Below are 1,153,433 nucleotides of genomic sequence, written 5' to 3'. Positions count from 1 at the left end.
GGAAATCAAAGGAAAATTCAAACCAAGGACTGGGACAATACAATAAAAATAACATAATTTAAGACCAGGAGGGAATAAAAAAGACATTGGATGCAATACACAGAACAATTACACAAAATAGATGACAAAATGAAGGACACATGGAATGAAGAGCCAAAAGAAGATGAACCCCAAATTCTAAAAAGTGAAGTGGAAACTGCAATAAGAGAAACAGTGAAAAACATCACCAGGAACAGATGGTATTCCAATTGAACTGCTGCAATCCACATTGACAGAGTCAACTCTAGTGCTAACCAACATATGTCTAGAAATATGGAAAACAAAATGATGGTCAACAGATTGGAAGCAATCAATATACATCCCCATCCACAAAAGGGGAGACACAAAAGACTGCAGCAACTATAGGACCATAGCATTGATCTCCCATGCAAGCAAAATCATGCTCAAAATTTTGCAACATAGACTCCAATCTTACATGGAGAGAGAAATCCCAGAGGTTCCAGTGGGTTTCAGGAAAGGAAGAGACACTAGGGACCCCACTGCAAACATATGATGGCTAATGGAGTATGCCAGAGAATTCCAAAAGAAAGTCAGCATCTGCTTTATAGACTATAACAAAACCTTTGATTGCATAGATCATGAAAGACTATGGAATGCCCTTAAAGACATTGGAGTGCCAACACATCTGATAGTCCTGATGAGGAATCTGTACTCAGGAGAAGAGGTTACTGTCAGGTCCAAAAACAAAGAAACAGAATGGTTCACAATTGGCAAAAGGGTCAGATAACGCTGTATCCTTTCACCCTATCTGTTCAACTTTTATGCAGAACATATTATAAGAAAAGCAGGCTTGATAACAGAAGGAGGAGGAGTGAAAATAGAAGGAAGGAATATCAACAATCTAAGATATGCATATGACACCATAGTACTAGCAGAAAACTTCAAAGACCTGAGACACCTACTAAGGAAGATCAAAGAAGAAAATGCAAAGGCAGGCTTAATGTTGAATATAAAGAAAACCAAAATAATGATCACCAAGGATCTTCACAAGTTCAACCTATACAATGAAAAAAATAGAAATAGCAAAAGAATTCCCATACATGGGATCAAACATTGATAGAAATGGGGACTCCAGTCAGGAAATCAGAAAACGATTAAGAATGGGGACGGTGGCTATGAAAGAACTAGAAAAGATTCTAAAATGCAAAGATATACAACTGAGCACAAAAGTTAGAATCATACAAGCCATTGTATTCCCTATTGCTGTCTATGGATGTGAAAGTTGGACAGTTAAGAAAGAAGACAGGAAGAAAATCCATTCATTTGAGATGTGGTGCTGGAGAAGAGTGCTGAAGATCCCATGGACAGCCAGAAGGACAAACATATGGGTCCTAGAGCAGATCAAGCCAGAAATCTCCCTGGAAGCCGAGATGATATAACTTGAGGCTGCCGTACTTCGGACGCATCATGAGAAGGAAGGACTGATTGGAAAAGACAATTATGCTGGGAAAGATGGAGGGAAGTAGGAAGAGAGGAAGGCCATATGCTAAATGGATGGACTCTATTGAGGAGGTCACCGGTATGGGGTTGTAGGAATTAAGCAGAGCAGTGGAGGACAGAGGGTCTTGGAGATGTCTCCATAAAGTTGCCATGAGTCGAGATCGACTCAAGAGCAGTTAAAAACAACAAAAACTGCTCTGAGAGTGTTTCTGGTTGAAGAGCAGGGTATAAATATAATAAATAAATAAATAAATAAATAACATCCAGAAATTCCAAAGCATTGAGCCATGGTAGTTGAAGCAGTGTTAAACTGCATGAATTCTGCAGTGTAGATGCAGCATCAGTCTTAACATAATCGTAGTGATTTTTCAACAACCTTGTAAGAGCACTACAATGAAGGGAAGGTTACTTAGAATTCTCAATCAGAGAACTCTAGTGCCTCATCAAATTACAAACCCCAGAATTCCATAGGATATTGCCATTACAGTTAAAGTGGAATCATATTGAGTAATGTGAAAGGCCTCCAAGACTATCTGGATTTGTGAGGCCACCACTATTTCAATGCCTTGCTCAAAAGTAGAAAATTAGCCTTGGGCAAAAGTTTTGTCTGGCAATAGAAACAAGAATTGATTTTCACCATCACCACAACAACCACCACATTCTTCCTTAAGGGCTTCAGTGATTATCTGTGTGCATTGATTACACTGAGGTTTATAGTCCTGGCTCAGCTGTCTCAGATTTTAGCAGCCAAGATGGGCAGCCATCCAGAGCACATGTGGTAGCCCTCAATCCAAGTATCTGACCCATATCCTCAGGTTATACAAGCTGAGAAATAGCCATAGCAACAGGAACAGATGGCAGCCTAGCCACATCCATCTCTAACTCTCTTAAAATGATGGTGTCAATCAGTAAAAATATGAACAACATTACCTACAAAATATAATGCAAATTAGCCTTTCATAAAGAATGTATGTAAAGCCTTTTGTTAAAAAAATGCAGATTTTGTTATGTGAACTTACATAACTAATGTAACCATAAATCAGAAATTCCATGAAGGCACACAACAATAACAACAATAGTAATATATAATATATAAAATATTTCTATAATTTCCAAGTAAATTATTGCTTGGAATTATTTAAATGAACTACCTAAATGTTGGTTACTACTATTAATTTTTTATTGGTAAGGCAACTGTTTTATAAAGAATAAAATTTTCAAGCTTTAGCATAATAAAATGCAGAAGTGTGCCTCAGGGTGCATCTACACTGTAGAAATAATGCAGTTTGACAGCATTTTAAGTGCTATAGCTCTATTCTGTGGAATCCTGGGATTTCTTGTTTTATGAAGTCTTTAGCCTTCTCTGCCAGAAGGTGCTGGTGCCTCACAAAACTACAAGTCCTGGGAGTCAGTAGGATGGAGTCATGGCAGTTAAAGTGGTATCAAAATGCATTATGTCTACCATTTAGATGCCCCCTCAGTCTCAAGTATAGAACACTTCTGTTTTACATTACTATTCATTTATGAAGGGTCATGGTGCTTTACATTTGTATGTACTAATGCAATGATACCAGTGGTGTCACTAGGAAGGTGTGAACCGCACCAGGTGACACCTTAAGAGGGGGAGGACACCACTGCTGCACAAACACCTGTATTTTAGCAAAAACTGGCATTTGCCTGTATCGCTTTAAAATGCTTTAAGAGATGGTGGGAGTGAGGTGACGTTCAAAAGAGAAAGAAAGAAAGGCCCCCAGATTAAAAATTAAAAATTAAAAATTTTATTTTTAAAAAAATTGTTTATTCTTTTTAAATTTACTTTAAAAAGCATTACATTTTAACCAGATCTTCACTATGTATATGTAAATACATTTAGGTTGTGCATTTGATATTGTAATTTGAAGGTATAATCTAATTTTGCTAATTGTGTCACAACTATTAGTCTTCCATTCAGTGGTATATGGGAATTATGATTTACGAGTAACATTAGTGCAAAAAAGCATCACTAAGGATTCTGTATGATGTGAAATGAAAGGTGGTTAATTGGGGAGGGGGTGACACCATGAGTTACCTCGCTGGGTGACACCAACCCTAGGGATGCCACTGGTAGACACAGCAGATTGTTGGGATGGGGCAAAAGCTCAGACCAAGAACATGCACATAAACAGTACAATGTAAACCCTGTTCAAGTTTCCATTGCTCTCCACATATGAACAGTGTGGGTTTTAAAGATTAAAGTATCCATCACCTGTCAAGGAGAAAGCTGTTCTCGTCAGAAACCAGAAGGAGTGAGACCAGCATGTCCTCTTACCTTTGAAACACACATTTGCTGAACACACCGAGAGAGCACCTGGATTGGGCTATATATACAGCACAATCCTATACGTTTTAATTCAGAAGTATAGGGGAATGTGGTAGAAGGTATGTGTAGATGAAGATGTTAGGAGGAGGACTAATGGTAAGGAGAAAAGAAGAGGTAGAGAGTGGATAGGAGAGAGAGAAGTTTGAGGAGAAGAGGAAGGAAAGCAGGAAGAGATGAAAGCAGGAAGAGATAGGAGGAGAGATTGGGGAGAGGATGGGGAGAATAGTAGTAAAGAAGAATTGAAGGTAGAGAAGGAGTATGTATGGAATAAACAGATAGGTCTATGTTTTAAGAGAGTTTTTAAGACAGATGGAGTTAGGAGTAATATAGCATGAGGCAATGGTTTAAGGTGGAGGTATCGGCACATGGAGAAGTATGTGTTTTATAAATTAGAACACTTGTTATATTAAGATTATTAGTGTTTGGTAGGTTAGGATTTATGATTTGTGATGGTGATAGGAGGTGGAAGTGTGGTGATGCTGATGCTGTAAGAAGATATGATTGTAAAACGGATAAATGATTGAAAAACAATAAATGTTATACACACACACACACACACGTAAGTCTTACTCTTTCCAGTGGGGCTAATTTTCAGATAAAATGCAGATAGCCAGCATGGTGTCGTGGTTTTCACGCTGGACTATGAATCTGGGGACTAGGGTTGAAATCCTTGGTCAGCTATGGAAACCAACTGGGTGACCATGGACAAGTCATGCTGTCTCACCCTCAGAAGATAGCAAAGACAAATCCCCTCTGAACAAATCTTGCCAAGAAAAACCCATTTTAGCATCCGTCTTAGGGTTGCCATTGGTCGGGAACAACTTGAAGGCACACAAAAACAGTATAGGCATACAATCCACTCTACATTTTAATCAGAACAGGTTTTGAACCCTATCCCTTAGATAGGCCCTTTAAAGGCCAGATTAAAACCAAGAACAAACTGACCATCAGACTGATATGGGAACTCTGGCAGTCAATGGCCATAGGAATACCAATTTAGGCTTAAATTCTCTTGTGTGAGAGGAATAAGAAATAAACTGATACTAACACCAATCTCAATTTTGTAAACCAGTGTCCAAATTCAAAATATGTTGCTTAGAAATAAGTTACTCTGACTTTAAAGGAACTTTTCTTCCTGGAACTTTGTTTACAATCTTAGAGACTCAGGACTGCTATTAATGGAAATTCACTCAGTAGGGCTTGCTGCCAAGTAAACAAACACACATAGGACCAGACTGTAATCCACATTTCTTTAGGGCTTCCTAAAGTTTATCATGTTTTTTTTATTCTTACCAATGCTCAGAAAGGAGCAGAAACTGTTTACAAAAGGATGCAAATCAAATAGCCTTGAAATTCTCACATTCTAGGGCTTTACAGCCTGCCTCAAACGGTTCACAAAATGTGTTGTGGCATATCCCAATGTGATAAAAAAAAAACCTGCCTATAAACCAACATCCCATGGTATTAGAATTGCTGCCTGAGAAAGCTCTCATTGAACTATCATGTAAAATGCATGTGTTAAGAATTCCATTCAGGCTGAGTCACACTGAGCTTCATGCTGTATTTGTAAAATTCACAAAGATGATATGAGTGCCTCATTGCCCCCCAGGCTTGTTATTTCATCCCCTGGACACACATAAGCATATCATCCTTTCATAGGATTGATCAGCAAATATCCTCCAGAGTACTTAGATAAGAAAGCCTTCTCTTCTACAGCTCGCTTTTTTTTTTTTTTTTTTTTTTTTTGTGCTGTGCCCCATTTGTTCTGGTGGCATTCCAAAAATAAATAAAAATCTCACTAGGTATGATACCTTTAAACACTTCTTAGACTTTTTTTCCTGGCTGCTGCTGATGCTACTGCTACTGCTGTTGTTGTTAGGCATTTTTCCAAGTGGCACATGGTGTTATTTACCTTGATAAAGAATTGCTGCACATAATTTGTTTCAGTCTGGGCAGGAATTAGTTGCAGGAGAAGTTCTGAAGCCCGCGCACCCATTACCAGCAGGCTCTCCATCTGCTTAATTGAAAGAGCAAATATTTGGAAAGCTGGGGGGGGGGACCTGCCGATATGATTTAAAATTAGGTCCCCTTATTGCAAGATCTGGAAAGTGATTGTGGATAATTGTTAGGTTGTATTCCATGTACTTCTAATTACATGGTATTATTGATCATATTCATTCATGTGCCATGGCGACAAACTCAATAGAAGGGCAAAAGACAGAAAAGATCCAATTAAAAATATTTCTTTGAAGATGCTGGCTGGAGAGATAATTCTTTAAAATATTATTCACAAATGTGTAAGGACATTCACACAGCTAAGGAAGTTTTCAGGCACACAGCACTTAAAGTATAAAGGATCAAAGGTATAGCTAAGGCCCAGGACAGATCACCGCAAAAGGGCAGCCTGCCGGTGGCCTATTTCCCTCTGGAGGGACACCACAGCCCCCAAACCGTGTGGCGTCCCTCTGAAGTAAAAAGAACCCAGAAAAAAATGGGTTCTTTTTGAGCCACTGGGTGGACGCGTGATATAAGCGTCGCGCAGCTACGGGTATATGCTGCGCATCACTTAAGTCAAAATGGTGGCACCCATGTACACAGGATACCACCATTAGTCCGCCACTGTGCCGTGCTAGGATTAGGGACTGTGTGGTTGGTGCACGGTCCCTAACCCTAGAATCAGCGGCAGCACGACACTTTGGGACCATCTGTCCCTTGCCTAAGATATACATTCAAGTACCCACAGATGGGTACCTCCTTGCTAGCTTGCAGACCTAAGTTTCCTCACTCTTTGGCCTTAAGGAAATTGGAACTTTTAGAGCAAGCACTGTGGCCTATGCCCTAGTATCAAAAACTGACAGCCATTAGAGCTGGCACTAGTCCTAAGAGAGAGAGATTCTTTTAGATTTTGAGTGTGGGTGCCATATATCATCAGTGTTTTGTTTTCAGTGGGGTAGAGAGTCCACTTTACATCTCAATGTACATCACCATTCATTCACCTTGTCATTCAGAGGTTAGGATCCTACAGATGAAGGCCAGGGATCAGAACCATATAGTCTACAATCACTGAGTCAGTCAAGACTATTCGTTTTACTTACAGTTTTGCTCCAGGATCCACACAGCCCTGCACTGTGTGTGTGTGTGTGTGTGTGTGTGTGTGAGAGAGAGAGAGAGAGAGAGAGAGATTTACAATTTTGCTTTCAAAAGCCGCTAGCAGTGCAGTTCTTACCTAAAACAATATATTTCCCATCACATTTTATCTTAGCCGCAGAGCACTGAAAATAAAGCCCGAAATGGCAAAAAATCCACTTCTTTTTTTTACCACCCAAATTTTTCCAGATGAGATTGCCCACATTTTTTTTTTCATCTACCTCTGACAGTCGGGCACTCTACAATCTCCTTGTTATATTATTATGCCTGCCTGCTGGCCTAAAAAGTGTTTTGCATTTGGCAATTTATCGAAGATGCTAGTAGTTTAAGAAGGGAAAGGTCATTTGAAATACAAATACATAGTAATTATAGCAACAGTAACATTAACAAAGCAAAATAAATAACAGTATCAGTTTGAGAAAACAAACAGGCCCTCAATAGTTTTATTAAAATTACCAGCCAGAATGGCTGTGTGTTAGTTTAAAAATAATATCATACTAGTACCTGACTACTAGTGTGATGGAACTTTCTTTTCCTTCTTTGTTCCTTTCAGACTCCCATATTGTCTAAGAACTGATTGTGGAGGGGTTTCTAGCCCTCTGGAATAAATTTAGGGAGACACCTGGGGCTACAGGGAAGGTTGCCCCCTCAACTTGTGCTGATCAAAGCAGTTTCATTTGTAGAACCACTCTATCAGCCATCAGCCATTAGCAGAACAAACCTCTGTTAATATAGTATTGCTACTTGAAAAGTAGGTATTCAAACAAAGGAGTCAGGTCACAGATAACAATTACAGTAGATTAAGTGGCTCTGCATTGGCCTGTCTCATCACCTGATCCTCCTGTGACTGAGGTGTTTATCACACACAGCTTTTAACTGCAATTATAGCTGCAAAATAGTGCCTTTGGTGATACATATTACACGGCATCACCTCCAATCCATAGCTGCTGTGTCTGTGATACATGATTAGGACATCCCTTTTCATAGAAGAGGGAAATCCATCAATGAGCTACCATTGCAGTTCCATTAATCTTCATGTGTAAAACATCACTGTGGCAACAGATTCAATATGGGAAGTCACATGGTGTCACAGTCTTCTCCTCTCCCCATCGCCCTCCTCCTCACTATTCCTGAACAACCTGATTTTATTTTTTTATGTTTTTATTTTTAAAACTTAAATTGCATTAGTAGAACTCCCAAACTGCATTAAAAAGTGAAAATTTTAAAAAATTAAAACCCCAAAGGCAAGAATGCTGGATTAAGGGAATATCCGGAAGGCAGTTTGATGGCAGAAGGAGCCCCAGTGACACAATTGACAAGATGTGCGATGATGGCGGCTGACAAACTGCTATGTTTCCATTTTCTTTAACAAGTGTGATTACAATGAGAAATGGGTTCATGAGATAATAACCTGAAAGTTTCAGTATTCTCTCCAAGCCTTTACTATGTTTGTGCTAACTAATCCAGAGTTGTTTTTTGCATGAAAACTGCTTTGGTGGCTACCATAATTTCCCACTTACCTTGATACCTCCTGACTCCCACAGTCTTGAAATAGTAATCTTTCTCAGTGGTGGGTAATCTGACACACTGAACAGAGGTGTGGGAAAACATGCAGGAGAAAGTGTGAAGGGAATTAATTTGTACTAAAGGACAAAGGAAAAGCTCCCTGGGGGAAAAAATGTGCCTTCATATGACAACAGCTACGCTACAAGGAAACAGAAGCCTAAGAAACCAATTAGATGAAAGGGAGAATATTGTCTCTTGCAGCTGCAATCCTATAGAATCCTAAATAACCAGATTTTCTTCTAATCCTCACAAATGAGAACAAATAATGTCCACAGTTGTCTCTGTTCTGCAGATTTCTACAAAGACAATAAATATTTCTGCACAAGTCTTTCCTGATGTTCATGCATCCCAAAGTGTTTAGGAAACTATTCAGTGCAGAAATTTATTGTGTTTCACTGGATCTGTTTTTTTCTTGGAGGGATGAACCCAGAAAGTGGGGTTGTGGGACTCCTGCTCCATTACTTCAACAGAACCATAAGGTTTGGTTTTGTCCCCCATGCTATTTAACATATACATGAAGCCGCTGGAAGTTATTGTCCAAAATTTTGGGATCAGGCGTCACTAGTATGTGAACAGCTCCCAGCTCTATTTCTCCTTTCCAGGAAATTGTTTCTGTTCTAAACCAATGCCTGTTTGCAGTAATGGACAGGACGAGGGCAAACCAGGGCCCCATTCATACTGAGCTATTTGCACTGGATGGAACTGGGTAGATCTGGATCTCCTCCGCCTGAATCTCTCCGGAAGCAGGTGCCCACTATTTACCTCAGGGTAATTTAACCCTGAATGCCATGCAGCTCCAAGGAGAGTTCTCATTTGCTGAACAGTTTTAAAAAAGGCTCCTTTGCTGTCAGACAAATTCTCATCTGCTTTCGTCAAGGTAATGTTTCTTACAGCGATTGGGCAACCGGATGGGTGATTCCCCCTTCCCCCCTCCTTTTTTAAAAAATTTTTTTGACATATTTTGTCAAATTTAAAAACATCCTCTGTGTGTGTGTGTGTGTGTGTGTTGTGTGTTGTGGGTATTTGGGTCACTGCAGGTTATGGATCTTCCCATTTTCAACCCGAAAATGCAATCTAATGCCATCTCTGCATCCTGCATCCTCCCTCCTTGCCACCCCAGAATGCCTCATACACATGTAATAATAATAATAATAATAATAATAATAATAATAATAACAATAATAATAAATTCCTCATCTCAGAATGCCAGAAAATGATGCCATGAATCCTTTGCTTTCCCTCAGCTACCCCTGAATTCCTTACAGACAATAGCAAAATCATTCTTTATCAATTTGCCAAACTGGAAAGAGAAATATTTGTAACATTCGCAAAGAAAAAAAGCCTCCTGCAAAGTGCTGTGCTACTGGAATCATCATCATCATCATCATCATCATCATCATCATCATCATCATCATTATCATCATCATCAAAGTTTATTTATATTTCCCGCCTCTCCCTATGGATTGAGGCAGGCTTACAATAATAAAAATGGAACACCAATTTCCATATATAAAATACATCTTAAAATCAAGACAACACATTAAAATTCATATATCAACATATCATTCACATACTCAGAATGGGATGTCCCTTCAGTTTTATAAAAGATCAGGGAGATAAGCCCGCCAGAAAAGGTTCATTTTAATCGCTTTCTTAAAAGCTTCTAGAGTAGTAATCAGTCGGATCTCTACCGGTAACGCATTCCACAGTTTAGGGGCCATGACAGTAAATGCTTTGTAGGAAGTTGACAATAATCTGGTATTTGGATAATCCAAAAGATTCTTCCCGGATGTTCTGAGAGTGCGGAGCGGATTATGTAGGGAGAAGCGTTCCCTCAAGTAACTCGGGCCCACACCATATAGGGCTTTAAAGGTTATGACCAACACTTTGTACTGTGACCGGAAGCTGATTGGCAACCAGTGAAGGGATTTTAATACAGGTGTTATATGGTCAAATCTAGGTGTTCCAGTGACCAATCTAGCAGCCGCATTTTGAACCAATTGAAGCTTCCGAACTTGGTACAAAGGTAGCCCCATGTAGAGCGTGTTAGAAATCAAGACGAGAGATTACCAGTGCAAGTACCACTGCTTCAAGGTCTTTTCGGTCCAGGTAGGGACGCAGCTGGCGTATCAGCTGAAGCTGATGCCAGGCAGTTTTGGCCATCTACCTGAGATGCGAACTGTAGAGATGGATCCAAAAGTACCCCCAAACTGCATACTTCATCTTTTAGGGGAAGTGTAATCCCGTCCAGGACAAGTTGACAAATCTCCATCCCTGGACTTGGGGAACCTATCGCTAGTATCTCCATTTCCCCTGGATTCAACTTGAGTTTGTTTTTCCTCATCCAGCCCATTACTGACCCAAAGCAGGCATCCAGGGGAGAGTTGCCATCCTTAGTCACTGCATCAGTCAGAGACATAGAGAAGTGTATTTGGGTGTCATCAGCATACTGATAACACCGCGTCCCATGTCTCCGGATGATCTCTCCCAGCGGTTTCATGTAAATGTTAAACAGCGTGGGAGAGTCTTAGCCCAGATCACATTGCTATCCTCCTCCAGCGAGGTTTCCATAAAACAAACCAGGAATTGAAAGCAAAGAAATGAAAGGGAAAGTGAACAGGCAGGCAGCCACATTCTATCTATATATCTATCTACCTGTAGCAAAAATGTGCATAGTCTGTCAAAAATAATTTTTAAAAAATAAAGAGAGAGAGAGAAAGCTGCCTGGCGTAAGAGCAGAGGCTTGCTCCATCCTGTGCCCTCCCTCTGACCTACCCTGAACTTGACCCTTCATCCTGTTCCTTCCTTCTCCTCCTGCTCCGTTACTCCATGGCCCCCTTCTTCCCCCCCCCCGGCTCCTTCATCCTCCTCCTCCTCCTTCTCTGTCACTCTTGGCACCCTTTCTCCAGTTCCGCCCTCTGCCCTCCCTCTGACCTAAATCCCTCCCCTGAACTTGCCCTGATCATGATCGGGGGCAAATTCATATTCACCAAACCCGTTTTTTCCCCAAAAGATACAGTTTTTACCCCGATTCCAAATGACCTGCGCTAAGAGGCATTTGCCCTGAAACGGGTGTGGAAGCCTTGGATTTGCTTGTGGGAGATTCAGGGCAAATGTGAACTTCACATGCATAATTCAGTTCCTGATCCGGGATAAAAGGTAGTCTGAATGGCCCCAAGTTTTAACTCAACCCAGACAAGAAAGAGGTCAGTTAAAAGATAGATCAGGAACAGAAATAAAGATTTTTTTTTCCTCAAAAGGTCTATCTCCAGATAGTCACATTAGGGTTTTTTTTAAATACAAGATTGCGACAAAATCTCTGTCTTCAACACACATATACACGTGCACACACACCAGCAATTTTGCACCCAAAAAAATCTTGCACAGACAACAATTGACTTGTGAAATAAAACTCTGAAGATATTTTTTGTGCAGACTGGCTGATTTCTTGTGTATAGAAAGTAGCATTTGTGAACAACAAATACACTGCATAAAAAAAAACCTTGCACAGAAAACAGCCATCTTACACAACAGAACAATGTGGCCATTTTTGTGCAAGACTGGTGTTTTTAGTTCAAGATTTTTTGTGTACAGTTTCTGTTGTTGAAAGGTCACTGATTTTTTTGTGGAAAATAGCAATGTTGCAGAGAACCCCCACATATGGCTATCTGAAAACTTTTCAGTTTTGTTTTGTTTTGTTTTGTTTTGTTTTGTTTTGTTTGCAAACCAGCATAGGTGCGCGCGCACACACATGCACACACATACACACACATTTCTTGTGCTGAAAATCATATGTATTTTTGCACACACAAAAAATCTCCTGAAACACTTTGGGATGCTTGAATGTTGCATGAAAATTGCACAGAATTCTTGCAACTTTGTTGTTCTTCCCAACTGCATTTCCAGAGTATTAGGAAATTAATAATGGTGAATATTCATTCTGTCCCACAGAGTTAGTGATTTATGAACTTTCTAATTTCAATTAGTCTCAGTCGTACATGGAAGCCAACCTATCCTAGCTAGTTTATTGTTGTTGATAGAGTCTGTATTTACTATGTAGTCAAGCCCATTAACACCTTCTTGGTTTATAGAAGGAACAATCTATCTGAGACACCTGAGAAAAGGTGATACCTACTTGGCACTCTGAACAATAACTACTTTCCTACAGCCCCACAGCCAATATCAGATTATCTTCTATACTCCATAATTAAAGGTATTATTCTCTCTGAGTCTCAGTTGTTTCAGGAACTTCATTCTTCACAGTTGGGAAATATTCACTTTTAGCATAGGGGGGGGGGATAAGTGCACTGTTATCTTGCCAATTGTTTAATGTCTTGTTTTCATTTTTGAATTCTGCACGAGAAATATTTCATATCCTAGATTGGAGATACAATGGACCCTACCCACTTGTGGGGGGTTGGTTCCAGCTCCCCACTGCAAATGGGAAAAACCATTGAAGCTCAGGCCCATATTATTCAATGGGTGGAGATGCACAAACACCCACATCAGTGCTCACATGGGGGTGTGCTACCATTGGCTAATATGGAGAGATGTGATCCGTAGGAGCTCCAGTCCACAGATGGCTAACCTGCCAATATGGTGGGCTCACTATATAGATAAAAGTTAGTCTGAATTAGTGTAAATGTTCAGTTTGATACCTAAACTCTAATTATCTAAAATGTAATGTGGCTCCAGTCCAGGCTATTTGACAGACCATATCTCCCTGTATGAGCTGGCACAGGCTCTGAGATCCTCAGGAGAGGCCCTTTTCTCCATCCCACCACCATCACAAGCATGGTTGGTGGGGACATATGCCGACTCTATGAATGAGACATCTCCAAGATAACCTATCCCTTACAGCCCTGTTCCATTCTTTCAGATTCAGGGCCATGGGCTTCCTTGGTTGAGTCTATCCATCTGAAATGTGGGCTTCCTCTTTTCCTACTGCCTTCTACCTTACCAAGCACTAATAACTTTATTGGGAGTCAGGCCTTCTTATGATATGACCAAAGTACGACAGCCTCAATTTAGTCATTTTGGCTTCTGAGGAGATTCAGGCTTGATTTGCTCTAAAGACCCACTAATTTGTCTTTTTAGCAGTACACGGTATCTGTAGAACTTCTCCAGCACCACATTTTAAATGAGTTTATTTTCTCCCTATCAGTTTTCTTCATCATCCAGCTCTCAAATCCATACATAGTGATGGGAAATACAATGGGATGGACAATTCTAACTTTAGTTTTCAGGAAAATGTCTGCATTTTATGATCTTGTCTAGCTCTTTCACAGCTTCCCTTTCAACTCCTAATCTTCTTCTGATTTCTTGACTGTAATCTCCATTCTGATTAATGACTGGTACAAGGTATGGAAAATATTTAACTATTAATTTATATCTATTTAACTATTAATTATTAATATTCTAATTTGTATTTAGAATTGCCTTTGGGAATGAAAATTCTCCAAAATGTCCTTGAAATGTCGTGGAAAAGACAATAAGGCAGTTTGTTAGCCTATCTGCTCTTTAAAGAAAAGAAGAATGGTATCTAAAAGCCACTATAATGCTGGGTAATAAGCACCTATTACAACATAATAGAATAACACAATTTTATCTTGACTCCAACATGAATATTATTAATTAGACTTCTACCTTACATTTTTCAGATAGGGATATATATGTTACCTCAAATGCTTCGACTCTTTTTTGTAATTCACTGTTATAGGCCTAAATCCTATTATTAGTCTCAACTAGACTAGACTCATGGATTCAATGGGATTTCTCTCACATGATTTTTCTATAAAGCACTACAAATCTAGCAAATGTGAGGATTTTTGAGGCAGGCTCAAAAAGTAATAGATATTGCAGTCTCAGAAAGTAATAGATATTTCCACTTGCAAAAGGAAATCCAATGGATTTCTTATTCATCCCTAGACCAAAGGCTTATCTACTCCGGCATTCTGTTTGCACAGTGGCCATTCAGTTGCCACAAATAGGCTATGGGTGTATTGCTTGAATAATGTTCTCTTAAACAGTATGGAAAATATTTTGACTGACAGGATGCATCATATTCTGTGAGACTGTCCTAAAATGCTGAATCAGAACACATGGGATGATGCAAACTTATTGCAAAGTTGCATCATGCTGTGAGGCATAGAATGATGACTCATAGGCCTGTTACAGACAGCCAAAATAAAGCTGCTTCGAGTCACAGTGGAGGTATGGTGTTTCAATGATGCATGCGTCCTAAGAGTCCAGAAGTCACACCAAAGCCACACTCCAGCCCTAAGGACTGGAGCATGGCTTTGGTGTAGCTTCTGGACTCTTAGGACGCATGCATCATCGAAACACCATACCTCCACTGTGACTCGAAGCAGCTTTATTTTGGCTGTCTGTAACAGGCCATAGCCATCACAGTATATAAGTGTACTGGGAGAAGGACATGTGGATTGGTGATTGTGTATTGATGGTGATGGACTGGATTGTGGATTGGAGTTACAACAGATGGCAAAGTTGATGGAAGTCAGTGAGGCAAGTTTTTAAATATTGTATATATAGCAACTCAAGATAAAGAACCTCCAAGAACTTGAAAGATATCAACTGTGTCTGTGAGTTTATTTGTTTAAGTGTGGAATATTATCAGTGCACTGCCAATACTTTTATCTGGACTGCTGCTTCCATACTCTGCTAAACTGTTGTTAAACTGCATCTGAGTGTGTGTCCTCAGATTACACTATAAATTGGCATCTGAAGTGGGCTGAAGATTTTTGTTTTTGCAAATTCACAGCCAGTATGTTCTCTGAAAAAGTAATTGTAAATGTGGTGAGAGGGAATTCTTACTTTAAACTTGGACTGCACTGAGGGGATGTGTATTTCTTCACCCTGTAGCAATGTTCTGACCAAAAACTAAAAAACCTAAAATCCCTTATCCTTGCTGCACTTGAAACCAGTGGTAGCTGATGGCTTCTATGTTAAGCTGACCAGTGGATCTACTCTGGTATTGAGACTAAAGCAGCTATCCAAGGAGTTATCTGAGATGGGGAATGCTCCCCCCCCCCTAAAATAACACTTTCAGTACAGCAGATAACTTCATTAAAGTTTTTACTCAAATCCAGATTTCCAGCTGATATGGACTGAAGCTTTAGAGGGAAAACTCCTTTGGTACCAAAGCAACACAGGAACCTTCAGGCCATGCAGAAAATCACAGCAGTTTATACTGAAAGCAAGATTGGAGAACATAGAAATAAACCTCTCTTTACTCTGTGCTGCATTCGAAATAAAACCTCCCTACTGCAGAACTGTAATTCATTTTTGTATAAAATATTTATTTTGTATATATTTTGTCTATGTGTACATTTATTTTGTAAATATAAATAGAAATATTTTATATAATTTTATTATTTTGGTATTTAAAATATTTATATCCAGCTTTGTAACCAGGATCTCAGGGCAGCACAAAATAAAATCAATTCATGAGTTTAAAAGAAATTAACATTTAAAACAGCAAAAGATAAATTGCAGTCTAAAAACAGGTTGAGTGCAACTTTTAAAACTATTTAAAACCAGGCACAGATACAATTGGGACAAAATCAATAGGCCCTAAAGGCTTTAATAAAAAGCCATACTGTATTTTAAACTTGGCATCCAAATGATACCAACATTGATGTCAACTGGGCCATTTTGGTGAGGGCATTCCACAAACAGGGTCCCACAATGGAGAGTTTCCTTTTCCATATCTTCACATAGAGTATTGGGATACAGAGGATGTCCCCTCCCCAGCAGACTTCAGTCCTTGTGTGGATGTGTATAGCTACAGACTATGTAACATGTACCTACGCGCTGTACAATGAGTATAATGTCAACTACTATCTTTGGATGTCATGCCCTATAACTAAATACAACAGCTCAGTATTCCCCACATGTAACACTAAAATCAGCAAAAGCCTAATAAACCTAAGAGACCATTACAGACAAGATGAATGTTGAGATGGCCTCTTGTATTGCCCACATTGCTGATGGTGTGAGCTGTCTGATGTCAGTTTATGACAGATCAGGTATTGATCCACACTGACTAGGTTCATGCAGCTATGAGCTGCCTGCTGTGTAGCTAAGCATTGCATTTCAGTGAGATCAAAGCCCAAATCTTCAAATATCAGAACTTTTGTTTTGCAAAAGCAGCTCTACTGAACATCCATAAAGTATAAAGCAGTTTAAAAATAGAATAATCGCCTTGCCTTTGGGGCAAATGAGCAATTGATCATTGAAGTGACTTACACCATTATACCACATCTCAAGTTGAAACAGAAAATGAATCCTTCTCGTTATTCCATAGCCTTATCCTGATAAAATACACTAGTACTGAATCATTTGATAGGAAGCTAAACATTCTTTCTAACACACACAAAGGATGGAGCATCAATGACTATTTTACCTTCTTTACATGAAAGAACAGGCTAAAACTACATGGTGGCATTTATTGTCAGTTTCAAGACTATGAAATGCACATGTGTATACAGGCAGAGCGTGGAAAAATTAGCTGGAATTCACTTGGGGACTTACATCTCTGTGAAATAAAATTGAGCAGTTTCACAATGTCCATATTCATTGCATGAGGAAGCCAGCAAACAGTCATTGAGCATCAGGACCGATGTGCATCAGGACACTCTTGCTAATGTCCTGTTACACATATTTGCAATTCACTAACAGGGTTCCTTAGCCCTTCTACTATGCAGCTATGTATGTGAAAAGTTACTCAAGTAGGCTGTGATAGAGATTTTGGCCCTCACTTTTTTGCACTACAGTTCCCAGAGTCCCTTAGCCAGAACAGTCATATTGTGGCCATGATTTCTGAGGGATTTTGAGAGCTGAAGCTCCCAAAAGTAACATTTCCATGATCTGCACACATGAAGACCTACCTTCTAGCCAGTCTCTTTTCAAAACTTTCCCTGATTCCTGACCCCAAAACATTTTTTAAAATTACAATTTTGGATAACATCCTTTTTGTACACATCTTCCCTGATCTGTAATGTGAGATAAGTGTACATAAACTGAGGCCATGAAATTCAGGGCCATAAGATGACCACCATTTTGAGAAAATGGTGGAGACAGTATTAGATTGCTTAAAGAAAGAAATCAGATTGGCAAGCCATAAACTGAGCAACTGCCTGTCTCATCTCCTTCCCCACAGTATCTTGCAAAGAAAAGAAATTCTGTGAAGTCGAAGGGCTTCATGGCTGGCATCTATAGTTTTTGTGGGTTTTTCCAGCTATGTGGCCATGTTCTATAAGAGTTTATTCCTGACTTTCACCACCATCTGTGGCTGGCATCTTCAGAGAATGCTAACCTGGAAGAGAGTGGGTATTTATACACTGTGTGACCCTAGGTGAGGAGGAATGATTCCCATGTTAATCTATGTATTGTTCTGTTGTTGATGGCCTCCTCAGGGTAGGAGGATATGCAAAAGAGGATTAGTGTCTGCTAATTGGTGATTATTGTTTGCTGGGAAAGCCTCTGCCCCTGAGTGGTTTCTCATTTGCGTTTGCTGAGTCCTGGTTTTGGTGTTTTTCAGGACTGGCAGCCAAACTTTATTTACTTTAAGGGTTTCTTCTTTCCTGTTGAAGTTGTCCTAGTGTTTGTGGATTTCAATAGCTTCCCTGTGCATTTTGACCTGATAGTTGTTGACATGGTCCAGAATTTCAGTGTTTTTAAAATAGCATTTTGTGCTCAGGATGGCTTATAATGTGTTCTGCTACTGATGAATTTTCTGGCTGACCCAGTCTGCAGTGTCTCTCATGTTTCTTGATTCATGTTTGGACACTGCATTTGGTGGTCCCTGTGTAGACTTGTCCGCAGCTGCATGATATGCGGTAAACTCCTGCAGCTGTGAGAGGGTCTCTCTGGTCCTTTGCTGAGCGTAGCATTTGCTGGATTTTCTTGGTCAGTTTATAAACCATTTGGAGGTTGTGCTTCTTCATCACTTTGCCTATTCTGTCTGTGACTGCTTTGATGTATGGTAGAAATACCTTCCCTTTGGGTAGTTGCTTGTCTTCACTCCTCTGGGTTCTCCTGGGCCTGACAGCCTTTCTGATATCTGAGCTGGAATAACCATTTGCCTGTAGAGCCTGGTCTAGGTGCTTCAGTTCATCTTCCAAGAAATGAGGTTCACAGATGCATTTTGCTCAGTCTACCAGTGTTTTGATTGTGCTTCTTTTTTTGTCCTGGGTGATGGTTGGAATCCTTGTGCAGGTATCTGTCTGTATGTGTAGGTTTTCTGCGTACTGTGTGACTCAAACGTTGGTTTGGTTTACGGATGACTAGGACATCCAAGAATGGCAGTGTTCCTTCCTTCTCTTTTTCTGTAGTGAATTGGATGTTAGGGTGCATGTTGTTCAAATGGTTCAGGAACACGACCAGATCTTCTTCTCCATGGCTCCAAATGGTGAAAGTGTCATCCACGTATCGGAACCAAGTTGTGGGCTTTTTCAGTGCTGTTTTCAGGGCTTGCTTTTCAAAGTGTCCCATGTAAAAGTTTGCTATCACAGGGCTTAGAAATTCTTTTTTCTTCTTCTTCATAAAACATATATAAAAGTGGCTTTATTTACAAAATGTGTGCTCAATTGACCACATGGTCTAATAGAGGAGAGAGAGAGATTGAGAAGAGAACATGGAATGATGCAGAAAGGAAGTGGGCATGGCAAAACAAACAAACAAACTGAAAGTCACTATAAATATATTCTGTGGTTAAACTTTTATTGAGCAATATGGAAACTCATAATTAGCTAGTATGGTTTGTTGCTCATTCTAACACGCTGCACATGTGGCATCATGTTGAAGTGCCAACTTGTTTTTTGAAACAGTGCCCCTCATGACTTAACACTTTTTCAGATGTGGAAGTGTTCTGAAAGCAGTTTTGTGATGCAGTCTGGGCATCAGGAGCGCTTTTAGAAAAATGGAAGGGTGAAAATCACTGCTGTGTACACAGAAACTTGAGATGTACATAAAAGAACTCTTTGGACAGCAGGCACAGCCATTTGTTAAATGTGTATGTTTAACTTGACAGATAAAAAGTCCCATATTACCATAATCTGTACAGATCACATTTCCAAATATAAACGGTGAAAATATCATAGATATCCTATTAGTTGTTTGAATATATACTAACTGAGAAATAAGAAGGAACTAGATATTCTCATAATTGGCTCTGAAAGTAACCTAACTATCAATTTCATGCATAAAAATATAAATAAATCATAAGCAATATTTGGTGGCTTTTTTTTTTTTTTGGCCTCTTACCATGTTTTTTTAGCATTCACAAAAGCCTTTTCATTTCACATTTGAGAAATCTTCTCACAATTCCATTTCCTCTTCTAATTACAATCCCATTTTCTTGCAAAAAGCATCCCCATGTTTCTAATCATCTCTCTAGTTATAATCTTCATAATTATGTCCCATCCCATTTTCAATTTGGCATAGTCCAGACTTCTGAGCTCCATGTGGCCAACAACAACCTTTCATTTTCTGCCAACCTCTATCTTCCTTCTTGGTTTTTTTCAGGATTGCAGCAGTATAACCACAACTACTTAATTAATTCCTCTTAAGCATATATTGATGCATTCTCTTTCTTTCTGACTTTGGCAAGCTATAATAGTGGTGCTCGGTACGGTGGCTTTATTTGGTTTGGTGAAGATATTTGTCTATTTTAAGTATTCCCAGAGACTACAATTTACCTGCTTTATCAATTGAAAATATTAAACCAGATGTGAAAAAACAGTTTGAACATGGTGGAGCATAAGAAGCCCAGAAAGATGGTGGCTCTTTCTACAAATCTGCAAGCTGGATGGTGACTGGGAAACTCTCAATCTCTGACCACTGTTTGCCCCTGAGACCTCCAAATGAAGTAGCACTGGGAATGGAGGAGAATATGCTGACAGAACTTAATATGCCACCAACACTGAAGAGGGATTTGGCTAATATTTGCCAAGTATAGCAATGAAGGATCTTTGGACAACCTATAGATGTTTTGGAATCCAGTTCTTATAAGCCTGCCTCTGAATGACCAATGATAAGGAACTTTAAGGATAAAATCCCAAAAGATATGGAGGTCATCTATCTGACTAAGTAGGAATCACCTTGATAGTACACCCCCCCTCTCTCACACACACACCTATTGTTACAAAGACACTTATATCATGCCTATTACAAAAATACCCTGACAACTAACAAAAGCACAACGAAATATAAAAATTTTCATATCATAAAGGCACAATATGTTAACTTGCCCCAAATATTTTCTTAAAAAGAAACACCCAGGAGCAGTCATAAATATAAGACATTAAGGCAGAGATCCTCCATTGTCTCAACATAGTGTAAATATCCCTCACTGGAGTTATGCCACAGTAGCAGTAAACAATCCGTATTCTGAATATTCCCAGAGCACAGTGTATGAGAAATGATTAATGTGCATAGCTGTCCCTTAATTGCACCATGTACAATATGCAAAGACCATAGGCAGCATACAATGCGCAGTGCACACTGGCAGATTACTCTAGTTGTATTAATGTACATCTGGAAGAGTTCAATGTGCAGAACACCACCACCAGAAGCTGGATACATTTGTTCTTCAAAAAAGTCCTGAAAAATTAATCTACATGTATAGTACAAATTAAACCTACATATGTTACCAGCAAGATTCTAGTCTTAATGCCTGGAGATAAAAAAAAAGTTATCATATTTCAAAAAGCCTGCTTACATAATTACAGATACTCTAGCATAAAAAGAAGCAAATTTAGGTTGAGATCCTATGTCAGCTAGTTAAAGTATAAGTAACTAACTAGTAGCATCTCCTGGCCTGACTCTCCCTGCAAATCCTTCCATAACAGGCAGCAGCTGGCACTGCTGGGAGCAATGAAGGATAGCAATGTTTCAACTTGTTACTGGTAAGGGAGTTCTGGGGGACTTTTATTATTGTGGCAATAATGCTATGATTGTGAATATGTAGACACCATGAATAGAAATCAGTTATGGATGTATAGGCTATACATCCACTCTAGGTTACACATCCATAAATATGACAGTGAATTCCAGCCTTAGCCTAACTCTAACGTAGAGCCCTAACTACTGTTTGAGTACTGGGTATTGTTCCATGCAAAGAGATGGGATAAGGCAGGTTAAAAGCACCCATATGAGAAGATGTGATGGGAACATGGCTGGAATGTTTTGTGAGAGACCATTACAGGTTCTGTGTGGGTTTGGATGGAAAGGCTGTGTTGGAATAGGATGGTGCTGTAGGAAGATGAGGAAGATGTCTTGGGGAGACCCAGGAATAGCCAACAAACAGTCAACACATACAACAGTGTGAGAAGGTTGGATCACCACAGAGAAAGAAAGTTCAGGTCCAGGCTGTTTAAAGGATTGTATTCCCCTATTTGAGCCTGCCTTGATTTTGTGGGATTTTTTAAAGAGGCCTTCCCTTTTGTCCCACCAATTCTACAGGCCTGCCTAATGGGAATGTGGAACAGGGCATTTTCAGTGGCTGCTCCCAAGTTTGGAAAACTCAACCTAGGAAAGCAAGAGTGGCCCCCTTCTTGACTGTCTCCCTTCACCTGACTGGTAAATCTTTTTTATTCTAATAGATTTTTGCGTTCTGGCTTTTAATAGTGTACTGTACTGTTTTTATTTCTTGCCTTTTTGATCATTATGTTTCAAATAGTTCAGAATTCTACAGATAATTTAAGTACTCTCTGAGGTCCTGCATCAGAAGAAGTAGCTATCATGGTGGAACTCTGTCATTATAGCTATTATCTCCAAATGTCACCCTGCAAAACCCATCTTAGAAGCTAGGCAACACCACCAGTGCTGGAATTTACAAAGTACTGTGGAGCAGGGCAGTGAGTGAAGATGTGTCCAACTCTCTCTCTAAAGCAAGGTGTTTTGCAACAGGTATACATAGGGAAAAGTAAAGGGTCCTGTTACAACTGCTTGTTGCAAAAAATGCTGCTGGGAGAGGCCTGGATGCTTCTTCACTCACCATTCCTTTCCCAGTGCCTTAGAAATCTCTATTTGAAGATGCTACCTAGTTTCCATGGTGGGTTTGGGGGGTGCTGTCAGTTACTGCACTGAAGCAATTGCCATAAATGTGGATTCTAATATTTATTCGGACTTTTTCTTCAGCCGCCCCTAGACTAGGGAAACAAACTATCAGAAGAGATTTGACAGTTGATTACGCTGTCCAAATTTAATGTAGTATTAAAGATCACTGTCTTCTGGCAGCCAGATGATTTTTTAAATTATGAATTTAAACTATGGACTGATTGTTTTAATATGTATTCGACTTATATGTTCTTTTAAACTGATGCTGTGCATTTTAACTAGTTTATGTGTTTTAATTGATGCTATGTGTTTTTAGCAGATGTTGTGTATTGTATTTTAATCTGTTGTTGTTCCCCACCTCAATCCATGGGAGAGTTGAGCAAGAAATAATAATAATAATAATAATAATGATGATGATGATGATGTTGATGTCATACATTCAGTTTAGGGCATTGTAAATACTGAACAGGATAACAAACAATATACTTTAACAATATATTTTAACATTTTTACTTATATGTATTTAATCAGTATCTGTATTAAGTTTTGTAAATTGCCTACATTCCAGTTCTGGGGGAAAACAGTATAGAGCTTTAAAAGTGATAACCTGCAGCCCATCCACACTGCACAAGTACAGCATTATGATTCGAATTTAATTGCCACGGTTCTGTTCTTTAGAATCCTGGGCTTTGCAGTTTAGAAAGGGGCATGTGGTATTCTCCACCAGGGAACTCTAGTGCCACAAGAGTCTACAAATCCCAGAACCCCACAAGATGTTGCCATGGCAGTTCAAAAGGAGTGTAGTGCTATAATTGTGTATTGTGAATGGGCCTCTGGCATTCGAATTGTGCCAAGTAACAGACTGTTATAACAGGAAAGTTCTGTTCTCATTCTAACCAGTCCTAATAAATGATCTTACTGCAGCTCTTTGGACTAAGTGAAATTTCTGAGCATTTTTCAAAGGCAGACCCACTTGGAACATTTTACAGTAATCCTAATGCATTACAATGATCCTGGCCTTGACCTTGGGTACAAGAAGTGTTTTTGCCAAGTTGTGATCAATGGTGGCATTTGCCCAGTTGAGGCTGGTGCATCTATTATGTGCATTGCTGTAGCATACAGATTTGACCAAGGTGACACATGCCTTAATTACATCATGTCTGGATTCCTGTATATAGGAAGAATGTGATTCCATGCTTGAAATATCTGTCTTGGTTTGCAGTTTGTTTCTGAGTACAGTCAGAAATGCTGGCAATGTTTTTTAAAGCCCGAGTAGTTTAGGACCACAACTACTCATATGAGCTTACCTACCAACTGATATCAGTTTTGGAGTCACTTGTATATCCCAACAACCTCAGCTGGAACTAAGGAGAATGCATTTTGGTGACATTTTTGGTGGTTCAAGAGAGGCACATCTCAGAGCTCTTCCAGACTGAGTTCTTGTGATATACTCCTTGGATTTTGCTGTGTTTTGCCAGTCATTGTTGTCTCCTCATTCATTCATTCCTTTATGTCTTGGGCGGTGGGATGGAGTGGGGTGGGGCTGTTTGTAGTGATTTCTTGGATCTGCAACAAGACTTTTCAAAGCCTTTTTAAATACCGTGACATGGGTTTACTGTGGTGATGGTAGGCCAGGGGACTGGCAGGGTCCCCAACAACTGTGTCAGCTTCTCTTTAAATGTTGTGGGAATTTGCTTAGCTCAAAGAAGCTTGCAACAGGCTGGATAACTTGAGCACTATTTCCACCTGTTTATACCAGGACTATTTGAGTAGGACTCCTAATTTGGGTTAATAATAATAATAATAATAATAATAATAATAATAATATATTTGTAGCCCAATCAATGAGGAATCGGGGTGGCTAACAACAGTGGAAGTACAATAAAAATACAATTAAAAACAAACTAATCTCTTCCTAGCCCTCCAGCCATATAAAGAAGACAATAACAATAAGTAATATCAATACAGTGGCAATCAGTAGGAAAACATAAGAATGTTACAAGTCAAACAAGGTTCATAGAAAATCCTTTCCCCAACCCCTCAGCACAAGTCCACATCAAAACAATATTTAGCAAATTAAATATAAACATAATATAATACCTGATAGAAAAAAACATAAAAATAGCAATTACAATACATCAAAAACCATAATATATAATATAATAAACATCAAGAATTACAATGTATCACAATTAATAAAAACAATTATAAAACATCAAAGTTCAAAGAAAGCAAAAAATAAGATTTTTATTTAGAAATAATGGGTCATGGTTTGTTGTTGTTGTGCTATGATATTTTTTCCTCTCTGACTTTAAGGGAGCCATGAGGCAAAGCCTCCTCCAAGAGATAGAAAAGCTATCGTTAGCTCATTAAAAATTGTTTGATTCACAGGTATTCATTCAACACCAGAGGAAAAAAGTGGAGCTGGCAGCTCTTGACAATAGAAAGATTCAAACTGCCTTACATACACTAAGGCCTGTTACAGACAGGCCAAAATAAAGCTGCTTCGAGTCACTTTGGAGGTATGGTATTTCAATGATGCATGAGTCCTAAGAGTCCAAAAGCCGCACCAAAGCTGCACTCCAGTCCTTAGAACTGGAGTGTGGCTTTGGTGCAGCTTTTGGACTCTTAGGACGCATGCATCATTGAAATACCATACCTCCAAAGTGACTCGAAGCAGCTTTATTTTGGCCTGTCTGTAACAAGCCAAAATCTAACTATTATATATTTAACAACAAAAATGCTCAGCTCCTCACTAGAACTGTTAAGCATAAGTTAGGGAGGAAAATCATATCCATTGTCACTTCCCCTGAAGGGAATATAGTGAAAGCTACTGACAAAATAATGAAAGAATTTCAAAACTTTTATTCTAAACTATATACCTCTGAACTGCCACGAAATTTGGACATTGACCAATTTATACAATCTCTAAATCTGAAGAAGCTCAAATATTCTCATAAATCACTGTTAAACAACCTATTCACCCAGATGAACTCAAAAAAGGACAATATCTAAGCTGAAACAGAATAAGAGTCCAGGCCCAGATGGCTTCTCAGGTGAATTTTACAAATTGTTATTTGACCAAATTTCACTCTATCTTTTTCCCCCTTTTAACTCCATTCTTAATAATGCTCCTGTGCCAACAAGTTGGCATAGAACTCAAATAATTCCAATCCCCAAAACCAAAGAGGAATGCCCAGAAAGTAAATCTTTCCATCCTATTGCACTCCTTAATCAAGATGCAAAAATATTTACCGCTATTATGGCCTCCAGAATAAATGAGTTTATTTTAGAATACATTAGTCCTGACCAGGGGGGCTTCATGCTGGGCAGATGCCTAGCAGACCCATTCCACAGGGTACTCAATATCATCCACCCTTCCAACTAGTCAAAGGCACGGTACAGACCACCCCAAAAGGTCGGCCTGCCAGCAGCCTTTTTCCCTCCAGAGGGGCACTGCAGCTGCCAGAGTACAAAGAACCTGGAAAAACTGGGTTCTTTTGTGCCACCAGGCAGACATAACGAGTGTGCCAATCATTACATAAGTGACACACAGCGATGTGCGGACGCTGCACATAGCTTACGTCACAATGGTGTCACCCATAAGCATGGGATGCTGCCATTACTACGGTGCCATACTGTGCTGGGGTTAGGTTTGTGCGTGGTCCCTAACCCTAAAATTGGCACCAGCATGGCAGATTCATCTCGTCTGTTCTGGGCCAAAGACTCCTCTAGCTTTACTTTCACTTGATGCTTTGAAATCCTTTGAAAGGTTGGAATGGTCATTTCTTTTGAGGATCTTTCAAGGAACAGATTTTGGAGATGGCTTCATAGGAGCACTTTGCCTTATATATGAAAAATAAGAAGCAATGGTTGTTGATCAATGGTCTTGATCCAACACCTTTTGCACTTTCTGGAGGCACCAGACAAGAATGCCATTGTCACCCCTCCTATTTGCACTGACAATTTTATTATTATTATTATTATTATTATTATTATTAACCTTTATTTATAAAGCGCTGTAAGTTTACACAGCGCTGTACATACAATCTTTTTAATTGGACGGTTCCCTGCCCTCAGGCTTACAATCTAAAAAGACACGACACAGAAGGAGAAGGGAATGGTGGTGGGGAAGGGGCCTGTCTAGTAAGATAATACATATAAAATACATAGCAATACAGGAAATGATTCAATAAAACAGACAACAAAAGAACATCAAATAGCAAGTGACAATTATGCAATGCCTGTGAACGCTTCTCTGAACAGGATGGTCTTCAGCTCCGTTTTGAAGCTGGTTAAGGAAGTGATGGCTCTTGCTCGCGGGGGAAGAAGGTTCCAGGAGTGAGGGGCAGCAAGTGAAAAGGGGCGAATCTGAGATGGGACAGAGGAAATCCTGGGCTGGGACAGCCGATCTTGACTACCAGAACGGAGGGCCCTAGTGGGAAGGTGTGCAGAAATAAGGTCTGATAAGTAGGGAGGGGCCAGCCCATGGAGGGCTTTAAACGTTGACAGCAGGAGCTTATACTGAATGCGGAAATGGAGTGGGAGCCAGTGAAGGGATGCTAACACAGGAGAGATGTGGTCAGAGCGGTGGGTGGATGTGATAATGTATGTATTTTAATGTTGTGAACCGCCCTGATCCTACGGAAGGGCGGTATATAAATAAAACATTTATTATTATTATTATTATTATTATTATTATTATTATTATTATTTATAATGCGTGCAGCTGAATGCTGGACAGAAATTAAAGGACGGAGGTGAGAGAGAGGAAGCCCAGCCAGGAGGATGTTGCAGTAATCGAGACAATAGAGCCCTTGGCTAACATGATTTGGCATAATGCTGATATCAGTGACCTTTGCATCAACAATCAACACCATAAGGTTGTGCTTTATGCTGATAATGTGTTGTTTTTTTATTACTCCCAGAATTATAATTTCTGCCTCCTAAAAAGAACAATTGAGTCCTTTGGTAGTTATTCAGGTCTAAAAATTAACTTTAACAAATCCACATTAATGGCTTTAAACACTTAATACCAACAGCAAAAATCCTGGCAGGAACTAATGGGGTTGCAACTTCATCCCTCAGGTTTTTCCTATTTGGGAATAATCATCATGAAAGACACCCAGCAGCTCATACCCCAAAACTGTAACCCAGTAGGCACATGGAAGCTATATAACTCTAAAGGATGGAAAGCTTTAAATCTTTCCATCCTTGGGAAGACTGCATTAGTCAAGATGTTGATGATCCCTTGACTCTTTTTCCTGTTTCAAACAATCCCACATTTAGATTCAAGAAATGGCAATAATTAATTGATCAATTTATTTGCAATAAAAAGAGACCTAGATCTCCAAAATCTGCTAGACACATCACTTCCTTTTTTAAAATATATATTTTATTAGATTACAAACAGGACAAAAGCAGTAACAAATACATAAATAAAGACAAATACATACAAATAAATACAGATAATGACCACATTATTACTTCCAAGAATGTGGTCTGGCAATCTCAGATATTGCACTATATTTCCAGGCTTTCCTACTCAGCTAAACTATTCAATTAATTAAGGACAACAGTGCTACCAGATGGGTAAATCTGGAAGTTTATAAAATGAAGTCCACTGAATTTATTTGCCTCTACACCAGAACTTCAAAATAGTAACTTGGTAGGTTATCTAATCCAATTTTTATCTAGCTCCATACTCATCTGGCATAAATGGAAACACATCCTAGCTCCAGACTCTTCTCCCATTAAATCCTCTTTTTTTCATTCTCTTTCTCACTTAGATGATCAATTCCCACTAATAAAGTTATTGAGAAGATGTAGACTGTATCACACCTTAGACCTGTTCTCTGGTGGATTACCAAAGCCCACCACCACCATAAAACCTTTACCTGGCTTCAAGTACACCAAATTGCTTCCTTTGCATCACACCTAGCTTCAGCAGGAGAATTTCCATGTCCACTCTACTTTTTTGAAAACTTTTGTTTGATCCACATCTCATACTAAAGGGATGACATCAGTTATCTACAAACTTCTCCTGGAACACACATATGGGAAAGGCCAATATATGCACTCATTTTGGCAAGGAGAATTGAAAACCATGATTTCAGACACTGCATGGGCTCATATCTGGTCATCACCCCCGTACAAATCCCATTCAGGATCTGTGAGGGAGAATACTTTGAAAACCATTCACAGGTGGTATCTCACACCTGTAACACTGTCAAAAATGGTTAAAACACTCTGTCTGGATTGCTGGAGGGGTTGTAAATCTCGAGGCTCTTATATGCATGTGTGGATTGAATGTCCTAAAGTGAGAAAATTCTGGGATGCCGTTCTTTATCAAATATATCACTGATCATACCATAAATTTCTGTCCAATTTTGCTTTTGTTTTCAATATTTGTTAAAAGTAATTCTAACTTGAAACACAGGAAACTGATAATTTTTCTTATTACTGCTGCCAAATTAGAAGTAGCCAAACGCTGGAAATCAGTTGACCTCTCCATTGAGAATTGGTGGTCTAGAATTTGGGGTATGTGGCTGATGGAGAAACTGTCTGCTATGATGAGGTTTTGCATTGGCCACAAAAGGACTGACACATTTCAAGAAGACTGGATGATCTTTATTGACTATGCTAATCATCACTCCAACTGGATCCAACCAGATGGATCCCACTGGATCCAACCTGATCCACAGATGGACCTTTTGGACCGGCACGCTACACTTTGACAAACCAGGCTCTCTGGGTCTTGCTGAGACCTTTTTTTTTTTTTTTTTTTTTTTTTTTTTTTTGCTGCAGAATTACTCTTCATCAGAAAAATACTCTTGGCCCTTGTAATTAGTTGTTTTTTTGTCATCAACTTTATGTGTTTTATTGTAAAAAAAATCAATAAAAATTTAATTCAAAAAAATAAAATAAAATAGAGTTATAGTACAAACCTGTCTTTTCATGGTGCACTATAGTGCTACAGGTCTAAAGAAATTTAAAAAGAGAAGGGAATGTATTGTTCTGATATGTCTTGGAATAACAAGAATCTCACATGTAGGTGGGAATAAAATATTGCAATTTATGCTGGGAATTGCCAAAAAATTGTCTGGGACGACAGAAGCATTTTCTGGGCATTTTTAAAATACCCAAGAACTACACAAACGTATCGACACATTTGCCCTGTTTCCTTTAGCTATTCCTCATTAACAAGCTTCCTGAAGCTTATAATGTCCTTCATTTTTAAAGGAAGTCATGTCCATTGGGCCCTTGGTGTCCACTGGGGATTGATTCCAGGAACCCTCCATGGATGCTTAAGTCCCATTATATACAATGGTGTAGTAAAATGGGGGTCTCTTACATAAAATGGCAAAATCAAGATTTGCTCTTTTGATTTTTTGTGGTGAATATTTTCAAGCCACATATGGTTTAAGTGTGCATGTAGACTTCATGGATACAGAGAGCTGACTGTACTTTTACTTTAGCAGTTTCTCCCCCAGAACTCAGTATCTCTATTTTAAAAAATATTTACAAAACTTTGATTGTTGTATTCCAATTCCATATTTTAATGCTAAGTGAAAGAATAGTTATTGACTTCATTGTAAGCCACCTTGAACTCCTTGGAAATGTAGCAGGTTACCAATTCTTAAAAGTGAAAATAAAAAAATAATGTATAAATTGCCTTGAACTTTGTCAGCATGATATAAAGAATAAGTATGACTGCCTTTTTGTTCAGTGTGGTATATCAATAAATCATTTAACGATTCTGATTTTTATTGTATACATTAGCAATTACAGTCCTCCCTCGGTTCTCACGTTTTTGGAAACACATCCCTTGCTTATGCGCAAGGGACAAACGGAAGGAGTATGAATGGGGCGCGCACCCATGGTGCATGCCTGCGCACATCAATGTGTCCACGCCTATATTCAAGCCAATGGGGGTTGAATTTAGGCGAAAATCTGTTTTTGCAAGGGGGTCCGGAACAGATTCCCTGTGAAAAAGGAGGGGGCGACTGTACTTTCCTAATAATTAATGCAAATTGTCATATTTTCTGTGCTTCCTTGAAGACAGAAGAGCAAAGAATTAATTTCAATGTCCAGTTGCTTGTCAGGAAATGTTGAAATGTTTACTCTCCTATGATATTAGTGGAAATGTTGTCCACAACATGGCACCATTATGCTATAAACTGCTCAGTGTTATCTAATTACCTCCAGTACCATTTTATTTGAGAGTAAAATACTCTGAAGGGGAACATGGAAGAAATCAACTGAGTGCTTCAGCTACTTTCATATGTGTATGTGCATATACACAAACACAAACACACACACAAACCTCAATTCGAAATTCAATAAAGCTGTTTTAATAGTTCACACTTTGAAAGGCATAAATTGTGAGCCAATTGTCAGAACCTGAGCACAAACTGGTAGATCCAATCTAAAATAAGTGGTGGTTTAGGGATGCTCTCATTAAAAACTTACCTGCTCTTTAATCATGACTGGCTTTAAACAATCTGTGAACAACCTGTTTCATATTGTTTAATGGTTGCTCCACTGACCACATTCATTGCACTTTGGTTGCACAATTTGTTGATGGGAAAGGTGCCAGAAGACTATACCATAGTATTTAAAAAAAACAAAAAAACAGCTCTTGCCATATTGCTAGCAATAATTTGCAAGTGTTTAAAACATTATTTCCCTCAGGCGCTTTCAGTTATGATACTGTTGCTAATTCTCTGACTTTAAAAAGTAAATACTGTATTGTAATTTATCTTGAGTTTATCGCTGGCAAACGTAAGTCTTCATCCAGCCATTTAACAGACTGTAGCATTGATGAGAGCATTCTTATTTTGTTTTGTTAATCTTTTTCTAGTAGAGATTTCTTTGACCCACTAATAGGAAAGATTAGATTGTCAAGCATGACATACTGTCCCGAATGGTGATGAAATATACGAGAAATTTGGGGGCTACATAAACTGACCCTGCTGCTCTCACTGACACACATGATATCCTTTACTATATCTTAACATTTCCCGACATCAACAAAAACTGTTTTTTATGTGATCTGGGTATTTTGATATTGCTTGAATTGTGTTCATTATTTTCTTATAGTGTGTTTACAAGACACCTGCTTTACCAGGTGTGTAACTGCAGCCTGTTAAGGGATGAGAAGTGACAAAAATGGCCCTCTGATCCCTGGAGCATGCCCATCTTCTAGTACAGATAACACTGAGCTATGTGGACCAAGGTGATATAAGACAGCTGCCAAGGTTTCTAATTGTTAACTACATTTTTACATGATTCACTGTTCTAGACTACCTTCCATCCAATTCATTTCCAAATAATACTTACACCATTTCCCATTCATTTCCAGACAGCCAGTCTGTAGCTACAAAAATATGAAAGAGGTTTGTAGTATTTTAAGAACTATGTAGCCACCTCAATATGGTGCAATGATAAAAACACACTGTTACAGAAACATCAGCTACATACACACTGGAGAAATAATCTGGTTTGACACAGCTTTAAACACCACAGCTTGAGGCTATGGAATTCTGGGAATAGTAGTTTGTTGTGACACCAGAGCGGAGCGATTCCCAGAATTCCATAGAAAGGCACAGTGGCAGTTAAAGCAGTGTCAAACCAGATTATTTCTCCAGTATGGATGCAGGTATTGATGTCTCAGTATAGCCACACCTCCAAGTGTCCCGATTAAGCCTCTGTTTTCAGCTGTTTTTCAAATCTTGTGGTTTCTCCCTCCTCCTCCCCCCCTTCTGCCCTCATTATCAATTTACTTCTGTTGGTGCAAACTGGGTTCAAAATGCAAAAGTAGTTTGGGCTCAGTTAACTCAGTGGGGACAGAAAGGGAGAGTCTTGCCTTTCTCGGTAGATTCAGGCAGAAGCAAACTGCTGCTGCTTTTCTTTTGCTTGTGTGTTGTCTGCCATCTTGTTCACATTCTGATGTCACTTCACATCTGGTTTTCATCTGTGAAACACTGGAAGTTATGAATGTGGCTGGATCATTTCATTATCTTGGTATATAGGTACACAGCAGCATTGCCTGTACTCAGAGGAGGAAAATGCTGTCAATGGCTACTGGTCTTGTTGGTTCTATATTACCTCCAGCATCAAAGGAAATATTCCCCTGAATACCAGGTGTTAGGAGAGAGGTTTAAGGCAAAGTCAGATTAAGACACTTGCTGCCCTGGAGCCATTCTCCAAATAGGGTCCTCCATCTTTAAATATGTGCACGATTTGATCAGCTGTGGCACAGAAATTAAATAGTACAATGGGAAAAAAACTTAATGTATGAATTCATTTCCAGTCCTACAATTTCAAGGAATTAAAAATGGGCATTTACTCAGTTACTCAAATTGTACACAATGTGCTGATGAGAACAAAAACATTGGGAGACTGAGGAAGTGATGGGGAAGAAGAAGGAAGCAATCACCACCTTTCTTCTCAGCACTGGACAATTAACCTGCCAGGGGCCTAGAAAAATGGCACCAATTGAACCGTTGATAATCTGGACATGGTTAAGGGTGTTATTGGCCCCATGTCCAGCTTGTTGTTTCCCCACTGACATCTCATTGTTAACAGTGGGAACAGAATACTAGTCTATGGCCAGTTACACACCGGCACTTTAGTGCGTGACGAGCATGCACTAGGGTTACAAAAGGGCGGTGCTTCCGCACCGCCCTAACCCTAGTGCGTGCTCGTCACGCACTAAATGGCGGCAGCCCTTCCATACGGCCGCCGCCGTGAGGACGTCACGGCCGCACCGCCTCTAGACGGGGCGGCGCGGATGTGACGTCCTCAATCTGCGGCAGGGCGCCTAGGGCGCCCTTTCCGAGGACCAGGAAGGAGCTCCGTTTCGGAGCTCCTTCCTGGTCCGCAGCGCCGCTTTGGTTCGCTGGGCACAGCCTTCAGACGGCTGCGCCCAGCGAAGCAAGGGAGAAAGGGGCCAAGCGGCCCCTTTCTCCCCCTCCCCGCTGCCGCGGGGTGTCCTTGGGGCTTCAAGCCCCAAGGACACCCCTTTTCAGGCTGCAGGGAAGCGGCGTTTTTCTGCTTCCCTGCAGCCTGAAAAGTGGCGGATCGGGGCCTCAGCGGCTGCCAGTGTAGCCACTGAAGCCCCGATACTCCGGGGAAAGGGGCGGGTCCAGACCGCCCCAAATGGGCGGTCTATAACCCGCCCCCGTCAGTCTTTAGTCTAACCCAAGATAGCTTTTCTTACATTCATATAAGGCACATAAGATGAACCCTATTCAGAGTTATGAATGTTTGGCCTAATTCCCACTTACCTTTAGATCCAATTCCTAAACCGATTCCTGAAACTGGTTCAGAAAACACAGTGATTCAGACTGTATTTCCACCGATTTCAGGAATCGGTTCAGGACAGCCACAAGGGGAAGCCAGTAAGGAGGCTGCCGGGGAGGCTACGGGGACCAGAAAGCAAGAGGGCAGGGACAGAGAGACCGGGGATGGAGCAGGCAAGAGAGGCCAGTGACGAGAGAAGGCCAGGAATGGAGGGAGACATGTCTGGGATGGAGAGGCCAGGGAAAAGCCACTGCCAGTAGGAACCAGGGCAAATTCGAATCTGAGTCTTTTTGATGTGGGTTAAATGGATAAAATGCAGATTAAATGGGTAAAAACTATGCCCCCCCCCCCTTTCTGAATCATGTCAGTGATTCAAATTAAGTGGGAACCATGGTGGTTTAAACCAAATCATTTGGAATCACAATCCAGTTTAGGCCTTTCCCCTACAGGCTCTTTGAAGAAGGAGTCTACAAAGTGTGGTTTATTTCCTACATATAGCCCACCTCTAGTCTCATTGTGGCTTTCAGGAACCCACAGATCTTATTTCGAAATGAAAGGGAATTTTTAAAAAAATATATCAAAAGGCTAACTTACATTTAAAGGGCAAGTTGTATCCTCAGATACAATGGGATGGGGAACGAATTCAGAGGAAAGTGCAGCCTGCAAAGATCCAAAGATGTGTAGATATTCCTCTCTGGTAGTGTATGCAGACTATGGAGATTACCACTCTACACCCTTATAGTGCTGCTATTCCACGTTCGCTGCTTTGGCTGCCTACTGTGGCATTCTGGGGTTTGTAGTTCAGTGAGGCCTAAGAACTCTCTGGCTGAGAATTCTGAATGCACCTCCCTAAACTGCAAATCCCAGAATTCCACAGAAGTGATCCATAGCAGTAAAAGTGGAATAGCAGCACTATAAGAGTGTAGTGCAGTAATCTCCTGAAGCATTATAACTAGGGAATCCACCATTCATTTATATTTCAAAGGGGAAAATATATGTAACTGGTGTAACTCCAGTTTTTTCAACAATTCTTCACTACTACTTCTACAGTGTCCACTTCTGTCACGGATGTTTATGGTACTATGCAGCAGTATAGGTTCCAGTGTGTGCTAGAGCGTATCTTGAAGCTATCATCAAGAATCTGGACCATGCCATCATCTAGAGTTGGTCCTGAATTTTATCAGATTAGACAGTGACAGTGACTAATAAAATATCTGAAAGCTGTCTGAAAATTAATTGGATCCATCAACTGCTGGCAAAACACCTTCCAAATAAGCCTAGCTTAGTTGGAAAACCACCAGGACTTTGAACTATTCCAAAAAATAAGAATCAGATACCAGCAGCATTCATTCTTACTTAGAGCCTGCCACACTGACAGATAATCCTGAACACCATTGTGGGAAAATACATATTTATTTAGCTGTCTGTCTGAAGCAATTAATCCCTGCAGTTTGCCTTTTATGTAAGCAAATATAAGGCAAGACTCTCTTTGTGCTTGCACTCTGTGAGACAGGGCCTCTTGCAGGTTTTCAAACGTAGCTACAACAACAACAACAACAAAGCCACTCATTGAGCTGCTGAGATATCAAGTTCTTCAGAGTGCTTCTTTGGGCAGAACAGACAGGTAGCTATATGAGAATTACTCTGTGAAGAGGACATATTATTTAAATATTCAAGAAATCTCTCCCCTACTTTAACAAAAACAATCCATTGCCCCATAGGGAAAAGTTAAACAGTGTCCTTCTTTAATCTTGTTTTCATTCCCTGCTTTGTTTTTTACATCTTTTTTATAACTTTATATGTTTACATCTTTCTTCCCTCCCTCCCTCCCTCCCTCCCTCCCTCCATCCATCCTCCATCCTTTCTTTTCTTTTTAATGTTTGTATGGTCTTTCTCCTAACATGGGATTGAAAGCAGTTTAGAATACTGTATAAGTTAAAGCAAAATAGCTAAAACAATACATAGCACAAAATTTCAATGAAGTTACACAACCAATCAGAACAAAACAATAATTTAGAACAATTAAAAATGCATTCAATACAAAGTAAAAAAGAGTGCAGATCCACTCAACAGTCTTCTGCCCACATCATTTAACAGCTGCAGTCCTGTTTAAATAAAAGGTTCTTTCCCTGCTAGCATCAGAATCATGTTGGTGAGTTGCACTGGTACAAATATGATGGCATGTAGAGTGGCAATGAAAGAAAGCAGCTAATACAGTGAACATAAGAAAAATAAAGCTCTGGGAATAGGGTGCTCATAGCTAATAGATATTGTCTACTTTCCCTTTCCACAGCTGTGCGACCCTAGCAAAAGTGCAGACCTGAGTGTAGTGCCCCAACAAGATCATATCCAAATGCACAACACTACTAGGAGCATCTAAGAAGACCAGGACCAATGAAGATAGAGCTTGTGAAAATGGAGTCTGCCTTCATGTCTAGGGCACATAAATAAACATCAAAAACCTGGATTCATTGCTGTAATTGCGACTGCAAGAGTAAGGTAATCCTTACATTGAAGCAAGGGAGAAGAGGAAAGTGGAGACCAGGTTTCAAGGCATGACACAAATCTTCCATCCTTCTTCCAGACCCCACAAGAAATGTCTGCAGAGCATTTCAGCTCTTCAGACTACCCAATGCACAGGTGGACACCAATGCATAATGTCATGATTGGTGAGTGAGAGTGGAGTTGCAAGGCCATTCAGATAGTATCTATGTTGCTGTATTGGCTTTTGTTTCTACAGTAATTATTGTAACATGAACTTGGCTGCTGAATACCTATAACTAGAAATTTCATTACATTGGCAGAGTCTGAATGAATAGCTACAACTGGAGAAACACCCGTATCATAGGACCGTCTGTCTGCTTGCTTGTTTTCAAACCTTCAGACAAGAGAGTCGACTACATTTTTGTATCATCATTTGAAAGCAACACATTGGCTGTACCAAAATATTTGGTTCTAAAATATTTTTAATAGTTATTGTGGATGTCACAGTAAAAGAGGGTTTTTGTTGAGAAATGATGATCTTTGGGGTACAGAAATGGTCTGTACTGAAAGCTAGAAAAGAAATCTACAGCAAGTTGACCTTGAGAAACAGCAGGGTCACAGCTGACAACTTGCTTGTTAGCTACTGTTGTTTTAGCATTCATGCTTTCAGGGTGAAGCGTATTAATAATCTGCACCTACAGCTTTTTCTTCAACTTTTGGAAGGTTGGAAACCTTGCAGAAAGAGATAGCATTTACAGGAAATCTCTGGAGACAGCTTAGTTTCCACATTTAGTCTCTAAAAAGTGTAAGCTTGGAGAAAATAGAAGAGCATACATAACAAAAGGTGAAAATTCAACATACTGAGGAGTAAGGGTGACATTTGAAAAAAATGACTTACTGTCACCAGTATTACCTACTTGTATATACAGTTATAAATATATTATTTCTATTGTTTTCCTTTATTTATCATTTCTGATACCACTAATTGGGGTATCCTTTTGGAGTACATGGCTGGGACAAGGTGACTTGAAGTCACACACACATAGACAGAAACTTCCCTAGAGGCAGCACTTTGGAAATGAGACTTGGGGAACTGCTCTTCTATGCAAAACACTTAAGTAAAGAGTTACAAATAACATAAAACACATACAAAGTAATGTAATGTGCCAGAAAAAAAATATGCCATTGGTCCAAGAAATAACATTTCTAGTTGTTTTTATATGCTAGCTTTAAAAGGCACTGTGGAAGGAATTTATTTAAAAAATATTATGAGAAATGAATATTAATTGCTTTAGGAAAGGAATTTTCCACAACTGTGGGTCTCCTATTCTTTTGGGGGGATCCAAATTTTATTTTGTATCCTGTGATCTATAAAATGTACATAAAATTACTGAGAAATTACTCAGAGATTTTGGGAAACACTATCATCTGATGACTAGCTGTCTTTTCCAAAAGAACCCAGTTGGACAATGGAAAACCTGAATTACTGCATGAGGTGGATTGAATGAGGAGAAATTTACATTTGTGATGTCAGGAAGGATTGGAATTATCTTTTTACTCCTATCCTATTGGCACTGCAACTGAAATGCTTCAGATTAGTATCTTCCTATTCTTATTAATGCCTGTGTGTTTTTATTTATTACAACAAGTTATATCCTCCCATTCTCAACTCAGAAACTCAAGGGTGCTCACAGTTTGAAATAAAACAACAAATAGAACAACAATGCTATAAATAAAATGATACATTATTAAAATGGTAGCAAATAAAGAGATTATAAAAGGCAGGATTTCACTAATATCACACAATGAAATAAAACTGTATTCAGTGTCTCCTTGGGAGGCTGTTCCACAATCCATTTGCCACAACTGAAGGTCAAACTAGATGTTAAAGTGAATAGTATTCCCTGTGGCAAACATGTTTTCCTTCCAGAAACATGGTTTCTTCAGAGATGCATGTCTCAGCAATGAAACTTGCAAATTAAGGCAATGTTAAACTTCCAGTGAACAATCACAAAAGGCATGCTGTATGCAATATGCATAGGTGAGGAAAGACATGTACTATAATAAGCAAATGTCTTTCACTACTTGAGGGAGCATCTCTTCCAAATGAACACCAAGAGGAGGCTGACACTCAAAAGATGTTCTCTCTTGGACCCACATTCTACACCTCAACTGACATAAACAAACAAATGAACAAATAATGACAAGAGGTCTATTGGAGTGAAAAAGAATGTATGGGCATTTCATAAAAATGAGTGCTGATCTCAAAATACTCTGATCCTAAGCAAGCCTAAAACTGCAGAAATTTTACATTTTAAAAGTCAAAGTAAGCACCTGCACTGAACCAGAGGCAAGCTGCCAAGGGTGATATTGGCAAAGGATGGGAGCAATGTCCCTGGTGGTCAGATTCTGGCTCAACTGAATTTCACAACCTGCCTTCCAGGATAAGCACCATGAAAGCAACTTTCAGGTAATGTTAGTAAAGGGCATTCCCAGTCACACTCTGCACCTGAGCATCCATGAGAATTACTGGAGTACTCTTAAAATGCAAAGCTGCTGTACAGCCCTTTCCAATATAGATTATAGGGCTCTATCAAGTTCATAAGATTCCCCTTGCCATCGTCTGTAATTAACCATGAATTTACACAACTTCATCCAATCCAAAACATGATACCAAACATTAGTTCAGATTTTGAGCTGCTTCCCAATGACTGGACAATAGAAATAAGAGACAGATCATTTACAAACTAAAGAAAAACATATGCCAGTCACAGAGGGAGTGTTGCATTTCATATCAATATGCAAAAGTTCCATTAGAAAGAAAGAACCAATGGAAAACTGAAGTGGCACATATTAAAAATTCAAACTGTTCTTAGAGAATTTATTATTCATAATGTAAGTGCTACCATATGCTTTCCAAGCTGTAACCAGCACCCATGTGGTCCTATGGATAACAAGATCAAGAATAATAAGAGTAAACATGATAAAAATAAGGAATACCACCAAGCAAACCGTATATATCGATTTTAATATCTTACTCATTATGATAAACTTGAAAAATCAAGTGACAGCAAGGTCTTTCTACTGTAAAAATAGGGGATTAAACTACACCCTCATTTTTAAAATTATGTTTTTGCTATTATGAAAATTTGCCTTCTGATTTCCTTCTCTGGTCTGTGTTTGTTTGTTTGTGTGTTTCCAAACTTCATTAAACATCCCCCCCCAAAAAAATACTATTTCTGCCTCCTCTTCCTCAGTCATGATGATATCACAGAGCCAGTTCAGAGCAAGAACAGTGCTACCTCAGAATGACTAGACACTTTTCATTGCCATCCAGAAATGTGTTGAAAGCAGGAGTGTTTTATGCCAGTAACAAAAGCATACATATGAAGCACCTCAGGTTTCACTAAGGATGATCTGATCTGTTCTCAACTATTCCTCAGTTATTCCCTGGTTCTCTGCCCTACTTTCCACTCGTGCAATATTTTGGTTAGGTAGGAAAATTTTGAGCATGGGCTCAGATTCTGAAATTAATGTTTAAATACATTTCCTCTACTACTGTATTGTTGATGTACACTTACAGTATGATTTTAAAAAAACCCCACAGAAAAAGAACCATGATACAATTATATGCACATCAAGATTGTTGTTGTTGTTGTTTGCAGTGTTCATAAGTAAGCAGGATTTGTATGTTTGTTTATCTGGAGTACATTGCATGAAAGAATCTTGATGTAATCATATATCTGATTGCATCAAGATGTTGCTTAAAATTTTCAAGATCGCTTACATTTTTATTCTACTAAAATGCTTGTCTTATTCTTTTTAACTTGCTTTATTGTATGAGCTGCCTTGACATCTCTCTCTCTCTCTCTCTGCACATGAAGTAGCATGCCATGCAGCCTGTGAACACCATAATAAATAAATAGTTGAGTAGTTAAGAAAGAAAGAAAATGAAGTTGTTGTAGTAACTGGCAGTGTTTGGGTGATTTATCAGTTCACTTATTATCGTTTCTAATAAAGAGAAAGTTAAAACACCTATGGAGTAAAACAGCTGAAAACTGTAGCAAATGGTACAGGCGTAATGCTCTGTACCAATGCCATATATAAAAAAGAACATACTGGGGGATTTCTAATGCCTTTAAATTATAACAGCAGATGATTTGTGAAATCAATAATCTCTGGAGAAATTTGGTTAAGGAGAATCTGGAAATATCTCCCATCCAGTTAATCGGTAACATGATACTAGTTTCCCATTCACTGCCCCACCAATACGAAAATTAAAATGGCTCCCAACCACCTTCTTAGAAACTCTGTTTGGGACACTCTTTATGACTTCAGGAAATTAGCTGTGAAGATAAGGTGGTTTAGCAGAAGCAATCTTATTCCCTTCCCACCCTTCAATAGTTCATGGAAGTTCTTCTCTGTGAGCAACTCATTACTAAGAGAATCCAATAGACTACTCAACTGTGCCTTGTTGACAGTACTTCCTTCCTGCCCATAGGAAGAAGTCAAAAGCCCAGGATCTAAATGGTACTTGTTGTGGTGGTATATGTTCATCACCAGTTCAAGGGGGTGGCAGTTTGGCTCCATATACATGCAGTCCTCATTTAAATCTATTCCAGAGACCCGGGACACCACTCAGAACAGTGTTTCAAGTGGCACGGTGGGCTGAGAGGGAGGGAAAGAACAGAAGAAGAGCATCCCATTGCAGGAAACTCTCCATCCCAAATCCACTGATTGGCTTCTTTCAACAACACAATACCCATCTGGATCCTAAACTCACAGTCTACAGCTTTGCAGGATGCAATCCATCCTAATGTGTGCCTTCTCTCCTTGGAACTTCTTTTGTGTTATAATCTTCACAGCAGTTTGTCTGTTCTACAGTGGTGGTCAGACAATCTCAGCATTCACCTGCCTGATTCCAAATGGAAGGTCTCACACCACCTTTGTAAACGTTCACCACAACATGTTCTTCTGGAGTTGCTTCACTCTAGATCACCTTATACTTCTGCGTTCTCATGGAGGAAGTCTTTGCTCAGGAGATGTCAAGTACTAAGGTCCAACTAAAGAGGAATTGCCCCCAAGGCCTGAGGAGAACAAATATTTGTCAACTTGTCTGGCATCTCCTCCTTTCCAGTCTTAGTTATTCTTGCTTGATCTTGTCTCACACCTTCCCCTTTTTAGCCTCAACTTGGACAATAAATTCTTCATGCCTCCCCTCTCAGTTTTCAGAACTTGACAAGTATTACAGCACGCTCGCACCATACGCGGGTGTGCCATACGTGGCTTCCGTTTTATGCGGAAGTTGTGCTGCAATCTATTGAATGGTGCCCATGCCTGTGGCACACGCGCATGGCACCGTCGCAAGCATGAGCCCCATTCTATTAAATGGAGCTCGAGCTTGCCCGGTATTTGCCTTACGTGGGGGCGGGAGGGGGCAGAATGGTTCCCTGCATAAGGCAAGGCTCCACTGTACATACAAATAACCAGCTGCTTATAATTAATTCTGTTTTACACTTATGTAGGTAAAATAATTCCATTCCCATTGTAAATTTATGAGGGAATACATTTGTCCTTTTGCAATTTAACTGTAATGTTGTTACTTTCATAGTTATGATAAAGCATGAATATCATGTAGTTCAATCACTGGTTTATAGCCTTGCATGGCTGAATGAAAAATATTCAGATTTTATTTGTTTCTTACATTTATATCCCTCCTTTCCTCCAGTATGTATATACCTCCAATACTGGTGTCACATTTAGAATTCCTCTTCTCCATTTTATCCCAGTGCAACAATAAAATGCCTACACTGACTCTCTTTAGTTACTGAAATTTACTGGTTTTGTTACTTCTGAGAACTATGAATGTAAAGCATTACTTTTTTAAAAAAATAAAAACTTAAAAACAATGGAACTCAACTCTCCTGGAGCCTTGGGTTTATAACAATAAGATAGGAGATTATCAGATGGGGAAAAAAGCTGGGAGTTAAAAGGTATACCTCTAGCAAAGTAGCACTATCGGGCTGAAGATTTTCAGACACATTGCTCTTATCCAGGACTTAACCCACGAAGAACTAGCAATAATCCAGCAACATTCATGGGACTTCCTCATGAATGGTTTGTTGCTGGATCATTGCTGGTTCTTCATGGGTTAAGTCCTGGATAAGTGCAACATCATCTGAAAATCTTCAGCACGAGCACGCTACTTTGCCAGAAGTATTCTTTTTTTCTCTCCCGATTTTCCCCCATCTGATAATCTCCTAAGTATTTTTGAAAACAACTTTCCAAGCTATGCTGGCCAATCCCCATTCTAGATGTGGTCTGTCTAATCAGACTTGATTGGTTTTGTGCATTGTCTATGGGGGAGAATAATGTTTGAAACTGAAGAAATAAAGGCAATCTGGTTCCTCTGAGGTTTTTGTTCTACTTTTGAGGAACAGACCTGTGGTTCTTTCACATTACATAATAATAGTGTATAGTGTTATTCCATGTTAACTGCCATGGAAACATATTATGGTATCCTGGGATTTGCAGATGTATTTATACTTCTCAATCAGAGAGCTCTAATGCTTCACCAGACTGCAAACCCCAGGACTCCATAGGATGCAGCCATAACAGTTAAAACAGAATAACGTGCAATACAGTAAACCCTCCATATCTACAGATTCAACTGTCCATGACTTGAAAATATTACCAAAAAATTTAAATTCCAAAAAGTAAACATTGATTTTGCAATTTTATACAAGAGACAGCATTTTTACTACACCATTGTATTGAATGGGACTTGAGCATCCATAGATTTTGTTATCCATCTGAGGTCCTGGAACCAAACCCCAGGGGCTACAAAAAATTGTGTAATGTGAAAGGACCCCATGTCACAATAGATAAGGATGGGACACACATGACTGAATGTTGCCATTTATGAAAAATGTTTCTCCCTCTTATAAAAATGTTCCTTCTTATACATCAAAAAGGTCATATCAGGGTTTTCATTTAATCATTTCCCTGATGTGCTTAATTTCTGTATGCACTGTGCAGATAATTGAATTGCAGATGTTATGGGACAGCTCTCAATGAAATGATCCCCTATCTGCAGTTTGAAGACCTGATCTGCAGTCTGAAATGGTACAACTCATAGGCACAGTGGTTTACCTCAGTAACCTCATCCTCAGTAACCCAGAGAAAATTTTCCATCAGCTATGCAGGCTGGAGAGTTTGGGACACTCTAATCTAAAAAATAACTTTCCTAGTTCTTCCCATTGGGTGCTAACTTTCATTTTATTTCCCAGTGAATAGCTTTCTTTTATTTCCCAGTGAACCTTGAATTCATCAAGAAAATATAACACCCCCCCCCCCCAAAAAAAAAGGAATTAACTGTCGCTTTAGAAGTACAGTTACTTCTCTGCAGAATACCCCCTACCTGCCTTGATGGATGGATGTTTAATAGAAAAGGCAAAGTTTGACACCATTTTCATTATAGCTTTGTGACTAACCTTAAAGGTGGTGGATTTTGAAAAGGCCCTCTACACCAAAGTAGGGACAAATCTTTCAATTCTCATGCAATGCATACTTCACACACAGAGCTGGATAGCTGATGATGGCCAGAAATATGTCTCAGAAGAAGAAAAGGAAAGTAAAAATGAAAGGCTTTTGTCCGACTATTAAATGCTGCAAAGGATAAAAACAGAATGACTAGAACAGGATAAACTTTAGAAATGAGTGGATATGAATGTTATCTAAGAGGGCAGAACAGAAATTGGGATAGTACTTTTGGGCTTACAGCTCTCAGAATTCCACAGCCAGCATGGACAATGGACATGTTGACTGAGGGATTCTGGGAGGTATAAGCCAAAGAAGTAATTTATCCAAGAGCTGGGCTAAGGTAACTGGGTCTCCTTGAAACAATTCTTCCCCAATATGAGAAAGGAAAAGAAAGGTTAAATTTTGTCAGAGGTGCAGATGTTATTCTAAATGCTGCTAAATGAGGATGTTATTAAGAAGCAAATTGGAATTTGTAATGGTACATGTCCAGAGCTACATCTACACTAGAAAAATATTCCAGTTTAACACCACTTTAACTGCTATGGCAGAGTGCTATGGCATTCTGGGAATTATAGTTCAGTGAGATATTAAGCCTTCTCTGTCAGAGAGTTCTGGTACTACAACAAACTACAAATCCCAGAATCTCATAGCACTGAGCCATGGCAGTTAAAGTCGTGTCAAACTGGATTATTTCTGCAATGTGGATGCAGCCCTAAAAGTATAGATACAGTACATTTGTGTTTATATTTGTGATAATATAGATTGTAATATTGATTGATTGATTGATTGATTGATTGATTGATTGATTATAACCCACCCTGATCCTCTGGGGAGAGACGGGCTATAAACAATTAGTAGTAGTAGTATTTTCTATAGTTGTTGGCCAAGATCCTGCATTGGCAGACTGATGGTGATGCCACCCAAAGAAAACCCTACTTCTTAAGTCAGGCAATTGCCCAACCAAAGGGTTTATGAGGTGCTGGTGTTTATGAGTGTTGGTGACTCCAACACTCTCATGGTCACAAGAAATGTTGAGATGAGCAGCTAGAGAGACCTTATGCCACTGCTACCAGAAAAACAGTGCAGTGAGAGGAGCCTCAGTGAAAATCAAGAGGTAGGGAAGCCATCTTCTTCCAACACAGTTGCAGTCATCCAAATTTGGATCCAGATCATGATCAAACTTGCTTAAAATGAAACAAACTAAAGCAAAGATGGAGAACCTCTGGCCCATGTGACAAATGTGAGCATCCAGATTTTTGGCATCACCAAAGCCATGGCACTCACCAGCCCTGATCCAGATTATTTATGCAATTTACTCCCTCTTCCTCTTTCCTCTAGCTACAAAACTGATCAAGAAAACCTTACACTATGCCCATCTTCTGTTGCGCTCATTACAAACTGGAAAAAAAGCAGCAGCAGCAGCAACAACAATTTTTATTATGGTCCAGTAATCTGGTAAAATCAAATTCACAAAATATAAGTTAAAAGCACAAGGAACAATTGGCCAAGTCATACAGATGTGAGGACAATGTGGCTGCAACATCTGCCACTCCATTGATCGCTAGGGTTGGTTTGGCTGATCTGCCTAGCTAGATGAAAAGCCATGAGTTGCCTCTGCAATTTTTTTCTTTTTGGCCCTACTTAACTCTTCTGATGACCATAATCAATGCAGAGATGTGATCTGCTTGCCTAGCTAAAGCTTGACTGGAAACAGGTATGCCACACCTGAGCCAAAAGCAGGGTGGAGATGAAAGCATTACTTCTCCAAATAAGAATTTTCCTTCCCCATGAAATGCTCCTCCGTTCCTCAGATTTCTAGCACTGAAGAAAATGAGATACTGAATATCATTCAGATCTAGGATTCATATTTGCTCTGTTTTCCCTTAGTAACTCTGCCTTTTCCATTTCTTTGGATGCCTAGACAATATTTCTAACAGCTCAACTAAAGCTTTATATTATGTAACACTACAAATATGGGGACTGAAGAAAAAAATTCATTTGGATGGGCAGAATTCTTGGCAATGCCTTCATTTTGTCCTCCAATAGCTAGACCCCTGGCTAAAGGCAGACTACAGTTTTTAAAAGTTATCTTTTTCTGGGCCTTACTGGTTGAGGATTTTTGCAAATTATAATCTAAAAAAGTTGTTTTTCCATGTTTTGATAAGACATTGTGTTCAATGAATTAAATAATATGGTATCATTCATTGAGTTGTATTATCTTAGAAAGGATGTTATCCATATGGTATGTAAGACATCCAAATTACTTGGAGAAAAAATGACTCTAAAGTTCTCTGCATGTAGCATGTTCTTGGCATATAAGGAATTTGGAAAACAGGGTGGGATGGGTTGGATTTGGCATTTTGGAGACAACGGGAATCCCTTCCATTTCTACCAAAGTGATCCTGGAAGAACTTCACTTTGTCTTCCTGCTGAATGGTAACATTCCAAACATCTGGGCCAAATGAGCAGCCTCACATATCTCCAGACCACATGGGTCCAGGATTCCAGACATTTTATTTATATGCTGCCTTTCTCCTAAATTGGAGCCAAGGCAACTCACAAAACATGCTTTTTTAAAAAGTACAGTTTTAAAAACACAGTTAATAACATCAAATTAATATAAAGTTAAGATATAAAACCATTAAAAATTAATTTAAAATATAAGACATTTAAAAACATACAAAAGTAAACACCCCAATACAGTAGGAAGCCTCCCTGAGTGCATCTTAATTCCATTACGATGGAAGGTGCTGCACAAACAGAATCTCAATTCCAACATGATGGAAGATGCAACAATATGGGAAGAGGGGAAATAGTATGAAAAATTATTCTGTTTATAAATTACAGCATTTCATAAATGGTTATAAATTTGGTATTTTTTACATCTAAGGGAAAACATATCTTCTTTGAAACTACCTTGACAACATGCAAAGGAGATAAATGTCTATTATGTTTATTCAATTTTTTCAAATTTTCATAGTTAAAAAAATGCATTTCAAACAAGGAAGTAGTTATAATCTTTGTTTCAGATTGCCCAAGACATTTGGTAAAATCAAATATCTCATTAGACCTCACAGGACCTGTAGATATATATGATCTTTGAAACTATATTCCTGGATTTTAACTGATGGTGAGTATGCTTGGATTTTGGGAATCTTTACTGTTGCTAAAATGCATAGGCAGCTTTTCTATGATGTAGCTATGATGCTGACATAATATTCAACCATGCTAGTGAATTTGACAATGCACAGTGGGGCACAGCACAATATGTCCTTTTGTACAACAGGCTCACATTATGCATTGGGACACATTGCATGAGACACATTGAACATCAGAACATGTGCATTATACAGTGTGTCCTTGCCTTACACAGGGATCTGTTCTGGACCTCTCCGCATAAGGCAAATAGTGCATATGCTCGAGCCCCATTGAAAATAATGAGCCTTGTGCATGACGTACGGCGTGGTGCATGTGCCACGGGTGCGTGCACTATTGCAACCTCATTATGCAGCTTTTAGCGTAAGCTGAAACCCACTTAAAAGGTGCCCACGTATGATGCGGGCACACTGTACCCTTGCAGAACAGTCATGCTACAGACTCTGCTTGCACAATGGTCCTGGTGACATAGTTGTATCTTTGCTCCCCTTCTGAGAAAAGAAATGTTGTGCAGAAGCACCATTCATTTTTATGTACTTGTTTCCACCTCAACATTAGGAAGACAGTAAGAGCTATTCAACAATAAAATACACTGCCTCAAAGAGTAGTGGAGTCTCCTTCTTTGGACATTTTTAAACAGAGGCTGGATAGCCATCTGTCAAGGGTGCTTTGACTGTGTATTCCTACATGCCAGGGGGTATGACATATCCATATCTACCCATATCCTATCTATGCCATATTTTTCTTCTTTTTCTTTGTCTTCTTTTTTCACCTCTTTGTAATTTCCTTTCTTTGCAATTATACTTTTTACAAAATACAATAAAAATGAAAATGCTACCAGCCCCTACATTGTACAAATACTCCCTTTCCCTTGATTAATTTTGTAAATGGTTCTTGAAATGTATTTCTTCAGTTAAATGTTTTTTGAGAATAGAGTTTTCATAGTACGTATCAATTTTTGCAGGACACAAACACCAATATTCAGCTCGTTTCCAGGTTGTGCACTGTGAACAAGATATGGCATTTCTCAGGATCTTTTTGGTTGTATCCATAGGGAATACAGATATGTGAATAACCTAACTGGCCACTGGGTGTGACCATTGCTCCATACATAATCAGATGAGATACTATTTAAGTGACTTAAATCTCTGCACACAAACACACACGCGCGCGCGCACACACAAAGCATTCAAGGAAAGAAGAAGGACATTGCATCATTTATGTTGTTTCAAAACAGTGATATTAATAAATGAAGTAATGAAATGCCCTAGTGTTTTACAGTGATACATTTAACTGTTAATCATGTTTACCAAAGACACCCTAACTTATCTGATTTCAAGTATTTATATTTAGGAACGAAAAATTGGTAACTGGTTCCTTTTGACCAAGCCATGATAAAAAAGGAAAAAAAAAAACCCTCATCAACATATCCCTAAGTTTGTGGACTTTCCTGCTTGTGGATTTTTCATGAATAACTGGTTGGCCACACAGTGATTAGAAAGCTAAAATAAGCTGGCCTTTGGTTCTCTTATGTTTTGGAGTGTTTTTTTCATACAGGTACATTTATCTGTGAACTAGAAAGGATGGCTGTTCCTGATAACATCTATCCTTGGTGGCTAGTCAAACCCAGGATTTATTAATCTTTATATTCCTGTCCTTTATTGTGGTGTACAGAAAACTCAACTAAAACCATTCCCAAATTAAAACAAATAAACAAAACAGCTAAAACAGGATAAAAATATGAAATACAACAAGTCAAACAGGACATAACATTTGAATACTATATATACAATGAAAGGAAATTAAGCCCTGGCAAAACCATACCTGAGTATTCCTTGTCCAAGAAAACCCTATCAAATTTAAGGAGTCACCATAAGCTGACAGGCTATTTGAAGTCCCATATGCACACACGCCCCAAAGGATTCAATCAAAAGCCATGTTTTGGCTCGATGGTGAAAAGAAAGCAATGTTGGTGTCAATTAAACTTCCAGGTGGAGGACATTTTATAATTGGGATGCAACAGCAAATAAGGCCCTCTCCTATATTCTCGCACACCATATTGCCCCCACCAAGAAGAGCTTCTCTTACAAACATCTGTTTGTGGGAGGGTATGTATACAAACACACACACATTGTTCCTTGCCTTCAAATCATTTCCAACTTATGGTGACCGTATTGTGGGATTTCATGAGGCTGAGAGTATGAGACTCACCCAAGGTCACCCAGTGGGTTTCCATGGCAGAGCAGGGAATTAAATGCTAACCTCCAGAGTTTTAGTCCAATGCTCAAACTACTACACCACACTGTCGTGTGTGTGTGTGTGTGTGTGTGTGTGTGTGTGTGTGTATGGTATTGCTCCATATTTAAGGTACCTCTCCATACTTCAGGTATCCAGTCATCAAACTATTTAAGGTTTTGATTTCAGAGCCTTTTTGCACAAGAAAATAAAACAGAAACAGCCTGAGAATAGTAGCTTTCTCTGTGATGTCATAGCTCTTCGGTTGTCTTCCCCCAGGAAACAGTTATAAAAGTGTGTCTTTTGTTGAACAAATTTTTCCAACTAGACACACACTCACACAAAAAAAACCCCACATACTTTTATTACCATCTTCTGTGGAAAGAGACCTGAAGCTACTACATTATGTGGCAACGCATGGAGAAAGCGGCTACTCTCCAACTCCGTTTCCACTGTCTTTTTTCGTGTGCGAAGACTGTCAGACCAGGTACAAACTGACAACCAGTACAGCTCCTATGAGATCAGTATTATGTACAGTATTGTCTATGTGGGACTGGCAGTATTGATAGGAAACCCTTTAGACAGGGTTGCTGGAGGTGGGCGGGTCCACCGCCAAAATGCTTTTACTAGATTGTAGAAAGTTCCAAATGGTGCACTGCACAGGCAAAATATTTGTGTGAGTGTATAGATCACCATTCCAGGAACTACAGCTGCAGATATGCAACTTGTCCTTTCTCTTAATGCTAAACTAGTCAGGGATCATGCTTGATGTGGAAACTGATACCTGTTAAATGTTGATGCGGAAATATTATGTGTCATGCTAACTAATAGGCTTCACCGTGTATTATCAGTAAATCTTCTTGCAGGTAGGTTTTACTCTTTACACACAGGGAACTCATTTAAAAGGAGTTACTCATTTCATTAAAATACCTAACCCTGCTGTCATTATTTCATTTAATGATGGAAAAAGTTAATAACAAAATTAACAAGCAGCTTATTTTTATGATTCTGATGGAATTGGAATATTTGAATTAGATTCAGATTTTTTTTAAAAAAACCTTTTTTCCTGGCTTGAGAATGATTACGAATGGAATTCTTTCGGGGTCTTCTTTTTTTTTCTCCCAACTGTAGAGTGATACATGACAGACATGTCTTGTCCAGTGGGATTACACTGTAGTGCGTGATTACACTGATCTAGTGAGACTACACTGTAGTGTTTATTTGGGGTGGTAATTAAGGTACTGAGCCAGTGTGGTGTAGTGGTTTGAACACTGAACTATAACTCTAGAGACCAGGGTTCGAATCCCTGCTCGGCCATGGGAGCCCACTGGTTGACCTTAGGCAAATCACACTCTCTCACCCTCAGAGGACGACTCTGGCAAATCTTGCCAAGAAAACCCTGTGAGAGGCTAGGGACACCATAAGTTAGAAATGATTTTGAAGGTACCCAACCGCAACACATGCTGGACACCAGTCATCAGCCTTGCTGCTGCATTGCACTTTGTACAGTCTTCACTGGCTGATACTTCTGAATAAGTCTCTACTTCTCAGATTAATCTACCTCACTGAAATATTATAAATAACAGTGTAACATGTTCTAAATTGTTCAAATAACCTGAAGAGGGGAATTTAAAGAAACTTCCATCAACATAAATAAAGGTCTGTCATTCCAATGAAATTGACAGTCCTGTGCCTGTCCCAGAAGTTGATACAGCAAAGTGTTTTCCTACTATGGGATCTTCACATTTTGACAGACCCAACCTTTTCCTGTTCCAGAAATGATAAAAGACCAGATTACAGAACAGAATATAACTCTCAGTCCAATTTGAGTACGGGAAAAATGAAATGCAATGTTGATTTGTGACTGTCTGAAAGTTATTTTAAAAGAGCATGTGTGTGTTTTCCAAACTTGCCAGCAACAGGGGATATACAAAAGGACTGGCATCTCTCCAGGGTTTTTTCTAATTGTATTTTTTTCCTTCAAAAAAAAAAAAAAGCAATGTGCTTCAGTGAAAAAGCTTTCAGTCAATCATTCAAAAGCTACAGTATTTCAGAGTTTATGCTGGAAATGATCCACACTTCCTAGAATCTTTTTTTTTTATTCTCTAAGTGAGACATCTGGCAACTTCCTGATTCAGCAATGTGTTGCCAATGTTTGAAATGAAGGATTCCTGGGGGGTGGGGGGTGGGGGGGAATCCTTTCAGTTTGGTTAGTGATAAATTTCAAACTAAAGTAAGATTGCCAAAAACAAAATCATTCTCTTGTTTGCTGATTAAAGTACACTGATTGCAGGTGAATTTGCTTCAGCTCATGAAAATACATTCTGCAGCTCCACAATATCACTTGACTCTGGAAGGACCAGCTGATGGTCCAAGGTTCAGAACCTGCCCTAAAAGTAATTTTAACAGATCCTAGCAGCACCAACTGTTTTTAATTATACTGTGTATGTGACATCCCAGCTCTCTATCGAACAACTCTGCCAAGGTCCCTTGAAGACACTAGTTGGGACTAGAGTTGGTGAATATTGTAAGCAAGTAGGTCCATTAGCTGTAACTTCTTGGTGATAGAAACAAGTAGTAAAGTAAGAAAACAAAGAAATGTTCATTAAAACATCTACAAATTTTTTGGGGGGTTGCTTCTCCCCATCGTCTTTCCCCTATTACTTAGATTTCTCCCCACCACCGTATTGATCCCTTGAGGTACTTCTCATGTTCTAATCAACTTGATCCAGTATGGTGGTCTCCCACTTTGCCTCTGGTAGCCTAAGGAAACTTTATGCTTGTTGTGCCCATCCTCATTCTTCCTCTGGATCATGTTCTCACTATCCTGTTGGTGCTGTTTCTTTATCCTTTATTCACCATGTAGGTCAGTGAAATCCACAACTTAGCATTCAGAGTCTGAGAATCTCTGGACTGCTGAAAAATACTTTTGAAGGGTTCTGTCTATGCATATAATGTTTTACTACTTTAGGTGGCAACAGTTACATTTTTCTCAGTAATCAAGCAAGAAACCACTTTGGATTAACTGTGGCCTTTTTTCTAACATAGCATAGAGTTGGATATTAAAGGGAACACAGGTCACTTTGCTACTCATTAGGAGGTCTTGAACAAACTGGTATCCCTCCCTCAGCCTTCTTTACAGGGCTAGTAGGAAGATAAATATAACCATGATGTGTCCAGACAAAATGTTTATAGTTGTTAATCATAATGCTGCAGAGATGTTACACCAGTTCTGAAAATGCTGCTATTTCCTTCAGCAAATACAATTTTCACTTCTTTGTCATAAGAACTGTTCAGTAGTGGAACAGACTGCCTCAGAAGGTGATGGATTTGGAAGCTTTTAAACAGAGTTGGATGGCCATCTCTCAGGAATGCTTTAGTTGTGCATTCCTGCATGGCACAGGGTTGAACTAGAAGTCCCTTGTGGCTCCTTCCAACTCTATGATTCTAACATTGAAAAATAGCATTTTTTCACTCCTTGCTTCTCTCATTCACAAACACAACTATATGCTCAAAGCATATGTATCTGAAGGCATATCTGAAATAATGCCCTAGGAGAACTACAGTTACAATTTGTATTTTTATTTAGCATCACTGGTATTCTATTCACTGTTTATGATATTGTAAGTTCGACTTACAACCTCATAAATCTTGCTATTCACATTTACAGTTGTAGCACCTTGGCTAGGATTACATATGCCCCATAATACCCATCTTAAAAATTAGGCAGCTGCACCAACTGAAAGAGCCCTGAAAGAGCAAGGCACTAAAGAATGATGCATGTAGCCTTCTCCTGCCAGCAAGCCATGGTTTGTTACATTGCAACTCACTGGCAAGAAAGGGTTGGATGTGTCATCCATCAGCACCCCACTTGCCAGCATCACAGACCTCCTTGAATTGGTGTAGCTGTCTGGCTTTAATGTGGGTTTAGGCAGGGTCAGAATGGCAGAGAGATCATAGCTATGTGATCATAGCTATCTCTGCCACTTTGGATCTCAGCCCATATTTGAATTTTCAGCTTTGTTTGAGGTCCACATTTGCTTCTAAAGCTTTAGAAGTAAATGTTACTCATTCTTAAGGAAGCCTGTTATGGCATCAAGATGTACTTGCAGATCAGCTATGGCCCCTCCATTGTGGATATGAATTCATAAAGCAGGAGCCTTTCATGTAAAGAGTATTGGAAAATACAGTGTAAGTCTAAATAAGCATGTAATCTCCTTTGACTCTTTCCAATTTCATGGCAAAATAGCCTCAAGAGATTACATGGTGCAAATGTCAAATCATCTTTAGACAGGAGATGAAACTGAAATTCACTGAAAGTGGGCCACATTTTTAATTTACGTCACTTCATTGGTACCCAAATTCTGCATGTTAATTGTGCAGTGTAAAATAGATTTACTCGCTTACATTGTATGCTTATAAGATAAAACAAATATGGGTAAAATATGATTGTCCTTATATTTTTTTCTAAGACAAAAATTGTTTACTTTGATGAACAGCATAGAATAAGCTGTCATATACTGGTCCATGCAGCTAAATATTATTTGCTAAGAATGTAGTGGGTCTACAATGAGGTGAGGAAACCTCTAGATCAGTGGTTCTCAACCTGTGAGTCATGACCCCTTTGGGGGTTGGATGACCCTTTCACAGGGGTCACCTAAGATCATCAGAAAACACACATTTCTGATGGTCTTAGGAACCGAGACCATCGGTTGGGGGTCACCACAACATGAGGAAATTTATTAAAGGGTTGAGGCATTAGGAAGGTTGAGAACCACTGCTCTAGATGTTGCTATGTTCCAATTCCCCTCTGCTCCATGGGGTCAGTGATGAAGTATTCTAGGAGTTATACTCCTAGCAGTTCTCATAGTTGTAGTCCAATAACCTCTGGCAGACCTCAGATTTCTTATCCCTTCTTTACAGGTTCTCCCTTAGTCTGGCTACTTGAGGTCTTTTTAATTCAGAGATACTCCAAGGGCTGATTATGGGATCTTATGAATGCAAAGCATGTACTCTATGGACCAGCTATGGCCCTACCAATTAATGCTTAAGCCTCAAAATTATATTCACATAGCACTTTTGTTGTTATTGTATTAATTTGCTTGGAAGTTGGCACTGACATTTCACCACCTTCACTTGACACTGTAGCATTTGTCTTCATACATTGCCACTCCCGTTAGCAGGAGAGTGATGTCTGCAGCAGCAACTGCTGCTCAAAGTAATGGGTGAGAAGATTAGCATTAGCCATCAATGGGTTAAGCAAATATTATTTTGAATTTATACAAATTATGCAGAAGAGGCACTGTGCTACTTAAAGTGTCCTTGTCCATTCGTATTGGGAAGAGAGTCTGAAGGCACGTGCTGTTGATATTTGAAAATACAGAGGACTGCTTTAAAATTCAGCACTACAAACACTCAGCTTAAAACCTAACTTAGTGCAGGATGGGTAGAACAACCTTTACAAATACTGCAGTACAGAGCAAGAAAATGCAGGCTACAGTTTCACTGGAGCTTGGAAAGGTTGAATTCTATGAGTTATCATCCCCCAAAGCAACTTTTGCAAGTTCTGGTGAACTGTAGAAATAATGAGACCACTTTAACTGCCATGGCTCAATGATGTGGCATCCTAGGATTTGTAGTTTTGTGAAGCACTAGCACCCTTTGGCAGAGAAAACTAAAGACCTTGTAAGACTATGAATCCCAGGATTCCATAGGCTGGAGTTAAAGTGGTGTCAAAGTGGATTATTTCTACAGAATAGATGCACTTATCTTACTGATAACATCTGCAAGTTATCCCTTCATCCCAAATGGATTAAGATGACTGAGATTTCCCCTGTTGTGCTAGGAAACAACACTGTTGTAACCATGTTATAGAACACCAGGCCCAAGAAAAGCCCAGAGTAAATAATGTTAGGCCTGAACAGACAGGCCAAAATAAACCTGTTTCGGGTCACTTTGCAAGTATCCTATTTAAATGACACACGCATCTTAAGAGGCCAGAAACTATGCCAAAGCTGCGCTTTAGTCCTTAGCACTGGAGCGTGGCTTTGGCGTTGCTTCCAACCTCTTAGGACACATGCAGCATTTAAGCAGCATACCTCCAAAGTGACCCAAAGCAGCTTTATTTTGACCTGTCTGTTCAGGCCTGTTTTTAGAAGCATTGGGGTGATGGGATATACAACCCTTATATATATAGGAGAATCAGCAGACCACTAGATTAGACTGTACCTTTAGCAGATTTCAAGGTTTAAAAAATGAAAGAAAGACATGTGGAAATATCTTAGACAAGTATGCTCCTCTCAAGAAAACTGCAACTATTATATGTTGAAAATCACTGTGGCAGATCATCTCTTAGAGAACCTTATTATCACATCTACAAGGCTTCACCTCACAGTGAATGACAGGCAGATAGGACTCTTGAGTAGTGAAAAACCTGTTGAAAGGAATCTGCCCTGAGCAAAATGAGCTGCTTAAGGCTGTAGTCCTAAACATGTGACATGCTTTGGGAACAATGCCAGATAGTACGTTACAGTAGTTCTATCCACATGTGTGCTTTATAGGAAACTGGAAAGCATTTAACATTATCTTTGATTTCTTGCCCAGAACTGTGTGACCTGGAGTCTGAAGGGACTGTTGACAGAAACACTGCCATAGTAATGATCATTAAGGTCATAGTGACGAGCTCAACCTAGATATCATAGTAATATTTTATAGCAAATTTTAGAGCCTTCATGACAATGTAGGGATGCAATACCATTCTTCAGAACTGTTCAACAATACTGCCATTCTTTAAGTATTAAATAGATTAACTTAAAATGTATACAGGTACTGTTGTACACTTAATGCTATATGTTTTCATGCATGACGTCAGATTTTTAAAATCTATTTCATGCTATAGCAAGATGTGACACTAGAAACAGAGGTATGAATCTAGATATGGGAAGCTGTCTATGGCTATTGGTGGTCAGATTTCAGAGCTGCTTTCAAGGCAATCAGAAAATAGGGATTTCTAACACCAGCATCAAGTTGTCATATATTCTTTTTTTATGGAGATAAGGCCATCATTTGATAGACTGCCATAAAATATGCTTTTTTTCTGAAGGTATCCTTTATTTGAAGGGTCGTGTAGTCCAATGTTGCTTTGAAGAGAAAGAACCATATGGATGGACCACAAGGGCCATGAATTTGCCCATTCACAATTAGCAACTGGACAGGAGATTCAGCAGATTGTACAGATCATCAGGTTACTATCTTCCCCACAGGTGAGATGTACTGTAGTTCTGTTTAAATTGTTGAAATAACTTCTAGCTTTGCATCCATACATATAAATTAGCATTTGCAGTTTTATGCAAATTGTTGGTGTCCTCTTTATGGGTGAGATATGTTCTCCTTTTGGGTGACAAGTAAGTGGCAACTCTACAATCTTCACCTTTTACATATACCTTTGTCATTACATGGTCTTGGTCAGAGAACTTCCTGCGGTGGTTTACATTTTTCACAGCTTTCCTCTCTGCAACAGTGGATGAAGGATCTATTTAAATGGTCTTCTGGAGACTAATGGGTTTGGATGAATTCCAGATGGCTGTGAAGGGTTTTGTTGTTAGCATGTGGCTGGTGCTACTGTTGAAGCCCCGGTCATTCTGCTGGATATGAAGGCATACTTGGAAGCTGACATGATTGTATCTAAATACCCCCCTCCTTTCCTCTTTGCAGAATCCATGCAGCTCCTTGACATATATCTGAGCTGAGGGCAAGGAAGCAAACAAGAGGAAGGAAAACAATGTGATGGTCCTAGTCCAGCACTTAAACTTAAACCACTACACCACACTGGCTCAATGGCTGCTGCCACATTGCAGAATTAATGCAATTTGACACTGCTTTAACAGTCATGGCACCACCCTATGGATTCTTTAATTTGTGGTTTCTTGTGGCACCAGAGCTCTCTGACAGAGAAGATTAAATATCTTGCAAAACTACAAATCCCAGAATTCCATAGCTTTAAGCCATGGGAGTTAGAGTGTTCTCAAACTGGATTAACTCTACAGTGTAGGTGCAACCTGTATTAGAGTTACCAAAGGAGTTACAGCAAAATTTAACCAGGGCCTGTGTGAAGGGGACTTGATCTTATAAAAAAGAGGAAATAGCTATTGAACATGACAAAGAGATTTTTGTGAATGTTCTAGGTATTACTGGGGCCACTCGGGCCATGTTAGAATAGTGTTGAGAATCAAATGGCTTGTGGAATATGGTGGTAACTGAACTGAATATACCATGACACCAGACTCAAAACAAAATTGACACAGGAAAAGACAGCACATCCTTTAAATATCTTTCTAGAGTTACTTTATGCCAGCACTTGCTTCATTGTTAAATGTTCAAAAGAGAGGTGTGGTATTATTATGTGGGAGAAGAAAGAGATAATGGCAGAGCAGAAAGGGGGGGGGGGGAATCTTTCAAAAGGTGCATGAAAAAAGTTGGGTACTTCTTTTCTCTCCTGAAACTGTGTTATTGTTCATTTTAGTCCTAATTACGACATTTCAACTTAAAGAATTAAAAGAGAGAAACCTTTATCAATGATGCAAGGTAAGGCCCTTGTAGAAATAATTCTTATAGACTGATATGTTGGCTCTGTCTGTTCAAGAGTGACCTAGGGGTTACTAAGCAATGTATGGCAGAATTGAATATAATAGGCAAAACTGCATTTCTTGATCTATTTGTGTTCTGTCCAGATTAGATGAAGCGTGGCAGATGAAGGAAAATGCTGCTAGGCTTTCATGACTGCTACATAGCCCTGCTGAACTGTAATTGTAGGAACATGAGTTTCCATTATTAAAACGCTCTCTTATTTGCCACAATTCAAATGAATCCAATTATTGCTTAATTAGAATAAAGAGTATGTGTTGTAAATACAAAGCCAAAACAAGTGGTATATTAAAATGCCATGAAAAATATGTTCATATCAGTTCTTTCAAAAGGTAGGGAGAAAGAGCTAAGATGTATCCACACAGCAGAAATAAAGTGGGTTGATAAAACTTTAGCTGCCATAACTCAACCCTACAAAATCCTGGGATTTGTAGTTTTGTGAGGTACCAAAGCTCTCCAATAGACCAGGATGAATACCTCACCAAAGTATAAATCCCAGGATTCCACAGAATGTCACTATGGCAGTTAAAGTGGTCCCAGACTGCTTTATTTCTGCAGTGTGGATGACCTGCCAGTACTGTAAGAAATCAGAGACCCTGAATCTGTGTGACGTTGAAGGCCTTCATGGCTGGCATCCATAGCTTTTTGGGGAAGGGGGTTTCAGGCTATGAGGTCATGTTCCAGAAGAGTTTATTCTGATGTTTCACCAGCAGCTGTGGCTGGCATCTTCAGAGAATGGAAGAAAGTGGGGTATATTTTGAAGTTTATCGCATAGGGCATAAACCGTTTCCCAGCGCGTTCTAACGGGGACGAGCGTGGGCGCGCATGGAGCGCGATGGGCACCGGATGGGGCCCAAAACGCGACTTTATCGCACGGGGGAACGCCGCTGCCGCGCGTTCCCATCGCGTCCCAATTCGGTTCCAGAGGGCGCCATTTCTGGGGACGCTTTGAAACAGTCCCCAGAAATGGCGCCCTCTGGAACAGAATTGGGACGCAATGGGAATGCGCGGCGTTCCCCCGTGCAATAAAGTCGCGTTTTGGGCCCCATCCGGTGCCCATCGCGCTCCATGCGCGCCCACGCTCGTCCCCGTTAGAACGCGCTGGGGAACGGTTTATGCCCCATGCGATAAACTTCATACTGTGAGTTGAGAGGAAGGGATTTGCATGTTAATCCGTGTGTTGTTCTGTTGTTTAATGGCAAGGCGTCAGGGTGTCCATTTATGTAATGATCCATTGTCTGCTGGGAATTCCCCTCACCCTGGGTGGTTTTCATTTGCATTTGCTGAGTCTTGATTTTGATGTTTTTCAGATCTGGTAGACAAACTTTGTTTACTTTAAGAGTTTCTTCTTTCCTGTCCAGGTGTTTATGGATTTCAGTGGTTTCCCTGTGCATTCTGACCTGATAGTTGTTGGCATGGTCCAGAATTTCAGTATTTTCAAACAGCATTTTATGCCTAGGATGGGTTATAACATGTTCTGCTACTGCTGATTTTTCTGGTTGACCCAGCCTGCAGAAAATGTTGAAATTCTGCCTACTTCTAGTTTTGTGAAAACACAAAATGCACTGCATTAAAATAACAACCAACAACAACTGAAGTAGAAAACAATTACCAATGAAAAGAATGGCAACATCATAAATGTATGTTACAAAATGGAATAATATTTCTTTAAAAGTCCACACACAATTGATATAGCAAGCAAAGAAAAAACTATGTAAGACCCTTTTATCTGGATACCAATGTGCCTATAAGGTTTCCTATCAGATCCATCCCACTACTTCGCTGCTTTAAAAATAAAAACTGTGGCAATATTTGGAAGATATAGGGCATCACATATACAGCTCACAAAGAAATGTAAAAATATGTGGATCTAACATGTTTGAGGTGTACAATATCACGGGAAGGGCACAGTTAGGTTGAGCAAAATATTTTCCCCGTACATTATCATTCAATAATCTTTAACTATGAACAATGTTAAAAGCACAAGTCCCCTCCATGTGTTCAGCACAGCTTACTCCTAGGTAAGTACACATAGGATAGATTCCAGTCTCTCTTTGTTATTCATGGGAGGACTCAACTGCAACAACTGCCCTAAGTTGTGTGTGTGTGTGTGTGGTGTGTGTTCATGATCATTTAGTACACCTCTGATTAATAATTTCTGACAGGGCTCAACTTCATAGGTGTCTTGGTGTTCCAGTTTACCTGATCAAGAGTGTTCATCTCCTCAAGTCTAAACTTAGAGGGGCTTGAGCCCCTCTACCTCTGCCCATCCTCATTCTGGGGTCCACGTAACCACCCATTCTCACAAACCATTGTTAATGTCAGGGTTTCTGGGCACCTTTCTCACTCTCTCTGAACTCATCCAAGAAACTTAGAGGAGTAGTAAAGAGGTAGATAGCCAAAGGTAATGGGTGAAGAGGGAAGACTCAAATCGCCATTCAATTGTACTGGGTGGTGGCCCATGATCAGTTAGGACTAGGGATGGAGTAGTCTGTGTTTGGTCCCTCTCTATTCATATGCTCCCTCATACGTGCATTTGAAACAAGATTCCCAGCTCCGTAGTCCCCTTATAATAGTAATGTGAGAGAGGTAATGCTTGCAAGATGGGATTATCAGTCGCTATAGAGTTCAAAGATAAGAAGTGACAATTCAGATCAGAATGTTGTTCAGGAGAGACACTTACTTTTGATGGAATATGGGGGAGATGTGCTACAGCATTGCTTAGAAAAAGTACATTTCTGTACTACAAATCCTACAGTGCTAGCCAGGGGGTTCTGGGAGTTCCTAGGAGATAGACAGACAGACAGACAGACAGACAGACAGACAGACAGACAGACAGACAGACAGACAGATTTACTTAATGGGTAGGAAAGCAAATTTTGGGAAGCCAAAAAGCATGGCAGAAAAGACTGAAGCTACACATCTTGTCCATCTAGTGTCTGCATTTTTCTGTGCCTCTGAGGCTGCTCTATATTTGAACTCACCTGTCACAGAAAAGGAGTCAAAGGTAGACTAAGTCTGACATAACATGTGTAATGAACTTTGAATGCTCTAAAGTACTATATAAATGCAAAGGATGATTATTATAATTACTGCCTACTAGGAAAAATGCTTGGCATGTGGAAATATACAGAAAATAATTGAAGGCTATTTTAGTGAAAGTGTGTATGTTCAGACTTCCCTTGCACACATAATTGAATCTGACATTGACATACTTTCACTGATAATACAGAATATGGTATCTTTCTTCCTGCACCTGGCAAGATTGGAGAAAGTGACCTCTGGTAACTGTTAGCAATCCAGTTTGTAATGACAGGCTCAGTCCATAGAAATCAAGTGACTCCTCAAGACAATAAACTAACCTCAGCTGTTCTGCCAGAATGTATGGGGGATACCTGGCAACTCTATGTTGGTTGAAGGGTGGGGTTTTTTTTCCCTGCCAGTATTTTTCCCCTTTCTTCTCAACTATCTGGATTAAAAATAAATTCACTGGGTTCACATTCCCCAATGAGGAAAAAAGGTATTTCACAATTTCTGAGTCTAGAATGAAATGAAGCACAACTTGATTTAGAAATCAATGCATTTCCAAAGTTTATGAAGAAAAAATGCACACAAACCAAGCAGGCATTTGAAAAATGTACACAACCCCATATACATTTGGGCATTTGAAAAATGCATCCATGGGGGGGAGGGGAATCCTATGCATATAAAATTCAGACTTTGAAAAATATTTTGTGTGTTATGTATTATGTGTTATGTTTGTTTTTTATTAATACAAATTAATTTAAAAAAAGAAAAATATTTGCACAAAAAATAACTATAAATGTCTAGGTTGGGAACTGAAACTAGAGCAATATGAAAATGTAAGTGGGGTCTGAGAGGTGTAACAAAAATTATTTTCACATCTCCACTAAAATCCACTAAAATCTGGACTTGGCTTATTATAAAATGGAAAGCTTAGCAGGTGTGGTGGTGAACAAAGGGGAGAAACGTAAATACTAGTATCAAATAGCCATACATTATTAAAAAGCAGACTGTGATAATTCACTATAAATGTTTCTGCAGCTTTCCCTTGTTGTACTTCAGTCCTTCTGGTTCTTGATTTTTTCCAAGATATACTTGAAATTAAAATATGCTTACTTTTTTCTGTTTTTCCAAACAAAATGCAAAGTTGTATGAAACTGGATGGCAAGGACACACATGCTGGAGCTGGTTTAAAAAGAGGCATTTTTTTTAAATGCTCCAAAAAATTAATTTGACAAAGCAGAATACAAATTCTAAACCTGACTTTTTCATTCCGGTACCTACGAGTGCCAAAGTGTAGACCACCCAAACCCACCATTAGGGCACAAGGATGATATGCTTAGAACTGCATGTTTGGTTACCTTTTAAAAGGTTGAAAAGTTAAGAATATTTTTTTAAAGTGGGCCCTGGTATACTTGGACCAGCCATGGGTGGGTTGCTGTTGGGGCAATGAAACTGAGATGGGCAAGCATAGAGAGAAACTATCAAGAAGTAGGTTGGGGTGGCAGGGAATGGACTGAACAAGAATAGATTTGGGCAATGAAAGAAGTGGGAATAATCGATTTTTGCATGATAATCATCCTATTGCTTTAGGGGCATTAATCTGGGTGAACCAGTTACCTTTAGGGGAATTTATTTAGAAATGATGTAAGAAAATGAACTTTTTGGCATTTTAAAAAAACTTTTTTTTTTTTTTTTTGCCTTCAGTGTAGTGGAAATTTTGTTGGAGGAGAAAGCAATGAGTTCAAAAGAGTGGGGTCAAAGCTTAGTCACTACTTTTGCACTTCAGTACACTGGCTCCATAGGTGCCCTGTTTTGTATGAGGTATCCTACATTTGGTGTCTTGTAGTCTGGCCCCATATTAGGACTATATGGGATGCATCAAATCCCATATTCCTTGATTGGTGGAGATTGAGTGACAGCCACATTCCCAACAGATCAATCACCGAGCTTTTGGTACACACCAAAATGGCCTAAGATGTGTGTCAGTAGACTCTTACAACTATTAGTTCTACAGACAACTGAAAGAGCAGCACATGAGTAGTGCATCAGAGAAGAGAGGACCTAGTACAGTCCAGGGCTCCCAGAAGACGTCAAACAGAATCCTGGAATTCTCGTGAGAGGTTCTCCTTTCACAAAACATGAGGCAGGCTTTATGCCACATGCACTGGTCAGTCTTGAGCTGGCTGAGTAACAGTGAAGGTTGCTTCATGCTGGTGTCTGAAAAATACAGCTGTTGTTTATTCCTGTCCTATTTCAGAGTGGGAGGACCACGGAGGAGATATTTATACTTCAAGAGAACAAGTGATAAAGAAATCAAGATTAGGAGCAGATGCAGGAGGAAAGCCAGCTTACTTCTGGGGTTTCTTGATCTGCAGGAAGAACCCACTGACCACACCATCAGTTCCCATAAGAGAGTGACAACTGACATGCAGTTCATACCATCCCCTCACACTGCAAGAAAGGACCCACAAAAATGGAGCATTTCTGGCTACAAGCTGCACCATGCCATTATGTTTTTTCCTGTTCCATCACACATGTATGCACACAAGTGAACAGACACTCTGCCTGCGGCTTCTGATTAAAACCACCAGCCCATTGGATGCCAGACACAAACAATGGTTGCCTGTATGGTGTATCAGTGTGCCTATTGGTGCCACACAGTCATGGTAACCCCTCATTCTCCCTCTTCTTGCCATGGCCCACTGTTGGACTTACCAGTTTGTTAATGTTCTTATTATATCTGTTGTATTGTTGGTAACCTGACTTGTCTGTCATTATTTTGCTCCACAGGCTGTGTACTGGGTGATGGTGCATTTGACTAGTTGTGCATTTGTATGATCAATTCTTGGGTGGGTGGCAAAAAAAAAAATATGACCAGCAATGACTCTGGCAGCAACCCTGGCCCAGGGCCTGTTCCTGACCACTTCCGTACTGGCAGATAGTCTGTATGTCAGTGCAATAGTTCTCCCTTTCTAGCTTGAACTGAAGTAAGCTAGTGCCCCAGTGTTAAGTCTCTCCACATGAATTGGGTCTGTTCTCCCCCCATTTCAGCCACATGTGCTGTCTGAACAGGTAGGGTTTGAAACAAGGCAAGACCATTGCTTTTAGCTCATGCAGACAACCCCAAGTCACACAGAGGGTCCATAAGAGCAGAAGTTTTCTCAATGCACTTCAGGATCTGAACAAGAAAAGCAATTTGAGAATTGGGCAGAAAGTCACTGAAGAGAATAGTCCAGGGAACAAACCTTACCTGTTACCTTACAGCAAAGAGACAAATTGGCATTGCTAGATGTAGCACACCTAGTTTAATTATCTAAATGTTCCCTCATTTAAAGCATGCCGAAGCATTTCCTGCATCTTTGCTATTGCTGTTTAATCTCTGTTGTTTAGAAGGCTGCAAAACCTCTGACTCCTGCTCTTCAGGATCCACATGGGATACTTCAGGCTTCATTGCCAGGGAAGTAACTGAAACTTCACTTGGGCATTTAGAAATACAGTTTAGGCTTCCAAAGAAAATGGGCAGGTAAAGTTACCAAGGGGATGAGAACACAGAAAAAAGTTCTAGGTTTATATTAGAAATTTTATTATATTATATATTATATTAGAAATTTTGATACTAAAGGAAAACTTCATTTGAGGGGACTAAATTGTTATTTGGGGAGCAATGACCTAATCCCTCCCCATTTCCTATGGTAAATATGTAATTGCAGAAGCAGAGACCCAGGATGAAAAGAGACATGTGTCGCTTCTAGAAAAGACTTCTTTTGCATTGTTGCTGATTATTATTATTATTATTATTATTATTATTATTATTATTATTTCTTACCTGTGTCTCACACATGTGAGAGCTGAACAGTGAAGAAAGCAGATAGGAAGAAAATTAATTCACTTGAGATGTAGTGCTGGATAAAAGTGCTGGAAATACTGTGGACAGTAAAAGAGACAAACAATTGTGTCTTAGAACAAACCAAGTCTGAACTCTCCCTGGAAGCCAAGATGATTAAACTGACGCTGTCATACTTCAGTCACATCATGGGAAAGCATGACTCATTACAAAAGAGTAATGGGGAAGGTAGAGGGCAGTAGAAAGATGAGAAAACTCAATGCCAAATGGATAGACTCAATCAGGGAGACTACAAGCCTAAACCTACACGACCTGAGCAAAGAGGTACAGGATGCGAGGCTTGGAGAGGTCTCATTCACAGGGTTGCCATGAGTCAAGGTTGACTCAAAGGCAGCCAACAACAACAACACTTGCATCTCCCCATGAATCAGGGCAGGGAATAGCAAAATATTAAAATACAGCACATAACATCAGTTAAAAAGAAAATATAAGATCAATACATATTAAAACAATCAGTCCATAGTTATAGTTTAAAACTCATAATTTAACATTCATAATTTAAGAATCATCTGAATAGGCCTGCCAGAAGAGACTGGCCTTTAATGATGTTTTAATTTCAAACAATGTATTCAGCTGTCAAATCTCTTCCAACAGGTTGTTTCACAGTCTAGGGACAGCTGAAGAAAAAGTCCTCTAGGTGACTGTTACCAACTTAGTCCTGGCTGACTGTAGTAAATGTACCCCAGAAGACCTGAGCTTTCAAGGTGGATTATGTGGTAGGATGCAATCCTGTAGACAACTTGAATCCAAACTATGCCTAATTCACATAATTTAATGATAGGGTCCAGATGTGGTAACCATTTTGTTTTTTGCCCCACTTCTTACATATCTTTCTAAAAACAGAATAGCTGCCCAGTATCTTTTGGTTGGTATAGCTAACAGTTGCCTGTCTGGAACCAACTTTAGCATAAATGATTCTCCATTTTCGTATGTTTGCACTAATCAGGTAAAACAAGAGACAAGAAGTCACCACAACTTTGTGTCTCTTTCCTTCCCTGTAAAATCCAGCTTTTTACAGAATGCTTGACATGACATCATTGAGCTGTATTGTACCTGACATTACCAGGAAGAGAGAGAAGGAGACAGAGCTTTTAACATCTAGAAATGCCCTTATGTTAGAAAGATCATCTTAATCACCCAGAACGAGGTCACATTGTGAAAGCCTAAGAGGCTGCACACTCATATCATTGCAAGATGGTTGAATAATAGGTTGCTCATGGGCATTGATTTCGCAATCATTTTCTCCAAATATTACTACTATATTGAGATCAGATATTCAATAATGCTTTTTCCCATTTATATAAGCAGCAAGTGTCATCTGACCATGTCAACTATGTCCAAGTCCCCCCCCCCCCTATTTTTGGCAGTTTCTTCAGGTTTAATTTTTTTATGCCACGTGTCTAGCTGAAACATGCACTGTTTGAATCAATGTTTTCAGTTACATTTCACAGCAACCTTCATAGAATCATAGCACTGGAAGAGACCATAAGGCTTCATGGTTATATATACAGTCGGCCCTTCTTATATACAGATTTTTTATACACGGATTCAAGCATCCATGATTTGAAAATGTTCAAAAAAAGGATAAATTTCAAATATCAAACCTCGATTTTCCATTTTTTAAAATAAGGGACACTATTTTGCTATGTCATTATATTTAATGGGACTTGAGCATCCATGGATTTTGTTATCCACGGGGGATCTTGGAACGAAACCCCACGTATAACAAGGGTCCACTGTATGGATATATATCACACACACACACACATCACATACAATGATACACATAAAAGACAATACATAAAACATGAAACAACAAATTTTAAAAATACTTATAAGGATATGAAAGCACCCAAATTCTGGTCTACCAAAACATTGCTACTTACTTACCTATATACTTCTAAAACATACATTCAACAAAATAAAATTATTTCCTAACCTCTGTTTGTTGGAAATAGTTGCAAATGTTTTCACTTTTTTTTTACTTATGTATGTATTCTGTTTGAAACCCTATTTTATTATTCTTGTATTATTCTTTTCTGTCTTTTATATATTTCTATTTGTATATTCGTATGGTTCTTTATGAGATCCAGTGTGGTGTAGTGGTTTGAGCATTCAACTATGACCCTGAAGAGCAGAGTTTGAATTCCACTAGGGGACTTTGGGCAAGTCATACTCTTTCAGCCTCAGAGGATGGCCATGGCAACCTCCTCTGAAGAAACTTGCCAAGAAAATCCCATGATAGTTTTGCCTTTTGCCCATTATGTTTTAAATAATCTATCAATTCGTACCATTCTTTCCTGAAATTTATCCTGAATTTATCTATTGATCTATTTCTGATTAGACGTGCTAATTTGTCTATTTTAATATAGTCATACATTTTAGTAGCCACTCCGTTGCATTTGTACTGTCGTCTTTCCATTTTCTTGCAAAATGAGTCTGGCTGCTATTATCATGTAGAAAAGGAATTCATCTCTCTTTTTCTTAAATTATTTTCCAATTATTTCTAATAGGTGCATTTTAGGATCTTTTTTTATTTTTAATATCATGGATATTAAGATATCTGAGACCAGGACACTTTAGCATGACTACTAAATATGAAATAAAGTGACTGTTTCTTCTGAGCATTTCCAGCATTTGTTATTTGTATTTTTGTTTTGTTTTTTATTAATTTATCTGGTGTCAGCTGCCATCTAAATTGCAATATATAACGATTTTCTCTCAGGTTGTATCTTAGTATAAATTTCAATCTCTTTTTGCATGTTTTCTCCCATTCTAGTTGTATAGTGTGAATGATGTCCTAAGTCCATTTGACCATACAGTCTTTGATTGCTTCTTCCTCCATATCTTATCCCAATACTAATTTATATGATTTTGATATTAGGTGGCTGTTTTCTTTACAAAATCTGATTCTTCCATTTCAGTTTCGTGTAATTTCTCATCCATTTTGAAGCTCTCTTTAAGTTGCCACTATAGGAACTATTGACAATTAAATTCTTCTTAATTATTCTAATGACTTCATTTTGTATTTTGTCTTATCTTATAGATCTGCACATGTCAGCCATTTTTCTTTGGCCATCTCTTCTCTTTTATGGAATATCTCTTTCATCTTCCTTTATCTTACAACTGAAGCAGAAGGCTATGGCAGCCACCACCACAGTCCCAAACAGGCCACCAGCAGGAGCAGATTTAATCCTCTCCTTTTTGGGTTGGCTCTTTCCACCTTGACATAGCCTCTGTGACGCTTCCAGCATCTTTGGGGGCATGCATTATATAAACATCAAGTCCCTGAAGTGGCCACAAGCTACTTTATTTGGCCTATCTGTTTTGAGCCTTAGTATTTTTCTATTTATTTATAGTTTATACTTTTTTGCAGATTCTTAGTAGAGATTTTCTTATGTAGTGATTATTAAAATCATTATTTACCTTCAGTTTGTCATAATACAGATAGGCATGCCATCTGAATCTTATGTCTGTTCCTTCCAAATGTAGAATTGTTCTATTTTTAAGTCTAATCCAAGCTTTTATCAATTCAAGGCAACATGCACGGTAACAAAATTTTAGATTCGGTAAACCCAAGCTGCCTGTTTTGATTTTGTCTTGCAATACCCACATCTTAATGCTACGGTTTTTGCCTGTCCAAATAAATCTTGATAGATCTCTTTGGCATATCATTAACTAGAACTGGAATGGTTTGGAAAAGGAACAATAATTTTTGGTAATATATTCATTTTTATCATTTTTTCATGGAGAGTCACCTTATCAACAACAATTTCATTTTTGTTCATTTTTGTGGTTGTTTTGACTTTTAACTATGCTTTCTTATAATTTGATTAGATCTGAATTTTTAGGTGGAATTGTTATTACTAGGTATTTCAGTTTCTTTTATAGTTTGAAATTTGAAATTCTTGTCAACTCTTCTTTTTCATCTTTAGTCATGTTCATTGTCAGAACTGTAGTTTTTCTTTGTTTACCCTGAAAATTCTCCATATTCTCTCATAAAATTTATTAATGGGCAGATACTTTCTAGTGGTGTGGTCAGATAATCACCATGCCCAAGTTTCTCAGACGCTTCAACACCATCAAGGACTCAAATCTGAAGAAATAACTCAGGTGTCTCATGGAACCTTGAGTTAAAATTTTGAGATCTTCAAAGTCCCATCTTTGTGAAGCAGAAACACTGTGTGATATGACAGGATGCGAAAGCCAGAGGTGTAAGGATTCCTTCTTGCATCACAGGAGAATAGTGACATCTAAGCACATCAGTCAAATTCCCTAAGAGAAGCAAGACAACTAGCTAGAGAAGTCAGAGGTCAAACAAGAGATGGTAAAACAGAGAGATTTGATGCCAGATAATGAGTCTTTTCCTTCAGATATTATGCTGCATTGGTCCATATGGAGAAAAAAAGACTGAAGAAATTCTCTTAAGAAATAATAATTTATATCATATAGAAAGCCACTATAGACCTTACATGAAGACTTATGATTCCTTGTTTATTCCTGCATTCACTGGGCATGAAATTATTTTGAATCTAGACATGAAAAGAGCAGTGTTTCCCATGAAAATCTATCAATTTAATTATAAACCAAGAATGCAAAAGGAGAGGTTACTAGTCCAAGATCACCTATTTGAGATTAACAGCCATGGCAGAAATAGAAAATATGTGCCCGTATTTTCTCGGGGATGATTTGATTGTGAGTTCCTGCATGGCAGGGGTTGGACTCAATGGCCCTTATGGTCTCTTCCAACTCTATGATTCTATTATTCTAGTCCAGTGATTCCACCAGAGCCCTGGTGGCACAGAGGTTAAATTCCTGTACCGCAGCCACTCACCCATAAACCACAAGGTTGTGAGTTCAATACCACCCAGGGGCTCAGGGTCGACTCAGCCTTTCGAGGTCACTAAAATGAGTACCCAGCTTGTTGGGGGCAATTAACTTACACATTGTAAACTGCTTAAGTGCACTGACAAACAGTGTAGAAATGTACTTGCTATTGCTATTGCTTTTTTCTTGTGGCTCCTTTCCCTTGAACCCAGCCCTGGGGAAATATAAGCATGTCTCCTGTTCTTGAGATGGGTGCTTTGCTTCAGTCTTTTAACAAGAAAAAAAACCCTAAAGCAGTACAGGATATCAGCAACTACTTTAAATGTAATTGGGATCTCTGTTGAAGGAGACAGCACAAGTATTTCTCTGTTTTGCTTGAGGCCTTTTCCCTCCAAAAAGTGGACAATGTGGTTTTTTTATCAGATAGGAAATAAATCAGAGGAGATCACAATAAGCCTATAACACTCTGCTCAGCATTATTAACACATCTTACAGTTACAAAACACAAACCTCCAGGCAGAAAAATAGATACCAAAAATGAAAATTTGCTGAATATCATCAGAAACCTCATACCCTTGAGAAATCTCCAAAACCAAGAACCATAAACAACTTGTTAAGACATACAATTATTGAACAGTTGTAGCAGCAAGTGCTTCCCTTGATGAAACAAAGAAAGTCAGGCAGCAATAAAAACAAGCCTACAAAGCAACTAGACCCAGAAGATTATTCTAGCTGTTTTAGAGAAGGGAGGGGGAAAGCAGATGGAAATGGGGACATGCTAGTAACACTTCAATACTCATACCAATGGACACTAACCAAACTCTTCTCTCCAGTATTACAAACCTGCAGTGGCTTAAACCTGACTGCTGTGTGGTTTATATTCATGTATTCCACAATAGACTTTACTCTGTTGATCTAAAAAACAAAGACTGTGATATATTTTGTTAGATTAGAAACATAAACTGTGCCACAGTAGCCTGGTTTACCTTTCAACCTCTCTGATTGTCAAACCAAAATACAATGATCGAAAATAGTCACACAGGCTAATGCACTCCTCTCCCGACCATAAAGAAAATTACTACTGCCCATGGTTTGTTCTCACCCATAGACTCATGTCTCTTTTTGACAGAGAATTCCCAACATCTCAGGTAACTACACATCCTAAGATTCAACTGTTTTATGATTTCTTGATTTATCTCTTTTTTCTTAATACTTCTTCACTGGTTACTGTCTCCAAGAAATTCTTGACCTACACAATAAATGTTCTTATCTTTTTTGCAACAGTCTATCTATATCAAAACCCATGGTTCTGCCAAACCCCATGGTTCCGTGCCATGTACTAGAGGTGAATATATATAATACAGTAATATTCTGCAAAAAGGACCCACCACTGGCTAGCCCATATCTCTAGAAAGCATTGGCAGAACCCTGTTGGTAAAGTCCATTAGTGGATGCACTTTTTCCAGGATTGCACAATGGTGGTGAGGGAAGGCAAATGAAATCTGCCAGCCCCAAGTAGCCTATTTCTCCAGTGCCTTGCTTTCTTTGTAGCTACCAGGGTCTTTCCATCTCTCCTCCCTGCTTTTGCTAGCATAGTTATACCAGCATATTGCAGTGAAAGGGTTTTGCCAAGGTATGTGTTTTATTGCCCATATTTATTGTGTTTGATTGTCTACATTTAACTAAATCTTCTAAATTCTTCTTGAAAACATGTTGTGTGCTGGAGTATACCCTAAATATCATATGCGCTGGACCAAGCACAACTTTAACTTTGAATAAAACAGAGCACATCCAGACTAATTAAAAAGACCAGAAATTCCCAGATTGTGTTTCTGTTCTCTCCAATTTTGTTTTGGAGATCCCTACATATTTTGTTTATCCTGGAATATTTTCTGTCAGCTCTCAGTAAAATCAGAGACATTTTACACCAGGTCCCCAGGATGAGTTGTTTTAACCCAGTATACAATCAGAAAAAGAAGGAACAAATTCTGGGACTTTTCAATCATTCTGGATGTGCCCTTAGATATGGAAACTAGAGCAATTTTCCATTGGATAACATTGATCAGAATGATGACTGCAGTCATGAAATAAGAAGAAGACTAGGATTGGGAAGGGCAGTTATGAGGGAACTGGGTAAAATCATAAAGTGTAAAGAGATAACTCTGTCACTAAAGTGAGGATTCTCCACGTTGTTGTATTCCCCATCACCATATACAGATGTGACAGTGGAGCAGGGGAAAGCAGATTTTTTAAAAAATCAACTCATTTGTGATGTGGTGCTGGAGAAGAGTAAGGATGCTGTGGACAGTCAAAAAGATGAACAAATCAGTCCTTGAACATATCAAGCTGGAATTATTGCTGGAAGCCACGATTACTGAATTGAAGTTGTTGTACTTTGGCCACACCACGAGGAAAAAGGCAATGATGCTAGGAAAGGTGGAAGGCAGTAGAAAGAAAGGAAATGAGATCATGGCAGCTTGGGGGCAGAGAAGCCAAATAAATTCTAGGATGTGCAATGCCAATGTGCCCCCACATCCCTGAAAGTTGCCTACCTCAGCCTACTTTGACCTTCAGGCAACTCAAGTGTGGTTCGCATTCTAGGCCAGTGGATTCTAGCATTTGGATGTTTTGGTTTTTTTAACAATTGGAAGTAACAACTTCAGTTACTCTTCAGAAATGTATAATTATAATGGTAACCAATTATTTTTGGAACTTTAGCACATTAACTTAACTATCTGTATTTAAAAGCTACTTCCCACTTTTTGTAAAGGTAACAAACATGGAATTTGGTCAAAATTTTACCCACAAATACAGGCACATTCTCTGCATTGCAAAGCTCCAAATTTTTTTCTTACTAGATTATGAATTATCTATTTGATCTGTAAAACAAGAAAAGTGTATTAAATGATCCACCAAGACTGGCAGCAATTTTCAAGTGGCATGAAATATTTTATTTATTTTATTTATTTGTGGGATTTATATCCCACCTTTCTCCCAAAATGGGATTCAAGAAGCAGAAAAATTAAGGATCATTGCCATCAAGTTATCCAAGTACAAACAGTTGCATGTAACAATTCAACTCTGCAATGTTACTGATACCTGGGATAATCTTTTCTCTCCTGAAATGCAAGCTCAGCTGTTGCTTTGGGCACAAGTGATGACTTTGGTAGAACATTTATTTTAGTCCTTAGCTGATTATACCATTAACGACAGAAAGTAATATTCACACTGTGTGGCAGCTTAAGCAGAACTGTTTTGTTCAAACCCCTGCCATTAATGCCTCAATTTTTAAGCCCTTAATTTACTCAGATAATTATGTAGAAGAAATGGAACATCAAGCTCTGAATCTTCCTTTAAAGACAGTTTATGTGGAGCATCTTGCAACACATCATGTATCTAGTTGTGAGGTGGGTATTGTACAAGCACAAAATACATGCTGAATCTGTAACAGATTGAGCCTATTCACAGGTGATTATATGTTATGTTGTTGTTATGTGCCTTCAAGTCATTTCCAACTTATGACCACCTTAAAGCAAACCTATCATGGGATTTTCTGCACCTGGGAGTGTGTAACTCAGCGAAGATCACCCAGTGGGTTCCCATGGCCAAGCAGGGAATTGGACCCTGGTCTCCAGATTCATAGTACAACGCTCAAACCACTATACCGTGCTAGCTGTTATATGTTTTACAGAAATAAAAACAGCAATCCTTTCTATATTTATCTGGCAGTATGTCCCATAGAGCTCAGTGGAGCTTACTTCTAAGTAAAGCATACATAAAATTGTACTACACAAATAGTGTATGTCTGCATTAATATTCACAAATACAATGGGCCTTTGGTATCTGCTGGGGTTTGGCCTGCATGGTGTAGTGGTTTGAGCATTGGACTGTGACTCCGGAAAACACTTGCCACTCAGTCATAATAATAATAATAATAATTATTATTATTATTATTTGTATACCGTTTTTCCCTAGATCAAAACGGTTTACAGACTATAAAACTATTACAAACATCTCATAAAAACAGATAAAAACAAGTAATACAATTATACAAACACAATCATTCATAGGGTAAGACAGAGAATCAATGGCATCAAGAGCGCTCAACTTCATTCCTCGGGGGGGAAGGCTTGGCAAAAAAAGAAAGGTTTTAAGCCTCTTTTTAAATGTTTCTAGGGGGGGTCATGAGAAGGAGCTCCTTGAGGAGACTGTTCCAAATCCGCGGGGCCGCCACTGAAAAGGTCGCCTGGGATGTGGAGACATATTTGGAAGATGGAATCTCCAACAGATTCTTCCTGGATGTTCTGAGTGTATGGGGCGGATTGTGTGGGGAGATGTGGTCCCTGAAATAACTCGGGCCCAAGCCATGTAGGTCTTTATAGGTAATAACCAACACCTTGTATTGTCATGAAACCTACTGGGTGGCCCTGGGCAAGTCACACTCTCGCAGGTTCAGAGGATAGCAATGGCAAACCCACTCTGAAGAAACTCGCCATGAAAACCCAATGATAACACCTTAGCCTTAGGATCACCATAAGTCAGAAATAACTTGAAGGCACACAACAATAAGAGAGAGACAGACAGACAGACAGACAGACAGATACATTCATACTTACACACACACATAAGGAGCTTGAAAATTTCTTCTTTGCACTGCAGTTCCCCAAATCCCTTAGCCATTTACCTGTTGTGAAAAGAAAAGCTATACCATACCCATTCCTAGATTTCATTGAAGTGAATCATTCTGGAATGCAATAGAAGGATTTATTATGAGTGTTCTATGTAATGCAGTCTTTAAGACTGCAGTTCAAAACATACAGTACTTACTAGAAAGTAAGCCCAATAAATTAAGAGGGATTTCCTTGTGAATAAACAGGTTTGGGATTGCTCTGTGAACATAGAAAAATAGCACTGCTTATGTTAAAACCTTCCTTCTGACTTTTTAGCATTCCAGGTTTAAAAGAGGAGGGTTTGTTTCTTAGTTACAAATGAGAGCTTTCAGACATGAGATCCCCTGATCTCATTCTAATGGCATACAGATGTCAATGGGAGTTAAGATGATTGGAATTTGTCATTTCTCAATGCGAAGTTCAGCTTAGAGGAGCAAGCCACCTTATCATTCCAAGTAATTTCTGAACTGCATCGAAACAGAGGTAGATTACCCTGCATGGGTTATCTTATGCCCCTATGGTATGACAACATTTACACAAACAAAGCATGTCAATTCACTTTTAAGACCCATGAAAACAAAAGCTATTGGCCAGATCAGATTAATTCATATCTAGTCTTTCTCTGTTAAACTAATGTGCCTGCAATAGATGCAAAATTGACCAATTCTCCTTCAAAGTGAATAATGTAGGACAGGGAAGCATGGATGTCATCTCAGAAAAGCATTGAGTATTGAGATGAAAAACTAAAAATGTAAGGGGGCAGAAATGCACAGCTGGTGTTCTCATCGAACAGCAAAATCTAATAAAGCTTTGATGTGTGTTATTGAACGACTGGAGACCAAAACATACGCATGGAATATTAGGCTGTTGGATCCTGCTGTCTTAAAATAAGGAGAAAAATAAAACAGATAAGAGAGTAAACAAAACTTGGGTTCTGTTTTCAAGTAACACAAAATCTGATACAGAAATCACAACGCTCTCTCTCTCTCTCTCTCTCTCTCTCTCTCTCTCCCCCCCCCCCCCCCCACACACACACACACACATATTTCACAGTGAAAGCCTAAAATCTGATGAATGTTGATAATCCCAGGCACTTTTGTGAACATCCTATTAAGTCAGGATTGATTGATCAGGATACACTTGGAAAGACATTGCTATCACATCACAGTATTTGAGGGCAGGGTAGCCATTTAGCCTGCCATAACAAAAGCAGGAATCTTGTGGTATCTTAAATAGTGAGAAATTTTATTTGGCCTCAGCTTTCATAATTTTACCCCGCCTCATGAGACACATCTGAAGAAGTTGGATGAAGTCCCCAAAAGCTTGTGCCAAATAAAATGTGCCCATCTTTAAAGTGCTCTCAGCTTCTGTTGTTTTATTCCATAGTATCTGATCCAAATTAGTTATTCATATTACTATATTGACAAATACTGATAAAGCTCAATGTCTATCTTTTCCAGGAATGGACTTCAGTTTGAATAAAAAGGGGCCAGGCTGAATCAAAACTAAGGGGGGATACAGAAGGGCGGATCCATGCCACCTGTTCCTGCTTCTTGTTGGTGCAGCGTCAACCACATGGCACGGCACTGATGCACTCACTAAAAAGGAGCCACTCTAGGCAGTTTCTTTTTAGTGGTGCCATCACGGCATTCATGTGCCATGATGACACTGCTTCCAGCAAGCACCATTTGGACACTCAGACACCCGCACATCATAATCGCGCCCTGTGTGGATGGGGGCATGGCAATATGGCACACAGGTGTATGGACGCCCAGCCCTATGGAACCCTAATTTCAGCCCCAGGCTGGCACAATGCAGCAGTCTGTACTGGGCCAAAGAGAAATAAAAGAAATATACTAGGATGACACTGATTAGGAATCAAAGTTTGAACCATCTTGCCTGCCATTACATTTCATCCCTATCAGCCACATATAATCATACTACAGAGGCCATTTCCAGTAATGCTCTGAAGAGCAAGCTGATGATAAAGAACACTCCTGTGAGAAAGCAGAAGATGGCTCAACAAGAGACATTTAAAAAAAAAAAACCTGATTGCACCCTGTTCACTTTTTGTTCTTTATTAAATTGTAGCTTGGACCAAAAAGGAAATTGACACAAAGAGAAAAGAACTTGAACTCATGCCCTCTGAGGGCTCTCATGTTCTTTCTGCTGGACTAGGTACTTAAAAGTGCCTATAAAGTCAATCATTTCTTATGCTTTAACAGCCAGGCAATAAGATTAAAAAGGAGCCATTCTCTTTTTGAAGATACAGAAGACAGTATGGGAGCAGTTTAACCCCTTTGGATTTAGCTTCCTGTACACTGTGAGCCAGTGTGATGTAGTGGTTTGAGCATTGGACAATGACTCTGGAGCCCAGGGTTCAAATTCTCCCATGGAAAGCGACAAGTTACACTCTTTCAGCCTCAGAAGAACACAAAGACAAACCCCCTGATTGGTTGCCATAAATCATAAACCACAACCCTGCTATTTGGCAGCACTGTTTTTAGGCATCAAAACTGGCCTCATATCTTTAGTTTAGTCAGTGAGATCCTACTGATGCAGCAACCGAATAAACATTTCTGATTGACTTCAACAGTTTGAACACCTTTTAAAAATATCATCAGAATCGGCACTCACTTTTTAACAACGTATTCAGTTCTGTGTGCATTTGTGTTTCCAATGTGTCAGTAATATATAGGTGCATACAGGACGATATGTCAAGGAGGAAAGAGTGTGTGATGATATGAGATGCCTGAAACTGTACGTGAGAAAGAAACAGAGTACAACCAGTACAACTATCTGAATTTCCTGTGTGAAGTCACTTACTATAGTTTCAGCTAAGCAATGGATGGACGTTTATAGTCATCACATGTTGAAGTGGATTTTCTACAAGATGTTAATCCTTTCCTCTTGCTGTGCTTACAATGATTGCCCATCACACTAAGGCTCTGTGGTATCATTGGTGTGAATATGACCTTCTCTTCCAATACAAAAACAGCTTCAGTGGGAAAACATTTTCATCATACAGCAGACAGAAGAATTAAACTCTTCCTTCCTGTGTTCTGCACCAGACACTGTAAATAAGCGCTTCTCATCTGTTCCAAGGAACTGAATTGAAGCTCTAAGCTTTGGAATTTTTGCTGGGATCAGTGCTGGAACCAGTAAGCTAAAAGGGGGGGGGGGGGAGGGGGGAGGAAAGGAACTAATAAGAAAGAGAAAGCAAGATCAAGGGGTGTGGTGGGTAGGTGAGAAATGGGGTTTTCAAAAAATCAATGCCGCTGTTACCTTTACATCAAAGCTCAAAATGGGAGAAAGGGGTGGGAGTAACATCATGGATGGCATTTCTCATTTCATTCTGCTAAGACTTTTAATAAAACAGTTAACTTAAATTTAAATGGCAACTGAACTAGTTTTTTTAGCTTATTAGCAATTAACTAAACACACTAACCTTCCCCACCCCCCAAAAAAACATTCCTGTTTCTGCTCTCCTCCCAACAAAGTCTTAAGGAGAATGATTTGTGACATCTGTTTGCATTTCTAAAGAATTTTTGCAACACTAAGAAGAAATAATTAATATCACTTCTCATTTGGCCCAGAGAAAAAAGTAATAGTAGTAGTTGTTGTTGTTGTTAATTGTCATCAAGTCAACTGCAACCTATGGTGACTGTATGAATGAGAGACCTCCAAGTCACCCTGTCATCAACAGCCCTGCTCAGGTCTGGCAAACTCAGTGAGGAAAACTACCTGCCCTCTCGACCCTTGCCCATCATGGCTGGCCGTCCAGGGGGGGGATGCATTGAGGAGATTCCTCACGGATATCATCAATGCATCCTTTAGGGAAGGGCATGTTCCATCTTGTCTGAAGGAAGCGGCTGTTAAGCCGCTTCTGAAAAAACCTTCCCTGGACCCCCTGGATATGAACAACTACAGGCCTGTTTCTTTGCTGCCATTTTTGGGCAAGGTAATCGAGAGGGCGGTTGCTCTTCAGCTCCAAGCTGTCTTGGATGAAACCGATTATCTAGACCCATTTCAAACTGGCTTCAGGACAGGCTTTGGGGTTGAGACTGCCATGGTTGCCTTGACTGACGATCTGCGTCTGAGCATCGACAGGGGTAGTGTGACCCAGTTGGTGCTCTTAGACCTCTCAGCGGCTTTCGATACGATAGATCACAGCATCCTCCTGGACCGCTTGGGGGGATTAGGTATCGGAGGCACTGCATTGCAGTGGTTCCGGTCCTACCTCTCAGGCAGGTCCCAGAGGGTGCTGTTTGGGGACAGTAGCTCCAGAAAGAGGGAGCTCCTTTGTGGAGTCCCTCAGGGAGCTATTTTGTCCCCAATGTTGTTTAACATCTATATGAAGCCGCTGGGTGAGATCATACGGAGTTATGGTGCTGGGTGCTATCAGTACGCTGATGACACCCAAATCTATTTCTCCATGTCTCGTTCGTCAGCCTCGAATTCTAATGGCATCTCTTCTCTCAATGAATGTCTTCGGGCGGTAATGGGCTGGATGAGGAAAAACAGATTGAAGCTGAATCCGAACAAGACGGAGGTGCTCACGGTAGCGGCCCCGAAACCAAGAATTGGGTTGCAACCACCAGTCCTGGACGGGGTCACACTCTCCTCTGGTGACTGCGTTCGCAGTCTGGGGGTGCTCCTTGACTCGTCGCTCCTGATGATAGATCAGGTTAATGCGACGGTCAGAAGCGCCTGTTATCAGCTTCGGCTGATACGCCAGCTGCGCCCTTCTCTGGAAGTAAGGGATCTCGAGACAGTTGTGCACGCGCTGGTAACCTCACGCCTTGACTTCTGTAATGCGCTCTACATGGGGCTACCCTTGTGCCTGGTTCGGAAACTACAGCTGGTTCAAAACATGGCAGCCAGGCTTGTGCCAGGAACATCCAGAAGGGACCATATCACTCCGGTTTTGAGGTCCCTCCACTGGCTGCCTATTGGTTTCCGGGCCCAGTACAAGGTGTTGGTTATTACCTTTAAAGCCCTAAATGGCTTGGGTCCAAGCTATCTCAGAGACCGCCTCTTCCCATACAATCCTCCCCGCGCTCTCCGGTCCTCTGGGAGGAACTTGTTGCAGCCTCAAAAATCGAGGCTTGCGGCGACCTCCCGGAGGGCTTTCTCTGTTGTCGCCCCTAGGCTCTGGAACGGCCTGCCGGATGAGATCCGTCAATTAACATCTTTGGACAGCTTCAAAAAGGCTGTCAAGACGGATCTCTTCAGGCAGGCCTTCCCAGACTGAAATATCCCGGCCTCAGGATCTTAGGATTTCCCCCTCCTCAGTAATGTCTCCAAAGCCCCCTTTTCTTTAGAACTGAAGTTGCAGTGGTTTATTGGTTGGTATTATTTTGTTTAATTTATTGTTATTTTAACTAGTTATTGTGGTTTTAAATTAGATATGTTGTTTAATTACTTTTTAAGGGGGGAGGGAAATAAACTGTTTTTATGCTGTATGTTATTTTAATGCTGTAAACCGCCCGGATTGGTTCGCCACAGGGCGGTATATAAATAAAAAATTATTATTATTATTATTATTATTATTATTATTATTATTATAGTGTCATGGCTTCCTTGGTTGAGCCTAGCTACCTATAATGTGGATCTTTGGCTTCTCCTACTGCCTTCTACCTTACACAGCATTATTGTCTTTTCTAGTGAGTCATGCTATGTCCCAGGTAAAACAGTCTCAGTTTGGTCATCATGTTTTCTAGGGAGAGGTCAGGCATGATTTGCTGTTATAACCACTTATTTGTCTTTTTAGCAGTCCACAGTATTCATAGAACTCTCATCCACATCGCATGTCAAATTAACTGATATTTTTCCTATCAGCTTTCTTCACTGTCCAGCTTTCACAACCATACATAGATTTGTACTAAAACCTTTGGATCCTAACTGATTTTATCCAGATTTGAACGTGTGCATGGATTTAATTTATCTCAAACTGTTTTAACTGATTTTAAGCATTCCTAACTGTATAATGTGTTTCTAATCTGTTTAAATTATTCTGTTTTAAAGTATTTAAAACAGATGACCAGATGAACTCCATCCAAGGGTATTAAAAGAACTGGCAAAAGTAATATCGGAGCCATTGGCAATCATATTTGAAAACTCCTGGAGAACAGGAGAGATCCCAGCAGACTGGCGAAGGGCAAACGTCGTCCCCATCTTCAAAAAGGGGAAAAAAGAGGATCCCAACAATTATCGTCCAGTTAGTCTGACATCAGTTCTAGGAAAGATTCTGGAGCAGATCATTAAACAGAGAGTCTGTGAACATCTAGAAGGCAATGCCATAATCACAAAAAGTCAACATGGGTTTCAGAGAAACAAGTCATGCCAGACAAATCTAATCTCTTTCTTTGATAAAATTACCAGCTTGGTAGATGAAGGGAATGCTGTGGATATAGTATATCTTGATTTCAGTAAGGCCTTTGACAAGGTTTCCCATGACATTCTTGCAAACAAGCTTGTAAAATGTGGGCTAGACAAAGGAACTGTTAAATGGATCTGTAATTGGTTGACCGGCCGAACCCAAAGAGTGCTCAACAATGGCTCCTTTTCATCCTGGAGAGAAGTGACCAGTGGGGTCCCACAGGGCTCTGTCCTGGGCCCAGTGCTATTCAACATCTTTATCAATGACCTGGATGACAGAATTGGGAGCATACTTATCAAATTTGCAGATGACACCAAATTAGGGGGAATAGCTAATACCCCAGAGGACAGGATCAAGATTCAAAATGACCTGAATAGACTAGAAAGCTGGGCCAAAGCTAACAAAATGAAATTCAACACAGAGAAATGTAAGGTATTGCACTTAGGGTGGAAAAATAAAATGCACAGATATAGGATGGGTGACACCTGGCTGAATGAAACTACGTGTGAAAGGGATCTAGGAGTCCAAGTAGACCACAAGTTGAACATGAGTGAACAGTGTGATGCGGCAGCTAAAAAGGCCAATGCTATTTTAGGCTGCATCAATAGAAGTATAGTGTCTAGATCAAGAGAAGTAATAGTGCCACTGTATTCTGCTTTGGTCAGGCCCCACCTAGAATATTGTGTCCAGTTCTGGGCGCCACAATTCAGAAAGGACATTGAGAAACTGGAGCGTGTCCAAAGGAGGGCGACAAAAATGGTGAAGGGTCTGGAAACCATGCCCTATGAGGAACGACTTAGGGAGCTGGGGATGTTTAGCCTGGAGAAAAGAAGGTTAAGAGGTGATATGATAGCCCTGTTTAAATATTTGAAAGGATGTCATATTGAGGAGGGAGCAAGCTTGTTTTCTGCTGCTCCAGAGAACAGGACCCGGAACAATGGATGCAAGCTACAGGAAAAGAGATTCCACCTGAACATTAGGAGGAACTTCCTGACAGTAAGGGCTGTTCGACAGTGGAATGCACTTCCTCGGAAGGTGATAGAGTCTCCTTCCTTGGAGGTCTTTAAACAGAGGCTGGATGGCCATCTGTCAGGGATGCTTTGATTTGGATTTCCTGCATGGCAGGGGGTTGGACTGGATGGCCCTAGTGGTCTCTTCCAACTCTACGATTCTATGATTCTATGATTCTATGATTCTATGATTCTATTTAAATTGATTTAATTGTATACCTCCCTGAGATTCTTGGATATAATATAAATATTTATATAAATATAATATAACTGTAAATATTTAAATTTTATTTTAAATATTTATTTATTTTATTTATAATATAAATATAAATTTTTAATTTTTTAAAAAGGAAAGCAGGCAGGAAGGGAGAGAGGTGGGCAGGCAGTCAGACTGGCTGTTCAGTGGCAGAATTATTCATATGTATTTCTCTCAACCACCTGACAATGAAAGATCAATAGTAGCCATGCCAGCAAATGGGAATGGGATTTTGACATGTTTCTTAGGAACTCAACATGCAGCCTCAATTAGACATATCAGCTCAGATTTTAATGAGAGGATGTTCCATTTGATGTGTTTGTCACATAACTGATAAAATATATCTGCTTTGATTTTTATCACTGGCATACCTCCTTATGGCATCAAATGATATAACAGATATTATGACTATGGGCCAGAGCAGATGGGCAGAAAGAAGTAGCTCAATCCTGCTTTTTCCAAAAGTAGGTCAAAACCCTGCTACCTACAAAGCCTTCTCCCAAGGCCCAACCACACGGTGCAACATCAAGCCACACCATTGAATTTTTTTGTTTCCTCCCCACCATACATGTGCACCATCACACAAACACACCACCTGCGACCTCCAAGCACCTCCCATGTCGACCCCACTGCATGGCCACCCCTTTGATTGGCCACAGAGTTGCACATGCAATCGTCTGCCCATACAGGGCATCGGTGCATCAGTGTGCCAGTGATACATTGGCAAAGCACAATCATGGAGGGCCCCCATAAATGCCCCCTTCACACACCCTCTTAACCCACTCACCCCTGTTGGACTGTCTGGTTTGTGTATATTGTAATTGCATCCATTGGAGTTGTTGCACTTTCATTTCTTTGGTTTGTTGCAGTTCTGCACTCCTGTCAGGGCATTTATATGCAGGCATAAAGATTTGCATCTTCTGCCTTGAGTCTGACTATCCTAGCTTCTTTTTGCCCTGATTTTTAGCCCCAGAGAGTGGCTTCAGTACAGTTTCCAGCCACTTTCAAGGCATGTGTTATCTAAATGCCTTGCCTTCAAAGAGGCTAGAAACCTCTTTATTTTGCCCATGTTTTTGACCTTATATCTTCTTTTGCTTCATGTAGGTGTCATTCCATACATAAAACTCTTTGTTTCTGTGATTGCTCATTTAATAATCCTATTGTCCACTCCCTTTCATGGCACTTTTTATTGCTTGGTTTTGCGTGATGGATTTCTTTACAGGAATGCTCCCTTGGGGCAATGACTGAAGAAATGAGTCTGTCCTACCTTGTCTTCCAATTGTGGCTTAATATCAAATCATTGCCCCTATACACCGTCAACTCTGAAGGGAGATAGGAAGTTATTTTTAGCAGAATGAATTTGGTGTCTATGTTGGTGAATACACATGCATCTTGGGTCCTGGTTCTTCAATATCAGAGAGCAGGTAATCCTCCATTTAGGATCTACAGCTTTGGAATTATGATTTATGGTCTTTGGAGTATCGCTAAAGATGTTTTGGAAACCAAATTCCTAAAAGAGCAGATCATCTTGGAGTAAAGAGTATAAAAAGAAATGAAAATGAATCATTGCTTTGCAATTCTCTAGAAGGCCCTTGCTCCCAGTTAATATGAAATGACTCAGGCTACAGTCCTATACCTATTTACTTGGGGGTAAGCACAGCTGAACACAAAGGGACTTCCATTTGGGTAGACTTGTATAGGCCATAATATATTTATCTGCTTAATTTACACGTGTTTTCATGGATTTCCAATACTGCACACTGCATCATTGTGGAAATCTGTTTAACACGTACAGTTAAATGGAACTGTAAACTTTTAAATATATCAGATATAACAGTTTTCTTAATCCTAACAACCTATATTCTTAACTCCTCCATTCATTTTTAACTTCTCAGTTTATTACGGTTGCTGTTTGCCATACATTTCAATTCTTGCCTCAATTCACATTTTACAATACCCATCAGTGCATCTCAGGGACAGCAGATAAACAGCAATAACACTGTGTCTTTTCAAATCAGCTGAGAGTGTAGAATGGATTTGGGTGCAACTTTAGCTTCCTTACGGGAGGAACAGCTCTGAATGCTTTATTGCATTACCTGCACACTGCTTAACATTATTTTTTACAGCGCCTCCTGAAAAGCAAGATGTTAGGGCTAAAAATACCTTTTAATTTTTTTAAAAAAAACCTCACATAAGTAAAACAGAGATCAGAAGCAAATCATATTAAAAGTAAACTACCCTCATGTTTAAAAAAACCCCTCCTGATCATATCCATTTTATGGGACGCGGTGGCTCAAGCAGTTAAGACGCTGACTCTGTTGATTGCAAGATTGGCAGGTTGGCAGCTTGAGGCCCTGGTGCCACATGATGGGGTGAGCTCCCATTACTAGTCCCAGCTTCTGCCAGCCTAGCAGTTCGAAAGCATGTAAATGCAAGTAGATAAAAAAGTACCACTTTGGTAGGAAGATAAACAACATTCTGTGCAATCATGCTGGCCAGATGATCAGAAAGTAGTTTCTGACAACGCTGACTCTTTGGCTTAGTAACGGAGATGAGCACTGCCCCCTATGGTCGGACACGACTTGATAACCTTGTTAGTGGGAAATACCTTTACTTTTAATCATACTCATCTTATAGGGGTTATATACATATGTAATAAAAAAATAAGCACATACCTACCATAATTAGCAAACAGATCTTCTAATATCTTCCTTTTGTGGCTTCTTTTGTTATTACAAGAAAAAGTCTATCTTGTCAAAGGAGAAATGGTTCCGAAGTCAATATTAAATTCCACCATACCACACTCTATCTAAAACAGCTTTTTCAATTGATGCTTCCCATATTAGTACCACTCAGTAGGTGGGCAAAACTCTAAAAGTTCAGGCAGAAATTAATGTGAAATCATCCAGACATCAAGAGCTCCTTCATCCTTCCAACCTACCCACCACCCTCTTCTATCCAAGTCAGCCTATGCAATGGGGCTGAGTTAAGATAGGGAATTGGTTCCAAATGTCACTTGTTCTTTGAAGAAATCATAATTTATGTACGGGGTGTTATAATGAAAAGGGGGGAAATGGTCTCTTTGTATAACACTGGAATCTGGGCTTGAGTGATCCCACAGTAGTTTGAGAGATATCATATTGTCAATAGCCTAATCAAAACAATGCAATCAGAGCAAGTAAAACAAGTAAGATTAAATTTCTTGATCAATGTTGCACTTTTTAAAAAATCTGTATTCAAAATCATAATTATGGTATTTAAAAAATTGCAAACACTTTGAATTTAGCTAACTATACACACACTGAATCCAAAGAGGATTTCTGCATATATGTCTTTATGTCCCTGTGTCTAGGGTTGCATATGAACTACAGAAATAATTCAGTTTGACACTGTTTTAACTGCCTTTGATGCTGCCTTGAGTCCCTACATTGGGGGAAAAGCAGAACATAAGTAAATAAAATGATGATGATGATGATGATGATGATGATGATGATGATGATGATGATTTTCTGGGATGTTTAGCTTTCTCTGTCAGAGAGCTCTGGCACCAAACTACAAATTCCAGAATTCCATAGCCATGGCACTAAAAATCCTGTCAAACTGCATTACTTCTGCAGTACAGATGGAGTCTTTGTGTTTTTACTTAAACAATGGTTACCCCCCAAAAAATTCCCAAATTCACAATTCTCTTCAGGAAATATAAATTTTATCCAAGAGCTCTACACTTTCTGTCCATGAAAGATAGGCATTAGAAGGACCCCTGGAGGATCTTCTTAAGGCAGACGTATCTTTTTAGAACCATAGACTAATAATACACAGCTATCTTTTTGATATTACTCTGTCTGAATATTGATCTTTCAGATTTTCTCTGGGGTCTAGGCTTTTTTAAACATTGAGAATCCAAAGGTATAATGTTTATTTGAGGCTTCTTCCTGGTGTCAATATGGTGGAGTGATGAGAGTGTGTGAGGGTTAGGAAATCCAGGTTTTAGTCCCCACTCAGTCACAAAACTCACTGGGGGGGTTCCCACTTGCGATTTAAAATGATTTTAAATACAGCGGTTCATTTTAAAACGACTCAAAATACACCGAGTGTCATCCCACTTTTCAAATCGCTTTATTTGGATCGTTTCCATTTACGTATCGTTGTAATTTGATTCGCTGTAATTGACACAGCATCGTTTCCATTCATGGTTGAGTCGGTGCTTATTTAAACCAGGTTTTTTACTTTTTCGTTCATATTCGCTGTTTTCAGCTATGAATGCCATGTCAATCAAAGCGACGTCATCATGATGTTACAATAATTTGGAGTAACATGAGTAACAGAGAAGGCTACACTACTGTTTGACAGATTCAGGTAGGCGGCTAGGCGGCGGGCGAGACAGGTGCTTAGGTGATCAAGTGCCTAGGTGCCTATGAACATTTTAAAATTTTTAAAAAATATTATCCATATAACACACTTACCTGCTTATCGCAAAGACCTCTGCGGACAAAGGGCAAGGGAGGGAAAGATGGCGGCGACGACGGATGGGGACAAGAAAGGGCGACTCCCCCTAGCCAACCCATCGCGCGCTGCTCCTCCCATACTGTGGAACCCGAATCAGACGCCGAAACATTCCCATTTAAATAAATACTGCGATTCGTATATCGGCATAAGGGATAACCCAGGGTATAACCTACTATTTTTTTGCGCCGGTTTATAGGCTTCTGATCCGGTTTAAATATTTGGATTTGAATCAAATTCGAATCGCTGTGGGAACGATAGAGGGTAAATCTAGAACTGTTCTAGAGTTAATTCAGGATTGAGTGAGAACGATACACCCTGGATTCGCTTTGTAAACCGGTGAATAAGCGAGTGGGAACAACCCCTCAGTGATTCACGGCTTAACTTTCCTTACCAGGTTGTTGTCAGTATCAAAGAGCAAAAAGAAATGTGTAGGTTTAGGAAAAGGAGGAGGTGGAATTGTTCTTGTTGTTGTTAGTAGTAGTAGTAGTAGTATTTGTCTGTTTAGGCCTTTTTGGAAATTAAACAACACTCAGTGTTTAAAGAATTCAATGTATCTTGGAGCAACGAAAGCAGAAATGGGGCTGGAGAGTAGCACCTTTCTTCGTGCCTTACTGCATTATGTTGAAGCATTTCAATTCTCTTCCTGCAGGAGATGGTTTTAAAAGCATGTCTTTTTTTCTAGCTGGAAAAATCCATTCAACAAAAGACATAACCATGTCCTACATGAAGAGTACTGAAGTGTGATGATGTCATGTGGTAAGGTACAGAGAAAACTGCTACTCTCTGGCTCCATTTCTGCTTTCTTTTCTCATGCAATATGGCTCTTAGAGAGAGCAACAGTGATATGGTTCAATAGTGCTTTGGTGATCTAAAATCTCCTCAGCTCTTATCCATCTATTTCTGATGGATAACCTTTCTGAGATATAGACTGACAGGGATCATTCCATCTCTTTGGTCTGTTACAGACTATCAAAATAAAGCTGCTTCGGGTCTCTTTGGAGGTATGCTATTTAAATGATACATGGGTCCTGAGAGTCCGGAGGTCGCGCCAAAGCCACACTCCATTCCTAAGCACTGGAGTGCAACTTTGGTGCAGCTTCCGGATTCTTAGGATGCATGCGTCATTTAAACAGCATACCTCCAAAGAGACCCGAAGCAGCTTTATTTTGGCAGTCTGTAACAGGCCTTTGTTATCTCACTGCTCCGAAGGCAGAACTAACTTAGTCCTGACCTCCTGTCCCAGTTTAGCTTAGGAGTTTATCACACACCATTTAAAGTGACTTACCCCATTCGCATTTAATTTTGAAGCCGGATTTTATCATGAGTGCAGGCTCCTGGTTTTGAAAAGATGCCAGATAACTGTGGCTGGGACCCGGGATGCAGCCAGGTTGCACTTGTCCGCCCACGAAGTGCGATAAAATCCAGCTTCAAAATTAAATGTGAATGGGGTAAATTGCTTTAAACAGCGTGAGAGAAACTCCTTAGTCTAGCATCCATAAAGAGCATTCCTAATTTGAATGGAGTTCCTAAAATGAAACTTTATTTTCTGTAGCCATTGGTGCCAATGCTCTTTAATCATAGTAGCATGCTATTTATATATACACCCACTAGCCGGGCTGAATTGCTACTATTAGCATAGCCTGTGATTGCAACCATCTTGTTCATGTTATCATGACAAAAGGACATTGCTATTCTTGTTTTGTTATTTTATCCAATTAGGTTTGTAAAGTTCAACTTAGTGGGATTTTGGAAGAAAAGTACTGATGGTGGTGGTGGTGATGATGATTTAAATGTTTTTTAAATAGTTTTAACTTTGTGCTTTTAATCTAATTGTTTGCTTATTTTTTTTAAATGTACTAATAATTTGTTTTTGTTTTTTCTGTATTGTGTTTTAATTAAATGTAAGCCACTTTGCATGCTATGCAAGGGGGAAGGTAGGATATAAATTAAACAAATAAATAGGCAATAAATAAATAATGAAGCCAGCATGGTATACTTGTTTGAGTTTTGGACTACAATTCTGGGAGACCAGGATTCAAATCCCTGCTCAGCTATAGAAACCACTGGATGGCTATGGGCAAGTCTCACATATTCAGCCTCAGAAGAAGAGAATGGCAAACCTCCTCTGAACAAATCGTGCTAAGAAAACCTGATGATCCATCCAGTTTAGGGTCATCATAAGTCAAAAATGACTCTGACAAAACAACAACAAACAATAAATTAAATCCTGACACCAATCCTGACAGCGGTGTCTAGCCAACCAGTTTAGAAACCTCTGTGTTCCCTCAAGCCCAGATCTACCTTGGGGGGGTCCATGTCCATTACAGATCCATGGGTCTGACCTGCCAGTTCTTTTCACAAAAGCCCTATCATTGTAATACATAAGACTGGTCTATTGCAAAGCAAAATTATGAGATCTTACCTGACTTCTAATAGTGGCAACCAAATAATGAGATGAATATACTTACAGCTTATGTCTGGTATTAACAATACAACGAAGTTTTCTTTTTTAAGGGAAAAGCTGCCAGGCTCATATTGTTGAACTGCCCCCTGCACTCGTTTAATCCTTCAATAACTAGGCCCCCAAAGACTATCACCTCCAGTTTTGCTTCCTCCTCACCCTCTGTTGTACCTAATATTGAAAAATTAACCCCAAGACAAAGCCTAGGCTTCCACAGTTTTTGTTTCTTCTCTTTCCTATTATCCTAGTGTCATATTTTGCCTGACAATTTACAATAGCCCAGCTATTCTGCTTTTATATTTTAAAACCTTTATGCAAATCATTTTGATAGCACAGCAACCCCAAGTTCTTGCATTAATGCCAAGTATTATTCACATATAAAAATTCCATTTAAATCCCATTAAGGTTGTGACATAAATCCAAACAAACTAGAAAATGCACAGTTAAGGTGGCGAAGTGGCATATGTCTTCCAGATTCTTCCCTGAATAAGGCAGAAGAAGGGAGCGATTAAAGTGTCACCAGCTGAGGCAAGACACAGAAGCACATATGTTAACTGTTCAGTATTTTGTGGTCGGACTTTTAAAAAGAAATCTACATCACAGCCTCAGTGGTATTAGATGTTACTGTTTGTTTTGGGGTTAAGAAGTCTAATGTTGTATGCTATTGCAGGATTAAAGTAACAGTAACAGTCAAGGCTTTAAAAAGTTACTTTTTAGACCACAACTTCCACAATCCCCCAAACAGCATAACCACTGGAGATGTTGTAGTCCAAAGATATTCCACTATATGGCAATTGTTATATCATGGAAATTATGGCTTAAAGTACTGTAGGTTTTCTCTTTTATAGGTGGGATACAGACGGGCAAAAAGGGGTGTGTTCATGACGTCATGAAGGTATAGCCTTCAGACGGCCCTTACCTGAATGCCGCCATGAACACGCCGCCCGCACGCCCCAAGCGGGAAGAAGCGGCATTAAAAAGGTGCTGCTTTCCCCCGCTTCTTTTCTATATACTGCGCAGCTGCGCATCTCCGTCTATAAGCTGCTGCACCGGTACGCCAGAATTGTTACGCCGCTAATTTAAGGCGGGATACAAACCGCCATATAGTACGTATCCTATACGTACTAGGGTTAGGAAGGGACGGTGCTTCCGCACCCCCCTAACCCTAGTACGTATAGAATACGTACAACATGGCGGCGCCCCTTCCACATGGGGGCCGCCATGTTTACGTACTGGACGCATAGCGTCCAGACGTGTCGTGGCACCTATGACGTCGCGAATGCGCCAGCGGAGCCTTGCGACGTCATAAAGACGCCGCAAAAAGAAGCTCCGAAATTGAGCTTCTTTTTTGCTCCGCACGGGAGCCGCGCGGTTTGGCTGTTGCAGCTCCCGCACTGAGCAAATGGCGCCGGCGGGAGACCGCCGCAAAGCGGCGGTCTGTATCCCGCCTAAGTTGCCCATTTAAAAGCTCCATGTCTGCTGCGTCGCATAATGAGTCGGGGTCCTGGAACATGCGCAGTTTGCACCGAGGCTCTAATTAGAGCGTCAGATGCCATGCAGATGTGGAAGCTGCAGCACAGCTGCACTCTATTTTAATGCTCGTAACCCTAACCCTAACCCTAACCCTAGAGCAACATGTACGCATGCGCTGCTAGAATTGGGGAAAGTTTGGAATTTAAAGTGAACCCCTACACACATTCCTGTGCCATTTTCACCTAACAATAAAAAAACCCTAAAACTTTAAATATTTACATATGTACAAGGGAGGTGATGGGGGATGGCAGGGGGACAGCGGTGGCAGCGGCGACAGCTGTGGCTGTGCATTGCAGATTCAGCAAGAGCGTGGGGACCAAAGGAGAGGAGGCATCCATGATGCTGGTGACACTACCAACGTGCAAGCGGACAAGGATGCCAACACCACCTGATCACCAGCTGGCAGGAGACCACCATTGTTCTTGGGCAGGGCGAGGGAAAAAGTTTAAAGGGGCCTGGGAGCTTTAAATGTGCACATAGGCTTTCTGCCGCCGGTGCTGAGCGCCGCAGCTGCGCAGCTGCGCATCCGCCAGCCGGCAAAAGAAAAAAAAAGCCCCGTTTTTGGCCGCCCGTGCAGAAGCTGCCTCTCTCTTTGCAGCGTCCTCCGAGGCGGCGGTATGGAAACTGCGGGTCAGAAACGGCCCCAGGTGAGGCGTCTTCACTGCCCCCCATGTGGAAGCCCCATACACCTGAGCCACGCCCCCGGAGCGGGCGGTCTGGAGGCTCCGTATTCAGCAGAATACACCTCCAAGACGTCTTCCCCTGCCCGTCTGTACCCCGCCACTGTTACCAAAATGCAGCTTCCCTAAATCAAGGTTAGAAATTTTGCAGATCTCCAGATCCCAGCATTCTTTCCCCTGAGCTATGCTGATTAGGACTTCTGGGACCTGCTAATCACCAACATGTGGAAGGCCATATGATTTCCACTGTTGCACTAAATCCTTCTTTGGGATGGAGCTCAGTTATTGTAACTAGGTCTCCTGATGCTTCCAACAAGAACCTCAGAAAAGAAGGATTTCTGAAGAGCAGGGCACTGAATGATAACACCTCCAGGCCTTTCCCAGCAACAAGGTGCTTTGAGACTGGCAGCTGGGCAAAGGGTTTGGAGGCATCATCACACACCAAGGGACTCCTTTTGTGTAAAAGGTAAGCACTTTGGTTACTGCAATGGTGCAACAACCATAAATGTGGATTTCAAAATTTACGAATTATGACATCATCAGTACTGAATAGGATGCCAGCCAACATGTAAGATTAACAACCATTCTGAGTTCAGGAAAAAAAACTTTTTAAAAATTGAAAAACCAAATGACAACAGCAAAAGAAGCTTACAGTCTACTCATGGCTGTGCCGGAGGAGAGAGAAACTGGAATGCTCAAGTCTAAGGCTTACACATGTTATACTAAACTGTGATTTAGCATTACATCTGTACCAGGTCAACTGAGCCCGGATTTAAACTTGGGGTTCCCCCAGACTGTCCAAAAGTCTTGGGAATTGGTGGGGGCTATATATGTACTTATTGGTGTTTTTGAAATATATATATCTATAAAACACACCTCCTATTCCAGTGTATTTCTCATGAATTTCCAGGACTAGCCATGCCTCTGGCAGGTTGTGGGGAGAGGATATTTTCTGTTCACGGAGTTTCTGATACAGGCAAGGATGAAATCCCATGTCTGTATTGACTGTCTCTGATTCTCCTGTGCTTCTGGATGGTACCACTGATGATGTGTTGAACGGGGATATGGCCTCTCTAGGAAGTCTTCCTCTGACCTTCCTTTTCTCATTACCTTTCCAGTTATGAGAGTCAGTGTTTCTTCTCTCTTTGTCCCCCCCCACTTTTTTTCATAGTTGTATAGCACCTTGTTGTTATTGTTGTTGTGTGTCTTCAAGTTGTTTCCAACTTATGGTGACCCTAAGGCAAATCTATCATGGGGTTTTCTTGACAAAATTTGTTCAGAGGTGAATTATCATTGCCTTCCCAGTGGCTGAGCCAGGAATCAAACCCTGCGTCCTAGTCCAACACTCAAACAACTATGCCCACTGGCTCCACTATAGCACTATAAATGGAAAAAAGATTATAAAAATTAAATATGCAAGACAGGGAACATGGACACTGGGGTAGAAGCATGCAATGGGGAGTTGACACCTTAGAGGAGATGACAAGGGAGGGAAGGAAATCCCACCCACACCACCTTTAAGCATACATTCAAGAACGGGGAAGATAGAAAAACCTCTGTGATGATTGGAGGCAGGAGCAAGATCAACCATCCAGAAACAGAATAGTCCATAATTTACTGGAACTATTGTCTCATTTGGAGGACTCCTCAGATAACCCTGGAAATTTCTTTAATGGGATGAAAATTCAGAGAAAGGGCTATTTTTACTAAAATAAAACATTTTTATAAAAATAAAAATGGAGCTCCTCCTTTACAATATGGCTTCTAACCCCTTTTAATATGATATTGGTAGATTAATTGATATTGGCTCATTTGGATCCTTCAGTCACTGACACATAACTAGTAATGGTGTGTTCAACAAAACTATTCCTGAAAAAGTGCTTTCAGAACTATAACCCCCCTGCCTGGATACATAATAAGAATCTGTCATGCTACGAACACTATAACAGTCACATAATAATAACACAGCACTTCAGAAGGTTATAAATTATACCCTTGCTGCCATTCTTCATGTAGTCCATACAGATCATGGAATTATGGTTATTGGTTGCAGTATATATTACTAGGTCCCAGGGTCACCAGCACAGAGTTAAATGATGTAAGGGAGTGAGTAAAATGATGATCTATGCTTCCCAACAGCCTCAGCCTTGGTACCTGCTTAACTAATCCAGTATGTTGATGTGCTGTGCATACCTAATCAGATCTATCATAAAAGGGCTGAATATTGACTGTGGCCACACAGGAATGGAAGTTTGTTTCACTTAAACAAAATTCCACAACCAAAGATGTGATGTGAGTTGTGCTACCTATACCTTTGGGTCCAGTCAATCATGTACCACAGCCAGGGCTATGGATGTATAGTACAGTCAAAGAAATGAGAATCCTTCCACCTAGTGGTTTGCCAAGAAAGGAAAAGTGAGGACTGACTCTGCACACCCTCCATGTGGATTTTTGCCCTGAACAGCTGGCTAGCTTTGCTTACTACCTGGCCTACATGCACACAGACCAAGCTGCTGGACTCAGAAAAGGAGATTCCACTTGTCAGCATAAGGAGAGCAAATGAGATGCTCATGAAAGTTTGCTTTCAGATCTAAATGGGTCAAGGTTTTAAACTGATGGACTGCAAACCACAGCTTCTGTTGACTTAAAAAGCTGCAGCCGGACTGATAAGTGGGGCTGGCTACAGGGCAGACACACCTCCCTTGTTGCTCCAGTTACATTGGCTGCTGGTCAAGTTCTGGACAAAATTAAAAGTGATGGTTATGGCCTATAAAGCCCTATATGGCTCAGGTCTAGGAGATCTGAAGGACTGGATCTCCACATAGGAAACTATTTGAGAAATCAGATGTTTGCAGGGGTTCCATCTCACAGTCCCACTGGTTTCCCAGGCAGAGTTGGTGGATACAAAGGAAAAGGCCTTTCAGTGCTTGTTCCCATACTTTGGAATTCCTTCTTTATGGAGACTAGGTTGGATTCCTCCTCACTCTCCTTTCACTGACAAGTGAAATCCTTCCTATCTTAACAGGCTTTCAGGAATTGACTGCAAAGGACTTTTAATGATCTAATTTTTGTCATTTTTATATCATATCTTTTAATGAATTTTAATTGGTTTTAATTCTATAGATTATTCTAAAGATTAATTGCTTTTCAAAACACTCACACGTGTATATATGTTATTTTATATACGGATGGTTTTGTACCTCTTTCATCTTTTGTGGTTTTAATATTCTGTAAGATTCCTTGAGTCCCACCATTGGGAAAAGGCAGGATATAAATGAATAAATGAATGAAGCTGGGGGATTCCACATTTTGGGGGGGGGGGGGGTCAGTAGTTTTTGGATTTGGGAAATACTGTTCAGCATCTTGGATAGCTCCTTCAAAATTCAGAGTGAAAACCAGGACTGGTTGACTAGTCCACCCACTAGCACTAGCTACAATTCTGGTTTAAAGTCCTTTGAAAATGTAACCTATAATAGCAACTAACAATTAAGGGCCTCTTGCATGCTAACTGTAACTAATTGCTTTTTACAGCGACTTTCAGGCGCCACTATTATTTTATTTTAAGAAGGAGAAAGAGGAAGCTAAAGAGTGATGATAAAAAGAGGGTAGGAGGGATATAGGCGTATTTTTTAAAAATCTGGATCCCATGTTGCAGAATCTGAGGACTGAAAAGGTTGAGAACTACTGACCTGAACTATCTCTCAAGATAGTACACACTCTGTTATAGATCCCAGTCTTCAAAGCACCATGACCTTTGGAATATATTTTATTCTATATGTGAAGAAAGCTTGCATAAAGACCATAACAGCTCTCATTTCATAATGTATTACAGGGTATGTGTGCCGTTGGTAAATACATTTAACACAATCTTTGGAATGGAATCCAGAGCTATGCTAAATTTAGGCAAATAATCCCATTGCAGCTATCTCTATACCCAAGACAAGCAAAAGTAATGTTTTTATTTGCATTTAGCTAACTCAGTGTTTGTGTTTTAAGCTTGAAGTATCATCCACTTAGGTTTTATTCATGAATTCTTTGAACTCCATTCCATCTTTGCTGTTCAGTGCATTGTATTTCCACAAATTTGGTAGGCCTCAAAGACAATGCTAATAAATCATACAAGTTCCACAGTGAGGAACTACTGGTGCAGAATAAAAGAGAACACTGCAGCCCAGAATATATCAGGGATGCACAATCTTGGAAAAATTAAACAAATAAAATTAAACAAAATTGGATTATAAAAATATACATTTCCATGAATCAATTATATCCCAGCCGCCACACAGTACTGTTAGATCACACCGATGTATAGACTGGTTGGGATTAATTGATCCAGCTATCAGCCATGAAGTGTCAGCACATTCAGCAGCACTACGTGTCAGCAAAAAAAGAAAAGAAAAATCAAGATGGGATCATGTTAGATTTTCAAAGGAGGTTTCACCCGGAGAGGGAAAAGCATTGTGCTTAAGTGTGAGTTTTCATGTAAATAATTTCTGCTAGGCAATTCATCAGTTTGTGATAGCACAGGAGACTTGCCCTGGGTTTTTTTTTTTCTGTGTGACTTTGTGTACTGTGTATGTGTGTGTGTAAAAACTGAGCTGCTTTGTTGCATGTGCCTGCATGTGTTTGAATAGGGCACAGGGAGAGTCTTCCTGGCTTGTTTTGAGAAAATTTCTCCTATATAGGACTCGTGCTTGACTGTATCTAATTGCTGGGCATAAATCACATGGGATGTAAATGAAAAACTGCCAGCTCTTGACACTGGGAGTGGGAGACTTACTTTTGAGGGCAGCTGATTTCCTCCTCTTGCTTCCAAATTTGTTCTCTTTTGTTGTGATCAGCTCCCTAGAGTATACTAAACAGTTTAATCAATAGCAATTAAGATAAGTGTTTCAAAAAGTTTTTACTGATTTTAGTGACTTCTTTCTTCTTTTTAAAAGGAAGAATGTATTTTATGAAGTTTTTAATACTTTGATTTTTGAAGCCACCTTCAATTATATTTTTAAATCAGGGGTAAGATATAATATAAGCAAATAAAATAAGAGCCAAGACTGCCATACCAAACCAAGCTTTGCAAAACTACTCCTCAATATGCTAATTAAAGTCAGTGCTGCAAAATCTGAGATGTTAGGTCAAAGCAGATCTCTCAAAAGACCACAGCTCCATATTAAGTTAAGGTAAACATTTTTTTTAAAATCTCACTTTTGGGATAAACTCAGATTGGAAATCTTATCAAGACAGTTCATAAGAGACAGAGTCCAACCAAGTCAAGAACACAAAGTAACTGATAGGTTTAGAAATATCCCAGTTTGTTTCAGTCTTACTACTTCTTTTTATCGACAGATCAAAAATCAATGAAAGTGAGAATCCATCAGAAATTTTTTTATAGATTGCTTATTTCTGTATGATAAGGTTATACATAAAATAAAATTTAGAATGCAGTCTTACACACACACACACACACATACACACACACACTTGTCATGTTAATGGCTGAAGAAGTGTCCTTCTGGATTCCCCCAACAAGGGGCTGATGGAACAGTTGCATTAAACAAGGTCTTCATGGATTGTTCAGTTCCAAAACTGTTCCATTCCCTCTGACAAGAGGCTAATGCAGAATCATTGCCTGTGCAATAGGGATGATTTAAAACAAAACAATCTGAGAACAAAGAGGAGGACTCTTATTTTCTTCATTGACTAATTTTGGACTTCTTAGGCCTCCAGGCCTCCTCCAAAGATCTCACAGCCAAGGAAGGCTTATATGGAAGAATTCAAGTAGCCACGTCTGAAAATAGGGCTTTATAGGTCAAAGCCAAAACTTCTAATTGTGTCCAGAAATGAACCACTAGCCAATAAAGCTTTGTGAAATTCAAAGTGTTGAGTTTGACCTATAAAGCTCTCGGCTACCTGAAGAACTGTATTTTTTCCATATCCTTGTAATAGCATAACTCTTGTAACTGGCTTTAGTTAATAGTCTGGCCAGATGAGGTTTCCCAACACTATTCAAAGACAGACCCATGTAGAGTGTATTACAATGGTCCAAAGTGGACATAACTAAGACATAACTAAGGATGGTCCACCCTCGAAGGCTGATGGAACCCAAAAGTTTCCAGGAAGCCCTAGAGGGATACATGGTTGGTAGTGACGGCGACTCTGTTGATGCCCTGACTGGTATCTGGAATACCGGTCTCTCTAGGGCTATACACAGTATCGCTCCCAAGCGCCCTCTCAGACCCGCTTCCAAGTGCAAGCCCTGGTATACGGAAGATCTCCGGGAAAGGAAGCGGGAACTGCGACGGCTAGAGTACCGTTGGCGGAAACACCTTCGCTTAGACGACAAGGCTCTCCTAGACCAACTGTTAGAGGACTATGGAGAGGCGATACGAGCAGCAAAGAACTCGTTCTATGGTGCTCGTATTGCATCCGCTGAGTCGCGTCCAGCAGAGTTGTTCAGGGTGGTTAGGGAGCTAACTCAGCTCCCTCCTGCCCTGAACCAGATCCTTGAACCTTCTAAGGCCTGCTGTGACCAATTTAATAACTTCTTCGCGGATAAAACCTCTCGGATAAGCGAAGGTCTTAACGCCGACATTATAGCAGAACCTAGGGTAGAGGCGTCCAGGGCCTCCGTGGACTCCATTAAACTGGATCGGTTTGAGTTGGTAACTACCGATGATGTGGACAAGATCCTCGGAAGTGTTCGGAAGACAACCTGCTCTCTCGATCCCTGCCCCTCGTGGCTAGCGGCCCAGGGGGGACCGGCAGTAACGTCATTGTTACGCCGGATCATTAACACATCTTTGAGGGAAGGGCAATTTCCATCTGATTTAAAATTGGCCATTGTTAAACCTTTATTAAAAAAGCCCTCCCTCGACCCCCTGGTACATAATAATTATCGGCCAGTCTCGCTGTTGCCATTTTTGGGGAAGGTGATCGAGAGGGCGGTTGCAATCCAGCTTCAGTCGGTCTTGGATGAAACGGATTATCTGGACCCATTTCAAACTGGCTTTCGGGCGGGTTACGGGGTTGAGACGGCCATGGTCACCTTGGTCGATGATCTCCGTCTGGGCATCGACAGGGGAAGCCTGTCCCTGCTGGTGCTCTTGGACATCTCAGCGGCTTTCGATACCATAGACCATGGTATCCTTCTGGGGCGCCTGGCAGAGGTGGGAATCGGGGGCACTGTGCTCCAGTGGTTCCGGTCCTACCTCTCTGGGAGGTCCCAGATGGTGCAGCTGGGAGACGTGTGCTCCGATGAGCGGGCCCTTAAAACTGGGGTCCCTCAAGGAGCCATTCTGTCTCCCATGCTATTTAACATTTACATGAAACCACTGGGAGAGATCATCCGGAGACATGGGGCGCGGGGTTATCAGTACACTGATGACACCCAAATAATCTTCTCTATGTCTCCGACTGATGCAGTGACTGAGGATGGCGTCTCTCCTCTCGTGGCCTGTCTGGAGTCAGTAATGGGCTGGATGAGGGAAAACCGACTCAAGCTGAATCCAGAGAAAACGGAGGTACTTGTGATAGGTTCCCCTGGTCCAGGAATGGCGGTGGTTCCACCTGTCCTGAACGGGGTCACGCTCCCTGTGAAGGACTCCGTGCGCAGTCTGGGGGTGCTTCTTGACTCGTCGCTTCACCTGACTGCTCAGGTGAATGCGACGGTCAAGAACACCTGCTATCAGCTTCGGCTTATTCGCCAGCTGCGCCCATACCTGACCCAGAGGGACCTTGAAACCGTGGTACACGCCCTGGTAACCTCGAGACTGGACTTCTGCAATGTACTCTACATGGGGCAACCCTTATACCAAACCCGGAAGCTACAAATAGTGCAGAATATGGCAGCCAGGCTGGTCACTGGTACTTCCAGGGCCAGCCATATAACACCGGTGTTAAAAGACCTCCATTGGCTGCCCATTCGCTTCCGGGCACAATATAAGGCGTTGGTGATTACCTATAAAGCCCTAAATGGCTTGGGCCCGGGATACCTGAAGGACCGCCTCTCCCCGTATATTCCGTCCCGCACCCTCAGAACATCTGGGCAGCAATTACTTAGGGTACCGGGGGCTAGGCTCACCTCCACTATGAGGAGGACTTTTTCCATCGCCGCCCCGGCCCTTTGGAACACGCTGCCCACAGAGCTCCGCTCGGCCACCTCCCTGGCCCAATTTAGAAAGGATTTGAAAACCTTTCTTTTTCAGTCTGCATTCCCCAAGTAAAGTCCAACCAGACCTCCATTCCTCTTTAAGGGCAAGAGGATTGGCTAACGGGGCTTTTAGCTATTTTTATTTTTATTGTATGTATTTTTATGCTAGTGGATGTTGTTTATTGTATTGTTGTTATTTTATTGTGAACCGCCCTGATCTTGGGAAGGAGCGGTATATAAATAAAAATTTTATTATTATTTATTTATTTATTTGTCACCATAGAGAGATCAGACATCTCCAGGAATAGAGGCATTTGGCACAATACTCTCACCTGTACAGATAGACTCAAGGTCCTCCCAGAAGCCTTGGCTTCTGAATACAAGTGTCTAACCATACTGCAAAGGTGAATTTTCAAAGGAATTTTCAAAGGAGGCATGATCGCATCCAAAATAGGTTGAGTGTGTGTTCCCTGTTCTGGCTTTTGACTGACCAGGAACACGTCTTTCTTGTCTGGAATAGGCTTCAATTTGCTTTTGCTCACCCAGTTCACTAGTGACAGAAGGCATCACTCTGGAACTAGAACAGGATTTAGATGGAAAGGGCAAACAGAGGTGGGTATCATTAGCATACTAAATATACTGAACCCCAAACACTAGGAAGCCTCTCTGAACAATTTGAAATATATGCTAAATAAAATAGGAAGTTAATGACTGCAGCATTGGACAGCATGCTCCTAGTATCACCTTCTGAATTTGTCCCTTTGGGAAGCAACAGTCATTGGAATCAGTGCCCCCATGTCCAGCCCCAGGAAATCAATCAATCAATCAATCAATCAATCAGTCAATAAATAATGCCTCTCTTGCCCTGTTCTTCCATTGCATAGAATAATAATACACATAATGAAGTTTATCGCACCGGGTTCTCGGCCCGGCCCAGCAGGAAACGGAAATGAGTGGGGGACGGATTTTACCGCACACACCCGTCCCTCACTCGTTCCATTCCCCCTCTCTTCCCTGCCCCTTCCGTTCCAGAGGGGACGCTTTTTGAGAACTGTTCAGAACAGTTCTCAAAAATTTCCCCCTCTGGAACGGATTAAGAATGGAAGAGAGGGGGAACGGAACGAATGAGGGACGGATGCGTGCGGTAAAATCCGTCCCCCACTCGTTCTGCACTCATCCCTACTCCTTCCGTTCCGTTCTCAGAACGCGTGGAAGGAATGCAGTGCGATAAAGTTCAATGTGATGACATCACAGTGTTCTCTCTTCCAACTTGATATCAAATGGTAGTATGGAATTAGATTACAAATATCTTACCTCCTGCCTCATAACTATATGTTTTAAGTGCAGTTTCATTGGTAATGCCTACTTTTGTTTCAGATCAGGTTAATAGGGTCAGCTTGGTATGTAGCCTTGCAGTGTTGAAGTGTGTTTGGGAAATAAAGATATTTGATAGGTACTTTCTGTGACAGAGTTTGCTTGTGTCCATCTTGCCTAGAGGAGCTGTCATTGGTCAAGAAATATGTCCTTCAAGGACTCATCAAGAGAGATTTGAAAATCCTATTTTTCATTTGCTGTCTTCTTAGTTTACCAATAAGAAAATAACTACATAGAAACAATGACAACAAAAACCCTAACATGATAAATGCCAAGATGTAAAATACAGACTTAAAATGAGCATATGACAATCTTTAATAGACACATATTATGAAATGGTATATATGTGTGTGTGTGTGTGATGAGACATTGTAGAATAGATGCTTGATGACAAGTTAATTGAGGGCTGGTTCAAACACTCCATTGGGACGCTCTTTCATACTCACTGGAGCTGTCCCAGCATCTGTATTTATGTGATAAATATTATATGAGCTAGAATCTCACAGATGTTACATTTGGCAATATTTGTGAACACTAATATATATTTTAGAACTATAGAGATCTCAAATGTTGCCATGATGGAAATCTGTCAGTTCCTGGCTCACATGGTAAAGTGGCCAAACTTAATATCAGAACTGTCCTTTTAATCCATTATGTATTGTTATTATAGCTTTAAGAATTTCCATAAATTTTATGCTGAAGACAACTTCTCTGGTTTGCCTTTTTCATAGTGTTCCAAATTCTTAATAAGCATGGTGGTACTTAAATTCCTGCAAGAACGCATTGTAGTCCAAGGTACAAAGGTAGTTTACTCTCCATTTAAGAGCATGCTATAAATTTGTACAATGCCTTTTGAACTCATGGTGATAACACAGTTGTTGCCACCTTCAGGTTGTCTGTGGCTGCCAGTTAACATCCGTAAATAATGTCATGTGATATTAGTTAGCCCCAAAAGCCATAATGGTTTTATGTTTTGATGAATGGCACAGTTTACTAATACTTGGACCTGAACAGTGAATCAACTTCCATGTGATGACACAATTATGATTTGATGGCACATGATGGCACAGTCAAATTGTGCTCATGAATGTCAAACAAACATAAATAATACAAACCTTACAATTCTGTTGCAAGGCAGGGGTGATACAGTACAGAATCTGCCCAGTTGTTTTTGATCAGGAGTGGTCTCCTGTGAAATATTGGAGAGCTACAGGCCTCCATCATGTTCCACCCAATATCTTTGACTTTTTGCCTAAAGAGCCCCCAAGACATAGCCAAACTGTCCACAAATGTGGCAGAAATTAGATAAATTTTAGTAAAAATATTGCAAATGAAAGTGGTTGCTGGGAGGGCCCTGCAGCCCATGAACCATGCCTTCCTCACCCTGGTATAGATTAAATTAAGTCAAAACTGAAATTCTGCTTTGTTCTAGTTTTGATGAAAGGCCATTTTCAGTAAAGATCAGGGATGGCTCCAGGAGGGAGCTAGTGTTGTGTGCCACATGAGAGTTAGAGGTGGAACTAATCTGGATTTTTAGTCATATATGTTAGGGCGTGGAAAGACGCGCTGTGTGCACCACGACCACCTACAGAGTTGAACCACGTTGACAGGACGCCAGGGAGAAGGAATCTGAAGAGATGTCTGCAAAGGTATTCAGGCCAAGAAGGAAAATATTCCTTCACCACTGCAAACGGCCTTAAGCTTCCAGCTTGAGAAATAACGACAAGAGCACTTCAAGCCTTCACTCTTCATGAGGGCTTTAATAAATAAGTTACTTTTATAAATAAATTACTTTGCCAACCAAACAACCATAACAACAAAAACAGAGAGGCAGTTACTCTAACACCAACTGTCATAACTGACACACTCTCTCTCAGAAGGACTGACAGCATCAACATTCCATAATACAAGTGTCAACTATCAACTGCCACTGGAACTGTAATAGGTTCCACTACAGCTCTATCTTGTGGACACATAAATGTCATTTCCTAACAATATCGGTCTGTGTCCTTGATCTTAGATTGCCAAGATGTGGGTTCCTAACTGGCAGGATTTCACAAGAATGAATGTCCAGTGACTCTGTGGACTATGCTAGACTGGATCATTTTGAGTTTGTAAATACCAATGAAGTGGACAAGATTCTTAGAAGTGTTAGGAAGACAACATGCCCCCTCATCCTTACCCATCGTGGTTGACCGTCCAGGGAAGGGATTCAACAAAAATATTATTACAATCAATAATTAATGCATACCTTAGGGAGGGAAAATTTCCATCAAAATTAAAGCACGCAGTTGTCAGACCACTGTTAAAAAAAAATCCCTCCCTAGATCCCCTGGTAAGGAATAACTACAGACCAGTCTCCCTTCTACCATTCTTGCAGAAAGTGATCGAGAGAATAGTTGCCTTCCAGCTCCTGGCTATCTTGGATGAGACCGATTATCTAGACCCATTTCAAACCAGTGTCAGGAGTTGAGACTGCCACGGTCACCTTAGTCGATGATGTCCGTCTGGGCATCGACAGGGGAAGTGTGACCCTGCTGATGCTCTTGGACATCTTAGTGGCCTTCGATACCATTGACCATGGTATCCTTCTGGATCCTTCTCAGGGAATTAGGTATCAGAGGCACTGTTTTGCAGTGGTTCAGGTCCTACCTCTCAGGCAGACAGTTGCTTGGAGACAGCTGGTTGTCCAAGAGGAAGCTCATATCAGGTGTCCCTCAAGCAGTGATGCTGTCGCCAATGCTGTTTAACATTTACATGAAGCCACTGGGAGAGATCATCCAGAGGCATGGGGAGCGGTGTTATCAGTACGCTGATGACACCCAAATCTCTCTCTCTATGTTCCTGACTGCTGCAGTGACTAAGGATGGCATCTCTCCTCTGGATGCCTGCCTTGGGTCGGTAATGGGCTGGATGAGGAAAAACAAACTCAGGCTGAGTCCAGAGAAAACGGACGTACTCATGATAGGTACCCTAAGTCCAGGCATGGAGATTTGTCAGCCAGTCCTGGATGGGGTGAAACTTTCCCTAAAGGATGAGGTTTGCAGTTTGGGAGTACTCCTTGATCCATCTCTGCAGTTGTCATCTCATATAGATGTGATGGCCAGGAGTGCTTGGTATCAGCTTCAGTTGATACACTAACTGTGTCCCTACCTGGACCAAAAGGACCTTGAAGCAGTGGTACTTGCACTGGTACTCTCTCTCTTAGACTTCTGTAATGCACTCTACTTGGGGCTACCCTTATACCAAGTCCGGAAGCTTCAATTGGTTCAAAATGCAGCAGCCAAATTGGTCACCGGCACATCTAGGTTTGACCATTTAACACCAGTACTAAAATCTCTTCACTGGCTGCCAATTACCTTCCAGGCACAATACAAGGCGTTGGTCGTTACCTTTAAAGTCCTACATGGCTTGGGCCCTGGTTACTTGCGGGAACGCCTCTCCCTACACAATCCTCCTCGCACTCTCAGAACATGAGGGAAGTATTTACTGGAACACCATAGTACCAGGTTAATGACAACTTCCCATAGGGCGTTTACAGTAGCGTTCCCAAAAGTATTGAATAGCCTACCAGAAGAGATCTGTTGTATTACTACCTTAGAGACCTTCAAGAAGGAACTCAAAATGGAACTCTTCCGGTGGGCTTATCCATTAGATTCTATAAAGAAGTTGATGATAATATCCCACTCTTGACTGTGATCACTGACTACTGATAAATTGATTTTAAAGTACTAATAGGAATTGGTAAATTCAATATTAATGTTTTATTGTTTGTATTAATATTTTGTACCATTTGTATTAGTAAAAATGTAATATTAAACTCCCCACTGTCCCAATTTTGCAGGGACATTTTTAATTTTCAGATGCTTTTAAATATCCAGGTTTTACTCTCCTCCTCCCATGTTCTCCCTTTGGTGCTTAGCATACTTTGGTTGTTGTGAATGGAGTTTAAAGTGCAAAAGAAGTTTGTACCCAGTTAACTCAGCCATGGGGAGAGGCAAGAAAAGGGCAGAATCTTGGCCTTCCCAGTAGCTTTTGTGTTCTTCTTCAATCATAATTTTCTTCATTTTGACAGCACTCTGATGTTGCTTGGCCACATGTGCCTCAGTTTTCATCTGTGAAATGTTGCAGAGTATGTAGCAGTGGGGAGAATTTAGAGACTTCTCTGATAGCCTGCTCAGGCACCAAATATATGTGCATCCAACTTCAATTTCTCACCTTGCTGTTTGTTTCTTAGATCACTTTTACTATCAGAAATCATTTTACCTAAGAAATATTATTTTTAAGATTTTTTTTTCTTCTCTTCTGGCACTCCATGTATAATTCATTTCCTAATTCAAGTTGTGCTCTGTTTCATTGCCAACAGTCTCTTTTGTTTGGACTACAACTGGCACATTTTACCGATAGATCACCTAAACGTTTTTCCAGGTGTAACAGTAAAGAGGCTTCTTGAAAAATTCAGTATTTTCTGACTTGGGGACAGAGCAGACAGGCAGGAAAAAGCAACTTAATCTTGCTTTTTCCAAAATTGTGTTGAAATCCTGCTGCCCACATGGCCTTCTTCCAAGATGAGCCAAATATACACGGCCTGACGGCACAGCACGGCACGGCACACTGTTGAGCCACACTGCTAAATAATTTTCTTTGTTGCCTCCCCACCATACATGCCTACTGTTGCACAAACACAATGCCTGCAGCCTCCAAGTACCGCTCATTTCTACCCTGATGCCACCCCATTGCATGGTCACCCATTTGATCGGCCAAACAGTTGCACATCCAATGTTCCACCAGTAGAGGGCATCAGTGCATTGGTGTGCAAGTGATATATTGACAAGCACAATCATGGAGGCCCCTCATACATGCCACCTTCGCCTCCCCTTCACTCCATGCAGCCTGTTGGAATGTCTGGTTTCTGTTTATTGTAATTACCTCCATTGGAGTTGTTGCAGTTTCATTTCTTTGCTTTGCCACAGCCCCGCACTCATGTTGGGCATTTATATGCAGGTGCTAAGATGCACATTTTCCACTTTCAGTTGAACTATACCGGCTTCTTTTTCTCCAGTTTTTAACCCTGGAGCATGACTTCAGTCTGGTTTCCAGCCACTTTCAAGGTGTACATTGTCTAAATGCCCCACCTTCAAAGTGGCTGGAATCCACTTTATTTTGCCCATCTGTTTCACCCCTCTGAAAGAGGCTGGTAACCTTGCACAGGACTGAGACAGCCTGGATGACAAGGGAAGTTACTGTGCTGCTGGTAATGGATTTGAAAATTTATTGCCTGTCATTTACTGTCCTTTGTCTCCTGCCACATCATGGAAAAGAAGAGGAGTGTCCTTTGCCGGCATTGATATCCCTCCAGACCATCTTAACTGACAACAGAAGTAACATCTGAGACAAAATGTGGCCATCTCTTTTCTCCTCCTGCATGATTTTTATCATCTTTGCCTGTTAGAGAAGCCAATGTAGCTTTGAAAGCTTACACAATGTATTTGGTGCTATTTAGTTGGCCCATTAAAGGCATTGGTATCTTGTGGATTTTGAATTTTGTTATGTACTGAAGCAGTGAGTATTCTTGAAATTTCTGCTTTTCTCTGAAAATGTGGTTTCAATGTCACACATAGAAAAGTATTAATTAATTAAATATTCATATCAAAGTACAAAGTTTGTAATTGCTTCATGAATTCTTTTCATAAATGAGCAGTGAACAGTGACCTTTAATGTTAATGCTAAATGCTACCCAAAAAGCCATCCTGGCTGAGGATGGTGGGACATGTAGTAATGTTGAGGAATAAAAGATCAAAAACAGATAATACACAACATGCTAAAACAGACCACAAATATGGGTTCACACAGTTTTGCGGGTGGCATAGAAGGGGCTTCAAGAGTGAAAATTGTTTCCACCTGCAGAAGCAAACTCAGGGTGTCAGACATAGTTACTTTCCAGGCTAGTATGGAAAGTAATGATGTCATATACTCCTCATATGTGGTCTTCTCATTTCCTGCACCACTGAAGCAACATGAGAAGTAGCCAGCTGAAAGTGAAAGCAGACTATAAAGTAAACATGAAGCAACATTGTGATGCAGCAGCCAAAAAGTCAATACAATTCTGCCCTGCATCAACAGAGTATAGTGCCCTCATAATGGGAAGTGTTAGTGCCACTCTATTCTGTTTTGGTCAGACCTCATTTGGAATACTGTGTCCAGTTCTGGGCACCAGTTCAAGATGATATTGACATGTTGGAATGTTTCCAAGAAGAGCGGCCAAGATTATCAAAGATCTGGAAACCAAACCTTATGAGGAATGACTTAGGAAATTGGGTATGTTTAACTTGGGGAAGACTTAGAGGTGACATGACAGCTATCTTTAAATATCTGAAGAATGTAATGTAGAATATGAAGCAAGCTTGCTTGTTGCTGTTCTAAAGGCTAGGACACTAGGACATGAACTAATGGATTTAAATTACAAGAAAAGAGATTCCACCTAAACATTAACAAGAACTTTTTTTCTTTTTCATTTTTACCGTAAGAGAAGTTCAACAGTGGAATAGATTGCCTCAGAGGATGGTGGACTCTCTGTTTTTGGAGGTCTTTAAACAGAGGTTGGATGAGCATCTTTCAGAAGTACTTTAGTGATGTATTCCTGAATGCAGGGGGTTGGAATAGATGGCCCTTGTGGTCCTTTCCAACTCTAAGATTATATTACTACTATGCTAAAGTGATGGATGAATCATCCATAAAAGTAATGCCATGCAAATTCATTTCACATTTGCTTGTTCAGTTCAGTAACAAGAGTATTTTCCCCTTAGGTATCAAATAATCCCATTTTCCACTTCTTTCCACAACTGTTTAATACCCTCCTACAAAGACCTTGTCTATACATTGTACCATAGACACAATTTGTAGTAATACAACTCCATAAAAATTTGGCCATCTCCAAGATTGAATAGATGGATTACCTAAGAGATACATTCTCATTACTGGATTCACTGAAAAATGTTTGGGGCTGAATGCCTCTTCTAAGAGTTTGATTTGGCACTTTTTCCCCCTCTTGATTTGCCATTTTTATTCTGAAGTGACTGAGTAAGCAGTGCTGACTGCTGGAACTTTGCTCCAGTCTTCTTTTGAAGCAACATGCACCTGCCAATATGAATTCTTTGCCATCTGTGTATTCAGGTGTAAGAGTAGATGACTCAGCAACAGCGCCTGAAAAAACTTGTCATAACTCAACCTGATTTTTCTTCATTAGACGATAAGCTAATTGCATTTTCCCATCTGGATGGAAAAGAAAAACTTCACCATCTAGATTTATATCTCATAGTGATCTCCACATTAGCGGGTGTTAAGAATTTGGCTGACTTCATACAGAGGTAAGAGTAAAGAAAGACGGGGTGACTCCAAGGGCCCTTTCACACTACATGTTAATAGCACAATGATTCCACTTTAAAATGCCATAGCAACATCCTTTGGAGACCTGGGATCCACATTTCAGTGAGGCACTACATCTCTCTGGCAGAAAATATCATGTATCCTTCCTTAAACTACAAATCTCAGGATTCCATAGGATGGAACCATGGTAGTTTTAGTGGAACCATGGTACTAAAATAGTGTACAGTGGGACTCTAGAAGCAAACCTAAAACTAAAGTCTCTGATACAGTCAGCTAATAATCCCTTCTAGACTAGGATATCAATTTTCAAGCTCCAAACTATGTCAGGACCAGAATTCAGGATTAGACTTATTTCATGACTTGGACTTTGGTGCAGGATGCAGAACTGGATTTCATAGTAAAGAAGGAGAGCAAAGCACAGGACAAAGGTGTTGGTTATCACCCTTAAAGCCCTACATGGCTTGGATCCAGCTTACTTGCGGGAGCGTCTCCCTCCATATAAGCCACCCTGCACACTCAGGTCCTCCGGGAAGAATTTGCTGCAGCCAAAGAAGACCAGATTGGCTGCGGTCTCCCAGAGGACCTTTTCATCTGCTACTCTGAAAGTGTGGAATGACTTGCCAAAGGAAATTCGTCATATTACCACCCTTGACGCCTTTAAAAAGACTGCCAAGATAGATCTCTCCCGGCAGGCTTTCCCAGACTGACCTCCCATTAAAGGCATTGCTTACCTATTTTCTGCATCTGAGAGCCACCAATGCTGAACCTCTGTCTATTTCAGGATTCAGATTTTTAATGGCCTTCATTTCAGCATCCAGGTAGCTACACCACCTCAACAAGTTCCAACAACAAGAAGTCACCAGCATACTGATGGCATTCCACACTGGGCTGTCTTGTGTCCTTACCCAGTAGTGTAAGACAAAAATGGAACCACAGAGCTGAAGAATAACACCCAATACTACTCTCTGGAGCACTGCAGATAGCAGAACAACTGTAGCACAGTGGCTCCTATTTCCATCTGGAAGAGTAAGAAACCATCATCAGTTGTATCAAAAGCTGCTGCAAGATCCAGGAAGATCAATAGGGTAGCACTCCCCTCATCTGTCATTTGAAGTTGGACATCAGTCCAAAATGACTAAGGCTATTTCAGTGTTGTGCCTTGGCCTGAAACCAGACTGAAATGGGTCCAGATAATCTATTTCCTTCCAGAACATTTAAAGTTGCCCAGTCACTATTCTGCTTGCCCAGAAAAGGGATATTTGCAATAAGGAAGCAGTTCTCATATAAAGGGAATATTAGTCATACATTGTTATAGACACAGGACAAATTATCCTGTACTTCTGACAACTCTGTAAACATGTCAGCAATTTGTTAGATAAATTCAGACCACCTCTTCTATTCAGTAGTCATCAGGTGTGGTTAGGATATCCAAAGGAACTTAATAAGAAATTGACTGTAGCCACCACTCACTAGCAATAACAAAAGATCACACTGGGACCAACATACTGTTATACATTAGACCCTTTAAAGAACACTTCCTACAGTCTTGTGATTCAAACAGGAATGTTTATGAACCAAAATCTGAATCCCAGAGTCTAGTCCTCATGTCAAGGGCAAACAGACACAGTCAGTATCCAGCCACCTTTCCTCATATGTCATACATTTTTAATCATCTGTCATTTTTGTCAATGTCTTACTTCATTTCTTCTACTCTGTCTACGTTTGCTGTTCTACCTTTGCTTGATGTGAGCAAAGCAAGTGAGTTACATTACTGAAAGCATACTTTTAGCATTATTGAAAGCATATAGCAATGTAATTAAGCAAGGGCACTTAAAATGCAGGATAGAAGGCGTGTTCAGTGCCTTGCTAAAATAAGGTGTAATTGCAACATTCCTAAAGCAGGCAATTATAGCACCAGTGTTGAGAAAGCCCTCCCTGAATCCCACCATACTAGACACCTATAAACAGGTTTAAAATATTCAATTTTGTAGAAAGGTACTAGATTGTGTGGTGTCCACCCAGGTCAATGGACTTCTGGATGAGATAGATTGTCTAGATCCATTTCAATCTGGTTTCTGGGCTGACTGTGGGACAAAGGCCACTTTGATCAGCTACACAGGGAACTGGAGAGGTCCCTTTTGGTTCTGTTGGACTTTTTAGCAGATACCATGTCCCATGGTATCCTTCTGGGCCACCTCGGTGGGACAGGACCCGAAGACACAATTTTACTGTGGCTTTGTTCCTTCCTGGACCGGTGAACCCAGAGGATAGTGCTGGGGGACTCCTGTTCAACTCCTTGGCCATTGACCTCTGGGTCACTCAAAGTTCTGTGTCCCCCCCCCCCCCCCAATGCTATGTACCATATACATGAAATGGCTGGAAGAAGTTATCCAGAGTTTTGGAGTCCAGTACCATCAGTATACAGAAAAAAACCACCTTGATCCAAGGATGCTGTCGTTGTTGAAAACTAGTGCCTGTCATCAGTAATGCACTGAGCTGGGTGACAAGTTGAAACTTAGCAAATCAGTAATGGACTGGGCCAGGAAACAAATTGAAATGTAATCCAGACGGGAAAGAAGTGTTCCTAATTAGTTGAAAGGATGATTGGGGAATAGGGATTCAGTCTGTGCTGAGGGGATTACACTCCCCTTGAAAATGCAGGTTCATGTTTACAGCATGAACCTTTGGTCTGCCTCACACCCCTCACAGAAACATCTCTTGGGAACACATGGGGGACATTTTCAGTGATTGGGAAAGACATGAGAGATGTGAGGCTGTAGGGAGACATGACTGAAGTGAGACACAAGGATCTGTGAAATGGCAGGAATCCAAGTGTAGTACTTGGCACAGATTCGTGCCTCCTACCTTTTTACAAATCTTCACATCTCTCTCCAGATGCATTTCTTTACAGCCTAGCATCTCTCTCATCTCTAACCATTCTTGCAAATACAGTATGTACTACACTATTTGTATTCCAGAAATCCAAAAAATCCAAAATATTCCACAATCAAAGCCTCAAAGGGTCATGTCAGCACTGAAAAACTTTCTGAGTGTGGCGCATTTCAAAGTTCAGGATTTCAGATAAGGGCTACACAATCTTTAATACATATAACTCATACTACTCACATACATAATGTTCATATACAACAATGAAGAATTAGTCACCGTTTTTACAACAATGCCTATTCTCTCCCTGTAGCATACTTCGAAACAAAAGCATACTGTCTTCATACTATACCATAATGTATTGACAGTGTGCTGGACAGCTGGGATGTTCATAAATATTCGTTAAAACTGATCAACTGACCCAATGAAAACCTGGCAGTCTCATCTGTATAGTAAACCTGTAAGGTAAAGGTAAAAAAAAAAATCCTTGGCAAGATTGTCTAGTTGTGGCTGACTGTAGGGGGGCTGTGCTCATCTTAATTTCTACATAGAAGAGCCAGCATTATCAAAGATAATTCTATGATCATGTAGCCAGCATGATTGCATGGAATGCTGTTACCTTCCCACTGAAGTAGTACCTATTTATCTATTTGTAATAATTAATAATAATTTGTTTTATTTATATACCGCTATTCCAAAGATCATAGCGGTGAACAGCAAGTAAGCTAATTAGCAAGTAAGCTAATTTGCCCCCAATAGTCTGGGTACTCATTTTAGCGACCTCGGAAGGATGCACGCCTGAGTCGAGCTTGGGCCCTTTTGCTGGTCTTGAACTTGCAACCTTGTGGTTTTGAGTGAATGGCTGCAGTACAGGCATTTAACCACTGCGCCACCAGGGCTCCATCTTTTGTACTTTTACATGCTTTCAAAATGAAAGGTTGACAAAAGCTGGAACTAGTGGCAGGAGCTCACTCCATCAGGCAGCATTCAGGCCTTGAACTGCTAACCTGCTGATCTTGGAATTGTCAGGGTCAGCGTCCTTAACTGCTGAGCCACCACACCACTTATATAGCCAGTAGTAATAGAAAATTCAAAAAATAATATTGCAGTAATCCCCTTTTTTTTACTTTTTGTTGATTTTCTCTAATTTGGGAGCAAAATTAACCAAACATTTTTTCTCAGATATCCATGCTGTAGTCTGACATTTCATGCATCTCTTTGATACCACATTCTAGCAGACTATCCAGTGCTGACTGACTTTGCATTTGGTTGTTATTGTTATGTGCCTTCAACTCCAAGTCAATTCCAGTTTACAGTGGCACCATCCTAATGTTTTCTTGGCAAGATTTAATGTCCCCTAAGGCTGAAAGGCTGTGACTTTTTGAAGGTCACATATGGCTGAGTGGTGATTTAAACCCAGTCCTCCTAGAGTCTTAGTCTCACACTGAAATAAATATTTCCATTTCTTGAAGTTCAGAATCTACAGTTGATCAATACCAGAATGTGGGCTAACAAAAATGCCATCATTGTGAGCAAACCTCTAAGTTTTCCTGAACTCTTCATCAGTCTAATTTGCAGAAAAATTACTATAAGCTTCTATTAAAAGAGACAATCAGTGGCATCACATTAAACTTCAATTAATGAATCCCAGGGACAGACATAGTCTAAGAAAGGCCCTATCAGATTAATGTACTCTTGAGTCTCTGCCTAAAATTTTAGATCCATGTCTTTGTTTTTTTCCACAATTTTTAAAGCTCTTTTCAAACTGGCAAAGGCTGCGTTAAGTGCATTTCATCACTTTTAAGGCATGAAGATTAGGCGTTGACTAATTGGTAGATTTGCCCATTATTTAAATGCAACTTGTTTGCTGTTCCATCATCTGTGTAGAATCAGAAAGGCATCAGACTATCTCATCAATTTAGTTAGAATAGAATAAATGAATAAAACAGGCTGACAATTTCTCCTCTTGGGACGCTCTCTGACATTGTATTGTTTCCCCATTATTAATTACGTAAGTAAAAATAATTTTCTGTACAGGAACATTGACTCCATGTTTAAAAGACTAGATCTAGTGTCAATCTGCTTATCCTTCTGTGGGCATTTCATTTTCTTCCTCTGACAGAGTGTCACTCAGTACTGCATTTATTGGGAGGAATCAAAATGAGACTGGATTGCAGGTATCACAGTTTTACTTCTTGCCATTTTGGCTGCCCATAATGCCTGTTCGTTCAGAGTGCACAAGGTCCTGGGCTGATTCTCAGGTTGAAATTTGAAGCTGTATTGCAAGCAGTTTATTTGTAAGATTGACAGCTGATGTGTTCACAGAAGTCACAGCCAGGTCAACTTGCAGTTCAGACTACTAATGCCTGGACACCGCCTGTCCAAAGGATGGAGCCTCAAAGATGAATGCCATTTGTGTCAATTAAAGTTAAGTGCCATTTGTTAGGAATATAGGAAGGTTGGTTTTTTTTAGCATATCTGCACTGCACAGTTCTAGCAGTTTGACATTCCTCTAATAGTCATGGCTCCATGCTATAATGTCATGCAATTTGTACTTAGAATTCTCTGCTAGACAGTTCTAGTCCAGGACTACTTAAAGTGGTGGTCTGCAGCATGTTTCTAGGAAACTATGCACAATATGATAAAAATACAGCACAAATAAGATACCAGTCATTGACCAAGAGGGGGAAACAAAATAATCCAGCTCACCACACATAGTTTGAGAAGCACTGCCTAGTCCAGTTCCCTAAACTGCAAGGGATGGTGCACTAGAATTAATGGTAGTCCTTACTAGCAGAAATACCACTTTAACACTTTCAAGTGTGGGGGAATTTGGCTCCTAGATCAAAAGAAGCTGCTTCCCCTTTATAGGTATGAATTTGTAATGCCTCAGCCCCCTTGCAGTGATGTAGCTGGACCATTTGGCCCAAATTCTGTTCATGCACTTCGCCAGTAGTTGTACTTTTTCTGGTGTTGTGAAGTAGCAGTGAGTGAAAATAGTGTATGGGGGGGATCTGCCAGCTCTGAGCAACTTGTTTCTTCAGTGAGTTACTTCCTTCACAGTCACACCTCCTGCCATCACTGTCTATGCCAGTGTAGTTATGCTGGCATAGTTTACTAACAGCATCCCAAAGTTTGACCTCTGCCAAAGAAGTGAAGAAAGGTACAAATGAATGTGTTCTGTTTGATGACACCTCCTTGCCCGGGGAACGTAGAGGGTAATCATTCTCCATATATTAAATGTGTACCTCTCTTGCCTTTTGGTAAAAGGGCTTGAGGCAGAACAAAAATAATACAACTTCATCAGACCTGTAGGACAAAGGATGAACTTTTCGCAGAAATGTAACTCATAGATAAGCTCTGCCACACCTGCAGACCAGCTTTCTGCTAACCAGGCAGGGCCCATATGAGGTAAGAAAAGAAGTTCCTCTTTACATGCATCCCATATCACGAGAAACCCCATGCCTATCATTCCCCAAAAATCTTAAGATGTTTCCATCCCAGAATTTGCAGAGGACATGGAATTCAACTTGGCTATTGCACTGCCTGGAAGGCAGGATCTGCTTTTCACCCTGTAGAGGAATATGAAATATAGTAGCAGAGTAATCAGTATTCACAAAAAGTGAACAGCAACCAGTCTCACACCAGGTTTCCCACACAGATAGGAAAAAGAAAGTAGGTTTACTTTTCTTTTTAAAACCATATGAGGTAGATGTGTTAACAAATACTAAAGGTTTTGTAACTTCTCATGGTTAGAAGTTCTGTAACATGTGCTTCCCAAACATGGAGTAGACAGAGAGAGCTGAAGACAAAGAACTGGGGAAGAATGGAGAAGAAACAAACTCAGATGCACAACTGGGGCTGCTTCTCCCACTCTTTTCTGCACTCCTCCTTAACCCCACCTCCTTGTCCTATGCCCTACCCAGCATGTCTTTCAAGTTTTTTGTTTTTATTTTTTACATTTTCAAGTAATTCCTGAGTTCTGCTAATGTGATTTAAGTTTTAAATACAGAAAAGAAATATTTTAAAAAATAAAGTGACAGGCAGGGTGGGGACAGGCATGTGAGGACAGGCAGGGTGACCAGAGTTCCTCCTTTTCCCAGACATATCCTATATTTCAACCTTATGTCTGGGGATCTGGCAGGAATTCCAAAATGTCCTCTAGTTTGAGCCGTAAAACCTGTCCTTGTGTCATCCTGTGCCTCAGCAGGCAACCAAGAGGTAGCTCAACAGATTTATTATTACCGCCACTGCTGCAAAGAACTTGTTAGTTTTCTCCAAGCAATAAACATGGCCATAATGGTTAGCTTGCAATAATACACCCTAATGACAAAATAAAAACTGTTGAGCCACATAGGGAAAGGGCAAGGGGAGAAAAGATTGTAGCTGACCATGTGGTGCTTTTGTTTGTATGTGTGTACATTTTCTGAGGAAGGTGTGGAAAGAAAAGGAGGATCTGGTTTGTTAAAACAGATTAGTGGTACCAAGGGGAATGAAGGGTGAAACTGTGCAATTTGGGCTGAAGAAGAAGCAAGAGGAATGAGAGAGCAAATGGGAAAACTACAAATAAAAGTAATAATGTAAGTGTAGATTCAGTCAACGATTTGTGATTAGTAAAGTACAACGTTAAGCATTTGTTTTACTCAGAGTTCTATAAGTATATTGCAAACCAACAAAGCATTTAAACAAAGATAAGTTCATCAGAAAATAATGGCTGAGTACATAAAAAATTAAATATATGTAATATAACTGTAAATAAACTATATGAATTGAATTCATATTTATCTTAGGCCCAAAAGGAGGCCATGCAGTTGCCATGGTCCTGGCGTGATCATGGCCAGAGCTGCCAGAGGCCACTCTTTATTGGCCACTTGCTTCACCCCTTAGTGTTTTTTGCTTTTATTTGATAATGCCCTACAGTTTTCTTGAATGTCCTACATTTTGCATTGCCTTGTCCTCCTTTATGGTTATGACATCTGGTCACCCTGGGGATGGGGAAGAGAAGAAGACACTGACACCACAAGACTGTCAGTATCACAACTGCTGAGGTCCAATGCGACTGCAACACAATTGGGAGCTTATTGATGGGTATCCCCATCAATGAAAATGAATGCCCTAAGCACACTTTGCAAACACAGCAGCTACAGGTTAGAGGTGATGTCATGTGTTAAGAATCAGGGGGTGCTATTTTATTGAATGAAGTCCTAGATGGCCTCTCTCTCTTGCTGACGGCAATTTGGAGAGCTGACCGGGGGTTTTATGATTGTTTTTAAAATGTATGTATTATACATTACTGTATGTATTATTTGTATTATGTTGTTCACCGCCCTGATCAATGGAAGGGCGGTATATAAATAAAAGTTTTATTTATTATTATTATTTATTTATTACTATAACTGCAGTTTAAAAGCCACATGTCATAATCACCAGAATCTAGAAAGACATACACTAGTAGCCACTGAGTATAAGCGTGCTAAGGTTGCCAGTTTTACTATTCCTTCAGCATTTCCGTTTACCTTTATAACAGTACAGAAGCCTTAGAAATGACTGTAGGTATTTGATAACCACACATTTGAGAGAACTAAGATGAAACATTTCCTGTATTGCAGAATCATCCAAGGTAGTCCATGTTTTTCATTCTCCTCACCACAAGAAGGAAGCTGTGACTGTAAGGGTGTGACTTACTACCTGCTGCTCATGTTTTCTGGACTAAAGATGTTTGCTAATTAAAGCGGGTCCCCAAGACAACTATCGCTGATTGCTCATTAGGGCCATAGATAATATTTGAAAATGAGGTCTTATTATTCTGCACTCTCAAAGTGTACTAGCTTCATGGTGAGATCTTATGTATGGCACTGTACAAAGTTCAGTGAGATTTTTCTGAGTAGACAATCATACAATAGCACTGTAACTCATAAAGTTAATAACGTAATTACATTTCACTTACAGCAACATGTTTCTGTTGGTGTGTACAACAGTTATGGCTTCATGGAGTATTCTTCCTGTTTTCCCAAACCTTGAGTATAGATACAAAAAACAAACTAGGGCTCAATTCTAATGCAGTTGTTAGCTCTGGTTGTCACCTAAATCTGCACTGAAGCTTTTTCACCCACCAGCATTTTCAGTGATCAATATCTAAGCCACTTCCTGATCCATTCAAGCATTTTCACCTTCCTTTCCATACAGCTGTCCCTACTGATTAGCTTTTTAAAAATATTGTTGCAGTGAAGACGTCACACTGGTTGGGTAAATAATATGTATAGCCCTCTCCCGTTTGCTCTTTTGACCTCTTGCCCAAAAATATAAATGGTGTCAGATTAGTCAGACAGGATCATCTTTGTATTAATCCATGTACAATCCATTTGATCCAATAATATCCCAGTAGGTGTCCTTCTATCCTGCCTCATGACAGCCCCAACTTGTATTTCCTTCAGGGATCAATGTCCATTGTGCTGTTCCACCCTTCCTATCATCATTTCTTTCATGACAAAAGCATGTCAAGATTAAGAAACATATGGTACTTTAATGCGGCTTTGAAGAATTAGACAGCATGAAGGTTTCAGAGACATATCGTTTATTCCTACTCCCTGAAGAGCTGGGCATCAATTGTCCTGAAATAAGTGAGTCATTCTGGAGATGCTTCTTGCAAAGGCACTCAGTTTCAAAAATATTTCTGCTTGCAAGCCAAGAAATCACTTATGGACATCACACCAATTCCCATACAGGGATTTGCGCCATATAGCAATAGAGGAAAATAAACCTTGCTTGCCATCTCCTTTTCTCAGAAACAACCACTTTCTGGGCCTCTCCAGATATAACATTCTGCCACAATCCAGCAGAATGAGAAAAGTTACACATTTTCTCCTGGTTCATGTGCTTTAAAAGAATTTCCAATAATTTTCACCTCATTCCCTTGAGACCAAAGGCTCATGAAACATGCAAAGTTTGCAGGCCTGCTAATGTTCCTGCTTGTGCAAGAGACACTCAGTTTTAAAATTAATAATCATAGTTTTGCATTTGCAATACTATTGTCAATTAAAGTATGTCAACCTCAGAGCAAAAGGTGCTGTACAAAATTTTGTTAGATCCGAATAAACCCCTTTGAAATAAATGTCTCCGCAAGCTACCTTAAAGCATGCTATTTTTATTTTCCTATATCTCTGAGCTGCTAGATTGTTCAGCTTTATGATGCTGAGAGGAGATGGTGAGAAGAGATATTGCAAACCTTAGATCTCAGTTCTATGATTAGTTTGGTTAAGCAAAATTTCTTAATTAGATCTTGGTTTGCTCCTTAGTCAACACTTTTGACTCTGCCAACTAGAATTTACAGAGCAAAATAAAAGGAATGTAGCCAATATGTAATAAAACACAGATATTTTATATAGCTGGCTGGGTGGGTGAAAGGGAAAGGGTATGACACAGACTACTCTTCCAGAGGCCTGTTATTGGTACAATAGTGTGACTAACCACTATCTGTACTGGCCCCTTTCCCAATACTACCAGCTGACTTCCTAGCCATTATTCCGTTAGGTATGTGTGCCTAGAAATAGGAAAAACACATAGAGATCTTTTTAACAATAAAACTATTTCTTTATTTTATTATGTATATTTCTTGATACATACACTCTCAATATATTAAAATATTACTACTTCATATTACTGCTATTTGACAACCATGTCATTACTACAATACAACTAATTCATATTACTGCTATTTGACAACCTTATTAAAATCCATAATTTTGGCCCCAGAACTTGCCCTCGACCTATACATGAGGTCAGCTTACAGTCAAGGGCAGATTCTGGGGCCAAAATTATGCATTTTGATCTATCCCATGGATAAGTCAAGGGTGAAACTTAGGAGCATGTCACAAAGGATATAGAGAATAAAAAGGGAAATGATGCCAAAGAACTTAGAAAATTCCTGCAGACATAACTGTTTGTGCTCACTCTAAAAGCTGGATGGATGAGGAGGAAACTACAGTAAATGGTGGCTGTGTGGCATGTGGGGGAGATGACCAGATGGGACTAAGAAAATGCACACATGTCAAAAAGGATGAAAAAGCAAAGGAAAGAGAATATCAACTACAATAGCAGTGATTATAGCCTTTAATGTGATCACTTTGGTTTATTTCAACCCAGAAAAGCTGACAAACTTACACAAATGTCTTATTCAAATCCTCCAGCGCTCAGCTCCTCCCTGTGCTCCTTTAAGGGGAACTCCCAAAGACTTGCTGCCGCCACCATTTTCCTGCCCAGGTATTCAAAAAGGCCAGAAGCAGCACCACAGCAGAGAGAGTCTCTACTTGATTCTTGATGCATCTTTTAGGTGCTCCTGGGATAGGCTAAGCTTTCACATTTTGCCTCTCTACTCAAAGAAGAGTATAGTTCCTTTTTTAATAAGAGCTAAAATACAGCATTTACAGGGTGAATACTGACCCGTGAATAAATAGACTCAGGTTATAGTCCCCAGAGACTCTACCTTGGTTAACTTGCAAACATGGGCAGCCTATATGGTTTGGCAAAGTATGGCCCACAGCCTAGATACAACCCTCTCTGTGTGCCTCTCAGGGATTGGGAAATTGCCTCAAAATGACTGGGGATGCTGGATCCAATTTTGCCATGCTGGAGGGTGAGAGGTTCATTTTAGATTCAGGAGAGGTCTTTTTAAAAAATCAGCCTCTACTGGGCCTAAAATGTGACAAAAATGGCCTGCCAGATCCCCATGAAGACATTTTGAAGCATTTTGAGGCCAAAAAATGTGATCTTTTTTGTAGGGAAAGACAGTGAGAGTGTGACACTCCAATATTTCTTGAAAGACCAGTGCAGGCTCCTAACCTCTAAATAGAATTGGGAGTGAAAACTGGAGGTGGTTTCTGTCTATTTAATGGTTGTGTAGAAACGGAAATTTCAGCAGGCATTGCTTGTTATGCAACCAGGTAACAAACAGCAAGCACCTGCTGAAATTCCCTCTACTACCGGGTGCTGCATGATGGGGTGAATTTCTGTCACTCTTCCCAGCTTCTGCCAACCTAGCTCCCCCCCCCCCCTCATCCTGCTCCTTCTGTGTGCCCTGGAGATGTCCATCCCCGTAAATATTTAATATTATTTAGTGCACACACCTCAGTAAACACACCCTCCATAACTGCATATTTGAATACCCAAAGGCTTCCTGGGTTTCTGAAATGGGGGGATCCCTTTGAATATCTGACATCTGCAAATACACACACACACACACACACACACACACACACACACACTGAACCAAGCTTTGTGGACCTAGGTAACCACCCCCAACCTGTCCCTCCCTCCACCCACCCCCCAATTCCACCCTGATCCTGATTTGCGCAAGACACATGTATAAAAAAGCCATGTTACCCCTAAAACTGTAAAGTAAATAGGGGTTATTTTAAATTCCATTAATGTCTAAAAGAAGTGTTTTTACTTTGTAAACATATGGACATTGTGTATTCCAACAACACTGAGAATGAGGTGAGGATGAATTATTTTGTTAGTGTAGATTCTTCTCAGCCTTGCCTTCTCTGTTTATTTTGGTCCTGGTCCTACTGCTAATCATTTGCTGTCTCACTGTCAAGAACTGCCCATTTCCTTCAGTTCAGTAAACCAGTTTTCTGCATTTTAACAGCAAGCTTTATTTCAGTAACCAAAGAGGTTATCAGCATGGCTTTTGCAGTCAGAACTACCATAATCCCCAGATGACCACACAGAGTTAGCTGTCGACTCACACCATACATTTGTGGGCCCTTCCCCATTTGTTCACAAACCAAAGCATGCCTACTGACATTGTTATTCAACTCCCACTCTTTCCCCACATATCTCTCCCAGCTCCAAGCCCTTTCAAGCTGTCCACATAGCTGGTCTTGGGGAATACCGGTGCTACCATCTTCCCCCATACTTCTGTTCATTACCTAGCTAAGCAATTATTTTATTTTGCATAGGCACCAAAAATACCACCAAACCCCTCCCATTCTTTTATGTTTCTATAAGGCATAAATAGCAGTACACACAGTAATAAAATAGCAAACAGAAATAAATCAGCTAACAGCATAACACAACAACTATTTTCATGGCAGCATTTGTCTGATCTTGACACTCTTTCAGTTCTCAGTTCCAGCCCTTCCTTCTGGGCTCTTCTGCTGCCCAGCCTTCTCTTCAGTTTTTCAAAGCTTGAATTTCCCCTCTCTCTTGCTTTGGAAGCCATTTTTTTTGGCTCCAAGGATCTTCTCCTCCACCACAGATTGTCCAAACTGATTTCAAAGCACCAGCAAAAATCCTGCACCTACCTCAACAACAGTACCTGAGAGTAAGAAAATGGAAAATCAACCAAACAAAAATGCAACATACCAATATATAAATGCAATCTTTTCCTTTTTTTTTCCCCCTCTTTTCCCTCCTTATTTTCCATTTGTGCTGTTTCCTGTAACCTTTTTCCTTACACTGGTTAACCCTATTAGTGTCTATGGAAACAATTAATATGAGTGTATGTAATACATAACATTTGGTCACATATCAGAGCTGTTTCTCTACAGAGAAAGAGAGAGAGAAATGGGAGAGAGAGAGAAAGAAAAAGAAGTATCACCCTTATTCTGTCTAGGATCCAGAAAGGCTGGATTCATAAACTGTGAAAGTTTTCCTCATCTTGCTTCCAGAAAATCAAGCAACCAGTTTTTGACTGGACAAGCCACACTCATACACCAACAGGGTATATATATCAAGAATACTAGGCTAACTCAGGCTATCTGATGTGGGGGGACTGGCAATATTTTTTTCTTTAATGTGGAGGGACCAATACTATATTTGTGCTCATTGGCTACAACTTCTTTCTTTCCTGGAAATTCACCACAGACCAACAGCTGATTATCTACAGACCAACACTGCTCCTGGAAATACCACTTTGAATTGTACAGACCTATACATTTATTTCAATATGACAAGCTAAAGAAAACATTTTTTTATCTTGTGCATCAAGAGACAATCAATCAATCTGAAGTCGAAGGCTTTCATAGCCGGCATCCATAGGTTTTTGTGGGTTTTTCGGGCTATGTGGCCATGTTCTAGAAGAGTTTCTTCCTGTTTCACCAGCATCTGTGGCTGGCATTTTCAGAAAAAAATGCCAGCCACAGATGCTGGCGAAACAGCAGGAAGAAACTCTTCCTAGAACATGGCCACATAGCCCGAAAAACCCACAAAAACCTAATCAATCAATCAATCAATCAATCAATAGAATTCCTTTCCACACAAGGGTCCCATAATCTGCTGCATTAGATGGCAGTCCAGGCAATACCTTAGTACCCTAGTTATTCTTGTCCAGTCTCAGCCTCTCCACCTAGTAATAGTTCAGTCAATCTGGAGTGTGCTTGAGCACACAACCCAGGGTTGAAACCTGGAGTTCTGAAGTCAACAAAGGATCAAGGTTTCTGCTTGTTCTTCTGTCATTTAACAAACAAAAAGTCTGTTCCACTTGAATTGGCTTCTCTCCAAAGGTCATTTGCCCAGTTTTTGTTGCTGGCTTTTAACAAATGGACTGTCAATAGTTTTTTTGTGGGTTTTTCTGGCTAGGAGATCATGTTCTAAAAGCCTCGTAGCTTGAAAACCCCACAAAAAACTATAGATGCAGGCTGTGAAAGCCTTTGACATCACATTGGACTGTCAATATATTGAGTCTTCCCTAAAGTGATCCATGTCTTAGCCTGGCAATTCTCCTAGCTTTCTATTATTAGTAGCTCTATGATGTTAGCCAACAACCAAGAAGAAACCCCCACCACATCTAAAGATGCCAAGAGCTTTTGTTCTCCAGAGTTAGATTAGTTCTGTGGAAATAGCTTAGACTATCGTTGTGTAGATCGCTCTCTAGAATGCTGAGTCACATTCAAGTGATCCTCACACTGCCAATTACTACAATTTTCACACTGAAGATTTCAGCTAAACAGGTAATATCCATGTTCCCTAAGGTCATTCTTCAAGTGTCCTTTTCAATTGAGGAGTTTGTCTACACTGGAGGGAAATGCTGGACTCATCCCAAAGCTGGCATTGGCAGTCTTCTCAACATACAGCTATTGGGGGGGGGGGGGAGAGATACTGTGGTTTCTGGCCCTTAACTTGACTTTGTTCTAAATTAAATAAAGTTGGGGAATGCCCCTGAGTAACCTCAGGTTCTTTTAGTGTGTTAACAGCTAGATTTGGTCCAATTCAGTCTGATCCATTGTTTACATGCCAAGAGCTGTGTCAGCCCCTTTCCTTACTACAAAGCAGCACAGGGAAAGGGGATGGCCTACTTTTGGAGCCACCACCATTTCTCGTGGGCAGGAACTCCATGTAAAGCCTGCCCAGCTTGCTGCCACTTCTGAGGACAGAAACTGGTGGCCAGACATATGATCAACAAGAATGGGGTTGCTCTACACTCATTGAATGCAGGAGTTCCTCATTCTGACCTCAGTAGAAGTGATGGCACTCCAGGTAGGCTCTTCCAGAAAGCTACTAAGCAAGGATGCAGAGTAGGTGGCAGCAGCACCAAGAGGGATGGGCCAGTGGTGCCAATGCAGTGGCAGTTTTGCCAGCCCATGTGCACAACAATGTCATTCATGTGATCGCCATTGTGGTCAGTCTGGGACTAGTCATAGGATTATAGAGTTGAAAGAGAACAGATGGACCATCCAGTTCTACCAAGAGTTTACAATACAGAGCCCTTTCAGTGTGAAACCTCCCCAGAGATATTTGCTTTATGTCTTTTTTAACACTCTTTTTTATTCCAAATAAAAGCTTTTTCCCCCTTTCTCAGGCATTTTAAGAATTGTTTTCTTGTGCTTTTAGATCTTGTTGTTTTGTGTGCCTTCAAGTCATGTCCAACCTATGGTAACCCTATGTTTTCTTGGCAAGATTTGTTCAGAGGAGGCTTGCCATTATCTTCCCCTGAGGCTGTAAGCATGTGACTTCTCTCTTTTATCTTGGTGCTGGCTTTATTTAGGTTTTACATACTCAGGTATTTTTCTTCTTTGCTGCTGGTTTTATCTTGTTTTTATTATGCGCACTTTTTAGTGCACTGTTTTATTGTTTGTGTCTTATCATTTTAACGTACCATACATGCACCATAGAATCTTGGTTATTGGGTGGTCTAAAAGGGCAATAAACTAATAAATACTGCTTCCTAACCACAACTCCCCTGATTCTTCTCAATTTCCTCCCAGTATGTAAATAGAGTCTTCCTAAAGCCAACTTTAATGTAATAAATGTACTTCCTTATTTAGATGCCTGTTAATCAGACTGTCTTTTCTTTCATACATCTCTCCACCTAACCATGTTTATGCTTGTTTTTGTATACAAATAGAGGGAGTTGGGAACACATGCTTTAGAGCAGTGCTACTCAAAGTAGCAGTCCAGACTGGTCCATCTGTTGTCATCTGCCTGGCCATGACAAGTTTTCAGGAAATCAGGAGTGGAGTGGGCAAGGTTAGAGCACAAATCCTTAACTTCCTCTACTTGGATACAATGAACACCTGAGTAGTACATGTAGTCTTCTTGCTATCTATCAGAATATGACATTCATATGAATACTTTAAAATACCCTAAGCAGCCTATATGGACATCCTTTCCTTTCTGCTTTCACAGTGGGCAATACAGTGGTAACTATGGGCCAAAATCACTTTCTTTGGGATGTCCAAATGTTGGCAGATACGAAAGGAGAGAGGCGGGGGTGAGGGGGACATACTTCTGGTTTATGGTTCTCTCCTTCTGGCCTTCAAACGCAACACGCCCTGAAGTGAGAGGAGGTTCCTGTATACTTAGTGCACTTTTCTGTCAATTAATTTACATGGCCTTTAGCAGTTTACAGTCATCATCCCTAAAATTCAGCACAATTCCGGTCTGATTGCTTTGCTATCATTAGATGATTGTATCTTCCCTTCTTTCACTGTATTTCTGTGTGGGAGAGAATATCAACAGAAAGGGCTTGATCAGCTCTGCAATCTCCAGGCTAAATGCATTTAGTATGGACCAATGCATGACATGTACTGCTGATTAAAACTCCCCTATAAATGGTGTGCCAAGTGGCTAACTTTCATTGTTTCACAATATTTAGGAGGCTGACATTTATGTGTACATTTCTCTAGCAGTTACTTCCCCTCTTCCCCTGAAATGATAATTTGTATCCATGGTATAGATTTTCTTTTAAGTACTAATGATTTTGATACTGTAGTGAAATTTAGTTCTGATCATCCAGAATTTGTACTCTGAATTTTTAATTTATCCACCATGCAAGCTTCTGGCAGTCTTACTTTTCATTTCCACCTGTCAAACCAGCATTAAATCACAATGGAGAGAGAAATGCCATTTGGCAGACAGAAAATGGTTTGGGGTATTTAGAAGTGAACTACATTTATATTGTTTAGAACCATGAATCACTAACTGGGCATTTGACATGTAGCGTGGCTCATTGGCATGGCTTAAGTCATATCAAGATCTGAATGCTCTAAAAGCATTTGGAAAGGGCATCTGTTTTCTCCTAATCTGAATTTTGAAACTTACATCAGAATCCTTTATATATTAACTCAAACTTAAGCCTTACTGAGTTCAGTGAAATTTACTTCCAAGCGAGGAAGGAATGATCTTCTGTGGTGGTAGATTAGAAGTGACAGTCTTCTGCTTCAGCCATATGAATCAATGAATTAGATGTAGTCTTGCTTTTCTGGATAAAGTGTTCAACCTCACTAACAATCAATTGCAGAACTCCAAGCTACTTTTCCAACAACACATTTCTCTGGTAGCTGTAGCAGCCATAAAAACAAATGTCACAACCTACTATGTCTTTTCAAGACATTATAGCCTAAATCCAATTGCTAGTGCCAGCTGGAAAAGTCACTTCATGGGATTTACAGAAGTATTGAGTCGCCATCCAGTAATTTATTCAGTGGGTCTACTCTGTTTGGGAAGAACGATTAGATCTAGGCCTTTGTTAGACAAAAACTTGAAATCGAGGGAAATGAATATATTCATCAGCATAAGTTATTGCCAGATGTAAACAATTCTGTCTTGTTTACTTGGAAAGGGATGCAATCATTTGTATCTGGCAGCAAGGCTGGTTACTAATACACCTAGAACCAGCCATATAACACCAGTCTTAAAAGACCTCCATTGGCTGCCTATTCACTTCCAGGCGCAATACAAGGTGTTGGTTGTTACCTATAAAGCCCTAAATGGCTTGGGCCCAGGGTACTTAGAGGACCGCCTCTCCCCGTACAATCCGCCCCGCACGCTCAGATCAACTGGGCAGCAATTGTTAAGGGTTCCAGAGGCCAGATTAGTTGCCACCACTAAGAGGGCCTTCTCCATCTTGGCCCCCAGCCTCTGGAACGTGCTGCCCTTTGAGCTCCGCTCAGCCGCCTCCCTTACCCAGTTCAGGAAGGGGTTAAAAACATTCTTGTTCGAGCAAGCTTACCCCTGACTCCCTGACCCCAAAAGTATTCTCTCCTCGCCCCCTTCGTCAGCATGTCAAGCTGGCACGAATTGTGGTGCTTATTGTTTTATTGTAAAAGGTTTTTAATGCCATGTTTTGATGTTTTTATATTGCTGTATTGTTGTATGTATGTTGGAAACCGCCTTGGTCTTATAAAGGCGGTATATAAATAAACTTTTACTTACTTACTTACTAAGGAAGGCAGTGATTTTAGGAGGTCAGAAAAGCTCTAGCCATGGATCACAAAAGAGGGGGAGAGAGAGCTCAACCCCCACCCCCACCCCAAGACTAGGCTAGGAGGGACTGAAACCCTCCTGAAAGGATCAGATATATTGAGCCCTCTCAGGAATGACTGGTCAAAAGTGTGCTGAATGATCAAACACACAACAGAAATAGTAAGAGATCTAATATAATTGAGTCTTCCATGAATAATAAAGGATGTATGCAATCTATCCTATGCATTGTTTCTTGGGAGTAAGTTACAATGAAGACATGAAGAGGACTTCGAAGTACACATTGTGCTTGTAAGACTCTTCATGTTCAAGGATGATTGAACAATAATAGATGGAAGACGTAATTTGTCCTTCCCGTCAGGACAAATCCTCCATCTGATTCTCAAGCTGAAATATATATATATATATATATATATATATATATGTTTTCATATTTTCTTTTGAGATTACTTTCTGTGAGATCTTGTATCTGCCAATGTTTCTCTGCAACTTTTGCTTTTAAAGTACAGTGGCCCCTTGGTATCTGCTGGGGTTTGGTTCCAGGACTTCCCACAGATACCAAAATCCATGGATGCTCAAGTCCTATTAAATATAATGGCACAGTAAAATTGTGTCCTTTATATAAAATGGCAAAATCAAGGTTTTTGGAATTTATGTATTTTTTAACATTTTCAAGTCATGGATGGATGAATCTGTAGATAAGGAATCAGTGGATATGGTGGGCCAACTGTAGTGAAGTGCAGAGATGGATGAAATAGGAGACCTTATAGACACATTTGCATTCATTTAATAGTGTCTTCCATATTTTTCCTTTTATATATTAATCATGGTCTGTGTGTTTTTTTTAATTTACTCACCTTTGTAGCATCTCATTTCTTATTTTTCCATTGCTTTCAGGGTAATCATGTTGTTTCTTATTTCATTAGCTTTTTCTTGTTAATGCAATACATTGTGTGAATTTATTGCTTTTTATTTTTTAAAAAAGTACTTGCAAGGAGGCAGAATCAGTGATGCCTTGTCTGAAAATATTGAATCACCACCACCATTATCACTTACAACCACTTCTAGGGGCCATGGCTCTACTTTTTTTTCCCCCAACAGCCCAGCTGATGAGGAAAATGACCACTGTTCTGGCACTGAGATAGCCACCCCAAGTGGGGTAAAGGTAAAGGTAGTCCCTTGACATGAATGTTTTCTAGTCATAACTGACTGTATTTTTATTTTATTTATTTAGGTATATCCCGCCCTTCTGCCCTAATGGCTCTCAGGGCGGCTTACAACTATTATTTTTAATCAGACAGTTCCCTGCCCTCAGGCTTACAATCTAAAAGACACGAAACAAAAGGAGAAGGGAATGGTGGAGGGAAAGGGGATGAGGTCCAGTGGTTCTTCTCTCCCTCTGAGGCCTGGACCAAGGCAGATGGATTGGAGGGAGGGCTCTTCCTTCTTCCAGGCTAGTCCTGATGGAGCTGGACCTGCCTGGTGAACTCCCTCTCAGGCCAGCAGATGGCAGTTATGGAGGGTGGAGTCTCTTCTTCCAGGCTAGTCCTGATGGAGCTGGACCTGCCTGGTGAACTCTCTCTCAGGCCGGCGGATGGCAGTTATGGAGGGCAGAGTCTCCTTCCTCTCAGGCTGGCCCTGATGGATCTGGACCTGCCTGGTATGGGGTGGTGCTCATTTCCATTTCTAAGCTGAAGAGCTAGTGTTGTCCGAGGACTGCTCTGGTGGTCATGTGGCCAGCATGACTGCACCAAACACTGTTACTGTCCCATTTAAGTGGTACCTGTTTATCTACTTGCATTTGCATGCTTTTTAACTGCTAGTGACAGGAGCTCACCCCATTATGCAGCACTCACGCCTCAAAGTGCCAAACTTCTGATCTTCCGATCATCAGAATTGGCATCTTAACCACTAAGCCACCACATCTTCATGTGGGTTAGAAAACTTAAAACATGTCAGAGAAGGATGGGGAAACTTTAGTTAACTTATGGTATCTCAAGAAGAGGAGGAGGAGGAGGAGGAATGCACATTCTCTTACAGGATTACGGATACCTTTATCTGAGTGAACAATTCAGAAGTCAAACATCTCATGCACATCCTCAGATTTTATTTCTCCAAGAAGATATCCCCCTTTCTATTGTAGTTGCTTGTTCTATTATCTCAGCTTTCAAGTGACAACTTGCCACTCTTCATTCTTTCGATGTTAAGATTATCTGTAGAAAATTAGGCTGCCGTAAGTAGCTACTAGTGCTGCTAATACTGATAATGAAGAGGCCTTTCCTTCAAAAATGCATTAGTATACAAAATGTTTCTTTAAGAAAGGATTGCACCAATTGCCATAGCTAGATGCCATTGTCTTAAATGTCAGTGTTGCTCTCTGATGGAAGAGTAATTCACCCACCTTTAGAAGCTGGATAATTTAAAAGGCATATCATAGCCGCTTTTGAGAGGATGTGTGGGAAGGTTATACTAAAATTGTGTTCAAATTGCCTTTTACCTGAGTAAAAAAAAACCCTGTACTATAGAAACAGAACTCCTGGGCTAGTGGAATCAAGAAGAGAAGAAAATGAATAAATATGTACAGGATTAGACTGGCATTCATTTTAATGGGAATGATTTTAGCACATGCATAATTCTCCTGTTCAAGTTAGGGCTACATCTCAAAGAAACATTATTCAATTAATTCTGACTAGTTAATTGAACTGTTAACTTTGTATGTGGGTGATGGAATATACAGTACTTCTGAAGCAAAAAGCATCTTTTTGCTTGTGTCCTAGCAGGCATCATTTTAGGTGAAGCATTCCTTCCTAACTGACAGAAACAAGGACGTGCTTGGTATCAGCTGCTTTTATAACTTCTGTAATATATTAGAAATAATATTACTTTTAAAAATCTTTGTATGATTAACCAGGGTCACTTTATTTGATTACATGATTTTGAAATTAGTTAATCAATTAGAACATTAAAGCCCTCATTAAAATGGAAAGTGCTTTGGCAGGTTCAGCTCCATTATTTCTGTGAATTCCTGCTCCCAATAGATCAACATATTCCTATATTCGGCAGAGACATCTGGAATATACATCCTTGGGAAGAGGACTTAACTATCATTCATGCTCCCTGTTACAGCTGTTGGCCACTCTTCTGGACCAAAGATGATGGATGGGCTACTTTTGAGATGCTGAACCCAGGTAAGAACCCGCCATCATTTTTGAATTGTGCCTAAGCCAGGCTTGGTAATACGGCCAGTTGATCACCTGTATCATTTGTTTGAGGGGCTGGTTTTTGTTTTGTTTTGGGGTTGTTGTTTTTTTTTGTTTGTTTGTTTGTTTTTGTTTTTTGTTTTTTGTTTTTACTTTTCTAGTTACTTGCTTCATTTGTACTCCGGAATTTATGATATATTTAATTAATTGATAACCAAGACACTGCACTGGGAGACATAGCTCCAGAGATGTAGTTAAACAACTCCCAATACTGCTCTCCTAAATCCTCCCTTTGAAGCCTTACAGCCCCTCCAACACTGTCATTTCCAAGGTGCTGGAGAATGGGGAGGGGGTCCTCTCAGGATCCTGTCACTGCTACCTGTCCTACTGCATCCCTGACTGGGAGATGACTGGATACATCATTACTCAACCACCCTCCAGTGCCTCAGAAATAGCTCCAGGGGGCAGCAAGTCTTTAAAGGTAGCATTTGGGAAGCACCTTTGCTCATTGTGATTATGCAACCACCATAGTTGTTCCATGGATTGGAAGAATTACAATGACTTAAATCAGGACATCACAATTACTGAACATGATGCCAATTGGTATCTTTGTCACATTTGAATTTCTAATCTTGCATTTTGATAAGGTAACACTTTTTGTCACCTGGTTTACTGTATAATTTACTGTACTAAAGTGGCAGACTATTTTAAAATATGCAGATACATATTTTGCAAAAGGAATTGTAGCAACTCAAATGGTTTTGAACAATACATACTTTCTGGGTTGAGGAATAGAACATAGGAAGATACTGGTGATCTAGCCCGGTATTGACTTCTCTGACTTGAGAGAAATCAGCTCTTTAAAAAGTTAGACAGAGACCTCTCTCACATTTGATATCTTTTTGCTTTCAAAATTGCAAAGCTAACAATTGAACTTCAAATCTTCTATATACAAAGCATCTCAATTATTTCTGAGTTTGTGACATTTGTACAAAAAAAAAACTTTGAACAATAATGGTAGTTAGGGCCCCTAGTTTGTAAAATGGCATAGGGAGCTGCTAATCTGGGACAGATGTTGACACTTTGCCTGAAACCATCAAAAAAGCCTGCTTTCTGCATGAATCAGTGCACACACCTTGGTTGGAGAATCAGTTCTTCCACTGAGACAGAAAGCCTTTAACAATGTGTAAAATGTAAATCCTTTAACAACTGTTCTGCTTCACCTTGCTGGAATGAAGCAGCCTCCTCACTTTGGACAGCCAGTCAGCAGTGGCCTTTCATGGTTTTAGACCAAACTCAGTCCTCATCCAAAGCTTTCAGCATGATAGTTCAGCATCTCTCAGCAGTTATGAATACATTCCTTGATACTGAAGTAAGTGAGATGGTCTCTTCTCACACTAGTGTCCCTACCTTGTACACAGAAGCAAATGGATAAATGTTCTGATCATTCTGCAATAGCATTACATGGAAACATGTTGCACACAGGCTGCAAACATGCACAACCCAGTATAGTAAAGTAGGCCCACATAGCAGTAGCATCACTGGGCAGTGCGGGGGTGAAGACCACACTGGATGAGACCCCAGAAGGGGAGGTAATTTCTGGGACTGCACATGTGCTCCTAAGCCCCACACAGGGGATGGGGGGGGGCTGCACAGGTGCTCCTAGGTCCCGTGTGGGTGCTCCTAGGCCCCACCCAGGGGCTTTTGGGGGCCATGCAGGTAATTTTTTTTGGGGGGTGCTCCTAGGCCCCATGGGGGGGGGCTTTTCGCATAGGTAATTTTCAGAGCCATGCAAGCACTTCTTGGCGCCTGCACTCTGGAAACCCCACCAGAGGTCTGAGGCCAGATGCCCCACCTCCCAGAAGCCCCCCCCCCCCCGCATTGGGTGTCACCCAGTGTGGGAACACCACTGCCACATAGGGATCTATTCTTCCTAAATTAGCTACCACCCAGTTTACTGAACAGCCATTACCTGCTTCCTGGAGAGTGGATAGGATCGCAGAAGCATCTGGATATGTCCCCATAGCCAGAGACAAAATGATTACAGCAGTGATGAGACCTTCAGAGGGCCGTGATGAATCTCAGCATTAATGCCATTGTTTTATGTCTGGCTATGTTTATTGCAGTCCTGCCTGCTTCCCATGAAGCATGGAATGACTGTGTGCAGGGATTCAGAGGCTGTTCAGTAAGTGAGGGGTTTGGGGCAGTGCAAAGGGACAAGGGGAATACCAATCCCTCACTCCAGCACCCAAAAAAAGATAAATGCATGTATAAGGAATCTTATGTATGTATATGTCCTAACAAGATGTCAGCCACATTGTATTTTATTTATATGAGGAACAACAAAGGCCAGAGGCAGCCAATCTTCCCTGTCATGGTGTAGTGAAAAATGCTTTGTTGTTGTTGTTGTTATAATTATTATTAAGTATAAAATAGCTAACTAAGGTACTGAACCTGTATTGAAACTGCACAGAACTACAGGATGTACCCTTGGTATCTGCTGGAGATTAGTTCCAGGCTCTCCTGTGGGCACCAAAAGCTATGGATGCTCAAGTACCATTAAATACAATGGCATAGTAAAATGGTGCCCCTTATATAAAATGGCAAAATCAAGGTTTCCTTTTTGAATTTATAATAATATTTGTAATAATATTTTCAAGCCATGGATGGTTGAATCTATGGATAAGGAATCCATAGATACAGCGGGCAATCAGTAATTTGGAAATGAGATGCAGCACCATGGGTACCTCTTTTAAAGTCCAGAAGGAAGCCCAGAGGGGATTCACGGCACTTCCATGGAAGCCACCAGCACCAACTGTAGTGTTCAACTGGTCTCTCAGACATGAATCTAAGAATAACCTACCTCATGGGGCTGATGTGAGGGTGAACTAGGATCATCACTATGTAGGCTAACCTAATGGAAGAAGATAGAAATGCAAATGTGGAAAACAAACTTAAAAGACAGGAAATTTGATTCATGCTCTGCCAGAACAACCATTTTGTTCCTTTCTCTCGAGACAGATATCATTGAGAGTCTAGAAGGGCAACACCTTTTATGACATCTGAGCAGGTATATAACAAACAATGTAGATACTTGTGAGTGCCCATAAAAAAATGGCAGAACCTAGACAAGGCTCCAGTCCGGAACTGAAAACAGGCCTTTTCTTTTCCTAATTCTTCTTGTCTCAAAGAGTGTGTAGTCACACCACCAGTGGAAGAAGCACGTCCCTTCATTCTTCTCTCAGTCTGGGCAGTACATATTAGTCTTTCATTACCAGCAGTAGTAATGTGCAGATGTTAAATTATACCCAGGAGGGTTCCCTGAAAGTAATAGAAACACAGCAAGAATTATAGTATGAGAAAATTTAATAAAAATATCAACTATAAAGGGCTTTGGAATTAAAACAATGTCTTTCCCCCGAATTCATGCAGAGATCCATGTGCACATAGCATTTCATGCAAATCAGATGTAATTTACTGTGTGATTTGTTTCTTCAATAAAAAAATCCTGAGAATATGGAGAGCAATAATTTAGACTACATTTTAGCTACACATTTCACCATAAACAGAATAAGTACAATAATGACTTCTTATATGTGGTGCAAAAGTGATTGCCCCATATGGCAAAATAAGCAAATGACTTTTAAAAACAAAGAAAAGACCAATTCTTTGCTATAGGACAGATTTTGCATCAGCATCTGCCTTCTGCACACCACTGTGCTGCACTCCAGTGGTTTGAATGGCAAATTGGACTGGGGAGACATAGTTTTTCTTCTCTATTTAGACATGAAGTTTGGGCAAGGCATTATTTTTGATGATTGAACTGAATGTTAAAGGTAATGTGTATTTCCTGTGATAAATCTGTTTTTCCCCTTCACTGTTTCTTCAGAGATGTGTGTTTCATTAACAAAATTTGCAACTTAAGCCCATAGTTATCTTCAGTAACTAACTCCAGAACAAGGCCCACTAAATCCAAAATACATAAGTAAGGATAATAGCATGATATGACCAACAAGCATCTTTCGTGGCTTGAGGGAAGACATCTTCTAAAGATACCATCAAATTTTATTTTCATTCTACCTCCCATCCCAATTGTTATGATGATAAAATGAGTGCAGGGAGGGGATCCATGCATGAGTCCTCACTGGAGAAAAGAGAATATACAAGTATTATTGTATACAGTAGGTTGTCTTCCCTCTTTAATCTGGCTCTGGGGCATAATCCAGTCTTTAACAATATCTCATACTAGCAAAATTGCCCCTACCTGAGAAATCCTCCAAATATTATTTTGAACAACTGCTTCCATTTTGACAGACAGATTCAGCTGCAAAGATCTAATATAAGAAACTGTAAATCTTATCAATAATCCAGCATCACCCCCAATTTGTTACCACATGTGCCTAAAAAGTAGGGCAAGGAGGTAATAGAGATATTTGGGGCGGGGCGGAGGGTTAACTTAAAAATCCAGTCCTCTTTTCTCTTTCCCATCTCTAAAACCCTGGCTCTATTTCCTGCATCTGCCACACCCAGCTGGGTGCATACCAAAAGCTGAGTGTAAACATTTAAAAATGAAACTGATAAATTGGTGCTTATCATCAATTGCTATGATATATAATTATGCTGTACTAACAAGCACTGTACCCAACACTGCACAATAAATAAAATTAGTCATGCCCCTGCCCAAAAGTTTGTAATGTGAAACAGCATGAAACAAAAAGAGAAAGAGAGCAAAATGGACCCTAAAGGACTTGTAGGCTTATAAAACTGAAATGGTTGATCAGAGTTGTAACTCTCACAGGTCAGCTTTTCACATCAAGAGGTTTTACTATATAATAATGTCACATAGTAACATTCACATGTTATATAACAATGTGACAAATGAGCCATCTCACTATGAGAATCTTATACTCCAGGTGCACACACCTGACTCATGGTATTCCTGTGGATGAGACATTTCCAAGACCCCTATCCTCCACTGCTGTGCTTAGGTCCTGTAAATTTAGGCCCATCACCTCCCTGATTAAGTCTGTTCATCTGGTGTGTGATTTTCCTCTCTTCCTACTGCCTTCTACCTTTTCAGTCATTATTGTCTTTTTTAGTGAATCCTGCCTTCTCATGTTGTGGCCAAAATACAACAGCTTCAATTTGATCATCTTGGCTTCCAGGGAGAGGCCAGGCTTGATTTGTTCAAGAACCCATTTGTTTGTCTTCTTGGTTGTCCACAGTTTCCTCAGCACTCTTCTCCAGCACCATATCTCAACTGAGAAGATTTTCATACCAGGCTGAATCGCTGGGAAAACGTCCCTGAAACCTCACTCAAGCAACGCTCTCTAACGTGAAGGAAACACCAATGTCTGAACACTAGGTGCGCTTCCTTAATTGTCAGTGAAACGTCACTCCCTCCTTAGCATCCCTGATTCATCGCAAGTGTTCATAGGAAATCTGCTCCCCAGGTTTTTCTTCGCATAGAGACAATGGTTTCCTATCACACTACACACAATATAACAGCATTCTCAGTCAGTGGATCTTGTCTTCTTTTTGGTTTCCATGCTACATCCCAATACTCATTCATGTGGCTATTCACTTACCTTGCTTTAGGCAACATTTTTTCTCCTGCGTTGTTTCCCATCAACTATCATTAAAACTGAACTTATCACTTCATTTCCACACTCATAAAGTTTTTGTATTCCTATGAACATTCTCACACACAAACTGTTATACAGGTCTATCTCAGGACTTTCCTCCCTACCACATGCATCTGAGAAAGGAGGCTCAAGTCTATGAAAGTTCATACTAACAACTTCTCTCTTTCAGTTAGTCTCAAAGGTGTGACAAAATCCCTTTGCATATTGATTTTCCAGATCGAGCAAAACACATCTGTGAACCCCACTTCTTGGAAGATGAACTGAAGCACTTGGACCAGGCTCTACAGGCTAATGGTTATTCCAGTTCAGACATCAGAAGGGCTGCCAGGCCCAGAAAAACCCAGAGAAGTGAAGACAAGCAGCCACCATACATCAAAGGAGTCACAGACAGAATAGGCAAAGTGATGAAGAAACACAACCTCAAAATGGTTTATAAACCAACCAAGAAAATCCAGCAAATGCTTCGCTCAGCCAAGGACCAGAGAGACCCTCTCACAGCCACAGGGGTTTACCGCATACCATGCAGCTGCGGACAAGTCTACATAGGGACCATCAAATGCAGTGTGCAAATATGAATCAAGGAACACGAGAGGCACTGCAGACTGAGCCAGCCAGAAAAATCAGCAGTAGCAGAACATGCCACAAACCATCCTGGGCATAAAATACTGTTTGAAAACACTGAAGTTCTGGACCATGCCAACCACTACCATGTCAGGATGCACAGGGAAGACATTGAAATCCACAAACATCTGGGTAATTTCAACCGGAAAGAAGAAACCCTTAAAGTGAACAAAATCTGGCTACCAGTCCTGAGGAATAGCAAAATAAGGACTCAGCAAATGCAAATAGGAAACCACTCAGAGTCAGGGGCTTTCCCAGCAGATAATGATCACCAATTAGCAGACACTAATCCTTTTTTGCATTAGCCTCCCAGCCTGAGGCCTGCCATCAGCACATAACAATACACATGCAAATCACTCCTGCATTCCCAGGCTCACACAGTATATATATACTCACTTTTTTCCCATCAGGAAGAAAATCTTCTAGAACATGGCCACATAGCCCGAAAAACCCACAAAAAACTATGGATGCTGACCATGAAAGCCTTCACATTTCCAGATTAACTCAGCTTTGCCTTTCTTTTCTTAGCTCAGTAGAAGATGAATCCTCCAGAAATGTGCTCTTTAACCTATTTATTTTATGCATTAAAATGCAGATTGATGCACAAACAGGATGTAGCATTCTTATCAATTAATATAGACAAAATTTGAGTTTTTCCATTCTTAACTTCTCATGGTCACATCCTTCCCTCAGTGTGGTTTTACACATCATGAGAAAGCATTTGTGAGGCCTTTCTTTCTACTTCCAGATTAGTATCCAAAGGGTGAATTTATGAATGACAATCATAGTGTGTTCACGACGTTTATATTCAAGTTCCACTTTCACATGTTATCCAGAGCCATGACCTATTCACATTTCCTTGTAACATAAAGAGCTGTTTCCAGTAATCCATGCAACAGCAGATATCCTCTTCATTTAGTTTGAATATAGTGACTTGCCTAAAGTCATGTATTTGAGTTTGCAGCTGAGATGAGATTTGTATTAGGAACCTTTATTCCTAACCCTTAGCTACAGAGTATTTTATATAAGACTGTAGAAGAATAGTGTTTAAAATCTGTACAACATGATTAGACTGATCATCCTTCCCTGTACTGCTCCTCATACATAGTTCACTGTATATCTTGTAGATTTTTACATTGACACGCTACATATACATATGTAAAAATATGCCCATGTCAAAATTCTTCATGCCTGCACTTCTACTGAAAACCAAAAAAGTAATATATATTTGTAGTTCTGACATTACCTTAGCTAACAGTTATTTTTTCCCTGTTAGGCTGTTTATGTATGGGTGTGTGTGTGTGTGTGTGTGTGTGTGAGAGAAAGAGAGAGAGAGAGAGACCCAGTAGCTGTGTGATCTTTATTTGCAACTGCCTTCCTTCACTTGCTTCACAGAGTATGTGTCTTCCTAGTTAAATACAAATGGGAGAATCATAAATTCTTGATTACATTTCTTGGTTTTTGACATTGTGGTTAACTTTGTCATTTGTATATATTAATGCATAATCAGCTTTGCAATTAATTGTGTCAAGGGAGCTATTTCTTGGTAGCCATGCTAGATTTTTATATTCACTGTAGCAGATGTCAGTTCTCTCTCTAATACAGAGAACCTGATAAATATAAAATTATTCCAAATATACTATGAAGTATAGTTTACAATCATTTGCTACTTTCTATGGGTGCATAAGGAGCTTGATGTGAACCAACACAGACAGTAAGGAAATAACAAATAAGCAAGCAAAAAAGGGGAAAGGAGTGGAAAATTCAGAAACAGAAGAACTTTTAAATACAAAAATGTTAAAAGGACACATATCAAGGGGAAAGAATAACAACCTGTGTCACTCTGGTGTCCTTATGCAGAGTTCTATCTCTACTTCCAAACTGTGTGTTCTAATTGTATTTTATCTACCTTATTTTCCTGTTCTTGCAGCACCAGAATGTGATTGCTCTTGTGACAATACCAGCTCAGCCTGAGGTCATTCTTCTTTTCAGGTTCTTCCTCAAACATTGCCAGAGCATTTTGAAAAGTCATCTTGAAAAAGGCAACTATCTAAAGTGCTCTAAGCCCTCCTCATCACCAAGAGAGGAGCTCCACAGAGAATGTGGGGATCGATAGGAAGCTATATGCTGAGTATTATGTAATGTCCTTCCTCTTGGATTCTCACTTTTAAAACTTTGCAACTGCCAAAAAGCTCACAATGAATGGTAAACAATTACAGCACTCTGCTGTGAGAAGAATGAAGCAGTTTAAAGCTACCTCTTCTATGCCTTCTCGTCCTTCACAGCTTTCTCTTGCTTCAAAGCAAGGTCATCCTTCAGCTTGCTTTTGCGACAGATGTTTGAAGAAATGTCTTTAATTTAGTCTGCTATCCATAAAAATGAAAGTAGCACTGAATATGGTGGAGGAGCCATTCACATTGATGCCTCCTTTTTTTGTTCTGAATCTGTAGTTGCTCAAGTAGATCAGATTTTCCATGTACTTTTATGACTACTTATCATAACTATGCATACAGCATTTCCAATGTCAACCAAATTCAGGCAAGCAGCACCTGTCATTAGAAATTATTTACTCCAGTTTAGAAAATAATGCTTGGTTTCTAGAACTGACTTGTGCATTTCCCTCCTATATCAAAATAAAAGGTTCTGTATTCTGGTCTGTTTTGGTATGATGCGTCAGACACATTACATTGAACGGCACACTTGCAGATTTTTTTTACTGTCCTGGGGAACACATTCTAAGTGCTAAGAGACCTTGAGATTGTTTGGAACATTGTCCCCCATCACTGTTCTGGGATTATTTGCAGTTCTGAATTTGTACAGCATTTCTGCTACATGGTACACAATCTTATATATGTCTATCTGGCTGCCAATATGCTTTCAGCCTGCATTCAAGGTACAGCTGATGACATTTAAAGCCTTAAATGGATTGGGAGCTTGATATTTGAGGGAGAGCTCTTCCCTATATGTGCCTGCCAGAACATTGAGGCCTGCTGTGGGCCTTCCTTTGTGTGCCACTAGTGTGGTCTCCCATGTGTGAAGACATAGGAGAGGGCCTCTCCACCATGACATCCCAGTTGTGAATGCCCCTCCTCAGAGGCCTGGTTGGTTTCACAGCAGTGCTGAATGAAACCCTGGCTGTTCATCAAAGCCTCTGGCTCTTGCTGATTCATCTCAAAGGCTATTGCAGATGATGGTAAGATGTTTAATCTTTTAAACCTGTTTTGACTTGTTAATTATGATTAATATTTTTGTTCATTTAAACTATTTTATTGTTTTGAACCATTGAACTGGTTTGTTTCAGTTTTATTTGTCCAGTTGGCCCTCCACATTTATGGCTTTGACTTTTTCAGATTTGATTATTCATGGATTTGATTAATATGTTCTCTCTAGGAATCTCTGGTTCCTCAGCATGATTCCATGGTCAATGTTTGATGTTGTGCTAGAGGATCTAGGGATTCCTAAAAAGAATACTTTTCCAGGCATTTGTAGGTCCTCCAGTGCTATTCTGTTGTCAATGTCTGGCACATGGTGACCACAGAATGGCATTGGAAGACCTAGGGATCCCTAGAAAGTTGTTCTCTTGTAAAAAAAAAAAAAAAAAAAGTGTTTTTTTTTTAATTTGCAGTTTTTCTCACTTGCATAGGGGTCCTACAACTCCCAGCATTCCTCACACTGACTAAGCTGGCTGATGGGAGCTGCCATCCAATAACCTCAGGAGGTTCACAAGTTCCATCTTTCTCTGCTTAGTATAATTCTAGAGTAATAAATTAGGGACATACATGAGATTTGCTCAGTTTTTTTCAACGCCACAGTGGCTTCTGCAGATGGACCTGAATCATTCAAAATATTGCATTTTCTCACACATTTTGGCGGGATACAGACGGGCAGGGGAAGACGTCTTGGAGGTGTATTCTGCTGAATACGGAGCCTCCAGACCGCCCACCCCGGGGGCGTGGCTCAGGAGATGGGGCTTCCACATGGGGGGCAGTGAAGACGCCTCACCTGGGGCCGTTTCTGACCCGCAGTTTCCAAACTGCCACCTCGGAGGATGCTGCAAAGAGAGAGGCAGCTTCTGCACGGGCGGCCAAAAACGGGGCTTTTTTTTTTCTTTTGCCGGCTGGCGGATGCGCAGCTGCGCAGCTGCAGTGCTCAGCAGCGGCGGCAGAAAGCTTATGTGCACATTTAAAGTGCCCAAGCCCCTTTAAAACTTTTTCCCTCGCCCTGCCCAAGAACAATAGTGGTCTCCTGCCAGCTGGTGATCAGCTGGTGTTGGCATCCTTGTCCGCTTGCACATTGCCAATGTCACCAGCATCATGGATGCCTCCTCTCCTTTGGTCCCCGCGCTCCTGCTGAATCTGCAATGCACAGCCACAGCTGTTGCCGCTGCCACCGCTGTCCCCCTGCCATCCCCCATCACCTCCCTTGTACATATGTAAATATTTAAAGTTTTAGGGGGTTTTATTGTTAGGTGAAAATAGCACACGAATGTGTGTAGGGGTTCACTTTAAATTCCAAACTTTCCCCGATTCTAGCAGCGCATGCATACATGTTGCTCTAGGGTTAGGGTTAGGGTTAGGGTTAGGGTTAGGGTTAGGGTTACGAGTCTTAAAATGCGCTGCAGCTGTGCTGCAGCTTCCACACCTGCATGGCAGCTGACGCTGCAATTAAAGCCTGACTGCAAACTGCACATGTTCCAGGACCCCGACTCATTATGTGACGCAGCAGACACGGAGCTTTTAAATGGGCAACTTAAATTAGCAGCGTAACAATTCTGGCGTACCGGTGCAGCAGCTTACAGTCGGAGCTGCGCAGCTGCGCATCATACAGAAAAGAAGCGGGGAAAAGCAGCACCTTTTTAATGCCGCTTCTTCCCACTTGGGGCGTGCGGGCGGCGTGTTCATGGTGGCATTCAGGTAAGGGCCGTCTGAAGGCTCTACCTTCATGACGTCATGAACACACCCCTTTTTGCCCGTCTGTATCCCGCCTTAGTCTGTTGAGGTTCTGGAATTTGACCAGTTATAAAACTTCAGTAAATATGTACTTAAAATCAGAGCTTGGAACATTACAGGTAACATTTTGAGGAGTGTTACTTTGGAAGGAGGATAACAAGGGCTTAATGGCATCGTTATTGTAAAATTATCAGTAACATCATTAATTTAGTTTATTACTCCTATAAAGTTATGGGAAGGTCAGTCTGAATCATTTTCCTATTTTCTATTTCCTATTTTCAGCCTGGCATCCTTCCATAGGTTGCTAAAATGAGTATCCAGCTTGTTGGGGACAATTAGCTTACTCTTTGTAAACTGCTTAGTAGATCAGTAAGCGGTATAGAAATGTACTTGCTATTGCTGTTACTATTTTGTGTATTTTGGTAAAATAAATAAATAGTGGTGGTGTTGATATAACTAGAGTAATAAATAATTCCTTGCTTTGTAAAAAATATATATAACATTCCAAGCTTTGCTTACAGTCAAAAAAGAAGCAAACTAATAAGACACTGATTTTTCTTTCACAAGAGAAAGCTGTCTGATGCACTACCTCTAGATGTCAGTCATGAACCCTTTCTTTAGACAAAAGAGAAATCAAAAAGTTTGGACACCTTAGACAGAAGAGTTTGATTATCTTTATATTCTTCAGTTGTGTTCCAGGGCACTTTGCAGTGTTCCTGGAGATGTAATAAACAACATCTTTAATGCTTAACAATGTAGAGGTTCTTACCATCATCAAAATAAATCTTAGAAGGAGAGGTTCAGGGACCAGTACATGGAGACCTTGGAGCAAATTGATATGCTATTGATTTACACAGTAACTATTTTCTTGGGTCTTCACTACAGGTGCAAAATGGCTATTATGAATGCAGTTTTATGATCTTCATTTTAAATGATTAAGTGGTTATTCCATGGTTGATAGACCCTAATGTTTCTAGAAAACAAGTTAGTTCCTATTCCTTATATATTCAGTATCAGCCAAATAATGTCTAGTCATCATTCTAGCCCTAACCCAAATAAAGTAATTCATGCCTAAATTGTTGGAATCATGAAAGTTATCAAACACATTAGTCCCATGGATTTTAGCAAGGCATAACTGTAGTTGAATTTCTCTGGACTAGAGGTGTGATGAGTTAAATTGTATAAATATGGGCTAGGACAGGCCTGTGCAACATACAGCCCAAGGGCCACATGTGGCCCATGAGGGTGTGGAACAATTTGGGTGGCCCATGAGGATGTGGAACAATTCCAAGGCTCTGCTACCAGTCAGTCTTCTCCTGAGAAGAGTGCCACATAGAGGAGGAGGACGAAGGGTGAATGCACCACCAGGATGGGTGGTGAAGGAGGAAGAGGGAGATGGCAAATTCTCGCCCTGCAAGGTTCCTCCTTCGCCCAGCTTCCTCCTGAGAAGGCTGGGCAGCAGAGGAGGAATAAGGGCAAACACTCTCCCTTCAAAGCTCCCGAGGAGAAATCCGTGAGGAAGAGAAGGACAGGCTAGTCTCCTCTGCTGCTTGGCTTTCTCCTGATGAGAGGACTGGGCAGAGGAGGAGGATGAAATTAATCATTAATTAATGAATTAATTAAAATTCAATTAAAACCTATCTGTGGCCCAAAGAAGTTTAGTCTATTTTAATTCTGACCCCTATCTACTGCCAAGTTGTCCAGGTCTGGGCAAGGGAGTCATATATTTAATCATATTGATTGGTATTCATTATTGCAGTTACGGATACATAACCAAGGGTGCATCTACATTGTGAATGCTCCTGTTCTTTTAACATATATCTGAGAGACAGAAATTCAAAATAAACATCTGGAAGGGAGGAAGAGGACCCTCAATAGCAGGGTCATTAGATGTACATTAGTTGCCTTGCGTCAGGTCAGACAATTTTTCCATGTCACCCAGTATCATCAACTTTGACTGGCAGCAGCACTCTGGGCTTAGGAAGAGCTCTTCCCCTATATCTCCTATCTGACTCTTTAACACTGACTCCTCATACAGGCAAATATATGTGACATGCAAAGTTTAGTTTTGACCAGAGATGTAGCCCCTACAGCTGGAATGGGTCAGGCAACACAAGACAACATGTGAATTGTTAATGGAAATGGTCTAGAGTATTAGGGGTCCTAAATACCCTAAAGGCACCAGATCCTGTCTGATCTTGGAAGCTAAACAGGGTCAGCCCTAGTTTGTACTTGGATGGGACATTGACAATGAATTCCAGGTGCTTTAGGCTATATTTCAGAGGAAGGAACTGGCAAAACTATCTCCTTGCCTAAGAAAACCCTATGAAAAATTCATGGGGCCCCCACAAGTCAATAGACAACTTGAAGGTGCATGCACACACACAAGACCACTATCTGGTGAGAGATTTTTAAAGTTCTACTTACACCTTTGATTGCATGTATTTATTGATAACAGCTGCTGTCTATGAGCCATAGAAGTATTCCTGGCATTCTCCTCAAAAATAAGCATAAAAATTAATTTGACAAATAATCCCATAAGAATCCAAATGAACTCATCCAACTTTAGTTTATGTCAGCATGGAACTGTTTTCATCTTGCATTTTGTTTTATTTAATGTTTCAAATCAGTAGGAGATGGTGGGTTGATCGTGAAGGAGTGGATAATCTAAAGCCAATTCTTCAACGTATTATTCATTAAGGAGGGATGATTGCATTGCATGGTCATCCACCAACACATGCATACTCCTATGAAATATCACATAAATGAACATAATTTTACACTAGGGCAAAGAAAAAAAACCAATTACACTGCTCAGTAGAAAGAGTTCACTACAAAGCACACAGCAGGCTCTAGTATATATTTAGTTGGAGCAGGAGCAGAGAAAATGGAGAAATTGTTGTGCTTTCCATAATGTGGAAGATAGCATTACTTAAAGGCTTAAAATATACTGATATACTATTACAGCTATAAAAATAAAGAGAAAATAAAATTACATGGTATCTCTCATAGCTGGATGAGAGAAAACTGCTGAAGAGAGAAAGGAACTGAGGAGGGAGCTGAGATTATTGTTCCCTTCCATAATTCTGTAAAACATTCTGGTCCCAGCTCTATTATGGCAACTAGGTACATACAAGCAAGGATTCCTCACACTTATCCCCAGATTGTACCAGGAAAAGAAGGAGAACATGTCCACCACCAGTCCTCTTGGGAAGCCAGCTCTAGCAAGCTTTGCTTTTCTTGAAGTGTTTTCCCAGAGCCAACCCTCCAAGTTGAAACATATCAAAAACATGTGCTGAATATCCTTGGTTTCTTTTTTCCCCCTTCCCCATCCCTTTTTCCATTTGTGTCACATCTATTTAATACTGGGGGCAGGGATGACCTTCTCTCCTTTTTAAATTGCTAGGGCCTGTTACAGACTGCAAAAATAATGCTGCTTTGGGTGTCTTTGGAGGTATGCTATTTAAATGATGCATGCATCCTAAGAATCCACAAGCTGCACCAAAAACTGCACTCCGGTGCTTAGGAATGGGATGTGACTTTGGTGCGACCTCTGGACTCTTTGGACCCATGCATCATTTAAATAGCATACCTCCAAAGAGACCCGAAGCACCTTTATTTTGGCAGTCTGTAACAGGCCTAAGTAAGCCAACCTGAGCACTCTGTCCACTCCAAAACACAGTATACATCCTACAAATGAGTAAAAAGACAATAGCTAGATGAATAACCATGTACTATCCCCATGGTTCCATTTATCTATTCAGTGTTACACAACTGTTTCTTAAGAGATCTCTGATACAAGTTGTTAGCTGTGGGGTGTGTTTTTCACCTTTAACAGCTGCTAGGTAAGCAGAAAATCAAGATGAGGCTTTTCATCACAGCACCACCATGCTGGGAAATGATTGTGTTAAATTCATGTTGTGCAGCTTTTAAAGACAATCTTTTCCAGATCAGGAAGATTTCTTATTTTAAATTAAAAACAATCATAAACATAATTTATAAATCACATTTATGTCAGTGTGTTGTATTCAGGTTCATTGCATTAACATAAAATACTATTTTTGTTTAAAAAGACTTAATATATTCTAACTAAAAATATTGTTGTTGTTTGTCTTTAAGTTGCTTCAACCAGTGGGTTTCCATGGCCAAGTGGAGAACTGAACCCTGATTTCCAGAGCTGTAATCTAACATTTAAACCACTACAGCACAGAGGCTCTCAACTTAATATACTCATTATTATTTTTTAGTATTATTTATTATTTTATTAATACGCTTAACTTATTTTTAACTTTTGCATGATATGAAGTTTTAGCTAAATGTAATTTATTTTTTGGAAGACACCTGGAGTTCGAGACTGGAAACAAATCCTAACAACAAAAACAACGATGGCCAGAATCCTTTGTGGCAGTTACAAATGCATAACCTATGGTTACGGACTTGTGACTGTTTTATTTCTGCTACCATCACTGTTTCAAGTATTCATAGATCATTAGCATCCTGCCAGTGGGTTTTCTACAATAAGACAGCAGACTACAAGAACTTACACATCCTAGGGCAGTATGTAGGCAAGGCTACTAAACACAGCTACATTTTAAAAGGGCAAAATAGCATAGTGGAACACTAATTCCTTTCGGTAGCACAAAGAAGAAGATGAAGGTATGTCATGTCTTAACAAGCCATGTTCTGAAATCCATCACTATTCCATAAATGTATTCATTTTATTCATGGTCTTCCCTGAAAAGAATTTACTGCAGAAGGATGTCACACTGACTATGAATCTTAAAACTGGATCATTCCCCCCAATTAAGCTGTTCAGGACTTGGACTCAAAGAGCTGTCACAATTCTGACAATGAGATTTATGTCCTGATTATGGCCCAGGCTCTTGAACAAAATGTGAAAGGACGAGGGGCTGGAATAACCTTTACATGAATTTACCTCTTTTTATTTGTAATAATATCAGGGTATGAACCACCTGGTTTTATACTGGCATTAAATTCTAAGTGATACTATTTCTACAAATGCACCAAAACCTCTCTCTCCCTTTCTCTCTCTTTTATTCATTAGTCTAGTACCACCAGAATTAGTTAATGTATCCATAGGCAGCTATTGAAAATAGTTTAGAACTTCCCTTTTGTATGTATCTCCAGCTGCAATATTATTTGTGTTGTATTTTAAACAAAGAAGATAAACTGCCCAAATAAATGTCCAGGTAAAGTTTCTTCAGAATAGTTCTTTATAAATCAAGGTCCATCCACAATGAGACTTCTCCTATGGCAAACATCACAGTTAAATCCTAACTAACCTCTCTATTGTGGGCTTCCACCTGCTAGTTTACTACTGTCTATACAAACTGAAAGCGGCTCTCCAGGATTTTTGAAAAGAGCCTTTCCCAGCCTTACAAAGATCTCAAGAACTAAAAATAGGAACTTCTCTCTGCAGAAGACATGTTCTACAACAGTTCTCCAGAAAGAAATTTTAGCAGAGCACAAGTGTGGTACCAGCCCCAGGCACATGGGGGGGGGGGATTGCCAATGCAATTTTAGGCTGCATCAATAGAAGTATCGTATCTAGATCCAGGGAAGTAATAGTGCCACTATATTCTGCTCTGGTCAGGCCCCACCTGGAATATTGTGTCCAGTTCTGGGCGCCACAATTCAAAAAGGACATTGAGAAACTGGAGCGTGTCCAAAGGAGGGCGACTAAAATGGTGAAAGGTCTGGAAACCTTGCCCTATGAGGAACGACTCAGGGAGCTGGGGATGTTTAGCCTGGAGAAGAGAAGGTTAAGAGGTGATATGATAGCCCTATTTAAATACTTGAAGGGATGTCATATTGAGGAGGGAGCAAGCTTGTTTTCTGCTGCTCCAGAGACTAGGACCCGGAGCAATGGATGCAAGCTGCAGGAAAAGAGATTCCACCTCAACATTAGGAGGAACTTCCTGACAGTAAGGGCTGTTCGACAGTGGAACAAACTCCCTCGAAGTGTAGTGGAGGCTCCCTCCTTGGAGGTCTTCAAACGGAGGCTGGATGGCCATCTGTCGGGGATGCTTTGATCTGGATTTCCTGCATGGCAGGGGGTTGGACTGGATGGCCCTTGCGGTCTCTTCCAACTCTATGATTCTATGATTCTATGATTCTACCCTAGATAGTTTCGGTTTCAGTATTCTTCATCATAAAACCACCTTAACCCTTTCCTGTTGTGTTATCTTATCCTAAACCTATCAGACACATTGCCCTGTAGTCATTCACTTTTTTCCTCCCCTAGTTTATTATTTGACCTTCCATTTTATTGTTCTTCGCTGTAGGGACATCTATGCTCACTGATTTTTGAATAAATCTACAACACAGTCCCTTTTAAAATCTGAATGAATTTAAATCATTACAGTGCTGTCAGGCATCAGCCATGGGAGTATTGATGGATTCATGAAGCAGCAACTTAGCTAAGACAATTTTTAAAAACATGGCCTACCATAACTAGTATTGGATATACTATAGACCCCTGTTAATAAAGATATTTACATGCACACAGCATCTGGAAGCTCATCTGTGCCACTCAGCTGAGCTTACTATCTTTTAGCTTAACCCACCTTTCTGTACAGTCAATATTTTTTTTTCTGGTAGATCATCTTTCCCATTAAATTATGTCCAGAAAATTTTGGTCACTGGTTGGACAACAAAAATATTTATATTTCATAGCAGGTAATGTACAATTAGGTCTTGCCAATCATTAATATCTTCTCAGAGCTAACAAATGCAAAGGTGAAAGACAATGTAGAAAGATATCATCATGAGCACACCGAAAGGAAAACAGAACTTTTTTTATGTCACTGCCATGTGCTCTTACAAGAAAAAGGAAAGACTTTTTAGATTAAAACCAGCACAGATTAAACACCACACAGAAGCATCAGATAGATAGATAGATAGAGAGAGAGAGAGAGAGAGAGAGACAGACAGACAGACAGACAGACAGACAGACAGATGAGAAAAGAGAGAGTGGACAAATGAACCATCTATAAAGTTAAACAATATTAAAAATCAACAAAACAGCACACCATTAAGAACAAATCACAGTCAGTTTCTAAAAGCCAGATGACTTCCCAGCAGAACAAAAGCAAGGAGAGAGCCATAACATCTTGCCTCATAACATCTCTATTTCACCTCACTGAGCTACCAAAGCAAACTGCTCTGTATGGCACAGAGCATTTCCCCCTCCAGCCCATCCCTCATCTTTATGGACTAGCTAGCTGCGTCACTTTCATCCGTACTATCTGTTGATTTCATCCCCATTATGTTTCCATTAAGTAAAACACTAGAGACAAGAAAACCCATCTGGAGGAAAACCTAGGAATAACTGTATATGTCTCTTTTTTGTCATCAAAGCTGATGTAAGTAATACCCACCTGCATAGATAGGTACAGCATGGGATTAGGAAAAAAACATGTGCATGCATGTGTCTGCATGTTTAAAATCCTTTTTTTTTTTAATTATTTGAAATTGCTTAGTAATTCATTGCCAAAGGGATTGGGGGTGCATAAAGAGTGAGATAGCTGATACTTGCTGTAATCACAGTATTTTCAGCTGTCAATCCTGTCCCATTACACATTGTGAAGCTTTGACTTTTTCCTACATGAGTCACCCACAGATCCATGAGCCCTCAAGTAATTTCCTCAGTAGGCAGTGGATGGAGGAATTTACTTTGCTTGTCACAGTGATCAAATGAATTCCTAAAAGAAAAACTCAGGCCCATGTTATCTAAATGAAATGTTCCAAAATGCAATTGTGCAGGTAATTTTCTCCCTTCTACAGTTCCTGCAATCTGGACTTCTTTGTGTTCACACATTAACATTTTTAATTTATTTCTTTGCCATCCACCACAGGAATGCAGTTGACATTGGAGGCTTTATCATTCACTATACTGCTTCTGGCACAGATTGTCCAAAAAGAAATTATCAATACCCACAAGTTTTAAAAACAAGACTCTCCATTTGTGGTGCCCAGATAATAAGGGCCCTTTCGTGCTACACAAATATAGCACTGTGATTCCACTTTAACTACCATGGTCCAACCCTATGGTATCTTGGGACTTGCATTGGGGGGGGGGGGGTAATTCAGAATTCTCAGCCAGAGAGCTCTAGTGCCTTACCAAACTACAAACACCAAGATCCCATCGCATGTAGCCTTTTCAGTTAAAGTGGAATCTATAATGTTGTAGTGGGAAAGAGACCTAAAAGGTATTAGGTAATGAATTATAAGTTTTTCCTATAAATGTTTTGGATTTTGGATTTTTTAATACCTGTATTTGAATATACATACATAACGAGATATCTTGGAGATGGGATCCAAGTTTAAACAGAAAATTCATTTATACGCCTTATACTTATAGCCTGAAGGTAATTTTATACATAATAATTTTAATCGTTTTGTGCATGAAAAAGGTTTGTGTACATTGATCCATCAGAAAGCTAAGGTGTCACTATCACAGCCACCTGTAAAATAAGTTTCAGTTTTTTGAAAATTTTTGAATTGGAGTTCCAGGGAAGGGAGACTCAGGCCCAAAACACCCAGACCAAATAAGGCAGCTTTTGGCCACTGGTGACACACTCCCCTAAAGCTGTTGGAAGACAGCTCCTCAGATTTGACCAAGGACCCACCCCTGTCAGAGCCTAGTTTTAAGAACAATTATTAGGGCAACAACAATCTCCAGCCTACTTCCTTGGAAAGCAAACTCTACTGAAATCAATAGGACTAAATAAACATGGTTAGATTCAGAGTGTAGAAGTGTTTGGGAGTAGTAAATATCCTGCTGCACTCTGGAAGATTTTGTGCCAGGGTCTCACCGCACACATTACAAATGGAGAAAACCATCTGGGTGTATATAGCTAAGCATGGTGCACTGGGTATCACTCTGCAGCTGTTGTGGTAACCTTCTCTATGTTCCTACAGTTCCTACAGACACTCTACTAAACTTATAACTGGAGGAAAATAATCAATGAAACTAGCCAGTAGTTCTTTGCACTGGAGTCCTAGTGTTACCAGAAAGAGTGTAGAGGTTGTAAAAGTTACTTTTTGGACTTTGTTGTTATTCCTGCTTCTGCAGTTGTATGGCTTCATGTAGTTTCTACATGAAACCCTATCATGGGGTTTTCTTAACAGGATTTGTTCAGGGGCTTGCCATTGCCTTCTCCTGAGGCTGAGAGCATGTGATGCGCCCAGGCTCCCCAAATCCCCTAGCTGGCATGGCCAATTTGAGCTTCCTCTTTTTTGCCCCCAGCACTCTCAAAAAGGAGTTCCTTTGACTAGGATGATCAGTTCCTGTCCTGCCTAGCAGAAGAACCTGCAGTGCAAATCTTGCAAATCCTTCACATTAGAGTTACATGCTGTGACTAGTCTGGTCAAGGATTTCCTCACTTATGATGCCCATGTTTTATACCTGCAGCCAGGCTGGAAATTTGTGTTTATCGTGTCCTGGAGTACAGCAATGAAAAATGAGGATTTTTTTCCTCTCTGTTGGATGAGATGACAAGAGTTTTGAAGAATTGCATTTCAAAGAGTTTTGTGTGTTTACAAGAACTTTTTTATGACTTGTGCAAGCATTTTTTTAAAAAAAAAATACTACGGCTGATTGTTTGCTGCATGTTTTTAAAAGTTTCAATGAGTTACTTGCATCTTTCTGATCAACAGTCCTGCTTTTCTGTGTTTGGTGTGTGCATGTGTGTTTGTTTTTTAAAGGCCACAAAAGGCTAGTTTTGCACAGAAGCTTCCTAGAAAAATTCCACCACCTCTCCCTAAAGTGTTCATTTTTTTATTCTTGCACAGGGGGAAATATCACATCATCTCTCACAGTGGTTGCAATTTTTCAGTCGTGTAGTTCAATGTGTCAAGGTATCTCTGGATGATCTCAGTGTGTCAGAGACAGAGGGGATGCAAATATTGGCTTGAGTCCTATTGATTAGTTCTAACTGATGTAGACTCACTGAATCAATTGTTGACAAGTGATTCAAAATATGAATAAAGCTCGTTGGATCAGTGGGTCTATTGTAGTTGGAACTAACAGTAGGATTAAGGCCATTGTTACCTTCCTACTGGAGACTGGGCAAACCTTAGATCTTTCTGCCAGGACCTTGCAGCTGCTTCCCTTCTAACATTGTTACCTTGGGGGGAAATCATTTCAGTCCTAGTGGACTGGAGCTACTACCGTCTTTCTACCAGTAGTAGCAGCTAAAGTAAGGCATGGGAAAGAAGGTGGCACTAGCTACAGATCTAATGACCTCTATGATCATTCTAGCCTTTCACTACCACAACTATGTGAACTGCAACAAAAAAAAGTGATACAAAAAAGCATTTATGAACACTGCCAATTTTTCTGAGTGTATTTGTGTTCTGCTGTCAGCTGTAAGGCTTCCAAATAAACTGTGACTAAACAAAAGTATTGCCAGTGAATCTGCCAACAAAATTGGCAGCAGATCTGCTCACACATACTCCAACCTCCTCAAGTGAAAAGACAGACTTTTGGGGTAGTGAAATACACAGTCCTCAGACCATGTTTTTGCTGTGTGTGTGTGTGTGTGTGTGTGTGTGTGTGTGTTTGTGTGTGTATTTTAATGCAACAGCTGTCAGACTTCATGAGTACTAATCTGGAAGCAATATTTTTGTTGAGGGTTGCAGTCTCACAAGGTGGCATGGTGGGATGGCACATTTTCTTTGCATTTCACTTTGTGGCAAACTGAATATTTATCTCATCTGCTGCACCTCTATAATGTATAACTGAGATTCTGGAGACCATCTCAAGCTGAAGAGGAACAAGTGGTGCTTCAAAATGAGCACTTTAGATAGATCTGTTGCTAATACTGGGACTCTACCATTGTGGTTAACATACACATGGCTACTGCTCTTGATGGGTGGAAATTAACAGCCTTTAATTCTCTGACCACCAACATATATCTATAAGGAAGAAAAGCCACGTCATCATGCTAACAGTAGCCATTGCTATTGTAACCAAAGTATTCACCATTCTTCTTTTCATATCTTTATTGTCTTCACCATTCTAAAATCTATGCTTGTAGAGGGTGGTTTCTTCAGTGTCAATGGATAATGAACCCACTCCAGGTTTTAATCTGAACTTCAGAACAGCTGTCCAAGGTACTGAACCCTATCCCCCTAAAATATTGAGCATCCTGGATAGCTTCTCTAAATTTCAGGCTAAAACCTAAAGAAGATTCACTGTCCCATTGAGCGGAATCCACCAGCTGCTAGTCCTCTAAGCTTCTTTGAACAGAGTCTGGACATGACCTAGCAAGCCCCTTGTTTCTGAGCATGCCCAACTGAAAAGGTATTTCCCAAAAGGCAGCCTTTAAAGAATTCTGCCCTTTTGTTTTAAGTTGGAAAGAAGCAGCAGAGAAGCTCTATAAAAGGTATGGATAGTTATTACAACTGTACTCTTCCCAAAATGTTATTTTGTAATCTTAAACCTATAAAATTCAATCACATGGTAGCCTGAGAGAAAACTCAGAAGGAGTCAATTTATTTGGAACCTCCCCAGACATATTTCAGTCTTGATTGGACATCCTGATATACAACATAAAATTTTATATAGGTTATTTGATACTCACACTCCATAAATTATAGGATGATTTTTGATATATTCAGTGCCTTTTTGGCAAACCATATTAGGCCTTGAAGCAAGCAAAGATTTCTGACGCATTTGTAGCAAGTCTCTTGTGGTTAGACCATTCTAGAGATGGGTTGTGTATGTATGGGTTGTGCCCAAATTTACCAGGGAGCAGCCTGGTTATCTGTTTTCATGAATCTTTGAGGAAACAATTAACAAAAGTGCACGGGTAAATAATATATTTCCCATATAGTGGTAGAAATTCCCAGAAATTTCCCAGAAATTAGGTAATGGAAAAGGGAAGTGTCTAGGTCAGAACACTAGGATCTTCTTTTCTAGAAAGAAAGTGTTAGTGGTTAAATCTATGGTTAGGTAATTCTATGAGAGAAGAAAGAAAAACATGGGAGAGATATTAATATAGGACTAATAATGTTTTTTGAACTCACTATATTATTTTCTGCATATCATAAAATGATAGCAAAATCTAGGCAGTTGAAGAGGAGATAGAGACATCTTTTTTCTTTTATGGGGAATGTTTTTTTCTTATGCCTTGGGACACAATACATACAGTTTATCATTATGTGAACAAAATATTCCCTTTTCAATGCAAAAGCAACTGTATCAGATTTTTAAATTTTATTTGCAAGTATCTTTGTAGATTAAACTTTTCCCACTAACTTTTCCACTGGTATATGGACATAAAACTCTGTGTTTGTTTTCAAAACCCTGTGTTTCTTTATTAAAAAGAGAATCCCACAAAACCCCCTTGGCACTTAATCCCACATCATTATCAATAGGATTGCACTCTTAGTTGCAACTATACTTAATGAATTAATTTGTTGTGGTGGAAACCTTATATTCAAAGATCTCACAGGTTGGCTGCGAAGCCAGAGAATAACTCAAAACAACCATTAATAGTTTAAAACCAAAAGCAATTCTAAACAAAGATTTTTAAAATCCCATTGGTTTTACTGAAAATTATATTCCCTCTAAATGTATGTGCCTAAGTATGCTTAGAATTGAGCTGGAAGTGTCTGTTCTTATTCCTCATTATTTCTTTATAATAATTTATGAAGCAATACACTGACCTGCAACAGACACTTCAAAAACAACTAGAGTCCACAAAAGCTTATGCTACAAATTTCTTTTTCTCACTTAATCTCAAGGGTGCTACAGGATTCCTTTGTATCTTTTGATGTAGAAACAGATTAACACAGCCATGTCTTTGAATATCTGAAATGTCTTCACTTAATGGATTTCAAGCTATTTTCATGAAAAAGAAAGGGTTGATTTATTTTAAAATTAAGTACTAGTAAAATCTCAGTTGGAGAAAGAGGAAACAAAGGTAGTTTCATCATAAACAACCTATTCCAGATGAGACTCTTCAGGTTGTATTCAGTTGTGTCTGTGTACCAACAGAATAAATCCCCTCTCCCTCTTGCAGTCCCCCACATGCCCCAAATCTATTCCAGACCTTTCAGAGGAAACTGGGGGAACACAGGGACATGCAGAAAAGAGGAGAGGAAAGGGAATTTTTGTGAAGTTTCAGACACATAACTAATACGTGTATCTTGTCTAGTAGAACAATGATGAGTCACCTGTGTTTATCACCTATGCCTTCTTGGGAAATCATAGTTTACATTGAAACATGTCACCAGAATGTTACAGGCTATAAGCTGTCCTTTGTCAGGTCTCAAGTGGCATAGCCTCAAGGCATCTGCTCTAAAAGTTCACTCAAACAAGCTGCTCCAACTCAGTAAAGTAAGGAAGGATTGAGAATAAAGTATTTGAACAATATTGGCCTAAATCTTGTCAATCCCTACTAGAGTATGCCTATTGCATCAATGGAAATATAGTAAGTTAATACTTGTGTAAGTCCCATTGTTTAAGAGGTCTACTGTACTACAAATAATAGGATTAAAGCCTGTGTTTACATCTTTAAGTTAAAGTGATTAAAACTGACTCCATAAAACCAGACCAGACATTTTTTCCTCAAAGTGAAACACAGGCTTGCACACATACACACTCATCTCCTCCTCTCTTCCCACCACCAGCAATATTGAAAGCAAAATGAAAGAGTTTAGTTGTTAAATCACTGACATTTTATATAGAAGACAATATATGAAAGAAGTGACAGGGAGTCCACTGTTGTCTTCTGTTTCTGAATGCTCATGGCAAAACTTGTGGCCTGTTGATCTGTATATGTGAAACAAAAGATGCAGATGATTCTGGGTCCATTCTTAGTTTATATGGGAATATTTATGTTTCTCAGATGTGGGGTAACAAAGGCCCGGTCCAGACGGACGGGATAGGACTCACTTTTTATTAATGAAGCAATGGTCTACCTAACCATGGAGGATAAATATTGCTTTTTATATATTAAAAAAAAACCCAAACATTTAAGTTTTGAAGATGTTCATCCATGAAATTAACCTCCTGGCATAGTCCTGACATAGGTTTTGAAATGTTTTGATTCTGTGTTTCCCTTGTACAGAACAAAATGTTAATGTCCCTATATTCTAACTATGTGCCAAATCCAAGCAACAAGTAGTACCACCAGGAGCACACAGCACAGGCTACAGACAGATTGTGGGGAAATGTATTAATAAAATACAACTTTTACACCTTGACTCCAGTTTATTAAGTTCTGAGAAAGCACAATTCCTGCCAAAAAAGGCAGACACTCTGACCTTGTCTGAACTGTCTTCTGCCTCTAGATCAAGATGTGTGAAAAGTGGGGAGCCGAAGGGGATGGTAAATAGATGGTTGATCCTTAGAGACTTGTGACAATATACAGGGAGGTTATGTTCACAAAGCGTTTCACTTTTAAAGGCCCTATTCTTTTATCTCATCACAGGCTATAACTTTGCTATTGAACTATATTGCTATGTCTCATCAGGGTGTGTGTTTGTACACCAGTGTCAATCATTTCTCTTTTTTGTATCTTTCACTGGCTGCAGCTAGCAGATTGGCAGGTGCTTTCATTGTTGTCTCCTCTACTGATGTGACTTGTATTTTATTATACCATTTTCTTCTCTTCAAGCCCTTACATCCATCCAGGCCTAAAATCTGTAGTAGGAATAGCAGGAGGAGGAGGAGGAAGAGGAGGAGAAGCAACCAGAGAACCTCAGCTTGTAGTAAATTCAGCCAACTTAGTTTAAAGGTAATAGAGCCAATTCATAGAGAGGATGAACTATTTTGCTTGAGATATAATTCAACTATCCTGCTGTTTCTCAAAATAAATGCATGATGAAACCATCAAATGATGGCTTCCTTCCTCGTATTATTATTATTATTATTATTATTATTATTATTATTAACCTTTATTTATGAAGCGCTGTAAATTTACACAGCGCTGTACATGCAATCTTTTTAGTTAGACGGATCCCTGCCCTTGGGCTTACAATCTAAAAAGACATGACACAAAAGGAGAAGGGAGTGGTGGAGGGAAAGGGTAAGAGGTCCAGCAGTTCTTCTCTACCTCCAAGGCCTGGACCAAGGCAGATGGACTGGAGGGAGGGCTTGGCTTCATAATGGATGGTTAATCATTTTCCAGGGAAAATACATACTCTCAAGTAGGATAATGCATATACAGTACATAGCAATACAGGAAATGGTTTGATAAACAGGCACCAAAAGAACTGAACTGAGTCTTGATACCTATAACCCACATATAATACTTGCAAACAGATTTTTGTAAAGTGTACCAAGATGTAATTCCTCTTCGTTTCCTTTGCCTTACCAATTGCTGAAGGAAAAAAAATGCTTAGGAAAAAAAAATACATGCAAAACAGTGCACACACTTTAAAATAGGGGTAGGCAACCGTTTTGAGCCGGGGGCCGGGTTGCTATCCCTCAGACAACTGGGGGGCCGAAGCCAAAAAATAAATAATTAAATAATTTTTAAGAAATTAAATAAATAAATAAACCTGGACAAATGTAGGACAACATTTTCAAATGGTGGACACTTTTTTTTAAAAAAGTGGAGGACATGCAAAAAAATTTGCTGATTTTTAAAAAAATGTTAATATAAATGCATGTTTCTGAGGCATCTATAGACAATTGCCCCCCTTGCCCCTGCGTGCAAGAGGCCAAAGGCCCCGGCGGCAATCGGCGGCAGGACCAGGCTGGGGCTGGTCCCAAGGCCTCGCCGGGCCGGAGGTTGCCTACCCCTGCTTTAAAATGTGAATAACTGAAAATATACACAAATGGGGGAGAGAACCCATACATAAATACACTTCAGTCAATAGGGAAAGGTTTCAACTGTTAGGGAATTTCTGCAAATAAATGTGCAAATTATGAAAATATAATTTTGAATTGTGCAGAAAAACACAAAGAAGTAAATAATTGGCGAAAAATACAAAATCTTGATAGATTTTCACACACTTAATTACATCAGGACAATAAGCTGCCATCAGAACTGAATATAGAGAAACAGAATGGTCTCCACTGGCAAAGAGATCAGGCACCCTATCTATTTAAACAGAAAATATAGTAGGCAGAACAGACGTAGACTCAGACAGGAGTGAAGATCGGAGGAAGGAATGATAACAACCTAAGTTATGCAGACAACACAATACTAGCACAAACCAACAAAGACCTAGGACAATTACCGGATAAGGTCAAGGAGGAAAGTGCCAAGGCAGAATTAATGCTGAACATTAAGAAAACAAAAATAATGACCAGAAAGGACCTACAAGAATTCATTCTAGATAACAAGGAAATTGAAGAAGTCACAGAATTCTCATATCTTGAAACAAATATTGATCAAAATGGAGACTGCTGCCAAATTAAAAGAGCAATAGGAATGGGAAAGGCAGCTATGAAGGCACTAGACAGGATCCCAAAGTGTAAAGATATAACTCTGAACACCAAAGTGAGGATTGTTCAAGCCATTGCATTCCCCATTACCGTGCATGGTTATGAGAGCTGGACAGTGAAGAAAGCTGATAGAAAGAAAATCAATTCATTCAGGATGTGGAGCCAGAGAAATGCTATGGATGGGCAAGAAGACATACAGATTGATTATATAAAATAATATGTATGAGCTCTCCCTTGAAGCTAGGATTACTAAATTGAGGTTGCCATACTTTGGCTACATCATAAGAAGGCATGAATCATTGGAAAAAATGATGATATGAATGGAAGAGGGCAGCAGAAAGAGAGGAAGACCATATACCAGGTGGCTGGGTTCAACCAGAGAGGCCACCAGCATGAGCCTGCAGGATCTGAGCAGAGCAGTGGAAGACATTGGGTCTGGGAGAGGTTTCATCCACAGGGTTGCCATGGGTTGAAGTCAGCTTGAGGGCAGTTAACAACAATAATCACATCTCTATGGATACCTTAATATTTTATTTTAGATTAAACACATGATGTATAATCATGAATCTGGTTGACAATTTGAATGACTGAGAAGCACAGAATAACTAAAAACAATACAGCTAAGATTATAGCATACAATTTTTCTGGCAGTACTGCTTTCTCTATAACGTTGAATTGAGATTTTGTGGAAACAATGTTTCTGTCTCGTGTCAGCCAAAGATTACACAAGTCACACATACCTCCACCAGCACTTCCATCTTCAAAATTGTCAGAGGTGAAAGGAGCAATTCAAAAAAATATTTTTTTAAAAAAATTCAGTTCTCAGGATTGTAGGGCAATAAACCTCTGCCTTGTTATTTCTGTTTTCTGCTGACCATAGAATGAAGTTAACTTCTCATGGAAAGTCTAATAAGGCCTCAGGAGAAGGAAAATAGAGCAAATGCACTGAAATTATATAAGAATCTATCTGTACAAACAAAAGCTTGTCCATGTTTTGAACAATTATGCCTTTGAAACAAATGGAAGCATTAATGAGAATGAAGAAATGGTCTAGAAACTAAGGAACCACATGTGAGAGCCCTTTCACAGGCTATGAACACACTCAACCAAAGTAATAATATTTAGCATTATGCAAAGCATAGAAAAGAGTAGTTACTCTGACATATCTGCATCCTATTCTGAAGCAGGCAAACAGATATTTTACAAATTTTGGTACATAATGCTACAGTATGAATGATTGAAGACAAGGTAGTGTACATCAAGAGTGGGGATATGTTTATTTAAAATATGCATTCTCAAATAGTTCAGGTTATTCTCACCTTGCTCCAGGAATATCTTTTAAAAACTGTGTAGTTTTCAAAGACATTCTTGTAGGGAGGAGAAATCCCTGCAGATTTCTCAATTTTTCCTGCTGCCCACAACACAGCCATGTAGTAGCTAGGAGAAGGATAGCCAAGGATTGTTGGTGGCTATGTTCCAATAACTGATGCATGATGATGGCGACTTTCAGAGGATGTCTAAGAAATTCTCCTTGTTGGAGTTACCCAGCACTTGAGAAGCTACTTTTTCATACTCCACCCCTGATTCTTTGAATACTTTCTGCATTCTTAAGCAAGAGACTTCTCTGAGGTTGGTTCAGCTCAACACTGGAGAAGCACCATCTCATACTTTTGATTTGACTGGTAGCACATTCAGCCAAAGATTGGCTACCCCTAGCTTTTCTGAAACATCTGTACTTATAATATTTTGAGTACAGTATATCTCCCAGATAACATAAGGCTGATTTCAGGCACAACTCCAAATGGTCTTTCTTTTAACAGTTTTCATCCCAGAACCAAAGCTGCAGTACTGTATTCACTTACATTGGGATATGTCCTATTGTACTCAAAAGGGCTCGACTCTGGATAGAAATGTATATATTCCACTGCCAGACACCTCCATGGCCACGTTGTATCTAATACTGAATTCTCCTGAAGTAGTCTTCCATTATAAACGACAGCAAGACATTGAAGAAAACAAATTCATCTACCTGCCAAGTATAAAGCTTAAATTAATTCTGAAAGCTCATATCTGAAAATGTATCTTTCATGACATATTGCTCTAGGTCCTGAGTCATATCCCAAGAGTGGGGTTTGGGCTATGTAGCACCTCGGTCCTGAGTTTTCTTCAATTCATTTTTCTGTTTTATTTTTTGCTTTATTTTAAGGAACCAGATGACTCATGTGCTGGCTTTCTTCTGGAAGTAAGTTCTAGCAGAGCAATTCCAAATGGAGATGGGGGAGATAGGTGAAGCTGTGGTTTTTGCACCACTTTCAGAGCCTCTCAGTTCATGACAACATGGGCAGCAGGTGCAACAGAAGACTGATTTGCTTGGTCCCTGAAATAAAATCTCTCCCACGCTTAGAGCAAAAGAACAACAGTAGCTGCGCCAACTCCAGACTGGTATAAATGTAAAACCAAAACCATCCTCGGCCCTTATGACATGAGGAATTTTGCAGCTCAGATCTTCCATCCTGGTACACACACACCCAAACCTCCAAGGTCCCACATTTCCCAAGATGCCATGCTGCAATTTTGCCCCATTCCCTTCCATTGTTACCAAGGGGAAATGCGGTTGTTTCCGATGCCGCTGGGAAAAGGGCAGAGAGCTACTGGGGAATGAATGTATTCACGTTTTAACATGGACAGGAGACATGGTGGTGAGGAGGGGGAAAGTGGCTGTTTCCGATGGCGCTGGGGAAGGCTGCTTCTGTGACTGGAAAAACGAATCATATCTCCCATAGAAAAGGGTGTTGTATGCATGGAAAAACGGACCATATCTCCCATAGAAAAGGGTGTTGTATGCATGGAAAAACGGACCATATCTCCCATAGAAAAGGGTGCTTGTGTGGCTGGAAAAAATGGACTAGAAAGCCCAGAAAAAGAGTGCTAGTTTGGGTGCCAAATCAGACTCTAAAGCCCATAGAACATGAAGCTGTCATTCATGTGACGCTAGCATTCATGTGAAAGTGAAACCAGGAAGTGGCCCCTTCTTCACCCCAGAAATGCAAAAGCTCTCGATGTATTCATACCCCCACTGAGCATGCACAAGGGTCCCAATTAGAATCGTTGAAGCAGCAATGTATATACTGGTGTGGTAATTCAATGTGCACTCACTCCACTTTGACTCAGGAATCACCACAATTGTGTTCTTCACGTGAGATAATACATCACGTGAATTGCCTTGGATTCGAACTGACTCCGTTTCACCCTCACTACGGAAACGCCACGGAAGGGCTTCACCTTGGAGCTCCAGTTTCACGTGTGATAAGGCTCCTCATCTTAGCAGAAGAGATGGGATTTGGATCCACTAGATTCAAAGTTGATTCAACCTGTCTCCCCTCACCACAGAATATCTTGGGTTCAGGCTTTCATCTGTAGGAACACCACCAATGATATATGTACATCCATTGAGCTTTCCATGGAATGTAGCCATTGTGGTATAATGGTACACGTGTTAGATTATAACAAGGGGAAATCAGGGTTTGAATCCCCACTTGACCATGGTAACCCACTAACTGACCTTGGATAAATCACACTATCTCAGCTTCAGATGAAGGCAAGAGCAAACCTCCTCTGAACAAATTTTTGCCAAGAAATCACTGTGACAGGTTTGCCTTAGGGTTTCCATGAGTTAGAAATGATTTGAAGGCACACAGCAGCAACAACAACAAGAACTGGGGCATATGAGATAAATAGGCCTCCACCAATGGAGCAAGAACTCAGCTCCATCCTATCCCCACCCAAATGGCTATCTGAACTGGTTAAGATTGTTCTGTCAGTTTGTGAAGATTTTTTTAACTGCTAAAAGAAAAGGATTTTTTTCCAGAGTTCCAAAGACAACAGTGGTCCCCACAAATGAATTGTGTTATGTATCAGTAATGTCACAGGCACTCTCCAACAGATGCCTGTGACACTCAGTCAGATGCTCAGCCACCACAATTCAAGAAGGATATTGACAACCTGGAACATGTCCAGAGGAGAGTAACCAACATGGTAAAACGTTTGGAAACCATGCCCTGTGAGCGGCAGCTTAGGGAGCTGAATATGTTTAGCCTGGAGATGAGTAGGTTAAGAAGTGACATGATAACCATGTTAGAATATTTGAAAGAGTAGCCTTGTTTTCTGCTATTCCAGAGACTAGGACACAGAGCAATGGATTCAGACTGCAGGAAAAAATATTCCACCTAAACATTAGTAAGAACTACCTGACAGTAAGAGCTCTTCAACTCCTTCAGAGTGTGGTAGAGTCTTCTTCTTTGGATGATTTTAAACAGTTGGATGGCCATCAGTCAGGAGTGCTTTGATTGTGTATTCCTGCATAGCAGGGATTTGGACTGTGAATTCTTCTTTGGCAGTTTCCCCTTTTTCACATTCCTTGTACATGTCCCTTTAGTACAGTACTTCTCAAATAGTGGGGCGGGCCCCCCAGGGGGGGTGTGAGGCTCCATAAAGGGGCGCGCGAGGCTCTGTTATGCAGAGGTGTACTTATAACAATTTTAAAGACAAATATTTTGGAATCGTCTATCTGTTATGACGATTCCACTAAACTTTGGGACGATAAAGGAACAATATAGCGATGTCATGTGAAAATCTTCTAAGTCATCATTGTTGGTTAGGATCAAATCTAATACCGCTCCTTGTTGCCTCTTCCACTTTCTGGAGAATGAAATTGTCTGCAAAGCAAGTGAGGAATTTGTTGGACCTTAAATTTTGGCAGAATTTGATTTCCAACATATATCAGGATAGTTGCTGTCCCCCATTACTTCTTTCTAAATGTGTGGTCATCCATTCTAGGAAGGTATCGTCTAAGTTCTCAATCTGGCATGGCGGTCTGTACCCACAATGACATCCCTATTGTTTTGCTCCCCGTTAATTTTTACCCAGATGCTATCAACCTAGCTTTCAGGATTTAAGTCATGGATCTCTTAACAAGTGTAAGCATCCTTGACATATAATGCTACTCCTCCTCTTCCTGTTTGGTCTCTTTCACTGAAATAAATTATCTCCCCTGTTACCACTTTTCAATCATGAGACTCATCCTACCAGGTTTCAGTGATCCCTGTTATATCATATTTGCTTTGCTATGTTAAGAGTTCAACTTCATCTTGTTTATTCCCCATGATCTGTGCATTAGTGTAGATATATCTGCTTATTTAAAGTTTTTTTTCCTAACACTGTTGAGTTCCTATACTATAACATTTATGCTATTATCTCCAGCACTTAACAGACTCCTGCCCTCAATAATACTCTCTCTTTCCCTCACATAACTCAGTTTAAAGCCCTCCTGATCATGCTCAAGAGACTTTTAACAAAAAAACATTCCTGCCAACTTGTCTGAGATACAACCCATCATTTGCCCATCTTCATGAAACTGGCACAACATGGTCCAAGAAGCCAAATCATTCCCAGAGGCACCATCTGCAGATCCAGTTGTTCACTTCCACTATTGTTCTCTCTCTTCCTAAGCCATGTTCTTCAACTTTGGGGAGAGAAAAATAATGACAACCTGTACTTCAAAATCCTTCAGATTCCTACCCAGAGCCTGGTAATCTCAGTGATATCCTGAAGGCAATGTCTTGCAGCATCATTGATTCCCACAGGGACCAAAAGGAAAAGGAAACAGGGGGCTTGATATGTCCCATCAGCTTCTGTATTACATAATGAATTTTTGCCCCAGGGAGACAGCACCCCTCTTGAGTCATCCTGTCAGGCCGCAAACCATTGCTTCTGTTCTCCTCAGCAAGAAGACCCCTGCCATTACCAGATGTCTCATCTGAAGATTGGCAGGGGCAAGGACAATTTCATGTGCTGAACCTTCCAAGTTCACCTGCATGTTCTCTGAGGACCGATGCTGTTGCTCTTGTTGCTGCTTCTCATCATCAGTGATAAGTGAGAGAGCTTCAAATTGATTCTGTAGCTCAAAACTCACAGAATGATCCCTGGTCCTTCCACTTCTATGTGTCACATTCCTTCCAATGTCTACTTCCGTGTTTGGGAACTGACCTCCTCCTGAGAGACATCCCCTGTATGTTTCTCATCCAGGACAGTCTGTTCCACACTGTCCAAGAAAATATCTTGCTCCCTAATATGCTGACTTCCAGCTGCTCGTCCTTCTCTTCCAATAGGGCTACCAACGTGTACTTGGTACAGGTGAAGTTACCCACATCCATTAACAAGAATAGAAACATGCCAGTTTTAGGTGACTGCAACAGCTGTCCATGTTCAGTAGTCTTAAGCAGGCACAGAAACAGGAGACACTGAAACAGGTTTCCCCTTCAAACACCCCACTAAACTCCGACATGAAACACCCCTGTTTTCCAAGCCAGTTCACCAAGCTTTGTCACCAAGCTCTAGAGATTGAGACTGCAGCTATATAAGAAAGTTACTGGCTGCTAGCTTCTCCCATGGTCAAGTCTCTGACTCACGTCCTCTGAACAAAAGCCCTGATTCCCTGGGACCAGGTACTCAGGAAGGGGACCTGGGGCTACACTGAATAGAATGATAGAGTGCTAGCACACAGCTCACACAAACAATCCACCAACTGACAAAAGATCACTAAATTACAACAGAACAACAGACACTACAGCTGACACAATCAAGATTCCACTAGGCTCCTAAAAACCAACCAGCCTTCCCCGAACTGACCCTCATTCTTGATCCAACATATTCTCTCAAAAGACTCTCTGGGATTAAGGAGATTTAGCCCCGCAGACCCCCAAGCTCATCTTATGCTGTCTCTTCCTCCACACCCATGCAAAACACTCTTTTCCAAGCCTGTTTGCCAAGCTCTGTCATCTAGAAGATAGCTTGCAAAATAGACCTCCTTCCCTTTATATCCCACCTCCAAAATCTAGAGATTCTAGAGATCCAGAAGGACCTCCATAAAATTACAGAGTGTGTCTTATGGTGTTTCATTGAGGGAGTGACAGCTTTTGACAATTAATGCAAGATTATTAAATTCAGGCTTGGTTTGCCTTTTCCACAGCAGCTCTGTAAGAGACAGCCTACAATGTACAGTAGGTCCCATGAGAGCCAGGGTGAGGCAGGGACCACTGATTTCCTTTTCTCTTAAATCCTAAATTGTCATTTTTTTGCCTGCATCCTCCAGGGGCCACATAAGCCCAAAATAGATGGGCAAAAAGTGGTGCCTTTGGACCTATCTGGGGGCATGGCATACAGATGACATAAACCCTGGATCAGCTGGAAACTGCATCGAGGCTGGCTAACATGGCCTAAAGCCAGTTACAAAAGGAGCAGGGGGAAATGTTCCTTGCTGCTGGTTCATTCTGGACATGATGTCCATTCACTGCAGTCCCGTGCTGATCGCGGGTCAATTGGGGCTGGAGCAGTCTCCAGCTCTCCAAGCTGCCAGTCTATTTAACTCCATAGAAATCTATAAGAAACAATACACAAAAACAACAAAAAATAGACGTGGCTAAGAAGTCCACTTGTAGTCTTGAAAACTGAACATATTTTTAAATGTTAAACACTGTAGTATCAAAGCAGTTAAAGTGGCATCAAAGTGCTATAATTGTAGAGTATGAAAAATACTTGAATCCCTCTGTAAAAGTATGTTGCATACATAACAGTTGCATAATGTCCAAGGTTAGAAACAAAGGTCTAAAATACACTACAGAAATAATCCACTTTAACTGCCCTGGCTCAGTGCTAGAGAATCCTGGGAATTGTAATTTATCGTGGCACCAGAACTCTAAAGGCTAATGTCTCACAAAACTACACTTCCCAGAATTCCCTAGCATTGAGCCTGGGAAGTTAAAGCAGTCTCAAACTGGATTATTTCTGCAGTATGTTTTGGACCAAAATGTAGCAACTGATTTGTAATTCTTATATATCCGAACTCAGTGGTAAACCACATGCTTTGCATAGATATTGGCCCAGCTCATGTGCATCAGTGTTGACCCAGTTTCCAAAGGGGTAACCAAAGTTTGTTCAATAAATCCTAAGAATGGGCCATGTGTCTTCATGCTCTCTCATTATTACTTCCTTATGAATTTGGATACCAGACAATTTTATAGAAATAATACACACAATCTGGTGACAATGAATTAATAACTTGCATGCATGATTTGTGACAATTACACCAGGAGCCCTGGTGGCACAGTGGTTAAATGCCTGTACTGCAGACACTCACTCCCAAACCATAAGGTTGTGAGTTCAATACCAGACAGGGCTCAAGCTCGACTCAGGCTTGCATCCTTCCGAGGTCGGTAAAACGAGTACCCAGCTTGTTGGGAGCAATTAGCTTACAGTTGTAAACCACTTAGAGACTGCTTAGTTCAGTATGAAGCAGTAGATAAATGAAGCTGCTATTGCTAGCTGCTATTCTTTACCTTAACAGTACCAACAGAATTTCAAAATCATCTCAACTGCCAATGGTTTCCAACTGAGTTATTTCACCAGCTCAACTGACAATCATTAAATATAATCAAGTGTAGAGAAATAAAGTGATTACCATTTTGAAAGGAAAAAGAATGAAATACAAGTGGTCAGAATGAAGAACATTCACTTAGAAAATGCTTTTATGTTTCTATGTGCATAATTGGTTGGCAGACTGCAACTCTGACTAGCAATGCTTCAGATTAGAAGGTTGGCCCACCTAACTATTATGAATCTGTGGAAATGATTCTTAAATTGTAGAAATAATATCTGCTCACTTTTGTAAAGTATTTCTGAGATCCTCAGATTATGAATGCTAAGAATAGCATATGGAAAATGTTGCCAAATTATATGAATTTACGTTTCTACTCTGAAAAAATGAGTCCACTTGGGTAAATTTCAAGTGTACTGAATGGGGAATTAAATAAGCAACTCATTATTAATAATAGCCGAAATTATTGTTCTTCCTTCTGTCAGCAGAGGGGAATACAATTCTAAGCATCCAGAGAAAAAAAAGAGATAGTTCAATGTAGTATGATCTTTGCTTCTTTTATTAGGAGGTGCTTGGATTGTAAGGATTGTAAAAGTCAATGGAGTTTATCTCACCAGCAAAAAGACAGAAGCATAGCAGGATGCTCCTGTCAATATCGCACGATAATGTGAAGATTGTCACATGACATCATGCGACATAGAATATGTGACATATTCTGGTGGTGCTAGAATACAGAGGAATTCTAGCACTACTTTTTATTCACAAGAAAATCCCATGAATAAAAAGTGGTGCTAGAATTCCTCTTTATTCACAGGATAATCACAAGATAATTGTGATATTGCATGACTTTGTGTGATAATTTTCATGCAATATTGACAGGAGCTTACTGCTATGCTCCCGGGTTTTTTTGCCGGTGTCATAAAGGCCAGCGAGTGATGAGCAGAAATACAAAAAGGAAAGTTTTAGTTCTCTCATCTCATTCAGTTCAATTTAAATTATTTACTATATTCAAATCCACTTAAATATTTGCATTCATGTGTATCTCTTTTTACATGAACATTGTTAGTGTTAAATCATGTAAGAACTGAGACTACAGACCTAGAAACTAACACTTTTTGCATTTTAGTGGAAATAAGTCATTTCAGATGTGGTTCTGAACAAGAGTGCTGAGGATACCGTGAACAGCCAAAAATACAAAGAAATGGGTCCTTGAACAGATCAAGCCTGAAATACTCTTAGAAGCCAAGATGATCAGATGGATGCTGTCATACTTCGGTTACATTATGACACTGCATGATTCATTGGAAAAGACAATAATGCCAGAAAAAGTTGAGGGTAATAGAAAGAGAGAAAGTCCCTATGCTAGATGGATAGACTCAGTTAGGGAGGTCACAGACATGAATCTACAAGACTTAAGCAGAGCAATGGAGCACAAATGGTCTTGAGGTATCTCATCCACAGGGTCACCATGAGTTGAGGTGCACCAGAGGGCAGTTAACAAGAAGTCTATATATCACAAAAATGAAATGTGTCAATATTCACTGAGTTTCAATTCCTTATTCTGCCAGTTCACCTTTCTGCCAAACTTTGTAACATATGGACCTGAAAGATCAGCAGCACAGCAGCCTTGGAGGGTGGGCTAGTGAAGAAATTGTGTCTTAATGTAAAAAAGAAATCTATAGACAGACAAGCCCTGTGCCAAGTATTCAGCATGGTTGTCACAGCAAGCACATTGTACATTGCTCTTGTCTTCTAAACATGGCCTGTGTGCACACATTTACTTTTGTAAATTGTTTTCAAGAATTCCTAGTCAATGCATGCAGTCCAAGGGGAGAACCAATTTGCATGTTCCATTCCTTCTCTCTCTCTCTCTCTCTCTCTCTCTCTCTCTCTCTCATATACACACAAAATTTGTTCATGCACATTTGTTGTCTGACTAGTACTACTGCAAAAGGAGAGAATAGGATAGCAATGAATAGCTTCACAAATTTGTTGTGAACACAAATGTGGAGAGTAAAGCATTTTGTATGCTAGATTAATTGGGTGAGGGCAATACCGGGGAGACATAGATGGGACAAAGGACCAAAACACACTGCAAAAATAAATCATTTAGAGAATCCTTTAACTACCTTGGCTCGATCATAGGGAATCCTGGAAATTGTAGGTTATTGTGGCATCAGAGCTCTCTGACAGAGAAGACTAAATGTCTCACAGAACTACAGTTCCAACAATTCCCTAACGTTGAGCCAGGGCAGTTAAAGTGGTCTCTAACTGGATTATTTCTGCAGTGCGTTTTGGCCCAAAGTCAATGAATGATATACATGTGGTGTATTAAAAATAATAATCAAAAACTTGAATGATGTTCCAGCTGATTAAAATGGCATTGGAATATCCTATGGAAACTAACTGAAGAGCCACTATTTTGGAGTTGTGGCTGTTGACCTAAAACTGCATGCCTTTGCAATGTAAGGCTTTGTCTGTAATCTCCTTGCAAGTTTTTGTCTTGCAACCAAACTGGCTTATTGAACAAAAAATGAGGTTGCACATTCTCATGCCTCTCCACCCCCAACCCTGCCACTCTCTACCTCCCTCTTTCTCTGCCTCCTTCCTTTTAAAAAGGGTAGAAATTTGTTTTTATCAATGTGAAAGCTGATATTCTCAGTATGCCAAATTTAACTAAATGCCAGATTGCAAGCTTATGTGACAAAACTGCAGATGATGAGCAAACTGCACACTGTGCTGCCTGTGCCTAAAAGTATTCTTTCTTTATTTTTTTAAAAAAAGAAGAACTTAAAAATCAGATTGCATTTGGGAACATTTTTAAAAAATGTTCACATATTTAATTGTTACTCTTGCATCCCACCCTCTGGGTGACAGAATGGAGTTCTCCCATTTTATCTTCCAAAAAAACCCCTGTTAGTGGAGATAACATTGTTATCTCCAGAATTGTTACTTTTTGTGAAACAAAGCATAAAACTTGAAGTGTCTCCGGCTGCATTATGAACAAGCTTAGATGTGTAACCAATGCCAGCTTTTAACTGAATTTCTTTTTTACCCAGTCAGTGGGGAATGGGCGAAGCAGCAGAGAAGCATGCAGCTATTTTCCTGTAGCTGGATCCATAGGAACAACACAGAATCGTAGAATCAAAGAGTTGGAAGGGGCCCCAAAGGCCATCAATGCAGGATCTTTAGATAAAGCATCCCCAGCAGGTTGCTGTCCAGGCTGTTTTAATGGACATCCAGAAAAGGAGACCTTATCACCTCTCTAGACATTTGGTTCCAGTGCTGAACTTTCACTGTCAAGAAGCTACTTCTAATGTTTGTTTGATGGAAATCTACCCTCTGGTAAATTAAAACAATTAGACCTAGTTCTACCCTCTGATGCTGCAGAGAACAAGTCAGCACCCTCCTTTTTGTCTAACTCTCTTAATCATGAATTGTAAGGTAAATGGAATAAAGTAATGTTTGAACTCATTCATTTTGTTTTCTTGGCTTCACATGACAAGTATGAACTGCTTACAAAAAAAGGCTCAGGAAAGAATCAAAGTAGCCCAGGAACTGGTAAGTATATGAATCTTTAAGCACCCCAAACCATCTGCTCAGGTGTTCTGGTCATCCAGCTGTAACCAAGTCTTAAAGCCTTCTGCCTCTACAACCACTCACCTAAGAAAAATAGGCTTATTAGAAAGGGCTGCAGCAACCCTATACTAACTTACCTGGGTATAAGCCTCGTTCCATTCAACAGGGCTTGTTTCTAAGAAAGAGAGAAGAGACGAGAAGAGAAGAGAAACAAACATATATAGAGTAGGGCATGAGTTTAGCTACCTGCACCTTTTTGCTCCAAAATCATTCCCTCGAACCCCTCCAAGCCTGTGACTTACTGAAGCAGGGAATGGACAGAAAGCAAGGGGTGAAGAAAGCCACCCATCATCCTAACTTAGAATACCTGATTTGTTTAAGAATAACTGCAGCGTTAATCAGACGATCTATGGAGTAAGGGGGGGAGCTAATGAATTAATAATTTAACAATTTAATGACTTTACCAAGCTCTGCTCATGTATGATGGAATAGCTCATTCTGCATAAAATGTGTACAATATGAGCAAGAAAGTTGCTGCTAGGGCAGAACTTGCCTCACAGTATCTACCACTTTTATTACAACTGTATTTCATCAAAATGGACAACCAATGGAACACAATGGTAACATATTACACTGCAACTTCAACCAATGCAATATTGTTTCTTAATTATCAAAGCAATGCAACAATCCTAGAAACAATTGCCCAGGTGTCAGTTCCACAGAATTGAGTAACTTCACCATTGAGTACACAGGTAAGGAATTGTGTTGTAAATGGCCTTATTGCAATCATTCCATCATCTACAGAAACAGCTTTTCTGCATGGAGCCTATGCATATCAAATCCTAGGTGTGTAGGAAAAATCACATCAATTCTTTTTAAATTTTACATACGGAATAAATCGTGAGTTTTGATGGAAAAACTCATTGTTTCAGGAACCAATGTGGCCTAGTGGTTTGAGTATTTGACTGCAATTCTGGAGATCAGAGTTCAATTCTCCACACGGCCATGAAACTCACTGGATGACCTTGGGCATGTCACACACTCTTAGCCTCAGCGGGAGGCAATGGCAAAGCTCCTCTAAACAAATCTTGCCAAGAAAACCCCATGGTAGGGTTACCTTAATTTGGAAATGACTTGAAGACACACAACAACAAGAACAACAACAACAAATTTGGTGGGGAAACATTTTTGGCTTAGAAGCCAAATTACAATTTGGAAAGGCTCTTAGGAGGCACATTTCAGTAGGTAGAAGGGCAAAGGGCAAAGACTGATATAGTTTTTACCAAACTGGGCATACAAAGCACTGCTCAATACAGTACTACAGCTTCTCCGTTTGGTGAGCTCATTTCCATGAAATATCTTCCCATATTTTCAACAGCCTCTTTTCTCCAGTCACTGATGAGATAACAGGAGAAGCAGTTTGTGGTTTGAGTGGGGATCCCCCACAGGATCTGCCATATTTGGGGGGGGGGAGTTCCACCATCTATGATTTAGAATGGTTCTTATCCAGCCGCAAAAAATAGGAAACATTTTACCATACAAGAAGAAAAAAGATGGCAGAGGTTTGCAACACCAAAACTGATCTGTTCATTTACACCTCTAGAGGCACATTTAGACATCATTGGTACAGTGTTAATAGAGATATAGTACATCTCACCTTGGTGAGAAAAGTGTAACTAGATGGTTTGTGTGCCTTATCAGGGTGCACTTCCAGTGGATGGGCAGTTTTCAAGGCCCCTGCCTTTTCCTTCTTACATTTCTTTGCCTTTTAGACAGACCTGAGAGGGATAGTCCTTCAAAGAGAGAGAAACACCAAACAGGGAACAATCCTCTGTAAAGTAGGGTACAAGGCTTCCCTATCAGGGCATCTAGTCTCCATCTGAATCAGACAGTCAACCCAGATGGTTAAGTTGTGCTCATGTACTCAAATTATGTGTTGCATTATATCTCAGAAATATTGTATGAACTAGTCCTGGGAATTTAAAAATAAAAGGTACTGTACTTTTTTACTCTAGTGAGCTAGGTTGGATTTGGTGGACCAAAATATATATAGACCTTTTTGATAATTTAAGAATATCCCTATAGATGGATACATTTACAATGGATGCATTACCTACAAGCAACATTAAAGCTACCAAGCCTCTCAGACTTCTGTCTCTGCCTCTTCCCACTCTCTTCATCCCATCAGCTCAGCACTTCTCCAGTGTTCCTGTTGGCTGTCAGCACCCACAGCTGAAGCATCACATTGACTCACAATATTGTACACATAGAGTCAGATCTGCTCTCCTGAAATAGTTTAGTGAGATTAAAACTATCCCTCAATCTCCAGTGTACGGGTAGCTTGCACTAAATTATACTGCAATTAATTATTCAATGAAGATTGTCATTAAATATTACAATGAAGAATACAATCAATATTGCATCTGTCACAGATGAAAAAATTACATGTATGGATGGCCATCATGGCTGTACTCTATTAACTGGTTTATAGACAGTCTTTTACCAGAGAATATCACAAAATCACAGGATGTCCTGCCCTTTTGGATATATTGCAAGTAATGCATCTAAAAAGATGTGGAATATGAACAGATCTAACCATTTATTTCCTTATTGGCTAAATGTCTCAGGAAAATCAAGAGTACAATTTTAATTTAGGCAATAATTCAGGCTAAATAAAGTAAGTCTGTCTCTGTATGTAGGCTACAGCCTGCCGCACAGTACTAATATTAACCTTTGGCTGACTCTACTCATTTCTGTAGCCAACATATTTATACTGTATGGAAGTAAATCCCAATGGAGTCAACAGGGTAAATATAAAAAGGAGACAGGTTCTTAGGTCTAAATGGGTTGTGATGCCATTCATGTTATTTGACTTTGCATGTATATTTGTATTTTATCATTTTTAAAAAGTAGTGAGTCAAGAGTTGAGAGGAAATAGGACCAAGACTAATGCATCTCAAGCTATCTGATGTGGAGGACCAACAATTTTTCCCCAGTGTGCCAGGGACCAGCTTCATATTTGTGACCATTAGCTATAGTTACCTTTTGCTTTCCTAGAAATAGCCAAGCACCAGCAGCTGATGGTTCATGGACTGGTCCCAGTCCATGGACCATCATTTTGAGTAACACTATACTGGCTGACATTCTGCATTGGGAGGCATGCTATAGATACCTTTTTAGCAGTGCAGCCTCCCAGAACATGGTCATTTCCATGTTGTTGAAGAGAAGAGAAATGTGTGGAGATACATCCAGCTGTTTTCATGTAGTTGGACACGCCACAACAGGCATCTGCAGGGACATGTCACAGACTTATGGTGTCATAACACCTGTGAGAAATAATAATGGGAAATCCGATATTAGCACACGTCTATATTGTCACGCTTGGCATCAGGTCTCATTCTGTCTGGTGGGGAGGAATTGGTTCCAATAAGAGTTGTCCTCCCTTTGTGCATAAGAAAGTGTTAATCTTGTCCATCCTCACACTCACACACAGACACACACACACACACTACAGGATGTAATGATGACTCTGGTCTGGTTCAGGACCCTTGAAGTAAACCATTTGTTTAAAAAAACATTTGCAGAAGGCAAATGATACAAATAACCTTACTGTCTAGCTTAACTTTTATTTAGAACATCTGATTTATTTTAATAGGGTTTATTTCCAGTGAAATGTACAGACTATTTTAGTCAAACTATGTATTTACAAAACTAAACCACATGTCATACCACATATCCTCCATCCCTTCCTGACCTCTGAATGAATTTTGTATGTGATTGAAAGCATCTGTTCAGAAACCATTCTAAAAGAAGATGTACTATTATGACAATTTTGCCATATCACCATTCACATAACTAGTCTGACCTGATAGTATGAATCCATCATGTCAGACCTAGCCTGCATCTACACTGCAGAAATAATCCAGTTTTAAAAGATAAAGGTAAAGGTAGTCCCTTGACATGAATGTCTAGTCGTAACCGACTTTAGGGGGCATTGCTCATCTCTGTTTCTAAGCCGAAGAGCCAGGTTTGTCCGAGGACAGCTCTGGTGGTCATGTGGCCAGCATGACTGCACCGAATGATGTTACCTTCCCACTGAGAAGTGGTACCTATCTATCTACTTGTATTTGCATGCTTTTGAACTGCTAGGTTGGCGGAAGCTGGGACTAGTGACAGGAGCTCACTCCATCATGCAGCACTCAGGCCTCGAACTGTCAACCTTTCAATCGTCCGATCATCAGAACTGGCATCTTAACCACTAAGCCACCGCATCCTAATCCAGTTTTACCCCACTTTAAAGGCCATGCCATAACACTATGGAATTCTGGAAACTGTAGTTTGTCGTGACACTAGAGCTCTCTGATAGAGAAGGCTAAATATCTCACAAAACTACAAATCCCAGAATTCCATAACATTGAGCATAGCAGTCAAGGTGGGTTCAAACTGGATTATTTCTGCTGTGGAGATGCAGCCCTAGATGGCATCAAGTGAATAATATAAGCAGTAGTTAGGTTTGAAAATTCAAGTGCAATTCTAGTTAGAGATCTAAAATTATCCTGGATTTAGATCTTCCTGCTACAATGGGTGATCCAAACCCCACAAAGGAAAGGCATTGTCTTCCATAGTCTTATTCTCTGGACCCATTTATTTGTCTTTTTAGCGGTCCAGGGTGTTTTTAGAACTTTTGAGAACTCTTCTCCAGTACTCCATTTCAAATGAGCTGGTTTTATTCCTGTCAGCCTTCTTCACTGTCCAGCTTTCAAAAATCAGAAATACTATGGCCCTAATAATTTCAACTTTTGTGTGTAATTATACATCTTTACATTTGAGGATCTTTATCTAGCTCCTTCATGGCTGCCTTTCCAAGTCATAGTGGTCTGATTTCTTGACTACAGTCTTCATTTTTATTAATGTATAGGAAGTCTTATTTCAATGTCTTTGTTAACCATTTCAAAGCTATGTAAATCATCTGTGATCATTATTTTTGTCTTCTTAATATTCAACTGTAACCCTGCTTTTGCTCTTCCTTCCTCAACTTTCATCAGTAGTTGTTGCAAGTCTGTACTATTTTCTACAAGTAATGTGGTGTCACCTGCATATCTTTTTGTTGTTCCATCCCACAGTTTTCATACCTGCTAATTGCCTGATGGGCTTAGAATGGTAGTTTTAACGAATTACTTGTTAAGTAATGTACCAAACTATGGCTAAGATCCTACATCAAACAGATGAAGCAGAATGTTCTGCTGTGTTGTTCCATGTTCGTCACCCCACCACCCTCATGTTTTAGTTTGGACAAGAGATAAGGGGCTGTCCAATCCTGCCCAACTTCCCACCACCACAACTGTCAAGTGTGTGGGTGGCGCTGAGGTTACCGCCATTGCTAACCAGCGGGAAAGTGGAGGAGGAGGAGGCATGTCAGAAGATGAAGAACCAGTTCATCTGAGCTCAAAGAGTGGGGAAAATGGCATGTAACGTACATACTAACTCTATTCCTGAAACACAACAATTCACCAGATTCAGAAAAGCCTCATTCAGCAAGCAGAGCTGATCACACTATATAGTTTACTTAGAGTCCAAAATATTCATCTGTTACAAAAGCCTTCATTCCATTTGTCAGCAACTGAAAACATACTGCCTTTCCAGGACTTACCTTGCCTCCCCCCCCCATACCAAGCTACATCTCCCCTACATAAATGGCCTTGGTAATTTGCAGCTCATACTTTCTCCCCTCACATCTGCCCATTATCCCAGGCTATGAATGATACACAATCTTTTCTTCTTGCAGCATCATCCACAGGATAGCATACTCCATCATCCCACATTACCACTCTATCTATCTATCTATCTATCTATCTATCTATCTATGGTATTTATACCCCGCTCTTCAGCCCTAAAGGCTATCAGAGTGGCTACTCATACTCAAGCATGGCAATTAAGCATGGCTGAACCATATCTGGACCATGATCCTGACATGGTAGTATGCTCACAGATAGAATGTGCACTCCTATCCCTTCCTCTGAGAGCCAGTGTGGTGTAGTGGCTTGAGTGTGGGACTATGAGTCTGGAAATCAGGATTTGATTTCCTGAGACATCAGTCATGAAAACCCACCATGTGACCTTGGGCAAGTCGCACACTCTCAGCCCCAAAAAACCCTATGATAGGTTCACCTTAGGGTAGCCATACATCATAAAAAAAAAACTTGAAGGCACACAACAATAACAACAATCGCATTTACTTAGATTTCCCCCTTTCTCCCTCCCTACTAGTAAGGACAATCAGCCCTCCTGACAAATGAGCAGAGGTTTGTTTTTGAACACTACCCAAAAGACTACAGAATTCAACTTTGCACTGTGTCCAAAAAAGACATATTCACATGTAAAGCGCACCTCATGTACATGTCACTAACAGGATTCCAGTCTCTGTGTGTATCCCTCAGCTGCAAGGCAATGAAATATCCTGCTTTTTATTAAATCCCTGCTTTTAAGAATGTATCTAAAAATGGCTTCTCTTGCTCATTAGTGCATCCTAATTTGTCTCTGCCATTACTAATATCTTCAACTCCAGATTAGATAATAGAAGTAGAAATAGCAGAAGGTGCATAGCAGGATAGGAATGGAAAGAATGGGAAATTAATGGAGATGAAGATAGAAAAGAGGGCAGGAAGCTAAATCAAGGTCTCTGAAAGGATGAGAATCACATAAAGCTGAAAAGTACAGTGAAAATTGTAAAAAAAATTAAAATTAAATTCAGGTAATGAGGAAGCAAGCAATAAAAGAAAAAGGGTAGGAAAAAGGAGCACATTGAAAACTAGTGAGAAGTGAAACAGTAGAGAAGAAAAACTTGGATAAGATATCTGTAATGTAATATTATTTGTAGAGTATATAATAATTGGGCTTTCAGAGCATACAATGAAAGTAAATGCAGAATGTTTGCAATGTTTCAAGACCCTTTATAAGCCCATTGGTGCTCGAATAATCTGGGATGGCCCCACTCTGTCCCACCATCTTCCCAGGCTTGTTTGATGGAAACAAACAGGGCCTTCTCTGTGACTGCTCCCAGACTTTAGAACTCCCTCCCTAAAGAGGCCAAGATGACCCCATCTTTTTTCTCCTTCCACCAGCAGGTCAAAACATTTTTGTGCCATCAGGCTTTTATGAACTGACTAGGGTTGGACTTTTCATACTGTGTGGTGATGTATTTAAGGTTTATATACAGTTTTTTTAGTGTATTGTAATATTTTTAATGTTTCATGTTTTAACTCCATGAATTGTTTACTTGCTTGTTAAAAATTATATTTATACTTTTAATGATTTTGTATTGTTTTAAATATGTTGTTAGCCACATTGATTCCCTTTATCAGGAGAAAGGTGGCACACAAACAAACAAATAATCATAATCATTTTAAGAATAGCATTTCTCACTAGTTACCTATCTACTGGACACTTCTTGGTAGATTCTTTTAGTGTACATAATAGAATAAAAACCTATTTAAATACTTTCTGGGCATATGGAAATATACTGCACTGCCCTATTTTTGAGGGTCAGTTTAAATGTTATTGACTATGTGGAGTCTAAGAAATGAAGACACTGTGAAGGGCACTGTCCCAGGGTACAGCTGAAACAATCAAGGCTCTACAAAGCAGACTGCCACTAGCCCTGTACAACATAATCAGGGCCAGGAGATACCCAGACCTTAGTAGATTCTCCTGAGATGCAACAAGCAGCAAAGCCCTGCACCTTCTCTTGTTAACCCAAATCAAAACCAATAAGCAATATTCAAAAGCAATAACCAAGTAATTACATGCTGAATTTATAACCAGAGGCTATTCCTAACAGTTCACATGTGTGAATGTACATCAACATTCAAACACAAATCAATAAGAGGAAGAGTTATTTATGAGGGTGGGGAATTTAAAAAGAGAACCACTGAAAATATATTTCGGGCAAAAAAAACCACTCTCATCTCCTTATCTTCTCCCTTTCTTTGCACTTGATACAGCTCTTCTTGTTGTTGTTGTTAACTGTCCTCAAGCTGACATCAACTCATGGTAACCCTGTGGATGAGACATCTCCAAGACTTCCTGTCCTCAGCCTCTTTGCTCAGATCCTGCAGGACCAAGAGCATGTCGTCCCTGATTGAATCTAACCATCTGCCATGTGGTCTTCCCCTCTTTCTACTGCCTTCCACCTTTCCTAGTATAATTAATAGCCGTTTCTAATAATTCATGTATCATTATGATGTGACCAAAATACAACCGCCTCAGATTAGTCATCCTGACATCCAAGGAGAGTTCTGGCTTAATCTGTACTAGAACCCATTTGTTTGTCTTCTTGGCCATCCACAATATTCTCAGCACTCTTCTCCAGTGCCACGCCTCAAATAAGTTTTTCTTTTTAGCTGCTTTTTTCATTGACCATCTCTCACATCCATACCTGGTGATGGGGACTACAAGGACTTGAACTATCCTCACTTTAGTGTTCAACTTTACACTTTATGATCATGTCCAGTTCCTTTATGTCTGCCCTTCCCCTTCATAGGAGCTTATCACACGGGAGAGAAGCATTCAAATCCTGTGGATAAAAGGGGCTTAAATCTGGGAATATTCCATAAAAGCGGGATTGTTTTCAGATGACATCAAGCTAATTGAGTTTTAACATGACATTAACTCATGCAGAAAGTCACAAAATCACACCACTTTTTACTTTCGGAATTTTCCTGAAAGTAAAAAGTGACACGAATTTGCGACTTTCTGCACAGGTTAATGTTGCATTAATGCTCAGTTAGCCTGATGTGTCTGAAAACAATCCTGCTTTTGCAGGATTTTCCTTGGATCTAAACCCCGTTTATCCATGGGATTTGGACACTTTGCCTTCCATGTGATAAGGTCCATAGTCTTCTTCTGAATTCTTGACTGCAGTCTCTTTTCTGATCAATATTTGAACCAAGGTATGTGAACTCTTTTAACTATTTCAACTTTAATGTTGTCTAGAGTGAATTCTTGGAGATGTCCCATGGTCATTATTATTTTTTTAAAATGTTCAGCATTAATCCAATCTTGGCACTTTCCTTCTTGACCTTTTTCAGTAATTCTGCTAGGTCTCTGTTTGTTTCTGCTGGTAGTATTGTGTTGTCTGTGTATCTAGGGTTGTCAATGTTTCTTTGTCCTATCTTCACTCCTCCTACCTTTGTGTCTAAGCTTGCCCATATATAGCTCTAAAGACATACAAAACAGCATAGGCCTCACTCACAAAGAAAGGACCCGAAGACCAAAGTAACAGAGCAAAAACCACAGCAAAATGATTCCAAAAAAATCAAATACAAAATGGAGCTGCGAAGACTACCAATTCTGACTAACTACTTAAACTCAGTTAAATCATAAGTTAGAAATTAGTCCATTAAAAGGGGTCACTTAATTTTTTTAACCAAGTGATAAACTTATGTTGGAATTTCAGCATTAATGGGATCCCAGAAAATAAGTCATTAAGTTATTAATTCATTAAATGAGAGACAATGCTAAAGAGCCAACAAATATAACTTTTCCCAGTTAATGCTTTACTTAAAGCTTAGTTCTATCAGGTTTTTTGCATAAAAGGGGGAATTACAGTGATCTTTGTGGGAATAAATAAGATAAAGAACATGGAACTGTGAGGAAGTGGGATTATAAAAGAAGAGGGAGAGAAAACAAGAAAAGAGTTTTTGATGGGTCTAGATGAGAAACAGAGATTTCAAAAATTAATGCAACTTTTTTCCCCTTTCTCATTGATTACTCTAATGTGAACCTATTGCAGGGTTTCTTGGCAAGATATTTTTCAGGGAGAGAGATGCCTTTGCTTTGCTCTGAGGCTGAAAGAGTGTAACTTGCCAAAGTCACCCAGTGGGTTTTCTTGGCTGAGTAAAGGGTTTCAAATCCTGGTCTCCAGAGTCATAGGCCAACACTCAAAGCACTACACCACACTGGCTCTCTTTTTCCTTCTCTCCTTATCTCAAAACAGGGAGAAAGGGCTGTGGAGCAAACATTCTGATAAGGCTTTTAGTGCAGGCATTTAACTTAAATGTAAATGGCAATTTATAATAAACTTAATAGTTACATTTCCCTGTTCTAATGGAAGTGAAATTGAATTAGATTTTTTTTTTTTTTTGCTTATTAATGATGAACTAAATGCATTAACCCTTTTCTACTAACTTTCCTGCCTCAGCTGAGGACAAAGGAACAAATAAAGCTAAATTCAATTTTATAGCAAATCCCACAGTAGCATGAGGTACTGGAAGGTATGGCTGCCCACTCCCTGCTCACACACCCCCATGGCAGTTCTGCTCCCATCTTCCTGAGCTAGCACTCCAACAGCAAGGAAGGACCCTTGAGGTCTACATTTTACATCCAATCACTTTTTCCTAAAAGCCACAGAGAGTACTAATGACTAAGCACACAGGCAGACAGCTGATCTTGGGATTTTGTCTGTCTAGCCAGCATGGTGTAGTGGTTTGTGCCCTGCTCTATGATATTGGAGACCAGGGTTCGAATCCCCACTCAGCCATGAAAACCCACTGCTTGACCTTGGGCAAGTCATATTCACTCAGTCTCAGGAGGAAGCAAAGACAAACTCTCTCTGAACAAACCTTGCAAATAAAGCCCCATGATAGATCTCTGTAAATTAGAAACTGCTTGCAGGCACAGTACAAAAACATCTATCTCTATTGAGAATCAGTGTGATGTAGTGGTCTGGGTGTTGGACTAGAAGTTTGGAGAACAGCGTTCAATTCCCCACTCAGCTATTGAAACCCTCTTGGTGACCGTAAGCAGGTCACACTCTCTCAGCCCCAAAGGAAGGCAAAGGCAAACCCCTCTGAACAATTATTGCCAAGAAAATCCTGTGATAAGGTTGTCATTAGTTAGAAATGATTTGAAGGCACACAACATTTGTCTATCTATTTAAATTTCCCAGACTCTGGCAAAAAATAGCCTGCACATGCATTCCTACATTTATGTAATACACACTGACATTGCTACCTGCAATACTTGTTTGAGTATACAGGCACCAGGCAATGTGGTGACATGCATGGGTGAAACCAGGGGTCACAGGGTTAGCAGGGCAAAGACATTATCTGACACTACCACACCCAGCCTTCAGTGTTTTCTCTCAACTTAGCAAAATCTTCAAGAGCACAAACAAATGGATTTTCCAAACACCAATAATGTTCCTCTGCATAAAATAAATACATTTGAGCTACTCATATTATAGGTGGCTTGAATGGGCAAGTAAAACCAATCAGTTTTACAGTAGACATGCTTATGCTGGAAATGAAAACTGCCAATACTGGTTTGTTGATGTGAATCAACCCTTGTCTGTATTTTTGGACCCCACATCACTGGTAAAGTAGTACAGATGAAAGCTGTGTATGCATGTCACACACCCTGCTCTGCACTCCCTAAGGCAACCTGCTTCCCATACATGTGATATACAGTATAATGCTCACTGTCCCATTGCTACTGTTGAAATAAGATTTGATTCCCAGTCTTATTGGTTGATATATTTTGAATGGGAAAGGAGACAAGTTAATTGTGTTGTCCTTCACCTTATCCACCAAAATGTCTTAGTCCGTCCCTCGATGGCTAAATCCACCTATTTTTCATATGTGTCACTTTGACCTACATTTACCTGCATAGCTTGCATTTTTAAAGGGAGAAGGTCTGCATGAATATTCACATTTATACAGACTTTTAAGTGGCATTTTAAAATATATTTTCTTTCAAAAATACATGTTTCTAAATGGATTGTCTCTCAAAACATACATTTCAAAAGACATTTTAATACATTTTTAAAGCTGAAAACCATGTTAGAGCACTCAGGAAAGTTGAAAGACAAGTTAATAATTACCGGGAAGTTGATTTGCACATTATCTTGAAAAGTGTAAATTCAACCAATTCACGTTTAAATCTTGGGGGGGGGGGGGGGGCTTCAACCACCTCCGTGCTTTTATTCTCTGTCCTACAGTATTACCAGTCAACCATTTCACAGAGGTGACGAGGTCTACTCAGAAGGCTACTGAGGTGGAATCTTTCCAAATGACAAACATAACAAGCAGAAACACAAGGAATACAAAAAGCTGAAGACAGCTCTTTCCCATGTAGGCATTCAGACAAAGCTTTTTCAAAATGCTATCCATATTCTTTTCTTAAGAGCTGACAATGTGTTGTCCCATTACTTCCTTGTGTTTTACTGAAAGGGACTTAGCAAGGGAAAGTGGCATAGTTTTCTCTTTCTCTGTACCCATGAGGACCTTTTGTCTTTTTTCTTTTGACCAACCCATTTTGATACTCTCCTTCACCTGGGAATTGGCATTTGCACCTTGCCTAAGAAAATGAGTCAAACCTGAGACTACTGCATGTGCTTTAATGACACAAAATCTGACCTCACCAGCAGAAGCAGCAGCCTTTCCTGAAATGTCTAAAAGGCAAATGCATTAGTATGTTCAGCCACCATGCTGGCTAATGACTAGACGTTTTCAAGCATATGGGATCATTATTCCAGCATATCATCAGTAAGCTTTCCAGAAAAGCTAATTAAAGGTCCATTAAAATGCTTACCACAAAGTTGGGTTTTATCAGAGCTCTTCACTTGGCGTTTGAGGAATTTGCAGAGTTTCTGCACTTTTCTGCCCATGCCTTCTTGTGCTTCGTGTGATCACTAAAGATGAACAAAGCTAATTAGGTGGCCTTTTATTTCCCTTTAATCCCCATCTACTTTCTTCTCTTTTCATGTGCAAAAGTACTATTTTCTTTTGATATGAAAGGACCACTAGCCAATGGCCAGTGGTGGTTCATTATCCCAAACACTCCTCTTCCTCTTGGCCTTCTCTTAATGACTTTTGTTTTTAATGTTCAAGAAATGACTCACAAAATAAAAAGTCGATTTATTAATTGTAACAAGATAATTTGCAGTAGATCATAAGCAAAGTGAACAACTGGAGAATTAGAAGGAGAAGAAGCTGCCCTAAGCCCTCTATCCAGCATCCTATTGAGGATGCAAAATGAGGACATTCTGTCAAATAAGAATTCTGGGCTCCAAATGAAAGTTTCCCTCCATCCGCAAATTTCTAGCATTGCAGAGAGTGAGACACTGAAAATAATTCACACATAGAACTTTTTGCATTTGCTGAGTTTGCATTCCCTTGATAACCTTGCTTGTTCCTTTTGTTTGGATACCTAAACTGCATTTCTCAATGTTCAACTGATGCATTAAGTTACTGAATGCTAGAAATTTGGAGGCTGAAGGGAAAAAATTATTGAGGAGCATGTCCATCATATGTTGTGTGTTTTACAGCACTGTATTCAAGGTGGATGTGGATTTTTCGTTAATGTAGATCCAGCGTTAGTCAGCAGCCATTCCTTCAAGCAATCTGATCCTTTTAAATGGAGATGCTGGGAATTAAACCAACAACCTTCAATACCCACATCATTTGCTTTTGTTTGCAAAATGATGCCCTCACCAAATACTTCTCATCACGCATATTATCTGGCCAAGAAACAGCCAGACTGTTGTCTAATGGCCATTTTAGAGACTTTATAACACTGGTCTGGTGTACACATCAGAGAGCCAACTAAATTACCTCCAAATTTGCTTCTGAGCTCAGTTCAAGGTGTTGATTTTGGTTTATTAAATCCTAAATGGCTTACAGCCAAGATATCTGAGGTATTACCTTCTCTCGTATGGGCCTTCATGGTATCTGAGAGCTTCGGAGGGATCCCTTGAGAGGTAATGTTGGTAAGTACATAGGACTCGGCCTTTCTGTGTAGCTGCACCAGCTATGGAACTCTCTCCCAAGGGAAGCCAAACTGGCTCCATCTCTCCAGCATTTTCGGTGGGAAGTCAAAAGTTGTTATTCTGTATGTACCTTGACCTATAAAATTTTTGTTAAATAGTTTTTGAAGCATTTTTTAAAGAGTGTTCTGTTTACAAATTGGTTTTTTTAAAAAAATATTGTTCAGTTTATATTTCAGGTGGGGGAATTAGCTTTTTGTTGTGATCACTTTGGGAACTCTCATGGGCCAAAATGTCATAAATAAATATTTATAAATTATATTATAAATACTACTACTACTACTACCACCGACCCTGCTCCTCATCATCACTATATTCCTCCTCATCGTCATCATTATTGGGGTTCTATGTGCCAGAGTTATATTTACAGGGAGCAGAGAGATTGCCTTAGGCAACAGATTTGGGGTATTATTTATTCAATTTATTATTGCAAGTTGTGGTTTGTTCAATTGATTATCACTGTGCTTTTTTAACAGAGGTGCATGAGGGATTTTCTGCCTCAAGTGCTAAAATAATTTGGTTAGCTTTGGGTATTGATCTTAATTTGAAGTAGGGGAACATGAGCATGATTTGCTACTACAATTTTTTTCTGGCAGGAAAATATCTAGAGATGTTGTAGAAGTGATACAATTAATGCATGGGAGAGGGGACTGAAATAACTAACAAACCCCTCATTTTTTGATCTTTCATTTTGTGACAACCAAATCTCTTTTGATATATACAAGTCATTTGGGGTTTAGGTAAATATTAGAAAGCTCCAATTCAGAATTATTCCTGCTACTTGGTCTTTACCACCAAAGTATAAAACATTATCCTCTCAGACATCTTAAAGAGGATACCACATTGTCCAAGGAAATTATTTCTCTACTATTAGGAATTAAAGTTCCCAGATCTTAGTGCCTAGCCTTGAATCTCTGGTTTGGCCCCTCTTCTCGGGTCTTCAAGGCAAGGGGCAAAAATCTCAGGCCAAGACCATTGGCTTGAAATGATTTTTTTAAACTGTGTGTACTGGTCCCAGCTGCCATAGTCTACTTCAAAGCCACTTGTGTAGATGCTCCAAGACTGGCCACATCCTCCTCCCTTCAAAGCTTTTCAAACCAAAGCCAGTACCAGGGCTCAGTGGAAAGAAGTGGACAGTGTGAAGAAACACTAAGGAAATTACTTCAAATTAAATCCTTTCATCAGTAATAAGATGTAACTGTAAGGGTGCATCAGCATCGTAGAAATAATGCAGTTTTACACCACATTACATGCTGTAGTGTTTGTTATCCTATAGAAGCCAGGGATTTGTTGTTTTACCAGGTCTTTAGGCTTCTCTGCCTCACAAAATTAAAAATCCCAGGATTCTTTAGGATGGAGCCATGGTAGTTAAAGTGGTGCCAAACTGCATTATTTCTACACTATAGATGCACCAGAAGTTATATTCTGATAGTAATTTATGAGAGATAACTTTACTTTTTGTGAACACTACACAGAATCATAGAGTTGGAAGAGACCACAAGAGCCATCCAGTCCAACCCGCTGCCATACAGGAACTCTCAGTGAAAGCATGCCCAACAGATGGCCATCCAGCCTCTGTTTAAAGACCTCTATAGGAGACTCCACCACACTCCGAGGGAGTGTGCTCCACTGTCGAACAGCCCTTACTGTCAGGACGTTCCTCCTAATGTTGAGGTGGAATCTCTTTTCCTGGAGCTTGGATCCATTGTTCCGGGTCCTATTATCTGGAGCAGCAGAAAACAAGCTTGCTCCCTCCTCAATATGACATCCCTTCAACTATTTAAACAGGGCTATCATATCACCTCTTAACCTTCTCTCCTCCAGGCTAAACATACCCAGCTCCGTAAGGCATTCCTCATAGGGCATGGTTTCCAGACCCTTCAACATTTTAGTCGCCCTCCTTTGGGCACACTCCAGTTTCTCAATGTCCTTTTTGAATTGTGCAATTGTAATTTGTTTGTTTTCATAATTATGAAGCCCTCAGTAAAAAGTGGAAAAATAATAATATGTGGTTCAAGCACTGGTTTGTGCTATGTCTTACATTACTGTATTCATTAGTGTTTTAAAAACTAAATAAACTGGAGTACTTGAAAGTTTCTGCTAGAAATGGTGTGTTTTTCCCCAATTGGTCTCAAATATGCTACAGGATTCCTTTAAATCTCTGTATGTTGTAACATATTATGACTACATCCCTGAGTATTTAATTTATAAAACTTTAACAGTAAAAGTAACTAACTACTTTTGGGACACTGGAACCATAATTGTGACTAATTATTTTTAAAAGCAATTTTCCAAGTTCTGAGGTTAAGCAGTTCATGGAACTTCCATAGATTGTAACCAGCACTCATAGTGTTCCGTAAAATTTTGCATACATGTTTGTTCTCTCTGAAGGACTTTAGAATTCAGTCCCTGATCAAGTTCAGAAATAAATCCTCAAACATGTCACATGATATAGAAATCAAAATATCCCAAATATGACATCAAATAGGATAAGGCAGAACAGGGCTGAAGGTATATTTCATATATATATATATATATATATATATATATGAAGAAGTATAGGTGAGCAAGGCAAACTGTATTGAGAGAGCTATTGATGGGGTAAAGGACACAGCTATTTCATAGGTTCCTTGATACATGTTTAAAGCTTTTCAGTTAAGTGGGCTAGATTTTTGAAGAGTCCATTGTAAGTGAAAAATTAGAGGCAATGATGCTCAAAATTGGGTGCACAAAGAAAATAAGTTATTTTCAATAGTGCTGATGAAGTGTCTTGCACAACTAAACAGAAGATATTTGTGCAGCCCAATTATATATTGGTGCTTCTGTAGATTTTTATTTTTAGCTTGTCTGGAGAATCTTAATTGTGTCAGCTCCATGTCCATCTTTAACAATATGGTAAACAAGATGCCTTCTTGTTAATGGCACATACACATGCTTTTGCAAGTAATTTCTCATTTAATATATGTAGCCATTCCTGACCATTCACTTCCATGCTTCAGCCAGAGAGTGGGGAATAACCATTTAATAAACAAATCAATAAAGTGAACATCAATTATTATTATTTTAGCAATATAAAGATCAGCTTTGTTTCTCTGAAAATACAAATAATCTGTTTTCTCTAAACCCTCAATAAATATACCATCTGTCTCAATTACAGTGGACTCTTGATATCCACTGGGGTTTGGGTCCAAGTTAATAATAATAATAATAATAATAATAATAATAATAATCTGTTTATTATTGATTTTAGTAAGGCCTTTGACAAGGTTTCCCATGACATTCTTGCAAACAAGCTTATAAAATGTGAGCTAGACAAAGGAACTGTTAAATGGATCTGTAATTGGTTGACCGGCCGAACCCAAAGTGTGCTCAACAATGGCTCCTTTTCATCCTGGAGAGAAGTGACCAGTGGGGTCCCACAGGGCTCTGTCCTGGGCCCAGTGCTATTCAACATCTTTATCAATGACCTGGATGACAGAATTGGGAGCATACTTATCAAATTTGCAGATGACACCAAATTAGGGGGAATAGCTAATACCCCAGAGGACAGGATCAAGATTCAAAATGACCTGAATAGACTAGAAAGCTGGGCCAAAGCTAACAAAATGAAATTCAACACAGAGAAATGTAAGGTATTGCACTTAGGGCGGAAAAATAAAATGCACAGATATAGGATGGGTGACACCTGGCTGAATGAAACTACGTGTGAAAGGGATCTAGGAGTCCAAGTAGACCACAAGTTGAACATGAGTGAACAGTGTGATGCGGCAGCTAAAAAGGCCAATGCTATTTTAGGCTGCATCAATAGAAGTATAGTGTCTAGATCAAGAGAAGTAATAGTGCCACTGTATTCTGCTTTGGTCAGGCCCCACCTAGAATATTGTGTCCAGTTCTGGGCGCCACAATTCAGAAAGGACATTGAGAAACTGGAGCGTGTCCAAAGGAGGGCGACAAAAATGGTGAAGGGTCTGGAAACCATGCCCTATGAGGAACGACTTAGGGAGCTGGGGATGTTTAGCCTGGAGAAAAGAAGGTTAAGAGGTGATATGATAGCCCTGTTTAAATATTTGAAAGGATGTCATATTGAGGAGGGAGCAAGCTTGTTTTCTGCTGCTCCAGAGAACAGGACCCGGAACATTGGATGCAAGCTACAGGAAAAGAGATTCCACCTGAGCATTAGGAGGAACTTCCTGACAGTAAGGGCTGTTCGACAGTGGAATGCACTTCCTCGGAAGGTGATAGAGTCTCCTTCCTTGGAGGTCTTTAAACAGAGGCTGGATGGCCATCTGTCAGGGATGCTTTGATTTGGATTTCCTGCATGGCAGGGGGTTGGACTGGATGGCCCTAGTGGTCTCTTCCAACTCTACGATTCTATGATTCTATGATTTATATACCGCTTTTCCTTGAGAGCAAAGCGGTTCACATCAGGTAAAACTATGACAAACGTCATGCTACAGTATAAAAGCAGTTAAAACATTCAATTACAATCATAAATATTCAATAAAATTATCTAAAATAAGAAATTAAATAGTCAAAACTATAGGCTATCAAGTATCTTAATCTAATTGGGGAATATTTCTCTAAAAAGAGTCGGGAGGGTATGCTTGCTAGAAGAGATAGGTTTTTAAAGCCTTTTTCAAGGCTTCCAGTGTACCACTAGAACAGATCTCTTCCGGGAAAGCATTCCAAAGAGTAGGCGCTGTTGCTGTGTAAGCTCTTTGGTGGGTTGTTGCCAGTCTCATCTTAGGATGTTCAAGTAGGAGTTTCCCCATTGTTCTAAGGGTGCGGGGCAGATTATAAAGGGTATAATCAAGTAACTCGGGCCCAAGCCATGTAGGGCTTTAAAGGTAATAACCAACACTTTGTATTGGGACCGGAAGCAAATTGGCAGCCACTGAAGAGATTTTAACATGGGGGTTATATAATCTGACCTAGCTGTACCCATGACCAATCTGGCTGCAGCATTTTGAACCAACTGAAGCTTCTGAACCTGGTACAAAGGTAGCCCCATGTAGAGCGCATTACAGAAATCCAAACAAGAGGTTACCAGTGCATGTACTACAGTTTCTAGGTCCTTTCGATCCAGACAGGGACACAGTTGGCATATCAGCCGAAGCTGGTACCAAGCACTCGTGGCCATTGCATCTACTTGAGATGATAACTGTAGAGATGGATCCAGGAGTACTCCCAAACTGCAAACTTTGTCCTTTAGGGGAAGTGTAACCCCGTCCAGGACTGGATGGCAAATTTCCCTATCTGGATTCGGAGGACCTATCACGAGTACCTCTGTTTTCTCTGGATTCAGCTTGAGTTTGTTTTTCCTCATCCAGCCCATTACTGACCCCAGGCAGGCATCCAAAGGAGAGGTGCCAATCTTAGTCACTGTGTCAGTCGGAGACATGGAGAGATAGATCTGGGTGTCATCAGCGTACTGATAACACCGAGCTCCATGGTTCCGGATGATCTCTCCCAGCGGCTTCATATAAATGTTAAATAGCATGGGGGACAGAATGACACCCTGAGGAACGCCCGAAGTTTCCCTGTGAATACCAAAATCTGTATACCAAGTCCCATTAAATACAATGGTGTAGTAAAATAGTCTCTTACATAAAATGGCAAAAATAAGTTACTTTTTGGAATTTACATATATTTTAATATTTTCAAGCTGTTGATGGTTGAATCTGTGATAAAGAATTCATGGATACACAGGGCTGAATATATACTGTGCCATATCTAGAGCTTTATATATTCTTGTTTGGTCAAAGAATCTTTTAATGTATTTTTTTAAAATCCTGACCTTTTTTATTATGGTACCTGTACACTGCGTACAATGTGCAGTTACTAATTCAAAATGTTTGATGAAACATCAGTGGGATACAGCAACCTCTGCTATAACACATGCTTTCATAATGCAAATTGTCGATAATACAAGGAGTTAGTAGAGGAATATTATTTGAGAGCCAGTACAGTGAAGTGGTTTGGGCGTTGGACTACAACTTTGGAGATCAGGGTTCAATTCCCCACTTGGTCATTGGGCAACCTTGGGTGAGTCACAAACTTTCAGCCCCTAAAAATCCCATGATAGGTTCATCTTAGGGTCATAAATTGAAAAAACTTGAAGGCACTATTTAAGTTTGCTGAGCACACAATTTGCTGAACACACACTCTTAATTGGCTGCACCATTATTCCCTCTTGAGCATTCAAAATTGGCACCTCTCTACACCTCTGTTGTTAAACAACATCCTCCCCTCTCCTTATCTTAGCCATTCAGTTTGAGAAGGGAGTGAAGTTAGGGGGATCAGAGGAGGAGGAAGCATTTGTAAGTCAGGAATGAAATTTTAAGCCAGGAAAGGCATGAGTAAGGTGGATGAAAAGAGGATATGGGAGTGTATGCAGGGATATGATTCAAAGGCAGAACAGGAGTGAGGTGTAGGGGTGGGACCATTTGCAAGCCAGGGACGAGATTCTTAAGGCAGGACAGGAGTGAATGGGGGGGGGGGGGGAGCATTTGCAGATTTTCTGCAGCAAGCCAAGGCTTGTGTGTACCAAGGTGCAGCTAGCATTGTTAGTTCTTTAAAGTGTTGGCAGTCTTTCCACTTTTCACAGGGGGCTGTGGGCCCATATTTTGCCCATTCTTGCTATATCTTCATTTTTCAATGGTAAGAATTACCATTTATGCCTATAATTAAAATTTATTTGTTAAAATTTGTGGCGATTAAGTATTTTAGCTACCAGTAATATTTTCTGAGATCTATATCTAACCTTATTTTCCCCATATGTCCTGTTATTTTAAGAGCACAGTTTTCTATAACAAGGACATTTTAAAGAATGCTTCTATCATGTTATAACAGAACTTACTGTATTAATCTAACCTCAAAGTATGTACATGATATATTGATGTGGTTTGTCACCCCAGGTGAAGACATACTTCCTTATACGTGATAATGTATTTATACTTTTACAACACACAAACTACATACCTTCTTTTTGGTCTGGGCTGGTGGTGGCCTTTTTCCGCCGGCGGGAAGCCACAGCCGCCGCACAGCTTGCTGCCAGCAGAAAATGAACCCACAAAAAATGGGTTCTTTTTGTGATGCCATTGTGATGTTCGAGTGCGCCAATGGTGTACTTGTGATGTCACATGCATGACATGATGTGCAGACACTATGCATCCGTCACGTAACAATGGCGGCACCCATATACACAGGGTGCCACCATTGTTACGTCGCCGCACTGTAGTAGGGATACAGACCATGCAGTTGCCGCACAGTCCCTTAACCCTAGTACACCACCAACATGGCGCATTTGGCGCATCAGTACCACGCCTCTGTTTACTTTACAAAGCCTAAAACTGATTCATGCCCCCAATTATACTTATGTTTTAAACATTTTTTAGTCTTTCTTAAATCTGTTCAAAGACTTCTCTTTGATCAGTGTTGTCCATTTATCCTTTTCCGCAAATTTACTCATCTTCATCTGCCAGTCTTCTGGAGCTGGCATATTTTAAGTCCAGAAATGACTTTTAGGTAACCAAGAATTTACTGCAAATCACTTCAGATTTGGGAAACATTTTTCCCTCCCACTAAAACATGTCACAGAGCCCTCAAAATGTGGTGAAATTGCCCCCAGAGTCTCTAGATGGCATGGGGAGCATTTCAATTACTTCTTTTTAAACAAGAAAATAGAAAAATGGGGATGCACTAGGGCCCAGTAAGCTGCAGACACACATTGTGATATACGGTTTGTCATGCATTACATGTGGAAGAATCAAGTATGCACACAATCTTAACCTCCCATATTATCTCTCTTTTCTTGTCATGAGTTACTTGCGCTTCAACTTGTTTAACCAAGATACAGTCAAGAGTGTTTTCCCCCTCTTAATTCCATTAGTGCACTGGAAAGCACTGTTATCACAGCTATGGGATTTTTGTCCCCCCAAAACAATTTGGATTAGTATCACTAATGGGGCCAGGAGCTAGGGCTCTTGACTGATGGGGGGAAAGAAAGTCCCTCAGAATTTACTTTTTAGTGTGGATCTGAAATGAATCACGTTGTACTGCTCATGCTGAGGGAAGGAGGTAGACAAATTGGTTCTCCCTTGATACCTTGACTAAATATTTTCTAAATTACAAGTGGCAAGTTTGAGGTCAAGGACTAGTCTAACACAGCACCCTTATACCATTTTGCATGCAAAATGAAAATGACAACCTCTCCTTATTTGGGTGGAAGCTAATTTTAATGTCATCCAGAGCAACACAGTGCTAAACATTACTTCGCGGTAAGATCAGCCACAAAAACCAAAGATGATGAATCAGGTGCAGTGCTTAGAGAAAAACAGAATTTCCTTGAGAATTGGCAGGAATCAGATGAAGAATAAGGAGCAACTTGTATCTCAACTTGTGTCAGATAGGTTCTGTCTCACAGATTCCCCTCAGTTGTTTAGTTTATTCATAGTTACATAAAATTATTTGCTGTTAACAGTAATCTTCAATAAAATATTTGTCCCGGGGGCTCATGCTCCCTAAAACACCTGGCTTCTGCTTTCTCCTTTCTTGGTGCATATGGCTCCAACCTCCTCCTGAATAAAATTTTCAGAATCTTTATTCCAAGATGTAATCGTTTCTTGAAGAAATATCTCCACATCTTCCACCTTTCTAAAGAAACAAAATAGTGATAGCAATGGTAATAATAGTTTTTGTTAATACAAACACACATTAAGTATGCTACTTGGGATGGGAATCTGCTAGCACCTTTTAGAATGATTTATTTTTAAATGAAATAAAATAAATAAATAAATATGTATTTATTTATTAAACATTTATTTAAAAAAAATAAATGAGCCTTAAACGTGCTACTAGATTCTTCTCTCCCCCCCCCCTCCCCCAATTCCACCAACCCAGGGATGTAGCTATGCGAGTGGGGCAAAATGAGGACATGAGAATATGAAAATAATAACAGTTCTCCCCCCAATGAATTTCTTCTTCAGTCCCCACATTTCTAGCATTGCAGAGAGTGAGACACTGAAAATTGCTCACACCTAGAGCTCTTATATTTGCTGTGTTCACATTCCCTTGGAATCTCTGCCTGCCTATTTTCTGTAGACACCTACACAGTATTTACAAACACACAACTGAAGTTTTAAGTTACTGCTAGAAATCTGGGGGGGGGGGGGGTGTTGAAGGGAAAATTTGTTGGGGGTGCAATGTCCTCATTATGTCCTGTATAGTTACACCCTTTCCCCCAGGCACCACATTTCACAGGTGATACCCCCATTTAACAATATTCTATGGATTTGTTTGGCTTCCTCTGCTGCAATATCACCACAGTTATAACTCTTGATTATAAAGCCATGGGAGGCACAGTTTTATGAAAATGTGGTTGGCATCCTCTTCAGTTATTACAATGTTGTAAGTCTGACTTGTTGTTGTTGTTCTTGTTGTTGTTGTTAATGTTCTGCCTTCCTCCCGGCATAGGGACTCAAGGAGGCTTATGACATTGTAATTATTCCAATACACATTGCATGACTGCAAGAATCAAAAGTGCACCCCATCATACTTTTGAAGCTTCACATACACACCCAACAATACACTAATTTCCAAGGCACTGAAGAGCAGGGTGGTGATGTGTCTAGCCCTCCCATATTCATGGAGCATACTGTGAAAGGATCTCAGGTCTCTGCTGATATCTGTTTCAGTGTATCCCATGACTGGGAGAGTAATAGAAACCTCACTGTCCCACTCTACAGCACCTTGGAAATGGTTGTAGGGGAGTGAGTTTGCATATGTCTCTGTAGCTACATCTCCTGCTACAGGATCTTGGTAATGTATTTCAGATGAAGCAGTTGTATACATGTATATAAGAAGCAGTTGTATTAGTATTTGTAGTATTTGTATTATCTTGTATTATTTTATTGTTGTAATCCCGCCTCGATCTTCGGAGAGGCAGGAAATGTAAATAAACATCATCATCATCATCATCATCATCATCATCATCATCATTATACAGTGACATCATCTGATGGCCAATATAGAAATCATATATAACAGGAAGCAGAAGACAGAAAAGCTCTCTACAAAAACAAGACCAGGAGCAGATTGCAGCATATGAACTGCTAATTTTCACTCAAAATGTCCCTTTCCTGTCCACTGTAGCTCGTTCGTTCCAAGTATTGCAATGTTTATATGTTGCATTATTTGTTTGAGTATATCTAGCTTCCTCTGAATCATGCTTCTTACATTCCACTTTCCTATAATATGTGCTGTGCAGCTTCAGACGCTGCTTTCACTTCTGAGCCCATCAACAGGTGAACTTCCTTTCAACTTGAGTCCAGTTGTATCATTAGCCACAGAGCCACTAGGCGGGCTTGTCATCATTTTGCCCCAGGGGCTACATTATTGAAAGACATTCTGGCAGGAAATAGCCACAAGGGGAGGACAACTGTGTGTGTGGGGGGGGGGGGGGTCCATGATGGATGATGAAGCATTTGGGACATGCAGGGCTGAATTGTTGTTCTTGGGAAAGACTGCCAAAATTGATTGTTTCCCTTTTTTTTTAAAAAAAAAAAAATGAAAATAAAAGAAGAACAATGTAAGGGAGCAAATAAAATTAAAATGAAGAAATAATGAGGAAAATAGAATTAATAACATGACAAATTCGAATAACAAGAATGGATTAACCAAAAAAGAGGGTCTCATACATTCTAGGTGCCATAGGTTCAGGGTAGAACAATATAGAACTTTGTGCAAAAATTGATGTACCACAGTAATTTCATACACAGAATAGAGACATCCTGAACCTTAAAACTCCCTTTTGTGTTGCTAATGGAGTTTAAATTTTATTTCTTGGACTTTACAGCTCTTTGTTTCCCAGACCTCTCATGGCGAAAATGGAAGAATGGAATCTACCTACATGGATATTCCTTCATACCCTCTTAACTGAGAACAACTATGATGACATCTTAATAAAATGTAGGCCTGTGACTCCAACACTGTCAATTTTATTTCTTTCTCCTGCTTGATTTTTAACACCTTTGTCTGATGATGAAGCCAGTGGAACTTTGAAAGCTTGCATCATGTATTTTGTGCATTCTGGTTGGTCCCATAAAGGTATTGCTGTTTTGTGGCTTTTGGATGTTATTGTACTTTGCTGTACAAATGGATATGTTTTTTAAAAATAATTTCAAAGTTATAGAGGTCAGCCCAGAATCATTAGATGAGGCAGTGGGAAGAAAGGATGGCCGTTTGCTGAAAAAGTCTTGACTGTGACCTTGAACCTAAACAGAGAATGCTGTCTGACTGCCTTTGAGGCTGCACTAAGCCAGTCAAAAGCACTTTTGACATGACACAACCTTGACATAACTGGGCTTCATTAGCAGATGCAAAAATTCAGAAATTTATTCCTGGTCATCACCACCTTGGATCTGGCAATACAAAGTACCACAGCTGCTGACTCGCTGTGTATGTATCTCCTTTCTGAACTGTATGTCACAACTCCAATCACTGAGGTGCTGCACCAGCTTAACAGTATGAAAAGCTAATTATCTTCATAAAAATGCATGCAGTCATCCAAAAAGTTTGACCCAGAGAAACAATTAAGTGAACTTTTCCGTGCCACCGCTGACATGCTCCAGCACTGCCCTCTGCTAGCAGACCTGCTCAGCAATTATATGAGACATTGGATGTGGTCCACATTAGGTGACTTTTATGATGGTGCAAACCTACATGGATGTCTTGCAAAGCACCTCCTTTTCACACCAACATTGATTTGTACATCTTCTGAAGTGATGATGCCTGAAACGATCCAGGAGAATCAATAATGCAAAGCAAAGTGTATGAGCCTGCAATAAGTAACAGAAAGCAAAATCAATGCTTCTAGCTATTATCATCATCAAGTATAGTTCATAATATAGAACATTAAACTGGAACAAACTGCATCATTCAAATACCTGCACTGTCACTCATGACAACAATTATGAACAAACAAATTGTTATGGGAAAGTCTGGCTTGGACATGGAACAAACGACTCAGTGTTTGGGTGACCAGCTCATCAGTAATTACCTACTGACTCTGAAAAGAAGAATGCTTGAGTCATCATTGGTTCTAGGTACATATGAACAGGGAAGACTAAAAGCACACCAGCCTAAGTGCTTGTCTCATCCCAGAAGAGCAGAATCCATGAGGTTAGGAGAAGGGAATCCAGCTAGCAGCCTTTAGCAGAAGGAAATAAAAAGGCAGGTTTTAAGAATTCCTGAAAATGAAGGTGAATGGTATGTCTTCAATAACAGGCAAGCAGACTACTTGTTCCAAGAAGAGATTGGTCTCAGCTGGTGGCATCATGTGGTTTCCACATTAGCAGAGCAATCAATCTGTTCTGGGTTTCAGTGGGAATTTTAAAGGAGCTATCCAAGATGCTGGATAGTTCAACATAAAACTCAGAACAGATTCATCATTCCATTTACATGGAAAACACCAGCTGACACAAATTGAGAGGGAACCCCCTTTTTTCCCTCCTTGAGCTTGAATACATTTCTCAAGCCACCCCTTTCCTGAAAAATGAGCCTTAAAGAGCCAACATAGCATTCTGTTGACTCTCTAGAGTTCCTATCAATGGAATGCAGGGCCAAAATGGAGGCATGTCTTCTGGTGCCAACTAGGCTTGGTTTGAGGTTTTAAACCAAAGTCTGGAATCACCATGTTACAAATAATAATGTAACCTGTAATGTGTTACTTTTGAAGGTATTGAGGGCATAATAATCCTTTGGAAACTAAAGACCAGTAACATTGTTTCTTTTTAACGTAACAAGTAATATTTATTGCTTGTAATTTAAACAAATTACTTACAACAAAAAATTATTAAATAAACAAGTAAAATTTTCATGTTACTTCTAATGCGTTGGCAGAGGTACCTTTTGCCTAGGCTCCATTTTTTCCATGTCTGTTTTCATGAAAAATTAAAACAAGAAAGTAATGAATTAGTAATGTTACTTTTTGAACAAATGAGAAAATCAGTAACTTTAAAAAAAAAAAAAAGCTCTGGCTCAAATGTAACCAAATAAAAAGAGCAAAAATGCTGAGAAGCCATAATGGTCCTGCAAATATGTGTTTTAACCTACAAATATGTGTTTAATTATATATGTGGAGGCAGGAATTAAATATTGGACAATACAAAACCTTTTTTTACACTTTGTTCCATGTTAACATTATACCTTCCCCCTTATCAAATGTTTGCCATATGCTTGGTTCAACGTAGAGGATCTCCCATGTGGGAGGCCCAGAACTGGGAAGGCATTCTTTTGCTGATGGTCAGGCAAGATCACATCAGTCTTCCTGAAGACCTTTGTTCAAACCAAATGGAGTTCCCAAAGTTCAAGCCAAACTAGCACAGAAAAAATTCAGCACCTCTGTGTGAATGCTTCCTAGACCCAAGTACTGTGCTTTGTGCTGCTTTTCCAATAATAGCCCCAAGTGACACTATGTTCAGCCTGTAATTTTTCATGCCCAGTATGCAGTTGTCGTATGATTTACTGTACTACAATACTAAGAGCCATTGCCCAAGACACTCTTACTGCCCTCCTCACTGATTTACTTAAATCTTTTTACTTTTATCAGCTTCACTGAATGGGGACACTTACGTGTAACAACTGACAATTTTGAGCTGAGAATATAGAGAAAAGCTGTGTAAAGCAAGTGGCTGAGATTATAGCTGTTGACTTCTAATATTATTTGACAGATGAGGCTGCTACAATTATCTTCTGCTCATGGGTTCCATTACTGGAACAAGAAGTGCACAAAATAGGGGCAATTTCCCAAACAATATATAGGCCCACTTAACTTTGTCAAGAGCCGTTTCTGCAAGTGAAGTCCTCCCTGGTTAAAGATACAAGGATAATGGGCTAGCAGCATCACACAAATATTTGGTGTGCTGAACATTAAATACCTCTTGTTATAATTTTACTGCTCTGTTTGAACTAGGCAGGGTATTTTCTTTAAATAGATGCTTTATCTGAGTGGGGTGGGGTTAAAATTCATGATGGCCCAGGAAAAAAGTCTGTATTGCATATCCTTAACATTCAATTTCCCTGACTTAGAAAAATAACTCCAGATCCGATAGGTAGAAATTCTTGTGAAACTCATTATTTGTGAATTCCCAGAGTAATACGTGGGTTAGGGTTACCAAGCCTGAGGGTACCAGCTAAAGGCTTGAGGAATTGATGTGCCTTGTCCTCAGGAAGGGAGACAAATCTTAAGATGAGCTATGTTGGAGAAGGAGGAAATTTGATATTAACTTACTGACAGCCTGTCCAGACTGGCCATTCAGGTCAGCCTGGGAGCAGAGTCGGAGTGTGACGTCCACATGACACATGTCCCGACTCCACCACCATGGCGGCATGACACTGTGCGCCACACATGGCACATGGCATCACAGCACTCCTCTGGAGCTGTGTTTAGATGATGCAGCACCAAGGGAGCACCATAAAGCCACAGCACAGCAGTAACAGTGACCTTTCCAGGGCACAAAAACAAGCCATTTTTGCTGCTCCTTTTTGTGGCCACAGAAAGATCAGATCAGGGCCACGGCATGCAGTTACTGTGGCCCCGATCTGGCTCTAAAAGGGGTGGTCTGCACAGCCCCTTACTTATTTACTTATAGTATGTGAGCTGGGTTTAAAGCTTGAGTACCCATCTCCACCCAGTCTCAGCTTGTGCCACAGCTTTCTGGCTCAGCACAGAGTTGTTCTTGTGCAACAACAATGCACCAAAAAGCCAGGAATGAGGGGAAATAATTGGGAAGAGACAATCTGGGTGCCTGCACTTGGGCCCATTAGGCCACTTGAAGATAGGGAATGGAACATCAAGTGTTGTGACTCATGAAGCTTCTTGCTATCCAAGGGCCTCTACAGACAGGCCAAAATAAAGCTGCTTTGGGTCACTTTGGAGGTATGCTGTTTAAATAACACATGCATCTTAAGAGACCAGAGGCTGTGCCAAAGCTGCCCTACAGTCCATAGGATTTCTGGCCTCTTAGGACACATGCATCATTTAAACAGCATACCTCTAAAGTGACCCAAAGCAGCTTTATTTTGGCCTGTCTGTATGAGCTCCAAGTCAAGGACACAGTGGTTCAGGGCCAAGTGGGGAAACATCCACAACAGCTAAGGAAGAAGCAAAGGATATAGCAAAAATCTTCCCCTCTCATGTGTACTCTAGATAAGGGCATGAAGGATATGATCTCCAGCAGGAACAGCAGAAACTACTTCAGCTACCATATGCATCTTACAGTGTGTACATGTGCGTAATAATATACACATTACACAACAATATCGGCCATAATACTAGAATGTGCTATCCAACCCCTACATCTGGCTAGAATAAAATTACTTATTATTTGTTATTTTGCAACCCATCTTTCCATCAAATGTGTTTAACATGGTGTCTTATTAGGGTTATTAATATATTATCACCACCAATAATGTCTGTTTTAATCTGCAAGATGCTTAACAATCTGTCTCTGATCCTGAGGAAAAGGAAGTAAATTCACAAAGATCTTCTAACTTCACAGGAATGGGCTGACCACAGTCAGGATAAAGAAACTGCTGATGTAGCTTGCAGCTGTAATTTTAAATAAAGGGGCTGGCATTTTATTTCCTTTGTGACAAATGAAAATTGGCTCATTGGATAAAAGAGGTAATTTGGGAAAAGAAAAAAAAGATGAGACATTTTGAAGGCATTTCTTCCACCAAAGTGAGCATTGCACTAAATACAATTACACAGGAAAGACAATTGTCCTCTGAACACCTCTTGTGCTAAATCTGGAGGCTAAATTCAGTCATCAATGTGTGAAACAGAGAGATTTAAGCCCCACTCAAAGTTCAGATCTCAACATGACCTTAGCAGTGGAGTCGCTATTCATGTCTCCATAATATATTTTTAGCATTACCCTGTCATTTCACCTTGTGCAGCTATTTCAAGATCAAAAGGAATTTCTTTCTCTAGAGACAAAAAAGCAATACATTTTAACAATGGGAAGGGAGAGGGAAGGGAATAAAATAGGTAGAATGACTAAGCAGCAAACTGGAATATTCAGTGCTACTGATTAAGTAATTGTTTCATTTGCAGTTGATTTCCACCGAATTGGAAGAAGTTCCCTTGAACCCAAAGATTTAATGTTAGATTGTCAAATAGCTTCCCATGCTATCAGCATACATTCCAAAAGCAAATAAAGATCCTGATCAAAAAGTGTTGGGTATAAGTCTCCACGCATTCATTAATCTCTCTTCAAAAAATAAGCTTAAGTTCCTTTTCTTTCCAGTTTAATGTACTTGACACTAGTTATGGAGGAGAGGGAAAGCTATGTACCTAACTCAGATTCAAATGTAATAGAAGGAATTGTAGAATTTAGGTAAATTACTTTTATGGAATATAGATCCTAGACCACTACCACCACCATCACTACCACCCCAGCAATCATGGCTATGGAATATTGGCCTGATTCTATTCTGGGAGAAAACTGTGAATAGCCTGCAAATGGAATAGCTTCTTAACTCTGTCTAGTGAGTACCCATCTCCTTTGCCCATTTGTTTATGTCTGAGCCAAACTTCATGTGATGTTAAATGCACTGTTTGCAGAGACAGCACCCAGTTAAGACACAAACCCTGCTGTGAACCTGAAGGGGGAAACTGTCCCACCAACATTTCTCCAGCAGTGAGTTGGGCCTCTGCCATCAAATAAATGAGTTCTGAAGCCCTTGTTAGCATCATGGCCAACTGTTAACAGCTGCTCATTGATATAGATAGGGTGATTGTGTATTAGTGACTTTGCTAGATATTTTTTGCCTCAACATGGGAGTTTCAGTCTAACTAAGAAGTGAATTTCCCCCTGTTACTAACCTACTTGCGCAGTTCTTACAGCTATGGAGAAGAACACAGGTCAAGCTTGCACTTTTTTCCCTTTGTTTGTTTATTTGCTCTATAAATCTTGCAAGTCCATTTTCCTCAGCCTCATAGGGGGTGCACCCCAGCCCAGAGACTATGTGGAACTAGATAGCCAGCCAGAGTTAATCTGAGTAAATTACAGTGGGCCCTTGGTATCTTCTAGGGTTTGGTTCCAGGTCCCCTGTGGATGCCAAAATCCATAGATGCTCAAGCCCCATTAAATATAGTGGCATAGTAAAATGCTGCCCCCCCTCTCTCTCTGTCTGTGTGTGTGTGTGTGTGTGTGTGTGTGTGTGTGTATGTATTTCAAGCTGTGGATAGTTCATCGATATGGAGGGTCAGCTGTAATGGTTTAGGGGCCCATTTCTACCAATGAGTGTGAGGGAATGCTAGACTCCATCACCAAAAGGGCTAGCTGGAATGCTTCTCTGTTTTATAATAACTGATGTGTCATTTACCATAAAAAAAGCTCCTGAGCCTTCAGCTGTCTCTGGGAAAGTTCTGCCCCCTTGAAGGCATGGGAAGGCAGGAAGAAGAAGAGGCACAGGTGCATGCAGGAATGCCTTTGAGTTTGAACACTCAGGTGGGTTACAGACCGCCATATTAGTACGCGCGGAGCGCATACTAGGGTTAGGAAGGGGCGGTGCTTCCGCACCCCCTAACCCTAGTACGCACTCCGCGCGCACAAAATGGCGGCAGCCGTTCCACACGGCTGCCGCCATGATGGCGTCACAAATGCGCCGCCTCCAAACAAGGCGGCGTGGACATGACGTCATCGCTCCGCACGAGGGCACTTAATGCGCCCTTTCGGCGGAGCAGGAAGGAGCTCCGAAACGGTTTGCATCGCTGGTGCAGCCGTGTGAAGGCTGCACCAGCGACGCAAATCAGAGGCTGCTGGTCTGGCAGCTGAGGCCCCGATACACCGGGGAAAGGGGCAGGTGCAGGCTGCTGCTTTTCGGCAGTCTGTAACCCGCCTCAGTCTTTTAAAGGTTTGCCATCACTGGTCTAATAGATTGCAATGGCCCAGTTGGCTAGCAAAGGAGTCACATTGTCTCAGAAATCAGGTTTAGGGATTTGGTAACAGGAAAATGCATCAACGTCAGTCAGAATTATTCAGTAAAAGACATCTAGAGCCTGCAATACAAATAATCAACCACTACAATTACATTATAAACCGATATTCAGGAAAAGCCTTTGGCTGTTTTCTAGATCACACCTTCTTTCGGGGGGGGGGGGAGAGACAAAATTCCTCCATCATTCTTCTGGAAATTATAGAGTTGCAAGAGACCACAAGGGCCATCCAGTCCAACCCGCTGCCATGTAATATTACACAATCAAAGCACAGATGGCCATCCAGCATCTGTTTAAAGACCTCCAAATAAGGCAACTCAGAGGCAGCATGTTCCACTGTCGAATGGCTCTTACCATCAGGAAGTTCTTCCTAATGTTTAGGCAGAATCTCTTTTCCTGTAGCTTTAATCCATTGCTCTGTGTCCTAGTCTCTGGAGCAGCAGAAAACAAGTTTTCTCCTTCTTCAATATGACATCTTTTCAGATACTTAAATATGACTATCATGTCATTTCTTAACCTTCTCCAGACTAAACACAGCTGGTTCCATAAATTGTTCCTCATAGGGCTTAATTTCCAGACCTTTCAACATTTTGGTCACCATCCTCTGGACTCCTTCCAGCTTGTCAATATCCTTCTTGAATTGTGCTGACCATATCTGGACACGTTTATTCCAGGTGATGTCTGACCAAAGCAAAATAGCGTGGCACTATTACTTTCTTCAATTTAGACATTATACTCCTATTGATACAGGCTGGAATCACATTGGCTTTTTTAGCTGACACATCACACTGTTGACTCATGTTCAATTTGTGGTCTACTAAGGTTCTTAGATCCCCTTCACATGAACTGTTGCCAAGCTAGTTGTCACATATGTCACCCATTTTCTCAGTTGAAGATACTGTTAACATAAAGTGCCACAGTTCTCATGTATCAGCTGCACTAAAGCCAGGCATGAACTCTTGTACTCTTGAAGAAATATGGTCAGTACAGTTGAATTACAACATTCCACTTTTATTCTTGTCCAGCCCCTGAAGTATCTTAGCCTATTTAACAAGGGTCGACAGACAAAAAGTAACCTATTCTAGAGAAATTCAAACTTATCCTCAGCATTTCCAAAAGCATTGATTAGATGTCTCCCTTAAAAAAAAAACAAATTCAAAGAGAAAAGGGACATGATTTGAAACTAAAATACAGCTAGGAGCATTGTACAAAGGATTATTTCAAGTAATTCTCCTTGAAACTGTAACAAAGGAATGTTTCCTAGGGATTAAATGGACTGTCAGGTAATCAGAAAAGTTGTTTTAGGTTGTCCTCAAGAATAAAAGAACTGCTTTGGATGGATTTTCTTTCTGGGCCTTCGTGTCACTTTACAGCTTAGTCCTTGGTTGCACACCAGTTTATTTCATCACCTATGAACAGAATGAATTCTGAAAAACCCTATATAACACACAGGACGTAGATTTTGGTCCTAAATCCAATTGCTAGTCCCTACTAGAGTAAATTCATTGAATCAGTTTATGAATGGCAAGTTACCACATATATAAATCTCTTTGATTCAGTGAGTCTACTGTAGTCATGGTTAGGAACTACATTTAGTTTTGGAGCTTTATAGCTCACCATCACACTTGTGATGGTGAGCATTTCACAATGATTCCATGGAAGTATTCTCTAAGGGCATTTTGCACTCCAAAGTTTCATACTTTTTTACAGTGCACAACTACTGCACTATAATTCCACTTTACCTGCCATGGCTGCATCCTATAGAATCCTGAGGTTTGTAGTTTGGTGAGGCAAACAAAATGGCCCTCCCTAAACTGCAAATCCCAGGATTCCAAAGAACATTGCCATGGCAGTGAGAGTGGAATCATAGTCCCATGCAAGACATCTAAAATCAATGTGCACAGCATTTTCGTGGAAGAACCTGAAAGTAACCTGATAACTATCATCATCATCAATCATCATCATCATCATCATCATCAGATATGATTATGATATGGACATAATACCACTAATGCTTTCGAATATACTAATTGCTGTATAATAATTATCTTGTTTGTCAGACTCCATTGTACATTAGCAACTCCCAAGGCTCACTTGGCATCTATGTACAAGATATATAGAATGCCTTTTTTGGAAGCAGTCACTTCCAAGATAATTCACTGCCTGCTGCTAGTGTCTGCTACTAAGTGCCTTTGCCTTGGGAAGAGACAGAGCACTTCTACCAGAGGACACTGAAAGAATGAGACATAGGAGTTACTTAAGACCAATCACAGTGTTTCTGAATTCTGATGTAACAAAAAAACTGTTACATCAATTGAAAATGGAAGGAAAAACTTTTAATTTCCTCCTTGTAAACAAAGAGGAGGAGGAAGAATAATTATAATTCGGCATATGACATTATACACCAATTGTTCTGTGCAACTCTTATGCTGAATGGCAAAGTTGTGCAAGTGAAAGCACAATGGAATGTGCAACTGCATCTGTATCACATGTACATGGATGAACATATAAAGCACATGCACTTCTTAATGCTCCTGCAGGGAAATTCATGTGTAAGACACAAACAGATTTATGGCCAATAATCAATTTGTCTGTCTGTTGCTCTGTCTATAAATAGATAAATGCACATGTATGCACATATAGGTATGCAGAGAGAAAGAGACAGATTAATTTCATCTTTAAGATAAAGAAACACTGGATAGTACTAATGGCCTTGAAAAGTACCTTTTTAAAACTCGTATGTACTACAAAAAAAACCCATGTGAGTATTCTTTCTCTATAAAGTGCTATCTTCTAAAGAAATTTTATTCCAATTATTCAGACACCTGCTGGTGTCCCAGCAGCACCCCTTGGTAGCAACTAAGCCTCTAGGGCTGTACGACAGAAGGAAACAAATCACAGAGCAAAGATGTACAAGAGAAACTGTTCATGTACCAAAAAAGACTGAGAGTAAGCAGCAAATGTGCTATTAGTCTGAAAACACAAGGGCCTGCTTGTTTATTTGCTTGCTCCTTTTTTTCATCCTGACACACTCTCTTTGCATGCCACATGTTGGGTTTTTCTTGATTGAGTTAAGAGTTTTATTATGCCGGATCCCCTTGAGAATAATAGAGAGGAGGAAGAAGAGTGGAGTGCATATGGCCGTAGCGATAATACCAACACTGAAATCTTAGACATGAAATGAGAGCCTGTACAAATAAAGTTCTTTTGTTGGGGATGCTAGTATTGGAAGGAGATGTATTCCATTGGCAACATAAATATAGGAGACAACTGTGTGACAAAAATCTGGGCTTTGTTTGAGTTGATAACAGAACATGGAGCTCAATGGGACACACAGTCAAAATGAAGCCTCTCAGTGCACTGAGGGACATCAATAATTGTTGAAGATGCTTCATACATAAGGCCTAAAGAGAGAAGTTTTCAATATCTGTCACTTCCAAAATATAGCACAAAACAACTAGTATTGTTCCCATAGGCCCTTTGGGCTAGCTAGGAGGGAAATTTGCAACCAATTTGTTACTTTCATTTTGCAAAAAAATCACCATTAAGTTTTCATAACTAAAAAAGTGATTTGTGAACAGTGATGAGATTACTCTGATTCATTCCTTCTCATTTCCATTTTTGATAGTTAGGGCAGCTACGCATTTTCCGGTTACTGGCAGACACAATTGCCCAGCAACTCCACAACATGAGATCGAAACATGACCTGGTATAACAGCATGGCTGCTTGAGTCCTTTTCCATTGTAGATAGACAAATCATATTATATTAGGTCCATAACAGCTACTCATATTGACATTGCTGCAAACCTGCATGGCTTAGCATTATGTTCTGCACATGGACTTAAAGGTGGCTAATCCATGTAATACCACCCCCTGGACTTACCATACAGCCTCTGGAGCTTCCGTGCATGCCCATTCTATGGCCCATTACAAACGGGCACCCTAGCACGGACTCAGTCCGTACTAGGGTTAGAAAGGGACGTCTCTTCCAGATGCCCCTAACCCTAGTACGGACTGAGTCCGTACAAAATGGCGGCGGCCGTTCCACATGCTGCGTCCGCACATCGCGCCCCAGAAATGACGCCGTGAGTGCGTGCTTCGGCACTTGTGGCGTCTCTTCCGGGGCGCAGGAAGCAGTGAGATTTTCGCGCTCCTTCTTTGCAGCATCCGGGAACCGCGCCATTTGGCTGCTGCGGTTCCCGGATGCTGCAACCAGCGGAGGCAGCAGACCGCCGCTTTTCGGCGGTCTGTAACCCGCCTATGACTCATTGTAAAAGCATCTGACAATGTCCCATATCCAGGCATGAAATGATTACAGCAGCCAGAGGTCTCCAGGCATCTCAGTACTGACGTAATCACTTTGCATCTTGGCATAGCCAAACACTTCTCTAATGCTGGCCCCTCCCTACAAGGCATGGAACAATGATGTGGGGGGACTTCAGAGCCTGTATGGTAAATCCAGGGCAGACTTGAGCACTGTGGATGGAGAACGAGAATACCAACATCCACAGTACCCCCCCCCCCCCCAGAAAGGGGCATGCACAGGTACTGTATATGGGAAAGTAACATGTGTATGTGTCATTAATAGGATGCCAGCCAGTGTGGGTCCATGACAAATCAAATTGTTTTTTCTTCATCTTTAACACTTAAATGGTTTGAGTTCAAGTTATCTGAAGAGCTGCCTACACTGTCATGTACTTCATAGAATCATAGAGTTGGAAGAGACCACAAGTGCCGTCCAGTCCAACCCTCTGCCATGCAGGAACTCACAATCAAACCACCCCCAACAGATGGTCATCCAGCCTCTGTTTAAAGACCTCCAAGGAAGGAGACTCCACCACTCCCCAAGGTAGTGTGTTCCACTGTCAAACAGCTCTTACTGTGTGGAATTTCCTCCTAATCTTTAGGTGGAATCTCTTTTCCTTTAGCTTCAATCAGTTGCTCTGTGTCCTATTATGTGAAGCAGCAGAAAACAAGCTTCCTCCATCCTCCATCCTCAATGACACCCCTCCAAATACTTAAACAGGGCTATCGTATAACCTCTTAATCATCTCTTCTGAAGGTTAAACATACCTGGCTCCCTAAGTCTCTCCTCATAAAGCATGGTTTCCAAACCCTTCACCATTTTAGTAGCCCTTATTTGGACATTCTCCAGCATGTCAACATCCTTTTTAAACTGTGGTGCCCAGAACTGGACACAGTATTCCAGGTGAGGCCTAACCAAAGCAGAATAGAGTGGCAGTATTACTTCCATTAATCTAGACACTATACTTCTATTTTTTTTTTACCTTGTCTATCCCACATTTTACAAGCTTGTTTGCAATTTTGATCCTGTCCTCTGAGGTAATAGCTACTCCTTCTAATTTGGTGCCATCTGCAAATTTCATAAGTGTGCCCTCTATTAATTTGTCCAAGTCATTGAAAAAGATGTTGAAAGGCACTGGGCCCAGGACAGAACCCTGTGACACCCCACTAGTCACTTCTCTCCAAGATGAAGAGGAGCCATTGCTGAGCATTTGCCCAGTTACTAATCCACCTAATAGTTGCATTATCTAGCCCACATTTTACAAGCTTGTTTTCAAGATTATCATGGGAGAACCTGTGTTAGGATCATAATTGGAAGCCCTACCCACTAGTCCATCTCTAGGGAGTTTATCACATGGGGGAGAAAGCATCATGCTCCCTTTTTTTTCTGTTACCATTGCACAATTGCACAATAGCAACAAAACAGTAATGGGAGATGATCACACCTAAACCAAAAATGATGCAGTTTCACTTCAATTCCAGAAGAATAGCACTTTTAGTGTACATACCTGAAGCATTATGGTTCCATTTTTGTAGTCTCTGCACAGGTGCAGAAGAGATATCCTAGCAGTTCTCCCCTTCCCGCAACTGCCATTGCTGTTATTTTGAATAGCAAGCTGGGAATGAAACCGTAATTTCAGAAATGTGCAATTGTAATGCTTTGTAAGTACACACTTGTGGTAATAACATTTAGATTGTGCTTTTGGGATGTTATTAATGATTTAAATCATTAATACAATCTGATGGGAACATGACACTTTGATAACTTGTGGGCAACACGATCATCCTGGCGTCGTCTGATCATCTTCTTCGCAATTCCACAATGGTAGCAGAAAAAAACAGGAGCATGACGCTTTCTCCCCTGTGTGATAAACTCCTAAGATACAAAAGGTCGCAAACCCTGATTGTGGAATGCCCTCCCTTTGGAGATGTGGATTGTGCTAGCATTTGACATTGCCTACATTCTGCCACACAGAAAGCATTTTATTAAAGCCTTTGGGGCCTAATTAATTCTTTCCAAATGTAAAGGTACATGGCTCTAAATGGTTTGAACCTGTTCTGACTTGTTAAATAATTTAATCTTTTTTCATTCTATTTAAATTATTTTATTGTTTTAAATTTAATACTGTTATTAGCTGTTTAAGTTGTTTTTGTTTTTAAGCAGCCCTGAGATATAAAATCTAAAGACATGTTTTGCTTTGTCTTATATTTGACAGAGATTGTTGGTGTTGGTGCTATTTGCTGTTGTTAAAGCTTTGGATTCAGCTTACATTACCATTTTTATTCTTAAATTTAATTTAAAAACTTGTGTTTGACTCTCCACATCTCTTGTATTAATACTGAACTATGTATTTTGTATGCCTTAGGAAGACTGTAATGTTGAAATAGGCTCAAAATGCCATAAATAAATAAAATAAGGAGAAGATTACACTGCTACTTGATGGTTCTCCCTTTGAAAAACCCCTCTGCAAGTCCCAGATTTTGTTTCTGTACAAACCAATTTTATTTTGGAGATTCTTCATCCCAAAATATTTTCTTGGAATTCCTGGTATTACCAAAGACTTTTCCATCCTATTTCCCAGGTCAGTTTCAATCAACTCAGTATTTTACAAAATAAAATGTATCTCTATTTAGCTGTTTTTATTTTCCCATAACTCATTTAGATGATAAACGCAGCTATTGTTTCCAGAGCACAGATTCAAGAACGATGAAGAGCAGAAGAAGAATGTTTGTACCAAAAGAAAATGATCCTTATGTTTGACTAAAGCACTTTAGCACTTTGATCCTAACTCCTGAATAATAATAATAATAATAATAATAATAACTATAATGACTCATTAGAAATTGGTGAATTGGAGGGAGGGATATTTCAAGAAAGAGTTTGGATGCAAACCTGGGAATATGCAGGTAAAATCAGAACAACAACAACAAAACTAGAAACTCTCAACACTTTCAGAGATTTTTTTTTTTCCTTTCCTGGATGAGCCCTGAGTAAATGTAGCAGCACATGCATCTGGGACAAATCTCCCAGTTCTGAGTCAAAAGGATATTCAGCAACAGTCTTGGTCTTTAGTTCTCACCACCATCTCTGGTCAAGATTAAATCCCTTATCAGTCCGCCACCATCAGCAGGTTCCTGGCTGCCCATGATGATTGCCGTTGTACCTCTGGGTAGTAGCAGAGATGTATTTGGCTGCTGGCATAACATCCAGATGAACTGGAAACGGGGCACCTTCGACAACCTAAAGATAAATATGTATCAGGATTTCACAACATAACATTCTTCTGAAAGACACTAAATTTGATTAGATGCAGTTGCCATAGTGTGAATGTAGCCCAAACAGTAACTCTCTGCATACCAAGTTATGCCCATTCATGATGCATCAGCATTTTTTAAGTTAAGGCACCGTTTATTCCGGAAACTGTTGATTAGGCTACTTTCTATGCACTGTCTATGCTTAACATGAATCATTTTCAGTGTAGAGGGAGTTGAATGTCTGTCAAAAAACTGCCTGGAAATAAAAGGTTGGAATTATGGTATATTTTTCCTGCATCTTATTTTTTTAAAAAAATACTATACCAGGAACTTGGGTTGGAGGCAGAGGGGAACATAATGCATAAATACATATTTTGTCTGATTCAGTTACATACAAAATTCAAATAACATTGCATTATAAAAACCAAAGGGTTGCCATTATTCAGCTACTTTTGAACAATTTATTTCTTTACCTTTATTTATTTTGCAAGAAGTCACAGCTGGCAGCAGCGTAATAATCCATAAACACCTTTCCACCCCACCCATCTGACAACCAAAGCTTCCACAACTATCTTACACAATGTTTCTCCTTTCTTTTCTGTTATGGTTTTTCTGTTATGAATGCTTCATCCTTTACCCAAATGGATTGGCACAGGGCCGGAAGGAATATTTCTCTGGCAGTGCAAGGGAAAATGCTCTGCTTAACTAAAGTATTTAATTAGCAACAGGAGTAAACCTGATTCCTCAGCAGTTCATCCCTTCTGTGTTCATCTGAGGAAGGCTATTTGGAATGAGTGATGCAATCACATTAAAAAAGGCCTAAAAATGGTAATTGCTCTTCCTCTGGGCTGCTTCAGACATGAGAAATGTATTACGCAGATAGTACTTTCACAAAGGGAAAGGCGGGTTTGCTAACCCTACTTGTAACTATAATTGCAAGTGGGTAGAGCTACAAACAATTACTTTTGGGGCTACAGCTCCATGAACTGGATTCTGGGGGCAGGATTCTGGCAGTTGTACTCTGAAAAAGTAACTTCCCCGGTTCTGTAATTACTGCTGTTTAGATGACCAAGTCCAGAAGTGGGCCAAGTGTGGTCCTGCAGGTGTCATTGGACTCTGACCCCCAGCATTCCTCATCACTGACTATCTGATGAAGGCTAATGGAAGCTGAAGTCCAGCAACATCCGAAGAGCCATATTTCACCCATGCTAGTAGTGGGAAACCATCTGTATCAAAAGCATTCTGGGAACTTATACTTATGTATACAGGTCTTAGTCACTGTAAAGCTCAGAAAAGTTTCTTTTGGGGGGACTGCATTTTCAGGATTCCACTGACAGTGCTGGCTGGAAGTGTTAGATGAGTCCACAAAATGAGTTTTTCCATGTTCTTTCACTGCTAGGCTAAAACCTGCTAATCCATGCTGCACCTACATCATCTGGCCATTCCTCTCCACCTCATCCCCAGTCACAATCCTCTTAACCTCAGACATTAACAGTGCACTCAGTATTAAATGAGTGTGTGAGCATGTGCTAAAGAGACTCACTTTTCATTTCTAATCACTATCATTTTGATGATTAAAACATATTAAGACTCAATAAGCAAGCTTTTATTTGTTCTCCTGTTCTTTTTCACCTGTTCCCATTTTGGTTTGTTTTAATGCTTTCCAGTGTTCCAAACAGAGATTTTATCACATTAAGTGATAGTCCCATCTCTGATGAAAGGTGACGAAGGTAGCATCGTTGCCTGGAATAACCCCACTGCAGAGGGGACAACTGGCTGCTTTTTGATACTAGGAGATGAATACTGGAGAAGTGGAGTGTACTGCCAACCCTACACCTCATATCCCATTCCTGAACAGGCTTTGTCCATTCTCACAGCGAAACATAAAGTATTTGTTAAGGAAGCTAGAAAATGGATCCTGAATGGGAAGCCACTCAGATCACAACAACAGCAACAGCAACATTTATTTCTACCCTGCCTCCCCTATAAGATCGAAGTGGCATGCAATAACAAAAACCATACAATACAATAAATCCCATTATCCCCTCCCCCTTAAAACAGATCAAAACCATAGTTCCAACATGACAATAGATACAATTAAAATACAATTAAAATCAATTAAAACAATCAGACAGGAAACAGGAAATGGAACATCTTGGGAGAGTCACTACAGTGGTCCATATCAATCCATATCCATATCAGTGGGAGTGACTGGGTCAGTTATTCGGGAGGTTATTCAGGAAAGGCCTGTCGGAAAAGATTCGTCTTGACAGCCTTTTTAAAGCCATCAAGATTGGTGATATGTGGATCTTTTCCAACAGGCCATTCCACAATTTAGAAGCGACAGATGAAAAAGCATTCTGGGTAAGCGCAGCCATCCTAGTCTTTGTTGGCTGCAGTAAATTTTTCCCAGAGGACCTAAGTGTGCGGGGCAGATTATATGGAAGGAGGCTATACTCCCACTTAGCTATCTAAAAAATGGCTGAGAGGGCTAGAGAGCAGTTTGGAGGGACATTGTTGCTGTTTTGTTAACACAGTATGCAAGGGGGTGTTTGCACAGGTAACATTTCATGAAACATTATGTGGCTGTTGGGGAAATATGCCCTTCCATGTTGGTGGCATTTCAGGGAAGTGCAAAAAGAGTGACAGTGTGCCTTTTCTTCCTTCTCTCACACTCCCTTTCCTTGTGTCTGGAACTGTGGTTGCTCTTCAGAGTTTCTTTGCACCTCACTAGGTGCTGGTCTGATGGTGTTTCAGTTTGATTGCAGCATTCTTCACCTAGCAACTGTGATCATGTCTGCATGGAAGAAAAGAAGCGTTCCTGTCCCTGACCTGTTCAGATGATGCATGGTGCTAAAAGGGAAAAACATGGGCTAAATTTGCACTCCAGGGTGATTCTTCAGAGGAAAAAGAATCCAGTTTTGCTCCGGATCAAGATGGAAACTCCAGAGAACTGCCTGAGCATGTACACTATGTTCCAGTACAAAGGCCTGTTACAGACTGCCAAAATAAAGCTGCTTCGGGTCTCTTTGGAGGTATGCTATTTAAATGATGCATGCATCCTAAGTATCCGGAAGCTGCACCGAAAGATGCACTCTGGTGCTTAGGAATGGAGTGTGGCTTTGGTGCGACCTCCAGACTCTTAGGACCCATGCATCATTTAAATAGCATACCTCCAAAGAGACCCGAAGCAGCTTTATTTTGGCAGTCTGTAACAGGCCATAGACAGGAGAGGTGCATCAGCAGGTGAATGGGCAAGCCGCTGACCTACTTTCCACCTGCTCTTCAACCCAGAATAGAGCTCACCCAGCTGAGCACCCCCCACATCCCTATCATGTATTGTGGCGCACAGCAGGGAGGGAGGTTGCCCAGTGCACCCCCTCCTCTCTGCCATACACAGCTTTATTCGTGAGTAAAGCAGTGCGCAGCAGGGAGGTGAGGGTATACCCTTTGGCCCTGCTCTCCAAAGCCCTGCCCTCTGCACTGGGTGACACCCCAGGCCCACTGTACACCACACTGAGGCAGACTGATCACACAAGGACACATTAGCACAACAATACCATCAGTTCCTTTCTAGGTTGTTTCATAATTGTTATGAAATAATAAACTGTTATTCTTCCTGATTGTAATTCCCAAATATTTCATTCTCTTCCCCCTCCCCATTTTATAATTTGAAAGAGCAGTTAATTTGTTATCCTCTTCTGATGGTACATAGTATTGTGTTCCTCTGAAGCTCAGAGAGTGTGACTTGCCTAAGGTCATACTTACTAAAATATAATCAGATAGCAGAACTGGGAAGGATCTCACCAACTGATTTCATAGACAGCGGCAGCTTGTCAGACCAGACAATACTGGCTGTATAGACCAGTGGTCTGACTCAGCATAAGACAACTGGCAGTTATTTTTTTTAACTACCTGGTTTTGGAAATATTTTTATAGAAGAGTTTGGATTGTTCTTAATTTATTTTTAGCTATTTATTTAATGCTTTGAAGCATTTTTATCAATTGTGTATTGCCTTGGAGGACATGGATGGATGGATGGATGGATGGATGGATGGATGGATGGATGGATGGAGCCATAGTTTTGAGGTGTTCTGTAACAGCTCTCCTCTGTGTCTCATAGGTCAGGGCAGTACACTGCAGGAGGATGCAAGAAAAGGTCTTCTCTCCTGAGACCCCTGTTTGTGGAATAGGGTACCAATCCTGGTGTCATTCCAACACCATGTAAGAAACAACATTTTATTAAAACCTTTGGGAACTAACTGATTTTATACAAATCTGCAGAAGAGCAGGGTTTTAAAGTGTTTTAACCGCTTTTAACAGGTTTTAAATTGTCTTATTTTAATTTGTTACATTGTTTAATACGTTTTTGGTTTGTGTAAGCTGTCTTTCATTGTTCTAAATTTGTCATATTGCTTTTATTGTGCTTTGTCCCAAGATCTTTTTATATAGGGTGAGATATAATTTTATTAAAAAATTGAGTATGTGAAATAATGTACATTTAAATAAACTAAAGCTACAACCTCCTGTTAGAAGATATCTTTAATATTTTTCATACTTTGTTACCATAACATACTAGAATAAAAATAACTGCCATAAATTAAGAAACATGCCTTTGCAGCCCCACTGAATAAAGACTGATCTATTAAACATGGCATATATTTTAAGCCAAAGACTCCAATCCTATGCAAATTCATTTTTCAGAAAATCACATTGAACTCTGTGGGACTTCTATATAAACATTGGTAAAATTGAGCTGTTCCTGGGCCTAATATATAAATATGGATTGTTCTCAGGTTTGCCCCATGGAGTTATTATGCATGATTACATACGTAAACAAAAATTATTAAACCGAATGTGCTCTCTTAGTCATAAAATACAGCCATAGAAACCATCAAGGCAAAACTGTCTGACATGAGTAAGCATATGATCTCAGCATCTTAAATCACCATTTCCTTGCATTGCACTTATTTATGACCTCACTTTGTTGCGTTATTCCTAAATTTAAGATGGATGGGCCATACATTTGTCTTTTTGATTTAAAAGAGCATAGCCATTTGGAGAACTAGCAAACATTTAATAAAGGCAGCGTATGGTTCTCCCCCAACCCAGCCCTCCCTTCTTGGCTTTGATATATATAAATCAGGATACAAGATGTTCGATTTGATCCTGGAAGGTGCTGCTCTGCTTCTGCTGAAATGAATGGAAAGTGGGAGTGCTCAGCAGCCTTGCTCTCAGATTCAAGCCCTTTGATAGGAGTAGCGATGCTATTTGATGTATTGTTTGAACACAAGAAGCTTATTTCTATTCCAGTCCAATTACTAAAGCAGATAGGGAATGGAAAGCAAAGAAAAGATACGTACCTGAAGCAAGAGCTCAGGCATTCAGATGTCTTACTTTGCAGACAATTACTTCAGGAAAGTCAAGAGGGGATGTCGCGGCCCTCAAGTATATACTCTTGTGGGCTCTGCTCTTTTTACGGATGATTCTTGAGGCATTCCTCGAAAGTAATCAAAACATGGCATTTTCCTTTCTTGTACTGTAAGATACCACATTTATTTAAATATGTGTCAGGCTCTGTTGAGAACTGAGGCAGGAACTTAAGCCACTAGGATTCCATTATTAGACGAAGAGCCATTCTTCCTGAGGAAGCAGTGAAGTATTGCCTGACAGACAATACTTTTCTCTCAATCTTCATTCCTTGAAGTAAGATTCAAAGCTTCAGCCTAACTTCAGAGACATGAAATTCTTTTGTGAGCCTCCTGCATACAGCACAGATGGTCAGGCTCTGTAACAATACTTCTAGGCTTCACCTAACAGTAAGGATTTCATAGATATGGTATACATGTTCCCTGACTATGTGAGGGATCGGGGAGAAGGGGGGGAGAGATCTTCTTCCTGAAAGGCAGCCTTAAGAAGCAGATTTGCAGTAGCCCTGTGCTTTCCAAACTGCATTCGAGATTGCAATACAGAAAAAGTGGTGGATACACATAGAGAATGCATACCACTTCTCACAGGCAAAACTAGAAGCAACTACAGGAGAGGGACAGAGGTATCCTATTCAGCAATGCCATTACACTGAGAATGTTTATACCACCTTATTTCCCTGTAGCTGGATGTAGTATCCAGAACAATGAGAAGATGTAGGACAGGGGTGCACAACTTGCGGCCCGGGGGCCGGATGCGGCCCGCCAAAGGATTTCTGGAGGCCCAGGGCCAAATAGTCAGGAGGAAGAGGATGTCCCAGCTCCCAGAGTCCTCCCTGATTGCACAGGGCTTTGGAAGATGGGAGCAATGGAGTCTTCCCCCAGACTTCCCAGGAGAGCTTTTGCTGGGGGCAGGCTTACAGCTCCTCTCACCCCAGAGGGAGTGAGGCCCTGAGGGAGGAGCTTTTTGCAGGGCAAGCAGCAGAGTAGAACCAGGAGGGCAGACAGAGAAAGCAGGGAGCGAGAGAGCAAAAGAGCGAGAGAGGGCAGGGGGGTTGGTTCATTAAGGTAAGGGGCCCAGGGTCTTCACTGGAGTGTGTATGGGAGAGGAGGAGGAGGAAACCGCCATGCCTTTTTGCCAGGCAGCAGGGACGTAGCCAGGATTTTAGGAAGGGGGGGGGGGTCCTGACTAAGTGCCACCATTATAATGGGGCTTGGGCGCAGCGGCACAGCAGCATGCACCATTCATTTTTATAATGGAAGAGGGGGGTCCGGACCCCAAGAACCCCCCCCCTTGGCTACGTCCCTGCGGGAAGCCTGGGATTCAGGATCCTCGTCCTCGCAAGGCTGCCCACCTGGCAAAGGTCAGCGACTCAGCAGAAGAGGAGGAGGGGGGAAAGAGACAAGGCAACCCACCCACCACATTGTCCTCCTTGTCCTCTGCCGTGTCATTCGAGTGGCCTGAGGTTTTTACAAGCCTTGCCACTCAAAGATGAATGACTTGGCAGAAGAGGACAATGTGGTGGATGGGTTGTCTTGTCTCTTACCCCCGTCCTGCCCCTCCTCACAACTTTGCCTGCCCAGCGATGGGGGAAAAGACAAGAGAGGATGGGGGAAAGAGACAAGGACACCTGCCCAGAGTGTTGTCCTCCTCCTTTTCTGCTGAGTTGGCAAGGATGCCCGCCTGGCAAAAACCCCAGGCCGCTCAAAGACGAACGACTCAGCAGAGGAGGAGGATGACAATGCAGTGGGTGGGTTGCCTTGTCTCTTTCCCCATCCCCCTCCTCCTCTAGAAAGAAAGAAGGAAGGAAAAAAAGAAGGGAGGAAAGAAAGAAAGAAAGAAAGAAAGAAAGAAAGGAGGATAGGAGGAAGAAAAGAAAAAAGAAAGGAGGGAGGGAGGGAGGGAGGGAGGGAGGGAGGGAGGGAGGGAGGGAAAGGAAGAAAGGAGGAAGGGAGGAAAGAGAAGCAAGGAAATAAAGAACAAAGTAAAGGAAGGAGGGAGGGAGGGAGAAAAGAAATAAAGAAGAAAGGAGGGAGGGAGGGAGGGAAAAGGGAAAGGAACAAAGAAGGATCGGAGGAAAGAAAGAAGCAAGAAAAGAAAGAAAAAAGAAGGGAGGGAGGGAGGGAGGGAGGGAGGGAAGAGAAGCAAGGAAATAAAGAATGAAGGAAAGGAAGGAGGGAGAGAGGGAGGGAGGAAAGAAAGAAAGAAAGAAAGAAAGAAAGAAAGAAAGAAAGAAGGAAGGAAGCAAGCAAGCATGGAAAGAAAGAAAGGAGGGAGGGAGGGGATGCCTGCTGCTTAGTAGGGTGACCAGACTTTCCCTCCTTTTCCTGGACATGTCTCCCATCTTGGTCTTCCTGTCCAGGAGTAGGGATTCCACGATATCCTCCATTTTTGAGCATGGCTAAGAAGTATGGATTTATATTTATATGCTTCCAGCTTTTATTTGGTTGTGCCCTCCATTTTGCTTGAATGTCCTACATTTCCCCAAATGTCCTACATTTCACTGTCCTGAATCTATTGGTGGCCCGAACAACCTAGCTGACCTTAATTTTGGCCCCTACCTCCTTCCAAGTTGGGCACCCATAATGTAGGAGAACACAAGAAGCAATGGTCTGAACTGTGAGTGGATGATCCAAGAGGGAAAGAAAGAAAGAAAGAAAGAAAGAAAGAAAGAAAGAAAGAAATCATGAAAACAATTCTATGACTGGAATCCTGTTTGTGACGCGTGGTGGCATAAACTTGTATTATACCAGCATGTCTCTTTTTAAAGTAATTGTCGAAGGAGGTATCCTGTACCTTCCTCCTGCATCAACCCTAGGCGTGTACTTTCAGCTGTCAGAGTGTAGCTACGTTGCCTTTAGTGGCCAGCAGATGAAGGTGCCCAGGCTATCTTTCTGCAGACAGACACACAAAGAGCAATATACTCTTCATGATATATGCTCACTTTCAGTGTGTGCATATTTTGAACAAGGCCAAAGAGGCTATTCTCTAGCATATCACACCTTGCCCAATACCCCCCAGCAAATGCCAAGTCCAGTGGGGATAGAACTACTATGGGGGCAGCAGTGGCATCACTAGTATTTTTTTTGGGGGGGGGGTTACTAATGTCATGCAGTAATCATAGTGCCTGTATATTACTGAATGTAATGGTAATAACTGCGACATAAACAACTTTGTTTGTTGTGGTGTGCCTTCAAGTTGTTTCCAGCTTATGGTGACCCTAAGGGGGTTTTCTTGGCAAGATTTGGTCAGAAGAGGTTTACCACTGCCTTTCCCTGAGGAATGTGACTTGGCAAAGGTCACCCAGTGGGTTTCTTGGCCAAACTGATAACCAAGCCCAGGTCTCCAGAGCTGCAGTCCAGCACTCAAACCATTACAACACACTGACTCTCTAAACAACTAGCAACATTAAAATCATATCTTGTAATTACAATATCATATGTGCAGCCTAAATGCATTTACATATACATAGTCTCACGTGGTTGAAGTGAAAATTTGGTAAAATGTGTTGTTTTTAAATAATCTTTTTAAAAAAAAATTAAAAACTGGGGCCTCTCCTTTTTCCTCACACTAAACCTAACCCCACACACCCATTTCCTCAGCATTTTAAAGGGACACTGGTGAATGCCACAGCCCATTTCTGCCTAAAGGTAGATGTTTGAGGAGCAGTTTTGTCACACTCCCTTAGGGTGTCACCTTGTGCAGTCCGCACTCCCTGCACCCCAAATGACACCACTGTGAGGCAGCAGGAAGGCAAGGAGGAGGGTGGAAGAAAAACTGAACAGTGGAGTCCCAGTTTGCCAGATCAGGATGATTCCAGGCTCTGAGATATCAGGATCCAGACATGCGACCAAGCGACACCCCCTTAAGATGTCACAGAAATGGCCCTGGTAATGTCATTATTTATGATACATTAAGCAACACTTTCAGTTGCACAGACTATACATACACACACTTTTCAAGGAAATGCTGTTGCTCTGAGGTTAATGCCTCTCACCCTGATGACTAGGGAATAGGGAATAGGTCCTGATTGTGTGTTGGTGAGAGAGTTCCTCATCTACCCTCATCTACCCTCCCAAAATTTGTTCCAAGGGTTTAGAATACTCACAAGGCAAATTCTTTGTGGGTAGCAAACAGCAGCAGCAGAAGGGAGTCAACATAAGTGACACAACACACAAAGAGCTAAATTAACTCCCCTCTGTTTCCTGTATTGCCTGTCAGGCTGTATTAGAATTAAGTGCACTTCTTCCTAAAGTCCTCAATTTTTCCAATTTCCATGTTCAAAAAAGCCATTAAGCAAACTTACCAGTACAACCCTACACATGTCTCTTCTGAAGTCAAGTTTAAGTTCAATGGGACTTACATCCAGGTGCAGCAACCTAAGACAGATACTGTATAGGCCTGAATCCTATTGTTAGCTCCAACTAAAGTACACCCATTTGATCAGTGAGATTTATCTGTGTGTATTGTTAACTCACCATCTAACACTTGAGTCAGCTAGTCAGTTCTAGGTAGGAATAACCAACAAAACTCAGGCAGAGATTTCAGAGAGATGTTGGCAATAATGAGGTGGTGGTGGCTGTTGTTTTTGTGTGCCTTCAAGTTGCTTCCAACTTAAGACGACCCTAGGGTGAAAATATTGTGAGGTTTCCTTGGCATTCTTCAGAGGGGTTTTACTTTTGCCTTCCTCTAAATTTGAGAGAATGTGACTTGTCCAAGGTCACCCAGAGGGTTTGCATGGTTGAACAGGGATTCGAACCCTGGTCTCTAGAGTTGTAGTCTAATACTCAAACCACTACACCACACTGGCTCTCAATAATGAGGTTACTTGCTCAGTACAATGAGCCCTTCCCTTATGTGGGGGATCTGTTCCGGATCCTCCCACATAAGGGGAATTCCACATATGCTCATGCCCCATTGGAAACAATGGGGCATGTGCATGCAGCGCCATGTGGTGTGCACACTACAGGCATGCTCACCATATCTTAGATTGTTGCACAGCTTCAGCGTAAGCTTGAAGCCATGTATAGTGCGCCCACGTACGGCACGGGGAAACAGTATACATTTTTCTCTTGTACTTCACTGGAATAGCTAGGATGCAAATGGCATAAATGTTCAAGTTTTCCCATGCTCCATTTTTTTCCTTTTAAAGTTTGTCATTTTAAATCCCAATATGTTACTGCTTCTAGGAAACAACAAGTGTCCCATTTTATCGCTGATTTTCATGTTTAGAAACACAAACGCATTACAGACCGCCCGTTTGGGGCGACCTGTAAGCGGCCCTTTCCCCGCTGTATCGGGGCTTCAGCTGCCACAACGGCAGCCTCCAAGGCCCCAATCTGCCGCTTTCCAGGCCGCTTCCTCATGGCCTGGAAAGGGGTGTCCTTGGGGCTTCATGCCCCAAGGACACCCGATGGTGGTGGGGAGGAGAAGAAAGGGGCTGCTTGGCCCCTTTCTCCCTTGTGTCCCTGGCGCAGCCGTCTAAAGGCTGCGCCAGGGACACAAACCTCAGAAGGAGCTCCGTTTCGGAGCTCCTTCTCGTGCCACGGAAAGGGCACTCTAGGCACCCTTATGCGGCGCGATGATGTCACATCCGCGCAACCTCATTTGGAGGCGGCACATTTGTGACGTCGTAATGGCGGCCCCCGTGCAGAACAGGTGCCGCCAATTTGTATGGACTGGGTCCATACTAGGGTTAGGGGCGTCAAGAAGTGACGCCCCTTTCTAACCCTAGTACGTCTCCAGGACGTACTTTTATGCCCGTTTGTAACGGGCCACAAATTAGTAGGCTAATGCAACACTGATCTCTTTGGCATTCAGAAAACAGTGAGATGTCAATGTAGTGATTGTTCAGTTCTTATTAAATATTTTACTACTCTAGGGATCCCTGAAAAAGTTAAAATCTAGAATTGTAGCTTGTTCCCGGTAGGATGTGGAATGTGAACCTAAAACTAAACCTGTGAATGGCTTCAAAAAGAGTCTCTTCCCCTGGTCGATGAACCAGAATTGAAGCCTAATCTAATCTCCCAGTTGCTTTATTGAACCTCAGAAATACTAATTTTTTTTACTATATGTAAATTTCTATAAATTTAATCTATGGATCAATTTCCATTGTTTTGAATTTGCAGTATTATTGTAGACCTAATATCAAGAAATACATATGGGATGGGGGTGCTAGGGTTGTTGCTCAAGGGAAAAGGGGGCAGTAGCCCGAAAAAAAACTGACCACTAATTTAAATCCAATCTGACATAGTTGGGGAGAAATTGTTAACAAAGATCATAGCACAGTCACACAGTGGTATTTCCAGCCATCACTTCTATCTGATGTTCTCTGCAGTTATGATTATAAGGAATATCCCCCTATTTAATGGTTGGACAACTTTTTCTTTTATTTTGACAGAACAAGATGCCCAAAAATCCTATATTTGTGGGTGTGGATACTTCATAAAGTAAGAAATGTGTGCATCTTGCAATTTATGTATGTGAACAACTGTTCATTTTAGAGAGAAATATGTGGCTAAATTAACGGAAATCAATACTTTCATTTGGTATTTCTATAGAACACAAACTTGCTAACAGCTACTTCCTGACTGTCAACCGTGCATGTCAGAAATTTTGATTATGCTCATTGCTATTTTGAAACTTGGCAACACTGAACAGTACATATGAAGAAGCTATACAATATGTACTATGGTTCATATTCAGTATCCCATTTACATCCCATTTAGATTATTGTAATGGACTGTACATGGATATGCCTTTGAAAAGTACTCAAAATCCTCAGTTGACCCAAAGAGTTGCAGTGAAGTTGTTAACTAAGGCTGGCTACAGGGAACACACAATGCCCCTCTTGCAACAGCTCCACTGGCTGTCAGTCAGTTTCTGGGAACAATTAAAAATGCTGGTCATGACCTGTATGGCTAAGGTCCAGGCTCTGTGAAAAATTGTATCTGCCTTACATGAGCCTCTTTGGGCTCTAAGATCTTCAGTGGAGACCCTTGTCTTGCATCACTTTCTTTGTAATACTTTTCTTGGTATCACCTTCCTTGATGCAAGTTCCTTGCTACAGGCCCTTGTATCACCTTCCAAAACAATGGCTGCTCCCAGATTTTAGAACTCCCTGGGACTTAACAGACAATAATTTACTGCCGACATGTAGAATTTGTATTTTCCCCTCCAACCTAGGGAGACTAGGATGGTTCCCTTCTTGCTCTTCTTCTATTGGCAAGTGAAAACTTTTCTATTCTAACAAGCTTTTAGAAGCTGACTGCCAGGGCTCTTAACAGTGTGCTGTTTTAATGGTGTGCTGTTTTGCTGATTTTTTTTTTTCCATTTTTAATGGATTTATTTTAAAGGGTTTTAATTTCATGGATTGCTTAGATGTATCTAAACTATAACATTTTTTTTCTTTTTTACTTACACATTTGTGAATGCTGTTAACTGTCAGCAGCCTTGTCTGCATGGGCCAAAAGGCCTGTCCCCTCTCCCCCATTCTGTTAGAAAAGTATTCCTTTAAATAACTGTGAAAATATTTTGATTAATAGGTGGCAGCATATCCTGTGGGACTGCCATAGAATGCTGATGCAAACTCTGCTCAGGTTGCATCATGCTGTGAGGCATCGGATTATGACTCACAACCAATGCAGTATATAAGTGGACCAGGAGACAGGTCACATGTGGATTGTTGGATTGGTGTGGGTTGGTCTGGTTGGATTTGTTTGAATCAATGTGGGTTGGATGGCTTATGGTTTGGCTTAGATTGAATTGAAGCCGTAAGCTTATGTACTACAGATGGTAAAGTTGATGGGAGTCAACGAGGAGAGTTTGTAAATATTTGTATGTGCGCCTCCCATATATCCTTCTGGTTTGTTTCCTCTTGTCAGACCCAAAATGTGATCAATCTTTGCAGAATATTTGAACTAGATTGCAAAATGGGAGTACTGCATAACTGATCTTAGAAAGTTACTGTTTGGAGCTTTAGATGACCTTAGAGGCCCAGCAACTCCCAAAGTCATTGTATACTATTGGATATTATTGCAAATTGAATTGTATCAGTTCAAATTTGAATTTGAATATGAATCTGCATCAGTTCAAAATTGAGAAAGGAGAAGCTGCTTTTTAATTGATGACAAAAGTGTAACTAATTGCTTTTGTAGGCCCTTGAACTAGATAGATGATAGATAGATAGATAGATAGATAGATAGATAGATAGATAGATTTTTCTAAGCTTTACTTATGCAGCACTCCACTTTCAACATCTAGTCTAAGTAAGTAAGTTACTTTTAGTTACTTTTACTCATTCACCTTATTTCTATCTCAGTACACACAACAGAAATAGCAGCAGGAAGCAAAGCATGAGTCAGCAATTGATTTTGTGTACCTGCAAGTCATTTCTGACTTGTGGCAACCCTAAGTAAACCTATCATGGTGTTTTCTTGGCAAGATTTGTTCAGTGTAGGCTTGCTGTTGCTTTCCCCAAGGCTGAGAGACTCTGACTTGCCCAAAGCCACCTAGTGGATTTACATGGCTGAACAGGGATTCGAACCCTGGTCTCCAACGTCGTAGTCAGATGCTCAAACCACTACACCATGCTGTACTCAAACCATGTAATTATTAGGAATTACAGTTGCACAAAAAGAGTGGTGTTGTTTCTTTTACATTTGTAATGTTGTGATTTTTTTTTTCCTGGAGAAGAAAATAATTGCAGAGAACTAGTTGTTTCTAACTAGTTATATTCAAACTATGTAAATTGATTGATTGATTGATTGATTGATCCCATTCCCATAAAGGTCCGTTGTGATGTCTATGCAAACACCCATGTCTGAACATTGAGGAGTCAGCAAAAAAGAGGAATTCATTATCCCTGCTGGTTATTCCAGGAAACTACACCTGCTGTGAACCAGATCAAACCTTTGCGGGGTATGATTTTAGCCCGGGGGGGGGGGGGGGTGACTCACTGTTAAGTCCTAAGCTTACAGTTCCTACATATACTATTGTTGCTCATTAACAGACATAATTTACTGCAGACATATAGAATTTGTATTTTCCCTTCCAACAATTGGCTCTTAGATTAGATTCCTTTTGCCTAGGGCAAAACAGCAGCTATGACAACATTCAAATGAGCGCTCTCTTTGGTTTGCATAAAAATCTGCTTTTTAAAAAAAGTTATGCCAGCTTCAAGATGTAGGAGGGTGGGTGGGTGGCTTGAGTGACACATTAAGTGGGAAGCCTTCCCCCTCTTTCAGAGAGACATGAAGAAGTCAGGAATGCGTCGTTTGGAAAAGTGACAGACAGATCGTGTTGCACTATTTCTGATGAAAGAGGGAACTAGAGCTGTCAGAGCCCTGAATTCAGAACTGAGCTAACACAGAGATAAGGTGAACAGGACTTTGCTAACTTCCCCCAATACTCTCAGTCCTTTAATTTCAGGTTGGCTATTGAAAGACCCTTTCAAAAAGCACAAGCCTGCCTTTCAACTCTTAGCATCCAATCAAATTAGATCTCACAACAAAGTACTAAGGCAGTACATCCTTCATCTTTATTTCGTATGGAGAATTTTCCCCTCCTCCAACCCTGCACTAAAGGTCTCCCAATTATCTCCTTTACCTGCCAGATGAAAAAGCAAAGTCTCGGAGTTGTCAGGGATCCGGAGTCTGAGGACATGCCACTGTGGCACAGCCATGACATTAAAACGGATGGAAAACTTCTCAGGAACAAAATGTGCACACAAAATGGGTTCTGCCTTTGAAGTGTATATTCATGGTGGGTGCTTTCATGTCTTTTGAAAAGCCCTAGCTCAAATCTGACCTACTTAGGCAACATTCTTATTTATGTCTCAGGCTGTGCAGAGCTGTATATTTAGCAAATGAGGGGAAATAGTCTTCCTGTCGTGTTTATAGATTGGAGCAAACTCTTACTGTTTAATTCTTCAACCGATTTTTGTCTCCACCAAAGCAGGAGGGGGGAAATTAAACACCGCTTTTCTTAAAACAGAACAAAAGCTCAATGAATTCTAGAAAGGCAGTTTCTAGAATCACAATTTCATGTTAAAAGTTTATGTACAGGTAGTAAAACTGAAGGGGAAAGGAAAGAATTGACTGGAAACAAGAGTTAACATCTATCTTTAAACAGTGAAAGAGATGCCATTGTGTTAAGAGAGGAAAGGAGCAATGGTGAGGTTCCTTTGCTTTGATACCAGAATACTGCACTAGTTGCACTCTGCTGCTGGATCCCTGAAACCTGACTGCCATACCTGGATAGGTCACTCCCGGGGCTGGCAGTGAAGATTAGAAAGAGACAGTGTCCATCTCCTCAAGAGTTTCATAGAATCATAGAGTTGGAAGATACCACAAGGGCCATCCAGTCCAACCCTCTGTCATGCAGGAATTCACAGTCAAACCACCCCTAACAGATGGTCATTCAGACTCTGTATAAAGACCTCCAAAGAAGGAGACTCCACCACTCTCCGAGGGAATGTGTTCCACTGTCAAACAGCCCTTACTGTCAAGAAGTTCCTCCTAATGTTGAGGTGGAATCTCTTCTCCTGTAGCTTGCCTCCATTTTTCTGGGTCCTATTATCTGGAGCAGCAGAAAACATTATTTAGATACCTATTGAGGCTGATGCCACACTGCAGAATAATGCCATTGGACACTGTAAAGCACTGCCTAGTAATTAAGAAGTTACTGTTTTTTCTTACTATATGATCTGGTGCTTTTTAATCTCTGTTGCACTGTATTGTCCCTTTAACCTTATACACGGCCACACTGCTCTGAAATCTAATATGACAAAAGGCAGTAGAGACATCTTAGACTGCATCTACACTGCAGAATTTATGTAGTTTGACACCTCTATAACTGTCATGGCTCCATCCTATGGAACCCTGGGATTTGTCATTTGTTGTGGCACCAGAGCTCTCTGACACAGAAGGCTAAGTAGCTCACCAAACTACAAATCCCAGAATTCTATAGCCTTCAGCCATGGCAATTAAAGAGGTGTCAAACTACATAAATTCTGCAGAGTAAATGCAGTCTAAGATGTCTTTACTGCCTTTTGTCATATTAGATTTTAGAGCAGTGTGGCAGTGTATAAGGATAAAGGGACAATACAGTGCAACAGAGATTTAAAAGCATCAGGTCATATATTAGGAGAGAATATTAACTTCTTAATTACTAGGCTTGGATAAATAAAAATAAAGATCTAAATCCAATTTTTGGTTCCAACAAAACCAGGCCCACTGAATGAATGGAACAGACATACGCGTTGCTTTACCAAGTTCTAATTGATTCAAGGGTCTATTGTAGAACCCCATGCATTCCTTTCCATTGGCTATGCTTGCTAGGGCTGATGGAAGTTGCATCCAGCAATAGCTGGAGGGCTGCAAGATCCCCACCCTAATTTAGGTCTATCCTGGTCTATTTAAAAATTCAAAGAAAGATTTGCTAATCAGACTATGGACAGATATATTTTTTTAAAAAAGACTGCCTGGCATTGAAATGGTAGTAGCAATAATACTAGGTGAATCTTTGTTGTGGGATCATAACTAGAGCAAATGTAGGGAGATGAGGAACTGGCAAATTTCATCAACACATCAACCCAAGTGTTCCCTGGATATTCCTGCTAGTGAAAGTAAAGTACTGATAAATCCATAATATACAACAGGCACAAAACACTAAACTTTTCAGTTAAAATTGTTTGGAACTGATAAAAAGACATTTAGCCAGACTGCAAAATGGCTGCAGTGGGGTGTTCTTCTACAAAACAAAATGCATTCCTTATCTCCTCCCACATTCAAAATGATGATGCAGTCTTCAGGCAAACACAAGGGAGGAGTTACAGCTTTCATCTATTACTGTCTTCTTGAAACCAACATGTGGCACCTTCCAGCTATCAAACCTAATCTTACCAGGAGGATATTCTTGGGAAAGCTAAAAATGTTAAAATAGCATAGGCCTACAGGTCACACAATGGCTGTGCAGGGATGAAGCCAGCCACACAATAGCAGCTAGTCAGGATGGAACTGGGCATAATCAGCAAGTCTTACTAACCACAATTTTATATTGACATCTAATCCCAATTTGAAATATTACAAAATTCATTGCCAGAGCAGTTTTCTTGTAGTGTATTGTTTATTATTATAAACTGTAATGAGACTATACATATTAAAAATAGCAAGTGAAAGCTAGTTTATTTCTCTCTCTCTCTCCCTCTCCCTCTCCCTCTCTCTCTCCCTCTCTCTCTCTCTCTGTGTGTGTGTGTGTGTGTGTTTGTGTGTGTGTGTTTTCAAAAAGACCCACAATGTTTCCAGAGAGCTAGAGATGATGTGAGCCTGAGGATTGCTCACTGCCAAGATGCAGCTGTTTCTAGAGTGGAATGTAGCAGCTGCTAAGGCTTATCAGCCAAAGCTACACCACTGAGTTAAGAAATGAACCTCTTATCCAAAATCAGAAGCAAGGGAATTTTTAATCTGCAGAACTCAGAGAACTAGCATGAAATGTTGCCAGAACAGGGTTATAACCACCACTGCCTTCTTGCCAATAGTTTTTAGGGACCTATAATGAAGACTAAGGGGATAGTTATATGAATTTTAATTTCCACCATCAGCTGAAAACACCATTTGGGGACCTTTTTTGGTAGGAAAAACTGATATCTATTGAATGAGTTGCACTTGCCAATATTCTCACCATTCAAAGTCTCTCATCTAAAAAGGAATCTACTGGCCACTCCAGTTTTATCCTGTGCAGTGGTGGGGATGTTTAACATCCCACTTTTTCCCCAGCATGAGTTCCAAAATAGCGTACAACATAAACAGCTAAAATCAATTATATATTTTTTAAAAAATTAAAATCAATAAACAGTCTTATTAAGGGTCACCATAGGTTGAAAACGACTTGACAACAATTAAACAACAACAAATTATTATTATTATTATTATCCTGTTTTTTCCCCAAAATTGGGACTTTTCCAAAAAAAGAACACTACAATTAAAAACATTACAAAAGTGAACATTAAAATAGAATTAAACTATTCACAGTATGAGAACAAGTCACCCTCAAGTTAAAATAATAAAATGCAATTTAAAAGATAAAAAGCTCTTTGAAACAGTTCAGTTAAAACAATACAGCAGCTTCTAGCCAGTTCTTTAAAAAGTTTCTGTTTTAAAAGCCTGTCTGAATAAAAAGGTTTTAGTCTTCTGACAGAAGGACAACAAGGAGGGGGCCATTCTGGCCTCCCTGGGAAAGCAGATCCAGAGTCTAGGGGCAGCCACCGAGAAGGCCCTCTCTTGCATCCCCACCAACCATGTTGTGATGGTGATGGGACTGAGAGAAGGGCCACTCCTGAGGATCTACAGTCTGGCAAATAGCCTGGAACTGCGCCTTATAGGGCTTTACAGGTCATAACCAGTGCTTTGAACTGTGCCAAGAAACAAACTGGCAGCCAGCTGAGCTGTTTCAACAGGGGCATTGTATGGTCTCTGTAACCTGTCCCAGTTAGCACTTTGGCTGCAGCTCTTTGGACCAGCTGAAGTTTCTCAAAACTTTTGAAAGGCAGCACAAGTAGAGCATGTTACAGTAGTCCAAAAAGGATGTAACTAAAGCATGTATCACCACAGTCAGATCTGATATCTCAAGGATTGGGTGCAGTTGGTGTAAAAGTTTTAAATGTCCAAAAGTATATATGGTCTCTGCAGAAACCTGGGCCTTCAGGTTCGAAGTTGAGTTCAAACTGCGAACCTGTATTTTCAGGGGGGATGTAATCCCATCTAACACAGACTGAATCCTTGTTCTCTGATCTGACATCTGACTTCTGTCTTATCTGCATAAAGTTTCAGTTTGTTTGTCCTCATCCAGTCCATTACTGATGACAGACATTGATTTAGAGCAGCCTCCTTAGATTGGGGTGAAAAGAAGTAGTAGGTTTGGGTATCATCTGCATATTAATGGCAATGTACTCCAACACTCCAGATGACCTTTTCCAGTGGTTTAATGTATATGTTAAATAGCACAGAGGACAAAACAGAACCCTGAGGGACCCCACAGGCCAATGGCCAGGGAGCTGAGCAAGAGTCTCCCAGCACCACCTACTGGGTTCACACAGCCCAGAAGGAAGGAACTGGGCCACAAGAAAACAATGCAGTGTTTTACTCATCCCAGCAAGTCAACCCAGAAAGATACCATGTTCAATGGTGTCAAAAGCAGCTGAAAGGTCCAACAGAACCAATACTTTCCATATCCACACTCCCCCTGTCCAGTACCCTGTGTGGGTCATCCACTAAGGTGATGAAACCTGTCTCTGTCCCATAGCCAGGCCTGAAATCAGATTGAAATGGATCTTAGTTCAGCCCTGACCAGGAAATGATCCGTCCATGACAGTGCAAAGGTAGGGCAGGGAACCATCTTATTAAAAATAATAATTGTAAGCCGCTCTGAGAGCCATTAGGGCAGAAGGGTGGGGTATAAATAACATTAATCATCATCATCATCATCATCATCATCATCATCATCTACCTCTGCCCACGGATATTCCTGTTCTGTACAGAAGACCACATCGAGAGTATGACCCGCAGAATGTGTTGGCCCAATGACCAATTGGGAGAGGCCCATGGCTGTCATGGATTCCCAAGCCACACCTGTTAAACTGGTCTCGAGTGGGATGTTGAAGTCGCCCAGGACTAAAAACCTAGGCGACTCCAACAGCAACTCCAAGACCAGTTGTGTCAGCTTGGATAGGGAGTCTGTTAAGCAACAGGGTGGATGGTATACCAACAGAATCCCTATACTATCCCTGGTCTTCAGGCTTAGGTACATATACTCCAAGCGGTCTCTCTTCCAGACAGGTATTCTGGTCAAGGTGACATTTTCTCTATAAACCAGAGCCACCCTGTCTCCTCACCCACTTTCCCTTACTTGCTCAATGACAGAGTACCTGACTGGGAGGGCTTGATTCCAAGTGATGGCACTATCCTCTCATAGCTAGGCCTCTATGAGGCAAGCCAGGTCGGCTTTTTCATCCACAAGGAGGTCATAGATGATATGTGACTTGTTTTTCACCGACCTGGCATTGCAAAGGAGCAAAGTAAGGTTCTGTGGTGTGGTTGATACGCTCCCCATCCTATTTTGGGTAACAGAGCGAACTGAAGGTGGGATCACTTTCAGACATCGATCCCGCAGTCTTTTGTAACAAAATTTCACCCTATTATCACCATAACTTCCATTGCCCCATACAACCTTAATTTTTATTCCCAAATTCTCCTCAGCCACACCTATAGTTATCAAGCCAGTGTGGTGCTCATGGGATAGCTCAGGGAATTGCAAGGAGTAGCAGCCCTTTCCAACCTAGCCAATGATGACAAAAGCTACGAGTTGCAGTCCAGCAATATTCAGAGGGCCACATAGTTCCCACCCCTAGTACAGAAGTTAAAACAGCATGCTCAGACATATGTCCTACTATGCTAAATGGTCTTACACCTAAATTTATGTGCAGAATAACATATATATTCATGTAGATGTGTAAAAATGTGTGGTTTGTGTGTATATACACACATATTATATGCACACACATATATACAGTACATGTGTGTATACATATAAAAAGGTAACAGTAAAGGTTTTCCCTTCAACAAGGTTGTCAAGTCATGTCTGACTATAGGGGGTAATCATGTGGCCATCATGGCTGCACTGAATCCTGTTACCCTCCCACTGAAGTGGTACCTATTTATCTGCTTGCACTTTTATATGCTTTTGAACTGCTAGGTTGGCAGAAGCTGAGACAAGTGATGGGAGCTCACTCTGTCATGCACTACTTGGGCCTCTAACTGTCGACCTGCTGATCTTGTAATTGTCAGAGTCAGTGTCTTAACCAATGAGCCACCATGTCCCTGTATGTGTATGTGTGTGTGTGTGTACACACACACACACGCATACACACACACACACACACACACACACACACACACACACATTAATTTATTATTGTAAGGAAGACAGCATTGGGGCATTGGGTATAAAAGGACAAGAAATGGAACAAGAAATGGAAGAAAAATATGTGAAAGTGATGTTAAGAGGCCAAAATTATGTCTGTCACACTGTGCTGACAACTGCTTTGAAATATATATTTCCCCCTTACACAAAGGAACACCTTTCAGATGTAGTCGTATAGTATATAGCACAGTATATCAGATTTTCACATTAACTTTCAGCAGGTCAACAAATGGAGATTTTTAAGAGCACCAGTTCAGGAATAGCATGAAGTGTCCTATCTAAAAGCAACCTACTCACACACGGCATCAACACACAGTAACCTTGAAGATAGGTTTGACTGAAAAGCAGAGTCTGCCAAAGGTCCCAAAGTAAGCTTTCTGATCAGAAGTATTTGAACTGGGGTTTGTCTACTCCAGGTCCAGCATTACACCTGGTACACGATTTGGGCTATTTCAACTCAAGGTTTACTCTATGAACAATTTCAATACCAACAAAGTGGTAGAAACTAAGAGATGATTAATAGTACTACAGTTCTCCCTCTGTATCCACAGTGTCGACATCCATGGATTCAACCAACCACAGTTTGAAAATATTCACCAAAAAAAAATAATCTAAAAAGCAAATCTTAATGTTGCCATTTTATACTGTATATAATGACACCATTTTACAATGCCATTTTATACAATGAGACTTGAGTATGCACAGATTTTAATATCTATTGGAGGGTCCTGGAACCAACCCCCAGGGGATACCAAGTGCCCACTGTATAATTGATATGTATAATTTTCATGTTATGCAAATAAATTAGCATATAATGCAAAATTGGTTGGAAGAGGTGGAGCACTACAATATGGCAACTCTAGGTTCTAAGCATTATGATACCTTTTTTGAGATGAGGTGACTAGAGAAATAGATTTGGAATTGTTAACATGTCTAAAACACAAGCTTACAGAAAGGTTTTTAGAATCTACTTCAATCCATTTCTGAAAAATATTCAGTCCTAACAATGAAATTCACCTCACTGGTACTATAATACAGTGTGCCTTTCATTCCAGTTGTACAGTAACAAAAAGGGTGTGGAATCGACTATGCTTCTCTCTGAAAGGTATGAATCTGAGGACTCTTTACAAAGGGATAGGGTCAGTAACTCACATTAAAATATCTCTCAGTAAGTTTTCTCAAGACTAATTAATGTGAAGACATTGCCAGGATGAGTCAGTCCAGGAAAAATTATTCAACAATTTCTGATACTACTTCATGGTGTCCAGGTCCTCCTGCAAACTATTGATCTTCCTGGCAAAATAAAAAGTAATATTTACATGCTGCTGCTTACTAGAAGTTCAAAAAAGATACAAATTGGCCAGAGTACAAGAGAAAACTGGAAGTTAAGTTGGATAAAAATGATAGATTTACTTCTTTATCTAACGAGAGCTGTACGCTTACATCACTGTGGTGATCACTTGCTGTGAATGAGTCAGAATTTGCAAACAGTCATCAACTCTCTCTTAGGGCAGCTACCCATAAAGCATAATGCAAAGCAAGTCTTTATTTCATAACCTATCCACATCATGGAAGAATATATGTCTACCGTAAGAACAACAAGAAGCATTTTAAAATGCATTGTCTTCACTTAAGCATTGGCTCTAAAGTAGAGAAAAGTTGAGGCTTTTGGAAACGATTGGATTCTTTGGAGGATGGCAAAAAAGTGCATATGGACTCAAATATCTCCCCAAAACTGGCAACCAAAGTCTCTTGGGGTTAGTATTAGCCATTCCCTGCATTTGTGGGGTGGGGAATCAGCTTTTTACAGCAGTTTTCCCTGAATATTTTCCGAATGTTGCTCAACCATATTCAAACCATTTTGTCAAAATATGTTCAGATTTTTGAACAGTTACTTTTGGGAGGGACAGCAACTCCCAGACCTTCCCAATGAGCAAGACCAATGGTCCTGCCGACTGGGAGATTCAGGGTGCTACAGACAGACACTTGCTACTGTAGTATGCCAGCAGTTGTTGGCTCCAGACACTGTTTCTCCAGTGATTTAATTCTTCCATGGCTGCTTCACCCACTGCTTTTTTCCTTCTTTTGCTATTGCCTGGCATAGGACTTTACCATACGGGGGAAATCGGGGGTTTAAAAAGGCATTTTCCTGGGACATCTGTGTGATTGCGGCAAAAATTTTTCCACACATTGCACTTAGAGAGAACTTATCCCGGGAAGAACCAGGAATGCGCCAGCAACAAATTATTCATGGGATTTCCCTGTGAATGATTTGTTGCTGGAGCTTTCCTGTTTCTTCCCGGAATAATAATAATTATTATTTGATGGATCCAAGCAGGATCACAGCAAGGTTAAAATTGCAATTATAATATTGCAGCATCAGTTACTGTACCATTAAAAACCACAGTTAAAAGAATAAAAACAAGAACATAAAAACATTAACATCAATCAATCACAGGGTCAGCTGGTCTTGTTCCATGTTAGTGGTCTTCATAGGAGGTCAGGAGGATAAGCACGGCGAAAGAGCCCTCTGTAATCATGACATTGTGGGAAAATCTTTGCAGCGATCATGCAAAAGTCCCAGGAAAATGCCTTTTCAAACTCCCGATTTCTCCCATGTGATAAAGTCCATCATTATGTCAATGTAATGCTCCAACAGGATTCTAGCCATAGTCTTGATCCAACTTGCTAGAAGATTCTGGGAATTATAGTCCACTGATTTTTATTTATTTATTTACCAGTCTCTGTCCTTCCACAGAGCCAATTCACATAAAAACGGCAGCATGTCTGGGCTTCCCCCCTGCCTTAGATTTGCTACACAGGTGGCAAATGTGTCTTCCTGACTGAAATACAGTCAGCCCTCCTTATCCACAGACTTTTAATGCATGAATTTAAGCATCCACAGCTTGAAAATGTGTAAACTCTAAAAAGCAAGCTTTGATTTTGCCATTTTATATAAGGGACACAATTTTACTATGCCATTGTATTTAATGGGGTTTGAGTATCCATGGATTTTGGTATCCTCCGGGATCCTGGAACCAAAGAGAACTACCCACCAGGCACAACTCGCCCAGCCATCTTGCCATGTAAAAAAAGCAGCTTTTCACCTCGCATGTAGTCAGCTCCAACAAAAACTCCGAGACATTCAGAACAAGTGGTGGATCAACTTAGCAGAAAAGACACAACGTTGTGCAGATCTGGGTGATTCCAGAGGATTTTACGAAGCTCTTAAAGCTGTGTTTGGACTTACATATCAGGTCCAAAGCCCCCAATACAGTACAGATGGTCAAACACTAATCACAGATAAAGCTTCCATTCTGAACCAATGGGCTGAACGTTTCCAAAGCCTCTTTAGCACCAACCAAGTAATCCAAGATTCTGCTATTCAACATATGACACAACAACCGATGAAAAATGAATTGGACATAGCTCCCACTTTGGAAGAAACCCTTAAGGCCATACAGCAGATGAAAAAAGGTAAGGCAGCCGGGATTGATGGAATTCCACCTGAAGCTTCAAAGCATGGAGGTCATGTACTCCATGCTAAAATCCACGAGCTCCTTGTGAGTTTCTGGGGAAAAGGCGAACTGCCATCAGATCTCCGAGATGCAGTCATCATCAACCTGTATAAGAAAAAAGGAGCAAAATCAGATTGCTCAAACTATTGAGATATAACACTGCTCTCCATCGCTGGAAAAATCCTTGCAAGGATACTCCTCAACAGATCAGTCCCTGCTATTGCAGAAGAACTTCTTCCTGAAAGCCAATGCGGCTTTAGAGCTAATAGGAGCACTACAGACATGGTATTTGCCTCACATCAGGAGGCATGGTCACGCACTATCCATGATGCTGCAGCCTGTTTTGAAAGCTCACGCCAAACAAGTCTAAAAGAGAAACAACAATGCAGAAAGAACCACAACCCAGAAACATCACCCAAGGAGTCTTTCTGCTGTGCTTTCTGCAACTGGACTTGTTTATTTCGGATTAGCCTTTTTAGTCATCAACGCGCTTGTAGAAAGCGCGGGATGAGCCCTTCCTGAATCTTCGTTCGTGAAGTAAAGCCAGAGAGAGAGAGAGAGAGAGAATTTAATGGGGTTTGAGTATCCATGGATTTTGGTATCCACAGGGGTCCTGGAACCAAAACTCAGCAGATACCAAGAGCTCACTGTATTTGCCAAGAGTTCAACCACTATGTGGTGCTCAAGCCTTGTTAATGTGAGTTGACTGATGAAGTGTGAGTTCATAATAATAATAATAATAGTAATAATAATAATAATAATAATAATACTTTTATTTGTATACCGTTTTTCCTTCTGATCAAAGCGGTTCACACTGTGCCAGTTATGTGACATATGTCACAATACAAAGCAATACAATACATCAAGAAATACAATACATTGGCAAATTACATCACCAATTTTACGCAATTCAATATAAAATCTAAAATCTGGAGCCGGATATAAAACTATTAAAAACTATCAGTTGTGGTTGGATATCCTGATCTTAATTAGGGTATTCTATCTTTAAAGAGGATCAGGAGGGTATGCTTTCTGAAAAAGATAAGTTTTCAGTGCCTTCTTGAAGGCTTCCAATGTGGAACAAAGTCGAATCTTTTCGGGAAGGGCATTCCAATGGGCGGGGGCTGTCGTCGTATAGGCTCTCTGATGAGTTGCTACTAATTTTACCCTGGGGTATTCAAGTAAATATGTCCCCGTTGTTCTGAGGGTGCAGGGCAGATTATGTAGGGAGGTAATAACCAACACTTTGTATTGCATCTGGAAGCTAATAGGCAGCCAATGGAGAGATTTTAATGTAGGTGTTATATGGTCCGATCTTAAAGTACCCATGACCAATCTGGCTGCAGCGTTCTGAACTAACTGAAGCTTCCAAACCTGGTACAAAGGTAGCCCCATGTAGAGCTCATTACAAAAATCCAAGCGAGAGGTTACCAGTGCATGTACTACAGTTTCAAGGTCCTTTCGATCCAGACAGAGACGCAGTTGGCGTATCAGCCAAAGCTGGTACCAAGCACTCCTGGCCATCGCATCTACTTGAGATGACGACTGTAGAGATGAGTCCAGGAGTACTCCCAAACTGTGAACTTTATCCTTTAGGGGAAGCATAACCCCATCAAGGATAGGGTGGCAAATTTCCCTATCTGGACTAGGGGTACCTATCACAAGTACCTCTGTTTTCTCTGATTTCAGCTTGAGTTTGTTTTTCCTCATCCAGCCCATTACTGACTCCAGGCAGGCATCCAGAGGGGAGGTGCCATCCTTAGTCACTGTATCAGTCGGAGACATGGAGGGATAGATCTGGGTGTCATCAGCGTACTGATAACACCGTGCTCCATGCTTCCAGATGATCTCTCCCAGCAGCTTCATGTAAATGTTAAATAGCGTGGGGGATAGGATGGCGCCCTGAGGAACGCCAGATGTCAGCTCCCTTTTACGAGAGCAACTATCCCCCAGCCTCACCGACTGGAACCTTCCCGAGAGGTAGGACCGGAATCACTGGAGCGCAGTGCCCCCGATACCCAACTCTCCCAGGCGTTCCAGAAGGATACCATGGTTGATGGTATCGAAGGCCGCTGAGATGTCCAAAAGCACTAACAGGGACACATTTCCCCTGTCAATGTCTAGACAAGATCATCGACTAAGGCGACTATGGCAGTCTCAACTCCGTGTCCCGCTCTGAAGCCAGTTTGAAATGGATCTAGATAATCGGCTTCATCCAAGACTGCTTGGAGCTGAAAGGCGACTGCCCTCTCAGTCACCTTGCCCAAGAATGGTAATAAGGAGACCGATCTATAGTTACTCATTAACAGAGGATCAAGTGAAGGTTTCTTCAAAAGAGGTTTTACCACTGCCTGTTTTAGGGGCAGTGGAAATACACCTTCCCAGAGAGATGCATTTACTATAAGATGTAACACAGTTTTTATAGCATCTCCCCCCTGAAAGGTCAACCAAGAAGGACAAGGGTCGAGAGGACAAGTCGTCCTTTTCACCTGACCAAGGAGCTTGTCCATGTCCTCAGTACTAACAAACTCAAAGTGATCCAGAATAACCTTGTTTCCAGAGTCACTGGACACCTCTGCTATAGGTTCTGTCAAAAAACTGGCATCAAGATCAGCCCTTATCTGAGAGATTTTATCGGCAAAAAAGTCATTAAAGGCATCACAACAGGCTATAGTTGGCTTTAATAAAGGGTTCAGGGTGGTCGTGGGTTGTGTTAATTCCCTAACCACCCTGAACAGCTCTGCTGGACGAGACTCTGCCGATGCAATCCGTGCAGCACATGTCTTATGAGATATGATGGATGAGTCAGTTGATTTGTTTGTAGGACAGTTTGAGCAGCAAAACAAAATCTGACAGCCATGAAGCTCAGCTAAGTGGACTGACAACCTTTTAGGTGACAAATATGGCTAAGGTCCCTTTCACACTACGCGATTATAGCACTTTCATGCCACTTTAACTGCAGTGGCACCAACCTTTATAATCCTGGGATTTATAGTTTTCTGGGGTATTTAAAATTCTCAGCTAGAGAATTGCCACACTACAAACCCGAGGGTTTGTAGGATGCCACCATGACCATTGAAGTGGTACTAAAGTTCTGTAACTGGGTAGTGTGAAAGAAGCATCTGTAAGAATTTTCAATGTGCTCAGACCTATTGAGCAGTTACACTATACAGATGTTAACTGATTAATTTACACATTCTTCCTTTTTGGACCCTCTTATTTTGGATATACGCCCAAACAATTACTTCTGTGCTGCTACTATAGCTATCTTTCTTGCTATTTATTATTATAGCTATTTAGAGGTTCATAAAAATGTGATCTTATTCAAGGCTTAAGAAGCATAAGAAATAAATCAGCACTGGCTGACAGAAGATGAAACCTAGCTGGGAACAGCTGGATGGCTCTCTTGACTAAATATTTACAAAAGGCATGATTATATCAATGAATGACACTGTGTGAATATAACAATTTATCAATCATCCTGTTTAACTCAAATCCCAGCAGGAGGGGACAAGCACTCTCGCTTAACAATAAGTATCTACTGTATGCTAATTAACTTGACTTATTTTTCCACCTGGAAAAAAAAGAGTCAGGCTTGTGTGTAGATGTGCTCTGAACACCAAAATGATTTGAATGATACTGTCCAAATGCCTTTCCTATTAAGCTTGTGTCAGCATGAAATTATGCAAGTAGAGTTACTATAGACACTGTATATTCAGATAACTGATTTCACTAATTACTTTCTGTGCAATTCAGTACATGTCTACCCAAAAGTAAGCCCCACTGAGGTCAGTGGATCTTACTCCCATGTGAGTGGATAGGCTTGTAGCATATCTGAATTAATACATTACTTTACTTCATTTTGCAGTGCCGTTATCACTGTTTAAACAATATACAGTATATGCACACATGGGTACCCATATGCATGTAAATCACACACACACATTAACAGACCACTCAGGGATACTTAAAATAAATTAACAAATAAATACACACAATAAATTCTTTTCTACCAGCAGCTAGAATCCAGCCAGTGATATCACTCTGTATTAGTTCCCAATATTCTAGCCACCTAGCACTAGAAGTGCTTTAGTTCCCATTCTGTTAACATCAGAGGAGTGCAATGCAGAAAAAGGCCATCAGCACACACTCCTGGTGTCTCAGATTCTAATACAGGCATGAGTGATTTATGGTTTTCCACATTAGGTGACTTCAACTCCCACTATCCCCTACCTTTGGCTGGCATGGATGGGTGCCACAGTCCAACAACATGTGGAGGACTGCACATTCTTCAATACACTGGGCTACTGGCAGCCCATATAAAGCAAAACATGGTGCTTAAGGTTTTGTATCAAAAGCTAAAAAGCATTTCTCCCATTTGTAGATTGTAAATTTTCTTTTTCGGGGACAGTGTTCCAAATGGAAAGATGGAAAGGGGGGGGGGGGAGCATTTACCAAAGTCTTGCTGCTGTTGGGTGGGGGGGTATGCTTAACATGCTTATTAAAAGTGAAATTACCTCTCTGTTTCCTATGTAGAGAGAAGAACCTGCATAGTAATTACAACTCAGCTTTTGAATCCCATCGGCAACCAAAGGGTATATTTCACCTTCATCCTACCGAGGCTTAGAAATCAGTAGGCACACAGCAATGGGAGCCCAGAATTCGGACACCCTTCTGGAGGCCCTTGATGGCTGAGACAATCCCAGCAAGTGCTCTCTTCAGAATCACGGGGCGGGGGGAGAGACATCACGATAAATTTAGTTTCTTTTGAAGTTAATAACCTTCTACAAAAGCTTTGGGTAAAACACAGACACCTTAACATTTTTTTCCATTTCAAACACTTTTTCCCCTCTACCTTTTCCCTCAGATGGTTAAAAAAAAATCTGAGGAATCCTGACTCTTCAGAAGTCGCTGCTTTGTGGGGATGACATCAGCACATCACGAGGTTACCACTGGCAAGCTGGCACCCTGAGGGGGTAAAATGAGAGCTCTTTATGGTTCTCACATCCCTTTGTCTTTCCTGCACTTGGTATCTTTTATAATATGCAAAGCAGAGAGACTGTTTTGCTCACCTTCATTTTTGCACCTTTTCCCTCCAGAGACAAAAAAGAAAATACATATGACTTTTCCCCTGGGACAATATGAAAGTACATATCCTGACATTGCTGGATGGTGAAGCTGTTTCTTGCTCTGCTATTCTCTACTCTGCTCAGAAAAGGAAAGGAAATAAATGAAAAGAGTATGATCCTGTCTATATCTACTCAAAGGTCAATCTCATTGAATTCAACAGGGCATATACCCAGATTGTGTGTGTGCTCGCACGCGCACGCATCCATATGTGTATGCATGTGTGTATAGGACTGCAGCCTGAAAGACTTATTACAGGGCACTCCAATGCCCAAACCTTTCTTTTTGCTTTAGGCAGAGATTCAGGTAAATGGGATGTGGTGGCTTAGTGGTTGAGACGCCAGTTCTGATGATCGGAAGATCAGAAGGTTGGCAGTTTAAGGTGAGCTCCCATCACTCATCCCAGCTTCTGCCAACCCAGCAGTTTGAAAGCATGCAGATGCAAGTAGATAAATAAGCACCACTTTGATGGGAAAATAACAGCATTCAGTGCAGTCATGCTGGCCATATGACCACCAGAGTAGTCCTCAAACAACGCTGGCTCTTCACCTTAGTAACAGAGATGAGCACTGTCCCCTACAGTCAGACACAACTAGACATTCATGTCAAAGGACTACCTTTACCTTTAGCAATTCAGGTCACCTTAAAAAGGTACAAGTGCTGCCTTTTCTGCAAGACTTTGTGGGAGGGTGTATAACTGTGTAGCTGTGGCAACAAGCAGGTTGGCTTCCTCCCCTGATACTGTAACAGTGCTTTATTCCCTATCTACTAACTCAGATAAGCAGTGTCTTATCTAGTCACCAGGAAGGGGAGGGGTATCTGTTCAGCACCATTATATCTTATTTAAGTAGACACATGAGGAGGAGAAGCGTGCTAGTCCAGTCCTTCACCTGCTAAGTGACAATCTGAATAGGAGACATTTTGCTATCTGTGGAGGCTCTCCATGTGATTCAAAACCTACCTTTTCCAGGATTACAGATCATATGGAGAGACTCCACACATAGTGGGGTGTTAGGCCCTGTGCTGACCAGCCTTAAAGGCCAGCTTGGGGGTGGAGTCAGGACGAACATGATGCACACCCTGACTCCACCCCCAGGGCGGCATGACACTGTGTGATGCTCCACATGGCACACAGCATCATGGCATCATGGCACTCTTCTGGTGCTGCATCTGCATGACACAGCACCGAAGGAGCACCATAAAGCCATGGCGCCACAGCTATCATACCCATTGCAGGGTGCAAAAATGACCCGCTTTTTGCAGCTCATTTTTGCTCCCTGCCAAGGCCAGATCAGGGCCACAGCATGTGGTTGCTGCAGCCCCAATCTGGCTTTAAAAGGGGCAGCTGGAGGCTGCTCCTTCGGGGCTGTCTGCACAGTCCCATATTACTGTTGCCCTGCGTGCTTACAGGTTGGCTGCATGAGAGATAGCAGGTGGAGTTAATATGCTCCTCTTCCTGGATTTGGGTTAGATATAAGCCCTATTCATTACTGTCTAACTAACTATAATAAATATCTAAGGAGGATGAATATGCTATCCTGCCCCTGTATACAGAAGGCAAATTTCAGCATGGGACAGACTGCATCCATGTTGGCTCGCCATACAATCTGGAAACCAGATTTTCTAGGAGTCTACTTCAAAGTCTAGATGAATTTGATGTGCTTAAATGCTCCTCCACAGTACAGTGTGTGTGTGTGCATGTGTGTCCATGTGTAGATGCACATGTTCCATATAATCCTGCCCATATGCTAAGATCTGCTTCAAGGCTCCTTCTTGAATGTCTGCTATTTTACTGTAGAGAGGTCTTATATCATCTTTGAGGCTAACTGAAAGAAAGAATTTGGCTGCATGAGGTTTCATAGAGTTAAGTCTACTTCCTTCACTGATTAACTTGACATACTTAAGAGATAGGGATTTCTGGGTGGTAGGCCCCAAAATATAGAATTTTATTCTTTGTAAATGGCTTTATAGCTTAAATAATAGAATAAACAAATAAAAAATAATTGTTAAGGTAAAGGTTTCTAGGCCAGCTTTTTCCCTTTTATGCACATGAATTTTTTTTATATTAAATGTTGTGAAATCATGTTAGCTCTCCACTGACAGCCTGTTATGGTTCAGCTCAGATACAGGCTTGTTGTTGTTGTGTGCCTTCAAGTCATTTCCAACTTATGATAACCCTAAGGCGAACCTATCATAGGGTTTTCTTGGCACATTTCTTCAGAGGGGGTTTACCATTGCCACCCCCTGAGGCTGAGAGAGTGTGACATGCTCAAGATCACACAGTGGGTTTCCCTGGCTAAGCCAGGATTTGAACCCTTGTCTCCCAGAGTCCTAGTCCAACACCCAAACCACTAGACCATACTAGCCATTTTCAGATACAGGTATCACCTGCATAAAAAAGTAAGGCATCAAATCACATTGGTAACCAAATTTCTGTAGATGTGTGTATACGTATTTGTATATGCACCATCATAGATACAGACTCACACACCCACTGAAAGAACTACCACTGAGCGCAGAAGGCTTGAGCTATAGTATGAAGTGAATGACTATAAATGTGTCGAGGAAATCCCTGATGATCCAACAGGGAATAGAAGTAGATTTGCAAGCAGCAGGAACAAGCAACGATAATTTTACTTCTAGTTACATAGAGGGACATTTGTTATCAAACCATAAATCAAAGCAAATTAAATCAGCCCTATCCTTTATTTCAGCACCTTCACTCTACACATCCTAACCCTGAGGACCTTAAGGCATATTGCACGAAAGTTAGAGAAGCTTAAGTGTTTATGAATACAGGAGACAGAGCAAGTGTGACTAGAAATGAGCTCTTGTTTAAGAGCTGGAGATCTTACCACACCACTGGCCCAAAACAGTATCAGAATTCATGTCTGCAAAGCAAGCAAAAAAACTCATGAGCCCTGATGTGTTACCAAAACTCCATATATTGAAGCAGAATATCATTAAGAGTGAGATCATTCACCTGAAGAAAGAGATGTTTAGACGACTAAAAATTCTTCCATTCTGTCATATAAAGTACAAAGTTAAAGCCATTGACCTATCAACAAAGAATGAGAAGCTTAAAGTTTGACCTTCTCTTGCTTCACCTCTGTCTCTCAGCTGCAAACATATTCACATGTAAACATGAGCTATATGGGAGCCATTTTCCAATCACCTTCTCAAACATGATTTTGGTGAATAGTTGAAAACTGCAGTCATACAAGGGTGGGGGGCTAATTACATGGATCTTCTGGGGCCAATAACAAATGAAAGGAAATATGCATGATGGTCAGAGGGTTTCTCATGAAAAGTTACTTTATTTATTTAATGATTTATTTATTTGACTTTTTATAGCCTATCCTCTGTCTAAAGATCATACAGCAGTGTACAACAAAATCAACATGGTCAATTTAAAATAATTTGAAACAGTATTCTTATTTTATTTATTTATTTATTTATTTATTTATTTGTATCCCATTTTTCCTCCAGAACTGGGACCCAAAACAGCTTACAATACAATTTTAAAAAACACAGGAAAAAAAGGTTATTGTCAAAACTGGTGCCTCCCAAATTTCAGCAAACCTTCAATGATAAACTCAGAAAACATTTATTCAGTAACTATACATTTACACCTAAAATATTCATTGTCAGAACAAACCTGCAAACATTAGTGATGCCTAATTAAACCACACAGAAATCATTGGTGGGCTATTTTTTCATTTGTTATAAACAACCTTGTTCTTCTCACTTTTCCATACCACCCCCTTTCTTCCTTTCTTCTATCTTCTTTTCCAGGGAAATGACTGGGTTAGTCCTGAGTCAGGCATGGCTCCTTTTTTTCTGTTATTTCAGCATAAAGAAACATGACCAACAATCCCTCACACCAAACACCTGACTACATATTCCATCACAATACTTCAGGAAGCCAACACACATTAATCCCAGTTACATCTCACAGATTTTCAGGCAAGATGCATAATGCATCTTGCCTGGCAATTAGAATGACATCATTTAAAACCAGTTTAGCAATTTAAAACTAGGTACATAGGGAGGTTTGTATAAAATCAATTAGATCTAAAAGGTTTTAATAATTTTTACTTGCACAAAGTACATGACGATGATGATGATGATGATGATGATGATGATGATGATGATGGCAAGAGGGATGAAGAGGATGGAGGCCATGGTGATGATATTTATATCACATCTTTTCCCAGCACTGGGACTCATGGTGTCTTACTAAAAAAATTAAAGCAAGTACAGAAAAGGTACATATCATTAAAGACCTATAAGAAATTGAAACAATACAAAAGCATCAATAGATTTAAAACCCATTTAAAAACATATCCTTCAAAAGGGAACAATTAAAAAATCACTACTTCTTTTTCCCCATCGCCCATAACTACCCTCAATGTTGCCAAAGTAAAATTAAGCTCCTTCAGCAATCCCAAAGTTTACAGCGACTGGAACTGTGCTGCTATCACACTAACTTCCACATGGAAATGGTGAGGCTATAGCACAGTGGATGTCTAACAAACATGTAAAACTCCATCTTAACATTAGAAAATGAAAGAAATTTGAAAGGGGGCAAAAATTAGATTTGTCTCCATCAGGATACAGAAATCTCTCCAGAGTTGTCTAAAACCTTTCCTGGGTAATAAGTCACCATTTTCAATTTCATCTCAGTGCGCACATCTGTTAATATTGAAATCATATACACAATATTGCATGTAACCTTAGGTGGGATATTTTTATATTTACATATGATACGATTACATTTTCAGTCCAACTCATTTTTACTTTACTTTACTTTATTCTTTATTTACTGTATGTAGAAAACTATAACCAGACATGACAGAAACAGAATTGGCAGAAGATGCAGAAAAACCAGAAGTAATTGTGCAGCAAAGGATGGGAGAGAGTGAAAATCCTAGGCCTGAATGGTTGTTTAGAATAAAGCTTTATTATATGAAATTTAGGGACAGAAAATGAAGGAAACCATAAAGCATATTACTTCCTCATATATGCATGGCAATGTATTCTGTTGTCCTCTAATGGAAAGACTCTAAAAAGAAAGAGAATTTGCAGATGGATACAAGTTTAACAAGGCAACGTACTCATAAAAGAATGGGAATGGAAAGGAAGCCAAGTTTATTACTTCATTCATTATGTATTAAAATGATTAGAAGCACAGAAAATGATTGAATCAGTCAGCATTTGGTGGGTGGCATTGCAACGTTACTAGCTCCTTTTGTATTTGTAAAATTTAAGGAAAAAAACTGAAATGTGTTCTGCCTATTGATTTCAGCAAAGCATGTCTTTATTAACATGTCTTCTGGTACAACACACTTGCACGAGAAACCCCTAAGTGAGCACGCTTTTGAATAATTTCTTTTCATTCATGCCTAACTACGAAGATGGCTCAAAGTCAATGTTCCACAGAGCATAGCTTTTAATTTTAATGTGTTACATTTACAGCTGGTACTAAATGCATTTGCTCAGATGTTGGCATTGTCAGCATAAGGAGACTGAACATCCAAGACTAATTTTCCCTTGATTGCCTATTGTTATAGGGACTACGAAGGGGCTATTCACAACAGCAATCCAACATGGTCAATGAATAGCCCCCTTAGGCAAATAAGTGTCCAATATCAAATGAAGGGATCCAATTGGGTGTGTGTGTCTGTATATGTGTGTCTCACTACTTCTTACAGTGAACTCAAGTGTTGAGTGCCAACATCAATGGAACCAAGATGGCACCAGTAAGAAGCATGACAGAGGTATCTATATGCTCAGGATAATCTCAAGGTTTGAAGAAGTTAAGCAAATCTTTCTTCATATTTGTAGAAGATTCCCCTTTTTAAAAAAAAAAACAGCCCAATGAGCGCACTCAGCACATATGGAATTTTGAGTATCAGCTGCAAAGGAAATGGCAAAAAAGGAAACAGAATGTTCTCTGCTTCTGTTCTTACTTCTTACCTGCACTGCAGGAGTTTGTGCATATGTATATGTGATATAAGTGTAATATATTCTCAGCATCTCATCTTATTCCTCTAACACCTAGTTATAACTTTTGATGTCTCTGCATTACAGAACTGAGGGATTCTGGGCTCAAGCTCACTTGGGTTCAAGCTCATTTGGGCTCAGTTTATACTTACTTGAGAGGATGAGAACAATTCATGCAACAGCAGCCTAAATTTAACCCCCCACATAATTGTGGATATCAGACTGCCTGGGTGTTGTAGTTTCCCAAGACTTTTGGGTCTTTACAATACATAAGGAATCCTGGAAGACAGGTAAAATGTTAGTATGATGGTATGCAAAGAGATCTGGTAACACCATTGAGACTAAGGGGCTGTGCAAACCGGTGTGGGGGAGGCGTGGTTGCATGGTGTTTGGACACTGCATGTCCAAATGCCTCCCCCACACTGACATCATGCCACCCAGCTGACCACATGGTGGGCGGCATCACAGTACTCCTTTGGCATGGCTTTATATGCCACATGCCAAAAGGAGTGCCAAAAAGTGCTGCTACGGCAGCAAGGGTGTCTTTTTGACAACTCTAAAAGGAGCAGCATTTTGCCATTTCTTTTAGAGCTAGCAAAGTGCCGGATCGGGGCTGCAGCATGCAGTTGCCACGGCCTGATCATGCACAGAAAGGGGCAGTGGGACACCACTCTATCAGGGTGGTCTGTAGAGCCTCTGAGCAAAAGAAGTTGTAGCATAAACTTTTGTAAATGTGGTCTACTTCAAGTCTACAAAACCTTCTGCTACAGCTTCTTTTGCCCAATTAGTCTCAAAGGTGCTACAAGATCACTTTGCACACTGATATTCCAGACTAACATGGCTATGTCTCTGAATTCTACCCCCATGATTAGTATCGCAGTGATGCCAGAGGAACTCGTGCACCTTAACCTTTTATTACACTGCCCCCCCCCCCAATCAGAGCTATGGGGAGTATGATTTGACTAAAGTGGGACACTATGGTTCAGCACTGGATTGAAGGATAGTGCATTAAAGAGAGACAATCTAAATTTGAAACAGCATCAAGGTAATTTCTTATTCCATCTGCATGAGTCTTTTATCCAGCTTCTTTCAACAAATCTATGGCCCGGTACAGACCTGCGGGAAGCACTGTCCTCGGGCCAAAACTAGGGTTCGGGAGCACGCAGCAACTGTACGCTCCCAAACCCTAGCATGTAATGGTGGCGCCAAAATGACAGCCTCCAGTCCACAAGGGGGCTGCCAGCATGACATACACAACATGCAGCATCCAGACATCACTGCGCCACATTTGCAGTCATGGATGAGCCACAGTTTGGCTGCTGCAGCCTCCATCAGGAGCAAAAACAGGAAGCTCCAGCCCGCCCTTTCAGGGTGGTCTGTTGAGCCCCTAACAAAGTACTCAAGCCTAGTTGCTACTTTAGGACCACCATCTATTGGTCTATTTCTGGGAATGCTTCAAAGTGCTGGTTATGCCCTACAAAGCATTGAGCTATGAAGAATTAAACAGCTGGATCCAGGCCATCTGATAGTACTTGTCTTCTCATTTGACCCTGCCCAGGCCCTAAGATCTTCAGATGAGGCCTTTCTCTCAGTCCTACAACCTTAACATCAACATCTGGTAGGATGTAAGACAGGGCCTTCTTGGTGGCTGCTCCTAGGCTCTAGAACACTCCTCCTTGGGAAGCTAAAATGCTCTCTTCCTTCCTGTCCTTCCATCAAGTGAACACTTTTTTATTCCAGCAGGCCTTTGAAAAGTGAACATCTTTCAAGAAAGAGCTTTTTACAGTATGCTGTATTGCTTTTAGTTGTGCTGTTTAAAATTCTTGTAAGTATTTTAATTGTATGTATTAAATTGTTGTTACTGACAATTTAATTATATTTGAATGTTAACTTTTTGTATGTTTTAGGTATATATATTTTTAAAAAGCATAAGCACTTTAAATCTTAGTTTTCGGGGGGGGGGGGGGGATAATAATAACACAATAGCCGAAACTAGGGCTAGATAGGGCTGAGCGTCCACACACGCCCAGCTCTACTTTTGCCACCCGTACACCATCATGGTGCACCCCCCGTTACATGGGGCATGCCATGATGACACACAGGCATCAGAGCGCCCAAAGGTTCTGGCTGAAAGGGCGTCATCATGGCATGTGAGCGCCATAATGGCACCGTCTTCAGGAAGCTGTTTTTGGCAGCTTCTTTTTTAAACGTTTTAAACTATTAACTGTTTAATTGTATTTTGGGAGTGGTTGTGGGATGTGGAATGTATTTTAACTTGAGTGTATATTTTAACATTGTAAACCACCCTCGTTGCATTGCACAGAGGGGTGGGATAAAAATTAATTTTATTATTATTATTATTTTGCTCCTGAGTGGGAGTGGATCATTGCCATGGCATCTGGTCACCATGGCAACGATCCAGGGCAAAAAAGGGCGGTGTTTCGCTGCCCATCTGTCGAGCCCCTAAGTTTAATAATAATTGCTTGAGTCAGCATGGTGCAGTGGATTGAGCATTGGACTATGACTCTGGAGACAGGGTTCAAATCCCCATTGGGTCATGGAACCCACTGGGTGAGCTCAGGCAAGTCACAATCTCTCGGACTCAGGGAAAGGTAATGGTAAACTCCATCTGAGGAAATCTTGCCAATAAAATCTTGTGATTGGTTTGCCTTAGAGTCACCATAAATCAGAAAAGACTTGAAAGTACACATCAACAACAATAATAAGAAAAAAGAGGAGGCAGGGGAGGTATAATCATCTTTAAGGAGGGATGTTTAATTACCCTTATTCATACCTTCTTAAAGGTAGTCCCTGAAGAATTAGGAAACAAACTATGTACTCAGTTTCAACCTTTGAGGTGCCGGAATTTTACGTGTTTTTGTTCAGCGCTGCAGAGACCTATCTTCATACCCACAGTTCTCTTTTGCCATGGTTATTTTCAGCCTCCTTGTATCCATCACTTTGACAGTAGTGTCTTCTTCTTTATGTAGTTTATACAGTATCCTTCATCACATGTAGTTCTCTGCATATTTTTATTTCAAATGTGATATGTTTAATATTCACCATTTGAATACCTGAGAGCACCTCACTGTCTAATGTTTCAAATGACAACACAATGTAAACTTGTCAATGTTTGCAGCTAAGATCAGACCCAAATGAACTGATTCATACAGTCTAAATTCTACCTCTTTTTTTGATAGACCCATTCTGGATCAGGCTTCCAAGGGAGGTCAACCAACAGTCAATGCAGACAAAGAATATAAATGTACCAAGCAGCTGTAGTAGAGGTAGAAACTGGGGGGGGGGGGGGGTGTCTCTCAGAGAGAATGGCAGTGGCACCATACCTAACACCTGTTAGTATTGTGCAGAAAGAGGTACAGTAAACCCCTTCTGAACATATTCTAGAACAAAAACCCTATAATGAGACAATCCAAACTGAAACAAGAGATAGTGGCAGAAGATTAAACTCCCAGTTTGAATGGCACTCAACAAACTATAGGAGTACAGCAAAAGACAACTACAAGTAGTGCGGTGACTCAAGCTGAAAGGACACTCAGCTGTTGACATGCTCAGAGGTGAAAGAAACATCCAAAACTGCACAACATATATTAGGAAGCTGAAATGTGAGAAGCATGAATCAGGGGAAGCTAGACACAGTAAAACAAGAAATGGAATGTATAAAAATTGCAATACTTGCGGTTAAGTGAGCTAAAGTGGACAGAAATGGGACATTTTGAGTCAGAAATTATACCATACTTTACTCAAGAAATATAGTTGAACTTTAAGACACCAAAAATAATGACCAAAGATGATTTGCACAGTTTTAAAACACGTGATGTTTTAAAACATCTCCTAAATATAATTGAGCATCATGGGGAAAAAGAAATGAGAAGAAATTAGCTATTTTTTTTTTTTTTTACATTTTGAAAAAGCCTTCTTGAAGGAAACATGTAACAAAATGGGATTAGGTCTAAATTTTGAACGTTGGATTGAGCAGATATATCAGGAACAACTAACTAGTCTTATAATTAATGGAGAAAAAACCAAAAATATTAAGATCGTTAAGGGCACTAGGCAGGGATGCCCTCTATCCCCTCTATTGTTTATTTCGGTATTGGAGATACTTACCAATTCTATTAGAAAGGAAACAAATATAGACTGTGTTAAAAATAAAGGAAAGGAGACTAAAGCCTATGCAGATGACTTAGTCCTTACCCTTGCAAACCCGGTAAAGGACATTTCAAAGGTGAATAAGATATTAGCACAATTTGGAGAAGTATCAGAGTTATTGATTAATAAGGAAAAAACTTCTATCCTCACTATGAACTTAACTAAGTCAGAAAAAGATCTGATGGGAAAAAACTCTAATTATAAGATTGAGGGGAAAAATAAGATATTTAGGTATATGGATGACCACTAAAAACGTAGACCTTTTTAAAAACAATTATTTCAAAGTCTGGCAGGAGACTCTGTCTGTGTGTGTGTGTGTTTTGAGATAAGCTTGGTTTGTCTTGGCTTGGGAGAATAACCACAGTCAAGATGAACATTTTACCGGAAATTTTTTTTTGTTTCAAACCATCTCTATAATTGTAAATGAAAGCCCATTTGGGCAATGGAACAAAGATCTCAGGAAATGTATCTGAGGTGGTAAAAAAAAAACCTTGTGTCAGGTTTAAAACCATGCAAAATGATATCAAAAGTGGTGGTTTAGGATTACCAAACTTAAACATTTATTTTTATTCATGTTGTTTTGATTGGTTAGTAGATTAGTTTAGATTAGAAAACAGAGATCTTTTAAATCTGGAAATGGCAGATATGATATATGTAGTGCATGCATACCTTTTCTATGAAAAATGAAGAGTAAATAATGCTTTTTAAAATCATTTTATAAGGAAAGCTCTAATTAAAGCTTGTTTTAAGTTTAAACCTCTGATTTATCATAAATTGCTACTTTGGATTTCTGAGAATGAAGCTTTCCAGAAAAATGATGAACTGCAAAAAAGAAAATGGCTTACCTATAAGGATTTATTAAAGCATGACAAAGTCACTAATACTTTGAATCTAAAAACTCGGGATAAAATGGTAAATGATGGTTTTCACCTTAACTGGTTTTTATATCATCAACCTAAAGATATAACCAAGATCGCAAGCTGACAGGCATTGATCCAATTTCTCATGAGTTTGACAAAATTATTTTTCTGGAAAATCTACGTAAAACCTCTTTATTTTACAAATACCTTCTAAAAACAGAAATGCATGATGAATATATTAAAACATCAATGGTTAAATGGGCTCAAGATATAGGTGAGAACCTACCTCTGGAACAATGGGGAAAAACCTGGTGTAGAAGATTAAAACACACAATATGTGTGGAAATAAGAGAGAATTACTATAAAATGCAAAATAGGTGGTATCTCACACCAACAAAATTGGCTAAAATGTATAAAAATCAAAAAATAAATTGTTGGAAATGCCAAAAAAAAAAAAAAACCCAAAACACCTGGCTTGTTTATACACATGTGGTGGCATTGTGATATTGCCAACAAATATTGGGCTCAAATTCACGAGAAAATTCAAAAAATATTAGATCGTCATGTTAAAATGGAACCAAAATGTTTCTTGTTAGGTATGATATCAGATCAAAAAACAGAAGATAAATGTGGTAAACTTTTATTTTATATGATTTCGGCGGCTCGGATTACCTTTGCTTCACAATAGAAAGGAAAAAGACAACACATCAGATTGGCTGATGAAATTGATGGACTACATGGAGATAGATAAACTTACCTGTCTAATTAAAGGATATGATTGGAAAATTGGAAGAAATGCTGGGAACCCTTAATAAATTTTATTAAACTGGAGAAAAAAATAACCAATTTCATTTGATAAAATTTGATTTGATAGATGAAATTCAAGAAATTAGGTTTTGATTTATAACAAAATATTACTGTAAAATGAAACAAGGAAATTTGATTTAGCTACACAGAAGCTACACAGAATATAAAAACAATTAATGTATTAATGAATACTGAAATGAGTAATGAAGACAGTATGATTCTCTCAGGAAGTTAGTGTATATATTTTGTGTTTAATGTTTTATTTGTTGTAACTATGTTATATGTTGCATGTTATGTAATTGTTTCTGTAATATGAATGTTTTTTTTTAATCAAAAACACTTTAAAAAAATTAAAAATCCCTGGGGGGCTAGCTTTGCCCTGAAGGGTATAGTGAAGGCTGCTGGCTCATGTCAAACTCCTTTGCTGAATTGAGGGAAGGAAGTGTGGGAAGGAAGGAGGAAATTAAAAGGAAGAGTAAGTGGCTTCTTTGCTTTAACTCTCTGCCTCCAACTGAAAAATGTAAGTGTAACAAGGTAGGGCCACAATACACAAGTCACATTTTTCATGTATTTGTTGTTTCATAGTCAAGGCTATGATTTAAAACATCATAAAATATTACAAATGAAAGCTATAATATATTGTTCTTCCTTCATTTTTCCAGTTTTGATGCAAACTAGGTATAGATTAGTATTTCAAAGGGTAGCCTTGGGAAATGTTTCACATTTCCACTCATGACATCACAATGAAAACAGGGAGATGACATTATAATCTGAACTAGTTGATCTTTTTTTTTTTTTTAACAGCCATGCATCACAGAACTCATTTTCCATCTCTCTTCCAGACTAAAAACATTTATCTAGCCTTAATATGAGCAAGTAATCTGCACATTGGAGCATAAAGATGGGGTGAATGTCTGAATTTCTAGAAAACTAATTTACACTAATTACCAGGGTAGGGTCAACTAGAGAAAAGGGGGAAATGATAGCACTCCAGATATGTAGTTCTAACAGTAAATATTACCTAGGCTTTGTGTCAAGAGTTTCATACACCTTTGTCATTCCATAATATAGTGATGAGATATGCGGTAGTAGTAGTATGTTTTAGAAATGTTTTAGAAATGTGAGCTCAGATACAGGTGCCGAGATAAGCCAAGACAAGTGAACTTGCTCAAAGTCATGTCTAAGAAAGTAGAAGATGGTAATAGCAAACCCTCTCTGTAGAAATTTGCCCCCAAAAAACCTGTGATAGGTTCGCCTTAGGTTGCCATAAGTCAGAAACAACTTGAGGGCACACAACAACAACAGTTTGGCTATAATAACAAAGGAAATTATCATACTACTCTTTAATAGTGAGACAGAAGTATGATGTTCATTCTAAAGGTGGCATCCTATTTCACAGCCTTGTAGCTGAGCAGTAGCTATCCTGTAGTCAATTTGTGCTTCTACCACAACTTTTAATGAATGAGGAAATCCCGTGAATAGCTGTCAATTGCACAGGTATTCCGTTATTGAAATATGTATGATAGGTAATTCTGGGGCGATTCACAAAGAAGGGGCTTTAAAGAGGTTTCTCTGCATCCATCCACCCATTCCCAGTGAAGGAAAGCCTCCTTACTGAGGAGGAAGAAATCATTTCATTTGGCTGGAGAAATGGGATTTAAAGCGATTTCTCTGCATCCACCCACCCATTCCTATTAAAGGCAACCCTTATTTATGAGGAGGCAATGATTTCATTTGACAGGAGACACTGGATTTAAAGAGATTTCTCTGCACCCCCACTCTCAATGAAGGCATGATAATCTCAGATAGCTGACAAATAAACAGAATGGTAGTGTGATAAGATCCATAGCCAACCTGTTATCAATTCACAATTGCGTGGTAGTGTGAAAAGAATCATTGCTGTTTTGTGTGTTTAAAAAGCTGCAACAGCAGCAGGACGGAAGCTTCATGTGATAATCCCCAAAAAGAAAGGGGCAGTGTGGGAAAGACATACGTGTTTATTCATTTTAGCAAATAGGAATTAATCCGGACTGAAGTTTGAATTGGGTGCAGTTTAACAATGTGACTGCAGTGTTTGCTACTCCATTCTGACAATGGAAGTCACCAGACTGGATCTATAGCTTCTTAAGAAAGGTCTCTGAGTTTCTAATACTGAGCCTAAATTTCTGAACTTTGGCATCCTGCTGGACTTGACACTTTGCCTTCAGAGATGATCTAAATGTCCATGACATTCTCACTCTAAAATCTCAGCCCCAAACAGAGTAAAGCCTATAAATAGAAGAGTTTGCCTTTTTCACCTTTTTGATTGGATAAGTGATCAGAATTTAGATTTTATCAGTGATCTGTGCATAGGGACTGCTGCAAATAAAATGTCTCCCCTGTTACATCCACTCCCAACAGTGGCCTCCACACTGCATTGAGTATTTCATGTGCAATAGGTTGCGAGGCAGGTCAGAGGGTTGGAGAATATTCCCCAGTTCAACAGATGAGCCACCACACATGAATGGTTTGCCATCACAGGGGACAATATAAAGCAGCCTTCCATGTGGCAGCTCTTTCATGTGCGCTGACTCTAAAATGCCACTAAGTAAGGCATCAATAACTCTGTGTTTCTAGTCTCTACTGCTCTCTGCAGCCAGCCTTTTATTATTATTAAAGATTATCCCAGAGACAGACATTACTTGGAACACTGGTTATAAAAGCTTTTGTCCCTGATTTAGGCAATAAGGGTTAGACCTGTAGAGTCTGAATTTGCTAGAAAAGTGATGACCAAACAAAAGCAGACCAATAACTATGCAAGACTATGCTCAGGAAGCAGAACTAACTCTGCATAGACAATATATGAAGCATAGCAAAAGTAATAACATGCAGCAGCCACTGTTATTAATCAGCATTTTATCCAGGTCATATGATTCTTTTTCAAAGGGATTTAAAAGAAAACTTCCTGCTCAGGCATCTTGCTTCCATATATTGTGTTTGTTACTACATCAGTGTATCATGACTGTTTTTCCCCATGTTGATCCTTTGTCTAGTTGATACTAAAGGTATACTCACATAAAGCTAATACAAAATGCATGAAGGTAAAACTGGAAAGTCAAGCTAAGGAAACTGAGATATGATTGATCCAAAGATATGCCATAATCGCAAAAAGTCAACATGGGTTTCAGAGAAACAAGTCATGTCAGACTAATCTATTCTCTTTTTTTTGATAAAATTATCAGCTTGGTAGATGAAGGGAAATGCTGTAGACATAGCATATCTTAATTTCAGTAAGGCCTTTGACAAGGTCCCCCATGACTTTCTTGCAAACAAACTACAGTAGTAAAATGTGGGTTAGACAATGCAACTGTTAAATGGATTAGTAATTGGTTGACTGTCCAAACCCAAAGAATGATCAGCAATTACTCTTCTTTATCCTGGATAGAAGTGACTAGTGGGGTGCCACAAGGTTCTGTCCTGGGCCCTGTGCTGTTCAACATCTTTATCAATGACTTGAATGAAATAATAGAGGGCATTATTATCAAATTTGCTGATAACACCAAATTTGGAGGAATAGTTAATACCCCAGAGGACAGGATCAAAAGTCAAAATGACCTTAATAGATTAGAAAGCTGGGCCAAAGCTAACAAAATGAATGTCATTATGGAGAAATGTAAGGTATTGCACTTAGGGCAAAAAAAATGAAATGCATAGATATAGGATGGGGGACACCTGGGTTAATGAGACTGCGTGTGAAAGGGATCTAGGAGTCCTAGTAGACCACAAGTTCAACATGTGTCAACAGTGTGGTGCAGCAGCTAAAAAGGCCAATGCAATTCCAGGCTGTATCAATAGAAGTATAGTGTCTAGATCAAGGGAAGTAATAGTGCCACTCTATTCTGCTTTGGTCAGGCCTCACCTGGAATACTGTGTCCAGTTCTGGACACCACAGTTCAAAACAGATATTGACAAGCTAGGGCATGCCCAAAGGAGGGTGGCTAAAATGGTGAAAGTTCTGGAAACCATGCCCTATGACGAGCAACTTAGGGAGCTGGGTATGTTTAGCCTGGAGAAGAGAAGATTAAGAAGTGATATGATAGCCCTGTTTAATTATTTGAATGGATGTCATATTGAGGATGGAACAAGCTTGTTTTCTGCCACTCCAGGAAACAACAGCAACAGACAACATGAGCAACAGAAATGGTACTACTTAAATACTGAACAGCAGGTTGAAACTGCTCACACTACTCAGTTATATAGCTATAATATAACTGATGTGTCATGCTTCCACCCTATGGAATCCTGGGATTTGCAGGTTAGAGATGAGTATTTAGAATTCTAATCCAGAGAGTTTTTGTGCATCAAACTACAAATCCCAAGATTTCATAGGATGGAATATAGAGTTGAGTAGTGGGGGGTGGGGTGAAGATTCTTAAATGCTCTCAGTAACATAGGACTCTTGCTTTATAGTTTGGTGTTTTTTTAAGTACAGAACCCAGCCACCCAATTACTGTGGATTCAAAAGGAATGGTGGAAATGTAATATTGTTCTTACTTGATTTTGCAACATTCTTTTTTAATCATCCTGTATCTTGAACCCCATTATCACTGAGGCAAAGCAAATGGGCAGGAAAAAGCAGTTCAATCCAAAAGCAGGTCAAAACCCCACTGTCTGTGCAAGGTAGGCAGTGGTCTGCGCATGGTTATTCAAACTTGGGGGGGGGGGGTAATTTAAAAAATTATTGCCTCCCCACCATGCATGCTGACCGTTGCACAAACACACCGTCTGTGAGCTCCAAGTACCTCTCACATCTGTCCAGTTGCCATTCCATGGCATAGCCACCCCTCTGATTGGCCACGCAGTCACACATGCGATGTTTCACCCATACAGAGCATCTGTACATCAGTGTGCAAATGATACACTGGCAAAGCACAATCATAGAGTCCCCCTCCATACATGTCACCTTCACCCTCCTTCACCCCATGTCCCCCTGTTGGACTCTGGTTTGTGTACATTATAATTACATCCATTGGAGTTCTCGCACTTTCATTTCTTTGCCGCAGCTTCACACTGGCTCCAGGCTGTTTATATGCAGGTGCAAAGATACACATTTACTAAACTAAAGTGGAGTATCTTTCTTTTTGTTCTGGATTTTAGCCCTGGAGCACAGCTTCATTTCAATTTCCACCCGCTTTTGCCCTGCCTTCAAAGAGGTTGAAAACCACTTTACTTTGCCCTTCTGTTTCACCCCACTGTTTTCTTTCCACCAGCATGGAAAGAACTTTTTGTTTAGGCAGGCCTTTAGTTTTTAACTAATTGCAACAGATGGAGCTTTTAATGGGGAAATGCTATGTTTATATTTTATCGTGTTTTAGGTGTATTTTTAAAAATGCTTTAAACTTGTGTATTTCAAGAGAATTGTGGTTTAATTATCTTTTCACTTTTGTATTAACAGTTCTTGGTTGTATTTTCTTTTAAAGAGCTGCAAACAGCCTTGATTCTGTTTAGGGAGAAAGGCATGATATAAATTAAATTTAAAAAACATTGTAACTCCATAAACTGTGAAAGAAAGAAACATAATTTTGATAGAATTAAGACAACACACACACCTCCAAAATCTGCAGAGAATCTTTACCAGCTAAAATATACTGATATAGTAGTTCTATGGAGGAGAGTCAAAAAATTGATGTGATATGTAAACATGTGCCACCACAAACACATTTTTTTTAAAAAAAGTACACCTAACTGGATTACAACTTGGCAAATCATTCATCATTAAAGAAAAAGTGCAGCAATTAGATGTTCTATCACAGACAAATCAGTATTTACATCAAATAATTTTGCAGAATTGAAATCCTAATTTCTAGCAAGTGCACTTGTTCAGCAAAACTGTCTAAAAATAGAGCTTCTGTATAGTTTGGGAGACATTTAGAATCTTTACCACAGCTTCTCAATACAGATTTCTTGTGCAGGATCTTTCATAATTTGTGAAGGGTTAAGGGGCATTTGCAAAACCATGGATTGCAGAGAGCTAATTTGGTGCTTTCAGTTTCAAGACCAGGTTGTTGTTGTTGCTGTTGCTGCTACTGTGTGCCAACTTATGGTGACCCTGAGGCAATTTTATCGTGGTGTTTTCTATGGCAAGATTTGTTCAAAAGAGGTTTACCATTGCCTTCCCTTGAGTCTGAGAGGGTGTGACTTGGCTAGGGTTGCCATGTCCCACCCCCAGACGGGACAATTCTGCTTTTGAACCGGGCGGGGCACCCCATCCCAGTTTGTTGCTGGACCCGGGTTTGCCCCAGGTCCGCTGCCACCATTGGTGCCAGCAGCAGCAGCACTAGCCGTTGCACGCCGCCGCTCCTGCGGCCTTTGTGCTGTGCTGCGGCATGGTGTGCGCAGCGTGCGCAGTGCACCACCACCACCACCACCCCTGAGGCCGCCACAGACGCGGCCTTTGCCGCCCGCTGGCAGCTTCCTGTTGCCCTGCGCGCATTTGCAGGGCCGTGCATAGGGCTAAATGGAAGGAGTTTCTCCTCCTGGGGCTGGCTGGCCAATGGCTGCTGGCAGGGGGCAGGGCTGTTGGAGCTCCAGTCTGCCCCCATTGGCCAGCCAGCCTCAAGAGGAGGAGCTCCTCCTCTATTTGGTCCTTCACGTGGGCCGGGCCGGGCCCAGCAAGGAGGAGGAGGAGGAGGAGGAAGAGGGAGGAAGAGGAGGAGAAAGAGGTAGGAAGAAGAGGAGGAGGAAGAGGGAGGAAGAGCAGCAGGAGGAGGAAGAGAAAGAGGGAATAGCAGGAGGAGGAAGAGGAAGGAAGAGTAGCAGGAGGAGGAGGAGGAAGAAGAAGAAGAGTAGCAGGAGGAGGAAGAGAAGGAGGATTTCCATTCCATTTGTACAGGGCTGCTTTGTTTTAACAATGATAGTAGTGGTGGTGGTGGTGATGTTGATGATGATGATGATGATATCAGTTTCTGAGGCATGCGCTCACAGTTTCTGAAGGTGAGAGTGTGTGACTTTCCAAAGTGCATTTCTGTGTATTTTCGGTGCTTTTTATGCTAATAGGCCTGCCTTCTTTTAACAATGATATTGATGATGACGATGGTGATATTGATATCAGCAAGCCTCTGAGGCATGGCCAATGTAAGTTGCTCTGATTTTTACAAACTCATGAGCAGTGAAGAAAAACCAAAGTACCTTGACCAAGTACACACTTCTGAGAAGTATAGTTGGTGCAAGACACCTGAAACCGAGGGCAAATCCACTTCTTGTTAAACCACCTCGACATATTCAATATGCATAGCCATGTGAACCCATGTTCAGTGTGAAACCCAAAGAGTTTGGTTATGAAATAAGCCTCTGAAATATGCAAGAGGCAATGTTATATAAAGCCATGTTCAATGCCGAAATGTGCTGTCGTGTGTGTTTTGGAATGGAGGGGGATGGTTTGGCCAGAAAGGGAAGTACATTTCTGCCATCTGTCTAGGAATAATGCCAAAATGTCCTCCATTTTGATCATGCCTAAGAAACATGCATTTATATTTACATTTTTTAAAAATCATCAATTTTTTTATCTGTCCTCCCTTTTAAAAAAATGTTTCCTACATTTGAAAATGTTGTCCTACATTTGTCCCGGTTTGGAGGTCCTGACTTATGGCAACCCTAGACTTGGCCAAAGTCACCCAGTGGGTTTAATTGCCAAGCAGGGAATTGAAAACCCGATCTCCAGAATCCCAGTTCTATGCTCAAACCACTACACCATGCTGGCTCATCCAATACTCATAAAAACCAGTCAGCAGCTACTGTGATAAAAGAGGGGCGGGTCTGTTCCCTTATCACTCAGGAAGGGGCTGACCGATGTTTACACTCACTCACTCTCTCTCTCTCTCTCACACACACACACACACAGAGGGGGGGGCATGCAAATGCTCTCTGCTGACAGGAGGGATTGCGATAGAGACCCTGTTTTAACCAATGAAGATTACTCTCATGAGAGGGTAGAAATTGCAGTCAGCTGCTTCCCAAGCAACAGGGGAACAGATCTCCTTTGAGCACAGCAGCTGCTGACTAGTAAATGGAGACTGGGTAGGTCGGGCCAGAATTCACTATGTAGCTGCATGAATACTGTTGTTAAGTAGTCCATAGAGGATTCTGCATGTGTTTTTTAAATCAAGGTTTCTGAAATAATTTACCTATCATTGATTCCATTATGTCAACATGCATTTCTACAATTACTTCTAACAGAGCATTGTGTGTTGCTAAAATGTGTTAGGTTTTCAGATATTTCTTGTAATAGTTCTCTTCCTCATTCACTTACTGAAGACCTGTATGCCACCTCTGCTTCCCTCAATCATCTATGTTCTTCTAGTACATATACAGTAAGATTGCCCTGCCTTTGTGTGGGACTTCTAATTTTATTTTATTACCTCAATACCTACACCAAAAAGCAGCTTTTGTAGGATGAAACCTAATAAGCATCTTCTTGTTTTTGTGGTTTGTTTATTTTATTTTATTTTATTTTGCCTCTGTAAAAAGGCTTTACCCATTGTCACCAATACTGTGTTATTTACAAGTGCAGATTCCTCTCTAGGAAAAAAAATGCAATTACAGCCATCTGTGTTTGTTTTCTGCATGTTCCCATTAAAATATTCTCAGCATACAGTAGAACTCCTAAATTGAAATCTTTAAAAGGGCAGGAGGAAACTATTCTTCAGGGCAACGCTCTGCCACTCAACATGTTGTCAAACTGTGTTGCTGCTGAAGCTGCCAAATTGTTTTGCGTATCTTGAGATTCTTGAACTATAGAGGAGTTAGAAGGGGAGGGAGGAAAAAGCAAGCTCATTCCTTTTGCTGTGGAGAAAAATCTAATCCCTCACCACAGTCCTTTATGTTGCAACAAAAGCAACTAATACGTTCCATTGTTATCTGTTCTTTTGCTCCACACTTCAGTGGAAGCTGCTTTAGAGCAATTAGCAACTTCCCAACACTGTTTTAAAGGGCAGGCACTTTGTAGTCTCTCCTACCAACAGTGATTCTTTAATTCCTTTGGAATATCTGCATAGAAAACGCAGGCTGAGTTCTGTCTTATTTATAGGCAAATGTACACCTAAATTTAGACATATAGCCTTCACAGACTCCAAGAGTGAAACAATCTGGACGTAAAAGGTTAAAATGCACACAGTAATGTTTCCTTTTACCCATTTTTTATATGTAATTTCAATATTTTGTATTTTAATATTTGGGACAACAAATAGAATTATTGGAAACAGTGCAACCCCATCTAAGTGATATTATGGAATATTTTATTTAAAAAATAACCTTCTTCAGTTGTGAATACACACAAAGTCCTTGTGATTTGCAATTTTCAACTGAACTCTAAAATTCTGTTCACTGTACTATATGAACAAAAATAATATCAGTGGGAACATTGCCAACCATCCATCCCACACCTTGGCACCTTGACAACTGCTACTTGCTCAGCATGGATTTGTGAAAATGAGTCCCATTGAGCCTGCTCCATTTATATGTCCTCTGTTAATATGTGGCTGGCAGAAGGGACAGACTTTGTGTAGTGATGGAGTGTGGGTCTGGCAGGTGATGGACATGTACCCAATAGTGATCTCCTACATGGACACAGACCTCAATAGTGCTAGAGATGGACATTTATTGTTAAGACCCACTCCATAGGGCATTTCCAATGAAGATTTTGAATGGATCCAGACTTCTCCTGCTGTCAACATTTAAAGCCCTCCATGGACTGGCCCCGCCTTACTTATCAGACCTTCTTTGTCCTCACCTTCCCACTTGGGCCCTCCGTTCTGGTAGTCAAGGTCTACTGTCTCAGCCCAGGATTTCCTCTGCCCCATCCCGGATTCGCCCCTTTTCACTTGCTGCCCCTCACTCCTGGAACCTTCTTCCCCCACAAGCAAGAGCCATCACTTCTTTAACCAGCTTCAAAATGGAGTTGAAAACCATCCTGTTCAGAGAAGCCTTCCCAGGCATTGCATAATTGTCGCTTACTACTTGATGTTTTTTGGTGCCTGTTTATCAAACCATTTCCTGTATTGCTATGTACTGTATATGCATTATCCTACTTGAGAGTATGTATTTTCCCTGGAAAATGATTAACCATCCATTAAGAACCCAAGCCCTCCCTCCAGTCCATCTGCCTTGGTCCAGGCCTTGGAGGTAGAGAGGAACTGCTGGACCTCTTACCCTTTCCCTCCACCACTCTCTTCATCTTCTGTGTCATGTCTTTTTAGATTGTAAGCCCGAGGGCAGGGAACCGTCTAACTAAAAAGATTGCATGTACAGCGCTGTGTAAATTTACAGCACTTCATAAATAAAGGTTAATAATAATAATAATAATAATAGGCTGGATCTGCAGTGCAGAAATACTGCAGTCTAACCCTGCTTTAACTGCCATGGTTCAATGCTATGGATTTCAGGGATTTGTAGTTTTGTGAGATATTTAGCCTTCTCTGTCAGAGAGCTCCAGTGCCACAACAATTTACAAATCCAGAATTCCATAGCACTAAGCCATGGCAGTTAAAGCAGTGTCAAACTTCATTATTTCTGCAGTGCAGAAACAGACTCAGAACAACTGAAATCAACGGGACTAAAATTAGCTCTAGCTAAATTATCCCATTTATGTCAACAGACTTGCTCTAAACCTGACTAAATCTGGGCCCAGATCTGTGGCAGGGGGTCCTTTCTATACAAGTGGATTTGCTATTGGCCCCACAAGTCAACTAAAATATTTGGTAAGCATTTTTTAAAACTTAACACCACATGTTATGTATTCCTCAGCAGTTATAGGAACACTTTCTCTGTGTGTTTCATCTTCCTTCTTCATTCTCCCTTTTCAATTTTAAAAATCTAATCTACTAAAATAAAGCCATTTTGAGTCACATTATGGGGGAAAGGCAGGATATAAATGAGTAAAATAATAATAAAGTTACCAGATTTCCAATTTACTTCTTTTGAAATGAACAGGAAAATGATATTACCAAATGTTTATGCTAAATGGGATCCATTCTGTCCCTAGAAACATTTCAAAATATGAAAATACAAATGTACATTAGCAAAATAGCAATTTAAAAATATTTCACTAATTTTGAAAGAGCAGTGGACACATCCTAAATTGGATTTGTTAAATATGCTTACCAGGAAAGATAACAAAAAAATAAGTTAAAAGAGGGTAAACAAATGAAAAGGAGGAGAAAAGAGATGCATAGATTATGAACAAGAGCAAGGGATATATAAGCTAAGGCATATTCAAGCATCAATATAATATTTTCAAAAATACATTTTGAATTGAAATAGACATCTGGATAATGCATTCCTAAAGCAGTAAGGTCTTCTGACCATTGAATAATGGATGGTGAATATATATCTTTCCAACCTTGCAGTACAAGTCTTTTTGCAATAGGAGAAGTGCACAAGATCCAACAAGGCTCACCTTCAGTTAAATTCAATGCCACAGGAATGTAAAAGAATATCTGTGCCTACAAAGATTCTTCTAATACAAAATTAATACAAAAACATTATAACATATCTAACTAAAAAGGAATAATCACTGAACAAATTCATATCATTAACTATAAGAAGACATTATCTGCATAACGGAGCCAAGATTGAGTTGAAGTAGACAATTTCCTTCTAAAAAGATGTAATGGTTTCCAGTATACCAGAAACATTCATTTTTGTTTGACCGAACATAGCTTTCTATCGAAAGAGGTTTAAGCTACTGAAGCTAGGGCAGTTTTCCATTTGTTAATTTGTACAGGACAATTTAACTCTTTGTTCTATTTAGCCCTAATTTCATCAACATAACTTTTCCAACGAATATTTACAAAGAAGACTTTTTTATTTCAGTTTCTCTGAGGATATTATTAATGTTTCCCACAAAACAGGAACACTGAGGCGCTCAGAGCTGATGGTCCATATATAGACATTACAGGCTGTTTTAGCTGTACATATTTCCACAGTGCACTTGCAGGTAACTGACAAACATTGTCACTGGCAATATTGTGAAGAGCAAAGATTCTCTGGACCAATCATTTATTCCAAGGCGGGGTACAGACCGCCGCAAAGCTGCCAGTAGGTCCGCGGGGGAGCCGGAGCCTTCAGACGGCCCGACTCCCGCGCGGACCGAAAAAGAAGCTCCAAAATGGAGCTTCTTTTACCGTCGCGTTTGCGACGTAGCGAGGCGCCAGGGGCGCGCTCGCTACGTCACAAGCGGCGCGACGCGTACGGACGCTCAGCGTCCGATACGCAAAGATGGCGGCGCCCATGTGGAAGGGGCGCCGCCATCTTGTACGTATAGGATACGTACTAGGGTTAGGGGGGTGCGGAAGCACCGCCCCTTCCTAACCCTAGTACGTATTCTATACGTACTAAATGGCGGTATGTATCCCGCCCATGTTAATCCAGGCATACCTCAGTTAATAAAACCTTTGAAAATGACACTTTGAAGTCGAAGGCTTTCACGGCCAGCATCCATAGTTTTCTGTGGGGTTTTCAGACTATTGACCATGTTCTGGAAGAGTTTATTCCTGATGTTTTGCCAGCATTTGGGGCTGGCATCTTCAGAGAACGCTGGCATGGAAGTGAATGGGGTATATATACTGTGTGCCCTTTGGCTGAGAGGAAGTGATTTACATGTTAATCTATGTGTTGGTCTGTTGTTGAATGGCAAGGTCTCAGGATGTCCATTTAATTAGTGACCCATTGTCTTCTGGGGAACCCCCTTGACCCTGGGTGGTTTTCATTTGCACTTGCTGGGTCTTGATTTTGGTGTTTTTCAGGACTGGTAGCCAAACTTTGGGAGGAAACAGAAGGGCAAAATGCAGTGTCTTACCAGCAGCTTGGGAGCATGGTGTACACATGACACACACCCCCAAGACACCGGGAACATGCTGTAAGGTCTCCCCGCTACCTACTGTGGCAGTTTTTCGGCACTCCGGCAGCATGGTTTTTAGATGCTGCACACTGCTGGAGATCCAAAAACCTGCTGCCACCGTGGCAAAGGCACCTTTTTTCCAGTGCAAAAGGGAGCCAGATTGGGGGTGTGGGGTGTGGTTGTTGCAGCGCTGCAGTGTATGGCTCCATGGCAGCCCCAATCTGCAATTTTTGTGCCATCTGTTTCAGCCCTTTGTTTACTTTATTTATTTATTTTATTATATTTTTATAAGGTACACCAGTAAAACAGACAGAAAAAAAGAGGGGGGAAAAGATACAAACATACATTAATTTCCTTTGTTCCTAAAAAACGTACAAGATATAACATACCTTTGTTTACTTTAATGTTTCTGACAAACATTGTCACTGGCAATATTGTGAAGAGCAAAGATTCTCTGGACCAAAGATTCTCTGGACTAATGAGTTTCTTCTTTCCTGTTGAAGTTCTCTGGGTGTTTGTGGATTTCAATGGCTTCCCTGTGCATTCTGACCTGCTAGTTGTTGGCATGGTCCAAATTTTTTCAAATAGCATTTTATGCTCAGGGTTCTGCTGCTAATGATTTTTCTGTCTGATCCAGTCTGAGATATCTCATGTTCCTTGATTCATGTTTGGACACTGCATTTGGTGGTCCCTATGTAAACTTGTCCAGAGCTGCATGGTATGCAGTAGCTCCTGCAGCCGTGAGAGGGTCTCTCCTGTCCTTTGCTGAGCACAGCTTTTGCTAGATTTTCTTGGTCAGTTTGTAGATCATTTGGATGTTGTGTTTCCACACCAGTTTCCCTATTCTGTCTGTGACTCCTTCGATGTATGGTAAAAAGACCTTCCCTATGGGTGGTTGTTTGTGTTCACTCCTGTGGGCTTTTCTGGGTCTGGCAGCCCCTCTGATGTCTGAGCTTATGCAGGGCTTACTTGACCAAGTTGTTTCATTTCACATGTTTCATTTCATGTTTCATTTCACATTTCATATTGGTAGGAAAAGGTTTCCTGAAACATGTTCAACTGCTCTTCTTTTTTTGTGGTGCCTATCACTATTATTTCTATGATATCTCTGCCTCTGGTACCAAATTTTCTGTTCAAGAAGTAATGTCCAGAAACACATCTACTTCTTTAACTGAGGTATACCTCTACCCCACAATCAATCCATTTCTTCCATTGAAAGGGCAATGGCAAAACTCCTCTGCATAAATCTTGCCAAGAAAATCCCACCATAGGGTCACTTAAGTGAAAAGTTGACTTGAAGGCACCCAACAACAGCAGAGCATTAAAAAATATTCATGCATACACCTGCAATATGAAACGGCACCATCCATTTAGGGCTCTAGCACATGATTTCATGATAGCCAGAGATTAGCCTAGAGAGAAAACAGATTAAGAGCCAATTATGTTATTAAAAAAGAAAGAAATTTTGAAGGAAAAGTGAAGTATGCACTCATTGGTTCTCCTTCAAGTAAGATGTGTCCATATCTAACTTTACCTATTTCAACAGAGAAAATATAGCAGATGTGAATGATTGACTCACAATACTACATCCTCCCACCTTCTCTGCAACATATGAACCAGCTCTAAAATTTCAGATTAAAGACATATGATACAGCATTCAGAACAAATGCCTCACTGAGTTTTGCATTTACAGTAAAAATTAAATGCCAGAAACAAAATAATTTAAAAAAAAATCTTTATAGCTTTTCTATGGTAAAGGATTTTTCTTTGTGGGCTTGGGGAAGAAAATAGAAATTTCTTTACATGGTTTTAGTTATTTATTGGAAGACTGATGCCTTCTTATATGCTCATACAACTCAAAGCAAAATGTCTTTTAAATCTGATATGATGCACATAATGGGTATATCTTGAGGTAATGAGTTTTCAAAATAAGAATTTGAAGAAAAGGCTTTAGCCTATGAGTCATTATTTTAAGCAATGGGAAAAACTGAAATAAGTCAGCTGCTGTGTGTGTAATAAGTAAATCTGGAGTTGGGTGAAGGATAAAGAGACTGAGATTAATGGTCCTTTGATTCACCACAGTACTAATGGAAATGATTTGAACACAAAGTAATGTAAGTGTTGTTCAAGTACTTCTGAACTTAAATAACAGCCTGGTTACTTCATGAATCAACAGTTTTCATTCACTGTAATTAAACCAGTATTCCAATTACTTACTAATGTTAGCATTTTGTTATTGGTTACAGTCAACAATTCAAACCAGTAAAATGATGGTAATAAACAATTTTCACAAGAAGACAAAGATAAAAAGAAAATTAATGTGGTTCAGTAAATAGCATGTTTGGCTAAGCCTGAGTTCAAAATCTTATTCATCAACTTGTGGTGATAGACTCATATTCTCTGAGCCTCAGGTCTTCATCTGTATAATGGGGCTAAGCCTGGAATCACTATAACAAACCAGGCCAGTTTGAAGGCAAATATAATAAATGTTATAAAACATATTTGCCTATTAAGGGGTATATCAGCACCTTTGACACTAACTTGTTTTTATTTTGGTACGAGCTTTCATTAATATAAACCTGTTTCAGATGCAATACAGAATATTAAAGCTGTAGGCATGAAGCATATTTATACAGTTGTAGGAGTGGAAATGAATATGATCTGAAAAGATGCAAATCATGTCCGTGTGCACACCACCATCTCCTTCTTCTGCATGGATGCACCAGCCAAAATGGGGCATTTGCAGGTATGAGCTGTGTTGCAACATTATTATTATTTTTCTTCCATCCCAAACACATGTGCACATATGCACAGTCATGCTGCCAGAAGCTACCAATCACCTCCCTCATCCTGCTCAGCTGCCAGCCCATTTGATGCTCTGTTCAACCGGACATGCGACAGACTACTTAGTCACACAAGCGATTGTAAGGCACATCAGTGCTCTCCCAGTTACATATTGGTACAGCATGATCATAGAAACCCCATACATACACACACACACGTGCCCCCTTTGCCCCTTCCCCCCATGCCCCCTCATGGACCAGCCAGTTTGTTAATGTTATTAAATCCATTGTATTGTTGGCCACCTGCCATGATGGAACATTATTTTGCTTCATGGGATGTGTGATGGGTCAAAGGTGCAGCTGACCACTAGTGCATGTGTGCGATCAATTTACAGGCGGACTACAAAAAAACCCCTATATGCAGCAATGGCACTGGCAGCTCGCCAACCCTTTCCCCCTCTCTGCATCAACATATAGTATGCACGCTGGTGTGATAGTTCACATTTTTTAACTTGATCCACAGCAAATCAGGAGTTATTTTGCTCTGGTATTTAGCACAGAGTGTGGTTTCATTATGGTTTCCTCCTGTGCTAGCCATATGCATAGTTTAAACAGGTAGGGTTCAAAATGGGCAAAATGATATCTTATTACTCATATGGACAGCTCCTTAAACAGGCATCACAGCAGAACAAGATCATGCAATCCCAGCATAAGATATTATCAACGCAGATAAATCTATTAACTAATATCCTAGAGAAAAACAGATATCTTTGACAAGTGTCAGAATGACATCCCAGCTGGGGCTAATCAAGCCTCCTTAAAAGGGCATTTGATAACTGAGGTAGTGTTCAGGAGACCACTGCCCACTCTAGTTATCAATTGGCTAATTACATTTGCTGAACTATGCTGAAATCCTAAGGAGAGCCTCAGACAATCACAGTGTATGGGTAAGGCCAGGTGGTAGGGTACCCAAGACCCAAGCTATTTAGGGTTTTATGGCTAGGCCATAACCTAGGAGAATAAGGATGGTGCAGTGATTTGAGCTTGGACTCTGGGACGCCAGGGTTTAAATGCCCATTCAGCCATGGATCCCACTGAAAGACAGATCACACTCTGCCAGTTTTAGAAGAAGGCAGAATCAAACCTGTACTGAATAAATCTGCAAAAAAATCCATTGGTAGATTGGATGGCAGCATAAAGCTCTTAAGGCACATAATAACCATCATCAGACTCGCTATCAGGCTAGAGTAGTCTTATACAGCATAGTGCCCTCCAGATGTGTTAGCCTACAACTCCCAGCGTCTACAGCCAGCATAGCTCTTGGCATCTGGGGTTTATAGGGATTATAACCCAATTCACCTGAAAGGTACCAGGTTGGGGGATTGCTGGTTGGTCATGCTTCTTGACATCCAACTGTCTAATGTAACGTTGATTGTGTAAACTAGCTGGAAGATACTAGAACTGCCATATTATTTGGGATCTGGCCAAATTTCTTCTCTTTGAATAGAAAAGAATATTCAATATTCTGAATACTGAAAACGTGCTGGCCAATTGGCCATAATAAAGTTAAAGTAAAAGTAGAATACTGAAAAGAAATCTGAGATATCTGGCTGGCACCTTGTGTTTATTGCTATAAAAAACCAAAGAAGCCATTTTGACCACCAGTTTCTAAATGTTTCTTTCCTTATATTTTCAATGGGATCAGCAGACATGTATATTTCATGATTTTGGCCATTTTATACATGTACAAAGAATGAAAGGTGGGGAGCTTTCCTGCAATTTGCTGTACATAAGAAGCCACATCCACCTAAGCCAGAAAGTCAGTCAATGAAAGGGGAAATATACATTTAGTTCACTATCCTAGCATGAACAGGATATTTAATACAAGACTACAGAAAAGATCCCAAGTATGTGACATACCTAAAAGTGTTCTGAAAGCCCTTTTAAAAAAAAGGTCTATCTTCCTAATATGTATCAGTTGCATCTTTGTTTGAAGGCACTTGAAATGATATACATTTTTTTAAAACCCACAATCCAAAATATGAGCTTTTTAAAATAACAGATGTCATATCAGGTTTGCATTCAGCAAACACATGTTTTAGAAAGAAGAGTATATAATCAAAATAGCAATAGTAACAATCTGCCAGAGCAAAACTGATGATTGTGCTAGCAGTAAATAAGTTTCCCTGGGTATTGTTACTTACCAACATTGGAGGACAAAAGAGAAGAAGGCCTGAACGTATGAAAACAAAATTACTATCCCACTTCCACCACCTTTGCTGTATGAAAGCAAAATATATCATAGGCACAAAGAATATGTAGCATAACTATATATAGTACATATTCTCCACTGGAAACTTCATATGTTCCTTTTACCATATGATTATGAAGGTAGGTGGTCACCTCAGATTGACTCTTCCAGCTCAAATATTGCTTTGTGAGTGAGTGCTCAGAATAGAATAAAATACAAATCAATGTCATCCTCAATATGAGTAAAAATTCCCCCTGGCATCACTTCATTCATTTCCAAAGAGATTTTCTGGGGCCCATGGGCTGGATCCAGAGGTGAAGATTACTTCTCTCCTGTTCAGCCAGTAGAAAAACTTCAGTGGGTCACAAGCCTCCCATGGGTGGAAAGAGACCTTCTGTCTATGAGAGGCTTTCACTGAGTCCAACCCACTTTCTCTCTCTCCAGGTCAAGTCTGACCAAAAAAAATAAGGGGGGGGGGGATCCACACTACTAAGGCTGGATGATTTGTCTTTATTAAGGAAACATTCCTATTTCTAAGGAAACTGTCTGAGAGCTTTTTTAGAATTTTTCATCTTTATTGTTTCTTACTGATGCCTGTGATCTATTACTCAATAACCCTCTGGACCTGCAGTCTGAAAGTTCCATTGTTCTTTTCCAAAGCCTCATTGACAAATGAAATCACTTGGTATTTGGCAAATGGAATACTCTATAGATATTACCACCGATAAGCGTTTTACTTGATGAGAACAACTCCATCCTGAGACCTTTACTCAACATAAGTAGTTCTGATTTTAGCAGAACTGTTTTTCTGAATAAGGACTGTTCTGGTGATGGAGAAAGGTTGCAAGCATTAGGTCTGGCTGCACAGTTCTGAAGAACTAAAATTGACTATTCTTTCTCACAGCTCGTCTTCTAAATACAAATTACTGGCAAATAACCATGTAGAACAGTCTGAGATAGAGAAAATTCTCTAGACCTTACAAGGTGTCAAGTGCAGTTCATAAAGAGTGAGACTAATGTTCTGAAAGACAGCCAAAGATCATTTATGAACAACTCTCAAAGGGGCAATTTCTGCCTTCATTTTTCTTTTACAAGCCTTGAGGTACATAGGAACATAAGATTTCCAAGCAATAGCAATGGGTTGCTGTTTTTAAAATAAAGAATTCTGCATTAAGCATACAGAAGTTTTTTCATGTTTTCTGGGGTGTATAAAATTACCAGTATTTTAGATGTAACTAATGTCCTTTAAGCTTCTAGAGAAAATAATCCTATATGAAAGAAAATTTTACCATAAAATTACCACTTTACCTATACCAGTGGCTTCTAGTCACAGCTGAGAAAGGTCTCCTGTATTTTCTACAGACTTGTAATTTGCACATATGCATGCCAGCTTCTAATGATATCTCACTTCTATTGATATCGTTTTTACAGATGCAAAGTCTCTTTTATTACAAGTGCACATGTAAGACTGGTGCTATAGGCTGAAATCCTAAAACATTTCCTATTTCTAAGGAAACTGGCTGAGAGCTTATTTGGAAGTCAGCCATGCTCAGCTGAGCCAGCATGGTGTAGTGGTTTGAGAGTTGGACTATGACTCTGGAAGCCAGGGTTCAAATTCCTGCTCAGCCATGGAAACACACTGGGTGAACATAGGAAGTTGCATTCTCTCAAACCTCAGAGGAAGGCAAAGGCAACACCCCTCTGAACAAATCTTGACTTATACAGTTGCCATAAATAAGAAATGCACATAACAACAATAAAGCTATGCTAAGCACTGTGGGACAATCATACTTGCAAGTAAACCTGTATAAGATTCTACTGTTATGTCATAATTCCACAAAATTCAGTGTTATTTAGGCTACAATCCTACATCCACTTTCCTGAAACGATACCCATATACCTAGGACTGTATGTGTGTGTGTGCCTTCAGTTCCTCTATCCAATTATTGCAATGCCATGAATTCCACGGGGTTTTCTTAGGCAAAGAATACTCAAAGGTGGTGTGGCCAGTTTCTTCCTCTGAAATATAACCTACAGCATCTGATATTCATTGGCAGTCTGTAGCCAAGCACTAGTACAGCTTCCAAGATAAGACAGGATCTGGTGCCTTTAAGGTATTTAGGACTAAGCACCACTAAATTGAAAGGGACTTTTCAGTGGGTATGTAGAATACTGTGCTGTTACTGTTATCAAAATAAAATGGGAATGGGAATCATGCCAACCTCAAAGGTTGTTGGACTACAACTGCCAGCATGCCTCATCATCATTCTGCTGGCAAAGGCTACTGGAAGCTGCACTCCATCATCATTTGGAGGGCCACACAATTCCCACCTCTGGTCTAATGCACTAGTTCTGAGCTGGATTGTAGCACTGGGCTTTATTCATTTTTTTCATTGTTTCTGGTATTTAACTGATAGAATATGTCTAGGGTAATTTTCATGGCTATGCCCCCCAAAGACAGAGGAAGGCAAAGGCAACACAGCTTACATCATATAAACACAAAATGAACAACAAAAACTACTACTTTAAATTTAAAACAGAATAATCACAAATGCCATATAAAAGAGAAATTAATTTTAAAGCAGTTAAATAACAATAGGCAAAATATAACAATAAAACAGTAATCAATAATAGAGTTCGGATCAGCACAAATAAATAATTTATCAACAGATGTTGGCTCAGCAACTATATACTTTAAAAGTGACTTGGAACAAGTAAGGGTTTTGTGTTGTACTATTTGCAGTTCCTTAACCCTAAGCACACTGCTGTTATGGATGAAAAAATATTGTTTAATTGGTTATTTATTACAGCTAAGAATATAACTACACAGGTCAAAATTTAAAGCCTATATTAAAAATACAAGAGCCAATGAAGTAATTGGTTTTCGAAGTGAATTTTATGCTTACAACAGGAGAAACGTACAAAAGAATAAGCTAGCAATGTTTCCTTAATTTAGTAAATTACATATTCCAGGTTCAGCTGCAATAGCTGAGCACTATTCCAAAGTGTTCCACTCTCTTAACAGATTACCTCACTCACACACCAGCCAGTTAACTTTATGTATGTATCAAAACAGGAATTATGATAATGCTTTCAAATTTACAACCAGTTATTCCTGTGTTTTTTCCCAGAAGAAGTCCACATTACTCTGAAACCTCACTGCTACAAAAATTAAAATCTCTGCTTTATTTAATATTTGATAATCCACAAAAGTTTGAAGCTATGTTTTTTTTTACAAGGCAGACTCTTTTCCCGCAGTATGTGTCATACCAGTGTTGGCTGAAGGAATGGAAATAATGTCCAAACATGATAGAATCATTATAATGTATGTGGGGGGTTTTACCCACTATAAGAGCCTGGAAAAATTTCTTTGTGGGGCTCAGCTTCCAGAATCCACCAACCACCATGACCATCAATCTAAAAGTTGTAGTCCAAAAAAGGAACTTTTCTGAGTTAGGCCCTTTCCATACAAAGCAGGAGAATTCAGCATGAGTAGAAGTTCTCCTTTATTTGATTTGCAGCCTTTTTACAGCCCTTCCAGTAATTACACAGTTTCTGCTGAGTCAAGGCAGAGATTCATCCAAACTCTTAAGATTGACTCTACATAAGCATATCACGCTAAAGAGTTCAAACAGCAAATTTACATTTGTGTGTATGTGTACACCCAGAGACACACATTACTTGTGCAATATATTAAGCAGGTCCATTAAGTTCCATCCAGTCCAAACTTCACTGTTTATACACAGCTTTGGCATGATAAATGAGCAGTTATGGTCTATCGATTAAATATTACCTGTAACCGAATTGCTTAAATACAAATTTGCAAGATAAACTGGAAGAGCTCAGACAGAATCATTACCGCTTTTGCAGTAATTAATAGGAATGTTATGTAAATACACATTTAAGTGATTTATACAATGGAACTCCAAATGAGGGGTTATAATCTATCATGCTGCAATAAATTAGCTTTCTTGTAGGTATCTGACCTCTACTGGAGTATGAAAGACCTGCATATGTATCTCACTGTGTATTTTCCCCCTTGGCTTGATTTGATATGGCAGCCCCTCCTCCTTTTACAAAAGAAAACAAAACACAAAACATTGCTATCAGCAAATCCAGTTAAAGAAATTATTAATTTGAAAATTTGCTACACATAATCGGTCAGAAAGTAAATGAATGTTAGCACCAAGGTCAGAATCTGGAGAAAACTGAGGATTAAATGCAAGGCAAGTTATATTGAGGCTGCAATCCTATGGCTGCATCCACACTGCAGAAATAATCCAGTTTGACACCACTTTAACTGCCATGGCTCAATGCTATGGAATCCTGGTAACTGTAGTTTTGTAAAACATTTAGCTTTCTCTGTCAGAGAGTTTTGATGCCACAATAAACTACAGTTCCCAGGATTGAGCCATTGCAACAAAAGTGGCGTCAAGGTGGATTATTTCTGCAGTGTGGATGCAGCCTAACCCTCTAAATAAGGAGAAAGTCCTTATGGGTCTTGCTTCTGAGTAGGTACACATATGATTCCTTTAAAAAGATAAAGGTAGTCCCTTGACTTGATTGTCTATTCATAACAGACTGTAGGGGGTGGTGCTCATCTTCATTTGTAAGCTGAAGAGCCAGCGATGTCCGCTGGTGGTCATGGGTTAACTCTAGGGTATCTAGTCTGATCCTAAGGCTTTATATATCGATGTCCAAGCCCTAGTATTGAGCTAAGAGTTTAATAGTAGTCTTCCTGAAACTGACTTTTGAGTAGATCTATATAGGACTGCACTGTCGAGAATCAAGTAACACATTCAACAAAACTACTTGACAGGATCACAATGCAGATGAAGAATCACATTTTTTAAATGTTCCATTGTGTATAAAAAGCACTGCATGTAACTAACCAGCCGATCAGAAAACAAGGTACAGACCTAACTCTCTTGCAGATATGCTAGGGTGATTATATGACGGGATTGTTTTCACATGATACAGCATGGGGGAAATGTGATCTCCTTTGTATACGTACACATTCCAGAAGAATGTCCCCGTTTTGCTGAATGCATGACTTCAATTTAAGACATGTAGAACAGATGAAAGCCCAAAACTGATATCAACTGTATGTAGTACAGTTATCAATATATTTGTACCCATTTCTGTTATTTTACTGTTTTTTCAATAATAGAGTTTGATTGTTCTATATACACATGGAAGCCCTCTATCATTTATAATTTGTAATGCTGAAAGACTTCACTTTAAACACTTAAACAAATTAAACATTTCTTCATCTTGTCAAAAATGAAGCCTGGAGAGGGAAGAATTGAAGTTTGGGGCAAAGATAGCATCATCTGCCTAAAGGTGGCATACAACATTCACTGACAGCTCCTTTCTAGTCACAAATTCACTCCAAAGTAAATGTGCATAAATTTCCTTGGCAAAAAACTCAAATTTAATGCTCATTTTGCTGCTGTACAATCCTGTAATTAAAGCTTGAATAGCAGGGGAGGTTTTAGTTTCTAAAGCCACAAAATGGTGCCAGGGATGTGCTTCTTTTATATAACTGTATACTGGGAAGGAGTGGTTTTGTAGGGAGAAGAACAATGGTTGCACAAGTAATGTGTGTCTCTGGGTGTACACGTACACACAAATGGTTTCTCCTTCGATAGACTTTCCTGCATGCAAATCCTGCTGTCTCCCTGCATTCAAACATCCCATTTTCTCCTACTGAAACACAGGGCAATAACTTTCCAAATCGTTAAACAAACCATGTCATTCTGGTCACTCCCCTTTTGGAAAGTTCTCTCACACACAAAGATTTTCTCCTGCCCTGTCGAGTTCCCCATCTTCCTCCTCTTGCAACTGTCTTTGGAAAGATGGTGAGATAAAGATTTTTTTTCTTTACCTGAACTTTTCATTAGCTAGAATTCCAAGATATAGCTCTGTTAGTCTGTATAATCCAGGGGTCGGCAACCTCCAGCCCGCGGGCCGGATGCGGCCCGCGGGTCCCTCCTGCCGCCGAAATCGCCTCCGATTTCGGCCGCTCCGGCCGCCATTTTGCCCCTCAAAATGGCGGCACACATTAGGAGGCCCGATGCGGCCTCCGGAGCCCTGACTCGGGGCTCCAGCAGCCGCACCGGGCCTTCCAATGGGCGCCGCCCACCTCCCTCCTGGCGCTGCCCACCTCCCTCCTGGCTCCGCCCTCCCTCCTCCCTCCTATAAATGGAGGAGGAGGCAGAGAGAGAGAGAGAGAGAGAGGGAGGGAGGGAGGGAGGGGAGGAGGAGAGAGAGAGAGGGTGGGAGGGAAAGAAGAGAAAGGGAGGGAGGGGAGGAGAGAGAGAGAAAGGGTGGGAGGGAGAGGAAAGAGAGGGAGGGAGGGGAGGAGAGAGAGAGAGAGAGAGAAAGGGTGGGAGGGAGAGGAGAGAGAGGGAGGGAGATAGGGAGGGAAGAAGAGAGAGAGAGAGAGAGAAAGGGTGGGAGGGAGAGGAAAGAGGGAGGTAGGGGAGGAGAGAGAGATAGAGAGAAAAAGGGTGGGAGGGTGGGAGGGAGAGGAAAGAGAGGGAGGGAGGGGAGGAGAGAAAGAGAGAGAGAAAAGGTGGAAGGGTGGGAGGGAGAGGAGAGAGAGAGAGAAAGGGTGGGAGGGAGAGGAGAGAGAGAGAGAAAAAGGGTGGGAGGGAGAGAGGGAGGGAGGGGAGAAGAGAGAGAGAGGGAGGGAGGGAGGGTGGGAGTGAGAGGGAGGGAGGGAGGAAGGGAGAGAAAGAAAGTGGTTTGAGACAGTGGCATGCGTTTTTTGCTGTTTTGTGGCCTTGCCTAGTCGCTTCCATTCTTGCAGATATTGCTATTATTGTTGTTGTTGTTATCCTTTGGTATTCTCTTTACAAAATCCCCCCACATGGACTTGCTTGCTCTTTTCTGGGTTGAGACAGTGGCATGCGTTTTTTGCTGTTTTGTGGCCTTGCCTAGTCACTTCCATTCTTGCAGATATTGCTATTATTATTGTTGTTGTTATCCTTTGGTATTCTCTTTGCAAAATCCCCCCACATGGACTTGCTTGCTCTTTTCTGGGTTGAGACAGTGTGCATGCATTTTTCCTGTGTTATGGCATTGCCTAGTAGATTCTTGCAAATATTATTATTATGCGGCTCCGCCCCCAGAGGGTGGGAACTCCGCCCCTGACATGTGGCTCCGCCCCTGGATAGTGGAAGCTCCGCCCTGGCATGCGCCTCCGCCCCAGAGGGTGGAAGCTCCACCCCCATGTGCGGCTCCGCCCCCGGAGGGTGGAAGCTCCACCACCCCCCGGCTTCGGCCCCCAAGTTGTCTGAGGGACAGCAACCCGGCCCCCGGCTCAAAAAGGTTGCCTACCCCTGGTATAATCAGTACGTAGAGAGATTTTGTAGCACCTTTGAGACTAATTGAAAGAAAGAAATTGGCAGCACGAGGTTTTGTAGACTTCAGTCTACTTCTTCAGATGCATCTGAGGAAGTAGACTGAAATCTACGAAACCTCATGCTGCCAATTTCTTTATTTCAGTTATTAATTGGCTAGGTTAGGATATAGCCTCTGTGGATTTTATCACACAGGGGAAAATAGGGGGGAAAGCAGCGGTTTAAACTAACATTATCCTGTGAAAATCGCACAATCTCATTGAAGATTTTCATACACATCGCAATTAAAGAGGACGTATCCCGGCAATAATCAGGTAATAACCAGCAGGAAATCATTCATGGGATTTCCTTGTGAATGATTTCTTGCTGGTTATTACCTGGTTATTGCCAGGATAAGTTCTCTTTAATTGTGATGTCATGTGGAAATCTTCAACGTGATCGTGCAGTTTTCATGGGGTAATGTCCATTTAAACCCCCACTTTTCCCTGATTTTCCCCATATGATAAAATTCTATGTTTATGTAGATTCAAACCATTAGTAAACTTTGTTTAAACTGCAAGCTACTTGTGTTATTTTTGAGTCAGTCTAATTTCTTAGAGAACCATAGTTAGACAAGGGGATGTTTCTGTTACTCTGCTGATTTAAAGCTAGACCCTAAGAGGTCTGGCTTTGATATTTATGATATTTAAATATTTGGTTTCTTTAACAAAGGCTGAAGCCTTAGGAAATTTGAATTGCCGTACACTTTTTATCCCTGTAAGTGTTTGCAAACATATTGATACTATCTGGAAAACTCTCTGCAGTCAAAAGGAGCTGGGTAGGATTTCTGATGGTGAAATAGGTTCAGCACTCAGGACCATTTCTTCTTCTGACTATTCTGTCATGGTTTGTCCACTGTGCAAACACATGCCAAGTTGACTAATTATTGGTATGTAATATCATATCACCTTTTAATGGCAAATGAGTAGTATGCAAATAAGGGGGCCTGAGTGGCATGTTCCTTTCTTTATATTTTCTGCTCAGTTTAAGATTAAGTAATTACTTTAATGCAAGTTTTTGTTTTTGTCTTTTTAAACATAAGGGTTCTGCCCATACTGATGCACTGCTTTTTTAAATGCTTATGTCATTATAATGGCTTTTTGCTTTAAATTCCATCTCTTCACACCCTTTTTTCCTTTCCATTTTCTAAGTCCTTGGCTGCATCTACACTGTAGAATTAATGCAATCTGGCACACTTTAACTGACATAGCTCAATGCTAGGGAATTTTAGGATTTGTAGCTTTGTAACCTTTTTAGCCTTCTCTGTCAGAGAGCTCTGGTGCCACAACAAGCTACAAATCCCAGAATTCCATAGGATGAAGACATGATAAAGTGGTGTCAAACTGCATTAATTCTGTCTCTGAAAATCTGGTCCTTAAAAACAAATTAATATGATCAAACTACTCTAGCACTTTCAAATGAATCCCCTTCACCTCATCTCAAGCAAAAGCTCAGAGCTTAAAATGAAAAGGCCTAGAAACTGAACCTTGGATCTTACAGGTGATGGCTAGGGAACCTGTGGTCCTCCAGAAGCCAATATTGAACTCCAGTTCCCACCACCAATAGCCAGCTTGGACAGTTGTGAAGTATGCTGCACTATAGACCAAGATGACCATATGCATACGCCACCCGTGAAAAGACGCATGTGTGAAGTGCTTTGACTATGCAGAACAGAGAAGAGTTTGCTGGGAAAGCCTCTAGTTCTGTAGTCATTTTTGAAAAAATGTGGCTCCATTATCTACCACCACACGATGCGTCAAGAATATTGATTAAATTGTATTAGCCATTTTTGTAAACTGTCTTGGGTCCCATGCCAGGAGAATGGCAGGATATAAGTAAAATGTTAATAAATACAATTATTGAAATACTGAATACCTCCAGGCTTTTTCTCCCAGTATGTCATCTTACAGTTGGCAAAGAATGCATTACAGACAGAAAATGAAATATTGATAAGAAATGTCACCTTTGCAGCAAGGTTGATCAGCTCCATACTTCCCTCTCTGTGCCAATCCCAATACGATCACAATTTTTCTTCTCATCCAAGTGAGTCAGTCCCATTACTCTATCATGTCTCTCTTAGAACAGGTTGGTTAGCATCTCCAGATTCTAAAGTAACTGTGCTCTTTTAGGTAGCTATTTGTATTTCACATTTGCCAATTTGCCATTCATGAAGCTCTGCCATAGTATTTGCAATTCCCCAATGCAACTATTGTGCATATTTTGATCCTTGTGTTGTCAATAATATTCCCCTTTGAATAGCTCTGTGCGAATGTCACCTATTGATTACAAACTACTTAAGGCACACTACTGCCAAGGTCACAAGATCCCTTACACACACATGTACTCAAAACATGGTATATGTTTATGCGAGTGCTGTGTAAGCATATCTGGTGATAAATCTGGAAGTCCAAGGGATCCCAACCTATGTTATACAGTCAGCCCTCCATACCATGGATTCTGCATCTACAGATTCAGCCATCCATGGCTTGAAAATATTTTTTTAAAAGTAATTCCAAAAAACAAACCTTGATTTTGCCATTTTACATAATGGACACTATTTTGTTATGTCACTATATATAATAGAACTTGAGAACACACTGATTTTCATATCATGGGAAGTCCCAGAACCAAACCCCAGGAGATTCCAAGGGCCCACTCTATATAGAAAACATGCCTTTCTAAAGTACCTGGCTACATCATTTCTGTTGACACTAGAATAAGGATTAACTATAGCAGCCATCCCCAACTCATTACCTCCAAATATGTTCCACTACAATTCCCACTATCCCCACAACTCCCACTATACTGGCTGGGATTCCAACAAAGCTGAAGTGGTTCTGATGGCAACATGTTAAAGTGACACTTTTGAAGGAAGTGCTGTTCCATTAAACCACCCAACTCTTCTATGCCACAGACAAACGAATGAGGCATGTTTGTCTTCATGGAGTCAGAGAGAGCCAGATGACTCTTTGGGGAAGGAAAAGAAAATTGATAAAGAGGAAAGGCATTCTTCCTCACACTCATTCAAAATGCATTTAAAAGAGGCACCTCAACTGCAATCCTTTTTCTTTTTGCAACCAAACATTTCAGAAAGAAAGAAAAGAGAGAGAGAGAGAGAGAGAGAGAGAGAAAATAAAGTAGGCACTTGTTAAGGGGGTCCATGGCAATGAGACAGTTTGTATAAAAACAGCAAGTGAAGCTGCAAACAAGCCTTTAAAAGGTCATTGCCCAGACATGAAGAAGGCAAGACATCCTGGTGGCAGGAGGGCAGAAGTACATTAGACTCCTGACTGACTGACTGACTGATTAGACTTCTGAGCTAGGAGGAGCTCAGTTCAGACAGGAACGTGAGGCTGCAAGGGCAGCAGGCCATGAGAGTCTGCTGTGCATGTCATGGGAATGAAAAACATATCCCTATGGGAGAAGACAGCACAGCCTGTATCTCTTCTGAAGCCATCGCTCCTGGGTGAAATGTAGACTTTTACCAGCATGGGTTCTCAATAAAAGAACAATTCTCCTGCCTTTTTCCTTGCTGGGGGTTTGGTGCAGTGACTGGCCCAATAGGTCAATTCTTGCAAGAGATTGTGTCAGGGAAGAAAACGAATAGAAGCATAAAGAGGAAAAAATGAAGTTATTATCTCTGCAGCTCTGCCCAATGGGGTCTAGATGTCTCACATCCATACCTAAAGAATGGTGATAAAGGTTAGATCCCTGCAGCTACTTGTTTTCTATTGGTTTTTTTTAATGTGGTAGCTTAAATACTTGATAAATGCAATCCAAATTTAAAACTATGGCAGGTTGCTTATTTTTAGTGATTTTTCCATCTATCTGAAAGCAGTTTGTCTGACACTTTTTGCTGATGAACTAGATTGTCAAAAAGCAGCATTTTGGGGGGGGGGGGGTTCCCCTGTTGTTATTGTCCTTGTCCTACAGCTCTGTGGTCACCTGAGCACTTAAATTTAGCAAGTTGCCTGTGAAAATGATAAATTTTACTTCTTCTCTTCCTTGATTTCTGCCTATTATAAGGAAAATAATAGGGGTAAAAAAGAAACAATCATGTGTTAACTTTTTTAATGAAACACCATATGATGTAATAGGTTGCACTGTCATTACAATTATGTATTGTGTAAGTGACATGCAATTATCATTAGCTATTATTAATAACTGTAACAGCAATAATAATGATTATATTGCTGCAAATCTTACTAAATGTATATAGAAGGAAAACAATGACTCAGTCCATAAGAATTGCCTATCTGTTTTCCTCAGATATTAATGGAATTTTGGTGGTCTCAAGCCCACCACATATTTCTAGAACATTTAGAAATATCTGCCCTACTGTTCCAAAATATCTGTGTTACGCTATTAAAGCCAGCTAAACTTGGAACTTAAAATGGACTGCCAAAGTCCTGTACAGTAATATCTTTGCATAAAAACAGAGCAGAACTAAGTGTTCTTTAAAAATGCACTTTTAAAAATTATTTAAAAGCCAAAGGCCTGACAAAATAATTTTGTTTTAATAGCCTGTCGGATGCTTAGTAACAATAAAGCTAGCCTGATGCCTCTTGGGAGCAAGTTCCTCACTTCCTTCCCTTATGTGGGAGTTCAGCTACAAAAAAACCTGGATCTCATGTATGCACCAACCTAACCTCACAGAGTCTTAGGAAATGCAACTGGACCTCCCACGGAAGTACTTGCCTTTGAAGCAGGTCCCACACTAACTTTCAGAATACCTGGTCCCAAACTGAATTAAAATAAACCAGTATCTCAACCAGCAATTTTCAAACGCCTTCTCAAATTAAAAAATAAAATAAAATCAGAGCTTGTTTTTCTGATTGTCAGTTTTACCTGTTACAGATGTACCAATCTGGCTTCATCCTGAGACTACCTACTGGTGTTATTCATAGATATGTGTATTCATTTAAAACTGCCAGCCCATTTCTTTAAAATAGACCACCCATTAAAACCTACATAACAGCTTAACAATACGAAGCTAGGTAGCTACAAATGCCATGATACTGTATAAAAACAAGAGCAATAAAAAGGTAGGGAAGGAATCCAGTAACATCAGGTAGGAGAACATAAGGCCAACTAATTGCTTATGCATATCACATATACCATGAGCCTAGGCTTACCTGGCTTAGCTTCCAAACTTATTTTCAATTCAAATGTTAAAGTCATTTAAAATTCAAGATTTTCCTGCTCTTCCTCCATTCAACTCTCAGGGAAAAATAGCTGCTAAATAGAAACAGAGGCATACAATGAGGAGGAGGGAAATCAGCCTGTAGCTTGATCACATGCCTAAGGTTGGATTTGCATGAGAGATGGTGGTTATAATATCAGCAAGGTGGTGAATTCACTCTGAACTTTAGTCTAAAAATAAATCTATGGGGGGGGGGGCATTCAAAGAGCATCATGGCATCTCCAAAGTCTCTCTTTGCACTGTAGGGTGGGAAGAGAAGGAGCAAAAAGAGTTTGTCTTGCTGTCTCTCCCATTCCCAAACTTGAAATCCAAATGAAAGTACATGCCATTACAAGACTTGAGTTTTCTCCCCTGTACCCAGAGATTTCAAGAAGGGAATAAACAAAGGCAAGAAAACCTTGCTTCCATCTTAAGTCTCTTGGTGGAGTTTTCTCTCTCTAGAGCAGAGGTGGGCAACTGTATAGGGGCCAGGGGCCTATTTCCCTTCCCAACCACATGTCTAGGCCAGAAACACAGCAAGAGGTATCCGAAATACCTCTTTTCCCATGCAGCCTCTTTCAAAATCACAAAAGGAAGTGATGCTATACCACCTCCTGTCACCATTTTGAGAGGACTGTAGAGAAAAATGGGATTATTTTGAGACAAATTTTAGGGGTATTGGTGAGGATTTCTTCGTGCATCTTCATATGTTTGGAGTCAAAAATTGCCCAAAAATGCTGGAAAGTTTTTTTAAAAATAAAAATGGGGGGTTGAGAGGCTTTATAGTTGGGTGCACTCCAGAAAGCACAAAAGTGAAAACCGTGGGCTTCACACATGCCCTAGTATCAACATTTGGATTTCTTTACTTAACTCTAGTATTTGTCCCAATTAGATTAGGCCTCTTGAAAAAGTTAGTAATGCCTAATGCGAGTTGCATTGATTTCAGTGTGTCCACACTAGTTGGGGTTAAAACTGGATTCAGGCCTTGCTGTCCCCACCCACACTTTCCAAATCTCCTGACAAGTGAGCAGAAAGTTATTTCCTCCTAAAATCATTTGGCAAGTACAGGAACTTAGAAGAAAGATGCCCAGAAATTTGAATAAGAAAAGAAAGATTAGGAATGTTTTTCTGAGCATGTGAAACAAGACTCCGCACCTTCCAAGGTCTCTGCATTTGCCAAAGGACTTGGGAAAAGGGCAAGGTTTCCTCTTGTCTGTGCAAGGGCTTGGAAGAGGAAAGGAACAGCTGAAGAGATTCCACTTCTTGCCTTCTCCATAGCATGGTTAAAGTGACAAAAAGCTAAGCCAGCAGACTCCTGCCCAGATCCCCTCCAGCTTTCTTTGGCTGCCTTTGGGGCAGCCCAGTTGTCAAGAGGCAGCAACAACTGGCTCCTTTCCACGTGGAGAGTTTAAAATGCAGCCATGTTCTTATTCTTTCCATCCTGTTGAAACTAATGTTGAACCCTCAAGGATAAGGATAAGAATCCTCTGGTTGCATCTGTGATCTGAAAGTAGGGAGAGCCAAATGCTTTTTCCTAGGTAACCGGCATGGGTTTGAACCCTAAATAACAGAAACAGTCTTTTGCTTGCTGAACAGTCTTTTCCCATTTCCTCCCACATCAGTGTTCTGCATCCCTCAAAATATCTATTCCTGTGGGCTAGTAGACTGCCTTTTAAAAAGGTGATAACAGAGACTGTAAAAGGTATCATTTGTACTTCAGCTCCCAGAATTATCCCGCAATCACTGGAATCTGTAGCATTAAAAATAACTTCTCCTAGATCTTATTTAACCTACAGCACCAGGTGGTCTCCCATGCAAGGACTAACCAGGCCCAACCCTGCTTTTCAGCCAAGATCAGATGAGATCAGGCATATTCAGGGTGTTATGGCCATAGGCTCTCTTATTTGGCTAAGCCTAAATAACCTGAAGGATCCTGATCCTTTGTGGTTTTGGAAACCAAACATAGGCGGGTTACAAACGGCCCTCAAGGGGCCGTTTTCCTGCCGCCGCCATTCGCTGCGTAGGGAAGCCCCAGCGGCCAGACCGCGAGGCTTCCCCGCACAGCGAAAAAGGAGCACCGAAATGACGTTCCTTTTCGGAATGCGGAAGTGGCGCCGCAAGGGGCAGAGCGCGCCCTCGTGGCGTCACTTCCGCCGCGACATGTCTGGATGCACATACTGGGAGGAAGGGCCGTCAGGAAGGTAAGAACCTTCCTAACCCTAATACGGCCCTTCCTAACCCTAGTACACACGGAGCGCGTACTTTATGGCGGTTTATAACCCGCCATAGTTAGTCCTGGTTAATACTTGTAATGGGGACCATCAAGGTATACCAAGGACTGTGGAATAAATTTCAAAGGAAGTGATTTACCTCTGAATATTCCATAACTAAGAAAACCTGTTGAAATCACCATAGGTGAACTTGAAGGCTCAAACATACACATACAAACATACAGCTCTGATTTTTGATATTACTTAGAGAGCTGCATTAGTGGAAGAAAACTGGCAGTAACCACAAATCCCCCTCCCGACCAAACAGAGGTTTCCTCCATTCTACCCAAACTAGTGCTTCACAGGATCCAAGCCAAAGACCTTAACTGTTTTGCAAGGTGGGTGGGCTTCCACAATAGATTTTGAGGCTTTTAAAAAATGACAGTAGCCTCATCAAGCCATAAAGAATCATCATCACTGTGTATTTCTGTGGGTCCTGCTATTCTCATTAAGCTTCTCAGCATGATGGCGCCACCTCTTGAAAATATGTCTGAAAACTGGGGAGGGGGGACCATGCTACAGTTTAATGCTATTTCAGTAGCTCTGTTACATAAACTTTCAGGTTCATTTTGCATCCCAATCAAGACTGCACCTAAGGCAAGTAACTCTTACATCTCAACCTAATTTGTTCTTTGCTGTTAGAAAATTAGGCTCAGAACACATGTAGTAAGTAGAAGTGGAAAAGAAGTGAATGCCTTTAAGCACATGCAGATCAAGGATGGGGAGTCCATTCAAAAATATTCCCCAAAATAATTTTTTGTGGGTTTTCGGTCTATGTAGCCATGTTCTAGAAGAGTTTCTTCCTGACGTTTCGCCAGCATCTGTGGCTGGCATCTTCAGAGAATCCTTGCCTGGAAAGATTTTGTGTGTGTGTGTGTGTGTGTGTGTGTGTGTGTGTGTGTGTGTGTGTACACATATATATATACTGTGTGGCCCTGGGAAGGCAGGAGTATGTGAATTGTTCTGTGGCTAATGGCAGGCCTCAGTCAACAGAACAATACACATGCAAATCACTCCTGCCTTCCCAGGGTAACACAGTATATACATACCCAACTCCTTTCCAGGCAAGCATTCTCAAATGCTGGCAAAACGTCAGGAAGAAACTCTTCTGGAACATGGCCACATACCCCGAAAACCCCACAAAATATGGATGCCAAGCCATGAAAGCCTTCGACTCCACATTCCCAAAAATGGTCAAGTGTCAAGAAACCACTCTGATTGTAGACTGATGAGAATCTTTGCAGTTTGAGACTTATTCTACACAAAATTCACACATGATTGTTTTGTGCAGATAATAGTATTTTCAGTCCCAGAAACAGCATTTTCTGTGTAGAAAATAATATTTTTGTGCAGAAAATACTATTTCCTTTACAGAACATATTTGTCTCTGCGCAAAACAACCATATGCAATTTTTGCACAAAATGAGTGAAATAACTTCTGGACTGCAAATTTGTTTCTCACACCAAGAAGAAAATGGACAAAATTATCTGTTGCTTCCCTTGATAAGAATATAAACAGAGAACTGCAGAGTACTTTTGTCTCCCCAGCACTGAACAATCATAATCATGATGGAGGTGGGGACAGAAGAACACACCTTGGATCAGTCTTTCTCAACCTTTTTACTTTGGAGGAACTCTTTAAATAATTTTCAGGTCTCAGGGAATCCCTGCATAAACATTATTATATCTATAGCTGTTTTTAAGTGTATTTTTTTTCCAATCACAATTTCTTGTGGAACCCCTAGTAACCTCTCCTGGAACATTAGAGTTCCAGAGAACATTAGTTGAGAAAACTTGCCTTAAATAATCTGATTCCATGAAGGCTAAAGCCATTTCACTCTTTGATTTGGAAATTAAGACATGTTTTTTCTTCATTTCATACTATCCTGCCAAAGGTGCTTGTTTCCTATTGTTGATGCTGTTATTCCTACCGCTGTTCACTCTTAACCATTTGCAAGTAACAACAGTTGGTAGCTTGCTAATAGGCTGCATTGGTTTGCTTTCAGCATCCCTTGGGCTTTTCATAGAGCAAAGCATACATGCCACCCTTAGAGTAATATCAAGCTGGGACCTTGGCTCTATGATTTTGACAAGTTGCCTGCCCTTGCTCAAGCCCTGTATCTCTGCATGTACAAGGCCTATTGGAACTATGGATGCTGTCACTTACTTCCCCTGGGCAATCACTAGCAACGCTTGCTGTTCCCATTATTGTAACTTCCACGATACAGTCACTATCTAACTGTGTGGTTATGAAAAAAAGAAAGAAAGAAAAAACAAAGCAAAAATCTCAACCACCTAAGTTAACAAACAGCACCAAAGGAAAGAGATTCCAAGACATCTGCAACTATGGTGCAGCACCATTCATTTATCTGAAGCACATTAAAAACAGTAAAAGTAAATTATTATTATTATTATTATTATTATTAAAGTAGAACACCATCAGCAAAATATTTCCACAGATCATCATAAGGGATCCTCTCAACACATGGCAAAACTATAAATTCTAATATATATATATATATATATATATATATATATATAGTATTGTATCTTATTTTTAAGCATTCCTGCTTAGTAAACGAAACATATCATTACAATCTTTCTCTCTTTTATTGAGCCATGAAAGAGTTAAGGTTTGGAAAAATAACTTTTTATACTAATACTGTTTCTTTCTGTGTCCCCTTGTACATTTTCTTTTAAACTTGCCATTTTGCTGCTGCAGCCAGGCTTGTCAGTTTTCAGCACTAATGGGTTGTGATATGGTGTCAAGGGAAGTCAACAATCAATGCTGGAAAAAAGGGCTATCACTGCTGACACAGCCAAGGATGGAAACACAATGGGCTTCCGTTTGCAGAGAAATAAAAGGAAAATTCTGTTTTGTGTCTTGCTTTCAGATTAGCGAAGATGTAGCCTTTGATAAGTGGGTTGACCACATCCTCTTTCTCTTTTTTTCTCTTTCTTTCTTTCCAAGGCTGTTCACCTAATCTTATACTTCATCCAGACACAGATAGATTAAATGCAAACCTGCTGAAAGTAACAGGCACAGAATTTGTATTTAGAGTTTAGGGTTCGCAGAATGACTAATTAACAGAACTAGCAGAATGTGGTTACACACACACACATACACACACACAAATATCCTAAATGTGGCTCTGAATTGCACTATTTAGTGTGGGATACCTGAACAAGCGGGTGGATTAAAGAACACTGAAGGAATCGAGGGGGGGGGCATGTGGCACTAGAATCTGCATATATATTTTTGTGTAGGCAAAAGACTATATAGAAAGCAGGAGACCAGAGCAAGTCAGTATATTAGCAGGTTGTGATGGATGCCAAAATTAACAGGCCAGTGTGATGATCGGATTGTATCCCATCTGTTTCCAGAATGGAGTTCAGTCCATTCCATTCTCAAAATGCATTTGGAAAAAATGGAGCAGGTGGCAACACTGTAAAACTACTGTGCAGCCATCTTCCAGATATACTCAATGGAAGTTACCAAAGTGTAATCCTCGTCCAGTCTTATAGATCAGGATGGGCAATTGTAGAGGGGACAAAGAGCATTTCCCAACACAGACCACAAGCCACCTTCAGTCTACCGTCACTCCAGATCTATTCCACAGGAAATTGTTTATTTATCACATAAGAATAAACAAAAATGTACACAATGATCATGTTGGGAATTAACTCATGGCAATAAGCACTCACTTAAATGTACTTCTAGATGAATTCTAGTAAGGTATTAATTAAATGAAATGCAAGGAACATTCCCATGCATGTTAACATAAAAAGCAGAAAACTAAATGGACGATAAAATCCATACACTGAGTTCAAATATGAATAATTTAACTTGGAAAGCACGGTCTGTGCTGAAACTGGACCTGGGAAAACTAGTGATGTTTTGGTTAGGCAAATTGGAGTTCTCAATAGATGTTGTATATAATTTGTCAGAATAAATTTACTACCTCTAATTCATTAAATTGTATAAGAATAGTTTTTAAATATGTTATTTAAATAGTTAAACAACAATGACATCAATAGGTTGAGTAACTAAGATATCTCATTGTTTTACTTTATTATTTGGGGGACATAATTTGGAGAATTGCCCAGGTAAGCCATTTTCAGTCATACCATTTTTTAAAAATAAAATAAAAGTAACATGCCACTACTAATTAATGTAATAATTGGTCTCATGACATTCACAAAAATTATTAATGTCAACCAACCGACTTGTGGTTTCATGTTAAATAGTATCACATTAGTGCTAATATTAACATTTCCAAGCTTTGGATCTAAGGATACTAAGGAAGAGAGAAAAAGGAGGAAAAAGGTAGATTCTAAGGGCTCTTTTACACTGCACAATTAATAACACTATGGTTCCATTTTAATTATCATGGAATTCTGGGATGTATAGTTTAGGGAGATGTATTTAGAATATTCTGCCAGAATACACCAGTGCCCCACAAACAAACAAAAACCCCAGGATTCCCTAGAATACAGTTAAAATGGGTGGTGGAATCATAGTGCTTTAATTGTATAGTCTGAAAGGCCCCTGCGACTTAGGGAAGAAAAGAATCCTAAAACCAACTTTCTCCAAGGACACGTAGCATACAGAGCCTTTCTCACCACTGTAGTGTGTGTGGTGTGTGTGCACGTGTGTGTGTCTGTGCATGTGTCTGTACACGTGTCTGTGCACATCTTCATGTTGCCTGTCAACTTAAGGCAAACCCATGAATTTCATAGGGTTTTCTTAAGCAAGGAATATTCAGTAGTGGTTTTGTCAGTTCCTTCCTCTAAAATACAGCCTACAACACCTAGTATTCATTGGCATCTCTCATCCAAGTACTAACCAGGGCTTCCAGGATCAAACAATTTAGGGAAATCATGAAGAAAGACAATAGAGTGGCTAAGCTCCTACAAGAAAGACAGGAAAAATAAAACTCCATCTAGGCTGACATCTATCTGGCAAAAATTAATAAGTAAATTGCCTCTTTCAGAAGCCTTCAGCAGCTTCCTTTGTATGCCACCCCTTGTCAACATTTTTAAAAAACCCTCCAATTTCTCATTTCTTCCAATCTGGGTATGTCTTTGTTTTTGGTATTTTGTCAATCCATTCAGACTCGAGAGGGTCCAAGCAAAACTGATAGGTCCTGGAGAAGTTGCAGTTGCTCACTCCTCTTCTCCTCCCACCCACAGATTTTGATATATTGAGCTAGGAAGCCCTAGTTCTTTCTTTACTCTTGTTTCAGAACTTTATTGTGAACGGTTTCAATATTATTAAAATCCTGTAGAAATGCCTGATAAATAAGAAAGTCATTCAATTTTGATGAAATGTTAAGGAGACAAAAATAGGTCAGAGATATACCAGGAGAGAGCTACACAGACGTGCTAGGCTCACAACCAAAAACTGGTCCAAAAGGAGTCATGCATAGGCCTTGTAGCTGCTATTATTTCAGGCATCCATTTTGGACAATAGTTGACTAAGCTCTCTCGCCAAATCCTAGGTCTTGGACCTTGAAAAATAACTGGTAGCCAAGTGGAGGAACCACACTGAAATGATGGACACATGTCTTATATAGCATTTTAAAAGACAGCAAATGAAAGAGGGAAAATATGTAGTGAAGCAAGCAAAATGGATATCAGGTTTAATTGGTTTCATCCCAGTCTGCACATGCACATAGCTTTAAATTGTCTTAAAGCCACAAGTTGAACATGAGTCAACAGTGTGATGTGGCAGCTAAAAAGGGTGTCTAGGTCTAGACTGCATCAATAGAGGTATAGTGTCTAGATACAAGGAAGTAATAGTAACACTATATTCTGCATTGATCAGACCTCACCTGCAATACTCTGTCCAGTTCTGGGCACCACAATTCAAAAAAGATATTGAGAAGCTGGAGCATGTCAAAAGATGTGTCCAAAATGGTTATGGGTGGGAAGCCATGCCCTGTGAGGAGAGATGTGGGGAACTCGCTATGTTTAGCCTGGAGAGGAGAAGGTTAAGATGCAATATGATAGCCCTGTTTAAATGTTTGAAGGGATGTCATATTGAGGAGGGAGCAAACTTGCTTTCTGCTGCTGCAGAGAATAGGACCTGGAGCAATGGATTCAAACTACAGGAAAAGCGATTACACTTCAACATTAGGGAGAACTTCCTGACAGAGCTGTTTGACAGTGGAACACACTCTCTTGGAGTGTGGTGGAGTCTCCTTCTTTGGAGGTTTTTAAACAGAGGCTGGATGGCCATCTGTTGGGTATGCTTTGATGGTATACTCCTGCATGGCAAGGAGTTGTACTGGATGGCCCTTGAGGTCTCTTACAACTCTATGATTCTAGGATTCTATGAAAGTGTTTTAATAGGTTTTAAACTGGTCTTGACTCGTCAAATTGTTTGACATATTTCAGTCTGTTTACACTAGGTTTTTTATTGTTTTAGACTAGTTAAATTCATTTTAGTATACATCATCCTGAGGTTCCATAATATAGTGCATAATGTAAATATTTTAATTAAAGAAATACATTTGGAAATCAGAATTAAAATCATGGCTTTCTTAGTCTAAATCTAATCATGCCAGAAGCTTCCTATAAGTATTACTATATCCCAAGTTAGGAGTCTCTGCCACCCCACAATATGTGATGGCATCTCTCTCTATGGCCAGCTGTATTTATACTTAATTTCTGAATTATGGGCCTGGATTTCCACTGTAAAATTAGCACATTAATGAAAAATTAATATGGCAAATATCATTGAGTCTTACCCTACATACTTGCCAGAAGCTTGTATCCCCTGAAGCAAGCAGTGACTTGGTTTCTATGCAAATATCAGCCAAATCAGTAAGCCCTCCATGTTTGTCCTTCTGCATGGGGCAAAATGGATGCCTCTTAAGACAACATAAATACACATCATAGGGTGGGATATCTTCCTGACTCTTATTATTTAGCAGCTTGCCAACATAGTCCTTTGCTACTTCTTTTTTAGACAAAGTGCAGAAGTCTTGTCAACATTAGGAGGGACCTGTTATTATTAATTCCATGTGTTATGTGCTCCTTCTTCTCCCTATCTCTGTACAACTTGCTAATATAGGAATGGAGAGGGATTCAAAAAGCCTACTCAACCATGATTTCAGTAAGTGCCTTAAGAAAGCCATGACTTCCCAATCTCAGCGGCCTAGCAATAAGATCAGAATGACAGAGGGCCCTTGTGAAAATACAGGAAATAAGGAAGAAGTTTTAAACCCACTTTGAACATTATGGACAGGATTGGGTAAATCAGACTTTTAAAGCAGTACAGTTCTCTGTTTGGAAAAAAATTAAACTTTGAAATGATTGCCTTCAAGTCACTTCCAATTTATGGTGATCCAAAGGTGAACCTATCATGGGATTTTCTGGGGCTGAGAGAATGTGACTTCCCAAGGTCACCCAGTGGGTTTCCATGGCCAAGTGGAGAACTGAACTCTGATCTCCACAGTCACAATGCAATATTCAAACCCCTAAACTGCTCTGGCTCTCTAAAGTTTCAAATACATAATATGGAACAATCTGGCAAGGAGAGCTGGAAAGAAAACTCTTTAATGAGTTCTGTATCAGCTGCATTTGCCGCCAGCTAACTTATGATTTAACCAGTAAGGTGCTGATTTTAACCTACAAAACCTTCACTTTAACCTGCAAAATCGTCATCAAGAAATGCCTATGACAGCCAGTAGAGGCTAATATTTCCAATGGCATTAAAGCAATGAATGTGCTCCTGGTTTTATTATAAACTTTAAATCAGATATCCAAGATGCTGAGTTCTATCTCCAAAATTGGCCCAGTACCTTGGATAGAGCCTTTAACCTTCTGACTAAAACTTAGTGCAGATTCATCACCCCATTAACAATGAAGCCAACAGTCCCCACTTGTGACAATACCATCCTGGATCACATTGATGTGGATCTTGTCCATTTATATGAAGAGCATTTGTTGTTGTTAACTGCCCTCAAGTTGATTTCATCCAATGGCAACCCTGTAGATGAGACATCTCCAAGACTCCCTGTCCTCCACTGCTCTGCTTAGTTCCTGCAAAATTATACCTGTGACATCCCTAATAGAGTCCATCCATCTAGCATGCAGTCTTCCTCTCTTTCTGCTTCCCTCAACCTTTCCTAGCATTATTGGGTTTTTTCCCCTATAAGTTGTGCCTTCTCATGATGTGTCTGAAGTACAATAGCCTCAGTATTGTCCTCCTGGCTTCCAGAGAGATTTCTGGCTTGATCTGCTCTAGGGCCCATTTGTTTGCTTGTAGTATGAAGAGCATGGTCTGCCCTGGCCTCGCATCGGGAGGCATGGAGACGCACTATCCACAATGCTGCAGCCTTTTCCAAAAGCTCACGGCGAACGAGTCTCAAAGAGAAATGACAATGCAGAAAGAACCATAACCTGGAAACATCACCCAAGGAGACTTTCCGCTGTGCTTTCTGCAACCAGATCTGTTTGTCCCGGATTGACCTTTTTAGTCACCAACGCGCTTGTACAAAGCGCGGGATGAGTCCTTCCTGAATCCAAAGCCAGAGAGAGAGTATGAAGAGCATACTAGTAAATAAATAGATAGTTTGTGTGTTAAGGCCACACTTACCCAAGCGAATCAAAGAAGATGATATATTTTATTTCAACACTATGAGAAGTCCTTTACTGATGTTCTACCAGTTACCTGATGAGAACTAAAAAAACAAATATCTGCCCATATGGATTCAACTAGCTAGATTTCAAGGGGCCTAAATATCTTATATGCATCAGATCCTATCCAGTCTTGGAAGTTAAATAGCATCAGCTCTGGGTAGTACTTGGATGGGAGACCATTAATGAATATCAGGTGCTGTGGGCTATATTTCAGAAGAAGGAACTGGCAAAACCACCCTTGAATACTCAGTGCCCTAAGAAATTCATGGGATGCACAGGTCAACAGGCAACTTGAAGGCACATACACACACAGCGAAGTTGCAATAATATATGCAAGGTTAACAGTTATTGATCATCAATTCTTTGCCACAAGGGTTTGTGAAGAACAACTGGAATGTAAGGGAGCATTCATCCCTTACATTTTCTTCATCTTGTCAGCCTTCAGGTATGTTGACTTATAACCTCCATCATCCCCAGCCTGTGGGTCCTTTGAGAGTTGCAGTTCAACACATCTGGAGCACAGATGTTGTGGAATCCTGACCCGATGTGTTCTAATTACAATTCTGTATTGTCAGCCCAACAAAAACAAAGACATATTCTTAACCTGTTTGTTCCTCAGTTCCCTCCAAATGACTAAAGCCAGCAGATCCCTTCATGCACAATATTATCCAAGGAGGAGGAATGTGCAGACCCCATCTACTCCATTGTCATTTCCATTGCTCTGTACCTATGAAAGACAGTTTTGTGAAAGGGAAATATGCCTCTACACATGGAGGCTCTCAATGCAATTCCAAACTCTGGAACAGCAGGGCTCCAAACCACAGGGCTAAATAGGCTCTCCTCTTCAGGAAGACAAGCATAGAAAGTGACAAAAATTATGAAGGAGGGAGCAGGGTAAACAAGCTCCCCTTCTTTATGTATTTAATCAACATGAAATGGCAACATGCTATGGCTTAGGACTTGATCTGTCAAGCTTAATAAACTGTAGTTACAGCAAGATAATTTATCACACAGTGTTGTGTCTCTCCTGTTGCTGTTTTGCATTGTAATTGCTGGTGATACACATTTTTATTTATTTCACTTATATGCCACCTTTCTCCCCAGAGGGAAAAACCCATCAATGGCTCCCAACATTGCTGCCTTTCCCCTAATGCTTTAGGTACAACAGGTCTATTCCCCTGTAGTTCTGATATTCTGGCAGTTATGTGGTGTGAGTGGGTGTGATTCTCCTCCTTTCCTCCCTCCCCCATCACTATTCCCAAGTATCTGAGGCTACTTTTACTTTGTTTTCCTTTTTTTCTTTTCCTATTTCTTTTATCATTTTGCCATAACCACGCAATCATGGCAAAAATAAATAAATAATAGAAAGGCACACATGTGCTGGGTAGGGTATATACAGGGAGGAAGGTGAGGTCAGTGAGACAGTGCAAAAGAGTGAGCACAGTACCATAAATCATAAAGCAGCATAATACTGTGATTGCAAAGAAGTGTCATAGTGATTGTATGTTCCCGTTTACTTCAACAACACAGTTGCTGCAAGACAACAGCCTGGTGTGATAAAGTCTTTAATGGTGCTCCTCCAGGAAGCTGTATGTCCAGGCAAATTGTTCCATGCAAAGGAGCCCTCAAACTGTGTTCTAGGATGCAGATTGTTTTCTTTTCCACTTCAGCAAAGTAAAATATCCTTAACATCTTATCATTCTATCATCTTTCGCCCACCTGAAGAGAAGAGAAGTAATAGTAATGGACATGTGTTTCAGCCTTTTAAAATGGAAACAGTTCCTTCAGGCTTTTGAAGAGTTGAAAGGGATTTCTACCTGCTCCTTAAGTTTCCCCCTTTTCCCCCCTCCCTGCAGGACCAGAACAGAGCAAAGCCAGAAGAAAAGATTATTTAGCAGTGAGCCCATTTTTATACTATGTAATAAAAAGTGGCAATCTTATCGCATCTAATGCTCAAATGATGTATAAAGAAATGGTGTTTGCAGAGAATGCCATAGGCAAAACAGCAGATCTAATCAAAAGCTCTACACGCATGAATATAACCAGCCTCTGGGACAGGCCAATACTCACAGCAGATAATGTGGAATTCCTGCTCTGATTCAATGGGGAGGTCATTGGAGGACCAAAGAGATGCTGATCTGCTTTATTTGGGAACAGTGAGGTGGTCTATGAACACCACATTTGCACTCTCTAATCCACTGATTACCAGAGTTGCCTTTATTGTGTACAGTACCATGTCTTTCCCTAGAACCCACTAAGGTATTCTGGGTTTATACAAAATAGACTATTAGAATAGCTCCATTTTGTAAAATAAATGATACACCAAACAAATATGTAAAACTATAATTAACCTTTAGAAGGCTGGCATTTTCAAAACTGAATGAATGTATACAGTTCCTTGGGCTACAAAGGATTAATGGAAGTTGAGACATAAATCAATAAGAGTAAACACATTTTTCTGTTAAAACTTGCCATAGGGCTCTTTCTTTGCAGTCATGTGTTCAGGGTATTAAGTCCATAGTTCTGCACAATTCTTTGTTCTATAACAATGCAGAGCAAGATCCAGATGAGGCACTAAAATGCTGTACATCTCAGATATTTATTTGGACAGTTGCTGCTGTTTTTATTTAATGGAATTTACTTCAAAATGACAAAGCACACTCTACCAGCATCTTCTCCTGGGCAAGTTCCACTGAATGCCAATCTGTACAAGATAACATCTTTCCTCTACAGTCATTTAATTTTACCCAGAGATACAATCAAATATCAGAAGCCCTCCTATCTCCCTAACTCTTCTTGTATCTCCATGTCTCATCAGTATCAAGAAAGGAAGGGACTAACATTGGCTCATGCAAATGAGGGTATTCTTTATGAGCACCCAGCTTGAAACGCTGTTGTTTATATCCAAGATAGTGTATTTAGGTCTAATATTTTCCCCATTTCAATTTTTTTAGCAATTACTGTCCTCATCACTGGGCCTAGGAGACCAAAAAATCCCTATACATGTAGTAGCCAAATATATCCTTGTGTAGACAGTGAAGTAATTGTTTCCATGCTCCATTTTGTTTTTGTGATGTTTTCTGCCATAATCAATCTTGGGTTTTTTCCCAAGTTTTCCTTAAAAATTTGCGTTGTCAGCTGTGTGAATAACCAATGCAAATAGACCTGGATAAATTGGGATAAATCTCTGCATGTTTTGAACATGTTTCAAATATAACTGCATTGTTGAATCTGAATGACCCCCAGGAAATCAGAAGCATCTTTGAACACCTTGAAGATTATCGCACTGCGTTCTGAGAACGTTCTCATCACGTGATGAGAACGGAATGCATTTGAGTATACCGCACGTATGTGTTCCAATCGGGTTCTCAGAACGTTTAAATGTGTTCCAAATGTGTTCAAGGAGGGTACAGATATGAATGTGTTCCCAGAGAGCTGAAACGTGATGAGAACGTTCCAACAGAGGTGTGTGCGGTATTCTTATCTGTTCTCAAATCCGTTCTCTCATTCCTCCGTCTCCTGATTGGCTGAAAGAATGACAGGCAGGGAGGGAGGCAGGCAGGCGAGCGACTGCAGTGAGGGAAGGTGTGTGTGTGTGAGGGGGGAAAGAAGGAGGGAGGGAAGGGAGGAAAGTTGGGACAAGTGAGAGAAGAGGAAAGAAGGGAAAGAGAGAGAAAGAGAGAGGGAAACAGGGGGGCCAGAGCAGAGAGCAAGAGGGAGAGGGTCTGGCTGCTTCTGCGGGGGCCTCTAGTGTCATGTCCAGCGGGGCTCCTGTGCTGGCAGCCTGCAGGAGGCAAGGATGGCAGGGATGCCCAGGACCTTCTCCTCCTTCCCTCCAGGAAGGAACCCACAAAAGCTCCTCTGTTTGGAGCAACACACAAAAGCAAGCAAACAACTCCCAGAATTCCATAGCAAAGAGCCAGACAAGAATTAAAGCGGGGAGGGAAGCTCACAGGCCCCACCTGGAATATTGTGTCCAGTTCTGGGCACCACAATTCAAAAAGAAGCGTGTCCAAAGGAGGGCGACTAAAATGGTGAAAGGTCTGGAAACCATCCCCTACAAGGAACGACTTAGGGAGCTGGGGATGTTTAGCCTGGAGAAGAGAAGATTAAGAGGTGATATGATAGCCCTGTTTAAATATTTGAAGGGATGTCACATTGATGAAGGAGCAAGCTTGTTTTCTGCTGCTCCAGAGACTAGGACCCGGAGCAATGGATGCAAGCTCCAGGAAAAGAGATCCCACTTCAATATTAGGAGGAACTTCCTGAGAGTAAGGGCTGTTCGACAGTGGAACACACTCTTTCCTCAGAGTGTAGTGGAGTCTCCTTCCTTGGAGGTCTTTAAGCAGAGGCTGGATGGCCATCTGTTGGGGATGCTTTGATTGTGATTTCCTGCATGGCAGAATGGGGTTGGACTGGATGGCCCTTGTGGTCTCTTCCAACTCTATGATTCTATGATTCTATGAAGGCACACATTACATGCGCACACACACAGGAGGCAAAAGGCTGACAAGCAGCCAAAATGGGGAATTGGGATGACAGCAGAGGACTCTTCTTTTCTAACCGGTTTAAAGAGCTGCTATGGCTGCTGGGGCTCTGCCCTTGGCCCAGTCCCCTTCCTGGCAACTTGCTTTCCTTCGGCTTGAAGAGACCTGCATGGAGCTCCTCCTTCTTCCCAGCCTTGCAAAGGAGGTTTGGGATGTAACTTGCAAGGCTCATCTCTCCCCATTTCTCTTTCTCCCTGCCTTCCTCCCGATCCCTCCTTCTTCCCTCCCTTCCCTCCCTCCTCCTTTCCCCCCTCTCTCTCACACACACCCCCCTTCCCTCACTGCAGTCGCTCGCCTGCCTGCTTCCCTGCCTCCCTGCCTGTCATTCTTTCAGCCAATCAGGAGACGGAGGCGGCCTTGGTGGAATGTGTTCTCGGAACGGTTTCAGGAATCGCTGTGCAGTAAAATGCAGTTCTGATCACATTCTGATCACGTTCTAGTTTACTAATGCAGTAATATCTGTTCCAGGAACGTTCTCATCACATGATGATACGGAACGTTCTCAGAACGCAGTGCGATAATCTCCCTTGTTAATTTTCTTGCATCTGCAAACTGAGAAGAACCAAGGTTTCCAGTCTCAGGTGGGGATGCGAACTACATAAATAGCCTGCAGTGCCACCTACAGGCCTCTAAGCAAGCCCAAGGGGGCATGGGCTGCACTTCAGGAATCTTCCCAGTCTTCAACCAGTGCCAAAGATTCCTACACAGCAGCCAAGCAGGCAGCTATGCAAATGGCTTTAGGAGGAAATGGTGATATCATCAATAATATCAACAGTGACAGCAGTTCCTACAAAGGAGCCTCTAGTTTTGGCAGGAACAAGTAACATCATCATCATCATCATCATCATCTCCAGTACCACAACCACAGGGGGCCTCTAAACAGGTGCCGACTGGGACCGGGTATCTCAGTAATGAAACTGAGTAGTGGATTTTGCTTTGGCCGGCAGGTTTTCCATGCATGCATACATGTGCATACAAATTGCTGCTTGTGCCAAAACACTGTGGGGAAGTTAATTCCACATTAATGAGGTGGTGACTTCCCCCTCCCCATGTTAGCAAGAACCTCTGAATAGTTGGGTCCAGACAGAAAGCTTGGCAAGACAGACCTCTGGTTTGTCATTAGGTCAGAGAGACATAAGCTGCAGAAGTGGTACAGAAGCAGTAACTCTTCTTTTCTACAGGAATCAATTTATAGGCCCCATTTAGTTGTTAAGAAGCATTACCTCAGATTCCCCCTTTTCTTAATCTAGATTATTTCTGATAGTACATGGACTAATTTGGGTGGAACCTGAATTCCTCCCCCCTTATTGAGCTGCAACTCCCATCATTCTTCACCACTGGCTGCTGAGAGATGCGATCCAATGATATCTGAAGGGCCATATAAATGCCCACCCGAGAGAATTGCTTCAAAATGGCAAGACCAAATTCTTACATCTACCTACTCTTCTATGACCTACAGTCAGCCCTCTTTATCCACAGATTCAATCATCCACAGCTTCAAAATATTCAAAGAACATATAAATTCCAAAAAGTAAACCTCGATTTTGCCATTTTAGGTAAGGGGCACCATTTTACTACACCACTGTATTTAATGAGACTTGAGCATGCACGGATTTTGGTATCACTGGGGAGTCCTGAAACCCAACCCTGGTGGATACCAAGGGCCCACTGTACTTGTTAATCCAACACCATCCAAACAACAAAGCCTGGAAATGGAACTGTAGTGATGAACGGTATGTAGATATCTTGCAGCACTTTTGAGACTAAGGGGCTAAACAGACCGGCGTTTAACACTGGCCTTGGAGCAGAGTTGGAGTGTGGTATCCACATGTTGCACACCCCGACACTGCCCCAATGCCAGTGTCGCGCCACCTGCCTGACCGCATGGCAGGTGGCAAAGGGGCATGTCTTTGGCACATTTAGATGTGCTGCACCAAAAAAACCTCTAAAAGCTGTCACCACAGTAGCAAGGGCAACTTTTTGCCACTTTAACTAGGAGTGGCATTTGGTTACTGCAGACCCAATCCAGCGCTCCCAGGAACAGTGTGGAGCTGCTCTGTCAGGACAGTCTGTTTTGTTCCTAACTGAAAGAAAGAAGTTGGCAGCATGAGCTTTCGTAGACTTAAGTCTACTTCCTCAGGTACTTTTTGTGAAGTGGAAACCAGGGACAGACATATATATGCCATAGGTATGTGAGAATGTCAATTCAAATCAAAATCCTTTCAGTTTGGAAATGAAATAACAACTCCAGTTTTAACAATGTTCATTTGTGGACAAAGACATAGCCATTGGATATGGAAATGAAGAGGCAAGACTAGTTTGGCATGGGAAATGGGTCTGTAGGCAAAGAGAATAGATGAGTGTAGGACCCCCCATGAGGATGGGATGAGATAGCGTTGAAATGTGTGTAGTGTACCAGGAAGCCATTATCTTCGTTCAATCCAGTACTGTAGGACTGTCGTCTGTAGATGAGCTCCAATCAAGCTGTTTCTCTTTCTAATCTGCTTTTGTAGTTCTTCTGTTCAAGTACCACTGTTCTAAGGTCTGAGATGAAATGCCCAGGGAGATGAAATTGTTACACCACCCTCACGTTCTAGGGTTACGGTCCGTGCGGTTGCCATGCGGTCCCTAACCCTAGAATCAGCACCGGTACACTGTTTGTTGGCAGTATGTACCACACCAAAGTCCGCAATGCCCTTCAGCACTTTACATCGGGCAAACAGGCCAGTCCTTGTTCTGCCACTGGATTTTGTGTATTCCCATTCCTAATATCTGATTTATGTCCATTTATCCTATGGTGCAAGGACTGGCCTGTTTGCCTGATGTAAAGTGCTGAAGGGCATTGCGAACTTTGGTGCTGTACATACTGCCAACAAGCAGTGTACCGGTGCCGATTCTAGGGTTAGGGACCGCATGGCAACCACACGGACCGTAACCCTACAATGTGAGGGTGGCGTAACAATTGTGGTGCCCTGTGTACACAGTTGCCACCGCTGTTATGTAAGCACTGCGTGGCATGGGCATGTTGCCACTCAGTGCTTATGTAACGAGTACACCAGTGGTGCACTTGTTACCCCACCCCTGCAGCTTAAAAAGAACCCATTTTTTCCGGGTTCTTTTTCCTCTGGAGGGAAGCCACGTGGTTTGGTGACTATGGCTTCCCTTTGGAGGAAATTAGGGCACTGGCAAGCCGCCTTTTCGGGCGGTCTGTCCCGCGCCATAGTATGACATAAATCACATTGGAGGATGAGCACGTGAAGGTCCCCCTAATTCTGTGGGTGATGCCATTAGGTCTTGTGATGACATTTCCTGGACAAACGTGCAGGCATCTTGGTTTGTGGCAAGGTTTAGTACCTGTGTCCCCATCTGTGTCATGTATCTTCCTGTGGGTGAGTACCTATTTGAGGTTTGGAGGCTGCCTGTAGTGAGTGAATATCAGCCTGGACTAGAGTATGGACTTCTCTGTTTATTTACATACCCCATCCCCTTGTCCATCCCCATCAAAACAGGGCAACTGAAGGACTTGGAGGAGAATCCTAGCCACTAGTGTTCAGAGAGTGAACAGAACTAAAATAAACTAAGTGTTTATAAAGGGTGGTAACAAACAGGCACTCTAGTGTGGTGGAAAATGTTATCTATCTTGAATGCAAAGGCCTCTAGTGTCTATGCTGTGTAATTTCTAGAAAGTGTACATTTATAGCACAATTAATCCTTTCAGCATTCAAATATAGAATCATAGAATCATACAGTTGGAAGAGACTGCAAGGGCCATCCAGTCCAACCCCCTGCCATGCGGGAAATCACAATCAAAGCATCCCCGACAGATGGCCATCCAGCCTCTGTTTCAAGACCTCTAAGGAAGGAAACTCCACTATAAAATAATAAATAATAATAAAATTATATTTGTTGTTTTTATGTACAGCGCTGTGCAAATCTACAGCGCTATATAAATAATAATAATAATAATAATAATAATACTTTAATTTATATCCCGCTTTTTGTTTCCACAATCAAAGTGGCGTACAACCTTTTAAAAAAATACAATATATACAATCCCCCCCTTAAAAAAACGATTAAACAATTCCATCCATTAAAATTACAGACGATAAAAATCCAAAAACAATACTACAATAATAAAATAATGGTGGGCAGAGTCTTCGTTTGTATATGACTGTGGGGGGAGCGTTACATGGCCGGGATCTATTTCGGGAAGGCCTGCCGGAAGAGATCTGTCTTTACAGCTTTCTTGAAGCTCTCTAGGTTGGCAATTTGACGGATCTCATCCGGCAGGCCATTCCATAAAGTGGGAGCAAATGCAGAAAAATTCCACTACATTCCGAGGGAGTTTGTTCCACTATCGAAGGGCCCTTACTGTCAGGAAGTTCCTCCTAATGTTGAGGTGGAATCTCTTTTCCTGTAGTTTGCATCCATTGTTCCGTGTTCTAGTCTCTGGAGCAGCAGAAAACAAGCTTGCTCCCTCTTCAACATGACATCCCTTCAAATATTTAAACAGGGCTATCATATACATACATCAAGATCTCCCTCACCCCCACTGGACTCTTTGTCTTGTCTTCAACCTGTGTCTAGATCTGTGATAGAAAGCATGTTGCCCACTATAAGGTATTGGACTAGAGGTAAGGAATGCCATGATTTGCAGTCCAACAATTTCTGGAGAGCCACATCAATTTAGGGCAATTATTATGCCAACAATATAGACATTTGTTGCACACACTCACTCTAAATCAACATTAAGCAGAAAATAGATCTACCTGAAGAAACTATATCTTGATTGACTGGATTGGAAAAATGGGGAAATCACCAAAGAGGAATTCAAACAAATAGCTAGCCTGTGCAGAGATAAGGTCAGAAAAGCTAAAGCACAGAATGAACTCAGGCTTGCTAGAGAGGTTAAGAACAACAAAAAGGCTTTTATGGATATGTCCACAGCAAAAGGAAGAAGAAGGAAACAGTAGGACCACTGTGTGGAGAAGATGGCAAAATGCTAACAGAAGACAGAGAAAAGGCAGAAGTCCTCAACACTTTCTTTGCCTCAGTCTTCTCAGAAAAGGCAAAGGGAACTCAACCTGAGGATAAAGGAGCAGAGGACAGAATAGGGGAATTTCAGCACAAAATAAGTAAAGAGATAGTACAGGAATTCCTTGTTAATCTAAATGAATTTAAGTCGCCAGGACCAGATGAACTACATCCAAGGGTATTAAAAGAACTGGCAAATGTAATATCGGAGCCATTGGCAATAATCTTTGAAAACTCCTGGAGAACAGGAGAAGTCCCAGCAGACTGGAGGAGGGCAAACGTTGTCCCCATCTTCAAAAAGGGGAAGAAAGAGGATCCAAACAATTATCAGCCAGTTAGTCTGACATCTATACCAGGAAAGATTCTAGAGCAGATAATTAAACAGAGAGTCTGTGAACATCTAGAAAGCAATTCCATAATCACAAAAAGTCAACATGGGTTTCAGAGAAACAAATCATGCCAGACAAATCTGATCTCTTTCTTTGATAAAATTACTAGCTTGGTAGATGAAGGGAATGCTGTGGATATAGTATATCTTGATTTCAGTAAGGCCTGTGACAGGGTTCCCCATGACATTCTTGCAAATAAGCTTGTAAAATGTGGGCTAGACAAGGCACCTGTTACGTGGATTTGTAATTGGTTGACCGGACGAACCCAAAGGGTGCTCAACAATGGCACCTTTTCATCCTGGAGAGAAGTAACCAGTGGTGTTCCACAGGGGTCTGTCCTGGGCCCAGTACTGTTCAACATCTTTATTAATGACTTGGAGGAAAAAATTGGGGGAATACTTATCAAATTTGCAGATGACACCAAATTAGGAGGAATAGCTAATACTCCAGAGGACAGGATCAAAATTCAAAATGACCTGAATAGACTAGAAAGCTGGGCCACAGGTAACAAAATGAACTTCAACAGGGAGAAATGTAAGGAACTGCACTTAGGGCGAAAAAATGAAATGCACAGATATAGGATGGGGGACACCTGGCTTAAGGAGACAACATGTGAAAGGGATCTAGGAGTCCAAGTAGACCACAAGTTGAACATGAGTCAACAGTGTGATGCGGCAGCTAACAAGGCCAATGCGATTTTAGGCTGCACAATAGAAGTATAGTGTCTAGATCAAGGGAAGTAATAGTGCCACTATATTCTGCTCTGGTCAGGCCCCACCTGGAATATTGTGTCCAGTTCTGGGCACCACAATTCAAAAAGGACATTGAGAAACTGGAGCGTGTCCAAAGGAGGGCGACAAAAATGGTGAAGGGTCTGGAAACCTTGCCCTATGAGGAACACTTAGGGAGCTGGGGATGTTTAGCCTGGAGAAAAGAAGGTTAAGAGGTGATATGATAGCTCTGTTTAAATATTTGAAGGGATGTCATATTGAGGAGGGAGCAAGCTTGTTTTCTGCTGCTCCAGAGACTAGGACCCGGAGCAATGGATGCAAGCTGCAGGAAAAGAGATTCTACCTCAACATTAGGAGGAACTTCCTGACAGTAAGGGCTGTTCGACAGTGGAACACACTTCCTCGGAGTGTAGTGGAATCTCCCTCCTTGGAGGTCTTTAAACGGAGGCTGGATGGCCATCTGTCGGAAATGCTTTGATTTGGATTTCCTGCATGGCAGGGGGTTGGACTGGATGGCCCTTGTGGTCTCTTCCAACTCTATGATTCTATGATTCTATGACTAGTAGATTTCTGGGTGGTGTCCAGCAGATTCATAGAACTCCCAATATTTCATTAAAAATCTGTTTGGTGGCTGTCCCTGTGTCAATAGAGCTTTGAAAGCTTACAGCACGTTTATTAGCATTTTAATTGGTCCAATCAAAGTATAACTATTTTATGGTTTTTGGATGTTCTTGCCCTTAGCTACACGACCAACATAGGTACCTCCAGTTATGTTTTCCGCAAAACAAGAATGTTCTACTTCATTCCCAGAATTCCATAGCACTGAGCCATGGCTATTAAAGCAGATTATTTCTACAGTGTGGATGTTTTGTTTTGCAATTGGTTTGAACGCCACCATGAGCTTGCTCATCTTTAAATCTCTACCTGGGCCAGAAGCATTGCACAAAACTCCTTTGCTCTGCTGACAGCATTTCTGCCGGAAACCAAAGCAACGAAATCCCTCTGGTTTTGTTTCGTCACATATTTATTATTCGGTGGCTTGGGCCTATTATTTTTATATATTTAATTTTGGGGACAAAAAACCCATCTTTCATTAAAAAACAAATTAATTGACACACATTTCTTTCCATGCAGGGTGATCCAAACGTCCACACCGCAAAGGAGGGCAAGCCATCATAAAATATAGGACCTTCAAGAAAAACATAGGATATGATCAAACAAAAGGTAAAAACATTCACCTAATTCTAAATATAAATGCATTCTTTAGTTGTATTCAAAATGGAGGATGCTTTGGAATTCCTCCCGGAGAGAAGGCTGAAATGGAAGTTATGTCCAGGAAAAGGAGGACATCTGGTCACTCTGGCCATAGATGTGTGGCATGGAGTGAACTCTCTTTTCCCAAGCCTAGTTGCCATTTCTATTGAGGTACATATCCTTTAAAAATGTATTCTGGTTTGGTTTTGTTTTTAAAGAAATGATCTGTTTTAATATTATAATAGTTTAATTCTGTTTTAAGGTCATTTTGGCATTGTAAGCTGCTTTGAGTTCCAATTTTGGGGAGAAAAACAGGATATAAATGAATAATAATAGTAATAATAATAATAGCAGTGCAGCCAGATGTTATAACCACAAAGGAGGACAAAGGCACCACAAAATGTACAACATTCAAGAAAAATGTAGGGACATGAACAAATGAAAGCTAAAAACACTCCTCTACCTTCTTAGCCCTGCTCAAAATGGAGGATGTTTTGGAATTTGGAATTCCTCCGGGGGGGGGGAGGCTGAAATGGAGAACAGGTCCTGGGAAAGGAGGGTGTCTGGTGACCCTCTCTGATCCAGGATGACCAGACGTCCTCCTTCCTCCAGCACCTGTCCTCCATTTCAACGTCCTGTCCAGGAGGAATTCCAAAATGTCCTCCATTTTGAGCATGACTAAAAGCATGCATTTATATTTCTAGGGAAAGGATGAGCTCCAAGGGCCCAGGCATTAGGCCTCACAGCTCTTAAAGGCTGAAGACCTTCAACTCAGGGGGACTGAAAAGGAGGTCAAGGCCCCACATAATGGAGGACCTTCATGGAGGGACATGACCCCAGAAAAGCTCCAAACACTCTTAGGCCTCATTCCCACTACCTTTTAAACCAAATTTCAAATCGGTCTGAACCAGTTTAAAGACCTTGGTTCACAATTGAACTGAACTGCTGAAGCGATTCAGAGAGGGTGACCATACACTTCACTCATTTAAGCCACGTCTTTTTCACGCTGATTTTTTCCCACATCTTTTTGGATAAATTGATTCCGCACAAGTGTGAACCAGATTTGGACTGGAATCGATGCAGGCTGGAGCGGGTCCATTTTGAATAGATTCATTTGTGAATGTGAACCACAAATGGGTTTTGTTTTATTTTGCAGCAAGAAAATGCTCCACTTTTGGCCCACAACAAACTCCAACTCCCAGAATTCCATAGCCTTGAGCCAGGTCTGATAAAGCGGTGCCAATTCGGGTTATTAATCCAGTGTGCATGCAGCCCAGGAGTAACATTAAGAAAAAATCTTGCTCTGGAGTAGGACCAGGAGTAACCCCCAAATCACCACTACTCCCCAGCCCCTGCATTCATGCTCCTTAAGTCCTGCTCCCAATGAAGGACCTTTGGGGGGGGGATTCTTCTTGGACATGCGTTAAAATGTAGGACAAGTCCGGGAAAAGGAGGACGCCCGGTTACTTTATAGGAAGGGTGTGCCTTATGGGTTATTTCCTAGAGGGTCTTTATTGGGGGGGGGGGGGACTAAGCAGGGGAGAGGAGGCACAAAGCAAAGGGAGGCTCCCTTAAAGGGAGGCAGAGGTACTACATCTCTCCAGCTGGCCTCAGAGTCCCAGCCCTGAACAGGCTCCTTCCCTGGAGCAAAGAAGACTCCTTCCCTGCGGGAGTCACTCCCAGGAGGACTGCGGGAGAAAAAGGGCTGCAAGGAGAGGACCAGCCCGGCTGCCTGGAAAGCCCAGACTGGAGATCCTGAAGGCTGGAACGGACCGCTTGCTCTCCCTACCTTGGGAGAAAGGAAAAGGAAAAGGCTCAGGAGGAGGAGGAAGAGGAGAGGGAGTCTTGGCAGGAAGGAACCAAGGATGAGCCAGAGGGGGGAATGGGGTTGAGCCTTGGGCTAGGACTCTGGAGGCCAGGTAGCAATTATCATTATATTATTATTATTATTATTATTATTATTATTATTATTATTATTATTATTATATTATAATATAATAATATAATATAATATATATTATATTATATTATATATATTATATATTATATATAATATAATATAATATAATATAATATAATATAATATAATATAATAATATAATACTAATATAATAACAATTATTATTATTATTATTATTATTATTATTATTATTATTATTATTCAGGCAGACCAGCAACATCTTGGACTGCCTGAAGGAAGAGGCCCCTCCCTCCTCAACTGTCATCTTGGCCTCAGAGGGAGCCATCAGGCAGACCCAGCAACATCTTGGACTGCCTGAAGGAAGAGGCCCCTCCCTCCTCAACTGTCATCTCGGCCTCAGAGGGAGCCATCAGGCAGACCCAGCAACATCAGGGACTGCCTGAAGGAAGAGGCCCCTCCCTCCTCAACTGTCATCTTGGCCTCAGAGGGAGCCATCAGGCAGACCAGCAACATCTTGGACTGCCTGAAGAAAGAGGCCCCTCCCTCCTCAACTGTCATCTCGGCCTCAGAGGGAGTCATCAGGCAGACCCAGCAACATCAGGGACAGCCTGAAGGAAGAGGCCCCTCCCTCCTCAACTGTCATCTTGGCCTCAGAGGGAGCCATCAGGCAGACCCACCAACATCTTGGACTGCCTGAAGGAAGAGGCCCCTCCCTCCTCAACTGTCATCTCGGCCTCAGAGGGAGCCATCAGGCAGACCCAGCAACATCAGGGACTGCCTGAAGGAAGAGGCCCCTCCCTCCTCAACTGTCATCTCGGCCTCAGAGGGAGCCATCAGGCAGACCAGCAACATCTTGGACTGCCTGAAGGAAGAGGCCCCTTCCTCCTCAACTGTCATCTTGGCCTCAGAGGGAGCCATCAGGCAGACCAGCAACATCAGGGACTGCCTGAAGGAAGAGGCCCCTCCCTCCTCAACTGTCATCTCGGCCTCAGAGGGAGCCATCAGGCAGACCCAGCAACATCTTGGACTGCCTGAAGGAAGAGGCCCCTCCCTCCTCAACTGTCATCTTGGCCTCAGAGGGAGCCATCAGGCAGACCAGCAACATCTTGGACTGCCTGAAGGAAGAGGCCCCTCCCTCCTCAACTGTCATCTCGGCCTCAGAGGGAGCCATCAGGCAGACCCAGCAACATCTTGGACTGCCTGAAGGAAGAGGCCCCTCCCTCCTCAACTGTCATCTCGGCCTCAGAGGGAGCCATCAGGCAGACCAGCAACATCTTGGACTGCCTGAAGGAAGAGGCCCCTCCCTCCTCAACTGTCATCTCGGCCTCAGAGGGAGCCATCAGGCAGACCAGCAACATCAGGGACTGCCTGAAGGACGAGGCCCCTCCCTCCTCAACTGTCATCTCGGCCTCAGAGGGAGCCATCAGGCAGACCAGCAACATCAGGGACTGCCTGAAGGAAGAGGCCCCTCCCTCCTCAACTGTCATCTCGGCCTCAGAGGGAGCCATCAGGCAGACCAGCAACATCTTGGACTGCCTGAAGGAAGAGGCCCCTCCCTCCTCAACTGTCATCTCGGCCTCAGAGGGAGCCATCAGGCAGACCCAGCAACATCAGGGACTGCCTGAAGGAAGAGGCCCCTCCCTCCTCAACTGTCATCTCGGCCTCAGAGGGAGCCATCAGGCAGACCAGCAACATCAGGGACTGCCTGAAGGACGAGACTTCTCCCGCCTTTAATTGTCAGCTTATATTTGTATTGTATTCAATTTTTACTGTACACCGCTATGATCATTGCGGAATAGCGGTCTATAAATAAAACATATTATTATTATTATTATTATTATTATTATTATTATTATTATTATTCACACACACATAGAAATTTATCACCTTGGGCTATGGAGGCCAGGGTGGTAGTATTTATTACTGTTGTTATTGTTATGGTTATTATTTTATTATTTACACACACATAGGAGTTTATCACCTTGGGCTATGACTCTGGAGGCCAGGGTGGTAGAATTATTTACTTCTTTATTTATTTATTATATACACACACACATAGGAGTTTACCACCTTGGGCTATGAGTCTGGAGGCTAGGGTGATAGAGCTATTTATTATTATTATTATTATTATTATCAACACGCACATAGGTGTTTACCATACTGGGAACAAAGACGGAAGAATCATGGGATGTTCACATTCATATCGCGCGATTATCACGCGATGGCACAAATATCCTGCGATTATCCATGAATAAAGAAATGATACCATGGGATATTTGCGATGTTGCACAACGCCATGCAATAATTACCAAAGCACGCAGTATTGACAGGAACATCCCACAATGCTCCCGTCTTTGTTCCCAGTGTCATAAACTCCATATATATATGTATACACACACACACACACACACACACACACACGCATATATATATATATATATATATATATATATATATAAACAGGATGATATTACAGTATTATTTATAATATATATACACTATATATCATTATATATGTGTGTGTGTATTATACGCACACTAATATATATATATATGCAAAATACTTATATATATATATATGTATATGTATATGTGTGTGTGTGTATATATATATATATATATATATTACACACACACACACATATATATATAATTTGTTGTTGTTGTGTGCCTTCAAGTCATTTCCAACTTAACAACCTATCATGGGTTTTTTCTTGGCAAGATTTGTTCAGAGGTTAGCCTTTTCCTTCCCCTGAAGCTGAGAGAGTGTGACTTGCCCAAGGTCACCCAGTGGATTTCATGGCCGAGCTCGAATTCAAGCCCCAGTCCCCAGGGTCACAGTACAACACTGAAATGGCTATGCCACCATGGCTTTCTAATTATTATTATTATTATTATTATTATCCCAAAATTGGTGACTCAGAGCAGCTTACAGTTTAAAAGAAAAGTATAATTAGAGCCAGCTGTGGTGTGATGGTTTGAGCACTGAGCTAAGACTCTGGAGTTTAGGGTCTGAATCCCAGCTTGGCCATGGAAACCCTTGTCAGGGATGATGGGAGTTGTGGCTCTTCACCTCCGGCCTGGAACTCACCACCTGGTTGTGCACCACGCTGACCAGTTTTGGCCAGTTGTTAAAGCTTTGCAAGAGTTGCAGAGAACAGGCTGAAGACCCCGACAAACTCTCCAAGCCTTCTCACTCTTGCCTCCACAGAAGTCTTCACCCTTCTTCACCAGGGTTCTGCTGGTTCTTGTAGCTTCACCCAAGACACCAGACAACTCAGTAGTCTTATATAAAAGATCTACTTTATTCTACTATATACACAGCTCCACAACAATACTCAACTCCTCACTCCTACTATCCACAACTACTACCCACAAAACATACTGGGATCCATAGTCATTATTATAGTCAAACCAAGGTACCACCTACTGTGGTCTGTTTCCACCCAGTAGGCGTGTACGTCATTCCCATTGGTTCTCTTGTTTCTATCCAGATTAGATGATTTCATCATCTCAACCTTGACCACTTTACAATTGTCAGGTGTGTCCAATTATTCACTATGCATTTCTTGTCCTTGGCACTCAGGACTTGTTAATTCTATTACCATGTACACCTGTGTGGTTCTCCATTGGCTTCTGCTGAGTCACTCTGACTCTCACATACATGTTTTATTTCAATCACTGTATGTCCCATGTTGCTTTTTCCTTAACAATCCATTGGGCAATCTTGGTTAAGTCACATTCTCTCAGCCTCAGAGGGTGGCAATGGCAAACCCCCTCTGATGAAACTTGCCAAGAAAACCCTTGATAGAGTTGCCTTAGGGTCTCTATACATAAAAAAATGACAACGAGGCAAACAATAACAACAGATAACCAATTAAAAGCATTCTTTTATTTATTTTAATATGTTTATTGGTAGAGTTGAGCGTACTTCTTCAGATCTGAGAAAATAGTGCATCTAAGAAAGTAGGCTGAGAAAGTAGACAGAATACCAGGGCTCATGCTACCAACGTCTCTTGTTCAGTTAGTCTCAAAGGTGCTACAAGATCCCTCTGAGAAACAGGGTTAGTGTTCCTGCTTTGCTATGGAAACCCACTGGTCGACCCTGGTTGAGTCACACACTCTCAGCCCCAGAAAACTCCATGATGAGGTCAGTTTGATGGCCAGTAGTCAGAAAGAGTTGATGGCTCAACACACAACAAAAAGGATGAAATGAAGGTTTGGTTTAACAATAGTTTCTTTTTTAAAATGATAATAAATAGGTGTCTCTAAGAATAGATCAAAACTCAGTGAAGTTGGGTCAGTTTATATGGTGAGAGTGGCTCTTCCTGTTCTCTAGCAAAGGTTCCAGCATGTTCCAGGTTTTGTCTGGAGGAAAAAAAGTCCCAGCATGGTTACTAGAGGAAATTGATTTTATCCTGCCCAACAGTTGTGGGCGAAAGAGCTGTCAAACAGCCTAAAGACTTTAGCCATTTGACTCTCTGGTTTTTAGCCAGTTGAATCGATTAATTTGCCTGTTTGTTTGACATGCTCAAAAGTTATCTGCTTATTCAATGATTTGTAGATTTCATTGTGGCTCCTTGTTGGGGCCTTAATGAAGTTTCAGCTCACATCTATAAATCAAATGCTTCCACACATTAGTTCAAAGCTTGCATAATGTTTGTGTGCATGTAAATGTGTTTCCTTTGTTTAACAAAAGTACTTTAGGGAATCCCTGAGGAGTCAGTTTTGCAACTCAGATTATGGGCTTTACTGATTATTGAGTCTGCTTTTATAATTTAATTCTGTACAAAGTCTTTTCAGAGGTAAGGCCCACTGAGTTCAGTAGGGCTTATGGCCAGCTAAGGGGGGATTGCAGGCTTAGTCTGTCATTAATCAGTGTGACTGATAAATAAAAACTAGAGTTTACTTTTATCCATTTTAATCCTAAAGAAACTTCTAGGCATGGCCAGTGTTCTGGGCATGACCAAGGAACTATGATTTTTACTTATGGAACTTTTTTAATTACACATAAGAAAGGTCATGCAAGATGTATACAGGCCTTCATTAGTACAAATTGATAGTGTAGATGTTTATGCCTTCAAATCACCTGTCAGTTCATGGTGACACCATGGATTTAATAGGCTTCCTTAAGTGAGGAATACACAGAGATGGTTTTGCCAGTTCCTTCCTCTGAAATGTAGCCTACAGCACCTGGTATTCATGGCAATATCTCATTCAAGTACTAATAATAAAAAATGCAGGTGTTTTCTGATTTTTTTAATTCCTTTCTCTTTCTTCTTCCTTTCAAGAAAACAAAACTTGTATCCTGTGTAAGCAATGTTAATGTTTCTGCTCTATTCCTGTAAATCATGCTTTTTAAAACAATATCCAAAAAAGTTCTGGGAAGAGATCGGGGATCCACTCACACTACACAAATAAGCATATGGTGATGTTACCCTCTTGACTCTGATGTCTGAAGAGGACACCAAGCCTATGCTTGCTTTAGGTGAATATTTAGACTAAGCTCAATTAGAGAAATATAGGTGCGGTACAGACTGCCCGCCTAGCCCCTTTCTCCCATTGCTTTGTTCCTGCAGCCATCTGGTTGCCGTGCAGGAATGAAGCTTGCGGTGCCGCAACGAAAAGGAGCTGCTTAGAGCAGCTTCTTTATTGCAGTGCTGCAACCAGAAAGTGGCGCCGTCATGATGCCACTTCCTGTCTGCTATGTTTGGGTGCTCAGCAGCAGAGCTGGCATCATGGCAGCCCCCATGTGGACGGGAGGCCACCATGATGCCACTGCCACCACAGACTAGGGTTAGGGAGCATGCAGATAGTGCACACTCTCTAACCCTAGTATCGCTGCTGCCACGCCCCATTTTGCCTGTCTGTATCGGTCCATCGAATGACTGGGGTAACTCGGTCTTAAGGGACCTATCCCAGCTTTTACAGGGTCTAAAAGTACACAGAACTCTAGATGCAGATTTCCAATAAGAATGAGTTTTATTTAAAAGGAAAATAAACACACCTTTCAAGCAAACGACCACGCACACAAGAACTATAGAAATCAAAGGTGGGAGGCTGGAATAGATGTAAGGCTTCTCTAATAGTGATAATTATCTATGCGGATTTTGATTCCAATCAAAGTGGATCCGGGAAAAGATAGAGGACTCAGTTGCTCCCATGGGAAGTGGGAATGGTGAGTGATCAAGTTGCTAGTCAAACAAACTGAAAGAGTTTCTTCCTGCCACTAGATTGAGTTGGGGACTCGCTGAAAAGTCCCAATATTTATAACAAAATTATGCTTTGGGGGCAGATTCCAAGAGGTTGAAAAGACCAAATAGTTTTGAAGTTATTTGAAATGGGTTTGGAGTCACTTTGAAATGGTTTTCCAAGGTGGTAATGTCCATTTCCAGGCAGAGAGCATTACCTCGCAAGATCACTGGTGCTTTATTTACCTTATATCAGCCCACGGTCCTAACATCTTGGGCCTCCAGAATGTCCAGAATCAATCAGTCAAACCAGGGCCCCATGCAAGTCCTGTCTTGCTAGCCTACATGCAAGAGCTATTCTCTGGTCATGGCATTCACATTCGGGGTTGTAGAAGGGTTACCCAGCCCATATTTTATTATATTTCTGATATCAAAGGACAAGCAGTATCTGGAGATACCCATGGCCCCTAATAGTGATATACAATATTCAACTTCAATTGCCAGCAAGGCATCTTTTGGAATCAGGAGATTTATAGTTTGGTGAGGCAGTCAAGGTCTCTTGACTACAAATTCTAATGCCTCTCTGTAAGCTGCCAGTCCTAGGATTCTATGGGATATTGCTATATAATTGAATGCTTGAATTGTGTGCTGCTCTATTGTGAACCATATTAGAGAAAGTGCAGCCCATGGGCTGCTTGGGGGTCCCTTGGATCATTTTTGTGGCCCACCATAGCCCCATTTTTTAAAAAAATATTGAAATTATTTTGTTCGCAAATGGATCAATTTTGTCATATTTGGGAGGGGAGTTGGACTGTTTGGGGCCCAAAAAAGACCATTTTTCCCTGCATAAAGTTATTTTCTTAGGAATACTCAGAAGTAATTTGCCAGGTCCTTGATTTGAAATATAGCTTGCAGCATCTGATATTTGTTGGCAGTCTCCCATCCAAGTACTAAGCAGAGATGATCCTGCTTAACTTCCAAAATCAGAACCCAGTGCCTTTAGGGTATTTAATCTTTAAATATCTGAAGGGATGTCATGAAGAAGATGGAACAAGCTCCAGAAAGTCAAGCATGAACCAATTGATTTATATTATTAAAAAACAGACTCCACCCAAATATGAGGAGGAACTTTTTCACTGTAAGAACTGTTTGGCAGTGGAATAGACTACCCTGGGGGATAGGGACTCTTACTTTTGTGGTCTTTAAACAGTGGTTGGATGGGTGTCTTTCGAGAGTTTTCTAGCACTGGGCCAAGGACAGAAGTGACCAGTGGGGTCCCACAGGGCTCTGTTCTGGTCCCAGTGCTATTCAACATCTTTATCAATGACTTGGATGACAGAATTGGGAGCATACTTATCAAATTTGCAGATGACACCAAACTAGGAGGAGTAGCTAATACCCCAGAGGACAGGATCAAAAGTCAAAATGACCTTAATAGATTAGAAAGCTAGGCCAAAACTAACAAATTGAATTTCAACACAGAGAAATGTAAGGGGGGAGTCAGCAATGAAGGCCACATTCTTCTTGCATTTGCTTGATGCTGTGATGAAAAATATAATAATTAAATCAAAATCAAAATGGAGTGCATTCCATTAGGGCAGAAAAACAAAATGCACAGATATAGGATGGGTGACACCTGGCTGAATGAGACTACATGTGAAAGGGACCTGGGAGTTCGAGTAGACCACAAACTGAACATGAGTCAACAGTGCAGCTAACAAGGCCAATGTGATTTTAGGCTGCATTAATAGAAATATAGTGTCTAGATCAAGGGAAGTAATCGTGCCACTCTATTCTGCTCTGGTTAGACCCCACCTGGAATATTGTGTCCAGTTCTGGGCACCATAATTTAAAAAGGATGTTGAGAAACTGGAGCATGTCCAAAGGAGGACGACTAAAATGGTGAAGGGTCTGGAAACCATGCCTTATGAGGAAAGACATAGGGAGCTGGGGATATTTAGCCTGGAGAAGAGAAGGTTAAGAGGTGATATGATAGCCCTGTTTTACTTGAAGGGATGTCATGGGAGGGAGCTAGCTTGTTTTCTAGAATCCGGAGCACTGGATGCAAGCTATAGGAAAAGAGATTCCACCTCAACATTAGGAGACAGTAAGGGCTGTTCAACAGTGGAACACTCTTCCTCAAAGTGTAGTGGAGTCTCCTTCCTTAGAGGTCTTTAAACAGAGGCTGGATGGCCAGCTGTCAGAGATGCTTTGATTGAGATTTCCTGCTTGACAGGGGGTTGGATTATATAGCCTTTGCAGCCCATTCCAACCCTAAGATTCTGTTATTTGTACACTTTTGGCTTAAATACACAAATTGTGATATGTGGATATAGGCTGGTTCACACCTAGCCTGTAGTCGAGTATAAGCCATTTTTCTCCTATCTGGAGGTGAAGATTCTGTACTGCTACTGTTCCCAGACAGGTAATAGATGCTGCCAAACCTGACATGTACACGCATTATCTAGAGGTTCTGCTTGAGACCTGTCAAGCACAAATCACTTCTATCCATTGCATGTAATAATTGATTAAATTCATAGACAACTCGACAAAATTGCTACTACAAGTAGCACCAGCTGTAGAAGGCAATGGATTAGGACTGGTCAGAATTCTGAAAATCTAAATGCAATAGTATTTATGGCTGAAATCCACAGTTGTATTTATTTAAATTATTTCTGATAAATGTTATGGAGTTCCAGGGTAAAAAGATGAAAAACAGAGGCCAGTGTCTCTAGTTCTTATAGGCTTTAGTCCTAAGTACATCTATTTAGAAGAAATGTCTGCTGAAAGCAATTGGATTTACTGGCAGATTAATGTATTCAGAGTACAGATGTCAACTGTACGATTAGGCTACTCTACTATTATTATGCTGTTCCATTATATTGCCTTTGATAACAGTTCAGAAACTGCAGTTAATTCAAAATATGGATTCTTGTAGCTAATGAGTGGGTTTGTGAGGTGAGATACTCTAGGACTATATAGGTTTTGTCCGTTGGTTTGGCTTGGTTTGGATTTCATTGTAGGCGCAGACCACAGCACTTTGGATTTTAGTGGTCTGAACTAAAGAAGCTCTCCAGTGTGCAAATCAGTTTCAGGGATAGGGTTCATCACCTTGGATAGCTCCTTTAAAGTTCAAAATATAGCCTGGAGTAGATTCACCTCTCCACTGACGTGAAAGCTACTGGCCAAAGCTGCAAGTGGACTTTTTGCTTTTAAGACAGACATGGACTACACAGTCTTTCAAATAAGAAGACTGGCCTTTGAAAAGTAGACTATAAGGTCTTCATACTCATAAATAGACAGGGGTTTCAGCATCCTGTTTACTCCAGGACTGGGGGATCTGTGGCTCTCAAAATACATTGGATTTCAGTTCCCATCAGTTCCAGCCAACCTGGCGAATGGGGAAGGATGATGTTAGTAGTAGTTCAAGAACTTCTGGTTTCTCATCCCTAACTTTATGTAAACACAGAGTGTCCACACCCAGAAACAAAGCTCTAAAGAAGGATCCCTCCTTTCTCTTTCTTTCTCAATCTGCCAGAAAGAATAGGTGCTAGCTGGAGCCTGGGATTGAAGCCATAGGTGTACACTGGATCAAGCACTACAATGGGGCGGGGAAAATGCAATCTGTGGGCCACATGTAGTTCCCAAGGTCGTTTTTGAAGCCCCTAAGCCCCCATTTTTGCGCAGAAAATAATTTTTCCCCCTAAAAATGTCCCTCACTCTTTCAGTAATGTGAGGGGGGGGCGGTTTTTAGAAAGAGATGGAAGGAAAATTTACAAATAAATTGGGGAGAGTACAGTGGTTGGTACTGCGTGGATTCAGTGTGCCCCTAGCTTATGGTGATTGCTCCACTGTACTCATGTGTACACTGTATTCAAGACAGAAAACCCCCTATCATTCACAGTTAAAAGAAATTGTACAGCTATTGTTGTTATATAATTAATTAATAATAATTTGTTTTATTTATATACCGCTATTCCAAAGATCATAGCGGTGAACAGCAAGTAAGCTAATTAGCAAGTAAGCTAATTTGCCCCCAACAGTCTGGGTACTCATTTTAGCGACCTCGGAAGGATACAAGCCTGAGTCGAGCTTGGGCCCTTTTGCTGGTCTTGAACTCGCAACCATGTGGTTTCGAGTGAATGGCTGCAGTACAGGCATTTAACCTCTGCGCCACCAGGGCTTCCAATAGGCTCCAGCCTATGGTGACTATATCCTAGGGGCATCATGACAAAGATGTATTCAGAGAAGGTTTTCCATTGCCTTTCTCAAGTCTGACGGAGTGTGACTTGCCCAAGACCACTCAGTGGGCTTTCATGGCCAAGTGGGGAATCAAACCCTAGTCTCCCAGAGTCCAGCATACAAACCACGACACCACTGTGGCTCTCATTTCCACTCTCTTTTTTCTGAATGAGTTTTTCTCTAGCAAGAAAAAAGATGTAAGAAACAAGGGAAAGATTTGGAAGAGCTGTTAATGGAACTTAACATCAACTGCAGCTGTGAAATTCCATGCAGGAACCAGTGCAATCGCACAATTGGAGCCTTGCCTGGAAGCACTGGGGGGGGGGGGACATGTTTCACACAACACACACACACACACAAAGAGCAAAACACATTACCCACAAATAGGATAGGTACAGGGGAAGGGAATCCATCTTTTAAAACTTTTCAGGTACTCCCTGGTCCCTCATACCACATTGTATAAGTACTCTCCACTGGAGTGCAGTGATTACACTTCATTGAGAAAATGGATGTAAATGTAAATAGGTGTATAAGAAAATAGATGCAAACTCTACATTGCACACTTACATCTATTTTCTCAGTAAAGTGTCATCTATCCACCGCATCAAGGAGGATAAAACAGTTTCTGTGATTTTGGTTCCAACTGAGTAGAAACCAAAACCAAAAATAAAAATAAAAAAATTCCTCTTAACCAGGGTTGCCAATTTCCAGGGAATTCCCCAGAAACCGGAGGATTTAATTTCTTTCCATGTCAGTTCCGTGGTTGCAAAATTTCCGGGGAGTTTCCAGGGAATTTCAAACTTCCCATCCAAAAGTGACCAATAGAAGGTGATCAAGACATTCGGATAAAAAACTACCAGTCCCGCCCCCTTTAGGCCTTTTCATATTGCCTTGCACTGGATGTCCCACCCCTTTGAGTCTTTCCATGGTGCCTTGCACCGGACGTCTCACCCCTTTTAGGCCTTCCCATAGTGTCTTGCACCCCCGAACCAGAACTCCCACCCCCCTTCCAGGTAATTTGGCACCATTCTGGGGAACCAATCCAGGAATTTTCTTTTAGAGTGATTGGCAACACTGCTCTTAACTGTTTTGCATTCATTACAGTCCTTGCATCTGTCCTTCTCAAATCTAGAAGGGGACATTTCTTGGGGGCACCTTGATATTACAAGCCTTGTTCATACAAAATGCCCACAAAGCAATTAGAGGAAGAAGCAAATTTCTTTTTGAGGATCCCAGACTTGACAATAAGCTTGCATTGCTTTACATATAGTATTATATGGTTTTCATGTGGCAACATTCACCACCCTGCCACTATAACTTACAGTGATCCTAAAGGTAGAATAGAATGTGATATTTAGCTACAAACAGTAATCTCTATTTTAAACTCCTGCTTTTAAGTGATCTGACAATTTTAGCTCTTACAAGATTTTTGGCTCTTTTTACCATCCAATAGCCTGTAGCTGTTTAAGTTGTGAGCAGCAGTAACGCAGGTAAGGATGTTCACAACCAATTATTTCACAGACTCCATCTGTATTTGTGTTCAGCAGAAACAGAGGCTAGGTTCACATGTAATAGCAAGTCAGACTCTGGGTTTTTGTTTGTTTGTTTGTTTTTAACTCTGATTTGTTATGTTTGGATCTTTCCCATAAACCACAATTAGAAGCCTTGGTTTGTTGTGTTCGCTTGCAAACTCTAGATTGTTTAAACCATGACTTGTTATGTCTGAACCTAGAAACATGGCTTGTTTCCCTGCATGTTTACTCTGAATCAAACTGGAAGAAGGGACAGGACAGTCAAATGTTTGGTCATCTGTAGGTCAATTTGTGGCTTAAGGTGACAAATAATAGCTAACATAAACCATGACTTAGTGTGACATGTAGACGTGACCAAGAGTTATGCACAATTTCAATAGGTATCTCTTCCTTTCTTTTTGTCTGTGCTTTTCCATGCTTTGAATGGTGGAGATAAAATGTCCATCATAATTATGCTTGTTTGCAAAACGTTATCACACTTTTAAATCATACTTCCATCTTAACACAGTCTTTATTTTTTCTTGTTTTCACAACAATCATGAGAGATACAGATTAAGTACTGGGTCTGATAAAAAGTGATAGCTATGGAAGATATATTTTGGCATGTGGCATAGTGGTTTGAGTGTCGGACTGCGACCAGGGTTTGATTCCCAGCTCAGCCATGAAACCCATTGGGTTACATTGGGCAAGTCACATGCTATCAGCCTCAGGGGAAGGCAAATGTCAAACCTCCTTTGAGCCAAACTTGCCTAGAAAACCGCATGATAGAACCTTAGGGTTGCCATAAGTTGGAAATGACTTGGAGGCACACAACAATAACATACAGTAGGCCCTCGCTATCTACAGCTGATCCATTCCAGATTCCCTCCTGGATACCAAAATCCATGGATGCTCAAGTTCTAACTCTTCCTCCCTCCTCCTCCTCCTCCTCCTCCTCCTCTTACTCTCCCCATCACTGCTGCCGTTCTTCCTCTTCTCTACTCCTCTTCCTCCCTCCTTTCTTCTCTTCCTCCTTCTCCTCTTCTACCCACCACCCCTACTCTTCCTCCTTCCTCCTCCTCTTACCTCCCCAGTACTGCCACTGTCTCTTCTTCCTCCTCTTCCTTCATTCCTCCATCCTCTTCTTCTTCGTCCTCCTCTCCCCCTCCACCACCACTGCCGCCATTACTTTTCCTCCTCTCTTCCTCCTCTCCTCTTTCCCTCTGCCGCCTCCACCTCTGCTCTTCCTTCCCCCTCCTATCTTCCTCCTCCTTCTCCCCCTGCCGCCACTGCTGCCCCCTCTTCCTCTTCCCTCCTCTTCCTTCCTCCGTCTTCCTCCTCCTCCTCTTCCTCACTGCCATCACCTCTTCTTCCATCTCTTCCTTCCTCCTGCTCCTTCCTCCTCTTCCCGCCAGTGCCTCCACCTCCTCCTCCATAGGCTTGCCATCCGCTGATTCTGAAATCCGCAGATGGCAAGTCCGCGGATACAGAGGGCAGACTGTAATTTGGTCTTCTACATGTGTTATCATAGCTATTTATCACACCTGTGGGCTTTTACCTCCTCTATAAATGTTTTTGTGTGTTTATTTTTAAATTCAAGGGCACTCTCCCAAAGTAATGCACATTTTAAAACAAATAGTAAAAAAGCAAATTTTGGAAAATGCCAAATTGTCTAAACAAGATTTAGAGAAGGAAAGTGGTACTAGAGAGCATATTGCAAACACATATTGGCTAAAGGGATTCACAAAAAAAATTGATTATATCAAAGCACTTGATTGAGTAGATCATGAACAGTAATTTATTGCTATAAAACAGTGTTTCCCAAACCTTGGTCCTCCAGGTGTTTTGGACATCAGCTCCCAGAAGCCCTAGCCATTTGAGCCAACAATCAGGAATGCTGGGAGCTGAAGTCCATCTGGAAAACCAAAGTTTGTGAAAAACTTCTATAAAAGAAATGGAAGTGATCCCAACCTATTCTCTGGACAAGAGCCCACTGTCAGGACTGAACATGGGGGGAAAGAATGATATCTAATTGGCAAAAAATCAAACAAGGCTGCATTTTATTACCCTATTTATTCAAATTATCATACAGAAAGTAGAATTATACTCAGAGGAAGGTAGTGTGAATATGGGGGGAAAGAATATTATCAAGTTAAGATGTGCCGATGACACCATATTATTAGCAGGGAATAGCAAAGGCTTGGAACCATTACTGTTGAAAGTTAAGGAGGAAAGTAAAGGAAAAAGAAACAGGAAGAAGACAAAATAATGACCATAGATGATTTACATAAGTTTGAAGTGTGTTATGAAGATAATGAAATAAGGTTTTCTTATATTTTCGCTCAGTCGTTACTCAAAATGGAGACTGTATTCCAGAAAGCTGAAGAAGGCTAAGGTTTAGAAAATCAGAGAAGAAAGTAGATAATATCCTCAAGTGTAAAGATGTATCATTAGATGCTGAAGTCAGAATTACAGTCATCCCTTCTGATTTGCGGGGGATCCATTCTGGACCCCCCTGCAAATCGGAAAAAATGTCAATATTGGGGTCCCATTTATTGCAATGGCCACGTGCTCGTGCAAGCACCATTTTGTTCCCTCCCCGCTTGCCATCCATGAGTAATCAAGACCGCAGATCCCAAGTCCGCAAACAGGGAGGGACACATGTATTTCCAATTTCTATATATATTTGCTAAACCTAGACAGTGAAAAAAGCTGATAGGAGGAAAATCAACTTAGCTGTGGTGGGCTTCTGTAGATGACATGGAGTCATTTTTCACCACCCCCTCTAGACCCATTGTAAGTATGTCACCTAGTAACTTCTGGATGCTGAAAAATTGGCTTTGGAGAAAAAATGTGGAGTATGGGGAAATGCATTTTTGATCAAGGATTCTGCCACCTCAGAGCTTTTAGAGACATGATTCTTGGGAAGGAGGATGATTAAAAAAAACAAGAACAATGGAAGAGTAGTCATGCAATGCCCCAAGGCTATACAAAAAGCCTACATGTGCTACATGCCACCCATGGGCCACACAGTTCCCACCCCTGATGCAAGCTTGGTTGTTTGATAAGTGGGACTGGCTGTTTTGGACAGTGGTGGACTCTCTTGTAGGTTTATAAAGCGAGTTTCAATTGCCATCTGTCAGGGATGCTTTAGCTGTGAAGTAGTGCATTGGCAAGGGTTTGGACCAGATGATGCTTAGTTAGGGTCCCTTCCAATACTACATTTCTATAATTCTCTAGTTTGAAGTGGCTCACTCTGTGTGATAGTTCCATTGCTCATTCAGTTAGTGTTATGAAATATTGGGAAATATGCTAAAACAGCAGTTATTACTAGACCTCAGTGATCAGCAAAAAAGCAAAAAAAAATCCACAACAGAGCATGGAAATGTGGTGTTGTTCTGTTTTGTTTGTGTTTTTTTGTATTACAATTCCCAGAATCCTCCGACCACTATGGCCATGAGCAAGCTTTTCCAACCTTCTGTAGGCCACCACATTTTCTTATATACTGCTGTTATTTTGGAAACTACTTAAGATTTGGAAATTAAGCAATCCGCTTAAGCAGAGGAAAGGGGAAGCATTGCTCTTACTGTGAGTGCCATTCTTAAGGGAATGGTGGGACCTAATCCAGTAAATAAATAAAGTAATGGGCAGACAGTTTCTATTTGCTCTTTACCATGTTTGTCATACACAATTCAGGTTGAGATTCTATATCCACTTACTTGGGAATAAGTTTCATTTAACCCAATGTGACTTACTTTTTTGACTAGACAGGTATAACAATCCACTATTCAACACTGACAGTATTGTCATGCCTTGACTGATAGCTCCATTACTTTGGTTCAGGTGAGTCCCAACAACTATAAGCCAAGTAAGATTAAAGTATGAAGAGAAGTGCAACATCCCCCGTTAGGCTTAGATTCTTGACAGTATTGCCCTTTGTTGTTGTGATGTACCTTAAGGTCACCTCTGCCTTATGGGAGCTGTGATGTTATGGACTTTTGGGGAGGGGAAAATGTGTTTATTTGAGAAACTGTGGTAAAGTATGGTGATGTATGGTGATGAGCAGTAAATGCAGTAAGGTAGATAATAGGAATGGGTCAAAGTATGGAATGCTGGGAGTGACTGGTGATTGGCTTGATATCTGAATTGAATATTTAAAAGGCAATTAGAATGAGAGATATGAATCTGTCAAAGTTAGGAATTAGAGAGAGGTAAGAATTAGATTCAGGACTGTTAGGTTCAGACATGATTATAAGGAGACAGCAAAGAGTTTGTAGAGCCAGTTAGGATTTAGATGTGTTAAATAAGTAATTGGTAATTGTATTTTGTACAGAAAGAGCCCCTTATCTGCAGCTTTGCTATCTACAGTTTCAGTTACCCATGGATCATAGAATCATAGAATAATAGAGTTGGAAGAGACCACAAGGACCATCCAGTCCAACCCCCTGCCATGCAGGCAATCCAAATCAAACATCACCTGACAGATGGCCATCCAGCCTCTGTTTAAAGACCTCCAAGGAAGGAGACTTCACTACACTCTGAGGGAGTTTGTTCCACTGTCAAACAGACCTTACTGTCAGGAAGTTCCTCCAAATGTTTAGGTGGAATCTCTTTTGCTGTAGTTTGCATCCATTGTTCCAGGTCCTAGTCTCTGGAGCAGCAGAAAACAAGCTTGCTCCCTCCTCAATATGTCATCCAAATATTTAAACAGGGCTATCATATCACCTCTTAACCTTCTCTTCTCCAGACTGAACATCCCCAGCTCCCTAAGCTGTTCTTCATAGGGCATGGTTTCCAGGCCCTTCACCATTTTAGTCGCTCTCCTTTGGACACGCTCCAGTTCCTCCACATTCTTTTAAAATTGTGGTGCCCAGAACTGGACAAAATATTCCAGGTGGGGCCTGACCAAAGCAGAAATATAGTGGCACTATTACTTCCATTGATCTAGACACTATACCTTTATTGATGCAGCCTAAAATTGTATTGGCCTTTTTAGCTGCCGCATCACACTGTTGACTCATGTTCAACATGTGGTCTACTTGGACTCCTAGATCCCTTTCACACGTAGTCTCGTTCAGCCAGGTGTCACCCATCCTATATCTGTGCATTTTATTTTTCCGCCCTAAGTGCAGTACCTTACATTTCTCCGTGTTGAAATTTATTTTGTTAGCTTTTGCCCAGTTTTCTAGTCTATTCAGGTCATTTTGAATTTTGATCCTGTCCTCTGGAGTATTAGCTACTGCCCCTAATTTGGTGTCATCTGCAAATCCAATTCTGTCCTCCAAGTCATTGATAAAGATGTTGAATAGCACTGGCCCCAGGACAGAGCCCGTGGGACCCCACTGGTCACTTCTCTCCAGGATGAAAAGGTGCCATTATTGAGCACCCTTTGGGTTCGGCCGGTCAACCAATTACAAATCCATGTAACAGATACTTTGTCTAGCCTACATTTTACTAGCTTGTTTGCAAGAATGTCATGGGAAACCCTGTAAAAGGCCTTACTGAAATCAAGATATACTATATCCACAGCATTCCTTTCATCTACGAAGCTGGTAATTTTATCAAAGAAAGAGATTAGATTTGTCTGGCATGACTTCTTTCTCTGAAACTCATGTAGACTTTTTGTGATTATGGAATTGCCATCTAGATGTTCACAGACTCTTTGTTTAATGATCTGCTCTAGAATCTTTCCTTGTATTGATGTCAGACTAACTGGACGATAATTGTTGGGATCCTCTTTTTTCACCTTTTTGAAGATGGAGACAATGTTTGCCCTCCTCCAGTCTGCTGGGACTTCTCCTGTTCTCTAGGAGTTATCAAAGATTATTGCCAATGGCTCCGATATTACATTTGCCAGTTCTTTTAATACTCTTGGATGTAGTTCATCTGGTCCTGGAAATTTATATTCATTTAGATTAACCAGATATTCCTGTACTATCTCTTTACTTATTCAGTGCTGCATTTCTCCTATTATGTCCACTGCTTCATTTTCCTGAGGTTGAGCACCCTTTTCCTTTTCTGAGAAGACTGAGGCAAAGAAGGTGTTGAGTAATTCTGCCTTTTCTCTGTCTTCTGTTAGCATTTTGCCATCTTCTCCATGCAGTGGCCCTACCATTTCCTTTTCCTTCCTTTTGCTGCAGACATATCCAAAAAAGCCCTTTTTATTGTTCTTAACCCTCTAGCAAGCCTGAGTTCATTCTGCGCTTTAGCTTTTCTGACTTTACCCCTACATGTGCTTGCTATTTGTTTAAATTCCTCTTTGGTGATTTCCTCATTTTTCCATTTGTTATACATGTTCTGTTTAAAATTTAGCTCATTTGAAAGTTCCTTAGTCATCCATCCTGGTTTCTTGAGACACCTCCCATTTTTCTTCCTCATTGGAACCGTTTCAAATTGTGCCTTCAGTATCTCCCTTTTGAGAAACTCCCATCCATTTTGAACTCCCTTCTCTTTTAGTATTCCTGACCATGGGATCACCCTCAGTATTTCTCTAAGTTTACTAAAAATCTGCTCTCCTAAAATCTGGAATGCGTGTCTGACTATGCCTGGCTTCTCCTTTCCATTGTATAACAAACTCCAGGAGTACATGATCACTCCCATCTAAGGATTCCACCATTTGCACTCCATTAACTAGGTCATCCCTGTTGGTTAGGATCAGATCCAAAATAGCTGACCCCCTTGTTGCCTCTTCCACCTTTTGGACAATGAAACTGTCTCCAAGGCAAGTGAGGAGTTTGCTAGACATTGAGGATTTGGCTGAGTTTGAATTCCAGCAAATATCAGGATAGTTGAAGTCACCCATCACTACTACATTTCTCCTTCCTGAGTGTGTGATCATCTGTTCTAGAAAGGCATCATCCAGTTCCTCCATCTGACTCAGGGGTCTGTAGTAGACTCCCAAAATAATATCCCTGTTGTTTCCCTCCCCTTTAATTTTTATCCAGATGCTCTCCACCTGGCTTCCAGGATCAATGTCCTGGATCTCTTCACTGATGTAAATGTCCCTGACATATAAGGCTTTTCCTCATCCTTTCATGTTTGGCCTATTTCTCTTGAAAAGGTTATACCCCTCTATTTCTACATTCCAATCATGAGACTCATCCCACCAGGTTTCAGTGATGTCTATTATATCATATTGGCTTTGTTGTGCTAGGAGTTCAAGTTCAGCTTGCTTATTTCCCATATTCTGTGCATTAGCATAGAGACATTTAAGACCATGTGTTCCCTTTACTTGCTGCCAGTGCAAACATTTTTTCCTCTCACTGTTGTGTCCTTGAACTGTTTGTCTTGTTCCCTCTATGACAGTGTGACTATTTTCTCCAGCCCTTTTACCTTCCAGAATACTGTCTCCCTCCCCTACATAACTCAATTTAAAGCCCTCCTGATCAAATTTTTGAGACAAAACAAAAACATTTTTGCCAACTAGTGTGAGATGCAACCCATCCCTTGCCAGAAGTCCTTCCTCATGGAACCTCAGTCCATGATCCAAGAATCCAAACCGTTCTTGGTGGCACCATCTGCAGAGCCAGTTATTTGCATCTGCTATTTTCTTCTCCTTTCCTGGACCATGCCCTTTGACTGGGAGAACAGATGAGATGACAACCTGTGCATCCACCTCTTTCAACTTCCTACACAAAGCCTCATAATCCCTTATGATATTCTGAAGGCTGTGCCTTGCAGTATCATTGGTTCCCACATGAACCAAAAGAAAGGGGTAATGGTTAGTAGGCTTGACAAGTCTTGTCAGCCTCTCTGTCACATCATGGATCTTTGCCCCAGGGAGATAGCACACCTCCCAAGACATCTTGTCAGGCCTACAAACCACTGGTTCAGTACTTCTCAGCAAGGAGTCCCCCACCACCACCACACGCCTCCTCCGAGGCTTAGTAGCAGCTGTTCCCTTTGGTGGTACTCCCAGGGTCCCCTGCTCTGTCCCTGAAGTCTGTCCATGCTGCTCTTCCTCATCATCTCTGATAAAAGAGAGAGATTCAAATTGATTCTGTAGCTGCAAACTCCCAGAACATTCCCTGGTTTCCCTACTTCTGTGTGTGACTTTCCTCCAACCATCTACTTCTGTTGTATGTGAAATGACCTCCTCCTCCCCAGCAACGTCCTCTGTGTGTTTCCCATCCAGGACCGTCTGGTCCGTTCTGGTCAGGAAAACCTCTTGCTCCTTATGATGCTGAAGTGTAGCTACCTGGGCCTCCAGTTGCTGTACTTTCTCTTCTAAGAGGGCCACCAACTTGCACTTGGTGCAGGTGAAGTTCCCCACATCTCTAGGCAAGAATACAAACATCCCACAAGTGTTGCATGTGACTGCAGCAGGTCCTTCAGTGTCCATACTGAGAAGTCTTAAGGAGGCACTGAACAAGACTGTGGGCTTCTCCTGCTAAACCCCAGTGTAAATAATCCCTGCTGGCTTGGCCTTTGTCCCCAAGCTCTGTTAAAGACCTCAAATCACTGGGACTATAGTTATGTAGCGAGATCCTGGCTACTAGCTTCTTCCAGAGGCAAGTCACTGACTCACTTCCTCTGAGCAAAAGTTCCCACAAGCCCCTTAAGGAAAAAAGGGGAAAGAAAATGTAGAAATTTAATGGAGACGCCCTCCAACAATATTCCCAGGACAACTTCTCCTCTCTTCTCCCAAACCTTCTTGACTAAATCTGTAGAATTAGGCTTCTGGCCCCTCCCACAGTAGTAGCACAAAGTTTAAAAGTTTAGATCTCACCAAAGCACAAGGACAAAGAAGACCAGCCTTTCCTCCTTGAAGAAATGAACTAGAATAGTCTGAAAATATTACAGTATTTTATTTGCAATTTTTCCAGCACCAAATAAACTGCTTGAGCCCCCACAGAACAGGTAGGCATGCAAGAACCTGGTTTCTGTGACATTACATAAGGGTCAGCAGAGCCTCCATTCGGGCCCAAGAGGCAGCCAGAAAATGGTGGCAAACAAAACAGCAGCAGCCAAGAATACCAAGCAGCACAGCCCAACAACAACCTGTTTTGCCACTTTTACCCACGTCCCTTCCCCCCCCCCCCCAAAAAAAAAAAACTAGCTCCTGGGTAAATACATTTTTTCTACTCTCCAAATCCTTTCCTTTCTCACTACTGACTGGCTCCAGCAGCCTCTATTTGTGGGATGGTTTCCATTGGGGAAGGGGCTAGAGAGAGCCCCCAGAAGGTAGAGATGAAACAGGGCAGTGTGTGGAGAGTCTTTGGACAATTTTGGTGCCATAGTGGTAGAGTAAGGAGAAGTCCTCACAGAAACCCTACCATAGTGTTTTCTAGCCAGATTTATTCAGAAGAGGTCTGCCATTACCTTGCCCTAAAGCTGAGATGCCCAGGGCAAGTCATACTTACACTACCTATTATATATATATGTGTGTGTGCGTGTATAACCCATTACATAAGAGTTGAAAACCTATCCACTGTGGAGGAGACAGAAAGGGAAACAGAAGAATAGGAGTTTTCTCCATGCCTTCTCCCACTCACTGTCATGAGAAGCTCTCCTGGTAAGGAGAGTGGAAAGCGTGTTTTTTTTTTTTTTTTTATGAAAGAGGCACCTTATTTTGATAGAATTCAGGTTTCATGCACAGAAAGTCCCAGGTTCTGTCAGTGACTCGTAAAGGGATCTCAGAAAGCAGGACTGGGGGCAGGGGGACTTTGATATCTTAGAGCATGTGTAAAAATACCATTAGATAGATGTTCCAGTATAAGATACATCATATGTTATGAACTCAGTTGAAAATGCAGGGCTGTGAATATTTGTAAGCTGCATTATGCTAAGTTATTTTATCACTAGCCATGATATATCCATGACGAAGCCACAGTCAATTCCTTCATTTTCCAAGGCTACCTTGGACATCAAGCAATCCACTTCACATAGCTGTTTTCCTAATATGTTGGCAGCTTGTCAGTTCTGGCGTTAAGTACTATGGCTTTGCATATCTCAGCCTTTGCTGCAACTCTACAGAGACATAAATAACTTCAAAGAAACAGGCTGTTGTACCAGCAGCCAAATTGTTAAGCATTGTCAATGCCCACTTTTTCATCATATTGATTTATACTGTGCAATGTGAATTTCCTTATTTAAATTTCCTCTTCAGTTGTCATATTGGGTTAATTGCAAAACAATTGGATATATTCAGAACTCTAGGACTGTAACATTCATTGATTCCTGGAATGATGTATGTAGATGCAGTTGTTGCTGGTTTGTGATTCTTGAGATGAGTAAATCCCAGGCCTGAGTAAAAATTTAGGGTACCCAGAGGTGAGCTTTAACATACATGTCAGTTTGGATTGGTAGTGTAATTCTTTATAGGCCTTGAGCATGATTGGTTGTTAAAAGCCTCTCTGTGTACCTGAGTTGGTTTAGAAAAAGCATAGCTGTATATTGAGCTAACGCCATGCTGTTAAGAATCAGTACCAATGTAAACATTGAGAATGATGGCTTTATGTTGGCTGTTATGTCACCCAGTATTTCACAGTTGTTGCAATCCTTTCATTTTCATCCAGGTTGCTTTGCCTTTGTTAGCCTACCGGCTAAGAATGAAAGATGTGCAGTACTCGAAATAAAATGAAAGCAGTATTTCAAATATAGAAGCGATAGCACTTTTTTCTCTGGTTGTATTTGTACATGAATGGACATGTGTGCAAGGAAATCCCAATGATACCATCTATTTATTCACGTTAATGCAATGTAGACATTATATGCTATGCTACTAGGTCATTTAAACATGTGCCAATATAAATCACAGGGAGGTGATAAATTACAGACATAAGGAAAGAAAAAAATGTGTGGGAAAGCAGACACCAAAAAGAGCATGAACCTATAATTAGAAGAAATACTAAGGAACATCTCTTTATACCTTTAACGTATCAATAGTATACAGGTATACTCAATCAAGTAAGTAAATGTGTTCCTAAGTATAGCTTCTTTAACACAAACTTTGGTACCAGAAGCAGAAAGAACATGAAAGGAATAAGGATAGGTTCCTTCATCACAAAAGAAGAAGAGCAGCTTGGACACGTTTTAGCAAACTTATTATTCAGACCTAAAGATAAACACATGTGAAATGAAACACAGGTCAGATAAGCCTTGCATAAATAAACAAAATTATTTGAAGTCTCCTAGAGACTACTTTGGGGCTTCTTCCAAAATGAGTCCAGGGATAGTTTCCCCCCCAACCCACCAGCTTCCAGTTTTTAAATAATTTCCATTTTGCTGACTATACTTAAAGACTTATGATTTTTAAAGATGCTGGGGTTAGCTAGTTATCTATTCTCTCATTTTCTCCCTGTTTTGCTGTCCATGCATGCTCAGTAAGAAATTTTAAAGGCAGCTACTGTTTACCTTGCCAGCCGTAAGCAGGCAACCACAACTATAGTTGGATTCGCTATAGTAGAAACCTCCTTTTTTTCTGGCTTATGTTTTATTTCATCATTTACTACAGACATTCCTTTGCAACCCAGTGCTGAAAAGTTTGTGTTTCTCCAGCCTTGTTTCACCACCACCACCACCCCTCCAGTGCCAATGCTGTTTTTTAAAAACTCCTAGTTAGACAGAAGACAACTAGGAAGAAATACAGTCATCCCTCCATATTTGCGGATTTGATTATTCACGGATTTCATTAATATGTTCTCTCTAGGACTGTCTAGGTCCTCCAGTGCAACTCTGTAGCCAACTTTAACTAAAAGTTGCACTGAAAGACCATTTGTAGCCACTCCAGTGCCATTCTATGGTCAGTGTATGTTGGACATTGACCACAGAGTTGCCCTGGAGGACCTAGAGATTCCTAGAGAGGTGTCATCTCAGGTAAAAACAGTGTTTTTGTTATTTGCGGTTTTTCCATATTCATGGGGGTCTTGTTCCTCTAACCCTAGCGAATATGGAGGGACAACTGTAATTGACTGGGCAAGCATAAAAAGAAGCCTCTCAGAGGCTTTATACAAGAAGCATCCTGTTGAAGATAGGCTTCTTTTGAACCTAAAAGGTTGTCTGTAGATTTACTAAAGCATCCTAATCCAGAGAAGGAGGAGAAGGATGGAAGGGAAGCATTTTATATCGGATTGAGAAGGGAAGGGCAGTGGGGGAAAGCGGGGTGTTATGTGGGCAGAGATCCAGAGAAGAGGAGGAGCTGGAGGTTGGGAGAGAAACTTTTCAAATCCTATTGAAAAGGGACTCACCTCTTTTACACATACATACACACTACCTCGGCAGCTCTTTCAGAGATCACTTCCGAGGCCAGGAGAGTGGGGCAGTGCTTCTTTCAGGACCTTTTTAAGTAGTATTATCGAATTGACCCGTATATATGTTCCTCAAAAATCAAAATCTTAAAATGCATTTGCACACAATATAAAAATATTGTAGCTCCTACAGATTTTAGTACTTTTCAGCATTCTCTCCCCCTTCGTTTTGCTACTGAGTATTAAACCAAGCATACCTATAATTAAACAGTACATCAGTTTAAAAAAGCAGACGCACACACATTTAGTGAGTAGAACACTTGTTCAGAGTATTATTCTCACTATTTGATAAGTGCGAATGTTGTGAAGAATAATAGGAGCTTTGTGATGCAAGGTTTTAGCTTTGATCTCAACTGCAAAACGTAATGCGAAAGAACAAAGATAAGATGGGTCTTTTACCTTACTTTGCAGAATATGTTGGGGGCCCTGGGGGGGGGGCAGAAAAGTGTTTTCTATATCTTTTTAATGCATTAATAAATGCATTTATTCATGAATAAATAGTTATTGATGAGACCCTGTAGATCCAACAGTCAGTAGACTCAGACAGTTTTTATACTGCCCAAACCACACTTCAGCAGGAGCTCAATATTGCCTATTTTTCATTTGTTTGTTTTATAGATGCACTGCCATGCTGTTACCTTGCTAAGTTTATTACATGCCCCAGGAAAATTCTGTAGAAAGAAAGGTGTTTAAAAAAAACTATGGGGAAACAAGTTTGTAATATATGTGCATACATAAAACATATCTTGTCTTGCAGCAACCTTTTTAGGACACTTGAAGAAATCAAGCTGAAGCTGTTTCCAGGGTAAAACATAGTTTTGGACTCAGAAACACACACACACACACACCTTTTGTGCTCAACAATCAACACTTCCACCTAGGATCATTGCACATCTCCTTGACCTACGATGTATTACAGTAGGAACATTGGTGTTGAATTTTCACATGATAAGCTATTCCTCCATAGTTTCTCCAATGTAATAAGGATGAAACAGGCGTTTCGTTAACTTAAGGCAGTCACCCACTCCTTCCCCACTCACGTACTTTTATGGTACTAATAATTTTACACATTTTTTCACACCTCTGATCCCAAAGGATCCCAGATCATTTTGCAAGCTATTTACAGGAATCATTTCATCCACCAGTGAAATGAGACCCAGCTCTGTAAGACAACATGCAGTCTGTTTAGCATCAGCACAACAGTGCTATGTCTGAAATGAAGATTTCTCCATCCAGTGGGAGAACAGAAGAGAGGATTTCACTCTATGTAATAATAATAATAATAAATAATAAATAATAAATTTTATTTCTACCCCGCCCTTCCAAGAAATGATCAGGGCGGCTTACAAAGTTATAAAAAACATTACAATACAGGTAAAATTCAATCAACCATTAAAACCATTATTACAAAGACAGGAACAGGAAACGATAAGTAAAAAATACATATATCAGGGGCAGTAGAAAAATGCAAAAACAATCATCAATCCAGGGTCAAAGAGAAAAAAAAGGGGCAGGAGAAACAGACAAACAATTTAAGGTGGGAAGGCCAGCCGGAATAGATATGTTTTCAGCTGTTTTTTAAAAACATCTAATGAGGCGGCGGAGCGAAGCTCTGCAGGGAGCTTATTCCAAAGTACAGGGGCAGCAGTGGTAAAAGCCCTCTGTGAGGTCCGAGTCAGATTAGACCTAGGGACCTCCAACAATTTGGTCCCAGATGTTCTGAGTGTGCAGGGTGGATTGTGTGGGGAGAGGCAGTCCTCCAAGTACCCTGGGCCCAAGCCATTTAGGGCTTTATAGGTCAAAACCAACACCTTGTATTGAGCCCGGAAGCGAATAGGCAGCCAGTGAAGATCTTTTAAAATAGGTGTTATATGGTCCGACCTGGAACTACCAGCGACCAATCTGGCTGCCATATTCTGCACTAATTGCAGCTTCCGAGTTTGGTACAAGGGTTGCCCCATGTAGAGCGCATTGCAGAAATCCAATCGAGAGGTTACCAAAGCATGTACAACAGATTCTAGGTCCTTTCGGTCCAGGTAGGGACGCAGCTGGCGTATCAGCCGAAGCTGATAACAGGCACTCCTGACCGTCGCATCCACCTGAGAAGTCAGCTGGAGCGACGAATCAAGGAGTACTCCCAAGCTGCGCACCGAGTCCTTCAGGGGGAGCGTGACCCCGTTCAGGGCCGGGTGACAGATCTCACCACCAGGAACCGGGGAGCCTATCACCAGTACTTCCGTTTTCCCTGGATTCACACTGAGTTTGTTCTCCCTCATCCAGCCCATTACTGACGCCAAGCAGGCATCTAGAGGAGAGATGCCAACCTTAGTTACTGCATCAGTCGGAGACATAGAGAAAATTATCTGGGTGTCATCAGCGTACTGATAACACCGCGCCCCATGTCTCCGGATGATCTCTCCCAGCGGCTTCATGTAAATGTTGAATAGCATAGGGGACAAGATCGCTCCCTGAGGGACACCAGATGTCAGGGCCCTCCTATCGGAGCGACAGTCCCCCAGCTCCACCATCTGGGATCTGCCCGAGAGGTAGGAACGGAACCACTGCAAAGCAGTGCCCCCAATTCCCAACTCCCTCAGGCGTCCCAGAAGGATACCATGGTCAATGGTATCGAAGGCCGCTGAGATGTCCAAAAGCACTAACAGGGACACGCTCCCCCTGTCCATGCCCAGACGGAGATCATCAACTAAGGCGACCATGGCAGTCTCAACTCCATAGCCCGCCCGGAAGCCAGTTTGAAATGGGTCCAGAAAATCGGTGTCATCCAAGATCGACTGAAGCTGGAAGGCGACTGCTCTCTCGATCACCTTCCCTAAGAAAGGTAGCAGCGAGATTGGTCTATAATTATTACGAAGCAGGGGGTCTAAGGAGGGCTTCTTTAGCAGGGGTTTTACCACTGCTGATTTTAATTTAGATGGAAACTGGCCCTCACTTAGAGATGTATTAATTATGTGGTGCAACATTAGTCGCACCACATCTCCCCCCTGAGCTGCCAACCATGAGGGACAGGGATCAAGAGAGCAAATCGTCCTCCTAACACTTCGGAGGATCTTGTCCACTTCATCGGTACTAACAAACTCAAAGTGATCCAGTATAACAGGGACCACGGACGCTTCGGATAGATTGCTATCATTATTTCACCTTTAAATAAGTTACCTTTATCATCTAAACAGGCTTTACAATGGTGAGAAAACTGAAAACGCCAAATACCACAGGCCTCAAACTTTGAGGGCCCAATGACATGTTTGGATTTTCATGTAGATAAAATACCTACCAATAATTAGCCAGAATGTGTTGGAAGACTTCCCTTGCTACATTCTCTATGTATTTCCTCAAAAAAGAGGAGGAGGAGGAGGAGGAGGAGGAGGAGGAGGAGGAGAGATGAAAATATAGAGGGGAAAGTAAAAAAATGCACAAAGTAGTGGTACATTTTGGTAATCTTAAAACTCTTCCAGATGAAGCAAAAGTGTCAGGAAATGCTGGGCTTTGTTCCTATATGAACTGATTTTATTTCTGATATTCAAATAACATTTTGCTTTTCTTGATATATTTCCAGAGAAATCCCAATATTTATATTTCCCAGGATATATTTCCAGAGAAATCCCAGGATTTTATTCCTACTCCCTGTGTTGTTGTTTTTTAAAACCTGGTACAATGAGAAACTAAATGGACTTGTTTCTTGCCTATGTATTTCTTCTCTCTTGGAGCCAGTAAATATGGCTGCAAGTAAATACAGATATTGTTTCCAAGACACAGATTCAATGGAGATCAAGCAAGGGAGAGAAAAATGTTAGCACTAAAACAAAATGGCCCTAGTGCTTAACAAGTGCAATATTGCTAAAGCACCTTAGCATTATGACTGAAACTCCTGAATAATAGTAATTTTTGAAAAGCCACTGTGAAAATTGATGGTCATCAATATCTGAAATGTTGCATGAAACTGAAAGTGACATGTGATCAGTGGCAAGGGGGGAAAGGAAGGACACAAGGGAGGGAAGGAAAAACCATCAACCATTTTTGAAGGCACAGATCCCAACCCTCTTATGCAAGCCAGTGGAGACACTGGGTGGGTATACACTGACCAGATTATTCTAGGATTCTTCCTGAGTATTCTGGCCTGAAGCTGGCCCAAATTCCCTCCATTACCTGCTCATTCTGGATCCATGCCAGGGGCTGTCTACACAGCATCCTGCAGTGCCTCTTGTCACCTCTACCACTGGCATGAGTTGATCCCTCTGAGGTCCAAAACAAGATCCCCAGTGTCGATCACATGGCTGGCTGCCACACTGTGACCTCAAAGGAGCAACTCATGCCAGAGTGCTTTGGAAATTTTGGGAATATCTGGAGTAAAGGGTATACCGTGCACCCTTGCCTTATGTGTGGGATCCATTCCAGACCCCCCTGCATAATGCAAATTCCTGGAATGATCAAGAGAGTTCCATTTGTGTCCCGTTCACAGCACAAACACACACAGAAAGAGAAAATACAGATACACAACTTTCTCCACTATGAAAATCCATAGAACAAAGGCAGTCCTGCAGCAAATCTGGGCCATCCCTTTCTTAATCTGCTTTTTAAAAACACAGTGCACCTGGGCTGTACGAGGGCTTGCCATGCACAGATTTGTAGTCACACAGGCGGCGAGCCCTAATATGGCGAATGGGTCCGCGTGACCTCAAGTCCGTGCATGCCGAGCCCATGTACAGCCCGGGTGCACTGTGTTTTTAAAAAGCAAATTAAGAAAGAGATGCTGCAGGAATGCCTTTCCCACATGTAGACAGTCTGTTGTCAAATCAGACCTTTTGCCCAGTCCTGTGTGAGCAGGGCGATGCAAGGGCAGGAGTGGGGAACCACCCATGTAGACATGCTCATTGTTCTATGGACTTTCATAGTGGGTAAAGTTGTGTATCTGTATTTTCTCTTTCTGTGTGTGTTTGTGCTGTGAACAGGACACAAATGGAACAGGGAGGAAATTGTAAGTTCATAGACCTCCCGCGATCTATGAGTTATTTTCAAAAGAGAAGCAGCATTCTTTTTCTGTTTGAGGAGATCACAGTCAAAGTTAAATAATGCCACTCTGCATTTTTCAAAAAGTAAAACAGAGTTTATATGAGTGCTGTGTAAGCTTTGGCCCCCAATTTTGTTGATAACACTATTTGTTGCTCACATAAGAGTACTAATCTTCACTGCAGTTGTTCCCTTCCTTGGAACTATTTTTATTAAAGATGTTGTTTGTCATTGTTGTGTGCTTTAAAGTCTTTTCTGACTTATGTACCTCGCATCAAACAATGACCAGTTTTACAATGGTACTAGACAATCACATCATCATCATCTCTTTCCTACAGTGCTCTGAAAGAAAAATTTCCTATTTAGCACTTTATCAATGCACAGTTATGATCATTCTGAAGCTGAGTAGATAGATATCCAATATATAAATATTAATGTTTGTGTAGTTATTACAATATTTGATAATTTGTCTGTGGGCATAGCAAAATTAAATATAGCATGTCACTTATGGTAATGCAGATGAAAAGACTTTTTAGGGTAAAATCTTGTTCCAGATTTTTAGCTATCTTGACATACAGTACAATTCTTTGTAATAATTTTTGGGTTCTGCTTTTGTGGGCTTGTGTACATGCTCTCTCTCTCTCTCTCTCTCTCTCTCTCTCTCTCTCTCTCTCTCTCTTGTTTTTTTACATACACACACGCACACACACAATTTTTAGATGTAGGTTCTAGAACATGTTATTTATGGCCTATTGGAATTATTTTCTTTCTATGGTAAAAACATGTTTATGTGCATTGAATTTTATTGTTAGTTGCATGAAGAACTCAATAGTGAGAAAGCTGACATAATGGAAATAAATATCTCCAGTTATCCCTATTTCCTCTGGAGATTGTCTGCCTAGCAAGTTCCCATTGCTGCTGAGCCAAATTCTGAAACTTAGAAAAATTACAACTCCCCAAATTCCCCAACCTGCATAGTCAGCTGTAGCCTGGAAAAAGCTCTGTGAAATTCTAACCTCTGACAAATTCTGGAATACAAGTAGTTCTAAAAGCTAAATTATCTGAAAGAGACTTGATGTACCACAGTATCAGTGGCTGTGACCTTATGGTTTCCCACTTCTGAACTGTATGATCCATGCAGAACTAGCCATAGGAATTGCTGCCTTGTGGACAGCAGGGAGAGTACATTTTATAAAGGGCTTGGGTATCCAGCCATTTTCAATAATATAAATGAAAATCTGACTGCAGAAGTACCCTAACTATCACGACCAGTCTTGGTTTTGCTTGCCTGCCTATTTTTACATTTAAAGATTACGGTATAAGTTTATTTCTGTTCCTTTTAGTTTTCAGAGATGGAACGAATTATTCACTACGATGCAAATGTGTTGGTCAGGCAGCTAAGAAGGAATAAGTTAAGATTTTCAAGTATAAAGATTATCATTGAATTCCAAAGTCAGAAGCATCCATCTCATATTATTTCTAATTTCAATGTTGGGAAAATTGGATTGTGAAGAAAGGGACAGGAAGAGAATCAGTTCATTTGAAATTGGATACTGGAAGGGACTTCTACAGATACCATGGACTGCCAAAAGGCAAGCTGATCTTTCCAGAGCAAATCAAGTTTGAACATACACTAGAAATCAAAGTGATTGAACTGAAGCTGTTCTACTTTAGACAGCATGGAAAATATGATGACACTTGGTGAAGTGGGAGGCAATAGGAAAAAAGGAAGACCACTTTACTAATGATTGGCTCAGTCAAAGCAACCATGAGACTGAGTGTGTAAGACCTAACAGTCTCTTGGAGGTCCCTCATTCATAAGGTCATCATCATAAATTGAAATCAGCTAGATGGAACACAACAAGAACAACAACAATGCAAATGCATTACAGAGCTACTACTGCATGTATGTTTCAGTTTTGCCCAGTAAAATGAGAAGAGAGAGAAGGTTATCGCATCAGTGCCTGAAACGTTTCTATTCTGTTCCGAAAACGTTTCAAGATGTAACGTTATGGGAACGGATATTATCGCATTCGAAAATGTAAAGCGTTCCGAGAACGTAACAGGAACACAATTTACCGCATTTGTCCTTATAGGAAGCGTGATAAGTATGAGAACGTTTCAATATTTGCACATGCGTATTTGTAACTGTGTATTCTTGTTCATGAGTACCACATACACAGAACAAAAGGCTTTTACAGGGAGATATTTGTGCAAACACAACCTAATCTTTTTATATACAAGATACATATAGACACACACACACACACACACACACATGTATACACACATATAGTCCGCAATCTATATATACAAAAATTTATATATATATATATATATATATATATATATATATATATAATGCATATATATGTATATATTGTGTGTAATATATTTATATTATATATAATATATATTTTGTATATATTACATATTTAAAATATGTATATTGTATATATATTGTATGTATACTTTTAGACACACACACACACACACACACACACACACACACATATATATATATATATATATATATATATATATATATGTTATACATATACATAAACATAGGGTTGCCATCCCTGGGGACCTCCAAACTAGGAAAAATGTAGGACTTTTTTAAAAAAATTTCCTGGTCAGGAAATTTTAAAAAGAAGGTCCTACATTTTTAAACCTTGTCCAGGGCCAGGCTAGAGCTGGGGAGACAGCCTCTCTCAAGCTCCAGCCAGGCTTTGGAGGACTCTGCAGTCGAGGAGCCCCATCCAGGGCCAGGCTAGAGCTGGGGAGACAGCCTCTCTCAAGTCCCAGCCAGGCTTTGGAGGACTCTGCAGTCGAAGAGCCCCATCCAGGGCCAGGCTAGAGCTGGGGAGACAGCCTCTCTCAAGCTCCAGCCAGGCTTTGGAGGACTCTGCAGTCGAAGAGCCCCATCCAGGGCCAGGCTAGAGCTTGGGAAACAGAATGCAGGGAGGGAAGTCCTTTCAGCCAATCACAACAAGGCAGAACATGGGAACGGAAGTAAGAACGGATTACATTACCGCTCTGACATTTCTTGGACCGTTTTAAAAACGTTTCCACAAGCTTGGATCACTTTCTCATCCGTTCCCTCCGAGGAACACATATGGAACACTTTGAGGGGTATGTAGAACCCGATGGGAACCCGATGGGGACAAAACCGTGCGGTAAAGTTGAAAGAGTTCCATTCCAATCGGGTTCCAAAAATGTTCTCGGAACGCGATGCGATAAACTCCAGAGAGAGATGAACAAAGTTACTACAATTTGCCTTGAGATACTGACTTAGGTCTGTTACAGACTGCCAAAATAAAGCTGCTTCAGGTCTCTTTGGAGGTATGCTGTTTAAATGATGCATGCATCCTAAGAATCTGGAAGCTGCACCAAAGCTACACTCTAGTGCTTAGGAATGGAATGTGGCTTTGGTGCAACCTCCAGACTCTTAGGACCCATCCATCAGTTAAATAGCATACCTCCAAAGAGACCCGAAGCAGCTTTATTTTGGCAGTCTGTAACAGGCCTTAGATGTTTATCACACTATACTCTTAAAGTGCTACTATTCCACTTTGACTCCTCTAGCTGCCTCCTGTTGCATTCTGGTATTGGCAGTTTTAAGGAGGAGTATTTAGAATTCTCAGGCAGAGAAGGATTGTCAACTTTTTTATTCCTAGAGGCAAGTTCCAGCCTTCAGTTTGATTTGTCCATTTAAACAGATCAGGCCTAAAATCTCCCTGGAAGCCAAGATTATCAAACTAAGGCTGTTGTACTTTGGCCACATCTTGAGAAGACATGACATTAGAAAAGACAAAAATGCTGGAAGGTCATCAGTATGAATTTACAGGACCTAAGCCAAGGACAAGGGGGTCTTGGAGATGCCTCATCCACAGGATCACCATAACTTGGGGTCCACTCAAAGGCAGTGAACAACAAAGTTATGTCACCATACATTATTAATTATAACCTTGCCTAAATCCATTATAATGAAATCCATTTTAGAACCAAGGTCCATGCTACAGATTAAATACAAGGATCTGAGACCCACAGCTTGAGAAAGTTATGTTTTGGACTCCAGCTCCAAGCATGCACATGTTAGCTGGGAATTGGTGTATTAGTATTAAACATTTAACCTGAAAGGCTCCCAGAGCAGTTTAGAAGATAAAAAACCACATAAAGAGGGTTATCTTACCTGGAAGAAGAAGGAATGTCCTGATAGCAAAGGGTGGCTAAACAAACAAATAGACTATATTGAAATAGATACACTTACATGCTTATTGAGAGGCAAGTCTTGGGAGAGGCAAAAGTCTGACTGGAATCCATGCTAAAATACCTGCAAAAGAAAGGAGAGAAATTAAGTCATATGATAATTTGTACTGAGATATAGGTATTGATGTCATTTTTGTAAAAGGACATTTAGGATGGACAACAACATGATTTTCATTCTATTGAGTAAAATGGTTGAGGTAATTTGAAAGTATGTATTAGCGTCAATCAGGTCTTTGAAGAATCAGTAGATGGGTTAATGCAATGTTGAGGAAGTTATTATTATGTTTATATGTTTTTCGTTGGAGGGGTTGTGGGATGTTGTTTCAGGTATGTCTTTAGCGAAAACAGTATGCTGTTTTTGTTTTGTTTTGTTTCTGTTTTGTTAGATTAATAAAGTTTTTAAAAAATATAAAGAGGGATGTCTTACCAAGGGCATCCAAGAAGGGGAACATCCAGACCACCAAGAAAAAGAATCTCTATTGAGATGTTTCAGAAATTATTCAACAGTACCCCCCATCATATCCTGCAAAGTGGAAGCCCTATGAGAAAAGGAAAACTCTTTTTGGATGGATTCCTACATGCACACATTTGTATAGATAGATAGATAGATAGATAGATAGATAGATAGATAGACAGATAGATAGGTCCTGTTCATACTGGCATTGGCTGTAAGGGTGGGACCAGCTATCACATTTATCAGTTTCTGGGGCCCAGGTGAGCCTTAGTGTTCTGGATAGCCACTACCCACAATAGGACCATCATGACATAAGAACTGAGGGATGTATCCCTGAGCTTCCTACATTATATGGTGTAACAGTGAGGTGCAAAACATGACAGCAAGGTGATAATGAAGTGACTATTCACAGCAATCTGTGAGAATTCACTCAGTTTCATAAAACATGTCCTGAAATTTTCTAGAACATGCGGATATGTATTGGTTTTTTGCAAGACAGTCAGTGTAATGAGGCTCCCTGAATGTAGAAAATCTAAAAAGCACTGTCAAATGTTTGCCACTCAGCTACATACCACTTCATTCATTTCCTTCAGGGATTTTCTTAAAGTGTACCCATATTGTAGTTCCTTAAAACAGTGCATCTCAAGTGGCCTAAGTCAGGGATTGGAATTTTCCTTTTCCAAGGTACCAGGGTCTGCTACCATATTTGTGCCTATTGGCTACAATTGTTTCCTTATTCCTTAGAAACTTGCCAGGGACCAGTAGCCAAAGGTTGAGGGACTAGCAATGGTCCAGGGACCCCCTACTTTGAGTTGTTGTCATGTGTGTTTACGTCATTTACAAGTTATGGTAACAGGGTTTTCTTGGCAAGATGTATTCAGAGGAGGTTTACAATTGCCTTCTTATTCATTTGTCCAATATCTGGTTGGTTTCTGTAGCTGAGTGGGGATTTGAACCCTGATCCCCAATCATAGTCCAATGCTCAAACCGTTATACCATGTTGGCTCTCCCACCTTGAGAAGCACTGCTTTAAAGGGTTGCAGTTGCCATGTTGTCTGCTTTCTGTAGTGATCTGTGCTTAGTTGTTAATAATATCTTGTAAGAGCATTTAGCTTCCTGTCAGTTTGTGTAGTCTGTGTTCTATCTTTCACATCGGCAGAAGTTTTCACAGTGGAATAATATTTATTAGCCATCTACCTATAGTATTATTAGCTATCTGCCAATGATGCCTGAAACAATAAAGGTTCCTCAGTTTGGGAGCCCTGAATACCACTAAATGCATATATATATCATAAAAATGTATACTTGTTCTGGTTTTGAGAACTGGTTTTCACTGCCCAAAATGTACACAGAGGACCAGTAGAAAACGTGCTTAGTGCTTTTGCATGAAAATAAGCCAGCTCTGCATTTTTCTCAACTAGTTATGCTTAAGATACATAAAGTCATATACCATGTTTTGATGCTTTGTTTAACTGGAAGGTTGGCATTTCAGAGACACAAAGAAAACTGAATTAATAAGCTCTACAGATTCCTCTTCATAGCTTCCTTATGCCCTTCATTGCCGCTGTAAAGACTTCAGTCCCTGTGGGAGGACTTGTATACAAGTTATGCCGTACCCCATAGTTGCTGTAATAATAGATAATGGCTACATTTACATCTAGGTAGCTGCAAGCTTCCCTTCTTAGCAGTGTATAAGGGTTATTCTCTAGATATAAGCAGTAGCATTATGTGTAATTCTCCTATCACACTGCAAAAATATGTGTGTAGCATTGATTTTTAGCATGGAATTCAGCATCCTTTGTTTCTTGGCTTGTATTTAAAAGTTTCTAGCCCTTATGGCTGTCAAGATTCACTTGAAGGTGTACAGGTAATGCCTGATTAAATTTCAGGAGTCAAAGGAAGGGTGAGTAGGATTTCTAGCAATTAGGAGGCAGAGCTTCAGTGCTTGCATAGTTCCCTGCCCGCCCATTTATTAACATAGTATGCAAATATATGTAAATTGGTTCCATGTGCCTACTTCATTCAGCTTTCCTTGGAGCAAAATATGATTACTATCTTCTCTCTCTCTCTTTCTTTTTTTCCCCCCAGAAAAGAGCCACATTGCCTTGGACATAACTGAGAATTTTATCAAGAGAAAATGAAGCATGCCTCTAGCATAAACTGGATAGATACTTCAAAGTGAACCCAGCATCGCAGAGAATATGTGCTGCACAGACATAAGGAGTTTACAGACCCTGCGATTCATAGAGATTGTTGTTTACCATTTCATTCTAGGTATTTGTCAGGAGATATAATGTACAGGTAGGAAGTGGTGGATCAGGACAAGTGAATGTTGGGCAGGAGACTATGAGGTAACAAAACACTATTTAGAGTGATCACACATTTTGGCATTTGAATGCCCCAAACTCCTGAGGTTTCACAGTTATCAGGAAATGAAGTGTAGTGCATGAATATATGCATTATACTCTTTGATAATAATTGCTTACCTCACATGGGTGTCATGAGAATTAATTTACAAGTTAATATTTGTAAAACACTTTGAAGATAAAAAGACTGCAATAAATATGTATTATTGGTATTTATTGTTATTAATAAGTTGCATTTATTCAAACATGTCAAAGTCAGTAATCCATGCAAATTTTGAGGCTTGGAAAAGTCTGGGTTTTTGGACTGACAAAAGTGTAAGCAGTCAACTAAATCACTCTTTATCTATTGAATAAATTGTTTTCCTTTTTTTTCCCCTCTTGGCTCTTTCTGAAATGATCAAACAGAAGCTAATAATTCATAAAATTTCTCTAGAATGAAAATTAGTATAGGAAATAAATGATGTGATTCTAAACATTTCTACATATTGAAAAGGAAGTCCCATTGTATTGGACTCTGGTCTTAATCTCCATATACCTTATCTGCTATTTATTATTAATTATTTTATTTAAAATATTTTACATTGTCTTTAAAAATAAAAAACTTAGAGGTAGGAACCATGCAGTTCTCCTTGTGTTGTTGGAGTGCAACTCCCACTGTTGACTTTGCTGGCAATGGCTGGTGGGATTTGCAGCCCATCCACACTTGGAGGATTGCACGATTCCTACCCTTATGAGCACTTGTGCATTACAGCATGAACTGGATGCAGGGCTGGCCTAAAGCATTTTACTACCTGATGGAAAAGACAGGATGGTGCTCCTTTTTATTCTACACACAGAAAATGACTAAACTGCCAGTTGAGTCTCAACAATGGAATAGCTACCTAAAATCACGCCTGAGGGTGTAAGGCCAATTGAGGAAGAAAAAGTGAAATCATCGGGTGCTTATTGCTTTATCCGCCAAGGGAAGGGAAGAGTCAAGAGGTACAGCAAAGGAATTGCTGTACTACCCATCTAGCCCACGTCCCTCACCTGACTCAGTTGCCTCACACTGCCTAAGAGTAAGACCATCCCTGGTTGAAAGCCTAAGTGCAGAACAGGTTCCTGTCAAAATAAGCTGTAGGCCCAAAATATTGGATCCATTGACACAGGACAAAATTGATTCTATCCACAATGAAGTCTATACCGTATGAATGTCCCCCACGACCACCATCTGTTCTAAATTCACTTGCTGTGAATGGATTTATGTGCATATTTGAATGCCAGTGGTCCAAAATTTTTAAAATATTATGCAGACTACACATTCCACAATAAAGCATACTTAGCATCATTTTAAAATGATGCTAAGTATGCTTTATTGTGGAATGTGTAGCAAGCATGATATTTTTTTAAAAAAAATAATATTTTAAAAAATCTTGTTCTTTCATACCCTTGCTGTATCACAACACATATACAGTAACTGTCTGTGGTATATATGTAGAAAATAATAAAAATAACAAAAAAGTGGCAATTACTAAGGAGATATGTTCTGTACATGGAGATCCAATGCCCTGAACAACTTTCTTACATGCAACTGGCAGATCAGATTTGCATGGACATATGTATGTGGCTCTGCCCCTACCTTTGGACAGAGAGGGAAGGTCACACGCATGAGCATGGTGGTGATGGTGATACTGGAGTGTAGTTAGGGGTTTGGCCTGGGACAACAAGAAGAATCAAAGCCTATTTAAAGCTCTCTCAAAGTGTTTAAGAGAGCTTCAAGAGATTGCATGCATTTCTTTTGCTCCATTTTTATATATTGCTGCTGTTGTTGTGTGCCTTCAAGTTGTTTCTGACTTATGGTGACCCTGAGATGACCCTTGTTTTCTTGACAAGTTTCTTCACAGGGAGTTTGCCACTGCCATTGAGGCTGGGAGAGTGTGCCTTGCCCAAGGTTACCCAGGAGGTTTCCATGGCCAAGATGGTATTTGAACCCAGTCTTCCAAGTCCAACACTCAAACCAGTTTACCATGCTGGCCTTTTATATATTACAACCTCGCTATTTTTCAAACTGGCCTTTCTATAATGGTGTGAAATAATCACTGCTGACTATGGCAAGGGAGTGTGAAACAAATATCCGCCACATACAATTTTAAAAATATATAAGGCATTCAGGTACCGTGATAATGAGTACAATATATTCAGCCTAAGTTGATACCATAGATTTTGTTTCTTCTTACAATTTTAGAACAAAACAAAGAGTGTAAAATGGTTCATACCTCGGGAAAGAAAAATTCAATCATAACACATGTCTCAGAAACAAGAAGACAATGTAAAACATGCTCCCTCCCATCCAGCCACTTGATTATTGCCTTTTCAGTGTTTGCTATATTACCAGAGAGGGATTTGTTCCTAATTGCTGGGTGGTTTGCATTGAAACTGTTCTGCTAAGGACATTTTATTCCTACTGTGGCTTAGCTTAGTATTACTGAGATGAACTTATTGGCACCCAAAGGGATTTATTAGCAAACAATGAAATTAGTGTTAGAGGCAAGATTGCTCATCCCAAGCAATATTTATTAACATTAAGGAAAATTGATTAGCAGTGATTAGGACCTACTTTTGTACATGCATTTCTTTCTTTTTCTTTTTCTTTTTTTTCTGAACAGTCATTCGGATAGCATGCAAATATAAATAGTCAACTCAAAAGCCTACAGGCTGAATCTCCCTTATCAGAAATGCTTGGCACCTGAAGTGTTTTGGAATATCTGTATATATGTACACAATGAGATATCTTGGAATTGGGACCCAAATCTAAACACAAATTTTATTATGTTTCATACATATCTTATACAGACAGCATGAAGATACTTTTATACAATATTTTCAATAATTTTGTGCATGAAACAAAGTTTGTGTGCGCTGAACTATCAGAAAGCAAAAGTGTCACTATCTCAGCCACCTATGAAAAAAGTTTTAGTTTTTGGAATATTTCAGATTTTGGAATTCTAGGAACTTCCTGACAGTAAGAGCTGTTCGACAGTGGAACAAACTCCCTTGGAGTGTAGTGGAGTCTCCTTCCTTAGAGGTTTTTAAACAGAGGCTGGATGGCCATCCATTGGGGATACTTTGATTTGGATTTCCTGCATGGCAGAAAGGGGTTGGACTGGATGGCCCTTGCAGTCTCTTCCAACTCTATGATTCTGTGATCCTATGATAAAGGGGACTCAACCTGTATCTTCTTTCAGTTTTGTGTTTATTACATTCTCAAGTGGTCAGTCAAGAGCTAAGGTGAACACTGGAGCCACTAAATTATGGAGGGTGCTGGGCATACATGTATCATCTTAGAATATTAGGAATGCTATAGGAGCAAAAATCTGAATGGACTCCTGCCCCTGCATCTGATCTGGAGCCACCCCACATAATTTTTCTCCACTGCGACATTGAGTAGATTGTCTACGTTATTGGCCTGTCCCTGCAGAGTTTTGGGTCCACCCGCACTGCTTTCACTGCCTCAATACTATCTTGAAACCTTAGGGCTTTTCCTGTCCTGAATGGTTTCCCTCCCTCCCTCCCTCTGCTGGCTCCTCAGTTTAGCAACAGACAGATTGACAGAACAGTGGATCTATTGAACAAGGGCAGGGTCATTATATTTGATATTCAGACAAGGAGTGTAGAATTCATTGCAATCATACAGTGGATTGAGAGAAGTGAGCATCTAGTAAGCATCTAAAACATCTTGGAAATTCTATTCAACTAAACTACAATTACTGTACATTTGGAAACAATTTCAAATATCTTCTTATGTACAGTAGAAAGAATGTGTGCTAAAGACATGTTTCTGAAAAATTACTCTTGTGTATGGAAGAGGATGAAGAAAGGAAAAGCTGTTAGCTGCTAAGAGATTGGGAAATTTCAGAACTATTTTAAGAAAAAAGCCCAGTTTCTATAGAATATATCCCTGAGGTTCTACAGCATTGAAATATTCTGATGGCTGGCACTGACACATCAGTGTCAAGGATATATTGCGCATCTACTTTGTTTACACAGCTGCTCTGAACATGCCCCCCAAAAAGGAAGCACAAAGAAAAGAAAGGTCAAAGGTGGCCAAGCTTTCTATACATAATTAGCCATTTATATTAGGGCTGCTTTCTTGAAGTGGTTTAACACTCCATTGAAGTACTGTGCTTAAACTGGAAACCTGCAATACAGCATGTTCTAAAGGAAAGGAGAAAAACATTAGAAGAAAATCACCAGGCTGGAGAAGGGTTACTTGGACAGGCAAGAGGAAAGATAATAATCTACTAAAGTGCCTGCTGAAATAAATCTGTTAGTCTTAAAGGTGTAATGACAAGGCAAACCCAGGGCATTTAGTTTGCACATTACTGCCACCATTTTGAAACAGAAGTAGAGGTCGAAAGTTGCTTCAAGAAAGGGGAAGAATAGGGCATTTCACACATTACATTTTGTAGGTGTACAGCCATGATGTTTTGAAATGTATGCCTAAACATGAAAATGTTTGAATCCAAGTAAGATGTAGCGTATATCATAAAGCAGTACCGTATATCATAAAGATAACATTTGCCAGGGAGCCAAGATTGACTATACCTTGCCGACAAGTATATTGTGAGTAACAAATCTTGTTTTGATGCCTGATGAGATGTACAACTTTGCAGTATTACTTTGTCATTTAGAAGCTATTGTATTCCAGGGACACTCCTCGTGGAATGTTTTACAGACATGGAATAATAAATACTCCATGCTATTTCATTGTCCACATGTACAGGTGGAATGAATCTTGCAAAAATGAGTAACACCTTACATATGCATATCTGCAACTAATCAGTGACTCTGCAAGACTCAAGAGTAAAGACAGCAATTCCTTGGTCTTTTTATGGCTGTAGTTTACATTCCTGTAAGAAGGAAGTAACTTTTATGGACAGTATGAACGTAAATGAATGGTCAAATAACTATAGTATTCATTGTTGGGGGGCTGTTGTACTTAAGAGAGAGAGAGAGAGAAACTACCATACAGGCTTAGGGATTTATCCTTGCAAGAGTTAAATTAAATGACAACTGTCCAGAAGCCAAACCAGTATTCAATCTTGACGGTGAGGTCCAGAGTTTCACAATATATTCCAATGCTTACATGAAACTCCTAAATGAGCTTTCCCTATTTACTTTGCACATGGGAAAATTCACAAAATCTTCCTTATCATTGGAGTGAATAGGAATGTCTTGCTTGTCTTAGGAGTTTATCAGACAAGGGAAATTGGAAGTATAATCCAATGGCAATTCGAGCGCAATCTTGGGGTTTCACATTATTGCATGAGAGGTGATCACATGCAATTTCGGGCAATGGCAAGCTATTTTGGGGCAATGGGAAGTCAGTTGGAATGCAATTCGAATTCATGTAAATTCGCTTAACTAACAAATTCAAGTGAATGCCTTTTGGCCCCACTTTCTTTTCATTTGAAATTAAGAGAAATTCCTCACGTGTGATAAACTCCCTAGGAGCTCTGTCTACACTTTGTGGCCTCACTTTATTTTGTCTTCTTCTTCTTTTTTCTTTTAAAATATCCCATCCTAACTTTCTTTATGATGAAAATTTTCTTTCCCAACAAAATAAAAAAAATTATTACAATTTGAAAAAAAAAATACAAAAAGTTAACAAATGTTGTAAACTCACAAATTCATAGGAAGTGAAAGCAGAAAACCTAGCAATTTAATATGTATTTACTCTTATAGAATCATAGAATCATAGAGTTGGAAGAGACCACAAGGGCCATCCAGTCCAACCCCCTGCCATGCAGGAAATCCAAATCAAAGCATCCCCAACAGATGGCCATCTAGCCTCTGCTTAAAGACCTCCAAGGAAGGAGACTCCACTACACTCCGGGGGAGTTTGTTCCACTGTCGAACAGCCCTTACTGTCAGGAAGTTCTTCCTAATGTTGAGGTGGAATCTCTTTTCCTGTAGCTTGCATCCATTGTTCCGGGTCCTATTCTCTGGAGCAGCAGAAAACAAGCTTGCTCCCTCCTCAATGTGACATCCTTTCAAATACTTAAACAGGGCTATCATATCACCTCTTAGCCTTCTCTTCTCCAGACTAAACATCCCCAGCTCCCTGAGTCGTTCCTCATAGGCAAGGTTTCCAGACCTTTCACCATTTTAGTCGCCCTCCTCTGGACACGCTCCAGTTTCTCAATGTCCTTTTTGAATTGTGGTGCCCAGAACTGGACACAATATTTCAGGTGGGGCTTGACCAGAGCAGAATACAGTGGCGCTATTACTTCTCTTGATCTAGACACTATACTTCTATTGATGCAGCCTAGAATTGCATTGGCCTTTTTAGCTGCCGCATCACACTGTTCACTCATGTTCAACTTATGGTCTACTTGGACTCCTAGATCTCTTTCACATGTACTTTCATTCAGCAATGTGTCTCCCATCCTATATCTGTGCATTTCATTTTTCTGCCCTAAGTGCAGTACCTTACATTTCTCTGTGCTGAATTTCATTTTGTTAGCTTTGGCCCAGCTTTCTAGTCTATTCAGATCATTTTGAATGTTGGTCCTGTCCTCTGGAGTATTAACTATTCCTCCTAATTTGGTGTCATCTGCAAATTTGATAAGTGTGCTCCCAATTCTGTCATCCAGGTCATTGATAAAGATGTTGAATAACACTGGGCCCAGGACAGAGCCCTGTGGGACCCCACTGGTCACTTCCCTCCAGGAGGAAAAAGAGCCATTGTTGAGCACCCTTTGGGTTCGGCCGGTCAACCAATTACAGATCCATTTAACAGTTACTTTGTCTAGCCCACATTTTACAAGCTTGTTTGCAAGAATATCATGGGAAACCTTGTCAAAGGCCTTACTGAAATCAATATATACTATATCCACAGCATTCCCTTCATCTACCAAGCTGGTAATTTTATCAAAGAAAGAGATCAGATTTGTCTGGCATGACTTGTTTCTCTGAAACCCATGTTGACTTTTTGTGATTATGGCATTGCTTTCTAGATGTTCACAGACTCTCTGTTTAATGATCTGCTCTAGAATCATTCCTGGTATTGATGTCAAACTGACTGGACGATAATTGTTGGGATCCTCTTTTTCCCCCCTTTTGAAGATGGGGACAACGTTTGCCCTCCTCCAGTCTGCTGGGACTTCTCCTGTTCTCTAGGAGTTATCAAAGATTATTGCCAATGGCTCCGATATTACATTTGCCAGTTCTTTTAATACTCTTGGATGTAGTTCATCTGGTCCTGGAGACTTATATTCATTTAGATTAACAAGGTATTCCTCTACTATCTCTTTACTTATTCTGTGCTGAAATTCCCCTATTCTGTCCTTTGCTCCATTATCTTTGGTCAGGCCCCACCTAGAATATTGTGTCCAGTTCTGGGCGCCACAATTCAAAAAGGACATTGAGAAACTGGAGCGTGTCCAAAGGAGGGCGACAAAAATGGTGAAGGGTCTGGAGACCATGCCCTATGAGGAACGACTTAGGGAGCTGGGGATGTTTAGCCTGGAGAAAAGAAGGTTAAGAGGTGATATGATAGCCCTGTTTAAATATTTGAAAGGATGTCATATTGAGGAGGGAGCAAGCTTGTTTTCTGCTGCTCCAGAGAACAGGACCCGGAACAATGGATGCAAGCTACAGGAAAAGAGATTCCACCTGAACATTAGGAGGAACTTCCTGACAGTAAGGGCTGTTCGGCAGTGGAATGCACTTCCTTGGAAGGTGATAGAGTCTCCTTCCTTGGAGGTCTTTAAACAGAGGCTGGATGGCCATCTGTCAGGGATGCTTTGATTTAGATTTCCTGCATGGCAGGGGGTTGGACTGGATGGCCCTAGTGGTCTCTTCCAACTCTACGATTCTATGATTCTATGATTCTATGATTCTATGATCTTCAGGTTGAGCAGAGCCACACATAAACAGCAAAGGATGTATTAGCAAGCTTTTCTAGGAAGGGTATTCCATACAGTTGAGCTATTGATCATGGAGACCTTAGGGTTTGTCAGTCACAAATTATAAAGAGGACAATGGGCCACACAGAGTAATAATCTTGCTATGCATGGCCCAAAGCGAACACATGTATTTTTCCTGTGAAGCCTCACCCTAAAGCTTACATGCTAACTGTGGAAAATATGAGGCAGTCAGTTAAACTGAGGCAGGAGACAGAGTAGCTAACAGTTCTGTCTTCCTTCATCATCTTTGGTCAAGATTTGTCCAAGACACTTTGCAATGCCCTGACTCTATCTTACTCAAGAATACATTTAATGGTGAAAAAAAGAAAGAGTTTATTGAAAAGATCAGCACAGTAGCGCACCCTTTGCCAAATCTGAATTAACAAACTAGGAGAAAAGAAAGCTGAAACAGAGTGGGAGAGTAGTGGTTTTCTCCTTGTCTCTCTGCATGAGGTAGCACTTCTGTCCTCTTCCTGAGAAAGATGGTCATAAAAGCATGACTTTTGTCATGCTGGAAAAATAAGTTTGGCAAAAGGCACACTTTTATGACCATCTCCCTTGGGAAGGAGAAAGAAAATGCTATAACAGCATATGGAGAGGCATATGGAGAGTTTTGGCTTTCTTTTCTCATGCTATAAGGCTCCAAGTTTCACTTTTATACCCTTTCCAGATTCACCTCCTTCCTCCCTTCACATCCCATTCTCATGAAAAAACAGGCCTATATGCCCTTGATTCAGTGGTGTTCCCACACCTGGTGACACCTGGTGTGTGTGTGTGGGGGGGGGGGGGACTTCTGGGAGGTGGGACTTTCGGTGCCAGAATGTCCAACTTCCAGGATGGGGGATGCGGGCGTGCCTTCGGGGGCCAGAAGAGCACCCATGTGGGCCGGAGGGGCCCCCATGCAGGCCAAAACAGCACCCACGTGGGTCAGAGCAGCACCTGCACAGCCCTGAAGGACACCCACACAGCCCACAAGGGGCACCAGCACGGTTGTGAGGAGAAAGTATGCGGGCACAAGGAGAACCTGTGGGGATGGGGGTGGGCAACTGGGTGTCATCCTCCCTTCTGGGGTGTCTCCTGGTGTGGTAGACACACCCTGCACCCTGCCAATGATACTACTACCTTTATTCACACACAATTCCCCACAGCTTACCTCCCTCTCCTTACTGCCAAGCTCCCAACACAGCTATAGCATGGCTAAGCAGCCCTAACTTTAGCATGGCAGAGGGAGCCATAAGGGATGACTCTGACACACTTTGAGGCTAGGGGCATGATGGCTCCTTTTCCTCCATTCCTCATGCACAAGTGAACTGCAGAGTAGAATGGAAAGGAATAAAGAAAGAAGGGCAGCATCCTTTCCACCATTTTATTCTCCCCATCCAAAAGGCAGGAATGCAGGAAGTTTTTCTTCTTTGTTTTTAATTTTTTAAAAATGGAATGCTGGCACTCCACATTGAAACAATGAGGCTAGATAATCACTGCTTTTGCTATAAACAGAAAAATCTATCCATAAATTAAAGGCAAAGAAAGCAGGGAATATATTGTCTACTATAATATAGAGTAGCCACTTAATTTTTCTTTTTCAGCAAACTCGGGACACAATCAAGATATCTACTTTAGGCATGCTCAAGGGCTTCTATAAGCCCACAGGGACTTATCAGGAGCCATATCGTGCCATATTTATGCTTTTGAAACTCCCCTGGGTTTCAAGAGATTTGTTCTGTGGCATGTAGCAATATAAGTATATAAGTGAGAGAACCTAGCTACATGATTCTCTGGGCTTTATTTTCCCTTGTTATTTTAAATGGAGTATTGAAATTTACAAATGTGGGGGTTGGCTAGGAAAACATAATAACATGTCCCCAAAATTGGTAGACTGATGTGTCAAGAAAAATGGCATTTGGAAAAATGACATGCAATACATGACACAAAATGGGAAAACTTAACCTTTTAGGACATAAAAATTGGAGGAAAGTGGGGATTTGGATAGGAGAAGAAATAGATTAAGCTTGAACTCATAAACAGGAAGTGAAAGGATAAGGAAAACCTCACAAGATAAGAAAGAAATGGGAAATAAGCCAGCAAAAAACAGGCCAGCCTACCTGGATAATTAATATGGTAAAATAATGAGTGCAAATAAATGCAAAACCGACTCAGAATACATATATTCCCTATTTAGACAGATGAATCAAACACCACCACCATTCTTTCTCTCCTCCCCCCTCACATTTCCCCCTTCCAATCCCTTTGGATATTTATTTATTTATTTCTCTAAACAAGTCAAGGTATGAATGTGGCTATTATGTGGCTGTTTTGCTACTCACTTTAGCCTTAGAATAACCCTATGAAGTAAATTTGGCTGAAAAGGCCAGGCTAGCGAGGTGCCTGGATGAGTTGGAGACTTGCACTTGGGTCTCCCAAATCCTAACCACTACACCACAGTGGCTTTCCTTGTGTCTCTTGTGTTTAAGACTGAGGGCCTGCTGACAAATATTGTCTAATTGTTTGTGTTGTGAGCTCTTTGGGAACCTTTAGTATCTGAAGGATAGGAGGATATCTGTACAGTGGACCCTTGGTATCTGCTGGGGTTTGGTTCCAGGACCCTCAGTGGATACCAAAATCTGTGGATACTCAAATCGCATTAAATACAATGCTGTAGCAAAATGGTGTCCCTTATATAAAATAGCAAAATCAAGATTTGCTTCTTAGAATTCATATTTTTTAGAAAATATTTTCAAGCCATGGATGCTTGAATCTGTGGATATGAAAGATAAGGAGGGCTGACTGGACTAATATTTTAATGAGAGCCCTGGTGATGCAGTGATTAAATGCCAGTACTACAGCCACAAGGTTGTGAGTTCGATCCCAGGCAGAGTTCCAAGGTCGACTCAGCCTTCTGTCTTTTCACAGGTCAGTAAAATGAGTACCCAGCTTGTTGGCATACACACTGTAAACCACTTAGAGAGTGCTAGTTAACTAACAAGCGGTATAGAAATGAACTTGCTTTGGCTATGAGGTGTAATTATGGAATGATAAGATATGATCAATATCTGAAGAATAGGGCTTGGGGAAGTTACTTGTGGGACTGCATTTCCCAGAATCCCTATAAGAATGATCATGCTGTGTAGGGGATTCTGGAGGTTGCAGTACAAAGAGTAACTTGAATGCTGTTGAAAAGTGAGATTTAAAAATGTTTTGAATAAATAATACATAGGTGTCAGTACTGAAGGTAATGACTGTCTGCTGGTTTTGGCCTCTATAATGTGGTATATTGCATTTGAACATGGACACTCCATTTAACTGTCATGATTTAGTCATAGGCTTATCCTCCGTGAGTTTGTCTAATTTTGCATTTTCTTCAGTATACACACACATACATACCACCCAAATCTTAATCTAATAGTATATTCCTGTTTGCAATGCAGCCGTAAATTGTGGCATGTAAAATTAGCTATCAGCTAGACACAATACTTTTCCATAGTGCTTCTTAAGTTGTTTGATGTGTGGGACTGACAAGGAACCCCCTCCCGAATGTGCCAGGAACAGGCATCATATTTGTGTCCATTGCTTACAGGTATTTCTTTCTAACCCAGAAATTAGCTGCAGACCAACATCTCATGGACCAGCACTAGTCCATAGAGCACCACCTTTGAATAGCAGTGCTTTACAGTTTCACACATTATACCTGTTCACAGACAGGTAGTGCAAAGAATCAGTAATGTGTTAGCAAACAAGGTCTACAGTCTGTTGCCATTGTTACATAATGAATGACTGTTTCCCTGTGGTTTAGACTGTTTGTCCACTGACAGTGTTTTCTGTAAAGTTGATGATGCTTCAGCCTCTGCAGAATGGACCACATCTGCATAATACAATTAACTGGGGGAGGTGATTTGGTATGGATGTCCTTATTGTCCACTTACTGTTATCTCAGAACAGAGACACGCAACTCTCCAGAGTCTGTGCTTGATCCCCCAGAACCCATACAGCACTGCACTACCATAGGATTTGCTGCCACTGAATTAGATACTGCAGTTGCTGATGAAATTTGGTCTCAAACCAGTAGTTTTCTATGTCAGAGAAAGGTACTAGAGCAAGTGTTGGCAGCTGTGGAAGGCTAGCAGAGAAACTTTAGCCTCCCTAAAGAACTTGGAGGCCGCACCTTCAAAATAATGATTCCTTTTTTAAAAAAGTCCCCTAATGCCCTTTGGGGAACATGTTTCTGGGCCTTCCCCGGTCCCTAGGAGGCATTTGGGAGGCATTCTAAGCCAAAAAAGGGTTTTGGAAAAAAGATTGAAAAATGTGGTTTGACCCCTGAGGTCTCCAAGATGCCATGAAATATGGTGGAAATACCCTCCAGGGGTCACTTTGGAACAAAAACAGTTTTAAGGGGAAAAACTGACCCCCTCTCTTGGGAGCCACATTGAAGTCACATAACACACTACTCAATCCCCCTCTTCTCAGGGCACTTTTTCACCTTTTAAGCACCACACCAAACTACAAATTCCAGGAATTCTTAGAATGGAGCCATGAAAACTATAGTAGTATCAAGCTGCTTTAGCTCATGGCACCCATCCAGATTCTTTGTGAGAAGATCAGCGCAGAATGGCAGCACGAAGTAATAGCTCCCATACTGCTTTAGCAGTGTAGGCATTATGAGCCCTATCACTGCCTTGTGTTCTTACTTGCCTTATTAAATTAACCTTACACATATTTTTATATACATCTGTGAGGCCTTTACAAATATTTCACTTTATACCCTTTATTGGTTTCTGCATATTAGGTGCAGCTACCAGTGTGAACGTGATGAGTCATAGCTAAAGGAATCTTTCTCTACAGGAAAAGCAACTAAACTGTCATATTTCTCTTTGGCTGAAGGAAAATATTTATGGATTGCTTGGCTCTGCTCTTTAAAAATAAAAAGGTATTAAAATCACGGAGGAATAACAATGGATCACAGAAAAAAGAGTGGGCCATAGCAGAGAGGAAACAAAAGGACCTGTAGTACATTCTTACTTTAAACTAGAGCTAAGTGTTAATTGTAGAGTGAGATGCTTGTAGAAATGTGTGAGGGGACAACCTAGAAGAATGTGCTCAGTCTCTCTTTCCTTTCTTTTTATTCCTGCCTGCTTCAAGATATGGCTTCTATTCCCAACATGCCCTTCAGTTATTACCTCACCAAAATATAATGTACAATTGAACAACATATCCACTAGGTGGTGCTTTGCAAATTGAAGGGTACTATCTATCCTTCATGGCTATACCATTTATAATAAAGATACTGATTCTGTTTTAGTAATTGTAGGCTTTAAAAAGATGCTGTAGAGCATATGCATGTGTGTGCCTTGCACAGTGCTTAATATAAAGTAATTTAATATTGGTTTGTGTTCTCTTTTACTATATATTCTTGTAAATTAGATCTGTTGTGCGTGTGTATGTGCCTTCAAGTCACCTGTTGACTTTGGTAACCCTATAAAAAATTTTCTTAGGCAAGGAATACTCAGAGGTGGTTTTACCGCTCCTTCCTCTGAAATACAACACACAGCACCTGGTATTTGTTGGTGGTCTCCCATTCAAGTACTAACTAGAACTGATCCTGCTTAGATTCTAGGATCAGACATGATCTATCCTGTTAAAAAAAGGATTCATGCCTGGCCATAATCCAGAAATACATACATTGATGTAGAATGTATTTAAAAGACACACTCAGCAATCGGTTGTATATTGCACAGCAATAATTTGGTGTAGCAGCCTAACCAAGAATATAAGTGGAGAGCTGGACATCTCCAACTTTCAATGCTCACTACAAACTTACTAAGTATCCTTAGGCAACCTTCTCTCTGTCCCTTTCTCACAGTCTTCAACATCTATTTGCTATGTTTTTATTGGTTAATAGGGGTAATTTATTTCTATTTCCTAGGTATGCCTGAAAATCCAGGTTCCCCTTCTAGGAACAATATTCCAGCACTTGATCCTAGGAAATACATAATTTTCTCAGTCTGTTATATAAGTGACCTTTTGAAGCGATAATTTTACACCATGCCCTGCAGTACATGTGAAAAACACATTTGCTGATATGGGTTTCTCTAAAACCCACCTGAGCAATGACTTGCAATCTTGCTCATTTTCATAAGTGGTTAGTGCCACTGATATAGAATTTTTATATTGCAATTCTAACAGTTTAGTTGAAACAGGCCATACATGAAGGGAAGACATTACTGAGGCCAGTGCCTCCAGCTGAAGAGAATGGTCTAGTTCTATTTTCTGGTTAATCATAAATGTTTCTTTAGTGGGCAATAAAGAAAAAGCAATGGCTTTGTACAGTCATCCCTGCAATGCTCTCAGATTCATTAAGAAATAAGATTTTCCCAGATAAAAAAGGTCATCTAATACAAGTAGGTTTAATATCAGATTTAGTGAGAACTGTCCTGAACTGTAAGAAAATATAACAAGAAACGTTACCATGTTTCATTTAAGAGAAGTAAATGTTGTTGTAAACAGCTTAGTAGAACCAGGAAAATCTTTGGTCTAGTTCTCTCTGAGTTGATATACATGTGTTTTGGGCTTCTTGAGATTTTAAGTGTGCATGAATAGGGAAGAGAGCCATACCTGAATATTTCTTCTAAAAAATAAGTTATGTCAGAGAAGAGGCTGACATCCAGTCTTATATGGAATGGTAGTGTTATCCCCAGCAATGATTCTGTCATATGAGCCTACAATGGCAATCCAAAGTGCACACACTTTTTATAAATCAGTGAAAACTAGATCTCAGGATAATTCACATGTGGAAGCACTGTTACTGTCAACTGATGAACATGAACACACAAATTGACCCCGCGTCATCAAGCAGTTGAACCATCATGTAAGTTCAAGAACATACTGCAGACTAACTTGAAGAGAAACTGTTGTACCTAACAAAAGGCGCAAGATTAGTTTTCTAATACAGGACGTAGTTTTCTAATACAGGACCTTAAAAAAAAAACACCACTTACTTGAAGATGTAGAAATGATGAAGCTATGCCATCCCCCCCCCCCCCCCCATCACACTTACTATTTAGGTCTGCCCCCAGGCATCTGTATCTATAACTGGGAAATGTTCATGTATGCAACCATATGCACAGAGGCTTCCTTCCATGTAAGCCAGGGATATATCCCTGCTACACATATGTCTAGCACTTTGATACCATTTTATAGCCCCCTCCTATGGAATACTGTGATTCATATTGTCATGAGGGACTTTGACTTCTCTTGCTAGAGGGGAATAAAGGAGGTAGTTCAGGGAACTGTGCTTCAGTATTAAACTGCTAAGACTGTGCAGTGTGGATACACCACAGAACTCCAGTAGCACAGGGTTCCAACTCACATGGAAGATTCTGTGCAAATAGCTGTATGCAGAAACATCACTGTCAACATTTCACAGGTGAAAACTGGGACACGTGTGGCCTAGAACCATTGGGGTGTGGTCACAATGGCAAATGGTTTACTGGAGAAGAACAGACAGACTAGGAGAGGCTATAGCAATTTGCTTTTGCCTGAACCTACTGGGAACGACAACATTTGCTCCCCTCCTCTCCTCCTTGAGTTAACTGAGGGCTAACTATTGAACTGAGCATAACCTTGATTTGAGTTTGCAGCAATTGAGGTGAACTGACAACAAAGGTGGAAGTGGGTGGAAGAGAAAAATTGGAACATTTTGAAAGCAGCTGACAAAGTGAGACAACAGTGAATTAATAGGCAGAGTCCTGCCAAATCAGAATAATTGGACAGCATGCAAAAAGCTTCCTCCTTCAAACATTCATAGTGTAGGTGCAGCTAGTTGGGCACAGTATAATAGGAGCAGAGCTAAATGGTACATGTGATGGGGCAGAACTACTAGATTTGGCTCTTCTTGCAGACATGCTCAAGTATGTGCTATCCCTAATAGCAGTTGGGCTTATACGTCTTGGGATCCACAGGTTCTCTCATATTAATCCCAGCTCTGTAGGCAGGGCTACAACTGATTACGCTTCAACTCCCCCCATCACTGACCACTAGCCATAGTAGCCATGGCTGATGGTATGGGAGTTTAGGAGTCCATCAGTGGCAGAGTTTATGAGCTACCAGCCCAGGAGCAAGAACCAGAATTGGTCCTCCCCACCAGTATCCTGCTGCTCTTGCTCCTGGAGGAAATATGAACTCCTATTAATTTTTAAAGAGCAGCTGTCACGACTGTTTGTCAGTGCCAGCACCCTGCAAACGCATACACATACATGTACACACACCCCTACCTCTGCCTACACTTTCTCTACCATGGACAAAGGAAGAAGGGGGAATGGGAAAGGTGGGGGCAGAGAAAATAGCTGGCATTGAGCATAAGGACCCTTTCACACTACAGTTAAAGCACTATGATTCCATTTTAACTACCATGGCTGCATCATACAAAGTCCTGGGGCTTGTTGTTTGGTAAAGCACTAGAGCAACATCTGGAGGGCTACATATTTCCCATGTTTGAACTAGACAAACTGACCTTGAGCCAGGTAAGCACACCTTGAAGAGATTTTGTTTCCTTCATCCTGTCAGGGGGCCATGTTGCAGGGAGAGTTCTAGCCAGCAGAATAATTGAATAGGCTGATTCCTGCTTTGTAGAATTAAAAATGTTGTTTGAAATCTGGACGTTGCCTCTTACCTCTTTATTCCTCTTTATTGCACCTTTGGGTGTAACAGTACTTTACACACACTCAAAATGCAGTACTTCAACTATTCCTGCGTTCATCCCATGATCTTGAAAATATATTCCAATTAAATTTAACAAGGAAACTATGATCAAAACATACCAATCTTGTATGTCTGATGACCCCATTTGTTGCCAATCAGGGCTCAAAATTGTGTTCATGCTGTGCCCACCATGTGACGGTTTTGCTTCAGCAGAACACATGAGTTTGCATTTTATTGAAATGTCTCCTAAAGCACATTTAAAGCATGAAAGAGAATGATAAAACATGAGGTACGTAGATTTCTAAAAGCAAATCAGTCAACGAAGCAATGGTTGCCACTTCTTTAGAATCAATTGAGGAGTTATCTGCCTTTTCACCATTTCTTAATAATGTAACTACTGAAATAAACATGTGTTTGTTTCTAAGGCAGTAGCCTTAGAAAACTCCATAAGGCTGGTTTTTCACCACTGGGCTTTGGAACCAGAGAGTCCAAGGCTGTTGCCACACTGCAGTACTAATGCAGATTGACACAACTTTAACTGCTATGGCTCCATCCTATGGAATTCTGTGATTTGTAGATTTCTTCTGGCACCAGAGCTTTCTGACGGAGAAGGCTAAATAGCTCACAAAACTACAAATCCCAGAATCACATGATAGTTAAAGCAGTGTCAAACTACACTAATTCTGCAGTGTAGATGCGGCATTAGACATGTGTTTCTCTGTAAAAGTCATGTATTGTTTACATTTGTAAATTGCTTGATGGAATTTATGTCTTTACAGAGGACCCACGACCAAAATATGGGATTTGTGGCATTTATTTAAGCTTTATAAAAGGGAAAGTTTCCTAACTTTCAAATAGATGACATCTCTTATCATAATCTTACAAGGGCCATGTTTTCTGACTCTCAAATAGGGGGCATCCTTTCTAACAAGGAACAATTAGCAACCTTATTGAAGAAAAAAGATGGTACAGTATACGTTTTCTGCCATGTGAATGGAAGACTGGGCATATTTTTGCTGTATTTACATGAATGAGGAAGCAGTCAGACATTACAAAATACTCCTTTATTTTCCATGGAGATAACTGTATATATTTGCGTATATGTCAACTTCATGTATAAGTCAAAGGCAGGTTTTGGGGCCAAAATTATGGATTTTGATATGACCCATGGATAAGCAGAGGGTAAAACACAGGGGCATGTAACAAAGGATGTAAAGGGCAAAGCAAAGGAAAGTGATGCCAAAGAATTTACAGAATTCCAGCAGGCATAACTGTTAGTGCTTATCCTAAAGGCATGAGGTGGGAACTATAGTAAATGGTGGTTGTGCAATTTGTGTGGAGGTGACAGAGCACAGGTAGGGACTTGTGGACAAATTGGCCTAGATTTTGGGGTGAATTTTTAAACAAAAATTTCTAGTCTTATACACAATATTAATATTCACTCAAGGAGTAATTAACTTTCCATATTCTTTTTCACACACAAAGCACCTCCCCCCCCAACCTCAATATTAGGTTCTACAAAGCAGGCAAACAACTTGTATATTGGTTATATATTCTAAAATCTGTAATTAAGAACTTATCAGTTACATTAACTGATAACTGATATAAGCTTACTCTGTTGAAAACATCTGAAAAATGGCCAAGGAATATAATGATGAGAAGAAAGTGTATGTATGTTCAAGTATATGTCAGATAACTAGAAGATTTTTAAAACAGGAAAAGAAAAAAAAACAAATATCAGCACAAATCTTGAATTGATAACGTGTTGATGGAATAATCGACACATTGCTATGGACGCTGCATGGTAAAATTGCAGTTGTGACATCTTATTCTTTGGTATGAAAAGAAAAAAAATCTTCGAACATAGGTTTTGCCTCCTAGTCTTGAGCTAATACCATTGAAGACAATTCAGCATAAACTGCAGTCTGAAACAACACTAATTTATAATGGCTTTGTATGATGTGTAACTTTTACAAACTGTAATGCCTTCTGTTTTAGGTTGTAGCGCCTGCTATGAGTGCTGGGGAATTATATGTTGTCTTTTATATTAATCTGATTTGTTTGTTCTGGGGATCCATGTTAAGCACTTCTTCATATTTATTTTGGATCTTGAGTTAACTGGAACAAAATCAACAAATACCTTTCCATTCCAAATGTCTCCCACCATGACCTTTTAAATCATGTGTACAAAAATTGTGTTAGTACCCTGGATTTTATAATCCTACACAGAACTAGCTGCAAAACAAGTGAGGCAATACTGTAATATTGCCATGAGTTATGGTCAATGTGTCTTATCAGAATTTTTTAAATTACACATTTCAGCTTAAGTGTAAATATCTGAGAGAATAAATGTGTAATTGAGTTTAGGCTTTATTTTAGAACATATATGTACATAAATATATACAAGTAGACATCTTTCCCTGTATTTGCATATGAAAGAGTTCAAAACTCAACTTACGAGGTTTAATGTGTATAATTAGTGACTGTTTGAATATAGCAAAGAAGAAAATCGAGGAGAAAATGTCAAAAAGGCTCAATAACAAAGATGTAGTATTCTCTTGGCAAAAGCTGATTGATGGCTTGGCATGAGTTCATCTTACAGTTCTGTTATTCTTTCTTCTACAAAGATGATATATACACTCTTGTTAAGAGTTTGTATGGAATTGCACTTTGTTGTTGTTACAGGCTATAACAACCTGTGGGTGCGCACCTGATTATCCTACTAGAAATACTTATCAATCTCTCCCCTCAATCAGTTTATATTAATACAACAGTTTTGGCTCTTGCAAAATATAAAATGTTACCAAAATATAATAATTGTTAACGTGTAAAGCATTCAGATATCTGAAAGGGCATAATCCAGCAGAGATATCAGGGGGGCATAATCCATTCAGAGATATCTAGGGGCAGAGTGGGGGGCATGGTGTCTGCACGATACACACCTCGACTCTGCTCCTCTGGTGCTGCGTCCAGACGATGTAATGCCAAAGGAGTGCAGAAAAGCTGCAACGCCGGCGGCTATGGCATCCTTTCCACGGTGCTTAAAGGCCAAATCGGGCCCGCAGCATGTCATGCCACGGCCCCAATCTGGCGAAGAAAGAGGCAGCTGCAGGCCGCCTCTTAGGGATGGTCTGTACAGCCCCCGAATCGTCAGTAAAAACCCACTGAAAGCAATGGAATAGATTTAACAACTGTAAATTCAATTTATTTCAATTAATCTTATTGTGCAATCCTACTCAGAAGTAAGTCCTGTTCAAACAAACAGAAGCGATTTCCAAGGGCATATAGGATTACAGCCACAATAGTTAATTGCAGTAGATATTGTATTAATAGTTAATAAATACTGTACCCCCAATATATAGTTTGGGCTTTGGATTTAATTAAAAAGTCTGTGATCCTACTGGGAGCTGGCAGAAAATATTCTGGGATAAAATGTGTATGGATCTCTAAAATAACATCAAAGAGAATGGGAAGAAAGTCAAGGACTTTCTAGTCTTTTAAATCAGTCTGGATTTCCCTGTTGGGATATATTTTTTTCCAGTGGATATGGATATGGTGCATGATCAGTGTATCAAAAAATTGTTACTTTGATCACAATAAAATGTTTTTATGGTCGTGGCAACATATCATAAGTCAATAGACATTTTCATTTGAAGAGTGTGATCTGTTGCTTGCTTTTCAGTTAATGGCATCACTCATTGGCTTAGTTGGTGGATTAGGATACGGCATTTTAGGGATAACTCTCTACAGTGTGTATTAATTGCATTAAAATAGATCTTAATTTCTTAATACCAATAGTGGCAGCCTGCTATTATATAAATGCAAGTCATTTCTATGACTAATAATTTGTCAGAATTGGAAGTAATCATTCTTTGGATCATCAACTATGCTTTACATACACCAGATGTAATTTCATTGTTTAGGGACATGACGATAGTGGTGAAAATGTTTTATTCTCTTTAGGAAATCCTTGCTTTGCATACAAATTAGTCAAACAAGTTGAATACAGACCCATATGTAACAATTGTACTTAGAGCATCATTAATGCAAATGATTATTAGGACTTTGAGACAGCTGGACACTGTAGGAAAAAGCAAAAATATTGCTGCAACAGGCTACAGGCTGCAAATTTAACAAATCACACCCCTGAAAATTATATAGGAAGCAAAAAGGAATACAATTTATTATTATTTGGCAAGTGTATGCTATCGATAGGTCAGAAAGAGCTGAACTTGGAAAAAGGCATTATTTAAGATTAAAAAATTGTCTCCTCCCAACACATGCTTAAAATGCATTATAAATGTGTGTGTTGTGGTTATTTAACAGATTATTCTCAACCTCCCTCTTTACACTCACATATACCATTTATATTAAAATATATGCATGTGAGGAAATATTTCTTATATAATAACTATGCAGTTACTGAAATATATTCTCACATACTTTTTGAAATAATCATGCTAAATTAACTCTAGTATTGCTGAAAGGTTAAAGATCCAGATGAACATTATTTTCAAAGTATGCCAGTCAACCAGGGCTTTTTTTTTTTTAGACAAACAGCTACTTGTCTTGCTTTTCAATAGTTGTATCAGTTAATTAATGAATTAAATCACCTTTAAGTAAATCAACAGTATTTGATACAGTACAGTATTTGATGGTGTGGGTAATTTTGTTTTACCAAACGGTGCGTTTCACCAGTCTCTGGTGCTCGGCAAATTCCATTTGTTTGGTTAAAGCATAGTAGTTCTTACTAGATAAAACAACAATTTGACACAACAGTCTGAAATTGGTCAGATAAGCATTTTAGGGCTCATTCAATGACTTTAATAGAACTACTAAGATTAGTGGCAGTGCACATGGCTCGTGTACACGAGGTCCAAAGTTCAATCTGTGACATTTCTAGGCAGAGATCAGTGTTGACTATATTGGGTTACATGGGCCAATAGTCTGACTTAGTACAAGGCATCTTCATGTATTCTTATGTAATTGCAGCCTTACAGGGCAATCTGACATATAACTTATCCAGAACTAAGGTGCGTTACAGACCGCCCTCAAGCGGGTGGTCTGCCACCGCCGCCATTCGCTGCGGAGGGAAGCCCCAGTGGCCAGACCACGAGGCTTCCCGGCGCAGCGAAAAAGGAGTGCCGAAATGGCGCTCCTTTTCAAAACGCGGAAGTGGCGCCGCGAGGGGTGAAGCGCGCCCTTGCGGCATCACTTCCGCCACGACACGTCTGGATACTATGCGCCCAAGACGTCAAAATGGTGGTGCCCATGTGGATGGGTGCCGCCATTTACGACGCGCTCCGCGAGTGTTGGGGCCAGTTAGGAAGGGACAACTCTTCCTAACCCTACCACGCCCCTTCCTAACCCTAGTATGCACGGAGCGCGTCGTAAGTGGCGGTCTGTAACCCGCCTAAGTCATGCTAATTAAGTTCAATATACAGAGCCTGAGTGGGGTAGCAGTCTGAGTGTTGGACTATGACTCTGGATTCCAGGGTTCAGTTCCCAACTCGGCCATGGAACCCACTGGCCGATCATGGGCAAGCCCCACTCTCTCAGCCTCAGAGGATGGCAATGATAAACCTCCTCTGAACAAATCTTGCAAGGAAAACCACACAGGTCTGAAATGACTTGATGGCACACAGCAGCAACAAAGCAACAACGTTCAAGATGTCAAACCCCCCCCCCCCCTCCAGTGTACCCTTAGGTTGCAGTCTTGACCATATCTTGCTGGAAGTGTCCAGTTACACTGGATGTAATTATTGTAATAAGTTGTGAACTTATTTACTGTTTGAAAGGATTTACATAGATTATAACAATGCTGTTGGCCCTGAACTAGGGATGGCATCCACCAATAAAATAAAATAAAAATTTGAACTCAATAACCATATTGTATTGAACCATTCTTTCTGTCCTATTTTTCTCTCCAGTTAAGACTGCAGATATTTATCCAGTGCATGCTCGCTCTCACCTAGCAAGGAAAATCTAAATATTGTATGGAAGGTGGCTGTAGGTGTGTGTCTTCTAGTGTCATGGGAAATAAGCAAATACACCCCCATTTAGGTCTAAACAGGTGCCACATTTGTGATAGAAGACAGGTCAAATTTAAGCATCTCTCTTCAGGTGCCTGGCAGTCAATCACACAATCTTACATGTGCCTCAATGGAGGTGAAGTGTGGTTTTCTTAAAAATATGATCACAAACTGACTTATTGATGTAGATGAGCTTTACATGCTTTCATCCAGGTCCCGTTCCAAAAAAGCAAAGAAATTTAGGCTGAAATACATCCAGAGATAAATTTAGTATATTGGTGCTTTTAGGGGTGGGTGGATGGGAAGGAGTCCAATTAAAACAAATGTGCTGCATCCACACTGCAGAATACTCCAGTTTGACTCCACTTTAACTATCCTGCCCGCATGCTAGGAAATTCTGGGAATGGTAGTTTGTTGTGGCACCAGAGCTCTGCAGTCTTGACTGTAACTTGCTGGAAGTATCCATTTATATTGGATGTAATTATTGTCATTGTAATTATCGCCACAAGTTGCGAACAGAGGGACAGTACAGAGTGGCACTTTGCGCTGGCCTGACTGCATGCTAGGGCTGAATTAGGGCTGAAAGCAGCGTATATCACATCCACGTATGATGCGGAAGCATTGTATATCTAAATAATATACTATCTATCTATCTATCTATCTATCTATCTATCTCTATATAATCTATTATATATCTATATATTAGATATATCTAAAACCCCTTAGGGCAAGCTAGCCTTTAGATCTCGCCCAGTTTCCTTCTTGATTCTTTTCTTTCTAAGGTGTAGAATGCAATTGTATGTCTATGTATAATGTTATGTTTATGTAAAAAACATCTAGGAGTAGCCATGTTGGCCATATAGCAAATCCAATAACATCCAAACAATGGTATCTTTATTGGGCCAACCAAAATGCACAATTACATGTTGCAAGCTTATGAAGTCGCACTGGCTTCTGCATCAAGCAAACAGGAGGAAAAAAATTGAAGATGTTAGTCTTAGACCAGCATTTTCTGTTTCTGGTCTTACAAGTTTATCACATGGGGAAAATCCCATGCAAAAATGGGATTTAAAAGCTGAAAAAACCCACAAAAGCAGGTTGATTTTTACACACGATGTTGTTAAACTGGTGTAAACCCAAACAAAAAGTAGACAAAAGCAACTCCTTTTTACTTTCGGGATTTTCCGAAAGTAAAAAGGAGTGGCTTTTGTCTAATTTCCATTTGGGTTAATACCGCTTTAACAGTGACGCTGTGTGAAAAATCAACCTGCTTTTGCTGTTTTGTTCTGTTTGTTTATCACACGGGTTTCCCCTGTGTGGTAAACTGCTTAGTTCAGATAATAGGGAGGAGTATTGGCAGGCTGGCACTTCCCCCTTTGGCCATGCGGTCAGTCACTGGTAGATTTTCAAAGTTAAGGAAATTTAATGTCCATTTTGCAGTCCAAAGAAGACGTTTCCTTGGAATCCTGCATGCCTCCTTCCTTGGTGAAACCACAGGCTCCTATGTAGGCAGAGGACACGGGATTTCTCAAGAAGTCTTCATGTTTTGCAACAGGAAAACTTTAGGTGGTGTGGAGGTAAAGCATGCCAATCAGTCCCAATATCAGTGGTGTCATGGGGGGGGGGGGGGGAGTTCGGACTGCACCAGGAGACACCATGAAGGGAGGGGGACACCATTGCTCCTCAAAGACCTACATTTTGGTAGAAACAGGCTGTGGCATTCATCTGCCTCCCTTTAAAATGCTTTAAGAGCTGGTGGGAATGGGGGGGGGGGAGGGATCTCGCTGGGAAGGGAAAGCAGGGGCCCCAGAATTTTTTAAAATTATTATTTAAAATTTCAAAATTTCAATTTAATTTTTTTGAAACTTTTGAAATTTTAATTCTTTTAAAACTTTAACGACATCACATTTTGATCAAATCTTCACTGTGCCTGTGTAAATACATTTAGCTTGTGAACACGATATAGTAATTTGAAGGTATAATTTCTGTTTTGCTAGTTGTTGAAGTCAGAACTATTGACATGGCATTCAGCGGGTATGTGAGGAATTATGATTTACATGTAACTTGAGTACAAAAAAGCATTACTAAGGAAATGGTGTGAAATGGGAGGAGGTCAATGGAAGAGGTGAGTGTGACACCGTGAGTTACTGCGCCGGGTGACACCAACCCTATGTACCCATCTCTTTCTTGTCGCTTGGTTGTTTGAATAACCTCAATGTCATTTTACTGTTATAAGGGAATTTTAATTGTTGTACTGGTGGGAGGGATAATGGCTTCATTTTATATTGTTATATTGGTGCATTTTTACCCTTATTGTATGCTCCCTTGATCCTGACGGAGGGGGGGATGGCACTGGTCTCATCCACAGGGTTGCCATGATTTGGTTTGGTCCGCTTGAGGGCTGTTAAGTAGTAGTGCCAGAGCTCACCTGGTTTAAAAATGGAGTCTGAATTTAATATAAGCAGGCATATTGTTACTATGTACTACTGCTACTACTAATAAAAATAAAATTCTATTTCAATATACTATTTTTGTATGTTTTTAATAGTGTGTGTGTTTTTTAATGTTGTAAGCTGCCCTCCCAACCTTGGCAGAAGGGTGGCATATAAATCTAATAATAATAATAATAATAATAATAATGACACCACAGCCCAATATTAGAAAAAAACAGCTGTTTATGTGTAACATTTATGTGTGTGTAATGAGAAAAATACTGAATGAAAATGACTTGTAATACACACACACACACACACACACACACACTTCTTGCTTTGACCCTGGGAGGGGGAAATAAAGAAATACAAAAGAGAAAGTGGCAAGCCCTTTCTTTCCCTGCTCTTGCCAGCCTTTTCTGAAGCCAGAGAGGTTTCCTTTTTCCTCCTCCTCCTCCTCCTGGCTGGAGCTGCAACAGCAGAAGCCGGAGTTGGAGAGAAATCCAGTCCGGCTTTTCCATGTGCCCCAGAGTCATGAGAGAGAGAGAGAGAGAGAGAGAAGTGGATAATAGTTGTTAGGGCTCTCCTCCTCCTCCTCCTTCCCTTTCTCCTTCTCTCTCTCTCTCTCTCTCTCCTATGCCATGCTGGGCCAGCTAGCCTCAGCCAGACGTGTCTTTTGCCCATATCCGGGTCAGAGAGAGGAAAAAGACAGAGAAAACCAAACCGAACCAAAAAGTTTCCTTTAAACCTGAAAAACAACAACAGCAACAACAACAGCAACAAAAGGGCAACCCTTCCTAAAACAAAAACCCTCCTAACTTTCCAACACGAGTCTCCTCACAAGCAGCAGAGAGGAGCAGGAGGAGGAGGAGGCTGCCACCGCCAGGCGAGGCGTTTTCTTCTCGGCGCCTGTGTCTCTTCTTCGCCCTCGAATCAGAGACTCTGGAGGGGCTTAATACTATGGTTTTTGTGGAGAAATCTCCCTTTGCGACGCGGGAGAGGAAGGGATGGCCGCAGCCTTTCTTTTTGTGTAGATGTGTATTTCAAATGAAAGCAGTCTAGTTCTTTCTCTCTGGAATGGGGCGTTTTTAATATTATTGTTAGTATTATTCTTATTCTTCTTGGTGTCGGTTCTTTTTCTTTCAGGCATTTTTGCCTAACTGCTTCCTCCTAAACCGGGGCGAAGGGGCCTTTAATTGCTCCGTCCTTTAATCCTCCTCCGCCGAGGCCTTCCTCCTCCTCCCTCTCCCCCGTCCTCCTCCTCCTCCTCCTCCTCTGCCATGTTGCCATGATCATGGCCGCGCAAGTGGCCTCGGCTCCGGCGGGCGCGGCCAAGAAGAACCAGGGCAAGAGCCCCAGCTTGGGCCAGGATTTGAACTCGGGTCCGGCTGCTCAGGGGCTCTTGGGGCCCCAGGAAGGGACCAAGAACAGCGGCGGCGGCGGCGGCGGCGGAGGAGGCTTGAATAATGTCGAGCAGCAGCAGCAGCAGCAGCAGCAGCTCTTCCACCACCATCACTTCCACCACCAGCACCGCCACCATCGCGAGCTGAACAACGACGCAACTTCTGCGAGCAACAACAACAACCACAGCAAGGCTGCCGACGCCGCCATCGACTCCTCTTCTGCTTCTTCGACGGCGGCGACGCCTGAAAAGGTCGCAACAGAAGCTGGTTTCTCCTCTTCTTCGCCTCCTTCTTCTTCCTCAGCCATGGAGGTCCCCAACCACAAGTTGAAAAGCGCCAGCCACCCTCCTCCTCCTCTTCCACAACAACACCACCATCATCCCCAACAACAACAACAGCAGCACCACCACCCCCAGTATCCTGGGCACCACCTCCACCTCCACCATTCCCTCCAGCAGCAGCAGCAGCAGCCTCTAAATCAGTTTCAACAACAACAACAGCAGCAGCCTCCTCCTCCTCCTCAGCCCCATCCGCGGGAGAACACCCCCAACAACAACGGTGGCGCTGCTCAGCCCAGCAGCAGCCGCTCGGAGATGGAGCAGCAGCAGCAGCAGCAGCCTCAACATGGAGGCCGGGAGCTGGAAGGCGGCCTGAGGGGGGGACAGGCCCAGGAGGCCCAGAAGAAAGGCCAGGCAGGAGCGGCAGGGGCAGGGGCAGGGGAAGCGCCGCTGGACAAAATGGGCGAACAGCACCTCGGCGGCCGCTATGAACAGCCGCCACCCCCGCAGCCGCCTCAGGGAGGAGGAGGAGGAGGAGGCGGCGCCGTGGCTGTCCCCTCCGCGGCGGAGTTTAATAGCTATTACGGAAACCCAGGAGGAGGAGGAGGGAACAGTAGTGGCGGCTCTTCCTCCTCCTCCTCCTCCTCCTCCTCGAGCCGGGCCTTTGATCAACATGGCGGACAACAAAGCCCCGGGATGGGGCTCCTAATGCACCCCGCGAACCCCATGGATCCCCTGCCCAACTCCCACGAAGCCTACGCCAACAGCCACTACAACCACTACGCCTACGGCCGCCCGGCAGGAGCAGGAGGCGGCGGCGGAGGCGCCTCGCTAGGAGCGGGAGGAGGCTATGGGGGGCCCTCCTCCTCGACTTCTTCGGCCCCCTCCTCCTTCGGGGCCCTGGGCTCCCCTCGGCAGCCTCCTCAGGGGATGATGGTCGGGGGCCTGGGCAAGCCTCCTGCTCCTCCTCCTCCGGGCTTCCAGCGCTTCTCGGCCCAAGCCCCGCAGCAGCAGCAGCAGCAGCAGCACCCGGCCTCGGGGGCCACGCCAACCTTGAACCAGCTGCTGACTTCTCCCAGCCCCATGATGAGGAGCTACGGAGGGTACCCCGACTACGCCAGCCCCGCCGCTGCCCCCTCGCAGCCGCCTCAGCCACCTCCTCCTCCGCCGCCGCCTCAGGGAGGAGCAGGGGCCCCCGCCCCAGGGAGCCAGCCCGCCGCCTCCGCCGCCGCCGCCGCCTTGGGACTAGGCCTCGGGGCCAAGGAGGCAGCCGCGGCGCTGGGCCAGTACGGAGCGGGCAGCCCGGCTTGGGCGGCGGCGGCAGCGGCGGCGGCGGCACAACAACAAAGAGGCCACCCGGCCATGAGTCCCGGGAACAGCGGGCAGAGCCTCGGGAGGAGCCAGGTAAGAAGGAGAGACCCCCTCCCCAAAGAAGAAGAAGGCACCCTCCTCCCTCCCCTCCTCCCTCCCTGGCTGTGGCTCCCCTTCCTGCTCTGCTCTGCTCCCACTCCTCCTCCTCCTCCTCCTCCTCCTCCTCCCTCAGCTCTTCATCCCCAGCACTGGCAGCAGCAGCAGCAGCAGAGGCAGGCAAGCTTTCAGCCAAAGCATAGGATACTTTTATGGGCCATGCATCAAGCAAGCTTCCCAAGGGCCGCTCTGGAAACATCCCACAAAGCAGGGACACTTTTATGGGGACAGCCAAAACGCACAAAAGGCATCATGCAAGCTTTGGAAGGAAGCACTGCTCTTAGAAACACCCCACAATCCACAAAGCAGAGATATCTTTATGGGGACAGCCATAGTATTGCACAGAATGGTGCGCGCTCTTCAGGATCATCGCACAACCACAAAACTAGGGGCCCACACAGACAGGCCAAAATAAAGTTGCTTTGGGTCACTTTGGAGGCATGCTGTTTAAATGACACACGCATCTTAAGAAGCCAGAAGCTGCGCCAAAGCTGCGCTCCAGTCCTTGGGACGGGAACATGGCTTTGGTGGGGCCTCTGGCCTCTTAGGGACGCATGCAGCATTTAAACAGCATGCCTCCAAAGTGACCTGAAGCAGCTTTATTTTGGCCTGTCTGTTCAGGCCCTGGGATACTTTTCTGGGGCCATGTATCATGCAAGCTTTCAAAGCACCCCACTTCAAAACATCCCACAAAACAGGGATATTTTTATGGGGCCAGCTTAAATTTACAAAATGCATCATGCAAGCTTTCAAAGCACCACTCTGAGCAACATCCCACAATCCACAAAACTGGGAGACCTTCATGGGGACAGCCATAGTGTCACACAGAATGGTGCATGCAAGCTTTCAAAGCACTGCTTTTTGAAATGTCAAAATCACATACACTTTCGAAGCACCACTCTTCAAAACATCCCACACACCCCACAAAACTGGGAGGCTTTATGGGGCTTACCATAGTGTTGCACAAAATAGACCGTGCAATCTTTCAAAGGGCTACTCTTCAAAACATCGCACATCCACAAAACTGGGATACTTTTATGGGGGCCATGCATCATGCAAGCTTTCAAAGCACCACTCTTCAAAACATCCTAAATCCACAAAGCAGGGATATCTTTATGTGGTAAACCAAAATGCTGCACAAAATGCATTGTGCAAGCTTTCAAAGCGCCACTTAGAAACATCCCAGATCCACAAAACTGGGATATATTTATGGGGCCAGTCAAAATACATCATGCAAGCTTTCGAAGCACTACCCTTTCAAACATTTCAAATCCACAAAACAAGAATCCCTTTATGGGTCAACTAAAATGTTGGACAATAGATGTGTCACAGGCTTTCAAAGCTCCACTGGTTTCTTCATCAAGCAAAGGTGCTTAAAGAAAAACCAAACAGGAGAAGGGGGAAAATTATGAGGGTGTTAGTCCCAAGCCTTTGTTTTGTCAAGATGTAGCTGTTCTCAGTTTAGGTGGTATTTAGGCCACTTGGATCTCAAGAGGAACGTCTCTTTTTTTGTCTTGCTGATGGTACTTAAAATTTTATTTCCTGGAGTGCCCACATGGCTAGAAAGAGGAGGGCCCTTCCTGCATGAACGTCCCTCCCAATACCACATCGCAGCAATATGCAGGCTTGGGACTAACATTGTCATAATGTTTTTTTCCTCTTGTATGATTTTTTCAACATCTTTGCCTGACGAAAAAGCCAGCGGAGCTTCAGAAGCATGCAAGGTGTGTTTTGTGCATTTTGGTTGGCCCCATAAAGATCTTGTGGCTGTGGGATGTTGTTCTACTTTGCTACATGACCAACATGGCTACCCCAGGATATATATCCTGCCTAAACCTGGTTGGATAATGTAGAGGGTCTGACTCTGGTTATGTCAGAGAGGCATGGAAATGGAGGGGGGGGGGGAGATTACTTTCCTGCTGGGGGAAAAAAACCCAGGCTGCTTTTCTACAAGAGCTGAACAATACAAGAGACCCCCCTCTACTCCACCCAGTGCTCCTACTCTAGACCTATTAGAAATCTGAACACACAAGGCCCAGAGGAAAACCACTTTGGAGTGGCAAAGGGAGGAACCGGCACAGTCTTGCAGGCTCTGCTGGCCATAACACTGCTGTTTTTCTCCTTCTTTCCTCATTTATTTCTCTTCATAAGGAAATTAATCTTTCAGATCGTGTAGTAAATTGTGTTGTTTGGACACAATTGTATACTAAAGGCCAGCAAAAAGTGTGCAAGTCTCCTTGGAGGAGATGAGCTGTAGCAACAAGGAAAAGGTTCCTGCCCTAGTTTTTCAGACGCCCTTCTCTTTTCATATGTTTCTCCTGTCTTTTTAATCTAACTATAATATATATATATTTTAAAAACAGTTAAAAAGCATATGAAGTGCTGCAGGTAATTAGAAACAGATTGCGATTTCCCCCATTCCATGCATTGGTCTTCCATCTAGCGATAGCTGCTTTTCATCTAGCTAAAAAGGCCCGAGCATTAAACTGTTCATTCAGTGTTTCTGGAGACTGATTGTGCCCAATTTCCAATCAGTTGTATTATCCTGTGGATTATCAGGTCGATTGATACTGGGCTGTGACTGTCCAGTGTTTGTACAAGTTGTCTTTTTGTCGCCTCTAAAACCCTGGGAAGTAACTCGGCACTGTTGACGTTTCTTGCTCGGCAGCCTGAGCCTAAAGAGTGACTTGATCTTCTTTGCAAGGTTTGGAATTTGAATTGTGGAGGTAAACTGGCTGTAATAGTCTCCAGACAGCTGCCTCTGAGTTGACATCTAATCTGCCATCTGATTGGCTCCTCTCTCACCATTGGGCATTTAGCATTGCTGATGTAAATAGAATTGCTGAGCAGTACAGTCACAAAAATTCTCGCCACAAATAATAACTGAGCACTTTTGCTCGCAGATATGCAAGGTTACACAGGCGTAGAAGAAGCTGAAATAATGGGCAAGCATCTTTAGATAGCTGGAATTACAAGGAATATGGGAAACCAGTGATGGTTATATTAAAAAAATTCTTTTGAAAAAGCAAACTTTTGGGTGATCATTTGTATCTTTACTTCCTTTTCATTATATTTTCATTTTGCTGTCTTGTCGATCACTTTTGAAGGGTTTTTTTTATTCTAAAGGATGAGCAGATATTTTAATCATTTGGTCTTCTGACAAGCACAATTGTTGGAGAATATCTTGTGAAAGTGTATGTTGAATTTGTAAGTTCTGCATTGGAGTGGCTGAATGTTAACTTCATACTCTGATTGAAATTACACATTACTTATTTTTTAGTACCATATATAAATGGTCTTAATTTGTTGTACTTGTTATTTTTATGTGTCTTCCATATCTTATGGTTTTTAAGCAAAATTGCTTCAAGTTGATCTTTTTTTGTTTATTAAAAATTGTTCTGTCTGTCTACAACCTTATTTTTTTTTTTTTTTTAAAAAAACTGTTTTGTATTTTGATTTCATAGATCAGAAACAGGGGGGCATCATGCTTCATTTAATTCGGTTAATCTGAAAAATAAAATACAAACGTATGCATTAATTTGTAGTGAAGTGAATGTTGTTAAAAAGGGAGTAACAATATATTTCATTTTTACTGAGCAACGTTTCCTTCCTTAACAAGATAGCTTATTATGAACTGCTGAATCTTTGAACATGCTCTCAGAAACAGAATTACAAGAAATAAATTCCTACAAACACCCTTCGGGAACTCCCAAAAGCTAAATTTCAGAAGAAAAGACATTTTAAAATAACTGAGTCCTAGACAATGGCTGTGGTAGAGAGTTATGGTGTAACTGAAACAAATATTTTGAACCTTGGACAGACTGAAAACATATTTATCTATTGGCTATAGACTATTGCTCTAATGTTTTAGTTCCCTCCACCCCTTTACAGGGAAAGTAAGAATTCAAGGAGTTAATCTTTTCCCTTTTGAATTTTATGAGATAAAAGGGTTACTAGAAACCATTAGGTAATGAATCTGTGTATGTATAATCCCTCATAATTAATTTTAAAAGATTTGCTTTGTCTCCTTTGTTTTAAACAATAGACTGTTTAAACATTTAGCTTTTCATAGGTGGAAAAGGCATAGGAAACTGGATTTTAGATACATAGGCTTTTATGTGCTATTTTTCTATGATAGCAATTGTTACCAGTATTTAATTTTTATTGGAATGAGAACAGAATCATTATATATTTATCATGACCCTTTGAAAACTGATTCACATCCTACTTCTAGTAGCAGATATCTATTTGATTCTGTGATGTATTAGAGGCGATTTTTAAAGGTATTCTGCCAGTGTTGTGTTCTTTGATGCAATTATTCAATATTTTGATGTTATTGTTCGTTATAACCATCATTCATTAGTCATGCTTTTGTTTCTCTTTATTGCCTTTTAGTTTCTGGACAACAGATAAATAGCTTTAAGAAGATAATTTACTTAAACTAGCACATATGTTGTGGACACAGTAAATACTATTTTTTTGTTTGCTAACTGCTTTTACTTATGTATAAAATTCTGAACATTAACAGGTATGCATTTGCCATTGTATTCCTGTTGGTGATAGCCCTGTATGTTTGAAAGGTGTGGAATGGAACATTTACCATTGCAACCTGGGTTTGATACGCAGCCAAATATACGTATATTGTATCTATTTATAAAGGTGTGTGTGTATGTGCGTTCATGTACACGCGCATGTATGTGCATATTAATATGTAGCTCTGACTGTACAGATGTGGAAGGCATAATTTGTGATTCTAATTGTAACAACTGTAATCTTTTTCATTAAAAAGAAGAAGATAGAATGCAATATACCTAGAATCATGATAACATTATTGCTGCTTCCTGGCTTTTACTATGTGGGGTGTTGGATTCTATGATCAGCAAGATTTTCTATCTTATTTGCTGTACAAAATCACTTAAATAAAATTTGACTGGTGTTTTAATTTTCATAGCTAGCATCTGTGAATTGCAAAAACATCTCCTACTGCTGGAAAAAGGAAAGAAACACCAAGTCCAGGGTAGCTGTGCAAACTGCATTTTGCAGCATTAATGTGGTTGCAAATAAGGTCTAGAATGGTATAATTAGGAGAGAGGTACATAATCTCATCAAACCTTATTTCATTATTTATCACTTTTGTGGTCGATTGGCACGAACACTAGGAGTCACCTGACTTGTTTTAGTTTATAGTTTACATTTCATACACACTAGAATATGGAGATATGTGAAGTGCAATAGTACATATTCACTGTTTTCACTGGATTTTTTAAATGGAATCCAGTAAAGTTGTCTGATTATTAGAAAAAACAGTCCAGCAGCTGTCTTTTTGAAAATATAAGGCATGTTAATGGTATCTCTTTTAAAAGAGCTCCCTCCAGCAAGTCTGTTTACGCCAGCTGTATTATGTCTTGTCAGAGCTTTGTTTTAAGTAAGGGCTGCAAGACCAGGACTGAAGACTTTTGGAAAATACTAGCTGGGTCTATAGATTATTACTAGACCAGTGGGAAGGAAAAAAAAAACACCCTCCTTTTGCACTATTTTTGTTCAAATAAGGTTTCTGATCATAATCCTCCATCTAAACAGAATTTGTAAAGGAACAATATAAAGAATTAACAGAATCTCTTGTTACTTTTTATTATATTAACACGGTGGGATCAGTGTGCATTACTGGTTGCTGTAGCATTCAAAATGATGGGACATTAAATTTTCAGAAGGAGTTTATATGCAAGAGGACTGGATGTAAAATTAATGGTAAATTAGTTTCTTTTGTGCAAGATTCTTACTGTTGGTTATGCAAGAAGCAAGCCTAAACCTTGTGCTTATTTTCTTTTTGAAAAATATAAGACTATAATTATGTGATTGAATTAAGTAATAGTCAACTAAAATGCATAAAGGCTTCAATTAAAATATAGGCCTCAGTCACTGGATAAATTGACTGTTACAAGGTACTGCTTACATGAAAACTGCTGTAACAACAATCTTCTCATTCTGGCAGATGATGAAGGATTGCCGGGGAAAGGGGTATTTTCTCCGCTCTTCAGGCAGGTGGCTGCATTAGCCATTTATTTGGAATGTATGCATGGCATTGGAGGAGATGCAGATTTTTTTTTATCCCACGTGCATCATTTTTGGAGATACATATGTTCAGATTCAGAGAGGTGATCAAAGAACAAAAGGTTATTTTAATAGAATAAATCACTCTTGCTAGACTAGAATAACTCACATTGTAGAGTGTTAGAAGAACAATCTAGAATTCTGCTAGCTGTTTTGATTCTTTGTATGTGTTTATCTTATTGCTGGAACTGAAATTAAAATTTTGAGACAAACGCCTCAAGACTGTGGGGAAGAGAGAATCAAATTCCTTGGTAACATCATCATCAATTTTTTAGGAATCTTGATGACCAGCCATGTGGGATGTCTTAAGGCACGTGCTTTTTGCTTACTGAGCATATTTAATGTAGTGGGAGTGACCTGAGATGTTCATCAGCTGCAAGTTTTGTATCAGTGTTATATGTGTTTTGATTTATATAATTGCCTTCAAGCTTGTTAAAGCACTAGTACTCTATCTCAGTACAATTTTAAAATGTGTCAAATATTAGAAGGCACTAAAGATTCTCTGTGGATATGTAAAGAAGAGTGGTACCTCACTTGCTGTGCTCGCTCGAGGCTTGAGAATTTCAGATCCCAGTAGTGTTTAACTGTGGTAGGCTAACTTATTTGGAATAAATTTTAGCATTGTGATTATTATGTTTTCTTGTAAATCTGAATTTTTCAATGTTGGGGCTATTTATATAGCTTCTAATGCTTTTCTTAAAAATAGAGGGTGGCAGTGGTATCTGAATTAATGCAGGTTTACTTTGTCGGTATGCCCCAGTGCTTTTGAAATTTGATTTTAAAATAGAGATAGAAATATTTTTTTCTCTAAAGGGTAAGCTCTTGTCCCATCTTGCCTGGTGTTTTTCTCATATATAAATGCTTACTTTCAGTCTGAAGTTCTTTATAAGTCATTTATCTGTATAGATATGAGTGATCTGCTTATTTGGATTAACAAAGGAAAATATATTAAAAATTTGCCAAACCCTTTGCTTATGAAAATCAGACAGTTTTATGAAACCATGAAACATATTGATGGAATTTATTTTGCTAGAATTTTTAAAGCTTATTTACATGTTCACAACTGTGTTCTTCTTCCCATATTACAATTTTAGGTCAAAAGAGTGTGGTCAAAAGCAGTCCCTTTACTGAAATCATGGCATGGAAAGAGTTTATGTGTGTCTTTTACACAAGAAAGGCACAGAGGTGCAAAATGCTGCCAGTTTCCCGAAGCCTTAATTTGCCAACACAAAAGAACTTAGGATGGTGTGTTCCCTTAGTTGTGTCAAACAGAGCATAATAAAGCATGGCATTATGTTAACATCTCAAGTTACATAATTTAGAGATTAGCTTGTGGGGGGGGGCACCCATTCCAATAGATTCAAATCTGGAGAGATACTGTTCACGTGTAAAACTTCCAGACGGTCTTTGACACGTTAAAGACAAATAAATTTATTATGATGTAAGTTTTCATGGACTAGAGTACATTTCCTCTGATATGTTCATCATATGCAACTTTATCAGATGTTCGTGTGTAATTAATTATTAAGGAATCTGACAGGCCACAAAGGGACATTTTCTAAGCAGAAGAGCCTTTCAGTATGGCTCTATAGGCATAAATTTATTCTGAGGGAAAAGTGACCATGTATTGCAAGAGGCATATTCCATGTGTTTAGCCATTCATTTCAGATTTGAAACAGTACTGTTTATTCTTTGCCTTGGGCATCCTCCCCCTTCATCTTCAGTGACGCTTGTGCATGGATAGCTACTAATGTAAAATATTGGTAAAACACGATTGCATAGGCATGTTTGAAAGTCTAGTTTGATAAACAAAAGTATGTCAGATTCACTTATGAAACAGACTGCAGTGTTTTGTATTATGTCAACAGAATGAAAATCTTTAAAAGACAAAGGATATTTGGAGCCACAGTGTTACTTTACATGAAGACTGCCTTTTGGGTTGGCAAAAAGTATATACAAATAAGTGAACAAGCATACATTAAGCGTCCAATTAAAGTTTTTTCCCCCCCCAGTTGTACCAAGCCATGGAAAAGATGTTTTTGCCTCATGACATCAGCACTTGTCTTCATATTTAGTGAGTTTAGAAGAATAGGATTTTGCTGTATAGTCTTCATTTATGTCAGCAGGACTTGAATAGGAGTCTATTGAATTCCAGCTCTCAATATGTACAATATTTGTTGTTTTAATTAGCTTACAAAATTAAGAAAATGTTGCGTAATTACATTTATCATCCAAAATTGATGCTATGTAAAATATTTACCATATTTTTAATGATAAAACACTTTATTTTATTTCTGTGTTGTGACATGATAATTGATATTTTAACAGTTTATATAATTTCAGTCACACCAGTTAGTGTAATAATTAAAAGAGAGGGGAATTGTTGATAAGTAATCCCATTCTTTAGCTAGAAGAAAATGGAGAAACACTTCAAGACTTGGAGGAAAAAACAAACACAGGTTAAACTAGTTTTTTAAAAAGTAAATTAGGTTACTGTGTATATAAATCATGTTTGAACCCTTGATGTTACAATTTAGCTATTTTAAAAATACATTTACTCTCCCCTCCCCCTTTTCTTCTTACGTTGTCAACAAACCGCTGTTCATATGTCTCTGGTTTCTCCTGGGCTATGTGACCTGTGTTTGTTTCTGTTGAAAAGCAAATCAATTCATTCTGCATAGGCTCACCATCTTGTATATTTGCACAATTTCAGTGATTTTTGGAAATGCTTACATAGTGATTTTTGGAAATGCTTACATATTTTAGGCTGCAGTCCTATACATATTGAAGAGCGTGTAAGCCCCATTGAGCATAGTAACATTTTTGGCAGGAAAGTGGGATATAAATTTAATTAAATAAACTGATATTTTACTTTTGAGTAAACACACCTGAGGTTGTATAGTTAGAGCCAAAATACAAGAAGATTAAAGCTGATATTAGATTTTAAAAGACTAGATAAATATATTGTTGATGAACCGGAACCCAGAACCATCTTAATTAGTTTGATTTATTTCCCCCACCCTCATTTTCATAATTACTAGATATCTGTACAGAACATTTGAAAATTAATAAATAATGACTATAAAAAGATACAAAGTAATCTATCGATACAAAGTAATCTATCAATAGATGGTAGATATATTCATCTGTATTTTATAGCTGTTTTTTTTTAAAAAAATACTTACTCAGGTTAGCCTGTTTTGTTTGATTTTACTGCTAGTATGACAGGCCTAAATACTCTAAAGGCACCAGATCTCATTTGATCATGGAAGCTAAGTATGGTCATCTCTGGTTATTACTTGGATGGGAGAGCAAGTACTAAATGTAAGCTTTATTTCAGAGGAAGGAGCAAAACCAACTCTGATTATTTCTTGCCTAAGGAAATCCTATGAAATTTGTGGGGTTGCCTTAAGTCAACAGGTGATTTGAAGATGTGTGTGCACTCAGACATATACACATGACAGAGTGCTCAGATCAGGGATTTTTATTATACTGAGCATTTAAATATATTGAGTGTTTCAATGTAGAAGAAACCAATGAATAGTCACACTTTGCACGTTTAATTACACTTAAGTCTCATTGGTTATGATGACAACTGATTGCTTCTATTGGCAATGGAAAGGTTTAAGCCATTTGCCTCTCCCAAACCCATCTTTTCCAGTCAGCATATCCTCCTGACTCTCTGTAGATATTATTAATGTTAAATTAATGTTTTAATTCGTGACTTAAAGATGCTTGTTTAATAATATATGTACTCGTGGTTTTAATTATTTTATATTTGATGTATGATGTAATTGTATTGATGGCCTTGTGAACCGCTTTGATCACTGTGGAAAGGCGGTATATAAATAAAGTTTTTATTTATTATATTATTTATTATTCTGTCACAACAACCTCTTTAAACAGGTGTTTTCTGGGCATGAATTTTTCTTCTTTGGAAATAATTACATTTTAAATCAAGAAAATTCAAAGATTTGTATAATCAAATGGTCTATTATTACGATGCTAAATAAATTGTCCCTGTTCCAGTTTTGCTTATTGTCATGCACAGTATTTCCCCTTCTGATGTTGCCATCAACTGCCTGCTTACACAAATACATCTGTTATGCTTTTGAATGCTAAAACATGATCCAGTCTTGCCTTTTCACACTGAAATTAAAAGATTTCATGAAGATTACTTATTGTAGCTAAACCCCAATGAGGTGGTTTGCTTTGATATTTAGTCTGAATTACATTTCAGAGTATAATTTTGTAGTGGAATTCTGTATCCGTTCTAAAGAGTTCTTGATTTAAAATCATTTGTTCATTTAGATGGTTCAGAATTAAATAAGATTTTCCTGAGATGTTTGTGTGTTCAGTGGTTAAAATACAAGGGCTGCATAAATTGTACTTAGGAGTCAGTGGGTTTGCTCAATCTGCATGGGAAGCTGTATAATCAAAATTGTTCTTAGCTGCAAAGTCTAGTGCCATGATTCTTCAGGGAAAACCAATATATTTTCCTTTTCTTCTGCCCCCCCCCTTCTCTTTGTGGCTACAGTCTTATAGCCTATATGCTAGAGGATATGTCATAGAGCACAGTAGAACTTACTGTTTAATAAATATGCATATGATTGCATTGTAAAAGGTTTTCTTACTAAATTCCAAATTTGCTTTTATGTCTCAAGGGGATCTCTGTGTTTGTGGGAGACAGGAATACCTACAAGCTTGTATAGCTCCCTGATGCTAGCTCGTGTTTCTAGAAGGCATAGAGATGGTCTTGTAAGAGATGCTCTGTTTTTATTTTCCCAAGAAGCTTGCCAGCCAAATGGATCTGGTCTATTTTATAGCTACATTACACAAAGTGAGACCTAGCAAAATAAGTGGAGCGCAGCAGCCATGGATGGTTGCTGATTAACATTGGGTTTAAAACACTACGTGCTTAGTGAGCTGTATTTGGCTTGTTGGGTCACAAGTGGTGCCACCCTTTATTATTGTTGTTCTTGTTGTGTGCTTTCAAGTCATATCCAACTGATAGTGACCTGAAGGTGACCTATGACAGAGTTTTCCAGAGTTTTTTCAGAGAGTGCTTGCCATTGCCCCCTTTGAGGCTGAGAGAGTGTCACTTGCTCAAGGCCACACAGTGGGTTTCCGTGGCCAAGCAAGGATTTGAAGCCTGGCCTCCAAAATCATAGCCCAATGTACAAACCAAGACATCATGCTGCCTCTCTTTATTACTTGCTACTTAAAGGAGGATGCTACTTAAAGGCGTGGATGAAAATTATTCTCCGAATCTAGCAAGTGAAATACTATTATTACTTCAGGACTGTGTGAATGAACTTTCTTGTGCTTATTACCAGAAAATACTTCAGGCATATATAAACTGCACTTTTTGAGTGCACTTAAATACACAGCTTTATGTAGATATAACCTGTTTAGCTAAAGAAGTACATATGGTGAGAGATGGACTGAAAGAAAGGGGTATTTTTAGGACTCTACTGTTCAGCATTATTTCCCAAACCCCACTGCTTTCAGTGGTGGAATAATGCCTGTGAAATATTTGGTTAATGATATGGTTTATTATAAATTGCAAAAATGGTTTATGCCCAATAAAGTTATGTTTCTAGCCCAGCGTATTCTCACTACTTGCAATTGACATGCTACCTTTTTTTTATTGAAACCACATTTAAATAGATTATTATACTTCTTTTTTCATAACTGATAAGTTAGAAGGTGCAGTTAGTATTCCTTTAATTTTAAAATGTAGAAGAGGCGTTTTGGTGTGGCTTGCATTTATAGCATTTGATGACTTTGTTTGCTGTGTGTATCTTGATCCTGTTGTCTGCCAAGATTTGTGTCCTTAACTTGTTAACATTTCAGTTGGAAATCGTTTGTGGTATCTTAATTTAATGTGTTCCATATATGTAGTGGCATTTGCTTTTCAGCCACAGTGTAGTAATTTCCATTCTGCTTTACTCAGCAGCCTGAACACTCCTGCAGAGGGTGGAAATGGTGTGTGCGTGTGTGTTTTTTCATGCAGCCACATCATATTTGTAGGGACCTGAATAACCAAGCACATAATTTTTCACCCCATTCTGGCTGTGGAGAACAAAGTGTTGGAGTGTCTGTTTGTATTTTACAGAAGCAGTAGCCTTTTCTAATTCATCTGTATGGGAGGATGCCATTTAGCAAGCCGTAACTATATGAAAATAAAGTACATCTGTCATTAGAGCTGAGAATCTCAGTGGCATTCAAACAATTAGAAATTATTATGGTGGACAGAGTTAATTTCATTTTGCAGTTCATTTAATAAATGAAGATAACCAGTTGACTTCAGTGGCACATAGAGTATACATTTCCTGTGTTCTACTAGGTTGATATTTGCTGTGATTTTTAAATAGTTAAATGCTATTTATATCTCTGTGTTTGCCATGATTCTTTTTTTTAAATGTAGGAAATAGCCAGCCTCCACTAATGTCATTTCCCAACTCCCCCTTCTCACTTACACAGCATGGAAGGAGGGGAGAGGAGGGGCTGGTGCCTGGAATCAGTTCAAAATATGGTATTTATTAGCATCTGCAAAAGTTTCTCACATGGAGCAAAGTGGTTTGCTTGCATGGCATCACATGATCAAAATATTTTTACCCTTGGTGCTGCCAGAAGCTATCTATTGCTTTTCAGCAATCACAGTTGTTGGGCGCCTTGCCAAGATGTTTAAGACAGCCCCTTACGTGAGCTGTTCCATTCTTAACCTCCTTGACTGAAGTGCCGTGACCTTCACATATGTAGATTAGCCATGTGCTCTGTGAATTGAAACTTGCTGCCTCAGGAAGAAAGGGTTTTTCTTTTCATTCCTGAGGGAATTTGACAGCCATTCATCCCTGACCTGGGCAGAGGTAATGCAAGGAAATTGGATTCAAATGGAATGCATATACAGATAACACGCAGGCAGTATACAGAGACAAGTAGCTCTCCTGCCTGGCGGAGGAAAGAATAAATTCACTGACAAAGATAAGCTGCTGATTTGGATGCTGTGAAAAAGAAGTGTAAAGAGAGAAGTTTGAGAGGGGTATGTTTTTGGCCGACTGTGGCAAAACACTAGGGGAGCAGGCAGATATAGAGACATCTCATTGGAGTAAAGATGTATATTTTGAATTATTACCCACACATTTTCATTTGTCAATAGCACTAAAATGTCACTGCCTTTTTTTTTTCTTTTTCTTTTTTTTGAAAGTTGACATTTAGGCTGCAGCCCTGTGTGAGCCAGCGTGGTGTAGTGGCTTGAGCATTGGACCAGGATTCAAATCCCAGCTCAGCCGTGGAAACCCACTCAGTGACCTAGGGCAAGTCGCATTCTCTCAGCCTCAGAGGACAGCAAAGGCAAACCTCCTCTGAACAAATTCTGCCAAGAAAGCTCTGTGATAGGTTTGCCTTAGGGTCGCCATAAATTGGAAACATGTTGGTGGCACACAACAAAACAACTCAACCGTCTACTTAGAAGTAAGATCCATTTAGTTTAGTGGGAGTTACAGTCAAGTAACTGAGTACAGTTGTTTACCCTGTTGGTGACATCTGATACCCCATGAGCAGATTTGCATGAGTTCTGTGGTGTTTTCCTTACTGCTCTCCCCCCTCCCCAATGCAAATTGTGGCTTCAGTTGGGGGGGGGGTGTTATTCTGCCAGTGATGTCCTTTCCACTAGTAGAAGAACACAGCAAGATACAACACTATTAAAATATCTATACTGTATTTATGTCATACATGAAGAGTGATGAGTCCTAGTAAGATAGCAATGGGAGGAGATGTAACTGCTCTACAGTGTGTATCCTGCTTGGGTCAGGAAATAATGTGTTAACATCAGCCAAACAGTGCATAAGAAAGTAATTTAATACCATGCAGTCAGTAAAGGAATTGTCACTGCCAAAGGTCCAGATAGACAAACCTCTTTTTTCCCCTTTTTTAACATATGAGGCTTTTTAAGCCCCCTTCTGCCAGACTTTTAGATCATAGTGTTATAGATATGGTTATCTATATCTAAATTGTGTAAGCCCTGTATATTGGTGGTTCTTACATTTCCTCCTTTGCTTTCCCTAAACACATAGCATTTCAAGAACACCTTATAGGAAGTAGTTTTATGTTGTTGTTGTGTGCCTTTGTGTCATTTCCAACATGTTGACTGTAAGTTGAATCTATCACAGGGATTTCTTTTGCAAGATTTGGTCAGAGGGGTTTGCCTTTGCCTTCCTCTGTAGCTGATAAAGTGTGACTTGACAATGGTCACCCAGTCAGTTTCCATGGATATACAAAGATTTGAACCCTGGTCTCCAGAGCTGACTACTGCTAGACTGCACTGTAGTGGCTCAGTAGTTTCATACCTCTTCAATGCATAGTTAGTACACACACACACACACACACACACACACACACAACTAGAGTATACACTATCCCCATATAAGTCTTGGGGACAATTAAACTATCCCCATATAGGTTTTAGACAAGACAGAATTTGAGGAAACAGTGAGAAATTTTAAATAGGATTGGGTGCACTGATACCAAAGAATAGCTAAAGCTCTTGAAGTACTTGACAGCTTTTCCTATTATCAGTTTAATCTTTCTGCAACTTTCATTTCTTGTATTCCCCCCACCCCTCCCTGAAGCAATGGCCCTCTCGTACAGCATACAGTAACTTGATCCTATACACATCATCCTATTGACTCATGGCTGCAAATGATGGGAGTTGTAATCCAAAATATCTGGACAGCATCATGTTGGGGGAGATTGTGCTAGCAAATGTGTTACAGATAATTAATTGTTTACTTGGTGGTAAGTGAGTTGGGCTCTTTCCTTTTCTTTAACATTCCTTCTCCCTGGCCAACTTTGAAGAAAGTTGATAAAAAGTACAGCCAGTCTCCCCTCTATTTGTTTGGGCAACTGGATTATTGTTACAGGAAAATTATATTTTTATTGCAGTTTTGGTATTTCTTTTGTGCTGCATGGGCTTGCTTGTATTGTCTGTTCTTGTGAAAAAAATCAAAGTGGTCGAACGGAATATCCTTTACCACCTATGGGTGTCTTGTCAATAACATTTATTTGTAGACCATCAGCTGTTTGAAAGCAAGTGAAGAGAAATTTCTGCTTGCTGTTTTTGATACGGCACATTGTCATACACTGTATTTATTATAAATTCCTTTCTGATTTTAAAATGCATTTGGGCATCCCATTTATTTTTAAAACCAACTGTTCAAGGTGATTTTTTTCATCCTAGCATTTGCCATCTGCAGTAGAGAGTAGTTTTGCCTTGTGCTAGATCTTTAACTCAGTAGGGTGGCTTGAATTAATTAAAACAGACCACATTCTTTAATTTATACAAGTCCAAACCTAGTTTGGAGTAGAGGAAAGGGACAAGTTCTTGGACATCAAAATTGATGTCTTTCATTATTTTAGCTGCACGTAAATAAAAAAAAAATCATATTTGGTGTCATTTAGATTCTTACAGTATTCTTCAAATGATATAGTGTTGGTAATGGGAGTGCCACAAGTCACCTAAACTGGTTCAAAATAAGGTACCAAAGCCAAGAGCATTGTTTCTTTTTCCAAATGTTTGATGTACCTCTGCTGCCTGTCTGTCTTTGTTCCGTTCCCTCCCCCTTTTGAAAAATCTGTTGGATTTCTCTAATTGCCACCCCATCCATATATGTCTTGTAGCACATGGCTGCAGTCATTTTGAGAATTTGTATTTGAGAATCTGTGAAGAATCATGAATATATGAAGAATCAAAAACTTTAAAAATCTGTTTAAAATCTAGGCATGTTTTCCACAAGGGACAACACATATTGCTTGTTAAGAATTAGAGACTTAACCCACTGTTAGGCAAAAAATTGCTGCCCCAAAAATGCCCCCCGAAAAATCAAATTTACAGTTTTCATCTATTTCTGGACCCAGCCCTAAGTCTGAATGCCCAGGTTTCTGTGACATCTAGGGGTGTCTTCTGCACAACTGAAAGCACTGTGCCAGCTGTGTCTGATCTTGATCAGGGCATGGTGATACATGCTTTGTATCTCTTTTGAATTACTGTAACACTCTCTGTATGGGGCTGTATTTGGAGAATGTTTGGAAACTTCTTTGAGTTGAAGATGCTTCCTCCGGACTGCTGACCAGAGCTGATTGCGACGAGAAGAGAAACATCTTGTTACCACAGCTTCACTGACTACTGGTCTGTTTCCAGGCAAGATTCAAAATGTTGATTGTGACCAATGAAGCCCTTTATGGCTTGATCAGGGCTATATGAAGTGATGTATCTCCCCAAATGACCCCTCCCCCAAAGTTTCAAGATTCTCTGGTGATAGATTTCTATCAGCCTAACCATACTCTCCGGCATGTTTGTAGAGGACCTATGAGAAGGCCTTCTTAGTTTGTTGTTGTGTGCCTTTGAGTCATTCTCGACTTTATAATCCTAAAATGAACCCTAGATGGATTTACCTTTGCCTTTTTCTGAGGCTGAGAGCATGTGACCTGCCCAAGGTCACCCAGTAGGTTTCCAATGCTGAACAGTGAGTTGATTGCTGCTGTTCAGAATCCAATCCTTAATCTACTACATCATGCTGGCTCTTTGTCCTTTATAGCTGTTCCCAAGCTGTGAAACTCCCATTCCTGGGTCCTCCTCTAATTCTTCTTCTGTATGTCCCCTTTCTTCTGATGGCAGGTAAAGGCCTTTTTGTTTAGAGATGCCTTTAGCCTATAGCTCACTAGGATGGATACTGTTCAGTATCGCTGAAAATCATGAACAAAACAGCACTGTAGAGGCAGAGGAAGTGGTGTAAGGAAACAGAGCTGCCATATGGAGCTTTGAATGAGCTGCAGGATGGGCAAAGAGGCAAGGGCTGATAAATATGAATTTGTGGGTTGTATTGAAAGACTGCAACCAGATTATGTTTCCAGGCAAAAGGTCCTCCAGCCCTGATTTATGAGATTCCCATTGTTTTAGATGATGAAAGCTTTTGCTTTCCAAAACTGACAGTAGAAAATCTTTGTTTGTTCCTCTTTCTTTCATTGTATTGTGTCTATAAAATAAAAAAGTTTAGGATTTATGAAACCTTCTACGAACAGTGCTTGAAAAGCATTGGTGTGTGTTAAGGGGAAACATTTTCCTGAATGTTTGCAAACTTGCTGTGCAAGTACCCCATGCAGTTTACGTATCAACTGCCTCCAGTAAAAAAGGGCCATTATTGGCTGTTGAAGTGTTGTGAAGCAACATATTCAGAATTGTGGTTTGAGCCATGTCTATTGGTACTCATACTTAAATGGACATACTATTGTAAAGGTAGTTCAATTGAAATGACTGCTTTTGAAATACTTACCAAAAGTCATGTTAAATGCACATTTTCTGTAGCCACAGTTTTCTCTGTGTGTAATTTCTATCTGCCATATATAAAAATGTTCATATCTGAATATCCACAGTTGAGCAACAACTTTATAAGGACCAATGAAAGTGCCATAAAGGCATGCATACATTCATATTTTAAAGACATTTTAGTTGGTCCTAATAAATGTACTGTTCAGCTATCTCTTTTGTTTTTGTTTGCCATGGACTAGCACAACTATCTTTTTAATTGTTTTTTATTGTTGTGTTTGTGTCTAAATAGGGAAGACTGCAGTGAAAGCATGTAATAACTTTTGAATCATTAGTACTAACATCTTACACCAATACACCTCTGTGTGTTGAAAATGGAAATTGTTTTCTTGTACATGTAGAAAACGGGTTGGAGCAGTGTTTTAAGAATAGATGTAGATTAAGAATAGATATCAATTAGTAGCTCAAACTAATCCAGTTTGAAACATCTTTATAAAATGTATAACATTTATGCCCCAAACTTGCTTCTTGATAGTAAAGTAAGGCGGTTTCTACTGCACACGTTTATTTGGAAGGTTACTCCATCCTAATTAAATATTTGGTAGATTGCACCTTAGAATTGTAAAACAATAAAAATATTTCATATTTTTAAGGCAAACATGGCAAAAGCAAACTGTCATTTTGTTGCTATTTACAGTTTTAATATAAGCATAGCATTTTAAAACATGCTTACCTGATTTAATCTAATGCTAACACCCAAAATTCTCTCTCTCTCTCTCTCTCTCTCTCTCTCTCTGTGGTTCATGTATATGTAAGCAATAGATTGCCACTTCAGCTAACACGTTTGAAAGGACTTATTTCCTTGAGATCTGTGTTTATAGTATTTGCTGAGACCTTTGGCATTGTTATAAAAATATGCATTTTTCTAGACACAAGAGGTGCTTTCTCAAGGTTGTCTGAAATGTTTTAACTTCAGTAGCAAATGAGGTGTGAATCAAATTGTCAGATGGATGGATGCCAAATTATTTCAGCTCTTGCGGTTTAAAGTAGCTGGCAGTGTACTAGGAAAGGTGTGAGCCTAACAGATAAATGTGTAAACAGCACCTATCTCTTTTATTATATCTAGTTTCTCACCATTTTTCTTTATACAATGAGGGCCTAAATTTGTGTTGGAGATGTCACAGAGTGTTAGTTTATGTAGCTCTGTTAGAGATAGAGTTAAAATCTTTGCAGGACATGTGAAGAAAAGGGGATATAAACAACTGTAATTTTAGTAAATTCTCCTTCAGAGGCAAACAATAGTTTTTTCACCGCTAGATACTTAAAGGTTTTATATGAGATTCTAGATGAAATTGCAGTTTTTCTCTGGGGTGCGTGTACATCCATTTGTAATCTTCCAAATTTTAGTTGGAAACTAGGCACATGCTTTAATGTAGCTTAATACATTACTTCCTGGTTTAACGATACCATTTTTTGGCCTATTTTGACATCTCAACAATATTTATTTATGTAATTTATATTATGCATTTCTCCTATTATAACACACCAGGTGGCCTACACTATAGATTAAAACAAAATAAGCTAAAATGTATAACACAAAAGTTTTTTTTTAAAAAAATAAACCTAAAAGAGAGCGAAAGGACAGGCCCAACACCACTGGGCCTGAAGAGGAAGAGCCCTTCCCTCTCTCCTTCCAGCTGTCATCTTCTGGCCTGGGAAGGAGTGAAAGGACAGGCCCAACGCCATTGGGCCTGGCCTCAATTAAGAAAAAAAGCCCTCCCTCTAGTCCTTCTGCCTTGGACTCAGAGGGAGAGGAAGGGAGGGAAGAATGCTGGACCTGATCCCCTCCCCACACCATTCCCTTCTCCTTTTGTGTCATGTCTTTTTAGATTGTAAGCCTGAGGGCAGGGAACCGTCTGTTATCCCCACTGTTGTAAGCCGCACGGATTGGGCAGCATATAAATAAATCCTATTATTATTATTAAAATATTATTTTAAAACAGTTTCAAAAGCATTTAAAAATATAACAGTGAAGATAAAAGTATAAATGTCACATGAGAAGATCCTTCTGCAACAGTTTAGAGCCCAAAGCCTGGCTGGACAGAAAAGGCCTTTGCCTGCCAGTGGAAAAAAACAGTGGTCCAGTCTAGCCTTCAGTGGAAGGGAATTCATAACTTGGGAGTAGCCCCTGCTCATTTCCATGAGGCTGAGATGGTAGTAAGAACAAAAAGAAAAAAAAGCCATCCTCTGAAGACCTCAATTTGGGCAGGCTTGTGTGAGGAGTTATGGTCTTTCAGATAATCTCGACCAGTCATAAAACTTTGAATTGTGTTTGGAAGCAGGTGTCCAAATTAGGATTGCAAGCCATGGTTTAACCTTGGTCTGCAATCCTAGTTTGAAAGCTTGCTCAAACTATTGTTTGATATTGTTTAGATGTAACAGAGAGTTAGTGTGACATAGTGGTTTGAGTGTTAGACTACCACTCTGCAGAGCATGGTTCAGTTCCTGGCTCAGCCATGAAACCCACTGACCTTAGGGAAGTCACATGCTCTCAGCCTCAGGGGAAGGCGATGGCAAACATCGGAACAAATCTTTACAAGAAAACCCCATGATAGTCCTTACGATTGCCGTATGCCAGAAACGATTTGTAGGCACACAACAACAATAGCAAGAACAACAACAACTGGTTGGATTTGGATTTTGAAATAATGCTTTAAGATGCAAGGGAGGGAGGGGTCCTCATGTATGTGATCTGCTTAGAGATACCCAAAGTATGTTTTGAATAATAGCCTGGATGCATCTTATATGATAGGGCTAAATTAACAAGTGATGTGTATAAAGACTGCACCTTTGGACTGAATCATCTGTGCTAATCCTTGAATTGCCAATCTGATGTTTTGTTTGGATCAGGGTGAGTATACATGCAGTTAGAAGCTCTTGCCACTCCATAATATCTGTCTGAAAATTCTAGAGACCCAAACTGATTATTTTTAAAAGCAAATTCCTACACACACACACACACCCCAAGGGAAAAGGAAATTTGTGAAGAGGAACCCCCTCCTCCTATTTGGTTGCATGTGCAGCACTTTCTTGATCAGATTTACATTCTCATTCAAATGTCCTCCTTCAGTCTGAAGTTAATTCAAATCTGTATGTGAAGAACTCCCTCCATTGTCTTGTTGGATTTAGGTGGTTCTCAGGAAGATTGCTGGCTAATCTTATTTGTGGTCTCTGTGTGATCCCACACATGGAAATCTGTGCTTGCACAGAATATTAGTTGGTTTATTTCTTTTATATCCCACTTTGGTCTCATAAATGGGACTCAAGGTGGCTTTCAATTAAGAAGAACAAATAAAATTAAAAATTTAAATGACAGTAAACTCAGAATTAAACCTGAATGAGTAAAAAATGGATCAGGATTAAAAACAAACCCAAGAAAAAAAAGTACACCATCAATGCTGTTAAAAGACCCTTCTGACACCAGTGAGGTCACTTGTGAAAGGCCAGCCTACAGATGGAAACTGTTGGAACTTAGGTGAGCCTGTGTCCCTGGCATGGAGCAAGAATACACCTTCCTCCTGCATGTTTGTGTAATTGCTTGCTATGTGAAGGTTTGATTCTTGGAATTTATATTTATTTTAAAATATTTTCAATCTGTGGATGGTTGAATCCTTGGACAAAGGATCTGTGGCTATGGAGAGCCAACTGTATTTCTTATAAAATGAATCTCACTTTCTACCTACCTTTGTCTCCCTTTATAGTGGTGATGTTTTCCTCTGTTTTTCTGAATTTCAGTTTTAACACACGGTGTTGCTCAGATTTCTGACAAATTACTATGGAATATCATATTAAAAATGCAACACTAGCAGACAGAGTTGGTATAGTGTTCTGGGGTGCATGTGAAATAAATAAATAAAATAAATAAAATAAAACTTATTTCTACCCTGCTTTTTGTTAAAACAAAGAGGCTTACAATGTTAAAAGAATACAATATGTACAAACTATCCCCCTGTTAAAAAGAATTAAACAATTTAAGATTAAAATTGCCTATTACATAAAAGCAATTAGGACAATAACGGTGGGCAGGATCATCACATATATGTGTGTGTGGGGGTCGTTACATGGTCATTACTATTCTGGTAAGGCCTGCTGGAAGAGATCTGTCTCGACAACTTTCTTGAAGCTATCTAGATTGGTAATTTGATCTTGTCCGCAGGTCATACCACAGTCTGGGAGGTCGCAGTAAATCTGGTCTTTATAGGCTGCAGTAAATAGGTTGAGCTCCAGATACACGTTCCAGATCCCTGCCCATTGTTGAAATGCTCAACTGCTGTGTGATCTTCATGTGTCTTGAAGCCTTCTACATGGTTGTCACAGGCACAGACAGCAACCAACTTTCTTCCCACACCATTGTCAAATGAATTATGCTGCTTAGTTGTCAGGTGAATCACATGGAACAGGATTTTCAGGGAGACCATGCTATACAACCATGATACTCAGTCTGATTTTTCCAAATTTTGACCATGCATACTGAGAAGAGAAACGAGCAAGTGTGTATATGTACCTGTGTTTTTGTGTGTATCCATCGATGTATGAATTATGCCCAGGTGTCATTGTATATGACCTCTGGTTTAATTTGCTTCTGAAACCATTGTTTTGACATTATGGCTGAACTCAATCAGAATTAATTTGAGGATATTAGAGGAATTGTTCTCAAATTCTTCATTCTCTATGAAGAGAATTCTACTTTGTCCCCCCCCCCTTTTTTTTTCCTTTCAGTGCCTACCTGACCATTTTCCTTCAGATGTCTTCCTCCTATTCTCCAAGTGTCCAGTATACCTTTTCTAGTCTTTTGAGTCTGCAGATACTTTATTACAATTCTGATCAGTCTAGAGCTTTTTATATAACCCTGTGGGTTACTGCTAAGGGGTAATTGCAGATTAAATAAGTAATTGCATTCCTGATTAAAACTTGCTTCCCTCTAGGTTCTAACAGTGCTAATAACTGCTATACAAGAGAAAACTAGGCATGAGAAGACAAACTCTGTTTCTTGATTGTGTGTTTGTTGAGTTATATTGTTCCAGTGGTGTAGGACAGAATTAAAGTTATTTGTAGACCTTGAATTTAATACCTTCATGTTGCCAGGAATATAACACTCTTGATGTGTAGTATTCTAGTTGTATTCCTGTATGAAATACCACTAACATCAAATTTACCCTTCTTGTCTTGATAACTGTTTAATTCTTTTGTTTTTTAATGGCCCAGTACACACCTGCTTCGGTGTTCATAGCGGCGGCAGCGTTTTTTCCTCTGCAGGGAAGCCACAGCCATCAAACTGCGCGGCTTCCCTGCGGGGGAAAAATAATCCCCAAAAAGCAGGTTCTTTTAAAGCTGCAGGAGAGGCATAACCAGTGAGCCAACACAAAGACTTTGGAACCAGTGAATCCAAAGCTATATCTGACCTGCTTCTGTCATAGCCTTACCACTGATGGAAACATCACCAGTGGTATGTGCATTGAGACCTCCTGAAGCCCGAAAGTGGAAATGTCCTTGTGTCATTAGTGCTTCTCTCCTGGTGGAGTGACAGATGCTACCTTGTCTTTATCCCTCTTCAGACACTGGATCTGTGTCTAAGATTTTTCCTCATCCTTCACAGAGAAGCTGAGGGAACAATATTTGTAAAACAATGTATGATTGTGTATACAGTGGGTTCTTAGTATCCACTGGAGTTTGGTTCAAGACCTCCCGACAATAACAAATGATGTGAATGTTCAAGTCCCATTATATACAGTGGCATAGTAAAATTGGTGCCCCCTTATATAAAATGGCAAAATCAGGGCTTACATTTTGGATTTTTTAAAAAATATTTTCAAACCATGGAAGGTTGAATCTGTTGATGCAGAATCCGTGGATGTAGAAGGCTGACTGTACAGGCATTTCACAAGGGTTTGAACTGATGTTGTCTTTTGAAGAGTATTCTGTATGCGCAAAAAAAAAAAAAAAAAAAAAAAAATTGCTAAAGGGGTTATGTCTGAATAGACTTCAGAATTTTTACAGGAGGATAAGGCAAGAATCCCAAAAATAGTTTCTGTTAAGTGGAGAAGCCTAAATAGGTTATAATTGAATGGAAAGAGATCTCACAGTTGAACTTCAGACAAATTCTGTGGAAAGAAAAAAAACGATGTTTTGTATTCACTGTTTTCACAGAAATTACCTAAGTAATATTTTAAAATGTGATTTCCAATCAGTTTTTAAATGGAAAGGTTTCCTTGTAGAATGATAATTAAAATACAGAATTATACTCTTTCAACAAAATTTAATTTCCCAGCTGTTTTATTGATTGATTCATTCATTCATTTTATATCCAGCTTTCTCCAGTATGAGACCCAAGGTGGCTTAGGGAAGATCTGTGCATCCGAATGGATGGAAGGCTGCGTTGACCTTGGAGCCCCTCAGGATCAAACTCACAATGTTTGTGGCTGCAATACTGGCATTTAACCACTGCATCACCAGGTCCACCAAGGGCAACTTAGTAAAGAACACATAAATAAATTCCATTGGTTTGATGGATGTACTACTTCAGACCGGCACAACTTGTAAGTAGGTAGGAGTCAGAATTAAAATAGGCTAAACTTCTTTGGGTCACATATAGGTTTAAATTAAATATTAATTAATTAACAATATTAATTAATATTAATAATATTAACTAGAATTAATAAATATTAATTCCATCCTCCTCCTCTGCCTGGCCCTCTCCTCAAGAGAAAGCCAAGCAGCAGAGGAGCCTTGTCTGTCCTTCTCTGCCTGGACTTCTCCTTAGGAGAAGGCCAAGTGACAGAGAAGCCTTGAGGGGGGAGTGAGTGCTCTCTTTGTCCCCTGCCACCCTGCCTTCTCAGGAGAAAGCCAGGTGGAGGAGCCTGGCAGGGTGAGCATTTGCCCACCCTCCTCTCCCATCCAGCCTTCTCAGGAGAAAGCTGGGCAGTGGAAGAGCCTCAAGGGGTGTTTGCTCCTCCTGCTTCTCCACCTAGCCTTCTCCTTGGGAGAAAGCCAAGCAGTGGAGGAGTCTTGCAGGGCGAGTGTTCTCCTGGCCTTCTCAAGAGAAAACAAGGCAGCGGAGGAGCTTTGCAAGGCAAATGTTTGACTTTCCTACTCCTCCACTGCCTTGCCTTTACCTCAGGAGAAAGCGGGACAGTGGAGGAGCCTTGAGCAAGCGTTTGCACCTCCTCCTCTTCCTCCTCCACACAGTCTTCTTCTCAGTGGAAAACTGAGCAGTGGAGGAGCTCTGCCACTTGGCTTTCTGCTCAGGAGAAAGCCAGACAATAGAGGAGGTTTGCGGCATGTTTGCCCTTCCTCTTCCTCCTCCACATGGCCCTCTCCTCAGGAGGAGGCCGAGTGGTGGAGGAGCCTTCAAGTTGATCCTTGTGGGCAGCCTGAAAGCCTTTGGGGGGGGCCACTTGCGGTCGCTGGGCTGTATGTTGTGCAGGCCTGTACTAATTGAACATAGGTCCTCCTAACCCTTTTGTCCTTCTGTCCAGTTCCTGCTTCTCATCACCAACTTTTTGCTCTTCCTTCAAGCCTGACCCCTTAGCTAACTGACTGAGGGGCTACTTTGTTCTCAACTTTCCCTAGAAAGCTACGCCTCTCCCTAGTGCAGAGATGGAGAAACTTTTTGTTACCCTAAGGGCTGCAGTGACTTTGGGAAAGCATTCAGTGAACCACATGCCGTTAGGAATTGCATCCAGAACTTAAAGTGGATGAGACTATTCCTGCTGTCTCTTATATGCATGTGCAAGTATGAACTCTATTCATCCCTTCTTTCCCATTCTTTTCCTCATTGCTTCTCACCATCAACTACCATCCTAAAGTCTGTAGCTGCCATAAATTCTTTTTGTGACTACATGCACCAAGAGATCAATTAATGCAACCAGATAATGCTTTCTCTTCTGCCATCAATATGGTAGAGCAGAACAGCATGCTAAAATTAATGTAAAGCATCTGCTTCTGCTCTGTGTATGTGAAAAAAAGAGACTGTATATGCCTTCAAAGTGTTTTAACTTTTGTATATTTTCAATCTTAATTTTATTCTGTTTTAACTAGATTATTTTGATTGATTTTTTAAAAAAAATGTTTTTAAAGTGTTTTTTTAATCTTGTGAGCTGCCTTGGGTCCCTTTTTGGGAGAAAGGGGACATAAAAATGAAAACAACAACAACAACAACAACAAAAATCAACCAACCAAACAAAAAAACAAGTCACCTGTAAATTTATGGAGACCCCATGAATTTCATAGAGTTTTCTTAGGCAAGGAATACTCATAAGTGATTTTGTAATTTCCTTCCTCTGAAATAGCCTACAGCACCTGGTATTCATTAGTGGTCTCCCATCCAAGTACCAATCAGGGCTGACCCTGCTTAGCTCTGGGAGGTGGTGCCTTTAGAATACAGTCAGGCCTCCATATTCATGGATTCTTAATCCAGATCTTCAGTCATACACAGCTTGAAAATACCATCATCTGGGAGGTGGTGCCTTTAATGTATTTAGCTTGTATTCTTTATAAATATTTGAAGTTGTTTTAAGCTTTTAAATTATTCTTTTGCAAGATAGCTTACTGAATATGAAATACTAGTACGGTTAACATAGAATTTTCGTTATCTTATTTATATCTTCCTATGTGTAGTGGTGCTCATACTGAACTATGATGCTTCTTTGCCATTTACATTATTATACAACTAAAACTAGTTAAAATCTTGCTTTTTTGGTATACATTTAAAATGATCTCCAGAATTTGATACATTCTTGAGCATGCACATTAAACACATTGGAAGGTCTGATTGTTTTTCCCTGGACATCTGCTACTGAAGAGCATTCTTCTTTTTCCTATTTAAAGGTAAATTTACAGTTGCATAATATTAGTCATTTTACTTCTCTAGTCTAACTGAAATGTATTCTCCTGAGTGTTATTTTACTGTTCCAATAAAATCTTTCCATATGATACATGATGTAGTTGGAAACAAATTAGCAGATGTCTATGTCTAAGAAAAGTAATTTGATAAACAAGATTTTGAAAGACCTAATCGTAATGGTAAAGAGAATTACATTATACAAAAGATCTGGTGTGAATGAAGGTTTCTGTAAGCATAAATCAGGTTCTTAATATCGTTTCCTCAAGTGCAGCGAAAAGATTTATATTTATCAAATTTAATTTTATAATTTAATTACCGAATTTATAATATGTTTACATATCCAGGATTAGAAAAACCTCAGTTACCTCACAATTTAAGTGCTAAAAATTTAATTCTGGCATAATTGTTTTATAAATTGAACCCAAACATCTCTTTCAAAAGATCAATTCAGATGGATGGAATTCAGTTTCATTTTAAAGGAAGAGTAACTTGATAGGAAATCCGTCAGATATAGCAGATATGTAACATACACCTACAAGACCCAGGTACATTCAGTAAAAAAATTGCTGTCACATGTAATCTTATTCCAAATGCCCTCTGTTCAACTAGAGATTACAGACTTCACACAGTCTAGCAGAATGTGTAAATTCCCTCCAGCAAACATAACTTCTTGGTCATTGAGCTTAGAAAGCTTTTAGATGCTTCAGCGGAAGTTATTATTAAGCAGTCTTAATAGTACACATTCAAAAGGTTTTGATTTTTTTCTGCTCAGTAAACGAGCTAGACTGCATCTAAGAAATGTAACATTTAATCTGGTATGTTTTGCAGAGAATGAAAAATATAAATAATAATGTGCATTTTAAATGTATTCATATATTACAATGAAAACCTCTAATGGAACACATCCTTTCTTTTTTTACACTGTCGACATATGGTGATCCCATGAATGTTATAGAGATTTCTTAGGCAAAGAATAATCAGAGATGGTTTTGCCAATTCCTTCCTCTGAAATATTGTCTACAGCACCTGGTATTTGTTGGTGGTCCCCCATCCAAGTGCTAACCTGGGCTAACTCTGCTTATCTTCCAAGATCAGATGTGATCTGGTGCCTTTAGAATACACTCAGTCCTCCATATCAACAGATTCTTTGTCAACAGATTCAATCATCCATGGCTTGAAAATATTTTTTAAAAATACAAATTCCAAAAAAGGAAACCTTGATTTTGCCATTTTATACAAGGATCACCATTTTAGAATGCCATTGTATTTAATGGGACTAGAGCATCCACAGATTTTGGTACCCACAGGGGGGATCCTGGAACAAAATCCCAGCAGATAGCAACGGCCCACTGTATTTGGACCATGGAAGGGGTAAAGCAGACAGGCCAAATAAAGTGGTTTCAAACTGCTTTGAAGGCAGGTGTTTAGATGACACACTCCTCCAAGAAACGATTGAAGTTCTGCTCTGGGGCCAAAAACCAGAGCAGAAAGAACCCAGGATATTTCGTCTGAACCCAAAAAATGCGCACCTTTGACCCTGCATATAAACACCTTAAAAGTGTGAGAATGTTTTTGAAGGAGCGATCCATCCTAATCTAACCCTAAAGCTGTATATAAATGCACTGGCGCAGGTGCGCATTTAAAAAAGATGGAGCCAGAGGGCAATGCAAAAATTGAAACTGTGACACCTCCAAAGGATATAAGTACAGTATACACACGCTAGACAGTCTAGTGTGTGTGTGTGTGTGTGTGTGTGTAGGGCTCATGGGGGGTCATGATTGTGCTTGGCTGGCATTTTACTGGGCACACCGATGCTCCAGTGCCCTGTACTGGTGGAGGATCACAGATATGACTATATATGTGATCAAAGGGGCAGCCATCCAGTGGAATACCATCTAGGCAGCAGGCACTAGTTGGCTATGGTTAGTGAGACGGTGTGCATGGATGATGGGTGGTGACAAAAGAAAAAAAACAGCGGTGTGGCTTGATGCCACACTGTGCAATAAGGCTGTGTCTGCATTTGGACTGCCTTCGGGAGCGGCCAGTGGGGTTTCAAACCGCTTTTGGAAGAAACAGGTTCCAGCCACTTTTTCCTGCCTATCTGTTCCAGCCCCCTTAGTTAACTATAAGTGTCTTAAAATTTTGCGCAGGTAGATACAAGCAGGCAGTGGGAAACAAGGAGGCAACATTCTTTCCCCTTGTGTAATGCAGAAGGGCATTGGCATAGTCACAGAACAGAAATTTTATCTTCACTGATTTTGGGTGTTCTTCTCTGAAGTTGCCTACTGAATAAGTAGTATCCAAAGCTAAGACTTAAGACACCTGCTTTTAACTGTCTGTCTTCCTCACAAGAATTAGTTTAATTCTATTTAAATGCAACCTGCACCAGTTTAAGAAAATTAGTGAGTGTTATATTTCCACTTTGAGTTTTGAAACAGTGAAACAGTTTGTTAGTCATTTATCAATGTAAAAAGTTTGTGCCATTATTGAAAGCTTGAAAATCTGCAAAACAAGCAACCTTAACACTAACCTCTGATCAACTGACCCCCTGATCTACTAAGAACCTCATTATACCCAGCCAAAAAAGCCATGGCATAATTGACTTAAATTGACAGTGATTCACAGTAAGAAATGCTGAATAGCAAATTTGTAAATTAATTCAGCAAGTGGAAGAGAGGAGTCACAAGCCTGACTTAGAACTGTCAGGATGTGAAAAAATGAAAACAAAAGAAAACTTTCTTTCAGCCTGAAAAAAAGCTACTTGGTGAAGTCACTGCATTTGTTTTCACCCCCACCCTCAGTTTTAAATAGCAATGCTTTTCATACTGTCAGAATTCCATGCTGTGACACCCCTTCTCAAAAGTTATGACAGCAGTGTAATGACAGCTACTGCCTCTTGAGAATCAATCAGGCAATTAATTTTGTAAATGAAATGCTGATTATACAAAGCTTCACATGAGAGGCCCAGTGATTAAAATCAATTTAACAAATTGTTTCAGGTGGGACTTGATTAATAATTTGCCATAAATGCAGAGGATATATGACCAGCATACATTTTTCTGTGTTAATATATAACTGTATAAAATAGAATGGATGTATTTTTGTACATGCCCTTCCTCAATGTGAACGGCAATGTCAGAAGGGTTGCCTCCCCTTCCAGGGTTCACTACAACTCCTTGCTAACCAAGTATTGCCAGTGCTGTTCATTTTCTGCAGTATTTTCATGCTGAAATGGGTGGAGTTTGTTGCCAAAGTCCTGTCAAGCTTGGCAGCAAGCTCTGTCCTCAGCAAATATCCTCAACTGTATTACTCAGTGCCAGTGTGGTTTCTGTGGAAGACAGGGAGGGTATACACTCTTTGGCAGAAATCACTTTCCTTGTTCTGTCAGGCACCAGAATCTCCAGCCCAAGAGCTGGGACTTGTCTCAGAGAACAACATGGGACTAGTTGTGCTGAGATTTTTGAGTCCTCTTAGGGTATACAAAGAATGTGTGTGAGAGAGTACACAGATTATTGCTGTGGTGAGTAATAAACATGATAAATTGTAGTATAAATATTGGGAGTCTGGCTTTACTCCCATGTCTCATAAGAAAGTAGTACCTCCTGCCCAGTATCCTTAGGCACCATTTTCTATAGGTCAGCAGACTAATCACAGGGACCTTGAGCTGGAAAACACACAGTTCAAGTGTAGATTTCAGTATAGACTCTAGACAAACCTGGCATTTTGGAAGTTGACAGACCTTTTGTTAGCTGAAGTCAGCATTTCTTTTTATTCAGTTTTATATACTTTGAATCCATATGGCATGAGATGGAAGCATTTGGGAGATTTTCCATTAGCCAGTAACTTACATTAAAAAAAGTTTTAGTTCTCTAAGTTATAATCTGGCTCAGTATATTCACAATATTCATACACATCTTGACTTTAAACTTGGAATTCAGAATGCTAAACAAGTCTTAAGAAACTGTGCAAAATCTTTGGAGGAACTTGACTGTGACCAGGGCAGGGTTCTGAGCTCTGCAAAATGTGCTTTTTTATGTAGTTGAGCTGATGGCTGCTCTTAATCTTTCTGGTTGGTAGATTTTATTGATTCATAGTGCAATAAATTATGGAAGGCTGTATTTTGTTCAAATAAGGCTGTATGTGTGTGTTACTGAGGGAGGGAGAGAGAGGCTATTACTGCTACAGGTTGAATCTTTTATACAAAATCATTGGGACCAAAAGTGTTTGGATTTTGGAATATTTGCAAATATATAATGCGATATCTTGCAGATGGGACCCAAGTCTAAACATGAAATTCATTTATGTTTCATATACAGCTTATACACATAGCTTGAAGGTAATTTTATACATATTATTTTAAATAATTTTGGTCATAAATGCATACATTGAACATTCTATAATTCTATGAAAATTAATGGAAATCCTGTTAAATGAAAATAAAAATAAGCGAGGATCTTGTCTGAATAACGTCCAGAGGAAAGGTTTTGCAGCTTCAGCAGCATCATTGAAAAGGCAGACTTTCAGGTACTGGCACCAATATCCCAGTAAAACCCCTTCCCTTTGAGAGAAGGCCCTTTGTAAGTATTATAGATCCAAAGAACTTTTGGGTTTGGTGAGTCCAAGATAATTTGGAGTGAAGCAATTTTTGGAGGAAAAAATTGATAAAGAAAGTTGAACAGGGAAGCCAAGGAGAGTTCAAAGTATGTGTTACCATGTAAATCAGTTACTACAATGCAAAACAAAAGAAAACAATACTTGGAGAGCAGCAGTATTAGTACAGTTGGTTTGTCTCAGCCTGTAGGATTGTTTTGCCCATGGGGTGTGATAAATGTGTGTAATTGGTTTTAAATGTTGTTCTAACCTCTGCTTGCACTTCCAGTGGCACTATGAAGAGTCAACTTGTGCTTAGTTCATTAAAAACAGATTTTATTTCTTCTTTGTTTTTGTTGTGATATGTCTGCTCAATAAGCACAATAGGTTTATCCAACAACACAATAAATAGAGAATGACTGATCCCCCCAAACCCAGCATTGTAAAAATGCTATTAAAATAAATGAAAAGCATGCAGTGTTTGTTATAGTCTCCATTGCCCTCAAATGTCTGCATATTTTACCTGACCCACTGTCTGCCAGATAGTAGCTCCATGCACAAAGCTTTCAGATCAAATCCTGCCTCTTGAAATAGCATTTAGGGCTTCTGTTTCAGTGTGTCTTTGAGTGTTACAGTCCCTAGTAGACATTTGTAAGATTACCAGGGCCTCAAACCCTTACAATAGAAAGATTAAAATAAGTTCCACTGTGTCTTGGCAAATGTCTTACTCTTCCAGGACAAAGAGAACAATATTTTAGTTTATGGCCTATTCATACTTGAAATAATAATTTATCAGCAAACACTGGTGCTCTCAGTGTGTCATTAACTTATGAACTCAAGAATATAGATGCTTTATCCATAGAATCTATTCCGTATACATACTGAGACATTTATTAAATAATTAATGCAACTTATTGGTGGGTAGCAGGTGTAAAATCTCAGTTCAGGTAGCCCTAAGACAAAGCATAGCTAGGTACTTTGGAGACAGATTTGAATATTCCATTTTATAGTACAGATGCAAATTTAGATTGACTTTTACTGGGGGGAAAACACTGTCTCTCAGTGTCAGGGCAAACTCTTTTATAGAGAACTAATAGAGTTTTCTGTGTGCTCACCTGTGATTTTGTTGACAAGAGCTCCTGCAACTAAAAACTATCTGCACATGAGAGTATTATCCATCAGTATTATTCAAATAAATACAATAGAAAAAGTGTTATATGCAAATAACTCAGGCAAGTTAGGGACGAAACAGACCGCCCTAAAAGGGCAGATTGGGGTAGCCCCAGAGCTAGTCGCTCCCCAATCTGCTCTGGATCTGGTCCAAATAGAAGCGGAAAAGACTTGCTCCTATTTGGGCTGGTAAAAAGCCACCTTAAGAGGCCCAGCCACACCCCAGGGTAGCTTCTGCACGCTCCGGCGGTGTGCAGCATGTAAATGCCATGCCCCTTGAGTGTCCTGAATCCGCGCCCATGTGATTGGCTGGGCAGCTTCCAAGCAGCTTGGCAGTCCGCGGCATGTAAACGCTGTGCTTCCAAGCCACCCAGAAGGCAGCTTAACATGCCTATCTGTTCCGGCCCTGTGTCAAGCCATCCAGGATTTAAGCATGTTTGGTGGAAGAACTGTATTAAGAGAGACTGTGCAACCAAGACAAATATTCTGAGTTTCTCTTTTAACAGTTTTCATGCCAAAAATCTATGATCCAATAAGTGGACTTTCTTGGAAATGGATGCTGTAGTTTACTGTTAGTAATGTTTGAGCATTTTTGTATAATTATAATAGTAGTGCTGTATAATGGATAATATTACCTATAAAATGCTGTAAATATATTATATGTATTTCCACATTCAAAATAGATAATTTATTAAGTTGTGAAAATAGGCATATGAGTTAAGAAATGAATTAAAAACTATAGAGAATCTTTCCATGTGAAGAGCAGTATATGACTCATTTACTGACTTGGAATGCTAAAGTATAACACTGTAAAGATTCTGAAAGGGCAATTAGAACATACAGGCCATAATCCAGTAGGGAGGAACCAAGCATGGAAATCAGCCCTTCCCATTGCCAAATGTGTGCTTGAAGAGCTTCACCATTATGATGCTGGCAATGGAACCATAGGCATATGCTTTCTTTGGAAACTGGCAGTAATATATAAAGCCTGAAATTATGCTGCAGCTTTTGTATGTTGAATGTTTTTTTTGCTGGGTGAAAATAGATTTCATTTGGAAATAAGGGCACTCTGAAAATACATCAGCAAAAGTGGCTTTCTGATTTTTTTGCACAATATATTTAGAAGTTTGTTTTAATTATTTTTCTGACCTATAGGGCAACCCAATGGATCCAATGGTAATGAAAAGGCCTCAGTTGTTTGCAGTTGGCAACAGCCCTCACACCCAGACTCAGCCAAGCAGTCCGTATCCAGGGCAGTCATATGGACCTCCAGGACCACAGCGGTTTTCAATGGGAATGCAGGGCCGGACTTCAGGTTCCATGGGAGGGATGCAGTATCCACAGCAACAGGTTTGTAAAGAGATTTTATGTACCATTCCCTTCTTTTCGTAGTTTCCTTGGCCTGCATTCTCTTAATTTAATAATACCTAGGTCAAAGCAGTGTATCAAAGTGAAGTATTCCTTGAGGAGGGGGATTATGATGCTGTCTTTTTGCCAGAGGGACTCTTTTATTAATTTGCTTCTTTGATTTTATTTATTTTTGTCAGGCTTAAAATGTGTTTTAGGGAAGTGAGATGCTGTTTATCAAAAAGATTCTCTTGTTTTGCAGCCTCTATTGTTCAGCTGTCATAAAGTTTTTGCTATGGACAGTTTCCTCATATGCATTAATGCCGCAGGTTGAACAGAGCAGATTTACTGAAACAAGATCTAGAATTGCCACATCTTCTGTGTCCCATTTCCAGAGACTGCAGGGCCAAAATCTGAAGCAAGGGAGAAGGTCATTGTGGTGTCACAGGCAGGGGTTGAGAGAAAAAGTAGAACTGCTTCTGGGCCAAACTGATGGCGGAATTGAACACAAGAGAAGTCTGGGTAAATGGACCCAGAATACAGTTAGAACCCACCCAACCAGATAATATGGCAACAAAGAGAAAGTTAAAAAGAAACAAACTGCATCTGGACTATTTATCATCTTCCTATCAGAGCGTTCATCTGGCCTGGTCTTACTACAGGGCATAGGATATGTTGGAAATTTTTCCAGGTGCCAGTTCATAGAGCATTTTTTCCAGGCTCTGCACCACTGCTGTGCAGGGATTAGTTTTATGACTGGTAACACTAGTACTCTGCTTCCTGCTTTGCTGCAGGTATCATGGTGATCCCATGCATAGACACACAGTGGCTCACTCCCCAGTCTCCTGCCCTTACTCCTGACTTTCTGATGTACTAGTGTTGTGAAAGCACAGCATACATGCAAACAACTTTGTGTTGAACAATTGATCCCTGGTAACATCTGTGAACAGATGGAAGTGGGTGATGAAAAAAACCCACCTCACAGATACAAAAACTACACATTCTCCTCTTCCAATGCTACCTGCTCTAGGATTTCCCCCCCCCCCCGAAGACCCAATGAGATGCAACAAATCTCTGAGATTCCAGCTACTGCCCGTGATCTGGCAACGCTAGTGAGAATAGTATTGCTCAGTGTGAAAAATGATTACTGTTAAAAACCTGTTCATTCTTGTCAGAATGGTTTGTGTCCTTTATACATACCTATGTGTATACACATATTTTCTCTCTCAACAGTTCAGAGTACTTTCCCCCCATCAGAGGACATGCAGCTTATATGGCTCTCTTCTAGTCTATTAGGCTTTCCTGTTGTTGGCAACTTTTTTGTCTTATCTCAGAGGGTTAATTACTTACATTCCCAGCAAATATTAGTGAAGATGCAGCCATTGTTTTTTGAATGGATATAATAGATGAAGGCTACCCGGAGACTATGCTGACAAATCTCTGATCAGGCTTATTGTTATTGAAGTCTGTGCTCTGTTGCAAGCATGAAGTTTTATTGATAATGAAGAGAAAACAGCATTTTGTCTCTACATGTGGCTAACTAGAATTAATTTTCCTTTATTATTTGATGTTAAATATGACAAAGATGGAAAATAATGATCTGCCAGGCAAGTATATTTGTTACATTGGCATAGAATAGTCAACAAGTGGCTAATTAGCTTGTAACTATATGTTCACAGTTTTGCTGAGGTATGATGTTTCATCTTCTAAAAACATGGACCACATGTGTTGCATAAATATAAGCGTATATTACCATAAAGATAAAGTTGCTTGTGATTATGGAACAAATTGGACCAATCAGTGTAGGTTTTATGTTGCCAGTATTGCAGTAATGGAGCATACTGCTTTGGAAATGAGCAGTTTAGTGGAATGATGACATGACTTATTTTGGTAGTAGAGTGGCATTATTGTAAATGACAGGTTTTGAGGAGTGTTACCTGACTGTTATTTGGAAGCAAAGAAGAGGAGAATTAATTTAATTAGAGTTCCTGCATGTTTAACCAAGCATACTCTTTATTTTTAAAAATAATTTTATTATTTGCCTTTTAAAGATTGGTGTTCCATTTTTCACTTGCAAATTGTAGGCTAATTATAAAGTAGCCATCAGAAAGCAGCGATCTGGCACAGTGATTGGCTGCAGGCCCTATTTGTCTTTTTGCAGCATTAATATAATTGGCTGAGAAATATTATGGCTATGACTACTTATACTCTGTGGGGAAGTAGTAAGAGGATAATTACAACATTGAATTTTTATTGAAGGGACATCAACACCTAGAAATGATTACACTTTGGACAGCCTCCAGAATTTCATGTGTTTAGTTTGTGAACCTCTAATGATCTGAATCCAGTTATTTTCTTATTGCTTGTATATTGTTGCCTTTGTACAAAGGATAAAAATGTGTGTATACGGGTTTGCCAATTACGTTGCCAGTGTATTAAGTTGTTTTTGGCTAAGGCTGAATAACAAGATGGTTAAGATTACCATGGATTGATTCTTGGATGTATTTTGCCCTGTGATGAGTCTGTTGAACAAAATAAGACCTACTTACTGAGCAGAACATGTGTCTGGATAGAATACTATATCAGAAAGTGCCCCCCAAAATAAAATACTGTTTATGTGTTTGGTAGCATTCAAAGCTTCTCAAGATAGGAAGCTGATCAGGAATGGTCTCCTTGCCAGAAGTGAGACAACTGACAGCTATCTTAAAGATGTGTTTTGGGTAATCTTATCAGCCTTCACACATTTCTTTCCAAGGCTTGGACTGTTTTGCTGACTGAAGAATAATGTTTATACCTGTAATATCTTTTTTGTTTCTTTGAAGTTTGGTGCACCTCCATGTGTGTGTATGGGTGTGATCCTTTTTAAAAATCTGGTACTTTTGCAAACACTTGAGTATTCCTGAGCATGTTCATACTTTCCTCTGTGCATGGATAGCACAATTTTGGTTGTTTATTAACACGATTATAATCAGAAACATGGGAGATAGCAAAGAAGGGCATACTTTTGATCACTTGTACATATAGACCACAGATGCTATAAGGTAAAACCATTTTTAATTCAAGATAGTTTGGAATTACATAGACTGTTAAAAAAGATTGAAGCTGAATGGAATTTATTCACCACTTTTATTTATTATACCTTAATGTAACTCTGAAATAGTTGGTGTAATGTATCATGGTCTTACAAACAGATTGACATATAGCCATTCTGTGAGAATACTAATACACTACAGATGTACTTGATAGAATTTGCGAAACTGACAGAAAATCTAACCCATTGTCGCCACTGCAAAGTGAAACCATCCAACTGCTAAAGAAAGAGATACTGCCTTTGAGTTTTCTATATTTATTGTAAAACTACTGAACCAAACACGTTGGTTTTCTGTTCAGACATAGCCCAGGACAAAGATTTAATTAAACTAAATATTCCAAATTATTAAACAATGAATTAAACATCAAATGTGCTAGAGTCTGTATGAGGATCTTGAAATTTTCTTTGACAAACATAGTGCATTCCTGAGGTTGATCATCTGCATCCTGTGCAGGCTGATAATTCACAAAGGAAAACAGTGAGGTTGGTATCTTGAGTAGTAGTGTAGAAGAGAGTAAGTAGTAGCTGCAACTTGAAACGATATATCTATGCAAATTTTCTCACTTGGGCCCCAACAAGAGTTGACTGTGGTACACATAGGCACTGAAAGGCAAATACTGCATAACTTTAGGACTGGTGGATGTGTAGTTTCAATTGCAGTTATGTATTCTAAAAGGACATCTAGACTTCGTTGACACTTCACTAGATACATTTCCCTGGACTAGGCCTAGAAACAAGAAGTAATCCCAGTCAAAAAGAAACATAACAAAAGCTGAGGCAGAGTAAGGGACAAAAACTATTGTTGAGATGGGTGGAATGTGGAAACAGCTTGGCATCTGGTTGGTGCTTTTCTGTGTCCAGTTCATCTATTTGCTGCATGTGACACTGTGCTTATGTGCCTTCGAGTCACCTGTCAACTTACAGTGACCCAATTAATTTCATAGGATTTATTGTTATTATTATTAACCTTTATTTATGAAGCGCTGTAAATTTACACAGCGCTGTACATACAATCTTTTTAGTTAGACGGTTCCCTGCCCTCGGGCTTGGTTTTACCTGTGCCTTCCTCTGAAATATAGCCCACAACACCTGTTATACATCGATGGTCTCCCATCCAAGTACTAACTAGGACTTATGCTGTTTAGCTTTCAAGATTAGACAAGATCTGGTGCCTTTAGAGTATTTAGGCCCTACTTGATTACTGTGTTTTAAAACAGATCATGGTCATACCTGGTAGAGCCATTTAAAGAGGCCTAACCTGATGTGTCATTCTTAACCCTATTAACTTTATTTGCTCAGATAAATAAGGTACAATCTTAAATAAAAATTACCAGGGCAGGGCTACTATCCAGAACGAATGAGCAATCTGAATGTTTATTGACAGAGTCAGAAGTAATACATATTCATTAGCTCTAAAAACCAGGCCACATATTATTTATAGGCTCCACTAGTCTGCATGGTTATGCAGTTTCCCTTAAACTGATAAAAATTTGTGTGTGCAAAGTCGCAGCCATGAAAATATGGTTAAATATTTTAAAATCTCCCTCCCTCATATGGATACAGTGTGCCCACGCCATACGCAGCTGTGCCATATGTGGCTCACATCTTACGCTGAAGCTGCATGCTGGAAGCAGTAATGGTATGTGTACCCATGGTGTGTGTGCCTCACTGCACCGCGTACATGAGCCCCATTTTTTTCAGTGGGGCTTGAGCATGCACAGTATCTCCTTTACGTGGGGTGGGGGTCTGGAACGGATCACCACATGAGGTATATTTTTCTATTAATCCTATGATTCTTTGTTCTGTGAAAGAAAAACTCTCTCCTTGTATTATGTGTATTTGTATGTATACACATGCATGCTCATGTACAGATACATCATCTTGGATAGGGTCTGAAGATGTACATCAGAAGCTTGAATTAGGAAGATCCCTTTTCCTCTTGCCTGGAAACAGATCTCTCTTGTCAGTCAAACCAGTGGAATCCTGTGAAAATAGGTCCTGGGCTGGCCCTTTTTGTGGGTGCCTCTTCTACAGCAGCACCCCAGCTATGGAAGAACCATCCCTAGGGAGATCAGCTTTCCCTCTGTCTTGACCAAGTTTTTGATGGTCAGTGAAAATTGCACAGATTCACTTAGCCTTGATAGATTTTGATGTTGCCCTTTCTCTTGTTTTAAAGATAGTTTCTGTTTAGTTGTTGCTGTTGAGATGTGGATCCAAAACACATTGGAGAAATAATCCAGTTTCAGGCTGATTTACCTGCCCTGGCTCAGTGCTAGGGAATAATGGAAATTGTAGTTTATTGTGGTACCAGAGCTTCCTGACAGAGAAGGCTAAATGTCTCACAAAACTACAGTTCCCAGAATTCCCTAGCATTGACCAGGGCAGTTAAAGCAATCTCAGACTGGATTATTCCTGCATTGTATTTTGGGCCGTGTTGACAATATTGAAAGGATCTTTTCAACATTTATATTTCTTTGAGGTTTCTGGTAGGTAGAAATGCAACCTATAAATAGGAACAACAACATTAGTTAACGATGGAAATTTTCTCAAAAAGCCAGCAGCCTACTTTGTCATATATTAGTAAATATGTTTGAAAGAAAGTACATCACCAGACATTTAATCTATACCGGTATTTAATTGAATTTGTTATTGAGTAAATGCTGGTTAACAGCATACATTGAAGCTTTTGTGTCTGATGCACTGGAGCAACACCTTAGTGTGTAAATACACTATTGAAAAACATGATAAAAGTTGTTTCAGAACAGTTTAATAGTTAGTTTAATTGCTTTCCCCTGCTTTTTATGTGTACATGCCTACTAACTTTACTTTCAAACTCATACAATACTTATTATCCTTCCTTACACAAACAGTATTTTTAAAAATCATACATCTGAGAAGGGCAAAGATGCCTTTGTTTTATACTAAAATAATCACTATGCTTTGATATGACAGAGCAGTATATTTTATTACTTTGTGAGATGTTTGAATTGATCCTATGATCTGCACTGGAAACAGGCATGCGTTTGTTAAGTTTGCAAGCACTAATTCCAAGTGTGAGAATTGCTCATCTTTTCCCTTGTCTTATTTCTCTTCCTCTTTGAAATGCATTGCCTATGCCCTAACACATAGCAGGGACTTGAACTACCTCACCTACTGGTGAGATTCAGTCTCCACCCCATTTTTGGCAATAACTAAGGCTGTACAAATTCATAAACTTAATTCTGGAAATTACCTGGCAAAATTTCTAGTGTACTTTACCATACTATTAATGTAAAGGCCGTTGACAGACACTTTAAGACAGAGAGTGCCTCTGTTAAAATTGGCATGTAGATGAATTTTCTTTTGGTACACAGAACCAGTACACTTTTTTAATTAGCCAAAGGGAAGAGTTTGCAACAAATACAGATGGCAACTACCACTTTCCTCTTGTAAAAGCTTCCTCTATTAGTACAAAAGAGACACTTCAGAGCCCTTTGCAGCCATTATTTGTGTTCATTCAACATGTGAAGAGGGGAATATGTTAGCTCTGCCTAGGTCCATTGCTCTCTGTGGGTGGAAACCAACAAGTCTGAATAGGGGAGCTTTTCCTGTACACAGACACTCTTCATAGAGTCATGAAGAGATGGGGAAGAATCATAGTTCGTGGTGGAGAGCATCCATGAATAACCTTATACAGCGCACCCTTCTCTTACATGGGGATCTGTTCCAGACCCCACCGTATAAGGAAAAAAACATGTATGCTCGAGCCCCATTAGAAGTAATGGGGCTCATGCTCGCGGTGTGCTGCGGGGCGTGCGCCACGGGTGCACCCCATTACTTCTTCTGGGGCACGAGAGGAGTTTTTCTGGCACGGCTTCCAGCATATGCTGGAAGCAATGCATGACACACCCACATATAATGTGGGCACGCTGTAGATAACTAACCCTTTAGTTTGCCTCTGTGGAAATAAAAAGTGAGAAAGGTATGATTTGGACCTCCAAAACCCTAACAACCCTGGGACCAGAATACTTGAAACATCACTTTTCTTTAAAATATGAAATTAACAGTTTCTAGGTTTCCCATACATTCTGATACGTACTGACATTTACATTCTGAGTTTAAGTCAGTGGATGCTTGAGAGAGAGTCTTATCAGAGGTGGCAGCCAAATTAATGGAATTCCCTGGTGCTAAATTGCTGTCTTCCAGTAACCACACATTGTCCATCCTGTTCACTTAGGATTCTAATGGCATTTAATTTCCCTTCTCTGGGTGTAGTTCTATCTGTTTTGCAAACTCCTACAGCTTTGTTAAGACTGATTTAATGGTCTTTGTTGGTATTTTTTATTGTGCTGGGGTTTGAGTGGGAAAATAAATTAATAAATGCCACACATGTGTGGCTGCTATAAACAAAGCTTGACCAGTAAGTTTAGCTCAAATTTCTCTAGTTCTGGCAACAGACATAGAGAGAGAGAGAGAGATGGGAGAAGGAAGCAAGTATTATGCTAAAAAAACTTAGGGTGATGCTATGTTGGCTTAGGAAGGTTTGGGTAGAAGGGACAGGGTGGTGGGGAGGGAACGTTCACCTTTCTTAGAGGCAATTTTTTTCACAGGTGGCCACTCAGTGATAAATATACATCTGGCCTTATTAATCTAGTTCAGTGGTACTTAACCTTTTGGGGGGATGTGAGCCCCTTTGAGAATCTGATGAAAGCTATAGACTCCCCCCTCCCCTTTACATGGGGATGTTGACAGTTGTATATTACTTTACTGTGTGCAGTAACATAACATGCCACCCTACTGTTGTTTGGAATGAAACATACTAATAATAGAATTAGTAATATAATTTAACATTAATAAATTTCCCAGAAAAACAGTTTTCAAAATAAGAAGAAGGAATTTGAAAGGGAACAAAAATCAATTTTTGTGTGTACACGTTAAGGATTTCCCTGAAGCCCATTTATGGATGTCTTTGGAGGGTCGTGGACCACAGGATTAAAAAACAAAACAAAGAATCCACCCTGATTTAACTATTGTTAATTGTTTTTTAAACTGTTGTAAGCTGCCTTGGACCCTATTTTTGGAGAAAGGTGGGATATCAGTGAAATAAATAAGTAAATAAATAAAATAATTGTCATAAGCCATTGTCTTGCACTGGTGAAACAAAAAACCTTCAGCATAGCACAAGAACTTTTGTAAGTTATGTGCAAGTATGGAGGAAACAGCACAGAAGACTGAAAACAGTAAATGCTGTTAAAATGTCATTTTAACAGCATCAGGAGCCATTCTTTTTCCTTAGTATAGTGTTGCAGTCACAAAGCAAAATCGTTGATTGTGCTAGGATTAGGATCAATATAATAAATAAATAATAAACAAAAAAACTTATTTCTATCCCACTTTTTGTGAAAACAATCAAAGTGGCTTACAATGTTAAAAGCATACACCATATATACAAAATATCCCCCCTTAAAAAAGATTTAAACAGTTTAAGGCTGTTTACAGACCGCCCCAAAAGGGTGGTCTGCCGCTGCCTCTGTTTCCGCCGCCGGGAAGCTTCAGCCTCCAAACAGGGAGGGTTCCCGGCAGCGGAAAAAGAAGCCGCAAAAAGCGGCTTCTTTTTGCGGTGCGGTAATGATGCCGCAAGGCGCCAATGGCGCACTTGCGGCACCATTTCCATGCTGCGACGTGCGGACGCTAAGTGTCCACTACATCAAAATGGCGGTGCCCATGTAGAATGAGCGCTGCCATTTTGTATGTGCTCGGCACGTACTTAGGGTTAGGGCATCCGGAAAGGACGCTCTTTCGTAACTCTAGTACGTGCCGAGCATGTACTATTGGCGCATCTGGAACACGCCTAAGGTTAAAATTACACGAACAATTAAAATAATAATGGTGGCCAGAGTCATCAGATATATGTGGGGTGTGGCTACATGGCCAAGTAATTTATTCTGGGAAGGCCTGCTGGAAAAGATCTGTCTTAACAGCTTTCTTGAACTATCTAGATTGGTGATTTGACGGATCTTGTCTGGCAGGCCATTCCACAGGCTAAGGCTGGTTGCAGAAAAAGCCCTCTGGGAGGTCGCAGTCAATCTGGTCTTTATAGGCTGCAGTAAGTTCCTCCCAGAGGACTTGAGAGCACGGGGCGGATTGTATGGAAGTAGGTGATCCTTTAAATAAGTGGGGCCCAAGCCATGTAGGGCTTTAAAGGTAATAACCAACACCTTGTATTGTGCCCGAAAATTAATAGGTAGCCAGTGGAGTGACTTTAATATTGGTGTTATATGATCGCTCCTAGATGATCCAGTGATCAATGTGGCCACTATATTCTGTACCTATTGCAGTTTTTGAACTAGGCACAAGAATAGCCCCATGTAGAGCGTATTGCAAAAATCAAGTCATGAGGTTACCAGTGCATGTACTACAGTTTCAAGGTCCCATGGTTCCAGGAAAGAGCGCAGCTGGCGTATCAACCAAAGGTGATAACAGGCACTTTTGACCATCCATTCACCTGATTTCTCATGTGAAGCGACGGGTCAAGAAGTACCCCCAGACTGCGAACACAGTCCTTTGAGGAGAGTGTGAACCCCTCTAGGACTGGAGGTTGCAACCCGATGCCTGGTTTAGGGGCCCCTACTGTAAGTACCTCCCTTTTGTCTGGATTCAGTTTGAGCTTGTTTTCCAAGTGTTTCCTATCCTAGTATTGTTAACAGTATTATTGAAATAGCAAACTCTGTGTATCAGGTCTTATCCTATTAAATGTTTAAAAAATCTTAAACCACCCTAGGCTGTCCCATGGAGATTTGCTTGTAGTAGATGAAACCCTTCGTCAGTAATTATGTAATCATGCTATCTAAGACCTATTTAATAGCTATATTGGATATGGAGTGAGGAATCGGGGAATTCTAGTGATTACTTCAGTGCTATTTCAAGTTGTTCCATGGCTTGTACAGAAGCCAGAATTCATATGGTCTTATAAGTTATATAAATAAGATCTAAGTAGGGGTATGTTTGTATGCTGTTCTTACTGCTGGGAGATGTTTAGTGTTTTTCTGTTTGATGCTAAGCCTCATTGACTAAATTGAAAAAGGCTGCTCATAGCAGGGTAAAGCTTTATATTGTATTGTCTCCTTTAGAATTATCCTTTCCATTAAGTATAATTCACTCTATAGAGGGAGGTGATCATAGATTATGGATAATCACAGAATCAAATTTGACACAAGAAAGAAACTTTATGGTAGTTGAGCTCTTCATTTTAACTGTGGTCATCTAACAATGTTTACCGAAGAAAATCCCTAAAGTAACACAATTGTGTTATTATGGAAAATAGAAACATTACAATGATTTCTTTCTTTAAAATAATGTTAGGAACTGTACATTAAACCATAAATGCTTGCTGCCCAGGGAGAGCAGCAGGTTTTGTAGGTAGATGAAACAGTACAGTTAGGAAGAGACATTCAGACCAAAGGTTATCCCTGTATTTTCAAGCATACACATTCAATAAAAAATTTTGGGGGGAGGATTTTATTTTAAATATTTGTGTGTTCCAAAGACTCATGCTTATTTGTGTCCAATGTTCTGTTGCCAAAAAACAAAAACAAAAAAAGACCATGCAGTGCAACCTGACAACTGCAGAACCACATTTGTTTACCATGCTAGATGCCATTGGAACCTGCAGTCTTTAAATTAATCTCCTCCTTGTCCTTCCTTTGCAACTTGGCAGAATTGAGGCAGAGAGAGTGAGGTTATAGGGGAGAAAAAAGCAACTGGTGTGGGGAGTTTATCAGCTATACCAAATCTCTGTCCTGCAGTTTAGTTATGCAGCTTGCCAGGTAGCAATACTTCATGTTGTGTTTGACTGTGAGCCTCAGAGTTTTTGTATTATCAGAAACATTTTTGTCACTGCATGTTAAATTTGTTTGAGCCATGGAAAGGGCACTTAGATGGTACACTTTTTCCATATTCAATATTTCCCCCTTTCCTTTTCTGTTGGAGCTCTCAAGAAATGAGAAACGTCCCCTTCTGGTTTGAAACTAAGCAGAATTTATCATTACGTTCAGGCTAGGGGAATGCCAGTTCCTTTAAGTTGTGCTTTCTATTTAAATACCATATTTGCTAGATCCTATCTTTTTCTATTTTTTAAATAGGTTTTTATGTTGTTTCCCTCCTTACTTTGTTTTTGTAACACTGACTTGCCGACTTAAGGGTAAAAATCATAAATAGGTGTCAGACATGCTATTAAATATTTTGCTAGCTCAGATACATCAGAATGGATATTAGAAAACAGTTTTCAGTTTTCACTATGAAGCAATGCTCTATAGTGAAAAATAAGTGAGATCTGTTTGTGACGTTTATGAGAATGGAGTGAACTGTGTCACTCTTTGCTTTATTTACAGCTAGCTACTATCTACATCAAATAGAATAAAGCATAACAAAATATTGAGCTTATTATGTTTAGGCCTCTTTAGAATGGTTATCTGCATCATTTTGCAAAAGAACGTATCTGATTAGGTTAGGTTATGTGTCTTGCTGCTGAGCAGGGAGGTACAGTTTTGTAAAATATCCTGCTAAACTTTACACATTGTCACCCTTATAATTTGAATTGAGCAACTGAGGTACGATCACCTCATTAGGTCACAACAAACACAGCGTCCCCGACCTGATATTTAATTTTGGATTGGTAATTTGTGTAAATGGAGGCAGATCACTTGAAATGGAAAATTCCTGGAAATATTCACGCCATCATGGAACATCCCCCCATTTTTAATTTATTTTTTTGCCCAGAAAACAACAACATTTAAAAAAATATATAGAAAAAAATGTGATGTTAGTTTTCTTTGCAGATTACAAGTCAGTTTGTTACTTTGTGTGTTTATGCCTGTGTATTTGGCCGTCAAGTCTCCTATTAACATATGGTGACCCCATGAATTACATGGAGTTTTCTTATGGTTGGTTGCTCTTACGGTGTAATACAGTGGCTGCACTTATGGGGTCATGCAGACATGGCAAAAGGAGTGGCCAGAGGAAGCTCCCACTCCGATCACTCCAGTACCACAGCTTCAGGTCTGAATGGACTGCCAGCATGAGAAGCTTTTTGCCATTCCTTTTGCGACCAGGTTTGGGCTGCCTTAGATGGTCTTGGTGCAGCTTCCAGGAGGTTTGGGGGGGGGGGTATGTTGTTTGAATGCCACACCCCTAGAGCACCTGGAAGGTGCTTTATTTGGCCTCTTTATTTTGGGGCTATGTTTGCTTATAGTGCAATTTATCATACTGGTGTGAGTTTGAAAGGGAGAACTGTGTTTGTAGACAAGCCCATGGTCACTGCAGATTGGGGTAACACAAAGGTAAATTGGATTTTCCTGTCAGTTTAGATGCACCCTATGTTTCAGAGGAAGTAACTGGCAAACCATCTCTGAATATTCCTTGCTTAAGAAAACCCTATGAAATTCATGGGGTCACCATAAGTAGACAGGTGACTTGGAGGCACATACACACACACAGTCTCTGTAAGTGTCAAGTAGACATAAAGCACTATTCCCATAAAAAGAAATGAGGAAAGGAAACAAATACCAGGAATTGCAGTGATCCAATCATGTACATAGTCTTACATTAAAAAATCTTACTACTTCCACGTAATTTTGGAAATAATTTCTGAAATCATTTCAAGGCAGTAAATACATGAACACGCTGTCTTAAATGTGTTACTTATCATTCTAAAAGTAATGAATATGTTTTCCCAATGTTTTTTTCCTTGAGTTTTTCTGGATTCCCCCCCTTGCTTTCCCATCTCTACAGGCAGTACATTTAAGGGAAGAATCAGAGTGTTGGTAAGAATCTTCCTACAGACTGGTTGGTAGGAATTTCCCACTTGTCAGATATCAGGTGTGGATGCCCACTTTACTTCCACTTTCAGTTCCATTTCCCTATCTGGATACCAGCACCAGGAGTAAGCATAGCTGGGTGGAAATTGCTTGGGTGGGAGAGGCATTTGCAAAGAACAGTGGGCAGTGTGAAATGGCTGTTCACCATTTTCTCCTGCAAATGTTCCTACCTCATGTCCTTCCCTCCTCTTCTGTTAAGGTTGCCACAGAACAGTTTCCCCTGTACCCATGTCAAAAGCTTTGCTTCAGCAGCTAGAGGACCCTTTGGAACAATTAGAGGGGGTGTCAAGTGGGGGAGAAGATGAAGTAACGTTACATGAATTGAGAGGTGGCAGTCATTTTCTGTAGATTTTTTGGTGAGTTTTTCGGGCTATGTGGCCATGTTCTATAAGAGTTTATTCCTGACGTTTCGCCATCATCTGTGGCTGGCGTGTTCAGAGATTCTCTGAAAAACCCACAAAAAATATGGATGTTGGCCATGAAAGCCTTCGACTTCATATTTTCTGTAGACATTGGAACACAGGTGCGTTACAGACCGCCGCTTTGCGGTGGTCTGCCGGCGCTGCTGTTTGCTCTGCGAGGGAGCCGCAGCAGCCAAACCGCGCAACTCCCGCGCGGAGCAAAAAAGAAGCTCCAAAATGGAGCTTCTTCCTGCGGCGCAGTTATGACGCTGCGAGTTGCCAATGGCGCACTCGCAATGTCATAAGCGCCGCACGACGTGCGGACGCTATGCGTCCAACACGTAAAGATGGCGGCGCCCATGTGTATAGGGCGCCGCCATCTTTACGCCCTCGTCACGTGCTGGGGTGAGGCTGGTATGGACACTAGGTCCTCGGCCAACCCCTAGCACATGACGGGGGCGTATTAAAGGCCTGTCTATAACGCGCCACAATCATGTTGAGGTCACATCTAAGGAGGCTTACAAAAGCTAATGCTTTAAGATGTGCTCATTCTCCCCACTTTACATGTTTATCACATTACTCTTCAAACTATAAAATAAATAATTTCACCCACTGTATGACTTTAATGGCTATATTAGAAGATCAAGGTTTTAGGTTTCTATGTTTCACTGTTTAGATCCCTCCCCCCCCCCCCCCCCATATATTTTCAGGCTCTTAATACTATTATCTTCAATTTCTGGTTTGGATTTGTAATAGATGGTTGATTTGCCTATTTGGAAGCCCACAAAATAAAGTAGAAAATCAGGACCATGGAAATACAAAAAGTAATATTATTACCTACTTAGGTAATCTTTCATTTAACTGCAGGGGTTCTGAAACTGTTCCTTTGGAATATGCAACCATCCTCAACAAAACACATGTTTTTTTCAAAATAAAATCAAAGAGTATTCTTTGTGCATTTGAGGCTGCTGCTACAAGAAACATCAAAAGCAAATGTAGGAAGTGACGTAAGAGCTATATGTTTTCTTTCCTTGTTTGCCAAAATTAAAAATCCTTTAAAACAGACACGAAGTGAAAAAAGATCCCATTTGTTTGCATACACCGAGTTTCCAAAGAACACTAATCATACAGTTACTTCTCCAAAACTATCTTAAACCTTGCCAGATTATCTGTCTCCTTTGATTTTTCTGTGAACAGCATCGGAGCCTGCCTATTTGCATGGAGGAATTATTTGATCTTCCCTTCTTTATTTTTGTGATGTATCAAACCCATTCACAGAGATTGTCCTTATTACGAAGATAGCTGTATATAAATGTGTTTGTAAGGATCTGTGCAGATAGAACTCTTTTTCCTTCCAGGTAAGTAGTTCAGGATTTGGGAGTCAGCACTGAAAATATATGTTCCTAGCTTCCATCCTCTCCTTTATTTGGTAGACACTTTCCTGTCCTCCCATCTAGTGGATCAACAGCAAACCCAAATGATAAAGGGATCAGAGCATCTTCCCTACAAGAAGGTCTAACATACTTAGACCATTTTAGTTTAGAAAGAAAAAGACTGGGGGCGGGGATAATAGAGGTTTATAACATTATGCAGATAGTGAATAAAATTGTCTCTGAGAAGTATTTGCTCTGTGTTTCTGAGGAAACAGAAGGAGGTGAATTGGTGTTTTGGAGTCAGAGTTGGTCTATTGGCTGCTCTGTTTGGAGACTTTGGAGGAGAAAAGCACACCATTAAGCCCATTGCAGTCAATTCCTAGAAGTCTGATAAATGGGAAAGTTTTCACTTTCCGGTGGAAGAGGAAGCTATTCTATAGGAGCAGCCACTGAAAAAGTTCTCACTCTTGTCCCTACCAAATGTTCCTGGGAAAGTATTGGGGCAAAGAGAAGGGGCACTAGTATCATACTGACTATTATGAAATCCATTCTTACTGGAAGCAGGCACTGTCTAATATGCAAGGCCTGGAAGAAGTTTATGGAAGCAGTATTGAGTCTACCGATACTGATGTAAGGCATGATCATTTACTTTCTGCTTGCTGATAAAAATGCAGGGGAACACTTTCCTTTGACACAGGGTTTGCTGAAACATCACAGCTGTCTTTTTTGTAATACTCCTGTGGATGTTTTTGCACAAAGTAGTATGTGTCAGAGCTTGAAATATTCTTGTGCATTCGCCTTTGAACAGGTAATACAGGACAAGTTCTAGCACATAGTTACTTGACATTCGGCCGCCTACCACTGGGAAAGAATTTCTTGCTTATATATGCCTAAGTTGATCTGCTAAGATGTTTGCCAGTCATTTTACAGTTTATATATTGGGCTGTAAATAATTACTGAGGTTCCATTTTGAATCATTGCTTTTGTTCTTAGAATAATGCAAGAAGATAGCAGTGGGAGATATTGAGGATGTTAGAGCAATTTATGATTAGCCTGGAGATATTTTTTTTAGAATCTCAGGTAAATCTCCATTTTTATTATTGTGCTGCTTTTTGTTGAGGGGTGGGGTGGGGGTGGGAACCTTACTTTCAGTACCATCTCTTACCTGGTAGTATAGAAATACAAAAGATATATAAAATTACAAAGCATCTTGGTACTTAATGTTGAGTTTTAAAGAATAAAAAAAAATGAATAAAACATTGTACTATACAGACCATTTAGTTCTTGGATACATATTGCAACGTACATTGTAATATTGCACCAATTCTCTTTTCCCAAAAGAAACCTAGAATTACTGTTCACATATAGTGGCTCTCATTCACAAAGCAGATATGTCCCAAATACTAAGGATATGTACTATATCAGCCATGATTTTTGGTTTGGACCCTGATTTTAAAGAAAACCTGATCATTTTGGCCCAGCCCATATATTCCTGAATGGTCTGGAATGATGAGTGCTCATTGCTGCCTAGAGGATTCTGGGATCTGCAGTCGGGAAAAAAAGACTTCCAGGTTTTGATCTGGAGGATCAGATGTTCGCAAACCCTGGTATATGACTGTAAGGCTCAAAGGAAAATTTCAAGTTTGGGGTGTTTGAAAAAGAGATTATGTGGTCAGTTTGCAGTGTTCTTTGTGTCTCCCCTCCCATCTTATTTGTATGATAAAACACACCCATATTAATAGTATCTCCAATTACAAGTTGCTGGCAGGCCTGGTATTTAGCAGGAAGGTGTTCCCTGATCTCTGTGCTCAGCTTGGTTCAAGGTTGTGAAGACTCTGTTCAACTCCACAGCCCTTCTTGAAGTGTTGGTGTCAGCAGGAGCCACACACTGAACATACTGAACACACAAGCATCTCCCATTTGATGCTGGCTGGCTCTCAAGTAAAGCCATTACTTGAAGCCCTGAATGCTGCTACACCCTCTGCTGCCAGAGACACAGCCATAAAATGGAGTGCAAGCACAGAAGCTGCCTCTAGTGGTTTCTCTGCTTTCCTCCCAAAAGCATAGGGATTGGAAATGAAAAAAAAGCACCTTGGTAAAGATTTAATACCCAAAGGATGTTTTATATATATCAGTCTATACGTGATGCTTTGAGAGGACCCAGGTTCATTTTGGAGCAATTTGGAGGCTCAGAATTTCACTTTAGACAAATGATCAATGTATCCAAGTCTGCCCTCTTTGGTTTAGGATTTGGGCTTCATCTGAATCAAATGCACACCCAGTAGTAAATACTGTAAAATGACTGTGCTCAGATTACATTTTGTCTCTGGACATGTGCCTAGAAGGGAAAGAGCTGTGCTGAATGGCCGCTCCGTTGCCTTTCCTCCATCATCATTGCAAGGAGAAGTCGATAAGTAGATTTGAACATCTCAGATTTATTTGAGCATATCAGCCAGTATGATTGTTCACTTGGTCTTGTGCTGAGGTGGTGGTTGCAGGTAATGGAGAAAGTATTGCCTGGTTCCTGCTCCCTTGGGTGTTAAATGTATGAATAGGGCATGGGTAGGCAACTGTGTGGGAGCCAAAAGTCAGTGTTTTCTCAAGAATCTCTCCAAGGGCCACCTCCCCCACAGCAAGCAGAAACATTTGTGTTTCTTCTGATTTTGAAAGGGACTGCAGAGGAAAATGGAGATAGTTGACACGATTGTGGTGTTCTGGGGTGCTTCTGGGGGTGTTATTGAGTGTTTTATACATTTGGGGGGGGTTCTTTGTCTAGATGTGGGACAAAATTTGCCCCCATCCTGCCAATTATTTTAAAAGAGGTTTAGGGGGAGTGGGGGCTTTGAAGGACCAGCAGGGACTTCAGGGGCCATAAAAATAAGTTCCAGGGACTATAGGTGACTTGAAGTTGTACACATGCGTGTGCGCGTGTGCGCACACACACACACACACACACTGCATTTTTGAAAGTGGTAGCTTCATGTTTATTTGTTTAGTTTCTGTGAAGTTTACCATATCTAACAATGTCTCAAAGAGATGCTCATTACATTGTAACAATCTGGATAACCTTTGTATATTTGTTTCCCCACAAATAGAACTTGAGAAGCTTCCTTGCTTTTAGCAAGACCCTTTGAGCCAGTTCAGAAATGAAAGTCATTTTAGCTGAGGTTGAAAAAAGTGGCCTGAAGCTGGACTTATTCTTGCTTCTAATTTTCCTGCTTGTATATAATACTAAGAAACGAATGCTTCTTAGAAAGTCTTGTGAGGAACCCTGCGGCCAGGGATGTTTTATCCAATAAGACTGAGACAAAGCAAAAATCTTTGGATTCAGTTTACATATTGAAATACTTTTTGTCATTAACTTTCCCCATGGGATCTCCTTTCCCACAGTGGAGCTTATTTGAGGGTTCTTGCCCATTCATTTACCTTCATGAATTACACTCCCCTGGTATCTTTGCAGGAACTGTTTGGATATGTGTGAATTTTTTAAATTAATAAAAGATAGAAGGTCATATTAATGCCAGTGTTACTCTTTTAGTTAGATTCTTTATTAAAATGTTCTGAAAATTCTGTAATTTACTTTCATCCTAGATACATGCATGTTAAATCAAGGGTGGGGAAACCTATGGCTCTTTAGCTGCTGAACTGCATCTTCCACCATACCTAATATTTGGCCTTGCTGTGTGGGACAGATGGGAGCTGGAGTCCAGCAACATCTCAAGGATTACAGATTCTTCAACCCTGCTTTTAAACCTTTCAGTAGTATGCTAATATATCAAGGATGAAAGTGCATGTCCCTTAATAGCAATGTGGATTTTGCAGTTTACTTTTGTGGCATCAAATTCCATCATAGCAGATCATTTGATGTCATCTGGTAACTTCCATGAATATTCATCTTATAAAAACTGACATAGAGGAAAAGCCAGCTCTTTGGGACAAGGGGCGGCTTTTTTCCACCCCAAAAAGGAGCAGATCTTATCCGCTCCTTTTTGGGGCAGAATCAGGCTGGATTGTGGCCAGGCATCTGTTTGCCCTGACCCCGATTGAGCCTCTGGGGGCTGTCTGTATCCCCCTTAAGTTTACCATGATCCAAGCTGTACAGAAATTTACAGAACCAATAACATGGCCAGAATGATGAATGGAACACTGACAGTAATATAGAAGATTTCAGTGGAAAGGTAGGATGAGATGGACAGAATTGAAGGAGACTTTGAGGAGATGGGGCTTATTACAGTTGTGCAAACCTTCTCTGAAATGCTGGCAGGGGATCAAAGGCACAGAGAGATTAGAATATGGTTCTTCATAGAACCCCTGTGCCTTTTTAATCTGTTTCTCCACTGCACTATGTGTCCACAATATCACTCTTGAGTTAATCATAGAATCATAGAATAATCAAATTGTTATCAAACACTACTTAGTGCTGAAACAATAATTTCTTAGTAATCACACACTCCATTCTTATGGGAAGCATGTAAAACAGCCGGAAATAAACAAATGGGATCTAATCTAGTCTGAAATACTTACGGCATTTGCTTGATATTCTTTGAATTTTCATATTTAACTTTATAGATTTTTCCTTATTTAAATAATCTTTAAAAAGGAAAGGCCATTTGAGAGTTTGATGCAAGGAAAAACTGTAGGTTTTTCGTAATACCTGTTTCTAAGTCTCTGGGGACAAATGTTGCCTGATTATCAAAATTAATGTTAAGTAATTCAAAATGAATATTTGACATGCAAAACTTCCTTATACTCTGTCAGATCATTAGTCCATCTAACCATATTGTCTACTCTGGCTGGCAGAGGTCCTACAGTCATTTTGGCCAAAGAACGTTTCCACCCCGTTAGGATCGTTTCCAGATTCTTGAATCCATTTAACTGGTAATAAACTGAGGATTTTATAATGATTTGTTTTCATTTTTGATTACCAGGCTATGGAGTGCTCCAGTCACAGTGACCAATCCAATATTCCATTAATTTACAAGTAGAAGATGAAGTCTGAGAAATAAAGATTTCTGTAGATGAAGCTCTGCAGAAATAAAGCAGTTTGACACCACTTCAACTGCCATGGCTCAGTGCTGTAGAATTCTGGGAACTGTAGTTTTGTGAGATATTTAGCCCTCTGTTAAGAGAGCTCTGGTGTCACAACAAACTACAGGTTCCAAAATTCCATCAGATGGAACGATGGAAGTTAAATACAGTGTCAAACTGTATTATTTCTGCAGTGAAGATTAAACCTAAACCAGAATTCCTAATTTATTTCTGTTTCTCCAAGTGGTAACATTGCAGCTGTGTTACCTCAACCTGATTTAGGAATAACCCATTTTAGCTGGAGTTCATTCAAGTGTGTGGAGAGGACTTGCTAGGGAGCATTGTTTACATGTCCCCTCTTCCAATAATTATATCAAGTTAAAACCCAAGTCATTTAGTCCTGGGTCATGATGGATACATCTTCAAAACTGTTCTAAGCAAGTGTGCTCATAGAGTGAGAAGTTTTTGCCTCTCGCAGATCATTAGAGGAAGTTAGTTTATAATCAGAGGAAGTAGTCTTTTATTGATATTATTTTATGTCCTCTAATACCTGATTGTGATTTTATAGCACTTGGTTTTTGATTAACTGTATGTTGGTGAAGGAAAAATGTACTAGATGCATTGTATGAACTGGTAAGTATTTTTTGGATGCGGACATATACCTATTTAACAGGAGGAAGCCTGTTCCAACTCAGTAAGGCTTACGTCTCTGAACTAGTGTAAGATCAGTGAGGGGGCATGGCCTGGGGCTCCTGGTCTTAAGAGGGCTCCACCCACTCCCTTTATCCCTGAGAAGACCGGGCAGGAATCCCTTTTGAGAGCCTGAAAGCCAGCAAGGATGCCAAGCAAGCTTCTCTTCTTTCCCTCCTTCCACCTGGGCAAGAGAAGCAGCAGGCAGCAGCTGAGTGAGGGGGCGTGGCCTGGAGCTCCCGCTGTACTGTGGCGATGGTCTAAGAACCCTTGTGTGAGAATTTATGGCTGGACATGAGCTGGGAGCAAGGATTGAAGTTGTGCAGGGGAAAGGAAGGTATTGTGGTAACAGAGTGAAAGTTTGTTACAACAGAAGGCGGGATAGATACAGTGGAGCCTCGGGTTACGAAAGTAATCCGTTCCGCGGCCGCTTTCGTAACCCGAACGGCTTTCGCAAGCCGAATCCCCATAGCCGCTAATGGGGAAAAGCCGCGATTTGGTGTAAAATCGCGGCAAAAAGCACCAAAAGTTTTTTCGGGACCCGAAAAAAATTTCGTAACCCGGATCAATAATTTCCAATTGGATTTTTTCGGGTCCCGAAAAATTCGTAACCCGGGTATTTCGTATCCCGAGGTTCCACTGTACTTGAAAGCTCTCCTGCCTTCAGTTCACCCAGTTCCCCAAAATGGATTGGAGAGCCTACCAGCCATGCCACAAAACCTTGCCTTGCTCCTTTGTAATGCCAGGTTGGTCAAAAATAAGACTCATATAATCTACGACCTTCTCTTAGAAGAAGAGGCTGACCTGGCTTGCTTTACTGAGACCTGGTTGGGAGAGGACATTGCAATAACCTGGGCATAGGCCCTCCCAGCCGGGTACTCGGTCATTGAGCAGGAAAGGGAAAGTGGGTGAGGGGGTGGAGTGGCTCTGCTTCACAAAAACAACCTTACCTTGACCAGGATACCTGTCCAGAAAATGTTTCACTTTGAGTGTATGTACCTATGCCTGAAGACCAAGGATAGTTTGGGGATTCTGTTAGTATACCATCCACCCCGTTGTCTAACAGACTCCCTAACCGAGCTGACACCGCTACTCTCAGAGTTGCTGTTGGAATCGCCCAGACTTCTCATTCTGGGCGACTTCAACATCCCACTCGAGACCAGTCTACTAAATCTCACAGGTGTGGCTCAGGAGTTCATGGAATCCATGACAAACATGGGCCTATCCCAATTGGTCAGTGGGCCTGCTCATTGTGTGGGTCATACACTTGATGCGGTCTTTAGTACGGAACAGGAATATCTGTGGACGGAGGTAACAAAAACCTCCCCATTGTCATGGATGGATCATTTCCTGATCAAGTTTGAACTCAGAGCCACTGTCCATCCTGTCAGGGGTGGAGGACCCATTAGAATGGTCCACCCTCAAAGGCTAATGGAACCAATTGGATTCCAGAAAGCCTTGGAGGGTTCATTGGTTGGTAATGCCAGTGATCCTGTCGAAGCATTGGTTAATACCTGGAACAACGATCTTACCAAGGCTATCAACACGATCGCTCCCAAGCGTCCTTGCCAGCCCACTTCAAACCGCCGACCATGGTATACAGAAGAACTCAGAAAGATGAAGCGGGTTGGACAACGACTAGAGCGCATCTGGCGAAAAACTAGACTCTTATCTGACAAGACTCGTCATAGGAATTTCCTTCATTCCTATAGAGAGGCAATACGTGCAGCGCAGAGAGCTTTCTCCTCTGCATGTATTGCGTCTGCAGAGTCTCATCCAGCAGAGCTGTTTAAGGTGGTGAGGGAACTGACACAGATTCCACCTGTGCAGAACCCTTTACTTAACCTGACAATGGCCTGCTGTAATGCATTTAACAACTACTTTGCAGATAAAATCTCTCAGATAAGAGCCGACTTGGACGATGAAGTTACAACAGAATCAACTGATGAGATGCCCAGCAACTACACTGATGTGGTTATACTGGATCAATTTCAATCTGTAAGTACTGATGATTTGGACAAGCTCCTTGGTAGAGGGAGGAAAACAACTTGCCCTCTCGATCCTTGCCCTTAGTGGCTGGCCGTCCAGGGGGGAGATGCCTTGAGGGTGTTCTTAAAGGACATCATCAATGCATCCCTTAGAGAGGGTCACGTTCCATCTTGTTTGAAGGAAGCGGCAGTTAGGCCGCTCCTGAAAAAACCCTCCCTTGACCCCCTGGATATGAAGAACTACAGTCTCTTTACTGCCATTTCTGAGCAAGGTGATCGAGAGAGCAGTTGCTCTTCAAGTCCAAGCTGTCTTGGATGAAATCGATTATCTAGATCCATTTCAAACTGGCTTTAGGATGGGATTTGGAGTTGAGACCGCCATGGTTGCTCTGGTTGATGACCTACGTCTGGGCATCGACAGGAGTAGTGTGACCCTGTTGGTGCTTCTGGACCTCTCAGCGGCATTTGATACTATAGATCATGACATCCTCTTGAATCGCCTGAGAAGGTTAGGAATAGGAGGCACTGCGCTTCAGTGGTTCCGTTCCTTCCTCTCAGGTAGATTCAAGAGGGTGGTGCTCGGGGACAGTTGCTCGGCAAGGAAAGAGCTTAATTGTGGCGTCCCACAAGGCGCCATCCTGTCCCCGATGCTTTTCAATATTTACATGAAGCCGCTGGGAGAGATCATCCGGAGGCATGGGATGGGGTGTTATCAGTACGCTGATGACACCCAGATATATTTCTCCATGTCTCGGTCGTCAGCTGTGACTTCAGATGACGTCTCGCCTCTCAATGACTGTCTTAAGGCAGTAATGGATTGGATGAGGGAAAACAAATTGAAGCTGAATCCAGACAAAACGGAGGTACTTACAGCATCGGCTCCGAACCCAGGCATCGGGATACAACCTCCAGTCCTAGAAGGGGTCACACTTTCCTCAAAGGACTGTGTTCGCAGTCTGGGGATGCTCCTAGATTCGTTGCTTCACATGGCAAATCAGGTGAATGCGACGGTCAGGAGTGCCTGTTATCAGTTTTGGCTGATATGCCAGCTGCGCCCCTTCCTGGAAGTCGGGGACCTTGAGACCGTAGTACATGCGCTGGTAACCTCACGTCTTGATTTCTGTAATGCACTATACATGGGGCTACCCTTGTGCTTGGTCCGGAAACTTCAATTAGTTCAGAACATGGCAGCCAGGTTGGTCTCTGGTACATCCAGAAGAGACCATATAACACCGATCTTAAGATCACTTCACTGGCTGCCCATCAGTTTCCGGGCCCAGCACAAGGTGTTGGTTATCACCTTTAAAGCCCTAAATGGCTTGGGTCCAACCTATCTTCGGGACCGCCTCCTTCCATATAATCCTCCCCGCACACTTAGATCTTCAGGGAAAAATTTGTTACAGCCTTCTAAAACTAGGCTGTCAACGACCTCCCAGAGGACCTTCTCAGCTGTTGCTCCCAGATTGTGTTATGGCCTGCCGGATGAGATCCATCATATTACCACTCTAAACAGCTTTAAAAAAGCTATAAAGACGGATCTCTTCTGGCAGGCCTTTCCTGAATAGCACTCCGGCCATTGGAAGGAAAATCTAACTGCTGACCTCCGACTTCACCACAGTTATTGTATTGATTTTTAAGTATGTTTTATGTTTTTAATTCCACACTGTTTAATTGTCTTTTAAGGGGGGGTGGGTTGAGGGTTTGGACTGTATATTTTAACTTTGTAAGCCACCCCGATTGCTTTTTGTAGAGAGGCAGGATATAAATAAATTTTATATTATTATCATCATCAGTACTTCAGCCATGAGAACATTCTTGTCACAAGGCAAATTGTTTGGAAGATACAAAACAAAGTTGGACTTAAAACTGTTCTTGTTATGTGCCTTCAGGTTGTTCCTGGTTTATGGTGACCCTGTCATGGGGCAAGCTTCCGTGGGGTGGGGTGCCATTTCCATCCTTGGAGGCTGAGAGAGAGTGACTTGCCCAAGGTCACCCAGTGGGTTTCCATGGCCAAGTGCTCAAACTACTACATTATGCTGGCACACAAAAGGTAAAGGTAGCCCCTTGACATGAATGTCTAGTCGTAACCAACTGTAGGGGGTGGTACTAATCTCTATTACTAAGCCGAAAAGCCAGTGTTGTCCGAAGACTACTTCTGTGGTCATATGGCCAGCATGACTGCACCAAATGCTGTTACCTTTCCACCAAAGTGGTAGCTATTTATCTACTTGCATTTGCATGCTTTCAAACTGCTAGGTTGGCAGAAGCTGGGGCTAGTGACAGGAGCTCACCCCCATCATGCAGCATTCAGGCCTTGAACTGCCAACCTTCTAATCTTCTGATCGCCAGAATTGGTGTCTTAACCACTAAGCCACTGCATCCCTTATGCTGACATAATCATATCTTAGCACGTATTACAAAGAAGGGCTCGTGTCAGTTCACCAGAAAGATACTGATTTCAAACATTATAACACCATTGTGATTTTTTCTTTCCTTTTCTTTCAGAATGATTAAGATTTTTTGTGTGGCTAAAATCTGTTGTTTTTAAAAAATCTTTTACTGACAGCCATGGAACAGGTTTTGAGGTTGGTTTTCTTTAAAGCAAAACAAAGTAAGAATCATCTGTGTATTTTCTCACAGAAAATCAAGGGAACTGAATAATCAGGATCTAAACTTTGGTTCTTTTTGTAGTGTGGAAATGTCTTTTGAGGAGTAGGCCAACTCTCTAATTCTTTAAAGATTGAGAATTAAAAAGAAAAAGAAAGAAATAGTATCCATGGTAGTGATGACCACAGCCTGAACATATTCATGTGGCAGTGGCCAAATGATTTCAGTGGAACTTAATTAGAAGAAAATGTGCTTAGCATTATAAGCTAAGTTTTTTGTTTGCTGTATCCATCATGTCCTTACTTTTCTGCCTCCTAGCCAGAGGAATTTCTTTTAACAGTTTTTTTTTATTAGCAATTTACTTTCCAAGGGTGACCACAAAGAAAGATGTTAAAAATATCTTGTGCTACTGATTTAATTATAACAATTACTCTACCTCTATTAATAGCCAGTGACTTGCATTATATGTTTTTAATGCCCAGGAGCCATGTTATAGTGTACTCCCATTATTATTTCAGATATCTTGTTTTATCCACACAATGGACTAACAGTTACGATCTTACACTTATGATCTGTTTTAAGTAGTTCAGGGAAATGATATTTCCAAAATCTTAAAAACCTATTTAGTGAGGCTTTATGTACCATTTTATGATTGTTTAAAACATAAAGCTCAATTAAAGTGAACCCCAAAGTGGAAAAACTGGCTGAAATGTCCAGCTGCAAAAGTGGTTTTGTGGCATTTGATTGTTTAAGCTATAGTCAAGATATGTATTCCGTATTGCCTGTATTACTGATTTGACCTGTTACAGGGTTTTCATTTCCTTTTTTAAAAATTTTTTTAATTGAGAATTGAAATAATATGACAAAACAGTCACAACAACACAACATAAACTACACAAACTAAGTTAAAGACATTTCTTACTAAATCTAATCTAAATTACATAAACACAAAACTAACAAATACCGACTATACTAATTCTACACATTCTAACATCTATCTAAACATCTTACACTAGACTAAAACAATCCTTCCTATCTTGTACATGAAAATAATCTTTATCATTTCATTTGTGATCCTTTTTATCTTTTTCTCTGTATTTTATATTTTGTATGCTACATCATAATAAGTTTTCTACATAAGGAAAGCTCTAGTTTCATATTAGATTTCTTGGCCATTTTGTTTAACTATCTGTCTGTCTGTCTGTCTGTCTATCTATCTATCTATCTATCTATCTATCTATCTATCTATCGCTATTATAATTCTATTACATATGTTACTATTTCTCAAAATTCCTTTAATCTTTAAAGCCTTCTATACATAGTTCTTCTTGTTGTAAAAATGTTATCACGTTTTCCCATTCTTTAAAGAAATCTTCCATGTCTTCATCATTTAATAGTCTTGTCAGTTTTTCTATTTCGGCCAGTTCGTATATTTTCTCTGTCCATTCTTTTAAGTCTGGAATATTTTCTTCTTTCCATTTACGCGCCAATACTATTCTTGTTGCAGTGATTAAATAAAAAATTGTTCTACCATGATTTTTTTCTAATTTATTATCTATTATGTTCAGCAAATAAGTTTCTGGTTTGAATTCTATCTTAATTTTCAACCTATTACATGTTGTCATTTCCAACTACGACGACAGTAAGGAACCTATTACAGAATTTGTTCATAGGAGGCTTACTTTTGCCTCCCTCTGAGTCTAACAGAGCATCACTTACCCAGTTGGTTTCCATGGCTGAGTGGGAATTCAAACCCTGGTCTCCAGAGTCATAGTTCAGTGCTCAAACTATTACAGCATGCTGGCTCTTGTCTAGGGGACATCACAGTTAATCTAGTATAGGGATGTAGGTCTTTGGGTTCTTTATCCTTGCAGGGAGGAATGAATAGCTTCTGCAGTACAGACCTCACTAAGATGAGAACATGATTATTATTTTTTCACACTTCCTGATGGCTTTTTGCTCACTTTAGAAAAGTACTTTTCTGGGCATAAACACATTTTTGTGCAAAAGACATACTTTGTGTACTGAAGTTAATGTGGGTTTTTTTTTGTGCACAGAACATTTCTAAACAGAAATATCACATGTTTTTCTGCACAAACACTTCCTGAAGTGTGAAGAATCTTGCAGTAGTATCACAGCTGCCTGTACTCAAGAACCTTTCCTTGGATAAGAAATGAGTAGCAAACAGTTCTTTCCACCCCTGCCCTAAAATAGTCTCCCCTGTTGAACAAGAATTTTGTTGGACTACAATTACTGTCATCCTCAGCCAGTGTAGCTGTGCCAGCTATGAACTGCAGTACAACATATCACATGTACTACCCCACCAGGTTGAGGAAACATGATGTAGGAGATAACATGAGGCTTTCATTCTGTACTAGAAATATGTAAAGAGATTTGTCATTGGAGAAAAATGTTACTTGAAATGCATTAAACCACCATAAAGTCCCTCCCTCCCTCCCTCCCTCTCCCTCTCTCTCTCTCTGTGTGTGTGTGTGTGTGTGTGTGTGTGTGTGTGTGTGTGTGCTTTCAAGTCTCCTGTCAAATTATGACCTCATGAATTTCATAAGAGTTTTCTTAGACAAGGAATAGTCAGAAGTGATTTGCCACTGCCTTCCTCTGAGATATAGCCTACAGCACTTGGGATTCCTTTTATCCTAGTATAATGTTGAGTTTTCTTCCTGATTTTTGCTCTGTTTTTTGATGCTACCTTCTCTACTCCCATGTTCCTTGCTTTTCAGTTCAGAGTACGAAGGCCACTATTTTTTTTGAGCATGACACCTTGTGATGCTGGTATTATTTATCAAAATGATAGAGGAAATGTTGTCTGTCTACAACTTGCAATAAGTTTACTATGGCGGGATACAGACCGCTCCTTTGGGGTGGCCTGTACCTGCCCCTTTGCCCGACAGATCGGGGCCTCAGCTGCCACAGTGGCAGCCCCAGAGGCCCCGATCCGCCACTTTTCCTGGCCTCGGGGAAGTGGCAAAATGCCGCTATCCCGCAGCCTGGAAAGGTGTGTCCTTGGGGCTTCATGCCCCAAGGACACCCCGACAGCGGTGGGGAAAGGGAGAAAGGGGCCGCTCAGCCCTTTTCTCTTTGTATTGCTGGCGTGGCCGTTTAAAGGCCGCGCCAGCAATACGCGTGGCTGAAGGAGCTCCGAAACAGAGCTCCTTCTGGCGCTGCTGAAAGGGCACCACAAGGCCCTCCAGCGGCGCCAGGATGTCATGTCCGCGCCACGCTGTTTGGCTGCAGTGCGGCCGTGACATCGTAATGGCAGCACCCATGTAGAAAGGGCGCCACTAGTACAACGTACTGGGATTGCGGGCCATCTGGAAAGGACGCCCTGGGCTGGCCTGGATACCACCTATGTCATATAGGTATGAATTTATGTGTGTGTGTAGTGAGGTTTGGGCAATATATTGCAGGATGTGAGGTGCATGTGTAGGGGATAGCACAGATGGAAATTACTGTTTGATTCATATTATTAATGCTTTTGGAAGACAGATCATCTTTATTCACATTAATGGCCTATTTTGGATTTGATTGGAATAGACTGACAAAAGATGGTGTTTGGAAATTAAACATGACGGAAAGCAGTTAGTGTAAACTGCCCAATAATTTTTCACAGGCAGGAAAAAGGCCGCCATTAGAAAGTGGGCTTTATGCCAATAAAAGAAGAGTAAGATAAATTGAAAATCCGACTGTAGTCCTGAGCTGTTAAAAATAAGTCTTCCTGATCATTACATGTTCTGTTTCCTTTGGCCCAGGATTGTGAGTTTCAACCTTTCAAGATGTATATATTTATAACAGAAAAGAAACAACCGCAACACAACACCTTTGGATGTTAATGCTCTTCTTTAAAAAATACAACTATTTAAATAGTAGGAAATTAAGCAGGATTGGCTCTTTTTAAATTACTTGTTGAATAGCATGAAATAATTGGACTTTTTGCACAGGGAAATGGGATTTAGTGTACAGTACCTGGCTCATTTCAATACCTGTGGCATCTAGCAGGTGTGGATTTTAATCCATGTTCATGATTCTAGTATGAAAATAGGTATTAGTCATTTCAGATGACTCACAGACTGTGTGAGCTAAGTATGCCACAATAATTAAAAAGCAGTGAACGAGAAGCGGGGCGAGCAAGAATCAGAATGCCACTGTTCTTTTTTTAAAAATCTAGTATTTTCCCAATTGGAATGTTGTGTACTGTGGTTGCTTCATCTCAGAAAGAATATTGTAGAGCTGAAGAATGCTGTATGGGAAGGGAGAAATAATTAGGGCATCAAAGCATCTTTCTTACAAAGAAAGGCTAACGGTGAAATATAAATGGGATACTAGAAGATAAGACCCTGCATCCTGGTGTGTGGGGTACTGCCGGTCTATATGCACATTTGTATTTTAGCTGATTTTGCTTAGGTGTACTGGCATATTTGTAAGTTTGTTTCTACTGGTTAATACAGTGTGCCTGCATTATACACAGGCGTGCCTTATGCAATTTCCAGCATATACTGGAAACCTGCACCGGAAGAAGCCTCGGCGTGCCAGGAAGAAGTAATGGGGCGCACACCCATGGCGTGTGCCCCATTACGTCTAATGGGGCTCGAGCATACACTTTTTTCCTTTACACGCGGTCTGTGTGTCCAGAACGGATCCCCTGCATAAGGGAAGGGCGCACTGTACTAATATATTTTTGAGATACATTGGCCGAAGACCATGAATAGAATTGAATTGAAGGCTAAAGATGGTGAGATTCATTTGGGAAGGAAGAGACAACTGTAGGAGTGGTCAGTGTGTAGAATATTTTAATAATTCTAAAATGTGATACAGTGAGCCCGAGCCATATGTGGGCTTATTATAGGTGGCTGTCAGTAGAAACAATGGCATATGTGCACAGCTGTGCGGTGAGCCCAAACCCTATTGTATCCAAATAGGGCTTGAGCATACACGCTTTTTGCTTTATGCGGGAGGGTCCAGAACAGATCTCCCCCATAAAGTGAGGGCCAACTGTACTTACATTTATAAAATGAATAGAAATATGGAGAGAGAGATGGAGGCAGATTTTTTGTCTCAAGCACTACTAGAGGCTTAGGTTCAGGATAGAATGTGCTGTTAGGTGAAATATAAAATTAACATGTGGAATTTGCTATTGAAAGATGTGAGGTCTTTGGGGTTAATGTGTCCGTGCATGTTGTCTTGTGTGCCTTCAAGTTGTTTCAGACTTATGGTGAGTCTAAGCCCTGTCATGTGGCTTGCTTGGCAATATTTGTTCAGAGAAGGTATGCCATTGCTTTACCTTGAGGCTGACAGCATGTGACTTCCCCAAAGTCTCCCAGTGGGTTTCATGGCCAAACTGGGAATTGAACCCTGGTCTCCAGAGACATAGTTCAGTGTTCAAGCCACTACACTACATTGCCTTCTTTGATGGCTTAGACAGCTGTCTTGGCTCTGTCAGATACAGGGATGGACATCAGGAGGTTGCTTTATCCATTATGCTCTCCTGGTGGATTCCCAGAGGCATCTTGCTGGCTATGGCATGAAACAGATCTGGAGTGTGAATGATGAAGCCTTCCAGATGTTGTTGTACTGCAACTCCCAGATTTCCTTACTCTTGCTTATGTTGGCTAGTCCTGCTGGCACTTCCACTCTAACTATATCTGGAGTGCTGCATTATTCCCAACCTGAAATAGATGGACTTTTGTCATTTTCTTTGCAAAATGCAAACTGGTTTGTAGGAAACCAAAGGAAAAAGGACAATATGTGTGAGGAACTACAGGAAGGGACAGGATGACATACTGTACTGGTAAGACTGAAACACTGGTTCTCTTCAAGGTCATATGGAGGGTAGCATAGAGCAAGTGTGCATAAAGTGGGGCACATAGGTTATATCCAGCTCCTAAGGCCACTTTTGAGGGCCCCCATAGTCTCTTGCTCTGAAGTTTTAATACCCAAGGGACTAATACTGTGACCTAACTTAGGAAGTGAAACTCCTTTTTTCTACGTTTTGAAGGCCCTTACCTCCCCCTCCCCACCACCAACATTTGGAAAGCCTTTTCCTTTTGAAAGGTGTGGTTGGGCCTTTTTTTGAACAGGAAATAAGTCTTGATCTCCTGCTTTGCAATGCATCAAATTGGCCAGCTGTGCTCTGCACAGGCTTTGTGAGGGCCACAGTCTTGGCCATTTTGTGGAGCAATTTTTTAATCAATTTTTTATCAAAGCATTAATTTAAAATAATTAAAAAAGCAGTTAAAACACCACCACCACCATTGTGCAGCACACCCCACTTAAAAGACCTTCTACAATGGCCACATAGAAAAGGTCTGGAAAAACAAAACAAAAAATTCCCTGCCCTTGGTAAGAGAGCAGAGGAGGGACCGACTGAGCCTCCTCTGGGAGATGATCCCATAGCCAGGGGGCATTCACAGAGACTGTTTCCTATATTTTCAGCAAACATGCATGTGATGGTAGTGGGATCAAGAGAAAACCCTCACCCAAGAATCTTAAAACTCAGGTATAAACAATATTTATGGCATCCACAAGGAAATCCATAGGTAGTGTGTAATATATCAGTATTTCACTTATGGTCTTCCACAGACAGACAGAATCTGCTCTAGTCATTGTTACAGATATGGAGTATTATCTTGTGACTCTTAAAAAAAGAATTGCAGTACTTCCAACCCTGTTACTATATGTTTAAGCTATACATTAAATCAGTGTTTAATGTGTGTTATTAGCAATAATTGTTGCCTGTATTCCTTTGTACTTTAGCAGTGGTCTTAAAAATGTGGATAGCCAATTTGATTGGAGAATCAATTAGTTATAAGATTAAAACAATCTTTACAGGAAGGAAATATTTGAGGTTACAGACCAAGTTTGTCATCTGCTTTAGAGGTTTCTGTTTTGGAAAGAACCTCTGACAGAAATATGGTATTACTAAAACATTTGGGTGTGCGTGTCTATGTGTGTGCACTACACCATACTAGAAAGTATTACGCAAACCTTCCAAGTTTTCTGTTTCAGTGGATCACATGAAATGGAGATGAAATTATGACTCATTGACAAGCAAGCTTTCTCTTTGGAAGACAGATGGAAACAGCAAATGTTTTTTAGAATCTACTCTTAAAGTGATGTATTTGTATCAATCTTTCTGTTTTTGTATTTATTTTCCAGTATTTGCTATGTCTTGGAGAGAAAGCACACACTGTTCATTGGCCATAATTAAAATTATAGAATGTTTAATGGAGAAGAGTTTAGAAGTGTAATATATATAATTAATATGGCATAGTATATCTAGTAATGAAATATGGAATACTTTTGTTTTGAATCTGAATAAATTATTTCTAATTTATTCACAATCAGGAGCAATACTACAGACACAAATGAGTAGACAACTATTCAGGGGCAGTAGAAATTACTTCTTTATTGAAACAGAATTGAGTGAAACTCCAAACATTTTGAGCTGTTCTAAAGCAAATTGGATTTGATGGAAATATCTCCTGCTTTAGTTTTAAGCAAAGAAAGGAGCTCACACTATCAATTTATTATTGTATTCAATTTGAAAAGCTTTCTTGAAATATTTTCACAATCGCTCAGTTCCAATGACATGGCCAGGTATGCTTTAGGCATAATCTGTAGGTTTCTAATTCTGTTTTTGGAGGAAATGATGATTAGCCATAACAAATTTCTTGATTTAGGCATTGTGGCAAACTGTACTTAAAAGTATATCAGAATAATCAAAGGAAACAATGAAGGAGAGTATGAGTTCACAGCATGTTTCCCATACCTGAATCCAGGCACTATGTTAGTTTTTAGTCACATAATGTTACAAAATTATTTTTCTCCTTCCATTACTGACCTCAGAAAATGAATTCTTGAATGATAAATAGTACAACACTTTCAGCTGAGTGTGAAAGAGACTTCCAAATGATGAATAGGGCTGATAGAGTTTTTGAACAATAGAGGTGAGTTCCATGAAACATACACTGGATACCTGAAAAAGTGAGGGCCACCTTATCTCACAGTGGCAGGGTGAGCCCCTCCTCCCCAGTCAAATACCAGCAATATGAAGCAATTGAAAATGGGATATAGAACTCTCTTGACACTGGATCATGGATTCCCCTGACCTTTACCCTGACTGAATCAAAAAGGAATGTCTTCAGCCCTTTGTAAAAATGGGTGAAATCCTCCTCTAGCAGAAATCCAAAGGAATACTGTTCTACGGATATCGAACTGTGTGCATCAGTAAAGCAGACAATAATCCTTTGCCTATAGATCTTAAATTCCTAAATGATATATACCTGTTGGCTTCCCTCTGTGTACTGCAGGTGTGTAGTGACAAAAACAAACTAGGCCCAAACAGAGTAGACAATGTTCAGCATTGTCTTAGGTGCTTGACCTCAACAGTAGCTCCCAAATAGCAGAGTGCAGAAACACAACCCTGTGTGCAGTATTTGGCAACCAGGCACTGACCAACCTGAACTAAGTACAGACACAGTTGATTTCTTCCAAAGTCTTTGGAAGCTTTTATCTTCCAGTTGCAATACATACAACAAAAGCTCTGACATATACTGTCTGTTATATTTACTGTCCAAACTCATCAAACCAACTTCTCCCTCCAACCCACACCTGCTCTGGATTTCAGAGTCCTTATATACATTACTAACAACTAAGGATTGACACCTGGTGTTCTTCACCATTTACAGCCATATAATTATTTTATAACATCTTCAAGGGACATTTTACCCAACATTACCAGCTTGCTGAAATGCAAGATACTGGGGGAGATTAGAGTGCAGAGCCCTTGCCGCATGAACCAAAAGTTTCAATCTGCATTAGCCCTGTCCTGAACTGTTAGCCAGTGAAAAAATTGAGGTCACCTTCTGATCAAGGAGGAGGCCAAGTCATTTGCAGAGAGATCCTGAACTAAAGGAACTTCTTCACAATCCAGCCACTGGACTGCGTTAAAGGTGGCAAATAACTGATGAGACATACAGGCTTGAGTTTACATCTTCCCCTGGAAATAGAATTTGTTACCTACATGAGAATAAGTTCACAAGCATATTCCTGCATGGCGGGGGTTGGACTGGATGCCCCTCGTGGATCAATTATCTCAGTCAGCTCCATATTTAGGTTCCTTAACAGGAACAAATCCAAAGCCCCTCCAGTTGTATTAATATGAAGAGTTTCCACAATTTCTAGATTAAAAACTTCCAGGAGGATGAAAAAGAAGAAGAGAAAACAAAGAAAAGTATCTATGATTACTGAGTTTCCCACAAATAATATGAACAAGGTTTAAACTATACCTAAAATGTGGGCATTGTAAAACGTGGTCACCTGAAGAATGCTAAACACTGGCTAGAATTGACTGTCGCAATTATAGATGTAGAAACTAGAGTTATGCATCCATAACTGATACGTATTCCCAGTCCCTACAGATCAACTCATTTGAAAAGTGGTGCTGGGGAAGAGTTCTATGGATACCATGGAATGATAAAAAGACAAATAAATGGATATTGGAGCAAATCAAGCCTGAACTTAGCCTAGAAGCTAAGATGACTAATCTGAGACTCAGACTTTGGACATATCATTAGAAGACATGACTCACTAGAAAAGACAGTAATGCTTGGTAAGGTAGAAGGCAGTGGGAAAAGAGGTAGACCATATTCCAGATGGATAGACTCCATCAAGGTAGTCAAAGCCTTGAGTCTGCAAAACCTGAGCAGGGTTGATTATGACTAGATGACCTGGAGGTCTCACATTTATAGGGTTACCATAAGTCGAAGTCAACTTGATGGCAGTTAATAGAAACAGCATCAGCAACAACAATATATTCACACATTTGGCATTATTGCCATGATCACACAAGTCCTCTAAATGTTCCACCTCCTCACCAGCAATCTCAGGTGCAAGGAGGAATTGTAACAGGGTTCCTGCTTCTGCCTGTCGTCCTGGAGATCGCTATCAGGAGAAGGGGTGGAAACAGCAGTATGCTGTGCCCCAGTTCACAGAAGAACAGACCTCTGTTGCTCATGGTGACTTCTGCCTGGTAAGTCTGCACTGGGGGATCAGGTTAAGAGATACTACTTATATACTTAATGAAGTAGCTGATCTAGAATCTCTGCTAGTGTCCCTAAGTTCCAGCGATCTACCATACTCATTTTATAGCAATTTATACATTTTTATAAAAATTTGCTAGGAGACCCCCCCAAAAAAACTATTGGACTTTGTGTTTATTCCATTCTTTTGTAAATAAGGAGGTCTGACTGCTACATAGAAGAAACATTCTATCTGATGTGAGTTTGTGTGTTTTCCCCTTTGGCTTGTAGTTCTTGTATAATGCCCTAAATTACACCCACAAGTACTCCTGTAATAAAGGAGGCAATTTATACCCCTCGATACATTAGAATTCTCAATGGAGTCAGAAACTATATCGAACTGAGTACTCAATGGAAGGTTATTTTAATCTGCCTGGACAAAGGCTGAAGTGTACATAAGGTCACACTAGTGAATTTATACTTTAGAATGATTGACTTAGATTTGATCGTGAAGTCTATCTTAGCTGCTTAACTAGACTTGCCTCAAGTTTTAAAAAAATATGCTACGTGGAGCCGGGAAGTTTTTCTTTAATTGTCAAACACTAATAAAAACTTTGAGGGTGGGGAGGATTATACATAGGCTGGAAACTCCAAAACTCAGTGCCTAAGGCCCGTTTCGCACGGGCGTAAAGTACGTCCCCAGGACATACTAGGGTTAGGAAAGGGCGTGCTTTATGCACGCCCCTAACCCTAGTACGTCTTGGGGACGTACAAAATGGCAGTGCCTGTTCTCCACGGGTGCTGCCATCTTGACGTCACGGACGCATAGCATCCGCACATCCCCGACAGAAGTATCATCGCGAGTGCACCATTGGCCACTTGCGGCGCCACTTTCGGGGCCCAAAAAGAAGCCGCTTTTTGCGGCTTCTTTTTGGTGCATCCGGGAACCGGCACGGTTTGACTGCTGCGGTTCCCGGACGCAGCAACTGGCGGCTCCGGCAGAGCACCCATTTTGGGCGCTCTGTAACGTGCCTAAGTTCTAGTGATGTTAAAAGATTTGCACTCTACTAATAACAGTATAATGGTAATTTGTAATACAGGAAAGTCAGTGAAATTTGATAATTGTGTTTTAAAAGCTTAATCTGGAGGAATCGCCAGTCATTTGTAAGGATAATTAGAACCCAGTGAAATAGGTATGCACAGCAGTGGCCTAAAAAAAAATCCCAGGCCTGCAGTAATATTCAGTGATTGCTATCTAACCAAGTGTTCCTGAAAAAGGTGAAGACGTCATTATTGGCACTTTATACGGTCTGCTCAGTACCCCTGTGCTCGTTCCTCATAGTTGACATTTCATTTCTCCTATGTAAATCTTCATTGCATTCTTTCCTGCAGGCTACTGAGGTGCCTTCTAGAGAGTTTTCTTATTGCTTCTATTAAATATCATTGACATCCCTAAAATAAATAAATACAGGTACATACATAGATACATAGGTTTTGCCTTCCTCATGACAACTTGTTGAGTATTTTTCCATTATTTTTGTTCCCGACCCCCATTTCTCTTAATACTTTTGTGTTCTCATCATTAATCATCATGAAATTAACATTGGAAACTTTATTTTCTTCCTCAAATTAAAATAAAATATTTATTAACCAGAATTTTCTCTTGACTCAGATCCTGTGAAGCAGGGAGGTAGAGATAAACTAAATGGTCCAATGTTATCCAGTGAGATTTCTGGCCATGTGTTCAGAAATCCAGTCCTCAGTGGCTGCTGCTCATCTGGTGACTGTTTCTGTCCCAAATCAGAGGTCCCACAACAACCTCTTTCCAAAGTTCTCCACAGATCTTAGGGGAGAGTAGAGATTCATTGTGTTACCTCTTCTGAAGTATTGTCTCTTCTAAAGCTGTGTAACACCCTAGAGGATGTGTGAGATGGAAGACATCCTGTGTCACAGGAGGCAGTATTAGTACAAGATTCTCACACTAGGTGAAAGCCTGGTGAAAAATTAGAGACCATCCTCATCCTGCCTCTGAATTATTGGGCCAGAGGTCTAGTTAGGGAACCAGTTGGTGATGGCCATAAAAAAGGGATGCGTAACCAAGTTCATGGAATCTTCTTTGTGAACAAATATGGCCTTGAAATCAACCCCAAGCATCAGTGGCAAAGTCCTTGCTTCTTCGGTGCCCCATTGGTGGTTTATAGTTGAAGCTGGGGGAGTGCTTCACTCTGCAGTTTTTGGAGGGAAATGCCTCCAAAATATTTTCTCTGTATTTTGGTACAACCTATCAAGAGTTAGGTGTGCTGAATCCTCATTAATTTTAGGAGATCTTTTATGCACATAATTGAATAGGATTGTAGCATACATATTTTCCTTGTCTTTTGTTTCTCTACACCCACACTGTCATTTTGAGTTGCTTTAATAGGAAATAAAATCTTAAGTGTGCTATTGAGTATTTGTACTATAATTGTACATAAAGGAAATGTATCTTTGGGAAAAAGATACTGAAAATGTTGACAAAAAGACAAATAAAATGGCACAAGACTTGTCTACAGAGACATCTACAGTAAGAAAATAGTGCGTACAAGAAGCAACTAGAGGATATCCTTCCTCCACGTCAACTGCAAGATAATTTTTAGCGCACTTGCTATTGTTAAAGTATTTTTGCAGCTTGCAGAAGAAAAAATGGTAACAAAAAATCCATCAGGAATACACTGGAAGCATGCTGAATGCATAACCTTTGTGCTCTAGAAATGTTTTCTTTTATTAGATGTTTGTTTATGCAAGATTCAGTACAGTACACGGCACATCCCTTGTTACCTATTTGAATAAGCTGAAGTGAAAAATCTGCTAGTGCATGAACAAGTATGCTAAGCAAGTTAGGTAGAGCACTCCTAGCTTTTTATTCTTTTTTTATGCTTCTGAATACATTTGAATGCCACATAAGTATAGAAAGGATTGCTGATAAATTTCTAATTTGGCCATTAGGCTAATTGAATTACATTTTTTTTAATCTGAGCTGTTCTTTACATGAGATGTTTCTTTGTCCAATGTTTAGACAGGTTCAGATTATCAGATTCTTCACTCTTTGCTTTAGTGAGTAAAGAATCCAGGAAACTATCACCAGGCAGGTCCAGCTCCATCAGGGCTAGCCTGGAAGAAGGAAGAGCCCTCCCTCCAATCCATCTGCCTTGGTCCAGTCCTCAGAGGGAGAGAAGAACCACTGGACCTCATCCCCTTGCCCTCCACCATTCCCTTCTCCTTTTGTGTCGTGTCTTTTAGATTGTAAGCCTGAGGGCAGGGAACTGTCTGATTAAAAGTAATAATTGTAAGCCGCCCTGAGAGCCATTAGGGCTGAAGGGCGGGATATAAATACCTAAATCAAATAAATAAATAAATAAACAAACAAACAAACTATACTTAACCACAGCTCTTCATTATGTCTCAGTTGGAAATTAGACTTAATGTCCATCAAACAAGCTAGGATTTGGAAGCCACTTTAAATAATAATTTAAAGCTGGTTTATGAATTGGTCTTATTAGCTATTAACATCAATTCTCTGTTTGCACCTAATGAGAAGTTATGTTTAAGGAAGGCATCCAATTTTTTTATTTTTTTACTTTTCTTGTGAAAACCAAAGCAAAGTAGCAGCAAAGGGTTGCATACAGTCACATCCAGGGGGGGCGGGGAGAGGTGTATCCTGGCTTAATAAATGAGGATTTGATCATTCAAATACGACCTGTGAATGTGGAAGTAGCTCGTTGCTAAGCAGTTCTACTATGCTTGAGTGTTTATTTCAATTTCATTTTATTTTTAAACCAATGTTGAATTTAAACAGGAAAACTGAAACCTCTTATTTTATTCCATGGTGCCCCAGAAAAAGAAAAATAAGGAAAATAATGCTTCAGGCAATTCCCAAATCTGAACATTTATTTTTAGGGACTTGGGTTCTCTTCCCCAGGGAGCAGGAGTGGAAATTAGATGAAGGGTTTTTAAAAAAAGAAAAGAAAGAAAATAGTTAAAGTAAAATCACACTAATTTTTTCCTCCCCTTTTCATTATGACTACTTTAGTATTTAGCATAACAAAAGGAATACATTTTTAGGTGTAACTGCCTGAAGGGTTTATATCTTGTATTAAGTACTTCATTTTGAAGTATGGCTTTCCATGAAGCAAAAATGCTTTCTTCCCCTACAAATATTTCAGTTCTGGTGTTGAAAGTTACATAGAATTGTAAGTTTAATGTGTTTCTTAATGTGTGTGTTTCGTTATTGTGAAAACAGCATTTTCACCTTTGTAAAGTCCTTTCTGCTAATGTTTCTTCTGATTTTGATTTTGAGAATGTTTTGGTTTTATGAAGTGTAAAGCTGTTTATCTGGAGGAGGAAGCATTTATGTTGCAAGGACTTTACAATTTAGTGAGTGAGGCTTGGTCTTTGGGATGTCCAGTTACGTGAGTGCTAATGTGGTATTTTGTATTCTTGTCCTGTCTGTTTGTGATATTTAATGTTCTAACATCTCTTTGGTTGGTTGAATCCATATGTCACTCAGATGGGAACTTGTGCTTTGGCATTGGTCTGACAGCCAGTCAACCATGCAGTACAATAATAAAATTATGAAAACTGTGTCTCTGTTCATTGGACCAGTAGAATTTACAAGCATTTTTCCTAAATGTGCCTAAATATTATATTGCCATGTCTTGGCTCACGGACACCGGCTTCCTGGGATTTAAGCCTTGTCAAAGTACGACAACTCAGTTTCCTTACATATACATTCCTTCTGTTGAGCATTTTTGTTCTCTGTGTATAAAATATGAATCTCAGTTGTCTGAGTGATTTGATGACTGCAAAAATGTGGCTGTGCTAAGACAGTCTTCTATCACCAATTGGAAACAAGAATGCCTTTTTGATGTATCATATTACTGTATTACAGTGGATGTGCTGAATAAGAGAGCTTATATAAAGATTCACTACTTTTCAAAATCTGTCAGGTGAAAATACCTACACTTGTTTATACATAAACTACTTAAATTCTAAAAGTAAAAAACACCAAATACCATACATGGTAAGAGAAAAACACTAGTGATATTCTATTCATTGAGTATTATTTGTGATTCTAGAGGAGTAAAACACAATTGTAATGCTGCATGACACACAGCAGATATAATTGGAGACACAGACTAGAAAAGAGGGACTATAGCTCCAGAGCAAGAGGACAGGAGTGGTTTTCACTGAAGATTCCCAAATAAAAGGGCATAGATGTCATTTAAACTGGGTCAGAAACACAGCAATTATAGCAAGATGTCCAGGAAATTCCTCCATGTATTACCAACTTAACACAAAATTGACTCCATGAATTGATGCTCTACTCTATAAGAAATTGCTCTCTCTCTCTCTCTCTCATTTAAGTATGTTTAAGAACTTAAACAAAAACAACACAAGATGACCATGGATAGGTGGCCATAATAAAGAGAACATGTGACTAAAACCAAAGATTTCTATGAGATGGTTGTTTAATGAGTTGTACAGAATGGATTCTGTTATTTGATGTGGTCCATGGCTTTTACTTCAAAAAGACTGTCTTTCAGGTCTTTCAGTTTCTAGGAAATACAGTAGCTGTTTTGCCAGTTAGCTGCTACAGTTGCGTTGGTCTTTTAATACTCAATGCAAAATGAGACGCCGTTGTAGGCCTTCTTTGCTTACCACTTTTATTTTATGAAGCAAATTTTTATTTACTGTTCAAACTATGTCAACTGAGAAACTGTTCAAACAACTGTTCAAACTATGTCAGCTACATAGATTTACCTGACCAAGTGATGGTGGGTCTAGCAAAAACTTGGTGCCTAGGCAGGGCAGTCCTGGGAGACCTGAAGATGGGCATCTTTAGCCTAGAAAAATTACACTAATAGATATCTTTGTGGTAAAAGCACAGGCAATCTTCTAGATTACTTTGGAATGTGGATCGAGACCCTGTGAACTTGATAAGGGTCTCAGATACATTTAGATGCTCTGAAGGAGCAAGGAAGAAATAAACTAGGGTCTAATTTGCATTGTAGAGATAATGCAGTTTGACACCACTTTAACTGCTGTGGCTCAGTTCTATGGAATTCTAGAATTTGTAGTTCTGTGACATATTATTATTATTATTATTATTATTATTATTATTTAGCCTTTTCTGTCAGAGAGTTCTGGTGCCACAACAAACTACAAATTCCATGGCAGTTAAAGCGCTGTCAAGACTGCTTTAATACTGCTGTGTGGAAACAGCCTCAGATGTCTTATATGTAGCTTTGATCCCAATGTGTATGTAATAAAAGATGTAAGGAAATGAAAAGCCAACTGGTTGTCTGTGAGGGAAGTTGAGGGCTTTGCCATGCCTTTTTTGTTAGGGTTGGAGGCAAATGAAACATATTTTTATGAGAAATATAGTATATCAATAGAAGGTGATTACGCATCTTTAAATGTATTTGTTTTAATCCTTATAAACTAAAAAAAGCAGTATAATAAAAATATAATTAAAAATACAAAAGCAAGCAATTATTAAAACATAATGCAGCAAGTATAAAAATATTCCCATATCCATAGTAATAAAATATTAGTAGAACAGCAGCATGATCAGTAGAATGTATCCGCCAAGAACCTTTTGAAATGGGTGGATTTTCAAAACTTTTTAAATGGAAGCAGGGGCAAGCGGCACATCCCTTGGGACAGAATTCCATAAAATAAGCATATTTTTGACATGGGGGGAGGGATTTTTTTGAAGTAAAATATGTTGGCCTGAAAAACATATTTATTTATTTTATTTCTATGCGGCCTTTCTCGCAAAAGGGACCCAAGGCAGCTCACAATATAAAAACACATTAAAATAATATAAAAACACATAAAACAAACAACCAAACAAATTAAAGACAATTAAAATAACCTAATTAAAACACTAAAAAGTTAAAATTTAAACATACAAAAGTTTTAAAAAAACATAATCTAAAACAACCTCCCATCCCAAATAAAACCAGGCTTGCGTAATTTTAAAAAGCCTGCCTGCATAGAAACGTTTTTACCTGCCAATGAAAGGCCAGCAAGGAGGCAGCCAGTCAAGTCTCCCACGGAAGGGAGTTCCAGAAGGTGGGAGCAGCCACTGAGAAGGCTCTCTCTCTTGTCCAAGCGAGCCTGTGATGGTGGCGGGACAGAGAGAAAGCCTTCTGCTGAGGATCTTAGAGCTCTAGCTGGTTCATATGGGGAGATACAGGCGGGATATAGACCGCCGCAACCCGCCGGCACCATTTGCTCCGCGAGGGAGCCGCAGCAGCCAAACTGCGCGGCTCCCGCGCGGAGCAAAAAAGAAGCTCCATTTCGGAGCTTCTTTTTGTGGCGCCTTTATGACGTCGCAAGGCGCCGCTGGCGCATTCGCGACGTCATAGGCACTGCAACACTTCTGGACGCTATGCGTCCAGTACGTAAACATGGCGGCCCCCATGTGGAAGGGGTGCCGCCATGTTGTACGTATTCTATACGTATTAGGGTTAGGGGGGTGCGGCAGCACCGCCCCTTCCTAACCCTAGTACATATAGAAGACGTACTATATGGCGGTTTGTATCCCGCCACAGTCTCTAAAATAGTTTGGACCTAAGCCTTGTATGTCTTTATTAGGTCATGGCCAGCACTTTGAATTGTGCCTGGAAATGAACTGGTAGTCAGTGAAGCTGTTTCAATACGGGAGTTATACGCTCCCTGTAACTGGCTCTAGTCAGCATTCTGGCTGGGGTATTTTGAACCTGCTGAAGTTTCCAAAGGCAGCCCACATAGAGTGTGTTACAGTAGTCACATTTATGCCAGGCTGGTAAGAAAATTATTATAATGTCATCTAGTGTTTTCGTAGGTAAAATCTGTAGTAAAGTAGTTGCCAAGGTACCAAATAATCCATGATATTTGTGAAAATAGAGAGAGTTAATATTTGAAGTGTTATTACAAGTCTTGTCTAAGCTATAGCTGTCAAAATAAATGAAACGAAGATATGTAGATTAACCTATCCTCATTCCCCCCCTGCACAACTTGCCTTGTTGCTTATATTGCCTCATTTTTATTGTAAATGAGTAAAATTCTGATGTATACTTTTATATAATGGGATTTGTTACTTCTTGTATGTGAAAAATAAATTTGTTTCTACAGCATATAAAAGGCTTTTGTTACTTTTCCAGTAAGCAGTGGTAAATTATCAGAGTGGAACTTGTTGAAGAATTGATGCTTTACTTGGCTGTCGTTTATTTGACAGAATCTTATAGATGAAATGTTTCCCTCAGAGTGTCAGTATAGTTACATAAGAAAATAAGCATAAATCAAGATGGAACTGTTAGTGCAGTTGATAACTTGATGCCTTCTAATCATAACTTCATGTTCTAGTTTCTCACATGGTAACATAGGATTGACAGCTTTTTTAATAAATTAAGTTGCTAAGATCGCACAAGCAGGGTTTTCAAAACCGTCTGACACTCATTCTCAAAAATAGAAGGTAAATCTTACATACATCTGTCTAATCATAGAACAGAAAGGAGCTTGTTTTTCTTGACTGCTTCATTAACAAATGTTGATGAGTATGTGTGGTGGTTATCTGGTTGTTCCAAGCAATTTATTTGTCATACAGAAATTTACGTTAATATCATGTTAGATGGTAAATCTGAATACTGAGTACAGACTATACACTGCAGCTATGTGTATTGAAATCAAGATGGTCCTTTTTCCTTGCACCAAGTGCAAGGGCACTGAATGCTCTACCTTTTCTTTGACCATCACTTTCCCCTTGAATTGCTCCTGCTATCCTATACCTCAGAGTTGACAGTATAGCCATGTTTAAATATTTGAAAGGATGTCATATTGAAGATTGAGCAAGCTTATTTTCTGCTGCCCCAGAGCAGTGGATTCAAACAACAGGAAAAAAAGATTACACCTAAACATTAGAAAGAATTTCCTGACGGTAAGAACTGTTGGACAGGGGAACACTCTGCCTCAGAATGTGGCAGTGTCTCCTTCTTTTGGAGGTTTTTAAGCAGAAGCTGGATGGCCATTCTGTTGTGAATGCTTTGATTGTGTGATTGAAATAGTTAGCAAGTTAAGTTCTAGTATTTGCTCCCTTTCATAACGTAATACACAGAGAAAAAATATGCGAGGTTTGAAAGGTGAATGCGAGAAATGGGTCTTAGTTTTCATGATTTGATTACTCTGCCCCAAACTCAACATTGGTGTAAAATTGTGCCTTAGAAAAAAGATGGTGTATGTTTTAAAAAAAAACACCCACTGAAATATATGAAAATGAATAGAAAGTCCCAGGCTACCTTTTAATTAATGGTGCTTCATCTACTACAGTGAAGGATTCTCTGCCCAGTTAGTTGAAGTTCTGTCACAGGAAACCACTAGTAGCATGTAAGCATCATCCAGCAAACACACATCTCACACCTCATTGCACAGTGAGGAAACATATTTCTGTGCCTATAGGAACACACATATGGTGATTTTGATGGTTTGTTAGTTCAACAAAACACACTTTCCACAAACAACAGATAGCTAAGGCTAACAGCAAATAGAGAAACAGAAGATTACCAATAATTGTCTTCTCCAAAACCTGTATATTACTTTTGGCTGTGGTGGGATGAGTGCTGTTCTCCTGCTACAGTGGGGCACTTATGTTGCAGCATCATAAAAAAAAGAGAGACTGGCTGCAGGCTGAAGGCAGCTGTCATGCCCGGGAAGAAGCAACTCGGGAATGTAGTTCATGTTCTCAGCTTGGGATTCAGAAGTTCCAGGATGAAGGGGATGGGATTAGAAGTCAGGAGAGGGCAAGCAGTTTAAGGGGAAAAGGTGGGCAAAGGAAGAGGAAGGATGGGTGATGGGAAGGAAGCAGGGGACATGTCAGTGGAACAACAGAGAAGTTTGGAGCTATCTAGGCCTTGATATTCTCTGCTGGCTAAATGAGTCCAACAGGCAGGGTAAGAAAAGGGTGTGGGGCCTCTGAGAAGCCCCTGAGGGGAAGTGGAGGCAAATCTGCTAAGAGGGAAAAGGGTAATACCAAGCTAGTCCATGGCCTGAATCCCCATTGAAAGGGCTGGAGCAGCAAAAGAACTTTGGGGGGAACTCTAGCTTCAAGACATTTTAGGAAGAGGAAGGGGATGGATTTAAGCTGGAATTGAAAGCATGAGTGGGAATGCTTCAGAAAGTCTGGCCATCCTCAGTATGTCCCAGAAATGGAAGAGGACTTAGAGAAATCTTTGGGCCTGTTATTGAAAGTTATTGCAAAGGGATAGTCACAGAACTTTGGAGGAGTAGCTACAAGGAACCGAGGAATGAGAGCTACTGTACTTACGATAGGATTGACAATTACCATAGCGTTGTTCTTGGCTGGATAAAGAAGACTACTTTGAGTTGTGTTTGTGTGAAAGGAAAATTTGCAGGATGTTCTTCTTGGTAGTAATACTGTGTATGCCAAAATTGTTCTCAATTAACAAATTCCACCACAAAACACTGTTCATCCTTGGTGGAGGTCAGTTCAGGCACCACTACCCTGTGGAGGCAGTGCTAGGCCCACCACATAACCCCATGCAGTTGGATTGCATGAAGTGTCTGTGTATGCGTACATGCACAGGAATCATAACTGAATCATAATTGAAGAAGAAGAGCCCTCCCTCTGGTCCATCTGCCTTGGTCCAGGCCTCAGAGGGAGAGAAGAATGCTGGACCTGATCCCCTCCCCCCCCTCACCATTCCCTTCTCCTTTTGTGTCATGTCTTTTTAGATTGTAAGCCTGAGGGCAGGGAACCGTCTTATTATCCTCTCTGTTGTAAGCCACCCGGAATCCCAGTGATTAGGTGGCATATAAATAAATCCTATTATTATTATTATTATTATTATTATTATTATTATTATTATTATTACAAGTTCTGGCAGTTAGACTAGAACCTGGATCAGTTGATGCAAACTACAGGAAAAGAGATTCTACCTCAACATTAGGAACAACTTCCTGACAGTAAGAGCTGTTTGACAGTGGAGCACACTCCCTTTGCATGTGGTGCAGTCTCCCTCTTTGGAGGTCTTTAAACAGACACTGGCGGGCTATATAGACCGGCACTTTGTGCTGGCCTGTAAGCAGAGCCATGGTGCAGCATGCACACACTGGACACCGTGACTCTCCCCCCCATCACATCATGATGCTTTGCGTCCTTCTAGATGGTGTGCAGCATCATGGTGCGACCCCAGCGCTGCATCTAGATGATGCAGCCCCAAAAGGGCATCAGAAAGCCATGGTGCAGCAGTTATGATGCCCTTTAGATGCTGCAAAAAGGATCCGGTTTTTCCAGCTCCTTTTTGTGCTCTCTAGAGGCCAGATCGGTGCTGCGGCATGCGGTTGCTGTGGCACTGATTCGGCCACTAAATGTGATATTTTTGATTATGAGATTATGGAAATATGAAATATAAGACTGGAATTAAATAATATCTTTGAAACAGGTTTGGACTAAAAGAGGCAAATTTAACTCTTCCACTTTTTATTATGTTTAAATCAAATATTTTATTACCATCACTAAAATGGCAGGCTGTTATTGCATAAATTAAACAGAATTTTAAGAAACACTTAAGATTCAGAAAAAATGGATATTGAAAAGATTTGTGGTGTTTTGAGAGCGTAACATGTTGATGAGCCATGTAAGAGAAATGTCCTCAGGAGTTTGAAACACATATCACAAAAGTAGGTTTGGATTATAGAAATAAAATAGGACAGAAATGTACAAGTTGTATAACACTGAAAATGGTTGTAAGCTCATTTATCAGCAGTAATAAATGAAATAGATTAAATAGATTCAAAACATCTTACATTTAGTGCATTATAAGTGTTAGTACTCCTAACAAAAGACATCATGGGAATGGCACATTATAATAGAAATTAGATTAGAAATTCTTTAACTTGTTAATGTGAGAATTAGCCGTTTGTTAGCAATTTGTTCCTCTTGTATGTTTATGGTTGGGGAGACTAAATAATAATTTAAGAATATTGAGAAAAGATTTTTGTGTCTCTTGTCACATAAATCACTAAGGTTTGTTGGTTTCTTTGTTGAAAATTTGTCTCTTGAGAAGAAAGAGTGTTTAGATTATCTGAGAATTGAAGAAGACACCATGTAGGAGATGTTACGCTGAGAAAAATGGCCAGTACAAAATCCCATTCTTTAGTCAAAACAACGACTAGCATATTTTTCAAGATTTTAGTACTGTAAAATACTTGATATGGCATAAATATTAGATATTAGGGCTTCTCGTGGTCTCATATCTGGGACCCCCCCTTTTTTCCCCAGGGGTATTGTGGAGCAGTGGCACACCACTGTCTTTGATGGTTTTAGATTGATTACATCCAAGGAGTCCACACTGTAGTTTTTAGATTCTGGAATTAGCTGCTTTTAGCTAGCCAATCAAGGGCCTTCCTGTTTGTCAGCCGGGAAGATATTGATTCGGAAGATCTCGGTCTGGTTTGCCAAGTGAGCTTAAGGAGATCAGTATTGGCTCCTAAATGATGAGCTGCAAATGTGTGAAATGTTCACTTTTTATATACATTGTATTCATGTTTTGTTTGTCTGCCATCAGGGTGGTTTAATTCCTTGAAGGAGGGATCCTTTTTTCCAAATGCAGCATTTAGTCTTCTTCCCAATTCCTTCTGGTGTCTCCAAAGAACTTGTGCCTTACACTTTTAAAGTTACTGGTGCATAAACAAAGCCGTGTGAACGGGCTGTTTTGCACACTTGTGTGGCCTCCTCAGCATTCAGACTGCAAAAGTTGTCAGTTAACATCCGAGTTATGAATCATTTGCTTGTATGCTGAGGTTTTTGGATGCTTTTTTTTAATCAGCTAAGCAGCCATTTTATGTAAGTAGGTAAGTTGTTGTAAGCAGTAGGTTGTTCTGCACTTTGTCCAAATGAATATGCACAGTATCCCTTTGAATCAGGATGTGTGGCATGTTCAGAGTTCTACATCTATTTTTTATACCTTGTTAAGTTAACAGTTTTCATTTTCCTTGTTGCTTTCTTCTGTTTTCTATAGAATAGCTCTGTTCCATCCAATATTCAAAGCACATGTCCTAGCCACAAGGTTATAAATATGACATTGCAGTCTTAGCAGAGGTTATCTTTTAAAAATCCCCAACATCCCCCTTTGACACATACAGTTTGGCAGCTGGGGTTATATAGGAAAAGAGGGAGTTGCTTTCCCCTCCTTACGTTCTTTATAAAAACAGAATGCAAGCTCTGGCCAGAAGGGCAGATGGACAAGTAGTTTCTTCAGAATAGTCAGCAATTCCTACTAAACTGTTTTCTTTGTTTTGCCACTCCCTCCATTTTTAGGAATCTTAGGCCTTGTCTGCACAGGCCAAGTGCAACAGTCTCCCCACAGCAGGGAGACGAGACAACACATGCCCAAAACCTGGTTCGTCGGGAAGATCCAAAACCCTCCTTTCTGAAGCCAGGTCACTTTTTGAAATGTGTCCCACAGAGCTGCTCAATGTGTCCACTGCTGCCATCAGTCACTCACTTTGAGGTCAGAACGAGGTTCCCAGAAATGTGGCTGTAACTGGGTGCCTCATTCTGACCCGAGTGAAGTGACCCATGGTGGCGGATGCACCAGGTGATTCAGTGACATCCTTGTAGTCAGTTGCCTACCTTCAGAACGGAGGCTTTTGTAATGGAGGGAGGCTCAGGGCAGTTCTAGAGGCAGGATACTCTGGGCTGCCCTGCTCCAATACAGACAGGGCCCCAGTGGACATTCAATTAAACCGTATAAATAACAAATACTGCTGTGGTATTTGGTAGTAGATTAGATGTTACTCTGTGTTACTTGATCATAGGTATATATAAGCTGTCTATCTGAATATATTTAGTAGTGCATTTATTATATGAATTGTGGCAAACAGTGTCAATTGCAAAAACACAATTTTGTGATTATGTAATGAAGAAAAGAAATGGCAGGTGACATTCATGATTTAATGTCTTAAATTGTTAAAAGTAAAGAAAAACTATCACATCAATAAGTGTTTGACAATCAGTCGCCCAAGTGTACAGTGCCAGCACATGTGTACATGTCTGAGTCAGTCACTAGGTCTGTTAGAGGTTACTGCCCCCTTACCATGGATGTGAACAACTGGCTCTGCAGATGGTGCCACCAAGAACAATTTTGATTCTTGGTTCATGGACTGCGGTTCCATGAAGGGGGACTTCTGGCACCATTACTTAACAGTAGAGTACATTGTTTGAATGTAGAAGGTGATTCAGTCCCACTACCTCTTTTAAAAAGGATCTCGGGTACCAAAGTAAGGCAAAGATCTGCTGCTAATCATAATAGACAATACAGGGACGATGGACAAATTGTCTGACATGGCTTAATGTAGTTTCCTATGTTACTGAGATCAACACCACTGACATGTTGATGTTTAACTGCTGAATAAGACACCAGATACTTGAAGTTTCATTCATCTGGTAGGGAGAAGGCGTAATTGCAGGATTTACCCTATCATTTCTCCAGCCTTGATGCAACTGACAGTGTTGGGAGAGAACCTCAGTATGATTATGAGCTAATGTGTGTAAAGATCTTTGGGTTTGGACAGTTGTCTCTGCTTATGGGTGAAACATTTCTGTACTTATGGACAAAGTATGTCATCATTTGTTTTTTCTCCACAAAAGCTTGTTTTTCAGAATAAACCATCAAAACGGTGTTGAAGTCCAACACTAAGGGTGTGCAGTTTTTTACCCTGTAAAGGAAGACTTGCTGACTGGTACACATGTATTTGATTTCTTATTGCTTGACTATCTTCTTAATGACTGCTGGTCAAACATTTGATTCTGTTTTAAAAGCATTTGACAGGTTGTGGTTGTGGTGGTTTAAACTCTGGTTGCTACATGCATATGAGATGATAAAACTGCATGACTGTGTGTGTGTGTTAACTGAATGTTACACTGAGTGCTTACTCTCTTCACATCCAAAAAACTTTACAAAAATAAAATAAAGTCAATAGTAATATTAAAAATCATCAACTTTGTTCTGTTTGAATGTGTGTATGTTGTTAACCGCCCTGATCTGTTGGAAGGGCGGTATATAAATAAAAATTTTATTATTATTATTTATTTATTATCTTTTTAGCTGGAAAATGACATGATTTACTCTAATGGGAACAAGCTATGTTATTATTCTATGACTTCAAGTTGTTTCTGACTTATGGCAACCTTAAGGTGACTCTGTCATGTAGTTTTCTTGGCAAGATTTTTTTTCAGTGGGGGTTTGCCTTTGCCTTCCTCTGAGGCTGAAAGAGTGTGACTTGCCCAAGGTCTCCTAATGGGTTTCCATGGCTGAGTGGGGATATAAACCCTGGTTTCCAGAGTCACAGTCCACTGCCAAAACACTAGGATTGTGTATCCCTCTTCTCTGCTTTCAGGGCCCTGAAGAGAAATGTGGGAGCTTTTGCTTGTATATTTGATGAACTGTAATTAGTTGTTACAATTGAACTTTAAACAAAAGAGTGGGAAGCTGCTCCCCTCCCTTGGGTTTAAAAATCCAAAAATATCAGAGCACATTCCAAGAGGTGTAGGAGATAGTTTAACTACAGTTTACCCCCACCCAAACTATGTCAGGCTAAGGAAACTCCTTTATTTAATAACTGAAATAAAATGGAACTCCACTTTTTTACTTCCACGTTAAATAAATGCATTACCCAGGCCTAAAACAGCTGAGGAGGGGAAGTATTCTAAAATATAGGGCCCATTCAGACAGGCCAAAATAAAGCTGCTTCAGGTCTCTTTGGAGGTATGCTCTTTAAATGATACAGGTTGGCGCCAGAAGTTGTGCCAAAGCTGTGCTCCAGTCCTTAGGGCTGGAGTGTGGCTTTGGTGTGGCTCCCAACCTCTAAGGATACATGTATCATTTAAAGAGCATTTTTGCTTTCAAGAGACTTAATCACAAAGCTAACAAAGATGGAAATTCATCCTCGGACATATTCGGATCATAATTTAATAGAACTAGGTATTAAAACTTTTGAGAATAGGGGATTCGAATGGAGACTAAAGGATGAACTATTGGGAGATCCAAAGTTCGCTGGGAAATTAAGGAAAGAGATACATCTGTTCTTCAAAGAAAACATGACGCAAGGTATGTCATCAAAAATTCTGTGGGATACTTTCAAAGCGGTAACAAGGGGTTACCTAATTCCAAGATCTGTAGAGGTAAAAAGAATTAATAAAGAGAAGCAACTTATGTTACTGGATCAATTAGCAAGAAAGGAAGATGAATTAATCCAAGATCCAACCAACAATACTATCCGTAATGAAATAAAATTGCTCCAGAAGCAAGTTAAGATGGAGGAAACAAAAGAGTTAGCAAAAGAGTTAAAATTAGCCAAATTTGATTACTTTGAAAATGCGAATAAACCCGGTCGATGGCTGGCAAACAGAGTAAGGAAAATCAGGAAATCCAAAAACATTTCCAAAATCAGAGATAAACTAGGAATTCACACACATAAGGACAAGATTGAGGAGGTTTTTTACAGCTACTTCAGGAAGCTTTATAAGGAAGATAAGCCTCCTTCCAATTTGAGTGATGTACTAGATAAGTTTTTTAAAGATAAAGAAATACCCTTGGCCACCGAAGAGCAAAAAGCAGAGCTAAATAAACCATTTACAAAAGAAGAAGTTATTTTAAGTATCCAAAACTTAAAAGACGGGAAAGCCCCTGGCCCAGATGGGTTTACGTCAACATTCTATAAGTTGTACAAAAATGATATAGCGGACCATCTTTGTAAGGTAGTGAATTCTATCTCGAAAGAAGGAATACCAGATACCTGGAATAAGGCACATATTGTACTGATCCCTAAAGAGGGCAAAGATCTATTGCAGGTTAGTAATTTTCGACCGATCTCTCTTTTAAATATCGATTATAAGATTTACGCTTTTTTGTTGGCAAACAGACTCAGGAAACTATTACAGAATATCAAATAAGACCAAAACGGTTTTTTTGCCAGGACGACAGATTAAGAATAATTGAAGAGCAATTTATAGCATACTGGAATTCTATAATGTTCACAGAGAAAGACAGCTAGCGCTTTTATTTGTAGATGCCGAAAAGGCGTTCGACAACATAAAGTGGTCATTTATGTTAGAAACTTTAAAAAGAATGAATCTTGGAGAATTCTTCTGTGGAAACATTAAGCAAATCTATAAAGAATAAGCGGCCAGCCTAAAGATAAACAATACCATGACTCAAGAATTTCCGATAACTAAAGGGACGAGACAAGGCTGTCCCTTATCCCCTCTTCTTTTTATAGCAACTTTGGAGATATTGAATAATGCCATTCGAAACAACGCTAATATAAAAGTTGCAAAGATTAAAGGACATGAACATAAGATAAGAGTGTTCGCAGATGACATGATAGTGATATTAGAAGATCCGCTGAATACCGTTGATATCCTGTTAAAAGAGTTCAACACTTTTGGTAAAGTAGCAGGGTTTAAGGTCAACAGAGAAAAGTCTAACATATTAACTAAAAATATATCAAAACAAGAGCAAGAAGCATTGATTCAAAAGACGGGTTGTCAAATACAGAAAAAGGTTAAATACCTCGGAGTTTGGATTTCTAATAATAACAACAATTTATTTGAAAATAATTACCAAAAACTCTGGAAAAAATCAAAAAGGATTTGCTATATTGGAATAGGCTACAACTATCGCTATTAGGTAAGATCTCTTTGTTAAAAATGATGATACTGCCAAGAATAATTTTTCTTATGACTAATGTTCCGATAATTTTTGACGATAGAATTTTAGACGAATGGACGAAGGAATTTAAAAAGTTTATTGGTAAAGGTAAAAAATCAAGGATTAAATGGGAGCTATTGAGAGATGTGAAAGAAAGAGGGGGATGGGCCTTTCCGGATTTGAAATTATATTTGCAAGCAGCACACCTTACATGGATTCAAGATTGGATAAAATTAGAAAATACATCAATACTAAATCTTGAGGGCTTTGACCTAAAATATGGTTGGCATGGGTACATATGGTATAACAAATTAAGATTAGATAAAGTGTTTAACAACCATCCAATTAGGAAAGCTTTGTTTTGGACTTGGCAAAAAATAAAAAAGAATTGGTACAAGCAAATTCCCAACTGGGTCTCTTCGCAAGAAGGTCTATTTGGGAAATGGTCAGAAAATTCAAAATGGCTAACGTACGAAGATTTGATAGTAAAGGACAACTTAGGCTGTAGAAAAATGAAATCATTGCAAGAAATCAATAACAAGGGATATGAGTTGCATTGGTTTATTTACTCTCAGATTCAGAGTAAATTTGTTGAAGACTGTAAGAAAGAAGGGATTGACACTTCAAAAAACGATTTAGATATTATCTTCCAGAAACAAGATAAAAAGAAAATAAATATGTTTTACAAAACTTTACTCAAAAGAGATACAGAAACAGAGGTAACCAAATCTAATATGATTAGTTGGGCACAAGATTTTGGTCATACGCTAGAACTTGAGAGTTGGGAAAGATCATGGAAAAGAAAACAAAAATTTTCGGCCTCTTATAATTTGAAGGAAAATTATATGAAGATTTATAGTAGATAGTATTTCACTCCCTCAAAACTTAAGAAAATGTTTAACCTGCAGGAGAACAAATGCTGGAGGTGTAAAAAGGATAGAGGGACTATGTTTCATATGTGGTGGTCTTGCGAAATTATGGGAGAATTCTGGGAGAAAATTCATTTAGCAATCCAAGATATATTTAAGATTAAGTTCAATAAGGAGCCTGAGATTTACCTATTAAATATGATGTCGGCTATGAAAACTTCTAAAGAGAATGAAATATGGAGAACACTGCTCTATTTAATTACGGCGGCAAGACTAGAAATAGCAGCAAACTGGAAAAAAACCGAGGCCCCCAATATAGAGAATTGGCTACTAAGAATTCATGAAATGAAAAAAATGGATAAACTATCATATGAAGTTAAAAATAGGAATATTGTCCGTCATGAAAAAAATTGGCGTCCTGTTGTGGCTTATTGGAATGATATATGGGGAATTAATACAGAGTTGTTCTAAGATCTCTTTCTTTATACAGATGTAATCAAGAAAGTGCAAGAACCCTATCGTTTGAATACAACTTGATTATATGCAAGGGACTCCACCATACTAGATTGTCAGTGGATATGGTGGTACTTCCCTAATTTATGTTTTTATTTATATATATAAGCTGATCATTTCTTGGAAGGCTATACGAAATGATGGAAAAACTAATAAAGATATTTTTTTTTAAAAGAACATACCTCCAAAGAGACCTGAAGCAGCTTTATTTTGGCCTGTCTGTTCAGACCCATAGTGAAATTTGAAAAGAAAAGATGGAATTGGGGGACGTGTGATGGTCCAGGAAGGGTAAATGCAACCTATGCAGTACACTTTCCTCCCTCTTCTGTGGTTTGTTGAAATATATCAGCTTCATAACCAAAGATTTGTTGGCCTCTTTAGGGTTATTTTGGAGAACAAATATGGCAGGGATTGTAGGTCTTAGGTCTCCAGTTGTACAAGGTAGTTCTTCCAGATGTTGGTTGTCCATTCATCTCCAGAAGTGACTTTAGATCCATTGGATTCCATGAGTTCCTTGGCGTCACATCTTGTAGAGCTATGCCTGAATTATTGTCCAATCCGTGGAGATAATAACATCCTCCTTCCAATTGTTATCTGTATCTTTGATCAAACTCATAACGTTATATTTCAATCATGTGAAAAATGTGACATATCAAGGGATTGTTTTTAAAGATGTTGCTGCTTTCACCGTATTTGTAGTGTTTAAAAAGAATTAATAATTTATGAGAGAGAGAAGTAAATTTGTAGAATCTGGCATGGTGTACATGTATAGTGTTTCTGAATGGTGATGGCCACTATGAATATTTGTAAAGATCATGAGCTGAAGTAGTGCTTTCTACAAAGAGCAATAGGTATCGTGGACTATGATATTGTGCCTTAAATATTTTGACTTGTGAAAGTGTCTTCTTATTACCCATTCCAGCCTAACACAAATTCCTGTGGACTCATACTCTTACTTTTGAATATTAAGACATTTCCTCTCCCTCAGTTTCATATTTGTTTGAATTAAACTTTAAAATTTTGTTTGTTTTATTGCTTGCAATACTTTTTATGCAGCTGTCTTGTTAGAAACTACACGATAGAATTTATTGATCTGAGGTATTGAATACCCTAAATCACTCCTTTGAATGTGCATTTAAGTGCATAATTGGTGCACTTGAACATAAAACTACAATTATATACTTGTGCGTTAATTTTTGTATACACTTATAAGTGAATTCAACATTGGCTGTAATTTACAGCAAAAGCTTTTATATTTTTAGTATAAGTGCATATTCCAAATGCTTAACCAATTCATGAATTAAAAGGCGGACTCACAAAAAAGATGAAGAGCATTTTGTATGCAGGGTGATGAGGAAGTCAACTGTACTTGGTTGATGGGGAAAATCAGTATTTTAAACTTTATCACATTATTTAAAAAGCAGACGTTCTATGTTTATAAAGTGAGAATACCATGTTCAAATGATCCCTTAAGATAGCTAATTTTAAATGAACTCAGCCTTCTGTATTTCAGGTTTGGAGAAAGTGTAGCTCATGGGCTGCATGTATCCCAGGTCTTTTTTTTTGGGGGGGGGGGGCTGAGCCCCCCATGTCTTCAGGCCTCCTAAAAACAGGCAATTGCCTCAAAAAGTGAACTGGAGTGGTAGTTTTGCTATAAACCTCTCACTGACACTCCTCCCTATGTCACCCAAACTTCTGAAAGCTGGCCAGAAAACCAGCTGAACAAGGCAGAGGTGAAGACTGGAAGTAGACTCCTAGTCACTTCTATTACTATTTTGTGGAAAAACATATTTTGATGTTTACCCTGTTTCTAGCTTTAGTTGCCAGTCTTACTTGCATTTGAACTCTATGAGTTCATATATGGCTTGATGTAAATTTATGGTACTCTTTGCCCAACAATTTCAGTTCTGCACAAAATTATAAAATGATTTATATTTTTGTTCTGTTCTGAGCAGTGCTACTATTATGTCTTAGCCCGCAGTATTTTGAAGATATTCTAAGTTTTAAAGAGGTTTTTCCTTGTGCTTCTGCAGCTACAGTACTGTAATTCTTTTACCTACAAAAAATGTCCATGGGTCATTTCTCACATAGATATCACCTAATACTGGCCTGAAGAATGATGGCATTCTTTTCCAGAGACATGCTACTCTAACTGCACCGATACTGCCTCTGGAAGAAATAAAATTCAGTATCTCCTCCTTGTTCTGTTTTTCAACTGATGGGTGTTCCTTTAACCTGTAGGCATGTAGAAGAGTGCTGTAAGTTTTAGATTGGTCCCAGTGCAAACTACTTTATTTCTAGCTCTAGGGAAAGTTGAAAGTATATATTCATTTTCTTCTCAGATTAATTACTTGATCTCGTTCCCATAGAAAGCTGAAGTCTTTTCCTTGGAAAGATCTTTTTCCTATTTATTTCAATTGAGAATGTATTTAGGATCATGGTTTTTATTCTTAAAGAGAAAATTAAATATAACTCAGAAAACAGATAATAAGATAACTGATTCTTAGATTAGAAGTATCAGAGCTAGAGATGTGAAGGCTGGTGGAAAAGTTAGGGGGGGGAAACATTTTTGTCCTGTTTTTTCCTGAATCATGCTAAAATAAAATATTCCATAATTAATTTTCCTCCTTTTGTTCAATTTTTTCTTGCTCCCCCCATTTCCCCCAGAAAAAAGGGGGGAAATGGGGGGAGGGGGGAAGAAATTTTTCCACAGGCCTTCACATCGGAGTTGATACTTAGGTTGGAAATGGAGGAGGAGAAGACTTGTGGAATAGGGGAAAGTAAGATTTTTTTTCTTTACTTAAAAATAAAACTTAAAATAAAATCAAAACTAGTATTTTAATTAACCTACATTTATATGATGGTAGTATAAGCCTAGCCTCTGGATTAGATAGACAGTTCTACTGCTAAGTTAGTCCTGAAGCCCTTCCCCTGCACACATGTCTTAGAAAACTCCATAAAATGGCTTGCTTGCTTGCTTGATTTATTCATTTATTTGTATCCTGCTCTTTTCCCAGGACTGGGACTCAGTGGCTTCACAGTATTTAATACTAATACTAATACTACTACTAATAATAATAAATAGTACAATAAAATAAAAAGTACATTGAAAAGAATTTTTAAACTGGTCCAACATCGAACATCCCAGTCTGTCCTTATAGTAAATCCCTAAATGCCTGTGTGAACAGATAGGTCTTCACCTGCCGGCGGAAGGCCATCAAGGAGGGAGCCGTTCTGATCTCCCTGGGCAGGGAGTTCCAGAGTCTAGGGGCAGCCACTGAGAAGGCCCTCTCTCGTGTCCCCACCAACCATGTTTGTGATGATGTTGGGACAGAGAGAAGGGCTTCCCCAGAGGATCTTAGATTCTGGGCCGGTTCATACCAAGAGAAACGGTCTGTCAAATAGTGTGGACCTGAGCCATGTAAGGTTTTGTAGGTAATAACCAGGACCTTGAATTGTGCCCGGAAGCAAACTGGCAGCCAATGAAGCTGTTTCAACAGGGGCATTGTATGGTTTCTGTAATCTGCCCCTGTTAATAGCCTGGCAGCAGCTCTTTGAACCAGCTGAATTTTCTGAACACTTTTCAAAGGCAGCCCCATGTGGAGTCCAGTAGTCCAAACGGGATGTAACCAAGGCATGTACTACCATGGCCAAATCTGGCTTCTCAAGGAACGGGCGCAGTTGGCGTACAAGTTTTAAATGTGCAAAAACATTCCTGGTCACAGCAGAGACCTGGGCCTCCAGGTTCAAAGCTGAGCCCAAGAGTACCCCCAAACTGCAGACCTGTGTCTTCAGGGGGAGTATGACCCCATCTAACACAGGCTGGATCTCTATTCCCCGATCTGCCTTCCAACTGACTAGGAGCACCTCTGTCTTGTCTGGATTAAGTTTCAACTTGTTTGCCCTCATCCAGTCCATTACTGAAGACAGGCACTGGTTTAGGACCAGGACAGCCTCCTTGGATTGAGGTGGGAAGGAGTAGTAGAGTTGAGTGTCATCTGCATATTGATGACACCGCACCCCAAAACTCTGGACAATCTCTCCCGGTGGTTTCATGTATATGTTAAACAGCATAGGGGACAACACAGAACCTTGAGGGACCCCACAGGTCAGTGGCCAGGGGGTCGAACAGGAGTCCCCCAGTACCACATTCTGAGTTCGCCCCTCCAGGAAGGAATGGAGCCACTGTAGAACAGTACTTCTAAGCCCCATCCCAGAGAGGCGGTCTAGAAGGATACCATGATTGATGGTATCAAAAGCCGCTGAGAGGTCCAGGAGAACCAACAGGGACACACTCCCCCTGTCCAGTTCCCTGCGTACGTCATCCACCAAGGCGATCAAGGGTGTCTCTGTTCCATAGCCAGGTTTGAAACCAGATTGAAATGGATCTAGATAATCCATTTCATCCAGAAATCCCTGGAGTTGGGAAGCCACCACACGTTCCAAAACCTTGCCCAGAAATGGTAGGTTAGACACTGGCCGATAGTTTTTCATTATTGTGAGAACCAGGGATGGCTTTTTAAACAGAGGTCTCACAACAGCCTCCTTTAGGCAGGATGGAATTCTGCCTTGTTGTAATAATGTTTCCATCATTGGATTGCCTTATGGTATCTGCCTCTAATTCTTTGATAATAGATTTTTTTTAATGCGTAGATTCCTTTTTGCATCCCTTTATTTCTAAAATTAGGTTTTATATTAGGATTAATAAAGGTTTAATAACAAAGTATCTATAGAGATTCCGTGGAACATTACCATTGTAATGAGGGATGCTAGTTTATATCGTGCCCCTGCGTTTTACGCAGGCACGGCATATGTGGCTTTCAGCATATGATGAAAGCCGCACTGGAAAAGCCCCTCATGCCTCATGCGCCCCAGAAGAAGTAATGGGGTGTGTATCCATGGCACACGTGTGCACTGCTTGCCATGGGTGCGAGCCCTATTATTTCTAATGGGGCTCCACCATGCATGGATTTCCCCTTATGCAGAGGGATCCGGAACGGATCCCCACATAAGAGGAGGGCCAACTGTATATGCTAGCATCCTATAGAAAAGAGGCATGTTGGTCAATAGAGTCTAACCTAGATTTACATGACTAAATTAACTTACTTTGTATTCCTGTGAGCATTAGTGCAGACTTATAAACACATTTAGAAACAGAGTTATATCCAAAAATGCTATTTTATTCATGGAAAGAATCCAGCTAGTAGAAGGAATTCTAATCCAGCTAGTAGAAGGAAGGGAGGCAATTTTAGCAGATTATTCCTTTCTACTGATGTTTCTGAATAACTTCTCATGTTGTCCTGGATGTACCCCTGATGTTCTGGAATGGGTTTTTGGCTGCCTGCTGTGTAATTGGGGAATTATTGGAAGTCACAGTCCCTGCTTATATCAGTGAGTACCAGGGAATACTATTTATAAGGATGGTAATTTTCCTTTATGTAAATGGATCATGGGACCTAAACATCTAAAACAGTGGTTCTCGCAACTCTTTAATATTTTCTGTTACTGTACCAAAGAGGAGTTGTGACCATGATTAGAGATTAGAGAAAACATAGCATGGCCATTATTACTACCATGCCAGAAGGTCATGATAGATAATGTATGTCCATGTTGGTAAGAAATGGCAAGTCACACTTTTAAGAAGACATGTGGATTGAGGGAGTATAATTCTTTTGTTATAATAAATAATAAAAATAATAAAATAATAAAACTTTATTTATATACCACTTTTCCAATGATCAAAGTGGTGTACATCAAGAATATAATTACATTCAGTTTAAATTATATATATAAAATCTTCAAATATTAAAGTACATAAAAACACAGTCAAAATCTATCAGTCAATAAAATGCAATTCTATCAAAAATAGTGACTACAGAGAGTCAGACGGGTATGCTAATCGAAATAAATATGTCTTCAGAGCCTTCTTGAAGGCATCCAAAGTAGGGCAGACTCGAATTTCGTCAGGAAGATTGTTCCAGAGAGTCGGTGCTGTCGATGTATATGATCTCTTGTGAATTATTGACAATCTCACTCTTGGACAATCTAATAGATGTTTTCCTGATGTTCTGAGAGTGCGGGGAGGATTGTGTGGGAGGAGGCGCTCCTTCAAGTAGCTCGGGCCCAAGCCATGTAGGGCTTTATAGGTAATAACCGACACTTTGTATTGAGCCTGGAAGCTGATGGGCAGCCAGTGAAGAGATTTTAATACTGGGGTTATATGGTCTGCCCTGGATGTTCTGGCGACCAGCCTGGCTGCAGCATTTTGAACTAACTGAAGCTTCCAAACCTGGTACAAAGGTAGCCCCATGTAGAGCGCATTGCAGAAATCCAAACGAGAGATTACCAGTGCATGTACTACTGTTTCAAGGTCCTTTTGGTCCAAACAGAGACTCAGCTGGCGTATCAGCCGAAGCTGGTACCAAGCACTCTTGGCCATCATATCCACCTGTGATGAGAAATGTAGGGATGAATCCAAGAGTACTCCCAGACTACGAACTTTGTCCTTTAGGGGGAGCGTAACCCCATCTAGGACAGGATGACAAATTTCCCTGCCTGGACTTGGAGCACCTATCACAAGTACCTCTGTTTTCTCTGGATTCAGCTTGAGTTTGTTTTCCCTCATCCAGCCCATTACTGACTCCAGGCAGGCATCCAGAGGAGAGATGCCTTCCTTAGTCACTGTATCAGTCGGAGGCATGGAGAGATAGATCTGGGTGTCATCAGCGTATTGATAACATCGTGCTCCATGTTTCTGGATGATCTGTCCCAGAGGTTTCATGTAAATGTTAAACAGCATGGGGGATAAAATGGCGCCCTGTGGGACGCCTGGTGTTAGCTCCCTTTTACGGGAGCAACAATCCCCCAGCCTCACCATCTGGAACCTTCCCGAGAGATAGGATCGGAACCACTGGAGCGCAGTGCCTCCGATACCTAAAGTGTTTTATGAAAACACTTCTGTTCTACTTGTGGCATGTATATACTGCTACTTGAGGACTGCTGGTCTAAAACTGCCACATGAACCTATTCATCTTTACAATTATCAGAGGACTCTTCTTAGGCATCCTTGGTTTTACGTACTAGGATATGCCTTTTTCTAACCTAAGTGGCTTTTTAGTACTGTTGGCTATATTATTTCTGTTTTATTTGGAGTTACGTAACCCTCAGTAAACATTTTTAATTTGTAAAGTAGACAATGTTTGGTTTGGTGTTTCTTTAAAAAGTTTATTGCTATACAAGAATGACCTATCTTGAAGGGGACAGTTCAGTGTTACTTCAATTGCTGTTTAAACTGTTGACTAATGTATATCAATGTATTGACTTTCTTTTGAATAGGAAAAGGAAACAGTTTATAATGACATCTAGTGTTTGTGGCAGACAGTTTTTATCCATTCATGGCAATGAAATCATGCTGTATTTTCATAGAAGGAGAGATTACATTTCCTTAGATTTGATTGACTGTTTTGTTGTAGTAGACTTATTTATTTGGCTCTTGCTGTGAAGACTAGCAATGCTATTCAAAATCTCAGTACATCAAAAATAAGGTGACATGAAAAATTGAAGTACTTTTGCTACAGCTCCCTCAGAAATGATACCAGTTATTGTATATATTGCATAGCTGGATCACCTACAAACACAACAGTCAGGTTATTTTGGCAACATTTTATGTTATGTACGTATATGTCTTATATTGAAAATTATAAATATGTCAAAAAGTGCATATTTTATTCCTTCCAGTTCTAACCAAATACCTAGCTGGCTGAAAATAGTTCCGGGGGACCAAAACATGCCAAAATTGTCCCCCATGCTCCGTAGAAAATGCAGGGGAACTTTTAAAGTTAAAAACACAGTGTATTGGGGGGGGGGTCTGGAGGTGCATATAACCTATAGGCCATACTTCACTCACTTTTAATCTAAACCCATTTCAGTCTGGCTAGATACATGGAAATCAGTATGTAGAGATATCTTGTATCACCTTTGAGACTAACTGAAAGAAAGAAGTTGGCAGCATGAGCTTTGGTAGACTTCAGTCTACTTCCTCAGATGCATCTGGTGGATTGGAAACCAGGTACAGACTAATATATGCCATTGGTATGTAAGTATGTCAATTCAAATTCAAAATCCTTTGTGTATAGAAATAAAGTAACAAGCCCAGTTATAACAATGGTTATTTGTGGACAAAGGCATTGAAAACTAGCCTTTGTGTGTGGAAATGAAGTGGCTAATCCAGTTTGGCATAGGAACTAGCATTTGGTGAAGAGAATAGATGAGTATTGGACGCCTTCCTGAGGATGGGGTCAGAAAGTGTTGAAATGTATCTACTTCATGAACGAAAATTCAGGAAGGACTCATCCCGCGCTTTCTACAAGCGTGTTGATGACTAAAAAGGCCAATCTGAGATAAACAAGTCCGGTTGCAGAAAGCATAGCTGAGAGTCTCCTTGGGTGATGTTTCCGGGTTGTGGTTCTTTCTGCGTTGTCTTTTCTCTTCAAGACTCGTTTGGTGTGAGCTTTCAAAAAAGTCTGCAGCATTGTGGATAGTGAGTCTCCATACCTCTCGATGCGAGGCCAGGGAAATGTATAATGAAATGTATCGTGAGCTAGGAAGTCATTATCTTTGTTCCATCCATTACTGAGGGACTGTAGTTTGTGGATGAATTCTGCTGTTTCTTTTCCCAGTTTACCTTTGTAGTTCTTTTGTTTAAGGAACATTGTTCTGAGGTCTGAGATGGAATGCCCAGGGAGATTGAAATGTTCTGCTACTGGTTTTTGTGTATTCCCATTCCTAATGTCTGATTTATGTCCCTTTATCCATTTACATTGGAATGTTTTGGTCAACTTTGATAGACGACATTTTGTTGGGAAAGAAATTGAGGGCAACTATAGCCATTGGGAATGGTATCAAGGTTTGCCCACCCAACATTCTTCTGGTCGTGGGTTCCCAAAGGAAGGACATACTAACTGTCAATCTCAATCCACTGCCCCTATCCTGCTTGTATGCATATTTTTTTTGTTAGTTAAAAGATACATTCTTAAATAAGTTGCCCATCCATCACTAAGGCACGTTCCAGATGGGCAAAAAGTACGTACTAGGTACATACTAGGGTTAGGAAAGGGCATCCTTTCCAGACGCCCTAACCCTAGTACGTACCTAGTGCGTACAAAATGACGGCGCCCATTCTATATGGGCGCCGCCATTGGGACGTCACAACTGCGCCGCCTCCAAACGGAGCGGCGCAGAAGTGACGTCCCGGAGCCACGTGAGGGCCGCTGGGGCACCCTTTCCGCAGAGCCGGAAGGAGCTCCGAAAAGGAGCTCCTTCCAGGTTTGTGTCGCTGGGCGCAGCCTTTACACGGCTGCACTAGCAACACAAATGAGAAAGGGGCCGAATGGCCCCTTTCTCTTCGTCCCCACCGCTGTTGGGTGTCCTTGGGGCATGAAGCCCCAAGGACACCCCTTTCCAGGCCGCAGGGAAGCGGCATTTTACCGCTTCCCCATGGCCTGGGGAGTGGTGGATCAGGGCCTCAGAGGCTGCCACTGTGGCAGCTGAAGCCCCGGTCTGGCAGGGAAAGGGGCAGGAACAGGCCACCCCAAAAGGGCGGTCTGTAAACCGCCTAAGAAATAAATATGTATTGCACCTTACACTACTTTTCATTTAACTATGTTGGCGGCCCTCATTATGGGTAGTTTGCTTCAGCTCAGAATTTCTAGCTATTGACATGGCTGCTCTATTGCTGCTCCTTGATCTCTCAACATCTTTTGGTACCATTCATTAGGAATGTAGCTTGGAAGTACTCTTTAATCTAGTCCTGACACTTGTAGCTCAGCTGATTTCAGTGGCCATGAGTTCATTTTACCAGTTTTGTCTGGTTCATCATCAGCAAATGTTCTTGGTCCAGGGACAGTGCTTGATGGTCTGGTAACCTTTCAAATGGATTACAGTAATGCTTTGTATGATGATCTGCCCATGAACATGACACAGAAACATCAGGTAGAGACTTCAGGGGCCAGAATTGTAACTGATGTAGTCTGACAGAATCATAGCATACCAACTGTAAACCCAAGTCAGAGTGCTGGTGTTCTCCTTAAAAAGTCTTGAGCAGCTTGGGAGAACCAATGTTTGCAAGAGTACTTTTCTCTGTATCTATCTGCTTGTGATTTTAGAAAGTCCTTCACAAATATATGTCGGTAAGAGAGAGAGACTTATCAGTTGGGAGAACATGTAGGCAATGGCTTCAAGACAGAAAGGAAGAGAAATAATACTCCTCTGTGGGAAATAGCATTAGCATTTACATTTCTATACTACTTCATAGTGAACTCAGCACTCTCTAAACACACTGTAAGCCAGTTCCCCCAACAAGCTGGGTACTCATTTTACCGACCTATGCAAAGATGGAAAACTGAGTCAACCTGGACATGGAAATAGCTTGCTGAATCTATTGGTGAAATTGTGAAATTCTTTCTTTGAAATTGAGCTGATCCACATGAATGGGTGATTGCTTTGAAGGCCCATGGATTCTGCTCTAAACCTTTCTATAGATTATGGGATTTGCATTGTTGATAGTTGGTTGCTTACATGTTCTAGTCTTTTTTGATTTGGTAGAATGATTATTGGAGAAGTGAATTTTTGTGCTTTCATTTAATAGAATAGAATAAAGTTTCACTTAAATACTTCAATTTAAAAGTTATTAATCTTTGTACCAATGGGAATAGAAATAGAATTGCAGACATGAATTTTTCTTCTCAATTTATGTCTCTTCTGGCTTTCCCCCCTTAACAGATTCCACCCCAATATGGTCCACAAGGTGTAAGTGGTTACTGCCAACAGCCATATTACAACCAACAGCCACAACCTCAGCACTTGCCTCCCCAGGCCCAGTATCTGTCGCAGGCCCAGCAGAGATATCAGACCCAGCAGGTAAGCCTTTTGGTACATACTTGTTTCTGTGTGCATTTAAAGAATGGGAACTGAACCGTCAACTATTGTTTCTTTCACAGCTGAATTTAAATAGTGTTTGTGTATGTGCAATCTTGTGAATACACACTCTTTTCTCTCAAATGTAGCGACTTGAATTTATAAAACTTATTTGGAGAAGTTAAACTGGTGGGAATGGTACATGTCATAGCAATAACTAGACTAGGCTTATATGTCTCTTCAGTTTATGGGAGGTCTTGGTATGCCTTGTAGGGTGGGAGTGCAATTTGGATTTACAGAACCAAGTGCATTGATTTAGCCCCAAGGGATTAGGCTTGGACTTTGGTGAGTCTTCAGGAGAAGGAAGGTTAATGTTAGGGTAGTCATTAATAACCCATCTTTGTCTCCCTTTGGGGTGAAGCAGACGGGTGGCAAGGAGAGGCCTCAGGCTTCCAAAGTGGGCTGCCACCACACTCCCAAGCTGGCAACTAGCAGGAGCTGATTTTTCCCACTTCATTTTGAAGGTATCAGAGCAGCTTCTGGCAGCTCTGGGAGCATGAGTGATTTTAACTTGAAACCCCCCCCCCCCAAGTGGTCGAAAGCTGTTTTATTTGGCTCATGTGTTTTGGGCCTTTGTTATCTGAATTTGGCATCTGGATTGAAAATAAAAAGGGCATTCTCAAATATCTAAGAGATTATTCTGAAATTTAGGAGAAGTGAACTTCTTCATGTGGGGCCTGCACAGAGCTAGATGGAACTTTCTAGAACTAGCTTTTGGTGTTTTGATGGGACCTGTAATAATCTTAAAAGATTACTTAGAATTTAGGAGAAATTACATTTTCTGAAGTATACATTAGGCAATGTAATAAATGTGTAACTGGTGACAATACTACTGACTTCAGAGATCTTGCCATGTATTTATTGTAAAGGATGCTAAAATGAACAAGAGCACATTTATATGTGTGAGTTTTTATTTTTTAAGTGATATTTGTTTGTAAAATAACTAAGTTCAGAAGAGGTAGAAGGGTGATTCAATATGCTAGCATTTAAGGAATGCAAACAAATATGCTATATTGGAAATATTTTGTTGTGCTTATTTCAGGTAAGTATGTTCACAGACTGTGTTGCAATAGAGTCATAGGAATGACCACAGTCTGTCTGGAAAAGAAGCAATAAAACAAGATGTGAATGCATTCAGTATCTCCTTTTCACTCTAGCAAATCTGGGCTTCTAAATATTAGGTGCCAGCAAAGGATTTGTATAACACTCTGTGTGTTTGTGCATGTGCATGCATGTGTGTCTATGAGAATGAGGGAGAGAAAATTAGTAGATTTCCCAAACAATATTAGATTTTGATAAAATAGAACCAAAACTAATAACTGGTGATGTTTTCCTTACTTTAGTCTTAGGAATGCTACATACGTCACTGTTCTTGTCACCTTACTAATATAAAGAAACAACACTATCATAAGATAAATATTCTAATAAGGCATTTCCAGAACAAAAGGTCTGCATATTATTCTGGCAATGCTGGCTGTTAAAATCATAGAGATTTTATTTGCCATTATTAAAAATAATGATTTAAATGGTTTAAGTCAGACAGCTGCATTAATTAATTTGTTACTTAAGTTACCAGATAGGAGACTATACACCTGGACATTACCAGTTAATAAACACAAAAACTAGATAGACTACATAGTTGGAAAAAGAAGACGGAGAAACCCTGTCCTTGCGGCCAAAACCAGACCAGGAGCTGATTGTAGCACAGACTATGAACTGCTCATAACAAAAATCAGAGTTAAGCTGAAGAAGAAAGCAAAAACCTTCATTATACCAAAATATGACCTGAATAACATTTCAGATGAATTGAAGAACAATGTAAGAAACAGATTTGAACTATTGAATATAATTGATTGGGAACCTGAAAAACTGTGGACAGAAGTCAAAGACATAATTAAAGATGAATGCAAGAAAACACTAACAGTGGCCAAAAAGAAAGATAAGAAATAATGGATGACAGATGAAATACTTCATGCAATAAAAGAAAGAAGAGACGCAAAAGCAAAGGAAAGCCAGAAGTATGAATACAACTGTCCAACGTCTGACATGCAGGGATAAGGAGAAATACTACAATGACCAGAGAAATAGAAGGCAACAACAAAAGGGGAAAACGAGAGACCTATATCAAAAAATCTGAGAAATTAAAGGCAAGTTTAAACTGAGGGCAGGGATGCTCTGCTGAGAAAAAAAGAACATTATACAGAAACAAGAAGAAATAAAAAGATGCTGGAGGCAATGCACAGAAGATTTATACAAAAGAGATGAGGGAATGAATGATATTTGGAATGAGAAGCCATATGAAGATGAAACCAAGCCATATGAAGATGAACCCCAAATTCTAAGAAGTGAAGTGGAATCTGCAATAACAGAAATGTGAAAAAAAATAAATCACCAGGAACAGATGATAGCCAAATTGAATTGCTACAGTGCCTACAGACAGATGCAACTTGAGTGCTAACTGAAATATGCCAACAAATATAGAAAACAAAGCAGTGGTCAACAGACTGGGAACGCTCGATATATATACCAGTCCACAAGAAAGAAGATACAAAAAACTGCAGCAACTATAGGACAGTAGCAAAATGATGCTCAAAATTCTGCAACAGAGACTCCAACCCTACATGGAGAGAGAAATTCCAGAGGTGCAAGCAGGATTCAGAAAAGGAAGGGACACTAGGGACCATATTGCAAACATACGATGGTTAATGGACCACACCAAAGAATTCCAAAAAAGAATCAGCATGTGTTTTCATAGACTAAAGCAAAGCATTTTATTGTATAGATCATGAAAAACTATGGACTGCACTCAAAGACATGGGGGTGTCACTACATCTGATAGTCCTGATGAGAAATCTTTACCAAGGACAAAAGGCTGCTGTCATGACAGAATTTGGAGAAATAGAGTGGTTCCTAATAGGCAAAGGGTCAGGCAAGGCTGCATCCTATTCACCCTACTTGTTTAATTTATATGCTGAAAACATCATAAAAAGGAGGAAGCAACATTAACAACTTAATATATATGGACAACACCATAATATTAGCTGAAAACATCCAGGAATTGGAGCAGTTAATAAAGAAGGTGAATGATGAAAGTGCAAAGGCAGGTCTGATACTGAACATAAAGAAAACAAAAATAATGACAACAGAAGAAAGACACAAATTCAATCTAGACAACGAAGAAATTGAAATAGTTAAAGAATTCCCATATCTAGGATCAAACGTTGACTAGAATGGAGACTGCAGACAAGAAATGAAAAGACTAGGAATGGGAAGGGCAGCTATGAAAGAACTGGGAAACCTACTGAAGAGCAAAGACATACAACTGAGCACTAAAGTCAGAATTGTTCAGGCCATTGTATTCCAAATGACCATGTACGGATGTGACAGCTGGATAGTGAAGGAAGCAGACAGAAAGAAAATTAAATCATTTGAGATGTGGTGGTGGTGAAGTGTACTTGGGATACCATGGAGAGCCAAGAAAACAAACAAATGGATTCTTGGACAGATCAGACCAGGGCTCAGTTTGGAAGCAAATATGATCAAGTTGAAACTATTGTACTTTGGCTACATAATGAGAAGGCACAGATCACAATAAACAACAATAATGATAGGAAAGGTAGAGGGCAGAAGAAAGAGAGGAAGACCACAAGCCAGATGGATAGACTCGATCAGGGGGGTTATGGGCAAGGGCTTGCAGGATCTGGGCAAGGCAGTGGAAGATAAGGATTAGAATCATAGAATCGTAGAGTTGGAAGAGACTCCAAGGCCCATCCAATCCAACCCCCGGCCATGCAGGAACTCTCAATGAAAGCATCCCTGACAGATGGCCATCCAGCCTCTGTTTAAAGACCTCCAAGGAGGGAGACTCCACCACTCTCTGAGGGAGTGTGTTCCACTGTCAAACAGCCCTTACTGTCAGGAAGTTCCTCCTAATGTTGAGGTGGAATCTCTTTTCCTGCAGCTTGCATCCATTGTTCCGGGTCCTGTTCTCTGGGGCAGCAGAAAACAAGCTTGCTCCCTCCTCAATATGACATCCCTTCAAATATTTAAACAGGGCTATCATAGCACCTCTTAATCTTCTCTTCTCCAGGCTAAACATCCCCAGCTCCCTAAGTCATTCCTCATAGGACATGGTTTCCAGACCCTTCACCATTTTAGTCACCCTCCTTTGGACACGCTCGTTTCTCAATGTCCTTTTTGAATTGTGGTACCCAGAACTGGACACAATATTCCAGGTGGGGCCTGACCAAAGCAGAGTACAGTGGCACTATTACTTATCTTGATCTAGACACTATACTTTTATTGATGCAGCCATAATGTGTAGAACAGTCTTCATATGTTCACAAACAGGCTTCCTGATAGGAAAAGCTATATAAAAATGGGGGTTCAATCCAGTATTCTTCTAATCGTTGCAACAGAACGTTCCTCCTCTGCAGTCTATACTGCCAGAAGCATTCCAGAGCTGTTTTGAGGGTATGTAAGGCTGCCTTGGAGAGTTGTTTTGTGTCTCCCAGTTCCAGAATGCTGTTGTTCTAGCTTTTTTCATTAGCACTACTATTTGCTGATTCCCTGTTTGACCCAGTGCCATGGCTGTGGATAAAGGGATGTTCAAGCTGGGTGTCATTCACTTAATGATGAGAGAAATATTTAAAGGTTGAACAAAACCATTTAGAATCACCTCTCATACTACAACTGGATTTCCAGTTTAGGAAGAGCATTTAGAATTTTTAGACACAGAGCTCCGGGGTCTGAGTAAACTACAAACTCCATTACTCCACAGAATATTGCCATGGCAGTTAGAGTGGAATAATAGCACTATAACAGTGTAGTGTGATAGGGCCCTTAAATACAATTTCTTAATTAAAACCATGCTGCAAAATAATATGTTTTTCCCAAAAGGGAGAAGGATGCAAAGAGAGATAATTGCTAGAAAATAATGATGTTGAATAAATCTTTGTTAAATGGATTTAAACAGCCGTGGTGAAGTAAGATCTAAAAAACAGAAGGCTATGTGACATTCGTGTCAGCATGGCTTGCTTACTAGAAGTAGTACAAAGCAACAATAATTCACTTTTATTTATTTTAGGCACAGGGGCAAGAGCAAGGGCCCTCTGAAAAAGTTGCCATAAGTCAGAAATGACTTGAAGGCACACAACAACAGCACCAACAAATACCTCATTTAATGAAATAGATTTGTTCCTGAGCATTACTTCATAAAGCAGAAATTTTGTTACCAGAGGCAGAAATAACATTTAAGTGTTGAGATAGGTTCCTACATTGTTAAAAAGGATAGTTTGACATGTTTCAGCAGTAGTTTTAATCAAAACGAATAATATGCACACGTGTAATGAAACAACCAGGTCAGGTAAGCCTAAACGAACACATTTTGGATCTTCCAGAGACAACTTGAAGGAACGATTTTTTCTTTCACCAATCTCTACATTTCCTACAATTCGCATTTGGGTGGCCAAATTTATAAGCCTGTGCTTTTTCCATAGTGGTGAGGGTAGCTGAGGGGAAGGAGGAGGAACCTGATCTCCTCTCCCCTTTTCGTTTTGCTATTCATGCACACCCAGAAAGGGATTTTGGCAGTTTCCATTTCCTCTGGTAGACAGGCACACAGCCACAGTAGGATTGGCTAGAGTAGAATCCTGCCCTTTCCCAGCTCAAGCTCTGTTTATTTAGTCATTTATTGCATCTGTATTGCTCCAACTCAGTATGAAAAGTCTGTATTTCTCCAGCCCTCCTTCACCATCTCTCCCATGTTGATGCTGCTACAAAAACCTCCATATAGACAGAGGACAAGGAGGAAACAGGAGCTGGAGTAGTAAAAGCCTTTATAAAGCCTTCATTATTAGAGCCAAGTGCAGAGCTATGACTGTATTTACTGGACAGAATCATTATGGGAGTTCTGTATGATACCTTTGTTTATGTTTGCAAATAGCTCCATTATTTCTGTATATTGCTCTTTGAGACAACTCAATTGCTATTTGAATTTATATATATTTAAAACGAAGATCTACATCATCATTCCCTTCTGACATATATTGTTTGGTTTTTAAGATATATAGATTAACATAAAGAATAAAGTCTTGACAGAGTGCTCTTTTGGTCCAGTGAAAGATTCTGTGCACAGAACAGGAGAGATTATTGTCTGTGACTTGCTCCCTTCCCTGCTTCAATCACACAGTAATAATAATAACTGTATTATTATTATTTACTGTTATTTGCACATTTTCTTAATGGGAAATTGATGTCATTTTCAATCTGTAGTATAAGCTTTTTTAAAAAGGAATAATAAACATACCAATAACTTGTACTTTTCTCAAACAGCAACAGTATTTTCAGTCTGCTGCTCAGACTGGAATTAGGTCAGACTTGTCGCAGAGTGCATCGAACATTGCATGCAATATACACAATGGCCTACAATTTGAAACCATTATGAAACTGCTTAACCTACTGCCCTTTCAGTTTTATAAACGTGTACAGCTGTAAGCTACAAGAAACAGAGTTGTGTTCTATATTTGGTGTTTTTCTGCAAGGCACCAAACATTCATGGCTTTTACCTGGTCTTGAAATGCATGTACCTATTACAGCAACAGCTTTTCTGTCATCATTAATTTGTGTTCAACGCCCAAGTAAAATAAATACTTTCTTTTGTATTACAATATTGAAGGAAAATAAACCTTTCAATAAACAAAGAGGGTTGGATCCAGGCTTGCTACTTTCATGTTTGGAAGGACTTCTTGTATTCATGCAGTGAACCAGCATCCATCAAACTTTCCTGCTGGTGGAAGGAAGTGTATTGGCAATATTTTTCAATTCCCTGTTTGCAGTGCTGTCCTCAGTTCCATCTTCCATCATGTTCCAGAGGGTCATCCAGCTCTCCTGACGGAATCTCTAGAATTCATCTTTCACAGAGGCAGGTATCCATCCAACAAATAAAAGTGGGATTGCAATTAGGTCTACCTTACTGACACCTGACCATTGCTGCTACATATTTATTTCTTTAAACAACAGCGAGTCGGAAGGGCAATATTTCATGCAGCTCTGGGGTGTGGTAAGACCCAGGGAGATAGTTTCTGTTAAGAGTAGAAAGCCTAAAAAAGTAAAATTAATGGAAAATGTAAAGCCAAAACACTTATCTGACAAGAATTTTAAAGCAGTAAGGGGACATGTGGAGGTTATTGACTTTGTTGAGGCTCTTAGACACCATCTTGAATCTGCTGATTTAAACATGGAGGTTGGGCAGAAGCAAGGCAACCTTCAGCCCAATCAGGGAACTCCACTCAGTCAAACATGCAGTCATATGTAATGGCTGACACTGTCAATCAAATACAATTCTTGTCCAGAAGGAAAAGGAGTGTTTTAAATTCAGATGTGAGTTGAGTGCTAATAAGCAATCAATGCACTTTCTTACCTCTATATTTATTGAAAATCACACTTAAGATAGAGGAAGCCAGACTCAATCATGATGAGACTGGTTCAGTAGCATCAACTTCAGAATACATTTTTTCTTTGTAATAAGATCTTTAATGAAAGACAAAATAAATATGGAGCTTCAAGCCCATATTCAACTATCATTTAATAATTGAAGCATTTTCATCCAATGAATTTGAGTAATGTAATTAATCCAAGTGATTCCTATTTTTTAGCATGACTTACCAGTGACTTTTAATTTGGATGAAAAAAGTTTGGAAATGAATTTATCGCATCTGTTTAATACAGACACAGTAACGTTAGTGGAGATGCAGAAAACAGGCCAGAGTCAGTTAGGTAGTTCACAGACACAGTATAGGGATACATTGGTTAATTCAAAACCAGAGAAGTATAGATATTGCAAAAACTAAACATGCAATTAATACAGAATCTAGGGGAAATAAAGAGATTTCAATAAAGAGAAAATATTTGTCAGACTTAGGTTCTGTGTATGCAGACTCAGTGGTCTCAGACAGAGACAGTGCTGATTTCACAGACTTAGAAACAATAAAAGAGGATGGTAAAACCAAGTTATTTGATGGAGAGCATTTTTAAAGTTTGCTTTAAAAAGTACTGTTGACTAGGTGAGAACATTGATTAAAATTTAAATAAGGAGGAAAATGGAGAGTCATAAAAAACAATAAAATAGTGGTAGAAAATGTCATCTCAAACAATTCAAATACCTATGTCTGAAATGTTAAAGGAATTAGGGCCAAAACAGATGAGCTAGCAAAAAACTGGCTTTTCTGGCGCCGCTGCATTTTTGTTGCTTTCCTGTGGTGTGTGGCATGTAAACACCATGCTGTCGGAGTGCTGCAAAGCCAGGGCATGTGCAGTTGGGTGGGCAGCATGATGCCGGCTTTGGGGTAGCATCAGAGTGCGCAGTGTGTAAACACCACATTCTGATGCCTCCCTGAAGCTGGCGCAAAGGGATGATCTGTTTCGTCCCTTAATTGGGTTAGAGTGGGAAACATCTGTAAACTCAAAAGAGCTTTATAGGACACAATAAAAAAGTGTACACATATGAAAAAGACTCGAAGGACTAGTTATCATTTCCACTGGTTGATGGCCCTGTCTCTGCTTTAATTTCTCATGCTGTCCTCCTGTGGGAAGCAGATACATCATTGAAGGATATGGATGAACAAAGAATAGAAGTTGCACTCAGAAAACCATGACACAGCAGCGTTGTCCATCACGGCATCGGTAGCTGCTTCAGTATTTTCAAGGGCTGGAATGGATACAAGAGGTCTTAGAGTTGGAAGACATTTCTTCATGTGTTCTACAACATGCATTAAGAAATTAGTTAAAGTACAGTTGGCCCTTCTTATACACATATTTTTTTATACATGGATTCAAGAATCCACAGTTTGAAAATGTTCCAAAAAAGTATAAATTTCAAATATCAAACCTTGATTTTCCATTTTTATAAGGGACACCATTTTGCTATGTCGTTATATTTAATGGGACTTGAGCATACACGGATTTTGTTATACACGGGGGATCTTGGAACCAAACCCCAGCATATAACAAGGGTCCACTGTACTACAGTGTGTAGCAGACACAGCATTTGGAGCCAGATCAATATAAGCAACAACTATAGGCAGAAGATAATTGTACTTAAAGCATTGGGAGACTGACCAAAAATCTAGGACCAATTTGATAAATGCCCCTTTTAAAAGAAAGGTCTATTTGGTGAAAATGTTTTAGAAAATGCATTGGTAGAAAAGAAATAAAAAGAAGATTTTGCCCAGCTGGCCAAAAGAAAAATCTAGAGTAAAGATAGGAAACTATTTCTTTCAAGGGGGAAGGGGATTTCTGTCACAAAGGGAGAAAGCAAGGTTCCAATTCAGACATCAGGGGCAACATCAACTAAGAAGAGCTGCTGAACACTCCAGTAGGTGTGGAAAAGTTCAATACTGTCAGGAAAGAAATGCTGTTAAGGGAAAGATTACAGTGTGCCCGCGTTTTACGCGGGTGTGGCATACGTGGCTTTCAGCATACTCAAAGCTGCACCGGAAAAGCCCATCGTGCACCCCAGAAGAAGTAATGGGGCGTGTGCCAATGGCGCAATTGTGCCACTGTACACCACAGGCGCGAGCCCCATTACTTCTAATGGGGATCCAGCATGCACAGAAATCCCCTTATGTGGAGGGATCTGTAACGGATCCCTGCATAAGAGGAGGGCCCACTGTATTTCTCTTCAATCATGTGTGGAGGTTAGCAACAACTGACGGTTCTCCAGGTAGTTTCAGGAGGTTACAACATTCAGTTTTCAAAAAGACTGAGAAGAAGATACCTTATATCACTGGTTCCAATAAATATAGTAAAAATAGAAGTAGTCCAAAAAGAAAATGAACATTTGCTTCTATAGATGGGGGCCATGGAACAAGCGCCTCACAATCAGATATCAGGGCATTTGCTCAGTTTGTCCCCCCTACATAGTTGAAGCTGAAGGATGGTTACAGAATGGTACTAGATGTCATGGCCAGCACGAGAATAATGACGAGGAGGACTCGGCTCCTCAGGTGCAGGAGGAACCTGAGGCTGTGCCAGGCCCCAGTTCTGCCCTCCCAGTGGATTTGGCTCAGCCAGACCCTAGCTGTGTGGGATCTCCTCCAGTAGAGCCTGGGGCTGAGCAGTCCAGCCTTGTCCCAATAGAAGTGCCACACTTGGGAAACATAGAGCAGCAGAGCATTGAGGTTCCTACCTTTACCCAGAGGAGATCAGAAAGGGTGTGCCTTCGGCATTCCAAGAGGCTTGCTGAGAAATCAGGCAATCAGCAACTGTGATAAGGAAAGTAGATATAAGGCACCTGAGCTCTCGTGCCAGAGACTATTAGTTCTCATTAGTGAATGCTGCTTGATCTGGCTTCCTAGACCCTTGACTCCCTTTGAATCCTTGACCTTGGACCAGATACTTTGACCAACCCTCTGGCTCTCTTGACCTCGGACTGGACTGGTAGTATTGCTCTCTGTAATCCTGAACTTTGGATTGGCTAGTGGTTTATTCTATTGGACGTTGTTTGGCATTGTTGAGGAACTGCTTCTTGGCAGCTCGGCGTGTTTACCTTTTGCCCAGCAGGCTCTTATCAGCCGTGTGAGTGTGTGTTGGTAGCATTCCTGGACACTAGGTCTGAAATACCTCCATGAATTCGTTCAGTATTGCAAGTTCAAAATGGAGATCTTGCAGACTGTAGCCTCCAACAGATGGTCCAGAAGGTCTGCTGTCGGGCTCATCTTAGGATGGGGCATGCAAACGATGTATGCCCCCGGATCTTTTGGAGGCCATGTTGGAACCACCAAATGCAGTTCAAAAGCAGCTGTAAAAGGAGTGGTTTCTTGGTGCTCCTTTTCGTGGCCCATTGAGGACCATGGCAGCAGTGGGTGCCCTCGGGACTGCAACGTCTGGTTGCCATGCTCCTGTGGCAATCAGGGCAGGAGTGGACTCAGGCCACTCCTGCTGCTCTGTCTGCTTGAGCCCTATATTAGAGAATTCGCAGTTAGGAGATTATCTCCTTTTAGTAGATTTGAAAGTGGCATATTGGCATGTTTCAATGAATTCAGTGAATTCAGTTGCAGGAAATACCTGAGAGTCAACTTCAATCAACAGTGTTATCAATTTGGTGCTTTCTTGTTTGGATTCGCATCAGTTCCTGGAGTCTTCACCACAGTGTTGGTGCCAGTAATAGCCCTTCTAAGGCAAAAAGGGATTCCGTTGTATCTGTACCTGGATGACATTTTGTTGGAAGTTGAGAGCAAAAGGAAAGTCAAATTAGATCTCTTGACAACATTGAAATGTCTATAGAACCATGTGTTTCTAGTAATTTTCAAGAAGAACTGCCATCAGGTGTCAAGAATTCTGATGCATTTAGGGGCAGAGATAAACACACAGAAAAGTTGTTTCCCCCCCCCAAAAAAGAATAATAGAATCATAGAATCATAGAGTTGGAAGAGACCACAAAGGCCATCCAGTCCAACCCCCTGCCATGCAGGAAATCCAGATCAAAGCATCCCCGACAGATGGCCATCCAGCCTCCATTTGAAGACCTCCAAGGAGGGAGACTCCCCCACATTCCGAGGAAGCGTGTTCCACTGTCGAACAGTCCTTACTGTCACGAAGTTCTTCCTAATGTTGAGGTGGAATCTCTTTTCCTGCAGCTTGGATCCATTGTTCCTGGTCCTGTTCTCTGGAGCAGCAGAAAACAAGCTTGCTCCCTCCTCAATATGACATCCCTTCAAATATTTAAACAGGGCTATCATATCACCTCTTAACCTTCTTTTCTCCAGGCTAAACATACCCAGCTCCCTAAGGCGTTCTTCATAGGGCTTGGTTCCTAGACCCTTCACCATTTTAGTCGCCCTCCTTTGGACACGCTCCAGTTTCTCAATGTCCTTTTTGAATTGTGGTGCCCAGAACTGGACACAATATTCCAAGTGGGGCCTGACCAGAGCAGAATATAATGGCACTATTACTTCCCTTGATCTAGACACTATACTTCTATTGATGCAGCCTAAAATTGCATTGGCCTTGTTAGCTGCCGCATCGCACTGTTGACTCATGTTCAACTTGTGGTCTACTTGGACTCCTAGATCCCTTTCACATGTTGTCTCCTTAAGCCAGGTGTCCCCCATCCCATATCTGTTCATTTCATTTTTTCGCCCTAAGTGCAGTACCTTACATTTCTGTGTTGAAGTTCATTTTGTTAGCTGTGGCCCAGCTTTCTAGTCTATTCAGGTCATTTTGAATGTTGATCCTGTCCTCTGGAGTATTAGCTATTCCTCCTAATTTGGTGTCATCTGCAAATTTGATAAGTATTCCCCCAGTTTTTTCCTCCAAGTCAGTGATAAAGATGTTGAACAGTACTGGGCCCAGGACAGAGCCCTGTGGGACTCCACTGGTCACTTCTCTCCAGGATGAAAAGGTGCCATTGTTGAGAACCCTTTGGGTTCGTCCGGTCAACCAATTACAAACCCACGTAACAGTTGCCTTGTCTAGCCCACATTTTACAAGCTTGTTTGCAAGAATGTCCTGGGGAACCCTGTCAAAGGCCTTACTGAAATCAAGATATACTATATCCACAGCATTCCCTTTATCTACCAAGCTGGTAATTTTATAAAAAAAAAAAAAAAGAGAGATCAGGTTTGTCTGGCATGATTTGTTTCTCTGCAATCCATGTTGACTTTTTGTGATTATGGCATTGCCTTCTAGATGTTCACAGACTCTCTGTTTAATGATCTGCTCTAGAATCTTTCCTGGTATTGATTTCAGACTAACTGGACGATAATTGTTTGGATCCTCTTTCTTCCCCTTTTTGAAGATAGGGACAACGTTTGCCCTCCTCCAGTCTGCTGGGACTTCTCCTCTTCTCCAGGAGTTTTCAAAATAAAAAAAAATAAGAGTGACAAATAATAAAGAAAAAATAACAGTGACAGCTTTTCAGTCAATGGCAACAGACTTAATGTTTCTGGGAAAGATATTAGGGATGTTAATATCACTTATTCAAAAAGTGCCTTGGGTATGTACCAGGGTGTTATACTTGCTTCTAAGACCTCATGAGAGTCACATGATAAGGCAATATCTTTACATCTGACTTTACCAGACATGGTAAAAAGAGATTTGAAATGATGGATTTCCAGAAAGACAGTGGACAGATGGAGTTTGTTTGTCCCACAGAGGAAAGTAACTATTATGACAGATACAAGCCTATGTGGATGAGGAGCTCACTGATGTGGCCAGGATATCTAGAGTGAGTGATCAGAGTTAGGAAAATTTTTTACAAATGGGAGCAGGAAGACTATCTCTGGTACAATTTACACCAGTGAGAGATAATCAAATTTATACAGACAAGATGACAGTGAAGGCATAGCTTTTGAACCAAGGGGAATCCTGTTAAGCTCAGCTGATAAAATAATCAACAAAAATGTTAAATTGGGCCAATAAGTGTTTGAATGAATTAATGGAGGTTTGTTTTAAAAGGTTTTTAAATCATAAGATGGATTTTCGAAGCAGGCACAGAATCTTGCCCGAAGAGTCTGATGCAACAGGTTTTCAACTGGCTACAGAGGAGGCTACAGAGACAATATAGGATGTTTTTAGTAGGTTTGCTTGCCTCTGGAGAGAATTTAAAATCAAAAGGGTGCCCCCCCCCCTCCTTCAGTAGACAGAGATCTAAGAGCACAAGATTAAGATGCAGTAACAGTGATATGGCAAAATGGTCTACCACAGTGATGGAGAACCTTTAACAGACTGAGTGCCCAAACTGCAACCCAGACCCCACTTATTTATTGCAAAGTGCCACGTCCCTCTGGCTTTCTAGTAAGAAACTCTGGCAAACTCTGTGCTAGGGCGACAGCATGTGTGCCCACAGAGAGGGCTCTGAGTGCCACCTCTGGCACGCGTGCCATAGGTTCGCCATCACTGGTCTACCATATGCCTTTTCTCCTTTGCCAACAGTATAGAAAGTCCTCACAAAAATAAAGTTGAAGTGAGCTCAGGTAGTGATATTGGCTCTGGATTGGTCACACAGACCATGGTTCACCCTTTAGTTTAGAGGAACATGTTGGTACTCAAATAATAGGGATAATAATGTACTTTTGTATGTATTCAGAAACAAATTCAAGTGCACCACTGGGCTTCTTTGATATTAATTAAATGTGTGCTCCCATGCCCATACACACCACATCTGTACACGTTTATTCACATGCTAATGTCTTGTATGCAGACAACTGGACTTGGATCAGGACTTGCAGTTTTGGTGCCTGTGTGCCTATATAACTCCAATATGTGAGGGCTCACTTTTGGTAGAAAACTTTACATACATTTTTGTTGTTAATGTGATGTTTTTGGGTTAGACACTAGTTGATCAAATAGCCATTGTCTCAAAATAATTTATTGTGGAAATGAGACTTTAGGAATAAAGGGGAAAGTTTTAAGCTGGGGAGGCAACCAGTGCTTTATATATCTGTGGGAGTATCAATACAGTTGTAAGTGACAGACTGTGCATGACTCCTGCTCTTTTCAGAACAGCCTCAGTAACCTCCTAGAAATAAAACAGCAGTGAATCATTTTTACAGTCTGGATTCTTGTTTATTATTAGAATGCAAATACTATAAAATTCATAGTTTTAAAAAAATCAGTCAACCAGCTAAATTTAGCAAAAGACAGTTCAAATCTGAAGCGTACTGAAGATATATTGAAGTTCAAATTTATTTCTGACAGTTATATCAATTAAATTTTCTAGAAATCAAATGTCTACGTTGAGTTTGATGTAGAAAATATTTTTCTTTTATTGTTGTTAATACTGTTGTTTTAGGTTATTAATTTGTGTTCTGTAGTATTTAAATCATTGAAGGTTAATTAAAATAGCTTTCTGGTCTGTAACTGCTTGAAAATATTAACCTCACAAAGCCTGTGTTAAATCACTGAAGTGACAGAATTATGTTTTCTTTATAACATTTTGCTTCAAGAGCATAGTCAGGGTCATTCAGTACCATTAATGGTAGTTCAGTACCATTAATTGTTTTGCATTCAGATACTAGCTCAGGAGTCTGTTAATTAACTTTATAATAAAGCAATTGAAATAAGAGTTGAAAATAAGATTATGTTTTCAAGTAAACTATTAAAGATGTCTGCACATGCATTTAAAATAAACATTTTTATCTTTTCATTGTGAGTTAAACACTTTCATTCTTTTTTCTGGTAATAGGCATAAATAATAGGTATTTTCCCTCTCTCCATACACAAATATGGTAATGCCATTAAATTGAAGAAGCTACTTAAGGTGAAGAATTTGAGAAGAACTTTTAAATGAGTTGAGAAGAAGCATAAATAGCTCTGAATGATTTCCTCTCATTAGAGTAACAAATCACCTCTGTGCACATCCAGGCCCTGCCATAACTGTCCACATTTACCACATAAAACAACGTGCAGAAAAGAGTGTCACGGGCCTGTTACAGACTGCCAAAATAAAGCTGCTTCAGGTCTCTTTGGAGGTATGCTATTTAAATGATGCATGGGGTCCTAAGAGTCTGGAGGTCGCGCCAAAGCCACACTCCATTCCTAAGCACCGGAGTGCAGCTTTTGGTGCAGCTTCCGGATTCTTAGGATGCGTGCATCATTTAAACAGCATACCTCCAAAGAGACCCGAAGCAGCTTTATTTTGGCAGTCTGTAACAGGCCATAGATAGCTTTGATAGTCTTTACAAATATAAATAAGATCTAATAAATAACAGTGTGCTGTAAACACAATTCTTAGTTGTATCCAAAAGTGCTTTGTGTGATGAAAGGCAGGGAACTTAATTTTTCCCCCTCCACAGCAGCTCTTTGGGATTGGAGAACTGTCTGGAGCATAATGGAATGTGATGGGAGTAAGGCGAAGTGCTGCAGTGGATGGTAGTGATCATTGACAAATTGAGGTGTCTAATTCTTATTGCTTGCACATATTTGGATACTTAGTCTAATTAAATAGCCAAGTTTGAAACCATATTTTAGAATCTGCAATCTGGTTTAAATCAAAATTGTTAGAATCAACTCAGTGCTGACATAATTATCACTCAAGCTGGTGTATAAATGGGAATGAAGGGCAAAAATGTATGAGGGAAGGAACAAAGTGGAGGAAAGGCAAAGAGGACAGTATAGAAAAGGAAAAGAAATCCTTCTCGTCTGAATAATTTGCCATAGAAAGAAACCTCTCTTAAATCAATCTGGGTGTAATTGAGGGACCCTGTTCAGAAGCAGCTCTGATAGCCTTTTGGCTGAAGAGCAGGGTATAAATACTATATATAAATAAATAATAAGTAAAATTTCTTCCTTGAATAAAAAGATGGAAAATATGTCAAGTGTAATCTCTGGCCTTTGGTGCTTGGTTCAAGACCATCTGCATCCTTATCGCCTCTTAGTGTTTTCTGTATTTGCTGTCCCCTTGCTTCCTTGAGAAGATTATCTCATGTGTAATCTCTGTGTAAACCACCTAAATGGTTACAGATGACTGAGTGGGTGCTCTATAAATACATATTTTTATTTATTAAAATTATTTGTTTATTGCCTCTCATCCATCCTAAGGCTAAGGCAATCTACAACAGATAAAAAGAGATAACAGCTTTCTTTATAAAAAGATTAAATAGTTTTTAACATTCATTATAAAAACAAGGTTTTAATATTCTTTATAAAGAGATTAAACAGTTTTAAAAAGATTATTTTAATTGTGAGGCTGTAAAATTATCTCAAAAGCTATTCTGATTTTAAGGACCAAAATTCATTCAGAACAATACAGCTTGAGCTCCCTGTAAGAAATTCGGTGGGATGCTATACATGTTTTTGGGACACCTGTCACCCAGCAATGCTGCAGATATAAAACATTTGCTATGGGACCTTTATTTAAGATTTAGTTTCTTTGTTTATGTGAGTGAGGGCTTGTTTATATTGGTCAAATTAAACTGCTCCCCCCCCCCCATCCTCATGGCGACTTGTCTACATGATGCAGGGCTAAATCGCTGATTTGAGTGTAGACTCATCATGACATAGAACTACTTCCACACTGTACCTGCCCTGTCCCTATCTTAAAATGATGCTTGTTGACAAATGTATCTTTTCATCTGGATTTTGCTAGAAAACCTGGAGCACTCTGTAGAGATGCTTGGCAGCTATTGTACACATGTGTCCAACTGGGTTGCCAGCTGCAACTGGTGTGAGTCATTCCCGCTAAGGTCACAGTGAGATGCCCATCCATGTGATCATTCTGGGTACCTTGTTTCTGACCTCAGAGGAAGCGACTTGCACCAGTAGTGCCAATGCCAGGCTGGGATGCATGTATAGACAGCTGCCCGGTGTTGCTACAGAGTGAGGAGGAAATTGGGAAAACATGGGATCAGAATATTCCAGAAAGATTATGGACTATTCTGGCCAATGTAGATGAGTCCTGAGTTACTTGCTATTCCTGTTGTACTGATGCTGCATCCACAGCTTGCCATGGGCAGTTAAGTCTCTTATTTACTACTTTTGCCCAAATTACTAAAGAAAACTAAAAATTATGCAAATTGTATTTTCCTAGATGGTGTCAGGTAGTAGTACTATTTCACCATTGTTAAAGAAATAGTATTGGGGAAACTGTTTTAAACCAGTGGTTTCACTCAGGCTTTTCGCTTGGTGGTTTAAATCATGACCGTGGTTTAAATTGCTTTGATTTAAGTAACCACCCTGCTAAGAGGTATTCTGGCTCTTGTTATGGTGAAGAAACCTGTTCTAAATTGACACCTCACTGGACCAGGGGAGTGGCAAAATTTGTTATTCTTGGGGAATATAAACAAAAGGTGCTCCTCACGCATAGGCTTTAGCTTGGAGGCCAGTTGTTCATGTCATTGTAGTTGTTGCTGTTATTGCTGTTGTGCACCTCCAAGCTGTTTCTGACATAAGGTGACCCCAAGGCAAACCTATCATGGGGTTTTATTGACAACAGTTTTTCAGAGGAGGTTTGCCATTGCCTTTCCCTGAGGCTGAGAGCATGCAACTTGCTCAAGGTTATCCAGTAGGTTTCATGGCTGAGCTGGGAATCGAATCCTCGTCTTTAGAGTGGTAGTCCAACATTCAAACCACTGTACCATACTGGCTCTCGATTGAAATCTTTTGATTCTCCTCACAGTGACAGAATGCATTCTAATGTGTCCAATGTAAGAGTAAAGCAGTTGTATTTCTAAAATCTTCTCAGCTTTTACAATAGATAGATTTTTAAAAATAGAACAATTAATTGTCTTATAGAAACATGCAGTGTCTTTTATTCAATTATTCATCTTGTCCATTTTCATGCAAGGGAGAGAAAGATTATGAATGTCTTCCTGGAGGATATTCTCAGAAATATTCTGTCTCAGTTTGTATTTTCTGATTGCATCTAGTGTCTTTATTTATTCTCTTCTCTCTTTTCTATGTTTTATATATTTAAATAAAGAAATAAAACAACTCTTACTCTTTTTTTTTTCATTTTCTGTAATCCACATTCACAGCCCCAGACTTAGGACACAGCCCCACTTAATGAAGCTATACTTGAGACCAAGTAAATTTGCACTTCACATGTTCTTCTTCTTAGTCTAGAAATTATGTCATTTGAAAAGATTATGATGTAGAATCATAGATCATAGATTATATTCTGTGAAAGAAGATGTCAGATTATTTTGATCCCAGGTTGCTTTTAAATCTTGATCCCTCTATCTTGGTATTGCCCTCTTTCAATTAAACGTTAAATTTAAGAACTTAATTAAAATTAAAACTTGAATTTAAGAATACTGAAGCAGCAAAATGGGCCTTCATTGTTGGACTGATGAAGTATCTCTATCAAAGTAAAACATATATCCAAGTAGGAGGTATACCTGTTGCAGTCACATTATCACTCATTATTACTATCTGTGAGGCATATACATTTGTCCTATTGAATGTGCCTTTGAGATACCATCAAAATATTCATTAATATTCTGGGTTGTTAGTGCTGTAGGACCTATATTTTATTTCATATGTCCAAGCCCATTCCTACTTTGAGATATAACATTTCTGGAAATGTTGAAGCCATGGTAGGGAAAACTGTTCTTTTTAGTGGGGGGATATTTTGAGGGAGGGAAATTTTTAAAAATATAATTTTACCACCCTTTATGGATTTAAAGTCACTTTGTTGCCTTACAGAAAGTACATTATAGATATTTGGATCTGGTATAAGATTATCATGTTTGATATATTAACAGTACAATTTATTCAGAAATAATTACAAATTATTAATTATAAATTAAATTTACTTTTTCCATTGTTATATTTTTCCTATAATTTTTAGATTGTAAGCCTGAGGGCAGGGAACCGTCTATTATCCCCTCTGTTGTTAGCTGCCCGGATTCCCAGTGATTGGGTGGCATATAAATAAATCCTATTATTATTATTATTATTATTATTATTATTATTGAGGTACAAACGCTTGAGTAAAACAACTAAAACAAAACAGAAACAGCCATAAATAAAGCAAAGAAAGTTATTTTGTCTTCATGGGACTCATTTCCATACAAAGCACTGAGTAAAGGAAGCCAAAACCAGGAATTATAATGGTGTGAGATCCTGTACATAACCTTACCCAGAGGTCCACATAGTGTTTAGAATGTGGGGAAAGTTAGTATTTTGTTCATCATTCTGGAATAAATTTTCACATAATGAATTTTTGATGATTTTTTTTTTCTGAAAAAAAAATCGATTTGAGAAAAAAACAGAAAAACTTCCCTCCCCCCCCATTTTCCCCCAGTCCCCCCTCCCTCCTGGGCTTTCACATCTACAGTCCTACAATTATTTATTTTGCGTGGCCTTTTCTATAGATTCCTAATAGAAAAACATGGTGTTCACAAACCTCTTGGCATTTTTCAGGACTGGGGACTGCAATACCAAGTTCCCCTCCCTGTTAGATTTTTAACTGCTTAGAAAGAGTTGCATAGAAGGCTTTGAAGAGAATAAGCAATGGCCCCCTTCACACACTCAGCCATGGTTGGTCATTCTATATCTGTATAACATAACTGGAAGAAGGCTGGTGCTTCCTGTGGTGTGGAGCCTGATTGGTACCCTGCTTTCCAGTTGGTGAGAATCCTTCATTCCACAATATATTTCTCACTGTGGTCTTTTCAAGATGATAAAAAGTGAACTGTTCTCTTAGGCTGCACCCACACTGCAGAAATAATCTGGTTTGACACCACTTTAACTCATCAGAGCTCTGGTGCTACAACAAACTACCATTCTCAGAATTCCATAGCATTGAGCCATGGCCGCTAAAGTGGTGTCATAGAGGATTATTTCTACAGTGTGGATGCAGCCATAGATTACTTTTATCCCCAGGAGCAGTGAATTTGGGGAGGCAAACACCAACATTCAAACTTGCTCTCCACTCCCTATAATGTTGTTGGCTGGCTTCATATAGAACTGTATGTGTGCTGCTTTGTGATGTTTGTAGCTCATTAATTTCCTTCAATAGAGCTCTGCATCCTAATTGCTCTTATATAGGGAATGTTTTTAAAAAATTGCAGAATGATCCACTTGTGCTTTGGATGGTAAGCACTGTGCAGCACTTCTTCCTATCCGTTACAAACCTAACCTAACCGGGCATTATCCCTAATTCCAAGTGTTATGGAGAAGAAGCAACTTTTTCAAAAAAAAAATTAACATTATTTTCATAGTTGTATTATTATTGTTGTATTATTAATACTATAAATATATCATTATTATTATCCTATCAATTTTGCCCCCCTCTCCTTAATGCCACACAGAACACTACTATTCCTGTTTTGTTTAAAAACATGCATGTGGCTGAATAATAGTTGTTTGGATGTGGTCTGTGAAATTGGAAGTTCAGTTTGGTATTCTTAAATTCAGGTCATAAATGGCTTTCTAATTACTTTAATGTAAAAGCAGTGCTTATTTTAACTGCAGCTGTATTTTGTTGTTAGCCTGTATTAAGTCTCTCGGTGCCCCCTTCTCCCTAAATACAGTCGAGGAAGAAAGACACCCTGGAGAAGAAAGTACAAATGTTTCCCAGGAAGTAGCATTTTTGGGTAACTAGCTTCAGTAGCCTAGAGGAACCAGCTGCTCTTGGTGCTGCTTTTTTCTTTATTCAGTAAGCTGTCTTCAGAGTTTTGGCTCTACTGTAAGCTTGGGGCACTAGTGTGACCTCATTTACGTGAGCAAGCCCTGCGGTTCAGAGATTTTCTTTTGCTGGTGGCAGGCAGTCTGGTGGAGTATTCTGCTGCATGGAGCACTGAGACCCAAATTCTTTGCTTGCACAGCAAGAAAGCTTAAAGAGACAGCACTTTTTTTAAAAAAAAAAATCCTGCTGCCCTCAAGAGATTGTAATTTTGTTTAGCTCCTGAACTGATTGGTAGTGCTGACTTTTTGAATCTTCAGCTCCAGCTCCAGCTCTGTCTCATACAGATCAGACAAAAATGTTTCCCCAAGGACTTCCAGCAGCTATGGGAGGAAAAAACCCCGAGAGGGGTGTATGTTTTCCATACATGCAGCTGCAGAGACCATCTGAAAATTACACTTTATATACTTTGTTTGACAGCTCCGATGTAATTGAGGAAAATCTTGGAATATTTAAATAGAGCTGAAATGTCCACTTATTATTAAACTAATGCTTATTTTACTTGTAGTTTGCCTAACACTTCAGGCTTTTTGCTTTAAATCTCTCATTCGTGTGCCCATTTGTAGTGCTAATATGTATCAGTTGAAGCTTTCTTGAAGCATTAAAAGGGACTTATTTTATGTTCTGCAATTTGGTATGGATGTTAAAAGTACAAAGTACATACTTGTATAGTAGGTCAATGTTGAAGAGTTGATATATGTGGAAAACATTACATTTTCTCTTTAAATCTCCAGTAACTTGCATTTTTAAAGAGAAGTGTTTATAATCTGTTCATTTTCTGTACATTTGTATGACTGAAAGTAAGAAATTTCCCTTATATTAAGCATGTTACAATTATTTGGTGTGCTTTGATTGAGAGTTCCTGCATGGCAGGGGTTGGACTGGATGACGTTTATGGTTTCTTCCAACTCTACGATTCTATGATTCTATTATTCTATTTAGATTGTTGTTGTTATTGTTGTTGTATGCCTTCAAGTTGCTTTTGATTTATGGTGCTTGTTATGGCTTTTTTTTTTTGGCAAGATTAATTCAGAGAAGGTTTGCTATTGCCTTCCTATTTTCATAGCTGAGTCAGGATTTGAAGCCTGGTCTCCTGGAGTCCTACTGCAATACTCAAACTACTACATTATGCCAGACGTGTTGTCAAATTATTTTTTTCCAATTTTCTTCCACATCAAGGATTATATTCAGTGATACTATGCTATGATTCTTCAGAATAATATCTTCTCTCGGGAACAAGTAGTTATTCTCTGTGGTGGACCTCTGGAGCATTACAGTAAGGGACAGTTATTATGATATATAATTTCCTTTCTAGCTGAAATTATTGGAGAATTTAGGCTTGCATTTCAGTTGTCTACTTTGCATATAACTTTAGTATTTGTAATGAGTGAAAATCTTAGGTTATTTTTTAAAAAGGAAACACTTAATTTTATCTTTATGCATGGTATTAATGTTGTGATGGTTTGCCCTTATAATGGGCAATTATTCCTTTCAAATATTCTTTTGTTTCTAGTTGTCTGACATCTAAAATAGTGGGCCACTGAATATTTAAATAAAAATTAGTGTATACTGATCCAATGATCTTAGAAATGAAATAAATTAAAGAGAGAAAATTCTGTCCAGAAATGCTTGATTTATTTATTTATTTATTTATTTAGGTATTTATATCCCGCCCTTCAGCCTTAATGTTATCAATGTATATAGGTATGAACTCAATTTTAAAACATAAATCTCTAATAGATTTTATCACTACAGCAGCCCATATAGAAAATGCCAGATGTTGGAAAATGGGATGTATCTCTGGATATGTGATGGGGGAAGGTGTGGGACTTAGGGCTGCTTGAAAAATTGTTTGATAGAATAGCAAGGTATGCAGAAAGACCAAAACCAGAACATTTTTTTTAAATAAATGGTTCCCACTCATCAACTTAATAATAGCAAGAAATGACAGGAACAGTATTTATGGACAGGGAGGATAGAGGATTGAGAGTCAGTGTGATGTAGTGGTTTGAGCATTGGATTATGGAGACCAGGGTTCACATTCCTGGTTGTCTTTGGAAACCCACTGGGTGACCTTGTGCAAGTCACACTTGCTCTGAAGAAGGCAAAGGCAAGCACCCCTCTGAACAAATCTTGCCAAGAGAACCCTAAGAAAGGGTTGCCTTAGGGTTGCCATAATTTGGAAACTACTTGAGGGGACACAGCAGCAGCAGCAGCAGCAACAACAACAACACGTAGCATTTGGTTTACTGACTGATTGTATCCTGTTCACTCTTGGAATCACTATAAATCAAGGATGACTTGAAGGCTCACAGCATGATAGAGGATTGGGAGATAGTGTGGTGTTGTTGCTTGAGTGCTAGACTAAGACTCCAAGGCAACAGTGTTCAAGTTGCCACTCAGGCATGTAAACCCACTGGATGACCTTGGGCAAGCTGCACTCTAGGCCTCAACAACACAGTGGCAAACCACCTCTGAACAAATTTTGCCAAGAAAGCTCCATGATAGGGTTGCTTTAGGATTACCATATGTGGGAAACAACTTGAAGGCGCACAACAATGATAGAGGGTCAGCATTTGCCTACATTACCCCGGAAATACTCTTTTCTGCTAAAAAATATATGCAGCATATACATTTGGGGCTTTGATTTTGCTGATTTGAGTAATATGTTCTCTCTATGAATCTCTAGGTCCTTTAGCATAACACTGCCAGAGGTGGGCTATAGAGTCATGATGGAGGGCCTAGACATTGCTACAGAAAACACCTCTCTAGGTGTCTTCCAGTGCAATTCTGTGGTCACCTTCCAGTGGATATTGTCCATAGAGTTGCACTGGAGGACCTAGAAATTCCTAGATAGATGTTCTCTCAAGTAAAAAAAAATGTGTTTTTTTCCTCTGCTGTTTTTCCACTTTCACAGGGATCCTATGCTACTAACCCCAGTGAATGTGGAGGGCTCACTGTATATGGAGAAAGTTGTATTTTGCCTAAGGTACCTACATAGAGAGGTTGGTTCTGCTCTCTAATTGTAGTTAAGAGTAAGAATATGTTAAAAATCTAGAAGGTGTTGTGCACATTGAAGTACTGTACATCTCTATTCATATATAAACACAACTGAATTTAGTGAGTCTGCCAGGTAAATAGATATAGAATTGCAACAATATAGAATTAGATGTTGTTTAAACTGAGCAGCTTTGTTTCTAACAGTACACCGTTTGGTCAGTCCAGTCATCATGACTTCCTTTTATATCTCCCTTTGTTTTTAAATTTTTAAAACAGTTTCCTCAATGCTGACAGGTGTCAAATTAGATAAGCTTTCTTACCTTTCCTGTTCAGCAATCTCCAGTGCAATAGTTTGTAAAATGCTTTTTATTCTAATCATAAAATGTGTTCCTTCAGTTGAAACAGATTTTTTTCTTCCCTGTTGACTCTTTTTTAAAAAGTATTTTGACATTATTGTGGAGTGTTTGGGTGGAAGAGAGAGGAAATGAAATGAGCTGTAGAATATTTTTTGTATTACTGGGTTTGTTTGACACAAAAATTTCTGACACCTGAGGACTAGAGGAAGAGGAGTTTTCAGTGTGTGAGAGTCAGAAACTATGGCGGGGTACAGACCGCCCCTTTCCCTGATGGATCAGGGCCTCAGCTGCTACAGCGGCAGCCCCAGAGGCCCCGATCCGATGCTTTTCCAGGCCTCGGAGAACCGGTAAAACGCCGCTTCCCCGCGGCCTGGAAAGGGGTGTCCTTGGGGCATCATGCCCCAAGGACACCCTGACAGCAGCGGGGAAAGGGAGAAAGGGGCCGCTCGGCCCTTTTCTCTTTGTATCGCTGGCACAGCTGTTTAAAGGCCTCACCAGTGATATGCGTGGCAGAAGGAGCCCCGAAACGGAGCTCCTTTCGGCACTGCTGAAAGGGGGTCACAAAGGCCCTACAGTGGCACCATGACGTGACCCCCATGCCGTTTGTACATTGTGCGTCTGTCACGTCAAAATGGCAGCGCCCATGTAGACAGTGCGCCACCATTTTGACATACAGAGTACATCCTAGGGTTAGGGAGCGTGCGAATGGTGTACGCTCCCTAACCCTAGAATCACTGCTGCCATGCCCCATTTTGGTGGTGTAGATCCCGCCTATATTAAGAAGACATTCAATGCAAAGAGAAGTAGGAATTTGAAGATTCCTGGCTTTTAGAGCATGACAGTGCTTTGTGGTTTAATTACAAACACACACACACAGAATGCTGTTTTTCAGTACTGACATATAAGGCCCATTCTAACTTATGAATTTCATGCACAGAATGGTTCCATACACAATTCCCATGTCACAAATTGCAACGTGGGAAGGACCTATATACATGTTCTTGTGAGTCAGATTCAGGTGATGAGTCGTTCCCAATCTTGGACTGCTGTCATATTGTTTTTCCATTTGCAAGTAGATGCATGTACACATCTTTACTGTGTTTTGTTTTTTGGCAAGAGTGTGATGTGTGGAATCTCTCATTTGAGAGTTGTACAGTGAGAAGCAGTTGTAACAAATGAACAGCTTGTATGCCATTCTTGGATTAGCAAGTGCTTGTTGTGTTCAGACTAGAGCAGATAAAGGGGTTGCTAGATTCCAGGACTGAAAAGGGGACACACAGTATTTCAACTATATTTTGACCAAACCTTATGCTATATGCAAGTACACTTATCCCTCCATGTTTGCTAGGGTTAGGGGCACAAACCCCCCGTCAATATGGAAAAACTGCAAATAACAAAAACATCATGTTTTTACCTGAGAGGACACCTCTCTAGGAATCTCTAGGTCCTCCAGTGCAACTCTGTGGTCAACATCCGACAGACACTGACTATAGAACTGTGCTGGAGGAGCTACAAATGCCTAGTAGAGTATTCTCTCTAGGACTCTCTAGGTCTTTCAGTACAGCTTTTAGTTCAAGTTGACCATAGAGTTGCATTGGAGGACTTAGAGATTCCTAGAGAGAACATATTAATCAAATCCGTGAATAATGAAATTCGCAAATATCAAAGCCGCAAATATGGAGGGATGACTGTACTTGCAACAGAGATCTATTTAAAAAAATAAAATACTGCCTTGGGGCACTAGCTTTCATTATAGAAGCACCAGTAGGGTGTGTTGAGGGGTTAGTTGGCTTGGGGCACAGGTTAATGCTTGTACCATCAGTACAGTAGATTCTTTTTATACAATATTGCCAAAATCCGACCATATCTCTCCTCCTCTACTGCCAAGATCCTGGTCTATGCCCTAGTGGTCTCACGACTCGATTACTGCAACATCCTCCTGGCTGGGCTTCCTCTCTCTCACCTCCGTCCTTTAATTTCTGTCCAGCATTCAGCTGCACGCATTATCACATCCACCCACCGCTCTGACCACATCTCTCCTGTGTTAGCATCCCTTCACTGGCTCCCGCTCCCTTTCCGCATTCAGTATAAGCTCCTGCTGTCAACGTTTAAAGCCCTCCATGGACTGGCCCCTCCCTACTTATCAGACCTTATTTCCCCTCACCTTCCCACTAGGGCCCTCCGTTCTGGTAGTCAAGGTCTGCTGTCCCAGCCCAGGATTTCCTCTGCCCCATCCCGGATTTGCCCCTTTTCACTTGCTGCCCCTCACTCCTGGAACCTTCTTCCCCCGCAAGCAAGAGCCATCACTTCCTTAACCAGCTTCAAAACGGAGCTGAAGACCATCCTGTTTAGAGAAGCCTTCCCAGGCATTGCATAATTGTCACTTGCTATTTGATGCTCTTTTGTTGTCTGTTTTATTGAATCATTTCCTGTATTGCTATGTATTTTATATGTATTATCTTACTAGACAGGCCCCTTCCCCACCACCACTCCCTTCTCCTTCTGTGTCGTGTCTTTTTTAGATTGTAAGCCTGAGGGCAGGGAACCGTCCAATTAAAAAGATTGTATGTACAGCGCTGTGTAAATTTACAGCGCTTTATAAATAAAGATTAATAATAATAATAATAATAATAATAATAATAATAATAAATTTTCCACAAAAGAATTGCCTCTCCCACAATTTTTTTCATTGTGGATTGCACTTGTGCAGTACTATTAAATGTGCAGCTTCTCATTTTATTTTTGTTAATATGATCCTCCATATATACAGAGATGTAGCATGTGGAAGACCATATTACAAAAATGAAATGAGAAGCTGCAGATGAGAAGCTCCATATGCATAAAGATGGGACATGCAGAGCCAGCATGCTGTAGTGATTTGAGTGTTGGACTATGACTCTGGGATCCAGGCTTCAAATCCCCACTCAGTCATGGAAATTCACGGGGTGACCTAGGGCATATCACACTTTCTCAGCCTCGGGGGAATACAAAGGCATATCCCCTCTGAACAAATTTTGCCAAGAAAACAGCGTGATAGGTTTGCCTAAGTGTCCCCATAAGTTAAAAACTACTTGAAGGCACACAACAGCAGCAGCAACAACCTGTAGCATGTGATGCATACAAGCTTTCCTGTTAAGGTTGTTCTTAGAACAGAGGAAAACAAGAACAAGTACTTGTTTTTCGCTATATGGATGTACAGAAGCTTGTAGGACATTGTTCAGAATGAATGGATTATGCAGAGTGAACACAGCGAGTTTCTTTTCATACTTTCAAATGTTTCAGATATTGGATAAGTTATTTTATGCATCAGCATTGTGTACTACTCTTCTAGCTTCTGCACTGACATCCATTTGAGATTTGACCTATCTTACTGCTGTCAGATATTGTTGTTGAGTTAAAGCCCACAAGACAGCAGTTTTTAAACTTTGATGTATTGTGAATTACTATGTTTGCATACTTGTTCTTTGCAGAACACCACGTTTTCTTATATTATGGCTGTCTCATGAGAGTGTACTTGAAAAATAAAAAGTGAATTCCTACCAGTCTGATTCAGATGAATTGAAACAAGGAGAGGAGAATAGTAGGATTTCGACCAGCAGATGTCCTAGTGATAGAGTAGGTGTATTCAGCCTGATTTACTTGGTAAAAGTATCAGGTATATTTGTTTATTATTTTTCACCTGAAAACACAAAATAGTACAAAGTGTTAATTAAAAGCAAATGAGTTTTAAGGATCAATATTGAATAAATACATGGTCTTTATTTACCCTCTTATTCCCCAGTCACTGTATCTTCATTAGTAGGGCTGGAAAAAATTAGGAGGCGGCTGATGTCAGCTCCTAAAATGTTAATTCTAGATATAAAGAGTTGATTTTTTTAATATCTTTTCCCATGAGTGCTGTCTAAACTGTATCATAGTATTGCTAGAATTTAGATTCTGTAAATATTTACTGGCATCATTCAGAGAAAACTGTGATTTTGATATGTTTTCAGAAGAGACTTGCAAAAATATAGTGAAGTTTTTTTTGTGGTTTTTTCAGACTATGTGCCTATGTTCTAGAAGAGTTTATTCCTGACGTTTTGCCAGCATCTGTGACTGGCATCTTCAGAGAATGTTGACACACAGATGCTGGTGACATGTCAGGAATAAACTCTTCTAGAATATGGTCATATAGCCCGAAAAACCCACAAAAAGCGATGGATGCCAGCCATGAAAGCATTCGACTTCACATATAGTGAAGTGTTATTATTATCTCAGCCAGGATTGCAACTGTGCCTTGATCATGCTTTGAAGTCCTGGACCAGAAGGATGACAGAAATTTAAGTGTTCCTGTATGGATGGCTAAACCAGGCTGGGCAACTGAGGCAGGTCAGGGAGCTGCCTTTATACTCTAGGACCTGCCAGAGCCTAATGGAATACCCAAAAATGAAGTAAACAAAAAAACCCAAAGTGAGTAGAAGTCCACTTTGATGTTAAATAGTAGTAGAGGGAGGTCTTGCAACCTGAAAAGGTAAATAGCTGCACCTGGTAGTTTCCAGGAGCAAGAACTCACCTTCTTTTTGGTCAGAAGAAAGTCAGGCTTCTGGAGGTGTCAAAGTCCAGAAAAATGTTTTTTGGCCGAGGGCCACACTTTGCTCAGTGGGATCTAAATGAACAGTAGTTTGATTAAACCAGAAATTATTGGAAGCTAATAAGCCCTGGTTAGTACTTAGATGGGAGACTGCCAGTGAATACTAGGTGCTGTAGGCTATATTGCAGAGGACAGAACTAGACAAACCACCTCTGAATATTCCTTTCCTAAGAAAACTCTATGAGATTCATGGAGTCACCATAAAATAACAGGCAACTCTCTCTCTCTCTCTCTCTCTCTCTCTTGCACATACACACAGTGAATCCAGCCCTGCACGTGAGATGAGGTAGAGTAGGTGGAAAAGGATGAGCCTGTGGCTAGTTCACAGACTTCCCAACCAACCATAGTTTGGAAGATTATCTGAGTGAGGAGTATAGTGTAGTCCTATGAATACTTGAAATGCGGGTGTACAAACTGCAAATATTATTAAGCATAAGGTAATACTTTTTTCAAAATTGTTTTTTCTAACATGCTTCATCCCAAAATTCCAGCCGCAATGTAAATCTATGTAATATATGTTATAGGGACTGGAGAAAATAGGCATGATAAGACATTGTTCTAGAACAATGCAAATTACCTAGTTTTATGTATATTTTGTACCAAGGGCACATATAATGAAGATGATGAGTAAATAGTTTTACCTGATCGTGTGAGTGATTCTGTATGATAGAGCATACATATTACAGCTACATCATTTCATTTGGAAGTTTGTATCAAGCTATTAAAAGGCAAACATTCTGGGGTTGTGTTTTGATTTTGTTTTGGGGTCTTGCTTGGTACATTTCAAGTCATTTTTCTCATATTTTTTGTATTTGGCTTCAGCCTTTAGAATGAACAGCTGAGTGTTTTAGCAGAAGGATTATGCCTGTTTGCAGCTGGGCAAGCTTTTTTGTGAAGTTGATGAGTTTCCACTTCATCAATGCAGTATTTATTGTTGAAACTTAAGGAGCGGAGAGAGGGAAGTAGCCATGTTAGTCTGTTGCTGCAGAAAAAACAACAACCAACGATTTTTCTTCAGTTTAAAGGCAGTTTTTTAATCTGGCATAATAAGCTTGTGTGGACTGCAGCCCATTTTATCCTTGAAATGTCTATTTTAGATGCAGTACTTCTAATATTTGGAGCATGTACCCAACCATTTCATTGTTTGTATCACGTTACAATTTCATCTTCCTGCTTGCTGCTGGTTCAGCTGGCAATGATCCCTCCTTCATCACAGCCATTTGCAGCATAAACTGCTGTGACAGGAAAGGACTTCTGAGGAAGGCGAGCAAAGGCACTTTCCTTACACCTGCTATTGAATTGGCATCCCTCTCCAGCATTATTAATATTCAGAACTGTTAATTGAATGGGTTTTTCTTAAGGTAAATATTGTAAATCTCTGGGTTTTTATTGAAGCTGCGTTTGTTAGGCCCATTTGTTGGGTTGTTTTAATTGTAACCAGTTGTAGAAAATGGAATCGTGTCATTCACAATAATAGGTAACTGCCCTGGGCCCTCAGGAGCAGGAGGTTGTTTTGGGCGTACCTTCCAGAATAGGGGGAATCTGAGTGGATATGTGAGTTTTTCTACCAGCCATCCATGTCTCTCTAGCCTGCTGACTTTTACATGTGCATGTTACATATTTTCTGCACACACCTTTATTATTTTATATTATTTTGTTCCCCAGACTATCTCTTCTCTCCATGCCATCTCCAAACTGTCATCTGAGCAGGATGCTTGAGGGGGGGAATGGAGCTGTTTAAATTATGTTAAGGTTATCCAAATTATAGAATAAAGAAGACACAGCCTTTTAATTCTCTCTCTAGCACATATACAGTGGAGCCTTGCCTTACGAGGGGGATCCGTTCCGGACCCTTGAGCCCCATTCAATAGAAGGGGCTTTTGGTTGTGGTGGTGCGGCACACGCGCACAGCGGCCACACACCATTCACTTAATGGCAACACAGCTTCCGTGTGAACAGGTCACTGCGTATGGTGCACCCACATATAGAGCGGGCGCACTGTATATTATATATTGTATAATCTCCCATTCCAATACATACAATCACATACACACATTTATTGATAAATATGCAGACACTAGATGGACGAAAAATGTGTACGAGAGAGAAACAAAGGGAACAAATTACAGAGGATGCTTAGTCTACATGTGGTCATTACTAGCCATCATTGCTAGCTTGTTAGAGTAGGACCTTTTCAGTGGTAGCCTTCCACACAATGCTGTCTCAGTTCAGAACTGCCAGGGCTGTTAAGTGTGAGTCTTACAAATTATTATTATTATTTTTTAATGTTTTGTGTTGTGTTGCTCCCTTCAAACCAGAGATGGATAACTAGTTGCCCTCTACTGTTGGACTGCAGCAGCCTGTCTGACCTAGCCAGGATAACTAAGGGATTTCTCGTGCATCACCCCCCAAAAGACTGCACTGCATAAGTGTTTCCAATGGCAGATAAAGACCTTTTTATTTAGAAAGACCTTTGTTAATTAGACTGCCTTGCCGTAAGGGACTTTGAAGTTTTGTGACCCCTTATTTTTCCTTATTGTTTTTTCTGTTTTGCTTTAATCTGTTTATGTTTATCGTTTATGTTCCAATTGTATTTTGAAATTCATGTGTCTTACATCCTAAATCCCTTTTTTGGGGAGGAAAATCAAAGTACGAATCAAAAAAATACATGAATAAATGAATGTGAGAGCTGTGGAACAACATCAGGAAAGCCAGAAGCTTCTCATTTCTATTTAAGGTTCTAATTTTATCCTTTTTTCTGATTAAGGGTTTAAAACAGATTTTAAAATACATTGTGTGTTTTATAACACCTCCCCCCCCCCCCCCGGAGATCTTTACATTGTAAGTTGCTTTTGGTCTTGGTGGAAAAAGCAGAATAAAAGTTTAAATTGATACAATTCCAGAAGGGAAAATACAGGAAGATTGAAGAAGTAATTGAAAGCAATTGCATCAACATGTCATGGTCTCCTAGACCTCCTGTGATGTAATATGGCTTGTCTTAATCTGCCTGTACATTTTCCATTATTCTTTCCAGAATATTCAAAAAAATGTTTTGTAACAAGTAGGAGTCAAGATAGCTCAGCAAATTTACCCTGTAGTTTAATTCTAAAATGTTTGATCATGTATTTTTTAAAATAAATTAAATAACAGAAGTATTACACATACTGTAATTAGAAATTAGAGAAGCTGGTCTCTAAATTGTAGTTAATAGTAGAGCCAGCCAATGTTACACTGTGACTCTGGAGACCAGGATTTGATTCGCCACTCGGCCATGAAACCCACTGAGTGATCTTGAGCAAGTCACATGCTCTCAGCCTCAGGGGAAGGCAATGACAAATGTCCCCTGAGCTAAGCTTGCCAAGAAAACCCCATGATAGGTTCACCTTAGGGTCGCCATAAGCCAAAAATGACTTGAAGGCACACAATAACAACAATAACAAATAAAACTATGTAGACACTATCGAGTGAACATTTTTGGCCTTTCCAGAAGACCCAAATAAATATAATAGGGTCATTTACTCAGTAGCTGCAGTGTATATCTGCCTGGACTGTTTTTCAGGAGTATCCTTGATGGCCATGAAACTGAGAAACTACAATCAAAAGGCAAAACGCATGAGGCATGATGTATTTGCTTCATTTGATTAATCCAATAAAGTTATTATTATTACTACAGGATGGTTATTGTTGTTTTCACCTGGTCTTTGGAATTCATTTTTATCCTTTACTTTGGCTTACTTTGCACGTCCACTTCACATTGGGAGGAATGGGTCTGCCATTAGTGCATCAGAACACATGTGAGCTTTTGAACTCAGTGCAGGGAAAATGAATGTAAAAAACTCAAATCACCTGGTTTTGTTAGCCCCCAATGAACATCTGATTTTAAACCAATGTTTTGATTTTAAGTTACTGTGTATGCGTTAAAAATGTTTTTTCTCCCTACATTAAGAACTGCATACGAAAAATGCACAACTCTAATCCCCACCCCCTTTATATCCCCCACCCCCTTTCTTTCCTGGGCACCTTCTTTCTGAAGCTGTCACTTTCCTCCTCAGACTGACAGCCTGTTTTCAAGATTTAAAGCCAGCCCTACTATAATGTTTGCTTGTTTGTTGGGCTAGAATAGTTAATGACAATGAAGACAGCTGGTTTAACAAACAGTATAAATGCTAGTGTTTTCTGTTGAGGATTTATTAGAGACACCTTTACAGTGATAACAAATAGTGATGTTGTGTTTAAATTTCAAAGAAAAAGCAGAGGGTTGCTCATTTATTTGTCTATTGTAGAGCTGTCCTGCACCTTTATGTTGCTTTGTAACAAGGGGAAAGCAGCTGAATAGAGGCCTTGTGCCATTTGTTGATTTTAAATTGTGCTGTTAATCCAGAGGAACCTGCTGGCCTACACAGCAGGAGAACTGTGTCAGAAGCAGAAATCTGGGAGGAGGAATGGGGAGGGGGTGCATCACAGTGGATAATAATCATCCAGCCATCAGCCGTTCTCACCCTGAAGCCTGTTACCCTTTGCTGGTAACCAAATGGAAAGGAGGTACTTTTAAAGATTTTTATTGGCACATACTTCTGATAGTATGAGCATTAAAAAGAAACTGATCCATCAGTTCATTAGTATCAAAAAATAAGAAGCCTTTTTTATATCACAGAATTTGTATTTCACATCTTTGATGTAAAACACAGAGAAACAGTACCATCTGAGCCTGAGAACACTTGATTATTAGCTGATTTTCCTTAAAACTGGAGCAAACAGTTCATTCTTTTTCCTAATCGGCTGTGAAAGAGAAGGCTATGAAGTTGAAAGGCTTATCACCAGAAACAATTATTAATTTATTTTTATTTATTTATTATTTATTTATTATTTATTTATTTATTACTTTGTATGCATTTTCCTTGGTTTTGTATGCTCTGGGACCCTCGTGGCAACAGCATCTTTAATACACCCACAGAGTTAACTAGCGTATAGCATTGCTGTACTGGCGGTAGTTGCAATTGGACCAGATCCTTTTGGCACAGCAGAAGTCCTCTTTAAGGAACAGCCGTATAAGCAAAGTACACTTATGGGGGTGGTGTGCAGAAATTATTTCCATGTACTTTCAGGCTAAAAATGTTGCATGTAAAAATAATTGTTCCTAATCAGTTGTTTATCAAAATGACAAACTAAAGGAAAAGAAAAAACAAGAGAGCAATCTGTTATGAAAGTGCAGGCGGAAGGGGGAGGGGATGGCAACAGAAGCAGCTCTCCTCCCTTTGGAAATTTAAGGTGTGATATCTGTTCTCTACAGTTGGAAACTAGTTCTTCAACTTTCTATGCCAGTTATACATACTAATGTAAGCATTTCAGATTTGCTGTATCTGTAATAATATACATTAACTGTTGAGGGTAGATGTGCAGGTAAGATTTGCAATTAACATATACCCGTGAACAATGAAAAAAATTAAACTTATTTCTGTATATATTTCATATGCTGTTATTTATGTTTTAGCTTTTGTATGCTGATGTATAAAAGAAAGTACATCTAAATTACACTTAGTGAATTTGAACATAGGTCTCTCAGAGTTCGAGTCCGTCAAACCACTACACCTCCACGCTAAATGTCCAGACCTAAATGCACTTTTACATGAGCAGTTGGTGCATGATTATTGAAAATTCGTTCAAGAAGGTTCCAGAGTAGTTTACTTTTAAAATTTATTGGAAATAAACACTTAGGGCACAGTCCACTCCACTATGGAAGCAACATGCATACACCAGGTGCTTCAGGCAAAACTCAGCCAAGCCCAGTTTTATCCTGAAACTATTCATGTTTTCCAAAGCACATTCCATGTGAGGGCCAAGTGTTAGTAAAGGCTGTGAGCTTCCCTCTCCTTTCTTGGTCTCACATTGTGGAATTGTAAGATCTAAATACTGTATGAATTAAACTCATTTTCAATGTAACATGGAAAGATATCCCACATCTGACATTTCTGTGGCAATGTTGAGGATTGGGGTGGGGCATGGCACACTTGCAATAAGTCTTGTTGTTATGGTTGTTAACTGTCCTTGAGTTGGTCTTGACTCATAACAATTGTTTGGATGAGATATCTCCAAGACCCTCTGTCCTCTTGAATCATGGCAACCCTGTGGATGAGACATCTCCAAGACCCCCTGTTCTCCACTTCATGTTCAGCAGTAAGCCTGTCTTTGAACTTTCTTCATTGATTTCCCTTAGTTCCTACAGTTTCATTCCTGTGACCTCCCTAATAGAGCCCATCCATCTAGCATGCGGCCTTCCTTTCTTTTCTGCTTCCCTCCGCCTTTCCTAACATTATTGGTTTTTCCACTGAATTGTGCCTTCTCATGATGTGACCAAAGTACCACAGCTTCAGTTTTCTCATCTTGGCTTCCAAGGAGATTATTATTATTGTTGTTGTTATTATTGTTATGCTTTATTTATATAGCACTGTAGATTTACACAGTGTTGTACATACAAACAATAAAATAAAGTAAACTTGCCCATGGTGTACAGTCTAAGAAATAATAGCACAATATTTATAAATAATACATAACAATACAAGAAAGGGCTCAATAAAGCAAAGCAGACAATCATAGAATCATAGAGTTGGAAGAGACTGCAAGGGCCATCCAATCCAACCCCCTGCCATGCAGGAACTCTCAGTCAAAGCATCCCCGACAGATGGCCATCCAGCCTCTGTTTAAAGACCTCCAAGGGGGGAGACTCCACTACACTCCGAGGGAGTGTGTTCCACTGTCGAACAGCCCTTACTGTCAGGAAGTTCTTCCTAATGTTGAGGTGGAATCTCTTTTCCTGTGGCTTGCATCCATTGCTCCTGGTCCTATTCTCTGGAGCAGCAAAAAACAAGTCAGCTCCCTCCTCAATATGACATCCCTTAAAGTATTTAAACAGGGCTGTCATATCACCTTTTAACCTTCTCTCCTCCAGGCTAAACATCCCCAGCTCCCTAAGTCGTTCCTCATAGGACATGGTTTCCAGACTCTTCACCATTTTAGTCGCCCTCCTTGGACACGCTCCAGTTTTTACAACATCCTTTTTAAATTGTACAACAAATTAAAAACGTCAAATAGCAAACAGTAGTCACACAATGCCTGGGAATGCTTCTCAAACAGGATGGTCTTCAACTCAGTTTTGAAACTGGTTGAAGAAGTGATGACCCGTGCTCGTGAGAAAAGGAGATTCCAGGAGTGAGGGGCAGCAAGGGATGAATCTGGCACAGGGCAGTGAAAATTCTAGGCTGAGATAGCAGACCTTGACTACCAGAATGGAGGGCACGAGTGGGAAGGTGAGGAGAAAAAAGGTTAGATAAATAAGGAGGGGCCAGCCCATGCAGGGCTTTAAAATTCAACAACAGGAGCGTATACTGAATATGGAAAGGGAGGGGGAACCAACGAAGGGATGACAATAAAGGAGAGATATGGTCGGAGTGGTGGGCGGATGTAATAATGTGTGCAGCTGAATGCTGGACAGAAATTAAAGGACAGAGGTGAGAAAGAGGAAGCCCTGCCAGAAGGATGTTACAGAAATCAAGTTGCGAGACCACTAGGGTATGGACCAGAATCTTGGCAGTAGAGGCAGAGAGAAATGGTCAGATTATGGCAATATTGTATAAAAAGAATCTACATGCCTTAGCTGTAGAGAAGAGAAGGTAGGCCAATCCCACGTGGCCTCCCCAAAGGAACTGAGCCTTTCCCAAAAGGCATCTGACTCCATCCTGGCCTCTGAGGGGAAGAGGAGGTAGGCCAACACCATCAGGCCTCCCCAATGCCATCAGGCCTATCCTTAAGAAACAGAGCCCTCCCTCCAGTCCATCTGCCTTGGTCCAGGCCTCAGAGGGAAAGATGAACTCCAGGACCTGATCCCCTTTCCCACAACCATTCCCTTCACCTTTTGCATTGTGTCTTCATAGATTGTAAGCCTGAGGGCAGGGAACTGTCTAATTAAAAGATTGTATGTACAGTGCTGTGTAAATTTACAGCACTATATAAATAAAGCTTAATAATAATAATAATAATAATAATAATAATAGACTGGATCTGGGGGATACACAACAGAGAAGAGTCAAAAATAAAACCAAGACTACGGGCTTCCTGGACTGGTCGAATAGAAATACCATCAACAGAAACAGAAAAGGAGTATTGAAGAGTAGACTTAGGTGGAAAAATGAGAAGCTCTGTTTTGGACATATTGAGCTTCATGCATCGATGCTGCATCCACTGAGAGACAGCTGTAAAACAAGATGAAACTTACTGTTCAAGACCCGGAGAAAGGTCAGGGGTGGAAAGATAGGTCTGGATAGATTTCACATTTGATTTGTTCAAGGATCCATTTGTTTGTCTTTTTGACTGTCCACGGGATCCTTAGCACTCTTGTCCAGCACTTCATCTCAAATGAATTGAATTTCTTCCTATCCGCTTTCTTAATTGTTCAGCTCTCACATCCATATATGGTAATAGGGAATGCAATGGCTTGGATGATTCTAACCTTAGTTGTACAGTCATCCCTCAATATTAACTGCAAAATTCACGGGATTCGTGGATTTGACTATTTGGGAGTCCCTAGCTATGTGCGTTTGCACTCCTCCCTCTCCGTCCCTTCCAGGCTTTTCCCTTGTGAGTGAGGAAAAAGCCGAGGACAGAGGGAATAGCCAGAGGGTGCACGCACACAGCTAAGGACCTGGGAATAATTGAGCACTCTGAAGCCTTGAAAGCGAAGGAGGAAGCCCCCCGCACACTCTCCTTGCTTCCCTTCCAAGGCTTCAGAGAAGTCCTTGGACCTCTCTGAAGCCTTAGGAAGGAAAGAGGAAGCTGTGAGCTTGCGCTCCTCTGCCCTTCCAGCACCTCAGACAGCTTGCTAGAGGCTTTGGAAGGGAGGCTTTTTTGAGGCTTTGAAAGGGAGACGTGTATATTCACTAATCTCCCCCCCTGCATTATTTGCAAATTTTTGACTTTCACAGGGGGATTTTCCCCCTAACCCCAGCAAATATCAAGGGACAACTATATATGTTTGCACTTTAGGATCTTTTCTAGTTCTTTTATGGATGTCCTTCCCATGAAGGATTGCATTCCCCATTCTGATCAATGTTTAATCCTAGGTTCGAGAACTCTTTTACTATTTTTGCTTCCTCGTTATCTAGGTTGGATTTGTGTATATTCTCCATGCTCATTATTTGTATTTTCTTTATGTTCAGTAGCAAGCCTGACTTTGCACTTTCTTCACTGATCTTTAACTGTTCTGGATCTGTGATTTTTTTGCTAGTGGTAAGGTGTTGTCTGCATATCTTAAATTGTTGGTATTCCTTCATCCTATTTTTCTTCCTCCTTCTTCTATGTCCAATCTTTCTTTTCATATAATATGTTCTGTATATAAGTTGAACAGATCGGGTGAAAGGATGCCACCTACCCTGACCCCTTCTCTTATTGAGAACCATTCTGTTTCTTCATGTTCTGTTCTGACAGTAGTACAGATTCCTCATCAGGACTCTCAGATGTGTTGGCACTCCCACATCTTTAAGAACATTCCATAGCTTTTCATAGTCTATGCCAGTGGTTCCCAACCTTCCTAATGCCGCAACCCTTTAATACAGTTCCTCGTGTTGTGGTGACCCAAACCCATGAAATTATTTTCGTTACTACTTCATAACTGTAATTAAATAGGTGTTTTCCAATGGTCTTAGGCGACCCCCATGAAAGGATCATTCAACCCCCAAAGGGGTCCCGACCCACAGGTTGGGAACTAGTGGTCTATGCAAAGGCTTGGCTATAGTCTATAAAGCACACACTGATTTTCATTTGGAATTCCTTGATGCGCTCCATTAATCATCGTATGTTTGCAGTATAGTCCCTAGTGCCTTCTCCTTTGCTGAACACTTCATGTACCTCTGAGATTTCTCTCTCCATGTATGGTTGGAGTCTATGTTGCACAATTTTGAGCATAATTTTGCTTGCATGGGAGATTAGCGCTATGGTCGTATAGTTGCTGCAGTCTGTCTGTTGACATTGAGGGGTACTGTCGACATATATCAAATTAAGCAGTCCCCCCTCCCTGTCCTTACAGTGACCTGTCTACATAATGAAAGACCAAATCCCCTAATTGACTGTGTACTGTCTTCATAATGTAAGGCCAATCCCACACTGAATCCACGTCATACTAGCCTTAAAGCAGCCTAAAATAACTCACCTTTTGCTCCAGATTTTGCAGGAAAACCTAGAGCATGTGTTGCAATTGCAGGCAGTCCTCTGCACATGCATCGCACTGTCTTATCAAGCAGCATTATAACAAATGGCATGTTACAAAATTTTCAATTCTTTTGCTGCTTCACTCCACCACCAAAATAAATAAATAAATACATAAATAAATGTGTGACCTATTCTCACATAGTCCTGGAAAAACGTATTTTCCTCATTTTCCAAGTGGAGCTACGCAGGAGCCAGATGTACTTAAGCCTGTTGTGTGTACAAACAGACTGGATCAATTCCTTATTGAATGAGTATCCCCTTCTTTCTGCCCATGAAGTGTAATGCAATTAGTTTTATGTGTTATTAATATGTCTTCTTTTTTATTGTCAGGAACTGTCTCAGGAGGGCTATGGAACCAGGTCCCAACCCCCTATCACCCAAGGCAAGCCCAATCATGAAGAAATGAACCTGATCCAGCAAGAGAGACCGTCAAGCTTACCCGTAAGAAACTAGTTCTTATCCGATTGCAAAGTTTCATTTTGTTGAAAACAGTCTTTTGCAGTAGAAATAGAGTTTGTGCTGCTTGTAGAGTTTCAGAATCAAATTGTTGTGGGTTTAAAACACAGAAAGAAACACAACTTTAAGCAATCAGTTTATTGATTGCGAGAACAATTTAATTATTTTCATAACCTTTTTCACTGTACTGGGTATAGGATATCTATAAATACATGTTTGGCCCATTATGTGGGAATAACCTTTCTCCCCCGAAATACTTACACATATTGTGCAATGCGTATCTTACATATTCCTGCTTTGAAATTGCACCATTTTTACAGCATTTCCCAACTTATGCAGATAATCCCTCAGTTACAAGAAAACATCATCAGTTTATAAATCATGCATGTATTTCCTTGTGGAAGATGTGCAGAACCATATTTTCCTTGGGACTGCTGCAAGATTTATAGTATAGTATGGTCACTGATCATCATATCTTATTTGCTGATCACATTCAAGCAATACAGATTGCATGGAGGTGGGAAGGGAGGAAAACTTTTAGGTGATATTCTTGTCACTTTATAATTACCTTATTAACTTAGTTAAGTGAATCTGTTCTTGATTGACAATATGGGAAACATTTTTTCAAAGTTAACTGAACAATTCTTATTTTCAGAATTAGTGAGACAAGAGTGATGATGTTGAACAGTGATGATAATGAAATGTTGAAAAGATGTGCTAATAATAATCAATCTTAAATTATAACCAAGAAAGAGAGCTTGACTTTGGGATGCAATCCTTACTGCAGATTGATAATTGTTTCCCTGAATTCAACAACTTAATTCAAAATAAACATGGGAGTGGGTTGTTTGTCATGAAGAACAAATAACTCCAGTGATTTTAAATAGTTATTTATAATAATAAGTAATAATAATAAGTAATATTATTTTAAGAATAACATTTGAAAAGAGGTTTTACTGGATCATTTCATTTTTCATTAAAAGTAGCAAATCATTGTCTCCATTAGTGATACTCAATTCTTTAAACAAAATTTATAAAGGAAAAACAACCTGCCTCTATAATGTTTTGGCTCGGTAAAACTGTGATTCCATTTTTTCTTATTAAATTTTGTTTACAATGGCACATTTGTTAAAAGATGAATATAGTTCAGTATGGTTCACACTTATGTTAGAATTTTAGATTCTGTTTCTTTTGGAGGTACAGTCGGCCCTTCTTATACACGGATTTTTTATACACAGATTCAAACATACACGGTTTGAAAATGTTCCAGAAAAGTATAAATTTACCTTGATGTTCCATTTTTTATTAGGGACACCATTTTGCTATGTCATTATATTTAATGGGACTTGAGCATACACGGATTTTGTTATACACGGGGGATCTTGGAACCAAACCCCAGCGTATAACAAGGATCCACTGTATTCCAAATATCTCAGCTTCTTTAGTCAGAATCACTTCTATGTAACTGCAAAATGAAATGACATCCCTGTCTGTTCCAAACAGTTGCATGTAAGAAGAAAGGTGAGAGCTTATTAAGAGTCATAAAATGGTGTATATTACAATTTTGCGTTTTGGCCTGAAAAAACAACAACACCTCATCTTGGTTTTCTCCATATTGTTATTTTGTAATTCTTGTAATACAGTGGCCCTTGTTATATGCTGGGGTTTGGTTCCAAGATCCCCCGTGTATAACAAAATCTGTGTATACTCAAGTTCCATTAAATATAATGACATAGCAAAATGGTGTCCCTTATAAAAAATGGAAAATCAAGGTTTGATATTTGAAATTTATCCTTTTTTTTTAACATTTTCAAACCGTGTATGCTTGAATCCGTGTATAAGAAATCAGTGTATAAGAAGTGCCGACTGTAATTGTAGTAGAATCTTATACAGTGCACCCGCGTCATATGCGGGTGCACTTTATGCAACTTTCAGCATATGCTGAAAGCCGCACTGGGAGAAAGGGCGGCATGTCCCATAGGGAATAATGGGGCACATGCCCACGGTGTGTGTGCACCACTATGCCGCCACGTGCACACGGCCCATTCATTCAAATGGGGCTCGAGCATAGGAAGAATTTGCTTCACGCAGGGGAGTCCAGAATGGATCCCTCGCATAAAGAAAGGCAGACTGTGTATCCTTCTAAGACTGGGTTGGCTGACCCTAAGGCTATGAACTACAACTCTTATTTACTCTTATTGGCTGTGTCCACTCTGGAGGAATCTAATGACAACTGTTGCATTCATGGAGCTGCAAGAGGTAGATTTTTCCCATCATCTAGGATACTCTCAGGTGTAGTTCTTGATTGAGCCCATTAGTTTGACCAACTCACATAAAAGAGCTTCCAAGCTTCAGCCACATACCTACATGGAATGGCGAAAGATTGTTTTGAAGATTCTGCCAAACCTCTCACATCTCATTCAATTAGTTTTTAACATCTCATTCAATGATATCAGAGGGTTATCCAGAGATTCGACGTTTAATGCTATTAGTACGATACTTCTTTCCACTGGATTCCATGGAGAATGGAGAAATTCAGATTCAGTCCGAAATCAGTGGAAAATTGTGTGTGGCCTTTAAAATAAAATAGAGGTTAATCCAAACCAAGAAGAAAGCCTAAATCAATAGAAGTGCTGTTAAGGGTTCAGGGTTTTGCTCTGGGTAAGGTTACATTGCTCTTGAAGAATCTCTTAATTTCCAAACAGTTTGGGAGTGCTTCCTGAATTGTTCTTAGTCTGAGATGTTTAGTTGATTGTTGTGGCCAAGAATGCTTTTGCTCATCTTAGGCTGATGTGCCAACTGCATCTGTTCCATGAGGAGACAGTTCAGACTGTGGTGACACTTTCTTTAGTCACCTCAAGAATGGTTTTCTGTAATATGCCGTAGACCTGTGGTGGTGAAGCGATGGCACACGTTCCCTCTGTGACACATGAAGCCATTTCTAAGGGCATGTGGAGAGACGGGAGGGTGGGGGAAGAGGCCAGAAGCAATGTTTTGAAGTTTGTTATATTGTTTTCTATCCTTATTGGCTAACTATTACATTAGTGGGATTTATTTTCAATTAAATATAGGTGTAATTGTTTTTTTAAAGACCTATTTCCAGGTAAACATGGATATAATGGGGTGTTTGTTTTTTAAGTTAGGAGTAATTTTACCTTTGTTGGAATTATGTGGGACTATTATCTTGCTTATTGCAAGTTTCAGAATATTGTTCGAAGGAATAGTATTGCTATTGTCCATTTCCTTGAATCCTGCAATAGAAGATGCCTTTCAATATAATCTTAGAATACAGTCTGTACCCAGGAAAAGATTGAGACAAAAATTGACTGAAATTTGGAGCACAGGAAGCATTTATCTCAAAGTTTTTACCAGTTAAAGTTCCTAGCTAAGATGGAACAGAAATTAAAATAGCAGAAAAAAACCTAGCATGATTTGAAATTAATATGAAACTGCTAAAATAAAATCGAAGCTCCATGTTCCCCTAACTCCTTGATAATCGGCAAAGAGACTAGACACACACACACATGTGCACATGCACACATATTGTCTCTGATGTGAAACACGAGCAAAAGAAATTCCACTTTTTAAAAAAAATTAAAGTACAGATACTGACTTAAAGAATTTTCTTTTTAAAATCCATTTGAGCAGTCAATCATTTCTTGCCTATGTTTTTCTGAGGTAAAATATGGGCTTGGATGCAACAAGTGCAAGAAGAGAGCTTGTGAGAAGCATTGCCTCCCTCCTCCATCTTCATACAGCACCATGACATTGCCCATATTATTTTTAAGTTGATTCCTAACACAATCAGCTTTTTAGGATCTGGATCCCACAGTAGGAGGAGATGGCAAGAGAGACCATTCTCACAAACAGAATACTGCAGACTGTTCATAAGCTCCAAACCTGGCACAGAGTGGATGTACTCAGAGATAGTTTCTACACTTGTGGTAGCAGTGTCACAAAAAATGTTAGTACAGTAATGGAAATTGGTATTTATATACCCCTATTCTGGCATTGTCCTCAAATGTAAGCTTTACAAGCGAGGATGAGTGGTGATGAACATGTATTTTGTTGTTGACCTCTACAAGTAGAGGGTGACTGCAAAGGAGAACCTCATCTGTCACCACAAGCTCTCTCTGAGATTTTAGGATTTTCCAGAGCTCTAAAACATCTGGGAGGGATGTTTGGCAAAGCAGGTTCACATCTACATACACTCTGCCCCTCCCAAATACATATTTAGGAAGTAGTAGGAACAGTGAGAGCAAAGCTGGTGTTCTCATCTCATTTCCACTGTCCCGATATACAGTACGCCTTCAAAATTCTCTGGGGTTAGGAGTACAGAACCCCCATGAAAGTGGAAAAATTCAAATAAAAAACCTACTCTTTTTTAAATTTGAGAGACATCTCTCTTGGAATCTCTATGTCCTCCAGCAACATCTCTATGGCCATCATGCAGCAGAGATTGACCATAGAGTTACACTGGAGGACCTAAAATATCTAGAGAAGTATTTTCTATAGGAATCTCTAGCTCCTGCGGTGTGACTCAAGGGTCATCTTCTGGTTGAATTGTGCTGGACAGGTTTCCCAGAGATTCCCAGAGATAACTTATTAATCAGTCCGCAAAAGTTAAAACCACAAAGATGGAGGACCAATTCTATACAATTTACATCCATGAATGCCTGAAGAGGGCTTATATCACTGATAGAGCATGTTTATACTCCATGCTTCTCCATGCTGTCACAAAAGTAGCTATGAACTAAAGTTATGATGTGATTTAATTCTAGGCAGCCACATCTGTGGGTGTGCTACAAAGATACCAAGACACTTAGTCTTTTTTTGTGTGTGTTTTTGTTACAGCTAGATACCTGACTGAGCAAATAAACTTCTGAAATGGAAAAGTAGTTCACCTGTTCTGCCAGTAATAAAAACATTCAAAGCACTCTGAGGTGCATACAGAGGATTCTGTCACTTAGAATACTATGGCTGTCTTGGAATGTAGCCTTTGTTTGGAAATATATGTAACATGAGCCAGACATTAGTAGCTGCTGCTCCCTATTTTTCCAATATTTCTTCTGAATCTTCTGAATCTGTTTAATATCTTTTTTCTCCAGATAACTAAACTGTCTGAATTATTTTTTAAAGCAAGATGCTGCCTTATAATGAACTAGTAAACGTATTAAGACCACTAGCATATGTAATATTTTAATTGGGTACTTAAAAATTTGACACACATTCAAATCTGTCTAGGTCAAACTGTCCACATAACCGAAGAGCAAAAGGAAGGATAATTTAGTTTAATGTTTGACAGGCCATTAGGATTAGCTAATAAAAGTACGGTTTGTTTGTAGCCATTTGTTTCTAACCCATATTATAAATTCATCTGCTTTGAATTTAACAGGAACATTTGTGCCAGGATTTTTATATACAATGTGTGAAAGAAATGGAACAACTAGTGAACTATTTAGCTGTGCTTGCTTGCAACACAGACTTTTGGAAAACCTTTCCCAGGAGTGAGAGCAATCAGATATCTGAAGCATACTAATGGTTTACACCTTTTCAAATCTTCTAGAGATGTATCTTTGCACTAAGTGAGTGGAAGTTTATTTATTAGGTGCTTCTTTGCTTTTTAAAAATCTATTTAGCCATTATAAGAGTTACTAAGTTTCTATATAAGCAAAATGAGAGGGGGAGGTATACTAAGTAACCATTTTAAAGTACAGTATTAGAACTTTTTCAGAAGTACAATATTTTGATGATTATCTGAAAATAAAATATGCCGTGTATAATTATTAATTGCCCCCAAGATCAGTGTTGTAAAACAGATGTCTGAAAAACAACACTAAAAGAGACATATGTAAGTATCCCTGGATGATATTAAAGAACATAGCTTTAAGCTTACTGAGATTTTGGGAATACTACACAAAAGAGCCTGATGTTCAAGTTATGCTAAGAGAACTAAAAGGAATGTACAGCCCAATATTCTGATATATTCAAAAGTATGTTATCAAAAACTTTCCCATGATGAGATATGATTACTTTAGTTGTAAATCAGTACACATACAATGGTCAGGGTTGCCCCACATGGCAAAGCATAGAATCCCAAGGCATAGTTAGAAAAATTTTGGTCGATGACTACTATTGCTGTTGTGAATTGTCAGTCTGCTTATCTTGAATACATTTGAGCTGTGCATAAAAACACTGGAGTATATGTCTTGTATTTCATGGCCCTTTGTCCAATTGAGAACAACATTTTATGGGTCAGATGCTCTAGCTTATAGAAACTTATGCAATGATAAATCTGTTCTACAAAATTATTTGGAGGTTTTTTTTTCTTGTTTTTTTGCATCTTATGTTCTTTGTTGCAACAGATTAACTTGACTACCCCCTTGTGGTTATCATGTAAGGCACCATGTGCGCGTGTGCTTTGTTAAAATGCTTTTGATGTTGTGCAGCGTGTGAGGCAACACATCAATGTTTGTCACCAGATTTTCTACCTTCGTGACTGTAGTCAGCAGCTTGTGAGCTGGAGAAACACCTCTCCCTTTCTGAATGAGCAAAGAGACACTGTAAACTTCTCTCAGATGAGGCTTTTATTCTTAGAAGAAGTTCCACTGTGTACAACAATATATACATCAACACCATCCACCATCCACCCTAGTAACAACCCTCTCTGAGGTACAATGCTGGTCACTACTCCAGCAAAGGCTCCGTGAGGCCTACTAGGCCTTGCCTCTCCCTCTGGAGTCACAAAAGATCCAGCCACCAGCCCTATACAGACAGGCCCAAATAAAGCTGCTTCAAGTCACTTTGGAGGTATGGTGTTTCAATGATGCATGCGTCCTAAGAGTCTGGAAACTGCACCAAAGCTGCACTCCAGTCCTTAGGACTGGAGCGTGACTTTGGTGCCGCTTCTGGACTCTTAGGACGCATGTATCATTGAACACCTCCAAAGTGACTCGAAGCAGCTTTATTTGGGCCTGTCTGTATCAGGCCAGTGAAGCTGAAGACAAAAGAGCCCATCCTATATCCACAAGAGGACTATGTGAATGTACCAAAAGGTTTTTTTTAAATGGAGGGGGGAGTGTTTCTAGTGAAACATATAGGAACAGATTGTAACTTGTCTTCTATATTTTGATTAATAATTTTGGAAACGTAATCATGTTTGTTAGTTACACTCCCTGAATAAAATGGAGAAAGCAGAAAAACAAGAAATGATACACACAAAACATCCGTTCACACTGTAGATTAAAATGTCAATGCATAAAACCAATACTTGTATCTGGGAATATTTGTTACAAAAATCACATGTCTTGGCTCCACTCTATGGTTTGTTCAGAGCCTTTTGTGAAAGTGGGCACTGGCAAAGCATATTGGGATATAGAGTCACAAGGAAAATGTACAATGTGGGTTTTAATAGTAACCAGGAATTAAAGGGTTACTGTGACCCATAATGATTAGGCATTTAAATAGGAAGTGACATCAAAAAGATAGTCAGCAAGTGCTGTAAAGTCCTGTACGATGCTGCCAGTCTGAAAAGTCACTCAGGAGGGTTGAGAGCACTACACTACAGTATTATGAGGAAATTATAATACAATTACTGCCATCTGTTTCATTAAAACCAGTTATGGTATACCAGGGGTCGGCAACCTCCGGCCCACGGGCCGGATGCGGCCTGCGGAGGCCTGCCGACCAGCCCCTGGCTGCTGTTGCCACTGTGGCCGCCCATCACGGCTTTTCGCCGCTCTGGGCGCCACCATTTTGGGCGGCAAAATGGCGGCGAAGTCTTGCGCGACCTTCCCTGCCATTTTGGGCGAAAAAATGGCGGCGCCCAGAGCGGCCTCTGGGGCTATGGGCGCCGCCATTTTTTTGCCCAAAATGGCGGTGCCCAGAGCGGCGAAAAGCCACGACGGGCGGCCACAGCGGCGGCGGGCCTCTAGGAGGCCCGCTGCCGTCGCTGGGGCCCTCCAGGAGGGCTCTGAGGGCGGCAGGGGGCCTCTGGGGGGCCCTTTGCCGTCTCTGGGGCCCTCCAGGAGGGTTCCGAGGGCGGCAGGGGGCCTCTGGGAGGGCCTTTGCCGTCGCTGGGGCCCTCCAGGAGGGCTCCGAGGGCGGCAGGGGGCCTCTGGGGGGGCCTTTGCCGTCGCTGGGGCCCTCCAGGAAGGCTCCGAGGGCGGCAGGGGGCCTCTGGGGGGGCCTTTGCTGTCGCAGGGGCCCTCCAGGAGGGCTCCGAGGGCGGCAGGTGGCCTCTGGGGGGCCCTTTGCCGTCGCAGGGGCCCTCCAGGAGGGCAGCAGGGGGCCTCTGGGGGGCCCTTTGCCGTCTCTGGGGCCCTCCAGGAGGGCTCCGAGGGCGGCAGGAGGCCTCTGGGAGGCCCGGTGCCGTCGCTGGGGCCCTCCATGAGGGCTCCGACGGTGGCAGGAGGCCTCTGGGAGGCCCGGTGCCATCGCTGGGGCCCTCCAGGGGGCCCTCCAGCGCTGGTGGCCCCCACCAGCTTTTTTGCCGGTCTCTGACGAGGCCTGGGGCCCCGTCAGGGGCCAGCAAAGATGGGGAGGCCTGGCCCCCGGAGGGTGGAAGCTCCGCCCCCGGCATGCGGCCCCGCCCCTGGAGGGTGGAAGCTCCACTCCCCAACACGTGGCCCCGCCCCAGAGGGTGGAAGCTCCACCCCCGGCACGCGGCCCCGCCCCAGAGGGTGGAAGCTCCACCCCCAGCACGTGGCCCCGCCCCGGAGGGTTGAAGCTCCACCCCCGGCTTCGGCCCCCCCAGTCGCCTGAGGGACAGCAACCCAGCCCCCGGCTCAAAAAGGTTGCCTACCCCTGTGGTATACAATACACAATACTTGATTATAATTTCCAGTCTATCATACTGTACTTTCAAAATATTTTTTAAAACATAAAATAAACTCTGATGTATGACTCAAAAGGTGCAGTTGTTGCTGGGGATATTCCTAAACTTTACTCTATTGAGATTCTCCTGGTAACTGATCAGGGTTAGATAACAGGAGAGATCAACACTGGTCCAGTGGTTAGTTTTAGTGATTTTTATGTTCAGTTTCCTCAGTCTCCCTGTTGCCTTTGTTCTCAGGTTGAATGTCATCTACTGTTAAATGTTAGGAAAATTTGTTCAAATTCAGGGAATGGGGTTACACGTGCATTAATGTGTGATTACTACCTTTGTTTCCAAGGAGTTTATCAAACAGGAGAAATTTCTCTTAAATTCAAATGAAAAGCATCGACAGGGGAAATATGACTCTGTTGGTGCTCTTGGACATCTCAGCGGCCTTCGATACCATCGACTATGGTATCCTTCTGGAACGCCTGGGAGAGTTAGATATCGGTGGCACTGTGCTCCAGTGGCTCTGGTCCTACCTCTGAGGAAGATTCCAGATGGTGAAGCTGGGGGACTGTTCCGTAAAAGAGAGCTGACATCTGGCATCCCTCAAGGCCCCGTTCTGTCCCCCATGCTATTTAACATTTACGTGAAGACGCTGGGAGAGATCATCCGGAACCATGGAGCTCGGTGTTATCAGTACGCTGATGACACCCTGATCTATCTCTCCATGTCTCCGACTGATACAGTGACTAAGGATGGCACCTTTCTTCTGGATGCCTGCTTGGAGTCAGTAATGGGCTGGATGAGGGAAAACAAACTCAAGTTGAATCCAGAGAAAACAAAGGTACTCGTCATGGGTTCACCAAGTCCAGACAGGGAAATTTGCTACCCAGTCCTGGACGGGGCTACGCTCCCCCTAAAGGACGAAGTACGCAGTTTGGGAGTACTCCTGGACTCATCTCTACAGTTATCATCTCAAGTAGATGCGATGGCCAGGAGTGCTTGGTACCAGCTTCGGCTGATATGCCAACTGCGTCCCTGTCTGGACCGAAAAGACCTTGAAACAGTAGTACATGCACTGATAACCTCTCGCTTAGATTTCTGTAATGCGCTCTACATGGGGCTACCTTTGTACCAGGTTCGGAAGCTTCAATTAATTCAAAATGCTGCAGCCAGATTGGTTGCCAGAACCTTAAGGTCAGCCCATATAACACCCGTTTTAAGATCTCTTCACTGGCTACCAATTAGCTTCTGGGCTCAATACAAAGTGTTGGTTATTACCTATAAAGCCCTATATGGCTTGGGCCCGAGTTACTTGAGGGAACGCCTCTCCCTACACAATCTGCCTTGCATCCTCAGAACTTCGGGGAAATACATATTGGAGTACACTAAGGTGAGACTAAATCAGCTCACCAAAGATCCTTCACAGCGGTTGCTCCAAATTACTGGAATAAACTTCCGGAAGAGATTCGCCTTAGTTCCACCTTGGACGTGTTCAAAAAATCTTTAAAAACACATCTCTTCCATTTAGCATGCCCTCCTGACTCTTCTTGAGAAAACTACCTCCTCACAGAAGTTACTTCAAGATGCTGGATCAGATTAAGATATTTAAAACTGTTTATACGATGTTTTTAAGATGCTATTTTACTCGGTACTGTATTTTACTCTGTATTGTAATGAATATTTCATGTTGTGAACTGCTTTGATCACCTTGGAAAGGCGGTATATAAATAAAGTTTTTATTATTATTTTTATTATTAAAAGAAAGTGGGGCCAGAACGCATTCACTTAAAGTCGGTAGTTTCGAGCAATTATGTGAATACGCATTGCATTCGAACTGGTTCCTCATTGCCCAAAACTAGCATGCCATTGCCCGAATTTGCATGTGGCAGTCTATCAGGCAATAATGTGAAACCCCATGATTGCGCTCGGACTGACTTCCAATTGCCCAAATTTGTGTGTAGTGGGTTATCACGCAATAACGTTAAACCCCATGATTGCATTCAGATTGCCATCAGATTATACTTCCAATTCCCCTTGTCTGATAAACTCCCAAGTGCAGTAAAGCTGGGTTGCTGATCAGATGTCAGTTGCAAGAATGCTCTCCAGGATCTGCTGGCACCTAAGCTAAGATGCTTGTTCTCAGACTTTGCCTCCTACCTTTAAGGAGAATGGAGAGTAGGAGAATGCAGTTCTCCAAGATAAATGGTGTCTGGCATCATGACTAACTCCTGTTGTGTCATCCATCTGCTGAGGGCTGGGTGGAAGGATTGTCTAGTCTCATTTTGTTCTTTCCCTTTCCTTTATGGTATCCACATCAGTTTCTTTCCCTGTTCTGTCATATTTCTATATTCCTTGTAACTTGAATTATTCTTTTGTTATAAGTATATATAACAAATAATCATAGATTTCATAAGGTTGTTGTTGTTTTTGTTGTTGTGTGCTAACTTACTAACTTATGGCAACTCTAAGGTGACCCTATAATGGGATTTTCTGGGGCTGAGAGTGTGCGACTCACCCAAGATGACCCAGTGCATTTCCATGTCTGAGTGGGGAACTGAACCCTGATCTCCAATGATAGTCCAGTGCTCAAACTCCTACACCACTTGGGGTCTCAATAAGGCTATTACTTTTTTTTTAAAAAAAAATGTTTTCAATCTGAAATAAGCATGAGAAATCAATTGAACTGTGTATGTTGAACTTGGAATTTCAGATACCTTTATTCTAGGAGCTGAAAGCCAGGTATATACAACAAAAGAGAGTTGCATTTGGGCAGGAAACCAGGATCAAGTTCAGGAGCAAGGCAATAGGGCTCTATCATATTTTATCTTTGTTCATTTCCTTTGGTTGCCCTACTGAATATACTTGGTGGAGAAATAGACTATCAAATATAAATATACAATAGGCTTTCTCATTGCTTTTGTGATGTCATGAACAGAAAGAAGACTCGCAAACAAATACCTAACATTAATTATAGTAATTATCTGTATATTTCTTATGTACATCTGTTTGTGTGTCACTGCTGTAACTGAGGCTTATGGGATGGTTGACACAGATTCTGTCCAAGTTTCATAGATCTGTCCAAAATTCAAGCCGGGATAAATATCATATAAACAAAGTTCCTATAGTATGAGAACAGGGAAGTCTTCAGTGGGCAAAATCAAGTCATCTTGACTTACATTTATTTTGTAAGCCAAGTGAATACTTTGCAGGTGAATGAACAAACAAACAAACCAAAAAAGTAATAAAATGCAAGTACTGTTTAGGGATGTTATTGCTGATTTGCAGAAAGGTCACCAAGCTAGTTCTTGATAATGGAAGTTAAATGTAGCCTGCAGCTGGTACATAGACGGTGAATGTGTACCAATCTTAGCCCCTGGTTATTTAATTCTGTTCCATTTCTTGAACTGAAAATAACTATTTGAGAATATGGTAAATTAAAAATGAGGAAACTTTTTATTGTGCAGTTTTTGTGACTGAAAATTTCACATTGTTTTTACCCAGTATGGAATGAATGGTGTTTTCCCCCTTTTCATTTTGCTTTTTCCAGCAATGTTGTAAAATAGCTGAATGATCTGGTTTTCCTTTGTTTGGGTCAAGAAATTTTAGCTGAAAATTGTTACTCTGTGAAAGAAGATTATTGACTCAACAAGCCTTCAATTTTCAGTGAATAACACTCCCACCCTCTAGCTTCAGGAACATATTGTGCATCCATTCTATTTTAAAGTACAGACTGTAATTTAAGACTGAGGCACTTTGATGCCCCACTGAACTTTGTTTAAGCCTAGAATAAAAGGAGCGGGGAGCTTTAAGCTTCAAGGAAAGTGACTAAGCTTTCCCAAGTGATTTTTACCAGCTATTACAGTACAGAAGAAAGTCGAAAACTTACAACTTTTAATTCTTTTTAAAATATAGCCGAGTTTTGACAGGGTTTGCCTTATTATTTCATATACAATATTTGCATATGTAGAAGTTGGTGCCATTTAGAAGTATGATACAGTATTAAGAACATCTGTTGCAGGCTGGATTAGTTTAAATCAAAGGTGATTTAAATTATTCTAGATTCGTATGACTGTATATTCATTTGGTTGCAAAGTGAAAGTGGTCCCCTATATTGGATCATTTTCAAGAATGTTGAAGTTGTTTAACATGACAGTAATAAAAACTTTGGTAGAAATTATACAACGACTGGGCAACATATGCTGATATTGTTTATTCGGGGGGGGGGGGGGGGAGCCAAGAAGTTTCCTTTAGAAGTTAACGCCTTGGTCAAATGAGGAAAACACAAGTTATGATTAAAGGTAAAGATCAAGATATTCCCCTTTGACAAGGTTGTCAAGTCTTGTCCGACCATAGAGTTGGTGCTCATCTCTGTTACTAAGCAAAAGAGCCAGCATTGTCCGAGGACTACCCTGGTAGTCATATGGCCAGCTTGACCACACAGAATGCTGTTTACCTTCCCACCAAAGTAGTACCTTTTTATCTACTTGCATTTGCATGCTTGTGATCTGATAGGTTGGCAAAAACTGGGACTAGTGATGACAGCTCGCCCCATCACGTGGCACTCAGGCCTCAAAATGCTAACCTGCTTATCTTGCCATCAACAGAGTCAACGTCTTAACTGCTTGAGCCACCGGGTCTCCTGGTTACAGGTTCTGGTTACAAATCATCAAATGCAAGTTGGTGATAAGGCAAGTAAAAAAGATCTTGAGGGACCCTCTTACTAAGACAAAAGAACAGAAATACCTTTCAGTGCATCTGAAGTAGGGAAGGCAGTTGGACCATGAGATGATGAAAGAATGAAAGAATTGCTAGAGGGAACAAGATTGTAGAAAAATGAATTGTATTGATTGGTCTTCATACGGAAAAGGTATGAGGATTCCTTTGAGAGATCACCTTTCATTTCAGAGAGGATGTTTAAAGAGTTAAGTGAAACAGAAGTGCTAAGACTTGATGTTCTATCTAGAGCTAGACCAAGGTACAAAGTGCAGTCTTCAGGAGCTTTTGGCTGCTCCATGCTAGTAGCTGTTTCAGTTTGACTTGTCTTAGAACATTGTGGTTAGGATACAGTGGAAAGGAGTTGTATGTGTCATCTTGATTACCTTGGGGGGGGGGGGGGGGAGGAAGTGGAATATAAATGCAGCAAATAAATAATACAAGGAAATCTTCCCATTTCTGAAGTCTAGAAGGCCAGATCTGAACTATTGGGAGATCATGACAAAACTGCCATAAAAGAACCATTGTGGAAGTAAAAGTTATAACCTGTATTAAAAAATTAGTGGTTAGAAACAGATATTTCTTTTTTGCAAAGAGCTCCTCTTTGTGAGAGGGGCTATTGACCAGAGAACGCTCCTTCTAGAGAAAGGGGGCACCAATTTTCAGTGATTATTCTGTCTTCTGGAGCTGCTTGTGCCACCCACATGCTGATTGGGAGGGACCCCAAGCAAAAGAAGAGTCAATGAAAGCAGCTTCTCTTCATGTCTTCAGTGGGAAAGATACATGAATAAAGTTGTGCTTTTGGGCATTCTGCGTATGAATCATGAATTTGCATCATATATTTTTAGAGCCTGTAGCACAGGTATCAGATTGAGCTCCATTTTGCAACATTCAGACAACTGAAAAAAATAGTTTACTAAAATTTGATATCCCTGTGATCAGTGAATGCCTGGAATGATAAAAGAAAGACTGTTTTTGCCTGCTGAATTTCTGTTCTTGTTCTTGCTGCTATTTTAGAAATGTGCTCCTACCAAGTTTTTTTTGTTTTAATAAGATAACAAATGCAGCACATGTCCATGGTGTGCAATATATTTTCCCTTTTGGCTTTTAATGTCTATGAAAATTAGGTTTCTAAAGAGTAAATGCAGAACTAGACATCAAAATTTTTAGCCATTTACTGATCACCAAATGTATAAGCAGGGTGGGTATAGAAAAGGGATGGAGGAAAAAGCTCTTCCTGACTTAATTCAAACCAGTTTTAAAATATGTATTTCTTTAAACTCTTTTCTTACCCATAGAAAGGGGAATGCTTACTGTCAACATTTCTGTTTGATTTTAAAAAAATCTATAATGTAGTATGGTGCAATATATTTAATGAGTTCACAAATTAACATCCGTGTTTAATTATTCTCTGCGTGCAAAATTATACTCACAGACTTTCCCAGCCTGAAATACGAGCTGTTTGCACATAAACTCTCATGTCTACTGGTTGTCTATTTCATACCTCTCTTAAATGTGCCAAGCAATGTTCTCTTCAGTGACTAAAAGCTAAGGGAGGCCCTGCCCTTGAGCTTATGCCCTGTTCTCACTGGCCCTAAAAATAACTTTGCTGATAAAGGGTGTATTTTCATTTTAAGAATCTTATGTAGTCCTTTTAGACTTACTATTCTTCTAGTTGCAAAGGGAAAATAAAGTTACAACTGGATGCTTATAAAAAGTATTTTGTATCTAACTCAGAATCACAGTTTTACAGTTAGGGGCCCTTTCACACCAGACAATTACAGTGCTGTGATTCCACTGTAACTGCCATGGCAACATCCTATTAACTGCGGGTATTTGCAGTTTACTATGAGACATGCAGATTCTCAGCCAGAAAGCAATACTGGCTCAGCAAACTGCAGACCCCAGGATTCCATACAATGTTGCCATGACCATTAAAGTGGAACCATATTGCTGTAACTGTGTAGTGTGACAGGGCCCTTAGTGATCTGTGTACAACAGATAATTCCCATCAGGCAAGAAGCTTGGTAGACCCTTAGGTTTACTCCCCAATACTCGCCAGCCTAGTGACATCCTGGTGTATGTGTGTGTGTTTAGGGTAATTTTGTCTTTTTTTTTTTAAAAAAAAAATACACAATAGTTCTATTTGTTTTCCTTCCGTTCCTGTCAAAATTTACATTATATATGTAAATAATACATAGATTGGATTTTTTAAATTAAAAAGCCAGTTAAAAGTGGTGCTAAAATGAATAAATCATAAGTAACACGCACCATGGACATTACTCCATGAGGCTTGGTTACTGCCACAGTCACATTCTTCTTCAACTGCGAAGACTCCTGGATCACAACACTCCATTTCACATTCTCTTGGAATTGCACTATACCAGCACTTGGTCAACAGCCACTCAGTGAAACGTCTTTCAGCAAACGCATTGCTTACCACACTTGCTATCAATTACTGTACTTATTCATGCATGTGCGGTTTTTATTGGTATTATTTTTTTAGAGTTTCCTCACAACTGTGATTTTGTCTGTTATCATGAGAGATCTTCAAATTGAACTTCTGGGGACTCTGCTTGTGATCCCTGGCATGATTCTGAAATTGTTTATTAATTTAAAAAAAACAAACAAAAAAATTAAAACACATTGTAAATGTAGGATAGTTTGATTGCAACGTGCCATGACCTCCACTGTACCGGAGGCTGAGGACATAGCAGCTGCTTGGTGATAGGGATGAGGAGAGAAAGGGAATGAAAAATGCCCAATTAAAGTACGTGGATACATTAATATTGGGACTATTCCATTAATAAGCTTTCATACCTGATTCATTTGTGGGAAAACTACATAACTGGGAGCTGTTAACGGGTTTTGCCTGTGAATAAAAAGATGCAGCAAAATAGCGGGTTGCAAACAGATATGTCACAATGTCATGCAATAATGTTCAGCCACAAATGGAACTATCATGGTAAAGTCCCTCTATTTTAACCTGCTATGATAGTCTCCATCCCAGTAAAATTGTGATTGACAGCATCCCACCTGACAACATAGTGAATGCAGAGGTTGCTCCCCTTCTTGGCCATGCGGGAACTAGGGACAGAGGGCAATCAATGACAGGTAATAAAACAGCAAAGTTACTTCCATTGAAATCCACGTTACCTGTGTCCTATGCCAGGTGGGCTGCTCCTTTCTTAGTCAGAGAATATTGAATTTCCAAGAAATCTGTACACGGTTACATCTGGAAAAACCTTTTAGGCCCTGTATAGGTAAAATGTGCCAATTGTCATCCAAAGGAAAGAGTTTTATCTTTGTTTGAAGCAGAAACCTCAAAGAGTTAAGTCCATTAGCTCCCCTTTGTTAAAGGTTTCCCTGTTGCAGTTTCTTCTGTGATGGCTGTTTCATTATTATATAGAACTAGAAATGTGAAGGCCCAGAAAAAAGAACCAGGAGGAGTTTCTCCCTTTTTCTAATAACTTTTGTTTCTCAAATATTGGAAAAATGAACCATGTTTGGATTTTGTAATATTTTATTCTAGAATGATGAGTAAATGCTTTAAGAAAAAACTGTTGATACATTGCAACCTTGTCTTCCCTGCCTTCTCCCTGAGCCTGCATGATTTCTAAGCACACATAGAACTTGAAGTTGGGAAAGAAACTGGAAACCTTGCAAAATCCTTTGGTCCTGGAATGTAGTCTGGGATTCTGCCAAGCACATTCCTCCTGCAGTATGGGGGCAAGGTCTGTGGCTCCTCTTCCTCCTTGCCTGGTTGAGATTAATTCATCTTCTGTAGCATGTGAAAGAAAGTAGTCTGTCCAGATGATACATCAAATCAAGAAATAAACTGACTTGTGAAAAGGTAGGGAAGCTTGTCTCAGCCTAGACAAGCCTTCAGTTTTTACACATCCGTGAAGACAATAACAATGAAGGCTCAGAAGAAGCAGACACTGTAGGAGTATAAATGGGAAAACGAAATTTATTAGACAAAGTTTAATCTGGCAAAAATAAGATAAAATAAAAATCAAGTCTTTATACTCCCCATTTTTCATCTCTTTTCCAAATATTTCCCTTTTATTTTTAACGTTTGCCTGCTCCTGGTAAATTGGAAAAACCCCAATATGTGCTAGTTTTCTAAGAGCTGAATATGACATAGTCCAGTTGTAACAAAGCTCAGAAATATTTAACTATAAAATCAGTTAGCAAATTTGCTGCTATTGACTGAGGCTGTATCTGCACAGCAGAAATAATCCAGTCTGAGATCACATTAACAGCCATGGCTCAATGCTATGGAATCCAGGGATGTGTAGTTTTGTGATACATTTAGCCTTCTCTGTTATTATGCTCTGGTGCCACAACAAACTACATTCCCAGAATTCCATATAATTGCACCATGGCTGTTAAAGTGGTTTCGAACTGAATTATTTCTGTAGTTCAGATGCAGCCTAAATAAACTATACTTCTAAATTGAATATATCCAAATATGACTTGTAAAGTATTATTCGTGCATTTTCCAGTTTGACCTCAGATCCTATGGTTTACCTGTGGAAAAAAAAGGAGGAGGATGCAAATGGTACCCCAGCCCCATGGTTTCCAAATTTCTCTGAGAAACACAGTTAGTGAAAGGTGTAGTAAACAGTAGCTGGAGGTATTCATCAGAGATCTCTTAGGACATTCATGTGGCAAATGTTATGGTCCTGCTCAGCGAAATGAAATGAGCTTTTTTTAAAAAAATATTTTTCCTTGGGGATTGAAACAAAAAAAGGAGGCACACGGCTACTGGCTCTGTAATTTCCCCATTGATCTGGTTCCTCTGGGATTCTTCTTTGCTAATTTCTAAATGTCGTCACCTCAGTTGTGAGTGTACTTGTGCAAGAAGCAAAACAAATCTTCCCTGGGACTATTGTGGTAGAGTCCACCTCGTAACCTTCCGGGATATTTTTATAATTTATCATCAGCTGACACGTCCTGGGTAGAATATTCTTACCACTCCCTCTGGCTGCTGGAAGTCTGAAATTACATCTTTGTCTTTGAAGTCAGGCACACTGTTAGCGTTGCTATAGAGACAAGGCGGGTAATGGCCTCCACAGAGAGGAGATTGGTATTTAGCGTTTGAATACTGCTGTACACAAGGCCTTGATTTTTAGAGTGGTTACTGAACTATCCCCTTTTAGTAAATGTTTAAAAATTACATTTTTACACGGTCTTACCAGATTAATAGTCATGGTTTATTTCATTTTAACTGCAAGGATAAAAGCATTATTCCATTAAATGTGGTGCTTTCCCCCCCTCCTTTGGTTTATGCATTATTAACACAAGCTTTCTTGTTTTGCTTGTAACATTTTATAGGCTTTTTCAAACATGCAGTCAGATTTGCTCTGCTGCTCTTTTATTTTCACAGCTTAACCCTTTCTGTGCACAGTCTTGGATTTTGTAAGAGTCCAGCCTGGAGCGGTGTCGGTATTCTTATGAAAATGTGATTTTCAAATAACCGTGCAAAATGGGGTGTATGAGTCTTTTTGGCTGCTTTGGGCCTCCTCATGTGGTAATCCTTGTTGTGGTTCCTAACACCTATGCTGTCTCGGACGTCGGTAGGGGAAATGCCAAGGATTGAAGTCAGACAGCATTTTGTGGCTTGGATTTACATCTGTGTTATATCTTGGCTCCTTTTATTCCTTGCAACGTTGGATAGCATAATACAGTTTCCATAAATTTCATTGATAGATCACATACATAGTTTTCAAATGGAATTCTGTATTGCAGGCCTGTTCTACAGATATTCTTCTCTGGCCAACAGTGCAAAATGTTGTATGCTAAGCGCAGGAAGAAGGTTGCACAATGTATCAGCCCTGGAGGGTAACATTTTCCACTGCTACACCTTTCCACTGCTATACTTAAATAAATAAATAAATAAATAAATAAATAAATAAATGAGGAGACCAAAAGGATCAGCCAATGTGATGTAGTAGTTCGGATGTTGATCTAGGACTGTGGTGGCGAACCTATGGCATGTGTGGTGTGTGAAGCCATTTTTGAGGGCACACGGAGAGACGGGAGGGTGGGGAAGAGGATGAACAGGCACGCAGTTGTTCCTCCTCTTCCTCCACCCTCCTGTACCTTTAGCTGCTTCTCCAGAAACAGCTAATGGCCCAGGAGTGCGGGGAAGAGGAGGAACAGGTGCACGCTTGTTTCTCCTCTCCCTCCGTCCTCCCTGGCCTTTAGTTGTCTCTGGGGAAGTCCTGTCCTTGGAAGGCAGATGTCCCACCCCCAGAAGACAGATGTTCCATCCCCTGGAAGTCCTGACACTGGGTAGCATCTGGTGTGGGAACACCTTTGAGTTTGGGCACTTGGTCTCTAAAACGTTCACCATCACTAGTCTAGGACTTCGGGAGACCAGAACTAGAATCCCTGCACGATATGCTAGAATGTAATGTTTCCAATGGATGTAATGTAATGTAATTTTTGTAATAATGTTATTATTTTGTACTAGCCGTGTGCCGTAATAAATTATTTGCATTTGAATTTGCAGAATCCCTGCAGAGCCATGGAAACTCACTGGGTGATCTTGGGCAAATCATAGGCTGCACCTAGAGTATTCTGGCCCCCAATCCTCCCTCCCAGTTTACCCTTTACCAACCCTCTTTTTACTGTGGGTTTCCAGGTCTTGTAGCAAATGATTAAAAATAATAATAAATGTAAGCCATTCTGAGAGCCTTTAGGCTGAAGGGTGGGGTATAAATACTGTAAATAAATAAAATAAAATGATGGGCATCTGCCTTCCCATACAGTCTCTATTCATTGCCTGGCAGCTCCGCTGAGGTCAGGAAGAGGTGCCCAGCCATTATCAACTCTGAGCACTTCATTCTGACCCCAGAGTGTCTTGCGCCTGCAGGGGTGACACTGGGTGGCTTGCAGGTCATGACAGCCACTGCTATCACTGCAAAGATAGTTGAAAACCTGCAGCAAAAGGTGAGTTATTTATATACTGGTTATGGGGAGGAATCCACAAATTGGATGTGGGTGTCATTAAGACAGTTTACAGCTGATGAAGTTTTGACCATGTGTCATGTAAACAGGCTACAGAGATCCTGGGAGTAATTTCATGGACCTCTCCATGTAGAATGCTCACACTTTCCCAGCGTCAGAGGAAAGCAGTGTCAAACTTCTCTCTGTGTGTGTGTGTGTGTGTGTGTGTGTGTGTGTGTATACATACATACATACATACATACATAGCTAACAAAACCCGAAGTCCATGTGAAGGTACATAACAACAAAACAGGAAGATATTCTAAGCATTCCTTTAATGCCTCCTTTGTGGTTTATAGCATTGTTTATAGACAAGCAATACTAAATTCAGTGTGGCACACTTCAGAAAAGTATGGTGTTTTTTTCTTGTTCTCCTGTAATTGCATACAAGCACCCAAGTCTTCATCTGAAAATTTTTATTTTTAAAAAGTTGCAGATAATGGACAATGTGTACGGGAGATTCACAGTACAGTTCAAAATATTGCTTGATTTGACATCCTGATCCCATTTTCTTTCATCATTGTGATTCTGTTTATTTAATTGATATCCTGCTTTTCTCTCAACAAGGCAGCATATAACATTTTAAAAACATAATACAGTACAATGAAAAAACCTGCTAATACAAAAGTCAAAGCACAATTAAACTAAATTTTAAAAAACACAAATTAAACACAGCTAAAAACAACATTAAAAACAAGTCAGAAATAGCATTAAAAGACCCTTAAAATAAAACAAAATAAAAACACTACTCACTCACACACACACCTTTAAAAGTTTTATCTGCTACATTATCTAAAATCCAAAAGCTTTCTTAAATACATTACAGTCAACCCTCCTTATACACAGATTTATTATCCACGGATTCAAGCATACATGGCTTGAAAATATTCAGAAAAACTATGAATTCCTGATAACCTTGATTTTTCCATTTTATATAAAGGACACCATTTTGCTCTGCCATTGTATTTAATGGGACTCAAGCATCCACAGATTTTGGCATCCATGGGGGATCCTGGAACCAAACCCCAGCAGATAACAAGATCCCACTGTACATGCTAGCAGAAAAATAGCAGGGATGGGGTCAAACAGATCTCCTGGAGAAGGTATTTTCTTTAATGTGGAAGCAGCCACAGAGAAGGCTCTATCTTGTGTCCTCATGAGACATTCCTGGGATGGTGGTAGGACCAAGAGAAAGCCTTTCCCTGCAGATCTTAAAGCTTGGGCAGGCTCATATAAGAGATACATCTTTTTTCAGATTGTTAAAATCCAAGCAATGTAAGGCTTTAAAGGTCAGCGCTTTGAATTATCCTGGGAAATGGATCAACAGCTAGTTGAGTTGTTTTAGCAAGGGATTTATATGAACCCAATAACCTGCCCCAGTCAGCAACCTGGCTGCAGCATTTTGGTTTTGCTGGAGTTTCTGAACAGTTTGCAAAGGCATCCTCATGTAGAGTGTGTTATAGTCATCCAAATGGGATGTAATTGAGGCATTAAAGACTCAAGACATTGGCTCTGAAATAAGTGGGAGTGGGACATAGCTCATGATATTATTTCTATACTGTTACTTGGCTGTTGCCTTTATTTGGCTTTTTCCACAACATTCTTCAGAGCTTTATTTATTTGTTTGCTTACAGATGACATTCTAAAAATGACCTTCACTTTAACAGAAACCTGGGGATAGCTTGTTACCACCATAGAAACGGCAATAACTAAAAATATCTAGATTTAAATTTGTTCTGTGCATCTATTTTCTTGAAGTAAAATGGATAGAATGCCAGTAGACAAGCAAAACATTAGCAGGATGAGAGTCCAGATGGTGTTTCCCTGCATAATCCACACTCAGGCAGTAGTAAAATCTTGTCTGTACTGGGGATTAGTCCCAGTTTTGAGCTCTTGTGGCCAGCAGTATCTCTTGCCACAGTCTGTTGCAGACGTTAGTGAAGTAAAGGCACATTTTGTTCATGTCAATTTTAGCTCTGCTGCACTTCTTCTCCACGCTTATTTAAGTTTGCAGCAGTAGTTGCACACAAATTGTGGAAACTGGAGCCAGTGCCAAATTAGATATATGCAAAGAAATGCTAAGCAGTTATATGTCGTTTGTATTCTGTTTAGCAGCAGCTGTCCAAGGTTACAGGCAGCAATTTTTATCAGCCTTGCTACCTGAGATCCCTTTAACTGTCTGTGCTAGAGATTGAATCTAGGGCCTTCTATGTACAAAGCATCTGCTCTGTCAGCATGTTAAGGGTGAACCAATAAAGGAGAAGCTTACTGCTGTATTACTGCAAATTTAAGCCACCTGGATGGGGACCTGATAGATGAGTTGCTTCAATGACTACATGGAGCCCCAGAGACATTGGTTCATTCCCTCATCTCCTATTGTGCTGTTAAACATATGCTGAAACATTCTCCCTAGTTACCTGTTTTCCCTATGCAGAAAGATTTTTCTTTTTACATAAATCTTCTAGCAATTTATTTTTGTATAAATGAATCTCTTTGCCATTGAATCAAACTTGCACTGGGTGTGCTTGGGTTTCAGAAATGAGCAAAACATCAAGCTAAAACTTTGTTTAAGTTTTGGACCTTTTTTTTTTACCAATCAGCTCAAGGGAATGTCTTGCCTTTATATTTCTTTTATCTCTGTGAAACCCATGCTTAAGATACATTACAGTGAATGAACTACATAGTAGATTGGGGAATTAAGAATTACATAGATGAGCCTAGCTGCTATGTTGGACTGAAATAACTAAAGACAAAATAGTAGGAACAGTAGACACAACTCTTTCTTTTAAATCAAGTGCTACCATTCCGGAGACAGAAAACAATGAAGTATTTGAGACATTTCAGGTTTGGTTTATCCACTGGCCTGTAGGGAATTAAGATACCTATTTAATTATAAGAAATTGTATGATAGCAGTATGGAATGTTTTCTTCTTGGATTTTTATATGTTGGTTTACTACTCTCATATTCTCTGCAGCTAAGAATGGAAAAACACATTATTACTCTTTTGTATCCCTCATTAATAATAACACAGTTATTTACTGCATTTACCCCCCATTTACTGCAGGGGTGAAAAATGTCCATCGTGTGGGACCTCCAGAAACACCTTTAAGTCCCCAGATCCCCCCAATTTGTTTTTTCTTAAATTGGGCTTATTTTGGAATGATTCTTTGTGTGTGTGTGGGGGGGGGGGGCATGTCCTAAAACCACTTTAAAAGGCAACAGTTTGCTCTCCTAACCATTTCATCTCATCCACAGAGGAAACTGTGTATGTCCTAGAAGAGAACTTGTCCTGCTGACAACAGGGAAAGAAAAGGGGAGACTTTGAATTTGCTGGTACATTCCTTTTCTTTCTACTGGAAGTAGAGCACTCCGACTGACTTGTGTGTAGGTCTACAGCTTGTGTGTAGAAATTCAGTATTACCTTTATCTCTTGGACTAATTTCAGTTTTTACTGTAATCAAGTTTACCAAGTTCCCAGCTAGCGTTTTAGTCATAGTGCCACCACCACTCATCAACACTTTTAGGTTTGCTGGTGAAAAGCTACCTGAGAGGGTTTTTTGCATTGTTCTGGTACAGCCTAGAGAAGGTGGGAACCTCTATTCATGAATGGTATCATCATTGGTTGAGAATGTTGTTAGCTACCAGGAGGAGGTGCTGGCCCAGAGAACAAGCAGACCTACTTTCCCTAGGGATAAAAAGAAGAATTTACTCTTATGTTCAAAATACCCTTTTTGTGTGCTTCTGATAACTCTTTGTCACTTTGAGGAAAGAGCACTTACAGAGATGTAGGTCATTTATGTGATTATGAAGAGCACTCGGTTCTCTCTCATTCAAGATGAGAAAATAATAGTTTTTGAATAAGAGTTCACTGTCAAGATGACATTGAATGTAACTTCGTTTCTCTCTTTCATTCCATCTCTACTGAGAGACACATTGGGATTGCTATGTAATGAAACTTCCAAGTGTTTTTCCTTTAAGACTTTGTCTCATTGTATTCCTAGTCATTTTCTGTAATGTACACTACCAGTCTCTCTGATGGCCTCAACATGTTACTAGACATCAGAACTCATAATGCAGTCTGACCTTGGAAAACGGGCTTCCATCAGTGAGCTGGAGTTAAGAAGCAGGTGAATTGATCTCCAAATATGTGATACGGTATCAATTTAGATGAATGGTTGCTGAATGAAATGGCATTCCTTGTACTTTGCTGTAAGGAATCAAGAGTTTGTGTGCAAATATGGCAGAATATTTGTATTCCTATTTCTGTTTGTGTGGCCAGAGTCTCTGAGTTGTGTTAACCTAAATCATATTGTGTATGAACAGACTTCAGGAGACGATTTGCTCAGTATTTCCAAGTGATCTAATGAGGAAAGCACACATGTAGGAACATGCCCCCCCTCCCCAACTTTACAACAGAACTCAATTTCATTCCTAATTTTTTCATCCTCTCTGCCTGCAATTCTCATGCAGTGCTGTTTGCTTATGTGTTCTTCTGTGTGAGATGTTGCAAGTAGAAGTGTTATGAGCCTTCTGGTAACCACTGGTTCAGCTTATATGCCTGTCACAGAGGGCCTAAATAGCCTTGGGCAAGGCATGTGAATCCAAAGGAAGACTAGACAGCTCTTCAAACTGGAATACTGGATTTTAAAGGGCATCCTTTTTAAATGGACATAACAATTTTTAAACCATTAAGTGGGAAAAGACAGAAATAAATCCCTTGTTGTTTAGAGCATGCAGTGATATGATAATTTCTTATCTTAATGATTTTGAGATTTACCATAGTCATCAAATGGGCCTTATTTTAATGTAGTTGGAAATGCATTTAATTCATACATTTTTTTTAAAAAATCAGATTATGGTTGAAATAGCATATGATAAATATTTGGCATGAGATAACTGTTTGCTGTGTTCTTTAAAAAATAAGCACCAGAACTCAGTCTCATTTTTAATGTTTTCATCCCCTTACTGATGAAGTTGGTTAGTCTGATTTTGTACTTTATTTTGGTGCATAGATTACCAAATAAATTTAAGGGGTGAAACAGATCTCCCCTTTCAGCTGTCTTCCGGGCATCCGTTTACATGGGGCTGGCTTCATGTCGTTCTCCAGTGGCGCGACATTTACATTTCACACACCACATGAAGCTGGCTTCCGGCTGCAACGTGAGTGGAAAAGCTGGCTTTTGGCCACCCAAAAAAGGAGTGGCCATTTGCTATTCCTTTTGGGGCGGCTTCCAGGCGGATTGGGGCTGCAGCGTGCGGTTGCCACAACCCCAGTCCTGCTTCAGCAAGGGCATCTTCAAGCCACCCCTTCCACCAGTTTATTTTGTGCCTGTTTCTGTCATTTATTTTTGTTTTCAGTTTCAAATTTCTATGGCAGGACTCCTCTCTTTAGTGAAGTAAAGTGAAATAGAACTTTGCCTTTTTTTTTCTTTTGTTTGGCTTGGTTTTATGTTTAAAAAAAGCAGCTGTTTCTAGGAGAAATGAGCAACAGCTAAGACTTCAGTAGCTTTCTACAGAGAGAGCTGGTGCATAATTTCAAACTAGGGGAGTTATGACTGGATTTACTGAATGATTTGATTACTAAAAAGCATTAGCTTTTAAGGTCTATTTAAAAGTAAAAGGGTTTGTTGAGTGGACAGCCTTTCAGGAAGATTTGAAAGAGATATGAATATGGCAAGATGACACTGTGGATAACAGAAACAGTAGTAGAGCCCCCCCCCCCCCCTTGAGTTCTGTCATTAAGCTCCTCTCAGATTTTATATTTCATGGCAAACATGGTGTTTGTTGCTGGGTGATACATGAATCAGCTGCAGGTTGCAGGGTAAGCAAACCATGGAAAGTGACCTTTTGAATTTCTTCACATCCCTAGCAGTTCAAAGCACCTGAAACTCACTCCTCTTATCTGACAATTCTTTAATTCAGTCATAATTTTGAGTGGTTTAAATAATTTGTGTGACCAAAGAAGAATATAAAAATAAAGAAATGAAGAAATGTATCTCTTCACAGTAGTCTTTATGTCTTTCAGAACATGTTTAGATTTCTGATTTTTTTCCAAAGGTGCAGTCAAATGTCTTCCATTTCAGTAGAAGTAACACAGATGTACCAACTATTAAGTCTTCCTTGCATATATTAAACTGTTGAAGGAAGACTTCTAATATAATTCTCAGGCAGTTTCTTTGCTGCAGCATATAGAACACTACTGCCCATAGACCTGAGAGAAAAGGGCTGTTTTCTGTGGCCATTTTCCAATTTTTGAACCCCAGTCCTTTTAAAATGTTCACACAAAGAGTTCTGTATGCACAGAAAGAATTTTGAATCTCTTGTTTTGAAAGCAGCCTTTCACCTTACTCTCAAAACCTGGTGGATCTTCAAAAGTGAAGCTGCTTTTAAGGAAGCTGCCATTTAAAACAAAAAGGTTGGTTGTAAGCATATACGTGCAAGGGGCTCAGTGAATCACGCCCTGAGTCTCAGTATGTTTCAGAAGTAATTAACAGATCTATGGATAGCTGCACATAAATGAAGCTGTACGCTTAGTTGCCAGGTTTATGACTCTGATATGGAGATGGTTAATTACATGCAGTTAAAATATGTAGATTGGCTGTGGCTGTCTTGGTTATGATGCATTACTGATGTGGCTCATGGTCCTGATGAAGTTGCTCTTCCCAGCTGTAAGCTTTTGTTCCAAATTTGTAAATGTTATGCAAGTGAACAAGATGCTAATGCTAACTAGAATATACCATTGTTTTGGCATGATTATTTTTAAAACTCATGAAAATTAAATTTCCTTAGATACCTGAAGTGGCAAACAAATGCTTTGAATGATTAATGAAAGATATTTGCTATGCTATTTGATGCATTTGAACTATCATTGGTTATTGCTGAAGTGCTATATAAATTTCTCAGGGAGTTCTAAAAATGCCTAGATATTACACTAAAGTAATCCTATGTACCTAGGTCGAGCTACTATTGAAATCAGTTATTTTTGGAACTATATCTAGGCTTTTGCTGCATGTTTGTTATACACAGTGATGTTTTAAAATCTTTCTCTGTGTTTAATTGCTAACAGATACAAGTGTTATGGTTCGATGCAGATACAAATGCTAATCATTCTATGAATACTGGGACCACTCTTAAAGTTATATGCCAGAGCCGTGATAAAATGTATAGTGGTACATTTTTTTTCATCAAAACATTAGGGTTTTTTAGCTGATACAGTTACAAAAACTCATTTTTAACCTTCTTTAAAATAATAACAAGGTGTTTATTTTTGTCCAGCCAGTTTTCAACACAACTGATAGCAATTGTGAAAAAATTGGGATGCTGGTTTGCATAATACTGTCCAGTGCTAAGTTAAGCATTAGTATCAATGGGAAGATTCACTAGGCATTCAGTTTTGGTCACCTGAAAGCAGGTTGATTTGAAAATATTTGATTTGAGAAGGGCTGTATGATCGGTTTATCTAAGAAATGCCAGAGATTAGTTTCTGCTATAAAACAGAAAATATTATAGAACAGTTCATACTTAACAGCATCCATTTTCTTGCCTATAGACGAAGACATTTCTCACATCAGATATCATGAGTGGACTCAAAGTAGTCAATCAGCTTGTTAGTAATGCAACCAAGGTGCAAAAAGTTGGTATTAGTGGTAGCCAAAGATTTTTAAAAAATACAAAATATTTTATTTTTTAAAATGGGCCTAGCTGTTAGAAAAACAGGACAAAATTCATTTTGTGCATGGTGAAGAATTCTCCTAGGGTTTTAATGTTTATACCTTACCCTTCATTAGTTTTTTTCGCCCAAGGTTGGTTTATGTCAATTTCTGAATACACCAACCAATTCTACCTTTTACTATGTCTCCACTTGGAGGCTAGTGTCACACTGTGTTGTGTTTTTGATTGTGTTTTGACTTTACCTGTGAACATTGCCTCCTAGTTTTGGAAATTTTAAAGTATTGCCTGTGGTTATTTTTGAGTTATACTTGGCTCTTATCATTGACCTGCTTTTCATGTTCATTGAAACATCTGCAGGCATATGCCATTAGTTTTGTCTTCTTTAAACATCTTTAAAACACACAAACAAACATACTTGAGCAAAAAGATATATCCACAACAGCCATGTTTTCAATCATTTGTGCTTGCATATTAGGAAAATTGTGTAGGTGTTTATGTGTGGTAGTGGGGTTTAGTAAGGAAGGGTGCCTTATAATGGTATATAAAAGCGTACATGTAGATTATGCATGCCTGTCTTTATGAGGCTTTCACTGTCTCTTTAATCTTTTCAAAGACGCGCTGTAAATTTTGGAGGGCAGATGAGAGGGCTCTTGAATAAAAGAAGTTTCCACTTGCCACCCCTTTGTTTCCTTTTCAAAAACTCCTTTTATCAAAGGGAAACAGTTCCAGATTCTGCCAGCCTGTCTGCATTTTTGTTAAATATTGCTTAATATGTGAACCTGTGTCACCATGGACTCAACAGCATGGTTTATTAACTCATGTTGTGACCTTTGACTCTCCAGCCCCATGTGTAGTGTGCATTCATTGTGACATCAGGCGTGTGTATGTGCGTGTATGTGTGTGACTCTAATGGGTGACATACGTCTGCTGAATCAGGCTTTTATTTTCTTCAAGATTAGAAAAGCAGGTGCTAAGTCTCATTTTGAGAATTTATTGTTATCTGTTGGTGGCAGTTTAAAGACCTCTCTGCTTACTCACCAAATAGCCAAATACAGACTAATAGCATGTTCAGGCAATTGAAGCCTAAAATCCTGCTAATTCCTTCCCCTAATGAATAATTCCCAGTTTCTGTGTGCATATAGACTGCAAAAGATCTAATTATGAGATACAGTCTAAGAAACACTACAGCTGAAAATGAGTGAATATAGCATTTTTAATAGTTGATTGATTTGTATTTTTGCAGTTCACCTTGTATGGTTTGTTTCTGTGTAAAAGTAAACATCCTTGGGGATACTGATTGCCTGGGATGAAAGGAATTTTAAAATGTATATTCTTGATGGGTTAATCACTCATAATTTATAAAGATGGATTGTCATTTCTGTTTGAAGTCATTTTCAGTCCTCCAAGACCTTTAAAGACACATTTGATTAAGTAAATTAGTCAGAGTAGAAAAATCACAATACATGTGATAGTAGAATTAAGGGACAGTTCTGATCAAGCTCTAATCTTGATTAGATTTTATTTAAACTTTATGAAAGACAGAGGAACAATGCAACCACCAGTGTGGCTGAAATTCTAAATAAATTGTAATGAACACTAGAAGACATGGAATGTGTTAATTTTCAAGCTGCATGATTATTTTGTGTTGTGAAAGGTTAGCTTTTCAATTGCAAGCCTTAATTACTTTTCAAATGAATATTTCATAACAGTTATTTTTCCATTGAATATACAACTGCATGCTTATTTTGTTTCTTGTGTGGAAGACATCAGTTTTCAGCAGCTTTAAATTCATTTAATTTTTTTCCTGTCACTCCCACCACTGTTTCTAGCTTGGAAGGATTAGAAAATATTCATATTTCCTGATGGGTGGCTTATAGTATAAGAAGAGAGATATAACTTTTAAAAGCCATTTTTAGTGCATTTTTGCACCAAGCTTCACAGGTAGTAATCTTGCACAATTGATTGAAAACTATCTGGAGCACCACTTTGGGAATAAATTGTGAAATTCTGGCTCTGTGGGGGATTCTGAGTGAACTTTAATGGACTAGTTACTATTAGTTAACATTTATTTAGTGTCAAATGTGCAAGTTTCTTCATAGAACTGAAAATTCTCAGCTTTTATGAACAGTAACTTTTTATGTTGTCAGAGCTGAACAGGAATTCAAAGTGCATAGAAACTCAAGTTATGCCCAACTCTTGGACACGTGGAAAGGTTACTGTTTCGTACCTTAGACAGCTCCTTTTTGTCCTTTTGTTCTGCTAGTTCCTCCTGATCAAATGGAATCTGAGTACAGGCTGAGTATATGCTATCTTTCCTCCCCTCTACCTGTCCCTTTATCCTCTCATCCCCCTCTTAGATATATCAGCCTGAGAAATCTGTCAGTCTGTCCCAAGGTTATCCAGTGAATATCATGGTCCAGCTAGGAGTGGAACATGGATCTCTGAAATTGCACTCCAACACTATAACCACTAGCCTACACTGACTCTCTTACTCCAACATATATGACTTTTCCTGGTATCAAAGCTGCACCTTACTTGTCATGCCATTTCTCCATTGTGCTGGATTATTGTATATCAAACATCTCTGTTCTGAGGTGGAAGTGAAGCTGCTAGCAATCTACACTTGCATTCATTGTTTCCCTCTTTTCAAGCATTTTAGAATGTTTTTTTTTTTTCACATAAAAGGCCATACCTGTCCCAAAACTTTGCAGATTTCTTACTTAGGGCAACAGGTGTGGTGTCTGCCATTTTTAGAGCACAGATTCACAAGGAATCTAAAGTAATAAGCACATCCATTTAAACATCTTCCCCAAACAAACAGGCTGTTCTTGCACAAGAATCCATGCATTTATTCATCCAAAACCTGGCAGCCTTGATTCTCTCAGAAAAGGCAGTAGTGAATGCAAATGTCTTCTGGCTATTTCAGGAAATGAATAGGTTATCAGCCATTTCTTTAAAAAGGGAAAAGCAGGGTTCTAAAAGGATACTATGGGCCTCAACAGATGGGCAGAAAGGGGCGGCGAGACGCCACCCCTTTCTGCCCCAGAAGCAGGCTGTGGCAACCATATGCCGCAGCTTGCTCACGGAGCAAAAAGAAGCCCCAAAAAGTCAATGAATGGTATATATAGTCAATGAATGGTGCAACTTGGTTCAGGTTCTTGATATGAGTTGAAGCACACTGGATCTCAGTCATTCCAAACTGGAGTGGACCATTTTCTGAAGCCACAAATCATAGGTTAGAAATGTCAAAAAAGAAAAAAAGGGGGGATTTTCTGTCACATGTGGTTGACCTGTGAAAGAACAAATAAATTTCTGGACACAAATACATAAAATGATGGAAGATGTAATACGTAGTAGAGACCTAAATTTTTCCTACTTACAATTTTTGGAAGAACAGATGGAAAAGAAGAATGGGAAAGTTATTCAATATATGATAACTGCAGCCAGATTGTTGTATGTACAACATTGGAAGGATTCAGACATTCCCTCCCAAGAAGAATGGTTTATAAATCTCAATGAATTTGCAGAAATGGATAAATTAATCTTATAAGAGCAGGGACCATAGAGTCTTTTAAAGATGAATTGACATTAGTGACTAATTACTGCAAGGAGAAATGGGAAGAAATATTTAATTGAGGATTTGCAGAATAATATAGATTTTTTTAAAGTAATGCGTCATTTATTAATAATCAATACTCCTGTTAGAAATGTAGTAACCTCCCCTCCCCCCCCCCCCCCCCATTTAGAAAATACAGGGAAGTAGAGTTAGTTTGCTGTCATGAATTGGCAAGCTGGAAGTCATTTGCTGTTCTTTTAAGATAGACGGGCAGCATGGAGCAGCCTTGGCCACTCCAGCCGCGTCGGCCCCCAATTAGCCTGGGATTGCAGTGACCAGACACCATGGTCTCAAAACCAGCCACTGCTGCGGTCCTAAACAAGCTGCAGGCAAGGAGCGGCTTTTTGCTGCTTCTTTTCTGGCTGACTTCGGGCCGCTTTACGCAGCTTCCGAATGGCTTCTAGCCACATCGGAAGCATGCGTTGTCTGCATGCCATGCCCTTGAAATGACTAGATGCCACACTTTTTGGTCTGTCTGTTTTTGGCCTTAGTGTAGTAATGTGTAGTTTTGTAGATGTAAAAGTAGAAGAGGTGAGGTGGGGGTTTTTTTGTTTGTTTTTGCATGTCTGTTTTATTAACAAAATATTTATGATTAAATAAAAATACTTTTTAAAAATGAAGAGGCAGCATGGCGTAGTGGTTTGAGTGTTGGACTGGGACTGGGAGGCCAAGGCTCAAATCCCTGGGTAGCCATGAAAACCCATCAAGTGGCCTTGGGCAAGTCACATCCTCTCAGTCTAAGGACTTTATCACATGGGGAAAATCGGGGTTTTAAAGAGCAAAAATCATGTGAAAATCATGCAATCTCAATTAACATTTTCACACATATCGCAATTAAAGTACTATTATCCTGGGAATAAACAGGCAATACACAAAAAATAAATGGAAACAAATCATTCATACCATTTCCCCGTGAATTATTTGTTGCCATTCATTGCCTGTTTATTCCCGGCGTAATGACACTTCAATTGCGATGTCATGTGAAAATGTTAATCATGATTTATTATTATTATTATTATTATTATTATTATTATTATTAACCTTTATTTATAAGGTGCTGTAAATTTACACAGCGCTTTACATACAATCTTGTAGTCAGACGGTTCCCTGCCCTCAGGCTTACAATCTAAAAAAATGATTGCGTGATTTTCACGTGATTGTTGCTTTTTAAACCTCCAATTTTCCTCATGTGATAAAGTCTTAAGAAGGAAGGCAGTAATGAATCAACGCTGAATAAATCTTGCCAATAACACCTTATGTAAAGTCACCAAAAGTCAGTGTCAACTTAAAGGAGCACCACAAGACCAACAAAATGATCAGTATTAAAAAAATTTCTATATGCAAATCTCTATTGAGATTTGTAAATAATATCTTGGGTTTTTTTTTTAAAAAAGTTTCTAATCATAGTGACATAAAGATAGGTCAAGACAGAGAATGAACAAGGTGCTAGGCAATAGAATTAGGAAAGCAGGAAACAGTTTGTGTGTTAGGTAACATGAAACATCTTGAGTTTAAAATTATGTGTGAGATGCTCACTTAGGCAGGTTACAGACCGCCGAAATGCGTCGGTCTGCTGCATCCGGGAACCGCAGCAGCCAAACGGCGCGGTGCCCGAACGCAGCAAAGAAGGAGTGCGAAAACCGCGCTCCTTCTTGCTCCCCGGAAGATGCCGCAAGGCGCTAGTTGCACACTCGCGGTGTCACTTCTGGGGCGCGACGTGCGGACGCACAGCGGACGCTACGTCAATATGGCGGCGGCCGTGTGGAAGAGATGCCCCTTTTTCAAAATGGGACGTCCTAAGGACGTCCCTTATGGTGGTGTGTAACGCGCCCAAATCTGTCATGGGAAAGTAAATTATTACCTATTCACTTTTTGTTGTAGAATCATTTTAAATATTTTCTTCACGTCCCTTCTCAGCTGTCTCTTGTGATTTAAGGTGTCCCCATCTTTTAAATCAGAGGTAATAAACCTGTGATTCTCCAGATATAATTGGACAACACGTCCCAGCAGCCCCAGCCAGCATGGCTAATGGTCATTTATTTAATTCATGTATTATTTATCTATTTATTTATATCCTGCCTTTCCCCTGATATAGGAGATATATATATATGTATGTATGTATGTATGTATGTATATGTATATGTATATATAAAATTTTCTGCCTTTCCCCTGATAAGGCAGTTAACAACAGATTTAAAACAGTGCAAGCTAAAAGCAGTACAAAAGCATTAAAATGTAGATAGAAAGTTTAAACTACAGTTATGCCATTTTAAAAAGTTAATAATATCACACATTAAAAATTTAAATGTATTTAAAAGTCTACACAAACCTTAAAAGTTGAATTACACAGCATTTAACCCTCGTCAGTTTCAAAAAGCCTGACAGCTCAAGAACGTTTTTTTCTGGCATTGAAAACAGAGCAAGGATGGAGCCATCCTGGCCTCTCTAGGCAGGGAGTTTCAAAGCCTGGGAGCAGCTACTGAGAAGGCCCCTCTCTCTTATTCCCACCAAAGAAGCCTGAGAGGGTGGTGAGACAGAGAGAAGGGCCTCTCTAAGATATTCTTCTTCAAATAACCTGGACTCAAGTATTGGATTTTATAGGTCAAAACCAGCACTTTGAATTGTATATGATTGTTAGGTAACATTTGAAGAACAGTTGGCACAGTAGTAGGACTCCTCTGTCCTCATTCTAGGGCCCAGGGCAGTGATGGCGAACCGTTTTGGTTTGTCGTGCCAGGGGCAGAGCTTCCACCCTCCAGGGGTGGGGCCGCGTGCCAGGGGCGGAGTTTCCACCCTCCAGGGGTGGGGCCACGTGCCAGGGGCGGAGTTTCCACCCTCCAGGGGTGGGGCCGTGTGCCAGGGGCGGAGTTTCCACCCTCCAGGGGCGGGGCCGCACGCCAGGGGTGGAGCTTACACCCTCCAGGGGCGGGGCTGTGCACTGGGGGCGGAGCTTATACCCTCCAGGGGCGGGGCCTTGTGCCAAGGTGGAGCTTCCACCCTCCGGGGGCGGAGCCGCACGCCGGGTGTGGAGCTTACACCCTCCAGGGGTGGTGCTTTCCCTGCGCCCTTTCCCGGCCTCCAGCTGTCTCTGAGAGACAGCTAGAAGTTGGGGGGAGATTGGGGGAGGGTGTGACAGGCACGCCTGCTCCTCTTGCCCTTCCTTGGCCTCCAGCTGTCTCTCAGAGACAGCTGGGGACCAGTTAGGGCCCGTGAGGTGCAGGAGCAAGAGGTGTGCGGCCCCTGCTCCCTTCCTTGGGGCTTCGCCAAGCCTCAGGTGCCCTCCGAAGGACACCTCCAGTCTGCCGAAGCCCCGCAGGGAGGAGGAGGAGACCGGCGGCGCCTGCTCCTCTCTGAGGGGCTTCACCAGGGCTCAAGTGACCTCCGAAGGACACCTCAGGTCTGCCGAAGCTCTGCGGGGGGGAGGAGGAGGAGGCCGGCGGCCCCTGCTCCTCTCTGAGGGGCTTTGCCAGGCCTCAGGTGTCCTCCGAAGGACACCTCAGGTCTGCCGAAGCCCCGTGGGGAAGAGGAGGAAACCCGAGACCTCTGTTGCTCTCCGAGGAGCTTCACCAGGCCCAAGATGTCCTCCAAAGGACACCTTAGGTCTGCCGAAGCCCCACGGGGAGGAGGAGGAGGAAGCCCGCAGCCCTTCTCCTCTCTGAGGAGCTTCGCCAGGCCTGAGATGTCCTCCGAAGGACCTCAGGTCTGCCGAAGCCCTGTGGGGAGGAGGAGGCATACGCCCACCCTCTCCTCCTCGGCTTCTTCCTTCGACTGAACGGGCTTCAAGGGGCCCATTCGGCTGAAGGGAAGGAGGGAAGCCAAAGGAAGGGGCTTGGGCACGCGTCCCAGTCCTCTTCCCTTCAGCCCCTTCCTTTGGCCGAACGAGCTCCAAGGGGCCCGTTCGGCCAAAGGCAAAGGAAGCCGAAGGAATTGGCTTGGGCACGTTTCCCTTTCCCCGTCCCTTCGGCCCCTTCCTTTGGCCGAACGGGCTCCAAGGGGCTGGTTTGTGCCAAGGAAAGGAAAGCCGGGAGGGAAGAGGGCTGGGAGGAGGAGCCAGACGCTCATACCTCTGGCTCCTTCTCCCGAGTGCCATTTTCTGGCTTCCCGAAAATGGCAGGAAGGAGGCAGAACGGGCATGTGTGTGCCTCTTCCACCTTCTTCCTCACTGCCCATGCCTGGCGAAATGGTGTTGCGTGCACGCGTGCCATAGGTTCACCATCACGGGCCTAGGCTAACATAACTTGATACGTTAACCAACAAGCAAAACTATTGAAGTTACTACTTGGGCAGCACTTGAACCTTGCTTCTAAAGAACATATTTAGGATCAGGTAGTAATGAAAGCATTGATTAATTTGATTTGGCAGATGCCTGTGTCCTTCTGCAGAAACATAGTCTGTTGTCCTGCTGTTCAAAGATCTCTTTGTATGTAGAAACCTTTATTAAGCCTTTGAGGCTGTTGGGTAAAGGGGATTTTTGCCCAAGGCATGCCCTTAATATGTTGAGAATCTTGCTGTAGTGCCCTCCTTTGCCATGACAGCTTTTGAACCTCAAAGAATTTTCTAACATTATAGTACTTGAAGAACAATAATAGTGAATGATTTTCCTTCATTCAGTATTTATATTCTATTTCCTTTTACACTAAAAAGAAGTACTGAAAAGTTACATGAAGAGAATTTGAGTCAAAGGTGTTTAACATATGTGGAGGAAATGAAGCTTAGATTCAAGCAGTGATCAATGTAGTATACCATTGTATGATCATTACTGAGCAATAAAGCAGGGTACGAATTATCACAAGAATGTATATGTCATTCATCATGCTTTTATTTAATACTTCTTTTTCTTGCTTGCTTTCTTTTTATTGTCTCCTGTGTTTTACAGTCTTTATTGTCTCCTGTGTTTTACAGTCTTTGATCCTATATACAAGAATTAGATTCCTTTCTCATTTCTCTTGACACTTTCACCCATTGTTATACAGCGCTGAGCTTAAAGCAGAATTCCGGGGGAAATCTATGCAGCAAATGATTTAAATGGCCTTAAAATAACTTAGATGGTACTGGTTTGCTTTAGTTTTTGTAATTTTACTTTACATGTTCATACGCCATACATATTATCAAAATCCTTACAACTTTTGCCAATTCAGAAACAAACCTGCATTAAATTAATATCATTAATATCTCAATATTACACTTATAAATCCAGCTGAGATTTTATGTTCGTGTAGTTATGAAGGTGGTATCTGTACTGTAGAAATAATCCAGTTTCACACTACTTTAACTACCATGGCTGAATGCTGTGGAATTGTAGTCTGTTGTGGCACCAGAGCTGTCTGACAGAGAAAGCTAAATAGCTCACAAAATGACAATTCCCAGAATTCCATAGCACTGAACCATGGCAATTAAAGTGGTGTCAAATTGGATTAATTCTGCAGTGCGGATGCAGCCCAAATTAGCTATAAAAGGAGAATAATTTGCTATAATATGGGATAGAGAATGAGGACTTATTAACAGACCTTCCAGCTTTTACTATTGACTGCCTGTATCATGGAGAGAAAAATTCCTCTTTGGGCTTTTAATTCTTTTCATAATACCAAAATAATAAAGTGACAGGTAAACAGTATGTTCATGGCTTTGGATATAATCCAGCTCTTCAGATTTAGACAGCATGGTCTGATTCCCAAAGCACCCATCTACTGCTCTTCCACTTCCGCCTCATCTTGCAATGGCTATACTGAGCATACAGCAATCTACAGAAATAGCACAGAAACAGACACCTTCCTCTCTTCCTTGAAAGATCATGAAGGTACCTATCGAGATCCGATGTAAAAGGCAGAGTTCTCAGTTGCTTGATTCTCTATGAGGAAGAGCCTTCACCTTGATATGGTTGCTTTTGTGTAGTACCCAACAAATAAAATCACAAGGGAGGAAGTACTATTTTCATTTTCATTTTAAGAGCAATTTAAATACAGCACTAGTTTAATAGAAACAAATAGTTATAAAGCCTGCTTGTTTAACTGTAAAAAGGCAAATTGAATCTAGGAGATTTAGAGGTGCCTTTCCTTGCAGTAGATGCATTAGACTTAGCGAGTACATTAAAACATGTGGTATGTGTTTTTCCAGCGATGGAGGTGGAAACATCCTATAACGTCGGTTGCTTCCATCAACTGCCATGATTGCAGCCTATGAAATCCAGGAGTTTATTTTTGTATGAGGACTAGAGGACTCTGGCTGAGTATTCTTACTGCCCTTCCCAAATCTTTCAATGGCCTACATACTCTAAAGCAATGGTTCTCAAACTTTCTATCCTTGTGACCCCTTTTATATCTACATGCAGATAGCATGCTTGACATAGTTTATGAATTTCTGTTTGTTTAGTGCAGTGATGGCGAACCTTTTAGGGACCTGGTGACCAAACTAAAAGGCCTTCTGGCACTGGGTATTACCTAGGGGCAGGACTTCTGCTGGGTGGGATTTCTTCTCCCATACCGTCCTGGGCCTGGGACGGCCAGAAAGGAGGAGGACAGACACGCACCTGTTCCTCCTGTTTCCCGTTTCCCATGTGTTACAAATTATTATTATTATTATTATTATTATTACTACTACTATTATTTGTATTTCACTTAATCTTCAGGAATCCAAGCGGATTACAGCAGTAAAACAAGATACAGTTAAAAGAGAAATGCATTAAAAATTTCAAGATTCCCATCCCTCCCCCCGTCATAAAAACATAATTAAACACTAAAAAGAGATTAAACCAAGAAGAACGTTTTTTTTTTTAAAAAAAAAAACATTAGTTTACAATAAAAATTAAAATGAAGTAAAACATTTTCAAGCAGAGTCCAGGTAGAGTAAAAGATAAAGATGTAGGATAATGGGAGGGGGGAAAAAAGAGGGAGGGGGAGGCAGGTCAACAAGAATGTTCTAGTCTAGAAAGGCCTGCCGGAAGAGATCCATCTTAATAGCCTTCTTAAAGGTTTCCAAGGTGGTAATCTGACGGATCTCATCCGGCAGGTTGTTCCAGAGTCTAGGAGTGGCTTTTGAAAAGGATTACTGGGTCACTGCAGAAAGTCTAGTCCTTTTTGGTTGAAACAGATTCTTCCCAGCGGAACGAAGAGTGCAGGGAGGATGATATGGGAGAAGGTGCTCCCGCAAGAAGTCAAGATACAAGCCATAGGTTCGCCACCATGGGCTTAGTGTGTGTATTTTCATTTGCACATTCAAGTATATTCCTATTTTAACATTTTTAAGGAAGTAACAACATTCAGATAGAATAGTTTTATTTAAATAAATTCAATGCTTAATTGTCCCCTCCAAGACAGAAAAGCTACACAACAGAGTTTGTGAAGTTTAATACACTTCGCCTTTGGAAAGAGGAAGGAGGGATCAGGACCTTCAAGTCTCAACTCCCCCCCCCCCTTCCAGGAACAACTCGGGGCCTGCCCCACAGTTTGAGAACCACTGCCCTTAAAGGCACCAGATTACATCCGTTCTTAGAAGCTAAATGAGAGGGAGTTCATCAGGCAGGTCCAGCTCCATCAGGGCTAGCCTGGAAGAAGGAAGAGCCCTCCCTCCAATCCATCTGCCTTGGTCCAGGCCTCAGAGGGAGAGAAGAACCACTGGACTTCATCCCCTTTCCCTCCACCATTCCCTTCTCCTTTTGTGTCGTGTCTTTTAGATTGTAAGCCTGAGGGCAGGGAACTGTCTGATTAAAAACAATAATTGTAAGCCGCCCTGAGAGCCATTAGGGCTGAAGGGTGGGATATAAATACCTTAATAAATAAAAATAAATAGAATCATCTGTGGTTGGATGAAGACAGCCAATAAATACCAAGTGCTGTAGGCTGCATTTCAGCAGAAGGAACTGGCAAAACCACCTCTGAGTGTATTTTGCCTAAGCAAACCCTATGAAATCCATGGGTCGCCATAAGGTGATAGGTGAGTTGAAGGTGCACGCATGTACACACACACACACACACACACACACACACACACACTCTTCCATTCCCAGCATTCCATTGGGTGGAACCATGGCAGTTAAAGTGAAATAATGGTGCCATAATTCTATAGTGTGAATGGGCCCCAAGTAGAATCTGTAGTTTGCTAAATCTGTTCTCTCTTATGCATCAATAGCTACATATATTTCTGACAAATTTCACTACAAACAGTCCAAGCCCAAATTACTTCAGACACAACCTACAGTATTAGTTTTTGCATGTTAGATTGAGGGGGTAGGATTAGAGTGAGAGAAAACCCCAGTGCTACCTTTTTTTTCTGTCTGGAAACGATCATGGTGTTAGCTTAAGGATTTTATGACAGAAGGAATATTTGAGTCATAATGTGTCAGACACATGGATCAAAAAGAAAGAAAAGGGAGAAAAATTCGGCTCAATCTCAGGAGATAATTGATTATGAGAAACTGAATAGAAGCTTAGCTATACCAAAAGTATATTATTGAATACCAGCCATTGAAGGACTTGTCTAACCAAGGAAAAACTCCAAACTCCCCCTGAAGCCAGTGCTGGCAGTCCTCACAATGTATGGCTACCTTCAGGGAGATACCATTGTTTCTGGCCCTTAGTCTGACTTTGCTCCAAACTAAACCAAGTTGGAGAAGTCTGGTGTTTCCCAGAAAGCTAGACTGGGTCCAGTTCAGCTCAGTTCATTGTCCACCTGTCTGGAGCCATGCCATCCCCCTTCCCTGTGCTGGCCAATGCAGGGAAAGGGGATGGCATGTTTCAGAAGCTGCAGCTGCCGCTTTGTTGTGGGCAGGAGCTCTGTGTAGACAGAAATGGTCATCCAGACATCTGATCCACAAGGAGGCTAGGCATCTGTCCACAGCAGAAGTGGTGGTACACTGGGCAGACTTATATGGCGCTCCTGCCCATAAGGAAGCAGTGGCTCCAAAAACAGGCTGCCACCACTGCTGCTGCAGCATTGCAAGCCTTTAAGAGACTGCCTGGCACTTCTGCTATTATAATGGGGCACCCCTGCAATCAACAAGAAGTGGGTAGAGTAACCTCTTCTTTTTGATCACACGATGGGGTGCTCCATTTCTGATGTCAGCAGAAGCAATAACATAGCAGTGGTGTCAAGGGGGATAGGCCAATGCAGTTGATGCAGTGTTAGTGCAGCTGGCCTGTGTGTACAATGATGCAGCATCGCACCAGATTAGACTCATTGCAAGTAGTTGCCATTATGGTTGATCTGGTGTCAGTCCAGGACATAATGCTCTGCACTGGTTTCAGATTAAGTGGCCAGTGTAGACATGCCCTAAAACAACTAAAGGGGGGGGAAAAACAACCAATGAAGAAATTATGTGAAAATAGTGATGCTTTTTTTATTCTCAGAATCTATTCTGAAAGGCAGGGTTTAGCTGTGTAAAAGGAAATACCTAAAATCAAAGCCCTTCTGAGATGATCTTAGTGAAACCAAGTGGCTAAAATGAGAAATCTGTCTGGTTGGTCTAAAAGCACGATCTGGGGATGTATAGAACACCAGTTTTGCTGATTGGTGTGCCTAAATGAAATAAACAACATGGGAACCTTGTGTACTCAAATACTATCTTGGGATTCCACGGAGAAAAAGCAATCTAATGCTATTATAAATTAATATATTTTCCTCAACAGTTACTCATCTTCCAAACTAAGGACTAATGTTCTGACTCCAGTTTTGCAAAAACAAGCAAATAAATAAATAAATAAATAAAATGAAACAACGATGTAAACGAAAACGATTACAAAGAGTCTAGTCAAATTTCTTGTCTTTTATATTTACATTGCAACTTTTTGTTTCATCTGTTTCTTTGGATAAAGACTGCTTACTATGTTTTTGTTGCTACTGAACTCTCTTACCCATGAGGGGAGCAAGGAATCAATGAAGATGAAAAAGAATGAAATCAGTAGGTGCAAAATGAAATATATCAGGAAAATGGAGATATTAATGTATTTCAAATTCAAATGATTTGTTTGACCAGGGTTTATTTTTAAAAGAAAAGAGATATTCCAATAATAAACACGGTTGTGTACTGTCTGGGATGGCAGGTGGTGAGGTAGCATATTTTATATCCTAGTACTTTATGGTGATCTGTTAGGAGAGTTTTACTGAAATGACTCAGCTCCATGTTTTGTTTCAGTCATCTAGAGCAGGGATCTTGACGTTCATCGACAGAAACTCCCTCCAGCCCTGATCAGCATAGTCAATGCCAAGGAATTTGGAGTGCTGACTCATTTTACCCTTATCTAAAATATTCACACTAAACTGCTATGTTCTTTCTTTCATTTCTTCATTCAGTTTCTGCCCTACCTTTTCTTTAAATAACAACTGGGGGAAGGGGGGGAATCAAGAAGGCTAACAATAAAGTGAACTGATCAAGTGCAAGTTGAAAACATAAAACAGATTGGCCTAAATCCAATTTTTAGTCCCAGCTAGAATAGAACAGAACAGAATAGAATAGAATAAAGTTGAATCAATGGGAATTTGTCTGCACTTGTGTAAATTCCAGTGCTTCAGTAGATCCACTAATTGCAGCTAACAATAACCATCAATTAAAAGAAATAACTTTTTAAAATAAATCTTTTTTTAAAAAAAAGGTGGCACCTGTTCAGTTAAAAGTGCCTTTTATAGCAGCCCAACTTTACTGCCAGCAGAAGGACAACAATAAGGAACCCAGACTAGCTTAGACTTTTAAATCAGCGATGAGGAACTTGAGGATCCTCCAGAAGCTGTTGGGCATCCCCTCCCAGCCGGCATAGTCCATAATCAGGAAGTTTCTGAACACTTTTCAAAAGCAGCCTCATCAAGATTATAGTATTTCTAATGGGATGTAACTAAGGTGTGCATCATCACAGCCAGATCAGACAGTTCCAGGAATAGACCAACTTGGTATTCTTATCTTATTCCTTGACACATCATGTCTATTTGTTAAATAAGTTAGACATTTGCTTTTTTTATCCCTTTAGCTGTAGGCTTTAAATTGTTTTAATATAATGACTAGTTTAATCCTATTTTAATATTGACTTTTGTATGTTTTTAATTATATTGTACTTGTTTTAAATTGTCAGCTGCCTGTGCAAATTCCCCCAATTTGGGAAAGGGCATGGTATAAAAAAGCATAGAGCCAGCGTTATATAGAGCATTGGACCATGACTTTGGAAACCAGGGATCAAAATCTCTCTTTGACTATGGAAACCTGTTGGGTGGCCTTAGACAAATTACATTCTCTCAGCATTAGAGTAAGGAAGGCAAAGACAAACCCCCTCTGAACAAAGCTTGCCAAGAAAACCCAATGATAGCATTGCTTTAGGATCACCATAAGTCAGAAATAACTTGAAGGCACACAACAACAACAAGAAGTAAAGGTGAAGATGAGGATGATTGGACATCCCTTTGAGCTGACACTGATAAAAGTAATTCAGTGAAAAGGAAAAAGTAATTTGGGGGAGACAGTAGTTTATCTACATACATGATATGCATGTTTTTTCACTCACTTTTTACTCATGTTGTACATCTATAAATGTGACTGCATAAATTTGATGTACAGCTCCCTACTTTTGGTAGAATATTCTGAGAGTTGTGTTGTTGTTGTTTTTAATGACTTGTAAATATGGGCTATCCAAATGTTAATTGGTTTCAACAAGAAAGATTTAAGGGCCTAATACTTCCATTGAAATCAGTTGAACTCGGGTTAAATTTGGAAGGATCAGGCTTTAGATTTGTCAGATTTCACACACACACACACACACACACACACACACACACACACACCCAAATATCTGTCTCTTTACATGAAAACGTTAGATCAGATGCTCTTAAGTTGCATTGCAGTTATTAGTTGTGGCATAAGCAACACAAACCTCCCTTCTGAATCACAAAAGAATACTATCCTCCCGGAACATTTTCCTAACACATTTTGCAGGGCTAATTTAGAAGTGATTTCCCTTAGGATGCCCATATTGAAAAATGTATTGTTCATTCAGAGATGAAATTTTTATTTGTTCTTTTGCTTATTTGTTCCTTGGTTTAGTAAGCAGCTTTTTGGTGGGAAGAAGAAAATCTGAACTGGTATAAAGAACACATTACAGTATGTATTTTAAATGCTACACTTATCTTGTGTTCAGAGAGAGAAAGAGAAAACTAGATGACAACCTTCAACCAAATTGCTTTCAAAATGACTGTAGTAGCTTTTTAAAAAATCTTCTGGGAGCTTTATCTTATAAAGTCCTCTAATAATAAAGCCATATGAGATTATTATTCATACTTCTTAGTGTCCCACAAGGGAGACATTATGAACTCTTCTCTTTTACTGAATGTCCTTCTTTTTTAAAAAAGGAAGAAGAATACATGAAGGTAGGGTTATCACACAATATTTCTAGTAAATAGTGTCTATAATAGGCTATTGGAGTATAGGAGTGGTTGCAATGATGAACAAACCAAAAGAAAATTGAACAGAACCCTTTTTAAAATAAAATAATCAAAGCACACGCACCTCTTTGAAGAGCTTTAAAAAAATAAATTAAAAGGGCATTTAAAACACCAAAGGGGCACACCTTGAAACAGCATGTTTTGAGAGACTTTGTAGCCAGTAAGTTATTTTGTGTGGAACAACTGTTAATTCCGCTCCTGGTTGGAGTCACTTGGGAGAGCAGAGGTTAATGTTTCAAAGTGAGAGGAAAGACAGGTTTCAAGCAATTGACATTGAAAGGAGTTATGAATATTTGAATACCCCAAGCCAAGGCCACCTGGTTGTAGTGCACACATATGTTCTGTTTTGGCTTAGACCATTTCCAGGTACAGTTTTGTGTACCTAACAAGAGCAAAACTTGGAAAGGTTCATTTTTAGATTACAACTTCCCAAATCCCCTAGCCAGCATAGTTGGCATTTGTTGTGTAAGGAATCAAAACTTGGGTCTCTCAAAACCCACTTTATTTTCTTGATTTTCCAAGATTACAAGTAGATGTCTTTTTTAGGAGGATGCCTTATACAGGTGTGTGAAATCGTGCTAGATGAAGATGTTTGGAATTAAACATGGTACTTTAATGTGCACAGAACATACTGTCGTCCTTGGAGGAATCTGCCACTTAGTGTTGAAGAGTGCAGGATTTGACACTGTGACTCATATTAATATACGTATAGTTGTTATACCACAAATTCTCCCTTCTTTGCTTGTTTTTATTCTACCATGTGCTGAAATAGTGTAATCTGCTGATTCCAAAATCTCTCAAATACTTAAAACTTGAGTGATAAACTGTTCCCATATGAGTTTACAGAGCCTTCCTCCTGCCTTCCTTCCTTGGCACCTCCGCTGGCACAGTCATTGTACTTGAAGTCAATGGCAAGCTTTTTTTCAATCTTGTCTCCCTGAAGGGAATGAAATGTAGTAGGAGAGGGAAGGGTTAACCCTCCTATCCCTGCAGTCTGTAATATCCTAATCCTAGTACAGTGAGTCCATGGTAACCACTGGGTTTTAGTTCCAGAACCTCCTGTGGATACCAAACTTCATGGATGCTCAAGTACCATTAAATACGATACAGCCCAGCCACCCCGAGCGTGGGCTTGCCATCTAAGGTTTTGAATATCTGCGGATGACAAGTCCCATTGCCCTAATGGCAGTGCATGTGCTTGGCCGTGGTAGCATAGCTGAGTGTAGGTGTGTCGCCATTAAAAACCATTGGATTTGAGGTCCCATGGTTTTTGGCATCTGTAATGGGGGAGACCAGAATGGAACTCGCATGGAGACCCATCATATAGTAAAATGGTGTCCCTTATATAAAATGGCAAGATCAAGGTTTGCTTTTTGGAATTTGTATATTTTAATAATTTTTTCAAGCTGTGGATGGTTGAAACCTTGGATAATTAATCCGTGACTGTAGAGGAAAGCCTCCCATCAGTTCCAGTGGGAGGCTGTTTTTCCAGTCCTCATTGCTATGTTGGCAGAAGGGATAGGAAGTGCAGTGGGCCCGTTCCGAAACCCCCATGTAAGGCAAAAGTGTGTATGCTCAAGCCCAATTGAATATAATGGGGCTCATGGTTGCAGTGTGGCTGTACGCGCTGCGGGCGTGTGCACCATTCTCCCTTTTGCCACACGGCTTCAGAGTAAGTTGAAAGCAGCGTATAGTGCGCCTATGTATGGCACGGGTGCACTGTACTTGTGTAAGTTATGTATTATGCATGTAGATGTGGATGGATAAGCAGTGAGACACATACCAGTGTGTACAGGTTTGGAGGACAATAGTAAGTATTGAAAAATATAAGATGAATCTTTAATTTGTAGTACAATCCTCCCTCCGTTCTCATAGTTTTGAAATTCATGTCCCTTGCTTATGCGCAAGGGACGATCAGACGGGGGAACAATGGGGCGCATACCCGCATGCTTCCATGGCCACGTGCCTATACTCAAGCCAATGGGGCTTGAATATAAGCAAAACTCCATTTTCACGAGGGGATCCAGAATGGATCCCCCATAAAAAAGGAAGGGGCAACTGTCATTTTAAAAACTTGCAATGGAACTTGCTCAGATTGCTAATCAAAAATTGTTCCTTTTGCTAGGTCAGATGCCAGCTCTTGCACTTCCAGAATAATGCTGCATGACAAAACAGACAGAGTTTTAAGCTTTGAGGGGGGCATTAGCCATCAACACACCATGTGGATAGGTGGGCACGGAAAAAGCTGTAACATTAATATGCTGTTTCATTAAAGTCACAGACATTCAGACTGTGTTGTATTTAGATTTGATACCTATAATGGTTGGGAATGTATTGATATTGGAATCTGTGTAGAAACAGTGGTTACTTCTCCTTAGAGAAGTACAATTTCATACAACAATATTGAATATCTCTCCAGAGTAGATTTAACAGCTGAATGGTACTATATGCACTACCACTTACAGTATTTCCTCCTTAACTAAAATAAAACAACCTTTGTTATTAATCATCGTGTGAAAAGTTATTTAGCAGCACAATACTAATTAATACAATACAATAGGTATGCTGTCAGAATCTTGCTTTTTGAAGCAAGGTATTTAGAAACACCATAGACAACAGACACAGAAGCTCTTGCTTGTGCAAGTGGAGGTTTTATCCAAGCCAACATACTGTCAGCCTAATTATTACTGCTCCAGCTATCCTATCATTGCAGTTACTACTACTAAATAGCTAATGTCTAGAAGTCTCTTGTTAATTGCCATCAAGTCAACTTCAATTTATGGTGACCCTATGAACAAAAGACCTCCAAGTCATCATGTTATCAGCAGCCCTGCTCAGGGTCATGGCTTCCTTGATTGGGTCTATCCAGTTGTAATGCAGTCTTCCTGTTTTCCTGCTGCCTTCTACCTGACCCAAGGATTGTTGTCCTTTCTAATGCATCATGTTATCTCATGATATGTCCAAAGTATGACAGTCTCAGTTTTAGTCATCTTGGCTTCTAGTGAGGCTTCGATCTTTATTTCCTCTTGGACTCACTTATTTGTCTGTTTGGCAGTCCAGGATATCCACAGAACTCTCCGCCAGTACAATACTGCATATTGGTTGGTTTTCTTCATATCAGCCTTCTTCACTGTCCTGTTTTCACAGTGATACATAGAAATGAGGAATACAATGATAGAGACAGTCATGACTTTCATATTCAATTATATAACTTTACACTTCAGGATCTTATCTAGTTCTTTCATAGCTGCCCTTCCAAGTCCTAGTACAGTGCACCATGTCATATGCACCTTACAGCTTATGCTGAAATCCGCACAACGGAAGAGGCAAGGCATGCATGCGGCATGCACAAGCCTCATTGTTTTCAATGGAACTTGAGCATATACGGTATTTGTCTTACGTGAGGTGTGTGTGTCAGGAACAGAGCCCTCCTATAAGGAAAGGGCGCACTGTATTCTGATTTCTTGACTGTAGGTTCTATTCTGATTAATGATGGAATCCAAGTATGGAAAATCTTTGACTATTTCAATTTCTTCATATTCTATTTTAAAGTTATGTAAAATATCATTGGTCATTATTTTTGTTTTCTTAATAATGTTCAGCTTTAAACCTGCCTTTGCACTTTCATCAATTGTTGTTCCAAGTCTTTGCTGTTTTCTACTTGTAGTATGGCATCATCTGCATATCTTAAATTGTTGATTTTCCTTCCTGTAATTTCTACACATCCTTCCTCTAAACCTAATCCAGTTTAACACAATACATTTTTGTACAAGTTAAAGAAAGTGTGATACTATACAGCCTTGCCTGACCTCTCCCCCCCCCTCCCCCCAATTTGTTTCTCCATATTCTTCTCTGAAGGTAGCCTTTTGTCCTGAATACAGTTACACATCAGGACAAATGTTGTGGCATACCCGTTTCTTTCAGAGCAATTTATAGCTTTTCATGATCACAATTGATCCACATTTAACTGTGTTTGTCATAGATTGTCGGCAAAACCTAATGCAATACAGTGATTTCACAGCCTCCTTGTCCTTGTGTGGTTCAGGACCTATGGGTAACATAGTGGTATAGAGAAGCAGAGGATTGGTTTTCAGGGAAAAACGTAGTTGTGTGAATAATAAAGAAGGCCTATCCATTTTGACCACATGCATACCATATAGAGAGTACAATACTAATGGATTAATTTCAGCTAATAAATGTTGAATAGTACTGTAACTGTAGAAGAAAATAAAAGATACATTCTGAAGCATCTTGAAAGAAGCAGTCTGTTAGAAACTTCAACTTGTGAATATTATCAGAAATAAATTGATACCTTGAACTCTGTGGTTTGAGACCCTGAAAACAAATAATCAGAAATCTAACATAATATCCCTCATAGTATTTTAAGTGGACTGAAATTCTTCTTTCCAAAAACATTTTAGTTGATAGCTCAATGTCATCCTGTAAGCATAAATGCCAGATTAATTTGGAGAATCCTTTATACATCCTAAGCCATTCAACAGTGACATACCATTTCTTGGTGGGTCCTCCTATCCTATTGGCTATATATCTTTTGTGCTATATTTGAATAAGTTCTGATAAAACCCAGTGGCATCTTTCATCTTTTTCCTTCTAACAGCTTTGTCAAGGACAATAGTTTTATTTTAAAACAAGCTCTTCAGGAAAACTCAGTTTAGAACTACTATCTCCTTCCTTCCTCCTCGTGTTCATAATGAGTGTATATTTATGTCTCTTTGCTCAATGAAAACTTGTGGAAGTTAAAAAAAATGGGCGGGGGGGGGGACATTTGTTTTATTCCTCTGTTTTATTCTATAAAACCCTGTTTGTCAATCATAGAGTATCTGAAAATTCCAAGTAGAATGTTATTTGAAAAAGCTATCTAGTCAACTCCTGCATTTATTTTGGATCACATATTCTGACGTGCAAGTCCCCTAAACTGATACATACTTGTTCAACATATGGGAGGGAGAATTCACAAACATAAATAACAAACTTGAAATGTAAAAGGAAACTAAAAATGTGAAATTTTGACAGTATTACACTATTTTTAATTGAGATGCCTGCAAACTGAAATGGTAGTATTTCTTGACTTTTTTTTAACATTTATATCCAGCCCTATTAAAATACTCCATTCAGTATCAAGTTCAGATTTGGTACTTGTGTTCTCATGATGACCCATCTTTAAAAGATAGTTTATAATGAACATTATAGTAACAGTTTCCCCATCATAACTACATTTGGAGTCAGCAGAAGACTCTGCTTTGTGACTCCTATGAGATTTATGCAAGATCCAGAAATGAAGCCCATGCCCTAACCCAGACTGGTTCATGTATTCATTGGTACACTCAGTCATTTCCCAGCTGAGAGGGTGAGATGCTCCTTAGATTGGGTTGTCTTTCCCATTTGCTCCTAAAGGCAGGAAAATGAGAGGGACAAACCAATTTTAGGAGGATCAAATCGTTCTCCGCTGGAAATGTACGTACATCAGGTAAGACCAACGTTCCTATCAGTCACTTTAATTATATCCCACTTTTGCCCTAAGAGTGGGATGCAAAGCAGGCATTACTAAGCAGCGAGGGGATTTTTTTTTTTTTTTGAGGGGGGGATGGCATGGCTCCATGGGAGCTATGAACATATGTCATGATCTCTGCATACCACAAAACAGATGTGTGGAAGTTTAGCAAGAAGGTGCCATTGGAGGAATCCACTGAATCTACCCCTGTTCCTCTCTGCACGGAACCACCTATGTGGAGTCCTGTGGCCTGATGTTTTCCCACATTAAAAATGAAAAAGCTTGAAATTATTCTTGAAATGTCAGTACTGTGTTCGATCATAATTATCCCTCCAAACATTGTCAGATTTGTATGCAAAGCGATCTTGTAGCACCTTGGAGATTAACTGAAAGAGAGAAGTTGATAGCATTGGCTTTTGTAGACTTAAGCATACTTCCTAGAAGCACAGGTTTTTTTTCCATATGGAAAATGAAATTGAATAATACAACTACATTTCATCTTGATGAAGATATCTGAGTTTATTATTTAACAGCAGTAAGACTAGATTAAGATCTACTTCCCATAGGGCATTCACTGTGATGGCTCCCAAATTGTGGAATGGCTTGCTGGAGGAGATCCGTCTCATTACCACCTTAGATGCCTTTAAGAAGGCAATTAAGATGGATCTCTTCCGGTGAGCCTACCCCCCCCCCCCCCCCGACCTGCTTTAACAGCTTAAGATGATACTCCACTTGGAACTTGATGAGGAATCAGATTTTGATATTGCACATATACAGATATTTTAATGTATTTTTAAATTTTGCTTTGTATAATGAGAATGTATTTTAACTATGTGTAACTTTATATATGTGCTGTTCTCCCGCCTCAATCCGTAGGGAGAGGCAGGATATATAAATTATTATTATTATTATTATTATTATTATTAAATAAGTTAAAATGATAGAGTCAGAAGCTTCATGGTCACTTTCATTTGATCTCTATGAAAAGCTTGTGCTATTTAAAAAGATGCTTAATGTGTATTCTACTCCAACAAGGATAGCTGTGAGTAAAGTATTCTGATAGGCAATGAGAAGTGAGTAGAGTTGTCAAGGCTGAAGTGTTAAATTGTAATAATCTGGAAGGAGTGTCTTAACGTACACATACACCATATTCCTGTTTTGTATGCATTAGGAACCCTGTAAGAGTTAGTTGTGTAATGAGCACTGAATATTTTGAAAGCACAGAAAGTAGGGAGTATCAGTTGCAAAAAGATTTCATTATACAGTAGTTGAAATCCTAACTGCATTTCTGGGGGAATAAATATCATTGAATGAAAAGGGCAAGATCCAGTAGTGTCACTCCAGTCACTAAACTGCTTCCATCAGCAGATATGGGAGTGAGTATTTCTCCCCTTCCCCCAGGCACCATTCATGTGTATCTGCAAAACCTGCTCTGGGTTTAAGACGGTGGGACTTCTGAGTAGATATTTATAGGATCACTTTGTTAAAGTGTCAGAATTACAGAATGAACCTGGGGGAAAAACAAACAGGAAAATGAACCAAAATATAGAATTCAGCAAGGGGAGTGTTAAATCTGGTGTTTTGAGGTGATCTATGGATTTACTGTGGCCACAACACAGAGAAAATCCATGAACAATCGTGAGAAATAAGGGTGGTGGATTTTATCTGACTTAACTATGTAAACTCTATGCAAATAACATCTTAACTTGTGTACTGTTAAACCATAATGTAATTTAAAAATTCATAAAGTCTAGACTGTCATTTCCTCCACCTGCCAAATCTACTGGAACTATGTTTAGAATGTCTTCTTAAACAGAGAAACACCAGGCATGTTCCACCATTACAACCAGGGAGGGTTGGAGTGGTGGAGTTTGCAGCCTGAGGAGGTATCCTGACAGATCTGATTAGCCTTTTAGTTTGCTGGGTGGGAGCCAGAAGAGAAGAGCAGACCTCCAGTTGCAACAAGCGAACATGATTTCTGCATTTGTATGACAGTGCGCATGGACTACTAAATGTTCGTGTATCTAGTTATTTCCATTTTTAGGGGGCAAAACTGCTCTTCATGTTTTCTGTTGAGCCTTTAGGCATCTAGTTGTGACATCACAGAGGACCTAATATCACATTGGCATTGGGTCACATGGGTCATTATTTATAGAAAGAAATGTTGGGTCATATGATTGGTACATTAGCAAAAGTTTGACTTTCCCCCAAGATACAAGCAAAACAGTTTCATTTGATATGGCATATATTATTTAAGTATTTACATGATGTTTGTTTTTAAACATTTATTAAAATCTATGTGAGAATATATGTTTTAGAATGGCTTAAGACATCCATTCCAAGCTGGTTGGAAGCAAATGAATGCTTTAAAATAATATAAAAATTGGAAGAGGCAAAAGTAAATCTTTGAACACTTAAATGTAAAGTCCTTGACTCACATTTAATTTATAGAGTTTAAATATTAGCAGTAGTGGATAATAGTCTGTTTCACTAGCGTTAACAGTCCTGTAGAGCTTGCTTTTTTATATGTTTTATAGAGGTTTTAGTAGACTTACAAGCTAAACACAAGTCAACAGTGTGATGCAGTGGCCAAAAAAGCCAACAGATTCTAGGCTGCATCAGTAAGAGCATAATGTCCAGGTCAAGGGAAGTGCCATTCTGTTCTGCTTTGATCCGACCATATCTGGAGCACTGTGTCCAGTTCTTGGGATCACTGTTCAAAAATGACATTGACAAACTGAGAAGAGTGAACAATCAAAAGTCTTGAAAGCAAGCCTTATGATGAATGACAGGGAGCAATAGCAATATCAAGTACAGTTGTATACCGCTTATCAGTGCACTTAAGCACTCCCTAAGCGGTTTACAATGTGTAAGCTAATTGCCTTCAACTCATTTTAGCGACCTCAGAAGGATGCAAGCCTGAGTCAAGCTTGAGCCCTTGGGTGGTATTGAATTCACAACTTTGCGGTTTGTGAGTGAGTAGCTGCAGTACAGGCATTTAACCGCTGCGCCACCAGGACTCCTCTGTCAGGCTAGGAACTGTGTATGTTTAGTCTGGAGAAGAGAAGACTGAGAGGTGACATGATAGCCATATTAGAAGGGATGTCATGCAGAAGATGGAGTGAATTTGTGGTCTGCTGCTCCAGAGATTAAAACAAGAACCAATGAATTCTGATTATGAGAAAATATTACACCTAAACACCAGGAAGAATTACTATAAGAACTGTTTGACAATGTAATAGAATGCCTCAGAGGATGGTGGACTCTTCTTCTTTGGAGGCCTTTAAACAGAGGTTGATGGGCATCTTTAAGGAGAGCTTTAACTGTGTATTCTTGAATGGCAGGGGTTGAATTGAATGGCATTTGTGGTGTCTTCTAACCCTTAAGATTCTACAATTCTGTAATCTAACCTGTGCCTATACTCAGGAAAATGACACAATTGCTTCCCTGAGGCTTCTTGCAGCACTCTAAGCCTTACAGAGACAACTTGGACTTCAGGAAATGAAGATATTAAGAAATGAAGATTAAATTAAGTGTATTTTTGAGGGAGATGGGACAGTGAATAATGCAGGAACTGCCATTCACACTGCAGATGGCTGAAGTTGTTACCTGGAGGGAGAAAGCAGTATGCTCTCCTTCCTTCCAACCCTACCATGTTGCAGTGATATTGTTATTTGTAACACACTACTTTCAGTATCTCTTTTTAATATTTAACTTTTTACATACATATTTGGGCAATATTGCTTCTGCATTTTATAGCTAAAAAATCCAAACCATTGTCAGTTCAAACTGCTATATTATGTTTGAAGTAAAACCTAATCTGTAATGTTATGTACGTGTTTCCCCTGAAACATTTAACATGTTGAAGAGATAGCATGTCTAGATACAGTTCATCATAACTACATGACTACTTAATCAAGAATATTATTAATTTTTGATGCTAATCTGAAAGTTACATTGTCTTCCATCTCAATAACAAAACCATTGGTTGGCTTGAGATTTAGTCATACTGAATGCCATTGATTAATTGGTTCTGTCCTGGATACCAGATAACTGCTGATAAGAAAGTATTTTCCAGGTTTAGCAGGGACATGCATAGTGTTTTTCCTCCTCCTTCTTCTTTTTCAGAATGCTGCAGTTAGGATCAGATTCTTGTAAAACATATTTGGTAGAGACAATTTTTCCAGCAGTCTCTAGTTAATAAATACAGTACTTCATATTGCCAAAGAGATGAAAACTTTTTCTTTTCATAAGCAATATTCTCTTGTTTTTGCTGAGACTGGGAGATCTATAACTTGCTCTAGAACATATTTCTCTTTTTGTAGGCTCTCCCTTTGCCTGTTTTTAAATCAATGCTATAACTAAATGTAAGCAACAGTTTAATGAGTGCTACCATGCCTAAATACTTGGTTATTGTAAGGATTTCTGATATAGTCAAATCTCTGATGTTAATCAATCTGCTACATGCTGCCTCTTTGCACAATGTGTGTCACATTGTGGCATTGTGGTGTGGATTAAGTGGGACCCTGAATTTGTTGGGTGGTTATGGCTGATGCATGGGTGATCTTACCTTCAAACAAGGAATTGAGCTTGATGCTCTCTCTCTCTCTCTCTCTCTCTCTCTCTCTCTCGCTCGCTCGCTCGCTCGCTCGTGTGTGTGTGTGTGTGTGTGAAGCTTAGAGTATAGGGAAGCAGTCACAGAGAATTTCACCATTATTGTTACTTTCTGAATCCTGCTTTTTGTAAGAGGAAAAAGGAAGTGAGTAATGTATGAAAGTGATTTCCTGTGAATGTAAAAGAATTGGTAGGGTGCCCCCTCACTTTATAGTCTGTTAAATAAATGAATGAATTAATAAATAAATGACAATATACAAATGTTTCACTTCTTGCAGTGATACAGGGATCTGAAATTTGCATGTATGCAGGATAGTAGATTTTGGTAAACTGTAAAGACAAACTGTGATGTGGAAGGGAGACTTTTCTTTGCTGATGGGACTTCCACCTCCAAAAGAATCACTGTCTGGCTGCCATCACAGGCTGATCCTTTGTAAATATTCTAGGGTAGGCCATAAGATGATGCGGTGGAAATCTACACCTTGTTGTCATGGTGTAGATTGTGGAAAAATAAAATAAGAATGGCTGGGTGTATGTATCCAAAGCCTAGAGAACACTAAATTTTACAGGACATTGTGAACTCTTCTTGTAACATCAGAAAGAACTTTGAGACTGTGCGAAAAATGCTATATTGTTTTAATCATCTGCTTTTAACTGAACTGCTATTCTTTTAAAACTATTGTATAAACAATGTTTTACCCTGTTTTTTAAATGTTATAGACTGCCTGGGATGCTGTATAGAGAGAAGGGTGGGATAAATTTACAGCACTTTATAAATAAAGGTTAAAAATAATACAAGTCAAATGAACGAATGAATGAATAACTTTTTAAAAATGCAACCAAATGTGAAGATATAAAATCAGAAGCAGAAGTGTATTTGTGAAAAAGTAGAAAAAGACAAGGAGGACACCAATTATACACAGACTTGAAACTAAGGGATATATATTTATGTAGTATTTTTGCCTACATTCATAGAATGTTGAGGTTCAGAGCATGTATAAAGTTCTTTGTAGAGTATATGAGAGATAACATCACTGGGGTTCTAATTGAATTGATTCAAGAGGTTAAAAAGTGAAATAATGTAAGACCAATAAAAGCTGGCCAGTGGAGATGTTGTCACAGCCAGTGGTGACATTAGAGCATAAGGCACTCCTATTTTGGAATACCTTCCCCTTAGAGGCCCAATTGGTGCCGAAATCACTTTTATTCAAATGCCAAGTAAAATATGGCTTTTTATTAAAGCCTTTTGGGGCTGATTAATTTTATCCAAATCTCCACATGCATTATGGACTTAAATCACTGTAAATTGTTTTCACTGAAGTTAACTGTCATATTTTACATTGTCAAATTGTTTAATTTGCCTTTATTTTACTGTGTTATATTGTTTCAATTGATTAAACTGATTTTCCTGTGCACCACAAATATATTGTGGAATGTAAGTATTTTATTTAATTAATACATAGGTTTTGGATCATGAGGCCTGTAAAGTCTAATGTTCTGTTCCCTTGTTGGCCAGGCAAATGCCCCAGTGCAGTGCTTATAAACAGGATATAAGTTCAACAATGCCCTCCTGCTGATGTTCCCTAGCAATTGTAACCAGCGGCATAATGCCCTTATGTTGTTGTTTTTAACTTCCCTCAACGTCAACCTCTGGAGACCTTGTGAATAAGATTCCAAGACTCCCTGTCTTCAACAACATGCTCCAATCCTGCAGACTTAGGGTCATGTCCTCTTGATTGAGTCTATCCATCTGGTGTGTGGTCTTCTCTTCCTACTTCCTTCTGTCTTTCTGAACATTATCATCTTTTCTAATGAGTCATATCTTCTCATGATGTGTCCAAAATATGACAGCCTCAATTTAGTCATCAGGGCTGTTAGCCATGTCCAGTTACCTTTAAAATGGTTATAGTTGACTGCCAGGGTAAATCTTTCAGTGTCATATTCCGTTCTTTGACTGTGCAGTATCTGAAGAAGAACCTTCCTCTGTCTGTCTTGAATCTTTTACCATACAGCTTTATTGGATACCCCAAGGTTCTGGAGCAGTTAAATCTCTGATGAACGTGGTCTAGATAGCCAAACAGAAAATTATTTAGAGGTTGTTCCTACCTCTTCAGATAGTTTTGATTTGAATTGTAAAAACCTAACTAGTTCCATCCCATTATTGTGAAACATGAATTCACCTAAGAATGCGGATTTGGAGTAGTTCAGAATATAATAATATCATTCAGTAACCAAGTAATTTGCCAGAGGAGGTTAATAATGCTAGATGTCTGCCAACCCACATGCTCTTTCTCCCTCCACCTTTTCCCTTCAGTTTTATCATGTGTTTTCTCAGTTTAACTTTACATCATCATCTCCCCTTTTAATGTAGTACTTTGTTCCTCAGTCCTACAGATTAACTGTAAACTGGAGTGGGGATTTCCAGCATAGTAAAAATTTTGCTTCATATATATTTTAAAATAAAATATGAATTCATCGTTCATTATGGGAAAGATCAGTTTTATACAGTAATGTGCTGTCCAAGGAAAACAGGGAAAACTTTCATTAGCCTGTCACACTATCTTTGCTTGTGCAGGACTTTCAGTGTACCATGTCTTTGGGAACACAGAACTCATAGACAAGTGGGAAGTCTGGGTAAAAAGATTGGTAGGCTATAGAGAATAAGATTTATTGAAGCATATGGCCTATCCCAATGCTCACAAATGTAGAGAGCAAGAGTAGCAGATGGGGATGGCCTGGGATGGGGGTTCAGACACAGGCCTGGGTCAGGAAATAAGGATGGCAAGTCATAATGTGTACAGAAGCATAAACAGGTAATGGGAAGTTAATAACTTGCTATAATGAACTCCCACCTCCAGCTAAAGCCCTGACTGCCTTCCCCTGGCTCCACCTCCACCTAAAAGGTCCAGACTCCAAGTCATACTGATGAGCATAATGTGGCTGTCTCTTCCTCCATGTCTTGACTGTAACACCAGGAAGCAGAGACTATAAGCTACCTAAAAAAGAGACTACACATCACACAACTACAAATTTTCATAGATCATTACTACTTCCCAGATGCCAACAGGGCTTGCACAACTATTTTTAGAATGGGCCACCCCTAAACCCTGATCACTTACAGTATTGAAGGTAATTAGATTAGAGGTCAGATGTAAACACCGACTATTCTGACACTTAAAAGGTAGTCATTCATACTGGATCTTTCAGAGCAAGTAACTCTTTTTACTTTTTCACCAGACATACCTTATTGAGCCAAAGCACATAGTGGCCAAAAACTGATCTGTACATGCATCATGTGGTTCAGTTTAGGACAGATTTATAATGTATCATGAGATGTTTAATGTTTGTAGCTAAATGCACATTTGACAGCTACTGGCTTATTTCCAGCTGATTGCTCTATCAAATTTTCACATGTATAAAATCCAGAGAATTGAAGCTAGGCAATCTTGTTCCTTGGCATTTCAGAGAGAACTTCTGGTGCCTAAGTGTTATCAGTGCCTGAAAATCCTGCATTTCAATATTTCATCATAAGCATTCTGCAATCCTAGAATATACTTTTCTAATAAATTTAATATCCTTAAATCCAGAGTCAGAGTGGTTCCATGGAGTAAGTCAAGACAAATTGATGTAAATTTATCTGCTCTTAAGGATGGATAATTCTTTCTTCTTCGTGGTCTCTGCGAATCACTGCGCCTGTGCATTGCTGCTCGGAAAACTTCTAGAATCACTGGGCAAAGTTAACTTTGCTACTTTTTGGCGGTAGCTCTGCCCATCCCTTATAAGTCCCCTGCATTCCCGCTCTTTCCCCAGTTCCTTCTTTCCGCTGCATTAGCTGCTTGGGGAACTTCGTGTTTGTGACTTCTGCTTGTTCACTGGTAAAACCTGACCTTGGACCGCTTGACCATTCTCAATCTCTCTCGCTTGATTTGACCTCGGACTGTTTGATCCCCCTCGATCTCACTCCCCCGTGTTGTTGACCACTCGGCTCGTCCCTCGACTAAGGTTTGGATTTCAGTTTGGCTAAGGATGTCTCCGGCACCCTTCAAGAAGTGCAACATCTGTGGGGGCAAGATTCCCAGCCAAGACCCGCACTCTTTCTGCCTCCTCTGCCTTGGCGAGGCCTATATTCCGAAGAACTGCGCCCTCTGCAAGTCCCTTACTCCTTAGGTGAGGAAAAACTGGGCCTCTCGCCTTAAGGCTGCCCTGTACAAACAGGTGCTCTTGCCTCCACCTGCCTCCTGCCTTGTCTCTGCCCTGGCAGCGTCGGAGTTGACACCTGTGGTGTCGGCCGCTGTGGCCCAGAGCTCCGCCACCGAGCCTAGTGCCACTGTCCCTTTGAGGGACGTAAGGCCTCAAATAACACCCGTCAAGCCCAAGCCCAAGTCCTCCAAAAAGGATAAGACAAAACATAAAGACTCAGGCTCTAAAAAGTCGGGTTCGGCCCACACCAACGATTCAAGCTCCCAGAAGGACTCGAGCTCCAAGTCCTCCAGGAAGAGGCCTTCGGATGCGGATGGAGGCTCCCCACATGGCTCTTCCAAGAAGGCATGCATGAAGTCTCCTGAAGGTTCCCGGTTAACCTCAAAGGACCATGCCGCCCTGGTTGAACCCAGACAGACCCCTTCCTGCCTAAGGTAGTGTCTGCCTTCCACTTGTGTCAGGACATTGTTTTGCCAACCCTGGCCTCGAACCCGACCACCGATGCCGAATGCTGCCTACACACCTTGGACGTTCGGAGGGCTCTGGCCTTCTGTTTGGACAGAACTGCGGGTTCGAGCCATTCCGAGAGACTTTTCCAGTGCTACTCGGAACTGAAAAAGGGACTGCCTGTGACTGCGCAGAAGTTTTCCAGATGTATGGCTGGTACCATCCATCTCTGCTATGAACTGTCAGGCAGGCCTCTCCCGGCCAGGGTTCGGTCCCATGCAACTAGGGCGGTAGCGACATCCTCCGCATTCTTGACTGGAGTCCCCTTGGAAGATATCTATAAAGCTGCTGTTTGGTCCCAGCCCTTGACTGTTATCAAACATTATAGGCTGGACACCAGGGCCAAATGGGATGCAGCGTTTGGGAGGACAGTGTTGGTTTCAGGTTTACATTAATTGCACTGCATTTCCATTTGTTTACATGTGTTCAAGGAATGTCTTTTTTGCCAGAATTGGCTTGGTTTACAACATTCCCATGGTTTACATAGGTCTTGCGTGACCTAATGTGTTGTTATGTGCTTTATGACCTGAACAGGTGAAAGTACTATTTATTTAAGTACTAAAAACAACTGACACAGTTTTTGGGTTCAGAGAATTTTTATTGTGATTAATAAACATAGTTTTATTTGAACCTTACTTTGGTGTCATGACACTCCCTCCACCAATGACCGAAGCTTGTCAGTTCCATCCCATTTGTATAATTTGCAGAAACCACGAAGAAGAAGGACAGTTGCATACCTGTAACTGTATTTCTTTGAGTTGTCATCTGCGAATACGTACAAATCCCGCCCATCCTCCCCTCAGTGTCCTGCTCTTCATTGACTCATTCTCATGTCGCTCACGTGGTGTAAATTTCAGAACTGGGGAAAGAGCGGGAAGGCAGGGGACTTATAAGGGATGGGTGGAGCTACCACCAAAAAGTTGCAAAGTTAACTTTGCCCAGTGTTTCTAGAAGTTTTCCAAAGCAGCACTGCACAGGCGCAGTACGACCCATTTGTGTGTATTTGCAGATGACCACTCGAAGAAATACCGTTACAGGTATGCAACCTGTCCTTATCTAAGCCATTGTTTCCAGGTGTATTGTATATATTCTGTCCTTCCACCTGAGCTTCACATACTACATCATCATCATCATCATCATCATCCAATATGCAGCTAAGAACAAATGAAAACAGTAGAAATTAAAAACAATGCAAAAGTATTAAAAGTATAACATTTAAAAAATTAAACAATTTACAAAGCTAAAAACATCACATATTAAAAATATTAAAATGTATTAAAAACTAAATATTAACATCTGAACTGCATAGCATTTAAAAGCCCATCCTGAATCAGTTTGAAAAAGCCTGCCAGCTCACAAATGTTTTCTCTGCTGCTGAAAGGAGAGTAGGGATGGGGCCATCCTGGTTCCTCTAGGGAAGTTGGTCCAGAGAGCTATCAAGAAGGCCCTCTTCCTTATTCCCACCAAATGAGCCTGAGAAGGTGGTGGGGCGAAGAGAAGGGCCTCTCTAGACAATCATAGCATTCTAATGGGCTCATACAGAGAGATACAGTTCTTCACATAACTGGGACCCAATCTGTATAGGGCTTTTAGGTCAAAGCCAGCACTTTGAATTGTGCCTAGAAACAGTCTGGCAGCCAATGGAGCTGTTGCAACAAAGGAATTGTGTGCTTTTTGTAGTCAGCTCCAGTTAACAACCTGGTTTAACATCTTAATGGGTCCTCCATGCCTGCAGAGGTTCAGAGTCCCGGCAAGTCTAAACCTGACCAAGAAATGATTTGTCTGTAGAAAGTTCCTCATTCTCAGATCCCCATCATTGCCTTCTGTACAGAAAACAAGATGTAGTATGTGCCCAGCAGCATGAGTGAGGGCAGATACCACTTGATACAGACCCATGGTTGTCATGGCAGACATAAAGTCCTGAGCCACTCCTGACACGATAGCTTCAGCATGGATGTTGCAGTCTCCCAGCATTACCGGCTGCGAGGATACCAACATCACCCCGGCACACACGGCTAACTCAGGAAGGAGGACTGTTGGGCAGCAGGGTTGGATAGAATCAATAGAATCCGTAGTCTACCTCGGCTACCCACCTTTAAATACACATTCAGACCTTGCATACTGAAGAATAGACCCAATAGACCACTGCAACTCCACCTCCTCGCTCTTCCCAGTCTCATCTGGTAGGAAGATGTCTCCTCCCCCTGCCCACCTCATCCAACGAGGTATCAGTAATACATGCCAGATCAGCTTGTTCACCAGGATCAAGGCCTGAATGGCAGCTGTTTTACCACGCATTAAGCAGCTATGGCTATCCTGATTAGTTGAGATGGGCAACAGTTTGGAGGTGACTAGCACCCTATTGTAAGCTTTATCCCAGGATAGTGCAAACACCCCATTTCTGTATCCCCCACTACCCTGTACAACTTAAATGGCCCTGAGTCCCATTACCTCTCTCCCTTTATTAGCAATACATCTCCCCTCCTCACATGAACGGTCATTTGTTTGTCCTAAGGAAGCAGTGTCTGTACGCAGTCAAGTTACTTTCTTACAAAGCAGCAACAGGATAAGCCCTCACCTCATGCCACCTCCAAAATGGCTCCCCCATATAGTCCCATTTTTCCCCAGCCCAGGGAGCTAACCAGCTGGGGAACTTTCTGGAGATTGCTGCCTGGCCTCAGTCCTACAAAGAGACAACTCACTCTGCTATGATGACCAAGACCCAGAGGGAAGGCAGAGGTGGCAGATGGTATGTTCAGTAGCTAGCAAGCTCCCTCTTCTTCGCTCCCAAATGATTGTTGGGTCCTCAATTCTCTCTGCAGGGGCACTTTACCATTTTTGTTTGTTTTTGTTGTCTATATCCGGTAGAGTGCAAGTTGTATGGGAGTTTTGGCGCCAGACCTACAGAAAACACTGAAAAACCACTTATACCTTATATCCTTATACCCTTATATCCTTATAAAAGAGAAACAAATATATTGATGTTTTAGCAGTTCTCTTTTTGTCCATATTTCTTATTTCCAGTTTTATTAATTTTCTCCTTTTGTTATTTAATGTCATAGTACCAAGCAAGCTTAACAGTTTTTTTTAAAAAAATAGTAATTATGTATGAATATATTATTAAAATGTATATGTTTCACTTGTGTGCTTTTTCCTGGCTTTTCAAGGGGAGGAGGGAATGGGCCAGGAAATAGAAGTATAGCACAAGGGCTTTGCTTACCATTTCTGGAGGCTTTTAAAATGGATTCCCATCTGTTAGGCCTGTGTACTGATAAAGCTTGCAACAGCTGGCCTGGCTGTCTGCTAATCCATCCAGTCCATCTACAGATCAGAAGGTAGTCTGCTTCTTCTCAGTGGCCTCTAGACCCTAGAGACTAGTCTGAGCCCCACAGCTTTCCCAGTAGATCTACAAACAAGGATAATTATATGACACGAGTGCTAGTAACTTCAGCATGTTGGGGATGACAATTGCAAAGAATTGTGTAGAACATCAATTCAGTAATCCAGATCTGGAAGCACTTTTTTTAATAGAGTACTGGATTGACTAAAATAAATGTCTAATGCCTGACATTGAAATGAAAAGAGGAAAAACAATCTTGAAAGCCTTTATAGAACATTTGAATAAAGTGTACTTGATGGCACATATTTATTTCTAGTGTTCTTTCTAACAGCTCTTTATTCAAATCATGTATTTTGGAAACAGTCCAGTTATTTTAATATGAGTGAAAGAATCCCTTAAATTCATTATCCAAATGTGTTTTATACATGGGGCTGCCTTTCAGAAGTCTTCAGAAATCATAGCTGGTTAAGAACATGATACGCAAGGTGTTGAACATGTGCTAGTAGCTTGGCCAACACTCTAAGTTTGGCATGTGTAACAGGACCAGCTCTACAATTAGAGTAAGATGGCTGTCTCAGGCAGCAGATTTGAGGTATCAAGAAAGAACAGAAAATTGCTAGTTATGGAGTAAGAGTAGGGAACGCCATTTGCTAATCTGCTTTAGGCAGAGGTTCTTGCCCAGAGGCAGCTAGAAGAAAGACGAGACTTTTCTTAGTTGCATTAAGAACACAAACACAAACTACGGTGATATGCCGTAGTTGCATCATGGACTACTCCTCAGGAGAGAGTCATATGTGCTTTGCTTTCTCTGATTTGTCCTTTGTAGCCTGCTTGTTACTTATTCATTTATTTGTGAATTTGTTTTTATACTCTATAGTTTTGCTTTATTTGTGATTCCCACTTGACTTTATTTATTACTAGACTGAGAAGCCAGTGGCCCTCCAAGGGATGTTGAATCACAGTTTCCATCATCCCTGATCATTGGCAATGCTAGCATGGGCTGATCAGAGTGCAAAGTAGAACATCTGAAGGAGCCACAGGATCCAAGTTTAGTTTATTTAACTTAGGGTTGCCATAATTCTATACCACAAAACCAGAGAAATGGAGTACAAAATGTAGGACATCCGGTGAAAATGGAGGACACACACAACTAAAAATATTAACAAATTAAAAATACATATTAAGGCTCCACCTCGAGTCCCAGGGAGGCCTGCCAGGCCGAAAATGTGGCCAGGGAGGTGGAGGCATTTTCAGAAGGCCCAGTGCCCACCCCGAGCCCCCTTAACTTATTTTCTGGGGCCTCTGCTAAGGCCTTGAGTGCACTGCTGTCTCCGCTACTTCCTCCAGCCCTACTGAGGCCCCAGAAGATCCAATGCAGCGAGCTAGGCCTCCCCAGATCTGGAGGAGGCTTCGGTCATGGCCCGAAGTGCACCACCACCTGCTTGGCCTGCCCAGGGCTGGAGGCAGTGCCTCTGTGTTCATGGCCTCAGTCTCCCACAGCCCCGGGGAGGCCTAGCAGGCTGTGCTGGCTGAGGCTGAAGGGGATGGTGCTGCAGTCACACTGGATCTTCTGGGGCTGAGGCTGAGGCCCCAAGCGTGGCGCTGCCTCCTCCAGTCCCAGATAGGTTTTGGGGTGGCGGCGGGCAGCCTAGGCCTGGTAGGCCTCTATGGGGGTAGGTTGGGGGAGGGATGGGGACACCACCACCCCAAAACCTCACCAAACGGCAGCAGCAACCCCATCCTTCCCCCACCCACCCCAACAGAGGCCTACCACGCCTGCTGGGCCTCCTTGGTGTCCACTGTGGCACAACCCTGTGCTCAAAGGGAAGTTGCGGCAGCAGACCCACGCCCAGCCCCAGTGAAGCCTACGCCTACCGGTGCATGTAGGACCTTGTTGCTGCTGGGCTGCATCTCTCAGCCTGCCTCCTCTCCAAAGTGCTCTCTCGGCTGACACCTGGGCCTGGCCAATGGGGACAGAGGAGCGGGAAGCCCTCTCCCTGGCTGCAGCCTCAGTCTCCCACAAACATGGCTGCCAGCAGGCCTGTTGGGAAAGGGAGGCCAAACCCGGGGATGACGAGACACTGAGCTGAGACACTGAGTCTGGGACAGCTGCCTAAAGTGGGACGGGACATTCCCAAGGCTAAAAAAAAGTGACTGTCCCACCTAAATCCAGAACATTGGCAACCCTAGTTTAACTGCTTTCTTCCATCAGGCAGCTGAAAGCACAGTACATAGGATTTCCATCCAAGCACTGTTTCACATCCAAGCACTGATCAAACCTAATTCTCTGTAGCTGTGGAAGATTCCTTTTAAATGACAACCAAATTGGTACACATGCTGTTTATAGGAAAAGGACAATGTTTGCAATCAGAAGGTGTGACTAGGCTAAAACCAAAGGGTCTTAGTTGTACCAGTGATTAATCAAGGACATATTAGTTTTATTAATTTTTATGTTTTGCAAAGCAGCAAAATAATCGTTTCATATTATGTTACCCTAAAATGTTCTGCATTTTGAATTCATTTAAAAAAAAAAATCAGTGTTGCACTCAAATCCAAAATGTTTTTACCACATACTGGTATAATGACAGGTAAGGGATTACCTAAAATTAAAGAAAATAGGACACTGGTAGATCAGGAACCCACCCACCTCCCCCCCCCAAATACCCACCTTCATTGATTACCCTTGCTATGCTGGCTGATTTTCAGAACTTGGAAATTAGTACTTGGAACCCTACCACCCTGACCCCAAATCTGGAATCCCACCCAGAACTTATTTTAATTAATTATTAAAATATTTACACCCCATCCTATAGCAAAGATGTCAGCATACAGAAAGCATTAAGACAAGTTTCCCAATTTAAAACAATAATAAAATAAACAACATATTAAATGCAGCAATAATTAAAACAGATTTAAAAGATTTCAGTTCTTTAAAAAATCTTTTGTCTTGTATTGGGGAGGAGTTAATGAAGCCCAAGGGCTTTAATGAACCACCAACTTTTAAATTTGTGCCTAAATGACACAAGTGTTAGTTCCAGTCAGGTTGCCAGGGAGATGCTATTCCACAGTTAAGGTGCTACGACTGAGAAGGCCCTCTCCCATGGCACAGTGGACCTAACACTTGATACAGTGTATTGATCTCACTGGTGGTACATGGAGGAGCCTCCCTCCCAACAGGTCTTAATCTTTAAAACTTGAAACCAACCAGCCAATCACTCCAAAAAAAGAGAGAAAGAATTGCAGGTCAGTCTGACAGTTAAAATTGTGTGATAACCATTTAACAGTACAGGTATTGTGGCTGATTGGAGCATAGCACAATAATTGTTGGCGATATTTCGCTGTTGGTCTGTAGCCTCGCTGCACTCATTTATCTGTCCTTAAAGAACATTTTTGCGGTGTCTTCAGATTTTTCAGATTCCCCCCTTTCCAAAAGGTTAGTGTGACTAGAATGATATCCTGTGTAGTGTTGCTTAAATAGAAACTATGGAAGTTTGTTGTCCAAAAGCTTGCATATGCAAGATACAACATGTGCTATAGGCTAGCTTCCTCTTCAGTACTGGTCCTATGTTGAAATAATTCAAACAAAATGTGGAACCATCTGAATGATTAGTTGGTAAATATGTATTTGGATTCCTACAGTGTCCAGTTTAATTATGATTGTTATGCATGAAGCATATTTACTATATTAGCACTGAGATACCAATATACTACAGTCCAAACTAGAGTCTATATTGGCCTTGTTTGTCATTAATGAAATATATGAATAGAATATAGTTAATCATGAGGTAAATCATCAGCTCTGATTAGGTTACATGAATAGTATTTGCCAGTTTTGTAATTAATCTGTTTAAGAGCTGTAGTTATTTAATGCTATTTAAAGATTTACTGTGTTTTAAAGATTAACACACTATATTTTCTGCACCTGGGTCCTTATATTTGCAGAGCATGTCCAACAATGCTCATAACAAATTGCCATCAGCATAAGTCTCCTTGTGCCCATTCTGTCATTCCCTCTTTCTCAAGTCCTTCTGTCTTTGAAGATGAAATTGGAAAGGGACCAGCAAATTTGGCAGTGTGTTTTGATAGGCTGCTATGCCAAGAATTTTGAATTTCATGCACTCAGCAGGGTACAGCGCACTCTGGGACATACAATCCCAGAATATATTAAATTGGAACAAAATGTACTGTTTAGCATGTGCATTCTCCTTAAATTTCGTAAACCTTTCTCTCGCTTCTCCTGACATTTCCCCCACCCCAGCTCATTTTGAGTTATTTCTCAAACAAAATAGTTGTGTATGCTGAGCCCAGGTCAGATTTAATGGAATGAAAAACATTTTTACTTATCACTGATTTCCTTACCTTGACAAAAAGAACTGATAAAAGAATCTAATTCAGAGATTGTCTCTTTGTCAATGAAAAACTATTTTTATGCATTCTAGATTTTTATGTATTTCATTAATATTTCTCTCTTTTTTTAAAAAAAGTATTTTCAAAATGTCATCAAATTATTTTCCTAGTGTGACTTGCAGTTCAGCACCCAAATATAAACATTAATGTTTGAAAAATACACATTTAATTAATAAGAAAATAGTAAAATTACAATATAAGAACCAAGTCTTTGGCTCAAAGCAGTGAGCATATCACATTGTCCAATTTGGTCTGCTCGCAGAAATGTCCTTTAGCCACCTGTATGCTAGGTCAGTCCCCTGACATATTACAAATCTGCTTTAAGAAAGCTCTGGACTGGCTATGTACCCATGCCATCAGTTGTGAATGGAGATAACAGATAAGCTTAAATAAATAAATAATAAATAAAGTTTTTATTTATATCCCGCACCTTCCTTCGATCAGGGCGGCTTACAGTATAAAATTTCAAACAACAATACATACAATAAAATCCAAAATACATCACATATAAACAATAATAAAAAATACAGGCAAAAAAGCCCCAAAGCCCTTCCTCTTGGCCACGAAAGAGGAGGGAGGCCCACAGGATTTTTAATCGGGGAATGCCTGTTGGAACAGGAAGGTCTTCAAATCCTTCCTGAATTGGGCCAGGGTGGTAGTCGAGCGGAGCTCAGTGGGCAGCGTATTAAGCCACTGGAAGGCATTCCTGCTTTAGGATTGGTGTTCCACGGTCACTCATTTCACTCATAGTGTTACTTTGAACTGGTGGCAACAAAGTTCAAAGACTGGAATAAAAGCTTCTGCAAACATAATACTCATAGAGACAAGAGGAAAGAAATGTGCACATCACTCATTATCAGAATGTTTGGGCCTAGAAGCTATGCATAAAACATGTCTGGTCTGACAGTGTCAAATAATTTGTAAAAATAATCAAATTAATTTTGGAGCCGTCTGCTCACTTTTCATCCCCCAACTGAAACTCAGTTTGCCTTTCCCTGCACCACTGCTACTACTGCAGTGTGGAAGACTATCTATATGTTGAATGTTTATCTAGCAACTACAGTGGACATTTCAATAGAAGTAGCATAATGTTTGATCAGACTGGACACCTGGCTGAATGAAACTACGTGTGAAAGGGATCTAGGAGTCCAAGTAGACCACAAGTTGAACATGAGTCAACAGTGTGATGTGGCAGCTAACAAGGCCAATGCGATTTTAGGCTGCATCAATAGAAGTATAGTGTCTAAATCCAGGGAAGTAATAGTGCCACTCTATTCTGCTTTGGTCAGGCCCCACCTTGAATACTGTGTCCAGTTCTGGGTGCCACAATTCAAAAAGGACATTGAGAAACTGGAGCGTGTCCAAAGGAGAGCGACTAAAATGGTGAAAGGTCTGGAAACCATGCCCTATGAGGAACGACTTAGGGAGCTGGAGATGTTTAGCCTGGAGAAGAGAAGGCTAAGAGGTGATATGATAGCCCTGTTTAAATATTTGAAGGGATGTCATATTGAGGAGGGAATAAGCTTGTTTTCTGCTGCTCCAGAGACTAGGACCTGCAAGCTGCAAGCTGCAGGAAACGAGATTCCACCTCAACATTAGGAGGAACTTCCTGACAGTAAGGGCTGTTCGGCAGTGGAACAAACTCCCTCGAAGTGTAGTGGAGACTCCTTCCTTAGAGGTCTTCAAACAGAGGCTGGATGGCCATCTGTCGGGGATGCTTTGATTGTGATTTCCTGCATGGCAGGGGTTTGGACTGGATGGCCCTTGTGGTCTCTTCCAACTCTACGATTCTATGATTCTACTATCATAGCTGAGTTAAATATACAGAATTGAAGCCTCTTAACTGTTCTCTGTAACAACATAAAATTGTGATTAGTACAGTTGCCCCTCCATTTGCATGGACTTCATATCCACGACCCTCGCTTACTCTCAAGGAGCAAATGGAGGGCATTAAAATGTGGGGCTTGAATATTTGAGAAATTCCATTTTCATGTGGGGGGTCCTGAATGGATCCTCTGCAAAAACGGAGGGCTGACTGTGTATTTTTTTTTCTTATGAACTTTCACAAGCAGAGATGTCAAAATCAAGACACCTGGAATCTTTGAAATTGGGCTTGTCATCAAATTGGATTCTTCCTCCAAATAAAGCTCTGTCCTTATTTTCTTGCATACCAGTGACCTGGTATAGGTGGAGGCAGTGCTTTGGTTTCTCTTGTGTTTAATAAAAAAAAGCTAGGCTGAAGCCTACCAATACAGAACAAAGTCCATGTGGTGAGCAGAGAAGACCTGCTAAAGAAATAAAGAAAGAAAGAGAAAGAGTGGCTTCCAATTGGTTGTGATGATACTGGGGATCTCTTTTTTATATAACTCTCTCATACTGTATGTCAGATTTTTTTGCTTGAAGCTGTTTTTTTCATGAGTGAGAAGGTCGTAGAGATACACATTCAGTATTCCCTTTTTGTGCGCTGATTTTCCCTGGAAATGGCTAGAGAATAAGAATAGTTTAGGCTAAATTAACGTATGTATTCTGTCCCTTCAGCCCCCACTTGAACATAATGAGACAGTTACGTGGTTGGGAGCTACATGTTTTGCTAAAAATACACAAAAAGTATACCTCAGTTTAATACACATTTGCAACAAGTCATTCCGTGCCCCCCAGTTTTCTGATTCTTACTATAACATTAAAATGATTAACTAAATATAGTAATGTTAGCATTATCATCTTGCCTTAATAGTCTGCCCTATTTAATAGTTTGTCCTATATTTCATTCCCTATGTGGTTTTACGATTGTGGAGCAAGTTCACTGGTACCATCTACTACCTCCCCTATTTATACAAATATTTAAATTTCTATTGTACAAATAAAATTTTCCAGAATTCCTTTGACTCTTTAACTTATCGTAGGGTACTGTTTTAGCATAAATATTAAACATTATTTTTTCTGTAACTAGTTGAAGTTTTTGCTCTGAGTAATTAGATTTAAGTGAACCTTTCATTACCTAGTAAAATGCAATTATGCTTAGCATGCTTTTTTCTCTCCCCAGCTATTTCTAGTCTTTGCCTAAAACAGTCCATCTTCTGTGGCTTTGTTCATGGTTCCGTAAATGAAAATGTCATACTTCCTTTTCAAGTTAACTTGTGGAACTGGTCAAACTAGACCGACATAGAAGCATAAGATTACATTTGCTATTCCTTTAGCTTTGTAGACAAAATGCAGTCCTAACGATGCCACAATCTGGTTTAGAGTAGATTAAAGCATGTGCTTTCCTGTAGGATAAATGATGTGGAAATCTAATTCACCTTGATGCGTCCTTTCTGTCTATTTCTTATGTCCCTGTCTCTCTCCCCCATCCTTTCCCTCTCCCTCCTTTGAAAGTTGTAGAAAAAAGTTCAAAGCAACAAAGTTCTCTCTTCAGGCATGTGAAGTGAATAAGGAATGAAATGATGAGGAATGAAGGAAAACACACTCTGCTGTAGCAAGAGTGTTGAGTTGTTAATCAAACAGATGTGGGTAGTGAATAGCCCAGCTTTGAGTAGGCTGAAGGAGCAAATAGAAAAATATCACACTTGCATTTGGAAGGGTACTCTAAAATTAGCTTTCTATTTGAAGTATTTGGGGATTTTAAGCTTTATGTTGTCATCTGTGATACTTTTTTCCAGCTTTCCTTATGTCTATTCAACCAAGGAAGGTCAAGGCTAGTTTTGTAAAGTAGGACATTCTCTAAACACAACACACACACACACACAACTTACTTAATAAAACTTGAGGCTTTAAAAGCAAGATGATGTTACCAACAAACAGTGGTACACTTTTTTCTAAACTCTAAAGCCTGTTTTATAGAACCATGAACATTTCAACCCTCCTGGACATACAGTAAGGGATTTTTAGATCATAGCCCTTGGACAAGGAAATTACAAAGGAAGGCTAGAAAGAGAAACTGCTGGATTGAATTGTATTTACAAATCCCAATCCATTAGCAGAGGTATGAACAAACACATTGTCTCCACGGCGCACTACATATATTAATACAAGAATCTTTGCTACTGCACTTATAACAAAAGATTTTTTTAGAGAAAGTTTTGAACCCTAGGAAACTAACCTTTGGTAAACAGATTTATTCCGTAAAGATCTGAAAGACCCATACCACCTTGCCCAGCCCTTTGAAAATTTAGGACATGGTTTGTCCTAAATCATGGACATGGTTTGCATCTTTCTGGATCGTGTTTCATTCTGTCCCACTACCACAACTATATAAATATATATTTTTTAATACTCAAAGTCTTAATACCTCTTGGTACTTCATCTGAAGAAGTGGGTTTATGTGTACAAAAATTGATGTTTAAAAAATTAGTCGTAGAGGTACTTCCACATTTCTTTTTTTCATTACCTCGCTCTCTTTTTAAATGTTGACTAGTTCTTCATATGTTTTAGTGTCTTTTGTGCCATTGAAAATAATATGAACTGCCCTGAGATTATTTTAGAGGATGATATAAAATAACAAATCAAACATGCAACAAAAACATTTATTTCATTCATTTGCATTAATAGCTTTAACATCAGCAGAACTGGGACCAGCTGCTCCTTGGCTTTTCCTTTCCAACTAGACATTGTATCTCACCATTAAACATTTATGTAACTTAATGAAGAATTAAGTGTTTGAACTCTCTTGTTTCTCCTTTTCTTGCCCTCCCCCCAATTTCCCCCATTGTGTTGGATCTATTAGATTATAAATCTGTAAGCAGGAACTGTGTTGCTTGTTTTTAATGCTCTTATTACAACTCCTAGGAATTTACTTATAGTTGAGAGGACAGAGAGGCCTGACTTAGGCCAGGCTCTGGGAATTGGGGCACTACCACACCTCTGCTTGCTGCTGTTGAGAAAAAAAAGGTATGGTTAGACTTGGTTATTGCAGGGAGGCATCCCACAGCCTGAAAGCCAGGTGTGATCCTTAGCCTTGTAGCACATTCCCTCAGTGTTTCTTGTATCTTCCACAGCAGTGGAGTTATCATTAGGTCAAGGCAGAAGACATCAGCAGGCAGGCAAGCACACTTGTGAGTTCAGAGACCTGAACCAAAGAGTGTAGTGCCTACACTGTATTCTTCTTTGCAGTGCTGCTGTAACTAGCATGTTAGGAGCTAACATGTGAGCCATCCTGGTAGGCTTTCTGTTCTCTTCTCTTTCTCCTCACGGAGGAAAACAATCAGAAGTGTCAGAAGTGTACAGGTAGCCCATAGAGAAAGGGGTAGGTCCTGGGAGCTGAAGAGAGGAAGAAGATAAGGCAGATAGAGTGGATCCCTCAGAACATTTGAGAGTTGGAGAGATACCTAGAAAAGGAAAGGCAGCAGGGAGCTGAGAACATAACTGCAGCTGTGTTATTCTACTTTGCTGAGGCGATAGCGAGAAGTGGGTAGAGATTTCTTTGTGATACCTGCAGATTTGGGCCTTTTAAAATTAGCTTCTGCTCATGGAGGAACCATGGGAGATGGAGAAATGTTTGATAAATGGCATATGTGTTTGTCTGTGAATGGTGTGGAGGTTGTGAGAATATAAGGTGAATGGGAGAAGGAGTGAAAGAGGATGAAGGAGAAGGAGACAAGGGAGTGGCAGAAAGAAGAACAGAAAAGGGTGTCTCTGCCACCTTTGATTCCCACCATGAGCTTCAGCTACTGTTGATGTGGAAGCCCTTATCATCTTCAAGAAAAAGCAGCCCTTCACTTTGCAAAGGTTGCCAAGTTTTGCATGAAGTCACCTAAGAAAAACCTTTAAAAATTGAATAGATTGTAAATGTAGTAAATCTGTTACTTCATTCAGAAAAGAAACTGTATTTGTATGCTGTTAATGGGTAACCAGATACTGTTTTGAAATAGGACAGCATTTGGTCAAAGAACAATCGCTTCCTTCCAGATTCTGTTGTTAGGGTATGGGTGTTACTGCTGCAAGTAAACTTTATTTCTTCACATTTGTTTCATGTTTCTTGAGTTGTTGTTATGCCTGCCCAGCAATATGTGGGATGCCTCACAGGAATGTCTGCCATATAGGTTGATATGAAAGCAAGCCATTATTTACTTTCATATAAGTGAGCCCCCATGGTGTAGTGGTTTGAGCATTGGACTGTGATTCTGGAGAGCAGGGTTCAAATCCCATGTAAACCCACTGGGTGACCTTGGGCAAGCCACACTTTCTCAGCCTCAGAAGATGGCAATGGGAAACCCTCTCTGCCAAGAAAACCCCGTGAACATAACTATTAATCAGAAATAACTTGAAGGCTAACAAGACACACACACACACACAAGCCACTACATTTAACATAGTAATAATACATGTAGTAAATGATAGGTGATAAGGTTCCTATGCAGGAATGTGTTTAAAAGTACATTTCCTAGAAGATTTAGTTTGCACTCCTAAACACATACAGTCGGCCCTTCTTATACATGGATTTTTTATACACGGATCGAAGCATCCACAGTTTGAAAATGTTCAAAGAAAGTATAAATTTCAAATATCAAACCTTGATTTTCCATTTTTATAAGGGACACCATTTTGCTATGTCATATTTAATGGGACTTGAGCATACACAGATTTTGTTATCCACGGGGGATCTTGGAGCCAAACCCCAGCGTATAACAAGGGTTCACTGTATGCAAAACCAGTGTGACTTATGAGTAAAACTGATTAGGGTTCCACTGCTTGTGAGAATTTTCACCATAAGTATTGTGGAATTGAGCATTCTGGTCTGCTGGCCAAGAATGGGAAGTCAATGCCTCTGTTTGGGTTTCTCTCTGCTACCCCCCCCCCCCAATCCAAATGAAGGTATATTAATGATCAAAGCGATTCCGAGATCACTAACACATTTCTAGAGAAGACTGTACTTGGGAGCTTAGCCTAAGATGTTTAAATAACAGTTATTGGTGCCGTTTGAAATGTTTGTCTTTTATCTTTCATTCCATACATTCATAAGCACTGGAGGTAGGAGACTTTCAAGCACACAGAGACATACACACAGAAGCTTCTACCTGCATCTCAGCACCTTGAGTCAGTAGTAATATGTCTCACTTCATTTTTATTTAAACATTCCTATTTCTTTTACTAATTTCTGTTGAATTCCTAAAAATCACCAAGAGAACCAAATTAATATTGGATTCCAGAATATCCGTAAAATGAATAGGAGCTGAATTTAGCTTGAAGGTTTAAACACCCCTTTTATTAACATCCATATTAAATGTAGCAATGGGGGAAACGTGATCAATTTTCACTGCAGTGTTTCACACAGAGAAACGGTCTTTTCCTTTTTCTCCAATCCATTTTACCATTGAAGCATCTGACTTAAAAGAGGTTAGCTGAATATCTCAGTTTTGGGACTTAAAAGAGTCTTTGTAGGAGTACTTTTGAACAGTGCTAATAACAATAGCTTCTAGCAGTTGAAAAATGGGATCTGACCAATTTTAGTAAAAGAGTGACATAAGAGCCACAGAGCCTATTTCTGAAATAGTGTTTGAGTCTGAACTGAGTTGCTGATGTTTTAAAGAAACAGTTTTTTACTTCTCTATAAATGATAGACAGCTGCTAGAGGAGGTAATGATCTGTCCTCATGTTTGATGCCTCCTTTTATCAGTCCAGGACTTTTCACTGAGTCAGATCTATTGATTAGCATTAGTCTACTTTCCAGGAAACTCATTTTGCATTAAATGTCACACGCTAAGTATACTAAATATATGCCAAGAGAATGCTTGAACTCTCCCGAATGCTGCCTGGTAAATTATATGTTTGCTGAGTGCTTAGTAAGTGTAATAAGTTTAAGTCCCCAAAATGTTAACTGAGGTCATCTTTCTCATAACATTGGGGAGAAAATGTTGGATCAGTTAGAAGTATTGCAAACCTTTCAGTATTTTCTGAAATAAAGTCATTGGCATACACACGAAGATAGACAACTGAAGGTGTATGACATAAACTATAATTCCTTTTCTAAATAATCATAGGGAATTTACCACTAAAAGAAGAAAATGATGAAAAATAGAGAAAGATTGCTTCCCTATTACAAATTAAGTATATTATTTCAAAATCACTGGAGAGATGGTTGATCTCTAAGTGCATTTTAATACATACCTTTCTCTTTGTTTTGCTGTACACTTTGATGGGGTCCAGGTGCAACTCTTTAAATGAACTTGGTCACTGTGAAAGCAGAAGGTGAATTACAATGCTGTTCAGTAATTATGTTAATTATACTGAAGGCAGCTAGATAAGAATTAATGAAACCCTAGGGAGTCAAGAGGTATACTGGGCAGGCCCCTTACAACCATAACTACTGGTTCAGGCTTTCTTCTCTAGTTGTATTCATAATATAGACATTGTAAGAAAAGTGGTTTAAATGGGGAGGGCAAGAAGGAGAATTTAAAATTTTAGTTGTTAAGCAAAGTTAAGTTACATGGAAACTCTTTTATTCCATTGTACCTTTCTCCAGGTATAAGCTACAGTATAATGTATAAAAGGATTCCTCCTTCACACCTTACTTGCATGAACAGGACATAGAGACAGGGCCAGCAACATGCCTTACTGCAGGGACATGTCATTTCCCCTCCACTAAGTAATCATACAGTGCTCTCGTTCGTACAAAATAGTATCTGGATCTCAAAATTTCATAGTGTCATTTGAAAACAGAGGTTTTTATCTTCTCTTTGATAAACAGGTGTTTGGAAACATCAAAAAGATTTGTTCATTATTATTATTATTATTATTATTGCATATTCAGAAGCATAGAAGTGCTTCTGCAAAGGGGCATTTCAGTATTCGACGTTATGGAATTATATTCATTCTTTCCCAGTATTGTAAGGGGTAACTAAGAGCCCATTAACATTACACAATTATAGAACTGTATTCCACTTTAGCTACTACGGTTTCATCCTATAGGATCCTGAAGTTTGTAGTTTACAGATTCAAAGAGGAACTCTGGCTGAGAATTGGAAATGCCCCTGAATATTCCTTGCCTTAAAAAAAAAAAAAACCTAGGAAATTCATGGGATCTCCATAAAACAGGTGACTTGAAGGCAGATACCTATACCTACCTACACACACACACACACACACACAAATTGCCAATCCAAAAATTCTATAGGACAGAACCATGGCAGTTAAAGCAGAGAGTTTTGCCCTGAGAAGTCCCTATGTATAGGATATAGTGACACACACTCTAAATGGCCTAAGGCACATTGTTGCTGGTCTTCCAGTGTCCTTCTCTCTTTCTGCATAGGGGTATTATGAAGTACTATATGAACTGTATGCAGACCAGCATTATGGAAAAACTAAAATATATATATTTTATGTGTGATGTCTTCTGTCTCCTTCATAGGGAGTAGAACATCATACCCCTCTGTCTCCTTGGTTTACCAATGAGGCACAGCCAAGAATTACACTTATTTATAATTGTACTTCTCAAATGTTTATTGGTCCTAAATCAACACATAGCTCAGTGGTCTGGCTTTCTTACCCTTTATTCATTCACAGGGCCAGGATGATGATAAAGCCTAATAGGTTTTCCATTCTTCCTCTGATGGTTTGGCATACTCTTCAACTGTCCTGCTAAATAAATAAATAAATAAATAAATAAATAAATAAAATTCTGCTGTCCTACTTTTTCAGCTGCTTTTCAGATATCCTAATTTCTTTCTGTTATTTTCATTTCCTCCTTTGTCCTCGGCTAACTTCAGTTGCTGCAAAAGTAGTTTGCACTCAGTTAACACAGCAGAGGGGAGAGGAAAGGAGAGAGATCTTGCTCTTCTCAATAGACTTAGGGAAAAGAAAACTGCTGCAGCCGCTCTTAGCTTGTGTGTTCTTCCTGATTAATAGCATTTGTCTTTTTAGCCAAACTGGTGTTGTTTGTCCACGTGTGTCGCAATTTTCATCTGTGAAATGTTGGAAGGTATATCATACTAAAAATAATTCAAGTAGCTTGCGTGTCATGTGAGTGACAAATACAATTTAAAATTACATGAAAATGTATTATTCTCTCGGAATAATTGTTAAGAACTTTTTAGTTTAGTTCACTTTTAGTTTCAACATAGTATTAGCCCTTCAGATCTTGTTTTTAAGAGGGAAAACATGATCAAACCTTATATGGTGCCAAATTTTGTTATGTAATTTCCAAATCACTGTAGATGTTTTGTTCCCAAACTCTCAAGTGTTTTCAGAGAACAAAGCTGAATTTTTGTTCTTTGAGTGAAAAGGTTACTCACATTTCCCCCTTACAATGCAAATGTTATCATAATTGTATAAATAACATTTTTTGTACGAGTAGGAGAAACAGTTTTCTCTAAATTGATATTCCTTCATGGAATCAGCTACTATTGGTTTTCCGGGGTACCAAGTATTATCTCAGCACGGTGAAGTAGTGGCAGTACCAAATACTTTAGATAAAGTAGTAACAAAAAAGTAGCTATTTTTTGCTTATTAAAACCCTCCCAAACAAAACTATTTCCATTTCCCATGAACATCCCTAAACATAATCACATTACATGGATGTCAGTATGTGTACTTTTATTAAGATTCTACTTTAAAAGAATCCCTTTGTATTTCAGAATTTCTGAGCAGCCAAAAAAGTGGCATTTCCCCCCCTAAGTGGGTAAAATAAATCAAGTCTTCTTTATCCAGCTTATCTGAATATGAAGGTAGGAGGGATTACCTCTTGACATCTACGTGGCAGTCAACTGTTGTGACATTTAGTTACAGATTGTTGTTGTTGTTGTGTGCCTTCGTGTCTTTTCTGATTTATGACAACCTTAATGCAACCCTATCATGGGGTTTTCTTGGCAGAATTTGTTCAGAGGGGGTTTACCCTTGCGTTCCCCGGAGTCTGAGAGGGTGTAACAGGTCGAAGGTCACCCAGTGGGTTTCCATTGCCAAGTGGGAATTCAAACCCAGGTCTTCCAGTGTCCTAGTCCAACACTCAGACCAAAACACCACACTAAAGGGAAAAATACTTACCCACGAACAAGAATATTATATAAGATGAGAACAGCTGCGTTAGTAATTACTTTAGCTTCTCAAAAGAGATATTGTAGAGCTAGGAGAGGGTCAAAAGGTGGGCGGTGGGGTGCAGAAACTGAAATAATCACAGACCTTGAGCAGTTGGACTATGAAGAAAAGTCACAGTGTATACTTTTTAGCTTAGAAGAAAAGTGAGATATTTGAGGCTTTGATAGAAGTTGATAAAAGAAAGCATGATGAGGGAAAACTGGTTAGGGTTTGAGGGGTTTTTTTTCACCTTTGCATCTGCTGAAGCCAAATTGTTGGACAGTCTGAATAGGAAAAGAAAGGTTGTTTTTTTTCCCCCCCTTCAAGTGGCACATAGTGTAACTCACTGTGTGTGTGTATTGTGTGCTTTCAAGTCATTTCCAACTTTAATTTTAAGGCTCCTTAAGATGCAATAACACATGATATAGTGATGTCCTCCAGCACGGAATACTTTAATGTATATTGGAATGTGTATCTTTGTGTGGATGACATCTATCTGCACTGCATTACTTTCAACTGGATGTACATTCTGGGGCAGGTAGTTGGAGCACAGCTAGAATTGGATCAAGGCACAGATGCAGATCCAGTGAACTCCAAGTACTGTATTATTTCACATTAAATGAGTGGGACTTGGTAACACAGTACTTACATACAGAGAGATTCCGTTGCATCAACAGATCTCCTTAGTTGGGATTAACAGTTGGATTTAGACCAGAATTTGAGAAACTACAAGGAACACCATTATTTTAAACTGTTATGGTTGCAGTCCTACGCATATTGAACATTATTTTTGAGTAGACATGGATAGGGTTGCATTGAAATTTACCACAGTATAGGACTGTATGATGTATCTCAAATAACTTGTAGAGTAGCATTCTCCTTATCAAGGAAATCTTTCCGTAGAACCCATTTGTAACATTTCTGCTGTTAAGAGGGCTTAGTTAAGTGCATTCACCTATTTTAATAAGTTTCAGGTGTGTCATGGCTATGGAAGAATTTTTCATTGGTTTCACATTTGACTGCTGAAATTATTTGTGATAAAATATGTGTTTTATAATAAATGAGACATGTTAGGTAGATTTTTTTTATTCAGAAAATTTAGTCTTTAGCAGTAGAGGATGATAATATAGTAGATTAATTTATGGTTATTCACATTTTTATCATTGTTGCCTAAAAAAAATCTTAGAGATTTCTGTGTTAAAATAATGTTGTTGTTTTTTGTGATAACACATCTTATTTGGAAAACTAACATTTTTTTTCCTGAAGGGTATAAAATGCTGGCAGTCATTCAAAGTGTTGGTGATGTATTACCTTAGGAAGAATTTATGCATATTACAAATAATTCTCTAGACGTCTTGTAGCTCAAGTTTGAAATAAGGTAAATTACAACCCACAGCATGTTTGTTTGTACATGTTTAATCACAGCATTTCTCCCACATGTAGTAAACGAACTGTGCCACTGTTGTAAATGTTAATGATTTTCTTCTTCCTTCGCATAAAAGAGAACAAACCTGATATGTGTAATGGCTGAATATATGTTGGTACTTATTATGTTCTATGGTTGTAGATATTGATGTAGGAGTGTGGATACCCTAAACAAACTTGAAACAAAACAGATTTCCACACTGAATTTATTTGAAAGCATATTAACATTAGCCTGTAGAGTAAACACAGTTGAAGTCTATACATTTGTACAATTTTATGGAATTATACCTTGCTTGACAAGGTATTGTTAATTGCAATCACGTTGATTTAACACCCTAAGAATGAGAGACTTCCAAGCCCCCTGGTCCTCAACTGCCCTGCTCAGACCTTGCAAAGTCAGAGTCATAGAATAATAGAATTTTAGAGTTGGAAGAGACCACAAGGCCATCCAGTACAAACCCCTGCCATGTATGGTTTCCTTGATTGAGCCTGTCCACCTCTAAGGAGGTCATCCTCTTTTCCTACTGTCTTCTATCTTACCAGGCACTATTATCTTCTCTAATGAGCCACTTGTTCTTATGGTATGTACAAAGTGTCATCTTTATTTATAGGGAGAATCCAGCTTTGATATGCTCTTGGACCCATTTATTTGTCTTTTGCAGTCAATGATATCCACAGAACTCTCCTTTAGCACCACATTTTTCATTAGTAGATGCTAATTTTATCAGCTTTTTTCACAGTTCACCTTTCTCAACCATACATAGAAATGTACAGTTTTTAGCAACTGAAATTTGGTATACCTGTATTCCAAGACTATATTATTAACTAGAAAAAATGTTTTAAATCTTTTCATTTTTCTTCCAAAACAGAGATCATGATAGCATAGACCAGGGGTAGGCAACCTGCGGCCCGCGGGCCGGATGCGGCCCGGCAAGGCCTTGGGTCCGGCCCCAGCCCGGTCCTGCCGCCGATTGCCGCTGGGGCCTTTGGCCTCTGGTGCGCAGGGGCAAGGGGGGCAATTGTCTATAGACGCCTCAGAAACATGCATTTATATTAACATTTTTTTAAAAAATCAGCAAATTTTTTTACGTGTCCTCCACTTTTTTTTAAAAAAGTGTCCACCATTTGAAAATGTTGTCCTACATTTGTCCCGGTTTATTTATTTATTTAAATTGATTTAAAATTATTTAATTATTTATTTTTTGGCTTCGGCCCCCCCAGTTGTCTGAGGGACAGCAACCCGGCCCCCGGCTCAAAAAGGTTGCCTACCCCTGGCATAGACTCAAATAGTAAAGCTACTCCCATGCTATCCATGAAGTTCAAATCTGATACAGAAATATTAGTGCCAGACATCATTTCTAGGACAACCCAAGTCATTTGTACATCTTTTCTTTAAACTGGAGACTATGTATAGTCCTGTACCTCCAGCAGCACCTAATTTCCTCAACCTGAAATTTGACACATAGATTATGATGATTAGAAGAGCTCAAAAGAAGCTATTTTGGAAGTGTATTCCAAGAAATGGGAGAGGTGACAGACAAGAAACTCATTTGCTCCCAGACTTTCCATGAAGTTGAGACTGAATACACGTGTAGCCCAATGAAAGAGTGATTACTGAAAAAAGTAGAAAATCTTTAGACCATGTTGTTAAAACATAGGTCTAAGATTATCTCATATTTATTTAATGTACTTACATCCCATCTTTCTTCCCTAACAGCAACTAATATTCAAACAGAAAGTAAGGCAAGGCACAAGTGGCATGGCACAATAACATTGTGATTTTGTTATATCCTTAGAGATAGAGTTGGGGGAGGAGGCACTTTTAGTAGCACCCAGAAATGTGGAATGATTGCAGAACGCAAACCCCCCCCCCCCGTGTGTGTGTGTGTGTGTGTGTGTGTGTAAAAGAAAAAATGATTTGTAATGCCCAGAATAGTTCTTGAATTCAAGACTAGATCCTTAACTTTTTTTCTTCTAAAAGGGGCGGTGATTATGATGTAAATACTGTATTGTAAAAGCTTTTCATAGCCAGTGCAATGATGCTTATCTGAGAATGGAATAATTTTCACACAGTAGCAGTAGGACACTTCAGCTGACTGATTCATCTTAATCATGATCCTGTGGATTCCATAATTCCATGACTCTATTATTTGGCATCAGGAATTTGGTTTGCTGTATCCTTGTCCTGCTGAGATCTCCCTGCACTTGCCTCTTTTTCTTTATCTTTTCCCCTTGAGTAGATAATTTTATTGAAGTTTCATAACACTTAAGAAAATGTTTTAAGATACTTTAAAATATATCAGACAAGGAAGCTTTCAGCTTGTAAGCTTCAGCTTGTAAGAAGACACTTCTGAAACCCAGAGCTATTGCAAAGAAGCCAGCTGTCTGATCCACAGAGGCTGAGATATCATGTAAGAGGTATGGAGAAAATGCACAACCAGTAATATGTTGGCAAGATGTGAAACCATTTCTTCCACATGATCTAAAACAACACAGACAAAATTGATATGTTGTTTGCTTACATCAGTCATAAGTAATCCTGAAAATTACAGGGTATACATCAGTTATGCAGATATATAAAAATGGTAGTTAACAACAGACTGGTTGAACACCTAGACAAACACAAAGCATTATGTAAATAATGCATATTAACCTTTTCACTGATTAGCTTCCCTTAGAAATGAATAAATTGTTTTTTTTTCTTTTTACAATAATTTTACAATTTCTTTTTATGTGTACAATACTGTCTTAAAATTAATGTTTGTGAATTCATACCCTTCTACCATGGATCCCATTCAGATTATTTCATTAACTGGATTTGTCTCCGGTTTAAGCTGTGCATTAGCAAGTGGTAATATTAGTATGGGTACTCTACTAATGTGAATTTCTTTCAGTGATGAGAGAACTAGAATGTTAGGTAGAGTTCATCTAATTGCATGGAGCCAATACTTAGGTAGCTGTCTGTAGGCTGGCCCAACACTATATATTCTTATTATTTCAACATTAGATACAAAATCATATCAAAGCAGCCCTCAACAAGAGGAAATCTTTAAAATAATAAATAAATAAATAAATAAATAAATAAATAAATAAATAAATAAATAAATTGTATCCTGCCCAATCAGCGAGGAATCCGGGCAGCTAATAACAGTGGAAGTACAATAAAAATACAATAAAAAAAAACAAACTAATCCCTTCCCAGCATCCCAGCAATATAAAGCAGACAATAACAGTAAGCAGTATCAATAGAGTGGCAATCAATAGGAAAACTTAAGAATGTTACAAGTCAAACAAGGTTCATAGAAAATCCTTTCCCCAACCCCTCAGCACAATTCCACAACAAAACAATATGTAGCAAATTAAATATAAACTTAACATAATACCTGATAGAAAAAACATAAAAATAGCAATTACAATATGTCAAAAACCATAACCATATAACATAAACTCCAAAAACTACAATTTATCACAATTAATAAAAACAATTATAACAGTTCAAAGTTCAAAGAAGTCAAAAACAGTTTCCACAACCGCCTGCCAAGCCAACGCCCCAGGAGCTGACACGGGTGCCTCCTCTCCTCCTCTTCCGAGCAAGGGACAGATGGAGTCGGGGGGAGGCACAAGCAGAGGTTTGAGGCCTCTGCCAGGCCAACGCCCCAGGAGCTGAGGCCTATACTGTAACTGAAAAAATGTAATAAGATCTTTATAATAATTCATCTTGGATATGGTTCCCCCCCCTCCCATATATGGCCTATTTTGAATAATTAAGAACCTTCATGCTGCACTGCCCATTGGTTGCATTCACATGACACAATAAACAGACACCCTGTCTTATGCATTAGTAATATGCAACACTTGTAGCTTCATTCTGTGGTTTGTTATTGTGTTGTCTGGCAGCAGGGAGCTTCTCAATCTGTAGTTTGTCTCTTCTCAACAAACCAGAGAAAGAACTGAGGATTTGCTCTTAGTTGTTTTTCTGGTTTGTTGGAAGAGAACAAACCATCAAAGGGTAGCTGCCGGTTGGATAGAAGACAGTAGGTGGAATCCTGTTAGAGGCATACACTCACATAGCCTCCGGTTACACCAGTGTATGTTCCTTTGTGGTTACTGCGAAAGAAAGTGACGCAACCCCACTTCGAAAACTGTCCTTCATCAGTGCACTTCCAGAAGAATATTACGGAACTGGAGAAAGTATAGAAATAGGCAACCAAAGTAATGGAGGGGCTGTAACACCTTTGTTACATGGAAAAGTTGCAATATTTGGGGCCTTATAAATTAGAAAGAAAGAAGGCTAGTAAGAGAAGACATGATAGTATGTATGTGTATGCATGTGTGTATGGGGGGCAAACTCATGAATGATATAAAGTTTTCTTAATCAAGAGGTGCCTATAACAGCACCTGGTAGACAGGTATATAATTATTTATTACACCAAGGTTATGTGTCTGTGAGATGGAGTAATTGGCCATTTAGTTGTTAGAAGCATAAACACTTAGGCTTGTGAGAAGCATGCCTCCATGGTGCAGAGGTTGCAGCTTTCACGCAACCTCTACAACAGTGATGGAGAACCTTTTAGGGACAAGTGCCCAAACTAAAAAGCCATCTGGCACCTAGTGTTACCTGGTACCGGGGGCAGGACTTCCAGGGAGGGGGTAAACAGGTCTTCCGGTGCAGGATGTCTGCCCTCTGGGGCAGGACTCCTTTCCCCTGTCCCCCTGGCCTTCACCTGCCTCTCCAGAGAGAGCTGAAGGCCCAGGAACAAGGTGGAACAGGTGCATACCTTTTTCTCTTCCTCCACACACTCCCGGGCTTTCAGCAGCCTCTCGGAAGGCAGCTGAAAACCCTGGATGGCCAGGAAGGAGGACACGTGTCATAGGTTTGCCACCATGGCTCTCTAAAATAGGTAATCTACGTGAAGCTGGACTACAATTTAATTTTAAAAAATATTTGAGGGCATACCTCAGTAATAGATATTGCCAACCAGAAAAAGGCGTGACGAACAGCTTAAAACCCTTAGTCAGTCAGTCAACCTTTATTAGGCATAGAAAAACAACATGCATTTACAATAAAACTTCAGGATCGTTATTAAAATTTAAGCCATAATCTTGTTGCCTCCACCAGAAAATTGGCCATTAACCTGGTAGTATGTGGGTTCCAATCTTCCAGTAAGTATTCCACTGATAACCCATCCAAACAGATATTCATTTCCAGCTTAAAACCCTTACTCCCAGTAACCACAATCTAAGGAGAGGCATTTCAACCTTTTAGATTGGAAAAAATAATAATCATACAGCGGTGTAATGAGAAAGGGAACATGGCCTACTGAGGAAGGAACGTCAGGAGCTGGATTCAGCTCCAGGGTCAGAAGTTTCCGATGGCCTTTTGGATAGTTCTGGAGTAGAGTCATACTGGATTTATATTATCACCAGTATTGGAAGCAGTGCACTCTTACAAATGGGAGGGTGCTGTTGTCTTCATATCTGTCTGCTTTGTGGGCTTCCTTCAGGCACCTAGTTGGCCACTACAGGAACAGAATGCTGAACAGTCACTCTGATCCGGCATGACTCAGATGATTTCCCCAGAAATCTAGAAGAATTATAGATTTGCAATTCTGAAAGCCAAAGCTAGGCTGCTTGGTTGGAGTTTGAAAATCAGGATGTGGAGGTGATTCCCCCCCCCCCCCCCATGTACATAGGCACACAGCTCTAAAAAGACAGTTGTAACCTGTATAAATAGGCCTTGTACGACAAATACAATTCATTTCTAAACAGTGAATCTGGTGAAGCTCAATACTTGAGGGAGTGCTTCTCCCCATATGTGCCTGCCTGAGGATTAAGGTCTCTTGGCAGGGGGGATGGGGGTCTCCTCCATGTCTCCTCAGTGGTTGGGACATGGGGAAAAGCCTTCTCATGGCACCCCAACTGTGGAATGTCCTCCCCTTGTTTAATTTGTTTTAATGCTGTTTGTAAGCAGCCCTGAGATATTTTGATATAATAAATAATAATAAATAAAAATTTTATTTCTATACCGCCTTTCTATATAATCAGGGCGGTGTACAACATTATAAAACATCAACAGAAAAGCAATCATTACAATTACATTAAAATTTACAACTACATTAAAACAATCTACATTAAAACAATCTAGCCAGCTTGCCACTGCTGACATAGGGAGCGGGGGGGGGGGGGGAGAACTAATTGGGGCCTGTGTCAGGGAATGCTGATTTGAACAGAAAAGTCTTAAGCCCCTTTTTAAACTGGGCCAGGGAGGTGGCCGAGCGGAGCTCAATGGGCAGAGAATTCCAGAGGGTCGGGGCCGAGATGGTGAAAGCTCTCCTAGACGTGGAGGCTAACCTGGCCCCTGGAACCCTCAATAACTGCTGCCCAGATGTTCTGAGAGTGCGGGGCGGATTGTATGGGGAGAGGCGGTCCTCAAGGTATCCTGGGCCCAAGCCATTTAGGGCTTTATAGGTAATAACCAGCACCTTGTATTGCGCCCAGAAGCGAATAGGCAGCCAGTGCAGATCTTTAAGCACTGGTGTTATGTGGCTGGCTCTGGGTATGCCAGTAACCAGCCTGGCTGCCATATTCTGCACTAGTTGTAGCTTCCGGGTATGGTACAAGGGCTGCCCCATGTAGAACGCATTGCAGAAGTCCAAACGAGAGGTTACCAGAGCGTGTACTACCGTTTCAAGATGCCCCCGGTCCAGGAAGGGGCGCAGCTGGCGAATCAGCAGGAGCTGATAACAGGTGCTCCTGACCGTCACATCCACCTGAGATGTAAGGTGGAGGGACGAATCAAGGAGCACCCCAGACTGCATACCGAGTCCTTCACGGGAAGCGTGATCCCGTTCAGGACAGGTGGAACCACCACCCTCCCCGAGCCAGGGGAACTTATCACGAGCACCTCCGTTTTCTCTGGATTCAGACTGAGTCAGTTTTCCCTCATCCAGCCCATTACCGACTCCAGGCAGGCCACGAGAGGAGAGATGCCATCCCCAGTCACTGCATCAGTCGGAGACATAGAGAAGACTATTTGGGTGTCATCAGCGTACTGATAACCCCGCGCCCCATGTCTCCGGATGATCTCTCCCAGTGGTTTCATGTAAATGTTGAAAAGCATGGGAGACAGAATAGCTCCTTGAGGGACCCCAGATGTGAGGGCCCTCTTATCGGAGCACACGTCTCATAGCTGCACCATCTGGAACCTCCCAGAGAGGTAGGATCGGAACCACTGGAGCACAGTGCCCCCGATCCCCACCTCTACTAAGCGCTCCAGAAGGATACCATGGTCTATGGTATCGAAAGCCGCTGAGATGTCCAAGAGCACCGACAGGGACACGCTTCCCCTGTCCATGCCCAGATGGAGATCATCGACCAAGGCGACCATGGCCGTCTCAACCCCGTAACCCGCCCGAAAGCCAGTTTGAAATGGGTCCAGATAATCCGCTTCGTCCAAGATCGATTGAAGCTGGATTGCAACCGCCCTCTCGATCACCTTCCCCAAAAATGGCAGTAGCGAAACTGGCCGGTAATTATTATGCAACAGGGGGTCGAGGGAGGGCTTTTTGAGCAGCGGTTTTACAGTGGCCAATTTTAAGCTGGATGGAAATTGCCCATCCCTCAAAGATGTATTTATAATCTGGTGTAACAATGAAGTTACCACCGGTCCCCCCTGAGCCGCTAGCCATGAGGGACAGGGATCGAGAGAGCAGGTTGTCTTCCGAACGCTTCCAAGGATCTTGTCCACATCATCGGTACTAACCGACTCAAACTGATCCAGTTTAATGGAGTCCACGGAGGCTCTGGACGCCTCTACTCTGGGTTCTGCCCTAATGCCGGCGTTAAGACCCTCGGTTATCCGAGAGATTTTATCCGCAAAGAAGTTGTTAAATTGGTCACAGCAGGCCTTAGAAGGTTCAAGGATCTGGTTCGGAGCAGGAGGGAGCTGAGTTAGCTCCCTGACTACCCTGAACAACTCTGCTGGACGCGACTCCGCGGACGCGATACGAGCACCATAGAATGAGTTCTTAGCTGCTCGTATCGCCTCTCCGTAATCCTCCAAAAGGCGGTCTAGGAGAGCCTTGTCGGCTAAGCGTAGGTGTTTCCGCCAGCGATGCTCTAGCCGTCGCAGAACCCGCTTCCTCGCCCGGAGATCTTCCGTATACCAGGGCTTTCGTTTGGAAGCAGGCCTGAGAGGGTGCTTGGGAGCGATACTGTGTATAGCCCTGGAAAGACCGGTATCCCAGATACCAGTCAGGGCATCAACAGAGTCGCCGTCATTTCCAACCATGTGCCCCTCTAGGGCTTCCTGGAACCTTTTGGGTTCCATCAGCCTTCGAGGGTGGACCATTCTAATAGGTCCACCACCCCCGGGGGGGATCTGGGTAGGAGCCTTGATTTTGCCTCCACCAGAAAATGATCTGTCCATGACAGGGCGGAAATGTTAGTTATTTCCGCCCACGGATTTTCCGCATCCGTACAGAAGACCAAATCAAGTGTATTACCCGCACAATGCGTCGGACCCGAGACCAATTGGGACAGGCCCATGGCCGCCATGGTATCCATGAATTCCCAAGCCGCACCGGATGGAATATAGTTGGCCGCGAAGGGGATGTTGAAGTCACCCAGGACAAGTAGGATATAGGATAGTGTATAAATATTTAAAATTATATGGAGAGCCAGTGTGGTGTTGTGATTTGAGCGTTGGGGTACACCTCTGGAAATCAAGGTTCAAATGTATGCACAGCCATGGAAACCCACTGGGTGACCTAGGGAAGTCATTCTTTCAGCTTCAGAGAGAGGCAAAGGCAAGTCCCTCTGAACAAATATATTTTTTTTAATTTTTATTTTAAAAAAACTTACTTATCCTTGAAAGGGATTTGATTTATATACAGTAATGTTCCAGTATAAAAAAAAAAACAGGAAAAAAGCAAAAGGAGGAAAAATAACTGCACTCGTTGTAAATTTCTATAAAAGCTATCCAAATGTCCAAATATAGGTCCACTGGAAAATTTTGTCTATACAAAATTTAAAATGTTCCAGTACCAAAGTATTAAAATTTAGCAGTCAATAGGGTGCAAAAAATCCACTTCCATTGGGCATTTGTTAATTTCCAAGAAACATATAATCAATTAAAAAGAGCATGCATATCCCTGAATATCGTGTAACTTTCCGAAACCAAATTTATTCATGTGGTTATTTCCCCCTCAAATGTAGCTACTGTGGGACAGCTCCAAAACAAATATGTTAAGGAAGCATTAGGAGTATTACATCTGCAACAATTTGCTGATTTAGGCCCCATACAGACAGACTAAAATAAAGCGGCTTCGGGTCACTTTGGAGGCATGCTGTTTAAATGATGCATGCTTCCTAAGTAACTGGAAGCCACGCCAAACCACGCTACAGTCCTAAGGACTGGAGCACAGCTTTGGCGCAGCTTCTGGACTCTTAAGATGCATGTGACATTTAAACAGCATACCTCCAAAGTGACCTTAAGCAGCTTTATTTTGGCCTGTCTGTATGGGTCCTTAGAAAGCCTTGAATAGACATTGTGGCAACCAATATATTGAAATATCAATTGTTGCTCTATAAGATGTAGTTGTATAGCCATACTGCTTATAGATGTTAAAACTGAGAGCCATTGATTAGTCAGAATTGAATCTTCCAATTCTTGGTTCTAAATATGACCTTGCATGTTATATTTATTGATAGATAACAGAAATGTATATACACTCTGACCCCTGTATCTGCGGGATTGGTAGACAGGGTTTCACTTACCTTCATCCATAAAAATCAGGAATCTGGAGGTCCTCCAGAGTGACTCTGTGGTCACCTTTTGGCAGAAATATAATGTTCACCATTATCCATAGTTCTTACTATCCACAGTAAGTCTAGGAGTGTATCCCACATGGATACAGTGTATATAAATTGTACATAAATTATTGGTTTGGATACTTGGTTGGCCTTAATTAACCTCTCTAATATTAAAGGAAACTCAGATGCACCTGAAGTAGCAGGTCCAAATTGGGATTGTAACAAATGTTTCAATTGTATATGTTGCCATTGAGCTGACAGAAGTAGTTTAAACTGCTCCTTCAGACAAAACTGAAAAACTAAAAAAACTCATGAACACCAAGTATCTGATTTAAAGTAACAATATCATTATTGGCTCACACCTTTCATAAAATGCAAACAAAAATCCATCGGTTATACCTTTATTGGCCAATCGTAATGCACAATATTCTTGTTGTAAGCTTTCGAAGCTCCACGGGCTTCTACTTCCGGCAAGATGTTACAAACCAAACAGGAGGGAAAAAACAATTGGAGATGGTTCCTTACCAATTTTCAAATCTGGATTTCCCCATAAAGTCTATTTGGGATGAGAATACGTGTCAGATTGCAAATTAAGAGACAATAATTGCCACACCGTTCTAACTGTGGAAATTGTTGGCAAAACACAGCCCATTAAAAAACAATAATAATAATGAAATGAGAACCAAGTACTATGCATTTGAAAAGAGGAGCCAGAAATAAAAACCTACAAGGATGATCATGGCGGATTATTAAATGGATATGTCCAAATATTAATACAAGATAAAAATTAATACAAGGTAACAGATATCCTCGATGGTATATTAGAAAATCTGGAAGGCCAAACCTTATAGATCTTCCCAGGGTAGCAATTTACGTCCTTTTTGTTGGAATTCTAGATGATCCACCCATAAAACCCCTGAGTATTGCATTTAGTTTTTGAAAATACTTGCAAGCTATAAGCAGAGAACTTCCAAAAATAACAAACAATTCTAGGTATACCATATATACTTGTGGATAAATTGACCTCATGTATATGTCAAGGGCAAGTTTTGGGGTAAAAATTAAGGATTTTAATATGACCTGTGGATGAGTCAAGGATAAGAGGGGCATGTAATGAAGGATGTAAAGAATGAAGCAAAGCAGGCATAACTGTACTCACTCTAAAGCAGGGGTGGGGAACCTATGGCCCTCCCGGTTCTGACAAACTGCTATTCCCATTGTGCCTCACCACCAGCCAAGCTAAAGGAAGTTTGAGTCAGGCTCATGAGGGTTTAGCTGTAGCTAAACCCTCATGAGCCTGACTCTTCCCCTTATGGTGACGTTATGCACATGTCAAAAAGGATGTAAAGGCAAGAGTAAATATTAACTCATATCAAAAAAGGAACCATCCCCTTCTCTCAAAAGGTAAAGGTAGTCCCTTGACATGAATGTCTAGTTGTAATCGACTGTAAGGGATAGCGTTCCTATCCGTTACTAAGCCAAAGAGCCAGTGTTGTCCAAAGATGACTCCGGTCGTCATGTGGCTATGCTGTTTTCTGAGCAGAATGGCAAAAGTCAAGAGCTTAATCCATTCCAGGAGAACCTAAAAGAAACATCACCCCCCTTTACTGTCTTGGCGCTATTTTGAGGGAAATGGTGGCCATTGCTATTTGCAAGCCCAGACGTTCAGAAAGGCCAGAAGTGGTGCCATGGCTCAGAGAATAGAGGGGATCAGTGCTCCTTTTGAGTCCTCCCAGGACAGACTAAGCTCTCACCATTTGCCACTCTACTCAGAAGAGAGGATGGATGGTTCCTATTTTAATAAGAGTTAAAGTACTGTACTTACATTGGCCCACGAATAAGATTTGGGGTCAATTTTTTGACTAAAATTTCTAGTTATGCATGAGTATATATAGTAGTTTCATCTTAATTGTGTTTACCTTACCCTACTCATCTTAAAGCCTACCCATCCCTCTAAATCTTGTGCAATATGTTTTACCAGCTTATGGTACTTATATTAAGATTAATCATCTGAGATAAATCCCTTGGGATAATTATATACAAATAAGTACAGTAATAGAATTTGGGCAATATTGAAACTGCCATGCTTTAAATACACTAGAGTCCATCTTGCCTCCCACAGGCTGGATTTCTGCCTTGGATCAGTTAATTGAATACTCAAGATATTTTGCCAAAATTATTAATCAGCTGCATCAAAACAGTGTTTCCTCCGAACAAATCTCAACCCCCCATGACAGATTCACTGTGGGTTCACTGCCATAAGTCAGAAACAACTTGAAGGCACACAACAGCAACAACATAGAATGATGCACATAAGGGATACATCTTGATATCACATGTACACTGTTGGGGTCTGAGTTTGTGGTGATGGAGAATGAAATAATTCTTGGGGCAGTTTAAACTTCCTAATGAAAACATTGGCGCTTTGTAGACCTTCTGCTGGGGAAAAAAGAAGAGCTGTTTATTGTAGATTACATTTGGAATACCATTTGAAATTCTGGTCTATACACTTCCATAATAATAGTGCAAGACTGGAAAAGGTACAAGAAAGGGTACAGCAGAAAATCTGTTGGCCACAGCCTCAGTCTACAATACAACCAGACTTGTCAGGCAGAGTCACAACTAATGACTATTAAATCAAGCATTCCTCAGGTTACAAAGGAGTGATGAAAAAATAACAGATCCACAGGGCCATTATCAGTATCCAGGAATAATGTGCAAAACCAACCTAAAAGTGAAAAGGACAGAACTGGTTGTCATCTAGAATTCTCTGCTAAACTCTTGTTATTGTTATGCTAATTTCCCCACCAAAACAGTTGCCAGCAACAACAACCCATATAACAGAAATAGGAACTAGACTCAGATCCAAAACACACTGCAAAAGTAATCCCATTTGAGTCCACTTTAACTGCCCTTGCTCAATGCTAGGGAATTCTGGGAACTAATTTTGTGAGACATTTGACCTTCTATGTCAGAAAGCTCTGGTGCCATAACAAACTGCAACTGCAATAGCTAGTAAATTCTGTATAGTAGCAGCTGTCAGTCTGGCAACCTAGCCCTTCCTACAAGGGAAAAGAGTTCAGGAATATGAGTCTGATCTTGTTGGCTTGCATATGTGTGCATAATTATGAGATAATTATTTCATGCTTAACACCTTGCCCATATAATATATAATTTACACATTTGGTCGCTTGGTTCTCCTTTAGCTCTTTTCCTTGGTATTGCCTGCTCTACTTATATGTCATTTCTCTTTTTAAAATTGTGGGATAGTAGTAGTCTGGATTGGATTAATCTGTGGGAACTGTACAGCACGAGATAGTTTGAGTACGTGAGCACAATAGCTGCATGTCTTAGATCAGATGACGGACAACAGCGCCCTTCATTCCTGAAAACTTTCCATCCTGGGTGGGGTGATAATGGTTTATACCATCCCTAAGGCTGGAAGCCAGTGCTAGATGGAAAAAGTATTTCCGGGAGTGCACATAAGAGCCAATGCAGCATAGTGATTAGAGCCTTTGGACTATGACTCTGGGGAGCAGTATTCGAATCCTGTCTGAGCCATGGAGACCCACTGGGTGACCTTGGGCAAGTCACACTCTCGGCCTCAGAGGAAGACAAAGGCAAACCCCCCCTGAACAAATCTTGCCAATAAAGAAATAGATGATGAGATTGCCATAAATCAGAAACAACCTGAAGGCACACAACAACATTAGGGCAAATCTCCTGATTTCCTGACTTCTTTCTATAGGCTCCACTCATGTGCCATGATTGTCATTTCAAGCACAGATAACCACCGCACAGTTTCAATACAAGTTCAAAACACACTGCAGAAATAATCCAGTTCGAAACCGCTTTAACTTCCCTGGCTCAGTGCTAGGTAATTCTGGGAACTGTGGTTTTGTGAGACAGTTAGCCTCCTCCGTCAGAGTGCTACAATAAACTATGGTTGCCAAGAGTCCCTAGCACTGAGCCAGGGCAGTTAAAGCGGTCTCAAACTGGATCGTTTCTGCAGTGTGTTTTGGGCCATAGAGTAGTTTCTGGGCTGGGAAGAAAGAGCTGTGTTTCATGGGAGCTGAAAGGGTCATTGGCGGTTGTTCCACCAGAGCCTCCTTGGGAGGCCCCTTCTTCTGCCTGGGTCTCTGCCTCTCTCTCCCTGCTCTCCCTTCCCCCTGGCTTTCCATGTTGGCCTCCATCTCAGCTCCAGAGTTAATCATTCATCAGCATGATAATTTACCTATTTTATTGGTTGCTCTCATCTGGTTGTGAAAGGAGAGAGACACACACAACCAAGACCTTTGAAATGTGAAGTAGAAAAGAAAACATCTTTCTTTCTGCCTTCAAGCACTTTCCCCTAGATAGGAATGTTTTCATGTAACAGACCTGTCTTGTGAATTGGAGGCGAATAGGTGTTTTCCGGAGGGTGACCCCAGTCAGAGCAATAGATATCAGAGAGGCCGGGCTGCAGGGAAAGGTGAGAGGACGGATTGCAAGCAGGGTTATCAGGTGTCCTCGCCCCAAAGGAGGACAAGGCCAAAGAAGAGCGCAATAATGGAGGAGGACATCACCAAAGAAAATCGCAACACACACTAAATGTAAATTTATGCTTCTTAGCCGTGCTCAAAATGGAGGACATTCAAAACGAGGACATGGCCAAAGAAAACACTATGTCAATTCACGCTGCTTAGTTGTGCTCAAAATGGAGGGCATTCAAGGATAATGAGGACAAGAGCAAAGACAAGCTCGAAACACTCTTGTAAATGTAAATCAATGTTACTTAGTCGTGCTCAAAATGGAGGACATTTTGGAGTTCCTGCTGGGGAGAGGGAGGAGGAGGCCGGAAATGTAGGGCCTGGCCGGGAAAAGGAGGACGGTGGGAGGCTAGAAACTTGGGCAAAGGTAGCGGGGCGATGGTTTCTGGATTTGGGCCCCAAAGTGCCTGACTTGTGAGGAGGGGGGCGTGCCCTGGGACTGGGAGGGTTGCGAAAGTCGGGCCTTTCTAAGCAACCGAGGAGGATTGCGACACTGGGTGGGAAGGAAGCAGCGCTGTTGGGAAAGGCAGCGCATGAGGAGCATCGCCTCCCCCGGCTCCCTCTCAGACAGGCTTTCTGTTTTGCTTCTGCGTTTTATTTCATTTTACTGCCTCTCCCTTCCCCCTTCCCCTTCCTCCCTTCCTCAGACCTAGCAGGCCTTGGCGGAGGAGGAGGAGGAGGAGGAGGCTTACAGGGGAGGAAACAATCCCCCAGCCTGACTAGAAAATCAGCCTTGTTTCCCCAGAAACCGCAGCTGCTGCTAGCAGAAAACACGTCAGGCTGGCCCTCCAACAGGCACAGATGCGCCTTTGTAAAGCCCCGTCAACGCCGCCCGGGAGGAGGAGGAGGAGGAGGAGGAGGATGGGGCCAAGGCAAGCCGGGGAAGAAGACGCCCCGCGCCTCCCTTGCTGACTGAAGCGCGGCCCTGCCTCCCTCTCCCCCTTCAGGGTTGCTTGCTGCATTCGGGTTCTGTGTGTGTCAGGCGTTTTGTTCTCATAAAGTTTTAACCCTCCATAAGAAGTCCTTTCAGAGTCGCAACTTAACGTGCCTCTGCTCCACGCCTCGCTTTGTTCTCCCCTCAGAGAAGAGGAGGACAAGGGGCCGAGGGAAATGGAGGGACGTGGCTAAAGAAAAACAAACAGCCATACTGGGTGACCAGATGCCCTCCCGCACAGGAGGACAAAATGGAGGGGCATGAGCAAAGAAAAGCAATAATATCATCATCACCATCATAGAAGGTTATCCAAATGTCCTAACTGCAAAGGAGGACAAGGGATCACTAAATGTAGGGCACTCGAGAAAAATGGACGTGAGCAAAGAACATCAGTAACAATAATAGGAAGTTGACCAGATGCCCTCACCACAGAGGAGGACACGGATCACTAAATGTAGGACACTAGGGGAAAACGGAGGGGCCTGGCCAAACAAAAGCTAAAGCCAGCTCATGCTGGTGTAAAGTCATGCTTCTCGGTCCTGCTCAAAATGGAGCACGCTGTGTCTAATCCCTCCTCGGGAGAGGAGGCTGAAATGTAGGACGGGGCCTGGAAAAGGAGGACTGCCGGTCACCCTTTCTCGCAGGCGTCCTCTTGTTTTCCTTTACTTTGCTCCTCTGTCTTGTGTTTCTGCATACATTTTTAAAAAAACTTCTGCTCCTCTTCCCTCCAGCTCCCCTCCTCCCTCCCCCTTTTTAATATAACTTCCAGGCGGATGAGTCGCAACTCGTTCTGCGTAATTAAAATGAGTGGATGATGATGATGATGGTGGTGGCTGAAAAGAGGATGGAAAAGGAGGGAGGGGAGGAGGAGCGGTGCTGCTGCTGCCGCTGTTGCTGAAGAAGCAGACAAAAACAGGCCCTGCTGCTGCTGCGGTGGAGGAGGGGCGGCGGCCTCCCATTGGCCCTTTTCTAGGCCCCGGAGCAGCTGTGGGAGAGAGAGAGAGAGCTGCCTCCTCAGCCTCGAAATGGCGGGAAAAGCAGACTCAGTCAGGGGCATCTCGGCCTCAGGCAGCCCCCAGACTTCCTCCTCCTCCTTGGGCCCAAGGTGGCCACAGACACACACACACACGTCCTCCTTTTCCCAAGACAGCGTCCCTACTTTTCAGCCTCCCGTCCAGGAGGAGGCCAAAATTTCCCTCCCCATTTTGAGCATGGCCAACAAGCCCTGGCATTTACATTATTCACACAGGAGTGTGTTTAGGTTTTATTTGCTCACGTCCCCTACGTTTTTCCTGAATGCCCTCCATTTTGAGCATGGCTAAAGAAGCACGACTACATTTACATTAGTGTTTTTAGCCTTTATTTGGTCATGTCATGCCCGTTTTTCTTAAAGGTCATTTATTTTGAGCATGACTAAAAACATAAATTTACATGAGTCTTTTTAGATTTTATTTGGTTATCTCCCTATTTTCTTGAATGTCCTCCATTTCGAGCATGGCTAAGAAGCATAAATTTATATGTATATGAGTGTTTTTAGCTTTTACTGTATTTGGTCCTGTCCCTCCACTTTTCTTGAGTATCCTCCATTTTGAGGTGCCTTGCTCTCCTTTGCAGTTCGGCCGTGGAGTCACCCGCCTTCGCCCTTTTCCCCGACCACTGTTTTAGTTTTCTCAAGATAGCTTCTTCCAGCATATTCCATGATAGGAAACTGTAGACATTGATTCAACACCACTTTAAAGTGCTCTTTATTGTGTGCACATTCAAATTCTTTCCAAAGTGTTTCCAAAACCAAAATGTATGGTTTTTAAATGCTTTTATCTTTTTTAACTGCATTCTTTTTTTTTTACCAAGTGATCTGTTTTAATATTGTAATAGCTTGAGTCTATTTTAATGGTCACTTTTGTGTGTTTTGAATTACACTGTGCTTTTACATTGTAAACCACTTTGAGTTCCTATTTGGGGGATATGAAGCAAGATTTTATTTATTTATTTATTATTTCTGACTTATGATCCTATCATGGGGTTTTCTTGGCAAGATTTGTTCAGAGGAGGTCTGTCATTGTCTTCCTCTGAGGCTGAGAGCATGTGACTTCCAAACTACATTCCCCAGTGGTTTTCATGGCCGTGTTGGGAATCAAGCCCTGGTCTCCAGAGTTGTAGTCCAACACTCAAACCACTACAACACACTGCCTTGTCATCCTATGGAATCATAGGATTTGTAGTTTTGCAGGGTCTTTAGCTTTCTCTGCCAAAGAGTGCTGGTGCCTCACAAAACTACAAATGGAACCATGGCAGTTAAAGTGGTGTCAAACTGTATTATTTCTGCAGTGTAGATGCACCCATAATCTCCAAACCAGTGTGATGTAGTGGTTTGAGCACTGGACTATGACTCTAGAGTTCAGATCTTTACTTGTCCTTGGAAACCCACTGGGTGATCTTGGGCAAGTCCTACTCTCTCAGCTTCAGAGGAAGGCAAAGACAAGCCTCCTATTATTATCATGGAATCAGAGTTGGAAGAGATCTCAAGGGCCATCTAGTACAATCCTCTGCCATGCAGGAACTCACAAAGCACCCCCAGTAGATCACAACAGAAGAGCCACGAATGTGTCTGATTAAGGAAAGTTAGACAATTTAAGATCAAAAGGGATCTTGGAGTACCTTTGAGATGGAGAGAGGTTTGTAGCATAAGCTTTCTAGGCTAAGTCTACAGATGCAGTTATTATGAAGTAGTCTATGGCGGCATCTGCACTGCAGAAATAATCCAGTTTGACTACACTTTAGGGTGTGGGGTGGTATATGTTGTTGATTCTGGATTTAGGATGTCTAGTTCAGATTTCATGTAGACCTAAATACCCTAAAGGCACCTCATGTCTGATCTTGGAAGCTAAGCAGGGGTCAGCCCTGGTTAGTAATTGGATGGGAGACTATAAATGGATACCAAGTATTTTATAATCTGTATTTCAGAGTAAGGAACTGGCAAAACCACCTCTGAGTATTTCTTGCCTAAAACAACCCCATGAAATTCATGGGGGTCACCATACATTGATAGACAACTTGGGAGCACATGCACACAAACTTCAGATGCAAAGCCTGAATTAGGATCATTACCATTTCTTATCTTGTATTCTGTCTCTGTAAACATGAGACTAATGGTCTTCCTCAAAGTGTGAGAAGAAATGTAACAGGGCAATATTGTAAACTTTGAGCATCAGTGTTATTGTGTGGTGTAAGTAAAAATACTTCTATATATTCCATCTCTATAAAAACACTCAGTGTTGGCTACTGCTTACTGGGTATGATTGCAGAAAACTGCAGAAGAAAAGGTGTGAGTTGCAAATGCACATGAGACTGTCTTGTGTGATTTACACACACGCGCACACACATCTTCTAATAAAAGGTGGAGAAAACCAGACATTGAAGTATAAAACTTCAAAAAACATCTATTAAACATCAAATCCTGAAGGTGAAATGGGTATGTGTTGGGTGTTTAAATCATAACAAAAACAAAAAGGATTTTATCACATTGACAGCAGAGTGTGATAAGACACTTATTTGTTTGTTTATTTATTTTATTTATTTTCACAGCTTATTTCCTACTGATGAGAAACCCATGAGTTTAAATTTTAGATTGAGAGCTACTTTTAACATATCTATTCTTTCCCTGGAAGTATCAAGTAAGAAAACAACTTACAAAACAGTATTCAAATGCCCCCCCCCCTCCCTGATATGTAGGAGGGACAAATGTTGTGACAGGGCAATTACTGATTAGGTGCTGTCAGTCTCCTCAGATGAATGCATCTTATTTGAATTTCTGCATTGATACAAAGTAAATTGAAATAGGTTAATAAGTTTAACTCTGCAGAGCCTTTTAACTGAGAGTATTTAATTAAAGAGGCAAACTCGTATTCTGTTTTCGAACCTGATGTTTTTGTCTGTGTTGCTGATGGGGTTAAATATGTCCAAAATACAATGACAATGACTTAGTGTTTTTGGAAGAAATAAACACATTTGGACGAAAAGTGCAGTCTGAGAATTTCATTTGTAAGAAAACCTTCCAGTTTGCTCTTCCCTTCCCCCATGCTATTATTGTACTGCTAGACTGACACCCACTGGCAACAGTCTGGGTTCACTGCTGCACAATAAGCCTCTTGAGCAAAAATGGACTATTTTGTTGAGTTGGGACTTAAAATGCAGAAGAACTTAAAATTAATTTGAGAAGAAAAAGTCATAACACTGCATTTTAAATCTTGGACAGGTGTATGTTTTGGTGGGCAGACCTTTGCTTTGGGCAGTTCCTTTAGTGAGAAAATAGATTGTATCTGTAGCAGGCCTTTAAACAGTATGTACTACATATGTTTTATTTTGCTATGTATGGAAAAAGATAGGATTAATCGTCAAGTTTTGTGATCAATTTGATAGGGATAGTGACTGCATTACAGCAAAGTAAAGCCAAGGGTGTCTACTTGTATAGAACATTTTATATTGAGGTAATAAGGCTAATTTTACCAAAATTCACTTACTCAGGTACTAAGATCAGAGTTTTAACCTACAGCAACAGCCCAAGAAGAACACCATGCAGGTGGTAGATTGTTCTGGTTGCCAAACAGGCTAATTTCCAAGCTTGTTAATTATGTTAGATTTGGACCTTGGAATGCTACTGACAAATAAAACTTTGAACGTTGGTTATTAAATGTTACTTCACTAATTAACATGTTGCTAATACTGTATGTTACATACATATTAGTATGTATGTATTACCCCAGATGTTTAGAAGTAATGTGTAAACAGTCAATTTACATGCATGTATGTAAATACAACTAATAACATTGCTAGTTGTTACATTATTTTGCTAAAACAATGGTATTTCCCCCCTCTTTAATCCAAAAGACATACATTACTAGTAGCATCATTATCTGTAATGTGTTACTTCCAAGCTCTGTTTAGATATTGCCTCATGAATGAAATAAAATTGTGTCTGTTCATGTTTTGACAATAAAGTATGTGAGGCTTTCCACATTTAGAATACACACACACACACACAGAGAGAGAGAGAGAGAGAGAGAGATGGGAAGCCTCAATACTGGACAGGTATTTGTAAACTCCATAATTTTACTAATTATAGTAAAAGTTATCAACAACTGGTTTCTTTTGCTGTGAACTACACTGTCTTAATTTGCAAGAGCTACTTTTTTGCTTTAAAAAAGAGGTGTGCAGTACATTTGTATGCATGAAATGGCCTCTAAAAACATGAAAGTGTTGAAAAGATCTGCCAAGTCTAGATAGTCTAGAGATTAAAGCAGTAGCCTTTCACCTTTGAGCCTGCACTTTGAGTCTTTCCTCAAAGCCTACGTAAAATGAGCTGCTTGGTCTAAGCTCAGTCTTCAGTGCTTCCACCCTAGAGTACGGGACTGATGCAAACTTCATAATTGGAGAATACAGATTCGGTTGTGGGATTTGGGAAGTGCCTAGGGTGCAATGTGAAGTATTTATACTTCGGTTACTTTTATGGATTTTTACATATGTAGGGAGATAAAATAATGAAAAATTATTTCTACATAGACCACAAAACCTGCTGCTTTTCACACTGGATAGTGCCATGTACATGTCTGAGCCAGTGCCTTAATGTTGTATGTTAATATGAATGTCAGCACTCACTAGCTATCTCTTTGTTTAAACTGTGTTAACATGTAATAGGTGATCACACATCTTTAGTCTGAAAGGTGATTATTCTGAGAGGACTTTTTTTTGTTTTTAAGTATCATTAGGTTCTTAACAATTTATTTAATGGATCTACAGTGAGCCCATGCCTTACACAGGGATCTGTTCTGGACCCCCATGTACTGCGAATGCTCGAGCCCCATTGAAAGCAATGAGGCTTGTATGCGTGGCACATGCGCCACGGGCGCACACACCATTACCACTACTGGCGCATGGCTTTCAGCATAAACGGAAAGCTGTGTATGGTGCACCCGTGTATGATGCAGGTGCACTGTACTTTCATTTGGGAGTGGTAGCTTCCCTGACATGGTCATTAAATTTGGGACCAAGAAGGATTTTTCTGTTAAACTGGGTTAACCCTTCCATAATAGGACATGATTTGGATTGCCTTTTGTCACTGAAAATTGTTTATTTTGTTGAAATTTATATTTCATATCACATTTTTTCCAGAATAAAAAGCTGGTTTCTGGCAATATAACTGAAGCATATAATTTAAGGTGTTCAGAAGAGATCTAGAGTGTATCATAAAAGGGTGCATCATAGTTGGGTGCAAGGAGAAAAATCTTTCTCAACTTGTTTCTGGATTTGTCCTAAATTTAAGGGCAAAACATTCTTTTTTTTCCCTCAGGATAGTAGTGCAAAGGGAGGGTGATCAGTCTAGATGGTGAATGATAGGTGTCAGGTGCAAATACTGTTTATGTTATTCTACCTTAGATGTACACACTCTTCTTGGAATCTCCTGGTGCTACCTTTTTGCATTTCATGTATGCTAGCCAATCTTCAGTACAGGAATAGGAATCTAAGACCAGTTTCTTAAACTATCCTCCATTCTGAACATACATTGTACATATCTTTTCTAATTACCTAAGTGCTATTTTCCATAATTGAGTACCATAATGTGAATTTCCTGATCACCTTCCTTTGCACTACTATGCCTTCCAAGCTGGCCATAATAATACATGAAAATGTCACGTTAGAAAACAGTTTAAATCTAATTTATATGAAACCATTTGATGTCCTTTGAGTCTCATGTCATAGCTTAATAGTTATTCAAAATCAGATTCTCAGCCTTCAGAATGCATGAAAGCAAAATGTTAATGTTGTCCCATAATTTTTTTTGCTTTACTTTTAATTAAACGTTACTATCATCTGCACTATATTTTTCATCTAAAAAAACAGAAGCCTATACTGTGATCAATTGAAAGCAGTCATACCATAAAACCCATAAGCCCCAAGTCCTGATCTTCCAGTAAGAAGTATTACTGTTTGGAAAAGAGATTGCAGTGAACTGCAGATTAGGGTGTGTAGCATGTTTGGCTTTCATATAATTTCTTTGTCCTTGTGTTATTCTGGAGAGTGAAAGGAAAGGTGAATGCAATTTATTGTAGCCCAGGAAAGGGCAATGTAAATTAAAGCTTAATGTACCTAAAACTGGAGCTTTGATTGAAGCCTGAACTTCAGAATAAATCCTTTAGGGACCTCTGACATAGAAGGGCCTTCTTTAGTAGGAAAAATGAGAGCAGGCAAAGAGGTACACACCTAAAATTATAGAGCATGCTTAGGGTAAACCATTCCCTTCTTGAGGAATATAAACTCACCAAAATGTCCTGTCAGGTGTACTCTCTTTGCTTTGCTTTGCTTTCCTTCCCAGTTATGAAGACAACATTAGTAAATGGATTTGTCTGTGGCTGAACAGAAGTAAATGCAGATGGAAAGAACTGGATGTTTTCCGGTTGGAATTTTGCTTCTTTTCCTTGCTTTCTGCTCACTGATAGTTTAATAAGTTGTACTCCACAATCCTAGAGCAGTGAAAGCAGGAAATCATTTGACAGTATAGGCAGAGTCACTAAGAGGTAAACTGGGGGCCGAAGCATATCATAGCATTCACACTCCAGAAATAATCCAGTTTGGCACCATTTTAACAGTCATGACTCAGTGCTATGTAATTCTAGTTTACTGAGAAATTTCACCTTTATCAGAGCTCTGGTGCAACAACAAACTACAATTTCCATAATCCCATAACACTGAGCCATGGCCCTTAAAGGGGTGTCAAATTAGTTTAATTCTGCAGTGCAGATGTAGTCCTTGTGGGCCTCTATCCCCATCCAGATGTGGTCAGCAGTAAATAACATAATATATTTAAGTGGGTGGAATCTAAACTATGTTGTTTATGATATATTATTTAATTATGACAAGCTATTAATAATAATAGATAAACCAATGTTAGTGAAAGAGCCAGCGTGGTGAAGTGGTTTTACCATTGGATTGTTACTCTGGACACCAAGCTTCAAATCCCCACGTAGCCATAGAGATCCATTTGGGGGTCCTTGGAAACCTCACCTCAGGACTGCCTTGGGTCACCATAAGTAGGAAATGACTTGAAGGCACATAACATAAGAGGAATATTTTGCAATTTCAGGAAATTGCAATCATTATAGCATTTATGTACATTTGTTATCAAAATTAAGAGCAGAAATCACATTTGCATAATTGAAACAAAGTCCTTTATTACAACTCATCCTTTAGATGTCAGATGTAGCTACAGTTACACATGCTTTGACTACATCCCATTTGTACTACTGCAATGCACTCCTTGTGGGGCTGCCTTTGGAAACTGTTCAGAAACTTCAGCAGGTGCAAAACATCTCAGTGAGACTGGGGCCAGTTACAGGGAACATATAACTCCATTATTGAAACAGCTTCATTGGCTACTAGTTAATTTCTGGGCACAATTCAAGGTGCTGGTCATGACCTATAAAGCTCTATACAGCTTAGATCCAGACTACTTGACAGGCCACAGCTCCCTATACAAACCTGCAAGGATTGTGTGCTCTAGTTATGGTTTTTGTAGCATTTGTATGCTATATGTAATTTTATATTGTTTTTAGCTAGATGATTTTAATTGGTTTAAATTTTTTATTGTAAAGTTCTAAAAATGATTTTATCTGCGTGAGCCACCTTAGCAGCATATAAATTAATTAAATAAATAAATAACCTGATGCATAAACAAGTGGCCTACTTGAACATGATGACCAGACATCTTCCTTTGTTAGGACACACCCTACATTTCAGCCTTCTCTCCAGGAGGAATTTCAAAATGTACTCCATTTTGAACATGACTAAGAATAATGAATTTATATTTATATTAGTATTTTCTAGATTTTATAATGGCCTAGTGTCCTGCATTTTGCAGTGGCTTATCCACCTTTGCAGTAAGACAACTAGTCACCCTGTAACTTGAGTGACTCTTTTTTGCTTTTGTTTGGAGGAACTTAACAGTTGAATTGTCAGTATGGTTAACTTGTGGTTGCTCGATGTGGCTTATGTGGATGTAACTCTGTGTTGCTGGAGTAAGGCACCTTTGCAGGAATCAATTGTTACTAATTTGATTTAATATGGTGTACAGTTTTGACTGGGGCGGGGTACAGACTGCCAGAAAGAGGCAGCCAGGAGCCGCCTCTCTTTTTCGCGTAGCTGCACCGCAGCAACCAAATTGCACGGCGTGGTTGCATGAAAAAAAGGAGTGCTGAAAAGCAGCTCCTTTTTGCGCCACTGTAAACAGCTGGTGGCGTGTGAGCACGTCGCTGCCACATGGCTCCATTTGGACGCTACACAGCAGTGATGTCATAGCTGTGCGTGCCGTCTGGATGGTGCAGTACAGCTGTGGCGTCGTGGTGACATGCTAGGGTTGTGGGGCGTGTGCATGCACTGCCCCGAGGCAATCCTAGCACATTGCCATGACGCTGCAAAGGGCCTGTCTGTACAGGGCCTGTGATTGTCAAAGAATCCTGAGTCTTTGAAATATACCATATAGGCTTCAAGTTGGATATTGTGGTAAATGTTGGAGCACAATTCTCCCTCATACTTTGTACTATTGCATCTGCTTGTTGTCCCTCACAATTTGTAATCCTCAGATATGGAGCCAGCCTGGTATAGTGGTCTGGGCTGATTTAGTTCAAAATCAATGACTAATGTCAATAAAAGCCTGGATGAAGATGAACAAACTGAAACTTATTCCTGCTCGAGAGGTGTTCCTAGTCACGCAAAAGGTCAGAAATGACTTGGTCAGGGAACAGGAATTCAAGATATGCTCGATGGAATTACGCTGGCCTTGATTACTCAGGTTTGTAGTTGGATTCAACCACAAACCTGGACACACAGCTTATGTTAGTGCCTCTAGTAGAGTGCACAGTGGTCCATTCCTGGAGTTTTCAGATCTTACCGTGGTGACACATCCCTTAGTTCAGTCTTGTTTGGACTACTATAACATTTGCTCTGTGAAGGTCTGAGAGCCAGCATAGTGTAGTGATTTGAGTGTTGGACTATGACTCGAGACCAGGGTTCAAATCCCTGTTCAGCCATGGAAACCCACTGGGAGACCTTGGGGAAGTCACACTCTCTGAGCCTCAGAGAAAGCAGTGGCAAAGAACTCTTTGAACAGATCTTGCCAAGAATGCCTTGTGATTGTGTTGTCTAGGGTTGCCATAGGTCAGAAATGTCTTGAAGGCTCACAACAACAAAAACCAAAAATCATTCCAGATCATATTCAGGGTATATAGACTGTAGGATAATAAACCTTGCAGTGTGTATTGTGTCCTAGTCATTGAAAGGGAACATGAGGATGTGACTGAAGTCAGAATTAAGAATTATTAAAACTGTTTTAAATTATTTTAAATAAATCTATTTAACAAACAAAACCTGTATTTAAAATAATATAGCTTTAATTGAAGGAGGAGTTCTGTTTTGGATAGACCTTTAAAAGCATACTGAAACATTTCCCTGATTTTCAAAGTGCCTCAGGGTTTATTTCAAGATTTGCTGTCACTAGCATTGTATTAAAAATGCTAGACTCAAGGCTTCTTCCCATACTCATCTCCTCCAAAATCCTTCACAGTAGAACTTTTGAGCGTATTCTCCTTCTCTAACAGTCACATAAGGTGGGTGCAACACTACAAGTGCGACTTCTGAGGTAGGTGTCACATTACATAATTTGCAAAGACAGTTTGTGTTCCTTTATTGTATTGTAATGTGATATAAGAAGATTGTGGTTAACAGTGTGTAAGGACAGGTATAGAATGGTGACTGGCATTAATTTACATGTAAATGTTGAATAGTGTGGAATGAGTAGATTGGGAGGTGGTGTTAGAATAATGTGATGCAAGTGGCAGACAGATTGGGATTTGAATGAAGGTAATTAGAGAGGGGGAAAGGAAGGACTGAGGCTGCATATAAAAGAAAGTAGGTATTTATATGCCGGAGAGTAAAGAGTGAAATAATATCTATATGTGTGTATCATCTGAAATTGTACTTAAATGAATTGCATATTTTGTTTCACATAGTATCTGATCATAGAATCATAGAGTTGGAAGAGACCACAAGGGCCATCCAGTCCAACCCCTTGCCATGCAGGAAATCCAAATCAAAGCATCCCCGACAGATGGCCATCCAGCCTCCGTTTGAAGACCTCCAAGGAGGGAGACTCCACTACACTCAGAGGGAGTTTGTTCCACTGTCGAACAGCCCTTACTGTCAGGAAGTTCCTCCTAATGTTGAGGTGGAATCTCTTTTCCTGCAGCTTGCATCCATTGCTCCGGGTCCTAGTCTCTGGAGCAGCAGAAAACAAACTTGCTCCCTCCTCAATATGACATCCCTTCAAATATTTAAACAGGGCTATCATATCACCTCTTAACCTTCTTTTCTCCAGGCTAAACATCCCCAGCTCCCTAAGGCGTTCCTCATAGGGCAAGGTTTCCAGACCCTTCACCATTATAGTCGCCCTCCTTTGGACACGCTCCAGTTTCTCAATGTCCTTTTTGAATTGTGGCGCCCAGAACTGGACACAATATTCCAGGTGGGGCCTGACCAGAGCAGAATATAGTGGCACTATTACTTCCCTTGATGCAGCCCAAAATCGCATTGGCCTTTTTAGCTGCCGCATCACACTGTTCACTCATGTTCAACTTGTGGTCTACTTGGACTCCTAGATCCCTTTCACATGTTGTCTCCTTAAGCCAGGTGTCCCCCATCCTATATCTGTGCATTTCATTTTTTTGCCCTAAGTGCAGTACCTTACGGCGGGATACAGACGGGCAAAAAGGGGTGTATTCATGACGTCATGAAGGTAGAGCCTTCAGACGGGCCTTACCTGAATGCCGCCATGAACACGCCCCCCGCACGCCCCAAGCGGGAAGAAGCGGCATTAAAAAGGTGCTGCTTTTCTCCGCTTCTTTTCCGTTTGATGCGCAGCTGCGCAGCTCTGTCTGTAAGCTGCTGCACCGGTACGACAGAATTGCTACGCCGCTAATTTAAGTTGCCCATTTAAAAGCTCCGTGTCTGCTGCGTCGCATAATGAGTCGGGGTCCTGGAACATGCGCACTTTGCAGTCAGGCTTTAATTGCAGCGTCAGCTGCCATGCAGGTGTGGAAGCTGCAGCACAGCTGCAGCGCATTTTAAGACTCGTAACCCTAACCCTAACCCTAGAGCAACATGTACGCATGCGCTGCTAGAATCGGGGAAAGTTTGGAATTTAAAGTGAACCCCTACACACATTCCTGTGCCATTTTCACCTAACAATAAAAAACCCCTAAAACTTTAAATATTTACATATGTACAAGGGAGGTGATGGGGGATGGCAGGGGGACAGCGGTGGCAGCGGCGACAGCTGTGGCTGTGCATTGCAGATTCAGCAGGAGCGCGGGGACCAAAGGAGAGGAGGCATCCATGATGCTGGTGACACTACCAACGTGCAAGCGGACAAGGATGCCAACACCAGCTGATCACCAGCTGGCAGGAGACCACCATTGTTCTTGGGCAGGGCGAGGGAAAAATTTTTAAAGGGGCTTGGGCACTTTAAATGTGCCCATAGGCTTTCTGCCGCCGCTGCTTAGCGCTGCAGCTGCGCAGCTGCTCATCCGCCAGCCGGCAAAGGAAAAAAAAAAGCCCCGTTTTTGGCCGCCCGTGAGGAAGCTGCCTCTCTCTTTGCAGCGTCCTCCGAGGTGGCGGTATGGAAACTGCGGGTCAGAAACGGCCCCAGGTGAGGCGTCTTCACTGCCCCCCATGTGGAAGCCCCATCACCTGAGCCACGCCCCCGGGGCGGGCGGTCTGGAGGCTCTGTATTCAGCAGAATACACCTCCAAGACGTCTTCACTTGCCTGTCTGTATCCCGCCTACATTTCTCCCTGTTGAAGTTCATTTTGTTAGCTGTGGCCCAGCTTTCTAGTCTATCATGTGTACTGATCATGTACTGAATCAATATTATACATAGTGGTGGTGCCTAAGAGCTGTGAAAAACAGCTTTGTATATAGTCTTGGACTCCTGGTCCACTAGAGATCCTGATGGCAGCAGTACCGTAGGGAGACTGATGGTTTAAGATAAAATCACCAGAGGTGGTCCTTATCAGTGGATTAGCAGAGTGGTGGAATCACAATGGAGAGTCAGCATGGCAAAATGGCCTGAGTGTTGGACCATGACTCTGGAGACTAGGATTCGATTTCCCGCTTACCTTTGAAAGCCACTTGGTGACTTTTGGCAAGTCATATGCTCTCGGCCCAAGGGGAAGGCCATGGCAAACCTCTGAACAAATCTTGCCAAGAGACCCCATGATAGATTTGCCATAGGGTTGCCATAAGTCAGAAATTAATTGAAAACACACAACCACAACAATCACCAAAATGGCGATTGTATCAATTTCATGGCTAGAAACCTTCTACTACTTCCCTTCTTCCTCCTAGCATAAAATCTTTCCAAAGAAAGGACACAGTGCCTACGTGTTGATCCTCTTTCTTGCCTGGGGTTGCAGCAGCCAGGACAAGACCAGTGCTTCTAGGGCACTCCACTGAGAATTTCCAAACAAGAAGATGTTCACATTACCTTTTTAAAAACTAAAGGATCTGGTCATTCCACAGTTTCATGATTATGCTTCTGTAAGAAAGTTATGGATGTTCTTTTCAAGCTGATTAGTGGGGAATGGATTTATACCGTTCTTAGTGTAGTTGGGCTCCAAGTTGTTCAAAGGTAAAATTAAACACCCACACTTTACTGTTGAGACCTAGTTTCCATATTGCAACCAACTTTTTCATCCCAGGCCTTCAAGAGTTGCTTTGCCTTAAGAGACATAAACCCAGCTGGTGTTTTCGAAGAAGGATGGTATGACTATTTAATAATGCAAGGCCATCACTTCCTGCAGTGGCCAGCCACAATTGGAAAGGAATGACATTTTTCAGATAATTGCTATGGTTAATTGGTAAGAGACAAAAAAAATTGAGTCAATTTACAGTTGTGAACACTGATAATTTCATTCTTTTTTCTTGCTTATCTCGCTCATCAGACTGATAGGGGGAGGAATAATCAAAATAATGGAAGAGAAAAAAGCCCTTACCTAGTTTACTTATCTGGAGTAGGAGTTGCACTTGAAATATAATTCCACCACCAGTTAAGCAGGCGGCTTGGGGTAACATCAAGGTGCTCTGGTTGGAAATGGCGAGCAAGCTGAAGGATGATGTAGGGTCCTTTTCAGACATAATGATCCTGGCTTCATAACACATGAAATTAGTATCAGGATCATGCATCCTACTTTCTCCTTGTGCCAAAGGTTTGGTACTTTGATCCGGATTAAAGAAAACCTAAAGCTCTCCAAATCCTGGGTGCTTTAATCCTTCCTAAAATAAGCCAGTGTCACATTTTGTCTGAAATGGGAAAGTGAGGCTCAGTTTTGATGAACTAAACATGCTCTGAAAGCACAATTTAATCCTGGCTAGTAAACTGGCATTGGGACACAATTTCTTCTTCTAGGCCACAAATTAAAGTGATGAAGCAAGCATGAGAGGTGAGAGAGGACTATATGAGCACCACACTCATTACTAATTTTGGATTGTTATATCCAAGGTATGGCCCCATTTTTGCAGCATCATTAATCCTCCAGGGCTCCCTCAAACAATTGCAATTACCTGAATACTACAATTCTTTTCAAATTGTGGCTAGCTATGGCAGGACGTGATGACCTTATATTGTTAAATAGTCATACCATAATTCTTTGCTCAGAATCACCAAAATACCCTCAGATTTCTCTCTCCCCCCCCCATGCCTTGTCTTGATTTTTTTACTAACTACCACACCCCCATTGGCTGAAAAGTAATCCAGATAGAGGCCAGAAGGGATATGACATCACTTCCAGATCACTCACAAAATGCTGGTGTATTCAGCTGAACACAAGGAAAATTGCCCCCTGCCCCTCATAAACTTATCTACCCCACTGCAGTATGAAAGCATGACTTCAGATGATGAGATTAATGGTTGGTTTAACATCGTCTGCATTTGGCTACTTAGAGCCTGCTTTTCAGTGTAAAACAGGATGGGCAACTGCCAACAGACACTGGGCACAGAAAAGGAGAGGGATGCAAAAAGGCCACCCAAAGCAGCAAAATCGCAAGCACCTCTCCCTTTTGGCAATAGGATTATTATCAATTTTGGAGGAAGGTTGGGAGGTGCAGTGTCCCTTGAGGGCTTCAACACAGTGTTGATGGCTGCTTGCATTCCACAGACCACACCTAACCCATTGCTATTGTAAAAGAACAAACCAGCATCAAAAACATTGGATTAGAAATACCATACAATAGCTGTAATTTGCAAAAATAGTGAATGTTTTGAATCAACATGTTTGGAAACACTAGAGCTATTTATTTATTTAGATCATACGATAAAACCATATTCTGCCCATTAATGCTAAGCTTTGTTTCTAGAAATTTCCAAATAAGTAATGCTGAAGCCCCCTATGCACTTTTCCTAGAGATCCCATTGAAATCTATTGATGTTATTTCTGAGTGATGGTTCTGTAGGTCTTCACACAAATGATGTCACTCAGTGTCTTTACATGTATAAAAAGAAATCAAGATATCCTTAATTGAACAGTTTCTCCTCTATCTCTAGTAGTTTTCAATAGTTTCAAAGGTATAGGGAATGCATGACTAGAGGTGTCATGTTCTTAGGCTACAAAAACAATATGTATTTATTGTAATAGCAACTAATTAGTATGCACCCTTCTTCAGGAAATATATTAATTAGAAAATTGGAAACTTGATTTAAATCAATTATTTAAATCATGTCATTTTCTTGGATGATTTAAATCACTTTGATTTTAAATCAATCTGCCCTGCTTTCCACAGTTCCTTTTTAATTCTCCCTATTCTCCTTATTAAAATATATGGAGAACACAGCAGCTCAAAGACACAGCTTACTGAAACAGGTCTCCACTTTTTTAAACAGTGTGGTTACATGCTCCCTGGTAATATAAATCTGTCTTGCTGATTTGTAGAAACATCTGCATATTGACAACAAATTGAGGAAGTCATTCAAAAATATTTTTACAGCATTTACCTATATTTTAATGCAAATTCAAACATGTTTCTTTTTGACTCAGTTTTATATACCTTATTAAATTCTATGTACCTCTGGCAAAAAATATTCTGTGTACCTCTGGCAGTGGGCAAGCAGATATTGTATAACTGAAAGCAATTGTCATCAACAGCATGAGAAATGCCACTAATTCTAACATGCTGGTTCTAATGGGAACAGTTTAAAGAGGCAATGAATATTTGGCCATCAAAGCATTACAACAATCACTTTCCTTCCAGATAGAAAACATGAGTTACCTAAAATCAGAACAAACTAGTCTTCTAGGTAAATTTTCCCATCTATGTAAGGTCTGGTATACACTAAAATTGTGTACTTTTTGCTAGAATGTAGTGTTCAAATAGGACTGTGCTATACAAGCATCTTTGTTGATCTGTGTAAACCATTACCGTTTGTAAAGGCACTGTATTCATATTCAGTGAAGACAAATAATCAAGACATCTTAACTGTTTTCAACCTTACATCGTAATAAATATAAGCCTATGATTATTTACTATTAGAACATAATATTTGTGAGGGAGGGAGTGGGGAGAACTAACACTCTTTGCTACCACTATAAATTGTGACATAATAGTTCACTGAAGGCCATTCAGGGAATTCCCAGGGATTAGGGTCTAAACCTCTCAAGTACAAACAGTACATTCTAGCCACAGACTTTTGCCCACAACTGCTAAACTGCTGCATTGATATTTATTGGTTCAATACAATAGATTTTTGATGACTTGTAGAAGACTTGAGAAAGGGTAGTCCCACCTGCCACAGGAATGTTTGTTTGAAGGTTATGTGCTCAAATGTTTTAGTGCCAACACTTAAATTCTGATTTCAGAATACAGTCACCCCACCTACCGTAACTCATAGATCTGAGATCCACAACCTTGAATATCCATGGAGGGGTGAACACCATTATTTTCAATGGCACTTGCACCCAAGCATGGGGGGGTGCCCTCTTCAAGCCTATGGGACTTGAAAATGTGTGAGCCTCCATTTTTGCGGAGGGGTCTGGAATGGATCCCCTGCGAAAATGGAGGGCCAACTGTACTTAAATTTAGCAATGTAACCTTGCTGTGTAAAATGGACAGCATAGTCCTGGGAATTTATACTACAAAGGCCCAAATGGGATGAATAAAAGTTCCACACGAATACTGTCAAGTTCTTAAAAACATCTCTGTTTATCTTGCTAGAATTTGCAAAGGGCACATTCCCAGTGTAAAAGTAAGTTATACTAGTATATTAAAATTACAATAAAATCCCTCCTTATTTTCTGTGGGAGCAATTTAATTTTCTGTGACCTTACAGCAGGATTCTTCATGAGGACTAGAGAGATGTATATATGTTTACACATGGATATAGGTAGGATATGTTTTGCCATTTCTGAATCAAACTGTTGATTGTGCAGGGGAAGAAGGAATGGCATGCTTTCAGTGTTTTCACTTGAAAACACAATTTGACAGCATGGCTGGACTGTATTCCACAGATGTTTCCAGCATGGAAGCAGGGACTGGTTGCTTTCTCCAAACAGTGGCTGCAGATAGGGAATAATGCCCTTCACATAGCCCTCCAGGGGTAAAGCTTGGGAAAGGAGAAGAGGCTGAGTTAAGCTCCCCTGAGTTAATTTGAAAAAAAAATGTTTTGTCTTACTTAAGGGTAGGGCACACGTTTTAATGCCGAAGGCTCCAGGTCTAGCTTGGCATCCTAGGCAGGGCCACAAATACTCCTGTATGAAAATGTGGAGAGCTGTTGCCAGTCTAGGCTAGATGGACCAGAAGCCTGACTCAGGAACATAGAAAGCTCATAGTAATTAATAAATCAACTACTGTTAACAATTCACTAGCTTTGTTCTGAGTTGCTGTATTTTAGAAATATAGCTCTCTTCCAAATGGTACAGAGGGTCATGGGCCATGTAGTAGATAGATTGTGGATATTCCACATCCTAACCCCTTTGTTTCCCTGACACATCCAGAGAAATGCCAGGCCTGTTCTAATCTATTCCCTCACATTATAGTCAATAGAAGTGATGAACACAAAGTTGTCACCTATTCCCTGCCTTGTCCACAATCAAACATCAGTGCTTCTGTAGGAAGACCTGTCCAGAGCTTCCTCCTGCCCCAGCCTTAAATGTACAGTACAGTTGTTCAGTTGTGTAAACTAATAATCGTATTTAGGACAATTTAAACAATTTCTTTTTAAAAGAAGATTAAGGAAAAGCATAAACTTAAATTTCAGTTATGTGTCATTTCCTGGAACATTTGGGAAGTTCTTTTTTGTTTAAATGAAGCAACATCTAAGATGCGAAGCTGTTTTGTGCTGCAGATACTGTAAGTATATGGCTGGAGCAGAAAATACACGCAGATCTGTCAAAGTTAACAGATGTATCAAGAGCATGAAACACTGTGAAGAAGGTGATAATTGCTTATGCTGCGAATTGAAAGGTGTTTCAAAAGGAGAAACTCTTTTTCAAAAGATTCAACAAATCCCTGTTGTATTGGCAAAAAGAACTCACTAGTCTCAGAGATAATATTTGGATAAACTATAGTGTAGCAGATAGGATTCCCATTCCTCATTTTTTGCTAACAGTTCCTATTTCACTCATGCTGAATATAAGTGTTAAAGCTATTGTGAAAGCAGTTATTGAAAATATGATATGAATTTGCCAAATAGTTTTTTTTAAATAACCTAGACATATGGGAATCAGATCTGTTTATTTATGTACATGGCAGCATTTGTGTGGACTTGCCTGGGCCATCCAGTCACTTGCAGGGTAGGTGTTCAGGCTGTATAAATAATTTGGGCCAGGGGAGGGGGAGGTTCTTTCTGTGGAGAGCACTGACAAAGGAACTCTTTGTGACTTCTAGCAATGGATGTTGATTACAAAGATGGGATCTTGCCTTCTACCTAAATGCAGATTGAGAAAATAGAGGCTGTTATGTTAAGGAGATGGCTTTTCCTGGAGCTCATTCCTATGGGAGGAATACATCCATGGATGATGATGATGATGATGATGATGATGATGATGATGATGATGATGATAGGATTTATTTATATGCCGCCCAATCACTGGAAATCCGGCAGGCTTACAACAGAGGGGATGATAGATGGATAAGCCCTGGAATGCATTAAACTACTGGACTGGGATCTACTGTTGTGTGTGGTATCCATAGCACTACCACATTTGGGATGGTGCTGCCCGATACGTCTCTTTCTTAGACTGTATCCACACTACAGAAATAATCTGCTTTGCCACCATTTTAACTGCCTGTCTTAATGCTGTGGAATTCTGGGTTGGTTAAAGCACCAGAGCCCTCTGACAGATAAGGCAATATGTCACAAAATTACAGTCTCCAGACTTCCATAGCATTGAGCCAAGGCAGTTAAATTGGTGTGAAACTTGGTTATTTCTGCAGCGTATGCAACCGTAGTAATATATTGACTATGACAGATTCATAGAAAAGTAATATGCTGCTGAAATTTAACTTGTGACTGAACCATGGGTGCTGATGATGTCTAGGGATTTGTGATCTTGGACATATGAGGTAGGCTTCAGGAGGCACATATAAAGCCATTTCTGTGCTCAGCACTTTTCTTATTATGATACAGCAGATGAAGAATGAGTAATAGCTGCAGTTTGCCAATTTGGATGTCATAGCAAATAACATATAGCAAAACAATGCTTTCTGCTTATAGACCAATAACAAACCATAGTTTGTTTAAAATTGGGATATAATGCCAACCATGTTTAAGCTTTGCAAACTCTAGTTTAGTATTGCATCTGAGCTGTTGCATTGACCAAGTTTAACATACTCTCTGGCTTGTTAGCTAGCATTAAACCATAATTCCATGGTTTGCACATTATAGAAAGTTCTGGCTTCATGTTAACCAGGAGTACAACAATGAACCGGTGCAACAATTAAGGACTAACAAGGGAGGGATCAAGACTTCTCTTGATCATTCCTAGATTTATAAATTATGATGTATGAAGCCATGAAAGTTTATCTCATTTGTGCGAAATGGGTTCAGATTGTAGACTTCAAAATGTTTTTATTAAATCATATAACTATCAACTCCCAGGTTGTTTCTGGCATTACACAAAGTTTTAATGTGATATTGTTACTGTTGTTTTCAAAATCAGCTTCCAGGCAAAGCTCAGTATTCTATAAATATCTTTTTTTTCCCTTTTTTTTAAATATTTTTTTATTTTTAAAGCTTAAAGTTATTAAACTGAATTTATTTTATGTTTATTTACTGTTTACACTGTTTTTGGTCATTCACCAGTGTACATTTTGTCTGTATAAAATACTAGAATGCTGTTAAAAGTTTTAGTCTGTGACCAAACCAGTGTCTGAAATTAAAATGTATTTCTCATTTGTAATAATCTTTGCTTCATTCACCCCACTTTTTAGACATTTCTGCCTGCATGATTTGTGTGAATTGAGTTCTATGTAAATTGAAAAAGTTGATTCCACCCAAAAAATTACTACTGTAAATATTTGAATATAAGTCGATTTTGTGGATAAATTGAGGGCAGGTTTGGGATCCAAAATTACAGAATTTGTTGTAACCCATGAGTAACTCAAGGGCAAATCTTAACCTGTAACAAAGGATGCAGAGGATGAAATGAAGAAATTGGCAACTGCATTAGCCTTTAATTTGATAAGTTAGCCTGAGTTTAGCATCTTGAGAAAGCTGACAAACATACACAAATGTCTTATTCAATTGCCCTGATCCTCATCTATGAAGCAGATACATTTCAAATATTACCTTTCCTTTTCCATGTTAACCTGCATAGTGATTCCTTTTCACTGTCAAGTGAAAATGCACACTGTTTCCCAGAGCTTGGCACATTCCATCACTGTCTATCATTTGCTGACTGGTTCAGCAAGTCTTAAGACATCAGTTGCTTAAGTCATCAGTTTCTCTGAACAACAGTCTATAGGCCCTGCTAGAATGGACCAAAGACTTCTCTAATCCACCTTCCTGTTCCCATGAGAAACTGTAAGGATGCTTCTGAAAAACTCACAAGCCAGGACTTGAAGACAACAGCTCTCCCTTGTTATATGTTCCTATATCTGAATACTAGGTGCTATATTGCTGCTGCCCATGGAGGTTCCATTTAGTTCATATGGCTAAGAATCACTGTTTAAAGTGATTATATCTAGGGCCTTTTGGCAGTCTTAGCCTCCTGCTTTATTCTTCTAGACAATCTGGGTTGCTTTTTGACAATTTTTGACAATCTACCTCCTCCCTTCCGGAGGCCTGATCTGGGGTGATTGCTTTGTATGGTTTTTCTTTTCTTTTCTAAATAGAAAATTTTATTAAGTATTAAAAACAAACATACACCTTACAACAATCTTATCTTCTTACAGTCAACCATGTCATCTCTTGTTAATACTACCTAATACAACAAGACTGAATTGAAAATTCTCAAAACTGATATGAAACTAAAGTTAATAACAAATAATAACAAATATTCTTTGAATATGCGTCTTTAACAGGACTCTTTAGTTCCTTTTCTATTGAAAATAATGTTTCTTCTCCTACTAATAATCACCTCATAGTATTAAGAAATCTTAAAGTCATATTCGAAAAACTCTTTCTTCTTAAGTATTCTTTACTCCTTCTACCTGTATTTCAGTCTTGAAATCTCACGGTCTTACTATTATGTTCAATCTCTTTCCTTTACCTTTCTCATCTTTCTCCTCTCTCGCTATCCCTCTCTTCTCCATCACCTCTCCTCTCTCAATCTTACTTCTCCCTCATTCTCATATTCTCTTTCCTTTCCATTCTACTCCTTCTTTCTTTCTATCACCTTCTCCTTCTACAAAAAATTTACATTTTTGAATTGCGTTCATAACCTCTGTATATGTAATAGGTTTGATTAACTCATCAACTTGGTCTTTACTTGGTGTTTTGAAATTTTGTTCCTCTAGATATAGCCAAATCTCATCTAATTTTATTGGTTGTTCCTGATACAAATTTGTAAAAAATTTTTTAAAAAGCTTTTTTATTTCTTGTTGTTGATTATGATTTTCTCTTCCTCCTTTATTTCCGATAGTTATCTTTGCCTTGCTTTTTCTCAATATCTTGGCTAGATTCTTGCCTATTTTGTTTGCGTGTTTGAATATTTTTTTTTAACAATTTGAGGTTTTTTTACTGATTTCCAATGTGTTTTTCTAGCCTCCTGTTTCTTTAAAATATTTATTTCATCAATTATTTTTGGGTCTCCTGGATTGGCTATCAATTCTCTTTCTTTTAAAGCTAATACCTTCATTATCTCTTGTTCGTTTTTCTTTCCTCTTTTTGTGCGTAAGCTTCTAGATTCATAAAAAATCCTCTAATAACCGCCTTACTGGCGTCCCTGATGGTGGTCCTTGAGTAGTATTTTCTTTAAAATATGTTAGTATACTTTCCTTTGTTTTTGCAATTACCGTTTCATCTTGTATCAAATCGTCTTTAACTCTCCAATTGTATTTCCTTACTTTCTGTAAAAGGGTTAAAATAACAGGATTATGATCAGATATAGTTCTCAGAATTATTTCTGTTGATTTGGTATATTTGTTAAATAGGGATCCAAAATCATGTCAAATCTAGAGAGGGATTGGTGTCTATTCGAATAAGATGTAAATTCTTGGTCTCTATTGTGATAAAGTCTACAAATATTTAGTCCATAGCTTTCTATGAGGTGAAAAAAAGTTTGGGGCAGTTTAGCTTGATTCTGTTTAATATTTACATCTGATTTTCAATCTATCCTTGGATCAACTGTGCCACTGAAATCTCCTAATATTATCACCTTCTCATCTAATTTATCCAATTCCTTGTTTATCCTTTGATAAAACACACATTTTTTATCTTAGGGGCAGTATATTCTTAGTACTAATACTTTCTCTTCTTCCCAATTTATCTCCACTCCTATAAAATGTCCTGATGGGTCGTTTAACATTTCTGTTGCCGAAATATAATTTTTAACATAGATTACAACCCCTTTTTTTCTATTTTTAGCGGCCAAAATGAAATCTTTTCCTAAATTTTTATACTTGATTAATCTTTTTTCTTTATTTTTAATATGGGTTTCCTGAAGACAAATTATATCACATTTTTCTTTATTTAAATAATGAAAAATTCTTTTCCTTTTAATTGATGAATTTAGACCTTTAACATTAAAGGTTATTAATTTCATTTTAAAGTTACCCAATTCAATCAAATTAGTCTAGTCTATTCGTTTATCTCTTTCTTTTGAACTCTCACTTTGATCACTCTTATTTTAAATTCTGTTAGTCTTTATTAACCTTTATTCTTCTTTATCCTCATTTCTTTTTCCTCCTTCTTCCGTTGATTCTTCTCTGGCTTCTACTTCTCCTGCTGATAGTTCACCCTCTTCTTTGTGGTTTCGTTCCATCCTCCTTTGATTCTTCTGCTTCTCTATTTCTTCTCCTTTTCTCTTTTTGATCAGATGGTAACATAAATTGTTTCCTTTCATCTTCTTTTTCGTCTGCTGTATCTCTCTCTTTTCTCTCTTTGAATGCCTATTGTTTTGCAATATCTTTCTTAAATTCTTTCCAAAAGGCACCTGCTTTTTCAATTCAGTTTATATCTTCCCTGAGTCCATGTTAGGGGAAATCCCTCCAGTTCTTCCCATCTGAAGGGAATTCTGTATCGTTTCAGTTGTTCAGTTACAAACTGATAGTCCTTTCTTCTCAAAATTTCAGAGGGTATGTCTTTAAATACTTGTATCTCTGTACCACGTAGAACAAATCTTGTTCTGTAGTTTTTTTGTATGAAGGCATCTTTCATATATTTCCTCAGCCAGTAAATCACTATATCTCTTGGTAGTTTTTTCATTCTTGCCATGTTTGAGTTTAGTCTGTAAATTCTGTCTATTTCCCCATGCATTTGTTGTACTGGAATATCCAAATATTTCGCCAAATAAGGTACTACAAATTCATATAAGTCCTCGTTAGGCTGTTCTGGCAGACCTCTTAGTTTAATACATTTCTCTTTTTGTTTGATTTCCAATTTTAATATTGCATCCTGGTCTTCATGTTGAAATTTGTTTAGGTCTTCAATTTTCTCCTCCATTTTCTTTGTTTTTTGGTCTAATTTCTCCACTTTCCCAGTCATTTTTTCAATATCTTTGTTGGTTTTATCTAGTCTTATTTTCCCTAATTCATATTTCAGTTCTTTTTTGGTTTCTTCCCTTGATTCTCTAATTTCTCTATGCGTTTCTTCTTAGGAATCCCAAATCTCATTTTTCAATTGCAAGTGTAGTCTTTTCATTTCTTCCATAAGGTTGATGTTTGGATCAGTGCTAGAAAGTCTTCTCTGAGAAGCCATTGCTGCAGCTTGAACCTGACTCCTTTTCTCTTCTTGTCGTCATTTCTGTTGGCTATTGTGTGCTAATAAATCCTATATTTTTTATTCCAAATATGTCTTTTATCTCAAATTAGAATCTATATATTCAAAATGTGATTTTATTTGTCCTATTTTATTTGCCTAAATTATTTTCTTTTATCTTCTTTCAAGCAAGCAGTGGGTGTTTTATTTTCTTGATGTAATACTATTTGATAATTAGATTTTGAAAATTTACTTTTGAATTTTTAATTTGAGGGAAGTTTCTTAGCACTTAAAACTCAAAATTCTTTGTTTCAAAAAATATTTAAGTCTTGGAATCTTATATGTAGAAATACCGAAGGAGAGAAAGAAAGTAAGATAACTATTAAGATTTTTCGTTACTGCACTTACGTATCTAGCTAGTCTATGTTTTTTCTCTTTCAAAGACTTAATTCAATCAAATCCAAAAAGTTCTGTTTCGACTCTCATAACACAGCTTTCTCTTCAAACCTAACTTAACAATAAGATCTATTAGCCAGGTATATTGACCAAACCGTAAATTAATGTTGCAGTATCAAAAAGCCTTTTTCTGTAAAAGGAACTGAAAAATTAAACCAATTAATTCTCAAATCGTCCTATACCCAAATTCCAGTCACAGACCGGATCACTTTAATACAGCAAAGTTAATTAGTGTTCCCAACTTTATATAACAAAAGTTTGCTTCAAATTCACTATTCCTTGATGAATCAATCAATCACTCTATACAATGCTTCAAATTAAATATACCACTGTATCTGTGTCCAATCTATTTTAGATATTTAACACTTAAATATAGGGAAATAGCTTTAACTATGGGCACAGATACAGATGTATCTTTTCCAATCTATAACAAAATTAAGTTTAGGACTATGTGAACAGTAAATTCAGAAAACCCCAATATAAACAAGAATCCAAAATACTTAAATTTACTAGAGAGTAAATTTAGAGTTCTAGATTATTAATTAAGGAACAGGATCCGGAGCAATGGATGCAAGCTGCAGGAAAAAAGATTCCACCTCAACATTAGGAGGAACTTCCTGACAGTAGGGGCTGTTCGACAGTGGAGCACACTCCCTCGGAGCGTAGTGGAGTCTCCCTCCTTGGAGGTCTTTAAGCAGAGGCTGGATGGCCATCTATCAGGGATGCTTTGATTGAGAGTTCCTGCATGGCAAGGGGTTGGACTGGATGGCCCTTGCGGTCTCTTCCAACTCTACGATTCGATGATACTAAGTATTTCACACTTAAAAGTTGATTTTTCTCCACAAGTCCTACAAATTACACACTACTAAATCCATGCACTATATAAAAGCACCAGTGACAAGGGGGTTACTTCAAAATTCCAACTCCAATTCCAAGTATTTCTTGCCTAAGCTAGTCTTGCCAATGTCCAAATTATCCAAATGTCCTGTAAAAAAGATGATGATTAAGTATTTTTTATCTTCTATCGTCCCTTGTACCAGATTTCTTTGGTGTTCGTCTTTTCCCCTGTTAGCCTGGTGTTACAAAATTAGTGACAAATGGAGGAATTTCAGTGTCTCTTTCTCAGTTCAGTCCTTTGTAAACCAATCCTTTATAATCCTCTATAACTTTGAGTCCCCCTGAGTCCAAAATATGGTCACAAAATAAAGTAGAAACGGTCTTTTCTCCTTCTTATTTAGAATATTTTCCCTGTTGTTTTGTTTCTCACTCCAACCAGTGATTAAAATTGTAGTCCTTTCTGTACTTTTACCCCAATTTGGCAATTCTTCTCCCTCAGCATGCCGGTTTCCAGTTGCAAAGTCCAAACAAAGCCGAATCTGTCCCTCACTGTAATTCCACGAAAAGTTCAGGTATAATTTAATAGTCTTTCTTTCATTCAACAAGAGAAAGAGAAAAAACAATAAAAATAACAGTATTGATGATCCATTCAACCAAAGGAGCAGAGTAGGAGAGAAGTCCAGCAAAAAAAGGGGGGAGGGGGGAAAACCTCTCGGAGCAGTTTGTCTGCTTTTTTTTCACTCTCCACACTAATTTGTTCACTGTCCGTCACTTTAATTTATAAAGTCTACAGTGACACAAATGAAATTAAGTGAAAAAGGTTAATTCCCAGCAACAATAGAGTCTTAGAGTTATATAAGAATGTTTGTAAAAATGAAACAGTGGCGGTGGCGCTTGTACCGCAAAGCGGCTGCTCAATCCTGAATGTGGCTAGTTCAAACCTCCATGCTTCTCCAGCGTCTTCTTACCGGCTTGTGTTCACCCAGCTGAGTTCTTTCCCAGATGCCCCGGAGCTGCGGAGGTTTCAGATGAGCCCCTCTTTTTCTCCCCTATCTGGGGAGCTCCTTTATCTCCATCAGCACTTTTTAATTTGAATTGAAAAGTGGGATCTGCAATCCTCCTCCTGGAGTGACTAGGGTCCTATGCCCCTAACCCCAGTGAATGTGGAGGGAAATTGGAACCAGTAGTAAAAAATAAATAAAATAAAAATATCAGTCCCCCACATCAGGTGGGCTGAGAAGAACTGAACAATAGTAAAATTGATATCTTATTTTTGCAGCAGATTTAGGCAGGCATTTCAACAAAAGATTCCAGATTATCCTTCTCTTCCCAATCACCACACAGAGCTCACGCAGGAGACTTATTGAATACAGGTCAGAAGAGGGTTTTTCTTGCCTGCCACAACCCTACATCCCAGTCATTGCCATATGAGTGATGTCTTTACATTATGCTGATAATCCTGAGATATTTTTTCCCCCAGAGTGGGGTTACTTCCACTACTTAAGCTCTTCCATGAGAAAGAATGCTTAGGTGAAAAAATAGTGAGAAAGAAAGCAGGTGTAGATTTTTGAAGGGCTTTTACATCCCATGTATAATGTAGTTGTAATCTTCCTACCTTGTACTTCACAGTACTTCAAGAACAGTAACCTAGTTTTGCTGCTTGGGTACCAGCGGTCACTTCTAGTTTTACCTAAAGCATTTTTTTAATGTAAAAGAAAAAAAAACTGGACAAGAATCAACATGAAACAGTAAAGCATATATTTGCATTTATTACTGTGTAAATTATTTATAATTAGATTGTCAACTGAACAGTATAATCACTCACTCACTTTTCATTTCGCTGCCAAAACTGTTATGCCCAGTTGCTCCCTCTGAAGAGGTTTGGTCCTTCAGTCTTCTAACCTTATCTTTGCATAGAAACAGCTAAACAGAAATCTCCTAAGCAAATGTAAATTCTATAAGGCAAAAGACAATGATATTATAACCATTTGTGTGTCTGTACATGTGTCTAAAATTCTTTGTTCTCATTTTTGTAACTGATTTTTTGGTAGTGAAGGTCACATTTAGACTGAAAAACACAAACTATTCTGGAAATATGTATTTGAAAAAAATAAGTTGCTGACTTTTCTCAATAATTAAAGATCAAAGTATCTTAACCAAAACATATTATCGACATGGTAGCAGCTGTTAGAAATGTGAAGTGAGAAATATGGAGTAAGTTATAATACTGTATACCTATTGTTATACTAGCTATGGTTTATCATAGCTTTCTGCTTTCTTTCTTCTAGAGGTCTAAAGACTCATTTGGCACAGTCAATCATCAGTGTATGTGATAACATTATTTAAAATGTAATTGTTTATATGTTTCCAAGGTTTGCCTTGCACGCTGATTATTGCCTAGGTATGTTTCCGATTTGGTGGCACCAGCATAGCTATTAATAGCCTTTATTTAATGGCAGGTTACCTTCAGCTGATTGCTGAACTTATATTCACTTTGATCAGTGACAAGCAGTTGAACAATATAGATAGGTGACTACTTAGGTGTAACACAATCTGTTGGTAAATTGTTTGAAGCACTGTCCTAATCACGCTAGATGGGGATTCCTTCCAGGCAAGGTTGTAAATTCTTGAGCTTTTTGAATCCTTGCATGATGCTGTAAGAGCAGCTGAGATCCAAGCAAACTTTATTCTGTGTAACTATGTGCTTTCACAAATACTAAAACATCCTTCCCAGAGAGGAGGAAATTAAACTGAGTAGGATGAAACATATGTTTGGGGGGGGGGGGGGTCCTTCCCTATTAACAAAAAGAACATGTTGATATCTCTTTGGACGGTCCTTGACTTCAAATGCAATATTCTATCAGAGAATGAATCTAAACACTTGCAAGTTACACTTTGATTTATTCCGGAAAAATAGAATTGAAATTATCAGTTCTTTTCAGTACAGTTCTGTAATTACTCTGATAGCTTCATGAGGATTACAAGCTTAATTTGTAAATTTAACAGAATAATAAGTATTCAGTAGGTAGAAAGTACCCTGCTTTTAACTCTCTGATTGAACATGTCTTGTTTCTCTTTAGTTCTGTTATCTGATAGGGAAGATGTTAAACTAATGGTTTTAATTTAGTAAGTTTTATATCATTTAAAATTAAGGGTGTTATATAGTAAACTATGACATCGAACTTTATTTTTGTAGTCTCTTTTCACCTCAGATTAATTTATTATCAATTGGACCTCTGCCTTTAGACCCCATTGTTATTGCATCTTTTTGCTCTTCATAGATGAGTTGTTTAATGTGTCAAACATAATTATTGATTCCAATTTTGCCTGTGATCTTTCTTTCTTTCTTTCTGAGGCATTCACTTTTTCACATTTTCTAGACTAATGAAGTGCTCCATTTTCTAAATGTATCTGGTTCAGTTGGATCTGTTTGAATCTGTGAACTCCATTTCGCAAGTGTATATCCACACTTGCTGATGTTACCTGTCAACGTTTCCTTTGGGGTGTCAGTGACAGCCTTTTCAGGTCTGAGGGCAGCTGTTGGTATCATTGTAAGCTAAGGGCTTCATGTGCACCCACAAGTACTGATACTGAGTGGAGAGGCTTCTTGAGGCTTCCAAGAGAGCGGAAAGCTAAAGCTCCCATCCACTTCCCCAGGATCCAGACCAACACCTCTGATCTACTTCTGCAGCATCACAGTGTAGCTTCTTAAGTCACTGTGCAGAGCTGGGGAGTAAGAAGCTTTATTTTTAACCTTCTTCTGCTCCCAGTACTACCAGATTATTTGCTACCACTAGTGGTACATAGAAGCAGTTATGATTATTGCTTCTGTGTTGCTGGGAGAAAAGTTAATTTTATCCCGCCCCCCCCCCCCCCCCCCGTATCAACATCACAGCCATGGTGCCATGTTTTTATGGTGGGAGACAAATGAGAGAGTCATACAACAGACTTCCATGAGTTGTGAGTTGCCCACCCTGCCTTAAAGACTCGTTTATTTTATTATTTACTATGAACAGATTTTAAGTGTCATAATTTCTTAAATATGTTAACAGTAAATTGCCATTCTGAATAGAATCTAGCTTGGAACACAGCTGTGGACAGATGGTTGCAGCCCTGAGCATACTTTTCTTACAAATCATGCCTCCTTGGAATTAATTGTATATTCTACCAGCAGAAATAAATCTGTTTAGGACCGGTGTTTCAGTCCCTTAATTGTGAATTTTGATAAGTTCACATTTTGAGACTGGACACAGAAAATTTTGAAAAATTGGACACACACACAGACACACACATCTTAAGATCAGTAGGTCTCCAACAGTCATCATATTGCCTGTGCTAGATTTAACAACATGTTTGCATCCTTTTGTGCCTTTTAGCCTCTATTGTATGTTGCAGTCAAACAGCTGTGTCCTCTACCCCAGGAGACCAACTCTGTGCTTATAGATGTGTTAGGAAAATCTGCTATGCTCAAAACAGGGTAGGATTCTGGGAAACCTTGTACTGCCTGCTTTCCAGTTACTTTAGTTCCTTTTTCACCATGTTGGTACAGAAATACTAAAGCTAAACAACATTGTTTAAAATCAAAATAGTTGCTAGGGAAAGTTGTGGTTTGCATCACCTGGTCCTTGATTTTAAGGTTACTTACAACATACACGAACATGATAACCAGACTCATAGAAGTGTAGAGTCAGGGGGGACCTCGAGCTTCATCTACTCCAGTCCCCTGCCAATCTTGAAATCTGTTCTTCCCCGAGATATTCTTATATTTGGATGTAACCTCCTTTTATTGCTCTAGTTTCCTGGTGCTTATGACTTTGTTTACTAATTTTGCAAACTAGGTTGTTGTTGTTAGATCTTTATTAAATTTATCATCATTAAAATTTATAAATCAGATTATTGTTCTCCAAACGTTCAATTATATCATCAATATTTCCTACCTTCAAGTAATTTGTACTAATTATATCAAAATTTCTTAGTTCTGCAAACAGGATTTTGTTAATATGGAAGCAAAGGCAGAGAATTAACTATGACGTTTGGCTATGAGATATGACATCAAGATAGAAAATGTCAATTACAGAGCAGTCTGATTGAATATTTACATTTGGATGAGGGATCCATTTGCAGAATATCTACCACATCTGTTTTTCTCATGTTTTGTGGGTGAGGTGAAAAGTGAGCCAGCTTTTTCTTCTTCGTCTCCTTCCCTGGAGGTCTTTAAACAGAGGTTGGATGGACATCTGTCAGGGATGCTTTGATTGAGAGTTCCTGCATGGCAGGGGGTTGGACTGGATGGCTCATGTGGTCTCTTCCAACACTACAATTCTATGATTCTATAATTCTTCTCTCCCTTGGTTAGTATGGAAGAAAGTTAAATACATCAGGGTTGCATTGTTTCTGAGGGTGTGCTGTGGAAAGGGTCTTTGAACATGATGCATCTATGCTTGTTCTGAATACAGCCCACTATGGCCCATCCCCCCCCCCCCCCAGTACACACACACACACTGCTGCTGGAACATAGGAGATGGAATCTCTGTAGTGGTGGAGATTTCCACCAGTATGTGGAGTAATCTCTGGTAGCATGAGTGTTGTCCCATGGTCATACCTCCATCTCTGTCAATTGAGTTCATACCATAAGTAGGATTATTGTGGCCCCTTAGCTATCTTTTTGGTGGGGTATGGATTGCATCTTTAGTGTATTTGTATGCATTATGACAGTTTCAAGAGTGAATTGCAAAACCTTCATTGCAGCTGCAAGACATCAAAAATATCAAGGGCTTGTATTCAGTATTGCAGTTGTGGATTTGTAAGGTAGACATAAAGATCAGTAAACTGGTTTATATTCAGTATGACTACACAGTTTTACTGGCAACCTATGTTAATGCCACTCCATCCATCTTAAGAGCCAACCACCAGATCAGGCAAAGGAAGTTGATTCAGTTTCCAGTTGGGGACTAGGAGTATGACATTTTCACCACCCTTTTGCCAACAAGTGAGCCCCCTATATTCAGAAGCAGGACTGTTATCCTGCTTTTGAGTATAGCAGGCTCACTTGCTGGCAAAAGGGTGGTGGAAATGTCCTTGTCACAGCCTTGCTTACTGCTCCTCCTTACGCCCCAATCAGAAACGGAATAGACATCTTCCTAGGAGAATCGGACCAAATGACATTACTTTTCTGTGCAGACATAACTAAGTAGCTGTTCTAGAATGCCACAGAAGATTTATCAAAAAATGTTCCTATATCTGTCAGGAAAGATGTCTAAAAAATATAACTACAGAATATTCTCAGGTTCAAGGAATAACCATTTCTAGAATGCAGATGACTGGGGAAAACATTCTGTTGTATGTGTGTTGGGGACATTGTTTCCCAAATAAGATGTGGGCTTTATTCTGCCAGAGAACAGGCTGTTGTCAAGTATACAAAGCCTGCCCAAACTAGCATAACATATTAGCCAAAACATATACAGCAAAGCTTAGGCGACAAAGATGTCTCAACATATATTCATAGGAAAGTGAAGATTTATTGAGGAAATGTATTTACAATTGTATTGGTTTTTTAAACTGTGAACTGCTTTGAGTTCCAGTGGGTGGGGAGTGGGATAACAATAAATAATATCTTCATGAGCATCCTCTTAGAGCAATGAAATGGTTAATTATGAGGCTTCTCTCTGTCTGTCTCTCTCTGTGTGTGTGTGTGTGTGAGAGAGAGAGAGAGAGAGAGAGAGAGAGAGAGAGAGAGAGAGATGAACTCACTGGCAAGATAACTGCAGAATGGCTATTGGCTTATTTCTGAACCAGTGATTCAAAGCTGAAAATGAAGAGCACCTGTGAGTACAAACTTAGGGAAAAGAAGGGGATGCTCGCTGCAGAAAGAAACTGAAGAAGAAGGGCAAATCTTTGGGGAGAAGGGAAGTCCAATTCTGATGTAGCACAACAGTTAAAATTAATTATTCCTAACAAAAGTAAAGCCACTGAATCAATGGAATTTCCATAAGTGACGATTACCAGATTTTCATTGCTTTGGTTTTTTTTTTTTACTTTAGTTGAGGTGAACAACTACATTAACAGGAGTGTGGAGTGGTCCTAGAAAAGCAATTCTCAACACATAACTGTTTAACAGAACAAAGGCAATGGAAATTACAGTACTTCTTGAACACTGCCTCTTATTTATTAGGGCTCCCTGTGTACAGTGGAGCTTGATGAGTTAGAACTGAGAAGACTGGGCATGTATGCCTAATAAAGGTTGACTGACTGACTGACTGAGCATTAACATTTTCCTTATGTCCTCAACTATTGAAATGCAAGTATGTTCACATCAACAGGAGAAAGGGCGGTATAGAAATAAAATTTTTATTTATTATTTATTTAAAGTTTGGTGAAACACTCTTGAGTACCCCCTAGATTTGTCTTGTGAAGCTAAATCCTACCTACCTCACCCTCCAAGGTAAAATGGAACTAATATGAAGCAAACTACAAGGAAGCACAGACGTTTGTAAAATTATACTCTTTTGGCTACAGTATTGCTTGGTTTATCATTTCAATTCATAAATTTAATTCCCATCTATATATTTCTCAGGCTGCTACACAGTGCAGGCATATAGCAATTAGCACTTTAACTTCTATGGTTAAGTGCTATGGAATTCTGGGATTTGTGATTTGGTGGGGCACAAGAGCTCTCTGAGATGGAGGGCTAAATATCTCACAAAACTACAAATCTGCAGCACTTTCTTCAACTGTATTACCATTATGTGAAAACTCACATTATTGGCTTCCCCTCCTAAATATGGGCTGTTGATTCTTTTCCTGATATTATGTTTCATTCACTGCCCATTCTCTATCTAGACTTCTTGTGTTGTGAAATTATGCTTCTGTTCTAGTACTGTACATGTTTTCTCCATGGATTCTGGTGTTGTGGTCAGAAGATCTTAAGTGACTACATTTGAAATGATATTTCTCCTTATAATTTCAGGTTGAAGTCTTGGCCTCCGAAGATACTTCATTTGGACTCAAGGTCTGTAGATGATGAAGTTTTGTTTTTCTAGGTGCCATCAATTTAGGATGGTTGATTTTATTTATAGCTGGTAGTATGAAAATCTTATACTAAAACTAGATATCACTAAAATATAGTACTAGAGCAAAGTTTCAGTAAACAGTATCTTAAGTTTAATGTACTGAATATGAGGCTCATATAGTTTGCTGTTAGTTCCAGTTAGCTTCTAAGTGACAGGTTTTTGGCAGGGAGTTCAGTTGGAAAATTAGAAAACTTATGGGAACAGAACTAGCAGTTTCTAAGTTTGTTATTTAATGGTACAATTAACAGACTCTAGAACAAATTATGGAGTCTGTTAGTTTGTATCATGCAATTTCTATACTGGTAGCCATTTTTAATTTCTAAAGGGGTTGATGGTAGACCAATTTTCTAATTCTCATTTTGGATGGTACTAAATCTTAGGTTGTTCTAGAGATCTTATGAAAGCTCTAAGTGTAATCTTGCAAACATTGATTTAATTTATTTGTGAAACTGTTGCTAATGAACATTATGGTATTGATCTCATTCTTACGCGTATGTAGTAGCAGATGATCCTAGGAAAGCAGATTGTGTGTAGGCTATACAGCAAGAGAGAATGGCTAATGGGAGGGGAGTAGGAATCTGAGAACATGAGGCTAAACCATGAGTTTCCTGCTGTTTAATATCCATATGGTATGATATTTCTGAAAAGCATAGCAGTGGCATAATCACTAAGGTAGAACAATCAGTAGAAAAGGAACAAACCTTAAGATTCATAGGGAAAGCCATGTACAAAAATTAACTCTGGTAATGCTGGAAAAATTCCAAATTAATACTTTAAAAGTTACTAAATATTTATGACAGCATGATTTACTACTGTTCCCTTATTGTGTTGTGATAGCTGATAAACTGATTTAAAATAAATTATTAAAAAGAAATTGAGCTGCTCGGATGTTATTTGAAGTATTTAACATATGGTATTCTGTAACATTTTCTAGTTTTTATTTAATACGCAGCATGCATACAGAACGTTTACTGAATATTTAATAAACCTGGAGGGTCAACTCCTGCGAACTCATCTCCATAATCCTTCATGCTAGCTGAGTAAACAGAAGTATTACTGAAGATTATTGTAGCCAATACCTCTCATTGCCTGACCCATTGTGGAAAAGGCTATGCTATTGTTTTATGGTTAAAGTTGCAAGTTGGCAATGATATTACGATTAATTTATATGTGACACCGGCCATGGTTAAAGTGCTTACTGTTTTCTTGTGTCCCACCACATTTAAATGCACTCAGCACATGCATCAACACATCTATGTTTAGCATTAGTAATTCACTGACCCAGGAGGGCATACTGCTGGCAAACTGACACTGCACGCAAATGAGCCAATGCACATGGTAAGTGCTTCCAAAAGGGAAGAAGCACATGTGGATTGCTTGCATGGGTGAATACCCATACCACACAGAAATTGGGTTTAGGATTAATTTTGCACAGATTGCAGTTTCATGCTTCTTAAATTATGTGAATACTTTAAATTACTCCTATTTTTCTACAGTTTTCTTCCATATGGCTTTAATATTTATACTGAAAGCCTCATTATGATGTTAAAATTACTTTATAAGGGATGTCCAATGCTTTCTTCAGTCCTATACAAAATTGTTTGCATGCATTATTTGTTTTTATTAAATGCCATGGAACTGTAACACGCCCAAAGATTACTCAGCTGCAGTCTGCAAATGAACGCTTACTTTCCTCAGTGCTAGCACAGAAAGCCAAATGCTGGAGAACATTGAGAACATTAGACATATCTGGGTTCTTGGGAATTACATGACATGAGGGCAATCCACATTCCTGAAGCACTGACACTATTGCAGCTCTTAGTCTTGTGCTGAAGCCATGTTGCATTGTAATATATTGCTTAGATAACTCTGAAAAATCCCAAGGAGGCTGGGGCCAAAACAGACCGCCTTCTGATGATACACACACACACAAATCAGGACGAAGGCGCACCACAACTACCTAAGGCAGCCCGACCCTAGACACAAAAGGGATAAACAAAAAGTGCTCTTTGCCAGCAGACCGTCATGGCAGCTGGCCTCGAGATCACGATGTCTGGTCACTGCGGTCTTGGACCAAATGGGGAGTGACCAGTGCTGGAGCAGGAAGAGGCCACTCCAAGCTATCAGTCTGCTTGACCCCTTGGAGAATTATACAAGGCCATTAGTTGGTTCTGTGCTTTAAGTTCTGTGCTTTAAGCTTCACTGTAGCTTAAGATAAGGCAGGCCTTATTTTCTGCTTATTCTCCAGATTTAAAACAATAAAACAAATATTTAAGTTCTAGAAGATTCATAAGTTATATCAACCACCTTTCAAGCGAACTCCTTGGGTTTTTATTTCCGTTAAAATTAAGTGCATTAGGGATTTTTTTTCTTTTCCCCTACAAAGAGATAAATGCAAGCAGACTACCACTGCATAACATCACTTTGAGAAACTTGTATCTGTACCAACTGTGAATGAATGTAAATGTACAGGTTATTTCAACAGTCAGATTTCAGTCTACACAACTTTTGTATGTGAAGCGTGCCTGCAGTAATCACCTCTGATCATTCCAGAATAGATAGCCATAGTTTTCTGGTTTGGACAATAGAAAAAAGAACCTATATGACTAATTAGAAATGTAGCCCTTCTTTTTCTGCGACTCAATATAAATACTAGCATAAGTCACCTAAATCACTGTGATTTCTTCCTTTGTCATTCATCTTATTGGGGTTCATTAATAAAACCATTGTGAAATCCCAAGAGAAATTTGTTCATCTGGGTTCTTAGTGAAAGAGGCTTGATGCAGAGTGAAAAAGTGACTTTCCTGGCTGTTTTCAAAGTAGTTGTGTTAGTCTCCTGCACATAAAAAGGAGGAAGAAAGGGGAAGAAAAAAGAAAAAGAAATGTGGCAGTACCTTTAAGACTAACTAGTTTTTACTTCGACGTGAGCTTTTATGGATATAAATTCACTTCTTCGGACCTGGTACCTAGTGGTATTAAGGTCTCAGGCAAAATAGTTGTGAGAGTGGGATCCAACATAATAAAATTCCTCTTATTGTTCTTTGTTCTTCGCACTCTTCTCTCAGATTGTTCTGGCTATATCCTCTATCCTCTTCATCTGCTCTATCAGATTATTAGGCCCAGAAAAATGTCATAAATATCGAAACCGTCAGCTACTCTTCCTTTCTCGTGACTTATCTCCTCCTCTCTCACAACCCCAGCCATCAGCTTATAAAACCTAACCAGATTTTACTTCTGTTCGATTAGCTGCTCCCCAAAATATTTTTTTAATTGTAATAAATCTATCCTACTGTATTTATAATTACAATAATTATATCTTAGCATATATGCTTCCGTTTTGCTTCTAAGCTCAATTCAATGTACTGGTGTTGAAGCCCTAAATGACTTGGAACCAAGATACTGAAGGACCACTTCCTCTCATGTGAGAGGAAGGAGAAATCTGAGCTCTTCAGAGGAGGCCCTGTTGCATGTCTCCTTACTGTTTCCTGTTGCGTGTTAGGTTGGTGGGTACACATAACGGGGCTTTCTCTGTAGAAGTGCCTCAACTGTGGAACTCCCTAAATAAGGAAGTTAGATAGACCCCAGCTCTTTTAAGCTTATGATGGACAGCCAAAACAGTGCTGTCCAGCATTTCATTCAGTGCTTGAATGTTTTGGTTGCTGTTTTAATTTTGCAAAACCGGATTCTAGTATTGTTTTTAGACTGCTTTTAGCAGTCTTTAAGGAGTATTTAATGTGTTTTTATCTTTTTGTTGGTTTATTTGGTTTTATTTGTTCCTCGCCTCAGAAGCACTTGTGGGCTAGGAGATGATACAGAAATAATTTAAATACATACATACATACATACATACATACATATATATCCAGAGTGTCAGTGGGGTGTAGTGGTTTGAGCTTTGAAGTACGACTCTGGAGAGCACAGTTCACATTCCCACTTGGCCATAGAAAGCCCCTGGGTGACCTTGGACAGGTCACATTCTCAGCCTCAAAGGAAGGCAAGATGCAACCCCCTTCAAAACAAATATTGACAAGAAAACCCTGTGATAGGTCTGCATTAGAGTAGTCATAAGTCAGAAACAACTTGAAGACAGACAACAAACCGTATATGCAAGGATCTTTGAATGGCATACAGTGACAGCACTTCAAGCACTTCAAAACTGTTTAAAACCATAAGAATAATTAACATAATCTTAACATTCCAGGATACCAAATATGGACATTTCCTACTTCCTGTCTAAATGACAGAAGAATAATTAAAATAACTGTAAGGATATTAAACAATAACACCCTTAGACCCTTGAAAAGCAGTTAAAACAGTTGAAACCAATTTAAAACCATGCAGACTGAGATGAAATCATTTAGATCCCAAAATCTTTATTATATAGCCATATTTTTACTTGGAACTGGAATGACCCCAGTATTGGCAGCAGTCGGACCTCTAAAGGGAGGGTGTTCTGCATCTGGAGTACTGCAGCAGAGAAAGCCTTCTCTCACATCTTCCCACAGAGTTCTTTTTCCTCCTTTCTTTGTGTCAGATATTTCCTTACATCGTTTGTAGAGGAAAGGAAATCTGGGTTGCAGAGACAGCTTGGCTTAATCATGGCTCACCACAAAGAGAAGAGCAACAGGTCTGAGCGTGCAGCAAAAGGCTTGTGCATAATAAGCTAAGATATATTTGTCCAAAATACCAACTATGTTGGGAAACAAAACAAAACAAAAACCAACAAGTTCAGTTACCAAATTTGCAGTGTTAAGTATAAAATAAGGATGCCTAAGGTTCAGAATACACTGCAGAAATAATCCAGTTTGAGGTCACTTTACCAGCCCTAGCTTATTCTTAGGGAATCCTGGAAACTGTAGTTTATTGTGGCACCAGAGCTCTCTGACAGAGAATGCTAAATATCTCTCAAAACTAGAGTTCCCAGAATTCCCTAGCATTGAGCCAGGGCAGTTAAAGCGGTCTTAAACTGGATTATTTCTGCAGTGCATTTTTGGTCCTAGCTTTCTGCAGTGTGTTTTTGGACATAGTTTACACCATCAGTGGGCATGGGGAAAGTGAAGGCAGTTTCTTCAGATTTACAGCCGTCGAGCATATTTCCCATCACCATGTATGAGAAGTGAGAGCTGAACAACGAAGAAAGCCCATAAAAAGAAAATCAACTCATTTGAGATGTGGTGCTGGAGAAATGTACTAAGGATACTGTGGATGGCCAAAAGAACCAAACAAATTTATACAAAAACAGAGCCTGAGCTCTCCCTGGAAGCCAAAATAACTAAATTGGAGTTGTCATACTTTGGTCACATCATGAGAAGCGATGACTCACTAGAAAAGACAACAGTGCTAGGAAAGGTGGAGGGCAGTAGAAAGAGGGGAAGACCACATATCAGAAGAGTAGATTCAGTTAAGGAGACCACAGACATTAGTCTGCAGGATCTCAGCAGGGCAATTGAGGACAAGGGGACTGGAAAGTGTCTCATTCACAGGTTCATCATGATCCGAGGCCAACTTGAGGGCTATTAACAACAACAGCAACAACAATAACAGCTGCTGCTTTAGATGTGAAGTGTCTTGTTTCCAAAAATGGAATTTACTTTTCCCTGTTTGGGAAAACGGCTTCCCTTGGGCCTAAAATAGGGCAGCAAGGGCCACCAAGCCTAAAGAAATTGTCTCCCACGGTCCCTACCGTGTGTGTGGGGGGGGGGGGGGTGGGTAGTAAAATAATTAGGGAGTGGGGCACAGTGCTAGGAAAGACCTTCCCAACTATATTGTGGTGGTAGTGTTTGTGCAATCCACAGTCTTGGAATAGTTGCCCAGCTCTGGTGTACATAAAGTGGTCACAGACCAACTGGTGTAGAAACATTCGGACTAAAAATATTAATTTTATTCTTAATTAATTTTAGCTAAATTTTGAACTTTGTATGAACTGCCTTATATGTTTTAAATCATCTTTACAGAGCAAATAGACAGTAACTAGTTACTGTGTTATCCTGCAGTACAATATGGATAATAAATTGCTTGCTTAGCTGTATTCTTCGTAATCAAGATTGAGAACCAGTCCCAAGATACTTTAATAAGTGGTCTCCTACTTCTCCATAGTTCTTAATTAGTAACCCTTTCCCCTTATTGTGAGGAGGCGTGAGTGGTGGAGTGAATGATATGAACACATAGTGTGTAGCATAGTAAGTGAACATTGTTACCTAATTCATTTTGTGATATTTGAAAAGCTGACTTAAAATAATTTATGAAAAATAAAGAGAACTGTTCCAGTATTATTTTAAGTATTTCACCTAACCATAAGTAAAAAGAGCAATTTATATGATTCACCCACATGGAAGTACATTTTTACATATTTCATGTGAAAAGTCCTAGGTAGATGAAAAAGCTACCCCGAGAGAAACCTTTCCCACTGTGTTAAACAGAAATTAGCTCAATGTTGGAAAACTAATCATATATTATCATTACTTTACAAAATCTACTTTTTCTGTAAAGTCTTTGTCAAATAAACCCTAATCCTTGCTTCAGCAAGGTATCTATACCAAGGTATATGTAGCTGCAGCTATCAAGTATTTTCTGCTTGTTTCTCTTGTGTTGATTTCCCTTCACTTAATCTGTTTGCTCCCTTGCATTTTTTTTAAAGATTGCAAGCCTTTTGGAACAGCAACATGATCTGTTTTTCTTTGTAAAATACCCAGTACATTATATCAGTACTAGAGGCAGTAGATGATGAAGATGTTATTGTTGTAATACTCTCAAATACAAGGGATGTTTTTCAAGTGTCATAGGTCCATAGTATTAAAATAAGCAGCATAATTCCAGGTTATTTTATATTTGAGAGAATGTGTAAACAAGTTTAAGCTTGATAACCAACGTAGGGGTGAAACAGACCGCCCTGAAGGGGAGGCTTGAAGCTGCCCCTGAGAAAGCCAGATTGGGGCCTCAGGAACCTCCCGCTATTGCCCAAATCTGCCTTATTGCCAGTGCAAAAAGAAGCAGCAAATTACTGGTCCTTTTTGTGCCAGCAAAAAGACGTCTTTGCCTTCCCTGCTGCAGCTTCCCGGCGCTCCTGTGGCATGCGGCGTCTAAATGCCATGCTGCTGGAGTGCCCGGATGCTGGGCAGCTAGGTGGCATGAAGCTGGCTTATGGGCATTATGGGGGCGTGCGTCATGTGTACACCACACCCCCAAACCGTCTGGAAGCTGGCTTTTCATGCCCGTCTGTACCAGCCCTTAGTCTCACTTAATAAGAGCAATTCATTTTTTGCATTTCAGTAATTTCAGCCTAGTCTCAGAATTACATGTTATAATAATCCAAACAAGATTGAATTGAGGGATATGTCTCCATGGTAAGATCTGAATACTCCAGGAATGACCCCACTTTGCACGCTCCCCTTAGCTGTACTATAGGCACTGCCAAAAGCTGTGTGTCCAGGTTTGTGGTTGAATCCAACTACAAGCCTGAATCATCAAGGACAGTGTAATTCCATCAAGCGTATCTTGAATCCCTGTTCCCTGATCAATCTTTTGAGTGACTAGGAATACCTCTTCAGCAAAAATAAGTTTCAGTTTGTTCATCTTCACCCAGCCTTTCATTGACATTAGGCAGTGATTTTGAACTAAGTCAGCTTCCTTGAATATACATGAAAAAGGAACTATAGTTGAGTGGCATCAAATATTCTTGGTGGGAGCAAAAGCCCACAATCAATAGGTCAGTGATTACAAGACTAAATTGGAGTTGCACAGCATAACCTTTTGAAATAATTCCTGTATGAGGGACCTTAAAATGGTGCCTCCTAATCCAATCTTGCGCATGTGATTGAGAAAGATATTGTGGTCATTGGTATAATAATAAATAGTATGTTAATCCAGTGTCAATGGAATGCCAATGGTGTGATAAGCCATTGAAAGATCCAGGAGAACTAACAGGGACATTCTCATCCAGTTCCCAGCATTGATTACCAGACAGTCTTTATTTCATAGTCGTGCCTCATGCTCAAAGGTCTGAGCTAGGATCCACAAACTCTCTGAATGATTCTAGCATAAAGTATGCGGTCTTCCTCTCTCTCTAGTGGCTTCTACCATTCCTAGCAATACTATATTTTCTAATGAGTCTTCTCATAATATAGCCAAAGTACGACCGACAGCCTCAGTTTTATCATCTTGGCTTCCAGGCTTGATTCGTTTTAGGACACATTTGTTTGTGCATCCACAATATTCTCAGCGTTCTTCTCCAGAATTACATCTCAAATGAGTTGATCAACTTTCTGTCTGCTTTCTTCACTGTCCAGCTCTCACATCTGTATATGGTGATAGGAATAACTTGGCTTGGCTGATTCTGACTTCAGTACTCAGTTGTATATTTTCACACTTTAGGATTTTGTCTAGTTCTCCCATGGCTGGCCTTCTCATTCCTAGTCTTCTGATTTCTTGACTGCAGTCTCCATTCAGATCAATGTTTGATCCAAGGTATGAGAAATCTTTGATTTTCTCATTATCTAAGTTGAATTTATATAAATCCTCTGAGGTCATTTCTATATAATGGCTAAATAATAAATATAATATTTTATATTTGCTCTCCAGACCCAAAGGAAAGCTTTTACTCCACTACTGAACCATTACTAATACAGCAAGCTTCAGAAAGAAAAATTCTGCATGGTTCACTCCTGATGGCTTCAGTGCCAAACTGGACTTCTGGACTGGCCATTTCAGGTGTAATTCTTGTCAAGAGTTTGACCTTTCCAGCATAGTTTGTCCTGGAATTTCAAAATTTGTAGAGTATAATACTGAAAAGAATGTCAGAAGGAACAATATGACACATTGCTGAAAGTACAGAAGCAAATCCATACAGATTTCTCAGTGGCCTCAACTGGACTTTGCCTCCTGTGATCCAACATTCTAATCTTACACATCCCATTGCCATTACATTGCCATACAAACAGCAGGGATATCTTGTTTATTTGCATTGTATCTATACTCCTTTTAGCACAAACTTTCTTAGTCATTTGTGGAACACCACAGACTTCCTGATATCCCTTGATGATTTCCCAGGAAACAACATCTAGCAACAAAAGATGTATAAATTCTGTAAAGCAGCTTTCCAAGCAAAGATGAACTGCTGCTAATCAGAAATATTCTTGGGAGATGCTGTGGTATGTCTGGTTGCTGAAAGTTACCAATTTGTTCTTAACAGGTTTGGGAACAACTTGTATTTTTGATGGCGGTGCTATGGTTACACAGTATTCTAAAATATTTGTGGCTCACTGAGAACTATGCATCCAGTACCTATCCTCCAATTTCATCTGTACTTGACATATTATCACTTACATATTCATAAGCTGGACTCACAAGAAGGAAGTAGCTGAGAAATTACACCAGTACTTCATTGATTACCATGATTTTATTAACCATTGTCTGGACCTCCCTGTTTACTTTCTGGAAGTTATAGTGAATATTGTTTTGAATCAAAGCAATGCTACAGATGCCTGCTTTTAGTTGTCTTCCAGATGATATCATAAAATCAGCCCAAGTGCTACAATTTAATCACAATTATTATTATTATTCCCTGCCTTTCCCACACAGCATATTTAGTCAACAGGGAATGTACAGAATAGAACATGTCTCTCAGCAGACACCAAACCAAGTTGACAAAACATCCATGGTCCATGCTAGAAACTTGTATTCTCTCAAGCCTCAAGTAAAAAGCTTGTCCTTGTTTATAGATAGCCTACAGTCTGAAGCATGCACAGCTCTGCAACAAACCTGCCACCAGCAATATATTAACTATTCCTTCCCATATCTGTTTGGGGAGCAATATCACAAAGCCAAACAACATCAACCATCCCGTACTAATTTGCCTTCACATCTTTAAATGTGATGTGCACTGTGATCTGCCAACAATTGCCTTTTGCTATATGTGTATGCCAGACAAGTCACTACAAAAGGGTGTAAGTGAACACAAATAATATGTGAAAAAGTGGTAAAGCTAAGAAATCAGTGGGATTGGAGGGTTTTCAAATATGCCAGGACATTACACAAAATGTCAGGATTTTGAAGCTATTTATTGCATTGGAATTCACTAGTAAAAAAAGCTATTCCCAGAACTCAGACTCAGTGGAAACTGGATATGCTAGCTCTGTCTTGTTTAGTATGAGATGCAATAGACTTTCTCAGTACTTATTTTACATTATTCATCTTCTTGTGCATATTCATCACTAATTCTTGGTAGTCAGGAGTGGAATAGATCTTGTGTTCATTTCTGTTTTGCATTATACAGCCATTGCTCTCTTTTATATCTGTGGCTTTTTGTGTCATTTAGGATTTTTGTTTTTATATTTGTTTGGGTTTTTTTTTTCCTTTCTGTCCCCAGGGTATATATGCTCACCTAATTAGGTTAGTACTAAGTTGGGAAGAAGCTTATGCAAACCTAAGTACTTTCTTTATCTCGAGTCTGCTATAGGCTTCTCTCTAGATGTTTCAGAGCCCAGGCTCTAAATCTTTCAACCATTAGCTGGCACTAATCACATATATAATCATTCAGAGGGCACTAGGTTAAGGAATGCTGGACTACACTGACCTGTATTAGCTTGCCTGGATCTTTCCAGGCCTTTCCTGGAGATGGCAGGAACTGACCCTTCATTTTTCTGTGTGAGAACAGGTGATCTACCATTGCACAACTGACTCTTCTCATATCCATGTCGGAATGGATAAAGTCTGAGAAGCATAGAAATAAAAAGTCGGGTAGGGGACCAATAGCTGGGGGGGATACTTCTTGTAAATGTTCAGTGATTTACATTATGTTCATGTTTGTGAAAGGCAAATTAGGGTGAAAGAAAAAGAGGGATTATATACTGTATTTTTAAACAGCTTTATTTCAGGAATATTCAAAGCAGCCTCTGCTTCTGCCATCTGCTGGCTGCAAGCACCATTTACATCTTGAAAGGATACTCAAGTTTTATTAAAGCCAATTAACCTTTATCAGATTGAGTGTTTTAAGTGTTGCCTTCGTTGATTTGTTGATGAGTGTATTTAATGTATACCCTCTCCTAAATTATGCCTTTGCAGTAACCTTGCATGTAACCTTTGCTGACTTCAAGAATATTACACAGGTGTGAAAACAGATTTCTGATTATTAATCAGTAGTTTTATCTGAAGTACTCAGACAAGACTTGAAAACCTGATTTTTTTCTATATATACCTCTATAATGTTCTTCGATATTTTTTAATAACACTGATGTATATGCCCACCTGAGAATGGCTTCCCATCAGAAAGTAGTTCTTATACCAGTATCTAGATAACATCATTGTTAGACCAGCAGCCAAGAATTTCCATTATGACAAACTCAAGTCTACATTGTTGTTCTGTTAATGACATACAGAGTGGGAATCTCTGAACCGAATGTTGTGTGAATTCTGTGAATTTGTTGTTGTCATTTCATGTGAAACCTACATTCAGTGATATTTTGGACCAAACATTATGTTTCCATTGTCTTTAAACAAAGCTCACCTGCATCGTACGTTGAATAGAGTTGTGAGGGAAGGTTGTGAAGAAATACAAAAACATAGCAACATCCATCTCATGGTTGGTTGTGTACTAACATTTACAGGTTCAGAAACAGCAGGCTATACTTGGGGAGCTTTTGGAAATGGTGCAGAATCACAGTCTGCATTGAAGGGAATGGATTGTAATTCCTTGGTTCATTTGATAATGTTACAGTGCATACCAAATGTTGTTAGAAGACAAGAAAGGAATTTCCTGTAATTGTAATTTTCTAATGTTCCCTGTTCTCCTTAACCTCCAGATTAGGATGGAATAGATTTTAGCTCCAATTTTGAATGAGAGGAGGGATTTTAAAAGTCGGTAATCTGCCAAGGAGAGATCTTGTGGACTTGCTCATTAAATGTAGCCAAGAAGTGCCAAATCTGAATGTGCATGTGTGGAGTTGTAGGGGAAGAATACACTGAAATAACAGGAAAAATCTGGACATCATATTAATTTATTAATTGAAATAGTTCTAAGTCACTTTTTTCACAGTCCTCCAAGATTTATGTCAAATAAAACTACACAAACACTAATTATAAAAATAGAACCACACTGAATTGTAATACTAATTTTCAAAACCATAGAAAGCCCATTTTTTCATCAAAGGCCTTTTGGAAGAGAACAGCCCTTTTGACCTCTTCCCAGAGGAGGTTCCACAATTTGTGAGCTATCCTACCCCATCATTGCTATCAGAATCTGGTGACTGACTCACTGTCTGTTATAAAGTGGATTTATATGGTGGAGGTCTGCAATGCTTTGAAGGTAGAAATCAATGCAGCATCTTGATTTGGGCCCAGAATAAAATAAGTAAATTGTATAGTATGGCTTGCAATGCTTACTATCATTGAGAGACGATGTGCCATTATGTTCTGTACTAACTGAAACTCCAAATACACCCCATAATAAAAATGTCTGTTAAATTATTTGTAAGATTAAACATACAACTTCTGTAGCAGAAGATCAGATTTATGTTCTAAATGAAGATTGGGGAAGGAACACTTATCAACATCTCAGTCCAGTTGCTTAAAGAGCAAACTGCACTCTAGGATGTAGCCCTATGCTCTTTACCTGGTCTGAAAGGTTAATGATAACAGACAGTCATATTCAGTGACTTCATACAGATATTAAAGGTTTGAAAGGAAAGTGTGGTACAGTCTGCCAAAAGCTGAGAAGAGTACTGCTTCCTTTATCAGTCTTGAAGCAAAGATCCACCATGGCTACTCAAGCCTGAAGTAAAATTGATCAAAGGTTGAGGAAAGCAAGGTTGTGACAATGTACCTCAATATCTCCAAGCCTTTGAAAAGGGAAAGGTTGCAAGAAATCCTTGGTCTCTATAGAGAATTTGCTGATCCCAGCCACATGATTAACAACTTTCACTGTTTCCCTTTGATCACGACTTAAATAATAGTGTAATTTGGTCTGCAGTTCCTTTTACAGTTTTGCAGTATTTTATAGCACACGCTGCCTTGAAGACAGCATCACAAACAGGCCATTGTCTCTAGGAACAATACCATGAGAGAAGGTTGTAGGTAACAGCAGGGAAAGTGCTGTTTACTGAACTGAGGCATTTTGTGCATGTGTTTGTTGGAGTCCATAGGAAATCTCTCCATGATTATAATGGTGTATTAAAATTTAGACTGGGGTGAACAATGCAAAACTGTCTACTTGACTTAGTTCTTTAATGAGGACATTTCTCTTATGTGAATTGGAATTATGCTTCCGAGATATTTTATGTAGATTGTCTACAACCACTGGCTTCTTTCCACCTTATAGCTCTTACTACAGAGGAGTTGTTATTCCCATGGTCACTGATCTGCTCCTGTCTGCCGAACTCCTGTTTGTCCCTGGAATGTTTTACTGTGTGAGACTATGACTTCTCATTTTCATTTTACCAAATGTTTTGGTTATATGCAGGTATGTTATTAGGGCATCTTTTCTAGATAATCTATTAAGACACTTATATATGATACTAAGAACCATTTACCTTTTCGTATGGCACATGTGATTTGCATTCTGGATTTGTTAGTTGTTGGATATACTATAGCTGAAGTGCAGTTATAGATGCTTTGAGGAGTGATTGCTTGATTTGGAATTGGTTACCTGGCATATATTTACTTGTTGTTGTTGTTTGTTACATTTATTTATAGCCCACCTGTTCTTCAAAATTGGGGCTCAAGGCAGCTAGCTAATAGGTATTTGGGGCTTCCTTATTCAAAAGCAAGTAAACTGTAACACATTTTTCTGGGTAAATTACATTCAGCAGCAGTACTTATTTTGTAGCAAGCATCTCAATTGTTGTATCAGCCTATTTTTTTATTACTGTAGATAAACTGGATTTGATTCCTCTTCTTGAAAAGTTCGAGGTGTGCAAAACAGCAACAACTCATCTTATTGAGACAAAATGATGTGGATAAATTTCTCAAGTAGCAGCTGTGGCTTTATTTACCGTATTTTTCCTGTTTCTTTTGTTTGTTTGTTTTTTGTTCTGTTTCATAAAATGATGAAGCAACTCTCAAAGGAAGGGTACCAGTGATACAAAATGATGCAAATTAAAAAGCACTGGTACCTAGACTTCTGTAATAAAACAAGAAAAGAATATATATATTTAAAAAGTTTTATTTGTCCTTCATGATAGTGGGGGGGGGGGAGGGAGATTTCTTCTAGACAGTCCCTAACAGCTAGACTTTGTAAATTATTATCATTATTATTATTTACGTTATTTATACCCCGCCCTTCAGCCCTAATGGCTCTCACAGCGGCTTACAATTATTATTTTTAATAAGACGGTTCCCTGCCCTCAGGCTTACAATCTAAAAGACACGACACAAAAGGAGAAGGGGATGGTGGAAGGGGATGAAGTCCAGTGGTTCTTCTCTCCCTCTGATGCCTGGACCAAGGCAGATGGACTAGAGGGAGGGCTCTTCTTCTTCAGGCTAGCCCTGATGGAGCTGAGCCAGCCTATTCACTCCTTCCCAGGCCGAAGGATGACAGTTATGGAGGGAGGAGCCTCTATCTTCAGGCTAGCCCTGATGGAGCTGGGCCAGCATATTCACTCCCTCCCAGGCCGAAGGATGACAGTTATGGAGGGAAGAGCCTCTATCTTCAGGGTAGCCCCTGTTGGAGCTGGGTCAGCCTATTCACTCCCTCCCAGGCCGAAGGATGACAGTTATGGAGGGAAGAGCCTCTATCTTCAGGGTAGCCCCTGTTGGAGCTGGGTCAGCCTATTCACTCCCTCCCAGGCCGAAGGATGACAGTTATGGAGGGAGGAGCCTCTATCTTCAGGCAAGCCCTGATGGAGCTGAGCCAGCCTATTCACTCCCTCCCAGGCCGAAGGATGACAGTTATGGAGGGAGGAATTACAATTAATTAAAATTAAAATTAATTAAACAATTAAGTAGACTTATTGCATGTGTGCAGGCTTAGAACATAAGGTAGGAACAGCACATGATCAAAGTTAAGGGCTATAGGTTTGGAGAAAATGAAAATAGCACATTAAATACCAAGCCAAAGATTATCAATCAGTGTGACTCATGGATACTAGCATATCCTGTCCAGCTATCTTCATAGTACTAATTGTAAAAGGATAGTTTCAAATGCATCTGTCTGGCTCACAAAGGATATTAATGGATTGAAGGAAGAGCTTGTCCTTTGATTGGCGATTGTCATTATGCAATTCCTATTGCACATCTAAAGTTCTTAGATCAGGGGTAGGCAACCTTTTTGAGCCGGGGGCCAGGTTGCTGTCCCTCAGATAACTGGGGGGCTGAAGCCAAGAAATAAATAATTAAATAATTTTTTAAAAAATTAAATATATAAATAAACCAGGACAAATGTAGGACAGATTTTTCAAATAGAAGACACTTTTTTAAAAAAAAATGGAGGACACGCGAAAAAATTTGCTGATTTTTTAAAAAATGTTAATATAAATGCATGTTTCTGAGGCTTCTATAGACAATTGCCCCCCAAAGGCCGCGGTGGCAATTGGCGGCAGGACCAGGCTGGGGCCGGTCCCAAGGCCTTGCTGGGCCGCATCCGGCCCGCGGGCCGCAGGTTGCCTACCCCTGTCTTAGATTATGGTTTATATATTTAGAAAAACATATTTGTTGGATGGTTTTCTGGAGATGAATAATTATTTGAAAAACTGTTATTTAAACCCCTTTAGAATGGATTTCCAAGTGAGGTATAAGACACTATTGTCATGAGAGACATCTCCTTAGCCTCTTAGCAAGACTGGCAGAGCCATGAGTCAAAAAACATCAAGGCAGTGCCATAAATGATATACGCCATATAACCATGTTATCATGGTTGCGGTATCAGTAAGACATATGTTTGCCACGAGTGTTTTGGCAGGCTCTTTGATTGTCTTAGGCTGCTTCTGGATTGCAGAAATAATACAGTTTGATACCACTTTAAGTGTCATGGTGGAGTGCTGTGGAATTCTGGGATTTGTAGTTTTGTGAGATATTTAACCCTCAGTCAGAGGGCTGATGCCACAACAAACGACAAATCCCAGAATTCCATGGCACTGAGCTGTGGCAGTTAAAGTGGTGTCAACCTGAATTATTGCTGCATTAGATTCCTCCTAATAATGTTTATTTAGATGCAGTACAGCTCCTCCGCTACTAGTAAAGAACAAGAGTGGGCACTATATGTCTTTCCTACATCCCCATCAGCATTCCCTAGTCCAAAATTTATGTTGTGTTCAGATAATGTTTCTTCACTCCAGATTCTCTTCATTTAGTAGAATTGGAAATGAGAATGGGGCTTAGGCATTTTCTCTCCCATTGCTCACAGCACTGTCCATAATAATAATAATAATAATAATAATAATAATAATAATAATAATTGTATATCTTTCCCGCCTCTCCTCAAGGCTCAAGGCAGGGTACAACATGTTAAAATAGAAAACACATAGAACAAACAGTTAAAATACAATACTATGAAACCATTAAAATATACTCATATATAATACATTCTTTAAAATATACCAATTAAAAAGTCATGGTTTAAAATTGATTGGGTAGGCCTGCTGGAAGAGATGTGTCTTTAATGTTGTTCTAAATGCCATCAGCAATTTCAGCTGTTGTATCTCTTCTGACAGGTCATTCCACAGTCTGGGAGCAGCAAATGAAAAGGTCCTCTAGGAAATCATTACCAGTCTAGTACTGGCCAATTGGAGCAGTCTTTTCCCAGAGGACCTGAGTGTTCAGGGCAGATTGTATGGGAGAAGGCAGATAACCAGTAGGTAATCTGGACCCAAGCTATGTAGAGCTTTAAAGGTAATAACCAACACTTTTTACTTTGTCCGGAAACTACAGTGGGCCCTTGTTATCCTATGTGGTTTGGTTCTAGGACCCCTGTGGATAACAAAATCCGTGGATGCTCAAGTCCCATTAAATACAATGGCATAGTAAAATGGTGTCCCTTATATAGAATGGAAAATCAAGGTTTGCTATTTTGAATTTATACTTTTTTGGAATATATTTCAAGCCATGGATGCTTAAATTTGTGGATAAGGAGGGGTGACTGTAATTGGCAGACAGTGAAGTGCTTTTAAGATCAGTGTAATGTAATCACCCTTGGATGTATCCACAATCAATCTAGCTGCCATATTCTGAACCATTTGGGGTTTTTGGACTTGGTATAAAGGTAGCCCTGTGTAAAGTGCATTGCAGAAGTCCAGCCTTGAGGTTATCAGTGCATGCATTACCATCTTTAGGCCCTCCAATTCTAGGAAGGGGTGCAGTTGCTGTATCAGCCAAAGCTAAAATGCAAACTACCTAAAACAAAATACATTTTTATTTCAGCACAAGACATCCCAAAATTCTGTAGCTAGATCAAAGGGCTAGGGAATTTCAATGCTCTAAAAATTATGTCTTAGTGCAAAAGCTCAATTCTATATGTTGTGAGAAAAGTATAGGTTTGTATAATCTTGAGAACCACTCCCAGTTTTTCACACATATAGGTTACGCAGAAGGGGGTGGGCTGTCTGAACAATTTTATTGTTACCAAATGTATTTGTTAGCTTGAGAGAGATTTATGCCTTCACTGTTTTCATGTATAGGTTAATGAAACATTTCAAATAATTTTGTCTCTCAAAAGAATAATGTGGATTTTATAGGGAAGAAGGCAGTCATGATGTGACGAATGGCAATGGGTTGCTTCATAAATAATTTTTACTTTTTAAAGCTACGTATATATTGGACTTACTCTATCAAGAAAGAGATGGTTAATAATATTCAAAGGTATGTAATAATAAATATAATGCAGCCCAATGTTAAAATTCTATTAAAGTACTTTATTTCAGTTTTATGATTCAGTAATGCCTGGTTTCAGCTTAGAAGGGTTATTTCAGCATTATTTATGTACACTTCAAAGTAGTTTCTCTGGGAAATGTTGATCTTCTCTCCACTCTCTCTCTCTCTCTCTTTCTAGTCTCAACTCATAGAGTGTGAATACACTATTATGTGCGATACTGTGGGTAGCTTGATAAGTGTAAAGGGGCTGCTTGGTTGAAAATGCATTTTTCTAGGGCTTTAAGTTGTAAAGTGTTTTTCAGCTGTTACAGTAATAATAAAAGGGCTTGTATGTTCCTGTGATGTGCTTGATTCTACCCTGCAGTGATTCATTGTGGATCTCTCTCACAGCTAAGTGCTCATTCCTTGTGATCAGAGGAAAATGCTACACACCTTCAGCTTCGTGCCTATTAAATTCAAGCTTCCACTATAGGCAGTTTTACAGAGCTATCTTTGAATTAGAAAGCATTTTAAACTCAAAAGCTAAACTGTAAATGTAAAAAAGTACTTGGCTCCCCTATAGGTCTATAGACAGTTTAAAAATATATTTTGGTTTCTACTTACCACTCCCTCTAAACTTGCCTCACACATTTTAATTTCTTCCAGCAGAGCTTGCCCTCTTCAAACACTTGTGGATGTTCTTCTAGTAGAATCTAATATGATGGCCTCTCAAAAAATATTGCCAGTAAGGGGCTGCTTGTAGTAAATTGCACTGATATTTTAAAATATGATAGTGTAGACTCGGTTTCAAGAACACTTCTGACATAACATTGTTCATGCTTGCTTCTTAGGATACAGGCTTATTTTTCCATATATTTTTGAAGATACATACAGACATCTTATGCTGTTTTGAAGACTTAAAAAAAAAATTTTTTTTTTTGAGAAAAGAGATTTCACACATACTAAACTATTACTCAGGAATCTGCAAATTACTAAGAGTAAAGGTTTCTATTTATGTATGGAAATAACCCCCAGACTGTTACTAATTAATTATAAGACTTTATGTCAATTTCTCATTACAACCCCTTTTTTCCCAGTTATGTTCTTGGGAAACCAAAATCTGAGTTTTAAAGACTGGGAGGAAATGCTCCAAAAGACAGACTTGCAGTGCACTCCTGTGTATTATTCAGAAGTACGTCTTGCAGTCCATAGGATTGCAATCTTAATGGCTGCAGGTGTTATATTGTGCTATGGGAGATCAGAGACAAAAGTGCCTGTACTCAAATGTATCATGCAGCAACTGTGTAAAGTTGGGAGCTGCACAAGAACAGTAAGCCACCCTACTTGTGCAGCTTCTCTCTTTTTCTCAGTGTGTTCCATGAAATATTTGAATCTAGCTCCAGTCTTTATGCACTTTGGAACAGGAGCAGATTGGTATTCTGTAACAGCTGAGCCTCTTTGGCTGTTCTCATCCAAGTCAGGAAAATATTTCAGGTTTATGCTTAAAATTCACTGAATTTAATTGGTCTTAATTGTATAAGGATAGATTAAAACATGTTGCCAGTTTGCCATAATTTTTCTCCAATGCATCGTTTTGTGTACATTTTTATTTGTCAAACACTCTTCTCTAGTGCCAGTGACTGCCTCATTTTCAGCTGTGCCCAGGGCAGTTGTTGGAACAAGAAGGCTGCAGCAGTGCTATTCAGGGACAGGAACTGCCAGTGCTGGAACCAGATACCTTCTTGTCTCAGTGTGCCTGAGCATCAGACGCATGGCTTGGCATATCCTCCTGGCAGAGAAGTATCCTCGAGGCTGGCCCCGTTGGGCCTTTCCAGAGTGGCAAAAAGCTCCCTATTCAGGCTTGGATCTCTCCTGAGTTACAAGAAAGCTACAGGATCTTCCTGACTCACATTTGTTTCTGCACACTCCTCAGCCCTAGATGAACTCTTAGATCCTGGATCCCTGGTTCACTTCTGATGGCTGCCTGTGGCTCAGTTCTGAAAGCATATTTCTTCTTTGTGGTCTCTGCGAATCACACAAATGGGTTTATTCTGAGCCTGCACAGCAATCCTCAGAAACTTCTAGAATCTCCAGGCAGAAAGCAATGTATCTTTCTGCAACTTTTTGGCGGTAGCCCCACCCACCCATATATAAGGCCCCTGGTGGTCCGCTCCTCTTCAGTTCCTTCATTCCGCCACACTAAGCAGCTCGAGGAACTTCGCTAGCATTTCGCTTGCTCTTTGGCTATTGGAATCTCTGACTATTCGACCTTCGGACCCTCACTTGACCATTCTTTCGGACTTTCCCTTTGGCTTGACGACTTCTCTGATTTACGGCTTGACTTCGGACTGGTAACGGACTTCTCTTACCATGGCCTCTTTCAAGCAATGCACTAAGTACAGGGTGAAAATCCCCAAGGCTGACGGCCACAACAAGTGTGTCCTCTGCTTAGGGGAGGCACACGTTCCGGGCAGTTGTGCCCACTGCAAGGCCATGTCCGCCCAAGCCCTCAAGAACAGGGACCGGACACCCAAGGCTGCCCTCTATGAGAGGGTTCTCAGCCAGCCTGGTGGCTCTGGAGCCTCTGGGGATGCGGATGCCCCCAAAGCTCCCAAGAGAAAAGGGGATAAGCGCTCCGACCGCGACAAGAAGCGGGCTCGCTCGTGCTCGCCGCCTTCTAAGAGCCTCCGTAAGGGGCCCCCAAGCACGGTCTCAGTGCCTCCACCTGAGTCGAGGCCAGTACCGTCAACATCGCCTGTCACAGAGCCGGTGAAGACCCCGACTCTGTCTGTACCGGCCCCTTCCCGGATGGTGCCGCTTGAAGCCAGAGTCCTCCTCACCAGTCACCTCTCTGTACCAGCAGACAGCCTACAGATCGTGACCGTGGACTCTGAATTGGAGGGAGAGCTCCAGGACTCTGATGCTCCACTCTCTCCTCAGAAGCTGAGGCCAAGATCTCCTTCACCCTCACCAAGGAGAAGGCCACGCCCTGCCTCACGGGACCGGGCTACGCTGGGGACCGAAGCTGACGAGGCTCTGGCCGCAGACCATTGTGCCCCTGCAGAGCATGATCGGGACCTCTTCCAGGCGTTCCTGGATCTCGTCCACGACCAGCACACGGGACAGTACCTCATCCCGGTTGACCCGTCCCACCTGCGTCATAATCTCCGTGCTCACTCACGGGCCCGTCGTCCGGATGGTGACACCTTCCGCCGGGACGACTTCGAGACATCCGATCTTCTCAGACGGCGGAGCCCATCTGCTTCGAGGTCTGGCTCAGGCTCTCCTCGTTCCGTGTCTCCCATCTCGGATGAGGACGCCCCGTTTGTGCCCGAAGGCCCATCTGTCCCATCGCCCACGGACGATGTCCAGGCCTTTGCCGACAGGGTCATACGGATGGCCGATGCTCTCAAGCTGGAAGTTGCCCATCCGGAGGATGATGCCCTTGACCCGGTGGAAAGGAGGATCCACGGCTCTGCTCCAGCTCCACCAGCCCTGGCTTACCTCCCGTCCCTGGAGAAGATCGCCAAGCGTTCTTGGGACGCCCCAGCCATCATCCCGTCGACTTCGCGCAGGATCGAGAACCTGTACCGGGTTACTCCGTCTGCCCCATCCTGGCTGTCAAACCATCCCAAGTTGAATTCAGCTATTGTGGAGGGAGCCCAATCCACCTTCGCTCCCAAAACCTCATCTTCGCCTGTCGACAAGGACAGCAAGAAGCTGGACGGCCTTGCAAAGAAATTCTACGCCTCAGCGGCTCTCGACCTCAAGATCGCAAACTATGCGGCTTGCATGGGGGCCTACGTCCAGTTCCTGGTAGAGAAGATGGACCCCACCATTGCTGACTTGCCCGAGGACAGGAGGCGTATGATGGCGGCTCTCAGGAATGAGATCCACCTGATGGCTGGACAGCAGATCATCTCCGCCAGACACTCCACGGACTGTGCATCCAAGGTCCTCTCTGGCTCCATAGCTCTCCACCGCTATGCATGGCTCCGGTCCTCAGACCTCACCCCTCAGGCGAAGGCGGCTATTGAAGACATGCCCTTCGACAACTCGGGCCTCTTCAATAGGGACACGGACGAGAAGCTTAGCTTCAGGTACCGGATGAAGACCGCGGCTAGAAAGCACGGTATGTCTTCCGCACCATCCAAGTCCCCCCGCCAGAGGGGTACCCTGGTCAGCGCCCCTGGCACCCAGGAGGCCAGTACCGCTTCCAGCCCCAGGACCGTCCTTACCACCAGGACAGTAACCCTCAGGGCCAATCCTCCCGGTCGCCTGCTCCCCCACCAGACAGGCGTCAATCTTCCCAACCCAGATACCAACAGGGGTATAGGAAGAAGGATGGCCGGGGCAAGAAGAGGTTCTGATGTGTTCCTGCGCACCTCATCACCTCCAACAGGCTGAGCCCTTTCTTCAACACCTGGGCCGCCATCACTACGGACTCTTGGGCACTTAACATCGTCCGCAGGGGTTACGCCCTAGAGTTCTCTGAGCTCCCACCAACTGGAGCTTTTGTGTCAACTGTCCCCTCGGACACCCTTCTTGACGAAGTGCGCACTCTTCTAGACAAAGGCGCCATTGAACCCGTCTCCCCCTCTGAGTGCAAGCGGTGCTTCTTTTCCAGGTACTTCACCGTACCGAAGAAAGACTCTGGCCTTAGACCCATAATGGATCTTCGGGTCCTCAATGACTTTATTGTTCACAAGAAATTCAGGATGGTAACCCTTGCTTCTATCTTACCACTCCTACAGGAAGGCTACTGGTTCGTGATGCTAGACTTAAAGGATGCCTACTTTCACATAGCGATCCTGGAGGACCACCGCAGGTTCCTCGCTTTCGCTGTCGGACACCAGGCATACCAGTACAAGGTCCTTCCCTTCGGCCTTTCCACAGCTCCAAGGGTCTTCACCAAGTGCATGGCACCCGTGGTGGCATACCTGCGTCAAAGGGGAATCACAGTCTTCCCATACCTGGACGACTGGCTTTTCGCAGCGTCTTCCAAGGACACTCTGCTCAAACAGCTCGAGTTTGCCCTGTCGCTCCTTCAAGCATTGGGACTACAGGTCAACTTCGACAAGTCCAACCTGACTCCTACCAAGCACATCAACTTAATAGGAACCACGCTGGACTCTGTGTCAATGAAGGCATACCTTCCAGAGGCAAGGTTTCAGGCCCTCCGTGCATCACTGCAACCCTGCCTGCGTCAGAGGCGTCTGCAAGCCCGTGTGGTACAAGTCGCCATGGGACACCTAGCCTCTACCACCTTCGTCACACCTTGGGCCAGGCTAAGGCTCAGGCCCCTGCAATCCTGGTTCCTATCCGTGTTCGACCCCGTCCAAGACACGCCTACCAAACTGCTCACCATCCCGAGGACCCTACAGAAGTCCCTTCGATGGTGGCTCCAGCCCGACAACGTCTGCGTGGGAATGTCATTCCTACCCCCGCAGCCGGACCTTTCCCTGACCACGGACGCCTCCCTGCAGGGATGGGGCGCCCACACTCTGGACCTTACAATAAAAGACAAATGGTCACCGGCGGAGGCCACTCTCCACATCAATGTCTTAGAGATGCTTGCCGTGGAAAAGGCACTCAGAGTGTTCCTGATGGTCCTCACAAACAAGGTGGTGCTTCTTCTCACCGACAACACCACGATAATGTACTACCTCAACAAACAAGGGGGTACAAGATCGAGGACTCTGCTAGCAGTCACCATTCGCATCTGGTAGTGGTGCATACAGCACAAGATCCTGCTGCAGTGCATCCATCTGCCCGGCGACCAGAACGACCTTGCAGACCAACTCAGCAGGTCATCTTCCACTTGCCACGAATGGAGGCTGCATCCAGAAGTGGTGACCCAACTCTCCAATCGCTGGGGTCCCCCTCTCCTGGACCTGTTCGCCTCCCAGCTGAATGTTCACACACCGAGATTCTGCTCATGGTACAGAGAGCCCGGATCGGAAGGGGATGTCTTCCAACTCAAGTGGACTCAAGGCCTCCTGTATGCCTTTCCCCCATTTCCTCTGATCACACGGGTGATCTCGAAGATGTTGTCGGACCACACGGACGCAATCCTGATAACTCCGTGGTGGCCCAGACAGCCGTGGTTTGCTCCTCTCCTACAGCGGACACAGGAGCATCTCCGACTGGAACACCGGCCCGACTTGCTCTCGCTTCACGACGGGCAAGTCCACCATCCCAAGATGCAGTCTCTCCCATTGGTGGCATGGAGGATTCGGTCCTGAGCACGCTTCCATCCGGTGTTCAGGATATCATCAAAGCAGCACAAAGACCATCTACACAGAGGTCCTATGCCTACAAATGGGATAGGTTCCTTGCCTTTCTGCAGACAAAGGGCATTCCACCATCCCGTGTCTCCATCCCTGTGGTCCTGGACTTTCTTATGACACTGACAGAAGCAGGTCTCTCCTTGAGTTCTATCAAGTGCTACCTGTCTGCCATTTCGTCACACTATTTGTTTCAAAACAAACTCTCTCTGTTTGGGGACCCTCTCATAAAGAGGTTCCTTAAAGGATTCAACAACCTTGCATTCACCTGTCGCAGACCCTTCACCGCAGTGGAGTTTAGACACCATCCTGGCACAGCTGGTGTCTAAGCCATTTGAGCCCTTAGCTACCACAGACCTGAGACTCCTGACCTGGAAAACAGCCTTCCTGGTAGCTATCACATCAGCCCGCCGGGCTGGTGAACTGTGTGCTCTGAGGGTGGACCAACCTTTCCTCCGTTTTCATAAGGACAAGGTGGTGCTCCGTACGGACATTACCTTCTTGCCCAAGGTGGTGTCTGCTTTCCACATCAACCAGGACATTGTTTTGCCGACTTTGGCTCCTAACCCGGCCACGGACTCTGAGTGCCAGATCCATGCCCTGGATGTCCGGAGGGCACTGGCGTTCTATTTGGACAGAACGGCTGCGTCCAGGCGATCGGAGAGACTTTTTGTATGCTACTCCGAAGCCAAGAGAGGGCTGCCGGTCTCACCGCAGAGGTTCTCTAAATGGGTGGCCAACACCATCCGTCTCTGCTATGAACTGGCCAAGAAGCCCTTGCCAGGTCGGGTTAGAACCCATGCAACTAGGGCGGTAGCCGCATCCTCAGCCTTTTTGACGGGGATTCCCCTTGAGGATGTATGCAAGGCTGCTGTCTGGTCCCAGCCATTGACATTCATAAGACATTACAGGCTGGACGCCAGGGCCAGGCAGGATGCAGCCTTTGGGAGGGCAGTGTTACTTTCTGCCATGCAATAGACCTGTTGCACTGTTAATAAATAACACAGTTGTTTGGTTTACATACTTTATTGGTTATATGATTTATTGGTTATTGACACTCCCTCCTCCACTGACTACAGCTCGCTAGTCTAAACCCATTTGTGTGATTCGCAGAGACCATGAAGAAGAAGAACAGGTTGCTCACCTGTAACTGTGTTTCTTCGAGTGGTCATCTGCGAATTCACACAAACCCGCCCATCCATCCCCTCAGTGTCTGCTCATTTGACAACGCTTGTTGCCGCGCTGATTAGCAGCTCATTCGGAACTGAAGAGGAGCGGACCACCAGGGGCCTTATATATGGGTGGGCGGGGCTACCACCAAAAAGTTGCACAAAGATACATTGCTTTCTGCCTGGAGATTCTAGAAGTTTCCGAGGATTGCTGCGCAGGCGCAGAATAAACCCATTTGTGTGAATTCGCAGATGACCACTCGAAGAAACACAGTTACAGGTGAGCAACCTGTTCTTTTCACTACTCTAGCCCTATTTTGTTGAATCAACATGTGAAGAAGAGAGTATGTTACCCCCTTCTCCTCTGTCTCCAGTTCTGCCCTTCTCCCTTTGAGGGAGGAATCAGTACTCGTGTGCTGTCTTTTTTGGTCCAAAACACACTGCAGAAACAATCCAGGTAGAGGCTGCTTTTGCTGCCTTGGCTCAGTGCTAGGGAATATTGGGAGCTGTAGTTTATTGTGGCATCAGGGCTCTCCAGCATGGTTGATGTCATGGTTTAATTGTTGGAATAAGACTCCAGGAGACCAGGGTTGAAATGCACTGGGCGACCTTGGGAAAGTCACACTCTCTCAACCTTAGAGGAAGGCAATGATAAACCTCCTCTGAATAAATCTTGCCAAGAAAACTGTAAAAAGTTTTATGCTCTGTATATATCAGATAGGGAAATTGGATACAGACTGTAGTATAGGAGTATTTTGCAGTTTTCTCTCTGCTTCATCTCCTCCCTCCTCCTCCTATTTCTCTATTCTTTTTTCTCCTGTGCTGTGCTGCACATTCGCTGTCGCTTTGTGTCAGCAGTTTATGTTCTGCATGTTTAATGAAGTCTGTGGCTCAGCTCAGCACTGTCTTTCCCCTTACTCTTACAGAATTTTGATCAATGAGGTTTCCTCAAGAGGAGAGTTTAGAATGGGTGTTGACTGGGAAAGTCTAGGGAAGTGCGATGGTGTGCATATTACTTCTGGCCCATCAAAGCTAGAAAATGGAACTGTTCTTTGCTGTCTCAAGAGTATATTGTCAAATATCGTACACCTTTTTTCTTCATCTTGAAAACAGGCACAGAATTCTACCTGAGTGGCAAAACATGCTGGCTTAGGGAGAGCCAGTGATTCATATCAGAATATTCTTCCATGTAGTTATATGAGTTTTCATCATTAATGCCCTATCTAGCTTAAATTTCTAGCTTAGCTATCTAACTTAAATATTTAACTGAACAAATTTTGCTATGCACAATAATATTTCAAAGAGTAGAGATGTACAGTATTTCTTTCCTGACTTAAAATCATAAACACAGACAACTCTCATAAACCCAAAGCTTTGCTTGCCTGATAGCAAGAGCAAGGATTATTCAAGTGCACAGAGAATAGTTCCTGTGTTTCTTTATGGGCTGTTGTTCTGCATGGGCATTCGTATGTGATGGCAAGCCTAGAACAGAATCCCATAAAGAATTTTCAGGATTCCTTTTCTGTGTTTCCTTCAGGTGTTTCTGTAGCATGAATTGATTGACTTACATTCAGTTTTAAGGCCTCAATCGTACCATATTGCTGAGATATAGATTCACCCTTATATAGTTGGGACTTACGGGAAGGAGACGAGGTTGGAGCAGTGAAAGCTATTTTCTGTTGTTTTCTGTTCACAGCAGCCTTTAATTATTTAGTTAATTTTTTTTTCAGACTGCAAGCTAACAGTTCTCTAAAGACATTTAAGTATTTCTGGAACCCAGTTTGAAACATTCCAGTTGTGGAAAAACAAACGACTTCTATGTTTCCTAGAGTGATATACGGTACATGTATGGGCCAGAATCCAAAGGGATGGTTCTAATGATGGATCTGCTTCCACTAGCAGAACAAGAACTAGGACAAACCTCTCCCTCCCCATTGCAGTTTCCTGGCATTCTCAAAACCAGCTGCTGAACCATTTTGAACAGGTTTTTGATATGCTTGGAGAACTGTAGGAGGAAAGTGAATATCACCATGACATTGGTTTAACACAATGAGGATAAACAATAGAAATCATTTTTATTTTATCAGTTTAAAAAAAAAAAAAGTAGCTAGGAGACCTACCTAAGAACCTACACAGCTAAGATGGATTCAGATAATTGAAACACTTCCTACCAGGACACTTTGTTGACTGTTGCAAAACAGCATACATCCCACTTTCAGGTCAAGATGCATAACAGCTGGTACCAAAGGCCAGGTTCCTCTCCCAGTCATAAACATGAAAGCCCATCAGCAAGAATATTTAATAACTTAAATAAAAAGCAATTTGTTCTTCTTTCATTGCATCCAAAATCAACTGCCTGAGACAACCACATCACCTTGAAGCTCTTTACTTTTGAACCCTGCAATCCTTCTTAACAGTATTCTCAGCAAATTTTACATGGAAGTAATTCAGGGGGTTGTCGTTGTTGTTGTGCGCCTTCAAAACATTTCTGACTTATGACAATCCTAAGGCAATCCTATCATTGGGTTTTCTTGGCAAAATTTGCTCAGTATGGGGTTTGCCTTTGCCATCACTTAGAAGTAAATTATGGCCCCGTACAGACAGACCAAAATAAAGCTGCTTTGGGTCACTTTGGATGTATGCTATTTAAATAATGCATGCGTCCTAAGAGTCTGTAAGCTGCACCAAAGTGTGGCTTTGGTGCAGCTTCTGGACTCTTATGATGCATACATCATTTAAACAGCATAGCACCAAAGTGACCCGAAGCAGCTTTATTTTGTCCTGTCTCTATGGGCCCTATATATATGATGAAAGTGTTTGTTCTTATATTTGAGATACTGCCTTCAACAACACATATCTTTACAAAGACAAATGATTAATTTTTCCAAGTATAAACATTTGACTACTATAATATTGTGGTAGAATTCAATGACATAGCTATGGTAGGAGTTTATCAAACAGGAGGAATTTCTCTTAAATTCGAATGAAAAGAAAGTGGGGCCAGAACGCATTCACTTAAAGTCGCTAGTTTAGCGCAATTACGTGAATGTGCATTGTGTTAGAACTGGCTTCCCATTGCCCGAAAATAGCATGCCATTGCCCGAATTTGCATGTGGCAGTCTATCAAGCAATAACGTGAAACCACATGATTGCGTTTGGACTGACTTCCCATTGCCCGAATTTGCGTGTAGTACAAATTCAATAATGTTAAACCCCATGATTGTGTTCAGATTGCCATTGGATTATACTTCCAATTTCCCTTGTCTGATAAACTCCGTAGTCTGGATCAGTATGCAAACAGATATTGTAGCACGTTTGGACTATAATTTTGTGAAAACTCTGAAACAATGACTGAGGTATCTAATCAAAATATAAATTTTAATTTGCATTTCTGAAAACTGAAATATCAAGAAAGCACTTGCTAATTGCCATCAACTTTGACTTATGGCAACCCTATGAATGAAAGGCTTTCCAAGTCACCCTGTCTTATATCAACCTGCTCAGTTCCTGCAGAATCAGGGCACTGGCCTTCTTAAGTTTATCCATCTGGAATGTGCTCTTCCTCTTTTCCTATTGCCTTCTACCTTACCAAGCATTTTTGTCCTTTGCAGTGAGTCATATGTTGTCATGATGTGGCCAAAGTATGACAGTCTCAATTCAGCCATCTTGGCTTCTAGGAAGAGTTCATGTTTGATTTGCTCTAACATCCATTTATTTGTCTTTTTAGCAGTTCATTATGTCTGTAGAACTCTCCTCCAGCACCACATTTCAAATGAGTTGATTTTGTTCCTATCAGCTTTTTTCACTGTCCAACTTTCACAACATACATAGAAAGTGGAGATACAATACACACACAAAAGGGTTACAACCTTCTCTGTTACCGACCTGGCCACCCAGAATATTAGAAACGGTATGGTTCAGAAACTGCAGCAACCAGTTACACACATTCATACACATATTTTGATTAGATACCTCTGCCATTGTTTCAGAGTTTTCACAAAATCTCTCTCCAACAACATCCCTCCCATGTCACCTTTTCCTGTACCTAGTTCAGCGGTTCAAAACTCCCCTCTGGACTTGGACAATCCTAACTTTAGTATTCAATTATATATCTTGACACTCCAGGATCTTGTCTAGTTTTTTCATAGCTGCCCTTCATAGTCTTCTTCTGATTTCTTAACTGCAGTTTCCAATCTGATTAATGACCAAGTCAAGCTATAGACCATCTTGAACTATTTCAATGTCTTCATTGTCTACTTTAAAGTTATATTAATTATCTCTTGTCACTATTTTTGTTTTCTTAATGTTCAGCTGGGAACCTGCCTTTCTATCTTGTCTTTGTTCAGTAATCATTCCAAGTTTTTTTCTGCTAGTAGTGTGGTGTCATCTGCATATCTTAAATTGTTCATATTCCTTCCGCTCCTTTTAGGGTTGGCTGGAGTCATTTGGACTGCCTTGGCAGCCTCGGGTCATCTTCCGGGTGCTCCAGGGGCCTGCTTTGTGTAAACACCACACCCCCAGAGCAGCGGGAAGCCACCCCCATCTGCCCTTCTGTTTCAGGCCTTAGTCTTCTCTGACAGAGAGCGCTGGTACCACAATAAACAACATACTAAAAACTGATCTAAATCCAGCTGATAGTCCCAATGGAAATAGACCTTTTGCACCAGTTGAACTTACATTAGTGTTGCTTTATCATGTCCCCATTGATTCTGTGGTTTTATTCTACTTGGGATGACAAATTGGATTTAGGCTTAAGTGCTATAATATTTGTGTGAATTATTTAATTATCATTTCTGTTGTACTGATGCTGCATCCACAGCTCGATACAAGTAATATTATGTATCACTGTTTCCTAAATAAAAATAAAATGGACTAAAACATTATGCACTGTACTCTCCTAGATTCTGTAAATAGCTCTGTTGAGTTGTACATATTTTATTGAGGATATTTGAACCAATGTTAAAAAAATCATGATGTCAGGGGGAGCTTTATTTAAATTAGTGATTCAAAATAGGATTTTCTTTTAATGCTTTAAATTACTCTACCAATGATGATGATGATGATGATGATGATGATGATGATAGCAGCAATAGCAACAGTGATGACAATGATGGAGTATGTGTCCATGCTGTAAAGTACAGAGATTGTCAGCAGAAGTAGATTTCCCTCTTTTGAAATACCAACAAATTCTGTATGTATGAAGAGGCTGAAATAAGAACTGAACATTTTCTTGTTTTAATTGTGTAAAAAAAAAGTTAGCAACATAACTATTTTTACAATCAGTAGAAAAACAGATAAAATTTATCTCCATCAGTTATTACCAACCCCAGTGCTCTTAAGAGATAGCTTTTTATTTAGACAAATAATGCCAACTGTGTATATTGTTGGAATGATGTAATGGTCTTTGAAATGGGCCCTGAAGAAGTTCTAACGTAACAGGCTTTACATCAACTCTGTTTTGGCATGAGTGTATCTATTTTTTTGTTTTTAAATCTGCTGAGGTTTATTGAGAAGTTTACCCCTAAGAGCAAGTTTTTAAAGGCAACAGAGGAATGGAGACTTGCCAAGTCGGTTGGCTGGAGTCATGGACAAGAGCAAGGCCTGTCTGAACTGCCACTCAGTTTTTATTCTGCGAGTTTGCAGGGTTGGTGATTAGAGTGGCTTTCGCCCAATTATGCTGTGATTATTCCGCTGCACTGTAATTGACTGGGGAGATATGCTAATACCTGTCATTTGGGATGATAAAAGATGAGCGGAGGACGCAATGCATTATTTAGCTGGCTGTGTGATAGATGAGGGATGCGCAGAGTGCTTTAATTGCTGAGAAGAGAGGTTAAGCTGAACGAACGGATGAATTAGAAATGAGTTTTTTTATGGGTTGTGGAAAAGTGAAATAAAGGAAAATGTTCTTTAAAACCGAAGCACCGGATAGAAACAAGGAGAACAAGGCTAGACCTTTTAGGCAGCTTACTCTATTAATTTAAATATATAAGGGGGGAAATCCATTTAGTGTTCAGTAAATACTTCTGTGCAGCTTCAGTAGATTTACATCCTCTGCTCGGGGGGGGGGTGTACTTTAAGGGATTCTTCTTTTAGATGTTGTTTTGATGGCTTGAAATATTTTCAGTTTAGATTTTATGTGTACAGATCACACATGTAAACAAAGATCTGTGTGTACTCAGATTATTGTGTATTGATAATGAATGCATCCTTGGTTAATCAAAACACTGTTCATATATGCAGTTTATTCACTGTGCAAGTTTTGAGATAACTAGGTTCATCTGGCTTTTGTGGCACCTTTGAAACTAATTGAGAGAAAGAAAGAGTTGCATCTAAGTATTTTGGTTAGTGTTACATGAAATCAGAACAGTATACCAAAAGACTTTTAAAAGATTTTAAAAGAGTAGAAAGGAAAATTATTTTATTTAGAATGGAGAGAGATAGTTCTGATGTTCCCCAGTCATTTCTCAGTAGTCCCAACTACTGTGAAATTACTACTTGTCCAGAGAAGTACAGTATTAACCCTTTAGCTCTCAAACACATTTTTAAATATTTAATGGATAAGTCTGGAGGGAAAACAGTGGTTGAAACGGATGCCAAGTTTCTGTAAGAAAAACACTCACTGGAATAAGTCCTGTTAAGGTCAATTATATGGCCCATATATAATTGACACCTTGTTTTCAAAATGAAATGAAATTTTCTTATATATTGCCTTTCATCCTTACACTCAGCAATTGGCAGCTATTTTACAGTGTTTCAGTCCTTTGTTAACTTGTTAATTTTCAGGCGGTTAGCTTTAAAAGAGCAATTTGTAAGGCAATTTGTTTCTTTTACAATGTGGTTTATATTGCTATGTACTGGTTAATATAATTTTTATAAAATACCAGTATTTCTAGTTACACTTTGGCATATTTCCATTTCTTGCCTTGATACAAGTTGAATGCCAAATATACTCAGAAGCCTAGAAATTTTTGAAGGATGAAGTGTAATGAGATACTAGTATTATTTAACATACTTTGTCGATGATTTTTAAAAAAACAAAAATCACTAATACCCATTTAAAAGCTTCTTAAAATTATAAAAAATTGTTAAATTTCAATGTGGATGAAGCATTTCATTATGCATGACCCCAGCTGTTTACCTTTGCGTATACGTTACATCAGTTAAATGAGGTCACTTTTGGGTTAAATGGTTGTTAGTAGTCTAGCAAACAGTAGTTAGTAAAGTATACAGAAATGGGCAAATTTCAGTTTTGCCTGCTTTTCTTCATAGCTGCTTCACTCCTGTCTACTGTGACAACCACTCAGCTTTTTATTAATGATAGAGAGGTTTCCTTCTACTCAGTTTGGAATTGTAAGCAGTTTATATTAAAATACAGTATAAAAATAATATATAGTAGTTTAAGAGCAGAACATAATCATTACGAGCCGGGAATTAGAAGGGTGAATCAGACAATAACTGATGAAGCAGTTTGAAATCTACCACTCATACAAAATAAAGCCCCCACCTCTTTTCAGTTGTTGTTTGGAGCCCAGCAAATAAAAGTATATATGACTGCTCATATTTATACCAATTCCATTGGGCATGCTTTCATAGTAAACCAGGGTTCTGTGATACTGTGTTGGGGCTTTCCATTTTGTCTGTGGTTCCTTCTCTGGCTTGTTTCTTTGTCAGCAAGCTAGAGAAAGAAACTCAGCATTTTTTTCTTAACTTCTTCCTCAAGTTTGGGGAGAAACAAGCCAGTAATGGCATCTAGTGTTACCAGGTTCACACATCATGCTACATTGACCCCAGATGAAGACACGTGGGTGCAAGTGAGCAGGGGCATTCAGTCATCCATGGGGAATTTCATACTTAAGAGAGGAAGGGATATAGAGGGAGGATAAGGTCTGCCCCCTCTTCCATTGTGGTGGAAGCTATTTCTGCCCCCACTCCATCTGGTGCTGCAATCATAGGGTGGAAAGGTTCATGTCAGGTTTGGTTTGAAGATGAGGGATGCAAGGGAGGGCTTTGCATCAACAAGATCTAAAGCCAGCACATCCCCAAAAAGGAAAGAAAAATTGGCAGCTGGAACAGATGGGCCTCTTTTCTCTTTAGCTCAGAGGTGGGGAACTTTTGGCCTTTCATGTTCTGATGAACTATCATTCCCATCATCCCTCACCACCAATCAAGCTGAAGGAAGGTTGGTTGTAGCTTATGATGACCTTATGGTGTTTCTTTTAGGTTGTCCTAAGACAGACACTACTTGTAGCATCACCGTAAGCGAAGGAGCCACAACCAAGTCCTCATGAGCCTGGCTAAAGCTTCCTTCAGCTTGGCTGCTAGTGAGGCATGATGGAAATGGTAGTTCCTCAGAACCTGGAGGGCTGTAGGTTCCCCACCCCTACTTTAGCTGCTTTTCCTTGCTTTCTGCTCTTGGGAGTCCATCTTGACTATGGATTTTCCCTCTCTCACCTTAGTAGGATCACTCTGCCTAGCTGCTCATTTAGGTTTGAAAATGTTATGCTCACCGTGTCTTAAACTTGTATTGTATATATGAATTATTTGTGTCCTGCAAAGTAAATTGCCACGTTGCCTCCAAGTGTTTACTCCCCTAAACCTGTGGATGATCATGATAAGAAAAGGAAGCCTTGTGTATTCCACTTGAGACTCAGTTGAGGAAGGTGAGCTTCCATTCTTTGGCCAAGCACAGAAAGAGTTATGAGAAGAGTGTTTAAATGTTCCTTATAGCAGTGGCAGGTGGTAGTTTTCATGGGGATAGAGCTAAGTGACTTAGAACATTGATTTAAATTTTGGATTATAACCCAGAGCTAATTCAGTGACATAGAAGCCACCAAGCTCCACTGCCTTGTAATACTCTAGTACATTGAGTATCCATGTGCAAAAGAACAGTTAGGGTCTGTTATGCCCTATGGGAGATTTTGCAAGCAGTGAACTCGTTGTAGATAGAATCAAGCCAATTGAGTATATCTAGAAAGTGAAGATAGTGTTGTCTCATTCACTTTCCTGGTGTTTGGCTTGCTTTCATCCAAGTTCACCTTTCAGATTAGCAAAGGCCTGTTACAGACTGCCAAAATAAAGCTGCTTCGGGTCTCTTTGGAGGTATGCTGTTTAAATGATGCATGGGTCCTACGAGTCCGGAGGTCGTGCCAAAGCCACACTCCATTCCTAAGCACTGGAGTGCAGCTTTGGGGCAGCTTCCGGATTCTTAAGATGCATGCATCATTTAAACAGCATACCTCCAAAGAGACCCGAAGCAGCTTTATTCTGGCAGTCTGTAACAGGCCAAAGTTCAGCTAAGTTTTGGGACTCACAATTTTGCCCTGTAGTTTCATTTCTTGTCTCCTGTGTCTTATGAGAGATGAGGAAAAAATACCAGTGCTCTTTTACAGTGATAAGTTTTTAGTTTTCTCTACTTTCGTTCTTATTGCTGGGTGCCTTCAAATCGTGTCAGATTTATGACGACCCTAAGACAAAAGTGTCATGGAGATTTCTTGACAAGGTTGAATCACTTGGAAATGAAAAGGGGGGAAAACACATTAAGGATAGCATTGAAAAGGGTTTTCTGCTGATCAATTTCCTTCTGTCATCAGAACCCAGGGAGGGATGGTCTCTTCATTTTTGACCTCCTCGTACATTCCCAAAACTTGCTCCAAAGGGCTGTGAAATCCCCCTGAGGTAGTTTGCAGGCAATGTAGAAGGCTTCTTCAGACAGAGAGTAGAAAAAAGGCCCAGAGCCAGTGCAACGTATAAACTACAATTCATCAATAGCCAACAATCATAGTCAGGAGTGGAGCAATCGTCATAACCTTTTATATGGAGTCTAGTGGATAAGCCCTATGCCTCCATGATCTGCAGTAGATATATGCTTATGTTCACTGGAAGTCCAAAATAAGCATCTCACATTTCAAGACTAGAGCAAAATGGGTGAGGGGCACAAATTCAATCCTCAAAATAGAAGACACCCCCTTCCAATAAATGGAACAGATTTGACTGACAGTGTTGGAAATAAGTGATAAGGATCGTTAACGGATCTATCAATCATAACAGTGGTTTTATATCTTGTATTATTAGCTCCTGAGGGTTTGCTGGAGCTTGTGAGAGGTAATTTCGTACTGTAAGCTTTTCTTACTGTGCTCTTGATGTACTTCTGGGGTAGGCCGTGAAAACTGTACATTTTATTTTTGTTTTCAGTGATTCAGTCATAAGGTTTTGATGATCTCAGCTTGTTCCTTCAATAGTTATATCTGGCTATGATCTGAGGAATCCTTGTAGCCTGCTGTGGTAATAAGAAACAGACTCTGTGGTAGATCGAGTAAATTTTGTAAGCTTGAAAAACACTGAAAATAAACAAACAAATAAGAAAACCACCAGACAGTATTGCAGTGTTTTATATAACTCTTAAAATGCCAGTTTCAAGATGCCATAGTGTTAGGCACGTAACATATGTACATCCAAAATGCGCCTAAAGATATGTCACAGACTTAATGAATGAGAAGTTGAAGGCTTTCATAGCCAGCATCCATGATTTTTTGGTGGGTTTTCAGGCTATGCAGCCATGTTCTAGAAGAGTTTATCCCTGACATTTTGCCAGCATCTGTGGCTGGCATCTTCTGAGAGTGCTGGCATGGAAATGAGTGGGGTATCTATATACTGTGTGACCCTGGATTGGGAGGACTGATTTCTGTGTTAATCTGTGAATTGTTCTGTTGTTGAATGGCAAGGCTTCAAGGTGGGAGGATATGCAAAGAGGATTTATGCCTGTTTAATTAGAGCTCCTTTGTCTGCTTTAAAAAGCACTTGAAAAGCAAGCCATGGAACACTTTGAAAAGCAAGCCCTGGAAACCGTACTCAAAAAGCCCACAACATGGTTCCGATTTCTGGATAACACTTTCACCATTTGGAGCCATGGAGAAGAAGATCCCACTGTGTTTCTGAACCACCTACACAACATTCACCTGAACATCCAATTCACAGTTAAAAAAGAAAAGGAACGAACGTTGCCATTCTTGGATGTCCTGGTCGTCTGCAAACCGAACCAACGGTTGGGCCACACTGTATACAGAAAACCTACACACAGAGACAAATATTTGCACAAGAACTCCAACCATGACCCAGGACAAAAAAAAAAAGCACAATAAAAACATTGGTGCACCAGGCTCTGTGAACCACACTTCCTGGAAGATGAATTAAAGCACCTGGGCTGGGTTCTACAGGCTAATGGTTATTCCAGTTCAGACATCAGAAGGGCTGCCAGACCCAGAAAAACCCAGAGGAGGGAAAACAAACTATCACCCAACAGTAAGATATTTTTACTATATATCAAAAGAGTCAGAGACAGAATAGGGAAACTGGTGAAGAAACACAACCTCCAAATGGTTGTAGAGTGGGACCTTGTTATCCACTGGGGTTTGGTTCCAAGACCCCCCGTGGATAACAAAATCTGTGTGTGCTCAAGTCCCATTAAATATAATGGCAGAGCAAAATGGTGTCTTTTATATAAAATAACAAGGTTTGCTATTTGGAATTTATACTTTTTAAGAATATTTTCAAGCTGTGTATGCTTGAATCCATGTATAAAAAATCTGTGTATAAGGAGAGCTGACTATATGTGTGTATACGCACACACATATATACATACCCAACTCTCTTCCATGCCTGCATTCTCTGAAGATGCCAGCCACAGATGCTGGCAAAAAGTCAGGAATAAACTCTTCTGGAACATGGCCACATAGCCTGAAAAACACACACACACAAAAAAAAAAACCCAACTATTAATGAATGAGTTTTATACAAAAAATAAAATATTCAATATAAGATTATGAAACTCATGTTTGTATTTCTGGGTAATTTCTGAAATAGTATTAATTTGTACCACACATGAATGTCAGAAATGGTTGGTTCTAATGGTATCCTAGATACAGAACAGGTGGTATTCACTGATGGAAGATGTCAGTTTGCAAAGCAGAGAAGCAAGTGATTTTTAGCAATATTCCCCTCAGCCTACTGGACACATCCCATATCTTACTAGTGGAGATCCCACAACTCTTTCGAGTACTTTTGGCTTGAGAGCGCTTTAACTGCCCTGCGTTAGTGTTAGGGAATCCTCAGAATTGTTGTTTGTGATGGCACCAGAGCGCTCTGATAGAGAAGGATCAATGACTCACAAAAGTTCCCAGAATTCCCTAGCACTGAGCCAAGGCAGTTAAAGCAGTCTCAAACTGGATTAATTCTGCAGTGTGTTTTGAACCTTAGTTTCAGATTTATTGAATTTAGTATTGGAGACAGAAACAATCCCCACTCTGGTTCATAATTAAGTCTGGAAAATTAAACTAAGTTGCAATTGTTTCTTCATGGCTCAGAGATATTTAGGCTTTTGCATGCCAAGCAGTAGCATCAAAACATTGGAATTACAGGTCATGGACTTCTTGTAGTATTCATCACATGTCTCAGGCATTCCTTACTGCTATTACTACTTACCTTTTAGGGATCCCTTAGACATTTGTTGTTGTTGTGTGCCTTCAAGTGTGTCTAAGCATGCTGTAGTGGTTTGAGTGTTGGACTATGACTGTGGAAGCCAAGTTTCAAATTCCAGCTTGGCCATTGATCCCCACTGGGTGACCCTTGTCAAGTCACAGTCAAATCCCCTCCAGAGGAGGTGGCTGGGCAGAGGAAAAGAAGGTCAGACTTAATAATATTAATTATTATAATTTATTAATGATTAAAATAGTTTATTCATCAATTATACCTTTACTTGGAAAGTGAGTCACTGAAAACCTATCTACAGCCCATAGATGTTCAGCTTATTTTAATTATGGGCCCTACCTACTGCCAGGTTGTGCAGGTCTGATCTACATCATAGGGCTATACAGGTGTACCATGGTAAGGAAGGGCCTGCTGAGTGTCAAAATCTGTGGTTCCACCCAGATGTCTGATAGTTGGAGCACTTTGTTTCAGTGCTTATCAAAATGAGGGACTATTCAAATTATGTAAGACACAGGTACTTTCACTATTCTAGCATAATAAAAAAAAAGAATGTCAGGACCATGAAGCATAAGATGCTTGCAACTTAGAATGCATACTTGGGACCTGTGAAGCTGAGTAGATACATTAGTCATTTAACAAAAGCAACCATCAGTCAATGTGGCATGATATGCTTGTTTCGTCTGCTGCCCCCAGACTGTAGAATGACCTGCTGGAAGAGATATAACAGCTAAAAATGCTGACTGCATTTAAAAAGTGTTAAAGACATATCACTTCTAGCAGGCCCATCCAGTCAATTTTAAATCATAATTTGTATGCTGTATATGAGCTCTGATGAGGGTATTTTAATGATTTTATAGTGTTGTATTTTAACTGTGGGTTTATGTGTTTTTAATTGAGTTTTGTATTTTAGCATTCTCTAACCTGCTTTGAGCCTTGAGGAGAGGTGGGAAAGAAATGAGTTGTTGTTTTTGTTGTTGTTGTTGTTAGGCTAGATTAGTCCAGGAGGAACCCATATCTTTGTAGCCCCAAACCGGTAAAATTCAGTTGTGGCTAAGTCACCTCACTTACTTTAATGAGAATATAAACATATATATATATATAGTTGCAATCCTATATTCATTATTCTAGGGGTACCAGATACTGTTTTCTTGGATGTTAAGGAGAGACAGGTCAAGTTATTACTAGGATGGGAGACTAACAATGAATACCAGGAATTGTAGGCTATATTCCAGAAGAAGGGCCTGGCAAAACCACCTCTGGGTATTCCTTGCCTAAGAAAAACCCTAAGAAATTTGTGGGGCCACCATAAATCAACCAGCAGCTTGAAGATCCATGAATGCGTGCATGTGCGCGCATGTGCACATGCACATGCACACATGCCCTACTTAACACAGTGGAATTTATTTCTGAGTAGACATGTATAGAATTGTGCTGTAAGCTTCTCTGGATAATAACTAAGATTTCTTTACAAAAATCTGTTATAAATGGAGGCATACTGTAAAAATAAACTTATTCTCAAGTTAAGAGGGACAGATATTTTAAACTAGAAATTACATTTACAAAGTTTAAATACTGTTTGCAGTGCTCTCCTTATACCATTAGAGCTGGAATACTTTGATACTTGCAATCCGAGCTAGTTGTGGTCTTTATGGAATGCTTTCTTGTGTGTAATTAGCTTGAATTAAAGATTTAATAACATATGAAATAAAATTTTAGGGATTTTACTTTGTAATGTCCATTGTGGTCTCTTCTAACTCTATGATTCTATGATTCATAGACTGACCATTGATGTGAACATTAGAATTCTGGAAGTAAAAGTCTGAAGGCATATTAATGGCTTTGCTTTGCAAAAGAAACACTGTTAGTGCTGTTTGGGGACTGGTGAAAGAGGAAATCTATTTCTGTGGTTGTTGCCTAATAAACATCTACTCTGCCACTTCACATCAGCTTCTGTCCTTTCCAAGTAAATTAGTTCTTTGGGCAGCATGTCAAGAGGAAGTGTATTGTTCTTGGCAGGGCACTTGAATTTCTAATTACTAGATTCCTGCCTTAATTGCAATTACCTGGACACCCAGGCAGGGTGAACTTTTGGAAAAGAATGTAATTAGTGCAAAAGAAATGTTGCTGCCAACTGCTTGTCTGGATACTTACAGTAAGCAAACCAACTGATAAGTTCACATCTGCAAAGATAGCTTGTCAGTCTATACAGAAGATGCTGAAAGTTTGTAGATGCTCTTATGTAAACACATTACCCTTGTATATGCACAACTAAAGGAAGATCACTCACTGTTTCAATACTCCTTACAATTGCTTGACTGGATTTCAAGGAAACTTTTCTTATGGTGGAACATGGAAAGCCTACAGAACATGAGAGATGTCTGTTAAACTCTACCACCTCCAGCTCCAAAGAACATATGCAACAACTTTAGTACCATTTATTTTAGCATGCCTGATATAGCATAAATTTTCTTTCCTTCACAATAATTATTCTGTGCAGCATGTGTAAGTCATAATATATGAATAGTCACAAAGGTGTCTTATTTATTTTAGTGACATGAATTCCAGAGGCTGGCACATATATAGTTTTTCCTCCACACATTTATCCAGAGTGAAATGGACATTAAAGGAGTCGTGTATAATTTACATTTTTTGAGTGTTTGCACTATGAAAAGTAAAGAAAAATAAGAGTTTGACAGTTATTTATTTTGGTTGGTATCTAAACTGTATCATGCATTTTGGGGGCTATACAGGCCGTTTGCAGCCACCCGTTTTCACCCCGGATGGAGGCTGCGGCAACTGCACACCGTGGCCTCCGGAAGGAGCAAAAAGAAGCCTCAAAAAGGGGCTTCTTTTTGCTTCCTGGAAGGGGCACCATAGGCGTGCTCATGCACCATGATAATACCTTTTGTGCGCAGGGCCGTTTAGGCGCTGCGCATGACAAGCATAATCATGGCCTGCACTGTGTAGATGGGCACATGCCAAGATGGTGCCTGGGCAGCGTGGTGAGGGCTCAGAGCATCTGGGTGCCCAGCCCTCACCATGCCTACAGGCTGCCACAAAGTGCTGGTCTCTAGAGTCCCTTTGTGTACTAAAAGAAAGGGTTTTTTTTAAAAAAATGATTTGACATTTAGTAATATATCAGTAGAAGCAAAAATGATAAATTTTAGGATATCAGACTGTATATTAAACTCATGGTGGTTCTGTTTTATAAGCTGTACAAGATTACCCGACTGGGTAGATATTGAGAGCTAGCCTGGTATAATGGTTTGAGTATTGGACTCTGGATATCAGAGTTCTGGGTATCAGAGTTTGATTCCCCACATGATCATGGAAACCTATTGGGTGAATTTGGATGAGTCACACGCTCTTAGCCCCAGAAAACCCCAAAGACAGAGTCACCTTATGGTCATCACACTTCAGGAAAAAAACTTGAAAGGAAACAACAGCAACAAGAGTTTTTTTATTTGCCATCAAATGACTTGATGTAATGTCAACCCTAGGAATGAAACACCTCCAAGAAACCAGTTATCAACTGTCCTGCTCAGCTCTTGCAAACTCAAGTCAAGACTTTCTTGACTAAATCAATCCACCAGTAGTATGATCTTCCTTTTTTCTTCTGCCTTCCACTTTACAAAGCACTGTTCTCTTTTCCATTAAGTCATTTCCTCTCATGAGATGTCCAAAGTATGACAGCCTCAGTTAGACTAGGTGGACTACTTTGAAGAAAAATTAGTTATAATGCAATATTAACATGAGAAAATAAATTATTTCAGTCTTCCTTCTTAAGGCAGAAATTTAAATATATATTTAGTTTGAAATTTCTTCTAAGAATATATTTCTCAAATATGGTGTTATTTATCTGAAAAAGATGAATTTGAAGTTAAAACAGTGTTCTTTTTTTATGGCCAAAATATGAAATTTCAGCTCAGGTACCTTTGGGAGAACAGAATGGTGGTGTGATAGACTCAGTATGTTGAATGGATAGACTAGGAGCACAAGCCACCAAACACTTTTTCCTGCTGCATAACTTCTTTTCATTAATTGGGTCTTGTGTGGGATTCCTATTAACATGAATGGCAACTGCACAGCAGTGGTTCTGGGTGGATTGCTCCTTTACTCTTCATAGTGACAGCAAACTGCAGAATATTTGTGCCTCTTATTGATGGGCTGAAAATAAGAAAAGCTATCAGATAAAAGTGCTTTCTGTTTTATAGACAAATGTATAAAACTGCTTTGTTCTTTGGAAAATCCAGTTAAGAGCACTTCAAACAAAGTGCCCAAGTGATAGGCTCCCCAAGCACACGTAATGGCAAAATGGAAGTGTTGTGATGTGAAGGGTGTTGTAATAAATTGTTCCCACTGCTTGTAAACAATGAGGGGTAAAAGAATCGGAAAGCAAAGCTGATGTAGCAAAATGCAGCTACAGCAAAAAGTCTCTTGTTTTTGAATTCAATTATGCTGGTTTCCAAACCATTCACCAGTACATTTGTTTTCTTTTACTCATAAAATGTTCCTCATAACAGATATACACATGCCTACACACAGAAACACATACAGATACCCATAAATATAGAGAAAGGTGTACTGGCTTAAGCTGCAATGTTAAAGTGCTTACACATGGCTGAAATGGGACCCAGAATAGCCTAATAAATAACCCTCACTGGACAAATTCTGTGTTTCGTATTACACAAATCATGTTTACCCAATTCTGACTTGATTGTATGAGCACCTACCCAAGCTGAGATATTTAGCTGATGAAATATGTTGACCTTTTTCTCAGTTTCAATAAAACACTCACACTTAGAATTTATAGAGTTTTGTGTTCATATCCATATGTAGACATATAGTCAGCCCTCCATATTCATGGATTTTGCATTCACACATCCAAACATCCATGACTTGAAAATATTTGGGAGGAGATTCTAAATGCAAACCTTGATTTTCCATTTTATATAAGGGACACCATTTAATATCTCACTGTATATAGTGGGACTTGAGCATCCACAGATTTGGATGTTCACAGAGGGTCCTGGAATCAAACCCCAGCAGATACCAAAGGTCCATGTGCCACGTTCATTCCTGAGTTCTGTAATTATTTTCCCTTTCGCTTCCTACTTTTGAAAAAATAACTTCATGAGCTTGCTCTGCTAATAGCAGAGTGGTTGATCAGGCACAGGGTGCAAGCAGAAATACTACTGGTGCTGAAGTCAGTACTGTTCTCCCACAGGGAGCAGTGGTTAATAAATCCACAACATACAAGCACTAAACAAGGGCAACGTTAGCCTGGAGAGGAACAGAGGAAAGGTGGTAAAGGGGCTCAGTGGAAACAAGGATCCCCCAAAAGCCAAGGTACTATCCACAAGCAGATTGACATACATAAAAGGTGCCTCTACCTGGTCTTCAGGGATTCTGTCTCATGCAGCCTACCTTATTGAACAGAATTATCTGAGTAGCAGTTTGTAGAACTGCTAGGTAAATAAACAAACAAATGTAGTGGAGAGGGTTGAGAACTCCACATTTGTCAACCCTGCTACATGCACCTTCATCTGTATCCAGCCCTCTGTTCTTACTGTATAATCCAAAATAAAATTTCAGGTTATTTTTCTTTTCTTTCTCTCCCCCCCACCCCCCATCAGTATTAGAGTTCCAGACCAAACCAAGGTAACCATTGTTATGAGAAGGTTTAGTGTGATATGGCAGTTTGATTGTTGGACTAGGCCCCTGGGGAACTGCAGTTCAAATCCCCATTCAACCCTGGAGAACCATTGGGTGGCCTTGAGCAAACTACACTCTCTCAGCACAGCAAATCAATTCTTATTCAAATTCTTGTCAAGAAAACCTGCATTGGCTTAAAGGCATGTAACAACAACAGCAATTCTGTAATAGAGATACATTTGACTTTCCTTCCTCTGGTTGCATACACTGCAGAAATAAATCCAGTTTGACACCATTTTAAATGTCATGACTCAGTGCTATAGAATTCTGGGAACTGTAGTTTTGTGAGACATTTAGCCTTCTCTTTCAGAGAGCTCTGGTGCCACAACACCAGAGAAGAAGAGATTCGGGAACAGGCTGAGGAGTATGAAACAAAAGTTGTTAGATTCTCTCTTGTCACAGTACAAAGGGGTAAAAACATGGAACAGAATGGAAAGATGTGTTTAACCAGTTGAAAATTCAAGGTGGTTGGGTTTCCCCCAATGTCTTAATGATATTGTAGTGTTGTTATTGTTGTTGCTGTTTTATTGCTTCCAGGAAAGTAGGCTCTATATCTAATGTAGAACTGGCTGTAGTGCTTCCCTGGGATGAAGAATCCTTCAGCACTTAATATTTCTAAGATGCTTTGAAAAGTATTCTGCTAAAGATCTGTGTTCGATAAAAAAAGAAGTTAATTGCCATTTGCCGTATGGCTTCCCTGCACAACTTTGTTGGGCAAAGAGTCTTAAAGTCCTTGTCAACAGATGTTATTCACCCTTCACAACTTATATTATATTGTAGCAACAGTGCATTGTGATTTCTCAGTGTGTTGTTTTATTTTTTGCACATGCATTGTGTACTGCCTACATTTCTTCTTGCCTTTTTGGCCTTTGATCCATACAACTAGTAAGTGAACCCTGCAGGGAAATCATTAGAGAATTGAAACAGTTGTAATGGGAGACTGAAGGGTCACTATGTGAGACCTCCTCCTTAAACTGAGCTTACTGTTCCTCTGAAAGCAGGTCAAGTGTTTGGGAGAGTTGGCATAGGCAGAGAGAAGCTTATAAAGGTCATCAGTTGAATGCATTGTTTTAATTTGTGAGTCAAATTATTCAAGGCCAGTTAACTTTTGCTCAGATAAATAAAATTAATTTAAAACCTGCAAGCATAAATTCTTCTGACTCTTAGGCTTTGATCCTAAGCACAGTTATATGGAAATAATTTCCATTTCCTTTGGGAGTAAACTTCTAAGTAAATGTGTTCTGCACAGAGGTTGTATGCTGCCACATCAAGATCAAGAAACTTTTAGTCTTTGAAATGGTTGTCTGTTCATTTTCATTTTTGCAAATCTGTATTCTTTTATGCTATCCTATTGGAAAAAAAATAAGAATACCCCATATATCTATGCATTTCGTTTTTCTGTCCTAAGTGCAGTACCTTACATTTTTCTGTGTTGAATATCATTTTGTTTGTTTTGGCCCAGCTTTCCAGTTTATTCAGGTCATTTTGAATTTTGATCCTGTCCTCAGGGTTATTAGCTACTCCCCCTAATTTGGTGTCATCTGCAAATTTGATAAGTATGCCCCCAATTCTGTCATCCAAGTCATTGATAATGATGTTAAATAGCACTGGGCCCAGGACAGACCCTGTGGGACCCAACTGGTCACTTCTCTCCTGGATGATTACTTATCAGATTTGCAGATGACACTAAATTAGGAGGAATAGCTAATACTCCAGAGGACAGGATCAAAATTCAAAATGACCTGAATCTGGGCCAAAGCTAACAAAATGAAATTCAACACGGAGAAATGTAAGGTACTGCACTTAGGGCAGAAAAATAAAATGCACAGATATAGGATGGATGACACCTGGCTGAATGAAACTACATGTGAAAAGGATCTAGGAGTCCAAGTAGACCACAAGTTGAACATGAGTCAACAGTGCGATGCGGCAGCTAAAAAGGCCAATGCAATTTTAGGCTGCATCAATAGAAATATAGTGTCTAGACCAAGAGAAGTAATAGTGCCACTGTATTCTGCTTTGGTCAGGCCCCACGTGGAATATTGTGTCCAGTTCTGGGTACCACAATTTAAAAAGGATGTTGAGAAACTGGAGCATGTCCAAAGGAGGGCGGCTAAAATGGTGAAGGGTCTGGAAACCATGCCCTATGAGGAATGACTTAGGCATCTGGAGAAGAGAAGGTTAAGAGGTGATATGATAGCCCTGTTTAAATACTTGAAGGGATGTCATATTGAGGAGGGGGCTAGCTTGTTTTCTGCTGCTCCAGAGACTAGAAAGCGGAACAATGGATGCAAACTACAAGAAAAGAGATTCCCCTCAACATTAGGAGGAACTTCCTGACAGTAAGGGCTGTTCAACAGTGGAACAAACTCCCACGGAGTGTAGTGAAGTCTCCTTCCTTGGAGGTCTTTAAGCAGAGGCTGGATGACCATCTGTCAGGGATGCTTTGATTTGGATTTCCTGCATGGCTGGGGGTTGGACTGGATGGCCCTTGTGGTCTCTTCCAACTCTATGATTCTATGAAAAGGAGCCATTGTTGTGTACCCTCTGTGTTCGGCCGTACAACCAATTACAAATCCATGTAACAGTTACCTTGTCTAGCCCACATTCTACAAGCTTGTTTGCAAGAATATCATGGGACCCTTCTCAAAGACCTTACTGAAATCAAGATATGCTATATCCACATTCCCTTCATCTATAAAGCTGGTATTTTTATCAAAAAAAAAGAGATCAGATTTGTCTGGCATGACTTGTTTCTCTGAAACCTGTGTTGACCCCTGTTTAATCATGCACAGCGAAGACCCACTGAACTCTTGAGGGTGTACATGGAGAAAGAGGAATAGGAAAGCTCCATTGGACAAGCAGAATCCTAGTAATTCTTTTCTAGATCCAAACCTAGTTGAAGACCTGATCCAAGAAGTCCTACTGTTTATTTTTTAAAAACTTCTGGTTTACACCGTTAAAGCAGATTTGATCCACATTTAGCAAATCCATACTGCACTAACATGTATGCCAGTTGTGGTGGTCATAATGTTGCAAATACTGTTTTAAGTACATTGCTCATATAGCTGATGTGGAAATATTTGCTGCATTCTCCCAGCAATCCCACTCTGGGGGAAAATGTTGCTGAGCTTTATGCTGTTTTTAATGTTTATTTATGTGGATTTGACCCCCAAAATTGTGAAAACAATTATAATTCCTGATGATTTTTCAGTCTTTTGAGTACCTCTGTTAAATGGCAATCCACAGCTCACAAGTATACAATTCCTGCTGCTAATAAAAAATATACTCTTATAATAGTAACACTTCAGATCTGTTTGTGAATTGCATGGCCCCTAGAATAGAATGGCACCTTCTCTTGGCAGTAACCAGTGTCCAACCCTTGCACTTCGTTTCAGGACATGGACTGCTCCGAACTCATTTTCTCTTCCCCTGGAAATGTTGTTACTAATGGACAATCTTGTTCTGAATCCCGAGACTGTGTAGACCAATTTTGCACTCTTTAAAATAAATACAGAGAATCTTCACTTGGAAGATGCTGCTCCATCTACTGACACTGAAAATGATGAGTGGTGTGTAATGAAAGGCTGCAGAGCCTGGAGAAGCAATTATTTGAACGCTACTCCCATCCTGACACATCGGTACTAGCAGCATAACTTCCTTCAATGGAAGACAGTCAAGATAAAACTGGGGGGGGGGGGGGAGTACTTAAGCTGTGCATGTGAAAACATTGCTGTGTTTACTAATCTCCCCCATTCCAACAGGAGTCATGTTTTGAGAAAAGTTAACTATTAAAATCAAAATCTACCCATGACCTTTAAAAGATAATAATAAATGTGTAAATGTATAGCGCTTTATAAATAAAGGTTAATAATAATAATAATAATAATAGGCAACAATAATTACTACTACGTTATTATTACCCTAAATACCAGTCCCCATTCACTAGAATGGACCCACTGAATCAAATTTATATAAATGTTGATTAATCAGATGTGCCTTCGTTGAGACTAGGACCAGTATATATATACACACACACACACACACACACACACACACACACACATATATAGCCCGTTCCAGACAGGCAAAAAGTACGTACAAAATGGCGGCGCCCATTCTACATGGGCGCCGCCATTGGGACATCAAGACTGCAGCGCCTCCAAACGGAGCAGCGCAGAAGTGACGTTCTGGCACCGTGCAAGGGCGCCTGGGCGCCCTTTCTGCGACGCCGGAAGGAGCTCCAAAACAGAGCTCCTTCCAGGTAAGTGTCGCTGGCACAGCTTTTACACGGCTGCGCTAGCAACACAAATGAGAAAGGGGCCGAGTGGCCCCTTTCTCTTCATCCCTGCCACTGTTGGGTGTCCTTAGGGCATGAACCCCCAAGAACACCCCTTTCCAGGCCGCGGCAGATCGGGGCCTCAGAGGCTGCCGCTGTGGCAGCTGAGGCCCCGATCCAGCAGGGAAAGGGGCGGGAACAGGCCGTCCCAAAAGGCCGGTGTGTGTGTGTGTAAAATGACTGTATGGGCTAATGTAATATTCCATTAAAAGAATATTATAAAAAGGCAAGAAGAAAAGTTCATTCTCATAATGGGCAGGAAATGGAAAAAAAAATTCAAATTATGAGTTACCAAAAATTTCAAACAAGTTAATGAGCATTAGTCAGTGAAAACTGAAACCTCACCAGGGCGTAAACATGTTCTTCCCACATTTATTTATTCTTTGTGAGATGAGGAGAAAGGCACAATGATGTGCTGCCAATCCAATCCTCATACTTCTCTCATTTTGGCTTGTGCTTTGCTTATTCTGTTGTTGTTGTGTGCTTCCAGGTCTTTTCCAATTTATGGCAGTCCTAAAGCAAAACCTATCATGGGTTTTATTGGGAAGATATGTTTTGGGTGGGGGGTTACCTATGCCTTCCTATGATACTAAGAGAGTTTCACCTGCCCAAGATCACGCAGTGGGTTTCCATTGCTGAGTGGAGGATCTGAACACTGGTCTTCAGACTCAGAGTGATAATCCAGTGCTGAAATCACTACACCAAACTGCCATGCTTATTCATTATACCATTTAAAAAAACCAAATTTAGATTCTACACCAGGAACTGCAAAGTCTGTCCTTAAACTACATTATTTAAAGTACATTCCAATGATTTTACATTTTGTATTATTTACATTGTTTAGAACTGGTGTGTTTTCAGAAAATTGGGGTTTCAGATTATTTTTTGCAAATAAAAGGTGATCCGTGAGAACACAATGAGGAGATTGGCTTTAAAAAAGAAAAGAAACACAATAAGATTTTATCAAGATATTAACCACTGATCAGAAAGGAGACCGCAGTCAAGAAATCAGAAGACTAGGATAGGACTGGGAAGCTATGAAAGAACTAGGCAAGATCCTAAAGAGATTCACTAAGCGAATTATATACTATTCTCTTTCCATTAATGCAAATATTCCAGTAATTTTCACACAGAACTTTGAATATGTTTGACTATAACATTTAAAACAAATTAGCTAAATCAAATAACATTACCTAAAGCACTGAGATATTTTGCATATCTATTTTTTATTCTATTTTTAAAAACATCACTGGTGTTTAGAATATTTAAAAATTATTCTGTTTTTTAAAACATCACTGGTGTTTTAGCAATTAGTTTAAATTAGTTTAAATGTCACATTCTCATGCTTCAGATGAATTTTCACCATGAGTAGAACAATTACAAGTATTTTTGAATTGTCATAATGAAGCAATGTTGTGTTCCCCTCATCCCCGTACATCATACATCTAGTTGTTGTTGTTGTTGTTGTTGTTTTTTTTTGGGGGGGGGGGGAATCTGTACTAGGAGCCATGGGAACAATTTTATGTCATAAAATTGTTTATGGCCTGGCATTGGGCTTTCCCCAAAGCCATAAGTGATATTTTTTTAAAAAGTTGTGTCTTGACATCCTTTCCTGAAAACAAAGAGACTGGGAGACTAGTCACTTTTTGTTTTGTTTTTTGTTTGGTTTTTTTTTTTTTTTTAAGTGCCCTGTGCTGAAACAGGCCAGACATGGCATAATGACCCCTAATTTTTATTTTAAAAATATAGTAGGGAGGAAATGTGATCTTTCTCACTCTTGTTGGGGCAGGCGTGCCTTCACATTGTGGCTTTCTTACAGTAGTAAAGAAACTAGGCTAAACCCAACATTAATACCGTATCAAGTAGACCAATTAAACTCAACGGTATTTGTTAGTTCCACATAACTTGTGCCCCATTGATTTCAGTGGATCTACTATAATGTTGAAATTAGTCCTGATGTGAGATACATTTACCTTTCCAGGGGTTGTTGGACTGGAACTCCCATCAGTCCTGGCCACCATACTTGATGGTGAGGAATCCTGGCAGTTGTAGTCCTGTGACATCTGGATGGCCACATGATTCCCATTCCAGATTTAGCCCATTTGTTATTACAGTGAACACTTGATTTATGCGAGAGATCTGTTCTGGAACTCCCCCCCCCCCCCCCCGCAGTGTAAAATAAATACTGTGGGACCTCAAGTCCCATTGCTTTCAATGGCAGCATGTCCCAGGCACGTGCACCATTCATTTAACGGGCTCACCATCTGCATGATGTCATGTCCGTGTATGGCATGGGCATGCTGTAATTCAGTGTAACTCCCCATAGCTTTGAACTTTCTTGTTGTTTTCTTCAGAGTCCTACTTTTAATTTAGAACAAAGTAAAATTTTGAAAACAATACTGTTGTCTTTCTTTCACTCAGTGATCAATAGCATGCTATCTTTATACTTCTACATTCTTGCCCTTGTAGTACTACTTTAATATCAGTTGTACAGTATCTGCTTGGTATCTGCTGTGGTTTGGTTCCAGGACCCCCCATGGATACCAAAATCCGTGGATGTTCAAGTCCCATTAAATACAATGGATAGTAAAATGGTGCCCCTTATATATATTAAAAATAAATAAATAATGGAACCCAGGTGAAAATCAGGGAACCCTCTGTGCATCCTTCTAGTAGATCCTATACAATGTGTCATCTATTTATACAGTGCACCCTTTCTTTACACAGGGGATCTGTTCTGAACTCCCCTGTGTAAAGCGAATTCCGCGTAAGCTCGAGCCCCATTAAAATGAATGGGGCTCGTGCATGGGGTGCAGTGATGGATGCGCGCCATGGGGCCGTGCCCTATTTTTCCCTATGGGAAACGCCACCCCTTCTCCCCGCGCAGCTTTCAGCACATGCTGAAAAACACGTAAAATGTGCATGGGTATGATGTGGACACACTGTAATAGATGATACTGAGCATCACAGCCATAATTATTATAGGGTCTATCTGCTATAGTACTTAGTGTAAGGTTCAGTATTCCTGATCAAAATTAATGGCAGTAATTTAATACCAAGGGCACTATCATAATTATTGCCTAGGTACAGCTCTGATCCATATGGTTCCTTCTATTTATATTTCCCCATTCTCCCATATGACCACGAGAAGAACCATATTTTTTTATTTTTTTTTTATTTTATTTTATATATTGTCTGGTCTCTCTGACTGTCTCGTGCATTCTGCTCCCACAGAGGTCAGCCACAAGCTGATGAATGCTACAAATCCCTCTTTTCCATGTTATGGTTAATTACTATTTCAAGACATACAGATTGGGTTGCAAGAAATAATAATGACAGTGCAGTAACCATTCATATCCTTAATTCCCATGTATTTTTCTAACCCCTTTTAAAGCCATCCATGTGGGCAGCCACTCTGACACCTTGTAATCACAAATTCCCTAGTGTCGTCCCATGCTTTGTCAAGAAGTACTTCCTTTTATCTCTCGTGAACCTCCCATTATTTGGTGTCATTGGCTGACCCCAGGTTCTAATAAATACTATGGGTGGGAAACTTCTTGTTAGAACAGCTACATACATAATTTTATATGCAGTTGCCCCTCCTTTTTTCCTGGGGATCCATTCCAGACCCCTTCGCAAAAATGGAGTTTCGCATATATATTCAAGCCCATTGGCTTGGATATAGGTGCAGGCCCCATTCATTCTCCCTCTGTTCGTCCCTTGCACATAAGTGAATCCGAAGACTGCAAGAACAGAGGGAGGACTGTAACTTCTGTCCTGTTCCCACTTACCCAACCTTTTGCCAAGCTAAAGAGGACAAACATTTCTCACTTCTTAAGTTGCTGTTTGTTTGTGACTACCATTTTGTAGCCATTATGACACCATTTTTGAGGAGGATGGCCAGGATTATACAAAATACAGTATTCCAAATGCAGTTACAGTGTAGTTTTTTGTAAAGGCATTAAGTTATTGGTAGTACTAATTTTGTATTGTTTTCTTAATGTTGCCTGACATGGAATTTGATCCTGTACAAATCTGATCTTGGAAGCTAAGCAGGATCAGCCTTAGTCAGTACTTGGATGGGAGACCATCAACAAATAAAAGGAAGGAAGTGGCAAAACCACCTTTATGGATTCCTTACCTAAGAAAACCCTATGAAGTTCATGTGGTCACCATACTGTATATTGACAGCCAACTTAAAGACAGTGTGTGTGTGTGTTTTCACCACATTATCCACTACAATTCAATATCCCTTTTCTATTCCATCACTGCCAGCTTCATGAGCATGCACATGAATTTCAGATTTTGTCCCACTGTGCATCACTCTACACTTAACACTTACTTGCTTACTCCAAACTGCATTTGTCCTTTTAACACTCATTTCCTCTATTCAGGAAAAGGTTTTCTTGACTCCTTTTCTATGTCTTTTTTTTAACTATTCTAAATAATCTCCTCTTTTCCAAATACTGCTATTATCTTTGTCTTCTTTTACTGCAACAAAAGTAAGTTAACACTAAATGTCATTTTATAATTGCAATAATGATCACACAGCTGTGCTTTCTTGGTATTATAATGGATGTCAGGATCACTTTAGGAACTCAGCTTCATTTTCTGCTCAGATGTAATTCTGATGACCATTATTGTAGTAAGAAAGTACAGCTTCTTGTTCATTATGGCTGAGGTCTGTCAGAGGCTTGTGAGTTACAATAAAGGCCAAAGTGAAAGAGCATTACAGTTCTGGCTTAGTGTTTATCTAAAATTCAGCTTCATCTGGATAATGTGTATTTGTGTGCTGTGTGTGTGTGTGTGTGTAAAAGCACATCCATCTACCCATTCACACGTGTGCACTTTCATTTCCCAGGCTAAGAAATGCTTTCTTTCTTTATGAGCATGTGAAATTCTGAGGAGCACTTACACTTAAATGAACCTGCAAGCAGCCCATAGAAAAGCAAGTGCCTGCAGCGCTAATAATGAGAACTGACAAGGCAATCCTGCTGTGTTTATTTATGACCTTCTGCCTCTGTTAGCTCTTGTGAGAAATTCCTCTCTAACCATAACAATATTGCTCTAGTTTGGCACTATGCTTAGAAATCCTATGGAGCCCTGAGGCCGACTAACTGGCAGTGGTTCAGCTCCTAGCAGATTGGCGTGATTGCTTCTGATTTTACATAGCTTTTCATTTTTATTTACCCCTTTGCTTAATTCAGGTCTTGCTTGTTGCTTCCAAAATGTGTTAATTTTGAAAAACTAAATAATGTGGCAATTTATTTCCAATAACTAACATTTTGACTATGGATAGTTTTTTGCTGTAATACTAAAGAAAGAAATTGTTTTAAAAGTTTCATTGTTATTTTTTTATTTCCAAAATTATTCTGTAAATGTCACTTTATCTTACATTGAGATGTCCTTTGTTGCTGAGTCTTTCTGCTTTAAATATATGTTCATTCTATTTTAAAAAATCAAAAGTAGATATGTCATCTGGTCTGTTCACGCTTCTTGTAAGATCGAATCAGTTTGTTTTGAAAACAGATGGTCATTACAATTTCTTATTTTATTAATATGATCGGGCATTTTCAAAGTATCTAATTCTTTATGAACCTCAAAGTCTCTGGGAAGAGGGTCTCTTCTCACTGAATTATGCAGAAAATCATGGTTCACTTTCAGTAGCACGAATATACAGTAATTCAGTTATCATTTCACTATACAGTACTCCTGAATTTATTTTCAGTGCTAGGGTACAACAGTAGAGGAATACAGCACTAATGGAAATGATAATAGTTCTTAATCTTGAATATAGTCAGTTTTTCTGTTGAATATTAGCCAAACATATATTTAAAAAATGTCTGCAGATTATAATATCTTTGAAAATTCATATGCACTATTTCAGATACAAACCAGTACAATCCTGTATAAATGATGTTTTGGCACAAGAATGCTTCTTGGTGGTGTTGTACATGTTTAAGCATATTTAGGTAGTTCTGGTTCGGAATTGTAAGTACAGCATGGCATCCTTTTCCTTCTAAACATAAGGCCTGCTCTCAGTAGGTATGACTAAAAGTCCCTTCCTTGGCAGCTTGTTCTAGAAAAATAACTCTGCCAGGAGGAAATGCATGCTCATCTCAAAAAGGAAAAAAATATTATTCATTTTATCCCACCTTTTTTCCAAATAATGAGACTCAAGGTGGCTAACGCCTTGTTTGAAACAATGCAAATTAACAGCAATACAAAAGTGCTAGAGCGTGTGGTGGCTTCTCAACTCCAGGTGTTTTTGGATGAGACAGATTATCTAGATCCATGTCAGTTTGGTTTTGAGACAGAAACAGCTTTGGTCACCTTGGTGGATGACCTGCACAGAGAACTGGACAGGGGGTGTGTGTCCTTGTTGGTTTTGCTGGACCTCTCAGTGGATGACCTGCACAGAGAACTGGACAGGGGGGGAGTGTGTCCTTATTGGTTTTGTTGGACCTATCAGTGGCTTTCAGTACCATCGACCATGGTATCCTTCTGAGTTGCCTCTCTGGGATGGGGCTTGGAGGCACTGTTCTACAGTGCCTCCATTCTTTCCTGGAGGGGCGCTCTCAGAAGGTGGTGCTGGGGGATTCTTGTTCGACCCCTTGGCCATTGGCTTGTGGGGTCCCTCAGGGCTCAGTCCTGTCCCCCATGCTTTTTAACATCTACATGAAACCGCTGGGAGAGGTCGTCCAGAGTTTTGGAGTAAGGTGTCACCTGTATGCTGATGATTCCCAGCTACAGTATATCACTCCTTTCAACCTAACTCCAAGGAAGTTGTTTCTGTCTTAAACCAGTGTCTGGCCACTGTAATGCACTGGATGAGGGCAAACAAATTGAAGCTCAAGACAGAGGTGTTCTTGGTCAGTCGAAAGACAGATCTGGGAATAGGGATTCAGTTTATATTAGATGGGGTTTCACTCCCCCTGAAAACTCAGGTTTGGGGTACTTCTAGATTCAGCACTGAACCTGGAAGCCCAGGTATCAGTGGTGACCATGAGTTCCTTTGCACAGCTAAAACTTGTGCGCCAACTGCACCCATTCCTGAAAAAGTCAGACCTGGCCACGGTGGTACATGACTTGGTTACATCCCATACAGTAATTTGGATTTCTATAATGTGCTCTACGTGGGACTGCCTTTGAAAAGTGCTCAGGCACATCAGCTGGTCCAAAGAGCTGCAGACAAGATGTTAAATGGAGCTGGCTATAGGGTGCATACAACTCCCTTGTTGCAACAGCTCCATTGGCTGCCTGTCCATTTCCGGGCACAATTCATAGTGCTGGTTTTGACCTATAAAGCCCTGTACAGCTTGGGTTCAGGCTATTTGAAGGACTGTATCTCCCTGTACGAATCCCCCAGAGTATTGAAATCATCGGGAGAGGCCCTTTTCTCTGATTTACCACCCTCTCAGGCATGTTTGGTGGGAACAAGAGAGAGGGCCTTCTCTGTAGCTCCTCCCAAGCTTTGGAACTCCCTCCCTAGGGAAGCCAGGATGTCTCCATCCCTGCTCTCCTTCTGATGGCAGGCAAAGGTGTTTTTATGCCGCCAGGCTTTCGCATGACATGGAAGCAGCTTTGTTTTTGTTTACAGAGTTGTACATTTTAAATTTTAATAATTAATGTTTTTAATTGTTTAATGGTTTTTTACACTTTGTATTTTTAATGTTTTATACTGTTTTAACTTGGACTGTTTTGTTAGCTGCCTTGAGTCCCTGTGCTGGGAGGAAGGTGGGATATAAATAAACATAATAATAATAATAATAATAATAATAATAATAATAATAATAGCATTAATAAAAGTATAAATATAATTTAAAAACAATTAAATAATTATGAAGTTAAAACACTAAATATTAAAAGTATGAATGCATTAAAAGACTATATACTATACTAACCCTAAAACAGAACAGCACAGCAGAAAAAAACCCAACCCCAGTTAGTTTGTAAAAGCTTGACAGCACAGAAATATTTTGACCTGCCATCAAAAAGAGAACAAAGATAAGGCTAATCTGTCCTCCCTAGGGAGGGAGTTCCAAAATCTGGGAGCAGCCACCAAGAAGGTCCTCTCCTTTATTCCCACCAAAGGAGCCTGAGAGGGAAGTGGGACAAAGAGTAGGCCCTCTCCAGACAGATAGTCTTAAAGCTTTCATTGACTTATAAAGGGAGATATGGTCTTTCATATAACCTGGATCCAAGAGAAGACCTCACCTGTCCTTATCTTCCATTTTTAATTTTAATCAATTTTTCAAAAATTGTAGAAAGGCAGGTTTATGCACATTATGAGTAAGCTTTCCCACTCTGTCATTAGAGATTAAGGTTCAAGGATCCAGGGATTATGATTAAACATGTCTATGCATTAGGGAAGAAGATAGCTGTCTACAGAGCTTGAATTGGAAAGGACATTCTGGAGGCCCCCTGTAATCCCTGTGTTTCTCTATTTATTTTTTTGTCTGCTGTACAGGAAATATAAAACTCTTACCTCATTTGCTGTCTAGACAACAACACCAGTAAGGCCTTTGAGAACATCTTGACATATACTGTTAGCTGTTGAATGTGCCTTCACTCCGCATGTCAACTTATGGCAACCCCCATGAATTTCATAGAGTTTTCTTAGGCGAGGAATAATCAGAGGTGTTTGCCAGTTCTTACCTCTGCTTCATACTAAAAAAAAAAGTGGACTTAGCAGTTAGATGATTTCAAAGCAGTCTATTGTGTTTTTTCTCTCTTAGTGTGTGCTTACCAGCTAAATGGTCAGCATTAAATGAACATTAATTATCAAATGTGCTGATCGTGATCTCTCTACCATTTCTATTGGGATATATGTTGTGTATGTGCATACTCCGATACACATAAGGCAAAACTTTCCCTCCCAAAGGAAGTCAGACTCACTCCATCCCTGTTGAACTTCTGGCAGATAGCCAAAACAGTATTGTTCCTCTGGTTTTAAAAATATTTTTTAACAACTGCCTTTTGAAATTGTTTATAATTTGTTTTTAAAGAATGTATTTATCTGTTCTGTTGTACATCACTCATAGAGCCACATTGGACAAAAAATGATACGACACATGGGACACCACATTCCAGGCAGCGTATTTCATTGTCAAACAGTTCTTACCATCAGAAATTTCTTCCTAATGTATAGGTGGAATCTCTTTTCTCCATTGCTCCATGTCCTAGTCTCTAGATCAGTGGAAAGCAAGCTTCCTCCATCCTCAGTATAATATGCCTTCAAATATTTAAAGAGGGCTATCATGTCACCCCTTAACCTTTTCTTCTTTAGGCAAAACATACCAAGCTCCCTAAGCCGTTCCTCATAGGACATAGTTTCCAGATCATTCACCATTTGGGTTGCCCTCCTCTGGACACACTCCAGTTCAGTGTTGCCAACAAGCCTCGAAGATAATTCCCGGAAATGTTTGTCCAAAACCCACTGAATCCCCCCAGATCACACGGAATATTCAGTCACAATTCCCGGAAAATTCCCATAATGTTACAATGGCAGATGTTTTGCAAATAAACGTAAACATAATTGAATAAAAATAATTGTAACTTATTTCAACTCTCAAAATCACCATTGAACCAAACAAAGAATGTTTCAGTCCTTTTAAGGTATTTATTTTGACATGAAGGGGGTTCAGGAAGCTTTGTGCCAAATAGAAATGTTTTAGGCTGCAACCGCACTGCAAAAATAAATCCAGTTTGACACCCTTTTAATTGCCATGGCTCAGTGCTAGGGAACCCTGGGAATTCTAGTTTTCGGAGACATTTAACCTTCTCTCTCAGCAAACTCTGGTGTGACAACAAACTACAATTCCCAGGATTTCATAGCACTGGGCCATGGCAGTAAAAACGGTATGAAACTGGGTTGTCTCTGGAGTGAAGATGCAGCCTGAGTTAGGTCCAAGACACACTGCAGAAATAAACCAGTTTGAGACTGCTTTAACTGCCCTGGCTCAGTGCTAGGGAACCCTGGGAAGTGTAGTTTTGTGAGACATTGAGCCTTCTTTATCAAAAAGAGCTCTGGTGCCACAACAAACTACAATTCCCAGGATTCCCTAGCACTGAGCCAGGAGAGTTAAAGCAGTCACAAAACTGGATTATTTCTGCAGTGTGTTTTAGACCTTAGTTATTAAAAATGCTCAAGGTCCAATCCATACTGCAGAAATAATCCATTTTGAGACCGCTTTAACTGCCCTGGCTCAGTGCTAGGGAACTCTGGGAATTGTAGTTTTGTGAGAAAGAGCTCTGGTGCCACAATGAACTACAATTCCCATGCATCTGGGGAAATACGCTTAAGTCTAGGAAAGCTCATGCTGCCAACTTTTCTTTCAGTGAGACTCAAAGGTGATACAAGATCTCTCTCTCTATCATCATCACCATTATTATCATTATTAAATCCAAATGCAGCTGAAGAACTGGACTTAAATTGGCAACACTGATATCCTGTAGACTCATTCTCTGGGGCTGTGATCTGGAAGCGTGGAGGCAATTCCCTTGTCAAACCAGGGAATCCTGGGAATTGTAGTTTGTTGTGACATGTTGAGACTCTGCTTTTACCGGCAGCCAGGGCTCCATGCATGAAATTCTGGGCTTGGTGGTTTGTTGTGCCCAGAATCCCATCATCGCAGGGAGCCTTGCAGTTAGAAGCAGTGCCAAACTGGATTATTTCTGCAGTATGGATGGCAATGGAAAAGAGAACGAAAAAGAGAGCCACAAAACAAAATTCTGGGAAGACAGGGCAGGGATGCCAACTTACCAGGTGCTCTGCCCATGCTCAGAGGCATATTTAATCACTAACACACACACACACACTCTCAGGGACATCACATTCACATGATCACACAGCAGCCACTTTGCTTTCCCCTGGAGCCTGAATGCCTGAGGGGGGGGGGCAATCACTGTCCTCTCTCTGATTGGCTGAAAACTGTTAGTGTGATTCCTCCAAACAGTTGGTTGCTTGGTTGGTTTGCTCTTGCTCGGTCCTCGCTCTCAGAGGGAGTCATTGAGAGAGAGAGAGAGTTTTTTCTCCAGCCCTCTCTCTGATTGGCTGAAAACTGTTACACTCCAGCAGTCTGGAGCTGAAAGGGCCAAAGTCACGGAAAAGGCACTGAATTAGAGCCAGGCGCGAAAATCACACGAAAAGCTCTGAAAAGTCCCCGTTTTCGCGTGAAAGTCGCGAAATTGGCAACACTGCTCCAGTTAGTCAATATCCCTCTTGAATTGTGGTGCCCAGAACTGGACACTGTATTCCAGGTGAGGTCTGACTAAAGCAGAATAGAGTGACACTATTCCCTTGATCTAGACACTGTACTCCTGTTGATGCGTCCTAGAATCACATTGGCTTTTCACCTGCTGATCAGTCAGTTTATATATTTCCTATTCATGCTCTTACTGTGTACACATTCTTCATGAAAATTTGCTGAATGAAGCATACCTGTGTGCTTTCTCCAGTAAACACAGATCATGCACATAAAACAGGAAAGAACGTTTATGCCATTTCAGTATATGATGAAAGATCTTTATGTGGAAGGTGCTACACATTTTTTTAGATTATTTTTTATTAATTTTTAATACAATCAATCTGATTTACAATCAAAATAGTATACAATCAAAGATTCTTAAAACCAGGAGGGGGAAAAAGAGAAAAGAAAAGGAGGGGGAAAAAAGAGAGAGAGAGAGAGAGAGAAACCCACATAAATTGATATACACTAGTGCTCTTCTCCTCCAATCCTGACTGTAATGAATGAATAATAAAAAAGAGGGAAAATATTATTCTTCCATTACAGACCCAACTAAATAATCTTGCTAAAATAACTAATAACCATAGGCATAGATTATTATGTCATTAGATTTCTTATTGCTGAAAAAGTCCATAAATGATTTCCAGTCTTTCAAAAAGTCTTCCAATTGGCTTATCTTTTAGAGCCCATGTTAATTTGCCCATTTGGGCTAACTCAGCAACCAAAGCATTTATGAAAGATTAAGAGATTTAGTGATATATGAATTCTGACTGATTTTTGTAATGTGCTCAGCATTGTGTGGCATGACATTCTTAGATGAAAAGTGCTGCAGTAATTTATTATCTGAACGGCAATACTTCTATACACTTGATAACTGTATTATGATAACTATATGATGAGTGCTGAAGGCAAATTGATATTCAGCAACTAGTGACCAAATGCTACCCAGTTAATTATAGCTGCTATCTTAGCTTTCATTTCTTGTGGGTGTTGTGTTTTCCTTTTTATGATAACAGGTTGGCACAGTTTTTAAAAAAAGCGTTGTTGCTATCGCATAAAGCATCGAATTGTTCCTGTTATTCCTAATGTGGAGTGAGTAGGGTGTTTTCCCACCTTAAATAAGATATCACGGCAATGAGAATTACTGCTGCATTTCGCTGGCTTCAATAGAAATGACTTGTTACAAGTGAAATGTAATCAAAGAGGATTTCTAGGAATACTCTTTGAGCATGTTGCTTTATTTATCATGCAGTCTGCATGAGTTTTTGTCACTTCTCCTCCCCTCCAATTCACTGTTGTGTAACCTTGGGTTTCCTGCCTCTCCATATGCAGTTTACTGCCAACAGCTTCCCCTGCTGACTGTGCGACAATTGCAAATCTGTGAGTTATTTCAAGAGTGGCTCTCCTGTTGAAGCCTGATAAGATCATGTACCATCAGGAAGGCATAACATAATCCTAAACATAACATCATCCTCTTCTTTTTTACCTCTTGTACTTGTCACATGGACAAGAATAAAGGTACATGGATGGAAGTCTAGCAGAAAAGAAGGAATAGCCATAAATGATACCGATACTAAGAAGTAGAAATCCGGAGGGAGGCATCATTTGTTTAGAGTTAAGCTTGTACTTGGAATCTAGCTATGAAAACCGGTCAAGGTGTATCAGTAAAGCATAGGTTAGTGCAGCATTGGAGTAAATGAAGCATTACAACAGTAAAACTAAAACCACTGTGTAAGTGAAACATACCTACGCAGAAGAAGTAATTGTAGCTTCAACTATTCCTATCTCTAGGAAATCATTTCCTCAGCCTCTGCCAGAAAAAGGCAGAATTTTCAGACATGCCTTTGGGGTTGGCATGTGGACTTCCTTTTCTTTAAAAGGATCCAGCAATTTCCCAACCTGCCAAATTTCCCCAAAAAGATAAATATAAATACTATAGCTTGAGGATCTCTTGGCATGAATGAGATGCAGTCAAGTCCCTTTGTTCTTGCAGGCATTGTAGATCTTACTGTACTTATAAAAGAAGAATAGAGTTAGAGCCCTGCTGACTAAATTGTCCTCCAGAGAAATATTAGTTACAGAGTTCTTTGTTAACAAGACTCCTTGTTTAAACTGCTGTGGAACTTCTCTCATTTTACTAGCGTCTTTCCAAACAGTAACTTTGTATTTGATATATTTATGGCAAATAAATTACATGACGGACATATAAAAAAGTATGCACACATAAAGTGGCTAATATGTCCACTGCTATAAAAATATAAACAGATGTTCCATGTTGCAATATTTGCAGTATTGACTTAGTCTGTTTCTGTTAACAGTGGCAACATTATCATGGTATGAGAGAATTTTTACCTTTTTGTTATTCACATGTCTACTTTTAATGTGTGATTTGATGGCAGTATGGTGTAGTGGTTTGAGTGCTGGACTACAACTCTGGAGATCAAGGTTCGATTTCCACTTGGAAGCCCTCTGAGTGACCTTGGGTCACTCAGCCCCAGAAAACCTCATGGTAGGTTGGCCTTGGGATCACCATAGGTCAGAAACAACTCGAAGGCACACAACAACGTGGTATTTTAAATTTGAACCTTTCAAGAAGTCAGAAGAAAACAGTCTAGGTTTAGAATCACATAAAGTGAAAAGGGAAATGCAAAGAACGTTATTTTTAAAGTGTTAATCATTTTGAAGTGTTAGTAACTTGGACATCATAAAAAATGTAAACAAGTTTACATGATTTGTGTTCTTGTGTGTGTGTGTCTATGTGAGTGTAGAGCAGTACTTCTCAAATAGTGGGGCGTGCCCCCCGGGGGGGGGGCGCGAGGCTCCGTAAAGGGGGGCTCGTTTGACCAATTTTATAGACAAATTATACTATTTACAGTCGCGCGGGGGGCACAAAATGTTTTCTTCTTCCTAAGGGGGGGGCATGACAGAAAATAATTGAGAAGCACTGTTGTAGAGGGAGAGACAGAAAGAGTTTGATGATGCTTTATGCATCTTGTTAGAGTTTTTTAAGAACTGTGTAATGTTAATAACATCAGCAATGGGAAGAATATACTCTTTTGAAGACAGGTGATATGATTTTCTGCTTTCTTGCTTGATAACTGATGTTTTTGTTGCTGTACTATCCAGTCCTATCATGAATACGCCAAAGGAAGACCCATTGAGCTCAGTGGAAAATGTGTGTGTTTGTGTGTGTACATGAGAAGTTAAATGAGTTACATAATATTCTTGTATCTTTACGCATCTGGGGAGGAAACCCTGCTGATAACTTGTTTTTTAGAAGATTGGAGAGTGACATGGAGGGGGTCAAAAAGGGCTAGTTTGAAAAGGCATGCACAGCATTTGAAAACGCTGCTTGCTTTTATTTCCCCCTCCCTCCCTAGCTTCTCTTTTTGGACACAATATAGCTGCTTAAGCAGAATGGGCATCACGTGTGCCTCTTTTGATTTTATGAATGAGCTGTGTCAGATTTGGGAGGAAATCCCTCAAAAGCATGCACTTGAGGGAATGCCTGAGACATGTCACTCAATCTGCCCCCACGGGGGATTAGTCAAATAAAAAGTGGGAATTTGACCTGATTTGGAGGGGAGGGGCAGGAATAACCACTCTAGATATATTCCTTTCCTCTCAGCTTTTCTCCATTTGCACATTCACTGAGGGAGCCGAAGATAAATTGTTGCATTACCGTGGGCTCTCGAGTATTGCCTTGATCCCTGAACTACAAATCATTTTATCCTTCACTATGTTACATACTTAATAACATTTTCAAACATTATTTGGCCTTATAAAACAGGTTACCTGCAGTTCAGAAAATGTTATCAATTTCTTGGCTGCTGTCTGAATGGAATGGCTACCCTAAATGCGGTATTGTGCATTATTGTAACATGTTTCCCTCAGGGGCACATGATTTCTTTCTCTCCTTCTATCTTTTCTTTTTTACAATGCAGAAGATTGGTATTCATTTTAAACAACTGAACCTATCTGGAGGGGTTTTGTTTTCATATTTTATTGTATTCTTTGCAGCCTGTGTTTGTTTTTATCAGCTATTTCTGCTGCATTTGTTACACACTTGACTTTGTTCAAGGATGCACTTTATTATATCAAGAAGAAACTGTTACTGTATGTCAAATGTATCTCTGCTTATAGATGAAAGCGGCTTCTGAAAGTCTCATGTAAGTTTTCCTGGATACTAATACAAATTGGGCAGACCATATTGGTAAACAGTAGTGTGTCTCATTCCATGAGGAGAAAATTGTTTAGATTCATGGTTTTATAAATAAAACAAACATAATTTCTTTATCATTTTTTTGTTGTTGTTGTTGGAAAGCATTCCTAGTATGGCAAACTGACAATGGTTGGAATCTAGACATGGGCTGCATCCATACTGCAGAAATAATCTGGTTTAACACCACTTTAACTGCCATGACTCAATGCTATGGAATTCTGGGAATGGTAGTTTTGTGAGATATTTAGCTTTCTTTGTCAACAAACTACCATTTCCAGAATTCCATAGCATTGAGCCATGACAGTTAAAGTGCTATCAATCCAGATATTTTTTCCTGCATTGTGGATGCACTCTTGGTTGCACTTAAAGTAGACCCAGTGAAATCAATGGAACTTACATTAGTTATCTATTTAAAAAACACCGATTCCAGTGGATCACTCTAGGTATGACTAGGTCCCGGGATCCTTTAGCTAATGTGTGCCTATCTGTAAAAGAGAATAAAATCAATCCAAAAGCTGATGCCTTCTGTTTTTCAGCAAATTTGCATGGTGGAAAGACCAGTCTCATTTTGCAACTGATGACATCAAAGGCAATTACTAAAGCCTTTGGGGCCTAATTGGTTTTAGAATGATAACATCACACATGTGCCTGGTTTTAAATAATTTTAAACTATGTAAAGCCAGTTTGATCTATCTTCTTTTAGCTTCTTAAATTATTTCATATATTTGTAGTCCTTCAAAATCATTTGTTTACTGTTTTAAGTTGATCATTATTGTTTATTATTTTGTTGTTTATTATTATTTAGACTTTCAGATATAGGGTAGAATATGTACATATTTCAGTAAACAATAAATAAATTGCAAAGGTATGGAAGTACATATCTGTTAACCATCAGAAATAGCCCACATTTTTATTTACTATTAATAATACTAATGGAAGGAATTTTAACCACATCATGGAAACAAGGTATTGTCTTCTTTATACATCCAAGGGTCCTGTGTTTCTGGAAGCAGTATAACTGAAAGCTGAATAGCAAGTTCAATTTCCCTAAGCATTGCATCCCCATCTCTTATAGTCCTACTTTTGTCACACTTCAAAAGAGGCACAGGCTTTGGGGAAAGTACAAGATGGTAACCTTGCTTAGAACAGGTTTTTAATCACTGTCACTGTTTGTTCTATTGGTCTAAGCCTCCTTTGTAGCTTGCACAGTACTGAAGGGGGAACCTACACTTCAGTGAGTGTTGAATGGCTGCCTTGTTGCCTAGAGACATGGGGATCATAGAGGATAAAAGCTGCTACATTTGGCATTGGCATGTGCCTTTTTACAGATAGGGTTTGTTGTTGTGTGCCTTCAAGTCGTTTCTGACTTAGGGCAACCCTAAAATGAACCTATTATGGGATTTTCTTGACAAGATCTGTTCAGAGGAGCTTTGCCATTGCCTTCCCCCATGGCTGAGAGTGTGTGATTTGCCCAAGGTCACCAAGTGGGTTTGATGGTTGAACTGGAAATTGAACCCTGGTCTCATAGTTCAACATTCGAACCACTAAGCCACACTCACTCTCTGGGAAAGAGTGCTGTCATCTAAGTGCCCTGGATCCAGCTTCCCCATTGGTGGTTCTGTGATGCTGAAGTTCAGAGATGTTATGTTTATTGCAGGGGAAATTATTAAATTGTGGAATACTAAGCTATCGGCGTGAGAGCCAGCATGGTGTCGTGGTTTAAGCATTGGACTATGACTCTGGAAAACAGGGTTCAAATGCCTGCTCAGCCATGGAAATGCACTGGGTGACCTTGGGGCAAGTCACATGCTCTCAGCCTCAGAAGAAGGCAACGGCAAACCTCCTTTGAACAAATTTGTCAAGAAAACCCCATGATAGTGTTGTTGGCAATGACTTAAGGCACACAACAAAAACAAGCTCTCCAATATAAAGTGGTGCCTTGAAATCCAATGTGCCCTAAATCTGGGTTAGCGGTATAAGTGTGTATTTCCCATTAATTATCGCTACGTTCCATCCCTGGTGCATGACAGTAGCTTACATGAACTGGTATAGGCAGAAGTCATGGATGTTTTGAGTACTCTGCATGAAAGGCTATTGAGACGGGAAGGTTCAGGAATGTTTAGGCATCACACACTGAAGTCAAGCTCTCATTCCAAGCTCTCGGGACAATAGCAGTAATGGAATAGGGATGTCTTCTGGATTGGCTGGTTTTGTTTTTATTCAGGAGCCTTACAACAGATAACCTAAAAAGATTCTGAGAGAAGATAAGGATTAATCTTTGGCTCTTCTAATTCTCTTGCTAACCTTGTTGCAGTGTCCTACCTTTTCCCAAGTTTCCTTTTTACCAGCGTTCTCCTTTGTGTGGGAATCATTCAGGCTGCCCTCAGAGACCATCTCTATGTTCCATCTGCCCCAACCCTCTTTTTTTAAAAAAACTGACTAACGAATAGGGACTAAACCATAATGGGATGTGATTTGGGCCTAAAATAAAGTATCAGACACAGATGTACTGTGTTTTGAGCCAAAATCCTATTTTTGAGCTTGCTTTCTAGTTATTTTCAGGAGAAACGGGAGGTCTGGGATGGATAGGAAATGAATCATATAACTGTAGGTGTAGAGGCAGGTTATATGGCATCAGACACTTAGTGTATGAAATCTGTATTCTTTTTCTGGGGCTTGCATATGTTTGTTACTGCACCACAATTGGCTCTTGTGCTGGGCAAAATCCTTGCACAGAGCACAATTTAGGGTGATAGTCATTTTGGACTCACTGCCCAATCTATGTTTTTCATGTGCAACCTGTAATTATAGCTTTCTGTAAGTATAAGCGTTATGACATTATCAAGAAAGGAACCAACCTCTGAAATAGAATAGGATTTGAATTATCTGCCTCTTCTTTCACTGTACCCTCAGCCTTCCCCCTTGCTTACCACCTTATACTCAGATTGTTTCATTCCATTGTATACACCCCTGGTACTATGGTAGTGTTTTCTCCACCTGCTCAAGTCTGCTATAGGACATAGAATCATAGAAGTTTCTTTTGCTGGCGTTGCAGAATTTAACACACCATTTATTACAGCTTCAGTTATTTTTTAGCTCTGTGGTCCAATGTTATAATTCACAGTTATAGAAAATAATGAAATACTGTAAAATCCAACTCTTGAAGCCTGAGGGGTATTTTAAATGGGCTCATTGTGTTTACTACAGCAGTGTGTAAGCAGTACACCAGAGCAAACCTTGCATTAATGTACTTCCACCTCCAGTATGACAAGGGATTAGGGCATTGCTTTTTATACCTGATTTAAAGGTGAATGAAAATATTGTGTTGCAACATCAACGTATTTTAAAACTTTACCTTATATCAGTAGCTGAATAGGATAAATAATGGCACAAAATATTAATCTAATAGACCCACAAAATTAAATACTAAGAACATAAATAAAATGCACAATTGGACATCTGTGTAATATCCTAGCGATCTAGGTGGGTGTCTGGGGAGCTCCATGAAAGATTCACTGAGAATTTTTTTTATCAGTGGTTCACCTTACAGTCGTGCTGTAGCAACAAAAAAATAAGTTGAAGTCTGCTTTTGTTGGCCCTCTGTTCCCTGTCCTGACTCCCTGGAAAGTGAATCTGGACATGGGCTACTTATTTCCCATGGCTTTTTGTGACATAGGCTGCATCTGCACTGCAGAATTAATACAGTTTGACACTGCTTTAACTGCCATGGCTCAGTGCTATGGAATTCTGGGCTTTGTAGTTTTCTGTGGCACCAGAGTTTTCTGACACAGAAGGCTAAATAGCTCACAAAACTACAAATCCCAGAATTCCATAGCACTGAGCCATAGCAGTTAAAGTTGTTTCAAGCACATTATTTCTGCAATGCATATACAGCCAAAGGGGGAAAAACCGATTTGTTTATCATGCCTGGGGCAGTATTTTAATGACACCTGTCCCAAATTGAAAGGTGTTCTATTCCTTCTGATGCCCTGGATGCTTTACCTTGAATATTAGTTTCTACTGCTCTTCTTTCAATTTCCTCCCCTCTTTCTTCTCAGGATTTATCGGGCTCCATTGATGACCTGCCTACAGGAACTGAAGCAGCACTGAGTTCAGCAGTTAGTGCATCAGGTTCTACAAGCAGTCAAGGAGAGCAGAGCAACCCAGCACAGTCACCTTTCTCCCCACATGCCTCCCCACATCTCTCCAGCATTCCTGGGGGCCCTTCCCCTTCCCCTGTGGGTTCTCCTGTTGGAAGCAACCAGTCAAGATCTGGTCCCATTTCTCCTGCAAGTATACCAGGTAAACAGTCGGCTGAATAAATTTCTAGCTGACTTCTAACATGTATGTGTCTCTCTGTGTGTGAGCATAATATTTCCTGCAGCCTTAGTTTATGCCTGTCTTGGGCAAGTGTTCCCTGTTTAAGGCAGGTATTCTGTCATCCATATTAAGCGATGACGACTGGGATAGGATGGAGGAACACCTTATGCCTTTGCAAAGTGGGGTTGTACAGGAAGGCATCTTGACAGAATTCCTTTGTCTCCTGACACAAACCAGACTCTTGTTCTCCAAAGGGGCTGATCATAGATCTGTTTTTCATGCTTTGCCCCGCCTTTCCCATAGACAAAAAATGAGACTGCGAATCTGCATACACCTCCCTAGGAGTAAGCTCTATTGAACACAGTAGTGAGATTTACTGAGAGTAAAAATCCAAAGGGTTGTACTGCATCTCAGTAGCCTTGAAAGTGGCAATTTAACTTGTGTTAAATGTTCTTGTCATATATTCTTTCCTTGTCTTTGGCAAATTGTCTTTTCCTGCCCACTGTACCTTGTTTGTCCTGACCTCAATCCTCTTGTATTGCCTCCTGCTATGTATTACTAGGAACTTCTCCGTGTGACATAGATTGGTTCCCTCAATCATTTTCTCTCTAGCAAGTCATTGTAAAACAAGCAGCTGTTGAGTTGCTGATAGCTATAAGGGGGCAATGCCAAAATGTAGCAGGGGGTTCCTTTCTGGGAAGGCGGTTAAAATAAAGGTGTTATGTTCCCAGGGTTTGTTGGCATAAAAGCATTCTTTAGCACTTCCCTTTCTCAAAGATGAAACTGGCAGCTAAAGTAACATCAACATGACACACACACACACAACACAGCTTCCAAGTGACTGGTTCTGTCTCATGTGATGTGGGCACCTTTTTGCACCAGAGTGCAACTTTCCTTTCTTATATTCTTCATGATCACTCATTGTATGAATGTACTGGCACACGCCTAATATTAGAGCATCTCTGAACTCCATGTATATTTTTCCCTTTGCAGTCTATAAAACTAGGCAGCTATTTCTGATACTCAGTCCACATACTATTTTTATAATGTCCCACCAGTAGCATCTTTGCTTTGGGAATAAAATGAATACTTTATGAGACTAAATTGTCTTTCCCATAAGATATTACACTGCAAGATTTGTTTCTCTGGAGATAAGCAGTCCCTACCTAAAAAAATGTTTTTTTTTTAAATTCTCACAGATATGGATTTTGGGTAGGGGACATCAGGCATTCATTTCTGTACATTGTATAGTTCTTCATTAATGACTCAGGTTTTACTATTACAATACTGTAATGTGCTGTGTTTATTGGATACTAGTACTAGTACAAAGAGATGCTTGTCATTTAGCAGGCTTGATCTCTCTCTCATATTAACTAAGAAATGGAAGCTGACATGGCATATTATCAAAATGCATTGCTGATGCCAGGAAATGTAGTGAATGCTGACTTGGCTTGCCTCCTGGGCCAAAATTCTCAAGTTACCCAACAAAGCAAAAACATTTAAAAGGCTAGGAGCTTATAGTTCTGTGGCCAGCTCTCATTCCCTAATGGGGATAGTGTTAGGCCTGCAGCAAATGCTCCTGTAGTCAGAGAAACTCCCTATTACAAATTCTGATTCTGATTAAATAAAATTGCCTGGAAAAGTTGAGCATTCCCTGCACCACAATATTTAAGGCAGCTAACAACTCTCTAATGGGAAAAGATTTTATGAAATCATGGAGAATTGTAAGTGCAAATTAATTCACCGTTAGATCAAAGAGTACATTCCAATTTCAAAGTTCCCCATTTCTAAAACCAAACACAGCTGTCTCACTTGAGACTATTTATAGCCAAGGGTTTGGGGGGTTTGGCTCTTTCTTTAACCTGCTGTAAAAAGAAATGAGTGAAATCGACATGGTCACCCTTGTAAAATTCTCTGTTTTTAAAAAATTAACTCTGAAATCCTTTCCTGATTTTTTAAAAACCTATTCTCACTGCCTTTGCAGGCTAGTTCATACAGTTTATTGTCAAGCAGCACAAAATACAATTGACACTGTACAGATTTCAGAATATTATTATGGCTCTACAATAGAATATTTCACTGTTTTGCATAAAAGGTGTTTTTAATTCTTGATTTATTAGTATTACAAAGATCAGGAAGACCTTTGATATGATAAGCTCTCATGACTTACATTCCAAGAAAAATCCTTTCGGCGAAGTTACATGTGCTTTTGTGTCCCCTTTTGGACATTGTGGAAAGAGATATTCACTTCCTCCTGCTGCAAGATTCAACTTTTTCCACCCAAGATAGCTTTCAAGAGCTGGAGCGTGCTGTCACAGGTGTCCAATGGCCAGGTTGAGGGAAGTTCCCAGGCACCACCTGGTACTAACCGTAGTTCTTCATCTGGGAGAAGAAGGTTGACCTTGCCCTCCTTGATCTCCAGGAATTTACTGAAGATCTAGGAGGTCAACTGGCTGTGGAATACAGCTAAATGCTGCCTGGTTGTCCCTTCTCTCCAGCCAGTAAATGACCAGGAAGTGTGTTCCAGCAGTTGAAAGTTTCCTTCTGGGAACAGGGGGCCTGCTGAACTGCAGGGGTAAAATGTTGCACTCCACCTGTACAGTGTATAATAGTGGCTGCTGCCTACTGTGGACAGCCACTTCTTAGACAAGGATGGTAGATTTAAAGATTTTTCTGGTATATTTTTAGACAGTGAAGCAGGAAGAATGCTATTAAAGAATTTTGAGGGAGAAAAGTATATGAATGTTGAGGATCAGTAGGTTTGTGAAGAACAAGTACAGTGGGACCTTGTTATCCGCTGGGGTTTGGTTCCGGGATCCCCTGTGAATAACAAAATCCATGGATGCTCAAAACCATTAAATACAGTGGCAAATTCATAATTTTTAAAAATATTTTCAAGCCATGGATGCTTGAATCCGTGTATAAAAAATCCGTGTTATAAGGAGGGCTGACTGTAATAGCCATGTGAGTGGGGCAAATAGTTTGGAAGGGCACTGGAGCTCAGCCATAGGCTTCTAAAATTTTCTTGGTCATCAGTAAAAGAACATGAATTACCAAACTCCTCTCAACATAAAGGAGAACAAATTTGACATTAAGGAAGCAAAAATTAGGTCTCTTGCCCTACTATTGTCCATTCTACCTAGCAGTAAGTTTGTCTGGTAGGTTCATAATTCTGAGATCATATTGCTGCAGATTCCTTTATTTATATACCATCATAAGGTAAATCCTTAAATTTTGGGTAAAGGAAGAAATGAAAAGATGGTCAGCTGCAGAGATTAGCATTGCTTTGGGGGGGGGGGGAGGACTTCTGTGCATTTAAAAGTTGCATGGCAGTCAGAGAGTTAGCCGGTAAGGCATGGAAATAAAATAATGAGAAAAGTTACTCTTGTTAAACATCTGCATGTGATGCCCTAGGACTAATTAAAGGTGCAGGTGGCTAATTTGGAAAGGAAATTTGGCAATCCTCTATTGGTCATGTTGCTTACATGGATCTGCTTCCCCGTTGCTGAAATTACATTCAAAATGCTTACCTAAAGCATCTCTTGTGTTAGCCCTGCCTATTTATACTGGAAATCAGATAGATATCAATGAGCACTGTCTATAACATGTAGACCTATGAGGTGGTGAATTGAGAAATATCTCTAGATTTAGCATTCATCTTGTTTTACGATGAAATAAATAGTAGAACAATTCAGTTTCCAGGACTGTTAGTGTCTGTTCCCAATATATAGTAGCAGTTCATGAGTAGCAACAACTTCCTTCACATGGATCAAAGAGAGCAGATACACAGCAGGCTAATCTGTTGGGAAAGGCATCATGCAGTGTTGCCTCATTTGGGTTTCTGTGCAGCAGCCAAAAATCTTTGGTATCCTAAACAATTTTAATTATAATTCACTGGCTGCAGTCCTTTCACCCTGGTAGGCCAATTTAAACACATTGATTTCAATCAGGCTTAAGCAATGTAAATGCATGCAGGATGGATGCAGAAAGGATTTCCTTTCAGATTTTGAGGGTGATAGCATGGATAATTTCTATTTATTCTTTATAAAACTTTTCATTGCTTAATTTTGTAATGAGTCGTGGGCTCATTACATATTTAGAATCTCAAATTTAAACATATAAAGCTATAGAGAATCAGTGTGGTGTTGTGGTTTGAGTGTTGGACTATGGCTCTGGAGACAAAGGGGCCATTCAGACTACCTTTTGTATCTAATTGTAACCCAGATTAAAAGTAGGAAGTTCCCATTGGCTTTAACATATCAGGATCAGGGTCTTGCACACCAGATCAAGGGCCAATCCCCCTTAGAGCGGATTTTCCGAAAGTGGATTATTTCCTGTTTCATTTTGGAAAACCCGTTTCTTCCCTGCTGCCGTCAAATGTGAACTTGGCCCCGGTCATGATCAGGTCAATTTCAGGGAAGGGGTTTAGGTCAGAGGGTGGGCAGAACAGGCCTCCCCTCTCACAAGCAGCTTTTTCTCTCTCTTTTTTTGTCATTTTTATTTTTGATAGATTATGCGAATGCTTGTGCTACAAGTTCATACATATTGATAGAATGAGTCTGCTTGTGCTAAATTTCCCTTTTGTTTGCTTGCTGTCGGTATGGCACTTTGCAAGTGGCATTTTTTAAAAATTATTTTGTGTGTGTGCAACAGAATATGCGAATGCTTGTGCTACATATGTTTCCCTTTCAGTTTGGCAAACTGATATATGCTTGTGATACATGTGTGTGGGAAAAGGAGGGAAAGCAAGCGGATGCAAAGGAAAAGAGAAGGAGAGATTGCATTCTGGGATGGGAAATGGAGAGAAAACAAAAGGATGCAAAGGAAAAGAGAAGGAGATGGCATTCTGGGATGGGAAAAGGAGAGAAAGCAAGAGGATGCAAAGGAAAAGAGAAGGAGATGGCATTCTGGGATGGGAAACGGAGAGAAAGCAAGTGGATGCAAAGGAGGAGAGAAGGAGAGATGGCATTCTGGGATGGGAAACGGAGGGAAAGCAAGAACATTTGAATCTATTTGGAGAGATAACAGGACCAAATTAATTGGAATAAATCAGAAATGATGTTATTTAATTATACAAAAAGAAGAAGAATTGGAGTTTATGAAACAAAAAGTGTTAGGGATAAGAATAAAAAGTAATATAAAATATTTAGGAATTAATATAATGAAAGACTTAAAAGAAATGGAAGGAAAAAATTTTATAGCACTACGGAAAGAAGTTGAAAAAATTAGTAGAATATAAGAAAGTTCAATTATCATGGTTTGGAAGAATAGCATTAGTTAAAATGAAAATTTTACCAATTTTTTTTTTATTCAGAATACCACTAAAAATGTCAGAGGTAGAATTAAGTAAATGGCAACAGTTACTAAATGTATATTGTAATGGAGGAAAAAGAAGTAGATTAAATAAAAATTTTGGTATGAGCCTCAGAAAAAGGGAGGGTTAGGCCTCCATAATATAAAAGAATATTATGAAGCCAACCACTTAAGATATGTAATAGAAAGTATGTTGGATGTACCAGATTTGGATTGGTTAGAAATGGGGGGGGAAAGAGATAGATATAAAAATAGAGAAAAATTTTTTAAAGAATTTAGTAGGAAAGAAATTTTAAAAATTGAAACCCCATTCATGAAAAATATATTAGAAATATGGAATAAATATAAAAAAGGATTAGTGAATGAAAACTCAATGATAACACCAATAATAATGGAAAAATCTTTCCCCCCCAAATTTAAAAGATTTATTAGATAAAGAATTAAAGGAAAGGAAAATAGATAAAATAGAAAATAGGATGGAATTAAAAATAGGAAAAGAAAATATAAAAGAAAAATTTAGGGGAATAAATATGTCCTGGTTACATTTTATGCAAATAGAACAATGGTTTAAAAATTGGAAGAAAAAAATATAGAAAAAGGAAAATACAGTCTGTCCTTGCCTTACGCGGGGGATCCGTTCCGGATCCCGCTGCGTAAGGCGAATTCCGCCTATGCTCGAGCCCCATTGGAAACAATGGGGCTTGTGCACGGTGGTGCGGGAGCGCGCGGGGCGCAATGGGCGCGTGCGCCCATTCAATTGAATGGGACGCACCGCCCCACGCACGCCCCGCGGCTTGAGCGCGTATGCTCAAGGCCGCGTATGGCACACCCGCATATGGCACGGGCGCGCTGTATACACAATTTGAACAAATAATCCAGAAAGGAAAAGAAATTGAGGAAAATGAAGATATGAAAGGTACAACTAGTAAAATTTATAAAATATTAATGGAGAATAAGAGGAAAAAAATAAATCAAATTATTTTAAAAGAAATATGGGAAGATGAATTAGGATGTAAAATTTGTGATAATGAATGGAATAAGATTTGGGAACAAAGACAGTTGAAAAATTTATCAGTGCAAATTAAGGAAAATTATTATAAATTGATTTGGAAATGGTATTTGACACCAGTGAGACAACATAATATAAACAAAGATAATTCAAAATATTGTTGGAGAGGCTGTCAGGAAGCAGGATCATATATACATATGTAGTGGCAATGTGAATATGTACAAATTTTTTGGGAAATAGTAATATTAGAGATCGAAAATATTATGAGGAGGGAGGGAATCTGAAATGACCTGAAGGCACACAACACATGCACATACACACACAAGTTGACAGAATATGCGAACGTTGCCGCAAGTTGTTTTTTTTTAAAGAAGGGGGGAAGCATCCATTCTATTGCCCAACGGTTGTAGGACCCGTCATCTTTGACGAAAGCGGAGGTGAATTTGATTGACAACAAAGGAGGCTCCATTTTAAAGCAGTACTGCAAATGTGAACTTCAGAGGGGCAAATTGCATTGATCAAGATCAAGGGTAGTGGGAACTTCTTTCTGGGGAGACTCGGTACTGGCTCAGTGAATCTGGACCGGATACACCCAGGGCAAATGAGCTAGTAGGAATGGGGCCATTCACTTATGGAAATCCACAGAATAATCTTGGGCAAATCACACTCCCCCAGGCTCAGAGGAAGACAAAGACAACCCCACTCTGAACAAATCTTGCCAAGAAAACCTGTGATGGATTGCCTTAGTGTTGCTATGAGTCCAAAACAACTTGAATGCACACAGCTATAAAAGCTACACAGTTTGTGGAAAAGGCAGAAGGGATATTTCCTTGTATCTGAGTTTCTTAAACAGTGATAGAGCAATCTACCCTCTGTTAGTCATAGAACTTTACAGTTCTGTGCTTATCTGTTCAGTTATAAGTCCCTTTAAATTCAGCAGAGCTTGTTCCTTCAGATTGAAGCCAAAGTCTTACTTACCTGTAACCTCTATTGCTTAATCCACATTGCTGCTTAGATTGTTCTTTTAATCGCAAATGTTTAAAATATGTTTCTTTATTTTGTAATACTTTTTATTCCATTACTCATCCACAACTGTCACATTCATGAAAAATATTGTATTTTTGATTATTGCATTATGAAAATATGAGTTTTATACATGTCTGGTTTATGGTCTTATGGATGAAACAATTTAAACTCTCCCCTTTCCATTTCATGTGTTTTCATAATAAAATATTGATGTGATTGCATCATAAATGGAAAGGTGTCTTTTTCTTCCATCACACATTGCAATATTAAGAAATGATGGATGAATTTACAGTGCAATTCGATTAGTCTGCGCCTACTTTGTCAACTAGTTTTTGTTGGTGTTAGCTTTAGGGCTTTATGCCTTGATGGAAACTTCTTAAGAATCAAGCTCCGACTATTTATTTTCTGAACAACAATACACTTGTTGCTGCTTCTGCCTACTGGTATTGTTGCGTGCCTGCAAGTAGTTTCCAATTTATGGCAACTCTAAGCCAAACCTATCATGACAAATCAGGTGAATGCAATGGTCAGGAGTGCCTGTTATCAGCTCCGGCTGATACACCAGCTGCGCCCTTTCCTAGTAGTCAGGGACCTTGAGACTGTAGTACATGTGCTGGTAACCTCACGCCTTGATTTCTGCAATGCACTCTACATGGGGCTACCCTCGTGATTTGTCCGGAAACTTCAATTAGTTCAGAACATGGCAGCCAGGTTGGTCTCTGGTACATCCAGAAGAGATCATATAACACCGATGTTAAGATCACTCCACAGGCTGCCCATCAGTTTCCGGGCCCAGTACAAGGTGTTGGTTATCACCTTTAAAGCCCTAAATGGCTAGGGTCCAGCCTATCTTCGGGACCACCTCCTTCCATATAATCCTCCCCGCGCACTTAGATCCTCAGGGGAAAATTTGTTACAGCCTTCTAAAACTAGGCTGTCAACGACCTCCCAGAGGACCTTCTCAGCTGTTGCTCCCAGATTGTGGAATGGCCTGCCGGACAAGATCCGTCATATTACCACTCTAAACAGCTTTAAAAAAGCTATAAAGACAGATCTCTTCTGGCAGGCCTTTCCTGAATAGTTCTCCAGCTATCAGAAGGAAAATCTAATTGCTGACCTCTGACTTCACCACAATTATTGTATTGTTTTTAAGTATGTTTTATGTTTTAAATTCTACATTGTTTAATTGGATTTTAAGGGGGCAGGTGTATATTTTAATCTTGTAAACTGCCCCGATTGCATTTTGTAGAGAGGCGGGATATAAATAAATTTTATTATTAAATTATTATTACTATCACATGATTTTCTTGGCAAGATTTGTTCAGGATGGGATTGCTTTTGCCTTCCTCTCAGTCTGAAAGAATGTGATTTGTCCAAGGTCACCCAGGGCTCTTTATGGCCAAGTGGGAGTATGGCCAAGTTGGTCTCCAGAGCCATAGTTCAGTGTTCAAACAACTACATCATGCTGTCTCTTACTCTGTGTACTGCATTACAGACCATAAATTAGAGGTGAAACTTGTTGAACTGAAAGGAACCCTGCCCTCCCCCCTTACAGTCCAGTATATCTGCATGAACTATGATTTCTTTGAACAGCATATAGACAAATGGTTTGGAGGTGGAAGAAACACTAAACATCCCATTCCTTGTTCTTATATTGTTCAAGTACAAATGTACTTATATTGTACACGTGTGCTTATGTTGTTCCAGGGAAGGCTGTGAGGGACTTGTAAGTTCAGACACTGGACTAATACTCCTAATGTATTCTTATTTCCTTGTATCTCGAATTGTAAGGACTAGGTTACTGCATAGTAAACAGCAGTGTCTATTCAAAGAAAACGTAACTGACTGTAACAAATGGGAAGCTCTTTCATTCTCTCTCTGCCCCCTGAATTGTACATAGAAGAATATATTTTGAATTGCATTCAAAAGTAGAAATGCAACTTACTGTTATTGATCATATTTATGTTGAGGAGAAGTGCTATTTTAAATTTTCGGAGGTCGTTGATAGCCATGTTTATAAGGGGTGCATTCAAATAATAACAGACAAAAACCCTAGTGGTTTGTTCCTTTTTTTATGCCCAAATAGCATGGACTCAAATTATTGTGATATGTTGATTGATTACAGCCGTTAAGTTTCTTAGTGATCAGTTTCATCACTTATTCTCAATTCACACTTGTACCTTTGATTTCTCTTCCACAACACAGTGATGTGGGTTGTCGTTGACTAATGAAGAACAGAATTGGTTTCGGCATGAGACAAACGGAATGCCGACACCAATCCTGAAATGCATTAATCTTTAATAATCCACATCTGCATGTTTATAAATGATATAACCAGGAGTTGTTAATGCAGTTACTCCCACTTGTAAACAGAAACTGACATAAGAGTAGGGTAATTCCAATCCACATTAAAGTCATGTGGCTAGGTGTTGTTTGTGTGACCTTGTAGAGGATTTTAAATTGATCAAGTTGTTTCTATTGTTCAAATAAACATAAAGAAATGTTTAAATGCCAGAGCACTTCAGGCTCAGCAAAATGTATGCATGTTCAGGGATGTTGTTGGGGGCTTATTTTCTGTATTAATTAAACTTTCCATGTTTCTCCCTTTTCTCTTTTCTGAGGACTATCTCTTAGCTTTAGAACAATTATAATTGTTTCCAAGAGATATCTGTTGGTTCAGAACAAAGGCCATGATCTGGCATTATTTGAGAGGGCCTGAGGTTTGTTTTTTTCCTGAAATTTAGCCCAAACGTTAGTATGTTGGAACCAGGAAACTGTGGTTGTGTTTAGCCTGTGCAACGCAAGAAATCAAAATGAATCTGCAAATCATAGTTTCCCAGTTCAGATGTAAAAAAAGGTGTGAGTCAGGAAGTAAGTGAACTGGAGCATATGGTGAGAAAAGATGAAGGGAATAGACATGGACTGGAGGTGTGTGTGTATAATGGCAAGCCAATGTCTATCCATGTAACGTATGATGGTTAATGTTTCAAGGACCTGTGGGCAATTGTGAATCATTGCATATTCCTGAGAGTTTGGAGGTGTACATCTTCCATTCACATCAAACCAGGGTGGCATCTTATTTCCCATTGTGCCTGACCAAATACATCTTAGAAAGTCCATGAGGAGTGTTGTTCCCCACTAACATCTTGGAGCTGGCATATAGCTGTTACAGTGTATATGAGGGGAAAGTAATGTGTCACTTGAAAACCTAATGGCTTGTTACAGCAAAAGCCTTTGGATGCAACAATACCCTCCTTCTCCATCAGATACATGAAATAAATAAATGGATGTGTGTGTGTGTGTGTGTGTGTGTGTGTGTTAGCATTTGGAAAAGTTATGTTTTTGGATTAAAACTTCCAGAATCCACTAACTTGCGTGGCACAAATATTAGGAGTGGCAGAGCAGAGATTAACAACATTTTTGTTTCTGTGAGCCTACTTCAGCCATAAGAGTTCAAACAGTGATTTGCACTGTTATAGTTAAGTCATGTTTTTGGGATATGAGACTGATCTAACAGCCTATTACTTCACCTTTATGTTATGACCTTTTCCTAGTCTTTGTTTTTAATTTTCCAATTGATGGCTCACGTTCCTCTGGCATCTTGATGATATGACCTCTGTCCTTTTCCCAAATGGTACCTGTGGTGCCATTACAGTTTGAAGATAGCATATAATTTACTTGGGATGCCAAAGTGAAAAGGGATGAACAAGTCACATTGGGATACCAGTGGCATGATTCTAATGGCTCAACAAGTTTACTTAGCTGGAGGCATTATACTACTTGAAATAACTCACAGGCCAGATTAGAAATAAATAAAACATATCCTTCCCTTACCTACCATTGTGCCCATTGTTTAAGTGAGAGGCATGCAATGGTGCTTTCCTGTCCCCTTGGAATCTTAGTAGCCTGCCACATAGAAAGTGTGCACTGTAAGATGGAAAGGTAGAGCTGATTATAAGGGAAGAAATGAAAGTACTTTGTTCTTTGCAGTAATTCTTGCCTTTACATTCAGTCTTTGGGCCCAAATCCACTGTATTGGAGTTGAAAACCAACCCTCTGGAGTTCTCCAGAAGATCATACAGTGCACCCTTCCCTTAAGCAGGGGATCCATTCCAGACACCACCATAAGGGATATACCATGTATGCTGAAACTCCATTAAAAACAATGGGGCTCATGCCTGTGGCATGTGCACCATTGCCTCTTCTGGTGCGCACTGTACTCACTTTTCCAGGATGCCATCATTTGGCAGATTCACTGCTTTTGAACATGCTCTACCTCCAGTTGGGCTACTGAGAATTGACACCCAACAACATCTGGAGGGCTGCATGATTCCCACCCTTGAATTAAAATTTTGGATATCTTCGTTTGGGCTTTACAGTGCCAACGTTTCTCGGAATAATAAAAAAATATCTTAATAAAAACTGCAGGATTTGGTCTTCTCTCTCTCTCTCTCTCTCTCTCTCTCTCTCTCTTTTAGGTATTTGTTCCTGTTGTTTTCTAGCTATAACTTTTGGGTTTCATTGTGTTTCAGTTTGGATGTTGCTGTACATGTTGGCCATGATTCATTCTGTGAGGCCACATGTTGCTTTTTAAGCCACGAAGAGTTCCAAACAGTTTGGAACTGGAGGCAGGAGAGGAGTGGAAGGCAGAGAGAGTCTGTTTGGATCAAAAAGATAGTAAAAACAACAGGTGCAGAAGTGAGTCTTTTAATCACAGACATCATGCATTTTGTGTAACAAAAGGCAGTAATTTAAAATCACAGTAGAAATATGATAGAATGTATTGAACATGTGATTGATTGATTGATTGATTGAGCCTCTTTAAATCTGCATGGTTCTAGGATGGTTCTAGGAGTTGCTGTCAGAGATACTGTGGAAAATTGAAGGAAAGCACCTTTTATAAAAAGTGGTCAAATTAGACCTTTAAAAATGCAGTACGTCGGCTCTGAAAATGCCTAAGTGTAGAGCAGAGACGAAGTGGGTAATAAAAGAGCAAGCTTTCATCTAATCTTTCTCCTGGAGACCCAGGTGGACAAATTGGCAACCCTGTTCACAGCCTTTTTTCCCCCCTCCTCTTTGTACCATAAGAACTACTAATCGGATCCATGCTGCTCTAACTGTGGTTAGTTATTAGCAGAATAAAAGCAGATTTCTTCGAAAGAACGGGTTGGGGTGGAGGGGAAATGACTATACAAAATTGCAGGGTTGTTAGAATCTTAAATGCACAGCAGTTGATTTCCCCCCTCCCTATTCTGAATTATATGATGAATAAAGTCTTTCATCTGTCACTATGCCTATTTCCTTCAGAAGGCAGCCAAATATTAAGCTTTTCAAGAAAAAAAATGCTAAAGAAATAAATAGTGGGGAGGAGGAATAATAGGCAAGCAGTCAGGGGAAAGCCAAGCTTGTTTTTATTAATATGCCCTAGAAATGGAAATATGGAATAATAGAATTTTAGAGTTCAAAGGAGCTGTTGCTCTCAGGTAGCATACCTCCATTCCCAAAACATTCTTGGCCATACTTCTCTGTTGTAAGGTGATTCCACAGTTTCTTCACCAGCATCTTCTGTTAGCAAATCAATAGCCTAAAAGTATCTTTTCAGAACAGAAACTCATTGTTTCTAGTTCATTCCTCAGTACATCCAGTGCATAATTGGTCTTCTTTTTATCCTGATTGCCTTTAGCTTTGAAATGTGAAAACCTGAAGAAGTTTTTCTTGGTTCTTCCTAATAGTCACCTGCTTCAGGAAACATATTTAAAATTGGTGTTTATGATAGTATACTCGACATGTGTAGACTTCGGAAATGAGCCATATCTGTCAATGCTAATATGCCAAAATATTTTATAATAATAATTATTATCATTTGTATTCCGCTTTTTCACAAAGGAATCAAAGTGGATAACAGTATAAATAAAACATTAAACAATTAAAAATTACAATTTAAAAACCCCCAAACCCGACCCACTCACCAAATCATAAAAACAGTGATCAACCCCTAAAAAACATTAAACATCAAAAAATTTAAAACTGTCCAAAATGAATTTATGAGGGTAGTTCATTTTCTGCCTCAGTTGTTAATTTCGGTTTGCCACATGGATTGTTTCTAATATTCTGAGCTCCAGATCTGTATCACCTGGTGAGGTCGCTAGCATAAACAGTGGCAGAAAAGGAAAACAAAAAGGACTAGAAACATCTAATAAAACTTGTTAAGAAGGAGAGACTAAGACTTGAGATGTAGAAAAGAAAATTTGGTTGTAAGAACTATTGCTTGGTCTTCTGAAGGGTCAGCAGAGTAGAGAAAGGTCTATGCACATAGACTAGTAACTTTAAACAAGACATGAACAGAACAAGTATAAAAGTTGTATGTACATCTAGAACTCATTTTAACATATATAAACCACAATCTATGAAAATAAATATAGTAAACCAAATAAAATGCATACATGTAATACAGGAAATTCTATATATTACAAAACTGCCCTGGTGGTGCAATGGTTAAATGCTGGTACTGCAGCTGCTCATTAATAGTCATAAGGTTGTGAGTTCGATACCAGCCAGGAGCTCTAAGGTTGCCTCAGCCTGGCATCCTTCTGGAGGAGACAATTAGCTTACACGTTGTAAACTGGTTAGTGAGTGCTTAAGTGCACTGATAAGTGGTATAGAAAACGTACTTGCTATTTACAAACTGACCTGAAGTGATTTTACAAAGACATGTTTCTAGTTCTTCTGAACATCATTTGAATATTTAGAGACACATCCTTGCAAAATGAATGACTAGGAGCCAGAGGTACCTGCATTCTTTATTGCACTTGGGGTAGCTGATGAAGCAAGATGAGCATTGACATCTATGGGTGGAGATTTTGACATCAGAAGAGCATTAGCTTTTGTCAGGATTACCCATTGTTTTTCAAATCACATAACTGTAGCTCCCATTGGATTACTAATAAACTTTGAGCTTAAAATATAGTAGACACAGGTACTAGACCAAAATAGTACAGGATCATTCCTGAGCAATGTTTTATTCTCACATCCCAGGTCTTGGTAATTATTATTCTTTCGATAGAGACTTGAGTGACATTGAAGTTTTGTGCCACAGCTTCATATTGTTGACTTAATGTTTCTCCAATACACATTCTAACCCAGTGGTATTCAAACATTTTTTCCTTGGGACACCCCTTTACATCTACATGCAGATCCCCAGCATACTATATGAATACAAGTATTTTGTTTATTTGGTGTGTATATTTTTATTCACACATTCATGTATATTTATATTTTAACATTTTATAAGTAATAATAATAATAATAATAATAATAATAATAATAATTTGTATTTATATGTCCCACTTCTTCTAAGGATCAAAGCAGGATTGCATCATTAAAATAATACAATGCAGTTGAACAGTCAATTAAAATACTAATACTGAATTATACATCCCTATTAGTTCCTTAAAACTTCTAATATTGTTATCTAATTTGTTAAAGCTATCCAGCGACTCTTAACTCCTTCTGATTTTACATATTCAAGCCATGGATCTCATTCTTTATAAAACCTTTGTAAAGATTGATTTTTCATAATACATGATAGTTTTTCCATAACAAATATATGATACAATTTAAGTTTCCAATCTTCTATTAGTGGAGCCTCTTTCTTTTTCCAATTTTTCGCATAGACCATTCTGGCGGCTGTTATTGCAAAGAACATCACTTTACCGCCTTTTTTCTCTAAATCCTCATCTTCAACAATATTTAATAAATACATTTTGGGGCTCACACATTCTTTTATATGAAACATCTTTTTCATTTCTTTACGTATTGTTCTCCAGAATTTATTTGCTACCTCACAATTCCACCAAACATGTAAATATGTTCCCAATTTCTCCCCACACTTCCAACAATTTCCATTCACATTTTTAAACATTTTAGAGATTCTATATGGTGTAAGGTACCACCTATATATAGATTTATATAAGTTCTCTCTCATTTCTATACTACTTGTGTATTTAATTCTAATTTTCCAGGTTTTTTCCCATTGTCTCATTTCAATTGTTTGGTTCAAATCTTTAGCCCATTTAATCATATAATCTTTTACTGTTTCTTCTTCCATTTCCCAATTAAGAGTCAAATTATAAAATTTCGAAATTCTTTTATCATCTCTCTTTATAATTAAATTTTCAAACTCCTGGTTTCCAGGCCCTATTCCGAATGTACCATTGTCCATTTTAAATCTTTCTACCAATTGTCTATATGAAAACCAATTACAATTTATTCCTTTTTCTCTTAATTCTTCTTTTGTCAACACTGTATATTTGTTTTGTGTTTTCTTTAAAATATCTGAGTATCTAATCCAGTTATTACTCCTATATTCTTCTCTTCTGATTAAAGCTTCTGCTGGGGAAACCCACAGTGGTATTTTACTGCACCATTTCCATTTATTTTTATTCCATGTTAAAAGTAATGATTTACGTATTAAATAACTGAAAGGATAATAGAAAATGAGAAGATAAGAAAAGAAAGAATAGGTGAAATATTAAGATAGTAACTTCGCTAGAAGAGTCAAGGTTTATATTGAAGTAATTTTTGGTGAATAAGATATATGATGTTTTTCAGGTTATTTGATTTCTTTTAGGATGAATTATAGATAGGATTGATAAAATAGAAATTATTGGATGAGACACAGACATAATGACGTAAACTTGACACATGAAGGGAAGGGTTAAAAGAGGACACTCTCTAGATAATAGTGAAAGATATTTAAAAGAGATAGTAATAAAGGGAAAATGCATTAACGCGTTCATAGCCACAGCTAGGAAGTAAGCTTTGTTTTTGTTTTTGTCATATGTTTGTATATGTCAATTGTAAATGTCTTTTTGTGCTTGTATGTTTTTAATTTTGAGTTGTATACAATAAAATTTGTTTTAAATAAATAAAAAAAACTTCTAATATTGTTCAAATTAGAAGTTTTATTTAAGTAAATCTAATTAACTCAACAAGTGTGTAAATTTTACACATTAAAAAGTCTGAAAGGAGTAGAAGGAGGTGGGTAGACCAAGGCCTCCCAAATTTCATGCCCCCGCTTTAGCAACTCTAATGCCCATTCCAGGGGCTCTGTCCCACAGTTTGAGAACCACTGCTCTAACCCATACCTCCTCCTCCTTAGTGATAGCCATTTAGGCAGGTATCACCCTTTTTGAAATTAATTAATAAGGTATAGCAGATTAAACGTCATACCTGTAAGAGGAACCTCTTCATACTACAACACTGTTCAGTGCTTTTTTTCTATGTATTTTTGCTGTTATTTCAAATGATGCTGCTAACCAAGGCCAATAAATATTTTGGTGGACTCTGAAGAAGACCAGGAGTACTTATCACACAACCAAGCTTTCCACTCTTTTTCTTCCTACTTCCCTACCTGGTCTCAAGGACCACTCCTGAGGGTAAACAAATCCTCTGCAACATGGCACCCTTATAAGGATGCACTAGGACAGGGAGACTGGAAGAATTTTGTGGGGCTGCCTTATTCAGGAGTAAATACTACAAACCACTAGTGTATTAGACTGACAAGGGAGGAATGATGTAAAACTATTAATAAAGGTAGGACAAGCTATGGGGAGTGTTTATTACTGTGAAGTAGGAGAAATAAGGAAATAACTTATTTTAGAGATAGGAAATAACTTAAAGATGTATTTGAGATATACAGTGATCACAATCTTAATAGCTGGATCTAGAGATGTTCTACAGGAGTGGCAAAATCTTCTTGCATAAGAGAGGTGCAGCCATCCTAGCATCTTGGAGCCTAGGCAAGGTCAGCCCTAGTTAATACTTGGATGGGAGACCACTGATGAATACCAGGTGCTCTAGACCATACGTCAGATGAAGGAACTGGCAAAACCACCTCTATTTCTTGCCTTTAAAAAAAACCCTATGAAACTTGTGGGGTTATTATAGATCGACAGGTAACGTGAAGGCGCACACACACACACACATCCATTTTAGCATGCTTAAGGCAAGAAAACATAGTGTAGGTTTACTTGTCCCTCAGTCTGAGTTATGAAAATAGAGGCTTGTTTAAAACACACAGCTCTCTTGGAGACAATGGGCATACTGCTTTACAAAATAAAGGTATCCTTTCCACACTAATCCTTGGGGCAAAACATAAATTATAGTAGTTTGTTAGATTAAATTACCAGAAATGTGTTTTAGTTTTGTACATTTTGGTAATACCAGGAAGTTGAGAGAACAGGGTCACATTGTTCTAGATGCTGTACAAACAATGGAGGGATGTGCTCAAGGCATGCATTTTTATATATAGCTATCATTTTTACACAGCAAATGTGGCAATTCTATTCCAGATCTATCAGCACACAAAGCAACCATAAACACAGCTTAAATGGCCAATTTCACAGGGTTTATGACTGCTTTGTATTCTCGCTATGACACCAATCAGCCAAGGTGTAATCTGGCCCTTAGAAGGCTGTTTAGTCTGTGTGTAATGCATTGCAATTATCAAGGTCCCAGGCTTAGTTCCAGGTGAGCAGTAAAACACCGTCAAGGGAATATCTGTCCATTTGCTCTGCAGTGGAATTAAAGGAAGGGCAAAAGATGTAGCTTCATTAATTAATGTTTGTATCACAGTTCACCATGCAAATGTGGGTGCACCCAGGACAGCTTTCTTGGGATATTTCATTTTTATTTTGTCCCTTGATGATGCAGTACTATTTTTTTTTTTTTGCGTATTTTCTACATGTGCCCATTTTTTCCTACATAAATTGAAGGCCTGAGTTTTGTAAGATAATGGTTTGTTTTCACAGTCGCAATAATGAATATATTTTTTAAAAAAATGAAAAATATTCCATTATAAGTAATGTAGGAAGAAGATTTGTGCCAAAGATTGGAAAGTGGGACAGTGAGAAATGCCCTGGTTTCAGACTGGTCAGAATGGGGCATTCACAGGTACAAGCTGTACCGTGCCATTTTTTTCTCTTCTGCCCCAAAAGCATGTGCATGGGCATGCTATGAGTGGCCACCAATCGCCTCCCTAGTCCCACTCAGCTGCCAGCCCATTCAATTCCCTGCACAGCCGGCCATGCAATCAGCCACCCACACAACACATCATGGAGGCTCCCACACATGCCTGATTCTCAGGCAAGCAACAAAAAAATCCCCTCTGGGCAGCAATGGCGTCTGCAGCTCACCAGCCCCTTACCCTATCTCTGCACTGGTGCACAGTCCACAAACCAGTGTGATAGTTTGCACTTTTCAGCTTGATCTGGAGCAACGTGAGGTGTTATTTGGCCCTGGAGCATGAACTTGTTCTGGCTTTCTCCTGTTTTGGCCTTGTGCATTGTTTGTACAAGTAGGGCTCAAAATTATTATTATTATTATTATTATTATTATTATTATTATTATTATGCTTTATTTATAAAGTGCTGTAAATAAATAAACATTCGATAACAATAATGTAATGTCTGGGAACACTTCCCTGAACAGTATTGTCTTTAACTCAGTTTTAAAAGTGATGAACGGTGCTCATGGGAGAAAGAAGTTCCAGGAGTGATGGGCAGCAAGTGAAAAGGGGTGGATCTGGGACAGAGCAGTGAAAATCCTTGGCTGGAACAGCAGTCCTTGACTATCAGAGTGGAGGGCACAAGTGGTAAGGAGAAAGAAGCTCCAATAAATAAGGAGGGGCCAGCCCATGCAGGGCTTTAAAAGTCATCAACAGAAGTTTGTTCTGACTACAGAAAGAGAGTTGGAGCCAATGGAGGGATGACAATAAAGAAGAAATGTGATTGAAGTAGTGAACAAACATGATGATGAATGCTGAACAGAAATTAAAGAGTGGAGGTGAAAAAGAGGAATCCCCACCAGAAGGAAGTTACAAAAATCCGAAGACCACTAGGGCTTGGACCAGAATCTTGGCAGTAGAGGCCGAAAGAAACAGTCGGATTTTAGCAATATTATAGAGAAAAAATCTGTATGCCTTGGGTATGGCCTGAATCTGGGGGATACACGGCAGGGAAGAATAAAAAATTAAACTAAGACTGCAGGCTTCCTGCACAAGTTGAATAGGGATATCATCAACAAGAATAGAAAAGGAATTTTTCACGGTAGGCTTTGGTGGAAAAACAAGAAGCTTGGTTTGGGACATACTGAGCTTCAAACGCTGGTGCCGTATCCACTGAGAAACAGCTGTTGTTTGAGGCTCAGAGAAAAGGTGGAAAGATACAGCTGAGTGTCATTGGCATACAGATGATAAGAAAAGCCAAAAGAACTAATGGGTTTGCCGAAGGACAGTGTGTAAACAGAGAACAATAGGGGACCCAAAACAGAGCCCTGTGGACCTCCAGCAGATAACAGAATGGGAGAAGAAGCCTGACTACCCATGGCCACTGGAAAAGATCTGTCTGATACAATTTAAACCAATTGAGAACAGAGTCCGAGAATCCAAGGTCAGAAAGTATATCAACTAAGAGACAGTAATCGACGGTATCAAAGGCTGCAGACAGATCAAGGGCAACGAGGACAGAACAAATGCCATTAGCCTTGGCCTGCAAAAGATCATCCAAGATCTTTGTAAGAGATGTCTCTGTAGAGTGTCATGGGTGGAAAGCGAACTGGAAGGGATCTAAGATGGAGTTAGCCTCAAGAAACTCAAGGCAGCGAGAATAAACGACCCATTCCAAAACCCCAGAAAGAAAAGGAAGAAGAGAAATAGCACAATAGCTAGACAGAGAAGAAGGGTCAAGAGAAGTTTTTTCAGAATATGGGAAACTAAAGCATGTTTAAAAACAGAGGGGGAAAGGCCAGTAAAGAGAGAAAGGACATTATCATAAAAGGGAAATTGGAAGTATAATCCAATGGCAATCCAAACGCAATCATGGGGTTTAATGTTATTGCATGATAGACTACCACACGCAATTTCGGGCAATGGGAAGTCAGTCCAAACGCAATCATGAGGTTTCACGTTATTGCGTGAGAGGTGATAACACGCAATTTCGGGCAATGGCAAGCTATTTTTGGGCAATGAGAAGTCAGTTCGAATGCAATTCGAATTCACGTAAATTCGCCCCACTTCTGGCCCCACTTTCTTTTCTGGCCCCACTTTCTTTTCATTCAAAATTAAGAGAAATTCCTCCCGTGTGATAAACTCCAAAGATTAAAGATGTAGAGAAGCGAGGGCAGAAAAGAAGGAGCAACAGAGATTAGAAGACAAGAAGGAACTGGATCAAGAGAACAAGTTGCAGGTTTGGAAGAGTTCATCCAGAGAGACAGGAGGAAATGCACAAAATTTTTTAGTCAAAATTGATTCAAGATTAGTAATAGATGAAAAATCAAGAGGAACAATCTCATAATTAATAGTAGTAATCTTGGTGATGAAATAGGTAGCAAAATCATTAGGAGAAAATAATGAAGATGCAGGAGAAGAAGAAGCTTTTAGCAAAGCGATGAAAGTGGAGATCAAACACTGTGGGCACCTCTCATCAGCGCAAATGAATGATTTATAATAGTTCTGTTTTGCCATAAACAAGGAGCAGGAAAAACCAAATTTATAATGAATAAAATCAGCTCACTCCCTGGACTTTTTCCACACACATTTGGCTGCTCAAGAACAGAGAAACCAAATTGTGGGAGAAAGCCAGGGCTGAGGCCTAGTCAGAAGACACGCATATGGATACAGGGGCAAAGCTGTCAAGAGCTGAAGAGAGAGTGGAGTTAAAAACATTGCAGAATCAGCAGAATCCCCAAGATTTAGAGAAGAAAGATTAGAATCCAAGGTCTGACTGAGATGGTCACAATTGACAGACTGAAGATCACGAAAATAGTGTTGAACAATATGACAAGGAGGTGGAATATGAGCAAGAGTAAAAGAAATTAAATAATGATCAGAAAATGGAAAATCATATGCCAGGTAGTCAGAGATGACACACTTCACAGCAAGAACTAGGTCAAGACAGTGACTGAGTGAATGGGTCAAAGAATTAGAATGAGGTTGCAGGCCGAAAGAAGCTAAGAGGGAGCTAAAGCATAGGGTTGTCAGATTTTTGGAATCGTCAAGGTGGATATTAAAGTCACCTAAGATGGAAAGACGCTGCCAAGGGATATTACAGAAGGGGAAGGAGGAGAGACCCAGGCTTCCAGCAATAATGATTTCTGCAAAGCAGCTGGCTGACTTTGGCTATAAGACCTTCTCGGGCTCCATGATGCTCCTTACTCTGCATGGTGGCTACCTCTGTAGTGTCAGAGCATATCGCTATTTCCAAAATCAGAGTAAAATAAAGCAGCTTGAGCAGCAGGAGATAACATCTACAGTTAAAGACTGAACACTGTCTCCCAACATCTGACCATATGATCCTTACTGAACATGAGATTGCTGTGTTTCAACAGACATTTCTACCAGTTTTTGGAATTTTGGTCATAATAGGCATTTCATGCTGTGATAAGAAGATAAAAACAGGTCCATAGCTATGTACAGTCGGCCCTCCTTATACGCGGATTTGCCATGTGCAGATTTTAGCATATGCGCATGGCAAATCTGGGGAAATTGTCCCCAATGGCGGCACGCATGCAAGCGCACCTCCATTGGGGACAAAAGTCCCTCTCTTCCCTCCCTCCTACCTATCTACATACTTACCCTCCCTCCCCCTTCCCCTCCCTGCTTACCTGCTCCGTCGCTGCGCCAACTCTTCCTCGTCACCACGGGAAAGGCTGGGTGCTGCTCATGGAGGCCAAGAGGCCTCCAGGCTGCCCCCGGCCCTTCTTCCTCACCGCTGCCGCCTCGGAAGAAGGGCTGGGGGCAGCCTGGAGGCCTCCTGGTCCCCAAACTGCCCCTGGCCCTTTAAGACCAGCGGCGGGAGTGAGGAGGACAAAGCCAGGCCTCGTCCTCCTTGCCCCCGCCACGGAAGAAGGGCCGGGGACAGCCTGGAGGCCTCTTGGCTTCCATGAGCAGCACCCAGTCTTTCCCACGGTGACGGAGGAGGAGGCGGCATGGCGAAGGAGCAGGTAAGCAGGGAGGGGGAGGGAGGGAGGGGAGGGACTTGAGCATACGCGCACCGCCATTGGGGACAAAAGGGACTTGAGCAGATGCGGATTTTGGCATATGCGGGGGGGTTCCGGAACGGATCCCCGCGTATACCAAGGGCCCACTGTAGTTATTACATTTTCTGTTTACAGTTTTTTTCCCTTTCTGTAAATAAAAGCCGAGAACTTCTAAATATTAAAAAAAAATAGAAAAAGAAGGGGGGAAAGAAAAGAAAAAAGTTGTCTAAGATCAAAGAGTGCATCCATTTAAAAGAATCTCAGTCATGACTCAAGTCTGAGAGGAACTGGGTAGCAGAATCAGGTGAGCGATAGATAACCACAACCCGCAGGTGTAGAGGAAAGAAGAGTCTAATGAAATGAAACTCAAACGAGGAGACTCAATAGCTAGGGGGAAGAGATAGAACTTGACACTGGCAAGAATCAGACAGTAAGATGCCAACCTCTCCTCCTCTACCCTCAGAGCGGCTTGTGTGGGTGAAAGAAAGTCCATCAAAAGAAAGGGCAGTAGAAGTAGCAGTATTGTGGGCAGGGAGCCAGGTTTCAGTAAGAGCGGGGAGATTAAATGATTCAGAGAGCAAAGGGTCATGAACTGCTGCCGCTTTAGGGGTAGTAGAATGACACTTCCAGAGTGAACAGAGAAATGGAAAGTGAGAGAGAGGAAGAGGCCAAATGAGGATCAAATTGGGAGATATGCATGGGGCCATGAAAAGGAATGGATTGATGACCCAATGATCAACAGCAAAAGATGTGATGATAACAAAAACAGAAAAGCAATAGCCAACAGTGTTCAGTAACTTTGCCTGTCACTGCAAGAAAGCAGAAGTCTGATGGATGAAATAGTCAAATGAGAAATTAACTCATAGGAAGTTACACTGACTAATTCCAGTTTCCAGTGAGTGAGCTAACTTCTGGGTAACTCCAAAAGCTACAAAGTTGCAGTTAATAAATTTCTGAAATCAATTACAGCTTAATTAGGATTGAAGTCCTGATGACGGCAGCTTTCAAGCCACCAGAGCTCATACTCTACTGCTGGTATGACTACGGGGAGGGGGGCTTTCAAGCTCCAGAGTTTTTTCTCCTCAGAGCAAAACCACTTCTTTTTGCTAAAATGGACAACCCGTGAATCCACTTTCTTTCTAGTGGCTACATTTGAAGATAACACGAAACCATTGCATAGTGTTTTGTGAAGGAGCCTTGCGCTCATGTTTTTTCCTTCTGAGCTTCAACCATGGCCAGACAAATTCTGCTTAATTTTATGTATGATCTGTATGAATAAGCCAGCTTCAAAATTTGGTTCTTGACCCTTTCTTTTTCATATAAACCATATTATGAGATTTGTCTCTTCATGGCTATTCCAGACAAAAAGGGTGGATGCAGGAGCAGGTTCTTATATATTTTAATTTAAATATGGTAAATGGTCCTGCTCAAGTCCAGCTATCTTGAAAAAAAATGCCTTGTTTACTGTCGGTTTAAATAATTCACATTTTGAAAAAAGCTACTGCAAAGAGAATAACTGCATAATCTGTGAATAGCAGACAAACTGTTATGCTTTTGAAGATGTCCACAAATGTTTCTCAAACCTGTATAAAAAGAGTTCTTACTTCTTTTAACTTTTAATAAAATATGGTTTGGGATGTAATTATGGTGTAATATTAAGCCCTTCTTCTAGACATGATCTCTCCAGAATAGAAGGAGGCAATAAATTTTAAATAGTTTCCATTGTACAGGCACCAGTAGTTGCTTTTCATAAAGATTGTTATAGGCATTCCATTTTACCTAACATATAATATGACCATTATGGCTGGCACACAGTGCTGTTGATTTGACTGGCATCCATATTACCAAAACCTGCATGGTACTCTGCTAAAATATCTGGGATCATTGCCTGATATTTTATTCCCTGTGGTATATTTTGAATTCATGAAAGTCTGCAGTAGTGGTTGGCTTGTTTAGTAGACATAGTAACTTGCTATTGTGCAATCATGGTTATACAAAAATAGCAGAGCAAAATTGGCATTGTGAAAAGGCCTATGCTGTTGGGCTGTAAAGATTGCTCATGGCTTTTTGGTCTTTATAACGACAATAACGATGATGATGAATATGTGTTTGTTGGTTGCAACCATTCCCTTCAGTTCAGTATTGCAGTTTGTCACCTACAGTTATGTTCCATATAAGGACATGCTACCACATAAAACCAAATAAAAAGGCAGATCATCTTCCTCCTTTTTCCTTGGAGTAAACATAATACTTCATTTTTAGTTACAAGTGATTCTGTATAGTGTGGTAGGCTATGATTTAGACACCTTGGGATTACAAAATCCAATCTTACAAGATAGTTGCCCAATTCAGTTTGCATAGTTGTTTTTTATTACCATTATTTGGTCCTTTTTACTCAAGTCTAAAATGCAAGTGATATATTTGCCAACATATTGATACATACCTGGAGCACCTCATATGCAATGAGTTCATGAAATTGCTACAAAACTCTGGCATGCTTTCAGGGACATTATGTGTTCTCTGAGGAGGGAGAAGAAAACGCTAATACAGTGGACCCTTGTTATACGCTGGGGTTTGGTTCCCAGATCCCCCGTGTATAACAAAATCCATGTATGCTCAAGTCCCATAGCAAAATGGTGTCTCTTATAAAAAATGGAAAATCGAGCTTTGATATTTGAAATTTATACTTTTTTTGAACATTTTCAAACCGTGTATGCTTGAATCCGTGTATAAAAAATCCGTGTATAAGAAGAGCCAACTGTATATGCAAAAAAAACCCCAAACACCTGTATTCATGTCTAGATAGACCCTTGCATACAGACAAAAGTACTAAACAAGTGACACATATCATTTTCTAACTGTCTTGTCTAATTGGATTAGAATTTATAATGACATTATATAAGTTTTGGAAAAGATGTATTTTTAAAAGCATGTCTAAATATTGCAGGTCTGTACACATTATAATGTGTAATCTCTGCCAGATAAACTGAGCAACATACATTTGCTTTGAGCTTATTCATTGCTGTGGAAGAGTGCTATTGAATCCTCATAGAAAATTTCAATTCAAGGTCTTTCCAACAATGCTTCTCTGCCTCCTATTTTGTTGCCTGAGCTGCAAACAATCCAGTTCACTTGGAATTAAACCAACACAGATAGTCCCTTGAAAACCAAAGGGGCTAAATTATCATGAATCCAGATATTCTAGGAAGGAAACAGTTGTATTCCAATTTAGCCATTTGTTGTTTCCCATGGCACCATGTGACACAATACTTTTTGGAAAACAATAAGTTTTTAGGTTTCCTTGAAATAGCCCATTTAATGGCATTGCTTCAGGCATATGCAGGATGAATCTTTTTGCTGTCTGTTTCCCAGAAATTACTGTTTGTTTACAGTCTGGAATCACTGAATCTGTCCTACATTCATTATAATGTAGAAACGTCATGTCTTGCTACGTTTAATTGAAAAACAGTGTCACTGTTTGGTTTTGATGTGTTCTCTTTTTCTTAAGCAAGCTTTAGAGAAAAGGCTGAGGGCATTACAGGTTTCATTGGCAGTATCACATATTGTCTTACAGTGAACCTTGCCTCTATTTGCAGATTTGCAAACTGTGGAACCAAGGTGTTGTTGCAGTCTCACAGAATATTGCAGTTTGTACAAAGCTCTCCTTGTTGAAAACCTTGAAAATTGTAGATGAGATAGGCAAGCAGTAATTGGTTTAAACTACAGAGAGGGAGATACAGATTAAAAGTCAGAAAAAACTGATCTGAATGCAGCTTTGCACTAGGACAAGAACAAGTTGTTTACACTGCATTATGCAGGAGTAATCTCAATGGAGCACAATATAACTTAACTGACACACAGAGGACTGTATCGGGGAAGGGGGGCATTGGGATGCAATAGAATATTTTGCTTACAACGTTTTAAATAAAATCTTATATAGGCATTGTATAGTATATCCAGCCCTAGGACAATGGATCCTTTCCAATAGATTTTGTTCTCTAGAAGCCTGACGTCACTATATTTCTCTTCAAATTAACTACTTAAGCTAGTGTTTTCTCTGGTTATCCCTCCCTCCCCATATACCAGTGGCTAGTATGATATTTATACCCATTGGCTTCAGTTGTTTCTTTCCTAGAAATCTACCACAGACCATGATCCATAAACCACTACTTTTGGGTAGCATTCCTTTAATCAATTTTACAGCTACACAGTTTTATATCTCTTTAGGTTGTATATTATTCTAGCATCTTTCCATGAAAATCAACTATGGAACAGTTGGCTAATTAGTTTTAAATGATGAAATGAATGAAGTAGAAATTGACTTTGCAGCTATTTACACTTGATCCCAGACTATGACACTGCAAAACAGCTTTGAGGAATGACAGATACCATGTTTTGTCTTAAAAGGAGGGAAGTTAATATTTGCATAGATGTTAACATGAGATTTTCACATCAACCAGCTCATCGAAGAGGAACATTTTGAATATGACAAAACAAATATTTTATGTTCTTGTATGTGGAAACGGGATAATATTGCAAAGTGTGAATTTGCTTTAAAAATGGATAGACTTAATTTGGTCTACCATATATAATATTTTCAGTACCATAGGACTGAAACCTATATTTCACTAATACTTGTTTCTTAGCCTATGCAAACCTTGGTAACCTACAGGAAAGTCCAACATGTGTCCCACTGGTGATACTACTAGTAAAGGTGGCTACTGTGCATGCCTTTTAATAGTAATAATAGAAAAGAAAATCAAAGTAGGCTACCAAATGCCTTCTTTGATCTGATAGAAACTCTGGATTTACTGGATGTGTGCAGATTTAAATATAAAAATTTCAATGGCGTCACCTTTTTCTCAGATGTACATAATTCTAGTTCAAGAATAGATATGTTCTTGATAAATAAAAAGATGCCCACGAATGTTCAAGAAATGGAGGTTCTACCAAAAATTACATAGGATTTTAATCTGATAGAATGGCTATTGAGAGAGAAAAAGAAGAGAAGTCAACTGGAAATTAAATGAAAAGCTGTTAAAAGACGAGGTGTTATTAGATAAAAGGAACATTTCAAAAATAAATGAAGAAGAAAGGATTCTGTAAAATCAGGAATAACATTGATGGAAATATTAGAGGCAATAAAAATGGAAAACCAGGAAGACCCCAGGCCTAGATGGACTAATGGCCTTATATTATAAAGAATTAAAAGAAGAAATAATACCATTTTAAAAAGTCTTAAATGAAGTGCCAACAGGAAATAAACCAGCAGCGTGGGGCACGGCTAACTTAATTGTTACAGTGGGTCCTTCTTATCCTCCGTGGGTTTGGTTCCAGGATCCTCCATGGATAACAAAATTCATGGATGCTCAAGTCCCATTAAATATAATGGCATAGCAAAGTGGTGTCCCTTATATAAAATGGAAAATCAAGGTTTGCTTTTTGGAGTTTATGCTTTTTTTCCATATTTTCAAGCCGTGGATACTTGAATCTGTGGATAAAAAATCCATGGATAAGGAGGGCCAACTGTATTTACAAAGAAATGAAAGATCCCCAAGAGACAGGTCAATTTCTCTATTAAATCAAGATTATAAATTTTTTACCACAATAATAGCTAACAGACTTAAGAATATTTTTCACAAATAGATTTAGGGCATCTTTCTCCCAAAAAGAAACCTTAGAGCAAATATAAGAACAATCCTGAATGCAATTGAATATTATGGGGGGAAAACCAACAAAAAGAAATTTGCTATGATCCTATTGGATATGGAAAAGGCTTTTGACAAGGTAAATTGGACCTTTTTGTTTGAATTAATATGCAGAATTAAGCTAGGCCAGACATTTCAAACATGGGTAGAGAACATCTATATTGAACAATTATCACAAATACTGACAAATTGTGAAAGAACTAAACCGATTAAAATTATAAAAGGCACCAGACAAGGATGTCTGTTGTCTCCCCTGTTGTTTATTTTGTTATTGGAAGCCTTAAATAGAGAAATCAGAGAAAATAAAGAACTAACAGGAATTAATTTAAAAGGACTAAACTATAAATTGCAAACTTATGCAAATGACTTAGTTATTTTATTGGAAGATCCTATGAAAAGCATACAAAAACTATTAGAAATGATAAAGCAGTTTAGAAAATTGGCAGGCTTTAAAATAAACAAAAATAACAGTTATGATAACAAAAAATATGATGAAAAAAGAAGAGACAGAATTAACAGAAATTACAGAATTTAAAGAGAAAAAAGTAAGCAAAATATTTAGGCATTTGGATATCAAAAAAATATAGATCTATAAAGAAAATTGGAAGAAAATCAAGGAAGATATGCAAAAATGGTCCAAAATGAATGTATCAATGTCGGGGAATGTAGCATCAGTAAATATGAACATTTTACCTAAGATGAATTTTCTATTTCAAAATTTACCAATCATTACTAAGGAAAATATATTCAAGATATGGCAAAAAGATATAACAGAATTTATATGGAGTAGGAAAAAAAGAGTTAAGTGGAAGACTTTAATAGTAAATAAATAGAAGAATGGATTCTCACTTCGAGATTTCAAATTATACCATATGGCAAGTGCATTGACCTGGATCTCAGACTGAAAAAAATTATACAGTATATGCAATGAACTGAAAAACTGAGGTGATACCTTCTTATAAAGATTGGTTAATTAAACTAGCAAGACATGATACAAATGGATACCCTAACTGGTTGTTTAAAAAACAAATCAGTACAAAAAATTGAAGAAGAATGGTCAGTGGTGGAAAGATATTGGAAAATTGTATGGCCGAATGTTTAATCTGTAAAGACATATGTGAATGGGGAAAAGATAGAGATAATTCAGGAAACAAGAGCAACAGAATAGAGTAAATGAGATTTCTATGTTTGACAATAGCTATGCAGATTAATATAAGAAAAAAGATTCAACATAAAACAGAAGTACAAGACATGTCATTGTTAAATCAAGTTTTAAGGATGTTGCTTGATGTAAATAATAATAATAATAATAAATTGTATTTATATACCACTTTTCCGCAGATCACCGCTTATGTATGTTAACATATATGTATGTTAGGTGTGTAGGAATATATGTATTGGTGTTATGTGGTTATATTTTAATGTTTTTATGCTGAAATTGCAATAAAAAGAAAAAAATAGTAGTAATAGAAACTGTAAAAATACATTGCCCTGTTTGTAGGGCTATTCTTATCATAGTACTGTGGAAGCACTTAGAATGAAATGTATAAATGTCAAAGGCTAAGTTATTGCTGACAATTCATTTCCTTTAGCAATATCATTTGTTTTGTTTTCTTTCTCCTATATTTAATCCCTGCTTTATCTTAGCAATATTAAAAATGCATTTGTGGTGGGAATGCCTTTCTGTGTATGAGTTTTGGAAGAAACTACTAGACACAAAAGTCCTATTGTTCTAGTGCTGATGAATGTTCTGCTGATGAGAACAAGGGAGAAGTCCTATTCCGTTATGGAAAGCAGAGTGTCCTGTGACCTTTCCCGGCAGTTACACCTGATCCCCCTTGTTGTCAGCTTTTAAGAGAATGTTAAAACTGTGGAGCCCTTCCTCATCCCCATCCTCATCCCACCTGTGCATTTTTGTTGTTGTTGTTGTGCTGGTTCATATTTGATTATAAATTGTTTAGTGCTACATTTATTTTTATACATGCCTTGCATAGAAAGAGAGAACACACATTTTTAAAAATAAAACAATAATCAGATAACCAAACGTAAGCAAGATTTAATTATTCTATCTTTTAAAGAATCTTATTTCCCAAGTCAACACTTTACTGCACAACTTCAGGACTACAAATTGATGAGTTAACTAGTTTAATACAAGTCCAAGAGGAGAGGAGTAACTTTGATAAATAAGTGGTCTTCTCTTGATGCATCCTAGAACATTTATTTTGATTGTCTTAATTTAGAGGTGTGTCTTTCCTGTTTGGTACTTGAGTGCCTCACATTCCTGTTATGTGGATGGATGGATAGATGGATTGATGAATCTATGGGTGGGTATGGGGATGTTTGTGTTCCCTTCTTCAGTTCAAATGATAATGAAACATTGAAATTCGTTCACACTTAGAAATATTATATTTGTTTTGTTTGCATTCCATTGGGATGTCTAAACTGTATTTCTGGATGTTCAACTGAAATTTTAAATAAATCTAAATAAATGAGTTTTATGTTACTGCAGTGCTAGAAATCTGGGGTCTGGAGGAGAATTTCATTGGAGAGAACAGAATTATTATTTGAGAAAACAGTGACCTGATTTTGCCTCTCACAGCTACACCCCTGAGTGACTGCCACACTCAGTGTGATGCTAAGTGTGCCTGTCCATTTAAAATGCAAACAGCATCTGTAGGGGGCTGGTAATGAAAGCAATTTGGGGAGAGGCATGCTCTTTCCTTACCTGCTGTGAACATGAGGAAAATCCCTCTTCTGGACCTGGTAGCAGTTTAGGTTTTCCTCATGAATTAAAGACCACATTCTATGCAGAATCTTGCAAAGGAATCCAGCAGGAGAGAAATGGCCAACACCGCAATGTGACTTTAGACTTAAGATGTTGTACCTATACAGCAACATGATCTGGAGTGATTCTGCTGGCACTAACTCCCATTGCCAGATGAGCATAGCCAGAACATGCACAGTTCTGGTGCAGCAAGGATATCATGCACAAAAATATACATGTGGTTTTGTTGTGTAAGGTTTTTATAGTGCAGGATTATAGAAAACAGCGATCTTGCACACACGTAAAATGTGTGGCTGCAGTTGACATTGGCCCAAGTTCCTTTTCCTGTTGCATACATTTGGGTTGCATCAGACTGGCAAAAGTTGCAGCTACAATGTCAAACCTTTTACCTCACTGCTTGTATGAGTTTATGGCTTACAATTTATCTTTGAATTTTGTGCACTTTCACCAAGTATATTGTGGAAAACAATGTAAGTGTGTGTGGGAAGATTATCAGAAAGCTGCACAGTTTTCTGTGTGTAGTGAAAAGACTAAGAGCATAGATTTTTACTACAAAGCTGTGCAGGTTTTTCAATCTGTTCTATAGTTCTCAAAAAGTATACAGTTTATGTTGTGCCAGAAACAAGAACCTTTGACATGCCATTTTTCTTCTCACATAAGTTTCCTGAGTGATCAGGAATTCCAAATTTGACCTCAGTCAGAAAACTGTCAAATTGCTATTCCATCACTAGTTGAGAGTAGAACTAACAATGATGAGGGTATAATTTTATTGGGGTTTTGGCCCTATGGGCCCAGCTTTGTGAATGAAACCTTTGAAGAATTTTGTAACATCTTACATGGTGAGCATAGCTGGCAGGCAATTTAGCTGGGACAGCATTTATCCCATTAATTTCAAAAGAGCTATATCCTGCTTTTTAGAAACTTCTGATTTAAATTGCAAGTTTGGAGGTACTTCTCACTGGAAATAAAAACAGTATAAGGAAAATGGATAATAAATTTTGTCTCTGTGCCACTTCCTGTGTTGAATAGATCTGCCACTCTTTTTGGGTTAGTGGGGTGGGGGGTTGAAAAAGAATCTGAATCACAGAATTAAAAGAGGCATCTAGTGTCATGTGTAATTTGACCTCACATAGATAGTGATACAGCTACTGTTGATGCAAGCAATTCTGTCTGCATCATTGCCTATAGCTATGTAAATATTCAGGTCGAGATGTAAATCAACTTGTGATGTGCTTGTGATGCCATCTGTGAAGTCACATTTTCCTTTGGTTAAACATTATTTGGATTCCTTTCTCAGTCAGTTCACATGCTAGTTTTGGATAGTGTAAGTTATGATTTAAGCTCTTCTTTGGATGACACAGTTCATGCCACAGGCATTATATACACATTAGTTTTACTGCTCTGTTAAATTTGACTCTGAGATAACATTCAATCTATTGATTCAGTGGTAGATTGTTTTGTTTTGTTTCAAACAACACAGATGAAATTTATCTTTGGTTCTGTTGTTGGCAGCTGTCCATTGCTGGCTGGAGGCCAGATAAAGCTCGACAGGATGAGTCCCACTGTTCAGCAGACTTGGATTTGTTAAACTGCCTCACAAAAATATGTGTCAGGAGATTTGCAACTGCAAATTGGATCATGTCAGTGATGTTGGGAACAGGCTCAGTACAAAATTGAACGTCTCAGCATGCCTGTTGTTAAATATGTTTATGCATGCTTTTTTCTTGGGCTCCAAGTAATAAATAAATATATAAATGAAGAAATGGTTGTAAAAAGGCTAAACCTATTGCATTGTCTCTGGGAAGGACACAGCACATTTTGGTCATTTACAGAACAGTCTTGTGCATGGTTTCCCAGGAGTAAGCCCAACTGGACACAATGGAATTTACATTCAGAGAAAATGTTTCAGTTATGTTTTCCTACACCATATTTTGCTTCACTGGGAGCAAGTTATTTATTTTATCTATCTATATATGTTACAGGTAGCCAGATGCCATCCCAGACTCCTGGTAGCCAGTCAGAATCTGGATCCCATCCTGCTTTGAGCCAGTCCCCGATGCCCCAGGACCGAGGTATGTGTTAGAAGATAAGTAGCATTGCATTGAAGGCTGATAAAAGAGGGGTGATATTTGCTTGTGTGTTCTTTCAACAAGGAAATCCAACTTTTAATCATTTATTAGCAAAAGTTCTATATGAAACTATTTTCTGTGGGGACAGTAAATGAAAAAGAGGTATCTACAAAACTTAGTTAAAATAAAGAGCTCAGTGTTCTAAAAACATTTGTTATCAGAGGATCTTGCTAGATTCCCAGTGGTCTTCAAAAAAAGGCCTGGACACAGGAAACATTATTTATAAATATCTGACTTAGAATTTGGTCTCTGAAGGATAAGCATGTTAAACTGTTTTGCAACCAGCAATTTTCCCACCGTTTCAAAATGTTGATAAATTCATATGCTTTTTGTGATAACCCATAAATTTTCTTTTCCTATAAAATTAAAGCAGATTGGAGTGGGTAGGCTGAAAATGAATTTCTGTCCCTTTTGTCTCAAAATGCCTTTCACACTGCAGTTCAAATGTGTTCAACATGATCTTAGAGGAACAGAGTCTTTATTCCTACAATGCAAAGTGAGATTCTGTGAATTAGTATATGAGCGTGTATTGCTAATCAGCAATTTTTAAAGGATTAGAAAGAGAGGGAATGTGTGGGTTCTTTTCTATATTCCATGTTATTTGGAGCAAGGTACTAGTTTCACATGCATTTGTTGCTGCAGTCAAAGATGGGATAAAGTACACACTCCATTATTGTCAGAAAGAGAAGAGTACAATCTGTCCTGGAAACACTGCCCCAGCTCTCTCATCCATCAAGCCTTTTGCATGAGCATAAAAAGTTATGCCTGCTGAAATTTTGAAGTTCTTGGGCATTGTTTTCCTTTGCTTCATTCTTTGGATCCTTTGTTACATGCCCCTAGGTTTTACATTCAATGTATCCTTGGATCATATCAAAATCCATAATTTTGGCCCCAAAACCTGCCCTCAACTTGTACAGGAGGTCAACTTACAGTCCAGTATGTATGGTATGTTTTCTCTATGTCAAGAAATAGAGGCTGGGGGTTTCTTATGTTTGTACTTAGATCTTTCTTAGCATGTGGGCAATCCCTTCTCCACCCCCTCCTTGGAATCTACCTTGAATCATATATCTCAATGACTCTATTGAAGAGAACTGATTGCTGGCTTAACAAGTTCACTATGAATCATCTGATCTCACCCACAAACTATAGTTATAGGTGTTCCTTATCACATCTTACAAAATGCAAATATCTTTGCTGGAGGTGCAAAAATATACCGCCAGTTAACTGTGGCTTTGGGTTCAGCCACGGTACCTAAATCATGTCAGAACTACTGGGCTAAATGAAGGGGGAATATTTTTCCTGTAGTATTAAATTCTGGGCTGCAAGAAGACTCCAAGTTCTAGGGCTTAAATCTCTTTTTGCTGTGCATTTATCTGCCCTTGGGAACGTTTCCAGCTGAGGTCACTGATTGGAGCTGAACATCAGTGTCTTCATTGCCTCATGAAGAATCTGATGAAATGCAGGGGAGAAAAGCATCCAACTTTTAATCACAAGGCCAAATAAAAATGGTTGGATTTTTTTTTTAATGAATAATTTATTGTGACCTGCAGTTTGAGAATTTAGACTCTAATCTTCAAATTGCTCTGTTGGCACAAGCCTGCTGCCATTTTGTTTCTAAAAAATTCTTCCACTGTTTCTCCTCAACAGACTTGCCTTTTTATTCAGAATATTTATTGAAGCTCCTGTCATGCTACAGCTAATCTTTGTGACCTAGCTTGTTTAAAATGTCCATTTGTTTCATGCAGCAGATATGAAATTTGTAACCAGTGAGGTCATATTGATTTTTTGCAGAGCACGTTTCCCCAAAGCTTCTGTAAGGTCTGAGAAGTGCGCATATAAACATGCGTGCATTCCCTTTTGTGCCCTGTCATTGATTAGAAACTTCTTTGAAATGGAAAACTTCACCTTTTTAAAAGGCTGTTACATTAGTTGATTCTTTTGCTTGCTTGAACTGTTTTCCACTGAACAGAAGAAGGGAAAGCACAAGGGCTCAAAGGGAAGGTGCTTGTCATTTACTGATAAAAACCCAAGCAGAAAATCGTTCCTGCTGAAGACACCTGATCCGCAGGCATCTGTTACAGTAATTTAAACACTTGACTTACCAATCTAAACGTTTCCAGCTAAAAACATCAAGTGACCCTCCAATTTCAGTCAGTGTTTTTGTTCCTTCTAGCACTTTGTGTAACATTTCTGTCCTTGTTCAGAGAAATGAATGAACTGATGGAACAAAAGACCACTAATGTGTTTATTGAAAAGATCTCAGCACTCTTGGTTCTTAGTCACATTCTCTGTAGAATGTTTTTACTATTTAAGACCACAATTGAACACAGTTCTTGAGTTCAAGCCACACAAACAATCTATTATGTTTATAGTTATTTCTTTCTGAAAATGTTTTATTTTATTTATTTTATTTTATTTTATTTTATTTTTGGGTTTACCATGACTGCTTAGCAGCCAGCTGTGTGTTTTTAAGCCTAAGAGTATAATATATGTCACTATCACAAAACAGAATTTTGGACAAATGTTGTATACAAGCTGTTGTATTTCCAAAATTTGGCATCAGAGGGATCTTCAAGTTAATAAGGTGTGCTTATCATGTGTTATCCACCACTGGTTTAACCTATAAGGTCTGTGGTCTGGATGCTGGTTTGTCAGGTAAGCTATAAAAATATTGAAATACTATTTATCTATTATGTGATCTCTCTGTTAGACTAAAATAGAAAATATAAAATCTTTTATTAAAAGATTAATGAAAAGTGGCTAAATATTTTCTTCTGTATTCTAAGAGAGCTCCCCAAGCACCCATTTGTTTGGCATCCTGAGTGCACTTTTTGGTTTGAAATAAGTATGCCCTGGTTCATCATCCTCAAATTAAAACAGCAGAGAGGAAACAGCTAAAAACACAGAATCTAATGGAAACATTACATGCTCTCATGCTGTTATTCTGGCATATACTCTTGTGTGGGGGATGCTTTAAAAGCCCTTATTTATTAAGGCAAATGTATATGGGTCAGGATTAATTAAAAAAAAACTTCTAATTGTTCTTCCATTATAATTTTCACAGCAGTATGTAGTTAAATATTCATGATAATGCTGATGATATGCTAAAGGTCTGGAATAGGTCTGGAGTTTCAAAATCAACACAGGTTATTTAACCCTTTTCATCTGGTGCACCATCAGAGACTTGCTCAGTAAAATCCCAGAGCTCTGGAATAATTAGAAGAAAGTAATGAGGATTTAATTAGTCCTTGAAATGTGCTGAAATAGGACCACTGAGAACTTTTTTTCTCCCTGTTTGGACATGGATTGCAAGTAGAATTGATGCCATTGCAGTTGCTGTGATGTGCTAGAAAATGTATTCCATTGCTGGAGGCAGTTTCATGGCACCATTCTGTGACTGTCAGATCTGCATGGAAGGTACCCATCATGAGAGCTTCCGAAAACCCCTTGTCTGTGCCACCCTTTGCCAATATCCAGCTTTTCATCCTTCTTCCTCTAGGGCCTTTCCCCCCCTTCCCATCATTTACGAGCTGCATCTTGTGATAGTGTTTCATCTTGCTTTGTGTCTTGGTTTTACATGGGAGTGGAGAGGAAAGAGGGGGTGTTCCAGTACTGTGTTCAGGGGGGGAGGCATTGCAAAGAATCACAGTGGGTAACAAATTGCAGCCTTATAGAATCCAGGTGTTGAGTTGAGCAAAACCTTGATCTATTTGAAACAGCTGCATGTGAGCATTATCTCAAAATCAAGTTCTTATTTAGTATTAGATCTTCACAGAAGTGATATTTATCAGTAGCTGCAATGTAGTAAATTTAAATGGCTTTTTGGCACTGGAGATTGTTATCCACCAAGAAGCAGAAACAGATGGGATGTGATCTGGCATTTTGATGTTCTCTTTGTGTTTTTCCACGCACACATACTAAACAGCAAACTGAATTTCTGTAACTACAAGCTCTTGATTTACTTATTCCTTTTAAAGTTCTTTACTTCCATCATCTACATCCTGTCACTTCATCACCCATTTATTTTCATTTAATGAAACACAAACACATTTATCTCTTTGGAAGTCATATGTACCTCTTAGGGAATTTTCTCTCATATATCGTACTCAGATATTATTATGGTTTAATATTGACATTTGATAAAGAATCCCTTTTCCCTGACATCTATTTACTATCTTTAAGTGAGAGACAAAGTAAGAAAAATCCTACTCAAATTGCAATTTGAATAGTATTATGGATTGTTTTTAAATCTTAAAAGGATGCCCTTTCTCCTATTCTTCTTTCACATGGGGATTTAAAATCTGATGCAGAGAAAAGAGAGTAAATGTATTCTTGCAATTATTTTTTCTTTTTAATGTGGATTCATTTCATACTTCTATATTCCCCTTATCCTCAGCCATCGAAATTATTGCATAGCAAATACACATACATAACACTTCAAATTAAATCTGGTAAAATACAGAATCATTAAAAACATACATAGCAGGAAAATAAAATATAATCAGAAAGCTAGGGGTGGTTTACACATATGGTTGCAGAACTTTCAGCATGTTTCTTTCCAGTGGTGCCTTTCCACACATTTATCCATGAGCCAGTGATTGTTTTCTGGTCATAATCCAGAACGTTCATGAAGGTATACACAATCCCTTTGTTGCCATTTTGCTTTTTCCTTTATACAAATGGTGAAAGGAAAGATGAAGCCCTGTTTAATGACAGCTTATCATAGTATATAAACTAGGAAACATGATTAATAGCTTCCAAGCAAACCCAGGATTCAGAGGCCGTCTTTGGATGATGCACTCAGCCCTCCCTATCCATAATCTGTGGCTACCGATTCAAGTATCCATGGCTTGAAAATATTCAAAAACCATGTAAAATCTGAAAAGCAAACCTTGATTTTGCAATTTAATATAAGGGACACCATTTTATTATCCACTGTATTTAATGGGACTTGAACATCCATGGCTTTTGATATCTACGGGGTGAACCAAACCCCAGTGGACATAAAGGATGCACTGTATTTGAAAGTTTGTTTCTGAATCTGGCTGGTTTGCAAATCATTAGACATAGTTACTGACCGAAAGGGAAGAGCATGGTGGCAGCAGACAGCTGCATGCCAGTGCATGGAGCTCATTGATATTCCAATTTATTAAATTGGAATTTGATTGTCCAGACATGGCCATTGTGGGTTACTTTGCAGTTTAATTGTTTGTCATTATCATGCAACAGTTGGACCCCATTTCTACATCTGTAGATGGGGAACTATTAAGGGTCAATTATACAACCAATTAGGACCTTCCTAATCTTTTCTACTCCTACTTCATAGGTCCCTTAGGTCTATCTGTAGACCCCCCCATCCCAGGATCCATGGATGTTAGGAACATCTGGGATAAACCAGTACAGTATCTAAATAGCCTAAAGGCACCAGATCCTGTCTGATCTTGGAAGCTAAGCAGGGTCAGCCCTGGTGAGTACTTGAATGGGAGACTGCCAACAAATACTAGGTAGTATAGGCTATATTTTAGAGGAAGGAACTGGTAAAATCACCTCTGACTAATCCTTGCCTAAGCAAACCCTTATGGGGTCACCATAAGTCGACAGGCAGCTTGAAGGACATAAACACACATGCTAAAACAGAAAACCCAATATATAAAATAATCAGTTCCCAAATATCTGCTGGAGTCAAAAGGTCTTCACTTGACAATGAAAGAGAGTTCAGACTCTACAAGGAGAGCAATCCCTCTCCTCCATTCCCTCCAAGTATTCTTGTGAAGGCAGTGGAATTGAGAAAAGTGTTTTCCTCTTAGTGTTTTTGGGCAGTGTCATATGGGAAGATACAATCCTTCTGATAACCTAGACCCAAGTTTCATAGGATTTTATAACCTTATTTGGCATGTTTTTATAATTGGGCCATCCAGTCCTAGATATAAACCAGATTTCTGCAAGCATATGTTATAAAGGAATCCTTAGGACACTTGAGAGACAGCATGGTGCAGTAGTTTGAGCATTGAACTACCACTCTGGAGATCAAAGTTCAATTCCCCATTTGACCATTTTAAACTTACTGGATGAGTTCTGCACTCTCAGCCTCAGAAAACCCCATGATAGGGTTACCTTAGGGTCACCATAGAGTCAGCGTAGTGTAGTGGTTTGAATGTTGGACTAGTACTCTAGAGACCAGGGTTTGTCTCCCAGCTTGGCCATGTAAACCCACTGGGTGACCTTAGGCAAGTCACACTCTCTCATTGCCTTAGAGGATGGCAATGGCAAAACTCCTCTGAAGAAAATTACCAAGGAAAACTTGCCAAGGGTCGCCATAGGTCAGAAACAACTTGAAAGCACAGAAGAACAACAACAAAGAGTCACTACAAGATGGAAATGACCTGAAGGCACACACTACAACATAGGGCTCTTACTGAAAACCTCACTATACAGGTTAGAAACAAATTGAAAGCTGTCCTTAAGTACTAAAGCCACAAAGCAAAAAGAGCTAAGTCATGATATTTCTTTAACATGCCACAAACCAATTAACTGTGTCTTTTGAATATATTTTAATCAGTGAGAGTCTGGGAGATATGTGGTATTTCTCTTCCAATTGGGATTTATGCTTTCAGTTTGAGACATTTTCCTACTGACTTTTGGTCTGGTTGGACAATGCATGTCAAGGGGAAAGGGCAACTTTTCTGGTTCTGGTTCAAGCCTTTAAAAGTGATGTCAGAGTGCCAGACCTGCTCTGTTCTTGGAGAATCTCAATGCCAGTTCCAGCACCTGATGGACAGCAGCTTCAGACCGAATATCAGCCAGTTTCATCTTTAGATTGAGCTGAATATTTTTGGCATGTGCTAAATATACAGCAATAGTGCCTTTTTTGCTAACAGAAGTGAAAGGAACAGAGTATATCTGAGAGAAGAAGCCATCCTCATAAACTGTTCAGCAGCAGAAGACAGGCTTGAATTAAATAATCATGTCACCTGAATCAAAACCTAAAAACAAGTCTCAGACAAATATTGTTATCCAGCAGCTGGTTACTGGAGGTTTCCTTTGGTAAATGTAGTTATATTCTTAAAGATGAATTTTTATATACTAAACTAAAACAGGATTATTTTATTTTATTTTTATTGTTGCTGAGACTGGGGAAAGAGCATCTGATTATATTCCTGCCTTTATATAATAACTAAGAGTAAGACACCTCAGTAGAAATACTTATTCACATTTTTGTTAGATGTCTGAAACTTCAGCCTCTAGGCTTTGGCAAGAAAATAGGTCAGAATGTACAATGCTGAAGGACTTCAGAAAGTGACAGTAGATATTCCTGTAACTAGCAATAAAGTTACTGAATTTGGTCACTCACTCTGGGACAAGTTTCCTGCATGAGCTGTGTAATCCCTAGTTCCTCTAGGCTAGCTGTTGGTAAACATCTTAATTCAAAAGCATTGTAATCTTGGTTGGTCTACTACTATATGAAAGCTTTTTAAAAGTACTGAATCCGTCATCTAGTTTTATTTGACATGTGGGAGATTATTTTAAAACCAAACAGCAAAGGATTACAAGCTATAATATGTGCCTTATAATGGGAGGGGGGAGTTAGCTAACACTAAGAAAGGGCAGAATGCAAATGTGTTGGGAAAATAGCCTATATTTTTAGGGCAAAGGCGGGGGGAGGGGAAATTATTTACAAAACCTTTCACACAGAAACCAATATCTTGTGAACATCTAGAGTTCAGAACAAGCAGGAGTGAGTGAATGCCCATTACAGAGAAAGTCTCATAATATATGATTGGCTCTATAGTCAGGCAAATTCCTATCTACTCAGTTCTCTTCTTAGCATCACCTGCACAGCATCATTGAGAGCACCTCTTTCCTACTTCTGAGGATTGGCATGCATTAAAAATATTTTCCACTTACGGAGGTATCATTTAGTGTAGAATTCAGCCCCTCCCTCAGGACTCCAAGCTTTTTCGGTCACCTTGTGTCCCAGTTTTGGGAAAGGTGGGGTATTGATAGTTATTAATGATAAGTATTTGACTCTTAGCATTTTTGGACACTGTAAAGTCTTCAAAAAGGACCACAACTGCAGGAGGAAATTCCCCATCTCTCAGAGGAACAGAAAGTTTTTTTCTATCTCTTATTGAATGTTCAGGTTCCTACTCTTTAGAGAATCTGGGAATAGGACAATAGCTTGGAGTGTAGACCTTTTTGTCTAGCCTATGACCAAGTTTCCCTTGGGATAGTAAGGTAGGCAACACCTCTTCTATCATCTATCCCAAGCTCTCCTGCCTTGTGGTTCAGCAGAGGATTTACAGGGACCACTCCTGCCAAACTAGGATAGTTGGAGAACATGTATCTGTTCCTATTTCTGAACACCTACTATGCACAAGAGAATAAATACCTTTGCCTCTGTAAGAACTCTAGAAATGTTCTACCTTTGTGTGCCCATATATTTGGTTGTATATATGCAACACAGTAGATCAGCCTTCCCCAAGCTGGTGACTTTTGGCAATGCTAAAATATATCTCCCACCATCCAAATCCAGTGTGGCCATGAAGCAGGCTGAGGGATACTCTAATAGATATGAGGATGGTCCAGATAAGCAGGTCTGTTTTCAGAAGCATTTTATGATTGGTTCTATTTGCACAGGGTGGCAAGCTATTGTGCTTGGGATAGTGGGCTAAAGGTTTCATGGTCTGTAATTTATTTGCATCCTACATTGTAGTGACAAATGCCAGTCACGTCTTGACAACTGTGCCCTTTGTACATCACTGTGATGTGTATATGAGACAGCATTAGGTAAGATTTGCATAAGGAAAGGGTGGGTTTTTCTTCCCAGGCTACCATCTGGGTGATCTGTCTAATCCTTCCCCCGATTCCTATTTATCAATGATAGATTATATTAATTTCAAGGCTAGACAGGATGAGGGTAAAGAAGGGAAGGGGATAAATTTAAACATCACTGCCAGCCATACATAGATGAGTTTCTTTGTCATATCAGAGAGAGAACTGGAGAGAGATTCAGCCACTTAACTTAATAGCACAGCTGGTAGAACACTAGGGGGTCTGGGTTAAAGCTTTAGCTAGGTCATTATTTTCTGCCTTCGCCAAAGCAATTCAGTTTGTGAAGAGATATGGGAAAACAAATAAACACTAAAGACAGTATACAGAATTTAAACATGGAGGGTTTTAAAATCTACAAGAAATGGAACACACTTCTCTTCTCACTAGAAACTTGGCACCTTTGAGAGAAAGTAAATTGGCATCAGCAGCCTTTGGAATGAGAGACAAATTTCCAAAGGTGATGGGTGGCATAACTCTTATTTCACCCAAGCAGTAAAGAAGCATCTTTTGTTGAACTGGTGTAAAGAAACATGCCAATCATTCTATGCACAACAGCAGATGCAAACATGAAAATAAATGGTTGGGAAAGCAAACAAAAGTATGTTGTATGTTATTGTGACCCAACGAACCTCCAGTCCTTTGCTGTCACTGAGAAATGCTCACTGAAATAGCTTACAGTATATATTAGCTAATGAAACTGCTCACCAGAACAGGAAAACTGGAAAGCAGAGGGATTGTTTGTCAAATTAACTGTGATGAATCAGGACTTGCATTAACCTGGTTTCTTTGCAGAGACATTTATAGTTCCCTTCCCCCCACTGCTTTTAAAATTCAGTATTTGACATTTTGTGAAGTGGAAGATGATGTGTTATCAGAAGCTAGTTAAGAGAGCATCCTGCTTTTAGTTTCCACTGCTTCTTTGATTCTGTTCCAATTGATTTTGTAATGTTTCAGTCCATCCACTGAGACTGCTGCTCATGCAAATCTTTAAAGAGAGTGTTTTGTCAATGGTTTGTTCCATATATTATAAATATTATTCCATGCCCCTTGAATCTTGGGGAGACAACCTCCTCTTTGGGATTTACACCGCTTTTGTAACTCTCTCCTCTTATATTTAAAATTACTTTTTCTTCCTTTATAACTCTCTCCTCTTATATTTAAAATTACTTTTTGTTCTTTGACAGCAAGTTCAATAATCAAAATGGCCCTCAGCATATGAGTTCAGTGGATCCTTTTCATGCAGTCTGACTGGATACTTCATTTCATTATCTGAAGTGAACAGAGTCTATTACCAACTTCATATCATTGTCCTGATTATACTGATTTGGAGGTTTTTATCAATTTAATTCCTATATCTCTATTCCAAGTAATAGTATAGACACTAAAATAGCTTTAGCCACCTCATATTTGATGCTGCTGGTTTGGGAGAGGCAGCTGTTGTGTACTGAGGCTCAGGGTTTTTTTTAGAAGGGATCAATAAGAAGTGTTAAAATTGGCTTATTTGTTAGGTACTGTACTGGAATATTAGATTACGGTAGCTCTTGTATTTCTGAATACTTTTCTCCCCCTGTACTTGAACATACAAACATACTTCTCTCTTTTAAGACATGCTTCTGTTTTCTGTTTCTGTTTTTAATTGCTTAGTGTGCCTCCTGTTTCCTTTACATTTCATTCTCCAACCCTGTCTTCCATCTGTACATTTCAATCCCCAAAGAAATTAATGGTGGGAAAGTAAAATTACACCTCTCCACTGGGACAGTAGTACAAATTCAACATTTATTGGGAGAAGAAAGCATATGTCTGCAACAAACATGAAGATGTATTCTAGGGGAGGGAAGGACAAAAATGAAACAAGATGAAGTGTGACACAAATACTTGCCTGCATATGTCCTTAGTAAGACAGTGCTGGTTTTGGGTGTACAATTCCAAGGACATTCTTTACAGAACCAATACACTGTAACATAAGTGCTTCTAGTACTAGTTCCCCACTGAAGAGTTTTGTGAAGAGTAATTTTCTCCATGACAGGGTTGCTGTTGTAACTCTAAACTAAAAAAGGCAGGAGGCAGATTGAGCTGAAAGCAGCACACACCAACCATTGTGTTGTTTTTGAGCAACAGTGGTTCTACTGGAATGTGCCACTTAGGCTGATCCTGCAGTCTTCTCTTTCTTCTTTGAAGCAGCTAAGAACTGCCTGGCTCTACCTTCAGAAAGAGTCCAATTGAATCTGTGCTCGTGCCACTTAAAAACTCTCCTTCCCAAAACAGTCTCCTCAGGATCAAGGTGAAAAACAAGCACCCAAACTGAATGAAGATCAAAGATACCTGCCTTGGTTCTCCTCTGCAAAATGAAACCATAAATTGAGATAGATAAAATAATCCTGTTGCTTATTTTATTTTTTTGCACTATAAATGTTGGTTGTTAACTTACCATAACTGTGATCTTTGTGGCCAGGTGCTATGGCACAGGCAAATGTGATGGCTCCCAGTTCTTACTCTGAACAGTAAAGAACAAGAAGGCAAGGATGATTTTTATGGAATTACCAGCGACCACTAGTTAATTAAGTATTTTTACAAATATTCATATCCTTAAACATTGGTCAGATATCTTGGATGCTGCTTCTACCATTTTTGTAAACTATTATTATTATTATTATTATTATTATTATTATTAACCTTTATTTATAAAGGTTATATAGCAAACATCCTTGTGAAAACAGCCCTGTAACTAATTTCATATTTTTGTCATCTCATTTTAATTTTAATATTAAATTGTTCATTTAGTATTAGCTTTTTGAGTTTATTTTCATTTGGAGTACAATCCAAACCACCTTATTACCAATGTATTCACAGTGGCCCACTTTGAAATTAAAGGCCTTTGTAACTCTCTTGTTTCAGCTCTCCATTTATAATGGAATGTGGGAAAAACAGCTTTAAACAAAATAAATATTGAAGTCATTGGTATGAAAACCCTTAATCTGTCCCTCTGTTGTATTTGTTTTTCTTTAGGTTTCATGGCAGGCATCCAGAGAAATCCTCAGTTGTCTCAGTATGCATCTCAACAATCTGGACCTTCCATGTCCCCACATCCTTCCCCTGGAGGCCAGATGCATTCTGGAATTGGTGGCTTTGCACAGAGTAATTCCAGTGGTACTTATGGAACTCAGATGAGCCAGTATGGGCCACAAGGTAAAATAATGAACCAATGAACTCATCATTGTTAAATAGAAACATTAACATCAATTTTAATCAATATTTAATCTGTTTTATAAGACAGTGGTTTATTCTGCTGAATAATTATCATCAGGATACTAACTGAAATTAAAGCCATATCCATTGTGAGTGAAGATATTCTTAATTTTTGTGATGAACTTGCCCTCATTGGCTAGGAATTTTGAAGAACAGATGACGCAGGAGTGCAAATCAGCCTCATTTAAACAAACATGGTCTAACAGTCTTTTAGCATAAAGTGAACTGATTTCATATTTGCTATGCAGCCAGTTGGCAGTCTTTAGGTGAGAAATTTTTAGTATTTTTAGGTAACAAGAAGCTTCTGTGTATTCAAGAACTAGTGGATAATAAGCATTCGCTTAGTTCTTAATATCCATGTATGATAAATTGGCAGTGGTAGAGAGGAACCTTCCACAATGTGGCAGATGTTTCACACGGAGCAGTAGTCACAACTAATGCACTTAGGAAATAGGCCTGGCTTAAATCCATGTGACTATAAACCGATAGTATCCTGAAAGAGAAATTTTCTTTGAACGAGGTTGCCTCTTTTGTGCAAGCATGGATGGTTTGCTTTCTTAGTTCATTAGCAATCACCCTTTCATTCTGAAAGAAATATAGTGCTTCCCTAGCATAAAGGTTGTTCCTCTGACTTCTGATTTTCACTCCTACCATCCAACTGCTCATCTTCCCAGATGAAATTCTCCACAGAAAAGAAAGACTCCAGTCTAGACAGTTGAATTTTACTGAAGGGAGAAAGAGTTTCAAGGACAATATTAGGGTAACATTGTTGCCATGCTGCCATTTCTTGGCAGATTTCAGTACACCTGTATTTTTAATATATTTTAGTATACAGGTACTGGCAGAGTTTTGAAATCATAACCTTAGGCTGACACACTTTCCTTATTATACCTTCCTATCTCCTTGATCACAATGGCTATAGTTTGTTGTTACAGTATATGAAAAGTGTAGTTGCAATAAAATGGTGGTTCCCCAACTTGGATCACCACATTTTGTTGGAGCAGTACCCTCATTGTTCTTGACCACAGCACATGCTGTTTGGGAATTATGGTTGGGAACTCCATAATCCCAAGAAGTTTGGGATTATATCATAACTCATGGCTTACATCTAAAACAGAATTTAAAAACCTGACAAACATGAAGCTTGTGGTAGCTATTATCATGGCTTGTGATAACCTTTAGTGGCCCTATTTAGATATAACAGCAAACAAGAGGCAGGAGGAGAAGGGGATATGGCAAATCATGGTCCCCGTGACCAAACCATAGTTGAGTTGCAACATCTGTACTAAGCGTTGATCATCTGTCATGCTATGAAAGCTGAGTGAAATTAAATGTTTATGCCTCATCCCAATTTTTTTTTACTCCAGTTTTCTAAAGCCCAAATTGAATGAGGTGATATGGTTACACACCATGTGTTTGTGTATGTTGAACTTGAATATTCATATCTCATAATATTTGCATGGAATTTATTTTATTTTATTTTTAAAATTATTGAAGCCACTTTTAAGGTAGAGCACTTCCCAAGCCTGGATTGTTGTTGTTTTTTACCATGCTACTAGGGTTAGGATAAAAGCTGTTCCTACATGTTTCCAGGGTTTTTAGCATAAAACATAATGCCTTATTAAATACACATGATAATTGTTGCACCTTGTATTTTTAATTTCATTGGAAAGAATTCTTACAATGTTCCTAGCTTTGTGTTGTGCCTCTTCTGTTACTTGAGTTTTCCCCTGTAATGTGATGTTTGCATGTGGCTGTTTTCTGTCCTGTCATGTTTGCATACATGTCGTAGAAAAGACACGTGCCCCTATTCAAACATGATAAAATGGATCTCAACAGTACTATGTAAATTATTTATTCCCCTTCTTTTACAAACTCTTCTGTCTCCATGTAAATCTATATTACATGTTCTTTTCATTGATATCCTGGTGATGGGGATGGAAGGATAAGACTTCAAAACTTTAGTTGTCCTTAAAATCCTGCCAGTGCCTCTTCTTTGTAAAAGTTCATCTATCTCTTTGCTTCTGTTTTCTGAACTGTGACTTAGGTACGCTATTGTTTGGCAGCAGTTTAAGGATTAGTTTTCCAGCTGACAAAAGCCTTTTTGGTTTACAAAAGCCAATTTCTTGATTTGTAAAATCTAGGACCTTATAACTTGGGCTGCATCCACACTGCAGGAATACTCCAGTTTGACACTACATTAACTTCCATGGCTCAATGCTAGGGAATTTTGGGAATGGTAGTTTGTGGCACCAGAGCTCCCTGACAGAGAAAGCTAAATATCGCACAAAACTATAGTTCCCAGATTTCCATAGCATTGAGCCACAGCAGTTAAAGTGGTATCAAACTGGATTATTTTTGCAGTGTGGATGCAGGTCTGCTATAACTACCAGTAGTTGATCATGCTGTAAGGAAGACAAAGCAACCACTAGGCTTTATTTATTATTTATTAATTAATCAGACTTACATTCCACCTTATTGTCCATAGCTGGGCTATATCCATGTTAATAAAACCATATAAAATAACTTTAAAAACCACAATAAATTTTTCAATTTACTAATAACAGCTTCTAACTTTACTGAAATTGTTGAGATTTTAAGGCAAAGCATAGTTTCTAGGTAACATGCCAGATATTTTTCTTACTTAGATGTCTTCTTCCTCATTCTCCCACTTTATGCTGCAAATGCCTGTGTAATGCCTTTCTGACCCTGAATCAAGAATGGATATTATGGCGGGTTACATTTTGAAAAAGGGGCGTCTCTTCCAGACGCCCCTTACCTTGTTACGGACAGAGTCTGTAACAAATGGCGGCGGCCGTTCTACACGGCCGCCTCCATTTTGACGTAGCAGACACTCTGCGTCTGCACATCACGGCCCGGAAGTGACGCCGCAAGTGCGCGCTTTGGCACTTGCGGAGTCTCTTCTGGGTTGCTGGAAGGAGCGTGATTTTCGCGCTCCTTCTTTGCAGCACGGAGGAGTCGCGCAGTTTGGTTACTGCGACTCCTTTGCGCTGCAACCGGCAGCGGCCCGAGACCGCCCCCTTTGGGCGGTCTGTAACGGGCCCAAAAACATTAATTTGTTAATGTGCGGGGATAGGTCTGAACTGAAATACCATATCACAAATATATTTTTGTGTCATGTGCTAAAGTTGTAATGTATGTGAAGTATATTCTGCTCCCTTTGGTGATCATATTCTAAAGGTACATTAAATAAGTTGCTGTGAAAATTACTTTCTTTTTTGGCATGATTTGTTTCACTTTAAAAAATGATAAAATCAGACCTCCATATCCATGGATTCTGCATCCACAGATTCAGCCAACGATAGTTTGAAAATAATCTCACACACACACACATATTAAGAAATCAAAAAGCAAACCCTGATTTTATTGTGCCATTTTATATAAGGTATGCTATTGTACATAATGGGACTTGACTGAGCAACCATGGATTTTGTTATCCACAAGACATCCTGAAACCAAACCCCAGAGGACATTGAGGACCCACTGTACTTATCATGATGTACATATACATGTACCATTCAAATTGTATATTTAATTTATGAAGCATTAAGTAGCTTACACTCATTTTAAACATATAATGATCCCAGTCCAGTGCCCCCTTACATGTGGATATGCTTTCAAGTAACCTGTTGACTTATGGAGATCTTTTGTATTTCATAGTGTTTTCTTAGGCAAGGAATACCCAGAGATGGTTTTGCTAGTTCCTTCTTCTGAAATATAACCTACAGAACATTATTCATTGACAGACTCCCATCCAAATACTAATCCGGGCTGACCCTGCTTAGCTTTCAACATCAAATGGAATCTTATGCTTTTAGCATATTTAGGCTCTTAACATCCCCTTAACATAGCTTAAATATCTGCATGTGGACATATGCTACATGAGCACTATCCAACCCCTGTGCAGAATAACAACATTATGTGACACATGTTAATAACTAGGTGCCATTGCACAATGCACTACACAGTGCACAACCACAGAGCAAAGTATAGGATGCTCAACCACAGTTCAAAGTATAGGATGCTCAACCATAATGACAGTGAGCAACTTGCTGACAAGGTTGGAAATATGAACTACACATAGACCACTATAAGCAAAATACATTCATTGTGCAATAGTGATGTATGTTTGTTTGTTTGTTTGTATGTTTGTTTGGCTCTGCATACATAGCATGCACATGTCTCTAATATACATTGTATTTGTTTGTTCCTAACATAATTTTGGCCAATTTGTAGCAATAATGTGCTTTTCTTATTTTAACATCTAGAAATATGCACTTTGTTAGCAAGTGGACAGTCTCTGCAGCTAGCCATCTTACAAGAATGCAGAAGAATTCACAAGAATTCTATTCCCTAGAATCAGTGCTTTGTAGCATTAACATTCCTTTTGTAAGGTTCATTTTTTGGTTTATATAATAATTCAGTTGCCCCTCCTTTTTCACGGAGGATCCATTCAGGACCTCCTCATGAAAATGGAGTTTTGCTTATATTCAAGCCCCCTTGGCTTGAATATAGGTGCGGGGGTGTGCCACAGGCATGCGCCCTATTCTTTCCCCCTCCGTTCATCCCTCGCATGTAAGCGAGGGGCACAAGTCCGAAGACTGCATGAACGGAGGGAGGACTGTATTTATTTTTCCTAACTGCCTAAAAATGAAGTACAAAGAACAGGCAAGAAAATAGAGTTGGTCAAAATAGGTGTACAATGTACTGTACATAAATATATAAATTTATAATAGAGAGAGAAAAAAAGTTTATATACACTGTACAGCAGTGGTTCCCAAACTCTGTTTCTCCAGATGTTTTAGACTTCGGCCCATTACACACGGGCCTAACAGTACGCACTCCACGCGTACCAGGGTTAGAAAGGGGTGTCCTTTCTGGACGCCCCCAACCCTAGCATGCGCAGAGCACGCACAAAATGGCGGCGCCCTATGCACATGGGCGCCGCCATTACGACGTCACAAACGCGCCACCTCCAAATGAGGCTTCAAGCCCCAAGGACACCCCTTTCCAGGCCGCAGGGAAGCTGCCTATCGTGGCCTTGGAGGCTGCCGTTCTGGCAGCTGAGGCCCCAATACAGCGGGGAAAGGCCGCCCCAAACGGGCGGTCTGTAACCTGCCTTCAACTCCCAGAATCCTTGACCATTGCTTAAGGTGGCTGAGACTTCTGGGAATCAAAGCACAAAACCCCTGGAGCACCAGAGTTAAAGTAACTTCAGTTGCCTTTCTGAATTTGATCCTTGTCACACAGGTCTGCTGAATGTATGAAAATGAGTTACCTAGGCATGAGCACATCAAGAACTTCAAAAACTTTTTCTTTTAGCAGGTCCCTGGTAGAGGGTATCAATACATCTGTTGTCTTCCATATCTTTCATATCTTCTGTCCTCTATTCTAATTCCAGTTTGCTTGCAACTTTCCTTCCTCCTCTATGTGAGGCTCCAAAACTCCTGGACTTGATTCTAATTTGCAGAAATGAGTTGGAATCTGAAATCCATTGGCTGAAAAGAAAATGGGCTGCTTGTTAATGTTCTAAGGCTGCTGCGCCAACCAGTACCCACTTGAAAAGTGTGGGCTTCTTGCACTTGGCTGCCTGACATGTCCAGCTGATGGGGACTGGCTCAGCATCTGCTGCATTCATTGTATCTAATGGTGCATCCATCTGTTTGCTGTCAAAGCCTTTGCCAGCAAATTACTAATCTATTAGAGAAACATGGAAATAAGTTTGTATTTCTCATTCCTGGCTTTCAGTCTCATTTGTTGCTTGTATTTGTTTATTTAGGTGTTGAGAAAAAATCTACATTCTTTTTTTCTTCTGCATGGTTATTGTGTTCCTGTCATCCTAGCCTATTCTTTCCATACAGAGGATTTTTCCTGTGTTTGTGGGTGCTTTCTATATTATTCTTACTAGACCCTTGGCCCAAACAAGGGAAACTGAAAGTAACTGTAACTTAAATGTTCGAATTTAAATGTATCAGAGTTAGCATTGCATGATGCAACCTTGTTCTGCCAGTGCTAACCTGTTGCTCATTAATTATACAATAAGATATGAATTGTTTCCAGAGCTTGGGAAAGTTAAACTTTAGGCTTACAGTATCCAGAATTCTTCAGCCAGTGCAACCCGTTTTTCATTTTTTACCAAAAAAGTAAATTTCCAAAATCTGGTTGTTTGAGACAGATGTTCCCCTCTGAGATATCAGTTGCAAAGCCCAGAGTCAAGGTGGGACTTCTTTGTCCTATTACTGACATAAATTTTCTTGCCTGAAGCCACAAAACTGTGTAAAAATCAAAACAATATATATTTGATATCTTCCATAAGTCATCTGTACTGTGAGTAGTAATATATTACTTTTGTGTTCAGCATTCAGCATACACTATCCATTTTATATAAAGAAACTGGAGGGGGGAAGCAGTTTCTCATATCATGTCTGAAAAACATGCTTTCAGTCTGAATGTGGTTATATCTAATAAAATATTATTTTGAATTGCCCATGTTCTCAAACAAAGGCATCTAAAAATATAATATATAGTTCAAAACTATGCCAGCAAAATATATTTATTAAATCGGTCTATGTTTATCAGAAGAAATTTTTGGTAAACCAGGTACAGATAAGAAAACTTGTATATTCTGTGTAATTGTATATTTGTATATTTCCTGTGGTCATCTGAATGCTCTTTGTTGTGCAGTGATTTAGTAGGAGTGGGGAAACTTTTTCAGGAGAAAAGACAAGTTACATCTAGTAAGCAAATAAACCACAGGAAAAAAATGGCTGTTGTACATAAAACATCAGTGGAATAGAACATAATTGGGAATGCTTGTTTTTGTCTTTAACAAATAGAGTTGTATAAAAATAAAACGTGATTCTTGAAGATGTCTGTAGGCATAGAAGGAACATTAAAAAAAATCCTGTAGTGTATTACAGTGAATTTTTATTGTGGCCATGGGGTTTTCTATTGGAAAAGCACTGGAGAAGGGGGTGGAGTGGAATCCAATAACAGAGACTGTTGGGGAAATTATTTATCCATTGTACTAGAAATTGTTGTTTACCTGTCTATGCCCTGATGGAGCAGCAATGTTCTGGAAGTATGAGTTAAGAAAATTTAACGTTTAGAAAACAGCTAATTCTGGATAGTAGTGTTTCCATGTAACCACTTGGTGGAAATGCAATGTACTGTGTTTTAGGTGAAAGCATACAGTGTTGCTTAATTTTCTTCAAAGACACAACAGAGAGCTTGTAATGCATAACTCAGTCAACAGTGCAGGGGCTGACAGGAAATTCTGGCCAAGTTATATCTACACTTTCATGCAAAACAATTACACAGACACTCAGTGACAAAAAGGCATGAAATATATCCATTCTGTTCTCTGTTTCTTACAATAAGATGTATGGGAAGATTTACCACTCAGACCTCCGCTGTACTGTACCTACCCCAGCTATATCTTCTTAAGCGTTCTCTTCCTTTCATCCCATGCTGGTTCTGCTTTTTTCCACTCTTTCAGGCAGGCTCCTCATGTTCAGGGTGAGGAGATAGAAGTTGTGCTTTGTTTCCATGTTCCACCACCAAGCTACCTAGGGAGGCAAAGACCACTTGTAGAAATCTAGATCTGGATCCAGTACTAAGCAGATATTAATCTGATAATAAAAAGATATTCTACAAACACACACACACACACACTTAAATCTTGCAAGACCTGAATTGTGTTATTGGATAATAATTTTCTGGCAAGAGGTTTCACTGAATGAAAAGTTGTAGCCTTATGTTCCTCTTCTATATTGTTCTGTTTAGGAAACTACTCCAGACAGCCATCGTACTCTGGAGTGACCAACACAAGTTACAGTGGCCCAGGACCAGGTATGGGTATCAATGCCAGCAGCCAGATGCATGGACAGGGGCCAGGCCAGCCTTGTGGTACTATACCTCTGGGACGAATGCCATCATCTGGAATGCAGAGCAGACCGTTTCCTGGAAATATGAGCAGTATGGCCCCAAGTTCTCCAGGGATGTCTCAGCAGGGAGGCCCAGGGATGGGACCACCCATGCCAACTGTGAACCGTAAGGCACAAGAGGCAGCTGCAGCAGTGATGCAGGCGGCTGCAAACTCCGCCCAGAGCAGGTATGCATCCAGGGGAAAGGCTATGAAACCTATAACAATATACATGTTTACAAAATAAAGAGGTTTGTGCAAAAAGAGAATTGAATAATGGGTTGAAAGAAACCAAAATGAAAACAGTAGCAGCTGACTGTTTTAGAAACCAGGGGTGGGGTGTGTGTCTGTAAATAAAAAATTTAAGAACAGCTAATTGTACGGTTTTAAAGTGATAGAAAAAGGAAAATTACCTGTGGTTAGCCCTTCAAGTTTTCAGAAGATACATTTAAATATACTCCAGTAGTAGGATAAATTGATGGGGAAAAGAAGGGGAGGGAAGCAGTAGTATTGGACTCATAGTTCTCATTTGACATTTTGAGAACATTTATCAGAATCCACATGGCAAATGGAATGTGTGCCAATTTTAAAGCTGGTCAGAATGCGTAATTTATATTTACTATCCTGGGAGCAAGATAGGGTTTCAGTTGGATTATTAATATCTAGTCTTGAGATCTCTGCAATATAGGGAGCCTTTTCCTCACCTTTTGAGATTTGACCACAAATTTACCCACCAGCCCTAATATCCACATGCTACTTTCTCTGGAGTAATATTTCCAGAACCCTGAAGAGAATAAATAGGATTAGTGAGTTCCAGTCTGTGCCTGCTGTTCTGAGGATTTACGGACATTCTGTGTGCCCTCCATGGATCTCTCATTTTCTGTAAGCACCTATGAGAAACATATACACATCATCTTATTTGGAATCATGGCCTATGTGTATATTTCTGTGTAGTTAATTAAACTGGTGTTTTTATAGGAGGAAACGGTATTTCATGATTATTTGCAAAATATTGAAACTGTTAATATGCATGTGTATATTATGAACTTGCATAGATCGCATACATATTAATATCCAGAAATTGTATGTAGTTGGATTTAAAAAAAACACTGACACATTACCATGAATTTATTATACTAGAAATGAATGTAATACCATGATTATCAGAAAGGAAATAATATGTTTTTAGAGTGCTGATACTTGGTTTTATTATTTCAGGGATCCATATATTGTTTTTACTGTTAAGAGAGTCAGTAATGGTTATATGTGTCAGCATAATAGGATAAACACCCACTATCTCTCAGAGAAATAAGATAGGCACCCATGAAATTAGGTAGACCCAGTTAATGCTCTTGTTTTGAGAAACCAGTATTGTACAAAATAAAAAGGAGTGTACAAAGAGAATACTTTTAATTTAAAAAGCTAATTGTCAATAAATTGAAGTGCATGGTTGTAATTTTCATTATAGATTTTGCATAATGCACTTGATTGAAAAATAAACAAATAATTGTTTGCTTTCTCACTAAAAATGTAAATTTCATAGGCATTTTATGGACTTAGTTTTCATTATCTACCTTTCCTTAATCAAAATACAACATTTCTAAATCCACCCCTTGTGCAGTGCCCCTCTATTAATCTAATGGTTATAGGATGATTGTGCAGTCATTAGATCTTTACAAAAGAAAATTATAAATAGCATATTGAATGAATCCTTATTAATCCCAGAGGTTTGAAAATGTAGCATTTTTCACTTGGGTTCCTAACAGACAGAAACTTATGTGGCTGTTTGCTCAACAGTGAGGGCCCTACATGCTTCTGTATAGAAGGATTGTAGTTGACAAGGTGGTTCATGCTTGTGGTCTAATACAAATGCAAAGAAGCTGTTCTTCTGTTCTGCTTTAGGCCACCATACATTAGGTCACCTGCTTATCCCAGCCAGTCTGGGGCTGGCGGACGCCCCATGTTTTCTTCACAGCATCCCAACTATGGCAGCGCTCAGGCTCCCATGATGCATCAGCCTGACCAATACGGGTAGGTAGTGATGAAAACTGGACTTGCTGTGGGAACATGACAGATTCCCCCCCCCCCTAATGTTCTATGCCATTTGGCTACTGAAACCCCTGCAGATCAAGCATAATACTTGCATCTGGAAAGCACCTTTCTTTTCATTTTTACTAACTCTGTCAAATATGATTTTTAAAGTCTGCATGTCACCTGTACTGCATGGCTTGTGGCATGGCTCTTTTTCCTTCATGCTTGAGAGGGAAATGAAGATCTCCATCGGCTGAAAATGAATTAAATCTTGTGTTTTTCTGCCTCATTACATTCCTCTTCCTCCATTTTTTGTCATCGATGTCTAGGAGCAGTACTATGAAACACAGATATTCCCATGGTTGTGTTGTTGTTAATAATCACATTAAGCCTCTCCCACGAAATAAAACAATCCATTTTTGACAAGAGATTGACTTCACAAGCCATGAGAAAAGTTAATAATAGAGCTTACAAAAGGTGGCATAATATCAAAATTGAGACAGTTATATAAGGCAGGACAACTTGCTAATTCCTCTGCCAAGAAGTATGAAACCTGAATTATCCAGCATGAAATTAGCCAAAATGCAGAAAACAGTTTTCTAATTAACCACCTTTTCCTCCTACAATTTCCCTCCTCCAGTTATTTTCATTAGATTACATCACTGTGAGAATGCTTTCCACCACCCATTTTCAAAATATTCAGTTACATTTCACAGTTAATTCCTTGTTTGATTATTGCCCACACTGTCCAGTTGTGAATCTCAAATCTCAGTATTTTTTCTAAGAATACAGGGAAATAATCAAACCTGGTCTTGATAATATGAAATATTCAGAAATTTGCTGTCAGTCCTGAAAAATTAAGACAAGCTGTTAGAATTTTCAGAATAGATTTTCACTATATGGTTTGTAGTTGCTGAAAATTTTTGATCATCTAGGTGCCATCTTTGTCAGCCTTTCAGATTTGCTCTGCAGACACAGTGTTAGTAGTATTGTTAGTATATTATTAAAATTATAAATGCCAGGTCTAAATAATTAATTTTACAGTAAGAGTTTACTTGCATTTACAATTGTGAAAATACATAATTTTTATGGCACTGAAAGAAAATAAAACATTCACCAATAACCCCCTCTGTGTGAGATTTACTGGAGAACTCACATTAGCCAGAGGGGTGTGTGTGTGTGTGTGTGTTGTTTTGTTTTATAAATTGGTTTTCAAGTCTTCAGGGTCAAATAGTAAACTGAAAGAAGAGGCCATTGTGGAAAGTATGGATTTCTGTTTTGCTAATCCATAAGAGCTCTTCCTAAAAAAACCAGATTCCTCTTTAGACTCAAAAAGCTACTTTAACTTAGCCTTGCCAATTCATATTAGGCAACTGTGTAAAATGAATTTAAATGGCATGCATCAGAGCAAACTCACTTCTAATGAGACAGAAAATCAATGCTACCTAACCAGAACTTGGATGATCAAGATTTGAGATTTTGTCAGTTATATTATCCTATGTCCTGGTGTACACAGCCTCCTCTTTAATTAAAAAGAAAGGTTAAGATTTAAGGGAGAAAAACATAATTCAGCTACAGTATATCTTGAGAAGATGCATTAGCAATTGATTTGGCTTTGGTATCTTTTATTTCTGATTAAATCTTCTTTAGAATATGCAAAGTCCTGATTTAATAGTCCACGTGAATCCCATGCTGGGAGAAAAATGGGATATAAATTAATTAAATTGATAAATTTTGTGCATACATCCTGTTTCCCAAGTGAAAACCCAGGGCTAGCAACAGTATAAATCTCTCACCCCACCCCCATTATAAGGAAAGATCTCCTGGAACACCTTGAGTTGTAGGCACTTGCCCAGATTTCAGAATTGTAGTTTACAGTGTTTTCTAATGTGTTTCAATTTCTTTTGTATCAGATCCATGCAAGTTACACAGAACATTAACAATTATTGTGAAGTCGAAGGCTTTCATGGCCAGCATCCATAGTTTTTTGTGGGTTTTTCGGGCTGTGTGACCATGTTCTAGAAGAGTTTATTTCTGACATTTCGCCAGCATCTGTGGCTGGCATCTTCAGAGAATTCTCTGAAGATGTCAGCCACAGATGCTGGCAAAACATCAGGAATAAACTCTTCTAGAACATGGTCACATAGCCCAAAAAACCCACAAAAAAACTATTAACAATTATTGTTAATATTATTTTATGCAGTTCTTTTAATTTTAGGGATGGAAGGAATATTTTGAATGGCAACTGTTTTAAGAGTCTGTCTGCTCTTTTATATAATAATATTACCTACTAATTTATTTAAAGGTTTGCTTCTCTTTAATGCGTTCTGAACATAGTGCAAAAGAGGAACAGTAAATAACCTAAGCAGGTTCCCATAGAGCCTTATTCTTTCCCCACCTCAGCAGTGTCCCATCAAGAATTTCAGAAGCTGTATATTATGGATAGGGAGAATATGCTCACATATGACAAATCTTTGCAATTATCATGGAAGTATACAGTGAGTGCACCATAAAAATGAAAAATGGTAACAGCAAGTGAGCTTTAAATTTTCTCAATTGGTTGGGTCTGAAAAAATAATAAAGGCAACAATTAAATTTGGGATTAAATTTTAAGGGTATACCAATGACTAGAGAACATAAACAGGCGGGTTCAATTGAACCCATGTCTTCTTTCTGGGCTTCCTTTAGATACCTGGTTGGCCACTGTGTGAACAGTACGCTGGAATTGATAGACCTTTGCTCTAAACCAGTTATGGTCTTCTTATGTTCATGTGCCCTATGCTAGAACCATGTACACATTTGCTAAAAAAAAAAAAAGATATCCAAAGGAAATGCAACCTTTTCTCCCAGTTACACTCTAGCAACTAAGTAGTTTCCATCTTTAGCTCACAAGGTGGCAGAAAGTCACATTATGGTTCTGTTTGTTCTTCATATATGTTAGAGTTCATTTCTGATGTAGGTGTTTCATGAAATCACTCTGGAATTCATGTGGTCTTCAGGTTCTTTGGTGCTATTAAATGGGAGGATACTGAATGACTTTTGCCTAAGACTTTTGCCCAAGTCTTTTATAGGTAGATGCTTCTTCTTCTTTCACAAAATCTTCTTTCTGTGTATGGAGTGGAACTGATTTTTCTGCCTAGCTGCCGCTGCTTACCCTATGGGGAAAGCTACTCTGAAGAATCCCTGACCTACTAAAAGCTCAGGGGCTGCAGTTAGAAAGGAGAAAGTGATCAAATATTGTAAATAATTTAATTCTCTTTTAATACTCTCTTTTTTGTGTATTTTTAATTGGGCCGGTTACAGACTGCCATTTAGGACGCACTCCGCGCGTCCTAGGGTTAGGAAGGGTTGCCCCTTCCTAACCGGCCCCGTTCCCAACACACGCGGAGCGCGTCCTAAATGGCAGCGCCCATCCACATGGGTGCTGCCATTTTTACGTCTTGGACGCACAGCGTCCAAACGTGGCACACCGTAAGTGACACCGCAAGGGCGCGCTTCGCCCCTCGCGGCGCCACTTCCATGTTTTGAAAACGAGCGCCATTTTGGCGCTCCTTTTTCGCTGCGGCCAGAAGCCTCGCGGTCTGGCCGCTGGGGTTTCCCTCCACAGCGAATGGCGGCGGCAGAAGACCACCCGCTTTAGGGCGGTCTGTAACGCACCCAATATTGCTTTTTTCAATTATGAGCTGCTTTGAATACCATTTGCAGGGGGGAGGAAGTAGGATATAAATAAATATAGAGTTGGTTGTCTACATTTGCAGCTTTGGCTTTTTGATTTGACTTTTTTAATTTGATTATTTGTGGATTTGATTAAAATGTTCCCTCTAGGAATCCAGAGCAACTTTGTCAAAAGTTGAAAATAGAGTTGTGCTGGAGGACCTAGAGATCCCTAGGGAAAATACTTTTCTGGGCATTTGTAGCTCCTGCAGAGTGATTCTATGGTCAGCCTCTGTCAGAGATTGACCATAGTGTTGCACTGGAAGATCTAGAGATTCCTAGAGAAGTGTTCCCTCAGGTTAAAAAAAATAGTCCTTTTTTATTTGTGTTTTTTCCACTTTCATGGGGGTCCTTTGACCCTAACCCCAATGAACGTGGAGGAATGATTGTAATAAATAAATAAATAAATAAATAGTCTTCAAGCAGATGGAATCTTGCACTTCTCTATCTGGGTTGAAAGCTCAGTGTTTCTTTGTAGGATGAACTCTTACAAAGTGGAGTCATTTCCACACTCCATTATGCTTCCCTGAGCTTCAGCCTCTACAGTTATACAGATGTTCTGAGCTTTTTGCACATTTCTGTGGGATTGAGACCCTGTCAGATCTATGGGATTTGTTTACTTTTTGAGTTAACATGGTTGTTGGTTCTTTTTATGCAGCTCATAAAATAGCCCTGATAAAATAATACGATTACTCAGTATGCATCCTGTTTCGTTTGGAAAATGGAGTTGGCTGTTCAGTCGAGTGCCCAAAATGGTAATGAAGTAGCATGGAAGAGTCAGCAAACTGTGGTGTATTGTTGCTTCTACTTGGGTGAAATTAAATTCAAGTAATAAACACACCATGTTACACATTCTTTTCTGATTCACACTACTGTAAATCCAGAGTAACCGCCTTGTTCTTCATATAGATAGATGAGTTCAAAATATAGATTCTCTTAGTGCTGTAAACTGTACAGCAGGTCTGAATGTATATAATCTTTTACTTATAGCTGAGCCCTCCATCAGCATTTTTCAGTGCTATCTCTGTATTTGTAATTCATATTTCATATTGCCAGTGCCAGCAAAGCACTTTTTCCATATTTTCTCCAGAGCCTTGATCATGCAAGACTGCTGATGGACTGTGAGCTACTGGCAAGGAAATATGGTTAACAGGCATAATGCACGAATATGTCAAAGAGAAGAAAATGGGGCCAGAAATTTCAGAAGGTGAAATATTTATTTTTTTAAAAAAAAAAATCTTTATAGGGCTAGATTTTGCCATACCAAATCTAAATATTCTCACAGCACATGCTGAACTGCCACTGCATAGTCTGCATCTCTTGCTCATTTGATCTTAAAAGCTGGTATGACATTATAATATTTTTTAAAGCACACATGTACATATTATGCAGCTGAAGGTGTTGAAGTGCACCATAATTCTCAAATCACAATAAATAATTGTATCTTTTCCTGCATTTGAAGTCTAGGGCTTATTTTTGTTTTTATCCTCCTCTCAGAGTGCAAGATGATGATTTTTTTTTTCTTTGTAATTGCTGTGCATAACAAGATTAAAATATATTCATTCATCAGTATACATGGGGGTATACTCTGGTTTCTCGTATACATGGAAGGGCAGTGCAAGGAGGGCAATTGTAGATGCAACATTGCCATAGTGAACTAATTTTAAAGTAGCCTTTTCTTTATTTATTTTTAACCTGATTTGGAAGGTTCAAGGATTACCTTTTAGGAGAAACTACAGTTGTCAATAATGATTTTACTGATACTGTTGGTAATGAAAGAAGTAACACTTGAGGTGGGGGGGACTCATGTTAAATATTCCACTATTCTTCTGAAATATTAAAGCAGTTCTTCTTATGCACTGAATGATCCTCCTCTAATTCCCAAATTTTGGGTTCTGAGAAACCTCAGTAAATAAATCTGAAATTCGTCCCATTAGTATTGCTTGGATGCACAAGCAATAACTTCCAATCAAGGCAACTATGTGTTTGCTTCCAAAAACAAATCCCCTAGTAGACTCAGTTGGATGAAATGGAGTTTGCTTCTTGGCCTAAGCAATTGTGTAGCATTACTATGAACTGTTAAACAGCTGCTGCTCTCTGCCTCAAAGCTGGCTTCCATTCATTAATGGGTGAGTTGATTCTTGTAGCTGTAAGTGGCTTTCAGGCTAAAGACAAAATATATATGCTAGTTTCTACTTTGTTTTTTAGCTGAAGTGCAAGCAGTTTAAAAAAAAGTTGCATGCGATTTCTCCACCAGAAATACTCAACTATTTCCTTCCAGCTGGTTTTTTTCCCCTTACTTTAAACAGGAATATATCACTTTTTAAAAAACTGAATGCATTGAGAAATTCAAGAACATGCGATATAAGGCAGTTTTGACAGGAAAAAAAACCTAGCATTTTAGAGATGGCAACATTGTGGGTTAATTTTGCTTATTTAAATTTATTTCCCATCAGGTCTGTTTGTGGAGATCCACTGAATGGAATGAGTTTTATAATTGACATTCTTACTGAAGGGTTGTAAACTTTCAATAGGACTTTATAATAGGAGTGCACAGAAATGCATTCCTGGAAATCAGCCCTTTGCACTCTGCCCAAAGAATATGATCAATGAATTGTTAGTGCCAATTACAGTAGACCAGACCCATTGAATCAGATGTTGAACAGTGAGTCAATACATAAGTAAATCCAGTTGGTTCAATGGATCTACTTTAGTCAGGTTTAACAGTAGTGTTTAAGACTCTATGGAATGATTGTGGAAATTTTCATTTGGCTCCGTGCTTGTCTACACTGATGAAAAATATTGCAACCAAAGCCAGTGCTGGCAGTCCTCACGATGTCTGGCTATTTTGAGGGAGGATCCACAGGTTTGTTTTGCCCTTAATCCAATTTTGCTCCGAAGTAAGCAAAATCAGGGGAAATCCCTGTACTTCCCAGAACCCCAGAGTGACCTTGTGTTCTTTATCTGTATTGACAGCTGGATTGGATCCACTTCAGACCAATCCAGTTATCTACACACTAGGAGCCACACCATCCCCCTTCCCTATGCTGAGCAGTGCAGGTAAAGGGGATGGACTGTTTTCAGAGCTGCTGCCACTGCTTCCTCATGAGCAGGAGCTCTTTAAAGCCTGCCTTGTGTACCACCACTTCTGCTGAGGACAGAAATATGCACCCAGAATTCTTGATGATCACATGTCCAGGCCATCATTTCTGTCCTCTACAGAATGGCAACATGCCAGGCACTGAGTTCCGAATGAACAGATAAGGGATTACACTGTTAATCTTACACTACACTGTTTGTTGTGTGCTCCTGAATTTGAGGTTTGGCTCCATTGACGCATATTGTCCAGGGAGAAACATAGGCCCGTTACAGACAGCCCAAAAGGGGCGGTCTTGGGCCACTGCTGTTTGCTCCGTGAGGGAGCCGCAGCAGCCAAACCGCACAACTCCCTCACAGAGCAAAAAAGGAGCGCGCAAATTGCGCTCCTTTCAGGAACCCGGAAGAGATGCCGCAAGTGCCAAAGCGCGCACTCACGACGTCTCTTCCGGGTTTGGACATGCGGACACAGAGCGTCCGCTACGTCAAGATGGAGGCGCCCATCTGTATAGGTCGCCGCTATCTTGACGTATCGGTTACACGCGAGGGGCAAGGCGCATCCGTAAGCACCGCCCCTCGCGCGTAATCGCGGTGCGAGGACGACGCCTCTTAGGCCCGTCTATAACGCGCCTTAGTTGGGGATCTCTTGATTCCAACTGATTTTTAATCTGGATTTTATTTAGATTTATATAGATAGAATTTTAGAAGGGGGGAAATATTACTTTTACCTGTGAGGATTTTTTTTTTAATATAGTTGTTTAGGAACATATTTCCACCTATGTCCTAGGATGGTGATTAAATAACAGATAATTCTCTGGGTATCAAGAAAAGATAATGAAGTCTTTTGCTAGCAGATCTTACAGGCAGGGAGCTTCCATAAGTTAAATAAGTAACTTTTCTCTGCATAACTGTTACAGCTTGTTAAAGAACTCAGTTCTCAAAATTGAAATGGAGCTGAAAAAGATGTCATCTGAAAAACTGAAAAGTAGTATGGAGGATTAATAAAAGATAGGTCTGCAGTGGGTAATATTTTCTGTCTCAGGATCTTAGTATGTACCATTTTGGGGGCCTGGTAAAATATAAGTGGAAATTGTAGATGTGGGTTAAATTGAGGTCACAAGGGCAATATCTGTCCTACTGCATCTTGAGCATAAAGCAGTAAAGCCTTCATTTTGACGAACTTCTCAGGGTGGTCAAATGAATTCATTAAGTGTTGCAAATATCTGCAAACATAGGTCATTTTGTTGTATGTTGTTTGAATCACTTAAACCATGTGTTTAAGTGATAATTTCCCACAAAATTTTATCCTGTTTCTTATTTTGACACATTGAAGCGTTTGGTTTATTTTATCTTCTTTTTATTTGTATTGATTATTTTAATACTTATCTTCGTCTGGAACCATGGTCATTGAACAGTAGTGTTCCAGTTTCTGACCCCATTTTTGTCACCATCTGCTCTTTACATGGTCTTTATATTAAACAGGGATATTCTTGAGATTATATTTTGGCACTGTGATTGATTTAGCGTATACTACTTTGTTTTTACTCTGATCTTTGATATTAGCAGCCCATGGTCTGTGCCACAATCTGCTCCAGGTCTGTTTTTGTAGAGAAAATGGATCTTCTGTATCTTCTTCATATTATATAGTCTATTTCAGTGCTTCTTAAGATATCTGATGTGAGAGACCAGCAATCCCTCCCCATGTGCAATGGATTATTTCTTTCTTTCCTGTAACTACTTCAGGGACTGCCAAAGACGGCTCAAGGGCAGAAACCAGTCCACATACCTCCACTTTGAGTAGCAATTGTCTGTTTGATTTCTCTTTCAGCAGTATGATGTCCACCTGCTGCATAATTTCTTTGGTTACCTAAATAATGCTTTTGTAGTGAACAAACTGTTGGACTCACAGAATTCAATAAGCCACTCTCCAGCTTCATTTCTTGATCCTAGGCCAAATGCCCCTACATCATTTGGTTCTGCTCTATCTCCTACTTTTGCATTACAATTACTTATGATTATCAGCATGTCCAGGTTTAGTATGTTCAGTCTTTTCATGGACTCCAGCATTGAATCTTTCAGTTTCTTCTTCTGATGCCATAATTGGAACATAATCTTGGATTATGATTATATTGACAGCTTTTCCCTAATTATTTATATTATTCAGAAAGCCTTTGATAGAATAATAGAATCGTAGAGTTGGAAGAGACCACAAGGGCCATCCAGTCCAACCCCCTGCCATGCAAGAACTCTCAATCAAAGCATCCCTGACAGAGGCCATCCAACCTCTGCTTAAAGACCTCTAAGGAAGGAGACTGCACTACACTCCGAGGGAGTATGTTCCACTGTTGAACAGCCCTTACTGTCAGGAAGTTCTTCCTAATGTTGAGGTGGAATCTCTGTTCCTGTAGCTTGCATCCATTGTTCCGGGTCCTGTTCTCTGGAGCAGCAGAAAACAAGCTTGCTCCCTCCTCAATATGACATCCTTTCAAATATTTAAACAGGGTGATCATATCACCTCTTAACCTTCTCTTCTCCAGGCTAAACATCCCCAGCTCCCTAAGTTGTTCCTCATAGGACATGGTTTCCAGACCCTTCACTATTTTAGTTGCTCTCCTTTGGACACACTCCAGTTTCTCCAAATTGCATTGTATTCCCTGACTGCTTTTGTATTACTTTGTTATTTACATTATTTACTGTTTTACCGATTTACAAATATGCTTTATAATTTGTTTTTCAAAACAGTAAATCTGCTATCTGTTTATATAATACTACCGTTGTGGTTGTATACACTGAGAGCCAGGATGTTAGATTTGGATGTAGAAAATCCAGGATAAGTCTCTGTTTTTCAGATGACTTTATGTAAATCACAGGGTTTTTGTGCATACAGTCAGCCCTTGACATTTGAGGCGTTGGCATTTGTGAATTCGGTTATTCACAAGTTTCCAAGGGCTCTCCTGACCCCTCCCATGCCTGGGACAGCTTACTGGAGCTGTCCCAGGCATTGGAGAGGAGGTGGGAGGGGTTTGCTTATTCGCAAATTTTCCACATTTGCGGGGGTCTTATTCCCCCTAACCCCCCTGAATGGGGAGGGCCGACCGTATACAGCACACCCCTTGGGCACAATAGTGATTAAAAACAGGATAAATACAGTTAACAAATGGTACAGTTTGTTATACAGTTGGCCCTCCATATCCACAGATTTTTTATACACGGATTCAAGCATCCACGTAAGTAAAGTGCAGGTATGTAGTTGGACAGCACACCATGCTAAGCCTACATGACTCAATAAGTGTATCCTTTTTTAGAACCTGTACTTTATATAGCTTTTTCTTTCCCATACTGCTACTTCAGCTGTATTATGTTTGCTATGTTGGCAGTCACCTTAAATTTACTCTAAAAATCCCAGCATTTGAGATGCTGGCATGAACAAATCAGTGTTTGCAGTATTCTGCCAGGATTCTGAGTTCAGAGTGACTCTAGGAATCATGTAAGAAACAGGATAAAGATAGAAAACTCACTTGAAATGGAGGTTTCTTTCTCTGAGAACAAATGATCTTACAAGAATTCCTTGAGGGCTTACTCACAAAGTCCATGTATCTGAAAGTCTGGTTAAAAGCACTTGCCTTAAGCAAGTTCTTATTAAAGTACATAATTGTTTAAATGCTGTGGGGTTATAGTCCATGAAAATATAGTCAATGGAATTAGATCATTCATGTTATTTTATAGATTTTAAAAAGAATTCTACTTCAGTTAATGTTAGTCAAGGTTAAGGTTGCAATTCTAAAGATGCTTATCTTGGAGCAAGTACAGATTGCGTATAAGCATGCATAGTCTTGTACCACACATCCCCATGAAAGTGGGGGATGAAATAAAGAGGTAAGCCAGTTAACAGCAGTTGGGTTAAACCAGGACCACAATATAAACTCAGATCTGCTAGGATGTGTCAATGTAGATAGTATAAAAATAAAACAGGAAACTCGCCTACCATCACCAATGGACAAGCTGACCCTGGTTCTAGGAGGAGCAGTGAGCTGACTATCATTCCCCCCTCTAGGTATGAGGAAGCCTTCCTCTATTAACTTCTTCTGGTCAAAGAACTCTGAATAGATGAGGTGAACTGATCCCTATCTAACTCATAGGCCCCACAGCCTTGGGAATCTCCCCCAATGTCCACCAGTCCTATAAATCCCCAACGCAGTAGCACAAGGCTGGATCCAGGTGTGATCCAATTGACATGTCCAAGATTCCCCCACACCTATTTGCATTCATCTACTCCTTTCAGAGGAGGCACCAAAGGATTTTTTAAAATCCTGTAGTTGGGCTTTTTTCATGACTAATTGGAGTGGGGCTACTGTCTTTAAATCTCCAACTACCTGGAGTGGGACTTGTGTCTTTAAACCTCTGTGGAAAAATTCCCTATATAAATATTTTCAAATACAATTTTTGAGGATTCTTAATTTAAATGTTTAATTTATTATCATAGCTTTTCTTTGTTGTTTGCCATGATATGGCTTGCACTGGAGCTTGTGGGAAAACCACCCCATCCTATCAGCAGGAAAATGTTAGTGGCTTTGCAGGCAGGGATTATTTTTAGAGATCTCATTCCTGTCCATTTTGAGATTATAATCTGCAGCACATACATACACATATGTACTTGATGTCTCAGGAGTAAGCTGAGACATGCTGCTGCATAGTGATTTTTCATTATAATAACAGCAAATTAGCATGCATCTGACTGTGGTCTGGCATGCATGGTCACTAAGGAAGCTGTCTCAGGTTAATTCTGGTTGCACAAGATCAAAAGTATGTCTGACTTGACAGTCTTAGTCATTAGTGTTCCATAACATAGTAGTTAGGCCACTGACAGCCAGAAAAGCAAACCTGTGCTCTAATACAGGATTTATTTATTTTTTTGCAGGTGCAGAAGGGTTCAAAGTCACTGCACAGGTTTTCTGCCCCCTATGACTGTGGTTTAGTGGAATGGGCAGCTCTGTCCCTGCAAAGGGACAGTGCCCATACAGCTGCCAGCTCTGTAGTTCAGTCGAACAGTGGTTTTCATGTAGAAGGTCCAGGTATAAACCACCCTGCATCTTCAGTAAAAGGAGATCAGGTAGCAGGGCTGAAAATGGAACTCTGCATGCCCACTTCAGGAGCTTCTGGCAAGTTTGGTCTGGCTCACTATAAGGCATTTGCATGCAGGAATTTTCAAACAGATAGCTGTGTTGGCCTGTTTCAGTATAAAAAGAATGACATTGGTGAATGGAATTAAATTTTATTTATTGATTTATCCATCCATCCGTCCCACCTTTCTCCTGACATGGGATGCAAGAGAAGTAAAGAAGTTTAATGGCACCTTTAAGACATACAAACACCTTATTGGTCACTTTCATAAATTTCTATATATTTTTTCAGATGTCTTGACAGAGTACCATATTCAAGCATCAGGTATATATGTACAACTGTATAGACATGAACATCCCATATCTGTAGTAGTGCACATGCTGTTCTTAGAATTTCAGTTTGCACATTCATGTCGGTTGCAGTGTTTTTCTAACTGGCTTTTTTAATCCTTAGAAATGTAAGCTTTTTGCAAACTGTAGTTACTTTCTGACACTATTATAAAGTTGATAAAGCAAGAGTTCCCCCTCCTTTCCCCCCTTTCTGTCACACCCACACAATCCTAAACTCTGGCACGCAGTTACTTTCCTTGATAGCAATCTCTTCCTAGGAAGTTCTTATTGTGGCAAAGAGGAAAAGCCATAGCAGAATTATATGTGTGAGGGAGTGTAAGAAAATCCCAGCAAGAAAATATGTTTGCAAATCTCACCACTGAATTATTCTTATTATAATAACCCATTTGATGTCAGGGTATGACAGATTATAAGCTTTTTATGGCTAGACCCAGCTCGAGACTGATTTAAATGAAGTACTTCTGGTTATTGTACAGGTCAGTGTGTTTAAATAACAGCCCTTCAAATCATACTTTGACATTTAAAAGAGAAAGGAAATATTGTCATGTGGCAGACCTGGCACAGATAAAACCAAGCCAGTTTGGGCCATGCACTGATTTGTGTGCATATTCCAACAGACATTTTCATGGTTTGTAATCAAGTAGCCACCCTTGCAGTCTGTCAGCCATTAAAAAAATCCTGCTTGAAATGTTAACACAAATTACCCTCTTGAGATGCTCGCATCCATTCTTGGGTGAAACTGGCGTGGGCTAACGAATTAGAGCAATGGGTAGCAAAAGGAATGGAGCAAATACAAGCCTGAAGGACTTGAGAAAATGAAGGACATTAAAGATATAAATGCAGACATGAAAAGGTCAGACTGTGCCATCATGCTTCCATGCAAGGAGCAAGGTGTTTTTGTTGTTTCTGCTGTCTTGAGAAATTTAGCACCATGATAGGAAGTAACTTCAGCAGGACATTCATAATCATCCCACCACAGTAGCACTTGATTCCACACTCAAAATACTTGTTATGTGCATGCCTTGTAGAAATGTCAAGATCAAGTGCATAGTTGCATCCCTTACTATGAAGATAGGTTTGGCATGGACATTAGTCACTGCATTTTGTTACTTCTTAGGATTGTTTTAGTCTTACCTGTACACTTGTTTCCTTAAGTTGTTCTAAGGAATGAGTAGATCTCCCTTGTTCTTTGTCTGTTGTAATGTGGATTCAACTTACACAAGTATGGTACAAACCAGTCAGATTTTTTGAAAAAGCTGCTCCATGTTAGGATGATTGGGAGAAAGCAAGGCCTCTTGGGCAAGATATAGGAAAATGGTGTGGAGAGAAAGAGCTAAAGACTCCCTCCATCCACTGTTTTGTGTTCCAAGTCAGTCCCAATGGAAGTAGATTTTCCTTCTTTTTAAGACCTGCATGCTACAGTTCAATAATCTGCATGTAATTTATACATTTGGTTTTCATGAAGTTATACTGAGGTGTTGTTTTCCCATCACATCAGCAGTGGGACTGGAAGCAAATACCGGATACTTCTAGCTGCTTTATTCCTGTCCTCTTTACCATATATCCTGGCATGGACCCTAGAAGCACGGGCTCAAGCCTCTGAAGCTCACAATTAGGCTGGGGGGCCCAGGCCCCCTCCCCCAAACTTATCAGACAGCAAGGATCAGGACCACCAAGACTCTTGTGTAGTTGAGACCCCTGAGGAACTTCCAGTCAGAAGTGCCCTAGTTTGTAGCCATCTTGCCAGTTGCCTAATAGAATCTTACATATTTCTCCCCTTCCTTGAGATACTAATTTTATCCTTTAAACAATTTTATAATATTTCATTCATTATTTTGTCATTGTCTTCATGTTAATCACTTGGCTTTAGTTGCTGATATTACTTTTTCCCACTATATTGTCTGTTTTTCCTGTTTTCTAAAAATATACATGCAAATATACAACATTCATAATGACCTGCTTGGCAGTCTTCTGCTCCTCAACCTTAAAAACTGTTCTGGGGTCCCTGTGTGCTAGAAATTCCATGTAGGGTATAGTTTCTGAAGTAATATTTCTTGGGGATGGTTCTCCAGTGGCATCATTCCAGAAGTATGTTTATGGAGGCAAGCTTTACAACATAATAAGTTCCCATATTGTTTACAGGAGTGGTGTTCATGTATTAAGTCTAGGACTGGGAGCAAAAAAGAAACATAATTTATGTTGTGCTATATAAAATCCTCTTGAAGGGACAAAATAAAGAACCAGGAAATGAAAACAATTTCTTTCTTATTTCTGACCCATTACAGTGGACCTTTGCTATACAGTTGGCCCTCCTTATACATGGATTTGCCATGCGTGGATTTGAGCATACACGCATGGCAAATCCAGGGAAATTGTCCCCAATGGTGGCGCACGTGCACGCGCACCGCCACTGGGGACAAAAGTCCCTCTCCTCCCCTCCTCTTTCCCTCCCTCCCTCCCTCCCTCCCTCCCTCCTACCTATCTACCTACCCTCCTTCCCTTCCCCCTTCCCGCTTACCTGCTCCGTTGCCGCACCGCCGCCACCACGGTTCAAGGGCCGGGTGCTGCTCGTGAATGCTAAGAGGCCTCCAGGCTGCACCCGGCTCTTTCGCAGTGGCGAGGAGGACAAAGCTTGGCCTTGTCCTCCTCGCCACCGCCGAACAAGGGCCGGCTGCAGCCTGGAGGCCTCTGGGCCTCCAAGCTGCCCCTGGTCCTTAAACCGCGGCGGCAGCAAGGAGGACGAGCCTTGGCCCCATCCTCCTCCCTGCCGCCACGGAAGAAGGGCCGCGGGCAGCCTGGAGGCCTCTTGGCCTCCAAGCTGCCCCCGGCCCTTAAACTGCGGAGGCGGCGAGGATGTGGGAAGCGGCGGCGCGGCGATGGAGCAGGTAAGCAGGAAGGGGGAGGGGGAGGGAGGGAGGGAGGGTAGGTAGATAGGTAGGAGGGAGGGAGGGAGGGAGGGACTTTTGTGCCCAGTGGCGGCATGTGTGCATGCGCGCCACCATTGGGGAGAAATGAGACTTGAGCATACGCAGATTTTGGCATACGCGGGGGGGTCTGGAACAGATCCCCCGCGTATACCAAGGGCCCACTGTACTTTGGGGTTTGATTCTAAGATCCCCTGTGGATAACAAAATCATGTATGCTCAAGTCCCATTAAATATAATGACATAGCAAAATGGTGTCCCTTATAAAAAATAGAAAATCAAGGTTTGAGATTTGAAATTTATACTTTTTTTTGAACATTTTCAAACCATGGATGCTTGAATCCGTGTATAAAATATCCATGTATAAGAAGGGCCGACTGTACTTTTGGAGACATTCATATAAGCAATATACTTTATTCTGTTAATGTAACAGTAATGTCTTATTTGGCTAAGTTTAAGGAATATTTTTTCAATTCAGAAGGGCTGGTTTACATTAGCAGCATTAGATGTAGTGCCAGGTCAAACATTGGTAGGATAGTGTCACTATAAATCCAGTTATGTGCCTCACAGAGTTATTTCAAATGTCTGAGCATCTGAAGCAGCAAGAGCTTATTAATTCCGTTCACAGACTAGAAGTGAGTACCTCCTATTCAATACAAAATTTTATTTCCCCCCACATTATTAAGTCTAATCGCTTGCACAACCTAACCTAAGGTCAACATCTTGATTTCACTGCTCAGAAAACTCCCACTGGCTTAAATTTAACCAGGATATTATCTTCAGTGTTTACACCTTTCCAGTGTTGAATGTGGCTCATTGAATTTTGTTCCACAGTTGAATGGTTAGGCTTTCATCTGTAAATGCCACAGTAGGTTTAGAAACTGGTTTAAACACCTCAACAACTATCTTAATTTAGCCTCACATAGTAATGGAGTTTAGGTTGCAGGGGACAGAATGAAAGTGTATTTTCATGCTAAGACCTTCAGAAAGAGTGAATCAAATAGCCCTTCAGTGAAAACAGCACTGACAGAAGCATATTTTCTTTCCTCTCCCTTTTAAAAAAAAACTTAACCCTAGTAACCAGAAAATGATGCTGTGACCTTAAGCATATATAAATATATTTAGTACTTGCTGTGCAACATATTTTTTGGTGTTTAGTGGCCTAGAGGTTAATCAAAATGAGTCTGGTGATCTCAGCTCCATTCTTAATGGACTCTGCTTCATACTGTAAAATGGATGTAGCACAGTTTGTCACTTTGAGTTATCATTCTACTCAAACCAAGAGCACCATACAGTCAGAATAAAAAGATAAAATTCCTACATGCCCTGGGTCTTGAAAGCTGCTTGTCACAGGATGCCATAGGGTAGTTGAGTCATCTGGAGATCTAGGTTGATTTAACCATAAAGTTGTTGTGCATGTGCCTTCAGATTTTCTGTCAATTTATTGCAACCCTATCAATTTCATAGGGTTTTTTCCAGCAAGGAACACTTAGATGTGGTTTTGTCAGTTCCTTCTTCTGAAGTACGCCCTACAGCATCTGGTATTTATTGGCAGTCTCCCATCCAAGTACTAACTAGGACTGACCCTGTTTAGCTTCCAAGATCAGATGTCAGCTGGTGCCTCTAGGGTATTTAGGCCCTTGCAATCTCAATAATTTCCCAGGAAATAATATCAACTATATTATATAAAAATAATGTTTTGTATAGTTCATAAAGAGATACTGAGAAAATACATGAGTCCTATGAGTAAATATATCCAAAGTATTAGGCAAGCAAGAGTGGGATTTTTTGTGTTGCTACGTAAACTAATACTTCAAAGAACAGTTGCCTGATCTGAAATGCCCCATGCTTCGACATTTCTGTTCTTGAAGAGGCCTTAAATATTTAAGAGCAGTTAACAAAACATTGGCCCGATACAGACAGGCAAAATGGGGTGTGGTGGTGGCGATAATAGAGTTAGGCAGCGTGCACCATCCGCACGCTCCCTAACCCTAGTGCATGGCGGCAGCAGCAGCATCATGACAGCCTCCTGTCCACACAGGGGCCGCCATAACGCCGGTGCTGAGCACCCAAACGTGGTGCACAGGAAGTGGCATCATGATGGTGCCACTTCCTGGTTGCAGTGCCGCAAGCTTCATTCCCGTGTGGCAACCAGAACCAGATAGCCGCAGGAACGAAGCCAATGGGAGAAAGGGGCCAGGTGACCCCTTTCTCCCATGGCTGTGCCTGTCGGGGTGTCCTGGGGCATGAAGCCCCAAGGACACGCCTTTTCGGGACCGTGGAGAAGCAACAAAATGGTCCATGGTCCCAAAAAGCACCGGATTGGGGCCTCTGGGCTGCCGGCGAGAAAAGGGGCAGTCTGTACCATGCCATTGAAATGGGTCTGTTTCATACCTTCCCTAGTATGAAACCTATTGAGATCCTAGTCACTTCCTTCCATCATTGGACTTTGGTATCCAACTGGCCATCCACATGTTTGGCATTTTGGTTGAATCTTGTTAGACTCTCAATTTTATGTGATCAAATCGATACCAATGACTCATATCTCAACAGCACTGAAATTCATTGCATTCAATGCAATGGGATCTCAATACACCTTTTGTCATAGCAATATCAGGGTTTGTATTACTCCTATACCTCTGTATGACAAAAAGTAAAGCAGTTGTGCTGTCCCTCTTCAAAGCGGTCCCCTGAATAGCAGCTAGAGAAAAGACTGGCTTTGTTCTACATTTTTAGAAACCTCCTATACCCACAAATGGAACATAGCTGGGTAGTAGGCCCTTGTAAAATATCAGTATTCTCTAATGCTGGGTTAGACAAAAGCCAGGCATCTGGGAAAATAATAGACCACCATGGGTTCTTGGAATCCCCCCCCCCAAGAGAGCCCCCACACTCTAATTCATTTTACTATTGGGATGGAAAATCTCATAATGCCCCTCACACCCTCTAGAAGGTGTGGGGACAATTTTGTCATGTCCCTCAAGGTATTTTAGAACCTGAAGAGGTCTTTTAAAACTAGGAATTTGCAATTTTTAAAAGCCATCACCTGAGTCAACAACATCCTGGCAGTGCAAAAATGTGACAAAATGGCATTTTTAGTTAATAAATAAATAAATAAATTTCAAAAACCCAGGGAGGGCTTAGGCGCCTCAAAAACTACCTTTGGGAACTCCATGCATTGATATTATATATTATTACACATTATACCTCATCTGTCACAGCATTGGACCTTATCACACTATCAAAATCCTGAAGAGAAACGGGATTTAAACAAGAATTACAATTTTTAAAAACCCGCAAACATAGGAAATTTATCACATGACTTCCAAAGTGAAATAACGTGAAGTTAAAGTGAAGGTAATGGAGGAAAATGGCAGCTTTTTACTTTCAGGAAGTTCCAAAAGTAAAAAGCTGCTGTTTTTCTCCGTTTTACCTTTGCTTTAACTTCACATTATTTCACGTTGATAGTAGTGTTGTGTGATAAACTTCCTGCATTTGTGGGTTTTTTCTAATTTAAATCTCATTTAAATCCCATTCCTCTTCAGGATTTCCCTAGTGTGATAAGGTTCATTGTCTATACCAGGGGTTCGCTAGGAAATTAATCCATCATTATTTTACTGATGCAAAATAAATCTATGTCCCTTCCAAGTATGCTTTCATCATGATTTTCTAAGTTAAAAATATCAAAATACAATCAGCCACATTATTCATTCATTCATATATTTATTTACATCCTGGCCTCTTGCTCTGGGACACAAGGAAGCTTACAAATGTTAGAAAATATATAGCCAAAAGTATAATCATAATCTTTGAAGAAACAACATCAGTCAAGAGATAAAACAGAGTAGATGAGATGATTTTAAGATCCCTGAGGTATTTAAAAAACTTGAAAGAATAAAAAGGTGTTTGCCTGGCTCTTAGGAAATAGCAGTGTTCCCAGTAAATACAACCAAGAAAGGGCATACCAGACACAGAGAGACCATCTTTCAAATTGTAGCCACAAGCAGAGCAGGAACAGAACCTCTTCTCTCAAAGTGCAGACAGGACAGAAAAGAAGAGAACGTTCTTTCAGGGATTTCAGTACAAAACCATTCACGGTTTTGCAAGTTGATACTAGTAGTTTTGGTCTTCAAAATGAAGAGACAGGCAATGGAGATATTTTAAGATTGGCAATATTAGAAAAAAATAAGTTATACCCAATTTCTGTGTTCTTTACCATTTAACTGAACTGTCTGTATCATTTGTATTCTTTAGCCCTTTTTGTTTATTTATTTTCTATTTTTAAAAGTTAGTTGTACTCCACCTTTCTGCCAACAAATGACACTCAAGAATGGCTCACAGTGTTCAAAATGAAATGAAATCAAAGTATAATCAATAGATGGCAAACCTATCAGGAGAAAGAAAATAATACTCATCCAGTCAAAGCCTGTCTTAAGCTCTGTCTGCACAGGCCAAATAAAATGGCACCCATCCTCTCGGAAGGGAGTCCAGATAACAGACAGTCCGGATGGCATTTGGCCCATTCAGTGCCAACCCCAAGGTGTAGCCTTCCTAAAATGAATCCTCACAGAAGATCCAAAGACCATTCTGACACCAGTCAGCTTTGTAAAATTACCTGCTCATTCTGAGGTCAGAATAAGGCACCCAGACATGTGCTTGATGCTGGGCACCATGTTCTGACCTCAGCTCAGCCAACTGCAGCGGTGGGCAACCCCTGGACACACATGCAAATAACCACAGAGGATCAGAATGAAGGGAGAAGATTGGGGCACCTCTCTGTTGCTCTACCACTGGCCAGCAAATAACTTTTCATTCAGACAGGGTTTTGAAATCTAAGCTGGACTGTTGTGAAGGTGGTTTCTGCATGGACTGCTCCCAGAATATCCTGGCCCATGCAGACACCACCTTCACAACAGTCCAGCTTAGGCCTGGTACAGACCCCCGATTTGTGGTGACCTGGGGCCAATTCTAGGGCTCTGGAGCGTGCAGCGTCTGCATGCTCCGGAACCCTAGAATGTATGAACGGCGCCATTTTTACACAGTGCCATCCATACGGGGGCCACATGCATTACACAAGTGTGGCACCGTGTCCACACCTCTGGGCGCCATGCTTGCATTATGGATGCATCACAGTGTGCCAATGGTGCACTGATGACGGTGTCCCCATATGCCAAGAAGAACATGTTTTTTCTGGGTTCTTTTTGGTCCGGAGGGACACCGCACAGTTTGAGTGCTGCAGAGTCCCTCCGGAAGAAAACTGGGCGCCTCCAGTCTGCCCCTTTGAGGCAGTCTGGAGAGCCTCTTAGATTTCAGAACCCTGTCTGAATGAAGAGTTATTTGCCAGTGGTAGAGCAAAAGAGAGGAAACCAGCCTTGCCCTCCCTTGACAGCAGGCATGTGGACCAAATTTTGTATAAAACCAGCATATATTGGTGTTTTTTAAAAAAAAGTTTTTATGACCCTCAGTTTTACAGGCCTGTGTTATTGTTTGTTTCACTTTCTATTGCTCTATGTTGTATTCTAGGGTAGGCAACTATGGCCCTCTGGTTGTGTTGGGCTGCTAACTCTCAGCAGCTCTAGATAATATTGTCTGGACAAGGGTCTATGGGAGTAGAGTTGACCAACATTTGAAGGGCCACAATTACTACTACATAACCCCCCAAATTATCTTAGTAAGTCTTACTAATTGATTTAAATACTCTCACAATTTCAACTGTATATAGAACTGAAATTGTAAAGATAATTTCCAGGCACCTGTATTATTGATGTCATTAGTGTCTGTTGTTTTTTGCTTATAGGATCTTATAATTCGGTTTCTAGAGTGGTAACTATGCTTAGTCTATTGCAGAAGAAACAAAGGAGACTGAAAAATGTATTTACAATATTGGTTATAATCCCAATGGAACATGTCAAACATAACACTGAATCTTTGATTGTCATATTATTTTGTCACCAAGAAGAACTCTATATATTGACTCTTTGTATCATAGAGGCAAAAGGGTCTTATTTCAATACAGTATTACTGTACAGCTACTAGCAATAATTTGATGTTTCTTGTCCCTGCCCTGAAAACCTCCATGAAGATCCAGAAGTTTTTCAACTGGTAGTCTTATTTGTTATATTAACCAAGAGGATGGAACTACAGTACTTGTCATAAGTACTTGTTTATACATACAAAAGGATTAGTAATTTATAGATACATATAGATGTATGAAAGAAGGAATTTAAAAACTAAAATATTATTCAGTATTTAATAAAACTATGATAATAATCCTTTTGTCCTGCTTCCTGTGCCAGATTTGAAGGATCTGATAGTTCAAATAATATCTAGATAGATTTTTTAAAAAATATATTTGTAAAACATAATCTAAACTGCAGAGAAATAATCTGGCACCTTGCAGTATCAAATTTGTTATGGCACAAACTACACAGATGTTATTACCTACTGAAACATGGTGGTGTCATAAGTCAACAGTAACTTGAAGGCGCGCACACACACACACACACAATGGTGCCAATCTATATTCTCTTTAGAATATATTTTTGTTATATTAAGACTTGTTATAGACTTGTTATATTGTGTTTTGTTATATTTAAGATGAAATACATCTTAGCCCCCACAAACCACTCTATAGTCATAAAAAATACTTACAAATATGCTGTCTTGTTGTTGGGTGCCTCCAAGTCATTTTTGACTTATGGCGCCCTAAGGTTTAGATGCAATATGAAACTCATTCATTGTCATTAATAATTTCTGATCCTGGTTTTCAACAAACAGTTATTTACTATTTTAATCTCAGTAGTTAAACCATCCTGCTACTATTGCTGAGAGGTTATTATGGCAAACCAAGATTTGATACTCTGTCCGAATAATACCAGTGTCCAAATTGTGCTATCTTGTCATGGATTTAGATGAGGAAAATAGTGAAAATAGAAAACTACACTATTTCTAATGTATGACGATAAGGCATTTGCTAATTCAGAACAAGTACATTGTTACAGGGAGGAGACAGGTTATTCTACTTAACCTTTTGTAACGTAACTGTTTTGACCATGTTTTTAGAACATTTTTAAAGGTACAGTATTTACATAAGAAAAGGTTGATATCATTAAAAGCTTCCAAAGTTGTTGCCAAACAGACATACTGGGTTTTTTTCCCCCATTGTCATTTTCCTTTGGAGAATTATATGGCCATGCATTTAAATATTTTTCTCCCATTTATCACAAGCTTTGTCAAAGAAATGACATTCTGTGTCTGTTGTCTCCTTCATATCAAAGGAAGTCCTTTGCCTCTTTAATAGAAACGAAGACAAGTTTGCCATCCACAAAGTTAAGGACAAAACTGACTTTGAACAAATGTTCTTTATCTATACCAGATGTTATTTTCTTTGAATAAATTTCATTTATTAAAGCGGGGGGGGGGGGGGGAGGAATAAACCTAGAGTTGGCTGTCCCCTTTTTCCTGTTTAAACAAACAAAAACAAAAAAACCCAATGCAAATATAATAATAAAAAAGATCTTCCTGTGTAATTTTGAACATTCAGTTGCGAAAAAACCCCTATATATTACCGTCTCATCTATATGTCAAGAAATTTGTGCTCAAAAATTGACCTCACTTATTCAGTAACAAACACACACATCTTCCTCCCCGCTTTCCCTAGTCTAGCATGCATGCACACACACACATACTTTCTCTCCTTCCTACCATAGCTTCTTTGCCATAGCTTCTCTCCCCCAACTGACTCTTCATCCCTGCCTCCTCCTCACCCTATGTGAGAAGACAAGCTGGCCACTGCAGATAACTGGACAGGCCAGCAATAAAGACCTTCTGTTCCGGGGAGAATCAACTGTAGAAGTAGGTTCTTAATGGGATTGAAGGGGCACAGGGTGCCTGTGACTGTTTAACCCCATTCCAAGGAAAAAATGATTGCAACTGGGCTCTTTGGTGCTTTCTCACTGCAGCAGAGAAAAAACCTCGGCCCACTGCTGGGGAAATGCTAAAGAGCCACCATGGGCTTGAGGAGCCTCAAAGTTTAACCCTCAATTTATCCACAGGTCATACCAAAATCCCATTACTTTGTCCTCAGAACTTGTCCTCAACTTATACGTGAGATGGATGTATAGTTGAGTATGTACAGTAAATGTTTCACAGTACAGTCCTAAGCATAACTGCTTAAAAATAGGGTTCATTAAATTCAGTGGAACTTAATTCATGAGTATATGTAGGACTGCACCTGAATTCATAAAAGCTTTTTTAAATGCTTATGTGGTTTAGGGGCAGGGGAAACAGTTATACCTGTGGTACAAAATATAGTGTGGAAAGGAAGGACAGGAGATCCTCCCCCCACACCCAGCACCACCATTCTACTTACTGGGGATTACCTATATTTTCATATCATCTTTAGCCCTACACAAACTTTTCTATACCCCATTGTGTAGATCCTGTGGTGTGGAAACTGACAAATGTCATTTCCTCCTAAGACCAGCTGGTATGGAGATGGGTATAGCACACTTCAGTAATGTACAATTATCAGCTGAAGCAAGGATTTGCTTTGCTATTAGAACACCAACACAGCAGATTAACAATAGCAAATTGTGACTTATTTTTATTTTGGGTGTAACCACCTTTACTGCCATGGTTCTATCCTACAGAACCCTGGCATTTGTAGTTTGGTGAGCTCTCTGATAGACTAGGTTGAATACTTCACCAAACTACAAATCCCAGGATGCTGCAGGATATGTCATAGCAGTTAAAGTGGTGTCAGACCGCTTTAATTCTACAGTGTGGCTACATCTCTAGTTGCAACTGTATTTTTGCACTCAAGCATAGGGAGAGGCTTTTGTGGAATTTCCTACCCCATGGTCCAACATAACTTCACTGACTTTGGTGTACTAGTCACTTTAATTTCAGTGAGAAGAAGTACCGTTTGCTGTTCTGCTACAGATAGTAAAACATCTGGGGCCAGCTCAGACTGAGGTGCTAGTCAAATTTGATTATTTTGGATAATACTGGACCTGCCTCCTTGATTTAAGAGACAAATAGTGACAGAGTGACATCCCATCATAAGTGTAAACTTACTTAAAAGCCGATTAGATGTGCAGCTAACACCATTTGATAATGGCTGGAAATTCCTGTAGTCAGGATAAATATGTTTAGAGACACATTTGTGACTGATATTGCATCCTGCAGTCGTTTCCATCCAGGGACTGGATATTCTACTATAGTTTCTTTGGTGCCAGAGGCTACTTCCATTAACACAACCACAACATACATAACACACAATACATGCACAAACACATTAGACCTATTATGAGGTACCACATAAGCTTTGGGGGCAAGGACAAAGGCAAAGAGCAGTATCTACTTGATTCCACTCAAAAACTCCATTAAAGCTACTTCAGTCTAACCTATTATTGAGCCATCAAGAGTCTATATGGTATAGCTATGTCTAGTGCTTATAGTATTCAGTTACCCAGAGTGCTTTAAAGCAAACTTGATAAGCATACATTTTTAATTGCTTAGCTAAAGTAGTATACGTACACTCCATTAGTGTATCTGTAGCTTTCTTTTCAGTTCTCTGGGGGTGTTTTGATTTGATTTGATTTGTTTTGTCATCATTGCTTGGTTTTTTAGTATGGAAGACAAAGTAGAATCAAAAGAACTTACAGGTTACTCAGGCTTCTCCTGCTACACCAATTGCAAGCACTCCTTTCTCTCTTTAGTGCTTCCATCACTCTGTATATGCTGGCCATTCAGCAACTTCAACTGCTTTACATAATGTTAGGTTGTGTCCATTTTAAATTAATGTGTGCTCCATTTAAAGAAATGCATGATCCTTGATTGCAGTAATGACCCTATTGAGTGAATTAAACAACTAATACAATAATAATTAATAAGCTCCCAACAAATAGCTCCCCTCTCCATGCAGGCAAAGACTAACTGACTGATTCTTTCTTAGGCTTTTGTGATTGCCAAAGTATGAATTCTGTTACTAACTAAGCTGTCCTGTGCAGTAAGAAACATAATAAGAGCTTGTGCACGTGTGTGTGCTTTCTCTTCACTTAGGCAAGGCAGTTTTCCTGTCATCAATCAGAGCGGCATTATGGGAACCAGCTCTCCCTACACCCAGCCAATGAACAACAACTCAAGCCTGATGAACCCTCAAGCTTCACCTTACAGCATGGCACCTAACATGGTGAACAGTTCCACAGGTAATCGTTGGTAACTTTTCGGGAGCAGCTGCTTTGGAAAGGTAGAAGTCCTTAAATGGTGCAGAGGTTTCCTCCCCAGAAGCTATGCACAGGTTCTGCATGCCTTACAGTAGTGCTGGAAGAATTCAGTTTCCAGATGTTGTGTCCAGTCCTTGGATGTATTTCTGTAGTATCTTTAGATCCTCTTTTTTTCATTTCGTGAAAATGGTACATTTGAAGACTGATTGGTTTGATTGCTATCTTTTAAAGCTATCTTTTGCTAAAAATGTAGCAAGGGTTTTGAGGCTGCTGCGCCTGCAGTTCAAGAATATTTTTAGAGATCAAAATAAGTGATAGTGTCTCAGATTGGAAATCTAGACAAAAAGTTACTAAAAACACTCACTTGAATTTGGAAATTCAGAATGAAGTATAACTTTCTGGAATCCCAATTTGCTCATACACACACCCACCCAAAAATTGGTTGTCAAAAATATCTAAACACTTTTTTGCACTTATTTTTTCACACAGAAGTACAAGGACAGTTCACTGTGGAATTGTTTAAATGCTCGCTTTCATCTGATGCAAATACTCAAGTTCCATAGCAACAGATTTCTTCTCATGCACACCCTCATCAATGTTCATTCATTAATATGTCATAATGTACAGTTGCATAGTAACTAGATTTACTTGAGTTATGTTGGAGAAAGACTATCCAGGCATGTCTTTTCTGAAAGGGAGAGCAGTAGCCATTAAATCTTACCAAGAGGCTATAGGAAGAGAGTTCTTATGATACATCACTCTGGGGTCCAGGGAGCCAAGGAAGAGACCATTAGTTTCTGATGGCCCTCTCCCCATTAGCTCCTACTAAAAAAAACCCTTCCATTGCATTATTTTACAGTGTAGCTCTTCAGGTATTTTCTTACCAGGATGTATTTTTTCCTATAAAATGAACGGATCATTTCAACCTGTGAAATGGTGTGTATTCACTTAAACCTGAATTCTGAATGTTGATTATAGCTCGCATTGACATTGTAACAAGGCAGGCCACCATTTCATTATATAACATACTATTATAACTACTTTTTTCTACAAAGAAGGAAAATCTGCAGATTTAAAAATTTCATGTTATACCATTACCTATATTGAAAAGACCTAGGCTACAGACAGGCATTTTGCAGCATCCTCCCAGCGAACTAGGGCTAGATGAGGCTGGGCATTTATATGCCCAGCAGCCCTCATTCGCAAGGACGCCACCATCATGGCTCGCCACTGTCCACACGGGTGGCGCCATGGTGGTACAAGCGTCACGCAGTGCCCAAACAGCGCTGACCGAAAGTTATATGATTGTGGTGCGCCAATTAAGCCCCTTCCAGGAAGCTGCTTTTGGCATTTTTACCACGCTGCAGCAACAATGCGGGGCAAAGAGGGGTGGCACTGAGCCACCCATCTGTCGAGCCCCTTAATTAAAGATTTAGAATCCATTTGGACCTTAAATCCTAAATTTTGAGAGCCACCTCCCACTTGTGCCCAAACACAGTCTTATTCAACCTTGCAAAATTTCTCTTGGAAGCCATGATCTTACTCAAAGGCCATTGGTTTTGGAGTTCCTGGTAACAAATTCAGGATATTTTTCATATCATAAAATTGAACGCAAAGAGAATAACTGTATGAGATATTAAATCTTTTGTAAATTGCAAGTCTGCCTGTAATAGTAGAAAAGCAGGGGAGAAATACATGTTTCAAGGGCATACTAGAATGCAATGCAAACCACAAAGGCATCTCATTTGTTCTTTTTACTTTTGCTAATAAAAAATACCAAACTATAGAATAATATGGTGGGCAGGATTTGGGCCCTAATAGTCCAGAGAAACTTTACTTCAGAATACTTTAAAGAGAAGAGTGGCAAGGAGTCAGTTCATACATCATGGTTTTGGTGTAGAAAATGTACACATTCAGCCTCCCTACCCATTCTCATTTTGCCTGCTTTAGAACGTAGAAGAGAACACCCTGTTAGACAGACTTGTAGGAATCTCTTATCCCTTGCCTTGCCTCTCTGATGCAACTGTTGTCGACAGACACTGACCTGTTATCTGGAGTGTTTGGGGGTGATTCTTTAAAGGCAATACTCTAGCGCTTCTCCTCCCTTAGAAAGCAAAGTCCACTGCCAAGATAAACGAAGTCCTGTTACCTCTAAAGATCAGGTTGTTATTGCTCTTTCTAACAGTGACAGGTCTGTTCGTGGTAACCATTTTGACCCCTTTCTCCTTATCAGGAGAAGCAAAGTTAGGAGAGAAGGTATTCCTCCAAGCTGATGCCACTTCATCTTCTCCTTGGCTGCTGGAAGAAGAGATTATGTTGTCCTCTCCTATGTACTAACACAGGCAGGGACTCCCTTGAACACAACCATTCCTTCTTTGAAAGGATGGTGTGGAAACCAGCTGGTTCTGGCTTTGCTATTTATAATGAATCTTCTGAATATTTGATTTCATGAGTGTGTTATAGCTTGCTGGATAGTCTCATTATAATTTACATGATTTAGCTGTTTCTTAAGCAATGTGTATGTGTGTGTGCGCGCGCGCACGCACACATGTGTAGACTAAAATGAACTGAATCATACAAAATTCTAAACCAATTAGGGTGAGGGAAATGTTGATCCTGCAGGTGTTGTTGGCCTGCAGCAGATACTACCTTTCACTATTGGCCATGCGGGTTGTGGTTGATGGAAGGTTCACTTCAGCAACATCTGGAAGGCCACATGTGCGTCAGCTCTCACCCCCAGGGGATTTTTCTCTACATTTACCTGCATTCACACTGAAACTCCCGCAGCCTCTATGGCTCCCGTACCCATACATGTTCTCTTGAAGACTCTTGTGCTTACCTAACCTTTTTCCTGAAAGATGGAATTGTTGTCTTAAAACTTCATTATGGCTGGGGGGGGGCAGTTTACACTCCAGGAAACAATTTCACAGAGGTATTCCTGCTTGTCTAATTTATCATGGTTTTATATTGTGTTTTCAGCAAGTATAAGGGAAAGGGGGGACCTGTTAATCAGAGAGATATTTTTACTGTTAAAAAAAATGCTTCCCTTAGTGTTCAGCAGGAAGCTATTTGTTTGCCCTTGCAGTACACTTTTGCTCCAGTTGAAAAGGAAAATCTATTGGACAGGCCATTAGGTAATAGCTTGCTCCCCCCTCTTCCTGTTGTCCCAGGTAATACTGTGTTTGGGTTATGTAGTTATGTGTTTTGTCTGCCTGGGTGAAATAAAATTACTTTTGAGCATTGAAACTGCACTATAAATTCTGGCTTGCTGTTTAGCAGCAGTAATTTTTTGCCCCTTTCCCTCTGGCCCCCAGAGCTGCAAAAATAACCAACAACAAACAGATGGCAGAGTGCCCTGCGTAAGAAGATTTATGTATTGCAAAAGGAATAACCAGTTTAAAGGAAGATTCACAGAAGGATTTTTTGTTCAGATAATTCAGCCATTCATTATTTCATACAGTGGAAATCTGTTCAGAGGAAAGCCATTTATCCTAGCAGTCTTTTGTATGGGGTAGTCATAGTATTTTTTATTGTGTTATACATTCCAAAATATTGGATTTTAAAAATAATTTAACCATGTACCAGAGCTTTTATTTTTCTTGCTTCCATGTTTGCTTGCTTGGTTTTTGTGCAATTGTGAGGTTTTTGCCTACATATTTGTTTATTCTGAATTATCCATGTGAATTCCTAATATGATGTACACTAGGAGTAACACTTCTTGTCATTTATTAAGCCATTGGCCCTAACAAGAATTGCTAAATTAAAATAATGGCTTTAAAAATAAAAACATAATCAAAATAAAAACAGGGAAACAATTTCCCAAAATGCTGTACACCATAATAAACTCATATTTTACATGAAATTCAGCAGCCAGTATCCATACTACAATACCTGAAAATGAAAGAAACCGTAGTGTTTTCAGGTTCTGAAAAACATTTGCCACAGTTGTAGTAATCTTCTTTCCCCCTACCCTATTTACTTGGAGGGATTCTGGTTTTCCACCATGTAGGTTTGGCTACTATTCATGAACTTTCAGTATTTATTAAAGTAATCTGGATCTGGTTCACACACAACTAAATAATGGTTTATCACTACTGCATAAGCTAAAATGTCCCCATAATAGCTCAAAGACAAATTCTGGTCAGGTTTCAAGCAGGCCAACTTCACTGACTTATAATGAAAAGTGAAACAGTCAGAATTCCAATTTTGTGGGAAGGAAGAAGAAGTAACATGAAAACCTGATGCTTCACTCATCTCATTCAAGTTCATCCACATAGTACTAAAACATGGGTTAGTAATATCTGTGAAGCAGATTCATATCATCAGATAACATCCACAATGCACAGTGGTGTAAGCAAAATGTGCATTGTGATAGTTTTCCCAGAATTAAGTAGGGCATTTGTTGGACATTCAATAGGTTTAAGGCTCTCAACCAAACAAGTGGAACAATCCTACTGAAATGCTGAACGGAACTTAATTCAGAACAAAGGTGGTCCTGGGGTGTTGCTTAAATTCTGTTTGTGTACAGATATAACAACTTTCAGATCAAATAATTAAAGAAGTTATGTACCTTTTAGCTGTTATCATTGCATTTCTAAGGAGACGATATAAACATACAGTCAGTTACCTAAAGTTGTTTCTGAATTATGATGACCCTAAGGTGAACCTTAGCGGGATGCAATGGCTTAGTAGTTAAGATGCCAGTTCTGATGATCAGAAGGCTGGCAGTTCGAGGCCTGAGTGCTGCGTGATGAGGTGAGCTCCTCTCACTAGTCCTAGCTTCTGCCAGCATAGCAGTTCAAAGGCATGCAAATGCAGGTAGATAAATAGGTACCGCTTCAATGGGAAGGTAACAGCATTTGGTGCAGTCATGCTGTCCACATGACCAACAGAGCAGTCCTTGGACAACGCTGGCTCTTCGGCTTAGTAACAGAGATGACCACTGCCCTCTCTAGTCGATTGCAACTAGACATTCATGTCAAGGGGCTACTTTTACCTTTTAAGGTGAACCTGTCACAGGAGTCTCTTGGCAAGATTTGTTCTGAGATTTTCCTTTGCCTTCATCTGAAGCTAAGAGAGTGTGACTTCCCTAAGGTCACTCAGTGGATTTCCTTGGCCAAGCAAGGATTTGAACCCTGGTCTCCAGAGCAATAGTCCAGTGTTCAAACCAGTACACCACTCTGGTTCTCACTTGAGTGATACATGAGTTTAATTTTTTGCATATTACAAATAGCAGCAAGCATGAACACAGATACCTGCACATCACATCAAGGGACTGTGAATAGATTAAATGGTATTTGGTAACCAGTCAGCTCTTTAAAATTACAGTGTCCCTGCAATTATTTGTAGGTGAATTCACATTACATCCAACCCATCCAACAGCTGCAAGATACTAGCATCCCTCATAGTAGAGGTTGTCTGGCATTTTCACAAAATTTGTGAAAAACCCAGGATATTTTGGTTAGCCATCTAAGGACTTTGTGTCAACTTCTGTTCAAACAGTCTCCTCATCATAGGCTCCACCAGGAAAAAAAGCAGCAGAGTACATGACAACCACCGTCACATTTTTAGTTTCATTATCAACCGGGGGCAAAAATTAATTGTCCTCCATCTAAAGGTTGCAAAACCTGGATTGGTTATCAAAGAGAGGAGGCTGTTCCTATTCTCAGAATGCACAAACAAGCTTCTTGAGAGTTGCTGGCTGATCACATTTGACAAGTAAGCATTTCCAGTGTTCTTGGTTCAAGTCCATGGAGCTGCAGCCACGGAAATCAACTCAGTTTTTTGGTCTGGCTTCTCATTTAGCCTTCTCTAATGGCTCATTCTTACCTACTATGTGACAATCACCCAGAAACCTTCCCTGTCCCCCCTCCTGCCACACAGTTCCTCAGGATCCTTCCAGTGAGGAAGAGCTATAAACCCTCTGTCCAAAGTTGTTCTTCTAAAGAAGACTAATTGGATCCATTTCACAAGACAAGCACATTGTCAGAGCATTGTCATAGGAGACTAGACAATGATGGAGAACTTTCACCCAGTCAGCTGGATAGAGCTCACAGTACAAATATTTTTGTCTGCCATTACAGGGAAGAATGTTCTGGTCATGACTGACAATGTGGCAGCAGAAGCTTGCATCAATGAACAGGGAGAAATGCATACACCAGAACTGCAAAGGGATGCCACTTGCCTACTAACCTGGGTGGAAACTCACTTGACAGCCATCTCAGCAGAACACATAGGGGCAACTTGAACATACAAGTGAATTGGCTGAGCAGGATCCAGCAAATATCAAGTGACATGAGATGCCAGTCATCAGCTCACTCCTGCAGATGGCAGCCCTTACATGTGGATGTAGTGTATCTTGATTTCAATAAGGCCTTTGACAGGGTTCCTCATGACAATCTTGCAAACAAGCTAGTGAAATGTGGGCTTGACAAAGTAACTGTTACATGGATTTGTAATTGGTTGATTGGCTGAACCCAAAGGGTGCTCAACAATGGCTCCTTTTCATCCTGGAGAGAAGTGACCGGTGGGGTCCCACGGGGCCCTGTCCTGGGTCCAGTGCTATTCAACATCTTTATCAATGACTTGGATGACAGAATTGGAGGCATACTTATCAAATTTGCAGATGACATGAAATTAGGAGGAGTAGCTAATACCCCTGAGGATAGAATCAAAATTCAAAATGACCTTAATAGATTAGAAAGCTGGGCCAAAGCTAACAAAATGAATTTCAACACGGAGAAATGTAAGGTACTGCATTTAGGGCGGAAAAATAAAATGCACAGATATAGAATGAGTGACACCTTGCTGAACAAGACTACGTGTGAAAGGGATCTGGGAGTCCAAGTAGACCACAAGTTGAACATGAGTCAACAGTGCGATGCGGCAGCTAACAAGGCCAATGCGATTTTAGGCTGCATCAATAGAAGTATAGTGTCTAGATCAAGGGAAGTAATAGTGCCACTTTATTCTGCTCTGTTAAGGCCTCACCTGGAATATTGTGTCCAGTTCTGGGCACCACAATTTAAAAAGGATGTTGAGAAACTGGAGCATGTCCAAAGGAGGGCGACTAAAATGGTGAAGGGTCTGGAAACCATGCCCTATGAGGAACGACTTAGGGAGCTGGGGATGTTTAGCCTGAAGAAGAGAAGGTTAAGAGGTGATATGATAGCTCTGTTTAAATATTTGAGGAGGGAGCAAGGTTGTTTTCTGCTGCTCCAGAGACCCGGAACAATGGATGCAAGCTCCAGGAAAGAGATTCCACCTCAACATTAGGAGGAACTTCCTGACAGTAAGGGCTGTTTGACAGTGGAACACACTCCCTTAGAGTGTAGTGGATTCTCCTTCCTTGGAGGCCTTTAAACAGAGGCTGGATGGCCATCTGTCAGGGATGCTTTGATTGAGATTTTCTGCATGGCAGGGGGTTGGACTGGATGGCCCTTGTGGTCTCAACCAACTCTATTATTCTATGATTCTAGCAATACATAGGTTTCCATCTACTTCAGCGTTGTGCTTCAAGTAGCAAAGTGTCATTCAAAACCATCAAGTCCATCTTTGTGGAAGAGGTAACTGGGTAACCAACCTTACTCGTGGTGATCTCTCTGGCTTAGTAGTAAAAGAAGTAACATTGCCTGGAAGGAAATGTTCATCGTTTACCTGATAGAATGATCCTCAGGACTGACTGATTCTTCCTCAGCAAGGTCAACTCAGAATTTTACTGCTGTCAGGACATAATGCAGCCAAACCTTTGCCGTAACCCTTTCCATGCCAGAGAAAAGCCTTGGCCCAAGACAGATGTTTATACATCATTTAAGGTTTAGGTTGGACACATACAAGGCATTAAACACTTGAGGAATCTGCTTCTGTTCTATAAGCCAAAGATGCACTATTAACCTCTGAGTGCTGGATAATGTTTTTCTTGGAACAAGTCTCAGGCATTATTGTCCTATGTCTCTTCTCCCATTTCTTCCCAAAATTTTAAAGAGAGCTGCCATTTCCCAATTGATGACTTAGTTGACTATACATGATCTTCTTGATGCATTTCAGTCAGGATTTCATATAGTTCACTCCACTGAAACAGCCTTGCCTCTTGTAGTAAATGATATTCTCGTGACTAAGATTCAGTATCAAACATTTGTGTTGATCCTGTTTGATCTTTCTGCACTTTGGATCATCAGATCTTGCTATTGACATCATTGGGAATAACAGGGAACACTTTGTCATGGTGTGTGTGTGTGTGTGTGTGTGTATTGTTTGATCATTTCTCCTCTGATTCATTCCAGGAATCTCTGTCAAAAGCTTTTCCTTTAACTGCAGGGGTACCACACAGATCAGTTTGGGGTCCTTTTCTTTTTTCATTATATACCCATCCTCTTGGATTTTTTTTTTTATTATTATTTCAGGTTTCGATTTTCAGTATCACATTTGTGCAGATGACTCACAGATTTTCCAGGCTTCAAATCAATTGATCTGTCTGTATGCAAGTCCATGATGGGCTGCTTGTTGAGCATTTCTTTCTGAATGACCACCGTAAGCTGAATGTGGAAAAAAATGAGATCTCAGTGTTGCAGCTTGACCATCCAGTAGCCTGTCTTTCATGTCCTCCACTGTGTGTACAGTGTTGCACAGTGGTTCCTGTTTTGATGAACGTCAGAAAAACCTCTCTGAGTCAGCCAAGAACCTCACAGTCCTGCTGGGTAATCATTTGTCTCTGCATCCCCGGGCAACAGCAAAGGAATGTAATTTCCATCTCTTGAACATCTATATGATCTGTAGGTTTGTCCAAGCATTGGTTGTGTCACACCTGGAGTATTATAATAGCCTACGGATGGTTTTGCTTTCTTGGTTTTCTTTTCCTTTGGCTTTAATTTAGAACAGTGCCATCTGGGTTTTAAATCTCCTTAAATATTTATAAGTTTCTTCCTCTTGTAGATTCCTTCACTGGCTACCAGTTCAGGCCAGGACCTGTTTCAGAATGTTGGTTCATATACCTAGGTCTCTGTATTTAAATCTCCCCCAGTACTTGGCTAACATGGTATGAACCATCTAGGAATTTAAGATCAACAGGCAACAGAGTACTGTCTGTTCCTCTGTCAAAGCTTCAATTCTTTCATGATCTGGCTCTGCATTTGTGTAACAGTCTTCTTTTGAACCTCCAGCTGGAGGAGTAACTCACCCATTTTCATAAGGAACTGAAGACCTTCCTGTCTGATTCATCGGATTAAGCTGCTTAGTTGTGCTATAGGTTGCTCAGATGGGTAATGGCTGGTGGGATTTTGGGGATTTTAAGTATATTTATAGTGTTGTGTATTTTTTGTCTTTGTCTTTGGCTGTATATGTTTGATGTTCTGTTCTTTTAGTGGACAGGGTGTTATAAATCAGCAGCAGCAGCTGCACATAAGGGGATTCAGCAGCATCTAAAGCTTTGATCAGCGTCTATCTAGAGCCCATTTGCAGGGCAGCCACCAGGGCTACCCCCTCTGTGTTTATCCATCACTGCAGAATCAAAATGTATGCATTAGGCAATGCAACTTTCAGCATTCAGATGTTTCAGCAAGTCACAAGCCCCTCTTTTCACCCATTGAAGAACACTGATAATGGGCATTACTTTCCTGTGGGCTCCTTCCCTCTACTGACTGAAAGGGGGAAATTGGACCTTTCGTAGAGTTTCCTTCCTGAAGCCAGCAAAGACAATAGTCCTGCCCTCACTGTGACTTTTACTCCATTAAGGCTTTCCTTGGGGTTGGAAGTCATATCCACACAGAACGTTCAGACTGAAAGGGCTTCTTCTGATTCTCCATCATCCCACTGCACCTCCTCCAACTGATCACTTCTCAAAGACTGACATTTATTTCAGAGATTAAAGTGTTTATTTTTTAGAGAATTATTTTTTGAGTTAGCTTTTAGCATTACTTCTGATGTACTAACTGAAAAGGCTTCCTCCTCTCAGGCAGATGTAGAGGTCTGCCTCTTGGCCTTGCCTTCTTGAACAAGAGGAGTTTACTATCTTGATTGATATCACAAGTCTAGAGTAATTAATGACACATTGCCTTGTCTGTATTTATCCTGAGTTGGCAGCACATGGTATGAAAATACCAGGCAGCCATTATTAGATCACTACTATCTATTCATGAGGGGGGGGGGGGGGAACGAAGGTGGGCTCAGACAAACAGGAACTCCATGATAGTAGTTCAAAAATTTCACCTAGCTCTTGAAGCTACACAGAATGGCAATTATCTGACCACTTGATTAAGGCCAACATTACCAAGCTTCCACTTTTTACTTGTTGAAGCAGTTGCACAAGGGATGGATGGTGATACTGGCTACAGTCATGTGGTTGAAAGCAGTTGCTTTACCACAGAATATAGGCAATTATGTGGTCATCTTTCACATAAGTGAATTTTGGGGGAAGGGACGAAGGATCCGATGCAAAGCTTAAGCTTAGATGGGTGTGAGGATATCATGTAAGGAGCTGCATTCACCACCCGCAAATCTTGAGTGAATTGCCCATGTGTTTATTCACTGAAGAAAGGTCATTCTCCCTAGTTAAAGCTATTGCATTCTTTATTATTATATATGTACTAGGATCAGATTTTGGCATTGGAAGCATGTGCCATGGTTCATATCTGGAAAGGCTGTCTCTGCTATGAAGCAGCTAGTCCATGGTATTTTTTAGTCTGATTCTTACAAGTTGCCTTTCAGGATAAGAGTTGCTATCCCAAGAAGAACATATTTAACATCAGTAAACATAATCAAGACGGCAGCACTGCTTTACGTCATGAACGTCTGTTTACTACATCCCATTTCCCTCTTAAGGAGCTCAAGATCATCCAACCTTTTGCCCTCACAGCAAACCTATGATGTGAGTTAGGCTGAGAGATGGTGAATGGCCCAGGAAAATACAGTCTGTCCTCGCCTTACACGGGGGATCCGTTCCGGATCCCGCTGCTTAAGGCGAATTCCGCCTATGCTCGAGCCCCATTGGAAACAATGGGGCTCGTGCATGGCGGCGCGGCGGCGCAGGAGTGCACGGGGCACAACAGGCACACGCGTCCATTCAATTGAATGGGACGCGCCGCCCTGCGCGTGCCCCGCGGCTTGAGCGCGTATGCTCAAGGCCGCGTATGGCGCGCCCGTGTATGGCACGGGCGCGCTGTACAACAATAACAGGAAAGGTTCCTTAGGCTATAGGGGGCCAGAATAAAATCTCTTGTGTAGAGATAGAGGCTTAAATCTAGTTGCTAGAATAGACCCATTGAATTAATGGGATTTACAGTTAAAGTTGTTTACCATTCAGCATTTAATTCCACAGGCCTACTCTAGTTGAAACTTTTAATTGGATTTAGGCCAAATTGTTAATCTTCAGTGAGCGAACAATTATTAAATAGTGTCACTATTGATATAGCTATTAAATAACATTGAATATTAAACAGTACAGATCTTTAATATAGTAAATAATTATTTAAATAGCCAGTGTGAATATGAATGTGGCCACTCTGTTCTTCAGTTATAGTGCCAAAGGAAAACAAATAAGGGAAATTTCTCTAAAGAGAGAAAGCACATATTAAAATTTTACTTCGTGAACAGAATGGGTTGGGTTTTTTTACTGCTCGCATTACTTGCCATTAATTGTCCTTTTTCATGTTGATGAGACATAAAATCATTGTTTATACATGATGGTGATGATACATAAAATTACTGTTACATTTACATAAAGAGCCAATATGGTAGAGTGTTTTTAGTGTTGTGCTCAAAATTAGGGTTCAAATCCATGTTTGGCCACGGAAACTCTCTGGCTATGATTGGACCAGTTACACTTTATCAGACTTAGGGCAAAGCAATAGCAAACCTCTTTGGAATTAATAATAATTATTATTATTATTATTTATTTATTTATATCCCGCCTCTTCCGATTGAGGATCGCAGCGGATAACAACAAAGAAAATACAATATACAACAATAAAAACAACAAGCCCCACAAAACCCCAACTCAACCCTCCCTCCCAACTATAAAATTAAACAGTAAAAAAAATGTTTAAAAAGTACATAACAATACATCAAAGTTAAAAACAAATCACAAATAAGAAAAATAATAATCATGCCAAGTAGACCTTATGATAGAGGGGTGAAGAAGACTGGTGACTTAGAAAGCCCTCTGGCTGCTCCAGCCTCGGTTGGCTGGGGATTGTGGTGACTGGACAACCCACTCTGAAAGCAGACCACCTCTGTGGTCCCAAATGAGCCACTGACAAGGAGCAGTTTTTTACCACTTCTTTTCCTGGTGGCAGCCTCAGAGCAGCTTCCAAATGATCTAAGGGTGTGCGTCATCTGTACGCTCCCAAAGTGGCTAGAAGCTGCAACCTTTGGCCATGTGTTTTGGGCCAGAGCTGCCTTAAGTCAGAGGTGCCTCAAGGGCTGCATTCATACTAAAGAAATAATCCCATATAACACCACTTTAACTGCCATGGCATCATGCTATGGAATTCTGAGATGTGTATTTTTGTGAGAAATTTAGCCTTCTTTGTCAGAGAGCCCTGGTGCCACACTGTAGTACAAATGCAGGCAAAGACACTTAAAAATAATCCAATTCAAATTTTATAATCAATACTTGTGATTGCCTTAAAAAGTATCGAGGTATTGTTATTATTAACCTTTATTTATAAAGCGCTGTAAATTTACACAGCGCTGTACATACAATCTTTTTGATTGGACGGTTCCCTGCCCTCAGGCTTACAGTCTAAAAAGACACGACACAAAGGGAGTGGTGGTGGGGAAGGGGCCTCTCTAGTAGGATAATACATATAAAATACATAGCAAAACAGGAAATGATTCAATGTTGTTGTTGTTTTTACTTTTGCTTTTAAAAAATTAAATGGGCACTGATATTAAATTTGGCTTTGCAGTTCTGATCTTGTTCATTTCAACTATCTCCCGAAGCTGTCTCCCAAAGAAAGAACAGCTGCACTGGTTTCAGCTAATTCGATCTTCAAGGTTCCCTGGAGAGCCAGTGCATCCCCTCCATTTCTTACAGTTGCCCACACTTGCTATTGAATACTAACAGTAAAAGAAAACTGTTGTTAAAGTAGTACAGGTCTGGATTGGTTGTATTAACGGTCTGATTTGGTATAAGGAAGTTTGTATGGATCAAAAGGAAGATATGTCTGGATATTCTTTTAAAGTTCCAAGTTAATTATGCCCTGAATATTTAAGACACAAGTCTGGCCTCTCCTTGAAGAATCCTTAATTCCATGTCATGTTTTTTCTGACCTGCATTTATCAGTTATGGCTTTAGAAGATCATTGCCATTCCTAAAACAGACCAGTCCCTCATTCTATCTCAAGGAGGCTCGCTATAAAAGACCATAGTATTAAGAAAGCAGATCCCTCCCTGTAGGGAAATCTAATATACTTGTTAATAGTACAGGGAAAAGCAATGAATGAACTTTGCTACAGTATTTTACTATCTTCTGATACTTACAGCTAAGCCTTTAGCGAAAAAGGGGGAGGAAAAACCACCACTATTTGACTGCAGTTTAACTCATATTGTATCTGCCTTTGAGTATGCTGAGTTTGGTGTGGTATAGTAATTTAGGACCTTGACCCATATTTTCTTTTTTTAAATTATTCTAACTTTCAACTTCTTATAATAAAGCCTGAGGCTAGTTCTTGGAACCTCTTCACTCTACATTGCAACAACTTTTCAGTCACCGATTTCACTGTTATCATGTGTTTTTATGTTTTACATCTTTCGTTCTGTACTTTGTGGGCAGGATCATTAGTGTCATTGTAGTCGCAGAAGGATGTGCACGTGTGTGCACCTTAATTTGCTGAAGTTGTGACAATGGTGTTCTTTCACCGTTTGAAAAGGGGTCACAATATTGCCCTCGGTTTGTCATTGGACTAGAAAGCAAAGAGATGCTAGCTTCAAATCACTCAGGAGTATTCTTGTAAGAAAGACCTTACAAAGCAACATTTCAGCAAAGAATAGTGAAATACGTACAGATGTTATAAGAAATGATAAGAGTGCTTCAAGAAAGCTGGGCTTTCTTTTTAACCATTTAGAAACTACACTAGCACTTCCTTTTTAAGATGACACACTGGTCTTAATCCAGCTGTGGGCCACCAAATTGACGTATTCTGATATGGGAGGTAATATGTGTACAGAAGCACATCAGAATCTACACATGGATCTTCTTATACACAATCTTACTGACTGAAGCAAGTATTTAAAAAATGGTATTTCAAAGGCATTGTACCATGCATAATTCTTTGCATCACAATTGATCATTCAGTTTTTTAATTACAACTTTCCAGTCTCCCCCCCCCCCCCCCCTTGTGTGTGTGTGTGAAATCTGTGAACAACCAGATAGGCTTCTGATTAATTTACAGATTGAGTCTTCCTCATCCGGAATTTGGAAATCTGAAATACTTTTTTTTAAAAAAAGAATGTTTTCTTATGGATGGCTGAGACAGTGACACTTTTGCTTTCTGATGGTTCAGTGTACACAAACTTTGTGTCATGTACAAAATTATTAAAAACACTGTATAAAATTACCTTCAGGCAATATATATAAGGTGTGTATGAAACACTAATGAATTTTATGTTTCGATTTGAGTCTTACCTTCAAGATATCTCATTATGTGTGTATATGCATATACAGGTATTCCATAATAAAAAAAATAATCTAAAATCCAAAACACTTCTGGTCCAAAGCATTTCAGATAAGGGAGACTAATATGTACCACTAGTGCAAGTTTAATTAGGAAAGTTTGCCATGACCCCTTACAAAACTGCATCTAGTGAACTTGCAAAGAGTTCAGATTGCCACCATTGTGTAGTTCAGGTAGGGATAATATGCCAGTAATTTAACCACAGATTACTCAGAATAGCTTCTTGGAGGATATCATGAGCTCTATCTTGTCTGATCTAAAGCTAGAATGCACAGGTTGAATCACTGCTTGATGGTAAGTCAGTACTTAATGTAAATCTCTTTGATTAAATAGGCTTACTCTAGTCTGAAGTAGTAGTTGGACTGGAGTCCAGCAGAAAATATGGGGCACGTTTGGCCTTCCGGATATTGTGCATGACAACATCCACAATACCGAGTGGGAATCGTAGACCAACACCCAAAAGATCTGGACAGCCAACTATTCTTATGTCTCGTATGTCCATTCCTAAAAAATATTGGAATGTTTGGCTAATTCTAGCAGCATTTTTGTCCATTATCTAAGAAGAAACATCTTGTTCCCATTTTTAATATATTTAGACAGAAGCTATTTTCTGCATTTTGATCTCTTTTATGCCTTATTTGGATTGCAGCAACATAAAAATAACCTCTCACAGTCCAGAGATGTGTATTGAGGGCATAGTTAGCTGTAAAGTCATATGGCACATGGCTGGGCACGTTTTTTGGCAGAGCCATTCTCCCAACCTGCAGTAAAGTGATGCTAAGGATATTAGCAAATTAGCACCATGAAGCTTGCCAGCTTATTCGCCAGAGTCTTGCTTGCTGTCTCACTGCTTTAATTAAAACTAATTATTTTCTAAAACATAGTAATACATGAATATGTGCAATAATCATTTTGTAGTGGGCAATCTGTGAAGTGTTTTTAAAGCTCCCCCCTTCCCCTTTGACTTGTACTCCCACATGTTGGCTGCTGAGTAGATTGCTACGTTACCATTTTGCAGAAGAGCATGCCAGTCCAGTAACAATCAGGCTGAAGTTTTATTATTCTCTAATATCCATCACATTTTGATCTCAATTATTAGTAAGCCTTTCCATTCTGTTTTTTAAAAACAAGTTTTGCATAGGTTTTTTGGTTTTTTTCAGGCTATGTGGCCATGTTCTAGAAGAGTTTGTTTCTGACATTTCGCCAGCATCTGTGGCTGGCATCTTCAGAGAAAGCTTTGCATAGTTACAAAAGTATATAAAGTATAAAAGATCTTTTAGTTAGAGTGTTAATATATTCAGTAACAAACACAGAACCCCCTTGCTCACATACTCTAGTCAAGTGTAGATTAATGTAGTCTTGTGTTGTTGTTGTTTTTGTTGGGTGGAGTCACAGAAGTGAAAATTTTAACTAATAATAGTATTGAATGTTGAGCTTCTAAAAAGAATTAAACAACAAGATGTAACCAACAAATTCAAAGTAGGCCACAATTAAGAACAATGATTAACCTTATAATTTGTGTGCTTGCCTACTCATAAGGGAGTTCTATTGAGTTCAGTGGGCCTTACTCCCAAGTAATTTGATATAGGATTGCAGGTCTTGGCTGTAGTCCTAAACATGTTTAGTAAGGATTCCAATGCCATGTATCTGAGTTATCTACTGGCAAAGGCCCTCCAAAATGAATTAAAAGAATAACAGAGGTGGTGTGTCCGTGAGAGGTGACATGATCAAGGAGAGACTTTCACACAACATGGACAGAAAGGCAGTGTGTACAGAATCACATAAGAGAGGAAGAGATACATGGCTATCACTGCAGGAAGAAAGCTTACAGGCAGAGATATGACAGCTAACAAGGACCAAAGGATAGTATGAGACAGAGGAGTGGAGAACTTCAAATGTAATAGCTAATGTCCAGCTAGATACAGGAGAAGATATAGGAAGAGGCAGTAGAGAGATTTGAGGGGAGAGCTCCCATAGTCTACTAAATGGGAAATACCGATGGCTTGGGCATGGAGTTTATGACAGAAGTGAAAATGTATGATGAAGAATTTACAAGAGGGGTGTGTTTTGGCAGGGAAGAGCTGAAAAGAAGCTTGTCTGAGACAAATCTTAATATTCCATAGAGCCTGATGTAAAATCAACATTCAGTATATGTTAAAAATCAACATGAGCTTCCACCTTTTTGAGTAAGTGGACACAGTTCTGTATTGCAGAGAGAAAAGGCATAATTTATATCTTCAGCCTGAATGTTCCTTTTGCCATTCAATCTCAGGTGGCAAATTCAGGAGAAGTACCATGTTCACTTTATACAGTAATTCTCACATCTTCAAAATCCTGGGAAGAAAATGAATAATCGTTTGGCACACCTCTGTAGAGTAACTGCATAAGTGTTATCTGAACAAAAATTATCAGTATTGAGTTGTTTTCCCACGTGATCTCTTTAAGAAGGAAAAGAGCAGAATGCCCATGTCAGCCACAAAGCTATTCTACAGAATAATTTACAAGTGAAGAATGTAACTGCAGCTGAGTATGTTTCAGGCCTGGGATTTAGTAACAAAGAGGCTTAGAGAAATATTATGTGGTTTTTATGGTGTAATCATAAGGATTTCATTGTGCTTCAGATAACATGCCACAGGGGCCAATTCAGACCTTAATTCATTAGAAGAAAGGTGATGTGAGAATAATTCACACCTCTGTTCCATTAATAAATTAAATTTGAATTATTGGCCCACAGATTTGACCCCATAGGGAACCCATAGGTGCAAGAGCTCAATTCAGAACACAACTCTGCTTGTTAGATAGACCTGTGAACCTATGATAGGGACGGTAAGGAGAGGTAGGAAGGAGTAAGCCTTGTTCCGTTAGCTTCCACTTATAAAATAACCATCCAAATTTGCCAGGTCAGAAGTAGCTTCTCAGAATGTTCTTCACTGAGATCTGACTAACAAACAGTGATCACTCAGAACTAGACAGATGATGGAGAATGTATTTTGCCAGTGGAATCCACATCTTCATGAGAATCAAATTACTCCATTTCACCTACAATTCTACTGTTAGAAAATCTTCCTTGGACCTGGATAATCCAGGACACAGTTTTATTGTATGTACGTGTACCACCATAGTAACTGGTAAATGCTAACAAGCACAGTAGGTTTTCAGTAACATCACTGTTTCAGGGTATGTGGCTGAATTCTTCATTTAAAATTGACATAAATAATTCAAAAACATTGTAGTAGTGAGGAAGATGCTCATACCTGAGACCATGAATCCAAGAATTAAACAACATGTGGCAGTCCACAGATCACAGATGTTGGTCATAATTTTTCAACATTAATATGATGGACATACATGGGTTGGATATACATTTCTATATATAATTGAACATGTTACAATTTGCACATGCAGAAAGTTTTATGTTTCATAAGTGCTTTAGGTTTGTAAACTGGCTATATTGAACCATTAGTTCAAGAACATTTTCTCCCTACTCGCCCTATAACATATTTCTGAAACTCTGAAATATGAAGGATTTCTAGCCTTCCATTAAAAAAAGAGTACTCGCATATGCTACATTTCTTGTCTCATCAGTTTTTAACAGAAGGAAGTCATCCTTAATGCTGAACCATGTTTCCTGTTTTTGATTAGCACCTATGGGTCTTGCAGATATGATGACTCCTGGTGAGTCTAAACTGCCCATTCCTCTCAAGCCAGATGGCAAAGAAGAAGGTCCTCCTCAGTCCGAGAGCAAAAAGGTATTTCCTTCTGCTGCATGCGGTGTTGGTTTGGCACAACAGAACTCTGCTATGTTCTCTCTCATTCTTTGATTTGAGCTCGCCCTTTTCTGTTCTATACCTGCATGCCCTTTTTCACTGACGTGCTATTTATTTGTTTATTTATTTATTTATTTTTGTTATTTTATTTTATTTTCTGCACTGTATGGATGTGAAAGTTACTAGTTCTTATGGCATTTAACTCACGGGGCAAAGAAACATCAGCAAAATCTTGTCTGGCATTTCAGCTAAGCCGCTGGGTGGGTTAAAAGTGGATCCTACCTCAGTCTTGATACTTGCAGCCATTTTTTTCTCTATCTTCAGTTCAAGCTTCCTGTTTTGGCTGTTTCAGCAGCAACATATTTAATAGTTTGCTTTCCTGCCTTATTTGATAAAAAAATAAGGCGAACAGCTTTATATTTTCTCTCTCTCTCTCTCTCTACCCCTCTCTCTCTCTTTCTCTTTCTCTTATCTCATAAGGGGAAACCCATGCTTGATACTCCATTTAGCTTGAAGGAAGCATGGTGGCAGAGTGATTTCAGCCAAGCATCCAGCAAACTTTCCAATTTATATTATTAATGTTGTTTTTAATACCTTTATATAATATATTTATACATGTATGTTTTTTCTCTGTGTATCTCTCTCTCTCTCTCTCTCTCTCTCTCTCTCCCCTCCCCCCCCCCCCCGATCTCTCTTTCTCTGTTTGTATTTTGTAAATTTAAAGAAAAAAAAATTGGTTAGTCTGTTAAACTGGATGTATTTTTTTTTCATTTTTAATAAAGTTTGCCCTGCCTTTGTCCTTTTTTTTTATTCCTCTACCACAGGATAGCTACAGCTCTCAGGGTATTTCTCAGCCCCCAACCCCAGGCAACCTGCCAGTCCCTTCCCCAATGTCCCCAAGTTCTACTAGCATCTCCTCATTTCATGGAGATGAGAGTGATAGCATTGGCAGCCCAGGCTGGCCAAAGACTCCATCAAGCCCTGTAAGTGGCTCTGGTTATTGTTTTTTCTTTTTGTTTTAATACTTATTATATTTTAATGCTTGCTTGTTTGCTTTACAGAATCTTTTCTTTGTTTTTTATCCAATAAAGAATTTTTCTTTCTTTGTAATGACAGATGAGACTAAATTCTGCCCTTGGTTATATATACCTGCAGCTCCTCTTTCCTTGAATCAGCTTTAGTTGGGAGCTCAGCTTGCTTTGCTGAGGGCAAAATTTGGTCCAGCCCTATTTGGGGTTTTAAAAAAAACAGATTACATTTGTGTGTATCACAGAAGTTTGCTTTATATGTAATACAGCAGATGTTGTGAAGAAAACATATTTCTCATAATGCATCAGCTTACAAAGCATGCTAACTGTTGATAAGGACATTGTGTCTCAGTTACTGGGTCCAAACTCTTCGCAAAATTGATCCCTCCCCCCGCTTGGAAGTTAATTAGCATTACAGTTCAAAAGAGAAATAAATCTCTTGCTTAGTAAGTATGGGATCTCATAGTACATTACACTTCAGTGCAATCATTAATTTCCAAATATCTGAATATATTTGCTATCACAAATATATAAATCCAAACCCTCAGCAGTCCTCTACAGCACTGAAAACCAACTCCTGGGTGTTTCTCAGCTGTCCAGAGCAGGTTTTCCTGGGAGCATGGTAAGGAGGGAGATTGCCTCACACCAACCCCCTTGATTAAAAGCAGTTCCATCAGTAAAACCAACTTAGTGCAGTTACTTTTTTAAGAATTACTTTTCAAACAGATGGTATCCGCTCATTCTTGAAAAACTGAAATATAGTCTTCAGCCAGCCATGTTGACAATAAATTATTCAAAAGATTTTGGATAGAAATCTTGGGACAATTTACAGTACTTCACTATTTTAATTACATGGATGTTACACTAGAAAAGATGTTCTGTTATATAAGAAGTGTTACAGCATAAAGAATGGAAAATTCTTCTTCATTACAGTAGAATTTCTTTAGTGACAGCCTGATTTGTCCTTCCTTTAAATAGAAGGACATTCTGAAATGACAAGTAAGAAAAACAGCCAAGGACTTTTAAACAGACTTTCAGACGTCTAAAATCCAGTAGATTTTCAGTAAAACTAGTAGTTCTGAAAAATATGCAGCTGCTTCCAAAACAGTGGCCCTGTGTCTAGATCCCACCTTGGTACTATCTAATGCTGCAATTTGCCTGTATCCTATTACAGGTTTCCTGTCCAATTCTATGTTGTTAGGTGCAGTTGTCAGAAAACATGGACTGTTGGAAACATGGGACTAACAAAATGCTTGTAGTAGTGTTGGGTGTTTTAGCCCTTTCCTCTACAGCTCTCTCTGGCACCAAAAATATGCTCCAGAGGGGGTCCCAAGTCTTCCAAAATTATTTTAGGGACTTTAGGACAGAGGGCTGCAGGAAGAAGACTTCCCCCTTCCATTTGCAGAAACTGTTTCAGTGTGTGCACGGGCCACATTGTATGCTGGCCATGTTGCATATACCTGAGGGTATATAGATCTATATAAATCCCTTACCAATCCTTGGGGGATTGAGGGATTTGGGTTGTATGGTTTTTAATCTTTGTAAGCCACTCCGATTGCATCTTGTAGAGGGGTGGGATATAAATAAATTTTATTATTATTATTCCACTCTCCTCATGTTTTTTATTACTAAGAACTCACCTTTTCAGCCATTTTGGCCATGCTGTTTGAGCTTCCCTTGGACTGTTTTAGGTCTAGGATGGGTGCTTTTCCTCAGCAGAAAGTTTAACAGAAGTCGCTTCAGTTTTTAAAAACAGTCCCCTTTACCTAAAACAGTCTAGAGGAACAGGGGAAAACCATGATATTAGTCCCAGAGGCTCAAGAGGGGCATTTTCAGTAAAAAGAAATAGGAAAAAACTAATGAGCAAGGGACCACCAACAGGCCTAGGGGCTACATGTGACTGGTGGGCTACATTTTTCCCTCTTATGCTCCTTACACAGCTGCTGATGCGTTGACAGCTAACCATTTCCTCTAATTTCTAGCTTTTCCCATAAAGATTAAGGAATACACAGCCATGATAACATTTAGTATTTCCAGTCAAATTATTTACAAAAAAGTAAATTGTATTCTTGTGAAGTCGAAGGCTTTCATGGCCAGAGTCCATACTTTCCTGTGGGTTTTCTGGGCTATGTGGCTGCATTCTGGAAGAGTTTATTCCTGACATTTCACCTGCATCTGTGGCCTTCTGAAGATGCCAACCACAGATGCAGGTGAAACATCAGGAATAAACTCTTCCAGAATGCAGCCACATAGCCCAGAAAACTCACACTATAACTATAAATTGTAACCTCTTCTCTTTGAACAAAGTAAAATTACAGAAAGCCAAAACGAAAGAGTATCACCATTTTTCAAATAAATTCAATATGGTCTAGAGAATTTTCTGAGATCTTTCCCCAAAGCCCTTTTTATCTAGTTTGAAAACATCAACAAGAACAGAAGTGAACTGGTGAAAGACAGATATGTGGAAATTACCAATAGGATTCAGCCTAGTTGACCAACAGTGAAGGCAATGACTTTGAGTTTCAGAAGGCATCTGGTGGTTCCCACTAAGCACATCTAAACAGACAGTTCTAGTAACCAGACTTCAGTTGCATTTTCATTAATATTTTACTTTTTTCTTAAATGGAGCCAAAGATACATTAAGTGTATAGACTGTCAATCCTTTTAAAGATTTCTGGAAATGCAGAAGAACTTTAAGGTAGAAGATACGTATTCATGTGTTCTATAAGCTATTATTCCTCCCCAGGGAATATGTTAGAAATGCATGTTTTGTTTCCACATAAATTAAAGAGAACCACTTTGGACTTTTTGGATGGGGGATGTAGGAGGAATTAAGTTTCTATTTTCAACTGAGAGTAAACACACTTTATTTGAGATATAGTTCTTAGAAATACGTCTAAAACTTTTATAGTACACACATCAATGGTCTAGGAGACTGGAAAACAAATAATTTACATTAGGTATTGGGACCATCTCTCATCCCAATCTTTTGATCTTAGTGGATATTGGGGAGTTCTTGACCAGGGTGCTGATCCATATACTATGAGTAGTAGTGTACTGATTTTGGGCTACCAAATAAAATTATTGGCTTAAATCCAGTTCTTAGTCCCAACTAGAGTAGATCCATTGAATCAATGGAAACTTGGTAGATCAACATTTATGTAAAGTCTACTGATACATTAGTTGGCACAAACAGCTGGATTTAGGCCATTGGCAGGTTTTACTAACCACTGCAATTATCAGATGTTGACTATTCTAATCTTTATGTCAGCTAGTTGTTAACTATATCAAACACTACCCACTATTTAAATTTAAATACTAAAAGAACTTCCAGCATTAACTAAACTCTGAAACTAACATGGCTAGAGTTAAGCAACATTCTACAGTCGTCCCTTCCCTTACGCGGGGGATCCGTTCGAGAACGTAAAGAAAAATTGCAGATACTCACTTGAATGGGGCTCAAACCCATGGCAGTGTGTACATCATGAGCATGCACGCTGTTGCCTTTTCCGGCACGTGGCGCTGCTCCTTCCAGATGACACGGGTGCACTGTATCTCCATATTAGGGAGGGACAAAACAGTTCTGACTGGGATGTGGGAGAGAAAAATGGATGACAGGTTGCCACTTCCAAGTCTTGGTGGCTTGCTAGGACAGAGGTTGAGGAAGGGAGCATTATTGTCTCCCTTTTTTATCTGGCAGTTCTTTGCATTTCTTTCTTTCCCTGCCCCCCACTCTATTAGAAGAAGAAATTGTACTAGTTTCAGGCTACTATAGTTGAAAGTGGCTCTGGATCTTCTAGACAGAAAGTTTCTTCTTTCCTTTAAGCACTGCAGGATTGGGATGTGGCCTTCAAGGTAGCTATTCCCATATCCATCTACCCCTAGTGTTGCTGCTACCTCATCCTAACTTTCTCCAGTCAGTACATCTTCTCATAGATACCAGATTGCATAATTAATTATGGAAAGAATTTCAAGATAAGAACCTAAGATTCTTCAGTTAGTACAGCCACTTCATATTATCTATCTGCATGAATAGGTCAACAATAAAATCCTATGTTTAAGAGAATATTGAGTGAATATGCAGACTGAAAAGATTTTAGTCCTTTATTGTAACTATCCCCAAAATATACAAAAAACATTTCCTGCCTTATTATCCTAATATAAAATCACTGCAACTGATATTGAATCCCACAGACATCCCCCACTTCACATAGGTTTTAACTCTTCAACTACCCACAAGGGAATTTGGAGATAGCTGCAAGGAAATATTAACAGATCTTCACATATCTGGTCAATGTATAAAAAATAAACTGAATCTGGGTTATCATATAGTGGTTATCACTGTTCAGTCGTGTAACACCATATTTTTGGATACTTATCAGATAATGCAGGATAATCATGCAGTTAATTGTAATAATAAACAGTCCTTCCATTGTGGACATGCTCAATAATGTGCACATTAAGAATGATAAATATTATAAACTGAAGATGTAACCTGTTCTTTCAAGAGTTATTTACCTATTATACCTACATGTATGTTTGCAGAGATAAGCTACATATACACATGTAAGAATAGTTTATTATATCATAAATGATTATCAAAACTTAAGTGAATATGGAAAGAGCAAGCAAGACTGAGATAGTAAATGCACAACTGCTGCACAAATACATGCTCAATTTTGCATGTTTTAAGAAATACTTAATAAATCATATCAGTTTTACTGATAAAAGGATACTTCTGGAAATCTTTTTCCAGAAGTATCCTTTTATCAGTACTGCTGGATAACTTTTACCACCACAAATAGTTGCTTTACTTAAAATTACTCACTGTATATCAACAGAACCATCTGTGGTAGCATTTATTATTTTAACTGTTTAGGCCAGCACAAATTGTTGGATTGACTTTGATTCATACTTTTTTCAATTTTACAATATAATAAATCTTAGAACTGAAGAAAATATGTGTTTGAGGTTGAATCTGGCTATACAAAACTACTGCCATTTATGCTTGGCTGAGCAATGGCATGTGCAAAACCTGGAATTTTTAATGTCTTTAGCTGTGGGGTGCAGACAGTTTAAAAAGAAGAAGAAGCAAGCCCTTTATGGAAAGATTTTCCCTTTTTCTTCTAAAAGTTAATATTTTATTTTAGAAGAAAATTGCACACACTTCAATAAGCTTGACAACCTGAAAGCTCCTGCAGTGAGAAGTCCTTCTTACCTTCTGTAAATTGCGATGTTTTCAGATTATGTTGTCAGTTTGTGGCCAGTTGCCAACTCACTGAAAAGTGACTTTTCTTTATGGAGACAGTGCAAGTGCCCAATAAAGAAAAACTACTTTCCTTCTTTGATGATACAGTGTTATATCAATGAGCATTTCACTGTGTAAAATTGAAAATCTTTGTTTGGCCATTAAGTCTAAATGTTTCTTGTAATAGGCAATTGGTATGGCAGCACAGTGACAAAATATTAAGGGCTGCATTAAACAGAGATAACATTTGCTACCATTATATGATGTGTGACATCACTAGTGAGAAAGAACAAAAATTAATTAACAACACTGGTATTGGCTGCAGTTATTCAGGGCAATGAATCATTTGTTTGCTTCATTCTGAGTTCATCTTCAAAACCAGGAAGCCAACTTTATATTTCAATTTAATGTTGATACATCCAAAATAATGTTTAACAGTGTCTGTGATGTGTACACTCTATTTCTTTTATACTTGTAAAAAAGGCATTCCCTGAAACAGTTTCCTGCATAACTCTTTTTATGAACCCTCCTAAATTAAACATATGTCTCCATTTTAGGCCTAAATTCAGTGTGGCGGTGGAACCTTCTTCCCTCCCCTCCCCCTTGTTTCCCAGCAGATTTTAAAGGTGCATATGGGCTCACAATGGAAATCAACCTTCCCACGGTTACTAGATTCCACTATTCTACCATGTTGGCATTTGCTCATCCTCTCCCATTGCAAAATTCTTCCACTTGCACCTGATAAACCATATTCACCCCTGATATTTAACTTCATTTAGCTAAATAGGCTATTTTATTTAGACCTTTATTTCAAAATGTAACAGACAATATACATGCAAGATGTTTTACAGTGAATAAATTAAAGTAAATAAATAAATTGCCTTATTGCTTATAAGGCAAAAAGTTTTCAAAGGCTGGATGATGTAGTTAATTAAAAATAACAGCTAATCCAAACAAACATTTTAAAGTCCCATTGATTCGAATTGGATACTTTTAAGCACAATTAAATCTCTGGAAAATAGCTGTGAGATTTATATATTTTTATAAAAATGGCTGCTGTTAGCTAATGCTTCTCCAAATACGAGTCCAATAATACACAAACCTTTGGGGTTAGATGGAATTTATACCCATCTCTGCAAGAGGCCAGACTCATACAAAGTTTGTTTTAGGCAACATATTCTTAGAGTTGTGACCTCTTTTGGAAACCAGTAGATTATCATTTGAAATATGAAACTGGAAGAAAGTTATGTAGATACCCTGGACTGCCAAAAAGACAAATAAATGTATGTTAGAGAAATCAAATCTCCCTAGGAGCCATGATGAATAAATTGAGACTGTCATACCTAGGACATAGCATGGGAAGACATGGCTCCCTAGAAAAGATAATAATTCTTGGTAAGGTAGGAGACAGTAGGAAAAGAAGACAATCACGTTATATGTGGATAGACTCAGTCAAGGAAGACACAACCCTTCAAGACCTGAGTAGGGCTGTTGATGACAGGGTTACTTGGAGGTCTCTCATTCATAGCGTCACCATAAGTCAAAGTGGACTTGATGGCAATTAACAACAAGAAGAATATTAAGTTGCTGGTTTATAGGAGAAAAAGCAGGAACAACTCAATAAAATCAAATAGAAAGTAGACTCAGTCCTATAGCAAATTTTGGAATTATATGTTGGATCCAGACGTTCCTCTCTGCAAGGATTCTTCCTGTTCATGAAAGGGACCTAATCTAGCAGAAGCTTTCCCCTGGAAGAAAGGAGGAGGTTGGAGTTGTCTCTAATTCCTCCCTCCCCTTATAATTCCAAGCACCACCTCCCATTCTGTTTTAGAGGAACCTGCAACCCGCTGCTCTGAAGACATATAGGGAAAGAGGTAGTGGGTCTTTTATGTCTGATCCAGATGATCAAATCCTGTCTTAAATCTTCTGGTTTATTAAACCAGAAGACATGCTACTTTCGTGCCACTGCAAATAGTCCCTTCATTGCCACTTAGTTCCTGCCTTCACACTAGAGAACAAAAAAGATAGAAGCTGCAATTAATTATAGCCTTGCATTAGATGTAAGCCTCATAATAGGTTAACAGCCAGTTCTTTTTTTTGTTTTGTTTTGTTTGGTTTGGTGAATGCATGAAGGTAGGATCAAAGGAGCTGTTTGCAAATGTACCAAGCTTATGCATATTCTGGTTTATTGAGTCAGCATGTGATCATGTGAACACAGTCTATGAATGACTCAAGCCAGTTAAAATTTTAAAAATGAAATAGTGCTCAGAAGTCTGAAAGAATACCCTAAAACCTGCAGAATATACTCCCGGCACCTACTTCTACCAGGTAATCTTGCAGTGCTGCTCCCTTTTGATAGCCCATGTACTGTCCTCTCATGTACCTGAATTAAAGAGAATGAGCTTTCCCCCCCCAAAAAAATGCCGGTGTTGACTGACTTCTACCTATTTTTCAGTTAGAAGTGGCAAAAATCTAGATCTGCAGATATGTTAAGATTTCTTTCCCCTATGTGTAAGGTATTTATAGCTGCTCTTGTTTCTTGTGGCATCTGTTTTAAGGTGGAATTTCAAGTGATCTTTTTGTTTCAGAGGTTCTTTATATGTAAAACACTATATAGAACAGCAGAATTATTAGTGACCTCAGGTATTATCAGAAACTTGCCTTCTGAGATCCAAAGTTCATCTGAATGGACCAAACATAAAATTTATAAAATGTGGAGTTTGGGCCCTTTGTTTTGTAAATTAGAAACAATTTGCAGCATGTGGACTGAATGTATTGTTTGTGCCTGAACTAGTAGCCTTCATTCCTGATTGTGGTGTGATAGTTTTAGTTGAACATCCTTCCTTTATCCACTGTTGTGAGTTTCTTACTATCTTTACCCTTCTCATCCCTACCCCAACCTTCTTTTAAACATCTTTTCTTTAGAAATCAAATTCCTCCACCACAACTGGAGAGAAGATCACAAAAATGTATGAACTTGGAAATGAACCCGAGCGCAAAATGTGGGTAGATCGGTATCTCAGCTTCATGGAAGAGAGAGGAACACCTGTTGCCAGTCTCCCTGCTGTAGGCAAGAAGCCACTGGATCTTTTCAGGCTCTATGTCTGTGTTAAGGAGATTGGAGGTTTAGCCCAGGTGAGAGATTATTTCCTGATAACTTTAATATTATAAATTCCTCCTTGCAAGCAAAGAAGGGCACACACTTCAGATGTCAGTACATTTACTCTGATATAAGGCTTCTTACACTGAGTCATGGTAGATGCCCTTAAAATAAAACAAATATACTTTTGCACAGAGTGCTTGCTCTTTTCTTAGCTAGGCAGGTTAAAATAAAATGCAGAACCTACAGCAGAGCTTTTAGAATCCAGGTCAAAGCATATGAACGTGATGTGGTTGTCTTATTGGTTCTCTTACTGGTTGATCAACCCAAAGAATAGAAATAACTTCTGTCAGTACAGCATCCTCCCTCATATCTAGATAGATAGATAGATAGATAGATAGATAGATAGATAGATATGATATTTCTGTTAATCATGACAATAATCTATCATGAGGTATGCATTATTTTGTAGTCACAAACATGAAAGTATGGATTGGCATGATTTTCAGTTTTAAACTTTCAGTGGCCCACACTGTTCCTCCACCATCTGAAGTGGAAGGCAAAGTGCTGACCCAACACACACACACAACCATCACACCACCATGGCAGTACATCCACACTCACAAGAGAAGTGAGGCATGGCAAGGGCACCTGTCCCCAGACACATGATGGTGGTGAGAGACAGCAGCTGTATGTGCAGCCCCCTATCTATCTTGTGTCCAGAAAAGAGGGTACACTGTTGGGGGGGGGGGGTTACTGTGCCTCTGAAAGAAAGACTGAAGAGAGGAATGGGGAGAAGGAGGCAACTGCAGTGTGTGCCCTCTCCAGGGGTACAGAACTAGTTGGTTCCTGAATGCCTGGTTCAAAGAGTTTTCAGAATTAGGCTCTGTTGGAGGGGTGACTAGGAAAATGCCTTGTGAACATAGGCAATTTTCAGTCGCACCTCCCACACTCTGGGACTGCACCTGTTGTTGTCTCACTGGGGTGAGGGGTGTAAGCCAAGATGTCCCAGCTCTCTAAAGCTTCACAGAGCAACAGCAGTTCTCCAGAGCAGGAACAGCCCTTCCATGGTAGGGCAGGAACCAAATTTGTTGTTCTTGGTGCCACCTCATGGAGGTTCATAATAGGACTGTCCTAGTAAATTGAAAAGTTGAACAAGAAAAGTATATTGTACTGAAAATACTTGCCATGCCCTTCTTAAAGCCAGTTTCAACAACAACAAAAGATTTTGCATGTTGGATTAAATAAGGCCATTGTTGTGACAGATCTGGATATTGTTATCTCAAAAGACTGAAAAGGACGATGTAGTCTGTAGCTGAGTCACACTTTCTCTGAGTGTGAAAGGTAAAGCTGGTAACATCATGGAGGGAAGAGAATGATATACAGCAAATCTTTATGCTGGTTTGGTTGCCGCTCATCATAGCAGCTTCTTAAAACTCATGGAGTTATATGGCCCTGAAAAACCCAGGCCTGGCAAAGTCTGATTTGCTTCTTTGTTTGGTTACTGGAATGCATTTCTAAAATTTGGCTCTTATCCTTCATAGCATTTTGGACTTTGTTGCCTCCCGTAGAGTCCTGCCATACAAATTTTGGGAGTGTCACTAAGCAAAAAGAGTTCAAGTCAAATCAAGTTTATTGTTTATGGCCAATGGCCTTTGCATAAAATAACAATACATACAAAATTCAAACATATCATATTTATATAAAAAATACAAAACTTTATAGATTTAAAATTTAAAATAATTGTTATACCCAATGTAAGTTTCTCAAATTTCGTCATCACCTTTACAACCTATGGCTTACTCTGTTATGTATTTCTTCCTAATTTTTTTGGCTGCTAGGGCATACAAGACTACTCTCCAAGTCACGTATTTGTCAGAGTCCACAGGAAGGTGGAAAACTACATCTTGTGGGCTCTGACCATAGGTAGATTCAATTAAGGGTGTCACAAAACATTCTCTTGGTTCTCTATAAAGTGGGCAAAACAATATGTAGTGGACAAGGTCCTCTATTTCCAGGCATCCATATAAACAATCCTTTATTGGGATGCCTCTGTGCCTCCCATCTCTGTATGCTGTGTCCATCATATTCAGTCTTAGGCGGGGTATAGACCGCCAGAAAGAGGCGCCGGGGAGGCACCTCTCTTTGCTCCACAGCAGCGCCGCAGCAACCAAACTGTGCGATGCTGCTGTGCAGCAACAAAGGAGCATTAAAAAGTGGCTCCTTTTTGTGATGCAGTTGCGCTGCTGCAAACCAACAAAGGCATCCCAATGGCATCGCATCTGCACAGCGCTGCTTGGCCGCTGCACACCTGCGACATCATAGCTGTGTGCGCCAATGTGGGTGGTGCTGCGCAGCTGTGACGCCCTGATTACGTGCTAGGGTTGTGGGGTGTGTGCACACGCTGCCCCGAGGCAACCCCAGGATGTCATGGGCAAAGGGCCCATCTGTACAGGGCCTTAGTTCTGTGAAGGCTTTCTGCAGTTGTACAAATGTTAATTTGCTAATTTCAAATCACTAAGCAAAAAGAGTTGTATAACCATCAGCAACAGAAGTCTAAGAAGCCATGTTAACTTTTAGTTACTGAAATGTTGATCTCAATTCACCATCAGTTCAGCTTAGTGATCAGATCCACACATGAATCTTACACAACACTGATCCCTGAACCACCCCCTCCCAGATGGCATTCAATGCTTCAACATGAGCAGGCAGGGGCAGAGAAGGTCTGGCTATCCACCATCTCATAGGCAGGAGCACCACAATGACACCAGTACATGAGATTCACAGTTTGAGAGCATTGAAGTAGGATACCAGCCCCAACAGCACCTGAAAAAAGATGTCTACATGCTCAAGGAACACTAAAATGTGTCGCTGTCCCCACCTGAATTCCAGCTGCTAAGGAATATGTTAGTTTCTCTATTAAACATGCTGTTCTTTACACTTTTGTGCCTCTTATGTCTAACGACCAGGTCTTTATTGAGTTTTTCATTGGAGGTTTATTGATACAGACAACTACCACTAATAATAATGCCATCTAGAAAACTGAATTATTAGGAGGCGAACGTTTATCAGTATATGACATTTTGGCTCCTACAGTGGGATGCAACATTTCTAACAAATGCATGCAAACAAACAAGCAATTCAGACTGAATATATTAAACTGTTTTAGATTATAGTCTTGAACATGCTTCTTTCTAAGTAAATTACACAGAGGTCCATGCAATTTGTTTCCAGTAAATGTGGTTAAGAATAGAATCCTCAATTCATTTGACAGCCAACATATTTTCCAAAGTAGCACTGCATGGAATAATTTCTATGTCACATACACCCAATTGACAAATCAGTTAGGTACATTTTGACAATCTGAAATACTTTGATTTGAGTCCAATTTTAGCTCAAGAAGTGACTTATCCCAGTAGTACCACCAGTAGTACTGTGTAGAAAAGCATTCAAGTTAGTTTTGTGTGATAAAATGGCAAATCCTCGTATGTTAGGATTGCTTTACACACTTGTTTTTCCTGCACAGATATAGAGAAAAACATGCAGCTCAGAATGCCATCATGTGAAAATCTACATCAAATACATTTTCTCATAAGCAGAGATTGTTGCCAATAACAGATGTGCACATGGCAACAAAACCTGCAAAATACAGACTTTTTTGCTTCATATGTGCAGCAAAAAGTGTCATGTGTAGCCCTTTAAATTATGGAAGTTATTATGGAGTAGAAGCAAGATTCAGTCCAGCAGAGCACTATTACAAAGAAAGTCTGCAATTGAAACATTTTCTGAATATAGTATATTCAAAATGTATTCCATTAACATAGGACATCTTCTTTTTCAGAGAGATCACCATCTACTTTATAGAGAAAGACCCAAAGTTTTAGCATTTACATCAGGAATTGCTAGCTAAATTATTCTTCCACCAGCAGTGTTTCTGGAGGAGAAACATTTCGTATCAGTGTCATAGCACTTAAAATACTCTAAGTAAGAGTTTTAATATTGTCATTTGAAATTAGATTCCAATAATAGGACCAAGTACACATTATGTAGAAGATAAATTGGCAAACTGCACATCACAAGACGCCCCTCTCCCCAAGTATCAAGATTGGAGATGTAGTGCTAGACAAGCAGAGCATTTTCCTTGGCAATCAGTAGGTTCTTTAATGGTTTTATAAGTGTTAATGCTGTTTGTACATTACTGAGTGTAGGAGTAATGAGCGTTAGTTAAAAGAGGCAAAAAAACCAAACACACACAAGACATTGAGCATTGAGGAAGAGGTCATTCGGTTGTTGTTGTTGTTTTTTAGTTTCCTTGTTTTAACCAGTTGATTGTGCCTCAATCCACTGATTCTGCTACTTCTCTTTATTGATATGTTTATTTCTTAGGTCAATAAAAATAAAAAGTGGCGTGAGCTATCAACCACCCTTAATGTCGGAACGTCAAGCAGTGCAGCCAGTTCCCTCAAAAAACAATATATTCAATACTTGTTTGCCTTTGAATGCAAAATTGAAAGAGGAGAGGAGCCCCCTCCCGAAGTTTTTAGTACTGGAGATACTAAGAAACAACCCAAGATTCAACCGCCATCTCCTGGTAAGTAGAAGAAGTGCAAATTATGTTTTCTAAAATTGCAAAGGAACATCGAGTTTCTGAACATGCCTTGTGGGCCTTTGTTACACATGGAGATTCCTAATGAATTTGTCAAACTCCTGAATCAAATACATAATAATAATCTCTGGCAATTTATACAAATATGTGTTGCAAAAGAGGTTGTATATGCTTTCACAATGACATTTGTAAATATATGTGGCATGTGGTCTGTACTTGACACATTCCATCATTTGCTCACAACTCCTGGTCAAAATAATAAGATGAAATATATCCATTAAAAGCCACAAGAGTTCTGTTACTAATTTTGTTGGGAAGTAGATCGTGCACCAAATTATCAAAGCAAGCATTTGTTCAGGTATTGAAAATCTGTTGGAGAAACCCATAAATGTAACTATAAAGTATATTTACTGCAGACCTAAAATAGAATTCCACCAGCAATAGACCTATGGGATTATTATGATCAAGCATATTATGATAATATATATTTTAACTGGGACTAAAGCTTAAAGTTGCAGGCCTGGGCTGTTGACTTCATCAGCCCTAGCCAGTATTGCCAGTGATGAGTGAGATCTTTCACGCCGCAGACATCTGGAAACCCACCTTTTACTCATGACTGCATTAGAGAATAATAGTTTATTTACTGTGGACTTACATTTTTACTTAAATTCCATTTTTATAATTCCTAAATTTCTGGTGGGTTTTGAACTGACTGTGTTGAATGCTTTGCTTTGCTTTGCTTTGCTTTGCTTCAAATTTTTGAAATGCTCCAATATCAAAGAAGGACTCACTAGCAGATATTTCACTTGTGAAAGCAACTGGCTACAGGAGTACAATAGGAAGGATCTTAAGAAAAGTAATTCCAGGAAGAGAGGCAGCAGGAACAGCAAACGGGAATAAGGAGAAAAAGGCAGAAGAGATGAGGGGCTTGAGGGAAGTAATGCAAACTAGCAAAATTGAATATACCTAAGACAGTGATCTGAATATTGAGAGAGATGGCTTGAAAGCAAATTAGGAATCAGAACTATATGTTGTGGTTTAGCTGCTTTTCATCATAATATCTAACCTACTAGAAATGCAGTATATGGAAGAAAGAACAAGAGGACAAAGTAGAGATACTTGGGCCCGTTCTGCACGGGCCTATATTACACGCTCCGCGTGTACTAGGGTTAGAAAGGGGCGTCACTTCCTGATGCCCCTAACCCTAGTACGGACTGAGTCCATACACAATGGCGGCGCCCGTTCCACATGGGGGCCGCCATTTTGACGTAGCGGACGCATTGCGTCCACATGTCACACAGCACAAATGACGGTGTGAGCATTAGCGCGCTGCAAAGAGAAGCGCCATTTTTGTGCTTCTTTTTTGCAGCATGGAAGAGCCCCGTGGTTTGGCTGCTGCGGCTCCTCTGCGCTGCAACTGGCGGTGGTGGCAGAGCGCCGCTTCTCGGCGCTGTGTAATGCGCCTTGGATGACCTTTGTTACAGCAATACAGGGCTTGCCTACATGGGTGAAACTCACACTCACCCTGAAGCTGGTGCCCAGAGTAATCTCATGTTCATTGTGTATGTGGACACCTGGATCGAGTCCAATTTGGCCTAGTATAGTTGTCCACATGCCAAGAGCCTCGCCATCCCCTTTCTCCATGCTCAGCAGGACAGGGAAAATAGATGGTTGGTTTTCAGAGCCAGAACTTCCACTTCCTCATGGGCAGGAGTTCCGTGTAAAGCCTGCCTGGTATGCCATCACTTCTGATAAAGTCAAAACGCAGTGCCTGTGCGATCAACAAGGAGATGGTAGAGTGACCCCTGGTTGTTGAGCACATGGCAAGGCACCATGTTCTGACCTCAGCAGAAGCAATGGCAGGCTCTTGCAGAGAGCTGCTTGACCTTTGAGGCAGCGGCAGCATCCTCATTTCCCATATTTCAGTAGATTTATACCACATAGAGGCTTAGTTTTTATTACTGTTCCATAAACAAGAAGAATTGCATGTTAAGGATTTTCTCCCATACAACTGAGCCAATACAGTCAGCCCCCCCCCCCCCCCCCATATATCCATGGATTTTTGTTATCCACAGATTCAAGCATCCATGGCTTACAAATATTTTAAATATATATACATTCCAAAAAGCAAAGCTTGATTTCACCATTTTATATAAGGGACACCATTTAATTATCCCATTGTATTGAATGGGACTTGAACATCATTCTGTTATCCATTGGGTGTTCTGCAACCAAACCACAGGGGATAAAAAAAGTCCCACTGTATTTACGTCTCATCACCAGTATTTACACATCTACTCTTCATAAGCAGCATGCAATAAATAGATTGCAAGTCATAAACCTAACTTTAATCTTAAATAACCTGTGAAATATCAGAACTCGGGGTTGTAGATGAATGTTCTAATGAAAATATATTTAGTTCAAAGAAAATTTGTTTGTTCCAAATGGACACTCCTTTTTCAAAAACAATAGGTCTTAGGGACTAAGAGGAGAATTTTTGTTTGTTTTTTTAGGTCCTGCAGAATATATAAGATGAGGTGGCCAAACTTGCTTAATATAGGAGACACATACAGTAAACTACCGATGTTTGAGAGCTGCAAGATATGAACAAATATTACACACACATAGTTACTATTACATGTACGTTTTCTTATGAAAAGCTATAAAAATATTAAGTACATGTACATAATATTTATGGGTGTATGTTGTTTTAAACTGTTAATTTGTATTAGTTTCAATAATCATAAAATACACATATAGATAACAAGTGTTTTCACAATCCTGATTGATTAGTGTTTTAACTATATATTTAATATGGAAATGAACTACAGAAATATCAAAGAAAATATGCAAATTAGCCTTTCATTAAAATTAGATGAGATTGCCAAAAATAAAAAGGGTAAAACCAAATATTTTAAATGATATTTATTTGTCTACCCATAGAGTAGCATGGAGAAAAATATGTAAACCAATACAATTAAAGATATCAAATATCTGAAAGTTCCATATAGGCACATATTAAGGAACACGAAGGTGGATCATATATGTTATTTGTTTGTTTTTTTTAAAAAGAGATGTATAAGAAAATGTCTTGGTTATTGTTAGATAGGCATGTAAGGTACATCAATTTGTTACCAATTGCGTAGTTTTGTATTTGTTTGTTTGTGAGCACTTGTGGAACCAAAAAAAAAAAAAAGATATCAGATATCACCTTACAAAATTATAGTCTTATCATAATATTTTTATGACATAAAATAAGCAGACAGTGCTACAATTATCAGGCTGTTAAATATTAGTAGAGAGCTTGTGAGTCTCCATCTTGGCTGTGAGTCATTTAAATCCCGGCAACACAACCAAATTCTACAACGCCCAGTATAATGCTAGCACCCTGCTAATTTCACTGCGAGCAATACAGCCACACATGCCACAATGATGCATTCACAAGCCACAACTACTATAACCAACATTGTCAGTCCTGGTTTCTACTATTACTGATTCTCCAGCACAATTCCTGTGTAATCCTTGCTAATCCAAAATTTCTTTAGTCCTTGATACAAATCTAGCATTAAAATTAGGATTTAAATTCTTAAAAATATTTACTCATTGTGAATATTAAACTTACATTTTAATCCAGTGGACTCTCAGTTTATACCTGTTAAATAATTATAAAGCTTGAAAAAATATTTAGCTTTTATATGAAGTATAATGCAAAAAGGAACTAAACCAACATATTTCTGCAAGTTGGGCTTTATATGTCAAAGAGTCTGATGTCGTTTACAAGCCATGATTTGGCCAATAAATTCTGGTCTCCTGTTTGTCAGCAGTTATTTTTTTCAAACTATTTCCGGATCCACTGATTATGTAAAATGCACAAAAAGAGTGCTGTTGCAAGTTATCTAGGTTAAATAAGTCTGCTTTTGTTTGAAAGCAGAAGATACTACTAAGGACAGAAGGAGAAGACTGTCAGTGTTTCTCCTTTCACTACTTTGAGCCATGATTTAATAATGCAAAGTCAATTACCAAATAGAGTTCTCATTGCCATATGCTGAAAGGGGAGAAAGGGTTTATATGTTGGATTAAATTATGTTCTTCGTTTTCCTTCTAGCAAAGTATTTGGCATATAATTGAATTTCAGTTTATATGCTAGTAAAGGATAATGTTGGAGAGGGATTACTTTATATACTGCATTACAATATATTTTGCATCTTTCCCCTACCCACTAAAAATGGGTATGGGGTCAAACAGGCATTTGACAATGTCATAAGTGTATGTACACCCTAAATTTTGTTTTGTATCTTCGTTGTTTAAAGCAAGCATGGCACTGTGTTGTATTTTCACTCTGCTGTCTCACGATTAAAGGGTGCGTCAACACTGTAGAAATAATCCAGTTTGACAACACTTTTAAGTGCAGTAGCTCCATTCTGTAGAATCCAGAGATTTGTAATTTTACAAGCTCTTTAGCAATATCTGCCAGAGTACTGGTGCCTCACAAAACTACAAATCCCAATATTCTGTAGGATGGAGCCATGACAATTGAAGTGGTGTCAAACTGCATTATTTCCACACTGTAAATGCACCCAAAGAGAGCTGTGTTAAAAAGAAATTAGTGGAATGCCAGATAGGCTTATGTAGGCCAGATTTAGAGCTGTTTCATATGCACACATCTGCCAAGGATTCCATATGGATGGAGTGATCCAAGCAGGACACATGCATACATACAGGTGATCTTTTTCCCTTAGAGAAAGGAGAACATGAGTGGCATCCACAATGTATGCCAGCTTTGTATTCACAGTAATTGCATATAGGGTGTGTGCTTATGTGTACAGTTATACCTAAGTTAACAAAACAGATGTGTTCCTGGACACTACTTCTTTAACAGAACATTTGCTACCAGAGACAAAAATAACCTAGAAAAAATAGGGATAGGGTCTTATACCTCAAAAAACAAGAGTAGCTCAACATGTTTTCCCAAAGCTCTACTTCAAAACTAACAATAAGCATGTGTGAAATGAAACAACTGGGTCAAGTCAACCTTCTATAAGTAAACAGAAATATTTCCGAACTTCTAAGACCATTTGAAGACTTCTTCCAAAATGCTTCCAGGGCAGACTTTTTCTTTCATTAGTCTCCACTTTTCTTTTGATTTCCATTTTGATGGCTAGAACTATGCTTTTTTAACATGCTGAGGAGAGCCAGTGAGACATGCCTATCTGCTTTCCCCTTTTCTCTCTGTTTTGCTGTTCACACGTACTCAGTTAAATATTGTGGCAGCAGCTGTTGTTTATCTTTTTTGTTATAGGCAGCCACACACAGTTACAGTAGAATCTCATATTTTCCCAGCTCAAGAGTTATTGCCTTGTTTGCTGTGGAAATGCTGCTACAACCCAATGCCAAATGTCTATGTTGCTCCAGGCTTCCTTCACCATCCTCAGAGTGCCAATGCTGCTCAGAAACATCCAACTACTGTATATACTCAACTATAAGTCGAGAAATTTATGCCCCAAAATTGACCCTAAAATCCTTGGTTGACTTATATATGGGTCAGTACACTAATACTACGTAGAAAGGTCCTAAAACAAGCACAACAGTGATCCCCCACTCTTCCCCATTCTCTCTCTGCATGTGTGTGTGTGTGTGAAAGAGTTTCCCAATCCAATTTTAAAGCCTTCTCTTTCCATCAAAGAAACACTCCATTTAACTCCACTTCTTTCCCTTCCCAGTCCAATTTTAAAACTTTCACTTCCCATCAAACACCCCATTTAACCCCACTTCTTTCCCTTCCCAGTTCGATTTAAAGCCTTCTCTTCACATAACAGAAACACCCCATTTAACTCCACCTCTTTCCCTTCCCAGTCTGATTTTAAAGCCTTTTCCTCCCATCAAAGAAACATCCATTTAACTCCATCCCAATCTGATTTTAAAGCCTTCTCTTCCCATCAAAGAAAAACCCCATTTAACTCCACTTCTTTCCCTTCCCAATCTGATTTTCAAATCTCTCCTCCAGCACCTGGGAAGACGTGTTAAGTGGTCGAGAGAGGTCCAGAAAAGGAGAAGGAGTGATGGAAGTGTTCATTTCCCCTTTCCATCCTTTGTTATAGCCCCCTAAGTTTTACCGTCGACTTATCCACAGGTCATATAAAAAGCCATGTGTTTTCCCTGAAACCTTCCCTCGACTTATACATGAGTTTGACTTGTACACAAGTATATACTAGTAGATAGGACAAGGACAAAAAGTGGCAGACTGAGAAGCATTAAAAAAAACTTTTTAAAATAAAAAAGAGGCTTTGATAACCAAGGAATATCCAAATTTGTGAATGCAAATACCCTACTCTATTTGCAAGACCCCTCTAATCAGTGAGGTTTTTGATCATGACTGAACAAGTTGAGTCTCCCTTATCCAAAATGTTTTAGACAAGAAGTACATTGGATTTCAGATGTTTTTGGATTTGGAATATTTGCATATACATAATGGGATACCTTGGATATGAGACCCAAACCTAACATGAAAATCATTTATGTTTCATATATACCTTATACACATAGTCTGAAGGTAATTTTATACATAATATTATTAATAATTTTGTGCCTGGAACAAACTTTGTGTAAAGTGAACCATCAGAAAGCAAATACATCACTAACTCAGCCACCCAAGTGGACAATTTTGGATAATGGAGTATTTCGGATTTCAGAATTCTGGATAAAGGATACTCAACTTGTACCATTATTCAGCAATCCCAAAAATAATCTAGAGGATAGTATCTAGAGGACAAGATCAGGACTATAGCTACAGGGGGAGGAGAGAATAAGACTTCTGCATTCCCCCCACCCCTATGAAATTTTCCTTCATTCCCCAAATTCCTATTTCAGGAACTTAAACTTCAGTTGAGCATTTAGAAATACATTTTAAGCATCCAAAGAAAAGGTGCAGGCAATGTGACAAGGGGAATCCGAACACAGCAAATCAAAGAGTTCTAGGTGTGAATGATTTTCAGTTTCTCACTCTGGGCAAGAGAGCAATTCTTGTTCAAGTTCAATGGAGGGTGGAGCTCATTCCCTCATCCTTTTTCATTATACTTCATATGCATTATTAGAGTTACAGTATATGTTGCTTCCCACCACCTAAAAAGCCTCAGTGCAACTTACACAAAAAGGAAAAATTAGAAAAAATGAATAATATATCAAGATAATACAACTATAAATACAAACATAAACAATAAGATCATTTAAACAAGCTCATATCTAAACTACTAAAAGTGTTCATTCACCACGATAGCATCAAACACCAGTTCCTAGTTCCAAAAGGTGATCCTAGATGTAATAGGGTCCTGATCTGGGCAAGCCAAAGTATAGAACCATAGAATCATAGAGTTGGAAGAGACCACAAGAGCCATCCAATCCAACCCCCTGCCATGCAGGAACTTTCAGTCAAAGCATCCCCGACAGATGGCCATATAGCCTCTGTTTAAAGACATCCAAGGAGGGAGATTCCACCACTCTCTGATGGAGTGTGTTCTACTGTCGAACAACCCTACTATCAGGAAGTTCCTCCTAATGTTGAGGTGGAATCTCTTTTCCTGGAGCTTGCATCCATTGTTCCTGGTCCTGTTCTCTAGAGCAGCAGAAAACAAGCTTGCTCCCTCCTCAATATGACATCCCTTCAAATACTTAAACAGGGCTATCATATCACCTCTTAACCTTCTCTTCTCCAGGCTAAACATCCCCAGCTCCCTAAGTTGTTTCTCATAGGGCACGGTTCCCAGGCCCTTCACCATTTTAGTCACCCTCCTTTGGACACACTCCAGTTTCTCAACATCCTTTTTAAATTGTGGTGCCCAGAACTGGACACAATATTCCAGGTGGGGCCTGACCAGAGCAGAATAGAGTGGCACTATTACTTCCTTTGATCTAGACACTATACTTCTATTGCTGCAGCCTAAAATTGCATTGGCCTTGTTAGCTGCCTCATCGCACTGTTGACTCATGTTCAACTTGTGGTCTACTTGGACTCCCAGATCCCTTTCACATGTAGTCTCATTCAGCCAGGTGTCGCTCATTCTACATCTGTGCATTTCATTTTTCTGACCTAAGTGCAGTACCTTAAATTTCTCCGTGTTGAAATTCATTTTGTTAGCTTTGGCCCAGCTTTCTAATCTATTAAGGTCATTTTAAATTTTGATTCTGTTTTCAGGGGTATTAGCTATTCCTTCTAGTTTGGTGTCATCTGCAAATTTGATAAGTATGCCACCAATTCTGTCATCCAAGTCATTGATAAAGATGTTGAATAGCACTGGCCCCAGGACCAAACCTTGTGGGACCCCACTGGTCACTTCTCTCCAGGATGAAAAGGAGCCATCGTTGAGCACCCTTTGGGTTCGGGCAATCAACCAATTTCAGATCTATGTAACAGTTATGTAGCAGCGTAGTGATTTTTTAAAGGATCTGTTTGCAGTTATTCTGAGTTATTACTGTAAACATGGTAGCCATTGGGTTGCAACAGCCTGTCTGAACGTTTGTGTGCAGTTATCTGTAGGGATCCATAGAATATTTCCCACTCCTCTTCAGCAACAGTATTGAGAAAGGGTGATTGGAATATGCCAAGGTGTTGCCACACGTGGAGAGGTGTCTTGCAAACATCATGTGCCTGGTTTATGGGTAGGTTCAATCATGGCTTTCTTCTCCCACCGAAAGAGAGAGAAGTGTCAAATATTTCAGAGGCGTCTGTCTTTATGCTGTTAGCAGCAGACTCATTATAGCAAACCTGCAAAACTTTGGCGCCTGTGATGTGACGGAGGAGAACACCAAGGAGCTTGCTCCCTGGGTTTCCTTGGCAGCTGAGAAACAACACAAGAGAGGGGGAGGCAGGCGGGTTGTGTAAGCCCGTCATTTAATTAGTAAGTGTGTAACCAAAAACCCATCTATCTTTGCTGGCAGGTGGCTGACTGAATTTCTATTATTAGCTGACAGGTGATGTCACAAAATCTGTCATGCAGCCAACCGGGGAATCCCCAGCGGAAGATGAATGAGGAAGGGGTCTGGGTTATAAACAAAGGTGCCCTTTGATTGACCTCCATTCACGGTGGACATGTGATGTCTCCTGCGAAACCTCCCACCGCTCCCCCCCCCCCTTGTCAGAATTAGGGCACCGAGTTCATGCTGTGTAAATTATCTTCCCAGCGTGGTATCTGGCTGCTAAGACTGAAGTATGTGAATGTACTTAACCTTCAGTAACCTTTCCATTGTTTACTTTAGAATATACATTTGTAGCTTCTGGCAAAAGGTAGGGATATCCTAGAGAGCATGTTAGGCCTCTTATTAATAGCGTTTCAAGAGGTTACATCCCTTTATTTATTTATTTTAGCCTGGTGGGGGAAATTGCTGGCAAGAGAAAGAGGTGTCACACTCTTCCTTTCCCCCTCCTCCTTTTATTATTAACTGGATATTTGAGAGATTGTAAATAAAGGGACTTGAAGATATCCTCAACTGGAGGCAAGTCTAATCTAGCAACTCATCAAGCTCTGCTGCTGCTGCTGCTGCTGCACATCCCTGATTCATGTCAGTGAACTCTGACAATATGTGATCCATATTCGAACAGAGATGGCATGGTGACAGGATATTCTGGATTGTACCCACAGCCACAAAAGACCAGTTTGCTATGTCTGAGATATCACAAAATTCAGGTTCAGGCTACATCTGTACTGCAGAATTAATGCAGTTTGACACAGTTTGGCACTGCTTTAACTACCATGGTTCAGTGCTATGGAATTCTGTGATTTGTAGTTTTGTGAGATGTTTAGCCTTCACTGTCAGAGGCTTCTGGTGCCACAAGTCCCATGATTCCATAGGCTAAAGCCATGACCAGTGACATCATTAGGTTTGGTGTCACCCGGTGCGGTAACTCATGATGTCACCCCCATTGACCTCCTCCCATATCTTACCATACAGAATCCTTGGTCATGTTTTTTGTACCAATTGTTACTCATAAATCGTAATTCCCATATATCACTGAATGTGACAGTAATAATTGTGGCATAAACTAGCACAATTAAAATTATACTTTTAAATTGCAATATCATACATGGCCTAAGTGTATTATACATAGTTTCATGTGCTTAAAGTGAAAATTTGGTAAAATGTGGTGTTTTTAAAGAATTTTTATTTTAATTTGAAATTTTATTTTTAAAAAAAGCTTGGAGCTTCTCCTTTTTCTTCCTATTGAGCCTCACCCCACTCAGTCCATATCTTCAGCATTTTAATGTGACACAGGTGAATGCCACAGCCCATTTCTGCAAAAAAGCAGATGTTTGAGGAGCAGTGGTATCACACACCCTCTTAAGGTGTCACCTGGTGCAGTCTGAACTCCCTGCATCTCCATAGTGACGCTACTGGCCATGACAAAGCAATGTCAAACTGCATTAATTCTGCAATGTGGCAGTAGCTTTAGTCATGGTTGTTTGATAAAGTAGCCAAGAATATTCATTTCTGGCCAGTTTCTGGCCTTCACATAGAGTAATGGACAGAAATATTGGTTGGTGGGTAGTAAATAGGTAGATAAATAACATTGTCTTATAAGGACTTCAGTACTTTTAAGGCAGACCCATCTTAGCCTTTTATTATCTTTTTTCTCTTTTAAAAGCACTGACATATTACATCTTTGTCTTACCTATGCAAATATATGGATAGTTAGCAATAAATATGCAAACCACTCCAAATCTCCAGGTAGCCAGAGATGCCCAGCAGTAACATGTGCAGTAAAGCAGTCTTTTATGTTTATTAAAGTTCTCACTGTTCCTCTGCTTTGTAGTAAGGGAGTGGTATGCAAATAACAGTTCCAAGGGAGAAATCACATATTCTGAACGGTAACATCAGAAGATTGTGCCTTTATCTTAAATGTCATCCTGAATACGAAGCCTCACTTTTTAGTAGCATATAAAATTATTTCAAAACCCACAAATAGACTATAGGGGAAACTTAAATGTCTTAAAATATGGGACAATTTTTCAATTTCTAAAAACTCTCCATCAGGCTGGATGATAACCCAAGTTTCAGGTAAAGCTGTAAATCTGCGTTACTCAGAGTCTTCAGATAAGTGTAGGCAAAAGTGGCATTCCATACATGCAATCTAATTAACCATGAGAAAGTTTTATTTTATTTTTGAAATTACTATTACATATTCTGCATTTCTGAAAAGGGGGCTACTTTTGCTGCTTTTGTTTAAATAGTAACACCCAGCCTACAAGTTCTACAAATTTGCTAACTATTTCACAGCTTTGGAATCATTAATAAAAATATTATCTTCAGTGTCTAGATGAGTTTTTTGTTATGACCTAATGGTGCACTGTGCGTTCATACATTCAGCCAAATAACTTTAAAGTTTTATTTTTCTGGCCTTTTGTTTTACAAAATAATGAATCACCCTGCCCACCCTCTTCAGTTTCTCAGGCTTGCTAGAGAGGTTAAGAACAACAAAAAGGGCTTTTTTTTGGGGGGGGGGGTATCCACAGCAAAAGTAAGAAGAAGGAAACAGTAGGGCCACTGCGTGGAGAAGATGGCAAAATGCTAACAGGGGACAGAGAAAAGGCAGAATTGCTCAACACCTTCTTTGCCTCAGTCTTCTCAGAAAAGGCAAAGAGTGCTCCATTTCCTGAGGAAAATGGAGCAGAGGACAGAATAGGGGAATTTCAGCACAGAATAAGTAAAGAGATAGTACAGGAATACCTGGTTAATCTAAATGAATATAAGTCTCCAGAACCAGATGAACTACATCCGAGGGTATTAAAAGAACTGGCAAATGTAATATTGGCCCTATTTAAAGGGGCGCTATGAGGCACCCCATCACGTGCGAGGGTCGGCGCTTTTAGACGCCCCTCGCACGTGACGAGGGCGTCAAAATGGCGGCGCTCTGTACATACGGGCGCTGCCATTTTGACATGACGGACACCTAGTGTCTGCACGTCTCGGCACCTTTATGACACCGCAAGTGTGCCATTGGTGCCTTGCGACGTCACAACGGCCCCGGAAAAAGAAGCCGCTTTTTGTGGCTTCTATTTGCTGCGCGAGGGAGACACGTGGTTTGACCGCTGTGGCTCCCTCATGCAGCAAACTAGGGTGGCAGCAAACCACCCTTTTGTGCGGTCTGTATCGCACCAATGGAACCATTGGCAATAATCTTTGAGAACTCCTGGAGAATAGGAAAAGTCCCAGCAGACTGGAGGAGGGCAAATGTTGTCCCCATCTTCAAAAAGGGGAAAAAGACGATCCCAACAATTATCCTCCAGTTAGTCTGACATCAATACCAGGAAAGATTCTAGAGCAGATCATTAAATAGAGAGTCTGTGAACATCTAGATGGCAATTACATAATCACAAAAAGTCAACATGGGTTTCAGAGAAACAAGTCATGCCAGACAAATCTGATCTCTTTCTTTGATAAAATTACCATCTTGGTAGATAAAGGGAATGCTGTGGATATAGTATATCTTGATTTCAGTAAGGCCTTTGACAGGGTTCCCCATGACATTCTTGCAAACAAGCTAGTGAAACGTGGGCTTGACAAAATAACAGTTGCATGGATTTGTAATTGGTTGACTGAGAGAACCCAAAGGGTGTATTCCTTTCCTCACAAGAGACAGTCCCTGTCTAATGTATTCTACTCACACTTTTATTTTTAACCTGCCAGCTAATTCCGGTTCACTTCAAGGTCCTCAGACCCCTCAATCTACCGGTAGCAATTCCATGACAGAAGTGCCAGGTGACCTCAAGCCTCCAACACCAGCATCTACTCCCCATGGGCAGATGACACCTATGCAGGGCAGCAGGTACATCTTTTCTTTCCTTTTCTTCATAGCCTTTCTCAGATTTGGATCTGTATTATAGTAAGTAAAGGCCTGACCCAAATACAGATGTCTTCCTTTATTTCAGGAATGTTACATTTTCCTGTGACTAAGCATGCAGTATATTGTTGATGGAAAAAAGTATTATTGGTATCTGAAATACAAGTGTTATAGACAAATTTCTTGCATGTTGCCCATATCATCATTTTTTCGTTTATTTTATTTGTATTTCTTTATAAAATATTTATAACCTGGCTTATATCTGAAGATCTCAGGGCAATGTACAGTGTAATTAGTTTTGTGATAATAAATAACAATATTTTTAAATTTATTTATTTATTTCAGGGGTACTCCACCTTTCTCCCAAAATGGGATTCAAGGCAGCTACAGCAAATATATAAAGGCTACAAATACATCAAATCCTTTATCACTCAAAATATATTAAATCCTTTATCACTTTTAAACTCAGACAATATAAAAACATGCTTACTGTACCACAAATGCAAGAATAAAATTAATTAAGCCTCAAAGATATTAATAATAGGCCAAGTTTTGACTTGGTGCTGGAATGATACAAGTGTTTGACACCAATCATAACTGGGGTGCTGTAGCAGAGAAGGCCCTCTCCTAAGTCCCCCTACAGTGTTTTTGCCCCTAACATTGGTCCACATGTTATTGCCTTAAGACTACTGTAGTTAGTTTCAGTTCCCACATAGTTTTGCCAGCTGAAGTTCCTGCCTGTGTGCACTGCAGCCATGGGTGCGGAGAAAGGTGCATTTTTGTTGCAAGAGTTTCTAACAAGGAATCGGCACAAAGGCCTAAAGCTAATCTTACATTTTCCTCCTCCTCCTCCCCTTCCATTATATCCTGTATCAAACCACTCTGCTTGGATCAGAGGTGCTAATGCAGAAGCGCTAAAGCTGAAATTGCTTCCGGAAAATAACCTGCGGTACATTGACTGAACTGACAGAAATATTCTGAATATGACAAGGGTCCATTGTTGTTAAAATTATCTGCCCAGGGAATAAAATAATTTTAGAATAGGGACTTGGCAGCTAAGGGAAAGTAGATAATAATTAATATGACATAAATGTCCATACATTATATTGTCATGAGGCATAATAAACCCTTTGTTCTTGTTGCTGTGTGCCTTCAGGTTGTTTCTGACTTATGGTGACCCCAAGGCAGGTCTATCACAGGGTTTTCTTGGCAAGATTTGTTCAGAGGGAGTTTGCCTTTCCTTTCTTCTGAGGCTGAGAGAGAGTGACTTGCATAAGGTCATTCAGTGGGTTTCATGGCCAAGCCAGGATTGGAACCCTAGTCTCCAGAGTCATAGTCCAATGCTCAAAACACAACACTGTGCTGGCTATCTTTTTATAATAATAAATCCTTGCTATTAATTCATTAAGAACTTATGAAGCCATGTATTAGCCTAAGACCCAATCATTGTAATGTATAAAATGGTGGGTCTGATGTGCTGTTGTTGTTAACTGCTGTCGAGTCAACTCATGGTGATTTTATGATTCAGAGACTTCCAAGTCCCCTTATCATCAACCTCCCTTCTCAGATCCTCAGAGTGGTGGCTTCCTACTCAGCTATTATGATCACTCAATGGCCTTGGAAAAGTTACTATTCTCTCTTCTAAGATTAAAATACCACTCTGAATGTCTTGGCACAAGAAAATAAATATTGGAAGTTAGTCATATTCAGTTGGCCCCTGTCCACAAATTTTTTATCCATGGATTCAACCAGCCATGGCTTGAAAAGGTTAAAAAATATAAATTCCAAAAAGCAATGCTTGATTTTGCCATTTTATATAAGTGACACCATTTTACTATGTTATTGTTTTTAATGGGATTGGAGCACCCACGGATTTTGGTATTCACTGGGGGGGGGGGTTTGCTGGAACCAAACACCAATGGATACCAAGGACCCACTGTATGTCATTCTCAAATTTTTAAATAAACATAATTTTTTTAAAGGATAGCTGTTGCATAAGTACTTTGCTGTCAAGAAAGGCTGCAGTGGAGTCAGGGCTGGCAGGGTCAAATTACCCGGACTTTTTATTAGCAGGGATGATGATGTTATCTACCATCTCTGCCTCCTGAGTTTAGCCAGAATCCTTACAGTACTTGAGGGAGAAATAAGCTTTCTCTCCAACAGTGTATTGTTTTAAGTACCCCTCTCCGTAATCTCAAGTATTTGGAGCTGGCTTGGTTTTGAATGGGCACTTAAGATCTGTTGGTTTTATAAAACAGCTATTTCTGGCATTAATAAGAGCTGGTTTCTTGATTTGGATCAACATATCAGCCTGGTTTTTTGTTTTGTTTTGTTTTGTTTTGTTTTGTTTTTTGATTGTCCTTGGGGGCAACTTTATGGGGGCTGTCATCATGAGCACCTGAACTTTGTAGTCTGCCTTGACACCACCACTGTCCATATAAAACTGTTGATTTTCTGAGCAAGTTAGATTACTGATATATAGTTAAGACCACCATCCAGTTTAGTATCACAGGACATGCCATTGCATTTCTATAATATTAAAACATTTTTCCTTTCTTCTCCTTAGAAATAGTTCTGTTAGTGTACATGATCCATTTTCGGATGTAAGTGATTCCACATTCCCAAAGCGAAACTCCATGACCCCAAATGCACCCTATCAGCAGACGATGAATATGCCAGATATGATGGGAAGAATGCCCTATGAACCGAACAAGGACCCTTTCGGTGGAATGAGAAAAGGTATTTACTGAGTGTTCTTACCTGGTTACAATATTCCAGTGAATATGAAAGTGTGTGCATGCACATTTATACATGTGGCTTTAATGATTCTTTATCTTTGCATCTAAAAGTGCTGTAGTTTTTTCTGCTTTTTCCTTTCATAAATTCAATTTCTAAGATATTCAAGAAACAGTAATATTTGTTGTAAGCCGCCCGGATTCCCAGTGATTGGGCGGCATATAAATAAATCATATTATTATTATTTGGGAGCACTTGTTACAGATAATTTTTATAGCTCATAAAAACATTGGCAGTGTTTTCAACTAAGGTCAAACAATTACTTTTATTTAAAGTAGTTGACAAGCCCCCTAGTACACATACCCATGAAATTTTGTATATAATATGTTGTTCAGTGTGTAGGACCAGTAAGCGGACTAAAGATACGGTTGCTTCTGAGAACAGTTGCATGTGAAATGAACTACAAGTGGGTTTGGGGAAGCTGGTGTTACTTGGCATTTTAAGACATATAATGGTTGAGTCTTCTGTTGTCCCTATATGCCATCCCTATTCAATATTACTTGTACTGTATCATTGTAAACAAAAATATTACTTGGTGTATTAAGACATGTATTGGTTGAGTCTTGAAAATCTCAACAGGATCACAAAAAATCTTGAAAGCTGTTTCAAGAATACTGAACAGGATAGCTACCAGATGCAGAGAACTTCAGTGAAGTAAACGGACTTGCTCCAAAGGAATTTATTTATTGGTTTCAGATGTTGTTTGGTCAACATCTTTCTTGTGCTCTGTAGCATTCTTAGAAATAACTGCTATTGCAAAATAAACTTTAATGTTTTTTTAAGAATCTAACTGGAAATATTATAAACTGCTTATAAACTCCCAATATCATGTTGCTTGATACCTGCAAGTATGAGCAAATCCATTAATTTTTGTCTAAAGTACACAGAATGAAACTCAATGAATCATAGACCCCATGGCTTCTGATACTTATAGGAGTCAAAGACTGCATCTTGCTTGTGGCAAATGCACTTGTAAATTTCCTTATTGCCTATGGATGCTCTTTTTGCGGGGGATGCTGAGGAGATTGGTATTCCCTTTCTCTCTTGGAAGCATCTAAGTCCCACCACCCCTGAATGTACCATACAGCTTCTGAAGTCCCATTGCAAGGCTATCCCAGCCTCACAGACAGCAGGACAGATCAGGGAAGCATCTGGCTATGACCCTATAGCCAGACAGCACTGAGACTTCCAGAGGACCCTGGCAGATCTCAGTGTTGATGTAATCATTCAGTATCTGGCTATGGGGACACACCAAGATGTTTCTCCAATCCTGCCTGCTCCAGGGGTGAGGAGGTTTCAGGCACAGTGTGGTAAGTTTGCAGAGGGTAGGCATATGGCTCAGCCTAGTGTAAGTTAGCATGCAAAATTACTATGCTTCTACACTAAACCATACATAACAGCCATACATAATGTGTTTATGTTTGTGTGTGCACACGCTTGTGCACTTGCACACACATGCAATACAGATAAATTTTAAACGGAACATATATAAGAAATGGAAAAGGGGAAATCACGAAAAAGGAATTCAAAGAAATAGCAGGCATGTGTAGGGGTAAAATCAGAAAAGCTAAAGCACAGAATGAACTCAGGATTGCTAGAGAGGTTAAAAACAATAAAAAGGGCTTTTTTGGATATGTCCGCAGCAAAAGGAAGAAGAAGGAAATGGTAGGGCCACTGCGTGGAGAAGATGGCAAAATACTAACAGGGTACAGAGAAAAGGCAGAATTACTCAACACCTTATTTGCCTCAGTCTTCTCAGAAAAGGCAAAGGGTGCTCAACCTGAGGATAATGGAGCAGAAGACAGAATAGGGGAATTTCAGTACAGAATAAGTAAAGAGATAGTAGAGGAATACTTTGTGAATCTAAATGAATTTAAGTCTCCAGGACCAGATGAACTACATCCAAGGGTATTAAAAGAACTGGCAAATGTAATATCGGAGCCATTGGCAATAATCTTTGAAAACTCCTGGAAAACAGGAGTAATCCCAGCAGACTGGAGGAGGGCAAACATTGTCCCCATCTTCAAAAAGGGGAAAAAAGAGGATCCCAACAATTATCGTCCAGCTAATCTGAAATCAATACCAGGAAAGATTCTAGAGCAGATCATTAAACAGAGAGTCTGTGAACATCTAGATGGCAATTCCATAATTAGAAAAAGTCAGCATGGGTTTCAGAGAAAGACATCATGCCAGACAAATTTAATCTCTTCGATAAAATGACAAGCTTGGTAGATGAAGGGAATGCTGTGGATATAGTATATCTTGATTTCAGTAAGACCTTTGACAGGGTTCCCCATGACATTCTTGCAAACAAGCTTGTAAAATGTGGGATAGACAAGGTAACTGTTATATGGATTTGTAACTGGTTGACTGGCTGAACCCAAAGGGTGCTCAACAATGGCACCTTTTCATCCTGGAGAGAAGTGACCAGCGGGGTCCCATGGGGCTCTGTCCTGGGCCCAGTGTTATTCAACATTTTTATCAATGACCTGGATGACAGAATTGGGAGCATACTTATCAAATTTGCAGATGACACCAAATTAGGAGGAGTAGCTAATACTCCAGAGGACAGGATCAACATTCAGAATGACCTGAATAGACTAGAAAGCTGGGCCACAGCTAATAAAATGAAATTCAACACAGGGAAATGTAAGGTACTGCACTTAGGGCAGAAAAATAAAATGCACAGATATAGGATGGGGGACACCTGGCTGAATGAGACTACATGTGAAAGGGATCTTGGAGTCCAAGTAGACCACAAGTTGAACATGAGTCAACAGTGTGATGCGGCAGCTAAAAAGGCCAATGCAATTTTAGGCTGCATCAATAAAAGTATAGTGTCTAGATCAAGAGAAGTAATAGTGCCACTGTATTCTGCTTTGGTCAGGCCCCAACTGGAATATTGTGTCCAGTTCTGGGCACCACAATTTAAAAAGGATGTTGAGAAACTGGAGTGTGTCCAAAGGAGGGTGACTAAAATGGTGAAGGGTCTGGAAACCATGCCCTATGAGGAACGACTTAGGGAGCTGGAGATGTTTAGCCTGGAGAAGAGAAGGTTAAGAGGTGATATGATAGCCCTGTTTAAATATTTGAAGGGATGTCATATTGAGGAGGGAGCAAGCTTGTTTTCTGCTGCTCCAGAGACTAGAACGTGGAACAATGGATGCAAACTACAAGAAAAGAGATTCCACCTCAACATTAGGAGGAACTTCCTGACAGTAAGGGCTGTTCTACAGTGGAACACACTCCCTCGGAGTGTAGTGAAGTCTCCTTTCTTAGAGGTCTTTAAACAGAGGCTGGATGGCCATCTGTCAGGGATGCTTTGATTTGGATTTCCTGCATGGCTGGGAGTTGGACTGGATGGCCCTTGTGGTCTCTTCCAACTCTATGATTCTATGAAATTGTATGTTTCCTTACTTAGAAAAAAAACTACATTTTTAGAGGTTTCTAGTCAGTTATTTAATCCAAATGTACAGAAAATTATTCTCCTGTGTTTCTGCCTATGGAGTAATATGAAACATTCCAAACTAATTTTCAAAATTCAGCATTATTTGAGAACTCTGGATGTTTTGTTTGGCATTTTAAAGTAAATTTAAATGATTCCACAATTGGTTTCATTTTCTTGGCCAGAGTCTCTCTGTTTGTTTGCTTGCTTGCTTGCTTGTTTTATGTTGATCCTGTAAGATCATGAAGTTGCACGTGTGATTTGCCCTTCCACCACTTCACTTCATAACACCCATATGAGTTTTATCAGGGTGAGAAATAGTGACAAGTTCAAGGCTAATCCTACAGAACGTTGTGTATGTATGATTGAAGGAGGAAAATCAGGATCCCATTAAGGACTAGTGGAATGTCTTCTAGATAAAGATTTTTTTAAACTGTAGTTAATACAGCAACACTACAACCACATTAGGAAAAAACATTTGCATTTTCAGCATTAACACTTGGTTTAAGAATAAAAGATCAGAATATTTTGTAAGCCTGGGAAGTAGTAAGGTTATCACCTAGCACCAAAGACATTAGACCTAGTAACCAGAACAGCCAATCCCTGATCATAACCTGGAAGGAGCTGGATCAAGAAAAATGTCTCCAAAGATGGCATGTTCCTAAAGAGCCCTGGTGGCACAGTGGTTAAATGCCTGTACTGCAGCCACTCACTCACAAACCATTAGTAGTAGTAGTAGTAGTAGTATCCTGCCTCTCCCTGTATTGGATCGAGGTGGGTAACAACAAACAAAAACAATAAAATCAAACATGACTATCAGTAGATAAAAGCATAACAAAACATATTAGATCCTAGTTCCCCAATCCCCCTCCCACCCTAAAATACCATTAAAAACAATTCCCAATAAAATAGTTAATAAAATAAATCAAGTTCAAAGTCCGGTGGGTACAGCTAAACAAATGGAGAGTAAAAATTCTGAAGAGATCAGTTTGGGAAGGCCTGCCGGAAGAGATCCATTTTTATTGCCTTCTTTAAAGGCCTCCAAAATGTTAGATGGCAGATCTCATAAGGTCGTGAGTTCAATACCAGCAAAAGGGCTCAAGTTCAACTCAGGCTTGCATCCTTCCATAGGTTGCTAAAATGAGTACCCAGATTGTTGGGGACAATTAGCTTACACTTTGTAAACCACTTAGGGAGTGCTTAAGTGCACTGATAAACTGTATAGAAATGTACTTGCTATAATACAGTCAATTCTCCATATTGGTGGGCTAGCCAGCCGCGGATTGAAGCATCCACAGATAGCTACATCCCATTATTGTCAATGATGGTGGGTTCAAGCAGCCACCCCAGTGCAGTCATGCGCCTATCGCATGTCCTTTGGCATTAATGAGATTTGATACACTTTTTAGTTTCTGCAGGGAGTCCAGAATGAAATCCCTGCTAATATAGAGGGCCAACTGTAGTTATGAAAAGAAGCACCTAGGTCCTAGAACTCACTTCTTTTCAGTATTCCAATATTTTAATCTTTATGACCTTCATCTACAGAGTCTGAACTTAGAAAACTGAGATAGTGTTGCTTTTATTTTAACAAAAGTTTCTCTTGTGTGTTTGAGTGATCCTATGGAGAGTTATTCACATGCAGATCAGTTAGGTGAGTCTGTCCTTCAGTTCTAGGACTGGTGCACACTCATAATTGTTTGAGATATTTATTCATGTTTTTAACTAGAAAAGAACTGTGGCTGGAATACCAGTATTATTATAACCTACAAGTTGTTTGTCACATCCCAGGTTGGAATCTACTCAAATAGTTGATATTCTGAACATTTGCTGTTTGTGTTTCTTCTGATTCCAGCAACTCTTTAGTTCTCATACTGTTTGTTTGGTAATTGATAGTTCTTTACATTGTTAGGTCTCTGGACATGAATAAAAGAACATCCTGTTAACACTGCTTGAAAATGCAGCTTTAAAGTACAGTATTTTATTTAATATGTTCATCAGTTTATCTTTTCTTTTTGTAGTGCCTGGAAACAGTGAACCCTTCATGACCCCTGGACAAATGCCCAACAGTGGAATGCAAGACATATACAACCAAGCTCCCTCTGGAGCAATGTCAAATATGGGCATAGGCCAGCGCCAGCAGTTTTCTTATGGAAGTGGCTATGACCGAAGGTGAGTGACTCCACTGCCTTCAAAAGGCAGAAGATATAGCTGAATTCATCATTTATGAAAATGTGTTGAATAAACACAAAAAGAATTGAAGTAAACTAGTCACATCCCTTTATTCATCATTTATATCACCTTTCACACTAAATCCGTGAGTTACTAAATCTAATAAATGTTTTGTCTATTTTTTCCAAAATCTGGCAAGTGAGGAACATGATTGAAGAAAGATGTTTGATCTTTCCCTTTTTCCAGTTTTAGCAATAATACTCCATGGACGTCTGTGTGTTTCATGAATATTTTAGTCCCCGGCAAAATAGCACACTTGTCTTTTTGATAATGTTGCACATTCTTTTACAAAAAGATGTGCAAGTGTTCAGAAATAGAACTTGTCCTTATAGTAAAGGCAGCCAGACTTGCGCCCCTTTGCTCTAACCAAGCCATGCATAGTTGACCAGTTGGGTCAAACGGTGGGTTTGTATGCCCATTTGGATACACATTTGATTATGTTCCATCCAAATAATCCAGTGCCCATCCAGATATGGTTATCTTCCATCCACACCGCATTATTTTCAGTTGGATGCATATCCCCATTCATCATTCTGGCCCAACAAACATAACTACAATGCAGTTGGGGTGATAGTCTTGTACTGCAATGTTAGTAGTCACATATGAGGTTTCCTTTGTCATTTTTAGGTCGGATCATGGGCTGGGTCCTGAAGGCAGTATGGGAGCACCTGGTCAAAGCAACATGTTGCCTTCAAACAGTGACCCAAGCATGTACCCTCCCAACCGTTACCCTGGGCAGCAAAGGTGAACATCAGTTTAATCTGTTAATAATAACCTCTATCAACCAGATACTTCTAAATCTTAAAGGCTACCGGACAGAAACAGTGTTGTTGTAGAACAGTTGGTGGAATGTTCTCAAGATTCGGAAGACTGACGTTTCAGTTTTGTTTATAACGGGATTCATGTGGAGCTACTGTAGTAGAGAATTTAGGACTGTACAATAGCCTTCAATAGAATGATAAAAAACATTACAATGGGCCCTTGTTATCTGCTTAGGTTTGGTACTATGACCCCCTGTGGATACAAAAATCTGTGGATGATCAAGTTCCATTATCTACAATAGTTTAGTAAAATGATGTCCCCTATTTTAAAAAATGGCAAAATCAAAATTTGCTTTTGGGATTATTTATAAGGAGCCCTGGTGGCGCAGTGGTTAAATGCCTGTACTGCAGCCATTCACTCAAAACCACAAGGTTGCGAGTTCAAGACCAGCAAAAGGGCCCAAGCTCGACTCAGGCTTGCATCCTTCCGAGGTCGCTAAAATGAGTACCCAGACTGTTGGGGGCAAATTAGCTTACTTGCTAATTAGCTTACTTGCTGTTCACCGCTATGATCTTTGGAATAGCGGTATATAAATAAAACAAATTTTATTTATTTATTTATTTATTTATTTATTTATTTATTTATTTGGTATGGAATATTTTCATGCCATGGATGGTGGAATCCATGGATACAGAATCCATGCATATTGAGGGGCAACTATAGTTTGCACCTGTATCTATGCAGAGAATGGATTTCAACATTGTTTTAAAATTATGAATTTGAATATTAATCATTGAGGCCTCCAAGATCTTTCTTTAGTTGTGCCCTTTTATATACAGTTGAACAACTGAGAAGAACTACTTGAGGTACAGTATACACCCATCTTTCCACATTCACTGGGGTTAGGGGCACAGGACCCCCATGAATGTGGAAAAACCACAAATAACAAAAACACTATGTTTTTACCTAAGAGAATACCTCCAGTGCAACTCTGTAGTCAACATCTGCCAGACATTAACCATAAAATTGCACTGGAGGAGCTACAAATGCCTAGTTGAGAGTTCTCTCTAGGAATCTCTAGATCCTTCAGTGTGACTTTTGGTTAAAGTTGACCATAGAGTAGCACTTGAGGACCTAAATACTCCTAGAGAGAACATAATAATAAAATCTGTGAATAATCAAATCCTGAAAAGTCAAAGCCGCAAATGTGGAGGGAGAAGTGTAATGTTTTCTGTAGAATCCTACAGAAAATAATTGTCCACGCATTGTTTGGCAGTCTTAATGTCACCATATTTATGCACAGATTCTTCTTGCCTCCAGAAGTCAACTTATACTAGGTCTGCTGCCTTGTGTCAAAAGCAAGCCAGTAGAGTTTTAGCAGAATTTACAATTTCCTATCAGTGAGTCCATCTAAGAGTTCATGCGGAGAAGCAGAGAAGAACCTTTTACATATTTAAGTGTCTTCTGTAACCAGATAATGTATTCATTCATACATACAGGTTCACTAGTGTAAATGGCTATTTACAATTATATAGACAAACTAGATTTTTGTCCTCAAGGAGTTTACTATTTAAGATATGCAATGAAGGTAGGGTATGGAGGGAAATAGACAAGGCTGAGGAGTAACAAATACAATCAATTGCAATTGCATATATTTAAAACTTGGAAATGATGACATAGGGGATATATTGTAGCAGTGCAGGCCATACAAAACAGGTGAATTTTGAGTAAGGGTTTTAAGGCAGGTGAAGAAGTAGCCCAGTAATGTCAGCCCTGAAGGACAGTGGCTCTCAGGTAATGGTGTCTTGAAGTCAATTCAATTAAAATTGCTGAAAGTGAATCTGCCATTTCACACCTGCAGAGCATGTATTCTGTCACAGAACTACACATTCCCGCTTCTCCAAACATAAATATCTTCTAAGTTAACATCAGTAACATATGCCAGAGTTTCGTATGCCATCTTACCCGTGAGTCATCCTAGAATCAAATAAAGGTTTGTCTCATTATATCATAAATGCAGATACTGTTCTAGTTACTGACTGTGACATATTAAGCTTTATGATTTATCACTGTTGGATGTGATAAGGGAGTCCAAAATGAACAAAATGTCTGAAAAACAGTATTGTGTATTTTTGGCAGGTGTGGGTGGGTTATATACCATCTTTCAATTAATTACTGTCTAGTTTTGTAAACTATCAAAATTACTCTAGTAGTAAAAATAACAATAAAACAGTTTGTTGTTATTGTTAACTACCCTTGAGTTGACATCAGCTCATGGTGACCATGTGAAGGAGACATCGCCAAGATCCCTTTTTCTCTACCACTCTGCTCAGTTCCTCCAGGTTTAGGCCTGTGACCTGCCTGATTGAGTCTAGCCATTTGGTATGTAGTCTTCCTCTCTTTCTACTACCTTCTACCTTTCCTAGCATTATTCTCTTTTCTAATGAGTCATGCTTTCTCATGATGTGGCCAAAGTACAACAGTCTCAGTTTCATCATCTTGGCTTCCAGGGAGAGTTCAGGCTTGATTTCTTCTAGGACCCATCAGTGTGTCTTTTTCTGTGATATCCTCAGCACTCTTCTCCAGCACCACATCATATATTAGTTGATCTTCTTTCTGTCGGCTTTCTTCATTGTCCAGCTCTCACATTTGTACATGGTGATGGGGAATACCATGGCTTGGACAATTCTGACTTTAGTGTGCAGTTGTATATCTTTACCCTTTAGGATCTTACCTAATTCTTTCATGGCTGCCCTTCCCATTCATAGTTTTCTTCTTATTTCCTCACTGCAGTCTAAATTCTGATCAGTGTTTGATCCAAGGTAGGGGGAATCTTTAACTATTTCAATTTTCTCATTATCTAGGTTGTATTTATGCAAATCCTCTGTGGTTATTATTTTGTATGCCTTACTTTGCACTTTCTTCTTTAACTTTCTTTAGTAATTACTCCAACTCTTTGATGTTTTCTGCTAGTAGTATAGTGACGTCTGCATATCATAGATTGTTAATGTTCCTTCCTCCTGTTGTAGCACCTCCTGCTTGAGTCTATACTTCCTCTTCATATATTTTCTACATACAAGTTGAACAAATAGTGTAATAGCTAAACTATAAAATAGTAATAAAAAAGTAAAATTAGTAGAGCAATAGCATCATCACCAATAGTGCTAAAACCACATCAAGTGACATCCTAATCAAATAAAAGGTCTGTGCCTAGTACCAGATGAACCAGGTGCGCTGTTCTTGAAGGAGCATTCTGCAAGCAAGAGACCATACTGGGAAAGGTTCCCTTTGCAGGCATCATCCACCTACATTCAGTGGGGTGGGGGACTCAGAGAACAGCTTCTGATAATCGTAGCATTCTGGCAGGCTTCTAGCATGAGATGGTGATATTTCAAGTGTCAGGATTCAAAACTATTTATGGCTTTTAAAGGTACATATGAACATTTCAGATTCTGCTCCTGAAATGGGCTGACAACCAGTAATTTAAGGACTGATAAGATGTGATTGACTGAGCTGGTCCCAACTCTGGCAGCTGTATTTTGAACGGGATGTAGTTTCCATCTACCACGCTATAGTAGTTTAACCTGGAGGTGATCAGGTTTGTTGTTGTTGTGTGCCTTCAAGTTGTTTCTAACTTATAACAATCCTAAGGTGAACCTAGCATCATCGTTGTTGTGGTGGTGGTGGTTATATTTACTTATATCCTACTTTTCCCCGAAAATTGGGACTTAAAGCACCTTACAATTTAAAAGCACAGTACAATTAAAAACACACAAAATGGATTTTTCTTGGCAGGATTTGTTCAGAGGTTTGTCATTGCTTTCCCCTGAGGCTGAGACAGTGTGACTTTCTTCAAGGTCACCCCGTAGGTTTCATCGCTGAACTGGGAATCAAATCCTGGTCTCCAGAGTTGTAGTCCAATGTTCACATGAATAAACATTTATTTATTTATATATTTATTTATTTAGTATCATCATCTCTCAGCTTGCAAGAGCCCACAAGATGATGCACAAAAAAATCCCCATTATTTAAAATATTAAATAGATAAAACAGCCAAGAACATTTTTTTAAAAACAGTCTATTACAATTTTATTGAAAATCAGGTTGTTTTCTTTAAAAGCTCCATTATAATCTGTGCTGTATTATAATTCAACACAACACATCTTGTAATGGTAGCAGTGCTTCTGCTTCTATCATAACTATGCTAATTTACCAACATAGTCTAGTACAGTTTATTATCATGTTTGAAACTAATCCCAGATGTTTATTTGTTGAATAACTTGTGTTAGACTCCAGGGGTGTGCACAGTGGGTGTCTGTTGCTCTTTACACAGTTACCAAGTTATACAGGTCAGGTTCAAGTTGTATCTAAAGTTAGCAACATAGTATACAATAAGCATACTCAAACTGCTAACTTATGTGGTCTTCACAATATATTTTTGATATTTATATTTGTTGTTCAGGCATTGTTGCCTTATGTTTCATTATTACTTTGTAATAAGTACATCTTATACTTTTTACTTTTTTAAAAAAAAAGTGTTGCATAACCATGTCTTCTTGAGAAAACATTTATCCTTTTTACATAAAGAATTTTAGAACATTCTGGCAAGACCAGCTAAATGTGTATTTTAGCAAAATTGTATTACAGTAATTGTATTAATGAAGCACAGAATTGCCTTCAGCTGGATTTGTTCTCATTTACAGTAGGTCACCACAAATTGTATTATGATTTGTTCCATTTAGATTGTGCCTTTGTCCAAAGAAGATCAATGTGACATCCGTGGTCCTCCTTCCCATTCATATCACTACAGTCACTGAGGTCAGGCTGAGAGATAATAACTGGCCCAACATTGCCCAGTGAGCTTCATGGCCAGCTACAAATCCAAACCTAGTTTGCCTCAGTCCTAGTCCAACCCTCTAATCACTGCACCGTTCTGCCTCTCAGATGTCAGCATTGTAGTTGGTAGCTCATTTGGCCACGGAAAAGTACAGTGAGTGTTTGGATTACATGCCCCCAGCCCTGTGGACATTAGTTTGATCCTAAACTATCAACATACCAGTCTGTGTGCAATTCATTAAATTATTACTGTCTTTCCACTCCCATAGAGGATAAATGGAAAGCAAACATATGAACCACACATACATCCAGGCCACATTGCATAGGATAGTGGGCAGATCCAGGAACTGTCCCCTGTACTGTATTTGATTATTCCTTGCTCACAGAGTGGATCAAACTGGGCTCTAATCTATGCCAGTGAGCACTGATTTCCTACAATATAATTGTGAATGGTCCTGAACCAATTTGAACACCCACTAAAGTATAACTCCCAGAATCAACACCAGTTCAGTTAGAGCAAGGAACTGGTAAATAAGAAAAGAGCCCTGTGAAGAGAAGTTTAGCATTGCTTATAAACCACTATCCATTTTTGTTAACTTGGAGATCATCAGTACTAATTGGTAGCTCTCATTTTTTTTTATTGCAGGCATGAACCATATGGACAGCAGTATCCTGGGCAAGCACCTCCTACAGGACAGCCACCCTATGGAGGACACCAGCCTGGAATGTTTCCACAGCAGCAGGTAATCATCTCAGATTATAATATTCCTTTACAAAACTCATGCTAGAAATCCACATGTTTGGGCATTGGCAAACAGCAAATAAAACTCCATTGGCAGACAGTGAGGATGTTACCTTGTAGTTGTGTCCGTGTATTTGTACTAGTTACATATGGAAGGATTTTTAGCTGCAAGAAGCTGATTCAGTAAATAATATAGGACATAAAACAGTCCTATATTTATTCAGAGTTGATGCAAGTTCATACTATAGTTTAAAGACTGTATCCTCATTGAATGTATGGAAAGGGCTGAAGTAGGTACCTTGCAGAGCTATATCTTTTTGAGACAGCTAGCCAGATGATTGGCAGCCACAGCTTTATTGATATTGCCACTATACCACAACCCCCACATTCTTATTTATTTTTTGGATTAAAATGATATCCCACTTCCAAGTAAAATGCCAAGTAGTTTGCAAATAATTAAAAAGAAGTAGGACCGGCCAGCAAAAATGTTGCAGTGTGGAATATTGTTGTTCAGGAATCTAACCTGCTCCAGATACTCCACTGCAGCACCAGGCTGGCTGTATCCAATGTCCACTGATCATACTCACTTCTGGTTTTGGAGGGTTTCCCCACACTTTAAGGGGATCCCCACCCCAAGGATTTTTTGATTGTTTAATTTGTACAATTCAAATGGTTCCCCAAACTTTTTCATATTTTTCTCTTGCTTGTGAACGGTGCCTTTTCTAGCTACATCAGGATTGGCAGTCACAAATGAATTTCCAGTTATTATTTCATTAAATCTATGTAATTTTGGGAATTCTTAGTGTTTCCTTTGGATAGCCCTTTGTCTCACTGAACATCTTGCAGGCTACATTAAGCAAGTTACCCATTGCTCCTTGGGTTCTTACTCCACTCCCCATCCAAACCTAGACTTTTTGAAATTATTTTTAAAGGTAACTTGCACTTACAGCTCAAATGATTTCCCCAATTTTCAAGAAATTGTCATTAAGGGTATAATTTTAGTAAAAGGTATAATTTTGTTTCCCAATTTCTCAAAAGTAACAAAAAAAAAACTTCCTGAATGCAACAAACTGCTGGATTGTAGTAAAAAACATGCTGTCCTACTTTCAACTTCATGACTGCTGGAAAACTCACAACAGAGCACAGGTTTCAGCACAAGCCAGAACTCGAACCATTGTTTAGTACGGTTATATACTCTGTAACTGTTAAAATTAATTAAAATGTTAAAGTTAAACTCCAGAAGTATTAGAACTATTCTTTATTAAGTTGAAATCATGATGTATGATTTTAACGTACCTTATTCTTTTGTTATTGAAAATCAGGATAAACTGTAATTTGTTACTTCTAGTTTCTGCCCATAGGGGTGTGCCATGACGACGTGCCTCGTGCACCTCATCCACCGCACACGAGGGACATCATAGCGCCGTACCAGGGCACTTATGGCGCCTCTGTAGCACATAGATGTTTTTTCAACATTTTACACATTAAACAAAAAACTAAAATATCCCTCAACTAAGAAAGATCACTGCTTATTCAAACTTGGAAAAATTACCAATAACATCCATGTATTTATAACTTCATTCATGTTTGTATTGCTTTTCAGAACTACAAACGCCATATGGATGGCATGTATGGGCCTCCAGCAAAACGCTCTGACGGAGATATGTTTAACATGCCATATGGCAACCAACAGCAGGATATGTTTAACCAGTATAGCAGTGCTTATTCTGGACCAGACAGGAGGCCCTTACAGGGACAATATCCATATCCTTATAACAGAGAGAGGATGCAGGGTCCAGCACAAATGCAACAACATGGAATACCTCCTCAGATGATTGGTGGCCCTATGCAGTCATCAGCCTCCAGTGAAGGCCCCCAACAGAACATGTGGTCAACAAGGAATGATATGTCTTACCCATATCAGAGCAGGCAAGGCACAGGAGGCCCTGCCCAGGCCCCACCCTATCCAGGGATGAACCGTAATGAAGATATGATGGTACCTGACCAGAGGATAAACCACGAAAACCAGTGGCCTTCTCATGTAAACCAGCGTCAGCCTTCTTATATGTCATCCTCCGCCTCCATGCAGCCTATCACTCGACCTCCTCAATCATCTTACCAGACACCACCATCAATGCCAAATCACATCTCTCGGGCTCCAAGCCCTGCATCTTTCCCACGCTCCCATGAAAATCGTATGTCTCCAAGTAAATCCCCTTTTCTCCCCTCTATGAAGATGCCGAAGGTTATGCCCACTGTTCCAGTCCCACAGGCCGCAGGGCCTCCAACCCAGCCACCACCAGTTAGGCGAGAAATAACATTTCCACCCGGCTCCATAGAAGCATCACAACCAGTCTTGAAACCAAGACGAAAGATTACCTCAAAAGATATTGGTAAGGGCCATACGGCTGATTTTAATTACAATCTCACAAAGGATGCATTTATGTATGCTTAATTTCATGAATCAATTTTCTTAAACTGCAGCTCTGTCCAAAAGTGCATTTGAACTTTTGTAATAGGACTTACCATATTTGCCCCCTCAAATACACATTCAAAAGTGAATATATAGGCTGTTAATTCCTGTAATTTCTTTATATCAGAGTAGGAGTTCTTGTGTGAGGTGTTGTTTTCCAGCTGCTTCTGGCATTTTGTATCTCTCTGGAAGGTTTGTATGTTTTAATTGTGGAAAGAACTGCAGAATATATTTCGCATTGCTTTAATCAGATGTTATTGTTGTACTATCTAATATTGCCTTCTATTGTTTAAAGCTTCTGGATGCTTTTTTGCTGATGATGAGCCTCAGATCTTCCCTGTGACCTGCTTGCTTATCCAAGGCTCATAAAAATCAATCCATTTTGCACAGAATAATTCTTTTGGAACATTATTTGATAAGTTTCATACTACTATAAAAGGATGGAGGGTTAGTTGAATGGCCACACCATGCAGAAGCCTTAGTAATGTTTTTTGTTACTCATGTTAATAAATAATAATTCTCATGTATTACTTAATGTAACAGCAATAGTAGTAACATAAACAACTAGAAAAATTAAAATTATACCTTTAAAATACAATACCATATGCACAGTCTAAATGTATTTACATGTACATAGTTTCATGTGGTTAAAGGGAAAAATTGTTAAGATTTGATGTTCTTTAAAGAAAATTTTATAAATAATATTTTTAATTTTAAAAATTTCAATTTAAATTTTTAAAACAACCTGGGCTCCTCTTTTGTTCTCTCTCAGCCTTCCCTCGCTCATACTACATCTTCAATGTTTTAAAGGGACACAGACAAATGCCACAGCCTGTTCCTGCCAAAAGGCAGATGTTTGGGGGAGCAAAAGTGTTCCCGCCTTTAGGGTGTCAGCTGGTATGAGATGCACCCCCTGTACCCCCCTAGTGACTCCACTGAGAAGAAGAGATAGAGCTGGGTATCATCAGTATATTGGTGACACTAAACTCCAGAAGTGAATAACTTCTCACACTGGTTTCATGCAAATGTTAAACAGCATGGGTAACAGAAATGAGCCCTGAGGGACCCTGTTATCCTGGATGTTGAATAGGAATCTCCTAGCACCACTTTCTGAATTTGCTCCCCCTGGAAGGAACAGAATCTCGAACTTTCTGGTCTTTTTATCAGTTTGGATGGCATCCCCAGAGAGGCAGACCAGAAGGATACCATGATCAATGGTATTGACAGCCACTGAGAGGTCCTGCAGAACCAACAGGGACACACTCCCCCTACCCAGTTCCCTGCATAGGACAGCCACCAAGCAACTAAAGCTGTCTTTGGCGCATTACAGACCGCCTAAAAGCGGTGGTCTGCCGGCGCTGCTGGTTGCTCTGCAAGGGAGTTGCAGCAGCCAAACCGCGCGGCTCCTGCACAGAGCAAAAAAGAAGCCCCAAAATGGTGCTTCTTCCCGCGGCGTGGTTATGATGCCGCGAGGTGCCAATGGTGCACTCGCGACATCATAAGCTCCGCACAATGTGCGGATGCTATGCGTCCAGCACGTAATAATGGTGGCGCCTGTGTATATAGGGCCACCATTATTATGCCCCTGTCACGTGCTAGGGGTGAGGCCGGTATGGACGCTAGGTCCCCGGCCATCCCCTAGCACGTGATGGGGGCACCTCAAGAGCCCGTCTGTAACGGGCCTTTGTTCCATAGCCAGGCCTGAAACCAGATTGAAATGGATCTAGATAAATAATCTTAGTCCCGGAACAGACAGGCAGGAACAAGCGGGTCAATCCTGCTTTTTCCCAAAGTGGGTCAAACCCTCGCTGCCTACACAGCCCACTCCGAAGGCAGGCCAAATACACATGGGGTGTCAAGCCGCACCACAAGATAATTTTTTTGTTGTTGCCTCCCCACCTTACTTGTGCATTGTCGCAGAAACACACCACCTGTGACCTCCAGGTACTTCCCACGTCTGCTCAGATGCCATCCCAGTTTCTCGAGCCATGAAAAGTCATTTCATTCTGCACCCTAAAGTGTGTGCATGATAGAATAAGACTCCCAAGTTAACTTGAAGCAATACGCAGTCAATAAACTCATTACCAAAACAACTGTTTGGGAAAGGATCATCTCTTCAATTTGCATAAAATGGTTCTTGCCATTTCATTTCAAAATCGCAGTATGTCCTTTTTTTCATCTTCACACAGTTATACTGCTATACTGCTGTTAATTCTCAGTGGAAGGCTTTATTGTGAATGAGTGTGAAAGTGGATTTCCTGAACATAGTCACCATATTTGGATTAGGCAGCATGTAGTTCATCTCTTTCCAGTTCCCTTCTCACAAGCAACAAACAAACTAGGAAACTTGTTTCATCTAGATAAAAACTCAGGAAAGAAAGAAGAAATAAGGGTCTATTTGGGGGAGTCAGTTTTTTCTGTTTCTTTCCCCAAAGCCTTTTATTCTAGTAAAATCTGAAAAATAGATTATGGACTATTTTCTTTTTAGATGATGAATAAAATGTTTAAGACAAGTGTTCACATATGTACTGCCCAAAAATGATTTCTATAAATTATATAAAAAGATTTTTATGTAAGAATATTTACAGTATAAGATTATTACAATTCCTGGTCTTGGCTTCTTTTCTCAATTCTTTTTATGGAAACAAATGCATTATGTCTGCTTAATGCTATGGAGAACTAGTGGAGACAAAATAAGTTTCTCTGTTGTATTAATGTTGGTAATTTCTTCTATTTTATTTGAGTGGTAGGTTCCCTACTCCACAAACTGGCAAAACCAAAGAGGTTCCTTACAGTTCTGGTGATCCTTACAGGGACGTCTACCTACATGTAACAAAAAATAAAATTTTTCAAAAGTTCAATTTCTAATTACATTCTGAATAATCTGCACATTTAATATATCAAAAATCATAATTCTATGCCATACCAAGTTATATAGAATTCTCTTTATGTATCTAAAGTAACTTTGACTTTCAATCTGTACAAGAGTCCTGATACTGCATTTTTAAATTTTTCCAAAAATCTCTATTCCCCCTCCAAATTAATAGAAAAAAGATTTGTTATTTTCCCCTTCAAAATTTCTGGCAATTTTACATCTTGTACTTCATTAAACAAGCCAGAATTGGAAAGCCACCTTTGAACTTGGTTTCATGTCCTGGCTAATTTAGAGGGAAATAACCATTGTTTTCTTCACTGAATGTAACATGACACGGTGTTTAATTGCAGCTTCCTGGCTCAGTCCACACTCATATGAAGGCAGCAGTGAAACAACTGTATGTGGGTGCACAAAGCTTGTGTATATCTTGACACAGCATTTCATAATCTAAACTCTACCATAAGTTGGAAGAGAAGCATCCGTTATTATCATTGATCCAAAGTCAATGGACCATTGGAAATCTGCTTTGCAAATCTCCCATGTGCAGTATTCATATTTTATTTTCTATGTTCTTATTTTCCAGTGACTCCTGAGGCCTGGCGAGTGATGATGTCTCTTAAATCAGGCCTTCTTGCTGAAAGTACCTGGGCATTAGACACTATTAATATCCTTCTGTATGATGACAGTACTGTTGCTACTTTCAATCTCTCTCAGGTAAGTTAGGTATTTTTATAGTCTTCTAATGCCTCATGTCCTAGTCAAGAGGTGCCTGAAAGCTTCACTCTTAAGATTGTGTTATAATTATCATCATTGCTTTTTCTTTGACATAGTCACTTGGACATTTCTATACCCATGTCTTTCCCAAGTGCTACCAGCAAAAGTCATTCTTAAAATTTTGGGGGTGGGGGTGGGAAAAGGGGTGTACAAAACTGCAATAGTATGGCCAAACCAAGGAGACCATGTTTAAATGGATGTACTGTACCTTCCACTTCTACAAGAGATGCTTTCAATCCAAGACAGTATTTTTCCTGGTTCAATATTTGTGTTGTATATAGCATCCACTAACAAAAGGAGGAACTCAATAATGCTTTGAATAGAATAACTTTCAACATGAAACACATCAGACAGTAATGAAAGCCTTCAAGAGGTTTTCATTGTTAGGAAACCCATCTTGGCCACTATTAATGTGTCATCTCCTCTTATTTCATTGGGAGACTGAAGTGAGTCAGAGAATTAGGATACAGAGATGGTGAAAGAAATAATATTAACTGACTCTTTATGTATGATCTGACAGTTCACTTTGTGTGGTCACCATATGAAAAGACTACAAATCTTTCCATAACAGGTCTCTTGCTTTTTCACCCAAATGAATTATGTATTTTCAGTGTTAAGTGAATTTAGTTTTATATAAAATCTGAGAATGTGTCACTGCAGAAGACTGATATATTTGATGCAGAAGACACATATGCCACAGGGCATAAGAAGGCATTTGAACACCCCTTTGTGATCTGGCAGTGTTGTTCAATTTCTACCTTGCAGGGTGAACATTGTCATTATTTCAGAGTTCAAGTGTTATTCTTCCTTGCTTCTTTGTTCACAAGGAGTGCAGTCCATTAATCCACATGTATTTTACAGCATGAGATATGAAACAATGAACAGAACACTGAGTTCGGATGGAGATAACTAAGATTGTAAATAGTTACTTGCCCAATCACCTCTAATGAGTAATGATGATTTTTAAATGGTCATAGAGGAAAGCTTTGTAAGGAAAGCTTTTTCTTTCATACCTTTAAACTGTCACAAATAATAATACACGTAGGGATAGACTGAAGTGCTACTACCCTTAGAATCGTCTGTATAGCTATTTGCTGGTTTAATTACCTATTCAGTAACTATCCCTCATACTCTGCTTCCTCACAGAGGCCAGAATTTTTTTTGGAGAGTTATAAATGTATAACTACTGTAATTATAATGCTACAGAGTGAATACCATCCTGATCCCATCACCTCAATCCCCGCTTACCAGGCAGCAGCCACTATGATCAATGGAGGTTTGTTCCACTGTCATCCTGGAAGCAGCAAGCTGATGGTCCAGCCCCCTTCACATGAGCATGAGGGGGATCTGTGACATAGACCCTGTTTCTGCCTGTCACACCAGAGATTGCTCATGGGAAGGGATGGGCATGATAGTTAGCTGCTTCTCAGTCAACAGGGGAACAGACCCCCATTGATCTCAGTGGCTGCTGCCTGGTAACGGGGTATTGGGATTGGATTGACTGCATAGACTGTAACTATAATGATTAGGCATTTCCCCAGCAAGATTCCAGCCTCTGGAAGGAGACTTACTGAGAGATAATTACTGAGTGTGTATTTAAACTTATAAATAGCTATACAAAAGATTCTGGGGGTGACAGCGTTTCTGTCTATGACTACATATGTTTTGAGGATTGGGTGACTTTCATGATCTAAATGTATCCTCGAAACTAGAGGCTACGTAAGGATTGTGAATACAATATGGTCATGAGTATGTAACACTAAGTTATGCTGTTGTAATGGCACAACAGGATTCTGGCCAGAATTGCTTTATGTATAAATACTGGAATATACTGTAGTCTGCCCAAAGAAATTGGAAGTAAAGCAATTTTATATATATAAATTTTGGTACAGAATATCATTTTTAAAAAATTCAGTGTTTGATCAGAAAACAAAGAGAGCCTGGGGAAAGTTGTCTTGACATTGGCAGCCTCAGCCACTTGTCCGTGTAACTTTTTTATGTATTTGTATTTCAATATCAGCTGATTTTTTTTAAGTTACAGCTCAGTTGTAAATGGGAGAAAAGAATGTCATATGGTGCATAAGCCACCACTTCTGGAGCCCTGCTACTCACTGCAGTCTGGGCAAGAAGTAAATACATGTGTGTTTTTTTCCTTTGAGTTCTCCTCCCTTCTATTGAAAAGACTAAATGAGAAAATAACTATAGGTTATGTCTGATGCTGTGATGGAGAAGTGAAGAGGCCATAGATCCAGTGAATTCAAGGTCATCCTGTCTACATAATGGCCACTTTGATTGTTAGGCTCACCACCCCATCATAAATCACACCCTCAAAATCTTCTGTATATGTACTGGGGGCCTCAAAGGTGACTATGTCACCTCCATGGAGGAGCTTCTGTTCACCACCAGAGCTGTGCTCTAAATGTCTGTATTACAAGGATGCAGCTGTGCAGCTGCTTTATGTGTAGATTGAAGAGAAAATAGGAAGAAAATGCTGGACTCTATTAAAGAAACTGGATCTTTTTTTTAAAAAAAAGTATGCCTATCACTACCTGCATGATTTCATGTATTCTAAAACATTTTCTTGTTGTTTTTTTCCCTTCCTCTCCTTTTGCTTCCTCAGTTATCTGGTTTTCTTGAGCTTTTGGTGGAATATTTTAGAAAATGTCTCATTGACATTTTTGGGATCCTAATGGAGTACGAAGTAGGACATCCAGGACCAAAACTACAAGATTCAGCTCAGAAACAGGACAGCCAAACTGCAACGCAAGATGCCAGAAAAGAGGAAGAAAACAATGATGAATGTATTGATTATTTTGCTGAATTTGAGGATGAGGAAGAGGATGAAAATGAAAATGAAAACACTGAAGAAGAGAAGAGCACTGTTCTTGCCCCACCTGGTGCCACTGTTGATCCAAGTGAGAGGCCAAAACAAGCCAGTAAGTTTGACAAGCTGCCAATAAAAATTGTAAAGAAAAATAATCTATTTGTTGTTGACCGCTCTGACAGACTGGGACGTGTTCAGGAATTCAACAGTGGACTTCTCCACTGGCAGCTAGGTGGGGGTGATACAACTGAACACATCCAGACCCACTTTGAGAGTAAGATGGAGATTCCTCCTCGAAGGAAACCGCCTTCTCCATCGAACTCTTCAAGTAAAAAGAGGAACCTGGAGGGGAAAAGAGAATCTGAAGAACAGCAAGACAAAAGCATATCAGCTACCATTGATGATGTCTTGTCAGCTCGTCCAGGGGCATTATCTGAAGAGTCAGATTCCAGTTCTCAGACAGATAGCAGTAAATTTCCATTCGGAATCCATCAAGCCAAAAGTCATCGGAATATCAAACTGCTAGAAGATGAGCCACGGAGTCGAGACGAGACACCTCTATGCACCATAAGCCACTGGCAGGACTCTCTGGCCAAGCGTTGCATCTGTGTGTCAAATATTGTCCGCAGCTTGTCTTTTGTGCCTGGCAATGATGCTGAAATGTCAAAACATCCAGGCTTGGTGCTGATCTTGGGAAAGCTGATCCTTCTCCATCATGAGCACCCAGAAAGAAAACGTGCACCACAGACATATGAAAAAGAAGAAGAGGCGGACAAAGGGGTGGCCTGCAACAAGGATGAGTGGTGGTGGGACTGCCTTGAGGTCTTGAGGGATAATACATTGGTCACATTAGCCAACATTTCTGGGCAGCTAGACTTATCTGCTTACACAGAAAGCATCTGTTTGCCAATTTTGGATGGCTTACTGCACTGGATGGTGTGCCCATCGGCAGAGGCACAGGATCCTTTTCCAACTGTGGGGCCTAATTCAGTCCTTTCGCCTCAGAGACTTGTACTGGAAACCCTATGTAAACTCAGTATCCAAGACAATAATGTGGACCTTATCTTGGCTACCCCCCCATTCAGTCGTCAGGAGAAACTCTATGCTACTTTAGTTAGGTACGTTGGGGACCGCAAAAATCCAGTCTGCCGAGAAATGTCCATGGCACTCTTATCGAACCTTGCACAGGGGGACACATTAGCGGCAAGGGCAATAGCTGTGCAAAAGGGAAGCATCGGAAATTTGATAAGCTTCCTTGAAGATGGGGTCACTATGGCCCAGTACCAGCAGAGCCAGCATAACCTCATGCACATGCAGCCTCCACCTCTAGAACCACCTAGTGTAGACATGATGTGCAGGGCAGCCAAGGCTTTGCTGGCCATGGCTCGGGTGGAGGAGAACCGTTCAGAGTTCCTTTTGCACGAGGGCCGTTTGCTGGATATCTCAATATCTGCTGTCCTGAACTCTCTGGTTGCATCTGTTATCTGTGATGTACTTTTTCAGATTGGGCAGTTATGACATAAGTGAGAAGCCAAGCATGTGTGAGTGGAGATTAGAGGGTCACATATAACTGGCTGTTTTCTGTACCTGTTTATCCAGTGTAGGAAGAAGGAAAAAAGAATCTTTGCTCCTCTGCCCCATTCACTATTTACCAATTGGGAATTTAAAAATATTAATTTGAACATTTATGGAATTAATATTTGCTGTCTATGTGTATAAGTACATCTTTTTATTTTATTTTTTTAACCAAAGTCTCTGTCTAGTACATTCAAAGGTCACATTTCTTTTCCATAGATATCCTTTCCAATTTTTCCCATGTTTGTATCACATTCTTTTGAGAGGGAAGCAAACCAGATATTGGGAGTTAAAATGTTGCAAAAGATTAATTGATTGTTGAGGGGGGGAGGCTCAGTGCTCTGAAGCGCAAAAGTGAAAACAAAAATACTAGGTTAACTGTGTGTTTTATTTTTCAAGAATGAAAGACAACCCAGCCACCCTTTATGCCGTTGCCCAAAGCGCTCTGTGCAATAGAAGAATGTTAGTGATGTAGGTGTAGCGGATCAAGGAAGGGGGTTGGTCCGTAGTCTGCATATGAAATTACCTTGGTTTCTCTGCAGGAGAATGGTTACGTTAGGCCAGGAGCAAAACAAATTCTTTAGGGAAGTTAAAACACAACCTGAAGACGATCAATGCGAATTGCTTCCTCACCAGAACTGTCACATCAGTATCTATTGTTTGACCTTCCACAATGACAGTTCTTCACAATTCCTTTTAATCATTTTTTAAATATTTTTATTGCCTAAAGGCAGTGATGTATATAGAAGTTGTACATTGAGCATACCCTCATCTTTTTTTAAAATAAGTACAAGGATTTCTTTTTTTCATGATGTGGTAAATACAAAGTGATTGTAGACTTAATTTTATTATTATTATTATTATTATTATTATTATTTTGGGCCATGTCTCCAAAACCTAACAAACAAACAAAAAAACACCACCACGAGGGTAATGTACAAGTTTCTGTATGTATAAAGTCATGCTCTATTTCGGAAGAGCAGTTGCTCACAACTTGCTTTATAAATCAAGATGTGGAAAATGGTTACGTATGGATTGATTTAAGAAAATGGTTACCAGTCTACAGGAAAAAAAAAAACATATACAGGAAAAAAGGAAGAAACACAACTTCAAAGATTTTTCAGTGAGAAGAATCTGCATTTGTATTTCAAAATAATGTAGTTTCAAAAAAAGACAAAAAAACTTGATGTAAATTCCTCCTTTTCCTCTGGCTTAATGAATATCATTTATTCAGTATAAAATCTTTATATGTTCCACATGTTAAGAATAAATGTACATTAAATCTTGTTAAGCACTGTGATGGGTGTTTTTGAATAATGTTCTCATTTCACCATGAACTCAAACCAGTTCAGGTTGTGAAGGTTATGCTCTTTCTTCTATGGATTATTGTCATCTGATGTTCAAATAGTGCAACAAAGTTTTTAAAAAATAGCTACCAGTTTTTACTTTAAAAAAGCAATCAATAGAAGACAATGAAGACTGGCAATTGATCATTTCCACTGTATAATCTACAAGCATTGCTGCCTTCAAGTAAGGATGTGTTTGAATGAAATCACCTTTTTTATTTTTAAAATCTGCCAATAATAATAGCTGAAAGATAATTTGTTTCGATGAGTACATTGATGAATATTTTGATGAGTATTTTGATGAGTACAATGTGCTTCCACTGAATTGGTACCGATTAGACACACAAGCTAGAGCGTTGATCTAGTCATTTATTTTGCTCACAGAAACTCTGATGCTGAGACAGAGTTGGTACATCCACAACAGTGGCCATAGATTCATATGTGTATTTCTTTGCATGTGCTAAGTTTCCATCCTGAAAAAATGAATGGGACGTCCCAGGCATACAAACTACTCATTTGCACATCAAGAGTTCTTCCAAGGCTGTGGAATGTGCTTATTTCTACGAAATGTACAACAGTATTGGTACTCTTATTAACCTTGTTGAGATTTAGGGTGAATCTGGATATTGTCACAGAATTATTTTTTTAAATTTTATTTTCATTACCTGGTACATCTTTTGATATTGTTACATCAACATATTTTCCAATACCCCATAGTCTCCTATATTTCTTTCAGATTAATATTTACATTCTGTTTTGTTAATTTAAACCTACTTCCTATCCCCAAATAACCGTAACTATCTATACAGTCTTTTTCTCTATCACATCCTATCCTTTTCTTGTGATACTTGTAGTCCTTAAGAAATCCTACTGGCTTACCTCCCATGCATCATCTTAACTTAAGTTACATTGGTTATAATTTATACTAAAGAAACATTTAGACATATAAACAATATTGTGAATAGTAATTCTTCCATCTTTTAGTATAATAGTATTCTTTGCATACATATTAACCTTGAGGGTTTCCCCTTAAACCAAATCTCTAATTTCTTGTACTTAATGTCCCCATTTCTCCTTGATTGTCTCTTTCTGTCTTACACAATTTATAACCTATATCATGAAGATGTTATAATAGACATATGTTATATTCTACTGATATCTAGCAATCTCTCTTCAAATGGTCTAAACACGTCAAAATTTATAGACTATCAAATAAGTATATCTTCAATTAATAACATGTTTGCCACTTTATCCCATTTTTCTTCCATGTATCTCATTACTTTAATCCAACTTGACCTCCTCATTTTTCAGTTTGGACGATAGTAGATCTGCCTCCATCATGTCATAAACTTTAACTTGCCATTCATCCAATTCTATATTTTTATCAATTTTCCAGTATTTGGCAAAAATTAGTCTGGTGGCTGTTAGCATGTAAAAAATAATTTTACCAAACATCAATTCTACATTGTCTTCCAACAAACAGAGTAACCATGTTTCCGTTCTCAATTTTAACTTAATCCCCAAACTATTGTGTACTTCAACTTGAATTTGCTTCCAATATACTTTTGCTCTATTGCAAGACCACCATAGATGGTAGAAAGTACCTATCTCTTTTTGGCATTTCCAGCAAGTTCTTGTTCCTGTCCCATGCATTCTAGCTATTTTGTCTGGCGATAGATGCCATCTATATAAGATTTTATAGTAGTTCTCTTGTGAGTGGGAGTATTTCACAGAAATACAAAAATTGAAGAACCAATTACAATGCATGTTTCTGATACAGAATGGGGAACCATAGGGCAGAGCCAATGAAATGCTTCCTTGGAAGAAATAGTCTTCTGGAAATTAGTTCTAGTGTAGCCCTTCTTTGATTCCTCCATTGCCAGAAGAGAGTGGAAAGAAGCAATCAGGAAGTAATGGCGCTCAGTTTCTTAGCCGAAGGCTGCATCTGCACTGCAAAAATAATGCAGTTTGACACTGCTTTAACTGCCATGGTTCAATTCTTTGAAATGTTGGGGTTTGTAGTTTGTTGTCACATCAAAGCTTTGTTTGATGTGGCATCAGAGAAGGTTATATACCTCACAAAAACTACACATCCCAGAATTCCATACAATTGAGCCATGACAATTAAAGTGGTGTCAAACTGCTTTATCTCTGCAATGTGGATATACCCTAGTATCCCTTTATATTTGATGATACTGTATGTTCAGTATCATTCAAGCATACATTCTTACTTGTTCTGCTGCAGATGATGATGAATTGTAGGAATTTCTTGCCAATTTCTGCTTTCTCCTTTTTTTGTAATCACCTAGGGACTACTGGAAAATATGTTATCCCAGGAGGCATCCTGATAATCTTCTTCATATAAGTTGCTCTAACACATTAACATAGAAGATAATTTCATGGACAGGCAAAGTACATATTATTATCCAGGTTTGACACGTGACTCCCCTGTGCCGCAAAATGTAATTTTTCCTTCTTCTATTGTATTCTATTCACTCTTATAACACCCATGGTAACAGTCTCTTCTGTCTCTTTGTCTCTTGCATAATAATGCATTCAAAAATATATGTTAAATTGTAGCTCACTTGTAACTTCGTGTCATGAAAATACTTTCAAAGTGTTCTGTGGTGATGAAGCTATATCAGAGTCCCTTCCAACTTAGCTATGTTATACACATTTTAATCTGTTTAACTATATTGATCTCTGTCTCTTTCCCGTACATTTTTATTATACTGATATAATTAACTAGAGTGCATTGTAAAAAAAATATATCCTCTGATTCAGCTTAAGGGAACTTATCCAGCTTCAGCAGAGCTAAAAAGACCAGAATAGTATTGTTGATGAAGAAAGAAAGAAGACATTTTGCTCAAGGTAACCCAAAATCTGTTGTTCAAACTGTTGTGATGCTATGGCCCCCTCATGTTGGCCACATTCCCCAGTCCATGCTCTGGCTGCCTTATCAAGCCAATCTGGAGCATTATCACTGACAGCCACATTGAACCAGATCTGCTTTCAGAATAATTGAACAAAATGGCTGAAAAATCTGAATAGTTAGTGGATCTGGGGAGAGGGGAGAAAGTAAACAGGTTAGCTGCTGTGTGCCTCGATTTCACTAATAAGCACTTCAGAATGTATTCTTTCACACATTCACAAATTAGCTATCAAAGAGCAAAGCAAACGTTTAAACTGGCACCAATTGGTAAGAAAAATGTACAAAGTGCTCTAAATGAAGGAGCATATATTTTGGAATGCTTTGGTCAATTAAACATGTTGTTTGTTTGCTATTATATCAAGAGTGCCATGAAAACATGTTTCTGAAGACATGAGGAATTTATCACAAAGAAGCAAGTGATGGTGTATGAAGTCTGCCAGATAAACAGTAAAACCTAAGGTGCATTTCTCTTACATACAGTTGGGAAGTTAATTCTTCTGAAACAAGGCATCCTTCACATTTAATGGAAAAGCAGGAAATGCAGTGGGCCATCTGTATCCACTGGGGTGTGGTTCCATGACCCTCCATGGATGACAAAATCTATGGATGCTCAAGTCCCATTAAATACAATGGCATAGTAAAATGACATCTCTTCTATAAAATGGCAAAATCCAGGTTTACTTTTTGGATCTATCTATCTATCTATCTATCTATCTATCTATCTATCTATTTATCATTTTCAAGCCATGGATGACTGAAACCGTAGATAAGATATCCGTGGATACTGAGGGTCAACTGTAAAAGATGTGGAATTTACAAAAGGGACAAAATCTACTTTTCAGCTGTACAATAGTTAGTACTATATTATTTCTGAGCTTGAGCTACTATCTATGTATATGCCCTTTAAGTACCCAAAGAGAAAAGTGAAGAAGACAGCAACAAACAACATTTTAAGTTTTATTGAGGTGTACTCCCAGGACCATTTCTGCCACATCGATGGAGCAGAGTCTCACAATGCCCAGCACACATCTCTTCCTGTATATTGACCTCTTTTTTATTGTTTAAAAATGGAATATTGTGTGGCAATACTCAAGCAATATGGTAGCAAAAGAAAGACAAAGTGGGCAAGAAATAGGAGAGAGAATGACCACAGTTTTTCTTTTTTGAACTGTGTATGGTCACCTTAAGTCAAAGTTCACTTGATGGTGGCTAACAACAACAAATCATACTAGTAACTGTAAAAGCTTGCTTGCACCTCCATGCCATAGGTATAACAGGAAAAAATCTTAACTGTTGTCAGCCTCTCATACTGCTTGGAAGCTCTGTAGCTGGAGAAAGAATCACATTGGCTACATCCACACTGCAGAAATAATCCAGTTTGACACCACTTTAACTGCCAAGGCTTAGTGCTATGGAATTCTGGGAACTAGCTTTGTGAGATATTTAGCCTTCTCTGCCAGAGAGCTCTGATTCCACAACAAACTACAATTCCCAGGAATCCATAGAATGGAGCCATGTCAGTTAAAGCAGAGTCAAACTCTATGATTTCTGCAGTGCGGATGCAGCCATTGACAGATGTAATGGGATATGCAGACAAGGTTCAGCGAATGAGAATTGCAGCATGGTAGTATTGTGAAGAACATACTTTCCCTGTTGCTTTAGCATTCAGTTCAGTTTTTTTCCAAGGCATTCCACTGGCTGGTTCTGCACGCTGTGTTTACTTAAAAACTACTTTTACTTGTTGGTTAGTTAAAGAACATTTGGGTGAACTCCAGCACTTTTTCTGTGAGGGGAATCATGCTGTTACACTATAATGAACACAATGGATCAACTCCTTTCCCTAAGAGAGTGTCTTGTATCCTGTCACTTGCTTTTTTTTCTCCCTTATTAGAATGTTTCTTGAAATACTTAGTAATCTTCATCATGTCTTTTAGCATATTTAGGTGGCAGTTCATTAAACCATAATAACAACCATTGGCCTATCATAGCTAGACTCCCCATTGTTTCTCTTCCTATGTGAATCTAGTTCATAGCCTGCTCCCTGAATGTCTGTACTATTACAGCTCCCAAAGTTGGTGTCATAAACATCTCTCCATTACGTGTAGAATTATACTTTCTAGACGGGATGCACAAGGAGTGCTGTCCATTAATCCACATGTAAGGAAGACAGATTGTCACCTCTTGAGTTCCCTTATCAAAAGGTTAAGAAACATTGAATTAAATAAATATGTTGGAGTGTAAAATGCCTTAAAACGCAATTCCTACAACTCATGTGAGCTAACCCTTAATCCTTGTTAACTGTCTTGGGCTTGACCTTGATGCCAGACAAACCTGTGAATGAAACACCTTCAAGACATGGCTCTACAGCTCTGCTCAGGCCCTACAGATTCATCGCCATGCCCTTGACTGTGTCTCTTCCTCTTTTCCTATTGCCTTCTGCCTTTCCAAGCACTATTGTCTGTTCTAGTGAGTTATGCTTTCTCACGATGTGGCCAAAGTACAACAGCCTCAGTCTAGTCATCTTTGCTTCAAAGGGAGAGTTTAAGCTTGATTTTTTGTAGGGCCCATTTTTCTTTTTAGCTATTCACAGTATCCTCAGCCCGCTTCTTTACATCACAGATCAGTTGATTTTCTTTCTATCAGCTTTCTTCACTGTCCAGCTCTCACACCCACACATAGTGATGGGGAATACGATGGTATGGACAATTCTAACTCTAGTGTTCAGTTGCATGTCTTTGCACTTCAGGATCGTGTCTACTTCTTTCATAGCTGCCCATCCTAGCCCTAGTCTTTTTATGATTTCCTTTTGCACTCTCTGTTCTGATTAATGATTGATCCAGGGTCTGGGAAATCTTTGACTATTTCAATTTCCTCATTGTCTGCATTACATTTATGTAAATGCTCCATGAGCATTTTTTTGTTTTATTTCCTTACTTCCCTTACTCCTAGCTGACAACTTTTAAAAACATATGATTTTGGCCTAAATGTCCATCCTGGAATGAGCTGCTAAAAGATGTGAAATATTTATCCATCTTCATAGGAATCCAGTCACATATACATATACATATACATATACATATATATATATATTCATATCTGAAAATATAGTTTATCTTAGAAGAGTCATTAAATCCCTTACTGAGCAAGGCTCTGATTTGCACATACTTTCTACTGGATCACAGGATAGACCGTTATTATCTGCACTTGGTAGCTCAAAAAATAAAAATACAGACCTAGGTCTTTGCCATGGTTGACAAATTAATCTGTGAGTCTCACAGATATAACTTGCAGTTCTCATAGCTGATCAGCCTGGCATTTGATTTTCCCACAACATAAACCTCTTACAGGTTTTTTAAAAAAATAATGTTTCTGTGTGTATATGTTTTAAAATAGTTTTGTAATGTTGTAATTACTTCTTGGTGGCCCAGCTAACAATCCTACCGACTGCAAAATTGTATTATGTATCAATGAATGTTACTAAAACTGGCCAATAAAGTAGCAGGTCAAAAGGATGGAGGATCATCTGAAACAGAACTGCATTTCAACAAGATTTTTCTGGATCTGCCCTCCCCAATTTTTCTGGCATACCTTTTGCATCCTTACATTATACTGCTAAATCATTTTTGTTCTATGCTTACATAAAATAATTTAAATCATTAAGTGTGTGCAAGTGAAAGGTCATACATTATTCCAGCAATTGTCCTGCATATTAGCATACTTTTTAATACAAAATTTAAGGGAAGACTCACTTCTCTTTTTGTTTTTCCTTCATTCCCTCTGACACATTTTGCAATAAAACACACTATTCTGACATTTCCAATATAGTACCCAAATATGTTACCCTGTTAATGCATTATAATTGCTGAGGCATTTAGCACATGCCTGTTGCTTTTGACTAGAAACAATGACTTCTAGGTATGCTTTTATTACTGCTATACTTCCACTGACAGCAGGATTAGGATCTGCTTCAGAGGGTCCCTTAGCCCTTCCAAATAGATCTGGAGGGAGAAGGGGGCTACAAGGCAGAGAAGGAATCTATTCCATTGGTAGACAGACATTACTAGATGCAACCCTTTAGATATAAACTGAATTTGCAGAGCTAGAAAGAAGGCAACAGTGTAGAATAGGGCAGGCAAGAAAAAAGGCAGGCTCAACTTTCTTTTGAGCATTCTGACCATGAGATCTCACCCTACACTTACTAAAATCAGCTTTCTGGAAGTCCAGAGTGCATCTCTGACTATGTTTGGCTTCCCCTTTTCTCTGTATAACAGATCCCAAGAGGAAGTGGTCACTCCCACCCAAGGATCCCAGTATTTCTACCCCACTGAGCAGTCCATCTCTGTTGATTAGGATCAAATCCAAAACAGCTGGTCCCCTTGTTGCATCCTCCACCTTTTGTACAATGATATTGTTTGCAAGGCTAGTAAAGAATTGGTTGGACTTTACACCCACGTCAAAATGTGACATTGAACAAATAGCAGAATGGCTGAAATCTCCTATTACTACTCTCTCTCTTGAAGGCATCTTCCAACTCTTCAGTCTGGCTGGGTGGGCAATAGTAGGCACCCACAATGAAGTCACTCTTGTTTCTCTCCCCTTTAATTTTTACCCAACCTGTTTTCCTTACCCTGGTCATGGCTCTCTTCATGAGTGTACACATCCTTGGCATAAGCTACTAGTCCTCATTTCTGTCTAGTCTGTTTCTTTGGAATGGGTCATACCTTTCATTACTACATTCCACTCATGAGACTCATCCCACCAAGGATGTAAAGAGTGTTAAGAGTTCAAGTTCATGTTGTTCATTTACCATGCTCTGTGCATTAGTGTAGGGACATCTAAAGTCAGGGTTTTGTAGGGTTTTTTTCCTGCCCTCTCTTGGGTTCTTGTACTATTAGATCAATTCTCCCTATAACATTAAAGCTATTGTAATGTAAACTATCTCCCCTCTTCAGTAACACTTAATTCTGCTTTGGACAGACATCAACTGGAATACTGTGTTTAACTGTGGGCATCACAGTTTAAAAAAACTATTGACAAGCTGGATGTATCCAGCGAAAATGACCAAGATGATGAAAGGTCTGGAAGCCAAATCCTATGATGAACACTTGAGGCAGTTGGGTATGATTAATCTGCAGGAGAAAATACTTAAGTAGGTGATACGATCAAAATGTCTAATTTCCACTGTTCCAAAGTATATGGTGCAACCATTGGATTCAAATTACAAGAAAGAAGATTCTGGGTAACGTGAAGTCGAAGGCTTTCATGGCCGGCATCCTTAGTTTTTTGTGGGTTTTTTGGGCTATGTGGCCATGTTCTAGAAGAGTTTGTACCTGATGTTTCGCCAGCATCTGTGGCTGGCATCTTCAGAGAAACGTCAGGAATAAACTCTTCTAGAACATGGTCACATAGCCTGAAAAACCCACAAAAACTAATTCTGGGTAGCCATTAGTAAGAACTTCTTGACAGCAAGAGCTGTAGAACAGTGCAATAGACTTATTCAGAAATGGTAGACTTTCATTTGTTGAAGGTTTTTTAAACTGAGGTTGGATGTCCACTTTTTGTGATACTTTTGTGGGGGGCACAAGAGAGATGCATTTTGAAGAGGTGGGAGGCTGGATGGCAGTGTGAAACAGGCATGGTTCCCCACCCCTGTCTCTTAAGACTAGGGGATTGAAGGTCTTTGCCACTGGTCAAGTAATGTGTCCAGGGTTCCATTATCACCTGGTCACATGACTGCCCAATTCATGATGTTGGTTGAACCAGACAGGCTAAGTTAATATCAACACTCCACTGAAGCATTCTTTTAAAACAGAATAGGATGTTTACACAGGAAATGAGCAGGCCCTTTGGAACTCTTTTAGGCTATTTATAATATGCACTCATATAAACATATACATTCCTCTTAGGGACATGTCAATGTCTAGGTGCTGAGCTTCATCACATTATATTCATTATATTGCATGTAAGGCATGCATTCATTACGTTACTTTCAAGCTATTGTACTTTTATAAGGTCTTTCATAAGAACTGACCCTTTATTTCTCTGCAATTCTTTAGAGGTTTTATAATAGTTAACACATATGTGAATATTGGTGGGATACAGACCACCCCTTTGGGGCAGGCTGCAGCCACCCCTTTGCGCTACGTATTGGGGCCAGGGCAACCACAGCGGCAGCCCAAAGGCCCCAATACGCCGCTTTTTGGGGCCAGGGAGAACCAGCAAAATGCTGCTTCTCCCTGGTCCCGAAAAGGGGTATCCTTGGGGCTTCATGCCCCAGGACACCCTGGGAGCCGCAGCCAGGGGAGAGAGGGGCCACTCAGCTCCTTTCCCCCTGGCGCCGTTCCCGAGGCAATCTAGTTGCTGCGGGAACAAGGCGCCCTCCAGGAAGGAGCTCTGTTTCAGAGCTCCTTCCTGTGCTGCAGTTTGGCCACCACAAGCGGCCTGACATGGCGCGAAGACGTCATGTCAAAATGGCAGTGCCCATATGTACAGGGCGCTGCTATTTTTACATACGGAATACGTGCTAGGGTTGTGGGGCGTCTGTAAGAGATGCCCCGAGGCAACCCTAGCATGTATTCATTACGTGCTACAAGTTTCGCCTGTGCAAGGCCATTATCATCTTAAGCAGTATAATTCAATCATTTATTCCCCACCACCATCATCAGGTTCTTTTATACTTTCCATAGTGTTTGTTAAGGCATTATACAGATATGTCATAAAAACTTGCATATTTACAGAAATCTGTTTCATGTATCATATCCATAACCATCTATCCATCCAGAAATAGAATCTCATCTGTTGAGAAACAACACATCTCTAAACAGGCATTCAAGGGTTAATCTACTTGAGCATTGTTAAATCTTAACAGCATCCATTGTAACCATAAGCCTCTATAATAGGTATCCATTATATTCATATTTGAGCATATATCTATTTCAGCATAGCCTAGATATTTATCTTACCAGTACCATCTTTCAACATGTTTGAGAAGTTTATCAGTCTATCAGTTTATCAGGAAAAGCCCAGCTGTCTGGAACAGCCAGCTTTGTTGGTGAAGAAGTGCCCAAAGACATTTGTGGCTCTATCTTGACTTCTTTTATTCTCTCCTTTGCCTGTCCTAGGTTATCAGCTGTCCAGTCAAAATGAATCAAGCCAGAGGTCTTCACTATTCCATTCTTACACTTATTCAGTCAAAACAAAAATCTTTTGATATCATAGAATCATAGAATCATAGAGTTGGAAGAGACCGCATGGGCCATCCAGTCCAACCCCCTGCCATGCAGGAAATCCAAATCAAAGCATCCCCAACAGATGGCCATCCAGCCTCTGCTTAAAGACCTCCAAGGAAGGAGACTTCACTACACTCCGAGGGAGTGTGTTCCACTGTCGAACAGCCCTTACTGTCAGGAAGTTCCTCCTAATGTTGAGGTGGAATCTCTTTTACTGTAGCTCGCATCCATTGTTCCGGGTCCTGTTCTCTGGAGCAGCAGAAAACAATCTTGCTCCCTCCTCAATATGACATCCTTTCAAATATTTAAACAGGGCTATCATATCACCTCTTAACCTTCTCTTCTCCAGGCTAAACATCCCCAGTTCCCTGAGTCGCTCCTCATAGGGCAAGGTTTCCAGACCTTTCACCATTTTAGTCGCCCTCCTCTGGACACGCTCCAGTTTCTCAACATCCTTTTTAAATTGTGGTGCCCAGAACTGGACACAATATTCCAGGTGGGGCCTGACCAGAGCAGAATACAGTGGCGCTATTACTTCTCTTGATCTAGACACTATACTTTTATTGATGCAGCCTAAAATTGCATTGGCCTTTTTAGCTGCCGCATCACACTGTTGACTCATGTTCAACTTGTGGTCTACTTGGACTCCAAGATCCCTTTCACATGTTGTCTCCTTAAGCCAGGTGTCCCCCATCCTATATATGTGCATTTTATTTTTCTGCCCTAAGTGCAGTACCTTACATTTCCCCGTGTTGAATTTCATTTTATTAGCTTTGGCCCAGCTTTATAGTCTATTCAGGTCATTTTGAATGTTGATCCTGTCCTCTGGAGTATTAGCTATTCCTCCTAATTTGGTGTCATCTGCAGATTTGATAAGTATGCTCCGAATTCTGTCATCCAGGTCATTGATAAAGATGTTGAATAACACTGGGCCCAGGACAGAGCCCTGTGGGACCCCACTGGTCACTTCTCTCCAGGCTGAAAAAGAGCCATTGTTGAGCACCCTTTGGGTTCGGCCGGTCAACCAGTTACAGATCCATTTAACAGTTACTTTGTCTAGCCCACATTTTACAAACTTGTTTGGAAGAATATCATGGGAAACCTTGTCAAAGGCCTTACTGAAATCAAGATATACTATATCCACAGCATTCCCTTCATCTACCAAGCTGGTAATTTTATCAAAGAAAGAGATCAGATTTGTCTGGCATGATTTGTTTCTCTGAAACCCATGTTGACTTTTTGTGATTATGGCATTGCCTTCTAGATGTTCACAGACTCACTGTTTAATGATCTGCTCCAGAATCTTTCCTGGTATTGATGTCAGACTAACTGGATGATAATTGTTGGGATCCTCTTTCTTCCCCTTTTTGAAGATGGGGGCAACGTTTGCCCTTCGCCAGTCTGCTGGGACTTCTCCTGTTTTCCAGGAGTTTTCAAATATGATTGCCAATGGCTCCGATATTACATGTGTCAGTTCTTTTAGTACCCTTGGATGTAGTTCATCTGGTCCTGGAGACTTAAATTCATTTAGATTAACAAGGTATTCTTCTACTATCTCTTTACTTATTCTGTGCTGAAATTCCCCTATTCTGTCCTCTGCTCCATTATCCTCAGGTTGAGCACCCTTTGCCTTTTCTGAGAAGACTGAGGCAAAGAAAGTGTTTAGGACTTCTGCCTTTTCTCTGTCTTCTGTTAGCATTTTGCCATCTTCTCCACGCAGTGGTACTACCATTTCCTTCTTCTTCCTTTTGCTGCGGACATATCCAAAAAAGCCCTTTTTGTTGTTCTTAACCTCTCTAGCAAGCCTGAGTTCATTCTGCGCTTTAGCTTTTCTGACTTTACCCCTACACATGCCTGCTATTTCTTTGAATTCCTTTTCTGTGATTTCCCCCTTTATCCATTTCTTATACATGTTCCGTTTCAAACTCAGCTCAGTTGAAAGTTCCTTAGTCATCCGTCCTGGTTTCTTGAGACACCTCCCATTTTTCTTTCTCATTGGAACTGTTTGAAATTGTGCCTTCAGTATCTGTCTTTTGAGAAACTCCCATCCGGCCTGAACTCCCTTCCCTTTTAGTATTTTTGACCACGGGATCACCCTCAATACTTCTCTAAGTTTACTGAAATCTGCTCTTCTAAAGTCTAGAATGCGTGTCTGACTATGCCTGGCTTCTCCTTTCCATTGTATAACAAACTCCAGGAGAACGTGGTCACTTCCACCTAATGATCCCACCACTTGCACCCCATTAACCAAGTCATCCTTGTTGGTTAGGATCAGATCTAAAATAGCTGACCCCCTTGTTGCCTCTTCCACCTTTTGGACCATGAAATAGTCTATGGATATGAATGTACTTCAGGTATAGTTGGAACCTTTGCCTGCCTGCTATCCAAATGACATCAACAATCAAAGCACCTGCCATGAGGTTATTCTGGATGTCTTTCCTTTCTCAATTACAGTTGATTGCAGATGCTAAAGATTATTACAGGTCACATTTACTCACATCCAATGTGGCTTATTCCTCATCATAGCTTGTTGACATTTGAGTAGGCATTTTCCTAGACTTAAGCTGAAGCCAAATTCTCACTGACAACATACACATACTACAATACATCTGGCTTCTTGTATTATATACTTTATGTTATGCTCTATAGGTCATGCTAGGTTGCATTCCGTATTGCCTCAAAAATGGCAAACATTACCTCCATCCTGTAACAGGATGTGTTGAATTCTTCCCTCCTCAATAACAAAAAAAACATATGACTTATTAACAGGATGCCAGCCTGTTTTCTTCCAAACTTGATAGGCATATCATCAAAAGTTAGTATTAAAGGAAAGGCATCTTGGCTTGAAGAAAATACTCAGCATTATTGTCATTTATATGTCTTGTGGCAATAGATCTATTTAGTCACTTTAAATAGAAGAAGAAGTCAGCAAAATTTACCCTCCTCATACCTTCTTAACTAAGGGCGGAAACAACAAAATGCAGGCATCTTAAAAACATCTTCATTTTTTTCCTCCTGTTTGGTTTGTAACATCTTGCCTGATGAAGAAGCCAGTGGAGCTTTGAAAGCTTGCAACAAGTATATTGTACATTTTGGTTGGCCAATAAAGGTATCACTGTTTGGTGGATTTTTGTTTGAATTTGCTAAATGGCCAACACAGCTACCCCTGCATACTTCCCTAAGATTGCTTGCTTGCCTTTTCCCTCACAGAATTATAGAGTTAGGAGTTTATCATACGGAGGGCAAACTGGTAAAATCCTGTGCAGAAACAGGATTTTAAAATCCAGGTGTTGTTTGTCAGATGCATTGGAGTGAAAGAGAAAATAATCCAAATGGAAAGCTCCTTTGTGTTTTTGGAATTTAATGAAAGTAAAAAGGAGCTGGTTTTGACGACTTTGTGTTCGGATTATTTTCGCGTTATTTGCCACAGCAGAAAATAATGAATGTACACCTTTTCCTGCACTTTCACACAACAAAATTATAGCACTGTGATTAACTGCAGGGTAACACCACATGGAATCCTAGGGCCCTTTAACACTACACAATTATAGCGCAATGATTCCGCTTTAAGGCCATGGTTCCTTATCATGGGATTTGCCGTTTGGGGAGGGCTATTTAAAATTCTCAGTCAGAGAGCAATAGTGTCTCACCAAATGACAAACCCCAGGATCACATAGAAGGTTGCCATGGCAGTGTCATGGGCAGGGATGGTAAACAGTGGAGCTGGGGCACAGCCCTTGGGTAGATTCAGGGAAGGTGAAAGGAGTGTCTCTCTTCAATAAGGCAAGGGCAGCAGCCACCCTAAAACCCTTGGTGGCAGCTGGAGTGGTGTTTCAGTTTGAACTTTGGAGGAGCTATCCAAGTTGTGAACCCCCATTTAGCTCCTTTGAAGTTTGAACCAAAGGCAGAGAAAATTCAGCAGCACCACTGGTCACAGGAGAAGTGGTTCTCACCCCAGTTGAAGCAGCCTCAGTCTATGGACCATTTTCTTTCTTTCACTGTAATAATCTTCTCGGGGTCTTTTTTTCTCCTGCTCCCCAATGACTGAAGCTATGTTCTATCTGAAATGACTGTATTGATGGCATTAACTACAATAAGGTAGTAGTTTTCTAACATGGAAAAATATATCTGAAGGTATCTCGTATAAACCAGCCAGTTTTAATTTTGTTTTCCTCCCCACTAAATTTGTTTCCAATGAAAACGTGAAAGTCTGTTAACTCCCTTCTCTATCAGGAGTGCTGTTACCAGCTTATCGGCCACCATTTGAGAAGCATGTAGAGAGTTTTTCTACTGAAATATATTTAGATCTGCTAACTGGTCCTTTTCTCCCCAAAGAGTCTGCCTTCCCTGAGTGCCTAGCTTTCCAATTATAGCTCTCAACTCACCTGCCTGCGACCTACACTCCATGGTCGAACACACACTGCTTCCTGCAAAATCAATTTCCCCAACTAATTACAGCCACTGGCACCTCCAGTAATGGGCCCATAATAACAGAAGAGCCATTGCTGGAGCTGGTTTTCTCTTGGAAACATCTGTTTCAGGAGAAAATGGCCACATCTTTATAACAGTTGCTGACAGAGATCCAACTTTATCATCTGAGTAACCTGAATTTTATGACTGTGCCAAAGACAACCTACTTATTTGATGTGAATTGTACAACTCTGACAGATGAGATTAGACAAGCGCAGAGACAAATCATGACTCTTTTGTGACAGTGTGGTTCTCTTTTATCACCTACATGAACCATAAGAAGCATGAGCAGAGCTATACACCTATATGGCATGGTAATTTATTGAATCAAAACACAACATATAAAAGATAATATCCACTATTTTTTTAAAAAAATCATCCATTTATTGTATATATCTGCCTCTATGCAATTGTTGTTATGCGAGCCAATGTGGTGCAGTGGTTTGAGCACTGGGCTCTAGAGACAATTCTCTGTTCAGCCATGGAAGCCCATTGGGTGACCTTGGACAGGTCACACACTCTCAGCCCCCGAAACCCCCATGATAGGGTCACCTTAGGGTCGCTATAAGTCAGAAATGATTTGAAAATGCTAAACCACAGCAATAGTTATTATAGGTGTTTAATATTTGATTGTTGGTATTTTAAAATTATCATCTTTTTAAAAATATATTTTTTAAAAAATATATTGTATGAACCACACAAACCTGCATCAGTTGCTTGGTGGCATACTCTGTTCTGATTCTGAAAGTGATGGGCAGGGATAGGAACAATTTCTTTTTAGCTCATCACTCCAGAATCCCTCATCCACCATACTAACTGAAAAGATTCTGAAATATGTAGTCCAAAAAGCTGTGGCCATTGGGGTGGGAGTTAATAGCCTGATCCCATGACAACTAGAACCTCTTCTCTTCCCTTCCAGCATCTACATTTTATTACGAAGTGCCCACATATTTTTTTCAAATTTGCCTGTGTAGCTCTCAATTGCTAGAGTGTTTGTTTGTTTGTGTTTATAAGACTCTTCTATAAGAATTTTTCATGCAACAAATTTTCTGGGCATCGTAAAGTTTTAAACTTAAATACAATAATATAACCAGATCTAAAAATGCAGTACAAAAGTAAGCCAATGAAAACCAAAAAGCAAGCACGGGATCATTTTCTTTTTTTAAAAGTTGTCTTTTACAAAACCTAAAAATACAATACAACAGGAAGCAAATAAAAACAAAAAGCAAACAGAGCATCAGTTTATTTACCTGTACAGTTCAATGCAGCAAATACTTTCATGACTGAACACTAGATAATTGGCATTTGGAAAGATAAATCAGATAATCCATACACTAACATACAAGAGCCTTTTGAATGAGCAGATGTAGAGTTTTTACCCTAATCTCTTCCTACCTAGCTTTCCCCGTTCCCATTTTTCCCACCTTCAAGTGGCCTTTTGTAGATGAGTTTGAGCAAGAAACAATAATCCTGTGTGTAGATCTTTCCAGAAAAATTCATCTTTGGGGGTGGGGGGATTGCGTCCCTGTTCTGATCAAACAAGGCCTTTGTAATGTCCCAGGTGAAACCTGTCAGGATGTGAAGCAAAGGTCCTAGGACTACATTCTACTGCTGTTCAAACAGATCATTGTGCCTTTGCCAGATAATGCCTATGGCCTCTCCAGTAATACGCTTACTATTTTCAAGATTGTTTCTTTCCTTATTTCCCCTGCCCTTAAAAACATATTGCTCTCTCTCCTTTGACAAATTGGATGCTTTATCCATGCCATGTTATCCAACACTAGAGGATATATTTCAGAGGATATATGTCTTCCCATAAGAAAAAAGACAGAATTATCCTCTTTCAGCTAAGTTTAAATTCTCCATGTTTGTCCAGTGATTATATGTGACTAGAACAGGTTCCTAAACAATTAAAGGAGACATCCCCTCTGTCCCCAGAAACACTATTTTAATATAACCCCGATGTGTGGATTTGTATATGCCGTCAAGATATCTTTTGTTTTTGGTGACCCCATGGATTTCATGGGTTTTCTTAGGGGTTATTCAGACGTGTTTTTTCAGTGTGACTATGCGAATAATCACACTCGTGCATTCTGGTTTTATTGTTCACACTATTTGTTTTTATCAGAACTGCATTTATGCACATCTCTATGAGTTCTGTTGCTCACATGTGTCAGCACTGTGAATAAAAATGGAGTCAATGATGTGGATATATTCAAAAGATGGTTTGTCCTGGGTCTATTTACATTGGTTATTCACACAGTCGACAATGCAAATCTTTTAGGAAAACTCACAGGGAAAAAAACAAGACTGATTATCCCAGGGTAAGTGGGGGGTTTGGAAGCTCTCCCTAAAACCTACTTGGATGCATTCAAAATACATGTGAACAACAAAGATTCAACCCACATTAAACTGGGATTAATTTCACTGTCTGAATAACCGCCAAGATAAGGAATACTCAGAGGTGGTTTTACCAGTTCCTTTCTCTGAAATATAGTCTATATTACCTAGTATTTCCTGGCAGTCTCCCATCCAAGTACTAAGGAGGCCTGACACAGTTTAGCTTCCAAGATCAGACAGGATCTGGTGCCTTCTGGGTATTTAATTAGTTCCTTTAATATAACATTTTAAATCATTTAAAATATATTGTTTGAAACTCTTTAAAATGTTTTAAAGTTCCTGAATTGATTGCCTCCTACCATGAGAAAGGGAGCAGGTTCTCTGGTTTGTATCACGATCCAAAACACACTGCGGAAATAATCCAGTTTGAGATCCCTGACTCTTTGCTAGGAAATTCTGGGAACTGTAGCTTGTTGTGGCACCAGAGCGCTCTGACAGAGAAGGCTAAATGTCTTACAAAGCTAGAGTTCCCATTGAGCCAGGGCAGTTAAAGTGCTCTCACACTGGATTATTTCAGTGTGTTTTGGAACTCAGATAAATAATCTAGTTTTTCTTCAATGATTAATTCTATCAGGAAGGAAACAAGCTAGGAGGCTGGCTTCCTGACAAGTGTGCACATCACAACTGAGAAACTATGGACCTACAGTCTGTGGTTTGTTTAGCTAATTCAGATGCAAAAATGATTTGGGATAACTTTGTGGGTTTCTGATGTGAGATCTGCTTCCTTATAAGAGTGCCTCCTCTGCTTATTACAAATCATTCTTTACTTTTGTAAATCATTCTTTCTAGTTTTGGTCTGCAGATGTGAGTGCCATTGCTTATGCATCATAGTATGATACATGCAAATGTGTGGTTTGTTTTGGGGAGCCAGTTTAGTTTTGTTCACTTATCTTATGTGCCACGGTAAAAAATACTATGCACCAGCAACCTGCGGCATATCATGTGTCTGTTGTTATTGTTAACTGCCTTCAAGTCGATCCGGACTCATGGCAACTCTGTGGATGCGATATCTCCAAGATTCCCTGTCTACTACTCTGCTTAGGCCTTGTCCACATTAAATCAAAACAATGCCGGTTAAATCTATTTGAATTCCAGGTTGTAGCACACAACAAAATGTAGAAAAATGTAGGGGATGAGGTGAATCTTTCTGCAAGGAACTGTCAAAAAAATTTACAAGCTGGAGATAATACACAACTAACTGTGTACTATCTTCAGTGCAGAATCAAAGATGGTACCTCAGAAAGGAAAATGGCACTCTAAATCTGCATAATCAATCATTTTTTACTTTATCTATTCTTATAATGACTTAACTTACTTACGGTGCTCCCTCCACCTTCAGGCAGCTTAAGAAGCACTGTTCTAAAACATATTTCTATTAAAATATTGTTGACCAAAGTCCTGGATGATTTGGTAAATCCTCTTCAATACAGAATTATACAAGAAAGCTTATACTCTGAAATTTAAAATTAAAAAAAATTCAGAGGGTAGCTTTTTGCAAGAACAACCTACGTTGTGTCAACTCATTTCTCTATATTGCAACCTTTTATGGAACTTTTCTTAATACACACTGAATTTAATCTGCTGAGATCTGAGACATGTAACTCCTCCAGGAAAATTATAGATTGCAATTTTAATTGAAAAAGACTGGCTATAAACTGATCTCTAGAATTATGATGACTAATTACATTTCTCCCTTCATAATTAACAAACTTTGAAGTAGTTTAGATATTAGGTGTTTGCCCTCAGCTCTTGCAGGGTAGAAAAAATGTTTTCTATGGTGAGAAAAGGGGGGAAGGATTGTGAAGTATTTTCAATCTATTCTAATTTCTAAAACCCAGTACAGTGAAGGGTTCAGTACACAGAAAGAATGAGGTATGCTAGGGCTTAAGATCCCTCTCCCTAATGTGCTTTCCCCTCCCAGAAATGTTGGACTTCATATCCCATCGTCTCCGGCCAGCATGGGCACTTCCACACTAGAGAAGTCTGACTTGTGCATAGTTGTACTGGATGGGACTCCAGTCTTAATAGAGTAGCATTAATAGTACTATTAGCTGAAGTAGGTAACCCCCTTTCCCTTCTACAACTGCCCTGCACCCAGGTTGCCAGAGCAGGCCCCTGCACCTTTAATGGGTGTGGGAAGATGGGATTTCAGTATATCTTGCTTGTGATCTGGCTGAAATTCCTGCTCTACACAATCATTGAAGGTACAGGAGCTTTTCTACAGGTGTCCACAAAGTCTTCCCCTGACCCAGTTCATTCAGCAGCTCCTGGTCCAATTCATTCACACAGAATAGTTAAATTATAGTGGCTGAGATTCCAGATCAGCTACTTAGGTCCAAAACACTGCAGAAATAATCCAGTTTCAGAGCACTTTAACTGCCCTGGCTCAGTGCTAGGGAACTATAGCTTTATGAGACATTTAGCTGCCTCTGTCAGAGAGCTCTGGTGCCACAATAAACTACAATTACCAGGATTCCCTAGCACTGAGCATTAAAGCGGTTTCATTGTTTCTGCAGTGTATTTTGGACCTTAGTTATGTAACTAGCTTAGTTGCATAGCTAAGTAGCATCTCCCAGCCAACCCTCCCTAATCCTGACTTACCAGGCAGGAGTCACTGCAAGCGAGGAAGGCCTGCTCCTGTGATGATTAGAATGCAAAAGACTGGCATTTAAAGGAGGGCTGTGACACCTGAAGGACAATGGTGTCAACCATTGTAACATTTGCCATTTTCTAGGATTTCTTTTAAAGCCAACACCGGAAAATTCATGAGTGATATGCTTCATTTTTAAAAGCCCACTAATAATGATATAAACTGAATTAGGTTTCTGGACCCTATGAGTGAAATCTTAACTAAGCAGGCTTTTTGTACTAAAGGTCCACATTCAGGAAAATCAGTTGCATCATGGATGTTGGGGACGGGTGGGGAACTGCTTCCATCCTGACAGTCAAAATCAGTTTTAGAGAAATTCTCATGGGGCTGCATTCTAGAGGTGGGCAGGAGCAAAAGGGGTGAGAGGAAAAAGGAAGAATTCAAGATATATTTAGTACTTTGCAATGGAACCCATAGCGATTTAGGACTGTTTAACATTAGCGAGATCATGCTAAATTGCCATGTGCAGAAAGCAATGTGTACTACCAATTGCTGAATGGAGCATTGGTCCTTATTTTCCTCCAAGCATGTCGGCTCAGAAGCTGTTCGGTAAAGAGTGAAACAAAACACTAGCAGAATATAGCAAGGGTATGAATGCACTACTGAGTTTTCACCATCCCTGCTAGATAACTGGAAGAGCAAGACTGCGGTGGTAAAGCACATGCTTTGCAGATACAGTCGTCTCCCCCCCCCCACACACACACACACATTTGTGGCTTTGACTTTTGAGGGTTTTATTATTCACAGATTTGATTAATACATTCTCTTTAGGAATCTCTAGGTTCTCCAGCACAATTCGGTGGTCAACATCTATGAGAAGGCACATTGGAGGACCTAGAGATTCCTAGAGAGAACACTTCTCTAGGCATTTGTAGGTCCTCCAGGATAATTCTGTGGACAACGTCCAGCAGATATTGATCACAGACATGCGCTGGAGGACCTAGAGATTATTTGAGAGGTGTTCTCTCAGGTTAAAAAAAATAGTACTTTTTATTTGCATTTTTTCACCTTCACGGGGGTCCTGTGCCCCTAACTCCAGCAAATGTAGAGGTCTCACTATAGAAGGTGCCAGCTTTGATCCCATGAAGGCCATTGTCAATCCATTTGGAAATTACTAAATCAGATGATCCACAAATAGTCTGCCTCATGAAATATACGGCAACACAACATAAACAAGTTGAAGGGTGTGGGGCAGAAAAAGAAACCACCAAGGAGAGCTAGACTCTTCTAGTAAGTAACGTTATTAAAGGAAAAGGCGTTGAAAAAAAGAAAAGGCATTGAATTTTTGAGATATGCTCTTACAGTGTTATGAATAACTGAGTAAAAAACATCTACAGATGTAGTTAAAATAACATTTGTGAAAATGTGTTCGAGCAGTATATGCATACATAAATTTGTAAACATGCTTTTGTTACAGCTCTCCCTGGGCTACATTATTCATGTTGCTGGAAGACAGAAGAATACACAAACGATGCACAACCTCTCCCTCTTGTTGTTGAATACTGTTCGAGCCCATATTTTGACATTGCCCTCTATGGCTCTCAAAGGGAGCAATGTACCAACAGGCACAATGCTCAGAGGTTCTGATAAACCTTTGCCCTTATAGTAGAGGGCTACGCTTATAGGAAGAGAACATCATCTGAAAATCCATAATACTTCTGCTCAAATTATGCTTCTATATGTCTCATAAAGCATTACTTGATCAGCATCAGCGTTACTGATAGTGAAGTATGTTGTGAGCCCTTCCAAGAACTATTGAAAGGTGGATGTAGAGACTCTTCCCCCACTCCAATATATTATTAAAAGGATGGGCAGGCACAGATTGGATAATGAAGAATGCTATTTGATGAGGATATTACAGAACAAGGTCAATAAACAGAAAGACCCTATTTATTACCAACTGAAATATTAAAGTAGAAAGAGATGTCAACATGCCACTCTTAATAAGACAATAATAGCAGTCCCAAGCTCCCAACAAGTCCTAGCAACAGGGCAGATTGGTAAGATGGAGGCATGTTACAAAATGTATTATGGAGGATGGGGACATGTTATTTTAACACATGTGCTTATTCCAGTGAGTCCCTTCTCACTCTTGATCTGTTCCTCCTCTCGCCATCTCACCTCACATATATCACTGTCATTGTCCCACTTCCAAGTGGTATCAGCTGATAAGCATTTTGTCAATTTCAAAGGTAATCAATAAGGGGATCTTCTTAAGCAGTGAGAGATTTTGATAGACAAAAAAAAAGGCCACCCTCTATTTTTACAGTGAAATACACTGATCTCATTTTCTTTTATGTTTTCAATAAAATGAGCCAAAACGCATATATAAACATGTAACCTTTGAATTAGAAATGAGGTCAAGCATCAATTCCTTATGTCTGGGAGCCCAATTTTTATGTCTCGGTAAATGTTTCCCCATTCATACACCTCAAAAAGAAAAAAAACATTTAGTCATATAGAAACATAGGAGCAACAATAAGAAAAACTGTCACATAAAATGGCTGGCATGCTGTTAGCGACATATGCATAAGTCCACCTTACATCTGCATGTGTCTTTTTTGGTTGTTGTGGAAGTTAATGGTCTCTTCCACTTTCCACAATGACTAAAGCCCCCACTCATCCCCCAGTCTCACCATTTGGCCGTTGTAATTCTGTTGGTGGTGGAAAGTGAAAGGGAATGGAGAAGCATCTGGGTTTGTTCTTTTCGCCAAATGTAGACCTAAGATATCAACTGCTGAGGCATTTGGAGGACCCCAGTGAATCTTAGTTGAAGATGTCCTCAACTTGCATCTGGCTATGGAGACATAGCTAGATGCTTCTCTAATTCCACCCCGGATTCTCCACCTGCCACATAATCGCTGGAAGGGGTGTGTGGTAGTTTAATGGTCGGTTTAGGTGTGTGGGACAGGGGAGCCATAGCAAAATTCCACATGCGCCCCAGAACTCCTTGAATGCATTGCCTCAGACTCTGCATTAAATCTACACTTCTTGAATGCTATGTACTGTTCACTTGGAGTGCAGTTGCTGCCAAATGTTTATTCATCTCATTTCTGGAATGATTTCCGTAGTGAGAGCATTGCTCTTGGCAGGAAGCAGTTGGCTTGACATATGCATTAGCTTACTCTTGAGTAATGAATGATCAGATGCCAGCATTACCCCTTTACACACACACACACACACCAGTAAATGATCTCTGCAAAAGTTGTGAGAAAGGGGGCATTTATTAAGGCATTTCTCTCACCTATAGGGCAGAGTCAAGATGGGGAAAGTACATTTTTCATAAGAGTTGGTATCAGTCATCTAAATAGTTAGGTCCAAATATACATTTTCTAAGAATTAATGTACATTGGGCTCACTGCATAAGTGGTCTAGTGATCCACAGATTTCACTGCCTGTGGATTGCCATGCCCCATATTATTCAGTGGCAGCCCATGCACACTGACATGCTGACACAGACATGGGCACAGTGCTGTCCACTGAATAATACGGGGTGTGACCATGTACATTTTTTCTCATTTGCGGGAGCCCCGAATGGGAAGGGTACATTGTATTCGTTACTGACTTTAATCTCCACAGACTGCCCCAAACCCCAAATGGCTTCTACAACAATGAAAGGTCCTAATGCTAAATATCACTGATAACCAACATAATATTCCTAATTTGTTCTTGTGCAGAAGTTTTAAAATCAATATTCATTTCAGCCTTTGAAATAAGAGCACAGAGACTGGGGCACGAAGGTTAAGTTAAAGATGGTACACAAATTCTGTTTCCATTAGTTAGGCTCATTCTTAAAATGTTACAAAAATCATTCTGATCTTATTTGACTTTTTAACATATCCATCCATCACTGTATAATAAATAATCAGAGTAAACAGATAAAATACATAAAAACGGGTTTCCAGTAGATTAAAATGTTCAGCTAAACAATGCCTAGCATGGTGTCATGGTCTGAGCATTGGACTACAGCTCTGGAAATCAGGGTTTGATTCCCCACTTGGCCATGGAAACCCACTGGGTGACCTTGGGTGAGTAACACATTCTCAGCCCCAGAAAACCCCATGATAGATTCACCTTAGGATCTCCATAAATTGGAAGTAACTAGAAGAAAAACAGCACAAACAAGTAAGCTTTTCCCTGGTGCTGAACAGACTGTAAAGGTGGAGCCAGCTGGACTTTGCTGCTTCAGGATTTTTATTACCCACATCGTAATGGGGTTTCTGCTTGCTTCCCATACCCTGGATATCTGGACCCCAGTAAATGCAGCATTACTCTCATGCTACTGATTCAACCTGTTCTGGTTGGGATTATGTTCCTCAACCTTGAATCTGGAAGCACAGGTTTTGGCAGGGACCAAAGTGCATTCTCACAGTTGAGGCTTGTGCATCAGCTGCACCTATTCCTTGAGATGTCACAGTGATACATGCCTTAGGTGATTATCACACATGAAATCTGTGCCAGGTTATATGCAGCTTGTAACCATCAGCAATGAATCTGATCCCACTGCCCTGTGCCTGGGCAACAGGTGGCCTGTATCCAACTCAGGCTTCCCCCACAGCTTTGCATAAATGGGATTCCCATTCATGAAAAGCTGCAGGAAAAGCCTAGGTTGGACACAGGCTGCCTACTGGCCAGGCACAGGGCAGTGCGATAAGATCCATTGCTGACTGTTACAACCTGCATGTAACCCATCGGAGATTCTGTGTGCAACAATCTCTTTAGTTACATTACCTTTGGATTAAAGTTAGCCCTCCACATTCACTGGGGTTGGGGGCACAGGACCTCCAGGAAAATGGAAAGCACAAATAACTCTAGTCACCCCAACCTATATTTAACACACACACAAAGTATAATCCGCAGATCCAACCCATCATGGGTGCCTTTGAGGCAGCTGGGTTCCTTTGCAAAGCAGAAGCAGGTGGCTTTTGGGGTTTGCTGCTGCCTCCGGTGCTGTCCTATGCCATTTTTAATAGGGACTTACAAACAATCTCTCAACCTTGTGAGGCATGCAGTCCTTATGAAAAATGTCACAGGGCAGCACTAGAGGTGACAGCAAATAATCAGTGAATCATCAAATCTAGAAAAGTCAAATTCACAAATGTGGAGGGCTGACTGTACAGTACTTATAATGCACTCTGTGTGGGGCTGCCTTTGAAGAATGTTTGGAGACTTCAGTTGGTCCAAAGAGCTGCAGCTGAATTGTTAACTAGGGCTGGATACAGGGAGCACATTATTCTTTTATTGCAACAGCTCCACTGCAAGGCACAATTCAAAGTGCGGATTATCAACTATAAATCCCTATATAGTTGAGGTCTAGAATACCTGAAGGACTATATCCCTTGATATGCGGCTGCCCATTCCTTGAGATCTTGTGACCAGACCCTTCTCTCAGTCCCACCACCCTCAACAGGTACATTTGGTGGGAACACAAGAGAAGGCCTTCTTGGTGGATGCTCCCAGTCTCTTCCTATAAATGTTAGACTGGTGCCCTCCTTGATATCCTTTTATAGGCAGGTGAAGCCCTTTCTGTATTAGCTGGCTATTGAGGGCTGCCTGCTATGGGGAAAGGGCCTTTCTTGTGCTCGGTTGTATATATTTATTATTGTTGTTGTTAATAATTTAACTGCTTTTAATTTTATTGATAAGTTTAATTATATTTTTAACTTTCATATAATGTTGTTGTTTTTGTTGTTGTTTGGATCAGTTTTAACTTTGTAAGCTGCCTTGAGTCCCAGACTGGGAAACAGGTAGAATAATAAAAATGGTTGAACCCTGGGGAAAAAAGTTCCATTTAAATCCATGGGGGCTTTCACCCATCCAAGGGGGTGCAGGATTTAGCATGGCCATAAGGTATGAGCTACACAACTGATATTGTCCTCTTGGTATAGTATGGCAACAAAGGACTAAATGCCAGATAGTCAGTGCTTTCAGTGAGAAGAATGATTTAGTGATGAGAGAACAGAACCATGAGGAAGGAAAGCCTATATTCTGAGCCTATCTTTTCTGAACAGGGGCAAAGTAATTTTGTCTTGATCTTTGTTTCTACTTCTACAAAACAGAGATAATTACTTACCCCACCGGATTATTTATTGAGCCTCTTAAAATACTTTACAAATGGGAAAAAGTCAGCTCAATATCAGTGTATTATTCTAATAAAGGCAGCATTGGATTTATGGTGCCTCATGGTAATTTATGGAACTAATTAAAAATTGAGTAGGTTATGCAGATTTTTAAATGCTTAATCTGTTACTTGAGGACCACCTACCTCTTACAAAGATGCACACTCCACATGGTAACACCTTCAAAAAATGTATGATTAAAATAACAAAAGCCATGAAATAGCATAGCATCCTGATGTTAAATTCCCAAGGTGAAACAGTTGGCTGAAAGTAATAAAAGGAGCACATTATTTGACTGAACTTTTAAAATTGGAAGCTGCTTGTTGTCACTTTGCATTGACTTTCTGGAAGGCCCAAGGATATAAGAAGCAAATCCCAGCCGTGACATTGTTTGGACTGTGGGGTATACCTGTTAGAGATAATGGCTGAGTTTTCCTATGCCTAGGCAAAAAATGAACTTCAGGAATTCCTAAGAGGATGCCACAAGGACAGGATGGTATCAAGGTGGGGGCAGGAAAGAAACATGTAGTGGGGGAAACTTTATTCTCTTTGGTATAGACCAGTGGCTCTCAAATGGTGGGTGGGACCCCCATGAGGGCACAAGAGTTGCTCAAGTAGGGCACAAGATTTGGAGGCTCTGATCCAAACAAAATAAATGAACAGCTTCATTTATATAACACTTCATCCCGAACTAGCAGTGTCTAAGCGGCTTACAACTGTAAGCTAATTGCCCCCAACAATCTGGGTACTCATTTTAGTGACCTCGGAAGGATGCAAGCCTGAGTCGAGCTTGAGCCCTTTTGCTGCTATTGCACTCGCAACTTTATAGTTTGTGAGTGAGTGACTGCAGTACAGGCATTTCACCACTGCGCCACCAGGACTCCCTTCAGGTCTCCTTTTCCCAAACTTTTTTATGTGCAAAATTTACATATGCATTGAGTTAAATATTGAATTTACTTAAATAAAACTGTTCTAATTTGAACAATCTTATTTCCTTATAAAATATTAAAATATGAATACACATGAATGTGCCAATAAAAATACACACAATTAATGAACAAAATATTTTTATTTGTATTGGGGTGTGTGTGTGTGTGAGAGAGAGAGAGAGAGAGAGAGACATATACATGTAGATGTAAAGGAGGTCACAATGGTAAGAAGTTTCAATACCACTGCTGTACACTCTTGCATTTCCCACCAGGTAGATCAGTGGAAAGGAGCCTTCAGATGATGAATGAATGAACCTTAAATGTAAAACAAAGTATGAAAAAATACCAAATTTTAAAATGAAATGTTATAGCTAACATAACACATGGTTTTGATGATGCAAAAAAGGCTCTTAAACTGGACATCATTGAAGGCCTTGGCTTTGATAGGCATTGTTCCATGTTTCCTGGGTGAGGTCATGAAGATCCAGCTCTGACAGTGGAAACTGTTTGTGATTATAAATGCCTATTTCCACTGTACCATCCATTGCTAAACTACACCATTACATTTCTAGTTGGGAAGTGGAGAATATGTGACCCACCATGGTGTTGGAACATAACTCCCCTTAACCCTAGTTAGCATAGCCAGTGGTGAGGGCTGATAGGAATGGCTGCCATTCAACTACATATTCTCCCCACCTGTTTTAGATGCAGATTTTTTATTTACTATATATACAATGCAGTACAGAAAGCTATACTTGAGAATTATACTAATGATGATCAAGCATGACACAAAATCTGATCATGGTTACCTATCCAGCCATGGATACCTATACTAATCTTTGTACAGGTATAGTTGAAAAGACGTGTGTGTGAACTCCTAAAGCCATCTTTCATGGTTTGAGTGTTGGACTATGATTCTGGAGTCCAGGATTCAAATTCCAGGGTTCAAATGTCACACTCTCTCAGCCTCAGGGGAAGGCAATGGCAAACCTCCTCTGAACAAATATTGCCAAGAAAACTCCATGATAGTTGCCTTAGGGTCACCATAAGTCAACAACAACAATAACAACAACAGAGTAACAGAACAACATCCTTGTAGAGATGAAACAGGGACTTAACAACTGTTGCTTCGGCAAGTCCCAAGCCCCAGTACTGGTCTTTGAAAATAGACACATATTGCCCAGGTAATTTGGCTCTGTCTTTTAGATGCCAGTGTGGTGTAGTGGTTTGAGTACTGACCAATGACTCTGGAGATCAGGGTCTGAATCCCTGTCTAGCTATGAAAATCTACTGGGTGACCTTGGACCAGTCACCCTGTCTCAGACTCAGAGGAAGGCAATAGCAAAAACCCTTCTGAACAATCTTGCTAAGAAAACCCCACAAGTTGGGGACAATTTGAAGGCGCACAGCAAAAACAATCAGATGAAAATGGCATACAAATAATTAAAAGAAGCAACATGTTGAAAAAATGGACAATTAGGTATACCGTATATACTCGACTATAAGTCGAAAAATTTATGCCCCAAAATGAACTCCAAAATCCTGGGTAGACTTATGGAAAGGTCAATGAGTTAATGCTAATAAATTTTGTGAAAGAAGAAGTGCCCTCCTTCCTCTGTAGCCTTGTAACGGCTCCCTGTTTGAAGCCCTGGTGCCGGCTCTCCTCTCCTCCTCTCTCCTTCTGTGTGTTTGTCTGTTTCCCAGGCTCTCAGCCTTCCTGCGGAGCCAGATCTAACAAGCTGCTGTTGAGAGAAGGAACACACAGAAAGTATGCCCAGGCTTGTACCCTGTTTTGCCTGGAAGTCCTGGGGGTGAGAAGGAGAGAGAGAGAGAAAGCCCTGTCCTCTATTTCTGAAAGCCATGAGTCTTGGGAGTTCTGGGGGTGAGAAGGAGAGAGAGAGAAAGCCCTGTCCTCTATTTCTGAAAGCTATGAGTCTTGGGGGTGAGAAGGAGAGAGAGAGAAAGCCCTGTCCTCTATTTCTGAAAGCTATGAGCCTTGGAAGTCCTGGGGGTGACAAGCAGAGAGAGAGGAAGGCCTGTCCTCCATTTCTGCAAGCTATGAGCCTTGGGAGTCCTGGGGGTGACAAGCAGAGAGACAGTGGGGTCTGTCCTCCTTTTCACAAGCCATGTGCCTTGGAGATGCTTTTGGTAAGGGGAAGAGTGTGTGTGTGTGCACATGCATGCTGAGGTTTGTTTCCCCTTTTCCATGCTGAGACTGATGCTTGGGAGAGGTCCAGAGAGTGAGATATAGGGAGGGAAGTGGTGCTTTGTCTCCCCCCACACACACACACTTTAGATCTTTTGTAACATCCTCCAGTGTTTGCCCCTCGACTTATCCACAGGTCATATCAAAATCCATGATTTTGGATCCAAAAACTGCCCTCGACTTATACATGAGGTCGACTTATACATGAGTATATACGGTAAATGCTCAATGATTCCATTCAGATAGATATTGCCTGAGCCATGGCTGGCAGACTCCTGTGTAGCTCCAGGAGCCTTAGTAAGCTGCCTTCTAACAACAAATAAACAATTACTCTGTACCTATTGTAACAAGTATAGTACTTTGCTGCTCACAATTGCTTTTGTGAATTTTCAGGCACATGTCCTAGTACACAAATCGAACCTTTGGGTTACTTGTGCTGCATTGGATTTACTATCTCCCAGAAAAACAAAGTGCTAGTATCTCACTGTTAAAGAAATTAAAAATGGGGGAGAGAATCAGATTACTAAAACATTAAATCATTTTTGTGGATTTTTGATAAGCTAATGCAATTTTCAAATGTTTCATTCCAGATTGGCATGCTTATAACTACTCAGCTGGCACACAGAGATGTGTAATTAATCTTTTTTTTTTTTGTACCTTTTTTGGTCCAGCTCCCTCCTCCTAATAATAATTGTTATGCAAACTAAGGCAGGTTCCAGAGAGCATTTTGACCACATTCCACAGCCTCACCTGCCATTTACTGACTTTCTCTTTCCCTGGTATCCAAAAACTATCCAAATATGCATCACAGTGAGTAAGGAATTAATAATCATCTTGCAATAAAAACTCATGCCAGGATAATTCTCTCTTCTTATGGAGTATCAATTTTAAAACCAGTTTAAGTCTAAAAAGGAGCTTAAGGAAAAACTATAAGACTGTAATTTTATTCTATTTTTTTTCATTTCCAAAAGCATGGTGTGGTGGTGGGGAGGACTACCCTGGAAAAATGGTAAAGATGCTGTGATTGTTTGATGCTTGGTAAATATAATTAAACAACAATAATAGCAAAACATGATATATTTGTTTTTCAAGGTGCTCCAAATCAAAGCCAGGACTTTATAGTTAGCACGAAATTACTGAACTCAGAGATTGATTCCAGTTCCCCTGTTACTTTCAAGCATTTTTATCCCAAATAACATGAGGAATCCAAACAGTGTCTTAAATCATTCTGCTGGAAGGAAATCAGCAGGGTAATGGCAGTCATACTAATTACTTGCAGAAGGAAGGTAAGCGGAAGAGTGAATTAAAAACAACAAGTTTTATATCCCCCCCCCTCCATCTTGTCCCCACCCACAAGAAACCTGAGAGAGAACAGTTGCAATTTCATTTGCTTTTAAAGCACAGTGCTTGGTAATAAACGGCCCCTGCAAATGTGCTGAGCAAACACCTTAGCATTCATCAATATGCGGGAGCTGTTTATTGCCTCATAAACTTGGAAGCAAGTGATATTGTCTCTTAAATCAATGGCTGCCTGGACATCCTTGGCACTGGAGAAGAACAGTACATCCAGACAATGCTGATACTTAAATTAATGACTCTGGTAATGACTGAAAGGTGCTTAGTCACCAATGGAAAAATTAGGCACAAGACTGGAGTGTTCAGCATACTGAATATATGGACTACAAAACAAAGGGAATGGATGGGGATGGATGTGTGCCTCTCACTTCAATAACTGTGACCCATTTTCAGCAAAAGCAGTGAACCCATTTTCAGCAAAAGTTGGTGAATGTGGAGGGAACCAGGTTAATTTTGCTCCAGCTAATCTGAAAGCAGGTGCTTGAAAATTAATACGACAGGATTCAGTAGTTGGTTGGGAGGAATGTACATTGAATGAGCCCTAGTCTGTTACAGACTTTTAAGAACGCTTAACAATTTACATTGAAAATGAGACTAGTTATTTTTAATATGTTAAAAAGTTCATAATACTCTGGGTTTTACACAGGTATAATAGAGACGGGAGGGACCACAGGGGATCTCTAATGCAACCCCTTGCAATGCAGGAATGCACAACTAAACCACTCCCAGAAGATAGCCATCCACCCTCTGTTTACAGATCTCCAAATAAAGAGCACCCATCACCACCCTTCAAGGTAATCCACTCCACTGTTGAACATTTTTTACAGTCAAGAGGTTATTGCCGTTTTTTAGGTGGAGTCCCTTTTGTGGTAATGTGATTCTCCTGGTTTGAGTCCTAATCACTGGAGCAGCAGAAAACAATCCTGCTCTGTCTTCTATCACATCCTTTCAGGTGTTTAACTAGTGGGACCCAGTGTGGTGTAATGGTTTGAGTGTCGGTCTAGAATGCCAGGAGATCAGGATTCAAATACCTGCTCAGGCATGGAAAGCACCTGGATGGCCTTGGACAAGTCATCCTCTATCAACCTCAGAGAAAGGCAGTGCCAACCTCCCCTCCCCAAACAAATCTTGCCACAAAAAACCCTGTGATAGATTTGTCCTGGAGTCGCTATAAGTCAAAAATGACTTGAAGGCATGCAACAACAGCAACCAGATGTTCCTTGATTGCAGCTTCCAGAAGTCTTCATCACCATAGCCAATTTTGAAAGATAATGAGAGCTACAGCCCAACAACATGGATTCACACACCTACTGTAAATATACATACATACATACATACATACATACATATATATATTAAAAAGAATGAAAATTAAATATCAGTACCCTGTTTCTAGCTAAATGACAATGATGATGAGGACCACTTTGGTGCCAGAAATGGAGAACAAAGGTAGAACAGATCAGAGAAAGCAGAAAATCTTCCTTAGCATATGAAAAAAATCTAGCTAGTTTCCCACTTTGTGAGATCTTTTCTCTCTCTAGCATTGCATACTTTGTTTCATCTCAAACATTAATGAGGAAAAAGGCAATAACATTGCAGTTTGTTTTTAAAATGTTAGGATTTGCACTGAAACATTTCAAAAATTAAAGGCCACATTAGCAGCAAAGCCCTTAATTTTGGATGGTTATGCTGACTATGATATCAGCAAAACCTGAAATTGAAAAGTCTGCCAGGCAGTGCATTAGCCCTAAATAGCTGTACTGACACATTTGAGAGGTGGTGAAGAGGGGAGTTGGGGACACATGTGAGAAATTGTCCCTACATTTGAGAAATTAAAACAACATGATGGATGGCTCAGAAAAGAAATCACTGAGACTTTGGAGATGTCCTGAGATGCTTTTAAAAGGATAAACTGTTCTGTCATGATTAGTGTGGAATACTGGTCACTTAAGTAATCAAGAGAAAGAATATGATATTGAGAAAAAGAGCAGATATGCCCAGCGTATGACCCAGTTAAACCAAACAGTCCACTAGCCATGTATGACAACCCAGCAGGGACTGGATATGTTGTTGTTTTTGCTAACACAAGCAGGAAAAAATGAGGAATGCCTAGGAAACTTGTCTTGGATCCTTGCAATTTTCCATGTTCTCCAAGACATCAACTGAGAACTGAGAGCATACATATTAGCAAACCTGTAACTGACATTCTATTAATGCCATCTCAGTACAGTGATAAGGAGCTCTAGAAGCTTTATGAAATGCTTTGGTTCTAGACCAGGAACTAGAGCTGCTGTTTGCCTGAAATCCTGGAAATTGTAGTTTATTGTGGCACCAGAGCTCTCTGTCAGAGAAGGCTAAATTTCTCACAAAACTACAGTTCCCAGAATTCTCTAGCATTGAGCTAGGGCAGCTAAAGCAGTCTCAAGCAGGATTATTTCTGCAGTGTGTTTTGGACCTAAGTCTTTAAATTGTGATGTAGAGAAATTTATGTTCAAGGTATACAATGGGTTTAGCATCTTGACTAAGAAGGCAGAATCTCTTTTGTTCTTTTTGCATTTGTCAAAATGGAATCCAATGATGTGCTTTGTTACATACTGTTACTCAGAGAAAGGTGGGGAGACTGGGGGAGGTCCCCACCAAGTATGTCAGCGTTATTTTAAATGTTGAGGAAATTAGCTTTGCAAGAGGCTGAGTAAGTGTTAAGATCGTTGGCACCTGTATATAGCAGTAATAACTGAGAATCACTCCAGGTTTGAGTGAATTAAGAGGTTTTTATTTAGAAAAATGCAGAGTGCAATCACACACACAAGACAGCAATTCACAGAGATACAGGATTCAGAGCTAACCGAAGTGGAAATATGGGAACTAGATAGTGGAGTCTGAGGGGTTTTCAGGAAGGGTAATATTTACCTGTCCGAGGAATAGACCACAGAAATCAGGAGTGGCTCACACTGAGGTCTGAGGGTGACACAGGACATATTTGGAGTGCAGCCTGGGACAACAGTATATGTACTGTATGCATGGAGGCTAGGTTTTAGGACCAATATTTATACCTGATAACTAGACTCGGGGGGGAGGGGGTATGCTTGATGATCTCTAGCAATGTAACAAAATCCTGACATTCTTTCTCAGGAATCGAAAATGGGATTCTGGACTGGTCATTGGTTTTAACTTTAGGATTACAAAAACAGTGATTGGATCAGGACAACCCAGGATGAATGGACAGGGAGGTTGGCAGGAAGCACAGCAGGGGATACTATTTTGGTGCAATGAGACCTCCTTTGTCTCTTGGTGCAAGAGGAAATGCAGAGGACTTGGAACAATTAGGACACCCATTTAGCGTTGATTGTATGATTACCCCAGTCATCCACATGCCTCTGCACTTCGCTCTTTTTGTCCTGGGAACCTTAACTAGTGTTCCTTAAGGTCATCATGACCTCTCAAGAACATGCTGGCTCCACATATGAAATATGATAATATGGGAATACCAAATACAGCGTAGGGTATGATGGGCATACTAACAATACCAAGAAGAGGTCTGTCACTTCTGCCTGCTGTTGAACATACAGCATAGCATTAGCCTGCATCATTTTCAGAGGGGAAACAGGGATAGTTTTCAGTGGGAGCAGATTGTGTGGGCAGTTTTCAGTGAGGAAGAGACCAAATCCATCTGATATGTTTACTTTTTTGTGCAATTGGATGGAGACCTTTCAAGATGCTGTGAAGTAAGGAGAGTGCACAATTGTCAGTTCCACAGTTACAACTGAAGAGAAGAAGAGATGACAAATTCTATGGAAGATCATCCCAAGTAATTTTGCAAAATCTGTTCTCATCTAACAGCAAAAAAATGTTTAGAGAGAAAGCCTATTAAAACATCGACACAGTGGCATTGCGCTGAATACCTGGGAAAATTATATGATGCTGAACCATCACTTTAAAAACAACAAATGTCAATATTCTTCACAATGGTGTGAAATTGACAGATTTTACAGATTCTAGTTATGGCACTTCACATTGAGATTGACACTTATAAGCTATATGATGAAAACAACTAAGGGAAAATATTGTCTCCAAGGAACAAATCATACATTGGAAGTGGATAGAGATTTTAAGACAAATGCCAAGGGACTGTGGAACCCAAGTGACGAAACTAGTCTCTTTCACATTTTCTATTTTTGTGTCTAATGCCTACTGAGATGGTTTTCAGGTGGTAGGATTGTTTTCAAAAGCTATAGGTGAAACTAAACATTAACAGGGCCTGTGCAGTTTTCATTATTCTTTTAAAAAGCACCTGTGCGCGCATGTGTGAGTGCGTAGAGACGAGAACAGTCCAGCGTATGATCCTGTAACTTTGAGGATTCTCGTGATCCCAAAAACCTTACCTCAGTGGTTCTGTAATGGTGGGATCAGACCCCGGGGGGGGGGGGGCACAAGAGTTGTTGAAGGAGGTTTCAAGACTTGGAGGCTGTGATCCCTCCTCCTACTTCTCCTCTTCCTAGTTTTTTTATGGTATATAATAGTTAAATATTGAATTTAGTTAAATAAAACTGTTCTAATTTGAATAATGTAATTTTCCTATAAAATGTTAAAATAAGAATATACATTAATGTGTGAATAAAAATACACACAGTAAATAAACAAAATATTTTTATTCATATACTACATCAATGGGGGGAGGTGTCCACATTTAGATGTAAAGGGAGGAACCCAACAGTAAAAAGTGAGTACCACTGCCTTATTTTCTAAGCGAGACAGTGCCCCAATTGGAGGGATTCTGAATCACTGCAGATTAAGACGCTGGGGAAAAAAATAATAAATAAAACTTTTATTTATATATTCCTTTTTTGCTGTAAAGCAATCAAAGCTGCTTACAGTTTAAAATACAACAAATTTACAATACAAATACAAATAACCCCCCTTAAAAAATTAAATATATTGTTATTAAAATTTAAACTGTTAAAAAGAACTTCTAAAATCCAATAAGCTAGTGGGCAGTGGTGGGAATACATAATGCGGAGGAAGTTCCTTTATAGATGAGTGGATCTATTCAGGAAAGGCTTGCCGGAAGAGATCGATCTTAACAGCTTTTTTGAAGCTGTCCAGGCTGGTGATTTGATGGATCTCATCTGGGAAGCCATTCCACAATCTGGGAGCTGTTGCAGAAAATGTCCTCTGGGAGGCTGCAGTTAGTCTCATCTTTTTTGGTTGCATTAAATTCCTCCCAGAGGACCTGTGAGTGCGGGGTGGATTGTACAGAAGTAGGCAATCCCTTAAATAGGTTGGAACCAGGCCATGTAGGGCTTTAAAAGTAATAATCAGCACCTTGTACTGCGCCCAGAAACTAATAGGCAGCCAGTGGAGTCATTTCAAGATAGCTGTTATATGGTCACTCCTGGTTTTTCCAGTGACCATCCTGGCTGCAATGTTTTGTACTAATTGAAGTTTTTGGACTAGATACAAGGGTAACCCCATGTCGAGCGCATTACAGAAATTGAGTTGTTAAGTTACCGGTGCATGTACTACAGTTTCTACATCCCTTACTTCTAGGAAAGGGCGCAGCTGGTGTATCAGCCAAAGCTGATAACAGGCGCTGTCTCCTGCTGCCTCTCCAACCAGGGCAGTCTTCATTTCCTAGAACCCTGATCTGTATACCATGGAAACCCTTCCATAGAGGTGCTATCTCGCTTAAGAGGTAGGTTTGGGGGGGGGGGGCGCATTCGTAGAAGTAGCTATGTCTCTCCATCACCATAGCTACATCTAATGATACAGGATCTCGGCCACAGAGTTTGTCACATCTCTACTTAGACATGCATGCGCTCACACACACACACATGTTTAAATCACAACAAGGCTTGAAAAATACAAAGTAAAGAAGAGGGGTTCCTTTTATGAAAACTATAAGCCTCATGGGCACCATACATACTCTCCCCCTGGTTCCAGTTTATCCAAATCATTGCCCCTCTTGCAGCCTTCTAAAATGTACATATTTAAGGTGGGCAACAAAAGATGAAGTGGCCAGACATGCTTCATATCCTTCTCTCTCCTTCCTGCCAATTCCAGTAGATTGAACATTGTTCCAGTCTTCTTGACATCTACCTGGAGACTGGGCTTTGTACTGTTAGGCTACTTTGCATTCTGCTGCTTCTCTTGTTTTCCTCTGTCAAGCTAACCTCTCTCCTATTTATGCTCTAAAAATCTATGCATTGTGCAAACACAAATGAACTTGCTTTCATTATCTGAGAGCCAGCCACGGCTAAGTTCCTTGTCAGTGACAAACACACCTGCTCCAGAAATCTGAACCCCTCTTGACTGTTCAGAAACTTGCTTGTCAACTATATAGCCTTTTAAAAGGCAGGTGATTGTGTCTTTCAAAATCCTTCCTGTCTGTACAAATGTTAAACTAGTTTGGCTTTGCAGAGTTGTCAAAGGTGCTTTGGCAGATTTTCAGCCAAGGTTAATGAAACTTGAATAAATGAGACTGTGCTGTTGTGCTCAGACACTTAATCATTCCATTATATGTCTTATTGTATTGAGGTGGTTTGCCAGGAACAATTCAGCCTATGGAGCTTCCTGATTTTGTAAATGCCACTCAAGGAATTGTGTGCTGTAATCCCTATTATAAATATTAGACCACTGATTTTCAATATATTTCCAAAGTCAGCCACTGAGGTTGCAATCCTAGGTCCACATACTTAACCTGTAAACTGTTCTGATATAAGGAAGAGAAAGGACAGGCCCAACGCCATTGGGCCTGAAGAGGAAGAGCCCTCCCCTCCCTCCTTCCAACTGTCATCTCCTGGCCTGGGAAGGAGTGAAAGGACAGGCCCAACCCCATCAGGCCTGGCCTTGTTTAAGAAAAAGAGCCCTCCCTCTCCAGTCCATCTGCCTTGGTCCAGGCCTCAGAGGGAAAGCTGGATCTGATCCCCCCCCCACCCACCATTCCCTTCTCCTTTTGTGCCATGTCTTTTTAGATTGTAAACCTGAGGGCAAGAAACCGTCTATAATCCTCTCTGTTGTAAGCCACCCTAATTCCCAGTGATTGGGCTGCATATAAATAAATCCTATTATTATTATTATTAACCTGCTATAAACCTTACTGAAGTCAACTTCACTTTCTTCCTGGTAAATATTCATAGTATTGAAGTAAAAGTAAGGAAGGGCATTTGCTATGGGAAAGTCCTGCTCTGGTGCCTTCCAATTTGCTTCTTGACTGGCAGAAGCAAGAGAGCAAATTATCATTCAGCACATCAAGAGATTACACATTTTCTATTTGTTACTACATTTGTACCCTGTCATGAAGTATGCTCTCAAAAGGACACTAATGAACTCACCCATGTTCTTGAGCATGTGCACTTATAAGGGATGTTTTGACCTTGGCAGTAGAACATCATGGATGGATAGGATCCAATGACTCACATTCACACAAAGCTATCTGAAGAGACATTTTATTGACTCAAACACAAGAATCAAAATATACACAATGATTGCATTGGAGAACAACAAATATTATCGTGAAGAATATCATAAATGGTAAACAATAAATCAACAACACATATAACTAATTAAGACAACACAGCTGCTTCCGAATGGAGAAATATTAATTCAGATAAGCAAACTTACAAGGCTAAAGGGGTTTCAGGTGCAAGCTGTCACTGGCGGTGCTACTGAGCACTGGATCTAGAATGCAGGTGGAAGGAGTTTGGGAGTAGGCAATGTAGAGTTAGGTGCTAACAAGGGAAGGGGGAAAGAGAGATGGGGGAAGTGGTCCAGGCCATTCACTAAAACAGACAGACACACACACACACACCCTACCTATCCTCACATTTTAGGGAATCCAGATCTTGTCTAGGTGTCAGAATGTCTGTGAAACATTATGGACCACAATCAGACCTTCTCATTTCCCAAATACCAGAACAAGCTCTTCACTTTAGAAACATTGTCAGGTTCTGTCAGAGGTAATCAAACTCTTGGTTTCCCATAGAACTACCATGGATTAAGGGTATAAATAAATACCCTTAATAAATACTTCAAAATCAAAACCTTTTTGTGACATCTTCTCTGAAGATGCCAGCCACAGATGCTGGCGAAACGTCAGGAAGAAACTCTTCTAGAACATGGCCACATAGCCCGAAAAACCCACAAAAAACTTTTCGTGACAGTTGCTGCAGTCAACTTGCCCCCACTTGCTCCAAGACTGTTGTCCTCAGGTTTCAGTCTGAGTTCCTTTGTCCGTTCCAGCCACCTCCCGAAGCTGCTTACCCAAGACTTGTGGTTTGAGTTTTTTTACTTTCCAGCTCTCTGTGGATTCTTCCTTCAGGATCGGTAATTGCCTTTAATTCTACTATCTCGTTTCACTTCCCTATTTAATTAACTCTGTGTGTTGTTTGTTTGGATGAGCTACCTCTGCGTGTGTCTGCGCGTGTGTGTGTGCATATGGTCTTTATATTTCTTTAATAAAATCATATAGTTTCACATCCCTGGGGCCTCTGTCATTTATTACTGGTATAGCTGGTATTGCATCTTGCATATTATGCCACCCCATTTTGCATAGCCAAGTTGAGTGTACTCCAACTAATTAAAGCTAGATTGCTACTGTCTATGGAAGCTCTACTAGCCCCATACATTCAGGGTAACACCTTGGTGAAGTCACTGAGCATGGCACCTTAGGCCTCAACTACAGTTCTTCAGAACATGCCATTCAAATAAAGAGCACCAAGACTACCAAATGAGAATAAATGGAATCAAAATTAAGTACTGCAGGCTCTGCATTGATCAGGCAATAACAAACCTTTCCCAGTTGAATGAGTTAGCCTTAGATTCTGAGATCCTTTGATATCATTTTTGGATGGGGGTAAAGACCATTAAGCTTTGCTAGACATCATCAAGATCGTGAATTTCACATCTTTCACTGTTCCAGGACCTTTTATAATTCTTCTGTCTAGGGCTTATTTGCTTCAGATTGAAGAGACTGTATTTGATTTAAAAGGAGAAAAAAAACGTTGAGCTGATCACCCTTACCCCATTAATATGCCCTTCCCTAACACTAAGATTTCTCTGTCCCCATCCATTTAGGGGATAGTGCTTCTCATCATTCGCCAATTGCTAACTTATGAATTAACATTATTTGCCAACTGCAGGATGTCATACTAGAAGATAAAAATCATGTGCCTAGGGATGTACACTCACGTCCAATAATGTACCCTTTTTTTCTGACACTCATCATAGTGTTAGTTGATGGAGTCATTCTTTAGCTCTTTTCAGTATGGTGGTTGACTTGGTTATTTGGCTTGAAATGATTTCTTAGCTAACCTGTCTCTGTCCTAGGCTAGACAGAATCAAGGAGTTCCATGATTTCGATTTCCTGCATAGCAGGGGGTTGGACTGGATGGCCCTTGCGTTCTCTTCCAACTCTATGATTCTATGACTCTATGTAGAAAAAACTTTCGCGAACACAGTTCTCACAGGGATGCTGTCCAGACACAAGCATTTTGTCGACAACTATACAGATAGTTTGGCAACTGTCATTTACCAGCAGATTTAAGCTCAGAAATCCAAAACTTCAGTCTAAACCAGCAAGATTTATTCAGAAGCCAAATCAGTTCACAGTATGGCAATGTTGTTGGGACTGAGACATGTCAGTTACAAAGTACGGTATAATAAAAGCACAAGCAATTGAAACCTTTTTGCATGCTCAAATTCCATTTGTCATAGAAGCAAAATATTTCCTTTCCCAGACTGTCCAGTTGTTTTCTCTTATATCAGGCATTCCCTCAGAATTGGCCATGGCAATTCCCAATGCCTCACTTCTCCTTCAGATCTGCTTCTTAGCCATCCCCAGGATAGATGACCCTTCCACCCAGCACAACCAGCTTGACATATCCCAGCATCCTATAATGTGAAGTAGAATGAGCGAAGGGCAAATAAAACAAGTGAAGGGCAAGGCCTATGTGACTAACATAGATGGCAGGAACTTTGGGGGACTCAGATCCTGACAGCAACAATATTTCAAGTCATTCAGATTGTCATACATGTGTGTGTCCCTTCAAGTTGCCTGTCAACTTACGGCAACCTCATACATTTCTTACAATTTTCTTAGGCAAGAAATAATCAAAGGTGGGGGTTTCCCCCCTGAAATATAGCCTACAGCACCTGGATGGTTTATCCTCTTATTTATTTATTTATTTACATTATTTATATGCTGACTTTTTCCCAGAATAGGACCCAAGGTGACTTCCATAACAATAAAATTAGCAACTCTTTTAATCTTACAGTAGCACTGTGGGGTACGTTTAGGGATGCCATATCCCGGCGGCCCCCGGGACAATCCCGCTTTTGGGGGGCCCTGCCCACCCCAGCCTGGTTCCCCCCCAATCCCAGCCTTTGTCCCGGCCTCCAGGCCAAGCCCGCTCATGCGGCCATTGCCGCGGCCGCTAATGCAGCTGGCCGGCCACCCACCTCCTCCTCCTCCTCGGCAGCGCGCGGCACTTGTCTGGGCTGGCAGAGCATGCGCTCGCCCTGCTTGCCCACCCGCGTGCGGGCTAGGAGAGAGGAGCTTGTCCCCTTTGGCCAGCCAGCCATTGGCAGGAGAGTGGGGGCGGGGCTGCCAAAAGGTGCTGAGGATGAGAAGGAGGAGGAGGAATTCAGTGGCCATTTCAGGTCTGCCTTGGTTTATTTTTTTTAATTAATTTTTAAAAATATACAATTTATAGTATTAAATATATACAGCCCTGCCTTGCTTTTTTATTCTATTTCATTAATTTTTATTATTAATTAATTTATATTATTAAATATATACAGCCCTGCCTTGCTTTTTCTTTTATTTCATTAATTTTTATTATTAAATATATATAACCCTTCTTTTCATGCTACCAGGTCTGTCTTGTTTTAACAATGATAGTGGTGATGATGATGATGATATTGATATCAGCCAGCTTCTGAGGCATGCGCTCACTATTTCCTAAACCAAGACAGTGTGACTTTCCAACGTGTGTTCTTTGTGCATTTTTTGTGCTTTTAATGCTAACAAAACTGCCTTGTTTTGACAATGACAGTGGTGATGATGATGATGATGATGATGATGATGATGATACTGATACTCTCTGATGCATGGCCAATGTCACAAACTCATGAACAGTGAAGAAAAATCAAAGTATCTTGACCAAGTACACACTTCTGAGAAGTGCAGTTGGTGAAAGAAACATGAAACCGAGGGCAAATCCACTTCTTGTTAAACCACCTTGACATGTTAAATATGCATATCCATGTTAACTCATCTTAAGTGTTAAACCCAAAGGGTTTGGTTATGGAATAAGCCTCTGAAGTATGCAAGAGGCCATGTTAAGTAAACCATGTTCAATGCCCAAATGTGCTGTTGTGTGCGTTTTGGAATGGGGGGAGGGGTGTTTGTCCAGAAGTACATTTCTGCCTAGGAATAATGCCAAAATGTCCTCCATGTTGATCATGCCTAAGAAACATGCACATAAATTAACATTTTTTAAAAATCATCAAATTTTTTCACATGTCCTCCATTTTTAAAAACGTGCCCTACATTTGAAAATGTTATCCTACATTTGTCCTACATTTGTCCCGGTTTGGAGGTCCTGACTTATGGCAACCCTAGGTACGTTAGACCATTGAGCTTAACTTCTGAGCAGATTTTCTAACCCAGAAGACCTCATCAGCCCACCATAAAATCCAGCATTTTATTCCAATGGTTGGCAATAGATGTCCTTTCCCAATTTCATGAAGGCTTCAGACTACTTTCAAAAGCCTGTAGCAAATGACCAGATCAAACCTAGCTCTACTTTAGAAGGCACAGAGGGAGGAAAATGACAAGCTGGTCCTACCCAATCCTGCTGCTCCACATAGCACTGACTTCAGCCCTACTCACCACTGGAGCATGTGCATCCCTTTCCCTTGTGATTATTTATGAGTAAATGAGGTTGCTGACCAAAAAACTAAATGTTCACTGGCCTTTTTACCACAGCACACTGGCTTGATATCTGTTATCAGGGGCTAAGAGGGGAAGAGCAAATTGTTGAGTAGATATTGGCCCGGACTTTAAAATGTCATGCCTTCTCAATCAGACATACGAGTGAACGGCATCTTAAGTTACATTTTGACCAGTGCAGAATTCACATTTGGCTTCTATGAATCAGAAATGTTGCTTTCTCTAGACTTTGGAGGCAGACAGAGTCACTGGGCAGCTAGGTAGATAAGAATATTGGAATACCACTTTAATCTTTCCCCACTGAAATAACCATTCACCGGATCAGGATGCAAGCAAGACGACAACATTTCAGTCAGCAGATAAATTCACCAGCTTCTCTTTATCCTATCCTAACCAGTGCAGAATGCATTTAGCTGTCATCTGTTATTTCTGTACCCATTCTAATTCTTTCTGCCTTGTTATTCTGTCAGTTGCTTAATCTATTTACACTGACTTTATTTTTAGTATGTCTATTACGACAGCAAATCCTAGAATTGCCTTCGGTGTTGTCTGAAAACGGCCATTATCAAATCATAATGCCTAGCCAGATGAAGTTGTGTAAGGGCCCGAGGCAATCACTAGACGTCCTCAACAGCTGCCTGCATTTCAGTCCTGCATATCAATTCCCACCTTGGAGGGGGCCTAGCGGTATTATCAGGAGTGGAAGAGGAGGTAAGAGTATTTATTAAAATTTGGATTACAGCTCAGCAAACTGCTCCTTACTTTATTTATGAAAGATTTTTACTTTGCACATTAATAAAGCTGCTATCTCAATCTTTTATTGGTAAACGATGTAAAATGCAAATGATCTGGAATCCAATTAATTTCTAGAAGGTTGCAGCTGTTTTGAGGCCTATTCACAAAGACATGTGTGTGGATGTGTATGAATGTGCCCGTATTTGATTGCTCAGAAAATCAGGCCTTATTATTGAAGTAGTGACTTTCAAAATTTCGACTATTGTTCATCAGTTGTGCTCAATGCAAACAGATAATATTCAAATTGTATTGCTTATTATTAAAGGGGGGGTAGAAATGTGGATAATTCCAACCCATATTGAAGCTTCAAAGAAGATGTGCAGAAGTTTATTCATTTGAACAAAAACAACTTTTTATCTGATATCTGCAGAGACATTTTTTGCCAAAAGATACAAGCAAAAACAAATGATGTTTTATTTACTGAAGTTAACATTTGGCTGTGTTTCATTTCAAGTCAAATTGAAAATATCTTTCCTTCTTTAACAGGAATTAATTCTCCATCAACCATCAAACCTTCTGGCAAGTCACACTCTCTTGGCCTCAGAGGAAGGCAGTGGCAAACAAATATTACCAAGAAAATCTTCTGAACGTTATGGTCCCAAATTCCCTCCAAATTCGTCCCTTACCTTGCTATCTTCCCCAAGTGATGAAGGGTGGATGCCTTGCCACATGATCCCTGTTCATTTCCCAGCATCACTGCTGAAGTCAGATAAAGGCTCCCAGTTCCACCATCAACAATCGGCACCTCCTTTTGACCTTAGAGTGACTTGCACTGCAGTGACAGCACCAGGCAACAAACAGGGACCATGAGTACAAAGTCAGTTGCCCATCATCACTGATACACCCCCCCAAAAAAAAACCAACCCTGCAGCAAAAGATGAATTTTAGAAACGGTCCACTAAGGCAGTTTAAGTCTGCCAGCACAGGAAGTGGCAACAACAGGAAAAATGCTGCAGGTGCAGTAGCCATGAAGCAAGGAAGGTTTTAGAGCAGCAATTCCCAAGCTTTGGTCCCCTAGATGTTTTGGACTTCAACTCTGAAAAATCTTAGCCTGCTTGGACAGCAGCCAGGAATTCTGGGAGCTGAAGTCCAAAATATCTGGCGGACCAAAGTTTGGAAACTATTATTTTAGAGAAATAAGGCTGTTCGCAGTCTGTATGTTTTGCTTGCCTTCCTTTCCCAATGGTCCACTATTCTGGAAGAGGTGTAACCACTACCTCTAGCAAGTTAGCTGTGGAATCTAGTCTTACTTGAATTTGAGGGAATATACACGACATCTAAGAATGTTTTGAGCAATGGGGAAACAGGGCTTCCATACATTAAATGGCATGGGAATTATTTCTTCCTCTTCTTGTCCCATTCCTCCTTCTCATCCTCGTTGTCTTTCTTCTCCATGTGAACCCCTTCTCTCCGTATCAGAGTATTCTGCATCAGGGCTGCTTCAGTTCAGATAGCCAAACCAGCACCAGGAGAAAGAACAGAGGAAATTAAGCCCTCAGCAACCTCATATTTAAAAGGTATGGCCTAAATCAAACATAACAAGTGGTAGAGTTTTAAAAAACCTAGTGCAGATACACCAGATTGCATCGCTGCACAAGCAGTTGTGCAGCCTCTTGGACAATATCTTATATAACTGCTCATACAACCTCTTTCATAACTGCTTCTACAACTTCTTCCACACCTGCTGTGCTACCACTTCAGCAACAAAAAATATATTAGATACCCACCTTTGCGCCAACCCTAAAAATGCACAATTGCTTGCCTTAGCATAATGACATGTTACGAAGCAGGCCTAACAGTTTTTGTCTGCTAAAATTATTATTAATTCATCATCACCACCCATAATATCATTTCTGTTTTCAGAGAATTTGTGGCCTGTCACATCAAACAAATGCTGGGGGAGGTAGACTAAATACCTTCTAAATACTGGAGTGCATCCAGGCTAGTTGAAAAGCCCTAGATTTTGTTGCTGTTCTTTCTGATTTCATACTGGGTTGAAATAAACTCACCTGAGAAGCTGATATAAAAAGTCTCTGATCATACTGGGAGCTGACAGGAAATATTCTCTGGTAAACAAAACATGTGTAGATTCCCCAAAATAAAATCAGAAACAAGAGGAACAAATCTAGGACTTTCTGGTCTGGATTAAAAGCAAAATCCTGAGACACCATCAATTCAATTCATTTCAAAGCCCAGGCAGAATTCCCAATCCCCTTACAGTTGTGCTGATTTCAGCACCCTGGATACTTCCCAACATGAAGGGGGAGGTTAGACTACATACTCTCTATAGAGTATCTAGATAACAGCTGCTGAGGAAATTTTAAATTTAAAGGGCCATGAGCTTGAAATCAGTAGTGAACCAAAGCTCAGCCATATTACTGGTAAGATTAGAGCCAACACAGACTACTGGTATGACCTTGGCTAGTCTGTATATCAGAAATACTGTTGCAGCTGTGAGACTACTAGAATCTGTTATTCCTATGGTGTGATGGTGAGGCAATCTTGAGTGAGGCAAGGCTCAGTGGGGAGGAGAAAATTTAAAAAATTAAACTTTACATTCTAAAAATTATTTTTAATTTTAAAAAAATACTTTAAGCACATGAAAAATACTTTAACCACATTTGCTGAAGGATGGATTTTATTAATATGTTCTCTCTAGGAATATCTAGTTCCTCCAATGCCACTCTAGAGAGATCACTCCAGAATGCATTTGTAGTTCGAGTGCAACCCTATGGTCAATGTCTGGCAGATGTTGACCACAGAGTTGAACTGGAAGACCTAGATATTCCTAGAGAGGTATTCTCTCAGGTAAAAACATAGTGTTTTTGTTATTTGTGGTTTTACCACATTCATGGGAGTCCTTGCTCCTAACCCCAGCAAATGTGAAGGGATGAGTGTACTTTTAATTTTTCTAGTTGATTATGTCACATCTATTATTACATTTGATGATATACGGGAATTACAATTTATGCGTAAAATTCATACAAAAAAAATTACTACAGATTCTGTATGGCCTGGTATAGGAGGAGGTTAATGGGAGGGGTGACACGAGTTACCACTCTGAGTGATGCCAATCCTAGTGAGGTCAATGGCTGGCGCAGATGCCTCTGTAACTGTTCCATAGAAAACCAATAAAACTAGTAAGAAAAAGAAAAATGAGAGTACAGAATTGGAAAGAGGGAACAATGGCCAAGATCCTTCATTGGAAGACCTAAGACTTTATCACACAAGGCTTTAAAAGTGGAATTAGTGCTTTTCCACTGTTGATTCATGTGTGATAATTTTCTTCCAAAGCAGTTCTGATAAGCAGGCAGTTACAGGATGCCAGTTGGCATGATTATGCTTCTCTTCTCCTCCCTTTTGCTATTCCCAAGAAGGCTGTTTTATTTTTCTTCTTCTTCTTACAGTATTCTTATTCTTCACCTTCTTTTCTTTTCTTCATTTTGTTTTCCTGAATGGATTGCCATGATCACACAATTGCACTAGAAGTAAAAATAAAGGAAAATAAATACAGACCGAAAGGCATGCTGGGAATGGCATAGGGCAAGGAGGAAGGGCTATGGAGGCCAGTGTGTGGAAGACAAAATCCAGGACAGAAGCAGCACCATACTGATTTGGGGAGAGCTGTGCAGTAATGACTGTCCTCAACCTGGTATGTCTGCGTTTCTTAGACTAATGTAATTATGGCACCTCATGAGCCTGATGTGATAAAGTCCATAGTATAAATTTTCCCTCAGACAATTAAATGACCATGTAGGAAGGAAGATGCAGGACTACACATCTTTGCTCTCATCTCCTGCAGGACTCACCTTCCTCTTGCACATTCATCTTCCTCCATGGCTATTTAATGGTCAGTGGAAAAGGGGGACTGCTAGAGAAGCATATGGCTATATCCTCACAGCCAGACAGAGAACAATGTTATCATTTGGGATCTCTGGAAGACCCCTGGCAAGTCCTGGAGGATGAATTTCTCATTCTAGGGAAGGTGGATCTCGAGGGGATGAGAGTCATTATGTGAAGAAAGTAATGCATTCCTCCCTCTACAACAACTATAAGTTGAACTCATGCCTGCACTAACAGCATGCCAGTCCATTGTCACTGAATGTAAATCAGAAAAGTAGACATTTTTAATAGTCAAAGGGTTGGTCTGACAACCTTCCTATCACCAATTTTGAACCAAAATTTGAAGGGGGATGTTCAGCTGGAACATAGTTATATCGGCCAAAGCTTCCCAAATCACCCTATATAGGAATGCTGTGATGAAAAATGATTTTGACAAGGGTGAGGCACTCAAGCAATGAACTAATGGTGCTATTTAAACATATTATAGGTGGACTTTGATGAGTTTAGGAGGCTTTTACAAGATTTAATGCACTCAAACCTTTTTTCTCCCTTTTTCCTTTGTCCAAAAGCTTCTGTGGTTAAGCCTATCTATCTATCTATCTATCTATCTATCTATCTATCTATCTATATATCATTTTTTGGCTTCATTCTGAGTTTTTCAAAACAGCTAAATTAACTTTGTGCATCAAAACAATTGTGTTAAGATACGTAGGAAAATGAGATTAAATTATTGCAACAGGACCTAAAATTTATTCTGTGATATACTTGATAATGAGGTGTTGACATACTAATCCCAAAATATCTCTCTCTCTCTCTCTCTCTCTCTCTCACACACACACACACACACACACACACACTGTTCTTCCTTTAAAAAACAGGAATATATTGTGCATATGTGGGAGTTGTGTAGTTCTTTTATCCTCACAACCATCAGTTGGGATATCAAATATGTAACTGGCCTAATATCATCCATGAGTTTTAACAACAATTGTGTGGGTGCCCAGATGATGTCCTTAATGTGAAAGTTGAACAATGCTTCCTCAAAGATAAAATTGATTTCACCTGAATTAGACCAATATATTAGGGATTTTTACTTATTTATTTATCCATCATAACGAAGGGAAAGGTAAGCATTGTATGGCTTGTATCTCTTTTTATTGAACATGATGGTAACACTTGAGACTATCAATCACCATTATGAGAATCATTATTACTGATATGTTTACTGTTGTATATACTATTTTAATTATACATTCAACATAATAGCAGCACAGTGAGGCAGCTAGACAATAGCTTATTTGTCATAGTACTTTAAACTCATTTAATGCATTTATTAAACACCTCACATAAAACATGTGGTAATTCGGTGTTACCAGTTTACCTTATTCAGATAGAAGCTTGAGGATGATGATGTGTTATTTTCTATAAATGAACATTTCTCAGCGAGTCCATTTAAAAAAAGAAAGAAAGGAAAGGAAACCCCAGTGGATGTGCTAGCTATTTCTAGGATTGCAATTTGTTTGCCATTTTGCCCAGAATTCAGGATGTGATAATAGAATCATTTTAGCCTCAGTGAACTGGTAAAGGCATACTTGTCGGTTTTAAAATCGGGATGGAAGAGTCTTCTCAAAAGAAAAAATGAGTGTTATTATTCTTTTGATCTCGTCACTTATGGCATTAAATGGAAACTATTTTAAACAGTGTCGTTTTGCTAAAATAATCTATATGGTCAGATGAGGTGCACAGTAAGAACATAGGAGATGAAAAGACCTATGATGAATATAATCCCCCAGTTCCAGCCCCTGGCCCTTGATTAGTAATATGTTCCCTTAGTTACCAGGGCCATCGCTAGATTATAATATTCCCACCTCACCAAGTACAAAGCCATTTGCGGATCTCCAGTCTACTTTCCATTTACTTTCTACCTGCTCTGCTTTGCAAACCATCCCTTAGCTGAGTGGTATGCCACAAGAGGGTCAGAGAAAGATAGATTTTATCACTGGTGATTGTTAGCATTAAATATCCTCTTTCTGACACTATCAGAGCGGATGAAATTGGGAGAGAATACCTGGACTAGTAGTGTTTACGTAATATAAAGCAGCTTCCTTTGAATTCCTACCAAGAGTCCCTGTGCTGTAGTTGTTTGAATGTTGGACTAGGACTCTCAGAGATGAGGATTTGAATCCCCCACTCAGCCATAGAACCCCCTGAGTGATCTTGGGCAAGTCTCAGTCTCAGAGAAAGATATTGGAATACCTCTTGCCAAGAAAACTCTGTGATGGAGTGCTTTACCTCAGAATCAGTTTGAACAGCCCAACTCTGTATGTGCTTAATTTTTTAAAAAAAGTCCTACTGTATCCCATATTTGCTTAGGGTATCTGTCAAGGAACATCTAAAGCCCTGGGACTGACACCTTTCTAAATCATGGGAAATGCTGTTGTTTATGCTGCAAGAATTAGGGATCGGTCAGTCAATTCGGTTATCCTCTTTGCATTCAATATTTATTATTCTTTATTTTACATTCTTTTCTCTATGGAGGGAACATGGGATTTTCCTTCTTTCTTTTCTTCCCCTCACTATGCAACTGTGAACTTTCTCTGAGACAAAAAGCTTCTTTCCCTGTCCTCTTTTGTGTCAGGTGTATTTCATGGCACAATAAAGAAATTTGCCAATCAAAGATCCAGAATTAGAGGGGAAATAGGATTCTCATTCAGAGTTATGGGTCTGTTACGACCTCCCACATTACTCTTGGTTCACTTGCAATCAGCTTTTTCATTATCTTTCAGCTACACCGGTCCAGAATTATGTTAATTGCCCATTAACTACAGCTGAGTGATTCATTTATTCTTTTAATTTAGAGTATTGATAATGGATCTAACCTCTATTTTGCTTTTAAAACTTTTTGATACAGTCTGTGCTGTCAGTGTGTTGACAGGAAAAATGCAATGCCAATATCATCACTTCTTTGATCCTGTCATCTTGGTGAGTAGCATTTCATCCTGTACCACCTTAGATGGCTTTAAGTGCTGGTTGTAAAAATTATTTTTAAAAGAGGAGAGGGACATCTTTTCTCTCTCAATTTGCTATTATTTTATGTTTTAAGATACTTTTCAGCAGGAGCATTGTCAAAAATATTTCTGAGTTGCTTTGTCTTCCTCTAACCCAGCCTTTCTCAACCATCGTATCCCAGAGGAACCCTTGAAATAATTTTCGGGACTCATGGAACACCTGCATAAAAATTATTATTTGATGTTTTCAACTGCCTTCATGTCAACCTCGACTCATGGCGACCCTGTGGATGAGACACCTCTAAGGCCCCCTTTCCCCAACCACTCTGCTTGGGTCTTGCATGCTTAGGGCTGAGGCTTCCTTGACTGCCTGCCTTCCTTCTTTCCCTCCCTCCTCGGCTGCTGCGGCTGGGATTCCCTGGGAGCCAAGATGGAATTGCCAAGCAAAGCAGGGCAGGAGATGAGCCTGGCGACCTTAAAGCAGCATGACCCTTAAATCACCAGCATCGCTGACATCACTGGCCCGGTGGCCCTCTACTGCTTCAGCCCAAAGGCCAACGAGTGGGAGAAGACTGACATAGAAGGTACAACAACAACAACAACAACAATAATAATACTGTTTATTTATAGCCCACTTTTCCAGGGAGATCAAAGTGGGTTACAACAGAGGTACTAAACAATGTACAATTTACAACAGTATCTACATTATAAAATCTCAAACAATACATCAATGCTTAAAAACAAGATAAAAATTACAAACATTAAAACCACAACAATAGCTAGCTCAAAGGTGCTAGTGAAACGGGGAGAGAGCAGATATCACAGCCTAGGGGAAAGCCTGTTGGAAGAGGTAGGTCTTCAGCTTCTTCCTGAACAGGTCAAGGGAGGTAACCGAGCGGAGCTCACCGGGAAGAGAGTTCCAAAGCTGCGGGGACGAGTTGGAAAACGCCCTCTGTGCAGTCACAGTGTACTTCATATCAGGAACCCTCAACAATTGCTTCCCGGCCGATCTGAGAGCACGGGGCGGATTATATGGGGAGAGGCGGTCCTCCAAGTACCCTGGGCCCAAGCCATTTAGGGCTTTATAGGTAATAACCAACACCTTGTATTGGGCTCAGAAGCGAATGGGCAGCCAATGAAGATTTTGCAGAATAGGTGTTATGTGGCTAGTCCTGGGGCATCCAGTGACTAACCTAACTGCCATATTCTGCACTAATTGAAGCTTACGGGTTTGGTACAAGGGTTGCCCCATGTAGAGCGCGTTACAGAAATCCAACCGAGAGGTCACCAGAGCATGTACCACCATTTCAAGGTCCCCCCGGCCTAGATAGATAATCTAAGGATATTATGTGCTCGAATGATTACATGAAGAAAACAAGCAATCAACTTGGCATCTGTGAACCAGTGCCAAAGTAACTGAGAAAAGTGTAGTGGCCTTGCTAATTCTCTGCCTCTCTCTTTTTCTCTCTCTCTCCCAAACCATCTTAGCTTTATCTCCATTGCCACCACTTTGTTCATCCTAACTCCCAGAGTTTTCAAAAGTTACTTTTTTGAATATTACCTCTCAGAATCCCCCATCTATGACTTCTGTAATACAGTTGCCCCCTCCTCCCCCAGTTCTGTTGTCTCTTCTTCTCAGCTGTCAATTCTTGACTTGTTCTCCTCACACTCATTCCCCTAATGTAGACTATAATAACCGTCTGGACACAGATCAGCCAAGCAGGAACACAAAATACTTTACTTCTACTTTTGTGCCAGTCTGCAGGGACGTAGCCAGGATTTTGGGAAGGGGGGGGGTCCAGACTAAGTGCCACCATTTTGAGATGCTAAGACCCCCCCCAAGACACAAAATGTAGGGAAAATGTAGGACATGATGCACGACAAAATGTAGGACAAATTGTAGGGTGTTCAAAAATGGAAAACACACCCAACTAAAAGCCAAAAACATTAATAAAAAACAATATAAATTCATGTTTCTCAGTCATGCTCAAAATGGAGAACATTTTGACATTCTTCCTGGATAGGAGGTTGGGATATAGCTTTGTGTGTTAGACGAACACACTCCTTCCTCGGAGTGCAGCAGAGTCTCCTTCTTTGGAGGTCTTTAAGCAGAAGCTGGATGGCCATCTGTCAATGGGGATGTTTTGATTGAGAGTTCCTGCATGGCAGAATAAAGGGGTTGGACTGGGTGGCCCTTCCAGTCTCTTCCAACTCTAGGATTCTATGACTCTGGAGACCAGGATTCAATGAAAATCTGATTCTCTCCATCAGAGAAGGCTAAATATCTTACATGAGGTACGTGTCGATGATGTGGCTTATGTATGCATCATGTCCAAATGGTGCGGTGCACAAGGGACATCACAGCGCTTGTCACACTCTCTCAGCCTTAAGTGAAGGTGAAGGCAAATCCCTGAAAACCATTGGGCAAGTCACATTCTCTCAGCCTCAGAGGATGGCAAAGTCAAACCCTCTCTGAACAAACCTCCCAAGAAAACCTCTTGAAGGCACACACTCGCACACACCCAAGTCATCAAAGGCAAACTCTCTGAACAAACCAAGAAAACCCACTAGGCAAGGAAGTCACACACTCTCAGCCTCAAGGAAAGGCTGGCAAAGGCAAACTCTCTGAACAAACCAAGAAGACCCACTAGGCAAGGAAGTCACACACTCTCAACCTCAAGGAAAGGCTGGCAAAGGCAAACTCTCTGAACAAATCAAGAAGACCCACTAGGCAAGGAAGTCACACACTCTCAGCCTCAAGGAAAGGCTGGCAAAGGCAAACTCTCTGAACAAATCAAGAAGACCCACTAGGCAAGGAAGTCACACACTCTCAGCCTCAAGGAAAGGCTGGCAAAGCAGGATGTTTTGAAATTCCTCCTGGGCAGAAATGTAGGACGTGTCCTGGATAAAGGATGATGTCTGGTCACCCTGATAAAATGGAGGATGTTTTGACATTGCTCGTGGGCTGAAATGTGTGCCGTATCCTGGATAAAGGAGGACGTGTGTTATCCTACCAAAAATGGAAGACATTTTTACATTCATCCAGACCAGAAGGTTGAAACATAGGACACGTCCTATAAAAGGAGGACATCTGCTCATCTTACAAAAAATGAGGACTTTTGAAATTCCTTCTAGGAAGAAGTCTGAAATGTAGGATGTGTCCTATAGCCATGAGCCAGAAAAGAGCCAAGCCTCAATATCTGGACCCCAGAACATACTCTAATTCCCAGAATTCCAAAGCAATGAGCCAGAAAGGAGCCAAGCCTCAATATCTGGACCCCAGAACATACTCTAACTCCCAGAATTCCAAAGCCATGAGCCAGAAAGGAGCCAAGCCTTGATATCTGGACCCCAGAACATACTCCAACTCCCAGAATTCCATAGCAATAAGCCAGAATAGAGCCAAGCCTCAATATCTGGACCACAGAACATACTCCCAGAATTCCATAGCCATGAGCCAGAATGGAGCCAAGCGTCAATATCTGGACCCCAGAGCATACTCTAACTCCCAGAATTCCATAGCCAAGAGCCACAAGAGTTAAATCGCTGCCAAACCTGGTTATTTCTTGAGTGTGGATGCAGCCTGATGCAGCCTCCTGTCCCTCCCTCCCTCTCCTCCAGGGCTTTTTGGCTCCTCCCCCTCAGGCCCCGCAAAAAGTTTAGGGGCGGCACTGGCCAGGAGGAGAGGAAAGGCGCTTGCTGGAGCGTGCGTGTGCCTGCGCACAGCCCCAAACAAATGCCAGGGGCCAGGGCGCCACTTCTGCTCCTCATGAAGCCAAGAGGAGAGCAAGTGGGGCTCTCCCTGGAGTTTGATTGGGTTGGGTGTGCGCGCATGCGCACGTGCGCTCCAACAAGCACCCTTTTCTCTCCTGCTTAAGGGGGGGGGTCCGGACCCCTGAAACGCCCCCCTTAGCTACGTCCCTGCAGTCTGAGGCCAATAAAAATTGGTATCGCTTAGAATCATAGACCACAAGGGTATCCAGTCCATGCAGGAAATCTGAATGTAGTTGGATTGTTTTGTGTATAAGTATAACAAGGTATCACAAAATTTTATTTTGTTACCTAAGTGAGCAAGATAGCCAATTTGCAATTTATTTCAGAGGCTTTTTCCACCTTCATATGTTTATAAATGTGCTAGTTTAGATAACTTGGCCTTTTATTCTATGGTATAAAGCTATGTCTTTTGATTGCAAATTGGGCTTCCTAATACGAAAGGGATCCTCCGGGGATGGCAGCCTTGGTCCTGTTGGCAGAAGTGGGAGTGGAAGGCAATTTTACCCATTACTTCTCCAGCTTGCAGTATCTACTCTCTCATACTTTTCTAGAGGGTCAGCCAGACTTCCAGAGCAGGGGAAGAAAAACCATCCTTCCTCCTTTTGCCAGTAAGAATGTCCTATGAGCAATGGAGTTCCCAGATCTCAGGGGCAGGCCTCTCTCCTCCAGGCCTCAGAGTGACAGGAAGAACATCATGGTGAGAGCACTGCCTGGAAAAAAAATATTTTTGTTGGACTACAACTTCCATGTTGGGTTTTGTTTTGCTTTTTATTTGAAGGACCTGCTGTGAGCCACTTTGTTTGTTGTCTGTGGGGCCTGCACCTGCATCCTCACTGGGGGCTGCCTCTTGGAACATCACTGGGACCACACACACCCTTTTAACATCACCAGGGATTGTTCTCTCTCTCTCTCTCTCTCTCTCTCTCTCTCTCTCTCTCTCTCGTGTGTGTGTGTGTGTGTGTGTGTGTGTGTGTGTGTGTGTATATATACAAGCATACCTGCAAGTCACCTGTCTACTTATGGTGTCCCCATGAATTTCATACGTTTTTCTTAGGCCAGGAATCCTCAGACATGGTTTTTGCCAGTTCTTTCTGAAATGTAGCCTACAGCACATTTATTTTATAAATAATTCAATAATATATATATATTAAAAATATGATTTAAACAGTTTAAAACATTGGGAACATATTTAAAATATAATTTCCAGTAAAAGACTGAAAATACAGCAGATCACACTTCTGCTCCATAATTAAAATTCAAAGTGCTTCATGAATAAAAAGGCCTTCATATGTTGGGGGATATAGGTGGGGGGATCAACTGGACCACCTGCAGAAGGGAGTTGCACAGTCTGGGAGCAGCCACTGAGAAGGCTCTTTCCCAAGTCCTCCCCAAACACACCTGTGAAGTTGGTGAGACTGAAAGAAAGCCCTCCCCTACAGATCTTAAAACTTCAGCTGGCCTATCTAAGGAGATATGGGGCCCAAACAGACAGGTCAAAATAAAGCTGCTTTGGGTCATTTTGGAAGTATGCTGTTTAAATGATGCATGTGTCCTAAAAGGCCGGAAGCCACGCCAAAACCACATTCCGGTCCTAAGGACTGGAGCACAGCTTTGGTGCAGTTTCTAGCCTCTTAAGATGTGTGTGTCATTTAAACAGCATACCTCCAAAGTGACCTGAAGCAGCATTATTTTGGCCTGTCTGTTAGGGCCCATGGTCTTCCAGATACTCTGAACCCAACACATGTAGGGAATTATAGTCCAACACAACTGTGGGTGCCAGGTTAAGAAAGGCTGACATATGATATAGTGGGAAAGTTATACAGCTTCTGATCAGATAACGTGCAAATGTTTTACCACACCCTGCATACCAGCATTGTTTGGGGTTACAAATATTTTGTTATATTTTGTTGTAATAGCAGTTACAGTTACAGTTACAGTTAGGCCAAAAAGTAGGAACCTGGAAAGGTCATGATGACCTTTAAGTGAACTTCTCATGAGATCAACCTGAGGGTATACATAAAGGACCAATATAACTTAATGACTGTGAATATTGCTGCTTCCCAATCCCCTGCCATGTGCATTTCCTCTTGAAGGTCACAGGCAAAGTCTTTCAGACTAAAGCAGTAAACTAATCTCTCTGCTTAGCCCCCATTGTAATTTTTCCAACACACCGTCCTATCCCAAATTCCCTGGGGATGTCCTGATCTTACCGCTGCTTGATTAAATCAATGTCACTGTCATCAACCAAAAATATTCTTTTTATAACTCGGAAGTTAAAATCATCAACCAGATCAGAATTCCATTGTTTCTGGGATTCTCGAAAAATCAACTCCAACTGCTTCAAGACAAAGTTCGGCCCATAAATATCCCACTTTATGCGCTCCCACTTTGATGTAGTTTGGAATCAGTCAGAAACACTGTCAGATTCAAACTTGGCCCCTCAATACTGCTATCTGTGAGTTTGCTCCACTGGAAAGCTTCCTTCGGAGCAAAATGACACGCCTCAATCTTGAATGGGAATAGCCTGGCACTAGGTAATGGAATGGGGCTGGCCTGAGGACACTTCAGTATGCAGTAAAATCCGTTCTCCCTCGGCAACGTGCAGCCTCAAGCGTCTTCTGCCCATTCCCAAAAGGGCACCTAAAATGCGTGTGATAAGGTTCTGAGTCACATTCAACTCCCAGCTCTCCACATTTGGAGCCTGGCTTCTGGAACAGGTAAGCATTGCCCATTGCAATCCTTTAATTTGCTATCCACTACCACCTATTTTTTTTATATCTTAGTTCTCGTGTGTGTGTGTGTGCTTTGCATGTGTGTTGAGTCCCCTTTTTATGAATAAACTAAACTAATTTGGAACCTGCCTCTGGGGTTCTTTGGGTTTGGAACTGATTGACATAGACTAAAAGTCTCAGCTAGAGTAACCCTAGCCTCTCGCTGCTCCCTATTGAACTAAATAAATTTCACCATTGAATTCAATTTGTGAGTACTCTCCTAGGTCCCTGTTTTTTTGGATAAAAAAATGGAACATTCACAAATGCATAGATTTTATTGTCTCATAAAACAATGGCCACTATTTATTTATTTAAACAATTTCAAAACCCATTTTCTATATCAAAGTGTGGTTTATACTATAACAACAGATCACAAAATGAAAATAATAAGCATTGGACAGCATATTAATTGACTGTGTTTTATATATTCTCCTGTGATATTCTACTGAATGATACTCTGGGAATTTCCAGAAGTGTTGTGTTATTAGTCTATTGGAGCACAAAAAGCATGTTTTGGGACCATAAAGGCTAATAAATCAAAACTGTTTTTTGTTGGTGGTGATGATGTTTGACTTTTATTGTGAGCTCCTCGGATCCCATATTGCGAGAGAGTCGGGGTATACATTTAATTAATTAATTAACTTGCCTAGCATGTAGTGTCACGGGTTTCCAAGAAGTAATAGAATCCATGGAAACTAATGCCATAATAAATAATAATAAATAAAATAAAAGTTTTATTTTTATACCGCCCTTCTTCAAATCAGGGCGGTGCACAACAAGATTGTACAAATACAATGTACAACAAGGCAATTACAAAAAACGTATCACAATAAAAAGCCTAAACTTATTAAAAACATTACAGACTCATGCCAGTCTATTGTGCTGGCAGAGAAAGGGGGGGGGGGGGAGGTGAGCAATTCTGGAGGGGACTATTCAGGGGTAGGCCTGCTCAAATAAATAGGTTTTCAGCCCCTTTTTGAATTGGGGTAGGGAAGTGGCTGCGCGGAGCTCTGTGGGCAGCGAGTTGCAGAGGCTGGGGGCCGAGATCGTGAATGCCCTCCTTGATGTAGAAGCTAGTCTAGCCGCCGGAACTCTTAAAAGTTGCTGCCCTGATGTTCTGAGGGTGCGGGGCGGATTATATGGGGAGAGGCGGTCCATCAGATACCCTGGGCCCAAGCCATTTAGGGCTTTATAGGTAACGACCAACACCTTGTATTGCGCCCGGAAGCGAATAGGCAGCCAGTGCAATTCTTTAAGCACTGGTGTTATGTGACTGGCCCTAGATGTATTGGTAACCAGTCGGGCTGCCATATTCTGCACTAATTGCAGCTTCCGGGTATGGTACAAGGGTTGCCCCATGTAGAGCGCATTGCAGAAGTCCAAGCGAGAGGTTACCAGAGCATGTACGACAGTTTCAAGATCCCTCTGGCCCAGGTAGGGACGCAGCTGGCGTATCCGCCGAAGCTGATAGCAGGTGCTCCTGACTGTCGCATCCATAATAAATGTGGTAGCCTTTAATGTTAGCACATGTCAGGAGCCATTTGCAGCTTTTTGATTTAAAAAGTAATATGTTAAATAATACTCATCCTCTGAATCATGTCTTGTGCTTTAGGATAGTGAATTATAGATAATATGGCCCATTTGTCTGCTCTCAGCTTTATTATAAGCTACAGATACATCTGTCAGAGGCTACAAAAGACAGGACAGGTGAAAGTCTTACTTTTGGGCTTTAAAGCAGACTTAGGTCTCCCTCTGCTGGGTAAGAAGAGCATTACTATGTATTTTCTGGAAAATATTTTTCCTTCCTTCTTGTTTTAAACTTCAGAAACTCCACAGCACTTTCTGAGTTCCCAGTTCTTAGCTTCGTTGTTGCACCAGTTTTAAATTTTCAGGAATATTTTTTTTTAAAGAGAGAGAAAGAAAATAGTATTCAAAACAAATAACTCTGGCACAGTTCATGAAATATTTGCAAAGCTGTCAGTATTGATGCACTAGTGTGGTGCAAGCATGAAAAGTGTTTTGAATGTGTATCTCCAAATACCTGACTGGATTCCATAACCTCGAGGCCCAATACAAATTCAGTTGGCATGTGGAAACATACAGCCAAGTGGGCCATTGTGTGGTCAACGGAATATGAACCAAGCAGCTATCTATGAGCCGATAATATGCATATACTCCGGGCCAACCCTAGATATTTTTCCCCACGAGGGGGAGCACTGCCACACTGCCACACTTGTCAAGGTGCCTATTACTCATAAACAAATGGAGAAAGAACATTTCTGAAAGTTGGCATAAAAACATTTTGTTTTAGATTAGTAGGCAGAATAAACACGACCCACACTGCTATGCCACCTGCTTTTTCTTCCTGTAGAGTGCGAATATTAGCCAGGAACCAGAGATGAATATTTGGAATAACATAAAGTGTATCAGTGCTTCTCAAGCTACTTAATGTAGGCCAACAGCATTTCTCTCCCCCCCTCCCCAAAGTGCCCGAGTCCAGTACCATATTCATGATTCCTGGCTACAACTATTTCTTTTTTCCTATTAAAATCCCACTCTGTAAAAACATTCTGTTTTAAAACTCTGTTGGGATTTTTTTTTAAGTCCTTGCCTCTGCCAGGTGGACATCAATAGTTTTCTTGGTAAGATTTTATTTACAGGAGGTTTGCTATTGTCTTCCTCTAAGGCTGAGAAAGTGAGACTGCTCTGAGGTCACACTGTGAATATCCATGACTGAATGGGGATTTGAACCCTGTTTTCCCAGAGACCTATTCCAAGACTGAAACCATTACAGCACTGTGGTTCAGCTTTTGTTGCTTTTATCTCCACAGCCTTATTCAGCCCATGTTGCAGAGGCCTGGGAAGAACAGCTAGAGTGGTAGTTATATCCTACCATACCTAAAGGTGCATCTACACTGTAGAAATAATGCAGTTTGACACTACTTTTAAGTGCTGTAGCTCCATCTTATGGAATCCTGGGATTTAGAGTTTTACAAGGTCTTTACCTTCTCTGCCAAAGAGTGCCAGTGCCCTGCATAACTATGAATCGCAGGATTCTGTAGGATGGAGCCATAGAAATTAAAGTGGTGTCAAACTGCATGATTTCTACAGTGTATATGCACCCCCAGGGAAGGCTGGGCAAACATATAATGCTATGTCCCTAAAAATGTTTTGTTCTCAAACACCTGAATGTGTGGCAGGTATTTCTTTCCTTAAATAGAAAATGTTATCCTAATTAACTGTCTAGACTTTCTGTAAGACATACAGTACATGTATCTGTATGAAAGGGAAAGGGCTTGAGTTGTAGCTAGTTGGACATGTGAAAATGAATTACTTGCATGTGGGGGAGCAAGGAGGAATGATATTTAGTATCCATTTTAACTTTGTGTTCTTAGATACCTATAAGGATATATGGTACATTATGCATTTATTTGTAAATTGATAAACAGCAATTGAATCTCTTTCTATGATTATTTTTCTTTCCAAAGGAAAAATGGCCACTGGAGTTATGCACAATGGGCACAGCATGTAAATTTAATTCCACCTACCTTGACTGACTAACAGCTTTGCCATAGATTAATGTCGCCCATAAAATTCACCATCTCCAGTTCATGTTTTTTATATAAGGTAACATGCTTTAGTCACAGTTTGAATGCAAAGAATTGAATCTGGCTCAGGGACACTGTATAGTGGTGTAATTTATATATTGAAGGAATTCAAAGAAAGTGCAATTTATGTAATTCTCCTCTCCCTAAAGGGAAAGTTCAGTGGGATTGACTAGAAAATTAAGTTTCAAATAGGCTTCTTGATCTATCCTATATAATATATGCACTCTTGGTGTAGGATGATTAAAAGTATCACAAAGGTTATACTCCTAAATTCAGACCCAAATACTTCCGCTAGAAGTTAATTCTGCCAAAATCAATGTGGCTTAACATGTGAGTAATATCTTTAGGTTCAGCATTTAGAGCAATTTTTATCAGTGTTCTTATAGTTCTTCTGGAAATATTTTTAGCTTAATATTTTCAAAAGGAAAAAAAAGGTTTTTTGGATATGTCTCTGAGGCACAAATGCTAGATGTGTTCATCATGTAACATACAGTGTACACTCATGGAATAAAATCCAATGGTTTAATGTGAAAGACCTTTGATTCTTCTTCCCCCTGGGATTATCCTCTCACTCTTCCTCAGAGGTCTTGCTGAAGCAGATGGGGGGCAGAGTACAAAAAGCTGGAGTGGGAGGGGAAATTACACCCTCCACATTACATCTATTATAAATAAGTGCCTTCTGTCAACAAAGAGACACGAGGCTGGGTTTAGGTGGCTGGGGTCCTGGAATAGCTGCAAAATAAGCTCCTCTTTGCCCACCATTTCTAGGCATAGGGGCATAGAGAATGAATATAAAAATGAATCTATGGCCTGTTACAGACTGCCAAAATAAAGCTGCTTCGGGTCTCTTTGGAGGTATGCTATTTAAATGATGCATGGGTCCTAAGAGTCTGGAGGTCGCACCAAAGCCACACTCCATTCCTAAGCACTGGAGTGCAGCTTTGGTGCAGCTTCCGGATTCTTAGGATGCATGCATCATTTAAATAGCATACCTCCAAAGAGACCCGAAGCAGCTTTATTTTGGCAGTCTGTAACAGTTGCATATACAGTAGACTCTCTACTTTTGCTGGGACTGGGGGACAGGGCCTCCATGAAAATGGGGAAACTGCAGATAGAAAGCACTTTTTTTAAACCTAAGAGAACACTCCTCTAAGCATCTCTGGGTCTTCCTGCACAACTCTGTAGTCAACATCAGGTAGAAGCTAGCCATAGAATTGTGCTGGCGGACCTACAAATGCCAAAGTGTATTCTCTAGGAATCTCTAGATCTCCACTCTATGGTCAACCCCCGGCAGAGTCGTGTTGGAGGACCTAGCGATTCCTAGAGAGAAAATATTAATCAAATCCAGAAATAATAAAAGCCGCAAAAGTCAAAGCTGCAAATGTGGAAAGCTGATTGTACATAACGTGATATCTTGGAGATGGGACACAAGTTTTAGCATGAAATTCATTTTTGTTTCATATACACCTTATAAACATAGCTAATTTTACTGGAATGTAAATTTTACTTGAAGTTAAGTTTATGCATAATATTTTTAATAATTTTATGCACGAAGCAAAGTTACTTCGTACAAAGTACACTGAACCATGAGAAAGCAAAGGTGACACTATGTTAGCCACCCATGAAAAAAGTTTTGGATTTTGGAGTATTTTTTGGTTTTTGGAATTCTATAGAAAGAACATTCAGCCTGTACAGAGGATGACAGACCACAATACAGAAATGTTCACGTGTCAGCCCATTTTTGTGGCTTAACAACCTGACCTCATGGGTTTTTTAAAAAAATTATGCATAACATACTCAAAATACTAATGGATACCAAAGGGGCTGGGACATTCAAGAAGTGAGTGAGGAAGGAGAGAAAGCAAGCAGCAGCTTTTTTATTCAGCACTGGGCCTTGAGCCAGTGTGGGGTTGCTGGATTGCACCAATTGCACCCTTGTGGCATTTAAAGACCCAGTGTGGTATAGTAGTTTGAGTGCTGGACTATGACTCTGGAGACAAGGGTTCAAATCTGTACTTGGGCATGGAAACCGAATTGGTTACACGGGTAAGTCACATTGTCTCAGTCTCACAGGAAGGCAAAGGCAAACACTCTCTGAATAAATCTTGCCAAGAAAACACCTTAGAGTTGCCGTAAGTCAGAAATGACTTGAAAGCAAACAAGCAACAGCAACATGACATTTAGCTACCAACCGGGCTTTGTGCTATGATCTAAATCAGGATTTGCACAGGTGATACACTCAGGTTGTATATACATCTGTAGTTTGTGAAAGTAACTTGCAAGAGTTTCTATGAACTGGACAATTAGAAACATTAGGAGCCCTGGTGGCGCAGTGGTTAAATGCCTGTACTGCAGCCATTCACTCAAAACCACAAGGTTGCGAGTTCAAGACCAGCAAAAAGGGCCCAAGCTCAACTCAGGTTTGCATCCTTCCGAGGTCGCTAAAATGAGTACCCAGACTGTTGGGGGCAAATTAGCTTACTTGCTAATTAGCTTACTTGCTGTTCACCGCTATGATCTTTGGAATAGTGGTATATAAATAAAACAAATTAAATTAATTATTATGACTGTACATCTGGCTAATGGCTCTTTCATTCATCCATATTGGCATACACCCCCCCCTCCCCAAATATTTATATTCTGGGTTTGTTTTGTTTAAAAAATTGTATCCCACGTTCTTTCTTAAAACATTTGTACCTCACTTTTCATTCATGTTGGACCCACAAGGTGGCTGATGGACAGTAAGCCTTATCTGAACATTTAAAATAATTAAAGTACTATAATGTAATTACAAATACATGGGCAGAACCTGCCTTCTGCTGGCAGAGACGTTTCACTCATAAATCAGGTACCTCAACCTTTCAATTTTTCCTTCCCCCCAACTCACCCCATTAGTCACCCCATGCAGCAGGACTCTCTGACCTTCCTGTCTGCAAGGTACTATAATGGATACTTCGTGGAGGATGAGGAAAATAAGTGCCCTTTTACCAGCCCCTTTGCACATAACTATATCTTGATCCAACCCAACATCTTTACAACATCCACAGGGTGCTCTGAAGCAGGAGAAAATAATATATAGTCAGCTTTCTATATCCACTGATTCTGCGTCCAGAGATGGTTTGAAAATACAGTATTTTTTGAAAACCCCAACAGCAAACCTTGATTTTGCCATTTTATATAAGGAATGCCATTCTCCTACACCACTGTATATAATGCCACATGAGCACCCATGGATTTTGGTATCCACGTGGGGCAAAGGGATCTTGGAACCAACCCCAGTGGATACCAAGGACCCACTATATTACTGTTTTGACTTTGAAATCACATTAACCTAGCAACTCTGATAGCAACTCTGAAATGAAAATAAAATGAGATAGAAGGGTGGTGGAGTTTTTGCCCATTTTGCTTTGACCTCTTTTTTAAAGGTATGAATTCATGTGAACCTAAACTAAAGACAAGATCCACACAAAGCACTATGCATTATGTCTAATTCCCGAGAGAAGCAGACAGTTCCTTTACTTGTTGTTCAGATGTTCCTGCTGCTGTCTTTTCAAAGGCTTTAGGTTCTTTTGAACTTATCAGGCTCTTGGCTAATAAATGCCAGCCCCCTTTTTTTCAAAATGAAAAGCAAAGAGCAGCAAAATAGAAAAGTTTGAGTTATAGTTTCTCAAAGCCAAGATATAACTGATAATTTCAAGGCCTTTAAGTTTAATCTTCTGACTGAAAAAGAAAAGAAAGGCAGCAAAAATTGTAAAAGTATATTTAGTAGAGGGTGATATGGTTTCTCTAGTTCCCCTGCTGAAGGTGAATGAAGGGGATGCATACATGAGTCCATGTTTGGATAACCCAGCTGATGTCCAGACAGGGAAAGCAGGAGAGTGGGTGCAAAATGCATGGAAAAAGAAGAGTATAATTGACCCCCATCTGCAAAATTAGGTCATTTAAATGTTACAACAACAGCAAGAAATGAGGGAGGCAAGGTAGCAAAACCACAAAAATGCAGCAACCATTTTATGAATGTGCCTTTGATAAAGGATATATTTCCAAAACATGTCAGACCAATAAAATTGTACTAAGGCTTGTTTGAAAATTTGATTTCTCTGGCTTTTAGTCATTTAAATATTTCCTCAACTGTCTCAGAGTCACTTGTGAACTTAAAAACAGTTCATTCAGATTTTGGGTAATAAGATCTGACCAAATCAGTCTGTCAAGTAGTGATTTATATCCCAGTTCTTTTATCCAAATCTCTAGAGGTGGCATTCCTTTCTGCTTAAAGCACACAGTGGTTGAGATCCTACATTGGATAGTGCTCTGTCTGTGCAGTTCTGCTGGGCTGCCATTTCTACATCCTCCTCAGAAGAGTACCTAGTGGTCGCTCATGGCCACACAGCCATTTTAGTAACCAGGGAACAGCAAAGAGTTCCCAGATTGAATCTGACTGCACTTCTACAACCAATAGAAAAGAGTAGCTGTTTCTCCTCTGGCTCTTGAACAAGTACAGTGGAAAAATCTAGTAGTGTGAAAGCAGCTCTTTCCCCCCAGCTCTATCTGGACAACAGAGAAGGGTCCCATATCTTCTCCTAATGGTGAAGGGAGCATTTTCCTGTCCTTTTATTCAGTCATGTTGGTGCGGGAGATGTCAGGAACAAAGCTAAAAGAACATATGTGCACACAACCTCAGGTTGCACACATGTGTGTTGGCAACAGCATTCCTGCTTCAGTTGGACAAAATAGAACAGGAAAGTCGTTGTCCCTTTATTTCATAAAAGGGAGGCAAAAGTGGAATTATTCATACTATAACTCTGGAATGGAACAAAGACACGTAGAATGGACCACAGAATGGAGTTCCATTATATAAGAGATGGGCAATAGTTTGGGCCCCATTTTAACAGAGAAAGAGACAAACAAACATGCATGCCCACCTCAGTGTGCAGGGTTGGGGAGATTTAAACCTTGTTTCACTGACCACTGAGATAGGGGATGGGAAGGTGAAGGAGGACGTTTCAGATCATTGTGTCCTCACTGCTAGTAGCAGTGGGAAATCTATCAGGATTGTGGGTGGGTGAAGACATTAATACAAATTGTTATTAATATAGTAGTGAGAAAACAGATATCTCTATGAGGATTGATAACATGTAAGAGAACCCCTTCTTTGCTGTGGCATATGGACTGGGGAAGCCCAATCAACATGGATCCTGGCTTCATTCTGGCAACAAGTGGAAACCTGACTCTTTGTCAAAGGTTTTTGGTTGTAGGAATGATGGCCTGACCAGGTTGTGCAGTTCATTTACAGTATAGACAAGTTTAAATTGTTTTAAATCACCTTAAATGTTTTAAATCACCTTACATTGTTTTAAATTATTGTGCTGTTTTTGTTATATGCCTTCAAGATTCCAACTTATGGTAACTCTAAGGTAAATCTATCACAGGAATTTCTTAGCAAGATTTGTTCACTTCAGGACACAAAGTACGTTATGAAAGTTAAACAAGTACTGTACAGCTAAAATTCATATTTTACCAAAGTTAAGTGTAATTGAACTATTAATATAACAATTCATTGATGGTTTAAAGCAATTATACACCCTGAGATCTTTTGATACAGTTTCTCATCCAAGTAGTTAAGAAAGCAATATTTCAATCAATCCAATCAATCAATCAAATGGAAAAATTGGTCTAGAAATAACTACAAGAGCAAATTTACTGAACAAACATGTTAGAAGAAGCAATCTATTGCTTTCAATGTAGCTAAGCTGTAAGATCTAGGTGGAATCATTTTCTTTCCCCCCAGTGACCAGATTTTTTAGAAATGACACGGCTAAATGGAATCAATCCATTTAGTTTGCCTTTCTTCTCTGCCAAGTCAATTGCAGTCTGCTAAATGTTGTGCAAGTCCAAAAATTCACAGACCATTTAATAAAGGTCTTTACAATTTAATCAAGATAATATTTACTTCATCACATATGTTTTGGCTCAGGACATGATGCTGAGAATTTTAGGATTTAAAACAGTTTTTCCTAATGCTTCCATTCTGATACTTTGTTTCATTGGCCCTAATGCACTCTCATAAATTAAGGTTTGATGTTAACATGGGAGATAACAATCCTAAATAGAGACTGAGGAAAGTTAATTTTTTTCAGATGACATCTCCTAGGTTGGCTGAGATACCTAGAAGTTCTCCTTCAGAAAGTAACTTTTCTAAGTGTGTGTGTGTGTGTGTGTGTGTGTGTGTATATATATATCATAAAGATTTAAATGCCCCCGAAGAATAATCAGAAGTGATCTGAAACATAAAGGAAGGGAAGAGGGAGACTTAATGCTTCTAGGTTCCCTAAATAGAAATTAATTTCTGTCTCAATTTGTTAAGGTGTTGCAAATTAGTTAGTGCAGGCCTCATTTATCAAGTGGTTTTTTCCAGCTGTGATCCCAAAATAAACAGGTTACTTTTCTAATTAAAGGTATTTAGGATTGGAATGTGAAAATATTAGGAACTTGCTCTAGAATTATTCAAGAAGAGACCATTTAGTCACATTTCTAGGATGGTTTCAATCTGATGCTTGTGCTTGATTTATGGCAACCCTAAGGCATAAGGTTTTCTTGGCAAGATTACCTCAGTGAAAGTTTGCCATCGCCTGCCTCCAAGGCTGAAAGAGTGTGACTTCTCCAAGGTCACCCAGTGGATTTCCATGGTTGGCCAGGGATTTGGACCCTGAGCTCCCAGAGGCCTAGTTCATCTTACACTGAAGATTTTCATAAATAATAATAATAAATTATGTATTTGTATCCCGCCCAATCAACAAGGAATCCAGGTGGCTAACAACAATGGAAGTACAATAAAAAACACCAAAAAACCCCCAAACTAATCCCTTCCCAGCCCCCCAGCCATATAAAGCAGACAATAACAATGAACAATATCAATATAGTGGCAATCAAAGGAAAACATAGGAACGTTACATGTCAAACAAAGTTCATAGAAAATCCTTTCCCCAACCCCTCAGCACAAATCCACATCAAAGCAATATTAAGCAAATTAATATTAAGCAAATTATGACTAAGATTGTCCGCCTCCTGCTGTCCATTGTCAGAAACTTGCCCTGCTCCTTGCTAAATGACTCAGAGGTTCTCTGAATTCTATTCTTTACAAGCCACAGGGAGGTGAATTAAGAACAGTGACTTGTGTTTGCCACATCTGCAATATGTATTTTCAGTCATACGAAGTCATAAAGACAGTCACATATTCAATAATGTGCATCCTTACAGATACTCCAGTAAAAAATGTGATTCCTTTTTCTGCAGAGTTTGAGAGTTTTTCAGGCCCCTCCCCACTATTCCTCCAAAGTGCATTTGAAGAAATCGCATTGTATTTGGATAGAATTCGAAGTATTTCAATCATACAGATAGACAGCCGAGCCATCATCCATTAAGTAGCCACTGGATCAGTTGGAAAAGGGGATTGCAATAAAGGAATGTCTTCTGTTTTTATATGAGAAAGGATATAGACAGGTTGCTTACCTGTAACAGTATTTCTTCAAGTGGTCATCTGCGAATATAAGGCTGTCTTTGGGTTAGAGCTTCTCATAAAGTTAACAGGATCATACAGTACCTCACATTACAAAGAGTGGCTGAGATCCTGCATCACAGATGTAGTTGTGAATGTATAACTACACACTGTTTCCTGACCCGACACCCCAAACCTACTTTAACAGCTAGCAGCCACAGTGATGGAGGGCCTGTTCTGTTTGCAATCAGGATGCTTCAGGATGATATTTCCAGCCCCCTCCTGCCAGCAAGCTGCAGGAATTGTTTCTCATTATTGAACTGCAGATAGCTGGTGGGAGGGGGTTTGAAAAGTCACCTTGTTGCACCCCAATGGCCAGCAGAACAGACCTGTCACTCGGTCCAGCTTCTGTTTGGTAAGGTAGGTTCCCATGGGCCTTGTAATCATGTCAATGGTACACATGAATAAAGAATGGTTACAACTGTGTATGCCCATCTTATGCATTTGTAACTGCTCAAAAGGATGCCAGCCATAATTTAATTCAGATCTTCGGAAAGTTACTTTTTGCACTATAATTTTCAGAATCCTAGGAATCATTTGTGAGAACTACAGTTTTAATAGCAGATTTGTCTCAGGAAAAAAAAATCCCCCAATCCATAGTTTAGTGGCCTGAGCTTATGTTAACTTTCAGTGGGCTGACAGATATAAGGAATGCAAGATCAGACACATTTGAGTGGTGTACTGAGATCCTTTTCACTTGAGTTGTGTACAAAGCAATGCCAAAGCTATTGCATAGGAATGGAGAAGTGATAAAGATAGTTAAGAAGCACCACCACTTTAAAGGGGAGATAACTGTCATTGTTAACTGATGTAATAAGAAACACCCAGCAACTTTTAACAGTGAGACTATATACTCATACAGATACCGTAGCACTTCAGAATGCAAGTCTGAATCCAAACGCTTAATGTTAATTTAAACTGTTTATGCCAAGCCTCATTTGAGATCTTCATCCTTCCCGAAGAAATCTGGATGCTTGCAGAGCTCTAAGCTTTTTGTTTGTCAAACAGCATCCTCTAATTCTTGATTAATGTTATTACTTTGAAGGAACAGATTACACAGGAAACTGTAATTGTTTTCATAGAATGATTCACTTTTCTCTGCAGATACGGTTTTGTGTCCCATTGGTAACTGTGTGCATCATGTCCTTCAAACACCAGAAGGATATTGTCTCTGCATTAACTACATGATTGTTGTTAATTGCTGTTTTCCTGCAATTACATCTACAGCAATTGCAACTGCTTAACATGGAAAAGTAGTACTGGGGAAGAACTGAGGGTACATTTGTCTTCATTAATGGAATCCACGATTTGGAAATAAGGAGGAACCATCATGCTGTGTTCAGAGGTCCCTTGGGGGCCTACAGACATCTGCTCACCATGCTGTCCTATGGAGACTGTTAATTCCATCACAATTTCTGTGGTGATATGCTGGCAGGAAAATGCAGCCCTTAATCGAATGAAGTTATTTCTTCCTCTCACTCTTCAAGCAACAAGATTGCGATTTCAAGGGGAAAAAACATGCCTGAGAATATGTGGCTGGATATTGGTAATATGTTCCTAAAGAGCAGTAAGAGAAAACATCTAGAAGGATCTGCCTTCCATTGACAAAAGGTTGTAGGGAGGGTCCCTCTTCCTCACTTCACTGCAACTCACTATGTTCAGCTGGATCTCCCAGGGTTACCATTTGCAGGGAGATTAAAGTACTACTACAGGGAGGATGAAGCAGAGAAATCCTCTTCTGCCAACCCAGTATTCCCCTATATCTCAATCAAAATCCAAGTCAAAAACAGGGCAGTAGAAGATATATCAATTAATGGTCTCAGAATTAATGGCCTGGTACAGACTGCCCCTTTTTGTGCTTGATTGGGGCCAGGGCAGCCTCACCAGCAGCCCTGTGGCCCCAATCTGGAGTTTTTTCCGGACCATGGAGAAGTGGCAAAAGGGGTGCCCTTGGAGCTTCATGCCCCCGGACACATGGTGCTAAAGAGGAGAAAGTCCCCTTTTTCTTCTGCATCGTTGGCGCAGCCATTTGGTTGCGGTGCCAACGATGTGCGTGCCCAAAAGGAGCTCCGAAACAGAGCTCCTTTTCGTGCCACTGGTAAGGCGTGATAAGCGCCCTTCAGTGGCGTGGTGACATGTCCTGTGTGGCTCGCAGTTTGGATGTGTTGCACAAGACACATTATGGATGCGTGCCCCATGTGGGCAGGGCCGCGTAATCATGGCAGCACCCACACGCACTAGGGTTTGGGAGCATGTAGTTAGTGCACACCCCCAAACCCTAGTATCACTGGCAGCACACCCCTTTATGGCGGTGTGTACTGGCCCACTTTAAAAGTAGTATGGCTGACAGATCTCAAGGTCTGGCCCCTTTCCTCTGGGGGAAGAATCTCAGGATGAGAACACTGCCTTGAAATATATGCTTATATTTATTTTCCTCATTTATTAGTGTCTATATACTCCTTGCAGTTTTAGTTGATGCTACTATATCATGTTTAATAACATCGCCAGGGCCCACCTCCTGTGACATCAGAAATGGTCTTCTCTAGGACTCAGTTTTTGTCCCTGAAATCTTTAAGCCTAAGATTTTTGTGACTTGGCAACCCTAAAAAGTATAGAGAATTTAGAAGCCTAAGCAAAAGATTAAATACATTTTGTACATGCACATGCTTGAAAAACTGGAAAACAAGCTGCTGCCTACTTTCATGTTTTTCTCCTTTCATATCTTTCACTGTGTGATATAATCCTGCTCTAGACCAGCCATAGCTACATGCATACAGCTCAGTCTACCCGCTGAATACACTGTAATAGCACCAGTGAGATAAGGAGAAATGGAATGTGGTATGTTTCTTGATTGTTTCTGCACATTATCTCTTTCCTATCTATCCTTTCCTGTAGACTGAGGACAAGTTATTATTAATAATAACTTATTATTAATTAATATTAACTTATTATTATTAATATTATTAATTATTATTATTAATAATTTATTTATTTATATTTCCCGCCTCTCCCTGAGGATCGAGGCAGGATTACAACCGATAAAATCAAACGATATAATTACACAACCCATACTGCATAAAATAATCAATTAAAACATGCCAAGATGCAATACAATCATCAACGAAGCCAAATCGTTGTCTGTTTCTGTACTGTTGAATCAGGTGTAAAAAATTCTATAAGATCCACTATAAAAGATCAGGTGGATAGGCCCGCCGGAAGAGATCCATCTTAAGTGCCTTCTTAAAGACTTCTAAGGTGGTGATGAGACGGATCTCTTCTGGTAAGTTGTTCCAGAGTGTGAGGGCCGCGGCTGTGAACGCTTTACGGGAAGTTGTAATTAGTCTGGTCTTTGTATATTCCAATAAATTCTTCCCAGATGTTCTGAGAGTGCGGGGCGGATTGTGTAGGGAGAGGCGTTCCCTCAAGTAACTCGGGCCCAAGCCATGTAGGGCTTTAAGTGTGATAACCAACACTTTGTATTGGGCCCGGAAGCTGATCGGCAGCCAGTGTAATGATTTTAATATTGGAGTAATATGGTCAGATCTAGATGTACCTGTGACCAATCTGGCTGCAGCATTTTGGATCAATTGAAGCTTCTGAACTTGGTACAAAGGTAGCCCCATGTAGAGCGCACTGCAGAAGTCTATACGAGAGGTTACCAGTGCATGTACCACTGTTTCAAGGTCCTTCTTGGTCAGGTAGGGACACGGCGTATCAACCGAAGTTGGTACCATGAACTCCTGGCCACCTCCTCCACCTGAGATGCCAGCTGAAGAGACGAGTCCAGGAGCGCTCCGAAACTGTGAACTTCATCCTTTAGGGGAAGTATGCTTGGATATTGGCCTCAATGGGTCAGAAACAGGTCCAGATCTTGCTCTGGTGTTGCTAACAGAGAAAAAAGTGTATGGCATTTCTTTTACTGTTTATGTGTCAAGTCCCCTTATAACCAAGAAGGAATGTGGCTTCTATGTCATGGGTTTTAGTTGACCTATAACGGTACCACCAGAATGTTTTTTATTTTGTTTATTTATTTATGTTTATATATCCCACGGTTCTCACAAGATGAGATTCACAGCAGCTTACAGCATAAGAATTTGTAAAAAAATATAATTAAAACAATATATGATACAAATGTTTTTAAAAACCATTAAATACACAACCACATTAAACCACATTAAAAACTTTTAAACAGTTTTAAATACATTGTTGTATGCCTTCCAGGTCATCCAGCTGACATTCAAACCCTGGTCTTCCAGAGTCTTAGTACAACAATCAAACCAGTACACCACACTGAATCTCTGTTAAAATACATATTGTTGTTGTGTGTCTTCAAGTCACTTCCAACTTATGGTGACCCTCAGAGAACCTACCAAAGGGTTTTCTGGGACTGAGAGTCTGAGGCTCAGCCAAGGTCACCCAGTGAGTTTCCATGGCTGAATCAAACTCTGATCTCCAGAGCTGCCGTCATGTGCTATATCTTGATTTTATGTTAAAATATATATAACACATAAAATCCAGGTACAGCAGATAACATTAAAAGATCTTTCTGCCACACTGAATTAAAGACTGAAGGCTTGTTTAAATAAAACAGCCTTTGCTTGCTGTCAAAAAAAGATCAGAGATCCCATGGGAAGAATGTCCACCACGTGGGAGCAACTGCTGAGAAGGCTCTCTCTCATGTCCTCACCAACTATACCTGTGATGGTGATGGTGATGGGACAGGGAGAAAGCCCAATTGTTTTTGATTTGTTGTTGATGTTTTGATGGAGGGAGATAAACATTTATTAACAGTAAACAAAATAATCTGAAATTGATAACCAAGGCAACCTAAGCAAAGTAAAGGAGTCTGTTTAACAATACTGGTCCGAATGCTGGTGGAAATCAGGATAGCTAAGCCACCTTTTGGGCGACCTCCACAGATACTGGGCTCTTAAGCGCTCTTGCTACCTACTGTAAAGATGAACTGCTGACTATAAACTACAACAAAACAAAGGCTATGGTATTTAATAAGAAAAAGACCAAACATAAATGGCAGATCGACAACCATCAAATAGATCAGGTTATCTCATACAAAGAAGTACCAAAGCACTTCTTTCCTTTTTCTTTTCTAAAGGTGGCCAATATGTCCCCGCAGCCATCCAAGTATTCATCAGCAAAATAATTTCCCAGGTGCTGTATGGCTGTCAGGTGTAGACGCTTAATGACTACAACTCATTCGAAGTAGCACAAACCAAATTTTTAAGAGCAATTACAAGAATCCCAACATGCATCCCAAATGTAATACTCAGGTCGGAGACAAGACAAATTTCAATGGAAGCCCAAATATTGATGCTTACTGTGAATTTCTGGCTAAAGTTGACTTTTCTTCCTGTGGGACTTACGCCATTAATTTTGGCAGATACTTTTCAATCTAGATGGAAAAACTCTCTGACTACAAAATTCCAAAATCTGGGACTCACGACTAACGCCCTTCAGTCTATGGGATATTCTAAAGCTAAAACAGCCATTATGCAGCACTTAAAGGACACAGAATTCCAAAACCATAGAACTCAGTCTGCAAACTATTTTTCTTATTGGGACAGTATAGAACAGTTTACTGTGCCAAACTACATCACGAACCTATCGATCCCCAGATATAGAATAGCTTTTGCACTGGCTAGATTAAACATTCTTCCATCAGCATTACTGGAGGGTAAATTTAGTAAGACTCTTGTTCATGAGTGAACATGCCCCTATAACTCAGGAGATATAGAAAATGTTGGACATGTATTGTTTCACTGCCCTTTTTATGGCAATGCTCGCAGAGATTTGATCACGCCTATACTTTTGAACATACGTGGGAGATCTGAAGCTTTTTATTTAAATTACCTATTATCAGACTGGAACTCGCATATAACTTATAAAGTGGCACAATTTTCTGCACTAGCAATCACTTGTAGGAAAAGAACAACTGATCAAAGTTAAACACATAATATTGTGTCATGTCTGGTACTGCATGTCTGGTAAAAATCTGATATCACTAATCTACCCTTATTATTTCTATCTTAAGGGCAGAAGCACATAAAGGTTTATTTTTATTTTATATTTTTTATTTTATTTTAAATGAAGCTATCTTAAATGTAACGGAAATGAATTATTTACATTTCTAGTTGGCAGATTTTTATCCCAAGCAATCTTTTTATGTGTATTATTTTATTTTTCTATGTTATATTTTATATTGATGCTGGTCTTTGAACGTAATAAAGAACTTCAAGGGAGAAAGCCCGCCTCTGAAAATATTAACATTTGAGCCCAGATTCAAGGTTGTCCCACTGGACTGGTGAATTGTGCTTCCACCTCTTTCTTGCTGTCGCTCTTCCTAGCACCTAAAAATACTATAAAGAAGATCTGTGGGACTCTGCTGAACGAGGTAATTTTGGCGGCAGGGAAGCAAGGGAAACACTAGAAATCATGCACCTTTCTTGAGTCAACCCCTTATGCTAGCTGAAGATGGCTCCTAGATCCACTCAATGGTATTAATGTTAAAACATAACTACAGTATATATTGTGGTGCTTTACTAAGGAAACCCACTCAAACATCTTTGTGTCATCCTAAACATATGGGGAAGAAAAACCTACGCACATGCAAATGTTCCAAAGTACTTTCAGAAGGGCAATAGTAACACATTAGGAGTAGCACTTCTTAATGATATTCTTTAAGCCTAGCTGTCTCACAGTGGATATCTCATAACTTTATGAAAACAAGCCAGTTGGACTTAGTCCTAGTTGATAATTAATGTGAAATGGTACCCAGCCAAGATTAATTTTGTGCTAGAATAAAACATATGGAGTCATGCTTAAGCTTACATCAAAGTCAAATATTGAATATATCAGGACATATTATAATTTCTCTTTCTGGTGTATATTATGTTCTATTAAGATCTGATGTGGGTTGAATCTGTGCCTACGCATCACTGAGATTTTGCAATGGCTCACAAATATGTTCCCCAGTGCCTTCATCTGTAGCGTCTTTACAATTTCACTTCAAGTTCTTTTTCACATGAAGCATTAGCACTCATTATCTGTCTGAGAAATCAGGCCCAAAATAGACTGTTTTAAAAGACATCCTTATGGGAGGACAGTGAGAATATTACCAGCTGGAAAAGCCTTCAAAGCAGAGTTTAAAAATCCACACTATTATTCCGTGCTGATGTGGACAACAAAAGAATGTACTGGGATTTTAATTTGTGTGTTAGTGCATGGGATGCTTTTGAAGCTGCTGCCTGAAGTGAACACAACCTTAACCATTATAAAATATTCAAAACCTCATACATATCAAACTAAGGTACAGTTTCTAGGGCAGTCTCTTATATATCAGTTAAACAAATAGCTGGGCTCAAGAACCTTTCTCTAATTTCAAAAGCAGATCACTCAGAGTAACTCTCATGCAGACAGATTATTTGCTCAGCTGCATTTGGTTTTAGTGTGGCTGGTGTAAGAGCTATGGGTTTCCACTCATGTTATTTAGTACACAGAGTGCCTATTTTCTTTTGTTTTTGATCCTATTCATAGTTAGCGATAACCTACAACCAGATCTGGGGCCCATTAACACTGTACAACTATACCACTACGATTCCACTTTAACTTCTATGGCCTGTTACAGACAGCCAAAATAAAGCTGCTTCGAGTCACAGTGGAGGTATGGTGTTTCAATGATGCATGCGTCCTAAGAGTCCAGAAGCCACACCAAAGCCATGCTCCAGTCCTTAGGGCTGGAGCGTGGCTTTGGTGCACCATACCTCCACTGTGACTCGAAGCAGCTTTATTTTGGCTGTCTGTAACAGGCCTATGGCAACATCCTATGGAATTCTGGGGCTTGTAGTTTGGTGAGGCACTAAAGACTCTTTCTCAGAATTCTAAGTACCCATCCTAAAGTTAAAAACCTCGGGACACTGTAGAATTGTTGTCATGACAGTTAAAACAGAATCATGCTGCTATAACTGTCTAGTGTGAAAGGGTCCCATGGAGCAGACTAGGGTCGGCAACTGAGCAGAAGATGGAAGCCATTTTACCTGCACACACCTGGCAAAATGCACCACCATGCCGCCATATGCCCAAAGTGACACAACACGAATTCTGGCTGCCATTCTGGCCCATTTTTGGCTGATGTTTTTGTTTGGGGTTGTGGGGTTGTTAGAAGCTTCATGCACTGGGGAGTTAAGGGAAGAAAACTGCTTTGAGGCAAAAAAAAAAAAAAAATCTTGCACCTCCCATTTAATTTAGGGGGGTCTGGGGGCTTGAGGTGCTACACTTTGCCTACCTCTGGAGTAGACAAAATGGCTAATAAAGCACCTGCCCGATTTCCAGTTTCATTTGTCTGAAAAATGCACAAGTAAGCAATATGCAGGCACATGTAGCCCTAAAACTATCTTTGTGACTTTTCAAAACTGGCTTGCTGTGTTACCCCACAGAATAGCCTCCTTCACCCCTAGTTATTCTTTGATATCAACTTAATATTAAAAGGGGATGTTTGGTCACATAGCCCCTGAGGGCCCCCCAATTCAAGGACAATAATAAGGAGATCCGGTGGGCTCAGCTTGGAAGTGCTAGCACACAGGCAGGCTAGGTCCATTGAGGCTGGAATCTGTACAGTCCCTTCACACAGGAGTGTAATGCATTGGGTCCTTGCCAAAAAGGTTGGGAATCAAAGGGCACTTCCATCTGCAGATGACACCTGTTTGTGTGAGACATTTGGATATGTTGTCCTGCCATTTCCACACACTGCTGGCCATTCTTCCTCCTGGAAAAATCCACTTCAAACTCCTAAGAAACTGCCCCAGGACACATTCCATCCTATAAATATGCCTACTTGGGCCAGTCCTAATTTGGTCTTGGTGGAATTCAGATGGCCACCCTGTCCATTTCTCCTTTGACTCCTTGGCACACGCAGGCCCACTGAGGTCTCAGGCTGCATGCTGAGCCAGACTCATCCACTGATCCCTCAACCGGAGCTCCATGCCTGAATTCAGTAAAGTATCGCCCTCTGCTAAACCTTCTAAAATCACTATCTTTACATCTTTAGTTCTTGTGTGTGTGAGAGAGAGAGCGAGTGTGTGTGCTCTGTGTAAAATTGATTTCACCTTTGATGTTACAGTTGGCCTTCCATACCCACAGATTATTTATCCACGGATTCAACGGCTTGAAAATATTTTTTACATTTGTAAATTTCAATAAACAAACCTTGTTGTTGTCTTTTTATATGAAGGACACCATTTTACTCTGCCATTATATTCAATGGAACTTGAGCATCCATGGATTTTGGTATCCATAAGAGGTCCTGGAACCAAATCTCATTAGATACCAAGTGCCCAGTGTATAAACAAAACTAGACTAATTTGAAATCTGCTGCCTGGAGTTCTTTGGTCTGGAACCATTATACATAGGCTAGACCCTGGCTTTTAAAGTGTTACCTGAAGCCCTCTTGCTGTTTCCTATTTCTTTCCCTCCTGAATACAATTGTAGATGACCTCCCAGGACCCCAGCATGTTGGGTAACAGCTGGAATTTGGTGGCAAAATAGGGAAAGCAAGGAAGGGAAAATTGTTCAAAACAAGTAAAGTAAGAGTGCTTTAAAAAGGTTCCAATTTTCCACTGAAATTTGGCAGTATGTTTTGCTGCCAAGTGTCATTGGTGAGGCATCATGGCCCTTGGTGGGTGGGTGGGAAGCTTGGCCTTTAGACCTGCCAAGGTTATCCACTAAGGAATTAATGGGACTCTCATTTAGGTTGCATCTGAATTTACTTTAGAAAAACTGGTATATCCACACCTACGCATCAGTACTGCACCTGTGCATGACACTGAAGAGAAATAGCATTTAGAAACTACAGGGATAAAGGAGAAGTGAGGAAGAGTGCACAGAGATGTAGGCATATTTTCAATATTCTCCCGCAGCATTTGCGTTCCAGATTGCTTTGCTTGTAAAAGCTGTATTAGTACAAATTAGAATGATAGCTGGTTAAAGGAAGTACTAACTAGCAATCACCCCTGTTTTAGCATGGTAGCTGCCTCATGGGGAAAGTCCCACAACGGATATCCCTTTTAGGAAGACAGACTTCAAAACAGTACTATTATTTATAGACCACCCATATTTCAGGGAATTATGACCTTCTATAAGAAAAAAACAAGGTTTTTAAAATCCCATAGGAGCCGTTTATTTCCCAAATTGCTTTCAGGAACAAAGTTAAGACATATGTTTCGGCTGCTGTGATTGCTTACCATCATGTGATTATGTGGGAGGCTTTAAATGGTTTGATGGGGCTTTAAAAATGTGTATTTATGTCTGAAAAGTTTGACAAGTAATTCTGGGATCAGACAGACATTTTTAATTAGAGCTATAAAAAGAGCTATATAACAAAATCTCAAATTTCTTTTCCTTTCATACCAATTGCATGAGAGGACATTTGCAGATACTGTACACATATTTCCCCCTCCCCTCATATATTTAGCGAACAGCACTACGAATAGCTTCCAACATTCACAGTTGAAAACTAGAACACTTGTAACCAAGCAACATCAGTGTGGACAAGATGGCAGAAGTCATTAATGTGGAGAAACACTCACACTAAAAGATGCTATCGCCGTCTGCTTTTGTCTGAATCTACAAGGAGGGCAAGATCCTGCCCCTTCTTCTTCTCCTCCTCTCACCAGCTAAATTAATCGAGTTCAAGCTATTTTTGTACTTTAAGCCCAGTTTACATCAATCAAAGCAAGCCAGGATGAAGGATGAAAGTGGGAGGACAAGAGAGAAACTGGGATATTTTAAAAGCAGTTGAAAAAGTAGGAAGACAGAGGATTAATCAGGACTGTCCCTGTCAAATTGGACAGTTGGTGGGTATGCACCGGGAGGTCTGCATATACAGTTTCAAGAAAAGAAACATCTGAAACTTTATTGTAATTTTGCAACATAAGGCTAAAGTCGTCCCTCCACATTTGCGGCTTTGACTTTTGTGGATTTGATTATTCACGGATTTTATGAATATGTTTTCTCTAGGAATTAGGTCCTATAGCCTAACTCTAGGGTCAACTTTAACCAAAAGTCGCACTGAAGAACCTGGAGATTCCTAGGGAGAACAATCCGCTAGGCATTTCTAGCTCCTCCAGTGCAATTCTGTGGTTAGTGTCTGGCAGATGTTGACCAGAGTTGCACTGCAGGAGCTAGAGATTCCTAGAGAGGTGCTCTCTCAGGTAAAAGCATAGTGTTATTGTTATTTGTGTTTTTTCCACATTCATGATGGTCCTGTGCCCTTAACCCCAGTGAATCCAAGAGTATTTGGATTAAGGATGGTTACAAAGTTGATGTAGATGATAAATGAATGCAATAGGAACAAGTAATGCTTGGATCAATTTTTTTTGCAAAGCAGGATTGCTAGCCTTAGACGAATTCTTCTCTCTCAATTAGCTACATAAAGTAATGAATTGAAATTTGTCCAGTCTTCTTAGGCTCTACTTCCAGATTGAAGAGGCTGCATCTATCAGCAACAGAACCAGGCCTTCAAGCCTACTTAAGGGAGTTACAGTGGGCCTTTGGTATCTGCTGAGGTTTGGTTCCAGGACCTCTCTAGCCTCCAGTGGATACAGAAACCAATGGACGCTCAAGTCCCATTATATACAATGTCATAGTAAAATAGCGTTCCTTATATAAAATGGCAAAATTAAGCTTTGCTTTTTGAAATTTATATATGCTTTTAAATATTTTCAAGCCATGGATGGTTGAATCCGTGGATAAGAAATCCATGGATACAGAGAGCTAACTGTACTACTTGTACCTTAAAACTCTGGCCCTCTTAGCGCTGTCACTTTTATGTAACCGGCTGTCCTTAAAAGCAACAGTTCAGCTGTGGAAGTGCCTGATAAATAAATATCCTTGTTTGGATCTGTACTGCATGGCCAATGGTAAAGAATGCTAGGGCATGTTGTCCCACAACATCTCGGCTACAGCTTTCTCATCCCTGAGCTGAAGGAAATTCAAGGTCAGTATGAAGATGGATCATTGCATTTATTGTTGTATACCTTCAAACTGTTTCTGACTGATAGTGACCCTAAGGCAAACCTATCACAGGGTTTTTGGGGGCTGAGAGGTGTGTGACTAACCCAAGGTCACCCAGTGGGTGTCCATGGCCAAGTGGAGAATCAAATCTCTGCAGTTGTAGCACAACACTCAACCCACTACATCACACTGGCTTTCTCTACTATAGATATATTTTCCTCTGCATCTCTATATTTATACTGTAGATATATTCCCCTTGCTGTATTAAAGATGCTGGTCCTTCTAATGAACATACAAAGTTGTCTTATACATTTGAACTACCTGTTGTCTCCTTCAGCATCAGCTTTTGTAATCTCAGGTGAGAACTATGTGTCGCATTACTTACTTAACTTTTATACCTATATAGCTAGCAAGGCTGCAATTGGAAAGAGAAATTTGATGTGGTGAGGTGTTGAAAAATCTGTCTTTCGGAAACAGCAAAAAAAGTCTCCAGAATAATTTTGTATATTGTCACTCTGGCCAAAAACATCCAAATTCCTAAGATAGAGGAGTGGATAATTAAATTAAGGGAATCAAGGGGATTGGACATTCTAACCATAAATTTGAAGGATAAATCAGTCGAGCAAACTAAAGGGATTGGTCATGCTTTGATTTATTTTGTAATATTAATTTTCAACATACTATCCCAGATAGCATATGAAAAGGCTATATGTACATTAGAGGTTTAACAAGTATCGATACCTTGTAGGAATATAGATAAACCTAATTATCAGGTTATCTTAGCTTAGTGGTCTGAATTTTAAAAAAAATATGGAAGAGAATGACAGAATTTAAAATGGTGCATTTTTTTTCAGGCATAGGTCTCTATGTCTTGCTACTCAAAAGCATTTTTGCTGGAAATGCCAAGGTGTGAACCTAGAATCTTTGCCACTCCACTACAGCCCCTCTTTATGCAAAGTGTGTGTACTGAACTATGCTTCTTCCTTCCCATTAAACTTTTGTGAGACTGCATTAGGTTGGTGTGAGAGCTTGAATTATTCATTCTTATGGCTTTTCTTCATTTCCCAGTATACGTGAAACACATCAGGGTGGAATGAGAACAAAGGGGCCCACTTAGAATTTAATGAATTGACTTGTTCGCTGTTAAATAAATAAATAAAAATCCCACATGACAGTGATAATGAACCAAGAAAATTACTTGAGGTTTGCATGCATGGAAAAATCAGTGTAAACAACATCTTCTTGGGTGTCTTTCTTCTGCTTAACATACAAAAGGCTTTTGATATACTGAAGTTCATAGTTTCATGATTTAAAATGGTTCCAGTATAGAAATAAAGATATTTAAATCTCTTGTTTCTACAAGGACACAACCAGGAAAACAACCCACTCTAACTTTCTAGTGCACAAAATCAATTGACTGGATTGAATTTGCAAATAAAATGCGTAGTTTGCTTTGTTTCTTTCTACAATTGTGAAAACATCTTCCTGATCAATAAAGGGATTATAACTCTTACAGTGCAATCCTACTCACAAGTTAACACCACTGAGTACAGTGGCATTTACTGAGAGTGGGGATGACTATGATCAGAAGAGAAACATAATTAACAACCATGAAAAAATGAAGAAAAAATGATGGAAACAATACAGAGAAGAGATATTTTAAAAATGTGAAAGGCTGAATGATAAATGGGAAGAAGAAACTTATGGAGATGAACCCTAAATTTTGGAAAGTGAAGTGAAAGCTGCACCCAACGCAAATGGAAAGAAATCACCAGAAACAGATGACATACCAATAGAATTACTACAATCCACAGAGACAGAATCAAGTTGTTCTAACTAAAACCTGCCAACAAATATGAAAAACAAAACAGTGGCGCACAGATTTGAAGCAATCAATATACATTTCTATCCATAAAAAAGAGACACAAAAGACTGCAGCAGTTACAAAAACCGTTGCACTAATTTCTCATGCAAGCAAAGTCATGTTCAAAATTCTGCAGCATAGACTCTACCATATATGGAACAAGAAATCCCAGAGGTGCAAGTTGGATTCAGGAAAATAAGAGGCACCAGGAATCATATTGCAAACATATGATGGATAATAAAATGCACCAGGGGATACCAGAAAAAAATATGCATGTACTTTTTATTGACTACAGTAAAACCTTTCACTGCATAGATCATGATCTATGGCTTACGCTGAGTGGATTGGGTGTGACTGCCCTGTGTAACTTGTACTAAGGACTAGGCTGCCATCAGAACAGAATATAGAGAAACAGAATGGTTTCCAATCAGCAAACTGATCAGGCAAGGCAGAAAAATGCAACACTTGGTGAAATCTGGGAGTTTCAGGGGCCATAAAATGGTGTCTCACAGACTGATATCACCAATGTGCCACACTTTGCCCATGCCATCTTACAACAGATTGAATATCCATTGGAGCATTTGATTTCTTCTCTTTTGGCTGCTGGTCCCAATGTCAGAATGAAGCAAGCCAAACCAAACCATCAAATTGCACCTTTACACTAGCAATGGAAGAAGCTCTTAATTGTGTCAGCTTTCAACACCTATTGCTAATTCAATTGGCAGGGACTGACATTTCATGTTTTTGGTACTGTGCTGTGTCAAAGATCAGAGCAAGTGGCTGCCTTTGCACCCTAGGTGAATATCAACCTTTTCTGCCAATTTACATCCATTTGCATTAGTTATTATTATTATTATTATTATTATTATTATTATTATTATTATGCTTACCACTGAGATTTGTCTCCTGATTTTATTGATAAATATCAAGGTCACTTCCACACACAAATTTCTCACCCACATTTTTGTCTTTATCAAAATGTACCATCACTTCTGATAGCAGGAATAATCCAACAGTAAATTTTACCGCAGTCTGGCAAATGAAGGCCAGACTGTGTTGCAAACAAATGACTGTGATTAGGTTATCTTCTTTCTTCCCCATGCCTTGGGCAGTGAGATTTCTGTACGTATTTAACTCTTCTGCAGTTTTAAAAGATTCAAAAGTTTCTCCATGTACCATTCATTTGGATTTCAGAATGTCCTCCCATTCAACAGGCTGTGCTGCACTTTTAGGAATTGTTGGAAATACTGATTGAATTTTGTTCCGAAATTCATTCATCTACAAAAGAGGGTAAAGAAATAAAATTTAACACCATCACATCAGAGTTAGAAACACACTGCGATTTGGACTTAAACAAATTAATATTTTTCCCACTGAAGCAAAGAAGAGTAAAAACTTTGAAGCCCATAAGAAGTCATGATTTTCTGCTTATTGCTGTTTTATTTTACCACATTTCTCTCCTTATTTCCATGAATGAAAAAAAATCATACAAAGACCTTTACTGGTCTCCAGATGGTGATGTCAGAAATAATCCAACAAATTCCTAGCAATATTAAGGCAGATTATTTTGTGGACAAGTGGTTGTGACTGAGTATCTTCTTTCTCCCACATCCCCTGGAGAGTAACATTTCTGTGTATTTAACTCATTTATAATGTTAAAAAATTAGAATTCCTCTATATGCTGTTCAGCTGAATTCAGAATATTATTCCATTTAACAGGATGTGCTATGTTTCTTCTAATCCCTGTGCATCTTCTTTTAGACTAATCATGATTGACCCTAACATCTGAATTAAAAATCAGGACTTACACATCCTAGCTAAATAGGGAAATCTGGTTAGCATTAACTATGGCAACTGTAGTGTTAAGGAAAAGTCAATAGCAAACCTACTCTGAATAATTCTTGCCAAGAAAACTCTGTGATTGAGTCACCATAAGTCGGGAATCAACTTGAAGGTACATAAAAACAAAAACGGTAACTGCAAATACAGAGTTTTGTAAGTACTGTGGCTAAAGCAAACCATGACAGAAAAAAATCCCTAAGTGATAGGGAGGGAGGGAAAGCACAAGCTCATCACATACTTCTGTGTTATTTTTTTAACCATGATTATTCAGCTCTTATTCAAATGTAATAAACACAATAAATTTTTAGTCTCAAAGAGTCTTAAAGAGGCAGGAATTTGACAGGCCATCTGACAGACCAGCTAGGGCAGAGATGAGCCACACGAGGCCACCTGAACCATATGAGGGCCCCCAAGGCCTTTTTGTGGCCTCCAGGACATCCCAGTGGTGTTTTTTTAAAGAAAAAAGTGAAATGGTCTAATACTTGTAAAAAGTATGTATATGTTTCATTTTGCCCTTTGTCAAAAGTCTCTTACAGTTTTCCAAAAAAGTCATAATTATTATTCCTTAGGCTCCTTCTGTATTTAATACTGAGTCTTTTTACTGTGAACCTACAAAACAGGCCATTTCTCTCTCACTTTAGTTCATGGGTGGGGAACTTGTAGCCCTTGAGAGTTTGTTGGACTACAATTCCCATTACCCAGCCACTGGCCATGATGAGTAGGGATGATGGGCATTGAAGTAAAACTACATCCAGAAAGTTATGGATTCCCTATCCTGCCTTTAATATGAGACCATATCTGAATATTGTCTGTGCTGGTTCTAGATTTCAAGGGCCTGGCTGACAACAGGTGGTCTCTTAACTTTGGTGCCATCACTTGTCATCTCGAAGGCCCAATCCACAAAACTACCCATATGGAGTGGGAAGTGAGCATAATTTCTGCTTCTCATATTTTGAATTTAACATTATTGTAAAAATAGAGTGGGTTTGGGGCCCAGAAAGAGAGAAAGAGTGACAGAAACAGACAGAGTCAGAGACTGGAACTAGCTGCAAGGAATTCCCCAAACCACTTCCCAACTCAGTGTAGAAGTTAATGTTTTGTGTTCAATCTCTCAGTGACCTCAGCCTCAGTCCTTCAACAGAAGTCTTGGAAAACTTCACTTATTTAGATTACTATAGTGAGATGCTATGCTGTTAAACAAAAAAGGCAAAGTAAAAACCCTTCCATTTTGGAAGCCTTTAAGAGGTCTATTGTTGTTGTTATTATTGTTGTTGTGTGCCTTCAAGTTGTTTCAACTTAAGGCAAACTTTTCATGAGCTTTTCTTGGGAAGATTTCTTCAGAGGGGTTTTTGCCTTTGCCTCCCTCTGAGGCTGAGAGAGTGTGGTATGCCTAACATCACTCAGTGGGTTTTCATGGCTGAGCGGGGATTCAAACCCTGGTCTCCAGAGCTGAAGTACAATGCTCAAACCACTGCAACACGGTGGTTCTCTCAAGAGGTCTACAGAAAGTTCCAAACTTTTTTTTCTTTTCTTTTGGTAATAATACAAGGCTTAGTCGACCTGGTGTTTTGTTTCAAATGTGTATATTGATGGTTTTGAATAAAAAGTTTGCTGAAACCTGTTAAACTGCTCAGGAACCCATCCCTATACCTGTATTGGGAAACAAGCACCAATGTTAAACTGCCAGTATAATGTGCCTGTGAAAAGAGTTTAGATTTTTGGACCCTGACTCCTGTCTGCTAGTCAAAACAGACAATGAGCTTTTCTTTTTCTGTACTGCATAAAGTAGAGGGAAAGAGCTCTCTGCTAAATTTGCAAGCCTTGAATTTGATGAAAGCACTACAAGGAGAGGCTGTTGATTATATATTCCCACCCACCCTCTACTTCTGGAAATGTCAGACGTGATCACTTTCACCCCAATTATCGGAGCATGCAGAAATACCAATTTAAGATTATGAAACAAGCTATCTTTAATGGCCCCCAAAGAAAAGCATTATTCCGGATCTCAGTCTAAGTGTTAAAATATCTAGACAGCAAACTAGCTATGATGGGGCAGCCACATGCACTTTACACAGATATATCTCATTTGTTTGTAGGGACTGGGGAGGCTTTGTTTTTTTAAAAACATAAACGGAGTGCAAAGGAAGAGAGTACATCATTTCCTGCCTCACTGCTCTCTCTTGCTTCAAGCTATTTTCTCCCTGCTTGAGCCACTTGCGATGCAAGACATGGGTTGAGAGAAAACAGCTTCTGGAAACAGCAGCGCACAAGGAGTTAGGCAGAGTAGGGATTGTATGGCCCTCCAGATGATGGGACTGAAACTTCCAACAGCGTTAGATAGAATATCTGGGGAAGAGAGCTGGAAGCTGCAGTCAAGCAACATCTGATTATTTATAACCTGGCATAAGGTTTATTAAGGCGCGTTACAGACCGCCCGTTGGGGCGGCCTGTAAGCGGCCCTTTCCTCGCTGCATCAGGGCCTCAGCTGGCACAACGGCAGCCCCCGAAGCCCCGATCCGCTGCTTTCCAGGCCGCGGGGAAGCAGCAAAAGGCCACTTCCCCACGGCCTGGAAAGGGGTGTCCTTGGGGCTTCATGCCCCAAGGACACCCAATGGCAGCGGAGAGGAGGAGAAAGGGGCCGCTCGGCCCCTTTCTCCCTTGCGTCCCTGGCGCAGCCATCTAAAGGCTGCGCCAGGGACGCAAACCTCAGAAGGAGCTCCGTTTCGGAGCTCCTTCTTGCGCTGCGGAAAGGGCGCTCTAGGCGCCCTCATGCAGCGCGACGATGTCACGTCTGCACTGCCTCATTTGGAGGCGGCGTGGTGGTGACATCGTAATGGAGGCCCCCATGTAGAATGGGCGCCGCCATTTTGTACGGACTGGGTCCGTACTAGTGTTAGGGGCGTTAAGAAGTGACGCCCCTTTCTAACCCTAGTACGGACCCAGTCTGTACTATTAGGCCTGTCTGTAACGGGCCTAAATTTATTTATTTGTTACATCCTGCCTTCTTTCCCCAAAGGGGATTGAAGGAAGATAAAAGTGGATTTGACAAACTCAAGAATAGGTCTACTGATGTCAGGTCCAGACTATGTGGCAGATTATATCTCTCAATATGAGCCTCTCCAGGCTCTGAGATCCTCACAGAAAAGGCTCTTCTCTCAGCCCCACCACCATCACAAGTACAGTTGTGATAATGTGAGAGAGAACCTTCTCAGTGGCTGCCCCTATGCTCTGGAACCCCTACCTGGGGATGCCAGAATGATCTTCTCCTTGCTATCCACCCACCCATTCATCCACCCACCCATCCATCCAGAGACAAAGACCTTTTTATTCCATCAGGCTTTTAAAACAGAAAGTTTTTAAATAATGGGGTAAGGGTGCTACAGTATCTTGTTTTTAGAGTGAATTGTTTTAATTGCTTTTTTAATCTTTTCATTGTATTTTTAAGTGTAGTTTTAAATCATATTAATATTGTCAGGAGTTCAATCCCATTTTATTGTTCACTTTTTGTATGTTTTTAGCTGTACTGTTTTTTAAAATGTTTTTTAAATGGCCTTGAGTCTCAATTTTGGGAGAAAAGCAGCATGGATGGAAGAATCATCATCATCATCATCATCATCATCATCATCATCATCCTCACCATCTGGTTGTTATGGCTTAAGGAAACCTAAGGTTCAGAAGGACTATACCTTTTCATATGTAGTTTGATCCAATGCTTCGTCTCACTGAAGCAACCACTTAAATTGGGTTATTTTTCATTTTATGTTGAATGATTTTAATGTACTGTATCTTGTTTTCATGTGTTTTAATTTTTGTTTAAATGGTTTTATGTGGTTTAATTTATGTTGTATCCTGAAATCATCATCATGATCATCATCAATCATCATGTGTTTAAGTACATGGTGATGTTTGGTTGATGTACGCACTGTTTTGTTTGTTTGTTTGTTTCTTTAAATGCTGTTCATGTTGCTGTGAGATCCAGCATGGTGCAACAGTTTCATTGTTGGACTACCATTCTGAAGACCAGGGTTCAAATGCCCACTCAGCCATGGAAACCCACAGGTGACCTTGGGTAAGTCACACTCTCTCAGGCTCAGAGGAAGGAAAGGCAAATCTCTCTTAACAAATCTTGCCAAGAAAACCCCATGACAGGTCAGCCTTAGGGTCACTGTAAGTAAGACACGACTTGAAGGCACAAGACAACAACTAATTTTGCTCTGCTTTTACCAATGGGCAGGAATATAAACATTCTAAATAAATACATTTAAATTATCAGCCTCCATTTTAATTGTACATAATGGAAGCACACAATCATGTCTTATTCTTCGCATGTTAACGGTTAATATGTGAGCAAAACAAAGTGATTAGGAATTCTATAATGAAGATGATGAATTATAAGGTTGCACAGTCCCTGCCCACAGTATTGCGGGGAGTGGGGTGGGAATGCATTCACCATCTGGATATGCAACACCAAGAGCAACTTCTGTTTTGTTTTGGGTTTTTTTAGTACAAATATTTTATGACTCATCCTTGCTACAAAACAAGAAACATTATCTGTTTTGTGAAGTGATCACATTTTTGATTTACAGAGGACATCCTGACCAAAAGAGCGTTTTTTTAAAAAAAATTCAGTTCATGTTGTTATTAATTGCCATAAATTATTATGAAATTATGAAATTACAAAAGCTTTGTTCTTGTTTCTTCTCCTTTTAAAAAACAAACAAAACATTAGCAGCAAATAGGCAAAGTTATGTTTCCATGGCTAGGAAATGTTGAAATGGCAACTTTAATTAAACATTAAAATGCATTTCCTTTTAGCTCTGGTTGCCAATACATTACCACAATTTAGTTATAACTATTATAAAACTATCATTATACATTTCTATGAAGTAGTGTTTCTGCTGACAGAATGGAGCTATTATTGTTTGTATGGCAACTAGAAATAAAACTGGGATATAGATTTTGATCATTAGATACATTCCTTTGAAATAACTGATTTGGGAGGATATTTGCAATTATCTTACAATTATTCGAGGGAGGGGGAAATCCAACACAAAATACTTTCCTACATCTGCTGACTCAAGACAGAAGAACCATTGTGTAGTACATTTCTCTCCCTCCCTCCTTCCCTCCCTTCCTAGATAAAATGTGTTCTTTGTTGACCTTAACAACCCTGTCCCAAATATTATCAGATGTATATGGAAACAAAGCAAAGGGCTATATCAGACAAATTTTAAGCACGGCAAGCTGACAGCATGCCAGAAGGGAAAGAGTTCAGATTACACAGTGGCTGGCTACAGTTCTGATTATAGCAATACAGGGTTTCTTTAGCCTTTAATATAATGATCATTTTTAAAAACAAAAAGGCTATTCTGCTATATTAGGGTGGAATAGGGAGCTGTCTGAATGTGTGTGTATTGGTTAAGTATTTCTCCACCCTTCTTTCTACATGAGCATAAGTATAAAAGCTAGCACTAAGGGGCTAAGGGAGAAAAATAGAAAAGGTAATGTTCCAGTAGACTTGGCATGCAGCCATTTTTCATCCTACCTGATAACTTTGTGTATAACACAGTGGTAGCCATTCCTTCCTATACATGTGCCTACATGTCACACATAACTAAACTTCCTAAACTTTGGAATGACCTACCGAAGGAGATCTGTCACATAACATCTCTTGGGGCCTTTAAAAAAGCCATCAAGATGGATCTCTTCCAGCAGGCATTCCCAGACTAATACATGGGCCCTCTCCACTGTCCCACAATGGTGCCTTCTTGACTCTCATTGTAAGAGGGATTAAATTTTATTGTAATGTTTATAGCGATTTTAATAACTGATTTTATGCTGTTCTATTTCAATTGTGAGTTAGGGATTGTGTTATTATTTTACTATGTTTTATTGTTGATTGTAACCCGCCCCAATCCTCTGGGGAGAAGCGGACAATATATAAATATTATTATTAAATATTATTAAAACAGAAGGCATGTGCTTTCTATGTGCACATACTGCAATTTTAGGACTACATGCAAATGGTCTTGCATATCACCTCTTAAAATACCCTTGGCAAATAATACATCATACTGTGTTGGGGAAAAGCTGCAACTAGAGACAGTGAATTTGATACTTGCTACACATTAGGTTTATACACATTTGAGATGTCATAGGAGTTCATGAACTTTCCTGTTAACGTCAAAGAAAATGCATCTAGAGCTAACATCACAAAACTAGAAAGGAAAATTAAAATGTCTTTGGAAAGGTGTCCTTTTAAAAACATGTAGTCTTACTCATTTCCTCTTCACCAGCAGATGGCACTGTGGTTTAACAAAGGCCTTTCCAACACCTTCCAATTTATATCTATAGATGGCATCTTCTTTAACGTGTTCCCACACCGTTCCCTTGCTTTTATTATGTCAAGAACTCCCTTCCTAAAACAGATCTAAGTGCAATTAAGGATATTATATGACTACAGAATATTGCTTGGCTTATATGTAGTTTTTGTTTCTATAAATTCAAGTCTGCACCAAAAAAAGGATTCCTCTTGTTACTGTATTATCTAATTTTGTGTTGTAGAGCCAGCAATCAACCTTAGATTAATAATGTCTTTACCCTGAGTCTTAGATGTGAGTTTGGTGGTACTCCTGAGTCCCTCAGTGTCATTTATTAATTAGATTTCTAACCACATCCAGTCCTTTACTTATATCAGACCTCTTCACGAACAGGCTCAGCATAAATTGTGCAAATGTACTCCTGGCCACTGCTGAAACCTGGGGATAATACACACAGAGATGAATCCTGGAATATATACAAACTGCACATTTTCATCTTAAGGGGAATGTTACTCCACCCAACACAAGATGAATCCTTGTTCCTGGATCTGTCTTGCAACCAGAAGCACTTCTGTCTTGTCTAGATTAAACTTCAATTTGTTCACCGTTACCCTGTTTGTTACTGACACCAAACACTGGTTAAGCACTAAAACACCTTCCTTAAATTAAGAGGGAAAGAAGAGATACGAGTTGGATGTCATCATTAAATTGGTGGCATTAGACCTCAGACTTCAAGACAAGCTTTCCAGCAGTTTCATATACATACTGAACAGCAGGTGCACATAATGGAGCACTAGGAGCTGTCACAGGCCAATTGCCAAGCCCCCTAGCAAAACACTGTGAATATGTCATTCCACCACAGCAGAGCAGTAGCTCAAGCCCCATCTTAGCACCATGGCCCAGAAAAAATATCATGGTTGATTGCATTTCCATCCCATGATCAGGCCTGAAGTCAGTATGACTTCAAGAATCAAGACAACCTGTCTTCTTCAGAAACCACTGGAGCTGAGGGGCTAGGACCTTCCCAAAAAATGGAATACTGGAGGCTGGCTGGTAATTATACACTTCAGTAGGATTCAAAGTGGGCTTTTAAAAAGCAATTTTCAGTTGAGGCACATAGCCTTGCAGGATTGGATCACATTTTATCCATTTAGGCTGATAATACCAGCTGCTGTTCTATGGAGACAGAGAGCACCTGTTGATAGTTACATATGCTCTGGTAACCTTTCAGCTGGATTATTGCAGTGTGCTTTATGTGAGGCTACTTTTGAAAGTACTCAAAAACTTAAATTAATTTGAAAATAGATCTGTTAGGTTAATTATTGGGATGGGTTGATGTGAGATGGGATACAAGTGCTTTGACACAACACTTTCCAGGCCCAACTCAATACACTGGTGTTGATCTATGAAGGTTTGAACATACCAGAGCCACAATATCTCATGGAATATCTCCTCTCATAAATACTTACCCAAACTTTTAGATTATTTTTAGGTGCTCCATTGAAGGATATTATGTGAGTGATAATAACAAGGAAGCCTCAATTATCTTCTGCAAGGAGGCTCACCTGGAGCTGATACTGTTGCCTTTTTAGCACCAGCAAAAGAGATTTCCTTTTTTTCAGCCATTTTAGATCTTTAGCATGCTAATCTACATGTTTTTGTATGGCTTTCTGCCCTCCATTTTACTGCATCCTAGTTTATTCTTTTAGGTTTTTGTAATCCATCCAGGGAACATGGTTTATTGGGCAAGTTAAAATAAATAAAATACAGAATAAAAAAAATCCTTGTTACCATGGCCTGTTACAGACTGCCAAAATAAAGCTGCTTCGGGTCTCTTTGGAGGTATGCTCTTTAAATGATGCATGGGTCCTAAGAGTCCGGAGGTCGCGCCAAAGCCACACTCCATTTCTAAGGACTGGAGTGCAGCTTTGGTGCAGCTCCCGGATTCTTCGGATGCATGCATCATTTAAACAGCATACCTCCAAAGAGACCCGAAGCAGCTTTATTTTGGCAGTCTGTAACAGGCCCATGATTTCTTTCATTCCTCCGCTCTCCTTGCCTCTGTTACTTTTGCTTATCACTTCCCTCCCCTTGATGTCATTATCTTTCCCATTAACAATACATAAGAAGTACGTTTTTAGGAGTTGGAAACAACTGACTTTACTTGCATATTTTATTAAATCATGTAAACACTTATTATACTAAGCTTATATGTCTTCCAGAATTTCTAAAATGCTAAACATTTGTGAAGCAAATTCATAGTACTTACACTGTGAACACCCAAAGCCTTCCAGACAGCAAAACTGATCAATCCTACTCCACACCAGGCATACAGAGAACCCCATCCTAAGGCACGCAAGGCAAGGGACGAACCACTCTCTGGCAAAGCAGCTGTGGCCACCACACCCTAGAAGAATTATTTGTTTAATAAAGTTGAATAAACTTTAGTATGAACACAGACATGAACTTACAGAAAGGAAAGGGAATATTATCATATAACAATTTCCCTCTGCCCCTTAGGATCCCTTTGCATACTGGTATTTCAGACTAACACAGCTATGTCTCCGACGTTTACCAAATATTCATGCTGTTAAAGAAAGAATGCTTCCTGGTGAAAAGCCTAAAACATACATTTGACTGGTTTTCTCTAAGGTATACTATGACAAATTATCGCATGTACAGATCTAAACTGCAGAGTCTTGTACTGTGTTTTGTTGAGTGACAAAAGCTGACAAGTTTTATTTGGATTTTGTGGATTCAAGTCTGCTTTTATCAGCTATATTGGATATGCCACAAGGATTGCTGCTTTCACTGTAACTAAATAATATAGCTATCCTGCTCCTGTTGAATAAAATCAAATTCAAATTGCTTTAAATAATCAGTTTTCTTTAAAGGAATATTAATAATCTGTTATTCTATTAGGATGGCAGGAGCTTCTAGTGGGTAATTCACAGCATTTCTATGTGGCTACAACCCAGAATTTCTTACGACAGCAGCAAAAAATGAACACTTAAACCAGTATAAAATTGGTCTATATTTGTATTGGTGATGAGACTTTTTTTTAAGGGCCATCTTTCACAGCTCTATAGTCCATTAATGGATCTTGTATGGCATTTTAAACTTGTAGAATTCCCTCCCACAGGAGGTTTGATTAGTCCCCTGCCTATTGTCTTTGTGACGTAAAACAACAAATCTCCCTTTATGAGTTCATTAGAGCTCTACGATCATCTGGAAAGGCCCTTCTACCAGCTTCCCAAGCCTGTTCGGTGGGAAAGGGCCTTCTCGGTGACTGCTCCCAGACTTGGGAACACTGCCCCCCTCAAGAGACCAGGATGGCCCCATCCTTGCTTTCTTTCCATCAGTACGTCAAATCATTTTAATGCTATCAGGCTTTTGCAAACTGACTACAGTTGGGCTTTTAATACTGTGCAGTACTTTTTTAAAAAAGTTGTATATATAGTATTGATTAATTTTAATACAGTATTTTAATGTCTAATATTTTAACTTAATTAATTGTTGAATTACACTTTAAATTCTTCTTTATATTTACACTTTTATTAATGCTTTTGTATAGTTTTTAATTCACATTGTCTTAAATATGTTGTTAGCCAATTTGAGTCCCATTATTGGGAGAAAAGCAGGATATAAATTAATATAATAACAACAATAATAAATAGTTTTTTTTTTCAAAACTCTAAATTATATCAGCTAAAACACACTGAAACAAAGTAAAAAGATAAAAGCTTAATACACTCCATGAGAAAAATTATTCGGCCACAGTAACCTAAAGCCAAAATCCTGCTTTAGTAAAAAGGTCTTTTTTGTGCCTTCAAATCACTTCTGGCTTAGTGATTTCTTGGCAGTTTTCTTCAGAGGGTGTTTGCCATTGCCATCTTCTGAGGCTGAGGCACTGTGACTTGCCCAAGGTCACCCAGCAAGATTCAAACCCTGCTCTCCAGGGCCATAGTCCAACACTGAAACACTAAACCATGCTGGCTCTCATAAAGGGAGATACAGTCCTTCAAATAACCTGCACTCAAGCTATATAGGGCTTTACAAGTCAAAAACACTTTGAAGTGTTTCTGGAAATGGGACCAGCAACCAGAGGAGCTGGTGCAACAAGGGAGCTGTGTGTTCCCTGTAACCAGCTCTACTTAACAATCTGGCTGCGGCTCTTTGGGACAACTGAAATCTCTGAGCACTTTTCAAAGATAGCATCATGTTGGATGCATTACAGTAATTCAAAGGGGACATAATCAAGGCATGTACTACTATGGCCAGATTTATTTTTTTTAAAAAAAAATATTTTGTATCAAGTAGGTTTTTACTGTATTTTGTTTTTAACCTTGCTTCTTTGTGCCAGGAGAAAAGTGGGATAAAAATGAAACAAAATAAATGCTCTTGTCTTTATTTATTTACTTTGCAATTTGAAGGAATACTGGACCTTTAAATAATTATTCAACAATTTCAACATGGAAAAGTATTTTACAGGTACAGCCAAGACAGCTGCAAGATTAACACAAACCACCTGACTGGTTTGCAGTCACAGTCTATTATGCTCACATTAAATTTAAACTGCTAAAGATCTTGACTGGAATCAAGTGTTGTAAGAGAGGATCTCCTTTAGCACACTGGCCCCTTCTGCCCCATCTCCCTACCCGCCTGCCTTCCATCCTACCCAGTAAGGTTCCACAGGTCTCCCAGTTCTTCAGAGCAGATTTTGAGAGCCTACCAGGAGTTTCACTGGGCAAATGGTATTGCTCTCTTGTACTCCACTGGCAGAAATTGCTTAATCTGCAGAATAAGACAATCAGATCCTTGCTCTTACAATTTGTACAATCTCTCATAAATCTCCATATCCATACTAAAAACAGATACAGTTTGTTTTGCTATATAAATAAGGCTAAAGGGGGTGGGGGGGGGAACATATGAAATTAGAATTCTTTTTACTTTGTATTATGGTATAAAAAGACACTGTGTGTTTTCAAGGAGATTTACAATGGGGATTTTTGTCCAGAATGTTACATAAAATGAAACTTTAAAAAGCAATAACTGAAGAGTTGACTTGGGTTTAGGGTGTTGGCACATGAGGTAATTCCTCAGGGATATTCAGATATACTGTTGTTTACAGGAAAATGCATCATATGATGTGTACAAAAGCTATTTAAACCCTCTAGTGATTAACAAATCACTAGAAAACACATTTTGGCGTTTCCCCAGTTCTTCAGCACAGAAGAAAAGATCTCATTGATAAAAGGAAGACAAGATGCTATTTTAGAGGAGTGATTTTAGTCATATGTTACTTGCTGTCTCTACAGGCCAGGGTTTCTTTTATTAACTTAAGGCACTTTTCTGTATTTAAATAATAACAAAAATTATAAATAGAGTATCTGATGTGAAAAACAGAAATTTGTTCTGTTATTTCTATATTATCATTATATTTATTTATATCCCGCCCTTCTCCCAAGGCTGGGACTCAGGGCGGTTTACAACATTAAAAAAACACCATATACATAAAAACATACAAAAATAGTATATTAAAATAGAATTGATTTTTAGTAGTAGTAGCATATAGTAACAATATGCCTCCTTATATTAAATTCAGACTCCATTTTTAAACCAGGTTATTCATCATAACTGATCTTTTAAAATTAAAATATCATTTTTAGCTTTGAAAAAAATTACACAGTACACTGATTTTAGTCTACTCTGCCCAGCCTCCACTTTACAATTATGGCCGTGTTACCTTATTTAAAAAGTAACAAGTCTTCTTTTCTCCAAAAGATTATCAGCAACCAGACTATAAAATCATTATGAAGCTGTATCTTTTTGAACCAGAAGTTTAAAATAAACTAACCTTATTGAACCAGTTAGGATTTTTCTTTTTTGCCATGGCAAGTGTTGTACCAAAACCTGCTAGAATTCCTGCCGTTGCAACTGTAGTAAGAAAAATGCCACCTGCCAATACAGAGAAAATAGCAAGAATAAAACAAATCATAGGCCTTTTATTGTAGTGAAAAGAAATTAAGCAGCACATAGACTGAAAATGGACCAAGCACAATTATTTCATTATTTGAAATTAAGGATCATTAGTGCTCAACATACTGAAGGAAGGAATGGAAAACTGCCAAAATCTGTTGCGTGTTACAGCTTGTCAAGATCAGAGACACCTTAAATTTCTGAACTGCTTTGTAAACTCTCATAGAATCATAGAGTTGGAAGAGACCACAGGGGCCATCCAGTCCAACCCCCTGCCATGCAGGAAATCCAAATCAAAGCATCCCCAACAGATGGCCATCTAGCCTCTGCTTAAAGACCTCCAAGGAAGGAGACTCCACTACACTCCGAGGGAGTTTGTTCCACTGTCGAACAGCCCTTACTGTCAGGAAGTTCTTCCTAATGTTGAGGTGGAATCTCTTTTCCTGTAGCTTGCATCCATTGTTCCGGGTACTGTTCTCTGGAGCAGCAGAAAACAAACTTGTTCCCTCCTCAATGTGACATCCTTTCAAATATTTAAACAGGGCTATTATATCACCTCTTAACCTTCTCTTCTCCAGGCTAAACATCCCCAGCTCCCTGAGTCGTTCCTCATAGGGCAAGGTTTCCAGACCTTTCACCATTTTAGTCGCCCTCCTCTGGACACGCTCCAGTTTCTCAATGTCCTTTTTGAATTGTGGTGCCCAGAACTGGACACAATATTCCAGGTGGGGCCTGACCAGAGCAGAATACAATGGCACAATTACTTCTCTTGATCTAGACACTATACTTTTATTGATGCAGCCTAAAATTGTATTGGCCTTTTTAGCTGCCGCATCACACTGTTGACTCATGTTCAACTTATGGTCTACTTGGACTCCTAGATCTCTTTCACATGTACTTTCATTCAGCAATGTGTCTTCCAACCTATATCTGTGCATTTCATTTTTCTGCCCTAAGTGCAGTACCTTACATTTCTCTGTGTTGAATTTCATTTTGTTAGCTTTGGCCCAGCTTTCTAGTCTATTCAGATCATTTTGAATGTTGGTCCTGTCCTCTGGAGTATTAACTATTCCTCCTAATTTGGTGTCATCTGCAAATTTGATAAGTGTGCTCCCAATTCTGTCATCCAGGTCATTGATAAAGATGTTGAATAACACTGGGCCCAGGACAGAGCCCCATGGGACCCCACTGGTCACTTCTCTCCAGGCTGAAAAAGAGCCATTGTTGAGCAACCTTTGGGTTTGGCCGGTCAACCAATTACAGATCCATTTAACAGTTACTCTATCTAAGGTTTGACCAGTATACAGTGGACCCTTGTTATACGCTGGGGTTTGGTTCGTTCCAAGATCCCCCATGGATAACAAAATCCGTGGATGCTCAAGTCCCATTAAATATAATGGCATAGCAAAACGGTGCCCTTATAAAAAATGGAAAATCAAGGTTTGATATTTGAAATTTATACTTTTTTTGAACATTTTCAAATTGTGGATGCTTGAATCAGTGTATAAAAAATCCGTGCATAAGAAGGGCAGACTGTACAGTGGTACCTCGGGATACGAAATACCCAGGTTACGAAATTTTCAGGATACGAAAAAAACCCATAGGAAATTATTGTTCCGGGTTGCGAAAGTTTTTTCGGGTTACGAAAAAACTTTTGGTGCTTTTCTGCACGATTTCACACGGAATCGCGGCTTTTCCCCATTAGCGCCTATGGCGATTCGGCTTGCGAAGGCTTTTCGGGTTACGAACGGCGCCCCGGAACGAATTAATTTCGTAACCCGGGGCACCACTGTATAAGCAAATTCAGGGTAGGAGTGGGAAATGCCTAGTCTTTTACACCTTGTCATCACCAAGGCAGCCTCTGCATACCTCCTTTCCTTCCTTCTAAAAGAAGACACAATTTTATTTTATACAGCGGTGATTCTTAATCTTAGGACTGGGGACCCATGGTGGGGGGGAGTGCAACATCTTCACAGGCTGTTTAGTCCATGTCCTCCCCGCAGCAGAGCAGCGACATAACAGGAGCCAAGGCTGGCTGGCTGGGCCTGTGGGTTGCCATTCAATCTGCTTCAACCACAAATTGGTGGGGAAAAGCAGAAGTAAAGTTCTCTCTCCTCCTCTGGCACTCTGAAGGAAGGTTTTACAGATGGTGTAATTGTTAACAATTCAATGTCTAGGTATATTATTATTATTATTATTATTAGGGATATAAATCTTGTGTTAATTCTGGGGGGCGGGTCCTGTGGCAACAAAATATATTTAAAGGATGTCCCTGGTAGTGAAAAGGTTAAGAACCATTGTTATACAGCATCAAATATCATCAGAACATGTGTTGGCATTTGAAAAGGTCATGCCACACACAGCACTTAGGTTTCTAGCTTTGCGCCTTTGATGCCTGCCAGACCAATCTTCTAAATCCTTTCAACTCTCCAGTACATCTGTAATTTGGTGAACCAAATGTTCTGAGTGCATCCAGTTCTCCCATAGTAGATGTAGACAGATGTGCCAATCAGCAAAAATGGTGATCTCTCAATGCTTTGTGTTGTTAACTGCTTTCAAGATGACTTCAACTCGTGGCAACCCTACGAATAAGAGACCTCCAAGTCATCCTATTATCATCAGCCCTGCTGAGGTTTGGCAAACTCAGGGCTCTGGCTTCACTGAGTGAGTGGCTCTTCCTCTTTTCCTACTGCCTTCTACCTTGCCAAACATGATTGTTCTTTCTACTGGTCCATAAACATAAATAATCTTAAATGAACTCAATGTGGCATATTTCCTGCACTGAACACAGAAAAATATCCAAGGGGAAACTATACTACACTTTTCTAGGGATCATTTTTGCACACTCACTTTGAAGCTGCCATGTGTGGGCTACACATAAAACAAAATTTCTTTACAACTATCGCGTACAGAAAAAAGATACCGTGTTTTGTTAAATCCCCTTCCAAAGAAAGATAGAATCAGTATTTCCACTTTTTATCCCTCTTCCCTCCAACAGTGCAGCTAGGGAAGGACTTTGGGGCTGAAGTATATAGGGCCTCACAGTCCAGTCTCCTGCCCTGAGAATAGCAGGTGATGGGAGCACCAAGTAGCACCAGCATCAGATCCCCTGGGTGACAATGAGTATTATTGTTGATGTTGTTGTCATATGCCTTAAATGCCCTGGCTCAGTTGTAAGGAATCCTGGGAACTGTAGTTTTATGAGACATTTAGCCTTCTCTGTCAGAGAGCTCTCTGGGGCCACTACAAACTACAATTCCCAGTATTACATAGCACAGAGCTGGGGCAGTTAAAGCAGTTTCAAACTGGATTATTTCCGCAGTGTGTTCTAAGGGTGCATCCACATTGCAGAAATAACACCGGTTTGACACCGCTTTATCCGCCCTTGCTCCATGCTATGGAATTCTTGGAACGATTGGCTGCATTCACACTACAAAAAAATAATCCGGTTTGCCACTACTTTAACTGCCACAGCCCAGTGCTATGGGATTCTGGGAACTGTGGCTTCTTGTGGCCCCAGAGCCCTCTCTCACAGAGGCTAAGTTGTCTCACAAAACTACAGCTCCCAGAATCCCATAGCACTGAGCTGTGGCAGTTAAAATGGTGTCAAATTGGATGCAGTCATATTAGGCTGCATCCACACTGGGGAAATAACCCGGTTTGGCACCGCTTTAAGTCGTTGTCTGGCTCTGGGCTATGGAATTCTGGGAGCTGGAGTTTGTTGTGGGGCCCAGAGCGGAGCCCACAACAAACTCCAACTCCCAGAATTCCATAGCCTAGAGCCAGACAAAGTTAAAGCGGTGCCAAACCGGGTTATTTCCCCAGTGTGGATGCAACCTATAAACAAACACGCAAAGAAACCGACGCAGAAACACCGTTCCTGCAAAAGCCAAAGCCTTCATAGACTAAAAAGAAACATCCGCGCTGCTTCCCCTCCTTTTTTAAAACGTATTCATAGCTTTAGTCAGCAGCGATGGTTCCCCAAAAACTGTGGGCCTTTTACGCGCTTTCGGACTCCATCTCCCAGAATGCAAGGCTATTGGCCACCATGGCTGAGGCTTCTGGGAGATGGAGTCCGAAACAAAGCTATGAAAGGGCCCTCAGTTTGGAGGAGGGAGCAGCAGGACTTTAGGCCCAGTGGCTTAGTCCCTTCCCGCCCAAGGGAGGACCTTTGACGAGGAAGAACCGCTGCTTCTGCGTCTCATCCTCCGGCGAGGCCTGGCCTCTCCCCCGCTCCGCGGCCTCGCCTGGGACCATGGCCCCGCTGCCTCTAGGGCCTTCTCTCCGGCAACCGCAGGCCTTGGAGGAGGAGAAGGCCCGCCTTGCTTCCCTTCGTGGGAGGAGGAAGGCGGGGGATAATAATAATAAGTCCTTCAGATAAATACAGTAAAATGGGACTCACACAAGAGCAAGGCCTGGCCCTTTTTCTCCTCCTGAAATACGTCCTCCATTTTCCAGGACCCGTCCTACATTTCATTACCTTCTGCCCAGGAATCCACCAAACAGTGATACCTTTTATTGGTATCGAAATGTTGGTTTATATTGGTTCCAAAATGTCCTCCATTTTCTGAGTGCGGCTAAGAAGCATGGGTTTACATTTCTATAAGGGTTTTTAGCTTCCCTATATTTTTCTTGCATGTCCTCCATTTTGAACATGGCTAAGAAGCATGGATTTAACGTTTTTAGGAGGGCTTTTAGCTTTTATTTGGTCGTGTCACTCTATTTTTCTTTAATGTTCTCCATTTTGCGCATGGCTGAGAAGCACAGGTTTGTATTTCTAGGAGGGTTTTTAGCTTTTATTTGATCATATATATATATATATATATATATATATATATGAATCTAAATATGTATATAAAGGAATAATGTATATAACTTATAGGTCAAAATAAAATAACCCCCACTGTAAAACTTCAGTATGCATCTAAGCAGAGGAATCCTAAATCCTGAACTGTTTCCCAGGGCTGTTCACATGTTAGATTCAAGACACGTGCAAACTCCCAGGTATCTGTTATGTACAAAGTAGAGCTAATGGAGGGCCTGGCCTTTTCCTACATCATTAGCAGACATGGTTGAAGCAATTCCCTTTTCCTGGCAAGGGGGCAAGGCACGTTTCACTTTCTGAAACAGTTTCATAGTAATGAGCTTTAGGGTTGAGGAGAGGTGACACAGAGAGGAAAGCGTCACATTTATAAACATTAAATTATTTTTGAAAGCTCATTGCCACTGTTGTATGTGTTATTTCTAGTGAAGATAATGATTTCTGCCACTTTGAGGACAATTCGTATCCAACATCTTCGCCCAGAAGCAAGTGCTAGTGAGTTCAACAGGACTTCTAGCTAAATAGGAGAAGGCGTGTTACCTTTAATGTGTTGGATAGTCATTTTTACATTAATAATTTTCCTCTATGGGAGAAAAATACTAAACTTCTCTGAAGATGCCAGCCACAGATGCTGGTGAAACATCAGGAAGAAACTCTTCTAGAACATGGCCACATAGCCCAAAAAAACCATTAAAAACTATAAAAATACTAAAGTGTTCAAATAATTTGAATTAGAACTCCTCTGTTGTCTTAGGGCAGCCAAATAATATTGAAAGAACATGCAGTTCATTCATTGTGATTTTCAAGCATTGCCTCCCACTTCAGCATCCTCTGATCCCTAAAAGGCCTTTCCTTGATGTTGACTTATACTAAGAAAAGGGGGGGGGGGTGCATCCACATTGCAGAAATAATACAGTTGGATACCACTTTAACTCCCATGGCTCAATGCCATGGAATTATGGAAACTGCAAGATATTTAGTCAGAGTTCTGCTGCCATAACAAAATACAATTCCCAGAATGCTGTGGCATTGAGCCATGGTAATTAAAGTGTCAAACCGGAATGTCTCTGCAGTACAAATGCTGCCAGTGATGTTGCTATTGCTGCAGCTGCCCTAGTAGCAAGGAAGATTTTATTTTTATTTTATATTAATTTTATTGGAAATTGTTTCAGCTCAGTTCCATAGTGGCATGCTACCCAAATAGGTAAGATATTTCTTTGCCAGCCCAAAGATTAAAGAACCTCCTAGAATTACCATTTCAGACATCTACAATAATTCTGTTTTTCCTGTAACAATTTCTTTTGAGTTTTCTTCTTTCTTCTCCTGTTCCTTCCATGGATGTTTTGTCCAGCAGATCTGAGGTCTCAGACATAGTGATTTATAAGGATGAGACTCTCTTCTTATTGCTATAGTCCTATTCCTGTTATTGGTCATCTCTGTGATAAATGCACTGTTTCTTGCAGTCAGCAATTCACTAATAATCCATTTCACTAGCTTTCTTCAAGTGATTGATGAACTTCTGGTGAAGCCCGGCAATGAAATAAATTCCTTAACAGCAATAGTGTCACACAGACTGCCACATTCACAATAGTGGCTGAAAATGGGAGTATGACCATTCAAAATGCTTGTTAAGTGTCCTTCAGAAGTAACACCACAAGTTTGTTTTATAATTAGAAGATGAGTCTAAATGTAATCTATCAGATGTGTAAACATTCAATTAATCTTGCTTATTTAACATAAAAAAGCATTCAGTACATCTGTACTCAGCAGAAAACTTTGTTTATACTTTAGTTGAGATTGTTAACTGGAAAAAACATATTTATGGTTCCCAATACAGTAAATACTGCACAAGGACAGAACAGATAGCATGATACTCAAGAGATCTGTGAGGAATTTCTGAGAACAGCTATTGTGTAAATGGACCCCTCAGGTGTAGAGCAGTCATGGACAATGTATGGCTTTCCATTTTCTGTTTCGCATCAGCCTGAACCTGAATGGCCAATGGCAAAAATGTTGGGAGATATACTTTCAACAAAATCTGAAGGGCTATACCCTGCTCCCCCCCCCCCCCCGCCCACACACATAGATATGCATACAGAGAATTGGGAATATTATTCGTTAGTACATACTGCATGTCTCCCACTTAGATAGCAGATTACAAATGGTTCAGACTTGTTATATAGGATGCTTGTGCCAAGAAGATTGTTGGCAGAGCACTAGCAACCTTCCAGTAATCAATTCAAGAGTTTGAATGAACATTCCTCTGAATAATACTTCCAGCATCTAAGGAGATCAAAAGGCTATGAAATGCAAAAAGTACATCAATATGTTAGGAGCAAGCACAACAGCTGTAATTAGCAACACTAGGGCCCTCTTCTCCCTGGGTCTCATCTACCCTCCAACTGCCCCAATTTGGCAGGGACAGTCCTGATTAATCCTCTGTCATTCCCATTTTCAACTGCTTTTAAAATGTCTCATGTTGCTCTCCCCCATTATTTCTCCCTTTTGCCCTCTGCTTATTTCACTCACTGCAAACTGAGTTCAAAGTGCAAAAGCAGTTGGCACTCAAATAACACAGTGACGGGAGGAAATGAGGGACTCAAATATTGCAAACTGGTTTCAGTCCACATAGACAGACAGACACACACACACACACACACACACACACACACACACACATATGGATGGGAAAAAACATGGGAGTTCAAATCAATAGCAGTCAATGTGCTGCTCTGTGCACATGCCTGCATCATTGTGCCCATGGGTGCATGCTGCCATTGACTAATATGGAGCAGGGCAATTCATGGGAGCTCCAAACCATGGATGACTGTCCTGCCAGTATGATAGGCCCACTGCATAATGAGCTTCATGAAAATCTGCCTTTAGTTGCTCTTTGGAGGTTTCAGATGGTACAGAAAATATCATCCTGCCAGTGGCAGGCAGCTTTGGGATGTCGTTTCATCCTGAAACTCACTGTTATCAGTGTTGAAACTTAGGGCCCGTTCCTACTATGATTCAAAGTGATTTGCTCATCACTTTATATGTGCCTCATTCACACTGGAAATGGTTTCAGATGCCACTGCGATAGTTCAGACTCGCTTTAAAGTGAGACAAATACAAAAATAGCACTCTTTTTAAACACTAATTTTTTGGTGGTTCTTTCAAAAAGAATCTATTAGAAAGTGTGTTCAGCAAGTGGGAACAACAGTCCTGAATCACTTCGCACTGGAAGGGAGGGACTACTCACAGAGGGTTGGCACAGGGTGTAACCCATCTTGCCCCTGGTTTTTGGGAAATCTGCCATTTTTCGATACTGGGCCTTCTCTATCAAGAGATTGGAGGGCCATGCCTTGGAAAAGGAGGCCATGTCACCCTGGTGTGGTTGTGTACTATGTTGTGTGATTGTGTTGGTGTTTACGTTGCCTTCGCTTTCACCACCGCCGCCCAGCCACTCTCAGCCAGAAGAAGACTGAAGCATGCCCAGAGAAGGGGGAGCCTTTATTGCAGCCACCCTAGGAGACACCTTCCCCTCCACTGCCCGCATGGGACAGCTCTGGGCAAGGAGGACCACTGCTGCCACCATCACCCTCCTTGCCCTGAGTATCTCCCAGGGTGGGTGGCACTGAGGGATCCCCTTTCTCTGGACATGCCTTGGTATTCTTCTTGCTGAGAGTAGTTGAGTGGTGGCAGCAGTGGAGGAGGAAGAGGAGGACTGAGGTCTCCTGCTGCTGCTCCTGTCACCGCTGTACCTGCACCCACTGCCAAGGAGGAGGAGAGGAGCAGCACTGTCCCCTCAGTAAGTGGACCCCTTTGCATGGACAGGACATGAGAGAGACACAGCCAGCTTCCTGCCTGTGTGTACTGTGCCCTCCCTTTCTTTCCCCCTTGAGTTCTCCCATTGTCTGGAGGCAATTCCCATAAGGAAAGGAGCCCCTGTCCTATAATGGCAGGCAGTTGGCCCCTTCTGCACCAGGGGAGAAAGGGAGGGAAAGCATGGGGAACATACACCTGTGGGTTTTTTTTAAAAAAAATACCACCTTTCTGAGATGGGTAGAGGAATTTGTCTTTATAACAAGGCACACCCCTCCTTCAAAACCACACTCTCAAATTCAGTGGTGGAGACAACCACCATCAAAATGAGATTTTATTTACTCTACATCCCAACTTTTTCCCTGCACAAGATTCAAGACAAAGAGGGCTACATATGGCTCGTGGGTGATATGCAACCTATCCCTGTTTTAAGTCCAAGCTGTTCTGCCTGCATGAACTTCCTGTTGTCTTCAGGGGAAAATTAAAGATATTTGTTGTGACCTATTAAACCTAAACCAGATGTTCTCAAGTTATACTTCTTTTGATTAATTTTGACAGTATACAGGAAGTTTGTGGGAAAGTGGAGAATATCTGTACCTGTTCCTGTGCTTGATTTATTTCCTTCTGACAACAGTACAATGGAGCCTTGCCTTACGTGGGGGATCCATTCCGGACCACCACCACCCCACATAAGGCAAATGCCATGTAAGCTCAAGCCCCATTCAATATAATGGGGTTCGTGCTCGCAGAGGCATGCATGCCATTCATTTAATGGCAACACAGCTTCTGTGTAAACAGGAAGCCGCTTATGGTGCGCCAGCATATGGAGTGGGCGCACTGTACTGACAAAAGGAGTGTTATCAGGAAGCATAAGAAACACTTGCTCTGGGGGCCCTGATTTTCATACTATGGTACTGGTGCAATCAACTGATTTCTCTCTTAATATTGTACCAGTCAAGGGTAATTTTGATTTAAATGTCCCTAATTTTATAAATCAGAGGAAGGAACTGGCAGATCACCCCTGATTATTCCTTGCCTAAGAAAGCCCTATGAAATTCATGGGGTCGCCATAGAGCACATGAAGTCAGATATACACAATTTTTCAAATATCACAATTTACTTCATAAAACTTTGCTTCCCAAAATAGACACATCCATTGCATTAGAATGGCAGGAAGACTATGGTGATTACAAAATGAGTCATACATGTTTTATCTGAAGAGGATAAAAAATGTATCAAGTGGTCCACAATGACCACAGTAATTTTGAAATTGTCCATGGAAAGTGGAGGGAGTGTAGAACAGAACTGCTGTTTTAATCCAACCAGTAGGTTCCAGCTGCATCTAAGGATTAGGGAACTAACCTACAAAGAGCTGCTCTAAATGAGGTGAGCTAATAAAAATCAAGTGTCCTTGTGGTGACTGGAAGGGCAAATCAATCAACCAATCAATCATTTTATTTATATTCTGCCTTTTTCCCAAATGAGGGGACTCAAGGCAGCTTACAAAATAAAAAGAGGTAACAATTAAAACCCAGATGTAGCTAAAAACACAAAAAAAGTTAGGATTAAAATAATATTAAAATGTCTGTGAATTAAAATCATATAAAACATAAATTTACTTGAAAAGCATAGATTAAAAATATAAACCACATTAGATATCAACATATTGAGCTCTCATAAGCATCTGTCTTTTTACCATCATGCACTTTAACACTGTCAGATTCTTGAAGTTACATCGGTAAAACAGATGAGCTACAAAAGGCAGACTGAGATTAGATGCTATCAGAGGTTTGTGGAATGACATTAACTTGGACATTTGCCTGAATTAACTACTTTCAAAAGCACCACGAGTTCGTGCTTACCCAAGAATGATTCAGGGCATCTTACTTAAAGCCACACTATAAAGTCTAGATTCAAAATCAGGAACTTAATACTTCTGTGTCTAACTTTAAGTTGACATTTTATGTATAAATTTCTGACTCATGATTTGGCCAAGCCTTGGGGATATGAAACAGGATAAACTTTATTATTGAAATATATAAGTAAATAAATTATGCAGTAATCCTTTCTATCAAATTTATCTATTCTAATGCAGAAGCCATGACATGAACCTGTCTCTCTTTGATGAGCCTATATTTAGCTTCCTAGAATCGTTCCTGTTTTCCTGACATAAATTTTCTAGTAAACATTTCATGCTGGCATTGATCATTCATTTTATAGCATCATAAATATACATAATGCTTTACCCAATTAAAAGATAAATTTCCTACAGTAGTGTCTTGACTACAGATGGATTCATCCTATAGAGATAAGTGAGATCTTATTCATCTTCTCTATGGCAAAAAAAAAAAAAAAAAAACCCAAGTTAAAGATAGACAAGCTAATTTAAAGTTATGGGGGGAAATTTATATACAGTTGGTGAATCAAGAGATGTATTCATTTATTCAGATATTAATTCAGAAGAAGGCTTCTGAGATGCTTTCCGATTAATTCATTAGCCATAATTCGGCTTTATTTATTTATTTATTTATTTGTTTGTTTATTAGTTTAAAGCATTTATACACTGCTGTTCAATAAGAAAGGCTCTATTTTAATTAGTAAACACAAGACAAGAAAAACCCTGCCCTCAGGTTTATAGTCTTAACAGACACAAAAGAAAAAGAGAATAGGAGGGGAAAGGAAAACAAGGAAAGTATTGTACTAATTAATTCAAAATATTGTATGGTTTTTATAACTACAAGGTGTGAAGTTGTTCGTCTTATAACCACATGGTATAGAAACAATTGAGGAAAAGAAGGCGCCAAAAGGAGCAGGTGCATCTGCGAGAACAACTGCACGATCCTTCTTCTTATTTCATCCTCTCTTGAAACTTAGGGCAGGTACAGACGGCCCTTAAGGGGCAGCTCGATGCCACCTCTTTGAGCGCCTAATCGTGGCCACAGCAACCACATGCCACTGCCCCGACCCAGTGTTTTTCCGGCCCAAAAAGAAGCGGTAAAATGTTGCGCATTTTGGGGGTGGAAAAAAGCTGGTTTCCGCTGCCATGGCAGCTCTTTTGTGCTCCTGCAGCGTACAGCGTCTGAATGCTGTGCTGCACTGCTGTCCACCATCTGAGCGGGCATGTGGCATGATGCTGACTTGGCAGCACTGGGGCATGCACCATCTAAAGGCCGCACCCCATGCCACCCCCAAGCTGGGGCTTACTTCCAGTCTGTTTCAGCCCTAAGTGGAATAACAGGTGAATCAGTGTTGTGGGAGAAACAATGCTTAACAAAGTTGACTTTTCTGCTTTGCTGAAACTCAGGTTTAAACACAACAACTTAGGTCTTTCGGGCCCTTTCACACTACACAGTTATAGTACTTTGAAACCACTTTAATTGTTTTTAAATTTTTATTGTAAAATCTTCTAAATGATTTTATCTATGTGAGCCACCTTGGATCCCTTTCTGGGAGAAAGATGGCATAAAAATAAAACAAACAGACAAATAAAAAAACTGTACTTCAGCTCAGTGACATCACTAGGATTGGCATCACTTGGTGTGGTAACTCATGGTGTCACCCCCCACACACTGATCTCTTCCAATACCACATGCTACAGAATCCTTAGTCGTGTTTTTTGCACTAATGTTACTCATAAATCGTAATTCCCATATATCACAGAATGCAATGGAAACAGTTGTAACATAAATAACTAGCAAGATTAAAATTATACCTTTAAATTACAATATCATGCACACAACCTACATGTGTTTACATATAGGCCCATGTGCTTAAGGTGAAGATTTGTAAAATGAGATGTTTTTAATAAAAATTTTAAAAGAATAAAGTTTTAAAATGTTTTTCGATTTTTGTTTTTTTTAAAAAAATGGGGCCTCTCCTTTCTCTTCTCACTGAGCTTAACCCAATTCATACCATCTCTTAAAGCATTTTAAAGGGAAGCAGGCGAACACCACAACCATTTCTGCCAAAACATAGATGTTTGAGGAGCAGTGGCATCACTCCTGAAGAGTGTCATCTGGTGTGGTTTGCACCCGCTGCTCTCCTTGGTGACACCACTGCTTTGGCTGCATCCTATGAAATCCTGGGTATTGTAGTTTGGAGAGTCACTACTACTATTTGGCTGAGAATTTTAAAGGAAACTGCAACTACCAGTATCTCATAGGATGGAGCCATGATGGTCAAAATAGAATCAAAATTGTTTAGTGTGAAAGGGGCTTAAGTAACTGGTCTTGTCAAGGAATACTGTGGCATGGGTTGCTTAATCAATTAGGCTTGAGCTAGTAGAATATGCTGAGGATCGAAAAGAAAACATTGAATTTCAGTATTTGTTGTTGTGTGCATTCAAGTCATTTCTGAGTTAGGGCAATCTTGAGGTTTTAGTTTATGAAAGTTAAAAAAAAATCTGTCTATACAAACCACTACACCACACTGGTTTTCTTCTGGTCTAGTTAAAAAAAAACACTAGATATCTTTTATCGAAGTTCCACCTTGCTGATCTTCCTAATAGTCCAAACCAAAGGAATATATGATTTTAAGCAGATGTACTACTAGCCTAGATTTGCTGAATCAAATATATTTAGGACTCAGCCATAGTTTATCACTTTGTATTTTGGGCAAAACAGAGTCCTTTCCAGAATAATCTTGAGGCAAACTGGTAGCGCCATGTCATAAAAATTGCACACTTACAGCTGCCCTTGTTAAACTAGTTATGCGAAGATGTAGAGGACTTTCAATTTCTTTATTAAATTACTTTGATCCTATAAACATTTACGTGGGTAATTTTTGTTATTATCAGACATTGCCAGTCATTCTGGCTGCCTTTCAACATATAATGAGCCACACATGTGGAATTTTGAAAAACCGCATTGTATGAACTGGAGGTGCATAGGGTTTCAAAAAAGGACTCTCCTATGTTTAAATTGGCCTGGAAAGGGGGGACTAGAATGTGGTAGAAATGCATCCCCTGTAGACATTTCAGAGCATTTCAGGACCAAAAGAAAAATGCCCAAGGAGGCTCCAAACACGGTGACAATTTCCTCCAAACCCCCAGAGTGAACTGGAGGGGCAATATGAGGCAAAAAAAATTAGATTAAAAAAAGCATCCTATTTTTTGTCCCCTGGGGCCTCAATTTGCCCACTCCAATATAAAGAGATATGTCCTTCAGATACTGTAATGGGAACTGAAGTCATATAGGGCTTTATAGATTATAACCAGCACTTTAAATTGTTACCAGAGGTGCTAGATTTAAAGGTGCATATTGCATAGTCTGTTCATTGAAATCTCAGAATCTGAGCCTTTAAAAATGGGATTACCCATACTTGCTTCATCTTGGGAAATTCATTATCATGGTCGAGTCATGGCAAGATGAATGAAGTCTGATGTCTGACTGAGCAATTTGATAAAGTCTTTCTAAAACAGATGACCACACACTCAGAAAGGAGAGATGTAGTAGTGATGGGTGACTTCAACTATCCTGATATTTGCTGGAATTCAAACTCAGCAAAATCCTCAAGGTCTAGCAAATTCCTCACTTGCCTTGGAGACAATTTCATTGTCCAAAAGGTGGAAGAGGCAACAAGGGGATCAGCTATTCTGGATCTGATCCTAACCAACAGGGATGACTTAATTAATGGGGTGGAAGTGGTGGGATCCTTAGGTGGAAGTGACCATGTTCTCCTGGAGTTTGTTATACAATGGAAGGGAGAAGCCAGGCAGAGTCAGACACGCATTCTAGACTTTAGGAAAACTGATGTTAGTAAACTTAGAGAAATACTGGGGGTGATCCGATGGTCAGGAATACTAAAAGAGAAGGGAGTTCAAAATGGATGGGAGTTTCTCAAAAGGATATACTGAAGGCACAGTTTCAAACAGTTCCAATGAGGAAGAAAAATGGGAGATGTCTCAAGAAATCTGGATGGATAACTAAGGAACTTTCAACTGAGCTAAGTTTTAAACGGAACATGTATAAGAAATGGAAAAACGGGGAAATCACCAAAGAGGAATTCAAACAAATAGCAAGACAAGTCAGAAAAGCGAAAGCACAGAATGAACTCAGGCTTGCTAGAGAGGTCAAGAACAACAAAAGGGGCTTTTTTGGATATGTCCGCAGCAAAAGGAAGAAGAAGGAAACAGTAGGGCCACTGTGTGGAGAAGATGGCAAAATGCTAACAGAGGACAGAGAAAAGGCAGAATTACTCAGCACCTTCTTTGCCTCAGTCTTCTCAGAAAAGGAAAAGGGTGCTCAACCTCAGGAAAATGAAGCAGAGGACAGAACAGGGAAAATTCAGCACAGAAAAAGTAAAGAGATAGTACAGGAATACCTGTTTAATCTAAACGAATATAAGTCTTCAGGACCAGATGGGCTACATCCAAGGGTATTAAAAGAACTGGCAAATGTAATATCGGAGCCATTGGCAATAATGTTTGAGAACCCCTGGAGAAGAGGAGAAATCCCAGCAGACTGGAGGAGGGCAAACGTTGTCCCTATCTTCAAAAAGGGGAAGAAAGAGGATCCCAACAATTATCGTCCAGTTAGCCTGACATCAATACCAGGAAAGATTCTGGAGTAGATCATTAAACAGAGAGTCTGTGAACATCTAGATGGCAATTCCATAATCACAAAAAGTCAACATGGGTTTCAGAGAAACAAGTCATGCCAGACAAATCTGATCTCTTTCTTTGATAAAATTATCAGCTTGGTAGATGAAGGGAATGCTGTGGATATAGTATATCTTGATTTCAGTAAGGCCTTTGACAGGGTTCCCCATGACATTCTTGCAAACAAGCTAGTGAAATGTGGGCTAGACAACGTAACTGTTACATGGATTTGTAATTGGTGGACTGGCTGAACCCAAAGGGTGCTCAATAATGGCTCTTTTTCATCCTGTAGAGAAGTGACCAGTGGGGTCCCACAGGGCTCTGTCCTGGGTCCAGTACTATTCAACATCTTTATCAATGACTTGGAGGACAGAATTGGGGGCATACTTATCAAATTTGCAGATGACACCAAACTAGGAGGAGTAGCTAATACCCCAGAGGACAGGATCAACATTCAAAATGACCTTAATAGATTAGAAAGCTGGGCCAAAGTCAACAAAATGAACTTCAACACTGAGAAATGCAAGGTACTGCACTTAATTCAGAAAAATGAAATGCACAGATATAGGATGGGGAACACCTGGCTGAATGAAACTACATGTGAAAGGGATCTGGGAGTCTAAGTAGACCACAGATTGAACATGATTCAACAGTGCAATGCGGCAGCCAACAAGGCCAATGCGATTTTAGCCTGCATCAATAGATGTATAGTGTCTAGATCAAGGGAATTAATAGTGCCACACTATTCTGCTTTGGTCAGGCTCCACCTGGAATAATGTGTCCAGTTCTGGGCCCCACAATTCAAAAAGGATGTGGAGAAATTGGAGCATGTCCAAAGGAGGGCGACTAAAATGGTGAAGGGTCTGGAAACCATGTCCTATGAGGAACGACTTAGGGAGCTGGGAATGTTTAGCCTGGAGAAGAGAAGGTTAAGAGGTGATATGATAGCCCTGTTTAAATACTTAAAGGGATGTCACATTGAGGAGGGAGCTAGCTTGTTTTCTGCTGCTCCAGAGACTAGAACCCAGAGCTGTGGATGCAATCTACAGGAAAAGAGATTCCACCTCAACATTACGAGGAACGTCCTGACAGTAAGGGCTGTTCAACAGTGAAACACACTCCCTTGGAGTGTAGTGGAATCTCCTTCTTTGGAGGCCTTTAAACAGAGGCTGGATGGCCATCTGTCGGGGATGCTTTGATCTGGATTTTCTGCATGGCAGTGGTTGGACTGGATGGCCCTTGTAGTCTCTTCCAACTCTATGATTCTGTGTTTTTGTATTCACTACTTCTCTGCTGCTTCAGCAAACAAGCACTTACTGAACTTGTACTCCGCCCATATTTTATGAATCTTGTTCCAATCCACACTGACCTAAATTGTGAAAATTTATTCCAGATGCAGAGGCAGGGACTGATTTGTTAGTACTCAGTATATGCTATTGTTGTTCAATCTGTTGAAAGATTAAAAGAGCCTCTTGGATTGTAAACAGCCAGTTCCTTAGTTATGTGTGTGTGTGTGGTGATGGTAAGGATTGCTTTCAGGCAAAAGAACTATAATAAAATGGAAGAGAGTTCACTTTCCACCCCCTAACAAGAGGGATAAGAGATCTTTTTCTTACTTTAGGCCAGTGCTTCTCAATTATTTTCTGTCATGCCCCCCTAGGAAGAAAAAAAACATTTTGCGCCCCCCGCGCGACTGTAAATAGTATCATTTGTCTATAAAATTGTTATAAGTACACCTCTGCATAACAGAGCCTCGTGCTCCCCTTTACGGAGCCTCGCGCCCCCCCTGGGGGGCCCGCCCCACTATTTGAGAAGTACTGCTTTAGGCTATGAGTGTGCCTCAAATGATTGCTACTGGTATATTTCGGCAAATAGGTTAGAAAATCTTTGTAGGTTAGTAGTGTTTTTGTGTGGAATTACTTACAAAGCTGCTCTGTTGCTACTATAAGATCACATAGAAGAAAAGTGTAGAATCCATTTTGGTTTCCAAGCATTTAATATTGATTGATCATCTACAATTGGTTTTTTTACTTCCCTATACTGGCATAAAAATGTCAAAGTAGCACAATGAGACAGTACCCTTCCATCAGTTGTTCTTATCCAACTCTACTTTCTGTTTTTGAAGTCATGCTACAATAAATGCAGTGGACCTCTCCAGAAACTAAATAGGTTTACATATGAGTTGAATCCACATATAGTTGTACTTACAGTAGAAACAATATGGTCCTTGCAGCAATGACTAATCTAAAAGTACATGATTTCAGAGTGGCCCGAGTGGCCCTATCCTGGCTTGCTGCAGCAACTAGGAGACTTCTGCCACCGTAGTAAAGGAGAGGCCCAGTGCACTCTTTTGGTCACTGACCTCAGCAGCCCCCCCTCCCCGCACTTGATGACACAGTATTGTCACAAATCAGAATAACTTGAAGGCATACAACAACAATAGCAGCAATGGCATGGATTATTCTGACTTCAATATTCAATTACAGTATACGTCTTTACATTTGGATCCTATCTAGTTCCTTTATAGCTGCCCTTCAAAGTAATCTTCTTCTGACGCATTGACTAGTTTCTATTTTGAGTGATGACTGAGCCAAGGTATTGTAAATCTTTAAAAATGTCACTGTCTTCATCAGCCACTTTCAATTTATTGATACCTCCGCAGTCATTATTTTCTTTTCCTTCATATTCAGCTGTAACCCTGCTGTTGCTCTTTCTTCCTTAACTTTCATCAGTAGACATTCCAATTATCTATCTGTAACATCTGTCTGATACTACAGTGGCTAAACTACCCTTATATAAACTAAGGAAACAAGAAATATTGCAGATAATTTTACTACCACAAGAGCTGACATTGAGTAATGGCAGGATAGTATTGTCAACATAATTAACATTTCCTGAATGTCCACTTACTGCACTACTGCCAATTTGAATCGAAACCAAAAATTAAATTATTTAAACTCTCCCAATTTCTCTCTCAATTGTCACATTTAATTTGAAACATTTGTGTGCTGAAAACAAGCACATTTTATTTCATAGCTATTATTTTGTGTGGAGCTAATGCTCCATACTATATGGCTCTCCAAACAGTATTAAAATGCAAATTGAAATTGTTGCTTTATATTTCCACTCATATGCGTCCCTTTCCTTGCTCTTTAAGTAGTTACTCCAATAAAATCAATATCACGAGAATATACTACCATATTAGTATATTAAAAGGATCTGTGACTAACCAAGTGAGTATGATCTCATATTTGCAGTGAGTACTGATGTTTTCAAAAAGCACAATGGTAATTATGCAGGAATACCCACCTTTTATTATGATGACTCCACTTAGGTTATAATTACAGGGAAAAGTTTATAATTTTCTGGCTGAGAGGTTGAGGTTTCTCAAGCTTCCATATTTCCCCTTTCTGCCATCTCCCAGCTAAACCATTTTTCTTTTCTCTCTTCCTCACCCTACCGCATTCCTCTGAGAACCCTTGAGCCCTGATTATGTTTCTGTTGATGATGCTTCTGATTATGTTACTGTCAGCCAGGTGGATAGCAGAGAGGTTAATATGCCCATGAAGTGTCCATAACATGCTTCAATGTACACTAGATAATAGCAATAAACACAGCATGCCAGGTGCTTGGAAAGGAGATCTCCCGTTCTCCTTTTCCATGTGGGCACAGTACTAAATAATGCCTGAATGATAACCTAAAGCAGTGGTTCTCAAATGGTGGGACAGGACCCTTGTGGGGTGGTGGTGCAAGAGTTGTTCAATAAGGGCATGAGACTAGGAGGCCCTTATCCCCCCTCCTCCTCTTCCCAAACTTTTTTATGTGTAAAATTTATACATGCGTTGAGTTAAATATTAAAACTGCTTAACTAAAACTGTACTGATTTAAATGTGATTTCCTTGAATGTGCGGGGCGGATTGTATGGGGAGAGGCAGTCCCGCAAGTAACTCGGACCCGAGCCATATAGGGCTTTATAGGTCATAACCAACACCTTGTATTGTGCCCGGAAGCTAATAGGGAGCCAGTGAAGATCTTTCAAAATAGGTGTTATATGGTCAAACCTTGAAGAACCGGTGACCAGTCTGGCTGCCATATTTTGTACTAATTGAAGCTTCCGAACTTGATACAAGGGTAGCCCCAAGTAGAGCGCGTTACAGAAGTCTAGACGAGAGGTTACCAGTGCGTATACCACTGTTTCAAGGTCCCTTCGGTCCAGGTAGGGTCGCAGTCGGCGTATCAACCGAAGTTGACAGCAAGCACTTCTGGCCGTCGCATCCACTTGAGATGTCAACTGCAGAGACGAATCCAGAAGTACTCCTAGACTGCTAACTTTGTCCTTCAGGGGAAGTGTGACCCCGTCAAGGATGGGTTGACAAATTTCCTTCCTAGAGCCTTGGGGGCCCATCACTAGTACTTCCGTTTTCTCTGGATTCAGTCTGAGTTTGTTTTCCCTCATCCAGCCCATTACCACCTTCAAGCAGGCATTCAGAGGAGAGATGCCGTCCTTAGACACTGCATCGGTCAGAGACATAGAAAACCATATTTGAGTGTCATCAGCATACTGGTAACACCTCGCCCCATATCTCCTGATGATCTCTCCCAGTGGTTTCATATAAATGTTAAACAGCATGGGGGACAAAATAGCTCCTTGAGGGACACCAGATGACAGTTCCCTCTTAGAGGAGCAAGTGTCCCCCAGCTTCACCATCTGGAATCTACCCGAGAGGTAGGAACGGAACCACTGGAGCGCATGGCCTCCGATTCCTAACTCTCCCAGGCGTTCCAGAAGGATACCGTGGTTGACAGTATCGAAAGCCGCTGAGATGTCCAAGAGCACCAACAAGGTCACACTTCCCCTGTCGGCGCTCAGACGGAGATCATCGACTAAGGCGACCATGGCTGTCTCAACTCGGTAGCTCGCTCTGAAGCCAGTTTGAAATGGGTCAAGATAATCGGTATCATCCAAGACAGATTGGAGTTGGGAGGCAACTGCTCTCTCGATCACCTTGCCCAAAAATGGTAACAAAGGCCCTATACAGACAGGCCAAAATAAAGCTGCTTCGGGTCACTTTGGAGGTATGCTGTTTACATGATGTATGCGTCCTAAGAGTCTGGAAGCTGTACCAAAGCTGCGCACCAGTCCTTAGGACTGGATCGTGGCTTTGGTGCGGCTTCCGGGCTCTTAGTATGCATGCATCATGTAAACAGCATACCTTCAAAGTGACCCGAAGTAGCTTTATTTTGGCCTGTCTGTATGGGGCCAAAGAAACTGGTCTGTAGTTATTTCTCACCAGGGGGTCCAGGGAGGGTTTTTTCAGTAGTGGTCTAACCACTGCTAACTTTTATTTAGATAGAAAATTTCCCTCTTGAAGGATGCATTGATTATAAATCGTAACAGTGTAGTTACTACATCTCCTACCTGGGCAGTCAACCAGGAAGGGCAGGGATCAAGAGCTCACGTTGTCTTCCTTACACTTCCAAGGAGCTTGTCCACTTCATCGGTATTTACAAACTCGAAGAGGACAACACAGACCAGTTTGCATCAAATGGCATATGCTAATTTATATGTAAAGAAGGAAAAGCAGAAATATTAATCCCCTGCCCAATATCATTAGATCTCTGTGCATCTTACAATTTTAATACTTTGAACAGAATTGCAATACATCTCACCAACTTGCTGAGGTTGCACAGGTGCTACAGATGGACAATTTCAATTGGTTTCCCTCCTTCTAGAAGAAGAGTAGCACTGTTACTTCCACTTAGGGCGGAAAAATGAAATGCACAGATATAGGATAGATGGGTGACACCTGGCTGAACGAGGCTACAAGTGAGAGGGATCTGGGAGTCCAAGTAGACCACAAGTTGAACATGAGTCAACAGTGAGATGCGGCAGCTAACAAGGCCAATGCAATTTTAGGCTGCAACAATGAAAGTATAGTGTCTAGATCCCTTACTGCCCCAATACTTATTCTTGGGTGGTGTTTCTGGATATATACATCCTCCTTGGAATTACAGTCTCACTATTTTAATTTTTCTTAAATCTGCATAATATCATCCCCAGCAAATTTAGTTATTTTTTTCAAGTGTGACTTGTATTGTTGTCATTTCTGACTTTTGTCAACCCTAAGGTTAATCTATCATGTTTTTCCCCCCTGAGGCTGAGAGTGAGAGAGTCATCCAAGGTCCCTCAGTGGGTTACTTCCATGGCTGAGCAGGGAACTGAACTGTATTAACTTATTTACTCTGTAACACAATCTCCAGACAAGATCTCCTAACAGTTTAAAGGCAAACTATGCCCTCATCATGGCAGAAGGGGGCTGGCCTGGGTGGCCTTGGGGTCCCTCCCTCCCAACTACGATGCTAATATTGTAAGAGAGTGGTCCCCAAACTGTACTCTTTAAGGGATTTTGGACTTCAGCTCCCAGAATCCCAGGCTATTGGCCAACATGGCTGAGGCTTCTGGGAGATGGAGTCCACAGTGTGGGGACCACTGTTCTCAGGGGACAGAGCCCACTCGGCCATTAAAATCACGCCCTCCGCTTGTTTCCCTTCCTCTGTGTCTGTCTGTACTCTGTAGCCTCCCTCGCCCTGAGGAGGAGAGACACACTGCCAAGCCATCGAACATGGCGGGGAGCAAAGCACTCTGGGACTCGTAGTCCCGCACCTCTCCCTCCGAAGCACCTCCTCTTCTTTCCAGCCCACGCGGGAAGGAAGCCGCGGACTCCATTTCCCACAAGGCCGAGCGCGCCCGAGCGTCACATAGGCGCGAAGAGGCAGGCGGGGCCTTTTCTCTGAGGGAAGTGGCTGAAATAATCACCATACAGCCTCCGGGGGCGCGGTCCCTTGCTCCGCCGCTTGGGGCTGGGAGGAGGAGGAGGAAGCAAGCGACGCTCGGCTTGGAGGGGAAAGCCAGGGGGCGGAGGGAGGAGGGAAGCGGACTTTGAACGGGCGGAATAAAGCGAACAAAGGCTGGTCGGCGTCGGCGTCGGCGTCTTCTTCTCTGGGGAAAGGGAGCGGGGAATGAAACCGAGGGGCGAGTCCCCAGGAGCCGGGGGCGGCTGAGTCGGGGAGGGAGGGAGGCTCTCCGCTCCGCCAGGGAAGGGCTCCGTAGCCCTGGAAGAGAGCGAGCGAGTGAGGAGGCGCCGTGCATCCTTCCTCCTCCTTCGTCTCCCTCGGCTTTTTAGGGCCGGGCGGCGCGTGGTGTCTCCTGAGAGGCGGCTCGGATTGGGCTTCCCCTCCTGCTCCTCCTCCTCCTCCTCCATCTATCGGCGATGAGAAGGAAGCGGTGGCGCCTGGGGCTCGGTGGGGATAAACCGAGATAAGAGAGGACCGAAATAAACCTGACAGCATAAAGGAGCGGAACAAGCCGAGGCAGAGGACCGAAAGAAGCCCAGATCAAGGCCCTCCGCCGCCAGGACGCCCGGCTCTCCCGTCAACGGAGGAGGAAGACCGGGGCTGGGGGAGGGGGAAGTGGGACGCCCACCGGCGGCGCCTTCTGGAGGGCAAGAGGGTCCAAGGCTGGCTCCGGCCCTTCCTCCTCCTCCTGCTCCTCCTCCAAGGCATGCCAGCCCTTCGTTGATTATGGGCTTGTTCGGAAGCCTAAGAAGAATCCCTCCGGAGGAGAAGCAGCAGCAGCAGCAGGGGCCTGGGATAAGAAGAGATGGCAGGAGTGGCCTGGCTGCAGCTCCCTGAAAACACCCCTTGGCCTTGAGAGAGAGGAGCAGGGACAATAGCAGGCCACGAGAAGAGAGGCTTCACTCTACGGCTTTTGGGCTGCTTCTGCTCCCCAAAACAGCAGCAGCAGCAGCAGCTTCCCTTGAAAGAGAGGAGCAGCAGGGCTTTTATTTCCCTGGGATAACAGCAGATAACACTGCAGCTCCTTGGCTCCCTGGAAACAACCCTTTGCCTTGAAAGAGGCGCAGGGCATCCCCCAGTATGAGGAAAAGGAGACCTCTCCCCAGGGATGGAGGCTAGCCTGATTCCTTTCAGGCTTGGGAAGGCTCTGCTTGTCTACTGAGGAGAAAATAAGAACAAATAGTCTGTTTTGTGTTGGTGGCCGTTGTTCAAAGCAGCCTTAGCAACAGCTCCCTCTCCTCTCCCTGAAATGTACAGTGATTTGTGGATCCAGGGAGATATATATATATATATATATAGTGGTACATTGTGGGCTGACAGTGACCCTGTGGGTTGTTTCCCAGCTTCTTGCACTTGAATCTGGATTTCTGCCTGGAAAAATGATTAGGGTTTAATTTTATTTTTTTGGTAAAATGATCTGTGTGAAAGTCCTTGTCAGGAACTGAGTCATTTATGAAAGCGGTTGCTGCAATCTTGGCCAAGATGCCCTTCAAAGAAGTGGACATGGGACAGAAACTGAGCGGCCTCTTAAACAAAAGAATGAGCGCTTCAAAATCCTTTTGATGTTTTACACTTCGTTGGCAGTTGATTCGTATTTTAGCTTTTGTAGATCTTTTTTTAATTGTCATGATTATGCATTTATAAAAGAACTACTTTGAAGGGTCTTTTTTAAAAAACATTAATTGGGAAGAAGGGAAAGAAAGGCTGCCCATGTGGTTCTGGAATGACAGCTTTGGCCTCTCAAGAGTTAACGGTGTTTTATGGACTTGCTTTAGGAAAATAACTGGCAGTGTCTCCTGGGGACCACCTTAGCCGAGAGCCATTGCTGTTGCGAGGGGTGCTCCCCGCTTCCTTCTTCCTTGATGACTCCTGGAGGACCCATGAAAGACTGTGAATACAGTCAGATCAGCACCCACAGCTCCTCTTCTCCCATGGAGTCTCCCCATAAGAAGAAGAAAGCAACTTCCAAGAGGAAATGGGAGGTTTTCCCCGGGAGAAACAAATTCTTTTGCAACGGGAGGATCATGATGGCCCGCCAGACAGGAGTCTTTTACCTGACACTTGTTCTCATCTTGGTTACCAGCGGACTCTTCTTTGCATTTGAGTAAGTGGCACTGAAGTCTTTCTTTCCAGTAATGAAAGATAATTCTGTTATTACTTTCTTCCGAGCCTTTATCTGTAGCAGAAACCTGGGTAACACACGGTTGATTCTGTGGTATCTTAAAATCATTTGGAGACCTTGAACAATTTAATTTCTAATTGAATTGCAATTTAACATCAGCTTTGTGATCTGTGCTAAGGAGCCCAGTTCAACATTCACAATGTCTTAACTATTCCTGTGTTTTCTGGTTTCTCAGGAACTATCATTTAGTCGTACAGGTTGAGTATTTCTTATCCAGAAATCCAAAGTCGTCTGCATGGATGGCTGAGGGAGTGACACCTTTGCTTCCTGGGGGTTCAGGGCACACAAACTTTGTTCCGTGCACAAAATCATTTAATGTGCTGTGTATAAAATTACATTCAGGCTAAGTGTATCAAGGATATACAAAACATAAATGATTTTTGCATTTACCCTTGAGTCCCATCTCCAAGGTATTTCATTATGTATGTGCAAATACAGTATTCCAAAATGATAATAATAATCTGAAATCCAAAACACTTCTGATCCCAAGTATTTGGGATAAGGGATACTCGACCTTTACTTTCTTCCCATAATCTGCACCAAGATGAGCACAAGAAAAGTATCCCATTGACTGAATTTTTAAAAGGTGGGAAACCGCCATGTGTTTGGGACATTTATATATACGTGTGTGTGCGCGTGTGCGCATGTGTGTGTAGTGAATTCAAAATGTATTGAGGAACTGGTTAATTACACTCAGATCTAACAGTTATTTCACTCTCCTCAGACAAACTGAATTTTCCTTTTGTTGACCAAGTATGGTACTGTATGTTACAGCTTATTAGTCTGAAAGTAGAGCAATCAGTGGCAGTGGTGCTATGCAGTTTGCACCTATTTGTATGATCTGCTCAGTACAGTTACTTTCTGGTGAATTTGCATTAAGCTTAGTACTTTAGCTCTCTTTGACTAGGAAGATATTGAATCAAACTAATGGCGCATGTATCCCAGTCATTTTCAGTCTGACTGGCAGGAGATTTCCAGGATTTCAGGCAGGATCGTTTCCTAGTTCTGTGTGCAATAATAGAATTGCTGCTGCGTTAAAAGTACCCCAAAGGCCATCTAAGTGCAGCTCCTATCAGATGCTAGGAATTAAACCTCGGACCTTCTGGATGCAAAGCATGTGTTTACCACTCAGTTATGACTCCTCCTCTAGGCTAGGCTAAAGCAAACTGTGCTAAACAAACATTTCACAATACATCTTAATAATTATTCCAACTTCAGTTAGAGTCTGTTTCCTTATGAAAAGACACCTTTTTTTTCTTTTGGAGAAAAGAAGGGGAATATTTCTGTCCTACCACAACCTTGGGTACTTTAACCCAACTGCAAGGTTTTTCTTTTCTCATATCTAGCCTACACATCTAGATATAAACAATTTATGGCATTTGTAGCTATGTAAAATTCCATACTCTCAAGAAACTTTTGTTCCCGTTTTTTTTAAAGAGTGTGTGCGTGTTATGTGCCTGCAAGTGATGAAATCTGTTCATGACACTGGTGTGTTGTACAGCACTCCCTTTCTCCTATATCTCGTCTATGGCCCTAAATTTATGGTGATGGAAAGGTACTAGCTTAGGAATGATGTCTTGTGAATTTGTTTTGCTGTAGTTTCAATAGTCATATATGATGCAATAAAGGGTAGAAAAGTTTTATCAAAATCTGTTCTCAAAACAGGCATATAGTTTGGATCTCTGAGGAAATTGCACTAACTATAAATCTTGCTCATTTAATAGGACAGTGGTTTGATAACCAGCCTGGAGTGTAAGATTATCTGAAATGAGCAATAAATTGTGGAACAGTGGGTAGGGAAGGATGAAAATGAAGAAACATTTAAAACATAGCCCCTAAAAGACAAGACAAAATAGTGCAGCACACTAATAAAAATCCTTCCTTGATGAAACATTCAGTTTCCATAACTATGGGCCTGAACAGACAGGCCAAAATAAAGCTGCTTTGGGTCACTTTGGAGGTATGCTGTTTAAATGACACACATCTCCTAAGAGGCCAGAAGCTGCACCAAAGCTGTGCTCCAGTCCTTAGGTCTGGAGCGTGGCTTTGGCACAGCTTCCGTCCTCTTAGGACGCATTAATAATTTAAACAGCATACCTTCAAAGTGACCCAAAGCAGCTTTATTTTGGCCTGTATGTACAGGCTCTATGGGGCAAAACAGATGGGCAGGAAAAAGCAGCTTGAAGCTGCCTTTTCTGAAGCCACATTGAAACCCCACCAACTGCACTGCTGGCTCCCAAAGCAGATGGAGTGCTCATGTCATGACCACATAATATGGCTTCAAGCCAGGAAGAAGCAGAAAAAAGCTGCTTCTTTTTGAAATGGCTTTTCTCTGCATAAGGCGCCTAGAGGGTACTTTCCTGCTGGCTTCAAGGCATGTGTCATTTAAACACCACACCTTCAAGTCAGCCTGAAAGCACCTCTTTTTGCCTGTCTGTTTAGGCCCTATGGCCCCATACAGACAGGCCAAAATAAAGCTGCTTTGGGTCACTTTGGGGGTATGCTGTTTAAATGATGAATGTATACTAAGAGTCTGGAAGCTGCGCTCCAATCCTTAGGACTGGATTGTGGCTTTGGCACAGCTTCTGGGCTCTTAATATGCATGCATCATTTAAACAGCATCCTTCCAAAGTGACTCGAAGCAGCTTTATTTTGGCCTGTCTGTATGGGGCCAATGTTACTATAAAAAGTCTTCACCTGGGAGTCTCACTTCCCTAGGTAGAGAATTCCAGTCAAGCAACATCCTCATCAGGCCCACATTCCCTTCAAATATGACTGTGAAGGTGATAGGGTTTACAGAAGGGGCTCCCCTGAAGATCTCAAAACACAGGCAGAATATGATCCTTCAGATAGCCTGGAACCAAGTGGGATATATAATGCATTGTGGGTTATATAGCTATAAACTGCTCTGAAATAGACCAGTAGCCAAGGACATTGTTGTAAAAAAGGGAGTTGTGTGCTTCTTGTAACCAACCCCAGTAAACACCTTTCTTGGCCAGTTGAAATTTCTAAGCATTTTTAAATGGGAGGCCCACATAGATTGTGTTATAGGAATGCACATAGGGAACATCTAAGGTATCTGTCACTAAAGCCAGATCAGGCATCTCCAGGAGCAGGCACAAAGGCACACTTGCTTCATCTATACAGATATACTCTTGGCCATCCCAGTAACCTGAATATCTAGGTTCAAGGCCAAGTAAAGGAATATACCCAAATTGCAAACTTGCTTCTTTGGGATGAAACAGGATGAATCTCTGTTCTCTGCCTTTCATCTGACCAGGCACCCTTCTTAAATGGATTGAGCTTCATTTTGGTTGCCTTCATCCGGTCAGTTAGTTACAAGAAGAACCTGATTGAAACAGAAAAAGCTTCTGTAGATTTAGATGGAAAGTTGAAATCGGAAGCTTGCTTTGCTGATTTTTTGTAGTCTCAGCAAACATTCAGAAGTTAAAACTGAATAATTCTTTTGGTGTTTGTCTGTATGTGCCTTCAGGTCAACTGTCGACTTATGGTGACACCATGAATTTCATAAGAGTTTCTTAGGCAAGGAATGCTCAGAGGTGGTTTTGTCAATTCCTTCCTCTGAAATATATACCCTACAGGACCTGGTATTCATGGTGGTCTCATCCAAGTACTAGCCAGGGTTGACCCTGCTTACTTTCCAAGGAGCTCTTACACTTTTAAGATTTTTAGGCCAGCTGCTTATTTCATGGGGGACCAAGAGGGTATTGCATAGGGAAAGCAATAACCACTCACTTTGCCATGAGTGCACTACAGAGTTTGCTAGTGTACTAGAACATAATACATCTTTGGGATGTTGTCCTTATCGTTCTGTTGATATGAATGGATTGAGAAGCTAATTGGTAGTGAAGTATATTTCAAATAATTGCAGAACTGTGAAATTGTATGCCTGATTTATTTCTCTCAGAGGGCTAAAGGCCTGAACATATGCATGTTTTGAGATAGTAAAGCCATCACCTTGTTACTTTGTTGCTGATCTTCATGCAGGGAACATTTTTTCTCGAATGCTGTACATGTAAAAAAAATCCAAACCTATTTTGTTGTTATTGTTGTTGTTGTGGTGGTGTGCTTCCAAACTGTATCTAAATTTTGACGACCCTAAGGCAAACCCATCATGTGGTTTTCTTGACAAATTTCTTCAGAGGGGCTTTGCTATTGCTATCTTTTGAGACTGAGAGAGTGTGACTTGCTCAGGGTCACCCAGTGGGTTTCATGGCTGAGCAGAGATTCGAACTCTGTTTTCCAGAATAGTAGTTCAATGCTCAAATCACTACACAGAGAAGACAAAATTCATGGTCAGATAATACCTCTATTTGGACTAATAAAGTCCTAATGTTGCAGAATGCCACTGTGACAGGCACTGTGTTCTGAGCTCTCCAGCACTCTTCAGTAGGCTACATAATACAAAATGAAGGAATAGAGAAGTATAAAAGCTAGGCTTGAGGTGGCAGCCATGAAGTTGGCCATTAAACTAAGCAACAAGCTGGAGATGAAAAACTAAATGAGCCACAGGTAGTGTTGTTGCAGTTAGTGTTGAAAGTATGATCGGTTTGGAAACTAGAGTTAAAAATCCAGTGTATTAGCAGTTTATTGTGATTAAATTTTCTGTTAAATTTGAATTACATTTGTTGGCATCAAAAATCTTACAAAACACATCTTATTACAACATTCTGTCTCACACCCTTGTGCAGGAGTGCATGACTTTCTGTACAGTATCCTGTTTACTGTAGTCAAGAACTTCTTGAAATTGATGGCAAGTGCATGCTGCTGACTTTGCATAGAATGTGGTGCCCATACCATTTAACATTCGTTTAATATGTAATCACTTCACATTACTCAGTATCTGATTTTTAAAATATGAAATACAGATGTCCACTATACAGAGCCACTACAGAGGTGTCGTGGTTTGGGCATTGGACTCACCCACTGGGTGACCTTGGATGTCACACACTCCAGGCCCCAGAGAACACCATGATACTTTCGCCTTAGGATTGCCATAAGTTGGAAACTACTTGAAGGCATACAACAAATACAACTGTAATAGTCTTCCATGCACATAGTAGCAGTTACCCTGCAATGGAACATGTGTGTGAGAGAGGGAGGAATGGAGGGGGAGAACGAAGCAACAAAGAATGATTTTATATGTAGTAGTTTATTGGAACAGGTGGTAAAAAGCACCTATGGAAAATGAGTGCATTATGTGGCATAACTGTCATTTACATACGTACAGTACTGTCCTTAGTCACTTTGTTGACATTATATGCGCTTAAACTGTGAATATTTGGACGCCTATTATTAAAGTCTTTTTTAAAATCCTTCAAAACAGTTATCTCACAAGACAGAATGTATACTTGATAGTGTATTGTCATTTTTAAAAGAAGAAAACAAGATCTCAAATGTTCCTCATGTATGCTTTAGTGCCATATACTATGTCCCAAAAGAGCCAGACAAAAACCAAAGGCTGCCGGTTTGCTTGCAGAACAATTTAGAATTAACATCTTCAGATATATATATATATATATATATATATATATATATATATATATCTATCTATCTATCTATCTGCAGTGGAGTGTTTGAGCATCAATTAAATGGATCCCCTGTCCATGTGGAAACACAAAGAAAAGGCACCAAAAATATAAGTTGTTGTTAAATGTGTTCATATCCTAGTTCTTTTTGTGGTTTGCAAATTATTAAAGCATGTTTTTCCAGCATAATTTACAGTTACATTTATGCAAGCATTCTATTGTAATTATATGTAAGAATTCAGGACAGAGAATTCTTGTCAGTTGCTATTTTTTCATGCTTTTATCTTTTAGTGTTTGGACTCGGCCCAATAATGCTAGCAATGTACTGATTTATTTTTAGTTTTAAAGAAAGAGTTGTGATGGTTACAATGAAATATCCTAGCACAGGAAAGCAAAACACCAACTAGGAAACAGCAGGTGTGGGAGGAAAAAAACACCAAACTAATAAAAAATGAATATGACAATAAATATGAAAAATATACATAACACAGAATAACCAAAGCCTAAAAACAATTAAATATGACCAATAACCAACAGTATAATACAATATACAATAATACGAACAATACCAAACTTTGTGATAATATAAAGCAGAAAAACACTGATCAATGTAACTAACATTTAGGTTTAAACATTTTTTTCTATGCAGCTGCCCTTTCTGTATGCAATTAAGCTATATTTCATTGCCTATAGTCTTTAGTCTGCGTTTTATTGTTTTAAGTTGCCCTTCTCATATATACATTTATAGTGCTACGTATAGGGTTGCCATTCATCAGGACCCCCCAAACCGGGACAAATGTAGGACAAAATTTTCAAATGTAGGGCACATTTTTTTTGTGTCCTACATTTGAATAGGAGCCTCCGAGGCTTTCCCTCTGGGCCTGGGCACCGCCCTCGGCAGGGGCGGAGCCCAGGCGGGGAGGGACTCCTCCCCTTCAGGGAGGCTTTCCCTCTGGGCCTGGGCACCACCCTTGGCAGGGGCGGAGCCCAAGTGGGGAGGTACTCCTCCCCTTCAGGGAGGCTTTCCCTGCAGGCCTTGGCCCAAGCTGCGAGGGAAAGCCTCCCTTAGCTTGCCATATCTCGCCCGGGGGGGGGGGGGGGCAATCCCGGGGGCGGGGCCAAACCGGGGCAGGACCTGCGGACCCGCCCCAAACCGGGAAAGTCCTGCCCCCAGGCGGGATATGGCAAGCCTAGCTACGTACTACACATTTATACAGTGGTACCCCGGGATACGAACGCACCGCGTTACGAAATTTCCGGGGTACGAAAATCTTAGATTTTAAAAAACTGTTCCGGGTTGCGAAGATTTTTTCGGCTTACGAACATTTTTTCGGCGCGTTTCGGCGCGAAATTCAAAAGCCGCCGCTAGCCGCTAGCGGCTTTTCGGGGCTTTTCGGGTTGCGAAATGTATCGGGTTACGAACGGCGCTGCGGAACGAATTAAATTCGTAACCCGAGGGAGCACTGTATATGAGAAGGGCAACCTAAAATGCAAAACACAGATTAAAGCTAGTATAGGCAATGAAATATAGTTTAATTACCTACAGTATAGCAAGGGCAGCTGCATACTAAACAGTGTTTAAACTACAACAAACATATTGCAGTTGGCCCTCTATATTTATGAATTTGCAAATGTGGACTTTTGCAGATTTGATTATTTGTGTATGTTATTACTATGCTCTGTCTAGGAGTTTCTAGATCCTCCAGTACGACTCTGCCAGAAGTTGACCATAGAGTTACGCTGGATGACTTAGAAATTTATAGAGCAAATACTTCTGTAGGTATTTGTAGTTCCTCCAGCCTGATTCTTTGTTCAATCTGTGGTGGTTGTTGACTGTAGAGTTGCACTGGAGAACCTAGCGATTCTAGGATAGGTGGTTCTCTCAGGTTAAAGAAATCATGTTTTTTTATTTGCATTTTTTCTACTTTCACAGTGGTCCTGTGTTTCTAACCCCAGTGAATATGGAGGGCCCATTATATACAGACGGACGGCTATATACAGTCCACAAGCCATGTATCACTGGTAAAGTGTGGTGAAATGTGATACAGGCTGCAATGAAAAACTGTAGTAAACTACTACTCCTGGAAATGTGGAGCCATTTCAATGAATCTTCATCAGTAGTTAGATGACAATAGCATTTTGCATAATTATTCAGTTGTCATTGATGGAATATTCCAGACTCCAAAAATGCACCTCACAGATGAGCAAGAAGTATTTGCAGTATGCATTTTTCCCTCCCTCTTCTGCTGTTTCCTAGTTGGTTTTTTAAAATGAAATATTAACACTGTCTTGGATAGTGGTTAGTGTAAGACTTGGATTTAAGAGAAAACAAGTCCCCATTGGGGGGCATGAACCACACTGGATGGTTTCAGGCCAGACATTCTCTCTTGGACTGACATATTTGATAAAATTGTTTTGAGGTGAATCCAGATTAGAGGATTCATGGTTTAATAAGAAGAAAAATGTGGCATAATAGTATACTTCACCTCTGTAGTTACTGACAGCAGAAGTGGAAAAGAATAAACTATGTTACATCAAACAAGAGGATTGGATCCTAAGAACTGGTGGTGTAAAAAAGTTGTTGGAAAGTAATATTCTTGCTCCTTGTAGGCCCCATTCCTGGAAAAAACAAAAACACCCCCCCCCCCGGGTTGTGTTGTAGCAGAGAAGGCTGCTGGTAGGGAGAGGGTATCACCCAAGACAAATTGGAGGCATTTGGTATAACAGAGCTCCAGCTTTTATGAAGCACAGAGAAGAGGGCGGTGGAAAAGCTTTCTTTCAAGAAAGCTTTCTTTGTGTCCATCCAAAACGCAGCTGACAGTTTTTGTTGTAGAAAAAAACTGCTAGATCAGATTGTAGGGGTCACACAGCTTGCCTGGTTGGCATTAGAATAAATTCAAGTGATAAGTGAATTGCAATGACAGTTTGTAGGCATTTTGAAACTCTTAAGGGTCAGGCTCAGAACATCAAAAACCAATTACATATAGAAATATAATAACATGTTAATGGTTAAATCCAACTGACTGCTGTTGTAGATCATTATTGAAGATAGTATTCCAGAAAGTAGACGGTTTTGTTTTAATGTACAGATTCTTTTATGCTAATAGAAGAGGCAAAAGTATGGGTTAAGAGTAAAAAGATGGTTAAGACACAGATATCTTTAATTCCTCAGATGTGTTCCAGTGTATTATCAGATGATCAAGGCAAAACGATAAAAATGACAAATATGTTTTTCCTTAAAAATGGGCAGCTACAGTAATTTTACTACAACAATACATATAGGTGTAAGGATATCTGTTTCTACGTGTATAGTGTGGAGGACAGTTGGCACATTCCCACAATCCCAGGATTTGGTTAGTGGCATGTTGCCACTGAATGTGGGCTGTAGTAAAATGAGTTGGCCTGTTGTATTTCTAATCTGGATTACTGTCTATACTTGCTTTCCACCATATATTTGTGTGCTGTTTTCATATACACTTTTACAGCATCATTTACTGTGCATTTCCCTTCCTTCTGCTTCCATTTGTGAGTGACATTCTTTGTCAGAATGTATCCCCAGCTCCTAAGTTATGCAAGGTGTTAGGTGTTGTAAACCTTCAGGCTGATATAGTGTATAGCGTTATTTTAAATTTTATGTTTTAAGCTTCTTTGTTCTGTTGTGGCATCTCATCCTTTGCTTGCATAACATTTTATGACTGCAATATTACTCTTTGTTGTATGTGCTTTCAGTTGAACTCCTTCATTGCACTCAGCTTACTCAGAAAACAGCATCACAATTCCTTATTGGTTTAGACTGCTGGTATGATTCAATGCCTGTCCTGTGTTCTTTACAATGGCTGTTTGTTGAGTGGAGATGACTTAAAGATTTATTTGCTAATTGTATTTTCTGAAATGCCGTGAGTGCCAACTAACATAGGAATACTTTGTAAATAAAATTAGTAGTAGTATTTGTATGTTGACTTTTTTTAAATTGTTCTAATAGTTTAATTGACCACAATTCTGAAAAAGAGAAACATGCACAAATAAAGAGTTTGATTCTGGCTGTTATAAACTTATTTATTTATCCATACCCTGCATTTTAGAATAACTGCTTGCGTATTTATTACAGTTAGAACAACCAAGAATTTCCTAGACAAACATAATAAGGAATGGCATATACAAAAAGAGGTGAAAGAAAGGAAAAGGAAGAGATCATGTGATATACACAATGGGCCATAGAGCTCGGTAATAGAAAAGTTAGTTACTGTATTTTCTTCTAGTGAAACAGACTTGGGGAGAGTATATAATTACAACGGAAGGAATAATCATACAGTATGTCAGGCTAGCTAGCTAGTTGATCTTTATTGTTATTTAAAAATGGAAGAGTAATTTGCTTACTTGGGAATGTCTTGCAGTGTGCTATCCTTAGACATAAAATGACAATGGGTGTGGATGGATGCTTTCTCTGTTGAACTGTTCCCCAGAGTATGTTGAATATTCTGTTCTGTACCCTGTTCTGTGACTAATCAGTAGTTTAATTAATACTCATGTTTTTAAAAAACGGGCAAATAGTAGTTAGAAACTGTAAGTATTGTGTTCTATTTCAAACCCTGTAATTAAGGAAACATTTTTTTCTGTCAGATCAATTTTTAAGTTATGGTAAAGCTGCAGTGTACTTTTTTTTAATTTGCATTTTTAAGTAGCATTGTAATAAACTGTCTCTCACTGTGAATCACCTTGGGTCCATCTGAACCAGGATACTCTGAACCAAGAAATTGTAATTCTTGATTAGGATGCAATAGAGTTATAGTTAACTGTATCTTCCTATGTTTGTTTACTTTGGTAAAGGGAAGAGAAAAGAAGATATGGAGGAATCATGCATATTTTGGCTTATTACGGCAAAGAAACATATGTCCATTCTTCAGGGAGCCAGGATGAACACATAGCTAATCTGAGATTGCTATTACGTTGTGTGGGAAATCTTCATAGGCATTTCCTTACTATGCTGACAATGACCCGCTTTACTTCTCTTTTTTAACTGCCTAAATCATTGTCTGTAGATTGGGTGTGGAAGAACAAATTGAGGCTCAGTCCAGAGAAGATAGAAATGTTGTTGGTCAGCTAAAAAGACAACCTAGGATTGGGATTATGGTTTATTCAGGATGAGGTTGCACACTCTCTGAAGGACCAATGTCATAGTTTGGGAATAGTCTTGGACCCAGCATTGCTTCTGGAAGGTCAGATGGCTGCAGTGGCCAGGAGTGCCCAATGTTTGGTTGTAATGATCCTTAATTATCTCTCAGTTTAGATTGCATTAATGTGCTTTACATGGGACTGCCCTTAAAAGGTATTCAGAAGCTATAGCAGTGATGACAAACCTTTTAGAGACCAAGTGCCCAAACACAGTGGCATTTCCACACCGGGTGTCACTGGATGCCAGGGATGGAACTTCTGGGGGAGCGGGATTTCCAGGGGTAAAACTCGCAAGGAAAAAATGGAGGATCTGACCAAATAAAAGTTCAAAAAGTAAAACAAACAAACAAAAAACACTCATATAAATATTAAATCCATCCTTCTCAGCCCTGCTCAAAATGGAGGACCCTTTCAACATTTAGCCTTCTCTGACAGGGATCTCTGATGCCACAACAAACGACAAATCCCAGAATCCCATAGCATGAAGCTATGGCAGTTAAAGTGGTGTCAAACTAGATTATTTCTGAAGTGGAATGGTTTGAGCACTGGACTAGGATCATAGGAGACCAGAGTTTAAATCGCCCTTGCATGTCCTCAGAGAGGCCATTGCATGCCCAATTTGGCATGCGTGCCATGCATTCACCAACACAGAGCTATAGCATGGATGGTGACCAGACTGCTCTCTGGAATGTATGTCACTGATTGTGCACCAGCTTTCAGTTTCTTTCAAAGCTGGCATTGGTTTTGACCTATGACACCCTAAATGGCTTAGAACAAAGATGTCTGGAAGACTATGTCCTCCCTTATGAGCCTGCCTAGATTTTGAGATCTTTATGACTGTCCGAGAGCTATGGCCAGTCTGAGAACACATGGGCCAAATAAGGCAGCTTCCAGCCACTTTGGGGACATGGTGTTCAGATGATAGACGCCCCCAAAGAGGCCGGGAGCCGTCCTGGTGCTGCAATCCAGTTCTTTGGACCAGATCAAAAAGGAGCAGATATAATCTGGCTCCTTACGGCACCAGTTTGGGTGTCTGCTTTGGGAGCAGATCATGTGGTCGCCACGGTCCCAGCCTGATTGTGGCTGGAGCTGCCTCTGGTCACTCTTTACTGGCTGTGTGCTTCGTCTCTATATCAATAAGTACATGCTTGCTCTTTAGCAACATTTTGGCATTCCATCTCAAGGGAAGGCATTCTTGCTTCGTCTGTATTGAGCTTTTGCTGGACAGCCAGACCTATTCTATATAGCCTTCAGTTTTTAAAACTGTTCTTTACAATTGGGTTTAAAATTTTATACCTGTAATTTGCTTTTAAAATCTGTTTTTAAATAATGATTTTAATCTATTATATTGTACAGTATATTGTTTTGAGAGCCCTGGTGGGAAGAAAAGCAATTAATACATGAAAAATAAATAAACAATCTTGCAATGCATGTTGGATGAAATACCTACAGAGAATAATACCCAGTTGTGGAGCATCAGATATAGCCTGCAATCAGTAAACTGTATAAAGTATTCAGAAACTATATATTGTGCCTCAACTAGTTAGAAACAAATACTAAATAATGCATATTAAATGAGTGAGGCATTTCCTACCTTTTAATAGGCCAAAGTATTTTTTAAAAGGGTAACTACTTTCCTTTTCCAAAATTCCTGATTCTACCCTATGCTGAATAAAACACAGTCAGAAAGCAATTCAGACTGTCATTAAGATATTGAAGTGAAGTTAATCATGTTTTGTGATTTAAGAAAACATTTTCCAGTTATGTTAGTAACCTGTAATTAACTAACTTTTAGATATAGCAATTGACATTTAGATATCTGAATCCGCAGTTTTGTTGTACAAGCATATCCTTATTGCTCAATTAGAGAATATTCATTCATAATCATGAGATGTACTGTAAGTACCTATTTTAACATGTTTTTACAAAATAATCCTTTCTAATCAAATAGTTATTTTCTGTTAATATAGATTATTTACCTCTACTGTAATCTAGTTGATAGTGTGCCTTGTAATTTTTCTAATATAGTGGCTCTAATCCAGACTAGTTTGCAGTTCACTTGAGAATGCCTGCTAGGGTTTGATAAAGTGTTGACAACCACAGTCCTGTAATGATCAGGAGTTCAGCTGCTAGAGATGATGGTGATGAGAAGTCTACTTTCCTTGATCATATACAAAATATTCAGTGTGTTAGCATAGCTGTTTGGTCTGTGCTTAATATGTGTTAGAATTTTTATGCATTTCAGGTTTGTTGTAAAACTCTGCTATGAATAGGTATACAGTTGATCAAAGACCTTTCCAGATTTATGGCTTTCATAGCATGGGTGAATCAGTTTTTCATGAGAAACTACTATATATATGTACATGTGTTTTTTCCCCTTGAATCTTTCTTAAAATATTGGGAGAGTGCTATTGTAAGTAGATCTGGTTAGCTTTCTACATTTTGATGTATACTTACTTTTGGTGTGTAATATACTGTTGGTCAGAACAACTGAGTAAGAGGGCTTGCCATCCCTGCTGCTCCCAGCTCTTCCTATTTTCTCCTATCAGCTGCTTCTCTAGAGGAGAGATGTGGGAGCTATTCTAAGCCAGGTTGCTGCATCCCCTTACTACAGTAAGAACAGTGGTTTGACAATTAACTATATTGTTTGTTTTGGGGGCTGCTGGTTTTGTGCAGTACTGGTTTCATTTGTAATATTGAATTTGTTTTACGTATACTGAATTGCTGGTTCTGTCTTTTTATAGTTTTTTAATATGCTTTGTAAAGTAAATGGCTTTTCCCCGAATGTCTTCTGATATGGTTTTATTGTGAACCACTTTGGATACAGTTTAATGGAAATAAAGCAAGGTGTAAATAGAATACACAGGAATAGGATCAGGGTCAGCACTGCTTTGATGTTAACAATAGGGATTGTTTTAGTTCTGAGCAAAGCTACTAGATAGTAAATTTCAAAGACTTAAGAAGCAATTGGCAATTAAGCTTTGAAAGCTCCTCTTCAGATAAACATTCTGATGGTTATTCTCAGACTACTATAATACTTGAAGTAACAATTTACATTGTGGCTCTCTGTTCTCTTTTTAAATTATTATATATCTGATACAAGATATCATAAAGCTACCAGATAATTATCAAGGTTTTACCATTCCAAAATTATCTTTAATTTGTGTTAGTAAAAGATTGAATTGCAGATCAAAACTAATACCTTAAACTATGCCATGGTATATTTCTAAAACCTTACTATGTTCTGAGGATTTTTTTTCTTTGCTTGTGGGGGACGAGGAGAGATACCAAGTTGAAAACAACAAGACTCTTGTACCTCACCCTCTGCAAATGTGGTGATTCCAGTCTCCCTACATCTTATATGTTAAAACATGCATTGCAGTGTTGGTTTATCTAATGTTATATAAAGATACAACATAACTGCGGTTGTAATATTGTTATTATTGTTATTATTATTATTATTATTTAAATATATTTTCTAGTTATGTAATCAGTTGATCACTTAAGCAGTGAAAAGTTGATATTGTGTTCCTTGGAGACGATGGACATGGAAAATAGCTTGATGGTGTTAACTTCTGAAATTTTGACAGTATATACTGTCCTTCATCACTCCTAAATCATGGAAAGGTAGATTGTGTATAATAATGGATGCTGCTATTTAAAATTCTCTTAATTCTTGTTATACTGAAGTCATCACAGGCCAGAAACACATAGGCCAAATAAAGCGGCTTCCACCAACTGTGGGGGCATGGCATTCAAATGACATATGCCCCCAGCAGTTGGAAGCTGCTCTGAGGCCATCTAAGGTAACCCGAAGCCACCGCAAAAAGAGCTGGGATAATTGGTTCTTGGCGGTGGCTGGCTTGAGACCATGGTGATAACCCACTTTGAGAGGGAGCTGTGTGGCTGAAGTAGCCAGAGGCTGCTCCTTGCTACCCATCTGCTTCACCCCATAGATACTTAACTGCGAGAAACTATATGTTAATGTCTGTTCCTTAAGAAATGACACATACATTGCCCCGGGCTCTCTGAAGAAAGGGCAGGATGCCCATGTAATAAATGTATTTTAAAATAAAATAAAAATACATCTTCCATTTCAGTTCTGCCTTCTTTCCCCAGTTCTTCCATACAGTATAGAGAACATACAGAGAGAAAAAGTGCTGTCCATATTCACCCTTCTATAGTTTACCTTGAAGGCACAGAATGAGCAATGGCATGTTATTATCTTGCATACATGAGTATGAGTGCTAGCTGTATCTTTTGATTAACAGAGACAAAAGCAGCTCCTATTACAGTGAACATTACTAAATTATTACTGTCATAAATAGAGCCATTTTCTTGTACACCAGCTTTTTTTTAAAATGGACTGTTGTAGTTGAATTAGTTTTGGTTTCAATTTTGAAAATCGGCCTTGAAGACTTTTAGAACACTATGAAGTAACCATGTCAGTGGTGAAGGAGAAGAACTATATACAGTATGTTGAAAGCAGGAGAGTTTTAGGAAATAAATATTTTAAATGTTAATTAAAACGGGTTTTATTTAAATGAAAGCTGGCATTTCCCCAAGGTAAGCAGTGAAAGCAATGAATAAAGCTTGAGGTAGCCAAACATAATCTGAATTAGTATGGGAGAAATAGATGTTCTGTTATACACTTTAGCTTAATGTTATGCCAATAAATCCAGGTGGTCTCAAGTAAAGTAGACCCAGTCAATCAGTGGAAATTATATACTTGTTGACTTAACAAGTTTCTTTTTATTCAGTGTGTCTATTGTAGTTGAGACTAACAATTGACTTTAGGTCATAATAGGCCTCAGTACACCTTTCTCCATAAATGAATGGTGTGCCACTCCCATTTGGTTAAAAATGCATATTTATAAATGTAAATTATCTAGAATTACAGATAATATAAATACTTTGATGTACTACAGTGTTATGCATTTTTAAGTGAGAATTTTCATACTTTTACTTACGATTGAATTGTTTAGGGTTGTCATATTGAAGGTTTTGAAGTTCTGGAATATTTAACTTAAACCTCCATGCAAATTTCTAATCAGGGAAGTTTTTGTTGTGGTTTTATGTGAAAATGTTGCTTGTTTGAGTTTTACATATTCAAAAACAAAGCACACAAGTTAATGGAGAACCTAGGTTTCTTCAGACCATTGAGGACTACATTCGAAAGAGTAAGCAGCCATGTCATTACAGCTATAACTAACTACTCTCAGTTTCACTCCAGTTGTTCAGAGAAGTTTGTAACTTTCTTACAAACTGCCTTATAGTTGCCAGAAATTCAAGTTTATATAACAAAAGCTTCCCCTTGAAGGGTGGGAGAAAGAGTAGTATTTATTTTCATTATACAAAAATAAAAGTATTCATTTAGTTTCTTAGCCAAGTTGAACATCCTGGTATTTAAATTCTGTTTCTTGTTTTTTCTATTTTTCTTGGTATTCCAAATAGTCCTCAAAAAGCAGTAATTGTGTTGTGTGTATGTGAATGCTTACACAGGCCCGTTACACACGGGCACCCGAGGACGGACTCAGTCCGTGCTAGGGTTAGAAAGGGGCGTCTCTTCCAGACACCCCTAACCCTACCACGGACTGAGTCTGTAACAAATGATGGCAGCCGTTCCACATGGCCTCCGCCATTTTGACGTAGCGGATGCTTTGCATCTGCACGTCGCGCCCCGGAAGTGACGCCGCGAGTGCACGATTAGCGCCTTGTGGCGTCTCTTCCGGGGCCCAGGAAGGAACATGATTTTCGCACTCCTTCTCTGCAGCGTCCGGGAACCACACCGTTTGGCTTTTGCGGTTCCCGGACGCTGCAACCGGTGGCGGCGGCGGACCGCCGCTTCTCAGCGGTCTGTAATGGGCCACAAGGCATATGATTCAGTGGAGGAATAGTACTGCAAGCAGCTGCAGGACTGCTTTAAGGGTAGAGATGCCACTTTTCCTAATTTGTTGCTTTTGCTCTTGTACCCTGTGAAAATCTGGTTTTGTGGGTTCAGAGGGTACAAGCAAATGAAAAGGGAAGGGGAAAATTCAAAAATTGGCTTCTGCTTCTACTTAATAAAAAGACATGTGTTTACTTGGTAGTGCAATGAAGCTAGGCCAGTGGCACTTCCAAAGAGGAGACATTTCACAATTAGGGAGCCACAGAAGAGAATATCCAGATTGAGATTCATGGAAAACTAGTGAATACATTCCAAAATACAGATAGATGAACTTAGATACAATGGGAAGTGATGGCAGTTGTACTGATTCCTCAAAAAGCCAATCCAGGCAGTACTATTGGCCCTTTGTATCCATGGGGCTTCCATTGCTGATGCACACAACTTGCAGATGCAAAAAAAAGTGGGACCTCAAGTGCCTTGGATTTTAATGGTAGCGCTCATGTGTATGCAACTGCATGGCATGCATGTGCTGCCCTTAGGGCCAGTGGGGCTTGCCATCTGTGGATGCTCAAATCTGTGGAGGGCAAACCCATGGTTGGGGCAGGTGGGCAGGCTGTATTACATTTTCTTTACAAATGTGCAGAGATTGGGAGTGCTTGAATTAACAATCATGAGATTAAAATATACAGTCGCTCCTCCTTTCTCACGGACTTGAGATTCGTGTTCTTGCTTATACACGGAGGGACAACTTTCATTAACCCCAGTGGGGCGCACTCCTACACACTTGCGGGGTAGTGTCCCATTCAAGCCTATGGACTTGAATATATGCAAGTCTCCGTTTTCGGAGGTAAGGGATCCCCCACAAAAATGGAGGGTCGACGGTAGTTGTAAAAAACAATTTCAATTTCCTGTAATCTTATATAATCTACTATATTTCCTCCTCCAAGGGTGGTTGTAATGAGGTACTATGTATGCTAACAAAATATCAGGACTGTAAATTACCCTGCTTCCCCTTGAAAGTAGGTCCTCCTCAACACAGTCTCTTCCCTGCTTAGTCCCTCTCACCTGACTACTGCTGTCATTCCATCACTCCTTAACTCTCCATTTCCTACCCCCTCACCGATTGGCCTCAGTTGATCCCCTCCTTCCTGTAGCAGTGGCTGCTATGCTTTCCATCCCCTGCTTGCCTACTGCTCCTCCTTTGTGCTTCACCTGTCTCTTAATGATCTCCACACACACACCCCAACCACCTGTGGATGTGATGGCTGCTTCTCCTACTCTTTGCTGTTGTTGACTGTACAGAGGTGGCAAGACCAGGAGAAAGCTTATGAAAAAGCACATGGAGGCAACAGATGGTGGCCCATCGGTGGCTCCATGATGTGGGAAGCAGTAATGCTTTTCCTGGCTCAAGGATTAGGACAGCTATTCACAAAACCTTTTGCCAAATAAATTTTTTTAGACTTTCAGGTACTACAAGATTTTTTCTATAGTTTTGTTTTTATAGCAACAGGCTGACATGGCTTTCTTGTGCTAAGTTTGAAAGATATTATTATTGTATTATTTGTATCCCACCTTTTTCCTGATATGGGGGCTCAAAGTGGCTAACAACATATTTTTAAAAAAATACAAATTAAAAGCAATAAAAAGGATAAATGTAAAGTTTAAAAATCAAACAATTTATAAAGTTCAAATAATTAAGCATTAAAATATGAAAATGTATTAAATTATATGCAAACCTTAAAATCTGAATTGCACAGCCCAATCCTTGCCAGTTTGAAAAAGCCTGATAGCAAAAATGATTTTTCTACCACTGAAAGAAGAGCAGGTATGGCTCCTCTAGGGAGTGAGTTCCAATGTCCAGGAGCAGCCACTGAGAAGGTCCTATCCCATGTTTCCACCAAACAAACCTGAGACAGAGAAGGGCCTCTCCAGATAATCTTAGGCAGGATACAGACCGCCCCTTTGGGGCGGCCTGCACCCACCCCTTTCCCCGACGGATCGCGGCCTGAGCTGCCACAGCAGCAGCCTCGGAGGCCCCAATCTGCCGCTTTTCCAGGCCTTGGGGAAGCGGCATAACGCCACTTCCCTGCAGCCTGGAAAGAGGTGTCCTTGGGGCTTCATGCCCCAAGGACACCCTGACAGTGGCGGAGAAAGAGAGAAAGGGGCCACTCGGCCCCTTTCTCTTTTGTATCGCTGGCGCAGCCATGTAAAGGCTATGCCAGCGATACACAGCGCTGAAAGGGTGCCAGGATGTAACAGCCACGCCGTGCTGTTTGGACGCAACACGGCCGTTACGTCAAAATGGCAGTGTCCGTGTAGACAAGGCGCCGCCATTTTCACGTTCTGGCGACGTACTAGGGTTATGGGGCGTATATAAGCAACACCCCGAAGCAACCCTAGTATGTCGCCAGGACGTGCTTAATGGCCCATCTGTACAGGGCCCTAGAGCAATAATGGGCTCATAAAGGGAGGTACAGTGCTTCAAATAAATTGGAAACAACTTAACAGCTCACAATAACAAAGTGTGTTTAACTCAACTGTATATTTGGATAAAAAAGAGAGCATTGCTTTCCTGCTGGGAATTAGCAGTTGGTGTAGGAGCTGTTCATTATGGTTGTAATGCCAAAGGGTCATGGGAAGAAATGCATGAAATTTTCTTAATTCTAGAAATAACTACTACGCTGTCCAAAGAAAACCTAAAGCCTTCTAGATATGAAATGTTAGTGCATCATACAGTTGTAATTTTGTGTAGCTCAATGTTATCATCCATCTGCATTCTTGGGAATTCTGTATGTTCTTTCTGTGCCCAAGCTTAAAATGCCCATTTGTGGGGTAAAGCTCATAATGCTTATTGAAGCCACATTTTTATCTCCCTCTCAACACATTGACACCTGAGGATGCAGTATACCAGAAGATTATGGAGAGCTTTGTGTCTTCAAATCAAATTACTTGGTTGAAGTCTAGACATTTTGCTTGAACCATACTAGTGAGAGGGGAAGGGAAGAGTTGGATATGTTTCACTTGGAAAGGAGACCACTGAGAGGTTACATGATCACATTTAAATATCACAAAGGATGCTGTGTAGGCAACGAAGCAAGCTTGTTTTATGCTGCTACAGACACTAGAACAGAAATCAGTGGATACAAATTGCAGAAAAAGAGATTCCACCTGATTATAAGGAGAACCTCTTTACTGTAAGAACTATTTGAAAGTGGAATAGACTGCCTCGGAAACTGGTGGGCTCCTCTTCTTTGGAGGTCTCTGTAAATATTGGATAGGCATCCTTCAGGACTGCTGTGCTTGTATGACAGGCGATTGGACTAGATAGTCCTTTCAGCCCTTTCCAACTCCAAAATTCTATAATTCTAAGAAGGAGACCTGGTGAGATTTACGGCTGAAAGATGGGGCATGAAGCCTCCCCATCCGAAGATGGATTGAGGATGTGGCAGCCGCATGCTGCAGCCCCAGTCCACTGTGGGACTGGCTGAAAAAGCGGTTTTGAACTGCTCCTTTTTTGGCTGTGGAAAAGTCCCCTTTAGCAGCTCTTCCTCAGCCCTGTGGCAGCTTCCCGGCATGTTGGGGACTTGCGGCATGTAACCACCATGCCCCCAAGGCACCCAGAAGCCAGCTGATGTGCAGTCACTCTGGGCGCCTTCAGGGCATCATGGGTGCATGCAGCATGTGCATGCCATGCCCCTAAGTCGCCCGCAGCTGCCCAGAAGGTGGCTTTTAGTGCCAGTCTTTACCAGCCCTTAGTGTCCATCTCTCTGTCCATAGATTCTGCACTCTCAGTCTTGTTTTTCTTGTTTGTTAGGGTGGCTTCTTTTTTCCTATTTCTTTCTTGTTGTTTTTAATGAGGAATTATATATGCTCGTGTATAAGTCTAGAAATTTTAGTCAAAAATTGACCCAGAAAACCCTGAGTGGACTTATCCACTGGACAAGTGTAAGTACTCTGCTTTATCTCTTTATTTGGTGAAAGGCAAGAGTTTAGTCCATTCTAGGAGCTCCTAAAACAAGCATCAAGCCCCTTTAACTACTACAGTGTTGCTTCTAACCTTGTTAAATGCTTGAGCAGAAAAATGGGGGCAGTGATAACTCTTTGACGCTTCCCTTCAAAGGAGTGCAGAGAGGAATCGGGCTTTGAAGTATTTGAATAAAGCAGTTGTGTATGCTTATCAACTTTTCTGGGTTAAAATCAGGCAAAATTATAAAATCAAAGTTAAATGCTATAATCACTAATGTAGTCACTGGTTTTTTTTTTTTTTTGGTTTTTTTTGCTTTGCTCTTTTGTCCTTTTTGACATACTGTATGTGTGCTTTCTTAGCCCCATATGCCACAAGCCCCTGTGCTTGTTCGCCTCCTCCACATATCACACAGCCATGATTTACTGTAGTTCCCTCCTTGTTCACTCAGCCTTTAAGGTGAGCACAAACAGTGCCAGAATTCTGTAAGTTCATAGAATCATAGAGCTGGAAAAGACCACAAGGGCCATCCAGTCCAACCACCTGCCATGCAGGAACTCACATTCAAAGCATTCCTCGACATCAGAGCCTCTGCTTAAAGACCTCTTTGGCAGGCCCGTAGCTAGGCCTTTAGGGACCCTGGGACAGAAAGTAGGGTTCGGTAGGGCAGAGTGTTAGCACGTTCCTGAGTCCCACCTCGCGCCACGGCCACTGTCTTGGCGCATTGCCATTTGGGACCCTCTTTGGCTGGGGGGCCCTTGGATAGTGCCCCGATTGCCCCAGCCTAGCTACAGGCCTGGTCTTTGGCATTATTTTCCTATGCTTCATCTTTTATATTCCCTTAGCTTTTACCCACAACTTATCCATGGAGTGATATCAAAATCCATAATTTTGGTCCCAAAACTGCCCTCAAGTTATACATGAGGTTGACTTACAGTTGAGTATATATGCTATTTCAGGTGTAACATTAGCTTATGGATCATAGGGTCATGTTCAGGTGGGTGGCCCACAGATGGATCAGAAACTGATTTGAAGATGGTTTGCAAACTACTGTTTGGAGAAACAAGGGCTTGTTATATACATATGTGGGAGGGAAGATTAATGGAAATACACATTTCAGAGCATTAAGCAAGATGATTTAAACCCATTTAAAATAGTAGGAAAAGTTTAATTCTATATGCACCCATTTGAGAACAATAAGCAATATCTTTTACTTGAAGATAAAGATTAAAATTCTGTGCACTTGTAACTAGGAGTAAGTTCCACTGAAGACAGAGGGTTGTATTTTAAGTATGCATATACTGCAAAGTTGTAGTCTTATGCTTACTTGGGTGCATCTACACTGGAGAAATAATGCAGCTTGATACCACTTTAACTTCTGTGGCTCTATCCTACAGAATCTTGGGATTTGTAGTTTTGTGAGGCACCAGCACTCAGAGAAGGTGAAAGATCTTGGAAAACAACAAATCCCAGGATTCCATTGGATGGAGCTACAGCAATTAAAGTTGTGTAAAACGGCATTATTTCTACACTGTAGATACTCCCCTTGTTTAAAAGATGTCTTAAGTAAGTGCATATAGAATCAGGCAGCAGTTTTGCATTTTGTTCCATAAGATGCTGGGCAAGACTGTGCCTCTAATACTGTAAATATAGAAATAAATATCCATGTTGCCTGTTCTAGACAGTCATAAATATTTGAAATTCTAGATCTGAACATATTGTAGATCTCTGGTTAATGGAAGCCTTAAAGTAAATATACAAGGCCATCTCTATGTAGGAAAATACGAATAAGCCTAGTGGTACATGAAATAGAAACACCATAATGCTAATTCCAAGCATACTAATCACTGGGTCTAGTAAAAGAAAAACCCTACAGTAATCAATATATATAAAATTGTTCTTGGTTTTTCTTTAAACAGTAGAAAAAGCATCTTTCAACTCAATCTGTTTGATCAATAGTCATTTGTTTTTAAGGAATATAAAAATTACAAAACAAAAATAAACACTTAATACCACATTCCTTCATATATCCATTCTGACTTGATATGTGTCTTCTACAGGTATAATGAACAACATCTGGCCCAGTGCTTATTACCATGGATTATAATTCACATTACTAATGAGAAACCAATTTGGCACACAGGATAGTAGACAAGTTTCAGACACTGACAAATTGTATTTGAGATATTTCTCTGAATGAGGTTTGTATATGGATATATCTCATAATATTCAAGTTGTGGCAGCAGCCTGTGAATTGTTCTGTCATGAGCTGGAAACTGGATAATGCTGTTTTCTCAGTTTGAAAACCTGGAAAAACGGATTTTTCTTTTATACCCACCAGAATACAATTGTCTTCAGTTTTGCTGAGACAACCACTCAGTAACATGATGCATATGGGATTCTGCCTTACAGATGTGAATGCATTTCTTCAATGTACAGTTGGGGTAGTAAAAAAAAACCCTACAATTTATTGTTGAAGAGAAGCAGCTTGCTTTCTTTGTCTCATTTTGAAATGGATTCACATATTGTGAATGCTTACTGCCTCACTGCCTATATACTCCCATAAGTAGGCATATTGACATGGTTACTGTATCATGCATAGAAACAGAAACTATCTGAAGAAATTGAATTTTTTAACTTTTTGTACACATGTTATGTTTTGAACCTATAGCAATTTTTGTATCAAGAGACAAAGGGCCTGGACAGATGGGCAGCATCTAGCTGCCCCTTTAATGGCCTGATTTGATCTGGTCTCTAGGGTGTACAAAAAGGAGCCAGAAAAAAACGGCTCCTTTTTGCGCCCTCTAAAGGGAGTCATTGCCGTGTCAGTGCAGCTTCTTGATGCCCCTTTGGTGCTGCATCGTCTAGATGCAGCGCCAGGGCTGTGCCATGATTCCATGCACTGTCTAGAAGGGCGCACAGCACCATGACATCATGGGGCGGAGTCACGGAGTTCAGTGTGTGAATGCTGCTCTGTGGCTCCATCTACAGGCCGGCACAAAGTGTTACTATAAGTTAGAAACTATTTGAAGTCACACATCAACAATAACAATAACAACAACAACACATTTAGGTCAGACTTTCTTATCTCTTGTCTAGAGCATTAAAAAGTATGCCATTTATTAAAAGACTTTTAAGGCCCCATCTTGTGAAAGCAATCTATTCCTTTTGTTTCAGTTTTTATCTGGTTTCTAGGCCTTCACACCTGTGAACTCCCTATTTTACTTTTTGTTTTGAACTTTCAGTAAATTTCAAATAAACAGATTATATCCCTCTACCAGCATCTGGAGAGTTATCAGGAGGTTGTTATTCTTTAGGTACAGTTCAGGGGGAGGGGGCATGACAGTTATCTGAACAGGCTGTTGGCATTTGTGTGAAACAGCATATTTTAAAATTGCTTTGCTGGTCTGTATTTCAAGAAGAAATAATATCTGACAGTTCATTAGTTGATACTATGTTTAAACACATTTTTTAAAAATTCATATTAAAGCTATGGAAAGCTTTCCTGGTTGTACTGAAGAGTGGATTTGAGGAGTATTTGTGTCCTCCAGTAGACTCCCCAGTCCTGAATGCCCTTACAGAACAGCCACAATAATATGGCTGTTATACTTAACTTCTTATTTTTCCCTATTTTGCAGTTGTCCATATTTATCGGATCAGATTACACCTGCTATTCCTGCAGTAGGAGCAATTCTCTTCTTCTTTGTGCTGGGGACCTTGTTGCGTACTAGCTTCAGTGATCCTGGAGTTCTGCCCCGTGCAACACCAGATGAAGCAGCAGATCTAGAAAGACAAATAGGTAACACGGAAGGTCTGTCACTGTCCCTTCATTTTCTTTGTGTGTATGTTGAACACCAACCTCACCTACTTGCTTTGATATAAGTTCTATCATTTCTTTAACTCTAGAAAAATGATAACCTAAATTCCAAATAGTAGTGAAGGTTATCCTGAAAAGAAGACATGCATCCATAAACCAGTTAGTTGTTTCTGTGGACATATGATCTATTTGTTCATAAGTGTGGAGGCCAGGTGGCACTATTTTTGTGAATCTCAACTGCCATCCAGTGTTTCTTTGTGCAAGAGAATTAAAGATAATGCAGAGCTGGGTAGAGTAGTTCTTGTACATGTATAAAAACTTATACATTTTCAGTATATTGTAAACACTATATGTACCAGATTAATTATTTCTGTACCCCCCTTTGTAGGGGAGCTGATTATGTGATGGGCACTATGGCCTTCAATTTACTCATTACTTTTTGATTTTATATATATGTGCACAGCTAATTTTTATATATTGTTTACTTCCAAAAACCAAACAAACAATAAGTGCAACATGCAAGTAACTGCCTTAACCTGAAAAGGTTTGGATAGCATTTACTTTCTTCTTGGACATGTCTCCTTCCATGACATTATTCCTCCATTGTTTGCAATATTTTCATGTCTTCGTGGGAATATTCCACAGGTCACACACATGAGCACACACTTATCTCAAGCTGATTGTTTAGCTTGAAGGGAGTCATGAGGTCTGATGACTTTATTGAGTTTTTAATATTTAAACTAGTAGTTTATTAACTACTTTTTTTAAAAAAATTCTACTCACACAAATGGGTTATTCTGCACCTGTGGTGTGCATCTTTTAGAACCAATTAGAGCATTACATGAGTGTTTTGGCAGTAGCCCTGCCCACCTCTAGCACACCATATAGTTATCTTCTGACTGAAACCACCAGTTTCTTTTTGTCTGCCACTGTAGCAGCATCAATGGGAGCTATATTCTTCAGACTGATCTTTGGCCTTGCCTTTGTTGGCCCTCTATGGCCTATTTGGTCTCTGGAATATGCCCAATTGTTTGCCAGTTGTTATGGCACAGGCCTTTAAGGCTGCGTTCACTCTTTGGGTTGTATATCTTGCTGGTATCTTTCAAGAAATGTGTCTCCTGTCCTCCTAAGGTCCTGGAAAGGGTTGGACACCTGAAGTGTGTTCTCTGCTTTGGTTTGTTGCATTTGAAAGGACTCTTTTGCCAACTTCCTGACTTTCAAGATCAGTCAGTATGGAACTGACAGTATGGAACTGGCGGAGACAGCTTCTTTTTCTAATTCCTCAAACCTGATTTCTGGCTTCTCTGCTCGTCTTGCAGTCAAGTGCTTATGGGCAGAGTTGGTCCCCATCCTATTGAAGACTGCATGGCTCCAACAGTTAGGTTGTGTGGCCATAGCCGCCTAATCCTGGCTTATCTCTGGAGGTAGAAATGGACCCAGTGGCTTGACTGCACAAGGATAAAAAAGAAGCACACCAAGGATAAAGACTGCTACCATTCTCCGGGCTCTATCTCCCAGATCTCCCATGTTGCTGCCAAGGTTGTTCCTTTGCATGGACCATCCAATTCTCCTGCTCAGTTGGCCCCTGCTGCACTTGAAGTGACAAGATCCATCTCTCAAAGAGATCCCTCTCTTCAAGTATCAGTAATCCTGCAACCTTCCTCTGACTACGTAGAAGTTGTTTCAGTTACTCATCAATCCAAGACAGAATATATCTAAGATTCTGGAATCTTACCCTGTTGGGAGGATTTCTGTTTCACCTCCTTCTGTTCAGCCTGTCACTTTGGGGATGCTTGTTGCTAGACCATCATTATCTCCAGGAATGAAGGGCTGACAATTTTAGCTGGAGAGATGATTGTGAGAGAGAAGGGGAAGCAGGAGGGTGGAAGGAAGGGATGAGTGGCTGGGAAGATCTTGAGAATGAGGCTGAAGTGTTATGGTGGCAAGCTGGGATCTGGATTGAGGGGCTGGCGATTTTAATAAGACAAGAGATTGTGGAGATGGAGGCAGATGGAGTGGGGAAAGGAGGTGGCTGTCTAGGGAAATCTTGAGAATAAGGGTAAGGGATCATGATGGCAAGATGGGAAAGGAAAGTAGTGGCTGGGACTGTTGGCGAGAAAGAAATCTGTAGCATTAATTTTGAGGGGAGCTGTTTTTCCACTTTTGCGCAGTTGCTTCACCCCAGTCCCCACAAACATAGAGGGCCAATTGTACTAATATTTGGCAAATTCCTTGGGTAAATGCACTGATTTAAATACAGTTAAAAACTGAATAAATATATTCCTGTACATGTTGTCTTATCTTCTTGACTATTATATTTATACTGCTACTTTGATTTAAGGACTTCAGTTCAACTAAAGACTTACAATTTAATGAGTTGTTCAGCTTTGGCACCAAGTGGCTCTGTTTGGGATAGCTAATTGCATTCATGGTATTGATGTGGACATGTTAGTAGTTGATTTAGGTAATCATTATGCAATTTGATTAAGTTTCTGTTCTTACCAAACAGAGTGGCAGAAGTATAAAGAGCCTTTAGATGTTAGCTTGTCACAAAAAATGCAGTGCTTGTTTTTTAAATCCTAATTAAGTGGAGGATTGTCACAGATTTTCCCTGGAGTACACTCAGATATCACAAAATAGGCCATGTTAACAATGCTTGCAAAGCATACTGCTTCTGTGGGCCGACACTGTAGTATTGGACCATAATAAATGCAGTAGTTATTCCATTTGTTAAAAGACACTGTTCAGGTCAGGAAAGTTTATGTACTCTGAACTGGTCGTTGGGATCCTGTGACACCCTTGTTTGCTATGGGTGCTTACATTTATACATTACAGCATTAAATTTGAAAGCTCTCAAGTGTATTTTTAGAATGTGGTCTGTCACATAAATGTCTAAATGAGTAACTTTTAAGAACACAAAAGACATTTGAGGACAAAAATTACTCTAGAGTTGATGAAGTTCAAACGGTTGTCTAAAATAATATTTACATATTTTTTCTATTATAGATCAGTATCTGTAATCTTATTTTTGGTGCTGAAACTACAATTTGGATTACTTTTTCCAGGATTTAGTTATACTTTTGTTTCTCTTCATAAAAATCTTAACATTTTGTAAAATCAATCATGCATTGAAAAAACAGCTTACTTCAGATATTTGGTGCATTTATGAATTCTATGAATTAGTTGACTGTATTAGAGTATTAGATTCATTTGATTAAATTAGCTTCATATATTTGCATGTACATATTTAATTAGGCTGACTATTTTCAAGAAACTGTAGAAGATTTTTAACTGGATAAGAACTGTAACAGCTTTTTCGAATTGGTCTTCTTTTACATGCTAACATTTGCAAAGTTGCTCAGCCCAGAACCAGCAAATACGCAGTGAAGACCCAGCACATGCTTTTGGAGATAAATAGCCACAACTATTTATCAATTACAGTATCATTTAGTTGACACATGCATGGGATAGGATCCAGGCATCAGCCAGCCTGCTTACTGCCCAGTGACCCCAAACCTCCAGCCTCCGCCGGTGAATGGAAGTGGGGCAGGGGGAAATTGTCCAGCTAGAATCCTCCCAGGTGAGAACTTCTCTCTCCACTTGAGTGGGGGATGTTGGAAATGCCTCCAGCCCCTGCCTGGGCTGGCCATTTCCAATGCACCTCACATCCCCAGGTCCCATAAAGGAACCCCCTGCCTGTACCCTCTGCAGGGTTCTGACACCTTACCTGGATCCCAATCCTATGCACTGTCTACATAGTTGTGACAAAACATACAAGTATACATAAAAAAGCAAGGGAGTGTGAGTGGGAAGATATCAAAGAGGAACTGCATATATGCCACTCCCTCAGACCAGAAAGAAGACTGCCTGGCTGCAGTCTTCCTTCTGGTCCTTGCGGCCTACAGCCAGTGAAGTGCAGGTGAAGGCTCGCTCCCTCATTGGCTGGCCAAAGAAGTCCCATCCCTCTGGAGGCTGCAAGGCCTCCTGGGAAGAAAAACACCCAGTGGGGCATGCAAGCTGCACTGAACAGCTTCTGCCCTGGCCAGCAATTTCAGCTTCTGGTGAGTGCCCGAAACTGCATTTATATTGGTTTTGAGTTGCATTAAAATCTGTAGACTTGTATCAAGAATTCATTGTATTTCTAAAGGCTAATGCCATGTCCTTCTGAGGTCAGTACAATAAAACATGTTTAATTATTTCAATAGGATTGTGAGAAAACTTAATCTGTACATTATATGTAGTATCGTTTTGTTTTATATTGATTTTTCTCTCAATTTAATTGCAACAATATTTCCTAGACACCTAATAAATTCTTACATTTATTGCATGGATTTTTGTAATATGTTGCCATATAGTTATAAAGCTAGATATTCTTTACAGGCTTGCAAAATTAGTTCTGTATTGACTGTTTTTTAAAAAAAAAACCCATAAAGTGTATGTCAAAAATAAAGGATGTATTGCTTTCCATTATTGAACAAAAGTAACCTTTTTGTCACCTTGATGTCAAGTATATTGCCAACTTAAGTTTTATAAATATAAGGTGAGGGACATAATTATATTTTCTCTGTGTTGATTATCATCATTCCATCATCACCTTGCTATAATTGCATTTTAGCTGCTAAATGAATAAACAGGAAAATCTCCACAAACTTTCTTTATTTAATAATATTAGGAGTGGGAAAGGTGAAAAACCATTCCTTGAATTCTATTTTGCTAAAATATGTCTTGGTTGATACAGCAACTATACTTTTTTATCTTAAAATTAGATGGTATAAATCACACTTAAGAAAGAAGAAAGTAGAAAGCAACTTATTTTTTTCACAGAGGTTTTTGGTTTGTATGCAGAAACTTAAAACATATTTATAACAACATAATTTAAGTGTTATACACCTACCAATGTAGCAGATACTGCTGACACACCTCCTTTCCTCCAAGAGTACCTCTCCAAACGGAGTCTTTTAAAAAATATATTTTTATTCAAATACAAACATGTGTCTTAATATAAAACACACATAAAGGGTTACAAATATGTAGTTAGTGTGAATTAGAAATTAGGACAAACATCTTAAAGTATTGCAACATCCCTTCCTCCAAGAAATTAACAATGAACAGATGTTTGTGTTTTCCATTTGTTTTGTTGGTTGTGTACCATGGAGAGAGGGATGTGTACTTTTGCAAATGTGAATACAGTATGTGTGATACACAAGTGTGCAGGAAGAATTTCTTGGATAATGTGATGTATTTTTACCAAGAAAGTAAGTAATACTATTTTGTGTTTTTACATATTGTTCTCATGTTTATAAAAGTGGTTGAAGAATAGTACTAGTCTCTTCAAAAAAATTCTCACTTGTAAATAACAAGAGTTAAAATTGCAGCATAATAATAATAAATGATGTTTATTACTTCTCTTTATTTCCCTATTTAGAAATGGCAAATGGCTCTAGTTCTGGTGGGTACCGTCCACCTCCCAGAACAAAAGAAGTGCTCATCAATGGACAGACAGTGAAACTAAAATACTGTTTTACTTGCAAGATTTTCCGCCCACCACGTGCCTCACATTGCAGCCTTTGTGATAACTGTGTAGGTGAGTCAAACACTAAAAAATAATGTGCACTAGTCTTGCATACCTCAGTTAACAAAGCCTCTGACAAAGCACCTTTTAAAAGTTTTTTTATGCCTACATAAGCCCCTTTTCCTCCCTGCCCTCTGTTTAGTTGGAAGATTTTTATAGCAGTATAGACAATGGGAAGATGGTGATGGAGCACTGGACAAACTTTGGTGTTGGGTTGCAGCATTATGTTTCCCTTTCTTCTCTTTCAGAACGATTTGATCACCATTGTCCCTGGGTAGGCAACTGCGTGGGAAAAAGAAACTACAGATTTTTTTATATGTTTATATTATCTCTGTCTTTTCTGACAGTCTTTATATTTGCATTTGTTATCACCCATGTCATCCTTCGTAAGTATGCTAGTAAAATCGGATTATGTATGTAGCCATTTACTTGATATTCTATACAGTATTTAATTTTAATCTTTTTGAACAGTTAGAATGTGTTCCTTTTTTATCCCTGAGTCCCAAAACTATGTACTGTACCTAGTTTGGCCATCTACAGGATTACCAGCTATAAAACTTATTTTTTTATTCATAACCTTGGCAAACCTTAATGCAAATACCTTTTTATTTATTTCACTTTATTTGCTGTATTTCTAAAGAATAAGTAATAGAGAAAGAGAAAGGACTGAAATATAGTGAAAATATCCACAAAAGGAAGGGGGAAGCATTTTTTTGCCGTTCCATAATCCTTACAAACCATCTGTGCTGCCTTCCACAGTGTTCCACAGGATCCCCTAGTCTTCTATAATTTGTTTTCAAGGGGTTACAGAAAGTACCTTACAAAAATAACTTCCGCTTCTCCACTCCTGGGAGCATCTTGCTTCCCTGTGTATATTCAAGGCATTACTAAAGTTTTACATACAGAGGAAGGAGGGATACCATTTTTTTCTCATGACTTCCCTTATAAGAGGATGTGATTCACTTAAGTGTCTGTGTAGTTTCACAGGCTGCCTGACCATCATGGGGTTCCTCTGTCCTTGAACTGTACTTTTTAGTACTAGTACAATGCAGCTGGAACTTCATTTAGTGTAAGGACAGTAGCAGTTTTTGCTTTTGGCAGCACAGACTGCAGATAAAATTGGTTGTATATGTGAGCTCAGACTCAGAGACTGTATTTTGGGGACAAAAGGTGCTTCTGCTTACATGGGCATGATTGAATCTCCTGCTCATCCCATCTGTGATCCTTTGTATTTCTCAAAACATTGTCTTGGATAGAGTCCCATAACTGATCATTTGGCTCAGAATTTCAGTTCCTTAAAGGCTGAGCCTGCATCTTTAAATGCCTTAAACCATTGCTGGCTCCTAACATCACTGTCTCCTGACTGTATCCAGAGAAATCTGTAAGCAGTTTGGAATTTGGGTCATAGTGTGGTATGTTTGTAGGATATCTTTATCCAACAGAAACATTTTTTGTGAGAGGAAGTAAATCCATGGACAGATTTTATGAAGAAAAACTTTTTTCCCATATTAAGATGGAAAGGAACAGAGGGATAATCAGAAATCTTATGTATGGGAAACTAATAATATCAGCCTTCAGTCAGGTCTTACTGAGGAAAATATCCATCGTAGACTGGTTTTATCTTTTTTGTTTTTCATTCAATGCTATCAGCAAAATTTCAAACCCACATGTAGCTAAATTTGTGTTTTAATTGTTTGAAAATAAAACTTGAGATTTGTAAATGTATACAATGTATACAGTATTCTCACTCTCTCTCCATTTCTTTTGTTCTCCCCCCCTCACCCCCTTTGGTTTCTTTTTACAGGATCTCAGCAAACTGGTTTCTTAAATGCACTCAAGGACAGTCCTGCAAGATATCCTTTCTCTGAAATGTTTTTTTCCATGCATAATTTTGCCTGTGTTTTAAAGGAACCAGTTGTCAATTTTACTTTGTTTTCTGATGGCAGCTGTTTGGACTATACAGTTGAATGAGAATTTGCTTTACTTCATATCACAGCTGTCTGAGAATGTATGCATAGCTTGTATGTTTCAGCGGCTAGATTACTGTTAAGGTTCAGGTTGCATTTAGTATCATGTGTTAAAATTTCCTGTTAAAATGTGAATCTACTGGTAGTTTTCAGTTCATAGAAATATAATTGACCTGTAGTTTAAAACAAGAAAGTCATGGGAGATTAGAAATGAGAAATAATTTCTTTGTAGAATTAAGGCCTGGTGCAGACCAGCAGGGAACAGCAGGTCCGTGCCAATTCTAGTGTTCCGGAGCACACACCAACTGCACGCTCCAGAACCCTAGTCCAGGAAGTGATGTCATGCCGGCGTCCTTTCCCCTTTATGACACCGCAAAAAAGAAGCCGCTTAGAGTGGCTTCTTTTTGGCAGCCTGTTAGTGCCCTCCAGTGCGGCTGCTGCAGCACCAACAAGGAGGAAAGACAGGCAGCATGAAGCCGCTTGTCTGTACTGCGCCTAAATTTCTATAGAGAAATTATTTTACATTGCGTGATTAACATTACAAGAAAGAACCTGTTACAGTACTTCCAGGTGTCAGCATTCTCAGTAGAACAAGGAGTAAACCTAGTAACAAAATTAGAATGAACCCCATAAGAAATAGTTTCTGCCATTCACAATAGTTTGGAGCTGCCACTATAGGTTTTCCTGCTCCCCCAGATGATACCTATTGTAAATTGCATATTGTTTATAGATTTGCAGTATGCCACTCTAAAGTCCTCTGAATATAGCAGAAAGCTAATGAATAGCATTCTGGTTTGAAATACAGCTCTTTTCGTTTATTGAGTGCATTTGAAAATACAAAGGCTATAGTCCTACATAAGCAGTTACCATCTCAGTGCTACTGACTTCTATGGAAATTGTGAAGATACCAAACAAAATATTTTTAGGTGCAATCTCTACCACTATTCGCTTACGTATCCATTGGAAACACATGCTAAAGCATAAACTCCTCTATGTTCAAAGAGCTTATGGCCACTCAGTGTTTGTAAATAACACAGTAGCCTCCAATTTAAAAAATACACATGCTGCTAATTACATTTTAAACTTTTCATTTCTCTGAAAGTGAAAGAGCCTTTCAATTATTTTGAAAACAAAATGTAATTGATTCCATATTTATGGATTGTTCCACAGAAACAATTAGTTATTTATTCATAATTTGCATTTAAGGACTGGCCAGTTTCATAAAAAATTAAAATGTCTTGCAGAAGAAGTCCCATAAATATAATGTTTTAGATAACGTAATGGCTTAGCTGTTGTTTAGTAATAAGATAGAATATAATTAGATCATTGAAGTTTGGAGTTTTGTTCTGAGGCAATATGTCATTGTCCTGTTAAGAGACATTAATAAATACTAATTTCAGTTGCTGTCTCCTTAGTAGCAGTGTTTGAAGTGTTAAATCATATCCATTTTCTTCTGCCTGAATTTGTTTTTCAGATTGGAGTTTAAAAGGACTGTCTTAGATCCAACCATGTCTTCTATGAGCAGCAAAACACTTCTTCTAGTGCAGGATGTGGCCCCCAATTTCTACTAGTTCTGTTGCACCACATAACTACAGCCTTCCATGGAAAATCTGAAGTAGTTACGAATCTTTTCTAGTCTTTATTAAGCATGTCTGAATCAGTATGAATCTATCCAGTTTCATAGAATCACAGAGTTGGAAGAGACCACAAGGGCCATCCAGTCCAACCGCCTGCCATGCAGGAAATTTCAATCAAAGCATATCTGACAGATGGCCATTCAGCCTCTGCTTAAAGACCTCCAAGGAGGGAGACTTCACCACACTCCAAGGGAGTTTGTTCCACTGTCAAACAGCCCTTTTTGTCAGGAAGTTCCTCCTAATGTTGAACTGGAATCTCTTTTCCTGCAGCTTGCATTCATTGTTCTGGGTCCTAGTCTCTGGAGCAGCAGAAAACAAGTTTGCTCCCTCCTCATTATGACATCCCTTTAAGTATTTAAACAAGGCTATCATATCACCTCTTAACCTTCTCTTCTCCAGGCTAAACATCCCTAGCTCCCTAAGTCGTTCCTCATAGAGCATGGTTTCCAGACCCTTCACCATTTTTGTTGCCCTCCTTTGGACATGCTCCAGTTTCTCCACATCCTTTTTGAATTGTGGTGCCCAGAACTGGACACAGTATTCCAGGTGGGGCCTGACCAGAGCAGAATAGAGTGGCACTGTGACTTCCCTTGATCTAGACACTATACTTCTATTGATACAGGGTCAATAACTAGTACTGCTTAGAAAGGTCCTAAAACAAGCAAGCCTGATGCCCCACTTTTGGTGCCTGCCTCTCTCTCTCTCTCTCTCTCTCTCTCTCTCTCTCTCTCTCTCTCTCTCTCTCTGTGTGTGTGTGTGTGTGTGTGTGTGAGAGAGAGAGAGAGAGAGGTTCCCAGTCCAATGTGCAAGGCTTCTCGTCCCATGGGAAAAATACCACATTGAACACCACTTGCTTCCCTCCCCAGTTTGATTTGCAAGCCTCCTCTTCCCATGGAAGAAACACCTCATTTAACACCACTTGCTTCCTACCCAATCCAATTTGCAAGGCTCTTCTTCCTGTGTAAGAAACTCCATATTTAACACCACTTGCTCCCCTTCTCAATCCAATGTTAAAACCTCTCTTCCAGCACCTGGGAATAGGTGTTAGGTGGTCAGGAAAGGTCCAGAGAAGGAGAAGGAGAGATGGAAGTGGTATTTTCCCCTTTCCATACTTCCTTATAGCCCCCTAGGTTTTACCCTCGACTTATCCACGAGTCATATCAAAATATATGATTTTGACCCTGAAACCTTCCCTCGACTTATACATGAGGTCAACTTGTACACAAGGATATATGGTGTGTGTGTGTGTAACACAATATACTCAGTAGAGTTAAAATGAGTTCAGCAGTTCAGTGTCATTGACCTATCCACATATAGGGATGTTAGTCCATTCCAGTTTTGGTCCATTCTAAACGACCCAGTCAAGTAAAGATTTTAGTCAAGTTATTCTCCAACCCTAGTTTACTACATACAATAGTACATTGATAAAGACAGCTGTAATGACCTGGGAACGGATTACAGAGGTAATGCACAGCAAGTGAGAGGAGAGTGGGAGGAAAAGAGGAGAATAATTGTCAAAGATGAACAACCAGGATAGAAATATTCCCTCTCTAGTGAATATATCATAGTGTGCTTTCTAGGGACCTAATGATCAGCACAGAATGGCTGCAAAAAAGGTATCTTAGCCAAGAAAAACTGGGTCACCATGAATTCTCTTTCAGGCATCAAAATATAACAGTTAAAAAGGAACTCTGGAAGCATCAGAAAAGAAAAGGATCTCCTTTTCTCAATAAAAGAGCAGATTTGGATCAGAATGTAGAGCTAGACTGACAGACTGTTTATCAAAATGAACAACTTGAATAGAAGCACCTAGACTGGGGTGTTTGGTGGGGAGAGAAGGTTTTAACATCAGATTGGGAGTGGAGTGGAGTGGAGTTAAATGGGGTGTTTGGTAGGGAGAGAGATCCAGAGGAGGATGAGGATGGGGGAGAGAAGGTTTTAACATCGGATTGAGAAAGGAATCAACTTTTCACACATACACTCACTCACTCCTGCCTTGGCAATTCTTTCAGAAATCACTGCCCAGACACATGGGATGGTACTTCTTTCAAGACCTTTTTAAGCAGTATTACTATATTGACCTGTATATAAGTTGACCTGGGATTTTTCAGTTTTTGGACATACATTTTTCAGTTTATAGTCAACTTATATACAGTGTATGTGTGTTTGGATTGTAATGGGAGCCATAAATTTGAGGATCTTCCAGGTTAATAAGATTATCTTTTTGTTCAGATCCATAAGGAACAGGGTTGTACAAATTGTGTTCTCGAGGAATCTAACCACCCCAGGCCTGCATTCAGAAATTTAGCTTTTTGGCCAAATTCCTTTCACAGTTCAGCAGATCACAGATGTCAACATAAAGCATGCATTAAGTTTTTAGTTTTTCTTCCCTTATATATTTATTCATATTAACATATGCTGACCCCCCCCCATCCCACCCCCATAGTGGTTGGTAGCCCATGACTTTCTTATATGACTTGCATGATTAATTTGAATTCCTTAATTGTTAAGTCAGTTTGTTTCTCAAGTATTATCCTGGTTATCAGTATTGTCAGCTTCTAACATTAGTCCCACCTGTCATTCCAAGTGAATAACAAGTAGTGACATTGTGGGTGTACTGTAGTGCATAAGCAGGCAACATATTCTAGATGTGAGACACACCAAATCAATTAAAAATGTCTGGAAGACCCCCAAAACAGACAGTCTGAGTCCTGTACTTATTTCTGTTTGCTGTTGTCTTTCTTGTAACTCTAAGAAAAAGTGTCAGTTTAAACATTTGGAAAGCAACAGTCATTCTCTAGAATGGGACCAGTGGACCGATGGGAGCATGAAAAATATCCAATTTTTAATACTAGAACTAGAAAAGAAGGAAATAAATAGACCAGTTTCCCCTATCTCCCCTGAAATAAGTCATTGTGGGTAGTGGGAGTCAGATTGGTAATAAATTGAGTTATAAATTCACACCAGGGAATTTATTACTAATCTGACTCTCTCTAAATCTCGTCCATTTGTTGCCACTTTTCTATTGCTTTGTCTTAAAGCTCACAGACATGCAGAAACTTCTAAGTGGAGAACATGGTAGAACCTCCTCCCACCAGTCATCTGTTTGACTTTCATATAAAAGCATAAAGAATTGAAAGATAAAATCATTATGTTCAGTTTGTAGTGATGGAAAAGGGTATTTTGTTTTCATTTTAATTATTTTGGGTAGAAAAGTATGTTGGACAAGCAGTTATAAATCTGGTGAGACTGATTTGCTAATGTTTGTGGCTAGAATTCTTATTGCTCTTCTAGAACTGTTTTTTGCTACCCACGGTGTGGCTCTTTTGTTGTTTTTGTGGCTTAATTACACAGCTACTTCACACGAACCTTCACTGACTGTATGAGCAATAGTTTTTGTTTATTGTTTCTAAAAGCAAAAACACAGATTAAAAACTACCTGCATTAAAAACATAAATACTTCCATTTAACACATCAAGATCTACTTAGTCCAAAATTTCAGAGAACAGTATTCCAGGAGATTGTCAGCATGACTTGATGATGATGATGATGATGATGATGATGATGATGATGATGATGATGGCCATCCCATGTTAGTTGATCCCAGTGTCTCATAGTCTTAGACAATGTATTTGTGATGTAAAACTTTCATTAAACCATAATTGCTAATAGCCCTTATATGCATTGACTTCTCAGTTAATTTTGCCTTGACATTCAGTCACTGTCCTGGAAGCTGTGGTGTGCTTCTTCTCTGTTTGGTCCATTGTTGGGCTCTCAGGTTTTCATACTTACTTGATCAGCTCCAATCAAACAACAAATGAAGATGTAAGCTTTTTAACTTAATAATTTGTCTATTAACTTAGTACTTCTTAAGTTATCTGATGTGGTGAACTAGCACACTTCTTTCTGCAATGTGCCAGTGACCAGCACCATTTTTGTGTCATTCGCTACAATTGTTTCTTTCTTTTCTAGAAACAATCTAGGGACCAGCAACCAATGGCTAGTAGAATAGTAGACGTTCATGGACTACCATTTTGAGTAGCACTATATTAACTGTATGTACAGCAGGCCTTCGGTATCCACAGGGGATCCATTCTGAATCTCTCTCCCCCCCCCCAGTGGATGCCAAAATCCGTGGATGCTTAAGTCCCATTGTCTTTAATAGTGATGAGGCCACAGGGCTGGGACAATGGGACTTTGCCACTCCAGCCCCACTCTGAAATCCGCCCCGTGACTGCCTCTTCCTCCTCCTCTCTCTCTCCCTGCCCTGCAGTTGCCGCCTCTTCCTTCCTCCTCCTCCCTTCTCCGCTTCCTCCTCTCCTGCCGCCACCCCCACCCCGCAGCTGCCACTTCTCCCCTCTTCCTACCTCCTGTCTTCCTCCTCTCCTGCCACCGCCCCAGCCCTGCAGCCACCACTTTTCCCCTCTTCCTCCCTCTACCTCCTCCTCTTCCTCCTCTTCCATGCCACTGCCTCCTCCCCCCCCCCCCCATAGGCTTGCCATCCGCAGATGCGGAAATCCATGGATGGCAAATCCACAGATATGGTGGACCTACTGTATTTATATAGTTAATATTGTTAAACACAATAAAAGACAGGAATACTGTAGATATAATAAATACTAATATAGTAAATAAATAGGTCAAGTAATCAGCTGTTCCTCTGTAAAATATGCACAGTCTAAGCTAATAAACAGCAGTAAATAGTGAGTAGTAAATGAGAAGATATGTTTACTTTCACTTGAGGCTTTTATACTGATATTAAATTTACTCCTGAGGAAAGAACAAGAATAATATAGAAACTTTTTCTTGGCCAATGCATTGGTAAAAATACATTTGTCCTCTATTATTGAAGACTTGTCTAGATCTTTTGGCCATGTACATTCTTTCAGCTACAGATTTATTCCTTCCACCCTACTGCTTTTTATTAGTATAGACTGCTTATTTTATATTGGAACAATTGATTATTTGATTGATTTATTTGTTATATTATTTATTATATTTTTCTAATGTGGTAGACACATGCTTGTCTACATGTGTTATTTACTCCAAATTCCCACTGGGCTTACTATATCCTGTTTAAATTATGCAGGGTGAGAACCCTGAATCAGGCATAGATTGTCTTCACAATGTCTACACCTCATTCAGCCTTTCCATCCCTTAATCTGAGTGTAAAAATGTACCTTTTGTTCCAGGCTTTTGGCTCTTTCCACAGCAATAATGGGTGCCTGCCTTCCCATGCTCTCCTTGCGAGCCTTCCGACACTACCACTTCAGGCGCAAGTCACTCTGTGGTCAGAACAAGGAGCCCAGCATTGGTAACATGGCTGGGCTGCTTGCTGTGCAATAAAGAGGGATCACATGGGAAGGCAACTGCCCATCTTAGCTGCGAAGAGAGCACAGGTAATTGGGTAATTCAGGGTCATAATACTCTGGCGGCAACCCAGAGTATTCTAGCCAGTGGAGGCGGCGTGTTCGTGATGTCGTAATGGCAGCCCCTTTGTGTATAGGGCGCCGCCATTTTGTACGACCTGGGGATGTACTAGGGTTAGGTGCGTGCGTAAGGCACTTTCCCTAACCCTAGTACATCCCCAGGACGTATTTTACGCCCGTCTGTAACGGGCCCGTGTGTCTCACTAGAAGAACTTTAGCAGTGAGTGGATACTGACAGAGTCATGGCAAAGCACATGGTGTTGCAGTTGTTGTGTGGCATCACTGATAAGATAGGGTGGAGGGTATTATGGGGAAGGAAGTGCAGTATGTCATTGCTGAAAGATGGGCCCCCAAAGCATTCAGCTGCCTCAAGTGAATAATCAAGATTGTGAATAATCTTGTGAATGGTCTTGTGAATAAATTGACTGAAAAGAGAGATGTTAGGAAGTTCTCTAGTTTTGAAAGGCAAAATTGGGACACCAATCATGGATGGCTCTAGCTATGAATAAATAAGCTAGCCTGTCTCTTCAAGATAAAACCTCTTTTTAGATGCTATTCCTTACAGGTTCCCACAGGGATCTGGAGAAACATTGTGAGGGAATTATAGACCTGTGGATTTCTAACGATAATGTTTTTTAATTTGTTGTTACAGCAACAACAACAACAACATCTGGGGGGGGGCAATGTTAGTCTCTTACAGATTATTGCAATAATAGAACATCTTGTGGCATAAAGTGAGCTGTAGTTATCATACATTTATACCATAATAAATGTGTTAAGTTTAAATCTTCAGTATTTTTAATAAGATACTGATTTCAAAACAATTAAATATGAAAATATTTTAGTTTATTTTAGTTTATTTTGCTTTTTTATATTTACATTTTAATTATCATCTCCTTTTGTAAATTTCATTTAAAGGTGGCATAAAGAATATTTGAAATAATTACAAGTTGAAACCTTGATCCACTCAAAATGTTGTGACGATTGCATCATAGATTCCTGGGATATATTCTGGGGGAAATTGGCACAAACATTTCCTTTGCCTTTGGAAATTCTGTGTGATAGCTTGTTACAGGGAGAGGGTGGAATACTATTAGATAAAGTGACTGATTTGGATGTGGGGGGCTGATTAAGCACATAGGTTAGTCTTCCATCTCATTATTTCTTGACCTAGTTTACCTCTGTTGTTATTGGGTTGATAGATAAGAGTTGTAGCATTTGTTATTTTGAAAGATGTTTCAGCAAGCAAGAACAATGTAAAAATGTTTATTTCTTACTAGATCAAGGGATCTTGGTCAAATAAAAGAGGCAAAGAAAACTTCAACCCATACAGCTATGGCAACATTTTCACTAACTGTTGTTCTGCACTCTGTGGGCCTCTTTCTCCCAGGTAAGATGTATCATGCAGTTGTTTTGTATTCCTTTTCTTCCTATTTGTCTTTTGTTCTTTTCTTTGGGTTAGGAATATATAACCAGAAAGACTACATTTATTAGTGGATATTATGCAAGCTTTGAATTCTCTGGAAGTAATATGTATTGTTTCTGTTGTTATGTGCCTTCATGTCATTTTCAACTTCTAGTGACCCTAAGGGATTTTCTTAGAAGACTTATTCAGAGGAAGTTTGTTCAGAGGCTGACTTGCCCAAGGTCACCCAATGGGTTTCCATAACTATGTGGAGATTTGAACCCTTATCTCCAGAATCATATTCCAGTGTTCAACCACTAAACCACACTGGTTGGATTTCCTCCTAAAGAGAGCTGGCAAGATTCAGAGCTCTGTTGTCTGACACTTACACCTGTTTCACTGCCTTTGGGAAGAAACTGAGTCTATGATCTTCTTGCGGTCCAACACAATTAATTGTCTCTTCTCTCTAGCTGTAAATCCATTTTAAAATTATTAACAATACAGTTGACCCTCTGTATCCATGGTTCCTTTATCCATGGATTCAAATATCCATGACATGAAAATATTCAGCTGTGTTAGTCTGTAGAATCCATATATAGAGAGATCTTTTAGCACCTTTGAGACTAACTGAAATGAAGTTGGCAGCATGAGATTTCTTAGACTTCAGTCTACTTCTTCATGCATCTGACGAAGTAGACTGAAGTCTACAACAACTCATACTCTGATTTTTGACTGAATAGTTGATGTTGTTTTTAATTGTTGCCTGCTTATTTTAGCCAGTTCTATTTTATATTATTACCTATTGTTTTATATGTATTTTGTAGATTGCATGCCATTGGCAGGTTTCATTTTTATTGATTTGATCATTTGTATGTACAGCGCTGTGTACATTTACAGTGCTATAAAAATAAACTATAACAATAATAATAATAAATAATCATGCTGCCAATTTCTTTATTTTAGTTAGTCTCAAAGGTACTACAAGATCTCTCTACATATTGAAAACATTTTAAACACATATTGAAAATATTTTTAAAAAATTATAAATCCCCAAAAGCGAATATTGATTTTCCCATTTTATGTAAGGGACACCATTTTACTATGCTATTGTATTTAATGGGACTTAAACATACATGGATTTTGGTATCTGTGGATTTTGGTATCAACCACAAATTATGCAGTAGAGTTTCCCACATTTGGGGAAATCATGGGGGTCAGCATACCTGGAGTGCAATGGATGACTTATCCTGGGAAAACCACCTTTGTGATCATAGTATCTCTCTTGCCATTTGTCCCAAACCTTGACACTCTGGTTGCTGGAACAGATGACCATGCACCACCCATGGAAGTCAAGGGAGACATTATGGATGATGTTGTGGTCAGTGATGATGTTCCATGCTACAAACATCCTGGTGGCCATGTGGGTTTCCTACCCACCACCAAGAGAAGTGCAGCATCCCTTTTCCCAAGGAGTGTATACTTTCCCTCAGCCCCTCCCTTAGTGGATATCAAGGATCCACTGTACACTTAAGATATTCTAAATATTATTCTGAATATTATTCCAAATATTATTTCCTATCATTTGACAAGAAATTTACTTTCAGAAATGATCTATTTTGACTGCCTCTTGAACTATATATAGTGCTTTTTTTGTCTGGTAAATCTTCTACTTGCAGTGGCAATGGGCAAAATGATTTTATGACACTCTCTTTATATATACATGTGTACTACTCCATTTACAGAGCACATAACTAAAACTTCTTTTCTGCACTTCATAGTCATCCCATGGTTTGAAACTATTGCTATATTTCTACATTTATTTATAAAGTAAAGCAAAAATACAAAATTAAAAAGGCAATCCTGATTTTAAAAAATATGGTGAGCATGGATACATCTACATTTTTCACTTAAATCACTTAAATGACTAAAGAATAAAATAGAGCTTCTTTCGTCTTGAGAATAAACACATTTGCTTGGGAATAAGTATAATTTTCTTGTAGGAAGTAAAAATAATAATAATAAAAAAATAAACACATGCCTGCCTGTCTGATCCTTGATTACAAAATGTTTTTAAAAGTAACAAGAAAGGCTGTTGCAATGAGCAAAATTAGCTATGGATCATGGTCATCTTGTCCCCATCACCAGTCACTTTCATGACAGTCATTGGAGGAACCCTCCATGTTTCAGGATCCTGGACTTGTGTCCTATGGCTCAGCCCTAGTTACACCACTAACCATTTAATCACATTTTAGAGTGCTTTTAAAAATGCAAATAATCAAAACCTGTTTGAAGATTAAAAAAAAATAAACATTCCACTTTATTTTCCCCACTTCTGATACATCATTATTAGGCAGCATTTCTAGAAATTAATAGTTAATATCTTTTGCTGAGTGCTTCTGTTTTTTGAAATCATTCATTTCATAATAGTATTGTACTTCATTGTTACTAAAGGTCCAGACAGGCTATTCCAGATTGTCATAGATTGCAGCCAATTTTCTTCTTCCTTTCTCTCCAAATATACAGTTATTGGAGAAATGCAAGAACACAGCTACCAAACATTAACATAGAAACATATTTCATTGTTCAGTGAAGCTGTCAAAACTATTTTCATGGGTGCAGTATGGTATGATACTCCCAGGGTGAAAGTTATTTTCCTTTAATGTTGATCCAGAATTGTAATCAGAATTGTTTGTAACACAATGTTTTATTACTCTATAGCTTAATTGACAGAAGAGGATTTATACAGCCAGATACGCCGCAGCCAGTAACTCCTTCAAATGGCATTACAATGTATGGGGCCACACAGTCACAGAGTAACATGGTAGGAACCATCCCATAATGCTGATCAAGAACCCTTTGAATGTTTCCCTTTTCTGCTATCTTGTGAACTAATTATGCTGCTAAACTAACTGAACACTACTGATATTCTCAGATAGGAGAAGTATCCCATACTTGTTGCTGTATTAATGCAGTAAGTCATCAAGATTTTCTTAAGCATTAAAGCAAAACAGTGGCTGTCTGATGAGCCCCCCCTCAAAAATTAAACAACAAACAAACAAACTAGTTGCTTAGTACAGTTGTAAACTGTGAGATAAAAACTAGTGTCAAAAGGAGTTGCCTGCTTTACCAGGGTATTTGGTGATTATAGATAAACTTTAGATTGTCAAGAGCATATTTTTTCCTTTTTAAATGTTCCCCAAAGACTATTGGCTGCTGACCAAATTGTTGCTGCCTGACACATTTCTGCAGAACTCATCATGATGAGTAGATATTTCTAGAGAAGACTTTGAATATCTTGTGAATGTGAAGATGTCCATTATTTGATTACTGAAAACTTTAGCTAACTAATGTTTTTAAAATTGTATCAATGTTGTATCTTCTTGGGAACATATTTTTCTTTATGTCCCAAGAAACTAATATTAGTCTAGGAAAAATTTGTCAACAGAAAATCCTTATTGGAACAACTATTGCTAACATGTACCTTCAAAAATAGTGTCAACCTTCCTATATTTTTGGCTTCATAGCCTTAGAAGGACTTAGTCTTCCCAGTCTTTCAAAGAAGGAAATCCCAAACATTTCAAGACTTTTTGCACTCAACTCAAGCAAGGGCAGACTTTTTGTACCTTGTTGAATATTCTGCATACCCTATAAGAATAATACTTTCTAGAAAAGTATTGAGATTCATTAATGCACTTGTTAAGGGTTGCTTCATTTACCATTTTTTATATTTCCTACCACCATCAGTTTCTTACACATTAAATGCCAGACACATTTAACAAACCTAGGAAGATTTTTCACAGCATTCTTCTTGAATGTGCATTCGCTAAGCAATCCTGTAGAGTAGTTCTCATGGCATCCAGTGGGGCTTCCTTAGCTATAGGTGGATACAGGGTTCCAGTGTTGCCTACTTTTGCTTACTTTAGTTTTCAAAACAATTATGAAAGACTTCCCTGAAATTTGGAGGCCTGAAAATGGTGAATTGCCTTATGTTGACGTCACTAATTCCTGATCCTTTATTCTGGGTCCTTTGGTTACTGTAGCTGTAGGAAAATAGGCAAATGTTCTGTGTTGTCTTTTTTACATACAAGATCTCTAAGAGAGTGCCAATAAATTCATATACTTGAACTTTTGACTTCAGTTGTCAAATTATTTTAGTTCTTTACATTATTTTTTCTACTGCTGTAATTATATCATTCCCCTTTGTATATGTGGCTGGAAGCAAAGTCACAAGTTTGTAGCTCCATGAACTGAAGAAATGCACCACCATGCTCAGGAGAGGTTGAAGCCACTCATATACCCACTTATTCTCAAAGTTTCTTTAATGTGGTCAGCTAGAGGTTATTTTTCCTGAGTTATAGTGCACTTTTCTTTCTGGTCTACAGCTTACCTTAACATTTCTCTACTTCTTATCTGGCTTTAGCTTTCTGGCAAACTTTCTTATTCTTCTTTGTATGATTTGTCATCTCACCTTCCAAGTCCCAGTTGTCTCAAAAATAATAGTTGAGGGAGAGGTTGAGCAGACAGGCCAGGATAGCATGTGCTCATCCTGGGTTAGCACGGGCACAAGTGGATGTTCACATGCATCCTTACACTGATCCAAGACTTGTGACCAGTGTGCACTCTTTATTTTGCTGTGTCATCACTCTCAGCAGCCCCTATCACTGCATCTGACATGGAAACAGGGTGCCTGGCCATGTAGGTGCAGCCAAGCACCGCACTCCAAGGCGTTCTGAGTGAAAGCGATGGCATGGCGAGGTAAGGAGTGTGGGGTGTAAACAGCAAGTTCTGCTGTGCAGTTTCTAGGAAACTTCAAGCAAAACCAGGGGTATTTTACTTCGGGGTAAAGGCTGTTTACTCTAGGATTGGGCCAGATCCTCTGGATCCAAATCTGGTCTGGCAGGGTCACGCCTAATCCTGTCCCAGAAGATTTGGCCTGCATCATCTGAACTAAATTATGCAAGGCCAAGGTAGGCTGCTTTTTTTGTCCCATGCAGACAGCCCCGAAATTGAATTTGTTTGCCCGCTTCACCACTTGATAGCATTGCAAAATGCTACTTAAGATTTTGGCCAACTGGCAAATTTGAGAGGAAAGTCGAAGTCACTGCACCTCCCCCAGGGTCAGGGGTAAGAAACCTACCCCCTCCTTTTTTTTGGTCTGAAGGTTGGACTGGTTCTCAACACACACTCCATTGGTGCAAGCAGAGGCTTTCAAAAGTCTGATGGCAGTAGGAGGGGAGATATCTTCCAGGCACATTACATCACTGGGGAGGTGAGGGATTGCCCATCCACCCTGAAGCTTTTAAACAGTGGAGAGGGTGGTTTTAAGGGAGTTTGTATCATTGGATAGGGCAGGGGAGAATTACAGTAGTGCTTCCATTTCCAATAGAGACAATCCTTTGAAAATGAATCTGTGCTACAAGGATATTTTAAAATAATTTTATAAAAGTTTCATTGTTGTGTAGAAGGGAGGATAGAAGGTCTGTTATCTCTGCTCATTGGTCCGAAGACAAAGACAATAAGGAAGATAGCAGGATGGATGAGATCCGTAAGGCAGAAATTTTCACATCCCAGAACATTTTAGGTTTATTGTTTTGCTCATATGATTCATACTAATGAAAGTGAAATTCATTCTGGGGTCAGACAGATGGATGGCTTGGAGCAGCCTCTGGCCACTCCAGCTCAGTCAGCCCCCGATCAGCCTGAGACCACAGCGGCCAGACACTGCGGTCCCAAAGCCAGACACTGCCACAGTCCTGAACAGGCCACTGGCAAGGAATTGCTTTGTACCACTCCTTTTCAGGCTGCCTTAGGAAGCCTTAGAGCAGTTTTTAGCTGCGTCAGGGGCATGTGTCATCTGCATGCCACAGCCTCAAAGCGGCCAGAAGCTGCAATTTTGGGCCCGTCTGTTTCAAGCCTATGAAATAGTTCATTTCATCTGAGGTAGAACACGTTGATAAACTGCTGTGCCAGCTAATCAGCTTTTTAGCTGTTGCTATATTGAGAAGCTAAATACCAAAGAATATTGTATTAATTGTTGGTGAAGAACAGATTTTGAGTTATATTGATATTGTCATATTAGAGAGTGATATTTGAAAGTGCAATTTACAATCCAAATTAGAAAATGCTCTAGTACTTGATGAAACTAATTTAAATATTTTAATTATTTTGATTATTTTGTGGAGTTTCCGAGATTTCTAAGTATACAATTGTTAATTAAATATGTAATGGGTGGCTAAACTCCTTAAATGTTTTAGGAGAGGTTTAAAAAGAAAAAAAAAGACAAACCAAAACTTTAAATCAACAAAAATGACAATCAGGATTCCCACAGATTTAGAAAAAAAGCATGCCCCTTTCACCCTTAGCCTCCTGTGCTACCCCCCCCCCCAAATTTTCCCAGCCCAGTTTTAAGTGACCCAGTTTTACTGAGCACAGGAGGGGGCATTGCCCCTACTTATTTCTTCTGGATTTTGCTCTTCTGGTTGTACACATCTACTGTTGAATCCTATCCTAGAATCTCAGGTCCCCATGCCCAAACAAAGGGACAGGATATTATTAAAACAGCAACCATGAACTTTTTTAAGCTTGGGGACATATGAGAACTGTTGTGGATACATTCTTGATTTTTAAATAAGTTATTTTTAATTTAACCTTATTGAACTGATTAAAAATAAATGCCAATTAATTAATGTCTTCTAAATATAACCTAGTTTTAAAGTACAACTAAATTAAATGCATATATGTCGAAAGCTATGTGAGGGATTTTTAAAAACTCTACTGGCTTCTTCATCAGACAAAAGTGTTAAAAATCATACAGGAGAAAGAAAGGGAAAAAATGACAATGTTAGTCATAGCCCTGCATTTGGTTAAGAGATTGTGGTTGTTGTCCTCAGTTCAAATATATTTTGCTATATGGCCAACATGGCTACTCCTGGCTATGTATTATATAATATGTATGTGAGCTAGGTATATGCATTAATATAAACTGACCATATGTCCAGACATACATTTTTTGGAGTTGATGTCTGTTAAATATATGTTCATGCACAACTAAAACACTGAATGTTTGTCTTTCCAACCTTGGAGTGTGAAACTTTTAGTTACACTGCAAGCACACAGGATCCAACCACACTGGCCATCACTTAAATTCCAAGTCACATGAGGATCACTAATATGTATGAGGGTAACTGATAAGCAGGCTAATATAAGCCCATTTCTTCCATGAGAAAGATGGCCTAGCTATCTTCAAATCGGAATTATCCCATAAAATTAATTCAGTGACTGCACTGAAACTGAAGAGTGGTTGTAAACCAATTGCAAGGGGCTCCATCTCTTTCTCTTGTAGATGGACAAGACCTAAGGTAATCCCAGCCAAAGAGAGGTACAAAATACATTGGTTCTAAAATGGGCCATGGAGGTTTAGTTGAATCAAACCATATTAGTCAGCTGTCTGTAAAAGTCAGAAGATATGCCTTATGAATCAAAGTAATATTGTATTTAATTGCAAACCAGTGTCTTTAAGTAATTTATCTACCCAATGAGTATACATGTTTGTTCAGATTTTAAAAAGATGTGATTTTAAACAGTGGTTTTAATTCTGGCCTTTTTTTTCTGGATACAGTTGGCCCTTGGTATCCATGGGGATCTGTTCTGGACCCCTTGCCCATGGATACCAAAATCCATGGATGCTCAAGTTCCATTGTCCCCAATGGCCGTGTGTGCACACGACTGTGCTGCCATTAGGGACAACAGGAATTCAATGGCGGCATGTGCATCTGGCCACGCCACCATTAGGGACAACAGGACTTCACTCTGCCAGGGCGCAGAGGAAGAGGTGCTGCCAAGGGACCTCGCTCTCACTCCCACTGTGGTTGCCAGGCAGTGGGAGCCACCAGCCACCCCGCCCACAGCCTTCCTCAGCAAAGACCAGGTGAGGTAAGGAGGGCAAGGGCTCCTGAAGTCCTATTGTCCCTAGTTTTCAACTACTGTATCTCTTCCAGCAGGTCATTCCACAGTCTGGGGGCAGCAAATGAAAGGGTCATCTGGGAAACTGTTGCCAGTCTAGACCTGGCTGATTGAAGCAAACATTTCCCAGAGGACCTGAGTGTACAGGGCAGATTGTATAGGAGAAGGTTATCCTAATAATAATAATAATAATAATAATAATAATAATAATAATAATTTGTTTTATTTATATACCGCTATTCCAAAGATCATAGTGGTGAACAGCAAGTAAGCTAATTAGCAAGTAAGCTAATTTGCCCCCAACAGTCTGGGTACTCATTTTAGCGACCTCGGAAGGATGCAAGCCTGAGTCGAGCTTGGGCCCTTTTGCTGGTCTGGGCCCAACCCGTGTAAGGCTTTAAAGTTTGCCCTTTTCCCAGAAAGTAATAGGCAGCCAGTGGAGTGCTTTTAAGATTGGAGTAATGTGATAATTCCTGGAAGTACTGTACCCGTAATAATAAATAAATAAATCATTTATTTGTAGCCCGCTTTTCCTGGGTAGATCAAAGCGGGTAACAGGGTGATTCATTACTGTTAAAGTTTTGTCTTTCTCTGTTGCTTCAGTTTTTTGGGGGCATCCTAGGCAACATTCTAACTCTATAAACCAGGGGTAGGCAACCTTTTTGAGACGGGGGCCGGGTTGCTGTCCCCCAGACAACCGGGGGGGGGGGGGAACCAAAAAATAAACAATTAAATAATTAAATAATATAGGACAACATTTTCAAATGTAAGACACATTTTTTAAAAATGGAGGACATGCGAAAAAATTTGATGATTTTTAAAAAATGTTAATATAAATGCATGTTTCTTAGGCATGATCAAAATGGAGGACAGAAGGTTCACATGGCTATGCATATTGAACATGTCAAGATGGTCTCACAAGAAGTGATTTGCCCTAGGGTTCAACTGTACTTCTCAGAAGTGTGTACAGTACTTGGTCAAGGGACTGGTTTTTCTGCACTGTGCATGAGTTTGTAAAAATCACAGCAATTTACATTGGCTGTGCCTCAGAGGCTTGCTGCTATCACTATCATCATCATCACTGTAATTGTCCAAGAAAGGCAGATTGTTAGCATTCAAAGCACCATAAATACACAGAAAATGCACTTGCATATATTTAATAATAAAAAATAATGAAAAAAACAAGGCAGGGGTGTATATATTTAATAATAAAATTAATGTAATAAAATAAAAAGCAATAATAAAAACTAATGAAATAAAATAAAAAGCAATAATAAATAATGAAATGAAATAAAAAGCAATAATGAAAAATAATGACGTAAAATAAAAAAGCAATAATGAAAAATAATGACGTAAAATAAAAAAGCAATAATGAAAATAATGAAGTAAAATAAAAAAGCAATAATAAAAATAATGAAGTAAAATAAAAAAGCAATAATAAAAATAATGAAATAAAATAAAAAGCAATAATAAAAAATAATGAAGTAAAATAAAAGAGCAATAATAAAAATAATGAAATAAAATAAAAAGCAATAAAAATATTGAAATAAAATAAAAAGCAATAATAAAAAATAATGAAGTGAAATAAAAAGCAATAATGAAATAATGAAATAAAAAAGCAATAATAAAAATAATGAAATAAAATAAAAAAGCAATAATAAAAATTAATGAAATAAAAAAAAAACAAAAATAAGTATTTTTTATTTTTAAAAATTAATAAAAAAACCAAGGCAGACCTGAAATGACTCACCTTTCCACCACCACCACCACCTCCGTGCAAAGGCTCCTTGGGAAGCCCTGCACGCAGGTGCAGAAGCGGGGTTTGCGCGCGCAAGGAAAGAGGAGCCCGTCCCCTTTGGCCAGCTGGCCAATGGCTGGCTGGCCAAAGGGGACGAGCTCCTCCGTCCTAGCCCCGCACGCGGGCGGGAAAGCCCCGCTGTGGGCGGCGGCGGCAGCGCTTGGGAGGAGGAGGAAGGCAGTGCTGCTCAGGAGGAGGAGGGCAGCACTGGGGAGGAAGAGGGCAGCACTGCCCAGGAGGAGGAGGAGGAGGAGGTGAGTTGGCGGCCAGCCGCCTGCATTAGCCTAAGCGGCGGCGGTCTTAACACCAGCGGCAGCAGGACCGGGCTGGGGCCGGTCCTGCCACCTCGCTGGGCCGGATCCGGCCCGCGGGCTGGGGATTGCCGAGTCCTGCTATAAACTTTTTCTTGCCATTTGCTATTGTTCTCAATGTTTAAAGCATCCATGATTCTGTTAATTTGATGTGCATTTCTTACCATTTCATCACCACCAAATGGCAGTCTCCATGGCAGCACTTAGAGGTGTTCCCTTCTCCTCTGAAATTTTTGATCTAACCTTTTTGTGGTAAATTGGGCAAACCAGGTAGTGTAGTTCTTAATTCAGCATTTTGCTGCCACAGATGTATTTGTTAAATACTATTGCATCTGATCCATTTAGTTTATTCATGTTCTCTATCTTAATAATATAATATTGAAAATCAAAAGCTAATTTATGTACTTCAGACACCCATGACTTCATTTCCTAAATGTTACAATTTTTTTATGTTTCTCTTAATATTTCCGTTGTTTTAATAGGGGACTGAAGTTAGATTAACCAGGTGATAATTGCCAGGATCACCCTTTCCTTTTTGAAGGTTGGTAGTATATTTTGTTTCCCCCTTCCTAGTACATCTTCAGTTCTCCATCACTTTTTAATTGTTTTTTAAATTCATTAATTCTTTACACCATAGATAAATGCCATGAGAATCCACAGACTCATTAGTTTTCATTTCCTCTAAACATATTATCATCTTTTCAATAGCAACTGTGGTTGCAATCCACAACCATTTTCTTTAACAAAATCCCATTGATTTTGAAGGAGAATTACTAGAGTGTAATGTAGTAGAGTTTGCCCCGTTCACATATTTTATCACTTCATGAAAGATGTATCCATTTTTTAAAATAAAACATTTGTAGATATTTCAAGAAATTTGAAGAAAGCATATTCATCCATTATATTAAAAAGGCCTCTTCTGCATTCTAATTTTATATAAAAGCCCTTTCTCATTCTATAATAATTTTAATTACTTAGTTCCAGGTATACTAGTATCACGTTCTTCCTTTCACAATATTCATATTGTCACAAAATTGCCACAGTTTTAAAAAAATTATTGTTTTATATTTAGAATATTTCAAATTAGCATGTTTTTCTTTGTTTAGACCTAGTACAGAGATAACTTTTATTCATTAACCATGGCTAATTTATTTATTTTTATTATTATAACGGTTATCTAGTCAGTTCCCAGGGCAGTTTACATGCAAATGCAAATACAAATAAATGTCGGTGAAACCAGTTAAAATAGTAATAAAACACACACACACACACACAATTATTTTGCTTAATATCTTTGTTAGTGTAACTCTTTGCACATATGCCTGTTCATTTTCTTAGGCCAGAAGCAGATGTAGGGGGGAAAAACAGCTTACCCCCAGGATTTGCCAACTCACAGGGAGAACCCACTTACAGCACCATCAACTCCTACAATGGCCTGACAGCTGATGTGCAAACACACTGTTCCATCCTACTGTAAGGAAGGACCTGCCACAATTGAGCATTTGTGGCTACATGCTGCACCATGCTATTATGTTTTTTCCATACTGTCACAAACGCATGCGCACAAGCTCCACCGCAGCTGGCAATTGCCCCCATACTGCCCAGCCGTTGGCCCACTGGACACTCTACACAACTGACCAGTTGATTGCACGATCAGTCAACTACCCATATGACACATTGTTGCACCGAATGACACATTGGTGCAGCACAATTGTATTGCCCCCCATATGTACCCCCTTCTTCCCTCGTCCCCCCCGCCATTGCCTCTTCTTGGACCAGCCAGTTGGTTAATGTTTTTGTTAAATCCATTGTATTGTTAGTAACAATGTTTGTGGTCATTTTGTTCCATGTGGGTGTGCAGTGAAGTTCATCTGATCACTCATGCCCTTGTGTGATCGTTTCATGAGAGCGCACACACACACACACACATACACACACATATTAAGGCCAGCAATGCCAACTCAAGCTGCCTGCTCGTGACCTCTTCCACTCCTTTCCTCTTCTGTGTACCAGCATGTTGTCTATATGCTGATGCAATAGTTCTTTGCCCTTTCCAGCCTGAACCAGAGCAAACCAAGATTTATTTTGCTCTGGTGCAAAGTCCCGGAGTGCGGTTTCAGTCCATTTTCCTCCCAGTTTGGCCATTTGCATTTTCTGAACAGGTGAGTTCCAAAACAGGCGGGGCTGTTTTTTTCCGCCCATGCAGACAACCCCTACCTCTTTTTTCCTGTATTATAAAGTGGATTTATACAACAACACCAGATTGGGGTTCTTCCAAATAAAGTCCAATTTGGTGAGCATTATAAAACTCCAGCAGTGAAAGATATTTGCTTTTTGTTTTTCACCTTTGTGACTAGAATGATTCAGAACAGTCAAATCTCTACTTCTTTGTACCTTCCCTAAAGATGTCGTTCTGCTACAGATTATAATCTGTGCCATTGTCCCACTAAATTATAACTATCAGTGCTGCATTCCATTGGTTATAGTTGTGCTACTTCTTAGGCAAATGGATTTACTGTTAAGTTAATGTTATTTATCATTCTTTTTGATAACTATTGTTATCACTCAATAAATAATTTATAAATAATTATATTTATAAATAATTTTTCTTAGATGTTACAGGAGATGCTTCTTGGGGTTTTCATTTAGATAAATGGTTATATTTCTGTGAACTTAACAGGCCTTTAAAGCCTATGTTGACATGTAATTTTGGGAAGAGATAAAATGATAAGACTAAACTTAACATAATACTGGTGGAATGCATTGTAGTTGCACTGGATTCTACCAGTGCGCAAGCAGATGTACAAATCAATTGCACAAGAAGTGGAATAATCAGTTTAACAATCATTTTTCACAAACCCATACTCAATTACAAACTATATTGTTTACCAGTGGTTCTCATGCTTTTTACCCTTGTGACTTCATCTAGAGGCAGACGTCATTCCCTGCTGCTCAACGTAATACAGTATTTGAATACAAATTTTCTGTTCATTTAGCGTGCGTATTTTTATTTGCACATTCATGTATATTCATATTTTAACAATTTATAAGGGAATAACATCATTCAAATTAGAACAGTTTTAATTAAATAAATTCAATACCTAACTCAGCTTTTGTTAATTTTACACATACTGTCTCACACATAGCCACACTCACATGCAGCACTCAGCCATATCCTTTCATTCTTTTTTATCACTCACAGAGATACTCATTTACACCCTCACACACACACACACACAGAGAGTCACATAGAAACATTCATACTATATAAATAAAGCTTAATAATAATAATAATACTCTTGTATTGTGTATATGTGAGTATGTAAAAAAGAGATGAAGAGTATTACTGAAGCGGAAGAGGAGGAGGGATCAGGGCCTCCAAACTTGTGTCCCTCTTGAGCAACTTTTGTATCTCCCTGGGGTTCCACCCCACAGTTTGAGAGTCACTGTTGGCGACCCTTGCTCACAGCACAGTGAAACTTGCAGTATCATTCTGACATTGTTTGGTCCAGACCATAGCCTTAAAACCATCAGACTGGATCTTTTAATCAAAGAAATCAAAAATCCACTACTCTCGAATTTAAATATCTTAACTTACATTCAGTGTTTGGCTATTGGTGTATAAATATAATATTTAAAAGGATAAGATACATAGAACAAATACCTATGTTGAGAGATAATGGTTACATTTCAGTACATTAAATCTTTTTGAAATTAATTTTGTTGACATAGTTCTTTAAGAGCACCTGACATTTCTCAGATTAAGCAATTTTATTCTGAGCAGGGATTGACGATTCTAACGTATTGAGAATATTACTTAATGTGAGGGAAATCTTCACAATACCAAGTTACAGATTTTAAATTGTACAAAAAAGGAAAATGTTCAGCATGTTTTGTTTGGGCCATTGTCAGTAGCTGGTAAGTGTTTTAATTTTTCCTCCTTTTATATCTTAATTATTGAAAAATGCCACTAATGGCCTGTGATGCATTGTAACACATAGTATATGTTCATCACTATTTAATGGCCATTACAAGGTGTTCATCTGTTTTTGATAATTGCCCAAATTCCCAGCTACCGTATATATCCGTGTACAAGTTGATGTCATGTATAAATTGAGGGAAGCTTTTAGAGCCAAAATCATGGATTTTTATACGACTCATGGATAAATTGAGAGTAAAATTTAGGGGCATGTCACAAAGGATGTAAAGGGGAAACACCAATTCCTTCCCTCCTCCTCCTTTTCTGGACTTCTCCCAACCACTCAATACAACTTGCCTGGTGCTGGAGGAGAAGGCTTTAACATCGAATTGAAAAGAGAAGGAAGTGGAGTTAAATGGGGAGAGAAGGTTTTAACATTGGGTTAGGAAGGGAAGGAAGTAGAGGGAAATGACGTTTTTGGTGGGGAGAGAAGGTTTTAACATCAGATTTGGCAAGGAAGTGGAGTTAAATGGGGTGTTTGGTGGGGAGAGAGATCCAGAGGAGGAGGAGGATTGGGAGAGACGGTTTTAACATCAGATTGAGAAGGAAATCACCTCTTTCACACAAACACACACGCTACCTACCTAGGCAACTCTTTCAGAAATCATTGCTAAGGCGCACAGGGTGGTGCTTCTTTCAGGACCTTTCTAAGTAGTATTACTGTATTGACCTGTGTATAAGTCAACCCAGGATTTTAGGGTCAATTTTCGAGCATAAATTTTTCGACTTATAGTCGAGTGTTAACATACAGAAGTACTAACAGACATCTGATAAAGAAACTTCTTGGAAGGCTTGAACTTTCTGAAAAAGCAAAAAAAAAAAAAAAAAAAAAAAGAGGAAATGAAGACAGTTGCTCATAAGAGGTTCACACACCACAAAGACTTTATACATGCTGTCTACATACTTTGGAACGTCAGTTATATAGTATGTATAGATTTGTTGCTCTTCCAAGATGACAGAAGATGATAAATGGAATGGTTCCCAACTGACAAGGAGATCAGGCAAGACTGCATTTTATCACCCTACTTGTTCAACTTGTACACAGAAAATGTCATATGAAGAACAGGATTAGATTTAGAAGGAGGAGGAGTGAAGATGGGAGGAAGAAACATCAAGAGTCTTAATATATGCAGATAACATCATATTACTAGTGGAAAGCATCATAGATTTGGAGCAATTATTAAGGAAGGTCAAGGAAGAAAGTGCAAAGGCAGGCTTGCTGGTGAACATAAAACAAAAATAATGACCACTGAGGACTTACATAAATTCAACATAGACAATGAAGAAATTGAAGTAGTTGAAAATTTGTCATACCTTGGATCAAACATTATTCAGAACAGAGAGACTGCACTAAAGTTAGAACAATCCAAGCCATGGTATTCCCCATGTGAGAGCTGGACAGTGAAGAAAGTGGATAAACAGAACACACATTTGAGATGTGGTGCTGGAGAGAAATGCTGAGGATACTGTCAATGGCCAAAAAGATAGACAATTGGGTCCTTGAACAGATCAAGCCTGAAATTCCCCTTGAAGCCAAGATGATCAAACTGAGCCTGTCATACTTTGGCCACATCACGAGAAAGCATGACTCATTAGAAAAGACAATAATGCTAGGAAAGGTAAAGGGTAGCAGAAATAGCGAAAGATTGGACGCCAGATGGCTAGACTCAATCAGGGAGGTTACAGGCATGCATTTGAAGGACTTAAGCAGAGCGGAGGGGGTGTTTTATCCACAGGGTCACCATGAATCAAGGTGAACTCCAGGGTAGTTAACAACAACAATAGTTTAGGGCTATAATAATCACCAAACAATAATCTTTAGTTGATTTTAAGCATAATTGCTTGTTTTAAACCACTATTTCAATATAATATCTGTCTTTTTCAAGTATATTTGCAAAGTAGAACAATTTTACCATCTGTTCCAGTCTCTCAACATTTTATGCATATATAAGTGCCAGGGCATTTATTTTATTATAAACATTTATTTATTTGTTAACTTGAAATATTTGATAGCGTACCTGCTGTTTGGGCTTCCTATCAAATAATACAGGATTTTCTTTCTAGTGCTTTCTCAGTGCAGCAACAGTGGTCTGAATGTTTCTAAGGATAGTTTATACATCAACCAGGATTTTTAATGTAGAAAAAAAGAAATATTTTGGCCTTCATCTCATCTTAAATACTTTCCAGTTTTATGACTAAGGCACAATGAATTGTATTCAAATGTAAATACTGGGAGGTTTTGGGTGACACAATAATCCAGAGGTTGCCAGAAATCCTGGTTTATCTACTCTTGATCATTCCCACTTACACTGGAAGCAATTAAATAAACCATGTAGTTTTGCACTGTAGTTTACATATTGTGTTGTCTGAAAACAGGTACTGCCATCCCTTGGTCCAAGAAACCAGAGAATGAACTCAGGTTTTGTTTTAGGCTTCCTTCTTTTAAACAAACGAGAAAGAAAACTGGTGTATTCAGAGAACACAATGAAGACATCATTTAGCTGTTCCCGCTCCAAGCACAAGCAGTTTAGCCATGGGTTTCTGTATCATGTTGGGTATCATGCAGTGTAATAGTGAAAAATATTTTCTAAATGTGAATAGCTAATAGGTGATATGCTTTAGATACAAAATAAACTTAGCCAAATTAGAGAAATATTAAATGATATATAATATAGTATGAGACAGCGTGTGTGTTTTGGTATGTAATAGCAAACTACTAAGCACCAATATCACTTCAGGAAGTTAAAGACAGAGATTTTAAGTAATCTATAGATTCAGATTGCATGAGCGATGGATAGAGAATGTGTCTTTCACAAAGTCTTATGTCACATGAGGAATTCTGGAGACAGTAACCTTGATTTTGTACATTGTTTTGCTTTTAACAAAAATAAACCAAAGTTGTTAATAAAGGAAAGGGTGGAATACCAGACACATCCACCTATCTATGTGTATCAAATTCTTAGGCAGCTAGGTAAGACTTTGTAATTCTTCCAGTTATACATATGTCAATGGTGTATAATGTATATAGTGAATTAAGGGGACCACCCGACTCACCCAGGCTGGTCCCATTGCTGAGGGGGTGGGGTGGTCTCTGTGGTCGCCCTCCGGGGCGGCAGGCTGGCGCAGGGCCCCGCCATGGCGGCAGCGCCTTTGTCCTGCCCTCATGGGGCAAGGACTACCTCTCCCAGACTCCTCTGGGAGCGGAAATGAGGCGCGCACATCCAGGTGGCTTCCGCGGCTGGGAACTACGGTTCCCAGCCTCCCTTGCGGCCGGAAGCGGCCCGGATTGGCTGGGGGGCCCGGGTGCCTGGGATCTGATTGGCCGGGAGGCAGGACCAACCCGTTTCCTGGCCAATCATTGGCTGGGGCGCCTATAAAGGCCCTGGTCCTATAAAGGCCCGGTCCTATAAAGGCCCGGGGCTCGGCGCCATTTTAAACAGGCTCCCCACCCACCTCTCCCTATGTTGCTGCTCTCTGTCACAACTTCCAGTTGGGGGCAGTAGCATAGGTCATGGATCTGAATGGGCTGCGGAGCACGGAATCGGGAGTCCCCCGGGGACCCAGGGGTGCTGAGGGCTAGCGATGTCGCCAGTGCGGGGTCGGCATCAATTCTGCGCTCCCGGTGACATGGGGTGAAGATGCGCCCAAGCACATAGCCGGCAGCGAACAAGTGGTGAGCTAAGTCAGGCCGGTTCCCCCTCTGTCATCCTGAATGCCTGGGAGAGGCCAGGCAGAAGGGTCATCGACCAACACGGGTTGGTGGATGTCAGATCCAGACCTCATGCTTTCGGGCCAACCCTCATGTGAGTTTCTTGTATGCAAAATAAAGTTGTGGCCTTTTTATTGCCAAAAACTTGTGTCTGTCCTTTGTCCACTCTACAACACCCTTCCTCTGCAACTGTAATTCAATGAGAATAGTTTTAAATTTACACTGATATTTGTTTTAAAAATGACACAAAGTGTGGTTCTGGAGCTGCCTGTATATACACATACCCCCAATGCTGTTGTGGTCTTTTACTGTGTAATACAGCCTTTTTTCTAGCAAAAAAGAAACAGAGTGAGTTGTATGTCTTAAGAAATTCCTAATTAATCAGTTTCAATTTCTGCCAAAAGAAAAAGAAATAACAAATAAGCCAACCTGGAATGTAAAAGTGGATCTGCAGCATATTCTGTGTATTTTTATTTGGAAATAAGTTAGGCCCGGGACAGACAGGCAGGAAGCGCCATCCTCTGGCCAATTATAGGGTTCTGGAGTGCACAGCAACCACACACTCCGGAACCCTAGGACATGTGGGCGCTGCATCATGGCGGCCTCCCATCCATATGAGGGCCGCCATCATGATGTAAGTGACGCACAAAAAGAACCCAGTTTTTCCGGATTCTTTTTGGGGTGGAGGGATGTCACGTAGTTTGGCTGCTGTGATATCCCTCCACAGGAAAACTGGATGCCTCCAGCCCGGACTTTCGGGACAGTATGTACTGGGCCTTAGTTACATTATGTTCCATAGAGCTTATTCTCAGGCAGGTGTGCAGAGAATGCAGCCCTGTTCATATAATCTGTATGAACCATATTTTTATACAACTGTAGAAAATAGAAATATTTATGTCCAAGAATATGAGGGAGGGTTATGTGTGTATGTGTATAAAAACTTCAACTATTCTAAAATTACAACAGAACAAATCAAGCCTTACTGGTCCAGAACATAAGGCTTGCCTTCACCCAATCAGCTTCATATCAATATAATTTTAACTGTTGTATTAACACAATATGTAAAAGCTTGCAAGGTAGTATCTTTTTCATGTCTGATGCTTCTTCTTAAAATTTCTGGTCAAGATTTAGCATAAGATCCTTTACTGTGATGCTGGTGAACTGGGAAGAAGCATTGTTCCAATTCACACACTGTAACGTGAGGATAATGCAAGCCAACCTTGCTTTTGAAGGCTGTTAATGCATGTGAAATGCCTGAATACGGTTTCATGTGTTCTTAGACCTTGTCTCTCTCATTTTTACTTCAAATGGTAATCATCTTTGACTTTCAAAACTGCTTATATTCAGACTCATTGAGAAAACTAATGGTGTTTGAGGCAACTATAAGTCTACTATAACTGAAATTGAACTGTAAACTGTTTGAGAAAAGAAAATAAGGGTTGAAGTTGTTTTTAGGCAGCTGTGTTATAAAATGTAGATGTTATTAAAAGGGCACATTGCTCTGTTCCATGATAGTTAGAAATGAACTGATAACTTTTTTGTATATTACCATGACCCTTACAGTGCCATTTTAAGTTGTATCAGTTACTTGATAATGTTTCCCAATGACATGGGCATTATAAACTTAATTGGTTTTACTCAGAATGGATGTTGTTTGATGTCAAACAGAGGAATGAATTTTATGGCTTTCTTTACACAAGATTTTTTGGTTTTCCTTCCTAGTACGGTCCTGCATAAGCACAGACCGTGCTGTTCAGGATCGTTCACTAACCAGTGTTTTGCAGGAGAGGATTTGAGGATGCAGAGTGGGAGAAAGGGAAAGGAAAATTAAGTTCCACAAGCTGCTTCCTGGTTCTGACGCCTTTGGACACAAAACACACAATGTCTTGGTCAACAATTTTCTACATATGTAGTGCTTGGTGCTCTGTACACTCAAAACTTGCAGTTTTCCATAGTTTTCTTTTTAGTTCAGTGAGGCTGCAGTTCCTCTGATAGGGCTTTTTCAAAAAAGCCCATTGCTGGAGAGCTCATATTTCACTTTGTGTATTAGGCATATTGCCAGAACTAAGAACTTTGAATGTTATCACTCACAAAGCATTACTAATTCTAGAATGGTTAATGTATGTGTAAAGTGGACATAAGGAAAGGGGTGTAGTCCAAATACTGTTTGAAAAGCACTCTGAGCTCAAACAAAGCCTAACCAAAGGGACTCACAAGACTTGAACAAAATAATATAAATACAGTTCTAAATTAGGAATAGCAGCTTCATTTGCATATTATCCCCTTGGAGACAAGTGAGGACTCTGTCTCTTACATACAGAAAATGCTTGTCAAAATGAATATTGTCACTTTCTTAAAATGCACTAAGATGTTGTGCATGCTGTCTTTGTCAGTTTAACAAAACAGTATTACTAACAATTCTCCTCTTTCTCTTCACACCTCAATCCTCTTTTGCCCATGTCGTTCCACCTCTACCTGTCTTTCTCTCATACATCTTTTATATTCTTTTGGCACACTTCAATTCTTCAGTGTGATCAAGATCAGTGCATTCAGAGCACCAAATTCGTTTTGCAGGCTGCTGCCACTCCACTCCTCCAGAGCGAGTCCAGCATAAATAGCGAAGAACTCCATTTATCTGGAAAGACTTCTATCGGTGCTCCCTGTGCCACATTAACACTGGGGCAGCCCACGCCACCCTCCTCCATGCCAAATCTTACATCAGAAACGGGTTTGGCAGACATGATACCATTAAAAGAGGACCTTGAAAGTCATCAGTTTCTTACTCCTGAGGAAGCTCCATCACCACCTGGGATGTTGCCAATGGGAAGTTCTATGATACACAGCCGTACCATGCATATCCTCAGCCTAGCCAGCCAGGACTCTTTGCATGAAGATTCAGTTCGTGGCCTTGTAAAACTCAGTTCAGTCTGAGCAATTTTCAGCATAACAGTTATGTTCCATAGAATTTGCAATGCCACTTTTGGACTCTGTAGTGTATATGTCACTAAAATGTATAATGAAGTCTACTAAAAGGATGAATTATTTTTGCTCACTGAGGTTACATCATTTCATAGCCAATTGGATTTCATAGTCAATTGGCTTGGATTCTGTGGTGACATAGACTAAATAACAGAAATGTACATTAAACTTATTTGATGATTAATGGCACTTAGTGGCTTGACATCCTGGTACTACAATGTTGATTATTATAGTACTTAAAAATATTACTGGAACTAAGAACCATATTCCATGTTTTATGAGGTTTTGTATAATATCACACTTGTAGCCAGATAGGCCACCTTCCTCATGTTACTGTGCAACAGATATTTAAAGTTTAAGATTAGTATTCATTTGATACAAAACCAGTAAAAGACTGTAATTGTGGATTTGCATGCCACGCTACAGTGTATGTTACAGTAGTGTTGGTATTGAGAGAAAGTGCTGCTTTATTATTTGTGAGTTCCAAAGTGCTGTTTCATGTAAAAGACAGTACAACAAACCAATGGGCAATTTTTTAAAAAACTTGATGAAAATGTTTATAAATAAATGAACTGGTGGTATTTCAAATGTGGAGAGCTACCATGTTTTGCATATCATTTGATTTTGTCTGAATTGAGATAGTGTGTTGTGCCATACCATGGGGTTCTCTCCTCCCTCTTGCTCACATTTCATTACATTAGATATGAACATCAAATAAAATAGCAACCTCTGTTTCACTGAATATGTGTACAAATATATCCATATAACAGATAAATAGCTTCTTGGTTATAGGGTTTGTTTGTTTTTAAATAGGACGATGCAATTAAGAAATACAAGGTAAAACCTAAACTCCAATTATGAAAAAAAATTAATATTGTGTATGGTTTTGTAAAAAATAAGCTGTCAGATTTTTAGGACACAGTATGCCTACATCTGAGCTAAATATTGAAATAACTTAAAGTTAGTAGGTTGTATTCAAAAATCCATTTCCATTTACAGAAGGGGCTTTGATTCAAGTGATTCAAGTGTCATAAATGGAATGACGCGATCACCATCAATTTTCCCTTACGATCCCTGACATCCTTTTTCTAGATGGGTGGTAAACTGTCCAGAATAGCATAGAGGTAGTTCAGGGATCGACGTAATTAACCTCCCACCAAAGATGGCCTCCTCCATCCTTTTGTTTAAAGGAGTCTCCACTAGATTAATGGGTTTTGCATTAACTTAAAGGCTTTTTTTGATGCAACCCAGTATCTCCTTTGGAGTCCCATAACCTGGGTACCAAGAGGAATCGCTCAAGTTGGGGGTTTGCAAGGTGAGCATGCCAAGGTCCTCTAACTTGGCAAAGGAAAATAAGTCACTGAGATGTACCTAAGCTATATGTGACAATAACTGCCATTTCAGTATGGTCATTTTCAGCTATAGCTTTATCTTAATTTATGATACAGAATTATTGAATGCTTTTAATTTTAGATTAGGAAAAATACTTATGACTTAAAGGAAACTGTTTCCCCTCAGGGATAGCCCAAAAGAATATACAATGAATATTAAAAATATTTGTATCCCTGCATTGTGTCGTGCTTTTTAAGATTGCTAGGACCTGCAATAATCTTTTCTCAGGACAAAATTTAGTGCCGAGTATTTTCAAAATTTTAAAAGCATGACTGCAGGTAACTACTTTGAAAACTAAAATTATGTAGACATTGTATTTGTTGCATCTCTGAGACATACAATTCAAAGGAGAAATAAAAGCACAATGTTTCAATTGGAATAAGGCCATCTCTGTTAGAGAAATATCAGATGATATACTGGCAAGAAGCCTCACACTGTGTACATTTTTATAGAAGATAATTATTTTTTCTCTGAGTGGTGATACAGACTTTCACCATGTTTGCATGTATAGAGAAAATTTTGATATCCACAGGTTCCTCTTTTGTTCCATTTTGCAGAAAACTATGCATGATCTGCAGTTACGTGATTGTGAGCCATTGAAATGTAATGGTTTTGAGCCATTGAAATGTTTACAGGTTTTCATATAAAGGGATATTGCCTCCTTTCCTGTGTGACCTCATAGGATTTCTTTAAAATCCTTCATATGTTATTTCCTTTAGCATATGCCTATTCCAAAGAAAAACAATTACTTTTTAGAGAAATTATCTTGAATTAGATAATGGATTGCTTTACTAGCAGAAGTTCTATAGAAAGAATTCAGCTGTAAGTACCAGTGTAACAGCCATAACCACATCAACATTTTCAGTGGAGGTCAGAGAGGTTACATCCTTTTAAAAATCCCTAATGTAAGTTTCACTGCCTCCATACAACAGACACCTCAGAGGCAACAATCTCAAATCAGGGTTTTTTTTAAAGTTTGTGAGCAAATAATGTTACGAAATGTGTAATGATATGTAATAGAATTACACAGCACATTCTGGAAACTTGGGAGATATTGATTTCTTGCTGTCCTATCTTTCTGTCACAAGCACATTTTACTATAAATCAACTGAGGAAAAGAAAAATAGTGAAAAGGAGGTGCGTGACTCTTTCGGAGGCTTATTTCATTAAAGCAAAGGGGTTTTTTAGCCATTTCTGATAGTAGCAGAAGAAAGGTTCATTTAAGTACTCCATGAATCCAAAATTAGTTCGTGAATCTCAAGGCACACACCAATATTAGATTAATTCTGTATATCTGCTTAATAAAACACATCTTCATATTTTACCATTTTTACAGACATCAGAACATGAAGCCTCCATTCCCTACAGTGTAGAAATATCAACCATAAGAAATATTTTACTCTCCCATAATGATTTCACAGCTGTGGAGCATACACAAAGGAGTAGAACTGTTTAAAAATTCATCTGATTACATTTCCATGGAAATACTTTGTTTTTTAAATAGGGGTGTTTGGATACCTTATCATTAGGAAACAGCAGCATCATACATGGCATATATAATATGGTTCTGGTAGAATCTACTGTGTCAGGGTGTCAGAATGTTGTCATACAGTTGTTTTTTTCAGTCCTTCTCTTATGTAAAGCTTTAAAATGCTGCACTGCCACATTAGAATACCTTGTTTGGTTTACTTAGCGCTCAAGGGAAGAAAATGCTTGACAGAAATAAAGTACTGTGAATACCTATTTTAGAACAAATTTATTCTTTGTTTGCATTGATGTACAGTAATTTTTTGCTGTTTATAATATTTTTGACTTTGTGTTGAAGAATAAAAAATACAGCATTTTTAAGCATTCTCTTCTGCCTTAATTTCCCCCCCACAGATTAAAAAAATATAGCTATTTATTTTAATTATTATAACATTTTAAATCTTTCACTGTTGCCTCATGATGACATCTGCTGGAAAGCAATGGAATTGAATATTGAGTTATCTAAATAGCAGTTTTATGTTTATTGTCCCAGTTAGTTTGAAAGCATCCGTTTCTAATGTATAGCTCTCTCATGGGCTGAATTTCCTAGTAAAGGTAGTTGGTGTATAATAAAGTTTAAACATAATCCAATACATTTCACCACTAAAAAAATCCAGCCAGTTTCATCTTTTTCTCCTATGTATGTCTATAACCATCACCTCCAATTTTGATATCCACAGGTTCCTCTTTTGTTCCATTTTGCAGCTATTGCAGGTGATGTTTACAGACATCTGGTCTAGGACCATCTGTTATTTTACTATTTTAATTTATATATTGTTTTTGCACAATATCATAGCCTTAAAAACAACCTGGAAGAGCTGGGAATTGGAGTAGTGGCAACCTTTTATGGCCTCCTGACTTTGGAAGATGGGTCACAAGATTATAGAACACATGAAAATATTATCACAGTTTTTAAAGCATCAACAAAATCCTTCCATCCCCTGCGCAAATACCAAATGCAAACTGGAGGATAATGTGATCCCAAGTCACTTAGAGTTTAAAAGGCCAAACCCAGCATGTAATGTTCACTCATTTAACCTACTGAAGGCTTGGTGTTTCTAGGACAAACTAGTCATTTTGAAGTGATGGCTGCAAATGCCAAATGAGCTACTATAATAAAATACCACCTGTGCCTCCAATAAGCAGTGCTGAGTCCAGGTATACTACACTGCATTTGTAGCTGGCTTTTCAGGGCAAATGTGACCTTATCCTGAGTCTCATCAAATCCCTACCCAGATTAATGGAAGTCTCAACACACCAGTCCCATTTTATCTGGATTGAACTCTGGCTTCTTAGCTGTCATCTATTCAGACACTTAACAAGTTCAGATATCTATCCCTGGTTTCACCTACCTCTGGGAGTTGATGGTAAGAAGGGAAACAGGGTTGCGTGTCATGCACTTATTGACATTTTAGTCCAGGATTCCAGACATTGTCCCAGTAGTTTCACCTAAGTGTTGAAAAGTACAAGAGCCAGGATAGGTTCTTATGGGTATCACAAATGCTAATAGCTGGAAAGACTGTTGCTCTCAGCTCCACCTTCTGGGTCCATTCAAACCATGAATATTATTCCGCTTCCTAACAGGAGGGCCAAAGGGATACTATTGTACATCGTAGTTAATAGTCACTGAGATGGCCAGGAGATCCAATAGCAATACACTCTTCCTATCTCTCTCCCCCCTCCTTGCCCCCCCCCCCTGCCCAAAGTGATCTATTCTATCCAGCTAGCTGAGCCACTTTGTGGGCTATGCCCAGGCTAGACTGAAATGCTTCTAAACCAGACCTCTTGTGACTGGTATAATAACTTACAGAATTACTAAATATGAAACCATTTGATAATTTTCCCTACTGTCTACATGCAATGTGTGAATTCTATATAATCTGCAATGTTACATCTTTCTCACAAACAGACACATGCCAGTGCTTACTAGGCTAAAGAAAAAGCACAACATATTCATAAACATTCTGACAACTGGAGGAAGGGTCAGGTTCAAAAAACGACCCTTGTTAAAAGTAGACAAAGTACTGGACTAAGAACTGCATGTAGGGAGGAAGCTAATGTGGACATTAAAAAATGGACAGGATTTCTGAATTGATTCTCCTGTATCCTTTTAAAAATAGTCTCAAGTTCTTTTGCCCTCAGTTATGGAGAAATATGCAAGTAAATTTACCAAATTCTTATTTTTAAAAACATGAATAAAATATTCACACATCTGAACCTTTCAAGCTTCATAGGTGTAACTTGGTAAAGAATTCGTCATGCAGCCATTGAAGATGAGAAGTCTTGCAGTAATTATAAGATACACACAAACACACACAAAAAGGTGGCAACTCATAAGTCACTGCCACAGTCAGGGATTTAAATCTTGTCAAAGAAGCTAACTTAAGTCTACCCTGAAAAAAGAAGATATTTACTCACATTGTGAGAAGCAGAAAACTAGTTGAAGAACAGAACTGATTAACATTTGTCTGAATGGTGAGAATAATAGGATCTCACTTCCAAGGAAACTGGTGCTGCAGATGTTTGGTCATTCTTCTTCATAAATGATGGAGCATTGGTGTAGTTCTAAATATTGCTTTACTATTACACGTTATAATGCATTCATAATTAATAGTTAATAGCAAATTTTGGGCATATTTTGTGCCTTGGTTTAAATACCACTAGTGCATTGTTTCTGTTTCAGTGAAACAAGGATATATTGTCATTGAGTCATACAAGCTTTGCATTAAAGGAAAGAGGAAAATTTAGTCACTGTTTTAGATTGCATTGAGCTATTCATGAAATACATGAATTCTTGCAACAAAATAATAATAATAATAATAATCTTTGTCTGCAGTAAAAGGAAGAACCAGAGGCACACCCCTCAGTTTATTACCATTAATCTATATGCTTGAGTTTATGATACTCTGAGAGCTGGAGTGTTCAGAAACAAGATAGGATGAAAATCAACCCATTTGAGATACGGTGCTGGAGAAGAGTGCTGAGATACCATGGATGGCCAATGTCCACAGTGTTTTTTCTCAAAAACTGCCCTTACACTTTAGCAATAGCAATAGCAAGTACATTTCTATACTGCTTATCAGTGCACCTAAGCACTCCCTAAGCAGTTTACAAATTGTAAGCTAATTGCCCCCAACAAGCTGGGTACTCATTTTAGCGACCTTAGAAGGATGCAAGCCTGAGTCGAGCTTCAGCCCTTTTGCTAGTATTGAACTCTTTGTGAGTGAATGGCTGCAGTACAGGCATTTAACCACTGCACTACCAGGGCTGGTGAATCACTTTAGAGGGATACATCAGTTAACACAGTAGATGTGTGGAGAAATCATCAAGGAAGAATACAGATTTGTGTCCCAAACTTGCAGAAATAGTATAAAGAAAGCTAAAGCTCACAGAGATGTGAGACTGACTATACAAGCAAAAAGCAACAAAAGGGGGTTTTTTTCCAGATAAATTCAAGGCAAGAGGCAGTGGGATTTTTGTTCAGTAAGGATGGCAATATTATAACTGATTACAGTGAAAAGGCAGAACTACTCAATACATATTTTGCTCCTGCTTTCCCCCCAAAAGAGAACTGTGTGTTTTCATGCAGCAGAAGAGGCCTTGGCAAAGTATCTGGATTGCAAATCAAGATTGCTAAGGAGTTAGTCAGGAATCATCTGGCTGACCTAAAGGAGTTCAGATCTGCAGGGCTAGAGAAACTGTATCCCAGAGTACCTAAGAAACTTGCTTCTCAACCTCTTGGCATCATTTCTGAGAAATCTCCCCCCCCCCTTTTTTTTTATTAAACATCTATATATATACATATAGAATGAAGAAATTTTTTAAAAAACAGACATAGAACAGATACATTTATACATATTTCTTTTGTGTGTAGCTTATATAGTTATGGAAGACTTCCTAGTGTCTCACTACTATCCTTTTTTCTTTAATAAAATAATCCCAATTTTCTGTACATTTTGTCATGTCATGGTCTATATGCTTTACTGTCTTTGTTTACTTTATGCTGGTTTATTATATTTTTATGTTAGTCAATTGATTGCATAAAGCGCACTTAGAGAACATGTGAGGTGTCAGAGGATTGGAGAAGGGCAAACATTGTCCCTCTCTGTAAAAAAAAAAGAAAGAAAGAAAGAAAAAGAAAAAAGGCAAAAAAAGAAGATCCAGGAAACTGCAGATCAGCATAACCTCAATATCAGAGAAAATATTAGAATAGATTATATAGGACTCAAAGTATCTTGATGATGATGCAGTGATGAATAAGAGCCAAATCAGCATAACCTCAATATCAGAGAAAATATTAGAATAGATTATATAGGACTCAAAGTATCTTGATGATGATGCAGTGATGAATAAGAGCCAAATCAGCATAACCTCAATATCAGAGAAAATATTAGAATAGATTATATAGGACTCAAAGTATCTTGATGATGATGCAGTGATGAATAAGAGCCAACATCAGTTTGCCAAGAATAAATCCTGCCAAACTAATCTTACATCATTTTTTGATCGGATCACGAGTTTAGTCAATAGTGGGAATGCAGCAAGTGTCATTTATCTGGATTTCAGCAAAGCATTTGCTAAGGTTCCCTAGAATGTTTTCATTAGCAAAATGTTTGGATGTGGAATAGATGGGAACACTGTCAGATAGATCCATAACTGATTTGAAAATGGCACTTAAAGAGTTATCATCAGTGGCTTCTCTTCAAACAAGAAGAAAGTCTCAAATGGAGTGCCTCATGGTTCTATCCTAGGGCCATTACTCTTCAACATTTTTATAAATGACTTAAATGATGGGATGGAGGGAATCCTCATCAAGTTTGCAGATGACACAAAACTGGGAAGGGTGGTTAACAAATTGGAAGATAGGAACAAAATTCAAATGGACCTAAATAAACTAGAAAATTGGACTGAAATTAATAAAATGAAATCCAAGACAGACAAATGCAAAATTCTATATTTAGGCCAAATGCACAGGTATAGGATGAGGGATATGTGGTTTAGCTGTATTACATGTGGAAAGGACCTTGGAATTATTGTTGATCATAAATTGAACATGAGCCAACAGTATGGTGCTGCAGCAAAAAAGGCAAGTGCTATTTTAGCTTGCATTAATAGAAGTGTAGTTTCCAATTAAGAGAAGCAACAGTCCCACTATAGCCTTCACTGGTCAGGACTCATCTGGAGTCCTGTATACAGTTCTGGATGCCTCATTTTAAGAAGGATATAGTCAAGTTGGAGCGAGTTCACAGAAGGACAATGGGGAAGATAAGTGGTATGGAGAACAAAATGTATGAGCAAAGGCTGAATGATCTGGGCATGTTTGCCGGTGAAGAGAAGACTGAGGAGTGACATGATTACCTTCTCTAAATATCTCAAGGGCTGTCACAAAGGGCTGCTCTCTGCTGCCCCAGAGGGCAGGACCAAGTCTAATGGTCTGAAATGACAGGAGAGTAAATTTCAGTTCTTACTGGTGACATGTGAGAATCACCCCTGCTTTACCCACTCCTGCTTTACTCCATCACCAAACAGCTGAAGTTAAAAAAAAAACATTTGGGGGCAGTGTTAGAGGTGGATGAAATTTGCACATTCAGTTTTTCTTTCTTTCTCCTGTATCCTTTTAAAAATAGTCTCAAGTTCTTTTGCTCTCAATTATGGGGAAATATGCAAGTAAATTTACTTAGAGCTCATTCCCATTGGAGGAATGACTCGATTTCTGATCCGGCTTGGCTGCATGTCAGAAATCGATTCCCAAAAGGTCCCTTGTCCCCACTGCAAACAAAATGTACCTTTCTCCAGAGTAAGTGCGGGGTTTGGCGCATGATTCTTCTTCCCATTTATGCTCTGGGTGTCATTCATTTGACAGCAGGACTGGAGGAGGAAGGGAGGGAGGGAGAAGCCCCCAAGTTGGAGATGGAGGAGGAGGAAGAAGGCCTGGGAAGAAGGGAGAAATGGGGGACTTCTGGGAGCAGGGAGGGAGAAAAACGGAGGACTCTGGCAAAGGCAAGGCACACAAGGAACTGGGAGCATTGGGAGAGAGAGAAACGGGACTTCGGGGAGCAGGGAGGGAGAGGCATGCAGGACTGCTGGGGCATCCTGGGAAGGGGAAAATGGAGGACAATGTTGTTTTTTAAAATTAAACTGAGTGCATATGCAATTGATTGCTTTAGCAACTACATGCCTTTGCAAGTAGTTGCAAAAGCAATCAATCGAATATTCGTTCAGTTTAATTTTTTTAAAAGAAAACAAGTACAAAGGCAGCACTGACGGGGGGGGGGGGGAATGGTGGATCTGTCATAAACTGAGGAGGGATGGTAAAAACCCCTCTGCCATTTGTCCCTCCCCTCCTGAATGCTGTGATTCCAATCTGTCATTCCCACCTATTTGACTCGCTTCAGGATCGATTCCTGTGAAAAGAACTGCAAAAAAACTAGTATCAACTAACCCTGGGTTATTTGTGTTTGCCCTGCTTCTTTCCTCCTGGAATTGATCCATTGAGGATCAGAAGCAGGTTCAAATGGAAATGAGAGTCGTTTGCCCCAAATCCTGCTTCGGAGCAAACTGCAATGGGAATGAGCCCTAAATTCTTATTTTTAAAAACCCGAATAAAATATTCACACATCTGAACCTCTCAAGCTCCATGTGTGTAACTTGGTAAGGAATTTGTCATGGAGCCATTGAAGATGAGGAGTCTCTCAGTAATTATAACACACACACACACACACACACACACACACAAAGGTGGCAACTCATAAGATTTAAACCCAGACTAAGCACTCGAAGCCCTCTGCTGGATGGATGAATCTATCCATTCCATCTCCTCCCACGTTTCAGTATTTTAAAATACCAAGTTCTTGCTGTTCCATTTATACAGAAATTTGCAAAAGTTGTTAAGTTCTTCCCAAATAAAGGGAGGAGGAGGTTCTGGCTGTGCAACATTTCCACATACCCATTAATCATCACTAGAGAAATAGCTGACATTGTCACAATTTTAACTGAATATCCTCAATGGTGGAGCACGTTGTGACACAAGACAGAAATGGAGACACATGAACTCGGTGTATAAATTGTGTTCTCTGCCGAAGCACTCCTAATGCTGTGAAGTGATTAGCTGCTGAGTTAATTGGTATCTTCTTTTTCAGTGCAGCTGAGATGCCCTCTTGAACATCTATGGATGTGTGTCCACTTGTGACAGTTATTTTTCTGCTGTAACTTTTCAGTAGCGGGGAAAGTGGACTCTGACTGCAGAATGATGTGATTCAGAGCAGGCTGGTTTCATTTCTTACACCCTGACACTGCTTCAGTTAGAGCAGTATAGTGCATATGCTGACTTAAAGATAAGATAGTGTAACAGCATCATTACACTGTACATATTGGAATTATATTGGCATATTTCAAATATGAGATTGCCATGTAAATCATGTACATGTGTTCACAAGTCTAATTATGTCAGATGCACATCGGAAAAACTGATTATCTTTACATTTCACAAAAGCTCTTGGGAGCAATTTAAAAATATAGCAAAAGCTTAGTGCGAACATCTAACTGTCTGGTTTTCATAGAAGAGTTGGTAGGATAAATGATTCAGTAGCATAGGTCCTGCAAAGGATAAAGCTGTGCTAAGCACTCTATAATTCAGCGTACATTTCACTGTGGGATGAACTTGTGTGTTTTTAAAAGTGAAATGGGACAGTTTGTTGAGTATTCATATAGGACGGCAGCAATAATTCTTTTATCCATGCAACTTCTGTCTTTGATGAATTGGGTAGCTAGCACTGAGCTCTAGCATTTGCTATGAGAAACAACTTGAAACAGGGGTACTTGAACAAAAGGAAAGAAGAACTAGCTTCGTTACAATTTTTTTCAAGTTCATTTTATCCATATGACTCTCCTAATCTGATATTTTCAGTGATCATCTCAGGATAAGCATTGGGGTGTAACTGGTAGGCAGAGATGAGTGCACTGCCCTCCCAAATTCTGCATCCTCCATTAAATTTCCTTCACTTCCCAAATTTCTCACATTGCAGTTTATATATCAAGCCATGGAAGGTTGCATCCATGGATAATGAATTCATGGATATGGAGGGCTGATTGCATTTATTAAAACATTGTACATGTATAACGGGTGGGCAAAGTGCAGTCCATGGGACACGTGTCCCTTGGGCCCCCTAAGTGTGATCCCTGAAGCCTACCAGAAGTCCCCTTAAGCCCCCAGATCCACCAAGAAAGTTTCTGATTAATTATTTTTTGCCCCCAAAATGCCTGAAAGCTATCAAGACCCCTGAAAAAGTAACACCTTCCTTGTCATTTTAAGACATTTTTAGATAACAGTGATTCTTAATGCATACTAATACAGCAGCATGCTATTTTGACAAATGGACATGCCAGAGTCCCTCCCACCAGAGAAAACAAACAAAAAAAAAAAAAACAGCAAATCTGGCTTTTCAGGGCTAATGGTTGGTTCCAGTTCAGAAAGCACCAGCAAAAAATCCTGCTCATAAATATGTGAAGAGTCTGACAAATCCAAGATTTTTAATTAATGATCCTTCTTCTAATGGCGCCTAGAGTGATCTTTTGGGTTTTTTTTTCCCTTTTCTTTCTGTGGCTGACACAATAAACCATTATTTTCGGTGGATTGCTCTCACTTCTCCCTTCCCTATTAGAAAGAGTAGTTTCCTGAATATTGTACCTTGAAATATTCTTAGTCACTTTCAGTTCTTGGAAGCTTTAACCTCTAAACCTCTGTGTGAGTGTAGTCACCTCGCAGAATTAAAGCAGTTCCACATAGCCATGAGTCTATTCCACAGAATCCTAAGATTAGTAGTTTGGTGAGGCACTGGAGCTCTCTGACAGACCAGGTTGAATACCTCACCAAATGCCAAGATTCTGTAGGATAAAGCCAAGTGGTGTCAAACTGCTTTAATTCTATATTGTGGCTATATTCTATATTTCTCTGGAGTTAAATCCCATAAAGCTCAGGTGAATTTACTCTAAGCAGACAAGTTTTGGGTTGTATTCACAGTGCAAAGCAGGTCATATGGAAATGCAGGTGTCTATTTATTGTCTTGTTAGGATGGATGTTACTTTTTGTTGGTGAGTATTCAGAACACTCGGTGGTTCTCAAAATCAGAGATCAAGAAGGTTACTTCTTTGAACTCTAGACTCTGGCCAGTGGTATGGTCGGCATGGCCAGTGGCCAAGCTGACTGGGGAATCTGGATGTTGTAGTCAAAAGCAGCGACATTCCCTTGTTCTGCCACAGAATATTGCACTGGGCAGTGCAGATGTAATATTTACATTGTTTCTGCCCCCCCCCCCAAAAAAAAAAAAATAAGGCAGAAATTACTTTGCTGGATTAGCCCGAGCACAGTTTCTTGAATTTCTTATCCAGATGCCTTTGGAAATGTACAAACAGAAAGATGACAGAGATACTCCCCCCCCCCCAAAAAAAAAAAGCATTTCTTTTTCAGGTTCATGTTATGCATCGGAACATCAGAATTTCCATATTCAGCCAGTCAGTGTTTCTAGCCCTAGAATTTTAGGGTCCTCAAATTTCTGTTCCATGAATGGGGGCTTAACAAAATGATACATCCATGTGGGATAGGGGTGCACAATCTTTTCAAGCCTCTGAGCTGCATTCAGTGTTGGCTGGAGTGAGGAAAGGACTTTGTATCTGTATACCTGCATGTATGCACACAGATTCTCCAACTATCTCAGCACAAAATGTAAAAGGTTTAAATCCCCCCTGCCTGTTTGCCTGCTGTAAAGAGGGAGAGCAGGGGAGGGTTGGATGGGCAAAGGAGGAGGAAGGAGGGGGAAGGGAGGACCCAGGGGCAGAAGCAGGATGGAAGGACTCCCAGCTGAGCCCAGGGCGGAAAGAGTCGCAGCTGGCGCCAGAAAGGCAGCCAGGGGAGGGCCCTCAGGAGGAGGCCCATATAAGGCCAGGAGAGGAAGAGGGAAGGGGAGGATACGGGGCACGCGGAAGAGGGGTTCGAGGAGGCATTAGGGAAAGGAGAGAAGGAGGCCGGGGCCCACGCCCGGCGACGCCAAGCACCAACTTTAACTCCTTCACACGGGCTGGGAGGATAAGGGCAGGACCTTGCCACGTGTCCGTGCCGGTGAGTCCAAGACGCCAGGGGACCGAAAAGGGTGAGCCTTTTAACCCGGCAGCCAGCCGCGGCGAGGGAGGCGGAGGGTGGTCGGAACCCACCTGGTGGGAGTGGAGGAACCGGAGCAGCCCAGGAGGGGTAACTACTCCCGTGCTGAGGCCGGCAGAAGAGCAGCCGCAGGCCAGACTAGCCTACCGCCCGGCTCGCCCCGGAGGACTTGCACTCGAGTGAGCGTGCAGAGGAGCCCTGTGGAAAAGCGAAGGCTGTGCCGTTAACAGCCACCCCACGTCCAGTGAAGTAACTAGGGAGTGGGGAAGAGTTCTCTTTATGAGGCGGATATCTCTGGAATTGTTGGAAATAAAGTTGGACTGTTGTTGACTGCTCTCCTGGCTTGAGTGGTGGTTTGCTGAAAAAGGGACCTAACCCCGCTACCATGGATCCCCAAAGGGTATTACCACCTATGGGACCCCCGGCTTCGCTCACACCTGCCTACCTGACGAGATCGAGAGATCACTGTGGTGAGGATGAAGATGAAACCCTATGCATACATAAAAGTCTTCTCTGCTTCTTTGTGCAGTGGAAGAGAGTGATATTGGAAGCAAAATTGCTAGAGCCTTTCATGCAGCAGTAGATGCTGAACATTCTGTCCCAGGGGTGCTCATAGCAGTGCCAGAATAGCCATCTCTTCCTAAAACCAGGTGTGGCTCAGGGCTCTGCACATAGTTTGTGGAACCTATTGTAGAAACACAGCAATAGTTAAGGACCAGATTTTTCTGTAGGAACCTGCCTGAGAATTAAGAACAGCAGTGGAAGCCTGCTGTGTCCTGCATCAGATGAACTGGTGAGCATGCACAAAGCATTATCTTTTCTGTAGTAGCACCAAGATATTTTTAAAAAGGAAACTTCTGAGAGGAATTCTGCCTGGCTCCAACACTGCTTGTCCTTTATCCCATCTTTCTGCCAAATGGGACCCAAGGTGGATCAGATGAATTAAAACACAGTGCATAAATTAAAACCTAATAATAAAAACAAGAAAAAAACACACACACATAAATTTCTCAGGTTATGAAGTATGACCAGAAGTGTGTTTTGTTGTTGTGTGCCTTAAAGTTGTTTCTGACTGACAGCAATGCTAAACAACTCTATTATGGAGTTTTCTGGGCAAGATTTGTTCAGACAGGGTTTGCCATTCCCTTCTGAGGCAGAGAGAAACCCAGTGGATTTCATAGTCAAGCTGGGAACTGACCCTTGGTTTCCAGAGTTGCAATCTCACACTCAAACCACTATGCCATGGAGTGTGTTTACACAGTTAAAACTAGTGTTCCAGCTGCACCTGCTCCTGAAGATGTCAGATCCAGCTACAGTGACGCATGCCTTGGTTACCGTATATACTCATCTACGAGTCAACCTCATGTATAAGTCAAGGGCAGGTCTGGGGAACAAAATTATGGATTTTGTTATAACCCTTGGATAAGTCAAGGGTAAAACTTAGGGACATGCCACAAAGGATCTAAACGATGAAGCAAAGGAATACAGTGCCAAAGAACCTACAAAATTATGGCAGGCATAGATATTTTGGCTCACATTAAAGGCTGGCTGAAAGAAAGAATAGAGGGAGGTCAGTGCTTCTAGGACAGATTGCACTCTTGCCTTTCGCCAGGGGATGGTTTCCTTTTTAATAAGAGTTAAAGTATTGTATTTACATTGACCTGTGGTTAAGTTGGCCTAGGTTTTTGGGGTCCATTTTTTGACTAAAATCTCTAGACTTATACATGAGTATATACAGACATCCCATTTGAATTACTGTAACATACTCCACATGGAGCTGCCTTTGGAAACTGTTTAGAACATTCCAGTAGGTCCAAAATGCTGCTGAACGGGGCCGGTTACAGGGAATCTATAATCCCCCCTTTTGAAAAAGGTTTACTAGCTACCAATCTGTTTCCAGGCATTTTTCAAAGAGGATGACTGCATTGCAGATGGACAGACTCAATCAAGGAAACCATGGCCCTGAGCAGGGCTGTTGGTGAGAGTTTGGCTTGAAGGTCTCTCATTCAATGGGTCACTGTAAGTCAAAGTCAACTTGATAGCAGTTAACAACAGCAACAGCCAGTTACTCAATGCATTTCAGCAGGGGTTTTATTTTCATTGAGTATTGCATATGAAAGCTAATCACATCCTGCTAATTTTCTGAAGATGTTTGTTTTAATATCTTTACGTACTTTCCTGTATTACTGAGGGAACTTGTGCACTGCACAGATGGGCTTTCATATTTAGTGCAGCAGTGCTGGTCATAGTGCTGGAAACTGGTTGGGTAGGCGATTTTCCTGATTCTGCAGCTGAGCACTAACAGACTGATCTGGCCAGTAGCATGTACTCTTGGTCTGACCTTACACAGTAGTTCCAGAGTTTCCTGCTGCTGTCAGAAACAATGTTGGGATGTTACCCTGAAATGAAAGCTGAACATTAATGGCTTGGTAGAGAGGGCAACTGCATGCCCTCTAGTAGAAAAAAACTAGGTCACTGCTGCTTTAAAAAATGATGGAGCTTTCCAGCAGATAGAGTTAGGGGATATTCAGGAGCTTACTGAGCATAACTTTGGTTTGCAAAGCATGAAAACCAAGCCCAAGGGCAAAAAAGGGATTGCCAGAACAAAATCAACAGAACTTGCATGATAGCTGGCGTCTTCTATAATGACATAAATCCTCTATCAGGATCTAGATATGTTAGATTATTTTGGCAGCAGTATTAAGTAAGGGCAGTAGGAATGAGGGAGGGAACTGAGCAGCTAAAAAGAAGTGTAAGAAATGCTGTCAGTTCTGGAATGTGTCAAAACTTTAAGGTACAGACTCTACAGATATAAAAAGCTACAACTGCAGTGATAAGCAGAAGCTGTGGTGTCCTTGAGTTGTAATCCCCGTAACCCTGCATAACTTCAGAAGTGTAAATTGCCATGAAATAAAGCAATAGTGATGACTTGTTGCTGTGGTGTGCCTTCAAATAGTTTCCAATTTATTGCAGCCCTAAGGTAAACCTATCATGGGATTTTCTGGGGCTGAGAGTGTGCAACTCACCTAAGATCACCCAATGGATTTCCATTGCTGAGCAGAGACTCAAACCCCAGTCTCCAGAATCAGCCTTCAAACCACTGCAACATTCTGCCTCTAATAACAATTATGCTTTTTTAAAAAAATAGCTTGCTGCAAAAGGGTGCAGTAGGCAGGTGACTGCTTCTTCAGCTCACCATTTCAAAAGGAGTCTATGTGAGCTTTCTCTGAGCATTCATCTCTTTGTAAAGGGCCACTGCCAACAAATCTGGGGTGTGCTCTGAGTAGGGAAGTATATTCAAGTGTCACACTGTTGCTTCCTGTGCATGCTATGCTGAATGATACAGTCTTGCATGAGGGCTGCTATCAGGGACGTAGCCAGGATTTTAGGAAGGGGGGGGGGGTCCAGACTAAGTGCCACCATTATAATGGGGCTTGGGTGCGGCAGCGCAGCAGCACACACCATTCATTTTTCTAATGGAAGGGGGGGTCAGGACCCCAAGATCCCCCCCTTGGCTACGTCCCTGCTGCTATCCAGTCATGGTATTCAAGTTATGCTATTGCCACACCTAAGTGTATCATCTTCATATTAAAGCAGACTTGCACTCGCTATTGTGTCCAACCATACCCACTAAATGTGTTTTACAGGTTGTTCAAAAAGCTGATGTGTAGCTAACAGTGATCCTTGTCTTCTCTATCAACATTCCTGGCATCTCTAATTACTGGAGCAGATTTCAGTGAATCATGAAAGAGGAGCAGTTGGTAAACTACGGAGCACAGAGGTGTGTCACAGCAATAGAGTGGGTACATGTTACCCTGGCTAGCAGGGCCAGATTGTCAGTGGTTGGGTTGGTGCAATTGCTCCAGGTCCAGAGCTAAAAGGGACAAAGTGTTCCTTGCTTCCTGAATCTCCTGATGCATCTGTTATTGTCCATAATTTCTATGCCACCTGAGTAATGGAGTAAAAAAATGCATGAGATCAAGCTGTTGGTCTCATGGAGGCTGCAGGGCTGAAAAGGAGGTCAGAGATAAAGTTTTTGGTGCTGTTGTCTCTTGTCCATTGCAATCTGTAGTTATTTATGTCTTTTCTGTAGTGGTAGAATTCAAATATATAGCCGTGTTAGTCTATAGAATCAATATGTAGCGAGATCTTGTAGCACCTTTGAGAGGAACAGTTAGTCTCAAAGATGCTACAAGATCTCTCTACATGTCATTTCTTTGGCATTCTGTTAATCCCATGGGGCACAAAGGGTCCCCTGTTTTGAGAACTGCTCCAGGGCCCCAACCTCTTTAAACTGACATTGCTGAGCAGGACACATTTGCCATCTCTTCTATAGGCCCAAACCATTCCTTTGCTTCCTGCACTGCAATCTTTACTCAGTCTAGTGCATATTGTGTAGATACAATTAAGGCACACTTGTGTAGTTAGCAGAAAAATAGTTTCCATTGCATTTGACATCAGAATGTCTTTCCAACATTCCTTAGTGGTTTGCATCCAGAACCAAAGCAAGCTCTGTTAAAGTATTTTGGTCATTGTCCAAGTTGAAGTGGGACTTCTCCGAAACAACCCAGAGCAAAACAGACTGCTCATAAAGCCCCAGGGCCTGCACTGGAGATTCAGAGGGACACAGGCATTCAGATAAGGTGGTTCCCTACCACCAGCAGCTTATTTAGTGAACAAAACAGAAAGAAAAACACCAGAAGGGGAAGAGGAGATGTAGGAAGTGTAGGTTTGTGACTGACAAGTCTAATGTTCAGCCAAGAAATATATTTACCACAGTCCTTCTTTTTATTTGTAATCACATTGCTTTGGGAAGGAATGCAGAAGGAATTAACAGTAGCTATCAACTGAGAAGGGGAAATACACTATGTGTATTTTTCCCCATCCTCATTCCCTGACCCCATGCTACTGAATATTTGCAGATTATTTAGCTAATAGCATTTCTATGAAACATGTCTGATTGAATTAAAAGACACAGGAGAAAAGACTCATACGTTGCCTTCACCTTTAAACACTACCCTTGCAGACAAAAATATATGGGAATGGGAAATAGGGAAATGTAATGATTGGGGAAAAGGAGAAGGCATGGACATTTCAATTTGACTTTCTTTTAGTTGGCAAAGTAACTGCAAGAAACCTTTAAAAAATTCTTTATAGGGGAAAAAATGTCAAATGAATGTTTCCCCCTCCACTGGGGCTTGTTAAAGAATCCATAACTTTGCTCAATGCCCTGCTTCCCTGCCTTGTTTTCCAGCCCCATTTCACATTCTCTCTGTTACTATAACACTATGACACCATGGTGTGCTAATGTCATCATTCGCTCTCACACTCATTCACGCACATACACATGCCTGGAAATTTAAGCGGAAAGGGCAAAAGGGTCTTATAGTTTTAAAAGGCATTTATTTCATTAACCTTCTGCCTCTTTGTTCAGGCATACTAAGCACTGCCACACGAAAGCCAGGGATAGATCAAACAGATAGATCCATAGCTGCTGACTTTCCTCTTTAAGCAGTAAGTTAAGTCTGGGAACTCTGATCTATCCCAATCAAGAAGCCCCCGGAACCAGAGAAAAAGACTTTTTTAAAGGTAAGACTATTTTATTTATATTTTGGAATGGGGTGTGTGTGTGTGTGTGTGTGTGTGTGAGTGAGAGAGAGAGAGAGAGAGAGAGAGCAGGCACCAAACAATGAAAAGGTGTGGGCATGTCTTGGAGTAGGTGGACAGTTCCAAATGCTATTGTACACGATAAAGTTTTGGGGCAAATAGATGCTGTAATCCCAGAATAGTTCTGAAGGTGTGAGAGGAAAAAGAGCACTTCTGATTGAATAGCATTTCTACATCCAACACTACTGTAGCAGGGAAAGAGGTTTAGGGGATAAGGTCCTAAGTCTATAAAGGTGAAGCAAACTACTTTCTGAGGTGGTATCCAAGCCAGATCTTTTATTTAGTGCACATTCTATATACATAAAACTAGACCTACAACATAGGCATTCTTTGTTGTGACTTCACAGTTATAAACAATGTTCCTGGATTTCAGGTCCTTATCATATACAGGTCTCTCTAAACAAAAAACAGCTGTGGGGGGGGGGGGAATCTAAAGTCTATTGAGAGGGTACATTTGTTGACGGAGTACATTTTATTTTGGCCAGTATTAACACATTGAGATGAAGTCCTATGCTATTTTTGGCGGGAGGAAGAAGGACTCATGATACAGAAAAGCAGAAGTGCTATGTAGAGAAATTTAAATTTCTTCAGTTACTGAGACACTGAAGTACATATCAGTCACAAAATATCCCACAATATAATAAATTTATTTTATTTTACTGTATCTTATTTTTATCTTTGTTTCACATTGTGTTTTTCTGCTCTGGGTTTGGCTTGAACATGCTTGATTTTCACAAAAACTCTTCTGGGCACTGGACATATGTATACTCCACAATATACTGAAATTCTCACTTTTTAGGTCATAAAATACCCCACCCGTCACACATAGCTTTTGAGGGGGGGAACCTTGGTACATGAGGTAATTTGTAATATTGACATTTTATATTAGTTCATTTATATATTTATAAATAAAGGTTAATAATAATAAATAATAACTTTCAGGTTACACTCATAGACTGAAAGCAGTGTTGCTAGTTTCTCCTTCCCTTCCCTTTTCTCTTTCTCGCTTGAGTGTAATCCACCTTGAGTGTGTACATTTTTATTATTCATTATTTTATATACTCTGTTATGGTAGCACATCCCTCTGGAAACCTTCTGAATCTCCCTACCACTTAATCCCATTCCACATAAAACATTTATAGGATTTGGGGAAAACATTCAACATCTGAAATATCTGTGTGGGGGAGCAATCAAATAAACTGCCTCCTTGGATCCCATGTTAGAAGAATGGTGGGATATAAATTAAATTAAATTAAGACAATTTTTTTCATATGCTTCATTCTATGGGCATTCTGTAAGTCTGCATAGATATATCTACTAATCTGTGCTCATCTGAATACAATAGGACTTCCATCTGAGTAAACATGAACAGGCTTGCACTGTTAAATACCTCTTCAGTGTGCTTGAACTTTGGGAATGTACAACTGGAATCATCAGTCAAAGAATGGTTATCCAAGTTGCCTGAGTCTTTAAGGTAAGCCAACACACAACCAACATTCTTCATAGTTCTTATTTTGCCCCATACATGTGATAGATTAATGGTTTGGGTAAATGTGTATGTTACAGGGAATACTTGGCCAAACCTTATTTACAGAGGAAAAAAATATATTTTATATATCTCCTTGTGGGGTGGGGGAGGAATCCTTAAGATGGACAAATCAACAACCAATTAAATGAATCAATTTGCCGTGAACTAATTAGAGTATTGAACTGGTACAAGGGTTATGATACAGGAAGACAAACATCCTAACTAGGTACTAGTCCCCAACCCATTAATATTGATATTTACTTCTGGCAGTTTCAGATAAATTGGCTTTCTGAAAACCATAAGAAAAATATGAAAGGTCATCACAGAATAGTTTCACCAGTCCTTTGGTTTAAATGGGAGAGACAGTAGCATACAAAATCATTCTCTTTAAATTTGAATGATGTTTTCTAGACAGATTCATAAGACATCACTCCATGTTGCTAAAAACTGTCAGTGTTATCATAATCTTCAGTGCCTTTGAGGCTTGATTTTAGCCAGAGCTCAGAGGCAGAAGCTGTGAATGCAAATCCTGTGGAATATGTGAAATAACATTTGTTCTTCTAGGTGTAGCTCTGAGCTTTAGAAACAATTATGTTTACCACAGAGGCACTGTTGTTAACAGTCTTCTGAAAGAAAGGAACAGGCCAATATTTTGTCAATAAGTTACTATGGTGCAAGTTGGACTTACACCATTGTAACTCACTTTCTTGTTCATTGCATAGATTGGAATTTTGTTCTCACCATTCAGTGACCAAAGCCCCACCCCCCACCCCCGGTGCACCTTGCAAGCCACACAACTCCCACACCTCATTGCTATTTCTAGATTGTCAGAAAGCAAGGGGATCAGCAATAATACACCCAGCTATTTTCCTTTAGCTGGATGTATTGCAAGAACATCACTGAAGAGACATCGCAAGAGCCCCCCTGAAGATACCTACAGATGCCTGCACATCTTACAAGGTGAGTTTGGGAGGTTAACATAAGACGTTATGTATGAAGGTGTAGCTATGTTGAGACACATGCATCTCCCAGTAAAGGACCTTGGCCATAATGTGAATAATAGCGGTGCATTTTGACATATGCATTGCACAATGCCCACACATTACAGAGCAGTTGGCCATTAAAGATGACTAGCATTTGTAACTATATGTTTAAGGGCTGTTTATTGTTTTCTTCTTACATTTTGCTTTTGTTCCAAATAACTCAAGGATATGTACATGCCTCTCTCTCCTGTACCATCAACCTCAGTAGTAGGTTGGGCTGTGAGATCATGACAGTTCCAAGATTATATAGGGAGCTCATGGCTACCTATTGATTTGACTCTAGTTCTCCCTTAGTATAGTCCAGTATTATAACAATCATGTCATTCACAATTAAGGCTGTATTAGGATATCAGATAGTTTTAAGAATGTTGAAATCTTCTACTTCGGCAAATATATTCTGTGTAATTTCTAGGCCTTTCAGCTTTCTTGCCCCATTTTCAGCTAAAGCAGCAGAGAAAGTTTTGTTCCACCACAGCCATTTCTTTATTTGTGGTTTGCAATGGGAAATTTTGTTTAATTTTGGAGTGGTGCCATGAATACCTTCAATGTGGCTGCTCCAGATAAGTGCCTTTTGAATGATGATCTTATTTTAGGGGCTTTGTATTGTTAGCTGTGTTTAAAGGATGTGCAGAAGAGTAGTCTACAAATATCTTTTTTTCTTTTAAAGAAAGAAAACCAATGAATATTGGCTGCTCTTTTCAGCACACCACAATTCAATATTTATAAAGTGCCCATTATATACTAGGCTCTGGGCAAAAGTAAAATACAGACCTATGATCTCATAATAGAGAAAGTAAGCATTTGAAAGGGATTCCAAGATGTTTGGCTATACTCACAGTAATGGAAAAATTATATATTTCCTCAGATAATTACCCTCGAGTCAACCTGACTCATGGAGAGCCTGTAGATGAGACATTCTCCAAGACCCCATGTCCTCCACTGCTCTGCTCAGGTCCTGCAAATTCATACCCATGACTTCCCTAATTGCGTTCAGTCATCTGGTGTGCAGTCTTCCTCTCTTTCTACTGCCCTCCACATTTCTTAGCATTATTATTTTTTCTAATGAGCCAAGCCTTCTCATGATGTGGCCAAAGGACAACAGCCTCAGTTTTGTCATCTTTGCTTCCAGGGAGAGGTCAGACGTGATTTGTTCTAGGACATATTTGTTTGCCTTTTTGGTTGTCTATGGTATCCTCAGCACTCCAGCGCCCCATTTCAAATGAGTTGACCTGTCCTCACGCTGCGTTAGCAAGTAGTGCACTAGTTTCCTTCCCTTGTTCTCTGAGATCAGCTCATAAGACAAGTTGAGAATGCTGCTGCTGAACACTAGGGCAGTGAATAGTAAAACAGCTGCCATTCAGGACTTGATCCTGGAAGAACAAGCTGACCTGGCATGTACTACAGAAACCTGGTTGTATGAGGCTGGTGTGTGTGTGTTAATCACTCTCAGCTTTGCCCACCAAGTGTCTCTGTTCAGCAGCAGGTGAGACCTGGGGGACAGGGAGGTGGAGATGCAGTGGTCTATCTTGATTCCATCTCCCTGACCAGATGCCCTCTCACACAGTTGACTGGTTTTGAGTGTGTTTATTTAAAGGTGGGTAGCTGGGACAGAATAGGGCTACTGTTGGTGTATGACCCATCCCCTCTGTACAACAGTCTCCCTTCCTGAACTAGCTCCACATCTAAGCAGGATTCAAATCCTGGTCTCCTAGCATCCTAGTCCAACACTCATGCCAATACAAAATGCTGGCTCACAACATATTCTCTCCCCCAGCAATTTAAAAGAGATCTGAGAAGCAAATATTAATTCTCTGTATGGACATCATCTCCAATTTACATAACAACTGAATGAGAGTAATTTAAAAAACTTTCAGTTTTGTTAATTTCCATTTTTAAAACAGTGTCAATTTTCTCTAGTTTTCTGTCTTCATGCCTGCAGAATATTAGTATGGGTCTCAATAGCAGCAATAAACAATGACATTTTTGCAGTGTGATGTTCACTACATTTTCTACTCTCTTTCTTGAACTGAGGTTATTCTCTGGCCTATAATTAGCGACTTCACCCTTTTCCTTTGTTCCATCCTGACACAGACTGTCTTCTGAATTTCCTTTTGCACAGAGTCGACTAGGAAATGGGAGTAGAAAAGCTAGGGTTTTGTCTAATAAAATCCCAGAAGCAAAGCCTTGTGTTAGTAAAACCTTTTGTTCTGCTATCAAACTTGCTTGAAAAATTACTAATTTGCTTATTTCTGTATATGATAAAAATCTCCAAGTGCCCTCCTGAACATGGACAGTTGTGTGAGGAGAGGGCTCTGTAGGGTTTGTTTTAAGTGTCTCTACTAATTTTTTATTATTCTGACTCTTTCAGTAGGAGAGATATATGTTTAAACTTGTCTTATTAACATGAACAAACCTTGTGCTATGAGAAAGTCATAATCTAAATTTAAACTTTATTTAACATTATTTTTTCATTAATCAGTATTTCATAAGACCTGGATCCAATTGTTAATGCCATTGAGAATAAATACATTAAATCAGTGGAGATTTGGTAAAACAATCAGAATGTAAATTCTGTTTATATAAAGAGATTAACAATTGGATATAAACTTAACGGCCATTTAAATTGTAACACTTTGGCCCGTTACAAATGGGCACAAAATGGCAGCGGCCGTTCCACATGGCTGCCGCCATGAGGACATCACGACCGCGCCGCCTCTATACGGGGCGGAGCGGACGTGACGTCCTCGCTCCGCGCCAGGGCGCTTAGTGCGCCCTTAGTGTGGAGCAGGAAGGAGCTCCGTTTCGGAGCTCCTTCCTGGTTTGGTCCGCTGGGCGCAGCCTTCACACGGCTACGCCCAGTGGACCAAAGGAGAAAGGGGCCAAGCAGCCCCTTTCTCCTCCTCCCCGCCGCCGCGGGGTGTCCTTGGGGCTTGAAGCCCCAAGGACACCCCTGTCCAGGCTGTGGGGAAGGGGCATTTTGCCGCTTCCCCGCAGCCTGAAAAGTGGCGGATCGGGGCCTCAGCGGCTGCCGCTCTGGACGCTGAGACCCCAATACAGCGGGGAAAGGGGCGGTTGCAGCCTGCCCCAAACGGGCGGTCTGTAACCCGCCTATAATTCCATTTTATTTGCTGTTGCAAAATCCCATGAAATCCTGGGATTTGCAATTTAAGAAGTGGTAATTTAGAGTTTCCAGCCAGAGAGATCTAGTACTTCCCCAAACCACAAAACCCCAGATTTCATAAGATGCAGGCAGTACAAGTGAAACTATAGTGCTATAAATTGTGTGATATAAAAATACCTTATGTGTATGTGGAATTATTTTTGAAAAATGTTACTACCTAATGTTATATAGGTTCTAGCAACAATCCAATGCACATGTACCTCCCTGGATACAGTAAAATTTATTTCTAAATAATAATTATTATTTATACAAAATATAGTACCTATTACTGACACTGCTAAATTTATTCTGCAGATGTAAGTACACTGCAGAAATAAAGCAGTTTACTCTACTTTAACTGCCATTCCTCTGCCCTGCAGAATCCTGTAGTTTGGTGAGGCATCAGAGCTCTCGGGCAAAGCAGACTGAATACAAATCCCAGGGTACCACAGGATGGAGCCATGACAGTTAAAGTGGTATCAAACTGCTATATGTCTGCAGTGTGCATACGTACTGAGTACAAATGCATTATTGGCATTTTTTCCTCTGTTGCTTTCTAGGTTTAGCAAATGATTCAGATACTGTTTTTCCCCCCAGTCCTTTTAGATCACATAAAGATGCAAGCTTGGGTTGTGTACTTTTAGTTGCTTTGCTGACTAATAAGCAATAATCAGTGATGGTACTCTGCTCTTTTTTTAGGTAAAAGAGAATGTCAGTGAGAATGTCAATAACCTCCTACTTACTGCAAAGAAACATTTGTACAAAGTGCTGATGACTAATTTCATTCAACACCGAATCAACATGGGACAGAGATACAATTTTGTTATGTCATACTTCCAGCAAGCTCAGGGAGAACAAACCTCAGATTATGCTGTTCTTCCCTTCTGTTATACTGCTCCCATTTCGGGTCACCGAAGCTGAGAGGTACTGACAGACCCAAGATCGTCTAGCAAACAAGAAGTTCATGGAAAACAAACCTATCAGTGGTTACATTAGTTATGGTAATTGTATATTGCCTCCAGTCTAAGGTGCTCGGAATTATAAGCAGAAAGATGTGTTTATAGTTGCTTGTGAGCTTCGCACAAGTATCTAATTGGCCACAGTGGGACCAGAGTGCTGGACTAGGGTTTTTTTTAATCTGATCCAACACTGTTCTTCTTATGTTATTAAGAATTATGAAGGTCTGCAAGAATGTCAACAATTACAGTGGGCCCTCCACATTCTCTGGAGTTAGAGATGTATGAAAGTGGAAAAACTTCAACCAAAAATACACTTTTTTAAAAAACCTGAGAGAATACTTCCCTGGGCATCTGTAGGTCTTCCAGTGCAATTCTACAGTCAACATTCACTTACAGCTTATCATAGAATGGTGCTGTAGGACCTACAAATGCCTAGAGAAGTATTCTTTCTAGGAATCTCAGAGCCCGAACAAACAGGCCAAAATAAAGCTACTTCGGGTCAGTTTGGAGATATGCTATTTAAATTATGCATTTGTCCTAAGAGGCCGGAAGCCATGGCAAAGTCATGCTCCAGTCCTAAGGACTAGAGTGCAGCTTTGGCACAGCTTCTGGCCTCTTAAGATCCATGTGTCATTTAAACAACATACCTCCAAAGTGACCTGAAGCAGCTTTATTTTGGCCTGTCTGTTTGGGCCCTCAGGTCCTCCAGCACAGCTTCTAGTGAAAGTTGGCCATAGAGTTGAACTGGGCAACCTAGAGATTTCTAGAGAGAACATGCTACTCCAATCAGCAAATCCTCCCCAACAGACATCCTCCCCAACTCCCCAATGGGTCTTTTTGATCCAAGCCTTTCCTTTTATTTGCCTCCTTTTTGCAAATATGCAAAGTGGCTGGGAGAAGCTTTGTGAGATTGGATCTCTTCCCTTCAGTTGGTACCTCTCTCGACTCTTGTAAAGTGAGATCTATTTTCTTTTTCTTCTTCTTTTTTAAAATACATTTTATTAATTTTTTAAAAAAATAAAGAAAATAAAAAAATAAAAAACAGACATACAAAAATCTTGGACATTATCATACAATGAGAAGTTACCTAGTAAAGTGAGATCTGAAACATCTCAAGTTCCCCGGGAGTGACTTCCCATGTATTATAAGACTACAAGGTAATTCTTGGGATTGGGTTGGGGCTAGATCATTTTATGTGAAAGCCAGTATGCAGTAGTGGTTTGAGTGTTGGAATAAAATTTTGGAAAAGCAGAGTTAGAATCCCACTCAGTCATGGAAGCCTTGGGCAAGTCACACTCTCTCAAACTCAGAGGAAGGCAGTAGCAAACATCCTCTGAATAATTATTGCCAAGAAAACCCTGTGATAGGTTGCCTTAGGGCTGCAGTAAGTTGGAAGGCACACAACAACAAGATCTTTTTGTGATAAAAAAGAAGAAGATAGAAAACAAATTAGCCTCTGGTAATGCCTAAAAATAAGATCCCTATTGAAGATCTCTTTGTAGTTTCAAAGACAGTTGTTGCTTAAGAGTTTAAATTAACTGGATTATGGTAATACGATGAAATGGAAACAGAAAATGTAATGCATTGCTGTAGAGAGCAGATGCTTTTGTATACTGGAAGAAATGCTGAAAATACTCTCAATCAGTGGAACATATGTATTCTCTCTGGCAGTAAAGGTATAACCACTACTACCAGTACCAACACTATGTGACAGGAGTGGACAAATGTGTGATTGACCTACAAACAAAATATGCCAAAATGAGACGAGACACTGTCTCATCTAATTTTAACTGTCTCTGCTTCTCTCCATTTACCATGAAGAACTGAACTGCATTATTGGTTATTAAAACATTGAAAAAAAGTACTGCCTGTGTTCAATTATTTGTTTAAAATGCTTCTGTTCAACTGTTGTTATTTCATATATGTATAAAAATGTACAGAGGTGTGATTGATTAAAATGCTGAGACCTATTTCAGTACTTTGCAGACAGCAGGGCATGTAATGAAGCTAACAAATAAATACCTTAATAATTATGAAAGAGGAAGAACGGACTGTTTTGTACTACAGCTGCCCTATCTGAAAAACTATAAATTTAGTCTCAGGAAACAAATTACCTAAAAGGAAATTCCATCACCTTATAGGGTCTTTTGGGGAGAGTTATTAATAGGCAGAAGGAAGCGAGAAAGAAGAACCTTGAATACAGATAGTTAATTGTTACTAATTCTTGGTAACAATTCATACACAGTTATTTTTCCATATGAATGAATGAAATTATCAATCATTCAATCAATTTATCCATCTGTAACTTGATTTCCAGGCCAGGCCCATAGTTGAGGTCAAGACTGCAAAGGTGGCATGATCCCAGTCGTTTTATGTTGTGGGTTCTCCATCTTGATGAGATTACTGTAAATTATTTTTTTTTTATGTTCTGAACTTACAGGTATGTTTAAAATTATTATAGCTGTATGCTTATGCAGAATTTTAGATTATGCATAGTTCTACTTACAAGCGTTCAGAACAAGAAACTGAAAATATAATTTAAAAAATATTCATAGCTATATAGTATTGTTTTAGGCTGGCTAAACATCCCAAGCTCCCTGAGTCGTTCCTCATAGGACATGGTTTCCAGACCCTTCACCATTTTAGTCGCCCTCCTCTGGACACGCTCCAGTTTCTCAATGTCCTTTTTGAATTGTGGTGCCCAGAACTGGACACAATATTCAGGTGGGGCCTGACCAAAGCAGAATACAGTGGCACTATTACTTCTCTTGATCTAGACACTATACACCACTTGCACCCCATTAACCAAGTCATCCTTGTTGGTTAGGATCAGATCTAAAATAGCTGACCCCCTTGTTGCCTCTTCCACCTTTTGGACAATGAAATTGTCTTCCAGGCAAGTGAGGAATTTGCTAGACCTTGAGGATTTTGCTGAGTTTGACTTCCAGCAAATATCATGGTGAGGACTATATGAAATGTCTTTTCAGGGTCCCTTAAAATCACCATACAGCTTGCTGATCACTTTGTGTGGTGCTGTCTCCTGCTCTTCACCTCCACACTGGTGGTTGGAACATTCTTCAGAGGTTTGGGTGCAGGGCATTTCTTCTGTGGCTTGGAGTGGCACCATTTCGGAACAGACTGACTGACTGGAGCAGGGGTTAGAGCAGGGGTAGGCAACCTGCGGCCCGGCAAGGCCTTGGGACCAGCCCCAGCCCGGTCCTGCCGCCGATTGCCACTGGGGCCTTTGGCCTCTCGCACGCAGGGGCAAGGGGGGCAATTGTCTATAGAAGCCTCAAAAACATGCATTTATATTAACATTTTTTAAAAAATCAGCAAATTTTTTTGCATGTCCTCCACTTTTTTTTTTTAAAAAGTGTCCTCTATTTGAAAATGTTGTCCTACATTTGTCCCGGTTTATTTATTTATTTAAATTTTTAAAAAATTATTTAGTTATTTATTTTTTGGCTTCGGCCCCCCCCCCAGTTGTCTGAGGGACAGCAACCCGGCCCCCGGCTCAAAAAGATTGCCTATCCCAGGGTTAGAGCATGTGGCAGCGGGGGAGAAGTGGCAGCAAATAAGAGCTTTCAAATTTGGGACCTTGCTTAAGTTTAGTGAGCTTTGCTGGGACTTGCCTGCCAGGTTGGAGCCACACTGCAGGTCCTGCAATTCTTGGAAAGAGTCCTTTGCCTTGGAGTGGCTCCTGTAGTTAAAATCTCTCCCTTTCCTCATCCATGTGTCCAGAGCCTCTGTAAACCCACTACATACGTACAATCTGTGCTTCTCTCCACCCTGACAAAGAAGGATTGAAAGTCCTTCCTTGCTAGAAAGAAGCTCTCTGTCCACTCTCCTGGACAGACCTCCTAGCACAAAATAACCGGGATGGCTCCACGTTTGAATACTCCTCATCACCTTAGTAATATTAGTGTTTGGGGTCATTGTTCATTGGTGACTGTCTCTGAAGCCTGTGGTCTTTTTTGTGAATAAGGGATGAAAGGGAAAATGTCAGAATGTGACCTTAAGTCCATCATGAGGTAAAGCCACATTGAAAACACTTTGCTTAGAGGGAGAAAAGGTAAGTTCCTAGTGATTTCAAGTTAAGCTAAATGTGTACTAAACATTCTGAGCCATGTTCCAAAGTATATTGATACATTCTGTTAATAAGATAACATCTGGAACAATAGAATAAGATACAAAAAAGAAGTATGAAGTACATTGTGCTTGTTCTTTTTTTGGTGAGTTTACATGTATGTCGTAGCCTTTTGCTTATCAATTGCTGGCACTGCATGTTATTGTAGGAATTCTGTGTAAAGCTGGTTTGTTTGTCAGGGGGTTGAACCCTAAGCGACCAAGCTGGAGTCCACCTGGCACAGCGTCATTAGATAAATTGCTGAGTTCAATCTATTATCAGACTTCATTCAATAACTTGAAAAGGTTTTTCAAATTTCTATTCAGGGTATAACCAAATAATGTGTATTTTGGAATTAAAAAAACCCAAGATACTCCTCTGATTGTAGTGTGCTAGTGATCCTGTTTGTCCAGAATTTAGGATTCATCATATATGTTCTTCCAAGTTCTTTTACTTAAAATGAAGGCACAAGAAAGGTGAAGCCCTTTCAACTTACAGTGGACCCTTGTTATACGCTGGGGTTTGGTTCCAAGTTCCCCCGTGTATAACAAAATCCTTGTATGCTCAAGTCCCATTAGATATAATGACATAGCAAAATGGTGTCCCTTATAAAAATGGAAAATCAAGGTTTGCTATTTGAAAATTATACTTTTTTTGAACATTTTCAAACCGTGGATGCTTGAATCCGTGTATAACAAATTCGTGTATAAGAAGGGCCGCCTGTATTTCAGTAGTGTGAGACATAACCACAGCTCTATACATGACTGCGACTAGGTATTTGTGGCACAAAGGTAAAATCCAGTAAGCGCAGGCTGACAGTTGACCCTTTTACACACTGTCCCATCTCACTCCCATCCCTACTGTGGGCCATCCCTTAACCAAACAACAATGGAAGCCAAGAGTGGGAAATGTGTGTTTGTGTGAGTTTCATGTGTTACACTTATATTTTTTGGTGAACTTCTTACTTTAATCTAGAAACAAGAATTAAGGGTTTTATATTTCTCACGACTTTAAGTACAGTAAGTAAGTGTACAATTTAGCTACAGAATGAAGGCACAGTTGCTTCAGCTTTGTGGTCTCTCTCCTAAGTGCAAAGAGGAAAATGTGGGAAAGACATTTGTTAATGCAATATGTTTTAAATTCTTTTGTCCAAATGCATGTTCAGGTTTCCAAAATATTGGGAGAATATTAGGAAGATAGAGTATTTTTAGTGTTGTTTTTGTAATAGAGAAGAATCTGAATTCTGAAGGAAAAAAGGAAGACTACATTGCAAGTGAATTGAATCAATGAAGGAACTACAGCCTTGCAATCTTTGAGCTTGCAAGACCTGAGCAGTTGATAACAGGGCCATCTCATCTGTCAGTTTATGGCAACCCCATGAATTTCATACTATGGGGTCTTAGGCAAGGAATAGTTAGAGGCAGTTTGCCATTTCCTTCCTCTTAAACATAGCCTACAACAGCTGGTATTCTTTGTACCCATCCCCATACAAAGCAGGACTGACTCTTCTTAATTTCCAAGATCAGACAGGATCTGGTGTCAGGGTTATCAAAAGTCAAAGGTAAGTTGACAATTAACAACAACTTCCTGTGGTTGCATTCAGTAGAGCACTGAAGATGAAGAAGGTGCTGTTTTGTTTTAAATTGTGCAGTTTTAACTGCGTTTTATCCTTAAGTGTATGTTTTAATATTGCTAATAGTTTAATTCTATTTTAACATTAACTTTGTACATCTTTGTAACTATATTGTAATCACATTCATTTAAACTTTGATACAAATGAAACCAGAACTATACTAAAAATGGTGGATGGACAACTGGAGAAGAAATGATTGCAACTGTGATAGGGTTGCCATTTATCCTGGAAAACCCCAGATTGATCAGACTTAAAAATGTCCCAGCCAGCTGGGTCAGTTGAAGCAGTAAATCCTGGATTTCTCCTTTGTAGCAGGGCAATAGGTAGGTTAAAATTCCACAGTGGCAATGAAGCAGGAAACCAAGGAGACCGGCTCTGCTCAGAGCCTTATCCCATCCTGCAGGCTCTGGTTTCTACCCTATTCCTCCATTCCCTCTCCCTGAGAAGCCCACAAGATGGGAAAGGAAAGGAGGCAAGCAGAGATGGCCTTGTGTTTTGAGACGATTGCGCTTGAGCCTAAGCTTGAACTTAGGCCTGGGCAGCAGAGTGCAATGTTGCTTCCAAACAGCCTTGAGAAGGAGGCTTCCAGAGAGTAAAGGGTCTTTGGGGATGCCCAAAGAGTAAAGGTTCTCCCTCTGGGTGTACTTGGAAGCCTCCCTCTCTTCACACCAACTAGGAGGAAAAAGAAGAAAAAAGAGCTCTTAGATTGGAACTGAGCTTGGTACTTAGCTTGGTACTGAGGCTGAAACATAATGGTAGCAAAAGTGTAATGATTAATGTGTTGAATTTGCATAATCAGAACACAAATTAATAATGTGCATAATTATAGTAATGTCCATGATATGCATATTAGATGCCCAGATATGAGGGACTGGAACATGGCAGCCCTAAACTATGAGAAATGAAAATGCTTGAAAGCAGAAGGACTTGGTTGTTTTGACACAAGAAGATTGGTTAATCAAATTAAATGAATATGCTGAAATGGATAAATTGACAATGTTAATTTTAAAAAAGTCTTTTTTTTAAAAAAAAAAGGATTGGGATTTGTTTATTAATTTTTGAGACATAGATGGGGATATTTTGTAGTAAGTAGGTTTTAATAATTAAAATTCATAATGCATAGAAGGAACTTTATACTGTTTTAGTAGTAAAGTTAAATATATTTTCAAGTACAGTGGGCCCTCCACATTCATTGAAGTTAAGGACGCAGGACCCCAGTGAAACTAGAAAAACTGCAAATAAAAAAAGTATTTTTCCACTTGGGAGAATGCGTCCCGAGGAATCTCTGTCTCCTCCAGTATGCAAGAATGTCAACAATTACAGTGGGTCTTCCACATTCGCTGGAGTTAGGGACGCAGACCCCTGTGAAAGGGGGGAAATGGCAAATAAAAGAACTTATTTTTTACCTGAGAAAACACTCGTTTAGGCATTTGTAGCTCCTCCAGTGCAACTCTATGGTCAACATCCACCAAACATTGATCATAGAATTGTGCTGTAGGACCTACAAATGCCTAGAGAAGTTTTATCTCTAACATGATTAGGATATACTCTTTCTAGGAATCTCTAGTCTTCCAGTGCAACTCCTGGTGAAAGTTGGCCCTAGAGTCATGCTGGAGGATAGAGATTCCTAGAGAGAACATATTGATCAAATCCATAAATAATAAAATCTGCAAAAGTCGAAGTTGCAAATGTGGAGGGCAGACTGTATAGCCAAATGCTTTGGGGAAGGAAGTCATTGCTTTTATATAATAATAATAATATTATTATTATTATTATTATTATTATTATTATTGTATACCGCCCTATGGGAAACGAATCCAGGGGGTTGACAACAGTAAAATATAAAATACAACAATTAAAAACACTTTATCCCTCCCCCCCTTAAGACAGTATTAAACAGTATAACATATTAAAAACACAATATCAAAGCATAAAAACAACAATTAAAAACTAAAACCCCTGATATCCCTCTGTTGATCCTCAACCATCACTAAGATGGGGCCACTTTTTTCTTTGTAGTTTTACTTTTTTAATCTTTCTTTTTTCTTTTAATTTTATTTGTATGTTTTACATAGTTTAAAAGTTTGTGTTTTTTTTTAAAAAGTTATTTTTTAATTTAATTTTTTTTTAAAAAAAAATCCCCCAAAAGTAATAATTTCAATTGATTCTTTGAGGCCCAATTAAAAAGCAGGCTGTAAATAGAGTTAATAATAAGTTCTTTTTAAAGATCCGCAAGGAATAAATCAATATCACTAAGCAATAGGTTGATGCCTCCACCGAGGCGGAAAAGGTCAGCTGCTGCAGTGATTAGGCAGTGTTCCCAAGACACTGGCTGCATTTGCACTGCAGAGATAATGCAGTTTGATTCTGCCCTAACTGCCATGGCGCAGTGCTTTGGAATCCTGGGATTTGTACTTTGGAGAAAAGTGCTGAGGATACCACAGACAGCCAAAAAGACAAATAAATGGGTCCTTGAACAGATCAAGCCTGAAATTTCTGTGGAAGCCAAGAGGATCTAAACTGAGGCGGTGGCATTTGTCTGTATTTATTTAAAACGATGAAGAGATGCTGTGAGTAGGGCTCACTGGGAAGAGAAAGGAGAGGCCCCAGGATTTTTCTTAATTAAATGTAAATTTAAATGTTTAGTTTTTTAAAAAATTAATTTTTTTAATTTTTAAAATTTTCTTTAAAAAACATCATATTTTACCAAATTTTCACTTTAACCACATGAAAGTATGTGTATGTAAACACTTTTATTCTGTGTATACTATGTTGTAATGTAAAGGAATAAATTTAAATTTGCTAGTTGTTTAGGATATATGGGAATTGGGATTTCTGAGTAACAGAGGCGTTCTCTCAGGTAAAAAAAATATAGTGTTTCCCCCCACTTTCAGGAGGGCCCTGCACCCTTCACCCCAGCGGATGTAGAGGCTGCTCTGTATTAGAAGATGCTAGGAAAGATAGACGGTAGTCGAAAGAGGGGAAGGCCAAGTGCCAGATGGAAAGACTGAACTAGGGGAGCCAATGGGAAGATAGGGAGGCCTGTGTTTCTTTAAAATGCTTTAAGAGATGCTGGAAGCAAGGGCAAGCTCAGGCCGAGAAGAAAGGAGGGCCCACATAGATTTCAACATTTTATTTTTTTAAAAATAATAATGTTGAGTTTAAAATTTAATACTGGATTAACTGGCGTGGCTCAGTGCTACATTTCTCGGTGTCTTGTTCTCCAAGTTTTCCTGTGGACAAGTATTCCCCACTTCTTCCCTATGGGCAAGTCGTCCCCTATGTTTCCCTATGTGCAAATATTCTCCTATGTCTCCCTATCTCCCCTATGTCTATATAGGGGCAAGTATCCCCCTATATTTCTCTAACCCCCTATGTTTCTCTATGGGCAGATATTCCCCTATGTCTCCCTATGGGTAGGTATCCTCCTATGCCTCCCTATGGGCAAATATCCCCCTATGTCTCCCTATGGGCAGATATTCCCCTATGTCTCCCTATGAGTAAATATCCCCCTATGTCTCCCCATGGGCAAGTATCCCCCTATGTCTCACTATGGGCAGATATCCCCCTATGTCTCACTATGGGCAGATATTCCCCTATGTCTCCCTATGGGCAAATATTCCCCTATGTCTCCCTATGAGTAAATATTCCCCTATGTCTCCCTATGAGTAAATATTCCCCTATGTCTCCCTATGAGTAAATATTCCCCTATGTCTCCCTATGAGTAAATATTCCCCTATGTCTCCCTATGGGCAAGTATCCCCCTATGTCTCCCTATGGGCAGATATTCCCCTATGTCTCCCTATGAGTAAATGTTCCCCTATGTCTCCCTATGGGCAAGTATCCCCCTATATCTCCCTATGGGCAGATATTCCCCTATGTCTCCCTATGGGCAAATATTCCCCTATGTCTCCCTATGAGTAAATATCCCCCTATGTCTCCCTATGGGCAAGTATCCCCCTATGTCTCACTATGGGCAGATATCCCCCTATGTCTCACTATGGGCAGATATTCCCCTATGTCTCCCTGTGGGCAAATATTCCCCTATGTCTCCCTATGGGCAGATATTCCCCTATGTCTCCCTATGAGTAAATATTCCCCTATGTCTCCCTATGGGCAAGTATCCCCCTATGTCTCCCTATGGGCAGATATTCCCCTATGTCTACCTATGAGTAAATGTTCCCCTATGTCTCCCTATGGGCAAGTATCCCCCTATGTCTCCCTATGGGCAGATATTCCCCTATGTCTCCCTATGGGCAAATATTCCCCTATGTCTCCCTATGAGTAAATATCCCCCTATGTCTCCCTATGGGCAAGTATCCCCCTATGTCTCACTATGGGCAGATATCCCCCTATGTCTCACTATGGGCAGATATTCCCCTATGTCTCCCTATGAGTAAATATTCTCCTATGTCTCCCTATGGGCAAATATTCCCCTATGTCTCCCTATGAGTAAATATTCCCCTATGTCTCCCTATGAGTAAATATTCCCCTATGTCTCCCTATGGGCAAGTATCCCCCTATGTCTCCCTATGGGCAGATATTCCCCTATGTCTCCCTATGAGTAAATGTTCCCCTATGTCTCCCTATGGGCAAGTATCCCCCTATGTCTCCCTATGGGCAGATATTCCCCTATGTCTCCCTATGGGCAAATATTCCCCTATGTCTCCCTATGAGTAAATATCCCCCTATGTCTCCCTATGGGCAAGTATCCCCCTATGTCTCACTATGGGCAGATATCCCCCTATGTCTCACTATGGGCAGATATTCCCCTATGTCTCCCTGTGGGCAAATATTCCCCTATGTCTCCCTATGGGCAGATATTCCCCTATGTCTCCCTATGAGTAAATATTCCCCTATGTCTCCCTATGGGCAAGTATCCCCCTATGTCTCCCTATGGGCAGATATTCCCCTATGTCTCCCTATGAGTAAATGTTCCCCTATGTCTCCCTATGGGCAAGTATCCCCCTATGTCTCCCTATGGGCAGATATTCCCCTATGTCTCCCTATGGGCAAATATTCCCCTATGTCTCCCTATGAGTAAATATTCCCCTATGTCTCCCTATGGGCAAGTATCCCCCTATGTCTCCCTATGGGCAGATATTCCCCTATGTCTCCCTATGAGTAAATATTCCCCTATGTCTCCCTATGAGTAAATATTCCCCTATGTCTCCCTATGGGCAAGTATCCCCCTATGTCTCCCTATGGGCAGATATTCCCCTATGTCTCCCTATGAGTAAATATCCCCCTATGTCTCCCTATGGGCAAGTATCCCCCTATGTCTCACTATGGGCAGATATTCCCCTATGTCTCCCTATGGGCAAATATCCCCCTATGTCTCCCTATGAGTAAATATCCCCCTATGTCTCACTGTGGGCAAGTATCCCCCTATGTCTCACTATGGGCAGATATCCCCCTATGTCTCCCTATGGGCAGATATTCCCCTATGTCTCCCTATGAGTAAATATTCCCCTATGTCTCCCTATGAGTAAATATCCCGCTATGTCTCCCTATGGGCAGATATTCCCCTATGTCTCCCTATGAGTAAATATCCCCCTATGTCTCCCTATGGGCAAGTATCCCCCTATGTCTCACTATGAGTAAATATTCCCCTATGTCTCCCTATGGGCAAATATCCCCCTATGTCTCCCTATGGGCAAGTATCCCCCTATGTCTCACTATGGGCAAGTATCCCCCTATGTCTCACTATGGGCAGATATTCCCCTATGTCTCCCTATGGGCAGATATTCCCCTATGTCTCCCTATGAGTAAATATCCCCCTATGTCTCCCTATGGGGGTGTATCCCCCTATGTCTCCCTATGAGTAAATATCCCCCTATGTCTCCCTATGAGTAAATATCCCCCTATGTCTCCCTATGGGGGTGTATCCCCCTATGTCTCCCTATGAGTAAATATCCCCCTATGTCTCCCTATGGGGGTGTATCCCCCTATGTCTCTCCATTCCTTCCTATCCCCTTATGTCCCCCCTGATGCCTCTCTCAGGGCAAGCAGCGTGTGCCATTCCTCCCAGCAGGGCCCCCTTCCTTCCTTCCTCTGGGCCTGGGTTTTGGGAGGCCCTCATGGAAGGGCCTCCGCCTCTGGCTCTGAGGACGAAGAGGCCAAGGAGGAAAAGGAGGAGCAGGGGCAGGAGGAAGGCAGAGGCGAGGGGGCGCCTCAGGGTCCCTGCTCCCTGGTGGGGAGTCCTGGGTCCGGGAGCCCGGCGCCTCCCTCCCTCGGGAGGGACCCAGGAGAGAAGGAGGCGGAGGCGGAGGCGGAGGCGGGGAAAGGGCCCTGGCGCCGCCGCTCTCCCATTCCCCTTCCTTCCTTCCTTCTTCCCTGCCTTCCTTGCTCTCCCTCGCCGCCGAGGCCCAGGAGGCGGGAGCGGGCTCCTCATCTGGGAAAGGGGGAGACTCCCCGCCATGGCCGCCTCCAAGGTGAGAGGAAGGGGGAAGGAAGGGGCGCCCCAGGAGGCACTGCCCCACGCTCCCTGCCTTGGGCCCCGGGGAAGAAGGGGCGGTTGGCCGTTTCCCAAGGCACTCCTGGCAGGGAAGCACTGGGCAGGGCTGCTGCTGCTGCTGCTGCTGTTACTGTTGTTGTTGTTGTTGTTGTTGTTGTTGTGGGGGGGGGCTTCAAGTGGCCTCCCCCTCAGGGTGGGGTTTCCCTAGCATTGTTGTTCAGAGGGGGCTTTGCCATGGTCTCCTCTTGTTGAGGGGTGTGTTGTGTGTTGTGTGTGGCTCCAAATACACTACTTCCTGAGCCATGGAGCCCTTCTCGTGGGGTTCCCTTCCCAGGTTTCCCAGAAGGGCTTTTGCCATGGCTTCCCCCGAAGAGCCTGGGAGAGCCTGCCTTGCCTATCATGGGGTTTCCTTGGCAAGGTTTCTAAAGAGGGGGTTTGCCATTGCTTTCCTACTGAGAGTCATGTGTATAGTTGTGTGTGTTGTGTGTGTGGCTTCAAATAGACTATGGAGCTTCCCTTCCAGGTTTCTCCAGAAGGGGTTTTGCCATGAGGCTGAGAGAGTGTGACTTGACTGCCACAGAGTTTCCTTGGCAAGGTTTCTAAAGAGGGGGGTTTGCCATTGGTAATGTGTGAGTTGTGTGTGTTGTGTGTGTGGTTTCAGATAGTTTCTGTCTACAGAGACCCTTATCGTGGGGTTTCCTTGGCAAGGTTTCTTGAGAGGGGCTTTGCCATGGCCTCCCCTGAGGAGGCTGAGAGAGCGTGACTCCCCCAGGGTCACCCAGCAGGTTTCATAGCCAAGCCAGGATTCGAACCCTGGTCTCCAGAGCTGTAGTTCCAATGCTCAGCCCATAGTGGGTCTCTCGTGGTGGTCTTTTGGGGGGGAAACTGGAAGTCCTTTTGACAGGACCTGCTTTTTTCACTGTAGTGGATTGTGGGTGTCTTCTCATAAAACACACTCTCTCAGCCTCAGGCCCTGGCAAACCTCCTCTGAAGAAGCTTGGCAAGGAAACCCCATGATAGGACTTGAAGGAACACAACAACAACAACAGTGCTGAGTGGGGAAGATGGTGCAAGTCAGGGATGGTGTTTGAGGGATCCCTGTAGTCTCAAGGGATTAGGATTGAGGTTTCAGTTTATTGTCTCTTCTGGCTATAGGGAAAGGTGGGCAGGATTTGGGCCTCAGACATAAACTTTTCCCTTTTGGGCCAGGAAGCAGCAGAAGAGCCTGGACTGGAGAAAGAGTTGCTTACTTAAAATTACTTCCGGATAGAGTTTTACTCTATGCTGTTCAACACCCGTGAATTTATAAAGAAGACCAGAAAACAACATTGAATGGTTTGAACATTGGACTAGGACTGGAGACAGGAAAGTTGGCCATGGTAAACCCATGCGGAAGGGACTTGCCAGGTCGCCATAAGTCAGAAATGATTTGAAGGCACACAACAACAACAACATAAACCCCCACCCACCCATTAGGTTAGGTTTCTTTCCCCAAAAGTAACCTTTCTTAAGTTTCTCGAACAGGAGAAGATAGGCAGTGGCATAAGTCAGTCACCCATAAGGGTTAGCACAGAGTTATATACAGAAAGGACCTGCTCTACAGCTTCTCCTCCCCTTTGTAGGTGTGCTCACATTTTGTTCACAACGTTCATACATATCCTCTGTCGGTACCTGTTGCTGGATGCGGTGCTGACAATATCTATTATGCGTTGTACTTCTGAAAGACTGCCCTTCTGAAAATGTTACAGATCTGAGGGAGTTTAACAGCTCCATCCTCTACATGCTTATTTGGAAATAAGTCCTGTAGTGTCTGTTGGGTCTTACTTGCTGGTTTGTGTTTTTAAAGTTGCAACCAACATTTGTTTTCCAGGCATTTCAAAAATACTTCTGAGTGCGTTTCAGAAATGCTTTTGTGGGGAAAGGATGAGTGCTGACAGATCTTAAGGGAGGACTTCATGAGTGTTAAGGAAGTGCTGAGTCAAAATCAATAGTGTTCATAATATATATTTTACTTATTCAGTTACAACTTTTCATGTTTAGTTGTATGAAATTCTCCACTAATGGTTTAAAAATGCATGCTTTTTTTCTCCCCTTGGTCAACCTCATATGTTTGAATTACCAGACCATGTTTACAGTCAGTGTTTCCAAATCACACACTATGGAAAAAACTGTGTCATTTACCTGACCTACAAAAAGAGAATCATTGATGAATCAGTAACTTTTGATCTCTCTGTATGCTTGGTTTGGGATTGTATTTTAGAACATTAATATAGTTACATTTTTAAACTTTTCTCCAAAACATTGAGTTAAAGCCTGTAGACATCTGAAATGAAGTTTGATTCTTACACTTCTCTTAAGTTTAACCAGTCAATCAAGCAATCAATCTGTAGTGTAATTATAATGTAATACTGTTATTGCTATTTTCTATTTGTCTTCATCTTACGCTTGTTAGCTATTTGTCAGGCCTTTTTATAGGTAGTTGCTTATTCAGTGAGATCTTTGGCTTTAATACATGTTAGAAGTAGAACTGAATCTTTACAATCACAGTTGTCATGTTTAGACATTAGTCGAACCATAGTTTAGCATGGTGAAAGGCATCCTTGCCTGACTCTTTTGCCGACTGCAAACCATTCTGTTTCTCTGTATTCGGTTTCAGCTGCAGCCTCTTGTCCTGAGTATAGTTTATGCATCAAGATAATCAAATTTAGTGGCACTCCCATTCCACTAAGAGCAAGCCATTGTTTTCCGTGATCTATGCAGTTGAATGTTTTGCTGTAGTTGATTAAGCACATGTTGATTCTCTTCTGGAATTCCCTTTTGTGTACCATTATTTTGTATGATTGCAATGTGATCCCTACTGCCTCTTCTTTTCCTCACTCTTGCTTGCAACTTTGGGATCTCATGCTCTTATGTATGGTAGGAATCTTTGCTGCAGACTTTTGAACATTAATTTGCTTGCATGGGAAGCCACAGGTGCCCCATTTATTGTATTAACACATGCCATCCACGTGGCCTTGAGTCCGTGTATGGTGAACCCGCAACAGCGCAGGCGCACTGTATGTTCCTTTTCTGATCATAAAGCATCCCTGCCCTTGGTTTAAATTTTGCTTTGAAGATTTCTTGAATCTTCATGCAAGCAGATACAATTACTGCTAAAAGACAGTTAAAGTTACTGTGATTGTCACCATTAGCTATTGATCATAATCATAAAGACTGATTGACTGATTTATTTTTTAACTTTGTTAAACTTTTAACAATTACACTTTTTATTAAATATCAGTTAAAAATCCAAGTGGCAAAGTGAACAAAACCCTAACAAGTTTTCAAGTTTGGCGGCAAAACTGAAAGCATAGATTTCCATAACATTATTCACAATCATATTTTTAAAACCCTCTAACTGCACATTCCACAGTATTCACATAGAAAGTAAACAGTTTTAGGTTGTTTCATAATGAAAGTGTAAGGGGGGGAAGAAAGAATGCTCACCACTCAGCTTAAACTGAGAAGTCACATTCAAGTGGTTTTGAAATTACTCCTTTTTGTTATTATATCTACAAAGATAGTTCAACGAAAAACAGCTATACATCAGTAGAGATGATGTAAGAATATTGCTCAGCAATTATGTCTTGTGAGAGAACTTGTTAAACATTGGATTTAAGTCATTTTTTCCTTTCCTGCTTGAATGCTGACTACTGAAAAACTGAACAAACTGCTCAGAACTTGATCTACTTCTGAAGATACTGATTAGATTACTCAATTGGACAAAATTGCACAGAACACATGGGCATAATTGCTCAGATACGTGGCCCATGGGAGGGGGTGCCTGATGAGTTTGAGTTAAAACTGTGTACTGTTGTCCACATATCATCTAGAGAAATATAGGCATGTGATTTCAACATCTTCATGCCCCCCCAGCTCTCCACTGTGCTTTTTAAAAAGATCTTTGCCTGATGATGAAACTTGGGCTTTCAAAGCTAGCAGCAAGATTTGTGTATTTTTGGTTAGCCTAATGAAAGTTGTACCATAAAATGGACTTTGGAATTTGTTTAAAGTAAACACAGTTATTCCTGAATTTGTATTAGTGCAAGGCATTTCCTTTGGAATTTTACTTCATCTGATTTGAAACTGAAATGTAGGACCCTACAGCTGAATGTGGTTGTGTGACAGCTTCCACACACATGCACACTTCTGACGGGTTCTAAAGCTTTTATTTCCACTTTACAAATACAACAAACTGTAGTTAGTAAAAATAGGACAACTACAAATAATCGTTTATAGAGCAAAGGGAATGGTAGTTTTGTGATACAACCAACCGCCTCTGTTAGAGAACTCTGGTGCACAATAAACTACAAAACTACTTAGAGAGCTCTGGTGCACAATAAACTACAATTCCTAGGATTCCTAGCACTGAGCCAGGGTAGTTGAAGTGGTGTCAAACTGAATTATTTCTGAATCTGCAGTGTGTTTTGGACCATAGTTAGTATTAACCACACTTTAAGATTCTGATGCCACATTGAACTACCACAAATCTAAAACAGTGGCATATGTTTCTGATCTCTCCAGTATTACAGAAAATGAGATGGGAAGCAGAGTTTGTGAGCCCAAGGTTCACTGAAATTCATTCTATCACCCTATTTATCCCAAATGTGTTCAGAAAATATTGTAAGCAGAGCAAAGCTTAGACTCAAAGGCAGGAGGACTGAAGATCGAAAGAAGAAACATTAACAACCTAAGATACGCAGATGACACCATACTACTAGCAGAAAAAAACAAAGACCAGGAACAAGTGCTAAAGAAAGTCAGGGAAGAAAGTGCTAAGGTAGGCTTAATGCTGAATAGTAAAAAAGCAAAAATAATGACTACAGAAGAATCACATGAATTCATCTTAGATAACAACAAAATAGAAATAGTCCAAAAATTCCCATACAGGAACGTAGCCAGGATTTTGGGAAGGGAGGGCCAGACTAAGTGCCACCATTATAATGGGGCTTGGGTGTGATGGCATGGCGGCAGGCACCATTCATTGTATCTAATGGAAGGGGAGTCCAGACCCCCTGCCCCCCCCCCCCCCCCGTCTACATCCCTGTCCCATACCTTGGATCAAACATTGATAAGAGAGCAGAGACTGTAATCAAGAAATTAAAAGAAGATAAGGACTGGGAAGGGCAACTATGAAAGAACTAGACAAGATCCTAAAGTCTGAAGATATAACACTGAATACTAAAGTTATGATCACCCAAGCCATTGTCTTCTCCATCACCATGTATGGATGTGAGAACTGGACAGTAAAGAAAGCAGATAGAAAGAAAATCAATTCATTTGTGAGGTGGTGCTGGTGAAGAGTGCTGAGTCAAAAAGACAAATAAATGTGTCATAGAACAGATCAAGCCTGAACCCTCCCTGGAGGCCAGGATGATTAAATTGAGGCTGCTGTACTTTGGACACATGAGAAGGAAAAACACTAGAAAAGGCAATGAGGTTAAGAAAAGTGGAAGGCAACAGAAAGAGTGGAAGACCGCATGCCAGATGGATAGGCTTAATCAGGAATGCCATGGGTCTAGGTCTGCAGGACCTAAGTAGAGAAGATGAGGACAGGGAATCTTGGAGATTTCTCATCCACAAGGTGGCCATGAGTCACGGCTGACTCGAGGGCAGCTAACAGCAACAACAATGACATTTTATAACAAAGGAAGTGATGGCAAGCAAAAATATACAAAGATCTTAGTACAGCCAGCCCTTCATATATGCGGGGATCCATTTTGGACCTCGCCAGGGATGGCAAATTTCATGGGACCTCAAGTCCTGTTCTCCTCAGTGGTGGCATGATATGCATGCAGCTGTATTGGCGCAGCATGTGCACATGCCACCATTGAGACTAATGGGGCAGGGCCACCCGTGGATGCTTCAGTCTGTGGATGGCAAGCCCATGGAAAGGAAAAGCTGACTACTAGCTTTCAAAACTTAAATTTCTTCATCAGCCAGGGATCATTTTAAAAGGGAGAGATGAGGGAAGGGGGGGGGGATCTTATAAACTGGGACTCATAAAAATCTTATAAATTGGGACTCAGAGGAGGTATACACAGTTCTGACGTACAATATCTCTGCACATCCATTCACCAGTAAGTCAGCTGTTACTATGGCAGAAGATGAAAGATTGAGTAGATTTGTGGGGCAAAGTTTGAGATGCACTGGGTGCCTTTCTTACCCATTTTGGTTACTGTGGCATTATTATGAAGATGGCTTGTTGATAGGTTGAATTCCTTAGATCATTTTCAGTGGGATACTGTGAGAAAATTTATTCATTCTTAATGTAGTTGTTTAACTGAATCACTGCCACTTTATCAACAGAACTATATAGTGGTAATAAAATAGAAATTACTTTATTACTCAAGTATAGGGCCTTTTATAGAGGTCTATGGTATTTCTGACTTTTGTTGCATGGTACTAAAGAACTGTGCTCTGTTGATTTTGCTTTTACATGGAACGGCATTTATAAAGCATTATTAACACTGTATGCACTGTGAATTTCCTTTTGCCAGCAGTTGGAAGCCAAAGCTATTGATAGTTTTCCGCTTAGGCAGTAACAGAAACAGAGCCCAATTGGTGTTTGTTTCCGTGTTTGGAACAGGCCGCTGCACTGTGTTCAAAGGAAATGAAGGGTCATTGTTTCGGTGCCAGACCAGTGCAACTTCATTCTGTAAACAAGAGGCTTGTGGCGTCTTTTATTTGACATGCTCTTTAGAAGCAAAGGGTAGGGCGAACTGTTCTTTACTCAAATGAAACTGATTGATGAATAGTGGAGAAAAACATTTAAGAAACATTTAAGAAAAATATTCAGGAATAAGGAAATGTTTTGTTGTGGGAGGATTGACTTTATTTACATTCCAAACCTATTTAATAGTAAATACCAGGAGTTCCAAGAAGCAGATGCTGTGTTCGCATTCTTCAGAAACTACATTTTTTGAGATCTGCTGTTAAAACAATAAACTGGATAATTGTAACAGTTTTATCTTAAAACAGAGATTCTTTAATAATGTTTTAAAAATCCAGAAATAATAAAAGACACTGACTTTAAACTAACAAATTTAGTTGAGTGGACAGCCTACTTCTGAAATGTCAGTGTAATCAATATTAACCACATTGAATTTGAAGTAAGTGTTGAGAGCGAAGATGTATTACATAATCCAGTTTGCAAGTTCACATAAATAGGTGAAAATTCGATGTTCCATGACTGATGATTGCAGATAACTTTGGCCTCATTTACACTACAAAATAACCTGATGTGGAAACTGGGTTATTTTGGTGATTGAATATCTCCATGGGGTTTTACTCCTCTTTGTTGTTCACACTGACTGGGGGAGGGGCAATGGGGATAAAATGCCAAGGAGTGATGATCATGGCGGGAGGGGGGGTGAGGAAGAAGAGGAAGGAGATGAGGGCGGGGGGGAGAGGAGGAGGAAGGAAAAGGCAAATTCCTTATGAACAAACCTTGCCAAGAAAGCCCCCTGACAGGTGTGCCTAGTCAAAAATGACTTGAAGGCACATAGCGGCAGAGGAGGAGTGACACTCTTTCTTAAAAGACCTCCCTGTATTCTACCCATCAGTTTGTCACCTCCTCCTCCCCTCCTGCCCCTCTCTCAGCTCCAGTGCAGGCCAAAAAGAAAGAAAGAAAGAAAGTCACACTCTCTCATCCTCAGAGGAAGGCAAAGGCAAACCCCCTCCAGACAAACCTTGCCAAAAAAGCCCATGACAGGTGTGCCCTAAGAAATGACTTGAAGGCACATAACATCAACAACAATAGAGGAGGGGCGGTGGCACGTCGGGAACACTTGAGCCCTGGCACTCGGTCTCCAGCGGCTTGTCCTCCATCGCCTCTTGGGCTCCCCTCTGGTGCACCCCTTGCCTTGCTGCTGCTCACTGGAACCCTCCAGGGGACTGTCTCCGTCCATGGCAGAGGTTGCAGTGGCACTCCATCTCACTCCCTTCCACCTTGCCCTGCCAGCTCTCTCGCAAGCCAACCTGGGGCCTCCTTGCCCCTGCCCCTGCCCCTGCCCCACTTTGGCCCCAGGGAAAGGAAGAGGAGGAAGAAGACACAGTGGGGAGAGGAGGAGGAAGAGGAGAGAGGGCTGCCTTCGGGGGTCCTGGATGATCCAAATTGATCCAATAGCTTATTCCCATTATCAAAGATTCAGATTGTTGCGGTTCTTTAGAAAAGAACCACTAAGAGGTCCAGTGCAAAATGCACCAGTTTAAGTGGGCTTTTCACATACACACACACACACCGCAAACTGCACCGATCTTGGTTGGGGCAAGTGTGAACTTTATGGAAATAGAATGGTTCCACATCGGTTTATTTCTATAGTATGAATGAGGCCTAAGACCTAACACCTGTGGTTAGTTCTATCTGGAGTAGACCCACTGAATGAATGAACATAAATGAATTGATTACAGAGTTCCCTTTGATTCAGTAGGTCTGTTTCAGTTGAGACTAACAATTGGATATAGGCCTAGGAAATTATTGTAATGAGAGCCAGCATGGTGTAGTGGCTTGAGCATTCCCATGGAAATCCAGTGGGCGGCCCTGCATATATCATCTCAGAAATCCATATAATAACCTTGTCAAGTAGAACTGTAGTCTTATTACTGCTGTAGTGGATGTGGAGGCTTGAACCTTGGAAATACAGTAGTGGTTACTTGATGTGGACTTCACAGCTCACATTGCTGACTAGTATGCACCACCATTATTTATACAACAGATACTCAATAACATTGGCTTAGCTTTTTGATACTCTTTCCCCCATTTATAAGGATTTTGCCTTTGTGTTGCTGTTAACTGCTGCCAAGTGGACTTCTACTTATGCTTAACCTGTGAGTGAGAGACCTTCAGGATCCCCAGTTGTCAGCTGCTTTGTTCAGATCAGATCCTGTCTTTAATTCACAACAGTCTAGCTAGCTGATACAAGTGGGGAAAACAACGTTATCAGTTTATTTATGTTATAAAGACATGAGAATGACAAGGAAAAAAGGTGTTTAGTTAAAGACTGGGCATCTTTCTTTTTTGAGTCATCTTGCTGCTGCATTCCCCTCTCTCTTTCACCATGATACTTACTGATACAGTAAGATTTGTATTATGCTTTTCTAACTGTAAAAGACTAGTAGCACTTTAATCTTAGAATCTGCTGATACAGCTAAGCTTTACATTGGGTGTGTAATGATGAATGTACAGTACGACCCCTGTATCTGCAGAATTAGTAACTGCAGTTTTACTTACCTGCATCAGGAATAAAAGGTGTCTTTAGGCATCCTCCGGCATGTCTTTGTGGTCAACTTACACTAGAAATATGGGGTTCATCAGTATCTGTGGTAAGTCTGGGGAACACATCCCTCATAGATACAGGAGTTGTATTGTACTACTGGAAATAACCTGAAGACACACCACAGTAATACTCCATGCTGTGTGCCGTTCAACCTTGCAAGTTCAGCTTTGTTTTTACCTACAAGGGGTAGGTAACCACACTGCATCTGAGAAAATAGGCTCAACTCTACAAAAGCTCATGCGACCAACCTCTGTCTTTCAGTTAGTCTCAAAGGTGCTGCAAGATCCCTTTGCTTATTGTTTTTTCAGACTAACACGGCTATGTCTTTGAATTCTACAGTGTAGTGTTACAGTAAATGAAGCTACTAGTGTCTTTCTTATAAACTGATCAAGTAACTACTTTGTCCTCTTTTTATACAAGTGAGGAAAATTGAGCTCATATTTCCTCATTTTATTTTTAAACATATGTTACTCTAGCCACGTAGAAGTTCTGTTAATTAAAGTTGCTAGTTCCCTGAACGCTGTTAACATTTGGTATATGAATTCTCCACTGAGGTGCTTAAAGCCCACTCATAAACACCATCCTGTGTTTTGTTTGTAAAATAATAGTGCACATACTGCCTGAGAATCACACACCCTCTCTGACTTCCTATTGTGTAATCACACAAATGACAGTAGGGATGTGGTTACTCATGGAAGAATAGCTAGTCAGCACAACATAAAGATTCAGGAATGCCAAAACCTGTAGTCTCTACCTGTGAAGAGGTGACTGGCATATGAGCTTCTCCCAGTTGCCCTTCGTTCTCATTATATCTGAAAGGTGACTGAAATAGAGAATTTCCTCTTTCTGTGGATACTCTTTGTGTGATGTTAAATTTTGGGACCCTTGTTCTACCCATAATTCTTCAAACAATTGAACATACAGTACATTGCATTCCTGTTGTGCCAGAGAACAGATCACCTGAAGTGTAATGGAGTTCTTAAAAGAAGCCTTTCCCCCTCTTATCTGCATGATAAATGGTACAGTCATGCCTCAATTAACAAAGCTTCTGACAAAGAAACTTTTTTTTTATAAAGTCTTCTTACACCCTCCCAGTCCCCCTTTCCTCCTTGACCTTTGTCTAGCTGGACTTTTTTTAGCAGCAGTGGCTTTAGGAGGAGATGGGCTGGAGAAACACAGAGTTTTACTGTTGGGTTGAAGTAGTCTACCTGGAGTAAACAATACACTAAAGCATGAGCTGAGAAAAAATGGGACTCTGCTGTAGCATACAGCATGCAACGCAAACTGCTCAAACCAGAATCCTTTCCTGAGCATGCATCAACAGCAAAATAGAGAAAAGGAGTAAACAGATTTGTCAGCCTTACCGATTCCTCCCATTATGCTAAAAAGTTTGACAACCAAAATGGAAATCATAGCAAAAGCAGAAACTAGTGAAAGGAGATGAGGAGAATCATCCATGATGTATTTTGGAAGAGTGCATTTTAGAAGTTTCGGATTTTTAAAATTATTATTACAAAAGGCTTCTCTGACCACCATTGCGTAGTGCTGAGGGACAGCAACCCGGCCCCCGGCTCAAAAAGGTTGCCTACCCCTAGTGTAGTGGTTTGAACATTGGGGACTACAGCCCTGGAGACCAGGGTTCAAATGTGCCAACTCATATGTTCTGGAGATATTTGGTTGCTTATTGTTTGGCCTAGACTTTACATAGGGATGCTTTTGATGAGTGTTCAGAAATATTAACTGGTTCAGAATCCTGCAACCACACTGTTGTGTAGCAATAGGTAGCATATGACTCCCTAATTACTACAGCTTCATTGGTTAGTAAACCAGAAACAACTCAAATTCTGATTATAACCTGTGGGCTACGTAGCCATTTTTGTGGCCTCCCAAAGACCTTCCTGCTCCATTATTTTGATATTCCAGTTCAGTTCCTGCTTTTGAAAAGGACCTTTCCTGGGATTAAAGCAGTAGGAGGAGGGGAACTTGACAAAACTGCCCCACTCTGTATAGAGTACAAGTGGACATTTTGAGTAAATTAAATTTTATCCAATCTTAGAGGGCTGCAGGGTGTGTGCAGCAGCCAGTGGACCTCAGGTAGTTTCCCACTCTTGCTCTAAAGCCTTGTACAACCTGGGGCCAGGCTGTTTGTTAGATTAAACTGGCCTGTATAGATTACACTGGCCTGCCCAAATGTTCAGATCTTTGGGAGAGGTCCTCTGCTCTGTCTTGTCACCATCAGAGACATATTTGTTGGGAACATAAAAGAGAACCTTCTTGGTGGCTGTTTCTTGGCTCTGCAATTCCCTGCACAAGAACTGATTAACTTTATCTTCTTGGTTTTCCTTTGGTAGGGAAATACAGTACTTTAAAAAAAACAACAGCAACAGAGTTTTGGCATCTAAATTGAATATTGTTGATGGGGATTCTCATTTTTTCTTTCTGTTTTGTTTTACATCTTTTGTGATATTTTAATCATATTTGCTTTTATTTGAATTTTATAACTGTAAGACAACTTGAGTGTGATTTTGTGGCCAAAGGTCAGCTGTCCATTTAGTAAAAATTGATTAATTAATGCAAAATACACCCTGCTACTGAAATACTTTTGTTGGGAGTAGATTTGGGGAAATGATGAAGCGCTCTGCATTTTTACAATATTGCCAAAATCCGACCATATCTCTCCACCTCTACTGCCAAGATCCTGGTCCATGCCCTAGTGATCTCACGACTTGATTACTGTAATGTCCTCCTGGCTGGGCTTCCTCTTTCTCACCTCCGTCCTTTAATCTCTGTCCAGCATTCAGCTGCACGCATTATCACTTCCACCCACCGCTCTGACCACATCTCTCCTGTGTTGGCATCCCTTCACTGGCTCCCTCTCCCTTTCCGCATTCAGTATAAGCTCCTGCTGTCGACATTCAAAGCCCTCCATGGACTGGCCCCTCCTTACTTATCAGACCTTCTTTCTCCTCACCTTCCCACTAGGGCCCTCCATTCTGGTAGTCAAGATCGGCTGTCCCAGCCCAGGATTTCCTCTGACCCTTCCCGGATTCGCCCCGTTTCACTTGCTGCCCCTCACTCTTGGAACCTTCTTCCTCCACAAGCAAGAGCCATCACTTCTTTAACCAGCTTCAAAACTGAGTTGAAAACCATCCTGTTCAGAGAAGCCTTCCCAGGCATTGCATAATTGTCGCTTGCTATTTGGTGTTCTTTTGTTGTCTGTTTTATTGAATCATTTCCTGTATTGCTATGTACTGTATATGCATTATCCTACTTGAGAGTATGTATTTTCCCTGGAAAATGATTAACCATCCATTAAGAACCCAAGCCCTCCCTCCAGTCCATCTGCCTTGGTCCAGGCCTTGGAGGTAGAGAGGAACTGCTGGACCTCTTACCCTTTCCCTCCACCACTCCCTTCTCCTTTTGTGTCATGTCTTTTTAGATTGTAAGCCCAAGGGCAGGGAACCGTCTAACTAAAAAGATTGTATGTACAGTGCTGTGTAAATTTACACCGCTTCATAAATAAAGGTTAATAATATGGAAGGGGAAAGCTAAAACAGGATTCTTTTGATACCACTTAAGAGGGGAAAGCTTATTGTTTATCAGATAACAGATTTGAAGATAGTTTTTGAAGATGATTTTTAAATTTGCATGGTTTTATGAGGTAGCTTATGGACACAGAAAGAAGCAGGACTGCTCTCTGCATCTATTAAAGAAAATCATCCCCTAGCATTATACTGTACTATGTTGAAATTAAAAAAAAAAAGCCTTTTACAGATTTATGGTCTATCAGTACACTAGTCTGTGAATTGAGACAGTAGATCAGATTGAGTTCTGTCACATGGTATGTAGAAGATTTGTAATAGAGTGTCTTCTGACTAAATGGTGGTGTTGGAGTATGTTGGCTGGCTAATCTTAGATGTATGTAAGATAAGATGAGCAAAGGCCTCTGAGAACCAGTGTAGTATATCAGAGCATCATGTTGAATGTGAAAAGCCAAAGTTCAGTTTTCTTCTGATCTACAATGTATCTTTGGCAAGTCATTATCCCTTAGTCTAAATTATCTGATGGAGTTGTTGTAGGACTAGAACAGCCTTTGCCAAAATAACACATTGCAGAAGTGTTGGAATATAATATAGCACCAATCATCATAAGTGGAATAGAAATGAAATTTGGAGGTTGTGTTTTCCCCACATTTTGGAGAGTAGGGTTCATGAAACCTTTGCTGTGCTCTGATTATCTAGAAAACCTAGGTGGCCAGGCCAATATGGGTGATAAGATAACAGTATCTGATGTGCCATTGTTTATGTTAGCCATAGTTTATTGCTTCACCTAAGAATTGTCCTGTAGCTGACCAAGCAAATCACACTTTGCTGTCTCTTTATCATCTTTTTTTTTTTTGTCCTTTTGTTTGCTTGTTTCAGGGCAGGCAATTGAGGGATCCACTTTGGTCGGAATGTAATGGCAAACCATGATTTAAACAAGCCAGAATTTGTAAGCCAACAGCAATCCATGACTTCTAATTGTGGTTTGTGGGATAACATGGTTTGTTTGCAGAACTGGGTTCACATGCAACAGCAAGCTAGAATTCAGCAATTCACAAATTCAGCCTGTTGGAGAATACAGAAATGTTGTTGTAGTTTATATATCAGGAGTGGAACAATTTTTGGTCTCTCTTAATTTTTCTGTTTTCCCCTCCAGGCCTTTATATCTCTTATTTGTTGTTTGTTTGTTTGTTTAATGGATTTATATCCTACTTTTCTCCCCAAATGGGGTTCAAGGTTGTTTTGAATTTCTACACTCCATTATATGCATACTTTTTTTGCGGGGGGGGGGGGGTATGCAAACAGTAAGAAACTACTTAGAGACTCAGGCTCTGTTCAGACTGGCCATTAAGTTCAGAGTTGGAGCATTGCGTCCACATAATGCTCGACTCCGCCCCCCAGGGCACCATGATGCCGCACGCTGCTCCACATAGTGCATGCATGGCATTATGGCGCTCCTCCGGCACTGCAGCCATGAAGGAGGGTTGCCAAGCCGTGGCAATGCGGCCTATAAGAAGCCACTTTTTGCAGCTCCTTTTTGTGCCCAGGAAAGGCTGGATTGGGGCCATGGCGTGCAGTTGCCACGGCCCTGATCTGGCTGAAGAAGAGGCCGCTGGAGGCTGTTTGTACAGCTTCTAAATCATGTCATAGTTCCATTTAGTTCAGTGTTGTCTGCTCTGACTGACAGCAACTCTTCACTGTTTTAGCAGTCTTTCTGGAAGTGTCTGAGATTGAACCTGGAACATTCTGTTTTTAAAGTATGTGGTCTGTTGCTAAATAACTGCTCTCTCAAGCTCCTGAAACTCTTTGACTATTTGACAACCAAAGGAGGCCTTATTGCAAACCTACCCCACTCAGCAGCTGTAGCAACATAACTAATCATAAAATTCTGACTACCGTAATCATTCAGTTTTCTTGCAGTCTCATAATGTTGCAAAATATAACTGTTTTCTGGTTTATAACAATCTTGGAGGTGCTATCATTCTGTCCTTCATTTTGTTATTAACTGATAAATTATGCACAGTATAGTTTGTCATATGCAGTGTTGTCCTTTCCCCTCCTTGGAATGTTAATGGCTATACTTTACTGGGCAAGTAATCCAAAATTTCCATAGTTTTGTGGTGGGTTGGTGTTTTTATGCAAAGAAACCTTGCCATGGGAAGTTAATATCTTTGCTTTGGCCTTAATTGCAATAGCAGATTCCTTTTGGGTTTTAAGACAGTAGTGCAGTGTTAGACCAGGATAGATCAGCAGTTTTTATTTATCAGCTGATTTAGATCTTACGACGTCCTTGTCTTCCTTATGTTAGTTTGAAAATAACAAGGGCGAAAACACACACATAAGCAAAATTTCTTCTTGAAAATAGAACTACTGTAGTTTATAGTCTGACTAGATAGTGGTACCAAGCAGTTATTGTGTGCATATTTTATTTTCAGTCAAAAATTTAAACACTTTAAAAATATTCATGTATTCATATTAATCTGAGAAAACAATGCTCCATAAGGTACCTGGGCTTGATAATCAGAAAGTATCTATCTGCCAGCATATGCTAAATCCTAATAATTTTGTGAGGTTTGTGGAGAACAACACTTGTAGGCATCTTCAAATAAAGCATGCCTACTTGATAAAGCATGCATATTTCAACAGCAACCATGGAGCAGTAAATAAGAGGGATGGACAACACTGAACACCAGTAGGACTGTTCTTGTTTTGTTATGTGTGTGATTTTACACCTCCAGGATTTCATGGCTTCTATAGTAACGGTATGCCTGACTCAATATCTGGTCCTACCAGTAGCAGGTAGTTGATTTTTAAAAGTACTTAAATAAAAATGAATGTTTTCAGCAACTTTAAGGATTCCTATTGAAATGTGAATTAGAAATCTTATAAACTCATGCATATGTATATACACACAGAACTCTTGAGCAGAACTTGATCCACAGTTCCCTTGATTCACTTAGGCGCTACAGTTGTGTTCTGAAAAGTAACATTATTTAATTAAAAATCTGACATAAATGTTTAAAGGAAATTTAAAAAATAAACACTTATTTTCTGTATGTGATTCTGATAATAAGTTGTTACTCTGAGGCAACTTTATATTTCATAAATCCCTTCAATAGTAGCTCCAAGGTGGTTTTCATAAATACTTGTAAGAGAATAAGAACATCGTTTAATTGTAAAAAAATAATAATAGTAAAATAGCATTTAAAAGACCATTTCAGTATTTGTCATAGTCTCTGAGACCTAATGAATTATGGAGAGAGAGAAATCTTCAGGAACTTTTTGTGTTTGACAAAGATTTGGAGTATATTGCACTCCATTTTTTGCTGAAGAGCTTATTTCCACTCAGCTATGCTAGTAATTGTTTCCTAGCATGTCATTTCTGTTTGTTTCAGAAATACTCAAAGCAGGTTTCCTGACATTAATTAGACAAGCGGTGTATGCTAAAGATTGATTCCTTCCTACAGTATACTTCTATGTTCATAAATATTTATATTTTACACAACATGCATGCCATCATCATTAAGCTTGCATAGGCACCTATGCAAGAAATTTAAGACAATATATTGGCTATACAAAATTTAGGTAGAATTGCATCATCCTTGGCTAGTTGTGCTACAGAGGATGCAACAAACTAGCATGTCAAATTTTACTGTTTTTTTAAATGAGAAGCAGATTTGGGCAGATTTTCATTCTAGCAAGGTACTGTTTTGTTTTGCTTTTTAAATGTGCAAAACTAGGGCAAGTTCTCTGAATAATAGTTTGATTAAAAGCAGAGGAGGTAGTTAACAAAGCAAAAGAAAATCTAATCTGCAAGGATACTTGAAAAAACGTTCAAAGCAAAAACAGTAGGATAAGAATAAGGGAGAAGAAACATTTGTCTTCCTCTTCTAAATCCCTTCATAATATGATACTGACAAAGCAGCAGTTTGCCACTGTGCTCTTTTTCAAGTATCATGTTAGCACTAGTGGCTGCCTCCACATCCTCAATAAGGAGCCTACATTATAAAGTGAGTGTGAGGAAAGTATAGCCCCTCTCTATGTTATTGGTCTTGATCACAGCCAGGATCTTGAGGGCGTTGATGTGTATCTCTCCGAAGGGAGACCAACAACCTTGAATGCAGAGATCTTTGAGGTGAGCGCCCCAGCCCGTTGTGGATGCATCTGTGGTGACCATCGTAGAACGTTCTGAGGCCTGGAAGGGCATCCCCTTGAGGACATTGTCGGGAACGAGCCACCAGGAGAGAGAGTCCTTGACCTGTTGGGGAATGGCAAGTTTCTTGGATTGTTTGTCTTAGAGGTGATTGAAGACAGAAAGAAACCATCTTTGGAGGGGCCTGAACCTCAGGTGGGAAAGATAGACCACAGCTGTGGTAAATGCCATGTAGCCTAGAAGCTGCTGAATGTCCTTTGCTGTAGGGCAGACCTTGGAGAGGACCAGACGGAGATGATCCCAGAGGGAGCCTGCTCTTCTGATAGGCAGATAGGCACATGCCATGATAGAGTCCAGAGATGTGCCTAGATATTTTATCACTCTGACTGGTTGAAGGATAGACTTGGTAGGATTGATGGTGAAGCCCAAGTCAGTGATGAGAGACAAAGTGACATGAATGTCTTTGAACAACTGAGTTCGAGAAGACGACACCAGCCACTAGTTGTTGAGATACGGAAAAATCATTATTCCTTGTATTCAAAGGTGAGAGATGACTGCCACCATGCATTTGGTGAACGCGTGTGGGGAGGTAGAGAGACCGAAGGGAAGAACGGTATATTGAAAGAGATTTCCATCTATGGAAAATCGAAGAAATTTGCAGTGTTGTGGTCTGATGCTGATGTGGAAGTATGCATCTTTCAGATTGATCGATGCAAACCAATCTGCTTGATGGAGGAAGGGGAGGATTGACTGGAGAATTACCATCTTGAACTTAGGAGGTTTGATATAAGAGTTGACCCCTCTAAAGTCCAGAATGGGACGAAGCCCACCACCTCATTTTGGAACTGTGAAGTACCAAGAAAAGAAGCTGTCCAGCCTGCAACTGTGTGGAATGGATGGCACCTTTGTCAAGAAGGGGGACGATCTCTTCCTGGAGAGTAGGGGAAGATGGAGTGGAACAGAAAACGCCACATGGAGGAATATTTGAGAATTCTATGGTGTAACCCAAACGAATGATGGTAAGGACCCAGGTGTCGGAGGTCATTCGGCACTGTTGGTCGTAAAAGTTGGATAGTCTGGGTCGGGGAGGAGACAGAGGGAGAGAAAGGATAGACAATGGTGTCGTCGTCTCGGTGGAGTTGTCAAAAATGGGGCTTAGAAGAGGAAGAAAGCTTCTTCGAAGGTTGTTGTTGGGGTTTTTTTTAAATAATTTTTTTTACTGAAAATTTATTACAAATACATAAAAAAGACACAGTTCCTAATAATAAAACATACAAACATAAATAATCCAGTTCCTTATATAACTAACTAAAGAGTAAATCACTTAAAATACCTTGATATCGATGGGTACTCAAATATTCTCACTCATTATGACTAGTATACACTGTCTTTATATCTAAGATTCTAACTTCCTGCTACAACAGTTAAACCTGTTTATCATAACATTGTTTAATCGCCGTTATGTCTTTTACTTTATCTTTCCCTGTTCTGAGTCTCTTTCCTAGAAACAAACATATACATTATTTTAAATCATAATATAACTGAGCAGGCGATTTTTACATTCTTCCATATGAGTTTTGCCTAGTGACTGTATTGATCCTATTGCCTAAAAAAAAGATAAACAAATAAGCAGATTAGACTGTAAATATCTTTCTTTACTTATAATATCCACTGTGTTATTTTATACTTCCTCTATTCTTAAACCATTACCCTATGGTTGTGGTGATCTACATAATTTTTTGTTTAATCACCAGTCTTTGAAAAGACTGGTTGTCAAGGGACCCCAGTTGTTTTCTATATATTCAAACACCTGTTTCCATTTCTCCAAACATTTCTCTGATTTTTCGTACCTCGTTTTTCTTGACAATTTGTCTAGTTCTAATGTTTCTTGCACTTTCAGTATCCAGTCTTCAACCTTAGGAACTTTTTTACTTTTCCAAAATTTTGCATAAAGCATTGTCGCGGTACAAATCATATAAAATAAGACACAGCCAAATTTCTTTTCTAAATCATCATTGACCATATTTAGCAAAAATATTTCGGGCTTATTCTCCAACTTTATGTTTAATATCTTGTCTATTGTTTTGCGTATAGCCAATCTTTTTGCTTTTTTACATTTCCACCAATTAATGTGAATTAATGTCCCTCTCTTTTTTCTGCATTTCCAACATTTACTAGAATGCTTCCCGTATATTTTACATAGTCTCATGGGTGTTAAGTACCACCTATAGTACATTTTATAACAGTTTTCTTTTATATCTTGGCACTGAGTGTAGTTCATTCTTTTTATCCATGATCTTTCCCACTGTTCCAGTTCTAGTGATCTCCTAATATCTTGTGCCCATGCCACCATATTTGTTTTAACTATTTCATTTTTGGTGTAATACTTCTACAAACATTTATATAATGCCGATATTGGTGCACCTTTTTTGCCCAAATAATTTCCTCCAGTTCCGATTTCATGTTCATTATTCCCATGGTTTTTTGATCTTTTTTAAACCTTTCATTCAGTTGAAAATACATAAACCAATTATTTAATAATAATAATAATAATAATAATAATAATAATTTGTTTTATTTATATACCACTATTCCAAAGATCATAGCGGTGAACAGCAAGTAAGCTAATTAGCAAGTAAGCTAATTTGCCCCCAACAGTCTGGGTACTCATTTTAGTGACCTCGGAAAGATGCAAGCCTGAGTCGAGCTTGGGCCGTTTTGCTGGTCTTGAACTCGCAACCTTGTGGTTTTGAGTGAATGGCTGCAGTACAGGCATTTAACCACTGCGCCACCAGGGCTCCCTTCTCTTCCCTTCTCTTTTTAATTCGTCTAATGATTTCATTTCCCAGTTTTTTTTGTGATGAGGCTTTCAGCAGATCTACATATCTCAACCATTTTTCATTCCTAAATGGATCTGTTTTTAATAATGCCTCATGAGGCGAGCACCACATTGGAATTTTTTTTACAAATCAATTTTTTTTGTATTTGGTCCAAATCCTATAGATGGCATTTCTGATTAAACGATTTTTAAAGTCTTTGTTAGTTTTTATTTTGTCATAATACAAAAAAGCATGCCACCCCAATCTTAAATTTGATCCTTCAAACTTAAGCAAGGGATTGTTTTCTAACTTGAACCAATCCTTTAACCAAATCATTCTACAAACCTCATAATAAAGGTTTAGATTTGGAAGGGCAAAGCCTCCTCTTTCCACAGAATCTTGAAGGCATTTTAATCTTATGTGGGGTTTTTTCCCTTCCCAGAAAAAGAGTTTAAATCTTTTTGCCATTTAGAAAAATTGAATTGTTCTGAAAGATTGGAATGCATTGAAAGAGAAATAATATTTTTGGGAGGATTTTCATTTTGACTACACCTATCCTTCCAAGTAATGATAGTTTAATATTTGTCCAACTCTTCATTTCTTTCTTCATATTAGACCAACATTTTTTATAATTATGCTTAAATAAATTCGTGTTCTTTTTTGACAGCTCTATGCCCAAATATTTTACTTTCTAACTTATTTGGAGACCTCATATCTTGTTCCACTCCGTATCTTCTATCCCTTTCATGTTTTTGTCAGAATTACTGTCTTTTTCTTATTAATTTTTAAACCTGATACCACCTCCAACTCCTCCAACTCCTTTTGTAAGTTTGATATATCTTCTAGCGGATTACTTAACGTTGCTACCACATCGTCCGCAAATGCGCGTAGTTTAAATTCACTACTCTTTACTTTTACTCCTCTTATGCTAACAGCCTTTCTTATGTTATTTAATAGGTTGATTTTGATGTTGTTGTTGATTGTTTTGTTGATTGTTGTGTTGTCTATAGGGTCTTCCTGAAGACTGTTGTTAAGAGCCCTTATATTGGGATGAGTTTCCAGAACGCAGTTGAGAATAATAATAAGGGGCTGATCTGTCATGCCATTGGCGTCTCTTGAATTGTTGTTTATTCGTGGTCAGCCCAAGGCGTTTACCGGTCAGATCATTTTTGGCCAGAGTGCCGAGAGAGTCATCTGTATTGGCTGCAAACAGGCCCTCGCCATCAAAAGGAAGGTCTTCAATTTTGTTACTGGCTTCATCAGTAAGATCTGTGGACCTGAGCAAGGCAAACCTGCGAAAGGCACTGGAAATTATTTTAGCTGAACAGTTGATGGAGTGTCTGGCCGAGTGGAGCTGTTGGTTAACCAAAGAAAGGGCCTCAGCATAGAAATCCATAGCTGCAGATTTTTGTTCTTCAGGCAGATAGGGGATGAAGGAAACCAGGCTTGGAGGTTGGTGACCTTGGCATTCAGGGCAGCAGAAGAGTAGAATCTGCGTCCGAAGATGTCCATATGTCAGCCATCTTTGTCTACTGGGGCAGAATGGGTCTTGCCTGGTGATTTTGTAGTGTATTCGACCATCTGAGAATTGGGTGCAGGAGAGGCGAAGCTGTATGGAGCTGTAACCAGTTGACCCTTGTACATGCCCTCAAGTTTCTTAGTTGCCGGGGGCACAGAGGCAGGTTTGTGCCTTACATCGGATAAGGAGGTCAAAAATGGAAGGATCGCCGGCTGGTTAGGAACAGGCAAAATACCATAAACTGGGTCCCTAGGTGGTTTAGGAGGTTGGTCAACGTGGAGACCTATGGCCCTGGACATCCTGTCAACTACATCTGAGAAAAGGTGAACGTCCTCAACGGGAGACTGAGGCATGGTGTCTTCAACCTCTTCTTGAGGAGAAGCTATCACCAGTGATGGAGAGTGAGGGGATAGCCCTGGCTCATATGTGGATTCCTCAGTAGAGTGTTAACACCGTAGGTACAGAGAGGGCTACAGGTGGAACTAACTGAGGAATTGACAACGAGGCCGTTGACGTCGAGGGTGCAATCAGGATTTTTGACGGGATGGGCTTCACCATCGATGTCGAGATTGACATCGAGACAAGGACCACCGCCGTAGAGTGAATGGGTGAAGCTGGAGGGCGGGAGACAGTGGCTGTAGTTCTAGGTGGTGGTGATGGGGCGCGATAGCGGCCATCATCTCTAGGAGAGCGGGATTTAGAACGACGTCGAGGAGGAGAGCGAGAGCGGCGTCTAAAGTGAGAAGGGGAGATCGCGGTGATGATACCGATCTCTATAGATAGGAGAGTAGGATCTGTATGATAAGGGCCATTCTCTAAAATATTATTCAGCTCGATAATGAGCGATGTAGGATCCCATGGAATGAGGTGAGCCGAATCTGTATCCATCCCGGTCTTGAGGTGAAGGGGGCCTGTGGACTCTGTCTTCGAGGAGGCGGAGGCGAAAAGGAGAGTCTGTATGGTCTCAGTGCAGTTGCCAGGATCTGTGCCGGTAACATAGCTGGGACAGCAGGCAGAGGAGAGATTGTCGTTGGGACCCGAATGGCGACAGACGATGGCATAGGCATAGAGATAGCCATCGACGTCGAGTCCAGAGCCCCTGATGCAGAGTCTAAAACAGTGACCGGGATGGGGGCGTGGCAAATCACCCGCCAATGTCAAGGCAGGCATGAAGAAAGCCAACGTGGAGTTAAGCTTAGCTGCAGCTAAAGCTGTCGATGTCGATGCCAGAGCAGACAATGAAAAAAAGGCTGATGTCGGCATCGGGGCCAAAATAGTTGAGGGAGCAGCCACCACATTAGGTTTAGGCTTCTTCCTGGGCTTGTCATGGGAAGCAGGAGAAGAGTCAGGCCTCTTCTTGGCTTTCTGGGGTCTCTGTTGGGAGACAGAGGGAACCTCCTGAGGCAAAGAAGACTGAAGAAGATGGTTACAACATAGAGGCTATTGATGTTGATGTCGGTGATGCAGGAGCTGCGGTCGAAGTCAACGTTGGGGTAGCAGTTGTCGACGTCAAAGGCCTTGAAATTTTGGGAATTCGTGGAAGTTTGTGGATGGGAATTCTTCCCAAAGGATCTACAGCCAAGGCAGATTTTTGGGCAACAGAGAGAGAGTGCTCCCACAAGAAAGATTTGAGTTTGGAGGCTCTATTCGTGAGAGTCACCACAGTGAAACCTTTACAATGGGGGCACCTATTAGAAATATGGGCTTCCCCTAAACAAAAAAGGCATTTAGAATGACCATCATTGAAAGCAATTTTTCGGTCACATTCAGAGCTATGTTTAAACAGGGTGGCCATAAGAGGCCTAGAAGTGGTAGGCCCGTCCAGGCTGGCAACACTTGATTTCCACAAACAATCAAAATTTTAGAGGGCAATGCTAGAAAAAGAGGGAGAAAAGACAAAAATCTACCGTACAGTAGAAATCTACTCAGCTCAGGAGAAAACCGAAGGAGATGTTTCTCTTGGGGCGGACGAAAGAGAACTGAAGGAGGAGCTAGATTGGCGGGATTGGGCATGCTCAGTACATGGGAGTAGGTGGGGCTCCCGCCAATTTGCTCAGCTTTTCAGCTTCCGAATGGAGTCTCTGCGCATGCACAATACCCCAATTGTGTGAGGGCACAGATGACCACTCGAAGAACCACAGTTACAGGTGAATAACCTGTTCTTGCCCAAGGTCACACAGTGGGGTTCAGTGGCTGAGCAGAGATTCAAACCTCCATCTCCAGAGACAGTCCAGTGGTCGAACCACTACACCATACTGGCTCTCTGCTATGCGGTGTAGGCTGATGAAAGTTGAAGTAGCCACCCTTCCACTCCTTCTCCATGCTAGGACTTCCTGATGTTGCCATCCCACCTGACCTTAAAGTGCTGGGAAGTCAGTCCTCTAAAATCATCTACCATCCAGGATTGAATTCCAAAGGACCTTGCTGATCTAACCTGCATTACCTACACTTAGATGAATAGAGAGCACTTACTTTTTCTCTCATATTTGTGCCCACTGGGTTTCCTAAAACAGCAATATCCAATGTTCTATGGATAAGGAGGAATTATTGCTATGCTGTACCTCAGATTTATCTCCTCTGACAAATATGCTCAAAATAGGCAGTCATTCTCCACTCATTAGATTATTGGTAATCCAGTTGATAACAATGTAAAACATTGGGCAAAGGGATCTTTTAGCACCTTTGAGACTTTGACTCTCAAAGGTTCTTGCTACAAGATCCCTTCGCTTACTGATTTTCCAGAATAACACGCCTACGTCTTTGAAATGTAAAACACCCCAGCCCCCCCCCCCCACCCTCCGCTAGCAAATGCAATAACAGAAAAAGGAAAACAACATGGAAAATTACCTGACAGAAATGCTATAATAAATTTCAAAATCTGTAACTGAGAAAACAACAATTCAATTAATTAATAAACAATACAAGTTTCATTTAAATATGTCAGGAGTAATGACATTGAGGTTCATTTGTTTTCTTCAGTGTATGAAAAAGATAAATAAAATATAAAGTCTAGTTTCTAGTTCTTGTTCTTTGTGTACCGTATATACTTGAGTATATGTTGACTATATGTTGACCTCATGTATAAGTCGAGGGCAGGCTTTGAGGCCAAAATTATGGATTTTGAAATGACCCATGGATAAGTTGAGGATAAAACTTAGGGGCATGTAACAAAAGATGTAAATGATGATGCAAAGGAAAATGATGCCAAAGAACTTAGAAAATTCTGGCAGGCATAACTGTTTTTGCTCATCCTAAATCCTGGATGGATGAGAGAGTAGAGGGGATCCATGCATATATATCTATATCTATATCTATATATATATATATATAGTAATGTAAGTACTGTACTTTAACTCTCATATATATATATATATATATGAGAGTTAAAGTACTGTACTTACACTGACCGCTGGATAAGTCGACCCAGGTATTTTGAGTCAATTTTTTTGACTAAAATTTCTAGACTTATATTATTTCCTGCTGCCTACCTGTGGCACATTGTGAATAGATTGCTGTGCAGTTTCTTCTTTTTGTTGTATGCAATAAAAAAATAAATAATTTGATTAAAACAAATAAAATAGCATTCAAATAAAAATTAATAAGAAAAGGGAATATGTCATATACAGTTTAAAGTTTCTTCATATAAATTAGTTGATTTAAATGGCCTGCTGACAACATTGCATACATTCCAAGAGAAGCTGACAAGATCTGCTCTTTGCCCTGATGTTTTGCTAGTTCAGATAAGGACAATTAGAGCAGATCTTTAATCCATTGTTTTGTAAAACTTCTTTTTCTGGAGCTCAGTCACCACATATTTGGCTAACTATAGTGTGTGACAGAGTAGTAAATTCTAAACAGTGGGGATATAATTATATAAAACATAAATGTCACAGAAATATAATGAGATTTGTAGGACTGTCTTATTACCAACATTTCACCAAAAAGAGTTTACAACAAGACAGCTCAGTACAGTCGGCCCTTTGTATCCAGGGATTCTTCATCCACAGATTCAGTCATCTATGACTTAAATAAAGGCCAAAAAGCAAGCCTTGATTTTGCCATTTTATATGAGGGACACCATTTTAATATCCCATTGTATACAATGGGACTTAAGCATCCACCAATTTTGGTATCCACTGAGAGGGTGGGGGGCAGTCCTGAAATCAAACCCCAGTGGATATCGAGGGCTCACTGGATTATGTGGATAAGGGATCTGGTTTTTGGACCATATTATTAATAATTCAGATAGAGATCATGATTTACAATAGAACTTGTGCAGTATCCTATAACTTTGGAACAAATTTTTATAGGTTGAATCCTGAAATTAAAGGAGGATATTTCAATATGGATGTTATGAAGCCTTGTTTAGGTTGAATGGGACATTTTATTTCCTGTTGCACTCCTCATAAAGCAGAGGTCTTTCATCTTTTTTGGCTCATGGATCCGTTTCAGAATTTGATAGAAGCTTCCCAGAAAAAAATGCTCCTAAACACAGTTTTCAAAGTAATAGCCATGAACTTGTTAAGGCTATGGATTACAGGTTATAAAGTCATAAAGGAGGGATCTTAAATCTCTCCTAGATCTTGATACAAAGAGGTTGCTGGTCTTGTCAGGCCATGTTGAGTGGTTCTTGGAGTCCAGATGTTGCAGTCTTCCAGTTTAAAAAATGGGTGCTAGGAGGTGTTTAAACTGGAGAAATTGCCAGTTAGTAATGATTGGTAAGCAAAATTCTTCCTTTAATTCATTAAAATTTTTGCATTTACCTTCCTATGAAAAGTGGTTCAGAGCCACTGAATAAGATCTTGCCACTTGTTCAAATCTTTGTTATTTGATAAAATTAACTTGCCATGTGCACATGAGTCAGTCCTGATTCAAATTCAGACTGCCTTCTAGGTAAGTCAAGAGGAATGATTGGTTGGTTGACTGTTTGAAGGGACAGAGCAATAGGTGAGTGGTGTCAAGTGTTTGCCAGTCCTGAGTCTTATACAAAGTTATACCCCAGAGGGGCACTAGCATTGGCCAATAGAGATGTTTGAAATAGAAATGATGGAAGGAGAATTGCAAAAAAAATCATTGATAATTGTAATTTCCTTCAGGAAAAATATACTTTGATTATACAGACTTCTGAGAAGGCAATGTCTGCCATTGGCATTTGCCCTGATGTCTTCAAATAGAGGTGGCAACTTCTAGAGAACTAAAGACCACTTCCCTGCCTTACACTTCAAAGGGCTTCAACTTTCCCTCCAACACATCATTTCTTCCAGAAATCTTGGGGAAAGCCCCTAAAGTGCCAGTAGCCATTTGTGAATACGCCTCTCAGTCTGTTTTGGGTTAGTAGGGAGTCCAGAAGAGGAATTGAGCAGATCAGGGAGATTGCAAAGTGGTTGAGGCCCTTAGAGGACACAGTTGGTCCTTTGGGGCCTTTTTCAGGGTGTCAGAGAGTGCAGGCCAGGGAAGGCAATACATTGTCTGTGACAGTGCGTTACGACTTGTTTTGGCACTTGGTGAATGAATCTAGCAGTCTCCTGAGTTTGCATATTCACATGTTTTCTCCCACACACCTGGGAGGAGGACTTCAGAAGAAAGTAGTTAACCCTGGCTTCTCATTTCACTTGAAATGGTGATTGTGGTTTAATAAAAGCACATTTCTAGCCATGGGTTATGAATTTGCAGCTGAAATGACAAGGTTCTAGACTACTACTAATGTACAAGAGGAGATAAAGGCATACAATACAGGAGGAAACAAAGCTCCTTCACATAGAACTTAATTATGGTTTAGCATTATATCTAAATGTACCCCTATATAGAGGTCTGTCAAAATTCAACCACATTGTTATAATACACTTAGGTGTCACTATTCCTCTGTGCACAAGAGTGCTAGGATATCAGTTTTACAGTGGAAATAACACAAGGATAATGCAAGATGAATGATATTATACTATGTATGTTCCAAATAGAATCTCCCAGAGAGTAGCTGAAGTCTTGGGCAAGGCCTGTTAAGTAAACAGTGGCGGGTTACAGACCGCCCGTTTGGGGCGGGCTGCACCCGCCCCTTTCCCCGGTGTATCGGGGCTTCAGCTGCCAGACCGGCAGCCTCCGAGGCCCCGATCCGCCGCTTTCCAGGCTGCGGGGAAGTGGCAAAAGGCCGCTTCCCCGCAGCCTGAAAAGGGGTGTCCTTGGGGCTTGAAGCCCCAAGGACACCCCACGGCGGCGGGGAGAAAGAGAAAGGAGCCACTTGGCCCCTTTCTCCCTTGCTTCGCTGGGCGCAGCAAACCAGGAAGGAGCTCCGAAACGGAGCTCCTTCCTGGTCCACCCAAAGGGCGCACTAAGCGCCCTGGTGCGGACCGACGATGTCACGTCCGTGTCGCCCCATATAGAGGCGGCGTGGTCATGACGTCGTCATGGCGGCCCCCATGTGGAAGGGGAGCCGCCATTTTGTACGGACTCAGTCTGTACTAGGGTTAGGGGGTGCGGAAGCACTGCACCTTCCTAACCCTAGTACGGACTGACTTCGTACTTTCATGGCGGTTTATAACCCGCCATTATTTTTGGCAGGTCCAAGATGCAGATTAGTGCTTCATTTTTGTATAAGGCTCCATTGAAATCCAGAACTTTAGTATCATTAGAATTCTGAATTGTACAGGCTAAGAGAAGAGAAGGCAGGCATTCCTATCAGGTATCTCTTTGTCACGAAATGAATTGTGAGCAGACACTATTTTTAATACCACAAATTTTGGGGGGAGGGAGTGGGGGAATGTACTGAATGCCATTATGGCCTGAGTTTATATGTTACTTCAGTGAAACATTCCAAATGCGGCAACTAAGACAGGCAGCTTTTCATAAGTACCCTTGTTATTTCATGCATCCAGTAGTAATCAAATATGTAGAAAATTCTTAGTAGATAAAACAGTGGGGACAGCTTAATCTGGAAAATGTTGTAATTTAGGCATCTGTTAAAGGCATATATAGAAGGGGCAATAAAAAAAGCTGATTATTGTTGCATTGTAACCCAGAAATCGTTGGGCTTTGATGGCCATTGTAATCTGCAGAGGTGCAGCCTGGTGAAGCTGTATTTTTTGTGTATTAAAAATGATCAATAAATGGAATTTCCAAGTATTGGGTGCTGGAGGCCAACATAGAATGATTCTTATCTTCATGTCTACCTTGTGATTTTCCAAGAGTACTTATATTTTACAGTGCTGTTCTTTTTTTTTTTTTAAGTCATTGGAAGAGTTGCAACTTTCTTTCTAGTTCATGTAGATTATACAGTTTGTTGTGGGAGAATGCTGCTTGTGCTGTGGTTGACCTTTGTCTTGAAAAATTTCTGGATAATCAGGCCCAGGTTTAGGGGATTGCCATATTAAGGATATAATTTTAAACATTATAGATTTTAACAATATTTTTATTCAGATTTTCAACGTGTTAATTTGAATGGGTGACACGTTACTAGTTGAACTCTGCTGTTTTATCATTTTTTGTAGTAGCTGATTTCTCCTTAATTGTAAAAACTGGTTTCTGTGACGTTTTGCAGTGACCTTTAAACTAAACACATGATACTTCTTTTTGCACACCTACAGGCTCGGGTTATGTATGACTTCGCTGCTGAACCTGGAAATAATGAGCTGACAGTTAATGAAGGAGAAATAATCACAATTACCAATCCGGTAAGACATGTTCAGTGGAAATTGAAATACCACATGCTAATTAGCTTCCTGGAATTTTGTTGAAGTAAAACTTGAGTAATTCTGTTGCTCAATCTGGAAAGCTATACACATACAATTTGCACATTTTCCCTTTCTGTCTTTGAGGCTAATGATAAATAAGCTAAAATAGATAGATATATTATTTAAAAGTCAGTCAGTAACTGAGAAAATGGCATAAAATTTACCAGTAAAATGATTGCCACTGCTGAAATGTTAGTTTTCTTATTTTGTATTAAAATGTGGTTGAATTCCACATAGATGTACTCTCTGTATAAAACATTTGCAGCTTGTAGTGATCATAATTAGATAAGTAGCACTGAGTTTATGGATGTTTGCTCAGAATTAAATCCCATTATATTTAATACATTTTACTTCCCAATAAAGAAGCCACAGGGTTGCAGTATTACCTGTCTCAGGTTTTTATAGAGCTAGTGTGGTGGAAGCGGGGAATTGGACTCAGATTGGGAAGACTTGGGTTCAGATAATCACTATCTGTGAAACTGACTGTTTAGCCTGAGGTAAGTAATTTTTCTCTTAACCAACACTGCTGCTATGATAGTTGTGTAGATAAATTGGGAAAACTGTGCTTTCGGGATGGAAGGTATAATATGTGCTAATGCAGCACAACATGCTAAAAGTACAGCAGAAATTTTCTAAAAAATGAGGGAATATATTCATGATTTATCCACTAATAAATATTTTTGCTGTTGTTGTAGGATGTAGGTGGAGGCTGGCTAGAAGGCAAAAACAGCCAAGGAGAACGAGGACTAGTTCCAACAGATTATGTTGAAGTAAGATAACATGATACAACAGTATTCATCAGTGTATTAAAATCTAATGGTCACACATTCAATGCAAAGTAGTTTTAAAATTAGAAATGTCATATAGTGGTCATGTTCACATGGCCTAATACAGCTGAATATTACAGAATGAATTTATCATGACTGATCTAGAATATTTCTGTACAATGTGTGGTTATTCTTGCTGGACACACATGCACACACACACAACCAAACTGTAGACATTTAATCTGTATCTCGTTTGTGATATGTGAACCAATAACTGATTTGGGCTGCATCCACACTGCAGAAATAGTCCAATCTGACACCAGTTTAACTACCATGACTCAATGCTATGGAATTCTGGGATGTGTAGTTTTCCCATTCCCAGAATTCCATAGCATTGAGTCATAGCAGTTAAAGTGGTGTCAAACTGGACCACACTATTTCTGCAGTATAGATGCAGCCTTGTTTGGGGTGCAGTTCTTGGTTCTTATATAAGGAAACCATGTTGTTTTAACTGAGGCCCATCAGATATTATTGGACTGCATCTCTGACTGTTGGCATGCTGGCTGGAGCTCAATAGAGTTGCAGTCTCAACAACATGTAGAGGGTTAAACAACACACACACAGACATGATTTAGCTGCTCCTGATTATTCCTGGAGCAACCTGTCTGTTTGCTGCATCATCCAAAATAATTTATTCGATATACTTGGATTTTGCTTCTTTTTGACTACATTGTATTATTTTAAACTCAATTTAAATTTTTTTTTAAAAAAAGTCAAAATTCCAAACAAACATTGTAGCTGTGTTTTGTATGTGAGTAACAAGGCATAGAATTCCTTCATGATTTCTATATTTTTAAATGCAAGGCACCTATGCCATATTTTTTTTAAAAAAAGGTTTTGGTATACTAAGAGCCTTAATTATCATTGCTGTTGTTGAAATAGCAGATCCTATCTTACATGCACAGTGCACACACTTGAAATAATTGAATAAGGTTTTCATGCAACCCTCTTTCTGTCCCATCCTGCTCTATAGGTACTGACCTCTCACTGGGCTATTTACAGACACATCCACATACCTGTATCTCCTTCGCACCCTTTCTCCTCTGTTTGGTCTTAAACCTCACATTTTTTGACTGAAGACAGAAAGGAGATTTGAAAAAGAATGTGGCAATAAAGTACAGGCATAACTTTCTTAGCGCTAGCCTAATGATGTCCTGAATTACTGAATGTATCTATGTAAATTACAGTGGAGAGGAAGAAATAGAGGTTCCTTGTGCAACAGGGACGTAGCCAGGATTTTAGGAAGGGGGAGGGGGGTCCAGACTAAGTGCCACCATTACAATGGGGCTTGGGCGCGGTGGCGCAGCAGCACACACCATTTTTCTAATGGAAGGGGGGGGTCCGGACCCCAAGAACCCCCCCCCTTGGCTACATCCCTGTGTGCAACTTGGTTGCCAAGTCTGTGGTAGGACTGATATGAGCCAATGATATATACAGTCCTCCCTCCGTTCTCATGGTTTTCATACCCGTGTCCCTTGCTTATGTGCGAGGGAAGAACGGAGGGGAAAATAATGGGGCACACTCCCCATTAGTTGCATGCCTATATTCAAGCCATTGGGGGGGGGGGGGTCCACCACGAAAACAGAGAGTTGACTGTACTATATATACTTCTGTATAAGTTGACCTCATACATAAATAAAGAACAGGTTTTTGGGCCACAATTAGAGATTATGATATGACCGTGGGTAAATCAGGGATAAAACTTTGGGTTTCAGCATGGGGTTCCTCAGATCCATAGCAGCTCTCAGGCATTTCCCATCACAGTGGAAAGAAGCTCTAGGAAAACATCAAAGAGCTACTGTCACTGCTATTTTCCCTCCTAGCTGCTAGAGACAGTAGGGCGGATTGATGTTTTTTTAGGTTCTTCCACAACAGGCTATGGCAAGAACTCTCCACTGTAGCAAACAGCTTTCACCAAGTCACCAAGACAGCTACTTGCCTTCCTTCCCTTCCAGGGGTGTGGGGTGGAAGGCAGGGTTGAGAGGCAAAGGGTGCACATGCCTGTTCAACCTTGCTCCCTACCCATAGTAAAGAGCTTTTACCAAGTTATCAAGAAGGCTTCTTGGCTTTCCCAAGAGTTCATGAACTTAGTTCAGAGTCCATGAGCTTAGTTCAGGCTGAAAGATCCTGGAAGAAGCACCCACTCCTCTGCTCTCCTCATCATGGCAGGAAATCCCCAGAGGAACTGCTGGAGAGAGAGCGTGAGGGGGGTGCTTTTGTCAGGATGTCCCAAATGGACTAAGCTTTCAGGCTTACTGAGTTTACTCTATGCCAAGAGAGCCTGGGAGAAGCACACACCCCCTTGCTTTCCCCGCCAGGGCAGAGAAGCTCCAGATGAGCAACTGGCCCCACCATTATTTCTAAAAGGTATTACAAAAGGTCAGAGGAAGTGGTGCGGCAGACTGAGGTACCATTTTGGCCCATATTTAAGTTAACCCTGGTTTTGGGGGCTGATTTTTTGGGCATAATTGTTTGACTTATATGCAAGTATACAGTATGTGGTAAATTGTCCTTTTTGAAATAAAAAGTTCTTTTCTGGGGAAATTGTGTTTTTGTGAACCATTCAATAAAATAGTTCTAATAGGTAAGGTAAATGTGCAGCCTTGAACATCTATATTTTCTGACTATAGTTTAAATTCTATTCTTTAATATAAAATGACATGTTTTATTTAGAAACATCTTTTCAGCAGCATTCTGTTTTTCAGATTCTTCATGAAAGTGCCAAAGATGGAATTTCAGTAGCTGACCAAGCCTTTTTTGACGTCCTCTCCTCAAGTAGTGCCCAGAGTAATTCACAAGTTGCAAAAAATAATAGTCAAGTAGGTATACTTTTTTCTTTGAGCATGCTTATCTTGAACCCCAGAAGCATGACAAATTGTACAAGGTCAAAGAAGTTTATTCATGTTGCTTGTAGTGAGTTTGAAAGCAACTCATTAACTGGCAATAGTCTTGGAGGGAAAACAAAGTTCTTTTAGATAAAAGTATAAGGAATTCTGCTGAGTTCCACTAAAGAATCTTGAATCCAGCAATAGGCAACTAGTTGCTTCTAGGGATTCATGAAAAGTGCATAAAGCCTACAGTTCTCTCTTTTTGTTTCCTGCCTTGTATCCTCCAGTTTATGGTATTTAGATGTATGCTGGCACTGAGCATGGAGGTTCTATATAGCTGTTGACCACTGACAAATCAACCTTCCATCTAATTTGTCACTCTTTGCATTGTCAGGAAGGAGTTCTTTAATTGCCAGAGTGTAACTAATAGTATTATTTTTATAGAGCTTGTTCTTACCGTTTTTATTTCACCAAGGCTTCCACTTTTTAAAGGAATTTTTTATGCATAGATTATTATTATTATCACCATTTATTTTATATAGTGCCATCAGTGAACATGATGCTTTACAAGTAAAAGAACAACAAAAAACAGCCAGTGGCATACAGTCTAATACATATATGCAGACACATACACATGAATGCTTCTTTGATTGTGTTCGTCCATCCTGATGACATCCATCTGCCTTTTGTTTGTTTCATAATCTTTGTGAGGCAAATATTTTATATGAGTTGCTATAATAGGCCCCAAGCATCCTTGATTTCATATTTCTGCAACTTTATTTTATATTTTATATAATTCCTTAAATTCTGTGAAGGGGGTTGGGTTTTTTTGGACTCAAATATGATTGTCTTAGGCTTCCTTTTCACTTCCATATATGTTTAATTTAATTCACTTCCATATATGTTGAGTTTGGTAGCGCTGTGGTTAGCATTCGACAATTTCATATATTGTACCATATTCTAGGGTATCATAAGGTGAAATTAGAAGTTGCATCCCTTATGGTTGGCTCTATGATTAAAACAGTGGTTAAGGACATCTATTCATTTTTGTTTTTTTCCTCACTAGCTGAATGTTTCTTCAGTCAGTCAATATGAAGGCAGCTGCATTTTTCCTTTAAGTGCATTGCTGATTCCGCCCCCCCCCAATCACTTTCAAATTTTCGTCATGTGCGTAGGTTGATAGTTAGTTTCCAATAATACATTGTGTAGTTAAGATCTCTCCTTTATAAACTAAACTCAGTATAATTAACCATGGCATCTTGAAAGGAAGCTTAAATCAAGTAGTTTCTCAGATTTTGTAAAATAGAGGCTTGGTTTGTGGGGAACAATTCAGCTGGCTATCAGAACTTGTTTATTTGAGGTTGGTTGTAACTTAGGCTAGGATGATTAGTTCTGTGGTGGCAATATATCGTTCCCTGTATAATATCACCAACTTACATTTTAATTGTCACACATACTATTGTTACTATGGAAGTAGCTACTTCTAGACTTATTTTTATATCAACAATGTTTATGCACAGCAATAACATTATTAGCAAACAACAGTACAATAAAACTTATTTGAGGTTGGTTTAATTCCGCTCTGAAACATAGGGAATCAGTTCAACTAATTTTTTTGTGAGACATTGGAAAATGGGTTTCATCAGCCACATAATAGTGTTTGGGAAAGGCTGAATGGAGCATAGGAGGAAACATCTCCACTAATACAATATGTTGCCTAATCTGTTTTAATATCATTTTCTCAATAAATCTGATGCAGAGTAGTATGTGTGGCTATTAGTCACAATGACTGTAGATTACTACAGTATCAGAAGCAATATATCTTGGCATATCAGTCACTGAGGAACTCAGGAGGGAGAGTTGCTTTCATATCCTGCTTGTAGGCTTCCTATGTGCAACTGTTTGGAAAAATTAAAGTCCTGATATGGGAAACATTCAGTGAAATTGGCTAAAGACTTCATTGTTGCATCTTATATGGAAAGTGAAAAGAGGGCATGGCATGGCATGGGTCAGAGTTCCTTTTCCCAGCAGTGTGATGATACCATGTTGCACAGACCAATCACATTTGAGTGGCCCAGGCCCAGCCTGACCCAAGATTTGTTCCCTCTGTCGTGGATATTACTAAGCAATTGAAATCAGTGCTTTGGATTTTCTTTACTGCCTCTAAGCTTTCAATTTCAGGACCTTGAGGACTCACTGTACTTTTAACTGATGCTTAGAACAAGGAATTCAAGTGAGATCTCTCCCTATTTCAGTGCCAAAAGCTGCTGCAATTGATAAATGTCTACCTGTTTTCCAACTTGTTAAAGGTGCAGAACATCCTCTGAGGATGGTCTGTCAACTCTAAATGTGGCTGTTAACTCTACTGTTTCATAATTCACTGCCCTATTGCTCCTAGATCTTGTCTGAAGATTCATTCTAGCCCCATTATTATTATTATTATTAACCTTTATTTATGAAGCGCTGTAAATTTACACAGCGCTGTACATGCAATCTTTTTAGTTAGACGGTTCCCTGCCCTCAGGCTTACAATCTAAAAAGACATGACACAGAAGGAGAAGGGAGTGGTGACGGGAAAGGGTAAGAGGTCCAGCAGTTCCTCTCTACCTCCGAGGCCTGGACCAAGGCAGATGGACTGGAGGGAGGGCTTGGCTCCAAAATGGAAGGTTAATCATTATCCAGGGAAAATACATACTCACAAGTAGGATAATACATATACAGTACATAGCAATACAGGAAATGGATCGATAAACAGCCAACAACAGAACATCAGATAGTAAGCGACAATTATGCGATGCCTGGGAAGGCTTCTCTGAATAGGATGGTTTTCAGCTCCGTTTTGAAGCTGGTTAAAGAAGTGATGGCTCTTGCTTGTGGAGGAAGAAGGTTCCAGGAGTGAGGGGCAGCAAGTGAAAAGGGGCGAATCCGGGATGGGGCAGAGGAAATCCTGGGCTGAGACAGGAACCCTTGACTACCAGAACGGAGGGCCCTGGTGGGAAGGTGAGGAGAAAGAAGGTCTGATAAGTAAGGAGGGGCCAGTCCATGGAGGGCTTTGAATGTCGACAGCAGGAGCTTATACTGAATGCGGAAAGGGAGAGGGAGCCAGTGAAGGGATGCCAACACAGGAGAGATGTGGTCAGAGCGGTGGGTGGAAGTGATAATGCGTGCAGCTGAGTCATCTATTTCCAGTGTCATCTATTTCCCCCTCAAACTTTCCTTTATCCAGACATTGGAAAAGTTACTTTTTTGGATAACAACTCTCAGAATCTGGGGGTTTGATTCTTACCAGTACTCTTAGCTGGCCCTTGTCCTGCTCCCTTCTCTAATTTATTAGTAGGCCTCTGTTTCTCCCACCTGTTCTTTCCTCATATGCCTACAGCTTAATCCTCTCTTTTTCTCCACTTCCTGCATCCTGCACATTATCTCACTTGGTCTGCATGTGTGTGTTAACTGCCTTCAAGTCAGCCTCAACTTCTGGTGATCCTATGAATGAGACATCTCCAAGATACCCTATCCTCAATAGGTTTTTGCAGACTCATGGCCATGGTTTCTTTGACTGTATCTTTGCTATTTTCTACTAATAGTATGGCATCATCTGCATTCTCTTAAATTGTTGATGTTTCTTCCACTAATTTTCATACGTCCTTCCTCTGAGTCTAATCCTGCTTTGGGTGTGATATTTTTGGCATACAAGTTGAACATATAGGGTGATAGAATGCAACCATACCTGACCTCCTTTCTGATTGAAAATCATTCTGTTTTTTCATATTCTGTTCAAGCAGTAGCTTCTTGTCCTATTTCCTTTTTATCCTGTTTCCTTTTTGAATTCTTTGGTACACTCCATTATCCAGTGTATGTTTGCAGTGTGATCCCTAGTTCCTCTTCCTTTCCTGAATCCAGCTTGAACATCAGGCATTTCTTGCTCCATATATGACAGAAGTCTTTGCTGCAGAATTTTGAGCATAACCTTAACTGTATGAGAGGTTAATGCAATGGTCCTGTGGTTACTTTTTCTCCAGTATTTCAGATATATCAAATGAATAGGCACTTCCTTGGGTAATGTGCAGCTGTTACCTCTGTATGATCTCCCAGTTTCTTTCATTTCTGACAGCTCATTCTACCCTACCCTTTCTTCCTCTTGTTCTTTGCCAGTTTTAAAAGTATTGTGCTCAAGTATTGGGCACAATATATCTTAGCTATTGCTGCAAGAAAAGTCTGGCTGTGTATCCTTATTCCCTTGGATGCCTCATTTTTGCAGATCTCAACTGTTAGTTCTTAACCCCCCAGATTGCTCTCTTCTAGTTTTCCTGATTCATGCCCTGCTGTTGCTCATCCTACTTCCTCTTACAGCTCCTTAATGGAATCCAGACACTGTTATGGTTATAGGGCTCAATCGATAGTAGAGACCATGTCTTTGCTTCTGATATTAAAGAAATTCAGGCAGTCATTTCCATAGTCTTTGTAACAATTGTCACAACCCCCCTTGCTTTCTTGCAACACAAACTTGGATCTCACCAGGATATGTTTGAACATATTAAATATTTGTAGTAATCCATGGGGTCAGGAAAAGAATGATTTCTTCTTTTCAAGGGATGGTGGACAAAAGACTTAACATTAGCTAGGTTCCTGTAGCAACACATTTCATTTATTAATAACTGAAAAATAGAGTGTAAGCTCTTGTCTGTGAAAGCAAACATATTTGAACAGAATTGGTTTTATAAATTAATAAATCAGTTTGTTTGCCTATTTTAAAAAGTAAAGACTAAAAGCTGTAATGATTATATACTGTAAGACAGTGATATCGCCTTATCACCTCAACCAATTTGAAATTTTAATAAACACTAATAGAATTATGTATGTAGCCCATGGAAATCTGAAAAGGTACCTGTGTGTGAGTAGCTGCTCATGTGCTGTCTCTTACTTGAAAACAACTGTGGTGAACAGGTGGACATCTGGGTGTTTGGGCAGGCTTGGTTTTGTGTGACATGGAGAGCTGAACAAAATGATACTCAAGATCTTGCACACAGACACAAACACTTTTAACATATATGGAGCAAGAAATGACAGAACTCCAAGCTAGATTCAGAAAAGGAATAGATAACTAGGAATGATGTTGCCAACATATATTGGATAATGGAAAACATCAAAGAATTTTTGAAGAAGAGCAACCTGTGCTTTATATATTACATCAGAGCATTTGATTGTTTAAAGCATGAAAATTTATGATTTGCTCTGAAAGAAATGGGTGTGCCACAACATCTGATTGGATAGATGTCCAGAGAAGAGTCCACTGATGAAATACACCCTATTGATCTAATTTATATGTAGAACATATATGGGAAGCAGGATTAGACTCAGAAGAAGGAGATGTGAAAACTGGGGAAGGAACATCAACAATTTAAGACATGCAGATGATACCATATTACTTGCAGAAAATAGCAAATGACTCTGATGAAAGTTAAAGAAGAAAGTGCAAAAACAGGGTTACAACTAACCAGTAAGAAAATAAAAATGATGACCACATATGATTTACATAACTTTAAAGTGGTAATGAGGACACCAAAAGAGTTAATGATTTTTTTGTACCTAGAACTCACACAGTCCCAAGTTTTTCCTCCTAGTACAGGGAAGTTAAAACAGTCATGGCATATCAAAAAGATATTCAGACAGCACATTAGTATTCTTAAATATTGCTAAAATGTTTGTTGTCTTTAGACCCTGACTCATATTTCCATGTTCATGAAGAAAACATAATCATTATTTTGGACTTTTGTGGCTGATCACCACATATCCTGATAAATAAAGAGAGAAGCTTCACATATATGACTTAGTTTTCCTTTAGAAAGCAAAACCCTGCAGAATTACAGACTTGCTACCTGTGGATTCAAGCAGCCACGGACAGCAAGCATGCATTGTCCCCAATAGCAGCACGTGCACATGGCTGCGCTGCCATTAGAGACAGCCCCTGTTGTTCCGTGGTGGCTCATGCACACAACTGTGCTGCCATTAAGTTCCATTGTCCCCAATGCTGTTACAGAACAATAGGGGCTGCCACTAATGGTGGCACTGCCACATGTACACACTGCCATTGGGGACAACAGAGCTTGGGCATCCACGGATTTTCTATCTGTGGGTGGTGATCTGGAACAGATCCACTGCGGATACCAAGGGCCAACTGTATAGGTAAGATGGAATTTTCTCTAACTAAGCTAACAGGATTTACTAGTGTTATATATGGGAAATATAACAGTTTTTTCTGCCCCAAGACAGAGCGCATACATTTCAGGAGGTGGGAAACAGTTCAGTGTATAGCACTAAATGTTGCTGAATGCTCAGAAGAGTTAGTAGAATTGCACATTTGTCCAATTTTGGACTTTCACTTTTTTTTAAGAGAAGGAAAAGTGATACCACATCACATGTGGCCACCATTACTTTTGTTGCCATTAATGAAGCAGATCCAAAGTGTGTATTCAGTTGGATTTTTCCATTTGTAGAAGGGAAATGGAGAATGTTGGGCGGAGATTTCTGAAAACTTCCTTATGGCCTTGTGTGCTGCCTCCTGCAAAATTCCTCCAAATAAACTTTGGGGAGATGGTAGTATGGGGAATGTGGAATCAGTATAAACTATTCCCCCTAATTCAGGTGTCGAATCCTTATGAGCAGAATCCTTCTCATGGGAACTCTAGATCTAACCAAATAACCTGCATCTGTTCAAAATGCGTATGTCCAAGTGACAATACTGAAAATAAATACAGTGAGCCCGCGCCATATGTGGGCTCATTATATGTGGTTTTCAGCTTATGCTGAAGCCGCTTGGGAATGGGACAATGCGCAGCGCACACACATGGCCGCGCAGCCAGTACGAGCCCCATTATATCCAATGGGGCTCGCGAATGGTGCGCGTGGCCGTGGGGCGAGCGCAAGCCCCATTGGATATAATGGCTTGAGCATACGCGCATTTTGCTTTACGCGGGGGGGGGGGGGTCCAGAACGGATCCCCCACGTAAAGTAAGGGCCCACTGTATTTAGCACAAGAAGGCAGATACTATTTCACTTCCAGACTGATTATTTACAGAGTTTATCACTCAGAGGTTTTAAATCAGGCCATCACCACTAAATATGAAAAGGCATCTTAGAATGGAATATCCCAATATATGCAAACCCTACTAACTGATGTGATATTAAATGCTAACAGCAAATTTTGTAGTGATTTTCTTCTAATTCAATACAAAGTATGAGTCCTTTTGTGAAATTGTTTTGCCTGGTTTTGCTCAGATTTTTCATACTAAATATTTTTTCCATATACCCTTATAGCTATTTCCATTTTGACAGTTTGGGCTGTAACATTTAATTCCATTTCTGTCACAGTCCAATAGTAAGTGGTGCTTTCAATAGAATAAACCCTTCTACAATTCCAAAAGGGGTAATTTCCTGTTTCTATCCTAACTATTCTAATTGCTGTATTACAACTGAAAATACTTAAAGCAATGTAGTTGTTAATTTCCATATTTACAGTGGACCCTTGTTATACACTGGGGTTTGGTTCCAAGATCCCCCGTGTATAACAAAATCCGTGTATGCTCAAGTCCCATTAAATATAATGACATAGCAAAATGGTGTCCCTTATAAAAAATGGAAAATCAAGATAAATTTATACTTTTTTGGAACATTTTCAAACCGTGTATGCTTGAATCCGTGTATAAAAAATCCGTGTATAAGAAGGGCAGACTGTATTTATTATCTCTGAACTACTAAATTTCCCTTCTCTGATCATATCATTATATTTCATTGTATCATTTTAATCCATTTAGAGGAGCTACACCCATATAAGAAGTTAACAAGTCTAAAATTATTGTTCATTAAAATTTATCTCATATTTCTAAAGTCTCTAAAATTGATTGTGCTCCAGTTTAGACAAAATGCGTTGAGGTTTAATTCTATAATTCCGTGGCAGCATTCCACTAAATCGTTAATTCTGACACATATCATGCTTTAGACCTTTGTATTTATTGACTGTCCCATTATCTTCGGATGTATTGCACAGTTATAAAATATAATGCTAGAGATGTTTACGTCTCCTGCATTTCACGAATTTTGCAGTGTGGCTAAAATAACTCCTGAACCTTTTTATTTATTTTCACCAAATGTTCAGCTATAGTTTCAATTAAATGAGAGAATTGACATTGAGAGATTATTAAATCAAATGTGGAAGCTGAAGTTTAGGACTCTAACTGGACTTTCTTGGCTTCTTCTCCTGCTACTTCCAAATTATCTAAAAACCTGCTATGGAGAGCTCTATCTGACAGAATGGGTTTTGTGGGAGAGTGCGGGATGAAGGGCGAAATTGCATCTTTTTTTGGTTTCTGCTGATGAAAACATTTTAACAGCAAACTGGCACAAGTGGATTCAACCAAATTTTCTAATCTATACAAGAATCTAGGTAAGATATTAATCTTTAAAAATAATGTATCCATATAATTAAGTACTAATGCTCCTGCATTGCCATATCTTTTTGTAGTTCTAATAACTATTATTTTGATCAGTAAACAGGAAAGTTGGGAGCCAGTGTGGCATAGTGGCTTGAGTGTTGACTCTGGAGACCAGGGTTTGAATCCCAGTTCAATAATGAAACTCACTGGGTGACCTTGGACAAGTCACACTCTCTCAGCCTCAGAGGATGGCAATGGCAAACTCTCTCTGAACAAATCTTGCCAATAAAACCCTGTGATAGGGATGCCTTCGGGTCACCATGAGTCAGAAATAATTTAGAGGCACACAACTACAAAAAAAAAGAGAAGTAACTCATGTTTCTTAAACTTTGGTCAGGGTGCTCATATTTTAGCAACAATTCTCAGTTTTTTTGGCAGTTATTGTAGTAAAGATTTATAGTCTGATTAACAATCACTTTTGGCCCCATTCCCACTAGCTTATTTGCCCTGGGTAGATCCAGTCCGGATTCGCTAAGCCAGTACCGAATCTCCCCGGAAAGAAGTTCCCATTACCTTTACCCCGATCAAAGTCCCTCTGTGCAATTTGCCCCACAGACGTTCACATTTCAAAAAGTAGCACTTTAAAATGGAGCCTCCTTGTTGTCAATCAAATGATTTCTAAATCACTTCTACTCTTGTCATTGGTGACATGTCATGCAGCCATTCGCCAGTGGCATGGGTGCTTCCCCCCCTTTTTTTTAAAAAAAAAATCTGGCAGCAGTTCACATGTTCTGTCACTTTGGCACATAAGAAAAGAGAGAGACACGGGGACCTTGGCCATTGGGGCACCTTTGCCTGTAATGCCTTTCAAAAATAGTGCCATTAGTGTCTTTTTAAAAAAATCCAGCAGCAACGTTTGCCAATGGAATTAGTGCTCCCTCCTTTTTTTAAAAAAAAAAATCTAGTGGCAATGTTCGCATAGTCTGTCAATTTGGCACATAAGAAAAGAGAGGGAGACACGGGGAGCCTTGGCCATTGGGGCACCTTTGCCTGTAGTGCCTTTCAAAAATAGTGCCATTAGTGTCTTTAAAAAAAAAAAAAAAATCAGTGGCAATGTCTGTTAAAGGCATGAGTGCTTCCTTCCCTCTTTTTAAAAAAAATCTAGTGGCTATGTTCGCATATTCTTTCAAATTGTGAAATTAACAACAACAACAAAAACCTCTCTGGCAATGCCCAGGATTAACCCCAAAACATCCCCCCTGGCCAAAAGTGCACTGCTTTTATTTTGGCTGCCGTGTCGGCAGCAAGCAAGCAAAAGGGAAATGTAGCATAATCATAATATGTATTAATCTGTAGCACAAGCATTTGCATAATCTGTTAAAAATAGAAATTACAAAAAAAGAGAGAGAAAGCCGCTTGCAAAGCAGTGGATGTGAGAGAGGAGGCATGTTCCGCCCACTCTCTGAACTAAATCCCTCCCCTGAACTTATCCTGATCATGACTGGGGCCAAGTTCACATTTGCCGGCAGCAGGGAAGAAACGGGTTTTCCAAAAAGAAACGGGAAACAATCCACTTTTGGAAAACCTGCTCTAAGGGGGATTTAGCCTTGGATCGGGTGTGCAAAACCCTGATCTGTGTGTGTAAAAACCGGCACCAGTGGGAACTTCCCACCTTTAATCCGGGTTACAATTTGGTGCAAAAGGTAGTCTGAATGGCCCCTTTGTTGGTGGAGGCCAACTTGATGTGAGGTGGAGTTGTTATTTCATTTTGTTTTTTTAAAAACTTACCTTTGTAATTATTATTTGCCTCATCCTTTAAAATGAAGCAGGCAGCAAACCAGTAAACAAATAAAATGATGATATGCAAAACATATGCAAGATGATAACACTTCAGCATTCTCTTTACCCGGCTGGCCTCTGGCTCCTCCCCCTGGCATTTGCCGACCCCTGAGGGTTCCTTTTGGGGCCACCAGAGGCCAGCAAACAGGCTGTGGAGGATGGCACACTGCCGGCCCCTGAGGATCCGTTTTGGGGCCGCTAGAGGCCGGCAAACACGGTTTGCCGGCACGCCGCCGTCCTGGGCTCCTCCATGCCCGTTCCAGCCCCAGATCTCTCTCTCGGGAGGGAGGTCTGGGGCTGGAAGGGCCGCGACGGAGCCCAAGACCTGGCATGCCGCCGTCCTGCCCTCCTCCACGGCCCTTCCACATAGCCCGAAAAACCCACAAAAAACTATGGATGCTGGCCATGAAAGCCTTCGACTTTACATTGTTTATATTCTGTTTGCATTTAGATACTGTATTTTCTGGTGTATAAGACTACTTTTTAACCCAGGAAAATTTTCCTCAAAGGTCGGGGGTCGTCTTATACGCCGGTTGTCATCTTATAGGGCAGGTGCTGAAACTTCTAAGCCGGACTGGAGAATCTGCGGTCACCACATATGGTGGGGGGAGTTCAAAAACGGCCATGGCCATATCCCCGCTGTATGTGGCGACAGTATGAAAACAGCAAGGGGGCGCTGTACAAGTACGGTAGAAGAAAATCCACTCACCATGATTCGTGGAAAGAAGTGACTTAACATGGTCCCAATGACAAGGTGAGGCACTTCACCGGGGAGGTGTAAGTGAAGAGTGGAGCAAGCTGCAGGCATCCAGGATGCCTGGGGTATGGAAAAAAGAGCTGTGTTTGTGCTATTGCTCTGATAGTTTTGGAGACAAGGAGGGCTGGGCAGCCAGGGAGAGCTGACCAATCAAAGCAGGCTTTGTATACAACAGGTTTTCCTGCTAAGTACCTGCATGTCATAAGCCAGTGATGGAGAACCTTTTAGAAGCCAAGTGCCCAAACTGCAACCCAAAACTCACTTATTTATTGCAAAGTGCCATGTCCTTCTGGCTTTCTAGTAACAAACCCTGGCAAACTCTGTGCTGGGGCGATGGCACATGTGCCCACAGAGAGGGCTCTGAGTGCCACCTCTGGCACACGTGCCATAGGTTCGCCACATAAGCATTTGAATTAAAATTGAAATCAAATCTGATGCTTTTTTAAGTTTTATTTGGTGTGCGTTGGAACAGGGGTAGTCTTATACGGCGAGTATATCCCAAACTCTGTATTTTAACTGGAAAAGTCAGGGGTCGTCTTATACGCCCAGTCGTCTTATACGCTGGAAAATACGATACATCTTTATCTGGTATACAGTGAGCCCTTGGTCTCCACTGGGTTTGGTTCCAGGATCCTCTGTGGATATCAAAATCTCTTGATGCTCAAGTCCGATTAAATACAATAGCACAGTAAAATGGTGTCCCTTATATAAAATGGTAAAATAAAGGTTTGCTTTTTGAAATTTATATATTGTTTGAATATTTTCAAGCCGTGGATGCTTGAATTCATGGATACAGAGTCCCAATTGTATATTTTTGTGCATGAATATACAATACCAAAAAAGTTTTTTTTATCATTATTTACCATTAGTTCACATGCCAGAGAGAATAGAGCACAATCTTTCACTGAATTGCAGCTTATTTTAGATATTATTGTTTCAGTCTTTCTTAATATAAATGTTAATGCAATTTACATAATGTATCCATATGCAATGCATTATGTATATTGGACCATACCATATATACTCAACTATAAGTCGACCTCATGTATAAGTCTAGGACAGGTTTTGGGACCAAAATTATGGATTTTGCTATGACTCATGGATAAGTCGAGGATAAAATTTAGGGGCATATAGCAAAGGATCTAAAAGATGATGCAAAGCAAAACAATGTCAAAGAACTTACAAAAGTCCAGCAGACATAACTCTTTGTGCTTAGTCTTAAGACTGCATGGATGAGAGAGTAAAGGAGATCGGGAGCTTCACATATTATACTCTTGCTTTTCATCAGGAGATGGTTCCTTCTTTTAAATAAGAGTTAAGATACAATACTTACATTGACCCATGGATAAGTCGACTTAGGTTTTTGGGGTCAATTTTTTTACCTAAATTTCTAGACTTATACATGAGTATATACAGTATATGGGTTTTCTTTCTGTATTTTAAGGTTTTGTGCAGATTTTGCTGCATCCCTGTTCACAGTGCATATACTTGAATGACTACATCATGAGTACAGATTTGGTAGTGAACAATAGTATTAAACCATTGTATTGAATCAGTGGCTTTGCAGACTAAAACATGCTTTAGCTTTATGAGAATAAGCTTAATTGAGTTTCAGGTTTATGTACCCCCTCCCAACAAATCCATACAGATCAGGCATTAGCAATCTCTGCTTCTCTTTCAAAAGAAATTCTGTTTGGTACAAAATTGGGCAACTTTGGAGAGAGCAAGGGCCAAACATTTTTGGCTGAAAATCACCTGAAAATGTGGCCTAGGAGGGAATGGAAGTCATGGTTTCACTTTTTCTTTAGAAAAAATTCAGCCAGTTTGAATGTTTAAATGACAGTTGAGGTGTTGTGGGTGGTTGTGATATGCAGTGTAATTGCATGTGACATTTTGCATCATTTTATGGGTGAGGGTTACTGAGGTGCTTTCTAAAAATTGGGGAATGGGGTGTGGGCTTTGGGGGCAGATGGATATGGATGTATGTGTTTTGTGGGCTGCAAATTCCTGACTCTGGTTTAATGTGTCATCCAGGCTCTGAACTGGGGTGGCAATCATGTGGTTCTCCACGTAGAGTTCAACAGCAACTTCCAGCAGCAGTGGCTAGCATGCCCAATGGTGAGGGATGTGCTACAAGGTTGCAATATAATGTCAAAGTCCACATGATTTCCACCATCTTCTCTAAACTGTACCTAATTTTTGTCCATGGCTTATTGTCCACAATTTAAAATTGTCCACAATTTAAAAAGGATGTTGAGAAACTGGAGCATGTCCAAAGGAGGGCGACTAAAATGGTGAAAGGTCTGGAAACCATGCCCTATGAGGAACGACTCAGGGAGCTGGGGATGTTTACCCTGGAGAAGAGAAGGTTAAGAGGTGATATGATAACCCTGTTTAAATATTTGAAAGGAAGTCATATTGAGGAGGGAGCAAGCTTGTGTGTGACTCACCCAAGGTCACCCAGTGGGCTTCCATGGCCAAACAGGAAATTGAATCCTGATCTCCAGTGTTGTAGTCCAGTGCTGAAACACTATACCATGCTGGCTACTTGTCCATAGGCAATTCCTAGAATGATAACGCCATGTTTTGATAGGAGAGGTATAACTGAATTTAACTCTCTGTTGCAATAGTTATGCTCAATTTATAAAATGCATTAAGTTTTCTGTGGCTAAATACTCCAGAGGCATCAGATCCCATCTGATCTTAAGCAGAATGGGAGACTTCCATTAATACCAGGAGCTGGAGGCTGTGGTCCCATACAGACAGGCCAAAATAAAGCTGCTTCAGGTCACTTTGGAGGTATGCTGTTTAAATGATGCATGCATCCTAAGAGGCCGGAAGCTGCACCAAACCACGATCCAATCCTAAGGACTGGAGCACAGCTTTGGTGCAGCTTCTGGACTCTTAGGATGCATGCATCATTTAAACAGCATACCTCCAAAGTGATCCGAAGCAGCTTTATTTTAGCATTCTGTATGGGAGCTGTATTTCAGAGGAAGGAACTGTCAAAACCACCTCTGAGTATTCTTTGCCTAAGAAAACCCTATGAAATTAATGGGATTGCCATAAGTCGACTGATGATTTGATGGCACATAAACATACACACTGAGTGGTGTAATGTCATCTACAGATGAATACCATTTTTATCTTGTCTAATATATTGCTCCTTTACTATGCAATGTACTATCAGTACCATCTACATTTTAAGTTTGAGAGATATTCCATTATAAGACATAATATTCATACTTGGGCATACTTTTCCCAAGACAATGCATAATACCTATCTTAGATATTGTGTGACATCTATGATAAGAGAGACAGGCCTAAACAAGAAATATCTATGTAATACCATGAACCTTTACTAAGAGTATATAGAAGCAATGTACCTAGACTATATAATATCTTTGTGGTATGAAATATCATTTCAAGGAACACAGAAATTATTTTGTAGACTAATAAACAGCATAGCACATGGGGGTGGATTCAATCAAGGAAGTGACAGCCTTGGGTTTTCAGGACCGGAACAGGGCTGTTGATGACCGAGTGTCCTGGAGATCTCTCATTCATAGGGTCACCATAAGTCAGAGGTAACTTGACAGCAGTTAACAATAGTAAACCGCACAGGAAAGCATAACACTTCTTAATAAATTTCCTGAAATTCTTGTCTTGAAGGATACATAAGTGGATGTTTTTATCTAACTAGGTGATATTGTTCTTCACACGTTGTGAGCCCAGGTAACCATAAGGTCTGGGTAATTCCAAGTAGATGCAGATTAGCTAACAAACAGCAAAGTACCTTCCGTACATTAGAGTAAAGAGGCACGGGTGGGGAGCCACATACATTCCACCAGGCAAGTTATTCAACAAATTACTTATCACAGTGAGTTAGGCCTAGGCTCAGCCATTTCCTTATTATTTATATTTTTCCACTAGCTCCTTGAACAACTGTGGTATGATGCTCTTTTAATTGCACATTAACAAGATTCCATTCATATTCTATATGTATGTTGTTTTCTCATACTGTTTCTGGTAGAATGAATGGACAAATGAAGATTTATATCTTGCAGTTGCAAATGTGACAATACTTTGATAACTTCTCATGAGGAAATAGGGGCACTGAATGAATTCACAAATGCTTGTGCAATGAAAAGAAACATTTTAAGATTGGATGTTCATGAACTGTATGATACTTACAGTGTGAAGGCTGTATAGATCAAGTTCATTTATAAGCAGATCAGACTGCCTTTCTGGTGTGGTAATATTGCTATTGAAGGTGATGTTTGGCTTTTGAGGTTTATATCGTTTAACTAGTTGCATGGTTTTATTTTATTTCGTTTTTTACAAGTTTTTTCCTTTGTGCTATGTATAATATCTGAAATCTGATCTGATAATATGGCTTAAATACGGTGCTTAATACAAAATCCTATTTTCAGAGAAGATATATTCTTTGTTGCATGTTGCTTCTGATTACAAGAATCATAATGGCATGTGTATATTTCAGCAAATCTGCTTTGCCTGCTACAGTCTGCATATGCAACAACTCTCTAAACTGATACAGGCTTTCCTGCTGCTGCCTTTTCCCCCTTTACTGAGTACTTCTTATTTTTAAGGTGGATTTTCTGGCATCTGCCAGTCCTACAGCTATTCTGGAATTTTTTCCTCATTCTCCACCTTCAACTCCTTCTACAAGAAAGGTAACTTTTTAGCATTACTGGAAGGAAAAACTCAACCCAAACAACTTGACCATTTCTCACGTCTTGTTTATAAATTATTACCTAAAAGTATATCTTACAGTGTTGTTTCTATATATATAGAAACAGAAATGAGGAGTGTAGCCCTCCTCTCTTGACTTGCATATACTAAAAATGATAGCAATGTATGAATTCAGTCGGCTAGGTTCCTGGTACTTGTGAAGAAACACCAAAGTATTAAGTGGCTAACTCAGTTTAAAGCATTTTTTAATTTGTTAGTTTGTATCAAGATAAGGAGATGTTAGTGTTATCTCTATAAGTAATGTGAGATTTTGAAAAAGAATATATAATTTACTTTCTCCTGGTTTTTTGTACCAGTATTAAATATGTTGAAATATTACCAATCTGACAGGCTTCAGCAATTAACTAGACCATAGCAGCCCATGATTGTTGTTTGAAGATAGGTATTTTCTTGTTATCAGAAAATATTTAAATACTGAAAATTCTTCTTCTTTGGTCACTAGGGAGAGTCAGTCCTTAGAGAGAGTCCACAGAGATCATTTTCTGTCCCAAGATATTTAAATACGTAGATTTGTTAACAAAGGTAATCTCCAAGAGCCTCCCCCCTACCCACCCACTCTAAATAGTTCCTTCTTGCCAACCCCATCACTAATTGACCAAAATTACACACCCATCATAGTCTTGCCTGTGAATGTCATTAGATTGTGGATAAATCTGTTTTGGTTGTGTAACAATTGCTGTGTTCAACTCAATTTTCTTCCTAACTTGGATAGGAATAAATACTGTACACGAAACTGCTTTATACTGAGTCAAATCAGGGCTACATCTGTTTGAGGATTGCCTGTTTAGATTAACAGCAGTTCTCCAGTGTCTTGAGTTTTTTTCTTTCCCACCAACCTCTGCCTGATCCTTTTCACTATCATTGCAGAGTGGATTGACTGTATTTAACTGCAGTTGGTGTACTGAGCTAGACAGACCCAACTGTCTGACTGCATAAGCAGTTTCATATGGTCACTTGGCACTAAACCAGATTCTGCAGAACCCATTGTTTGCTTCTGAAATAAGAGTGACATAAGTAATGGCTTCAAGGAGATTCTGGTATTGTACATATTATTTTGTACCAGAAAATGCTGGATTTCTGGGCTCCGAAACTTTGGTCTTCCAGATGTTTTGGATGCCTGCTCCCAGAATTCCTGACTGTTGGCCAAGCTGAGTGGAGCTTCTGGGAGTTGAAGTGTGTCCAGTTCTGGGCACCACAATTCAAAAAGGACATTGAGAAACTGGAGCGTGTCCAAAAGAGAGCGACTAAAACAGTGAAAGGTCTGGAAACCATGCCCTATGAGGAACGACTTAGGGAGCTGGGGATGTTTAGCCTGGAGAAGAGAAGGTTAAGAGGTGATATGATAGCCCTGTTTAAATATTTGAAGGGATGTCATATTGAGGAGGGAGCAAGCTTATTTTCTGCTGTTCCAGAGACTAGGACCCGGAGCAATGGATGCAAGCTGCAGGAAAAAAAATTCCACCTCAACATTAGGAGGAACTTCCTGACAGTAAGGGCTGTTCGACAGTGGAACAAACTTCCTCGAAGTGTAGTGGAGTCTCCTTCCTTAGAGGTCTTCAAACAGAGGCTGGATGGCCATCTGTCGGTGATGCTTTGATTGTGATTTCCTACATGGCAGGGGGTTGGACTGGATGATCCTTGTGGTCTTTTCCAACTCTATGATTCTATGATTCTATGAAAACCAAAGTTTTGGAATCACTGATGTATAGGATACAGGATGCTGTCCATAAGCCAAAGACTTGCTCTTTTCCCATACTGGATAAAGACATGAGTGTCTGAACAAATCATGGTAACAAAATAGAAGTGAATCTCTATCACACCACAATTGTAATCAAAGAATCAAAATATATGTGTGTTTGTGCACACACGCACCTTCAAGTCACCTGGCAAAATCTTAGAAATATGTGATACATTCAAAGTTAGATTTTATTTACCTTTTGAATGGAAATCTAGTTGGTAGCTATACTGGTAAATAATAGTAGCTGTTGTAAAGCCTGAATATGGTTTAAGGGTTGTTCTCCAATGAGATTTGATGAGAGATTTCTGACTGATATGTGCTTTGCAGCCAGCTGTGTTTTTGAGAAAGCTCACCATTAAATCCAGTGCTAAAATGTGGTTTTCAAATGTAAGGTGTAAAAGCATATCCATTTAGAGTGCAAGAATTTATTTCTCTAAATATTAATGTGGATGTGATCACTATGTGCTTAATACAAGGATATTTGGACATGTATATTAAATAGTGCTGGAGAAGAGTACTGAGGATACTGTGGATAGCCAAAAAGACAAACAAATGTGTCCTAGAACAGATCAAGCTAGAAATCTCACAGGAAGCCAAGATGACTAGAATGGGGTTGTCATACTTTGGCCACATCATGAGAAGGCACAGTTCATTGGAAAAAAATAATAATGCTAGAAAGCATTGGAGGGAAACAGAAAGAGAGGAAGGCTGTATGCTAGATAGATGGACTCTATTAAAGAGCTCATGGGTATGAATTTACAGCAGACCAGTGGAGGACAGGAAGTCTTGGAGATGCCTCATTCATAGGATCGCCATGGGTTGAGATTGACTTAAGGGTGGTTAACATCAGCAAATATTAAACAGATACATATACAATTATATCTGCTTACTTTGACACCTAAATGTTTGTGTGACTTTGTGCAGGGTCTAGGAAACAGAAGAAGAACTACTTAAATCTGATAGATTCTTGTTCTTCTTTCTTAACAAGAATCCTATTTCATGTTTTAAATTACAATCATGTACACACTTACTAGAGATTACACACCACGGAAAAGAATGATATTTGCCTCCAGCTGGGTTCAGACTCTTGCTTTCTCAAGCAGAGATCCACATTTCTGCCAGTGTATTTGTGCCATCCAATGGGTAACAGAGGCTGCTCTCTGTTTTCTATTTCATTCCCGGGAACTCAGTAGCTATTGGGAGTTGTCTTGTAAGCACAGTTCTGTCTCCTCCACCACTCATTTCCTGTGAGGATGTGCCAGGTTAAGTTCTAGTTGCCTTTGTCTATCTCTCTCCATGTGTGAACAGGTGGAATACGCCTGGGTACATCCCTGCAGTTGTTCAGTAGCCAAGGGGGCTGAACTGCACCTGTGACCCCCTCCAGTTCCTCTTGCATATGCAGGATGAGGTCTGTTACATGAGGAGGCACAGGATACCTGTTTCCTTGTGTCCCCAAAGCTACACATGCAATTATAATCAGGGTTATATTGGAACATGACACCTAGAGAATGTCTTAATGTTTAGTATCTTGTTTTCAATAAATGTTACTTTTTATATGTTAGCATGTTAGCTGGAATTATGAAATGTAACTTTCATATTGTTAGCTGTTTACAATTGCTTTTAGTGTTTCTTGATATAAACAAAACTAGTGTACATTTAAGTAGAAAACAATGGATTATATTACTTGTATATCATTTTCTGTTTTAAATTTTGTGTGTGTGTGTGTGTGTGTATTGTATATAAATCCTGCACACACAAACACTTCTTTGGGTGTGGTGTGTTTTTATGGCACACAGTACATTGGAATTTCAGTTGAAATCACACAACTTGCACAATGGCATTCTTTTAAAATTCTAGTAATGAAAGTTGATGAAAACTAAAGGTTTCCATGCAGTTTTGCAAATGTATTCATGCAGGCTGTTTGTCTTAATTCTCTGAATAAAACACTAATTTGCTCACCTTTTGAGTCTTTTCTAAGCATTGTTACCACCTTTTATAAATGTCTGTCTTATAACAAAATATGTAAGAACAAATGTATTGGATTTAATTTTTAAGTTATAAAGTACATATTGTACTGGAAGATAATTCCCACACATAGATAATAAATGATCTCTGTATCACTGCATAACTACCAAAAAAAAAAAAAAAAGACACCTCCCTTAAAACAAGGAGATTTGTACTAATAGAAGCCTCCAGGTACAATTCACTTTCAAAATGAAGATATATGAAGGTTTATTGAGGGGGGCACTGCAAGTGGATCTCCAGTCAGTTCAGACCATTATATCTTGCATTCTCCTTTTGCATATTGCTGCCTCACTTCTTGTGGCAATTAAACTAGAAAGTCTGTAATGACAGTTTTCTTTTCAGCTGCAAGGTCTGGAACAAACTAGGATCATAAATTATGGCCTGAAATTCGTTTAAGATCTCAGACTGTTCCAAAGTTAATAATATCATTTCAACACACCAAGAAATTATTTCAAAGCACACACACACACACACACCAAAAACACAAGAAATATTTTACTAGACTTCCTTTTAAAATTGTGGCTTGCAGAGTGGGAAGGGCAAAAGAGTTTGGTGCACAGGCAGAAGACTAAAGCATGCCTTGTTTTAATAAGCTGGGGTGAGATAGTCTGAATCACATTTTAATAGTGAGAGAAGCTTTTTAATATTGTGTTTATCGTAGGTAGATGCTTCTTATTTTTAAGATTAAATATAACTGTGTAGTCACTACTTTTCAATGTGCATGGGCTCAAATGTATCTTTATGCAAGAAAATAAAATTTGTATTCATTAACCTTCAATATGCATTTATGTTACTGGAAACTTTTTGCCATCCCTCTTTCACCTGATTATGATGTCTGAATGGTTAATAGAGCACCCACAAACCAGCTCTTTTCCCACATGAGGCATTGCTAGGTGTTCTGAATGATGTGACCCTATTTGATAATCAACTTTATGTTCTAAAGCCTCTGTATATTCAACGGCTCTCAATGCTCAGTGACTGCTCACTTGTTAATACTGATGTGCTTCCACAGACACATCATAAAAAATATCAATAGGGTATCCAAGTATATATAGGGTAGCCATGTGCAAATCTACAGCACTGCATAAATAATAATAATAATAATAATAATAATAATAATAATAATGTTAATCACACAGTAAAATACATCAAAATCAAAAGTACACATCACAGTGATACCTTAACTCAGTGGCTCCCAACCTGTGGGTCGGGACCCCTTTGGGGGTCGAATGACCCTCTAATGAAATTCAGAAGAGCTTTCTCACCTCCATTGGAACCTTCTGTATGTGGTTCATTCACCGGTGGGTTGGCCCTACTCAATTCAAAGTTTCATTGTTACAACCGAGAGAACATATATCCTAAAGTATCTAATTTTACATCATATCTATGATATTTCCTAAAAATACAGATTTTCTCCACATTTACTGTTTTTTTTTTTTTAATTTTAATGTAGGCTTCTAGCAATGCAAATGACCCCTGGTCAAGCTGGGACAATGCAACAACTGGTGATAGCTGGGCACCCAAACCTGAAACTAAGCAGAAAAATAACACTTCAAACAATTGGGATGCAGCAGCATTTGGTCACCCACAAGCATACCAAGGTCCAGGTCAGATGAATTTTCTGTAACTATTACTGAGTGTAGTCATGGGATGTTAGATACATACACTGTAGGCTGTTTGTGCATGTTAAAGTAATGGGAAAACATTAAGCAGATTGAGGCTTATAGATGTGTTTGAGCATTGAGATGTCACATGATAGCCTTTGTTTTTAAATACTGTATCATAAAATTTTGCTTCAGAATGTTGTTTTGGTCTTTCTAGCTCTATTGGGATTTGAGGCATGCTGAGCTGGGTGAAGGATGCTGGTTAATTTTTTGCTATTTGTTTATGTGATTTTGGCAATATATATGCAACTGACATTGTTCCCTTTTAGCGGCTGCTGATGATGATGAATGGGATGATGACTGGGATGACCCCAAATCAGCAGCTGCACCTTATCCTGGTTATAGAGAGACAGAACCTTCTGACCCAACAGGACTCCAGCGGGGGAATAGCCGAGGGGGTGCTATGAAATTGCCACTGAACAAGTAAGACTCAGGAGTTTATCAGACAAGGGAAATTGGAAGTATAATCCAATGGCAATCTGAACTCAATCATGGGGTTTAACGTTATTGTGTGAGAGGTGATCACACACAATTTTGGGCAATGGCAAGCTATTTTGGGGCAATGGGAGGTCAGTTTGAACGCAATTTGAATTCACATAAATTCGCTGAACTAGCAAATTCACATGAATGCGTCTGGCCCCACTTTCTTTTCATTTGAAATTAAGAGAAATTCCTCCCGTGTGATAACGTCCTCACAGTCATATATGGGATGAAAAAATACTAAAGGAGAAATGATGAAGCAAACTAGAACTGTTTGAACCACCATTTCTAATACAGTTTCCAGGAGAATAGCTGTGTTATTTTCTCACAGAAAACATGAGTCTTACAGTACCATAAAGCTTAAAATTTTTATTAAGGCATAAACCTTCTGGGTCTGCAGCTAACTTCATCAGATGCAATTCTGATGGGAATAGGTTATCAAATTCAGTAGTATTTAGTTGAAGGAGAGAGTAGAAACCCCCAAATCAAAATTGTAGTCTCAGGTATGTATACATTTAAAATGGATTTGATCATCTTGTTGAAGTGGAAGAGCTGGGGCTAAAATATTCAGGTGGTATCAGAATAGCTGTGCAGATAGAATGCTGCCTGCACAGTCTGTTCATTTTCTAGAGCTGTTGGTAGTGTTTATCCAGTTAATGGACTTAACAGGTTAGCTCTGGACCCCATCCACAAAAGTAGATCACTCTGGTTTGTTAAAAAAAAATCCAGCAAAAACTGTAGGCTCCTTCTGTCCAGTTTTTCCACACTGCATTAAGAACTGTTTTGCCAGTTATGGATTTTATTTTATTTTTTTATAAAATAACAGTAATGGGACATTGTGACATAATCAGAACTACCAATGATTTGAAAGTGAGCAGATAAGAGTCCTGTTGTTGACAAGGGGTAGAGGTGTGTGTTTGTGCCTATTGCACTCTGGGTCGTGACTGGCCTGATTTATAGGAGATAATGGTCTTAATCAATAAAGTCTCAACTAAAGTAGAGCCACTGAATTAATGGAACACATATAAGTCAGTGTGTCTCCCCTTTTTGATACTAGTGTTTGGTTTCGGTCCAGTAGCTGTAAGCTTATCAAATGACAGAGGAGAATTCAGAAGCTTTTAAAATAGTGCTACAGTGACAGTTGGTACTAACTGCTCCTCTGCTCTGTTTGTTCTGATTGGCTGAATGCAGTCAAATCAGAGATGACTTAATTGTAGATGCAGGTTATTCACTTCTAGTGCAGTTGTTACATGCTGTGATTAGGTCATTTTGGCACAGAGATTTTAGTAATAGCTGCATTCATCTCACTGTAAAATATGGCTGGTATTTCTGAATCTGGCAAAGTGCCTCTGAAGAAAGGATTCAATGAATTTATCTCTCTGATCAGATTTCCTGGATTTGCAAAACCTGGAGTGGAACAGTATCTGTTGGCAAAGCAACTAACAAAACCCAAAGAAAAAATTCCTATAATTGTAAGTTCTGTATTTTTAATATATCCGTATATCTAAATTTGTGGCAAGTGCTGAAATAACCACTTTAAAAATGTAAACCATCACTGAAGCAACAAGGGCTGTCTGAATGCAGTCTTTTAGAGTCTTGGTTATGCTGAGCTGTTTGCTTATTGCTTGATTTTTCATGGGAACTGTGTAGCCTGGAGAACATTTCCCTGCAAACTGACTCTCCTAACTTCTTTCAATAGGGACTATACACCAGGACTGGTTCTTTGTTCAGTACCCTAAAGCACAACCAAGCTAAATTGGTTTTTTCAAATAGTTTTTAATGGTTTTTTGTCTCCAATTAGATTTTGTTATTGTCTAGTTGAAATGACATGGAACAATTATACAGTAATCTTAAGGAGACCCAAAAGACTGTACAGAGTGCATTGATTACCTTCTCCAGGCTGATATGTATAACGTAAGAGTCTAGTTGTACCATTACAGTATTAGATCTTATAATGCTGCCTTCTAAGTTATAGGAAACTCTTACTGGACTTCGATATTTAAGAGTATTGATTACTTTCAGATGGAATAAATGCATTTTAGCTCTAAATACATATTTTAAATATTATATTTTGTTGCTTAGGGTTGATAAATATTTTTGTTCCCTTGTAGATTGGAGATTATGGCCCCATGTGGATTTATCCTACCTCTACATTTGACTGTGTTGTGGCTGACCCAAAAAAGGGTTCTAAAATGTATGGTCTCAAGAGCTACATTGAATATCAGCTTACATGTACAGTAAGTGCAGACATCAAAACATCCAGTTACTCTTATATAATGTATATACTCATGTATAAGTCTAGAAATTTAGGTCAAAAATTGACCCAAAAAAACTGAGTCGACTTATCCACGGGTCAATGTAAATGCTCTATATTAGCTTTTATTTAAAAGAAGGAACCATCTCTTGGTGAAAATCAAGAATATAATATGTGAAGCACTGACACCCTCTACTCTCTCATCCATCCACTCTTAAGAGTAAGCACAAAGAGTTGTGTCTGATGGAATTTTATAAGTTCTTTGACATTGTTTTGCTTTGCTTCGCTTCATCCTTTAGATCTTTGCTAAATGTCTCTAAATTTTACCCTCAACTTATATACAATTCATAGCAAAATTCATAATTTTGGCCCCAAAACTTGCCCTCGATTTATACAAGCTTTGCACCACAGAGTTAAATAATATAAACAAGAATATCTAAATAAATAATATCTAATGTGAACATATTATCTTGTTGTGAATATATTTTGGAAAAGTCATAAGAAGTTTTCCTTTGTGCGCTTGTTTCACAGAACACTAATCGATCTGTCAACCACAGATACAAACACTTTGACTGGCTATATGAGCGTCTCTTGATTAAATTTGGATCAGCCATTCCAATTCCATCTCTTCCAGACAAACAAGTTACAGGTAATTTTTCTCAAACTGAATGCTCTTGAATTAGGGCATTTTATAATTTTATCTGATTAGGGCCATTATTTTTTGTTGGGGGGGGGAGTTAATGAAAAGGGGTCAGTTTTGGAAGTGAAATCTTTCAATGTAAATCAACTAAGTCATGCTAACCTTAAAACTGGGGAGAAGAATAGAGGAATCAGTATTCAAAGTGAAAGTAAAAGGAATGGGAACAATGTACTTTTAATAAAATGCATGGATCAGGATTTGGGTTCTTTGTTTTGCACCTTGCAGCACAGTCAGGCTGAACTATGTTACCAATTTATGCATTTTTTCCAAGTAGATGTATTTAAAGGCTGGTGTTAGTCTCACTTTGTTTTGATCTACCTTTTGCTGTGCTTCCTGAAAAAAATAAATTTTAAGATTTCATTTTGTAACAGTGTAACATTTTCAAAAGATAATGTTTCCACTGATTTTGTTATGTGTGTGGTTCAAGTATTGCATCTCATTGTAAAGGGTTGGAACTTGGTCTAAATTTATAAAATATGGGGTAAGCTAAAGTAATTCAGCATGCACCGTCAAAGCACAGTGTTGGAGGAATTATATACCTTTTGGTGGAGATAGAAAACCTATAAAAGATATCCAGAAAGATTTAGAGGGACAACCCTGTAACTATGTAGTGCTGAAAATGCAACAACAAACTGCACAAGAATACTGAACAGTAATGTAGAGTGAATGCCAAGGAAACAGAACTGAGGGAATTATTTAATTTTTCCTTTAGTAAGCTTCCAGCTTAGAATGCCACTATCATTTTGTAAAATGGGCGCATGGACTTGGAATAAAACAGAGGGGAGTCTTCTGAGTTCATTCGATGGGAGTCTTCTGAGTTCATTCAAAATTATTGCTCATTTAACATTTACAGCATCCCTTTTCTCCTTTTCTCTCCACCTCTCTCCTTTTGAGACTGTGCAGATGAAGGAAATGTATGAGTGCTTATTTCCTTCTGCTCATTAGTGTTTTCAGCTTCATTAGGAAATATTTTTAGTGGTAAATTAGATATTGGGATGTGCAGAATAAATGAAATGTTACTGCCTTATATTTTACTTTAATTTCCTCACATTTAATAATTGTTTTGTTGCCCAAAGCACTAAAAAGAATAAAATAAATTTTTAAAAGATAAAGCAGTGAGGAATAATTTTGAAAATTGATGATAAAGCATTTGAGAGAAAGAGCAGAACAAAATATCTAATGGTAGTGGTGAATCTACAAATAATCCTCTAAAATAATTGCTTCTGTTCTCTGATCTTAAAGAGGAATATAGACAGTGATATCTTGATAGGAAATTCTGTAGTTTGGCCACAAATGTGAATCTTCCAGCTCTTCATACCACCTGCCACATCTCCATTGGGGGGAGCACATAAAAATGGCTTCTTCAGAAAGTCATAAAGCACAGAAATAGACTTATAGAAAACATTGTTATTTTATGTTAGCAGAAACTGCACCCTTTAGATGTTTAAATATTAAAAGCAATAGTTTGAAATGTACTTAGAAACCTGTAGCCAGTGGTGACATTTAGAGATAATATTGTCTCCATCAGGCATTTAGCCACTGTAGTCTGCAACAGCTGTATTTTTGTGAACAGTTTTATATTTGTGAAACGTGAATAGTCTTATGTGATTCAAGGTATTATATAAGGGGCAAATACTGATCTCAGATTGACTTGTCTTACTGGGAGAAAAAGGTTCCATTAATTGGGAATGTCAACAGCTGTCACTTGTTGACCTACAGGGCGTTTTGAGGAAGAATTCATCAAGATGCGGATGGAGAGACTACAAGCTTGGATGACCAGAATGTGTCGTCATCCAGTTGTTTCAGAGAGTGAAGTTTTTCAACAGTTCCTTAGCTTTCATGATGAAAAGGTAACTCAACTTGTACCCTTCCAGATATTATTTAGCTATAAGTTCTATCATCCTTCACCATTGGCTGTCTTAACTAAAACTGCTGGGGCTTACAATCCAATCATATTTGGAGGGCCTTTGGATATACCCTAATTAAAAGGTTTTGATGCATAATTAATGGACATAAAACAAACTCAGTTTCTTCCATCTGCCTTGAGAAAATTGTCTTATAGAAGGAAATGTGCTATTAGTAAAAAAAAAAAAAAAAATTCACCATGAATGCTAGCATCTTCCATGATACAATTCATTTGACTTTTTCTGTTATGCAGATGGCTATTAGGAGACCAGAAACTGTACGTGTATGGCTAAGTCTGGGATAGATACTGCTGGCCAAGTCATGATACAAAAAGTCCTTTCAGGTGCTGTTCTTGGAGAGATTTTATACACTTCTTTCAAACAGAAGCCCACTAAGGTTTTTTTGTTTTTAAACATAAACATTGAAAAATATTTACATTTTTATAGTTTTTTGTGGGGTTTTCGGGCTATGTGGCCATGTTCTAGAAGAGTTTCAAGAAGCCCAAAAACACCACAAAAAACTATAGATGCCGGCCATGAAAGCCTTTAACTCCACATATTTACATTTTATCTACATTTGTCAGAATACTCTGGGCTGATCCAAAGTATTTTGGCCCCAAATTCCTCCTAAATACCTCCCCCCCCTTACCTGTTGCCATAATTCTTTACTAAAAACCTGGACAAAATGTGAATGGTGGGCAGCTGACTTCACACGTGGTCCCTGGAAGCCATCTGGCACTGGTTTTGCGTGTGCAAGTTTCTCTGAGATCAGATTAAGGCACCCAGTGACTCACAGGGAATGTATTGCAGGGGTTCATTATTGCTGTGTTTTGGGTTTTCTGGAAAACGTGGAGCAAAAGTAGGTCTTTTTTATTCAGGACCCCAAATTGGACCTGGACATTGTGTAAACAGCCTGAACCCAATGCAGGACTTAGGGCCTGCATAATATAAGTAGCATGCAGTGAGTCCAGGTGGAATTTGGGGTTTATAAATAATGTACACAAGCTCCATGTTTCAAAAGCAGCTAATGTGTAGAAAGGAACATTCTCCCTAAATCTTAGGTTTTGTACTGTATTTGACATCATAAGGCATATGGCTTTCTGAATCTCACCTTCAGTTATTACTGAAGTACATCACTTGTGTCCATGAGGAACCTCTGCCCTTGTTCAAGAAGCTCTTGGGAGCAGGCAAAAATGTCTCGTGTAAGAAAGGACTTTTCAGGATGTCAATGAGTGTGTTTCTGTCACTTTGTTGTTTTTTGTTGTTGTTGTTTGTTTTTTAATTTTGTCCCTAGGAATGGAAAACGGGTAAGAGGAAGGCAGAAAAAGATGAGATTGTGGGTGTTATGGTCTTTTCTACTATGGAACCAGAAGGTCCTGACTTGGATATGATAGAAATGTAAGGTGTTGGATTCCTCCCCTTCATTATTACAAAAATGATGTCATCTCATGAAAAGATGTAAATATTTTTTTTAAAATGCATCTTTAATTTTATATGAATAAATTCCTTCATTGGTATCCAAAACCTTCTGCACTTCTTTGCAAAGTGTAATTAAAGTTGAGGGCTCAATACATAGCAAGATAGTTTTAAAGAAATTGAAGTATTCTCAAAATGTGGAAAGTGTACAACCACAAAAATACATTCATGTATAGGGTTGCCATAATTCTCTACTAAAACCCAGGACAAAATTTAGACCAAAACATAGGACAATTGTAGGATAAAATTTAGGCCAAAATGTAGGAAATTTAAGGTCCTCCATTTTTCTTAAACGTCCTACATTTTGGGCTAAATTTTATCCTACAATTGTCCTATATTTTGGTCTAAATTTTGTCCTACATTTTGTCCCGGTTTTTTGTAAAGAATTATGGCAACCCTATAATCATGTAACACTGCCAAAGTGTAGGTATACCTACAGTTCTGAGAACAATAACTTTGGACCAGTGTATATGTATCGGTGGTTCTTCTTAGTAGTTTCTGTGACTCACACAAATGGGCAATCCTGAGCCTCTGCAGCATTGGTTTAGAACTTTGTAGAACTCAAAGACGCATTTTTGTGGGAAACCCAAGAGCAGTGGCCACCTTTCGCCACGGCTGCTGCTTTAGCAGATTAGCTTGAAACTTCCATAAGTTCCTGCTTTTTCTCAGTGTTCATGTTGCTGCCTTTTATCTTTTTTGTCAGTTAATTATTTATTTTATTTATACCCTGTCTTTCTCCTGGGGTGGGAGAAAGTAAGTTAAGCCATTTTCTGTTGTTCTTTGCATTGTACTCCCCTCCCAACAAACATTTGGAAAAGGTTAGGAAATCGGTGTGAACTTTCCACAGGGAAGCTCCCAACCTTGCTAATCATGTGGCATGTTGCCACACTTAACTGATTGTGACACAAAGATCATTACAGGTATGATTACATGTTGCAGAACTACCCTCCTCTGAGGTGAATGCAAAAACTGAGGACCTCCTTTTTGATGAAAAGGCCCTCTCCAATATCAAAATTAACAATCATGGACAGCAACCAAAAGCTGCATGTATCTGAGAATGATAAGTGTTTCTTCCTTATCCATATAATCCTCTTGGTGTTGTCTGTCTTGATATAGTCATTCATAAACATCTACTTTGCATTCACAAGCTTACTCCTCCAGACATTTGCTCCATTGCTTCAAGTGCTCCTCATCTACAAATACAACCTCTCAGACTTCTACTTAACTTTTGGTTTGTTGCTCAGATCACCCATCATTTTTGAAACCAGATTGCCTCTGCTGATACTCCCAACTTTTGGGGGGTTATTGTCTCATCAGTTTCTATTAAAAATGGGCCTCCATCTCAATAGACACTTAGGTCTTGGCCATCATCCACATTAGCTATGCCTTTGAGTTCACTTCTCCCTCAGGCTTTCTTCTTTTTTCTGTCCCATCTTCCAATCTTGGTAATGAAATTGTTTCCCTTCTTCAAAACGGGGCAACAAAGTAGTTTTGTAGTTTCATATCAAAGAAGGGCTTCATTCAAGATAACTTGATAGTTCCAAAGCACAACAGTCTCTGATCCTTGATCTCAGGGATAATAAACAAGCTTTTCATTTCCATGTGATTTCTAATGGTCATGCTATCAAGCATCCTGTCTCTCCTCAGGCTGGGTGACTAGTTTGACAGTGTTGATCTAAAATACACATATTTTCATAGCAGCATTGAACCACAACACAAGAAATGTCTGTTTCATTCTTGGATTCAAACTGTTCCAATACAGAGTTCTTCCATTCAGCTGTGCATCAACCCAGAGAATGTATACTAAATGCCTTGGTTATGCTTGCCTCTGTGCCAAAGGAGTCACAGGTTTTCCTTATTAAAACAGTTAGCATCTGATCTCCCACTTGAGATACCATCTCTGGTATTACATACACTTGACAGTCTTTCCTTAATGAACTCTTCCCTTCATCGGGGCTCAACTCAATTTGGTACTAGGGGACATCTAATGTCCAAGGGATAGGATAGACAAGATTATCTTTTACGTTTGAACTCTCCTGCACAAAGCAGTCTCTGATCTGTGACATATAAGTGTTAGTAGGCCTCATGGGATCAACAACTTATGTCATACACTTTCAGTGTCTGAGACCCTTTGTGAGACCTCTCTAATTTTGGTTCCTCCCCATGTTCAACACCAATTCCAAGAGTTCTTACAAATGTATAAGTATTCCTTACATTTAAAGACCTCATTACAATGGTGGACCCTACTAGACAGCCTCCTGAGTTGAATACCTTTAAACATTCAAAAGTTCACACTTACCATGTGTGACAGATGCATCCTGTCAAAAACAAGGAGAATATGTTTGGTCCCACACCATCATGAGCCACTGGTCCAGACCTGAGTCCTTGGCCCATGTGAATATTCTGGAGCTGTTACCTATAAGGAAAGTGCTGAAAAAATTGAACCAATGTTGCACAGTAGCAGTTTTTACAGATGTCTCAACAACAGTTCATTATGTAAACAAGCAGTGAAGAACTTGCCCCCACGAACTGCTAGTCCTTTGCCTTTGTCTGACAGACTGGTGCATTGCCAGAGGAATATGGATTTCCACAGTTACCTTCTCAGAATTGTTTGGTTTGGGTAGACATTTGCAATAGATTCAACTAGTTTCACATGAATGGCGACTCAAGACCAGGGTAATTCAGGGCCTCTCTTCTGTTGGGGCTTCCTGACCATATGACATGTCTCCCTCCAAGGACAATGTACATTGAACAGATTTTGCTGGTTAGGAGTGAGGATAAAATTTGGGTAATGCATTCCTTAACAAATGGAATGGGGCCCTCCTATCTGCCTTCCCTCCATTTCCTCTAATCATTGGGACTTTGCTGAAGCTTTACTTTGACAAAAGCAACTGAATGCTAATCAACCTTTGCTTGTCTTGGCAGCTCTGCCAAGACCGCTTCACTTCTAGTTGTCACTGGGAATTGCTTAATTTGACTTCCACCACGACCTGACCTTTTAATCCAGAACTTTAAGCCTTGTGGTTTGGAGAACATTTTTCATGCATGGACCTCCCAGGGCAGGTTTTACAACTTATAAGCAAATCTAATAGAATATCCCCATTGCTCTTATTGTCTAGTGAAACTGAACAGATTCCATCACTTCAAAGAGGCCAGTGATATGCCTTGTTCTGTTGTTTCTCTGGCATTTAGGAGATGAGTCTTGTCCCTTTCCCTTTTAAAAGTCTCTATCGACCATCTCAGTTTGAATCAAGACTCCTTTTGGCTGTTCCTTTTTCTTCCATCAGTAAAAGCATTTGTGAAAGAGTTCAAAAATTTGCACCTTCCACTTACCTACTTGGTTCTGGCATAGAACTTGTACTTGGCCCTCTCTTATGTTATATCTAAATCCTTTGAACAGATGGCAACTGATTATAGTAGATTTCTCACTATGAAGATAGTTTTTCTTGTTGCTATGACAGGTATGTAAGGGAAATCTATGTTTCATCACAGCCTTCCATTTATGCTTTTCTACAAGGATAAGGTGGCTATTTACTGTAATATCATCTTTCCTCTGAAGACCATCACATTTTCTCTTTGCATCATGAATGGTACTGTTTTCTCATCACCTTAGTCTCCTCTGGAAGCAGAATGTCACACTTTGGTTGTTAGATGGGTTTTCACCTTCTACATCAGCAAGATTTTGGGATGGTTGCTAAACTGTTCCGATGTTAACACTGGTTCAAAGAAGCATCCCAGTGTTTTGTGAAATGGGTTTCAGCAGCAACTTGGATTGCTTATGAGTTAGCATGCTTATTTCTGTGAGTCACAGAGACCACACAGAATTAGAACAGCTTACTTTACCTGTAACTGGTTCTTTGAATGATCATCTGTGAACTCACACAACCTCACCTTCTTCCCCTCAAGTGTCTTCATTGTGTCTTACAGTGCAGCAAATCACAAGGAACTGAGTGAAAAGTTGGGAGCATGCACTCTGGAGTGAGGCTCCTGCCAAAATGCATCTTTGAACTCTAGACAGTTCCAAACCATTACTGTGAAGGCACGTCTTTACCTATTTGTGTGAGTTCACAGGTGACTACTCAGAGAACCACAGGCAAGGTAAACAGCCTGTTCTTAACAATCAGACTAGGAAATTAAGAGTACACTGTGAGATTAAATGGTTCCTCTCGTAGCTGTTCTCTCTTAGGTAAATTCTTATCACAGGTATCAGAAATTTCTTGCAATTCCTCATCTTTTTTCAGTTTGTTTGTTTGTTATGTTTATGTCCTGCTTTCCCTCTTAACTGCTGCACAACAGTGAGTCTAAGAATGGCAGCATTGTGGCTACACTGGACACTGGATAATTTTCCACTATTAATAAAATCTGAGCAGGTCTGTCAATGACTGGAGCTCATGATGGTCTTTCAGTCCTAGGGTCAGTATTAGTCAAAGCCAGCTTGGTGTTAAATAATAACAACAGTGTTGAGGAAACATTCAGGTTTATGAGTGATTCAGACAATTTGCTAACAAAGAAACAAACAAAACCATCTCCAAGTTCACTATACTAAACAAGGAAAATACTGTGCCTGACTCATTTATTTTTTTATACAGTGAACAGAAATGTGATGCGGTTGGCAGGTTCACCAAAGCCATGGATGATGGTGTTAAGGAATTACTGACAGTGGGTCATGAACACTGGAAACGTTGTACAGGACGTAAGTTGCATTTTTATCTACAAAACGTGCAACTTTTCTTTCTCTGAGACTAGCAGCAGAATATTCATAAACTGAATTTAGCAAAGGCAGTTTAAAATGTGTAATCCATAATGGTGAACATTTGCTCACCCTGTAGACCTTTGAAATGTGATCCTGACAGGTTTTCCCTTGGAAGGACATAACAGGCTTTTCTGGATGTGATTTTTGTAACATATTCTGTTTCCTCTGTAAGCCTACAGAATTTATACTGAGCAAAATGATTTCTCAGAGAACTAAATAGTTTAGATCATATTGTATTAGAGCATAGATACATTTCCCTGAAATAATCACAACAAAATAGCACATGCATCTTCTTCAGTGCAACTGAATTCATAGATTATGGCAAGGTTTTGAGACTTATTCAGAATGTAGACTCTTGAAAACAAAGTAACCATTATTCAAATGTTGTGTTTGGATGTTGATTGTGATGGTTTGCATACATGCTTCACAAACCTTCTTGAAAATCTCATTTTAAAAAACAGTTAATTCCTCTAGAAAGTATATGAAATTTGTTTGTTTGTTTATGGCACTTAGATTCAGCCTTTCTCCGAAAATAGGATCCAATGTGTCTAGTTGCATTTGTGGATGCAGTAATTTAGGAGAGACATTCCAGAATAAGCTGCCTCTCTTATAAGTGAACAGTTGCTTGTGCATGCATGCTAAAAGTCTTCAAGCCTACTTATTTGATCTGTATCAAGATGGAAGCCCATGCTGTACACTGTGTGTGGTGTGTGTGTATAAAATAATATGTTCCTTCAAGCCATCTGTCAAGTTATGGCAACCTCATAAATTGTATAGGGTTTTCTTAAACAAGGAATACTCAGAGATGGTTCTGCCAGTTCATTCCTCTGAAATAAAGCCTACAGCACTTGGTATTCATTGACAATCCCCTATCGAAGTACTAATCAGGGCAGATTAATTTAGTTTTAAACTTCCCGTAGGCCTTGATATTCAGAATCTGTCTGCCCACTTCCCCTAAGTAATTGATACTCTGTCATCATAGAAACTTAACCAATGTGAAATAAAGAGTCCACAGATTTCAGTCTTTGTTAGGGCCAAGATTATGCATTGCTTCGGTATAGCATAAATCTCTACAGGCAGAGTTGCATTTTGCAACTTCTGTATTGAATACCCATGTAACACAACATAATGTGGATCAATGGTTAATGTGCATGGCTGGCAATCCATCAGATTGTACGTTGTAGGCAAGTTTTTATCTGTATCTTGTTTGATGACCATGTAAAGTGATGTGTAAAATGTACAGTGCTATATAAATAAACTATATCAATAACAATAATAATAATAATGCAGTTGCAATGTACAGCTTGTAAGGACAATGCAAAGAGACAATACATTTTCACAGGCTACTCTTTAATGCACAGCAATTCCACAAGCACAGCTCCACTTATACCATCGTCACTACGATATGAGTGTTGCACATTGTTCAAAAAATCATTCTGTGTGTGCTGTGCAACTTTAACCAATGTAGACCACTAACAGAATGCTTGCCAAGGGATATTACATGCCTAAGGCCAAATAGCTGAATCATTTCTAGGAGAAACAAAAGCCCACTGATCATAGCAAATGAACTAATGGTGCTGGGAGAGGCAGAGAAAGTAAAATAGACCCAACCAGAGGAACTGCAAGAGAAAGAGTACAAGGACAACTGGGAAGGAGGTTGATGAGACTGGCTGCTTGTCATACTAGTGTTTCTAGTTAGTTATCTACTGCATTTTGCAGAATTTTAATGAATTTGCAGATTTTTAATGGATTATATTTTAAAGTGAAATCTTCTCTCTTTCAGCATTACCCAAGGAATACCAGAAAATAGGGAAAGCTTTACAAGGTTTAGCTCTGGTTTTCAGTACCAGCGGGTATCAAGGTATTTGGACATCATTTATTGGATAACCTCAGATTCTTTGGGGGGGGGGGTTTTACGTGGTTACTTTTCCTTTAATTTATGTATTTGTATAAATAGGTTTAAAAGATAACAAAAATACTATGGTTTACATAGAGAAAGAGAAAATGGGTGAAATTTTATTTATTTATTTATTTATTTAGAGGTTTTTATACCCTGCTCTTCAGGCACAAAGTCTCTCAGAGCAGCTTGCAAATTGTTAATTTGACAGTTCCCTGCCAAATATAAAATATAAATAAAATATAGGATTTGCTGCTCTTTTGCCCTTCTGTTTGATAGACCGTACAGGTACACCTCAAACTATGGTCCATTTGTCAGCAGAAACATTTAAACAGCTAGGAAAAGAAACCTAAATCTAAAAGAGCTATAGTTTTAATATTGTTGTGCTAGTTTTTGCCATAATTGCAGAGATAATTAAAAGCATTTTTCTTCTGCTGAGTGGCTTATCCTATATCTTAACATTCTAAGTAACTCTTTCATGAGATTAAGTACTGGCTTAGGTTTATGAATATTTATGCATTTTCTTCTACTGGTAGTTATAGAAGTTATCCCAACAAATGCTACTTTTAATTGTAATTACCTCAGCTAGGAGAATTATGGTTATTTTTCTTTGTTTGAACTGTGTATTGATTGACTTGAGAAGTTTTCTGCAACTTTTGATTTAGGTGAGACTGACCTCAATGAAGCAATAACAGAAGCAGGAAAAACGTATGAAGAAATTGCCAGTCTTGTGGCAGAACAGGTGAATATGGTATAATATTACAATGATTGAGATGTTTGTGGACTCCATGGAAGACTCAGAGTAATTATGTCAATAATATACGAATAGGTTAATTATTAAAATCTATCTTTATAATTTGAGACTATGCATGCACAGAAGCAGACTTTTATGTTTATTTCTCTAACTTGATGGCAAATTATGTGCACAACTGGGTGCTACTTGTATGATTCCCCTTCTCAATATAGCTGCTTCTCTTCCTCTGTATAACCCTTTAAATTGCAAGGAGCAGGGGCTAGATTCAGTCCTCCCACCCCAGTAACCACAGCTTTGCAGATTATATGTGCATTTTTGAAAAAAGCCAGCCATAGAGCTCACTTGAAAGGATAGCAGATAAATATATGTTTTCATTTAGAGACATCAAATTCCATCTGATCTTGGAAGCTAAATAGGGTCAGCTCTGGTTAATACTTGGATGGGAGACAACCAGGGAATACCAGATGTTGTTCAGAGGAAGGCAATGGCAAACCTGAGTATCTCTTGCCTAAGATTACCTGATAAAATTCACAGGGTCACCATAAGATGAAATTCTCAGGGTCACCATAAGACAGGCGACTTAAAGGCACATAAGCAGACACTTTCATACATTAGTTGCTATAACGTTTGGAAAAAGCTTTCAAAAGGCAGATTTAAAATATAACATAAAACAAGTATTTTCTTTAAGTGCTCAAGATTTTAAAGCTATTAATAATAATAATAAATAAAATATTTATATATATACCGCCCTTCCCTTCTGGGATCTAGGCGGGTAACAACAGTCCAAATTCTCCTCATCTCTGCCCTATCCACAGTTAATATCCTTTGTAAATGTTATGGAGTTAATTACTGGATGTTTTTCATTGTCAGCCAAAGAAGGATCTTCATTTTCTAATGGAAACCAATCATGAATACAAAGGATTTCTTGGTTGCTTCCCTGATATCATAGGCGCTCATAAGGTACGAAACTTTTCTGCTACTCTTTTTAAAGAAATTGATACTAGGATACTGAAATAAACAAATGCACACTGTTGGTGCAGTTGTGTCGGTAACCTGGAGTTACACCATCATGCCATTTGGAGATGTTGCAGTAGGAGATATACCATATTTCCGCTTCACTCAGACAGTGGCTTCCAAATGTGTCTTCAGTTCCATTTAGTAGGGATGAAGGAAGGACACCTAGACAGCAGCTTGCTGAACTAGTGCACCTAGGAGAAGAGAGTAACCATTGACCCTCCCCCCGCTCCCCCAGGGCCTCCAGCAGCGACTCCCTGGAGATCCAGGAGGACAACAGATTTTCTCTTCTCTCGGCTGCATAAGTGTATTCAAACATTCTGAAATGAGCTTCCAGTGAAAATTTGAAGATTAAGAGGATGCAGAATTGACACTTATATTAAAATATCTAGGGTGTGGTCCTATATTGCACTGGAGGAGTGTTATGTGAAGAAGGGACTGCCGGCAGAGCATAATACTCCTCCAGTGCAATATAAGATCAGACCCTAGATATTTTAATGTAATTGTGAATTCTGCATCCTCTTAATCTTTAAATTTTCACTGGAAGCTCATTTCAGAATCAGAGAAGCTGTTCTTTGGAGCAAGTGTTATATAAATAGAAGTATAGAGATTTAATAATGCTTCATTGGAGTGATTTTTCCCCACTAGGTGGTTACTTCCAAGGTTTCCTGATTTCAGTGATTGATATATATATTTCAAAGGGATATTCCTAATAATAAACTGATGTTTTGGAAGCCATTTTCTGTGTTTATGTAAAGAAATTCTCTGTTGTTGATGGTTTATGCACAGACCCACAGCTAAAACTCTATGATGAGTTGGTATCATGTTGCTGCAGCTTTCTTTAGTGCTTGTAGCTGCCAACTACAGGACACATGAAACACCTAAGTACATTTAGTCGCTGTAAGTAATGAGGTACTTCAGCAGTTTTAACTGTTTTTTGCAGCTATTTGAGGATAGATTCACAAAGTGTTTGTAATTTCAGTGATGCATTGTGTAATGTTTTGTCTTAACAGGGAGCAATAGAAAAAGTGAAGGAAAGTGATAAACTAGTTGCTACCAGCAAAATTACTCCACAAGATAAGCACAACATGCAGAAACGTGCAAGCACAATGTCATATGCACTACAAGGTACTGCTGTTCAAGTGCTTTATTTTCTTGTATTCACAGGGAATGGTTGTGGAGTTAGAAAATGGCAAAACTAATTATGGTCAGCATACTTGAAGGCACTTCAATTTGCTAGTTATTCTAGAACAGAATTGGGATGACCCAAATTAAAGCAATAGGCAGGGTTTGCCTATCAGTTCATATCTGTTTTGTGTTAAAGTTATTTTATCTATCAATAAGCCAACGCAACTGTCTTCATTTCACTGTTATAGATAAATGTGTTATAGACAGATGTGGTTTGATAAGTGATTGCTGTAATGTGTATCTTACTATAGAATATATTAAAATAGATTACTTTGAAGTTTTTGAAAAGAGCATTTGAACAATGCGATATACGTCTTTGTAAAAAAAATGAATCAACTATTCTCCCCCCCCCCCCATCTTGTCTCTCTATGAAATTCACATTTGTGTCTTTGTCCACCAAACTTTCTGCTAGTGTTTTAATTAGAATTGCAGTTTTCCATGTGTGTTGTTTCATGTTCTGTTTCCAGATTTGCAAAAGAATTGAGTACCTACATAGTGTGGTAATGAATACATTTCACTGATTGACATGTATTTGATAGCTGAATTTAATAAAATATATTTGTCCAAAAGTATGAAGTTTGCAATATATATTCAGAAGAACTGAGACTAACGTGCTAAAGATGAGATTGCAATTTCTGTAACAATAATCATGTATGAAATTCAAGCAGTGCCTCCAAGTAGTTGTGGGGGTCATGTGAATACTTTACCACTTTAACACTGAAAACTTTCCCATGCCATATATACCTCTTACCTTTCTGTAGCAGCTCATATTCCAAGTGATTAGGTCAAACAAACTGAGTATGAGGTAGCAAGCATGTTGTTACTGCTAATACTATGATGTGGGAAATTTGGCCTTTTGTTTGAATTCTTGTAATAAGTAAAATGTTATTCCTTTATGGTATTAGACTTTAATATGTGACTTGGATTTTATTTACAGCTGAGATGAATCATTTTCACAGCAACCGGATTTATGATTACAATAGTGTTATGCGCTTGTACCTGGAACAGCAGGCACAGTTCTATGAAGCGGTAAGTTGTAGCTTGCCTTCCAGCCATGTAGAACCCTTGCTCTTCTTTTTTATATGAAAGAAAAAGGACTAGTAAACTGTGCACAATTTTTGTTCTCAGATTTTGCATTTCATTCTTTAATTTTTTTTTCTTTTTAAAAAACATATGTAAACAGTGACTTTGTACATGATTACTTCGAAAACCACTAAATTTATTTTTTAAATACCGACTTATGAAGAAATTATTTTTCCTCTCTTCCTTAGAAAATGCTGCTTGGTGTTCCTAATTCTTCCTGTGCCCGACACTTAGCATGACAAGACAGTGCAGCTGCCGCTTCCTTTTTGGCTAGGATACGCTATTGAGTTGTACTTGGCAGTTCATTAGTGATTCTTTCATTCCTTTCAGTGAAGGAATAACGGTTAAGCTGTATGCAGTTATTCCACTTAAGTCTCTGTATTTTTAACCGCTCTATACCTTAGAAATACACACAATACATATATGTAGTATTAATCTAAAGTTCGCCTTTCCCTTTTCCATCCAAAGAGTGTCTTAAGCACTTAAAGGGGAAGAAGTGCACAGGAAGAGGTCAGCCAGTACTGAGACTAGATAAAAGACTATTTGTTTCAAGAAGTGTCTCAAAACTGTGCTTGTTCTGTATTCAGTAAGATTAAGGGCTGCACTTCCCATTCACCTCTGGTTGGGAGAAGGGGTGCCGTGGGTGCTCAAATTGCAAATGCTGACTGGATCTTCTTAAGATTCCCCTACCCGTTTAAAAAACAGAAAATGAGACATTTTACCACATGACAAACAAACTACTAAAAGATTAAAAATGAATGTATATTTATGCAAACAGAACTGAATAACTTGGAGAGCTGGATTGATGTAAATGTTTACTGGTAGAGAATTGCTTTTATTGATGTAGGAGCAATTTTTTTTAGATTTTTGGCTTGCAATTTGTGATTTCATGCCACCTTCTGTGTTTTGTTTTGTTTTTTAAATTTCCTGTGGTCTTTACTGAGTAATGTCTCTAGCCATTCTAGCCAGAATTGTTGCTCTTGGGCATCTCTTTAGTCGTCTGTCTGGAAAGAATTTGAATGTGAGTTGAGAATGGTTGACTGTATTTCCTACTTGCAATTAATTACTAAGCAGATTTGTTTATATGTTAATAATAATAATAATAATAATAAGGATTTATTTATAGCCCGCCCAATCACAAGGAATCAGGGCGAGTTACAACAATAAAGAAAGTACAAAGCAAATAAACAATAACAATAAAATAACGAAGCAATTCACAATAGCAATAAATAACAAAATACATAGCATTTCACAGCAGCAATAAAATTAACAAAGCAAATTACATAGCAATAAACGAACAAAACAAGTAAAATAGAAAATAATCCCCATTCTCAACCCCCCATCCTAATCCTGAAAACAATATAAATGATACACAATCTTAAAACATTACAATCTAGGACCATGGGGGGGGGGGGGGAACGACAGCTGGGCTCCTTTGCCTCCAGAGTCTCTCTGCTGGTCCCTGGTGTTTCTGGGAGAGGCAGGTGATGGTTCTTGGGTGGATGGTTCTTACATTGCTTTTTATTAATTGCTACATAAAAATAATAGGTATCATTTTATTTCTGTAACAAACCACAGGTAAAAGCAAGCTGGTTTAACAGTCGAGGGTTAGAATAAGTTGTAAATTGAACTGGAATTGAGTTTTTTTGTTTGTTTTGTTTTGTTTTAAAAACACCTTAAAGTTGTAATCCTATACCATCTTATCTGATGGTAAATCCCAGTGGATTGCATGGGATTTACCTCTGAGTAAACATGTATAGGATTGTGCTGTGCAGGATGAATGCTTACAATAGGTATTAGAATTTGTGCAGCATTTACATTTATTAATGTATTGCTTAACTTTCCTTCTTTAAGATCATCAAGGTAAAAGTGAAAACTGGGTAATCCTAATATGTGGCATATCTTACTTTGTACACTGTATTTTTCTGTTTCAGATTGCACAGAAGCTGAGGCAGGCTCTCAGCCGCTTTCCAATGATGTAGATACAGATAATGAAGAAAAAACTCCAAAGTGCTTTCCTGATTTTTTGGTGGGGACAGTGCAAATACAAGATGCCTTTGCCATCCAAAAAGCCTTTTTAAAAAACCAAGATGCAAAAAAGCGAAAACTTAAGATGTTTACTTTGTTAGCCTAAATGCCTTGGATATTTATGTATATTTTTATCCTGAGTGCTTTACTTCCTATATGTCTAAACAAAACTGGAATATGAGATGATAGGGCTTTGAATTGCCAAATGATTTGTTGCTAAGGGTCACAAAAAGATACATGCGCCTAAACTTTTCAAAAGCATTCAGTATCAGCCAATTAGAAATTCTTGAAGAAAAGTATAATAAGGATCTGTTCAGAGATCTAAATAAGTTTACTTTCCAAGACAGTCAGTTCATTTATCCAGTTGCTAAACTGCTTTGTAGCATCCAAGCAAATGTGTTGTGTTTTTGTTTGTTTCATTGTGATGCTGAGCAAAGGTTCAACCTTTCTCTGATCTAGCCATTGTATTCAGTTTCTATAATATGAATTTTCCCCATTTGAAATCATTTAATGTCTTATTCCTGTTACATAGATGCCTGAAAACTGGACTGGCTCTATGAAAAAGGTTGAACTTCAAGACAGCCATTCCAAATATCTGGAAAATATTGAACTATCAAATAACTCTAAGCCATGCACCTTCTGCCACTTTCCAGTGATAATCAGTACTGTTTATTCTTAGGGGCTTTCACCATTTTCCTAAAGAAGTGTGTTGTATCATTAGTAGCTCATATGTCATCACTACTGCCATGATAGAAAATGTGCTAAGATCACTTCTGTGTTTTAGGTCTTTCTATAATAGGCTGATTTGACACAGCATTGAAAACATTTGATCCCAAAATGGCCAAGGGTGTCAGTCTCTTTTCCAGAGGAAAAACAAATAGTTTTTTGTGTGTCAGCATACAGCATCAAAGAGACAGCTAGTTCAAAATAGTAAATTTTGGCCTAAGACCTTTTGTATGCTCACTATGAGCTCTAAAGGGATGAACTGTAATAAGACTGAACTGATGGTAGAACTGTTGCCACAACAGACCATGGTGCCAAGTTAAACTTTCAGTAGAATTAATCGTTGCTCTAGAATTGAATGATTTATTATTTCTAAGTTCTTCTTACTTTCATTCTATTGTCACTTAAGTTTTAGAATAAAAAAGAATCTGGGCCAGTCAGGATAATACAAAGCCAAAACAATTTAATTGCAGCGTGTCAATCCAGCTCAGTACTTTTCGTTGTCAAGTTTTCAATATATTTTTTTACAAACTTTCTTCTTCTCTTTTAGTTTTGCCATCCAAAATTCCATAAAGTGTTATGATATAGCCATGAAATATTTGTACAAATTGTAAAGGATGTGTATAAATGTTTTACACCAAATGTAATGAAATCTATCTTGCATGTAGAAGAAATTTATGAAGTTATTGCAAAATGTATAGTAAATTCTAAGGCACTTTTTTTTCACAGCACCACTTTTTTCAGCATTTGTATATTCATTTTTGTCTCAGAATCTTTGTAACTGGTTCTCTGGGGATTTCTTTTTACCAAATTTTGAGTTAACCCTGATGACATAAAAGTTGCAGATTTAGCATCTTAAATAGGGAACAGTGAACAGAAGTACAGAAGAGATAGTTACAGTGTACAAAATCCATGTGCATAGGAAGACAACTTGGAATAGGCAGACCTGTAACTTTCTAGCAAATTAAGACTTTAAATTGATAATAAATATTTATACATAAAACCAATTGCTTTTTACTTGATGGATCACATATCAGTGTCAAACAGTGTCAAAGTTGATGTTAGCAAGTGTCTTGTGGCACCTTATTGAGCTGAGAATTTTCTTATTCTTTTTAAATCAAAGGGAGCATTCTTTTCACAAAAATTGCTATAACAGGTTCTATGAAGTACTACCATTCTGCCAGTGTAATAGAAAAACCCTTACTGAAGAAATTTTTCCCTCACTTTTGCAGTCTCCTGAACATGTTTGGTCCAAAGGGTTAGGAGATCCTTTCTGAGCAGATCTGGGGAGTGTGTAGGATGGAATAATAGTCTCATTGCGTGAACAGAATTCCATTTGCACAATACTCAGCGTTGCTGAATATGAAAACCAACAAGAATATCTCAAAAGTAGCAAGCAAAATCTTAATTTTTTAAAAACAAAACGAGGAACATGAAACTATTCCTGGGCATGATAGGAAAGACCCAAGGCTCTCCTGCAGAATATCATGGGCCTCATTGATATTGTTTTGACCAGGCATGTTGGTTCTGAGAAAGAATGAACAAATGTGGTTTGAATACCTAAGTAAGAATAAGAGTGCTTGGGCAAGGTATCATTTCTCACCAAAAAAGGAGCTTATTTGAACATGGAAGTTGTAAAACTATGTACCGTATTTTTCGGCGTATAAGACGACCGCCAACTTTTCCAGTTAAAATATAGAATTTGGGATATACTCACTGTATAAGACTACCCCTCTTCCAATGCACACCAAATAAAAATTACAAAAGCATCAGATTTGATTTCAATATGGTACTTTTAATTGAAATGCTTGAGACATGCAGGTACTTAGCAGGAAAACTTGTTATATACAAAGCTTGTTTGGATTGGTCAGCTCTCCCTGCCTGCCCAGCCCTCCCTGTCTCCAAGACTATTAGAGCGGTAGCACAAACACGGCTCTTTTTTCCATACCCCGGGCATCTCAGACACCTGCAACTTGCTTCACCCTTCACTTACACCTTCCCGGTGAGGCGCCCTCTCACCTCGTCATCGGGATTGTGTTAAGTCACTTCTTTCCAGGAATCCTGATGAGTGGATTTTCTTCTACTGTACTTGTACAGCGCCACCCTTGCTGTTTTCATATGGTCACCGCATATGGCAGGGATGTGGCCGCGGCCGTTTTTGAGCTCCCCCCACCATATGCAGTGACCACAGATTCCCTAGTTCAGCTCAGAGGTTTCAGCGCCTACCCTATAAGATAACACCTGGTGTATAAGACAACCCCTGACTTTTGAGAAGATTTTCTTGGGTTAAAAATTAGTCTTATACTCGAGAAAATACAGTATATTAGACTAAGTAATATTTTAATCTGCTACTGCATGTTATTAAGTGTGTAACAGCATGGCAGTTCAGTGTGTGTGTGTGTGTGTGTATTTTATATCAACAACCCTGTATATACATACATGGTTGTTGATATAAAATAAAGGAAGTGTTAACATTCTGCAGAAGTGTATCTGACCAGGGGGCAGGTTCCTATACTTTGAATCTCATTGTAACCAGAATCAGAATTTTAACCAAGGCAACACAAGCAAAAGGGCATCTTCTACAGCAGATGCACTTTTAGAAACACTACCTATTAGCATAGTATGTTCTCTGATGCTGAGCCAGGACAGTAGTTTAGTTTACTGGCTGAACTGAATTGTTGATTCTGATTCTGAAGAAATGTATGATAACTGAGTGTGTATATGAACAGTAATCTACTTCTTACTCTTACCTTATAGGAACTAGAATTCACACGGGGAACAAAATTGCTGGTTCTCTCTTTAGAAGTACCAAAGTGTACTTTTATAAATTTTTTTTAAAACCATTAATTTCCTCCCAATTTTAAAATCTTTTCATGACAGAAACACGTCTTGTATGATAAAACTGGAATGGCGTTGCTGTGTTGGTAGTTTACATTATTCTTCATTGAAATAAGCTGAACTGGAAATTGATCTTACTCATCTTTATTACCAGATGTACCCACATATTGGGGGGAAAA

At 40.0% G+C, this 1,153,433-nt stretch overlaps 5 protein-coding genes and 2 long non-coding RNA genes across 21 annotated transcripts; 5 read left to right on the top strand and 2 right to left on the bottom strand.

Moving 5' to 3' along the window:
- The first annotated feature begins 368,701 nt into the window (after positions 1 to 368,701).
- On the top strand, positions 368,702 to 857,480 carry LOC149310975 (AT-rich interactive domain-containing protein 1B-like). Of its 7 annotated transcripts, none has more exons than XM_089530136.1 (23): positions 368,702 to 370,694; positions 404,012 to 404,206; positions 469,184 to 469,321; positions 509,079 to 509,189; positions 637,456 to 637,497; positions 704,856 to 705,099; positions 737,977 to 738,066; positions 749,962 to 750,141; positions 758,008 to 758,335; positions 760,049 to 760,177; positions 785,448 to 785,593; positions 803,941 to 804,029; positions 804,872 to 805,030; positions 813,249 to 813,458; positions 817,810 to 818,014; positions 830,705 to 830,843; positions 833,425 to 833,597; positions 839,118 to 839,268; positions 839,956 to 840,072; positions 845,573 to 845,669; positions 847,272 to 848,061; positions 851,600 to 851,730; positions 854,411 to 857,480. In XM_089530136.1, exons 1-23 carry the CDS (start codon positions 368,898 to 368,900, stop codon positions 856,130 to 856,132), a joined length of 7,383 nt encoding a protein of 2,460 aa, XP_089386262.1. In that variant the 5' UTR covers positions 368,702 to 368,897; the 3' UTR covers positions 856,133 to 857,480. The 7 variants fall into 7 exon arrangements, with proteins under 7 accessions (XP_089386262.1, XP_089386261.1, XP_089386264.1 ...); XM_089530135.1 differs by having other exon boundaries at positions 803,923 to 804,029; XM_089530138.1 differs by lacking the exon at positions 760,049 to 760,177 and having other exon boundaries at positions 803,923 to 804,029.
- LOC149310977 (uncharacterized) lies at positions 564,571 to 585,776 on the bottom strand. 3 transcript variants are annotated; one of them, XR_016281745.1, is made up of 6 exons: positions 585,522 to 585,776; positions 584,144 to 584,209; positions 571,514 to 571,699; positions 570,996 to 571,206; positions 568,930 to 569,447; positions 564,571 to 565,651 (listed from the first exon to the last, which is right to left on the bottom strand). It is a non-coding gene; the product is annotated as an uncharacterized LOC149310977 (long non-coding RNA). The 3 variants fall into 3 exon arrangements; XR_016281744.1 differs by having other exon boundaries at positions 568,930 to 571,206; XR_016281746.1 differs by lacking the exon at positions 570,996 to 571,206.
- On the top strand, positions 726,610 to 726,786 carry LOC149310976 (cytochrome c oxidase assembly protein COX14-like). The gene has a single exon (XM_089528436.1). It carries the CDS (start codon positions 726,610 to 726,612, stop codon positions 726,784 to 726,786), a length of 177 nt encoding a protein of 58 aa, XP_089384562.1.
- Positions 857,481 to 939,911: 82,431 nt separating the features above from the next.
- On the bottom strand, positions 939,912 to 957,680 carry LOC149310974 (transmembrane protein 242-like). 2 transcript variants are annotated; one of them, XM_089530134.1, is made up of 4 exons: positions 957,640 to 957,680; positions 953,038 to 953,138; positions 949,450 to 949,587; positions 939,912 to 940,296 (listed from the first exon to the last, which is right to left on the bottom strand). In XM_089530134.1, exons 2-4 carry the CDS (start codon positions 953,071 to 953,073, stop codon positions 940,198 to 940,200), a joined length of 273 nt encoding a protein of 90 aa, XP_089386260.1. In that variant the 5' UTR covers positions 953,074 to 953,138; positions 957,640 to 957,680; the 3' UTR covers positions 939,912 to 940,197. The 2 variants fall into 2 exon arrangements, with proteins under 2 accessions (XP_089386260.1, XP_089386259.1); XM_089530133.1 differs by lacking the exon at positions 957,640 to 957,680 and adding an exon at positions 957,329 to 957,494.
- Positions 957,681 to 976,521: 18,841 nt separating this feature from the next.
- ZDHHC14 (zDHHC palmitoyltransferase 14) lies at positions 976,522 to 1,041,806 on the top strand. Of its 5 annotated transcripts, XM_089530131.1 has the most exons (10): positions 977,270 to 977,348; positions 1,000,059 to 1,000,199; positions 1,001,637 to 1,001,809; positions 1,007,241 to 1,007,399; positions 1,007,636 to 1,007,773; positions 1,009,192 to 1,009,240; positions 1,014,714 to 1,014,816; positions 1,017,701 to 1,017,810; positions 1,020,544 to 1,020,646; positions 1,038,114 to 1,041,806. In XM_089530131.1, exons 2-10 carry the CDS (start codon positions 1,000,195 to 1,000,197, stop codon positions 1,038,513 to 1,038,515), a joined length of 1,242 nt encoding a protein of 413 aa, XP_089386257.1. In that variant the 5' UTR covers positions 977,270 to 977,348; positions 1,000,059 to 1,000,194; the 3' UTR covers positions 1,038,516 to 1,041,806. The 5 variants fall into 5 exon arrangements, with proteins under 5 accessions (XP_089386256.1, XP_089386254.1, XP_089386255.1 ...); XM_089530130.1 differs by lacking the exon at positions 1,000,059 to 1,000,199 and having other exon boundaries at positions 976,522 to 977,348; positions 1,001,637 to 1,001,797; positions 1,038,159 to 1,041,806; XM_089530128.1 differs by lacking the exon at positions 1,000,059 to 1,000,199 and having other exon boundaries at positions 976,522 to 977,348; positions 1,001,637 to 1,001,797.
- A 13,512-nt stretch (positions 1,041,807 to 1,055,318) lies between these two features.
- LOC149310972 (uncharacterized) lies at positions 1,055,319 to 1,064,464 on the top strand. The gene is made up of 5 exons (XR_016281743.1): positions 1,055,319 to 1,055,416; positions 1,057,070 to 1,057,224; positions 1,058,648 to 1,058,776; positions 1,059,654 to 1,059,790; positions 1,063,733 to 1,064,464. It is a non-coding gene; the product is annotated as an uncharacterized LOC149310972 (long non-coding RNA).
- Positions 1,064,465 to 1,076,063: 11,599 nt separating this feature from the next.
- SNX9 (sorting nexin 9) lies at positions 1,076,064 to 1,151,419 on the top strand. 2 transcript variants are annotated; one of them, XM_089530125.1, is made up of 19 exons: positions 1,076,064 to 1,076,185; positions 1,105,136 to 1,105,222; positions 1,105,978 to 1,106,052; positions 1,108,815 to 1,108,928; positions 1,124,573 to 1,124,656; positions 1,129,952 to 1,130,105; positions 1,130,432 to 1,130,585; positions 1,132,030 to 1,132,114; positions 1,132,754 to 1,132,879; positions 1,133,428 to 1,133,545; positions 1,135,316 to 1,135,446; positions 1,136,795 to 1,136,898; positions 1,141,566 to 1,141,669; positions 1,143,513 to 1,143,590; positions 1,144,292 to 1,144,368; positions 1,145,251 to 1,145,340; positions 1,146,408 to 1,146,522; positions 1,147,520 to 1,147,611; positions 1,149,600 to 1,151,419. In XM_089530125.1, the coding sequence occupies exons 1-19, from the start codon at positions 1,076,171 to 1,076,173 to the stop codon at positions 1,149,645 to 1,149,647; spliced, it is 1,851 nt and encodes a 616-aa protein (XP_089386251.1). In that variant the 5' UTR covers positions 1,076,064 to 1,076,170; the 3' UTR covers positions 1,149,648 to 1,151,419. The 2 variants fall into 2 exon arrangements, with proteins under 2 accessions (XP_089386251.1, XP_089386252.1); XM_089530126.1 differs by lacking the exon at positions 1,124,573 to 1,124,656.
- Positions 1,151,420 to 1,153,433: the final 2,014 nt, after the last annotated feature.

Source organism: Sceloporus occidentalis, unplaced genomic scaffold, assembly GCF_023333645.1.
Source record: "Sceloporus occidentalis isolate IW3139 unplaced genomic scaffold, rSceOcc1.0.p SCAF_6, whole genome shotgun sequence".
In the NCBI taxonomy this organism is placed as follows: Eukaryota; Metazoa; Chordata; class Lepidosauria; order Squamata; family Phrynosomatidae; genus Sceloporus; species Sceloporus occidentalis.
Note: the sequence above shows the minus strand (reverse complement) of the source record. Positions and strands in the feature narration are given on the sequence as shown.

Coding starts and splice junctions, on each gene's coding strand:
- ZDHHC14 (XM_089530127.1), top strand. CDS start 977,107: ATGACTCCTGGAGGACCCATGAAAGACTGTGAATACAGTCAGATCAGC. Junction 1,007,774..1,009,191: donor TATCACCCATGTCATCCTTC/GTAAGTATGCTA, acceptor TTCTTTTTACAG/GATCTCAGCAAACTGGTTTC. Junction 1,014,817..1,017,700: donor ATCAAACAACAAATGAAGAT/GTAAGCTTTTTA, acceptor ATTTCTTACTAG/ATCAAGGGATCTTGGTCAAA.
- LOC149310974 (XM_089530133.1), bottom strand. CDS start 957,416: ATGGTCCCAGGCGAGGCCGCGGAGCGGGGGAGAGGCCAGGCCTCGCCG. Junction 953,139..957,328: donor GCGGTTCTTCCTCGTCAAAG/GTCCTCCCTTGG, acceptor CTGTATTGGCAG/GTGGCATTTTTCTTACTACA. Junction 940,297..949,449: donor AGGCTTTGGGTGTTCACAGT/GTAAGTACTATG, acceptor CCTCTTTTGTAG/ATGAATGAATTTCGGAACAA.
- LOC149310976 (XM_089528436.1), top strand. CDS start 726,610: ATGATTTCTGCAAAGCAGCTGGCTGACTTTGGCTATAAGACCTTCTCG.
- SNX9 (XM_089530125.1), top strand. Junction 1,124,657..1,129,951: donor CAACTCCTTCTACAAGAAAG/GTAACTTTTTAG, acceptor ATTTTAATGTAG/GCTTCTAGCAATGCAAATGA. Junction 1,132,115..1,132,753: donor AAGAAAAAATTCCTATAATT/GTAAGTTCTGTA, acceptor GTTCCCTTGTAG/ATTGGAGATTATGGCCCCAT.
- LOC149310975 (XM_089530135.1), top strand. CDS start 368,898: ATGATCATGGCCGCGCAAGTGGCCTCGGCTCCGGCGGGCGCGGCCAAG. Junction 509,190..637,455: donor AGAGACCGTCAAGCTTACCC/GTAAGAAACTAG, acceptor TTATAATTTCAG/GTTGAAGTCTTGGCCTCCGA. Junction 760,178..785,447: donor CATCAGCCTGACCAATACGG/GTAGGTAGTGAT, acceptor CTCTTCACTTAG/GCAAGGCAGTTTTCCTGTCA.